The sequence below is a fragment of the Eurosta solidaginis genome, chromosome 2, assembly GCF_040869045.1.
Source record: "Eurosta solidaginis isolate ZX-2024a chromosome 2, ASM4086904v1, whole genome shotgun sequence".
Lineage (NCBI taxonomy): Eukaryota > Metazoa > Arthropoda > Insecta > Diptera > Tephritidae > Eurosta > Eurosta solidaginis.
Window position 1 is genome coordinate 84552988 of NC_090320.1, and position 1153433 is coordinate 85706420.

Genomic DNA, 1153433 nt, shown 5'->3' on the forward strand with positions numbered 1-1153433 from the left:
TACACAGTCATGCCGTTTGGACTGTGTAACGCAGCGCAAAGAATGTGTAGACTTATGGACAAGGTTATACCCGCTTCTTTACGTGATTCCGTGTTTGTGTATTTAGATGATTTGTTGGTATGTTCCGTAGATTTTTCGTCTCATTTATATTTGTTGGAAAAGGTTGCTAGATGTTTACGTGAGGCTAACCTTACCATTAACGTGGAAAAGAGTAAATTTTGTTTTAAAGAAGTTAGGTACTTAGGTTATGTAGTGGGCGATGGATGCATCCGTATCGATGCGAACAAAGTTGCTGCTGTGAGGGATTTTCCCGAGCCGAAAACACCAAAGCAGCTCCGACGGTTTCTAGGGATGTCAGGCTGGTACCGTCGCTTTATTCAAGACTACGTAACCATTGCAGCTCCGCTGCACGACTGTCTCACTAAAGACAAAATAAAAAAGTTTACGATGACTGACGAGGCGAGAGAGTCGTTTGAGCGACTAAAACAAAGCCTAATTTCGGCTCCCGTACTGGTACACCCTGACTTCGACAGACGATTTTATATCCAGTGCGATGCTTCGACAGACGGTGTGGGCGGGGTACTCTTCCAGGTGGACGAGGAGAACAACGAAAGACCGATAGCTTACGTTTCCGCCAGACTAAATAAAGCACAGGGAAACTACAGCATAACCGAGCTGGAGTGCTACGCGATACGAGATTTAGGCCGTACGTCGAAGGGTTGCCGTTCACAATCATCACCGATCACGTGAGTCTCAAATGGTTGATGAACCAGAAAGATCGTTCTGGGAGACTCGCGCGATGGAGTTTGAAATTGCAGGCATACGATTTTGAAATAGAGCATAGGAAAGGAGCACGTAACGTCGTCTCAGATACACTGTCGCGAGCACACATGGACGAAATTAAGCTATCTGACAGACTAATGGAAATCGACTTGGACTCACCATACTTTAAAACGGAAGAGTATGATGAACTTAAGAAAACTGTGACAGAGAATCAAGATAGACTACAAGAGTTGTGCGTATCAGACGGGTATGCCTATAGACGGACTCAGTTTAACCGGGGGGACGATCTTCAGCAGGACCAAGCCTGGAAACTCTGGGTGCCGTCGGAATTGCGTGCAGGATTGGTGGAAGCCTCTCACAGCTCACCTTCTGCTGGGCACGGAGGCATCCATAAAACGTTAGCCCGAATACGCAAAAAATACTACTGGCCTGGTATGGTAACAGAGGTTCAAAATTATGTTAGGGAATGCGAAGTCTGTAAGGGAAATAAAACCCAAAACTCTTTTCACAAACCACTCATGGGAAAGCAACACGTAACTGAGAGACCTTTCCAACGATTGTTTATAGACTTTATGGGCCCGTACCCGCGTACGAGTGATGGTAATGTGTATGTGTTTGTTTGTCTTGACCATTTTTCCAAGTTCGTTTTTTTAAAACCCATGCGTAAAGCCACGTCTGTAGATGTTATTAAGTTTTTAGAGAAAGAGGTTTTTCACATCTTTGGAGTCCCAGAATATATCCACTCAGATAATGGCAAACAGTTTGTATCCGATGTTTTTGCAAAATTTTTAGAAAAGTATGGCACAAGACATATCCGGACTGCATTCTACTCTCCACAAGGGAATACCGCGGAGAGGGTGAATCGCTCAGTACACCAGATAGTAAGATCCTTCATTAAAGAGAATCAAAAGAGTTGGGATAGGTGCATCAGTGATGCGGCCTTTGCCCTTCGTGGCGCGATACACACATCAATGAACTGCTCGCCATATTATGCCACTTTTGGCTTACCGATGATGCAACATGGAACGTCTTATGAAGTATGCCGCAAATTAGGCACCGTGAAAAATACAGATCTACAGATAGATGCGCGAGTAGATAGATTGCAAGGAATTAGGGACTCGATAATGAAGGAGCTTACGTTAGCACATGAGCGAAGCCAAAAGGTTTACAACACCAGATCCAAAGATGTGAAATTCTAAATCGGGCAAGTGGTATATCGCCGAAATTTCAAACAGAGTTCACAAATAAACAACTATAATGCTAAGCTTGCCCCAAAGCAAGTTAAGTGTGTCGTGCTGAAAGCTATCGGCAACTCCATATACGAACTCGGCGATACCAGTGGCAAGAAAGTCGGCGTATACCACGCTAAGGATATTTTTGTTGCTTAATTATATGTTGAGTGCTAGTTTTGGTGACCTATGTTAAATGTAGATGTGCGCAACGTTTCCTAGCTTTAGTTTTAGCTTGACCATTAGAGTAATTATTTAAGCAATTATTTATTTATTTGACCATGTTTATAGTTGACCTTATTTATTCCTTTATTTATTGTTTTTTATTATTTATTTATTTATATTTTTATTTTTTTATTATTATTTTATAGATTCTGTGATATTTTATTACTAACATACTAAAAACTGTGATATAGATTTAGGTAGATAGATATCTGTGATATAGGCTTAGATACTTACCACTGATATAACATTAGATTTAACCCGCATGCCATTCTATTCATTAATATAGTAGATATCTGTGATATTAGGTTAGTAGTAGAAACATTTTCTTATTCCACGTGCTGCCCTTATACGAGTTAACATAAACCCTAAATAATCGGAAGAATAGGGAATAGCCCGGCTTTAAGTCGTGGGTCGAGGCCACACGTTAGGCGTTTGAAGGTAGCTTTATGACAGACTACGCATTGAATTTTTTTACGCCCACGCTCCATGTTGCATGCAAAATCGGCGGTTACGAGCCTGTAGCGGCAGCCTGTGGGTTAATGCGATGGTAAGGATGTTCAAACATTTACGTATGTATCTGTGTGCATATACCAGCATAGCTACGTTTACATGTGTTAGTAACTGGTAGGAAGCAAACACTTGGATAGATGTTCGAACATTTTTTTCCATAAAACCGTGCTAACGGGTAATTTAGCGGAATCCCAAGGAGGAACCGGGATCTCATACCCTGCTTGACAACAGCCCCAGGTGAGTCCAGTGAAACTCCTTTCCCCAGTCCATGGTGCATGTGGACAAATATGAAAATAAATTTAAAAAATGTTAAAAGTGCAAATTAACTTAGATAAAATTACATACATACAATCAATAAAATTTAGTGAAATAAATGAAATTATATACAAAGATAAAATTAAGTAAAAAAATTAAATAAAACAATGAAAGTTAAAAGTAAAATTAAATTAAAATAAATTAGCTAAAATTATAAAATAAAATAAGATATAAAACTAATTAAAATAAAATAACATACATAGATACATAAAGTGATACATTTGAGTAAAATCTAATACCTAGATAACCTTAAATATATAGATAAAAAAACAAAAATCAAATAAATAAGTAAAATGACATAACTACATGACATTCAATAAATATAGTAAGTCCACATGCACCCTAATGTATATTTCTCGTCCGCCATGACCCTGGTCCCTAATATTCTTCCCTCTGCAAATCCAGATTGCTGCGCAAAAATTTGAAGTTGCCGCCATCACGAGCCACAAACGCTAAAATAAGGCGAGGTAGTATTAAAATTAAAGGAACTTTCCACACCATCCACCAACACAGTCTAAACACACAAAAGCGGGGTAGTATTTCATATAGAGGAAGGGGAAGCATACAGACGGTGCCAAGCTATACGTCAAGGGATTAAAAGGGGCATCTGAGCGCACCTGTCCTGGCACCGCAATCATTAAACTTGAGCATAGCCTGGAGGAACACTAATTGGAGGAGAAAAGCAAGCCCAAGGAGAGAGGCCAAGAAGGAAGCAGATTTATCCGTGTGCCGCTGCCGGAATCTATATTGTTCTTTTTTTATATTGCATTTGAATTTTGTTGAACTTAGTTGAGATTGTTTTAGTTAGTTTTAATCACGATTTCATTACGTGAGTTTGATTAGTTTGAATTTTAAATTTAGCCTGTTAAGGTAATTTAACTGGATTCTAAATCTTTTCAATTTCCTTGTGAGTTTTTTACTTTTATGAATTTATTTTGTTCTTGAAACCTGTGTAATTGTTAATATTTCTCCTGTTGCGTTCCGTCTCCTTACTCCTGTCGTCTTTGCTATCTTTTCAACAGTCCACCTGTTACTTATTTACCTAGTATTCCTTACCTTACTTTCTTGCCTATCGTCCCACATTCAACCTTTGCTTGGTCTTTTTGTTCGCTTCCATACCTAATTTCTTTTATTTTGCTTTCTGGCTCAAGACTTTTTTACTTTTTTTCACCTTTTTCTTTTCACCTTTTTTTTTTTGTAACGCTTTTTTATTGCCTTGCATTTAAAGATTGCCATTAGTTTTTTCCTAACTTTCTAACATCTTTTGCCTTCTGGCTTTGTTGTCGTTTTTTATCACGTTTTGCGGTTTTCTTTTTCTTTTTTGGCAACTAGTGCATTTTTCGCTGCCATTTTTTTTATATTTTTCTTCGTTTGTCGCTTCCCTCCTTCATTTGCGCTTTTATTTGTTTTACATGAAACTATTAAAATTACCCATGGTATTTGTTGAGTTTCCAATCATTTTTTAAATTTTTGTTATTAAACTTCATAATCATTAATTTTTTATACAATTGTTATCTTTTTTATATTATTGATTTTTGCGTCGCGCTAACCACTCGTAAAATCTTTGATCCGGGCCGCAACGGCATGCCCGAATAACTTTGTAATCTTTCATTATCACCTCTTCCACCGATCGACTTTCCAATATAGCATTTTTCCCTTGGGCATGTGTATGTTTATGTATATAGGTTACGCCTTCTCAACTTTGCAGCCACGCTCTCTCTTCGTCGCAGGCGCCTCCGTCGCGGGATTGATCGGAAAGTGCTAGACGTTTAAGCTATTGGTATTACGTAGGTAGACATACTTATAAACATACACATATATCTGTATAAAAGAAAAAAGGGCAAACTTGTTGGAAGCCAGGAGAGGGTGATAATCGATCGGGCTACAGTGGCAGCCCGATAATCAGGTACACGACGACATTTAGCAATTTTCAGTTAAACCTTTCATTCGTTTTTCTTTTTTTTTGTTTCGTTTAATACTTAAGTTTTTTTTACGTAAAATAAATTTCGAGTAAAATTTGATCAACTTTTTTATTCTATTCCCATTTCTGTCGATTTCCCTCTCGATTTAAAGTTTTTGCGTTAAACCTTTTTTGTTGTTGTCAATAAATTAAAAGCTCTCTATAAGCTTCCTAGGTTTTTTTCGCCATATCGTCTATATATATGTCTATGTATGAACGCAATGTAGGGTTCGATACATTACCATTAGTTAAGTATCTTTTAGTTTTATTCTTAAGGAAAAATCAATATAATTGAAGTTTCTTTGAATTTTTCTTTTACGCTAGGATAAGTAATTAATAAAGCGTCTCTTATAACGTTTTTTTTTTTGCTGAAATTCAAACTCGCATATTTATAGGTTTATGGGTTGAGTATATCTCATAATGATCGGCTAGAGAGCGTTCAATTGATGTGGGTGTTGCACGAGTGCAATATAGGGGACGTGGATGTGAGGCGACTGTGACAGACTAGACGAGCTAGGGACATGGGACATTAACGTACAGACAAATGTCAGGCTAAGGGGCCGTTGCTAAAGTTTCGGAGACAGTGCAACGCCTAAGGCTGCGTCAAGGTTTCACGCAGAAGGGGAGGGATGACTCCACCTGACACGGACAGACCTTTTCTGCCAGCTTTCCTGTTCTTTTCGTAGATTTCAGACATGAACCTTTTTTTTGTTTGTATAACTGTAGGTAAGGCGAGTGAGCAAAAACTCACCCCGCCCGACGAGCTAGCAGGGGCTTGCCAGCATGCCAAATGCCACCTCCGTCTTACCCCAATAGTCAGTTATGCAACAAATGTTATCAAAGGTTTCACCGGGATTCGAACCGTGAATCATATGGTGAAACTGCAGTTGCCTTTAACCACTAGGCTATCCTGCTGGTATTTGTTTTCATGCTTAATTCAGTTTTTCTCATTTCTACACAACAACACAATTGAGATATTTTGTCTCTATATTTATTTGTGTGCCATGTATTTATTTATTTTTTAATAATCAACTGACGAACAAACAATTATTTATAGCAAACATTAACGAACAAACCAGGAACTAACGATATGCAATAATGAAAATTCAAAAATAAAAAAAGTGTTTTGCGGGGGCTAAGTTCAGTGAAGTAATTCACTTCACTGAACTTAGCCCCCGCAAAACACTATTTTTATTTTTGAATTTTCATTATTGCATATCGTTAATTCACTTCACTGAACTTAGCCCCCGCAAAAAATTTTTTTTATTATTTTTTTATTAGTAATTCACCATTTGCAGAGATAGGTTATCTAACAAAAATAATAACGCCACCATTCAGCATGCCAAATAGGGTTGCCAGAGTTTTAATTCGGATTCCCGGGACAAACCTCAAATTCGAGCCAAACTTTTTAAACTCATTTATTTATAACAAATATTTTTATGAAACAGGCTAAAGGGTCAATTAATGGTGACTTATAACCATATAAAACAGCTGATCGAACCTACCTTATGGAAATCAATGTAATCGATTAATGGTGCCATACCATAACGCTAATGCCATAACGATACCATAGCCAACCAATTGTTTTTTGGTTTCTCCCCATATCCATAACCTAAAAATATTTGAGTTGGTGAATTTAATAACGTACGTTATGACTAAGAGACTTATTTTTTGTGGAATATGTTTGTAATTTTTTGCGTTTTCTTAATTTTTATGAAATTTTCACGATTTTTAGGTTAGGGCACCATTAATCGATCACATTGGAGATGGTTATGGATATGGGTATGGTTACGACTATGGTGTTAGGGTTAAGGAAGTTTAATTAGCCCTTAACAATTAACACGTTTAGGGCCGTTTTCTCGACTGCGTGCTAAAATTTATCTCTTCTTCAAACGAAATTTTGTTTTCTGTAGTGCTTGTTTTGTTTATTCCGCCGACAAATTTAACAGGTAGTCAATCCAGCCTTTAAAATTTATCGGCTCGAAAACCACAAAACAGCTGACTGTCAAGTGAATTTATTTTGAAAGAAAATTAAAAAATAAATAAAATTAAAATTGCTATGGAAAACCGACGTGCGTTTTATGTGCATGCACTGGAAGAAGCATATGAGGAAACAAGTGAGCGAACTATAGCCAAGAGGACTTTTCGCAACCGCTTGGATTATTTTGAAGAGTACACGGAGGAAGAATTCACGAAAAGGTTCCGGTTGACAAAATGCACCTGCATGGATATTTTAAGTCGCATTGAAAGCGCTATTACGCCGAGCACTAATAGGTAAGTTATAAATAGCAGTGTTTACTTTTGCTACTCCAGAGCAACTGCTTGGTTGCTGTGCCTCCGTTAGTATTGGTCTAATGACTGCTGTGTATGATCCCATGACCAGGTTTGGTTTTAGGCCACAGTTTCTGCTGAATATTCTTTTGCTCCAGAGTGGCAATAGCAATAAGGGTTTTATTCCACGAATAACCCAAATCTGAACTTAAACAAAGCATAGGACCATGGGATAAACCTAAATCAAATATTTAAATGTTATAAAAGCAAATGTTAACCACATAGCTATGAGCTACGTCCATGTTATCCCCACTGAAACCGAACTGCCGAAGCCAGTTCCAGCTTAGTTAACCCATTTTATACTCGAACAACTCACATTGCCCATTTGTCCCATGCTCTATTGAAGTTCAAAGCCAGTCCAATGGCAAACATAACACTACAAAAAAGCAAAGCATAAAGCTGGGTATTGTCTTCAAGCGTGAAAAATGTTGCAAGTGGCCTAGAAACCATTTGAAATCGCAAATTTCAGTGCCTAGAATGAAAAATATGTTCCTATTATCGTATCCCATCTTATTCAATCCTTTCCACGTCTTGAACTTGTTTTTTCATGGCGCAATTGCCTTGGCAACATTTTTTGGCTTGAAATGTTGCTAACGCCTATAATTCCAAATCCTTTGATTTTACGGCTTGAAAAACTATTCTACAAGGTAGCAATACTATGGTAGAAACCTTTGTTATACTTCATTTATCTGAACACAAAAAGCAATTAATACTCTTCATTTATATATTTTTCAGACGAACCAATGTTACACCAAAAACTAAGCCTTTGCTAACACTCAGGTTTTATGCAACAGGAAGTTTTTTAATAACTGTGGCCGACTTTTGTGGAGTAAGCGTACCCACGGCATGCAGAGTAGTAAGAGAAGTGTCCAATGCTATTGCATCACTCTTTAAAGATTGGGTGAAATTCCGTGATCCAGCTGCCATGGAGCAAACTGTATTCGATTTTTATGAAATCGCAAAATTTCCCAGAGTTATTGGGGCTATTGACTGTACCCACGTTAGGGTGCAATCACCAGGTAGTGACAATGCGGAAATGTTCCGCAATAGAAAGGGTTATTTTTCACTCAATATTCAAGCGATGTGTGATGCAAACCTTCGTTTTCAAAATTTAGTAGCGAGGTGGCCAGGATCTGCTCACGACAGTCATATATTCAACTGTAGCCGTTTGAAATACCAACTGGATACGGGATATTTTAAAGACTATATGATCCTTGGGGACAGTGGCTACAAACAATGTCGATATATGATGACTCCCCTACTAAATCCACAATATGCGGCATAAAGGTTATATAAAGAGTCCCAGATTCGTACTCGTAACACCATAGAGCGAACTTTCGGAGTTTGGAAACGACGTTTTCCAATCTTATCTATGGGGTCTCGAGTATCAATGGACACCGTTATGGCAATTATATCGGCTTGCGCAGTTCTTAATAAAATTGCTATATCTGCGAAAGATCCGCTTCCTTCAATAGATATTGAAATATCACCATCACAAATTTTAGAGGAACCTGAAACCAGCTTTAGAACCGACGGAGACTCAACTGCGAGAACTGTTTTGATAAGCGACTATTTTGCAAGGTACATCTCAAATACAAATGCCCGGTTTTTCAGTTGAAGTTTAAACTAAATATAGTCAAAGTGGCAGGGTTAAACTCTAGTCAACTTTGACTGGAGTTTAAACTTGAACTGAAAAACCGGGCCTAAATACTATATTATTTTTTCTAAATTCAGGTTTTTATTTATATTTTTATTTACAGGCTATCAAGACCAGCTTAACAGGATGGGTTTAATTTTACATTATATTCTAATCATATACCCCTTCGCGTGATTGTAGCTGCACTCATATTGCCATGTTTTTGGATGTGCTTTGACCTTGTATTTAAAGTTGGTTCAAGCACACCGGTTCGCATGAAAATGTACACTCGCCAGCATATGTCTGCGTACAGGTAGTTTTTTGCAATTTTTATCAACTTTAGCCTCAGTAGAATAATTTTAGCTAATTTCCATATAAAAAAAATACGTTTAAAAATTTGTATGAAAAAAAATTGCCAAAAATCAGCAAAATTTTTTACGAACTTGAGACTAACACCTTATTATAGCAAAATAAAATGGGCTACAAAACTGCATCCTCCAACAAATTCAAAAAATTTTGAGAAAAAACTTGAAAATTTTCATGAAAATTAGTAGAATTTATGCGAAATTTGCATTACTTTTTCAGATGTATTTTACAATTAATCTATTAGATCTTGGTCCATACTTGTATAGGAAATTAGCTAAAATTATTCTACTGAGGCTAAAGTTGATAAAAATTGCAAACAACTACCTGTACGCAGACATATGCTTCCTTGTATATTAAATACATGTTTGCATTTTTTAAACGTTCTAGATTTTTAAAGAGATATAATGGTCTTCCTCTCAGCCAACATACGGTGTTCCACAAAAGTCTACGTACAGCAAAATTTAAAAAAAATCACTTTTTTTTCGGGGGATACAATTTGTTTCATAATTTATTAATATATTTTGATAGACTTTTCGACGTAAGAAATATAAATAATAGTGTGCAACTTTTTCTAGAAATTATTTTATACAAATATGTAGGTTTTGCGTATCAAATAAAAGCTTTTATTATTACCTAGTTGTTGACGTAAACATTGTTTGAATCCGATTAATAGTTCAAAAGATATTTAAATTTAAAAAATACAAAAATAGTGATTTTTTAAGAAATTTTGCTTTACGTAGACTTTTGTGGGTACTGTATGTAATTTACTAATTAATACCCATTTAAATTAACTTATTTATAACAAATAATTTATGATATTTTCATAGCAAACATAGTATTAAAACTAATAACGTTTAACAAAATATTAAATTAGTAGCGAATTCAGTTTTCAATAAATATAATTATTATACACTCATGCCCATATTAACATGTACAAAATTGTAAATGATTTTATATGATAGTACAGCCGAAAGAAACTTAGCTATAAAACGATATCGAAAAAATGTTTTTTTGAAAGTGGCATAAGCCCATTTGGTATACAAAAAACCGAAAATTCATGCAAAAAAATGTAAGGATAAATATATGTTAAATTTTGAACCTATTAATATGACCAAGAGTGTATGTAAATAACTTAAAATAAATAGTACAAACAACTAAATTACTCGATGAGAAAAACATTTCCTGAAAAGATAATGAAATAAAAATTTCTAAAATTATTATTATATAAAATTTTTGATATTTTGGAAATCAGTGTTCTTACATTTGGTAGAATATTTTGCTATTTTTTCCTTTAGCTCAAGCTCTAGCAACTCATTCTTTAGCTGAAGATTTATGAGTTCCTGCTTATGCTTCTCTTCAGCGTGCAGCTTTTCTAGCTCATGTTTCTCAGCGGCTCGCGTGTTTTCACCCCTATAAAACTCTTGTTGTAGTAGCACAAGGTTCATCTTCTCTTCCTCCATATTTCGCTTGCGGCTCGAACTTTTTACGACACAAAGTTCGTCACTTTTTTTCTGCCGCAAACTGGCAGGGTTCCATGAATCCCAGTCGTGACCAGTCTGGCTACTCTCATCCAATGTATTATCCTGAAAAATACATAGAATGATTGTTAGTGAAATCTTTTACCCGAATGTGTTAGTGTTCTGTGGGACCGACAATATAATAGTATAGAAGATATAGATAAAGATAGCATGAGAATATGTAAAACAAAATATGTAGTTTTTTTTATCTTATCTCAAACTCCTACTAATCCGAATGTGTTAGTGTTCTTTGGGACCGACAATATAATAGAATAGAAGATATAGATAAAGATAGCATGAGAATATGTAAAACAAAATATGTAGTTTTTTTATCTTATCTCAAACTCCTACTAATCCAGAATGGAACTTAAAATATCCAACGCATGTCGGCATATGGAGAGTCTCCGTTCGAACGAGCCACCTCTTCACATGCCATGAAAAGCAAACTTTTTTCCCGTGGATTAATGCACACCAAATAGCTGCGAAAGTATCACGAAATACACCAAAGGAATATGCACCGCACACTTCTTTGTTTTGCTCATGGACCACATGGGGCTACTGTGAAAATGCATATAAGCAACAAATTATAATATTAGAATTTTCAATCAATACAATAAAAACGACTTACATTTTCCTTTTCTTCCACAATGGATACGTCCACATTGTCCGTGTCTTCGTCTAAAATTTCAGCATCTTTAAAAAAAAAGCAGTGGAGAATGCACATATAGTACATGCAAACTATATTGACATTCTAAGTACTTACCCATGTCATCGTCATGAGGGTTGTTCATCCCGGAGCCCGAAGTATCGAGCATGGACGCGATCCTCAGCGATACATGTTCAACATTAATTGTAGAGGTACCACCTCCTGTACGGTAGGTCTCCCTCTTTTCCTCTGCCAGGTCAGTTTTAGTTCTACGCTTCATGTTATCAAATTTGTCGCGAAGCGCTTTCCATTCCCTGTGGACACCAGTTTTTGCTCTAAATTGCGCAGCCAATGCTTCCCAGCCCTGCTCCTTCTGCCGCCAAGTCACTGCATCTGACTTCTTATTTTCGATTATGGCGATATCTCCACGAGATCTACAAGCACAACCTCTTCCTCTTTGGTAAAATTTTTACCTTTTTTTTAGTTTTTTGCGAAGAACTCATATTTATACTCAGTTGAGCAGAGCTCACAGAGTATATTAACTTTGATTGGATAACGGTTGGTTGTACAGGTATAAAGGAATCGAGATAGATATAGACTTCCATATATCAAAATCATCAGTATCGAAAAAAAATTCGATTGAGCCATGTCCGTCCGTCCGTCCGTTAACACGATAACTTGAGTAAATTTTGAGATATCTTGATGAAATTTGCTATTTAAAATGAACGATATCGGAAAATAACCACGCCCACTTTTTCGATATCGAAAATTTCGAAAAATCGAAAAAGTGCGATAATTTCTTACCAAATACGGATAAAGCGATGAAACTTGGTAGGTGAGTTGAACTTATGACGCAGAATAGAAAACTAGTAAAATTTTGGGCAATGGGCGTGGCACCGCCTACTTTTAAAAGAAGGTAATTTAGAAGTTTTGCAAGCTGTAATTTGGCAGTCGTTGAAGATATCCTGATGAAATTTGGCAGGAACGTTACACTTATTACTATATGCCTATTTAATAAAAATTAGCAAAATCGGAGAACGACCACGCCCACTTTAAAAAAATTTTTTTTTTTTATTTCAAATTTTAAAAGAAAAGTTAATATCTTTACAGTATATAAGTAAATTATGTCAACATTCACCTCCAGTAATGATATGGTGCAACAAAATACAAAAATAAAAGAAAATTTCAAAATGGGCGTGGCTCCGCCCTTTTTCATTTAATTTATCTAAGATACTTTTACAGCCATAAGTCGAACAAAAATTTACCAATCCTTGTGAAATTTGGTAGAGGCTTAGATTCTAGGACGATAACTGTTTTCTGTGAAAAAGGGCGAAATCGGTTGAAGCCACGGCCAGTTTTTATACACAGTCGACCGTTTGTCTTTCCGCTCGGCCGTTAACACGATATATCTTTACTAAACTCAGTTGACGTACTTATCTGGACTCACTTTGTATTGGTGTAAAAAATGGCCGAAATCCGACTATGACCACGCCCACTTTTTCGATATCGAAAATTACGAAAAATGAAAAAATGCCATAATTATATACCAAATACAAAAGGGATGAAACATGGTAATTGTATTGGCCTATTGACGCAAAATATAACTTTAGAAAAAAACTTGGTAAAATGGGTGTGATACCTACCATATTAAGTAGAAGAAAATGAAAAAGTTTTGCAGGGCGAAATCAAAAGCCCTTGGAATCTTGGAAGGAATACTGTTCGTGGTATTACATATATAAATAAATTAGCGGTACCCGACAGATGATATTCTGGATCACCCTGGTCCACATTTTGTTCGATATCTCGAAAACGCCTTCACATATACAACTAAGGGACACTCCCTTTTAAAACCCTCATTATTACCTTTAATTTGATACCCATATCGTACAAACACATTCTAGAGTCACCCCTGGTCCACGTTTATGGCGATATCTCGAAAAGGCGTCCACATATAGAACCAAGGCCACTCCTTTTTAAAATACTCATTAACACCTTTCATTTGATACCCATATTGTACAAACAAATTCTAGAGTCGCCCCTGGTCCACCTTTATGGCGATATTTCGAAAAGGCGTTCACCTTAAGAACTAAGGTCCACGCCCTTTTAAAATACTCATTAACACCTTTCATTTGATACCCATATCGTACAAACAAATTCTAGAGTCACCACTGGTCCACGTTTATGGCGATATCTCGAAAAGGCATCCACCTATAGAACTAAGGCCCACGCCCTTTTAAAATACTCATTAACAGCTTTCATTTGATACCCATATAGTACAAACAAATTCTAGAGTCACCCTTGGTCCACGTTTATGGCGATATCTCGATAAGGCGTCCACATATAGAACTAAGGCCCACTCCTTTTTAAAATACTCATTAACACCTTTCATTTGATACCCATATCGTACAAACAAATTCTAGAGTCACCCCTGGTCTACCTTTATGGCGATATTTCGAAAAGGCGTCCACCTATAGAACTAAGGCGCACCCCTTTTAAAATACTCATTAACACCTTTCATTTGATACCCATATCGTACAAACAAATTCTAGAGTCACCCCTGGTCCACCTTTATGGCGATATCTCGAAAAGGCGTCCACCTATAGAACTAAGTCCCACGCCCTTTTAAAATACTCATTAACACCTTTCATTTGATACCCATATTATACAAAACGCATTCTAGAGTCACCCCTGGTCCACTTTTATAACGATATTCCGAAAAGGCGTCCACCTATAGAACTAAGGCCCACTCCCTTTTAAAACAATTATTGACACCTTTCGTTTGATACCCATATTGTACAAACGCATTCTAGAGTCAACCCTGGTCCGCTTTTATAACGATATTCCGAAAAGGCGTCCACCTATAGAACTAAGGCCCACTCCCTTTCATTTGATACCCATATAGTAAAAACAAATTCTAGAGTCACCCCTGGTCCACCTTTATGGCGATATCTCGAAAAGGCGTCCACATATAGAACTAAGGCCCACGCCCTCTTAAAATACTCATTAACACCTTTCATTTGATACTCATATCGTACAAACAAATTCTAGAGTCACCCCTGGTCCACCTTTATGGCGATATCTCGAAAAGGCGTCCACCTATAGAACTAAGGCCCACGCCCTTTTAAAATACACATTAACACCTTTCATTTGCTACCCATATTGTACAAACGCATTCTAGAGTCACCCCTGGTCCACTTTTATAACGATATTCCGAAAAGGCGTCCACCTATAGAACTAACGCCCACTCCGTTTTAAAACACTTATTAACACCTTTCGTTTGATACCCATATTGTACAAACGCATTCTAAAGCCAACCCTGGTCCGCTTTTATAACGATATTCCGAAAAGGCGTCCACCTATAGAACTAAGGCCCACTCCCTATCATTTGATACCCATATCGTACAAACAAATTCTAGAGTCGCCCCTGGTCCACCTTTATGGCGATATTTCGAAAAGGCGTCCACCTTAAGAACTAGGGCCCACTCCCTTTCAAAATACTCATTAACACCTTTCATTTGCTACCCATATAGTACAAACAAATTCTAGAGTCGCCCCTGGTCCACCTTTATGGCGATATTTCGAAAAGGCGTCCACCTTAAGAACTAGGGCCCACTCCCTTTCAAAATACTCATTAACACCTTTCATTTGATACCCATATCGTGCAAACAAATTCTAGAGTCACCCTGGTCCACCTTTATGGCGATATCTCGAAAAGGCGTCCACCTATAGAACTAAGGCCCACGCCCTTTTAAAATACACATTAACACCTTTCATTTGCTACCCATATTGTACAAACGCATTCTAGAGTCACCCCTGGTCCACTTTTATAACGATATTCCGAAAAGGCGTCCACCTATAGAACTAAGGCCCACTCCGTTTTAAAACACTTATTAACACCTTTCGTTTGATACCCATATTGTACAAACGCATTCTAAAGTCAACCCTGGTCCGCTTTTATAACGATATTCCGAAAAGGCGTCCACCTATAGAACTAAGGCCCACTCCCTTTCATTTGATACCCATATAGTAAAAACAAATTCTAGAGTCACCCCTGGTCCACCTTTATGGCGATATCTCGAAAAGGCGTCCACATATAGAACTCAGGCCCACGCCCTCTTAAAATACTCATTAACACCTTTCATTTGATACTCATATCGTACAAACAAATTCTAGAGTCACCCCTGATCCATCTTTATGGCGATATCTCCAAACGGCGTCCATCTATAGAACTTAGGCCCACGCCCTTTTAAAATATTCATTAATACCTTTCATTTGATACCCATATCGTACAAAATAAATTCTAGAGTCACCCCTGGTCCACCTTTATGGCGATATCTGGAAACGGCGTCCATCTATAGAACTTAGGTCCACGCCCTTTTAAAATACTCATTAATACCTTTCATTTGATACCCATATCGTACAAAATAAATTCTAGAGTCACCCCTGGTCCACCTTTATGGCGATATCTCGAAAAGGCGTCCCCCTATAGAACTTAGGCCCACTCCCTTTTAAAATTATCATTAACACATTTCATTTGATACCCATATCGTACAAACAAATTCTAGAGTCAGGCCTGGTCCACCTTTATGGCGATATCCCTAAATGGCGTCCATCTATAGAACTATGGTCCACTTCCTCTTAAAATACTCTTTAATACCTTCCATTTGATACACATGTCATACAAACACATTCCAGAGTTACCCTAGGTTCTTTTTACAACATGGTGATTTTCCCTTACTTTGTCTCCACAGCTCTCAACTGAGTATGTAATGTTCGGTTACACCCGAACTTAGCCTTCCTTACTTGTTTTTATTTATTTTTGTGGCACAGGTTTTAACTTTTATTTACTTTTTTACAGCTGTTTTTGACATTTCCTTTTCCTTCCGTTCGCAGCGCTACCACCTTTTCAAAAATATTAAATAACTATTCAACAGGAGGTTGAGAAAATTAACTAGAATTTATCTTGCCAACAAATTTACCTGCCCGTTGAGTAATCCTCCCTTTAACAGGAAGTCGAGAATACGGCCCTTACTGTGTTTAATGCGAATTCACTATTCTATGGATTAATTTTGCAAACGTTATTTTAAAACACAGCACTTTCCCTGCAAAATGCTTATTTAGGTTTGCGAAATGTCAAACATTGACAATATTCAGAACCACAGTAGGGATGAATTTTTCTTCTTTACAGAGTTGCATGTAACATGCTAATGACCTGAATACAATCGAAGCCGCCAATATGGCCATGTTTCGTAGCAGATTATAATTTATTATTTTGATATTGTGAAAATGCCGGGATATAGAATTTCCCGGCGGGACACTTTAAAATTTATGAAAAATACGGGATGTCCCGGCCAATACGGGACATTTGGCAACGATAATTCCAAACTGTGTTAAAAGTGAATTTCGTACAAAGCAATGTCAAACGATTTGTGATTGAATACAAGTAACATAAGCAGAAATCGCACGAGACTTTCAGAAACGTTAAATTTTTAAACTTCGGTAATAGTCTAGTTGAGGGGTCGACTGCTAATACGCTAACAGAGAGGTGTCAATCGATAGAAAACACTTATGTTCACAATTTTTTTTGTGGGTATTACAACATTACAACAACCACATGAAAATCGCCAACTTCAACTGCAAATATTTCCGGACAGATAAAATTTTTATTTTCCGTGTTTGGATTATTGTTTTCGTTGTGAATATGCGTCTTTTGACAACTCTATTGATATTTTTGGTAGCGTATTAGCAGTCGACCTCTCAACTAGTCTTTTACATAAACTTTTACTGCGATCAACTGCAAATATCTCCGGACAGAGATAAATTATTTCTTTTCCACCTTCGGGTTATTGTTACCAATGTTAATACGCGTCTTTTGATACCTCTCTTGTATTAACAGTGGACCCCCAACTTGACTTATACCCGATCAACTTTCAGGTAATAGTATGATATGAACAATTATTTTGCTATTCCGTCGGCAACACATGGCACTAATAGGGGTAATTCTTTACTTTAGCTCACAACTGCTAAAACTCGACCAAAATTATCTGGAGAGGGATCAAAAGACGCGTTTTGATCCCAGGACCACGAATCCGAAAACGGAAATTCAAAATTTTATTTATCAAAAGATATTTCCAAAACACCGAAAAATTACCCCGGAGCTCTCCGAAACCGGGGGTGGGATCCATAGTATTTTTGCGCAGAACACCTTTCTGCATTGGCGGCCTTCGTCCGCGCTTATTAAAAATTACCCTGGGTAGGTCCAACACCGGTTTGGAGACCAAAACTATATCCGTGCAAAACACTTTTACCCACAGTTTTTCATGTGGGTACACCAAAATCATCAAAATTCCAACAACTACATGAACATTTTCAATTTTGCTTGCAAATATCTCCGAAACGAAATAAAATTTTGAATTTCCGTTTTCGGATTCGTAAGTAAAGAATTACCCTAATAGGTTATAAGGATTTAAGGTTTCGCTGCACTATTGGATAGTAACAAAACGTGTCCATACCTTTAATTCACAAATGGTTTGATGACTGATTTTGTGAACTTATGACGAATTTCGATATACTTATGAATCAATCGACGAATTTAATCGACCAACCTGCAAATTGACCCCGGCAAACATTCTATTATATCAAATGATCGCACTCCACGTAAATGTTTATTATTATTTTTTTTTTGGATTTGGGATTAATGGCGTGGAATATTTTGAATAAGGTGTCACGACTTTCCATTTTTTTTTTTTGAGGGGCAGAGGGGGTCCTAAAAATGACAAAATAATCATTCGGAACTCTAGAAAACTCTTAGTGTATGAAAAGAAAGCTTTTAAATTCCGAAATTTGGTAATATTACAACTTAAGTTTTGCACTTGAAATTGGCGTCAAACTTGCCAAAAGTGGTATCAAAAGACGGGCATTTTTGTCAAGGATTCCGAATCCGAAAGCAGAAATTATAATTTTTTAACTCGTTATAAAGTTATTGGCAAAAAACCGGTCGGTACTATAGTCGCTTTCTTCGTTGTTGCAATTAAACAAGCGAAAACATATGAAGGTGGTGAATAGTGTTGCTAGCTCCGCAACAATATCTTTATATCTTGGTAGAACATTATAAGGTGGTGGCAGGTCGATATAAATGCAAGCGCCGCATGCGAAAATTTTTTCATAAAAAATTACGCGATATTTTATTGAAAATTTGCTTCTTTTTTTATAATACGAATTTAAAAATTAAATGTTTTTGTATGTGTTGAACAAAAGCGCAGCAGGCGAAAGTGAAGACAAGTCAAGACAAGACAAGACAAGACAAGTCAATACAAGTCAAGATAGGACAAGACAAGACAAGTCAAGACAATACAAGATAAGACAAGACAAGACAAGACAAGAGAAGAGAAGAGAAGAGAAGAGAAGAGAAGAGAAGAGAAGAGAAGAGAAGAGAAGAGAAGAGAAGAGAAGAGAAGAGAAGAGAAGAGAAGAGAAGAGAAGAGAAGAAAAGAGAAGAGAAGAGAAGAGAAGAGAAGAAAAGAAAAGTTAATTTTTAGTGACATTTCATTGGTCAAAACCAGGCATGCTTAACGAACGAAACGATATCATTTCGTTACGATAATCAACGCTAATAAACGAAACGAAGTCACTTCGTTTCGTTTATTAACGTTAATTTGACGATCTTAACGTTAATCGTCGATCTTAACGTTAATTGTCGTTAATTTGTCGTTCTTAACGTTAATAAACGAAACGAAATGACTTCGTTTCGTTTATTAACGTTGATTATCGTAACGAAATGATATCGTTTCGTTCGTTAAGCATGCCTGGTCAAAACAGTGAATGAATCAATTATTTGCAAAAAATTTTACGCATACAACTGAATCTGATTATAAAACCGAGCAATGTCAACACCCCAAATAATATTAGACTACAAATTATTTATAGAGTTACAAAAATAAGATATATTGGTAGTTATGTTTGTTTGCATTAATGTCGACGTGCCACCACCTTATAATGTTCTACCAAGATATTGTTGAGGAGATGGCAATACTATTCACCACATTCATATGTTTTCGTTTGTTTAGTTGCAACGAAAAAAGCGACTATAGTACCCACGGGTTTTCCGCGAATAACTTTTAACAAGGAAACTCTTAGTTTATGAAAAAAAAAACTTTTAAATTCCGAAATTTGGTAATATTAAGTTAAGTAATATGTAATTAATGTATTTAATTTAACGAAACGCAAGATTTTGAATTAAACATAAACATTTTTTATAAGAAATTAAAAAATTTTAATTTTTTATGATAAGAATTTAGAAAAAGGGGTATTTTTATTTGTTGTACATTTGCGCCGCATGCGAAAATTTTTTCATAAAGCTGACAGCAAATTATAGTAAAAAAAGAAGTGAAATGTGCCAATTTAATGAGCCCATAAATGAAACGCATGCAAAGTCCGGTGATAATTGTATAAGTCCCCGTTCATATAAATATTTCATGAAGTGTATAAAAGTGATTAAATGGCTGAATTTTTTTGTTTCTAGGCAGTAGCCGTTAGCAGTTTTATAAAATTTGTGTTTTTGTTCGAAAAATAAAAGAATTATAGAAATATATATCACTCGTCTTATTGTAAATAGATGTAACTCAAAATTTAAGTTTTTTGGGAGATTGCAATTCAAGTTTGTCATATTATATGGTTGAATTCTCCGGCTAATTTCTAGGGCACTGAAGTCGGTGGCTAATTAACACGCTTTTATTAGCTTGGCCTGTATCTATCTATGTATCCATGTATGTATGAAACGGAATCTTTGAGCTTAATTTTGACCGGTTTCTAGAAGTCTGATTAATTTGAAACTTTGCATATCAAGGACCGATGACAATGCCATTATTTGATAACAGATTCCCATTATCCTTATTAACACGCTTATATTAGCTTCACTTGTATGACGCTTGTTTGTAACTCTCTTGCCTAGGCGCGCAAAGGAGGGTTAGACCCATCTAGCAGCAATTAGCGGCAAAGCGAGTTGTGCTAATAGCGGAGACACGAACCGATGTGCTACGATGCTATCAACAGCAAATATCTAAGTTGATTGTAGATACTAAAACAGCTGGATATTTGCGCGTTTTTTTTTTTTTTAGTTTTTTTTAAACTACATTTATATTATTTTCAATTTTTGTTGTTATATCGGCTTACTGATTTGTAAGATCGCGGGTTCGAATAGAGCTCAAGGCCTAACAATAATTTTTTATCATTATTATTGTTATGATAAATTTTTTCTTAATTGAAAAAATTTTTAAATTAGAATAGAAGAAAGAAAAAATTTAGACAACTGCCAAAGCTCGTTGTATTGATCCATTTCGGGAACTGCTAAATTCCTTCATTGGCAACGTTTAGGCGCCGCTGCTATAACCATTCAGCCATCACAGCGGTTTTTTGTTTGTCTTCATTAATCCTGCTTCTATTGTGGTTCGTTCCAATTGATATTCACAACACTGCGACATCTGTTGCAAAATGGATGTGAAAATTGGACTTGTTTGATGGCAATGCTGCCATATTGTAATATTTTTTTTGACAATTTTTTTCCCCGTGCTCTCGGGTGTATTAACAATTTTTGTTGTTATATCGGCCTACTGATTTGTAAGGTCGCGGGTTCAAATCGAGCTTATAGCAGCGGCGCCGAAACGTTGCCGATGAAGGAATTTAGCAGTTCCCGAAATGGATCTATATAACGAACTTTGGCAGTTGTCTAAATTTTTCTTTCTTCTATTCTAATTAAAAAAAATTTTCAATTAAGAAAAAATTTATCATAACAATAATAATGATAAAAAATTATTGTTAGGCCTTGAGCTCGATTCGAACCCGCGATCTTACAAATCAGTAGGCCGATATAACAACAAAAATTGTTAATACGTCCGAGAGCACGGGGAAAAAAAATTGTCAATAAAATATGACACTCTGGCAGCATTGCCATCAAACAAGTCCAATTTTCACATCTATTCTGCGACAGATGTCGCAGTGTTGTGAATATCAATTGGCACGAACCAGAATAGAAGTAGGATTAATGAAGACAAACAAAAAACCGCTGTGATGGCTGAATGGTTATAGCAGCGGCGCCTAAACGTTGCCGATGAAGGAATTTAGCAGTTTCCGAAATGGATCTATACAACGAGCTTTGGCAGTTGTCTAAATTTTTTCTTTCTTCTATTCTAATAAAAAATTTTTTTCAATTAAGAAAACATTTATCATAACAATAATAATGATAAAAAGCTATTATTAGGCCTTAAGCTCGATTCGAACCCGCGATGTTATATTATTTTCTGTTAAAAAATATTTTTGTGATAGTTTGAAGAAATTGCTATATTTTTGCTCTGCATTTTTTATTTAAATTAATTTACTTTACGGTAATTGTACAGTTTATTGGGCCTTTTTTTCGAGTGAGGAATCAAAAGACGCGTATTCACGTCTACATCAAGAATCCGAAAGCGGAAGTTAACTTTTTTTTACCCGTTAAAAAATTATTTGCGAAAAACTGTTCCATTGGGCACGTTTTGTTCCGGCACAATTACGTTACTGTAGGCACATGAATCAACTAAATTCCGATATTTGGTATATTAATATAATTTGATATAGCCGAATTAATGAAAAAATAACTTTGAATTTCAATTATTTATTCTTATTAAGGAAAACCAAATATCAAAAAACTCGCAGTTAAACATATGAACACACACGAATGGTGATGCCAGCTCAGTAGCAATAGAAATTACTTATGCTTTTCTCTAGTCGGAACAATGCAAGGTGGTAGCGGCTCGACATGAATTCAGATAAACATCCATGCTCTATGGTTTTGCTTTTGTTGAAGAATTTGCAATTTAATATACATATTTAAGGAGACAGGTTTTTAAATTATCGACGCAAAGCCCCGCAGCCGAAAATCTATTCATTAAACTTACAGGCGGAAATTTATGTTTTATGATGCGAAATGAAAAGAATAAGAAGAAAATCGCGCGATTTTTTATTCCAAATTTTATCATGCGGCGCTTTTTCGTTAAATGATTTATATGATACGATTTAAGCTAGAGGGGTAGGGAAGACAAGAGAGAAGGAGAGAAGGAAAAGAATTTGATTTCAATTGGCATCACTGTATTTGTATTAATTGCATGTTGTCTTTCTTTTATGTGTTGTTCTGTTTTAATAAATCAGTGTCATATCAGCAATTAAACTATCAACTTGTGCTCGTTACATTTCGGTAGGTACGATTCGCATTGCCTGCTTTGGAAATTTTACAGTCCACTCGGCAAACATCTCAACATTTTAATGGTCCTTCGATCCGGATTATTTCTACATATTGGAAAAATCTTCAGTTATGCACATACATATGTACACACTATAAATGCAATAAGTCCACCATCTACAGCAAACGATAAGTTGTGACTCAACAGAATAAGCGGTAAAATTAAAACATACTTACATACAAACTGTGGTTGTTAAACACTTAGCCAATTTACTTTTGTATTAAATGAACGTATATTTATTATGCGGATAAATTTATATATTAAGTTACAAAGTGTGAAATTATTAAATATTGCAATCTTATTAATGTTGTATAGAAGCGTCAGCTTAGTTCAGTTGGTAGCGATTCAATGAATCTGTCTCCGGTTGCAATTCGAACTTGCAACCGCCAGCGAATGACAAGAGGAAGCAGAAACGAAGAAGAACTGCCACATAGAATGGTGTTGCCAGATGCTGTGTGCTATGTGTGTCCCACATTACTCCCCCCTAAGTGATGATATTACTGTAGAAATTTGTTGTAGTTGTAAACTTGTTGAAAGCGACGATTGTTGAGGCATGTTTGAATTGATGAGAACACGTCGGTGAGGTAGTTTTCCAAAAAATTCGTCACTTGCTACATGAGCTGGCTTGAGAAGTTCGATGCTAATGTTGGAGTGCTTGCCATTCACGACGACAATGTATACTCGCTCATCTACTCTTTTGATTATTTTATGTGGGCCTGTATAGGATTGATCCAGGGGACGCTTGGTTGCATCAACTCTTATAAAAACGTGGGTGCATGTAGATAAGTCCTCAAATCAGAAAGTTTTCTGTCGGCAATGGTGTGTGGTGGGAGCTGGCGGAATAGTTCTCATATGTTTGCGAAAATCGTTGATGAAATTCTGTAAGTCTACTGGGCCTTCTGCGTTCGTGAAGAATTCACCAGAAACCTTGAGTGTCGTTCCGTATAAATATTCGGCTGGTGATGCTTTTAAATCATTTTTGTAGCACGTTCTCAATCCCAGCAAGACTGTTGGCAGCACTCAGGTCCACTGGGGAATTTGGTGGCACATAATGGACGCCTTGAGGGGACGATGCCATCTTTCAACCAATCCATTAGAGGCTGGATGATACGCCGTTGTTCGAATTCGTTTGCCTCCAACTAATCTCGACAGGGCCGTGAATAATGCACTTTCGAACTGCGTACCCTGGTCGGTTGTCATACGCTTAGGGCATCCAAAGCGTGCGATCCAATTAGAATAGAAAGCACTTGCGACTGTATCTGCTGTGATGCCCTTTATGGGGACGGCTTCCGGCCATTTAGTAAATCGGTCAATCATCGTGAGACTGTACCTATATCCTTGTGACTCTGGCAAAGGCCCGACTAAATCCAAATGTACATGCTCAAATCTTTCATCGGGACTGTCGAAAAAGGTTGGTGAAGCGTGTACGTGGCGATTGACTTTTGAACGTTGGCAAGGGAGGCAGAGGCGAGCCCATCGGGTGATGTCTTTGTTCATGGACGGCCATACGTATCGCTGCGCGACTATTTTGACTGTGGCTCTCCCACTGGGGTGTGCTAGATTATGCAGTGCGTCGAAAACCTTACGACGAAGTTCTGATGGCACGAATGGTCTCACGTTATTGGTAGAAATATCGCAATGTACTACTTGTTGACTATGGCCGAATGTCAGTGAATGAAACTTAAGCGATGTGTCGTTGTGAACCAACAGTCTTTGTAGCTCCTCATCTGTTGTTTGGGCTCGAGACAGTTCGTCATGGTCAATTGCCAATGGGAGATGCATAGTGTCAATCCGTGAGAACGTATCCACTACATTATTTTTAATACCGGAAATGTATTGAAAATTGGTGGTGAATTGGCTGATAAAACTGAGCTGCCTGATTTGTCGAGGCGATGATTTGTCAGATTGTTGTTTAAAAGCGTAAATAAGGGGCTTGTGGTCGGTCCTGATAACAAATTCGCGACTTTCTACCCAATGGCGAAAATTCTTTATTGCCTCGTATACCGCAGTCAATTCCCTGTCGTACGTACTATAATTCTTTTGTGTCGGTGACAGTTTCTTTGAAAAGAATCCTAAAGGTTGCCAAGTGCTGTTGCTGTTTTGCTCAAGTACTGCTCCGAGCGCTGTGCTGGAGGCGTCACATGTGATCGGAATTTCGGCTGATGGACATGGGTGTGCAAGTAAAGTCGCTTTCGCGAGATGGTCCTCTATTGAAACAACAGCAGACTCTGCTTCTGCTGCCCATGGCACTGGCCTTCGATCGTTCTTCTTTGAATATTTTAAAAATTCGTTGAGTGGAGCTTGAACCGTGGCGGCATTTTTCATGTGGCGTCTATAAAAATTCACAGCTCCAATAAACCTTCGTAACTCCAAAATGGTATTTGGCTTCGGGAAATTAAGCAGGTCCTTAACTCTATCCGGTAGTGGTGTTGACCCGAACGCTGATAAACGATAACCCAAAAAATTCACCGTGGCTGCACCCAATACGCATTTGTCGGCGTTAACACATAGGCCGTATTTGCTCAGCCGGTGGAATACTGCTCGAAGATGTCTTTCGTGTTGCTGCTCTCCTGTTGATGCCACTAGCAGATCGTCTATGTATGCGTATACGAAGTCGAGACCTGCTAGTGCCTCATTAATGAAGCGTTAGAACGTTTGGGCTGCGTTGCGGAGTCCGAACGGCATGCTTACGAACTCGAAAAGTCCAAACGGGGTGATTATGGCTGTTTTTGGGATATCCTCCTCTGCTACCGGAATATGGTGGAATGCGCGCTTGAGGTCGATTGTGGAAAAAATTTTTCTATGCTAAAATTGTGGAGTAGTCATGAAGTAATGAAATTGGATACCGATCGGGAACCGTTCGCTCATTCAGTCTGCGGTAGTCCCCACACGGTCTCCAATCCCCTGATTTCTTCCTAGCCATGTTTAAAGGGCTGGCCCATGGGCTGTTAGACGGTCTGGCATGACCGAGTTCCACCAGTAACCCGAATTCGTCTTTAGCAACTTTAAGTCTTTCAGGGCATAATTGCCGTACGCGTTGTACGCATGGAGGGCCGGTGGTTGTAATGTAGTGTTTGACTGAATGTTTTGTTGCCGTGAGGTTGGACGGGTTACCTAACAGTTCAGGAAAGGTTTTGGATGCTTGTAAACCTGCTCGTACCGCTGAGCGCCGTAATGTTTGTGATAGGTGCTGTAGCGAACGACCCCGTGCTACGTGAACCGGAGCTTCGACCGATGATACACGCGCGCTTCATATCCACCATTAGCTCATGTTCATGGATCAAATCGGCGCCGATGATTGGGTATGGGACATTGGCAATGCAAAATACCCACCGGATCGGATGTTGAAAGCCAAATTCGAGCAAAATTGGTTTTTCGCCAAACGTCTCGATTTGGGTGCCGTTCGCAACTTTAAGTCGAAGTGCTTTTGGTGAAAGGTTGTCTTTGTTAGTGGGTGGAGTTACAGAAATATCTGCGCCAGTATCGACGAGGTAATAAAAAAAAGGCGGGGTAGATTTTTACCACCAGACGTCGCCGAATCTACTGGTGGCTGCTTGCGTTTCCCTGTTCCTTTTCATATGAACATGGTTGCGTGCACCTGTTTGCGCGCACTCCAAACCTACGATGATAGAAACACAATGCTGGTTGCCTGCTTGGTTCTGAGCTGAGCCGTCTACTTGTGGTATTGTTAAGGTTTTGCCGACGCCGAAAACCATCCTCCGGTACTAATTGTGTAACCTTTGTTGTCAGGTCTTTAACTTGCTTCGTCAGCTTGTCGATTTGTTCCGTTAAATTGACATTGTTTGAAGCAGCAGCTTGGGAAATAGGCATAACACATCGACTAGCAGCGTCGCGTTGTACTTCCATCATTTGGTTTGCTAGTTGAGCTAATTTGGCGTTGTCTGTCTCGTGTATTCCAGCAAGTGCAAGCTGTACTTGTGTGGGAAGTCGTTCAAGCCAAATAGTGCGTACGAAAATGGTGTTGAGTTTGTTTCCACCCAATCTATGTATTTCGGCCAGGAGTTCGGAAGGACGTCGATCACCTAGTGCCAACCCAGACAATAACATTTTGAACCATCGTTCCTGTGAAATACCGTAATGGCTTATCAGAATTTCTTTGAGTGTTAAATACTTATCAGTTGTTGGAGGGTCTGTAATAATACCCTCGATGACAATAAGTGCGTCTTGATCGAGACGGGCGATAACAGCGTAATTCTTCGTTGCGTCAGACGTAATCCTCCTCAGCTGGAAGTGAGCCTCTACCGTAATAAACCATAGTTCGACTTTTTGGTTCCAAAAAGGTTGAAGTTCGAGTCGTTCGTATTTATCGATGTGTGCACCCAGTTGATGCAAAGTTTGAACACCCGTTGCTTCGAAGAATTCATCTTGTTGGTTTGCATTCACCGGTTCAGTGCTATCACCGACGTTAGTTGCAGAATCTCCTGCTTCTGCCATGGCTTTGTCTTTTTGCGATGTAGTGCCGCTTGTACAAATATATCGGGGTCACCAATTGTGGTTGTTAACCACTTAGCCAATTTACTTTTTTATCAAATGAACGTATATTTATTATGCGGATAAATTATATATTAAGTTACAAAGTGTGAAATTATTAAATATTGAAATCTTATTAATGTTGTATAGAAGCGTCAGCTTAGTTCAGTTGGTAGCGATTCAATGAATCTCTCCCCGGTTGCAATTCAAACTTGCAACCGCCTGCGAATGACAAGAGGAAGCAGAAACGAAGAAGAACTGCCACATAGAATGGTGTTGTCAGATGCTGTGTGCTATGTGTGTCCCCACAAAACAAATAAAAGATACCATCCAACTGTTGTTATTATATTTGTTTGTACAAAGCATAAAACGGAGTGCAGTTATCAAAAAACAAGAATCCCAAAACCATGGAGGTAGCAAATTTAATTCGTACGCGGGGTCAAATAAAGGGCTCCTTTACAAAATATAAAAGTTATATCTTAGCAGCCAATAAAGCTACAACATATGAGGTTCTAAAAATACGGTGTGATCGGCTTGACACTTTATGGCAAGAATTTGTAGGTGTCGATACAAAAGTTGCGTCAAATGTTGACCAAGTCTCAGAGTATTCTTCTCAGGAAGATGTATATTTGGACTTGAAGGAACGTTTTCTTGAACTGCTAGCTACTCGTTCTGCTCCACCAGCTCTCATTTCAAGCACTGGTGTAGAAGATCTAAATACAACACCCAACAGATTTACGGAAACTCAGCGCAGCTTGATCAACCAATCTCGTACTTACGACACGCGATTGCCAAAATTGGAAATTACTGCCTTCCATGGGGAATATTGCAAGTGGCCTACCTTCAAACACTTATTTTTAAACACCGTGCACAACGCAGCAACAATATCTAAGTCACGAAAATTTCAATACCTGCAAATGTACTTGAAGGGTGAGGCTGCAAGCGTTATTTCGGGAATGGTTTGTTCAAATGAAGCCTACGACAGAGCTTGGAGCAAAGTATGCGATAGATATGACAATTGTTATTTCATACTTAAATCATTTTTTTACCTCAAATGTGTAGTTGCCCACCCTGGCGTTAAAGTCACCAAGCATGACTTTTATATCGTGACGGAGGCAGCGCTCGTATGTGCATTCTAATTGTTCATAAAAAGTGTCTTTCACCTCATCGTCTTTGTCCTCTGTCGGCGCATGGGCGCAGATGAATGATATATTAAAAAAAATTGCTTTTATTCGGATAGCGGCGAGACGCTCGTCCACAGGCGTGAACTCCAGTACTTGCCGACAAAGTCTCTCTCCCACCACGAATCCGACGCCGAAACTGCGCTTATTCGTATGGCCACTCCAATAGATGTCACAATTTTTGATCTTCTTTCTTCCTTGCTTCGTCCAACGCATTTATTGGATGGCGGTGATGTCAGATTGTGCTTTGACGAGGACATCAACCAGCCGGGCATCTGCACCAATCCCATTCAGGGAGCGGACGTTCCAGGTGCACGCCCTCAATTCATTGTCCTTCAAACGTTAGCCATGGTCGTCATCAATAGAGAGTGTATTTATCCGAGGCTTGTTGTTAGATTTCATTGGAGTATGGTTTTACGTGGCGGGTCCCAAGCCCAGCGCACAACCCGCTCAGCGGGGGTGTAAATATTACTTGCACGTTTATATAGCGAGCCGCTTGCTCCAAGACAGACACCCGCTTGCAGCCGCACCTATAGGTGTACAGACGCTGCCGATGAGATCTCCCACGACTAGCCCTTAAACCGATTATGTCAGAGTGGCCTAGCCATGTTGTCGCCTTCTCACATTGGCTCACCCAGAGAATACTTGGCCGCAAGCGACCGGCAGTAGTGAGCTGCTTGAACCGCATGCAAAAGAATCGCTCTGGCCATTCCCAGGGGAACGGCGGTCAGAAGCTTTCCCCACTTTCGTGGACTTCTACACACGGCTCCACCCTCCAAAAGCCTTCTACTAACGTTAGAAATTACTACATAGTCTCCTGGGTTGAATTTTCGTGGCCTCTGCCGACTGGCATCTGCATAATCCTTATTGTAGGATTGGGCTTTGTTTTGAGCTATTTCCGCTTTATTTCTAATCTTTTCTATGTCCCTATACTCTGACGGTAGGGTGGTTTCTAATCAGACCTCTTAAATTTGAATTAGCATTAGTAATCAATTAATTAGATGCCTATTTTAATGCCTAATGATTTTTTCAATTGTTTTTTGAAAAAAGCAATTACTAATTGATTACCATTAGAAAAAAAAAATCATGATTCTTTCCAATTATTGAAAAAAATCAAAAATAATCAAAAGTAATAAAAAAAAGATTTCCTTTGGATTATTTTTGATTTTTTCGATTATTTTTGATATTTTTTTTTTTGATTATTTTTGATTTTTTTGATTATTTTTGATTATTTTTCCGCTTTGTTGAAAGAAAAATTCTCGTTTGTTGCATGCACGGGATAATTTCTACATACAAGTACATTTTAGGATGAGTGTAATAATGCACATGTGTATATACTTACCTGAGAATATGTTTGAATCAACGCTCATATACTATTCGCCCTATATGTTGCATGTATTTGTTCGCCTCGGTAAGCGCTTACGATTTACTATTGCATCCTAAAATGTACTTGTATGTAGAAGTTATCCCGTGCATGCAACAAACGAGAATTTTTCTTTCAACAAAGCGGTAAAAAATCAAAAATAATAAAAAATAGTCAATTACTTTTGATTATTTTTGATTTTGCTTTAATTTTTGATTACTTTTGATTATTTTTGATTTTTTCACAATCGTAAAAAATCTTGATTTTTTTAAAAATTATTTTTTTAATCAATTGAAAAGTAATCATTAAAAATAGAAAATAATGGCAAGTAATCATTAAATGGCGTTTAAAGAAAATATTCAATGGCACGGCTAATCATTACCATTAGTAATAATTATTTAACAGGTCTGTTTCTAACACATTCTCTCTAACCGTATCTATAACTTTACTTCTTTGCATTACCCCGAACAATAGCGTACTAGGGCGTTCTTTAGTTGCCTTATGTATTGTATTATTCATTGGTTGTTCCACTGACTCCAAGACCTTCTCCCAACTTCCCTCTCTACCGGCGTCCCTCAATTTAGCTATATTGGGGCTAAGCTTTTGTTCACAATCTCTACTTGCCATGATACGCTTGGTGTGAGCACGTCGCTACTTTTATATGTTCGACATTGTTGCTTTAGGAAATCTTCAAACTCTTTAGACGTGAAACAGGTGGCGCTGTCAGATATTATGATTTTGAGCCTACTGTATGCTCGACAGCAATCTTTAAGCGTTGCGATAGCTTCCTTGTAGGTTGTCGTCTTTGCGGAATATAGACGAACAAACTCAGAAAATGCGTCTATGACAACTAATATGTATTTTTGTTTTATAGAATCACTATGAACCGGGCTGTAATGATCTATATAAATCATCTCAAAAGGTCTGGTTCCTTAACAAATCCTTCTTTTTTACCACTTTTACGTGAGAATGCTATGTACTTTAAGCAATTCTCGATGAGTCGTTACATTCTTTCTGATGAAACCAATAACTTTTTTTAACTGTTTCGACTACTTTCTCTATACGAAAATTGCCCATTCGTGCCCGTCGTGATATTTGTACAAAACATGTTCATGGACTCGGGTACGTAGAATAATAAATCTTCTTCTTTCTTTTTGTAAACTATCCCGTTTCTCATTTCATAGTGACAGTTTTCTTTGGTTTCCAACTCCTTTTTTATCTGCCTTATACTTCCGTCGCTATGTTGGCATATTATTAGATTTTCCTCAAAAGTATTAGTATGCACTACTGTGGCAACCCTGTCATGCAAGCAACTGAGAATGTCAACAATGTGACAAGAGAGCGAGGAGCGAATCAGCTGATATAGCGAAGTGACTTGTGGTTTTGGTTATGAAATTGTTCTGTATAAAGTTTATATTAGCCGTGTTTTTTAACACGCGTATATCCCTTTACGCTTAAACTTTATATGGACTGCTAAGCGACAAGCTTTAAATACACCTCTGAAATTGCTGCGCATAAATTTTGTCCTACTAAATTTCAATACGCATTATACTCAGATGTAACTGAAAAATGTGTTTATGTTTCACTCTCTACACTAATTCTATGTATTCTATGTGCGTCCACACTTCATCGCAACTGATTCAGCTATATGTTTTACCCTATGGCCGTCAGAGCGTTGTGTCTCCGCTTTTCGGTACACCCTGCTGCTGTCGCTAGTTGTTTAACCACAACCGCTAGATGGGTCTCCTAAGCATTATCTAAGCGAGGATAGGGGTTTTTTTCACGCACAAACGAAACGTATACGCGAGTAAAAAAACACGGCTATTATAAAAGTAAATTGTATCAATGAACTAAATAATAACCTGAGTTAATATAAATAATACGCGTTGTTACAACTACTAAGGTACTATTAGCCCTGCTTAATGCGCCTACATGCTGCATTTTTTTACGCTCTCTGTGCTCTAGTACGTAATCGTAGTTTTAGAGGTCCAAGGTCCACCTTGCTATCCTCGGGTTCATACCTTTTTTGTTGAGGGTGTCAGAGAATTGCAATCAGTGACGATTTTGAACTTAGTTCCCTGTAGGTACACTCTACATCTTTTCAAGGCGTATATTATGGCAAGGGTCTCTAACTCGAAACTATGGTACCTGGACTCTATCTCTGTTGTTGTTTTGGAAAAATATAAAATTGGATGTAGTTTTTTGTCCGACTTCTTTTGGAACAGTGTTGATCCAAATCCTAGTGAGGTTGCGTCCCAATGAAGCTCTGTCGGATCGCTTGGGTCATATATTCCTAATATTGGGGCGGCTATCAGTTTTTCTTTTAAGGTCTCGAACATTTCCATTTCCAACGGACCAAATCGAAATTTTGTATCTTTTTTTCCAAAATCATATAATGGCTTCGCCATAGTCGAAAACCCTGCATATTCTTCCGAAATACGAACAAAGTCCAAGAAAACTTGGTACGGGAAAAATATCGATAGCGTTCAACCCTTTCTTGTCGGCTCGTATGCCTTTACCCGTAATGGAGTACCCAAGATACGAAATTTCTGATCGTAAAAACTCACACTTGTCAAGGCTCAATTCTATCTTATTTTGAACCTGGCACCGAAAAACTTTTTGTAATATGCGCAAATGCTGATCTATTGTTTCGGTAGCTACCATAATGTCATCAAGGTAGACAATTACTTCGACATCGTGTATCATTTCGGCAACGATTTTGTTAATGAACTTTTGGAAAGTCGCAGGGGCATTTCTTAACCCAAAGGGCATCCTTAAGAATTCGAACTGACCCAGTGGTGTTGTGAAAGACGTATATTTCACGGAGTCTTCTTCACCGAAAACATGGAAAAACCCGTTCTTAAGATTTAGTTTCGTGAACAACTTTTTATTCACTAAGCTATCTAGCAGGTCTTCTATCAGCGGAATGGGATAGCTATCTTTTGCAGTCACTTTGTTCAATTTCCTATATTCAACGCACATTCGAAATTCTCCTGTCTTCTTCTTGACTAGCACTATTGGTGAAAAAAACTTCGATTAGCTGGGGCCAATAAAACTTTTTTTTTAAATACTCATCTAAAATTTTTTGTAATTCTGCCTTTTCGTTATAAGAAAGTACTCGGACAACTAAACGGCTTATTGATCTTCTAGGACTAACCTAATTTATTTTCTATCTTTTGGTTCGACTGGCCTACTTGTATGCAAGTATTCACTACTGAATAACACCTGAAGGGATTTATTATCTATGTGGCTGAGGCCTTCACCTACTTTTAACTCAGTCTCACTCACTTCGTGCATGTCTATGGCTAAGATTTGGCCTGACAAATTTCTTTATCTTTACTCTTCGCAAGACCTTTGTTTTCGTTGTTGTTGTAGCAGTGCTTCGCCCCACCTAACAGCCGCAACCGTTCACAAATTTTCATCAATATCCTCTAACGGGAGTCCAAGGAAACTTGCTGTTTCAACAGGGGTGGACTATAATGAAAGGGGTGTTAGAGGCGTTGGTTCCACATTACAATTAAAGAGATGGTTGGTGTCATGTCGGGACACATTGCAAGCGGGGCATACATTTTATATGTCGGGGTTGATTCTGGATAGGTAAGAGTTTAACCTGTTACAGTATCCAGAACGAAGTTGAGCAAGAGTGACACGCGTTTCCCTCGGGAGTATGCGTTCCTCTTCCACAAGTTTTGCGGATAAATTATATATTAATTTACAAAGTGTGAAATTATTAAATATTGAAATCTTATTAATGTTGTATAGAAGCGTCAGCTTAGTTCAGTTGGTAGCGATTCAATGAATCTGTCCCCGGTTGCAATTCGAACTTGCAACCGCCAGTGAATGACAAGAGGAAGCAGAAACGAAGAAGAACTGCCACATAGAATGGTGTTGCCAAATGCTGTGTGCTATGTATGTCCCCACAAAACAAATAAAAGGTACAATCCAACTGTTGTTATTATATTTGTTTGCACAAAGCATAAAACGGAGTGCAGTTACCAAAAAACAGGAATCCCAATATACAATATTTGGTAATGTATTGGCTGGAAAAATACATAACGGCGGGGGAACATCTCTGCATACACCACCACTGTCACTGCTAACGACTTCAAGGTTGATGAAGCGCTACGGCGCTTTTGGGAAACAGAGCACGAACCTGAAGTGTTAAAGAAACATTATACAACAGAAGAGCAGTTTTGCGAAAACCATTTCCAAAATACGCATGAATACGATGATACTGGTCGGCATATGGTACATCTACCTTTTAAGGACACGTCGCTGCAATTAGGTGACTCTTATACTTCGGCCTACAGGAAATTCGAGAGCCTTGAAAGGCGCCTTCTGCGTAATTAATCGCTCTCAAGGCAATATAAAGTCATAATGGAAGAATACCTGTCCCTGGGGCATATGGAGAGAATTCCTGATCCTGAAGTCAACAAAGGCCGTGAAAACATATTTTATCTACCACACCATCCAGTTTTGAAGCCTGAAAGCAGATCCACCAAATGAAGAGTAGTTTTTAATGGATCTGCAAAATCAACATCTGGAGCAGCACTGAATGATTTACTTGCAGTTGGTCCCACAATTCAACGGGACTTGACATCCTTGTTGCTGAACTTCAGACAATATCGTATTGGACTCAGTGGCGACATTGTCAAAATGTACAGACAAGTCCTTGTTCATCCTGCATATAGAGATTATCAACGGATCCTGTGGAGAGATGACACGAAGCAACCAATTGCACACTATAGACTCCGCACGGTCACTTACGGTACAGCTACAGCGCCATTTATAGCCACACAAAGTCTCTACACAACGGACGAGGAAACTGATTCGACAGAAATAGGTTTGCTAATTAAAAATAAATGTTATGTTAATGATTTCATTGCAGGTGCAAACGCGGTGGAAGAAGCTGTAAATGTTAAGAACCAAATTAGCAACGTACTAACCCGAAGAGGGTTTCTGCTGGAAAAATGGGTGTCAAATGATCTCAGATTAATCAAAGGTCTGGATGTGGAAGACTCGGATGTTGACCTGGCAGACATTGATCCAGAAAGCAGTTTAAAAATTTTGGGTCTCCATTGGCAACCAGTATCGAACTGTTTCACCTTCTCGGTCAGGCCAGTGATCAATGCTTGCACCAAACGGGCAATTCTGTCAGAGTCATCCAAAATGTATGATCCACTTGGGTTTCTGTCACCTTGTACAATATTGATAAAAATCGTGTTCCAACATGATATTGAATGGGACGAGGAGATTCCTGTCCAGTTATCGCAGAAATGGCTTATATTTCGTCAGAACTACGAGTGCTTCAACACGCTCAGCATTCCACGATGGGTACACACCAGCCCTAACGACAATGTCCAGCTTTGTGGATTCTCTTATGCTTCATGCTGCTGCCATCTATTGCCGTATTCCTACAACTTCAGGCGCAAAGGTATTTCTGCTCACTGCAAAAACAAAGGTGGCTCTCCTCAAGCAGATGTCGGTTCCAAGACTGGAACTTGCAGGCTCGTCACTACTGGCAAAACTCTTTAAGGCGGTGACGATGGCAATGGAATTGAGTAATGTTGAATGTATGGCTTGGACAGACTCGATGGTTGTACTTGGGTGGTTATCATCTCACCCACGGCGCTGGAAAACATTTGTTGCCAACATAGTTGCAGAAATCATAGATTTAATCCCACGATCATCATGGCATCATGTCGCATCAGCAGGTAACCCAGCAGATGTCGCGAATCGTGGATTAGAACCAAAAATGCTTTTGAACTGCAATCTTTGGTGGCACGGGCCCAGTTGGCTAGGTCAACCACAGCACACCTGGCCACGCTGTAGTTACGATGCATCAGATATAAACCTGAATGTTGTCGCTGAAGAACGAAAAACCACCTGTCTCGCCTTAATAGCTACTGAGCAACTTGACGTCATCAATTGTCTTTTCAATCGCTACTCAACCCTACACAAGATACTCTCCACTATTGGGGCGTGGAACCGTGTCGTCCAAAGAAGGCGCGACATCTGCATTGACCGAGCAACCAGCTATACCTCTGCCGAAATTTATAAAGTTCTCTTGCGCTGCTTGCGTTGGGCCCAAGGTCAACACTATTCCGAAGAGATCAAACAATTTTCAACAAACAAGCCACTTTCGGCTAAAAGCACAATTTCTAAACTTGCACCATTCATTGATTCTTCATCGGTTCTACGGGTAGGCGGTAGACTTAAAAATGCACAGTGTGCTATAGACACAAAACATCCAATTATCGTGTCCAAGGACAGCTTTCTTGCTCGTCGAATCAATGCAACAGAGCATTTAAAAAACCTTCATGCTGGCCCAACACTGCTAATGAATATTTTACGTCAAAAATTTTGGATCACCAATTGTCGTCGCCTGGTCAAGCATCATATAAAAAAATGTGTAGTTTGCACTCGCTATCGTGGCATAGCCTGCTCTCAATAAATGGCAGATCTTCCAACTAGTCGAGTTATTCAAGCTCGACCGTTTCTTCCCATTGGCATTGACTACGCGGACCCTTTTTTTATGAAACCACACAAAGGTCGCAATGCAGTACTTATCAAAGGATACATAAGCATATTCGGTTGCCTTTCTACAGGAGCTATTCATATTGCAATTGTATCAGATTTGACTTCTGATGCATTCATTGCAGCTTTAAAGAGATTTGTTTCTAGAATGGCTTTGCCATCAGACATATACAGCGATAATGGCACCAACTTTGTTGGGGAAACCGGGAGTTAATGAAGAGTTTCAAACAGATAGCCAAATCTCGAGATGTCGGTTCATACATGGCCTATTCGTTTATCAACTGGCACCTAATCCCACCAGGTGCTCCGCATTTCGGTGGAATTTGGGAGTCAGCAGTTAAAGCAACCAAATTCCATATGCGACGCGTCTTAGGTGAAACCAAGTTAACATATGAAAAAATGGCGACTTTGCTTTGTGAGATAGAAGCTCAACTCAATTCTAGACCACTAGCAGCTCTTTATGATCACGACGTCGACAACATCAATGTTTTGACACCTGGTCATTTTTTAATTGGTCAGCCTCTTGTACAAGTAGCTGAACCTAGTCTCCAGCACATTGAAATATCACGGCTTTCTCGGTGGCAACTCCTCACGCGCTTGCAGCAAGACTTTTGGCGCCGCTGGCAGCATGAATACCTAACGACACTCCAAAAACGAACGAAATGGCATACAGAAAGAGAAAACTTACAACCTGGCGCAATCGTTCTTGTTTATGACGCTCGTGCTCCGCCCTCTGTCTGGCAAATGGGCCGAGTCACCGAGGTACATCCTGGTAAAGATAATTTGGTTCGGGTGGCAACAATTAATAACAGTCAGGGATCCATGAAGCGTCCTATTACAAAACTCTGCAAACTTCCTACTGATGGTTAAGGTGTCCCTTAACAGGCGGGAGAATGTTCCGGCTTCAAAATTATCCTACGAGTCATGTAAAGTTATCTAATTCCCTCATTTGTAATATTTCAATTGGCATCATTGTATTTGTATTAATTGCTTGTTGTCTTTCTTCTATTTCTTGTTCTGTTTTAATAAATCAGTGTCATATCAGCAATCAAACTATCAACTTGTGCTCGTTACATTTCGGTAGGTACGATCCGCATTACCTGCTTTGGAAACTTTACAGTCCACTCGGCAAACATCTCAACAAAAGTTGACTTTGGTTTTCGGATTCTTAACCTTGGCGTGAATACGCGTCTTTTGATATCTCACTCGAAAATTTTGGCCCAAATTTCGATGGGTACCATAAACTGCACTACTACCCACTTTACTATAAAAATATTATGCAGGCAAAAAAAACTTTCAGAATAAATTCATACGGCGTATTTCTGAATACATCGGTGTAGTATAAAATAATAGTAAATTAATCATGTTTTTATGGTGTTGCATATACGATTTATTTCGGATTTATTCATATTACATTTAAAAATCAAAGCATTTTCCATTAGCAAAATTTATAAAATAAAGATGCGTATTTCCGCTAGTTTCATCTCATTGAGTGTAATACGAGACTGAACATATTGTCCTCAGCGAGTTAATAATATTGTATCATAATATCTCAGAAAATTAGAATTTCACATTCATTACATCAGTTTACAATAAAAGGTACATATTTCTTTCTTTTTATTACAATTTTGATCATATATTCTGTATACTAAACTACATGAATGTATAACATACAATCTACTCCGGTAAACAAACTTAAAGATTTCTATTATATATCCAAGTATACAAATTGCACATTCGCGTATTAAAAATAAATTGAAGCGATCGCTACAGCTATAAAAAATAGCCGCGGTTCAAAAATCGCCTTCACTATTTTCACTGATATTTAAAAATCGCTGTGTCGGCCATCACTAACAGGTACAAAATCAAAATGTTATTTCTAGATTGTCGTTTCATTTCACATCCCTAATCAATTACTTAATCGTCACCGATAACTTGGTCACCAATTATCGTCTTAATCACTTTTACGGTCCGATTCTGTGCACTTGACAAATTGTCAATAAGTTGACAAGTAATCAAGATTTTTATCAAGGTGACAAATATTTATATTTTGTGCATAGCTTGACAACTCTAAAAAGTTCTACGACCTGTGCTTTTCACCATTCTGTGGTGACCTAAATAAAGTAAACCGAAATCAGCCGTTTAATGCAATAATCGCCAAATGGAATAAACGGGAGAATTAACTATTGTTCATTATTTTTGTAACAAATATTTTAAATGTAATAGTTACCGGCCAGTGGTAGCCTCAACCCTGGTGGCAACCTCGGCCTCTTCACAATTACTGTCACTGTCAAGTGACAGACCGTGTATTTCCGGTCTCTTTTTTCTTCATATTGGATTGACAAGACATGTTTCACGTGGAAAATTAAAAAATCGAAGAAAACAACCGGCATCCTACTGGCTTATTACAGTTCAGGTGTGGGGTTTAATCCCACGCAAAAGATTGTTCCAGACATTATTTAAGATAAAATGACGATGCGTATGACGCGGAATCAATTAAAACTGCACTCAAAGAAATGAGTGGTTAGTTCGACAGTGAAGCAACGGTGGTGCAATTGCGTGCACTTTATGAAGAGGAACAAAAAGGTGCTTCGTTATAGCAGCAATAATCACAGCAGTTACAGCAGACAGACGCAATGCAGCAGCCAGGTGTAGCACAGGATGCAACTATACAACAGCAGTCAGATGCGCCACAGCAGCAAGGTGTAGCACAGGATGCAACTTTACAACAGCAGTCAGATGCGCCACAGCAGCTAGGTGTAGCACAGGATGCAACTATACAACAGCAGTCAGATGAGCCACAGCAGCCAGGTGCGTTATTCGCTACAGAATCCCCACAAGAGCCTCTAGGTGAAATTCAACAGCTAACATTTGTGCCGCAAATATCAATGGATGCAACTCGTCAATGTTTGTTGGAAGCACAGCAAAAAGAATGTACTACAACGGGAGTTCAGCTCAAGTAGTGATAAGCGCATAGATTTGACCGTGCTGGATGATATGATCAATAAGTTTGATGGCTCGGAGCTGCAAGATGTGTGGAAGTGGATTGGCGATCTCGAAATGTGTTTGAGGCATTCAACTATGCTGAACGAGACAAGCACGGCACATGTTCGGCAAGCTAAGCAGTTCGCATCGATTATAACAACGCGCACATATACTGTGAGTTTAAGGCGGCAGTAGTGCAAGAGTATGAGCGAGCATTCTCCATGCAAGATGTTTTTGCATAACTAAGGGCACGGCCAATTTAAATTAATGAGACTCCTCGACAATACGTTATCGAGATGCAGCTTATTGATATAATAATCGATAGATATAATAATCGATGGCCTCTACGATAAGACTGCACAGTCATTGATGCTTTACAGTGCCACCACCTTAAGCGAACTCAAAATGTTAATGGAGCTATATGAAAAGAAAAAAACGTATTAAGTTGCCTTCAGTGAGCACAGCAGTTATGGGAGGCAAATAGAAGGAAGCAGAGAGTACCTCGGGAGCTGCAGCAAAATTGGACGAGGTGCGATGTTACAATTGTTTCGCTTATGGACATTACCAAAGCACCTGCACAAAGCCCAAACGTAATCCAGATGCTTGTTTTGTCTGCAACGAAGTGGGCCACACAAGATCCCAATGCCCGAAAAAGAAGAAGACCAGCAGAGTGGCAGCGGCAGTAGTCGATCAAGAACATGAGGATTTTAAGGATCGTTTAGTACGCAGAGTGGTCGAACAGTTGACTGCAAGAAACTGGGTGAGTGTTGCCTTCCAATTAATAAAAAAGGACGTGTGGCACTCGGGGACTGCCGCGGTTAAGCTATTGCATATTATCAACTTATGCAATTATAATATTTATGCCAATTTTTTTAATATTTAAATTTAATTTTAGTTTTAACTTTCACTTTAACTTTAACTTTAATTTTAACTTTAACATTAATTTTAACTTTAACTTTAAATTTAACTTTAACTTTAACTTTATACTTAACTTTAACTTTAACTTTAATTTTAACTTTAACTTTAACTTTAGTTTTAACTTTAACTTTAACTTTAACTTTAACTTTAACATTAAAATATGATTGTAGCGACCTTTTTACTTTGACTTTATCAAATAGACAATAAAATAAAACTTGACTGGTATCAAAAGCCCACATCATCAGGAAGAATGATAAATTTTAAATCAAAACACCCAAGGGGTATGATTATAAATACGGCGAAAAACTTCATTAGACGAGTAATAGATACGAGTGAATAAAAAACGTATAACACACATACTAAAGATGAATAACTTCCCTCCTAACGCAATACAGAGATTAATAAAAGAATAACCGAAAGATAAATGACGGAAGAACAGAGAGAGCACGACTACAAAATATAGATCTGTAGTATATATACCAGGTTTTTCAGAAAGATTGCAGGGCTCAGACATTTATGGCAAGGAGAATATAAAAATGGCACACAAACCATCTTACACAACAAACATATTTTTTAATAACATGAAAAGCAAAATAACAAATTCAGACAAACATAATGTTATATATAAGAGTACATGTGCGGGAAATGAAAATAATAACTGTGGAAAAGAATTTGTGGGTACAATAAAGAACAAATGAAAAACAAGAATAGCAGGACACAGATCGGATATTAAATGTAGATCATCTGGCAACATTCATAAAACAGCACTTGCGGCCCACTGTACAGAGAACGGACACCAACCAGATTTTAAAGCGGTGAGCATACTAGAGCAGGAGACAAATTATAGCAAAAGGTTTACGTTAGAAATGCTACACATAGCAAATACACCACCAAGCAAGAGACTAAACTATAAAACGGACAAAGAAAATTGCTCACATATTTATAGACACTTACTTGACTCACAAAAAAACAAAAAATTAGTTCTGAACTGCATAGTGAACTAACAAGTGTCGTGTATCGGACAAGAGAATTAATGTATGTATGTATGGAAAAATTGTATCCCAATTGTATTCAGTTTTATATGTGAATATTTGTTTGTTATTGTTAAAGCCCCTGAAGACGATCTCCGAAGGAGATTGAAATATATTGGGAAATATTTAAAAAAGTGTTTTATTACATTGGACCTTGAGCCGGCAAAAATCACAGTTTGATAAACTTTAACTTTAACTTGAACTTTATTTTTAACTTTAACTTTAACTTTATTTTTAACTTTAACTTTAACTTTAAATTTTTCTTTAACTTTAACTTTATTTTTAACTTTAACTTTAGCTTTAACTTTAACTTTATTTTTAACTTTAACTTTAACTTTAGCTTTAACTTTAACTTTAACTTTAAATTTAACTTTAACTTTAACATTAACTTTAACTTTTAATTTTACTTTAACTTTAACTTTAACTTTATTTTTAACTTTACCTTTAACTTTAACTACAACTTTAACTTTAACTCTAAATTTAACTTTAACTTTCACTTTAAATTAAACTTTCACTTTCACTTTAACTTTAACTTTATTTTTAACTTTAAATTTAAATTTAACTTTAGCTTTAACTTTAATTTTCACTCTAACTTTAACTTTAACTTTATCTTTATTTTTAACTTTAACTTTAATTTTAACTTTAACTTTAACTTTATTTTTAACTTTAACTTTAGCTTTAACTTTAACTCTAACTTTAACTATAACTTTAACTTTAACTTTAACTTTAACCTTATTTTTAACTTTAACTACAACTTTAACTTTAACTTTAGCTTTAACTTTAACTTTATTTTGAACTTTAACTTTAACTTTAACGTTCCCGCGGGGGTATCGGTACCCTACCGGGCGCCTCCTCAGGTGGCGGATAGAGGAACGCTTCCCACAAGACGGGAGGTACTGAGTGAATTAAGTACTCAGGGCGAACCAAAACGAGCAATCCAGTGGAAAAATGGGATTGAGTTGCTCTAAGGGCAAAACATCTCAAAGTTCCTGTGGAAGGGCGATAGGATGCCGCCCTAAAATACCCCATCAAGCACCCACAGGATCGAGACCAGTAAGATCCTGTTGACCAGAACTGGAAATATGATTATGAAATGATTGCTACGGGCTGGCGATGGCGATAGGCAAGGGTGACACCTTGCCGAAACGGCTGGTAGGTTAATATCTGCATCGTCTCCGTCTCGTTAAAACCTTGGCAGGTCTTCAAGTACTTTCGAAGCACGTCGCCATTAAGTTGGTGGTGCAGGTTCAGTTGAGACGACTCTTGAGGACCTGTGTCAACCCACGCGTGGCCTCCCTGCTTTTGCAAAGATAACCACGGGAATTGAAGACGGCGACTGCATATCGTGCGGATTTAGCATAGCGACTTGAAGCGGAGACCAAATAGAGCAAATGAACAACAAACTAAAAACAACAAACGCAGATAAAAGTAGAGAAAGCGAGAAAGAAAGGGCGATGAAGCGGTGTTCAAAAAGAGCACTAAAGTGCTGAGATCGCCGGTTTTAACAACCCCCGCTAAAGCGACCTTGTCGGTAATGCCCACACAAGGCATCGAATCGGCGGAAAAGAAACAGGCGGCGAAAACACAGCTGCGCGACAACCCCAGCCAGTCAACACCTGCTACTGCAAGGGAAAAAGCGTCGGCCAGCTCACCCAGTGTAGTTGCACAGCGCGCTGTTGGAGAAACGTGCGACTCCGCCAAGAGGCTCACTCTCATACACAAGCCTCGAAGGGCAGAGCCAAGACGAGCTGCTGGAGTACGCAGTGTCAGTGCTGCGCGAGATGCAGGAAACCGCTCTCAAGCAGAAGACCGTGTCCAAGGACATATAAACCGGTATGGCTCTTCTGGAAGAAGCGTTAAGCTGCATGGGATTGTTTAGGGCCCAAAAGGTAGATGAGAGCAGAGAATCGGGCCGAAAAACAAGAGGGCGCGAACGAGCTCAGATTCCCATTCATAGGACTTGGAAGCCAAAAATAAACGAGATGAAAGAACAAATACGCTTTCACAAGGTGAGTTTTGGTCCAATGTAGCGCACCGGAGGCTGAAACAGCGGGCCCAGCCAGCCAAGCAGGCAACCCCCGCCCAAGCTCCTAAAGCTCAAAAACGGGCGAGAAAGAGGAGAGAAGCAGCAATTTTTGTGGTAAAACCTGTGGAAGGCAAAAGCTATGCCCAGGTACTAGGGGCCATACGCGGCCAGCTCCGCCCTAATGACACAGGTACGGTGGTACGGTCAGTACGAAAAACCAAATCTGGTAACGTACTGATTGAAACGGCGCGCTGCAGTGACCAGACGGCCTTCAGAGCAGCTATAGGTAGTGCAGTAGGAGAGGTCGGTGAAGCACAACAACTTTCCAAGCGGATGAAGTTGGAAGTACATGGCATTAGAGTTGGGTCATTTCGTTCTGAACTTGTTCAATTGAACGGGTCTCTCAACTGAACAAGTGAACTTGATCTTCGATTTCTCTTCATTTTGTTCTTTTAGTTCATTTGTTCTTTTAGTTCGTTTTACTTAATGTTATTCTTTCTCTCTTCTCGTTCGCGAACATTGTAAATTCATAAATACATACGCAGAAATTCACAATGAGCATGAATGTCGATGATGCCACTTACACTAAAGATATGTGTGGCACTGCTACAAAGAGATATGTGTGGCAACAAAGAATTCTGTAAAAATGTTTTGACAACACTTGTGTTCTACAGTTATAACTTATAAGATACAGTTATGTTGAAAAATTTTCTTTTAAGTGTTTATAATAAACATACAATTAAAATATATTTCATGGCTGCAAAAAGAAAGCGTTCTGAGATTTGGAACCACTTTATTGTTGGCGAAGACGGGAAAAGTGGAAAGTGCATTTATTGTAAACCTACATTGAGCATTTCAGGTGGCTCACAAAGTAATCTGGCCCGGCATTTAAAGATAAAGCACCCAACAGTCAATTTAGTCCCCGTTCGTCAAGAATTATCATCGTTGAATCCTCAGCAGGCAGCGGCAAGTTCTGCGATGATATCTATTACTGGCCAACAAATAATTACTAATTTTATTCACCGGCCACCTCCAACTCGCAAAGTAGAGTTAATTGACCGTCAGATTCTTAAAATGGTAGCGAAATGCAATCATGCTCTTAGCATTGTAGAAGAGCCCCAGTTCAAGAAATGAAATGATCGCGCATTGCCCAGGATACAAGCTACCTACGCGCAAAAGCTTATCAAATTTAATTTTGTCAAACGTTTATAATGAGCTAAAGGCGAAACTACATACCGAGGTGCGTTTGGCAAATGCTGTTTGCTTGAGCACAGATGCATGGACATCGAGAGCAAATCAAAGTTATATTGCAGTAACCGCACATTTTGTAGAGCCGGAGCAGGCTTTATTAAAATCACATCTTATAGCTTGTATCGAATGTGTGGAACGCCATACCAGTGACAACCTATGTGCGACATTAAAAAAAAATAATGTATGAGTGGGAAATTTCCAACAAAATTACTGCTGTTGTATCAGATAACGCGCCAAACATTATTGCAGCGATAAAATTTGGAGGCTGGCGTTCAGTCCCATGTTTCGCGCACACTTTAAACTTAATAGTTCAAAAAGCGTTGCTGGAAATAGACAATATTAAAACAAAGTCAAAAGCTATTGTAGAGTTTTTCCTTCGCAGCACTAGTGGTTTACAGAAACTAAAGGAAACGCAAAAGCAGCTAAACTTGCCCGAATTAAAGTTGAAGATTATGATATATGTATGTCTCAGCAGGATTGGGATGCCATAGAAGAAATAATACCTGTATTGAAACCATTTTATGAAGTGACTGTAGAGTTGTCTGCTGAGCAGAACGTTACTCTTTCAATGGTTGTCTAGACGCAATGTGTGTATTTATGCTTATATTTTATGAGTGTTTTTTTATTTACAGGTCCTTATAATTTGTAAAATTCTTAAGAAATTGATAGCAGCGGTAGTTTCCACATCAGAAGTAGTACGTGGTGTCTTAAGAGTATTACAATCAGAGATGCTGACACGTTTTTCCAAAATAGAAACTAACTTTTTATATGCAGAGAGTACAATACTCGACCCTCGATTCAAGAGACATGGTTTTAAGAATGAGGATGCATACAAAAAAGCATTAGAGGACTTTAAGAAAAAATTTGCATCAATGCAACAAACAGAAAGCACGACGGTTCAAGAAGTTGAAATATTTCAACAGAACGTGGGCACTGTTCAACCGGGCCAGAGTATTTGGGACGAGTACGACTCTGAATTTGCTTTGATAACCTCTTCGACGAATAAAGCCGTAGCAGCAACACGAGAACTTGATAAGTATTTAAACGAAGAATATATTAGTAGAGGAAATGATCCATTGAAGTGGTGGTGTGAGCGGAAAAGATATATCCCCGCTTACATACCTTTGCTATGAAACGACTGTGTGTGGTTGCAACTTCTGTACCATGCGAGAGAAATTTTTCAGTCGCTGGTCAAATTATTAACGACAGAAGAATCCTTTTATTACCTGAAAATTGTCACAACTAACTTTTTTACATAATAATATGTAAGCGATTTCATCTACGTTTATGTTTAATTTCCTTTTTATTTTAGTCCGATCAAATTAGATATTCGAAACTGTATACATTAATGAAAAACATCTTTTGTAAGAAACTAATTATTACATTTATTAAACTTGAAAAGTTCATATTTACAATTTGCGTCTGTACTCTTTCAATATCCTGGATTTTCCGAAATTTGTTACTTTTTTTGAAGTTAATTATACATATATATATTAACTTATTTATTCATAACACATTTAAATATACCTACACAAAGCATTGCTGCATACACACCCCCATCTATACTTCTGGCTTTTTTCGCGGGTCCGAACAGCAGTGAACAAATTTGCTTGAAAAAAAAGAACATATGAACAAAAAGAACAACTTATTCGTTCATCAGAAAAAGAACAAAAGATTCGAATCTCTGAAATGAACGAAAAAGCACAACTCTACATGGCATGGACTGTCTCACAACTGAAATAGAAATCCAAGACGCAATAAGAAGGGAGGTCGGAGAAAAAGAAATCACTAGACCTCTCCGTGTCTCTGTGTTCGCAAACCAAAGAGAACAGAAAATGGTGGTCGTCGAAGTGGACGAGAATATTGGCAACGCCCTACTCAAAAGAGGTAAAATTCCTATCGGATGGATACATTGCCGAATCAGACAGCGAGCAGAAGTTCAACGCTGCTTTAAGTGTATCGGCTACGGACACCGGAAGGCTGAATGCAAGTGTCCAGACAGGAGTAACGCCTGCTGAAAGTGTGGGCAAAGCGGCCACAAAGCTTCGGCCTGTACAGCAGCTCCAAAATGTTACCTGTGTAATACACAGAAGCTCGATCATGTCCCTGGATCTGGAGCATGCAGCATTTTCAGAGCGGCACTCGCTGTTGCAAAGCCCAAAATCTCAATTCAATAGTGATTAGTTTTATCCAAGGCAACCTAAACCGAAGCATACTTGCTGATGAGCTACTACAACAGTTGGTCTTAGACCATAAAGCTACCTGCGTTATCATCAGCGAACCTTATAGAGCCAGAAATGATTGGCACATAGACAACACCGGCACCGCCGCAATCTGGATGACAGATGCAAACGCCAATATTTTGAATCGTGTTGCCGGACAAGGCTACGTCCGCCTAACTACGAATAATACCATAATAGTAAGCTGCTACTTGTCCCCGAGCTTGAACTTATTGAAGACGACCTGAGGGACTTAACTAGTAACCTGGTTGTGGCGGGAGACTTTACCGCAAGAGCCGTCGAATGGGGAATGCCGCAGACTAACACCCGTGGAAGGATAGTCCTTGAGATGGCAGCCAGGCTCGGTTTGAACGTGCTTAACACTGGTACGACCCCTACATACCGACGGCCAGGCTTTAGATACTCGATCCCCGATGTAACACTAGTGTCAGAAAGCCTGCTGCTGACCGCTGCTGGATGGAGAGTCAAAGAGGATATGACTGGCAGCGATCACATCACAAATACATCATTTTCCACCTAAACGATCCCGGTCAGAGGCAGATTCCGAACGGGCCACGTAGAACAATAGCATGGGACGCATCCAAGGTCGACTCTGCCTCGTTCTCCGCATCAGTACTGGAGGATGCCCGACGGATAATCAACAACTCCAGTCTGACGGAAGAGACGGCTGAAAAGACAATGAGCTGTCTTCGCCACGCTTGTAATCTCTCTATGCCATGGAGAGGAGTGTGGAGGGGTAAAAAGCAGGCATACTGGTGGAACAGCGAAATCGCCTGAGGCTCTAGAAAAGTCGGAAGCGTACAAAGGAGCGAAGAAAGCTCTTAGTGCTGCCATTAAGCAAAGCAAGCTTACGTGCTGGAAAGCGCTTTGCGAGGAAGTGGATCGAGACCCCTGGGGCAGGGATATAAGATAGTAATGAAGAAGTTCCGTTCGCCAAACCAGCTGATGGACGAGAACCAAATAAGGAATATTGTGGATGGCCTGTTTCCCACCCAACTGCCTAGGGAGGACGGGTACGTTACCCATGAATACCGCGACGTGGAACCATTCCAAGAAGAAGAGCTAAAACCGGCGGGCGAACTATGAAACCTAGGAAAGCACCTGGGCTCGACGGAATACCTTAGGAGGCAATTAAACTAGCTGCAAATAACTGCCCAGAACTTATGTTGCACATGTACAACAAATGTCTCGAAGAAAGAACTTTCCCCACCATATGGAAGACAACACGACTGGTTCTCATTGCAAAAGGGAAAGGAGATCCCAACTCTCCATCATCCTACCGTCCCCTTTGTATGTTGGACACAGCAGGGAAATTGATGGAGTCTCCTGAAGCAACGCCTCACCAGAGCGTTACAGGACGGCGGAGGACTGTCTCCCAGACAGCATGGTTTTCGGAGGGGGCACAATCGATGCCATAGCAGAAGTTATAGACGCAGTCAAGAAAGCCGAGACAGCGTGCCACAGAGCAAGACCTATAGTGTTGCTGGTCACGCTGGACGTCAAAAACGCTTTTAACTCAGCTAGGTGGGAGGACATGCTTGAGGCACTAGAAAGCACTTTCAAAGTACCGCAATATTTGTTAGAAATTTGAAGGGACTACTTAAGAGAGAGGCATCTAATATATAAAACCACTCACGGTCAAAAAAAGGTACAATAACAGGTGGAGCAGCCCAGGATTCGGTACTAGGTCCCGATCTTTGGAATATAACTTACGACAGTCTTCTTCGATTAGAAATGCCAGAAAGCAACTTCCTCGTTGCCTTTGCAGACGACGTGGCAGCTGTGATAACAGCACCAAGTTGCGAGCTGGCACAGCTAAAATTAAACCAGGTCATGCATAATATAAATAGGTGGATGGCTGAGCACGGTCTCCAGTTACCAACAGCAAACGGAGATCGTCATCCTCACAAAGAGACGTATTCCCACTACCAGGAACATGATGGTTGGGGACCAGCCAATAGAAACACTCGCTTCAACGAAATATCTGGGAGTAAGGTTAGACAGCAAACTCAACTTCTCGGATCACATAAGAGGGGCCTGCGAAAGAGCTGCGCGCATAATAACGCAGTTGAGTAGATTAATGGCAAACACAGGTGGCCCAAAGTCATGCACAAGGAAGTTGCTTGCATCAGCCTCGGATTCTATACTCTTATATGGTGCTGAAATCTGGGCGAACGCAATGAAATACCGGAAGAACCGAGTCGCCCTCACCTCGGTCCAACGCAGAGGGGCGTTGCGAATATCTTCGGCTTACCACACGGTGTCAGCTGAAGCTGTCCTGGTCGTTGCGGGAACCATACCGATATATCTTCTCGTTGAGGAAAGAAAAGCAATATACGACAACGGATCGCAAGCAAGTAGAGCTGCTGTTGCCATGCAGGCGCGAGAAGAATCGATCCGACGCTGGCAAGATAAGTGGAGCAACAGCAACGTAGGAAAGTGTACTAGGGAACTAATCCCTGAACTGAATCCATAGTTGAAGCGACCGCACGGAGAGGTAGACTTTTACCTGACCCAGTTTCTAACGGAACACGGTTACTTCCGCAAATACCTACACAGAATGGGTAAGGTTGATAACCCGAGCTGCCTGTACTGTGGGAAAATAGACGATGTACGCCACACCTTCTTCGAATGCAGGCACTTCTCTGATCAGCGAAGGAGGGTAGATGAGGTACTTGGCGATCTATCCCCGGGCAGTTTCATCAATAACATGACCTGTCGAAGAGACAGATTGGATACGGTCAGCACATATGTGAGGCATATACTTATCAGTAAACGAGAAGACGGATGCCTAGCCCATTAGCGTGAGAATAGCCATAGAGCTCACGTCGCGCGCACCCGTACCTAAAGTAATGCTAAACGCAGTCCCATGTACGGGGATTTGCGCGGGCCGTGGGAGGTTATATTTTAGTGGGTAGGCCTTCATGGAAGAAGGGAGTCCTACACTCGGAGAGTCTCGCAGTGCGGCTTAAATATCCCGGTCAGTGCATAACGCATTTCCTCCTTCCACGAAACACAAAAAAAAAAAAAAACAAAAAAAAACTTTAACTTTAATTTTAACTTTAACTTTAATTTTAACTTTAACTTTAATTTTAACTTTAACTTAACTTTAACTTTAACTGTAACCTTAACTTTAACTTTAATTTTAACTTTAACTTTAACTTTCACTTTCACTTTTTCTTAAACTTTATTTTTAACTTTAACTTTCACTTTATTTTTAACTTTAACTTTAATTTTAACTTTAACTTTCACTTTAACTTAATTTTTAACTTTAACTTTATTTTTAACTTTAATTTTAACTTTCACTTTAACTTTAACATTCACTTTAACTTTAACTTTAACTTTCACTTTCACTTTAACTTTCACTTTAACTTTAACTTTATTTTTAACTTTAACTTTAACTTTACCTTTAATTTAAACTTTAACTTTAACTTTCACTTTATTTTTAACTTTGACTTTATCTTTAACTTTCACTTTAACTTTATTTTTAACTTTAACTTTAACTTTATTTTTAACTTTAATTTTAACTTTCACTTTAACATTCACTTTAACTTTAGCTTTAACTTTCACTTTAACTTCAACTTCAACTTTAACTTTAACTTTAACTTTAACTTTAACTTCAACTTTTACTTTAACTTAACTTTTACTTTAACTTTAACTTCAACTTTAATTTTAACTTTGACTTTAACTTTAACTTTAACTTTAAATTTACCTTTACCTTTACCTTTACCTTTACCTTTAACTTTAACTTTAACTTGAACTTGTACTTGAACTTTAACCTAAACCGGAGCAGACTTGCTGATGAGCTACTACAACAGTTGGTCTTAGATCATAAAGCTAACAGCGTTATCATCAGCGAACCCTATAGAGCCCGAAATGATTGGCATATAGACAACACCGGCACCGCCGCAATCTGGATGACAGATGCAAACGCCAATATTGTGAACCGTGTTGCCGGGCAAGGCTACGTCCGCCTAACTACGAATAATACCACAATAGTAAGCTGCTACTTGTCCCCGAATGATCCCAGTCAAACGTTCAGGGACAAGCTTGAACTTATTGGAGACGACCTGAGGGACTTAACTAGTAACCTGGTTGTGGCGGGAGACTTTAACGCAAGAGCCGTCGAATGGGGAATGCCGCAGACTAACACCCGTGGAAGGTTAGTCCTTGAGATGGCAGCCAGGCTCGGTTTGAACGTGCTTAACACTGGTACGACCCCTACATACCGACGGCCAGGCTTTGGATACTCGATCCCCGATGTAACACTAGTGTCAGAAAGCCTGCTGCTGACCGCTGCTGGATGGAGAGTCATAGAGGATCTGACTGGCAGCGATCACAACTACATCACTTTCCACCTAAACGATCCCGGTCAGAGGCAGGTTCCGAACGGGCCACGCAGAACAAAAGCATGGGACGCATCCAAGGTCGACTCTGCCACGTTCTCCGCATCAGTACTGGGGGATGCCCGACGGATAATCAACAACTCCAGTCCGACGAAAGAGACGGTTGAAAAGACAATGAGCTGTCTTCGCCACGCTTGCAACCTCTCTATGCCACGGAGGGGAGTGTGGAGGGGTAAAAAGCAGGTATACTGGTGGAATAGCGAAATCGCGGAGCTGCGGAAAATATGCCACAGGATGCGAAGGCTAGCAACTCGCGCGCGCGGCAGGCCTGAGGCTCTAGAAAAGTCGGAAGCGTACAAAGGAGCGAAGAAAGCTCTTAGTGCTGCCATTAAGCAAAGCAAGCTTAAGTGCTGGAAAGCGCTTTGCGAGGAAGTGGATCGAGACCCATGGGGGCAGGGATATAAGATAGTAATGAAGAAGTTCCGTCCGCCAAACCAGCTGATGGACGAGAACCAAATAAGGAACATTGTGGATGGCCTGTTTCCCACCCAACTGCCTAGGGAGGGCGGGTACGTTACCCATGAAGATCGCAACGTGGAACCATTCCAAGAAGAAGAGCTTAAAACTGCCGTGCGAACTATGAAACCTAAGAAAGCATCTGGGCTCGACGGAATACCCGCGGAGGCAATTAGACTAGCTGCAAACGACTGCCCAGAACTTATGTTGCACATGTACAACAAATGTCTCGAAGAAAGAACTTTCCCCACCATATGGAAGACAGCACGACTGGTTCTCATTCCAAAAGGGAAAGGAGATCCCAACTCTCCATCATCCTACCGTCCCCTATGTATGTTGGACACAGCAGGGAAATTGATGGAGTCTCCTGAAGCAACGCCTCACCAAAGCGTTACAGGACGCCGGAGGACTGACGCCCAGACAGCATGGTTTTCGGAGGGGGCACTCCACAATCGATGCCATAGCAGAAGTTATAGACGCAGTCAAGAAAGCCGAGACAGCGTGCCACAGAGCAAGACCTATAGTGTTGCTGGCCACGCTGGACGTCAAAAACGCTTTTAACTCAGCTAGGTGGGAGGACATGCTTGAGGCACTAGAAAGCACTTTCAAAGTACCGCAATATTTATTAGAAATTTTAAGGGACTACCTAAGAGAGAGGTATCTAATATATGAAAGTACTCACGGTCAAAAAAAGGTAAAAATAACAGGTGGAGCAGCCCAGGGTTCGGTACTAGGTCCCGATCTCTGGAATATAACTTACGACAGTCTTCTTCGATTAGACATGCCAGAAAGCACCTTCCTCGTTGCCTTTGCAGACGACGTGGCAGCTGTGACAACAGCACCAAGCTGCGAGCTGGCACAGCTAAAATTAAACCAGGTCATGCGTAATGTAAATAGGTGGATGGCTGAGCACGGTCTCCAGTTAGCAACAGCCAAAACGGAGATCGTCATCCTCACAAAGAGACGTATTCCCACTACCAGGAACATGATGGTTGGGGGCCAGCCAATAGAAACACTCGCTTCAACGAAATATCTGGGAGTGAGGTTAGACAGCAAACTCAACTTCTCGGATCACATACGAGGGGCCTGCGAAAGAGCTGCGCGCATAATAGCGCAGTTGAGTAGATTAATGGCAAACACAGGTGGATCAAAGCCATGCACAAGGAAGTTGCTTGCATCAGCCTCGGATTCTATACTCTTATATGGTGCAGAAATCTGGGCGAACGCAATGAAATACCGGAAGAACCGAGTCGCCCTCAACTCGGTCCAACGCAGAGGGGCGCTGCGAATATCTTCGGCTTACCGCACGGTATCAGCTGTAGCTGTCCTGGTCGTTGCGGGAACCATACCGATATATCTTCTCGTTGAGGAAAGAAAAACAATATATGACAACGGATCGCAAGCAAGTAGAGCTGCTGTTGCCATGCAGGCGCGAGAAGAATCGATCCGACGTTGGCAAGATCAGTAGAGCAACAGCATCGTAGGAAAGTGGACTAGGGAACTAATCCCTGAACTGAATCCATGGTTGAAGCGACCGCACGGAGAGGTAGACTTTTACCTGACCCAGTTTTTAACGGGACATGGTTACTTCCGCAAATACCTACACAGAATGGGTAAGGTTGATAGCCCGAGCTGCCTGTACTGTGGGGAAATAGACGATGTACGCCACACCTTCTTCGAATGCAGGCACTTCTCCCATCAGCGAAGGAGGGTAAAAGATGTACTTGGCGACCTATCCCCGGGCAGTGTCATTAATAACATGACCTGTCGAAGAGACAGATGGGATACGGTCAGCACATATGTGAGGCATATACTTACCAGTAAACGAGAAGACGGATGCCTAGCCCATTAACGTGAGAGTAGCCATAGAGCTCACGTAGCGCGCACCCGTACCCGAAGTAATGCTAAACGCGGTCCCAGGTACGGGGATTAGCGCGGGCCGTGGGAGGTTAGGTTTTAGTGGGTAGGCCTTCATGGAAGAAGGGAGTTCTACACTCGGAGAGTCTCGCAGTGAGGCTTAAATATCCCGGTCAGTGCATAAAGCATTTCCTCCTTCCACGAAACACAAAAAACAAAAAAAAAAAAAAAAAAACTTTAACTTTATTTTTAACTTTATCTTTAACTTTATTTTTAACTTTAACTTTAACTTTAACTTTGACTTTAACTTTAACTTTAACTTTAAATTTACCTTTACCTTTACCTTTAACTTTAACTTGAACTTGTACTTGAACTTTAACTTTAACTTTATTTTTAACTTTAACTTGAACTTTAACTTTAACTTTATTTTTAACTTTAACTTTAACTTTAACTTTAACTTTAACTTCAACTTTAACTTTAACTTTAGCTTTGCCTTTAACTTTAATTTAACTTTTACTTTAACTTTAACTTTAACTTCAACTTTAACTTTAACTTTAACTTTGACTTTAAGTTTAACTCTAACTTTAACTTTAACTTTAAATTTACCTTTACCTTTAACTTTAACTTTAACTTGAACTTGTACTTGAACTTTAACTTTAACTTTAACTTTATTTTTAACTTTAACTTTAACTTGAACTTTAACTTTAACTTTATTTTTAACTTTAACTTTAACTTGAAATTGACCTTGAACTTTAACTTTAACTTTATTTTTAACTTTAACTTTAACTTTATGATAGAGATCCAATTTTATGTATTTGGCCTGTTGCTAACACCGAACCTTTTTTGACAAATATCCGTTACGGTTTTTTTTTGATTTAGTCGCCAAGCCCCCGATAAAATCTATAAAAAAAAAAAAAAAAAATCTATGCAATAGCTTAATAAGTGCACTGATCCAATAAAATATAATGTTCTTTTGGACACCTGTAGTCCGGTTAGTTTTGTGCAGAAGTCGTACGTGCCTTTCGATGTTGGGGAGAAACGGCAAGCAACAGTGTATCGGGGGATTGGGAACGGACGGTTGCACACGTACGGCACAATAAAGTGTAGTCTTGTTTAAAGGCGGTGTATTCGAACATAATTTTTTTATTTTACCCGATGATCAAGCTATTTTTCCATTGCGGACGGGATTTTCTAGGCCGAATGGGAATTCATCTATGTAAAACTACTGCATTGAAATATAATAAAAATGAATTAATGTCGTTACATAATAAAATGGAAATAAATGATTTCCCAGAAGCAAAGAGTATATATTTGTTAAGAGGCGTCACTCGATACTTTTGTTGTTGCCAAGGCAACCCTGTCATGTCGAATGTGATTCTCAAGGAAGTTTTGTTTAGTTTTCTTTAATTGCATCCTATATATTTATGCGGTGAAGTGACTTTGCATAATTACGATTTTTGGAAAGAGAATTAATTAATTAATTTAATACAATCAATAAAATAAACTCAAATACCCCACGAAAATGTATAAAAGGCGTTTTTATAAATACATCTGACAAAAAAAAAACCAAAGACTACCTTGAGAAAACATCGAGTAATTTGTCAAAGTATGCGTTCTGACGGCTCTTATTAATATATACTCTTTGCCAGAAGAAAAAATTAGTGCACTTAAGTTGTTAACAATTTTCAAAAACTCGGACACGGATTTGGTAAGGGCTGCACCCAGTAGGAAAGTCTGTCGGAAATAAAAGAAATTGAGGTTGCCTTGATCGGTGAAAACGTGATAGGGGCGAGGGGGAACGACTCAGTGGAGGCGTATAAAAAAGTGACCAATTGGCAGAGGCAGATCGCGACATTATAGAGAAAGTTTTCTTGCAGGAGTATAATGAAGTTCGCAAACGTCAAGCTGTATAGTTTGTTTTGTATCTGTGCTCTTGTCTTTTTTGATAAACAAATTGTTTAATATTGTTAAAGATAGTTTTATTGTTGACATAAGTAGTGAAGTGAATTCATTGAGTGTGCTAATTAAAGAAGTTCAATTAATTTCAGTTGTTTTAGTTAAATATTTAATATAAAAACTAATTTTTCATTAATTTGCATATGCACACACTTATTTACATACAATTGATTTGCCGAGTGTTTTCTGCATTGCATTGTGTTGTTGCTGTTGATAGGCATCAGTTTTAATAGTGTAATTGTTTTTATTTGTGATTTTGCGCGCACACTTCATTTCTTAGTGTCACAGCTGTTTGCGCGGTTTGTTCAGTGTTATCACAGTGCATCTCAAACTGCTCATACAGTGCATCCAAACTGTTATTTTTTTTTTATTTTTTCTATATAACCCGCTGTGCTATTTTTCAATTAATCAACTTACTCTCACTATTTTATTAATTTCTTTTTTCTGTCTCTTAATTTTTATTAAAATGTCTTGCCTATATGCGAACTGCTTGATAAAAAGTGATTCCCATCCTTTCGTGTCATGCTGGCTTTGCGATGGGCTCGCCCATATGAAATGTGCCGGTTTGTCAGCAAGAGTGGTTGACGCTCTCAACGATAGTGATAAGGGAGTTCGTTGGGCTTGTTTGAAATGTAGACCAACTGAGATTGATCTTTTCAAAGTTTTCAAACAGGCTCGTGATGGGTTCTCTGAAATAGGCAGGGAAATTGACGCACTGTCCAAGAAATTCATCCAGTATGAAATCTTATTTAAGTCTTTCAAATATCCGGATGACTTAACTAACGTAAACCAACATAGAAATTGTAATGCCTCCTCAAGTGCTCCGACACTCAATGCCGTTGCTGAAGTTCCTCCACCCGTAGTTACAGCACCCCCAACTATCGAATTAATAAATCTGGCTTCTCCAAATCCCTTACCAGCTCAGCCATCTTCATCCAAGGTTTCTTTAACAAAACCTAAAAAATATTCTGCAAAAGATAATCAAGATCCACAAAACCCTTCTACGGAATCCGAACCGCCGTCTAACAATCTTATTGTTGTCCCTATTAAAAAATCTGTTTTTGTGTCAAGATTTGATAAAGACACCACAGAAGAGGACCTAAAGTCGTACATCATCGCTAAGCTTAAATTTGAAAACGTGACAGTTCGAAAATTCAATTTTAACTATCCTAGGGATATTTCGTCTTTTAGGATTGATGTATCCGCACAACATTTTGATACTATATTAAATAATTCTTTTTGGCCGCCCGGTGCTTTTGTGCGGGAATTTGAGCGTAGGCGTAATACTAATATTTCAAATCTTGCTACACTTCCACATAACAATATTGCATCAAAAAACTGAATGTTAAATCGGCCCTAAATTTGTTTTATCAAAATGTTAGAGGTTTAAACACTAAACTAACTGAATTGTATTTGAAATCGTTTAACTGCAATTACAACATTATCGCTTTAACTGAAACTTGGCTAAAACCTCATGTATTTAATTCAGAGATTCTTTGCCATGATTACCAAATATACAGAAATGACCGCTTGAACAGAATTGGAGGTGGAGTTTTGCTTGCGGTACATTCTTCTGTACCTTCAGCTGAGGTTAATTTACCCATTATTGATTCTACAGAATTCAAATGCATTAGAATCAATCTCGGAATGGGTTGTGTCTATATCGCGGTCTGCTATATCCCACCATCTTCTGATCCTTCGGTGTATATGGATCATATTTCCCTGCTCAAAATTGTTAATTCATTGATGAAGCCCATTGATTCGATGATAGTCCTGGGTGACTTTAATATCCCGCATGTATTATGGACCATATCTGATCAGAATATTGTACCTATTTCTTCTAACCTGTCCAACAACGAATTTTTAGCCGAAATAACTGAACTTTGCCTGAAACAGATAAATATAATTCCTAATATGTTCGGGAGGACCCTTGATTTGGTATTTGTCGATGATACATCAAAATATACTCTAAGCCGGGGTGAACCTCTTACTGTACCTGAAGACCCTTACCATCCTTCCCTGGAAATAGCATACGAATTCGAAAGAAATTCTCCGAGTAGCATTGCTACTAAATACGACTCTAGTTTCAGATTTCAATTCGCGAAGGCTAATTTTAGTAAACTTAATCAAACTTTATCTACAGTGGCTTGGCCCAAATATGGTGTTGATATTGACAAAAATGTTTCTGACTTTTATACCACCATTTACGGTATTTTGGAAAAACACGTACCTAAGCGAAAACGTGTGTCTACCGAATCCGTCCAAATATGGTTCACTAAAGAGCTGAAGTCCTTAAAAAACAGAAAATCTCGCTTCTTCAAATTATACAAAAGGTCGGGCTCTCACTCCGATTACTTGCATTACTCTATTTTGCGTCATAAATATTTTGAATTAAACAAAAAGTGCTATAATACGTACATCTGTAAGATGAAAAGGAAAATAACTTGCAATCCGAAAGCTTTCTATAATTTCGTGAACTCTAAACGTAGGGTTAAAGGGTTTCCCTCTGCTTTAAAATACCAGGGTGATTTGTCTAGCGACGATCAAGATATTGCTAACTTCTTTGCACAATTTTTCAAGTCCAACTATTCCAATGAATTTAATACTTTTTCAAATGAATATCCATTTCAGCTTAACTCACTCAACACCATTAATATTCCAGAAATATATCCGGATGAAGTTTTTTCATATTTAACGTCTTTGAAAGAATCTTTCAAGTACGGTCCTGATTTAATTCCCACTTGTTTTCTTAAAAAATGCGCTGAGCACATTTATCAGCCTCTAACTGATTTATTCAATATGTCCCTAAAACGTGGAGTCTTTCCTTCTGCTTGGAAGGAATCTTTTCTCATACCCCTTCACAAAAGTGGTAGTAGGTCGTGTGTAGAGAACTATCGAGGAATAGCAAAGTTGTCGGCCATCCCAAAGTTGTTTGAAGCTATCGTTACCAATCAGCTAACATTTTCCATTTCTACTTTGATTGCAGAACCGCAACACGGATTCTGTAAAGGCAAATCTACCATTACTAATCTACTTGAATTCGCAACTCATGTTTCTAAGGGATTTAGAGAAAATCTTCACACAGATGTTATTTATACTGATTTCAGTAAAGCATTTGACAAAGTATCCCACTCCTTACTTATCTACAAGCTGGATCGGCTTGGCTTCCAACCTGGTCTCACCCAGTGGATCTCGTCGTATCTCTGCGGTCGAACGCAAAAAGTTATTTTTAAAAATACTTTTTCAAATGTCATCGATGTTCCCTCTGGCGTCCCACAAGGCAGCCACCTTGGTCCAATTCTGTTCTTGATATTTATTAATGATATCTGTACCACTATAAAATATTCCAAAATCTTAATGTATGCTGATGATGTAGAACTTTTTAGGTCTTATGCGTCTATCGAAGAACGTCCCTTGCTTCAAGGGGATTTAAACTGCCTAGTTACTTGGTGCAACGTAAATTCAATGCCGCTGAACCTCAATAAATGCAAATTCATGTGCCTATCTCGAAGATCTTTGCCAGCAGCCTCTTACGTAATTAATAATTTTTGTCTTCTATCAGTAAACTATTTTGAGGACTTGGGAGTCACGATAGATGCTAAACTTAGTTTCAACCTTCATATTAATGCTACTGTCAATAAGGCTAGAGGTGTTCTTTCATACGTGAAACGGTGGTCCAAAGAATTTAGTGACCCTTATGTAACTAAAGCCCTTTTCATCACCTTAGTTAGACCGATACTAGAATACGGATCAATAGTCTGGAATCCACAATATCGAGTTCATGCAGATAGACTTGAATCAATACAAAAGCAATTTCTACTTTTCTCTTTAAGGAATTTTCAGTGGGACTCTGCGTATAATCTTCCACCTTATACTAGTCGGTTAAAGCTTATCAATCTTCCAACTCTTGCAAGTCGTAGAGAAATGCTAGGCGTTATATTTATGGCTAAACTCCTGAATGGACTGATTTCTAGTCCAATTCTTTTGAACGAAGTAAATTTCAACGTCCCATCACGGGTGTCAAGACATTACAAACCTCTTCTTTTGAGGCAGTGTAGAACTAATTTCGAATTAAATGAATCTTTTCGGTGTTTGTGTCATGATTTTAACACTCATTCTAATTCATTTGATATAACGGATTCACTTTTTACCATAAAGAAAACTGTCTTATCCTATCTTAACTCTTAACAAAAAAAAAAAAAAATCAAATAAATTAAAAATGTTCACTTATTTAACAACGTAGTATATATATGTATAATTTCTATGTAATTTCTAACTGTTATGTATAGTACTCAGCTGATGATTTTTATTCTGTAGCTGAGCAGTTTTAGATCTCGACGCTTAACAAACCTCCGCCTATCAACAACTCGGCAATAACAAATCCGTGCGTCATGCGGATGCGCCCCTCGCGCCGGTCGGGCGGGCTTTGGAGGGTTTAATCCGTTGGGTATTATTATTATTATTATAAATGTCAGATTTGAATGGAGGGTTGAGTGCGAAGAAGTTTTTCAGACACTAAAGAAACGATTAACGGAACCGCCCGTTCTGAGCATATTTGATCCCAGCCGAGAGACTGAGCTACATACAGATGCCAGTGCCTATGGCTATGGGGCTGTTCTGTTGCAGAAGCAGGATGATCACAAGTTCCATCCGATAGCATACTTTTAAAAAACCACCACGGAAGCCGAGACACGCTACCATAGTTTCGAACTGGAAACATTGGCGATAGTTAGAGCCCTTGAGCGATTTAGAGTTTTTGTCCATGGAATTCCATTCACCATTGTGGTCGATTGTAATTCGTTAGTGTTGGCTCTGAGGAAGAAGCAAATTAATACAAGGATTGCTCGATGGTCATTAGCGTTGACCAAATCTGATTTTTCAATTAGACATAGGTCGGGGGAGCAGATGACACACGTGGACGCGCTGAGTCGGTCAACGTGTGTGGCTGTCGTGGAAGAAAACGAAGTAGATGTGAACATACAAATCGCACAGATGAGAGACCCGGAGATTAGAAAGTTGAAAAAGAGGTTGGAAGATGCCGAGGTCCCAGGTTTTGAGATGGAGAACGGACTGGTATTCCGTGTAGAGGATAAGGGGAGACAGCTTTACGTGCCCAGAGAAATGGAAGATAACGTGATTAGACTAGTTCACGAGACATATGGCCACTTAGCGGTCGATAAACGTTATGACCAGATCAGGAAGCACTATTGGTTCCCGGGAATAAAAGCGAAAATTAAGAGTTTCCTTGCAAATTGTATGAAGTGCATTTATTATTCGGGGCCATCCCGGAATAACGAGCGATGTTTGTATAGTATTCCGAAGAAACCAGAGCCGTGGGACATCCTCCACATTGACCATTTCGGCCCCTTTGAGACGATCAGGTCTAAGCACCGGCATATTTTAGTAGTTGTAGAATCGTTTACCAAGTTTGTTAAACTATACGGTGTGAACACTAGCACCAAGGAAACTGTGTGTGCTTTGCGAAAGTATTTTACAGATTACAGTCGTCCGCGGAGAATTATCAGTGATAGGGGGTCCTGTTTCACATCAGCTGAGTTCAAAGAATTTTGCAAACTTCATCACATAGAGCACGTATTTAACGCTGTGGCTTCTCCCTAGTCCAATGGGCAGGTGGAACGGGCGAACCGAATCCTAAAAATTATGCTGGCCAAACTAACTGAGACCCTCGAGCACGCAGAAAAGAAAAGAAGCTAATCGATGTCGAATTTGCAATAAACAATACCGTGCACAGTAGCACTAAACAGACTCCGAGTCGATTGTTATTTGGTGTAGAACAGCGGGGGCAAGTGGTTAATGAGCTAACTGAATACCTCCGGGATAAGTATGATAGTGGGCATACAGCCCTGTCAGAAATTAGGGAACAAGCAGATGAAGTCATTCAGGCGTCACAGAAAACGAGCGCTATTTCCGGCGCACCCACAAAACAGCCCCGCATTTTGAAGTTGGCGAGTTCGTCGTAATCAAGAATGTAGATACAACCGTAGGCAAAAACAAAAAGCTTATCCCCAAGTATAAAGGCCCTTACGTTATTAGGAAACTGTTAGGGCACGACCGATACGTGGTGGAAGACATAGAAAACTGCCAAAATTCGCAGATTCCTTATAGTAGTGTCCTAGATTCAAGCCGGCTTTGCCGTTGTGTGCGGCCCAGCCTAAATAACAGTAATGCGACCGACTTGTAATAGTTGCCGGCCAATGGCAGCCTCAAACCTGGTGGCAACCTCGGCCTCTTAACAACTACTGTCACTGTCAAGTGACAGACCGTGTATTTCCGATCTTTTTTACGTGATATTGGTTTGATAAGACGTGTTTCACGTGGAAAATTAATAAATCGAAGAAAACAACCGACATCCTACTGATTTATTACTTAAAATCATGGTTTTTTCAAGGCAATCAAAAGTGGAACGTGCTACGCATGAGCAATTGGAGCGATATGTCTCATTTTATGCTGCTAACCCCGAAATGGGAATGGGAAAAAATAATCCGCGGGGTTTTTCGGGGTCATTTCGGTATGGCTTTGGAGACTACCTCAGGGTCGTTTGGGGGACATTCCGGGATGGTTTTGGGGACTCTCGGGGTCATTTGGGGGTAATTCCGAGATCTTTTTGGTGGGTTGTCCCGGCGTCATATAGTGGTCATCCCAACCATCCCCAATGACCTCCAAAATGACCCCGGGGGAGTCCCCACAAAGATCCCGGAATTACCCCCAAATGACCCCGACGGAGTACCCAAAACCATCCCAGAATGTCCCCCAAATGACCCCGAGAGAGTCCCCAAAAAGATCTCGGAATTACCCCCAAATGACACCGAGAGTCCCCAAAACCATCCCAGAATGTCCCCCAAATGACCCCGAGGGAGTCCGCAAAAACATCCCGGAATGACCACTAAATGACGTCGGGACGACGCGATGGAGTCCCGAAACCATCCCGGAATATTCCACAAATTACCCCTAGAGAGTCCCCAAAACCATCCCGGAATGTCCCCCAGACGACCCCGAGGGAGTCCAAAACCATCCCAGAATGTCCCCCAAATTACCCTGAGGGAGTCCCTTAAAAGATCCGGGAGTGACCCCCAAATGACCTCGAGGAAGTCCCCAAAAACATCCGGGAACGCCTACTAAATGACGCCGGGAAGACCCGATGTAGTCCCCGAAACCATCCCAGAATGTCCCCCAAATGACCCCGAGCGAGTCCCCAAAACCATCCTGGATTATCCCCCAAATGACCCCGAGTTGGTCCCCAAAAACATCCCGGTACGACCACTAAATGATGCCGGGACTACCCGATGGAGTCCCCAAAACTATCCCAAATGACCCAGAAAGAGTCTCAAACACCATTCCGAAATTACCCCCAAAAACCCCAGGAGGATCTTCCCACAATAATAGGCAAAAGTAATAAATGTTCTTCCATTTTCTCTCGATCGCACAATACCAGAATTTTAATTTAAATTTATCCGTATAAATTAAATTATCAAGTGCGTTTGACTTATTGACAATTTGTCAGCGAAAAAGCTTTTTATTTTTTACACAGAATAGCAATTACTTGATAAATTGTCAAACTTGACAAATAAGCAAGATGGTGAATTTGTCAAGTGCACAGGATCGGGCTGTTACATTGATGTCTCTCAAAATAGTGTAGGTCTGACTCGCTTTCTCGCTCTTACCTATTGTGTTTTCGACATTCCTTCTCGCTCGATTTTATTTATATTTTGAATTTACTTCTTTAAGCTGCAGACATTGGTGCTTTATCGGTAACCTTATAACAGCTGATTCGACAAATCTTATGAGAATCAATGCAATCGATTATTGGTGCCGCTAAGCTCGTAACCGTATCGTAGCAAACCCATTGATTTTTGGTTTACCGTCGTAACGATAAACAGCTTACGTTAGGGATACGACTACAGCGATACGACAAATGGCACCAATGACTACAGCTTTAGGTATGGCCAGCCGCCCTACAAGAGAGGTACCCGTTACCTAATCGATTACTTAATCGTTACCAATAACTAGGTCACCAATTATCGTCTTAATGACTTTTACATTGCTGTCGTGAAAAAGGTAACGCATGCGCTCTCTCAAAATAGTATACGTGTGACTCGCTTTCTCACTCTTACCTATTGTGTTTTCGACATTCCTTCTCCGCTCGATGTTATTTACATTTTTAAGTTACTTCATTAGGTATGTTTTCTTTATCGCTAACCAAAACATATGCAACAACAGCAACACGGGTAACTGGCCTATCGGTTACCCAAACGGTTACCTTCCGTCAATTCGCTTTTTATATGAATGAAACGCGTCCCTTTTGTATAAATAATATTTAATTATGAATAAATTATGTATGCAATGGTTTTTACAAATAATTTCCTTAATTTTCTAGTAAACCTTACATATTTGCATATTTATATGTACAAACTACATATGTAAAGACATAAACTCATTCGTAGTCGTGCGCTTTCTGAAACCATTTTGAGTTTCGAAGCTCACACTGATGGTGCTCAATTTTTCCTGCGCGGGTGGTGTTGTTAGTATCAGTTTGCATAGATATGAGTGTTGTAGATATAATACCCGAATATATGCAGCCCCATTTCGTGCTTTCAAAGTCGATTTGCAGGTGATGTTGAGCCTTTGAACTTGACCCTTTCCCATAATATGCGTGGTAGGGCCTTATATGTGATACTAAAAAGGCCGAGGGACAGTTGTCCCAGTTTTCTTGTAGTTTGAGCAAATGTACGTTCTTCTTACAGCCACAGCTGGAATATTGCTATGCCCACATCGTCAAATCGAATTACATAGAATGAAAAAGAAACGAATATCAGTAAGGATAGATAATAAGTTTTTAATATAACCGGAAGTGCTTAATAAATACAAGATACTCAAGGGGATTTCAGATAACCAGAATGAGGACCTGTAAAGTAAATTCAAGTGAACCTCCACCATGCCAAGGCATCTTCCGGTAGCGGGGGTACCCGAAGATTATAACAAGGGATAATTGATAGATGTTGGGGTAATAGATAGTAAATTAAGCGTGCTACAAAAACAAAAACGAATAAATGCAGATGACTGTTTAATCCATTATGCGAAGTTCTTTGAATGGATGTGCAAATTGAAATGGGCAAAGTACTGCTAAAACTGCTTTCCCCGAGTAACCCGGGAACGAATTGATATGACTACGTCTATTCTTCTTTAGCAGCAGTGCCGAGCACAAATTCCCTTTTGGACAGGAAAGTAAACGTTTGGTTGTCTGCAAGTTTATCATATGCCAGTACAGAACATACTCGTTTGCTGGATCTGAGCAGTACATCTAATTTTCCCAGATTGTCTGGGCTCAGCGAGGGTATCCTCCCTAATGGTGCATGTGTACCCTGCTGCCTTGCCTGACCGCTCACCCAACAACACCAGGCACGACGGAACTTGCCTTGCGACACCCAAAGTACACTCACGCTTCTCATGGCTCCAGCGGGTTAGTGGGCTTAGAGTATACCCGTGGTAGCTATGCCTGTCGTAAGAGGCGACTAAAATACCAAATTGATTCAAGGGGTTTTGTAGCGCAATCCTTTCAATGGGTTGCCAGCGCAATATATAGCCTCTCCAACCCAATTGTCAACGTCACCTACCCGTGGCGAATCCTGTTTCTTTAACAGCCGAGGCTCTGGCGACCTCATGTTTCTTATGGATCTACATTTGAAGGCGCTTAGTTAGCTGACATCGCTTACTTAACCGGTAGATTGTAAAGTAAAAACCAAAACACAAAATATAGGTTAGGTTGAAGTGGCCGGTTCATGAGGATCTCACATAGACTGAATGAGTCCGTAGTGTTACCAGAAGTTTGTTTTAACGACCAAGCTGAAAACCCTATCAAGAACCAGGACCTATGTTATAAAAAACTCCGTCCTCTTGACAAATACTAGAAGCTTCCTAGGACTTAAGCCACTTGCTGCTTCTAGATCTGACAGCTTTATCACTCCTAATAGCTGGAGCCTTAGCCTGGTAAGCGCAGGGCACGATATTTCTCAGGAGGCCCGGTATTTATCGAGGGGCACGCGATTTAGAGGTACTAAGACATTTTTTTTAATTCAGGAGAGTCTTTAGTTGTTCCATGTGGAAATTTTAAGCCGAATTTCAAAAGCAACAAATATTGATAATGATTTTTTACCTGGTCCCTCGAACAGTGAGGAGACAATAAAAACATCAAACAAAAATATATGTTTACATGAATCCGAAATCGTAAAGTTTTCGTGGTAACACTGATGAAGGTTCATCTTCAAAAAGCCTTCCAACAATACCACCAACTCTGTATCAAAGTCTAGATTATTTAAACGACTTCGATATCGGTACCGTGGATAATGAGTTTTTGCGATCTGAAGAAGTCAACGAAATAATTCGTCGAGGTCATCAAAAGTGCCCTGTTATTTTTCCACGTGATTGTCATGACGAGGCATTTCCTACCTCGTTGTTAAACAGAATCTTGCCAAATGGAGAGAAAGTGGAGCGTCACTGGTTGGTGTGGAGTGCCAGTAGCAATGCTTTTTATTGCCTACCATGTCGTCTGTTAAGCACCAATACTTTAAATCGACCTAAAATTTGTTGTCCTGGCGAATATTCGAAATTCCAGATATGGAAGAAGCTATACGCTAAACTGCCATCACACGAAAATACTGAAGATCACATTAAATGTTATATTCAATGGCGATCTTTACAAAACCTAATTCGAAAGGAGGCTACAATTGATACACGTTTATATATATATATATATATATATATATATATATGCGTTTACCGGAAAAGAATCTTTTTAGGACGGTTATACTCTTGTCAGTGTGTCACGTGCAAGGGATGGTTGCATCGGACAGGTTGCTCTGGGCTTGATCCCAAAACCCGACGTCCTCGTAACTGTTACAAATCTTTTGTGGCTTCTTGTTGTTCACGCCCTCATTACATTATGAGAAAATACGGCACCTGAGAACACAGCCGTATGAAGCTGAAAAACACAAGCAGGCCCTGAGTGAACTCCACAAACAGGCGTCGGACCTCTATGCCAGGAATTGTCCGGTGAATCTTGTACTAAAAAAAAAAACTAGCAGAGTAGGAACGCACTCTCCCTAAGGAAACGGGAGTCACTCTAGCCCAACTTCGATCTGGATACTGTAACAGGTTAAACTCTTACCTATCCAGAATCAACCCCGACATACAAAACATATGTCCTGCTTATAATGTGTCCCCACATGACACCAACCATCTCTTTAGCTGTATTGTGGAATCAAAGCCTCTAACACTCCTCTCATTATGGTCCACCCCTGTTGAAACGTTCTGTTTCCTTGGACTCCCGTTGAGGACATTGATGACAATTTGTGATCTGTCGCACCTATTGGATGGGGCGAAGCACTGCTACAAGAGCAGGCGGACAACCCGGAAATAGAGGCAGGAACTTCATGACCCATCGATCCCGAGCCGTTCCTGTCAGTTGGCTAACAGGGGCATTTATTAGGAGAAGGGGGGGGGGGAGAGAGAAGAACACTGGAGCAATACGCCAGGTTTGAGAAAATCTAAGTTACTGTTAGGAAGTTATAGCACAAGTCGTTACAGGGCAATAATAGACCTATCGAAAGATAACCGAAGAATCCCAAGAGCTATTCTTACAGGACATTATAGACTGAGCAGCCGTATGCAGAAAGTGGGCATACTATCGAATAACACAAGCCGATTTTGTGATCGATCAGCAGACGGCGGACCATATCCTCCAAGAATACGAAGCAATCTCAAAACGTAGGGCTAAGTTTATGGGCTCACCAGTGCATTCCCACATTTAATCCCTGAAGCCAAGAACTCTGTTAGGGTTCATCAAAGAAGTCGACTACGATGAGGTGCTGTGAAGGAGATGTGCAAGTCACTGTGCAATCCTCAATAAATTATCTATCTACGTTCCGGTAACAAGCACCATTGAGGTACTAACCCGACCATCTCCGGACCTATTGATATGACTACTTTGAACCTTCTAGGGATTGAATATTAATAATGACCGCAATGCGAAAGTCTGCTCAAATTTACCATTCTCCATGGAATGCTACATATATAACTTCCCACGTTTTGAATCAGTAATGAAAAGAGCAAAATTTACTAAAATTTTAACTGGTTGTGGGTAAGGTGTTGATGTCCTCTCTTAACGCGATGTAATGGCAACGGCGACGCAGGGAAAATAATAAAAATCCTATAAATCTACTGATCATAATTAATTAATCCCTCCCTTTCTATGCAGTTGTATGCATACATACATATGGGTTTTGTTCTCCAAACGCTATTTAAAGAAATCAATTGGTATTTACATGAACTTCGAACTCTTTGGTATTTGCCTTCTTCAGTTGATTATCAACAAAAGCAATGCAAATTATCACTAACAAATTCATACATGTTGTTTATATATTAATTTTGGTAGGCAATTTTCTTACCCTTTCTGGTGCGATGATCCTGGACAATCGGGCCTGACTAGACGAGATTTATTTTGCTTTAACATAGCGTGCTTAACGCGAACCATATCATGTTAGGGCACAATTTCGATTATGCAACCAATCAAAGAAATGTCGTGCTTGTAATACTGCTATGATAGCAGGAGCAGCTCCCGGTGGCGGCACATAAACAACAGTTGCATTTTTTGTTTCGGCTACCTATTCAATTTTAATTCACATTACATTATCTACTATTGCAATTTTTAATCAATACAAATCAATATAAATTACCGAAGCAAATACTGGCAAACCAAGATGCGTAGTTCCACCCTTTTTTGGGAAAATACATCCAACCAATTTTGTACCGTATTCCAAAGCATGTTGGTTGTGGAAAGTACCTTGTTTACCGGTAAATCCTTGGCAAATGACACGTGAATATGCATTTAATTGTAGGTTTCTTGTTGTTTTGGCATATCCTGAGCTGAATCGCACCCCGGCAGAGATGATATATATTAGAATAATACAACATTTTTTTTATTATTTAAGGTAATAGTCTAGTTGAGGGGTCGACTGCTAATACGCTACCAAAAATATCGAGAGAGGTGTCAAACGACGCGTCTTGACATCAGTATTAATAATCCGATGGCGGAAAATAAAAATTTTAACGCGTTCAAAAGATATTAACGAAAAACCGAAAAAAGACCCACGGGTACCTCCGAAACCGGGGGTGGGATCCATAGTATTTTTGCGCAGAACACCTTTCTGCGTTGGCGGCCTTCGGCCGCGCTTATAAAAAATAACCCTGGGCTACGCCATGCCAAGTCCGGGTGTGTGGTATAACCGTGGCTACCGCCACGGTGATGCACAATTTTTTTTGTGGGTATGAACACAACAACAACCACATGGAAATCGCGTCTTTTGAGACCTCACTCGATATTTTTGGTAGCGTATTAGCAGTCGACCCCTCAACTAGACTATTACCTTATTTAAAAATACACATACGTAAGAATGAAAAGCAGAGAGTAAATAATGTTGCTTTGGTTGTAGCGATAAGGACACTCCCCGGGAGCGATTTAGTATGACCACCTGAAACCTTCTAGGCCATCCCGTCGATTCTATACAACTTTCAGATTCTAAAAACGGATCTCGACACGCGTCTTTTATACCACCTTTGTTTAGGTTGTAGCACTGTCTTGAAAACGTTACTTTTTTTGGTTTTGGAAATCGGATCTTCCAATTCCAATTGGTGGCAAGAGGACTTGGCTGTCTCTAGTTAATGCGCCAGGTTAATTTAGAAGTGCCTAAACAGCCAACACACGTCACACCTAAAAGCCCGTAGCACAAGCACTTTTCTAGATTTTTAGTTTAATTACCACAATTATAGTTTTTCATCGATATAAAATGTTTCCCGGAATAATTAATAAATTGTCGTATTAAGATGACGCTGTCATTTCGATGACAGCAAGAAACGCCAATGTGTTAGTGGAGAGCGAAAAAAGCTTTGAATGTGTGGGTGAACTAGTTACCTCCGTCTTGCTGGTGCCCAAATTATCCTGCGCTGGTGGTGTTGTTAACATCAGTTTGCAAAGATGTGAGTGTTGTAGATATAATACCGGAATATATGCAGCCCCAATTCGTGCTACCAAAGTCGATTTGCAGGTGATGTTGAGCCTTTGAACTTGACCCTTTCCCATAATATGCCTGGTAGGGCCTTATAGGTGATACTAAAAAACCGAGGGATAGTTGTCGCAGTTTTCTTGTAGTTTGAGCAAATTTACGTTTTCTTACAGCCACAGCTGGAATATTGCTACGCCCACATCGTCAAAATCAAATTACCTAGACTGAAAAATAAACTAATATCAGTAAGGATATATTAAAAGTTTTTAATATAACCCGAAAAGTGCTCTATAAATAGGGCTTCACAATTAGCTCTGGTACTAGTCTAGTTGAGGGGTCGACACCTAATACGCTACCAAAAATATCGAGAGAGATGTCAAACGACGCGTTTTGACATCAGTATTAATAATCCGAAGGCGGAAAATAAAATTTTTACCTCGTTCAAAAGATATTAATGAAAAACCGAAAAATTACCCGCGGGTCCCTTCGCAACCGGGGGTGATATCTATAGTATTTTTGCGCAGAACACCTTTCTGCATTGGCGGCCTTTTGCCGCGCTTATAAAAAATTACCCTGGGTGGGTCCAACACCGGTTTGGAGACCAAATCTATATCCGCGCAAAACACTTATGTTCACAATTTTTTTTGTGGGTACTACAACATTACAACAACCACATTAAAATCGCCAACTTCAACTGCAAATATCTCCAGACAAAGATACAATTTTTCTTTTCCGCCTTCGGATTATTGTTTTCGAGGTCAATACACGTCTTTTGCCACCTCTTTTGCTATTTTTGGTAGCGTATTAGCTGTCGACCCCTCAAATAGACTTTTACCTTAGCTCTTTTCAAAGAGGCCAAAGGCACAAGGGACTCAAAGAGATTTCAGATAACCAGAATCAGGACCTGGTAAAGTAACTTCAAGTGAACCTCCACCATACCAAGGCATCTTCCGATGGCAGGGGTACCCGAAGATACTTTGTGTTGCATTTATAGAGAACATAAAATTATAACAAGGGACAATTGATAGATGTTACGAAGTAAATTAGACGTGCTACAAAAACAAATAAATGCAGATGACTATTTAATCCATTATGCGAAGTTCTTGAATGGATGTTCAAATTGAAAAGGGCAAAGTACTGCAAAACTGCTTTCCCCGAGTAACTCGGGAACGAATTGACATGACTACGCCTATCCTTCTTTAGCAGCAATGCCGAGCACCAGTTCCGTTTTGGAAAGGAAAATAAACGTTTGTTTGTCTCCAAGTTGATCATATGATCGTTTGGTGCATCTGCATCTGATCTAATTTTCCCCGATTTTCTAGGCTCATCAAGGGTATCCTTCTGAAAGATGCATTTGTTGCACCCTGCTGCCTGGCCGCACCAGGCACGACGGAACTTGCCTTGGGACACCAAAAGTGCACGCATGCTTCTCTTGGCTCCAGTGGGTTGGGGGGCTTAGAGTATTCCCGCGGTAGGTATGCCTGTCGTAAGAGGTGACTAAAATACCAAATTGATTCAAGGGGTTGTGTAGCGCAACCCTTTCAATGGGTTGCCAGCGCAATATATAGCTTCTCCAACCTCACATACCCGCGGCGAATCCGGTTTCTTTAAAAGCCTTCCTGTTCCTTATGGATCTACATTTGAATGCGCTCAGTTAGCTAACATCGCTTACTTAACTGATTGATTCTAAAGTATAAAGCAAAACAAAATATAGGTTAGGTAGAACTGCCCGGTCCATGAGGACCTCACTTAGACTGAATGAGTCCGTAGTGTTACCAGAAGGTTGTTTTAACGACCAAGCTGAAAACCCTATCAACAACGAGGACCTATGTTATAAAATAACTCCGTCCTCTTGATAAATACTAGAAGCTTCCTAGGACTTAAGCCACTTGCTGCTCCTAGATCTGACAGCTGTATCACTCGTAATAGCTGGAGTCTTAGCCTGGCAAGCGCAAGAACGTGCTCGATTGTTTCCTCCTCCAACCCACACTTCCTACATCTGTTATCACTGACCAAGCCTAATTTAAAGGCATGTGACGCCAGAAGGAAATGTCGAAGGAAGTGTCCAGTTAGAATACCCGTCGTGAGCATACAGTCCTCTCTTTTTAATGATAATGAAAATATAAGGATCAGTGTTTATGAATAACATATTTAAATTAAATGGGGTTACACATTGCGCTAGACCTATCAAAAGCTTTTGATACGGTCAACCATGGCACGTTACTGCAAGACCCTTCCTCCATGTCTTAAAAGGTGGACCGCAAATTATCTGGGTGGCCGGCAGGCATCGGTGCAATTAAGAAACGCAACATCAAAACCAAGAAGAATTAAAGAAGGGGTGCCACAGTGTGGTGTCCTATCCCCACTATTGTTTAACTTCTACATATCAAAGCTACCTTCGCCACCAGAAGCAGTTACTATCGTTTCCTACGCCGATGGCTGCATAATAATGGCCGCAGGCCCAGGCCCACAGATCGCTTTTGCAATAAAGTAAAGGGCTACCTCCCTAATCTCTCCAAATTTTTCTCCTCGCGAAACCGGACATTATCACCGACTAAAACATCGGGGACCCATTTACAATATGGACGTCCCAAATGTTTTGAACATCCACGTCAATGGCACTACGCTACCGACTATCTTACACCCCAAAATCTTGGGTGTGACGTTCGATCAGGATCTACATTTTGGTGAGCATGCAGCCGCAATTGTACCGAAAATCCAGAGCCGTAATAAAACCCTCAAGTCTCTTGCTAGCTGTACTTGGGGAAGAGATGAAGAAACGCTCATTACCACTTACAAAGCAATGGGCCAGCGGATTGCATGCGACGCGTCTCCGATATGGTCGCCAAGATTAAAGACTACTCACTGGAAGAAGCTACAGGCCTGCCAAAATACTGCGCTCAGGTCCTCAGTGAACTCCAAAAATAGGCGTCGGACCTCTATGTCAGGAATTGCACGGTGAATCCTGTACTCAAAGAACAATACCCTAAACTTGCAGAAGAGGAACGCACTCTCCCTAGGCAAACGTGAGTCACTCTAGCTCATCTTCGATCTGGATACTGTAAGAGGTTAAACTCTTACCTATCCAGAATCAACCGCGATATACAAAACATATGTCCTGCTTGTAATGTGTCCCTACATGACACCAACCATCTCTTTTGCTGTATTGTGGAACCAATGCCTCTAACACTGCTCTCATTAAGGTGCACCCCTATTGAAAAAGAACATTTCCTTGAACTCCCATTAGAGGACATTGATGACAATTTGTGATCGGTCGCACCTATTGGATGGGGCGAAGCACTGCTACAACAACAACAGCAGGCGGACAACCCGGAAACAGAGGCAGGAACTGCATGACCCATCGATCCCGAGCCATTCCTGCCAGTTGGCTCACAGGGGCATTTATTATTAGAAGGGAGTAAAAAGAGAGAAGAACACTGGAGCAATACGCCAGGTTTAAAACAATCTAAGTTACTGTTGGGAGGTTATAGCACAAGTCGCTACAGGGCAATAATAGCCCTCTCGAAAGATAACCTAAGAATATCAAGAGCTATTCTTACAGGGCATTATAGACTGAACAGCCGTATGCAGAAACTGGGCATACTATCGAATAACACATGCCGATTTTGTGATCGATCAGCAGACGGCGGACCATAACCTCCTAGAATGCGACGCAATCTCAAGACGTAGGCCTAAGTTTATGGGCTCGCCATGGCCAGAGCATTCCCACATTTAATCCCTCAAGCCAAAAACACTGCTAGGGTTCATCAAGGAAGTCGGGTAGGATGAGGTGCTGTGAAGAAGATGTGCAAGTCACTGTGCAATCCTCAATAAATTATCTATCTATTAATCTATAACAAGCACCATTGAGACCGACCGTCCGGGAACTACTGATATGACTACATTAAACCTTCTAGGGATTGAATATTAATAATGACCGCAATGCGAAAGTCTGCTAAAATTTACCATTCTCCATGGAATGCTCGATATATAACTATCCACGTTTTGAATCAATAATGAAAAGAGCAAAATTTACTAAAATTTTAACTGACTGCGGATAATAAGGTGTTGATGTCCTCTCCTAACGCAATGTAATGGCACGGCGACGCAGGGAAAATGGCAAAAATCTTGTAAATCTACCGATCATAATTAATTAATTCCTCCCTTTCTATGCAGTTCTATGCATAAATACATATGTATTTTGCTCTCCAAAAGCTAATTAAAGAAATCAATTGGTATTTACATGAACCTCGACCTCTTTGGTATTTGTATTATTTAGTTGATTATCAACAAAAGCATAACAAATTATCACTAACAAATTCATACATGTTGTTTATATATTTAATATGGTAAGCAATTTACTTACCGTTTCTGGTGCGATGATTCCTGGACAATGGGGCCTGACTAGACGCGATTTATTTTGCCCTAAGAGAGCGTGCTTAACGCGAACCATATCATGTTGGGACACACCTTCGGTGATGCAAACAATCAAAGAAATTTCTGCTTCTAATGCTTCTAGGATAGCAGCAGCAGCTCCCGGTGGCGGCACATAAATAACAGTTGCATGCGGACCAGTTGTCTTTTTTGCTTCGGCCACCTATTCAATTTTAATTCACATTAAATTATCTACTATTGCAATTTTTAATCAATACAACTCAATATAAATTACCGAAGCAAATACTGGCAAACCAAGATGCGTAGCTCCACCCTTTTGTTGGGAAATACATCCAACCAGTTTGGTGCCGTATTCCAAAGCATGTTGGTTGCGGAAAGTACCTTGTTTACCGGTAAATCCGTGGCAAATGACACGTGAATCTGCATTTAATTGTAGGTTTCCTCTTGTTTTAGCATATTCTGAGCTGAATCGCACCCCGGTAGAGATGCTATCTATTAGGATAATATAACAGTTTTTTTATTATTTAAAAATGCACATACGTATGAATGAAAAGGAGAAAGTAAATAATATTGTTGTTGTTGTTGTAGCGATAAGGACACTCCCCGTTATCGACTTCGTTGGTCCTTTGCCGGATGCAGATCGGGTACGTTCCGGTAACAAGCACCATTAAGGTACTAGCCCGACCATCTCGGGAGCGATTTACAGCTGAATTCAGTAAGCCGTCTCTAGTCACTATTAGAGACTACTTTTTAAGCAATCGTCTCTTTACGACTGATGCAATCGAAAACCGCACGTTAACTTTTAATGCCACACCCGTACGTCCACTGTCAAATGATAATAAGAATAATCCTCTTCAGAAATCAAAATTATCTGCGCGTATGCTACATAAGGTAAAATCACACCACGCTGCCACTAAACTCCATCAATCTTCACAAGATCTTTGGGCTCTTTGTGGACAAGCACATATAATTCGCAGTTGCCCGACCTTTCTATCCAAAGATTGCTTTGAAAGAAAGAACATCGTCGATAAAACTAAGCTGTGTCTCAACTGTTTGAGTATGTCTCATGCATTATCACAATTCACAAGCAACAAAAACTGCATACAATGCGGTCAGCGTCACCACACCCTGTTACATTTTCCACGGACTTCCCAAACCAATACAGCGACAACAACAACAGCTCAATACGCCCAGCCGTTCACACCAGCATCGGCTTCAACCCAAAGGCTTAGATCCACACCATCATTAGATACAAAACGTGGTGCTCATGCACACGCAACTTTAGCAGCCAGTTCTGTTCATATGGACTCTAACCCATCCGCTCGTAATTTGTCCAAACAGGTTCTTTTGGCCACGGCTTTAGCTTCACTGCGGAAGAAATCAATCCTCAACATTTTATGCTCTTATCGATCAAGGTTCGGAAGGAACACTTATTTATGAAAATGCAGTTCAACGCTTAGGCCTTCAACGTAATCATACTTCCGCAGACATCTGTGGAGTTGGTCCCAGGGCCCTGAGCCAGTCGAAATTAATAGTTAGCTTCACTATTCATTCTTGCCTCAATGAAAATTTTGCTGTTCCCATCGAAAGCGCTTACGTGCTGATTCATTTCACTACGGAGCTGCCAAGTCGGCGCTGTGTTCCACAAGAAATGGTAAATATTCAAGATCTCACTTTGACAGACCCTATATACATCAGCCTAAGAAAATTGACGTCATTCTGGGCGCTGACATAATTGCGCAAATCTCACTACCGACTACTACTTACTCCTGCTATCAAGGTGCGCTGCCATCATACTTACATTGAATTAGAAGCGCTTGTGCAAAAATTCTACGACAGCGAACAAGCGCCTGCTCAAAACACAATATCAGACAAGACAAATTGTGCGAAGAGTTTTTTTTTGCAAAACTCATGTGAGACAAGCTAATGGAAAGTACCTGATTCGACTTCAATATACGATCCTAATCAAACTTTAGGCCGATCCAGACAAATCGCACTAAATCGTTTTTTACAACTCGAGCGTAAACTTCAGCGCGACGATACATTTCGTTCTCATTACACGGAGGGGATAGACGACTACTTTCACTGTAACCAAATCATTCCAGCGACGTCCAGCAAAGAACAACATTATTCGCTGACTGAACAAAATAAGCCTACGTTTAGCTCCTTCGTCTTACCACATCACGCAGTTCTCAAGATGGATAACTCCACCACTAAACTTCGAATCGTTTATGATGCTTCGTCAAAAACGTCAAGTGGCCGTTCGTTAAATGGTTTGTTGCGCACTGTTCCACAATTGCAAAATGACCTACCTGCACGTATTCTTAACTGGCGTTTACACAAATTTGTTTTTATAGTTGACATCCAAAGATGTACCGATGCATTGACACGCATCCAGATGATGTCCATTACCAACGAATTCTTTGGCGAGCTAAAGATGGACAAGTGCAAGAATACTGCCTCACCACGGTTACCTTCGGCACGGCCTCAGCTCCATATACTGCAATAAGGGTTCTTCACCAAATCGCACGCGATGAGAAAGAGCATTGCCATCTCGCCGAGGACATTGTACTGAAGGATATTTACGTAGACGATGTACTCAGTCAGCGACAACGTCGCTAAAGCAATGCAAATGCTCAACCAACTTATTTCAGCTCTCCGATCTGCGGGTATGGAACTACGGAAGTGGTCAAGCAATACGCCTGATCCATTCCCACGGAACATCAATCATTTAGTTCAAGTTGTCAGCTCAACGAAGACCAAACCATTAAAACTCTTGGATTAAACTGGCAGCCCAATAACGACTTGCTTACATTTGCCTTAAATTTTCCAATTTTACAGTTAGCGACTAAACGATAGGTGTTAGGTACTATAGCCCGAATATTCGACCCACTCGGACTCTTAACTCCAATAACTATTACTGCAAAGAAAGGAAATCTGGACATTAAAATTTACGCGCCACGACGGAAAACAGTCGGGTCTAGACTGGAACGAAGAGCTACCGTCCTCAGTTGCAATCGCTTGGCGCAATTTCGTTGCGGAGGTTCCTCATATAGAGGAGATTGCCATACCTCGATGGCTTAATTATACTTTCAACATTCATTGCTTAGAATTACATGCCTTCTGCGATGGTTCATCCGTTGCTTATGCAGCGGCCGTATATTTACGAATACAATATCTGCACGATGGGATTCATACCCATCTGATTACGTCCAAATCCAAAGTCACACCCAACAGTCCAATTACAATTCCAAGAGTCGAACTATGTGGAGCGGTATTGGCCACAACCATTGCCAAGTGGGCACAAACACATTTACAACAGCGCTGTGTTGAAATCCAAAATTATTATTGGACTGATGCAACTATCATTTTATACTGGATCACGGGTGATGTAATAGATGGAAAATATACGTGGCGAATCGCGTTTCTAAAATTTTATCAAGTAGCTTGCCAAGCCAATGGCGTCATGTAAAAACTCAGGACAATCCGACCGACTGCGCAACAAGGGGTTTAAACCCAACCCAGTTGCAACAATACGACGTTTGGTGGCAAGGAGATGCTTGGTTGCGGAAAGATAAATCGACTTGGCCTGCTTCCTTCATGAACCGCGAAGAAATCGACAGCACAATGACAGAAGAAAAACCGACTAAGATATTAACGTATACGGCAGTAATACACACGTCGTTCATACTTCGATATTCTTCTTACAATCAACTTATACGTGTAACAGCGTGGCTTCTTAGATTTTTTCATAATCTCCGCAAATCTAATGTTGGCGACAAAAATTACGGACCACTCACAGCTAACGAACTGCAACAAAGTCTCTATCGAATTGTTTACTTAGTACAGTGGGAAGCCCTTGGAGCCGAAATGCGATGCATCAAATCGAATACCAACTTGTCTACCAATAGTCCACTAAGCTTAACACCATTCATAGACGCCAATAAAGTTCTTCGCGTTCGCGGTCGCTTAAAACATGCCAATCTGCCATACAATCAAAGGCATCCTATGATTTTACCAAATATCATTATTTCACGAAACTACTCATTAACTTCGCTCATCAAATCACTTTAAATGGTGGCAAGCAATTATCGCTAGCATACATTCGACGGCAGTTTTGGATAAACAGTGCGTAATCAACTTCGACATTGCATGCTTCACGTGCTTTCGTAATAAACCCCAGTCATTGAGGCAATTAATGGGAGACTTGCCCGCTCAACGAGTTAATCCCCCTCAACGCGCGTTTATAGCACCTGGAATCGACTACACAGGTGCCATTGAATTGAAATCGTCAAAGTATCTAGGGAACACTGTATATAAGGGTTACATTGCCATATTCATCTGCCTGGCTATGAAGGCGGTGCATCTTGAAGAAGTCACCAGCCTGTCTACCGAACATTTTTTATGGGGCGTACAGCGATTTATTGGACGACGTGGACTTTGTCATGACATTTACAGTGACTGTGGCACTAACTTCATTGGTGCACAAGCCATTCTCAAAACCAATTACCAAAAATTTTGAGATGATTTTGAACGCGAAGTAATTCCCAAATTAATTGAACAACATATTCAATGGCATTTAAATCCACCTCATTCCCGCAACTTTGGCGGGCTTTGGGGGGCCAATGTAAAATCTATTAAATACCATCTAAAAGGAGCCGTCTGTGGAACACGATTGACATAGGAACAGCTCTCAACCGTTTTAATTCGTATCGAGGCGTGCCTCAATTCGAGGCAATTATGCCCACTAATCTCATATCCCGATGACTTCTTGCTGCTCACTCCGGGACATTTTTTAATAGGGGATACCTTGCTGTCTCCACCGCAAACGTCGGCTGCAAACAAATCTTTATCTACACAATATTTTGAACTGAAACGTTTCATCCAACAGTTTTGGACAAGATGGTCCACGGATTGGCTCTCCCATCTTCAAGCTCGCCCTAAGTGGAGACAACAAGACCCAAATCAATGGCCGTTAGGCCGCGTCACGGATCTAAATCCATGATCGAACAACCTCGTTCGGGTCGTCACCGTTCGCACACAACAAGGCTTTTACTAGCGACTGGTTTCTAAAATTTGCAGATTACCGATTCCAACTTCCGACGAACATCTTCCTAACTGATACCGCTTCATCTTCTAATAGGTGTTGCAAACATGCCTACACCTTATTATCGTCAGCTACAATACACGTTTCGTAACATTTATGCTGAAGTCAGCATCGGGTCCGGCATGCGCAATACGCAACGAACAACATTAATCTTTTCATTACAATTGACTACCTATCACCAATCAAGATTTCCAATTCGTAGTTGATCTGATGGGTAAGGTTCCAATTCATGGGGACGCGGCATAGTTTGTACAATAAAGTTCCAACTCAGTGAGACGCGGCATAGTTTTTAAAATAAAGTTCGGGCTCTGCAGCTAACTTCACACATCAGCATAATTTTCACTGGATACACACGCATATTTTGGCGGAATATATATATTTTTGGAACTCTTAAAACTTATACCTTAATGTGTACAATAACCTACATACTATTATATTTCAATAAATACACATTTAAAGCTATGTAGCGTTCTCTTATTTTACTTTCGAGGAAGGGTTCCTGACGTTCCGGCAGCTGTATCACATTTGTTCGGGTGAGCTTATTCACACAAAAAGGGACCCCATTTACTATAGTATTTGTTCCAATACTACACACGTCTCAAGCCACAAAAATTGTCTCTAAAGGAAAATCTCAAATTTAGAGACTTGAGATGAGACTGACTTACAGAATTCAACCGTTAGTATGACCACATGAAACCTCCTAGGCCATCCCGTCCATTCTATACAACTTAATATTATTTTGGGCGAAGGCAACTCAACTCCTGTTTGGTATTACGAATTACAACTTATTTCAGTTGAAGTTAAATTGATGTTGCCAACCAAAGAAAGTGATAATTTGACAGATAATGAACAGCTGATCAATTTGTGGCGGAAATTTAAGCATTTGCAAAAGTGATTTTGTTATTAAAAGCAATACGGATATTATATGAAATCTATTTTATAATGGCGAAAATGTTGGTGATTGACATGTCGCGAATACGGAAAACATTCCCTTGGAACTACCAAGAACCAAGTAAGAAAATGTTTAAGTGACAAATGATGAGCTTCTAATGAACTTATTTTACAGATTTGAAAGGAAGCATTTTGCTCATAACTAAACAAAATTAAGGACCATTTCCGCATATGCGTACGAGGGAAGGCTGTACCACTATTTTAAAATTATGCGCCACACTCCGATTCCTTGCTGACGGCAGCAATCAAAAATGCTGTGGAAATGTTTTAAATATTATTGAGAAGCATATTTGTGCGATTAAAACCCAAACAGAAAAAATTGTATTCTTTTATATAAGAGCTATTAGGCCGGTGGTTTTTAAGGGAAAAACTAAGTTTTCTTTTATCCTCCTACGCGTTTCGGTACATTTTGTACCTTCATCAAGGAGATCTGTTTTTATTAATAACATAAAACAATTATTTGCAAAAGAAACATTTTACACAACATTGAGAATTTCACTTACATTACATTCAGTTAAATTAAAAAAATTTTTTCAAAACTATATACACACATATATTCGCGCTGCATCCATTTCGAATGCGCATATATTGGACATAGAAAGAAGAACAAAAACAAGGCTAACACTAGAGGGCTTGCGAATACAACAACGAATAAAAGACTGTGTGAACTTCAAAGAGGACGTAGACAATATCAACTGTGCTTACTTCACAGCAATCAAAAAGCACACAGTGGGATGAGATGAGCAACGTAAAGGATGCAGCGCGAATATATGTGTGTATATAGTTTTGAAAAAATTTTTTTAATTTAATTGAATGTAATGTAAGTGAAATTCTCAATGTTGTGTAAAATGTTTCTTTTGCAAATAATTGTTTTATGTTATTAATAAAAACAGATCTCCCTGAGGAAGGTACAAAATGTACCGAAACGCGTAGGAGGATAAAGGAAAACTTAGTTTTTCGCTTAAAAACCACCGGCCTAATAGCTCTTATATAAAAGAATCCAAACATAATAAACATTGGCCCATCAAACAACTGAATAAGAAAAAATTGTATTTTACTCTAAAACAGGATTCCCAGGGGTAGTGGGTAGTATCGATGTGACTCACGTTCGCATAATTTCACCTATTTTGGCTGCGTCCGAACTGCGGCCAGCCTCGTCCAACTTCGGGATGTCGCTCCATAAAGTCAGCAAGGAATGGAAGTGTGGCGCATAATTTTAAAATAGGGGTGTATCATTCCCTCGAACGCGAATGCGGAAATGGTCCTTAATTTTGTTTAGTAATGAGCAAAATGCTTCCTTTCAAATCTGTAAAATAACTTCATTAGAAGCTCATCATTTGTCACTTAAACATTTCTTTACTTGGTGCTTGGTAGTTCCAAGGGATTGGAATGATCACGCGAATGTTTTCCGTATTCGCGACATGTCAATCACCAACATTTTCGCCATTATAAAATAGATTTCATATAATATCCGTTTTGCTTTTAATCCACTTTTGGAAATGCTTAAATTTCTGGCAAAAATTGATCAGCTGTTCATTTATCTGTCAAATCATCACTTTCTTAGGTTGGCAACATCAATTCAACTTCAACTGAAATAAGTTGTCATTCGTAATACCAAACAGGAGTTGAGTTGTCTTAGAGTTGTTTTAATTACAACCCAACTAAGTTGAGTTGTAAACCGTAAAAGCGACATTAAAGCCCGTTGCACAAGAATTTTTTCTTTTTACACACCAGGGGGTCAATTCACGTTCTATGAAGTGATGAAGTGAAAAAAAATTCATGCTCGCTGAGAAATAAAATTGTTTCATTTTATCACATCACCTTTTCTTATTAGGCGATTCGTGTTCTTTGCAATACTCGTTGTGAAAATCTAATAACCAGCACTGTGGTGAGTAAAAAAATATTTTCTGTCCAAAAAAAAAAAAAAATTAATTAATGAAAGTAGTAAATATTTTCAGCTTTTCAATAAGAAAAGAAGAAAATGTCCAATATTCGCCTTTTGATTTCTTTAAATTCTCATCTCCCTCTCGTGACTGCATCGCATTCCATCAGGATGTGTTCTGCAGTCTCATCTTCGCGATCACAGAATCGACAGGGGCTACTAGTCGATATACCTAGTTTATCCATGTGGCTCTTTAACCTGCAGTGACCTCTGAGTGACCTCTGAGTATGCCTGTTAAAATTCTAAGGCTGCTTTTTGGGAGCTTAATCATGGCTTTATATCGCTTATCCTCCTATCCTGGTCTTTCGCGCCAGTGTTGTTCTCTGAGGCACCCTTCTTTTCGCCTGAACTTTTCCCTTATTGTGTGTGACTCTATCGGTATGATGGCTCATGGCGAAAACTTCGGCTTGGAAGATGCTCGGACATTTTCCGATGGGTAGGGACATTTTGGTTCGGGGGCCGAAGATCTCCGCTCCTATGCCCTCCGGTGCCTTCGAGCAATCGGTGTACCATATTTTAGTGTGTTCTTGGTAAAGCGCTTCACTTCTTGAGGTGTCCTATGTACACTTCTTCCCCAGCTCTATTTTGAAGCGCTTCTCAAACTTAATTAGCTTCCTCGTGTCATCACTGGGAAGTTGGATGAGTGGTATCTGCTCTTTCAGCTTCTCCATGTCCCGTGACTGTATAACTTTGCCTCTTCCGCATCCCTGTTTAGCTATGTTTACTAAAGTACTCCTGGCTGACTGCTTAATTATTATGTGTAGAGGCGGTAACTTAAGCAGCACCTCTATTGCCGCCGTCGGTAATGTTCGCATAGCTCCCGTAATGCAGACACATGCCAAGCGTTGAAGCTTCGTGAGTGACTTTTGTACGGTCACCATGGTTGTCCTTGATATCCACGCAACTGCTTCATACACTATGATAAGTCTCATTATAGTAGTATACATCCGTCTTAGGATCTTTGGGCTGCATCTCCAGAATCTTCCTGCAATACGTCTGCACACCAATGGCTGTCTTGTTAGGGTTGATACTTAGCAACACCTCAGTACCCAATTCTTTCGTTACCCTCAATGCCCTTTGAATTATGTCGCAAAGGGTGCTTTTAATTCTGCCTCTTACAATTACAACAATATCATCTGCGTAACCCCGACATCGGATTCCGTTCTCTGAGAGCCTCTGTTGTGGACATCCCTTCGTTGTCTTGATCTCTACTATACCGTCCCCACTCGAGGGTTCGGAAATCTTCGTATGCATTAGGGCGTTTATCCACATACGGATTGGACGTTGTATCTATCTTCTCTGGAGTGCCCGATTAACACTCTCGTGAGCCGTGTTGTCGAATGCCCCCTCTATATCCAAAAATGCGCACAGCGCAACCTCTCCGCATTCGAATGCACTTTGGATTTCTGAAAGCTGATACAATGCAGTTTCTGTCGACCTGCCTGTCCTATATGCATGCTGATCTCGATGTAGTGGTATTCTTTTGAGAGCCTTTGATCTAATCTCGTGGTCTACAACCTTCTCCATTGCTTTCAGAGCAAAGGATGTCAGATGCTGTAGTGACCAGCCAACTTAAATTTGCGGCTAACATTTAGTTCTTGACAAAAGGCCCCCCCACCAACGTTTCCGTCCATATTCGACCCATCCGTGAACAAGTAAACCGGTCCCCTTTCCCGGATGAGTCCTCTTTCCCATTCCTCTCCCGGGGAATGACTGGAGTGAAGGTTGCACAGGGAGCAGTTATCGGCATACAATAGTCCGTCCTGTCAGGGATAAAGTTCGGGGCTAGAGTATGCAAAGTCAGGAAGCCCATAGCCCATATCAGTGAATCCCCTAGTAAATAATAAACAACTTTTTAAAGAATTTTGGCAATTAGTGCGTCTAATTTATTATTTGTTTCTTTTTGGGCATTTATCATCTATTTAGCCTCATTCTTATGGCTCTTCCTCTTCTCCATCTTTTTATATCCCTCCTTCCCATCAGTCTCCCCCTTTCCCTCCGCCTTTCCTCTCCTCTCCCTTCTTTTCCCTCTTCCTTCCCCTTTTCCTTTTCCGTTTTTCTTCTCCTTTCCTTCCCCTTCTTATCGTTTTCTTTTTCCTTCCCCTTTTCCTTCTCTCTTTCCTTCCCCTTTTCCTTTTCGTTCTCCTTTCCTTCCCCTTTTTCTTCCCTTTCTCCTTTTCCTTTTCTTCTCCTTTACATCTCCGTCCCCCTCTCCTTCTCTTCCATCGTTTTATCCCTCTCCTTCTCAGCCTCTCTCGTTCGCCCTCCCGATCTCTTACTCTTCTCAATCTCCTCTTCCCTATACTTTTTTTTTTCGTTTCCGTTCCCTTTTCCTTCTCCTACGCCTTCTTCCTCTCCCTATTCCTTTGCTTTTTCTACCTTTATCTGTATTCTTGTATCTATTCTTAATCGTCGGATAGGGACTATTACCAAGAAGTGGGTTTACCTCAAGTGGTATGCATCACTACTATATATATATTATATTAGCCTTTACCCGTGGCCTCGTCCGCAAGGAGAAAATAAAATATATGTACTATTCACGTTAACCTGCTTATCAAGTTATTTGTTTTAAAAAAATTGTCTGTCTAATACATTTCATTTTTGTAATAGAGTAAAAAAAAATAACTAAATGAGCTGATAACCTGATAGGATCCCCAAATGACCGAAATTGTCCAGAAAAAGCCACGAAATGACCCCGACGGTATCGCGGACGGATCCCGAAAACCATCCCGAAATGCTCCAGGAAGGGTCTCCAAATGGTCCCAGAATAGTCCCAAAAAAGTCCCGAAATTACAACGACGCGATTCTAGACTGATCCATAGAACCACAAAGAACTGATCCCTGAAGCATACCCAAATGATCCCGAAATAGTCTCGAGAAAGTGTCGAAATGACCCTGCCGGTCTCCCGGATGGACCTAAGCACCAGAAAGGTCCTAATTATCCCGAAATGTCCCGAAATTACCCCGACGCGATCCCGGACGGATCCCGAAAACCATCCAGAAATGATGCCAGAAGGGTCCCTAAATGATCCCGAATTAGCCCAAAAATGTTTAGAAATGACCCTGAGGGAATCCCGGACGGATCCTGAAACCTATTCAGAAATGATGCCTCAAGGATACCGAGAATGTGCCGAAATAACCCCGACGTAATCCCAGATGGATCCCGAAAACTATACAGAAATTATGCCTGAAGGATACCGAGAATGTTACTAAATATCCCCGACGGGATCTCAGATGGATCCCGAAAACCATCCAAAAATGATCCCGGAGGGATCCCCAAATAATCCTGATATAGTCCCGAAAAAGTCCCAAAATAACCCCAACGGGATCGCGGGTATCCTATGTCCGTCTCCTGGCTCTAAGCTACCTCGCACCAATTTTCAGCCAAATCGGTTCATCCGTTCTTGAGTTATAGTGTAACTAACACCACTTTCTTTTATATATATAGATTTTTCACGGGCAAACTCAACGGTGAAAAAATATACGTTAAATGAAAAAATTTGGCGGTAAATATCACTTTTTTTTTTCAAACTGAATCGCATATCAGATGAAGTGGTGAAAAATGCTTTCACTTCACAACTTCAGGTTAAGCGGGAGCTTGTAAGAGTTTTATTATCACAATTATATTTTTTCTTCGTTTCAATGTTTTGACGGAGTAATTAATAAATTGTCATTAAAGATGACACGTCATTTCGATGACAGCATGAAACGACGATGTGTTAGCCCATAGCGAAAAAATCTTTGAATGTGTGGGTGAACTAGTCACATCCGTCTTGAAGGGATGTTCCTCTGTTATTCACAATAGCTCCGTTATTTAATATTTAGATTCCGTTATTTCTCGAAATGTAAATTTTTTTGAGTTTTTAAGCGGGGATTACCCTTATTGCTTTAAATGTATGAACACTTTTATTTGAAGCAATTTTTAATTTATAATTAACTAGCTTTACCTGGCGTACGTTGTAATGCCCGAGATCGATTGAATGTTGCGTTATTTTTTCTGTTTTGTTTGTTGACAATTTAGTTTATTGTTCTCTAAATTGAATTGAATTTTGTACACATATTTGGTGAAATTTTCGCTTAAAACATTTTATTATTGTATCTTATTGTAATGCAAGTGGCTACACAGTATTTTTTGTTTTTTCGTTCGGTGCAAAGATAAACAAATTTTTTGGCGTTCCAACTTGAGAACTTTCGCTATTGTAAGCGAAAGCAGCGTATTCCATCTGTTGCACATCACGACGTGAAAGTCGTGTCGTTCGTCTCGATGCTGGATTTAATGGATTTAGATCTGTCGATCTATGACGACGTGCGTTTCGTAATTGATGTACTTGGTTTTGTTGTGAGCGTTCCTCTACACTTTGCGCTCTTCTTTGATTAAATCTATAGGTAGAATTACACGTACGTCGACCTATAGTTGATCGTCTTGTTGGTGGCATTTTGATGCATATGATGAAATTATGGAAAAAATCTTTTTTAACTATGTTTTCTTGCACTGAACACACTTAAAATCACTTTTTAAATTAATAATAGTTGGAGATATGTAGAGCGTTTTCTACATCTATGTATATGCCAAATCAATAGGCAAACGAAATGTGGTTTTTATATGGCTTTATTTTGTCGTAACTCTTTGACGATTACAAATTCAATGATCTTACATGCTAAGAAAAAATTCAATTTAGGCAGCAGAATTTATGTTTAAGAATTTTCCATGGAAAAGTCCTGCTATTTAATGTCGACAAAATAAGCGATGAGTGCGAAGAGTATATAGGCAAAGTAATATTAGTGCAGGTGAGTGTGCATTATGTTGCTGCAGTGGGAGTGGGAGTGCAGCGCATTGAGGAATATGCGATAATTGCAAAATGATAAAAAAAAGCGAAAAACAAAAGCGAAGACGGTGAAGTTACGTTGTACAACAAAAGCATGAATGCGTGCGATGAGTGGGAGTGTGTGTTTGTATGTATGCAAATTATTAACTTAACAAAGATATGTTGGAAAGGCAGGCGTGAACAATAGTTACCATCAGAAGAAAGTGATTGATAAACATTTGCATTTGGACAGGTTCATCTGTTTAACATTTGTATGCTGTCAATGAAATTAACTTGTAATAGGTTGGATCGATTTTTTTCGTTAGGTCGGACCGAAATGTAAACTTTTTTTTTTTAAATTTTGAATTTTTTCTAAAAAAAAAATCTTAACTCAAGAATGGCTAAACCGATTTGGGTTTCCAAAATCAACTAACCATCATCTCTCCTTCCTGTATCTTTCCTAAAAATGTCATGGCAATCTGTCGGGCCGTTCTCGAGTTATGGAGTGACAATCAAAATGTAGACTTCTTTTTATATATATAGATTTAATAATTTGGGAAAAATTTAAACAACGTGACATCAGGACGGACAAGGCGACAGCTGTTTCGATTATACCTTGTAAATCTCTTCAAAGCCTTTTCTCCCGGGAGTGGGATTTGAACCCGCACTCCTTATATATATATATAAAAGGTAAAGTTATGCGTTGGTAAGGCAGTTTCAAAGAAACTTGGTGTTGTTGCTGTTGTTCTATTTATAGAACTACAACGAATTAACAAATGTTGTCTACTTGTATGAGTTTTTAAGCGGGGATTACCCTTATTGCTTTAAATGTATGAAAACATTTTTCTTTATTCATAGTTCATACTTCGTATGGCTTCATATGGTAAACATTAGAAGCAATTTAGTTATATATATATATATATATAAATGGTAACGTTATGCGTTGGTAAGACAGTTTCAAAGAAACTTGGTGTTGTTGCTTTTGTTCTAGTTACCCTTATTGATTTAAATGTATGAAAACATTTTTCTTTATTCATAGTAAACATTAGAAGCAATTTAGATATTTCATATATATATATATTGCGTTGGTAAGGCAGTTTCAAAGAAACTTGGTGTTGTTGCTTTTGTTTTATTTATAGAACTACAACGAATTAACCAATGTTGTCTATTTGTATGAGTTTTTAAGCGGAGATTACCCTTATTGCTTTAAATGTATGAAAACATTTATTTGAAGCAATTTTTAATTTATTATTTATTTAATAATTTGGTAAAATTTTAAACAACGTGACATCAGGACGGACAAGGTGACAGCTGTTTCGATTATACCTTGTAAATCTCTTCAAAGCCTTTTCTCCCTACAATGGATGAGGTGTTACAAACGCATCCAACCACGTTATGCCTTAGTTGTTGTAAACCTTATCCCAGTTGCCTTCTTTTGCATATTTTCTTTATTCATAGTCCATACTTCGTATGGCATCATATGGTAAAGTTATGCGTTGGTAAGGCAGTTTCAAAGAAACTTGGTGTTGTTGCTTTTGTTCAATTTATAGAACTACAACGAATTAACCAATGTTGTCTATTTGTATGAGTTTTTAAGAGGGGATTACTCTTATTGCTTTAAATGTATGAAAACATTTATTTGACGCAATTTTTATTTTTTGCCTTCTTTTGCATATTTGCTTTATGCACAGTACATACTTCGTATGTAATAATGTGTTTCAAGTTATGCGTTGGTAAGGCGGTTTCAAAGAAATTTGGTATTCAACCAACAAATATTGCAGTTTACTTGTCTACTCAAACCCACTGTGCAAGAACAACATCACCAAAATTTTTTCTACACCTGCTTGGCAGCATATAGAAAATGATAATATTCATACGAGTTCGTACATACTTACATACACGTACAAATAATTTTTTTTGAAATTGCTTTTCCAGCATTCCTATTTTTCCACTCTGAAAACATCATACGTGCTTACTCACACGTTCAAGCCGCTCTTCCAGCGACATTCTCCCAGCGCGTATAGCTACATTAGCAAAGAGAGTTGGTACTGCTGATCTAATTTCGTATCCTCTTTCACATTAGCAATTCTCTCACCTTTCTTTGCTGCACTCTCCGAACATTGCAATCAAGCGCAATCAGCTTTACTACAAAAAAGCGACATTAAACCGACGAAGAAGCATATCAAAACAAACTCTGTAAACAAAAATAGAGCAGCTTCGCTCAGAGAAAAACGCCGTTCTAAAATCCGGCACCACCGAACTCACCTCAAGCTTTTCATGTTCTTACTTCTTTGTTCTTGAAAAACGAACAACCTGTTCTCAAAACAACAATCCTGTTCTTCAACTGACATGTTCTTACTTCTTTGTTCTTGAAAAACGAACAACCTGTTCTCAAACCAACAACCCTGTTCTTCAACTGACAACCATTTTGTTGAAAAGAGAACGGCTGTTCTTAAAATATGAACAAATGTTCTGTTAATGAGAAAAATGTTCTTAAATTAAGAACAATGTTCTTAAATTAACTTAAAGAAAAAAGAAACGGTATAAATCGTGTGAACTACAATGTTAAATACAACATTTGGCACAAGCTATCAAGCAATTGTAGTGGCCCAGCGGCTATGACGTTGCGGTTCGATCGTGCGGCGGGAGTTCGATCTCTGAAGTTTTTAACATGCTTTTTTAGCTTGGCCTGTATCTATGTAACGGATTCTTTGAGCTTAATTTTCACCGGTTTCTAGAAGTCTGATTAATTTGAAACTTTGCATACGTATCAAGGACCGATGACAATGCATTAATGTGGTATTGTGGTGACATAAGGTCAAAGGCCATAAGGTCAATTGGCCTTATTACCACTTTGAATGGCCATAAGTTTGATTGAAACTTTGCACACGTATCAAGGTTCGATGACAATGCATTAATGTGATGGTGTGGTGACATAAGGTCAACGGCCATAAGGTCAATTGGCCTTATTACCACTTTGAATGGCCATAAGTTTGATTGAAACTTTGCACACGTATCAAGGCTCGATGACAATGCATTAATGTGATGGTGTGGTGACATAAGGTTAACGGACATAAGGTCAATTGAACTTATGACCACCCCAAATGGCTATAGATTTGAAACCTTGCACATAATGCGAAAAACACATTCCTTTATTAATGATAGAAGTGGATGCATGACACATCTACGAAAGAGCATACTCGAGCCCTTTTTAACACGCTTTTATCAGCTTGGCCTCTATCTATCTATGTATCCATGTATGTATGTAACGGAATCTGGAGTGGAGCCGAGAGCCCCGGTAATGCAGAGCTCCGAACTCCGTTGCACCTTTTGAAGCATTTTAAGTTAGGTACTTTTAGCTAGTGCAGGCCACCAGACCAAGGCACCATAATTGATATTGAATGTTACAATCATTCGATTGGCAACTATCTGAGAGGAAATATATGAAATGTAGTCAAATGCACCCCACGCTTTTTAATCTGAATTAAATTATTCTGTTAATAACTTAAATTTTATTATAATTTTATTTTGAGGTGATTAACTATAAATGATTGTTTGACCTTCTACTACAGTTATATAAACTCTTTTTAATTGAAAATTATTTTCTATTTTTTAGTTTGGTTAGCTATAAAAGCGTGTTTTTTAGTTTTTTGAAACTATTATAAGCAATTTTTTATATTCTATTTTTGTAACTCTTATTTTTCGTTCAGTTCCATTCACATATGCACAGGTAATTCATCAACTTTTTATGAAATGTTTAAATATATATTCAGATTGCTTCATCAAATAAGAATTTCACAAGAGAAATATATGAAAAAATGCATATTATGTATTTTTTCTAACATTTTTGGTTTTACAAATTTTTTTGTTATTAATATTTTTTATTAATGACAAAAAAATTATTTATTAATAAAAAAAAAATAAATGGCACCTTCCCACTCCCACCAATGATCAAGCACAACTTGTTCTTGGATTGAGACCGAAAACTGTTAAATCGACCACAAATCGTTCTTGAAGCATGAAAATTATAAAATATCAATTCATAACTCGAGTGGATGATTTATTTTTTATTACCGAAAGCACTCGATTTTTCGGTGAGTTTCAAAACTAAACTAAACTTACAAACTACTCGATTTTTATTCCTAACCTACAGCCGCCACCGTCGCAGTCGCTGCTGGTATCGCCGCTGGGAAGAGTTCCAGGAACGCCGCGCTGTGACTGGCTTGTGATGATGTTGTGGAATTTGCAGATGTTCGAAATACGATATCTGCATGAATTCACTCCCACGATTCGAGGAAGTTGTTATGATTGCTGAACATTAATACGAACCTCCATGCAGCCGCATGTTGGTGTTGAATTGCAGATTCGCAGTAATTAGCGAATGCTGGCTAGCTGCTAGTGATTTTCTTATTTTGATCGCCAGCTCTAGGAGAAAAATTTGCTGACTTTGCTTATGCGCTAGTTTAGCGGCTGGCCTTAGGCTGCAGATGTTAACTCCTCCCCTTCTAAATGAAGGCCGTCCTCGGACTTTTTAAGGCTTTCAATGACACCCTGGACAACGTGTTTTTGGCGTTTCCTATTTTGCTTCTGCCGCAGTTTTAGGAGGGAGTAGCCACATACCAGAATTGCGATAGTAGCCAGGCCAGATAATATTGGCCACACTACGGTTCTCGTCTCCATTCTTTCAATGTACCTCAAGTTCTGTAGATTCATTCTTTTAAGGTATGGTAGGCTCAATATATCTTCATGGTTGGTAATATTGAGAAGTGTTGTCGTCGCAGAACCTGGCAATTTCGTCAACATACCATTTTTGTTCTTAAAGCAAGATCCATTGATTTGAACCTCGTCCTCAAAGGTTATAAGGTAAGTACCAGTAACGGTTTTCTTAAAACCATCATTTGACTTGATCACAGCGGTATTGTCTTTGATAACTAAGATAACATATCGGCGGGATGTCGGTGACCAAGAACTGCCAACCCCCTAACCCAGGGTGTTATGCGGACCGTGATTATTGGACGATTTGCAGCCAGGGGATAAATTCGGCTGTATTCGAACGGAGCCTTCCCGATACCGGGCCACCTCGGGAAGTATTAATGGCCTTACCCCAGCAAGGGGCGCTGCTGTGGCGGACGGTTCTTTCCCCGTATATAATACTGGACCGCTGAGCCCGCCTTGTCGGGCAGGTGGTCGTACGACCAAGATGAACGACTCATTAACTGACTGTAATAAGGACGATGTAAAGAGGAGGACTGAGTCGCAATCCAAGGACGACAAATACGAATTAAGCGATGCGTCGGACTCGGGGAGCGAGAGTAGTGCTGATTCATTGAACTCCGTGTTGGAGAAGCACACTAATGAAAACGGAGTAGAAGAGTGGAGAAGGGTACGGAGCAGAGGAAGTAAAAGAGCTCTCTCGCAGTACCGTGCAGCACTAAGAATTGTTCAACGCTTCGGAGCAGTGGTCGACCCAACAGAAGTGGAGTTCGAGCGCTTGGAATGGGCCCATGAAGCGGTAGAAGTAGGTCGAAGGCAGTTCAATAGGTTTGCTGCGAGAAACCCTCGGTTCTGCAACCGGTACGAGGAGGAAGAAGCGTCGAATGGCAGAATGAAGAGGCAACGTTCGGCGGAAGGCGACAAGCCTGCTTTCAAGAGGCAGAAAGGAACCAGTCCTAGAGCCGCGAGGCAGGGCAGTCGCATAGACAAGACAAGTAGGCCCAAAGCTGTAAGACAGATGGGCTCCAATAGCAAGGTAGCAACTACCTCGAAAGATGCGAGTCAGAGGGAAGTTCCAATTAAGGAAGTAGGAGATAAGCCAAAGGGAGATAACGCTAAGACTCCGGCTTTCTCGGAGGTGCTAAAGGGAGTTAACGCTAAGGCTCCGGCTTTCTCGGAGGTGCCAAAGGGAGATAACACTAAGACTCCTGCTTTTCCCGAGAAGACGAGTGATGTGGCAAAGCAGTCACTGACTGTGGCGCTAGTTGATCGTAGCAGTCCTTTCGGACAAATGACTACTGAAAGGTGGAGATCTGTGGAAAGGGAGCTTATTAGCTTAATGCTTAAGATGATGCGGGAACAACCAAGTAAGCCCCTTCCAACCTTTGATTCGAGGGGATGGTATAACGGTGTGAAGATGATAGCGTGCGACAACATCGCGAGCTTGCAGTGGCTGGAGGAAGTGGTTCCAAACCTCCAAAGGCAAGGCAAGAACGCGCGGTTTGAGGTGGTGGATAAAGCGCAAATCCCCACGGTACCAAAAGTTAAGGTATGGATACCATGCGTAATGTAGTCGGAGGATACACTGCGACTTCTGCAGAATCAGAATCCGAACATACCGACACAGGATTGGAAGGTACTTACTGTATCTCGGCCTACCGAGGATGGTCAGTTCTACATCTTCCAAATAAACAAGCAGGCGGAGGATATTTTGTACACGCAGCTTGGTAAAATGTCCTTTGGCACTGGCAAAATTTACATGCGACTCAGGAAAAGAAGTCCCGAGGATAAAAACCCTAACACGCTAGAGGTGGGCGAAGTCGAAAAGGACCTCAAAAGCCTAAGGGAAAAAAGACAGGTGGAGGTCCCCGACGTCACCACGAACGGGCTAGAAGAGGACCAACCGCTAAATGGTGCTGTGACTCGCACAGAGGAACACCCTCCACAACAGTCACGAGAGGCTGAAGGGGGCCTCGAATACTATAAACCAAAAGGGCAAAGGGAGGACGACGACGTCAAGACGAAGGTGCTGGAGGGGGAAAAACAGCCCAATGGTGCTGCGAGTCCTACAGATAAACCTCCAACACAGTAAAGTGGCGTCGAGCGAACTCCTCCTAACCCTTGAGGAGGTTTCGTTTGAAGGTGGCGCTGATCCAGGAGCCGTGGCTCTCATCGGGAGGAAAGGTTTCTGGACTTAGCGCGCGCGGGTTTGGCGTTTACTGCAGTAATGGTAAGGAAACAGCTGCATTCATATATGCTGCCTAATTACACCACTGAGGATCTCGTAGCGGTGGCCGAGCAAAAGAATAAGCAGGCATTTATCCTGGCGTCCTGCTACATGGCCCGTGCTGCGGAGGTCCCACCGATGGAGTGCAAAAGGCTAGTACAGGAGGAAGGGCGCAAAGGGCGGTTGGTCATAGGCGCAGATGCAAATGCGCACCACAATGCGTGGGGAAGAGCAGATACGAACGAGAGAGTCGAATCTCTGTTTTGTTACATCCTGCAAACCAATTGCAGATAGCCAACAGGGGAAGTGTCCCTACATACATTGGTCCAACATCCAGCAATGTTCTGGATATTACATTGAGCTCCGAGCGTGATATATCAAGGTATGATTGGATGGTTCTTGATAGACCATCCTTCTCCGACCATGCGTATATCAGCTTCAACATCCGCTTAAAGAGGGTAGAGAAGGGAGGAACCTTTAGAAACCCTAGGTCAACGAACTGGACTAAATTCCAGAAACATGTGGAAACAAAACTGGGACAACCCAAAGAGGTTGCTAATGTAGAGGAACTGGAGGAGTCGAATGAATTCCTAACAAGGACGCTTATGACTGCGTATAACAAAGCTTGCTTTCTAAGAAGATTCAGAGGAAAAGCAAAGCCACCATGATGGAGCAATGAGCTGAGTCTTCTAAGAAGACAGGTTAAAGAAATGTTTAAGCTCGCAAAGACCGCGGAAAGCGAAGCATGTCGGGACGAGTACAGGGATCTACTGAGGATCTACAAGCGTGAAATTACCAGGGTGAAGAGAAACTCATGGAAAAGTTTCTGTACGGACATAGAGTGCTCCAGCGAAACAGCACGGTTGAAAAAAGTCCTAGCAAAGGGAAACATAGTCCAGGGACTAATAAAGAAAGAGAACGGGTAATGGTCACGTAATAGTGAGGAATCCCTTGAGGTGCTTCTCGATACACATTTCCCATTGGGAGACGGTTTAGAGGATCCAGCAGACATCACTCACACTTCGATCACGGAGCTAGTAGTGCCGGGCTTGGTGACCGATACCAAGATCGAGTGGGCAGTGAAGACGTTTTCTAAGTTTAAATCGCCGGGCCCAGATGGTATATTCCCGGCCATGCTACAAGTCTCAAGTAGGGCGGTCGTTGAATGGCTTAAAATAATATTCGATGGGTGCATACGACTGAATCATGTACCGCACTCTTGGAGAACTGATCGTGTAGCTTTTCTACCAAAGGTGGGGAAGATCGGTCACATGTATTCCAAAGACTATAGACCCATTAGCTTAACATCATTTCTGCTCAAAACCTTTGAGAGGCTGATAGATGTGTACATAAAGTCCAACGTGGATGAAAAGCTGCTCTCCACAACACAGCATGCGTACACCAAAGGCAAGTCGGTAGACACCGCATTGCATAGGGTGGTAATAAGCATAGAGAAATCCCTGGAATATAAGGAGTATGCTCTAGGAGATTTACATCACATGGGGATTGTACGAGGCCACGAAATCAGTGGACAGGGGCACGCCGCAGGGAGGGGTGCTATCACCTCTGCTGTGGACGCTGGTCATCAACCAACTGCTCAGGCAATTCGATGACGGACCCGTAAAACTTACGGCTTACGCAGATGACGTTGCAATTGTCATAAGTGGAAAGTGCCTTCCAACGATTAGTTCTTTCATGGATCGGGCGCTTCGCGATATTCATGCCTGGGCATCTAATGTCGGGTTGAAAGTCAATGCGGAGAAGACGGATATGGTCTTGTGTACAAAGAGGTACAAGGTCCCAAATTGGACCAGGCCTAAGTTAGGAGGGGTGACCTTACAGGAGAAACCTTGCACAAAATATTTAGGAATCATCCTAGACAGTAAGCTGTCATGGAAGCTCAACGTGGAGGAGAGGGTCAAGAAGGCCTCAACGGCACTCTACGCATGTAAAAGAATGCTGGGGTGTATGTGGGGCCTATCGCCCTGTCTTTCTCATTGGGTTTTTACAGCGATTGTAAGCCATATTCTATACTATGGAGTTCTTGTTTGGTGGAAAGCCACACAAAAAACAACATACCTCAAAAAGTTAGAGGGGGTATGCAGACTATCGATGCTTAGCATTACGGGAGCCCTGAAAACAACCCCGACGGCTGCACTGTATGCCATTTTGCACATCCCACCTGTAGACCTGGTAGCAACGAACAAAGCGTTAATGACCGCAACAAGGTTCGGTGCTCCGGGGCAGCTTGAGCGGCGACCATATGGCCATAGTAGTATAGCGTCATCAATCACAAGACGAACAGACTACATGATTACCTATCTGCGCTTCGAGGGTGATCTTAAGGCCACAATAGAGGTGGACGGTTGGCACAAGGGTGCGCAAATGGCGGACGAGGCGATATATGTGTACACCGATGGTTCCAAAGTAGTGGAAGGAGTAGGGTCTGCGGTATACTGCGCTGATCCGGAAATAAGCAGATCCTACAGGCTGCCGGATTACTGTAGCGTTTTCCAAGCGGAAATATTAGCCGTAACCGAAGCAGTAGAAACCCTGGAAGAGAATAACTAAGCTGCAAGCAGCAATTAAGGCAATAATCTCGCATAGCACAGCATCTAAATGCGTGTTAGAGTGTAAGCAGTCTCTGGAGAGAATCGAGACAGGGAGAAGCATGCATCTATATTGGGTCCCAGGGCATATGGGAATAGATGGGAATGAAAAAGCGGACGAACTAGCTAAAAAGGGCGCATCCCTTGAAGCTTGCTCCGTAGATGTCCCAATTAGATTGGGCGAGATTAAGCGAATGCGAGAAGTGCACATGATCGACCAAGCGGGAAAGGCGTGGGTTCAAGCTCGGGGCTGTAAAGTGTCGAAGATTATGTGTAGGTCTTACAACCTTAGACTAACACAGTTGCTCCTATCATGAAAAAGAGAGGACTGTAGACTCATGACGGGTATTCTGACTGGACACTGCCTTCTGGCGTCACATGCCTTTAAACTAGGCTTGGTCAGTGATAGCAGATGTAGGAAGTGCGGGTTGGAGGAGGAAACGATGGAGCACGTTCTGTGCTCGTGCCCTGCACTTGCCAGGCTAAGACTCCAGCTATTAGGAGTGATACAGCTGTCAGATCTAGAAGCAGCAAGTGGCTTAAGTCCTAGGAAGCTTCTAGTATTTGCCAAGAGGACGGAGTTATTTTATAACATAGGTCCTGGTTTTTGATAGGGTTTTTCAGTTTGGTCGTTAAAACAAACTTCTGGTAACACTACGGACTCAATCAGTCTATGTGAGGTCCTCATGGACCGGCCAGTTCAACCTACCTACCTACGATACCTTCATCAACAAATGTACCGGGCTCAAGATGGCTGGGGCGCGTGCTGCAGTTAGCCACACTTCCCGAGTGTAGTTGTTGTCCGCATGTTGTATTTTGTAGCTTTTTGCAAAATGTGGATGTGAGTGCTGTAATACAGTTGCCAATAGCCAAAATCTGATTGTCACAGTCAGCGACGTTGTTGTCGTTACCAAAGTGCAGGACACTTTCGTTGTGTTGAACGGGAAACATGATGACTCTCTTACATACTAATATAGGTTTTGGATACTATATTAAAAAATATAAAAAATTATTGTCTAACAGGACCCTAATACTAGATACCTCCATTACGTCTGTTATTGTTGTATTTGTAGAGTGCATATTAATTATTTTTTTTACATCTTCAAAATTTAATATTGAGGGATTAATGACACCAATCCTTGCAAGAGCAATGGCTGAAATCAAGATTTCAATTTCGGAAATTAAAACTCTATTTCTGGCGAGCAATCTTTCGTATGAATGATTAGTGTCAATCTTCTTAACTTTAACATTGTTTGTGATTAGGTTCACTGTATCTGTTAGCTGGTTTATTTTTTTTTTTTGTACTTCTGTGTTTATTTCTATTTGCCTATTTTCTGGATTAATTAGCTCTTGTTGTCGAAATTTTAAATTTTCAAAATCATCGAAATCTGCTATATTCCTGCTATAACTTTCAAAGCTGTCCCTAAAATGTTTATGCTTCGTGCCTGCCTGTGGTGAGTACTTAATGTTTCCAAAAGTGTTTTTATATGCTCGATGTCCGAGCCCAATAACATCCTCATGTGAGATGCAGGAAAATTCTACGTTAGTTCCTTTGTTTCTTCGGCTATTTCCATATGTCCTGAGATTTGTTGTGTGTTTAAGAAAGTCAACCCCCTGCCAAACAGTTACAATCCCGTCCTGAATAGGTATGTAACTAGAGTGCGAGTAATCGGTAAGTTTTGCTGTGGTCGACCCAATTAGAAGTATCACCGAAAGAATCCTAGAAAATACGAAAACTGTTCTACCTGGGTTACACTAAAATTAAAATTTAAAATTATTTTATGTTATCCTTGTGGACCACCCTCCCTTTAATTAAGACTCTGGTCCCCAAGTCCGCTTCTACCTTTTCCTCTATGTAGAGGGGTGTCAACTTATTCCCTAAACTTTTATTGGTTTTCACAAATACACGCTCCCCCACGTCGAATTCTCTATTTTGTCTGGAAGGGTTATTCCTCTCCAGCAGTGTTTGTTGGGCTTTCTCTATTCTATCCATTATTTGATTTCGCATATCCTGTGGTGTGGCGTGAATCACATCAATGGGTTTTTTGCCGGTGACAGAATGAATAGTTCGATTATATTCGAACGTAGCCAACAATATAAGCTCAATTGTTTCTTCAATTTTTTTCTCCAATTTTAGGCATTTCGCAATCTCTGCAAGTGTGCCGTGGAAACGCTCAACCTGACCATTAGAGGTACTGTGAAGCGGAGGCGCATACACAATATCGACATCAAACTGGGGCCACATCGTAACATCCGTGATCGTATAACTCGTCACGTAACAATATGATTTTCGGATTATGACATACGTGAACGTACTACTTCGATCGTAATTTTGGATCGCAACATACGTGACGAGTGACTGAACATACACGTTCCGTTCCACTTTCATTCGAACACAAACTGGCGATCGTATACACACAAATTTCAATGAAAATGTAAGAAAATTGTTAAAATAGATGACCAAGTAAAATATAATAACAAATTTCAAACTCTTATTATTAACAATAGTCGAAATTAAACAAGCTTAATCCAAGCCGAAAGGAAATATTGGCGGAATTCATGGCAAGACACCCGCTTTGGCTTGCTTCAAATTTAACTTCTCCAGAAAGTAACTAAAAGCTTCTTAAGTTAAGCGCAATCTCTTCAAGACACTGCAATAATTTTTCGTTACAAAGATATAATACATAAATGATATGGTTGCGCTTTGTTCGATAAGTCCAAAGGTTTAACCGCCTTTGAACTATCTTTTCATCGCCTTCGCTTTACTAGAGCTCAAACAAAACAATACAATTTGATCCATCGCAGTTATTTACTTTATTTTTTATATTTTGTCAAACAATTTGACAGTTCAAAATCTATTGTGAGCTAAAAATACAATCCAACCTAATTTAGATCGTAGAATTTATTGTGAATTGAAAATAAATTACGTTCCGTTTGCTATCGTATGTTATAATCGCATTTTGTTTATACGTTTGACGTATCACGTAATTTTCTTTCGTATGGTTGCCGATCCGTGATCGTATGTTACGATTCTGGCCCTGATTTTTTAGCAGATATTTTACCGCTTCGGAATTTAGCGATGCCTCATTATCGTAGTAGCAGTCCTCGTACCCGGAAATATGTTCATTAGCTGCAGAATTGGGCCTTTCAAATCTACAATAGTATGGGATGGTACGTGCTGTACCTCCGCAAATTTAGTAAACTTATCCAGACAAGTGAGAAAGTATTTTTTGTCTGTGGAGAAAATGTCAATATGTAGCATCTCTCCAGCATAGGACGGTGTGGGGGTTACCCCTAGTGCCTGCCTACGGGGGTGTCTGTCATATTTGGCCCTGTTACATATTTTACAATTTGAAACTACTTCGGTTGCTAGCTTAGTCATTTTTGGAAAGTAGTAGTCACAGAGGATCTGCTTCACGTTTTCTTGAGCTGCTCTGTGAGCACGGTTGTGTCCAGCCGTAATTATCTCTCTTTGTTCATCCTTGTTGACAATGTCCGACACCATGCGTTTACAATGCCAAAATTTCGTTGATGGAAAGGCTGTAACCAATTCGTGTTGAATGCTTGCCAAAGTTGGCAGGTCGCAATATATCGCATTCACCACGTCTGGATTTATAACCACCTTAATCTCGTCAACAAGTGTTCTTCTGTTAGTGAACTGAATTTCATGACGAGTTTTTTCCCCGAAATATATGAAATTTCGTCTCAAATCAAGATTTTCCTCCTCCAGAACAATTTGGTTTCTGAAAAAATTGAGTGGTTTCTCGTTTGATTCGATTGTATGCGTCAATGACATTCCGCCATGAATGGTGGCCAAATCGGACTGCCCTTCCTCCTCTAGGACATGGATATTCTGTCGAGACAGTGCGTCAGCAACATAATTTTCCTTACCGGGTTTGTAAAAAATCTGTGCATTGTGTTCATCAATAAAAGCCTTTCAACGTTTAATCTTGGCGTTTGGATTCCGGTCTGAAACCGCAAACGTGAGTGGCTGGTGATCTCTATAAATATTCAGATTCCTAACGCCGTAAAGGTAATTTCTAAGGCTCCTGAGAGCCCAGACAATTGCCAGCAACTCTCTTTCATTAGTTGCGAAATTATGTTCCCGAAACAACACGGCCCCTATACCCATTGATGAAGCGTCCGTCGTTAGATCGAAAGGCTTCTTAAAATCTGGATAGGGTAGAATAACGTCCTCAGATGCCAACACCTCTTTTAATTTGCTAAAAGCTTGCAACTGGTCTTCATTCAGGTTTACCCTTACTTTCTTCGATTGTGTAGACCAGGAAGGACCTGACATTGAACAAAGTTGAGGGCTGTTCGGAATTGCGAATTGCTTCTTACTAGGACTCGTCTTAATACCGTCCTTAGAATAACGTCATCGACGTAAACATAACAACACTTCCCTATCTGTTCTCGAAGCACGTCGTCGATGGCCCTCTGAAAAATGCTGGGTGCATTCTTCAATCCGAAAGGGAGTCTACAGAACTCGTATTTCCCATGACCCACCGAAAACGCGGTCTTCTCTCGATCTTGGTCTGCAAGTGCTATTTGGTGAAAGCCTGATTTAAGGACAAGCGTTGTGAAATAATTGGCCCGTCCCAGATTCGACAATATGACTTTAACATTAGGAATAGGATATTTGTCGTCGATGGTTGTCTGATTTAGCTTCCTAAAATCTATAATCAGACGCTTTTTGGTGTTACCCTGCTCTTCCTTTCCTTTTTTATCAACAACCCAGATTGGATTGTTGTATGGTGATCGCGATGCCCATATTATGCCATTTCTTAATAAGTCACGAATTTCCGCATTCACGAAGTCTGAGACACCCATAGGGTATGGGTACAACTTGGAATATACCGGGTCGTCACTTTCGGTGCGAATAGTGGCGACAATGTTCGTATTGTAAGGGAGTGCGGCGCTTCTATGTCTTCCACTTGTGTGAAATTCATGTTACCACACCTCAAGAATTTAAGTTTCTCGGAACCAGAACTGGTTTTTATTATTTTGTTTTTAAAATCTAATGTAGCATTTGTCTGCGTAAGCAGATCAAGCCCAACTAATCCGTAGAAAGTTGAAAGCATGGGGAGCAAAAAAAAAAAAGGACTGTTTGTGTCAAACAAATTAACCATACATTTTTCCCTAACATCATTAAAGCCATGTTTTGACTTTACTAAAAACCGATTTTCGACAGGTATTATATTCTTAAGCTCTTTTAGAGGCTTAATATAATTCTTGATGCCCCTGTATCTATTAGTAGTTTAATTCTTCTCCCTGCAATTGTTCTCTCGATGAAAGGTAGCAGGGAGCTTTCTCTAAAAAATTTATTTGATCTGAATCAGACAAATCATCGTCCACTGCTGCAGCCTCCGAATTTGCCACCTCCCGATATTCTTCGCTATCTTGACCTGAGGATAAGTGGTTGATTCTTTGTTGTTTTGGTCCTGTAGATCGAGCAGAACTATGATTTGGCATTTTCGCAGCCTGACCATATGATTGATTCTGATTTGCACCAGGCGATGTTACGTGCTTTGCCTATAGCGAAGTGAAGAGTCTACTTCCATTGGCTGCACTGGCTCCATTTTTTGTGGAGGCTTATTAGTGGTTCCCTGACTTCTATTAAAATGAGGGCTCTTTGAGGGATAAATATCCTTTACTGGGGCTCTTCCACAAGTAATCTTTTCCCTATGCTGCTGCTTACCTTCAAATCTATGGGCTCTATTTTCCAAATTCCTAGCGTACGTACTCGCAAATAAGTATCGCTCGTGATTTGATTCCACCTCCTGAGCCAACGCTAAAGCAGATGGGAGGTAACTAGGTCGAGCCGAAAACAGCACATCGCAAAGAGGTTTTTTAGTACCTGAAATGAACACGCGCAAGGCGTCCATCCTATATTTTTCATTGAGGGACGTAGCTATGGTCTTGTCGTATGTCATGATTGTCTTGTTGGTGAGAAGAGTTAATTTCTTCTCAACCTCGTCGTAGTACTGCAGGAGTGTTAAACTTCCCTGGCGGAGGGTTGAGAGCTCCTGCTCGATCAGGTAGATGGGTCGTTTTTCGCTGTATGTAAAAGCAAGGCGACTGACTATAGCCTTGAAGTTTAACACCGTGTTGAAGGATGCCAGTACCATATCTTCCGATCCTTTCACCTTATTTCTAATTATGGCAACAGCTTGGTAATGCTTACTACTGCCTTCATATTTTTCAAAAATCTTGTATGCCGTCTGGGCTGCCTGTCGCCAAGATACATAGCACTCCTGTTTGCCGTCGAAATCGGGCAAGGACTTCACAATGTCAAGGGGTTCATCGCACTGTTTACCGGGCACTATCTCTATTTCTTTATATGCCTCTACCTCAGGTGCAGTAATTTTTACATCACTTATGCGATGACTAATGGTAGTCAGCCGCTCTTCAAAGTTTTCCCTCTGTACAGCAACTGCAGTGGACACGGCACTGTCTATTAGTGCCTTCAACTGGTCGGCTTCCAAACGCATATTTAAACCTGAATACCAAGCTCCCTGATCACAAACACCACCGATTCTTTTTTTATCGACATTTTTAATTCACAATTTTTAATTTCTTTTACTTTTCTCTCCTTCCCATTCTATTAATTTTCGTATATTTTTAACATTTCTCTCAAAATTCACAATTTGTAATTTCCTTGTTTTCTTTCTTTTTCTTTTAATTACCGTATATTAATTTTAACATTATTCACACATTTTTTTTACTCTATTTACATCTTAAAATAAATATTTATAAAATAAAATTCGATTTCCTGGTGTCTTCCTTGATGTCCCGATTTTATTACAGCTACTTCCCACGTTAGGGCGCCAATTATAAAATATCAATTAATAACTCGATTGGATGATTTATTTTTTATTATCAAACGCACTTGCTTTTTCGGTGAGTTTCAAAACTAAACTAAACTTACAAACTACTCGATTTTTAATCCTAACCTACAGCCGCCACCGTCGCAGTCGCTGCTGGTTTCGCCGCTGGGAAGAGTTCCAGGAACGCCGCGCTGTGACTGGCTTGTGATGATGTTGTGGAATTTGCAGATGTTCGAAATACGATCTCTGCATGAATTCAATCCCACGATTCGAGGAAGTTGTTATGATTGCTGAACATTAATACTTACCGCCATGCAGCTGCATGTTGGTGTTGAATTGCAGATTCGCAGTAATTAGCGAATGATGGATAGCCGCTATTAAATTTCTTATTTTAATCGCCAGCTCTAGGAGACAAATTTGCTGACTTTGCTTATGCGCTAGTTTAGCGGCTGGCCTTAGACTGCAGGTGTTAACTTGAACACGAAAAATCTTAAATCAAGCCCAAGTAGTGCATGAAATGAGCACAGAAGGTTCATACATCAATACCAAAGTGGTCATAAAATACGAATGGTGTGCTTGGAAAAACTGTTCTTAAAACAAGCGCATCGATCACGAGCTAAGAAAACACGTACTTAACACACTTTTGTCAACGAATGTTCTTAATTTTGAACTTGTTTCGTTCGTTTTAGAACGATTTTTTCTCTGAGTATGGCCATAGTAGTATAGCGTCCTCAGTCACAAGACGAACAGACTACATGATTCCCTACCTGCACTTTGAGGGAGATCTTAAGGCCACAATAGAGGTGGACGGTTGGCGCAAGGGTGCGCAAATGGCGGACGAGGCGATACATGTGTACACCGATGGTTCCAAAATAGTGGAAGGAGTAGGGTCTGCGGTATACTGCGCTGATCCGGAATTAAGCAGATCCTACAGGCTGCCGGATTACTGTAGCGTTTTCCAAGCGGAAATATTAGCCGTAACCAAAGCAGTAGAAACCCTGGAAGAGAATAGCTTAAGCTGCAACCGTGTTAACTTTTATATTGACAGTCAAGCAGCAATTAAGGCAATAATCTCGCATAGCACAGCATCTAAATGCGTGTTAGAGTGTAAGCAGTCTCTGGAGAGAATCGGGACAGGGAGAAGCATACATCTATATTGGGTCCCAGGGCATATGGGAATAGATGGGAATGAAAAAGCGGACGAATTAGCTAAAAAGGGCGCATCCCTTGAAGCTTGCTCCGTAGACGTCCCAATTAGATTGGGCGAGATTAAGCGAAGGCGAGAGGTGCACATGATCGACCAAGCAGAAAAGGCGTGGGTTCAAGCGCGGGGCTGTAAAGTGTCGAAGATTATGTGTAGGTCTTACAACCTTAGACTAACACAGTTGCTTCTATCATTAAAAAGAGAGGACTGTAGACTCATGACGGGTATTCTGACTGGACACTGCCTTCTGGCGTCACATGCCTTTAAATTAGGCTTGGTCAGTGATAGCAGGTGTAGGAAGTGCGGGTTGGAGGAGGAAACGATCGAGCACGTTCTGTGCTCGTGCCCTGCACTTGCCAGGCTAAGACTCCAGCTATTAGGAGTGATACAGCTGTCAGATCTAGAAGCAGCAAGTGACTTAAGTCCTAGGAAGCTTCTAGTATTTGCCAAGAGGACGGAGTTATTTTATAACATAGGTCCTGGTTTTTGATAGGGTTTTTCAGTTTGGTCGAAAAAACTAACTTCTGGTAACACTACGGACTCAATCAGTCTATGTGAGGTCCTCATGGACCGGCCAGTTCAACCTACCTACCTTTCTCTGAGTGTTCCTTTATTCACGTGCATACGTTCGCACAAACAAATATATATACATACGTTTGTAAATGGCGCATGTACATTTGTACTTATTCTAGCGTACAAAAGTAAGATTGAGATATTTTTGTCCCAATAGGTTAAGTAAGGTTGAACTGGCAGGTCCATGAGGACCTCACATAGAATGAATGATTCCGTAGTGTTTGTTTTAAGGACCAAACTGAAAACCCCTATCAAAAACCAGGACCTATGTTATTAAATAATTCCGTTCTCTTGGCAAATACTAGAAGCTTCCTAGGACTTAAGCCACTTGCTGCTTCTAGATCTGACAGCTGTATCACTCCGTTTCCTCCTCCAGCCCGCACTTCCTACATCTGCTATCACTAACCAAGCCTAGTTTAAAGGAATGTGACGCCAGAAGGCAGTGTCCAGTCAGAATACCCGTCATGAGCCTACAGCCCTCTCTTTTTAATGATAGAAGCAACTTTGTTGGTCTAAGGTTGTAAGACCTACACATAATCTTCAACACTTTACAGCCCCGCGATTGAACCCACGCCTTTCCTGCGTGGTCGATCATGTGCACCTCTCGCCTTCGCTTAATCTCGCCCAGTCTAATTGGGACGTCTACGGAGCAAGCTTCAAGGGATGCGCCTATTTTAGCTAGTTCACCCGCTTTTTCATTCCCATGCCCTGGGACCCAATATAGATGTATGCCTCTCCCTGTCCCGATTCTCTCAAGGGACTGCTTACACTCTAAAACGCATTTAGATGCTGTGTTCCTATAGGAACATTTCAAAAAAAAAATATATCCATACAAACCTCAAAGTATTATTATTTTACATATACATACCCTTAATTTACAAATACACGCTTATTTCCACACGTATATTTACACGTATATATAAGTGAAAAGTGTTTGTGATTTTTTTACATAAAATTTTTTTGTTTTTACAAAACATACATACAATTAAATTCCGCATTTCGCGGATTTAAATAAATTAAGGAACGCCCCGTTGTCCGTGCTTGACTATAGTTTAAAAAAAAAAAAAACACAAACACCGCCACCGATTTAAATTCCCATTTTTAAATTTCTGTGGCACGAAGAGTATTTCCATCTTCGAACTTTGCGAACGTTCTCTGAGCGTACAAATAATTAATTCGATTTTTTTCTTGGCGAAAGCCCAAAAGTTTGCTTTAAATGCTTCTCAGTCCCCCAAAAACGCCCGAAATCGGGACAAATCCAAAAGATGGCCCAAAAGAAGAAAGGGTCAAGGAAAGGGCAACATCCCCCCCCCCCCCCCCCCCCCCCCCTCCCTCCCAAAATCCAAATCAGTTGACCCATCAACGCCAAAGTTCATCGCGGAAAGTGACAGTCTCATGAAATACTGTGTAAAATTTAACGAGGTACCTATTCAAGATTACACTGTATCGTATCTCATGAGAAAGGACAAATCACTAGATGATTATTGGACACGGCTTCAATCGGTTTACGATCTAGTATTTTCGAAACCAGACGAAAATTTCCCTGAAGGCTTCAAGAGTTCAGCAATGTAAGCTGTGTACAAACTTCCTTAGCACCACTCATATCATCAATGAGTGCACGAGGAAGTGGTTATGTTCGACATGTCATCAACGACATCACACGCGGTTGCATGCGAACCCACAAGCTCCACGTTCCACCCCGCGAACGAATGCACCAAACGTGCAGCACACTACTGCTTAGTCGACATCTCCCATTCGACAAACGCAGAATAGCTCCAATTCTAGCGAGCTACCGTGTTGTTCAAAACACGCTCCGGTTCAATCATTGCATGCAGCCAATGATAACCAAATTCTCCTTCCTACTGCCATGGTCGCAGTCGAACACGAAGGTGAATTATTTCAACTGAGGGCCCTTATCGATCAGGGCTCGGAAAGAACTTTCATTTCCTCGAAAGTTCAAAAACGGTTGAAACTTCCGCTCGAACATTCAAAGTTCGAAATCCCCAGCATGGGTGGCCAAGTCATACAAAAGTCCTCCAAGCTTTGTCCTTTGACACTGGTTGCATCCAAGGCCATGAAAAGGATAAAGGCGCATGCCATTGTGTTGCAGAAACTTACAAAGAATCTGCCAACATCCATCATTAGTCGCAAAATCTGGGAGCAGTTCAAACTCCTTGAGCTCGCTGATCCCAGTTGCCACATACCAGGTCAGACTGACATGATCATTGGCAGCGACATACTTCCATAAATTCTGCTGGAAGGTATAAAAAAGGTGTGCGGTAGCATACTTGCGCAACAAAAAATTTTTGGTTGGATACTCAGTGGTCCAATAACTGAAAATGTTGTGTCATTCTCGACACAAGTCCAAGTGTAAAACGAGACACTCAGTTCTCAACTGAGACAATTTTGGGAAGAGGAGGAAATTCCACAACCTCCACAGATATCCCCCGAGGATCAAGCGTGTGAGCAGATATATGCAAAAACCACGACACATGCACCAAACGGTCGATACATTGTGCGACTTCCATTCAAGGAAAAGCTTCCTGAAAAACTCTCTCTGGGAAAATCCCGCCCGGCTGCCCTACAGCAGTTTTTCAGTATGGAGCGAACGCTTCAGAAAAAGGGGGAGTTAGGTACAATGTACAACAATGTGTTGCAAGAATATCTCGACCTTGATCACATGGAATTTACCGACCCATGCGAAATAACTTCGAATGGCAAGGTCTTCTCATTTTACTTGCCACATCATGCGGTAGTCAAACCAGATAAGGTCACCACCAAAGTTCGTGTGGTTTTCAACGCCTCAAAAAAATCTGGGTCAGGCAAATCCCTGCATGGTGTTTTATACACTGGTCCAACTCTCCAACCAGATCTCATGCTACTGATTTTACAGTGGCGCGTGCATAAGTATGTATTCAATGGAGACATTGAAAAAATATACCGTCAGATCCTCATACACGAGGACGACAAAGATTTTCAGCGAATCCTATTTCGCAAATCGGCCAACTCCATTGTTAGCGATTTCAATCTAAAAACGGTTACATTCGGCGTCAATTGTGCACTATATCTCGCTATTCGTACATTGCATCAACTATCCGATGACACGAAAGCGACATTCCCCTTGGCTGCAACAATTCTCAAGGCGCAAACGTATGTCGACGACATCTTATCAGGAAGTCACACCATCGATAACGCCACTGAATCACTCGTTCAAGTGATGAAAGCCCTTAAAGCAGCTGGTTTCATATTAAAGAAATTAACGGCTAATCAACCCGCCATATTAGAACAGTTTCGGAAGGAAATTTGAAAGCACTTCCCATACCAAAACTCTTGGCATTTGATGCAACGCGCTCACGGACAAATTTGCATACACCATTCTGCCGGAACACACTCAAAATGCGGTCACAAAGCGACAAATTTTATCTTCCCTTGCGAAACTTTTTAACCCGGCAGGATGGCTGTCGCCAATCATGAGCCAAGCCAAGATGCTCCTCCAAGACATCTGGCTGGATGGCAGCGATTGGGATGAAAGCGCCAAGCCTGCAACATTATCAAAATGGCAACATTTCTTCCAGCCATCTGCCACATCGAAATCTCTCGATGGGTTAATGACGTTCCCGGGCAAGATACCCAAATCCACGGGTTCTGTGATGCTTCAGAAGAAGCATATTACGCAGCGGTTTACATCCGCACACATGTGGGCAACCAAATAAAATATTCTCTTTTGGTTGCGAAAGGCAAAGCTGCCCCCATAAAAATGGGAAGCTTACTCCGCTTAGAGCTATGTGTTGCAGTCCTACTCGCCAAACTGGCTTCAACTGTCCGAAAACACCTCTACTTATAAGCATGTAACACATTCTTATGGTCAGATTCTGAGATTGTACTAGCCTGGCTAGAAAAATCTCCATCGACCTGCAAGACAACGCTGCTGATCTTGGCACAGGTGGTTGCAAGCCGCATGATTTGATAGGCTCCTCCGTTTGGTGGCACGGACCACATTGGCTTTCTTGCCACGTTTCGGCATGGCCAAAACCGAAAGCAGGTAGCGCTTCTCCACCCGAGAAACGCAATGTCGAAGCATATCACGCACTCGAGGAAGAGGACGATATTCTTCAACGTTTCTCTTCATATCCTCGAGCTCTCCGTGTGATTGCATACGTGTTCTGCCTTGTGAACAATGTCTGCAATAAATCCAAATCGGTGGCAATAACACATAATCCCCATCTGACATACAAAGCGTTGCACCATGTAAAAACGCGGCTTGTGGCAAAGGCACAATCTCGCCATTTCGGGGCGGAAAGGAGCGCCATACAAAACAAAATGCCAATTAGCAAAAAGAGTTTGCTAACCCCCTTTTCAAACAGAAAACGCGCACGCAAATAATGGCAGCGCTACCACCTGAGAGCTGCAATTTCTCACTCCCCTTTTCCACAACAGGAGTAGACTTTGCAAGTCCATTCTAAATAAAAGCATCGGTTTTGAGGTCAACCACGATCATAAAAGGGTACGTGGCTGTATTCGTCTGTTTTTCCACAAAGGCTGTACACCTCGAGCTATGCTCGGACCTCACCACCGAAGCTTTTCGAGCAGCATTCGCCCGATTCGTTGGCGGACGAGGTTATCCCTTAAAAATGATGAGCGACAATGATAAAGCGTTCTTTGGCGCTCAACGCGCACTTGAACGCAACTTCGTTAAATTTCGTAACGAATGCTCCGCGGACATTGTCCAAAAATATGCCCCCCATGGAATAAACTGGCAGTATATTCCACCCAGTGCCCCTCATATGGGACCAAACTGACTTCACAGCGCTCACTCCGGATCACTTCCTTCAAGGTGCACCGCTATTAGCCATTCCTGAGCCAAGCACGGAAGACCTCTCCTGGATAAATCGATCGATGAAGGACCTTCAGAAGCGCTATAAATGGCAAACGCCACAGCGAAATCCTCAACAAGGCGACCTCGTCGTAATTAAAGAAGATTCGCTCCCGCCCACCGAGTGGGACGAATCGAGAACGTTCGCCTCGGCCCTGACAACCATATTAGGGCTGTAGAGGTTCGCACCCAAAATGTACTTGTCATGCGTCCCTTAGTTAAACTGTGCTTTCTTCCAATGGAGCACTCTTCGCGCACGCGCCATAACTTATACACGTTTTCCTCATATAACTAACTTTCCGTTTATCATCCGCTGTATTCAACTACTTCTCGTTTCTCTGTCTGCTCTTATACTTCCAGGACGAGACCCATCTGGCCCCCACGGCAGAGACCGACAACTGCCTTCAATGTCGGCTCTGCCACCGCTACCACGCGCAGCGGACCGAACAAGGCACCCATCGAAGAAAGCAGCGGCAACCCCTAAACCCGAACGGACGGCCAAGCGTACCATCGCGCACCCCACAAGGCCAGCAATACAGACAGTCGCGCCCTAGGTACTACCATCCGCGTCTTGCAGGTACTGCAGAAGTGCTTACAAGCACCTCCCTGCAGGGCGGGCAGGATGTTTAAGCCGCCTCCATCACCATTTAGACGGCGGCGTGCGAAATGCATACGCGCAGCCGTGTGCGGCGAATGGAAAGGCGCCAACGAAGAGGCGCATCAATAATTTTCCAATAGTCAGTGCTGAAGAATTAGCCGGCAATCGCGGACGCGTTATATTCAACCCTTTTATTTTTATACATATGTATTGTGAATATTATAAAGTCAACGTGCACTTGAATATCTTTTCAACATATACAAAGAAAAGAAAAACAATAAATATTAAATAATAAAATAAAATTTTGGACTTATAACGTTTTGGGAAAAAAACTATAAACTCTTTTTATTTAAAAAAGTAGTGAAGCGGAGAAAGACCAAGTGAGTTATTTAATTCCCAAAAACAATAGATCGCGAAGTCATCCGCAAACTACTCTCGAATGATCTAGAAATTACCCCCAAACAGTCCCCAAGACCATCACCAAATTACAAAAAAAATTAGTTCAAAATGATTCCGAAATAGTCTCCAAAACCATACCGAAATTACCTAACTACCTTGAAGTCATCTCTAAATGACCCCGGGGAGCCACTAAATAGTCCCCAAGTGATCCCGAAATAGCCCCGAAACAATCCCGGAATAGTTTGCAAAACCATCCCGATATTTTCCAGAAGTTATCCCTTTATGATCTCTGGAGAACCCCGAAATAGAATCATGTGTTGTGTACTGTTCACATAGTCTTTTATTTCTGAATTCATAAGTGAAGTTATAACTAGTATAAAGTAAGATATCATAAGTATAGTACGAATAATAGTGTATTGTGAGTATAGAATATCGGTGTGAAGGAAAGTAGATAGTACATATAAATACCCAAAGGTATATTTGTACAACATCTTTCCTTTACCCCGATATATAAATTAACTTAGATTTTTCAGGAGTGTACCTTTGTATTCCTTATATGCTTTTCTTATATGCTAGATGCCGATGTAAATCTAAGTACACATTTTAATGCCATTATTAAATTTATTGCAAATACTAATTAAGTAATATGCGTACATATGTCAATCAATACAATTTCTTTAAAATCTTTCAATTATGGTTGTATTCTATCCTAGAGGGCGGGTTTACTTTTCTACCTTTCCTTGTAACATAATTAGTTTCATTTTCGTTAGATATTTCTGCATCACTATTCGAAATAGTAGGGCTTTCCCTGTGGTCAGGTAAGTTTTCTTCTATTTCAAGGGATGCCTTCCTATGCGTTTCTTTCGTTTCGTTGTTTCCTTTTGTTTCGTTGTCGATCTCTTTTTCTGTCTCGCTTGCCCTTTTATAAATATGTTCCCTATTCCTCCTATAGATGCCTCCTTCATTGTCTTGGATCATATAAGAGCGAGGCTCTTGGCGCCTGGAAACCATGTCGACTGGGGTGTTTTATATTTTCTTCCCTCTCGATTGGTTTCAGATTTTTTGTATGTTTATTATAACACTTAGCTGCCGCCTTATTTTGAGCATTTGCTCGAAGTTTGTAAATACTTACATCAATCAGGGTCGGTTTAAAATTTTTAGTGCACGTTGGAATTCTGCCTCGGAGATGACGAGCCATAAGTAACTGAGCGGGACTTGCCATATTACCCTTTGATGTGGTACGAAAGTTTAAAAGTGCAATATATGGATCAGATTTCGAATCTTTACACTTCGTCAGCATTTTTTTTACAGTTTGAATCGAACGTTCAGCTAGACCATTGGATCTAGGAAAGTAGGGACTGAATGTTTGATGTTCAATGCCCCATTCAGTACAGAACTTGCAGAATTCTTCCGAATTATACGGTGGACCATTATCAGTTATTAAAATCTGCGGGATACCATGTCTAGCAAAAATAGGCTTCAATTTTGTCTTAACTTCATGTGCCGGAAACCCTTTTTTAAGCCATTCAACTTCTATAAATTTTGAGAAGTAGTCAACTACGAGCAGATATTTTTTCCCATCAAACGCAAGAATATCACAACCGAGCTTAAGCCACGGTATTTCCACAATTTCATGAGTTTTCAGTTCTTGTTTGGCATTGGAATTTCGAAACTTCATACATATTTCGCAGTTGGAAACTAAATTATAAATGTCATTGTATATGTTAGGGCAGTACACGGTTTGTCTGGCTAAAGTTTGAGTCCGCTGAATACCCATTTGGCTTTCGTGTAAGCGACGAAGGAGTTCTTTTCTGAGAATATGTATGTGGAATAATTATTTGATTATTTTTTAAAAATAGACCATCGATATAACTTATATCATCTTTTACTTTAAAATATAGCATTAACTCTTTTTTTACTTTAGCTTTTTGATCTGGCCAACCGTTTTTTATACATTCTAGCATTTGCTTCAGTACTTCATTTTTACAGCATTGTTTGATTTTTAATTCTTCAGTTTGTGAGAGTGCAATCTCGGAAACAACCATATTACAATGCAACTTCAAATCATCATCAAAATCATTTAACGCCTTTTCTTTCAACGGAGCACTTGACAATGTATCAGCAACGAACAAAAATTTACGCGGTTTATATTGGACTATAAGATCATAGCCCTAAAGACGTAACATAAACCTTTGCAATCTTGGAGGAATTTTGTACAATGGCTTGTTGAAAAGGGACACTGCAGGCTTATGATCCGTTTCGACCACAATAGTATGCCCATAAACATATTGGTGAAATCGAAGACACCCAAATAATATTGCGAACAACTCTTTTTCGATTTGTGCATAATTTATTTGTGTTTTTGTCAGGGATGCCGATGCATAAGCAATAGGATTTCGTTAATGCGATATTGCCGCGCCGACTGCAAATTTAGATGCATCTACCGATAAAGTTATCTTTTTAGTTGGATCGAAATACGCCAAAACAGGACCTTGCGTTACTTCGTATTTTAATTTCTGAAACTCATTCTCATTTATATAGTCCCAATGCCAGAGTATTTCTTTTTTTAAAAGTTCACGCAAATATTTGTTCTTAGCGGATAAATTTTTAATAAATGCGCCCAGATAGTTTATCATGCCTTAAAATCGTTGCAACTCCTGAACTGAATTCTGAGCATCCATTTCTACAATTGCCTTTATTTTTTCATTATTAGGCCTAATTCCATTTTTGTCGAAATAGTGGCCAATAAATTTAATCTCCTTCTGTCTAATTTTTGATTTTTCTTTATTAAATTTAATACCATAATTTTTGGCGCATTCCAATACCATCTTTAAAGTTCTATCATGCTCTTCGACAGTTGCGCCGTGTATTAGAAAGTCATCAATATATATAATTAGCCCAGGGATGCCTTCGACCAACCTTACCATTTCAGCGTGAAAAATTTCAGGCGCTGCATTTATACCAAAGGGTAGTCTCAAGAATCTAAATCGACATAAAGGAGTATTAAAGGTACATAATTTTGATGATTCGTCATCAAGGGGAATCATCCAAAATCCAGAACTAGCATCTAAGATTTGATTTGCAATCATCGATATTCGGAAAGGGGTAGTGTGGCCTTAGAATAGCTTTATTTAGATTACGGGGATCTAAACATAATATTAATTTACCATTAGCTTTTTGGACTAGCACATTATAATTAACACATTGGGTTGGCTCAGTGACTGGTGTAATTACGCTCAAACGAGTCATACGCTTTAACTCAGCTTTTAATTCTTAATACAGTTTAAATGGTATTTTTCGTGGTGGGTCTACTACAGTAATATAACTTTCTTTAAGCTTCAAATTACATTTTGTTTTAAATTCACCTAAACCCTCAAACACTTCCATGTAATCTTTCAAAAATTCACAATGTATTTCATTAATTTTGTTAATTAAATGCATCTCAATGGCGGTATTCAACGCAATTACATTTTTGCAATCAAGATTTACAATATGAAATTTCACATTTTTAAATGATTTGTTCTCAAAAAGACTATGAGGTGGGTTTGGTCAAAGGCTGAGGTATGCTCAAGTCAATCCAGAGTCGGATGGAGGTCCCACTTCCCCCACCTAAATAAATACACAGTAAATTAGTGTTTTTATTTCGAACACACACACACACGCGGCTCTCAGGCTAAAATATCCACAACCTTGAATCCAGGAGAGAGAGAGAGATGTTCACTAGGTAGTGTCGCTGACAATATAGTTTAACCCAAGGACGACGGCTCTCCACAGAGAGAGGTAGATAGAGTGCTAGCTAAGCGGTGGTTGAGATGGTGAAGACGACGGTGGCTCTCGCTAAGGGGTGCTAACGGCGGTAGTAATGACGGCGGTAGGTAGGATCACGGCCGAAGAGAGAGTACTGAGTGACGGTGGCTCTCACCAAATAGCTATGACGACGGTGGTTGCTAGACTTCGGGATGGGATGTCCAAGGATCGGGATGGCGATTATGTTGTACCTACGGCGAAGTGGTTATTAGTACGAGGCTAGTTTAACTAACTACAATATATTGGCTCGGGTATTCGGCTAGGGTAGTAGGGGAGTTTGTCCGCCGCAGGCGTTGGGATGTGTTCCCCTCTTACCTGAGCCGTATATTCGTGCATTACCCTTCCTCTGAGAAACAGGGGGGGTGAGCCCCGTCTTACTCAGAGGAGATGATTACAAAATGTTAGGGCTGCCCATCGGCAGAACCGACCTTGTCACTTTACCCCCGTCGACCCAAAGGGAGTCCCTGGAATGTATTTATATTGGCTCGGGCAGACAGCCAGGGTAGTGGGGAAATCCGCCCCGCCACTGGCGTTGGGAAGGGTTTCCTTCCTACCTGAGAAGGCTGCTCGTGCATTACCTTTCCAGTGAGTAATAGGAGGTTTAAATCCCATCTTACCGGAAATGTGGGTAAACCGGCAGGGCGCCCGATAAGCAGGGGGGCGTACCATCGGTGGAAGCGACCTTGTAACGCACCCTCCCAACCCAAACGGCACCCCTTGTCGACCGCCGATGGCGGCCGACACGCACTTCACTTACCTACGGCGAAGTGTGCCTGGTGTATTCCGGGCAATCATTATATTCATATGTAACTATGAATACATTGAGAATTATGCTCGCATTGTCGCGCACAGCGCGCCATGAACGAAAATTCCCAAGCATTGTGCGTTCACCATCGCTGGCTTGCCTAGTGCTTGCGCGATGGTTGTTGGGCCAGTATGTATGTATATGTATGTCGGTACATACAATACTAGGGGTGGGCAGTAAATGGAAAACATAATGTTAGGGGTGGGCGCTAAATGGGAAATAGATATTGTGGCGTAGCATTTGCTACGTTACAGTCCCCCTCCTACTTCGGCGGACGAAAGGTTGTGGCATTCTAGGGTTTTTGCGCGGAGGCCTGAACTACCATGGGCAGAGCCCAGGTATGTTTTATCATCGGTTGAATCCGATCGCTCGGCCGACATGTGTGTATATGTGTTCGTTGATGTTTTTATTATTATTAAAAGTTTTTTTTCTCTTTTTTCAACAATAATGTGTACATTTCATTTGTGTTTAAATTTACATTGCAAGTACGAAATTCATTTTAAATTTACATTTCAAGATTAAGGTATATACATATGCACATTTTTATATTACATTTCAAATTTACATTTCAAAATTAAGGTATTTACATTTCATGTATAGAAAATTTATCAAACTAGGTCGGATCTTGCTTGTGAATCATAACATCTTGATTATGGCATGATCTTCGTCCACCCTACGCGCCATGTTACACCCTTTTGCGTTTTAGCCATAGTCCGGGCGAAGAAGTCTGGGGCGTGGTTTCCATTAGTAGTATCGTGTTGCTCTCGGGTTGGTGCATACGGTATAGTGTCACCAGTCGTTGTTTTGTCGCATCCGATGGCGTTTAGATGGCCGGCTATTAATGGCGGGCCCCAGAATGTCTTAACGTCCAGTATTCGTGGCTTATTTAGCGGCCACGGTACTGCGTCGGATGGAGGCGGTTCTTCGGGCATGGCATCTTTTGTTCGTGCTTCTCTCGGCCCGACGACGTTGCGGTTAAAATTTATTTCGGCGGTTGAGGTGTGTGTTGATTCTGATAGTTCTTGGTGCCAGTTCCGATGGTCTTGTTTCGTACGTTGTGCCACCCTTGTTTTGATAAACCGTTCGGTAGGATTTTCGTGGGAGGCATTCGCTACGATAAATCGGTTGGTGATGTTACGATCCCTCAGGATCGTTGCCGGGGCGTTAGTGACGAATTGCTCGCCATTATCGTTGAGCGGGATGGTCGAGTAATAACATTGTTTTAGTGTTGTGTTGTGTCTGTGTTCTGCGGCAGTGTTTGGCCCTTTAGGTGTGTGGGTGCTTTTTGATGTGTTTCTGTGAGCCCTAGGTGTTCTCTCTTTCGCTCTTCGTTGAGGTGTCCCGCTTCTCTTATGTAATGCAGGGTTACGGGTGCGTTTGCTTTGATTGTACCGGCTGTGGTAAGGGGCTTTCCATCCAGTGGGACGGTAACGTTGCGCTTTGCCAAAAAGTCCATACCCAGGATAACACTCTCGACCAAATTAGGGATAACAGATACCAACCTACTGGCTGTTTGACCATTGTATTTGACTTTGACCGGGTAGGAGTGGGTGCTCGCAATGCATGATTGGTCGGCGGGTTGCACGTTGCGACGATTGGATAACGGTGGAATCTTTCGTCGTTCCAGATGCCTTCTTGCGGCTTCATTGATGTATGTCACGGTGGCCCCCGTGTCGATCAGGGCGCGGCACATCAATCCTTCGAGGGACACCTGTATGCAAAAACCTCCGTCGTTCCCCTTCCCTTTGGCTACGGATGATAATAGTGCGGGTGTTATCGGATTATTTCGGTTCATTCCGTAGCATGCACAATCCCTGGAGAGCGTTCCATCTCTGCCGCAACTAGAACAAAAAAGTCGTCTTTTGTTGGTGCAATGGGAGCGGCGGTGGCCGCGTTTATTGCATCGCCAGCAGGTGTTTCTTGCATCGTAACGGTGAGTGAGTGTGGACAGGGAGCGCGTTATTTGATCATTCTGCTCCTCCAGCTCCTCGATTATTACTGTGCTTAAGCTATGTGCTAACAGTCGGCTCTGTTTGGCTTCTTCGCTCCGCAGTAGTTCGTACTCGTCGGTGAGCTCCATAAGCTGCTCTGTCGTTTGGAACTCGCCCCGCTTCACAAAAAGTCGATACTCCACCCGTAGTCCGTCGTATATGCGTTCTAGATGATCTTCTTTGCACAAAGTCGGGTGGCGGCGAATCATCGTCTGGAGGGCGAGGATATAGTCCCTGGCCTTTTCTCTGCTTGTCTGTTTTCTTTGGCGGATAGCGTCCTCTAGCTGGCTAATGTGTCGCTTCGGCACAAAGAATTTTCCGGCTTCGGAGCGGAAGTCAGCCGATGTGTGTAGTTGTTGTTTTCGCAGGCGGAACCATTGAAGGGCTTTGCCACGCAGTATCTCTGGAAGGGTTGGGAGGAGTTGATCTGGCTTAATCAGATAGCATTCTGCCAGTTCCTCAGTCTTTTCCAGGAAGTTGTATAATGTGTCGCCTCCAGCGTAATGTAAATCCCAGCGGCGGACTGTATTCATGACCTCCGTGTAACTTATGCCGCTCTGCTCGCGCTGGGGGGATATTGCTTTGATTGAGACGGCCGGCGAGGTGTTTTGCGTAGATGTGACTGGCCGGGCCTCTTCGGCGGCGATCTCCATCTCTACCTCTCTCAAAAGATTTTCTGTTGAATTACGCTTTCGTTGGTCTCGGACGTATGCGCTGAGTGTGCTGCGCAATTCGGCGACGGTATGTCCTTCGGTGTAGATTCGGTAGCGTTTGCATTCTTCGATTAGCCTCTCATTCTTCAGCAGGTAAATCCAGCTTAGAGAGTCGACGTTGAGCGTGGTGGTGGTGGTTTCGCTTATCTTTGTGTCAATAGTTGGTTGTGTGTTAGGTGAAGCCGTTCCTACAGTGTTTGTGCTATCGTTGGTTTTGGCACAGTCGCCTGAGGAGACAGGTCCCTGCTCGGGCGCCATTTATGAGGTGGGTTTGGTCAAAGGCTGAGGTATGTTCAAGTCAATCCAGAGTCGGATGGAGGTCCCACTTCCCCCACCTAAATAAATACACAGTAAATTAGTGTTTTTATTTCGAACACACACACACACGCGGCTCTCAGGCTAAAATATCCACAACCTTGAATCCAGGAGAGAGAGAGAGATGTTCACTAGGTAGTGTCGCTGACAATATAGTGTAACCCAAGGAAGACGGCTCTCTACAGAGAGAGGGAGATAGAGTGCTAGCTAAGCGGTGGCTGAGATGGTGAAGACGACGGTGGCTCTCGCTAAGAGGTGCTAACGGCGGTAGTAATGACGGCGGTAGTTAGGATCACGCCCGAAGAGAGAGTACTGAGTGACGGTGGCTCTCACCAAATAGCTATGACGACGGTGGTGGCTAGACTTCGGGATGGGATGTCCAAGGATCGGGATGGCGATGATGTTGTACCTACGGCGAAGTGTCTATTAGTACGAGGCTAGTTTAACTAACTACAATATATTGGCTCGGGTATTTGGCTAGGGTAGTAGGGGAGTGTGTCCCGCCGCAGGCGTTGGGATGTGTTCCCCTCTTACCTGAGCCGTATATTCGTACATTACCCTTCCTGTGAGTAACAGGGGGGGGGGGTGAGCCCCGTCTTACTCAGAGCAGATGATTACAAAATGTTAGGGCTGCCCAATGGGGCGGGGGAAGTACCATCGGCAGAACCGACCTTGTAACTTTACCCCCCGTCGACCCAAAGGGAGTCCCTGGAATGTATTTATATTGGGTTGTGGGGAAATCCGCCCCGCCACTGGCGTTGGGACGGGTTTCCTTCCTACCCGAGAAGGCTGCTCGTGCATTGCCTTTCCAGTGAGTAACAGGGGGTGTAAATCCCGTCTTACACACCGGAAATGTGGGTAAACCGGCAGGGCGCCCGATAAGCAGGGGGCGTACCATCGGTGGAATCGACCTTGTAACGCACCCTCCCAACCCCAAGGGCACCCCTTGTCGACCGCCGATGGCGCTTCACTTACCTACGGCGAAGTGTGCCTGGTGTATTCCGGCCAATCATTATATTCATATGTAACTATGAACACATTGAGAATTATGCTCGCATTGTCGCGCACAGCGCGCCATGAACGAAAATTCCCAAGCATTGTACGTTCACCATCGCTGGCTTGCCTAGTGCTTGCGCGATGGTTGTTGGGCCAGTATGTATGTATACATACATACAATACTAGGGGTGGGCAGTAAATGGAAAATATAATGTTAGGGGTGGGCGCTAAATGGGAAATAGATATTGTGGCTTAGCATTTGCTACGTTACAAGACAATTTGTATTTAATACACCCAAAAGGGGCAGTGGTTCACCACTAAACGTGAAAAGTTTTCTATTTGACATCGTAATATCTTTATTTAATCGTAACAAGCAAAGAGTTTTATATGAAAGAATATTTGCCTGTGCGCCTGTATCCACCCGACAATGTACTATTGTATTGTTTATTTTGATTTCAATCATCGAGTCTCGCTTTGAATTCGCCTTCCTCATAACTGCTACATTGTGTTTATCCTCTGTTATGTCGTGACCAAGTAGTTACATATCAATGGCGCCCAACGAAAATAGCCCGATCATATTTTAATTTTTCCCGCATTTCTTTCTACTAAAATTTCTTTCAGCTTTCTTCTTTAAATTATCACAATATAACCCAATCATTAATTTCATTCTGTATTCCAATTAACTTTTTTCTATCTTTCTTTTTCTCATTTTCCTAGTAATTTTTTTTATCAATATATTTTTCCTTCTCTCGGACAGGTTAGGGTTACGAAGGTAGCATCCCTTTCCAAGTCGGTGAAGTGATTTGTGCCTAAGTGACATTTAGTGACATGTTAGTCCGACTTCGAAGTTCCTTTTCTTCGATTTCAACATCTTGGAAAGGTGGTATTCGAATTCGAGACTAGCACAGTTCAAGACGATTTTTTTTGTGGCAAAACTTCTCAAGCTGCTATGTGGATGTTCCAGCAACACCTACATGTGAGGTTTGCAGCTATTGACCACTGGGGGTAGAATATGGCTTTAAGAAAATATAATGTTTTGCAACCACGGCTGGAGCAAGTGCTCTGACCGTATATGTGCCAACAGGGTTATTAAAGGGGAATTAGTTGACATGAATTCGGACAGGAAAAAGACTGACGTAAGCAACACTGACCTAAATATCGATTCCTTCGCAAGGTTAACACCAAAACACACTAACCACTAACACATACATATTCAATTTATATATTTGTTTGCATTAATTTAAAGATTCAGAAAATTTACTTTTAAGTTTTTTGAAAAAAGGAAATATTAGTTTTTGAGTTAATGTCAAAAAACATTTAGGCGTAGATCAACATTTGAAAAAAAACACGCATTATTTGAATTTTTATAGTATTTGCCATTTGCCTTTTTTTAACATTATTCTAATAACTTAGTTTTTAGGAAACTATAAGCAATTGGAGTCAAACATAGATATCTAGTTTTAATTTTCTTCTTAGTTTTCCTTATGTTTTTGTTTTCTAAAATTCCTTGCACTTCATCATAGAAGAACCAAATATTAGGTATTAGAGCGATTATTGAATAAAATTTTTTTTTATTATAACATATTTTTACAAAAAAAAAACACGTTTTGAATTCTGTAGAGGATACCGAATTTTGAAGCGCCGCTAGAATTTTAAGAAATCTACACATCCATCTGCGCATACACATTTATATTCTAATTTTACCTGAACACATATATATAATTTCACATATAGTAATTCTTTTTTTGTTTTGAGTTTGAATTGATTTCTACACATTAAATTTTGAATTTTTTTTTACACATATTTTTTAACACACACGTATATTTATAGAAATAACACCTGTCAAATACAAATCTTTATAGGATTTAATTTACAGCCTGTTTTTTTTCTTGCGTTAATTTTCGAATTTTTGGAAGTTTAATACATCGCGAATTTCTTCGTCTAATATAAAGAATTATATTTTTTGGGAATTTTAAATTTTTTTTCATAACCTTTTTTCTTGCATAACAGTTGAAACTAAAGTTTGAAGCATAGTTGTGGAGCATACTGCGTAACATTTTCTTTTATTGTTTCTTTGTGCGCCTCGTTACAGTGGTACATGGATAGGCAAGAAGACAAAGAAGAGATATCAAGACCAGGATTAGGGATTTTTAGTAGCAATAGACGGGGGCCGGTCACTTGCAGCATTTCTAGAGCACTCGAGAACCAGGTAGTTGGGTCTGTATTCACACAGATAGACACATGTATAGAGGTTCCGGTAGACTTCCTGCCAACCGATTTCCTAAACCGTTCTTCTGCTAGGATTTTTGGAAATCTTGAGTCCAGGGAAAAGGGAAGAAAAGAGTTCGCGATATCCAACACTGTTGTCGTAGACAACGCCGACAAATCCTTAAGCTTTTCACGCAAGCTGTCAATGCTAGAGATGTCTGATCCATTGGAGGGTTTGGCAACGGGAGGAGCATTCGGAGGCGTCATGCCGCGAAGGCAAACCCGAAACACAGAGCAGGAGAAACGACGAACCACCGCACCGCCTGCAGATCGCATGGACAATTTGAATGCAATCATCGAAACGATCTCACAGCAAAACCAGATCGTACTGGAGGCAATGGACGAGTTTCGGAAGATGAGAGCCGACCTGTCACGTTTAAGTAACCGGGTAGCCGACGTAGAGTCATCGATACAAGCACCAGCAGCAGCACCTCCTCCAGCATCTACCTAAACACCAGGGCACAACACCTCGCCTTCGCTTTCTTGGTTTTCTGCACAATGATTTTTGACTACTCCAATAAACATTACCTGCATATTCGTTTTCTTCCTCGGCTGCTTCTTCATATTTGTCCACTGATTTCACAAATTTTTTATTTGGTTTTTTCTGTTGCTGCGTGAGTGGGGCCTGTTTTTGTTGTTTTGGATTTCTTTGCATGCAAATAGCCGCAAAATGATTTTTATTATTGCAAATATAGCACGTTACTCCAAACGCTGGACACCTCGTTTTGTGAATTTGGCCACACTTTTGACAATTTGTTCTTTGTGTATTTGCTTGTGAATTATTACGGGATTTTCGAATAGCTCCCACTAGTTTAATGTTCGTTTGACTTTCGCTGACCTTGTGAAGCTCGGCTGCATTGCTTTTTGCTGCTTCGATGTTTTTTGCTATTTCCATTGCTTTGTCTATTGTTATGTCACCTTCACTTCAAAGCCGTTCTTTAATTTGATTTAAATGAGGTGATATACCGCATACGAATATATCTTTCGTTAAACTGTCTCGCAGCGTTCCAAATTCATATGAAAGACTTAAATTTTTTAGGCATGTCATATATTCATCGATTGATTCCTCACTTTGTTGTTTACGTGTAAAAAACGTATGCCTTTCCATCGCAATATTTACTTTTGGCTGGAAATACCCATTAAACCTGTTGAGTAAATTGCTAAAAGTCACCGCGTTGACGTCAAGGTCAAATGAATAAAATATTTCCAAACACTCTGCACCCAAATGATGCAACATTAAAGCCACTTTTCTTTTATCATTTTGGTCTTCTAACCCGAAGGCTCGCAAAAATATTTCGAACTGCAATTTCCAATTTTTCCACGCCATTGCTAAATTGGTTGCTTTTACATTTAATGGTGCTATTGTAGCCGTTATAGGTAGAAATTGAGATGGCTGCATGACTATATTATTTTTGACTTCTTCGGCTTCTTTGCTCATAATTACAAGCACAGTAAAAGTTTTAATATGTACTCTTATACTATCATGTTTAAGGTAGTACTTGACACCATGTTGTGTACTGTTCACAAAGTTTTTTATTACTAAATTCATAAGTGAAGTTATAACTAGTATAAAGTAAGATATCATAAGTATGGTACGAATAATAGTGTATGGTGAATACAGAATATCGGTGTGAAGGAAAGTAGATAGTACATATAAATACCCAAAGGTATATTTATACAACATTAACTAAATAGTCCCCAAGTGATCCCGAAATAGCCCCGAAACAATCCCGGAATAGTTTGCAAAACCATCCCGATATTTTCCAGAAGTTATCCCTTTATGATCTCTGGAGAACCCCGAAATAGTCCCTAAGATCTTTAGAAAATAAACTGACCTAGAAATAACCCGGGGGGAGAACCATGAAATAGTCCCAAATGATCCTGAAAGAGCTCCAAAATTTTACCAAAATATAGCCGAATTAGTCCCGATGACCACCGTCATTTGGACACGAACTGATCCCGAAACAGTCCATACGATCATACCGATATGACCCCAAATAGTTCCTACGACAGTCCTGAAATTACAACGAAATAGTCCCTAAAAACTTCCCTGAGTGACCGAAACGACCACGGAAGGCAACACGTTATTTACTGCGCTCGAAAATACGACGTAGCTTATAGCAATATGCAATTGCTATGCATACTCGGAGCCGGAGCAGTATCAGAGCATATTTTTCTTTACTACTGCTGCTTTGGAGTTTGAAATAGAAACATTGGTTTAAATTGTTAAATATTGAATTTTTATTCCTAACTCGTTCAGCAGCGATTATTCGAATAATCGACAGCGTGCAATTAATCGAACAATCGACGAAGTACAATTATTCTATTTTAACTAATTGAATTCTGAAAATCTAATATAAGAGTATTCGAATATTCCATTAATCGAATATCACGAGCTCTAACATTTTTGCTTTGCAGAATCTGAATTTTAAAGTTTACACCATTTCCAGTGTATACTTTAAGGCCCGGGTTTTCAGTACAACTTCAACTCAGTTTGTGTGTTAAACTAGGCTTAAACTTATTCTGAGTTTTTCAGTATACTTTAACTAAAGTTTAAGCTGAGCTTAAGTGGCCGATCTGGCAGGGCTAAACTTTAGTTAACCTATCAGTTATTTGCGTTCGTTCGAAATGGAATATACTTACCCAACAAGCATTTGGGCTTGAGTACCATTAGAGCTCATGTTGATAACTAGGCATACTTCTAAAATCTCAAGAGTTGTTTCGACACAGTGGCTCAACTCGGGAATCCTTGCGTTCTCTGCAAAAGAGGTAATTTTTTATAAAAAAAAAATGCTATTACTTAAGTTGAAATAATTTAATTAACAACTTGTGGTTCTCTAACTGGTCTCAAATGTAAAATTCCATACAAAAGTATTTTCACGCAAATAAAATAAAATATATATAATTTATTTTTGTTAATTACGCTTTATTACTGTTATCAACCAGAGGCCGAATCGAAACATACGATCCGTGATAGAATGCCGTTTTTAAAATAACAATAGCTACGAAGTGGTGTATAGGATTAATGAAATATTTGAATTAGGGACAATGCGTACTCACAAGATCCATAATATATTATTATTTTTTTAAAGAGTTGGAAAGTCTAATTTTTATCCCTTCAGTGAAAATAGTTTTGTATCCGTGATCGTATGTTACATTCCATAGCAGGTGTTTATTTCTCACAATAAACAGCTGTTGGTTTTGGTGGTACCACCTTGGAGATTTTTTTCAACTCCACCTCAACTCGATATCCAGTGTACGATAGAACTGGAGAAATGTGTTGAATATGCATTTGAGAACTGTACATTTCTCAAAATCTCTCGAAAATTGGATAATAATTGGAAAATATTAATGACATTGGATATCAACTCGAAAACTCTCAATTTTACAAAATTTCTCAAAGGTTGATAGTGATTGGAGAATGAAGTTGGATATCAACTCGAGAACTATCTGGTTTAAGAATAATTAAATAATGATGTTAGATATCACCTCCGGAACTAGATATATATTTCGCTGGAGACATTTTTTCCCATGTTTGTTGGGTAAACAAAATCCAGCTGTTGCCGTATCTACAAATTATCTACATAACTGGAGTTTAAATTTGACTAGAGTTATGCCCCTATTACCGTTTACAACTCAACTCTGGTTGGGTTGAAATTTCGCAATTTGCGATTACAGATTACAACTCAACCTGTCAAAAAAAATATTGGTTGAGTTGTTTAGTCTATAAACTTTATCGCTTTACCGTTTACAACCTTGTGTTGGCGTAGTTGTCAAAGACGTCAAAATCGTACAACTGATTACTAGCAGTTGTCTCATACAATTTTGCAGTTGTTTTGAAAAAAGGTAACGTTTTACAAGACGGTTCACCACCTAATTTTTAACAAAAATTTTCAAAGTTGGTATCAAAAACACGTTTCGACCTCCAATTTTAGAATCCGAAAACAAAAATTAAAAATGTAATTTCTATCATATCATTTCGCTTCAAATTTTCATGTGGTTGTTGTATTTTGCCAGATTTTTTGTACACACTAATGCAGAAAGGCGTTGGACCCACCCAGGGTTATTTTTACAAATCGCGGCCGAAGGTCGCAAACGCAGAAAGATGTTCTGTGTAAAAAAAACTATGGATCGGGCCTCATATTTATATTTATATTTATTCAATACTGTCTATGAAAGAACATTTCTTACAGACTAATAACAATGGTGTAGGTTACAAAATGAAACATACCTACTTAAAATAAGAGAGTAAAATATTCAAAAAAGCTTGTTTTCCCAAGGAAAAATCAAGGAAAATACTCTGAGATAGAATATTAAATTCGCGCATAGATCTTGCAAGGGGAGCATTACTGGCAAATTTAGTTTTGACTTTTTCCCAGTAAAAAGGATAGGTGACGCGAAGATTTCGCCTTGGAATATTAAAAGTAATCCTTTCCAGAAGATAAGGACAATCTATCGTACCATGAATAACATTAAACATGAAAGTCAAAGATAAGATTGACCTACGGGTTTCGAGAGATTGTAGGTCAAGTAGCATAATACGGGATGCATAGGGTGGAATGGGAGTATCAAATTTTAGGGACCGTAAAGCGAAATTAATGAACACCTTTTGAATACGTTCTATTCTTTTTATTGATATCTGGTTATACGGCCTCCAGACAAAAACTGCATATTCAAGGTTTGAGCGAACGAAAGTTATATACAACATTTTAAGAGTATAAGGGTCTGAGAACTTGGTGCAGTTCCGACGAATAAAGCCTAGAACAGAGTAGGCCTTCGCAATGATGAAATCAACATGTTTGTTAAAAGACAGTTTCGAGTCAAAAAAAACTCCTAGGTCCTTTACTGCGACAACATTCTGAAGGACAGTATTAGAAATGTGGTAGGACGTACTTCGAAAATGCAAAATTTTAGCAAATGTCATTTTAAAACATTTCTTTATGTTTATAGGGAGACGAAAACGAAGACACCATGACTGAACAGCGTTGATATCGCATTGAAGCTTTGCTTCATCAGAGGCATCTTGGACTTTGGCGAATATTTTGAGGTCATCGGCATAAAGTAAAAAATTTGCGAAGGAAAAGCAGCTACTAATGTCATTGATGAACAGAACAAATAGTAGAGGGCCTAAGACGCTCCCATGCGGTACCCCAGAAGAGGCAATGAAAGGTTGTGAGAACACACCATCAATGGTAACAATACAACGTCTATCAGGGAGATACGATTTTATCCACTCCAAAAAGCTGGAATGGAAGCCCATAAATGCTACTTTTTTAAGTAGCACTATATGAGAAACTTTATCAGAGGCTTTTGAAAAGTCTGTATATACACAGTCAACCTGGAATCCAGCCGAAAAGGCAGTATTGCAGTAGTCGGTGAACACAGCTAAGTTCGTGGCTGTGGACCGCCCTGGTACAAAGCCATGCTGATTATGACAAATAAGCGACTTGGTTGCAAAGAACAATTTGTCTTTTACGATGCACTCAAAAAGTTTTGAAACGGAAGAGAGCTTCGAGATGGGTCTATAGTTCCGAACATCATTCTTTTTACCAGATTTCAAAATCGGAACTATGTGTGCTACTTTCCAATCATTAATGAAAGTACCTGATGAAAGAGATAGATTAAACATTATTTTAAGAGGTTCCGTGAGAGCTGGGCATTTCTTTAGCAAAATCGCCGATAGGCCATCAACGTCGGTCTCAGACGAAGGCTTCAGTGAAGTCAGACCCATCTCTATGTCCTCAACAGACAATACAAGAGAACCAAAATTTAGGTAACAGCTAAAGTTCGAAGAAAAGTTTGCAGAAGAGGAATTCTCATCAGTAGAAAAGTTTGACTTAAAAAAATCAGCAAACAGATTAGCTACCTCATTGGGTCCTTCAGCAGATTTATCGTCGAGAAAAACTGACGTGGGAATAAAAGAACGAGACCGTCTGGATTTGATAAAGGTCCAGAAATAGTTCGGATTACTTTTAGTGCTGCGCTCAGCACAGTGAATGTAATTCTTGTATAGAAACTTATCTAACCGGTTAAATTTGCCAGCAAAGTACTAATATTTATTATAAAAATAAATATTCCTTGTTGTCTGAAATTTTTTGTGAAACTTATTTCTCAGATTTTTAAGCTTTTTTAAATCTTTAGTGTACCACGGAATTTCATGTGGCCGTTTCTATTTAACTCCTTTATTTTCTAAACAAAAGTCATGCAAAAAATTTTTAAAATTAGAAAAGCAATTATTAACATTTGAATATGAAAAAAGAGCAGTCCAATTGACTTCTTGAAATAAATTATTTAAAACAGTAAAATCACAATTATTGTATTGGAAAGCGATCACATCACTAGTATTTTGACTAGTAGAAATGTATTCATAACAATCAATACTTATATTTAAAGGTACATGATGCTTGTCACATTGACTTAAAGGCAGCAAGCATTCCGAAATATTGTAATTAATATTATCGCTGACATAAATGAGATCTAAGATTTTGTTTAGTTTGTTAAAAAACAGATTGATTTGCTTAAGATTAAGACTTAGCATACAATCAATAAAGTATGTCTCGTGAGAGGCAGTTACATTGGATGGCGAAAGAAATGAAAGACAAGAACTTTCAGACCAGTGGACATTACTTAAATTGAAGTCTCCTAAAATGCACAAATTATCATCCATTACATTGTTTTCTGCCAGAGATATAATGTTATCTGCATGCATTTTGTAAAGTTCATGATTACAATTCGGAGGGATGTAAGAGGCCACAATATAGAAGGATCTGGAAGAGTCTTTCAGACAGACACATACCTGATCAAGTAGAGAGTCGTCGTTATTAAGCGTAATTAAATTACTGCGATACTTTCGTTGAACAGCGATAAGAACGCCTCCGCCCCTGCGAGAGCCAGTTTTGGAAGGTTCTCTGTCCTTGCGAAAGACATCGTATGTGTTGAGGTCGAAAAATTCGCCATCAAAAAAGGCTGAATTTAGCCAAGTTTCGACTATAACAAAAATATAAAAGTCCATTTACGCACTAAACGAGTTAACAATATCCGCTTTCGTTCTCAAACCGGATGCGTTTTGAAAATAAATGTTAAGATTAGAAGTGATAGTGGATGACGTAGCCAATTTATTTCCGATGTAGGACTCCATTAGGTTTTTGGCGCTGTCACTCCACGTTTCTGGAAAAAAGGTTTGATTTTAACATTTTTAGGCCACGCTGATGCATTAAGGACCTTGTCGCTGTATTTTGCAGGTATACCAAGTTTAAAATTAAACCACTTTCGAGATGAGTTATCGCCAGTTTTCTTAACCAACTTGAAACACAGGAGTTCCCCAGCTGCGATGCCAATATGTTGAGAGACGTACTTAATAATATCATCACTAGTAACAGACGAGGTGAATGACGATAAATGGAACCAAGAGTTACGAACGGCTACGTTGAGATCGGTGTTATTATTAGTGCCTAACACAACAGCTGACTTTTTGTGTTTGTTATTTTTCACTGTCCCTGTATTTGAGCTAATTGCTTTCTTACTTGCATTTGCAGTATTACTCAAATCGGGAAAAGGCAATGAGTTTTTAACAGACCGCATATCAGCGAGAGCAGTGTCTGAATTTGTTCTAATGCGAATATTAGTGGTAGGCAAACTTGATGACAAATTGCCAGCAGCATCAGCAACAACAGCAGTACTCTTCTCACTGTCACTAACAACAAGTATTTCGGACCATCTCGGGCCATTTTGTGGGTTTTTGTGAAATTTTTCGACAGAAATAAAATTTTTAATTTCCGCTTTCGAATCCCAAAAACGGAGATCGAAACACGTTTTTTGACACCACCATTGATAAGAGTTAGATGGTGCTCATATAACGTTACCGAAAAAAAAAAAACAAAAATTGAAAGCCGGTAATTTTTAATCAAACAATAATCTACAATTTTGTACACATTTATAGATAAAAAACAACGTTTAAACGAAGGATTACATTGAACAACTTTTTGACTTTATGGAGCGACATTCCGAAGTTGGACGAGGCTGGATGCAGCCAAACAAGGTGAAATTATGCGAACGTGAGTCCCGTTGATACTAATCACTACTCCTGGGAATCCTGTTTTAGAGTAAAATACAATTTTTGCTGTTTGGGTTTTAATCCACTTCGCACAAATATACTCCTCAATAATATCTAATCCCAGTCCAACACCAAAAACATTTCCACAGCATTTTTGATAGCTACCATCATCAAGGAATCTGAGTGTGGTGCATAATTTTAAAATAGGGGTAAATCCTTCCCTCGAACGCGTTTGTGGAAATGGTCCTTAATTGGGTTTAGTAATGAGCAAAATGCTTCCTTTCAAATCAGCAAAATAACTTCATTTGAAGCTCATCATTTGTCGCTTATTAAACACTTTCTTAATTGGTGCTTTGTAGTTACGAGGGAGTGGAATGGTTACGTGAATGTTTTTCGTATTCGCGACATATCATTCACCAACATTTTCGCCATTATAAAATAGATTTCATATAATATCCGTTTTGCTTTTAATAACAAAATTACTTTTGCAAATGCTTAAATTTCCGCCACAAATTGATCAGCTGTTCATTTATTTGTCAAATCATCACTTTCCTAGGTTGGCAACATCAATTCAACCTCAACTGAAATAAGTTGTAAGTCGTAATACCAAACAGGAGTTGAGTTGGCTTAAAGTTGAGTTGTTTTAATTACAACGCAACTAAGTTGAGTTGTTAACCGTAAAAGGCGCTTAAACTTAGTTTAAGCTTAGTTTACCCAACAAATGAAAAACCGGTCCAAAAACCCACAATTAGTTGCGCAGCGTAAGTACCAAAACGACGCCAAAGTAGATTGATTTAGATTTTTGATGCAGCATCGTGTGCTGAATATATATGAAACATTTGTACCGTTCCATTGAGTCATCGAGCTCTGGATCACTATCAAATCTCATTGGAAAGATCCGGATCAGTACTATGAGACTTGGCAGCACTCAAAGAATGTGTACATATAATAAGGTGCCCGTTATTTTGAACCTTTTTCCCCGAATCGCTCAATAACATTTTACTTAAAGAGTTAAGAAAAAGCTCAAAAAAATTAAGCAAGTCTTTATATGCTAAGTACACTCCGAAATTTGAAGTCTATATTTTAGTTTAGTTTAGTTTAGTTTATTCAGTTTATTCAGTCTATAATTTACATCTTACAGACCAGATATAGAAATTATAAAAAAAAAATTAAAAATTATAATATGCATTGATAATAGCTAAAGAAAGCACATGCATAATAATAGAAAAAAGTTAAACTATATATCTAGATGTAAATGTAAAAGTATTTGGGACTTGAAAACATCCCTCCACTGAGAGAAATCAATATTTAGCTATCTCGAAAGTTTATTAAATTCAGCTAGAGAGCGAAGAATAAGATCGAAAAGGACATAATTCATTCTGAAAAAGGTCAAATAAAAAGGTAGGGAGAAACGAAAGAATCTACTGGGCACATTAAACGTGATTTTCCCGAGCAGGACAGGGCAATTTACCGAACCTGCCACGAGATCAAACACGAACATAAGCCCGTGGAAGGTTCTTCTAGAGTGCAGGGGTTGTAGGTTATATATGAAACATTTGTACCGTTCTACCGAGACAGATAAGAAGGCAGCGGAACCTCGCAATACAGAGATCCAAGCCCAAACCAAACAAATTTCCTTTGAACCCTTTCAATTCTAGCCGCATGACAGCTGCAAATAGGGTTACAAATAATAGAAGCGTACTCGAGCTTTGAGCGAACCAAGGAAATATATAAAGTCTTCCTGGTATAGGGATCCTTAAAGTCCTTTGCATAACGACGCAGGAAAGCAAGGTTTCTATAACCTTTCGGAAGAACATAACAGATATGATTACCAAAAGAAAAATTAGTGTCAAATACAACACCAAGATCAACAAATTCTATGACGGCATTCAAGCGAGTGCTTTCTAAATAGAAATGTGAAACAAAATTATTACTGGTCTTCGAGAAAGACATGTGAAAACATATTTTAACGTTTAGGTAGAGCATGTTAGTATTACACCAGTCAACTAGATTATCCAGGTCACGCTGCAAAAGGAAAACATCTGAAGGACTATCAATCCTACGAAAGATCTTCAGGTCATCAGCATAAAGTAAAAAATTGGAAAACTGAAAGCAAGCACTAATGTCATTGATAAAGAAAACGAACAAGAGCGGCCCCAGGATACTACCCTGTGGAACCCCAGAAGTTGCCACAAAAGTGTGCGACTTACAATTATATCAACACAAAGGGATATATTTGACAAATAAGACTTCAACCAACTCAAGAATACCGAGTGGAAACCAATGAACTCCAATTTCTTCAGTAAAAGCTGATGAGACACCTTGTCAAATGCCTTGGAAAAGTCTGCATATATAGTATGCACCTGCGAACCGACTTTAAAGGCTGATATGCAAAAGTCCGAAAAAGATGCCAAATTAGTGACTGTAGAGCGACCAGAAACAAACCCATGTTGGCGCGGATCTATAATGCTCTTAACAACAAAGAAATGTTTTTCCTTAATAATTATTTCGAAAAGCTTAGAGCAAACTGAATGCTTAGCAATGGTTCTATAGTTAGAGACGTCATTCTTATTTCCAGACTTAAAGATCGGCGTGATTGACGCGGCTTCCACCTGTCAATAAATAAGCCAGAAGATTGAGAAAAATTAAATATGTAGCAAAGAGGAATGCATAAAGTGTTATGGTCCACTTGGGAGAGTCACCCTTGGAACGCACCAGTTGGCTAGTGATAGGAAAATGGTAGGATTCACCCTAACTCATGTCTGCCTGGGGTGGTTAAAACAAAATTTTGTTAGTTTCATAAGGGTGGCATCGCCAAAAATTCCCATGACATTGACGAATTTTCAATAACACCTGGCGCAATGGCGTAGGTGACTCATCTCATCAGCGGATTTTATTCGTTTCATTGTACTGGCATAGAGATTGCCAAAAGGAGATGGCAAACGCAAAATGCAACCGATGCATTAGCAACTATGCGCTGTCGTGGTGGTAAAATTTCACCTAATATAGCGCAACACCCAAAAGTTGCAAAGTTTTACGCTTTCTCTACGTTCCATTCACCTAACATCAACACAAAGGTTTGACAGCCGGAACGCGACATGTATAATGCTGTAGGGATGAGCTAACCATAACAATGAACCATTCGATAATGGCCGCCACAGTTAGATAACTGCGTTTTTCCAGCCCTAGGATAGAATGAAATTTTTTGCTTCAACGGCTTGACGGCGTCGTGCGCCAATTTCTGAAATCAAAAAGAAAAGTGCTATGAACTTGACCGGTCGTACCGCGCGCCTAACCAAAATTAAAAACGATTGTGTTTTTTTTTTTTGACTGCACGTGTTCCTACAAAAATTCAAGTATAATTTTGGTGATTTCTCAGGAAACGATATTAACAATTAGAGAAAACTCTAAAGAATTATTTAAAAGAAATAATATTTTGACTATAGAAACCAAGTGGGATTGAAGTGATCGGTCGTGCGTTACCATAACGAATTAAATCGAATTTTGCTCTTTTGCTGTACGTAAAACCACCGAATTGATAGCACTAAAGCGTGCCATAAATACTAATACAGCCAATTCCATGATAGGCTATTTGCCTAGACAGAAATGTGTACACAAGTCGCCACTTCCGGCAATAACAATTACCGGCGACAACAATTACCAACAACAACTGCAAAGGCCGCTCATATAGGCCCACCGAATTAAGCCGGGCGCAACAACCGCCGGCCACGATAATAACTCCCTTCCCAAGGCAGTCGGTTCTATGTACAACAAGTACCCGCTGCTGCTCGCGCCCCACGGCGCCAACAACTCAAACAGCTGATACCACTCATAACTACTACCTTCGTAGTAGAGCTGGTAGCAATGCTGAGCATCAGCCCCTGCCCCCGTCTTCTTCTCCCCCCCTCTTTTCTGGCAGCAATCGTGCAGGTCAGGGAAACAGACTCTTAGTCCCTGCCTCCGTTTGCACCGTCTGCCAGCACAGAATATACAGGTTTGCGACATCCGCTCAATGCAGCTCCTGCCTTGGGTGGTACCACTTTCCTAGATGTTCTGGTCTCCGCGGCGGCAACCCCCCGACGGGTTTCATCGCGCCATGTTGCCAGGTCGCAAACCCAAATCATCCGGGTACCCCAATGCTTGCCCAAGGGCGCCCAGTCCCAAGGCCACAACAGCAATTGCGTCCTGGCCTTCCACAACTTAGGCGTAGTCACCCCTCACTTACCCCTAGAGTGGCGGCGTCACCCCTCATGCACTTCAGAATTCTGCAGTTCAACTGTAATCGACTAATTGGGAAGATTGCGGAGATAGTCGATTTCATGAAGCGGCACAACATCCGCATTGTTGCGATTCAAGAGACTAAACTCACAGCAAGATCTGCATTGCAGACCTGCTCTGGTTACAATGTCCACAGGAAAGACCGCGAGAGCGGAAATGGAGGCGGCCTCGCGTTTATTATACACCACTCTGTGCAATATCATATATTTGATCCTGGCATCGACCGCAGTGACAATGTCTTAGAACGTCAAGGCCTATCTGTCCGGTCAGGCGATGCAAATCTAGAAATCATCAACATCTACATCCCTCCTGTCACCTGTTGCCCCAGTGGATACCGCCCTAATATCGAGGCCTTACTCACTGGCAACAATCGCATTATCTTAGGCGATTTCAATGCCCATCACGACCTATGGCATTCAAACTTGCGGGCGGACAGTAGGGGTGAGATGTTGGCGGATCAAATAGACGAAACGACGTTCTGCACAATAAACGGAGACGCCCCCACACGTATGGTAGGAAGCTGTCATAGCTCGCCAGATATCTCAATCGTGAGCGCAGAACTCGTAAACTGCGTCAACTGGCAGCCGAAGGTAACATTGGCATCCGACCACCTGCCCATACTTATTTCGTTCGAGCGTACCGCCGACTTCATCGTCACCGAAAAACGCACTTTCATAAACTTTAAAAAAGGAAAGTGGGAAGAATACAAATCTGCAACAGACAGCAGCTTTGCTGCCCTCCCTATCCCGACTGATGCCCGCCAAGGGGAGCGTGCCTTCCGTAAGGTCATTGAATCCGCCTCGGCACATTTCATTCCCGCCGGGAGAATTCCCGAAATCCGGCCCCACTTCCCGGCGGAGGCCGCGAGCTTAGCGAGGGAACGCGACCTTATAAGACAGCTTGATCCAGGCAACCCCCAAATAAGGGATATAAACCAACGCATCAGATTGCTTGTGGACGAACACAAGCGGGCGAAATGGGAAGAGCACCTAAGAGGTTGTAACCTCTCTAACGGTGTAGGTAAACTTTGGTCCACCGTAAAGTCCCTATCGAATCCGACTAAGCACAAAGACAAAGTTTCCATCGCCTTTGGCGATAAGGTGCTGTCGGATGCGAAAAAATGCGCGAGCGCTTTCTGCCGACAATATATAATGCATCCTACGGTCGACAAAGATAGACGGAGAGCCAATAGACACGCACATAAACACAAACTCAGCGCGTCCCCAATTACCATCACCGCTAGAGAGGTTGAGGACGCCATTGGTCGCGCTAAACCATCCAAAGCAGTGGGCCCAGACGGCATAGCCATGCCGATGCTTAAAAACCTAGGGAAAGAGGGTTTCAAATATTTAGCGCATGTCTTCAACCTGTCTCTTTCCACCTTTGTCATACCCGAGAAATGGAAAATGGCCAAGGTGGTCCCGCTACTAAAGCCTGGGAAACCAGCTAACGTAGGTGAGTCATATCGTCCGATATCTCTCCTATCGCCAGTGGCAAAGACGCTTGAAGCCATTTTGCTCCCTTATTTCCAAGCACATTTGCAGCTAGCCCCTCATCAGCATGGCTTCAGAAAACTCCATAGCACTACCTCCGCGCTAAATGTCATTAGCACCCAGATAAATTGCGGTTTGAATCAATATCCCCACCATAGAACAGTACTCGTAGCGTTAGACCTATCAAAAGCTTTTGATACGGTCAACCATGGCTCGTTACTGCAAGACCTGGAAGGGTCTACCCTTCCCCCATTTCTTAAAAGGTGGACCACAAATTATCTGGGTGGTCGGCAGGCATCGGTGCAATTCAGAAACGAAACATCAAAACAAAGGAGAATTAAACAAGGGGTGCCACAGGGTGGTGTCCTATCCCCGCTTTTGTTTAATTTCTACATATCTAAGCTACCTTCACCACCGGAAGGAGTCACAATCGTTTCCTACGCCGATGACTGCACAATAATGGCTACAGGCCCAGGCCCAAAGATCGATGAGCTATGCAATAAAATAAGCGGCTATCTCCCTGATCTCTCCAGTTTTTTCGCCTCGCGAAACCTGGCATTGTCACCGACTAAATCTTCCGCGACCTTATTTACAACATGGACGCCCCAAATGTCGACCATATTGAACATCCATGTCGATGGCACTACGCTACCGACTGTCCTACACCCCAAAATTTTGGGTGTGACGTTTGATCAGGATCTACATTTTGGTGCGCACGCAACCGCAATTGTTCCAAGAATTCAGAGCCGTAATAAAATCCTCAAATCCCTTGCTGGCAGTACCTGGGGAAAAGATAAAGAAACGCTCTTGACCACATACAAAGCAATTAGCCAGCCGATTACGTGCTACGTGTCACCCATATGGTCGCCAAGCCTAAAAACCACCCACTGGAAGAAACTACAGGCCTGCCAAAATACTGCTCTCAGAATCGCCACGGGCTGTCTTCTTATGTCCCCAGAACACCATCTGCATAATGAGGCGAGAATACTCCCCATCAGGGAGAGAAATGAGATGCTGACCAAACAGTTTCTGTTGAATACCCAGAAACCTGGGCATACCAACAGACATCTGATTGACGAACGAGCACCGCCTAGGGGCCTAAGGAGTAATCTCCGTAAGCATTTTGAGGAAATACGGCACCTGAGAACCCAGCCGTATGAAGCGGAAAAACACAAGCAGGTCCTTGGTGAACTCCATAGACAGGCGTCGGACCTTTATGTCGGGAATTGCCCGGTGAATCCAGTACTTGAAGAAAAATATCCAGAACTCGCAGAAGAGGAACGCATACTCCCCAGGGAAACGCGTGTCACTCTTGCTCAACTTCGTTCTGGATACTGTAACAGGTTAAACTCTTACCTATCCAGAATCAACCCCGACATACAAAATGTATGCCCTGCTTGCAATGTGTCCCCACATGACACCAACCATCTCTTTAATTGTAATGTGGAACCAACGCCTCTAACACCCCTTTCCTTATGGTCCACCCCTGTTGAAACGGCAAGTTTCCTTGGACTCCCGTTAGAGGATATTGATGACAATTTGTGATCGGTCGCGGCTATTAGGTGGGGCGAGCATTGCTACAACAACAACAACAACGATAACAACTGCAAAGGCCGCTTCATATAGGCCCACCGAATTAAACCGGACGCAACCAACCACCACCACCAACAACAACCGCAAAGGCCGCTTCATATAGGCCCACCGAATTAAGCCGGGCGCAGCAACCGCCGGCCATGATAACAACAGCAAGGGTCGCTTCATATAGGCCCACCGAATTAAACCGACCTTGCAACAGCAATAACAACAACAACAGGCCGCAATAATTAAACTGACCTTGCACCAGCCATAACGACAACAACCGGCGACACAACAAGAACAGCATCATCACTAGTAACCAGGTCGACAGAGGCCCACAGGATAGCCTCTTGCTGGCTAAGAAGGTATCAGCCTACCGGGTGAGTCGCTGCCAAGTAGCCAAGTAGTATAACAAATACATCTATTACACTATTTAGTATAATTTTTTTAAGTAACCTAAACGGGTAAGAGGGGGGGTCAGCTTATAAGTAAATTAATGGAGACATGAAATTTTAAAACATTTTATTAAAATATTCTTGGTAAAAGAACCGATTAAGTTGAAATTGTCTACATTTGTGCGTGCATACCCACCAAAAAATCATTTGAGCGATTACAAGGAGTACTGATAACCGGTAAACCTTATGATGGCCTCGTTTAATGAAGATTAATTAGACGTTATGTAAGACTCATTTTGTATCACTTATTTACATTATCCATAAGGTTGTGTTTGAACGAAAATTAAACTTTACTTACGTCTGTTAGCATAAGCGCAGTCTCATGTTGTACTAGACTGAACTATTTTAATGGTACAATCCTTGCATAAGGTACGCATTTTTTTTGTGGGTATGAAAATCAAATGTCCTTTCTATATTAATACGTACGTACATATTTGTATGTTTGTATACCAGGGCGTGTCACTTTCATTGCCCGATTGTTGGCGCAAGCAGATCAACCTTAAATACGAATTCTTCCCATCAAATTTTGTAACGCTACCTTTAAACGTTCTGGTGGAGATACCGCTAGCGAAAGTAGAAAATTTTTTTATTATAAGCAGGCGTTGCCGCGCCCATTTTCTAAGTTTGTATGTAGGCATCGTACCAAATTTGAAGCTGGCGGCTGGTAGAAACTAGTAAGTCACCTTCTCTTCATGCAAATAGGCGAAAGGGCGTATGAGTATTGCTGACCTTGATTTTCATTCGGGTGAGGTTACCAATGTAGCTTCATGTCGGTTTTAGCAAAGCAAATTTTATGCATAAATTTGTTCTGTTTAGCCTCAGATGCGTTTCGGTATACATCCACACACATTAGTATTTAGCGTTTATTTAATTTAGTAAACTGATCGAATAAGATCGAATATCCGCATTTAAAATGGGGTTGCATAATAGGTCGATAAAAATTTGATAATTTGAAAACATAAACTATGACATTGAAGCTGGGTTTTTTTTTGGTAAATTGAGTCCTATGCAACTGATTTGCTTATCTACTTTTAGGCGCTGAGCAGTAGGTTCAACGAGTAAGATCATATAGCAAATTAAATGCACCCAAAAGGAAATATAAACAATTTTTTTTATATTACCTATAATAAAACAAGATTTAAAAAGGTTATAAAGGTTAGAAATAACAATGATAGAATTACAGAACAAAGTACAACATAATTAGCTCAAACATACCAAAAATAAAATAAACTGTAATAAAATCAAGTTTAATAAAATAATAGAGAGTAACAAATACCGGTTATAAAAATAAAATAACAATTAAAATTAATCTAAATCAGATAAAATTAAATACAATTAAAATAAGTAAGTACGTTGAACAAATAAATAAGAAAATAAAATACTAACCCTTAAGACTTTAAGTCTGAATACATTTAGTATAGTACTTTTTTTCTCAAAGTCACCTTTTGGGTTGTAATAGCGTTAAAAGGTGTATGTAACTGTCAATACACCCGAAATTGATTAATTTTTCTTCCCTGATTTTGCTTAGGGTTTCCTTACAAACATTGTAAATAAGCCTTAGTATGGGCTTGATTGTATTGCATTTATTGCCATGCCTACACACATTTGTGGTAATCAAGTAGGATTATACTGGAACGTTGGTCGGACAAAATCAATATCAAAACAGACTAAGCTAATGTCTCAGGTTACACCTTTTTTTTTGATTGAGCCTTTTATGATATAGAATCAAATTAATTGTCAAGGATGAGCAGCTTTTTTTTGATGTTGATTTCAGAAGATTGATAATTCGCTAGTATTGATCTTTAGCCGTTTACCTAATACTAGTTAAGTATATATATTTTTACTAAGTTTTTGTATTACAATGAATTTTAAATAAAATTTATAATTTAGAATGGGAATGCTGATGGTTCCATTCATTTAGAAGGCATAGGGTGTACAGGTAAGGGGCCACCGAAATACAGGTGCGTCGGTGGCCATGGATTTTGAGGGTGGGCTAAGCACCGGGCGTCGCAACAACACCCGCGGTGCCACTCTATATATTCGGCCTATTTTCTTTTTCCCTTTTCTTTCTTTTTTAACTTTTTTTATTTTAATTTTCAGCCGTTTTTTTTTTTGATTTCGATTTCAGAGTTTAGTAACCGGTCATTTCCGGTTCGGTTAGTTTCGCTTTTTATGCGCTAGATTTTTTTCTCCGTTTTCTTTTTTTTAATTTTAACGGTCTGTCCGTGACATCCGGTTCGACCGGACGTCTTTTTAGTTTGAATTTATAAGCGTTTTGAATTAGTTCTGCGCTTCTGTCAGTTTTGAAAGGCATGATAGGAATTTTTTCCTGTTATGGCGCAGGACAGCAAGGTTGGCAAGAACCCAGCCGGCATGACTAGCCACAGTGCAACCCCCGATCATGCCGACTGCCTTCCTTGCTGCTCCCATAGAAAATGCGTAACCATAACAAAAGTTGAGCTACAATGCTTCAGAACAAATGCACAAAGTCCATCAGGATCACATTTTAGCGAAGGATTTAACATGCACATAGCTTTACTGACATCCTGCACAGATAATGACAGTGAACCGAAATCTATGCGTTCAAATAAGTATGAGCTAGAGTGGAGGGTATCCTGAATAGTAACTTCATCTTCGAAATTAGATTTGAAAAATTCTGCAAAAAATTCAACAGTGTGATTTAGAGACTGTGAGCAATTGTCATTATATTTCATGCAAATAGGAATATTGGAAGAACCACGCTTGGACCGAATAAAATTCCAAAATGCTTTTGGATTTTCTTTCAACTCCGATACTACCTTACTAATATACCGATTATATAAAAATTTATCAAGAACGTTGAACTCCTTCACACTGTTTAAATACTGATCTCTAAGAGCAGAATTCGAAGAATCAGCCTTGTACAATTTTTCATATTTATTACGTTTGTTTTTCAACTTTTTGAGAGTAATATTGTACCAGGGTAATTTATGTATTTTGGGGACTCGCCGAGGCCTTATCAAAAAAACCTGAGTCAACATCCCCAAGAAAATCTCGAAACAGACAGTAACATCATTAGACTGCAAAATAGTTTCCCAGGGTATATCACAAAAAGTATTATTTTGTTCACTAAAGTCAGAAAGTAAAGAAAATTAAAAGAATGGTTATTTAAATCCGAAGAGATCGGGATGGAATCAATATTAAAAAGGGCAATGACGAGCGGAACATCCCCCAGCGGGTTAGGGGATATGAATATACCCGCGGTAGGCATGCCTGTCGTAAGAGGCTACTAAAATACCAGATTCAAGGGGCTGTGTAGCGCAACTCTTCAGGTTGCCAGCGCAATATATAGCTCCTCCAAACCCAATTGTCAACCTCACCTATCCGCGGCGAATCCTGTTTCACTAACAGAGGATGCTCTGGCGACCCCAATCTCCTCATGGAACTTGGGGGTGGGGAGGGAGGGAATGGCCTGAAGGTTTAATGTGGCCACATAAATCGTTCACGAGATGGTCGGGTTAGCACCTTAATGGTGTGTGGTAAATGTGGTACCGGAGCGTACCCGATCTGCATCCTGAACTCCCCAAAGCCTGCGGGGAGCAACCTTATCGCTACAACAACAACAACAACAACGAGCGAACATGATGCCTATCAGGTTCCCACAACGGAAAATTGCTTTCAGAGAGGCTAAAAATCCAATTCTCATCAACAAAAACAAGATCTAAAAGTTTAGTAAGTGCACTAAATACATTAATAATTTCAATGAGATTACAACTTAAGAGGCTATCTATAAAATGTATATAAAAAGTACGCGTAACATCAGCCGGAAACATAATACCATTATTTTGGAGATCTAACCAAGTAAAATCGGGTAAGCTAAAATCCCCGAGAATACAAAAATGAGCATCACAGTTAGCTTTCCCAAATATTAACAATGTTTTCAATGTGAGAGTTATATAAGCTTTCCGCACTATTTGGTGGAATATAAGATACACAAATGAATGTAGATCCAGCGGAACCGATTATGCGAACACAGAGTTGGTCAATTAAGCCGAGTAGCGTAGATTTCTTTTTATGGCGATAAGAACTCCACCTCCTTTCCGGTGCCCAGTCTTTACAGAGTCCATGTCTTTCCGAAAGGTATGAAAAAGACAAGGATCAAAAAACTCTTCGTCGAAAAAGTCACTATTCAGCCAGGTTTCAACGAGGACGAATACATCACAGTCCAAATGGGACGTTACTAACAGAATTTCTTTAGATTTTGGGCGCATACCACCCATATTTTGGAAATAGAATTTGAGTGAGGTATCATCCACATTAACAGGATTATTAAGACAATTGCACTACATGTCGCTGAATTTGCCTTGGAAGAAACGAAATGGCCGAACAATAATATCAGCCGAACACACATTTGGATTCAAAATTTTGTCATAGAAGGCCGTAGTAACTCCAAGCTTGAAGTTCACGCTCTCTAAACTATCCAGCGGAACACCACTTTTTATTAATTTACCGGCATACTTCGAAACATAATCAATGACGTTCAATTCAGAGACATTTGGTTTGAATGAGGAAATATGCAGCCATTTCTTCTTAACAACAACCTCGAGCTCAGCATTTTCATTACGGCCATAAACGCCCCTAATGCCCCTTAACTCATTGCCATATTAAAGAGAATCCAAGAACTTCTGGAAATATATACAATCTATGAAGAACGCTTCTAGTATAGCAAAGATGGTAGTTACAATGATGTAACTGCCACCTCTGTTAATGATGCTGCAAATTTATTTGCAATATAATAATAGTATTAATATCTTTCAGGAATCTGTCACTGCCAGTATCGTTGGTTCTCTTTCTCTCACTGAGACAGACATTGTCGACGGGATAAATAAGCTTAAAAATTCCACCATGACTGACTTTGATGATTTTTATTGACGAATGGAAACAGCCAACAATCACTCCCATATTTAAGCCTGGCAATAAAAATAACTGCCAATTACAGACCCATTTCTAAACTTTCTACAGCCTCGAAACTCTTTGAATGTATTGTCAAAGACAAGCTTTATTTTAGTGTCAAACTGCTAATCTGTCTCAACCAACATGGTTTTGTTCCGGCCAGGAGTATTGCTATATGGCATTTAGGAGTGGTTTTCAAGTGAATACAATATACTAAGATTTCTTTAAAGCCTCCTACAAAATTTCCGGAAAATCCTGATTGTGAAGCTAGGCTGTTATGGCTTCCACGCGAGTTTTCTGCTGTGGATTTAGTCTGACCTTTTTAACAGCAGCAATATTTTAATATTGACGGGGTTTACTCGAAAACATTCTTGACAACTTCAGGAGTGTCTCAGGGTAGTAACCTGGGCCCTTACTATTTATCTTGTATATGTGACCCGGTCTATGAAAAGGTGGCTTATGACTCAAAACAGCTGTTTTCTCGCAATTTCTTTTTTGCACCCCGTGTGTAGTTTGATCTAACTTGATATATAGGACAGGTTATATCTCAGTTTATATTCGCAATATTATTTTATTGCAATTTTTTTTTAAATGTTTATACGTAATAATAAAATGTTACGTATACGCAGCGGCACTCATATTTGCAGGTGTTGCGGATATACTTCCGTGTAATTGCTTGGTGTTTAATTAAACAACCTGCTTATCAATAAAAGATATTATAGCGAATGATATCAAGTATAGCACCAGGCACGTCGAGAAATGGGGGGGGGGGGGGGGGGGGATTACCCCCGGACCCGAAGTTTCTGAGGGGGCCCGTGATTTAGAAGTACTAAGACATTTTTTTTTAATTCAGGAGTCTTTAATTGTTCCATGTGCAATTTTTAAGCCGAATTTCAAAAGCAATGAATACATATCTGCATTTCGTTTTAATATTATAGTAAAGTGTGAAAAATAAAAATCTATATATAAAAGGAAAGGCTAAAATGTGTGTTAGTTTGTCGCCGGTGTTTGAAGAGCTGCGTCAGTTGATTTTGTTCAAACGTGGACCAGGGTACCCCTAGAATGTGTTTATAGAATATGGATAACAAATGAAAGCTGTTGGTGCTTTAGGAGAGGGTAGTTTTCATACCCCTGGGTAACTAGGGTCTCGAGATATAGGCTAAAACGTGGGCCCGTGAATGCATAGACAGTTTTTACACAACATGGATATAAATGACAGCTCTTGATGAGTGATTCAGTACAGAGTAATATATTATACCGCTGGGTGACTGGGGTCTCGAGATATAGGCAAAAACGTGGACCCCGATACCCCTAGCATGTGTGGGTAATATGGATATCAAATGAAAGCTGTTGTTGAGAGCTCTAAAGTAATTTTCATTGTGATATTCGATTTAATTGCATCAACTAGTCAAAACTGATAAATATGCATGCGAAGCCGAAATAGAGACATGAATTAATAATACCCACATACCTATTTACATACGTCCTATTCGATTTGCCTGAAATTTGGTATATACATTTGCCTATATTAGTGTTTACGATCCTTTTTTCCGACCAGACGGACTGGGACTGGGATTAGGACTAGGACTGGGACTGAGACTCGGAGTGGGACTGGGACTGGAACAAAAGAGATAAGACTGAGAGAGAGATAGAATGAGACGAAGATGGAGATAGATGAAGCGAAAGGGACGGAGGGAGGAGTGAATAAAAGGATTAGGAAAAAGTGAAGAGGGGGAGGGCAGGGTTAGACGGAAGAAGCTTTTTAAAATGTATGCAGGTAGGCCAAATTTAGGGCAGAACAACGTCTGGCGAGTCTGCTAGTACTTATATAGAATACTCAAGGTTTCTTATTCTATAATCTCTTTTAAAACTAACAAAACTACATTTAAGCTTGAACGGGAAAGTCCCGATGAATTTATACGTTGAACTTCAAAGTCCTACTTGACGTTGGCTGCAAGTGCTAAGCCTCAGCTGTTCTATGATGATGTTGCCACATATTGCGGCAAGGTTAGATCTGGGTAGTCACTACACCACCGCCTTTCCAGAAGATTCGCCGATGAACAGGCATAAGTACTTGTGGGTTGTGTTATCGCTGCTAATTCATCTCTACTGAAATAAGCTGGTTTGAGTATATCGATGGATATGGTTACCAGCCTCGAACCTATCATTTTCGTATATGGCTTGGGGTATCTGTTAACAACCAGATATGGCCCGTAGTAAGGTGCTTTTAATGGCTTTTTAATTGTGACTTCGCGTAGAAAAACACGACTACAAAAGCGCAGGTTCTTGGGAACGAATACCGCAGATTTACCATGCTGTGACGTTTGTATCGGTCGAACCGTCTCGAAATTCCGTTGTAGTTCCCTTAAAAAATTATGTTGGTCCACAGGACCAACGTCCTCCGAGTCCATTATGTCACTCTGAAGTCGAATAGGCTGGCCATAAATCATCCCTGCCACAGATACTCCCAAGTCTTCCTTAACGGCTGTTCTTAAACTCAGAAGGACAAGAGGCAGGACCTCCACCCAGCTTGCGTCCGCTGCGTGACATCTAAGGGATGCCTTTACAACTCGGTGCCATCTTGGTAGCTGGTGGTATGTATATGCTTGACTCCTAAAAGTTTGGTCAATTCTCTAAACAAAGCGCTTTCCATTGATGTCCCTGGTCTGTGGTAATAAACTTCGGTGTACCGAACCGGCTTATCCAACCACTGAGAAACTCTCTGGCAACCGTCTCCGCTGTTATGTCCGTCAAAGGAATCACTTCCAACCACCTTGAAAACCGGTCCACACATGTGAGACAGTATGTGAAACCTCTTGACGGAGTAAATGGTCCAACTATGTCCATGTTGACGTGCTTAAATCTTCCCTTTAGAACTGCGAATTGTTCTAGCTCTGCTTTCGTGTGCCGTGAGATTTTGCATCGTTGACAAGCTGGGCAACTGCGTAGCCAACTGCGTATGTCCTTACCCATTTTCTTTCATACATAGCCTTTTGTTTTCAATTTAATAGTTGGTTTCGCCCGTGGGTGGGCCAAGCCGTGACAAGCATTAAATATCACTTGTCATAATACTTTTGGCGACCGTGCCGGTATGATTTATCACAAATTATCACAATGCCCGAGTGTTGATGTCGGTGTTCCACTAACTGCAACGAGGTTTGTTCGTCATCAAGTAATCCTTTAAGTTCATTACATTTTGTTTGCTCGTCATACAATTGTTGTACATCTACTGGCGCCGGTAGCGAAAAAGTTTCGACCCTTGAGAGCATATCGGCTACAGTATTATCCGCACCGCTGATGTGTCGTATGTCCGAAGAAAACTGACTGATGAAATTAAGCTGTCGTGTCTGCCGTGGTGAAAGTGTTTCCCACTTCTGTTCCAATGCATGTGCCAATGGTTTAAGATCCGTGAAAATAATGAAAGCTGTTCCTTCTAAATGATAATGGAAATGCCATATTGCCGGTAGCGCGAAGGGTGCCTTGCACGTTCATATGCGCTATATCGTTGTTCTGTTGGGGTAAACTTTTTTGAAAAAAACCTAATGGCATCCACTTACCCTTAACTAATTGCTGTAACACGGCACCGACTGCGACGTCGGAGGCGTCAGTCATTAAACCTATTGTCGCATCTTTCATGGGAAACGTCAGAAGGGCCGCTTCCGCCAATTGTTGTTTCAGTCTCTCGAACGCTTCTGTTGTTTCTCTTGTCCAACGGATCTCGGTTTTATCTCTTTTCTTACATGGTCCATTAATTTCTGCAAAGGTGCCTCGGTGGCCGCAGCATAGAGCAAAAATCGTCTATAAAAATTTACTGTCCCCAGAAACCTTCTCAACTCGTGCACTTCCTTCGGCTTTTTGAACTGTAGAATACTTTTGACCTTCTGTGGCAGTGGTCTGATACCATCCGCTGAGACTAAGTGTCCTAAAAACTCCACTTTCTCTAAACCCAGTTAACATTTTTCACCGTTGATAACCAACCCTCTCTCGCGGTAACGATAAAAAGCTATTTGAGATGCTCCGCATGTTCCTCTGGCGACGTGGAAGCTACGAGTACATCATCGAGGTATGGAAATACAAAAGATAAACCTCTTACTGTTTCGTCAATGTAGCGTTGGAACGTTTGGGCAGCATTCCTTAACCCGAAGGTCATATATTTAAATTCAAATAGTCCGAACGGCGTTACAATATCTTTGGCACGTCTGCCGGGTGCACTGGGATCTGGTGTTATGCCTTCTTGCGATCTATTACCGAAAAAATTTTCTTCCCGAACAATTCACCACCAAAGTCCTGTATATGCCGAATTGGATAGCTATCTGGTATTGTTTTCGCGTTCAATCTCCTATAATCGCCGCAAGTTCGCCACGTCCCGTTTGATTTCTGCACCATGTGCAACTGGCTTGCCCATTGACTACTTGAGCGCTGACAAATTCCCCGTTCGATTAGGTACTCAAACTCTTCGCACATCCCATTTTTTTAGGAGAAAGTCACTGCACCCTTCGCGCTACCGGTGCCCCTCGTGTATCTAAAAGGTGTTGGACTGCTGTCGATTATTGATTAGCTCCATTTAAAGAGAGTACACTATGTGGCGGCAGTATGATTTGGAATAGCGCTCGAGTATGCATTGCTTGATCGGTGATAGCTTTGTTTTTTAGATCCACCAGCACGTCGTAGTGTCTTAGGAAATCCGCACCTATTATAGGATACGCAACGTCGGCGATTATGAAACACCAATTAAATGGCCGTCGTAGGCCGAGATCTAATGTTATATGTCGTTTGCCAAATGTATTAATTGTAGTATTGTTCGCAGCAACCAGTTTCATGGCGTTTGGTTGCATACTCTCACCGTGGCGTTTGGGTACAACCGAAACTTCGGCGCCCGTGTCGATGAGGAATTTCATTGAGGAGGTTCTGTATCGAATGTAAAGGCAGCTGGGGTTCATATCTTCCTCCGACATAGCCGCTTTGAACGGAGGGCTGACTAGTTTTCCGAAAGCTTTGGTGTGAAAGCGCATGGTGGCCTGCACCGTGTTGCATTCTTGCCGAAAATATGGTGATACCAACAGAAATCGCGATTTGTATACCGTGTGTCCTCGCTGCGTGAGCTGGCCGGTCATGCTTGTTGCTCAGGCGCTCCGATCCGTTGTCGTTTATACATTACCTCCTGCTTCTCTAAACGATCTAGCCTATTCACCAACTCTGAAATGGTTGGTGTTACATCGTCATCTGGTTTGTAAACGGCATCGACGTTGCCACTCACAATTGGAATTGCCAATATGTCATCAGCTTTTTTTGCCAACTCTTCTACTTCCACCTCCATCGTTGCTAAAATTTGCTATACATGAAGGGACAGTCGCAGCCATAATGATTTCAACACTTCTTTACCCAGCTGCTGGTTCGCCAGGTCTTTCATCTCTCGTAACAAAACTGTAGGCTTCCTCTGGCCCAATTCTCCCAACTCGACTAATCGCCTAAATTTTTTCTTTTGATTCGCTAAATTCTTCAATCAATCGCTGTTTCAAAGTGTCATACTTGTTTGTAGTGGGTGGCGGGGAAATAATGTCGCTGGCATGTGCCAGTACAGCTGAATCAATTTCGGCAACGACCGTGAAATATTTGGTATCATCTGTAGTAATTTCCGCTCGTACAAATTGAGCCTCCACCTGCGTAAACAATAAACGCGGATCTAGTTTCCAAAACGGAGGCGGTTTTACTGCTAACCGTGCCATTTGGAATCGTGAATGGTTGGTTGAACTATTCTGCTGTCGTCGGGGTCACCAGTTATAGAATACTTAAGGCTTCTTATTCCATAATCTTTATTAAAACTAACAAAACTACATTTAAGCTTGAACGGGGACTACCACTGAATTTATACGTTGAAGTTCAAAGTCCTACTTGACGTTGGCTGCAATTGCTAAGCCTCAACTGTTCTATGATGATGTTGCCATATTGCGGCAAGTTTAGATCTGGGTAGTCACTATACTTATATTTATTTTATTTTTTTCAGTTTAAGTTAAGTAGTTTTTGTAGTTTATTGTATCTGTCTGTATTAGCGGTTGTTGTTATGACGTAAATAAATAAATGTTCAGTTTGTTCCCACTGTGCTATGGTAAGACGAGTTTTCTATTCAACTAAGGTACATCTTATGTTTTGTCCCAGGCCACATGGCGTTACTATGTAAATTTTGTTTTTGAGATAAGGGAATTGTTCGGATTTTCAATCCCTGCCGAAATACTCAGCACACTCACAGGAAAATTCTGTATTTGGATGTTTACATCTAAATATCCTCCCAAAATCCAAGCATATCATTCGCAGGGAAATTTTACATCGAAATTCAAGCCATGCAGTAATAATCATTCACTGAAATGGTGTCCTGAATTTCGTAAGTATTGTAGTACCTGTTTCGCCTAAAATCAAGCACTTTCTAATTTTTCCAGTGCATTCCGATATGTACATTGTAAGAAAAATCACCATACAATGCTGCACCTCAAGTCACTAATAAGCCTATCTCAAAAGCAAACGGCAGAATTTCCTCCACTTTCTTACTTAATTGGCGCTTGACCCTTTGGTCGTCCAACAAGGCGCGCCAGTCGCTCCTTCTCTCTGCTTCCTCTACTACAGTCTCCCAAAATATAGCCTTACTTCACCCTGAGTCAAATCAGACGTACACGCATACGATATTTGACCTAAGCAAAGGCAATCGGCAGGATTCTCCTTCCTCGTCCAAGAATAATCTAGGTAGTGAGTCAAAGATCCAAGTGAATTTCTCCACCAATAATGATAAAACACTTCTTCACATCGCCCAAGTTGAAATTGAACACCTGGGTTTGCTTTACACCTTAAGAACTTTAATTGACCAAGGTTCTCAAAAAACTTGTATATCCCAAAAGGTCCAGACTCGTTTACATCATCATTAGCGTCTTTATAAATTCGTATTCAACGGGGATATACAGAAGATGTACCGCCAAATACTATTACACTAGGAGGATCAACAATTTCAAAGGATTCTTTTCCGCAGAAGAAACGAAGCGAAGCTTGCCGAGTTTGCACTCAAGACTGTCACGTTTGGAGTAAACTGCGCGCCGTACTTAGCCGTACGCACCTTACATCAGTTGACGAATGATTCGAGAGTCACTTATCCCCTAGCAAAAATAATTTTAACAGAAACCTTGGTGACATACTGACCGGTGGACAAGACATCCCATCTTGTATCCAGGCCCAATCCCAAACAATTAATTGTTTAATGTCTGCAGGTTTTCCCCTTAAAAAGATCACTGATAATCATCCGGATCTTCTTAGTCACATACCAGCCGAAGTCTTGCTCGATTTAGATTTTATGAAATTCGATTGTTCTAGTTCTACTAAAACTCTTGGTATTCGATGCAATGCTTTAAGCGATGACTTTTCATATACCATTGAGCCAACCCAATCCCCTCCTAGTGCAATCAAGAGGAAGATTTTATCGTCGATTTCGAAACTTTTTGACCCCGCAGGGTGGCTAGCGCCAATTCTTTCTTATTCGGGGGGAAATATTGTCAACAAATAGGGTTGGAAGGCACTCAAGGCCAAGCCTTTATCTCTCCAAAGATGGCTGCAATTTTTAGCAGATTTCCTAACGATAGAACAAATCTGAATACCAAGATGGACTGAATTTCCCCTATTAATAAGCTACAAGTACATGGATTTTGTGATGCTTCGGAGAAAGCTTATTGTAAAGCCGTTTACCTTCGTTCGCAGTCAAACAGCAAAGTCTCGTCTCATTTACTTTTCTCTAAAACTAAGGTCGCGCCATTACAAACAGTGAGCCTTCCGCGCCTTGAGCTGTGGAGCAGTCTTACTGTCTAATGCATCAAAAATGTTATCAATCAACTTCCCTTACGAAATATCGAATTCTTTTGATGGTCCGATTCATCGATCGTGTTGTCATGGCTTGAAAGACCGCCATGCACATGGAAAACCTACGCGACAAATCGCACGTCCCAGATAATACGGAATGTTGGAAAAATTAAATGGCGCCACGTATCCACAAACCACAACCCTGCTGATCTTGGTACTCTAGGGTGAGGCCGCAGGATTTAGTCCCACTAAAACTTTGGTGGAAAGGCCCGGATTGCCTGCCTAAACCTTCCGATTAATGGTCCCGCCCCTCCAGAGGAACAAAAAGTGAAAGCTCTACTTACTTTGGACAGTGAACCTGATATACTTGATCGATTCTCATCATGGCCGAGAGCCCCCGGGTGATAATTACATGTTCCGTTTTATAAATAGAATCAAGCCCATAAAGTACACTCAATCGGTTCCTCAAATCCACGTCCGTCGATATTCAATCTAGCCATGGTATACATGGGTTCGAATGGCAGTTCTTACCGCTTAATGCACCTCACTTTTGTGGCTTGTGGGAGGCAGCCGTCAAAAGTTTCAAGTTGAATTTTAAACGTGTCGCTGAAAGCCATCACTCCACCTTTGAACAATTAGCTACATTGCTCGCGCGTATCGAAGCGGTGTTCAATTCACGCCCGCTATCGCGTATGTCGGACAATCCTGACGAATTTTTAGCCTTAACACAAGGGCATTTTCTGCGCGGTGCACCGTTGCTCTCCAGAACCTCGAATTGATAATCTTTCACTTCAAAATTATTTGCGAAAAACTTAAGATTATTCGCCAAAAATTCAGCCAGATTTGGAAGGACGATTATCTTAAGGAGTTACATCAACGTTATAAATGGAAACACCCTCAGACAGATGTTCGGATGGAGCATGGTCGCTTCACTAGACCAATTGTAAAACTATGTCCCCTACCAATTTATCCTAATTTGCCAAATCCCTCAACTACCTAATTAGTAAAGTCATTTTTATTTACAGACGATCTCCACAACTTCCGTCACTGATTCGAGCGCCACGAAACCCACGGCTTCATATGTCATATTTTTCAGCGGTATCACGGCTTGCATTATTGTTCTAATTGTTTGGCGCGCAACCACGACAACGTACACCAGTGCTCGTCGCCTGAAACGTGCAAAATTTGTCATGAGCCGCACCATACGCTCTTACACCGTCCGCAAGCCGGCGAAGATGCGGCTCCGACGCAGCTACCACGCAGAGCACGGTCATTACCGTTAGTCACGCCTAACCAATTAAACAGGGTGATTCGGGAATTGGAGAGACTAAAGGGACAGACTTGCACCGGTGCAAAGGGCGCGATGTTTGAGTGACTTGCTCCACTTAAAACACTCGTCCCTGACTCACGCTCAATGAGTATTGTGGTGACTCGCGTTCCCGCAGTTTTCTCCACATGACTCACATGTATGTGCAGAATGCATCCCTGCATATACTCGCAGTTATTCGTTATTAATCGACAACTCATTGGAACGGGCTTCCAACGTTTAAAAACTATATAAGCGCTGGGCGCTTTTCCACTTCCTTCTTTTTTTGACAAAATCCACAAGACGGAATATATCTAGTAACTACACGGGATCCTAATCTACAACAACTACAATCAACCATACATACATAAGTATCACAACACATAATTCCCATTTAATCCCTTTCTGTAAATTCAATTTGCAATACTTCAAAGAATTAGCAATTTCATTTTATACTTAGTATACCTTCTTTTTAATGAATTGATATATTACTTGACTTGAATAAGTAAATTAAAATTAAACTATGTTAGAGTAAGGCCAATTTTGTAAATAAATCTCATATCATTGAATTTCCAATACAAAACACCTCGTGATTTAACAACTTTATTCCAAATAAAATCGTAATTTCTTTATTATTCTATTAACAGTTGGACTGCTTGGAGTAAACATTTACCAATCCCAGTCCAAGCTCATGGTAAATTCGGATTGTTTGTTGGAAAAAAAAATTATTTTTTATGTATTAGTACACCAGTCATAGGCTGTATTAAACATTAGTTGCCAAGGACTCTCTATAGTATCAACTTTAAAGTCAGCTGGAACATACGGCCATTGAAACATAGCACTGCAGCGTTCAGGATGTGGCATTATTGCCAAGTGACGACCATCGTCAGAGCATATACCAGCTATGCCTTCGATACTTCCATTTGGATTCATTGGATATATCTCGGTTGCCTCTCCGTTGTCATTGGCATAACGTACGGCAATACATCGACTTTTTTTTAAGGAATTTAAAACCTCATTGTTGCGGAATGAAAATCTGCCTTCGCCATGGGATATCCAGCAACCCAGAATTGAACCTTGCAGTTTACTTAACATCATTGCATTACTTTCTTCTATTCGTATTGTAGACCAACGACATTCAAATCGCTCTGACTTGTTGTGTATAACAGCAACGTCAGGAATGTCAATAATTTGCTTTTTAGTCAAATCATAATGCCCTACCCATCCTATTAAGCTCATGAGTTGGCAGCCATTGCAGACTCCTAACGAGAACGTATTTTCTCGGTGTCGAAAGGCTCGAAATTGAGGAGCAAGTAAATCACTGAACATAATATTGGCAGCCCATCCTTTAGCGGAGCCTAAAGTATCAGCATAGCTAAACCCTCCAGGAAATACAATGCCACGGTACCGATTCAAATGAGTTTTACCTGAAAATAAAAGCACAGAAAGAAAAGTCAAATATTTTCCAGATTTTTCAGATTAATGTAGTAGATATCCATTTATTCCAATAGAAAAGTCAACCTAAAAGTTTTGTTAGCAAGGATGTATTTCAGACTGTTTAAGTGACTTAAACTATGAGAATTTTTCTTTCGTTTGTGTCATTAGCCATTGAGTACACTTGTAATTCTCAACTGTTTAGTGAAACATTCTAAAGACATAATTTAAAATATTTTATCCCAAATCGGGGGTTTTTCAAAATAAGGTGCCTCAAACCGCAGCCAATACCTTAGAGCCGAAGTGCTCACCCCCAATTAAATACATGCAAGGGTGTAACAAATTCTCAGTTCATCTACAAGAAGAAGTAAATAAAATAAACATTTGAAATAACAGGTCCCCTAAACCAAAACTAAAATTATAAAAAACTATTCGCCCTCCGAATCACCAATGCTGAGATACAAACAATGCTGAGAATAAAACAAAACAAGTTCAAATCATTTACAAAGCCAAATTTCAATATTTATTATATGACATTTATCATAGAAGTAAAATGTTTACTATTATCTTTGACTTTTATTATAAAACTGAGACCCCCGTGGTGTGCTGGTTCCGTGGTCCACCTATCACACCGAAGATCGTGGGTTCAACTCCCGATCAAACCAACACCGAAAATTCAGAAAAAAGTGTTTTCAATTAGAAAAATATCGATCTCTGCAGCGATTTGGCAAACACTCCGAGTGTATTTTTGTCATGAAAAGATTCTCAGCGAAAATTCATATGCCTTAATTAAGTTCATTGTTATAATTTGGTTTATATTTTAAAATATTTCAATTGTGAATAAATCATATACATATTTTACTCAAACCCATGTCCCATTTTTCTTTGTATACAGTGCTAGTGCAAAGTTATACATGGTCCTTTCGCGGCCAAAACGCACCAGCGACCAAAAATAAAGAGTGAAAAATAAAGCAATAAATAGAAGAAAACAATTTTTACATGAAAACGCGGTTCGGTACGGACACAAAAAACAGAAAGTGCTTTGCAAAAACAAATTATTTAAAAAATTATTAAATTGAACAAAAATTCATACAAACGTACATACACAAAAACTTGTGTACCCAAAAACACAAAAGACTATCATTAATAAGGGAATGCGTTTTTCGCATTATGTGCAAGGTTTCAAATCTATTGCCATTTGGGGTGGTCATAAGTTCAATTAACCTTATGTCCGTTAACCTTATGTCACTCCACCATCAAATTATTGCATTGTTATCGAGCCTTGATACGTGTGCAAAGTTTCAATCAAACTTATGGATATTCAAAGTGGTAATAAGGCCAATTGACCTTATGGCCGTTGACCTTATGGCCGTTGACCTTATGTCACCACACAATCACATTAATGCATTGTCATCGCGCCTTGATACGTGTGCAAAGTTTCAATCAAACGTATGGCCATTCAAAGTGGTAATAAGGCCAATTGACCTAATGGCCGTTGACCTTATGTCACCGCACCATCACATTAATGCATTGTCATCGAGCCTTGATACGTGTGCAAAGTTTCAATTTAACTTATGGCCATTAAAAGTGGTAATAAGGCCAATAACCTTATGGCCGTTGATCTTATGTCACCACACCATCACATTAATGCATTGCCATCGAGCCTTGATACGTGTGCAAAGTTTCAATCAAACTTATGGTCATTCAAAGTGGTAATAAGGCCAACTGACCATATGGCCGTTGACCATATGTCACCACGCCATCACATTGATGAATTGTCATCGAACCTTGATGCGTGCGCAAAGTTTCAATCAAACTCATGGTCACTCAAAGCGGTAATAAGGCCAATTAACCTTATGTCCGTTGACCTTATGTCACCACACCATCACATTAATGCATTGTCATAGAGCCTTGATACGTGTGCAAAGTTTCAATTAAACTTATGGCCATTCAAAGTGGTAATAGCGCCAATTGACCTTATGGCCGTTGACCTTATGTCACCACACCATCACATTAATGCATTGCCATCAAGCTTTGATACGTGTGAAAAGTTTCAATCAAACTTATGGCCATTCAAAGTGGTAATAAGGCCAATTGACCTTATGGCCGTTGACCTTATGTCAACACACCATCACATTAATGCATTGTCATCGAGCCTTGATGCGCGTGCAAAGTTTCAATCAAACTTATGGCCATTCAAAGTGGTAATACGGCCAATTGACCTTATAGCCATTGACCTTATGTCACCACACCATCACATTAATGCATTGTCATCGAGCCTTGATACGTATGCAGAGTTTCAATCAAACTCATGGCCATTCAAAGTGGCAATAAGGCCAATTGACCTTATGGCCGTTGACCTTATGTCACCGCACCATCACACTAAAGCATTGTCATCGAGCCTTGATATGTGTGCAAAGTTTCAATCAAACTTGTGGCCATTCAAAGTGATAATAAGGCCAATTAACCTTATGGTCGTTGACCTTATGTCACCACGCCTTCACATTAATGCATTGCCATCGAGCCTTGATACGTGTGCAAAGTTTCAATTAAACTTATGGCCATTCAAAGTGATAATAAGGCCAATTAACCTTATGGTCGTTGACCTTATGTCACCACGCCTTCACATTAATGCATTGTCATCGACCCTTGATACGTGTGCAAAGTTTCAATTAATCTTATGGCCATTCAAAGTGATAATAAGGCCAATTAACCTTATGGTCGTTGACCTTATGTCACCACGCCTTCACATTAATGCATTGCCATCGAGCCTTGATACGTGTGCAAAGTTTCAATCAAACTAATGGCCATTCAAAGTGGTAATAAGGCGAACTGACCTTATGGCCGTTGACCTTATGTCACCACGCCATCACATTAATGCATTGTCATCGAGCCTTAATGCGTGCGCAAAGTTTCAATCAAACTCATGGCCATTCAAAGTGGTAATAAGGCCAATTGACCTTATGGCCGTTGACCTTATGTCACCACTCCATCACATTAAAGCATTGTCATCGAGCCTTGATGCGTGTGCAAAGTTTCAATCAAACTTATGGCCATTCAAAGTGGTAATAAGCCTAATTGACCTTATGGCCGTTGACCTTATGTCACCACACCATCACATTAATGCATTGTCATCGAGCCTTGATACGTGTGAAAAATTTCAATCAAACTTATGGCCGTTCAAAGTGGTAATAAGGCCAATTGACCTTATGGCCGTTGACCTTATGTCACCACACCATCACATTAATGCATTTTCATCGAGCCTTGATACGTGTGCAAAGTTTCAATCAAACTTATGGCCATTCAAAGTGGTAATAAGGCCAATTGACCTTATGGCCGGTGACCTTATGTCACCACACCCTCACATTAATGCAGTCATCGGTCCTTGATACGTATGCAAAGTTTCAAATTAATCAGACTTCTAGAAAAATTAAGGTGTGTGAAAAAAAAATTAGAAATCAAAAAACTGAATAAGAAAAAGTGAAGGAAGAAAGAAAATAAAATCCTTCCAAAGAAAAAAGAAACAGAGAAGAAAATGGGAATTTTTTTTTGAAAAACAGTAACACATAAAAGTATGTACTTTGTTACCTAATATATTAGCTTCATATATATTCCCTCCGATTAAAATACGGACCCGAATTCTAAAATTCCTCAATTTTTTCCCCTCCGATTTAAAGATCCGGTCTCTTGGTTACATAACCAATACGACTGGTACCAAAGGTACAGTCTGATCCAAAAACCCCTAGTCGGTTTTAAAAAAAATTGCCCAAACAGCAAATAAATTACCTAATCCTACTCCAATGGATCATTTCATTTTCCGGTTCTATATACCCAAAAAGTTCGTTCCTCCATATACATATCTAATTAAATAATAAAAAAAATAAAAATTTTCGTTTTTTATTTTTTCTTTCCATATATAGCTACATATGTGTATATTTTGAACACACACTGTCTTTTCACTTTTGTTTTATATTTTTTATTTAAACGAACGAAAAATCGATTTTAATTGAACTTTTCTTTTTGTTTTAATTTTAAGAGTGGATGGTTGCGAAGGACCATGTATAATTCAGTGGTCTCTCTTCGCTACCCTCGAAATAAATAAAAAGCTACACTCGAAATAAATAAAAAGCTTTTTGGTTTGCTTTTTCCAACACGTTATAATTTTTAAATCCTTTGTTGTGTAAACAGCCAACAATTTAATGTCAAATATTTAAATCAGCTAATATGCTACCCTGTTACAAAAATACTCTAAATGTTCATCAACACATAAATATGCATCTGATAATTATTGCTGACATAGCCATTCACACGATTTAATACAGGTGTGTGTACAATACACAACCAAACAAATTTGCATTCAAGCAAATTTGCAAACGTTGCATTTCCCACAGAAGTCACAGCTCAACACAGATGTGTGGGTACATGTTTTGTATCGAGTTGTGTGTAGGTATGTAAGCATGTATGCTTAAGGTAAATAATGCATGTAAGTATGTATGCTTAAATGTAAATATGCATGTAATAATATGTTTAGAATAATTTAGTATAAATAAGCTGACAATATTTGAATAAAAATGCATTCAGCAATCGCTCATTGACACTTACACCTCACAAAACCGACTACTCTTTTATTAACCTTTTATATGGCGATTCTGCCTATGATTCTACTGGCTGAATTTTCAGCCTAATTGCATAGCTGGCAAGGATTTTCCTGGCTGATTACAGCCTAAGCCTTGTAAAAGAAGCAAAGAAAAAGAGAAGGCATAGAACGTGTTTTTCCGAATCCAATTTTTATCGCGGAACAAACACAAATTTCGCTTTTGCAATGCTGTTTTCGATTAATTAAATTTGGGCACCAACGATGAAGATCACATGAAAATTGCGGCAGTTGAAAAACAAATACACTACCATTAGATGCGCTGGCACCCACTTGTGTACCTTTCGAATACCAACATACTTCAAATAAACCACCAGCCAGAAATGTCCAACGGTGATAAGGTGGATAAACAACAGGACTGGCAGCATAATAAGTATAAGTATGTATGATAAGTATAATTAGCTTAATTCTGAAGTCAGTTTGACAATTTAGACATTATTTTTAAGCAGCAAAATATTCGGGCAACCTAACGACTGCCTATTGACAAGCAAAAATTTAAATTTCTGCTGTAAAAAAAGTCATTGGAAACTTATTGAGATGCCTGGGGAACCAACAATATGGAATGTTAGGAACCCACACGCAACAGCAGCTGAAGAGATATATAGATGGGAAGTAAAATTTATGGGAAGAACAGATTAAAAAATTGAAAGAAAAAACGATTTTTAATGAAAGAAAAAAAAAACAAAAAAAAAATTGTTTGTCTTCATATTTTTTTTACGATGGGAGGCCAAGAATCAAAAATAGAAAAACCAACGGCAAACGTTGTAAACTCAGTCCAAGTAGTAGACCATACTGAGGCACTAGGTACTATTAAGATAATGCTTCTAATCATCTGCGTAGTCAGTTGCATCAGTTTGTTTCTGAAACTCTACTCAACCCATATATAATTCCTAAAAAAAGCGATATGCCAGCCGCGCAGACGGTTTAGATAAGGTTTAACTAAACTTTAACTGCCATCCCCAATGGGCAAATGGGAAGATATCGTTAAACTACTCATAGAAGAAAAAACGATAGGAGAAAAATTTTACAAATGTATTGTAACGAATTTGCTGCAAATTCCTCTTATTTGCCCTTTTTCTAGGTTCGTATCGCTAAACTGTTGAATAAATAACTCCAATATTGAATAATGGAAAAATGGCCTTTATTAAAATACTTCACAATAACACTCAAACTGTGCAACGAATAGCTTAATAACCAAACTGATAGCTCAAATGAAACTCCACTATTCAAAATAATACTGCTATTGCTCGCTAGATATCGTCTTAGTCGTAACTGCTTGACAACTCAAATCAAACTCAAACTCGTCGCCTTTACTGTCGCGCCTTTTATACTTTTTGATTTCTAATTGCATACTTCTAGGCTTTTCTATTCCAGAACTTACTAGTTTGTTTCGGCTACAAAATCGCCAGCCACAACTCCGTGCACAAATTATTGCCCTCTCTTGTGACAACTCATATAGATATATGCATGTGTTTGTGCATTGCCGCTCCACTGCTCGTATACGTACATATGTGTAGACGCAATTATTTATTCGTTTATGTAGATACATAATGATTGAATTATTGATGTGAATGTTTGTAGTTTACAGTCTCTCGAGTACACATAGGCGTATAAGTAAATGCATCTGTGTGTGACATCTCCCTGGGCTGCCTTATATATGTGTATACTTGATTTGATTATTGGCGTAAATACTGCTTAGCATGGCCTTAGTGATGGTATAGCTTAGTGATGCTAATATCCGTGACACTGCCCTTCACCTAAGTCTGATCGTCCCGATCAGACAAATCTCTCGATCTAAACGCTGCTAATCTTTCCAAATGAACCACTTTCATTTTGGTTCGTGGTTTGGTAGTGGTTTGTATGCGGTACACTACATCGTTGATCCGTTTTACAACTTTGTATGGGCTTTCCCAGTTACACTGCAATTTCGGGGACAAACCTTTTTTTCGGCGGCCACCGTGGTGTGATGGTAGCGTGCTCCGCCTATCACACCGTATGCCCTGGGATCAACTCCCGGGCAAAGCAACGTCAAAATTTTAGAAATAAGATTTTTCAATTAGAAGAAAATTTTTCTAAGCGGGGTCGCCCCTCGGCAGTGTCTGGCAAGCGCTCCGATTGTATTTCTGCCATGAAAAGCTCTCAGTGAAAACTCATCTGCCTTGCAGATGCCGTTCGGAGTCGGCATAAAAACATGTAGGTCCCGTCCGGCCAATTTGTAGGGAAAAATCAAGAGGAGCACGACGCAAATTGGAAGAGAAGCTCGGCCTTAGATCTCTTCGGAGGTTATCGCGCCTTACATTTATTATTTTTTTGTATAGCAGCACCAAATCTCCTTCCTGAAACCCTTCCGAACCTCGCAATTGGCAATCCACTCGGTGACCGACTGACGGCAACCAACCCAATAGAATCTCTGCTTAATTTTCTCGAGTGTCTTCGTGATTCCAAGATGACCTCCACTTGGACCATTGTGCAGCTCGCTGAGCACGTCAGGAATCCTCTTTCTGGGAACAACTATCAGTTTCTTCTTGCATTGACCATCCTCACTCTCCCATACTCGATGCAAGCAACCGGATATCAATTCTAAACTGTTCCACTGTGTCCAATATGACTTGGCAATGGGACTCTCTGCTGACATCTCTCTGCTTGGTCTTTCGTTTCGTTCTAGCCCTTGCATAACATGTGACAGATCTGTATCTTCTAGCTGACACTTCCTTAGTTGTTCCTTGTCCCATTCATCCGTACACGTTATAGTCATTAGCCGAACATCTATAATGTCTTCTTTAGCCTCGGCCTTTGAACAGTGCTTGCATTCCAAACTACATGGTCTTCGTGACATTGCATCAGCATTTCCATGGGTACTACCTTTTCGATGCTCAATGGAAAAGTCATAGCTTTGTAGTCGCTCGATTCACCGTGCCAATTGTCCTTCCGGGTTACGGAACTGCAGAAGCCATTTCAACGCTGCGTGATCTGTCCTGACACGGAATCGCTGGCCGTAGAGGTATTTGTGAAAATGTTTAATGCACTCTACCAATGCCAACAGCTCTCTCCGCGTAACGCAGTAGTTCCTCTCTGGTTTTCCAATGGAACGGCTGTAATATGCAACTACCTTTTCCTGTCCATCAACCAGTTGTGATAAAATGCCTCCTATAGCATATCCACTCGCATCTGTATCTAGAATAAATGTTGCTCCTGGAATCGGATATGCTAACATTGGGGCAGTGCACAAACGCTCCTTCAATGTTTGGAAAGCCACTTCTTGCTCCTTCTTCCATTCAAAATCTTTATTTTTTCTTGTAAGTTCATGGAGGCTATGGGCTACGCTGGAAAAATTTTGTACAAATCGGCGGTAATATGTGCACAGCCCAAGAAAACTTCTCAATTCATGTAGGTTCTGTGGTATTTGCCAATCCCTTACAGCCTCTATCTTTTCGTTCGCAGTGCAGATGCCCTCTGTCGTTACCTTGTGACCCAAATAATTTACTTCCTTTTTAAACAGCGCACACTTTTTGGGACTTAACTTCATACCAGCGCCAGCTATTCTCTGGAAAACTTCCTCCAAGTTCTTAAGATGTTCATCAAAATTCTTGCCCAATACGATGATGTCGTCCAGGTACACCAAGCATGTTTTCCAATGTAGTCCTTTCAGTACCTGGTCCATGAGTCTCCCAAAAGTAGCTGGTGCATTACAAAGTCCAAAAGGCATCACTGTAAATTGCCAAAGACCATCACCCACACTGAAGGCTGTTTTCTCTTTATCTTCCTCCTTCACTTCAACTTGCCAGTAGCCGCTTTCAAGTCCAGTGTGGAAAACCATTTCGTACCAGATAGCTAGTCCAGAGTGTCGTCAATTCTTGGCAATGGGTAGCTATCCTTTTTCGTTACGTCATTCAACTTCCGGTAGTCCACACAAAATCTCATTTTTCCATCCTTCTTTTTTACAAGTACTACCGGTGAGCTCCATGGACTAGCTGATGGTTCGATGACGCCGCTGTCACTCATTTCTTGAATGATTTGACTCACAACTTCCCGCTTCGCCAGTGGAACACTACGTGGAGCTTGACGGATCGGCCTCGCATCTCCAGTGTCAATTTTATGTTTCACACCGTTGGTGCGGCCTGATTTAGAATCATCCTGGTCAAATATGTTCGCGTACTTTAGGAGCAGTTGTTTTGCCTTACTCTGATATGCTTCCTCTAGCCCCTGCGTCCATGCCATGATGTCATTTGAAAGATTAGTATTACTAGCTGAAACGTGTTCCTGGAGCTGTTCACAGTTAATAACTACTTCAGCCTCTTGGCATCTTCCCAAATTAGCTCCTTTAGTCAGTTTGAGTGGTGACTTGAACTCATTGAGTACTCTTACCGGAATACGTCCATCTTGTTTTGTCATAGCCAGGGTTTTTCCTACAAGTATGTTTAGTGCTGATTTGTTTGCTGCTTCGACAACCCACAATTTGTTTGTCCCACAATCTCCATCAACCTTTGCCCAGATGACTGCTTCGGATTTTGGTGGTATTTGCTGACTCTCTTCCACCAGCACTCGTTTACTGCTGTAGCCTCTCTCGTAGCCGAAATTAAGTGGTACATCCATGTTTTTATATCGCATCGTCTTGCTTTGCATGTCGATCTTGATGCCCTGGTCGATTAAGAAGTCCACTCCAATTATGATTTCATCAACAATTTCTGCCACTATAAAATTGTGTACTACCGTGACGTTCCCAATTGCGACTTCATCACATTCTACTTCTCCAATTACCTGGGTGTCCTCTCCCGTGGCTGTACGTAGTCTTGCTCCAAGCATTGGTCTTATCTTTTTGTTGACTAAATCCGCTCGAATGATGGAATGAGATGCACCCGTATCTAAAGTCAGTAAACTTTCCTTTCCGTCCACATGTCCTCCAACAGTAAGATTGCTCGATCTTCTTCCAATCTGCGAGATAGAGATTATGGGGCATTCAATTGCGGGAGCCAGCTGTCGCCCCTTGCGGCTGACTCGATTTAGTTTAACGATTGAGTGGTCTTGAAGATTTGCTCATCACCTTCTGCTCTGCGTTTACGACCACCCACATTGTTGGAGCTATTGGGACCGCTGCTGCAATGTCGTGCAATATGACCTGGGTTGCCGCACTTGAAACATTTAATAACTCCGGCATTTTTCTGTTGTGATCCCTTCAGTGCTTCCAAAATTGTGTCTACCCAATCTGGTCTTTCCACTTCCACACGATGAGCTTTGTATGCTGTTTTACTCAATAGTGAGGCCGTTTCCTGAGTCAATGCATGCGATACCGTTTCAGCAAATGTCAGCTTTGGGTTTGCGTATGTAGCTCGCTTCGTTTCCACGTCCCGTATGCCATTTACCCTCTCGGTGTATTCCACGGGTGCGTCCGCATTTGCGAGATGAGCCAACCTTTCAACATCTGAGGCAAACTCCTGCAAAGTCTCATTCGCTCTTTGGTGACGGTTTTGCAACTCAATTTGGAATGTCTGTTTCCTATGCTCACTTCCATAACGTGGTTCTACAGCAGCCATCAATGTTTCATAACTGTTCCGTTCGTACTCTGGAATCGTATGTAAGATTTCCGCTGCAGGCCCTTTCAAAGCCACGAACAGTGCAGCAACTTTATCTTCCGCATTCCAGTTGTTCACTGCTGCGGTCTTTTCAAACTGTAGCTTAAAGACCTGGAAAGGAACAGAACCGTCAAAGGATGGTGTTTTTACCTTTGGATTACTCGCTGAAACTGCTGGACGATTTAATTGTAACTGCTCCATACGACCCTTCAAATCATCGACTTCTGCCTGAAATTGAGCGATTTTTGCATCCTGCGCTTCCAGCTTTGATGTTACCCTTGCTTCCTGTGCTTCTAACTGTTAAGACATTTGTGCCACCTGCAATGATAAGCGCTCCTCTTGTTCTGCCATCTTTGATGTTATACGGGTTTCCTGCGATTCCAGTTGTGAAGAAATTTGTGTCGACATTTCTAAAATACGTGTTTCTTGTGCTTCAATCTTCGATGTTATGCGTGTCTCCTGCGACTCCAGTTGGGATGCCAGTTGAGATGTTATATCTGTCTTTTGCGATTCCAGTTGAGAAGCCACTGTCGATGTTTGAGCAGATATTGCAGCCAAAATCATGTTCAAGTCTGTGCTTGTAACTGTTTGTGTAACTGTCTCTTCCATTTTTGTTGTTCCCTCGCCTTCAAGATGAAAGTCATACTCTTCCACGTCAATTCCTTCTAATTCCATTTCCTCTCGTAGCCGTGCCTGAAGTTCGAGCTTAACGCCGCTTGTATTCAATCCACGGGCTTCCAACTCCTTCTTTAGTTGCTGGATCTTCAATTCACTGAACTTTGCCATGTCCTTGTTGTCCTCTGGAATTTATTCAACAATTCCTCTTCTGACACCAATTGTAACGAATTTGCTGCAAATTCCTCTTATTTGCCCTTTTTCTAGGTTCGTATCGCTAAACTGTTGAATAAATAACTCCAATATTGAATAATGGAAAAATAGCTTTTATTAAAATACTTCACAATAACACTCAAACTGTGCAACGAATAGCTTAATAACCCAACTGATAGCTCAAATGAAACTCCACTATTCAAAATAATACTGCTATTGCTCGCTAGATATCGTCTTAGTCGTAACTGCTTGACAACTTAAATCAAACTCAAACTCCTCGCCTTTACTGTCGCGCCTTTTATACTTTTTGATTTCTAATTGCATACTTCTAGGCTTTTCTATTCCAGAACTTACTAGTTTGTTTCGGCTACAAAATCGCCAGCCACAACTCCGTGCACAAATTATTGCCCTCTCTTGTGACAACTCAGATAGATATATGCATGTGTTTGTGCATTGCCGCTCCACTGCTCGTATACGTACATATGTGTAGACGCAATTATTTATTCGTTTATGTAGATACATAATGATTGAATTATTGATGTGAATTTTTGTAGTTTACAGTCTCTCGAGTACACATAGGCGTATAAGTAAATGCATCTGTGTGTGACATCTCTCTGGGCTGCCTTATATATGTGTATACTTGATTTGATTATTGACGTAAATACTGCTTAGCATGGCCTTAGTGATGGTATAGCTTAGTGATGCTAATATCCGTGACAGTATTAATAAAAATACAAAAGTTAAGGCAGAAACAGTAGTAAAGCATCTTAAAATATAGTTGAAGCATTTAACAAAATAGGAAAAACAATTCAACAGTTAAATGGTAAACTAGACGGCAATCGAAAAGGCCAAGCATATCAAATTTTTGCCAGAATTAGGGACAAATTGGTGTCCTCACTGGCAAGATATGATATAGAATTCATAGTACCAACGAGTTTCAGGAAGGAAATAGAAATAGACTTTAGCACATTCCTTCTGGAGTCAGCCTCCGATTTAGAAGAGGAACCAGAAGTAGAGCAAAAAGAAGAAGAAAAACAGGAACAAAAGGAAATTTTAACAGAGACACCAAACTACCAAACAAGAAGAGACAAAATGGCACAAACCACAGTAGAATTCTTAAAAACGGCTTCGTCAATCATACCTGAGTTTGGTGGTAAACATGAGAACTTACATAGCTTCTTAGATGCACTAGATATCCTAGAACAAATTAAGGATACTCACGAGACCATAGCAGTCTCCATGATAAAAACTAAGCTCAAGGGAACAGCTAGAAACCTTTTGAGCACTGAAAATTCAGTACCAGCAATAAGGCAAAAGTTGAGTTCAGCAATTAAAGGTGAATCTGTAGAAGTTTGACGGCAAAACTCCTAAACGTCCAACAGCGCAGTAAAACAGCTAACCAGTACACTGCCGAAATCGAAAAATTAACAAAATCGTTGGAAGGTGCTTATTCATCAGACGGTCTTGCACCTGATGTGGCAGCCAAATATGCCACACAATCAGCTGTAAAGGTCATGTGTAAGAACTCGGCTAACGAAAGAGTTAAACTGATAATTCAAGCAGGAACGTTCACATCTATGAACGAGGCTATTTCAAAATCCATGAATAGCTGTACTGAAGTCACGGGTAACCCAAATACAGTGTTACGCCTGACAAGGTAATTACCGAGCTAACTTCCGAAGAAGCTACCAAAATATTAATTATCGAGGTAAACAAAACCGAAGATATTATGGTAATACTAACAGATATAATAATAATAGTAATAGACAAAATAATAATTTCCAAAGACGCAATTTTGGAGGTCAGTCAAGATCATCCAATCAGAGTAACAGGAGCAATCTCCGTAATATAAACCAAGAGGAAAACCAGCAAACTCCACTCCAACAGTAAATTCTAACGGTAATAAAATATGCACATTCAACTTGCATCAAAGCAGCTACATATCTTCCAAAACTACTCTAAATAAGTCAACTTCAACGTTCCTGATAGATACAGGAGCGGATATCTCAATAATAAAGAAGGGTCAAATTGACAGTAATGTCACAATAAATAACTCACAGATCACAGATTTAAAAGGTATTGTCCGAGGCATAACAAGCACACTTGGAACAGTAAAAGCAGATCTAACAGATGATAGTCTTTTAATAAGACACAAATTTCACATAGTAGAAGACAATTTCCCAATCCCATGTGATGGAATTTTGGGACTCGACTTCATTAAAAAATATAATTGCATTTTAGATTATAATAAAAATGGGGACAGCCCAATACTACGACCATACGATTACCAAGAAGATATACATAGCTATACAAATGAAAAATAAACCAACAATTAATAGCATTACAATACTCGCAAGAGCCGAAGTAATTAGACAGGTTCATATCAATAGTCACAATAAGGAACTATTAGTACCTCATCAAGAATTTACTGATGGCATTTTTGTAGCCAACACGATAGTAAACTCAAATCAAGCTTTAATAATAATAATAAATACAACAGATAAATATGCAACTATTCAAGATTATGACATCAAAACAGAAAGTTTAGAGGATTACGTAATAATTGAAAATACAGCTCACTGTTAAGCTAATAATAAAGAAAAGTTAGAAAGATTGAATAGAAATTTCCCACCATTCGCTAGTAAATCACTCAGCACATTATGCTCAGAATTCGATGATATATTCTCATTGGAAACAGAACCAATCACGACCAACAACTTTTACAAACAAAAGTTGCATCTGAAAGATAACATATCTGTGTATATTAAAAATTATAGACTACCCCAAGCACATAGGAATGAAATAAATAAACAGGTAAATAAACTAATTCAAGATGATATTGTTGAACCATCAACCTCAGAGTACAACAGCCCTATTTTTTGGTACCTAAAAAATCCCTTCCGGGCAAAGATGAAAAAAGGTGAAGATTAGTTGTTGATTTCAGACAAATAAATAAAAAATTAACAGCTGATAAATTCCCTTTGCCTAGAATAGATGATACTCTGGATCAATTGGGAAGAGCGAAATATTTCTCATGCCTAGATTTAATGTCAGGATTTCACCAAATAGAACTCAGCCCAGAGTCAAGAGATATCACATCCTTTACAGCGGATAACGGTACTTATCGTTTCAAAAGATTACCTTATGGCCTCATTCCAGAGGATGATGACATTGGCATTCGCAGGTCTGAAACCATCACAAGTATTCTTATACATGGACGATTTAGTCGCATTAGGATGCTCCGAAAACCATATGATTAAAAATTTACGGGATGTATTTTCCACATGCAGAAAATATAATTTAAAATTACATCCGGACAAATGTCTATTTTTCAGCCAAGAAGTTACTTATCTTGGACATAAATGCACAAGTACTGGAATTTTGCCAGACCCAAATAAATTTAAAATTGTTCAAAATTACCCAACTCCCAAAAATGCCGATGAAGCAAAAAGATGTGTCGCATTTTGTAATTATTATAGAAGATTCATACCAAATTTCGCGGAATACGCCAGGATTCTAACAAGACTAATAAGAAAAATGTAATTTTCAAATGGACAGACGACTGCGAGAAATCTTTTAACTACCTAAAAAATGCATTAATTAGTCCAAATATCCTACAATATCCCAATTTTGATAAAGAGTTCTTTATTACAACCGACGCAAGTGGTTATGCTTGCGGCGCTGTGCTAAGCCAAGAATATGAAGGAAAACAATACCCATTGCCTATGCCTCAAGATCATTTACAAAAGGCGAAATAAATAAAGCCACGATCGAAAAAGAATTAGCGGCCATACATTGGGCAATTGTATATTTTAGACCATATGTTTATGGCAGAAAATTCACAGTGAACACGGATCATCGACCTTTAACGTATTTATTCTCAATGAAAAACCCTTTATCTGAAGGTATATTATTAGGCTTTTCCGGTCTAAGTTTTTGTTTTTAAATGCGAAATAAAATTAAATTATTCCACTTTTCTAACCCAATGTTTCGCTAATAACTTTTTAGCATCATCAGGGGTATGTGTTTATTTGTTAAATCTGTTACAAACAACAAAATACAAAAATGTTAAATTTCATACAATTATATTGAGTTTGATAAATCCGTATGAAAAATCAACTAAAAACAGATAATAATACATGAAAAACCAACTTACAATATTGCACCTTGCCGAGGGGTTTTCCTCTTTTGAAATTATTTAAAACTATAGTCTTTGAACATACAACACTTTTGAAAAACATAAAAGCATTGAACATTTATGAACAGTAAATCAATACCAACTTAACGCTATGGTAATCTCGTCAATACTAAAAACTATTTTCCTAAACACGTAATGTAAGCAGATGCTATATTGTCTGTATCTTCTTTCTTGTTAATCGTCTTTTCTCTTCTTTCCATGATTCTCAGGCTTTCTAAAGTGTATCTTGTTGTTTCTTTCCGTTCCCTGTCAATAATCTTCGCATTAGTAAAGTCAGCTGAGTGTCCACTTGATATTATGTGTTGTGATAACGCTGTACTGTTCTTTTGTTTTCTTATATCCGCTTCATGTTCGCCCAGTCTAACACATAAGGGACGCTTTGTTGTGCCAATATATATTTTGCCGCATTCTTCGTTTGGTTTTCCTTTACAAGTAATTTCGTAAATGACGTTGTTTTGTTGATGGAGATCTACAGGACACTTTGTTCTTGTAAATATCGTTGACAAAGTGCGGTTTGACTTATAGGCAAGTGTTGTGTTAGTTGTTTTTATTATGCTGTGATCAATATTTTCGGTAAGCTTGGGTATGTATGTGACGCTGTAAAACTTTTTCGCTGCTTTCGTTTCTAAATTTGTTCTTATGTTAGGTCGGTTGCTGGATTTCATGATTTCTTGGTTTATTAGCTCTCGTATTAAATTATTAGGATAATTGTTGCTGCGTAAAATATTATAAATTTTTTGTATATTGGCATTATGAAAAGTTTTGTGGCTTAAGGTCAAAATTTTATGTATGAAATTTTTTGCTGTATTAATCTTATATTTGGTCGGCTGCGAGGAAAGGTAGTTTATTAGGCGTCCTGAAGAGGTAGGTTTTGAATACCAGTCAAGAAAAAGGTTGTGTTTCTCCCTATGGATGCAGACATCAAGAAAAGGTATTTTGGAGTTGGCTTCTATTTCCATTGTAAATTGCAGTTTTTTGTGATATTTATTCAGAATATCTAGAATAATGTTCGCGTCGTTACGTTCAATTATCGCCAAGAGATCGTCTACATATTTACATATAAATTTTATGTCTATATCAAATCGTTTCCTAAGTTCCAAAATAGCATTGTCAAGTAAGTCATCCATAACAATGTCAGCTATTGTAGGTGAAATTGGATTGCCCATAGGCATTCCAAACGTTTGCGTATAAAGCTTATTATCAAACATAAAATAATTATTATCTTTAAGGCAGAAATCTAGTATCTCCTGGAATTTTGGCTTTGGAATATTGGTTTTTTCTTTTTTTTGGTTCCATTTTCCTAGAATTATTTTCGAGGCTAACATTGTTGGTATGTTAGTGAACAATGAAACGACATCAAAGGACACTAGAACTTCATCATCACATAACCTTATATTGGCTAATCTATCTTTTAGGTTGAACGAATTCTTAACATTGTATTTTTCCGCAGGGGACCATAACTGAAGAAACAATAGGACGTAAAGGCATTTCAGGCTTATGTATTTTTGGCAATCCATATATAAACCCTTTATCTAAATTAACAAGAATCAGGTTAGATTTGGAGGAGTATGACTTTGGGGTGGAGTACATAGCAGGAAAAGAAAATTACGTGGCAGACGCTCTGTCACGAATAGATATCAATGATTTGAAAGAAATGTCAATGTAAACTAATGAAAGTCACGACAAGATCGCAAACTACAAAGAATTCCTGTAATAACAGTAATAGAAATGAAGAGAAGAAAAGTCACAAATAGAACCCTTTAATATACGAAGCGCTTAATAAATGTGAAGTAAAAAGACTAGTCCAGCTCGTTTTCGATCCTCCGAAATTATATTTCAAAAAAGGAAAGAAAATTTGTAGTGAAATAAATATAGAGAATCAAATTGTTGAGGCGAAGATTGACTTAGACCAATTCTTTACCAGGCTTATGGAAAAAGCCGGCAATTTGGGAATTAGGAAAATACAGTTGTCCTTAGGAAACAAATTGTTTAATTATACTCGATTAGACACATTTAAAGAAATAGGTACCAAAGTTCTCAAAAACGTAACTATTGCATTAACTCCGGAGGTTGTGCATGTGACGAAAAATGATAAAATTAAAAAGATTCTTCAAAAATATCACGATGATCCTGTTAATGGTGGCCACCCAGGAATCAATCGTACAACTAATAAAATAAGACAAAAATATTACTGGAAAAATATAAAAAATGATAGAAGAAAATATATAAAGAAATGCGTTAATTGTAATAAATATAAAATTTATAAAAATTTAAAAGTAGCAATGATTTTGACTGAAACACCACCGAAGGCGTTCGAAACAGTACAAATAGATACAATTGGACCTTTACCAAGATCATTAAATGGAAACGAATACGCTGTCACTCTGATATGTGATTTGACTAAATACTTAGTTGCAATTCCTATACAGAGCAAACAATCAAAAACAGTAGCCAGAGCCATATTCGAAAATTTCATATTAATTTATGGAAGTATGCAAACAATAATAAGGGATATGGGATCTGAATATAAAAATAGCCTGTTTGAAGAAATATGTAAACTTCTCAATATTGAGCACAAAACATCTACGCCGTATCACCACCAAACTTTAGGCACTATTGAACGTAGCCATAGAACTTTCAATGAATATGTGCGTTCATACATATCCATTAACAAAGATGACTTGGATGAATATCTTAAATATTTTGCATATTGTTACAATACTACCCCATCTACAATCCATAACTATTTTCCATTCGAATTGATCTTTGGCAAAAAACCCCAGACTTACGAATTTTTACAAGAAAATACGGTAAGCCCATTATACAATTATGAGGCTTACGATAAAGAAATTAAATATAGGTTACAAATAGCAAAGGGGAGAGCGTTTAAATTAGTAGAAGAGGTTAAAAAAAAAAAACAAAAGATTAGTTATGATAAAAATATTCACTATAAGGAAATAAATATAGGAGATGTAGTGTTAGTAAAAAATGAGGTAGATCATAAGTTAGATAGTAGATATAAAGGGCCCTATAAGGTAGAAAAAATCGATGAAAATAATAATTTTACTCTAATACCCTATAAAGTAGAAAATATTGATAATAAAAATAATGACACTATCCTCTAGAATAGGAAATGAGGATAAGCAAAAATTTCTCAATAACATAGAGAATAGCAATATCATAAATAAATAGACTTAAATTAGTAGAATAAGAAAATTTTCAACCTACAAACTCAAAATACAAACGAAGAATTAATTTATACTTAACTAATTAAAAATAGAATGCTCATGCATTCTCCAAATGCATAAGCATTCTGAAAAAAAGGGAGATGTAGTGTAAACAGCCAACAATTTAATGCCAAATATTTAAATCAGCTAATATGCTACCCTGTTACAAAAATAGTCTAAATCAGGGCCATTCATTTCATAGCACAATTGTGCCCTCTCAATTCACACGCATATGATTCGCTCTGTCGTCGTTAATTGAGTTAGTCGCTGCTTGGCACTTGGCGTAGCTACATCAGTAATGGGTATCGGCTGATCGGTATCAAAATAGTATGAAAAATTATGCGCGATACACATGCTTCTTGTTAGCTCGTTGCTTGCTAGTAAGCGATTAAATGAAAAATCAATTCATCCGCACGATCATGCACTTTCAGTTTTGAATGGCCCTGGTCTAAATGTTCATCAACACATAAATATGCATCTGATAATTATTGCTGACATAGCCATTCACACGATTTAATACAGGTGCTTGTACAACACACTACCAAACAAATTTGCATTCAAGCAAATTTTCAAACGTTGTATTTCCCACAGAAGTCACAGCTCAACACATATGTGTAGGTAGATATTTTGTATCGAGTTGTATGTAGGTATAATGAGCTACAAAAATCGAACACAACAACGTTCGATTATATTCGGCAACATGATCGTGTTCAATGATCCAACTTGCTTAAACGAACATAATCGACATTGATTTAAAATCAACCAACTTATTGTATGCGTGAATATAATCAATTCAGGCGCTTGCTCGTTTGCCTCAACGGCGATTACATTCATCGGAATGAAAAGGCAAATATGAAAACTCCATGCGTCTGAATATTTGCATAATCCTTCTGCCCTTACGTCACGTCACGTCTGTTTGTTTGCCGAACTAAACGATACTAATTCTCGTGCTTTGATTTTATTCTCCGCTTGCCTTCGTTTGATCAGTACAATCGTACACAAAACCTTTTCGGTCATATGCTAACAGAGTCTTGTAAAGACAGATGCTGAGTTTATTCAATTACGAGTTTATTCAATATGAGTTTATTCGCATGATTTATTGTGAATGCAAGGTTTAGTGTTTGATTAAATCAAGAAAATTGTGATTTTTGTAGTTCTCTGGTAGGTATGTAAGTATGTATGCTTAAGGTAAATATGCATGTAAGTATGTATGCTTAAATGTAAATATGTATGTAAGAATATGTTTAGAATAATTTAGTATAAATAAGCTGACAATATTTGAATAAAGATGCATTCAGCAATCGCTCATTGACACTTATACCTCACAAAACCGACTACTCTTTTACTAACCTTTTATACCTTATCTATTATTTAATAATTAATTATTTTCTTATATAAAACTTTGTAGTGTGCCTGACCACGCCAATGCACGCGATACACATTGCTGAGTCAACAGGTTTGACGGCTCAATCGCACACTTATTAATATCGTTCTAAAAACAATTAGCAATTAAGCATTTTATGTATTATTGAAGCTCTCGTGTTGCATGCGGAAATCGATTATGAAAATTGTTCCAAATTCAATTTAGCAGGTAAGCAATTTTGTATTGATGAATAGAATTAAGAATTTGACTGTAAACATGTAAAAGCTGGCGATGAGCCAAAATAAATCATTCTTGACTTTAGACTTAAACCAGGTGTTTGCCTTTATTCTCGAATCAAACGGGCATTTTAATGCTTGGATAAATGCGGCTGGAGAGCTAAGACAATACTCAAATCCATACTTTATATCGGATCAGGTCGTATACAGGAGAGTTAGGATAACCCTCGATCGAATCTTTATGAATGGACCAAGTCCCTTACATGGCGATCCTGCTAAACGAAAACTAGAATCGAAACTTTTAAGGACGTTCAGATATCCGGCAAATAAAAATTAGGTATAGAATCTTCTTGAAAGCTTTTAGGAACGTTCAGACATCCGGCAAATAAAAATTAGGATTGTCATTGTGAATGAGTACTGAAATGCTCAAGGGGGGAAGTTCGCTTGACGAAGAATACGTGCCGGACTTACCAGCGGAAGAGTATCCCAAATATATTCCGACACCAAAGGCAGCAGAATAATAAATGAAATTAAAATAAATGGAATTTACGGTGTTGGAAGACTTACTCAAAACCTTCAAGAAAAGTCCTAATAGAATTTATACACAAAAATACGTAAATACAACCAAAGTGTTAATAGCAGATAGTTGGGTGACTATCAAGCAAAACGCACGAGCTGAAGACTTACCGAGTCTAAGTAAAAAATTTAATGACTTAAAAACGAAAATTAAAGCATATTTAGTTGCGAAAGAAGAGCCTGAGGTAACAGAATCAACTGGTAAAACACCAGTGAATACAGAAACAATGGCAAATTTTGATCTGGTAACAGCCACTAAAGTAAACCCAACATTCAATGGGGACTTTAAAGAACTCAACAATTTCTTAGGTCTGATTGAATTCTACCATGATACCCTTGCGGGTCAAGCTCAAAAGACAATCCGTACTAGCCACAAAATTGGCGGAACAGGTGAAAAATAAAATTTTGACGGAAGTAACACCTCACAACTTGGAAACGCTGAAAGCAACTCTTAAAGATGCATTCCGATCAAACAAGAGCGCATCTGGGTTACATGCAGAAATCAATAGAACTCTACAGGGTTCTCAGGCAATCCCCACATTTGCTTCCCGTATACAGAATCTGATAGCTTCCTTGAATGAATGAATGAATATCTGAACAAGGAAGCGAACACAGAGAAATAATCGTTAAATTAAACGACCAAACTGGTCTAACGGCTTTCAAAAACGGGCTGGCAGAGCCGCATAAGACAATAGTAGCAGCGGCGAGACCAAAAAAGCTGATAGAAGCAATCCGTATAGCAAGTGAAATAACCACCAGCTCAAATAATAAAAGCACATTTAGACCCAAAAGCAATAACTTCAATAACAGAAACTACAAAGGCAATAGAAGGCCAAACAACAGCAATAAAAATAGGCGCTATGGGCAGGGAAACTCATATCCCGAGCCGTCAGGACTCGGCACCACAAAACCAAAAACCATAGGATTCCTGGGGGAAGGAACCACCACAAACTTCATAACAGCAAGGATAACTAAGAAAATAGTAGCACTACTGGTTTATTCGGGAGCTGATATCTCGGTGATAAAAGAGAAAGTTGTCACAAAGAATGTCTCCACAGTAAACTCACGTTGCATAATAAGAGGCATATCAAATTGCACAATAACTGCGAGTAAAGCCGTTGAGATTGACTTTAATTGCCAAGACCATAAAATAAAAAACAAATTCCACTTTCTGCATCACATAAGCAATTTAGAGGCAGATGGAGTTCTAGGTAGAGACTTCCTAATGGATTTCAAATGTAAAATTGATTACGAAACGAATGTACTAACACTTCAACTAAAGGACAGCCAAATCACATTACCAATGTACATGCGGTTAGATGATTTTAAAACAGAATGGAACCAACATAGAAGAATAAATTATTACAATTATGGAAAACGAAACTGCGGAAAATGACAAGACGTTTCTGACGGTGAGGGATGAACTAGCATTAGACAACGAGTCGAATAGTGACAAGAATGCAATATTGCAAATACGCAAAAGATATCAACATGTATTTTATATAGAGGAAGAAAACTTAACTACCAACAACTTCTACAAGCAACACACTGAGATCGCTGATAGAACACCTTTATACATTAAAAACTACAGAATGCTTCACGTTCAGCTACAGGTGATCGAACAAGTTGGCAAATTACTAAAGGATGATGTTATCGAACATTCTACTAGCTCCAAAAAAGGGTAGCTCTGAAGAAAAAAAAGTGGCGATTTGCGGTGGATTTTCGGCATTAAACAAAAAGATTGTAGATGATAAATTTCCGATAACCCGCTTGGATGACGTTTTGGACAAGCTCAGAGGAGCACAATACTTCAGCACATTAGACATGACAAGCTCATTTTAATGACTCGGCACCTCCCATACAAATGGAATATATTATACGGCATATCTCTGGATGTAGTAATGATAGGATAATAAAATTGGTAAGGAGCTATATGACGTTAAGTCCTAACACCTGCAGTAAAATGTGGAATTGGGAAAAAAGGGGCGTGGCACCTTCCCTACAAATGGGATTTTTCAGAACTATGGCTGCCGTACAAACTTAAATTATTTTAACACCTAAAGTTTGACTGCATTGTTGAGTTTGGCCATTATTCCTTTTGGACCTTTAGTAATCTGCCGCCGCTAAAAAATTTGTTAGCTTCAGTCTATCTACATCTTCTATAAAAATGAAATTCTGTGTGTGTGTTCCCTATAGAAACGTATTTCCCACACTTCAATCATCACCAAATTTTGGCTGTAGGTTCCTTCGATCAAGACGAAGGTTTTTCATATTTCAGAATTAAGAATTTTAATTTTAATTTTTTTTTGATATGCGAACGAGCAATCTTAGCTCCTAAAAATTATCATGTTAACAAAATCAATGATCGCATTTAAAACCAAATTCCTGGTGAAGTGACGAAATATAAATCGATCGACACAGTTACAGATGAAGATCAAATTGTGAATTATCCAATTGAATTTCTAAACTCTTTACAACCAACTGGAATGCCTGCGCATATATTAACTTTGAAAATTGGCTCACCAATCATGCTTCTTCGGAATTTAGACTCACCAAAATTGTGAAATGCAACCAGACTTCGCGTTAAGAAATTTATGCCGAATGTAATCGAAGCAACAATCATCAGCGGTAAAAGCAAAGGTGAAGATATGCTCACACCACGGATCCCAATGATTCCTGCAGATTTGCCATTCAATTTTAAGCTCTTTCAGTTTCCTGTACGCCTTGCTTTTGCAATTACAAAGAGCAAAGCACAAGGACAATCGCTTACTGTTGCAGGATTAAATCTAGAGAGCCCATACTTTTCCCATGGCCAGCTATATGTCACTTGCTCTAGAGTTGGAACGCCAAAAAATTTGTTTATCTTTGCACCGAACGAAAACACCAAAAATATTGTGTTCCCACTTGCATTACAATATGCGTACATAATTCAATTAAATTTACAGAACAGTAAAGTAAATTATAAACAGACAAAACAGAAAAAATAACGAAACATTCATTCGATCTCGGGCGTTAGAACGTACGCCGGGTAAAGCTAGTATAATATAAAACTCAATCCTGCAAAGTGCAAATTTTTGAACTTGGGTCATCTAATCACTAATAAAGACGTAACAACTGACCCAGCAAACAAAGTATAGTTGAAAACTATCCTAAACCGATAAATGCTGATGAAGTAAGGAGTTTTGTAGCATTCTGTAATTACTACAGACGATTTACAAAGAATTTTGCAGAAATAGCACGACCACTGAATCAACTGCTAAAGAAATACCAACCATTTTGCTGGAACAGCGAACAAGAGAAAGCCTTCCACAAATTGAGAGACAAACTGCTCTCTCCACCGATTCTTTCTTATCCTGACTTCTCAAAACGGTTTATACTGACCACTTAAGCTTCCAACTTTGCACTAGGAGCGGTACTATCACAAGGAGAAGTTGGGAAAGACAAACCTATTTGATATTATGTATATAAGCAAGCCAAAATGAACACTAATGCTGATGCACTCTCACGAATTTAGATTAACGCAGAAAAGCTGAAAGAGATGATTCCAAAGCACAGAATAAACATTGTAACCAGGGAAATGAAGAAGAATCTGCAAACTTCAAAGAAGAAGATTCAAAAAGGTCACAGAATATGGGAGCTTCGAACACAAATTTGCAGACTGATCACTTACATATTTGGGAATGCACATCAATTTCTGATATAAAGGGCGTAAAACGTCTTGGGTTCAGACATAGGAAGGATTAAAGCACGACGCCTAACGATATTAAAATTACAGTGAATGGTGACCTAATTATAGAATATAGTGACAACTCAGTATCGAATATTGAAGCGATTTTGAGGAAGCTATTAGACAAAGCCTGCAATAAAGGCTTAAAGAAGTTATTGCTTGCAAAGAATAGTCAAATAGTTGACAAAATAAGCATAACTGAATTCAAAACCATGTTCAATAAGCTACAGAAACATGGGGACATAAATAAATGATTGGATATAATACTATACGAACCGTCAAAAAGAACTGAGTCACAAAGAGTAATGCACAAAATAATAACGGACTACCACAACTCAATTCATGGTGGCCACAGCGGCATAAGAAGAATGCTAGCAAAAATTAAACAAAAATACGTGTGGAAAAACATGAGGCAAATGATAGTAAAACACGTAAGTAACTGCAAGCAATGCGTAAAAGCCAAAGTAACACGATATACAAAAGAAAAATACAATGCCACTGACACACCAACAACATCTTTTGAGGAAATAGTGATTGACACGGTCTGACCGCTTCGACCATTCAATAATATCCGCTATATGCTGACGTTGCAGTGTGAGCCTACAAAGTTTGTTGTCATAATTCCCCTTGAAACAAAAGACGCAATAACGGTTGCAAAAGCAATAGTCGAACAGTTTATTCTGAAGTATGGGTGTATGCGAAAAATAAAAACTGACAAAGGCACAGAATTCACAAATGAGTTGCTAAAGAATATATGCAAACAATTAAAAATAAATAAAGTGCATTCAACTCCATTTCATCATGACACGCTAGGTTCAATTGAACGGAACCACAGAGTATTAAATGAGTATTTAATGACACAGAAAAGCATGGATAATTGGGACGAGCTCATTCCGTACTATATGTACTCTCACAATTCGACACCACACACGTCAACGAAATATTCCCCCTTTGAGCTTGTATTTGGCAAACAATGTGCGTTGCCGAATGGAATAGTAAACACCAAAGAAAAAGTGTACAATATAGACAATTGTTTAATTACATACTCTACTACTCGGCCAGATGTTCTATACAGTCTCTGCTGTTTGTGTATGATTTTATATGTGGTTGGGTTGCCTGCCCGGAACTAGTAGCGCAAATTAGCTTCAATGAACCATTCGTGCCCAATATCCGTTCCATGCGAAAGTAGTTGGAGCTAATTATCACAATTTTGATCCTATCTCTAGGGCCCTCAATGAGTACAACAGGATCTTTTTTAGCCTTAAGCTTGACTTCGCACTCCCGAGAGCATCTTTTAGCTCTAAACTTTACTCTTACTATGTATAAAATAAATTTTAGCATTTATGATTTTTTGAATGTAAATCTAGTCTGTAAGATTAATGAAGTAAAAGAAATGAAATGAAATACATACATCTATAAATGTATTTTTTAATATTTTGTTGCTTCTTCCACTTCTAAGTTGGGAGAAATTGCGTTGAGAAATTGTAATTGCAAAGCAAAGTAGGTCACCGACTGCTACATCAGCTGATGGTACAGGCATTGTGCAGCGAAGAGTAGGCGACCGCTAAATCAAGTGATTTGCACAATTAATTGGTTTGTACATACGTATGTACAATGAAATGTATTGTAACGAATTTAGTGCAATTCCCCTTATTTGCAATCTTCTGCTAAGGTTCGAATCACTAAACTGTTGAATAAATAACACCACTGTTCAATAATGCAAAATGGCCTTTATTAAAGTACTTCACAATAACACTTATACTTTGCAACCAATAGCTTGCTTAAACCAAACCAAACTGATTCTCGTGCCTCAACTATTGCTCCTTTTATAGTGTTTTGTTTCCTCGTTGACATAGTTCTAGGCGGTTCTATTCTAGAATTTACTAGTTAGTTAGCAGCTATAAAATTACCAACTATAACTACGTTTAAGGCTCTCATATGCGCGTGCATGTGTGATTGTACTTGCGCATCTCCCCCCCGCTGGGTGTAAGTACATATATGGCTTCATTTACTTAGCATCAGACTAGTGATGTGAGTATCACTTAGTGTCACTAATATTCGTCACACTGCCCTCCACCTAAGTCTGATCGTCCCCATCAGACAAATCTCTCGATCTAAACGCTGCTAGCATCTCCAAATGTACCACTCTTCTACTTCGTGGTTTCCCAATAGTTTGTATGCGGTAGATGGTTGCACTGATCTTCTTCACAACTTTGTACGGGCTTTCCCAACTGCGCCGAATTTTGGATGGAACACCGCTCCGCCGGTGAAGGTTGTATAACAGTACCAAATCTTTCTCCGAGAAACCTTCCGAATCATTGTTCTCATCGTACCTGCGTTTCATCTTGCTACTCATTATCCTGGATCGTTCCCTCGCACTGTGTTGTTTGGCCAACGAAGAACTATTTCGCAGAGCTTGATCTTGACGGATTGACTTTGTATCATCAGTATCGTTTTGACGTTTCACAACAGTAGTGCGCGCTGGCTTGAAACCACCCTTGCATTCTTTCTGGAAAATTCGTTCCTTCGTTTTTGTGTGTCCATTTATTTTTGTCAATGTCAGTGTTTCTCTCGCAGGTACTTTTGATTTCGCTTTATTTGGCCCATTCGATCCATCAACCTTTGCCTTTGACTTTCGTGGTCTTTGTCGAGTCTTCTCCACCAGTACTCGATTACTACTGAACCCTTTCGCCAAACTGAAGTTAATTGGTATATTCTGGTTCTTTTAACGCATAATCCTTCTCTGCATGTCGATCCTGATGTCATGGTCAACTAGGAAGTCCACTCCCAATATGACTTCATCAATAATCTCCGCTACAACGAATTTGTGTAGAACCATGACCTCCCCAATTAAGACTTCACATACCACTTCTCCCTGGACTTGGTTATACTCGCCAGTAATCGTACGCAATCTTGCTCCAGGTAATGGCTTTACTCTCCTGTTGACCAAATCGGATCGGATTAAAGAATGAGATGCGCCCGTATCAACAGTCAGTACACGCTCCTTGCCATCCACATTTCCTTTGACGGTAAGACTGCTCGATTTCCTTCCAGTTTTCGAGATAGGTATCACACGACATTCAATAGCTGGGGCAAGTTCTCGATCTTTACATTTGACTCGCTCTTGTTTATCTCCTCCAGCTTTGCGTTTACGACCAGCCAAGTTGGAACTACCATGACCGGTGCTGCAATGGCGTGCAATGTGACTTGGGTTACCGCACTTGAAACACTCCGGATTTTTTTTGTTGTAATCGCTTCAGTGCTTCCAAAATTGTGTCTACCCAATCTGCCCTTTCCACTTCCACGCGATGAGCTTTGTATGCGGGCTTACTCAAAAGTGACGCTGTTTCCTGAGTCAGTGCATAGGATATCGTTTCAGCAAATGTTGGCTTTGGGTTCGCGTATGTAGCTCGTTTTGTTTCGGCATCCCGTATTCCATTTATAAAGCTCTGAATTTTAACCCTGTCGGTGTATTCCACGGGTGCGTCTGCATTTGCGAGATGAGTCAATCTTTCAACATCCGACGCAAACTCCTGCAAAGTCTCATTCGCCTTCTAGTAACGATTTTGCAACTCAATTTGATATATCTGCTTCCTATGCTCGCTTCCGTAACGTCTCTCTAGAGCGCTTATCAATATTTCTTAGTTGCTCCGTTCGTACTCTGGAATTGTCTGTAAGATTTCAGCTGCAGGCCCTTTCAATGCCACGAACAGTGCAGCAGCTTTATCTTGAGCATTCCACTTGTTCACTGCTGACGTCTTCTCAAATTGAAGCTTGAATACCTCGAAAGGAACAGAGCCATCAAAAGATGGAGTTTTTACCTTCGGATTCCTCGCTGGAACAGCTCGCCGATTTAGTTGTAACTGTTGCATAAGACCTTTCAACGCTTCTATCTCGGCATCAATTTTGTCCTCGGGTTGTAAAATTTTTGCATCCTGCTCTTCCAGTTTCGCAAAGAGCTGCGATGATACCTGTTCCGAAATTTTTGTCGACATTCCAGATATACGTTCCTCTTGCGCTTCCAGTTGAGATGACATATATGTCTTCTGTTCTTCCAATTGAGATGATATTTGCGACGCCAATTCTGAAATGCGTGCCTCCTGTGACTCCAGCTGAGATGTCATTGTCGATGTTTGTGCAGTTATTGTGCTCGTCACTGTCTGCGGTGTTTCGTTTTTTCTTCCATTTTTGTTGTTGTTTTGCCGCTATCATAATGAAAGACATACTCCTCAACATTGATTCAAAACAACAAAAGTAGCCAATCCACGGACTTGCAACTCCTCTTTCAGTTGCTGGATCGTCAATTCACTCAACTTTGCCATGTCCAAGATGTATTCGAAGTCTTCGGAATTTATTCAACAATCCCACTTCTGACACCAATTGTAACGAATTTAGTGCAATTCCCCTTATTTGCAATTTTCTGCTAAGGTTCGAATCATTAAACTGTTGAATAAATAACACCACTATTCAATAATGCAAAATGGCCTTTATTAAAGTACTTCACAATAACACTTATACGTTGCAACCAATAGCTTGCTTAAACTAAACCAAACTGATTCTCGTGCCTCAACTGTTGCTGCTTTTATAGTGTTTTGTTTCCTGGTTGACATATTTATAGGCGGTTCTATACTAGAATTTACTAGTTAGTTAACAGCTATAAAATTACCAACTATAACTACGTTTAAGGCTCTCATATGCGCGTGCATGTGTGAGTGTACTTGCGCATCTCAGATAAGATATATGCATGTGTTTGTGCGTTTTCTCTCCGCTGCGTGTACGTACATATTTCATTTATTTATTTATTTTCATTTATTTATTTGAGTTTTTGTACAAGTAAGACATAGTCTTTTAGATAGTACATCAATCGTATCACATTATCAAAAATAAAAGTAGAGTAATAAAATATAATATAATCTAATATAATATAACCCAAATACAAGAGTTAAAAATATAATAACATAAACTTATTCTTTAACAATTAAACATCCTCAGTTCAAAATTTTTGTGACAAGGATAAAGATATATAATTAAAAGGTAGGTTAAGAGTTGAGAAAAGATAATACTGCCTGCTTAAAACATCCTGCTTTCCTAATAGCTTTAGTTGCGTATGGGAGTGAGTTCCATAGACGGATTGTACTGACAAAGAACATTCTGGATGACGTTGTGTACTTAAAATTCGGGACTACTAGATTCAAAGTCCGTGTAGATTGGCAAAAACTTAAGTTTGTTAAATAAGTACGGCGGCTTTTGTGAGTGTATTAGCTTATGCAAAAAACAGAGATTTCGCATTTTTAGGAAATTATAGATATCGCATCCAAGAATCTGCATTGCATAAGAAGATATGTGATCAAATTTCTTTTTAGAAAAAATAAACCGGGCAACATTGTTAAAGGCCAGCTGCAATTTGTTGAGTGACATTGAGTCCAGGTTACCGTATATTAGTTCACCATAAGAGACTTGTTGTATTATTAGAGCTTTGACCAGTTTCATCTTAGCGTCTCGTGGTAACAAATAGGCAGGTCTGTATAAATTACGCAAGGTATTATATATCTTCCTCACCACAAGGTTGATATGGTCAACACAAGTCAGTTTAGAGTTGATTTTATAACCTAAATTAGTTACCACATTATGAAAAATGATTTTATCTCCATTGAGAATAATATCAGGAAAGTTGTTTACGTCATTTGATGTATTTGCTAACGCAATCGCCTTAGATTTAGCTGCATTGAGAGATAGTTTATTTAGGTTAGCACAGTTTGCTATGCGTCTTAAGTCTTCATTCAGTCTAGCAAATAAGTCTTCGGAAAGACCGATAGGTCGAGACATGTATAATTGGGTATCGTCTGCATATAAATGTATGGAGGCATTGTGGCAACAAGTAACTATGTCATTGATGAAGAGTGTAAACAATAATGGTCCTAAGATCGATCCCTGTGGAACACCAGATGTGATTGGTTTTAGACTAGAGACTTGGTTATCGCATTGAACCTGTTGAAATCGCTCGAGGAGATAACTTCGCATTAACTTGATTGCAAAAGGGCTGAAATTATAGCTGGCTTCGAGCTTGAAAAGAAGTATTTTGAAATCAACCGTATCAAACGCTTTGGAGGAATCCAGTAGTACTAACACAGTAAGTTCATTATTGTCATAGGCTGGACGTATATCTTCAAGAATCCTTAACACGAATGACGCACAGCTGTGCCCTCTTCTGAATCTGCATCGATTCCTACAGCATTCGACTTAATAGCAAATATAGCGTTTAACACTTCAGCCTCTGTTACCACTGGGAAATCGAAGCGGTTGATATTTGGTGTACTGCCTACACTGAAAGACATATTATCGATACTATCATTAGTATTACCATCAGAACTACTGCCCAAAAAATGTTGGTTCATTTCATTTGGATCAAAATTACATTGAATTTTACTGTTATTAGATATTCCCAACGAGCGAAGATTTCGCCAAAGCGTTTTAGGGGGCAAATTATTATTAAATTTTGTGTTTAGGTATGCTATCTTGGCATTCCGAATGCACAGGGTAGCTTGGTTACGCAAAAGGTGGTAAACTTCCCAGTGGTTTTTACCCTGAGATATCTTCCATTCCCTGTATGCTCTACCCCGTTTTTTTATAAGATTTAAAATTTCTCTTGTAAACCATGGTTTCTCATTACTTCAAACTCTAATGGTTTTAAGAGGTACAAATCTACTGAAGAGGTAGTGGACAAGATTATTAAAATATTTCAACTTTTCATCTAACTGAGAAAATGAAAAACATCCACTCCAGTCCAGACGAGAGGCCTCTTCATTTAATGCTTCTATCACTATGCCATTGAAATCCCTGTACGTCAATTCTATGTCGTGCTCTATTGCATTAAATTTTAAACCATAGGATAGGAAAATCATTTCATGGTCAGAGATACCCTCCATAGGAATTTGGTCAACATGGTTTACAAACTTAGTATTGTTAACGCATATAAGATCTAGCATGCTAGGTTTACTATTTGGCGCAAAGCGTGTCGCGAACTGGTTAACAATGTTCAAGTCATAAGCCTGAAAATTACCAAGAATGCTTCTACTACGGGAATCGTTAATAAGAAGATCAACATTAAGATCTCCGCAGATGACAACATGTTGGTATTTAACTGTAAATACAGAAATTTTCTTAAATAAATCTTCCAAATCGTTAGTCCTACTCGGGTTATAAACACACGCTACGAAGCAGTTTGTTCTTGAGTCACCTATTTCAATGAAAATATATTCAACCACACTTGCGTCATCTGAACAATAAACTATCTTTGGGTTTAAAACCTCTCTGCAATAAATTGCAACTCCACTACCACGAATATTGCCTTTTCTGTCATTTCGCAGTAATACATAGTCATTAATCGCGTATGACCGATCATCAACACTGCATCTAAACCAAGTCTCAGTGATGCAAATTAAATCAATATTTTGCTCAGCAAATACATAAGAAAGATAATCTAATTTTTCAACCGTAAGACTACGTGTATTTAGGTGACATAAATTAAATGCATTTTCTTTTGAAATTTGACTCAGTATGAAACTTACATGCCCACTGTCAGCACAATCATTGGTCAATTTATCCATAATCAAAATAAACAAGCTGGATGATTTTAAGTAAGCTGTAAAAATCAATTAGAAATATTGAGAACATAAAGAGTAAAGTTAGGGAAATAAACACCATAAAAAAAGAAGTAATAAAAATTGAGAATAAACAAAAAATCAATAATGAGTAAGTCATGTTTATCATATGTTTATAGTTGAGTACTTTTCTATGTGCTGACTGCTGCAATTTTATCAGCGCTCTCTCTGTCATTAATTTTCTGCGCTTCGCTTTGTTGACTAGCGCGGACATACACACATCCACGAATTGAGAAAACAGCAGTGATTCGCTTCTGTTTTTTCAGTTGCAGTGCATACTGTAATATCTCGCGGTTATTCTTCGTTAGGCACTCATGGACAAATATTTTGCCATTTCCACTATGCCCAATATCACTGAGTGTCAATGGCCTTTTGTTTGTTTTACAAAAATTCGCAATTGCTCTTAAAAGCAAAGAGCGTTCGGTAGGCGAATTGAGCTTTATTATTATGGGTGAGTTGCCATTTTTGCTCTTTTGAATTCGAAAACCATCACGTATTGTTGGCGCGCTTATTTGAACCGTGCGACATATGCTCTGAAATACTCCAGACAAATCCTCATTTGGCGTTTGGGGGACCCCACTTAACAATAAATCAGACAGCACCGCATTATTTTGGCATTCACTGAGCTGGCTTTTTAAAGAAATTACATCTGATCTAAGCTGTCTACATTCACTTTCAGCCAACTCAACCCTTTTTTCCATTTTGCTATAATTGATTTTTAAATTTGCTATCTCCGCTACCAACTCACCAACTCTCTGCAAAACTCGCTCCTCTGACTCTTTTAGATGTTCCACGATGCTCTCTTTCCACAGAATAATTTTTGCCTCTAGGCGCGAAATCTCACTCGAAATTGGCGGTGGACTCTCAATTGTTGAAGATTTAGCAAACGTTGGAGTGAGAAGTGGGGAAGATGCTGCCGCTGTTTGCCGAGTAGTTTTAGTCTTTGGTCTTTGAGCCATATTGTGAATTTATATTAAATTTATTTACGTATTTCAAAAGCAAGCAAAATATGACAAAAACGGATTCCACAAACTGGTTGCAAATGGTTTAACTAAGAACTTCCGCGTAATTTAAATAATTAAAATGACGTATATCTGTTTCTAAATGTATTTTATTGCAGCGAAGTAAGAACACGTCTACTCCCTTAGCATTTTTTTTATATTATGCGTAGACATAATGATTGATTCGTTTATGTAGATACAAGTGACAGCCTTCTTTATTGTTGTTGTGGCTGCATTTACTTAGCATCAGACTAGTGATGTGAGTATCACTTAGTGTCACTAATATTCGTCACAGTATGTATACATATCGAATATTGTAAATAGGGCGACTTTTAAATAGCCATGTTTGCTGATTTTTCTTTCTACTTTTCTGCCTGGACTGCGACATTGGCACATCGACTGCGGTAAAATAAATTATATTAAAAAATATTAAATCTTGGCCTTTTTATTTGGACGCAATTGGCATAAGCTGCACCCCTTCCTACTTGGATTCACCGTTTTGGGCTTTACAGCATTTTCTACAGCGGAGAATTTACAGTGGTTTTATCTGGGTTTTGTCTTTTATTTGGAAGCGATTAGTATCAGCTACAGCGCTTAAATTTGGCTATACGATAGAGGCTTTTACTATAGTGGTTTTTCATCTTGGTTTTTTTTTTTATGCTGTGCTGTTTAATTTGCTTTAGAAGTTTGGCGAACTGCATCTCATTTTATTTGGCAATTGGCTGCTAAAAAGGCTTAGTGGCCACGAAACATTGGTGACCCGCCGTGATCTGTGATCACGGCCCGTATTATTTAACCCCTTTTTTATTTAAATATTATTAGCGATCATATCCATCATGCCGCCAAAGAAACCGGAGAATTTGGAAGGCAGAAAGAAGAAGCGAGATTCCCTTGTGCAGCAACTTACTGCGATTGACGACAAGCTAACCTTCGAAGCTCTGCGGAATATGGATGAACCGGTAATTGAAGTGCGAATAGAGCAGGGGGGCCGGCTAGAAAAAAGGTTTGATGTTGCGCATTAACAACTGGAAGATGAGGATGGCTCCGAGGGCATCATTTCAACCTTCACAAATCGCTACGTAGAGGCTAAAGCAAAGTTGAAACGCCAATTACATTCGCTTCGTTCAGCAGCATCTGATAACTCGACCAGTAGAATAAATGCAGGAGAACAATCCATCATCGTTACACCGCCCAAACAGAAACTACCAGTACTTCAGATTCCGAAGTTTAGTGGTAATTATAAAGAATGGCCTGATTTCTTTTCAATGTTTAACACAGTGGTGCATCAAGATGTTGATTTAACTCGTTTTGAAAAATTCCAATATTTGCGCTCTAGCCTTCGCGACATCGCTTTAGACACAATACGTTCTTTGGAAATTTCAGAGCAAAATTATGATAAGGCAATCTATTTACTAAAGGCGTGATTTGATAATAAACGTTTGAATTTTCAGGCACATATAAGAGATATTGTACAATTTAGGAGCATCGAAGGTGAGTCAGTGGCAAAACTTCGGGAATTAAGTGACGGTATCAACGCTCATCTACGCGCACTGGATACAATGGGTACGAAGGAGCAAATTGCGGATGGTTACATCCAACTTATTTTTCAGAAAGTGGACGTCGCCTGTAGAAAGAAATGGGAAGAAGAAACACCCATAAATGAATTACCATCCTGGGACTCAATGGCTAAATTTTTGGAAAAACGCTGCCAGCGCTTGGAAAATGTGGAAAGCGCAGAAATTGCACTAAGGTCCGACAAACAGGTAGAAAAGCGATCAAATTTAAACAATAATCGTAAGGTGTCGCTTGCTTCGACGTCAAGCGAATGCAAATCATGCAACTCTAACCAGCATACCATCGTACTTTCTTCGACTTTCACCCTCCTTGGGTATAAGGAGGTGAAAAAATTGCAACTTTGCATAAACTGCCTTCGAGCTGGATATTCGGTCAAGAGCTGTAGAACAGGTAACTGCAAATATTGCTCATTGAAACATCACACGTTACTTCATCTAGGTAATGCTCCATCCAAAAACGCACTAGTGTACGATTCGCTGTCAACATCAAGCTATGGACTTTCTTCGGGTAATTTGAACAATTCTAGTTTGCCATCAACACAACACACAGGTTCCACATTGGTGAGTTCTGAGTTTAACTCTAGTAACACTAATATGCAATTTGTAATCTTAGCAATAGCCGTAATTTACGTAAAAAATCGTTCTGGTTCGCTGGTTCCTTGCAGAGCGTTGCGATTCTGCATTCCAGCTCAACTTCGTCACAAATCGCTTAGCTAATCAGCTTCACATAAAAAAATTGAAATCATCATCGTCCGTTTCTGGCATAGGCCAAAATGGATTTGTTGCAGATCAAATCGTGACAATCACGTATCACTAATTACTCTACCAAACTAGCAGCAGTCGTCGCACCTACCATCACCGATGTGCAACCAAGCCGTTCTTTGAAATCCGTTGACTGGAAGATTCCAACTAACATTAATTTAGCAGGTCCACTATTTTTTGAACCGCAGCGCATAGATATGCTTATTGGAGCCAGTTTATTCTTCGACCTGTTATGCGTCGGGCAAATAAGTTTGGCTGAAGATTTACTGTATTACAAAAAACAAAATTAGGACTGGTTGTGTCTCGAAGCAGTACCACAAAGTCGTCAAAACTTTCAGGCTTGACAGCTGTTGGCATCTCAGGTGAGGTTGAAACAAATATAGAACTTGATAATTTCGTAAAACGTTTTTGGGAAATAGAGGAACGTATAAATTCAGCTTCTCAAAAGACTGTGGAAGAAGAAAGGTGCGAAAATCACTTTCTTAAAAACCACACTCGCGCGGAATCTGGCGGTTATTCGGTACATTTACCTAAAAAAATGCCGGCAGAAGAATTAGGATAATCGTATCAACAGGCCGTAAACAGATTTAAATCACTTGAGCGTAAGCTTCAGCGTAATCCTGAACTCAATCAACAGTACTCTGCCTATATTAATGAATATATCGATCTTGGACATATGTCAGCGGTTGACGTTATACCAGCCCAGGTACGTGCACATTTTTTACCACATCACTGTGTTCACAGAGCAGATAGCAAAACAACAAAGCTACGCGTTGTATTTGACGGTTGTGCACCAACCAGCAATGGACGCTCACTAAACTCAATCTTAATGGCAGGGCCTACAATACAGCCCACCTTATTCGACTGCAGACATATGCAAAATGTTTCGTTGCGTTAAAATGTCTGATTCTTATAGTTATCTGCAGTGTATTGTCTGGAGGGATAGCCCTACTGAAAAATTGCGTATATATAAACTTGACACGGTAACTTGTGGTACAAAAGCAGCTTCGTTTTTAGCAATTCCAGCAATGCAACAACTTTGCATTGATGAAGGGCAAGCCTATTAAATTGGGGCAAAAACCATTACTAATTCTTTTATGTAGACGATATGATTACAGGTGTAGACTCCTTGGATAAAGCTCGTGATATTTTATATCAAACAAGGGAGTTACTTTCTTTGGGAAATTTAGAGTTGCGGAAATGGTGCTCAAATGACAAGCGTTTATTATTGGATATAGCTGATGCAGAAAATCAAAGTTTTTTAGCCTTTCATGATGGCACTACCGTAACGAAAACACTTGGATTAATTTGGGCACCTAACTTAGACATGTTTATATTTTCATTCTCGCCTTTACAGCACCAACAAAGGTAACGAGCGCACTATTTTATCAACTATTGCCAGATTATACGATCCACTTGGTTCGATTGGGCCAAAATATTTCTACAACAACTTTCGAGGGAAAATTTGCATTGGGATGAAAGCCCACCTCAATCCATTCAGACATCGTGGCTAGACATCTGTAACCAATATGAACTCGTTCCTCGTTTCGCATGGGTACAAACGGCTGATGCCGATATACAAATCCATGGATTTTGCGACGCAAGCATGGCAGCATATGGTGCTTGCATATATATTCGGGCAGAGAAAGAGGGAATCGTTTGCACAAATCTACTTTGCTCTAAATAGCGCGTAGCTCCACTTAAAACACTCACAGTGCCAAAGCTTGAGTTATCGGCCGCCTCGTTATTAGCAGAATTACTGAACAAGGTGACTAATTTTCGCATTTTCAATGGTAAGGTATTTTGTTGGTCAGACTAGACTATTGTATTATCATCTCTGCGTAACGAGCCAGCTAATTTTAACATATTTGTTGCTAACCGCATTAATAGCATACAAACAATGACGCAGAACACGACATGGCTGTATGTTCCATCAGCCTAAAGGAATTATTAAGTAAACCAATGTGGAAGCACGGACCATCATTCCTCGCAAATGACCAATGCAAATGGCCAGTATCTCCTGCCCTACCAGAGAAGAAAAAAGGCGCGTTTGTGCATGTAGCCACATAGGATATGTCGGTAAGGTGTAAATTTATCAATTCTTTTGCCAAATTGCGAAAGGTATTTGCTTACGTCTCCCGTCTTTTATAACCCCTTGGTACGAGATGCTCTGGACCACTAAATCATATAGAACTTCAACGTGGAACCTATTTATTAATTCGTATGATCCGAAGGTCGCACTTGAAAGAGGACTATAATTTGTTAGAAGCTAAACTGCAAGTGAAGACTTCATCGGACATTCGATCTTTGAAACCCTTTATCGACGGAAATAGATTGCTCCGAGTTGGCGGTAGAATTCAGAACTCATCTTTAGACTACTCCGTAAAGCACCCAAAAATTTTGCCCAGGAAACATCCCATAACTGATGCAATTATTACATTTTTTCACGAACAGCTGCTTCATGCCGGTCCAAAATCCCTGCTAGGCTCTATTCGCCTTCAATACTGGCCTATTGGTGGTAGAAAAACTATTACTCATGTCATCAACAAGTGCGTTCGCTGCTTTCATGTTAAGCCCAAGGTAATGGAACATTTGATGGGAAGCTTGCCTTCACAACGAATTCAGTTCAACCGAGCATTTACAACTACAGGTATAGATTTTTGTGGGCCGTTTGTTTACAAGTCCGAAGTCAGAAATCAGCCTCCGATTAAATGTTACATAAGCCTTTTCATCTGTTTTTCAACACAGGTAGTTCATTTGGAACTGGTAAAGCACTTATCAACCCCTCCGTTTTTAGCCGCACTAAAACGTTTCGTACGGCGGCCACCGTGGTGTGATGGTAGCGTACTCCGCCTACCGCACCGAATGCCCTGGGTTCACACCCCGGGCAAAGCAACATCAAAATTTTAGAAATAAGGTTTTTCAATTAGAAGAAAATTTTTCTAAGCGGGGTCGCCACTCGGCAGTGTTTGGCAAGCACTCCGAGTGTATTTCTGCCATGAAAATCTCTCAGTGAAAACTCATCTGCCTCGCAGATGCCGTCCGCAGTTAGCATAAAACAAGTAGGTCCCGTCCCGCCAATTTGTAGGGAAAATTAAAAAGGAGCACGACGCAAATTGGAGGAGAAGCTCGGCCTAAAATCTCTTCGGAGGTTATCGCGCCTTACATTTTTTTTAAGGTTTCGTATGTACGCGTGGAAAGCCCCAAACAATATGGTCTGATAATGCACCGAATTTTTTTTGGAGCAAAACGTGAACTGAGCGAGCTAAAGGAACTTTTTTTAAATCAACATCATATAAGGTTAGTAAAGGATCAATGTTTGAACGATGGCATTGAATGGAAATTAATACCTCCACGCTCTCCCCATTTTAGTGGCATTTGGGAGGCTTCTGTCAAGCTAATCAAATATCATTTTCATCGTGTTGCAGGTCTCTCAGCTCTGAACTTTGAAGAGCTTCGTACATTGGTTTGCCAAATTGCTGCGATTGCGAACTCAAGCCCACTTTGCCCTATTTCAGAAAATATCGATGACTTAGAGGTGATTACGCCTGCACATTTTCTAATTGGCGCACCTTTTACATCTATCATGGAACCCAATCTAACACAAATTAAAATAAGCCGACTCAACAGATGGCAGCGTATGTTCTGCATGCAACAGCAATTTTGGAGGAAATGAAAGTCCGAATATTTAACTCTCTTGCAACAGCGACAAAAATGGAGTTCGTCCGAAATTAACCTAAAGGTTAGTGATATGGTTCTGGTGAAGGAAGCAAAACACCCTCCTCTAAAGTGGCATCTCGCTAGAGTCATGGAAACGATTGAAGGAAGTGACGGTGTAGTTCGTGTTGCCGTGATCAAAACAACAAATGGTGTATACAAGCGACACGTAGCGAAGCTATGCCTTTTACCCACGACGACAACATTTTGAAAGCCTAAGCCTTTCAAAGCGCGGAGGATGTTTAATTACATACTCTACTACTCTAGTGATATTATCTACTCCTAATTGTACTATATAGTACTAGCACTGGCTGCACTTGTTGAAGTCCGAACACTTGCACGCACAAGAATTCCGCTATACTTAAAAGGTTATTATATGCTTTAAATACATACATCCATAAATGCATTTTTTAATATTTTGTTGCTTCTCCCACTTCTAAGTTGGGAGAAATTGCTATGACAAATTGTAATTGCAAAGCAAAGTAAGTCACCGACTGCTACATCAGCTGATGGTACAGCTAATAAGCAAGCTACGGCATTGTGCAGCGAAAAATAGGCGATCGCTATATCAAGTGATTTGCACAATTAATTGGTTTGTACGTACGTATGTACAATGAAATGTATGTATATATATCGATTATTTTAAATAGGGCGACGTTTTAAATAGCCATGTCTGCTGATTTTTCTTTCTTCTTTTCTGGCTGGACTGCGACATTGGCACATCGACTGCGGTAAATAAATTATATTAAAAAATATTAAATCTTGGCCTTTTTATTTGGACAGAATTGGCATAAGCTGCACCCCTTCTTATTTGGCTTCACCGTCTTGGGTTTTTGAGCGTTTTCTACAGCGGAGAATTTACAGTGGTTTTATCCGGGTTTTATCTTTTATTTGGAAGCGATTGGTATCAGGTACAGCGCTTAAATTTGGCTATACGATAGAGGCTTTTACTATAGTGGTTTTTCATCTCTTGTTTTTTATGCTGTGTTGTTTAATTTGCTTTAGAGGTTTGGCGAACTGCATCTCATTTTATTTGCAATTGGATGCTAGAAAGGCTTAGCGGCCACGAAACATTGGTGGCCCCGTCGTGATCTGCGATCACGGCCCGTATTATTTAACCCCTTTTTTTATTTAAATATTATTAGCGATCATATCCATCTTGCCGCCAAAGAAACCGGATGATTTAGAAGGCACAAATAATATGCGAGATTCCCTTGTGCAGCAACTTATTGCGATTGACGACAAGCTAACCTTCGAAGCTCTGCGGAATATGGATGAACCGGCAATCGAAGTGCGAATAGAGCAGGGGGACCGGCTAGAAAAAAGGTTTGATGTTGCGCATTCCCAACTGGAAGATGAGGATGGCTCCGAGGACATTCTTTCGACCTTCACAAATCGCTACTTAGAGTTTAAAACAAAGTTGAAACGCCAATTACATTCGCTTCGCTCAGCAGCATCTGATAACTCGACCAGTAGAATAAATGCAGGAGAACAATCGATCATCGTTACACCGCCCAAACAGAAAATACCAGTACTCCAGATTCCGAAGTTAAGTGGTAATTATAAAGAATGGCCTGATTTCTTTTCAATGTTTAACACAGTGGTGCATCAAGATGTTGATTTAACTCGTGTTGAAAAATTCCAGTATTTGCGCTCTAGCCTTCGCGACGTTGCTTTAGACACAATACGTTCTTTGGAAATTTCAGAGAAAAAATTATGATTAGGCAATCGATTTACTAAAGGCATGATTTGATAATAAACGTTTAAGTTTTCAGGCACATATAAGAGATATTGTACAATTTAGGAGCATCGAAGGTGAGTCAGTGGTAAAACTTCGGGAATTAAGTGACGGTATCAACGCTCATCTACGCGCACTGCATACAATGGGAACGAAGGAGCAAATTGCATATGGTATCATCAAATTTATTTTTCAGAAAATGGACGTCGCCTCCACAAAGAAATGGGAAGAAGAAACACCCATAAATGAATTACCATCCTGGAACTCAATGGCTAAATTTTTGGAAAAACGCTACCAGCGCTTGGAAAATGTGGAAAACGCAGAAATTGCACTAAGGTCCGACAAAAAGGTAGAAAAGCGTTCAAATTTAAACAATAATCGTAAGGTATCGCTTGCTTCGACGTCAAGCGAATGCAAATCATGCAACTCTAACCAGCATACCATCGTACTTTCTTCGACTTTCAACCCTCCTTGGGTATAAGGAGGTGAAAAAATTGCAACTTTGCATAAAATGCCTTCGAGCTGGACATTCGGTCAAGAGCTGTAGATCAGGTAACAGCAAATATTGCTCATTGAAACATCACACGTTACTTGATCTAGGTAATGCTCCATCCAAAAACGCACTAGTGTACGATTCGCTGTCAACATCAAGCTACGGACTTTCTTCGGGTAATTTGAACAATTCTAGTTTGCCATCAACACAACACACAGGTTCCACATTGGTGAGTTCTGAGTTTAACTCTAGTAAAACTAATATGCAATTTGTAATCTTAGCAATAGCCGTAATTTACGTAAAAAATCGTTCTGGTTCGCTGTTTCCTTGCAGATCGTTGCTTGACTCTGCATCCCTGCTCAACTTCGTCACAAATCGCTTAGCTAATCAGCTTCAGTTAAGAAAATTGAAATCATCATTGTCCGTTTCTGGCATAGGCCAAAATGGATTTGTTGCAGATCATATCGTAACACTCACGTATCACTAATTACTCTACCAAACTAGCAGCAGTCGTCGCACCTACCATCACCGATGTGCAACCAAGCCGTTCTTTGAAATCCGTTGACTGGAAGATTCCAACTAACATTAATTTAGCAGATCCACTATTTTTTGAACCGCAGCGCATAGATATGCTTATTGGAGCCAGTTTATTCTTCGAACTGTTATGCGTCGGGCAAATACGTTTGGCTGAAGATTTACCTGTATTACAAAAAACAAAATTAGGACTGGTTGTGTCTGGAAGCAGTACCACAAAGTCGTCAAAACTTTCATGTTTGACAGCTGTTGGCATCTCAAGTGAGGTTGAAACAAATATAGAACTTGATAATTTCGTAAAACGTTTTTGGGAAATAGAGGAACGTATAAATTCAGCTTCTCAAATGACTGTGGAAGAAGAAAGGTGCAAAAATCACTTTCTTAAAAACCACACTCGCTCGGAATCTGGCGGTTATTCGGTATATTTACCTAAAAAAATGCCGGCAGAAGAATTAGGAGAATCGTATCAACAGGCCTTAAATAGATTTAAATCACTTGAGCGTAAGCTTCAGCGTAATCCTGAACTCAAGCAACAGTACTCTGCCTATATTAATGAATATATCGATCTTGGACATATGTCATCGGTTGACGTTATACCAGCCCAGGTACGTGCACATTTTTTACCACATCACTGCGTTCACAGAACAGATAGCACAACAACAAAGCTACGCGTTGTATTTGACGGTTGCGCACCAACCAGCAATGAACGCTCACTAAACTCAATCTTAATGGCAGGGCCTACAATACAGCCCACCTTATTCGACACGCTATTGAAATTTCGACCATTTAAAATCGCTCTGACTGCAGACATATGCAAAATGTATCATTGCGTTAAAATGTCTGATCCTGATAGTTATCTGCAGTGTACTGAAAAATTGCGTATATATAAACTTGACACGGTAACTTGTGGTACAAAACCAGCTTCGTTTTTAGCAATTCCAGCAATGCAAGAACTCTGCATTGATGAAGGGCAAGCCTATTCAATTGGGGTAAAAACCATTACTAATTTTTTTATGTAGACGATATGATTACAGGTGCAGACTCCTTGGATGAAGCTCGTGATATTTTATATCAAACAAGGGAGTTACTTTCTTTGGGAAATTTAGAGTTGCGGAAATGGTGCTCAAATGACAAGCGTTTATTATTGGATATAGCTGATGCAGAAAATCAAGGTTTTTTAGCCTTTCATGATGGCACTACCGTAACGAAAACACTTGGATTAATTTGGGCACCTAACTTAGACATGTTTATATTTTCATTCTCGCCTTTACAGCACCAACAAAGGTAACGAGCGCACTATTTTATCAACTATTGCCACATTATACGATCCACTTGGTTTGATTGGGCCAAAATATTTCTACAACAACTTTGGAGGGAAATTTTGCATTGGGATGAAAGCCCACCTCAATCCATTCAGACATCGTGGCTAGACATCTATAACCAATATGAACTCGTTCCTCGTTTCGCATGGGTACAAACGGCTGATGCCGATATACAAATCCATGGATTTTGCGACGCAAGCTTGGCAGCATATGGTGCTTGCATATTAAAACACTCACAGTGCCAAAGCTTGAGTTATCGGCCGCCTCGCTATTAGCAGAACTACTGAAAAAGGTGACTAATTTTCGCATTTTCAATGGTAAGGTATTTTGTTGGTCAGACTCGACAATTGTATTTTCATGTCTGCATAACGAGCCAGCTAATTTTAACATATTTGTTGCCAACCGCATTAATAGCATACAAACAATGACGCAGAACACGACATGGCTGTATGTTCCATCTGAAATGAATCCAGCTAACATATTATCTAAGGGAGCCAGCCCAAAGGAATTATTAAGTAAACCAATGTGGAAGCACGGACCATCATTCCTCGCAAATGACCAATGCAAATGGCCAGTATCTCCTGCCCTACCAAAGGTACTACCAGACAAGAAAAAAGGCGCGTTTGTGCATGTAGCCACATAGGATATGTCGGTAAGGTGTAAATTTATCAGTTCTTTTGCCAAATTGCGGAAGGTATATGCTTACGTCTCCCGTCTTTTACAACCCCTTGGTACGAGATTCCCTGGACCACTAAATCATATAGAACTTCAACGTGGAACCTATTTATTAATTCGTATGATCCAAAGGTCGCACTTGAAAGAGGACTATAATTTGTTAGAAGCTAAACTGCAAGTGAAGACTTCATCGGACATTCGATCTTTGAACCCCTTTATCGACGGAAATTGATTCCTCCGAGTTGGCGGTAGAATTCAGAACTCATCTTTAGACTACTCCGTAAAGCACCAAATCATTTTGCCCAGGAAACATCCCATAACTGATGCAATTATTACATTTTTTCACGAACAGCTGCTTCATGCCGGTCCAAAATCCCTGCTAAGCTCTATTGGCCTTCAATACTGGCCTATTGGTGGTAGAAAAACGATTACTCATGTCATCAACAAGTGCGTTCGCTGCTTTCATGTTAAGCCCAAGGTAATGGAACATTTGATGGGAAGCTTGCCTTCACAACGAAATCAGTTCAACCGAGCATTTACAACTACATATAATGTTAAATACTTTGTATTCTTTCCTTTAATTTTTAAAATAATTTTTAATTGACTTTTCATGTTAATTTTTGAATAACTTCAAAAAAAGAAAATTCTAATTAGTTGGAAAATATTTAAACTCAAAAGTAAATAAAATAATATTTCTAAAAAATAAATATTTAAATATTTGGTTAACCACCAAACATATTGGCGATTCTACCAACGGACCTAAATTTTTATATAAGTCCATATGTGATACAATTACTGAATGTGACGCTTTACGTATCGCAAAGCTATTGACCAATAAAATACCGCAAATAAAAGTGCAACTAAGTGACGTGCTATCAAAGAAAATTTGTTTTAGTTACCTGAACCTACTTCAGAATATATAATTTAATTGGATGTACATATATATTACGTCTGATGGGTCAAGTAAAAACACCATCATCACAATACATCAGTGCTATGACAAAAACCCTCACCACTAACAAAGCTCTAACAAGCAAATATGTGATTTGTAAATTAAAAATAAAGCAGATTTAATATCTATAAGAATTATTCAATGCAAAACTCAATGAATTTAAATTAAACTGCCACTTAATTTTAATAAAAGAGACCAAGAAATTGTGTACCTAAACGAAAATCGTGTTTTTTAATAACAAAACTAAGAAGCTTAAAATAATTTTAAAGAACCGCTGACCCATTGACATTATATTTTCACGTCCTATCTGATATTTAAATTAACATTGAAGAACTGAAAGAATATGCGAAAATGTTTGAATTAGACCAACGCACATCATTTGCTGTCGTATATATTAAACTTAAAATTCATTAAGATAATACCGCTAATTCCTCCCTACAATGCATTCATATATCGAAGTATTTTAATACTCAACGAAACATCGTCATTTTGTATACCATTTGTTGGAATCACTCGTAACCTTTAACGTCCTCTTCACTAATTACAAAGTCATTGCATAACAAAACCATTGCATAACAAAGCCATTGCATAGACAGCAACAACGATGTATTTAATTGTCATCACGTCAAAAAACGCAATTGATTCGCTTAAAATCTTTACAATCATCAATCACTTACTTATTAATTTTAATATTTTTTTTTTTATTAAATTTAATTTTATGTAAGTATAATTTTCATTTTAATATTAAATTTTAAATTTTCAATTATAATTCAAATTAAAATTTTAAACCCTTTAAATTTTCAAATTTATTTTAAGATTATTTTTATATTTTAACAATTTTATATAAATTATTTAAATTTTTTTTTTTTTATAAAAAGAAATATTTTATTTAAATTGTTAACTCCCTTTCCAAAAAAATTCTTAAATATTTTCTAATTTTCAAATTTTTCATTTAAATTTTTTTTTTCATATGGTTCTGCGTTCACCAATACGAACTCGTAATTTTACAAATTGTGAAAATCAAAATAACAACCATACAAATAACATCATGGCTCACAATACAACTCAAAATTCTAACATTAATACAACACAAAACAACATCTCTAATATAACACAAGATACTTCAACACAAGATAACTTTACAAATTTTCCTTCTACTAAATCTATTAAATTACCACAATTTTGGCAAGATTGTCCTGATGCCTGGTTTTTACTTGTTGAAGGACAATTTGAAATTAATAATATCACTGATGATAATTTAAAATTTCAAAATGTTCTAGTTACCCTTCAACGAGATACTATTTCTAAAAGTTTTGACATTATTAACCCTCCTCCTCTTTTCAATAAATATAATACAATTAAAAAGATTTTATGCGAAAGATTCTCACTTAGTGAAGAAAAAAGATTAGAAGAATTATTTTCAAAAACTGAACTTGGTGATCGTTCACCATCTGAATTATTCAGATTTATGAAATCACTTATAGGTACTGACTCCATTGTAAGTGAAGAATTACTTTTCAAATTATGGATTCGTAAATTGCCACAAGAAATACAAATCCATTTAACTTCTAGTAACAATCAAACTAAAGATGAAGTAATTATTTTAGCTGACAAACTTTTTGATTTAATCAACAAACCTCAATCTTCTAAATCTCCTATAGTTTCGAGTATAAATAATAATATTTTAGAACAATGCGTTAAAAATTTAACTGAATTAACTACGGCTATTTATCAAAATTTAAATAAAATTTCTAATGATATTAATCAATTACAAATCCGTTCAAGATCTAAAGATAGAAATAGATCTAAATCTCGAAATTTTTCAAGATCAAGAAATTTTTCAAACAATCGTAATTTTACTTCACAAACAAATATTTGTTGGTATCACAAAAAATTTAAGAATAACGCTCTTAAATGTATACCCCCATGCAATTTTAATCAAAATCATAATTCAAATTCCGAACAAAATTTAAACTGAAACGATCCATTATAACGGTGACGGATAATGGAACTATTATTAAACCTACTCGTCGCCTATTCATATTTGATAAATTCAATAAACTTAATTTTCTTATCGATACCGCCGCAGTCGTATTAGTTTTTCCTTTTTCTAAATTTAAAATTTATAAAAGAAATTCATATCTTACTTTGACTGCAGCAAATTGTTCTTCAATTGAAACTTTCGGTACAAAACTACTTAAAATTGATTTAGGTTTAAGAAGAGATTTTGAATTTCCATTCATTACTGCGAATATTGATACACCAATTTTAGGAGCAAACTTTTTAGACAAATTCGGAATTATTGTCAATATTAAAAATAAAGAAATAGTGGATTCTACTACAAAAATTAAAGTTGCTGGATCTTCTGGATTTTCTGATATTTTCTCACTCAAAATTCCTATTGTCGAAAATAAATTTTCAAAATTACTTAATGAATTTCCGTCTATTACCTGTGAACCAGATTATACTAAAAAAGTTAAACACCATACGGTTCACAGGATAGAAACAAAAGGTATTTTACCATTTTCGAAACCCAGACGTCTTGATCCAATCAAACTTAAAATTGCCAAAACTGAATTTGAATTTTTAGTTAAAACTGGTATATGCAGACCCTCAAATTCCCCTATTGCATCTCCACTTCATCTCGTTCCTAAAAAAGAACCAAATGATTGGAGACCTTGAGGAGACTATCGAAGACATAATTTTATTACTACACCAGATCCGTATCCTTTACCACATATCCACGATTTAACAATTGATTTAAAAAACAAATAATTTTTTTCCAAAATTGATCTTGTGCGTGCTTACCACCAAATTCCAATGACAGAAGAAGACATTCATAAAACTGCAATAACTACCCCTTTTGGAATGTTTGAATTCGTAAGTGCTCAAACTTTCCAACGCATTATTAATGAAGTATTTTCTGATTTCGATTTTGTATTTACATACATTGATGACATTCTTATTGCCAGTGATAATGAAGATCAACATATAAATCATTTAAAATCAGTTTTCAAAAGACTTGAAGAATATAATTTAAATATTAAACCTTCAAAATGTACTCTCGGTGTAAATAAATAAAATTTCTTAAGTTACGAAATTTCAGGCGAAGGTATTAAACCATCTTTAGATAGAATTGATATCATAACAAATTTTGAAAAACCAATTTCTATAAATAAATTACAAACATTTTTAGGTATGATAAATTACTATCATAGATATATTAAAATGTTAGCAACAGAACTTAGCCCTCTACATGAAATGTTAACACATGCAATTAAAAACAAACTCAAACAATTAAATTGGACAAATGAAACCACAACAGCTATCGAAAATGTTAAAAACCTTTTTGCTAATAATACTTTACTTACACATTTCGACAAAAATGGTACTTTATCATTAGCAGTAGATGCATCAAATGTTGCTATTGGAGCAGTTCTTCAACAAACTAGCAATAATATACTAGAACCCTTAGCTTATTTTTCAAGAAAATTAACTACAACAAAAACTAAATATTCAACATTTGATCGTGAACTTTTGGCAATTTATAATTCAATTAAACATTTTCTTGAAGGTAGAACTTTTACAATTTATACTGATCATAAACCTTTAATTCATGTTCTAAATTCTAAATTAGATAGATCTCCTCGTCAACTACGTCATCTTGAATATATTGCTCAATTTACAAATGATATACTCAAGATATAAATTTAGAAACTTTATATAAAGAACAACAAACTGATACATTTTTACAAAAAACCATTTCTGATCAAAATTCTAAAAATAATTTAAAAGAAATTCATATTCCAGTTATTAATTTAAACATATGGTGTGATGTTTCTCTACAACCTTTTCGACCTTATGTTCCACATTCTATGAGAAAAATTATATTTGACAAAATTCACTCATTATCTCATCCAAGTATAAGAACAACTAGAAAATTAATTCAAAATAAATATTATTGGCCTAACATGCGTAAAGAAATTAACGATTGGACTTCATCTTGCATCAATTTTCAAAAATCCAAAATTTGAAGACATACTAAATCTCCTATTCAAAAAATTCAAATACCATCAGGTCGTTTTGAACATATTCATATGGATATTGTCGGACCTCTTCCAGTTTCAAATGGAAATTCTTATATTTTAACAATTATTGATAGATTTTCACGTTGGCCTGAAGCTTATCCACTTAAAGATATTTCAACAAATACTATAGTAAAAACTTTTATTCAAAATTATATACCACGATTTGGTATACCATTAAATATTACAGTAGATCAAGGTTCACAATTCACTTCAAAATTTTTTACGGAATTAACTAAACTTTTAGGTTCTCATAAAATTCATACATCTCCTTGCCATCCCCAACCAAATGGCATGATAGAGAGATTTCATCGAACTTTAAAAGCAGCAATTATAGCATCAAACGACTCGGTTCATTGGTCTGACATTTTACCATTCATTCTACTTGGTTTACGAACTTCTATTAAAGAAGATTTAAAATGTTCATCTGCTGAACTTGTTTATGGCCAAACACTTAGAATACCTGGTGAATTAATTATTTCAAATAGTAATAAAGAACATGATTTTTCTAATGACGATCTTCGCAAAATAAGAGAATATTTTTCGCTTGTACGTTCTAAAGTTTTTCATCATAATAAAGAAAACTTTTTCGTTCCTAAAAAATTAGAAAATTGTGAGTATGTTTTTGTTAAAGTTCTTCGTAAATCTAATTTAGAATCACCTTATGAAGGACCTTTTAAAGTTGTCTCTAAGAAACATAAAACATTTACAATTCAATACAAAAATACTATTAAAAATATTTCAATTGATTTACTTAAACCAGCAAACATACTTATTAACACTAATTTCAATACAAATACAAATACATTAAACAACAAAAAACAAAAAAAAGGTTACAGTTAATATTAATTTATAATTTGTTTGTTTTACATTTTCTTGGAGGGGGAGTAAATATAGTGTTAAATACTTTGTATTCTTTACTTTAATTTTTAAAATAATTTTTAATTGAGTTTTCATGTTAACTTAAAATTTTTGAATAACTTCAAAAAAAGAAAATTCTAATTAGTTGGAAAATATTTAAACTTAAAAGTAAATAAAATAATATTTCTAAAAAATAAATATTTAAATATTTGGTTAACCACCAAACTACAGGTATAGATTTTTGCGGGCCGTTTGTTTACAAGTCCGAAGTCAGAAATCGGCCTCCGATTAAATGTTACATAAGATGAATTTCATATCAAAGGCTGAAAAAAACGTACATCTTGAACCCGACCCCCTCAGAATTTGATGAAATTTTGCATGGGGTTACATCTTACCCACCAAACACAACCTCATTTTTAGAAATTGCATTTTCGAAAAATTGTGGGTGTGGCAAGGTATCGAAATATCCGAAAATATTAGAAAAATGACGATAATAGGTACTTTTAAAGTGTGATTACTACGGAATAGCTTTACCGATTTCAAAGATCTTCATACCATTAGAAAGGTATTGAAATATGCTTTCAAAAAAATACACTGTTAAAATTTCTAGTACTCTGAAAAAAAAATTTTTTTAAATAAAATTTAAAACTGAAAAAACACTTCAAAGATCAAGCGATTTTGAAAAATAAAATTTTATTTTAGAAAGATCTATTTAATATATATAACATATCTGAAAACTAAAATGGGGTTTTTTTTTTTAATTTTTTTAAGTAAATGCATCTCTTGGTTACTTTCTCATATTTGGATATCACGCGTAAATTAATCAACCAATTTGAAAAATTTTTATACCGTTAGAAAGGTATTAAAATCACCTTTGAAAATATATACTGTAAAGATTCTATATTAAACTGAAAGAAAAAAAATTTTTTAATTTTTTTCAAAAATTTTTTTTTCAAACTGGGAAAACACTTCAAAGACCAAGCGATTAAAAAAAATTTTTTTTTAGAAAGGTAGATTTAATATATATAACATATCTGAAAACTTAAAAACTGTCACTACGGAAAATAGTGAGGATATACAAAAGTTGCAATCGTCGGTAAATAACTGCCTACAAATTCTCGCTACGCAACAAGTATCCACAGATAACTGGGAACCCATACTTATTTATCTCGTGACCTCTAAACGCCCTGAAAATACAGTCACGTTATGGGAGCAGTCTCTGACTTCAAGAAGAGAACTTCCTAACTGGTCCCAAATGGACCAGTTCCTCACAACTCGATATGAAGTCGTAGAGCGAGTCGATCAATGGCGACCAAATAAATTTAAAGCCACCCCACAAGCTAGGCCACCATTCAAACCCCAGCAGTCGCATCCCTTTCAAAATAGATCGACCTCCCACACCCAATCTCATATGACAGAGCAGCGAACAATGTACAAGTGCGCTATGTGTAAAACATCATCTCACCCCCTTATAGGTTGCTTCAAATTTAAGAAGCTGTCGACCTCTGATCGCAGAAGGTTTGTGAGAGAAAACAATATGTGTTTCAATTGCCTCTCTCAGTCACACATATTGAAAGACTGTTCCAGTACTCAAACTTGCAATCAATGTCAAGATCGGCACAACTCAGTTCTTCACGAAGACTCATCTCAAGTGCCGAAAAGACAACCCTCACGATTGCAAAGGACAGCCTCACAAGCCACGACCACGAATTCCACAGTTGTTGTTGTTGTTTTTGTAGCAGTGCTTCGCCCCACCTAACAGACGCGACCGATCACAAACTGTCATCAATATCCTCTAACGGGAGTCCAAGGAAACTTGCTGTTTCAACAGGGGTGGACCATAGGGAAAGGGGTGTTAGAGGCGTTGGTTCCACATTACAATTAAAGAGATGGTTGGTGTCATGTGGGGACACATTGCAAGCGGGGCATACATTTTGTATGTCGGGGTTGATTCTGGATATGTAAGAGTTTAACCTGTTACAGTATCCAGAACGAAGTTGAGCCAGAGTGACACGCGTTTCCCTGGGGAGTATGCGTTCCTCTTCCGCAAGTTTTGGATACTTTACTTTGAGTACTGGGTTCACCGGGCAATTCCCGGCATAAAGGTCCGACGCCTGTTTGTGGAGTTCACCAAGGACCTGCTTGTGTTTTTTCGCTTCATACGGCTGTGTTCTCAGATGCCGTATTTCCTCAAAATGCTTACGGAGATGACTCCTTAAGCCCCTAGGCGGTGCTGGCTCGTCAATCAGATGTCTGTTGGGATGCCCAGGTTTCTGGGTATTCAACAGGAACTGTTTGGTCAGCATCTCGTTTCTTTCCCTGATGGGGAGTATTCTCGCCTCATTATGTAGATGGTGTTCTGGGGACATAAGAAGACAGCCCGTTGCAATTCTGAGAGCAGTATTTTGGCAGGCCTGTAGCTTCTTCCAGTGGGTAATTTTTAGGCTTGGCGACCATATGGGTGACGCGTAGCACGTAATCGGCTGGCTAATTGCTTTGTATGTAGTCATGAGCGTTTCTTTATCTTTTCCCCAGGTACTGCCAGCAAGGGATTTGAGGATTTTGTTACGGCTCTGAATTCTCGGAACAATTGCGGCTGCGTGCTCACCGAAATGTAGATCCTGATCAAACGTCACACCCAAGATTTTGGGGTGTAGGACAGTCGGTAGCGTAGAGCCATCGACGTGGATGTTCAAAATGGTCGACATTTGGGACGTCCATGTTGTAAATAAGGTCGCGGAAGATTTAGTCGGTGATAATGCCAGGTTTCGCGAGGCGAAAAAACTGGAGAGATCAGGGAGGTAGCCGTTTATTTTATTGCATAGCTCATCGATCTGTGGGCCTGGGCCTGTGGCCATTACTGTGCAGTCATCGGCGTAGGAAACGATTGTGACTCCTTCCGGTGGTGAAGGTAGTTTAGATATGTAGAAATTAAACAAAAGTGGGGATAGGACACCACCCTGTGGCACCCCTTGTTTAATTCTCCTTGGCTTTGATGTTTCGTTTCTAAATAGCACCGATGCCTGCCGACCACCCAGATAATTTGCGGTCCACCTTTTAAGACATGGGGGAAGGGTAGACCCTTCCAGGTCTTGCAGTAACGAGCCGTGGTTGACCGTATCAAAAGCTTTTGATAGGTCTAGCGCTACGAGTACTGTTCTATGGTGGGGGTTTTGATTTAAACCGCAATTTATCTGGGTACCAATGGCATTTAGCGAATTCCACAGTCTCACCCGGTAATACTCCCGATCAAGCCAATGCTCTGGATGAAAGCCCTTCATGCTCGCAGAAAAGCCAAGTGCAATCGTTTTATTCCGAAAACGATTGTGAAATAATTTTACCCACGGCTATCGTTCCCGTAGAGCATAAAGGAGAAATGTTTAAACTACGAGCTCTTGTGGATCAGGGATTTGAACGAACCTTTATCTCTACCAGAGCCCACGATAGACTCAAGCTCCCATTCAAACCCTCTAGATTTGAAATATCAGGGATGGGCGGCAAGGTAGTTCAGACCTCAAACAAATTGTGCTCTCTGACTTTGGTATCACCCGATTTCAAAACCAGAGTAAGTGCAGAGGCAATAGTATTACCCCGGCTAACTAAAATGCTCCCCTCGCTTAAGCTCACTAGCGAGCTTCAAGCAAAATGGGCACACCTCAACCTCGCAGACTCGAACTGTCACTCCCCCTCGCAAATAGATCTCGTCCTAGGCAGTGATGTAATACCGCAAATCATCCAAAATGGCGTTGAGAAACTTTCCCCCCATCTTCTAGCGCAGAAAACCATTTTGGGATGGATTCTGAGCGGTAGAGCTCCTGTGATGGTAAACGCTTTCTGCATGCAAGTATCAGAAGTGTCGAACGAAGATCTTAACTCTCTATTGCGTAAATTCTGGGAATTGGAGGAAGTTCCCACCAAACCCCAAATAATCCCAGAAGACGAGTTTTGCGAAAATTTCTATGCAGCCACAACCTCACGCGATGATAACGGTCGTTATATCGTAAGGCTGCCGTTTAAACCCAGCTTCCCAGAGTCAATCTCATTATCCCACTCTCGGTCTTCAGCTCTAAGCCAGTTTCTTGGAATGGAGAGAAGTCTGCAGAAGAAAGGGGATTTAAAGACTCAATATGATAGTGTTCTAGAAGAATACCTCACCCTCGATCATATGGAGGAAACCGGCTCCTATGAAAAATTTGACGGAGGAAAATGCCTCTAATTTTATCTTCCTCATCACGCAGTTGTCAAACCCGAGAAGAAGACATCAAAGGTGCGGGTCGTGTTTAACGCCTCAAAGAAGTCGGCATCTGGACATGCGCTCAACGACGTTCTGTATACCGGACCTACCCTCCAACCCGATCTGATGCTTCTGATCCTCAAGTGGCGGACATACCAGTTTGTTTTCAACGGAGACGTAGAAAAAATGTATCGTCAAATCATAATGCATGAAGACGACAGAGACTATCAGAGGATCGTCTTTCGCTCATCTCCGAGCGACCCCATAAAAGACTATCGTCTGAAAACAGTCACATTTGGTGTGAACTGTGCCCCCTACCTCGCCATACGTACTCTTCACCAACTGGCCAAAGATGTAGAGGAAACTTTCCCCAAAGCCGTCCCTGTTTTGACGAAAGAAACATATGTAGATGACATTCTCTCTGGCAGCCATGAAATTCTCTCTGCTGAAACATCTCTCTCCCAAGTCATCCAAGTGTTAGCGTCAGCAGGATTTCCATTACGGAAAATAACGGCCAATCACCCCAGTATAATAAAAAACATCAAAGAAGAGGACTTGCTAGATACCAATCTTTTGGAATTCGAGAAAGCAAGCAACACCAAATCTCTCGGCATACAGTGGAACGCTCTGACCGACACGTTTTCGTATACAGTGGACTCAATACCCCTCTCGTCCGCTAATACAAAACGACAAATTCTCTCCTCGGTCGCAAAACTTTTTGACCCCGCAGGGTGGCTTACGCCGATTATGATTCAGGCCAAGATTTTACTCCAAGAGCTATGGATAGACGGAACTGGCTGGGACGAACCAGTGAAGCCCCTCCGCTTCATTAAATGGACGCAGTTCGCAAAAAATTTACCCAACATCTCCGATATAAAGATACCTCGATGGGTTGACTACATGCCGAACCAGCAGGTTGAACTGCATGGTTTCTGCGATGCGTCAGAAAAGGCATATTGCGCCACTATATATCTGCGAACAACCCACGGTGCAACCACGTCGTCCCACCTTCTGGTCGCTAAAGGCAAGGTTGCCCCTCTTCGCACTACCAGTCTTCCAAGACTAGAACTATGTGCAGCTCTACTCCTTGCCCGACTAATCGCCGTCGTACAATCCCATCTCGAGCTCTCTCTTACAAATCTTTACATGTGGTCTGACTCGGAAATTGTGTTAGCATGGCTCGAAAAGCCTCCCCACGCTTGGAAAACTTTCGTATCCAATCGAACAGCTGAAATTATGGATCTCGTCGGAAGCGCCTCCTGGAAGCATGTAGGCAGTCGCGACAATCCAGCAGACATGGGTACTAGAGGATGCAAACCCATGGACTTGGCAAATTCTTCGCTGTGGTGGAATGGTCCTGCGTGGCTGACCCAGCCCCCCGAAGCTTGGCCAAAACCATCTACCCGCAGCATCAACCCGCCTGAAATGCGCCGAGTCGAAGCACTATACTCAGCTGAAGATGACCCCGATGTATTGGATCGATTTTCCTCTTTTCCTCGCGCCCTCAGGGTCATGGCATATGCTTTTAGGTTCATTAGTAATCTCAAGGACCGAATTCGAGGCATTAAACCCGCTTACTCTCCCTCTCTGTCTCATGAAGATCTCCGCAAAACGAAAAATAAACTTGTGACGTTAACGCAAACCCGATATTTTGCTCGCGAAAGAGCATACTTGGAAAATGCAAAACCCATTGATCAAAGAAGCTCTCTACTAACCCTCAACCCATACCTCGATGAAAACGGGCTCCTCAGGGTTCATGGTAGATTAGTTCATTCGACGTTGACCCACAACGAAAAACATCCCGTTATTATCCCAGAAAAATCAAGATTCGCTGTCCTCTATATACAGTACCTCCATGAACTTCTTCTCCATGCCGAAATACGTCTCATGCATCAATGCCTCAGACAGGATCTCTATATTCCACGACTTAAACCCCTCATAAAGAGATGCATACATCAGTGCAAAACTTGTACCCTCCACAAGCAGCAAATGCGATCGCAAATCATGGCGGCTTTGCCCCCGGAACGATGCACATATGCTCCGCCTTTCATCACTACCGGTGTCGACTTTGCGGGGCCTTTTCAAATAAAAGCCTCCTTGCTAAGGTCTCACACCTTACTGAAAAGCTACGTGGCCGTTTTTGTCTGTTTCGTGCCAAAAGCTGTCCACCTTGAGCTGTGCTCGGACCTAACAACAAATGCCTTTCTCGCAGCATTCGCTCGCTTCGTCGGACGTCGTGGATATCCTGCCACAATGATGAGTGACAACGGCAAAACGTTTATTGGAGCTAAAAGAGCGACGGAAAAAGAGTTCGTTGACTTCATGAAAACTGCCTCTCAAGAAGTAATCGCAAAATACTCTCCCCAGGGCATTAATTGGAAATTCATTCCACCCGGAGCTCCCCACATGGGCGGCTTGTGGGAGTCTGCAGTGAAGAGTTTCAAACTGCACTTCAAGCGGACTGCAGGAGCCCACAAATTCACATTTGAAGAATTTACCACCCTCTTGGTAAGAATTGAAGCCGTATTAAACTCTCGTCCTATCTCACCTTTATCCCAAGATCCCACAGAGTTTACCGCGCTGACCCCCGGCCACTTTTTCCGAGGTAGCCCCCTCCTCGCTATCCCTGAAGTGGATCACGCGGATTTATCTCTTATAAACCGATGGGACAGGGTAAAAAGCTTACATCATCAGTTCAGCAAAAGGTGGAAGGAAGACTACCTAAAGGATCTCCAAAAAAGGCAGAAGTGGAAAAATCCACAACCCGAACCCAAGGTCGGTGAGTGTGTCTGCATTCACGACGACTCACTTCCCCCGACTGAGTGGCGCCTTGGACGTATTGAAAAAATACATCCAGGTCCTGACGGCCATATACGTGTTGTTGGCGTTCGTACTCAAACCGGCGCCCTCACGCGGCCACTTGTCAAGCTCTGTTTCCTCCCTCAGACTGAAAGCCCACCCTCTCGGGCAACCCCGGAGAATTCGTAGCTACTCTCAAACCACCTCTGTCCACTCTTACCACATCACCGTCACTAATATGTCGTATTTTGCAACATAATGTCAGCTGAAATCCCCTGTATCAGTATTTCTCTCCACTAAAATACTTTTACAACTGTAATTACAGATCGCTATGGATCGTGCAAATCAGTCGTCGTCACGAAGACCAGTGCGGTCGGAGATCGTTGCTCCCAACCGCGCCAATGAATCACGCGGCTCGACGCTAATAACGGATTACCGACGGTGCCGCATATGCACCCGTCAGCACGCGCTTCGGAACTGCGTCATATTCAAAAAAATGAAACCACCCCAGAGATGGATGCTTGCACGAGCCCATAAGTTTTGCCTGAATTGCTTGGCATTATCTCATATCACCAGCGAGTGCAGCTCGTACGACAGATGCCGGATCTGTGGAGCGCGACATCACTCCCTACTCCATCGGCGGGACGCTACCCCAAGCGCCCAGCGCGCCATCCAGGCACCCCGGCCTGGCAGATCCGCCGTACCGGCACCCCCTGCCGCCACCGGGCAACCCCGTTCTCGCCCGGGAAACAACATTCCCTCAGCAGCACCCAGCATCGCACGACGCACCATTCGATGCACCGCACAAGGGCTGCAAACCGCCAACGCTAGAGGAAGAGTGTCCCAAATCCTCATGCGAGATGCATTGCGGACCCTTAAGGAGCTACAGGAGGCTCTAGCCGCTGAACGCGCCTAGGGCGGGGACGATGTTTGAGCGACTGTCGTAGTCGCCAACAGCCAACCCTTCTATTTAATAGAAATTAGGCTTAAGGAAACCTAAACATGAATTTACCTGAATTTTATATTGAATTTATTTATATATGTACCTTTTACGTATAAGTACGCATTCTGAATTATTTGCACGTACAAATACGTAATATCATATATTACGTACATATTTATTAAATTTAAGAATTTGAAATGTTTGTATTTTACGCTAACGCGCGAGCGTATTTCACCTCTCTGGCAACCCCAACAATGGGTTGACAGATGTGACTATGTACGTACATACATACATTTATATTATTGTTTTCACATTTCCTTTTATATTTTATTATACTTTCGAAATTCTTTACCCTCTCGAGTGTGACTCAAATTTTGTGAATTCTATAATTAAAATAATAAATCCTTTATATAAAAGGAAAATAGTGTTCTCTAATGTTTAAATAAAACCCAGGTGCTTTTTATTATAAAAATAACGCTTCTTAGTTGTTTGTGCATATACAAAGGCAGCCAAGTTTGTGCAAAAGATATAGGCAAGCGCTTTGTGCATACGGAAAGATAGCTGTGTTCACCATCCGGCAGACCTGAACAGGATCTACCGCCATCGTACTCCATTATACCCTCACCCTCACCATATCACCACCGCATCATCGCTATCGTCGCCGCATCCACCATAGCTACATCCCGCCAGGAACAAAAGGTAAAATTTGTATTGCCAGCCCCCGAAACAATAAGGAAGTTCCAACATGCAGCAGCTATACTAAATCACTCGAACGCAACGAACTCGTCGACAATATAAATAAGCATGTTATTCCTCATCTTGGAAGCCATCCATCGCCAATGAAGCGAAAATATTTAGAAAGGGATTAATACTGCAAAAAAAAAAAACACAGCAAATTGCGCAAAGTATTTCGGATTCACTTGGAGGTGGTTCACTGTCAACTTTATCAGAAGACCTAAAGAAGATCAAAGCTTACTACGAACAAATTTTGGAGAACATGTAATATCAAATCGAAAACTGCTCAAATAATTTGGATAAGCAAAAAATAGTATCTCTATTACCAAACACCATGACATCTAAGGAAATTAAAGACATGGGCATGATTTATCTTACGAATTGATAAAAATTAGCAAAGATATACAAAAAAATAAAACACAGTTTTCGGACGTCAAACGCTCTAGCATGGACAGGCGTAGTTTACCTGAACAAACTAGTAAGTAAGCAAATATTCCGAAAGTCAGCAGTATGAGCTGCACAAAGTTGTATATTAAATCTAAATAAATAAAAATAAAAAATTAACTTTATCAAGTGTATGTCTATTTATTGTGCGTGTCTGAAAAATTTGATAATACGATTCTTGTTCGGATCTATTAGAATACTTAGTCATAGTATCTGTATCTGTATAACTTCCAAAGTATAGCTAGGTACCATTTTTGTCACACAATAATAGCAAAATAAAAAAAAGTTAACAAGAGATGGTTTTACTTATAAATTTTTTTAAAAGAAAAAAAAAACACCATTCTAGTTTTTATATTAAATCGACCTTTCTAAAAAAATTTTTTTTTAAATCGCTTGGTCTTTGAAGTGTTTTCCCAGTTTGAAAAAAAAAAATGTAGAAAAAAATAAAAAAAATAGAATCTTTACAGTATATGTTTCCAAAGGTGATTTTAATACCTTTCTAACGGTATAAAAGTTTTTGAAATCGGTTGATTAGTTTACGCGTGATATCAAAATATCAGAAAGTAACCAAGAGATGCATTTACTTAAATAAATTAAAAAAAAAGAAAAAAAAACACCCTTTTAGTTTTCAGATATGTTATATATATTAAATCTACCTTTCTAAAAAAATTTTTTCTTTTAATCGCTTGATCTTTGAAGTGTCTTCCCAGTTTGAAAAAAAAAATTTTTTAAAAAAATTAAAAATTTTTTTTCTTTCAGTGTAATATAGAATCTTTACAGTATATATTTTCAAAGGTGATTTTAATACCTTTCTAACGGTAAAAAAAATTTTCAAATTGGTTGATTAATTTACGCGTGATATCCAAATATGAGAAAGTAACCAAGAGATGCATTTACTTACAAAAATTAAAAAAAAGCCCATTTTAGTTTTCAGATATGTTATATATATTAAATAGACCTTTCTAAAATAAAATTTTATTTTTCAAAATCACTTGATCTTTGAAGTGTTTTTCAGTTTTAAATTTTATTTAAAAAAAAATTTTTTTTTTCAGTGTACTAAAAATTTTTACAGTGTATTTTTTTGAAAGCTTATTTCAATGCCTTTCTAATGGTATGAAGATCTTTGAAATCGGTAAAGCCATTCCGTAGTAATCACACTTTAAAAGTACCTATTATCGTCATTTTTCTAATATTTTCGGATATTTCGATACCTTGCCACGCCCACAATTTTTCGAAAATGCAATTTCTAAAAATGAGGTTGTGTTTGGGTGGGTAAGATGTAATCCCATGCAAAATTTCATCAAATTCTGAGGGGGTCGGGTTCAACGCATATTGGATTTGATATAAAATTCATCATAAGCCTTTTCATCTGTTTTTCACACCCCGGGCAAAGCAACATCAAAATTTTAGAAATAAGGTTTTTCAATTAGAAGAAAATTTTTCTAAGCGAGGTCGCCCCTCGGCAGTGTTTGGCAAGCACTCCGAGTGTATTTCTGCCATGAAAAGCTCTCAGTGAAAACTCATCTGCCTCGCAGATGCCGTTCGGAGTCGGCACAAAACCAGTAGGTCCCGTCCCGCCAATTTGTAGGGAAAATTAAAAAGGAGCACGACGCAAATTGGAAGAGAAGCTCGGCCTAAAATCTCTTCGGAGGATATCGCGCCTTACATTTTTTTAACGTTTCGTATGTACGCGTGGAAAGCCCCAAACAATATGGTCTGATAATGCAACGAATTTTTTTTGGAGCAAAACGTGAACTGAGCGAGCTAAAGGAACTTTTTTTAAATCAACATCATATAAGGTCAGTAAAGGAGCAATGTTTGAACGATGGCATTGAATGGAAATTCATACCTCCACGCTCTCCCCATTTTAGTGACATTTGGGAGGCTTCTGTCAAGCTAATCAAATATCATTTTCATCGTGTTGCAGGTCTCTCACCTCTGAACTTTGAAGAGCTTCGTACATTGGTTTGCCAAATTGCTGCGATTGCGAACTCAAGCCCACTTTGCCCTATTTCAGAAAATATCGATGACTTAGAGGTGATTACGCCTGCACATTTTCTAATTGGCGCACCTTTTACATCTATCATGGAACCCAATCTAACACAAATTGAAATAAGCCGACTCAACAGATGGCAGCGTATGTGCTGCATGCAACAGCAATTTTGGAGGAAATGGCAGTCCGAATATTTAACTCTCTTGCAACAGCGACAAAAATGGAGTTCGTCCGAAATTAACCTAAAGGTTAGTGATATGGTTTTGGTGAAGGAAGAAAAACACCCTCCTCTAAAGTGGCATCACGCTAGAGTCATGGAAACGATTGAAGGAAGTGACGGTGTAGTTCGTGTTGCCGTGATCAAAACCACAAATGGTGTATATAAGCGACCCGTGGCGAAGCTATGCCTTTTACCAATCGACGACAACATTGTGAAAGCCTAAGCCTTTCAACGGGCGGAGGATGTTTAATTACATACTCTGCTACTCTAATGATATTATCTACTCCTAATTGTACTATATAGTACTAGCACTGGCTGCACTTGTTGAAGTCCGAACACTTGCAAGCACAAGAATGCCGCTATATTTAAAAGGTTATTATATGCTTTAAACACATACATCCATAAATGCATTCTTTAATATTTTGTTGCTTCTCCCACTTCTAAGTTGGGAGAAATTGCTTTGACAAATTGTAATTGCAAAGCAAAGTAGGTCACCGACTGCTACATCAGCTGATGGTACATTGCTGATTCGCATTGTGCAGCGAAAAATAGGCGATCGCTATATCAAGTGATTTGCACAATTAATTGGTTTGTATGTTATATATATTAAATAGACCTTTCTAAAATAAAATTTTATTTTTCAAAATCACTTGATCTTTGAAGTGTTTTTTCAGTTTTAAATTTTATTTAAAATACATTGTGAAAGCCTAAGCCTTTCAACGGGCGGAGGATGTTTAATTACATACTCTGCTACTCTAATGATATTATCTACTCCTAATTGTACTATATAGTACTAGCACTGGCTGCACTTGTTGAAGTCCGAACACTTGCAAGCACAAGAATGCCGCTATATTTAAAAGGTTATTATATGCTTTAAATACATACATCCATAAATGCATTCTTTAATATTTTGTTGCTTCTCCCACTTCTAAGTTGGGAGAAATTGCTTTGACAAATTGTAATTGCAAAGCAAAGTAGGTCACCGACTGCTACATCAGCTGATGGTACATTGCTGATTCGCATTGTGCAGCGAAAAATAGGCGATCGCTATATCAAGTGATTTGCACAATTAATTGGTTTGTACGTACGTATGTACAATGAAATGTATGTATATATATAGATTATTTTAAATAGGGCGACGTTTTAAATAGCCATGTCTGCTGATTTTTCTTTCTTCTTTTCTGGCTGGACTGCGACATTGGCACATCGACATTCATCGTTGCCGTATTTGCGAAAATTGTCGCTTTAAACTTAAGGATGCTATCAAGATTGCTGATAATCAGCGTTCTACTGAAACGGAAAGTGAAGAGGCACAAGAAATCTTGACTAGCGTGAATTGTATCAAGAATATAAGGAAGTTCCAACATGCAGCAGCTATACTAAATCACTCGAACGCAACGAACTCGTCGACAATATAAATAAGCATGTTATTCCTCATCTTGGAAGCCATCCATCGCCAATGAAGCCAAAATATTTAGAAAGGGATTCATAGTGCAAAAAAAAAAAACACAGCAAATTGCGCAAAGTATTTCGGATTCACTTGGAGGTGGTTCACTGTCATCTTTATCAGAAGACCTAAAGAAGATCAAAGCTTACTACGAACAAATTTTGGAGAACATGTAATATCAAATCGAAAACTGCTCAAATAATTTGCATAAGCAAAAAATAGTATATCTATTACCAAACACCATGACATCTAAGGAAATTAAAGACAAGGGCATGATTTATCTTACGAATTGATAAAAATTAGCAAAGATATACAAAAACATAAAATAAAGTTTTCGGACGTCAAACGCTCTAGCATGGACAGGCGTAGTTTACCTGAGCAAACTAGTAAGTAAGCAAATATTCCGAAAGTCAGCAGTATGAGCTGCGCAAAGTTGTATATTAAATCTAAATAAATAAAAATAAAAAATTAACTTTATCAAGTGTATGTCTATTTATTGTGCGTGTCTGAAAAATTTGATAATACGATTCTTGTTCGAATCTATTAGAATACTTAGTCATAGTATCTGTATCTGTATAACTTTCAAAGTATAGCTAGGTACCATTTTTGTCACACAATAATAGCAAAATAAAAAAAAGTTAACAAGAGATGGTTTTACTTATAAATTTTTTTAAAAGAAAAAAATCACCATTCTAGTTTTTATATTAAATCGACCTTTCTAAAAAAATTTTTTTTAAATCGCTTGCTCTTTGAAGTGTTTTCCCAGTTTGAAAAAAAAAATGTAGAAAAAAATTAAAAAAAAAAATTTAAAAAAAATTTTTTTCAGTGTAATATAGAATCTTTACAGTATATGTTTTCAAAGGTGATTTCTAACGGTATAAAAATTTTTGAAATCGGTTGATTAGTTTACGCGTGATATCAAAATATCAGAAAGTAACCAAGAGATTCATTTACTTAAATAAATTAAAAAAAAAAGAAAAAAAACACCCTTTTAGTTTTCAGATATGTTATATATATTAAATCTGCCTTTCTAAAAAATTTTTTTCTTTTAATCGCTTGGTCTTTGAAGTGTTTTCCCAGTTTGAAAAAAAAATTTAGAAAAAAATTAAAAATTTTTTTCTTTCAGTGTAATATAGAATCTGTACAGTATATGTTTTCAAAGGTGATTTTAATACCTTTCTAACGGTAAAAAAATTTTTCAAATTGGTTGATTAATTTAGGCGTGATATCCAAATATGAGAAAGTAACCAAGCAAGAGATGCATTTACTTAAACAAATTAAAAAAAAAAAAGCCCATTTTAGTTTTCAGATATGTTATATATATTAAATAGACCTTTCTAAAATAAAATTTTATTTTTCAAAATCACTTGATCTTTGAAGTGTTTTTTCAGTTTTAAATTTTATTTAAAAAAAAAATTTTTTTTCAGTGCACTAAAAATTTTTAAAGTATTTTTTTTGAAAGCTTATTTCAATACCTTTCTAATGGTATGAAGATCTTTGAAATCGGTAAAGCCATTCCGTAGTAATCACACTTTAAAAGTACCTATTATCGTCATTTTTCTAATATTTTCGGATATTTCGATACCTTGCCAATCCACAATTTTTCGAAAATGCAATTTCTAAAAATGAGGTTGTGTTTGGGTGGGTAAGATGAAACCCCATGCAAAATTTCATCAAATTCTGAGGGGGTCGGGTTCAACGCATATTGGATTTGATATAAAATTCATCATAAGCCTTTTCATCTGTTCTTCAACAAAGGCAGTTCATTTGGAACTGGTAAAGCACTTATCAAACAATATGGTCTGATAATGCAACGAATTTTTTTTGGAGCAAAACGTCAACTGAGCGAGCTAAAGGAACTTTTTTTAAATCAACATCATATAAGGTCAGTAAAGGAGCAATGTTTGAACGATGGCATTGAATGGAAATTAATACCTCCACGCTCTCCCCATTTTAGTGGCATTTGGGAGGCTTCTGTCAAGCTAATCAAATATCATTTTCATCGTGTTGCAGGTCTCTCACCTCTGAACTTTGAAGAGCTTCGTACATTGGTTTGCCAAATTGCTGCGATTGCGTACTCAAGCCCACTTTGCCCTATTTCAGAAAATATCGATGACTTAGAGGTGATTACGCCTGCACATTTTCTAATTGGCGCACCTTTTACATCTATCATGGAACCCAATCTAACACAAATTGAAATAAGCCGACTCAACAGATGGCAGCGTATGTGCTGCATGCAACAGCAATTTTGGAGGAAATGGCAGTCCGAATATTTAACTCTCTTGCAACAGCGACAAAAATGGAGTTCGTCCGAAATTAACCTAAAGGTTAGTGATATGGTTTTGGTGAAGGAAGAAAAACACCCTCCTCTAAAGTGGCATCACGCTAGAGTCATGGAAACGATTGAAGGAAGTGACGGTGTAGTTCGTGTGGCCGTGATCAAAACCACAAATGGTGTATATAAGCGACACGTGGCGAAGCTATGCCTTTTACCAATCGACGACAACATTTTGAAAGCCTAAGCCTTTCAACGGGCGGAGGATGTTTAATTACATACTCTACTACTCTAATGATATTATCTACTCCTAATTGTACTATATAGTACTAGCACTGGCTGCACTTGTTGAAGTCCGAACACTTGCACGCACAAGAATTCCGCTATATTTAAAAGGTTATTATATGCTTTAAATACATACATCCATAAATGCATTCTTTAATATTTTGTTGCTTCTCCCACTTCTAAGTTGGGAGAAATTGCTTTGACAAATTGTAATTGCAAAGCAAAGTAGGTCACCGACTGCTACATCAGCTGATGGTACATTGCTGATTCGCATTGTGCAGCGAAAAATAGGCGATCGCTATATCAAGTGATTTGCACAATTAATTGGTTTGTACGTACGTATGTACAATGAAATGTATGTATATATATCGATTATTTTAAATAGGGCGACGTTTTAAATAGCCATGTCTGCTGATTTTTCTTTCTTCTTTTCTGGCTGGACTGCGACATTGGCACATCGACTGCGGTAAAATAAATTATATTAAAAAATATTAAATCTTGGCCTTTTTATTTGGACGCAATTGGCATAAGCTGTACCCCTTCCTATTTGGCTTCACCGTATTGGGTTTTACAGCGTTTTCTACAGCGGAGAATTTACAGTGGTTTTATCCGGGTTTTATCTTTTATTTGGAAGCGATTGGTATCAGATACAGCGCTTAAATTTGGTTATATGATAGAGGCTTTTACTATAGTGGTTTTTCATCTCGTTTTTTTATGCTGTGTTGTTTAATTTGCTTTAGAGGTTTGGCGAACTGCATCTTATTTTATTTGGCAATTGGATGCTAGAAAGGCTTAGCGGCCACGAAACATTGGTGACCCCGTCGTGATCTGCGATCACGGCCTGTATTATTTAACCCCTTTTTTATTTAAATATTATTAGCGATCATATCCATCTTGCCGCCAAAGAAACCGGATGATTTAGAAGGCACAAGAATAAGCGAGATTCCCTTGTGCAGCAACTTATTGCGATTGACGACAAGCTAACCTTCGAAGCTCTGCGGAATATGGATGAACCGGCAATCGAAGTGCGAATAGAGCATGGGGACCGGCTAGAAAAAAGGTTTGATGTTGCGCATTCACAACTGGAAGATCAGGATGGCTCCGAGGACATTCTTTCGACCTTCACAAATCGCTACTTAGAGTTTAAAACAAAGTTGAAACGCCAATTACATTCGCTTCGCTCAGCAGCATCTGATAACTCGACCAGTAGAATAAATGCAGGAGAACAATCGATCATCGTTACACCGCCCAAACAGAAACTACCAGTACTCCAGATTCCGAAGTTAAGTGGTAATTATAAAGAATGGCCTGATTTCTTTTCAATGTTTAACACAGTGGTGCATCAAGATGTTGATTTAACTCGTGTTGAAAAATTCCAATATTTGCGCTCTAGCCTTCGCGACGTTGCTTTAGACACAATACGTTCTTTGGAAATTTCAGAGCAAAAATTATGATTACGCAATCGATTTACTAAAGGCATGATTTGATAATAAACGATTGAATTTTCAGGCACATATAAGAGATATTGTACAATTTAGGAGCATCGAAGGTGAGTCAGTGGCAAAACTTCGGGAATTAAGTGACGGTATCAACGCTCATCTACGGGCACTGCATACAATGGGAACGAAGGAGCAAATTGCATATGGTATCATCAAACTTATTTTTCAGAAAATGGACGTCGCCTCCACAAAGAAATGGGAAGAAGAAACACCCATAAATGAATTACCATCCTGGGATTCAATGGCTAAATTTTTGAAAAAACGCTGCCAGCGCTTGGAAAATGTGGAAAACGCAGAAAATGCACTAAGGTCCGACAAACAGGTAGAAAAGCGATCAAATTTAAACAATAATCGTAAGGTATCGCTTGCTTCGACGTCAAGCGAATGCAAATCATGCAACTCTAACCAGCATACCATCGTACTTTCTTCGACTTTCACCCTCCTTGGGTATAAGGAGGTGAAAAAATTGCAACTTTGCATAAACTGCCTTCGAGCTGGACATTCGGTCAAGAGCTGTAGATCAGGTAACAGCAAATATTGCTCATTGAAACATCACACGCTACTTATTTAGGTAATGCTCCATCCAAAAGCGCACTAGTGTACGATTCGCTGTCAACATCAAGCTATGGACTTTCTTCGGATAATTTGAACAATGCTAGTTTGCCATCAACACAACCCACAGGTTCCACATTGGTGAGTTCTGAGTTTAACTCTAGTAACACTAATATGCAATTTGTAATCTTAGCAATAGCCGTAATTTACGTAAAAAATCGTTCTGGTTCGCTGTTTCCTTGCAGAGCGTTGCTTTACTCTGCATCCCAGCTCAACTTCGTCACAAATCGCTTAGCTAAACAGCTTCAGTTAAGAAAATTGAAATCATCATTGTCCGTTTCTGGCATAGGCCAAGATGGATTTGTTGCAGATCATATCGTGACACTCACGTATCACTAATTACTCTACCAAACTAGCAGCAGTCGTCGCACCTACCATCACCGATGTGCAACCAAGCCGTTCTTTGAAATCCGTTGACTGGAAGATTCCAACTAACATTAATTTAGCGGATCCACTATTTTTTGAACCGCAGCGCATAGATATGCTTATTGGAGCCAGTTTACTCTTCGACCTGTTATGCGTCGGGCAAATACGTTTGGCTGAAGATTTACCTGTATTACAAAAAACAAAATTAGGACTGGTTGTGTCTGGAAGCTGTACCACAAAGTCGTCAAAACTTTCATGTTTGACAGCTGTTGACATCTCAGGTGAGGTTGAAACAAATATAGAACTTGATAATTTCGTAAAACGTTTTTGGGAAATAGAGGAACGTATAAATTCAGCTTCTCAAATGACCGCATTAGGAGAATCGTATCAACTTAAGTAGATTTAAATCGCTTGAGCGTAAGCTTCAGCGTAATCCTGAACTCAAGCAACAGTACTCTGCCTATATTAACGAATATATCGATCTTGGACATATGTCAGCGGTTGACGTTATACCAGCCCAGGCACATGCACATTTTTTACCACATCACTGCGTTCACAGAGCAGATAGCACAACAACAAAGCTACGCGTTGTATTTGGCGGTTGTGCACCAACCAGCAATGGACGCTCACTAAACTCAATCTTAATGGCAGGGCCTACAATACAGCCCACCTTATTCGACACGCTATTGAACTTTCGATCATTTAAAATCGCTCTGACTGCAGACATATGCAAAATGTATCGTTGCGTTAAAATGTCTGATCCTGATAGTTATCTGCAGTGTATTGTCTGGAGGGATAGCCCTACTGAAAAATTACGTATATATAAACTTGACACGGTAACTTGTGGTACAAAACCAGCTTCGTTTTTAGCAATTCCAGCAATGCAACAACTTTGCATTGATGAAGGGCAAGCCTATTCAATTGGGGCAAAAACCATTACTAATTTTTTTATGTAGACGATATGATTACAGGTGCAGATTCCGTGGATGAAGCTCGAGTTACTTTCTTTGAGAAATTTAGAGTTGCGGAAATGGTGCTCAAATGACAAGCGTTTATTATTGGATATAGCTGATGCAGAAAATCAAAGTTTTTTAGCCTTTCATGATGGCACTACCGTAACGAAAACACTTGGATTAATTTGGGCACCTAACTTAGACATGTTTATATTTTCATTCTCGCCTTTACAGCACCAACAAAGGTAACGAGCGCACTATTTTATCAACTATTGCCAGATTATACGATCCACTTGGTTTGATTGGGCCAAAATATTTCTACAACAACTTTGGAGGGGAAATTTGCATTGGGATGAAAGCCAACCTCAATCCATTCAGACATCGTGGCTAGACATCTGTAACCAATATGAACTCGTTCCTTGTTTCGCATGGGTACAAACGGCTGATACCGATATACAAATCCATGGATTTTGCGACGCAAGCTTGGCAGCACATGGTGCTTGCATATATATTCGGGCAGAGAAAGAGGGAATCGTTTGCACAAATATACTTTGCTCTAAATCACGCGTAGCTCCACTTAAAACACTCACAGTGCCAAAGCTTGAGTTAACGGCCGCCTCGCTATTAGCAGAATTACTGAACAAGGTGTGCCAATCAACAATTTTTCGAAAATGCAATTTCTAAAAATGAGGTTGTGTTTGGGTGGGTAAGATGTAACCCCATGCAAAATTTCATCAAATTCTGAGGGGGTCGGGTTCAACGCATATTGGATTTGATATAACATTCATCATAAGCCTTTTCATCTGTTCTTCAACAAAGGCAGTTCATTTGGAACTGGTAAAGCACTTATCAAACAATATGGTCTGATAATGCAACGAATTTTTTTTGGAGCAAAACGTGAACTGAGCGAGCTAAAGGAACTTTTTTTAAATCAACATCATATAAGGTCAGTAAAGGAGCAATGTTTGAACGATGGCATTGAATGGAAATTAATACCTCCACGCTCTCCCCATTTTAGTGGCATTTGGGAGGCTTCTGTCAAGCTAATCAAATATCATTTTCATCGTGTTGCAGGTCTCTCACCTCTGAACTTTGAACAGCTTCGTACATTGGTTTGCCAAATTGCTGCGATTGCGAACTCAAGCCCACTTTGCCCTATTTCAGAAAATATCGATGACTTAGAGGTGATTACGCCTGCACATTTTCCAATTGGCGCACCTTTTACATATATCAGGGAACCCAATCTAACACAAATTGAAATAAGCCGACTCAACAGATGGTAGCGTATGTGCTGCATGCAACAGCAATTTTGGAGGAAATGGCAGTCCGAATATTTAACTCTCTTGCAACAGCCACAAAAATGGAGTTCGTCCGAAATTAACCTAAAGGTTAGTGATATGGTTTTGGTGAAGGAAGAAAAACACCCTCCTCTAAAGTGGCATCACGCTAGAGTCATGGAAACGATTGAAGGAAGTGACGGTGTAGTTCGTGTTGCCGTGATCAAAACCACAAATGGTGTATATAAGCGACACGTGGCGAAGCTATGCCTTTTACCAATCGACGACAACATTTTGAAAGCCTAAGCCTTTCAACGGGCGGAGGATGTTTAATTACATACTCTACTACTCTAATGATATTATCTACTCCTAATTGTACTATATAGTACTAGCACTGGCTGCACTTGTTGAAGTCCGAACACTTGCACGCGCAAGAATTCCGCTATATTTAAAAGGTTATTATATGCTTTAAATACATACATCCATAAATGCATTCTTTAATATTTTGTTGCTTCTCCCACTTCTAAGTTGGGAGAAATTGCTTTGACAAATTGTAATTGCAAAGCAAAGTAGGTCACCGACTGCTACATCAGCTGATGGTACATTGCTGATTCGCATTGTGCAGCGAAAAATAGGCGATCGCTATATCAAGTGATTTGCACAATTAATTGGTTTGTACGTACGTATGTACAATGAAATGTATCTTTGCCACGCAAAAACCTGCCCGGTATTTACGAAGAACATCCTACTTTGGTCAAATATTTCAAGACCCTATTTAGGAAATTCAACTCAGGAAGTATCTATCTAGTGCAAGTGAAACGCAATCGAGATAAAGTTTGCCTGACTTGAAACTGGCTGTAGATTGGATTAGCACAAAAAAGATATCCAGCTTTTGGTAAGTGAGTAAAAAATAGCAGGTAAAATTCATGATATTTTATGTTATCTTTTTTGTTTCAACATAAGACAGTACATCGTGCAAACTTCTTCGCTACTATTTAAAAAAATGCAAAACTCTTAATGTTAACTTTTGTGAAAAATGCAACACTTGTTTGTTTTGGTCCAACTTGGGTTCTATTGAATTTGAAATTTCTCGAAAACAAGTGTGTTATATATCTTGAAAATAACTTTTGAAAAACTGTTTCTATGTTAAACTTCGGTGACATTGGCATTGAAGTTGGTTGAAATATCTAAGCTACTTTTTTCTACAGTACATTTTCATTAACATTTTCAAATCAGAAAGTGAACGTAAGTATCATTTCAATTTTCTGTTGGGGTTTTTGAAACAATTATCTTTTTCAGCTATTATGGACATAAGGAATTATTTCGGCGGAAAACGTCCCCGTTTAGAAGAGACTTCCGACGTGCCTTCTACCTCTTCATCCAAAAATACTATATATGCTCAGGCTAGCTCGCAATATGAATCTCAATCAACATTAACAATATCAATAAATGAGATAAAAGATTTACCTAAAAAGGGAGAACCTATCTAGCAAATAGTATTGACGCAGTACCCTAAAAGTAATAACCGTTCTTTTCTATCATCATGGTTCCGCGAATATAAATGGTTGATGTATTCGGTGACAAAAGCCGCTGCTTTTTGAGTGACTTTAGAAACTGGAAAAATGCGAAAGATGCTAAAAGGAAAGGACAGGATCGCATGTTGAAGCTATGATTTTGTGGGAGGAAAAAAATAATCGGCAAAATACAAACACAGAAATTTCAATGACGAAAAACTTGGTAAACATAGATATTACATAAAATCTATTATTGAAGTCGTTCAATTACTGTGGACCAATGAACTTCCCTTTCGCGGATCTTATCACGCTGACGAAAAAGCTGATTTATTCATACAACTGGTTTATTCATACAACTTTTCGACTTATCGTTAAAAAAGGATAGTTTTTAGCTAAGGCAACGAAACTATTCCCAAAACTGCTAAATACACATCTCCAGAAATACTAAATGAAGTAATTGAAATCATTGCTAAATCAGTTCGAGAATCAGTAGTGATGTGAAAAATGCTGATGTTCCATGGTTTACGCTAATGATAGACGGAACCAAAGACAAAACAACCGAGAGAATATAGCTATCGCTCTCATATACGTGAAGGAAGGAAACGCTCGAGAATCATTACTCGATATTATTACAACTAAGGGATTGGACGCTAAAACATTCACCGAAAAAACAATTGAAACATTGCGTGAGAATAGTATCGATTTGTCGTGTCTTTTGAGCCAATGCTATGATGGAGCTAATGTGACGAGTGGTAAAAGGAGGTGTTCCTGGTCTCCTGGAACAACACCTAAATCGTAAAATTCCTTACATACACTGCTTCAACCATCGTCTCCATCTCGTTGTTGTAAAAGCGGTGTCTAACAATGATTGGCTAAGGAACTTTTTCGATATGTGTGTGATATTATTTGAATTTTTTCATCATCCCAAAATTTTTTCTTTATATGAAAGAAAATCCATAGTGCGATTGCTACCGCAACGATGGTCCGGTCACTTTGCGATTACACAGTTTGTGTCATCTAATTACCCTGAAATAAATCGAGTGCTTGATGAAGTAGTCACCCAGTCTAAATTGTTCAATGGAGAAGAAAGATCAAAAAGTATTGGAATCAAAACAGTCATAAAAACGGAAGAATTTCGATTTTGTTTAATTTTTGCTAAAAAGTTTCTGGGGATTTTACATCCAGCGGACGCTGCAATGCAGTCACGAACAGCGAGCTTGACAGACGAACTAGACGTCATAGAGTCGGTTCTTCAACAACTTCAAGTTATGAGATCAAGCCAGAAGGAGTTTAAATTAATTTTGGAAGATGCGTATAAGCTCATACCCATGACTGAAACCACGAACGAAACAATGTCCAAACGAAAAATTAAAACAACTGAGCATCCAAGCTACATAACTGAGACCAGATTACTTTCATACTCTGCGAATCGCGCAACTTAACCTACAAGAGTCAAATAAGAAGCTGAAAGGAATTTACAATGAATACCTTGATCTTACAATAAACGCAATCAAGCGACGCTTCTCAGAGAATCAAGAGCTAGTTACTGCGATTTCCAACATTAGCGAATTCAAAACGGATGGTTTGAATAGCTTTTAATTCGAAACATTTACCATCAACACAAAATTTGTCCCTTCCATTTTCTAGCACTTATAAATTTACATGTTTACAGGTTTTAAAGTTCCCGGCGAAGAAGAATTGACAGTCGTGAAAAATTTTTCAAGAATCGAAAAGAACAGGCTGACGATGGAACAAAGTTGGAGGTACCTTTCAGATTTCGTGCAGTTTCAGTGATACGTTCGAGCTGATGGCAGCTGTTGAGACATTTGGGTGTAGTACAGCAACTTGCGAATCAACGTTTTCGGCATTGGCCGCAATTAATAGGCCGCAATTAATAGGCCGCAACGCCTGTCCATGACCCATGCCCGCATGGCTGATCTCGTCTACTTAGATTTTGAAAGACATCGCACACGTGCAATTAATATCGATATGATTCTCCGAAAATTTAATAATAACAAAAAACGTAAACTGCCATTGTCCCTCTCCTTAACAATATTTTCTGTATGTTTCTTTTAAGCATTAATTGAAAATTGAATTTTCTTATTTATTTAATAATTTTGGAAAAATTTAAACAACGTGACATCAGGACGGACAAGGCGACAGCTGTTTCGATTATACCTTGTAAATCTCTTCAAAGCCTTTTCTCCCGGGAGTGGGAGTCGAACTCGCACTCCTACGATAGTTGAAATGGTTATAAACGCATTCAGCTACGTCATGCCTGTTGTAAAGTTTTTCCCAATTGCCTTCTTTTTGCATATTTTAATCTATTTATAACTATTTAATTATATAATAAAATAATTTATTATAAAAAAATTTATTACACAAATAATTTTAACCAATTATTCATTTAATTATTTGTTTTTGCAAACTTTTAATCCTGCCCGTCCTTCGATAGTATCTGCCCGTACAGTTCGTTAGGTCTGGCTACGGGCCTGGTTGGAGAGCTAAGACAATACTCAAATCCATACCTTATCTCGGACTAGGTCCTATACAGGAGAGTTAGGATAACCCTCGATCCAATCCTTATGAATGGACCAGGTCCCTTATACCTTGGTATATAAAGATATTAATAAAAAATTATAATAGGAGCGCGTCCGCGATTGCCGGCGAATGATGCTAGACTGTCGAATGCAATCTTGTTGGCGCTTTTCTATTCACCGCGCACAGCTGCCGCCATCCAATGGTGATGGAGGCGGCTTAAACACTCATCAAATGATAAGATTTTTTCTATAATAGAAATATAAAGCATTGACAAACAAATTATTATTAATAAAAAAATAATAATTGGTACCTATTAAAAAATTACCTTCCTACTCCCACCAATGATTAAGCACAAACCGTCTTTAGGTTGAGAACTAAAAGTATTAAATCGACCACAAATCGTTCTAGAAGCGTGAGAACGAAAACAATCGTTAATCAAGCACAAATTGTGCTTGAAATGAGCACAGAAGGTTCATACATCAATACCAAATTGGTCATAAAATACGAACGGTGTGCTTGGAAAAACTGTTCTTAGAACAAGCCCATCGGTCACGAGTTAAGAAAAAACGTACTTAACAGACTTTTGTCAACGAATGTTCCGAACATACGGAATGAATAAGTTAACTCCATGAGTAAAACATTTCTAATGCTATTTTTAAATGAGCCGATTTTCTTGTCCAGTTTTTCACGTTCAATCAAGAATTTAAATTTCGATTTAGGTTTCATGTGTTCGAAGGTTTAGTTTTCATACAAATGTCCTTTATTCAGTCTCACGAAAAAAGTAGTACTAAGGAATTATGCAGCTCAGCCCGCATGGGGCAGTTGTAAATTGTTTGCCTTCTATTTCTACTACTAAACTTTTTTCTCACTTTGCGAAGAAACAACACAGTTAATGGATGCCAGTTCGATTTGGGAGCAAAATGGCTGCATCAAAAATTTTGTCAGTCGAGGAAACCTCTTGTACAAAAACAAATTTACATTTTCACGTTTTACAAAGATCTTCATTTGAAATTAAAAAAAAAAAAAAACACCTATTATCCATGAATTTGAAAATCGTTCCTACCTTAAATAAGATACATGACATTGTAGGTTGCCATACCGGAAATATTATAATGATTGAACAAATGGGTGAAGATTTAGCTTAAATCTCAGCGAATCGAGATTTAATTTTGTATGATAAAACTTGCAAGATTTAACGTAAAATTCTTTTAGATGCCTAAATATCGAATAAAGCTTTAGGTAGAGATACGCTATAAAATAATTGTTTACAGTACAGTAGTGTTATCAAGTCATAACTTACCACTTAGTAAATCGGACATAGTAACATCATGCACCTCGAATCCAGCTTGTATTAAGGACGCCATCATTTCTCTGTCGCTATTTATACCTTCTTCGCGAATAACAGCTATTACGACAACTTTACTTGTACGGACTATAGTGCTCTCTATATTTAAGTTGACATTGCAAAAATATTTGGGATTTCCGCGATAATTGAATGAATTGTACTCCTCCAAAGCGCAATCTGGGTTGGCTTGAAGTTTTTCTATTTCAAAGCTTGTTCTCTCCCATTGTTTCATAAGCGTTTTCACGTCACTTTGAACTATGACGTTGGAGAGGTTTTTTATACTTATAACTGATCCTAGACCATGACCAGATGTTTTTCCCAAGTAGTAGTTTGGAACGCCATTTTTTTTATAAGCATTTTGAACTTCAGAAATTAAGTTCATTGGCACTTCTATAACCCAACCACATTCTTCGGAATATAAAACTATTAATTCCGGCATGCCAATAGTTTCAACAGCTTTATCAATATGTGCGCCATTTAATTGGTTTAAGACTTCTCTTAAATCGATTTGAATACCGCTTATCCCGGCAAATGCCATTTCCAATAAGCATATTAAGAGCCCCCCATCACTAATATCATGGCCTGCCAAAAGTCGCCCTTGCTGTAATAAATTTTGGGTAGTAAGAAATGCTTTCTTAAGAATATCACTTCGCATCACAGTTGGGCATTCGTCGCCTTGCTGCGAGTAAACATGAGCTAATGCGGATCCTCCTAGACGGAACTTGTTCTCGATATTTATCCATATGAGTGCTGTCTGCTGACCAAGGGCAGGCCCTTTTAAATCTGGCGTAACCCTTATATTAATGTCTGGGCAAGGCGCATAAGTGGAAAGTACAAGAGTGCCAGGTGATTTGATAGTTTTGTCACCAACTTTCGCTGCCATCGAAAGAGAGTCCTTTCCACCATCGATTGCGATGTGCATTTCTTTCATCATTTGACACATTTCTTTGCAAGCGTCATATAAATGGGCACCTTCTCCAAGTAGTTTAGCTGCCCACATCCAATTTCCCGAACATTTTATATCTGCCAACTCAGTGATTTTTACAAAGACTAAATTAGATAAAGCTTCAGCTACACACATTCGCGCCATTGCAGCTGAGTTAAGAATACCTTTAACAGGCTGTGTACCGATTGAAGTTGCTATACCCTCTTTTCCAAAATATGAGACAGCTGTCAAGCCATAGTCGGCTAGTGGGGTATGTAACGGGCCTACACACTGCTGTTGGGCAACAAGACCCGTAACACAACGATCAACCTTATTCGTAAGAAATCGTTTGCTACCAACCGTCACTAAACTTAGGACGCGTTTCAAACACTCATCTTTATCAAAACCAAGGTCGAACGATAAAGGTTTCAGTTTCGTTGGTATACGTTGTAATTTATATTCGCGCTTTGGCATTTCCCCCAGCACATGTTTTAATTGCAAATCAAATGGGATGTCGCCGAATGTCTTAGGATTTTCGGCCATTTCTAACGCTCTTTCAAACTGAGCCTCACTTTCAACTAATGTTACTCTTCCGTTCCCGGTTACAACACCAACAAAACTTATGGGACAGCGCTCTCTTGCACAAATATCTTCTAGAAGCTTTCTATGCTCGGGTTTGCAAATCAACGCATTATTTTCTTGATATTCTGCTCCCCACAGTTCTAGGGCGGTGATCGTAGGGTCACCCAGTTGAAATTCTTTAGAAAATATTACAGCTCCTGCAAAACCAGGCTCCACCAGCTCTTTTAGAACATTTCCGTTACCACCGGCACCCTAAAAAAAAATGTAAATATATATATACAAATAAAAACCCCAAAAACGAACACTTAACATAAGAATGAATAGTCTTATTCAATGAAGAATAGCTTATTAATTAAATTTTTTAGTCTTCTTGTGGCCGATTTTTTAAGAAACAATTTTCAAGCCCACGGGCACAAGCAATAAAAAAGGAAATCCATGCTAGGCGGCTGGAACATTATAAGCGTTTTAAAGCAAGGATACCCACCCAATGGGCCACAACATAAATTTGGCTCCCAGTAACAAACAAATCGATTTTAATAGATTAATACTGAAAATTGGCACAGAACGTTTTAATTGCGTTGGTTTCGCAATGACGCAACACAAACCAAACGTACCAACAATTGTTCGACATTCATTGCTGGGTTCTATGAAATGTGATAATCAGCATAATTCTATAGCATTATGCGTCATGCCCACTAAGCAATACATTTGCGGCATTACGTATCATGAACTTCTATGCCAATACATTTCTTCTGAACCGAACACACAATAATAACATAATCATATTACAATATTGGGCGACATAAATTACATTGACCTCGCACAAGCGGCGAGCAAACATCAAAGGAATGCCGAATATGAAACCCTTGTCTGTTCATACCCTAATCAGTCAATGACCCCGATCAATGCACTTGCCGATTGTCAATGTTAGACTCTCACATAAATATGTACATACAATCCATTTACAGTGTTTACTTTGTTAATATGAATTAACCAAATATGCAAATACAAACATTTTACATAATGCATACAAGTATCATTCTGCTGGCGTTGCAATACAAATCTACACATATGAATATCAACAATACAAACTTACAAATAAGAATATCAATAGTACAAACTTACATAAGTAAATATCAATAATACAAATCTACATGAACACTTACACTACATACCTAAATACACAAATACTGACAATACAAATTTACACATTTCTAATTCATAAGTATTAGGTTAATTGCAAATGTATAGGTTAAGTTATTTTGTATAAAAAGGGAGGAATTTTTGTTAATAAACAATTAATATTCTGACGCCTAAAGCGTAAATATCTCTTCATTCAAATAAGAATATTTCATGGCGATCCTGCCAAACTAAATTAACTTGGCAAAACTGCTAAACAATCTAGTTGGAGAAAATTCCTGCCAGCTTGATCAGAAATTGGCAAAACTGCTAAAGATCTTGCTGGAGGAAAAGAGCCTGCCAGTTTAAAAGTTAGTAAAATATTTAAAATAATCCTAAAAAGGATTATCAACAATAAAAATCCTAAAAGGATTATCGATAAGACCAAGGGTTATTAACAATTAAAGACAAAAAGGAGATGATTGGTCGTTTATTAAACACACAAGGCAAAACTAATACTTTGGAGGACCAGAAGGATAAAACACTCATATACAAAAGCAAACCACAGGAATTATGTACAACCACTAAACAGAATGCATTTATCAACATACGAGCAATTTTAATAGGCGAACGCATAAAAGGGTGGAATAAAACCGAGAAATTTGGCAGCAAAACAGGACATAATTGGTATACGATATCATATGGTAAATCAACAAGATAATGAGCAATACTCTGGCAATGGATATTAAGTATATTTAAATAAGTTAAAATTTAGAATAACTTGAGCGGCCCTGCGACGCTTAACCATTGGCAAAAATTATATTTTTGCCTAGAATTTTTTTTTTTGTACAATAGGAAATATTAAAGAATAAAATTTATATATGTAAGGATTTAAAAAAAAAAAAAAAGAGAATTGATAAAAAATTAAAGAATTAAATAATTGTGTAATTTGGAGTGCTTAGGCTGTTTTCGTAAAAATCTCTTAAATACCCTATTAACTTTCGTTACATATACACAGCTTCAGTTATTTCCTTTGCTATGAACGAAATAAAAACAGAAGAGGAATTCCACAGAATTTTTGAAAAGTGTGCAAACACAATCAGAGATTTTATAAAAATTTCAAAACAAATTTTAAAAAACAAAGCAAAAAAAGAAAGGAAATAGCTGAAACTTACAAAATTTTGAACGTTACAACATATACAGCAGATAGGATTAAGTTAAAGGGAAAAATCCAAGAATTAAGGAAAATGAAATAAAGAAAAAAAAAAAAATTTATTCGACTGAATAATAAATGGGAAGAAAATCCACTAAAATGCATTGGTAGACTAAAAGTAGCTCAGAAAGCTATGAATTCGATAGGTAAAACATTTAAATAAAATGAGTAAATGGCAAGAAATTCACGAAAAATTATCGGAAGAAAAAATTAAAGCGGAAAGAGCATATAAATGCATAAATAAAAATACTACAATAAAGCCAGAAACTATAATCAAACACTTAAATACAATCGTAGAAGCCCTAAATAATATAGGACAGGTAATAAATAAGGTAAATAATATACTCACTAAAGAACACCAAAACGCAGCTTACCAATTATTTTCACATGTACGTGACAAATTAGTATCCTCATTAGCGAGATACAACATAGAAATACCCATACCAACTACGATAGAAGAAAATCTCCAAATTGACTTTAAACCGTTCTAATCGAAACGTCAAGAAACCGTACCCCTACATAGTTTCCTAGATGCTCTTGATATTTTAGACCAAATCAAAGATACTCATGAAGCTTTAGCGATAACCATGGTAAAAATCAAACTAAAAGGCACTGCAAGCAATTTCATTAGCAACGAGACTACTATTGCACAAATTAAGTTAAAATTTAAAACAGCAATAAAAGGCGAATCAGTTGAAGTTTTGACAGCAAAACTACTAAATATCCAACAGCGCAGCAAAACTGCAAATCAGTACACAGCGGAAATAGAAAAAAAAAACTAGATCCCTGGAGGGAGCATATATGTATCTCGGATGGCTTAAATACAGACTTGGCAACCAGATATGCAACCCAAGCAGCAGTCAAAGCGATGTGTAAGAACTGCTCAAACGAGAAAGTAAAAATGATTATGCAAGCAGGAACGTTCACAACAATGAACGATGCGATTTCAAAATTTACAAATATAGCTGTACCGAAATAACGGGTAGCTCAAATACAATCTTAAATATACGGCAACAAAATCAATTCCGGAGTAATTTCCGTGGGGGTTACCGAAGTAACAACTATGGGAATTACCGAGGTAGGAGATTTAGACCACAGCCAAGATATAACAATAACTTTAGAGCAAATACTAACAATAATAATAATCCTCAAGAAAGATTGCAAAATCAAAATAGGTCCTATAACCAAATACGCAATCAGACACGCAATGTACGTAGCTGTAATCAGCAGGAAAACCAGAAAACTCCACTTCAAAATCAGTAAATAGAAAAATGTGTGTATTAAATCTACACTTAAATAGACACTTGAGCAGATATCTCCATAATTAAAAAGAATCAAATAATTAAGCATAAAAAAATAAATACAAAACAAATAACAGACTTAAAGGGCATTGGTCAAGGTATAACCAGTACATTAGGCACAATCAAAACTGATTTAAAAGGCGACGACCTTCTAATTTATCATAAATTTCACGTCGTAGAAGAGGACTTTCCAATACCGTGCGACGGAATAATAGGTTTGGATTTTGTAAAGAAATATAATTGTATTCTAGATTATGGCAAAACAGAGGATAAACTAATCCTAAGACCATATGATTTTCCCCAAACCATCACAATGTATCTAATAAATTACCTAACTGCTAACATAATTACAATCCCTGCTAGATCTGAAGTCATTAGACAGTTAACAGTAAACACTGATAACAAATCCATCTTCATACCCCACAACAACTGGCTGAAGGCATTTTTATAGCAAACACAATCACAAATAAGGATCAAACTTTTGTCAGAATTATTAACACCACACATAAAAATACAACCATTCAAAATTACAAAATACATACTGAAAATTTAGATGACAATAATTTAATTAAAACAAAAACACACAATAAACAGAGTAATGACACAGAAAAATTAAAAAGATTAACCAAAAATTTCCCAAAATTTGTCAATACACAATTAAATTCACTATGCACAGAATTCATAGATATATTTGCACTAGAAACAGAACCTATTTCCACTAATAAATTTTATAGACAAAAACTACACATGAAAGATGACACACCAGTATACATAAAAAACTATAGATTACCCGAGACACCAAAGGAAGAAATAAGTAAACAGGTTAATAAATTGATTGAAGATGACATTATAGAACCCTCAATATCGGAATACAACAGTCCAATTTTACTAGTTCCTCAAAAATCACTACCAGGTAATACAGAAAAGGGATGGAGACTGGTAGTTGACTACAGACAAGTAAACAAAAAACTAGCAGCGGACAAATTCGCACTTCCAAGAATCGATGATATTTTAGACCAACTTGCAAGAGCAAAATATTTTTCATGCCTAGACTTTATGTCAGATTTTCATCAAATAGAATTACACCCAGACTCTATAGATATAACCTCATTCACAGCAGAAAATGGTACATATAGATTCAAAAGACTACCCTATGGACTAAAAGTAGCACCAAATTCATTCCAAAGAATAATGACATTAGCCTTTGCGGGCCTCAAACCATCCCAGATAAATGCCTATTCTTCAGTGAAGAAGTAATTTATTTAGGACATAAATGCACAAGCAAAGGAATACTACCTGACCCAAGCAAATTTGAAACAGTTCAAAATTACCCAACACCAAAAACAGCAGATGAAGTTAAAAGGTTCGTAGCGTTTTGCAATTATTACAGAAGATTTGTACCGAATTTCGCAGAGTACTCAAGAAAATTAACTAGGCTTGGCAAAAAGAATGTTTCCTTCGACTGGACAGAAGAATTTCAAAGAGCTTTTGTCTACCTAAAGGAAGCATTAATCAGCCCACAACTTTTGCAATACCCCGACTTCAATAAAAAATTCTGCATCCCAAAAGGTGAAACAAATAAAGCTACTATAGAAAAAGAATTAGCAGCAATCCATTGGGCCATAACCTTTTTCAGACCATATGTTTATGGCAGAAAATTCTTAATTAAAACTGACCATCGCCCCTTAACATATCTTTTCTCGATGAAGAATCCTTCATCTAAATTAACAAGAATAAGACTTGAGTTAGAAGAGTACGAAGTGGAGTACATTGCTGGAAAAGAAGATCATGTAGCGGACGCACTGTCTCGCATTAACAATACAAATCTAAAAGAAATGTCAGTGGAAGCATGCAAAATAATGCAAGTTTCAACAAGATCAGCAGCTAAAAATGTAAAAGATAACATTAAAATTAAAGAAAGTCACACAGAGAACCCCAAAATATATGAAGCGCTAAATAAATTTGAATTAAAAAGGCTAGTCGAGCTCGTTTTCAATCCTTCGAAATTCTATTGCAAAAAAGGAAAGTAAATTTGTAGCCATTTTGATTCAAGCAACCTAATTGTTGAGGATAAGATTGACTTAGGACAATTCTTTACCAGGTTCGAAAGAGAAGCCGGCAGTTTAGGCCTTGTACAAATACAGTTGTCCTTAGGGGACAAATTGTTTAAAAGAAATTATACTGCAGTAGGAAAATTTATTGAAATAGGAAACAAGGTTCTCAAAAAACTAACAATAGTATTAACCCCAGAGGTTATATATGTGACCAATCCCGGGAAAATTAAGGAAATTCTGCAAAAATATCATGACGATCCTATTAGTGGTGGCCACCCAGGAATAAATCGCATGACAAATAAAATCAAGCAGAAATATAGCTGGCTAAACATGCAAAACGACGTAAGAAAATACTTAAAGAACTGCATCCACTGTCAGAAAAACAAAATAAATAAGCATATAAAAGAACCAATGACAATAACGGAGACACCTCCGAAGGCTTTCGATATAGTACAGATCGATACGGTGGGACCATTACCGAAATCGATAAATGGAAACGAATACGCAGTTACCATCATATGCGATCTCACCAAATATTTAGTAGCAATTCAAGTCCAGAGCAAACACGCAATAACAGTTGCTAAAGATGTATTCGAGCATTTCATTCTGATCTGTGGGTGCATGAAGACAATCCTAACAGACATGGAAACCGAATACAAAAATTGCTTATTCGAAGAACTATGCAAACTGCTAAAAATTGAGCATAAAACCTCAACACCCTACCATCACAAAACTTTAGGCACTGTACAACTTAGTCATAGGACATTTAACGAATATGTACGTTCATACATATCCAGTGATAAAGATGATTGGGACGAATACCTCAGGTATTTCGCATACTGCTACAATACGACCCCATCGACCGTACACGGATATTGCCCTTACGAGCTAATATTTGCAAAAAATCCACCTATATACGAATTCCTAGATGAGAATAAAATACGCTCAGTGTATAACCACGAAGCATATGACAAAGAAATAAAATATAGACTTCAAATAGCACAACAAAGAGCTAGAAAATTAGTAGAAAAAGTCAAAGAAAAACCAAAACTTAATTATGATAAAAATAGCACCAGTAAAGAAATAAAAATAGGTGATCTAGTATTAGTTAGAGAAGAAGCTAGACAGTAGATATAAAGGAAGGTATAAGGTAAAGAAAATGGACAAAAATAACAATTTTACTTTAATACCACATAGAGAAGAAACTACTAATAGGAAAAATAAAGATAAGGAGTTAATAATTCATAAGAATAGACTTAAACCCATTTAAAACATCTTTTAATAAATTAAACCATTAAATAGTGAAATAAGCACTCCAATTTACTCTCTGATTTAGTAAAAAATTTTTAGAAAAAGCGGATTTTGGATGGGTCGACACATTTAAAATCCAGCTCTGTAAAATAAATAAATGAAAAATGTAAAATAAATAAAATAAATGAAAATTTTAAAATAAGTAATATAATCGGATTTTGAAAAAAAAATTGTACAAAACATTGTAAAAATAATAAAAGTATGAAGGTCAGCAGATTAGACACAAAGTACACACTTTATATCAAGTTACAGTAACATCATTAAAAAAAAAAAAAAAAAAATTCAAACAAAGAGTCTAAGGCGGATGGTATAGCATTATGCGTCATGCCCACTAAGCAATACATTTGCGGCATTACGTATCATGAACTTCTATGCCAATACATTTCTTCTGAACCGAACACACAATAATAACATAATCATATTACAATATTGGGCGACATAAATTACATTGACCTCGCACAATCGGCGAGCCAACATCAATGGAATTCCGAATATGAAACCCTTGTCTGTTCACACCCTAAAATTAGTCAATCACCCCGATCAATGCACTTGCCGATTGTCAATATTAGACTCTCACATAAATATGTACATACAATCCATTTGCAGTGTTTACTTTGTTAATATGAATTAACCAAATATGCACATACAAACATTTTACATAATGCATACAAGTATAAATCTGCTGGCGTTGCAATACAAATCTACACATATGAATATCAACAATACAAACTTACAAATAAGAATATCAATAATACAAACTTACATAAGTAAATATCAATAATACAAATCAACATGAACACTTACACTACATACCTAAATACACAAATACTGACAATACAAATTTACACATTTCTAATTCATAAGTATTAGGTTAATTGCAAATGTATAGGTTAAGATATTTTGTATAAAAAGGGAAGAATTGTTGTTAATAAAAAATTAATATTCTGATGCCCAAAGCGTAAATATCTCTTCATTCAAATAAGAATGTTCCAATTCCATAGAAAGCGATTTTCCCTTTCCCATTCCTTTTGCACCGAATAAAAAAATCTTTGGGAGTTTTTTCCCTGAAGAATGTTCGAAAAAAGAAAAATCCGGTTAACGGTAAAAAGTAGGTGTAATGAATGTGAGAAAAGGAAGAGTTCACTTCCCCTTTCATTAATTATTCACCTACTAAATTGAAAGTATAGCAGTGTCCGTTGTATGGCAGCGCATACTGTAAAGTAAGGTTCTGCCATACCGGCGTGTACTGTATTTGTGGTCAGCTGTACTTTGTAAATACATATATTGGCGTAATGGGTTATTGCATTAGCCAATTTGGCGTGTGCCGTTTCTATGTGCGCAAGTTCATACTAGCCTTAGTATGCAAACATAATTACAGTTATCCGTTAGCTATGAATATGTAAATAAAAGCACAAGTGCCGCTCCACAACATATATTTAAGAAAAACGATAGTATGTTCGTTCCTTTTCATGCTCATGTAAACAATGTATATAAAATTGTATATAAATATATAAAAGCGCAAACGACGCGCCACTCACGAATAGACAATATAATGCTCGTTCTCTCTAGTATGTAAGAATATAAGTTGCGCTCATATGTACAAATAAGCATGCTCATAAGAATTACCGAACTTATTATATATATACACTCACAAATGTTTCCCTTTCCTAGTCGTAAGAATATAAGTAACACACACTTGCGCGTATAAATATAAATGTACACAATATTTTGTATCACCGAGCGAGTCATAATATAACACATATGTATAGACGGTTGAACGAAGATTTTGCAAGCACCAAATGTTGCATGAAATACATAGAGAGAAATATTATCGTTACGACGCAGGCAACTAAAAGCCGAATTTGAAAATAAAGATTCAGATTTTATTTGACTGTCAACTAAGACACTTCGTTTCATTTTTGTATTTCGGCTAGTTCTACACCTCAGAAGTGGGGTTGCGCGCCGCGTTTGTGGAAAAAATGTGAAAGACAATTACTTACTTACTTAATTGGCGCTTAACCGTCTAAACGGTTATGGCCGTCCAACAAGGAGCGCCAGTCGCTCCTTCGCTCCGCCAACCGGCGCCAATTGGTCACACCAAGGGAGTTTAAATCGTTTTCCACCTGGTCCTTCCAACGGAGTGGGGGCCGCCCTCTACCTCTGCTTCCATAGGCGGGTTCCGATAGAAACACTTACTTGGCCGGAGCATCATCTTTCATTCGCATAACATGACCTAGCCAGCGCAGCCGCTGCGTTTAAATTCGCTGGACTATGTTGATGTCTGCGTATAGCTCGTACAGCTCATCATTAAATCTTCTTCGGTACTCGCCATCACCAACGCGTAGAGGTCCATAAATCTTTCGAAGAACTTTTCTCTCGAACACTCCCAAAGTCTGCTGTTGTCATGGTCCATGCTTCTGCCCCATATAGCAGGACGGGTACGATAAGTGACTTGTAGAGTATGATTTTCGTTCGCCGAGAGAGGACTTTACTTTTCAATTGCCTACCTAGTCCAAAGTAGCATTTATTGGCAAGATTGATTCTTCGCTGGATTTCAGTGCTGATGTTGTTGCTAATGTTGATGCTGGTTCCCAAATAAACGAAGTCTTTTACTATTTCGAAATTATGGCTGCCAACAGTAGCGTGGTTGCCAAGGCGCATATGCGCTGACTCTTTGCTCGATGACAGCAGGTACTTCGTTTTGTCCTCATTCACCATCAAACCCATCTTTACCGCTTCTTTTTCCAGTTTGGAGTAAGCAGAACTAACAGCGCGGGTGTTTAGGCCGATGATATCAATGTCATCAGCATATGCCAGTAATTGCACGCTTTTATAGTATATTGTTCCAGTGCGGTTAAGTTCTGCAGCTAGTATAATTTTCTCCAGCATCAAATTAAAGAAATCGCACGATAGGGGGTCACCCTGTCTGAAACCTCGATAAGTTTCGAACGGCTCGGAGAGGTCCTTCCCAATTCTGACTGAGCTGATGGTGTTGCTCAACGTCATTTTGCACAACCGTATAAGTTTTGCGGGGGAAACCAAATTCAGACATAGCGGCATATAGGCAGCTCATTTTCGTGCTGTCGAAGGCGGCTTTAAAGTCGACGAAGAGGTGATGTGTGTCGATTCTCTTTCCACGGGTTTTTCCAAGATTTGGCGCATTGTGAAAATCTGGTCGATGGTAGATTTACCAGGTCTGAAGCCGCACTGATAAGGTCCAATCAGCCGGTTACAATTAAAGGTACGAAATAAAAGTGTGCAAAAAAATAAGAACGAAAAGTGCGTGAAAAGTAAAAAGTAAGAAATATTAGATATTAAAAAACAGAAAGAAACAAAGTTGTCAGTGAACGATTATAATGGTACACAGTTACGTGAGTGGTTGCGGCAACTTGGTTTACCAACAAGTGGTACCAAAGCTTCGCTTATCGGTCGCCTAAATAGCGTGCCACCGAATGAACGTGGCGAATGTCCAGGGGGTATATTCAGTAACTCCCCAGATCCGTTGCAGAAAGAAAACGATGACGAAAGCGTGGACGACGAAGATGCGCTTCAGATGGTACCGGAAGGCGAGCCAGAAAATATACGACATATCACACTGCTTCAACGCGTAATAGCTGTGCTACAACGTGAAAAGGAGCTACTATGCAGAGAGAACGAGTTGTTGAAGAAAACGGCACAGATGGAGCTCAAAGATGATAACTCGCAGATTACGTCACCCCATTCAAGTGTACCCCGATCTGTAAATCCACCAATTGACATGGTAAAGAGCATGCCGACCGATTTCGATGGTACTACCAACTGCGAGTTGTGGGTAAGCCAATTTCGAACGGTCACCCAAACTTATGATGTCGACGAAAAAATCAAGCTAGTGCTATTTACGAATAAGATGAAAGGTAGAGCAGCTGCGTGGCTGCATGCCAAAGCCGATTTTGCAGTAATAGGTATTCAAAACCTAGTCTCAGAACTGCTCATAACGTTCAAAACAAATGAAAACAAATTGATAATGCGTAAAAACTTTGAAAGCCGAAAGTGGACAGCATGTTTGCACACGAATGCAGCATGTCGACGCTTTAAGCAGAAATAACATTTTAATAGTCGATTCTAATACATTTGAGGAATATCTCATAATATGTCAAGGTAAAGATGAGGAAATCCAAAAATTAAAAGACATAATGCAAAATAATGAACATAGTTTTTTTTGAAATACGCAATGGTATAGTTTACAGAAAAACCAAGAACGGTAATATTTTATTATATGTACCTACAAGCACGGAAAGCCATATTATGTATAAATTTCACGATGAGATGGGTCATGTAGGAACTGATAAGATGTTAGACTTAATATCAAAAAGCTATTGGTTTCCGAAAATGAAGGAAAAGGTTACACGTCACATAAAAAATTGTTTGAAATGTATAGTTTATTCTTCAAAACATGGAAAAGAAGAGGGGCTTCTACACAATATACCGAAAGATAACAATCCTTTTCATACGATACATATCGACCATTTTGGACCAGTAAGCAATTCAGGTTCTAAAAGCATATTTTTGTTATTATAGACGCATGCACAAAATTTGTGCGACTGTATGCTACAAAAACAACAAATACAAAAGAAGTAATATCAGCATTAAAAGATTATTTTAGAAGTTATAGCCGACCAAAGTTTATTATTTCCGACAGGGGTAGTTGTTTCACGTCAAATGACTTTGAACAGTTTATAAGCGAAAATAATATCATCCATATGAAGATAGCAACAGGCTCACCTCAGGCAAATGGCCAAGTTGAAAGGGTCAACAGGACATTAGGACAAATGATAGCAAATGTATGGCAGCGCATACTGTAAAGTAAGGTTCTGCCATACCGGCGTGTACTGTATTTGTGGTCAGCTGTACTTTGTAAATACATATATTGGCGTCATGGGTCATTGTATTACCCAAATTTGGCGTGTGCCGTTTCTATGTGCGCAAGTTCATACTCGCCTTAGTATGCAAACATAATTACAGTTATCCGTTAGCTATGAATATGTATACCTACACACCAATTCCTCCATTTAAGACCATATATGTATATAAAAGCGCAAGTGCCGCTCCACAACATATATTTAAGAAAAACGATAGCATGTTCGTTCCTTTTCATGCTCATGTAAACAATGTATATAAAATTGTATATAAATATATAAAAGCGCAAACGACGCGCCACTCACAAATAGACAATATAATGCTCGTTCTCTTTAGTATGTAAGAATATAAGTTGCGCTCACATGTACGAATAAGCATGCTCATAAAAATTACCGAACTTATCTATAAATCTTATAAAATAAAGTCGCTAAATGCCATGTATGCACATAACTTCACACAGAATACTCCGATTTTAAAACGGTTTTTTGCATTTGAAAGCTTAGCTACGTGAGATGGTACAGTTAATATAATTTGAAGATATATATTATAGGGGCGTGGCAAATTGCCAAAATGTAGCAAAAAATCATAAAATTTTTGTTTACACAGCTATAACTCATAAACGGATGGATGGATTTCAAAAATTCTACTTTTCAGTAAAACTTTGAAATATTTACCTTCGATCTGCATCAAAAAAATACTTGATTCCTTTCTTATATCAGCCAAATTGTTAAAACAAAAGTAACATTTTTATCAAAAAATGCGTATGTGTGTTTGTTCGCTGTGAACTATCCGCGCTAATTGCTTTTGAGTGAGGCTTGATGCGACACATACATACGTACATATATAGCACTCGCTGCGTTATTTAACTTCGGGCGTAGGTTTATATGCATGTATGAATGTACATATGTATAGTTACGAATATTAGCAAAACTAAGGAGTGCTGCCAGCTCTAAGCCTATGCTAAGCAGTGACGTGAATGCACATCAATAATTCAATCATCATGTATCTACATAAACGAAATAATAACTGCGTCTACATATATGTACCATGTACGTGCACGAGCAGCAGAGAGTCAATGCACAAATACATGCATATATCTGATATACTCCTATAAGTATGCAATGAGAAAAACTATAAAATTGTGCAATTGTAGTTACAGCTGATAAGTTTGAGAGCTACTGGACTAGTAGATTCTGGAAGCGTCTAGAAGATACGAACGAGGAAACCAAAGAGTATAAAAGGCTACAGATGTAGAGGCGCTGTAATTCAGTTTGATTTGAGTTATCAAGCAGTTTCGATTAAGACGATATCTAGCGAGCGATAGCAGTATTATTTTGAATAGTAGAGTTTCATTTGAGCTATCAATCAGTTTGGTTATTAAGCAAGCTATTCGTTGCACAGTTTGAGTGTTATTGTGAAGTACTTCAATAAAGGCCATTTTTCCATTATTCAATATTGGAGTTATTTATTCAACAGTCTAGCAAAAGGGCAAATAAGAGGATTTGCAGAAAATTCGTTACAATTGGTGTCAGAAGAGGAATTGTTGAATAAATTCCGAAGACTTCGAATACAACTTGGACATGGCAAAGTGGAGTGAATTGAAGATCCAGCAGCTGAAGAAGGAGTTGGAGAACCGTGGATAGAATACAAGCGGCATTAAAATCGAACTTCAAGCACGACTACGAGAGGCAATGGAGGCAGAAGGAATTAACGTGGAAGAGTATGTCTTTCCTCTTGATGGCGAGGAGACAACAAAAATTGAAGAGACAAATTAAACATCGCAGACAGTTACCAGCACAGACTTGAACGTGATATTGGCTGCAATATCTGCACAAACGTCGACAGTAACATCGAAAATTGAAGCACAAGAAACACGTATTTCAGAAATGTCGACACAAATAACATCCAAGATGGAAAAACCACTAGAATCGCAGGAGAACCGTATAACAGCGAAGATTGAAGCACAGGAAATACAAATTTCTTCACAACTGGAATCGCAGGAAACCCGTATAACATCACAATTGGAAGAACAGAAGACATATTTGGCATCTCAACTGGAAGCGCAAGAGGCACGTATATCTGAAATGTCGGCACAAATTTCGGAACAGGTATCATCGCAGCTCTTTGTGAAACTAGAAGAGCAGGATACAAAAATTTTACAACTCGAGGACAAAATTGATGCCGAAATAGAAGCGTTAAAAGGTCGTATGGAGCAGTTACAACTAAACCGCCCAGCTGTTTCAGCAAGCAATCCAAAGGTAATAACACCACATTTGACGGCTCTGTTCCTTTCCAGGTCTTCAAGCTACAGTTTGAGAAGACCGCAGCAGTGAACACCTGGAATGCGGAAGATAAAGTTGCTGCACTGTTCGTGGCATTGAAGGGACCAGCAGCGGAAATCCTACAGATGATTCCCGAAGGAGAGCGGAACAATTATGAAGCATTGATGGCTGCTGTAGACGTTACGGAAGCGAGCATAGGGAACAGATATTCCAAATTGAGTTGCAAAACCGCCACCAAAGAGCGAATGAGACTTTGCAGGAGTTTGCCTCGGATGTTGAAAGGTTGGCTCATCTCGCAAATGCGGACGCACACGTGGAATACACCGAGAGGGTAAAAATCCAGAGCTTTATAAATGGCATACGAGATGTGGAAACGAAGCGGGCTACATATGCGAATCCAAAACTAACATTTGTTGAAACGGTATCGCATGCTCTGATTCAGGAAACAGCGTCGCTTCTGTGTAAGCCAGTTTTCAAAGCACGCCGTGTGGAAGTAGAAAGGCCAGAGTGGGTAGACACAATTTTGGAAGCACTGAAGGGATCTCAACAGAAGAATGCCGGAGTGATTAAATGTTTCAAGTGCGGCAACCCAGGTCACATTGCACGACATTGCGATCTTGGTCCTAATAGTTCCAACAATGTGGGTGGCCGTAAACGCAAAGCTGGCGGAAATGAGCAAGAGCGTATCGGATGTAAAGAACGAAAACTTGCCCCGGCTATTGAATGTCCTGTGATATCTGTGTCGCAGATTGGAAGGAAATCAAGCAGTCTTACCATCAGAGGGAATGTGGATGGTAAAGAGCGTGTACTCACTGTAGATACGGGGGCATCTCATTCCTTGATTCGATCTGATTTGGTATACAGGAGAGTAAAGTCATTACCTGGAGCAAGGTTGCGTACGGTCACAGGCGAGTATAATCAAGTCCAAGGCGAAGTGGTATGTGAGGTATTAATTGGAAAAGTCATCGTTCTACACAAATTCGTTGTGGCGGAGATCGTAGATGAAGTCATATTGGGAGTGGACTTCTTGGTTGACCATGACATCAGGATCGATATGCGGAGAAAAATTATGCGCTATAAGAACCATGACATACCACTTAACTTTAGTTTGGAAAAAGGGTTCAGCAGTAATCGGGTACTGGTTGAAAAGACTCGACAAAGACCACGAAAGTCAAAGGCAAAGGTTGATAGATCGAATGGGCCAAATAAATCAAAATAAAAAGTACCTGTGAGAGAAACACTGGCATTGACAACACCTAAAAGACGCAGGAAAACGAAGCAACGAATTTCCGAGAAAAAATGCGAAGGTAGTTTCAAGCCAGAGCGCACTACTGTGGGGAAACGTGGAACCGATACTGATTATGCAAAGCAAATCCGTCCAGCGCAAGCTCTACGAAGTAGTTCATCGGCCAAACAACAGTGTGAAGGAACGAACCAGGGTATTGAGTGGTACGATGAAACACAGGTACCATGAGAACAATAATTCGAAAAGTTTCTTGGCGGGAGATTTGGTACTGTTATACAACCCTCACCGGCAAAAAGGTGTTCCATCCAAATTTCGGTGCAGTTGGGAAGGCCCGTACAAGGTTGTGAAGAAGATCAGTGATACCATCTACCGCATACAAAGCATTGAGAAACCACGGAGTAGAAGAGTGGTACATTTGGCGATGCTAGCAGCGTTTAGATCGAGAGATTTGTCTGATCGGGACGATCAGACTTAGGTGGAGGGCAGTGTTACGAATATAAGCAAAACTAAGGAGTGCTGCCAGCTCTAAGCCGATGCTAAGCAGTGACGTGAATGCACATCAATAATTCAATCATCATGTATCTACATAAACGAAACAATAACTGCGTCTACATATATGTACCATGTACGTGTACGAGCAGCAGAGAGTCAATGCACAAATACATGCATATATCTGAGATACTCCTATAAGTATGCAATGAGAAAAACTATAAAATTGTGCAATTGTAGTTAGAGCTGAGAAGTTTGAGAGCTACTAGACTAGTAGATTCTGGAAGCGTCTAGAAGATGCGAACGAGGAAACCAAAGAGTATAAAAGGCGACAGATGTAGAGGCGCTGTAATTCAGTTTCATTTGAGTTGTCAAGCTATTCGTTGCACAGTTTGAGTGTTATTGTGAAGTACTTCAATAAAGGCCATTTTTCCATTATTCAATATTGGAGTTATTTATTCAACAGTTTAGCGATACGAACCTAGCAAAAGGGCAAATAAGAGGATTTGCAGAAAATTCGTTACAGTATGTATTTTCATATCGTATCAGCTTGACATAGGTATGTACATACATATTTATGTAACATAAATGGTTAATTGTTAATGCAACATAAATGGTCAAGAATGCGTACATCTATTGAAAAATAATCTTTTGTTAAAAATATTAAAAATTTCCTTAAAATTCTTCAAAAAAGTTTTATTTTTTGGTATTTTTGCATGTATCACTACCACTACATATTATAAAACAAAGTCGCTTTTTCTGTCCCATGTCCCTTTGAATGCTTAAACCTTTAAAACTACGCAACGGATTTTCATGCGCTTTTTTTTAATAGATAGAGTGATTGAAGTTTGTAGATTGTATAATAACATCCATTAAATAGTGGAGAAATACTGTTATTTTTGAAGTTTCTAATGTGATGTATTTATGTATTTATAACTCAAGAACGGATGAAAAGATTTGAGTGAAAATTGGTGGAGGGGTAGCTTAGAACCAGGAGACAGACATAGGATACTTTTTATCCCGTTCTGGATAGGGTCTTGAGATCACAACGTGGACCTGGGTAATCCTGGGATATGTTTGTAAAATGTGGGCATCAAATGGAAGCTGTTTATGGGTACTTTGATACGGGGTATTTTTCGTACCCGTGGGTGACTAGCGTCTCGAGATATAGGCCAAAATGTGAACCCGGGTACCCCTAGAATGTGTTTATAGAATATGGATAACAAATGAAAGCTGTTGATGAGTGCTTTAGTATAGGGTAGTATTCATACCTATTGGTGACTAGGGTCTCGAGATTGAGGCCAAAACGTGGACCCTGATACCCCTAGAAAGTGTTTATAGAAGAAGGATAACAAATGAAAGCTGTTGATGAGTGATTTAGTACAGGGTAATTTTCATATCTGTTTGTGACTAGGGTCTTGAGATATAGGCCAAAACGTGGACCAGGGTAACACTAGGATGTGTTTTTACATTATGGGTCTCAAATTGAAGCTGTTGATGTGTGCTTTAGTACAGAGTAATTTATACCGCTAGGTGACTAGGGTCTCGATATATAGGCCAAAACGTGGACCAGGGTAACACTAGGACGTGTTTTTACATTATGGGTATCAAATTGAAGCTGTTAATGTGTGCTTTAGTACAGAGTAATTTATATGACTAGGGTCTCGAGATATAGGCCAAAACGTGGACCCGGATACACCTAGAATGTGTGTGTAATATGGATATCAAATGAAAGCTGCTGCTCAGAGCTTTAAAGTGATTTTCATTGTGATATTCGATTTATTCGCATCAACCTGGCAAAAGTGATAAATATGCATGCGAAGCCGAAAAAAAGCATGAATTGATAATACCCACATACCTATTTACATACGTCCTATTCGATTTGTCTGAAATTTAGTATACAAATTTGCCTATATTAGTATTTACGGGGAAGTAGACCAGAGACGGGCTGGGAATGCGATTAGGACTCGGATTGGGACTAAGCTCGGAGTGGGACTGGAACTCGGAATGGGACTGGAACAAAATACATACCACCCTGGGGGACTGGCAATAAGGGATGAAGAAGAATTGGAAAAACTTGAGAGAAGAGAAAAGGGGGAAGGAGACTGAGAAAGAGATAGAGTGAGACGAAGATAGAGATAGATGAAGCGAAAAAGACGGAGGGAGGAGTGAATAAAATGATTAAGAAGAAGTGAAGAGGGGAGGGCAGAGTTAGAGAGAAAAAGCTTATTAAAATGTATGCAGGTAGACCAAATTTAGGGCAGAACAACGTCTGACGGGTCTGCTAGTTATATATATACACTCACAAATGTTTCCCTTTCCTAGTCGTAAGAACATAAGTAAAACACACTTGCGCATATAAATATAAATGTACACAAGATTTCGTATCACCGAGCGAGTCATAATATAACACATATGAATGGACGGTTGAACGAAGATTTTGCAAGCATCAAAATGTTGCATGAAATACATAGAGAGAAATATTATCGTTACGACGCAGGCAACTAAAAGCCGAATTTGAAAATAAATATTCAGATTTTATTTGAATGTCAATTAAGACACTTCGTTTCATTTTTGTATTTCGGCTCGTCCTACAAAAGCAACGCAGCAAAAATATTTAAATTTATAGCTGTCCCAGTCAGAATTTTTTTTTAAATTTTGTTCAAAAAGTATTCTAATATCGTACACCTAGATGATTAAAAACGTTCGAATTCAAAAGTATTTTCTATTCGAAAGTTAATGTATAGTCAGGAGAAAAATGTACCCCACAATGCTTGTTGGTCTCGGAGAATGTTTGTTGTAGAAACCTCAATCTGTGAAACAGCTTCAAGTTAAAGCTTTGCTACCATATTTTGGAGGCGTTCCGAAATATTTGCATAACTAATACTAATACTAATACTTTGAACCACAAGTAATTTTCAAACAAACTTGACCGATATACACATACGACTACTGTTTAGGCCAGCAGGCTAACCCCAAAGGAAAATTAAGGGCCGGCCACCATAATGCAATCTAATACAAAACCGCTTATTTATTACGGCCGTTAGCACTTATACTAAAAGAAAAAGTGACGTTTCGTTAAGTTACCCCGCCAAAGGTCTGTTAGCTTTGGGGGGTAAACGGATCGCGTGGAATGGGACTCGGTCACTTGGATTGAAGCAGCCACAGTATACGCACGCTCGAACGTCTTGAAGCCGCAAGTTTAAACCACATAATAAAGTCACACCGCCAGAACGCAGAGTCTCCATATATACGAAAAGGTAACATTGTAGCAATTGCATGTTTGCCCTTTAAACTCTACCTATACTTTTCTAATGCACATTCCTTTAAAATAAATCCTATTGAAATTCTAATACTAATCACTGCTTTTCATTTCTAACCCCACTGAGAGAAACTGAGTGTGCAAGCCGCCAGCTCACGTTTTCATGGTTCTTTAGCGCCAGTAATCAAAACAGAAAAACAAATAAAGTCCATTAAGGAAAATCGATTAATATTCAGCACAAATATAAGCGTTGACTACAAAGCCATTCCGGACACCAGCAACGGTATTTGTACAGCGTCAAAGTTCACAGTTCATCACTGGAGAATTCATCAAATCACTAATAAAAGCGTTTGGTTAAAAGTTATGTGCTCAAATTAAAAGTGACACAAAGAAAAAAGTGGTTAAGTTTTTTTTCATATAAATCTAATGCGCTAATAAAAAATTGCTAAAAAAGTGACACAAGAAAAAAGTGGTAAAAAATTTTTTTTTTCATATAAATCACATGCAGTGATTAAAAATTACTAAATAAACAGTGCTATTACAAAGCCTTTTGTCTATCCGATACTCTCCCCCACCCGTGGTAAGAGGTATTGGACACAGCCTAAGGCTAGAAGTCAGTGGCCTAAAATCTTAGTAACTTTCCTTGAAACGTTACACTGCACTGCACTTTCGGTTCTTGCAGCCATCGCGTTTATAAATCATTAAACAAATTTCGAGCTTATTCGTGACAAAAAGGTGCTTGTCCAAACTTCTATGACACCAATTTGGTCGTTATCAGAATATGGAAAAACTCGCTAACACAGTGCTTTCTGCTCGTTTAAAAATTTAAACGTGCAAACACAAACGCTCATATTGTAATAGACCATTTATTGGCTCTAGCTACACGCGTTAATTGTGGCAAGCAATTTTCTTTGGACACTTAGCACCAGCAATATTCATTTTAGCGGAGGAGACATAACCTCACATATTATATTGCACACCGGTCGCACATACAGGCTCCCTGGTTGTTCGTTTTAAATACAATATCTTCTTTTTCTTTAAAAGCAATATAAATTGGGTTTGAGTCGTTTAATCCTCACATTTATATTCGATTTTTTTGTTCACTGTATCTTTATATCACATATTTATTATATTTATATCACACACACGTATATAGTTATTTTTCATAAATTCTGGTATTCAGCGGCGAAGAGCTGATCTTAAATTTATATATTTGGTTATAATAAATTTAAAAATATCATAAAGAGGTTAATCCAAAAATTTTCTTTTGCGTTAAATTCTTTGAGTGGTGGTGTTAGGTTACTGAAACCCTTCCCTTTGTTTCTGAGTATCAAACTCGAATTTTCCAACTAGGCTATGTATAGTAGTTATTTTCGTTTAAATAACAAACGATATGGAGAAATTCATCAAAGCAGGTGATGAGGTGGCACAGTTTGAGGCTGAGTTCAACGACAGACCTCAAGCTGAACACACAAAATACACTCTAGCCATTCACCAAGAAGAGTTAAAGAACAATTGGAGAAAGGCAAAGCTAGCTTATGAGGATATCTTGTACTCTGGAACGGTAGAGAAAAAGGTGTTAGCGCAGGCCTGAAAGATATTTACCGATTACGCAGGGAATTTACCTAATTCCAGTAGAAAATATTAAATGCGACCGCACGATTTGGGAGACAAAGTAAGAGAGCGTTTTATTACCGGAAATGAACAGAGCCTTTTTGACAGTTTCATATTACATGGTTTTCATTACATTAATGACATTTCAATTTAACTTAACCTTCCAATACTCTCCCTAAATTGAAATTCATATACATACATAGATTAATTCGAAATTATATTCTTATTTATGTACATACATAAATATATATAAATGTATTACGCTTCCAAACAGCTTCCTACTCAAAAGACTTATCAATTTATTTTGTTTTAATTTAAAAATATAATTTAGCTTAAATGGCTTAATGCCGCAAAAGTTTTATTCAAGACCAAAAATTTTAAAAAAGGATTCCAGTTTTTGTCGCGATGTTGCTTTTGTCAATACATCTGCTGGCATCTCGTTCGTCTTTAAATAGATCAGTTTGACTACCTTTTGTATGACTTGCTGGTGAATAAATTTGACCTTTACGTCAATATGTTTTGTTCGCGATGAATATGTGTTATTACAAGCAAATTGTATTGCGCCTTGATTGTCGCAATGAAGGTAAATCGTCTTTGAAGAATTTGGAAATATTTCCCTCTCCAGTTGTTTTAACCAAGTGGCTTCTTGATTAGCTGCGGTCATTGCCATGAACTCAGCTTCACTGGTGGAGAGCGCAATTGTTGGTTGCCGCTTTGTGCACCATGAAATTGCCCCATGCTGCATAGTGAACAAATACCCTGTCGTTGAGCGTCGCTCGTCTTCGTCACCGGCCCAATCAGAGTCACAGTATTCCTGAATTTCTGTTGTCGCCCTTTTGTATGTAATACCCTTTTGCATAGTGCCTTTTAAATAACGCAAGACACGTTTAGCGGCACTCCAATGCGCTTTGCCGGGGTTTTCATTGTAGCGACTTAAAACATTTACCGCAAAACAAATGTCTGGCCGCGATACTTGGACACAAAACTGTAATGCGCCAACTAACTGTCGATAAGGCACATTTTTCATTTCACCTACCTCTTTATCGTTTTTCGGGCACATCGCTTTGGACAGTTTTTGGTTTGCATCTATGGGAGTTGTCACTGAGTTGCAGTCACTCATTTTAAAACGAGATAAAATATCTTTGATATATTTTGTTTGATCTATGGTAATGGTTCCGGCTTTTCTATCGCGCGTTACACGAACTCCAAGTACCGATGATACCTCGCCCATATCCTTCATCTTAAATCGTGCGAACACCATGTTTGTCAGCTTATTTTCCATATCTTCGTTATTAGAAAAAATCAGTATGTCATCGACATAAATGGTTACTATAAATATATAACGATCGTCGGCTATGCAGTAAACACATTGATCGTTCAATGACCGTTTAAGTCCGAAACTCAAAAGCGCTTCGTTTAATGTCGAATTCCAAACTCGGCTCGACTGTTTTAGTCCGTATATTGATTTTACTAGCTTGCAGCAACGATCTGTGCCATCACTGAAACCTTCCGGTTGCGTCATAAAAATTTCTTCCTCAAGCTCACCATGTAAAAATGCTGTAACGACATCAATCTGTCGAATATTTAAATCAAATTTTGCTGCGATGACCATCAAGTAACGTATAGTGGTGAGCCTAACTACAGGCGAAAATGTGTCGTGATATTCAATGCCTTCGATTTGGGTATATCCTTTTGCGACCAACCTTGCCTTTCTATGGGTAGCATTTCCTTCAATGTCCCTCTTCGTTTTATATACCCACTTGCACTTTATGAGTGACTTACCTTTGGGTAGATCAACTAATTCCCACGTCTTATTTTGAATCAGGGAGTCGAACTCAACTTTCATGGCACGCTTCCATAAATCGGCGTCATCGCTCATCATTGCTTGCTGCAATGATGTAGGGTCACATGCACTAAATGCGTATGCGAAAACATTATAATTTTGCTTTGGTTTTTCAATGTTTCGTGATGACTTTTGGCGTGGCTCCAGATCAGCCAATTCATCTTCGGCAATTTCTCGGGATGGTTCCCATTCGGTTTCATCACACGTCGTTTCGACTATAGAGTATGTGTCCATTCTGTTCGGTGAAGATGTTACAATCTGTGAATCTCTTGGAGACGGCATATTTTCACTGTTATATCAGTCGACGATTCTTCCTCCTTTGATTCAAGATTGTCATCTTCGGAGTATTGCAAACAAAACTGATTAGTACTATCAATATCAACAGAATTTACCTTCCCGGCGTTCTCCGTTTCCCAAAACACGACGTCTCTACTCACGATTACCTTTTTGGTGCGTTCGTTGTATAGCCTGTACGCCTTGGAATCTGAAGCATACCCAATAAAAATGCATTCGACTGATTTGTCATCTAATTTCGATCGCGTTTGTTTTGGTACATGGACGAATGCACGGCAACCGAAAACTTTGAGGAAAGACAAATTAGGTTTTAAGCCTGACCAAACCTCTTCTGGAGATTTTTTCTTGTACCCTTGCACGGGATGCGACTGATGATGTATGCAGCTGTCGTCACTGCCTCTGCCCAAAATATTTTAGGCAATCCCGAATCAATAAGTAAGCATCGCACTTTCTCCATGACTGTGCGATTCATTCGTTCAGCTAGCCCATTTTGCTGCGGACTGTATGGTGCTGACTTTTGGTGCAATATGCCGCTTGTGTCGAATAACTTTCTAAATCGTTGGTGGCAATATTCGGTGCCATTATCAGTCCGTAACGTTTTTATTTTGCAGCCACTTTGTTTTTCGGCCATTGACTTGAACTTTACGAAGCAGTCGAATATGTCGCTTTTATTTTTAATTACGTATACAAATAACTTTCTCGAAAAGTCGTCTACGAAGGTCGCAAAATATTTGCACCCACTAAACGAATTAACTGGTAATCGGCCGCAAACATCACTATGAACCAGTTCTAGTTTTTGTGATGCACGATTTCCTACGGCGCTAAATGTTATGCCACTTTGTTTACCTTTTATGCATGTGTCACACATGCCTGATTGTGAAATTGTCAAATCCTTTATGGCGCTTTTCAAAAATTGCATGCATTCAAAGCTTGCATGCCCCAGACGACGATGCCATAAAGCCAAATTTTGTTTTGGTCTTTCTATTATGATCGGCTCTTTCGCTGTGAACGATTTAACGTTTTGAGCGACATCCAACTTGAACAAATCATTCACTAAACTTGCAGTTGCTATAACCTTCCCGTGAGCATCAAATATTTTACATCCACTTTTAGTAAATAATACCGCGTTATTGTTCTTCACCATCTGGCTGAATGATAATAAGTTCGCGCAAATGTTCGGCACAAAATGCACATTATTTATTTGTATTTCTTTTGACGAACCATTTTTCTTTATCAGTTGTTTGATTGTGACTACGCAATCTATTTTTATTTTTTCGTTATTAGCAACTATCACTTCTTTTTGACTTGGTTTGCTTTTGTTTTCTATCGCCGATATGTCTTTTGTCATATGGGCTGTGCATCCACTGTCAATAAACCAGTCCGAATGTAAATCATGCGATTGAGTGAGCAGCGACGAGAACAGAATTGTCTCACTTTTATCGTTTTTTTGTTGATCTCTTTTTCTCTCTTTCGCCACTTTACAGTTTTTAACAATGTGACCTGTTGAGCCACAACCAAAGCAATGTCTATTTTTCGTATTCTTGAATTTAAACTTGTTTTTAGCAACAAGGGCTGCTTCACTCGATTCACCTGTTTCATTTGCTAGTTCCAAGCCTTGCAATAACATATTTTTGACATAGTCAACACTGATTTCAACGCCTGAATTTTCGACCGCCAATATCATTGGCTTATATTCCGCTGGTAAGCCCACTAACATTAAGAAACCAGCCACTTCTTCATCAATTTTGAAATGCGTTTTGACTTTCAACCCTAATGCACTCATTTTGCTTACGTAATCTTCCATTGAGTTGCATTCCTTTTGTTTGAGTGACACGAACTGCTGTAAAAGTGCCAATTTGCGGCCAGCGCCGGTATCATCAAAAGCTCTCACAATGCTATTCCATGCTTCATATGCCGTATTTGCGGATTCAACATGGGCGTAAGTACATGGCTCCAGCAATAGTGTTAACTCGCCAACTGCTTTAAGGTCAGCTTCTTTATCTTTCTCGCTCGCCGTTTCTGGCAACAGATATCATATGTGCTTTAGCACCGACTTTCCACTCTGCATAGTTTTCACGACCTTTAAGACGATTAAATGATAGTTGATGTAATGCCATCTTAATAGACGATGTGTGTGAAAACATGACCGCGAGTTCCGGCAATCAAATGATTGGAAAAAATATATTTTGCGAATACGTGGAATTCACTTCGATTTGATTAATTTTAAACTAGATTAGGCTGCGGATGGCCCATAACCTGAAAGATATTTACCGATTACGCAGGGAATTTACCTAATTCCAGTAGAAAATATTAAATACGGCAGCACGATTTGGGAGACAAAGTAAGAGAGCGTTTTATTATCGGAAATGAACAGAGCCTTTTTTACAGTTTCATATTACATGGTTTTCATTACATTAATGACATTTCAATTTAACTTAACCTTCCAATAAGGCCAAACCGAAATACCAAGCGACGTATTCCGCATATTTACGCGGCAGTGCAACCACGGCTGAATTAATAGCAAACCTAACTAAACGCGATAAGGAGGGAGAAGGCACACCTGATCTAGAACACAGCATGCGACTACCTCCGTGCGATACGGATGTATTCAAAGGTGACTACCTCTCCTGGCCAACGTTCCGTGACATGTTCACAGCAATATACATACGGAATAAGCACCGCACCCGGTCGAGAAGTTATTTCACCTCAACCAAAAAACGCAGGGTGAGGCAAGAGATATAGTTAAAAAATGCCCACTTACAAACGATGGGTTTGACACGGCGTGGATGGATTTAGGGGAAAGATATGAGAATAAACGAATTCTCGTCAATACCCAATTAAAAATATTATTCAATCTTGAAAGCGTAGAAAGTGAGTGTGGCACCGCAATTAAAAAACGTCAGCGGGAAATAAACAACCGCATCTCAGCCTTAAAAACACATCAAATTAAGATAGGCAATTGGGATGCGATATTTACATATCTATGCTCTACCAAACTATCCGAAAGCACGCTAGCTTTATGGGAACAGACTATAGAAAATAAAACGGAAATATCGAAATGGGAAGATATGGATAAATTTTTATGCCACAGGTTCCAGACATTGGGAACAGTGTCGGGGTTAACAGCTAGCAAAAATACCAAAGCTCCCAAACAGCCACCACCCAAGCATAATAATTATTCGTCTCATAAAAAAGTAGGCGCCTACCAAGCAAGTGCGGCGAAAAACACTTGCAGATACTGTAAGAAAAACAACCACAAGCTGTCACAATACCAAAGCTTCCAGCGGCTCTCTGTATTAGACGGAGTAGCGTTTATAAAAAACAGTAGGGGGTGTCTGAATTGCCTCTCGGCTAAACATACAGTATTCAAATGTACGTGCTCTTTTAATTGTAGCATTTGCCATCTAAGGCATCATATACTCCTGCATATTCAACAAAATGCGGGCACGAGTGCAAGACCAACCACAACCCAACAGACACAGTTGGATAAAAAGGCCATCTACTTCGGCACAGGCTCAGGCCCAACGTCAGTCTGCCACGGCAAATAATCACCCAACCAACTTCAATTCCTGTTTCGCGAATACAAGCAAAGGGGTTCTATTAGGTACTGCGCAAGTCAATGTCTTTTATAACAATGAAAACTTTTCGGCCCGCGCCCTAATGAACTCCAGATCAGAGTGCTCGTTCATTTCGGAGCGACTTAAAAGAAGAATAAATTTGCCCAGTCGGAAGCTAAATGCATAAGTGTCAGGGATGAACAACACAGTGTCAGCCTAAGTGAAAGAGGCATGCTTCATTCAGTTGCGGTCATAAATAAACCCGAATGTACGCATACACACCACAGCATTGTTTTAGCCCAGCTCACTGGCAATCTGCCAACCTGTCAAATTGACCCCATGACACACCAAGTTTCCCCGGACTTGGTGCTAGCAGATCGGAGGTTCTTTGTAAATGAACAAGTAGATCTTATTCTGGGTGGGGATATTTACGCACAGATCCCTCACTAGGGTAGGCACCTTGTCGTTGGTGTGAGGGCTTAGCCGAACTCCATAGCGCCCGACTATGCGGCGGAGCTGGTTAGGACTGACATCTACGCCGCTTCGCCTCATACGAGGGCGGCGGGATGTCGGTGACCAAGAACTGCCAACCCCCTAATCCAGGGTGTTATGTGGACCGTGCCTATTGGACCATTTGCAGCCAGGGGATAAATTCGGCTGTATTCGAACGGAGCCTTCCCGATACCGGGCCACCTCGGGAAGTATTAATGGCCTTACCACAGCAAAGGGCGCTGCTGTGGCGGACGGTTCTTTCCCCGTATATAATACTGGGCCGCTGAGCCCGCCTTGTCGGGCAGGTGGTCGTCCGACCAAGATGAACGACTCATTAACTGACTGTAATAAGGACGATGTAAAGAGGAGGACTGAGTCGCAATCCAAGGACGACAAATACGAATTAAGCGATGCGTCGGACTCGGGGAGCAAGAGTAGTGCTGATTCAATGAACTCCGTGTTGGTGAAGCACACAAATGAAAACGGAGTAGAAGAGTGGAGAAGGGTACGGAGAAGAGGAAGTAAAAGAGCTCTGTCGCAGTACCGTGCAGCACTAAGAATTGTTCAACGCTTGGGAGCAGTGGTCGACCCAACAGAAGTGGAGATCGAGCGCTTGGAATGGGCCCATGAAGCCGTAGAAGTAGGTCCAAGGCAGTTCAAAAGGTTTGCTGCGAGAAACCCTCGGTTCTGCAACCGGTACGAGGAGGAAGAAACGTCGAATGGCAGAATGAAGAGGCAACCTTCGGCGGAAGGCGACAAGCCTGCTTTCAAGAGGCAGAAAAAAGGACCCACTCCTAGAGCCGCGAGGCAGGGCAGTCGCATAGACAAGACAAGTAGGTCCAAAGCTGTAAGACAGATGGGCTCCAATAGCGAGGTAACAACTACCTCGAAAGCTGCGAGTCAGAGGGAAGTTCCAATTAAGGAAGTAGGAGATAAGCCAAAGGGAGATAACGCTAAGACTCCGGCTTTCTCGGAGGCGCTAAAGGGAGTTAACGCTAAGACTCCGGCTTTCTCGGAGGTGCCAAAGGGAGATAACACTAAGACTCCTGCTTTTCCCGAGAAGATGAGTGATGTGGCAAAGTAGTCACTGACTGTGGCGCTGGTTGATCGTAGCAGTCCTTTCGGAAAAATGACTACTGAAAGGTGGAGATCTGTGGAAAGGGAGCTTATTAGCTTAATGCTTAAGATGATGCGGGAACAACCAAGTAAGCCCCTTCCAACCTTTGATTCGGGGGCATGGTATAACGGTGTGAAGATGATAGCGTGCGACAACATCGCGAGCTTGCAGTGGCTGGAGGAAGTGGTTCCAAACCTCCAAAGGCAAGGCACGAACGCGCGGTTTGAGGTGGTGGATAAAGCGCAAATCCCCACGGTACCAAAAGTTAAGGTATGGATACCATGCGTGATGAAGTCGGAGGATACACTGCGACTTCTGCAGAATCAGAATCCGAACATTGGAAGGTACTTACTGTATCTCGGCCTACCGAGGATGGTCAGTTCTACATCTTCCAAATAAACAAGCAGGCGGAGGATATTTTGTACACGCAGCTTGGTAAAATGTCCTTTGGCACTGGCAAAATTTACATGCGACTCAGGAAAAGAAGTCCCGAGGATAAAAACCCTAACACGCTAGAGGTGGGCGAAGTCGAAAAGGACCTCAAAAGCCTAAGGGAAAAAAGACAGGTGGAGGTCCCCGACGTTACCACGAACGTGCTAGAAGAGGACCAACCGCTAAATGGTGCTGTGACTCGCACAGAGGAACACCCTGCACAACAGTCACGAGAGGCTGAAGGGGGCCTCGAATACTCTAAACCAAAAGGGCAAGGGGAGGACGACGACGTCAAGAGGAAAGTGCTGGAGGGGGACAAACAGCCAAATGGTGCTGGGAGTCCTACAGATAAACCTTCAACACAGTAAAGTGGCGTCGAGCGAACTCCTCCTAACCCTTGAGGAGGGTTCGTTCGACGTGGCGCTGATCCAGGAGCCGTGGCTCTCATCGGGAGGAAAGGTTTCTGGACGTAGCGCGCGCGGGTTTGGCGTTTACTACGGGCAAACGGAAGGACGGGTGCGAGCTGTAGTAATGGTAAGGAAACAGCTGCATTCATATATGCTGCCTCATTACACCACTGAGGATCTGGTAGCGGTGGCCGTTGAGCAAAAGAATAAGCAGGCATTTATCCTGGCGTCCTGCTACATGGCCCATGCTGCGGAGGTCCCACCGATGGAGTGCAAAAGGCTAGTACAGGAGGAAGGGCGCAAAGGCCGGTTGGTCATAGGCGCAGATGCAAATGCGCACAACAATGCGTGGGGAAGAGCAGATACGAACGAGAGAGGCGAATCTCTGTTTTGTTACATCCTACAAACCAATTTGCAGATAGCCAACAGGGGAAATGTCCCTACATACATTGGTCCAACATCCAGCAATGTTCTGGATATTACATTGAGCTCCGTGATATATCAAGGTATGATTGGATGGTTCTTGATAGACCATCCTTCTCCGACCATGCGTATATCAGCTTCAACATCCCCCTAAAGAGGGTAGAGAAGGGAGGAACCTTTAGAAACCCTAGGTCAACGAACTGGACTAAATTCCAGAAACATGTAGAAACAAAACTGGGACAACCCAAAGAGGTTGCTAATGTAGAGGAACTGGAGGAGTCGAATGAATTCCTAACAAGGACGCTTATGACTGCGTATAACAAAGCTTGCCCTCTAAGAATATTCAGAGGAAAAGCAAAGCCGCCATGGCGGAGCAATGAGCTGAGTATTCTAAGAAGGCAGGTTAAAGAAATGTTTAAGCTCGCAAAGACCGCGGAAAGCGAAGCGTGTCGGGACGAGTACAGGGATCTACTGAGGATCTACAAGCGTGAAATTGCCAGGGCGAAGAGAAACTCATGGAAAAGTTTCTGTACGGACATAGAGTGCTCCAGCGAAACAGCACGGTTGAAAAAAGTCCTAGCAAAGGGAAACATAGTCCAGGGACTAATAAAGAAAGAGAACGGGGAATGGTCACGTAATAGTGAGGAATCCCTTGAGGTGCTTCTCGATACACATTTCCCATCGGGAGACGGTTTAGAGGAGCCAGCAGACATCACTCACACTTCGATCACGGAGCTAGTAGTGCCGGGCTTGGTGACCGATACCAAGATCGAGTGGGCAGTGAAGACGTTTTCTAAGTTTAAATCGCCGGGCCCAGATGGTATATTCCCGGCCATGCTACAAGTATCAAGTAGGGCGGTCGTGGAATGGCTTAAAATAATATTCGATGGGTGCATACGACTGAATCATGTACCGCACTCTTGGAGAACTGCTCGTGTAGCTTTTCTACCAAAGGCGGGGAAGATCGGTCACATGTATTCCAAAGACTATAGACCCATTAGCTTAACATAATTTCTGCTCAAAACCTTTGAGAGGCTGATAGATGTGTACATAAAGTCCAACGTGGATGAAAAGCTGCTCTCCACAACACAGCATGCGTACACCAAAGGCAAGTCGGTAGACACCGCATTGCATAGGGTGGTAATAAGCATAGAGAAATCCCTGGAATATAAGGAGTATGCTCTAGGAGTCTTCTTGGACATTGCCGGGGCTTTAAATAATGTTGCAAAATGGGCGATTATTACATTAAAGTACATCCTGCCTTAATCAGATGGATCGGCTGCATGTTAAATTGCAGAAAGATTACATCACAATGGGGATTGTACGAGGCCACGAAATCAGTGGACAGGGGCACGCCGCAGGGAGGGGTGCTATCACCTCTGCTGTGGACGCTGGTCATCAACCAACTGCTTAGGCAATTCGATGAGGGACCCGTAAAACTTACGGCTTACGCAGATGACGTTGCAATTGTCATAAGTGGAAAGTGCCTTCCAACGATTAGTTCTTTGATGGATCGGGCGCTTCGCGATATTCATACCTGGGCATCTAATGTCGGGTTGAAAGTCAATGCGGAGAAGACGGATATGGTCTTGTTTACAAAGAGGTACAAGGTCCCAAATTGGACCAGGCCTAAGTTAGGAGGGGTGACCTTACAGGAGAAACCTTGCACAAAATATTTAGGAATCATCCTAGACAGTAAGCTGTCATGGAAGCTCAACGTGGAGGAGAGGGTCAAGAAGGCCTCAACGGCACTCTACGCATGTAAAAGAATGCTGGGGTGTACGTGGGGCCTATCGCCCTCTCTTTCTCATTGGGTTTTTACAGCGATTGTAAGCCCTATTCTATACTATGGAGTTCTTGTTTGGTGGAAAGCCACACAAAAAACAACATACCTCAAAAAATTAGAGTGGGTATGCAGACTATCGATGCTTAGCATTACGGGAGCCCTGAAAACAACCCCGACGGCTGCACTGTATGCCATTTTGCACATCCCACCTGTAGACCTGGTAGCAAAGAACAAAGCGTTAATGACCGCAGCCAGGCTCGGTCTTCGGGGCAGCTTGAGCGCCGACCATATGGCCATAGTAGTATAGCGTCATCAATCACAAGACGAACAGACTACATGATTCCCTATCTGCGCTTCGAGGGAGATCTTAAGGCCACATTAGAGGTGGACGGTTGGCGCAAGGGTGCGAAAATGGCGGACGAGGCGATACATGTGTACACCGATGGTTCCAAAGTAGTGGAAGGAGTAGGGTCTGCGGTATACTGCGCTGATCCGGAAATAAGCAGATCCTACAGGTTGCCGGATTACTGTAGCGTTTTCCAAGCTGAAATATTAGCCGTAACCAAAGCAGTAGAAACCCTGGAAGAGAATAGCTTAAGCTGCAACTGTGTTAACTTTTATATTGACAGTCAAGCAGCAATTAAGGCAATAATCTCGCATAGCACAGCATCTAAATGCGTGTTAAAGTGTAAGCAGTCTCTGGAGAGAATCGGTACAGGGAGAAGCATACATCTATATTGGGTCCCAGAGCATATGGGAATAGATGGGAATGAAAAAGCGGACGAACTAGCTAAAAAGGGCGCATCCCTTGAAGCTTGCTCCGTAGATGCCCCAATTAGATTGGGCGAGATTAAGCGAAGGCGAGAGGTGTACATGATCGACCAAGCGGGAAAGGCGTGGGTTCAAGCGCGGGCTGTAAAGTGTCGAAGATTATGTGTAGGTCTTACAACCTTAGACTAACACAGTTGCTCCTATCATTAAAAAGAGAGGACTGTAGACTCATGACGGGTATTCTGACTGGACACTGCCTTCTGGCGTCACATGCCTTAAAACTAGGCTTGGTCAGTGATAGCAGATGTAGGAAGTGCGGGTTGGAGGGGGAAACGATCGAGAACGTTCTGTGCTCGTGCCCTGCACTTGCCAGGCTAAGACTCCAGTTATTAGGAGTGATACAGCTGTCAGATCTAGAAGCAGCAAGTGGTTTAAGTCCTAGGACGGAGTTATTTTATAAAATAGGACCTGGTTTTTGATAGGGTTTTTCAGTTTGGTCGTTAAAACAAACTTCTGGTAACACTACGGACTCAATCAGTCTATGTGAGGTCCTCAAGGACCGGCCAGTTCAACCTACCTACCTACGCACAGATAGTGCTAGGCGGTATACGAAAAAATGTTTTAGGCACCCTCCTTGCGCAGGAAACGGCATTTGGTTGGATATTAACTGGCCAAACGGAAACGGCCAGCCCAGCCGGCAGGTGTGTGTCATTCTTTAATGAGGTATCGCTGGACAAACAAATAGCGTCATTTTGGGAGCTGGAAGACATTTCCCAAAAACCATATTTATAACAAAGACGAAAATTACTGCGAGGAGTTGTATAAAAGAACCACCAAAAGAAATGAGGATGGCAAATATATCGTGTCTTTGCCTTTTAAGCAGGATTTTCAAAAGGGTATCTCATTAGGACCGTCGCTTAAGACAGCGTGCTCACAAGTTTTCAGAAATGAAACCCAATTAGCGAAAAATCCCGAATTGCAGACGGAATATAACCGAGTCGTATCAGAATACGAAACGTTAGCTCATATGGCACGGGTAGAAGAGCATGTTCCGGCAGATACATGCGATACCTATTTTTTACCCCATCACGCAGTAATTAAGGATGAAAGCACCACCACTAAAGTATGTATGTATGTATGTATGTATTTATTTGAAAACTTGTTCCTAGCACAACAATTTTGACAAATTATTTAACAGTGCTAGTCATGAATAGCATGGGCTATAAAAATTGAACATTTATAATAATAAATTAGATTAATCAAATTAAATTAAATATAACGGACAATAGTGAAATATTTATGTATGTAAATGTAAATCTTAAAACTAAAGAAAAGTGGTTAATAAATATTAAAAGACAGCAGTAGTGATGACAACCTTTGGCTGGTTATAGATTGAATAGTATTTAACAAATAAAGAAAGAAGACACAGAGAAAGGAAAAGGACTTAGAAATGAACATTTTAACAACAACAATTTGAGATCCAGTTTAAGAGTCGTTAAAAAATGATGTTAGCTCTTTTCTGAAGTGCAGAGCACTACTTAAGAGTCGAAGACTGGTAGGTAGCGAGTTCCAAAGACGTATTGCAGTAACAAAGAATTGGCGCCCAGAGGTTAGCGAGCGGTATCTGATGTGCTTAAGAAGAAGCAGAAAAATAAGCTTACGATATAGATAGTCAGGTTCCTTCGTGTATATATATTTATGGAGGAAGGACATTGTTTTGACTTTTAAAAGATTTTCGAAAGAAACGTTTAGCAACCTTTCAGCATGTTGAGATACGTGGTCAAATCTTTTCAACCCATAAACATATCTAGCAATGTTGTTGTAAACAACATTTAGTTTGTTCTTGGACAGATAGTCACAGTTTGAGTAAATCACACAACCATGGAGTAGCGTAGGTATTAAGTACGCTTTAGCCAGAAGTAGTCTTATGTGCAAAGGCGTGAAATACTGTGTTAACCATAGTGTACGAAGCATTCCATACACTTTCCCAACCGTTCTAAAAATATGGTCTTTCCATGTCAATGTTTTGTTAAAAATTACACCTAAGTTTTTCGCCGGAATTGTCGAACATTACATTCTCTAAATCATTAGTGGGAAAAGACCTTCTATGAATAACAATACATTTTGACTTATTCGGATTTATACATAAGCCATTCATAGCAGCCCATGAAAATATTTGATTCAAATCGTGGTTTAAGTTACTTATGCACAAGCTAGTTTGATCACGAGGACAACACGTAAATAACTGCACATCATCAGCATAGATATGAACATTACAATACTTAAGGACATCGGGTAAGTCATTGATGTACAGAACAAATAACAGAGGACCCAGGATAGAGCCTTGAGGGACGCCTCTTAAAACATGAAGGAAGTCAGACTTTTCACCATCTATACATACTGCTTGAGTCCTATCGCCAAGATATGATCTTATAAGGGCAACTGCATGACCAGAGAAGTTAAATAGGTTTTCCAGCTTCCTACAGAGCAGAATGTGGTCTACAGCATCGAAAGCTTTGGAGTGGTCAAGAAGTGTTAAGAAGGCAATGTAACTTTCATCCACTCGCTCACGAATTTCTTCTGTCACAGATAATAGTGCCGTTGTACAGCTCCGCTTTGACCTGAAACCGGACTGTGAGAGTTGTTTTTAACGCCTCCTGCCCCACTGCTAATAGAATCAGTTTAAATGATGTCCTTCATTCAGGCCCAGTCCTTCAGAGTGATCTAACGATTCTCATACTCCGTTGGAGATTGTTACGATACGTATTCAAAAGTGACATCGAAAAGATGTACCGGCAGATATTGCTAGAGCCCAGGGACACCAGGTATCAACACATCGTCTTCAGGTCATGCACCAGTGAACCCATCAGCCTATACGAATTGAAGACCGTGACCTTCGGAGTGAACTGCGCGCCCTACCTGGCCATAAGGACCCTTCTCCAATCAGCAGAGGACGTAGAGGAAACTATCCCATTGCATCGGACATCCTACGACACTTTATGTATGCGACGACGTTTTAGCGGGCGGACACACCATTACAACCGCCACGAAGGCAAGGGACGAAATCCAAGCGGCATTACAATCAGCCGGCTTCTCCCTCAGGAAGTGGAATTCCAATTGCGACCAACTACTGGAAGGTATTCCAAGATTGCATTTATTAAATGAAAACTTTTTAAATTTTGAAGATGCTAGTATGGTTAAAGCCTTAGGGATCAGGTGGAATGCCCACTCTGATGCAAAATGAACGGAAAATACGAGTTCCTGAGATTGTCTTTTGGTCTAAAAAATGCACCTGCCATTTTCCAACGTTTGGTTGACGATGTACTCAAACAGTACATTGGAAAAATCTGCAACTTTTACATCGACGACATCATTGTCTTTAGCAAGGATACAGATGATCATCTTAAAAATGTTGAGAAGGTATTTTTCACATTGCTGGAAACAAATTTAAAGGCAAACCTAGAGAAGGCATGCTTCCTTCAGACTGAAGTCGAGTTTTTGGGTTATATTATCACACCTGAAGGAGTTCGTCCTGACACGAAAAAGGTCGAAGCAATGAATTCAATTTTGCCACCAACTAATTTAAAGGATCTCAAAAGTTTTTTGGGAATGACGTCATACTACCGAAAGTTTATACGCGATTACGAAAAGATAGCTAAGACTTTAACGAACATCACACGGGGGGAGAATGCTAAGGTCTAAGCCGGAGTATCAGAAAAGGTGCAAATAAACCCTAATAAGGATGCTGTTTAGGCCAGCAGGCTAACCCCAAAGGAAAATTAAGGGCCGGCCACCCTAATGTAAACTGATACAAAACCGCTTATTAGTTACGGCCGTTATCACTCACACAAGGGAAAAAGTGACGTTTCGTTAAGTTACCCGCCAAAGGCCTGTTAGCTTTGGGGGGTAAACGGAACGTGTGGAACTCGGTCACTTGGATTAAAGCAGCCGCAGTATACGCACGGTCGAGAGTATTACAGTTACAAGTTTTTTAAACCATATAAAACGTCACACCGGCAGAACGCATAGTCTCCGTATATACTAAAAGGTAACATTGTCCTTTAGTGCCAGTAATCAAAACCGAGAAACAAATACAGTCCATTAAGGAAAATCAAATAATAATCAGCAAAATACAAGCGTTGACTACAAAGCCATTCCGGACACCAACAACGGAATTTATATAGCGTCAAAGTTCACAGTTGATCACTGAAGAATTCAACAAATTACAAATAAAAGCGTTTGGTTAAAAGGTATGTGCACAAATTAAAAGTGACACAAAGAAAAAAGTGGTTAAGTTTTTTTCATATAAATCACATGCGGTGATAAGAAATTGCTAAAAAAGTGACACAAGAAAAAAGTTGTAAACATTTTTTTTTTTTCATATTAATCACATGCGGTGATAAAAAATTGCTAAATTAACAGTGCTGTTACAAAGCCTTTGGTCTATCCAATACTCTCCCCCACCCGTGGTAAGAGGTATTGGACACAGCCTAATGCTATCAGTCAGTGGCCTAAAATCTTATTAGCTTTCCTCGAAACGTTACACTGCACTGCACTTTCGGTTCTTGCAACCATCGCGTTTATAAATCATTAAACAAATTTCGAGCTTATTCGTGACAAAAAGGTGCTTGTCCAAACTTCTATGACACCAATTTGGTCGTTATCAGAATATGGAAAAACTCGCTAACACAGTGCTTTCTGCTCGTTTAAAAATTTAAACGTGCAAACACAAACGCTCATATTGTAATAGACCATTTATTGGCTCTAGCTACACGCGTTAATTGTGGCAAGCAATTTTCTTTGGACACTTAGCACCAGCAATATTCATTTTAGCGGAGGAGACATAACCTCACATATTATATTGCACACCGGTCGCACATACAGGCTCCCTGGTTGTTCGTTTTAAATACAATATCTTCTTTTTCTTTAAAAGCAATATAAATTGGGTTTGAGTCGTTTAATCCTCACATTTATATTCGATTTTTTTGTTCACTGTATCTTTATATCACATATTTATTATATTTATATCACACACACGTATATAATTATTTTTCATAAATTCTGGTATTCAGCGGCGAAGAGCTGAAACTTAAATTTATATATTTGGTTATAATAAATTTAAAAATATCATAAAGAGGTTAATCCAAAAATTTTCTTTTGCGTTAAATTCTTTGAGTGGTGGTGTTAGGTTACTGAAACCCTTCCCTTTGTTTCTGAGTATCAAACTCGAATTTTCCAACTAGGCTATGTATAGTAGTTATTTTCGTTTAAATAACAAACGATATGGAGAAATTCATCAAAGCAGGTGATGAGGTGGCACAGTTTGAGGCTGAGTTCAACGACAGACCTCAAGCTGAACACACAAAATACACTCTAGCCATTCACCAAGAAGAGTTAAAGAACAATTGGAGAAAGGCAAAGCTAGCTTATGAGGATATCTTGTACTCTGGAACGGTAGAGAAAAAGGTGTTAGCGCAGGCCTGAAAGATATTTACCGATTACGCAGGGAATTTACCTAATTCCAGTAGAAAATATTAAATGCGACCGCACGATTTGGGAGACAAAGTAAGAGAGCGTTTTATTACCGGAAATGAACAGAGCCTTTTTGACAGTTTCATATTACATGGTTTTCATTACATTAATGACATTTCAATTTAACTTAACCTTCCAATACTCTCCCTAAATTGAAATTCATATACATACATAGATTAATTCGAAATTATATTCTTATTTATGTACATACATAAATATATATAAATGTATTACGCTTCCAAACAGCTTCCTACTCAAAAGACTTATCAATTTATTTTGTTTTAATTTAAAAATATAATTTAGCTTAAATGGCTTAATGCCGCAAAAGTTTTATTCAAGACCAAAAATTTTAAAAAAGGATTCCAGTTTTTGTCGCGATGTTGCTTTTGTCAATACATCTGCTGGCATCTCGTTCGTCTTTAAATAGATCAGTTTGACTACCTTTTGTATGACTTGCTGGTGAATAAATTTGACCTTTACGTCAATATGTTTTGTTCGCGATGAATATGTGTTATTACAAGCAAATTGTATTGCGCCTTGATTGTCGCAATGAAGGTAAATCGTCTTTGAAGAATTTGGAAATATTTCCCTCTCCAGTTGTTTTAACCAAGTGGCTTCTTGATTAGCTGCGGTCATTGCCATGAACTCAGCTTCACTGGTGGAGAGCGCAATTGTTGGTTGCCGCTTTGTGCACCATGAAATTGCCCCATGCTGCATAGTGAACAAATACCCTGTCGTTGAGCGTCGCTCGTCTTCGTCACCGGCCCAATCAGAGTCACAGTATTCCTGAATTTCTGTTGTCGCCCTTTTGTATGTAATACCCTTTTGCATAGTGCCTTTTAAATAACGCAAGACACGTTTAGCGGCACTCCAATGCGCTTTGCCGGGGTTTTCATTGTAGCGACTTAAAACATTTACCGCAAAACAAATGTCTGGCCGCGATACTTGGACACAAAACTGTAATGCGCCAACTAACTGTCGATAAGGCACATTTTTCATTTCACCTACCTCTTTATCGTTTTTCGGGCACATCGCTTTGGACAGTTTTTGGTTTGCATCTATGGGAGTTGTCACTGAGTTGCAGTCACTCATTTTAAAACGAGATAAAATATCTTTGATATATTTTGTTTGATCTATGGTAATGGTTCCGGCTTTTCTATCGCGCGTTACACGAACTCCAAGTACCGATGATACCTCGCCCATATCCTTCATCTTAAATCGTGCGAACACCATGTTTGTCAGCTTATTTTCCATATCTTCGTTATTAGAAAAAATCAGTATGTCATCGACATAAATGGTTACTATAAATATATAACGATCGTCGGCTATGCAGTAAACACATTGATCGTTCAATGACCGTTTAAGTCCGAAACTCAAAAGCGCTTCGTTTAATGTCGAATTCCAAACTCGGCTCGACTGTTTTAGTCCGTATATTGATTTTACTAGCTTGCAGCAACGATCTGTGCCATCACTGAAACCTTCCGGTTGCGTCATAAAAATTTCTTCCTCAAGCTCACCATGTAAAAATGCTGTAACGACATCAATCTGTCGAATATTTAAATCAAATTTTGCTGCGATGACCATCAAGTAACGTATAGTGGTGAGCCTAACTACAGGCGAAAATGTGTCGTGATATTCAATGCCTTCGATTTGGGTATATCCTTTTGCGACCAACCTTGCCTTTCTATGGGTAGCATTTCCTTCAATGTCCCTCTTCGTTTTATATACCCACTTGCACTTTATGAGTGACTTACCTTTGGGTAGATCAACTAATTCCCACGTCTTATTTTGAATCAGGGAGTCGAACTCAACTTTCATGGCACGCTTCCATAAATCGGCGTCATCGCTCATCATTGCTTGCTGCAATGATGTAGGGTCACATGCACTAAATGCGTATGCGAAAACATTATAATTTTGCTTTGGTTTTTCAATGTTTCGTGATGACTTTTGGCGTGGCTCCAGATCAGCCAATTCATCTTCGGCAATTTCTCGGGATGGTTCCCATTCGGTTTCATCACACGTCGTTTCGACTATAGAGTATGTGTCCATTCTGTTCGGTGAAGATGTTACAATCTGTGAATCTCTTGGAGACGGCATATTTTCACTGTTATATCAGTCGACGATTCTTCCTCCTCTGATTCAAGATTGTCATCTTCGGAGTATTGCAAACAAAACTGATTAGTACTATCAATATCAACAGAATTTACCTTCCCGGCGTTCTCCGTTTCCCAAAACACGACGTCTCTACTCACGATTACCTTTTTGGTGCGTTCGTTGTATAGCCTGTACGCCTTGGAATCTGAAGCATACCCAATAAAAATGCATTCGACTGATTTGTCATCTAATTTCGATCGCGTTTGTTTTGGTACATGGACGAATGCACGGCAACCGAAAACTTTGAGGAAAGACAAATTAGGTTTTAAGCCTGACCAAACCTCTTCTGGAGATTTTTCTCTTGTACCCTTGCACGGGATGCGATTGATGATGTATGCAGCTGTCGTCACTGCCTCTGCCCAAAATATTTTAGGCAATCCCGAATCAATAAGTAAGCATCGCACTTTCTCCATGACTGTGCGATTCATTCGTTCAGCTAGCCCATTTTGCTGCGGACTGTATGCTGCTGACTTTTGGTGCAATATGCCGCTTGTGTCGAATAACTTTCTAAATCGTTGGTGGCAATATTCGGTGCCATTATCAGTCCGTAACGTTTTTATTTTGCAGCCACTTTGTTTTTCGGCCATTGACTTGAACTTTACGAAGCAGTCGAATATGTCGCTTTTATTTTTAATTACGTATACAAATAACTTTCTCGAAAAGTCGTCGACGAAGGTCGCAAAATATTTGCACCCACTAAACGAATTAACTGGTAATCGGCCGCAAACATCACTATGAACCAGTTCTAGTTTTTGTGATGCACGATTTCCTACGGCGCTAAATGTTATGCCACTTTGTTTACCTTTTATGCATGTGTCACACATGCCTGATTGTGAAATTGTCAAATCCTTTATGGCGCTTTTCAAAAATTGCATGCATTCAAAGCTTGCATGCCCCAGACGACGATGCCATAAAGCCAAATTTTGTTTTGGTCTATCTATTATGATCGGCTCTTTCGCTGTGAACGATTTAACGTTTTGAGCGACATCCAACTTGAACAAATCATTCACTAAACTTGCAGTTGCTATAACCTTCCCGTGAGCATCAAATATTTTACATCCACTTTTAGTAAATAATACCGCGTTATTGTTCTTCACCATCTGGCTGAATGATAATAAGTTCGCGCAAATGTTCGGCACAAAATGCACATTATTTATTTGTATTTCTTTTGACGAACCATTTTTCTTTATCAGTTGTTTGATTGTGCCTACGCAATCTATTTTTATTTTTTCGTTATTAGCAACTATCACTTCTTTTTGACTTGGTTTGCTTTTGTTTTCTATCGCCGATATGTCTTTTGGCATATGGGCTGTGCATCCACTGTCAATAAATCAGTCCGAATGTAAATCATGCGATTGAGTGAGCAGCGACGAGAACAGAATTGTCTCACTTTTATCGTTTTTTTGTTGATCTCTTTTTCTCTCTTTCGCCACTTTACAGTTTTTAACAATGTGACCTGTTGAGCCACAACCAAATCAATGTCTATTTTTCGTATTCTTGAATTTATACTTGCTTTTAGCAACAAGGGCTGCTTCACTCGATTCACCTGTTTCATTTGCTAGTTCCAAGCCTTGCAATAACATATTTTTGACATAGTCAACACTGATTTCAACGCCTGAATTTTCGACCGCCAATATCATTGGCTTATATTCCGCTGGTAAGCCCACTAACATTAAGAAACCAGCCACTTCTTCATCAATTTTGAAATGCGTTTTGACTTTCAACCCTAATGCACTCATTTTGCTTACTTAATCTTCCATTGAGTTGCATTCCTTTTGTTTGAGTGACACGAACTGCTGTAAAAGTGCCAATTTGCGGCCAGCGCCGGTATCATCAAAAGCTCTCACAATGCTATTCCATGCTTCATATGCCGTATTTGCGGATTCAACATGGGCGTAAGTACATGGCTCCAGCAATAGTGTTAACTCGCCAACTGCTTTAAGGTCAGCTTCTTTATCTTTCTCGCTCGCCGTTTCTGGCAACAGATATCATATGTGCTTTAGCACCGACTTTCCACTTTGCATAGTTTTCACGACCTTTAAGACGATTAAATGATAGTTGATGTAATGCCATCTTAATAGACGATATGTGTGAAAACATGACCGCGAGTTCCGGCAATCAAATGATTGGAAAAAATATATTTTGCGAATACGTGGAATTCACTTCGATTTGATTAATTTTAAACTAGATTAGGCTGCGGATGGCCCATAACCTGAAAGATATTTACCGATTACGCAGGGAATTTACCTAATTCCAGTAGAAAATATTAAATACGGCAGCACGATTTGGGAACAAAGTAAGAGAGCGTTTTATTACCGGAAATGAACAGAGCCTTTTTTACAGTTTCATATTACATGGTTTTCATTACATTAATGACATTTCAATTTAACTTAAGCTTCCAATAAGGCCAAACCGAAATACCAAGCGACGTATTCCGCATATTTACGCGGCAGTGCAACCACGGCTGAATTAATAGCAAACCTAACTAAACGCGATAAGGAGGGAGAAGGCACACCTGATCTAGAACACAGCATGCGACTACCTCCGTGCGATACGGATGTATTCAAAGGTGACTACCTCTCCTGGCCAACGTTCCGTGACATGTTCACAGCAATATACATACGGAATAAGCACCGCACCCGGTCGAGAATTTATTTCACCTCAACCAAAAAACGCAGGGTGAGGCAAGAGATATAGTTAAAAAATGCCCACTTACAAACGATGGGTTTGACACGGCGTGGAAGGATTTAGGGGAAAGATATGAGAATAAACGAATTCTCGTCAATACCCAATTAAAAATATTATTCAATCTTGAAAGCGTAGAAAGTGAGTGTGGCACCGCAATTAAAAAACGTCAGCGGGAAATAAACAACCGCATCTCAGCCTTAAAAACACATCAAATTAAGATAGGCAATTGGGATGCGATATTTACATATCTATGCTCTACCAAACTATCCGAAAGCACGCTAGCTTTATGGGAACAGACTATAGAAAATAAAACGGAAATATCGAAATGGGAAGATATGGATAAATTTTTATGCCACAGGTTCCAGACATTGGGAACAGTGTCGGGGTTAACAGCTAGCAAAAATACCAAAGCTCCCAAACAGCCACCACCCAAGCATAATAATTATTCGTCTCATAAAAAAGTAGGCGCCTACCAAGCAAGTGCGGCGAAAAACACTTGCAGATACTGTAAGAAAAACAACCACAAGCTGTCACAATACCAAAGCTTCCAGCGGCTCTCTGTATTAGACGGAGTAGCGTTTATAAAAAACAGTAGGGGGTGTCTGAATTGCCTCTCGGCTAAACATACAGTATTCAAATGTACGTGCTCTTTTAATTGTAGCATTTGCCATCTAAGGCATCATATACTCCTGCATATTCAACAAAATTCAAAAAAATTCAGAGTGATCTAACGATTCTCATACTCCGTTGGAGATTGTTACGATACGTATTCAAAAGTGACATCGAAAAGATGTACCGGCAGATATTGCTAGAGCCCAGGGACACCAGGTATCAACACATCGTCTTCAGGTCATGCACCAGTGAACCCATCAGCCTATACGAATTGAAGACCGTGACCTTCGGAGTGAACTGCGCGCCCTACCTGGCCATAAGGACCCTTCTCCAATCAGCAGAGGACGTAGAGGAAACCTATCCCATTGCATCGGACATCCTACGACACTTTATGTATGCGACGACGTTTTAGCGGGCGAACACACCAATACAACCGCCACGAAGGCAAGGGACGAAATCCAAGCGGCATTACAATCAGCCGGCTTCTCCCTCAGGAAGTGGAATTCCAATTGCGACCAACTACTGGAAGGTATTCCAAGATTGCATTTATTAAATGAAAACTTTTTACATTTTGAAGATGCTAGTATGGTTAAAGCCTTAGGGATCAGGTGGAATGCCCACTCTGATGCACAATGAACGGAAAATACGAGTTCCTGAGATTGTCTTTTGGTCTAAAAAATGCACCTGCCATTTTCCAACGTTTGGTTGACGATGTACTCAAACAGTACATTGGAAAAATCTGCAACTTTTACATCGACGACATCATTGTCTTTAGCAAGGATACAGATGATCATCTTAAAAATGTTGAGAAGGTATTTTTCACATTGCTGGAAACAAATTTAAAGGCAAACCTAGAGAAGACATGCTTCCTTCAGACTGAAGTCGAGATTTTGGGTTATATTATCACACCTGAAGGAGTTCGTCCTGACACGAAAAAGGTCGAAGCAATGAATTCAATTTTGCCACCAACTAATTTAAAGGATCTCAAAAGTTTTTTGGGAATGACGTCATACTACCGAAATTTTATACGCGATTACGAAAAGATAGCTAAGACTTTAACGAACATCACACGGGGGAGAATGCTAAGGTCTAAGCCGGAGTATCAGAAAAGGTGCAAATAAACCCTAATAAGGATGCTGTTTAGGCCAGCAGGCTAACCCCAAAGGAAAATTAAGGGCCGGCCACCCTAATGTAAACTGATACAAAACCGCTTATTAGTTACGGCCGTTATCACTCACACAAGGGAAAAAGTGACGTTTCGTTAAGTTACCCCGCCAAAGGCCTGTTAGCTTTAGGGGGGGTAAACGGAACGTGTGGAACTCGGTCACTTGGATTAAAGCAGCCGCAGTATACGCACGGTCGAGAGTATTACAGTTACAAGTTTTTTAAACCATATAAAACGTCACACCGGCAGAACGCATAGTCTCCGTATATACTAAAAGGTAACATTGTCCTTTAGTGCCAGTAATCAAAACCGAGAAACAAATACAGTCCATTAAGGAAAATCAAATAATAATCAGCAAAATACAAGCGTTGACTACAAAGCCATTCCGGACACCAACAACGGAATTTATATAGCGTCAAAGTTCACAGTTGATCACTGAAGAATTCAACAAATTACAAATTAAAGCGTTTGGTTAAAAGGTATGTGCACAAATTAAAAGTGACACAAAGAAAAAAGTGGTTAAGTTTTTTTCATATAAATCACATGCGGTGATAAGAAATTGCTAAAAAAGTGACACAAGAAAAAAGTTGTAAACATTTTTTTTTTCATATTAATCACATGCGGTGATAAAAAATTGCTAAATTAACAGTGCTGTTACAAAGCCTTTGGTCTATCCAATACTCTCCCCCACCCGTGGTAAGAGGTATTGGACACAGCCTAATGCTATCAGTCAGTGGCCTAAAATCTTATTAGCTTTCCTCGAAACGTTACACTGCACTGCACTTTCGGTTCTTGCAACCATCGCGTTTATAAATCATTAAACAAATTTTGAGCTTATTCGTGACAAAAAAGGTGCTTGTCCATACTTCTAGGACACCACTTTGGTCGTTATCAGAATATTGAAAAAATCGCTAACACAGTGCTTTCTGCTCGTTTAAAAATTTAAACGTGCAAACACAAACGATCATATCGCAATAGACCATTTATTGGCTCTAGCTACACGTGCTAATTGTGGCAAGCAATTTTCTTTGGACACTTAGCACCAGCAATATTCATTTTATTAGAGGAGACATAACCTCACTTTTCATATTGCACACCGGCCACACATCCAGGCTCACTGTTTTTTCATATTAAATACAATATCTTCTTTTTCTCTAAAAGCAATATAAATTGGGTTTGAGTCGTTTAATCCTCACATTTATATTCGATTTTTTGTTCAATGTATCTTTATATCACATATTTATTATACTTATATCACACACCCGTATATAATTATTTTCCATAAATTCTGGTATTCAGTGGCGAAGAGCTGAAAATTTAATTTATAGTCATATATTTGGTTATAATAAACTTAAGAGAAGACCATAAAGAGGTGATTCAAAAATTTTTCTTTTGCGTTAAAATTTTTTGAGTGGTGGTGTTAGGTTATTGAAACCCTTCACTTTGCTTCTGAGTATCAAACTCGAATTTTCTAATTAGGTCCTGCATAATAGTTATTCTCTATTAAATATCAAACGATGTGGAGAAATTCATCAAAGCAGCTGACGAGGTGGCACAGTTTGAGGCCGAGTTCAACGACAGACCTCAAAATGAGCACACAAAATACACTTTAGCCATTCACCAAGAAGAGTTAAAGAATAATTGGAGAAAGGCAAAGATAGTTTATGAGGATCTCTTGTATTCTGAAACGGTAGAGAAAAAGGTGTTAACGCAGGCCAAAGCCAAATACCAAGCGACATATTCCGCATATTTACGCGGCAGTTCAACCATGGCTGAATTGATAGCGAAGCTAACTAAACGCGAAAAGGAGGTAGAAGATACACTTGACCAAGAATACAGCATGCGACTTCATCCGTGCGATACGGATGTATTGTGTTGAGAAGTTATTTCACCTCAACCAAAAAACGCAGGGTGAGGCCAGAGATATAGTTAAAAAATGCCTACTTACAAACGATGGGTTTGACACAGCGTGGAAGGATTTAGGGGAAAGATATGAGAATAAACGAATTCTCGTCAATACCCAATTAAAAATATTAATCAGTCTTGAAAGCGTAGAAAGTGAGTGTGGCATCGCAATTAAAAAACTTCAGCGGGAAATAAACAACCGCATTTCAGCCCTAAAAACGCATCAAATTGAGATAGACAATTGGGATGCGATATTCACATATCTATGCTTTACCAAACTATCCGAAAGCACGCTAGCTTTATGGGAACAGACTATAGAGAATAAAACGGAAATATCGAAATGGGAAAATATGGATACATTTTTATCCCACAGGTTCCAGACCTTGGAAACAGTCTCGGGGATAACAGCTAACAAAAATACCAAAGCTTCCAAACAGCCACCACCCAAACATAATAATGATTCATCTCAAAAGAAAGTAGGCGCCTACCAAGCAAGTGTGGCTAGAAACACTTGCAGATACTGTAAGAAAAACCACCACAAGCGGTCACAATGCCAAAGCTTCCAACGGCTCTCTGTCGTAGACAGAGTAGCGTTTATAAAAGACAGTCAGGGGTGTCTGAATTGCGTCTCGGAAAAACACACAGTATCGAAATGTACGTGCTCCTTTAATTGTAGCATTTGCCATCTAAGGCATCATACACTCCTGCATATTCAACAAAATGCGGGCACGAGTGCAAGACCAACCACAATTCAATAAAAACAGTTAGATCAAAGACCATCTACTTCGGCACAGGCTCAGGCCCAACGTTAGTCTGCCACGGCAAATAATCAACCAACCAACTTCAATTCCTGTTTCGTGAATACAAACAAAGGAGTTCTAAGTATTAGGTACTGCGCAAGTCAATATCTTTTGTAACAATGAAAACTTTTCGGCCCGCGCCCTAATAGACTCCGGATCAGAGTGCTCGTTCATTTCGGAGCGACTTAAAAGAAGAATAAATTTGCCCAGTCGGAAGCTCAATGCACAAGTGTCAGGGATAAACAACACGGTGTCAGCCAAAGTGCAAGAGGCATGCTTCATTCAGTTGTGGTCATCAATAAACCCGAATATACGCATACACACCACAGCAATGGTTTTAGCCCAGCTCACTGGTAATCTGCCAACCTGTCACATTAACCCCATGACACACCTATAAGGAACATAAGCCTTACACCAAAATATAATAAGGTATTCTATGTGGTTGGTCCTTAAGTTGTATTTGACAGGCGCGTACAGGTGGCAACGCGCATGTCAAATGCAACTGCGGCCCACATCACTGACATAAAAAATGTTATAGACACGATTATTATAAACTTGTGCATTCAAGTGAACACTCAAAGAAGTGCGAGCAAATTAAAAAAAACTAAATTATTTTGAAACCAAATAACTACAACACTAAGTATAGTGCATAGAATTAAAGGAAGAAACTGAAAACTAACACTAAATAAAAGTACTGAAAACCAAAGTAAAATACTTTGTTTGTTAATTGATTGTGGAGTGTGCAGTAGGGTGTGCACATATGTACAACTTTTCCGGAGGTTCCGAAATGGAACCTTACATGGCGACCGTGAGGCTGGAGCCTCGTGGTGGTGGTACAGGTGAGTTGAGTGCGTGTGATCCGAACATAATAAAATTAACCTAACAAATGTTATAAAATTACAACAAAATCCGAAATAACAAAAATCTACAAAATACTATTTCCTAATTCAAGAAATTATCTAAAAACTAAATACAACGGAAATAACATAAAGAACTAAATTCTACGAACTACAAATTTTTAAAGTAAAAAGATCAGAGATAACATAAATCATTTAATTATAATATACATAATAACGGCATGCGAAAACCCATGCCACTCAGATAACGGATCCATAAACTGTACCACCGCCAGCGGCAGCGAACGTCAGCAGCAACGAACACCATCAACAGCAAAGCCCAGCAGCAGCAACCACCGTCGGCAGCGAAGGCCAGCATTAACATCAGCGACAGCCATCATCATAGCAGGAGTGAAGCAGAAAAATAAGTATATGATATATGTATGTATGTGTGTATTAATAAAATTTTTCCTAAGGGTTTTTTTACATATCTGTATACAAAAATTTACAATTTTTATTAAGTGCGGTGTGTTCACATTAAATATGATTAATCTTTTTTTGATTACAACGGTGCGTCCGTTTATGTAAAACATTTTGGATTTTTTGATAACAACGGTGCGTCCGTTTATATAAAACACTTGGATTTTTTTTTTACTAAAACGGTGCGTGCGTCTAAATTTACCTACCTCAGTTTTCAATAATTTTAAAATTTTTTTGAACCATTTTATACATCTTAACATTTGCAAATCTACATTTAATTTTTTTCTCAAGTTTGAATTCATTTTACAAATTTACATTTTCTTGAAATTTTTCATACTTTCAACTCATTTTACAAATTCTCATACTTTCAAACTCCCATTTTTTCAAAATTTCAAAGCATTTCACAAATCTTCTATTTAAAGTTTCACATGCCTGAATTTCCATTTTTCAAATTTTCATTCTACTTCAGTTTTTTAATACCTACATTTTCCAACAAAATATCACCATATAAGACTGAGTGAACTAGATAAGCAGTCTCCAGGTACGGTATAAATTTGATGAATTGTTTGCGAAAAACCAATTAAATTTTTTTTTTTGAAATATGCGGTGGTTCCGTTAAAAACCAATTAATTTTATTTTGATATAAACGGTGGTCCCGTGAAAAGCCAAGTGAGATTTTTTTATAAAGCGGTGCGTCCGTGAAAATATACAACTTGTTTTAACAAAGCGTGAATATAAATGGATCTTTTGAACAAGTTACAACAATTTTGAGATTTTTACCAACTAATACCTATATATTTTTGTGCAAAGTTTAAATTCAATTACTTCTTAAAGATTTTTCTATACAAGTATAATGCAGTTTTCACTAATTCTTCAAATAAATTGTTAAATATTTCTTTAGCGACTATTCTCCTATAAATCAGTTCAATTTTACAAATTTTTTTTTCTTTTTCCTCAATATTTCAGCTTAAATATAAATTCAGACATTCAAATAAATACTTCATTAATTTCATAGTTTGAACTGAATTATTGGTGCTATTCTGATAACTACATATGTACCTTAGAAGTGGTAAGCAAGTGCAAAAAAATGCAGACTCAGAATCCGATTCCGATAATTCAGCCTCAAGCTACGAAAGTTTAACTTCATCTTCGACCGATAAAGTCACCAAACAGGAAAATAAATTATCGTTGTCAACAGATTTTCCAGGCTTCGAAAATTCTTCCATTAAAAATTTAACTCCTAATTTAGATTCAAATCTTAACGATTCAAATAGTGCAAAACTAACTTCAACTTCTTTTACTTTAAAATCAGATCTTAACGATCAAATCATGGCAACACTCGAGGAAAAGAGAATTTTTATTAGCACATGTGCTAATTCTATTGGAGAAAACTACAGTGGTGATCCTCTAGCACTTGATTCTTTTATAGACAAAATTGCATTATTGGAACAATTCGCTACTGCAGATTTAAATGATACTTTTATAGCGTTCTTAAAATCAAAATTAGAGGGTAAAGCCCGTGAAGCAATACCAACACAAGTAACTTCAGTCAATGAAATTAAAACAGCTCTACAAAATAGGATCAAACCAGACAACTCGAAAGTTTTAGCAGGGAGAATTGCAGCGTTGCATGTTAACGGTAACAATTATACAGATTTTGCCAAAAAAGTTGAAGATTTAGCTGACTCACTTGAGCGGTCTCTTATTATTGAAGGGATCACTCAAGCGAAAGCTCATGAAATGGCAGTCGAACAAACTGTTAACATGTGTCGTTTAAATGCAAAATCAAATTTAGTAAAAACCATTTTAGCCTCAACAGCATTTACTGATCCGAAAGACGTAGTAGCAAAATTAATTGTAGAACAAAACAACGAAGTAACTGAACGTCAGGTTCTAGCTCTTCGATCACGTGGTAACAGTACATTCAGAAATCCTCGTGGTAGTTATCGAGGTTTTTACCCAAACCGCGGCTATACAGGTTATAGAAACAATAATTCACAGCAACTATAACGGCAATAATAATCAAAGATATAGGAATTATAACGGAAATAGATACCAGAATAACAACAGTAATAATACGCGTCCAAATACAAATTCCAATTCAAATACAAATAATAGTAACAATAGAAGCAACAATTCAAGATCTTCAAACGGTAGAGGTCGAAACGCAAACGTTCGCGCTTTAAACGCCAGCGCCCCTCAGGAGCGAACACTGGGGGAGGACGAACTAAGCCAGTAAGCGAACTTCCCTCACCAATAGGCATCTATTGTTTAAATTTAAATTACTCTGATTTCATAGAATTACAACTTAACGAGTCACAAAAATTTTGTTCTTTCCTAGTAGACACTCAAGCGGACTTTTCTTTAATAAAGATATCTTGTTTAGACAGTAATATTTCATTAAATACAAACGACATTATTAACATTACCGGTGTCACTTCAAATTCAGTTTCGACTTTAGGTAAAATTACCGCAAATTTAAATTTTTCAAACTTCTATTAAACATACTTTACATGTAGTAAATGAAGACTTTAATATTCCATCCGATGGCATACTGGGTAAATATTTTCTGAAAATTAACAAATGCATTATTAATTATGAAAGAAATAGTATTTCCTTTTGGGTAGGTAATGAAAAAGTCGCGATACCAATCCTACACGGAACAGAAGGCGACAGTTGTATCATTCCTCCAAGATGCGAAATATTCAGACTTTTTGATTTAGGAGATTCACCCGAGCCACTTTTCGTGGACTCGCAGGAAATTGAAAAAGGTGTGTTCACAGCTAGCTGCATTGTTAATTCCAGTAACCCAATAATTAAAGTTATAAATACCACGGATGATATAAAGTATGTGAAAAGAAAAAGTATTCGGACAGAAAAACTTCCAAACTACAATGTTTATACAATTAACAAGACAGAAACAGAAGACAAACGTACGAAAAAACTGACCTCAATTTTAAAAAATCAAATACCTCAACATGCTCATAGTAAATTAATTGACCTTTGCATAGATTATGCCGACATTTTCGCTCTTGACACGGACAAAATGACTTTAAATAACTTTTACGAGCAAAAATTAAGACTGACAGACAACGAACCGGTATATGTTAAAAACTATAGATTGCCATACTCTCAACGCGAAGAAATAAATCGCTAAGTAAATAAATTATTAGACAATGATTTGATTGAACCCAGTTATTCGAATTACAATAGTCCTTTGATTGTAGTCCCAAAGAAAGATACAAATGGTCAAAAAGCTTATCGTATGTGCGTAGATTTTTGCGCAGTAAACAAAAAACTCATTGCTGATAAATTCCCACTAGCTAGAGTTGACGATATTTTAGATAATCTCGGTAGAGCAAAGTATTTTTCCACATTAGATCTTTTTTCAGGATTTCATCAAATCCCCTTACATCCTGACTCACGTGACATTACTTCTTTCAGCACTGACCGTGGCGCATTTAGATGGAAAGTGCTTCCATTCGGTTTAAATATAGCACCAAATTCATTCTCACGAATTATGACAATAGCTTTTTCGGGTATACCACCCAATGTCGCATTTTTGTACGTCGACGATATTATCGTCATAGGTTGTAGCGAAGCACACCATATTAACAATCTTTCAAAAGTTTTCGATACTTGTAGGTCTTTTAATCTCAAACTTAACCCAAATAAATGCAATTTTTTACGACCAGAAGTTACATTTTTAGGTTACAAATGTTTAGCCAAAGGTTTGTTGCCAGACGACTCTAAAATAAACGCAATTAAAAAGTATACAAAACCGACTGACAAAGACGCGGTACGACGATTCGTCGCGTTTGCAAACTATTACAGACGGTTTATACCCAATTTTGCATCTCTGGCAGCGCCTCTAAACCGATTAAGCAGAAAAAGAGTTGAATTTGTATGGGATGTAGAGTGCGAAAGAGCATTTTTATCTTTGAAGGCAGCGTTACTTTCACCAAAATTACTTCAATATCCAGATTTTACTAAACAATTCATTGTTACAGTTGATGCTTCCACAACTGGATGTGGCGCTATTTTGAGTCAAGAACAACAAGGTAGTGATTTACCAATTTGTTTCGCTTCTAAAGCATTTACTAAAGCCGAACAGAAAAAACCCATTATAGAATTAGAGCTTTTAGCTATTTACTTTGCAATCAAGCAATTTCAACCATACGTTTATGGCACCCATTTCATTGTAAAATCAGACCATAGACCTCTAGTATACTTATTCAATATGAAAGACCCATCTTCAAAACTTTCAAGAATAAGACTAGAACTGTCTGAATATAACTTTACTATTGTATATAAAAAGGTAAATCAAACGTTTGTGCTGATGCACTATCGCGTATAACAATCGATGAGATTAAAGAAACTAACAAACAAATTTTGGCAGTACAGACAAGAATCATAACAAAAAAGGCAAACGACAAAAATTTACATAGGAAAACAGACAAAAACGACGAAATACCAATTACTTTACATGTCTACGACAAATTTTCATTTAATTTTTCGAAAAAAGTCCCACGAATAAAATCCGCAATTACGTACGATAAAAATAATAAAACAACAAATTGAAGAATTTTTGCGCATATTAAACATAAGAAACTCGAGTTACTTAGTTTTGAGCTTGTTAACGAAATAATGACTTTAGAGAAATTACTTTCGAGGCTTGAATCAGAAGCCGCCAAACGCAAAATTGAATGGCCTAAAAACGATATTATGTTCGAACATTATACTATTGCAAATTTCAAAAATATTGGAAATAAAATTTTAAAATCATTAGAAATTATTTTAACAGATCCAGAGGAGACAGTAACAGATGAAGATACAAAATTAAAACTTATGAAAATTTACGCTTTACGCAAAATTGCGAACAAAATTTTATTGGAAGAACATGACTCGTGATATATCGAAATATATCAAAAATTGTAAGGATTGTCTTTTAAATAAGGTTAAGCCTAAATCAAAAGAAAAACATGTTTTAACACCAACTCCTTGTAAACCATTCGATGTATTAGTAATTGACACAATAGGACCCCTACCTGAGTCCAAATATGGTAACAAGTTCGCACTTACCATGATTTGCGACATGACTGAATACCTGGTAACAGTCGCTGTACCAGACAAATCGGCAAAAACAATCGCTTCAGCTATTTTTGAAGGATTTATTTTAACTTACGGCACAATGAATGCCATAAAATCAGATTTAGGTACTGAATTTAAAAATGAATTATTCGAAGAATTAACAAAGCTTTTAAATATTCAACATAATTTTTCAACTGCATACCATCATGAAACTGTTGGCACGATTGAACGTAATCATAGAGTTTTTAATGAATACTTACGTGCATATTTAAAAGACACTTTTTCTGATTGGGATGTTTATATAAAATACTTTACTTTCCTACACAATACTACGAGTAGCACAGTTTTCGACAACCAATTTTCGCCTTACGAGTTAGTCTTTGGGAAAAAGGTAACTTTGCCTAATGAATTAAGTAAAGAAAAAAATGACCCAATTTATAACGTCGAAAACTATGCCAAAGAAGTTAAGTTTAGGATGCAGAAAACGCACAAAATGGCACAAAATCTAATTAATAAAAATAAATTACAAACTAAAAACCTGTATGATAAAACGGCACGTCCTTTAGTTGTAAAAATCGGAGATAAAGTACTTTTACAGAAAGAACCACATCATAAACACGAAAATATTTATCAAGGTCCGTTTACAATAACCAAAATTAACGAACCCAATGTAACTATTTTCGATGAAGTTAAAAGCAAAGAAAAAGTGGTACATAAAAACCGCCTTAGTAAAGTAAATTAAAATTACCGTAATACCTTAATTGAACAAAATCCAAAATTTTTAGAAGTAATTTCATACTCGTCATTTTGAAATAGCCACGAAGGCAACAAAAAATATATAAAAACAAAACAAGAATATATATAGAACACAAAATTTTGTATATCAAAACGAAAAAATGTAATTTAAAATTATTCATAGTATAGTACAAGCGAAAAAAAGAACAAATTAATATTTTATAAACAACAAAAACAACCCTTAAGTTGAATATATAAAATGTAAATATTGTACAAACAACAATTCAAAAATACCAAAATTTTAATTAACATATTCTAAATAGTCATAAAATTGCTCCGGATGAACGAATTTCAAAAAGGAAGGTACACCCTAATATTTTTGTTCATCCGAACCAATTAATAGAATACAAAAGATGAATATGGCACACGTGTTTAATTTGCCAAATTCTTCTTTTAAAAAGGAAGGGTGATATAAGGAACATAAGCCTTACACCAAAATATAATAAGGTATTCTATGTGGTTGGTCCTTAAGTTGTATTTGACAGACGCGTACAGGTGGCAACGCGCATGTCAAATGCAACTGCGGCCCACATCACTGACATAAAAAATTTTATAGACACGATTACTATAAATTTGTACATTCAAGTGAACACTCAAAGAAGTGCGAGCAAATTTAAAAAAAACTAAATTATTTTGAAACCAAATAACTACAACACTAAGTATAGTGCATAGAATTAAAACTATTCATTAAAGGAAAAAACTGGAAACTAACACTAAATAAAAGTACTGAAAACCAAAGTAAAATACTTTGTTTGTTAATTGATTGTGGAGTGTGCAGTAGGGTGTGCACATATGTACAACTTTTCCGGAGGTTCCGAAATGGAACCTTACATGGCGACCGTGAGGCTGGAGCCTCGTGGTGGTGGTACAGGTGAGTTGAGTAAATAAACAACATAAAGAACTAAATTCTACGAACTACAAATTTTTAAAGTAAAAAGATCAGAGATAACATAAATCATTTAATTATAATATACATAATAACGGCATGCGAAAACCCACGCCACTCAGATAACGGATCCATAAACTGTACCACCGCCAGCGGCAGCGAACGTCAGCAGCAACGAACACCATCAACAGCAAAGCCCAGCAGCAGCAACCACCGTCGGCAGCGAAGGCCAGCATTAACATCAGTGGCAGCCATCATCATAGCAGGAGTGAAGCAGAAAAATAAGTATATGATATATGTATGTATGTATGTATTAATAAAATTTTTCCTAAGAGTTTTTTTTACATATCTGTATACAAAAATTTACAATTTTTATTAAGTGCGGTGTGTTCACATTAAATATGATTAATCTTTTTTTGATTACAACGGTGCGTCCGTTTATGTAAAACATTTTGGATTTTTTGATAACAACGGTGCGTCCGTTTATATAAAACACTTGGATTTTTTTTAATAAAACGGTGCGTGCGTCTAAATTTAACTACCTCAGTTTTCAATAATTTTAAAATTTTTTTGAACCATTTTATACATCTTAACATTTGCAAATCTACATTTAATTTTTTTCTCAAGTTTGAATTCATTTTACAAATTTACATTTTCTTCAAATTTTTCATACTTTCAACTCATTTTACAAATTCTCATACTTTCAAACTCCCATTTTTTCAAAATTTCAAAGCATTTCACAAATCTTCTATTTAAAGTTTCACATGCCTGAATTTCCATTTTTCAAATTTTCATTCTACTTCAGTTTTTTAATACCTACATTTTCCAACAAAATATCACCATATAAGACTGAGTGAACTAGATAAGCAGTCTCCAGGTACGCTATAAATTTGATGAATTGTTTGCGAAAAACCAATTAAATTTTTTTTGAAATATGCGGTGGTTCCGTTAAAAACCAATTAATTTTTTTTTTGATATAAACGGTGGTCCCGTGAAAAGCCAAGTGAGATTTTTTTTATAAAGCGGTGCGTCCGTGAAAATATACAACTTTTTTGAACAAAGCGTGAATATAAATGGATCTTTTGAACAAGTTACAACAATTTTTAGATTTTTACCAACTAATACCTATATACTTTTGTGCAAAGTTTAAATTCAATTACTTCTTAAAGATTTTTCTATACAAGTATAATGCAGTTTTCACTAATTCTTCAAATAAATTGTTAAATATTTCTTTAGCGACTATTCACCTATAAATCAGTTCAATTTTACAAATTTTTTTTTTATTTTTCCTCAATATTTCAGCTTAAATATAAATTCAGACATTCAAATAAATACTTCATTAATTTCATAGTTTGAACTGAATTATTGGTGCTATTCTGATAACTACATATGTACCTTAGAAGTGGTAAGCAAGTGCAAAAAAATGCAGACTCAGAATCCGATTGCGATAATTCAGCCTCAAGTTATGAAAGTTTAGCTTCATCTTCGACCGATAAAGTCACCAAACAGGAAAATAAATTATCGTTGTCAGCAGATTTTCCAGGCTTCGAAAATTCTTCCATTAAAAATTTAACTCCTAATTTAGATTAAAATCTTAACGATTCAAATAGTGCAAAACTAACTTCAACTTCTTTTACTTTAAAATCAGATCTTAACGATCAAATCATGGCAACACTTGAGGAAAAGAGAATTTTTATTAGCACATGTGCTATTTCTATTAGAGAAAACTACAGTGGTGATCCTCTAGCACTTGATTCTTTTATAGACAAAATTGCATTATTGGAACAATTCGCTACTGCAGATTTAAATGATATTTTAAATATTGTTCTTAAAATCAAAATTGGAGGGTAAAGCCCGTGAAGCAATACCAACACAAGTAACTTCAGTCAATGAAATTAAAACAGCTCTCCGAAATAGGATCAAACCAGACAACTCGAAAGTTGTAGCAGGGAGAATTGCAGCGTTGCATGTTAACGGTAACAATTATACAGATTTTGCCAAAAAAGTTGAAGATTTAGCTGACTCACTTGAGCGGTCTCTTATTATTGAAGGGATCACTCAAGCGAAAGCTCATGAAATGGCAGTCGAACAAACTGTTAACATGTGTCGTTTAAATGCAAAATCAAATTTAGTAAAAACCATTTTAGCCTCAACAGCATTTACTGATCCGAAAGACGTAGTAGCAAAATTAATTGTAGAACAAAACAACGAAGTAACTGAACATTCAGAAATCCACGTGGTAGTTATCGAGGTTTTTACCCAAACCGCTGCTATACTGGTTATAGAAACAATAATTCATTTGCATACAACAGCAACTATAACGGCAATAATAATCAAAAATAAATACCAGAATAACAACAGTAATAATACGCGTCCAAATGCAAATTCCAATTCAAATACAAATAATAGTAACAATAGAAGCAACAAATCAAGATCTTCAAACGGTAGAGGTCGAAACGCAAACGTTCGCGCTTTAAACGCCAGCGCCCCTAAGGAGCGAACACTGGGGGAGGACGAACTAAGCCAGTAAGCGAACTTCCCTCACCAATAGGCATCTATTGTTTAAATTTAAATTACTCTGATTTCATAGAATTACAACTTAACGAGTCACAAAAATTTTGTTCTTTCCTAGTAGACACTCAAGCGGACATTTCTTTAATAAAAATATCTTGTTTAGACAGTAATATTTCATTAAATACAAATGACATTATTAACATTACCGGTGTCACTTCAAATTCAGTTTCGACTTTAGGTAAAATTACCGTAAATTAAAATTTTCCAAACTTTTCTATTAAACATACTTTACATGTAGTAAATGAAGACTTTAATATTCCATTCGATGGCATACTGGGTAAAGATTTTCTGAAAATTAACAAATGCATTATTAATTATGAAAGAAATAGTATTTCCTTTTGGGTAGGTAATGAAAAAGTCGCGATACCAATCCTACACGGAACAGAAGGCGACAGTTGTATCATTCCTCCACGATGCGAAATATTCAGACTTTTTGATTTAGGAGATTCACCCGAGCCACTTTTCGTGGACTCGCAGGAAATTGAAAAAGGTGTTTTCACAGCTAGCTGCATTGTTAATTCCAGTAACCCAATAATTAAAGTTATAAATACCACGGATGATATAAAGTATGTGAAAAGAAAAAGTATTCGGACAGAAAAACTTTCAAACTACAATGTTTATACAATTAACAAGACAGAAACAGAAGACAAACGTACGAAAAAACTGACCTCAATTTTAAAAAATCAAATACCTCAACATGCTCATAGTAAATTAATTGACCTTTGCATAGATTATGCCGACATTTTCGCTCTTGACACGGACAAAATGACTTTAAATAACTTTTACGAGCAAAAATTAAGACTGACAGACAACGAACCGGTATATGTTAAAAACTATAGATTGCCATACTCTCAACGCGAAGAAATAAATCGCTAAGTAAATAAATTATTAGACAATGATTTGATTGAACCCAGTTATTCGAATTACAATAGTCCTTTGATTGTAGTCCCAAAGAAAGATACAAATGGTCAAAAAGCTTATCGTATGTGCGTAGATTTTTGCGCAGTAAACAAAAAACTCATTGCTGATAAATTCCCACTAGCTAGAGTTGACGATATTTTAGATAATCTCGGTAGAGCAAAGTATTTTTCCACATTAGATCTTTTTTCAGGATTTCATCAAATCCCCTTGCATCCTGACTCACGTGACATTACTTCTTTCAGCACTGACCGTGGCGCATTTAGATGGAAAGTGCTTCCATTCGGTTTAAATATAGCACCAAATTTTCTCACGAATTATGACAATAGCTTTTTCGGGTATACCACCCAATGTCGCATTTTTGTACGTCGACGATATTATCGTCATAGGTTGTAGCGAAGCACACCATATTAACAATCTTTCAAAAGTTTTCGATACTTGTAGGTCTTTTAATCTCAAACTTAACCCAAATAAATGCAATTTTTTACGACCAGAAGTTACATTTTTAGCTTACAAATGTTTAGCCAAAGGTTTGTTGCCAGACGACTCTAAAATAAACGCAATTAAAAAGTATACAAAACCGACTGACAAAGACGCGGTACGACGATTCGTCGCGTTTGCAAACTATTACAGACGGTTTATACCCAATTTTGCATCTCTGGCAGCGCCTCTAAACCGATTAAGCAGAAAAAGAGTTGAATTTGTATGGGATGTAGAGTGCGAAAGAGCATTTTTATCTTTGAAGGCAGCGTTACTTTCACCAAAATTACTTCAATATCCAGATTTTAATAAACAATTCATTATTACAGTTGATGCTTCCACAACTGGATGTGGCGCTATTTTGAGTCAAGAACAACAAGATAGTGATTTACTAATTTGTTTCGCTTCTAAAGCATTTACTAAAGCCGAACAGAAAAAACCCATTATAGAATTAGAGCTTTTAGCTATTTACTTTGCAATCAAGCAATTTCGACCATACGTTTATGGCACCCATTTCATTGTAAAATCAGACCATAGACCTCTAGTATACTTATTCAATATGAAATACCCATCTTCAAAACTTTCAAGAATAAGACTGGAACTGTCTGAATATAACTTTACTATTGTATATATAAAAGGTAAATCAAACGTTTGTGCTGATGCACTATCGCGTATAACAATCGATGAGATTAAAGAAACTAACAAACAAATTTTGGCAGTACAGACAAGAGCCATGACAAAAAAGGCAAACGACAAAAATTACATAGGAAAACAGACAAAAACGATGAAATACCAATTTCTTTACATGTCTACGACAAATTTTCATTTAATTTTTCGAAAAAAAGTACCACGAATAAGATCCGCAATTACGTACGATAAAAATAATGAAACAACAAATTGAAAAATTTTTACGCATATTAAACATAAGAAACTCGAGTTACTTAGTTTTGAGTTTGTTAACGAAATAATGACTTTAGAGAAATTACTTTCGAGGCTTGAATCAGAAGCCGCCAAACGCAAAATTAAGCAGATTGAATGGCCTAAAAACGATATTATGTTCGAACATTATACTATTACAAATTTCAAAAATATTGGAAATAAAATTTTAAAATCATTAGAAATTATTTTAACAGATCCAGTGGAGACAGTAACAGATGAAGATACAAAATTAAAAGTTATGAAAATTTACCATAATGATCCCATTTCTGGTGGACATTGCGGAATGAAAAGCCTTTACGCAAAATTGCGAACAAAATTTTATTGGAAGAACATGACTCGCGATATATCGAAATATATCAAAAATTGTAAGGATTGTCTTTTAAACAAGGTTAAGCCTAAAGCAAGAGAAAAACTTGTTTTAACACCAACTCCTTGTAAACCATTCGATATATTAGTAATTGACACAATAGGACCCCTACCTGAGTCCAAATATGGTAACAAGTTCGCACTTACCATGATTTGCGGCATGACTAAATACCTGGTAACAGTCGCTGTACCAGACAAATCGGCAAAAACAATCGCTTCAGCTATTTTTGAAGGATTCATTTTAACTTACGGTACAATGAATGCCATAAAATCAGATTTAGGTGCTGAATTTAAAAATAAATTATTCGAAGAATTAACAAAGCTTTTAAATATTCAACGAGCAGCGGCAACGTCAGCCCTGCGTCTAAGGGAGTTGTCGTGCTGGAACAACAGGACCACAGGACACTCAAGTATACTAAACAAATACAGTTTTCTCCCTCCTAGCACGGATCGCTGTGCGACCACAACAGTTGCGGAAACCAACTTTAAGATAAACATACCCAGCAGGGATGACTGGACGGAGTCGGACAAGTGCCTTGCTATGGGCAACAGCATTTCCATATACACGGACGGCTCCAAGCTAAACGGGAGAGTTGGAGGTGGAGTATACTCAAGGGACCTTGACCTCCAGCTCTCATTCAGACTACCCGACCACTGCAGTGTATTTCTGGCAGAAGTTGCAGCCATAATGGAAGCCGCAGCAAGGATAGGGACATACATTGTCGGCAAAGAAATTTTTATCTTCAGCGACAGCCAAGCTGCCATAAAATCTCTGGGCTCCCACTCGTTCAATTCTGAACTAGCACTAAACTGTCGCCGATCTCTTCAAGAGATGGCTCAACAGAACCGTGTACACCTCACATGGGTCCCTGGACATAGGGATATCGAGGGAAACTGCATTGCAGATGAACTCGCTAGGCAGGGTACAACCAAGCAGGTTCTTCCTGGACAAGAACGCTTAGGTATGCCCCTGTCCACATGCAAGCTAATGCTAAAAGAGCACATCTACCGTCAAGCCGACGAAAGATGGCTACAAACACCGGGATGTCGAACGTCGAAAGAAACCTGGCCTAAATGGGATCCTAAAAGGTCCCGTCACGTTTACAACCTAAGAAGGGATACAATTTCCACACTTGTAGGGGCACTAACGGGTCATTGCCTCATAGGTAGGCATGCAGAAAGGCTAGGAGCGCCTTATCGTCGTTGCTGTAGGAGTTGTAAAGAAGATGAGGAAGAGGAAACGGTGGTTCACCTCATTTGCAACTGCCCAGCGCTAAGCGGAGCACGGCAGCGCTTTCTGGGAGCTCCATTTCATGATACTAGGAGCATGACGTCAAGGACCTGGTAGCTTTCATCAGGTCCTCAAAATGGTTCGAAGAGGAGAGGTAACGGTGTTTTTTTTCGTGGTATCACAACGGGCCTAATACTACTGGCCTAAGTGTGCCCTCGGGCAGCCACCCCAACCTAAAATATTCAACATAATTTTTCAACTGCATACCATCATGAAACTGTTGGCACGATTGAACGTAATCATAGAGTTTTTAATGAATACTTACGTGCATATTTAAAATACACTTTTTCTGATTGGGATGTTTATTTAAAATACTTTACTTTCCTACACAATACTACGAGTAGCACAGTTTTCGACAACCAATTTTCGCCTTACGAGTTAATCTTTGGGAAAAAGGCAACTTTGCCTAATGAATTAAGTAAAGAAAAAATTTACCCAATTTATAACGTCGAAAACTATGCCAAAGAAGTTAAGTTTAGGATGCAGAAAACGCACAAAATGGCACAAAATCTAATTAATAAAAATAAATTACAAACTAAAAACCTGTATGATAAAACGGCACGTCCTTTAGTTGTAAAAATCGGAGATAAAGTACTTTTACAGAAAGAACCACATCATAAACACGAAAATATTTATCAAGGTCCGTTTACAATAACCAAAATTAACGAACCCAATGTAACTATTTTCGATGAAGTTAAAAGCAAAGAAAAAGTGGTACATAAAAACCGCCTTAGTAAAGTAAATTAAAATTACCGTAATACCTTAATTGAACAAAATCCTAAATTTTTAGAAGTAATTTCATACTCGTAATTTTTAAATAGCCACGAAGGCAACAAAAAATATATAAAAACAAAACAAGAATATATATAGAACACAAAATTTTGTATATCAAAACGAAGAAATGTAATTTAAAATTATTCATAGTATAGTACAAGCGAAAAAAAAAAAACAAATTAATATTTTATAAACAACAAAAACAACCCTTAAGTTGAATATATAAAATGTAAATATTATACAAACAAAAATTCAAAAATACCAAAATTTTAATTAAGATATTCTAAATAGTCATAAAATTGCTCCGGATGAACGAATTTCAAAAAGGAAGGTACGCCCTAATATTTTCGTTCATCCGAACCAATTAATAGAATACAAAAGATGAATATGGCACACGTGTTTAATTTGCCAAATTCTTCTTTTGAAAAGGAAGGGTGATATATAAGGAACATAAGCTTTACACCAAAATATAATAGGGTATTCTATGTGGTTGGTCCTTAAGTTGTATTTGACAGGCGCGTACAGGTGGCAACGCGCATGTCAAATGCAACTGCGGCCCACATCACTGACATAAAAAATGTTATAGACGCGATTATTATAAATTTGTACATTCAAGTGAACACTCAAAGAAGTGCGAGCAAATTTAAAAAAAAACTAAATTATTTTGAAACCAAATAACTACAACACTAAGTATAGTGCATAGAATTAAAACTATTCATTAAAGGAAGAAACTGGAAACTAACACTAAATAACAGTACTGAAAACCAAAGTAAAATACTTTGTTTGTTAATTGATTGTGGAGTGTGCAGTAGGGTGTGCACATATGTACAACTTTTCCGGAGGTTCCGAAATGGAACCTTACATGGCGACCGTGAGGCTGGAGCCTCGTGGTGGTGGTACAGGTGAGTTGAGTGCGTGTGATCCGAACATAATAAAATTAACCTAACAAATGTTATAAAATTACAAAAAAATGCGAAATAACAAAATCTCTACAAAACACTATTTCCTAATTCAACAAATTATCTAAAAACTAAATACTACGGAAATAACATAAAGAACTAAATTCTACGAACTACAAATTTTTAAAGTAAAAAGATCAGAGATAACATAAATCATTTAATTATAATATACATAATAACGGCATGCGAAAACCCACGCCACTCAGATAACGGATCCATAAACTGTACCACCGCCAGCGGCAGCGAACGTCAGCAGCAACGAACACCATCAACAGCAAAGCCCAGCAGCAGCAACCACCGTCGGCAGCGAAGGCCAGCATTAACATCAGCGGCAGCCATCATCATAGCAGGAGTGAAGCAGAAAAATAAGTATATGATATATGTATGTATGTATATATTAATAAAATTTTTCCTAAGAGTTTTTTTTACATATCTGTATACAAAAATTTACAATTTTTATTAAGTGCGGTGTGTTCACATTAAATATGATTAATCTTTTTTTGATTACAACGGTGCGTCCGTTTATGTAAAACATTTTGGATTTTTTGATAACAACGGTGCGTCCGTTTATATAAAACACTTGGATTTTTTTTTACTAAAACGGTGCGTGCGTCTAAATTTAACTACCTCAGTTTTCAATAATTTTAAAATTTTTTTGAACCATTTTATACATCTTAACATTTGCAAATCTACATTTAATTTTTTTCTCAAGTTTGAATTCATTTTACAAATTTACATTTTCTTCAAATTTTTCATACTTTCAACTCATTTTACAAATTCTCATACTTTCAAACTCCCATTTTTTCAAAATTACAAAGCATTTCACAAATCTTCTATTTAAAGTTTCACATGCCTGAATTTCCATTTTTCAAATTTTCATTCTACTTCAGTTTTTTAATACCTACATTTTCCAACAAAATATCACCATATAAGACTGAGTGAACTAGATAAGCAGTCTCCAGGTACGCTATAAATTTGATGAATTGTTTGCGAAAAACCAATTAAATTTTTTTTGAAATATGCGGTGGTTCCGTTAAAAACCAATTAATTTTTTTTTTGATATAAACGGTGGTCCCGTGAAAAGCCAAGTGAGATTTTTTTTATAAAGCGGTGCGTCCGTGAAAATATACAACTTTTTTGAACAAAGCGTGAATATAAATGGATCTTTTGAACAAGTTACAACAATTTTTAGATTTTTACCAACTAATACCTATATACTTTTGTGCAAAGTTTAAATTCAATTACTTCTTAAAGATTTTTCTATACAAGTATAATGCAGTTTTCACTAATTCTTCAAATAAATTGTTAAATATTTCTTTAGCGACTATTCACCTATAAATCAGTTCAATTTTACAAATTTTTTTTTTATTTTTCCTCAATATTTCAGCTTAAATATAAATTCAGACATTCAAATAAATACTTCATTAATTTCATAGTTTGAACTGAATTATTGGTGCTATTCTGATAACTATATATGTACCTTAGAAGTGGTAAGCAAGTGCAAAAAAATGCAGACTCAGAATCCGATTGCGATAATTCAGCCTCAAGTTATGAAAGTTTAGCTTCATCTTCGACCGATAAAGTCACCAAACAGGAAAATAAATTATCGTTGTCAGCAGATTTTCCAGGCTTCGAAAATTCTTCCATTAAAAATTTAACTCCTAATTTAGATTAAAATCTTAACGATTCAAATAGTGCAAAACTAACTTCAACTTCTTTTACTTTAAAATCAGATCTTAACGATCAAATCATGGCAACACTTAAGGAAAAGAGAATTTTTATTAGCACATGTGCTAATTCTATTAGAGAAAAATACAGTGGTGATCCTCTAGCACTTGATTCTTTTATAGACAAAATTGCATTATTGGAACAATTCGCTACTACAGATTTAAATGATACTTTTATAGCGTTCTTAAAATCAAAATTAGAGGGTAAAGCCCGTGAAGCAATACCAACACAAGTAACTTCAGTCAATGAAATTAAAACAGCTCTACGATATAGGATCAAACCAGACAACTCGAAAGTTGTAGCAGTGAGAATTGCAGCGTTGCATGTTAACGGTAACAATTATACAGATTTTGCCAAAAAAGTTGAAGATTTAGCTGACTCACTTGAGCGGTCTCTTATTATTGAAGGGATCACTCAAGCGAAAGCTCATGAAATGGCAGTCGAACAAACTGTTAACATGTGTCGTTTAAATGCAAAATCAAATTTAGTAAAAACCATTTTAGCCTCAACATCATTTACTGATCCGAAAGACGTAGTAGCAAAATTAATTGTAGAACAAAACAACGAAGTAACTGAACGTCAGGTTCTAGCTTTTCGATCACGTGGTAACAGTACATTCAGAAATCCACGTGGTAGTTATCGAGGTTTTTACCCAAACCGCGGCTATACTGGTTATAGAAACAATAATTCATTTGCATACAACAGCAACTATAACGGCAATAATAATCAAAGATATAGGAATTATAACGGAAATAGATACCAGAATAACATCAGTAATAATACGCGTCCAAATACAAATTCCAATTCAAATACAAATAATAGTAACAATAGAAGCAACAATTCAAGATCTTCAAACGGTAGAGGTCGAAACGCAAACGTTCGCGCTTTAAACGCCAGCGCCCCTCAGGAGCGAACACTGGGGGAGGACGAACTAAGCCAGTAAGCGAACTCACCAATAGGCATCTATTGTTTAAATTTAAATTACTCTGATTTCATAGAATTACAACTTAACGAGTCACAAAAATTTTGTTCTTTCCTAGTAGACACTTAAGCGGACATTTCTTTAATAAAGATATCTTGTTTAGACAGTAATATTTCATTAAATACAAACGACAATTTTACAAATTTAAATTTTTCAAACTTTTCTATTAAACACACTTTACATGTAGTAAATGAAGACTTTAATATTCCATCCGATGGCATACTGGGTAAAGATTTTCTGAAAATTAACAAATGCATTATTAATTATGAAAGAAATAGTATTTCCTTTTGGGTAGGTAATGAAAAAGTCGCGATACCAATCCTACACGGAACAGAAGGCGATAGTTGTATCATTCCTCCAAGATGCGAAATATTCAGACTTTTTGATTTAGGAGATTCACCCGAGCCATTTTTCGTGGACTCGCAGGAAATTGAAAAAGGTGTTTTCACAGCTAGCTGCATTTTTAATTCCAGTAACCCAATAATTAAAGTTATAAATACCACGGATGATATAAAGTATGTGAAAAGAAAAAGTATTCGGACAGAAAAACTATCAAACTACAATGTTTATACAATTAACAAGACAGAAACAGAAGACAAACGTACGAAAAAACTGACCTCAATTTTAAAAAATCAAATACCTCAACATGCTCATAGTAAATTAATTGACCTTTGCATAGATTATGCCGACATTTTCGCTCTTGACACGGACAAAATGACTTTAAATAACTTTTACGAGCAAAAATTAAGACTGACAGACAACGAACCGGTATATGTTAAAAACTATAGATTGCCATACTCTCAACGCGAAGAAATAAATCGCTAAGTAAATAAATTATTAGACAATGATTTGATTGAACCCAGTTATTCGAATTACAATAGTCCTTTGATTGTAGTCCCAAAGAAAGATACAAATGGTCAAAAAGCTTATCGTATGTGCGTAGATTTTTGCGCAGTAAACAAAAAACTCATTGCTGATAAATTCCCACTAGCTAGAGTTGACGATATTTTAGATAATCTCGGTAGAGCAAAGTATTTTTCCACATTAGATCTTTTTTCAGGATTTCATCAAATCCCCTTGTATCCTGACTCACGTGACATTACTTCTTTCAGCACTGACCGTGGCGCATTTAGATAGAAAGTGCTTCCATTCGGTTTAAATATAGCACCAAATTCATTCTCACGAATTATGACAATAGCTTTTTCGGGTATACCACCCAATGTCGCATTTTTGTACGTCGACGATATTATCGTCATAGGTTGTAGCGAAGCACACCATATTAACAATCTTTCAAAAGTTTTCGATACTTGTAGGTCTTTTAATCTCAAACTTAACCCAAATAAATGCAATTTTTTACGACCAGAAGTTACATTTTTAGGTTACAAATGTTTAGCCAAAGGTTTGTTGCCAGACGACTCTAAAATAAACGCAATTAAAAAGTATACAAAACCGACTGACAAAGACGCGGTACGACGATTCGTCGCGTTTGCAAACTATTACAGACGGTTTATACCCAATTTTGCATCTCTGGCAGCGCCTCTAAACCGATTAAGCAGAAAAAGAGTTGAATTTGTATGGGATGTAGAGTGCGAAAGAGCATTTTTATCTTTGAAGGCAGCGTTACTTTCACCAAAATTACTTCAATATCCAGATTTTACTAAACAATTCATTGTTACAGTTGATGCTTCCACAACTGGATGTGGCGCTATTTTGAGTCAAGAACAACAAGGTAGTGATTTACCAATTTGTTTCGCTTCTAAAGCATTTACTAAAGCCGAACAGAAAAAACCCATTATAGAATTAGAGCTTTTAGCTATTTACTTTGCAATCAAGCAATTTCAACCATACGTTTATGGCACCCATTTCATTGTAAAATCAGACCATAGACCTCTAGTATACTTATTCAATATGAAAGACCCATCTTCAAAACTTTCAAGAATAAGACTAGAACTGTCTGAATATAACTTTACTATTGTATATAAAAAGGTAAATCAAACGTTTGTGCTGATGCACTATCGCGTATAACAATCGATGAGATTAAAGAAACTAACAAACAAATTTTGGCAGTACAGACAAGAATCATAACAAAAAAGGCAAACGACAAAAATTTACATAGGAAAACAGACAAAAACGACGAAATACCAATTACTTTACATGTCTACGACAAATTTTCATTTAATTTTTCGAAAAAAGTCCCACGAATAAAATCCGCAGTTACGTACGATAAAAATAATAAAACAACAAATTGAAGAATTTTTGCGCATATTAAACATAAGAAACTCGAGTTACTTAGTTTTGAGCTTGTTAACGAAATAATGACTTTAGAGAAATTACTTTCGAGGCTTGAATCAGAAGCCGGCAAACGCAAAATTGAATGGCCTAAAAACGATATTATGTTCGAACATTATACTATTGCAAATTTCAAAAATATTGGAAATAAAATTTTAAAATCATTAGAAATTATTTTAACAGATCCAGTGGAGACAGTAACAGATGAAGATACAAAATTAAAACTTATGAAAATTTACGCTTTACGCAAAATTGCGAACAAAATTTTATTGGAAGAACATGACTCGTGATATATCGAAATATATCAAAAATTGTAAGGATTGTCTTTTAAACAAGGTTAAGCCTAAATCAAAAGAAAAACTTGTTTTAACACCAACTCCTTGTAAACCATTCGATGATTAGTAATTGACACAATGGGACCCCTACCTGAGTCCAAATATGGTAACAAGTTCGCACTTACCATGATTTGCGACATGACTGAATACCTGGTAACAGTCGCTGTACCAGACAAATCGGCAAAAACAATCGCTTCAGCTATTTTTGAAGGATTCATTTTAACTTACGGCACAATGAATGCCATAAAATCAGATTTAGGTACTGAATTTAAAAATGAATTATTCGAAGAATTAACAAAGCTTTTAAATATTCAACATAATTTTTCAACTGCATACCATCATGAAACTGTTGGCACGATTGAACGTAATCATAGAGTTTTTAATGAATACTTACGTGCATATCTAAAAGACACTTTTTCTGATTGGGATGTTTATTTAAAATACTTTACTTTCCTACACAATACTACGAGTAGCACAGTTTTCGACAACCAATTTTCGCCTTACGAGTTAATCTTTGGGAAAAAGGCAACTTTGCCTAATGAATTAAGTAAAGAAAAAATTGACCCAATTTATAACGTCGAAAACTATGCCAAAGAAGTTAAGTTTAGGATGCAGAAAACGCACAAAATGGCACAAAATCTAATTAATAAAAATAAATTACAAACTAAAAACCTGTATGATAAAACGGCACGTCCTTTAGTTGTAAAAATCGGAGATAAAGTACTTTTACAGAAAGAACCGCATCATAAACACGAAAATATTTATCAAGGTCCGTTTACAATAACCAAAATTAACGAACCCAATGTAACTATTTTCGATGAAGTTAAAAGCAAAGAAAAAGTGGTACATAAAAACCGCCTTAGTAAAGTAAATTAAAATTACCGTAATACCTTAATTGAACAAAATCCAAAATTTTTAGAAGTAATTTCATACTCGTCATTTTTAAATAGCCACGAAGGCAACAAAAAATATATAAAAACAAAACAAGAATATATATAGAACACAAAATTTTGTATATCAAAACGAAAAAATGTAATTTAAAATTATTCATAGCATAGTACAAGCGAAAAAAAAAAAACAAAATAATATTTTATAAACAACAAAAACAACCCTTAAGTTGAATATATAAAATGTAAATATTGTACAAACAAAAATTCAAAAATACCAAAATTTTAATTAACATATTCTAAATAGTCATAAAATTGCTCCGGATGAACACCCTAATATTTTCGTTCATCCGAACCAATTAATAGAATACAAAAGATGAATATGGCACACGTATTTAATTTGCCAAATTCTTCTTTTGAAACATATAAGGAACATAAGCCTTACACCAAAATATAATAAGGTATTCTATGTGGTTGGTCCTTAAGTTGTATTTGACAGGCGCGTATAGGTGGCAACGCGCATGTCAAATGCAACTGCGGCCCACATCACTGACATAAAAAATGTTATAGACACGATTATTATAAATTTGTACATTCAAGTGAACACTCAAAGAAGTGCGAGCAAATTAAAAAAAAAAACTAAATTCTTTTGAAACCAAATAACTACAACACTAAGTATAGTGCATAGAATTAAAACTATTCATTAAAGGAAGAAACTGGAAACTAACACTAAATAAAAGTACTGAAAACCAAAGTAAAATAGTTTGTTTGTTAATTGATTGTGGAGTGTGCAGTAGGGTGTGCACATATGTACAACTTTTCCGGAGGTTCCGAAATGGAACCTTACACACCAAGTTTTCCCGGACTTGGTGCTAGCAGATCGGAGATTCTCTGTAAATGCACAAGTATATCTTATTCTAGGTGGGGATATCTACGCACAAATAATGCTGGGCGGTTTACGAAAAAATGTTTTAGGCACCTTCCTTGCACAGGAAACAGTATTTGGCTGGATATTAACTGGCCAAACGGAAACGGCCAGTCCAGCCTGCAGGCGTGTGTCATTTTTTAATGAGGTATCGCTGGACAAACAAATAACGTCATTTTAGGAGCTGGAAGACATTCCCAAAAACCATATTCATAACAAAGACGAAAATTACTGCGAGGAGTTGTATAAAGGAACCACCAAAAGAAATAAGTATGGCAAATATATCGTGTCTTTGCCTTTTAAGCAGGATTTTCAAAAGGGCATCTCATTAGGACCGTCGCTTAAGAGCGCGTGCTGACAATTTTTTAGAAATGAAACCCGGTTAGCGAAAAATCCCGAATTGCAAACGGAATACAACCGAGTCGTATCAGAATGCGAAACGTTAGCTCATTTGGCACGGGTAGAAGAGCATGTTTCGGCAGACACATGCGATACCTATTTTTTACCCCATCACGCAGTAATTAAGGAAGAAAGCACCACCACTAAAGTGAGACTTGTTTTTAACGCCTCCTGCACCGCTGCTAATGGAATCAGTTTAAATGATGTCCTTCATTCAGGCCCAGTCCTTCAGAGTGATCTAACGATTCTCATACTCCGTTGGAGATTGTTCCGAAAAGATGTACTGCGCGCCCTACCTGGCCATAAGGACCCTTCTTCAACTAGCAGAGGACGTAGAGGAAACCTATCCCATCGCATCGGACATCCTACCACAGTCTATGTATGTCGACGACGTTTTAGCAGGCGGACACACCATTACCACCGCCACGAAAGCAAGGGATGAAATTCAAGCGGCATTACAATCAGCCGGCTTCTCCCTCAGGAAGTGGACTTCCAATTGCGACCAACTACTGGAAGGTATTCCAAGATCGCATTTATTAAATTAAAACTTTTTAAACTTTGAAGATGCTAGCATGGTTAAAGCCTAAGGGATCAGGTGGAATGCCCATAATTCAATTACAAGAGGTTCCGGATGTAGCTTTTTTTACAATGTGACACTCCGGGGAAAGAAAGGGGGAGAATTTAATCCCGTTTTCAAAAAGATAATAAAATTTTACAAAAATGTATGTATAGAAGTTACTAATATATAATATAGTAATAAATTTAATGCCCGGTTTTTCAGTGAGAGCTTAAACTCCAGTTAAAGTTGACTAGACTTTAACCCTGCCACTTATGAAAGGGGGGTTATGAGGGCAGGCGGTCGCCTCGGAGCTTCCGAAGATATCCCGTACAACGAGCGACACCCAGTCATTTTGCCGTATAATTGCCAGTTGTCGCGTCTTATTGGAAAGTTTACCCATAGGATCTCACTCCATGGGGAAAACCAACTTATGCTACGCCTCAGCCGTACGGAGTATTGGTTGGATACCACGGGTCAAGAACATGATAAAATCGACGATCCACAATTGCAAGGAATGCACGATTTACCGAAAACGTGTTCAAACCCAGCTTATGGGAATTTTACCCAAGGAGAGAACTACGTACTCACGGGCATTCACAAATACAGGACTCGATTTTGCGACACCCTTCGATATAAAGAACTTTCGGGGACGAGGTTGTAGAGTGTCGAAGGGGTATGTATGCTTGTTCGTTTGCTTTGCAACGAAAGCAATTCACCTGGAACCCACCTCCGACCTCAGCACTCAATCATTTTTAGCAGCATTTGCGAGGTTCGTTTCGCGAAGAGGCCGCCCTAGTAAGATGTTCTCCGACAATGGCACCAATTTTGTTGGGGCTTCTAGAGCACTTAAAGCGGAAATGAGGGAATTCCTACAAAACGCCCGCGATAACATCCTATCCAAGTATTCCCATCAATCCCTATCGTGGCACTTTATTCCCGCATCAGCTCCTCACATGGGGGGACTGTGGGAGGCGGGAGTGAAGAGTTTTAAAAGCCACTTCACAAAAATCGCCTCAAGTTGCAAATTCACCTTTGAGGAGTTTGCGACTTTGCTATGCAGGATCGAAGCCTGCCTCAACTCCCGACCATTGAGCCCCGCGTCAAACAATGCATCAGACCTGGAGCCACTAACCCCAGGTCACTTTCTGGTAGGAGGACATCTCTTATCTCCACCAGAACCTGACATATCATAAATCGATGGCAAAAGTTAAAATCCCTACATCACTCCTTCTGCAAGAGGTGGAAATCGGAATACCTCTCTGAACTGTAGAAAAGAAATAAATGGAGATTTCCCAAAACGAACTTGAAAATTGGGGACCTGGTCGTAATCAAGGAGGACCATTTGTCTCCAAACGAATGGAGACTCGGACGGGTGGTCAAACTACACCCAGGAACTGACGATCGCGTCAGAGTGGTCGATATCATGACTATGCAAAGTCTAATAACCCGACCCCTGGTAAAACTCATCATCCTACCATACAATCGCGATGAGGCAGAAGAACCTGTTTCATCCAATTAAAGATCTTTCCTATAGCATTCCACTTCACGAAAGACCAAAACAATGAGTCTACGTCGTGAACATAGCCAACTTATAAATCTAGTGGTATTTCAACCAATAAACAAAACACTGGTCACTAGAGGGATTGTACATTTCTTTGACATCTAACATGATGAATAGTAAAATACCAGTCATACAAGATGAAATAAATCAAACTAAAACGGGAGATTTGTGAAATGATCATCCTAATGATTTGTTTAAGTGATTAAGCTTTCATATTATAGTTGTGTCAGAACAATCATTCGAAGTCGGTTGAAGGATGTCAAATAGTATTTTTGTAGTTATTCTGTTACGTAATAGAAAATCTATATAATAGAATACTATGAAAATTAAGCAGTGTGGTCTTCAACAAGATATAAGAGTTCTTCAGTTAGCTCAACATCATCTACACAGTCTTCCACAGCATCAGCATCAATATTGTCTTTAGCAGAAAGTCATTCGAAACTATTGAATAATACAAGCGTTAACGAACGGAAAAGTAACGGTAGTCAAAATAATTCAATAAAGAAAAAGTTATTTCGAAAAGGCAATATAGACTATAATCGAAGATCTACCACAGAACAAAATGGTTGCTCATCCTCAAGGGTAAACGAGAATTTGAAAGTAACGCGCAATAAAAAAAAAAAAATCGCCAACGCCTGATGGTATACAAAACATTAAGCATTACTCTCAAGATTCTGCGAGTAGAGCTTCTACAATTACCGAAAATCAAGTTAAAGATAAGAAGAAAACGATGACCACTGCCTTGACGAGAACAGTATCTTCCACAGCAGCAACAACTTCTACTATCGATTGTACAGTAACAAAAACAACGATTGTCGCAGAGAACGTAAATACTTTATCAGAAGGACCTTCAAGTAACACAACAGCTTCATTGTCCTCTCAAACATTGCCAAATGAAATAGTTTTAAGAGAAGAATTTTCTACATTGGTGTTAACGTCAAGAGCTAAATCCGCACCAACAAACAATCCGGAAACAACAAGCGCTAGTTTGTCTTCCACACTTTTGGCATCAGCTATCTGCCTCGGTATCCCCGAATTCCTATTTATTAGATTTTCTTCATTCCGTGGAGAGCAAATTACTTGTGGCGCAAATGTATCAGCTCTTCCAAAAACTAGTATACCATCAATGCGTACAACACCAACATTAAGTCATGAAAATCCTAGCACAGGGTCTCCTGCTCGTAATTCGTATGAAAATGTTGGGCCACATATGCAACTTTCATTGTCTCGGGGTTTATAGTTTTCGGTTTTTGGTAAGTTTTCGTTGCCATATAGTTTATTGTATATTTCATTTGCTAAGTCTAAAACATCAGATATCACGTTCTCTCTCTGGATTATTTCACATGGTTAGCAGTCCAAGCAGCTGATTAAACTTTCGCTGAACCATTTGCGCTACCTGTCTCCTTACTTTATTTAACTGTTTTTAGATGACGTATTCATATTTTACTTATGGCAATTCGTTCATTTTACACAAAAAATGTCTATAAAAGCAAGAAATTATGTAGGAATTTCGTAATTCGTATGAAAATGTTGGGCCGCATATGCAACTTTCATTGTCTCGGGGTTTGTAGTTTTCGGTTTTTGGTAAGTTTTCGTTGCCATATAGTTTATTGTATATTTCATTTGCTAAGTCTAAAACATCAGATATCACGTTCTCTCTCTGGATTATTTCACATGGTTAGCAGTCCAAGCAGCTGATTAAACTTTCGCTGAACCATTTGCGCTACCTGTCTCCTTACTTTATTTAACTGTTTTTAGATGACGTATTCATATTTTACTTATGGCAATTCGTTCATTTTACACAAAAAATGTCCATAAAAGCAAGAAATTATGTAGGAATTTCACTGGTTTTCTAATTTTCGCCGAACCAACCCAAGTGATTTTTTTATTTGATCTTTGGTATCAAAATAGGCATTCAATTATATAAAAAACAATGGCACAATACCACACAATTTAGCACAACTATTAGTATTTATATTATACAAATTTTGTATTCCGTATTTTGCATTGTTTATTTTGCATTAAACGCTTGCTGAAAAATGGACACAAGACTTCACTGAACTAAAATACGTGCATATACAAATACGCAAGTTCCTTATCCCAGTAATGGAAGTAGTAGTAATGTGTGTTATTACTCTAAGTATCACAACACGTATCAGAGTCAACAAAATAATGGAGAAGCGACTTCAAATAATTTGTAGCAATCAAACCATAATAGTCTTCTACAAGAAGACGACAATCGTGGTTTTGGAAACGAAGATGGCGCAAATGGAACTTTAAGCGGTTCTAATACAAATAGTAATGCTACAAATATCAATTTTCAGTCTTCGAAACAACCACAACAGAAATTGTCAAACGCAACTACATCACACGGCCAACAGAAAATGAAATCTTCAAGTCAAATGAATTTGACAATTGAAACATTGCCTAGAAAAACCACACTCGTCAACTGCTCAGCAGTTACATCAAAATATTCACAATCTTAAGTAAATACCGAAACACTTACCAATGAGGGCATGAGTGCAACTTCCCAATCGCGTAATTGTAGTCCTACATTGCCAATGTCTTCTTGTACATCTGGTCCGCATGAAGAAATTTCAACGTCAACGATACAAGCCTACGATAATCTAGGAAAATATTTTCTTGCAAACCTTCTTCCATTGCATCTTGCGAACAATCCATTGATGTGACTTCGATAATTATAAATAAATTCAAAAAATCAATGGTCAAACGGCCCATAAAACGTTCGGATAAGGGCCCAATTATAAGCATCGGACGACGCACAGGCGAATCTAACCGTTCCACACGCTGATAACTTAATATACCACCACCATCATTCAATTCACCAGTACGATCAAATCGCAGTCATATAGTAAATGAGTACAACCAGCATAATCCAACCTTTTTGCTAATCTGTTTGATCGCGATTGAGAACTTTGGTGAAGCGGGAATCTTCGGTAAAAAATATACCCAACCCAAATACATACCCCACAGGCATTCAAATACAATTGCCCATTTATGCGTCCATTAGAGTCGATTACATTGAAAATTCCACCAAAATGCATGCCACGCAAGAAAACACTCAAATCCAACGAGGTAAAACCGAGTATGGCATCGTCGCATGGTTTGGGTAGCAAGCGTGCGGTGCAAGTAGCGGATCCGTTGCCATTTCCATTGGCTGGCGGCACATTTGCCTTGTTCCATAGTTTCAAAATGAAATTTTGATTGGGATTTTCTATATATTCAGAGGCCACAGTAACCAAAAAGCGTTGTGCCCGTCGTGAATTGGTTGATCGTTCCACAGCATCTGTGGCATACACTTTACCCTCATGTGGATTGTAGAGCCCGCTACTGCCCGAACACATATCCGCTTGGAATGTAACATAAGTTGTTGGCGCCTCACCGGGCGGAAAACGTTTCGATGCAAACCCTTTAGTTGCATTCTTTCCACTCTTTCCTTTAGGAATAGCATTTTCCGGCAAAGAAGCCGCACATTCAATATTCAATTCAAATTTGATTGCGCGTTCTGATAAACGTACCGCGGACCCAGCAGTCGTAGCCTCGTAGACATTTCCGGAAGCTGGTATTGTTACCACTGATGAATTGGCCTCTGTTGTATTATTAACTTCTCGAGTTTGTTGCCTGCTGCAACATTCCCATTAAATCTACTGTACGTTGAATACTTTTAGGTTTTTGTTGTTCCGATGCATTGCTAGTATTTTGTATGTCTTCAGATGGCATACGAATATCTTTCCCGGGCCTTGAACAAGCACCGCTAAACATATCGGAGTGTAGAGGTGCCAAATCGCGTACTGCTTTAAGATTATTTATTTGAGATTCGCTACCAATTGCTAAGAGGCATTTCATTTCACCAATTTTTTCTCTCGCCTCATTTATGATAGGAACCCAGTCATCGATGGCAATAACAGGCAGCTTTTCTGTGACCACCTCGTGGATTTTTTCACAATGACATTTCTCATTCAGGAAATGCCTTTACCAACCAACTGAAAACACAATTCAAGTTTTTTTTGCATTCACACAAATCAAAATTTTTAATTTTAACTAAAAAGTAAAAAATAAAAAAAATAAGCAACAAAAAAATAGCAAATAAAATGAGTGAAACAAGGTTTGAATATTAGCTATATTTAGGTCTGAAATTAGACCATATAATGTCCACACACTATTCCAGCAAAGTTTTGCACCTTGTTGCTGGGAACCCAGGGTGGGTTATAGTAAACACCACCACAATTATAGTAAGTTTCTGCAATCTGAAATACACTACATACAAGGGAAGGGGAATAACCGATCTAGCCACTAGTGTAATAATCTCCACACACTATTCCAGCAAAGCTTTGCACCTTGTTGGGGGGAGCACAGGGTGGTTTATAGTAAACACCACCACAATTATAGCAAGTTTCTGCAATCTGAAATGCACTATGGGACACAAAGATAACCCCAAATCTTGAACCTTTTTCTAAAATGTGTATACCCTGTTCTGGAAAATTTTATGAGTCAGAATTTTGGTGTGATCTCGTCACTCAGCCACAACCAGATATTTTTTTGGAAAAATAATCTATACAGACACGTATATAATATTATTTAATGAGTCTAATTGCAGGCATCATGACCCGCTACGGCCAATTGCGCAAGGCATATGAAAACAAAGCCAGCTACTTCAAGATCCCATGCCTTTTGTGTTCGGCTAGGCATCCGATCCGGCTCTGCCCAGTCTATCGTTCCAAGACGCCCGATGAATGGATGCGTGAGGCACTTCTGGGCAATTTGTGTGGCAATTGCCTCTCGATGGCACATCGCATGGCTGGTTGCACAATCAACGGAGGATGCCGACGATGAGGTGAGAAACACCACACCACCCTGCACGTGGATGAGCAAAAAAAGCCTCACGAGTGCCATATAAGCCATGGAGTGTACTAGTAGAGGAGGAAGAACGCGATAACCTCGAAGGGGCGTTGTCACTCTACGCCTCCGATATTGAGGCGGAGGAGACCGACCGAGGAACCATGGAGAGGGATATCGATTCCCAACCAGCCAGCATGGCCAAAGAGAGATCGGAACCACTGCCCATCCGACTCTCAGGGGGATCGGAACCACGGCTCTTCCGATCCCTGCCACAACATGAGCGCCAAAATTCGAACAGAACCCCTCACCGTCGCCGCCCCCAGCTGGCTGACTACAATAAAAATCGCCGCCACGAAGCCATCACGGCTAGCCTGCCTCACTCTACGTCGACAGCCGCCGATTCTTGAGGAGTCATTGCCACTCGCCAGCTAAGGACGCCGCTAACGTTCCGCAGTGGACGTACAGGGCTGGACCGGTACTGCGGCCCATGATATAGATTCCGCCGACCGCTATCGTTAAAATTGAAGCTGGAGGATGACTTCACCTGGTGCGAGCACTTATCGATGTTTGTTCGCCGTCAACCGTTATATCGGCCGGGATCTGCGGCTGGACGAAACTCGAGTGGGTAGCCAGACAGGCTGTGTCGTATATCTCCGGGGGAAGCACGGCGACAACAAACGCATTGCGACCCATGCCGTCGTCACACCACATTTCCACCGAGTGGTGCCTAGTCACAGCCTGGATCCAGCCATCGCGACTGTGTACACACATATATTCCTCGCCGATCCAAACTTCCACGTCGCGTTGCCAGTACGTTTAATTTTCGGGGCAGACGTATATGCCGACATCATGCTAAACCAAGTGCTGCCAGCGTCATTCGGCCCGCTCTTGGCGCAAAGCACAATCTTTGGATTCGTGCTATCTGGAGTATCCCGAACCTAAAATCGTCGTAGATATAAATATCCTCAAACATTTATTTTGAATTTGAATTAGGATTTTTTGTAAATAAAGAATATTTTATACCCCTGAGTCTGTCCATCCACAAATCTCTCATTTTTTCTCAATGTATATTTTCTACTCTAGCCGCAGGTCAAGACCAGGTTGCGTACCGCAAGGGGGCCGGCATGTTTAGGCCAGCAGGCTAACCCCAAAGGAAAATTAAGGGCCGGCCACCCTAATGAAAACTGATACAAAACCGCTTATTAGTTACGGCCGTTATCACTCATACAAGGGAAAAAGTGACGTTTCGTTAAGTTACCCCGCCAAAGGCCTGTTAGCTTTGGTGGGTAAACTTGGATTAAAACAGTTTTTTAAACCATATAAAACGTCACACCGCCAGAACGCAGAGTCTCCATATATACTAAAAGGTAACATTTTAGCAATTGCATGTTTGATTTTTAAACTCTACTTTCTATTTTTCTATTGCACATTCCCTTGAAAATACTATTGTAATTTTTAATATTAATCACTGCCTTTTTATTCCTAAACCCCCCTCGTGCATAGGTCCTCTTCCGGTGGTCCGCGATGCAAGTTCTATCTTGTAGTTGAAAAGGTGTAAAAAGCCCAATCAAGTGGTTCAACTCCACAATGAGGACTCTATCGCTTTAATTGCGTGAAGCCACTCGTGTCATGAGTAGGTCATTTGCAATCATTAACGCTTAAGGCTAAAAGGGATCAACATGAGCCTTCCATCAGCCGAGTAAACACGCCTATATTCCAATGCCATGCAATTTTTTTTGAAAAACATATCTGAGAGCAAATAATGCTTAATGAAATTTTAATATTATACACCACTCCTCGTGTCATATACAAAAAAAAGGAAAAAAAATAAAAAAGAGGAAAGTGGTCCCAACAAAAACTTAAAAACTAACAAAAAAGCAAACAAAATTACTAATAAGAAAATACTAACGAGTACTAATCACTAACCAATTTACATCCTTTGTATCAACCATGGCCTTCCTGGGTCTAATCCAATGAACCTAATGAATCCCATAAGCCCAATAAACCTAATGAATGTAACCATCCCAGCGAAATTAACAAATCCAATGAATCCTTTCCCAAAGATAAACCAAAATAAAATGAAGAGGCATTAGCTTTTACACTTAATTTAGCAAGATTAAACGATTGTAAAACTTTTAATTAAAGCAATAAAATAAAAAGACATTAGCTTTTAGACATAGTTTAGCAAGACTAAAAGATTGTAAAACTATTAATTAAAGCAATTGCCACTACCTACATTACAAGCATGCAAAACATATGTAAAAGTGCACAACAAATAAGAAACTTTGAAAACTTTTGTAACAAGTACATAATAAAAAACCAAAAATCTGAAATGTTAATTATTATATCTTATTATTATTAATCTTACTAGCCTAGGTATAAGAATTTATTGGGGGTAAGATTTAGAAGTAAGCTAACGAAAACATAATTTAAACCCATAGCATCCACCTCTGCGCTGTTGCGCTAGCTTACGATCTATTCAACATCGAGTCACCTATTTTAACGATACGCGATGGATACGGATGGATCATAGATGGAAGTTTTAAACTCATTCATACCATGGATCTGGGAAAATGCGATTCACCGACAGATATGCTAAACTACAAACTATCAAAGATTTGAGAAGCTCTGAAATGACCAGAACAAAACTTTCGATTAATTGGGACGGGTCGGCATGGAAATGGATAGCCGGCTCGCCAGATGCAACCGATTGGGATCAGGTCCTTCAAAGGCAATACACCCTTATAAACAACAATGAGCAACAATATCAGGTAAATTCTGAAATATTAAAAACAACTCACGAGTTGTTGCAGGTGATCAACGCAGTCGTCTCTGCAACAAACAACGTCAAAGGACTCACAAGGTTGGGCCAAATCCTACAAGAAATTCAAGGCAAGATTATGATCCTCAAAGAAGACATTTACGAGCTTGTTCGCGCTTGCCAAATGGCCAAAGCTGGCTTGTTAAACACCAACCTATTAAGTAAGGAAGAGGTTAATCGACTCATTAGCGAGATTGAAGACCTCCCCTACAGCAATGTGATCGAGGCCATCGAATACAGCAAGCCCTCAATCTATACCAACGGCTACCTTCTAATATACGTGTTGTCAAGGCCGAAAGTAATGGAATAAAGATATAATCATCTAATCACTCGAGCTGTTACTCAACATGGGCATAAAGTGGACCTGAATTACGCAACAATCCTGGTGAACAAACAACAGACATACGTTATCAAAGGAAGCTGCTTGCATCTTACCGCAGCTATGATTTGTGAGCAAAAGACGTTAGACCTATTAGCAGAAGAGAATTGTTTACCTCGACTCATTAAAGGGGGTGAAGCCAGTTGTCGTTACCTTACCTGCAAGGAGTCCCCGATCGAAGTCATCAAGGAAGACACAATTTACCTCAGTAATTTCAATGGGAGCATAGGATCAGGTAAAACCTTGAATAGTATCCTTGGCTCTTTTATTTTACAGATGAACAATGAGTCCGTCACGATTAACAACCGAACTTACTGGAGCACAACTAGCTCAGCGGTTCAGCTCATACCACCCGTTCTAACCAACATCAGGAATAAGACCATAGCGGTGGACATAAACCTTGTTCATGAAATGACTGCAAGCAACATTAAACTCTTGCGACTCCTTGGAAGGAAGACATACCTAGTGATGTCCTCCGAAATTGTAATATTCATTCTGGTCATGATCCTCATATGGGTTATTTGGAGAAAGCTAACGTCAAGTATCAAAATTCCTGAGCTCAAGATATCACTGCTAAACAGAAGCTATCGAGCTAGGCAACAAGAGTCGCCAAATCAGTCGCCAAGTCTGCGGGAGATCTTTGAGGAGGGAAGAGTTAACACATTCAGCCGCTGCGCACTTACAAATTCCCACAACCCTGCGCAGCAGAAGGGTGGATAAAGTACAAATAGCAGTTAAGTTAGAATTAGAGGGCAGTTGCTGTTGGGTGTTAGTGCTAAGTGTTTGTGAAATAAAAATTGTACTAGTCTAATTCTCTTGTTTTATTTGTGTGGGCCAGTTGGCCCTCTTAATATTTTTTTTAATAAAAAAGGACCTTCAGTCCTTAACTTGCATAATGCTACACTATAGCTGACGGTACTTTCACCGTATATAATACTGGACCGCTGACCCCGCCTTGTCGGGCAGGTGGTCGTACGACGTGATATTACCGCCATACAAGGTATTTGTACTTATGTACATGCCAGAATAGGTCTAGTTTGAAATGCATAAGCAAATGAATTTCACTTTCAAACACACACAAATTACTCAAAGCCTACACAGTCATAGCGGCATAGCTAAGTTACATTGAACCCAGCGGGGAGCCATATCCATTTACAGTTGCTTAACCCATAAACGTAACTGATTGACAGCGTCGGTTTGTCGGTGCGACTGACCAAACATTATTACATAGTTAGGTAATAAGAATATAGCACTGAATAGGTATATAGAAATAGAAAGTAGTTATTTTTAGGGTGTAAGTATTATACAAAAATATTGTAATAGTATTGTCAGAAAAATTCCTATAAAAAGGGAAAGCATTTGTTAATAAAGAAGAATTGAATTTCTGCGCTGAACATTAGCGCTTCAAGTAATTCACGTTGCTTTTATTTCTCCATAAACCTTTTTACATTTTACATGGCGATCCTACCATCATCATAAATCCTTTTACATGGCGATCCTGCCAGCTTGATCAGAAATTGGCAAAACTGCTAAAGATCTTGCTGGAAGAAAAGATCCTGACAGATTTGGCTAAAAATCTGAAAGGTCCTGCCAAGTTTAAAACATAGAGAACATTTTTTTTTAGATCACGCTGGATAAAAATCCTGCATAGAAGAAAAGGAGCAATAATTACATCGCAAGCTAGATCAACCCAACGTAACTTGGTATGACTACTAACAATAATATTTTAACGGACTTTTGGCAAATGCGAATAAACTCATGGTGGTTATCTGGATCAATTAGTTATGAACGTTTGTTTGAAGCAAAATAACGGAAGCTCAATAATAAATTAAACGCATAAATGGAGTGAAATAATCAAAATATCTGTCCGGACACTAAATGCAGAGTAGCAAATTCTGCATAAGACTGGCAACTAATATTATATGGCAAACCAACGGGACATAATGGACAATACGAATGGCAACGAATATTATGTATATTAAGTATATTTAAATTATTTAAATTTTTAGAATAAATTGAGCGGCCTTAGGGACGCTTACCCATTAGCAAAAATTTTATTTTTGCTTAGGCTATTTTTTTTTATTTAAAAAATCAGGAATTTTAATTAAAAATTAAAAGAATATTTCAAATTTACAATGTTAAAAGTTAATTAATTTGTTCGGCTAAAATCTAAAAAAAGAAGTGTTAAATAATTAAATTTCAAAATTTAAATTAGTAAATTAGAATGCTTTGGGCATTTTCATAAAGCTTCTTAAATACCCTGTTAACTTTCGTTACATATACACAGTTATAACTGTAACTGTTATTAACGAAATAACAACATAGGAGGAATTACATAGAATTTTTGGGAAGTGTGAAAAACACAATCAAAGATTTTATAAAGATTTTCAGAAAAAATTTTAAAAAATAAAGCAGATAAGCAAGGTCCGAAACCGATCACTATAGAAGAGTATCGGCGGGGGAACAAATTGAATAAAACAGAAGAAATACCAAAAGTACCTGCCCCGAAAATCCAAAGAAGGAAGCGGGGAGGTAAACAATTTAAAAAAAGAAAAGAAATAGCTGAAACTTACAAGTTTTTGAACGTTACAACAAATACAGCAGATATGATTGAGTTAAAAGAAAAAATCCAAGAGTTAAGGAAAATAAACTAAAATACACAAAAAAACTTATTTGTCCAATTTATTCAACTTGATAGAAAATGGTTAGGAAAATTCATTAAAAATGCCTCGGAGGACTAAACTAGCTCAAGGCATAATGATAGCAATATCAAGCTATGAATTTGGTAAAGAAAACATTTAAACAAAATGAGTAAATGGCAAGAAATTCACGACAAATTATCAGAAGAAAAAATTAAAGCGGAAAAAGCGCATAAATACATAAATAAAAATACCAAGATAAAACGAGAAACTATAATTAAACACTTAAACCAATCGTAGAATCCCTAAATAATATAGGACAGGTAATCAATAAGGTAAATAATACACTCACTAAAGAACACCAAAACGAAGCTTACCAATTATTTTCACACCTACGTGACAAATTTATCCTCAATAGCGAGATACAACATAGAAATACCCATACCAACTACTATAGAGGAAAATCTTCAAATTGATTTTAGCTCAGTTCTAACCGAATCCTCACGAAACCGCACCCCTTCACCAAAATTAAGTTAAAATTCATCGGTGGAAGAACATAAACCACTAAATATCCCACATATAAACGTTACAATGGCACAAAAAGTAGTAGAATTTATCAAAACTGCCTCATCAGTGCTGCCAGAGTTTGATAAAAAGCCTGAAAATTGCACAGTTTCTTAGATGCCCTTGATATTCTAGACCAAATCAAGGATAGTCATGAAGCCTTAGCGGTAACCATGATAAAGACCAAGCTAAAAGGCACGGCAAGAAATTTCATAAGTAACGAGAATACAATCACACAAATAAAACTAAAATTAAAAACTGCAAACAAAGGCGAATCAGTAGAAGTCTTGTCAGCAAAACTCCTGAATATCCAACAGCGTAGCAAAACTGTAAACCAATAAACTGAGGAGATAGAAAAGATAACTAGGTCATTGGAAGGAGCCTATATCTCGGACGGATTAAACCCAGACTTGGCAACGAGATATGGTACCCAAACAGCAGTCAAAGCTATGTGTAAGAACTGCTCCAATGATAAAGTGAAAATGATTATGCAGGCGGGTACTTTCACAACAATGAACGACGCAATTTCAAAGTTCACAAACAGCTGCACGGAAATCACAGGCAGCTCGAACATAATTTTAAATATACGGCAAAAAAATCAATATCGAAGTAATTTGTGCGGAGGTTACTGAAGTAACAACTATGGGAATTACCGAAGCAGAAGATTTAGACCACAGCCGAGATACAACAATAATTCGAGAACAAATAACAATGCTCAAAGAGGACCACAAACCCAAAATGACAACAGACAGTAAAATCAGACGCGTAACGTGAGAAATTGTACCCAGCAGGAAAACCAAGAAAATCCACTTCACAATCAGTAGATAGGAAAATATGTGTATCTACACTTAAATAGTTATATATCCACAAAAACATCATTAAATAACTCAATTTCAAATTTTTTAGTAGACACAGGAACAGATATCTCCATAATTAAAAAGAATCAAGTACTTAATCATGCAAAAATAAATACAGAACAAATAACAGACTTGAAGGGCATTGGTCAGGGTATAACCAGTACATTAGGCACAGTTAAAGCTGATTTAAAGGGTGATGACCTTCTAATTTACCATAAATTTCACGTCGTAGAAGACGACTTTCCAATACCGTGCGATGGAATAATAGGTTTAGACTTTATAAAGAAATATAATTGTATTCTAGATTATGGCAAAACAGAGGATAAACTAATCCTAAGACCATATGATTTTCCCCAAACCATCACAATGTACCTAACAAATTATCTGTCTGCTAACACAATTACGATCCCTGCTAGATCTGAAGTCATTAGACAGGTAACAGTAAACACTGATAATAAAACCATCTTCATACCCATCAAAAATTATCTGAAGGCATTTTCATAGCGAACACAATCACAAATAAAGATCAAACTTTTGTCAGAATTATTAACACCACACATAAAAACACAACTATTAAAAATTACAAAATACATACTGAAAATTTGGATAACTACAATTTAATTAAAACAAAGACACACAATAAACAGAGTAATGACACAGAAAAATTAAAAAGATTAACTAAAAATTTCCCAAAATTTGTCAATTCACAATTAACTTCATTATGCACAGAATTCATAGACATATTCGCACTAGAAACAGAACCAATTTCCTCTAATAATTTTTACAAACAAAAACTACACATGAAAGACAACACACCAGTCTACATAAAAAACTATAGATTGCCCGAGACACAAAAAGGGGAAATAAGTAAACAGGTTAATAAATTGACCGAAGATGACATTATAGAACCTTCAATATCAGAGTACAACAGTCTAATTTTACTGGTACCTAAAAAATCACTACCAGGTAATACAGAAAAAAGATGGAGACTGGTAGTTGACTACAGACAAGGAAACAAAATATTAGCAGCGAATAAATTCCCACTTCCAAGACTTGATGATATTTTAGACCAACTTGGAAGAGCAAAATATTTTGCATGCCTAGACCTTATGTCAGGTTTTCATCAAATAGAATTACACCCAGATTCTAGAGATATAACCTCATTCACAGCAGAAAATGGTACATATAGATTCAAAGGACTACCCTATGGGTTAAAAGTAGCCCCAAACTCATTCCAAAGAATGATGACACTGGCATTTGCAGACATCAAACCATCCCAAGCATTTCTCTATATGGATGATTTAGTTTTACTAGGGTGTTCAGAAAAACACATGCTGAAAAACTTAAGAGATGTTTTCTCTACTTGTAGGAAGTACAATTTAAAATTACATCCAGATAAATGCCTATTTTTCAGTGAAGAAGTAACTTATTTAGGACATAAATGCACAAGCGAGGGAATACTACCCGACCCAAGCTAATTTGAAACAGTTCAAAACTACCCAACACCGAAAACAGCAGATGAAGTTAAAAGATTCGTAGCGTTCTGCAATTATTACAGAAGATTCGTACCGAATTTCGCAGAATACTCAAGAAAATTAACTGGGCTTTGCAAAAAAAAATGTTTCCTTCGACTGGACAGAAGAATGTCAAAAAGATTTTGTCTACTTAAAGGAAGCATTAATCAGCCCAAAACTTTTGCAATACCCCGACTTCAATAAAGAATTCTGAATAACAACAGACGCTAGTGGGTATGCTTGCGGAGCAGTCCTTAGCCAAGAACACGATGGCAAACAGTTACCAATTGCTTACGCTTCTAGATCCTTTACAAAAGGCGAAACAAACAAAGCTACAATAGAAAAAGAACTAGCAGCAATCCATTGGGCCATAACCTTCTTCAGACCATATGTTTATGGCAGAAAATTCATAATTAAAACCAAACATCACCCTTTAACATACATTTTCTCGATGAAGAGTCCTTCATCTAAGTTAACACGAGTAAGACTCGATTTAGAAGAATATGATTTCGAAGTGAAGTACATTGCCGGAAAAGAAAACCACGTCGCGGACGCATTGTCTCGCATTAATATAACAAAATTAAAATAAATATCAGTGGAAGCATGCAAAATAATGAAAGTCACAACTAGATCAACAGCTAAAAATATAAAAAATAATGTTAAAATTAAAGAAAGTCACACTGAGAACCACAAAATATATGAAGCGCTAAATAAATTTGAAGTAAAAAGACTAGTCGAGCTCGTTTTCAATCCTTCGAAATTCTATTTCAAAAAAGTAAAGAAAATTTGTAGCGATTTTGATACAAGCAACCAGAAATATAGCTGGCTAAACATGAAAAATGACGTAAGAAAATACGTAAAGAGCTGCATCCACTGTCAGAAAAATAAAATAAATAAGCATATAAAGGAGCCAATGACAATAACGGAGACACCTCCGAAGGCTTTCGATATAGTACAAATCGATACGGTCGGACCATTACCGAGATCAATAAATGGAAACGAATACGCAGTTACCATTTTATGCGATCTAACCAAATATTTGGTAACAATCCCAGTCCCGAGCAAACATGCGATAACAGTTGCTAAAGCTATATTCGAGCATTTCATTTTGATTTATGGTCCCATGAAAACAATTCTAACAAATATGGGAACCGAATACAAAAATAACTTATTCGAGGAGCTGTGCAAATTGCTAAAAGTTGAACACAAAAACTCAACACCATACCATCATCAAACTTTGGGCACTGTAGAGCGTAGTCATAGAACGTTTAATGAATATGTACGTTCATACATATCCAGTGATAAAGATGATTGGGAGGAATACCTCAAGTATTTCGCGTACTGTTACAACACGACCCCTTCGACCGTACACGGGTATTGTCCTTAGGAACTTATATTTGCGAAAAACCCCCCGACCTACGAATTCCTAGACAAAAAAAAAAAGTCCAGAGCTAGGAAACTAGTGAAAGAAGCTAAGCAAAAACAAAAAGTTAATTATGATAAAGGTAGCGCCAGTAAGGAAATAAAATTAGGCGGCCTAGTGTTAGTGAGAGAAGAATCATCTCATAAGCTAGATAATAGATAAAAAGGAAGTTATAAAGTAAAAAGTATAGACAGAAATAATAATTATACGTTAATACCTAATAGGATAGGAAATAGAGATAGTACAACCAAAATAAAAAAAAATAATAATCCATAAAAATAGGCTTAAACTAGTATAGAACATTCACTAGTACATAACAAATATCATCTGAAAAAAAAGAGAAACCGAAACAATCGCACTATAAGCATTCCAATTCACTCAACACTATAGATATATAAGAAAGAAAATGTAAATAATAAATACTAACCCAAGTTGGCATCACGTGACTATTACTTCATAATAAATTTGCGAACACAAAAGATTTTAAGTGGGTCGCCACACTTAAAACTCTGATGTGTAAAACCAAATGTTGCTCAACGTCATTTTGCACAGCCGTATAAGTTTGCGGGGAAACCAAATTCAGACATAGCGGCATATAGGCAGCTCCTTTTCGTGCTGTCGAAGGCGGCTTTAAAGTCGACGAAGAGGTGATGTGTGTCGATTCTCTTTTCACGGGTTTTTTCCAAGATTTGGCGCATTGTGAAGATCTGGTCGATGGTAGATTTACCAGGTCTGAAGCCGCACTGATAAGGTCCAATCAGCCGGTTCACGGTGGGCTTCAATCTTTCGCACAATACACTTGAAAGGACCTTATATGCGATATTAAGAAGGCTGATTCCACGATAGTTGGTGCATTTTGCAGTATCCCCCTTCTTGTGGACTGGGCAAAGAACACTTAGATTCCAACGGTCGGGCATGCACTCGTCCGCCCATATTTTGCTAAGAAGCTGCTGCATGCGCCTTACCAACTCCTCGCCGCCGTACTTGAATAGCTCCGCAGGCAATCCATCAGCGCCCACGGCCTTGTTGTTTTTCAATCTGGTTATTGCTATTCTAACTTCGTCATAATCGGGCGGGGGACATATATTATCATCATCGATTGCGGGATCGGGTTCTTTATCTCTGCGCGGTGAATTGCTGCCTCCATTTAGGAGAGCAGAGAAGTATACCCTCCATAATCTAAGCACTCTCTGGACATCAGTTACAAGGTCGCCGTTTTCATTCCTACAGGAGTTTGCCCCGGTCTTAAAACCTTCCGTCTGTCGCCGTATTTTTTGGTAAAATTTTCGGGCGTTATTCCTGGTGGCTAGCAGCTCAAGCTCCTCGCACTCACGCCTTTCTGCTTCTGCTTTTTTCTTCCTGAAAAGGCGTCTCGATTCCTTTTTCAACTCACGATAGCGTTCACACACTCCTCTTGTCGCGCTCGCTTTTAACGTAGCCCTGTAGACAGCGTCTTTTCTTTCGGTTGCAACGCGGTATTCTTCATCGTACCAGTTATTTTTTCGTGGCCGCCGGTAACCAAATTTTTCCTCGGCGGCAGTACGAAGTGCTTTGGAGATATGCTCCCACTGCCTCTGTATTCCTTCAAATGAGTTGTACTCTCAGAGAGTAGTTGTGAGAGTCGAGTGCGAAATCATTGGCAGTCTGTTGTGATTGAAGCTTTTCGACGTCTAGCTTTCCTTGTGTTTTTTGTTCCTTGGTTTTAGCCGCGTTGAGGCGGGTGCGTATTTTGGCTGCAACGCGATAATGGTCCGAGTCGATGTTAGGTCCTCGGATCGTGCGCTCATCTAAAACACTGGAGGCATGCCGTCCGTCTATCACAACGTGATCGATCTGATTGGGAGTATCTCGATCAGGAGACAGCCATGTGGATTGATGTATCTTTTCATGCATGAACCTCGTGCTGGATATGACCATGTTTCGAGCTCCGGCAAAGTCAATCAGCCTCAGTCCGTTAGGAGAAGTTTCATTGTGTAGGCTGAACTTTCCAACTGTAGGGCCAAAAACACCTTCTTTGCCCACCCTGGCGTTAAAGTCGCCAAACACGAATTTTATATCATGACGGGGCAGCGCTAGTATGTGCGTTCGAATTGTTCATAAAAAGTTTCTTTCACCTCATCGTCTTTCTCCTCTGTCGGCGCATGGGCGCAGATGAATGATATATTAAAAAATTTTGCTTTTATTCGGATAGCGGCGAGACGCTCGTCCACAGGCGTGAACGCCAGCACTTGGCGACAAAGTCTCTCTCCCACCACGAATCCGACGCCGAAACTGCGCTTATTCGTATGGCCACTCCAATAGATGTCATAATTTTTGATCTTCTTTCTTCCTTGCTTCGTCCAACGCGTTTCTTGGATGGCGGTCATGTCAGATTTTGCTTTGACGAGGACATCAACCAGCCGGGCATCTGCACCAATCCCATTTAGGGAGCGGTGCATGCCCTCAATTCATTGTCCTTCAAAGGTTTGCCATGCTCGTCGTCAAAATAAAAAAAATAAATGTAAGGCGCGATAACCTCCGAAGAGATCTAAGGCCGAGCTTCTCAACGTCAATAGAGAGTGTCGTCAATAGAGAGTGTATTTATCCGAGGCTTGTTGTTATATTTCATTGGAGCATGGTTTTACGTGGCGGTTCCCAAGCCCAGCGCACAACCCGCTCAGCGGTGGTGAAAATATTACTTGCACGTTTATATAGCGAGCCGCTTGCTCCAAGACAGACGCCCGCTTGCAGCCGCACCCAGAGGTGTACAGACGCTGCCGATGAGATCTCCCCCGGCTAGACCTTAAACCGATTATGTCAGAGTGGCCTAGCCAGGTTGTCGCCTTATCACATTAGCTCACCGCTAAACCCAGAGAATAATTGGCCGCAAGCGACCGGCAGTAGTGATCTGCCCGAACCGCATGCAAAAGAATCGCTCTGGCCATTCCCAGGTGAATGGCGGTCAGAAGCTTTCCCCACTTTCGTGGACTTCTACACACGGCTCCACCCTCCAGTAAGCAAGTAAGTAAAACCAAATGTCAATAACACTTGATGCAAAACATTATTCACATACACAAGCACATAACCATACAAATGTACATACATATATTATACTTCAAAAAAACACAAAAAAAAGTGTACAAACAAAAGAACAATAGAAAAAAATTTTTGTCAACACAAAAAATCACACATGGCAAGCAAATGTAAACGGATATAAAAATAAGTAAACAACGCTTCACGCTCAATATTAAATTACCGCAAGACAATAAATTACAATAGCAAACTAAAAAGCAATTAAAATTTAGTAAACTCTACATGGTCATTAAATCACTTTGAGAATCACATACACTTGTTCTCAAGTGTATGCGATTCTTTTTAAAGGTGGATGATGTGGTATTACCGCAATACAAGATATTTGTACTTATGTACATGCCAGAATAGGTCTAGCTTGAAATGCATAAGCAAATGAATTTCACTTTCAAACACACGCAAATTACAATCCGAACATACCGACACAGGATTGAAAGGTACTTACTGTATCTCGGCCTACGGAGGAAGGTCAGTTCTACATCTCCAAATAAACAAGCAGGCGGATGATAATTTGCACACGCAGCTTGGCAAAATGTCCTTTGGCACTGGCAAAATTTACATGCGACTCAGGAAAAGAAGTCCCGAGGATAAAAATCCTAACACGCTAGAGGTGAGCGAACTCGAAAAGGACCTCAAAAGCCTAAGGGAAAAAAGACAGGTGGAGGTAGCCGACGTCACCACGAAGGTGTCAGAAGAGGACCAACCGCCAAATGGTGCTGCGACTCGCACAGAGGAACACCCGGCACAACAGTTACGAGAGGCTGAAGGGGGTTCGAACACTCTAAACCAAAAGGGCAAGGGGGGGACGATGACGTCATTAGGAAGGTGGCGGAGGGGGACAAACAGCCCAATGTTTGCGAGTCCGACAGATAAACCTCCAGCACAGTAAAGTGACGTCGAGAAAACTCCTCCTAACCCTTGAGGAGGGTTCGTTTGACGTGGCGCTGATCAAGGAGCCGTTGCTCTCATCGGGAGGAAAGGTTTATGGACTTAGCGCGCGCGGATTTGGCGTTTACTATACGCAAACGGAAGGACGGGTGCGAGCTGTAGTAATGGTAAGGAAACAACTGCATTCATATATGCTGCCTAATTACACTACTGAGGGTCTCGTAGTGGTGGCCGTTGAGCAAAGGAATAAGCAGGCATTTATCCTAGCATCCTGCTACATGGCCTATGCTGCGGAGGTTCTACCGATGGAGTGCAAGAGGCTAGTACAGGACGAAGGGCGCAAAGGGCGGTTGGTCATAGGCGCGTATGCAAATGCGCACCACAATGCGTGGAGAGGAGCAGATACGAACGAGAGGGGCGAATCTCTATTTTGTTACATCCTGCAAACCAATTTGCAGATAGCCAACAGGGGAAATGTCCCTACATTCATTGGCCCAACATCCAGTAATGTTTTGGATATTACACTGACCTCCGAACGTGATATATCAAGGTATGATTGGATGGTTCTTGATAGACCATCCTTCTCCGACTGTTCGGCCGGGGTGCGTGTGCTCCTAGAGGTAGGTGGGCGCACCGGGGTCAATCTCAGTGGGAATAGGTGTATGGAATAGAAAATAAGCAAAGAGACGAGATTTTTCGTTATAATATATATGATTTATTGGGTAAATGGAAAAATAGCAAAGGTTACAATATTACATGAATAAACGCAAACAATTACGGCAGAGATCGCTGGCGGCAGATGCGTATGGTACGGCTGTTGAAATCCAAGAGGCCGGTTGTATAGAAAGCTACAACCGTTGACCCGCAAAATCCTCCGTTTTGGAGGGGAAAGGCACCCACACATCAACCCCGACATGCATTTGCATGAGTGCTGACAAAAAGCACACATACACGAGCATGTACATGCATGAGGGCGATGGTGTGGGTGGTTATAAATTAAGTCGAGTATCGAGTATCGATTTGCAAAATTGCATTGGGGAGATCGCAATCAGATGCGGAAAAGTTAGGCATCCTGCCTAAACACCGACCATGCGTATATCAGCTTCAGCATCCCCCTAAAGATGGTAGAGAAGGTTCCTCCCAACCTTTAGAAACCCTAGGTCAACGAACTGGACTAAATTCCAGAAACAGGTAGAAACAAAACTGGGCAACCCAAAGAGGCTGCCAATGTGGAGGAACTGGAGGAGTCTAATGAATTCCTAACAAGGACGCTTATGACTGCGTATAACAAAGCTTGCCCTCTAAAAAGATTCAGAGGAAAAGCAAAGCCGCCATGGTGGATCAATGAGCTGAGTCTTCTAAGAAGACAGGTAAAAGAAATGTTTAAGCTAGCAAAGACCGCGGAAAGCGAAGCGTGTCGGGACGAGTACAGGGATCTACTGAGGATCTACAAGCGTGAAATGTTCAGGGCGAAGAGAATCTCATGGAAAAGTTTCTGTACGGACGGATAGTGCCGGGCTTGGTGACCGATACCAAGATCGAAAGGGCAGTGAATACGTTTTCTAAGTTTAAATCGCCGGGCCCAGATGGTATATTCCCGGCCATTCTACAAGTTTCAAGTAGGGCGGTCGGGGAATGGCTTAAAATAATATTCGATGGGTGCATAAGACTGAATCATGTACCGCACTTTTGGAGAACTGCTCGTGTAGCTTTCCTACCAAAGGCGGGGAAGATTGGTCACGTGTATCCCAAAGACTATAGACCCATTAGCTTAACATCGTTTCTGCTCAAAACCTTTGAGAGGCTGATAGATGTGTACATAAAGTCCAACGTGGATGAAAAGCTGCTCTCCACAACACAACATGCGTACACCAAAGGCAAGTCGGTAGCACCGCATTGTATAGGGTGGTAATAAGCGAGATAAGAGAAAGCCCTGGAATATAAGGAATATGCTCTAGGAGTCTTCTTAGATATTACCGGGGCTTTCAATAATGTTTCTAAATGGGCTATTATTGATGGTCTTAATTACATTAAAGTACATCCCGCCTTAACAAGATGGATTGGCTGCATGTTAAATTGCAGGAAGATTACATTTCAATGGGGATTGCACGAGGCCACGAAATCAGTGGACAGGGGAACGTCGCAGGGAGGGGTGCTTTCACCTCTGCTGTGAACGCTGGTCATCAACCAGATGCTCAGGGGATTCGATGAAGGACCCGTAAAACTTACGGCTTACGCAGATGACGTTGCAATTGTCATAACTGGAAAGTGCCTTCCAACGATTAGTTCTTTGATGGATCGGGCGCTTCGGGATATTCATACCTGGGCATCTAATGTCGGGTTGAAAGTCAACGCGGATAGGACAGATATGGTTTTGTTTACAAAGAGGTACCACGTCCCGAATTGGATCAGGCCTAAGTTAGGAGGGGTGACCCTACAGGAGAAACTTTGCACAAAATATCTAGGAATCATCCTAGACAGTAAGCTGTCATGGAAGCTCAACGTGGAGGAGAGGGTGAAGAAGGCTTCAACGGCACGTTATGCATGTAAAAGAATGCTGAGGTGTACGTGGGGCTTATCGCTTTCTCTTTCTCATTGGGTTTTTACAGCGATTGTAAGCCCTATTCTATACTATGGAGTTCTTGTTTGGTGGAAAGCCACACAAAAAGCAACCTACCTCAAAAAATTAGAGGGAATATGCAGAATATCAATGCTTAGCATTACGGGAGCCCTGAAAACAACCCCGACAGCTGCACTGTATGCCATTCTGCACATGCCACCTGTAGACCTGGTAGCAAAGAACATGGCGTTAACAACTGCAACCAGACTCGGTAGCTCGGGGCAGCTTGAGGGCCGACCACACGGCCATATAAGTATAGCGTCATCAATCACAAGACGAACAGACTACCTGATTCCCTATCTGCGCTTCGAGGGCGATCTTAAGGCCACAATAGAGGTGGACGGTTGGCGCAAGGGTGCTCAAATGGCGGACAAGGCAATACATATGTACACAGATGGTTCCAAAGTAGTGGCAGGAGTAGTAGTAGTAGCCTGCGGTATACTGTGCTGATACGGAAATAAACAGATCCTGCAGGCTGCCGAATTACTGTAGCGTTTTCCAAGCGGAAATAGTAGCCGTAACCAAAGCAGTAGAAACCCTGGAAGAAAATAGCCCAAGCTGCAATCGTGTTAAATTTTATATTGGCAGTCAAGCAGCAATTAAGACAATAATCTCCCATAGCACAGCATCTAAATGCGTGTTAGAGTGTAAGCAGTCCCTGGAGAGAATCGGGACAGGGAGAAGCATATATCTATATTGAGTCCCAGGGCATATGGGAATAGATGGAAATGAAAAAGCGGATGAACTAGATAAAAGGGTGCATCCCTTGAAGTGTGCTTCGTAGACGTCCCAATTAGATTGGGCGAGATTAAGCGAAGGCGAGAGGTGCACATGGTCGACCAAGCAGGAAAGGCGTGGGTTCAAGCTCGGGGCTGTAAAGTGCCGAAGATTATGTGTAGGTCTTACAACCTTAGACTAACAAAGTTGCTTCTATCATTAAAAAGAGAGGACTGTATATTCATGACGGGTATTCTGACTGGCGTCACGTGCCTTTAAATTGGGCTGGGCCAGTGATAGCAGATGTAGGAAGTGCGGGCTGGAGGAGGAAACGATCGATCACGTTCTGTGCTCGTGCCCTGCCCTTGCCAGGCTAAGATTCCAGCTATTAGGAGTGACACAGCTGTCAGATCTAGAAGCAGCAAGTGGCTTAAATCCTGGGAAGCTAATACTATTTGCCAAGAGGACGGAGTTATTTTATAACATAGGTCCTGGTTTTTGATAGTGTTTTTCAGTTTGGTCGTTAAAACAAACGGACTCATTCAGTCTATGTGAGGTCCTCGTGGATCGGCCAGTTCAATATAACCTACCGTTTTCGAGAAAAACTCAAAAACCTGAAGTTTTGACCTTTGACGTAGAATAACTTTTTTAGCTCAAATGGGATAGGAGGGGATTTTGAGGTTTTATTTTTTATGGTAAACTTAAGGGGGTTCACCAAAATTTTGATGAGCCGTAGTGTTCTTTTTATTAATTTATCACTATTTTGTGGCCGGACTATGGTGTTAGAATCAACCCTATTAAAACAAGTATTATTATATGATAGTGCGCAAAATAAACACTTCCTCCGGGGGTAACCAAATTTTGATACGAACTTATTATTCTGCCTGTGAGAGACCCTTCTACAAGAAAAATACTATATCACTCCCCAAATAAATAAAATATGATTTAAATGAAAATGAACTTGCAGGAGCAGTAAAATATAGTACAATGACCCTTAATGTTACTCAAAACTAATAAATTATCATCTAGAGATCAACGGGCTTATTATGGTCTCTTAAAAACCTTGTATCCATTGATACCATCATCGAGTTTTTAAAACGGAATATTGCCAGTTAAACCATTATTTGGCACGAAACCGCTATAACCCGCTATGAAACATCAATTGGGAGTGACAACTGAGATCACTACTCGAAGCCCAATCACACCTTTGGGTTGGAACAATACTAACGTATTAAGAAAGAAAGGTTCGTTCCCAAAATATAGGTTTGTTGCTTTAGTTTTTCACAGTTCTGAGCTAGGCAAAATACAAATTTTTGTTGTTGTGCTCACTTGTAACTGCTCTCAGTTTGTGAATGTTTTATAAATAATTGGCTTGTCATTGACTATTACATATTTTGAAAAAACTGCTGCCTTAAATTTATCAGCGTGAAAAATAAAGCGATAATATACTTGAGTACAACTTGACCAATATATCTCGTTATTTCAGCAGAGATGCAAATAAGTTAATAAAACACACCTTCTTCGTTCCCAATCAGTCTATATTTTGACAACCGGAAGTTGACCATCATATATCTTCTTCTTCTTTTACACAGTTGCCTTAATCTACAATATCGTACATTTCCTAATCTAGTACCTAATCTAATACAATTCGCTATTTGTTCAGAGTTACCATCTTACAGCTCGGCCAACCTGACACTGTATCCACCTCGATACATTATAACTTAATTTCCATTTTCACTATCGTACATTTCTTAATCTAATACAATTCGCTATTTGTGTTCAGAGTTACGTCTCGCATTGTATCGACCTCGATACATTATAACTTAATTTCTAACAAATATTATTCTGGTTCCTCCACATCTCTATTAGGTGTTTGAGTGCACCCTGATAGAGTATGATTTGGAATCACCTACAATTTGGTGAAGTTTAGAAATATTTAATTTGTTTTTATATCATAAATCCAAAACTTCCTCACATTTTTGTCTCAACGCTCGTCAACTTAATATTAAACGTACTTAGAAAATCACGTCCCAAAATAACTGGAACGACCATGTCATTATCTGGTATGATATCCAATTGAATTTTACTTCTTTGTTTATCTCCGATGCCTTTAAATTTTGTGGGATATCTTGCAGACTTGATTTTCCAGCAGTTGTTTTGGAACATATGTTTCCCGAATAAAACTAACCGGACTACCGGTATCAGCCAGAGAAAAAAAGATTGTCGGACGAAACTTATTATCTATCCTGAAGGTGATACTAACTAAATTGAATGCCTTTATTGATACATGATTGGTTATCATCATTGGAATCATCATTGTCATTATCATCGTCGTCGTTATCATCATCATCACTATCATCACTATCTTCCTCACCATCACCATCTTTGTCGTTTTCACCATTAACATTATTTCCTTGCTGTTTTTGCTTATGTAATTGCAACAGCTGTTTGGCCATCGCCTCCATCGAAAGGACATAGCAGTGCAGGAATTTCCTCTTTTTGTCCCATTTACGCTTACGTTTATTTACGGCCGAAGCAGTAGTATTAAAAACGGCGGCGGAACTTGTATGAGTGGCAACCGAAACACTTAATTCTGTCAAATCATCGGCAGCAGTATTAACAAATGTAGCCGGAACGGCGGTTTCGGCAGTAGAGACAACATGAACGGCAGTGGCGGCGGTAGCGGTAGCAGAAATGACTGTGGCGGCAGTATGCGCAGCAGGAGTGACAACCGAAACATTTAATTATGTGTAATCATCGGCAGATATATTAATAAAGTTAGGTGGAACGGCAGTAGAGGCAACATGAACAGCAGTGGCGGTGGTAGCGGCAGTAGAAATGACTGTGGCGGCAGTATGAGCAGCAGTAGTGATAACCGAAACATTTAATTCTGTGAAATCATCGGCGGCGGTATTAACAAAGGTAGCCGGAACGGCAGCGTCGGCAGTAGAGGCAACATGAACGACAGTGGCGGCAGCATGAGCAGCAGAAACGGCAGTGGCACCAGTGGAGGTTACCTTGTTGGATGCAGCAGAAAAGCTGTCAATAGAATTGTCTGTACATCCTATATTCAAATTATTTTCGTCTTTTATGCCCAATATATTCATCATTAGGCGGCGTACTTGTGATGTTATACCAGTAGTAGGGAACTCTACGTTGTTTTCCATTAAAATTTTGATTATATCTTCTATGGCATCGGCCATTGCAAAATACTAATAGTAGTTTGTTCGCTGGGTTCTTACACACCTGAGATGTAAAACTTGACCAATATATCTCTTTATATCAGCAGGGATGCAAATAAGTTAATAAAACACACTTTCTTTGTTCGCAATCAGTCTATATTTTGACAACCGGAAGTTGAGCATCATATATCTTCTTCTTCTTTTACACAGTTGCCTTAATCTTCAATATCGTACATTTCCTAATCTAATACAATTCACTATTTGTTCAGAGTTACGATCTTACACTTGCATTGAATTTGCTGCATTTGTTTTACACAACACTGTGGATATACACTTTTTTATCTATATTGTTATGAATATTAGCAAAACTAAGGAGTGCTGCCATCTCTAAGCCGATGTTAAGCAGTGACGTGAATTCACATCCATAGATCAATCATTATGTATCTACATAAACGAAACAATAATTGCTATTCGTTGCACAGTTTGAGTGTTATTGTGAAGTACTTTAATAAAGGCCATTTTTCCCATTATTCAATATTGGAGTTGTTTATTCAACAATTTAGCGATACGAACGTTGGCAGAAGATTGCAAATAAGGGGAATTGCAGCAAATTCGTTACAATATTATTTATTTCAGGGGCGTTTGCTCTCCGTAGAATCGCTAACTTCTTAACTTAAAGAGAGGATGCACATACATACATACATGCGCAGGTACTTTCTAGAATATGTAAACTAAGGAAACGTGAAGTAATTTATTTTTTGTTATATCGGCATACTGACTTTTAAGATCACGGGTTCGAATCGAGCTCAATTCCTAACAATAATTATATGCCATAGAACTAATTGTTCAGATTTTATTATTTCACAGAACGTGAATTGGCAACCCGTTCTTATTTGGTTTATTTTGTTTGTCATCCACAAATATCACAAATATTTTTTGATTTTTTATCTTGATATATTCGACATTATAAGGTAATTGAATATAAAGAACTTGGTCGTTATTTTTCAGGTTGTTTGCAAAGAATTACAACTCAAATTATTTTAAGGTCACCAAACAAGTCGTTATAGCCAATTTTCACCTTCTGGGCTTGTAAAAAATAGCCAAACTGATGACAGTTCGCCAATACTTGCAGCCCTGCTGGCTATCACAAAACCTTACCTGATCATGTATTGCTAATATCGGATTATCCTCTCCCATTTCAATGCAGGCACGTACTACGCGGTTAAGCTTATTTTCCATTTCAGCATCACCACGCTGAACGGCATTGAAATCCAGAGCAGAATCGCTTGAGCCTTGTACTTCTACGGAACTAGCTGCTCCACCACCGACGCCAATTCTGTATACGGGTCCACCTATTTTCACCAGCAACATTCCTACGATTTTAAAGTTTATATTTCTGCCTTATGTATGTGTGCATTATTATGTTACCTTTTTCAGGATGATATTTTTGCCGCATCGTTGAGTCCATGACACCCATACCACCGCTAAACATTATAGGTTTTACATATTCATGGCGTTCGCCACTACAGTCTTCAAGCCCGTACGAAATTGTGAAGCCTGCAATGACGGGTTCACCAAATTTATTTCCATAATCCGATGCTCCATTGCTGGCTTCTATTAAAATTTTAAGTGGGCTCGCAAAAGATTTAGGGTATTCATAGTCAATCCGTTCGTAAGGTTGTGAAAATCCTGCAGGCATAATTGAATAAAAGCTTATACTACAAACATATATACAAATCTAACATTCATAACAATGATTCCTAACAATAATCGTAAGTATGGGCAGAACTTATTCGTTATATTAGTACAATGTTAGCCGCATGAACACCAAATCATCAGAATTCTACCGTAATGTAAAAACATTACAATAATGCGATATTTTAGCAATAACTGAGACTTGGCTCTTTAATGCGGATTAAAGATTATCAAAGTAATGCACACGTGCAAGAGCTTTATTAAGGTTTTCCTAACGCATATTGATAGATACAATTTTTTAAAATTTTTTTGTTTGGGCTAAACCGAATATCATATATGCAGTTCTGTGCTCTCATTCACAAAATCTCGCTAGTGCTTATGGCTCATTCCATTTTAGTTTTCATGTTATTTTTTACTCACAACAGGTTTTTTGGTATCCACTTTAAAATACATTAGACTTAGAAGTTGGCTTCAAAACATGCAATCACTTGTCAGGTTTAAATTGTTGGTTTTGTTAAATTTGTATGAAATTTTAGTTGCAGTGGCTTTTGAAGTAGTTAAAATCTTAGCAGTGCGTAAAAAAATCTATAAAAAATTAATATTATCGCTACTATCTTTGTGAACATTTTAAAAATAACTGTAGGTTTATTAAATAAATTTTCTATCACTAATAGCCAAATTATTATTAAACCTTATTCAGTTATATCGAGAAAAATGAATTGTACACTTGAGCAGCGCGCCCTAATAAAAAATTGGTTGCTGATGACTAAACTTATGTGGGAGTGAAAAATACAATTGGTTGCTCATCAACAATGGTACGTAATGCCATCAAGTACAACCAAGTAGCAAAAAGCATGGAAAAAATCCAGCAATGTCGTAAGAGAAGTTAAGTTCGTCGTCAGAAACTCAAAGCAGTTCCTTTTTGCGGCTGCTACTGAGATTAAAGATGCTTTGAAAGTGTCTTCTAGCATCGAGACTAATCGCCGACGTTTGCGTGAGCACGACCTGGGTCACAGTCCAAGAAAATTATTGTTGTTGACTACAGCGCATGTACAAATGAGACTGCGATTTGCCAAAGAACATTTAAATTGGTCTTCAGCCAAATGGCGAAACATTTTATAATCTCACGAGTCGAAGATTGTCATATAGTGGAAAGGGATGACGCCACCTAATACCGAATACTATCCAGCAAAAACCGTAAAGCATTGAGGTTCCAGTATTGTGGTCTGGGAATGATTTCCTTGGCTAGGGATAGGAACCCATTCATTGGGTTAGTGAAGTTATGACTTGCGCTTCTTTTGTTGATATACTCAAGGACATCTTGCCATATGGCAAAGACGAAAAGGTACTTGTTTGAGCGTTCCAGCGAGACAACAACCCGAAATATACGAGTAAAACAGCAAACAGATGGTTTGAGGAGAGCCAGATCGACGTCATGGAATGGCTTTCATAGTCACCGGACATTAGCCCCATTGAACTTGTGTGGGTTGATGTCAAGGAGGCAGTAGCCCAACGCAAGCCTGGATCCAATACGCAACTAGCTAAGCTTTAAAAAGCGCATGGGAATAAAGAATAAAGGTCATGCAACTAAATGCTAATTTAAATAATAGCAACCCCCAATGGAAAAAACGCCATTATAGTAAAGTTATGTATGTCGACATTTTACTTACAATTTGTTATATTACTCAGTTTTTGACCTCGAAAAATTCGCTGCAGTTTTTCTGAATATTTGTTTATCTTAATAAGATAATTTATAAAGATAATTTATTTTTCTTTGAGTTAAGCTGACTCGAGGTCTGGTGTAATAAAAACACAAGAAGTTCTTACATAACCGATATATTTCGATTACTTTCGGTACCTTCGCCAATGGGCTGTATAAGACGAATGCTATAAATATCGGACGACTCTTACCACAAAGAAATTATAGAAGAAATTAAATTACTATTAAGAAATAATGATTTTCCAGAGAATATTATAAAAAGTTTAATAAGAAGAACGCAAGCAACAAACCAAGAAATTATACCAAAAAACCAAAAATCATTTAAATCTGTTACTTACGTACCTGGTTTATTAGAGCAAATTGCCAAATGAGATTGCTACAATAGCGAAGAAGCGAAAATTGCCCATAAACCAATAAATACTTTAAAACATAATAAATAAAACCAAATCAAAAATACCAAACACCGAAAAAAGCAATGTTATATATAAAATGTCTTGCAAAGGTAATGATAAAGAAACGTGCAATAAGATTTATGTAGGCACAACCAAAGCAAAATTAAAAACTCGACTGTCACAACATAAATCTGATTTTTTACAATGCAATTCTACTAACAACCATAAAACAGCTCTCATGGCCCACTGTGCCAGCAGTTGTCACAGTCCGTACTTCGACGACGCTTCAATTATTGAGAAAGAAGAGATAAACATTAGAAATGTTACATATCGTTAACACACCTTCTAACATACGAATTAACTACAAAACTGATATTGATAATATTGCACAGTCATACAGACAATTGTTAACAAAAATAAACAGTATAATACTCCACGTCAGACGTCAGACGGTGCAAGCGTGAAAATAAATATATGTAATTAGTTTTTTAAGCCTTTCGCCCCTACTGGGACAATACGTCCCACCAAACTTCAAAGATGTGTATAACTTTTAATTTTTATCCAATTATGCATTGAAATGCGCCCAGTAAAACCTTGAAGCCTTGTTTGATGATCAGTACCCACATTCCAGTATTATTGACATCAATTTCCCATTACGCAATATTTTGCACAGACATGTCGCGAAATTTCATCAGTAACGCGTTGTATTTTAGTGTGAAACGTCTATCTGGTACCGTTTTTATTCATAATATACCGCTTGCTGTAAAATTTAGGTGTGAGTAAATATTAAATAAATAAATGTAAGGCGTGATAACCTCCGAAGAGATCTAAGGCCGAGCTTCTCTTCCAATTTGCGTCGTGCTCCTCTTGATTTTCCCTACAAATCGGCCGGACGGGACCTACATGTTTTATGCCGACTCCGAACGGCATCTGCAAGGCAGATGACTTTTTACTGAGAGCTTTTCATGGCAGAAATACACCCGGGGCGCTTGCCAAACACTGCCGAGGGGCGACCCCGCTTAGAAAAATTTTCGTCTAATTTAAAAACCATATTTCTAAAATTTTGATGTTGCTTTGCCCGGGGGTGCGAACCCAGGGCATACGGTGTGGTAGGCGGAGCACGCTACCATCACACCACGGTGGCCGAATACTTAAATATTATTCCTTCGAAATTGGAAAGAAATTATAAGGAAAAAAGTAAGTTTTTAATATTTATAACTGCATTGGGACATATACTCCCAATAATGCATATGTTTGGGATAATAATATCCCAATGTTTGTTTATACCTTTAGATGTGTACAATTTGGTGGCCCTTTTGGTATTATTGGGGAACGCAGACTATCAATGCTTAGCATTACGGGCGCCCTGAAAACAAACCCGACGGCTGCACTGTATACCATTTTGCACATTGCACCTTTAGACCTGGTAGGAAAGAACTGAGCGTTAACAACTGCAACCAGGCTCAGTGCCTCGGGGCAGCTTGAGCGCCGCCCATAGTAGTATAGCGCCATCAATTACCGGACGAACAGACTACCTGATTCCCTATCTGCGCTTCGAGGGAGATCTTAAGGCCACAATAGAGGTGGATCGTTGGCGCAAGGGTGCCCAAATGGCGGACGAGGCGATACATGTGTACAAAGGTGGTGGAAGGAGTAGGGTCTGCGGTATACTGTGCTGATCCGGAAATTAACAGATCCTACAAGCTGCCAGATTACTGGAGCGTTTTCCAAGCGGAAATATTATCCGTAAGCAAAGCGGTAGAAACACTGGAAGAGAATAGCTTAAACTGCAATCGTGTTAACTTTTACATTGACAACCAAGCAGCAATTAAGGCAATAATCTCGTATAGCACAGCATCTAAAAGTGTGTTAGAGTGTAAGCAGTCCCTGGAGAGAATCGGGACAGGGTAAGCATACATCTATATTGGGTCCCACGGCATATGGGAATAGATGGGAATGAAAAAGCGGATGAATTAGCTAAAAAGGGCGCATCCCTGGAAGCTTGCTCCGTAGACGTCCCAATTAGACTGGGCGAAATTAAGAGATGGCGAGAGGTGCACATGATCGACCAAGCACGAAAAGCATGGGTTCAAGCGCGGGGCTGTAAAATGTCGAAGATTGTGTGCAGGTCTTACAACCTTAGACTAACAAAGTTGCTTCTATCATTAAAAAGAGAGGACTGTAGACTCATGACGGGTATTCTGACTGGACACTGCCTTCTGGCGTCACATGCCTCTAAATTAGGCTTGGTAAGTGATAGCAGATGTAGGACGTACGGGCTTGAGTAGGAAACAATCGAGCACGTTCTGTGCTCTTGCCCTGCGCTTGCCCAGCTGTCAGATCTAGAAGCAGCAAGTCGCTTAAATCCTAGGAAGCTTCTAGTATTTGCCAAGAGGACGGAGTTATTTTATAACATAGGTCCTGGTTTTTGATAGGGTTTTTCAGTTTGGTCGTTAAAACAAACTTCTGGTAATACTACGAACTTATTCAGTATATGTGAGAATTTTCAAAAAGCGGTCAATAGGGATTTTACTTTTATGCTACACTCCCACACAGCAGCGTGCCACAAACTTTGTGTAGCAAGACCGCGCCAAGTTTATACATTGAACTGATCCGTTAAAGTCAAGATCTTAGCAATGGACCTTTTAATTGAAATTTTTAACAGTTATAAGCTATAAATCAATTTAAAAGGACTAATAAAAATCCTTCTCTACATTAAAATACACAAACAACTATGGTCATATTCACAATCAATGTTATGTAGGTAGGCTTTTTAAAATTATTTGTTATGGACAATATGTCAAAAAAGCTATAACCAAATTTGAAGTATAGGTAATTATATTTCGACTTTGAATACGCACCTTTATTTTAAAGTTATGGATTTCTTATAAATTCGAAAGGATATAATTTCTGAATCATATTTATATAGATGCTTCTTAAAATAATCAAGTGTATTTTTAATTTTGATGTTTATGACAGGGTAAAATATTGAGCCACAAAATAGTTCTAAAAATATTTGAAATAGTTTTCAAAGGAGCAAAATGTTCTAAAAAGGATGAAATCTCCGCAAAGCGACACAAGGGCAACACTGTATGTATGTACATATGTATTTCAAAAAATCTCTCTTTGATTGCCCGCAAACGTTCATGCAAAACCTCATCTGAGAGATAAATTCTAAAAATTTTTACTGAAAGCTAAAAATTTGCATGAAAATTCGCGGAATTTTCCCGAATTTTCTAAAAAGTCTTGAGTGTATATTTGTATTGTTGGTGTTATATAATAATACATATTTTTATAAAAATATCGAAAATAATGAAGGTCGAAGCAAAACTTAGTAAAACTGGAAACATCAGAGTGATGATGACTTTTGTAGATGAATGTAGATATGTATGTGTGTTTGTATGAAAAATTTTAAGGTCACTTTATCTTACATAAAAAGTTGACTTAAATCGCCCCCCTCTCAAATCGTGCTGGTTGATGACTTTAAGCAGACTTTTAGCTCATCTACTGGTGTTGAAGGGGAATCACAGGCAATGTCTGGCGGAAATCTCCTGCCAATAATATCAAAGCGCCACCAAATATTGCTTGACTGCTACGTAAATCTTGCAAGGTCCTGTCCAACGCTTCCAATGATTTCTTATGCGCCAATGTATATTCATCACAGAGCATCATTTTAATTTCTTGCAACACCTTTCCCATTCCCGAATTTTTTGATATGTTGCACGTGGGATTTTCATTAGCTATGATATGAAGTGGTAATTTGAGTGCTGAGTGGGATGTGCGACCATCATCTAACAACATAGCAGCTATCCCAGATGATGCGCGTGCTAATGCTATGTTGCATTAATGCATTGGTCGATTTGGTGCTGGCAAACCTAAATTGTGACAATGTTTTGTTTGCAATTAACAAACACATATCTTCAATGATTACCAATGCCTCATTACACATTTCAAACGTAACCGCCAATTCTTGATTTCCTGCAATATCACGCATTCGATTTAAAATATCTTCAGTCATATAAAATCTATAATTTAGCCACAATTCCATAGGATTAGATGGAAAACATGTCGCGATAATAATTGAAAATAATGATCGTATTTGTTGCAGTGAACCTGTATTGGATGCATCTATTAGTGTGGCATTCCAGTGATTATCATTTTCTAAAAGATTCAATCCCTGACATGCTCTACGATAAGTAGGAAACAACTGTCCATTAACTGTTTTCAAATCCAAAAAAGATGTGGGGCCACGAACATTAATTAACAACAGACGCAAATAAAAACACTCGTCATGACTGGAATGCACTGTGTGAAGCCGTCCTATGGTATCACTTCCAAACACTCCAGTATAACCTTAAACGGGTGTTCCTCTCCTACGTCTATCCCATACCTTCAAATTTAAGTTCCAGGTATAAAATGTTGGTACTTGGGTGTAAAGCAGTATTCGAGCAAATGGGTCTCTTTGACGTAAATTAAAAAAAGAAAGTGATGTAGTTGATGTTGGTCGTTCTGCAACCTGTTGAGCATTATTAACTGTAAAGTAAACACGTTGCCCATTTTCCAAATGTACTGTCAAATGAACAACAGGCGGATTACGTTCATGAATCGGTAAAGATAGTATTCGCCATATTGCCTCGTTGCTACAAATGTACCTGCCCATTTGGTATTGGGTAATTTCATCATTTCTATTATCCGCAACACCGAAAACTGCCATGTCACTTTATTTATTAACATACTTGCAGATGTATTTAATTGATTTCAGAGTTACAATACTCTAGATTTATGTGAGCTTTAAAGGCCTTTGACAGTATTGGTGAATAAGGAACAACCCACCCATTATCAACGTCAATGACTTGACCATTTACACGCAAAACTATTGATTTGCCATTGTCCTCTGTTGAACGTCGACGATATAATGGATACCCATCATTCCCAGTAATTGTTTGAGAAAGCAGCGTGGGATAGCATTTCGTACAGTTTCAATCACGCATGCACGGCGAATTAACATTTATAACACCACGTGGCACATGTATCATGTTTTTCGTTACAACGTCGAATAAACCTGGATCAATAGTCTGATCTGGAATCTCTGTTGAAATCACATCATCCATTTGATTGGGCATTATTTTGTTGGCCAACCATATCAAAATATGAACGTATGGCAATCCCCTCTTTTGCCATTCCACAGAATACATCCAAAAGTTAACTTCCCTATAAACTTTTTGTTTCATAATAAAATTGATTAGTCACTTTAGCTTTTGTCGAAATACCCGTGCAGTAACATCGTCACGGTCTGTAGAAGATCGTCCAACGTAGAAATATTGCTTAATTTCATCCCATTGCGAATTACATGTGAATGTTATGAAAAAATCTGGGCGACCATATAAACGGACATATCCTGCGCATATTCATGCATATGTCGGTGGCTTCCAGTGTAAGTCGCAGGCAAAATAACCGTTCTACCTATATCTGCAACACTACCATTATTATTGACGGCATCCCGCAGATGGATGTATTCTTCCGATCTCAATTTCTTTTGATTGAATGGGATGAAATTCAAACGTTCGGTCTCGATCTTCGCATACATATCAACAACATATTGTTGAAACAATCTTCGGCATTTTAAAATGTTATTTTCCTGATTTTGGCGTACCATAAGCCTATAAGCGTAGTAATTCATGGCGCTTACGTTTTTATTTAGTTCATTTTCTGAAAAAAGTAAATGCAATGTTAAAACTTGACTCGCAACAATATTTAAGTACCTGTTATCTCATGTTACTCCTTACTTAAATTATGAAAGAGATAGTTTGTGAGTATGTTCGCGAGCCTTTCTCGATTAAACTACAGGACCCATTTCCCTGAAATTATGTACCCTTTTTTCGGGAGTTTAGAATATTATACCCTCTACATTCTAGAGACATACAAAAAAATCTGTTTGTATAGATAAAACAAAAGGGGCTAAAGAGGTCTGCAAAGAGCAGTGTCTTTTACTTGGATATATCAATCGGGTTTGGGGGATATCGCGCAAAATGTGGACCCAGATAGGTCCGAAATCTTTTTCAATTTTTTTAATACGTCGTCCGGCATTAAGGATACATATATTTTCAATAATATATGTTTAAATGGATGTTTAGTCATTTAATTTGTAATCGTTTAAAGTGACATGTCCATATCGCCGCTCCCAATGAAAACTAATATGATTCGCTATTTGCCTGGAAGACTAACCTGCTTCAGTTGTAATATAAACTTTTAAAACTTGTACCACAAAAAAAAGGTATACACCTAATGTGATTCACAACTCAACTAAATTTCCAGTTGTAATCTTGAAAGTTCCTTTATTATTCAAAACATAAACAAAAACAAGCACTTACCTAATATAACGCCTTAACAATTTTCAATAGTCAAACATTAATTTTCAAAAATTATATATTATATAACGCCTTACCAAATTTCAGTAGTCTAGCATTAATAGTTGCATAGATATTGAGTATGATTTCAAAAAAGGATAAGTATAGGGATAGGGACTTTCCTTACATAACGCCTTACCAAATTTCAGTAGTCTAGAATTAATGCTTCCAAAGATATTGAGTATGAAAGATCCCATTTGTATGGGAGGTGTCACGTCTCCTTTTCGATTTCAAAAAAAAAAAAAAAGTACATAAGAACCATACGGGGCCATGTACCTGACATGTGTGTAAGTTTGGTTAAAATCCATCCACGCGTTTGAGCGTCAAGCGGCGACAGGAAAAATAGTGTTTACTTTTTATAATATGTATAGATTACTGCTGCCAGTCTCAAACGCCGCCAGTCGAAAAGATATCTTCCGGTCCTGTTTTGCTGCTAAATTGCTTAATTTATTCCACCCTTTTATGCGTTGTAGAAGATGCCATGAAAGATGTAAATATGGCCCGTCAAAATTGCTCGTACGTTGGTTGTTTGAAAATAATGCATTCTGGTGGTTGAATATAATTCCTGTGGTTTGTGTTTGCGTTTGCGATTGAGTTTGCATTTGTGTATGCATATGCGTTGTTTATCCTTTGCTACTTCCAAGGTATTAGTTTTTCTAATTTGGCAGCATTTCTTTAATGTCCTGCTTTTCAAACTGGCAGGATCTCCTCCAGTCAGATCGTTTTAGCAATTTTTGCTTGTTCAGCAATGTTTATGCTTATTAAGGATCGAACTGGCAAGGATCGCCATGAAAGATGTAAATAAATTGAAGACAAACGTAGTTGGTTGACGTCTGACAACAATTATTCTTTATTGAAAAATGCTTTCTCTTTTATACAAATTTCTTACTTTACATATCCGTAATTACACTAATACTTACAAACTAAAAGTATCTACATTCCTAATGCATGTATGCCAAGTCAGCATATTATTACATTGACCTATTTATGGATACAATGTAATTATATACATATAAATATTTTGGCAGTCACATTGACAAACCGACAATGTCGATCAGTCACGCTGATCGATTAGTGTATTGGTCAATGTGACGGGTTGACAAATAGGGTTGATAAATGTAAACAGATATGTGGCTTGTGTGTCGGCATGTTTATATGACGTTGAACTCCTGCTGGGTTCAAAGTTATTTATGTAGGTCGCTATGACTTGAATGTGTGTGGTCAATATGTTTATATGCAGACATCTCCTCATTTAAAATATCCCTTTCAGATGAATATTTCGATAAAGTACTTGATTCCTCTTTTTGGCCTAAGCATACTGTGGTTCACTTGTTCACAAGAAAGACGAGGGCCGAACCTGTTTTATTACAGCCAAAAAACGGTATGACGAACACATTAATAACAACACAAAGGTAATTGCTGATCTGTCCCGTCTTCTCATTAATTACCAAAATGTTCGTGGTTTACGATCGAAACTTGTTCCATTCTTCCTTAATTCTTTCAACTTTTCTGCACAAGTTGTAGCTTTTACGGAGACCTTGCTAAAGCCTGATAATTACAATTCTGAGGTTTTTTCAAATAGATATGCTGTTTATCGGCGTGATCGCATCTCTAGAGCGGGAGGTGTCCTTATTGCTGTTAAATCTAACCTATCATCTAAGTTGATTTTGCTGGACAATATCTCTCATATCGAATTCATAGCAGTTAGGCTTTCATTCGGTAGCTATAGCGTAATTGTTTGCTGTTCGTATATACCACCTCGTTCGGATATGGATGTTTATGCTAGTCATAGCTCGGCCATCTGCGATTTGCATTCGCAGTTGGGAGATAACGATCGACTTGTTGTTGTTGGTGACTTTAACTTGCCAACAGTTAGTTGGGTTAATATAAGTGATTCAAACTTCCTAACTCCCACTGCTCAACATGAGTTTCTCATTTGCTTGTTACACTCATATCTTTTACAGATTAACAATGTTCCAAATAGTGGAAATAAAATGCTGGATTTAGTATTTGTGGATGGCTCGGTGGGTACTGCCCTTACGCAAATTCCACCTTTATCCCTTCCAGAAGACCCTATAGATATCACTTGATATCAGCCTAGATGCTTCTACAAAGCGTCACCGATCTAGATGCTTCTACAAAGCGAATTTCATTATGCTCAATGATATGTTGGCTTCCCATGATTGCTCGGATCTCTATGCTTGCACTGATGTCGATTCGGCTATCTCTATATTTTAAAGTACGCTTGATGGCTTCTTTGATACCTGCATTCCTACTCGCTATACTCTGTGTTCGAATAAGCCCCCTTGGTTTTCAAGGCAACTTATCAGACTTAATAACATTAAATCTAGGCTTTATAAGAGATTCAAGAAACCTGGAGCATCTGCAGACCTCTCTAAATATCTAATAGCTCGTTCTAAATTTCACCGTCTTAATCAGCTTTGTTATAAAAATTGCTTGAGTTATTGTAAAGCCCAATTTTTTAGGAATCCAAAAAAGTTTTACAGTTTCGTAAATTCAAAGCGGAAAACTTCTGGGTATCCTTCCTCATTAACCTTTGGAGGTAAAAAAGTTTGCACTGATGACGACGTTGCTGAACTATTTTCTGAGTTCTTTAAGTCCACGTATTCATCCAGTGGTTTTCATTCCGGTCAATATCCCTATCGCTTAGATAGCTCGAATTCCATTAGGAATCCTGCTATTAATGGTAATATTGTTCTTCAGAGTCTTCAATCTTTGAAGCCCACCTTTTCTCCGGGACCGGACGGTGTTCCTAGTTGCGTGCTTAGGTACTGCGCCGAAAACATGTATGAGCCTATTTTAAAATTATTTGAGCTTTCTCTGGGATCTGCGTCATTCCCGGCACTTTGGAAACAGTCTTTTATTATACCCCTCCATAAAAAAGGTAGTAGGTCAAAAGTTGAAAACTACAGGGGTATTACTAAACTTTCAGTCATTCCTAAAGTCTTTGAACAGATTGTTACCAGTCAACTCCAATATCAGTGTTCTAGTATTTTATCTCCATGCCAACACGGTTTCATTCGTCAAAGGTCAACCATTACAAATTTGCTTGTATTCACCTCTATAGTTATGGAAGTATTTTAAGCGAACAAGCAAACGGATGTGATCTACACGGACTTCAGCAAAGCATTTGATACCGTCAACCATGAGTTACTTATTCATAAGCTTGATTTACTGGGCTTTCCGTTTCACCTATTAATGTGGCTGAATAGCTATCTTTCTAACCGGACCCAAAAAGTCCTGTTCAAGTGCAAGCTGTCGGAATCGTTCGGAGTTTCCTCCGGAGTACCCCAGGGAAGTCATCTAGGCCCTTTGCTCTTTGCCCTTTTCATTAATGACTTGCCACAGACAATATTATATTCCCATACTATAATGTATGCGGATGATGTAAAACTTTGCTACACTTACTGTCCTACCGATTTGAGTTCCTTGGATCTTCTTCAGGCCGACTTGGACTCGTTCCAATGTTGATGCACAACAAATTTACTAGCTTTAAATTGCTCTAAATGTAAGCATATGACATTTCACCGAGTGAAGCCAGCATTGAAACCTTATGTAATAGATGGTACGCCTTTGGAGCGTTTATCTATTGCAAATGATCTAGGTGTCCTTTCTGATCCGAAATTGAATTTTAACATGCATATATCATCTATTGCCAACAAAGCGTTGGGTTTACTTGGATTTGTTAAAAGATGGGCTAAAGAGTTCGATGATCCGTACCTCACTAAGGTTCTTTACACATCGCTGGTTCGTCCAATACTCGAGTATTGCTCATGCGTTTGGTTCCCTGTTTCTCAAAAGCATATAAAGCGTCTTGAGTCAGTTCAAAAGCAATTTTGATATTTGCATTGCGCGGCCTTAATTGGGACTCAAGTCTCCACCTTCCTCCATACAGAAGTAGACTTCTTCTTATTAACTTACCCACTCTAGAAAACCGGAGAATATTACTGGGGGTATTGTTCATCCATAAGCTCATTATTGGAGAAATTGATTCTGCGGACCTTCCCAACCGCTTGTTTTTTGCGGTTCCCCCTAGAGTATCCAGACACTACGTTCCTTTCTATTTACCCCTTTGTCGACGAAACTTTGCTAAAAATAATCCTCTTCTTATCTGGTGCGCGCACTACAATGACTTGTATAGCTGTATTAGTCTTGAATGTATTTTTGCCACTATACGTAATGCAATACTTGCCTATCTAATTTAAGAGATGCAAGCTAATTTAATTTGCCGGCATTTTATTTCTTCCATAAAAAACAGGAACTATCTCGTTTAAGGATGGAGGAACATTTATCAACATGTATCATTAAGAAGGAACAAGACAGTACTGTGTTGTTTGGAATCTGGTGCATTCCAACAACGTAAAAATATGCTTTTTCATGAGTCACTGACCGGAGTCGTATGCATTCCGGCAGTATAATCTTATGGGTCAGGCATCGAGCTGATTGTAATCCGGTGCATTCCAACAACACAGGTCATGTTACTTTTTTATGCCGTGTGATGGCGTATCCTCATTACACTACTCTTAGCACTGCCGGAATCCCATGACATGCTGATTGGAATCTTGTTGCATTCCAACAGGAAGATTGGAATCCACTGCATTCCGAAATCATGCTTAGCGGAATCTGATGCATTCCGCCAGTATAAGATCTTGGTATAAGATCTTATTTCTGCTCATATTTCTTATTATTATTATATTCTGAAATTAAAGAGTAATGTTCATTAATATATATTTGTTTGTAATATAACATTGTTGAAATCTCGATATATCTTAAATTTTATCTTTTGAGTTGTATATTTATATATCTTTTATATTATGCAGTCGACCATAGTTTGTCGTCGACTTTAAATAATAAATAAATAAATAAATAAAAATAAAAAATGCATTGAAAGTGAAGTCCATTCTGAGTAATGCTGTGTAGCTGTGAGAGTGAGAAGTAGTGGCAAGAACCGCGACCAACGACGGGCATAGCCCGGGCTTCCAGCATGCCTGACCCGACATGACTTCTCGCCCGCGAACAGCGGCTACACAACAAAAATGGCACCCAACGTATATAACCCGGTTTGTTTCAAATTTTCGAATTTTCTCTACCTCTATTTTCAAGTTTTAACTATCTTTAATTATCAATTCTCACGTTTGAATTTCAACCTTTTCCTTCTCGGACAGTTTTAAGGGTTTATCGGTCAGCTTCACTGAGGTATAGGCTGTGTTGAAAGTGATCGATAAACGAATTAGAGGAGGGGTATGCACCTTGGGTTGGGAGTGTCTTTCACGAGCTTTCTCTGTTCGGAAAATGATATTCTGTCGCATATGCGACACATCTGGCAACACTATTGCTGGCAATGGTAGGTGTGTCATTGTGAATGGTGCATTTTGTAAGAAAGAATAAGACATATGTTAATATGTATTCAGCCATTGCAATACACTATGTAAGAAGCAATACGATATATATATTAAAGTCGCCAAATGCCATGTATGCACATAACTTCACACAGAATACTCCGATTTTAAAACGGTTTTTTGCATTTGAAAGCTTAGCTACGTGAGATGGTACAGTTAATATAATTTGAAGATATATATTATAGGGGCGTGGCAAATTGCCAAAATGTAGCAAAAAATTATAAAATTTTTGTTTACACAGCTATAACTCATAAACGGATGGATGGGTTTCAAAAATTCTACTTTTCAGTAAAACTTTGAAATATTTACCTTCGATCTGCATCCAAAAAAATACTTGATTCCTTTCTTATATCAGCCAAATTGTTTAAACAAAAGTAACATTTTTATCAAAAAATGCGTATGTGTGTTTGTTCGCTGTGAACTGTCCGCGCTAATTGCTTTTGAGTGAGGCTTGATGCGACACATACATACGCACATATATAGCATTCGCAGCGTTATTTAACTTCGGGCGTAGGTTTATAGGTTTGTATGGATGTACATCACTGCATAGTATAAAACAAAGTCGCTATGTTTAAACCTTTAAAAATACGCAACGGATTTTGATGCGCTTTTTTTAATAGATAAGAGTGATTGAAGAGGAAGTAACGGATGAACATATTTGGCTGAAAATTGGTGGAGGGGTAGCTTAGAACCACGAGACAGACATAGGATAATTTTTATCCCGTTATGGCTAGGGTTTTGAGATCAAAACGTGGACCTGGGTAATCCTGGGATATGTTTGTACAATATGAGTATCTAATGGAAGCTGTTTATGAATACTTTGATACGGGGTATTTTTTGTACCCGCGGGTAACTAGGGTCTCGAGATATAAGCGAAAACGTGGGCGCGGGTACACCTAGAATGTGTTTATAGAATATGGATAACAAATCAAAGCTGTTGATGAATGCTTTAGTACAGGGTAGTTTTCATACCTATTGGTGACTAGGGTCTCGAGATTGAGGCCAAAACGTGGACCCGGGTACCCCTAGAAAGTGTTTATATAATATGGATAACAATTGAAAGCTGTTGATTAGTGCTTTAGTATAGGGTAATTTGCATACCCCTAGATGACTAGGGTCTCGAGATATAGGCCAAACCGTGGGCCCGTGTACCCCTAGACGGAGTTTATACAATATGGATATCAAATGAAATCTGTTGATGAGTGCTTTAGTAAAGGGTAGTTTTCATATCTTTTGGTGACTAGGGTCTCGAGATATAGGCCAAAACATGGACCCGGGTACCCAAAGAATGTGTTCATACAATATGGATAACAACTGAAAGCTGTTGATGAGTGCTTTAGTAGAGGGTAACTTGCATACCCCTGGGTGACTAGGGTCTCGAGATATAGGCCAAAACATGAGCCCGTGTACCCCTAGACAGAGTTTATACAATATGGATATCAAATGAAAGCTGTTGATGAGTGCTTTATTACAGGGTAAGTTTCATACCTATTTGTGACTAGCGTCTCGAGATATTTGCCAATACGTGGATCAGGGTAACACTAGGATGTGTTTTTACATTATGGGTATCAAATTGAAGCTGCTGATGTGTGCTTTAGTACGGGGTAGTTTTCATACCTACTGGTGACTATTGTCTCGATATATAGGCCAAAACGTGGACCCGGATACCCCAAGAAAGTTTTTATACAATATTGATATCAAATGAAAGCTGTTGATGAGTGCATTATTACAGGGTAAGTTTCATACCTATTTGTGACTAGCGTCTCGAGATATATGCGAAAACGTGGATCAGGGTAACACTAGGATGTGTTTTTACATTATGGGTATCGAATTGAAGCTGCTGATGTGTGCTTTAGTACGGGGTAGTTTTCATACCTACTGGTGACTATTGTCTCGATATATAGGCCAAAACGTGGACCCGGATACCCCAAGAAAGTGTTTATACAATATGGATAACAAATGAAAGCTGTTGATGAGTGCTTTAGTACAGGGTAAGTTTCATACATATTTGTGACTAGCGTTTCGAGATATATGCCAAAACGTGGATCAGGGTAACACTAGGATGTGTTTTTACATTATGGGTATCAGATTGAAGTAGCTGATGTGTGCTTTAGTAAAGGGTAAGTTTCATACCTATTTGTGACTAGCGTCTCGAGATATATGCCAAAACGTGGATCAGGGTAACACTGGGATGTGTTTTTACATTATGGGTATCAAATTGAAGCTGTTGATGTGTGCTTTAGTACAGGGTAGTTTTCATACCTACTGGTGACTATTGTGTCGATATATAGGCCAAATGTGTGTCTAATATGGATATCAAACGAAAGCTGTTGCTGAGTGCTTTAAAGTTATTTTCATTTTGATATTCGATTTAGTCGCATCAACCTGGCAATACTGATAAATATGCATGCGAAGCCGAAATAAAGACATGAATTAATAATACCCACATACCTATTTACATACGTACTATTCGATTTGCCTGAAATTTGGTATATAAATTTACCTATATTAGTATTTACGATCTATTTTCCGGGAAGTAGACCAGAGACGGACTGGGACTCGGAATGCGACTGGAACAAAATAGATGCCACCCTCTTGGACTGGCAATAAATGATGAAGAAGAATGAGAAAAATTTGAGATAAGAGAAAAGGGGGAAGGAGAAGGAGACTGAGAAAGAGATAGAGTGAGACGCAGATAGAGATAGATGAAGCGAAAAAGACGGAGGGAGGAGTGAGTAAAAGGATTAAGAAAAAGTGAAGAGGGGGAGAACAGAGTTAGACGGAAAAAGGTTATTAAAATGTATGCAGATAGACCAAATTTAAGGCAGAACAATGTCTGCCGGGTCTGCTAGTATGAAATACAATATAAAAATGACGATTGGCAATAGTGCCATCTGCATTTTTATATTGAACGGTCATTATTAAAATTTAGCAGCTTTGCGCTTCAGACGTGTTTTCTAAGTTCGAGTATTAGAATATGATTTTTATAATAAAAATCCAATTACAGTAATTGCAAAGTGTTTTTAATGAGATTCAAGGTGTGGCGAAGACGACCGCCACGATAGAAACGCAATTGGTAAAATAACACATTCACTTAACATGGTGGCGTTGTGGAGGCGGCGCCCCCAGGATTTGAAGAGGCAATATAGTGATACGGATATCACATGGCGTACAAGGTAGCCTTTCATTTTAACATGGCGACCAATTTTAAAAGTTTTAAAAATAACCGATGAGGTAAAATATGTAAACAAATTCAATATAGTAACCGAAGAAATCATCAACTTGAACGTCTACAAAATCAGCGAAACTACAGTATATTCAAAATGTTTGGAAGAATTAAAGTGTTCTACAAAAACAAATGCCTAAATATGACCGATGCCAATACTTGATGCTTGGCTTGGATATCATACGTGGTTCCAGGCTCTGGATGTATCAGTCTTATACCGGCCATAGTGACGAATTGTCACACGTGACTAGTTACCACGTCCTACACGAGGTGCCCCTGCTTCTACTGATAATGGCGGATCTAGAGAGGACAACTCGATAAAACCCGTGCCCCTGAGTCATTGTGCCGAGCTCAGGGGAGGGAGGACCCTGTTAAGGGTCAAGATCGGTACACAACGGCGAGGAACTGGATTGTTAGGGATTTTGATTTTGACTCTGTTTTGGACTTGATGACTTTGAGCTGGTAGGTGCGGTATTCTGTCACCTCAGTAGGTTGGGGTGAAACCTTACCGAAATGGCTGGTAGGCTAATGCTGCACCTGCCCACGTCCCGTTACAACCGTGGTGGGCCTCAAGGTACGTTCCGGCTCCGTCGCCGTTAAGCTGGTGGTGTAGGTGCGGTTGAAAAATGTCCCGCTTTGCGTCCGGTCTGGCTCTGAACGCATTACCCATAAGGTACTGCGTCTACCCTCGCGTTGCCCCCCTGCGTGGCATAGATAACCACGAGACCGTTGAAGGGCGACTACCAAATCGGCTCCGGATCGGCCTTGAGAGGGGACTTTTTAGAATGGACAAGACTAACCGAATACGCCAAGTGTGGGGTGCGGAAGAATAGCGGTTTTGATGGAAATCCGTCAAATCAATCTTCAGCACTCTAAGGCGGCTTCCGCGAATTTGTTGCTCTGCCTTGAAAAAGGCGGAGTGGATATAGTCCTTGTCCAAGAGCCGTGGCTGAGTAGTAACGGTAGAAAGATTTCTGGATAAAGGACTGCGAAATTCAACACATTGGTGCATGGGGAGGCAGGTAGGCCTAGATCCTGTGTGCTTGTTAAAAAAGAGATTAAAGCTTTTATTCTCTCTAATTTCAGCAATGCTGACGTAACCACGGTCTGCCTCGAGCGAGGCAGTAATGAAATGTGGGTGGTCTCAGCATACATGCCCCATGGGGACGTAGCGGGACCACCACCTGCGATACTGGGCGAAATCACCGCTGAAGCAAGGCGGAGAGGTGTTGGCGTGATCATCGGTGCCGATGCTAATGCCCATCAAAGCATCTGGGGAAGCTCGGATACCAACACTAGAGATAAGTCTTTATTTACTTTTATTGTAGATGAGGAGCTTTGTATATGTAGGGACGGAAGGACGGATATCTGGCTGGAGGGTTCTCAATGAGCACTCCTTCTCTGATCACCGATATATTCAGTTCTCGCTGAACGAATAACGTCCCGGTAAAATATCTTTTAGGATCCCTGAAAGTACTAACTGGGAGCTGGGATGCTGTTGCCTGCAGCGCCTACCGTTAGTTCGGACCTGTCCGAATCTGAGATGGACGTTCTGGTGGAAAACTTCACCTCGGCAAGCAATAGCGCCTTTCAACTGCCCTGTCTATTGAAAACTTACAGGGGGAAGCGCAAGCCGCCCTGGTGGTCGGATTCTTTTGACGATCTAAGAGCGCCCCGTCGGCGGCTGTTCAACAGAGTCAGGAGGAGTAAACTACCCTCGGACTGGGAGCTCTATAAGGTGGGTCTGGGGATTTATATATATGAAATAAGAATAGCCAAGCGAGATTCATGGCGAAGCTTCTGCGAAAACGTAGAAGGCTGCAATGAATCGGCGAGGTTTAGAAAAATACCTTCTAGGAACCGCGCTCCTCTGGGGTATCTGCGAGATGATGGTAGGGACTGGTCGATGAGTAGAGAGGAGTCCCTAAGGCTTTTACTGGATAATCATTTTCCCGATGTCCCAATTGCGCAGGGATCTTCGCCTGCATGGTCGGCGGGTGTTGGCCATGCAGAAGTGCCTGCCATTCCAATACGGGAAAGTCAAATAACCTGGTTATAGGGTCGTTCAAGCCCTATAAGTCTCCGGGCCCGGATGGAATCATTCCTGCGCAACTTCAAAAGTATTTGGGGACTTCCTGCCGCTGGTTGGCTATCATCTACACTAACTGCCTCAGGCTTAACTATATCCCGAAGTCTTGGCACACGGTTAGGGTTATTTTCATTCCGAAGACCGGCAGAAGCTCTCAGGTATCACCTAAGGATTTCAGGCCAATCAGTCTCTCGTCGTTTCTTCTTAAGACATTCGAGCGGTTGATTGACTTGTACCTACGGGAAATGATATCTCGGGGGTTACTGTCGGCTTCACAGCATGCGTACTGCAAGGGCAGATCGACGGAAACGGCTCTCCATTCGATTGTAAAGCAAATAGAGGGGTCCCTAGAACATAAAGAGTATGCTCTGGGTGCCTTTCTAGACATTGAGGGGGCTTTTAAAAATGTCTTACCGGGGGCAATCGAAAGAGCTCTGGTGGGTTTAGGAGTCGAGGCGGCTCTGGTTGAATTGATTAACAAAGTTCTATGCGGCAGAATTGTCGCAGCGGACTGGGGAGGGGCCATAATTAAGAGGAAGGTGTGCAGGGGCACGCCAAAGGGGGTGTCCTATCTCCTCTGCTCTGGGTTGTGGTAGCCAACGAGCTTCTTGTGGAGCTGGAGACCAATGGTTGTCGGGTAGTTTCCTATGCAGATGACCTCGCTATCCTAGTCAGAGGCAAATTTCTGGGCACCCTGCGCGATGTTCTGCAAGGCTACTTGGATACTGTGGCTAGGTGGGCTGAATCATGTGGATTTGCGGTCAACCCGCGAAAAATGGAATTGGTTCTTTTTACAGGGAGATATTAAATGCCCGATTTCAGAACTCCCTCGATTGGGGGGTACCGTTGGTACTTTCTGATAGTGTTAAATATTTGGGGATTGTTTTGGACAAGAAACTGTCCTGGAGACCCAATGTGGAAGATCGGGCCAGGAAGGCCGCCATTGCCTTGTACTGCTGCAGAGGAGCTATCGGAAAGAGATGGGGTCTCTCGCCAGTAGTACACTGGCTTTATGAGATGGTGGTCAAACCAATTCTGCTATATGGGGTGCTGGTCTGGTGCAAAGCACTGGACACGGCGAGCACCTCCAAAATGTTAGTGTCAGTAAAACGGAAGGCACTGATTGGTATCAGTGGCGCTCTGAGAACAACACCTACCTTGGCACTGAATGTCATGCTGAACATACATCCAGTAGATATTGCGGGAAAGGCAGCCGCGGCCCGGTCGCTGGTCAGGCTTTGTGATATGGGTTATGGGCTTTCTGACTTCGGACACTCTAGCTTTCTTACTAATTTCGACTTTATCCCGGACAGAACGGACTATTGTATGCCGATGACCGCTCCCTATACAACCTTCACCCTAGTCGTTCCCCCGAGGGAGAAGTGGGGAAGAGGAATTATCTGGGGCATGGGACCGCTTAACTTGTTCACGGATGGGTCGAAGTTGAACGGAAAGGTTGGCGGGGGGTCTTTTGTCAAGAGCTAAATGTAAGCCGCAAGTTTAAGTTGGCTGATCACTGCAGTGTATTCCAAGCGGAAGTTGCTGCGATTAAGGATGCGGTGGATGGAATGCTATCCAGTGCAACTACGGTTAGGGAATTTAACATTAACTCTGATAGCCAAGCGGATGGAAAACTCAAAATGAAACCAAAACATTGAACACATTTTCTTACAACACACAACAAATTCAAAGTTTTATGGTTTCATTCCATTCCATTCACCTAATCCCAACACGCACATTTTGACATTCTGAAAAAAGGTATGTTGTTGCTGTATAGATGAGCCAACCGGCTATCAAATTACTATTGTGTAAGCTAAATTGAGTTGTATGAACACCACTCAATTTAAATTGAAATTGCCTCAATTTATTTTTCTGTTTGAACATAGTATAATTCAATATTAATTTAGTATGCGCATACAAACCTATAGTAGTAGTACTTTTTTGAATGTAGGAATACCTTTTGAAATTTTTGAATGTTGCTTAGTATTAAATGCAGAACATACACATAAGTAAGATGTTATGAAATTTCGTTCACTTATCGGATCACAACAGATTAAATAGTTCTCAAGAAATTATGGTCTTATTATACAATGTATATTATTTTGTTCAAAATATGTGATTCTTAGTTTGAATTGAAAATATTATGCAACGAAGTTTGAAACCTTTTTATTTTTGAATTAATTTTAACCCTTATGATTTGATGCATAAAAGGTTATCCCAAATAATATTGTGCACTTTCGTAGGTTAACTTTTTGAAATCTAAAGAATATCTAAATCCCGGTATTAATTACATTATTAAAGTACTGACATCCCTAATATAAGGTGAAGTTTTAGAATTTGTTGGCATATTCATTAACCCATTTGGTAGCACATGTTGCTATTATTCGGAAACTAGAAAAAATTATCTAAAACATTAGTTTTCGTGACCTCAGAAACCTGTACGGTGAGTACGTATATATATATTTTTACTAATTACATAAAACACATTAAAAGTGCAAGAAACCTTTTATGAAAAAAGAGCAAAATAAAAAACAACGTAAGTAAAGACTACCAAGATCAGTAAGATCCATGGTTCTTAGCGAGTAGGTACAGTTTAGAAATTTTCCAGTAAAGTAAATATCTTACACCCAAAGCGCATTTAAATAGATTGTTCGATATCACGCCGATTTTCACAGATTTTTATATAAATGTACCATGTGTTGTTGTATGGTGCGTAAATGATGTGAAATTTTGGATATATCTATTTTACTTTATTATACCCAAGATAATAAGATTATTTTGGTTTCATTTGTCACTCTGCATCGTAATGGCATAAACTAATCGAGGTTAATAAAGATTTATATGTATCAATATGATTGTGAAAGCAACTGTTATTCAATCGTTATTTTGCAAAATTAAGGTTCAAATAAAAAATTTATGATTTTTATGTATAGAGCGGGGTGTCTGGGGTTCAGAGCTGTAAAATCTTACGTTTGCCATTTGTGTTATTTGGGTGGTTTTGACCTTGTCTATGACAATTTCCAAAAAAAATTTTGATAAGCATTTATTTTCCATTTAGCTTTATTTTTTTAAAGCTGTGATAGCGAATTTAAAAGGCTCCTTCGAAAAAAGCAAGCAAAATTGTTTAAGAAAACTTAATTGTGAAAAAAGCGTGGTCGTTTTTTGCCATATTTTTCGTACATCGAGCGCCCGACGCTTTTTTCTCAATAATAATACACCTTTTCTAGTTTAAGTTCAGAAAGTTACAGTTCAAGTTCAGAATTTCCAATTTAAATTTAGAAATTTGCAATTCAAGTTCAGAGTTTCCAATTGAAATTCAGAAAATTACAATTCAAGTTCACAAATTCCAATTTAAATTCAGAAATTTACAATTCAAATTCATAAAGTTACAATTCAAGTTCAGAAATTCCAATTTAAGTTCAGATAATTACAATTCAAGTTCAGAAAAATACATTTCAAGTTTTGAAAATTACAATTCAAGTTCAGAAAATTTCAATTCAAGCGCAGAAAGTTTGTCAGGAATTTTTTCTTTCATGAAATTGCAATTAAAGTATGCAAGATGGTAAATTTAGCGCTAATAATCTGATACAAGTATATGAAGGCTTACTATCTGCTAAGGAAGCATTGGACTTCGTAACTCACTTAAATCAATTTTGCTCACACGAAGGAATTAGCGAAGAAAACCATTTCCTCTCTTCTCCTTCCTCCTCTCATAAGAGGTCAGTTACAAAGACATCCAGCTATATTCTATGTAAAGGTCACAAGTATTGATCTGCATTGAGTATGACAATCCCGCAAGTAACGTATAAGTACTTCCTCCACCTGCCTCTCGCAACTCTGTGGAGGTCTCCTCGTCCACTTACTTTCCAAGTACTTTCACGGACGGAGCGTCCTCATGCACTTGTTGCAAAGAGTTATCCTCCGTTTGATTTCTTAGCTCGGTATGTACACGCCTTGGAGAAAACTTGGGGTACAGTATATCCAAGCCATCATTGTCAACGAAGCATCAGCACTTCCGCAAATAACGTGTAAGTATTACATTACGTAGTATGAATTGGAATAAGTTTTGAAAAACGACACCCTACTTATAATTTTCTGAATTTGAATTGTAATTTTCTGAACTTGAAATGCAATTTTCTGAACTTTAATTGAAATTTTCTGAACTTGAATTGTAATTTTCTGAACTTGAATTGTAATTTTATGATTTTAAATTGGAATTTCTGAACTTGAGTTGTAATTTAATGAACTTGAATTGCAATCTTCTGAACTTAAACTGGAAAAGGTGTAGTATATTTCGTTCATTGTATATTGTTTTAAACTTGTTTTAAAAATTATTTTTTACTTTTTAGTTCCATATTATTTGAAAGCGTCTTTTTTAGTTTTTTTAAACTATATTTATTATTGCTTGTGTGCATTTGTGGCACTTACAAGCAGGCATATATTTTAATCTTATTCTTTTCTTATTAATATTATAAACTAGCCACGTTAGCCTGCTTATCAAGTTATCTGATTAAAAATTATTTCTGTCTAATGTATTTTACTTTTGTAATAGAGTAAAAATGGACTAAATGAGTTGATAACCTAATAGGGTCCCAAAAGGATCCCGAAATTATCCAGAAAGAGCCACGATATAACCCCGATGGCATCTTGTACGGTTCCCGAAAACGATCCAGAAATGCTCCCGGAATAGTCCCGAAATGACAACGACCCGATCCTAGACGGATCCAGAGAACCACACAGAAATGGTACCTGAAGGGTCGCCAAATTATCCCGAAAAAGTCCCGCAAGGACCCCGACGGGATCCCGGAAAGCATCCCGAAACGATCTCGGAAGAGTCCCTAAATGATCATGAAATAGGCAAGAAAGTCACGAAATTACGCCGACGGGATCCCACGCGAATCACGAAAACCCTCCAGAAATAATCCCAAAATAGTTCCGAAATGATCCCGACGAGATCCCGAAAACCATTATCCAGGAAGGGTCCTGACGGGAGTACAAATAAGTTGAAGCTAATAATAAAAGCGGGTTAATAAGGCAGCAGGCGCGGAAAGAAGAGTTAAAAACAAACGTACAGGTGAAGCTAATAAAAGCGTGGTAATAAAAACAGAGAATGGCGGGAGGAGAGGAGCACCACTGATCGTTTTTCCAAAATACGTATGAGCCAGATACCAAATATATTGATTTAAAAAAAAAATTATTTTGAGCTATAACAATTTAAAGATTTTGCACCACAGGTGGAGGGGGGGGGGGGGGGGGGGGGAGGGTGTCACTGCTCACTTTGTACGCCCTGGACTTATTTGACCCATTGAGTTTGTAATATTGGTGAAGGTCCGTATACTTAAAGTTATTATGTGTAAAAATTAATAAAAAGTAATTGGTCGAAGTGGTCGCGGACCCCCCACCTCCCATTCTATTTTCGAAAAATGTTTAGCCAGTATAATATTGTCTATCTGTGACCCAAATTTTATCAAAATGTGTGTAGCCGTTCTGGCGTGATTCAGTCACAAAGACCAAAAATTTAAATTAAAATATAACTATTCCTGGGAGGCGTGTTCCTCCCTCCATTTCAAAAACATATAGCTAGTAGATCCTTCTAGATGTGTGCAAATTTCATCAAAATCCGTTCAACCGTTCTTGCGTTATTGAGTCACAAAGGCAAACATATAGGGTTTATAATTTTACTTTACTTGTTTCAACTTTGTTAAAATTAGAAAATATAGATTTAAGTTATTTTGGAATTATAACATCAAAAAGAAAATTTTTGATTACTTGGTATCATATTTTGAAACACCCTAATATACACTTATATATTTATTATTTCGCAAAAACACAATTTTCTCTGCCCGCATACGGCAAATATTCTGGTTGGATATTATATTGTAACGAATATTAGCAGCACTAAGCGATACTATCATCTCTAAGCCGATGCTAAGCAGTGACTTGATGCACATCAATAATTCAATCATTATGTCTACACATATGTACGTACACGCAGCAGAGAAGCAATGCACAAACACATGCATATATCTTATCTGTTGCTCACAAGAGAGCGCAATAATTTGTGCAAGTATTACTCACGCCCATATGAGAAGTTATAAACGTAGTTGTGGCTGGTGATTTTGTAGCTGATAACTAACTAGTAAGTTCTGGAATGGAAAAGCCTAGAAGTATGCAACGAGAAATCAAAAAGTATAAAAGGCGCGACAGTAGAGGCGCAAAAATCAGTTTCGTTTAAGCTATCAATCAGTTTGAGTTACGCAAGTTATCAGTAAGCGAAATATAAGTGTTATTGTGAAGTACTTTAATAATGGCCATTTTGCATTATTGAAGAGTGGAGTTATTTATTCAACAGTTTAGTGATTCGAACTTAGCAGAAGGTTGCAAATAAGAGGATTTGCAGTAAATTCGTTACAATTGGTGTCAGAAGAGTAATTGTTGAATAAATTCCAGAGGACAGCAAGGACATGACAAAGTTCAGTGAATTGAAGATCCAGCAACTGAAGAAGGAGTTGGAGAGCCGTGGATTGAATACAACCGGCATTAAACTCGAACTTCAGGTACGACTACGAGATGCAATGGAGGCAGAAGGAGTTGACGTGGAGGAGTGTGTCTTTCATCTTGATGTCAACAAGACAACAACAAAAATTGAAGAGAAAAACGAAACATCGCAGACAGTTACGAGCACAGACTTGAACACGATTTTGCCTGTAATATCTGCTCAGACATCGACAGTGTCATCCCAACTGGAATCGCAAAAGACAGATATAACATCTCAACTGGCATCTCAACTGGAATCCCAGGAGAACCGAATAACATCCAAGATGGAAACTTAACTGGAAGAACAGAAGACATATATGGCATCCCAGCTGGAATCGCAGGAGACACGCATAACATCCAAGATGGAAGAACAAGAGGAGGGCTTATCATTGCAGGTGGCACAAATGTCTTCGAAGTTAGAAGCACACGAAGCAAGGACAACATCAAAGCTGGAAGGGCAGGATGCAAAAATCGCTCAATTTCAGGCAGAAGTCGCTGATTTACATTCAAATGTTGTAGTTCCTGCTTCTCGTACCACCCTGTTTCGCAACTTCTACACAATAGTGTCCTGCATGGTTTTCAATAAGCTTCCCGAAGCTATACAAAGCATTAGGAGACTATCCGTTTTCTTGAAGGAGGTGAAATTATGGCTCCTTTGTTTGAATCATGATGATATAGAAGTTCTGTTGGGGCCTGTTACGTAAAGTGTTTCCCTTTAAAAATTTTAAAATTTAACAAATTTTATAATTAATTAATATTGTAACGAATTTACTTGCAAATCCTCTTATTTGCAATCCTCTGCTAAGTTCGAATCACTAAACTGTTGAATAAATAACTCCAATATTGAATAATGGAAAAATGGCCTTTATTAAAGTACTTCACAATGACACTTATACTTTGCTACTCGCTGGCTTAATAACCAAACTGATTGATAATTCAAATTGAACTCTACTATTGGCCGCCAGATCGCGTGCTTAATCAATAACTGATTGATTGCTCAACTCAAACTGAATTACAGCGCCTCTTCATCTGTTGCCTTTTATACCCTTTGGTTTCCTCGTTCGCATTTTTCCAGAATGTACTAGCATTGTCCATGAGCTCTCAAACTTCTCAGCTATACCTAAAATTGCACAATTTTATACATGCTTCCAGAATCTACTAGTCCATTAGCTCTCAAACTTCTCAGATATATGCATGTGTTTGCGCATTGACTCTCCGCTGCTCGTATTCGTACATGGTACATATGTGTAGACGCAATTATTTATTCGTTTATGTAGATACATAAAGATTGAATTATTGATGTGAATGTTTGTAGTTTACAGTCTCTCGCGCGCATATAGGCGTATAAGTAAATGCATCTGTGTGTGACATCTCTCTGGGCTGCCTTATATAAGTGTATACTTGATTTGATTATTAACGTAAATACTGCTTGGCATGGCCTTAGCATCGCCTTAGTGATGGAATAATTTAGTGATGCTAATATCCGTGACACTGCCCTCCACCTAAGTCTGATCGTCCCGATCAGACAAATCTCTCGATCTAAACGTTGCCAGCCTTTCCAAATGGACCACTTTCATTTTGGTTCGTGGTTTACCGATGGTTTGTATGCGGTACACTACATCGTTGATCCGTTTTACAACTTTGTATGGGCCTTCCCAATTACACTGCATTTTCGGGGACAAACCTTTTTTACGTTGTGGGTTGTATAACAGCACCAAATCTCCTCCCTGAAAACCTTCTGAATTAATTGCTTTATCATATCTGGCTTTCATCTTGTCACTCATAATCTTTGTTCGTTGCCTTATCAGATCATGTAATTCTCTTAGCTCTTCTTCCAAATCACTAGTGGATTTCCTGACATTCCTCTCCGCATTGGCATCTATCCCAAACTTCAAATCAGCTGGCAGTCTAAGGTCATTGCCAAAAATTACTTTTGCAGGGGTTTGGCCCGTTGTCTCATGCACTGCTGATCGGTAAGCCATCAAGAATAATGGTATACGGGTATCCCATTCTTTATGGTACTTGTCTACTACTTTCCTTAAGTGCTCCTCCAATGTTCTATTGAATCGTTCTACCATACCATCGGATTGAGGATGCAATGCAGTTGTCCGTGTTTTTCGAATGCCCAATGACTTACACATTTCCTGGAACACAGCTGATTCGAAATTCCTGCCTTGGTCAGAATGTAACTCCATTGGCACACCATACCTTGCTACCCATTCGTTTTTAACCACTTCTGCTACTGTTTCTGCTTCTTGGTTTGGGATTGGGTATACCTCTGGCCATTTACTGAAATAATCCATAACCACCAGTACGTATTTGTTTCCGCGGTTGCTAGTAGGAAATGGACCTGCGACATCCATGGCGATCCTTTCAAATGGCGCACCTGAGTTATATTGCTTCATCTGGCCATGACTTCGTGTTCTGGGCCCTTTCGCTCTGCTGCAAACCTCGCAGTTCGCAATCCACTCAGTGACCGACTGACGGCAACCAACCCAATAGAATCTCTGTTTAATCTTCTCGAGCGTCTTCGTGATTCCAAGATGACCTCCGCTTGGACCATTATGCACCTCGCTGAGCACGTCAGGAATCCTCTTTCTGGGAACAACTATTAGTTTATTCTTGTATTTACCATCCTCACTCTCCCATACTCGATGAAGGCAACCGGATATCAATTCTAAACTGTTCCACTGTGCCCAATATGACTTCGCAATGGGACTCTCTGCTGACATCTCTTCTCTGTTTGGTCTTTCATTTCGTTCGAGCCCTTGCATAACACGTGACAGATCTGCATCTTCTAGCTGGCACTTTCTTAGCTGTTCCTTGTCCCATTCATCTGTACATGTTATATTCATTAGCCGGACATCTATAATGTCTTCTTTAGCCTCGGCTTTTGAACAGTGCTTGCATTCCAAACTACATGGTCTTCGTGACATTGCATCAGCATTTCCATGGGTACTACCTTTTCGATGCTCAATGGAAAAGTCGTAGCTTTGTAGTCGCTCGATCCACCGTGCCAATTGTCCTTCCGGATTACGGAACTGCAGAAGCCATTTCAACGCTGCGTGATCTGTCCTGACACGGAATCGCTGGCCGTAGAGGTATTTGTGAAAATGTTTAATGCACTCTACCAATGCCAACAGCTCTCTCCGCGTAACACAGTAGTTCCTCTCTGGTTTTCCAATCGAACGGCTGTAATATGCAACTACCTTCTCCTGTCCATCGACCAGTTGTGATAAAACGCCTCCTATAGCATATCCACTCGCATCTGTATCTAGAATAAATGTTGCTCCTGGAATCGGATATGCTAACATTGGGGCAGTGCACAAACGCTCCTTCAATGTTTGGAAAGCCACTTCTTGCTCCTTTTTCCATTCAAAAGCTTTATTTTTTCTTGTAAGCTCATGGAGGCTATGGGCTACGCTGGAAAAATTTGGTACAAATCGGCGGTAATATGTGCACAGCCCAAGAAAACTTCTCAATTCATGTAGGTTCTGTGGTCTTGGCCAATCCTTTACAGCCTTTATTTTTTCGTTCGCAGTGCAGATGCCCTCTGTCGTTACCTTGTGACCCAAATAATTGACTTCCTTTTTAAACAGCGCACACTTTTTGGGACTTAACTTCAGACCAGCGCCAGCTATTCTCTGGAAAACTTCCTCCAAGTTCTTAAGATGTTCATCAAAGTTCTTGCCCAATACGATGATGTCGTCCAGGTACACCAAGCATGTTTTCCAATGTAGTCCTTTCAGTACCTGGTCCATGAGTCTCTCAAAAGTAGCTGGTGCATTACAAAGTCCAAAAGGCATCACTGTAAATTGCCAAAGACCATCACCGACACTGAAGGCTGTTTTCTCTTTATCTTCCTCCTTCACCTCCACTTGCCAGTAGCCGCTTTTCAAGTCCAGCGTGGAAAACCATTTCGTACCAGATAGCGAGTCCAGAGTGTCGTCAATTCTTGGCAATGGGTAGCTATCCTTTTTCGTTACGTCATTCAACTTCCGGTAGTTCACGCAAAACCTCATTTTTCCATCCTTCTTTTTTACAAGTACTACCGGTGAGCTCCACGGGCTTGCTGATGGTTCGATGGCGCCGCTGTCGCTCATTTCTTGAATGATTTGACTCACAACTTCCCGCTTCGCCAGTGGAACACTACGTGGAGCTTGACGGATCGGCCTCGCATCTCCAGTGTCAATTTGGTGTTTCACAACGTTGGTGCGGCCTGGTTTAGAATCATCCTGGTCAAATATGTTAGCGTACTTTAGGAGCAGTTGTTTTGCCTTACTCTGATAGGCTTCCTCTAGCCCATGCGTCCATGCCGTGATATCATTTGAAAGATTAGTATTACTAGATGAAACGTATTCCTGGAGCTGTTCACAGTTAATAACTACTTCGGCCTCTTGGCATCTTCCCAAAATAGCTCCTTTGGTCAATTTGAATGGTGACTTGAACTCATTGAGTACTCTTACCGGAATACGTCCATCTTGTTTTGTCATAGCCAGGGTTTTTCCTACAAGTATGTTCACTGCTGATTTATTTGCTGCTTCGAAAACCCACAATTTGTTTGTCCCACAATCTCCATCTACCTTTGCCCAGATGACTGCTTCTGATTTTGGTGGTATTTGCTGACTCTCTTCCACCAGCACTCGTTTACTGCTGTAGCCTCTCTCGTAGCCGAAATTAAGTGGCACATCCATGTTCTTATATCGCATCGTCTTGCTTTGCATATCGATCTTGATGCCTTGGTTGATTAAGAAGTCCACTCCAATTATGATTTCATCAACAATACTTGCCACTATAAAACTGTGAAGTACCGTGATGTTCCCAATTGCTACTTCACATTCTACTTCTCCAATTACCTGGGTGTCCTCTCCCGTGGCTGTACGTAATCTTGCTCCAAGCAATGGTCTTATCTTCTTGTTGACTAAATCTGATCGAATGATGGAATGGGATGCACCCGTATCTACAGTTAGTAAACGTTCCTTTCCATCCACATGTCCTCCGACAGTAAGATTGCTTGACCTTCTTCCAATTTGCGAGATAGAGATTATGGGGCATTCAATTGAGGGAGCCAGCTGTCGCCCCTTGCGGCTGACTCGCTTTAGTTTAATGATTGAGTGGATTTGGAGATTTGCTCGGCTCCTTCAGCTCTGCGTTTACGGCCACCCACATTGTTGGAACTATTGGAATTGCTACTGCAATGACGTGCAATGTGACCTGGGTTACCGCACTTGAAACATTTCATAACTCCGGTATTTTTCTCTTGTGATCCCTTCAGAGCTTCCAAAATTGTATCTACCCACTCCGGCCTTTCTACTTCCACACGATGAGCTTTGTATGCTGGTTTACTCAATAATGACGCCGTTTCCTGAGTCAATGCATGGGATACCGTTTCAGAAAATGTTTGCTTTGGGTTCGCGTATGTGGCTCGCTTCGTTTCGACGTCCCGTATGCCATTTATAAAGCTCTGAATCTTCACTCTTTCCGTGTATTCCACGGGTGCATCCGCATTTGCAAGATGAGCCAATCTTTCAATGTCCGAAGCAAACTCCTGCAAAGTCTCGTTAGCTTTTTGGTAGCGGTTTTGCAATTCTATTTGAAATATCTGTTTCCTGTGTTCGCTTCCGTATCGCCGTTCTACAGCAGCCATCAATGCGTCATAACTGTTCCGTCCGTACTCTGGAATAGTCTGTAAGATTTCGGCAGCTGGTCCTTTCAATGGTACGAAGAGTGCGGCAACTTTATCTTCAACATTCCAGTTGTTCACTGCTGCGGTCTTCTCAAACTGTAGCTTAAAGACCTGGAAAGGAACAGCACCGTCAAAGGATGGTGTTTTTACCTTTGGATTACTCGCTGAAACTACTGGACGATTTAATTGTAACTGCTGAATCCGATCTTTCAAAGCATCCATCTCAGCTTCCATTTTATCTTGTCGTTCACTAAAACCCTCCAACTGCGATGATATGCGATCCTCTTGCGCTTTCAACTGCTGAGCCAACTGAGATATCATATATGTCTTCTGTTCTTCCAGTTGCGATGCCATATATGTCTTCTGTTCTTCCAGTTGAGTTTCCATCTTGGATGGTATACGGGTTTCCTGCGATTCCAGTTGTGAAGAAATTTGTGTCGACATTTCTGAAATACGTGTTTCTTGTGCTTCAATTTTCGATGTTACTGTCGACGTTTGTGCAGATATTGCAGCCAATATCACGTTCAAGTCTGTGCTGGTAACCGTTTGCGATGTTTCGTTTTTCTCTTCAATTTTTGTTGTCTCCTCGCCATCAAGATGAAAGACATATTCTTCCACATCAATTCCTTCTGCTTCCATTGCCTCTCGTTGCCGTGCCTGAAGTCCAAGTTTAACGCCGCTTGTATTCAATCCACGGGTCTCCAACTCCTTCTTTAGTTGCTGGATCTTCAATTCACTGAACTTTGCCATGTCCTTGTTGTCCTTTGGAATTTATTCAACAATTCCTCTTCTGACACCAATTGTAACGAATTTACTTGCAAATCCTCTTATTTGCAATCCTCTGCTAAGTTCGAATCACTAAACTGTTGAATAAATAACTCCAATATCGAATAATGGAAAAATGGCCTTTATTATTAAAGTACTTCACAATGACACTTATACTTTGCTACTCGCTGGCTTAATAACCAAACTGATTGATAATTCAAATTGAACTCTATTATTGGCCGCCAGATCGCGTGCTTAATCAGTAACTGATTGATTGCTCAACTCAAACTGAATTACAGCGCCTCTTCATCTGTTGCCTTTTATACCCTTTGGTTTCCTCGTTCGCATTTTTCCAGAATGTACTAGCATTGTCCATGAGCTCTCAAACTTCTCAGCTATAACTAAAATTGCACAATTGTATACATGCTTCCAGAATCTACTAGTCCATTAGCTCTCAAACTTCTCAGATATATGCATGTGTTTACGCATTGACTCTCCGCTGCTCGTATTCGTACATGGTACATATGTGTAGACGCAATTATTTATTCGTTTATGTAGATACATAAAGATTGAATTATTGATGTGAATGTTTGTAGTTTACAGTCTCTCGCGCGCATATAGGCGTATAAGTAAATGCATCTGTGTGTGACATCTTTTTTTTTTTTTTTTTTTTTTTTTGCGGGGAGGCTGAAAAATGCCTAATGCACCATAATTGCTGCCATCGCAGCAACCGTGTGTCCGTAGACTAAAAAACAGCCCCGTTCTGGAACCGTCGCCCACCCCGGCACCACTTTCGCATTACTTCAGGGTGGCGTTCCATATTTCTCATTTTTTAAGAGCCTACTGTTGTCCCTGCGTCCAGGTTCCCGCTATTTGCCCGTGCATTTCTCTGCGCTCCCTCTCAGCATCCATCAGGCGTGTCACTACTATAAATGCCATTGTGCTCACTGCAGTCCAGCATTCTTTCCTGCTGCACATATGTGAAACTAAATTTCTCGTGGTAGGTTCCTCCCCAAAGACTCCATGCAAGGTGAGTCTTTCTTCGTGGAAACGGGGGCAGTAGAACATGACGTGTTCTGCGTTTTCTAACTCTGTGGTACACATTGGGCAATGAGGATCTTCCTCTATTCTACGCTTCCATAAATACTCTTTGAAACCGCCATGTCCACTCATTATTTGCGTGAGATGGTAGTTCAGTTCGCCGTGCTTCCGCTCATTCCATTGAGCTACGTTCCAAACTAGTGTGAAAGTCCAACGCCCTTTACTCGAGGCCTCCCACCGTTCTTGCCACTTAGCTATTGTTTGTGTCCTTGCTCTTTTCTTGTCTTCTTCAGATGGTCGCTCGATATTAGTGTTATACAGATCGGCCATTTCGCTTGCCAGTAAGTCCACTGGGATTTTCCGGGTTAGAACCAGGATCGCGTCGTCGGACACCGTCCGATAAGCACTTGCTATTCTTAAAGAAGCAAGTCGGTACGCTGCTAATATATATTTTTGATGGGTCTGTTTAGATCCAGACCACACTGGTGCTGCGTATAGTATTATTGAGCTGGTTACTGTGGACAATAGCTGACGTATAGCTTCGCTCGGACCACCAATGTTAGGCATTATTCGCATAAGTGATCCATTAACTTTGGTAATTTTCTCCCCCACCGCTCTGAAGTGCTCTTTGAAAGTTAACTTAGAGTCAATGTGCACTCCTAAGTATTTTAAGGAATCCTTTGAGGTGATTTGATGATCCCCGACAGTTAAGACTAACTCGTTCGCCGACCGTTTGGAGCTTACTAATACCACTTCCGTCTTTTGGCTAGCCAACTCCAGTCCTGTATTGGTCAGCCATTCCTTTATTCTTGCTACGGCGTCATTACATAATGCTTGAAGCAGGTCCAGTTTCTTGGCCACTACTACCACTGCAATATCATCAGCATATCCCACAATTTGCGTGTTTTCTGGTAGATCAATATTTAGCACCCCGTCATACATTACATTCCAAAGCGTTGGACCGAGAACAGATCCCTGTGGGACGCCTCCTGTGATTTTGTACTCTTTAGCTCCTTGATCCGTGTCAAAAAGAAGTACTCTGTCTTTAAGATAGCTACCTATAATTCTGCGTAAGTAAGCTGGAGTGCCGAAGCTTTGCAGCGCTGACATTATCTGCATCCAGTTCGCAGTGTTAAAAGCATTCTTGATGTCCAACATAATCAGTGCACAGAACTTCCTTTTATTTTGGCCTCCAGAGATAGCTTCTCTAGCTATATTGACGACTGTTTGTATTGCATCTACGGTGGATCTTGATTTGCGAAATCCATATTGACTATTCGATAAGCCACCTGGTCTTTCTAGAGTCAGCTGTAGGCGCTCACTAATTATACGCTCGAAAATCTTCCCTAGGGAATCCAGCATACAAAGTGGCCTATATGAGGATGGTTGGTCCGGCTGTTTACCACGTTTCAGCAATAGGACAAGTCTTTGTCGTTTCCACGAGCGAGGGAACACGCCTTCTTGCATACAGGCATTAAAAAGATCAGTAAATATGTAGCCCTAGTTGTAATCGCGGCTTTAAGGGCTATGTTTGGACCTTTGTCGGGTCCTGGGGATTTGTTATCAGCAACTCTTTTTGCAGCGTCCAGCACCTCTTGCTCTGTAATTTGCGGAATTTCCGTACTTTCTAGATCCTCGCTTGGATAAGTCCAGCGATCTTGCGCCGGGAAAAGTGTTTCAACAATAATATTCATCAGTATCGGGCACGTAGGTTGCTGTGATATCGGTCCTTTAACTTTGGCCATCACAGTTCTGTAGGCTGATCCCCAAGGATCTAGGTCGACATTATCCAGCAGTTCCCTAAAGCATAACTTCTTGCTCTTTTTTATGGCATTTTTAAGTGCCTTTCTTTGTGCGACATAGGTGCTGTGTAGCTCTGCATATCGTGGTGATGAGCGTGCCCTCTGCGCTATTCTTCGTGCTTTGTGGCATTTTCTACGCTCTTCCGCAATTTCGTCATTCCACCAATATACCGGAGTGCGCTGTGCTTTTCCGCGACTTCTGGGCATGGCAGCATCACATGCCATACATAGCAACTTAGTGATTTGAACCGACTGGTCTTCCGCATGCGATTCTCGTACTATGGCGTCCTTCCAGATAATGTCAAATATTTGTGGGTCGAAAAGGTGCTGTTTCCATTTCCTACTTTGTCGATGTCTTGCTGCTACCGTTCGTGGAGTTTCGAGCAGCTCTACGCTAATAGCTTTATGGTCGCTGTGTGTGTAGACGTTGCTTATGGACCATTTTGCTCGTCTTGCTATTTCGCTGCTAGCGAAGGTGAGATATATAATGGATCGTGTGGTACCAGTATCGAAGGTATATATCCCTGGTTCATTTAGGAGTTCTAGCCTCAAAGAAGTAAGACTTTCGAGGAGAACTCTCCCTCTTTCGTTGGTTCGTCTACTTCCCCACACAGATGACCATGCATTGAAGTCTCCACACACTAAAAGCGGGTGTTTACCTCGTGCTTCAATGGTGATCCCGTATATCATGTCTTCGAACTCGGCGATGGTCATGCTCGGAGGGGCATAGCAACTGAAGACGTATATACCGTTGATTTTTGCCCACGTGAATCCTGCTACCGTTGGCGTCATAATTTCATGTGGGAGAAATTTCCCTGGTGCCCAAATTGAGGCTTTCCCTGCTGAATCTGAGAGCCAACCCTGCTCCTGGCGATTTTTGTATTGTTCAGAGAGTACCACTATGTCATATCCTCCTTCATAGACTGTTTGGGATAATAGCTCTTGGGCTGCCTCGCAATGGTTTAAATTGAGCTGCAATACCCTCATGAGACAGTCATTTTGCTGCCCTCTCGTTGTGGGCATTTAAAACTGCCTGCTGAATGTTGTCCCCCACATAGCGCGCATTTCGGTGCATTTTCGCAACTTGCAGCCTTATGACCTTCCTGGCCGCATTTCCTGCATAGGCTATACCTATCTACAGTCTCCTTACATTTCTGAGCTATATGCCCGTAGCCCCAGCACCTATAACAGCGTTTTTCTTGCTTGAGCTCTCTAATTCGGCAGGAAACCCATCCTACCCGGATTCTTTGCGTATTAAGAACCGCCTTGGCATCATCCGCTGTAAGGCTTATAAGTGCCGACTTCGTGCCACTGTACCCTGTGCGTATGCTTTTTATGGCAGCCACATCTGGAAGTTTGATGTTGCATTGCTGGTGGAGGGCGTTGCAAATCTCCTCGGGCGTAGTAATCTCATCGAGATCTCTGCACTGTAGCGTGACCATTTGGGACTTTGTTATAACTTTAGCCGAGTCCTTTAGTACCGCTTCAATTTCTGCTTGGTACGCGCTTGTTTTCCCATCTTGCGATTTTTTCAGCTCTAGTAACAGCTCTCCTTTCGCCGTTCTTCTAATCGTTTTGACGTCATCACCCAGGGATTTTAATTCGTCGCATCTTCTCACTTTACGCAATATGTCGGCGTACGTCGCATCCCCCGCCTTGGAAATGATGATTGCATCCGGCCTAGCCTTAAGTGATTTTTTCTTGCTCTTCTTTTTGGCTAACTGCCACTCTCCCGTCTTTTGGGCTGCAGTTTCCTCTTTCCGCTCCGTCTTCTCTTGCGTTTCTTGCCGTCGTTTGTGTCCACCCACGTGCCCTGGTAAGACATCTTTTAGAGTAGTAGTGGGTTTTACCACGTTGTTCTCCTTGGTCGAGTACGAATTATTCCTCGGTCGCTTTCCTGGGGGTGATGGACTTCTATCCTTGGCGCATTCGCTTGCACGCAATTTATGTTCTAAATTCTTTACCTCTAGGGCCGACTCGATGTACAGCACTTTTATTACGGAGGCCAAGCGCTTGATTTCCGCGTGTATATTATTACGCCCTATGAAGAACTGCATCAAGTCCTCAATCGCCTAGCCTAGCTGGGTCATCTTTTTCTCTCCAGGGGGGTTTTGCTGATTTAACGCAGCTGACGCCTGCTTAATTAGCTCACTTAATAATGGTGTGCCCGTTTGAGCCTTGCTGTCGGAGTTCTTTTTGCAAAGCTTCGGTGTAGCACCCGGCGACAACGCTCCTTGCTTGCTTTCGGCCTCCGATCCTTTGGGTTTCGTTACCACTTGCGACGAAATGTTAAGGCCCCCAGCCGATGGGCCACGCCCTTCTGGAGAGCGAGCTAGCTTCCTTCCTACAAATGGATTGAACGCCATTTCATTCTCCTGTGTTTGGTTTTTTATTTTAGTATTGTTGTTGCTCATCATTTATTTAATTGGGTCCCCACTTGAGGCCGCTATCTTGGTCCGAGTGTGCAGTTACCTATATAGATCCCGTGGTTGTCTATGCGAAGGCAGGGAGGCCACGTGAAGGTTGACGCAGTCCCTCATGAAGACTGCGTTCAGAGCCAGATCAGTATTAATCGGGAGGATCTCAACCGAACCTGCACCACCAACTTAATGATGACGGACTTTGAACGTACCCCAAGGCCTGCCAAGGTTTTAACGGGACGGAGACGAATGGGACATTAACCGGAAAGTCATTTCGACGGTGTGTCAAGCCGTGTACTGAGATTTCCGAATGCCACATTCGCCAGCCCTTAACAAACATATCCGAGTCGTTGATTCCAGTATACCTTAATTAAGACCTTACTGGGCTCAGTCTTAATGTGACAATCACCTTAAATTTACAAATAATTTACCTCTTTACCTTCCTGAGTGTGTATCCCACGTCGTATAGTTGCCTCCCTATCTTGGGTAGGTATTCCCTCGAAGCAACCCCGCACTAGGCTGTGGATGCTTAATTCAGGGCGGCATCTACTCGCCCTGTCACTGGAGGTTCTCAGGGTGCTTTAGGCCTTTTAAGCCAAACCCTCCTCACCAGCCGCTCTTGGTCGAGGGCTGCTTATTTGATATTCGCAGCTAACCTAATTAATAGGCCGTTCACTGTCCGCCAGCAGTGACCCCCTTGGCCTGAGCTCAGCCACTGTGTGTGACATCTCTCTGGGCTGCCTTATATATGTGTATACTTGATTTGATTATTAACGTAAATACTGCTTGGCATGGCCTTAGCATCGCCTTAGTGATGGGATAATTTAGTGATGCTAATATCCGTGACAATATAATATAATATAATTACTAGTATTTTCATTATATTTTTTGTCTTTCACTACCTGTGTATAATACTTTCATAGTAAGCACACTTGTAAATTGGAATTTGTTTAATTCTTCAACTTCTGTAAATATTTTTTCTTCATTACATAGATTTTGTATTGCACCCCACAATGTACAACATAGATTTATAGTTATTTAAGGAAATGGTGTTATCTCTGTCCTGTTATTTGGACACTAAACACCATTAACTGTTATCTTTTGCTAATTTTATATATATAAGTATACTTCTGTTTTATGAATTGTATAAATTTAAGATTGCACAGGATAATAATGAATAAAATGAATGAATGAATGAATGAAATGAAATTTGATGGGTCGTATGGAGCAGTTACAACTAAATCGCCCAGCTGTTTCAGCGAGTAATCCAAAGGTAAAAACACCATCCTTTTACGGGTCTGTTCCTTTCCTGGTCTTTAAGCTACAGTTTGAGAAGACCGCAGCAGTGAACAACTGGAATGCTGAAGATAAAGTTGCAGCTCTATTCGTAGCATTGAAGGGCCCAGCAGCCGAAATCCTACAGACGATTCCCGAAGGAGAGCGGAACAACTATGAAGCACTGATGGCCGCTGTCGAGAGACGTTATGGAAGCGAGCATAGAAAACAGATATTCCAAATTGAGTTGCGAAACCGTCACCAAAGAGCGAATGAGACTTTGCAGGAGTTTGCCTCGGATGTTGAAAGATTGGCTCATCTCGCAAATGCGGACGCACCCGTGGAATACACCGAGAGGGTAAAAATCCAGAGTTTTATAAATGGCATACGGGACGTGGAAACGAAGCGAGCTACATACGCAAACCCAAAGCTGACATTTGCTGAAACGGTATCACATGCATTGACTCAGGAAACTTCCTCCCTATTGAGTAAGCCAGCATATAAGGCTCATCGTGTGGAAGTAGAAAGACCAGAGTGGGTAGACACAATTTTGGAAGCATTGAAGGGTACGCAGTAGAAGTATAATGATGCAGTCAAATGCTTTAAGTGTGGAAAGCCAGGGCACATTGCGCGTTATTGCAACACCAACCCTAACAGTTCCAACAACGTGGGTGGAGCTGAAGGAGATGCTCAGATCTCCAAGACCAGTCAATCGTTAAACTAAAGCGAGTCAGCAGCAAGGGGCGCCAGCTGGCTCCCCCAATTGAATGCCCCATAATCTCTATCTCACAAATTGGAAGAAGGTCAAACAATCTTACTGTCGGAGGACATGTGGATGGAAAGGAACGTTTACTGACTGTAGATACGGGTGCATCTGATTCCATCATTCGAACGGATTTAGTCAACAAGAAAATAAGACCATTGCTTGGAGCTAGATTACGTACAGCCACGGGAGAGGACACCCAGTTAATTGGACAAGTAGCAGGTGAAGTAACAATTGGGAACGTCACGGTACTACACAATTTTATAGTGGCAGAGAATGTTGATGAAATCATAATTGGAGTGGACTTCTTAATCGACCAAGGCATCAAGATCGATATGCAAAGCAAGACGATGCGATATAAGAACATGGATGTGCTACTTAATTTCGGCTACGAGAGAGGCTACAGCAGTAAACGAGTGCTGGTGGAAGAGAGTCAGCAAGTACCACCAAAATCCAAAGCAGTCATCTGGGCAAAGGTTGATGGAGATTGTGGGACAAACAAATTGTGGGTTGTCGAAGCAGTAAACAAATCAGCACCGAACATACTTGTAGGAAAAACTCTGGCTATGACAAAACAAGATGGACGTATTCCGGTAAAAGTACTCAATGAGTTCAAATCACCACCCAAATTGACCAAAGGAGCTATTTTGGGAAGATGCCAAGAGGCTGAAGTAGTTATTAACTGTGAACAGCTCCTAACGTACGCGAACATATTTGACCAGGATGGTTCCAAATCAGGCCGCACCAACGTTGTGAAACATCAAATTGACACTGGATATGCGAGGCCGATCCGTCAAGCTCCACGTAGTGTTCCACTAGCGAAGCGGGAACTTGTGAGTCAAATCATACAAGAAATGAGCGACAGCGGCGTCATCGAACCATCAGCTAGTCCATGGAGCTCACCGGTAGTACTTGTAAAGAAGAAGGATGAGGTTTTGCGTGGACTATCGGAAGTTGAATGACGTAACGAAAAAGGATAGCTACCCATTGCCAAGAATTGACGACACTCTGGACTCGCTATCTGGTACGAAATGGTTTTCCACGCTGGACTTGAAAAGCGGCTACTGGAAAGTTGAGGTGAAGCAGGAAGATAAAGAGAAAACAGCCTTCAGTGTCGGTGATGGTCTTTGGCAATTTACAGTTATGCCTTTTGGACTTTGTAATGCACCAGCTACTTTTGACAGACTCATGGACCAGGTACTGAAAGGACTACATTGGAAAACATGATTGGTGTACCTGGACGAAATCATCGTATTGGGCAAGAACTTTGATGAACATCTTAAGAATTTTGAGGAAGTTTTCCAGAGAATAGCTGGCGCTGGTCTGAAGTTAAGTCCCAAAAAGTGTGCGCTGTTTAAAAAGGAAGTAAATTATTTGGGTCACAAGGTAACGACAGAGGGCATCTGCACTGCGAACGAAAAGATAGAGGCTGAGAGCCCCATGAATTGAGAAGTTTCCTTGGGCTGTGTACATATTACTGCCGATTCGTACCAAATTTTTCCAGCGTAGCCCATAGCCTCCATGAGCTTACAAGAAAAAATAAAGCTTGGAAGAAGGAGCAAGAAGTGGCTTTCCAAACATTGAAGGAGCGTTTGTGCACTGCCCCATTGTTAGCTTATCCGATTCCAGGAGCAACATTTATTCTAGATACAGATGCGAGTGGATATGCTATAGGAGGCGTTTTATCACAACTGGTCGATGGACAGGAGAAGGTAGTTGCATATTACATCCGTTCGATTGGAAAACCAGAGAGGAACTATTGCGTTGCATGGAGCTGTTGGCATTGGTAGAGTACATTAAACATTTTCACAAATACTTCTACGGCCAGCGATTCCGCGTCAGGACAGATCACGCAGCGTTGAAATGGCTTCTGCAGTTCCGTAATCCGGAAACACATTTGGCACGGTGGATCGAGTGACTACAAAGCTATGACTTTTCCATTGAGCATCGAAAAGGTAGTACCCACGGAAATGCTGATGCAATGTCACGAAGACCAAGTAGTTTGGAATGCAAGCACTGTTCAAAGGCCGAAGCTAAAGAAGACATTATAGATGTCCGGCTAATGACTATAACGTGTACGGATGAATGGGACAAGGAACAACTAAGAAAGTGTCAGCTAGAAGATACAAATCTGTCACATGTTATGCAAGGGCTCGAACGAAACGAAAGACCAAACAGTGAAGAGATGTCAGTAGAGAGTCCCATTGCGAAGTCATATTGGACACAGTGGAACAGTTTAGAATTGATATCCGGTTGCCTTCATCGAGTATGGGAGAGTGAGGATGGTCAATGCAAGAAGAAATTGATAGTTGTTCCCAGAAAGAGGATTCCTGACGTGCTCAGCGAGCTGCATAATGGTCCAAGTGGAGGTCATCTTGGACTCACGAAGACGCTCGAGAAAATTAAGCAGAGATTCTATTGGATTGGTTGCCGTCAGTCGGTCACCGAGTGGATTGCCAACTGCGAGGTTTGCAACAGAGCCAAAGGGCCCAAAACGCGAAGTCATGGCCAGATGAAGGAATATAACTCAGGTGCGCCATTTGAAAGGATCGCTATGGATGTCGCAGGACCATTTCCTACTAGCAACTGCGGAAACAAATATGTACTGGTGGTTATGGGTTATTTCAGCAAATGGCCAGAGGTATACCCAATCCCAAATCAAGAAGCGGAAACAGTAGCAGAAGTGTTTATAAACAATTGGGTTGCAAGGTATGGTATACCAATACAGTTACATTCTGACCAAGGCAGGAATTTCGAATCAGCTATGTTCCAGGAAATGTCTAAATCATTGGGCATTCGAAAAACACGGATAACTGCATTGCATCCTCAGTCCGATGGTATGGTGGAACGTTTCAATAGAACATTGGAAGAGCATTTAAGGAAAGTAGTAGACAAGTACCATAAGGAGTGGGATACTCGCATACCATTATTCATGATGGCTTACCGATCAGCAGTGCATGAAACAACGGGGCAAACTCCCGCAAAGGTAATTTTTGGCAATGACATTCGACTGCCAGCTGATTTGAGGTTTGGGATAGATGCCGATGCGGAGAGAAATGTTAAGAAATCCACTGGTGTCTTGGAAGAAGAGCTGAGATAGATACACGATCTTGTAAGGCAACGAGCAAAGATTGTGAGTGACAAGATGAAAGCGAGGTATGATAAAGCAATTAATTCGGAAAGGTTTCAGGAAGGAGATTTGGTGCTGTTATACAACCCACAACGGAAAAAAGGTTTGTCCCCGAAATTGCAGTGTAATTGGGGAGGCCAAAGTGATCGGCGTAAACCTCTGAATTGAATGGCTGGACTTCAGAGTATCACATTGTCTAATGAATATGGAAACATACTGCTGACGTCAATGGTATGTTTGCCGATCTGGAACAATATCATTAACTTGCGGATGAGTATCTGGGAGGTTCGTAAAGCGAAAATTTAAAAAAACAATATTTGGAAATGTTTTGTTTCTATGCATTTAAGGAAATCGATTCTCGATCCTCAGTTTTTGCCTCAAAATCTTGCGGATCGATCAAAACATTTCGGGAGTAGCTCCTTACGGAGAGAGGGAGAAGTACTTAGAATGGTCACACTTTTGTAGCGTAGTTGAACCGAAGTAGATGTTCTGGGCTAAGTCTAATGCCCGTCGTCGGCACGATTTCTTTAAATCATTTGTGGCTACATGCTGGTCACGCACAAAGGCGACTTACGGTTGCTATCAATTATCTACTAATAGTCATGACTCTCGTGACACAGTTTTAACGATTAGCATCAATGTTGGCTTATTGTTGGTCGCGCCAAAGGGCGCCTTCACTTTTTTCGGCTGTTTCTAAGAGCTACAATTCCTGACGTGCAAACAGTACCAATCCCGACCACCAGTCGCTACCACGTATCCTGGCCCTTATACCATATGCCAGCGCAGAAGCTACAGGACTGCGACTTCGAACTCATACCTTCGTCGACTTCACTTTCCTAGAAGCTCTAGATGTAGATCCGAAGGCTTTCTAACGGATGTTTTTGTCGCGCTATGCTTCCAAGCTACACCAAAAAAAGACCTTGAAATATTAGGAAGTAACTATTCTGCCAAGGATGCGGCCCTCGACATCATAAGCAGTCTAAGTGGATATCATTGCGTAACTCATGGGTGAAAATCGTATAACCCTTGGCGCATCTACATAATTTAAACTTACAAGGACCGTGGATAAAAGTTTTAAAATGTAGACCAAAATTTGCAGACGTTTGTGTTCGATAAATTTACTTCAATAGCCTTCGTTTCCGCCCTTATGATATAAGAGCTCATTATGGATGACGGCCTTCAGTTTTCAGACTAGCTCGACTACCGACGAACCAGTAATGATGAATAAAAAAACCAAGCCTCGGATCCCTGCACGGGAAAAGATGCCGCCCTTGGACTAGGCGTTAAAAAGTACCCAATCCGTCGGGAACCGCACAGACGGCGCCGACCATGCCTTCACGGCTCGGACACCTGTGCAAGCTAGCGGAAGGACTAAAACCCCTTGAGGACAGCCGGCAAAGCTAACCCCAAAGAGGGAAAGCAGCGTCCGACTGAGCAAGCACAGGAGGCCCGTACCACGCCCGTACCGGGCACCTCTCGTCAGCAGGTGGCTGGAAACAGCACTAAGTCCTACACGGACAAATGTACTGCCTGCCCCGCAAAGCTATCTCGCAAGCCGGCTGAACCCCTTGAGGGATCCAAGGCGAATAAGCGAACCCCTGTTTCGGTTCGCAACCAGCGGAACATTCGCTTTGTTCGACTGTCTTGGGAAAGATTTGCTTCACCACTTTGAGTGCTCTTGCGAAGGACATAGCCTAACCTGGTTAAAAAATGTGCCTACGTATTCACATTTGTAGCAGGAGCCGTCACGTGTAGGTCGTATTTAAACATGGTTGATAGGCTATATCCAATGTGATGCACTCCAAGGTACTAGTTGGGGATAGGGCCGCCAACTTTAGGAAATGTCAAACCGGAGACTTGGGTGTTGAATGATGAAGTGTGAAAATCATTTCATTTCATTTATTTAACAAATTTGTACAACTAAGAACTTAAAGTCTTTTATATGTATATCAACTGACATTAAAAACTTATGCTAATACATTTTATGTAAATGGGAAGTTCACAATATAAAATTTAAAGAAAACTAAAATTTACGTACTGACCTAAAAGTGTGCGTTTTATATATGCATTTACTTAAATTAATCTTATAACTATTACAAATTAATCTAGACACATGAATAGCAGAGGTACAGAAAACAATGAAAGTATAAACAAGGAAATTAGATAACATAAAGATTATTTTAGAAATAGTATTTTAGTCAAAATATAGAAGAAACATCAACATTACCGAAGTATTTCAGTATAATGCTTTTGAAGTTGCTATTATTCAGCCCTACTTTAATTGATTCGTGAATTGAGTTCCAAAGTCTAACATCGCTAATAAAAAACAATCTGCTAGACGTTAAGTATTTGAACATTGGAACCACCAATTTACGGTTTCTTTGAGACCTGTTAAAATGCAGTTTATCATAAAGATACTTGGGGACCTTAGATTCTAATAGTTTAAATATGAACATGTAGTTTCTGGCAGCCAATTAATTAAGGATGTTGCATCCCAGAATTTTATCCCTACAGGGTGATATGTGATCGTATCGACCTACCCCATACACGTACCTGGTAACATTATTGAAGGTTACATTGATCTTGTTGGTGGACTCCGAGTCAAGTTTAGTATACACAAGTTCAAAGTATGTGAAGTGGGGTACAATTAGCTGCATTGCAAGCTTGCGACGAGTTTCCTGTGGTGTGAACGAGGCCGATATGCGTAAGGTCCGCAGTATTACATAAACATTGCGGACTACTTTATTAATGGTCGAAAGAAGTTAATTTGTCATTTAATACAAAGCCTAAATTTTTAACTTTGTCAGTGGTACTAAGGGCCTGGGGGCCGATCTTTAAAGATGGAATACTTTCAGGGTGATTTAATTTTTGGATATCGGCACAACGTACGATTTTGCAAAGTTAAGACATAAAGCGTTGTTTTTAGCCCAACAGAAAACAGCAGACAGATCACAGGTTACTTTGAAGCTCAAGTCTTCAACGAGGCCAACACGATTAGAAAGGTATAGCTGAATATCATCAGCATATGCGTGGACCTTAACGTACTTACATACGGAAAACACATCATTGACAAACATACTAAATAATAGAGAACCAAGAGCTGATACCTGAGGAACACCTGCTTTAATGGATTTGAATTCTGACGAAGTTTTCTCTCCTCTGGCCTTTTGTTCCCTACCTTGGAGGTAACTAGCCATGACTTTAATGGAACTATCAGAAAAGGCAAAGAAGTGACGGAGCTTCCAGCACAATAGCTCGTGGCTGACCAAATCGAATGCCTTGGAGAAATCCAACATGCAAAGAATGGTTAGGTCGCCATTATCAAATGACCTTCTGATGTCATCCATGATTTTTACCATAGCAGTGGCACAACTGTGTTTAGGCTTAAAGCCAGACTGTAGAGGAGAGAGCAAGTTGTTTTCTCTAACAAAATTAGATATTTGTTCAGCCATTAAAGATTCGCACACTTTTGAGAACGATGGTACGATACTAATCGGTCTGAAGTCCGAAGGATCCGCAGCAAGCGGTTTCTTAGGGACAGGCACAACTATTGCTTTCTTTCAAGCCGAAGGAAAACAACCACTTGTAAAACAGTGGTTAATAATGTGGGTCAGAGGATTTACAATAAAAGGAAAAACAATTTTTACGAATTTTAACGAAACCCCATCATTACCCACTGCACACGATTTTATAGACAAAATAGACTTTATTACGTCACACTCACTAACACACTTAAACTCAAACGTGTTAATAAAAGTATTGACAAGTTCAGGCATCCTCTCAGGAGAGACAGAGCTGGAGTTGTTGCTGGAACCGATGAAAAAATTATTTAGTATGTCAGGGTCAATACTGCATTCCACCTTACTCTCCCATGGACCTTTAGGGTTTTAAGGTTACGCCATAGCGCTTTTGATGGCAGAGAAGGATCCAATTTGCTTTTTGGCCTGCCTAATTACGGCAGTCGCTTCGTTGCGAGCAGCTTTGTACAAAGCCCATGAAGCGTCATTTCGGGACCTTCTCCATTTGGCGTGCAGCTTATTGCGCTTTTTATTGCACAAATAAATCTTCTACTAAACCAAGGACAAGATTTATTTAAAACATGGACAGTACGTGTAGGGACATGACGATCAAATATGACATTTATGTTTTGGTTAAGATGTTCAAGTTTCTTATCTACCGTATCTAAATACCAACAATAGTTCCAAGGAATACAGGAACAATCGCTGAGCAACACTTTGGTATCCGTAGAACGGAAATCACGATATACATAAACATATGGCTCAGGACGATTAAACCCAACGTTAGCAGTGTTAAAAATTAGGTCATGGTCTGATACAAAACAAAGCTGGTCAAATTTAAAAATATATGTCAAGTCAGATATCATAAAATATTCTAATAGGCTGGGATTGGAGTTGTTAGCATACCTCGTAGGCTTTGTGTCATTTACTATGACTAAACCAGCTGTTGAAACTTGATCACACAGTTTTTTACTATACGAGTCATTTACAAGTAAATTAACATTGAAATCGCCACTAATGACGTAAAATTCATAATCAATTAGATACACGGACAGCGTGCAACATTTAGGCGGGTTATAAACACAAGAAACTTAAGCTTTTTTTACACCATCAGAGTCCTCAGAAATGATAAACTCAACATCTGAGTCGACAGACATACTAAGAGGCTTAATGCTAAGATTGTTCTTACAATAGATCGCCACAGCACCCCCTTTCTTACGTTTCCTGTCATTCCGAATGACGTTATAGCTACTAATAAAAGAATGCAGAGCAGAGGTATTTTCACTAAACCATGTTTCACTTATTCATTCTTAAAATTATTAATCTTAAATAACATTATGTTAAAAATTATAAAGTTTCATAGTTTTACGCTCTGCCAACAATTTCATCAATGTCTATCTTATCATTTACCCTAATTGCTTCTTCGCCATCTCTTTTTCGAACCATAACCTGTCCTCGCACAGAAAAAGCTGCTGCTAAGAGTTTTTGACGCTTTAGCCCAAAATTAAGATTTCAGACGCTATTTTATAGTTAAACAAATAAAGTGATTTTTCAAACGCTTCTCATGCGTGTTGATGATATATGCAACTTAAGTGTGAGCTGAGAATCATTTCAAAGGAGAATTTAAACCACTGGAGCCTACTAAAGGTTTTTGCATCACTGATTTCGCCTATTCTTTCAGCCAATCGGGATATAAAATTCGGCATCTTTTTCGGGTAACTTGCTTTTTTAACAACTTGAGGACAATTTGAAAATATGTTCGACATTTTGTGACATTTTATTTAAATTCATTGTTCTTTATTAATTTTTTGAAAAAATTATGCGTGAGCATTTAAATTTATTATATAACTTTTCTTTAAGGGTTTTGGTTTAATAACTTGGTGAATCTTATCCGAAATCCGGCATTGAAAGCGCCTGTTTTCTCAAATAATTTTTGAACGATTAGAAAGTGTTAAATTTCGCAATTAGATTTATATAACTGGCAGTGATGCGCATCCCTTGATACCCCTATCAACCATATCGGATCAATTTTCGAGATGAATAATAAATGGCCTAGACAGTCTCAAAAGAGTAGAAAATATAGTATCGCGCCAAACGCCGCGCCGATTTTTTTGACATTCGGCGGCGGCGTGTGAAAAACAACGCGAATTGGCGGCGGCGTTTATTGGCGGCGTATATCTCTAATATGTACGTACACGCAGCAGTGGAGCAACGCACAAACACACTTATCTGAGTTGCTCACCGGGCAATAATTTGTGCAAGTATTACTGTTTAGGACTGACATCTACGCCGTTTCGCCTCATAGGAGGGCGGCGGGATGTCGGTGACCAAGAACTGCCAACCCCCTAATCCAGGGTGTTATGCGGACCGTGGCTATTGGAAGATTTGCAGCCAGGGGATAAATTCGGCTGTATTCGAACGGAGCCTTCCCGATGCTGGGCCACCTCGGGAAGTATTAATGGCCTTACCACAGTAAGGGGCGCTGCTGTGGCGGACGGTTCTTTCTCCGTATATAATACTGGACCGTTGAGCCCGCCTTGTCGGGCAGGTGGTCGTACGACCAATATGAACGACTCATTACCTGATTGTAATAAGGACGATGTAAAGAGAAGGACTGAGTCAGAATCCAAGGACGACAAATACGAATTAAGCGATGCGTCGGACTCGGGGAGCGAGGGTAGTGCTGATTCAATGAACTCCGTGTTGGAGAAGCACAAAAATCGAAACGGAGTAGAAGAGTGGGGAAGGGTACGGAGCAGAGGAAGTAAAAGAGCTCTCTCGCAGTACCGTGCAGCACTAAGAATTGTACAACGCTTGGGAGCAGTGGTCGACCCAACAGAAGTGGAGAGCGAGCGCTTGTAATGAAGCGGTAGAAGTAGGTCGAAGGCAGTTCAAAAAGTTTTCTGCGAGAAAACCTCGGTTCTGCAACCGGTACGAGGAGGAAGAAGCGTCGAATGGCAGAATGAAGAGGCAACGTTCGGCGGAAGGCGACAAGCCTGCTTTCAAGAGGCAGAAAGGACCCAGTCCTAGAGCCGCGAGGCAGGGCAGCCGCATAGACAAGACAAGTAGGCCCAAAGCTGTAAGACAGATGGGCTCCAATAGCGAGGTAGCAACTACCTCGAAAGCTGCGAGTCAGATGGAAGTTCCAACTATGGAAGTAGGAGATAAGCCAAAAGGAGATAACGCTAAGACTCCGGCTTTCTCGGAGACGCTAAAGGGAATTAACGCTAAGACTCCGGCTTTCTCGGAGGTGCCAAAGGGAGATAACACTAAGACTCCTGCTTTTCCCGAGAAGATGAGTGATGTGGCAAAGCAGTCACTGACTGTGGCGCTGGTTGATCGTAGCAGTCCTTTCGGACAAATGACTACTGAAAGGTGGAGATCTGTGGAAAGGGAGCTTATTAGCTTAATGCTCGAGATAATGCGGGAACAACCAAGTAAGCCCCTTCCAACCTTTGATTCGGGGGGATGGTATAATGGCGTGCGACAACATCGCGAGCTTGCGGTGGCTGGAGGAAGTGGTTCCAAACCTCCAAAGGCAAGGCACTAACGCGCGGTTTGAGGTGGTGGATAAAGCGCAAATCCCCACGGTACCAAAAGTTAAGGTATGGATACCATGCGTGATGAAGTAGGAGGATACACTGCGACTTCTGCAGAATCAGAATCCGAACATACCGACACAGGACTGGAAGGTACTTACTGTATCTCGGCCTACCGAGGATGGTCAGTTCTACATTTTCCAAATAAACAAACAGGCGGAGGATATTTTGTACACGCAGCTTGGCAAAATGTCCTTTGGCGCTGGCAAAATTTACATGCGACTCAGGAAAAGAAGTCCCGAGGATAAAAACCCTAACACGCTAGAGGTGGGCGAAAATCAGTTTCGTTTAAGCTATCAATCAGTTTGAGTTAAGCAAGTTATCAGTAAGCGAAATATAAGTGTTATTGTGAAGTACTTTAATAAATGCCATTTGCATTATTGAAGAGTGGAGTTATTTATTCAACAGTTTAGTGATTGGAACTTAGCAGAAGGTTGCAAATAAGAGGATTTGCAGTAAATTCGTTACAATATTGAAATAAAAAATATTAAAAAGATTTAAAAATAAAATCTATGTAAAATATATACCTACCATTTGGCGATCCTGCCAGAAGGCGAGGAACAATAGCAAATTGCCAGAAAAGCATCGGCAAACGAATAATGAAATTAAAATTCTACCGCAAAAAAATCGTTATACTTTAGAACGCTAATACTTATTGCAGAGGTCATTTTGTACATTCAAAGAGCAATAAATTTAACGGTCAAATAGTAAAATTTTGCAAACCAACATTTTTACAATCAAAGAAATGCAAAATTTTGTTACAATTCGCAACGCCAATTTCAATTTGCACAATTCAGTACTCCTTTTTGTGTGTTAAGTGTTCAATTTGTGCGCCCACAGATCAACAAATAGCCTTAGTCATTTAAATACATTGAAAAAACTGAAAAAACGCAAAAAGCAGGCGAATTTCCTTCAATTTTCTTCGCCACAAATTGAGATTTTTTGATCATTCTTGTTCTGTTTTGCATTACGGTGTGTGGTTTTAATTATAAATTTGGTGTCTCTGCTCGTTTTATTCTTGTTTCTACGTCAAATATTTAATAATGCTACGATTAAAAACTACTTTAATTAAAAACATTGCGTGCTTACCGTTATTGGTGGATTAAAAACAAAGCTAAATAAAAGTAATTACGGGCAAACGATCAATACGACCATTTGGTATCAGTAGGTGTGAATGTGTTTGATAAAAACCTGAATAAAGATCTTGAATCTAGCGATAAAAAAGCTAAAAGAATATTGCCGGAGATAAATCACTTGTACTTTACTGTATTCGTGAATAATTTATGAACATGAATTAAAAAATAAAGAAACAAAGAAAATAGAGTGAATGCTTTAGTAACGAAAACGAACGTATAGCGACATTTATTTTAGGAAATCAATAATTAAATGAGAAGATAACTTTTTAGAGAATTTAAGCCACGTGAACTTTCATCATCATTACCAAATATATACTAAATAACACAAAAAGTGCTACAGTGATATATCCATTAGACTGGGTCGATTTATTAACCGATACCGCGCCATCGATTTTTCGATAGGATTTGGGCCAGGAAAAAAGTTCCACTACGCATACCCCAAAAAAAAATTTCGAGCCTGCGAAATTTAATTTTTGGGACTTTTTTTCGACTTTGATTTTTAAGTTTTTTTTCATGACCTACTAAAAAAATTTTAATTTCATTGTAAAATTTTCATGTATACCCTGTCCAAAAAAATATATATTTTTTTTTTCAAAAAAACTGTTATCGCCAAAGTTTTTAGTGGTCATTTTTGGGTCGGACAGGGTATACATTTGAAAATTTTTTTAGTGGGTCATGAAAAAAACCTTAAAAATCAAACTCGAAAAAAAGTAAAAAAATGAAATTTCGCAGGCTCGAAAATTATTTTTTTGGGTATGCGTAGTGGAACATTTTTTCCTGAGCCCAAATCCTATCGAAAAATCGATGACGCGATATCGGTTAACTTTCGTCCATACAAATCGACCCACTATATTATTCATACTTTTATTTAGTTAACAATTGAATTGAAATGCAAAGAAAAAAAATCATTGATAAATAACAATAAAAGAAAAAAATAATAGTTTAAAAAAACTAAAAAAAACACGCTTTTATAGCAAACCGAACTAAAAAATAGGAAATAATTTTCAATTAAAAAGAGTTTATATAACAGTAGTAGAAGGTCAAACAATCATTTATAGTTAATCACCTTAAAATAAAATTATAATAAAATTTAAGTTATTAACAGAATAATTTAATTCAGATTAAAAAGCGTGGGGTGCATTTGACTACATTTCATATCTTTCCTCTCAGATAGTTGTCAATAGAATGATTGTAACATTCAATATCAAGCACCCCACGCTTTTTACTGTGAATTAAATTATTCTGTTAATAACTTAAATTTTATTATAATTTTATTTTGAGATGATAACTGTAAATGATTGTTTGACCTTCTACTACTGTTATATAAACTCTTTTTAGTAAATTCTTAGTTTTTTATAAGCTACTCTGATCTATTAATTTCCATGGTGCAAATAAAACACGATTATTCCACCTTCAGCCCGACGTTTCGCCAAATTTCCATGGCATTTTCAAGGGCATAACGCTATATTTATTTTTTTCTAAACCACCACATTTTATTGTAAGTTAAAATAAAAATTCACAAACAAATTTTTGTTCATTGTTGTTACTTTTATGTTCAGTGTCATACAACTATATACATGTAAAATTAATAAAATTTATGTACCTTGTTGTTTTTTGGAAAAAAATAAATATAGCGTTATGCCCTTGAAAATGCCAAGGAAATTTGGCGAAACGTCGGGCTGAAGGTGGAATAATCGTGTTTTATTTGCACCATGGAAATTAATAGATCAGAGTAGCTTATAAAAAACTAAGAAACTCTTTTTAATTGAAAATTATTTCCTATTTTTTAGTTCGGTTAGCTATAAAAGCGTGTTTTTTTAGTTTTTTTTTTTAACTTTTATTTATTTTAAATTTTTTAGTTCAAGTTATTTTAAAAGTTTTAGTTGAGAGGGATGAAACCTCGAAACGCCAGCGGTCCATGGATGAATCCAACCCCACGGCACCGAAAACGGCCAAGACGCAGGGAGGCTGGATGCGGTCTTTCGCCGAAATTGCCAAGGGTCGGCAGTTCATTGGCATTATAGACTAGAGCAGCGAAGATGGCAGGATCCCGAAACAACAGTGGAAGTGGATCGAGGCCGCGCTCTCTACGGTGGCCGTTAAGGTTAAGAAAGACAACCCTGGTCCACCGTCATCTTACACCGATGCAGGGTGGTACCAGGGCAATGTCAAGCTAATTGCCTGTGACGACGCCAGGTCGGTAAACCTTTATAGGACCGCCGTCACGCTGATAGGGGTGGTATATCCGGGCGCGCGCCTCAAGGTAGTGGAGGCGCGTGATACCCCCTCACGACCAAGGGCTAGAGCCTGGGTTCCAGTGAAGCCAACGGACCCAGCTGACATCCTGGAGCTGCTCGAGGAGTACAACCCGCCACAGGTTTGGAAGTCAAACCGGATAAAATCGAGCTTGTCCTCTTCACGAGGAGGTGCAAAGTACCAAATCTTACACCGCCAAGAATTGGGGGTACGTTCTTAGCGTTTAGCGATCAAGTCAAGTATTTGGGAGTCATTCTGGATAGGAAGCTATTATGGAGTGACCATATAGTAGAGCGATCCAAGAAGGCAGCAGCAGAGCTGTTCACCTGCAAGAGGGCAATTGGCACCTTCTGGGGATTCTCCCCTAAGGTGACCTACTGGATTTACACGCCGGATTTGTGCGCCCGATTCTTCATTATGGTGCCTTGGCCTGGTGGCCTGCACTAGCTAAAAGTACCTATTTTGAAATGCTTCAAAAGGTGCAATGGAGTTCGGAGCTCTGCATTACCGGGGCTCTGGGCTCCACTCCAGATTCCGTTACATACATACATGGATACATAGATAGATACAGGCCAAGCTAATAAAAGCGTGTTAAAAAGTGCTCCAGTATGCTCTTTCGTAGATGAGCCATGCATCCACTTCTATCATTAATAAAGGAATGCGTTTTTCACATTATGTGCAAGGTTTCAAATCTATGGCCATTTGGGTGGTCATAAGCTCAATTGACCTTATATCCGTTAACCTTATGTTACTACACCATCACATTATTGCATTGTCATCGAGCCTTGATACGTGTGCAAAGTTTCAATCAAACCTATGGCCATTCAAAGTGGTAATAAGGCCAATTGACCTTATGTCCGTTGACCTTATGTCACCACACCATCACATTAATGCATTGTCATCGAGCCTTGATACGTGTGCAAGGCTTCAATCAAACTTATGGCCATTCAAAGTGGTAATAAGGCCAATTGACCTTATGGCCGTTGACCTTATGTCACCACACCATCACATTAATGCATTTTCATCGAGCCTTGATACGTGTGCAAAGTTTCAATCAAACTTATGGCCATTCAAAGTGGTAATAAGGCCAATTGACCTTATGCCACCACACCATCACATTAATGCATTGTCATCGAGCCTTGATACGTGTGCAAGGCTTCAATCAAACTTATGGCCATTCAAAGTGGTAATAAGGCCAATTGACCTTATGGCCGTTGACTTTATGTCACCACACCATCACATTAATGCATTGTCATCGATTCTTGATATGCATGCAAAGTTTAAAATTAGTAAGACTTCTAGAAACCGGTGAAAATTAAGCTCAAAGATTCCGTTACATACAGGCCAAGCTAATAAAAGCGTGTTAATAAAAAATCAACGGAATCACAAATTCATGTAAGATATTCCTTTGAATTAATTTAAATTTTGCTTGCATCAACAGTGTAAAAGATACACTCACAAACAAACACCAAAATCAAAACCGCAAAATTTCCACCCATTCACCCTCTATTAACCTGCGCCTCAACGAGGAAACAACGTATGAACGCTGTTGGTGTATCGTTACACCGCGTTACACACATTCTGTCCTATGAACCAAATATACTTTTTCGGAAAGGGGACGAAAAATAAAAATACACGTGTATCGGCGATTTTTATGTACACGTCAGAATTTTTTTATTTATAAAGTATAAAGCTCGTAGTGCCGTCTGTCCGCCTGTGTGAAAGACTTTGGATCGATTTTTAACCCTTTTTCCGTTATCCAATAGAGCTGAATTTGAGAGACTTGTGGAAATGTCTGTATCACATCACATTTAAAAAAAAAAAAGATTTTTATCAATTCTCAGATTTTCCTGAAGTAAAAAAAACAAATTTCACTTCTTTCGGCATAACTTGAAGAGACTCCAATTTTTAAACTACTAAAGCGTTCCCCTCCTACTCCATATATTTGTAGTTTATCAATAGAAACTTTCTAACACTAAACTGTTTATGACGGGCAGACGAAAAAAAAAATGTTTTCGACCCATCCTACTCCATATATTTGTAGTTTATCAACTTTCTAACACTAACCCCCTGTACTTATTTTCCTATAGCATAGCCAACAATCACTATGGTAAATAACCACACGCTACCACCGACTGATGGCCAACCAATGCTGTGTTTCGTCAACACAAGAAAATCACGAGAAAATCACAATAATGGTGTATTAGTTTCTCAACCAGTTTGCGCCACCACCCGTATAAAAACAGCGAATTGGCATTTTGCAATTCAGTCCTCGCAGGTGAGCCAGCCAAAATAATCACTCCAGCTAGCTAGCTGACTGGAAGGGGCGCTGTCATGGCGCGGGCCACCCTCCAACAGGGCTGGACGACGCGAGTGGTGTGTTGGGACTACTTTTCCCTCCATCGCCCACGTTGGTGCTTGAGCGTCCCGCTGCCTCAATGACCAAATACCCCTTCCCCCCTCAGCTCGGGCTGCGTGGCAGGGGCGCCGTCATGGCGCGGGTCACCCTCCACCAGGGCTGGTCGACGCGAGTGGTGTCTTCTGACTACTTTTTCCTCCGTCGCCCACCTTGGTACTTGAGCGGCCCGCCGCCTCAATGACCCAAAGCACCCCTCCCCCTCAGCTATGGTTTAATAGGCTGGCCGGAGCGGTGGGACCACTCCCACTAGTTAGCTAGGGAAAAGAGGGTGCGGCCGTGGCGCGAGTCGCCCCTTGCTGCACCAGGACGACGAGAGTGGTGTCTTCGGGCTACTTTTCCCTTCGTCGCCCTGGTCTGGTAAGGAATGACCCGCTCCCCGAACGACCGCACGACCCCTCTCCATAGCTCTGGTTTCAGCCGTGAGCCGATGCGTGCGAACAGGGGCTACCGCTGTGCCGTTAAGGTGTACTTCCCCTCCGCCCACGGGTCGACCTACGGCGCCCCGGCTGGTACAACCCCGCCCTTCTTACGCACCTTCCACTAGTGTGCAAGTAGGGAGGCGGGGTGTCCAGCGGCGACACCAGAATTAACCGAGTCCTCGCAGTCTCTTCTCCAGGTGCCCGCCACCGCCTACTATCCATTCTGCCGAAGACTGCCGATCAATCCGGTCCCGCCGATACCGTCAACCGACCCCGCCAGGAACGGTCGGCGTAGCACCGCCGCTGCCGTCGCATCGTCGCCGCTCTGGTGCCGTCTGCCGTACTACCGCCGTGCCGATCCCGCCGTGCTGGTGCCGCCGCTGCTACACCAACCACTGGCCGTTCGCCACCCAACCGCCGTTAAGCCGTTGCTTCCATACCGCCGTACCAATCCGTCCGTTACCAGACCGTTCAACCGTCCTGCTGAACCTCCTCTGCTGCAACGACCGTTAGCCGCCGATCCGCCCCTCACCATCTTGTGGAAAAATAAATACAACAACCACCAGCACTGCCGGGGCGGGTTCGGCTAACACACCACGGGAAACAACAAACACACTGGTTCCCGAAGGTACGATACTGAATACCGACTCACTCAATTGGATCTACTTACTGAAAAGGGAGAGGCTGATAGAGGAGTGCAAGAGGCATATTAAGCAGCCTTGAGATTTTGTAAGGATTTCAAATATAAGGCAGTCGTAAATTCCCATATATTAAAAGTAAGTTTTTGGCCCTTACCGCTGGTGGGGGAACCAAAGAATACTTTAAAGAAGCAAAACATAGTTTTTAATAAGAAGCTAATGCGTTCTCAAATCTTAAACAAATGCCCCTTACCTCGGGTGGGGTAAGCAGTTTGTATTAAATTAAGAAGTGCTTGGTTTGAGAGTTCAAAGAATTCTGATTTATTTACAAGAATATCTTACTTTATATACACTTTTCTTATCCTTGTTTGCTTATCATTTGTTGTTTGGATAAATAAATATTTACAGGGGTTCATTTTGCTAAATGTTTGTGTGTGTGTGTGAATGTCTTATCCTCAACTATATTTATTTACATATATTTGTTTTGTTGATATGAGCGACCTCGTATGCATTATCTTATCTTTGTTTGTGTAGGTCGCTCATATTTACAGAGGTTCATTTGCTGCATATCTATATATATACTAGCAGACCTGGCAGACGATGTTCTGCCCTAAATTTGGCCTATCTGCATTTTTAATAAGCTTTTTCCGTCTAACTCTGCCCTGCCCCACCCCTCTTCACTTTTTCCTGATCCTTTTATTCACTCCTCCTTCTGTCTTTTTCGCTTCATCTATATCCATAATCGTCTCATTATATTTCTTTCTCAGTATCCTTCTACTTCTTTCTTTTCTCTTCTCTCACCTTCTTCTCATTCTTCTTCATCCCTTATTGCCTGTCCCAGAGGGTGGTATGTATTTTGTTCCAGTCCCAGTCCCAGTCCCACTCCGAGTCCCAGTCCCAGTCCGTCTCTGGTTAACTTCCCGGAAAAAAGGATCGTAAATACTAATATAGGCAAATATATATACCAAATTTTCAAATTTTGAATTTTTATGTTAATCTGATTTAAACTCTTCCTCGTTTCCTTCTATTTTATTTGCAAGGAAGTTAGGTACGTAGACATATTTCTTATTATATTGGGCCAACATTTTGTGGTAATCATTCTCTAATTCTGGATTACAGACTTCAGCAAAATGTGTTTTGTATAGGAATTGTATATCCTCAAAATGTTGGGATATAAACTTGTCAGAAGCAGTACTGTTGGCAAGTTAACACTTATCCAGAAGTCTGTAGAAAAAATCAATTTTTTTTTTGAATATCTGTCTTTTTCTTTGACTTAAGTCAAGTTGAATTTCGGCGATCTTCGCCATGCTGAGTTATTTTTGTTTAATTGCCTTTTTGTTTTTACCCAGTATATATTCTTTAGGCCTTATTAAACCACCAAAATGTGGTCCTGCCGGGGAAATTTTGCCTTTAGCTAATGCTAAGGTTTTTATGTGCCTATTTATATAGGACTTTTTACTTCGCCTATATTGATAGGGCTTTTTTGTTTCGTTGATTGCCTGTATTTGTTTCACAGGTCTTACTATTACTTGTTTTCCTATGTTTATATGGCTTTTTTATACAGATTGCCTGTATTTGTTTCACAGGTCTTACTTTTACTTATTTGCCTATGTTTATAGGCCTTTTTTATGTTTACTAATGCGAGCAGACTTTGCTGTGCCGTCTTACATATATTTTTGTTTGCTTTGTCATGCTATTTTTCTTTGCAGAGACTTACAGTACCTTCGTTGAGCTCTTTTTAGGCTCGATTGACCAAAAAATGTTAAGCAACCTTGAGATTTTGTAAGGATCTCAAATATAAGGCAGTCTTAAATTCCCATATAATGAAAAGTAGTTTTTTGGCCCTTACCGCTGGTGGGGAGAACCAAAGAATACTTTAAAGAAGCAAAAAGAAAATATTTTTAATGAAAAGCTTATGCGTTCTCAGATCTTAAACAAATGCCCTTTACCTCTGGTGGGGGGAAGCAGTTTGCATTAAAATAAGAAGTACTTGGTTTGAGAGTTCAAAGAATTCTGATTTATTTACAAAAATATCTTACTTCATATACACTTTTCTTATCCAAGTTTTCTTATAATTTGTTGTTGTATACATAAATAATTGCAGAGATTCATTTTGCTACATGTGTGTGTGTATGTGTGAATGGCTGGGTGTCTTTGATGGGGATGTCTCGCCTTGCACACACCGGCGTCATCCCAAAACGTCGATTCGTAGGTGCTTGCACCCTCCCCCACATTGGGGTGGAGCCTCCACGCGGTGACCCCTGGTAACGCTTCGGCGGCGAATGCGAGCAGCGACGCGTTTCTCCTCCCTTCAACCAGATTTCCTTTCTTCTCCCATCTCCCATCGGCACTCCGTTTCCCCTGGGCCAAGATTTCATTACATACAACAGCCAAGTGAAACTAAATAAAAGCTTATAAATTAAAAAGGAGGCTACACTGGATTGTTTGCATTGTTTTACTTCATAAACACCGTTGTACTTACCCGTCATCTACACAAACAATTTTCGTCATTCGCGTGCTTTGCAAATTTTAATTGCCGCACAGGCAAATGACAACGATTTTTTTTTAATAAAGCCATTACCAATTTGAAAGCCATTGCACAATTTTAAGCCAGAAGAGACGACAATTGCATTTTTGGAAAAAGAATTTTCGTTTGATTTGAATTATATATATATATATATATATATGTATTTTGTTTATTTAAACAATTATTACAATATATAAATATTTTTAATATTGATATTTAACGTTTTACTAAATTTGTAAACTCTTTCTTCAATTAGTTAAAATGTTGTATTCTCCACAACACAATACACACACTTCTACACTTACACATAATTTAAATGATTCGCTTATTGATTTACCGAATAATTCTTCTCAAGAAGAATTGGTAAATCGTTATGGAAATCAAAATAAAAATTGTTCAGAACTTGGTTTATACACGTAGAAACACAATTTAACACAAAAAACATTACACAGGACACTAAAAAAGATGAACACACAATTACAGCACTACCTCAAGAAATTATAATTACAATTTTAGATTACATACAGATTCTCCCACAACATAATAAATTTAAACAATTAAAGAAAGTCTTAAATGAAATACATTCTTTAAGTGAAAATAAAAAATTATATACAATTTTGTCAGATTCGGAAATGGGTGATCGTAAGACCTCTGAATTTTATCTGTCGCTTCTGCCACTTGCTGCCTCCAATTTTAGTCCAGATATTTAAAAAAAATTATGGATGAGGAAATTGCCTAATAATCTGAAGGCAATATTAGCTAGCTCTAGTTTAGATAACATAAATGAATTAACAAAATTAGCTGACAATATATGGGAAGTAGTTAATAGGTCAGAAGTTTCTGTTCTAAACAGTTTTCAAAATTCCCAAGATTCAATAATTGAGATTCAATAATTGAGCTTTTAGTTAGGACAATCAATATTATGTGTCATACTTTTCAGAAACTTTCCCTTCAATTGAGTGCTATACGACAAGAAATGAACGAAAATTCCAGATCGAGATTTACTAATAGGAATAATTTTAAGAGAGGATATAAAAGTAAATACAGATCTAGTTCGCGTAATAATCCGAACTGGTTGTGTCGATACCTTTATAAGTTTGGAGATAAAGCACAAAAATGTCAAAAGCCTTGTGCATTTTCTAAAAATCAAAATTCGTTAAACTAAAGACATCCGTTGTTGCGGTGACAAACAACGGAAATTTAGATATTTCCACGCGTCGCCTTTTTATTTATGATAAAACAAAAAAGTTACATTTTCTAATTGATAGTGTGTAACGTAGCGTTACAATAACGTAACCACCCCCTGTATTTCCTTATTCACTTAAACCTGAACCTCCTTGTACTTATGCTTGTATAGCATAGTCAACAACCACTAATAGCAAACCAATGAAAAAGCACAATAATGGTGCGTTGACTTCTCAACCAGTTTCTATAGCATAGCCAAAAACCACTTGTATAGCATAGTCAACAACCACTGATAGCAAACCAATGAAAAGCACAATAATGGTGTGTTGACTTCTCAACCAGTTTGCGGCACCACCCATATAAACATTGAATTTGCATTTTTGCAATTCAGTCCTCGCAGGTGAGCCAGCGGGAGTGGTTGTCTTGTTAAAGACAAAATAACCACTCCGGCTAGCCAGCTGAGTGGAACGGGCGCTGCCATGGCGCGGGTCACCCTCCACCAGGGCTGGACGACGAGCGCGGTGTCTTCGGACTATTTTTCCCTCCGTCGCCCACCTTGGTGCTTGAGCGGCCCGCTGCCTCAATGACCTCATACCCCCTTTCCCCTCAGCTCGGGTTGCGTGGCAGGGGCGCCGTTATGGCGCGGGTCACCCTCCACCAGGGCTGGACGACGAGAGCGGTGTCTTCGGACTATTTTTCCCTCCATCGCCCACCTTGGTGCTTGAGTGGCCCGCTGCCTCAATGACCACATACCCCCTTCCCCCTCAGCTCGGGTTGCGTGTCAGGGGCGCCGCCATGGCGCGGGTCACCCTCCACCAGGGCTGGACGACGAGAGCGGTGTCTTCGGACTATTTTTCCCTCCGTCGCCCACCCTGGTGCTTGAGCGGCCCGCTACCTCAATGACCACATGCTCCCTTCCCCCCTCAGCTCGGGTTGCGTGGCAGGGGCGCCGTCATGGCGCGGGTCACCCTCCACCAGGGCTGGACGACGAGAGCGGTGTCTTCGGACTACTTTTCCCTCCGTCGCCCACCCTGGTGTTGAGCGGCCCGCTGCCTCAATGACCCAAAGCACCCCTCCCCCCCCCCCCCAGCTCTGGTTTAATAGGCTGGCCGGAGCGGTGGAACCACTCCCACTAGTTACCTAGGGAGAAGAGGGTGCGGCCTTGGCGTGAGTCAACCCTTGCTGCACCAGGACGACGAGAGTGGTGTCTTCGGACTACTTTTCCCTCCGTCGCCCTGGTCTGGTAAGCAATGACATGATGCCAGAACGACCGCACGACCCCTCTCCATAGCTCTGGTTTCAGCAGTGAGCCGATGCGTGCGCACAGGGGCTATCGCTGTGCCGTTAAGGTGCACTTCCCCTCCGCGCACGGATCGACCCACGGTGTCTCGGCTGGTACAGCCCCGCCCCCTTACGCACCTTCTATTAGCGTGCAAGTAGGGAGGCGGGGGTGTCCAGCGGTGAAACCAGCACTAACCGAGTCCTCGCAGGTGACTGACCCCGCCGATTACCGAGCCTGCCGAAGACGTTCGATCAGCCCGATCCTGCCGAAGCCGACCGACCAACACAAGCCCGCTGGTACGCCCCCCTATCCCGCCCGGAACACGCAGCCGCTGTCCAGGTAAACCCCGTCGCCAGCCTATCTCCCCTCTCACCCCGGCCCTGGTATGCGCTCCGTAGCCCGTCGCCGTTGCATCCGTCACGCCGCTGCTACGACGACCGTTGGCCGTCTGCCATCCTACCGCCGTTAAGCCGCTGCATCCGTCCCGCCGCTGCTACGACGACCGTTGGCCGTTCGCCATCCTACCGCCGTTAAGCTACTACATCCGCCACGCTGCCGCTACGACGACCGTTGGCCGCTTGCCATCCTACCGCCGTTAAGCCGCTGCATCCGTCCCGCCGCTACTACGACGACCGTTGGCCGTTCGCCACCCTACCGCCGTTAAGCCGCTGCATCCGTCCCGCCGCTGCATCCGTCCCGCCGCTGCTACGACGACCGTTGGCCGCCTGCCATCCTACCGCCGTCAAGCCGCTGCTTCTATCCCGCCGCTGCTTCCGTACCGCCGTTCAGTCCATCCGTTACCCGACCGTTCAACCGCCCTACTGAACCTCCTCTACTCTACTCGCAACCTTGCGACGGAAAGCTGCTGCCGCCTAATATCTCCAGCCGTGTGTGCGTGTGTTCGTAACACATAAATATCGTGTATTTATTCAGTAGGGGTTTGTGGGACCTTTACTTGACTCTGGATTGACTGAGCGTTACCCCAGCCTTAGACAAAACCCACCTCATAAGTGGAATCGAAATATCTGTACTTCGGTAGCAAAATTCCCCCATACTAAACCATACCAAAAAAAATAATTAAATGATTGGCGTCCTTATGGTGACTTTCGTAGACTTACTGTGGCGACTGTTTCTGACAGTTATCCTTTACCTCACTTTCATGACTTTAATATGATATTATATACAACTAATTACTTAATACTGCTTCTTCAGCCTTCAGCTGACACTAGGGAGCTCGGAGCGCGCGTGCATGCTTGCGTTAACCGGGATAGTCACTCGTGAGATCGGGATTCTTGGTGCGATCGATCCTAGTATAAGCATCTATATATAACCAAAATATTTCACGCACTACGCAGAACTAGCCTGCCTAAACATAAAGCGTCGAAATCCAAGAAACAAAAATTACACATGCTATTAACTAGCATAGTAGAAACGGACGGACTTCTTACTGCAGAGAAATGAAAAACCTAAAGGTGAAGGTCGTGCCACACAACAAAAAAAAGAAGAACTATGCCGAAGGAAAGTTGTGGACAAAAAAAAAATTTATACATAAGCTTGCGGAGGAGATAGGTGTCATTACTCCTCAGAATGTACTGGCAACTCTCCCATACCCAAACAATAATAATAATCTCACGACTACATATTATGCTTACAAGGCCAAAACAATAATCTAATCTTTATTAATTCTTTGAAAATTATAATCAAATAAACTTATGTATGCATGTAAACTAATTTTCCATTCATATTTCTCAACAGGTGCTTCTATATAGGTTTTTACAAGTAACTTAAAGTAAATCTACTTTAGGAAATGACATATAATCGTTTTCAGTATTAAATAATTCCTTTAACTTCTTTCAGAAAACGTTTATAAGCGTTGGAGGCAAAAGATTATAAATAATTGGATCCTGAATCAATTTGTAAATGTTTAAAACAAAAACAAAAGAAAACAATTTGTCAATGTATTTTCATTTCATTTCATTTTCATTTCATTTATTTATTTGAGTTTTTGTACAAGTAAGACATAGTCTTTTAGATAGTACATCAATCGTATCACATTATCAAAAATAAAAGTAGAGTAATATAATATAATATAATATAATCTAATATAATATAACGCAAATACAAGAGTTAAAAATATAATAAAATAAACTTATTCTTTAACAATTAAACATCCTCAGTTCAAAATTTTTGTGACAATGATAAAGATATATAATTAAAAGGTAGGTTAAGAGTTGAGAAAATATAATACTGCCTGCTTAAAACATCCTGCTTTCCTAATATCTTTAGTTGCGTATGGGAGTGAGTTCCATAGACGGATTGTACTGACAAAGAACATTCTGGATGACGTTGTGTACTTAAAATTCGGGACTACTAGATTCAAAGTCCGTGTAGATTGGCAGAAACCTAGTTTCTTAAATAAGTACGGCGGATTTTGTGAGTGTATTAGCTTATGCAAAAAACAGAGATTTCGCATTTTTAGGAAATTATAGATATCGCATCCAAGAATCTGCATTGCATAAGAAGATATGTGATCAAATTTTTTTTAGAAAAAACAAACCGGGCAACATTGTTAAAGGCCAGCTGCAATTTGTTGAGTGACATTGAGTCCAGGTTACCGTATATTAGTTCACCATAAGAGACTTGAGGTATTATTAAAGCTTTTACCAGTTTCATCTTAGCGTCTCGTGGTAACAAATAGGCAGTTCTGTATAAATTACGCAAGGTATTATATATCTTCCTCACCACAAGGTTGATATGGTCAACACAAGTCCGTTTAGAGTTGATTTTATAACCTAAATTAGTTACCACATTATGAAAAATAATTGTATCTCCATTGAGAATAATATCAGGAAAGTTGTTTACGTCATTTGATGTATTTGCTAACGTAATCGCCTTAGATTTAGCTGCATTGGGAGATAGTTTATTTAGGTTAGCCCAGTTTGCTATACGTCTTAAGTCTTCATTCAGTCTAGCAAATAAGTCTTCGGAAAGACCGATAGGTCGAGACATGTATAATTGGGTATCGTCTGCATATATATGTATGGAGGCATTGTGGCAACAAGTAACTATGTCATTGATGAAGAGTGTAAACAATAATGGTCCTAGGATCGATCCCTGTGGAACACCAGATGTGATTGGTTTTTGACTAGAGACTTGGTTCTCGCATTGAACCTGTTGAAATCGCTCGAGGAGATAACTTCGCATTAACTTGATTGCAAAAGGGCTGAAATTATAGCTGGCTTCGAGCTTGAAAAGAAGTATTTTGAAATCAACCGTATCAAACGCTTTGGAGAAATCCAGTAGTACTAACACAGTAAGTTCATTATTGTCATAGGCTGGACGTATATCTTCAAGAATCTTTAACACGGGTGACGCACAGCTGAGCCCTCTTCTGAATCCCGACTGGACGTCCGATAGCAAGTTATTCGTAGTTATATGTTCAGTTATTTGCGTTGCCAATAACTTCTCATATACCTTCGATAAAGAAGGCAACAGACTTATCGGTCTAAACTCATTGCAGGAGCTCGGAGACTTAGTTTTGGGGACCGGGACAACATTGGCTATTTTCCATTGACTAGGAAAACTACTGCTAGTTACAGAAAAATTAAAAATGTGAGTAAGCGGAGAGATAACAACAGGAAGGATCAGTTTGATAAATCGTATGCTAATTGCATCGATTCCTACAGCATTCGACTTAATAGCAAATATAGCGTTTAACACTTCAGCCTCTGTAACCACTGGGAAATCGAAGCGGTTGATATTTGGTGTACTGCCTTCACTGAAAGACATATTATCGATACTATCATTAGTATTACCATCAGAACTACTGCCCAAAAAATGTTGGTTCATTTCATTTGGATCAAAATTACATTGAATTTTACTGTTATTAGATATTCCCAACGAGCGAAGATTTTGCCAAAGCGTTTTAGGGGGCAAATTATTATTAAATTTTGTGTTTAGGTATGCTATCTTGGCATTCCGAATGCACAGGGTAGCTTGGTTACGCAAAAGGCGGTAAACTTCCCAGTGGTTTTTACTCTGAGATATCTTCCATTCCCTGTATGCTCTACCCCGTTTTTTTATAAGATTTAAAATTTCTCTTGTAAACCATGGTTTCTCATTACTTCGAACTCTAATGGTTTTAAGAGGTAAACATCTACTGAAGAGGTAGTGGACAAGATTATTAAAATATTTCAACTTTTCATCTAACTGAGAAAATGAAAAACATCCACTCCAGTCCAGACGAGAGGCCTCTTCATTTAATGCTTCTATCACTATGCCATTGAAATCCCTGTACGTCAATTCTATGTCGTGCTCTATTGCATTAAATTTTAAACCATAGGATAGGAAAATCATTTCATGGTCAGAGATACCCTCCATAGGAATTTGGTCAACATGGTTTACAAACTTAGTATTGTTAACGCATATAAGATCTAGCATGCTAGGTTTACTATTTGGCGCAAAGCGTGTCGCGAACTGGTTAACAATGTTCAAGTCATAAGCCTGAAAATTACCAAGAATGCTTCTACTACGGAAATCGTTAATAAGAAGATCAACATTAAGATCTCCGCAGATGACAACCTGTTGGTATTTAACTGTAAATTCAGAAATTTTCTTAAATAAATCTTCCAAATCGTTAGTCCTACTCGGGTTATAAATACACGCTACGAAGCAGTTTGTTCGTGAGTCACCTATTTCAATGAAAATATATTCAACCACACTTGCGTCATCTGAACAATAAACTATCTTTGGGTTTAAAACCTCTCTGCAATAAATTGCAACTCCACCACCACGAATATTGCCTTTTCTGTCATTTCGCAGTAATGCACAGTCATTAATCGCGTATGACCGATCATCAACACTGCATCTAAACCAAGTCTCAGTGATGCAAATTAAATCAATATTTTGCTCAGCAAATACATAAGAAAGATAATCTAATTTTTCAACCGTAAGACTACGTGTATTTAGGTGACATAAATTAAATGCATGTTCTTTTGAAATTTGACTCAGTATGAACCTTACATGCCCACTGTCAGCACAATCATTGGTCAATTTATCCATAATCAAAATAAACAAGCTGGATGATTTTAAGTAAGCTGTAAAAATCAATTAGAAATATTGAGAACATAAAGAGTAAAGTTAGGGAAATAAACACCATAAAAAAAGAAGTAATAAAAATTGAGAATAAACAAAAAATCAATAATGAGTAAGTCATGTTTATCATATGTTTATGGTTGAGTACTTTTCTATGTGCTGACTGCTGCAATTTTATCAGCGCTCTCTCTGTCATTAATTTTCTGCGCTTCGCTTTGTTGACTAGCGCGGACATACACACATCCACGAATTGAGAAAACAGCAGTGATTCGCTTCTGTTTTTTCAGTTGCAATGCATACTGTAATATTTCGCGGTTATTCTTCGTTAGGCACTCATGGACAAATATTTTGCCATTTCCACTATGCCCAATATCACTGAGTGTCAATGGCCTTTTGTTTGTTTTACAAAAATTCGCAATTGCTCTTAAAAGCAAAGAGCGTTCGGTAGGCGAATTGAGCTTTATTATTATGGGTGAGTTGCCATTTTTGCTCTTTTTAATTCGAAAAACATCACGTATTGTTGGCGCGCTTATTTGAACCGTGCGACATATGCTCTGAAATACTCCAGACAAATCCTCATTTGGCGTTTGGGGGACCCCACTTAACAATAAATCAGACAGCACCGCATTATTTTGGCATTCACTGAGCTGGCTTTTTAAAGAAATTACATCTGATCTAAGCTGTCTACATTCACTTTCAGCCAACTCAACCCTTTTTTCCATTTTGCTATAATTGATTTTTAAATTTGCTATCTCCGCTACCAACTCACCAACTCTCTGCAAAACTCGCTCCTTTTAACTTGAACATTTCTTCAAGTTATTTTCAAAAAAACCTTTGTAAGTACATGTAAGAGAATACCTGCATTAAACATCTCCTTGCATTATTTAAGAACTCATTAGCATTGCAGCTATACTCCTTATAATGAATGAATGACATCAGAAATTTACTTGTGTATATACATACATATATTGTTTTATGTATCTATATATTATTGAAATTATGAATCTAAATGAAAATTGCCGATTAATAAAAAAACCTAAATAAAAAATTTAGATAAAAACCTCTCCTTAAAATGATTTATAAGTTTACATTAAATAAGCCTTTCAGCCACGAGCCGTTTCGATTATTTCATCATGCTTATTCAAAAAAAAAATCAGCGTTTGTTAAGCTTGTTGTTTAGCTCTGAAAACTTTCCAAAAGAATTTACATCACGTTTACTTTGTTTATTGGATATATACCCGAAGAATCTATGCTCTGTTAATTACGACATTCTTAACTCTTTTCTCATTATTTAGGTAAATAAACACGGCAAACATTTCCACACCTGTAATGAATTACGAATAACACCTTTATCGAGAATTCATTCATACTATTCGCATATATATATTTATATACATACATTTATTTACGGTTTAAGACAAGAGTAACCACCCTGCATAACACCAAAGCGAAGTTAATTAGGCAAACACGAATGATGCTCATTCAAACTTTGAATGATTTGAGAGAAAAAAACTGTAGTTAGCGTATAACTAGTATTTTGTTAATGAAAAAATATGCAATTGTAAATATATATGTACATAAATTTACATTAGGCTGGGACTTACATTATGGAGGTGGTTCCAACGTTGTTTGCGCAAACAGGCTGCAGGGCTCCATTGTAGAAATGTTGTTACGTTGTTTGATTGCTTAAATGAGTATTTACATACAAACGTAAATTTAAACATTTCTCTCCTCTTAGACTTTTATTTATTATACATTATTGCGAATATATACAAATATATATATTTTTTCTTTTAAATAAGAGTAAAGTTTTATTTAATCATTCCTATTTATTGGTACACTTTATGTAGGAAAATGCGTGATTGTTTGGCTTGTCTTAAGAACTGCGACATCAGCTCCGTATGGATAGTATTGACTTAGTTTTATTATTTTTGTTTTCACAACATATGCTTTGGTGACCACTTAACATACTACGTATTCTGGTAGTGGTAGAAGATCGCATTTCCGAAACATAAATTCCTAATTAAAATAAATATAGTAACGCAATAAAAATATAGATGGATTGAATGAAGATGATTCCCCCTTTAGCAGCCTACGTGGTTCTTCTAACTCATACCATCCAGCTATTTTGCCATCGTATGTCCCACCACTACCACTATTCATTGATTGATTGATGCTCCAAACGCCACACTAGTATCATCAGAATGCAAAATCACATGTTCGTTATGCACTTTGTTGCACCTGTCGCTCATCAGCCTTAAATGCAGGTACAAGGCATATCCTTTTATTATTTTATCATCTTAACAAAGATCAATTTCCTTGGAAAACGAAGTTTTGATAAACTATATATTTTCAGGACTTCTTTGATTCATGCGGTGCCAAGTTTGGACTCGCAACCAATAATTATAGGTAAATTTGTTTCCTCGCCAATATGCACAATTATATTTAACTTTTTTGCTGATTTTCTCCTCATTAAAGCCTGCCTAGTTAATTAAGCCTCTTTACTTCTTATTTCTAAGTCTCTTATCGACCATGTTCCTTTAATTTCTTCATAATGTCTGTATGCGATGCACTCCGGGTGTAGCAAATACATTTTTTTTCCACAAAATATGTATGTTCACAGGCTTCTGCGACTTTTCTTATTATGAACGTATTAAACTTTTTCTGTAATTCACGATGAATACAGCAGGAAACCCGATTTAAAGAAATAAACTTTTAAGGTAAAGAAAATTATTTGCTCCTCCTGATGTAAGTGTCTCCTTCACGATATGCTGACAAAATGGCCGAGCCAAACGAACGTTTTTCGCGTCACACCTCATTCTTCTCTCTTTCTCAGCTGTTCTCACACGCAGTGGCAGTGTTGGGTAACAAAAAAAAGGTATGTTCATTTTAAAAGTTGATGGGTTTGATACTTTATTACTTAGATCACTTCTGATGGGTTGATATGATAGGTGATCGTATCCTGAAACAAACCCATATCCACAACTCTTGTAGAATGAGAGAGTAAGGAAGGTAAAATAGCCGAAAGCCATAACAAAACAGGTTTTAAAGTTGTTGAAGTAATAAAACATCTTTAAAAACTAGAAAATGGCGAATTGTTAGGTCCTAGCTGAGAGGTTGGATATGCTTCGCATGGAACGTTCGTAATAATTTGCCTGATGAGTCCTCTAGAACATAGCATGATTTCCGCATCTTACTGAGAACTCTACCTTTTAAGAATGTTTTAGCTAATTTGCTGTTATACTTCTCTGAAGCTTTACTCAAGGTGAAGTTTTGGCTCAGTACCTCCTGAGCAATATTAAAACTAACGGGTCGAGAGCGTAAGTTGTAGCGCTTTGAACTAGTTTCGCAAGCTTCTCAAAGATTGAAAATCAATCGTCCTCCTACACAATGGACATGAATCATTATCTGTCAGCCAATAGTTAGACACGATCGGTGAAACCCGTGCAAACATGGCATGGAAAAAAATTGAAATTTGTAGTCTCCTCGTTATAAATCGCACAAATATTCTCAGGTGTTGGGAGGTTGCCTAAATTCGCATTACTGTGAAGTACAGAAAGTTTAAATTTATTGGGATTCAAATACCCAACTATGCAATTATATATAAAAATAACAAAAAAAAAAAGTATGTAAGTTTGTATGTAAAAGCTCTATAATCAAAAAAAAAAAAAAAAAAATGGGTTCTCTAAGTTAATGAAATTCTTCTAACGCACACTTTGTCCTATCTCTTACTATTTCACATCCAAGCATGGTTACCTACACGCTTTTAATGATGTGAAAAGGGTAAGGGAGAACTCCTACATATATTTCGGGGATAACAACAAGCAACGTATACTATCTAAAACTAAGTAAACCTTGGCGGCCACCGTGGTGTGATGGTAGAGTGCTCCGCCTACCACACCGTAAGCCTTGGGTTCACACCGTGGGCAAAGCAACATCAAAATTTTAGAAACAAGGTTTTTCAATTAGAAGAAAATTTTTCTAAGCGGGGTCGCCCCTCGGCAGTGTTTGGCAAGCGCTACAAGTGTATTTCTGCCATGAAAAGCTCTCAGTGAAAACTCATCGGCCTTGCAGATGCCGTTCGGAGTGGGCATAAAACATGTAGGTCCCGTCCGGCCAATTTGTAGAGAAAATCAAGAGCAGCACGACGCAAATTGGAAGAGAAGCTCGGCCTAACACCTCTTCGGAGGTTATCGCGCCTTACATTTATTTTTTTATTTTAAGTTAACCTTGTTCCAATATCGCTAATACCAGAAATTACATTAGGCTGTAATTCACTAACTTTTCTGAGTTGGTTAGATGGACGACCAATCGCATCCAAACTAATTCCGTCACTCGTCAAAACTAGCATTGAAAAAAATATATATTAGAAGCTCCAAAAGTAATATTCTAAATATCACGTTTCGGGGCCACGCACGTTGGATCTTTGCTAACTGCTATTATTTGCAAACACTCAACTTATCCAAAGCCAACCATATGTTTACAAAAGTAGAACAGGTCGAGAAATTTTTAATCCAAAACCGATTCACTGGTAGAGTCTAACAAACATATATTACTTCAACTATATTCCAAATGAAAACCAATTGGAATTCAAAATCCAAATAAGAAATTTTCGTCTAAGTTTTAGAGATTGCGGTTAGGAAAACAACATTCGCATTTTACATAATTTCAACGCTCTCCAAAACTTGACAATGATAAACAGAAAGCGTTATTGTTCGGGTACCCACGAAATCGAGGGCCCCACGCTGGGCGCCATTCATTGTTATATATAACTAATTAATACTGCTTCTTCATCCTTCAGCTGACACTAGGGAGCTCGGAGCGGGCGTGCATGCTTGCGTTAACCGGGCTTAGTCACTCGGGAGGTCGGGGTTCTTGCTGCGATCCACCATAGTATAAGCATCTATATATAACCACAATATTTCATGTACTACGCCGAACTAAACCGCCTAAAGACAAAGCGTCGAAATCCAAGAAACAAAAATTACACAGCCTGTTTTCGTTGTGACTTATTTTTGCCGAGGTATGCCCTGTCCGTCCAGGGTTCCTATAGTTGGTGGGAGAACCTATTCCGAAATAATAAACAAAGGAGTTCTGAAAATACGTTATAAAATTTATTCCTGAATTCAATATCCCTTAATAGCTACTCCTATTCTCTGGCCCTGTCTCGATAAGAGTAGCTGAGGTAGAACCCCTCTGCCAAGCTCTCCCTCAGTTGGAGTAGAAACCTCCTACTGAATATAAAACTAATCACGAAATGAAGTAGACGTCTTCAGGTCGTGTTCTGGTCAGTGGTAGAAGCCCACTGACTCATATGCCTATCTCCTAGCTTCTGATCTTACAAGCTGATTTGTCGCCCTTATATACGGTTATTTTCTAAAAACAATTCATTAGTAACAATTTCTCCGTTATAAAATTATGTAGGACTGCGCGCAGGCAGTCAGTAATTTTACAATAAGAATTATAAAAGGCAGAAATTCACAAATCGAACATTAGTCTAACGCTACTTTCGCTGTATTCTATTAGTATATGTTGAAGACATGATCCAATTTTCGGATTAAGTCCGCCCCCTCCGTCTGGCAACACCCGTGCCGTGCGGCCAAGCGCAGGCAGTGCAGCTCAGCTGTGGCTTGCCAACCACCACCGCGCTCACTCTCAGTTTAGTTTTATCTTAACTACCAACCCGCAATCACGCACCGATCGTTCCCGCAAATCGGAGTATTTTCGCCTGCCCGCCATCGCCCAGTTTATAAATATATATATAGTATATATTATATAAACATGTATATGCCAAAAAAATATTGTAGTGAATTTAAATAATAAAAATCGTAATACAAAAGAAATAATAACTCGTCCCGCTTATTTTTTATAAACACATATAGTGCTGTGTCGTTGAAAGTTATACATGGTCCTTTTGTGCTGAAAAAGGCAACCAACGACCCAAAAATAAAAACAAAAAAAAACAAAATTTTTTACATTAAATAATACGCGCTCGGTACGTGCACATACATAAATACATAAATAATTAAAACACATTAAGGTGTGATAAAAAAAAAAAAAATATTTTATAGAACAAAACGTAATAACATCATAACAAAAAATTAAGTTTTATGTACAAAAAATACAACATTAAGGTGTCAAAAAAAAAAAAAGTTTTAAATTGAGAATTCAAAAAATTTAATAAAAACAAAAAAAAAATTTACAAACAAAAAAAAAACAAAAACCTATTTATTGGAAATAATTTAAACAAAAAAAAAATATTTACACGGAAAAGGAAAAAAGTGTAAAGTAGAAAATAATTTTTTGCTAATAAAAATAAAATTTAAATAAGAAGAAAAATATCTAAGAGAAAACAAATAAAAGAAATAAGACTCAATTTATTTTAAACGCACTATTGAAAAAAAATCTGTTTTTCAAAAACAAAAAAAAAACAAAAACGTAACACAAGGCTTATTTACACGAAACATTAAACAAAATTAAGTTGTCAAAAAAGTGGGTAAAGGTGAAAAGGCAAAGAAAAGTTTAAAGAAAATAAAATTTTTTTTTTAACTAAAAATTTAAATATTTGTAAATTTGAGGAAAAAAAACGTTGGGGTTATATTCAAAAAAAGCGAAGGGAAAAATAAAATCCTTGGAAAAGGGCAGAAAAGATAAAAGCAAGTGCAAATTTTTGAAGAAAACGAAAAAATACCAAAAAAAGGGTAAATTACTATTTATTTTAAAGAAACTCAACTAAAAAGGAAAAAGTTTTTGGAAAAAATTTGTTTGTAAAACTTAATGGGGAAAAAACACACATCATCATCACAACAATACAACAAAGACACACAACATAAAAGAAGATACAACAACAACATGAAATAACTACACCAACAAGGAGGAATTTCTACAAAAACCAGGACACAAACACGTAAAAAGAAATAACATGTCAGAGTGAGTACTTTGTTACCCATATATATACACACATATATATCCCTCCGATCTTAGGATCCAGAAGTACAGTCCCTTACAAAACTCTTAGATTTTTGTTTCCAAAAAAACAGCTACCTAATACATAAATTTTCATTCCCGTACCAACGGAAAACCCACTGCCCGGTTCTTTATACCCAAAAATTTCGTTGCGCTAAATACCTACTTAATTATAAAAGTATATATGTACGTATATATGTAATATATGTATATACCCACTTAGTTCGGTAATCATCCACGAGCTATATATATTTTTCCAGCGTGAAATTCACCGCTGCCCAATTTACCCATATATACATACATTACATAAAATATATTTTATAAAAAACCCATAGCAACGAACTTCGCCAAATTTTTTCACTTCTCTCAAAGTTTATTTTACCGGTGCACCCAAGATAATTTTGCATACAAATCTACAAGTATATGCACCCATATCACCCACACCCACTTTTATATCTTTTTGCATAAGCCCTCAACAAAGTAATTGCATGACCATATGTAATTAAATAATAGAAGGAATCAACAAAGAAGATCATGGGTTACATATTTTGCATACATTTACTTTGTTAATACAGATCAAGTACATTGGCATTTGCAACCAAAAAGGTATTATATGATTTTTAATAATCGGGGATTGCCCATATTGCTTTTTTTAAATGTATGAAAACATTTATTTGAAGCAATTTTTTAATTTTATAATTTATTTAATAATTTGGGAAAAATTTAAACAACGTGACATCAGGACGGACAAGGCGACAGCTGTTTCGATTATACCTTGTAAATCTCTTCAAAGCCTTTTCTCCCGGGAGTGGGAGTCGAACTCGCACCCCTACGATAGTTGAAATGGTTGTAAACGCATTCAGCTACGTCATGCCTGTTGTGAAGTCTTTCCCAATTGCCTTCTTTTTTTTGCATATTTTAATCTTTTACACATTGCATACTTCGTATGCAATTATGTGTTAAAGCTATGCTTGGTACGGCGGTTTTCAAAGAAACTTTGGTTTTGTTGCTGTTTTCGTTCTATTTATAGAACTACAACGAATTAACCAATTTTGTCTGTTTGTATCATTTTCCCAAATTATTAAATAAATTATAAAAAGGTATTATACCCATATATATATATATATACATATATACATATATACCTATATTACTTGTACTCAGAAGCGCTGAGACAAGTACATATAACAAAAAACCCAGCATACATTAGGCCGGTCTAAAAAAAAACACACCAGTGAACACCCATTTACATATACATATACCCACATACTTGTACTCAGAAGCGCTGAGACAAGCCCATATTAAAAACCAAGCGTACATTAGGCTGGTTTCAAAAAAAAAATTTTTTTTCCCTTTTGACAAAATTTTTTTCGACCTTCACAGCTTAATAAAAGCTCCCATTTCTTGGTAAACTACATTAAATTATAATGCCAAAAACAAACGAAACCCAAAAATTGACAACTGCAGACCAATGCCTGCAGGAATTTATATATGACGGTAACCAATTAGAGGTTTACTGCTCAAGATGGTCACCCTCCCTAGCTACCGATTAATCACAGTGTATGCTTAAGGTCAAATTAGAAGACCTTGATAAAATATATATAATAATATATATAACCCTAAACTGTCGCTGGCTCCCGGACTATGGGCAAAGGTGCTAGAGTCCCATCGAGAAGTAAGTTTCTCAGATAATTACACAGATGTTAGTGGCTCGGTTGAGCAAAAATTCGCTAAATACATGGAAACCTATCAAACATACAAATCTTAAATTATGGAAGCCTTACAAACTTTCAACACTGCTAGCACCATCCAACAACAAATACCCGCCCACCCAATAAATGACTCAAACTCAAATGGTTGTTATTTGAAAGTACCAGCATGTGACACCGAAGTCTTCCATGGTGGATACGAAGACTGGCCATCCTTCAGAGATATGTTCACGGTAGTCTACACGCTGAGAAAATTTTCTTTAATATTTAGTATGCTAGCACTTCAAAGTGCTCCCCACTCCAAATTTATATACTTTTTGTTATACCCTTTTATATTTTTTCAAGTACGACGTAGTAGAAATTGGATATAATATATTAGCTTTCAAAGAACAGCATAATGGAAGTTGTTGTTAAGCAAATTAAATTTTACAGTGCGGCACATAAGTCTTTATTGGGAGCTCTTTAATTTTTAAAGAACTCCATACTTAAAATTGTGAGTTTGATATGTAAATTTTCTATATGGGTAATTAAATATTAAAGACTGCACAGAAACTTTTATTGGGAATTCCCTAATTTTTACAGAGCAGCATACTCAAAAATTCGTTTACAGATTTTTAAGTTTTACTGAACGGATTATTAAAAATTAAAATCTGCATATGAATAGTTTCTACTTTTTAAATAAAAGTATACTAAAAATTGCGGCCGGGGTCTATTTTACTACACGGGTTATAAGAATTTAAATCTGAAATGAAAATATTGGCTCATACATTATGAAAAATTCAACTTACACCAGTTAATAAAATGTACCAATAATAAAAGTTATGGATCATAGAAACATATTTTTTATTTGTTTTTGTAAACAGATACACATATATGTATGTATATGTAACATTGGCTTTTTAATTAGTAATGAAGTAATAAATATAATAAAAGTAAATAATATAATTATATAATAATTCAGTCAACCAAACTCTAATCTACTTCCAAATCGGCATTATTACTGTTTATATGTTATACATATAACTCATCCCACATTCATATATGTATATGTATATATAACAGTGTTATCTTTAAAGTTTTATATAGATTAAATCCATCGTTTTAGAATATACTCATTCCCGTTTCCAGCTCGGATTTTGTGCGTAACAATACAATATTTTAGTTCATTCCAAAAAAAATCTTATAACTTATGCTATAATTTATAACAATAAATGCGTGAACGTCCTCGTCTAAATGAGCTTCAATACCTTGGGAAAAAACTAAAGCTTAGTTATCCTTATCTATTGAAATAGTTTGTACATTATAAAACACAGGTCCGTGTTTAGTTGGAACCATAATGATTGAGTTTTGAGTCAAGTATTGATCATTAAATTTCAACCAACTTACTTCGAACATATCTTTACTAAGACCGTTATCCGTAAGGAATTTTTCAAAAACTACTGTTCGATTTTTTATAGGCGCAGTAATAAAGTCATCAGGAGTTTTAAAATTATGGAAATAGTGATTGAGTTTAAGTTGATGCTTAGTTGCAATTGTATAACATATATTAATTCTGTTAATAGCTACGGTTGCAAACTCCTTTGATTCTTTATTTTTACTTTCTCCTCTCATAGAGGACAAATTGCGCAATGGACCCGATAATTTCATTACTGTTGGGTAGTGTACTAAAAAGTGGTGTTTTGGTTTTAAGCTATTCGGAAAGAGTTTGAGGAGAGTAACTAAGTACTCATTTACAACACACTTAAGTAAGTCACAATGTTCTGGTTGGTAATGATTGGCTGTTATTATATCAGTAATATCAGCCAGTTTAAGTACCAATTGCCAGTGCTCAGAACACTTAGGAATCAAATGACCAATCATTATAGGTAAATTTCGAACTAAGCTTTGCATTTCAGCAGCAGATAGAATTATTCGTTTATTTTTTATATGATCTTTACAAATTTCTGGTGGTTTGTTTTGTCTATCATGGTAGCAAAATGAAAAACCTCTAACTTTTATATTCAATACTTCAAGTGTTATTAACTTTTTAAAAATAAAGTAGTCAAATATCAAAGCGAGATCATACTGACAAACACCTTCGAAAAAGTCATGCATAATATCTACAGCAAGGTTTTCAGTGAAATGAAAACTGGTAACATCATGAAAGCAACACTTTTCTTTAATACCTGTTTCTGAGGTTTGATTTAACGCTAAACCAGCTGCATAATTCGACCTATTACGCAGGGTGCAAACCTGCTCATCTTATATTCTGTTTATGTTTTCTTGTTTTGTCAGACAAAATTGGCAGAAAAACTTTCAACCATACCAAACAATTCATTTACGCTGAGATTATCACCGATTATAACTACCAACTTAAAAAATATTTGCTTTGATTCATTATTTATGTTTATTGTTATGCCAGAGCTCTCTAAAAAATTTAGTTCACTTATTACTCTTTGAAAAATTTTTGTTTTACCAATTGTTTTTCGATCTAAGGTGTTTGTTAAAAGAAACAAAAATATATTTCTAAGTTTCGCTCTGTATTTCGGAGGGAGGCATAAAATTATAAAATATAAAGCTCCACATTTCTGAATACCACGATGACTTCCAAGAGGATTATTATTTTCATAATCGTCGAAATAAAGTGCAATGGGCATCACGGTCTGACTATTTGTGTCTTTAAACTTTCTCCAATAATCACCTTGAACGTAATAAAAAACTATGGTTTTAGTGTTTTCTAATACGTTTAAGTAATCTAAGGTTTCCTTGAATATAGTTCCTAGTTCGAAAAATTTTTTAAGCACATCACGAATCGGTATAAACTCAGTGGTTAAAGGAACTTTACATAGGATAAGCGAACTATTTTGTATTTTGTATTCATCTCTAAAGCCAATATTTAAATGAATAGGCCTAATAAAATACCCATTTTTTCAAAATGCTTAAAGCATCTGTATGATGTCCGAAAATCCTCAAAACAGCCTTGTAAAATATCAAATGATTGTTTAATTTGGTCTCTCTGTTTTAAGCTTTTTTCTGACCCATCCAAACAGCTTAACATATAATCTCTTAACAGTGTAAAACAAATATCATTAACGAATGATTAAAAAAATCTTGAATTATCATTTCAATTCTTTTTTTTTGGATAAATCAGAAAGACTATACAATTTAGTTGTCAACTTAAGAACACGTTCTTGTAACAAACTTCCAAACGTTTTAGAAATATTCGATGTATCTGCTATATTTTGAGATGCACCCTGCATATTAAATTTTTGAGAACAGTTGTTAATAACACTTGAATAGCTTAAATAAGTTTCCTCACAAGCATCAGATGAGTTATATGCGTATTCATTTAAAACCTCTTGAAATGCACTATCTGAATTGTAGTCAATCGATGGGTCTTGACTTGAAATACTAGGTACATTTGAAAGTGAAGGTGTTAAAGTTATTTGCTGATTGTGTTCCCGTTTCCGATGCTTGCAATAAGAATGAAGTATAGAGTAAATATGTTGGCATTGGGGTTCGCAGCACCAATACTATTTTAAATTTGAATGGAAACTTCTTATATGACATAGCAAAATATTATTACTTTCAAAAATACGTTGACATTTAAAACAAATAAACATTTTCTAGCTTAATACTAGTATCTTAAGTAATGGCAACTAGTCTCTTTATAATTACAAAATTATAATCAAAATAATTTGCTGATAATAATCGCAAGTTATTCCATTTGTTCAAAGTCAGTTATAAAGTCGTTCAAGCTGATAGAACTGAATTCTCTTACAAGGTTTATTTCATACAGAATCTTTTGTAAAAGTGTCCATACGTGGATTGCAGCACATGGATATTCACAATTTAGAGAAAAAAAACTTTTAAATGTAAAATCTAGTGCTGCTAAGGTCGATTTTGTTCTGTGCCGTTTGTCCTCGATATAAACGTAAGAATCTTCAACTTTATCTAAAGCTCTGACAAGAACTGCTATTGGTTGGCAGGATATATTGTTTTTGGATAAATATTCTTGCCTGCGTTTCAGAGTATCGTCGATTTCTGAAATATTCTAAGAAAGAAAAGTATTCTCAGTTAGTATTTACAACAATTTCGATTAATTGATTCAATCAATTATAATCATTTTATTTAGCAATCAAATCGAGGTCTAGCAATTTCACATTTGATAGCTATTGTTATGATTTAATAGATTACCGGAACAATCAAAAACGATGAATAACGAGCCTCTGCCACAGTTACCCTCCGTTTAGTAACTTTTCTTTTTTTTGTCGCTAGTCGCTCTGATTCATCTGATAAAAGTTTTTGAATATAAGGCGCCGATATTAACCGTGGTAAAAAGTGCCAAATAATTGCGTCTTTATCTGATAAAACAAAAGTGAGTGATAAAAATTTAAATAAGGTACTCAATGAACAAAAATAAATTGCAAAAATACCTTCTTCCCTTAGAAGGTGTAAAGTATTTATAATGGCTACCTCTTCCACTACTTTAGGTCGTCGGGTCGTTAAGAGTAAGTTTATTATTTTGTTTTTAAAGTTGCTCCAATTTGTTATTATTGTGTTTTGTTTGCTGGGATAAAGTTGGTTAAAGTCAGACTCAATCTATGGAAAAATTAAAAAGATAAAGTTCAACCGAAAGAAAAATTTTGAATTGGTAGCAGCTGGGGTATTTTAAAAAGCCAATATGTACTACAATTTGCTGTGACTATCACGATAAACCGATCGACGACAGTGACGATAATGTACACTACCAGAATGTGTTACCACAGTTGTATATAGATGCAAGAATTTCTCCACCTAACTTACCAATCTCAGTCCAAGCTCTCCTTTCAAACAGGGAAACCGGATATAGTAATCATTCAAAGATATTTTATTTTGTGTTAAAAGTGTCCTGCGATATTGCAGAGTGATCTGCCAACTGTTTAATACTTCGACGTCTGGTTGTTTTTCTGAACTCCCCAATATTGTTAAGTGGTTGTCTATGTCATCTGAGATAAAAATTATAGGTGCATATGAAATTCATAAAATTTATATATGTACATATTACCCGTGCAGAAAGTTTTGCTAGTGGCAAGTACCACTGCAGCTCCCCTGGTCGATTTATCCTTATGCGATAGTTCACTCTTGATTAACCCTTTTCTTTTCAAGTCGCCAACTATGTAATTATAATGTGATACTAACTTTCCTTATGGTCCTATTTTCATACCGGTCTTATTTGCGTATGGAATGTAATATACTGATGGATTTTCATTGGGAAAAACTGTAGCAATTTCGGCTGAATATTGCTTTAGTATTCCAGGTGAAAGGCTTTGTAAATAATATAATAAAATCACTCATTAAACGCTCAACAAAGTGCAAAAATTTCCGCACTCTATCAAAAAAGTGCATACCAAAATTTCGGTGAGTTATCCAACTGAGCCGCTTTAAATGCCTTCTCTTTTTCACGATTGATCAAACGTCTTACTAATAAGTTACGTACTTTGGCATTAAAATTTTTTCCCTCGTAAGCTTTTATTATAGCTTTTCCGTCAATGTCATTAGTGAGGTAATCGTATAGCATCTGGAATAATTAATATGAATTTTAAGTATGTACTTTTAGCTAATTGAATAAAATATAAATTTTGGGTTGCGGTAAAATTAAATTAGCTTACGAAAGGAGTATCGGTTTTATTAACTTTAAATTTTCGTAGGCCGGGATCAGTATCACTATCTAGAACAGGGAGATATAATACAATAAGTGTTTCAACTTTAAAAAGAATCAGAAACTATAAATACAATTTAAATTTCCAGATCTTTTTTTTATTACTGCCTGAAGTGAATTCTGTTATGTCCAGTATGTCTTCATCAGAGTTAGAATTTGCTGTTTGTGAGTTACGGCTCCCTATATCGGTTTGGGTGCAAGTTTCTAATGCTTCCGGCAATGGTAAAACGTCTCTAGTGGATTGATGAGTAAAATTGTAAAATATAATAAAAATGGAGTGGCCATAATACGCCCAAAAACGCTCTTTTACTTTAATTGAAGAGCATCCCAGTAGCAAAAGAATTCAGAACTGAAAAAGGTAAGCGAGTTGGTAATAGGTTGCGGGGTGAGAGAAGAAACAAATTTCGTTTTAAAATCGTTGTTGTTATTTTGAACAAAATTATTTAAATCAAAGTATGTGTGTCCGTAATGTGAAGAGCTGATCAATTCATTTCCCCAAGTATGTGAGTTGGTAATTCATATAATTGACTGGTTAATATCCACGGGTAAGCTAGTAGTTTCGTAGGACATCGCTGTGTTAAAATTCAGCGATGAATTCAGCAGTGGACCCTCACTTTGACTATTACCAACTCATTTCCTACCTATTACCTTTTGCTACTGGGATATGTATGTACATTCATACAAACTTATGTGCCAGCAAAATATACATACATTGATACACATGTAAAAATGCTACTACAGCTATTTTTTGTATCACATAAGTGATACGAATATACATACATATGTACGCTCGCATAATAAGTTATAATTTAATTTTTTACTTACCTTTTATTACGGGCTCCAAATGATTCATGCCCCAGTCATCCAGATCATTCCACATAATTTATACCACTTTTGAGTAATTAACGCGACCACAATAAATACTAAATGCATTGAATCACGGTTGCCACTTTTAGGCAGTAGCCACGATTTTGGTACTTTGGTTTTTCACTGAGGTAAAAATTGACAACATTGGCCACGCTTTCATTAACCCACACATAATTTTCAATTTACTTCAGTGAAATGCTTACCACAACAATTGACCAGTCCCATCAGTGATGGAGCCATTAGATGGCCGTCGAGTTAAAGGAATTGAAAGCTACGTAAAATAATGAGACTTATCTGTTTTATATTAAGTGGTTTCAAGTAGACCGAGAGTTAGTGCAGGAATATATCAACGTGGCACACAAAAAGTAGCACTTTCAAAGTTTTTTACAAATAAATTTTATGTAACATTTTGAAAACTTTACTTCTCGTTTGGCACGTCGATATTGAAATCTTTCTCACACACATCAAAGTAGCTCAATGAATTCAAGAAATGTCAGGACTATTGTGGTGTTAAGTCACCCAAGCTACTTGAAAGCTAGGTAGCTTGGTTTTCCTATAACAATTGTTAATAACTTCATATAAGAACAAAGCCAGGAGAAAGGCGATAAGCAACTCATACCCAAATAAATGGGACTATTTGTGATCCAAATGTCTCAAAGTGGCAACCGTACTCCGCTATTTTCATTCCGTCTAAAATCCTCGTGACATAAGCAGTGTTTCATATAGATGTGTGTAACACAATCTCAAGCATTGCGTGTGTTTGTATGTGGATCGCCAAATAGCCTATTTGTCGCTCCCCAAGCAAACGCATGCAATCTACTCTTCTGTCAACGCACGATTCTGCATCAAAAATCTTATGTGTTTCGGCTCTAACTGTGCGTGCAATACATGCCACTCATGTTCGCAATGCGACCATGGGATACAAGTAGTCATGACGCAAATTTTACTATACGGCATATTGAATTTTGTTATGCCGTTCTTTAATTTTTACTACGCAATTTTTCATTGCGTTTGAATAATAAAACTTAAAGTACGTATCTAAAATCTAAAGAAACTTTTGTAATTTTTGTTTGACGCAGCAAGAATGCTTTATTGAAATACTGCAACACAAATTATACTAAGTTTCAAAGAAGATTTTTTAAAAAGTAAACAAAACTTAGTGGAATTTAGTGTTTGGCCAATGAAAAGTATTAGAATATATCAAATTTTAATATTTTAGTGTATTAAAAATTAAAGACTAGAAATTTCTATGCTACTCTTTAATTTTAAATATACGTTCATAAATTTTTAGCATTTTACTGTAATGTTTATTATAATTTATTAGTTTATCGCAAATTTCTATAAAGTTTCAGGATTTTTCTTTAATTTTTAATATATTGAAAATATATTATTGCTAACATTTCTCTCCGTGTATAAAAACCACCCTAAGTTATCACCCGCTCAAAAATTATACCACCTACGCCTGAAAACAAAAGGACAAGCTGGACTTATTGTAAAACAATACCCACTGAGCGATAATAATTTCGAGCTTGCCTGGGAAGCGCTCAGATCTAATTACGAGAAAAAAAGGATACTCGTCGAGAACCAATTGAAGACACTGTTCAACCGCCCACAATATTCGCTGAAAACGGAGAACAAATACAGAAGATGCAGAAAACAATCAACAACTGCATGTCAACCCTTAACACCCGAGGAATCCCGACAAACGGACAATCCTCGTTTACCTCTGCTCATCCAAGCTGCCAAGTGAAAGCCTTTCACTATGGGAACAATCCCTTAGCTCCCGAAAAGAACTCCCACTTTGGGATGATATGAATAAATTTTTGACCAGCAGATACGAGGTAGTAGAGATAATAAGTACCTATCGACCAGGCAAGGCGAAACCCCAATTTTCGAGTTTTACACCACGAACGGTGAATCAAAACTCGACCCAATCTAACAATAATAGAACCCACTCATATCACACGGAGTTCAATAAAACGGCTTCGTGTAGATTATGCAACCAATACCACGCAGTCAAATCTTGCGTCAGGTTTAGGAATTTATCGGTATCAGACCGAATCAAATTTGTGAGAGAAAATAGTTACTGCGAAAACTGTTTATCAACGTCACACCCCAAGAACGAATGTAAAAGTAGTTTCACGTGCGTTTATTGCCAAAAGCGTCATCATTCACTACTGCATTTGCAGCCCAAACCCCAACACTCACATCCAAACCCCAGAGCTCAAAATGCCCAAGCCGGCACCCCTAGGAGAACGGACGACGAGCGAGCCTCAACATCGAAAGCTGCCGCAAGAGCCACCTCCTCCCAACAGTCTCAGGACAAAAACCCGGTTTCTACACTCTTTTCGAGTAATCATGGAACCACCCTACTACCAGCAGCAATAGTATCAGTATACTATGCTGGCGGATTTCATAATTTTCGTGCCCTAATAGACCAAGGTTCACAAAAAACTTTTGTGTCATCCCGTATACAAAAGCTTATTGGTCTACCCACACCATATATCTGGCACGGGCGGAACGGTTGTGAAAAATGCCAATAAAGTCTGCCAGATAACATTCTGTTCAGCAGACTCAACCCAAATGATGGACGCACAAGCAATAATTTTTCCAAAACTAACTAAATTCTTGCCCACAGCCAGAGTTTCAAGCATCGATCTCGAAGAACTGTCCTATTTACCGTTAGCCGATCCACAGTATTCGATACCATCGAAAATCGATGTGGTAATCGGCAGCGATATGACCCCGCAAATCCTCACCGAAGGGCTCCTACGAAATGTGAGTGGAACATTACTTGCCCAAAACACAATATTCGGATGGATATTAAGCGGCCCTGCAGCTGAAAAGGTATCAACCTTCAGCACTCATGTCACGGAATGCACCGATGACCCCGTCAATCAACTTTTGAGACAATTTTGGGAACAGGAAGAAGTTCACCAAACCCAACAACGATGAGCAGATGATGAGTACTGCTAAGCACTCTACCGGACGACCACAATTCGTGAGGAAGATGGACGCTACAGACTCAAACTACCATTCAAATCGGAATTTCCAGCCAATCTGGCACTCGGTCATTCACGACCTGCAGCACAACAGCAGTACATCAGCATCGAATGCACCCTCGAAAGAAACCCCGAATTAAGAGATAAATATTTCGAAGTCCTTAATGAATATTTAACCATGGATCACATGGAACCCGCCTTCCAACAAGACATAATTAGAGATGGTAAATATCTATCGTTTTATCTACCCCATCATGCTGTCATAAAACCCGACAGCAAAACCACAAAAGTGGGAGTCGTCTTCAACGCATCAAAAATGCCGCATTCTGGCAACTCGTTGAACGACGTCCTCCATACAGGCCCCATACTACAAAATGACTTAATGCTCGTCATACTTAAATGGCGACTTTATAAGTTTGTTTTTAACGGCGATATTGAGAAAATGTATCGCCAAATACTCATCTATGAAGAAGATAAAGATTTTCATCGAATCGTTTTTCGAAAACACCCAACTCTGCCGATAGAAGATTTTCGAATAAAAACAGTTACCTTTGGTGTAAATTGCGCACCATATTTGGCAATTCGAACCCTACACCAACTCGCCCACGACTGTCAAGATGAATATCCGCTCGCAAAAAACATTTTATTGAATGAAACATATGTTGACGATATTTTGCCAGGCGATCATAATATACAGTCCACGTTGAACTCCATGACCCAAGTTATCGAAGCTTTAAAATCGGCAGGGTTCCTTTTGAGAAAGATGTCGGAAAATCACCATGCAATTTTAAAACCCGTTCTTAAATTCCACGATTAGAGTTCCACAAAAACCCTTGGAATTCAGTGGAACGCGCTAACCGACACCTTCACCTATACGTACGATCCACCATCAGCAGAAAACACGACTACGAAAAGGCAGATTTTATCAGCAGTTGCGAAACTGTTTGACCCCGCAGGATGGCTATCGCCAATAACGATTCTTGCCAAAATGTTGCTGCAACAACTCTGGATGCAAGGAACGGATTGGGACGAAGACGTGAAGCCCGGGGCTCTCCAAAAATGGCCCTCAATGTACGAAAATTTACCTGCCATCAGAGAAATTAAAATCCCTAGGTGGGTACAGCTGCATGGATTTTCAGATGCTTCCGAAAAAGCATTTTGTGCCTGTGTATATTTACGTGTACAACCCCATAAAACTAGTCTTTCATCCCATTTGCTAGCTGCTAAAAGCAAAGTAGCACCCTTTCAAACCATGAGTCTTCCACGGTTAGAACTCTGTGGAGCAGTCTTACTCTCCAAATTAGTGAAACAGCTCCGAAGTGAGCTGAACCTACCCCCACATGAACTCACTCTCTGGTGCGATTCTGCCATCGTAGTGGCATGGTTAGAAAAAATCTCCCATACCTGGAAACCGTATGTCGCCAACAGGATATCCGAAATTCTTTAGAACGCCGACAAAGCCACTTGGAGGCACGTTTCCAGTAAGGATAACCCAGCGGATTTGGTCACTCAAAGCTGCAAGCCTCAGGATTTAGTCCAATGTTCATTATGGTGGGAAGGACCTAATTGGCTTGTCAATCCATCAACTTCGTGGCCAAAGGATATATCTCACCACCCAAATCCCCCGAACAACGACATGTGGAAGTATTCCACACCCTGCAGGAAGAAAATATAGATATACTCGACCGGTTTTCGTCGTTTTCTCGAGCGCTTAGAGTCGTGGTATATATGTTGCGGTTTATCAAGAAAGAAAGGAAACTGAAAGTTCCAGCCACGCTCAACCTCACCCACGCCGAGGTGAATGATGCCAAAATCATTCAACCTCAACGGAATCATTACGGAGACACGATAGAGCTGCTTCAAACGTCAGGACCCTTACCCAAAAAGAACACCCTTCTATATTAAACCCCATGCTAGATTACTCAGGAATCATGCGAGTTTCTGGAAAATTAGCATATGCCACCTATAACTTTAATGAGCGGCACCGAATTATCATACCTGAAAACTCTCAATTTTGTTCTCTTCTGTTGGACTTCCTCCATTCGAACCTGCTGCACGCCGACAAATAGCTGATGATCCGAATGGCACAGCAACAGTACTACATTTCACGTTTGAAGCAAAAGGTCAAAAAGTTCATCTTCCACTGCAAAACCTGCACCATCTACAAACAGGAGATGAAAACGCAGATAATGGCAGCTTTGCCACCCCAGAGGTCAACATATTCCCTACCCTTTCATACAACAGGAGTCGACTTTGCTGGACCATTTATGGTAAAAACTTCTCCCCTTCGCCGAGCGTCGTATGTCAAAGCTTACGTTTGTGTGTTCGTCTGTTTTTCCACAAAGGCTGTTCATTTAGAAGTGTGTTCTGACCTCACCACGAATGCCTTCAACGCAGCCTTTGCCCGATTCACTGGCCGCCGTGGCCTACCCCATCAGATATTTTCTGACAACGGAAAAACGTTCGTCGGCGCACAACGCGTACTACAAAGGGAATTCATCACATTCCTCAAGAAAGTCGCTGCACACGTCGCCGAGAAATATGCAACTCACGGATTCTCATGGAAATTCATCCCACCATACGCTCCACACATGGGTGGACTTTGGGAAGCACCCGTAAAAAGTTTCAAGATACACTTTACGAAGGTAGCAGGAACCCAGAAGTTTTCCTTCGAAGAGCTCACTACCCTCTTGGTACGCATAGAGGCGGTCCCCAACTCCCGACCGCTCTCCCCTATGCCCGAAGATTCAATGGATCCCCTAGTCCTAACCCCAGGGTATTTCCTACGTGGCCACTCTTGTCACTGCCGGAGCCAACTGCCGATCATCTCACCCTGGTAAATAAATGGCAGAAACTGAAAACGCTTTATCACCAGTTCAGCACACGATGGAAGAACGAGTACCTCAAGGAGTTGCACAAGCGGTACAAATGGAAATGCCCTCAACGCTACCTTCAAGTTGGAGATTTAGTCGTGGTAAAAAATGATTTACTACCACCGAACGAATGGCGTTTGGGCGAGTAATCACTTTAAACCCTGGATCGGACAAACACGTTAGAGTTGTGGAACTCAAAACCCAAAATGTTGAAGACATGAACCAGTTTTCGGATTAAGTCCGCCCCCTCCGCCTGGCAACACCCGGCCAGTGCGGCCAAGCGCAGGCAGTGCAGCTCAGCTGTGGCTTGCCAACCACCACCGCGCTCACTCTCAGTTTAGTTTTATCTTAACTACCAACCCGCAATCACGCACCGATCGTTCCCGCAAATCGGAGTATTTTCGCCCGCCCGCCATCGCGCAGTTTATAAATATATATATACACATGTATATGCCAAAAAAAATATTGTAGTGAATTTAAATAATAAAAATCGTAATTCAAAATGTTCAAGCGAGCGATTAGCGCACGCACCTTTTATTAAATTTGTACCCTTTGAATTGTATTTTTAATCACCACACCACGGTAACACACCCAACACATTAAATGCGTGGTTGGCAACGCGTGCGCTACTCGCTCGCCTGAACGAGCATCCACTGTCAACACTTGTTGTTGACATTCTTCTTTTTATTTTTTTTATATATTCGAAGAATTTAACTATCCCGGTTGCGATTCCTTTGTTTTCTCCTAGTGAATTTTTTATGAAATAAAACTGTAAAACCTTTTGAAGTCGAAAAGATATTCGTTTTCTACAGTGTACTAAATTATAATCATTATACCCCCTCGTGTGTGCCATTTGCACTAATTAAAAGTTGACCAAAATAAATTGTAAATTTACTCGAAATATATTGAGTTGTATCAAGGTTTTTTCCACAAATTTCAACGAAGTTGTTTAAGTTGAGAATACGCCTGCAACTCCATTCGTCACAGCCGCCGCATACCCAAGGGCAAGGACTAGTGCCATCGCCATCCTCATCACCTGTACCGTCTTGAGACTACAGCAGCGGAGCTGTCCATTTGGTCCTTCGTCGCCACTTTTGGACCCAGCGTTGGAAAATAAGAGGAAGTATCCCAAAAATCGTGAGTAGAAATTAAATTTCTTAATCCCCGCTCACGCCCCGACATAATTAAAAATCTAATATTTGTGGGATTTTGCATTTGAATATTGTACATACATATATGTATGTATAGAATTATTCATTTGCCCTCATAGCGATAAACGCATTAAAGAAATTAAGATTTGCTTGCCCCCTCTCTCCCTCTACCCTTCATACATACAAAATTAAATTATTCAAATAATAACCCACAAATTTAACAAGTAATCCTCCCTGAAATAATTAATATTCCCCATTATTAATTAAAACTTAATATTTGTGGATTTCCCAAGAGGATTCATAAACACATACATATATATCCCCAATAATTTTTTGCAATCATAAATTTTAAGATTTCGTAAATATAAATACATATATAAGTCCCGTATTGCAAAAAGGAAAGGCAGTTCACCCCCAAAAACAGTGCATTTCCAATATACTTATTGGTTTCTCATTCGTATGTATGTATGTGCTTATGTAATAATTAACTGGTAGACAGGGACCTAAAATAAATTTATAAAACTCTCACTTTTTCAAATTTCTTTAATTAGCGTTTTCAACTTCTCAAATACTCACAAATATTACAAATCCCTCAAATATATAACAATTATATATCCCTTTGGAAAAAAAATTTTTTTTTTTTCTTCACTCATATATACATATACGCATATATACTCATATATACACACGTTTATAAAAGTGCGGTACGGTGATACAATTTTAATTTTGTTGCTCTCTCAAGCGGGTACAGTGGTACGAATTCACGGTTCGCGTTATTAAGTATAATTCCAAAAGGTCAAACAGTTTTATTTCTCTTGTCGTGAAATTTGCATTGCGGTGATAAATCTTTCTTTAAGTCGTCAACTCGCTCTCTCTCTCTCAGGCTCTCTCCCTCACTCTCAGGCTCTCTCCCTCGCTTGCTCACTTTATGTTAGGTGTCCCTCAAAGAAGCCAATCAAAAAGCCCCACAATGAGTGACGACGAAAAATCCCAAGGCAGTTCCAAAGATCAACGCCAAACGCGCCAAACCACAAAAAAAAATAAGCAAATGTTCACGGCAAACAAATTCATCTCGGAAACGGATAATTTCACGGACTACTGTGCTCGATTCAGGTCCACCCCTATTAACGAAAATACGGAATCGTCCCTGAAAATTAAAGATACCAATATTGATAGGTTTTGGGACCGGGTCCAAACCTCCCATGACGCGGTATTAGATACAGATGATTTAGATCTCCCAGATGACTTTAAACCGGTCGCGTTAAATAAATACCGGTCATGTCTAATTATCTATGAGGACACAAAAGCCCAGATAGGGGACCAACTTATGTTGCTCCAACAAGCAAATACTCCCATAGCCGCCCCCACCGCATCACTTCCCAGAGATGGAACAGGTTTCGGCTTAAAAATCCCGCCTTGTGATATAGAAGTATTTTATGGGGGTTATGAACAAAAGCCGTCATTTCGTGACATGTTCACGGCGGTCTATATTAACCACCCAAAACTCACAAAAGCCCAGAAATTATACCACCTCCGGTATAAAACACAAGGCAAAGCCGGCGAAATAGTCAAACAGTTCCCACTCAGTGATGCCAATTTTGAACTGGCGTGGGAAATCCTAAGGTCGCGATATGAAAATCGCAGGGTTTTGGTCGACAACCAAATAAAAGCCCTTATGAATTTAAAATCAATTCCCATTGAAAACAGCGAGGATATACAGAAATTGCAATCATCCGTGAATAATTGCCTCCAAATTCTCGCCACCCAGCAAGTTTCAACAGAAGGTTGGGATCCAATCCTCATTTATCTGGTTACCTCTAAACTCCCGGAGAACACGGTAACCCTGTGGGAACAGTCTCTACCCTCCCGGAAAGATCTCCCCAACTGGTCCCAAATGAACCAATTTCTGACTACTCGCTATGAGGTGGAAGAAACCAGTAGACCAATGGCGCCCCTCTAAACCCACATCGGCCCCGCCAGCACAAGCTACTCTAAACAAAATAATTATGCATTCAGAGGCAGCAATCACGAAAAATCCAATCCGAGGATTCAATCCCATGCTACAGAACACCGCACAATGTACAAATGCGCATATTGTAAAACCTCCGAGCACCCCCTGTACAGCTGTGCAAAATTCGCTAGAATGCCAGTCCATGATCGGAACAAGTTCGTGAGAGACAATCACATGTGCTTTAACTGCCTATCCCAATCCCACGTTCTAAGATATTGCACAAGCACATTCAAGTGTGTTCACTGCCGGCAACGGCACAACTCAGCTCTCCATGATGATGCGACCTCTAGCACATCATCAACACCCAGAATGCATAAAGCAACAGCCCAAGTAGCAACTACCACCCCCACTGATGTCAGTCTCCCAACTCCCCACTCTCCGGAAGACAACCGCGATCAACCCACGTGTTCAAAAAATGCCCACGTACAATCTTTCTACTCGGACAATGAAAGTAAAGTACTACTCCCGACGGCAATCGTCTCAGTAGAACACCGAGTTGAACTCTTCAAACTCAGAGCCCTAATTGACCAAGGGTCAGAACGGAGCTTTATCTCCTCCAAAGCTCAAATAAAACTGCGTCTACCATGCCGAGCATCTAATTTCGAAATATCAGGCATGGGTGGAAGAGTAGTTCAAACATCGAACATCTCTAACTCTAGTCTCAAACGATTTGACCACAAGGATCCAAGCACAAGCTATTGTCCTACCCCAGTTAACCAAGATGTTACCCAAATTAAATCCCACCCAAGCACAGCGTGAAAAATGGGCGCATCCGACCCTCGCAGATGCAAACTGCCACTCTCCATCCCAGATTGACTTAGTCATTGGCAGTGACCTTATCCCGCAGATAATGCTAGAAGGTGTTGAAAAAATCTCCCCGAACCTACTAGCGCAAAACACCATATTTGGGTGGATCCTTAGTGGTCAAGTCCCTAGCAAAGTAGTTTCGTTCTCAACCCAGGTGGAGGAAGTATCGGACTCCCTCGATTCGCAGCTCAGAAAATTCTGGGAACTGGAAGAAGTATCCACCCCCAAGTGTCTTAATGTTGAAGACACTATATGCAAAGAATTGTACAAGTCCACCACCACTCGCAGAGATGACGGTCACTATGTAGTGCGACTCCCCTTTAGACGCAGTTTCCCAGAACAGGTAGCCTTAGGTAGATCCCGAACCTCAGCTCTCCAGCAATTTCTTAGCATGGAGAGAAATCTTATCAAAAAAGCGAGCTTAAATCCCAATATGACCAAGTCTTATTAGAATATCTCACCCTAGGTCATATGGAAGAAACCACTTCCTACGACAAATGCTCAGACAACAAATACTTGTCGTTCTACCTACCCCATCACGCGGTTATAAAGCCTGAAAAAAGAACTACCAAGGTACGTGTGGTCTTTAATGGATCAAAGAAATCAACTTCCGGTAATTCTCTGAATGACGTTCTCTATACTGGTCCCACCCTACAACCCGATTTGAAGCTATTAATACTCAAATGGCGCACGTACCAATTTGTTTTCAACGGCGATGTAGAAAAAATGTACCGCCAAATTCTCTTACATGAGGAGGATCAAGATTACCAAAAAATTATTTTTCGCTCAGCCCCAAATGGTCCAATTCAAGATTTTAAGCTTAAAACCGTCACATTCGGTCTTAATTGCGCTCCCTACCTTGCAATACGTACGCTGCACGAGCTCTCTAAAGACGTCAATAAGACCATCCCTAAAGCATCTCAGATATTAAAAGACGAGACATATGTAGACGACATACTTTCTGGCGGGCACTCCATCCTCTCAACTGCAGAGTCCCTCTCGCAAGTCAGGCAAGCCCTTACGTCAGCAGGCTTCCCCCTTAGAAAAATCACGGCATACCATCCTGAAATAATTGAAACTATTCCCACAGCAGACTTGCTGGATTCCCAGTTTCTCGAATTCGAAAAAGTAAGTACGACGAAAACGCTCGGGATTCAATGGAATGCCATAAAGGACTCATTTTAGTACACCGTTGAATCCATCCCAGTAACCACCGCGAGCACAAAGCAACAAATTCTCTCTTCCGTCGCAAAAGTTTTCGACCCCGCAGGATGGATAACGCCGATAATGATTCAAGCCAAAATTCTCTTGCAAGAGCTGTGGCTTGACGGAACTGACTGGGACGACCAGGTGAAACCCCTCCGCCTCGCAAAGTGGACGCAGTTCGCACATAACCTCCACGCCATAACAGGGATTCAAATTCCTCGTTGGGTCAATTACTCCCCTGACCAACCCACGGAGCTGCATGGCTTTTGCGACGCGTCGGAGAAAGCTTATTGCGCCAGCATTTATGTCCGAACGACGGTAGGACAAACACAACCTCTCATCTCCTAGTCCCTAAAAGCAAAGTGGCACCCCTAAAATCCAATAGCTTGCCACGGCTGGAATTGTGTGGAACTCTGCTCCTAGCGAAGCTAGTCTCCGTCGTTCAATCCCAACTCAATCTCAGTCCGCATACCTTGACGCTGTGGTCGGACTCCGAAATAGTGCTCGCATGGCTAGAAAAGCCCCCCTATACATGCAGAACCTTCGTAGCAAATCGAACCGCGCAAATAATCGATCTGGTTGGAAACGCCACTTGGCGACATGTATGCAGTTCCGAAAACCCCGCCGACATGGGCAGAAGAGGATGCAAACCTCTTGATTTGGCAGCTTCCTCCCTGTGGTGGAAAGGCCCAGAATGGCTCATCAGTTCCCCGGAATTCTGGCCCAAAGACCTGCGCCGCTCCTCCGTAAGTCCACCCGAAGTCCGCCGAATCGAAGCATTACATGCCAGCGAAGAAGAACCCGACATTCTGGATCGATTTTCCTCTTTTCCGCGTGCCCTGAGAGTTTTAACTCACGTGTTGCGCTTCATACGCACCCTAAAAACCCGCGCGGGCCACATACCAACTTCCCCGTTAACCCTTAAACACGACGACTTCCGAAACACGAAAATCAAGCTAATCGCCTTAACTCAGTCGCGATATTTTCCCAAGGAAAAGGCATCGTTGTTAGCTTCGAAGCCTATCGACAAACGGAGCCCCCTTCTCACCCTTAATCCATATTTGGATGAAGATGGATTGCTCCGAGTCCGCGGTCGCCTAGTTGACTCAACACTAACCTACAACGAAAGCCACCCCATTATTATCCCGGAAAAATCCCGATATGCTGCACTTTTCCTACGCTTCCTGCATGAACTTTTCTTGCACACCGAAGTCCGTCTCATGCAGCAAACTATTAGACAAGAACTTTACATTCCTCGGCTCAAGCCACTCATCAAAAAATGCATTTTTCAATGTAAAACATGCACCGTCTACAAGCAGCAAATGCGCTCCCAAATAATGGCAGCCTTGCCACCCACACGATGCACTTTCGCTCCCCCCTTCACCACAACGGGGGTTGATTTTGCCGGCCCTTTTTTGATAAAAGCATCCATGCTAAGATCGCCTACCCTCGTGAAGGGTTACGTGGCCGTTTTTGTTTGCTTCACGACAAAAGCGGTACATCTCGAGTTGTGCTCAAATCTTACATTTGAGGCCTTTCTGGCTGCATTTGCCCGTTTTGTCGGACGTCGAGGCTATCCCGCAACTATGATGAGCGATAATGGCACAACTTTTGTAGGTGCTAAAAGAGCTACGGAAAAGGAATTTGTGACCTTCTCCAACGAAGTATCCCAAGAAGTCGTAAAAAATACGCCGCTCAAGGCATAAAATGGAAGTTTATACCCCCCAGCGCTCCTCATATGGGCGGCTTATGGGAAGCTGCGGTCAAAAGTTTTAAAACCCACCTCAAGAAGTCAGTCGGCTCTCACAAATTCACTTTCGAGGAATTTACCACCCTGCTAATACGAATAGAAGCCGTGTTAAACTCACGCCCCATCTCCCCGCTATCTCAGGATCCCTCCGACTTTACCGCGCTCACCCCTGAACCCGACCATGAGAACCTATCTCTGCTCAACCGATGGGAAAAGGTCAAGGTGATCCATCACCAGTTTAGTCGACGATGGAAGGAGGATTACCTCAAGGACCCCCACAAACGGTATCGTCGGAAAGACACCCGCATTGAGCCAAAAGTCGGGGAGTGTGTCCTCATCAAGGACGATACACTTCCTCCCACCGAATGGCGCCTCGGACGCATCGAACGAGCACGCCACGGCCCGGATGGCCACATCGTGTCATCGAGGTGCGCACCCAATCCGGCATTCTCACACGGCCGATAGTAAAACTATGTTTTCTGCCCCAGGCGGATCGTCCGCCCAACCACCAAGCGATCGTGTAGATTTTTGTTACCACCCCACTCACAAGATCGCTTCGTCCTAAAGACTTATCCCGTCAAATCACCGTATCCGCCTAATCCCAAAAACAAGAATTAAAATCCCGCTCCATCCCATAGTTACAATCATCAATATAGCCCGCACTAAAGTCATATGAATACGACTCGTTTCAGGCGAACATGGATGTATCACCAACTCCAAGGCCAAGAACGTCGATACGCTCTCAGGTGGTGGTGGCTAGCAATCACGCCGAGCGCCAAGCAACAACTCCAACAATAATTTCATGCAATGTCGCGTATGCGCTCGCCATCATGCGCTACGTACTTGCCCACTCTTTCGGGGCATGCAGCCGTCGCAGCGGTACCTCCTGGCACGAGCCCATGGGTACTGTACCAATTGTATGGCGCTATCACACGCGACGAGTGGATGTACGTCGCCCATTATGTGCCACATTTGTGCACTTCCACACCACACCATACTCCACCGGGCCCCACCACCACCAACACCATCGAGCCACGCCGCACCAACACCTCAAGTGCCTCCGACGCCGGCACCACGCTCTAACTCTCGCCGCCGCCGCCAACGCCCACAACAACAAGCCGTCAACAGTCGTTACAATCCAACCACAGTCACGATCCCAAAAGCACGGACCGTTCGGTGCTCAGCAGCAGGCCTTCAGACGGCTTCACACCGAGGCAAGATGGCAAATCATGAACGAGGCCATCAGAGCGCTGGAGCAGCTCAGATTGACATTAGCCGGCTAACGCGTCTAGGCGGGGCAAGATGTTCAAGCGAGCGATTAGCGCACGCACCTTTTATTGAATTTGTACTCTTTGAATTTTATTTTTAATCACCACACCACGGTAACACACCCAACACATTAAATGCGTGGTTGGCAACGCGGGCCCTACTCGCTCGTCTGAACGAGCATCCACTGTCAACACTTGTTGTTGACATTCTTCTTTTTATTTTTTTTATATATTCGAAGAATTTAACTATCCCGGTTGCGATTCCTTTGTTTTCTCCTAGTGAATATTTTATGAAATAAAACTGTAAAACCTTTTGAAGTCGAAAAGATATTTGTTTTCTACAGTGTACTAAATTATAATCATTATACCCCCTCGTGTGTGCCATTTGCACTAATTAAAAGTTGACCAAAATAAATTGTAAATTTACTCGAAATATATTGAGTTGTATCAAGGTTTTTTCCACAAATTTCAACGAAGTTGTTTAAGTTGAGAATACGCCTGCAACTCCATTCGTCACAGGTTCCGCATACCCAAGGGCAAGGACTAGTGCCATCGCCATCCTCATCACCTGTACCGTCTTGAGACTACAGCAGCGGAGCTGTCCACAAAAGAAATAATAACTCGTCCCGCTTCTTTTTTATAAACACATATAGTGCTGTGTCATTGAAACTTATACTGTATATACATACGCTTACATGCTAACATACGTTTTCCCTTCTTCCATTATCATGCCTATGGTTTGTACATATATATACATATATATGCATACTTTCGATCATGTAGGATAATCTGCTATACCGGCATTTAGCTTTACTCCAATTTTCGGGAGCCCTAATATACATAAAAACCAGTGTAGCTAGTGTCGTACATCTGTTTGTTGTATACCTGCCATGTTTTCCAACCTTCGCTTTACCTCTTGAATTCAACCATTTGTGTTTATGCGTGTGTTCGCTGTCGCTTGGTCAAAGAAGATAGATAGAATAAGAGACGTCATTTCAATTTTTAATTGTAATGTACCTGATTGGCGGGTATTAGAAAATTGCCTTCTACACATTTTTAAGAAGTTTATATTAATATATATTGTGATTGTCGGAAAGAGGATGAATTGCTTAATTAATACGATCCTTTAAAACAATCAAAAATACCTCATGAAAATGTGTAGAAGCAATTTAAAATTACCCCTCAAATGGGACATTACAAATAAATTTTGCAAAAAGTATGAAATGACGTCTCTTATTCTATCAATCCTCCCTGGCTTGGTTCTGATGGTGCGTTGGCCTCGCTTGATGCTGTCGACTTCTGCTTACGGCGTGCGTTGGTGTGTTGTATGCTTGTGCGTAAGTATGTATAGTACAATTCCAATTAGTAGCGGCGCTTATTTTTGGCGACTTGCTGCTGATCTCCGTTTATTCAAATTATTATGTACACTTACTCACAAAAGTATTTTGCATCCGATTTTTTGCAAATTTTAGCAAGTTTTCCTTAAGTTAAATTGATTATGAAAAAAATGTTAATATATAATAGAGGAAATATAGGTTAAAGATCAAAGTTTTACTGAAAATTCAGGAAAATTCGGCAAATTTTCATCAAAGTTTTGAAAATTTCCCCAAGGATTTTCAGAATTTTTCTGAGTATGCAGTTTTGTAGGTCATTCAATTTTAGTACAATAATGTGCTAATCTTAATCCTTAGTGACTTCCTGAATTTTGTCAATTTTTTTCCTAGCGGACCCTCGTACTTATTCCCATATAAACTTTAGAACGGATTTGTTTTTTATATGGGAAAAAAAACGAAGGTCCGCTAGAAAAAAAATTGCCAAAAATCAGGAAGTCACTTTAGCGGATTAAGATTAGCACATTATTGTACTAAAATTGAATGACCTACAAAACTGCATACTAAGAAAAATTCTGAAAATTCTTGGGGAAAAGTTCAAAACTTTGATGAAAATTTGCCGAATTTTCCTGAATTTTCAGTAAAACTTCGAATATATATATATTAAGATTTTTTTCATAAAAAAATTGCGAAAATAATTTATCTTAAGGAAAACTTGCTGAAATTTGCAAAAATCGGATGCAAAATACTTTTGTGAGTAAGTGTATGTTGTATTTGTAGCTGAGTGCACTGGATGCGCAAAGGGTTGGTTGACCGGCGCAATTTTATGTTTTGTGCGTATCCACTTCCCTTCAAAATGTTTTAGTGTATGTTAGGGTGACCTATATTTGAAATTTATGTGGGCGGCCACCGTGGTGTGATGGTAGCGTGCTCCGCCTACCACACCGCATGCCCTGGGTTCACGCCCGAGCAAAGCAACATCAAAATTTTAAAAATAAGGTTTTTCAATTAGAAGAAAATTTTTCTAAGCGGGGTCGCCCCTCGGCAGTGTTTGGCAAGCGCTCCAGGTGTATTTCTGCCATGAAAAGCTCTCAGTGAAAACTCATCTGCCTTGCAGATGCCGTTCGGAGTCGGCATGAAACATGTAGGTCCCGTTAGGCCAATTTGTAGGGAAAATCAAGAGGAGTACGACGCAAATTGGAAGAGAAGCTCGGCCTTAGATCTCTTCGGAGGTTATATATTTATATTTATATTTATTGTAATACCGTCAATGAAACAAAGTTTCTTACAGACTACTAACAACAAGTACATACATTTTTATATAAAAATACAAGTATGTTACATACTAAACTTAAGAAGTTAATATGCTAAGCATTTAAAACAAGTTTAAAGATTTATAGATAACGAGCGAAAAAGATTTACGAAAGCTTCAGTGGTCATTGAAAAATCAATGACGATTGTTTGAGACCAAATATTAAATTCTCGCATAGATCTTGCAAGAGGAGCATTGCTGGCGAAATTAGTTTTAACCTTTTTGCAGTAAAAAGGGTAAGTGACTCGGAGGTTACGCCTAGGAACATTAAAAGTAATCCTTTCCATGAGAGAAGGGCAATCAAGGATCCCCTGAATAATATTGAATATAAAAGTCAGCGACAACATAGACCTACGACTATCCAAAGATTGTAGGTCAATAAGCATGAGACGCGAAGCATACGAAGGGACAGGATCGTCGAACTTTAAGGTTCTTAGAGCGAATTTAAGAAACACCTTCTGAATACGTTCTATTCTTTTAATAGAAACTTGGCTATAGGGCCTCCATATGAAAACTGCGTACTCAAGACGCGAGCGTACAAATGTTATATATAACATTTTCAGAGTGTAAGGGTCAGAAAACTTAGTGGAATTCCGACGGATAAAACCAAGTACTGAGTAGGACTTTGCAATGATGAAGTCAACATGATTATTAAAGTTCAACTTCGGGTCAAAGATAACCCCAAGATCTTTTACTTCAGTCACATTGCGCAGGAAAGTGTTCGAAATGCTATAGTTCGTAATACGAACATTCAAAATTTTAGCAAACGTCATTTTAAAGCATTTTTTAATATTTAAAGGGAGTCTATAACGTAGACACCACGAATGAACAGCGTCAATACCACGTTGAAACTTAGCTTCATCAGAAGTAACCCTGACTACCGCGAAAATTTGAGATCATCTGCATACAGTAAATAATTTGCGAATAAAAAGCAACTACTTATGTCGTTGCCATGCCATGTTAGGGTGACCTATATTTGAAATTTATGTCGGCGGCCACCGTGGTGTGATGGTAGCGTGCTCCGCCTACCACACCGTATGCCCTGGGTTCACACCCTGGGCAAAGCAACAACAAAATTTTAGAAATAAAGTTTTTCAATTAGAAGAAAATTTTCCTAAGCGGGGTCGCCCCTCGGCAGTGTTTGGCAAGCGCTCCGGGTGTATTTCTGCCATGAAAAGCTCTCAGTGAAAACTCATTTGCCTTGCAGATGCCGTTCGGAGTCGGCATAAAAGATGTAGGTCCCGTCCGGCCAATTTGTAGGGAAAATCAAGAGGAGCACGACGCAAATTGAAAGAGAAGCTCGGCCTTAGATCTCTTCGGAGGTTATCGCGCCTTACATTTTTTTTTTTTTTTTTTTACTTATGTCGTTGATGAAAAGGACAAATAGTAGAGGGCCTAGAACGCTTCCTTGCGGGACACCGGATGAAGCAATGAAAGGTTCTGACGAAACACCATCGATAGTGACAACACAGCGTCTACTAGAGAGGTATGATTGTATCCATTTCAAAAAGCAGGAATGGAAACCCATATGAGCAAGCTTTCCAAGTAGTACCCTGTGACAAACTTTGTGAAAGGCCTTCGAAAAGTCTGTATATACGCAATCAACCTGGAGTCCAGCTGAGAAAGCAGTATGACAGTAATCTACAAATACAGCTAAATTCGTGGCAGTGGATCGCCCAGACACAAACCCATGTTGATTTTGGCAAATAAGGGATTTGGTTGCAAAATACAGTTTTTCTTTTACAATGCACTCAAAAAGCTTAGAAATGGTAGAGAGTTTTGAGATAGGTCTATAACTGCGAACATCGTTTTTCTTACCTGATTTTAAGATTGGGATTATGTGAGCAACTTTCTAATCATTAACGAAGGTCCCTGTAGCAAGAGATTTATTGAAAATAATTTTCAATGGTGCAATTAGAGCAGGGCATTTTTTTAAAAGGAGTGCCGACAGGCCATCAACATCGGTTTGAGAAGACGGCTTAAGTGTGGCAAGACCTTTGGCAATGTCTTCTGAAGATAGGGTAAGAGACCCAAAATTAAGGTGTGAGAAATCTGAGGAAAAGCTTGATGAGCGGACATCATTTTCAGTAGTAAAATTATACTTAAAAAAGTTAGCAAACAGATTAGCTACATCATCGCCCATCAGCGAACTGATCATCAAGAAACACTGACTTTGGAATAAAAGAACGCGATTTTTTGATTTGATAAACGTCCAAAAATATTTCGGATTACTTTTAATACTCCACTCGGCGCTACGAATGAATTTATTGTACAGAACGCGACAGCAAAGTTTTTATATTTATAATAAAAATATATATTATTAGTGAGCAGAAAACGTTTGTGAAATTTGTTTCTTAGGTTTTTAAGCCTTTTTAATTCTTTTGTGTACCAACGCGCCTTACATTTATTTATTTATTATTTATTTATGTGGGCGAAAATGTTAATATTTTGTTTGCGCGCAAGTCTGATTTGTCCTTCAATTTAGGAATTACTAATTCAATGAACAACAGAATATATTGTCACGGATATTAACATCACTAAGTTATACCATCACTAAGGCGATGCCAAGGCCACGATAAGCAGTATTTACGTCAATAATCAAATCATGTATACACATATATAAGGCAGCCGAAAGATGTCACACACAGATGCATTTACTTATACGCCTATGTATGCGCGAGAGACTATAAACTACAAACATTCACATCAATAATTCAATCATTATGTATCTACATAAACGAATAAATAATTGTGTCTACACATATGTACGTATGCGAGCAGCGGAGCGGCAATGCACAAACACATGCATATATCTTATCTGAGTTGTCACAAGAGAGAGCAATAATTTGTGCACGTAGTTGTGGCTGGCGATTTTGTAGCCGAAACTAACTAGTAACTTCTGGAAATCGAAGAGCCTAGAAGTATGCAGCGTAAACTATAAAAGCGGGGCAGGCGAGTAGGAAGTAATTCAGTTTGATTTGAGTTGTCAAGCAGTTTGATTAAGACGATATCTAGCGAGCAATAGCAGTGTTATTTTGAATAGTAGAGTTTCATTGAGCTATCAATCAGTGTGGTTATTAAGCAAGCTATTCGTTGCACAGTTTGTTATTGTGAAGTACTTTAATAAAGGCCATTTTGCATTATTACAAATTGGAGCTATTTATTCAACAGTTTAGTGATTCGAACTTAGCAGAGGATTGCAAATAAGAGGATTTGCAGCAAATACGTTACAATATGTATTTTGACGTGTACATCATAAAGATATAGTACATGTCGTAAAATGTATAAATGGTAAAATCAGGGTTATAAATTCAATTATTGTATAAAATGTATGTTGAAAATGAATATGTAAGTATATGTTGTGAGGGTGCAAAACCCTCGGTTTTGGGGGTCCTCACACTCCCCCCTCACCTACCGCAGTGAGGCTTACGGTCACCATGCCGGTGCGTGTGATCCGTACTCGGAAGCAGTGATCGCCCACACTGCGCTGGAAGGATTGTCGGGTGCGTCGCTCTGGTTGGTCCAGGTGTTTTCGCATCTATTCCACGAGCTCCTGGGGTAGTGGGTTAATGCCGGATTGGTTGTCTCAGCAGGCCGGTGTGGTGGTCTGGGCTTCATTCAGCCAGCGCCCTATCTCTATTACGACGCTGCCTGCGTCGTCGTGGCTGTCGCTAGCTTCGCTGGCCATCAGGCTCAATATGTCGCTGCTGCTGTCTTTGAGGCTGCTGTTGACCTCGCTGGCCATACGGCTTAATATTTTGCTTTCGTCGTTGTTGCTGTCATTGAGGCTGCCGTTGACCTCGCTGGCCATAAGGCTTGATATTCCGCTGTCGCCGTTGGTTTTGAGGCTGCCGTTGACCTCGCTGGCCTTACGGCTTAATGTTTGGCTATCGTCTTGGTCCGGTGCTTCGTCTATCGCCTCCACGATCCTCACCTTGGTCGGGGGTTCCGGCCTCGCGTTGGTGTCATATATCCGCATTCGGAGGGCGACGTGCCGCCTGTATTCGAATAAAAAAACTGGTGGATTTTCCTTAGGGTGTTCCCACCGTATATGGTGGATTTTTTTTTTGTGTGTAAAAACGTGGTATATCATGAGCCTAGTTAAGGAGTATATTTATGTGATTATGTAATTGTGGTTAGAGTTTACCGAAATTTAGTAATTGATCCGAAGTCCGGGTACTTCCTGATATGAAATTTCTTCCTGTATGATTTGATACTGTTCCGGTTGGGCGTGTACGTTACTACCGATTTGATTCGAGTTGCAGTAGAATCTCACGTAATAGTCCGTTATTCCGGAGTTGTCTCGGTGGTTGTGGATTTTTTTTTTTGTGTGTAAAAACGTAGTATATCATGAGCCTAGTTAAGGAGTATATTTATGTGATTATGTAATTTTGGTTAGAGTTTACCAAAATTTAGTAATTGATCCGAAGTCCGGGTACTTCCTGATATGAAATTTCTTCCTGTATGATTTGATACTGTTCCGGTTGGGTGTGTACGTTACTACCGATTTGATTCGAGTTGCAGTAGAATCTCACGTAATAGTCCGTTATTCCGGAGTTGTCTCGGGGTGTGCGTTCGTTTAGGGCCGCTATAGCGAACTGCCTTCTTATGTGTAATCTTGATCCAAGTATCGGTCCTCTGGCGATCTGTACTTGGATTCCTCGAGCGACTTGTACCTGATTTTCTGGAAAAGTCCCTACCTGATTCTCCGTACTGTTTTGCACTTGAGCGTTTCCGTATGCTACCAGCTGTTGGCTTGTACTTAGGTTCTCTCCGTGTTTTCTCTCGGTCTCTTCTCTGACTCGTGTGAGCGTACCGCAAATGGCTATCTCGCTGTTCTCTCTCTGTTGTTGTACCTCGGAAATATTGTTTCCTGTTCGATTGGACGATGTTGACGGGATTTGATCTTCACTAGCGTTCTTCTTGTTACTCTGCTCATGCCTTTGCTTCCTGGATTCGTTGCTGTCGGCGGCGTCGGTTGCGTGCAATGCTTTCAGCTCACCTAAGTAGGCCGTCCTCCTTCCTCTGAAAACTTTGTCTAGCTCCACGATCACTGGTGATACAAAGTTCGTTACTCGGTGAGGTTATCCACCGCCTTTGACAGCTGATGCTCCTTTACCAGCACTAGGTCGCCTATAGCCGGTCGCCATTGCCTTCTTTTTAGGTTATAATGCTTTGCCTGCTCTGTTGATGCTCGCTCTTACTTCTGTCGTACCATATCGAATATCTCCTTCATCTTCATCGATTTCTCCCCTGGATTAGCTACTCTCTCACCTGTACCGAATGTATGCTCGTCGCAAAGGCTATTGGGAATCCTTGGTTCTCTGCCTTGTACCACATATGCTGGACTGTACCCGGTCGATTCACATACGCTTGTGTTTAGCGCGAGTGTTATCTCAGCTTATCAGCTCGTCCCATGTTCTCTGCTCATTCCCTGAAAACTGTGCTATCATCCTCTTGATGTTGCGGTTCGCTCTCTCTGCCGGGTTCTCTTGCGGTTCAATTTTCGAACACTCATGTGTCCTGCGCTTGGTATGTCATGAATTTCCGCCAGCACTCTGCGTCTCTGTGGGGTCGGTACACATAGCTTCCATGGTACTGCGTCTTCACCATCAACTTGACTCTGTATTCTCTTGTATGGCTTTCCGTCCTCGATCACATAGTCCGGAACTTATCCGGAGCCTTTCTTACTTCTGCCATCTTCGCTTTTAGCCACTTGCACTCGTCTTTGCCTTGCTCTACCTTTAACGTACCTGGTTGCTCGTCCATCGGCTGTCTCGAAAGTGCATCTGTCACCACGTTTAACTTTCCCTTCGGATTCTTCGGGTTTGTTTTATGGGGCGGTCGTCTCTCATCGCTATCTTGCGCGTGGCCACATTGGATACCCCTGACATCTGTAATTATTTTCTGGGAAATTTACTCACCGACTCGTATGTATTCGCAACTTTTAGGCTGTTATCTTCGTGACTACTTTCAACTAGTGTTACACATGTAACCGCTTCCTCATCCTGATCGTCTGTTCTCAATGTTAGTGTTTGCTCTCCGCATCTCAACTCCATGTTCACCATCGCCAGGTAATACGTTCCAATCACCACTTCGTCAACTAGTCCTGATAGGATTAGCATTTAATTTCGCCTCACTTGGTTATCCATTCTGACTTCTGCATCTATCGCTTCTACGATCGTTTTAAATCTGCCATCTCCCAGTATCACTCGCGTCTCTATCGTCTTGAATATACCTGTCTTCAGCCGTCTTGACATTGTTCCACTCACAAAGCTTCGCGTCGCCCCTGTATCGATTGCGGCCACCACCTCCTCGCCATTCAACGTGATTTTTGTATGTCGTAACGTGTTTAGTTTTCCCGAGGTTGCGTTTGGGAAGACCCCACTCCTCGGTGCCAATGAGGTCTCTGGCCGTTTCCCTGCGTGCGTCTACAACAGTTTCGTGTGAGCGTGCCTACCTTACCGTATGCGACATGACCGCCTCCTCCGCATCGTCTGCACGCCGTACTTGAATCGATATATCTTGGTGCCGGATCTAACTTCTGGGGTTGTTGTACCCCTGTCTGGTGTTCTCGCTCCTCCACCTGTATGTATTTGTAACGTTCCTCTGGACGCCATGGTACAAATGGTCTTGCCGTTGGTTGCATCGGATATCTGTCAGGGGTAATGTTTTCATAATATTCTACCAAACTTACCAATTCTTCCAGGCTGCTGATCTCGCCTCTTTTAGCATACAGTTGGACTTCTCTGCAGGAGTTCCGGTATATGCGGTTTAACTTCTGATCTTCGGTGTAGGCGGCTTGTCGCATCAGCCCTTGTAGCGCTAGCACATAGTCCTTGAACTTCTCTCCTGGTTTTTGCATGCGCGCCCGTATCTCGTCGTCCAACTGTTCGAAGTATCTGGAGCTGAGGAAAATTTTAGGAAATCTTTCTTGAACGAGTCCCACTCTTTCCAGCTCCGGTTGTTATTTCTGTACCAAACCAACGCTTTGTCCTTGAGTAGCCCCGGTAATGCTCTTGGTATCGAGTTTACGTTTATTTCGTATCCTTCTGCTAGTTCTTCAACGCGTTCGATGAACCCTAGAGGATCCTTGCCCCCGTCGTATTTTAAACCCCATTTTCTTACCCGGTCCATAGTTGTTGCGTATGTGCCTGGTTGTTGCATCGCATATAGTGGTGGTTGTGGGACCCCGTGTTGGTTGGATGCGCCGCGTGTATTCTCGTCATCCGTTTTCGTAGCACTTGGAGATGTCGACCGACTACTTGCCTGTGGTATGTATAGTGTAGATGTCGTCCGTGCGTGTTATAAGGCTAGGTCTGTAAGCCGATCCTGCCATTTATGGTTGTCCTTTTCTGCCTGTACGAACGCCGCCAGTCACTTCCTTAGTTCATCTACCGTTCCTGTATCATCTAGCCCGAACTCCGAGTTGTAACTTACCAGCTCCTCTCGGGTGAGGTAATATACCCATGATACCTTTACCATTTTCTTGTTTGTGTGTCTTCCTTGCTACCTTCCTTTGAATATCCTTTTTGTAAAGCCCTGATGATGTCCTTGATCTTTCTTAAGGCTGCTCGGGCGCCATATGCGTTTTTGTTTATAGTTCCTGCTCGGACGCCATATGTGACGGACTTATTTTTGCTGAGGTATGCCCAGTCCGTCAAGGTTTCCTATAGTTGGTGGGAGAACCTATTCCGATTGAAATAAATAAACCAAGGATTTCTGAAAATACGTTATAAAATTAATTTATGAATTCAATATCCCTTAATAGCTACTCATATTCTCTGGCCCTGTTCTGATAAGAGTAGCTGAGGTAGAACCCTCTGCCAAGCTCTCCGTCAGTTGGAGTAGAAACCTCCTACTGAATATAAAACTAATCACGAAATGAAGTAGAAACCTTCAGGTCGTGTTCTGGTCAGTGGTATGCCTCACTCATATGCCTATCTCCTAGCTTCTGATGTTACAAGCATATTTGTCGCCCTTATATACGAGTACGTACGTCGGCGGACGGCTATTTTCTAAAAACAATTGATTAGTAACAATTCCTCCGTTATAAAATTATGTAGGACTGCGCGCAGGCAGTCAGTAATTTTACAATAACAATTATAAAAGGTAGAAATGCAAAAATCGAATACTAGTCTAACGCTACTTTCGCTGTATTCTATTAGTATATACATACGCTTACATGCTAACATACGTTTTCCCTTCTTCCATTATCATGCCTATGGTTTGTACATATATATACATATATAAGCATACTTTCGATCATTTAGGATAATCCGCTATCCCGGCATTTAGCTTTACTCCAATTTTCGGGAGCCCTAATATACATAAAACCCAGTGTACCTAGTGTCGTACATCTGTTTTTTGTATGCCTGCCGTGTTTTTCAACCTTCGCTTTACCTATTGAATTCAACCATTTGTGTTTATGCAGGTGTTCGCTGTCGCTTGGTTCTGATGGTGCGTTGGCCTCGCTTGATGCTGTCGACTTCTGCTTACGGCGGGCGTTGGTGTGTTGTATGCTTGTGCGTAAGTATGTATAGTAAAATTCCAATAGCGGCGCTTATTTTTGGCGACATGCTGCTGATCTCCGTTTCTTCAAATTATTATGTATTTTGTATTTGTAGCTGAGTGCATTGGATGCGCAAAAGGGTTGGTTCACCGGCGCAATTTTATGTTTTGTGCGTATCCACTTCCCTTCAAAATGTTTTAGTGTATGTTAGGGTGACCTATATTTGAAATTTATGTGGGCGAAAATGTAAATATTTTGTTTGCGCGCAAAAGTGCGCAAGTCTGATTTGCCCTTCAGTTTAGTAATTATTAATTCAATGTACAACAGAATATATGTATTTTGACGTGTAATTCATAAAGATATAGTACATGTCGTGAAATGTATAAATGGTAAATTCAGGGTTATAAATTCAATTATTGTATAAAATGTATGTTAAAAATGAATATGTAAGTATATGTTGTGAGGGTACAAAACCTTCGCTTTTTGGGGTTCTCACACGTTATTTTCTCTATTAACTAGCATAGTAGAAACGGACGGACTTCTTACAGCAGAGAAATGAAAACCCTAAAGGTGAAGGTTGTAACCCGCAACAAAAAAGAACTATGCCGAAGGAAAGTTGTGCATAAAAAAAATTTATACATCAGCGTGTGGAGGAGATAGGTGTCATTACTCCTCTGAATGTATTCTCAATCGCTAGCCTACCTTGTGTTGAGAGTTACTGGCAATTCTCTCATACCCAAACAATAATAATAAGCTCACGACTACATACATATTATGCTTACAAGACCAAAACCATAATCTAATCTTTATTCATTCTTTAAAAATTATAATTCAATAAACTTATGTATGTATGAACCTAATGTTCCATTCATATTTCTCAACAGGTGCTTCTATACAGGTTTTTACCAGTAGCTTATCTACTTTAGGAAACGATATATAAGCGTTTTCAGTATTAAATAATTCCTTTAACTTCTTTCAGAAAACGTTTATAAGCGTTGGAGGCAAAAGATTATAAATAATTGGATCCTGATTCAATTTGTAAATGGTTACAACAAAAACTAAAGAAAACAATTTTTCAATGTATTTTAACTTGAACATTTCTTCAAGTTATTTGCAAAAAACAAAAAAAAAAACATTCGTACATGTAAGAGAATAGCTGCATTAAACATATTGTAATGAATTTACTGCAATTCCTCTTATTTGCAATCTTATGCTAACGTTCGAATCACTAAACTGTTGAATAAATAAATCCAATATTGAATAATGGAAAAATGGCCTTTATTAAAGTACTTCACAATAAATAATACTGCTATTGCTCGCCAGATAGCGTCTTAATCAAAACTGCCTCTCGCACCTCTACTGGTATCGCCTTTTATACTCTCTGATTTCCTCGTTTCCATCTTCTAGGCGCTTCCATTTCCAGAATGTACTAGTTGGTCATCAGCTATCAAATTTCTCAGCTGTAACTACAGATGCACGGTTTTACAGCTTCTCTCATTGCATACTTTCGGGAGTATCTCAGATATATGCATGTGCTTGTGCGTTGCTTCTCCGCTGTATGTACGTACATATGTGTAGACGTAATGATTGATTCGTTTATGTAGATACATAATCATTGATTTATGGATGTGCATACAAGCACAGCTTAGCATCGGGTTAGACATGGCAGTACCCCTTAGTGTTGCTAATATTCGTAACACTGCCCACCACCTAAGTCTGATCGTCCCGATCAGACAAATCTCCCGAACTAAACGCCGCTAGCATCTCCAAATGTACCACTCTTCTACTCCGTGGTTTCCCAATGGTTTGTATGCGGTAGATGGTATCACTGATCTTCTTCACAACTTTGTACGAGCCTTCCCAACTGCACCGAATCTTGGATGGAACACCTTTCCGCCGGTGAGGGTTGTATAACAGTACCAAATCTCCCGCCAAGAAACCTTCCGAATTATTGTTCTCATCGTACCTGCATTTCATCTTACTACTCATTATCCTTGATCGTTCCCTCGCACTCTGTTGTTTGGCCAATGAACTACTTCTTAGAGCTTGCGCTGGACGGATTTGCTTTGCATAATCAGTATCGTTCCGACGCTTCACAACAGTAGTGTGCCCTGGCTTGAAACCACCCTTGCATTCTTTCTGCGAAATTCTTTCCTTCGTTTTAGTGCGTCCGTTAGGGCTTTTCAATACCAGTGTTTCTCCCACAGGCACCTTCGGTTTTGATTTGTTTGGCCCATTTGTTCCATCAACCTTTGCCTTTGACTTTCGTGGTTTTTGTCGAGTCTTCTCAACCAGTACTCGATTACTACTGAACCCTTTCTGCAAACTGAAGTTAAGTGGTATATCCTGGTTCTTATAACGCATCACCCTTCTCTGCATATCGATCTTGATGTCATGGTCAACCAAGAAGTCCACTCCCATTATGACTTCATCAACGATCTCCGCCACAACGAATTTGTGTAGAACTGTGACTTTTCCAATCAAGATTTCACATACAACTTCTCCCTGGACTTGGTTATACTCGCCAGTGACCGTACGCAACCTTGCTCCGCTCATCAACGATCTCCGCTACAACGAATTTGTGTAGAACTGTGACCTTTCCAATCAAGACTTTACATACCACTTCTCCTTGGACTTGGTTATACTCGCCAGTGACCGTACGCAACCTTGCGCCAGGTAACGTTTTTAATCTCCTGTTGACCAAGTCGGATCGAATTAAGGAATGAGATGCGCCCGTATCTACAGTCAGTACACGCTCCTTGCCATCCAGCTTTCCTTCGACGGCAAGACTGCTCGATTTTCTTCCAATTTGCGACACAGATATCACAGGACATTCAATAGCTGGGGCAAGTTTTCGTTCTTTACATCTGACACGCTCTTGCTCATCTCCTCCAGCTTTGCGTTTACGGCCACCCACATTGTTGGAACTATTAGGACCAAGATCGTAATGACGTGCAATGTGACCGGGCTTCCTGCATTTGAAGCATTTGATAACTCTTTCACTCCGCTTTTGCGATCCTTTCAGCGCCTCCAATATTGCCTCTACCCACTCTGGCCTTTCTACTTCCACACGGCGTGCTTTGAAAACTGGCTTACACAGAAGCGACGCTGTTTCCTGAATCAGAGCATGTGATACCGTTTCTGCGAATGTTGACGTTGGGTTTACGTATGTAGCTCGCTTTGTTTCGACGTCCAGTTTGCCATTTATAAAGCTCTGAATCTTTACCCTTTCAGTGTATTCCACGGGTGGGTCCGCATTCGCTAAATGTGCCAGTCTTTCAACATCCGACGCAAACTCTTGAAATGTCTCACTATGCTCAGTTCCGTATCGTCTCTCTAGAGCGCCCATCAATGCTTCATTACAGTTCCGTTCGCCCTCTGGAATGGTTTGTAAAATCTCAGCTGCAGGCCCTTTCAATGCCATGAACAGTGCAGCAATTTTATCTTCAGCATTCCAGTTGTTCACTGCCGCGGTCTTCTCAAACTGAATCTTAAACACCTGGAAAGGAACAGAGCCGTCAAAAGGTGGAGTTTTTATCTTCGTATTGCTTGCTGAAACAACTGGGCGATTTAGTTGCAACTCCTGTATATGACCTCGCAATGTTTCAATCTCGGCATCGATTTTGTTCTCAAGTTGCAAAATTTTTGTGTCTTGCGCCTCCATCTTCGAAGACATACGTCCTTCTTCCTCTTCCAGTTGTGCAGAGATCTGCGCTGATATTTGTGTCGACATTTCGGATATTCGTGCCTCTTGTGCTTCAATCTTCGATGTTATACGGTTCTCCTGCGATTCCAGTTGAGATGACATATACGTTTTCTGTTCTTCCAGTTGAGTTTCCATCTTGGATGTAATCTGTGTCGACATTTCTGACATACGCGTTTCTTGGGCTTCAATCTTAGATGTTATGCGTGTCTCTTGCGATTCCAGTTGGGATGCCATATTTGTGGATATTTGTGATGATATTTTTGTTATGCGTGTTTCCTGGGTTTCCATTTTTGCCGATATCTGTGATAACAAAGCCAATATCGCATTATTCTCGCCGCTTGCGACTGGACTCGGACTTTCGTTCGTCTCTTCAATTTTTTTTTGTTGTCTCGTCCCCATAATTATAAAAGACATACTCGTCCACATCAATTCCTTGCGACTCCATTACCTCTCGTAGCCGTGCTTGAAGTTCGATCTTAATGCCGGTTGTATTCAATCCACGGCTCTCCAACTCCTTCTTCAATTGCTGGATCCTCAACTCACTCAACTTTGTCATGTCCAAGTTGTATTCGCAATCTTCGGAATTTATTCAACAATTCCTCTTCTGACACCAATTGTAACGGATTTACTGCAATTCCTCTTATTTGCGATCCTCTGCTAACGTTCGAATCACTAAACTGTTGAATAAATAACTCCAATATTGAATAATGGAAAAATGGCCTTTATTAAAGTACTTCAAAATAAATAATACTGCTATTGCTCGCCATATAGCGTCTTAATCAAAACTGCCTCTCGCGCCTCAACTGGTATCGCCTTTTATACTCTCTGATTTCCTCGTTCGCATCTTCTAGCCGCTTCCAGTTCCAGAATCTACTAGTTGGCCATCAGCTATCAAATTTCTCAGCTGTAACTACAGATGCACGATTTTATAGCTTCTCTCATTGCATACTTTCGGGAGTATCTCAGATATATGCATGTGGTTGTGCGTTGCTTCTCCGCTGCATGTACGTACATATGTGTAGAGGTAATGATTGATTCGTTTATGTAGATACATAATGATTGATTTATGGATGTGCATACAATCACTGCTTAGCGTCGGCTTAGAGATGGCAGTACCCCTTAGTGTTGCTAATATTCGTAACACTATCCTTGCATTGTTTATTGTTATTGTTGATTGACTAATAATATCTCCTTTCCTACCAACCTAGCAATCCAATTAATATGCGCTCCACTTCTATATTTTTACTTCTCATAAAAATTTTTGCAATTTCTATATCAAAATTTAAAAATCAAAGTTTAGCAAGAATAATAAAAAATGAATGTAAGGCGCGATAACCTCCGAAGAGATCTAAGGCCGAGCTTCTATTCCAATTTGCGTCGTGCTCCTCTTGATTTTCCCTACAAATTGGCCGGACAGGACCTACATGTTTTATGCCGACTCCGAACGGCATCTGCAAAGCAGATGAGTTTTCACTGAGAGCTTTTCATGGCAGAAATACACTCGGAGCGCTTGCCAAACATTGCCGAGGGACGACCCCGCTTAGAAAAATTTTCTTCTAATTGAAAAACCTTATTTCTAAAATTTTGATGTTGCTTTGCCCGGGGTGTGAACCCAGGGCATAGGGTGTGGTAGGCGGAGCACGCTACCATCACACCACGGTGGCCCTCAAGTTTAGCAAGAACATGTCATTATATAAGGAGACATTTTGCGCTGATTGTTGTCGATTTATATAAAGGAAAGTGCTTAAACTTTTTTATTTTATTTTTATTTGTTTTCACAACATATGCTTTGGCGACCACTTAACAGTGCTAGTAGTGCTAGAAGATCGCATTTCCGAAACACAAAATCCTACTTAAAATAAATATAGTGACGCGATAAAAATATAGATGGATTGAATGAAGATGATTCCCCCTTCAGCAGCCTACGTGGTTCTTCTAACTCATACCATCCAGCTATTTTGCCATCGTATGTCCCACCACTACCACTGTTCATTGATTGAATTGGTATTGCTGATGCTCCAAACGCCACACTAGTATCATCAGAATGCAAAATCACATGTTCGTTATACACTTTGTTGCAGCTGTCGCTCATCAGCATTAAATGCATATCCCTGTTGTTGTTGTTGTAGCAATGTTTCGCCCCACCTAAAAGCTGCTACCGATCCTCGGGAGGCCAAGGAAACTTGCTGTTTCGACAGGGGTGGACCATAATGAGAGGGGTGTTAGAGGCGTTGGTTCCACATTAATATTAAAGAGATGGTTGGTGTTATGTGGGGACACATTGCAAGCGGGGCATACATTTTGTATGTCGGGGTTGATTCTGGCTATGTAAGAGTTTAACCTGTTACAGTATCCAGAACGAAGTTGAGCCAGAGTGACTCGCGTTTCCCTGGGGGGAATGCGTTCCTCTTCCGCAAGTTTTGGGTTCTGTGCCCTGAGTACTGGATTCACCGGGCAATCCTGGCAGAAAGGTCCGACGCCTGTTTGTGGAGCTCACCAAGGACCTGCTTGTGTTTTTTTGCTTCATACGGCTGAGTTCTCAGGTGCCGTATTTCTTCAAAATGCTTACGGAGATGACTCCTTAAGTCCCTAGGTGTTGTTGGCTCATCAATCAGATGTCTGTTGGGATGCCCATGCTTCAGGGTATTCAACAGGAACTGTTTGGTTAGCATCTCATTTCTCTCCCTGATGGGGAGTATTCTCGCCTCATTAAGTAGATGGTGTTCTGGGACATAAGAAGACAGCCCGTGGCGGTTCTGAGCGCAGTATTTTGGCAGGCCTGTAGTTTATTCCAGTGGGTTATTTTTAGGCTTGGCGACCATATAGGGGACGCGTAGCATGCAATCAGCTGGCCAATTGCTTTGTAAGTTATAATGAGCGTTTCTTTGTCTTTTCCCCAAGTACTGCCAGCAAGGGATTTGAGGATTTTATTACGGCTCTGGATTTTCGGTACAATTGCGGCTGCATGCTCACCAAAATGTAGATCCTGATCAAATGTCACACACAAGATTTTGGGGTGTAGGACTGTCGGTAGCGTAGTGCCATCGACGTGGATACTCAAAATGGTCGACATTTGGGACGTCCATGTTGTAAATAAGGTCGCGGAGGATTTAGTCGTTGATAATGCCAGGTTTCGCGAGGCGAAAAAACTGGGGAGATCAGGGAGGTAGCGTTTATTCTGTTGCAAAGCTCATCGATCCCTGGGCCTGGGCCTGTGGCCATTATTGTGCAGTTATCGGCGTAGGAAACGATAGTAACTCCTTCTGGTGGCGAAGGTAGCTTAGATATGTAGAAGTTAAACAAAAGTGGAGATAGGACACCACCCCGTGGCACCCTCTGTTTAATTCTTCTTGGTTTTGAGGTTTCATTTCTAAATTGCACCGATGCCTGCCGACCACCCAGATAATTTTCTGTCTACTTTTAAGACATGGGGGAAGGGTAGACCCTTCCAGGCTTGCAGTAGTATGCCATGGTTGACGGTATCAAAAGCTTTTGATTTAATGCATATCCCTCTTATTATTTTATCATCTTAACAAAGATCAATTTCCTTTGAAAACGAAGTTTTGATAAACTATATATTTTCAGGACTTCTTTGATTCATGCGATAGGGGATCAGGAGTGCCAAGTTTGTACTCGCAACCAATAATTAAATTTGTAAATTAGTTTCATCGCGAATATGCACAATTGTATTTAACTTTTTTGCTGATTTTCTCCTCATTAAAGCCTGTCTAGTTAATTAAACCTCTTCTATTTCTAAGTCTCTTATCGACCATGTTCCTTTAATTCCTTCATTGGATCTAATGTCTGTATGCGATGCACTCCGGCTGTAGCAAATACATTTTTTTTTCACAAAATATATATGTTCACAGGCTCTTGTAACTTTTCTTATTATGAACGTTTTAAACTTTTTCTGCAATTCACGATGAATACGTGTAGGAAACCCGATTTAAAGAAACTTATTTGCTCATCTTGGTGTAAGTCTTCTCTCTTTCTCAGCTGTTCTGACACGCAGTGGCAGTGTTGGGTAACAAAAAAAAGGTATGTTCATTTTAAGAGTTGATGGGTTTGATACCTTATTACTTAGATCACTTCTAATGGGTTGATATGATAGGTGATCATATCCTGAAACAAACCCATATCCACAACTCTTGTAGAATGAGAGAGTACTTACTTACTTAATTGGTGCTTAACCGTCTGAACGGTTATGGCCGTCCAACAAGGCGCGCCAGTCGCTACTTCGCTCCGCCAACCGGCTCCAATTGGTCACACCAAGGGAGTTTAAATCGTTTTCCACCTGGTCCTTCCAACGGAGTGGGGGCCGCCCTCTACCTCTGCTTCCATAGGCGGGTTCCGATAGAAACACTTTCTTGGCCAGAACATCATCTTTCATTCGCATAACATGGCCTAGCCAGCGCAGCCGCTGCGTTTTAATTCGCTGAACTATGTTGATGTCTGCGTATAGCTCGTACTGCTCATAATTAAATCTTCTTCTGTACTCGCCAACGCGTAGAGGTCCATAAATCTTTGGAAGAACTTTTCTCTCGAACACTCCCAAAGCCGTTTCATCTGCTGTTGTTATGGTCCATTCTTCTGCCCATATATCAGGACGGGTACGATAAGTGACTTGTAGAGTATGATTTTCGTTCGCCGAGAGAGGACTTTACTTTTCAATTGCCTACCTAGTCCAAATTAGCATTTATTGGCAAGATTGATTCTTCGCTGGATTTCAGTGCAGACGTTGTTGCTCGTGTTGATGCTGGTTCCCAAATAAACGAAGTCTTTTACTATTTCGAAATTATGGCTGCCAACAGTACCTTGGTTGCCAAGGCGCGCATGCGCTGACTCTTTGCTCGATGACAGCAGGTACTTCGTTTTGTCCTCTTTCACCATCAAACCCATCTTTACCGCTTCATTTTCCAGTTTGGAGTAAGCAGAAGTAACAGCGCGGGTGGTAAATAGCCGAAAGCCATAACAAAACAGGGTTTAAAGATGCTAAAGTAATAAAACATCTTCAAAAACTAGAAAATGGCGAATTGTTAGTCCCTAGCTGAGAGGTTGGATATCCTTCGCATGGAACGTTCCTAATAATTTGCCTGACAAGTCCTCTAGAACATAGCATGATTTCCCCACGTTACTGCGAACTCTAGCTTTTAAGAATGTTTTAGCTAATTTGCTGTTATACTTCTCTGAAGCTTTACTCAAGGAGATGTTTTGGCTCAGTACCTCCTGAGCAATATTACAACTAACGGGTCGAGAACGCAAGTTGCAGCGTTTTGAACTAGTTTCTCAAGCTTTTTGTATATTTTTACGTACCAAGTCCCTTACAAGACCCAAACCGTCATGTCTTTTTTCTTGAGTTTCAACTTTTCCTTCGCTCATCATGTTTATATTTCTTACCATATCGTAATCGTTACCATGGGTAATCATATGTTGTCCGAATAATACGAAATAAGGGGATTGACAAATGGTCTGATTTATTGAATCTCTCAATTCCTTGGCGAAGCTCTTGTTCTGAGAAGCTTCTCAAAGATTGAGAATCAATCGTCCTCCTACAAAGTGGAAATGAATCGTTATCTGTCAGCCAGTCGTTAGACACGATCGGTGAAACCCGTGCAAACATGGCGTGGAGAAAAAATTGAAATTTGTAGTCTCCTCGTTATAAATCGCACAAATATTCCCAGGTGTTGGGAGCTTGCCTAAATTCGCATTACTGTGGAGTACAGACATTTTAAATTTATTGCGATTCAAATACCCAACTATTCAATTATATATAAAAATAACCAAATAAAAGTATGTAAGTTTGTAAGTAAAAGCTCTATAATAAAAAAAAATGGGTCCTGTAAGTTTATGAAAGTCGTGAGTTGAATGAGCTGGTATACAAATTCTTCTAACGCACACTGAAAGATAAAAAGTAGCTGTGCATATTTTGTCTTGTCTCTATCTAAGAAAATGTTGCTTTGAAACCGTATTACTAAAATAATAAACAAAGAAGTTATAGCACTTTCAATATTTATTGCAACTGTTATTTTACCTGATTCTTATTATACTTAGACCTGAAACTCATGATATTTTTGTAGGAAAAATTGCAGGATTTGCATTGAAATGGTAATAAAGATATGCCAAATATCACGAATAGGGGAAGTCAAAGTAAATAAGTGAGTCAAACCTGTTGTTTCGTATTTATAATAATAACACTATGCGGCAAAATCAACTTTTTTTCTGGGTATTGGACAAAACCCACTTCCCCCCACCCTCCCCCCACCCACCATCCAAAAAATAGATATCGGCTTACGAAGTTCGAAGTTCGAAATTCTACATTTCGATATTTTATTTTATTTTTTTGTTAACGCATTCAGCAAATTGAAAAAGTAAAAATGTGGGCGTGGTCCACTCTTTTCCCTTATTAGAAGGGCTGGATTCTTTTTTTGAGAAGAATACAGTCAGACTCTGACTTTCACCTCGCATAACAGCTGTTATACTAAATTTCTCAAAAAAAGAATCCAGCCCTTCTAATAAGGGAAAAGAGCGGACCACGCCCATATTTTTACTTTTTCAATTTGCTGAACGCAATAACAAAAAAATAAAATAAAATTTCGAAATGTAGAATTTCGAACTTCGAACTTCGTAAGCCGATATCTATTTTTTGGTGAGTGGGCCTTAGTTCTATAGGTGGACGCCTTTTCGGAATATCGTTATAAAAGTGGACCAGGGTTGACTCTAGAATGCGTTTGTACAATATGGGTATCAAATGAAAGGTGTTAATGAGTATTTTAAAAGGGCGTGGGCCTTAGTTCTATAGGTGGACGCCTTTTCGAGATATCGCCATAAAGGTGGACCAGGGGTGACTCTAGAATTTGTTTATACGATATGGGTATCAAATGAAAGGTGTTAATGAGTATTTTAAAAGGGCGTGGGCCTTAGTTCTATAGGTGGACGCCTTTTCGAGATATCGCCCTAAAGGTGGACCAGGGGTGACTCTAGAATTTGTTTGTACGATATGGGTATCAAATGAAAGGTGTTAATGAGTATTTTAAAACGGCGTGGGCCTTAGTTCTATGTGTGGACGCCTTTTCGAGATATCGCCATAAAGGTGGACCAGGGGTGACTCTAGAATTTGTTTGTATGATATGGGTATCAAATGAAAGGTGTTAATGAGTATTTTAAAAGGGCGTGGGCCTTAGTTCTATAGGTGGACGCCTTTTCGAAATATCTCCATAAAGGTGGACCAGGGGTGACTCTAGAATTTGTTTGTACGATATGGGTATCAAATGAAAGGTGTTAATGAGTATTTTAAAAAGGAGTGGGCCTTAGTTCTATGTGTGGACGCCTTTTCGAGATATCGCCATAAACGTGGACCAGGGGTGACTCTAGTATTTGTTTGTACTATATGGCTATCAAATGAAAGGTGTTAATGAGTATTTTAAAAGGGAGTGGGCCTTAGTTCTATAGGTGGACGCCTTTTCGGAATATCGTTATAAAAGTCCACCAGGGTTGACTCTAGAATGCGTTGGTACAATATGGGTATCAAATGAAAGGTGTTAATGAGTATTTTAAAAGGGCGTGGCTTTAGTTCTATAGGTGGACGCCTTTTCGGAATATCGTTATAAAAGTGGACCAGGGGTGACTCTAGAATGCGTTTGTACAATATGGGTATCAAATGAAAGGTGTTAATGAGTATTTTAAAAGGGCGTGGGCCTTAGTTCTATAGGTGGACGCCTTTTCGAAATATCGCCATAAAGGTGGACCAGGGGCGACTCTAGAATTTGTTTGTACAATATGGGTATCAAATGAAAGGTGTTAATGAGTATTTTAAAAAGGAGTGGGCCTTAGTTCTATGTGTGGACGCCTTTTCGAGATATCGCCATAAACGTGGACCAGGGGTGACTCTAGAATTTGTTTGTACGATATGGGTATCAAATGAAAGGTGTTAATGAGTATTTTAAAACGGCGTGGGCCTTAGTTCTATGTGTGGACGCCTTTTCGAGATATCGCCATAAAGGTGGACCAGGGGTGACTCTAGAATTTGTTTGTACGATATGGGTATCAAATGAAAGGTGTTAATGAGTATTTTAAAAGGGCGTGGCTTTAGTTCTATAGGTTGACGCCTTTTCGGAATATCGTTATAAAAGTGGACCAGGGGTGACTCTAGAATGCGTTTGTACAATATGGGTATCAAATGAAAGGTGTTAATGAGTATTTTAAAAGGGCGTGGGCCTTAGTTATATAGGTGGACGCCTTTTCGAGATATCGCCATAAAGGTGGACCAGGGGTGACTCTAGAATTTGTTTTGTACGATATGGGTATCAAATGAAAGGTATTAATGAGTATTTTAAAAGGCCGTTGGCCTAAGTTCTATAGATGGACGCCGTTTCGAGATATCGCCATAAACATGGACCAGGGGTGACTCTAGATTTTATTTTGTACGATATGGGTATCAAATGAAAGGTATTAATGAGTATTTTAAGAGGGCGTAGGCCTTAGTTCTATATGGGGACGCCTTTTCGAGATATCGCCATAAAGGTGGACCAGGGGTGACTCTAGAATTTGTTTGTACAATATGGGTATCAAATGAAAGGTGTTAATAAGTATTTTGAAAGGGAGTGGGCCTTATTTCTATAGGTGGACGCCTTTTCGGAATATCGTTATAAAAGTGGACCAGGGTTGACTCTAGAATGCGTTTGTACAATATGGGTATCAAATGAAAGGTGTTAATGAGTATTTTAAAAGGGCGTGGGCCTTAGTTCTATAGGGGACGCCTTTTCGAGATATCGTGGTGTTAATGAGTATTTTAAAAGGGCGTGGGCCTTAGTTCTATAGGTGGACGCCTTTTCGAGATATCGCCATAAAGGTGGACCAGGGGTGACTCTAGAATTTGTTTGTACGATATGGGTATCAAATGAAAGGTGTTAATGAGTATTTTAAAACGGCGTGGGCCTTAGTTCTATGTGAGGACGCCTTTTCGAGCTATCGCCATAAAGGTGGACCAGGGGTGACTCTAGAATTTGTTTGTACGATATGGGTATCAAATGAAAGGTGTTAATGAGTATTTTAAAATGGCGTGGGCCTTAGTTATATAGGTGGACGCCTTTTCGAGATATCGCCATAAAGGTGGACCAGGGGTGACTCTAGAATTTGTTTGTATGATATGGGTATCAAATGAAAGGTGTTAATGAGTATTTTAAAAGGGTGTGGGCCTTAGTTCTATAGGTGGACGCCTTTTCGAAATATCTCCATAAAGGTGGACCAGGGGTGACTCTAGAATTTGTTTGTACGATATGGGTATCAAATGAAAGGTGTTAATGAGTATTTTAAAAAGGAGTGGGCCTTAGTTCTATGTGTGGATATCGCCATAAACGTGGACCAGGGGTGACTCTAGAATTTGTTTGTACTATATGGGTATCAAATGAAAGGTGTTAATGAGTATTTTAAAAGGACGTGGGCCTTAGTTCTATAGGTGGACGCCTTTTCGAATTATCGCCATAAAGGTGGACCAGGGGTGACTCTAGAATTTTTTTGTACGATATGGGTATCAAATGAAAGGTGTTAATGTGTATTTTAAAAGGGCGTGGGCCTTAGTTCTATAGGTGGACGCCTTTTCGGAATATCGTTATAAAAGTGGACCAGGGGTGACTCTAGAATGCGTTTGTACGATATGGGTATCAAATGAAAGGTGTTAAGGAGTATTTTAAAAAAGGAGTGGGCCTTAGTTCTATAGGTGAACGCCTTTTCGGAATATCGTTATAAAAGTGGACCAGGGGTGACTCTAGAATGCGTTTGTACAATATGGGTATCAAATGAAAGGTGTTAATGAATATTTTAAAAAGGAGTGGGCCTTAGTTCTATGTGTGGACGCCTTTTCGAGATATCGCCATAAACGTGGACCAGGGGTGACTCTAGAATTTGTTTGTACTATATGGGTATCAAATGAAAGGTGCTAATGAGTATTTTAAAAAGGAGTGGGCCTTAGTTCTATGTGTGGACGCCTTTTCGAGATATCGCCATAAACGTGGACCAGGGGTGACTCTAGAATTTGTTTGTACGATATGGGTATCAAATGAAAGGTGTTAATGAGTATTTTAAAAAGGAGTGGGCCTTAGTTCTATATGTGGACGCCTTTTCGAGATATCGCCATAAACGTGGACCACGGGTGACTCTAGAATTTGTTTGTACTATATGGGTATCAAATGAAAGGTGTTAATGAGTATTTCAAAAGGGCGTGGGCCTTAGTTCTATAGGTGGACGCCTTTTCGAAATATCGCCATAAAGGTGGACCAGGGGTGACTCTAGAATTTGTTTGTACGATATGGGTATCAAGTGAAAGGTGTTAATGAGTATTTTAAAAGGGCGTGGGCCTTAGTTCTATATGTGGACGCCTTTTCGAAATATCGCTATAAAGGTGGGTCAGGAGTGACTCTAGAACTTTTTTGTACGATATGGGTATCAAATGAAAGGTGTTAATGAGTATTTTAAAAAGGTGTGGGCCTTAGTTCTATATGTGGACGCCTTTTCGAGATATCGCCATAAACGTGGACCAGGGGTGACTCTAGAATGTGTTTGTACGATATGGGTATCAAATTAAAGGTATTAATGAGGGTTTTAAAAGGGAGTGGCTCTTATTGTATATGTGAAGGCGTTTTCGAAATATCGACCAAAATGTGGACCAGGGTGATCCAGAACATCATCTGTCGGATACCGCTAATTTATTTATATAGGTAATACCACGAACAGTATTCCTTCCAAGATTCCAAGGGCTTTTGATTTCGCCCTGCAAAACTTTTTCATTTTCTTCTACTTAATATGGTAGGTGTCACACCCATTTTACCAAGTTTTTTTCTAAAGTTATATTTTGCGTCAATAGACCAATACAATTACCATGTTTCATTCCTTTTTTCATATTTGGTATATAATTATGGCATTTTTTTCATTTTTCGTAATTTTCGATATCGAAAAAGTGGGCGTGGTCATAGTCGGATTTCGGCCATTTTTTACACCAATACAAAGTTAGTTCAGATAAGTACGTAAACTGAGTTTAGTAAAGATATATCGATTTTTGCTCAAGTTATCGTGTTAACGGCCGAGCGGAAGGACAGACGGTCGACTGTGTATAAAAACTGGGCGTGGCTTCAACCGATTTTGCCAGTTATCGTCCTAGAGTCTAAGCCTCTACCAAATTTCACAAGGATTGGTAATGTTTTGTTCGACATATGGCATTAAAAGTATCCTAGACAAATTAAATGAAAAAGGGCGGAGCCACGCCCATTTTGAAATTTTCTTTTATTTACTCATATACTGTAAAGATATTAACTTTTCGTTTAAAATTTGAATTAAAAAAAAAAATTTTTTTAAAAGTGGGCGTGGTCGTTCTCCGATTTTGCTAATTTTTATTAAGCAGATATATAGTAATAAGAGTAACGTTCCTGCCAAATTTCATCATGATATCTTCAACGACTGCCAAATTACAGCTTGCAAAACTTCTAAATTACCTTCTTTTAAAAGTGGGCGGTGCCACGCCCATTGTCCAAAATTTTACTAGTTTTCTATTCTGCGTCATAAGTTCAATTCACCTACCAAGTTTCATCGCTTAATCCATATTTGGTAATGAATTATCGCACTTTTTCGATTTATCGAAATTTTCGATATCGAAAAAGTGGGCGTGGTTATTGTCCGATATCGCTCATTTTAAATAGCGGTCTGAGATGAGTGCCCAGGAACCTACATACCAAATTTCATCAAGATACCTCCAAATTTACTCAAGTTATCGTGTTAACGGACAGACGGATGGACGGACGGACATGGCTCAATCGAATTTTTTTTTCGATACTGACTATATCTATCTCGATTCTTATACCTGTACAACCAACCGTTATCCAATCAAAGTTAATATACTCTGTGAGCTCTGCTCAACTGATTATAAAAATCGGACGTCAAATAACCAAGTTACAACGAAAAAACCATTTCAGCTGTATTTCGAAGGATTAAAAAAAATTAAAAAAAATTTTTCCGAAACCATCTCAACATAATCTTCAAAATTTAGGGGCGGATATTAGCAACTTTTTTTTCGACCCAGTCTAACCTACACGCTTTTAATGATGCGAAAAGGGTAAGGGAGAACTCCTACATATATTTCGGGGATAACAACTGGCAAGGTATACTATCTAAAACTAAGTAAACCTTGTTCCAATATCGCTAATACCAGAAATTACATTAGGCTAGAATTCACTAACTTTTCTGAGTTGGTTAGATGAACGACCAATCGCATCCAAACTAATCCCGTCACTCGTCAAAACTAGCATTGAAAAAAAAAAATAAAATATTGGAAGCTCCAAAAGTAATATTCTAAATATCACGTTTCGGGGCCATGCACGTTGGATCTTTGCTAACTGCTATTATTTGCAAACACTCAACTTATCCAAAGCCAACCATATGTTTATAAAAGTAGAACAGGTCGAGAAGTTTTGAATCCAAAACGGATTCACTGGTAGAGTGTAACAAACATATATTACTTCAACTCTATTCCAAATGAAAACCAATTGGAATTCAAAATCCAAATAAGAAATTTTCGTCTAAGTTTTAAAGATTGCGGTTAGGAAAACAACATTCGCATTTTACCTAATTTCAACGCTCTCCAAAACTTGACACTGATAAACAGAAAGCGTTATTGTTCGGGTACCCACGAAATCGAGGGCCCCACGCTGGGCGCCATTCATTGTTATATATAACTAATTAATACTGCTTCTTCAGCCTTCAGCTGACACTAGGGCGCTCGGAGCGGGCGTGCATGCTTGCGTTAACCGGGCTTAGTCACTCGGGAGGTCGGGGCTCCTGCTGCGATCCACCCTAGTATAAGCATCTATATATAACCACAATATTTCATGTACTACGCCGAACTAAACCGCCTAAAGACAAAGCGTCAAAATCCAAGAAACAAAAATTACACAGCCTGTTTTCGTTATTTACTCTATTAACTAGCATAGTAGAAACGGACGGACTTCTTACAGCAGGGAAATGAAAAATCTAAAGGTGAAAGTCGTAACACACAACAAAAAAAGAACCATGCCTAGGGAAAGTTGTGCATAAAAAAAATGTATCCATCAGCGTACGGAGGAGATAGATGTCATTACCCTCTGAATGTATTCTCAATCCCTACCCTACCTGGTATTGAGAGTTACTGGCTACTCTCCCATACCCAAACAATAATAATAAGCTCACGACTACATATTAAGCGTACAAGACCAAAACAATAATCTAATCTTTAATCCTTTGAAAATTATAATTCAATAAACTTATTATGTATGTAAACTAATGTTCCATTCATATTTCACAACAGGTGCTTCTATATAGGTTTTTACAAGTAGCTTATCTACTTTGGGAAACGATATATAAGCGTTTTCAGTATTAAATAATTCCTTTAACTTCTTTCAGAAAACGTTCAGAAACCTTCAGAATCGTTTTTTTTATAGAATTAAAAAATGTCGAAAAAAGAAAAATGACCGAAAATGGCCGGAAATGTCGAAATTGGTATACTTAAATCAAAACTCCAAAAAAATTTAAAGCAGTGTCTTATTATCATGGTTGTAAATTATGACAGCATCAAAAAAAAACTATACTTGTAAAATGAATGGTGGCGTTAAGACGGCACCTATATAAAAAATCTGTTTCCTAATCACAACAACGTAATTTTTGGAAATAGTATTCATATATAGTATATACTAGATAATAAAAAATACAAAAGAAAAAAATTAAAGAGTTATACTTAACTCACAAAAATTTATCAAACCTCGAAAATTGTTTGCCAAAATTTATAGCTTATTATAAATATTTGGTTCACTCTACACGGTATATTCATACATAAATGCACGTTGAATTTTCTGGTTATAACGGAAAATTGCCTTCATTAATTTCAAATTAAAGACACAAATTACATAACATAATTTCGGATATACTAAACAAACTAAATTTATTTCAAAGTTACATTTTAACAACTATAAATATATGGAAGTATCTAGAGTTGCAAATAAATTACGGATGCGTTAGCATAGCGCATTGGAATATGCTAAATTTCTCAAAGCTTCAATTTTTGTAGACTCTGTCTTTTTATCAAGAATATTTCGAATGCGTTATTTTCTCTTTTGATGTACTTTTTAGGTTTTGTTGCATTTTCAGTACTAATTAAGCTGATTTTACTGAGAAAAACTGATGGTTTGTTGTGCATATTTAGGTTTACCGTTAGCTCGCATATATTTAGTTGGAGCATTTACATGAACAACCATGTGCAAAGCAGAAAAGAAAATACTTCCTACGAAACAGTAAATGTGTACAAAACATGTCGAGACAATGTAATGAATGATGTGTAAAATTCGCGTGAATTTGATACATCATTCATTACAATGTTTCGACATTTTTTCTTCGGCATTTTATTTTTCGATATTTTAATTTTCAACATTTTTGGTTTTCGACATTTTCTTTTTCGGCATTTTTAGTTTCGACATTTAAATTTTCGACATATCGGACCAGACCCCAGGTATAGTCTTTTAGAAGTACTTTAACTAAGTTACCTTCTATAAATCTTATAAAATAAAGTCGCTAAATGACATGTACGCACATAACTTCACACAGAATGCTCCGATTTTAAAACTGTTTTTTGCATTTGAAAGCTTAGCTACGTGAGATGGTACAGTTAGTATAATTTGAAGGTATATATTATAGGGGGGTGGCGAATTTCCAAAATGTAGTAAAAAATCATAAAATTTTTGTTTACACAGCTATAACTCATAAACGGATGGATGGATTTAAAAAATTCTACTTTTAAGTAAGACTTTGATATATTTACCTTCGATCTCCATCAAAAAAATACTTGGATTCCTTTCTTATATCAGCCAAATTGTTTAAACAAAAGTAACATTTTTACCAAAAAATCTTTATCCTTTGAAAATTATAATTCAATAAACTTATTATGTATGTAAACTAATGTTCCATTCATATTTCACAACAGGTGCTTCTATATAGGTTTTTACAAGTAGCTTATCTACTTTGGGAAACGATATATAAGCGTTTTCAGTATTAAATAATTCCTTTAACTTCTTTCAGAAAACGTTCAGAAACCTTCAGAATCGTTTTTTTTATAGAATTAAAAAATGTAGAAAAAGGAAAAATGACCGAAAATGGCCGGAAATGTCGAAATTGGTATACTTAAATCAAAACTCCAAAAAAATTTAAAGCAGTGTCTTATTATCATGGTTGTAAATTATGACAGCATCAAAAAAAAACTATACTTGTAAAATGAATGGTGGCGTTAAGACGGCACCTATATAAAAAATCTGTTTCCTAATCACAACAACGTAATTTTTGGAAATAGTATTCATATATAGTATATACTAGATAATAAAAAATACAAAAGAAAAAAATTAAAGAGTTATACTTAACTCACAAAAATTTATCAAACCTCGAAAATTGTTTGCCAAAATTTATAGCTTATTATAAATATTTGGTTCACTCTACACGGTATATTCATACATAAATGCACGTTGAATTTTCTGGTTATAACGGAAAATTGCCTTCATTAATTTCAAATTAAAGACACAAATTACATAACATAATTTCGGATATACTAAACAAACTAAATTTATTTCAAAGTTACATTTTAACAACTATAAATATATGGAAGTATCTAGAGTTGCAAATAAATTACGGATGCGTTAGCATAGCGCATTGGAATATGCTAAATTTCTCAAAGCTTCAATTTTTGTAGACTCTGTCTTTTTATCAAGAATATTTCGAATGCGTTATTTTCTCTTTTGATGTACTTTTTAGGTTTTGTTGCATTTTCAGTACTAATTAAGCTGATTTTACTGAGAAAAACTGATGGTTTGTTGTGCATATTTAGGTTTACCGTTAGCTCGCATATATTTAGTTGGAGCATTTACATGAACAACCATGTGCAAAGCAGAAAAGAAAATACTTCCTACGAAACAGTAAATGTGTACAAAACATGTCGAGACAATGTAATGAATGATGTGTAAAATTCGCGTGAATTTGATACATCATTCATTACAATGTTTCGACATTTTTTCTTCGGCATTTTATTTTTCGATATTTTAATTTTCAACATTTTTGGTTTTCGACATTTTCTTTTTCGGCATTTTTAGTTTCGACATTTAAATTTTCGACATATCGGACCAGACCCCAGGTATAGTCTTTTAGAAGTACTTTAACTAAGTTACCTTCTATAAATCTTATAAAATAAAGTCGCTAAATGACATGTACGCACATAACTTCACACAGAATGCTCCGATTTTAAAACTGTTTTTTGCATTTGAAAGCTTAGCTACGTGAGATGGTACAGTTAGTATAATTTGAAGGTATATATTATAGGGGGGGTGGCGAATTTCCAAAATGTAGTAAAAAATCATAAAATTTTTGTTTACACAGCTATAACTCATAAACGGATGGATGGATTTAAAAAATTCTACTTTTAAGTAAGACTTTGATATATTTACCTTCGATCTCCATCAAAAAAATACTTGGATTCCTTTCTTATATCAGCCAAATTGTTTAAACAAAAGTAACATTTTTACCAAAAAATGCGTATGTGGTTGTTCGCTGGGAACTGTGCGCGCTAATTGCTTTTGAGTAAGGCATAATGCGACACATACATACGTACATATATAGCATTCGCTGCGTTATTTAACTTCGGGCGTAGGTTTATAGGTATGTATGGATGTACATGTAGTATAAAACAAAGTCGATTTTTCTGTCCCTATGTCCCTTTGAATGCTTAAACCTTTAAAAATACGCAACGGATTTTGATGCGCTTTTTTTAATAGATAAAGGGTGATTGAAGAGGAAGGAACGGATGAATATATTTGTCTCAAAATTGGTAGAAGAGTAGCTTAGAACCAGGAGACAGACATGGGATAATTTTTATCCCGTTATGGCTAGGGTCTTGAGATAAAAACGTGGACCTGGGTAATCCTGGGATATGTTTGTACAATATGGGTATCAAATGGAAGCTGTTTATGAGTACTTTGATACTGGGTGTTTTTCGTACCCGCGGGTAACTAGGGTCTCGAGATATAAGCGAAAACGTGGACGCGGGTACCCCTAGAATGTGTTTATAGAATATGGATAACAAATAAAAGCTGTTAATGAGTGTTTTAGTACAGGGTAGTTTTCATACCTATTGGTGACTAGGGTCTCGAGATTGAGGCCAAAACATGGACCGGGTACCCCTAGAAAGTGTTTATACAATATGGATAACAAATGAAAGCTGTTGATGAGTGCTTTAGTACAGAGTAGTTTTCATACCTATTTGTCGATTTGTGGAGAGGCAAAAAAATCGCCCATTGCTCTGTGAAAATCATATTCTAGGGATCAAAATAAGAAACTTTGCCGAAGGAACCATACCTCTAAAACGAATTCTGATGTCCCCCCCCTTTTTGAAATTTCGTACATAGGAAGCCCTTTGCCTAGATTCGTATTCACGACACTTTGGGCCAGGGACGGATATATTCCAACAAGTTCTGTTTATAGTTCGATTTGCTTGAAATTCGGTATATAGGTAGCCCTTTGCCTAGATTACGAATTATTATTCTTTTTTTCGGAAAGTGGACCAGGGACCGATCTATTCAAACAAATGCTATTAATCGTTTGATTTGCCTAAAATTTGTTATATTGGTAGACCTTTGCCTAGATTAGTATTTACGAAACTTTTTTTTTCTGGAAATGGACCAGGGACCGACTGGAAGTAGGATTGGGACTGGGACTAGAACTGGATGGAGGTGAGGTAAGAGGTAAAAAATTCTTAGGAGATATGCAGATAGACCAAGGTTAGGGAAGAACAACGTCTGCAACATAGTACAAACATATATGACCTAACTTAAAACTAAGTAACAAATTTAGAATAAATTATACCTTAAAAGTGAAGATAGTCGAAATCAAAGTATGAAGAGGGGATAGGAAGGAATAGGAAACACCCTTACATTGTTTTTATAGAGGACTTGAGTATTAGTGCCCTGTAGTTGAATCTATTTAGTCCAGCCTTCACATTATCTGAGATTGAATTCCATAATCTAACAGCGCTAATGAAAAATAGCCTAGGTGGGGTTAAGTAATTATGCGATGGTACGACCAGACTCTGATGTCTCAGTCATCTCACTGGTCTTAACTTTTCGAGTAAGCAATTTGGTGTCTTCCACAATAATAGTTGGTATATAAAAATACAATTCCTGGCGGCTAGATAATTTCCAAGGGTGCAGCCAAGAATTTTCGTTCGCCAGGCAGATAATTGATCATATCTACCAATCCTTTAAACGTAACGCTACAACAACTTTGTTGTATGACACTGAGTCCATTTTACCATATAAGTTATAAGCGGCATAATTAACTGCAGTACAAGCTTTCGCCTGGTTTCAACGGATGTGAATGGGGTCGAGACTACATTATACTTTTTTACGCATTTAAAAAGAAACTCATTAGAAAAATCAACAGACTACTTAAGTGTTTCTAAGTGTTGGCTAATCATTTACCTGCAAAACTCATTAAATAGAACCGTGAGAATCAAGTCAGGTCTATACTATGTAAAGACTAATGGGCGGTTAACGCATCCATATGTATTAATAAAATAGGATTGGCCATTTCTGTTTGATATGGTATCCATAGTAGGATGATCTAGGCATAAATATCCCGAAGTGTATAATTAATCATAAATGTGTTTTAAAGCAGAATTATGCCTAAATATACCTGGAATATTTAAGCATCCAACGCAGTATCCAGCAGTTCCAGCAATGGGAATACCTCCACGTCCAACAGCTTGAACATCTCTGCAATAAAAAAAGAGATTAACGAAAACTCACAATGTTAACATCTTGATTAAGAGATGTCAAATTTTTGGAAATTAGACGAATTGAGGGATATTTCGCAACAAAATGTAAAAACAGCGAAAAGACATTTAAGATTTCATAGTGCAGGCCTATAAAGTTTAATTGATCAAAGCCTTGTTAAAGTTTACTTTTAGTTCGTAGTCATTGAAATTTCAGCTGGATATGGTCCGCTAATTGATTGGTTATGTAGTTGTGAAACTGTTAGGATTTACCCTAATTCAATCATCAACCAAACACAATAAAAATTCCTTTCCTTGTCCCAAGAACGGGATTTTTTCTTTCCAGACAAACAAGTATTCAGTGCGGAAAAAGTGCAGGGTGACATCGAGATGGCGTTTAGGTGAGGTTAGTTTGTACTGGCCCATAGGCTATCAGAAATGAGGAATTATATTACAAGGTAAGGTATACCGTCGTGGTGTGCAGGCGTGTTTACACTGCTCTCTAAGTAAATTTCATTTATCTCATCGACTCGGGAAATCAATGAAACAAATAAATATGTTTATATTTGTGCTTTATTTCACGATCTCTCAGCAAAATGTGTAATAGTGACTTTAAAAACTATAATTGAATAAATATTTGAATGGTCAAAAATTATAAAGTTTATTGACTTTCATATAAAAAATTGTGCATAAGTGCTTCTGCATATTTTAGTTCTTTATGACTTTTCTTCGTTACTCTCAAAATGCCGTGCATATGTGGCTGTAGAGTAGAGCGAACGCAACCAAAAGTGCAGTGCGCAAAGTGCTCCTTAATAGCTTCGGCAAGTGGTTTATAAACATGGCCTCATTGTGGGAACCGGGCCACACCCAGTTGAAATGAGGGCCCCCTAGTATAGGGTGTTAAGCGCTTCCGTGGCCTTTGGCTGGTTTGCAGTCAGGGGTATCCGACTGTATCCTTACTGAGCCTCCCGGATACCAGTCCACCTCCGGGAGTAGCGGTGACTTGCTGCGGCACCGGGCTCTCCCGCAGTCGACAGTTTCTTACGGCTGCCGAACGGTCTCATCTCAGTAGGCAACCTATGAACCAGTACTAATGAATAAAAATAAAAACCCCGCCTTGGATCCCTGCACGGGAAAAGATCCCGCTTCTGGAGCAGGCATTAAAAAACCCAACAACCCATAGAGAACCGCACAGACGGTGCTGATTACGCCTGCACGGCCTCAACAACCTTTTCGGCCACCTGTGCAAGCTAGCAGCAGTAAGACTAAATCCCTTGAGGGCAAGTCCAAACCTGCAGCAGCCGGTAAACTAGCCCAAACTCCCGGCTGAGCACTACCGGTCAACAGGAGGATGGGAGCAGGACTAAGTCCTCCAAGGGAAAAGGTACGGTCTCGATCCCTGCTAAGGAACCTCGAGCCAAGCACCCACGAGTTCCCCTTTCGATCCGCAACCAGCGGAACTTACGCAATGGCGTCGAGATAGCAAAGAGACTTGGCAACTCCCCCTGCGATATGCTGACGGCGGAGCAAAAAAGTTATCTGGCCTGGGCCAGCTTCCTCTACCACCACACCGTCCAACCAGAAGGCGCCGGTTTTAAGAGACAAAGATCTCAAGCGATCGCCCCTAACATTCCCAAGAGGCACAAGGCTTTGGTCTTCACCCTTCCTGCCTTGACCAAGATCTTCAGCGAAGTGGCAAAGGCCAACATCACCCTGGGTATTTAAAGACATAATCGCCAAATATCCGGAGCCTGCTTGCATTATTCGCGATGCCCACTGGACAGGATAAAACTGATTTCATGCGCCGACGAGCGCTCTTGTAAGCTTTATAAGCTCGCCATAGCCTCGGTAGGGCAACTGTGGCCCGGGCCAGGCTTTGGCCTTGGTCCCAGATGAGCTAGCGGAGCCTGGCGAAATTCTAAGGACCATATCCCAATGTAACTCGGGACTACCTTCAAGTGATTGGAGGACAGTCCGGATCGGCGAGACAAAGGAGAAACAACGCTATGTCGGTTTCTTCATTAGCGAGGCTTCTCTCCCTTGGCTTGACGAATGTGGTGGGGTATTAAGCTATGGCTTCTGCTCCATCACATTGAAAATTAAGAGGATGACTTCCAGAGAGGGGAGCCGGACCATGCGGAGCCTGCGCCTCTGGGCGAAGCGACAGCAGGAAACACCCTGAGTGGGTCTGTTACGCATAGCTCTGAGGCAGAAGATAACACAACCTGCGTGCCGGTTCCGTCCAATCTGGTGGAGGAGAGCAACGCCTCCAGCGGACCTGCCACCACCACTGCTAATCTTCCGGCCCCACGCAACACCTTGAGTGGACATGAGGCCGATATCGAATTGGCACGCAGCGCTGCATATTCCGAGAGCGATACACTCTCAGTATTTGAGTTTGCAGGCCAGTTCCTAACCAGCATGGAAGAACACCTTCTCCTGCAATCCGATCCGTCTGACGTCGACTTCGACGATACAATCGTAGAAAGGGAACAGGAGACGATGGACCCGATGCTGAAACAGCATAACCACTATAGTGCGGGTGCTGCAAGTCAACCTGCACCACTCCAAGGCAGCTTTGGTTGCACTACTCTTACGCCTCTGCAAAACATCAGAGGCGGTCGTTCTAGTTCAGGAGCCTTGGGTCGTTGGTACCAGAGTCTGTGGGCTTAAATCTGAGGACTACCAGCTGGTGACACCGCCCGTTACAGGTAGAAACAGATCATACATTCTGATTAAACAAACTCTATCTTATATTCTACTGTCTCTTTTCAGTGATGAAGACTTTACCTGCATTAACCTTGAGCTGCAGGATTGCACTCTCTGGCTGATGTCCGGCTACTTTGCGCACGACCGCCCCATTTCTGCACAGGATCGGCTTAGCAAACCGGGTAGGAGAAGCCCAGCTCAAAGGGCTCCCGATAGTGATTGGGGCCGGCGCCAACGCGTACTACCTCGTATGGGGCTCACCAAATCTTGTAACGCTGCCTTCACAGTAGCATGCCTGGAAATTAAGACAAGGGGTAAAAAGAAATCCTATTGGTGGACCCCGAAATCTCCGGGCAACGGAAAAACAGCAGAAAACTCTTTAACCAGGCGAAACAGACAGGGATCTGGTGCCCCTACAGGGACGCCTTAAAATCTTTTAAGAAGTTAATCCAGAGAGCCAAACGGAATCCTAGAAGAACTTCACAAATAACATTGAAGAAGTCTCTGAGGCCAATCTAACCCAAGGCTGTCTCGACCCTTGGACCACATTGTCAACAAAAAAGCAGTTATGTGGGCAATCAAGTTATTTAAACCCTACAAATCTCCAGGATTGTATGGAATATACCCCGCTGAATTACAAGCAGCGAGCGACCTTATAAGTCCGCTACTAGCTCAAATCTGCAAAGCATGCCTCAACTTGGCCTATATCCCCACGGAATGGACCAAGGCTTAGGTGGTATTCATACTCATAGGAGGCAGGACATCCTGCAACAGCCCTATGGATCTCAGACCAATAACTCTGACCTCCTTCCTTCTAAAAATTTTAGAGAGACTGCTGGATAGCTACAACAGCCAAAGGCAAGTCCGTAAAGACAGCTTTACACGATATCACCTCAACGATAGAGAAGGAACTTGCTTTCATCGAATTAACGCTTGGCATTTTTCTCGACATAGAAGGAGCCTTTAACAACGTTCCAACAGCGATTACGAACTCCCTGGGCTCGCTGCGAGTAGAAGAGCCTCTTGTGGAATTCGTTGACCACCTTATAAATAGGACAACTATTATTTCCGAAATGGGCAACTCTTCACTAACAAGGTATGTCAGCAGAGGCACCCCCAAGGGGGTGTTCTTTCTCCTCTGTTATCTAGCCTACAGTCTACCGGCTGCCAGGTCATTGCATATGCTGATGACATAGCCCTGACGGCTACTGACAAACATCCTTTGGTTCTTAGCGAACTCTTGGAAAATGCATTGGATCTAACAAATCTTAATTTTAATTTTTATTATGCGTAGTACACCCTTCTGCGTAGAAGGACATCACCGTGCGGGTAGCCACGGTTATACCACACACCCGGACTTGGCATGCCCAGGGTTATTTTTTATAAGCGCGGCCGAAGGCCACCTATGCAGAAAGGTGTTCTACGCAGAAGGCCACCTATGCAGAAAGGTGTTCTACGCAGAATTTCGCCTGTGGCGCTTTTTTCAAAAAATTCATGACATAACGTTTTTTTGATTTAAGGTTATAATATAAATAATTAAATTAAAATTTGGTAACAAAAGAGTATATTTGAGCAATAAGCCAAAATTCGAGTTTTTCCATAGTGGTAATAAAGCAAACCTACAAATTTTGTGTTAATTCTCATTTGAATGGGAAATAACAACAATTTTGTGTTATTGCCGTTTGGGCTATAGCACCCCCCCTACGACTTCATTGGTTTATTATGTATATATAAAATTATATTGGGCGCCAAAAAAATATTTTGCCCCAGGCGCAAAGGTGAGCTTATAGCTATCTGGGAATCTTCTCTTTATATAATTAATAACCCGGTGAGTAACTCTGTTTCCATTTTTTCCGACTGCCACAAAATCCCTGCAATGTGATACAACGTCACTAGTAGCACTTAAGTGCAGGGAAGCTCTAAACAAGCTGGCTGATAAGTTCAGCTGAGCGTAATATGGTTCCCAGGCCACAGTTACATCTCGGGAAGTTGCGCTGCTGATTAGCTAGCAAGGGAAGGCACCAGCTCGCACACAATCACCTCTGCTGGCAGGGTGAATCGTCCTCTGAATAACTGCAAGCACTGGCTGAGATTTCAGTTCACGGAACAAACTAACGCGAGATGGGCCATGGAACCAACATGCAGGCTGTCCAGGCGAATCTGGCCCAAGCTGGACGTGGGTATTCTAACAGGTCACTGTTTTATGGGTGCAGATGGGGCTGCAAACAAATGACTTCTGCCGCAGCAGAAAGCGTAGTGCATTATTTATGCTTTTGTCCCGTCATGTCGAAGACCAGGTACCGATGTCTCCATACTTCTTTGGGTGCATTGCGGAGATAGAATCCGCAAATGTAAACGAAATTCTGCGCTACATTAGGCACACTGGTTTAGCTTTATGGATGTATGAACCACATTCTATAGAAGGGCTTCGTCGAGGTATAACAACTCGCCACAATGGCTTACGTGAGTCTCCGCTTGGGCAGCGGAGGCGTCCACTTTAACCTAACCTAACCTATGCTAATGGGTCGGTAGTCCTTGCGACACATATGACTTGAAGACTCAGTTCCTTGCTCCATCATGGCGGCTTTGCTTTTCCTCTGAATCTTCTTATGGGCAAACTCTGTTGTGCGCAGTCAAAAGCGCCTTTGATAGAAAGTTACTGGATTCCAGTCTTTCAATAGTGGCAACTTTTTAGGTTGTCCTGGTCTTGTTTATAAATGGTACTGGAATTTGGTCCAGTCCGTTGACCGAGGCTTTCCAAACTTCCTACCTTCTCTACAATCGTCAGGGGGACTGCTGAAGCTGATACACGCATGATCTGAGAAAGATGGCCTATGAAAAACTTTCCAGTCATACCATCATACCATATAAAAGGAAACTTGCAGTTTCAACACGGGTTGACCTGAGTTAAAGGGTGTTAGAGGCGTTGGTGACCATATCGCGGACACGTATCATGCAAGCTGCCGGCCAATTGCTTTATAAGTGGTAAGGAGCGCCTCTTTGTCTTTCCCCAAGTGCTGGTGGCAAGTCATTTGAGGATTTTATTACGGCTGTGGATTTTAGGAACAACTGCAGTTGCGCGCTCGTCAAAATGTAGATCCTGATCGAACGTCACACCCAGTATTTTTCGGTGTAAGATAGTCGGTAGCGTAATGCCATCGACGTGGATGTCCAATATGGTTGACATTTGCCATGTCCATGTTGTAAATAAGATCGCCGTTGTTTTGTTCGGTGAAAATATCAGTATTCGCGGCAGTCGGCAAAAAACTGAAAAATCAGGGAGTACACATTATCGTGCAATCATCAACTCTTTCTGGTGGCGAAGGGAGCTACGACATGTAGAAGTTAAACAAACGCGGGAATAGGACACCACCCTATGATACCCCTTGTTTAATTCTTCTGGGTTTAGATGTCGCGTTCCTGAATTGCACCGATGCCTGCCGCACAGAGAGATAACTTGCTGTCCACCTTTTGAAACTTGGAAGAAGGGAGGACCCTTCCATGTCTTGCTGTGGTTGACCATATCAAAAGCGTTTGATAAGTCAAACGCTAAGAGTACTGTTTTGTGGTGGGGTTTTTGATTCAATTTACAATTTATCTGCGTGTTGATGGTAGTGCTATGTAGTTTTCGAAAGCCATGCTGATTATTGGCAAGGCGCAAATATGCACTGAAATGGGGACGCAGAATGGCTTCAAGTGTCTTGGCTACTGGCGACAGGAGAGATATCGGACGATAAGATTCTCCTATCTTGGCTGGTTTTCCAGGCCTTAGTAGCGGTACCACCCTGGTCATTTTTCATTTTTTGTGGATGACCAAGGTGGACAAAGACAGGTTGAAGACATGCGCTAGATATTTAAATCTCTCTTTGACAAGTTTTTTAAGCATCGGCATGGCTTTGTTGTCTGGGCCTACTGCTTCAAATAGTTTAGCTTGTGTACGCCTCTGTTGGCCAGCCGTCTGGCCTTGTCAACCGTGGAATGCATTACGTACTGTTCATTCACAAGCTGTCTGAGGCATTGGTTTATGTCCCTTATTTGGGGACGCCAGCATCGTGATGTCTTATAAGGTCACGTTCTCTCGCTAAAGTTGCCGCCTGCGCTGGAGTGTGGCCGGATTGCCGTGATTCTTCCAGCTGGAATGAAACGAGCCTACTCGGATTCAATGACTTTGCGGAAAGCACGCTCCCCTTGATGGGCATCAGTCGGGATTGGGAGGACAGCAAAGCGATTGTCAGTATAAGTTTTGTAATCATCCCACTTTCACTTCTTTAAATTGATGAATGTGCGTTTTTCAGCAGGTCGTTTGAGCGAAAGGAGTGTGGATAGGTGGTCGGATGCCAATGTTACTATCGGCTGACAGTTGTCGCAGTAAAAGAGTCATGCGCACACGATGGAGATGTCTGGCGAACTGTAAGCTGTTTGTAAACTTTGCAATTTTTCTCTAATATCAATAACAAAAACCATTGTATAAAAGCAATATGAACAAGTCTCGCTAATTACATACATATGATACCACTGATATAATGGTAACATTGGAAGTATTAAAAAACAAATACCGTAGAAGTCAAAACAACTGTTACTAAGGTTTTAAGCGCGTCTAAGAATTCAACATCATTAGGATTAAAACAGCATATAGAATTATATCTACCTACATGGTGAATAAAATGAATAACAATGAAGGCAACACTTAGAGACCAATTGCAAAGCGAACAGCGGGGCATTCATATGGCTGAGTGGTTAAAGGCATCTGCCTTTACACTGGTATGAATGTTGGAGATTCGAGTTCAAAACTCAGCTCCCGCGAAGCTAGCTGATGAAGAATTGAAATTCAGAAACATGTCCTAGTGACCATCGCCTTTTGTAAACTTTGCAATTTGTCTCTAATATCAATAACAAGAACCATTGTATAAAATCAATATGAGCCAGTCTCGCTTATTACATACATATTGTGGGGAATGTTGGCATCACTAGGCTGTTAGTAAATAATCACGCAACAACAAAAACATGAAGCAGACACTCTTATATGCATGTCCACATGAAAGCTAGCAACACTTATGTACCGTGATGGGCGTGAGCTTAGCACCTGCTAAGCGAACATATATGTATACGATAAGCGAGATCACAAAGGCTAATTCTTCAAAATCAACGACAGCTCTTTTATTTTGATTTCGATGGTCGTACGTAAGGAAGTGTCGCACGCGCGCTTAAAACTGAGTACCAAAGAGTGCGTGTGATACGTGCCCACCGTTCAAGTATTGAAATCAAACTAAACAAATAATTGATTTTGCTTTCGTGCTCGCTACACTTTCGTGTTTACTAACACATTCTCAATTTGGTGATCGTGTAAATGTAGTGCCCACCGCTGCTTATGTAGAAGGCGACGAAAAGATATCTCACACACACATGTAGCCATCAGCCGAAGTAGTTACTCACACATACACATGCATGTGGCTATAAACTACATATATACACGTATATAGCTGGTAACCAAGCATAAGCTACAAGAGTTTTCGAAGGTGAAACGCCTAGACCTTTGGAGAAATATGCGGACAAGGCAACAGAGAGTATAAAAGCAGCGCAAGCTGAGTAATAAGGAATAAGTTTCGATTTAAATACGCTATTGGTTGTGAAGTATAATTGTGAAGTAATACTGCCAAAGTAATCTAAATTGCAAACTGGTCTTGCAATAATGAATATTGGAGTAATCTATTCAACAGTTTAGCGATTCGAACGTTAGCAGAAGGTGCGCAATAACCAGGATTTCCCTAAATTCGTTACAATTGGTGTCAGAAGAGGAACTGTTGAATAAATTCCGAAGATTTCGAATACAACTTGGACATGGCGAAGGTAAGTGAACTGAAGATCCAACAACTAAAAAAGGAATTGGAGAACCGTGGATTGAATACAACCGGCAACAAGATTGAATTTCAAGCACGGCTAGGAGAGGTTATGGAGTCGGAAGGAATTAATATGGACGAGTATGTCTTCCCTCCTGATGGGGATGAGACAACAACAAAAATGGAAGAGAAAAACGAAACATCGCAGACAGTTATGAGCACAGACTTGAACATGATATTGGTTGCAATATTTGCACAAACATCGATAGTGTCATCTCAGCTGGAGGAGAACCGTATAACATCCAAGATGGAATCGCAAGAGACACGCATAACATCGAAGATTGAAGCACAATTGGGAGAACAGAAAACATATATGGCATCTCAACTGGAAGCGCAAGAGGCACGTATATCTGAAATATCGGCACAAATTTCGGAACAGTATCATAGCAGTTCTTTGCGAAGCAGGAAGAGCAGGGTGCAAAAATTTTACAACTCGAGGACGAAATTGATGCCGGGATAGAAGCGTTAAAAGGTCATATGGAGTTCTTACAACTAAATCGCCCAGCTATTCCAGCGAGCAATTCGAAGGTAAAGACACCATCCTTTGACGCTTCTGTTCCTTTCCTGGTCTTTAAATTACAATTTGAGAAGACCGCAGCAGTGAACAACTGGAATGCTGAAGATAAAGTTGCAGCTCTATTCGTAACATTGAAGGGGCCAGCAGCCGAAATCCTACAGAAGATTCCCGAAGGAGAGCGGAACAACTATGAAGCATTGATGGCTGCTGTAGAACGACATTACGGAAGCGAACACAGGAAGCAAATCTACCAAATTGAATTGCAAAACCGCTACCAAAAATCTAACGAGACTTTGCAGGAGTTTGCTTCAGACATTGAAAGATTGGCTCATCTTGCAAATGCGGACGCACCCGTGGAATACACCGAGAGTGTAAAAATTCAGAGCTTTATTAATGGAATACGGCATGTCGAAACAAAGCGAGCGACATGCGCAACCCCAAAACCTACACTCACAGAAACGGTATCACACGCTCTGATTCAGGGAACAGCATCACTTCTGTGTAAGTCAGCTTTCAAAGCGAGCCGTGTGGAAGTAGAAAGGCCAGACTGCGTGAACGCAATATTGAAGGCACTGAAAAGATCGCAGAAGCGGAGTGAAAGGGTTATCAAGTCCAGGGAGAAGTGGCATATGAAGTCTTAATTGGAAAGGTCACGGTTCTACACAAATTCGTTGCGGCAGAGATTGTTGATGAAGTCATAGTGGGAGTGGACTTCTTAGTTGACCATGGCATTGGGATCGATATTGTAATGACAGGCTTTCATCATAAGCACTGGTTAGAATGAATGGCAACATGTATCTGTGACTACGTGTGATGTGTCCGCAATGTTGCAACGACTGTCGCAACAGCACAATGACAACATTGTGTCTAGAGTAGATACAATGTTGCTGATGGCGTAACAACATTGCAGTCAAGACACGAACTAAATTTATCTGTGTTAGTTTGTAAAAGCGTTTAAGTGTATGGATGTATGAGTGTGTGGATGGGTAAATGAAAACACGGGAAAACCGAAAGATATTTTTGCACGTTTAGGTAAAAATTTTCCGTTCTAAGTAACGTTCTCTGCCACGGCGGTAGCTATAAAAGGCCACAACGTTAGGCAACGGGCAAAGTTTTATTTTATCAGTGCCAGTTCGTGTAAGTACAAAGAGGTTAAAAATCTCTTAAATACACCAAGTTTTTAGTGCGCGCCTCAAACCGAAGTTAAAGCCTATTTGCTAAATCGTTTAGCTAGCTAAAGTTTTTTTAACTGTGTAGTGCTCAGCGAAAAGTGTCTCGCGTACGCTAAAACCAAACAAATCTGGTTTGCCACCTTGCTCCCGATCCTGACCGTTGCAGCAGAAATGAACTAGACCACAACGTGTGTCGCGACAGCTAAAAACCAGGTAATCCTAATGGTTTTCTCTGGCTTTGGATTTGTTTTTTTTTTTTCAACTTGGCATGCCCACTGGGAAGCTGGCTTCTATATAGCCGATTTCCCAAGCAAGCCAAAAGCAAACTTGCATGCATGTATGCACGCCTTCATACAGACATATGTATGTCGGTGAGCATATAATCATGTAGACAACAAATATTATTACCCCCACCAATTTTTGACGCTAAGAATTCTACAGGAATAACCTTTGTTTGTATCTTAACAGGGCACTCTCTGCTGAACGACATGCCGCGAAACAAAAAATACATCATCTTTTTTATATTAGCGGCGCAACAGCTACAACAACAACTACCATTGGCTTTCACCAACAACTACACCATTTACGACAACAACAACTAATACCAGAACTTGGTAACATCAAGCACAGCATTCTTCACCGGCGGCGTTGGGCCGCAACAACAGCCACGGCACCGCATACAACAAAATTTTTGGGGAACAACAAAAAAGCACACTCAACAACGAGGCAACAATCGATACAAGAAAAAGGGCAACGATGCTGACAACTACAAAAACAACCAATCAACAACAACCATACAACACTCTCGATAGCACCAACATATGCCGACACTAAATGGTCAAAACTGGCAAAATTGAAAGCGGCAGCAGCAACCATCAATAAGAACAACGACACCAGGAGTTTTTAAATACATATGTTTTTTGATATTTTGTTATTTCTCACTTATAGATTTTTTTTTTTTTGAATGCCTGTAACGCTAGTAGGATTAAACGCTCATACACAGAAATCTCATAGAAGTGGGGGCAGAAGGCGAAAGTTAGGTTTTGTTTGAGACATTTTTTTTCTTCTTTCTTTTTGCTCATGGCATTAAAAATTTTTCGAAACTCGCATTAGTTTCAATTCCCTGGTTTTTTTTTTGTTTTTTGCACATACTTGTCAATGCTTTGTTCTTCTTTTCGTTAATTTCTCTTCACACACAACCTTTACCGTCTTTTTGGTATATTACTTTTCGACTAACAGTACTAAGTGCAAATTTCGAAGTTTCGAAAAGTTTTCTTTTGCTTCCACTTTATTTTTTTTTTTTGAGAATAGTTAAAGATATTTATAGTTTTGGTGCTTGGAACCTTAGCCAATACACCCCCTTCCCAAATCACGTCACTGGCCCGTAAAATTACCTTGTACTATTCCTGGGTAACATAATGGGAAAGGCCTTCCCGAGGCTTTTCTTAGCGGTACTGGGAACGTCACCCCATAATAGTTCGGACAGGAGCAGACACTTCACATTTAATGAGCAGAAATAACTCAATGTCCAAGATCACAAGCGAGTGATCTGGTTGAGTACTGAGAAAGAATAGTGTGCTGGATAAATGTATATGCATTGAGCATATATGCTTTGAGCGTTTTCTCTTTGCAGCTCGCGGACTCAACTTCATGCAGGCGCCTCGAACGGAGTGAGTGACACGGTGAGTGATAATATTTTACATTTGGAGAAGTATATATGCACGTATGTATATATGTACATATATTGCCAGGCAATTCCTAGTCTTTCAAAATTAGAAGAGGAATAGGCGATGACAAAAGAAATCAGAATAATATATGTATATACATAAAAACTTCACAAACATACATTTGCGCTTACATATCTTTTTTTTATATACACATAAACTGCTTTTTCTTTGATGACCTACTTTGGCTTTGTGCAAAATTGATTTTGGTGTTACTTGTGCGGTTGCGGTAGGTCCGGGATTAGGGTTTTTTGAATTTTTTGTTTCCCTCTTATTTTGTTTTGGTTGAATTTTGTATCCTTAAGATTGGTGATAGTACATTAGGGTGGCTCATAAATACTTATTTTTACGGCTATAAGGTACCCCAACCTTTGCTTTCCTTTTTTATTTATATAATTATATAATTTTGTTAAATTGAATTGAATTTAAATCGTGTATTATTATTTTATTTTGTTTCTTATGAAATTTAATTTTAAGCGTTTTTTTTATTCTTGCTAATAGTTTTGGTTTACATCCAATAGATTAAATAGCTTTAGGGGGTAGATGTAAGAGATAACGAATTGTTAATAAAATTTATAAATGTTTGGATGAAAGTATAGTTTTGAATTATGCAGGGCTAAGCCTAAATTTTGGTGTAGGTGCTGCGCTTGCGCGTGGTAAGGTTACGTGGAGGTGAGTAATAGGGAAATGACTGAATGAGGACGGACAAACAAATGTCAGATTGGGGGCGCTGTAAGGGAATAGGAGTCAGCACAGCGCCTATGGTTCAGCGCAAGTTGAGCTGAAGAGGGAGGGTAGACTCCACCTGATAGGACAGGCCTTCATCTTTTTCTCCCCCTAACTATGCCCCTCACGTATGTTTCCATCTTTTCCAGCTTTCCTCTTTCCTTTCAATACACATGCAGGTATGAACTATTTTTGTTCATGTGCCTGCGGGTGAGGACGGTGATGCAATACCCCGCCCAAGACGACGAGCTAGCCTGGGCTCGCAAGCATACCTGCTTGCCGCCGCTCCTCACTACCCCAAACAGTCAACCAAGTAACACTGGCGCCCAACGGTAATAGCCCGATCAAATTTTCTTTTCATTCCGTTAGTTAATTATTTCGTATTTTAAATTCCAAATTGCCATTTTTCTTTTGATTACTTAATTCCCATTGGTCACTTAATTTTTCTTAATCCTTTTTTTTTACTTTTCTTCCTTAGATTTTTTTAAATCATTCTTATCCTTCCACACCCAATCCTTATTTCCGCCGTTTGACAGAAAAGGGACCGTCATGATGACAACGCCGATTGGGCTCGCCTGGTCGACAAGTGTCATCATGATGATAGGATAGGGAGTGGCTGAGTGTTCATGCCAGGGGTCCTTCTTCGGGTTCCGGCAATTTGATTAAGTGGTACCTGGTATGACACTCAGCTAGAAGACAGACGTTAGCAAAAGGTCGAGGCGAGCTGTTTAAGCTACCTTACCGGGAGTCCAGCACTGCCGGTAAGTGAGGTTTGCAGTCGCCGCCACGATAGTTAGGAGAAGAGGTGTGGCATCTACTCTTAGGGACTAGCTCTTGAGCGTGATATGCCACACTTCCACGGACAGCACGGAAACTCACTAGACAATAGTTAGATACGGACGAACATACTGCCTTCACCGAACCTTCGCCAAGGCAGCACCGCATACACCAAGATAAACATATTCAGTTTCAGTAGTGATTTTCTTTGCAAATTTCGATTTTGATATCCTTTTTGTCATTTTTTGGCGTTTAGTAACAATTTTTTTTTTGAAATTGTGTTTTAAAGTTTATGGGTTTTTTTAGTCACAGTCAATAGGGTTGGTATCTACGTATTTTAATTTTATTTTAGTTATTAGTACTTTTAATATAGTATTTTTTTGGTATATATTGACGTTTGGTTATATATTGGCGTTTTTATTTTTTTTTTCATGTCTCATTAGTGACTCAAAAAAGAAAAATACACATACATACGTATATTGAATTCCTATACATTTGAATTTTGTATGTATTATCATATCCCTTAACTTGCGGAATAGCTTTGAAGTTTTTTGTTTGTGATACTTACTACCAGTCCCATATCTTCCATTTTATTTTTGATCTTGGGTTTTGGGCAAATTTTAGTAATTGTTTTTTTAGGCATTTATATATAAAAAAAACAGAGAAAAAGTCTACAGTGTAGATTCTACACACATAACTTGAATTTTTAACACATAAATATATACGTACACCCACACTTATTATTGATTACTTGAATATTTCGATTGTTTTTAGATATATTTCATTAACATTTTGGTTATTGCATCCTGGGTGAATTAATTTCCTCCTAGATTGTCTGATTTCCCTTTTTTAATTCTTATCGTCAAAATACATACAGACTGTTTTTAGTGAAATTTTATATTTTTATTGCATTTCATGGGTTTCTCTTTAACAATTTCATTGTCGTTTTATTTTTTTGGGGTTTCGCGTTGGTTGGCGTTTACTCTTGGGGAATCCTTAGCTGTATTAGGGTGCCTAGTCGCTTCTATGAATTTTTGGCAATCGTTTTTGCTCAGACAGTGGATGTCTGAGAAAGAGAAGGGAGTCGAAAACAGAGTTGTTGGGGGATTGGGGATACTCAGCACAAATAGACCTCAAACTAGAAGCCGTATTTATAGCCAATGTTGGAAGCCTTGGTGGCCGCGTAGCAGAGATGGAAGCGTCTGCGCAAGCGTCGGGCATCGGTCCGCCTTGTCATCCGAACCTCAGAACCAGAGAGCGGAAGCTGCCAGGCGCTACGGTATTCCGACTCACAATCGGACTACTGAGCGTGATGTTAGTAACCCTCCAAGATGGAAAATATTAGACTTTGAAAAATGGCACATCAAATTCGATGGGGCCAACAAAGGGATGAGCGTCGAAAGCTTCATCTTTCGTGTTGAGCGAATGCGAGAACAACATTCTATTTCCTTCTTCCAGCTTTTCACGGACTATCATTGTCTGGTTTCCGGCGGTGCCTTGAACTGGTATTGGCAGGTTATCGAAGACCATGCAGTTCAGCCTAATTTCGGTTACTTCGAGCTGAAAGCCGAGATGCTAAGCCACTTCAAGTCCGCTGAGTCCGATTATGAAATAATCCGTGAAATCATGGAGAGGGAACAGCAACCCACCGAAGCTTTCGTCGACTTCTATAGCGAAGTACATAATCTGACATTCCGTTTGCAGAAGAGAATCCCTGAGAAGGAGCTGGTGGGCATAATCAGGGGCAACCTCAAGCCATACCTTGCCAATTCGACCTTCGCGATCAAGATGGACTCATTAGCGGAACTCAAAACCGAATGCAAGAGAGCCGAGAAACTAATTAAGGAAAACAAGAATAGGTCAAGGGCGGTTAATGAATTAGGGTTTGAAATGCCAGATTTAGAGGGAAGAAACGTAGAAGCTTTCGATAGAAAACCCCAACCCCAAATCCCAGCTCATCCCAATAGTGCCCGTCCGTACTCCGTATGGTACCTCAACTGCATCTACATCAAGCGGAATTTTTATTTCCCATTTATGCAATGTGTCAATTCGCCCTTTTCTTCATTCCATGCGAGACCATAGATGACACCAACGCCAACCAACCAACCAACCAACGACTATAAATACTATAAACAACTATAAGAAAAAAGCAAAGGCTATTAATTTCCGTCCGTGCGGTTTGCGGGAAGATCCGCACTTTGGAGGGTGGTGCATCGGTGTTCTCAAGATCCTGTAGACTGTTGGATGACAAGTTTTTTTGGCATTTTGAAGTACTTGTTTATATATCGACTACTTACTCTTGTACAAAAATATCACCAAAGCGATTACCGGCAAACAAAAATCGGCCAGATTCGGAAATCGCTTGTGAAATAACAGTATTATACATGGCTTTCAACTTCAAATCCCTCATTTCTTTTCTTTATATTATAACAGCTTTTGAGCGCCAATAATTGGATAAATAAAAGCAATTAGTGTTATAAAATTACTTTTTTTCGTTTTTTTGAATACAATTAATATTTGTTAATTAAGCGCTCTTGACATTTGTCCACAATGTATCTTGATGTGCAATGACACGTGCAATCTGGCAATAAAGCAAAACAAATTAGTGGGAATGCATACAATATATGAATGGGCAATAATGCAAAAATTATGTCTCTACTTCCGATGGACTAATGTTAAAATCGTAATGCGATTGTGTATCAAATCATATTAAAAAAGTACAAATCAGCTGTCACCGTGCTATCACCTTGTATAGTTCCGTCATGGTCAGAACAAACTTTTTTATAGAGGAGATGACAGCTGAAGACTTTGTATACGTTAATGAGTTAAGCAGTTTTTGCTGGGTTAGATATGAAGTTAAGACATACAGTTGTTTGTAATTATTGCATCTTGGTCTGAAAAAAAAATTATTTATTGCGTTTGGCTCTTTTGGAATCATTACGTTTTGGTTTGGAAGTAATTGAACTTTGTGCGAACAGTATTTGGTATTTGTACATTAGCGCACGGTTGAAAATTTTGGTTTAAATCTTACACTTTTGGGGTACATACTCGTATATGACCAAACTTTTTTTTGTTTTAAATGCAGACCTTACAAAGTTTAAAAAGAAACAAGCGCATATTGCGTTTATATTTCGTGTTTATCAATCGCGCAATTTTTTATTCCAAATTTCATTTTTTTCAAACTCTGGTATTTGTTTTCAAAAAAGAGCGGCAGGCGCAAATTTTAAATTTTTTCAAGTTCTGGTATTTGTTTTCAAAAAAGCGCTGTAGGGGAAAAAAGCTAGTGGCGAATCGTGCGATTTCTTATTCCAAATTTTCACTTTTTTTAAGCTCTGGTGTCTCTTTTCATAAAAAGAATTTGGAATATAAAATCGCGCGATGGAAGCGAAAAGAAGAGAAGAGAAGAGAAGAAGGAAGAGAAGAGAAGAGAAGAGAAGAGAAGAGAAGAGAAGAGAAGAGAAGAGAAGAGAAGAGAAGAGAAGAGAAGAGAAGAGAAGAGAAGAGAAGAGAAGAGAAGAGAAGAGAAGAGAAGAGAAGAGAAGAGAAGAGAAGAGAAGAGAAGAGAAGAGAAGAGAGGAGAAGACTGCTCCTAAATAAAAATAAAAATTCCAAATAATTGTCAGCGTAACATTATTTTGATAAATTAAAAACGTGTTCTCTTTCCTTTCAACATATTAAATTCAAATTATTCAGTGAGCTTCAAAAACAATGTAATCGTATGTTTATTTGAATTTTTGTTTTGCCGTCACCGCCTTGTATTAATCCTAACAGAGAACAACAAAAATAATTTATATCGCTGCTGAACTGGCAACACTGTTCACTTTCATGTGTGTTCATTTCGACAGACATTTTTTGCAATATTTGTTTTGACATTTTATAAATAAACTAGTGAAATTTGACATTATTTTTTCGATTTTTGTTGTTATATCGGCCTACTGATTTTAAGATCGCGGGTTCGAATCGAGCTCAAGGCCTAACAATAATTTTTTTTTTTTTTTTTATCATTATTATTGTTATGATAAATTTTTTCCTAATTGAAAAAATTTTTTAATTAGAATAGAAGAAAGAAAAAATTTTAGACAACTGCCAAAGCTCGTTGTATAGATCCATTTCGGGAACTGCTAAATTCCTTCATCGGCAACGTTTAGGCGCCTCTGCAATAACCATTCAGCCACCGCAGCGGTTTTTTGTTTGTCTTCATTAATCCTACTTCTATTCTGGTTCGTGCCAATTGATATTCACACCACTGCGACATCTGTTGCAGAATAGCTGTGAAAATTGGACTTGTTTGTTGGCAATGCTGCCATAGTGTCATATTTTATTGACACTTGTTTTTCCCCGTGCTCTGGGATGTATTAACAATTTTTGTTGTTATATCGGCCTACTGATTTTAAGATCGCGGGTTCGAATCGAGCTCAAGGCCTAACAATAATTTTTTTTTTTTTTTTTTTTTTTTGTTTTTTATCATTATTATTGTTATGATAAATTTTTTCTTAATTGAAAAAATTTTTTAATTAGAATAGAAGAAAGAAAAAATTTTAGACAACTGCCAAAGCTCGTTGTATAGATCCATTTCGGGAACTGCTAAATTCCTTCATCGGCAACGTTTAGGCGCCTCTGCAATAACCATTCAGCCACCGCAGCGGTTTTTTGTTTGTCTTCATTAATCCTACTTCTATTCTGGTTCGTGCCAATTGATATTCACACCACTGCGACATCTGTTGCAGAATAGCTGTGAAAATTGGACTTGTTTGTTGGCAATGCTGCCATAGTGTCATATTTTATTGACACTTGTTTTTCCCCGTGCTCTGGGATGTATTAACAATTTTTGTTGTTATATCGGCCTACTGATTTTAAGATCGCGGGTTCGAATCGAGCTCAAGGCCTAACAATAATTTTTTTTTTATCATTATTATTGTTATGATAAATTTTTTCTTAATTGAAAAAATTTTTTAATTAGAATAGAAGAAAGAAAAAATTTTAGACAACTGCCAAAGCTCGTTGTATAGATCCATTTCGGGAACTGCTAAATTCCTTCATCGGCAACGTTTAGGCGCCTCTGCAATACAATAACCATTCAGCCACCGCAGCGGTTTTTTGTTTGTCTTCATTAATCCTACTTCTATTCTGGTTCGTGCCAATTGATATTCACACCACTGCGACATCTGTTGCAGAATAGCTGTGAAAATTGGACTTGTTTGTTGGCAATGCTGCCATAGTGTCATATTTTATTGACACTTGTTTTTCCCCGTGCTCTGGGATGTATTAACAATTTTTGTTGTTATATCGGCCTACTGATTTTAAGATCGCGGGTTCGAATCGAGCTCAAGGCCTAACAATAATTTTTTTTTTTTTTTTTTTTTATCATTATTATTGTTATGATAAATTTTTTCTTAATTGAAAAAATTTTTTAATTAGAATAGAAGAAAGAAAAAATTTTAGACAACTGCCAAAGCTCGTTGTATAGATCCATTTCGGGAACTGCTAAATTCCTTCATCGGCAACGTTTAGGCGCCTCTGCAATAACCATTCAGCCACCGCAGCGGTTTTTTGTTTGTCTTCATTAATCCTACTTCTATTCTGGTTCGTGCCAATTGATATTCACACCACTGCGACATCTGTTGCAGAATAGCTGTGAAAATTGGACTTGTTTGTTGGCAATGCTGCCATAGTGTCATATTTTATTGACACTTGTTTTTCCCCGTGCTCTGGGATGTATTAACAATTTTTGTTGTTATATCGGCCTACTGATTTTAAGATCGCGGGTTCGAATCGAGCTCAAGGCCTAACAATAATTTTTTTTTTTTTTTTTTTTTTTTTTTTATCATTATTATTGTTATGATAAATTTTTTCTTAATTGAAAAAATTTTTTAATTAGAATAGAAGAAAGAAAAAATTTTAGACAACTGCCAAAGCTCGTTGTATAGATCCATTTCGGGAACTGCTAAATTCCTTCATCGGCAACGTTTAGGCGCCTCTGCAATAACCATTCAGCCACCGCAGCGGTTTTTTGTTTGTCTTCATTAATCCTACTTCTATTCTGGTTCGTGCCAATTGATATTCACACCACTGCGACATCTGTTGCAGAATAGCTGTGAAAATTGGACTTGTTTGTTGGCAATGCTGCCATAGTGTCATATTTTATTGACACTTGTTTTTCCCCGTGCTCTGGGATGTATTAACAATTTTTGTTGTTATATCGGCCTACTGATTTTAAGATCGCGGGTTCGAATCGAGCTCAAGGCCTAACAATAATTTTTTTTTTTTTTTTTTTTTTTTTTTTATCATTATTATTGTTATGATAAATTTTTTCTTAATTGAAAAAATTTTTTAATTAGAATAGAAGAAAGAAAAAATTTTAGACAACTGCCAAAGCTCGTTGTATAGATCCATTTCGGGAACTGCTAAATTCCTTCATCGGCAACGTTTAGGCGCCTCTGCAATAACCATTCAGCCACCGCAGCGGTTTTTTGTTTGTCTTCATTAATCCTACTTCTATTCTGGTTCGTGCCAATTGATATTCACACCAATTTTCACAGCTATTCTGCAACAGATGTCGCAGTGGTGTGAATATCAATTGGCACGAACCAGAATAGAAGTAGGATTAATGAAGACAAACAAAAAACCGCTGCGGTGGCTGAATGGTTATTGCAGAGGCGCCTAAACGTTGCCGATGAAGGAATTTAGCAGTTCCCGAAATGGATCTATACAACGAGCTTTGGCAGTTGTCTAAAATTTTTTCTTTCTTCTATTCTAATTAAAAAATTTGTTCAATTAAGAAAAAATTTATCATAACAATAATAATGATAAAAAAAAAAAAAAAAAAAAAAAAAAAAAAAAAATTATTGTTAGGCCTTGAGCTCGATTCGAACCCGCGATCTTAAAATCAGTAGGCCGATATAACAACAAAAATTGTTAATACATCCCAGAGCACGGGGAAAAACAAGTGTCAATAAAATATGACACTATGGCAGCATTGCCAACAAACAAGTCCAATTTTCACAGCTGTTCTGCAACAGATGTCGCAGTGGTGTGAATATCAATTGGCACGAACCAGAATAGAAGTAGGATTAATGAAGACAAACAAAAAACCGCTGCGGTGGCTGAATGGTTATTGCAGAGGCGCCTAAACGTTGCCGATGAAGGAATTTAGCAGTTCCCGAAATGGATCTATACAACGAGCTTTGGCAGTTGTCTAAAATTTTTTCTTTCTTCTATTCTAATTAAAAAATTTTTTCAATTAAGAAAAAATTTATCATAACAATAATAATGATAAAAAAAAAAAAAAAAAAAAAAAAAAAAAAATTATTGTTAGGCCTTGAGCTCGATTCGAACCCGCGATCTTAAAATCAGTAGGCCGATATAACAACAAAAATTGTTAATACATCCCAGAGCACGGGGAAAAACAAGTGTCAATAAAATATGACACTATGGCAGCATTGCCAACAAACAAGTCCAATTTTCACAGCTATTCTGCAACAGATGTCGCAGTGGTGTGAATATCAATTGGCACGAACCAGAATAGAAGTAGGATTAATGAAGACAAACAAAAAACCGCTGCGGTGGCTGAATGGTTATTGCAGAGGCGCCTAAACGTTGCCGATGAAGGAATTTAGCAGTTCCCGAAATGGATCTATACAACGAGCTTTGGCAGTTGTCTAAAATTTTTTCTTTCTTCTATTCTAATTAAAAAATTTTTTCAATTAAGAAAAAATTTATCATAACAATAATAATGATAAAAAAAAAAAAAAAAAAAAAAAAAAAATTATTGTTAGGCCTTGAGCTCGATTCGAACCCGCGATCTTAAAATCAGTAGGCCGATATAACAACAAAAATTGTTAATACATCCCAGAGCACGGGGAAAAACAAGTGTCAATAAAATATGACACTATGGCAGCATTGCCAACAAACAAGTCCAATTTTCACAGCTATTCTGCAACAGATGTCGCAGTGGTGTGAATATCAATTGGCACGAACCAGAATAGAAGTAGGATTAATGAAGACAAACAAAAAACCGCTGCGGTGGCTGAATGGTTATTGCAGAGGCGCCTAAACGTTGCCGATGAAGGAATTTAGCAGTTCCCGAAATGGATCTATACAACGAGCTTTGGCAGTTGTCTAAAATTTTTTCTTTCTTCTATTCTAATTAAAAAATTTTTTCAATTAAGAAAAAATTTATCATAACAATAATAATGATAAAAAAAAAAAAAAAAAAAAAAATTATTGTTAGGCCTTGAGCTCGATTCGAACCCGCGATCATTATTTTTTCGTTAATTCGTGCAAATTGGGTTATATTAATATACTAAATATCAAAAGTAAAGTGATTTGTGCGCTTAAAAGATTGTAAATGTGCGGGACCAATATGTACCAGACAAACCAGTTTTTCGCGGATAACTTTTAAACGGGTGAAAAAAGTTAACTTCCGCTTTCGGATTCTCAATAAAGAGGTAAATACGCGTCTTTTGATACCTCACTAGAAAATCTTGGCCCAACTTGAGGGTGGGCCCCTAAACTGCACTACTACCATTTTTATATTTCATTAACTTATTGGAATTTTCATATTTCAAAAGTATTATAAGTATTTGTTAACCAAAGCCTGCATTTCAGTATTTGTTAGAATTTCTCACATCGCACACACAGCATCGCAAAAAACAATTTGCGATATAGCCGCTTGTGAAACTGAGTGCAGTTTTAAGATTTTTTACTGAAGGTGGGTATCAAACGGGATTCGGAAAAGATGTGGACGTTTCTTTAGCGCAACCCACCTTCAGCAAAGTTCTGGAGGAAGTCGTTGAGACCTTTGAAAGTGAGCCGTGCGAAAGATGGATAAGTGTGCAATGAGCAGCGACGAAAGAAGGAGAATTTCACGTGCATTTTACGTGAAGCATGGGATTCCCAGTGTTATCGGCTGCATTGATGGAACTCATGTCCGTATCATCGCACCCGCGGAAAACAAGCATCTCTGCTACAATAGGAAGGGATACTACAGCTTAAATGTAATGTTGGTAAGCTATTTATAATAGTTTACTTGAAATATATTTGAGTATGGTATTGTATTTTCATAGATCTGTGACGCACGACTCCTTTATTTGGAATGTGAGTGAATTGAGAACCCACCTTGATGACCAGTATTTGCAACATGAAATTTCGAAGTGTCGCAACATTATTGAAAGAACCAATGCTGTGCTGAAAAATCGATGGTGGTGTCTCCTTGGTGTAAGGGAATTGCATTACACTCCAAAAAAAGCAGCAAAAATTGTGAACGTGTGCTCTGCGTTGCACAACATATGCATACATTTCAAGGCATACACAGATATGACGGAAGTACACTCCACAGAAGAGCAGGTAACTCGAAATAGAAATCAAGATTTAACACCCTTCACTTCGTCTCAGTATTTGAACGCAGCGCAAAACACACGAAACAACATTGGAAACTCGCTCTAAATTTGTATGAATGAAAACACATACTTTGAGTTTAATATTGTCACGGATATTAGCATCCCTAAGCTATACCATCACTAAGGCGATGCTAAGCGATGTTCACGTCAATAATCAAATCATGTATACACATATATAAGGCAGCCGAGAGATGTCACACACAGATGCATTTACTTATACGCCTATGTGTGTGCGAGAGACTGTAAACTACAAACTCACATACATCTGAGAGACGCTGAAAAGTAGAAAATTGTAAACAAGTAGAAACTATATGAGAACTATAAACACTCGAAATAGTTGGTAAGTTCTGGAAATAGAAGAGCCTAGATGTATGCAGCGTAAACTATAAAAGCGGCACAAGCGAGTAAAATGGAATTCAGTTTGATTTGAGTTGTCAAGCAGTTACGACTAAGACGATATCTAGAGAGCAATAGCAGTATTATTTTGAAAGTCAGTTTCATTTAAGCTATCAGTTTGGTTATTAAGCTATTCGTTGCACAGTTTGAGTGTTATTGTGAAGTATTTTAATAAAGGCCATTTTTTTCCATTATTCAATATTGGAGTTATTTATTCAACAGTTTAGCGATACGAACCTAGCAAAAGGGCAAATAAGAAGATTTGCAGCAAATTCGTTACAATATTTTATTTTCTGTTTTAAATTCATTTTTTCTGTTTTTAAATTCAGGTATCACAATTTAGTACATTTAACTTATTTCCTACTAAAGAGTTTCAGTCTCATTTTTCTTACAAGACATAGAAATATCACAAAATGTTTTTTTTTTTGCTCGTCGTAATACAGTCTTAAATTAATTAAATTATAGTCTACAAAATAAAAATAGTTCACATTAGCATGCATAGTACTGATATTAATACTACAATCAAATAAAATATAAAGTAGTTCATATTAAAAAAATTAACTAGTCTTATATTTAAGTAAATATTAAAAAGGACTATAAAAAAATCACAAATTCAGGCAGCTTGATATATACAGGTAGTGTCATGCGACTAGGTATTTTCCTATTATTTTTCTAGTTGGCGGAGCATAAGGCTTTCCATTGCTAAATTATGCCCTTTTAATTCATCTACTTCCTCTTTTTCTAATTTTTCCATTTCTCTATAATGCTTTTTGTTACTTTCATATATTTTGTAAATCGCCCTATATATTTTTTTAGTATCTTCATTTTGCTCAGTGGAATCTGATGTCAGAGGAAGATCTCTTTGATGACACTCTTTTTGAGGAAGTGGGCCTTTCAATCAAAGCATTTGTGGGGCTCTCATTCACACAAACACTATTAACTGGGTCCTCACGCAATACCTTGCAATCAATCCCTACCACAGTCTCACTCAATACCTCCAATCCGTTCGCTAACTCACACCCATTCACCTGGACAATGTCGTCGATAACACCTCTTTCCCTAACTATGCTTCCATCTTCAATTTGAATGTTGCCATCTATTTATCTTCTTCTTAGATGGGAGTCCAAATTTATTTCCCACTCCCTCTACGGATTCCTTCACACCGATCAACTCAAATATTGCCCTTGCGGAAAACTTGTTTTCGGTATTTGGGCCACCCCAGTGCCTCTGGGACTCTTATGGTTGTTCGTCATTTTTGACGCACGTATTTTTTTGATCAGCCCACACCTAGAACACATAAGTTTTGGTCAGCTTGTATGTATACAAATTTTTCATGAAAAGAAGCACTTTTCTCCATTCTGCAATGCATTTTTCTGGTGGTCCTGCTAAGTTAATCTCTTCCTCAGCTTTACACCAAAATATGTGTAAGGCTTCTTTGCCTCCTTTAAAACAACCTTGTGCAATTGACGGATGACTTTGCATCAAATCGACTAGCAGCTCTATCTGTTGCTTATTTGTACTTTTAGACCTGAAATCAAGAGTAATATAATATAGTATTAGCTGTGTTTTTTTCACATCTATATACGTTTACGCATAAACTTTATATGGACTGCTAAGCGACAAACTTTAAATACACCTCTGAAATTGCTACGCATAAAATTAGTACTACTAAATTTCAATACGCATTATACTCAGATGTAACTGAAATATGTGTCTACTTTTCACCCTCTGCACTAATTCTGTGTATTCTATGCGCGTCCACTATTTATCACAACTGATTCAGCTATATGTTATCCACAGAAATACAACAGAGGGTTGTGTCTCCGCTTTTCGGCACATCCTGTGCTGTAGCAGTAGTATGTATGTGGCGGTTCTGGACCACATTTTGTATGGAAAGCTCGGTGCATGTCTCACCCTAAAAACTCTTACTTTTGAACCAGTCTGTTACCAGTCTGGCCTAAGGAATGGGCCAGTTCATTATTTTCCGCCCAGTCTGGGGTTAGTCTGACCGAAGGAATGAAACCAGGTCTATATTTATCTTGACCTGAAACTTTTACCACCTCTCAAGATCATTCAACAACTCCGCTAGGTGGCGCATAAGTAAAAGTTTAGTGGTGTATAAGAAAAAGCTTAAAGCTTTTTACCTTTAGCAGAGCTTAGCCGTAAACATGACAGCATATATATATATATCAACAAACCGCAAAATACATACCGACACAGACACACCCATCCATATGCATACATTTAGATAAGGGCTACTTGGCTCAATGTATATAAATTGGACTTCTTTTAACTTTGAGTTATTTTGTAAATATATATATATATATATGCTGTCATGTTTAGGGCTAAGCTCTGCTAAAGGTAAAAAGCTCTAAGCTTTTTCTTATACACCACTAAGCCTTTTCCGGCAAAGCTCTGCTACAGGTAAAAAGCTCTTAGCTTTTTCTTATACACCACTAAACTTTTTCTTATGCGCCACCTAGCGGAAGATCTGCCAGAGGTGAGATCAGCCTGAACACAAACCGAAAACACGTATGCGACACCTAGCGGAATTGTTGAATGATCGTGAGAGGTGGTAAAAATTTCAGGTCAAGATAAATATAGACCTGGTTTCATTCCTTCGGTCAGACTCACCCCAGACTGGCCCGAAAATAATGAACTGGTCCCATTCCCAAGGCCAGACTGGAGACAGACTGGTCCAAAAGTATTAGTTTTTAGGGTGAGACATGCACCGAGCTTTCCATACAAAATGTGGTCCAGAACCGCCATATGCATACTACTTGTAGCTAGTTGTTTAACAACTGCCGCTAGATGGGTCTCCTAAGCATTATCTAAGCGAGGATAGGCGTTTTTTTACGCGCAAACGAAACGTATACGTGTGTAAAAAAAACACGGCTATTATTGAACTTATTACATATCTAATAAAATAAGTAATTTTCAATGCAAAAAATACAATTTACTTACATTTTTATGAAGCGTTCCTTTCAGCATATCATGTGAACAACGTCTGTTAAAATGAAGGAAAAATCTCACTCACATTCAAAATACCTACCATGATGGAACAGTTTCTCGCTCTAACGCCGCCATCTTGAACGCCCTTAGAAATAAGACAGATGTCGCTTTACAAAAATACTTTTTTATTCAGAGGAAAAAGTGTACTTAAAACCATAAAATTCGAATGTTTAAAAAAAAATATGCAACGGCATCACTTTTTTGTCCAATTCTGCTTTGTGTTAACTTTTCTTTCTATCAAATGTGTGACAATTATCAAATAAAAGTTTGTTTACTTAACAAAATCGGGTAAAAAAACGCTTTTTTTCTGCGGAAAAAAGCAAATATTTGTGTTGTGTGGTAAATACAAAAGTATTCTTTTGTTTACAACAGTTTAATTGTGTTTTTTTTAGGCATAAAAGAGAAAAAATGCAGAAAATTTGCTGCACATAATTATTTGTTTGTGTGTGCATTTAAATATGTAAACAAATTATCATTAACTGGCAGACCCGCAGACGTTGTTCTGGCCTAAATTTTGTCTATCTGCATACATTTTAATAAGCTTTTTCCGTCTAAATCTGCCCTCCCCCCTCTTCACTTTTTCTTAATCCTTTTATTCACTCCTTTTGTTGTTCCGCTTCATCTATCTCTATCTTCGTCTCATTCTATCTCTATCTCAGCCTCCCTCTCCTTCTCTCTTTTCTCTTCTCTCACGTTTTTCTCATTCTTCTTCATCCCTTATTGCCAGTCCCAGAGGGTGGTATGTATTTTGTTCCAGTCCCATTCCGAGTCCCAGTCCCAGTCCCACTCCAAGTCTCAGTCCCAGCCCAAATCCTAATCCCAGTCCCAGGCCGTCTCTGGTCTACTTCCTGGAAAAAAGGACCGTAAATACTAATATAGGCAAATTTATATACCAAGTTTCAGGCAAATCGAATAGGACGCAAGTAATTAGGTATGTGGATATTATTAATTCATGTCTTAATTTCGGCTTCGCATGCATATTTATCAGTTTCGCTAGGTGGATGGAACTAAATAGAATATCACGATGAAAATTACTTTAAAGCTCCTAGCAACAGCTTTCATTTGATATCCATATTACACGCACATTCTAGGGGTATCCGGATCCACGTTTTGGCCTATATATTGAGACAGTAGTCACCCAGCGGCATAAAACTTACTCTGTACGAAAGCACACATCAACAGCTTCAATTTGATACCCATAATGTTAAAACACATCCTAGTGATACCCCGATCCACGTTTTGGTTTATATCTCGACACCCTAGTCACCAATAGGTATGAAAACTACCTTGTACTAAAGCACTCATCAACAGCTTCAATTTGATACCCATAATGTAAAAACACTGTCTAGGCGTTCACGGACCTATGTTTTGGCCTATATCTCGAGACCCTAATCACCAGGGGTATGAAAATTACCCTCTCCTAAAGCACTCATTAACAGCTTTCATTTGTTATCCATATTCTATAAAACCGTTCTAAGGGTACCAGGTCCACCCACGTTTTGGCCTATATCTTGAAACTCTGTGCGTCGATTGCAACCAAACCTATGGCCAAACCACCGCGTGAGGTATACGCAACTTATGTGAAAGCTTGAACAAAATCGACCGGCGCATCTCTTCAAATAAAATTACAATAGCTGTGGTTTTTTTACATCTATCGACGTTTACGCTTAAACTTTATAAGGACTGCTAAGCGTCAAACTCTTAATACACCTCTGAAATTGCTGCGCATAAAATTAGTACTACTAAATACGCATTATACTCAGATGCAACTGAAATATGTGTCTATGTTCCTCTACACTAATTCTAGTATCACCTCAACAAATGTTGTGTGTCCACTATTCATCGCAACAAATTCAGCTATATGTTATACACAGCCATACAACAAAGGCTTTTGTCTCCGCTTTTCGGCACAACATGTTTTGTAGCTAGTTGCCGCTAGATGGGTCGCCTAACCATTAGCAACGTAAACGTATACGCGTGTAAAAAAAAAACACGGCTAATATTCTTGGGCAAAAGTTGTATCAAATTGTGTGAAATAGCTGCCGTTCCTGGCACTTTCGTACTCAAAGTGGTACTTCAAATATTATTTGATAAGTTGGTACGTTATTTTTGATATTGGATCCTACATGAAAATTAATGATATATGTACATAAGAAGATGTTAATGAAAATTTGATGTATTTTCTTGATCTTGAAAAATAAAAAATGGTAAATGACCATTTGTCTTTCATTACTGTGAAACAATTTTTTTGGTATGTACTTCCAAACAATTTTTTGGTACGTTTTTTGGTACGTTTTTTGGTACGAAGAAAAATATGTGAGCGGCAGTACTGGTTGCATTGGAAACATTTTAATTTATATCACTTCTTAGAAAAAATGTTGCAAATAGTAAAGGGGTGTAAAACAACCAAAGCCGCATGAATAATAACAACCAAACTCGTGCTATTAGCTAAAATATTGATAAATTGAAGATTTTTCAATTTTTTTTTTTATGTAAATGAACAGTCACATCGAAATAAAGGATGTAGGAAGCTGGTTGGGCTTCACTAATTAAGGTTTGATGTACATATGTGGTTGCGTTTGTATGACCAGCCAACAAGAGCCAAAAATTGTATACAGGCTGCCAAATCACACAAAGCGCAGGGTGAAAAATAAGTAGGCGAGATAATTTAAAAAATAGTTTGCTCTGCTTAAGCGATAGTAACCGAATGAATTTTATTCTTCTTGCTTTGCTTAGCTTAAAGTACATTTTAAAAGTATCATTGGAATGAAGAGAATCAAATAACAATAACCGTTAACTCTACATTGTACTAAAACAATGGTGGCTAAGCATATTAAGCCATACATAAATAACAATAAATAATAGTCAAATCACACTAATGGTGGATATATTAGTCAGCTCGTCACATCCTCCCCCTCTGATGCAGAAATCTTCCCGATAATGCAATCAGCTTTAATTTCGTCTTCGTTCACGTAAATTCCTTGTTCCGCTTGGTTGTGTTTTATTTTGTTGTTGCGTTTCTTGTTGTTTTTGTTGTTGTTGTGGTGCTCCGTTACTTGCGTATTTTGTAGCTTTAGGTCTGCCTCTTTTGCGTTGTGGATACTTTGGCTCAACATGTTGACCTTCAAATGGTGTTAGAGCTGAAGCGTGGTGTGTGGCTATGGGCGTTTTCGGATCGTCAACTGATGCAATCACATAGCATGCTGATCCTTTTTGAGCTATAATAATGTATGGACCATCTCTCCGCGTGGCGAACTTGGACGTTGTGGCTTCACTTGCTTTGCTTAGTAAATGCGTTGCAAGAAGCACTTAATCGCCTACAGTAAATTTGGGACGAGGTCTCCTTTTACCATCGACATACGCCTTGTTCTTATCTTGTTGTTTTTCCTGTATTTCAATAGATGTTTTAGAGTATCTGCTAACTTTAACAAGTGTGGTGATATCTGTGGTACAAAGTTTTCGGCTTCCACTATGGCCTTCAAATCATGAAGCGGATTTCGGTGTTCACGCCCAAAAGTTAAATATGCAGGCGTCTGACCTGTACTTTCGCATCTTGCCATATTCATTGCAAACCTTATTGCTGCAATACATGTGTCCCATGACGTATGGTCTTTTCCCACGTAACATATCGTAAAACAACTTCGTTTAACAGTATTGTTGCACATGATTCTGCCGATGCATTTTTCAAGGCGAAAAGTTCAACCCAACGACTGCAAATATCTTCGACCACGAATATCCATCGATTGCCGTTCACGGTGCATGGCAACCAAAAAGGTCCATGGCAACTATTTCAAACCTTTTGTTGCTAGTGACTGTTTGCATAAGGCCAGCTGGTTTTAAATTCGTTGCCTTTTATGCCCGACCAATAATAATTCGGTGTGATTCGATTAATTGTACATTCGATACCGTAGTAGTGACACGCTGTTGGATCGTCATGCATTTTCTTTAATATGCCTTGTCTCATCTTTTTTGGTACAACTAATTGACCGTTTTCAGAGTCTTCCTCTGCACAAAAGCGAAGTAAAACTCCATTCACCATTATATAACCTCTGTTTACGTATCTCGATACATTTTCATTATCGTTTTCAAATGAATTAATAATGGTTTTTATGTCTTCATCTTCGAGTTGCAGTTTCCTAAACTCTTCGGCTCCTTTTCTTGGAAAATCAGCCTCAAATGCACAAACTTCACAATTTTCCATCGAATGGGTGATTGACGAACAGGGATGGCGAGACAGCATGTCTGCTACAATGTTTTGTTTTCCATGCGTGTACGCAAAGTGCAAATTATACGTTTGTAATTGTAAAGCCCATCTGGCAAGTCGACCTGTGGGTTTTTTGAGACCAAACAACCATTTTAAGGGCTGATGATCAGTGAGCACTGTTATTTCCGCTCCCTCTATGTAACTCCGAAATTTTTGGATACCCAAACGACTGCAAGTGATTCTCTTTCCGTTGTTGAGTAACTAATTTCCGTCGCAAGTAGTAGACGACTTGCGTATTCAACAGGATGTTCTGTTTCCTTCTCCCCCTGGAGCAAAACAGCTCCCAACACATAGTTACTTGCATCTGTTTTGAGGATGAAAGGTTTGTCTTCGTCCACCTGTTGCAGTACTGGAGGAGAAGCCAAACTATTTTTCAACGAATCGAAAGCTTTCTGTTGCTCTCGTGCCCATTGCCACTGTACGTTTTTCTTTGTTATTCTTGATAAAGGCTTTGAAATTTCTGCAAAATTCGGTATGAATCGTCTATACCACGAGCAAGCCTGTAGAAAGGAGATTAGTTGTTTCAGGTTTTTTGGATTCGCACGATCTAAAATGGCTTTCGTTTTTTCGCTGTCTATCTTTATTCCTTTGGCTGTAAGAATATGACCCAGATATTTAACTTCAGCGTGCAACAAATCATCCATTCTTGGCAAAGGGTACGAGTCAGTTGTGGTAACGGCATTCAAGCGAAGATAGTCCACACAAAATTTTACTTTGTTATCCTTTTTAGGAACAAGCACTACTGGAGATGCACACGGAGACTCGCACTCTTGAATGATATCGTTTGTCAACATATCATCGAGCTCTATTTTCAACTTTGACTTCATCGCCGGTGAAATACGATATGGTGGAGATGATATTGGGGCATGTGAACCGGTGTTAATGAAATGTTCAACATGCGGTATTGATTTCGCAGGCTGGTTCAAAGGCTGCTTTATGCTTTATAATAAGACGTTGTAAGGCGTTCTTTTCACTCTCATCTAACTGAGTACCCTCGTCGGATCTTAGATGTAGATCAATTGAATTTATATTGATGGAGCAGCTTACTCTCCCTTCAGACTGCTTGCATATTTTAACTTTTTTCATAGGCGGAAATAGGTTACTTTTTTCAGGCGATTTATAATTTCCCGGTAAACAGTCCGCGAAAATCTTTTTTATACTCGTTGGCGAATATACGTACTAATCTTCGGCCACGCTTGATGTTTCACTATTCGAGTTTTCGAACCAATCCAAAAAATTTGATAATTTGTCCTGGGTGTACGTATAACTTTCAACGTTGACTTCCGTAAGTGAAACATAATTTTCAATGTTTGCTTCCTGTGACTTAAATTCAAAAATTATACCAGGGTCATCCTTAAAGTGCCATGTTCTTTGAGCCAACTCCATTACTATTTCGGCTTGTTCAAGAAAGTCAATACCGAGTAATGTGCGAATATTTCTTGCATTGGACAAACAAATGAAGCGTATTCCCTTTAAGCATTTTCCTATCAAAATATCGACGATAGTAGAGCAAACCATCTCCTTACGAGGTATGCCATCTGCTAATCTTATTTCTGCATACACTTTTTGGAATTTTACCTGTTTTTGTGTTAGTTTTTCATACAGTTGCTGACTGGCAACGCTTGTTCGGGCGGCGATATCGAGGTACGCTTTGCCTTCTAGGCCATTAATATTAATTCTGACTGTAGGTACATTCCTTCCGATTATGGTTGATTTGGATTGGATTTATTGCCTTTTGGGCAATTAGCACGATAATACCCAGGAGTTCCACACTCATAGCAACTGTAGGTAGGTTCCTTGACCTTGCATGACCCTTTCTTTTCCGACTCAATTTTCTTAAAGCATGTTTCAGCCGTATGATTTTTCTTTCGGTAGTATGAACAGCGACCAGAAATCTTATCAACCGGATTAACTATCCTTGGAACTTCGTTGCTTTCTTTCAACATCATTTCAGCTTCCCTTGCATTTTCTAGCAAATCATGAAATGTTTTCACCGAATCACGAGAGATTGTTTCCCTAATTTTTAACAGTAACTGCGAGAAAATCATATCGATCATGGTTTTTTCTGAGAGTCTTTCGGACAATTCCGAGAAAAGCTGTCTTTTTCTGCATATAAAATCATCAGTTTGCTCAAGAGTTTTTTGTTTGTCCCTATTTATTTCAGTGAATATTCGCCAATCCGGTTTTGGTGGAGAAAACGCGCTCCGCAGAAGATTAATGGCACCATTGAAGGATGCTACTTCGCTTTTCACTCCTTGCTACCAGGAGGAAGCATAGCCTTCTAGCAAAAAGGTTAAACTTAATAACGTCATTTCATCCAAAACGTTTTCTGCTTGTTTGTAGACCAGAATTTATGCTATAAAATCTTCAATTTTGGTAACATTTCTACCGCCATTAAAACGAGCGCTGCATTTGCTAAACGTTGTTCTCGTTTCCTGAGCTACAAGAAGGTTACCTAGCAATAACCTAAATTGACTTTGCGACAAAGTAACATTGGCTTGACCTGAATTAGGATTGGTGCCTGGACTAGCGTCTAGTCTTTGCGACCGCACACCAACTGTAATAGTCCTTGCGTTTGATGGCACAGCATTTGCCGTGATGTTTGCACCTTGCCTTGCATCTTCCATTGAAATGACCTTTGAATTGGCATTAGAGGTCGTAGCGTTATTTTGTTTTTGAGCGTCCATGTTAGGCTTATCTGCTTCTGGATTTAATCTGGGACTTCCTTATCATGCGCGCAGATATTCAGGGAGTTAAGCAACAAATTCTAGATTCGTCGCAAAAACTTCAAAAACTCAGAATTTGCTAGCAAATAGGTTTATCGCATGGTAAGTAGGACCTTTTAGAAGAACAGCAACAATGTATGGCAGCAAGCTAAGTTTGATTGCATGTAAAAAGATCAGCGAATTAATTACCGCCAACAACATCAGCAACGCAGAAAAAATTTAATAACGGAATATAATTTTAGTCTCCCTAAATGGCTGATTTCGCAACAACCGCTTTTTTTCGGTAGCTAACAACAACACACGCATAAAAAATTGCGATTATATTTTATGGCAATAATTTCAGCACAGCGCAAAATGTTCCAGCATTCAAACGTTTAGCTTTTATTTCGTTTTACTGCAATCTGCCCATGTCTGGCATCAACCATGCACGCATAAAATATTGCACCAACAACAACAACAATTGATGATGAATTGGAGTAGGTACACAGTTAGCGGTGCCAATAATTGCAGTACAACAACACACAATTTCTAAACGCAGAGTATTTAATATTATTTGCCGGTTGTATTCCGCAATAGCGCCGAAATTCGAGCGTTTTAAAATGTTTTCCTTTATTTTCTTTTTATTTGATTTTACGTTGGGCGCCAGTTGTAGGAAGCTGGTTAGGCTTCACTAATTAAGGTTTGATGTATGTTGTTGCCTTTGTATGACCAGCGAACAAGAGCCAACAATTGCCTACAGGCGGCCAAATCACACAAAGCGCAGGGTGAAAAATAAGTAGGCGAGTTAATTTAAAAATAGTCTGCTCTGCTTGAGCGATAGTAACCGAATGAATTTTATTCTTCTTGCTTTGCTTAGCTTAAGGTACATTTTAAAAGTATAATTGAGAATGAAGAGAATCAAATAATAATAACCGTTAACTCTACATTGTACTAAAACAGTGGTGGCTAAGCATATTAAGCTGTACATAAATAACAATAAATAATAGTCACTTACTACACTACTACTACTAGTAATAGTCAAATCACACCAATGCAATGGTGGATATATTAGTCAGCTCGTTACAAGGAAAGAAAAAAATTTTGAAATCCTTCAAACTGTTTTTGAGTAATAGCTAAAATATTTTTTGATTGAAGTTTTTTAAATAAATTTTTTTGTCGTAAATGATCCCTGAATCAGATCGAAAATAATAGAAAAAAAAATTATTGAAATCGGTGTAGATGATTTTCAGTTTGGAACGACCTAACGCACACAAATTAATTTATATATATATATATATATATATTACAATATTCTTGGGCAAAAGTTGTATGGTGAAAATATCACAGCGACACCTTACATCACTTTTCTTTCAATTTATATCCCTACTTAGAAAAATGTTGCAAATAGGAGGGTTAAAATGTAAACAGTTAAGACGCACACCTATACCAAATGTGTGTACCTTTACAAATTGTGTGCTATAGCTGCCGTTCTGGCACTTTCGTACTGAAACTGGTACTTTAACAATGATTTGATACGTTGGTACGTTAATTTTGATTTTGGATCCTACATGAAAATGAATGATATATGTACGTAAGAAGATGTTAATGAAAATTTTATGTATTTTCTTGATCTTGAAAAATAAAAAATGGTAAATAACCATTTATCTTTCATTACTGTGAAACAATTTTTTTGGTACTCCTAAACAATTTTTTTGGTACGTTTTTTGCTACGAAGAAAAATATGTGAGCGGCAGTACTGGTTGCATTGGAAACATTTAAATTTATATCACTTCTTAGAAAAATGTTGCAAATAGTAAAGGGGTGTAAAACAACCAAAGCCGCATGAATAATAACAACCAAACTCGTACTACTTGCTAAAATATTGATAAATTGAAGATTTTCCAAATTTTTTTTTGCTGTAAATGAACAGTCAGTCCTATCGAAATAAAGGGAAAAAATCTTTGAAATCGGTTAAACCGTTTTTGAGTAATAGATAAAATAATTTTTAATTGAAGTTTTTTAAATAAGTTTTTTGTCGTAAATGATCCTTGGATCAGATCGAGAATAATAGAAAAAAAAATAATTGAAATATGTGTAGCCGTTTTTCAGTTTTGAACGACCTAACGAACACAAATTCATTTTTATAGATATAGATAGATTACAAAAGTCTTGTGGAATTCTCAAAGGTTGGCATTAGAAAAATTTAAATTTATGTTGCATATACGAAAGGGTTATATAAAAGAAATTTATTTAGGGCGACATCTGACAAAATTATTTCTATCCACTCTGATTCATATACTGGTGCGTAAAACAACCAAAGCCGCACGAATAATAACAACCAAACTCGTACTATTAGCTAAAATATATATAAATTGAAGATTTTCCAATTTTTTTGTTGCTGTAAATGAACAGTTAGTCCGATCGAAATAAAGCAAAGAAAAAAGTTTTGAAATCGGTCAAACCGTTTTTGAGTAATAGCTAAAATATTTTTTAATTGAAGCTTTTTAAATAAATAATACAAAAAACAATTATTGAAATCGGTGTAGCCGTTTTCAGTTTTGAACGACTAAACGCACACAAATTCATTTATATATATATAGATTACAAAAGTCTTGTGGAATTCTCAAAGGTTGGTGCAAATTTGATTGAAATCTGTTAAGTAGCTTAAGGGGTCCATCGCGGATAAGGGAACGTACCCAAATTACGTGACCCATTTTCTACAACTTTTTATCCCACTCCCCCCCTTGGTGACCCACGGTAGTATATTTCACGCCTTTATGGTTTTATCGCCAGTGTCCAAGCTAAGTAAGGGGGGCTCGCCGCCTTATGGCCAGCTCACCCCTTCCCCTAAGCTAAGGCGCCAGCCGACCCGGTTCTACAGCTGCGTAGCGTGGTGCCTTCGGGCCCATTCATTGGGTTAGTGAAATTATGACCGGCACGTCTTTTGTTGATATACTCAGGGACATCTTGCCATATGGCAAAGACGAAAAGGTACTTGTTTGAGCGTTCCAGCGAGACAACAACCCAAAATATACGAGTAAAATAGCAAAAAGATGGTTTGAGGAGAGCCATATCAACGTCAAAGGCTTTCATAGTCGGACATTAGCACCATTGAACTTGTGGGGGTTGATGTCAAGGAGGCAGTAGCCCAACGAAAGCCAGCATCCAATGCGCAACTATTGGAAGCTTTAAAAAGCGCATGGGAATAAAGAATAAAGGTCATGCAACTAAATCTAATTTAAATAATAGCAACCCCCAATGGAAAAAACACCATTATAGTAAAGTTATGTATGTCAACATTTTACTTACAATTTGTTATATTACTCAGTTTTGACCGCGAAAAATTCGCTGCAGTTTTTCTGAATATTTGTTTATCTTAATAAGATAATTTATAAAGATAATTTATTTTTCTTTGAGTTAAGCTGGCTCGAGGTCTGGTGTAATAAAAACACAAGAAGTTCTTATATAACCGATATATTTCGATTACTTTCGGTACCTTCGGCAACGGGCTGTATAAGACGAATGCTATAAATATCGGACGACACTTACCACAAAGAAATTATAGAAGAAATAAAATTACTATTAAGAGATAATGACTTTCCAGAGAATATTATAAAAAGTTTAATAAGAAGAACGCAATCAACAAACCAAGAAATTATACCAAAAAACTAAAAAATATTTAAATCTGTTATTTACGTACCTGGTTTATCAGAGCGAATTGCCAAATCATATTGCTATAATAGCGAAGAAGCGAAAATTGCCCATAAACCAATAAATACTTTAAAACATAATAAATAAAACCAATAAAACCAAACCAAAAATACCAAACACCGAAAAAAGCAATGTTATATATAAAATTCCTTGCAAAGGTAATGATAAAGAATCGTGCAATAAGATTTATGTAGGCACAACCAAAGCAAAATTAAAAACTCGACTGTCACAATATAAATCTGATTTTAAACAATGCAATTCTACTAACAACCATAAAAAAGCTCTCATGGCCCACTGTGCCAGCAGTTGTCACAGTCCGTACTTCGACGACGCTTCAATTATTGAAAAAGAAGAGATACACATGAAATGTTACATATCGTTAACACACCTTCAAACATACGAATTAACTACAAAACTGATATTGATAATACTACACAGTCATACAGATACTTGTTAACAAAAAGTAAACAGTATAATACTCCACGGGCAAAGCAACATCAAAATTTTAGAAATAAGGTATTTCAATTAGAAGAAATTTTTTCTAAGCGGGGTCGCCCCTCGGCAGTGTCTGGCAAGCGCTCCGAGTGTATTTCTGCCATGAAAAGCTCTCAGTGAAAACTCATCTGCCTTGCAGATGCCGTTCGGAGTCGGCATAAAACATGTAGGTCCCGTCCAGCCAATTTGAGGAGCACGACGCAAATTGGAAGAGAAGCTCGGCCTTAGATCTATTCGGAGGTTATCGCGCCTTACATTAATTTTTTTTTTATAATACTCCACGTCAGACGGCGCAAGCGCGAAAATAAGTCTATGTAATTAGTTTTAAAGAAACATTATTGTTATTTGTGATATATTGTTTCATTATAATTCATGTTTTTTATTGTTAATAGTTGCTCTTAGGACGATTACCGAAGGTAATCGTAATATATCGGTAATACAAGAACTTCTTGTGTTATTACGCCTGACATCGAGCCAGCTTAACTTTGATAATCTATATTATTAAAATAAGATAAAGGTTGAAATTGTTTTACGATTTGATTTGTTAGATATCTGGGCTATGAGATGGTAAAATGTATTGTTTTTATAGTAGCGATTACAGGTACTGTTTTAAGTATGTCCACTTCTAAGATTTTGACCGCAGCTGTACATATTGAGCATACATTTAAAGAAAAATGTCACGAACATAAATGACATTCAAAAAAATAGAAATTTTTTTCAATTGGAAAAAAGTTTTTCGAAACGGGGTCGCCTCTCGGCAGTGGTTTGGAAAACACTCCGAGTGTATTTCTGTCATGTTATAAAATACCTCCGTCCTCTTGGCAAATACTGGAAGCTTTCTATTAGCTATGCCGCTTGCTGCTTCTAGATCTGACAGCCGTATCACTCCTAATATCGTTTTCCCCTCCAACCCGCACTTCCTACATCTCCTAGCACTAACCAAGCCTAATTTAAACAGTATCCAGTCAGAACACCCGTCATTCGCCTACTTTGTTAGTCTAAGGTTGAAAGACCTACACATGATCCTGGACAGTTGGAGGTAAATCGCGCGAAACATTTTTTTTATGGCATTATACTTTTTGTGGAGAGAATAAATGAAAAGAAGTGGATCAGGACGATTAACAATTTTTTTTAAACTTCATACTTTTCACTACCATATCTCTACTGGCGTTGAGCCAGTAGAGCGTTGATAAGTACCATACATACGTATATTGCAAATTTTCTTAAGATTAAACCTTTAAGCATTCATCTAAATCTATTCTATATTATGGAGTTTTTGTTTGCTGGAAGCCACACAAAAAACAACCTACCTCAAAAAATTAGAAATGGGTATGCAGACTATCAATGCTTAGCATTACGGGAGCCCTGAAAACAACCCCGACTTTATGCCATTTTGCACATTCCACCTTTAGACCTGGTAGAAAAGAACATAGCGTTAACAACTGCAAGCATGCTCAGTGCCTCGGGGCAGTTTGAGCGCCACCCATACGGCCATAGTAGTATAGCGTCATCAATTACCGGACGAACAGACTACCTACCTTCCCTATCTGCGCTTCGAGGTAGATCTTAAGGCCACAGTAGAGGTAGATAGTTGGCGCAAGGGTGCCCAAATGGCGGACGAGGCGATGCATGTGTGCAAAGGTGGTTCCAAAGTAGTGGAAGGAGTAGGGTCTTCGGTATACTGTGCTGATCCGGAAATAAACAGATCCTACAAGCTGCCAGATTACTGTAGCGTTTTCCAAGCGGAAATATTATCTGTAACCACAGCGGTAGAAACACTGGAAGATAATAGCTTAAACTGCAATCGTGTTAACTTTTATATTGACAGCCAAGCAGCAATTAAGGCAATTATTTCGTATAGCACAGCATCTAAAAGTGTGTTAGAGTGTAAGAAGTTTCTGCAAAGAATCGGGACAGGGAGACTTCAAGACATACTGTGAGAAAGAAAATATCGTGCAATGCAAAGCAACGACATGTTTGCCAAGAGCCAATGGTCAAGTGGAGAGGCTCAACTGGACGATTGTCAACGTTTTATCCAAACTTAGCATCAATGATACGACGAAATGGTACAAATACATAGATCGTGTGCAAAAGGCAGTAAATTCGACATATACAAGTGGGCACGAAAATGCGTGGTAAAGAAGATCTAGATATAAACCAGCTAGTTTGCGAAGAAATCATTAATAGTTTCAACAACGATCGCGAAATAATGTGTAAGTAAGCAAAAGAGCAAATACTTAAAGTACAAGATGAAAGCCGAAAGTCGTACAATCTTCGTCGAAAGCCAGCAACCCGATACAAGGAGGGTGAGCTCGTGGCAATCAAGTGAACACAGTTCGGTGGAGGACTCAAGCTAAAACCAAAATGTGTGGGTCCTTATTGTGTAACTAAAGTAAAGTCTAATAACACATACGCTGTTTCTGGAATCAGTGAAGGTGAAGGGTCTAGACAAACGAAACATGCGCAGAGTATATGAAGCTATGGACATAGAATGGCATACTCAATGACACATTCGAGGCGAATGCTTAGCATGATGGCCGAGTTGTGGGATGGCAATCCTTCAGTCGAACGAGTATACACACAAACTTATATTATTACACACGAATGGCAGCAGTTAGTTCAAACGAGGCAATTGAGACGACAAGCTGAAAGTTTTTAACTCATCACCGACGACGTGCGCGAGAAGCTAAATATCTTGAAATAAATCATTTAATACATTTTCTTTATATTCAAATTTAATCATAATTTAATTAATCAATATTTAATAAATATTCATACTATTAAATAAACATTCATAACTTGTAAAACAAGAAAATCCAGCTGAAATAAAAGCAAAACCTACACATCTATATTGGGACCCAGGACATTTGGGAATAGATGGGAATGAAAAAGCAGATGAACTAGCTAAAAAGGGCGCATCCCTGGAAGCTTGCTCTGCAGACGTCCTAATTAGATTGGGCGAGATTAAGAGAAGTCGAGAGGTGCACATGATCGACCAAGCGGGAAAGGCGTTCAACCTAGCCTAACCTAAACCTTTAAGCAACTTTTTTTTAAAAAAGGACGTGGCCCTGGTCAACCGATTTTGCTCAGATCCAAGGACCATATTTCCCCCAAATTGCAAAATGATATCAACGGCTTTGAAAACTTAAATTTTCATCTACTAAATGTGGGCGCTGCCCCTCCCATTTAACAAAATTAAAGTAAATTTATATTATTCGTTATAAAGTTAATCCAATTGTCAAGTATCATTTTTCGAAATTTTTTAAAGTGGGCGTGGTTATAATCTGATATTCAATACCAATATATTGTTGACGATGCTGTGAATGCTGCTTAGCTTTTCATAATTTTGTTGGAGTTATTGATTCTGGACAATAAACACATTGTTAAGTATGGCTCCCTATCGCTGGTGTGGCGAAGTAAAGACTCATTTTGTAAGAATCTGGTTTATTTAATAATGTACAAATTCTTATATACAATTTCTTAAAATCAGAGCTGCAAAATGATTCAATACAGTTATAAATCAAGATTGAGTCATTTTACAAATATGATTGATTGATTTCAAATATATAAGCCAAGTTTGAATGCGATTTCATTTTTTCAAACAGCGTCTGGACGAATCATCAATTTTAACTCTAAACATCCTAAAACGATGATCATGAATACAGCAATGGGCTGTATACGACGCATGTTAAATATATCTGACAAAACTTACCACAAGGAGATTACGGACGAAATAAAATATTTATTAAAACAAAATGACTTCCCAGACAACATTATAAACTCCCTAACTAAAAGATCAAAATACAATATTCAGCATCAAATTCAAGACAAACCCAAACTATTCAAATCGGTAACTTACGTACCCCATTTATCTGAACGCTTAATGATGTCAGATTGCTACGACAAAGAGAAAATAAAAATATCTCACAAGCCTACAAGTACCCTTAAAAACATATTTAACAGAACTAAGTCAAAAATACCGGAAATGGACAAAAGTAATGTCATTTATAAAATCCCATGTAATGGAAACCAGAAAGAGCTGTGCAACAAGGTATACGTTGGTACAACCAAATCAAAATTAAAAACGCGATTGGCACAGCACAAATCAGACACCAAACAATGCCAAAATTCTTTTACACATAAAACTGCGCTAATGGCACACTGTGCATCGAGAGGACACTCTCCCAATTTCGCTAAAGCATCCATCTTACAGCAAGAAGCAAATTATTCCAAGCGTTTCTCACTTGAAATGTTACACATTATAAACACTCCGCCAAATATACAACTGAACTACAAGACTGACACGGACAACGTCGCGCATATTTACAGACATTTAATTACAAATAAAGTAGTAACAAACTCCACGCCTAAGCAAGAGGACGTGTAAATTAATGTATGTCATTTGTTGTTACTGTTTCATCAATATTTTGTTTATATAATGTTATTTGTTTGTATAGATTTTGCAGTTTATATCCCTGAGGACGGTTACCGCGGAGTAACCGAAATATATCGGATTTTTAAAGAGAACTTGTGTTTATTTTTTAATTGACCTCGAGCCGGCAAAAATATATATTAAATCTGAAAGGTCGCCAAACATTATGTTTGATTCTAAAAAGTTTTATTCGGGGAATTTTGCCCCAAATGAATGAAATTTTTTATTTTGCAAATAATTGTTTTATGTTATTAATAAAAACAGATCTCCCTGAGGAAGGTGCAAAATGTACCGAAACGCGTAGGAGGATAAAGGAAAACTTAGTTTTTCGCTTAAAAACCACCGGCCAAATAGCTCATATATAAAATAACCCAAAAATTAAATTCAATTTTACATGCTTCAGTTCTGGTTGAAATAAATAAGAAACACGAATAAATGAGTTAATACATTCATAAAACATAATTGGAATAAAATATTATTTCCAATAAAATAATTTCCAATCATAAATCCCAAATGTGGTTCTCGTATTCAATAGCGACGGTAACTCTGACTCAATTTTGTGACATTTTATATTGTAAAACTGTATTTTGGTATTTTCTACAAAAATAAGCATTATTTTTTTAAAGGTTAAGTGGAAATCCATTGCCACATAAATAAGGAATATAATTAAGTGCTTTTTGTAGGTTATAGTGCAGTGAAGGTGGAGAAAAATGCGTTTAAAACCCTGAAACGGTAGACGTTAAATAGTTGTGCACAGTGTTCCTTTTTATATCAAAAACACATAAAATGTGATTTAAAAAGGCCCGGCATTTCTTGATCTTCCCCAAATATATATTCTCAGACCGCGAGACCATTTCACTTGCAGATATAAACTTGCCTTTGCAATACATTTATTTCATAATTTCTTGATATGGTTAACTATGCTAATCAGTGATTTTACATTTTATAATTTTGGACCTCTGTATATTTCACCATGAACATCTAACTTGAATTCTTTTATTACAGCATGTTAATGATATCTTTATGAAGTATTGGAGCAAAGCTATATATAAAAGTAACATGTACAGCATGTTTTAATGTATCTAATGTAAGAAGGGGCATTCGTTCACCCTTCTCACTGGTTTCGTTTTTAGGTTGTCAAGAATTATTCACGTTATTAAAGTTTAAATATTTAATTAATAAAATATAAAGTAATATTGAGTTACAAAGTTAATGATAAATATGACATTTTAATTATATTTGATTTCACGCACGCCACGATATTCAACAGGCTGATGTACTTCGTTAACTGATTCGTGTTGTCGACCACACTTATGAGGGTTGCTATGGTTGATTATGGCAAAGTATGGCACGGTTGCAATTCATCGTCTTACAGTCGGCTATTCTGACCTTGATGGGCGCCCTCGTCCATCTTCGTTGTCGTCGGAATATTCGATTTCGTCGTGATCATCAGGCGGAAACTTGCACCACCGCTTCAACTTATCGGATGCAAATACTGACGTATAATGTCTGGCTGTTCGTTGAGATTTAGGTAAATCTTCAATTACGTATCTGTCGTTGTTCAACCTTTTCGTTACAATAAAATGACCTTTATAACGGGGTTCTAACTTTCTAGACGTACCAGTCCTCGCAGGTTCATTTTCGGTTAGCCCTAGATCACCTTCGGTGTAATGTGTTGGTTTAACATGCTTGGAGTCATATCGAACCAGGCATGCTTAACCAGCGAAACGATATCATTTCGTTGCGATAATTAACGTTAGTAAACGAAACAAAGTCATTTCGTTTCGTTTATTAACGTTAAGAATGTCAAATTAACGAATGATTTTGTTTCGTTTTCTGCCATATCAAAACGAAATCAAATCGTTTATGTTGATTATTAATTTCAAATTATGCTGGCAAAGCTGATTGATGGCGGAGTCGTTACTACATACAAAGCAATTAGCCAACCGATTACGCGTCACCCATATGGTCGCCAAGCCTAAAAACCACCCACTGGAAGAAACTACAGGCCTGCCAAAATACTGCTCTCAGAATCGCCACGGGCTGTCTTCTTATGTCCCCAGAACACCATCTGCATAATGAGGCGAGAATACTCCCCATCAGGGAGAGAAATGAGATACTGACCAAACAGTTCCTGTTGAATACCCAGAAACCTGGGCATCCCAAAAGACATCTGATTGATGAACCAGCACCGCCTAGGGACTTAAGGAGTCATCTCCGTAAGCATATTGAGGAAATACGGCACCTGAGAACCCAGCCGTATGAAGTGAAAAAACACAAGCAGGTCCTTGGTGAACTCCATAAACAGGCGTCGGACCTTTATGCCGGGAATTGCCCGGTGAATCCAGTACTTAATGAAAATTATCCAAAACTTGCGGAAGAGGAACGCATACTCCCCAGGGAAACGCGTGTCACTCTTGCTCAACTTCGTTCTGGATACTGTAACAGGTTAAACTCTTACCTATCCAGAATCAACCCCGACATACAAAATGTATGCCCCGCTTGCAATGTGTCCCCACATGACACCAACCATCTCTTCAATTGTAATGTGGAACCAACGCCTCTAACACCCCTTTCCTTATGGTCCACCCCTGTTGAAACGGCAAGTTTCCTTGGACTCCCGTTAGAGGATATTGATGACAATTTGTGATCGATCGCGGCTATTAGGTGGGGCGAGCATTGCTACAACAACAACAACAACAACATGGCGGAGTCGTTAAAGGTGAAAGCATTAGCCAAGCTGATTGCAACTTTTCTCAAGAATTTTGACAGTACGAACATTTCTCAGAGTATTTTTGACATTACCACCAACGAATTACACAAACAAATTACATGGAGTTTGTGTATATGTCCTCTCGCCGTTACCACCTTACGGCTTCACCATGGCTATAGCATTGCCAGCACAATTCAAACATGAAGTATCACGTTATTGTTAACGTTTTTAACGTTAACGAAAGCTTTTCGTTTCGGTTAAAATCGAGATACAATTTATCTTGATAATTTCTTTATCAATAATATTTCGAAGTGTTTCAACGGAAACGGTGGACATTTTTTGATAAACGATTAGCTTAACGTTAAGGTGCATCCCTGTATCAAACCTTCACTTTGGCTCGTTCGGCATCAATGTTTTTCGCTGCATCAGCTCTTAGCTCATTTAACTCCTCAGTAGTTGTAATTTCGTCGTTGTGCAACATCTGAGTTAATCGGTTCTTTAAAATATCGCGCGGTTGAAACCCATATACTAACTGGAAAGGAGTACAACCCGTTGTTTTATTTTTCATTGTATTTATTGACCACTGAATATTTCGGATATGGTCATCCCAGTGTTTATCATTTGATGTCGTCAGTAGCAACATTGCTAAAATTGTACGATTTGTTCTTTCGGCATGCGAATTCGCTCGTGGAGTTCGCACCGCATTCAAAATACTTTTAACGTTGTTTTCTTTACAATATCGTTTGAATTCTTTAGAAGTGAATGCCCTTCCTCGGTCAGTTACAATTCGCTGAGGCATACCGAAGTAACCACTTATCTCATTCAGCACTGAGATCACATGCCTCGTCGAGGTGTCTTTCACAGCTCGTATAATAGTGAACTTAGTGAAAGAGTCCACTATTACCAGAATGTATTTGTAAGGGTAAAATTCCCCAAATCATCTTTTATAAACCATCTGGCAACATCGTTGCTCACAATATACATATGTCATTGTGAACAGTGCATCTTGCTAGAAAAAAAATAAAAGAATGTATGTTCATATGTATTCAGCTGCTGTAATACAGCACATAAGAAAGAATAAGATATATGTGGGGTGAAATATGAAAATGGCGATTGGAAATAGTGTCCTCGCCATTTTCGTGTGTGCATTTGCTAATATTAAATTAATAAAAATAATCTAAGGTAAAAGAGAAGTCGTTTCTTTTAATGTGGCACCATATCTGGCGTAGGAGACGAGATCCCAAAAATTGAAACATTCATGGCGACTACCTGGAGGCGGCGCCCTCCAAGACAGCAGAGGCGGTGAGGGTGACGCCACAAGGCGATTACCCACAAATTGGTAGGTTACCGCCAGCGGACAACCGAAGTTGTCCACATATTCATTTCTTTTGGTGCTTCTCGGAAACGGACCCAAGTGGTCTATGTGAAGCGTTTTGTATGGAATAGGATCAATATCATCATAGTGGTACTCACCTTCGTTTTTACCACCGGGTCTCTTGTTGTAGGCGCATTCTACGCACGCCTTAAGGAAGCTGGGAACATATCATCTCATTCTAGGTAACCAAAACTTAGTCTGTATGCGTTGCAATATTTTTTCTAAACCTAGGTGTCCTGTTCTGCTATGGTGGTCATCCACCATCCTATACCGCAATGATTTCGGCACAACCCAAAACAGCTTTTCGTTGACTTTGCTATATAGCCTATCATTTTCAATGACGTATTCCTTTTGAATATTATTTCGATTATCACGGAAGTCTTGTAAAATTCTCTGAATTTACGGATCTTGTATTTGCATTGCATGTATCCAATCTGCTTCATCGATTGCTGATTTATAAACTTTCATATCTGCTTCTTGTATTTCTTTAGCTAACTCAACTGGGGCACGACTAAGGCAGTCAACGTGCTCCATTCTCGTTCCGGATCAATATAATACTTCAATGTCAAATTGTTGTATTCGCAGCCACCATCTAGCTACCCTTGGAATCATTTCACGTTTCTTCATCGTTGATTTTATTGCATTGCAGTCTGTTACCACTTTAAAGCGTTTACCCAATATACAATACTTAAAGCGTTCAAGTGATTCAACTACTGCAAGCGTTTCTAATTCATAACTATGAAATTTACTTTCACATGCACTCGTATATCGACTATAATAAGCTATTGGTAGTAAATTGTCCTTATGACGTTGCAAAAGTACACTAGCTAACCCTACTGAACTTGCATCAGTATGCAATTCGTGATCAGCATCTGGTCGATATGCTGTCAATAAAGGTTTCGATGCTAACTTTGACTTTAGATCACTAAACGATTGATCTTGATGAGATGTCCACTCAAATGACACACCTTTTCGCAACAATTGCCGTAATGGTTCTGATATGAGAGCATACCCGGGAATAAACTTCCGGAAATAGCCCCTCAAACCAAGAAATTTTCTAATGTCACTCACAGTTTTAGGGTTTTCAAACTTTTGTATAGCATTTGTCCATGCGCGGTTCCAGGGGGGGCACTTTTTTTTTTTGTATTGACTGTAATGAAGTACAAAATACAAATCTACAGAATAGTTTCTTATCACAAAATGGATTTTTACTAATTTTTAATTTTTCTTGCTTTTTTACTTTCTAGGGGGAGGGGAACTTTTGTTTTAAATATACAAGAATAACGTAAAAAATCAAGAAAAATTAAAAATCAGCAAAAATTCGTTGTGTGATAAGAAACTACCCCCCCCCCCCCCCCCCCCCCCCCCCCCCGAAACAGCGCATGATGTGTCTTTATCATACCTGGACTAATACCATCGGCTGTCAACTCGTTACCCAAAAAGTTAATAGTCTCTTTAAATAATTCGCACTTATTAGCATTTAATGTAAGTCCAAGACTACGCAGAACACTGAATACACGTTTGAGTTTAGGTATCAACTCAATTACCACCCACTAATATATCGTCCATATAGTGGATCATGTCACCATTTGTCTTTTCTTGAACTTTGGCCATAAGTCGCTGAAATACGATTGGTGCGTTACGCAAACCAAATAGCATTCTTGTGAACTCATAGTGTCCACAAGTCTTAATAAAAGCAGTATATTTTCGACTTTCCTCTGCAACTGGTAATACCCACTGTTCAAATCTAACACACAAAAATATTTAAATTGTTTGGCTTCATGCAGCCGCTCTTCAATATTTGGTGCAGGAAAAATTTCTTTTTTGGTCAGTTCATTTAAACGTCTGTAGTCAATACAAAGCCTATTTTCACCATTTTTCTTTTTTACTAGCAGCACGGGACTAGCAAACTCTGATTTTGATTTAACAATTATATTGGCACTTAACAAATCTTCAATTATGTGGGTGACGATATTCTTTTTGGGCTCTGGCACTCTATAAGGTGCTTGAGCAACAACTTTGTCCGAGTTCAACTCTATAGTCATTTCAACAGAATTGTTTTTTCCTAAGTTTACTAAGCCTTTTGAAAACAAATCACTAAATTCGTTTAGTACGTCACCAATTTTCTTTTGTGCCACAGTATTTCTAATACCTTGCATTAATTCGCTTATTAGTTAATTCGGTTTAACATTTATTTCTCTGTTACACTCTACAATACTATTTTCCTTTGACTTAGATAAATTTTCATAAGAGTTTTGAAAATGCATTTTACCACTTTTCATCTCAACACTCACATTCTGGTAAGTTAATATATCCTGTCCCAATAACAAGTCTGTTTTTAGAACATCATCATCAACAACATACAGATATATCTCAAAAATATTGTCATCGATACACATTTTAAATTTCATTCTATCGTTCAGTATTTTACATACCTTTCATTTGCAATAAACATCTTTCATGCTTATAATCGATACACTGTGCTTTCGATTCTCTAATCATTGAACATTGACTACCAGTGTCAATGAAGGCTTCAAATTTCGTACAATTTATCGACATAATTTTTACAAAAAATTGATGGTTATCTAATACATTGTTTTGTCGCACATCAGCATTTTGCTTTACACTATTTCGAGTCTCGCTTTTTGAATTAGTGTCGGTTTTTTCTCTCTCTCTTTTGTGGTTTCGAGCATTGCTTTGCAATATGTCCGCGCTCTCCACAATTATAACAACTAATCTTATTAGAATTCGCGCCGATTTTAACTTATTTCTCTTCCGCGGTTTGTTTACTATCAAATTTATCTTTTGCGTCACTATTCTTTCCACAATTTGGAAAATATTCGTTTAATGTTTCACGCATTTGTTTGACAGATTGAAACCTAATTGCAGCAATAGCTGATTGCACTTCTCGATGCCTAAGCCCTTCTTGAATATAATTTATTATCGCAGATTCACTTAGTTTTAGCTTTTTGCCTAATGCATTCATTCGGAAACAATAGTAATTTACTAACTCGTTGCTTTTTCCCGACGAATTTGCCATTATGTAATGCACTGCGTCCATATGGTACTCAAATTCTGATTTCAAATCACTAGCAAAATCGTTCCAATTTGAATGTCCAACTGACAACGCGTTGTTATGTAGGTGCGTGTTTCTATTAAGGTGTGATGGTGAACAGGCATGCTGGCGAGCCCGGGCTAGCTCGTCGGTGGGGGGGCCCTTTCCACCTTCCTTGATAGCACCAACATTAACACAATTTTTATTTATCATGCCTGGTTATATTTGTTTCGTCAGGGAGGAAATCAAATAGGATTGGGTAGGGATGGGGCGAGGTAAAAAGGTGACGGATACCGGGACAGAAAGTAAAAGGGAGAGAAAATAGGAATTGGGTGCAGGGAAGATGAAGAAAGAAAAGTCCTGTCCTGTCCGTTGGAGTCGGCCCTCCCCTCCTGCGGCGTTTCTTGCGCAGCCTTGGGCGTCGCCTTGACTCCAGTGTGCAACGCCCCCTTATCCGAATACTAAATAGTCCGTCTCTAATGCAAGTGTGGTCTAGTCATGTCTTCCTTACTCCCACGGCCTCTTTCCTACCCTAGCGTAGCACCCACACCAAAGATATATGCTTAGCACTCCATCATCCAATCTTTAAGGGCAAAAGACTGAAGTATATTTCAAGGTACCAACATTAAATTTTATTGTACTCCTCTACTATCTACCCTATCATAACTACATTCTAGTTCAATATCCTAAGGATTATGTAATTCATTAAAAAAAAAAAATGTTACCAAAACAAGGCAAATAAGAAGTTTTGGGTATAACTAACACTATGAGGTATATATGTATATATGGAAATTCAAGAAATATCAAGTTTATTCGAAAAAAATATAAATCATAATTAGTTTTTTTTTTTTTTTTTTTTTTGTTTGTAACCTAACAGCCTAGCTGTCTATGAACTAATGTCACGCGTATCCGTGTAAAAAACTCAAAAAGGAAATACACGAGAAACCTTAGGTTTATAGAAAGTTAATCCAACGCAACTTCAGGTTGCTACCGAAAAATTCAAAGCTAGAATTTAAAACAAAAGATAGGTTTGGGGTATGTATTTGCTCATATCTTATCCATGTACATATTTATGTCCACATAAATATAAGCACATACATATGATATAAAAGAAGCAAAACTTCATAGTAAACAATTGGAATATATATGTGTATATGTATATATGATCTCACTCACCTCAGTTTTCCAGCGTTATGGTACCAGAGCGCGGATTCTGCTAAAGAGTGGGAGAGATAAACATACGTGGTTACATCCATACATATTGTAACGAATTTACTTGCAAATCCTCTTATTTGCAATCCTCTGCTGAGTTCGTATCACTAAACTGTTGAATAAATAACTCCAATATTGAATAATTGAAAAATGACCTTTATTAATTTACTTCACAATAACACTTATACTTTGCTACTCGCTGGCTTAATAACCAAACTGATTGATAACTCAAATGAAACTCTACTATTGGCCGCCAGATCGCGTGCTTAATCAATAACTGATTGATTGCTCAACTCAAACTGAATTACTTTTTACTCGCTTGTGCCGCTTTTATAGTTTACGCTGCATACATCTAGGCTCTTCTATTTCCAGAACTTACCAACTATTTCGGCGCTTCCCAAGGTAGTCGGTTCTATGTACCGGAGCGACTCGGGATTTTTCCCGACCAAGGACTGTCATTTCAGTGTGACCCCATTTAATTTGTTTCGTCCCTCCCACAAATTGTCATCCTCCCAGCAGCTCCTTGCAGCAGGACTGCTACATATTCTCTTACTCCGGGAAGGTATCGAACCCAATCCGGGTCCGTCTCCTGACCCCGGTCCTGAGAAATGGTTTTGCTGCATTTGCCAGAAAAGAATCTTTTTAGGACGGTCATACTCTGTTCAGTGTGTCTCGTGCAAGGGATGGTTGCATCGGACAGGTTGTTCTGGGCTTGATCCCAAAACCTGACGTCCACGTAACTTTTATAAATTTTTTGGGGCTCCTTGCTGGTCACGCCCAAGGGCGTCCCGTAGTCTACGCCTAAGCGTATCCCCACTACCTTCCAGCAGCTTCGCTGCTCAGCAAGCCACAACAAGTACCCGCTGCTGCTCGCGCCCCACGGCGCCAACAACTCAAACAGCTGATACCACTCATAACTACTACCTTCGTAGTAGAGCTGGTAGCAATGCTGAGCATCAGCCCCTGCCCCCGTCTTCTTCTCCCCCCCCCCCCCCCCCCCCCTCTTTTCTGGCAGCAATCGTGCAGGTCAGGGAAACAGACTCTTAGTCCCTGCCTCCATTTGCACCGTCTGCCAGCACAGAATATATAGGTTTGCGACATCCGCTCAATGCAGCTCCTGCCTTGGGTGGTGCCACTTTCCTAGATGTTCTGGTCTCCGCGACGGGTTTCATCGCGCCATGTTGCCAGGTCGCAAACCCAAATCATCCGGGTACCCCAATGCTTGCCCAAGGGCGCCCAGTCCCAAGGCCACAACAGCAATTGCGCCCCAGCCTTCCACAACCTAGGCGTAGTCACCCCTCACTTACCCCTAGAGTGGCGGCGTCGCCCCTCATGCACTTCAGAATTCTGCAGTTCAACTGTAATGGACTAACTGGGAAGATTACGGAGATAGTCGATTTCATGAAGCGGCACAACATCCGCATTGCTGCGATTTAAGAGACTAAACTCACAGCAAGATCTGCATTGCAGACCTGCTCTGGTTATAATGTCCACAGGAAAGACCGCGAGAGCGGAAATGGAGGCGGCCTGCCTTTATTATACACCACTCTGTGCAATATCATATATTTGATCCTGGCATCGACCACAGTGACAATGTCTTAGAACGTCAAGACCTATCTCTACGGTCAGGCGATGCAAATCTAGAAATCATCAACATCTACATCCCTCCTGTCACCTGTTGCCCCAGTGGATACCGCCCTAATATCGAGGCCTTACTCACTGGCAACAATCGCATTATCTTAGGCGATTTCAATGCCCATCACGACCTATGGCATTCAAACTTGCGGGCGGACAGTAGGGGTGAGATGTTGGCGGATCAAATAGACGAAACGACGTTCTGCACTATAAACGGAGACGCCCCCACACGTATGGTAGGAAGCTGTCATAGCTCGCCAGATATCTCAATCGTGAGCGCAGAACTCGTAAACTGCGTCAACTGGCAGCCGATGGTAACATTGGCATCCGACCACCTGCCCATACTTATTTCATTCGAGCGTACCGCCGACTTCATCGTCACCGAAAAACGCACTTTCATAAACTTCAAAAAAGGAAAGTGGGAAGAATATAAATCTGCAACAGACAGCAGCTTTGCTGCCCTCCCTATCCCGACTGATGCCCGCCAAGGGGAGCGTGCCATCCGTAAGGTCATTGAATCCGCCTCGGCACATTTCATTCCCGCCGGGAGAATTCCCGAAATCCGGCCCACTTCCCGGCGGAGGCCGCGAGCTTAGCGAGGGAACGCGACCTTATAAGACAGCTTGATCCAGGCGACCCCCAAATAAGGGATATAAACCAACGCATCAGATTGCTTGTGGACGAACACAAGCGGGCGAAATGGGAAGAGCACCTAAGAGGTTGTAACCTCTCTACCGGTGTAGGTAAACTTTGGTCCACCGTAAAGTCCCTATCGAATCCGACTAAGCACAAAGACAAAGTTTCCATCGCCTTTGGCGATAAGGTGCTGTCGGATGCGAAAAAATGCGCGAGCGCTTTCTGCCGACAATATATAATGCATCCTACGGTCGACAAAGATAGACGGAGAGCCAATAGACACGCACATAAACACAAACTCAGCGCGTCACCAATTACCATCACCGCTAGAGAGGTTGAGGACGCCATTGGTCGCGCTAAACCATCCAAAGCAGTGGGCCCAGACGGCATAGCCATGCCGATGCTTAAAAACCTAGGGAAAGAGGGTTTCAAATATTTAGCGCATGTCTTCAACCTGTCTCTTTCCACCTTTGTCATACCCGAGAAATGGAAAATGGCCAAGGTGGTCCCGCTACTAAAGCCTGGGAAACCAGCTAACGTAGGTGAGTCATATCGTCCGATATCTCTCCTATCGCCAGTGGCAAAGACGCTTGAAGCCATTTTGCTCCCTTATTTCCAAGCACATTTGCAGCTAGCCCCTCATCAGCATGGCTTCAGAAAACTCCATAGCACTACCTCCGCGCTAAATGTCATTAGCACCCAGATAAATTGCGGTTTGAATCAATATCCCCACCATAGAACAGTACTCGTAGCGTTAGACCTATCAAAAGCTTTTGATACGGTCAACCATGGCTCGTTACTGCAAGACCTGGAAGAGTCTACCCTTCCCCCATGTCTTAAAAGGTGGACCGCAAATTATCTGGGTGGTCGGCAGGCATCGGTGCAATTCAGAAACGAAACATCAAAACAAAGGAGAATTAAACAAGGGGTGCCACAGGGTGGTGTCCTATCCCCGCTTTTGTTTAATTTCTACATATCTAAGCTACCTTCACCACCGGAAGGAGTCACAATCGTTTCCTACGCCGATGACTGCACAATAATGGCCACAGGCCCAGGCCCAAAGATCGATGAGCTATGCAATAAAATAAACGGCTATCTCCCTGATCTCTCCAGTTTTTTCGCCTCGCGAAACCTGGCATTGTCACCGACTAAATCTTCCGCGACCTTATTTACAACATGGACGCCCCAAATGTCGACCATATTGAACATCCACGTCGATGGCACTACGCTACCGACTGTCCTACACCCCAAAATCTTGGGTGTGACGTTTGATCAGGATCTACATTTTGGTGCGCACGCAACCGCAATTGTTCCAAGAATTCAGAGCCGTAATAAAATCCTCAAATCCCTTGCTGGCAGTACCTGGGGAAAAGATAAAGAAACGCTCTTGACCACATACAAAGCAATTAGCCAGCCGATTACGTGCTACGCGTCACCCATATGGTCGCCAAGCCTAAAAACCACCCACTGGAAGAAACTACAGGCCTGCCAAAATACTGCTCTCAGAATCGCCACGGGCTGTCTTCTTATGTCCCCAGAACACCATCTGCATAATGAGGCGAGAATACTCCCCATCAGGGAGAGAAATGAGATGCTGACCAAACAGTTTCTGTTGAATACCCAGAAACCTGGGCATCCCAACAGACATCTGATTGACGAACCAGCACCGCCTAGGGGCCTAAGGAGTCATCTCCGTAAGCATTTTGAGGAAATACGGCACCTGAGAACCCAGCCGTATGAAGCGGAAAAACACAAGCAGGTCCTTGGTGAACTCCATAGACAGGCGTCGGACCTTTATGTCGAGAATTGCCCGCTGAATGCAGTACTTGAAAAAAAATATCCAGAACTCGCAGAAGAGGAACGCATACTCCCCAGGGAAACGCGTGTCACTCTTGCTCAACTTCGTTCTGGATACTGTAACAGGTTAAACTCTTACCTATCCAGAATCAACCCCGACATACAAAATGTATGCCCTGCTTGCAATGTGTCCCCACATGACACCAACCATCTCTTTAATTGTAATGTGGAACCAACGCCTCTAACACCCCTTTCCTTATGGTCCACCCCTGTTGAAACGGCAAGTTTCCTTGGACTCCCGTTAGAGGATATTGATGACAATTTGTGATCGGTCGCGGCTATTAGGTGGGGCGAGCATTGCTACAACAACAACAACAACAGTGTTTATAGTTCTCATATAGTTTCTACTTGTTTACAATTTTCTACTTTTCAGCGTCTCTCAGATGTATGTGAGTTTGTAGTTTACAGTCTCTCGCACACACATAGGCGTATAAGTAATTGCATCTGTGTGTGACATCTCTCGGCTGCCTTATATATGTGTATACATGATTTGATTATTGACGTAAACATCGCTTAGCATGGCCTTAGCATCGCCTTAGTGATGGTATAGCTTAGTGATGCTAATATCCGTGACACTGCCCTCCACCTAAGTCTGATCGTCCCGATCAGACAAATCTCTCGATCTAAACGCTACTAATCTCTCCAAATGAACCACCCTTCTATTTCGTGGTTTCCCAATTGTTTGTATGTGGTAGATGGCATCACTGATCCTTTTTACAACTTTGTACGGGCCTTTCCAAATGCACCGAAATTTGGCTGGAACACCTTTCCGCCGGTGAGGGTTGTTTAACAGTACAAAATCTCCCTCCAAGAACCCTTCCGAATTATTGTTCTCATTGTACCTGCGTTTGATCTTACTACTCATTATCCTTAGTTGTTCCCTCGCACTCTGTTGTTTGACCAATGAACTACTTCGCAGAGCTTGCGCTTGACGGATTGGCTTGACAGTATCGTTCCGCCGTTTCCCAACAGAAGTGCGCGATGGCTCGAAACCACCCTTGCATGCTTCCTGCAAAATTCTTGCAGTCGTTTTAGTGCGTCCATTAGGGTTTGTCAATGCCGGTGTTTTTCTCGCAGGTACTTTTGATTTCGCTTTGTTTGGCCCATTCGTTGCATCAACCTTTACCTTTGACTTTCGTGGCCTTTGTCGACTTTTCTCCACCAGTACTCGATTACTGCTGAAACCTTTTTCCAAACTGAAGTTAATTGGCACATCCTGGTTCTTATAATGCATAATCCTTTTCTGCATGTCGATCCTGATGTCATAGTCAACTAGGAAATCCACTCCCAATATGACTTCATCAACGATTTCTGCCACAACGAATTTGTGTAGAACCATGACCTCCCCAATTAAGACCTCACATACCACTTCTCCCTGGACTTGGTTATACTCGCCACTAATCGTACGCAATCTTTCCTGTTGACCAAATCAGATCGGATCAATGAATGAGATGCGCCCGTATCTACAGTCAGTACACGCTCCTTGCCATCCACATTTCCTTTGACGGTAAGACTACTCGATTTCCTTCCAGTTTGCGAGATAGGTATCACACGACATTCCATAGCTGGGGCAAGTCCTCGCTTTTTACATTTGATTCGCTCTTGTTTATCTCCTCCAGCTTTGCGTTTACGACCAGGAAAGTTGGAACTACCATGACCGGTTCTGCAATGACGTGCAATGTGACTTGGGTTACCGCACTTGAAACACTTCATAACTCCGGCATTATTTTGTTGTAATCCCTTCAGTGCTTCCAAAATTGTGTCTACCCAATCTGGTCTTTCCACTTCCACACGATGAGCTTTGTATGCTGGTTTACTCAATAGTGAAGCCGTTTCCTGAGTCAATGCATGTGATACCGTTTCAGAAAATGTAAGCTTTGGGTTTGCGTATGTAGCTCGCTTCGTTTCCACGTCCCGTATGCCATTTATAAAACTCTGGATTTTTACTCTTTCGGTGTATTCCACGGGTGCGTCGGCATTCGCCAAATATGCAAGCCTTTCGACATCTGACGCAAACTCCTGCAAAGTCTCATTAGCTTTTTGGTAGCGGTTTTGCAACTCTATTTGGTGTATCTGCTTCCTGTGTTCGCTTCCGTATCGCCTCTCTAGAGCACTCATCAATGTTTCGTAGTTGTTCCGCTCTCCCTCGGGAATAGTTTGTAGGATTTCAGCAGCAGATCCTTTCAATGCCACGAATAGTGCAGCAACTTCATCTTCCGCACTCCAGTTGTTCACTGCTGCGGTCTTCTCAAATTGAAGCTTGAATACCTCGAAAGGAACAGAGCCGTCAAAAGATGGAGTTTTTATCTTCGGATTGCTTGCTGAAACAGCTGGGCGGTTTAGTTGTAACTGTTGCATAAGACCTTTCAACGCTTCTATCTCGGCATCAATTTTGTCCTCGAGTTGTAAAATTTTTGCATCCTGCTCGTCCAGTTTCGCAAAGAGCTGCGATGTTTGTCGACATTCCAGATATACGTGCCTCTTGCGCTTCCAATTGAGATGACATATATGTCTTCTGTTCTTCCAATTGAGATGACATTTGCGACGCCATTTCGGAAATGCGTGCCTCCTGTGACTCCAGCTGAGATGCCATTGTCGATGTTTGTACAGATACTGTGTTCGTCACTGTCGGCGGTGTTTCGTTTTTTTCTTCCATTTTTGTTGTTGTTTTGTCGCTATCATAATGAAAGTCATACTCCTCAGCATTGTAGATTCCTTCAAATACCATAGCTACACTTAGTCGTTTTTGTAGCTGGGATTTATCGCCAAAAGTAGCCACTCCACGGACTTCCAACTCCTCCTTCAGTTGCTGGATCGTCAATTCACTCAACTTTGGCATGTCCAAGTTTATTCGAAGTCTTCGGAATTTATTCAACAATTCCTCTTCTGACACCAATTGTAACGAATTTGCTGCAAATCCTCTTATTTGCAAATCCTCTGCTGAGTTCGTATCACTAAACTGTTGAATAAATAACTCCAATATTGAATAATGGAAAAATGACCTTTATTAAATTACTTCACAATAACACTTATACTTTGCTACTCGCTGGCTTAATAACCAAACTGATTGATAACTCAAATGAAACTATACTATTGGCCGCCAGATCGCGTGCTTAATCAATAACTGATTGATTGCTCAACTCAAACTGAATTACTTTTTACTCGCTTGTGCCGCTTTTATAGTTTACGCTACATACATCTAGGCTCTCCTATTTCCACAACTTACCAACTATTTCGAGTGTTTATAGTTCTCATATAGTTTCTACTTGTTTACAATTTTCTACTTTTCAGCGTCTCTCAGATGTATGTGAGTTTGTAGTTTACAGTCTCTCGCACACACATAGGCGTATAAGTAATTGCATCTGTGTGTGACATCTCTCGGCTGCCTTATATATGTGTATACATGATTTGATTATTGACGTAAACATCGCTTAGCATGGCCTTAGCATCGCCTTAGTGATGGTATAGCTTAGTGATGCTAATATCCGTGACAATATGTTTGTAGATGGTTGCTCAGTGGTCTCTTAGATTTTCTTTTTCTAGTGCCTGGTCACTCGCTCGTGTTTGGGAGCAGCGAGCGGGTCAACCATGCGTTAGTTATTTATTTATTGCGTTGAATTGAGCAACCCGGCCATGTTCGCAGATCAAAATTAATATAAAAAAACATAAAAAGAACTGGCAAGATTTGCTGCGTTCAAAAGTGAAATTTCGCATAAATAATAGATACTAGCAAATCCATGGCGGGATCAAAATAAAATTACATTAAGTCACATCAGCAAATTTGTTAATTTCGGAAGCGAGCGGGAAACGGTAGGAATCAATGAAAAAAAAAAAAGGACAAAAAAAGGAAGAGCAAGAAAAGTGTAATTGATAGTGAATTGAACTAGAAAAACAAACTGAGGCCGAATATGAGTTTTTTTTTCTTCTACTCCTTGGGTTATTCCGATAATGAATAACTAGTGTCACCTGGGCTGCCTTCCGATGTTACGAGCAAAAAAAAAAAAAACCGGCAGATCTATATTTCTATTTTTTTCTTTCTTTTTCTGTTTTCCTTTGCCTTTCGCTACCTTGATCGTTATTTATTACGCTTGACATACAATACAACATCAAGAAGAATTTCGTTCTCGGGTCTGAGCCTTTTCCCTTTTTTTCTTTCTCACCTAGAAAATTGCTGAAACGAAATCAAACTTCGAAATATCTATGCAACATCCTTTAATTTCGAATTTTGATCTCCTCGAAATAAATTTTCTTCTTGAAGTTTTCTTGCTTTCAATAATACCAAAATTTGAGTTTATAATGTCGTGCTGGCCTAATGAAATGATATCTAAGGAAACGAAACGCAAAGGGAACAAGAAACAAAGCAAAGCATACCTAACTAGTTACGTGTCCTACAAAGCTTGAGAGCATACATTTACAAAAACCTTACAAACAAAGCAAATCAAAAATATATACATATAGAGAGAACTCGAATCTGATCTTCTTGCTGGCTGCTGCGCTGGTACCTTCTCGTTTGTATTTTCTCCGCATGGAGCGGGCGCACTCGCTCTTCGTCTCCTGGTTACACAGCTCTCACGCTCTCTGGTTTTCCATGGGGTATTGTTAGGTGGCCGCTGGAAATCTTGCAGCGGTCAATGACTTTCTTTAGCTTTCCACGTACTTGATCAGCTGTATTAGCATATAATAACCTGTGGTGGTTGTTGATATCCTTCACCTGTCACCGCTTACAATCTCTCAGACACTTTTCTTGCTGTTGATGTTGGCGTGTGATTGGCGGGTGATTGCGGGCATATAAAATATTAGTATGCGTGTGTGATTGTGTGTATGCGTGGGTGATTGTGTGTATGCACGAAGATCAGGGTGCTTGGTGGCGGTTTGCCTTACTGTTGGTAGCCTGTGGTGGAGGAAACTAAAGTTAGTAGGCTGTCTTCAACTACGAATCGTCAGTGCCAAGTGGCAGCCGGTTTCCCGAAGCAAAAAGAAAAATGGTATTTTTTTCATATCACCTTCACATGACTCTCAAAGAAAACATTTTTTTTTTTTCTTTTCTTAATTTCTCTTGTGAAACTGGTGGTGAAAGTGCATTTCTTTCTGCCGTCGGTGAAATGGGCAGCACACAGCCGACCGAAACGCTTTGAGCGATGATACGCGTTTTCTTAAAGAACGTTCTTGACTTACCTTCAGGTGTCCTTACTCGATCGACCCAGGGGTTTCGCTCCTGCATCGGGTTCTAGGTTTGCCCGCACCTACTTCGTCCACTCAAAGTTTTCAGTGATTTATTAGTTTTTGCACTCACTCCACTATTCACCCACTCGCGACTTATACTTTCGCTTGAAAATATACTTCAGCACACTTCACCAAACATAGAAAAATTTTATTTTATTTTATTTTTTTTTGCTGCCGATCGCACTTTGCAAAAGAAACGCCCCGTAATCTTGGCCTAACTGACTAGTTTCATGTGTATATGTATCTCATTGTATCTAATCGCTGAATTTCTCCTACTTTTGCTTAGCAACCGATACGCACACATACGCATAGTGAACTGCCTTATAGTCCCGCATAGTTAGTGCAGTTTAAACTACTACTGCATTTCTAACATACAATATTGTATTCACAAAAGTACTTGCCCACACACACACACACATAGGTAATGATACAGGGGCCGGATTCAGAACAAATAGGGCCAGGCTGGCGTTACAGGCTCGCATCCGCCGATGTTGCCTGCAGCATGGAGCGTGTGCGTAAAAGGATTCCTAACGCCGCCTGACGTCTAGGATTAGCCCAACGTGTCGCTTCGACCCACGACCTGTAGCCGGGTATTGAACGCATGTGCATATTGCAATTACTAAAACAAAACATAGGTACATTCATACATGAACTTCTATGGCTATATCACAGCTATGGGAACTTACTTCACAGGTGCAATACTACACACGGCCCACATATTACGCCGCAAAGATATCTTTAGCATGGTATACCCCCGCCTTCTTCCCACTCATGTCCCCAAGTTCGTACATAGAGTTCCCGATTACTTTTAATACAATACATTTAACTTGTTTTGGGGCTAATTTCGGGTTGTAGTTTTCCACTTGGGAACTTTGCTTGAAGTTGCGGCGGTATACCAATTGTCCGACTTTGAAAATCACTTCTCTGCTTCGTGGATTTTGTCCCTAATGAGCTGGGCTTTGTCTCCTATCGCATCTAACTCACAATCCATATCCTTTAAGGCGCCAAGTCTTCGATATATCTCGTATGATGCAGCATGCTGTATCATCGGCATACCGAAGATTGCGTAATATGGCGAACAGTCTATTGCAGTGTGCTCCACACTCCTGAGTGCGAACGCTGCGTCGCTGACGTGCTTATCCCAGTTCTTCTGATTGCCATCGATATACGACCTCACCATTTGAAGCACCCACCGATTCACTCTTTCCGTGGCGTTAGCTTGTGGAGAGTAAAACGCTGTTCTCACATGCTGGGTACCATATTTCTTTAAAAATGAACTGAAAACTTCGGAGATGAATTGCCTTCCATTGTCGGAGTGTACATACTCTGGTACACCGAATATATGGAATATTTCGTTTTCTAGATACTTAACAATTTCCGCCGCGGTAGCTCTACGCATTGGCCTCAAGAACACGAATTTGGAGAAGTGATCCAAACACACGAATATATAAACATTGCCACTACATGTACGTGGGTATGGACCCATAAAGTCTATAAATAAACGCTGAAAGGGTCTTTCAGTTATGCGCTGTTTTCCCATTAAAGGCTTATGATATGAATTTTGTGTTTTGTTGCCTTTGCAGACTTGGCACTCCTTTACGTACCTCTGTACGTCTGTCACCATGCCGGGCCAATAACATCTTTCGCGGAGCCTAGTTAGGGTTTTGTGCATACCGCCATGTCCTGCCGATGGCGAGTCGTGAGAGGATTCCACCAACCCCGGACGAAGCCCTGACGGTACCCAGAGTTTCCAGGCGTAGGTCTGGGGTTGGTGGAATCCTCTCACGACTCGCCATCGGCGCCATTGTTATGTAGGTGCGTGTTTCCATCAAGGTGTGATGGTGAACAGGTATGCTGGCGAGCCCGGGCTAGCTCGTCGGTGGGGGGGCCCTTTCCACCCTCCTTGATAGCACCAACATTAACACAATTTTTATTTATCATGCCTGGTTATATTTTTTTCGTCAGGGAGGAAATCAAATAGGATTGGGTAGGGATGGGGCGAGGTAAAAAGGTGACGGATACCGGGACAGAAAGTAAAAGGAAGAGAAAATAGGAATTGGGTGCAGGGAAGATGAAGAAAGAAAAGTCCTGTCCGTTGGAGTCGGCCCTCCCCTCCTGCGGCGTTTCTTGTGCAGCCTTGGGCGTCGCCTTGACTCCAGTGTGCAACGCCCCCTTATCCGAATACTAAATAGTCCGTCTCTAATGCAAGTGTGGTCTAGTCATGTCTTCCTTACTCCCACGGCCTCTTTCCTACCCTAGCGTAGCACCCACACCAAATATATATGCTTAGCACTCCATCATCCAATCTTTAAGGGCAAAAGACTGAAGTATATTTCAAGGTACCAACATTAAATTTTATTGTACTCCTCTACTATCTACCCTATCATAACTACATTCTAGTTCAATATCCTAAGGATTATGTAATTCATTAAAAAAAAAAAATGTTACCAAAACAAGGCAAATAAGAAGTTTTGGGTATAACTAACACTATGAGATATATATGTATATATGGAAATTCAAGAAATATCAAGTTTATTCGAAAAAAATATGAATCATAATTAGTTTTTTTTTTTCTTTTTTTTTTTTGTAACCTACCAGCCTAGCTGTCTATGAACTAATGTCACGCGTATCCGTGTAAAAAACTCAAAAAGGAAATACACGAGAAACCTTAGGTTTATAGAAAGTTAATCCAACGCAACTTCAGGTTGCTACCGAAAAATTCAAAGCTAGAATTTAAAACAAAAGATAGGTTTGGGGTATGTATTTGCTCATATGTTATCCATGTACATATTTACGTCCACATAAATATAAGCACATACATATGATATAAAAGAAGCAAAACTTCATAGTAAACAATTGGAATATATATGTGTATATGTATATATGATCTCACTCACCTCAGTTTTCCAGCGTTATGGTACCAGAGCGCGGATTCTGCTAAAGAGTGGGAGAGATAAACATACGTGGTTACATCCATACATATGTTTGTAGATGGTTGCTCAGTGGTCTCTTAGTTTTTCTTTTTCTAGTGGCTGGTCACTCGCTCGTGTTTGGGAGCAGCGAGCGGGTCAACCATGCGTTAGTTATTTATTTATTGCGTTGAATTGAGCAACCCGGCCATGTTCGCAGATCAAAATTAATATAAAAAAACATAAAAAGAACTTGCAAGATTTGCTGCGTTCAAAAGTAAAATTTCGCATAAATAATAGATACTAGCAAATCCATGGCGGGATCAAAATAAAATTACATTAAGTCACATCAGCAAATTTGTTAATTTCGGAAGCGAGCGGGAAACGGTAGGAATCAATGAAAAAAAAAAGGACAAAAAAACAAAAAAAGGAAGAGCAAGAAAAGTGTAATTGATAGTGATTCGAACTAGAAAAAAAAACTGAGGCCGAATATGAGTTTTTTTTTTCTTCTACTCCTTGGGTTATTCCGATAATGAATAACTAGTGTCACCTGGGCTGCCTTCCGATGTTACGTGCAAAAAAAAAAAAAAAAAAAAACCGGCAGATCTCTATTTCTATTTTTTTCTTTCTTTTTCTGTTTTCCTTTGCCTTTCGCTACCTTGATCGTTATTTATTACGCTTGACATACAATACAACATCAAGAAGAATTTCGTTCTCGGGTCTGAGCCTTTTCCCTTTTTTTCTTTCTCACCTAGAAAATTGCTCAAACGAAATCAAACTTCGAAATATCTATGCAACATCCTTTAATTTCGAATTTTGATCTCCTCGAAATAAATTTTCTTCTTGAAGTTTTCTTGCTTTCAATAATACCAAAACTTGAGTTTATAATGTCGTGCTGGCCTAATGATAATAATAATGAAATGATATCTAAGGAAACGAAACGCAAAGGGAACAAGAAACAAAGCAAAGCATACCTAACTAGTTACGTGTCCTACAAAGCTTGAGAGCATACATTTACAAGAACCTTACAAACAAAGCAAATCAAAAATATATACATATAGAGAGAACTCGAATCTGATCTTCTTGCTGGCTGCTGCGATGGTACCTTCTCGTTGGTATTTTCTCCGCATGGAGCGGGCGCACTCGCTCTTCGTCTCCTGGTTACACAGCTCTCACGCTCTTTGGTTTTCCATGGGGTATTGTTAGGTGGCCGCTGGAGATCTTGCAGCGGTCAATGACTTTCTTTAGCTTTCCACTTACTTGATCAGCTGTGTTAGCATATAATAACCTGTGGTGGTTGTTGATATCCTTCACCTGTCACCGCTTACAATCTCGCAGATACTTTTCTTGCTGTTGATGTTGGCGTGTGATTGGCGGGTGATTGCGGGCATATAAAATATTAGTATGCGTGTGTGATTGTGTGTATGCGTGGGTGATTGTGTGTATGCACGAAGATCAGGGTGCTTGGTGGCGGTTTGCCTTACTGTTGGTAGCCTGTGGTGGAGGAAACTAAAGTTAGTAGGCTGTCTTCAACTACGAATCGTCAGTGCTAAGTGGCAGCCGGTTTCCCGAAGCAAAAAGAAAAATGGTATTTTTTCATATCACCTTCACATGACTCTCAAAGAAAATATTTTTTTTTTCTTTTCTCAATTTCTCTTGTGAAACTGGTGGTGAAAGTGCATTTCTTTCTGCCGTCTGTGAAATGGGCAGCACACAGCCGACCGAAACGCTTTGAGCGATGATACGCGTTTTCTTAAAGCACGTTATTGACTTACCTTCAGGTGTCCTTACTCGATCGACCCAGGGGTTTCACTCCTGCATCGGGTTCTAGGTTTGCCCGCACCTACTTCGTCCACTCAAAGTTTTCAGTGATTTATTAGTTTTTGCACTCACTCCACTATTCACCCACTCGCGACTTATACTTTCGCTTGAAAATATACTTCAGCACTTTTCACCAAACATAGAAAAAATTTATTTTATTTTTTTTTTTTCTAATGCCAATTTTGTTGGCTGCCGATCGCACTTTGCAAAAGAAACGCCCCGTAATACGGAATTTACCGCCGTTATGAGCCTTTTATATCCTACGGTTCCTGTTCTTGGCCTAACTGACTAGTTTCATGTGTATATGTATCTCATTGTATCTAATCGCTGAATTTCTCCTACTTTTGCTTAGCAACCGATACGCACACATACGCATAGTGAACTGCCTTATAGTCCCGCATAGTTAGTGCAGTTTAAACTACTATTGCATTTCTAACATACAATATTGTATTCACAAAAGTACTTGCCCACACACACACATACACATAGGTAATGATACAGGGGCCGGATTCAGAACAAATAGGGCCAGGCTGGCGTTACAGCGTCAAACCACATACGCGCTGCACCTTTCAACTGGCTATATACGGCTAACAACAAGCATTTCTCATCAAACTGATAAGCTACACGTACTGCATTTACCCGGTCAACAAATTGCTCTACTGTAACAGAATTTACATTTGACGGATCAAACACAGGAATAGTTTCGGCAATCTCCTTAACTGAACTATTTCGCACTCTCGAGCTAACTGAAACTGCCGTTGACACAATTTCTCTTTGACTATTCACGTTTGAGTTTGCTACTGGGACCGCGTTTTGCTTGACTGTAATTGCATTTTGCAGTATTTCGCGCAAATCATTGGTTTGCTCTTGTAAACTCGATGTTTCGGCCATTATAAATTCAATTTCTTCACCACCGTTTGCTTTTATTAATCTTTGTATTAATTCTGCCCGTGACCCGGTCGTGGCAAGCTCTTTTTCGCGTAAAATTGTTTTCAATTGATCAACACGTAGATCATGAATTTTCAGCATTTTAATTTGCTAATATTTTCTTATAAGAAGCATTAAATTGTAACTCGCCGTCGTTGCACGTCGTTTATCTCTTTTGTTTTGTTTTCGTACTTGCTGTCAACGTATACACATACATACATGTATATTCACTTCGTTTTTGTGTGCAAGTTATTTTGATTTTCGTTGTGCCGTCGATGCAGCCACCAACAAAACTATCATTCGTTATTCTAACACAAACAAATCTAAGAGAAATATGCCATTCGTCATATAACTCATTTGTTTAATCACATTCTTTGACTCTCTTTTCTTCTCGGTAAAGATGAAATTCTTCACCTACACCTACGACGCTCGTGTACTATGATTTTTCCTATTTCGCGCAAAAAGATACTTTTGATCGATGATTTTGCATATACATTTATACACTTAAATTGTATATAATTTAAACATTTGTACGTTTTGGAAACGTTTAAAGCTCGCGTTGATTGCCATGGGCTATGCAATCTCACTTCTGAGCTGTAAGAAGGGGCACTCGTTCACCCTTCTCACTGGTTTAGTTTTTAGGTTGTCAGGAATTATTCGCGTTATTAAAGCTTAAATATTTAATTAATAAAATAGAAAGTAATATGGAGTTACAAAGCTAATGATAAATATGACATTTGAATTATATTTGATTTCACGCACGCCACGATATTCAACAGGCTGATGTACTTCGTTAACTGATTCGTGTTGTCGACCACACTTATGAGGGTTGTTATGGTTGATTATGGCAAAGTATGGCACGGTTGCAATTCATCGTCTTACACTAAGTATAAGTCAAACGTAAAAGTCACTATCAAAAAAAAAAAAAAAAAAAAAAAAGAAGCTACTCTGAAACTTTAAAAAGCCATTTTTCCGATTTAAAAAGTCTTCGGCATTGTGTGCATAACTTAAAATAAACCATGATTTGATAGTTAATTTCCAATAGATCTGTGGGTGTGATATCTCTGTGCATTGACTTACAGCTGAATTTAGTAAGCCGTCTCTAGTCACTATTAGAGACTATTTGGGGTGAAAATCACTTTTGAGACAATTTGCCATTCTGCAAGCTGTCTCGCGTCTCCAGCCTCACAAAAGCAATCACTAATTTGTGAGCTGGGCCGGGGCAGATCACAAACATGAAAATTTCAGAAAAAGTATGAAAATTATTTGCGAAAAACGCTATATATATATTGTTTTATTCCTCTAATTAAAATAAGCATAGAAAAAATTAAATATCAAAAAATACCTAAAAAAAACATTGAACTCTATGTGGCGCCGCTGAGCCGAATCTACACACTTTGGTATTTTCTATACAAGATTGTGAACGGCGTCTTCGCAAGCTCAACCACAATACCACCCAACGTTATGTTGACAAAATGCAATGCTATATTATTTGTTCAATGTATGAGTAAATTGTCTTTTTGGTGAATTTCATACATGTACAAAATTGTATGTGCACTGAAACTTTTTTTGTATTTAAAAAAATATATTTAAAAAATTTTAACTGTTTGAGGTCGGAAAAAGTTGAATATTTGGTTTCATGTTACAAAATATTTGCTTAAGATATTACGTCAATAGTTATATCACTAACATACAAGAGCCAATAAATTTAATTCTGATAGTAGCGAAAAATTACAGTAACCTCTAGCCTCAAGTTTTGTGGGAACATATTCTATATACATATGTATATCGTCGGAATTTGGATTTCAATAATCATACTAAAAGTGAATGTAGAGATTTCTGCGAATGCTGCATTGGAAATTGAATTTGAAAACTTTTGAAACGCTTAATTAGAGGGCTCCGCGTGGTTTGTTTTAAATTTGTGTTCAAATTTACATACATATATTAGCAACAGAGATTACTGAGGTACTGAAATACCATTTGAATTTAATAAAATGTAAATGATAGGCATGGTTACTTTACGGTTCCTCCCACTTCCAGTCAAAAAATGTCTCATAACCAAGAAAAATAATATACCGAATTGAAATTAAAAGTCACAGAAACTAACTAAGGAGAATCTCTGCATTCTGAACCACTAATAGTTCGCCATCTATCTCTTTTACATGTTTTCAACTGGCGAATTTAAGATGGCGATGTCCTAGGCGGTGGGAGGCACTTTCCACTTATGCCAACTGCAACGTCACCTGCGTACGCCGTAAGTTTGACGGGTCCAACATCGAACCGCCTGAAAGTTGGTAAATGACCAGCGTTCACAGCAGAGATGGCAATAACCCGCCCTGCGGCGTGCACCTGTGCATCGATATTTTGTGGCATCTTAAACCCACACTGCGATGTAATATTCGTGCAATGAAGCATACAGCCAATCCATCTGGTAAGGGTTCGATTTACTTCAATGTACTTAAGGCCCTCTATGATCGCCTGTCTGAGGACATTGTTGAAGGCCCCAGCATTGTATGAGATCACTCCTGAGGAGTTATCCACCCTCTGCTGTGTCGTGTCAACCGACTTACCTTTTTTATGCGCATGTTGTTTTATAGAACAGAGTTTGACCCATGTTGGACTATATATACACATACATATATCAGCCTTTTAAAGGTTTGGACCAGAAACGAAATAATGCTTATAGGTGGCTGGCAAAAAAATGTTGGGCTGAACCCACCCAGAAGGCGCCGGCTGGTAATATACAATACAGAAACTTCAATGAGGATAATGCTAGCTAAGTTCAGAAATATGTGCCATTATTAGTGCATCAGCTCCTTAATAGCTTCGGCAAATGGTTTACAAACATGGCCTCATGGTGGGAACCGGGCCAGACCCAGTTGAAATGAGGGCTCCTCCTAGTCTAGGGTGTTAAGCGCTTCCGTGGCCTTTGGCTGGTTTGCAGTCAGGGGTATCCGACTGATTCCTTACTGAGCCTCCCGGATACCAGTCCACCTCCGGGAGTAGCGGTAACTTGCTGCGGCACCGGGCTCTCCCGCAGTCGACAGTTTCTTACGGCTGCCGAACGGTCCCATCTCAGTAGGAAACCTATGAACCAGTACTAATGAATAAAAATAAAAACCCCTCCTCGGATCCCTGCACGGGAAAAGATCCCGCTTCTAGAGAACCGCATAGACGGTGCTGATTACGCCTGCACGGCCTCAACAACCTTTTCGGCCACCTGTGCAAGCTAGCAGCAGTAAGACTAAACTCCTTGAGGGCAAGTCCAAACCTGCAGCAGCCGGTAAAGCTAGCCCTAACTCCCGGCTGAGCACTCCCGGTCAACAGGAGGATGAGATCAGGACTAAGTCCTCCAAGAGCAAAGGTACTGCCTTGATCCCTGCTAAGGAACCTCTAGCCAAGCACCCACGAGTTCCCCTTTCGATCCGCAACCAGCGGAACTTACGCAATGGCGTCAAGATAGCAGAGAGACTTGGCAACTCCCCCTGCGATATGTTGACGGCAGAGCAAAAAAGTTATCTGGACTGGGTCAGAACATTTATTGATTCCTAAAACAATAGCAATAGCACACCTGCTGTCGCAAGTGCTGCAGCTTCCTCTACCACCACAACACCATCCAACCAGAAGGCGCCGGTTTTAAGAGACAAAGATCTCAAGGGATCGCCCCTAGCATTCCCAAGAGGCACAAGGCTTCGTCTTCACCCTTCCTGCCTTGACCAAGACCTTCAGCGAAGTGGCCAAGGCCAACATCACTTTGGGTATTTAAAGATATAATCGCCAAATATCCGGAGCATGCTTGCATTATTCGCGAAGCCGACTGGACTGGATAAAACTGATCTCATGCGCCGACGAGCGCTCTTGTAAGCTTTATAAGCTCGCCATAGCCTCTGTAGGGCAACTGTGGCCCGGGTCAGGCTTGGGCCTGGGTCCCAGATGACCTAGCGGCGCCTGGCGAAATTCTAGGGACCATATCCCAATGTAACTCGGGACTACCTTCAAGTGATTGTAGGGCAGTCCGGGTCGGAGAGACAAGGGAGAAACAACGCTATGTCGGTTTCTTCATTAGCGAGGCTTCTCTCCCTTGGATTGACGAATGTGGTGGGGTACTAAGATATGGCTTCTACTCCATCACGTTGAAAATTAAGAGGGATGACTTCCAGAGAGGGGAGCCGTACAATGCGGAGCCTGAGCCTCTGAGCATGTACTGACTGTAGATACGGGCGCATCTCATTCCTTAATCCGATCTGATTTGGTCAACAGGAGAGTAAATCCATTACCTGGAGCAAGGTTGCGTACGGTCACTGGCGAGTATAACCAAGTCCACGGAGAAGTGGCATATGAAGTCTTAATTGGAAAGGTCACGGTTTTACACAAATTTGTTGCGGCAGAGATTGTTGATGAAGTCATATTGGGAGTGGACCTCTTAGTTGACCATGGCATTGGAATCGACATTGTAACGCCAGCCTTTTATAATATATTAACTGAAATTAAAACAAAATAGATTTTGTTGGCGCTTATGTTCAGCGCAGAAATCTGATTGTTCTTTATTAGGAAATGCTTTATCTTTTATAGTAAAATGTCTTACAATACTATTACGATTTTTACATACAATACTTACACACTAAAAATAACTACATTCTATTTCTATATACAAAGTCAGCAGAATATTCTTATTACCTAACTATGTAATAATATTTGGTCAGTCGCATTGCTGTCGAACAGTCATGCTGATCGATACGTGAGCTAGTCAGTGTGACGCATATGGGTTAAACAACTGTAAACGGATACGGCTCCCCGCTGGGTTCAATATAACTTATCTATGCCGCTATGACTATGTCGCTATGAGTTATTTGCGTGTCGTCGAAAGTGAAATTCATTTGGTTGTGCATTACAAGCTACACTTATTCTGGCATTTACATAAATACAAATATATTGTATTGTGGTAATACCACACTTGCATCATAAGCACTGTTTGGAATGAATGGCGGCATGTATCTGTGACTACGTGTGATGTGTCCAGGTTCGTGTGTTGGTCGCAATGTTACAGCGACTGTCGCAACAGCACAATGGCAACATTGTGTCTGGAGTAGATACAACTTTGCTGATGACGTAGCAACATGTAGCAACAAGTGTCTCGCGAACGCTAAAACCAATCAAATCTGGTTTGCCACCTAACTTCCGATCCTGACCGTTGCAGCAGAGACCACAACGTGTGTCGCGACAGCTAAAAACCAGGTAAGTCTAATGGGTTTCTCTGGCATTGGATTTGTTTTTTCTCCAACTTGGCATGCCCACTGGGAAGCTGGCTTCTATATAGCCGATTTTCCAAGCAAGCCAAAAGCAAACTTGCATGCATGTATGCACGCCTTCATACAGACATATGTATGTCGGTGAGCATATAATCATGTAGACAACAAATATTTCCCCCACCAATTTTTAACGCTAACAATTCTACAGGAATAACCTTTTTTTGTATCTTAACAGGGCACTCCTTGCTGGAAAGCACCACTGGGCACAGATTGAAAATTTCGGGTTGCGGCCTAAAGGCCAAATTAACGACATACCGCCCAACAACAAATACATCATCTTTTTTATTTTGGCGGCGCAACACCTACAACAACAACTACCATTGGCTTTCACCAACAACTACACCATTTACGACAACAACAACTAATATCAGAACTTGGTAACATCAAGCACAGCATTCTTCATCCGCGGCGTTGGGCCGCAACAACAGCCACGGCATCGCATACAACAAAATTTTTGGGGAACAACAAAAGAGCACACTCTACAACGATGCAACAATCGATACAAAAAAGGCAACGATGCTAACAGCTACAAAAACAACCAATCACTAACCATATCTACGTAACGCCACTACAACACTCTCGATAGCACCAACATATACCGACACCAAATGGTCAAAACTGGCAACATTGAAGGCGGCAGCAGCAACCATCAATAAGAACAACGACACCAGTAGTTTTTAAATACATATGTTTTTTGATATTTTGTTATATCTCATTTATAGATTTTTTTTTTTTTTGAATGCCTGTAACGCTAGTAGGATTAAACGCTCATACACAGAAATCTCATAGGAAAGTGGGGGCAAAAGACGAAAGTTAGGTTTTGTTTGAGACATTTTTTTCCCTTTTTTCTCTTTGCTCCTGGCATTAAAAATTTTTCGAAACTCGCATTAGTTTCAATTCCCTGGTTTTTTTTCACATACTTGTCAATGCTTTGTTCTTTTTTTCGTTAACTTCTCTTCACACACAATCCTTACCATCTTTTTGGTATATTCCTTTTCAAGTTTTTTTTGCATGGCTACTTCCTTCGACTGACAGTAGTAACTAAGTGCAAATTTCGCAGTTTCTAAAAGTTTTCTTTTGCTTCCACTTTATTTTTATTTTTTTTTTGAGAATAGTTAAAGATATTTATAGTTTTGGTGCTTAGAACCTTAGCCAATACACCCCCTTCCCAAATCACGTCACTGGCCCGGAAATTACCTTGTACTATTCCTGGGTAACATAATGTGAAAGGCCTTCCCGAGGAATTTCTTAGCGGTACTTGAAATGTCACCCCACAATAGCTCGGCCGGAGCAGATTTATACACTTTTTTTCACGTTTTATTTTTATTTTTTTTCTACCACTGAAAAAAAATAACCAAAATTTAATTACCACGTTTCTTGCTTAATCGCCTTAATCATTTTCACACTTCACATTTAATGAGCAGAAATAACTCAATGTCCAAGATCACAAGCGAGTGATCTGGTTGAGTACTGAGAAAGAATAGTGTGCTGGATAAATGCATGTGCACTGAGCATATTTGCTTTGAGAGTTTTTCTCTTCGCAGCTTGCGGACTCAATTTCATGCAGGGGCCTCCAACGGAGTGAGTGACACGGTGAGTGATAATATTGTTACGATTTTACTGCAATTCCCCTTATTTGCAACCTTCTGCTAACGTTCGAATCACTAAAGTGTTGAATAAATAACTGCACTATTCAATAATGCAAAATGGCATTTATTAAAGTATTTCAGAATAACACTACTATTGCTCGCCAGATAGCGTCTTAAATCAAACTGATTGTCGTGCCTCTACTGTTGCTGCCTTTTATACTGTCTGATTTCCTCGTTGCATATTTCTAGGTTTTTCTATTTCCAGAACTTGCTAGTTAGTTGTCAGCTATAAAATTACTCAGCTGTAACTACAGATGCATGATTTTATAGCTTCTCTCAAACCCCATGCGCTTGTATGTGTGTGTGATTGCATACTTTCGGGAGTATCTCAAATTTATGCATGTGGTTGTGCGTTGCTTCTCCGCTACGTGTACGTACATATGTGTAGGCATAATGATTGAATTATTGATGTGCTACAAGACACTGTTTAGCATCGGCTTAGAGATGATAGTATCCTTATGTGCTGCTAATATTCGTTACACTGGCCTCCACCTAAGTCTGATCGTACCGATCAGACAAATCTCTCGATCTAAACGCTGCTAGCATCTCCAAATGAACCACCCTTCTATTTCGTGGTTTCCCAATGGTTTGTATGCGGTAGATGGTATCATTGATCTTCTTCACAACTTTGTACAGGCCTTCCCAACTGCACCGAATTTTGGATGGAACAGCTTTCTGCCGGTGAGGGTTGTATAGCAGTTCCAAATCTCCCTGCAGGAAACCTTCCGAATTATTGGTCTTGTCGTACCTGTGTTTCATCCTACTACTCATTATCCTGGACCGTTCCCTCGCACTCTGTTGTTTGGCCAATGAAGAACTACTTCGCAGAGCTTGATCTTGACGGATTGACTTTGCATCATAAGTATCGTCTTGACGTTTCACAACAGTAGTGCGCGCTGGCTTGAAACCAGCCTTGCATTCTTTCTGGAAAATACCTTCAGTCGTTTTAGTGCGCCCATTAGGTTTTTTCAATGCCAGTGTTTTTCTCGCAGATACCTTTGGTTTTGATTTGTTCGGCCTATTCGTTCCATCAACCCTTGCCCGATCTGCTGCCTTTGACTTTTGTGGTTTTTGTCGAATCTCTTTCACCAGCACTCGCTTACTGCTGAACCCTTTTTCCAAACTGAAGTTAAGTGGCACCTCCTGGTTCGCATAGCGCATAATCTTTCTCGGCATATCGATCCTGATGTCATGGTCAAGTAAGAAGTCCACTCCCAATATGACTTCATCAACGATCTCCGCCACAACGAATTTGTGTAGAATCGTGACCTTTCCAATTAAGACCTCACATACCAATTATCCTTGGAATTGGTTATACTCGCCAGTGACCGTATGCAACCTTGCTCCAGGTAACGGTTTTACTCACCTCTTGACCAAGTCAGATCGGATTAAGGAATGAGATGCGCCCGTATCTACAGTCAGACACGTTCTTTGCCATCGACATTCCCTCTGATTTCCTTCCAAATTGCAACACAGATATCACAGGACATTCAATAGCTGGAGCAAGTTTTCGATCTTTACATCTGACTCGCTCTTGCTTATCTTCTCCAGCTTTGCGTTTACGGCCACCCAAGTAAGAACTACCAGGACCGGTGCTGCAATGACGAGCAATGTGAACTGGGTTACCGCACTTGCAACATTTGATTGCACCATTATTCTTCTGTTGCGTTCCTTTTAAAGCTTTTAAAATTGCGTCTACCCACTCTGGCCTTTCTACCTCCACACGGCGTGCTTTGAACGCTGGGTTACACAGAAGCGATGCTGTTTCCTGAATCAGAGCACGCGATACCGTTTCTGCGAATGTAGGTTTCGGGTTTGCGTGTGTCGCTCGCTTCGTTTCGACATCCCTTATTCCAATAATAAAGCTCTGGATTTTTACCCTTTCAGTGTATTCCACGGGTGCGTCCGCATTCGCTAAATGTGCCAGCCTTTCAACATCCGACGAAAACTCTTGCAATGTCTCACTATGCTCAGTTCCGTATCGTCTCTCTAGAGCACCTATCAATGATTCATAACAGTTCCGTTCGCCCTCTGGAATGGTTTGTAAAATCTCAGCTGCAGGCCCTTTCAATGCCTGCTGCGACCAATTCTGCGGCGCCGAGTGCTGATACGCCCAGACAAGTTTTGTTGCCAACGTCACGCAACAGAAGAAGGGCGCTAGGGATGAAATTTTGGAATTGGTGCAACAGGACATGAGGAACAGACGTCGTGAACAGTCAAGACTGGCTGAATCCCTAGTTAATTTGGGAAATGGGTTGATGTCGTTGGCTTCGGAAATTCTGGAGATGGTGGCATTGGAAAGACAACACCGCGACTAAGCACGTATGATGTCAGGCAGTATGCTTTAAGTTTAGCTTAAGAACATTGAATTCCTTTTTTTTAAGTATTAAGAAATTAAAAAAGACTGAATTAATTTTAATTTGTTTTATATTATTGAATTTTTATTTCATTTAACAGAATTTCTTTTAATTTTAAATATATCAGTATAGTGCAGTAATTATTGCTTTTTAAAGAACCATTATGAAATGTGATAAAATTATTGAGAAACTTAAAAACAAAATATTCTGTACTTTTTGCTGTTTTATTTACTTTATAAACAAATGTATATTAGTTTTTAAGAAAGCAATATGGAATGTGATAAAACTCATGACTATGAAACCAAATTATCAAATATACTCAGTACTAATTTTTTGTTATTGACTTATTTAGAAATATAAACCCACAAATAAGAAACCTGCAAGTCAATCATATAATTAATAAAAACTTTTGACAATTTTAAATTTTGTCTAAATTTTTATTCATTCCTCAGTATTTGTTTGTGTTTTGTTTACATATATTATCCTATTCGAGGCACAGTCAGGGTATATGGTTGATTAACTGCTGGCGAATCCTTTCGCCTTGGCGGTGAAGATGGGTGTTGGTGGCATTTTCTGGTGCAGTCGTTTCCTCGTCTGGCTCCACTTCATCAATTCCACTTCGTCACTCGGAAATTTTTTTCTTACAACATTGTGAAGAATAAAGCAGGCTTTACAATTATAGTTACTCTTTCGGAACTATAATTTAAAGTGCGATGTTGTGCCAAGCATCGAAAACGTGACTTAACCACTCCAAATTCTCTTTCAATAACATTTCTTGCCTTACAATGCACTTTATTGAATTTTTGTTTCCGAGGATTTACGGGCTGAGCTAAGGGTGTGATAAGCCAAGGCTCTAGGGGTAACCCTGATCACCTAGTAGTAAGCTTCCTCTCTGCCCGCTCATAAACGCACGCACGTTTGATGTTGTTTATATACCTGAGTCGTGGCATGACCCAGGAAAAGTTGCAACAATTGCCAGAAATTTTATGTTGTCGTCGCAAACAGCTTCAACATTGACGCTGTAGTATCCCTTACGATTCATGTAGTCTACATGGCTGGCCGGAAAAGTTCTTGGTGGACAAATGAGCGCCACATGTGTGCAATCGATTGCACCGATAACACCCTTCAAACCAAACTTTTTGTAGACCTAAACAAATAGAAACAAAAAATATTAACCAATGTACTATCTGTAATTTTCCACGTTCAACGTTACCTTGCTTTTATAGCTAACTGCTCCTCGTTTGTGGTAGGAAAACTTAATTCAGATGCTTTTTCTTTCACAATTAAATTTGTAATGTATTTGATAGCTCGTGATGCAGAAGATTGGCTGAGCGCAGCATATATATTATTAGCAACACATTTTTGATACGATCCATGTGCTACAAATGTGAGATAACAAAAAAAACGTACTCCAAAGGGCAGAGAAGTAGGTTGGTCATCCTTTGGCCACAACTCTTCTATAAGTATTTTACAGGCTTCTTTCGGCAAACGAAAATGCTCTTTGAAGGTACTACAAGGAAGGTTCAGTGGATCGCTACTGTCCCGAAGTGTCTTTAAGTTATGTCTCCGTTCCAAAATTTCATCATATTCTTCATCTTCAGCAAGCAGCAACAATAGTAAATTGAACATTTTTATTATATTAAACTAATTATTGGCGTTTGAAACGTTTTGGGTAATTTTTACTTTTCGTTGTATTTGTTTATTTGTTTTTAAAATGCTCGATTTAATTTTCACTTTCGCTTTATTTATTTTTCAGAGTAAACATCGGCTGTTTTATGTGCTTACGTCGATGTTACCACCTATTTTAGTGGTTACGTTGTTATCCGGCAACTTTTGCCTTCAGAATACCAAAAAGGTGTATAATTTGCCTGAAGTATTCGTAGCCGGTAAAAATGAACTTGTTACCACTGTAGAATAGGGCCGTAATTGTATGATTTGACTAACTTGTATTTACTTTTCTTTTCAGATTATGCCAATTAAATGATGTCCCTGTGTGTACATACATATGTATATACACTATGCTGAAAGTAACACCCAAGAAGGGATTTATGTTGCAGTATTCCCGGTCGCTGCACAGGCAGCAACAACAAAGAGTACGCAAGAAAAACCTTAAGGACTAATTAATTGAGTGCATCCATCAGGTTTGCATATTTTAATTGATTGGGAAACCCGGAATTAAATGCTTTGTGCACAATTATGTTATTTTGAGTGGAAAATAAGCACGTCATTTGTATTGTTTTTGGTTCATTTGCTATGTCTCACAATGCCCTACAAAAAATGTTGTAAGCAATTAAACTCTAAAAATATTATTTTCGATTTTGGTTTAAAAGAAATACGCTACGCATTATTAATACTCTGAACGAGTGGGGGGTTTATACACGATTGCATGTGAGGTTTATACCTACTTGCGAATTTGGTTTTTAATGAAGAATAATGGAATTTAATAAGAAAAAATGCTTATGTATTGTAGTTGTCCAATTACACCATCTTCACGTGAAATTTTGTCAAGTTGTTGTAGTTGTACCTTGTAATTGAACCATTATTAAAACGATTTGTATTTAGGTACATTTTGATGAAGAAAATAAAGATGGTCGATTTTTGAAACGAAAATGGCGAATTGAATTTATTTTCATTTTCTGAATTCTGATTTTCGATTAATTTTTATTTTATGCCGATAATTCCAAGTGGCATTACATATTTTAAAGAAGTGGAATGTCCTAATTTAAGGATCGGTTTGGTCATCGGTGGATACCTCTCCACTTGTTTCATTGGCTGGTGGAAGTAGAACCAGTTTGCCCAGGGGCCTTGTAGTTTGACCTTTTACAGTCGTGATGTCGACAACTTGTACAAGGTCGTCTGGTCCCGGGTGGAGTTTGACCACTCTTCCAAGTCTCCATTCGTTTGGAGCTACATGAAGTTGATGAGCATATTTAGACAATGCTTTTTCATGCGAATCAGCTATAAATGCCCTAAACTCAGATCTAAGTGATCGTGAGGCTCCGACAAAGTTAGTCCTATTGTCGGAATAGATATTTTTCGGGCATCCTCGCCTGGCGATAAATCTGTAAAATGTCGCGAGAAAGGATTGGGTGCTAAGGTCGGTTGTGGCTTCCAAATGTATGGCTTTCGTAGTAAAGCAGACAAACAGACAGACATAACTTTTCGAAATTCGACACCCTCTACTACCTCTATAACTTTTTATGTCGAATGGCCCTGGAAAATCTACGCCTGAATTAGTAAATAGTCGGGAAAATGTAGAACGTTCCTTGGGAAGGTTACCCATGAGTTGGGTTTGTACACGTTTTTTATATATTGTGCAGACCTTACAATTGTGAATGATGGATTTTATCATATTTTTAACCCTAGTAATCCAGTATTGGGTCCTAATAAGCCTAAACATTAGTTGATTTTCTCCATTTAAAGAGATTTCATGGATAAACTAAAAGGCGAGAAAATTTGCATTGTAAGGTAGGATTATTGTATGGCGTTCATTGTATGGTAGGTCTAGAGCCACGCAGATGCGACCATCAGTCCTTATAATGCCATACTTGTCTAAGAAAGGGTCAGGAGGAAGCACTTCGCTTTTGCAATTTACTAGCTTGCCTGAATTCAGATTTTTGTATTCTGTGGAATGAAACTGTTGTTGCGAAATCTTAACTAAGCGTTGCGTTGCGATTTCGATTTCATCTGATGAAACCAGATACGACGTTTTATTAAAATAAGCTTTGGTTTTTGGATGAGTTCTTTCGAGAAATCTCAAGACATAGGATATCACCCTTAATGCTCTGGGTAAACTCGAAAATCTATCCAGAATATCAAAATCAGTTTTGGTCGTTATTGCATGTGCTTGCACTCGTATCTCCTCGATGGTTGGGTTGTAAGTTATATCTTGTGTAGGCCATTTTGAGATGTCTTCTTGTAACCAAGAAGGTCGCTGCCACCACAAAGAATTTTTGACCAGTTCATGTGCTGGGAGTCCTCCGCTAGCCATATCGGCTGGATTTGATCCCGAATCCACCTGACGCCAATTATCCTTTCCGGCCTTTTCGATGATTTTCGTTATACGGTGTACTACGAAAGTTGACCACGAACAAGGGGGCTTTCGTATCCAAGCCAGTACAATCGTGGAATCGGTCCATAAATAGGTTCTTGGGTTCCCTAAATTGAGATTTGCTGCTAATGTTTCCATTATTTCGACGAGTAACACTGCTCCACATAATTCCAATCAGGGAAGGGAGATAGTTTTAACAGGAGCTACCTTAGGTTTCGCCAATAGCAATTTGATTTGAACTTGGTCGTTTGATTCTACGCGGAGGTATATTGCCGCAGCATACGCTTTCTCCGATGCGTCCCAGAAACCATGTATTTCCACATTGTTGGTTGGAGAAAAGTGTGTCCAGCGCGGTATCCGAATGTTATCAATTTCGGGATAATTTTCCATTAAATTTTCCAACGTTCGGTAGTAGTTGGTGATACTTCTTCATCCCACCTTGTGCCTTCAAGCCAAATGTTTTGCATAATGATTTTGGCTACGATGACTATTGGAGCAATCCATCCTAATGGGTGGAAAAATTTTGCAATTGCTGATAAAATTGTTCTTTTGGTCAAAATCTCATAATTTTCCATGGGCTTTGCGATGAAGTAAAATTCATCCCTATGTGCATTCCACCTGTTCCTAATGCCTTCACTGAACTTGCGTCTTCGAATTCCAGGAAATCTTTGTTAAGGAGATGTTGTTTAGGGATATCCTTTAGTATTTGGTCGGAATTGGCTGTCGAATTTCTTAGTGGAAAGCCGGCTGTTTGCAATGCTTGAGATATTTGATCTCTGGCAGTAATTACTGATTGGATGCAGTGTCCACCAGCAAGAATATCATCCACATACATGTATTCTCTTATTATTGTGGATGCAATTGGAAAGGTGTCTTCGACGTCCTTTGCCCATTGCAAAAGTGTCCTTATTGCTAGATAAGGAGCGCAGTTAACCCCAAATGTCACAGTCCTTAGTTCGTAAAGGCCGACAGGGCTTTCAGAGCTAGTACGGAATACTATGCGCTGGTATTTGGTTTGGTTAGGTTGTACCATAATTTGTCGGTACATTTTTTCGAAATCGCTGTTGAAGGCATATTTGTAAAGTCTCCAGCGAAGTATAAGGATAGTTAGGTCAGCTTGGAGCGTAGGACCTGTATACAAAACGTCGTTCAGACTTACTCCGTTTGCGGTCGGACTAGATGCGTTAAAAACAACGCGAACTTTCGTGGAGGTACTTTCTTCCTTGATGACGGCGTGATGAGGTAGAAAATAATGGTCAGAGGAGTCTGGTGGCACACAGCTGTTGATCCTTGATATATGTCCTAATTTCTCGTATTCGGTCACAACTCGATTGTACTCCGTTTGTAAAGTAGGATTTTTCGCGAGGCGTGTCTCGTTCCGGAAGAACTGAGAGCATGCTATTTTAAGAGAAGGCCCTAAGTATATATTGGAAGGAAATTCTCGTTTAAAAGGTAATGGACTTTGTATTTCCTGGTATTATCCCTAGTGGTGGTACTTCTGTATAATTCCTCGCAGTATTGTTCGTCCGCATTAAAGCGTTTGTTTTTAGGGATTTCTTCGAGTTCCCAAAAGGCGGATAATTGCTTATCCAATGATACGTCACTGTAATAGGAGACGATTTTTTTGGGTTGCTCTTGAACATCTGTACATCTGTACGGCCTGTAAGTAACCAGCCGAAAACAGTTTCTTGTGCTAAGAGCGTACCAAGTACATTCTTCTGCAATCCGTTCAAGATGATTTGAAGGTAAATGTCCCCTCCAAGATTCACTGGTTCGTTGACAAATAATCTTTTATCTGCCAACCCGAGATCAGGGAATGATTGTCTGGTCATCGCACTGATCTGGCATATTGGAAGATCCCCTGTAAGCTTTGGCAGGACAATAACTTTTGTGTTCAAAGAAAATAATGGGTCAATTAGTGACCGCAAATCTATTGAACAAGACTCTTTGACCTGTGCAGAGAATGAGTTAGTTATACCGGAAACTTGAGCGCAAATTTTCTTGGATGGCAGGTTAATTCGACGTTTGAGACGTTCGGTAATAAATGAACATTCAGAACCAGAATCAATTAGGGCTCTGGCTGAAAAATTGGTATTGTTATATTGTATGTGGACACGAGCGGTGCCTAACAGTACACCAGTGGTATTATGCGCATGGCAAGATTGCACATTGGAGGTATGCTTGTAATTGGACTTTGAATTTTGCCTCTCTCGTGCTTGTCGCGATGTTGAAGGGGTATCATCTTCCTTACTTGCATGAACTGCTGCTTTTTGGTGAATTTTTTGTATATGTAGGAGCGTGTTGTGTCGAGAATGCCAAGTACTACAGTTATAATAACTAGTACATTTCGACACAGTATGTCCAGAAGACAAACAATTCAGGCAGCTATTTTGGTTTTTAATAAATTCAATTCTACGAGCAGGTGTAAGTTTGAGGAATTTAGCGCAGGTGCGTAGTTTGTGGTCATTCGTGTGACACATTTTGCAATTAAAATTCTTTATGCTTGTTTGGAAGCTGCCAACCTTTTTATTATGAGGTTCAGGGGTTTTGGTATTTTGGGGCTTAAAACTTTTCGAAGTTTTATTACTTCTGTGACCGTTTTCTAACGCAAGAAATCTATCGGATAGGAATTTATTCATGTCCTCCCTTTTTGCTATATCCGTTTTGTTCCCTAAAGACTGGTCCCAAAGTGAAAGGCGGGTTTCGGGCAGTTTTTCTGCGCACAGGTATACAAAAAGTGCATCCCATAAATCTATCGTATGCCCTTTTAATGCATTCATGCAATTAAAAAAAAAAAAATGTAAGGCGCGAAAACCTCCGAAGAGATCTACGGCCGAGCTTCTCTTCCAATTTGCGTCGTGCTCCTCTTGCCTTTCCCTACAAATTGCATGCAATTATTTTTAATTGTAAATTTTTAACAGATTTACCGCAATCCGTTTCAAAAGGTTTTATTCTGAAGACAGTGTCGAGCTGAGCCTTACCTAAACTACGCTTGTTTTTATACCTTTCAGTGAGGTTCGCGATAAGGGCTAGCTGTCAAATGAAAAGAAGCAAATTAATTCCGCGCATTGAAACTGACCGGTCGTGCTTGCACTCGTGAAAACGAAAAAAGTCAATTAATCAAATTATATATATATGTGTAGTCCGCCTCCTTTTTTGAAAAAATAACTTTATTAAATAAACATTTAAAACTATTGTATCTCAATACGGGTGAACAGTTTGTTTTCATTAAAAATAAAAAGTTAGCGTGTGTTTAGACCGGTGGGAGCAACTACCGAATTGGAACAGCATCATACTTGTGGCGAAGCTGCATGTCGGCAGCGCGTCCAATGGTAAGGATAAGAAAAGAGATGACCACGATGGTCATCTTACATGGCGACCGTGGCCATGCCTGCGGCAAAAGGTGGCGCCGGGGAAGAAAAAATTCCCCGCAGTACAAAATCAATTTAACTAAAGATTTTTAAAATAAAATATGTGCGTGGTGGTTATGAAAAAGTGCGGTGGTGGTTGTGCCAACAAAAGAAATAAATTTATATACACAAAATAAATAAGACGATACATATTACAAACATTTTTATTGCGAAATGTTACATGAAGTAGCATCTAATTTAGTTTTGCCATAATTTCAAAAAATTTACAAAAAATACAAAAATATATAAAATACAAAAAAAAAGTACATAAAATCTCAAAAACACAAAAAAAAAATTACAAAATTTCAAGAAAATACAAAAAAAAATTAAAAAAAAATTATAAGAAGACTACAAAAAAATTCTACAAAATTACAAAAAGACTACAAACAATGTTTAATAAAATTTAAAAAATACAAAATCATAAAATTTCAAAACCTACAAAAAATTTTAATTCCAAAAACTACAAAAAAAAAGTATAAAATTTCAAAATCTACAAAAAAATCATAAAATTTTCAAAACCTACAAAAAAAAGTTATAAACTACAAAAACTAATACAATTTCAAAAAAAATTTAAATGGTAAATAAAAACCAAATTTAAAAATAAAAGTGGACTTTTGCATAAAATTTCTTTTGGAACAAAATCCAAAATATACATACATTTTATATACTAGAAAGAGAGCAAAGTTATTGGCAAAATTGTGGCGTTACATATATACATACATATGTACGAAAAAAATTTGTTTGTACTGGCTGTACTATGCCATAACGGTGATGATAAGCACAACCACCAGTGACGCTCTTACCAAGCACCGTTAAGTGCGGTAAATTATCCACGCCATAGCGGAAGAGAGAGGCAAAGAGGGAAAATTCACTTGGTAACGGCAGCAACGGAAGACAACTCCAACAACAACAAATTTCAGCAGTATACAAGCGAAGGCCGCAAGCAAAGCAGAAAAAGGGCGGTACAGTACCTGAATATATACGTATATAAAATTTGAACTTTGTACATACGTAGACATTTTGGCTTTCTCAATATACATGTATACTATAAACGTAGCAACAATTTTTCGTAATACACATGTAGCCTATGCATGTAGCAACACAAATTGACACTTTTGCTTATAAACATACTTTTCCTATAGACATTTGTATACTACGCATGTAGCAACACACTTTTTCTATTTCAAAGACAAAAACATGTTAACTAAATAAATTAAGAAATTGAAATTACAAATTACTTACATACATAAAATTATTATATTGCAATATAAACATTCAAATTTCGAAAAAAAATCGAACATTACATAGTAATTTTACATAGTAATTTACATAGTAATTTTAAATATACCGCCCCCACACGCATATTACCACGCATACATTAATATATTCTTTCTTTTTCGAACATTAATATGGAACTTGAATTTTTTAATTAAAATGCAAACATTGCTTCGTAATAAATACAATCGGAAAAATATTTTTTCAAATTTATACAATTTTTTTTAACCCTTTTTGAAACGCATATTATACAGCAATCTTATATGTATCAAATCTTTTCGCCAAAATTTTGCGATAATTATTCACAGCTAATCAATTTTGAACATTCTCCTTGACTTTAAATATCAATATAGACAGGTTACAGTCACATAGTGGTAATGGTGAAAATTTATCTTATCGGTGAAAAGTTACGTTTTCTCTTTTTCGAATTACTTCTTCGGAAATTAAACATCTTAGATATTACAAATATTTACATATTTTTCTCAAGAAATACAGTGCCATCCAAATAGTTTAACAATTTCTTCGAAGTATCACACGAATACAGTGTATTTCAAATATTTCAACATATTTTACATTTGCGATTCTTTTCAAACTATGCATCATATACAGTGGCTTTCAAATACTCCAACAGTTTTTTTCTTTGCATTATTAAACGAATACAGTGCGGTTTAAATATTTCAACATTTACTTGCATTTACAAATTCCTTCAAAGTAAGTCACGAATACAGTGCCTTTCGAATATGCGAATCTTCTTTACCATTTACAAATTAACTCATCGATTTTGAATATTTCGAATCTTCTCTGATTGTACAAAAAAAAAAAAAATAATTTTTTTAAATTGCATACCACAATTACTGAGTGAATGAATAGTTTCAAATTCATTTTTATATAAACAGTGCCTACAGCGTTAATCTTAACATTTTTTTCGAATTTTTTTTTATAAAACAACTTTTACTAAACATTTTCAATAAATGTAATAAAGTTTTCAGATGTCAGTTGTCAAATGTCAGATTTTGATTCCAATTTCAAAGATTTACAATTTCACTAAAGTTACTAAACGAGTTTTATATAACCGATCTATCTCAGCGAAAAAGTCAATAGAATATGAAGATGCTTTAATTAAAAGCTATAACGAAATTATAATACAAGTAAATTCATATTTTGAAAATCGAGATAAGCCTAGTTCAATAATCGAAAGTTTGTCAAAGTGCAGAGAACAACTCACTAAATGTTTTTCTAGAATTAACTGCAATATAAAAATACCCAAAGATCTTTTTGAATTAATACAAGAAAGCGAATCAAGTTCTGATTTTGACACTGAGGAAGAAATCTCTGACGCACCGACAACTTCAGCATACAAAGCTAGTATTATTAAAAAAAGTACCGTATCTTTTCTTGAGAATTTCTCTGGATTTTCCAATTCACTTCACAATAATAATTTAGATACAATTAGCGAAGAACAACCAACAATGGCGACTCCAGAGCAAAAGAAAACTTTTATTACTATGTGTGCATCCATAATTAGAGAAAACTACAGCGGCGATCCGCTTTCACTTGCATCCTTTATAGGTAAAATAGTTTTGATAGAAGATTTGATGGAAGAAAATTTGACAAATACTTTCATTTCGTTTATAAAATCCAAGCTAGAAGGGAAAGCGCGTGAGGCAATTCCAAATGAAGTAACAACAATTTAACAAATAAAAGATGCGTTAAAAGGTAGAATAAAACCTGACAACTCAAAAGTTGTTGCAGGAAAAATTGCATCTTTAAAAGTTTTTAATAATAATCACTCGGAATTCGCCAAACGTGTTGAGGAACTTTCCGATGCTTTAGAACGATCATTAGTTATAGAAGGAATGACTCAGGAAAAAGCGCACGAAATGGCAGTCGAACAAACCGTCAACGTTTGTCGACTTAACACTCGCTCAGACCTAGTAAAATCAATTTTAGCGTCAACTACGTTTGCTGATTCTAAGGATGTAGTCGCGAAAATGATCGTAGAACAAAATAACCAAGCAAGTGAAAGGCAGGTATTAGCCTTTAGATCGCGTTATAACAGGCAAAATAGTAGTTTTCGAGGTAACTCCAGGTCAAATCAATATAATAGGAACAACTTTTCGAGGTACAACAACAATTTAGCAGAAACAACAATAACAATTGTAGGCATAATAACAACAATAATTATAGCTCGCGAAGTAATGGTAATTTTCGTAATAACAATAGCAGGCCCGTAAACAGAAACAACAGCAATAACAACAGTAACAACAACAATCGACGTTCAAATACAACAAATAACGCTAGTGTTCGCACTTTAAACGCCAACGGCCCTCAGGAGCGAACACTGGGGGACCAGAATCTGAATTAAATAACATTTTTCAAAACAACTCAATTTATTGTCTAAACCTGAACTACTCAGATTTCATCGAATTGAATTGCAATGACTCTTTTAAAACATGCACTTTCTTAGTAGATACACAGGCTGATATATCAATTATAAAACTTTCAAGTTTAAAACAAAATACTTCCATAAATAACAACAATATCATAAATATAACGGGTGTTACGACAGATACAGTTTCAACATTGGGTACCATTAAAACAGAACTTTTTTATTCAAATTTTTCAATTCCACATACATTAAATGTAGTAGATGACAAATTCAACATACCGTCAGATGGTATTTTAGGCAAAAACTTTTTGAAAAATACAATTGCATAATAGACTATGCAAACGAGAGCATAACAATTGGCATTGGCAAAAATATTCATAAAATTTCAATTTTACATAATACAACCGATAATATATTCGTAATTCCTCCTAGATGCGAAGTTTATCGCTTATTTAAGCTGAAGAATCTAGATATCCAGTTTTTATAGACGCACAGGAAATTTGTAGTGGTGTGTTCACCGCAAAGTGTATTGTTGACACTAACAATCCGATAATAAAAGTTTTAAACGTCACCGACGAGGTAAAATACGTAAGAAATTGTAACATAGTTACGGATGAAATCACCAACTATAACGTGTATAAAATCAATGATATTTCAAAAGATTCGAAAAGGTCAGAGGAATTAAAATCAATTTTAGAAAAACAAATGCCAAATTATGCCAAACCAAAACTACTCGATTTATGTCTAAAATATGATGACGTGTTTGCACTAAAGACCGATCGTATGACGCTTAACAACTTTTATGAACAGAAACTACGATTGACAGATAAAAATCATGTTTACATAAAAAATTACCGCTTACCATATTGTCAGAGAGAGGAAATTAATAGACAAGTTGATAATTTATTACAAAACGATCTTATAGAACACAGTTATTCCAACTATAATAGCCCATTTATACTTGTGCCAAAGAAAAATCTAAATGGACAGAAAGCATACCGCATGTGTGTCGACTTTAGAGCCGTAAACAAAAAATTGATAGCAGACAAATTCCCACTTGCACGAATAGACGATATTCTTGATAATCTAGGCAGAGCCAAATATTTTTCTACATTGGATTTGTATTCAGGTTTCCACCAAATCCCATTAAATAAAGATTCTAGAGACATCGCTTCATTCAGCACTGATCGTGGTGCTTTTCGATGGAAAGTTTTACCATTCGGTTTAAACGTAGCTCCGAATTCATTCAATGAATGATGTCAATTGCCTTTTCAGGAATTCCTCCAAACCAAGCCTTTTTATATGTCGATGATGTTATAGTCATTGGGTGTAGCGAAGCTCCCATCTTAAGAATTTAGACCAAGTCTTTCAAACATGTAAAAAATTTAATTTGCGTCTAAATCCCGAAAAATGCAACTTCATGCGTTCAGAAGTCACTTTCCTAGGACACAAATGCTCATCAAAAGGTCTACTTCCCGACGATTCCAAAATAATTGCAATAAAGAAATATCCGAAACTTGTGATAAAGATGCAGTAAGACGATTCGTGGCATTCGCCAATTACTATCGAAGGTTTATACCAAATTTTGCTTCAATAGCAGCACCTTTAAATAAACTTAGCAGGAAAAGAGTAGAATTTAAATGGGATGAGTCATGTGATACAGCATTTGGAAAACTTCGAAAATCTTTAATTTCTCCTCAAATTCTCCAATACCCAGACTTCAAAAAGGAATTTATAATTACTCTTGACGCTTCAAAAATTGGTTGTGGTGCCATTTTAAGTCAAAATAAAGATGGCATTGATTTACCAATTTGTTTCGCGTCCAAATCATTTATTAATTCAGAACAAAAGAAATCAATAATTGTGTTAGAGCTTTTAGCTATATTTTTTGCAATAAAACAGTTCAGACCATACGTATATGGCACACACTTTACCGTCAAGTCCGATCATCGTCCATTAATTTACTTGTTTAATATGAAAGATCCCTCTTCAAAACTTGCACGTATTCGACTTGAACTAGCAGAATACAACTTCACTATTGAATACATAAAAGGTAAAACGAACGTAGGCGCCGATGCACTCTCTCGCATCACAATAGAAGAAATTAAATATTCAGGCAAATCAATTTTAGCGGTACAGACAAGATCACAGACAAAACAAGAACAATTAACGCAACAACAAATAGTCAAAGAAGAAAAAGTAAAAGAAAACATAAAATTACAAGTTTATGATAATTTTTCAAACAAATTTTCAAAGAAAATACCCAGAGTAAAATCCCAAATAAATTATGATAAAAGTGGTAAAATTACGAATTTTGAGATAAATGCGCATTTAAAAAACAAAAAAATTAAGTTAATTAAGGTTGCGTGTGCTAACAAAATAATACATTTAGATGATTTACTTTTGAAGCTCCAAAAAGAAGCTGGCAAGCGCAATATTAATATAATTGAATTGCAAAAAAATTATAATATTTTTAAATATTTTTCGATATCAAATCTGAAAACCACCGGGAATAAAATTTTAAAACATTTAGATATCATCCTAACCGAACCCGTAGAAGCTGTGACAGATGAAGACAAAAAACAACAACTGATAACAATCTACCATACCGACCCAATTTTAGGAGGACATTTCGGTAGCAAAAAAGTTTATGCAAAACTCAGAACCAAATATTATTGGAAAGGCATGACGCGCGATATAGCGAAATTTGTTAAAAACTGCGAAAAATGTCTTTTGAATAAGGTTAAGCCAAAAACAAAAGAAAATTTAGTCCAAACCGAAACACCCTGTAAGCCATTCGACATTGTTGTTATTGACACTATTGACTCTAGCTCAATCCGATAATGGTAACAAGTTCGCTGTAACCATTATATGCGATCTCAGCAAATACTTAGTAACGATTGCGATACCTGATAAAAGTGCGAAAACGATTGCATCAGCTATTTTTGAAAATTTCATACTAATATATGGCATTACGAAAACAATTAATACTGATTTAGGTACCGAATACAAAAATGAAATTTTTTCAGAGTTAACAAAATTATTAAAAATAGAACATAAATTTTTCACAGCGTACCATCATGAAGCTCTTGGCACAGTAGAGCGAAACCACAGAGTTTTCAATGAATATTTAAGATCTCTTCTAAATCCCAATTTTTCCGACTGGGATGTTTACTTGAAATATTTCACTTTTCTTCATAACACAACAACAAACACAGTATTCGATAATAAATTCTCACCATATGAATTAGTCTTTGGCAAAGCAGCTAATTTACCAAAGGAACTGCAAACCGATAAAATAGACCCGATTTATAACATAGAAAACTATTCGAAAGAAGTTAAATTTCGCTTTCAAAAAACTCACGAATTAGCAAAGAAAGCCGTTACAGAACACAAATTAAAAAATCAAACCGGATATAACAAAAGTTCACAACCAATATCTGTCAAGGTATATGACAAGGTATTGCTTCAAAAAGAACCCCGCGACTAGCATAGTAGTATCTATATTGGTCCTTATACCGTAATAGGTATTGACGGTGTAAACGTCACGTTAATTGATGAGGAAACGAAAAAGAAAAAAATAGTACATAAAAATAGAATAAGAAAAATTAATTAAATTAAATTTTTAAATTCAAAGATAATTTAAAGTTAATTTCTATTGTTAAATTAGAATATTTTTTTTCTTACAAATTTGAAAAAAAGAAAATGAAATCAAATAAATTTAAACAATAATTAAAACTATAGAACTTAATTCATACAGTAGAATTAAAACACACCAAAAAAAAATTTTTTAATTATAAAAATTAAATTTAAGTCCTACTTTAGAACTAGACTTTAGAATTTAATTCTTGATTTAGATCTAAACATAGATGTAGATGTAAATTTAAAAAGACTTAAATTTTTTTTAAGATAAATTACATCGCTTTTGGGACAGAAGAATTTGGCCAATTCTTCTTTTCCAAAGGGGGATGATGTAAGGTAAGTAAGACCATAAAGTCAAGCAATGCTTATTAAACACAACCATAATTCACAATAAGGGTTACCTGTCAAAACAACACATTCACGATAAGGGCTAGCTGTCAAATGAAAAGAAGCCAATTAATTCCGCGCATTGAAACTGACCGGTCGTGCCTGCACTCGTGAAAACGAAAAAAAGAAATTAATCAAATTATATATATATGTGTAGTCCGCCTCCTTTTTTGAAAAAAATAACTTTATTAAATAAATATTTAAAACTATTGTATCTCAATACGGGTGAACAGTTTGTTTTCATTAAAAATAAAAAGTTAGCGTATGTGTAGACCGGTGGGAGCAACTACCGAATCATACTTGTGGCGAAGCTGCATGTCGGCAGCGCGTGCAATGGTAAGGATAAGAAAAGAGATGACCACGATGGTCATCTTACATCTGTATGTCTGCTATATACATTTAAAATAACTAGCCATAGAAAGCTTAAGCTTCTTTTTTATTGCTTTAATTTCTTCTTTGGACAAACCCTCGGAGATTAACGCGTCATAAGCATTTTTGGTTTTTACCCACATATTTTTTAACTCTTTTTGTTGAGAGGAAAGAGTGTGTTTATCGAGATCAGTCACGTTACCGATATCTGATTCGAATTCTACAATTGCCTCAGCAAAAAGTATGTATGCATCCATTTTGACTTAGGATATGTATACAGATAGAAATCCGGAAGATTTAATGTATACCTTTGAGGTAAAAAACTTTTGTTGCGCCCTCTGCTCAGCTAGTGTTATGTAATTAAGTACCGCAGGTAAGGCAGAAACCCTCAGTTGCGTTTTGATCGGTGGTAGAAACCCACCGACTCGTATACCTAGCTAAGTGCTACCGCAAGTAGGTAGAAACCCTCAGTTGCGTTTTGATCGGTGGTAGAAACCCACCGATTCGTATACCAAGCTAAGTGCTACCGCAAGGAGGGTGAACACCTTCATTTGCGTATTGATCGGTGGTAGAAACCCACCGACTCGTATACATAGCAAAGTGTTAACGCAATTAAGGTGAAACTCCTCAATTGCGTAATAATAGGTGTTAGAAATCCACCGACTCGTATAACTAGCTAAGCTACTGAAAAGAGAGCTAGAGAAAGGAGGACAACAAAAGCAAAAGCAGACTAAAATGAAATGCACTTTTTAAATGTTCACTATCTATTTCTTTTAGTGTAATTTTGTATGCGCGGATGTATAAGAAACGCCGATTCGCCACCCACACAGATATAATGGTTATTTTTACAACAAAAAACCTGGAATTCGTTGTGTTAATCCAATATATGTTAAGCCGCAAAAAATAAGGCAAAGTGTAAAAAAATAATAACCAACAAATAATAATAATTACTAGTGAATTTTTTATTGGGTATGTGAACCAAAGTGAAGTGCTGTTGTTGTTGTTGAAAATTAACAAACAACGAAACTAAAAAGAATGTATGGTTATGTGAAACCGAAAATAGTGCAGTTTAAGTTAAAATTAAAATTATTTCTACTAAAAATTCTGCACTATGTTACATAAAGCTGTGTCAGCAGAACCTTACCGCGGGTGGGGGGATAATGCTGATAGACAAAAAGGCTTTTTTTAACACTTAATTCATTTAAAAAAAAAAATATTCACTTAAAAAAAATTGTGCGCTGTAAATTATAACCACGTAACTTGTTTGTTGTTGCGGCTATATGTGCTTGGTAGTTGGTTTGCAAAGATGATTTTGTTTTCATTTCAAATGCTGATCAATTTCGAAGGTCTTACTGATGAATTTACGAAATTGTATAATGTGCCAAGGTTATGGTGAGTGGACATTATATTATTAGGTCGCGTGTAGCTTGGTGAGATGGACCAAATGTTGGCCTCGCAGAACGCTCGGTGCGCGGAGGTCCAATCTTGGTATTAATTGTGATGTCGCGGGACCGCCACAGTTGACCTTTTTCCTTCGTGGTTGAAATTGAACAGTAAAATGGAAAGTGATCTCCGTGTTGTGGAACCGGAGATCGTGCGGGGGTTTTCCAAGGGATATTTGTTATCCGATGGAAAATTCAGTTACCCGTGTTAGTGTTGCATATATGTGAACATACATGAATGTGTATGCATGTGGGTGTGCAGTACATGAAAATATGTATGTATTTGCACTAAATAAATTATGTATTAGAGTGGTCGTGTTTGCAGTAAAAAATATTTAGCTCCACAAAGAAGGTCAAACTACAAAAATCACGGACTTTTACCTGCCTCAGTCAGCCACACAAATCGATCAGTAAAACCCACCCTCGGATGTGAATGAGCACACAGTACATACACATACCTAAATATACACAACCATCAATTTTAACAATACCTGCTCATGTACTTACGAACTATAAATACAGGACAAATGCCAACAACAGATCAGAACGTAAATCGACACTGATGATGGCACAACGCCGAAACCGGTTTGTCTCGAAACCAAATTTGACAAGAGATGACGGAAAATCGTACCAATATACATCATTGAAGACATTATGCATCCCTATTTCAATGCAAATTTGCATCTTGGCAATAATCAGCTGGCTTCCGAAAATTACATTAACCATAAGCCGTTAATACACAAATAAGTTGGGGATTAAATCAAAACCCACACCATAGGACAGTACTCGTTGCGTTAGACCTGTCAAAAGCTTTTGATACGGTCAACCACGCCACGTTACTGCAAGACCTGGAAAAGTCTCCTCTCTCCCCAAGTCTCAAAAGGTGGACCGGTTGGCAATCATCGGTGCAATTCAGGAACGTAACATCCAAACCAAGAAGAATTAAACAAGAGGTGCCACAGGGTGGTGTCCTACTCCCACTTTTTTTTAACTTCTACATATCAAAGCTACCTTCACCACCGGAAGGAGTCACTATTGTTTCCTACGCCAATCACTGCACAATAATGGCCACAGGCCCATGCCCACAGATCGGCGAGCTTTTGTAACAAAATAAATAGCTATATCCCTGATCTCTCCAGTTTCTTCGCCTCGCGAAACCTGACATTGTCACCGACAGAATCATCGGCGACCTTATTTACAACATGGACGAGCCAAATGTCGACCATATTGAACATCCACGTCGATGTCATCACGCTAACGACTGTCTTACACCTTAAAATCTTAGGTGTGGCATTCGATCAGGATCTACATTTTGCATGCATCCGCAATTGTACCGAAAATCCAGAGCCGGAATAAAATCCTCAAATCTCTTGCCGGCAGCACTTGGGGTAAAGATAAAAACGTTCATTACCACTTACAAAGCAATTGGCCGGCCGATTGCATGCTACGCGTCCCCGATATGTTCGCCAAGCCTAAAGGTTACTCACTGGAAGAAAATACAGGCCCGCCTAAATACTGCCCTCAGAACCGCTACGGACCGTCTTCTTATGTCCCCAGAACACCACCTACACAATGAGGCCGGAGTACTCCCCATTAGGGAGAGAAATTAAATGCTAAACAAACAGTTTCTGTTGAATACCCAGAAACCATACGTTTAATATATAATATATTATATTTCTAACTTTTTATACGTGTCGCGACGGTTACATTTCGTTTGTATACAACAATCGGTCTTGGAGATATCGCCCAATATACATTAAAAAAACTAATCATGTCGCGACCGTAGCATTTTAAAATGCTAATAAATTAGAAATGATCAAAAAGTGTTTCTCCTTTGATTGCAGTAGCGTCAGGTACAATTTCAAATTTAGATATGGTAAGATGGTTTTAGTGATTTTAGTGGGAATATTTTGGAGAGCATGGTATGGAAATGAGTTCAAAACAATATATGAAGTTTATAACGTTGCGACCGTTACGCTCTTCTTTGACCTTTCCTGGGCACTACTTATTAATTTTTTTAATTGTAATTTATATCACTATATTTCTTGATGTCCTTTTTGTATAAAACAATTCAATCAATACTTTGACAGTTTTATTTAAAATTATGAAAGTTTTACACAAAGCTTCGCTACCGCTACAATGAAAACTCCCATAGGTAACTATTTCTGTTGGCACAGCGACGATATATTTCTTTGTAAGCAAAAATTAAACTAATAAAATTTAAAAGTAACAATTAATAAGGGCATTTTTCGCAACTTCGGTCATATTTTAGCGAAATCTAGCGTTGAAATTAGTCACGTCTGGAATTTTCGGCAAAACCGTGTTGAACTGGTTCTGACGCCTGAAACGGTTTCTGTTTCGCTCCTTTGCGTGTCAAAACAGCGGTTTCGGTTACACAAAATGAAATGGGTTTAAACGGTTACGGTTACGGTTAATGTATGGGTTTCAATCCTTGTTTGTAAGAACAGATAACTTTTCACTGGCTTAACTTGGCACTCCTCTATTACTCAATAATCAGTGTTGTAAAAGGTACAAATTCTAATACGTTTACTCAAGTTAATATTTTACTGATGAAAAAATAAAAAAAATGTTTGTTCTTTTAATCAATGGCGTAGTGAGGGGGTCAAGGGGGTATCTTGCCCCGGGCGCTACTCACAGGAGGGCGCCAAATGGTCCGCAAAGCAGAACTTCCTGGATAATTTGTATTTTTATTATAACTGATTTCTTAAGAATTTTTAAGAATTAATGAGCTTAACACCGGTAAATAATACGTATTCAAATTGTGCGAGAGCGTGAAAATGGGATAAAGCTGAAATTAGCAAAGAAGCGAATACAGCACAATAACCCAATGGTTAGGCGATTGTGATTTCAGCAGTTGGACCGTGGTTCGATCCCCGGTGAAACCTTTTGAAATAAATAAAAAACATTACGAAATTGCCTGACGATGATGACGTGGCTGTTTTCGAAATAGTACCATCGCAATATGCCAGTAAATGTTTCGTTCTTTTCAGTTTTTCCCAATAAAACCAAAATAATAATTGAATAACAAATATTATTTACCGGTGTTAAGCTTATTAATTCTTAAAAAATCTTATTTGAGCACACCATTAAACATACAAACATATAACTAATTGAACCTAAAACTCCGTTAGAATTAATTACTTTCATAATCTCGTATAGGTTTTTTCTAAACATGCGACTGGCACTTCAAATACTCTTGACTATCTCAGTATCAATTGTTAGCTGCGAACGTTCATTCACTCACTACGCTTTTAATCAACAATCTAAATAATCACAACCATTAAGGAAGAGAGACATTTACTACACTAAAACTCTAGATTAAAACTTATTCTGTCAAACACAGCAAACCTATTTTAACACTTTTCTGACCTTGCCATCGTCTCTTTCAGCTTTATGGTTTTAACCTAAGAAACAGAGTTTCTATGCTTATTTAATCTTGTGCTTACCTTAGACGGCCTCCTGTACCAGTTGTAGCTCCACTGAATGGAGCAACTGCCGTAGGCATATTATGAGTTTCTGCTGTAAAAATTAAGTCCGATTCAGTTGTTTTTAAGGTGACACGACCAGGTCCCTTCACATTTTCGGGTCGTATTGCTTTATGAGTAAAACCTTGTATTGCACTGCTATTGTCGCTAAATTTAATTGTGTTATTGGCATTGGTATGCTCTTGTGTACTCATTACCATTTTTATTAAAGAATCGGGTTCTTCTTTTCCATCTAGGATTATTTTTCCTCGAAAAAACCAATGACGTGAATGCTCGCTATTGCTTTGTGCGCAATCAAAGAGTTCCACTGTAGTAGGATCTCGATGTAAAATCTCCTTAAAAAGATGAGTATAGTAGTCTATATCCCAGTCGCTAAAAGCAAGCCCAAGTTTGGAGTTAATCTTTTTCAAAGCTTCTCGGCCGTCTGATAAAATAGGGACGTGAAACCACGGATCTTTAGATTGTTGAAGTTGCTCGTCGAAAGTATTTATAGGTAAATTCTCGCTTGTATATTGACATTCAGTCATTCGATCACCAAGAAAATCAACAAGTTGGGATATTATTTCCTGTTTCTGTGTCTGGCTTGAATTAAATCCAATAAAATACCTCTCAGAGGCCTCAATACGAATCACATGATGCAGCCCAACGTTTTTACATATATTAACACAATTTGTGGAAAATGGAGTTGAAAAATTAAACCGTGGACCAATTTCAATTAAGCACGCTTGGGAGTGGCTGATAAAAAAGCTGTCATTATGTAAAGAATTGATTTCTGCTTGTGGCTCCTTAAGCAACCAACGCAACAAATAGTCTTCACGGGTTCCTGTTTCAATTGTAATTGTTGACTCTACATGATAGCATCGTTCCACCTCTAATGAGAAAATATCTGCGGAAATCTACAAGTGGAAATATATTACTTATAAGGATTCTACTGTTAAACTGTAGGAAGAACTGTAGGTGATTATAGTTATTTAAATTTTTTTCTTCTTTGAATTTATTACTTTCCATTTTTAAATATATATTGAAAAGAAAATATTTGATAGTTATAAATTAAAATAAAAAGAAATTATCAATTCTAAATTTTTTTTAATAAATTAAATAAAGATTTTTAAAAAATTTATTGAGAGTACACTTAAACCATGACGCGAAAAAACTAGTGAAGTCAGTAGCACAACAACAAAAACGACGTATGAGGGCCGTGAATTTTAAACTATTTCACTACGTTTTTACTACCTAAGTAATGTAATGTGCGGGAGAAAGCCAAAATTGATATATCTCCACATTGGAAACAGGGGCATGAAAGAAAAGACACGAGAAAATAAAGGAAATGGGATAAAAGAGGAAAGGAAGTCGGAAAAGTAAAGAGAACAACAGGAAAATGGAAAGTGGGACTAAAGTAAGAACAAGGGTAATGGTTTGAGACAAAGTAGTAACAAGGGTTATCAGGAAGATTAAGAGTGAGGATTAGATTAAGAGTAATAGTGAGTGTTAGACTTGGAAAAGAGCAAGATCGGGAAGAGTTAGAGGAAAAGCGAGCAGATTTACGAAACAATGAAAGTGATAGGGAAATTGAACGAGCCGATTAGGGTAAACCAGAAAATACAGAGTGGAGAGGAAGTAAGAAAGGAAGAGGGTTAAACAGAAGTGAGACAGGTGGATAGATGGAGAAAGTCAGAACAATGGGCGCTTTTAGCGAACAAAATTTTTTGATCCATTGCAACAATATTTCCGTCAGAATATTTGGTCTGTGAACGGCTAGTTGAGCAACTGTCAAATAAAATAATTATCCTCGAATTTTAAAGTAAAGGAATTTTTAAATAATTTTTCACACTTCACTATAATACATATTAAGAGAAAAATTGTTCGTCAATTTAAAACGTCAAAGACAGACAGCCACGTTGAACTAAAATGTAGCGAAAAAAATGTGTGCTCAGTAATTTGTCGTAAACTCTTGATGTGTTGAAGCATGATTGCTGTAGACCTTCTGCCGCTATATATTTTAACACCAGCCCCCTCTTTCTGCTAACTTAGCCTTCTCAACGCTTGGTTGGTTGGGTCTTAGGCCCGTATACCGTCAATCCCGAGTTTTCCTATTACAAGCCTCCCAGATACTTATCCGCAACTTAACGATACTATTTCAGATAGCCATCCATCTCATTTGACCCCAGCAGTATGTTTCCATATTCTTTAGTTGTGGACAATGTGATACTCTGAAAAACCTACCACTCAGTTCCGTTGATTAAAACTCTTCCACTTCCTCTCAGAAAAAGGCAATAAACCCTACTAAAGAAAGAAACACAGCTGGCATTATTTTCCTGCTCGTTACTACATATTTTAGAAAGGCATTAATGCAGTATTTTTTATGATACTGAAAAAATCAATGCTGCAGATAAGTCAAGAAGCAACACTTAAAATATTGAGGGCGAGTATTGTCAAAAGCGACTACATTTTCTAATATTGACTTCAGCTGTCTGGTTCTATAAATAATTGGCGACCCTACCAACGAACTTAGGTGTATTATAAAAAAATGTTTTCAAATCACAGCGGCTTTGAATTTCGTGCTGACAAATTTATACATTAAAAACATTTATAAATTAGCAAAGCGTCTTTAAATAACTTAAACTAAACTAAATTGAAAACAAAACAGCGTTTGAAATTGAGTTCACAAAAGAATAACATAAACAGTGTAGGGAGCCACGAGCCAGTTACCTTACGTGCTGAAAGTCAGCTAAATACAGACCCAGAAGAAGTCGATTGGTAATTCAAGTTCAACCCTTTGTAATTATCAGTTTGCAGCCAATCTACCCGTATGTCAAGTTGCAACTAAGTTTCTTTTTTAACCCCATATCCAGCTTCGAAATCGCTTAAATTATAAAAACATTGACTAAATCTAGCTCTTGAGGCGATGACGGTATTTCAAATAGTTTATTAAAAAAATATCGCTCAATATAGTAGACTAGTTTTACGCAGCGTACGTTGTAACGAATGAATGTTGCGTTACTTTTTCTGTTTTGTTTGTTGATAATTTAGTTTATTGTTCTGTAAATTGAATTGAATTATGTACGCATATTTGGTGAAATTTTCGTTTAAAATATTTTATTGTTGTATCTTATTGTAATAAAAAATGCATGCATATATCCGGAACACTTGCGACAGGTTCTGGAATAATAGAAAGCATATATCTTTTTTTCTCACGTTCAAAGTTACGGTGGGAATTATTAAAAAATTATTTAACAAAAACTGTCCAACGTGAATCTGAAACACGATGTGCTAGAGAATGTAGTAGAACAATTAGCAGGGGACACTAACACCACAAGTGACACCAGAGGCGAGGCTACAATTCTGTTGCAAAATATACTAAATTTTAGCTTCATAACATTAGTTCATTTCTGGTATGAAATATTAAGCTGGATTGATCGTGTGTAGCTCAGATTACAAAATCCGGGGATGAATTTTAGAGAAGCGTATCATGATCTTGAATCATTATCGACTGAACTATCCGAAATTGGGGACACTCTCTGTGAAGAAGCAATAGAAAAAGCGAAGACTCTTTGTGAAAAATGGGATATTGATATAGTAAAACGTGTAAGAAGCCGCCGCAAAATGCTCGGAGATTCGGCTTGATATGTTGGTCTTTCCGCAGAATGTGAAATTTCTCGCGTTATGAAAAGTGTTCTCGATCGTCAACCATCCAACAAGAAATACCTACAGGATTTACACGAGAAATGACCTTCATTTTAAATTTGGATTTCTCTTAGACGTTGGGAATTTGTTAAACAAGGATAATACGACTTAGAAAGAAGGAGGGTGAATTTTATAATACAGATTTCGATGGAACATAACTTTTTATCGAAATATGTGGCTGCAAAATATTACTTCGAAGTAGAAAAGAAATTTAACCTAAAACTCCGTTGAATTACTTATTTTTATAATCTCGTATGGAGAAGATGTTTTCCCACACTTACTATTAGGACTGCAAATACTCTTGACTATCTCAGTTTGAATTGCTGGCTTCGAACGTTCATTCAGCAAATTATAAAACTGATTTTGACGTATTTACGATCAACGATGGGGCAAGGTCGTTTAATTGACCTAACATTATTAAGGTTGAAAAAAGAAAAAAATATATATTTTGTCCTGGGCGCAAGAAAACCTGCGCCACTGAGCAGGTCCTCAGTTATATTCACAAACAGGAGTGGGACCTCTATGCCAGCAATTGCCCGGCGATTCAGGTACTTAAAGAAAAATTCCCAGAACTAGCAGAAGAGGAACGCACTCTCCCTAGGGAAACGCGCGTCACTCTAACTCAACTTCGATCTGGGTACTGTAACAGGTTAACCTCTTACCTATCCAGAAACAACACCGACATACAAAATGTATGTCCTTCTTGCAACGAAATCTTCAATTGTAATGTGGAACCAACGCCTCTAACACCCCTCGCATTATGTTCCACCCCTGTTGAAACAGTAAGTTTCATTGGACTCCCGTTAGAGGACATTGATAACTGTTTAGGCTGAATCCCTAACTTTTGTTTAACGGCGCTCCGCCCTAATGTATGCGATATTTTGTTACACATTTCCAGTCACCCACACCGTCGCGCCCTTATGCATGCGTATGCACGCACATGCATGTATGTGTGCGCCGTTTTGTCTGCACCCATGCACGTGCATGTCGGTGTGACAGTGTGGGTGTCCTTCCCCTCCAAACAGCGGAGGATTTTTTGGCTTACCGGTTGTTTTCGAATGAACCACTGGTCTATTTTTCAACTGACCGCCACGGAAGACAGAACTCACCAAGAATCGACGCCGCCCAGCATCTACAAGGTAAACTACTGTTCCACGTTAATTTCTTGATTACAAATAAAACACACATAATTATAACGTGGCAACTCTCTGCGTTCTTTCTCTTTTTCTCCAGCTTCAACCCCATCAAGATCGACCTCCGTGCGCCAACCCCCCCTCCCGAGCTAAAGACGCACTCTGGCCGAACAACGACAATTTGTGATTGGTCGCACCTATTGGATGGAGCGAAGCACTGATACAACAAAAACAACAACTCAAAACTAAAGTTTAATTTTCAAAGTAAAGAGTTTGTTGCTTCAGTTTAGCGACAAAATAAAAATGTTTGTTACTGTTCTTACTTGTTACTGCCTAAAGTTGGGAGAAGTTTTAGAAATTATTAATCTGTCAATAGCTGTGTTTTTTTTTTACATCTATATACGTTTACGCTTAAACTTTATATGGTCTGCTAACCGTTAAACTTTATCTACTCTTCTAAAATTGCTACGCAAAAAATTAGTACTCCTAAATGTTAATACGCATTATACTCAGATGCAACTGAAATATGTGTCTATGTTTCACCTCTATGTATTACCTCTACAAATGGTGTGTGTCCACTATTCACCGCAACCGATTCAGCAATAGCGTATACACTATGTCCAACAGAGGTGTCTCCGCTTTTCGGTACAACGTGTTCTGTATCTAGATGCCGCTAGATGGGTCTCCTAAGCATTATCTAAGTGAGGATAAGCGTTTTTTTACGCGCAAACGTAGACGTATATATGTTAACAAAAACACGTCTAATATCTATTTCATATTTAAAAAAACCGTTTATTGTCATTGTTTTGCACAGCACTGTAAGTACGTACATATCATATATATTATTTCTAATTGCTGTTTTTATGTACGGGTCCCTTTTTCGCTCTTATTTGGAATCCAAATCTGTAAATAAAGTTTTGGTTGTAAAGATGAAGATTCGGGCTATTAGCGAGCTTTGGGCTATTTTGGTCGTAGAGCTTTTGTTTAGCTATATTTTAATAAAATAATTTGTTAAAAATAAACGATTGTGAGCACACAAAGAAATCTATTTGTACTATGGCACTATTGTGAATATTTCCACTGCATTACTGGCAGTTGCTATCATACGCTAAATGGCAGCGCAAGCTGTAAGCTTTAATTGATTGATAGAAGAGCTGGTTTTTTTGATATTTGATGAGACTTTTATATTGGTTGCGCAAGATGCGCACGGGTTCGGCTCGTATACTGTAGCGTTACTTGGAATACGTTTCACTTTCAATGCATTTAATGGCACAACATATCCATAGTCCAAGTTTTACTGACCCAAATAATTACTTGAACTCAGCAGGAGCTGAACATCATATGTGCATGCCAGCACGATACATATTTGTTTACGTTTGTCACATTGACCGACACATTTGTCGATTAGTCACACTGACCGACATATTTGCCTATTAGTCATATTGACTGTCGAACCATGTACATATGTATCTAAATGGGTTATTATAATATGCTGACTGGCATTTTTGTATTATGAATTTATGTACATCTAGCTTGTAGGTATTAATGTAAATATGTATTGGTAATGTAAGAACTATTTTGTATGAAAGAAAGTGATTTCTAATAAAGAAGACAATTCGACACAACCACTCGATTTAAGAGTTTCAACTTTACTTTTTTACATTTAATATACTTCATGGCGATCCTGAGAAGTGGTATAAAGAAATACGTAAAAAATTGCATCCACTGTAAAACGAATAAAATAATTTCGCAAAAAACCCCCCGACTTACGAATTCCTAGGAGATAACACAATCAGCTTAATATATAATCACGAGGCTTACGATAAAGAAATCAAGTAGAGACTACAGATAGCACAGCAACGAGCTAGGAAATTAGTCCAAGAGACTAAAGAAAAACAAAAAACTAATTATGATAGGAGTAGCTACAGAGAAAAAAATAAATATAGGTGATTTAGTATTATTTAAAGTTGATACAGGCCCTAAGTTAGATAATAAGTATAAGTGCCTGTATAGTGTAAAAAACATCGGTAAAAATAGTAATTTTACATTAATACCGCATAGAATAGGAAATAGCGATAGGACAAGTAGAGATAAGGACATAATAATTCATAATAATTTATAAAAATAGGCTTAAAGTAATGTACAACCTTTAGTAATAACCAACATAATTAAAAAAAAAAAAAACAATATCATTATAAGCAATTCCACTTTACTCATAATTATCACTAAGTACTCATAACAAACAAAAAAAAGAAAAACAAATGTCAACTCAATATGTACACATGCAAAGAACAAAAAAAAACACAAAAGTCAGCATAATATGTTCAAATATAAAGATTGAAAAATAAAAAACAAAGGTCAGAATAATGGGTATACATGTAAAACAAATGTAAACAAATAAAAAACTACATAAACAAACAAATTCATTACTTTTGGCATCAAGTTACCATTATGTCATAAATTACGACCACACAAAAATTGAATGCGAAAGACAATGGAAACTTTGTAAACCCAATCAAGTCTCAAATGGGTCAAAAAACATAAAACGATACAGGACGGCACACTTTAAATTTAATTAGGCCACTTGAATAGTCATACATAATTGGTGCACAAATTAGGTATGACCATTCTTCAAAGGCTGGTGGTGTAGCGTTACTTGGAATGCGTTTCACTTTCAATGCATTTAATGGTAAAACATATATACACACATATAGACCACACAAGTAGTCAAGTTTTACTAACCCAAATAATTACTTGAACTCAGCAGGAGTTCAACATCATATGTGCATGCCGGCACATACGATACATGTGTCTACATTTGTCACATAATTTGTTTACATTTGTCGATTAGTCACACTGACCGACATATTTGCCTATTACTCATATTGACTGTCGAACCATGTACATATATATCTAAATGGGTTATTATAATAACCTGAGTGGCATTTATGTATTATGAATTTATGTACATGTAGCTTGTAAGTAGTAATGTAAATATGTATTGGTAATGTAAGAACTATTTTGCATAAAAGAAAGTGATTTCTAATAAAGAAGACAATTCGCCACAAACACTCAACCTAAGAGTTTCAACTTTCCTTTTTTACATTTAACATACTTCAATACTATAACGAAACAATAAAAGGGATGTCAACACATAACTCACTTTTTCGGCAGCTCTATTTGCCAGTAATTACTTGTATTACAGAAGTAATAAATTTGGATTGCTACATTTTTCATACTAATTTCCTCAAAAAATTAGTTGTCTGCAAAATTTTTTCTGTATTCTTCAGGGGAGTACAAATTTACGTTAATCTTTTTGTCTAAAAAATGCGGGTTGCGGCTTATGTTGGTATTAGCTGTAATTTTTTTGTTACATCTATATTCATATACGCTTAACTTTATATGGACTGCTAAGCATTAAACTTTATCTACCTTTCTGAAATTGCTGCGCAGAAAATTAGTACTTCTAAATTTCAATACGCATTATACTCAGATGCAAATGAAATATGTGTTTCACCTCTATGTGTTACCTGTACAAATGATGTGTGCCCACTATTCACCGCAACCGATTCAGCTATAGGTTATACACTATGACCACCAGAGGTGTGTGCCTCGGCGGGGTATAATAAAGCCTTTTGAGATAAGGCCTTTAAGGCCTTATATCGCAACCAAAGTGAAATAAAGCCTTTATTTTGTCATTTTCAAAAAAAGGTCTTATTTCACATTTAAAACGCAATTAGGTCTTTTTTGAAATGTGCAATAACTCCTTTATTTAGTTGCGCGAGAACTTATGAGAATTCGAAAGAGCAAATAACTGTTATATTCATATGTATATACATATATTGTATATGTGCATGCTATGCAACTATTAGTTCAGTTAAATTATTCATATTAAGCACGCGTAAACTGGCAGAAAATTGAAAATGCAAAGTGAAGCTGATTTTTTGGAATATAAAATAGTTCCAGAATTTCGAAAAAATAGTAATTTATTACAAACTCTAAATGAGGATCAATTGTATAAATTTAAATATTCGCAAAATAATATTAAATATTATAACTGTTGCCATGTTGGATGTTCAGTAAATGTTGCAGTCGATTTAAACAATGGAATTTATTGCCGAAAAATAAAAAAAATATTGAACATAATCATGCAATTCAAACAGAAACAATAAACAAAATGAACTTAGTTAATGCGATAAAAGCCAAGTGCTCTAATACGATGTCATTGAAGAGGTTAACTGTACGTGAAATGTATGACGACCAGTGTAAAAAAGCAAAAAAAGAAACGGCACAATCATTGTAATTTGATAAAATGCGAAGACAACAAATTAATATTAGATCTGAGGTATATCCAAAGGCACCTCGAAACTTGGAAGATGTAATACGCATCTATCAAAATATTAATATTCAAAAGAACTTCGCATTTTCGAGATTTGATAACGAATTACCAATGTATAGAAATACGATAATTGAAGCCGAGTTTGGCATGGAATAGCCTTCACCTACAATTTGCAATGATATAATGGCAATGTCTGGAAATGAACCACGCAATTATTTAATTGATGGAACTTTCAATACAGTACCTAATTCCGATACATTCAAACAATTGTTAATAATACATTTTGTGCACGCTGGCCATGTAAGTGATTTAAAAACCATTTCATCCTTTTACATATGTACTGTTTGTTGAGAAGTATATATTTATTACATACATGCATTCTAAGTATTTGGTAAAATAATATTTGTAATACAATTAATTTAATTTTTTTTTAGACATTTTCTTTCATTTATGTATTGATGTCCAATAAAAGTTCAAAAGCGTATATCCATGTGTTCCAATACATCCAAGCAAATATTTTGGATATGAAGCCCACTTCAGTAACTACGGACTTTGAACAAGCATTGGAACATTTGAAACATGCTGGTTCCATTTCACGCAAGCTGTGAGAAGAAATGCTTCTAAAATTTCGAACTTTCTTACACAATTAAATAAAAATAATGAAGCTAAAAGTGTTTTTCGAAAATTTTTGGTACTTCCATTATTGAAACCTTGAGATATAATAACTGCATTTAACATTCTTAAATGTCAGATTATTAATGGCGAATTTAATAACCTATTCGAACCATTCCTGGACTATTTTGAAAGACAATGGCTGAAATAGGTAATCATATTTATTAATCCCTATACACAAGAAAAAACATTGATTAATTCTTTTAAATTTTTAGGAAGGTGCAATATGGAACCTATATATGGAACCTATAAAAACAACAAGCTCAGCAGAAGTTTTTAATGGGCAAATGTCAAAGAAACTTGCAAAAAATGGAAATTTTTATAAGTTTCTTGATTTTTTATTGGATACAGATTTCATTAAATCGACAGATTTTAAAAAGTCATTGAATAGATGCGTTTCAATATATAAAGAACATTCAAACAAGCAAACTAGACGTTAAAAACTTATAAAAACAGTTTTAGAAAATTTAGAAAATCGAAAAATATGTGTAAAAGATTGTATCAAACAGCTAAGCTATAATATATTGTTTTTAAGTTCAGTTAACTACAATGAAGAATTTATTAATGAAGAAGAAGAAGCAAATAATCGGATAGAGATTTCTACTCCCAATACATACGATATTAATATCTTAACGTGCGTTATATGCTTTCAAAATCAAAAAAATATCTTATTATTGCCATGCAGTAATTTCAAAATTTGTAGTGATTGCTTTCAAAAAATGGAACATAACCACAAAAGCAATTCCACTTCATTTTTATGCCCAATATGTAGAGCAATTGTACAAGAAGGCAAATTAATTTAAATTTAAATTGAACTTATGTTTTCTTTTTTCTTTGATCAGTTTTTTTTTGTATTACATTTACTATAATATTTTTCTGAAATAAAATTAAAATCTTTGAAAGTTCTTATGAGTTAAAAAGAAAAGAGGTTATTTGTCTACATAGTATAGCGAGGACAAAGGCCAAAAAAGCAGAATTCTCTTTTCTGCAAGCCGGGCTATAATTTCGAATTTAACAAGGGAGTTGCGGCGCGGAGGGCGCGCGAAGGCCGGAGCTCGGCGCTGTTCGCGCGGCGCGCGATGTGCTGTAATGGCATATTCAAGATGGCGTTGTAGGTCAAGGTGGTTTAGTAAATTGGTATGGATTATTAGCCTTTTTGGTCGTTGTCCCCTATACCAGGCACTTGCCACAAAGTGAAATAAAACCTTTAGAACCTTATTTCACATTTCAAATAACGACGTAATTCCCTTATTCTTAATAAAGGCTTTATTTCTCAATCGATAGTGATATAAGTCCTTGAAGAGTTAAAACAACTTGCTCAAGAGCATTAAGCATGACAATTTTAAAAATGTCGAGTTATATTGAAAAAATTCCGGCAAGTTGAACATTCCTGTCTTTCATATTAAATTTTTTTTGGTATTGCTGATATAGTAATTTTTTTACTTGGCATATTGAATTAACCCTCGGAGCATATTTGGTGATTCATTTTGTTAGGTTTTTTAACAAATTTTGCTAGCTTTTTTCGAAGGAGCCATTGAAATTTGCTCTCACAGCTTTAAAAAAATAAAGCTAAATAGAAAATAAATGATGTATATTGGAACGATTTTCTGTCATCCCTTGTCAAATTTGGTTTTGAGACAAACCGGTCAAACGACTAAAATCACAGATTTCTACCTACCCCAGTCAGCCACACAAATCGATTAGTAAACCACCCTCGGTTCTGAATGAACACACAGCAAATACACATAACTAAATATACACAAGCATCAATTTGACAATACCTGCTCATATACCTACGAACTATAAATACAGGACAAACGACAACAACAGATCAGAACGAAAATGGACACTGATGATGGCACAACGCCGAAACCGGTTTGTCTCAAAACCAAATTTGACAAGGGATGACGGAAAATCGTTCCAATATACATCATTTATCCACCATGTCGGAAAATCAACCAAACAAGATAAGTCAGTTATTGCTTGACAGGCTTTTAACTTGAACGGACTACTAACAATTTACAAGCGACGCCTACTGAAAATATATAAAGCAAAGGCGAGCATTTGGTTCAACAAACAATGCCTGGAATTGAATGTTACTCCGAAATTCGCAAAAATAACAATAAAGGCAAATACCAAATCTAGCAGGAAAACAGTTAGAAAAGCGGAAAAGGATTTTTTAAAATATGAGTTGGAAAGCTTATACTCGAAGAAGGATGAGATAAATGCCGAGTTATTATCTATCCATTTAAGATTGGCAGAACAACTACCTACGACTGCATTAATGGAATGTTTCGACCGCATTAAGACAGAGTTCGATCAGGAACTACAACAAAAATACAGGTCGCTGAACCGAAAATTGGACAAGCTGGCAGGACGACGAGAGGGTAACCAAAACCAAAACACTCACCAGTTTCATGACAAGTTCGTTAACCTCACAACAGTGGCCATTACCAAGGAAGAGGCACGACTTCTCGAAAAGGGCCTGAAACACAATATCATGGACCAGAATACAGTAAGAAAAACGGAGCAAGCGATTGTAGATGCGGAGATCGCAATATCATTGATACCACAGGAAGAACAGGAGCACGCAAGACACATGTGCAGGGAAATCATAAAAAAGGAGGTGAAAGCACAGGAAGGACAAAAATCGAATACAGAGGAGAAAACAATAAAGAATCTACGGCATAAACTAAGGAAAAACAATATTGTCAAAACGAAAGCGGACAAAGGAAACACCACTGTGCTAATAAAAAGAGAAATATATATCCAAAACCGAAGATCTCATAGAGGAAATGAAATGTCGTAGAATGAGAGAGGATCCCACAGATGAATACCAAAAACAAATCAAACAAATCATATTTAAAAAGAATATTGATAGATACTCTGGAGCTAAGGAACGAATATGCAATAGTTAACACAACAGAACTAATAGAGAGACTCGAGACCGTAGAGCTAACAAGAAACAGCAAATTGGTATCTTTTGAAATAAAAGATTTATACCCATCTATACCACTATCGGAGACTTTGGACATAGTTAGCTCAACAATAGTTCATAACACAAAAAACAAAGTGAAAAGTATGCAAATCACAAATACGCTAAGAACCACTTTACGTCAAAACTATTTTCAATTCAACAATAAAATATATAGACAAACAAACGGTCTTGGAATGGGAAGCCCCACATCAGCAATTCTTATGGAAGTGTTCATGCAAAATCTGGAAGAAAAGTACATACAGGAGCTGAGTCCAAATTAGGTGTGTCATTTTATGCTAGATACGTGTATGACATAATATGCGTTTTAACTACTAATAACGAAAAGCTTGTACTGGAGTACCTCAACAAGCAGCACGAAAATATAAAATTTACAATGGAAACCGAAAAAGGCGGAGGAATCAACTATCTAGACCTCACGATAAATATTGATAAAGAAGCCAAAATATTTAACTATGACATATATAGAAAGTCAACGGCCACCGACACAATAAAACACAACACCTCAAATCACCCTCAACAGCATAAAAATGCAGCATTAAGGCACTTGGTACATAGACTTGAAAGAACACCTCTTACACAAGAGGCATATAAGAGAGAACTTGAGGTCATATATAATATCGCTGCAAACAACGGATATAAAAAAGCACTAGCTCAGAAGGACAAATGGAGAACCAAAAAAAAAAATAATGAAAAGAAAATAATAGCTGGACGACTATGACATATACTGGAAAAGCAATTAATTGGCAAACTTCTTTAAAAAATACAACATTAACACAGCATTCAAAACATCGAACAATCTAGGGCGAAAACTAAGAACTAACATTAACTCAGAGGATCCGTTTAGCAGCCACGGCGTATACAAGCTTACCTGCGGATGCCAGCATAGTTACATAGGACAAGCAGGACGGCAAATAAGAACGAGGTTCAGAGAACATATTAGAGATTACAACAAAAAAATACGGAATCCAAACATTATACCCGAGTCTAACTTCGCGAATCACATGGTCGAGAATGAATGTTCCCCAGCAAACACCAATAAACAGTTAGGGTTCTTCACATACAGGAAAAGGGCCGGCGTCTCAACGTAGTCGAAAACATGGAAATCTACAAACAGAAAACATTCGACGGTAGAAAATAAACGAACAGATAAACACAATGTCTGACACAATATTCGAGCCTTTAAAACTTGTTTACAGGAAACAACTTAATCACACAGGTACAACAGACAAACACACAACAACAAATAAAAACAAAACAATTAACACACCAAAACAAAAAACCGACAAAGAAGGTCAAACGACTAAAATCACAGATTTCTACCTACCCCAGTCAGCCACACAAATCGATTAGTAAACCACCCTCGGCTCTGAATGAACACACAGCACATACACATAACTAAATATACACAAGCACCAATTTGACAATACCTGCTCATATACCTACGAACTATAAATACAGGACAAAGGACAACAACAGATCAGAACGAAAATCGACACTGATGATGGCACAACGCCGAAACCGGTTTGTCTCAAAACCAAATTTGACAAGGGATGACGGAAAATCGTTCCAATATACATCATTTATCCACCCTGTCGGAAAATCAACCAAACAAGATAAGTCAGAAAATAAATGCTTATCAAAATTTTTTTTGGAAATTGTCATAGACAAAGTGAAAAACCACCCAAATAACACAAATCGCAAACGTAAGATTTTACAGCTCTGAACCCCAGACACCCCGCTCTATACATAAAAATCATACATTTTTTATTTGAACCTTAATTTTGCAAAATAACGGTTGAATAAAATGTTGCTAAAATGCTATAGACTCTTTCAGTAAGCAGAAGCATTTTTTAATTTAGAAAAATTATTACTTACCTTCTCATGGTAAAAATTGGAAAAGAAAAAGTTGTCCACAGTAAGTTTTCTACCCAACTGTAAAGTTTGCATCATCGGTTTCAATCAATTTCTTTTTCCCCGTGATCATTTTGATACATTTTATATCGATTAGTTTATGCCATTACGATGCAGAGTGACATATGAAACCAATAACCTTATTATCTTGGGTAGAATAAAGTAACATATATATCCAAAATTTCACATCACTTGCGCACCATACAAAAACATATGGCACATTTATGTAAAAACTGTGAAAATCGGCGTGATATCGAGCAATCTCTTTAAGTGGGTGTAAACTATTTACTTTACTGCAAAATTTCTAAGCTGTACCTACTTGCTAAGAACCATGGATCTTACTGATCTTGGTACTCTTTATTTACGTAGTTTTTTTTTGTGCTTTTTTCATAAAGTTTCAAAAAGTTTCTTGCACTTTTAATGGTTTTTTACTCACCGTACAAGTTTCTGAGGTCTCAAAAACTAAGTTTTAGAAATTTGCCGACAAATGGGTTAATGAATATGCCAGGCATGCTTAACCAACGAACCGATATCATTTCGTTACGATAATCAACGTTAATAAACGAAACGAAATGACTTTGTTTCGTTTATTAACGTTAATTATCGTAACGAAATGATATCGGTTCGTTGGTTAAGCATGCCTGAATATGCCAACAAATTCTAAAACTTCACCTTATATTAGGGATGTCAATATTTTATAATTTCGGAACCCCGGGAATTTTGGGATCTTGTATTGTAATTAATACCGGGATTAGATATTCTTTAGATTTCAAAAACCTAACCTACGAAAGTGCACAATATTATTTAGGATAACCTTTTATGCATCAAATCATAAGGTGTTCGGCCTGGGTGCGTCTGAAACCGGCAGTGGGTAGGCGCACACGGGTCGACCTCGGAATGGATGGGTCACTCGAAATAAATAAAGAAGAACGCAAAAGAGGATTTCCTCGTTATAAAATAATATTTAATTCCAAAGTGAAAAGAAAAATATACAATAGGTATAATGTTACCTTAACGTACAAAATTATGGCGGTGATGATCCTGGGCGACGTGAACTGCTTGGCGGTCAATCGAGAAAGAGAGGCCGGTTGTCCCGTTGATGACAACCGCTAAGCCGCGGAAAAGTCCTCTGGTGTTAAGGAGGGGAAAAAGCCACACACACAGCCACCCCTACGTATACGTGGTGCGGCGTGAATGTGGGCGGCTGGAAATATTATTAAAACATTGGGGAGGGGCGCCGTCAATCAAGTGAAAGTTAGGCATTGGGCCTAAACATAAGGGTTAAAATTAATTCAGAAATAAAAAGGTTTCAAACTTCGTTGCATAACATTTTCAATTCAAACTAACAATCACATATTTTGAAAAAAATAATATACATTGTATAATAAGACCATAATTTCTTGAGAACCTTTAATCTAATCTGATCTGATAAGTCAAAGAAATTTCATAACATCCTACTTATGTGTATGTTCTGCTTTTAATAATAAGCAGCATTCAAAAACTTCAAAAAGTATTCCTATATTCAAATAAGTACTACTACTATAGGTTTGTATGTATTCGTATGTATATGTATGCGCGCATGCTAAATTAATATTGAATTAGGTAAGCTTTAAAAAGCGGCTTTCTGACGGCACTTCATGTTTCTTAAGAAATTTGGGGTCCCGAAAATTATAGAATTTGTATTAAAGGTGAAGTCTCTGAATTTACATCGTTAGCATTCATGTTTAGGCAATTGTCAAATAAAAATAAAAAATGTATTCAAATAATTTTACACACCAAGCGCACCAGTAGTAAATTAGCGCATATATGGCAAAGTTCCTGGAATCCTATCTAACGGGGATTTCCTTTCTTTCTTATTGTTACTATTTAATAATGTACCGATCAATAAATTTGTACAAAATGGTGCTTTTTCTGAAAAGATTTTATTAAATGAGGACGCAAACTTTCGGGAGAGCTGCAAAAATCATGCAATATTTATTCCAGAAAAGAACACAAACATGTCCACTGCCAAGAGTGGGGTAGGGTTTTATAAGTTTGTTTAATAAACTTCACTCTTAAATTGAACAATTGAAATCTAAGCACTTCCGCAGTACTACTTTTACAATTTTTTTTTGCATACTGACGGCCCCCACCGTACACATTAATTCTGCTTAACCGTTTCCCCAAAATTTTTTTCAGAAAAATATACGTACTTATTCTCAGTACTAAGAAGTTGTTTTCATAATATAAACCAAAGTAGAAAATTATGATTCTTATTGTACGTTTTAGCACCACCAATTGAAGGACTTAAGGAATTCAAGTTTTTTATTACTTCTTTTTAAATGATCCCATCAAGTAAATGGAGCATTTAGAAAAATTCTCTTTGAAAAAAAAGTGTTCAGAGCGGAAAGAGTTTTTTTATCTATCTTTTTTTTATAGACGGTGTGACACCGCACTGCCCTCAAGTTGTCAAATGAAACCAGGCTAATCCTGTTCATGTGTTCGTTGTAACCCGTCGAAATCTAAAATTGCTCAGCTACAGAGGAACCCTCATTAGCTAAGTAAAATAAATGCTGTACAGACATATAATGAATAGAATTAGTAGAAAATTAATTCAGTATGGTAATGAATACAGCTAGTTACTATTAAGAGAGAAAGAGCTTACGGGTCGCTGAATTCTTTATATCATCGCCTTACAAACGCCAGAATACATCTAGCCTTATTAACAGTTGTAGTAATATTAAGGTTGAAGTTAAGTTTACTGTCAATATCAACCCCAAGGTCTACAAAACTGTATACATACCTGTTCAAGATTTTAATTGTTAAGAGTGTAGGAAGCCGGCTGAAGTAATCTACATAAATTTGCATTTTTTAAGATTAAGTGGCATATATGTAGTTGATGGTGCACCAATTGAGCAATCTGTCCAAATCTGATTGTAAAATAGACCTTTCTTCGCTTGACGCATAGGATACACAAAATTTACATCTTCCTTTGCAAGAGAAAATCTAATTATTATTATTAATTTATTTATTTGGGCGAAATCCAAAATTTTCTTGCTAACATATTCTTGGAAAGGCACGGCGATAATATATATTGTATGAGCAATAAAGTTTCCAATTGGGTTGGTAGTCCAATATTGAACTTATGTCATTTAATGAAATTTTTTTATTTTTATATATTTTTTTGCTTATGACAATAGAAAAAACATCGCATCCAGACACAGTGTAGGATTTTCAACAAACATGAGATATAAAGAAAAAAGCGTATAGCCAGCTAACGTAATTAATAGTAATATAGTTACACTATTAACTTTAATAAAAAATTAAGTTGGTGTCATGCGAATTTCATCTCTTTATATGAACAAACTTTCTAAAAGTCTTGAAAACGATATAGGTCGTATTTTTCATTAAAAAAAGTGGTCAATTTCGATACCATTCGCTGCCAAAACTTTGCAAATTTTCAAAACTATGCAGGGGCTCCAAGAAAACAAAAAAAAACCTTTTTATAAATAATAATCTGTACAAAACCCCCTTTCACCTTGCTTTTGATCCCCCTGATGCAGGGATCGCCAAAAGCTTCTTATGGAAGCGTGACCACACCTACTTTGAAATCCAAAAATTAAAAAAAAATGGCGACGAAGCTAGTAAAAAGTGCACTGTAAAATTCATAAAATAACAGTTTTTTAATATTTCGATCCTTGTGCCACCTGGCGGCGATTTTTTTCATATGTCGCTTTCTATTCATGTATGTAATATGTGTTCCAAATATTAGCCTAATCGGAGCACAGATACGATTTTTTGTAATATTTCGATCCATGCGCCACCTAGCGGGAGTTTGTTTTCACAAGGCGATTTCTATTCCCGTATTTAATATGTGTTCCAAATATGAGCCTAATCGGGGTACAAATACGATTTTTTTAAATATTTCGATCCATGCGCCACCTATCTGAAATGTTTGCCTTATTATTGCATTTTCATCGGGTTCTGAACCATATTCCAAGTTTCAAGCTTGTAGCTTATCGGGAAGTTACTTAAATTTTGATTACAAAATTCTGTTCGCTACACAGAGTTAAGTTAAATAAAACCCTTTAAAAAACGGCTATTATTTATTATATTCTATTGGAAAAATGAGTGATAATCTTAAATTATTTTCTTAACTTCAAACTTTTCACTAATATGTATATTCCATATTCAATTTTTAAGTTTAAGTGAGACGAAATAAATTTTTGTCAGTGGATGTCTATTCTTCATTTTGTTTTCTAAAAAAATAGCGACAACCAATCAGCGAGCAGAATTGACGCTGGCATGTAAACAAACCCAGTCGGACTTGGTAGCTTTCAAAAGTAGCATTGTTTTCTTGAATGCATTTAAAAATACTTCTACATGCCTTCAATTAAATAAATCAAACAAATCTTCATTGTTTTCGTACAGGTGACCGAAAAATATAACAAAAAATATTACTTCAAAAGTCATTTTACACGAAATTATCGCAGTTGAGTTCCTAATTGGTACAGCAGAATACATTCCTATGCGATGCGCTTGCCTAAGCGTTTTACAAAAACAATTGCGTGAAAGCACCGCTGCCCTGATGCTTTTAGGCCATTTGTACCAAACGCAACGGGAAGCTTAGTCAATGCACAGACACATCACACCCCTAGATCTAGTGGAAAGTAACTATCAATTCTTGGTTTATTTTAAGTTATGCACACAATGCCGAAGACTTTGTAAATCGGAAAAATAGTTTTTTTAAATTTCAGAGTAGCTTGTTGTTTTTTTTATAATGACTTTTACTTTTGACTTATACTTATGTATATACATTGAAACATGCTTTACAGATGTTGTTGAATTTCGATACATAGGTATTTGCTGGTAACAGTAGATAAGATATCATTAACATGCTATAATAAACGAATTCAAGTTACTTGTGCATGGTGAAATAGACAGAGGTCCAAAATTACAAAATATTAAATCACTGATTAGCATAGTTAACCATATCAAGAAATGCTGAAATAAATGTATTATAAAGGTAAGTTTAAATCTGCAAGTGAAATAGTCTCGCAGTCTTAATATATATATTTGGGGAAGATCAAGAAATGCCGGGCATTTAAATAATACAATCACATTTTATGTGTTTTTGATATAAAGAGGAACACTGTGCACAACTATTTGACGTCTACCGTTTCAGGTTTATAAACGCATTTTTCTCCATCTTCACTGCACTATAATCTACAAGAAGCACTTCATTATATTCCCTATTTATGTGGAAATTGATTTCTACTTAACTTTTAAAAAAATTATGCTTATTTTTGTATAAAATACCAAAATACAGTTTTACAATATAAAATGTCAAAACATTGAGTCAGAGTTACCGTCGCTATTGAATGCGAGAACCACATTTTGGATTTATGATTGGAAATTATTTTTTTGGAAATAATATTTTATTCCAATTATGTTTTATGAATGTATTAATCCATTTTTTCGTGTTTCTTATTTATTTCAATCAGAACTGAAGCATTTAAAATTTAATTTCATTGATTTGGGGCAAAATTCCCCGAAAAAAACTTTTTAGAATCAAACAAAATGTTTTAAATGAAATATGGCAGCCTGGTTATTTATAACTATTTTGACACCTTCAAACCAATCACAGGTATGTTAGCCATCAAAAGTACGAAAGGATCAACCCTGAAAGCGGATATTTGAATGGAAGTGAATGGAAAAGTGATTGCAGTCAACAAATTTTGCAATCACTCGTGAGTGGGAGTGCCTCGATGCATTCACAATCACGCTGAATGCTTTTTTTACAGTCATGCAATCACTAACGGAATTTTTGAATGGAAAAAATGAAATCGCATTCAAACTTGGCTAATATATTTGAAATCACCCAATCATATTTGTAAAATGAATCAATCTTGATTTATAATTGTATTGATTGAATCATTTTACAGCTCTGGTAACTACCCACTTTAACTTTTTGTATTCTATTTGAAAGATAGGATGTAAACCATTTATACATAAAACCACGAAAATCTGCACGATGGATTTTGTCCAGAAGTATGTATATCCCTGTCTACCATATAAAAAGCTTTTGTTATGTCGACAAATAAACCAGCACAGTTACTTTTACTATCTAGTGCTTTGTACACCTTTGAGCAGAAATCTAGCAGAGCGTCCTCTGTTGAAAGTATGGAACGAAATCCGAACTGCATGGGGCTGAAAAAATTCGATCTATCTAGAAAGTTCAGAATTCTATTTTTAGCCACCTTTTCAAATACTTTGGTAATCGTTGGGAGTAGAGATAGGGGCCTGTAGTTACGTGCGTCCTTCTTATCCCCTTTTTTGAAGATCGGGATTACAATGGCACATTTAAGATCATCAGGAAAAACACCCTGAGTTATACTTTTATTGAATAAATGCTTCAGTATATCTATATGTGACCTGGAATCATGAAACGACCCTATATCTATACTAAAAAATATATATCCGGAACACTTGCGACAGGTTCTGGAATAATCGAAAGCATGTATCTTTTTTTCTCACGTTCAAAGTTACGGTGGGAATTATTAAACAATGATTTAACAAAAGCTGTCCAACGTGAATCTGAAACACGATGAAGCACCAGAATACAAGCGGATAGAGTCATCGTCGATGTGCTAGAGAATGTAGTAGAACAATTAGCAGAGGACACTAACAACACAAGTGACACCAGAGGCGAAGCTACAATTCTGTTGCAAAATATATTAAATATTATCTTCATAACATTAGTTCATTTCGGGTATGAAATATTAAGGAGGATTGATCGTGTGTAGCTCAAATTACAAGATACGGCGATGAATTTTAGAGAAGCGTATCATGATCTTCAATCATTAGCGACTGAACTATCCGAAATTGGAGACACTCTCTGTGAAGAAGCAATAGAAAAAGCGAAGTCTCTTTGTGAAAAATGGGATATTGATATAGTAAAACGTGTAAGAAGCCGCCGCAAAATGCTCGGAGATTCGGCTTGATATGTTGGTCTTTCCGCAGAATGTGAAATTTCTCGCGTTATGAAAAGTGTTCTCGATCATCAACCATCCAACAAGAAATACCTACAGGATCTACACGAGAAATGACCTTCATTTTAAATTTGGATTTCTCTTAGACGTTGGGAATTTGTTAAACAAGGATAATAACGACTTAGAAAGAAGGAGGGTGAATTTTATAATACAGATTTCGATGGAACATAACTTTTTATCGAAATATGTGGCTGCAAAATATTACTTCGCAGTAGAAAAGAAATTGAACCTAAAACTCCGTTGAATTACTTATTTTTATAATCTCGTATGGAGAAGATGTTTTCCCACACTTGCTAGTAGGACTGCAAATACTCTTGACTATCTCAGTATGAATTGCTGGCTGCGAACGTTCATTCAGCAAATTCTAACTGATTTTGACGTATTTACGATCAACGATGGGGCAAGGTCGTCTAATTGACCTAACATTATTAAAGTTGGAAAAAGAAAAAAATATATATTTTTCCCCGGGCGCAAGAAAACCTCACTACGCCACTGAGCAGGTCCTCAGTTATATCCACAAACAGGCGTGGGACCTCTATGCCAACAATTGCCCGGCGACTCAGGTACTTAAAGAAAAATTCCCAGAAATAGCAGCAGAGGAACGCACTCTACCTAGGGAAACGCGCGTCACTCTAGCTCAACTTCGATCTGGGTACTGTAACAGGTTAAACTCTTACCTATCCAGAAACAACCCCGACATACAAAATGTATGTCCTGCATGCAACCAAATCTTCAATGGTAATGTGGAACCAACGCCTCTAACACCCCTCGCATTATGGTCCACCCCTGTTGTAACAGCAAGTTTCATTGGACTCCCGTTAGAGGACATTGATGACTGTTTAGACTGAATGACTAACTTTTGTTTAACGGTGCTCCGCCCTAATGTATGCGATATTTTGTTACACATTTCCAGTCACCCACACCGTCGCACCCTTATGCATGCGTATGCACGCACATGCATGTATGTGTGCGCCGTTTTGTCAGCACCCATGCACATGCATGTCGGTGTGACAGTGTGGGTGTCCTTCCCCTCCAAACAGCGGAGGATTTTTTGGCTTACCGGTTGTTTTCGAATGAACCACTGGTCTATTTTTCAACTGACCGCCACGGAAGACAAACTCACCAAGGATCGACGCCGCCCAGTATCTACACGGTAAACTACTGCTCCACGTTAATTTCTTGATTACAAATAAAACACACATAATCATAACGAGGCAACTCTCTGCGCTCTTTCTCTTTTTCTCCAGCTTCAACCCCATCAAGATCGACCTCCGTGCGCCAACCCCCCTCCCGTGCTAAAGACGCACTCTGGCCGAACAATGACAATTTGTGATTGGTCGCACCTATTGGATGGAGCGAAGCACTGTTACAACAAAAACAACAACTCAAAACTAAAGTTTAATTTTCAAAATAAAGAGTTTGTTGCTTCAGTTAGCGGCAAATTAAAAATGTTTGTTACTGTTCTTACTTGTTACTGCCTAAAGTTGGGAGAAGTTTTAGAAACTATTAATCTGTCAATAGCTGTGCTTTTTTTACATCTATATACATTTACGCTTAAACTTTATATGGTCTGCTAAGCGTTAAACTTAATCTACCCTTATAAAATTGCTGCGCAGAAAATTAGTACTCCTAAATGTCAATACGCATTATACTCAGATACAACTGAAATATGTGTCTATGTTTCTCCTCTATGTATTACCTCTACAAATGGTGTGTGTCCACTATTCACCGCAACCGATTCAGCTATAGCGTATACACTATGTCCAACAGAGGTGTGTGTCTCCGCTTTTCGGCACAACATGTTCTGTATATAGTTGCCGCTAGATGGGTCTCCTAAGCATTATCTAAGTGAGGATAAGCGTTTTTTTACGCCCAAACGTAGACGTACATACGTTACAAAAAAACAGGGCTAATATATATTTCATATTGTCACGGATATTAGCATCACTAAGCCATGGCGGCCACCGTGGTGTGATGGTAGCGTGCTCCGCCTATCACACCGTATGCCCTGGGTTCAACTCCCGGGCAAAGCAACATCAAAATTTTAGAAATAAGATTTTTCAATTAGAAGAAAATTTTTCTAAGCGGGGTCGCCCCTCGGCAGTGTCTGGCAAGCGCTCCGATTGTATTTCTGCCATGAAAAGCTCTCAGTGAAAACTCATCTGCCTTGCAGATGCCGTTCGGAGTCGGCATAAAACATGTAGGTCCCGTCCGGCCAATTTGTAGGGAAAAATCAAGAGGAGCACGACGCAAATTGGAAGAGAAGCTCGGCCTTAGATCTCTTCGGAGGTTATCGCGCCTTACATTTATTTTTTTTTTATTTTTTAAGCTATACCATCGCTAAGGCAATGCTAAGGCATGCTAAGCGATATTTACGTCAATAATCAAATCATGTATATATAAGGCAGCCGAGAGATGTCATACACAGATACATTTACTTATACGCCTATGTGTGCGCGAGAGACTGTAAACTACAAACATTCACATCAATAATTCAATCATTATGTATCTACATAAACGAATAAATAATTGCGTCTACACATATGTACCATGTACGAATAAGAGCAGCGAAGAGTTAATGCGCAAACACATGCATATATTTGAGACACTCCTATAAGTATGCAATGAGAAAAACTATGAAATTGTGCAATTTTAGTTATAGCTGAGAAGTTTGAGAGCTCATGGATAATGCTAGTAGATTCTAGAATATGCGAACGAGGAAACCAAAGAGTATAAAAGGCGACAGATGTAGAGGCGCTGTAATTCAGTTTGATTTGAGTTGTCAAGCAGTTTCGATTAAGACGATATCTAGCGAGCAATAGCAGAGTTTCATTGAGCTATCAATCAGTGTGGTTATTAAGCAAGCTATTCGTTGCACAGTTTGAGTGTTATTGTGAAGTATTTTAATAAAGGCCATTTTTCCATTATTCAATATTGGAGTTATTTATTCAACAGTTTAGCGATACGAACTTAGCAAAAGGGCAAATAAGAGGATTTGCAGCAAATTCGTTACAATTGGTGTCAGAAGAGGAATTGTTGAATAAATTCCAGAGGACAACAAGGACATGGCAAAGTTCAGTGAATTGAAGATCCAGCAACTAAAGAAGGAGTTGGAGAGCCGTGGATTGAATACAAGCGGCGTTAAACTTGAACTTCAGGCACAGCTACGAGAGGCAATGGAAGCAGAAGGAATTGATGTGGAAGAGTATGACTTTCATCTTGATGGCGAGGAAATAACAAAAATGGAAGAAACACCGCAGACAATGGCGAACACAGACCTGAACATGATATTGGCTGCAATATCGGCACAAATGTCCGAAATGTCATCACAAATATCTACCAACATGTCATCACAATTGGAATCACAGGAGACACGTATAACATCCAAGATGGAAACTCAACTGGAAGAACAGAAAACGTATATGTCATCACAGATGGAATCACAGGAAACACGTATAGCATCTCAACTGGAATCGCATGAGAACCGTATAACATCGAAGATTGAAGCACAAGAGGCACGAATGTCCGAAATGTCGGCACAAATATGAGCGCAAATCTCTGCACAACTGGAAGAGCAAGAAGGACGTATTTCTTCGAAGATGGAGGCGCAAGACACAAAAATTTTGCAACTTGAGAACAAAATCGATGCCGAGATTGAAACATTAAGAGGTCGTATACAGGAGTTGCAAATAATTCGCCCAGTTGTTTCAGCAAGCAATACGAAGGTAAAAACTCCATCTTTTGACGGTTCTTTTCCTTTCCAGGTCTTCAAGCTACAGTTTGAGAAGACCGCAGCAGTGAACAACTGGAATTCGGAAGATAAAGTTGCTGCACTGTTCGTGGCATTGAAGGGGCCAGCAGCGGAAATCCTACAGACGATTCCCGAAGGAGAGCGTAACAATTATGAAGCATTGATGGCTGCTGTAGAACGGCGTTATGGAAGCGAGCATAGAAAACAGATATTCCAAATTGAGTTGCAAAACCGCTACCAAAAAGCAAATGAGACATTGCAGGAGTTTGCTTCAGATATTGAAAGATTGGCTCATCTTGCAAATGCGGACGCACCCGTGGAATACACTCAAAGGCTAAAAATCCAGAGTTTCATAAATGGCATACGGGACGTGGAAACGAAGCGAGCTACATACGCAAACCCAAAGCTGACATTTTCTGAAACGGTATCACATGCATTGACTCAGGAAACGGCCTCACTATTTAGTAAACCAGCATACAAAGCTCATCGTGTGGAAGTGGAAAGACCAGATTGGGTAGACACAATTTTGGAAGCACTGAAGGGATCACAACAGAAAAATGCCGGAGTTATTAAATGTTTCAAGTGCGGCAACCCAGGTCATATTACACGACATTGCAGCAGCGGTCCCAATAGCTCCAACAATGTGGGTGGTAGTAAACGCAGAGCAGAAGGTGATGAGCAAATCTCCAAGACCACTCAATCGTTAAACTAAATCGAGTCAGCCGCAAGGGGCGACAGCTGGCTCCCGCAATTGAATGCCCCATAATCTCTATCTCGCAGATTGGAAGAAGATCGAGCAATCTTACTGTTGGAGGACATGTGGACGGAAAGGAACGTTTACTGACTGTAGATACGGGTGCTTCTCATTCCATCATTCGAGCGGATTTAGTCAACAAAAAGATAAGACCATTGCTTGGAGCAAGATTACGTACAGCCACGGGAGAGGACACCCAGGTAATTGGAGAAGTAGAATGTGAAGTCGCAATTGGGAACGTCACGGTAGTACACAATTTTATAGTGGCAGAAATTGTTGATGAAATCATTATTGGAGTGGACTTCTTAATCGACCAGGGCATCAAGTTCGACATGCAAAGCAAGACGATGCGATATAAAAACATGGATGTACCACTTAATTTCGGCTACGAGAGAGGCTACAGCAGTAAACGAGTGCTGGTGGAAGAGAGTCAGCAAATACCACCAAAATCTGAAGCAGTCATCTGGGCAAAGGTTGATGGAGATTGTGGGACAAACAAATTGTGGGTTGTCGAAGCAGCAAACAAATCAGCACTAAACATACTTGTAGAAAAAACCCTGGCTATGACAAAACAAGATGGACGTATTCCGGTAAGAGTACTCAATGAGTTCAAGTCATCACTCAAACTGACTAAAGGAGCTATTTTGGGAAGATGCCAAGAGGCTGAAGTAGTTATTAACTGTGAACAGCTCCAGGAACACGTTTCAGCTAGTAATACTGATCTTTCAAATGACATCACGGCATGGACGCAGGGGCTAGAGGAAGCATATCAGAGTAAGGCAAAACAACTGCTCCTAAAGTACGCGAACATATTTGACCAGGATGATTCTAAACCAGGCCGCACCAACGTTGTGAAACATCAAATTGACACTGGAGATGCGAGGCCGATCCGTCAAGCTCCACGTAGTGTTCCACTGGCGAAGCGGGAAGTTGTGAGTCAAATCATTCAAGAAATGAGCGACAGCGGCGTCATCGAACCATCAGCTAGTCCATGGAGCTCACCGGTAGTACTTGTAAAGAAGAAGGATGGAAAAATGAGGTTTTGCGTGGACTATCGGAAGTTGAATGACGTAACGAAAAAGGATAGCTACCCATTGCCAGGAATTGACGATACTCTGAACTCGCTATCTGGTACGAAATGGTTTTCCACGCTGGACTTGAAAAGCGGCTACTGGCAAGTGGAGGTGAAGGAGAACGTAAAAGACTCAATCGAGTTTAAAGACAAAATAAAAAAGACATATATATATGACGATGAAAGTCTAGTTTCTTTTGATGTGGTATCTCTTTTCCCTAGCGTTCCAGTAGACCATGCGATGAAAATTATTGAGAATAAGTGGGATTTGATAAAAAGCCACACTTCGTTAACGAAGGACTTATTTCTTGGGGTAGTACGATTCTGCATAAAGGACAACAGGTATTTTAAATTTAGAGACAAGATATATGAACAGCGCTATGGAATGCCTATGGGATCCCCAGCATCGCCAGTCATTGCAGATATTGTAATGGAGGAATTGCTGAACAAATTCATGGAAGATTTTCCACATAAACCACGTTTGCTAACAAAATATGTGGATGATATATTTGCTATCGTCAAAACAGATAAAGTCCAAGAAACGGTGGCCACTCTAAACAGCTACATGAAGTCTATAAATTTCACGTCAGAGATAGAAGTTGACGGAAAATTACCATTCTTAGATACGATGGTAATAAGACATAACAATAAACTTACATTCAAATGGTACAAAAAACCCACTGCGTCTGGGAGATTAATAAACTTTTATTCCAAGCATGAAAGAAGAATCATAGTAAACACGGCAAAGAACTTTGTCAGAAAAGTTCTATCTATTAGCGACGCATGTTACCATGAAGAAAATGTTGCCCTGATCAAGGAAATATTAACAGACAACGATTTTCCTCTATCTTTAATCAATAGCTACATACGAGCTTTTTACGCTAGACAGAATACTACTGAGATCAGACAGGATGCCAGGAAAATATTCAAGACAGCCACATACATTCCAGGCTTGTCCAACAGACTGAAGAACTCAAATATATATGACCGGGACAAGTTCCAAATAGCTTTCACGTACGACAACACTCTACGACAAATATACAGCAACATGAAAAGCAGGATTGAAAAATACGAGAAATCCAACGTAATATACCAAATTAATTGCAATGGTGACGGGTCCCACTTATGCAATAAAGTATATGTGGGGACAACTAAATCTAAGCTTAAGACAAGGATTTCCGGACACAAGTCGAATATAAAAAACAGAAATAATTTGAACGATAACAAAACAACCTTAACACATCATTGTAGCGCAACGGGACATTGTCCAGATTTAGACAATGTGAGAATTTTGCAACAAGAGAAGCAATATAACAAGAGATACATACTTGAAATGCTTCATATTATCAATATAGAGAGCGAAAAACGGATAAATTTTAAAACAGACACGGAAAATTGTGCTTCGGCCTATAGGCAGCTAATAAGCAGAAACAAAAAAGCGCTTTGAGAGTAATTTGTTAGTTTAATGTCCCACCAATATTCGTATTATAATTTTAGACAACAACAGTTTACCTGTAGCTGATATATGTACATATATATGTATGCTGAGAGCCACGTACAGTTGGAGAAATTTGTACATGGTTGTTTTTGTCAAAATTTGTTTATATTTACGGTATTTATTTGTTTACATTATATTGTTTATATTCGTTTAATATGTAATCTTTTAAAATTAGTCGATCAGGCACAGCCAAGAGTGTAAGTTGTGTTATAAGGATGTACGTAAAATGCATTTTTTGATGTTTTTATTGTTTGTAATCTTTTCAGTCCTGAGGATGATCTCAGATTGAGGTCGAAATATCGATTAACATTAAACAAGTATATTTATTGAAAGATATAAAATATTTGGTTTTTATTTATGCGTGGCCTTGAGCTCGAAAAATTTAATAATTTAATAAAAAAAAAAAAAGGTGAAGGAGGAAGACAAAGAGAAAACAGCCTTCAGTGTCGGTGGTGGTCTTTGGCAATTTACAGTGATGCCTTTTGGACTTTGTAATGCACCAGCTACTTTTGAGAGACTCATGGACCAGGTACTGAAAGGACTACATTGGAAAACATGCTTGGTGTACCTGGACGACATCATCGTATTGGGCAAGAATTTTGATGAACATCTTAGGAACTTGGAGGAAGTTTTCCAAAGAATAGCTGGCGCTGGTCTGAAGTTAAGTCCCAAAAAGTGTGCGCTGTTTAAAAAGGAAGTGAATTATTTGGGTCACAAGGTAACGACAGAGGGCATCTGCACTGCGAACGAAAAGATAGAGGCTGTAAAGGATTGGCCAAGACCACAGAACCTACATGAATTAAGAAGTTTCCTTGGGCTGTGCACATATTACCGCCGATTTGTACCAAATTTTTCCAGCGTAGCCTATAGCCTCCATGAGCTTACAAGAAAAAATAAAGCTTTTGAATGGAAGAAGGAGCAATAAGTGGCTTTCCAAACATTGAAGGAGCGTTTGTGCACTGCCCCAATGTTAGCAAATCCGATTCCAGGAGCAACATTTATTCTAGATACAGATGCGAGTGGATATGCTATAGGAGGCGTTTTATCACAACTGGTCGATGGACAGGAGAAGGTAGTTGCATATTACAGCCGTTCGATTGGAAAACCAGAGATGAACTACTGTGTTACGCGGAGAGAGCTGTTGGCATTGGTAGAGTGCATTAAACATTTTCACAAATACCTCTACGGCCAGCGATTCCGTGTCAGGACAGATCACGCAGCGTTGAAATGGCTTCTGCAGTTCCATAATACGGAAGGACAATTGGCACGGTGGATCGAGCGACTACAAAGCTATGACTTTTCCATTGAGCATCGAAAAGGTAGTACCCATGGAAATGCCGATACAATGTCACGAAGGCCATGTAGTTTGGAATGCAAGCACTGTTCAAAGGCCGAGGCTAAAGAAGACATTATAGATGTCCGGCTAATGAATATAACGTGTACGGATGAATGGGACAAGGAACAACTAAGAAAGTGTCAGCTAGAAGATACAGATCTGTCACATGTTATGCAAGGGCTCGAACGAAATGAAAGACCAAGCAGAGAGGAGATGTCAGCAGAGAGTCCCATTGCGAAATCATATTGGGCACAGTGGAACAGTTTAGAATTGATATCCGGTTGCTTGCATCGAGTATGGGAGAGTGAGGATGGTCAATGCAAGAAGAAACTGATAGTTGTTCCCAGGAAGAGGATTCCTGACGTGCTCAGCGAGCTGCACAATGGTCCAAGTGGAGGTCATCTTGGAATCACGAAGACACTCGAGAAAATTAAGTAGAGATTCTATTGGGTTGGTTGCCGTCAGTCGGTCACCGAGTGGATTGCCATCTGCGAGGTATGCAACAGAGCGAAAGGGCCCAAAACCCGAAGTCATGGCCAAATGAAGCAGTATATTTCAGGTGCACCATTTGAAAGGATCGCCATGGATGTCGCAGGTCCATTTCCTACTAGCAACCGCGGAAACAAATACGTACTGGTGGTTATGGATTATTTCAGTAAATGGCCAGAGGTATACCCAATCCCAAACCAAGATGCAGAAACAGTCGCAGAAGTGGTTAAAAACGAATGGGTTGCAAGATATGGTGTACCAATGGAGTTACATTCTGACCAAGGCAGGAATTTTGAATCAGCTGTGTTCAAAGAAATATGCAAGAAGTTGGGCATTCGAAAAACACGAACTGCCTTGCATTCTCAATCCGATGGTATGGTGGAACGTTTCAATAGAACATTGGAGGAGCATTTAAGGAAAGTAGTAGACAAGTACCATAAGGACTGGGATACACACATATCGTTATTCTTGATGGCCTACCGATCGGCAGTACATGACACAACGGGCCAAACTCCCGCAAAGGTAATTTTTGGCAATGACCTTCGACTGCCAGCTGATTTGAAGTATGGGATAGATGCCGATGCGGAGAGGAATGTCAAGAAATCCACTGGTGTCTTGGAAGAAGAGCTGAGAGAGATACACGATCTGGTAAGGCAACGAGCAAAGATTATGAGTGACAAGATGAAAGCGAGGTACGATAAAGCAATTAATTCTGAAGGGTTTCAGGAAGGAGATTTGGTGCTGCTATACAACCCACAACGAAAAAAAGGTTTGTCCCCGAAATTGCAGTGTAACTGGGAAGGCCCATACAAAGTTGTAAAACGGATCAACGATGTAGTATACCGCATACAAACCACTACCAAACCACGAACCAAAATGAAAGTGGTTCATTTGGAGAGATTAGCAGCGTTTAGATCGAGAGATTTGTCTGATCGGGACGATCAGACTTAGGTGGAGGGCAGTGTCACGGATATTAGCATCACTAAGCTATACCATCACTAAGGCGATGCTAAGGCATGCTAAGCGATATTTACGTCAATAATCAAATCATGTATACACATATATAAGGCAGCCGAGAGATGTCACACACAGATACATTTACTTATACGCCTATGTGTGCGCGAGAGACTGTAAACTACAAACATTCACATCAATAATTCAATGATTATGTATCTACATAAACGAATAAATAATTGCGTCTACACATATGTACCATGTACGAATACGAGCAGCGAAGAGTAAATGCGCAAACACATGCATATATCTGAGACACTCCTATAAGTATGCAATGAGAAAAACTATAAAATTGTGCAATTTTACGAGGAATCCAAAGAGTATAAAAGGCGATAGATGTAGAGGCGCTGTAATTCAGTTTGATTTGAGTTGTCAAGCAGTTTCGATTAAGACGATATCTAGCGAGCAATAGCAGAGTTTTATTGAGCTATCAATCAGTGTGGTTATTAAGCAAGCTATTCGTTGCACAGTTTGAGTGTTATTGTGAAGTATTTTAATAAAGGCCATTTTTCCATTATTCAATATTGGAGTTATTTATTCAACAGTTTAGCGATACGAACCTATCAAAAGGGCAAATAAGAGGATTTGCAGCAAATTCGTTACAATATTTTAAAAAACCGTTTATTGTCATTGTTTTGCACAGCACTGTAAGTATGTACATATCATATATATTATATCTAATTGCTGTTTTTATGTACGGGTCCCTTTTTCGCTCTTATTTAGAATCCAAATCTGTAAATAAAGTTTTGGTTGTAAAGATGGAGTTTCGGGCTATTAGCGAGCTTTGGGCTATTTTGGTCGTAGAGCTTTTGTTTAGCTATATTTTAATAAAATAATTTGTTAAAAATAAACGATTGTGAGCACACAGAGAAATCTATTTGTACTATGCCACTATTGTGTTTATTTCCACTGCATTACTGGCAGTTGCTATCATACGCTAAATGGCAGCGAAAGCTGTAAGCTTTAATTGATTGATAGAAGAGCTGGTTTTTTTGATATTTGATGAGACTTTTATATTGGTTGCGCAAGATGTGCACGGGTTCGGCTCGTATACTATAGCGTTACTTGGAATACGTTTCACTTTCAATGCATTTAATGGCACAACATATATACACACATATAGACCAAACAAGTAGTCCAAGTTTTACTGACCCAAATAATTACTTGAACTCAGCAGGAGCTGAACATCATATGTGCATGTCAGCACATACGATACATATTTGTTTACGTTTGTCACATTGACCGACACAATTGTCGATTAGTCACACTGACCGACATATTTGCATATCAGTCATATTGACTGTCGAACCATGTACATATGTATCTAAATGGGTTATTATAATATGCTGACTGGAATTTATGTATTATGAATTTATGTGCATCTAGCTTGTAAGTATTAATGTAAATATGTATTGGTAATGCAAGAACTATTTTGTATGAAAGAAAGTGATTTCTAATAAAGAAGACAATTCGACACAACCACTAAATCTAAGAGTTTTTTACATTTAATATACTTCATGGCGATCCTGAGAAGTGATATAAAGAAATACGTAAAAATTGCATCCACTGTAAAACGAATAAAATTATTTCGCAAAAACCCTCCGACATACGAATTCCTAGGAGATAACACAATCAGCTCAATATATAATCACGATGCTTACGATAAAGAAATCAAGTATAGACTACAGATAGCACAGCAACGAGCTAGGAAATCAGTCCAAGAGAGTAAAGAACAACAAAAAACTAATTATGATAGAAGTAGCTACAGAAAGAAAATAAATATAGGTGATTTAGTATTATTTAAAGATGATACAGGCCATAAGTTAATAATAAGTATAAGGGCCCGTATAGAGTAAAAAACATTGATAAAAATAATAATTTTACATTAATACCGCATAGAATAGGAAATAGCGATAGGACAAGTAGAGATAAGGAAATGACAATTCATAATAATTTATAAAAATATGCTTAAAGTAATGTAAAACATATGTTTACATTTGTCACATAATTTGTTTACATTTGTCACATTGATCGACACATTTGTCGATTAGTCACACTGACCAACATATTTGCATATTACTCATATTGACTGTCGAACCATGTACATATGTATCTAAATGGGTTATTATAATATCCTGAGTGGCATTTATGTATTATGAATTTATGTACATCTAGCTTGTAAGTAGTAATGTAAATATGTATTGGTAATGTAAGAACTATTTTGCATAAAAGAAAGTGATTTCTAATAAAGAAGACAATTCGCCACAACCACTCAACCTAAGAGTTTCAACTTTACTTTTTTACATTTAATATACTTCAATACTATAACGCAACAATAAAAGTGATGTTAACACGTAACTCACTTTTTCGGCAGCTCTATTTGCCAGCAATTACTTGTATTACAGAAGTAATAAATTTGGATTGCTAGATTTTGCATACAAATTTCCTCAAAAAATTAGTTGTCTGCAAATTGTTTTCTGTATTCTTCAGGGGAGTACAAATTTACATTAATCTGTTTGTCTAAAAAATGCGGGTTGCGGCTTATGTTGGTATTAGCTGTAATTTTTTGTTACATCTATATTCATATACGCTTAACTTTATATGGACTGCTTAGCATTAAACTTTATCTACCTTTCTGAAATTGCTGCGCAGAAAATTAGTACTCCTAAATTTCAATACGCATTATACTCAGATGCAAATGAAATATGTGTTTCACCTCTATGTGTTACCTCTACAAATGGTGTGTTCCCACTATTCACCACAACCGATTCAGCTATAGGTTATACACTATGACCACCAGAGGTGTATGCCTCGGCGGGCTGTAATAAGGCATTTTGAGATAAGGCCTTAAAGGCCTTATATCGCATCAAAAGTTAAATAAAGCCTTTATTTTGTCATTTTCAAAAAAACGTCCCCTCTATTTATTTACGCGAGAACTTATGAGAATTCGAAAGAGCAAATAACTGTTATATTCATATGTATGTATAAATATTGTATATGTGCATGCTATGCAACTATTAGTTCAGTTAAGTTATTCATATTAAGCACGTGTAAACTGGTGGAAAATTAAAAATGCAAAGTGAAGGTGATTTTTTGGAATATAAAATAGTTCCAGGATTTCGAAAAAATAGTAATCTATTACAAACTCTAAATGAGGAACAATTGTATAAATTTAAATATTCGCAAAATAATATTAAATATTATAACTGTTACCATGTTGGATGTTCAGCCAATGTTGCAGTTGATTTAAACAATGGAATTTATTGCCGAAAAATAAAAAAAATATTGAACATAATCATGCAAATCAAACAGAAACAATAAACAAAATGAACTTAGTTAATGCGATAAAAGCCAAGTGCTTTAATACGATGTCATTGAAGAGGTTAACTGTACGTGAAATATATGATGACCAGTGTAAAAGAGCAATAAAAGAAACGGCACAATCGTTGGAATTTGGTAAAATGCGAAGACAACTAATTAATATTAGATCTGAGGTATATCCAAAGGCACCTGGAAACTTTGAAGATGTAATACGCATCTATCAAAATATTAATATTCAAAAAGAACTTTGCATTTTCGAGATTTGATAACGAATTACCCATATATAGAAATACGATAATTGTTCGGCCTGGGTGCGTCTGAAACCGGCAGTGGGTAGGCGCACACGGGTCGATCGCGGGATTGTTGGTTTACTCGAAATGAAATAAATAAGAACACAGGAGGGATTTCCTCGTTATAAAGCTGATCTTTAATTATAGTGAAAGGAAATATAACATGGATAAAATTTTACCTTTAGGTCGAAATTGACGATGGTGATCCTCGGCGATGTATGTTGGTTGGCGGTCGATCGAAAAAAGAGAGGCCGGTTGTCCCGTTGATGGCAACCGTTATGCCACAAAAAAGTCCTCTGGTGTTAAGAAGGGGAAAAGCCACACACGCAACCACCCCCACATATACGTGCATGGGTGCTGACAACCTGCACACACACACATGCATGTGTATGAAACGCATGCATGTGCATGCATGCACACAAGTGCGGCGTGAGTGTGGGTGGCTGGAAATATTATTAAAACATTAGGGAGGGGCGCCGTCAATCAAGTAAAAGTTGGGAATTGGGCCTAAACAAGCCGCCCCTTGCGGTACGCAACCCAACTTCACAGTCCTCCAAGGATCACCGATCGTCAAGAAGAGGAAAAAATAAAAAACTTATAACTCATTATAACTAACTTAACCTAACGATGGCCAGCCCGCCGGCTTGGCAGCACGCACGATGAGTTGCATAACGTGCATGCTTGATTGCTGATGCCTCGGTCATTCGCCACTCTTCCCGTCCCGGTTAGAGGTTGACGAGCCATGGTTGCCTAAAGCTAGGGATAAAGAAAAGCAGTAAGAAAATATATGTGTTGATATTTCTTGCCGTTTATTACAAATTCATTGGAAATGAACAAACAAAGAATTTTGTATGAAGAAAATTCAATAAAAAATAACGTATTGTAACGATAAAAGATGGTAAACGCACACCTCCATTGTGAGTTCATACAAGTGGCGAAGGTTTGATAAAAGCGTTCGCAATAGTAAACAGCCTCGATCGCATGTTCAATCGCTGTCCGATTACTTAAATCATTAGCTTAACAGTGGTTTTCAAAAATTTTTGTAGACGACTGGTATATTGCTTTATTTACCTATTTCAAAATGCCTGCATGGCTGGCTGCTCAAATTTACTCTATAAAGTTGATTTTAGAAATGAATATTAGTATGTAGTCTGATTTTCTGTATACACATTTAAAGGAAAAGCTGATTTGAAACACAAATGTGCAATTTATGGCACTTCAATTTAATAACGGCTAGCGAAACACAAACCTTTCTTCCATTCTCTGGCCATTCGCGACAACCGTTCTCCCTGTCAGCTATTATTTGACAGGTAGGTATGGCAATGGAGGAACAGAAAGATTTTTCCATTGTACGAATTCACAATGCACACCTCTTGCAACTGTGTACAACAGAAATTCGATAAAAATAACAAAATATAAAAATGCATGTGTTTCGGTCGTTACCGCACATTTTGATGTTAGGCCTTGGTTGTGCCCGAGAGTACCCAACCGAAGATGGTACTCTGAGCTAGCAAAGGGCAAAACGTGGTGGGCAGAATCCCTTGGAGTGTTATCTCCGCATATACATATGTCCCTAGGACGAGGCGGATCGGGGCGGATGAGTAGTATTGCGGATCCGCCAGAGAAGATGTGCGTACGGGGCTGCGATGGCACTTTTGATGCTGGTTGTGGGGGTCATTCGCCGAAAATCGGATACGACAGCAGCATGGGTCGCAATCCTTTTGTTCTGTCCGTGTCTTCCTCGGATACGCAGCAGACATTCTCTTTACCCGCCAATGTTGCTGGTAGGGAGTTGGAACTCCTGGGCGAGCTCATCCGCAATCACGGTGGTGGGGGAGCATCCATCGATTAAGGCGCGAACGAGGTGTAGCCGCCTCTGCTTCTATTTTCACGACCGCGGTGGGGGTGATCGCTACTGTCATTACTGTACTGATAGTTTTGTCATTGGCACAAGCTAGGGCGGTAGCAAGAGCTGACTTATTTTTCATTTCGGGACCTTTGCCGGCAAACCAAGGACCCTCAACGGAAACAAAAACCGCGCGACCGCAGAGCGGAGACAAGGCCTCTTCGCCCGCAACAACGACACCACCCCCATCATCAGACACAAGGTCGCAGCCACCGATACAGCTCGTTGCAGCTCTCCACAGTGTCCGCCTTCCGGGCAGGGTTCCTAGCCCCGCATTCAGCTGCCACCGCCACCATGATACCGACAGTAGCGATCACCCCCACCGCGGTCGTGAAAATAGAAGCAGGGGGCGGCTACACCTCGTTCGCGCCTTAATCGATGGATGCTCCCCCACCACCGTGATTGCGGATGAGCTCGCCCAGGAGCTCCAACTCCATACCAGCAACATTGGCGGGTAAACAGAATGTCTGCTGCATATCATTATGCTAAATGGTATGTGCCACCCTGTCGCATGTTTCTTTTTTCAGCTGATAGAGCTGATGTGATGAATTTGTAGCCGGAGAATTTATATGTATATAGTTTTGTCATTGGCACAAGCTAGGGCGGTAGCAAGAGCTGACTTATTTTTCATTTCGGGACCTTTTCCGGCAAACCAAGGACCCTCAACGGAAACAACAACCGCGGGACCGCAGAGCGGAGACAAGGCCTCTTCGCCTGCAACAACGACACCACTCCCATCATCAGACACAAGGTCGCAGCCACCGATACAGCTCGTTGCAGCTCTCCACAGTGTCCGCCTTCCGGGCAGGGCTCCTAGCCCCGCATTCAGCTACCACCGCCACCATGATACCGACAGTAGCGATCACCCCCACCGCGGTCGTGAAAATAGAAGCAGAGGCGGCTACACCTCGTTCGCGCCTTAATCGATGGATGCTCCCCCACCACCGTGGTTGCGGATGAGCTCGCCCAGGAGCTCCAACTCCCTACCAGCAACATTGGCGGGTAAACAGAATGTCTGCTGCGTATCCGAGGAAGACACGGACAGAACAAAAGGATTGCGACCCATGCTGCTGTCGTATCCGATTTTCGGCGAATGACCCCCACAACCAGCATCGACAGTGCCATAGCAGCCCCGTACGCACATCTTCTCTGGCGGATCCGCAATTCTGCTCATCCGCCCCGATCCGCCTCGTCCTAGGGACAGATGTATATGCGGAGATAATACTCCCAGGGATTCTGCCCACCACGTTTGGCCCTTTGCTAGCTCAGAGTACCATCTTCGGTTGGGTACTCTCGGGCACAACCAAGGCCTAACATCAAAATGTGCGGTAACGACCGAAACACATGCATTTTTATATTTTGTTATTTTTATCGAATTTCTGTTGTACACAGTTGCAAGAGGTGTGCATTGTGAATTCGTACAAGGGAAAAATCTTTCTATTCCTTCATTGCCATGCCTACCTGTCAAATAATAGCTGACAGGGAGAACGGTTGTCGCGAATGGCCAGAGAATGGAAGAAAGGTTTGTGTTTCGCTAGCCGTTATTAAATTGAAGTGCCATAAATTGCACATTTGTGTTTCGAATCAGCTTTTGCTTTAAATGTGTATACAGAAAATCAGACTACATACTAATATTCATTTCTAAAATCAACTTTGTAGAGTAAATTTAGCTACCAGCCATGCAGGCATTTTGAAATAGGTAAATAAAGCAATATACCAGTCGTCTACAAAAATGTTTGAAAACCACTGTTAAGCTAATGATATAAGTAATCGGACAGCGATTGAACAGGCGATCGAGGCTGTTTACTATGCGAACGCTTTTATCAAACCTTCGCCACTTGTATGAATTCACATTGGAGGTGTGCGTTTACCATCTTTTATCGCTACAATACGTTATTTTTTATTGAATTTTCTTCATACAAAATTCTTTGTTTGTTCATTTCCAATGAATTTGTAATAAACGGCAAGAAATATCAACACATATATTTTCTTACTGCTTTTCTTTATCCCTAGCTTTAGGCAACCATGCCTCGTCAACCTCTCACCGGGACGGGAAGAGTGGCGAATGACCGAGGCATCAGCAATCAAGCATGCACGTTATGCAACTCATCGTGCGTGCTGCCAAGCCGGCGGACTGGCCATCGTTAGGTTAAGTTAGTTATAATGAGTTATAAGTTTTTTATTTTTTCCTCTTCTTGACGATCGGTGATCCTTGGAGGACTGTGAAGTTGGGTTGCGTACCGCAAGGGGCGGCTTGTTTAGGCCCAATGCCTAACTTTTACTTGATTGACGGCGCCCCTCCCTAATGTTTTAATAATATTTCCAGCCACCCACACTCACGCCGCACTTGTGTGCATGCATGCGTTTCATACACATGCATGTGTGTGTGTGCAGGTTGTCAGCACCCATGCACGTATATGTGGGGGTGGTTGCGTGTGTGGCTTTTCCCCTTCTTAACACCAGAGAACTTTTTCGCGGCATAGCGGTTGTCATCAACGGGACAACCGGCCTCTCTTTTTTCGATCGACCGCCAACCAGCATACATCGCCGAGGATCACCATCCTCAATTTCGATCAAAAGGTTATCCATGTTATATTTCCTTTCACTATAATTAAAGATCAGTTTTATAACGAGGAAATCCCTCCTGTGTTCTTATTTATTTCATTTCGAGTAAACCAACAATCCCGAGATCGACCCGTGTGCGCCTTCGCACTGCCGGTTTCAGACGCACCCAGGCCGAACAATTATCGTATTTCTATATATTGGTAATTCGTTATCAAATCTCGAAAATGCAAAGTTCTTTTGAATATTAATATTTTGATAGATGCGTATTACATCTTCAAAGTTTCGAGGTGCCTTTGGATATACCTCAGATCTAATATTAATTAGTTGTCTTCGCATTTTACGAAATTCCAACGATTAGGCCGTTTCTTTTATTGCTTTTTTACACTGGTCATCATACGTTTCACGTACAGTTAACCTCTTCAATGACATCGTATTAAAGCACTTGGCTTTTATCGCATTAACTAATTAATCAATGTTTTTTCTTGCGTATAGGGATTAATAAATATGATTACCTATTTCAGCCATTGTCTTTCAAAATAGTCAAGGAATGGTTCGAATAGGTTATTAAATTCGCCATTAATAATCTGACATTTAAGAATGTTAAATGCAGTTATTATATCTCAAGGTTTCAATAATGGAAGTACCAAAAATTTTGGAAAAACACTTTTAGCTTCATTATTTTTATTTAATTGTGTAAGAAAGTTCGAAATTTTAGAAGCATTTCTTCTCACAGCTTGCGTGAAATGGAACCAGCATGTTTCAAATGTTCCAATGCTTTTCGCAATGCTTGTTCAAAGTCCGTAGTTACTGAAGTGGGCTTCATATCCGAAATATTTGCTTGGATGTATTGGAACACATGGATATACGCTTTTGAACTTTTATTGGACATCAATACATAAATGAAAGGAAATGTTTAAAAAAAATAAAATTAATTGTATTACAAATATTATTTTACCAAATACTTAGAATGCACGTATGTAATAAATATATACTTCTCAACAAACAGTACATATGTAAAAGGATGAAATGGTTTTTAAATCACTTACATGGCCAGCGTGCACAAAATGTATTATTAACAATTGTTTGAATGTATCGGAATTAGGTACTGTATTGAAAGTTCCATCAATTAAATAATTGCGTGGTTCATTTCCAGACATTGCTATCATATCATTGCAAATTGTAGGTGAAGGCTATTCCATGCCAAACTCGGCTTCAATTATCGTATTTCTATACATTGGTAATTCGTTATCAAATTTCGAAAATGCGAAGTTCTTTTGAATATTAATATTTTGATAGATGCGTATTACATCTTCAAAGTTTCGAGGTGCCTTTGGATATACCTCAGATCTAATATTAATTACTTGTCTTCGCATTTTATCAAATTACAATGACTGTACCGTTTCTTTTTTTGCTTTTTTACACTGGTCATCATACATTTCACGTAGAGTTAACCTCTTCAATGACATCGTATCGTATTAGAGCACTTGGCTTTTATCGCATTAACTAAGTTGATTTTGTTTATTGTTTCTGTTTGAATTGCATGATCATGTTCAATATTTTTTTTTATTTTTCGGCAATAAATTCCATTGTTTAAATCGACTGCAACATTGACTGAACATCCAACATGGCAACAGTTATAATATTTAATATTATTTTGCGAATATTTAAATTTATAAAATTGATCCTCATTTAGAGTTTGTAATAAATTACTATTTTTTCGAAATCCTGGAACTATTTTATATTCCAAAAAATCACCTTCACTTTGCATTTTTAATTTTCTGCCAGTTTACACGTGCTTAATATGAATAACTTAACTGAACTAATAGTTGCATAGCATGCACATATACAATATATGTATATACATATGAATATAACAGTTATTTCCTCTTTCGAATTCTCATAAGTTCTCGCGCAACTAAATAAAGGAGTTATTGCACATTTCAAAAAAGACCTAATTGCGTTTTAAATGTGAAATAATACCTTTTTTTGAAAATGACAAAATAAAGGCTTTATTTCACTTTGGTTGCGATATAAGGCCTTAAAGGCCTTATCTCAAAAGGCTTTATTACACCCCGCCGAGGCACACACCTCTGGTGGTCATAGTGTATAACCTATAGCTGAATCGGTTGCGGTGAATAGTGGGCACACACCATTTGTACAGGTAACACATAGAGGTGAAACACATATTTCATTTGCATCTGAGTATAATGCGTATTGAAATTTAGGAGTACTAATTTTCTGCGCAGCAATTTCAGAAAGGTAGATAAAGTTTAATGCTAAGCAGTCCATATAATGTTAAGCGTATATGAATATAGATATAACAAAAAAATTACAGCTAATACCAACATAAGCCGCAACCCGCATTTTTTAGACAAAAAGATTAACGTAAATTTGTACTCCCCTGAAGAATACAGAAAAAATTTTGCAGACAACTAATTTTTTGAGGAAAATTGTATGAAAAATGTAGCAATCCAAATTTATTACTTCTGTAATACAAGTAATTACTGGCAAATAGAGCTGCCGAAAAAGTGAGTTATGTGTTGACATCACTTTTATTGTTGCGTTATAGTATTGAAGTATGTTAAATGTAAAAAAGGAAAGTTGAAACTCTTAGGTTGAGTGGTTGTGGCGAATTGTCTTCTTTATTAGAAATCACTTTCTTTTATGCAAAATAATTCTTACATTACCAATACATATTTACATTACTACTTACAAGGTACATGTACATAAATTCATAATACATAAATGCCACTCAGGATATTAGAATAACCCATTTAGATACATATGTACATGGTTCGACAGTCAATATGAGTAATATGCAAATATGTTGGTCAGTGTGACTAATCGACAAATGTGTCGATCCGTGTTACAAATGTAAACAAATTATGTGACAAATGTAAACATATGTTTTACATTACTTTAAGCCTATTTTTATAAATTATTATGAATTACTATTTCCTTATCTCTACTTGTCCTATCGCTATTTCCTATTCAATGCGGTATTAATGTAAAATTATTATTTTTATCAATGTTTTTTACTCTATACGGGCCCTTATACTTATTATTAACTTATGGCCTGTATCATCTTTAAATAATACTAAATCACCTATATTTATTTTCTTTCTGTAGCTACTTCTATCATAATTAGTTTTTTTGTTTTTCTTTACTCTCTTGGGCTAATTTCCTAGCTCGTTGCTGTGCTATCTGTAGTCTATACTTGATTTCTTTATCGTAAGCCCCGTGATTATATATTGAGCTGATTGTGTTATCTCCTAGGAATTCGTAAGTCGGAGGATTTTTGCGAAATAATTTTATTCGTTTTACAGTTGATGCAATTTTTTACGTATTTCTTTATATCACTTCTCAGGATCGCCATGAAGTATATTAAATGTAAAAAAGTAAAGTTGAAACTCTTAGACTGAGTGGTTGTGTCGAATTGTCTTCTTTATTAGAAATCACTTTCTTTCATACAAAATAGTTCTTACATTACCAATACATATTTACATTAATACTTACAAGCTAGATGCACATAAATTCATAATACATAAATGCCACTCAGGATATTATAATAAACCATTTAGATACATATGTACATGGTTCGACAGTCAATATGAGTAATAGGCAAATATGTCGGTCAGTGTGACTAATCGACAAATGTGTCGATCAATGCGACAAATGTAAACAAATTATGTGACAAATGTAGACACATGTATCGTATATGCCGGCATGCACATATTATGTTGAACTCCTGCTGAGTTCAAGTAATTATTTGGGTTAGTAAAACTTGACTACTTGTGTGGTCTATATGTGTATATATGTTTTAACATTAAATGCATTGAAAGTGAAACGCATTCCAAGTAACGGTACACCACCAGCATTTGAAGAATGGTAATACATAATTTGTCCACCAATTATGTATGACTATTCAAGTGGCCTAATTAAATTTAAAGTGTGCCGTCCTGTATCGTTTTAAGGTTTTTGACCCGTTTGAGACTTGCTTGGGTTTAAAAAATTTCCATTGTCTTTCGCATTAAATTTTTGTGTGGTCGGAATTTATGACATAATGGTAACTTGATGCCAAAAGTAATGAATTTGTTTGTTTATGTAGTTTTGTTTACATTTGTTTTACATGTATACCCATTATGCTCACCTTTGTTTTTTATTTTTCAATCTTTATATTTGAACATATTATGCTGACTTTTGTGTTTTTTTTTTTGTTCTTTGCATGTGTACATATTGAGTTGACATTTGTTTTTCTTTTTTTTTTTTTGTTTGTTACGAGTACTTAGTGATAATTATGAGTAAAGTGGAATTGCTTATAATGATATTGTTTTTTTTTTTTTTTTTAATTATGTTGGTTATTACTAAATGTTTTACATTACTTTAAGCCTATTTTTATAAATTATTATGAATTATTATGTCCTTATCTCTACTTGTCCTATCGCTATTTCCTATTCTATGCGGTATTAATGTAAAATTATTATTTTTACCGATGTTTTTTACACTATACAGGCGCTTATACTTATTATCTAACTTAGGGCCTGTATCAACTTTAAATAATACTAAATCACTTATATTTATTTTTTTCTGTAGCTACTCCTATCATAATTAGTTTTTTGTTTTTCTTTAGTCTCTTGGACTAATTTCCTAGCTCGTTGCTGTGCTATCTGTAGTCTCTACTTGATTTCCTTAATGTAAGCCTCGTGATTATATATTGAGCTGATTGTGTTATCTCCTAGGAATTCGTAAGTCGGGGGGTTTTTTGCGAAATTATTTTATTCGTTTTACAGTGGATGCAATTTTTTACGTATTTCTTCATACCACTTCTCAGGATCGCCATGATGTATATTAAATGTAAAAAAGTAAAGTTGAAACTCTTAAATTGAGTGGTTGTGTTGAATTGTCTTCTTTATTAGAAATCACTTTCTTTCATACAAAATAGTTCTTACATTACCAATACATATTTACATTAATTCTTACAAGATAGATGTACATAAATTCATAATACATAAATGCCAGTCAGCATATTATAATAACCCATTTAGATACATATGTACATGGTTCGACAGTCAATATGACTAATAGGCAAATATGTCGGTCAGTGTGACTAATCGACAAATGTGTCGGTCAATGTGACAAACGTAAACAAATATGTATCGTGCTGGCATGCACATATGATGTTCAGCTCCTGCTGAGTTCAAGTAATTATTTGGGTCAGTAAAACTTGGACTACTTGTTTGGTCTATATGTGTGTATATATGTTGAACCATTAAATGCATTGAAAGTGAAACGTATTCCAAGTAACGCTACAGTATAAGAGCCGAACCCGTGCGCATCTTGCGCAACCAATATAAAAGTCTCATCAAATATCAAAAAAAACCAGCTCTTCTATCAATCAATTAAAGCTTACAGCTTGCGCTGCCATTTAGCGTATGATAGCAACTGCCAGTAATGCAGTGGAAATATTCACAATAGTGCCATAGTACAAATAGATTTCTTTGTGTGCTCACAATCGTTTATTTTTAACAAATTATTTTATTAAAATGTAGCTAAACAAAAGCTCTACGACCAAAATAGCCCAAAGCTCGCTAATAGCCCGAATCTCCATCTTTACAACCAAAACTTTATTTACAGATTTGGATTCCAAATAAGAGCGAAAAAGGGACCCGTACATAAAAACAGCAATTAGTAATAATATATATGATATGTACATACTTACAGTGCTGTGCAAAACAATGACAATAAACGGTTTTTTAAAATATGAAATAGATATTAGCCGTGTTTTTTGTTAACATATGTACGTCTACGTTTGCGCGTAAAAAAACGCTTATCCTCACTTAGATAATGCTTAGGAGACCCATCTAGAGGCATCTAGATACAGAACACGTTGTACCGAAAAGCGGAGACACCTCTGTTGGACCTAGTATATACGCTATTGCTGAATCGGTTGCGGTGAATAGTGGACACACACCATTTGTAGAGGTAATACATAGAGGTGAAACATAGACACATATTTCAGTTGCATCTGAGTATAATGCGTATTGACATTTAGGAGTACTAATTTTTTACGCAGCAATTTTAGAAGAGTAGATAAAGTTTAACGCTTAGCAGACCATATAAAGTTTAAGCGTAAACGTATATAGATGAAAAAAAACACAGCTATTGACAGATTAATAATTTCTAGAACTTCTCCCAACTTTAGGCAGTAACAAGTAAGAACAGTAACAAACATTTTTAATTTGTCGCTAAACTGAAGCAACAAGCTCTTTATTTTGAAAATTAAGCTTTAGTTTTGAGTTGTTGTTTTTGTTGTAGCAGTGCTTCGCTCCATCCAATCAAAAATTGTCATTGTTCGGCCAGAGTGCGTCTTTAGCTCGGGAGGGGGTTGGCGCACGGAGGTCGATCTTGATGGGGTTGAAGCTGGAGAAAAAGAGAAAGAACGCAGAGAGTTGCCTCGTTATAATTATGTGTGTTTTATTTGTAATCAAAAAATTAACGTGGAACAGTAGTTTACCTTGTAGATTCTGGGCGGCGTCGATTCTTGGTGAGTTCTGTCTTCCGTTGCGGTCAGTTGAAAAATAGATCAGTTGTTCATTCGAAAACAACCGGTACGCCAAAAAATCCTCCGCTGTTTGGAGGGGAAGGACACCCACACTGTAACACCGACATGCACGTGCATGGGTGCAGACAAAACGGCGCATACATACATGCATGTGCGTGCAAACGCATGCATAAGGGCGCGACGGTGTTGGTGACTGGAAATGTGTAACAAAATATCGCATACATTAGGGCGGAGCGCCGTTAAACAAAAGTTAGGTATTCAGCCTAAACAGTCATCAATGCCCTCTAACGGGAGTTCAATGAAACTTACTGTTTCAACAGGGGTGGACCATAATGCGAGGGGTGTTAGAGGCGTTGGTTCCACATTACAATTGAAGATTTCGTTGCAAGCAGGACATACATTTTGTATGTCGGTGTTGTTTCTGGATAGGTAAGAGGTTAACCTGTTACAGTACCCAGATCGAAGTTGAGCTAGAGTGACGCGCGTTTCCCTAGGGAGAGTGCGTTCCTCTTCTGCTAGTTCTGGGAATTTTTCTTTAAGTACCTGAAGCGCTGGGCAATTGCTGGCATAGAGGTCCCACGCCTGTTTGTGGATATAACTGAGGACCTGCTCAGTGGCGTAGTGAGGTTTTCTTGCGCCCAGGACAAAATATATATTTTTTTCTTTTTTCAACCTTAATAATGTTAGGTCAATTAGACGACCTTGCCCCATCGTTGATCGTAAATACTTCAAAATCAGTTATAATTTGCTGAATGAACGTTCGCAGCCAGCAATTCAAACTGAGATAGTCAAGAGTATTTGCAGTCCTAATAGCAAGTGTGGGAAAACATCTTCTTCATACGAGATTATAAAAATAAGTAATTCAACGGAGTTTTAGGTTCAATTTCTTTTCTACTGCGAAGTAATATTTTGCAGTGACATATTTCCATAAAAAGTTATGTTCCATCGAAATCTGTATTATAAAATTCATCTTTCTTCTTTCTAAGTCGTTATTATCCTTGTTTAACAAATTTCCCACGTCTAAGAGAAATCCAAATTTAAAATGAAGGTCATTACTCGTGTAAATCCTGTAGGTATTTCTTGTTGGATGGTTGACGATCGAGAACACTTTTCATAACGCGAGAAATTTCACATTCTGCGGAAAGACCAACATATCAAGCCGAATCTCCAAACATTTTGCGGCGGCTTCTTACACGTTTTACTGTATCAATATCCCATTTTTCACAAAGAGTCTTCGCTTTTTCTATTGCTTCTTCACAGAGAGTGTCTCCAATTTCGGATAGTTCAGTCGATAATGATTCAAGATCATGATACGCTTCTCTAAAATTCATCCCCGGATTTTGTAATCTGAGATACACACGATCAACCCAGCTTAATATTTCATACCAGAAATGAACTAATGTTATGAAGCTAAAATTTAGTATATTTTGCAACAGAATTGTAGCCTCGCCTCTGGTGTCACTTGTGTTGTTAGTGTCCCCTGCTAATTGTTCTACTACATTCTCTAGCACATCGACGATAATTCTATCCGCTTGTATTCTGGCGCTTCATCGTGTTTCAGATTCACGTTGGACAGTTTTGTTAAATAATTTTTTAATAATTCCCACCGTAACTTTGAACGTGAGAAAAAAAGATATATGCTTTCTATTATTCCAGAACCTGGCGCAAGTGTTCCGGATATATGCATGCATAATTTAGTATAGAAAATTTTTTCCAGAAATCAATATTTTCCAGAAATCAGTTATAATAAAAATAAAAATTATTCAGGAAGTTCTGCTATGCGGCCCATTTGGCGCCCTCTGTGAGTAACGCCCTGGGCAAGGTGCCCCTTGCCCCTCCCACCTCACTTCACCTCTGGACCTGATTGTGCTTTTTGGTTCACACGCCTGTGTTCTCAGGTGCCGTATTTCCTTATAACGCTTAAGCCCCTTGGCGGTATAGCCTCATCAATCAGATGTCTGTTGGGATTCCCAGATTTCCGGGTATTCAGCAGAAACTGTTTGTTTAGCATTTAATCAACCCAATTCTAAACAAAAATTCGCGAGTTTTTTCCTTTCTCCCGTTCCTCGTATTCCAAATAAAAATTCCTTGTGAGTTTTTTCACTTCCCCCTTTCCTCTGAACAATGTTCGAAGAAGCGGAAACCGGTTATGGGAGAAAAGTAGGTATTATGAATGTTAGTGAGAGGGAGATGTCTCTGCCATTTCTTAGGAGTTTTTTCATTTGTTAAATTAAAGGGAATGCATCAAAATAGTTAAAGAAACTTGGTTCTTTTAAGAAAGAACAGTTATTTGTACAAATTTGTGCTAAAATATGTACATTCCACCACAATATTCTTTATTTTAAGGCGAAAAGTATATCATAAGCAACGAAAGAGCTCTTGGTATATTTGATGCAGCCATCCAGAAATTGCGCAAGGATTTTTTAAGAAGGCTTAAATAGATTTTGGCATATGACGAAACACGAAGGCAACTCCCGCGGATTTGTGTTATCCCACCGTTGTTGTTGTTGTTGTAGCAGTGCTTCGCCCCATCCAAAAGGTGTGACCGATCACAAATTGTCATCAATATCCTCTAACGGGAGTCCAAGGAAACTTGCTGTTTCAACAGGGGTGGACCATAATGAGAGGGGTGTTAGAGGCGTTGGTTTCACATTACAATGGAAGAGATGGTTGGTGTTATGTGGGGACACATTGCAAGCAGGGCATACATTTTGTATGCCGGGGTTGATTCTGGATAGGTAAGAGTTTAGCCTGTTACAGTATCCAGATCGAAGTTGAGCTAGAGTGACTCGCGTTTCCCTAGGGAGTGTCCGTTCCTCTTCTGCAAGGTTGGGGCATTGTTCTTTGAGTACAGGATTCACGGGCAATTCCTGACAAAGAGGACCGACACCTGTTTGTGGAGTTGACTGAGAACCTGCTTGTGTTTTTTGGCTTCATACGGCTATGTTCTCAGGGACCGTATTTCCTCATAATGCTTACGGAGATGACTTCTTAAACCCCTGGGCGGTGTTGGCTCATCAATCAGATCTCTGTTGGGATGCCCAGGTTTCTGGGTATTCAACAGGAACTGTTTGGTTAGCATTTCATTTCTCTCCCTGATGGGGAGTATTCTCACCTCATTATGTAGATGGTGTTCTGGGGACATAAGAAGACAACCCGTAGCGGTTCTGAGGGCAGTATTTTGGCAGGCCTGTAGCTTCTACCAGTGAGTAGTCTTTAGGCTTGGCGACCATATCGGGGACGCGCAGCATGCAATCGGCTGGCGAATTGCTTTGCCATTGACGTGGATGTTCAAAATGGTCGCCATTTGGGACGTCCAGTTGTAAATAAGGTCGCCGATGATTTAGTCGGTGATAATGCCGGGTTTCGCGAGATGAAAAAACTGGAGAGATTAGGGAGGTAGAAGTTTATTTTGTTACAAAGCCATTATTGTGCAGTCATCGGCGTAGGAAACGATAGTAACTTCTTCTGGTGCGAAGGTAGCTTTGATATGTAGAAGTTAAAAAAAGTGGGGATAGGACACCACCCTGTGGCATCCCTTGTTTAATTCCTCTTAGCTTTGATGTTTCGTTTCTAAATTGCAGCGATGCCTGCCGGCCACCTAGATAATTTGCGGTCCACCTTTTAAGACATGGGGGAAGGGTCTACCCTCCCAGGTCTTGCAGTAACGTGGATTGGTTGACCGTATCACAAGCTTTTGATAAGTCTAGCGCAACGAGTACTGTTCTATGGTGGGGGTTTTCATTTAAGTCGCAATTTATTTCAATTTATTATTTATACACAAGTAAGACTATGTCTTTTATAGTGTTATACATAGAAAGTGATAACATTAACTTAAAATTTTTAAATCAATTGATAACATTAACAACATTTTTAAATCAATTATAAAATAAAATAACTGGATGCTCACATAGAAGATTAGAGATCATTGTTGTAGTAACAGGTGAAAAGACTTAGGAGGAAAAAATAGAGAAAACAGCCAATTTTAAGTGTTTAAGATTAGATTCCATTTTTAATTTATTGGGTAAAGAATTCACCAACTGTACAGCTCTAACGAAAAACATTCTCGACGTTGTATAATACTTAAAGTATGGTACGGCCTGATTGTGCAAATTTTAGTTTAGAATAAAGGTAATTCGGACATCGGCTGTGGATTAATTTAAACATAAACAAAATATAATGACGATCAAAAAATTAGGCTAAGCTGCAACCAAGAATATTATTTGAAAATTGTGAAATGTGATCAAATTTTTTCTTCGAATATACATTGGCTCCCAGCTTATTTCGTGCAGCTATAAAACAAAACTGTTGAGCTATATAGAAAGAAACTAGTGACGGTGTCAAAAAATTCAAATGCACAGTTTTAATAAAAATATGCTTCTATTTGAACAAATACTTAATTTTCGTGTGTTTACACGTTTGTGCTAATTATTTAATAAAAACTAAAATTATCTCAAAAACTAAGGTCACAGCTTATTTCGTGCACTGCGCCCTGCCTTAGAAAAAACTAGTTTTTATTTAGTTTAGTACCTCGTATGACCACCTTTTTGTTAAATAACATCTTCAAGATGATATTCCATAGATGCAATTAAATTTTGACCCCCACCCCTTATGCTTTTCTTCGACAAGAGTAGTTTTTAAATCGCTAATCTTACTAATCTGCCTTTCCGTGCAGGCGATTCCAAACTTGACCACAAATTTTCAATGGCATTTAAGGCGAGAGATTGCGCAAGTGGATATTACCATGCCTGCACAATCCTGGATAAGTATTAAGGGTATTTGTCTTGGTTATTGCGAAATCGATCACGTATACCGCGTGCGGTCTTCTTCTTATGCACCTCTGTTGATGTTGCTGTGGCACCAACTCATTACTCATTTCAGTGAATACCACATGAAATGCAATATTGTGCATTGCTTATATTTTATTTCTTAATTTCAAACAAATTTGCAACAATAATTAAACTTTTCAATTTTTTAAACTAAATGAGAAATGCGCAACGAAATTTTAATTGACAAAACAGCTGGTTTCGAAAATTCGAAATTCCTATTCCCCAATTTTGTTCTTCCTAGGAGAAAAGAATTGGAGGAATTTTTCCGCGGGAATAAAAAAATCCGCGTGATCAAAATTCCGCCAGAATATTTAGAATTGGTCTGAATTTCTCTCCCTAATGCGGAGTACTCTCGCCTCGTTGTGTTGGTGGTGTTCTGGCGTCATAAGAAGACAGTCCGTAGCGGTTCTTAGGGCAGTATATTGGCAGGCCTGTATTTTCTTCCAGTGAGTAACCTTTAGGCTTGGCGACCATATCGGGGACGCGTAGCGTGCAATCGGCCGGCCAATTGCTTTGTAAGTAGAAATAAACGTTTCTTTATCTTTACCCCAAGTGCTACCGGCAAGAGATTTGAGGATTTTATTGCGGCTCGGATTTTCGGTACAATTGCAGTTGCATGCTTTCCAAAACGTATATCCTGATCGTACGTCACACCCAAGCTTTTAAGGTGTAAAACACTCGGTAGCGTGATGACATCGGCGTGGATGTTCAATATGGTCAACATTTGGCGCGTCCATGTTGTAAATAAGGTCGCCGATGATTCTGTCGGTGACAATGTCAGGTTTCGCGAAGCGAAGAAACTGGGGAGATCAGGGAGATAGCTGTTTATTTTGTTACAAAAGCTCTTCGATGTGTGGGCCTGGGCGTGTGGCCATTATTGTGCAGTCATCGGCGTAGGAAACGATAGTGACTCCTTCCGGTGGTGAAGGTAGCTGTGATATGTAGAAGTTAAACAAAAGTGGGAATAGGCTACCACCCTGTGGCAACCCTTGTTTAATTCTTCTTGGTTTGGATATTACGTTCCTGAATTGCACCGATGCTTGCCAACCAGACAGAGAATTTGCGGTCCACCTTTTGAGACTTGACGAGAGGGAGACCCTTCCAGGTCTTGCAGTAACGTACCGTGATTGACCGTATCAAAAGCTTTTGACAGGTCTAACGCAACGAGTACTGTGCTATGGTGGGGTTTTTATTTAATCCCTAATTTATTTGTGTATTAATGGCTTATGGTTAATGTAATTTCGGAAGCCATGCGGATTATTGGCAAGGTGCAAATTTCCATTGAAATAGGGAAATAGAATGGCTTCAAGTGTCTTGGCTACTGGCGATAGGAGAGATATTGGACGATAAGAATCTCCTGTGTTAGCTGGTTTCCGAGGCTTTAATAGCGGAACCACCGTGGCCATATTCCATTTTTCGGGGATGACGAAGGTGGATAGGGACAAGTTGAAGACATGCGCTAGATAATTAAATCCATCTTTGCCTAGGTTTTTAAGTATCGACATGGCTATGCCGTCTGTGCCTACTGCTTTAGAGGCGCGCTGTATTTATGCATCTGTGCGCGTCTTCTGGCCCGCCGTGTGACTTTGCCAACCGTAGAATGCATTACATATTGTCGGCAAGAAGCGCTGTTTCATTTTTTCGCATCCGACATCACTTTATCGCCAAAGGCGATGGAGATTTTGTCATTGTGTTTAGTCGGATTCGATACGGACTTTAAGGTGGACCAAAGCTTACCCACACCGGCAGAGAGGTTACAATTCTTTAAGTGCTCCTCCCATTTCGCCCGTTTGTGTTGTCCACAAGCAATCTGATGCGTTGGTTTATATCCCTTATTTGGGGGTCGCCGGGGTCGTGCTGTCTTATAAGGTCACGTTCTCTCGCTAGATTTGCGACCTCCGCTGGAAAATGAGGCCGGAATTCCGGAATTCTTCTGGCGGGACTAAAACGAGCCGAGTCGGATTCGATGACCTTGCGGAAAGCACGCTCCCCTTGGCGGGCATCAGTGGGGATAAGGAGAGCAGTAAAGCGATTGTCAGTATGAGATTTGTAATTATCCCACTTTCCTTTCTTAAGGTTGATGAAAGTGCGGTTCTCGTCAGTGATGAGTCGGCGGATCGCTCGAGCGAAAAGAGTATAGGCAGGTGGTCAGTTGCCAATGTTACCATCAGCTGCCAGTTGACGCAGTTTACTAGTCTTGCGCTCACAATGGATAGATCTGGCGAACTGTGACAGCTTCCTACCATACGAGTGGGCGTCTCCGTTTATTGTGCAGAATGTCGTTTCCTCTATTTGGTCCGCCAACATCTCACCACTGCTGTCCGCCTGTAGGTTTGAATGCCTAGATCATGGTGGGCATTGAAATCGCCTAAGATAATGCGATTATCTCCAGTGAGTACTTCTCTGATATCAGGGCAGAATCCACTGGTACAACAGGTGACAGGAGGGATGATCATTTGTTCTTCCAATATATAAAGATAAGATCCAGATTTCTGATATCCCACACCTTTACATTGGATCTGCAAGAATTCAATTAGTCGAAAAAGTACGAAATCTGGGCTTTGTAATCAACTCTAAGTTGTCCTGCGAAGACCACGTCGATCAAGTTGTAGGAAAAATCTATTATACATTGCGGAGCCTTAGAGTGTCATCAATTTTCGTACCTTCTGATACAAAGAAAAAGCGTATTCTGTGTCATATTGTACCTTACATAACCTACTTTGAGGTCGTTTATAGCAATTTAAATGCTGTCTCCCTTCATAAACTCAGTGTTCCTTTCAACCACGCCACCAGATATGTGTACGGTTTGAAGAAATTCGCTCACTTATCTACGTTGAGAAACTCAATTCTTGGATGTGACCTAATACATTTTATCAAAGCGCGTAATTGCATTTTTATGTTTAAATTGCTAGTTTACAAAAAGCCGGGTTATTTGTACGATAAGCTTACGTTTTCCAAAAGCACATGCTCCTCTAATTTCATTCTTCCAAAGTTTAATTATTTAACCTCTTCTGGGCCGTTTTGGAACCGTCGCTCACGCCGTTAGCACTTTCGCATTACTTCAGGGTGGCGTTCCATATTTCTCATTTTTTAATAGCGTACTGTTGTCCCTGCGTCGAGGTTCCCACTATTTGCTCTCAGTGTAGATTTAATCGCCACTGATTCGCCTGCGCATTTCTCTTCGCTCCCTCTCAGCATCCGTCAGGCGTGTCATGACTATAAATGCCAATTTGTTCACTGCAGTCCAGCACTCTTTCCTGTTGCACTTTTGTGATACTAAATTTCTCGTGGTAGGTTCCTCCCCAAAAACTCTATGCAAGGCGAGTCTTTCCTCGTGGAAACGAGGCGTGTTCTGCGTTTTCTAACTCCGTGGTACACATTGGACAAAGGGCATCTTCCTCTATCCTACGCTTCCATAAATACTCTTTGAAACCGCGATGTCCACTCAGTATCGGCGTGAGATGGTAGTTCAGTTCGCCGTGCTTCCGCTCATTCCATTGAGCTACGTTCCAAAGCTGCGTGAAGGTCCAACGCCCTTTACTCGAGGTCTCCCACCGTTCTTGCCACTTAGCTATTGTTTGTGCTCTTTTCTTGGCTTCTTTAGATGGTAGCTCGATATTAGTGCAGTACAGATCGGTCATTTCGTTTGCCAGTAAGTCCACTGGGATTTTCCGGGCTAGAACCAGGATCGCGTTGTCGGACACCGTCCGATAAGCACTTGCTGTTCTTAAAGCTGCAAGTTGGTACGCTGCTAATATATCTTTTTGATGGGTCCGTTTAGATCCATACCACACTGGTACTGCGTATAGTATTATTGAGCTGGTTACTGTGGACAATAGTTGACGTGTAGCTTCGCTCGGACCACCAATGTTAGGCATTATTCGCATAAGTGCCCCATGAACTTTGGTAACTTCCTCTCCCTCCGCTCTGAAGTGCTCTTTGCAAGTTAACTTAGAGTCAACGTGCACTCCTAAGTATTTTAGAGGATCCTTTGAAGTGATGATGAAGTGAAGAGTTGATGATCCCCGACAATTAAGACTAATCCCTTCGCCGACCGTTTGGAGCTTACTAATACCACTTCCGTCTTTTGGCTAGCCAACTCCAGTCCCGCATTGGTTAGCCATTCATTTATTCTTCCTACGGCGTCATTAAATAATGCTTGAAGCAGGTCCGGTTTCTTGGCCACTACTACCACTGCAATATCATCAGCATATCCATTATCTGCATCCAGTTCGCAGTGTTGCAAGCATTCTTGATGTCCAACGTAATCAGCGCACAGAACTTCATTTTATTTTGGCCTCCAGAGATATCTTCTCTAGCTATATTGCATCTACGGTGGATTTTGATTTGCGAAATCCATATTGATTATTGATAAGTCCAGCGATCTTGCGCCGGGAAAAGTGTTTCAACAATATTATTAATTAGTATCGGGCACGTGGGTTGCTGTGATATCGGTCTTTTAACTTTGGCCATCACAGTTCTGTAGGCTGATCCCCAAGGATTAAGGTCGACATTATCTAGCAGTTCCCTAAAGCACAACTTCTTGCTCTTTTTTTATGGCATTTTAAATGCCTTTCTTTGCGCGACATAGGTGCTGTGTAACTCCGCATATCGTGGTGATGAACGTGCCCTCTGCGCTATTCTTCGTGCTTTGTGACATTTTCTACGGTCTTCCGCAATTTCGTCATTCCACCAATATACCGGAGTGCGCTGGGCCTTTCCGCGACTTCTGGGCATGGCAGCATCAAATGCCATACATAGCGACTTAGTGATTTGAACCGACTGGTTTTCCGCATGCGATCCTCGTACTATGGCGTCCTTCCAGATAATATCAAATCGATCGAAAAGGTGCTGTTTCCATTTCCTACTTTGTCGATGTTTTGCTGCTACCGTTCGTGGAGTTCCGAGCAGCTCTACGCTAATAGCTTTATGGTCGCTGTGTGTGTAGACGTTGCTTATGAACTATTTTGCTCGTCTTGCTATTTCGCTGCTAGCGAAGGTGATATCTATATGGATCGTCTGGTACCTGTATCGAAGGTATATATCCCTGGTTCATTTAGGAGCGCTAGCCTCAAAGAAGTAAAGCTTTCAAGAAGAACTCTCCCTCTTTCGTTGGTTCGTCTACTTTCCCACACAGATGACCATGCATTGAAGTATCTGCACACTAAACGAATGCTCGCTATATTTGCCAGCTTAAACATATCTTTTACCTGTCTTCTAAGACTAAGCTCATTGCTCCACCATGACGGTTTTTCTTTTCCTCTCAATCTTCTTCGAAAACAGGCTCTGCTATACGCAGTCACAAGCGTCTTTGTTGGGAAATCATTGGACTTCTTCAGTTCCTCCATATTGGCAACCTCTTTGGGTTGTCCCCGTTTTGTTTCTACATCGTTTCTGGAATCGTCCAGTTCGTTCGTTCTCCGGAACAGCCAGAGTCTTAGTGTTATCTCCCTTTGTCACCTCAGTGAAAGCCGGAGTCTTACCGTTACCTCTAAACAACAACAACCTCTGAAAAAAAGCCGGAGTCTTAGCGTTATCTCCCTCTGGCTTATCTCCTACTTCGTGGTTGGCACATCGCCACTTTTAACGTCCACTCTCTGAATTGTAGCATTCGGGGTAGTTGCTACCTCGCTCTTGGGGCTCGTCCGTCGGTTTAAGGCCTACTTGTCTTGTCTATGCGGCTGCCCTACCTCGCGGCTCTGGGACTGGGTTCTTTCTGCCTTTTGAAAGCAGGCTTGTCGCCTTCCACCAAACGTTGCCTTTTCATTCCGCCATTCGACGCTTCTCGTACCCGTTGCAGTACCGAGGGTTTCTCGCAGCAAACCTCTTGAACTGCCTTCGACTTACTTCCCAAGCGCTGCAGCAGTGGTCGACCCAACAGAGCTGGAGATTGAGCTCTTACTTCTTCTGCTCCATACCCTTCTCCACTCTACTTCCCCGTTTGCATTTGTATGCTTTTGCAACACGGAGTTCATTGGATCCCCAGTACTCTCGCTCCTGGAGTTCGCCGCATCGCTTAATGCGTTTTTGTCGTCATTGACTTGCGACTCAGTTATCATCGTCCTTATTAAAATTTGATATTGAGTCGTTCATCTTGGTCGTACGACCACCTGCCCGACAAGGCGGGCTCAGCGGTCCAGTGTTAAATACGGGGAAAGTACCGTCCACCACAACAGCGCTCTCTACTGTGGTAAGGTCATCTATAATTCCCGGGGTATCGGTATAGGGAAGTCCCCGTTAGAATACAGCTGGAATATATGCCCTGGCTGAAAATCGTTCAATAGGCACGGTCCGCATAAGACCATGGATTATGGGGTTGACAGTTCTTGGCCACCGACATCGCGTCGCCATCCTATGAGGAGAAACGACGTAGATGCCAGCTCTAAACCGCTCAGCCCCATGTTCGGCTGCTATGGAGGTCGACAAGGTGCTTACCCTCGTGAAGGAATATTGAAGGTAGTTTCACTTACAATTGAGGAACATTAGCAGAAAGAATTAATAAAATAAAATCCTTTTTTGGATTCAAAAATCATTATGGATGGGGGTAGTGCACAAATTATGATTGCATTCCACTTATTTTATCATTACACTATATTGGACAAATTTGCCTATATATTTGACAATGCTGCCTTTCTTCACTACGACTAAAAAAATTTATTGCAGTCATTTTATTTTTTCACTACCAGTTGAGTGATAAGAAAAGTTTGCTCCATTCGAATGAGTGAAGAAAAATTGTTGTGCACTAGACTGAAGCCTATTTTCACTACCAGCCTTTTAATTTTAGTGAAAAAAAATTTTAGTTTCATTGTAGCTGAGTGAGGCTGATATTTTTTGCATTACCACTCAAATGCACTATCCCCAACTCTGTCATTATGTGGGCATTTGCCGGTTAAACTTGATGATTGTTACCGATATTATTTTATGATCCATGTGGAAAATGGCAAAATGCTTTTCAGTGCGCTTGTAGCATGAAATGTAAATACGAAAGACCCCTTACAAGTTTTCATGCCAACTCCAGCTTTTATATTGCGGACATATGAAATCCAGAATTTATTTGACAAAAATCATTTAATTATCATTTAGACGGCCCTTAATGTTTTCAGATACATATTGTAACGAATTTAGTGACACTCCGCTTATTTTACACCTTCTGCAAACGCTCGAATCGCTAAATTGTCGAATAAATAAATAAATAAGGTGTGCTTCAGAATAACTCTTACTTCACAACTAATGGCGTGTTTAAATCAAACTGATTACTGACTACTCAGCTTTTGCTGCTTTTATTCTCTCTGTTGCCTTGTTCCCCCATTTCTCCCAAGGTCTAGTAACTTCGCGAATTTCATGCCTGGTTACAAGCCATATACATATATACATGTATATTTGTAGTTTATGCTCTCTCGCATAGCCATATGCGTGTGTATATGTGAGTACTACTTCTGCTATGGTGAGTATCTCTCCGCTGATTTGTACGTTGATCATTAATGTGTTTATGTAGCGTGCTTTAATGTTGTTGTGCCTTTGTTTAATAACCTTAGGGATGTGAGTATCAATTAGTGATGCTAATATTCGTCACACGGCCCTCCACCTAAGTCTGATCGTCCCGATCAGACAAATCTCTCGATCTAACCCCTGCTAACCTATCCAAATGAACCACCCTTCTATTTCGTGGTTTCCCAATTGTTTGTATGCGGTAGATGACATCACTGATCCTTTTCACAACTCTGTACGGGCCTTCTCAACTGCACCAAAATTTGGATGGAACACCTTTCTGCCGGTGAGGGTTGTATAGCAGTTCCAAATCTCCCTGCAGGAAACCTTCCGAATTATTGGCCTTGTCGTACCTGTGTTTCATCCTACTACTCATTATCCTGGACCGTTCCCTCACACTCTGTTGTTTGGCCAATGAACTACTTCGCAGAGCTTGATCTTGACGGATTGACTTTGCATCATCAGTATCTTCTTGGCGGTTCACAACAGTAGTGCGCCTTGGCTTGAAACTACCCTTGCATTCTTTCTGGGAAATTCTTTCCTTCGTTTTAGTGCGTCCATTTGGTTTTGTCAATGCCAGTGATTCTCTCGCAGGTATCTTTGATTTTGCTTTGTTTGGCCCATTCGTTCCATCAACCTTTGCCCGATCTACTGCCTTTGACTTTGGTGGCCTTTGTCGAATTGCCTCCACCAGCACTGGCTTACTGCTGGAACCCTTTCTCCAAACTGAAGTTGAGTGGTACATCCTTGTTCTTATAGCGCATATTCCTTCTTTGCATGTCGATCCTGATGTCATGGTCAACTAAAGAAGTCCACTCCAAATATGACTTCATTAACGATCTCTGCCACAACGAATTTGTGTAGAACCGTGACCTTTCCAATTAAGACATCACATACCACCTCTCCTTGGACTTGGTTATACTTGCCAGGGACCGTACGCAATCTTGCTCCATGTAACGGTTTTACTCTCCTGTTGACCAAATCCGCTCGAATGATGGAATGAATGATGCACCCGTATCTACAATCAGTAAACGTTCCTTTCCATCCACATGTACTCCGACAGAAAGATTGTTTGACCTTCTTCCAATTTGCGAGATAGAGATTATGGGGCATTCAATTGAGGTAGCCAGCTGTCGCCCCTTGCGGCTGACTCGCTTTAGTTTAACGATTGAGTGGACTTGGAGATTTGCTCATCTCCTTCAGCTCTGCCTTTACGGCCACCCACATTGTTGGAACTATTGGGACCGGTGCTGCAACGACGTGCAATGTGACCTGGGTTGCCGCACTTGAAACATTTCATAACTCCGGCATTTTTCTGTTGTGATCCCTTCAGTGCTTCGAAAATTGGGTCTATCCAATCTGGTCTTTCCACTTCCACGCGAGAGAGCTTTGTATGCTGGTTTACTCAGTAGTGAGGCAGTTTCCTGAGTCAATGCATGTGATACCGTTTCTTTCGGTGTATTCCACGGGTGTGTTGGCATTCGCCAAATGTGCAAGCCTTTCAACATCTGACGCAAACTCCTGCAAAGTCTCATTAGCTTTTTGGTACCGGTTTTGCAACTATATTTGGTATATCTGCTTCCTGTGTTCGCTTCCGTATCACCGTTCTACAGCAGCCATCAACGTTTCATAATTATTCCGCTCTCCCTCCGGAATCGTCTGTAGGATTTCGGCTGCTGGTCCCTTCAATGCTACGAATAGAGCAGCAACTTTATCCTCGGCATTCCAGTTGTTTACTGTTGACGTCAAAAGATGGAGTTGAGCCGTCAAAAGATGGAGTTGAGCCGTCAAAAGATGGAGTTTTTACCTTCGGGTTGCTCGCTGGAACAGCTGAGCGATTTAGTTGTAACTGCTCCATACGACCTTTTAAATCATCGACTTCTGCCTGAAATTGAGCGATTTTTGCATCCTGCGGTTCCAGCTTTGATGTTACCCTTACTTCCTGTGTTTCTAACTGCGAAGACATTTGTGCCACCTTCAATGATAAGCGCTCCTCTTGTTTTTCCATCTTGGATGTTATGCGTGGCTCCTGCGATTCCAGTGGGGATGCCATACACGTCTTCTGTTCTTCCAGTTGAGTTTCTATCTTGGATGTTAAACGTGTTTCCGGTGATTCCAGTTGCGATAACATGTTGGTGGATATTTGTGATGACATTTCGGACATTTGTGCCGATATTGCAGCCAATATCATTTTCAGGACTGTGTTCGCTATTGTCTGCGGTTTTTCATTTTTCTCCTCCAATTTTGTTGTCTCTTCGCCATCAAGATGAAAGACATACTCTTCCACGTTAATTTCTTCAGTTTCCATTGGCCCTTGTAGTCGTCCCTGAAGTTCGAGTTTATTGCCGGTTGTATTCAATCCACGGCTCTCCAACTCCTTCTTCAGTTGCTGGATATTCAATTCACTCCACTTTGCCATGTCCAAGTTGTATTCGAATTCTTCGGAATTTATTCAACAATTCCTCTTCTGACACAAATTTTAACGAATTTAGTGAAACTCCGCTTATTTTACACTTTCTGCAAACGTGCGAATCGCTAAATTGTCGAATAAATAACTCAAATACTCAGTAATGCAAAATGGTCTTTATTAGACTACTTTGAGTGTACTTCACAATAACTCTTACCTCACAACTAATTGCGTATTTAAATCGAACTGATTACTGACTACTCAGCTTTCGCTGCTTTTATACTCTCTGTTGCCTCGTTCACCCATTTCTCCTACGGTCTAGTAACTTCGCGAATTTTATGCCTGGTTGCATGCCATATATATACATGTATATTTATAGTTTATAGTCTATCGCATAGCCATATGCGTGTGTATATGTGAGTACTACTTGGGCTAATGGTGAGTATCTCTCTGCTGCCTTGTATGTACATGTGTAAATGATGATTAATGTGTTTATGTAGCTTGCTTTAATGTTGTTGTGCCTTTATTTAATAACCTTAGGGATGTGAGTATCAATTAGTGATGCTAATATTTGTCACAATATTTTGAGTTCCAGTGAAAATATCTCATAATTTTATATGAAGGTAAAAGTTGGATAGACATTGTTTATCAAAAAACTGACATAAACGATTAGTTAAGTATCGACCAAACTACCTCTCCGTACTCCTTTTTACAGTCCTTTTGTCGATTATAAGCTAGAAAAGCAACCAACTGCGGTAATATTATCACCGTTTTTATGCAGCAGTTTTTAAAAGACGGCGGCCGCCGTGGTGTTTTGGTAACGTGCTCCGCCTACCACATCAAATATCGTGGGTTCACGTCTCGGGCAAAGTAACACGTTTTTTCCAATTAGAAAAAAGTTTTTCTTAGCGTGGTCGCCCTTTCTGCCGTGAAAAGCTTCTCAGTAAAAACTCATCCGCATTGCAGATGCCGTTCCGAGTCAGCATAAAAAATGTGGGTCGCGTCCCTCCAATTTAGAAGCACGACGCAACTTGGAAGAGAAGTTCGTCCTAAAATCTCTTCGGACTGTCACTTAAATAGGACTCTACATTAATCGTATTTATATCGAAAATTGCATTTTTGAATAAAAATAATATTTCATGTATTGTATTAACCGATCGATCAAACCATCGCACACTGGTCGGTCTTATATGGAGTTGGTGGCCAAAAATACTTCCAGTAGATATATCAACGTGAAACTTTGGTCACGGCTTTACAAATATGTGAGAATTATTTTTTCATAAAATTAGTGCGGTTATACCGACCCACAACCACCCACTTTCACCGCATGCATACAAAAAGTAAGTAGATGAGTAGATGGTAAGATGTGTCTATCGCAAATACAATGTTTAATAGGATTAAATTAAGAAATTAATGTTATTAAAAGATCTTGCAAACATAACTATAACAAAACAACAAACAGCCCCAGCGGGTTAGGGGATCAGAATATACACGCGGTAGGTATGCCTGTCGTAAGAGGCGACTAAAATACCAGATTCAAGGGGTTGTGTAACGCAACCCTTCAGGTTGCCAGCGCAGTATATAGCTTCTCCGAACCCAATTGTCAACCTCACCTATCCGCGGCGAATCCTGTTTCACTAACAGACGAGGCTCTGACGACCACAAGCTCCTCATGGAACTTGGGGGTGGGGAGGGGGGAATGGCCTAAAGGTTTAATGTGGCCACATAAATCGTTCCCGAGATGGTTGGGCTAGCACCTTAATGGTGCTGTGGTACCGGAGCGTACCGGATCCTTATCCGGCAAAGGACCATCACATCGATAACACTCCCCAAAGCCTTCGGGGAGCAACCTTATCGCTACAACAACAACAACAACAACAACAACAAAACAACAAACACACACCAAAGTTTACATTTGCATATCGTCGACTGGATAAAATATGTCGTATGTTACATGTGAGCACATATAATATACGACAATAATTTATCAGGGTGACGCTATCAGAAAACTGTTGCAAAAAATAGTTAGTGGCAGAAAGTGGCAGCTGATATTAACACTTTAGAATCTTAAAAGTTTGACTAATAATAAGATATAAGTCCCAACGTGAGGATCGGTGAGGAACCCAACTAAAACTTTAGCCGAAATTTAAATATTTGTGCAAATAAACACTAATAAAAGCACTGGTAAATTTTAAATAACAAAATACAACAAGCTAAAGACACTAAAATTATTTCAAAATGAAGTAAATACCTTTGAATTCAATATTCATTTCTATTTATTTCAATACAATGATATTTTATGTATTTTTAAATAGCTTAAACTTGCACTTTATTTTTACCTTGCTCACACTGCAAAAACCAACTAATACCATAACCTCACTTTTGAAGCTATTCATAAAGAGTACAGTTCGAATACAACAAAAACAAATATACCTTTTAAAAGGCTGTTCTAATAAGAGATACTAACGACACATTTGGTGACAAACTTCTCACTTCGATTTTTTTATTTTCGGTCTATGGAACCGACCATTGTGCATCGTACCTGTTGATTTCATTCATGCTTTACCGTCTTTCATTATTGCCATATGTAGCGAAGATGAACTCATCTTTTAAAAACTCGTTGGGAAAAGTCCCCCAGAAAACAACGAAAAATGCATGCAATCCACTCTGGTTGCACGATTCAATATCAGGCGTCATAATGCCATTAAAAGTCAAATGGTTAATATGGCGGCTAAAATCGTTGAGTGAAACTACTGTATATATTGAGTAATACTATGTACAAACACACACCAAATTGGCAATTTATACCATTTGGGCAATTTATTACGCAATTTATCATATAATAAATTGTAATAATAAATTGCCAATTAAAAAAAAAAAATTGTGTAATAAACTGTTTCAAACTGCAAATACAACCTTGTAAAGTGTGTTTATTGAGTAGACTTAAACGTCAGTTTTAGGCATGGCTCAACTATATGGTTGGCTTGTCTTATCAGCTGATTTTATTTTTTTCATTTCACTGAAGTAGGGATTGTCAAAAGAAGATGGCAAACTCAAAATGAAACCAAAACATTGAACACATTTTCTTACAACACACAAAAATTTTAAAGTTTTATGTTTTTACACACATTTTGACAATCTGAACAAAGGTATGTTGATGCTGTAGAGATGAGACAAGCAGCTATCAAATTACTATTATGTAAGCTAAATTGAGAAGCACTCAATTTAAATCGAAATTGCCTCAATTTATTTTTCTCTTTGAACATAGTATTAAGGGAAAAACCCAATTGAATGAAAACATCACTCAATATTCAAAACCATAGTACAGGTCTACAAGTAGGATATGTAGCAGCACGCACATACACAGCCACGCTCACCTGATAAAATGCTTGTTCTTGTTCGTTTTTTGTGGATGCTATTTGGCACTGTTGTACTTCTTAGGTCCAAGAAAAGTGTATTAGCTGCTAAGGAAAACTGCGTAAATTTTTTATCGTAAAATTACAAAGAAATATCCTTAGTTACTTTCAAACGAGCACTTAATTAAATCTTTCCTTAATATCCATGTTTTGGACAATTTTAATTAACATATTATGATACTTTATTAACGGGGACGATTGCTAGAACACGACCAAAACCGTGGGGGGGGGGGGGGGGGTATTAATAGACGCGTTTTTGCCTCGCTTCCAATAATTCGAATACTTTTCCGCCTTTGGACTATTGATAACAGGACAAAACGCTTCTTTTCATTTCTCTTTCCACATTTTTGGACGGGTTATTACAGGTGACCTCGGTTTCAACTGTTTTTCGCGGAGAACTTTTGAACGGGTAGAAAAACTTAGCACCCGTGTTTGTATTCTTAATTTTCAGAAAAAGTACAGGTCTACAAGTGGGATATGTAGCAGCACGCACATACACAGCCACGCTCACCTGATAAAATGCTTGTTCTTGTTCGTTTTTTTTTTGCGTAAAATTTTTATCGCGTAAAATTTTTATCGTAAAATTACAAAGAAATATCCTTAGTTACTTTCAAACTAGCACTTAATTAAATCTTTCTTTAAAATCCATGTTTTGGACAATTTTAATTAACAAATTGTGATACTTTATTACCGGGGACGATTGCCAAAACACGACCAAAACCGTGGGGGGGGTATTAATAGACGCGTTTTTGCCTTGCTTCCAATAATTCGAATACTTTTCCGCCTTTGGACTATTGATAACAGGACAAAACGCGTCTTTTCATTTCTCTTTCCACATTTTTGGACGGGTTATTACAGGCGACTTCGGTTTCAACTGTTTTTCGCGGAGAACTTTTGAACGGGTAGAAAAACTTAGCACCCGTGTTTGTATTCTTAATGCTGGAACGACCACGCGTCCTCAGATACCCCAATTCAAGACTTTTGTATAATTTTCTGTAGGACCCATACAGGTGCACTACATTTTATACTAAATTCGTTCAAAAAAATTTACCATCACAGCAACCCATATCTGATATTCCACTCCTTTTTTTGTTTCCCTGCGTCGCTTTCCACGACAGCAACCCCGGTAATTTTGACACTTCGTTCAGTGTCAAACGCATGTTCCACGCAGGTTCCACTGAGTTCCACAAAAGTTTGACACTGACCGATGTGTTAAACAGCAGTGTGTTAGAAAGAGAAAGGAATTGTTTCTTTCTCATACATATCATACTTGTAAACCTGTACTATGTACAGAACATTGTGGATAAGACAAGTGTGTTGACGGATAAGATATCACACTTGTTTTATCCACAATGTTCAGAATTTCAAAATGTATTGAAAATGTTTTTTGGAGATAGCAGATTTTATTTTTAGTAATTTTAAGCAATTCTGGACAATACCCTTGCTTTAAAAATTGGTTTTGAGTGAAAAGTAAAGCCAGCTTTTACCCCGGCGTCGGTGCAATATTTTATAAATCATTTTTATATTAATTGCAAGCTATACATTTCTTAATGGTTTATTTTCTTTGTGAACAAGTTTTTAGAATTGCGGAAAAACGCCAATAATGTCAAAAACAGTTATCGCTGGTATGTGTTTTTGTTGGGTTAATTACCGTTTGTTGAGTCCGTAATAATAAAAACAATAGAGGCACATGCGTTTACGCTTTAAATGATTTATTCAGACTAAACTATAGTGGAATACATTAAGTAGAAGAATAGGAGAAACATAAAGAGATAAAGTTGGGTTGCCAGATTTTTAACATTCTCCCTCTCAACCCAAACGTTTGCTTGAAGTTCATAATATTATTATAATTTTTGAATTATACAATGCGACAAATCTTTTAAACTTTTAGCTTTAACAGTTTGCATCCATTTTGATGTTTAATTTTCTTCAAAAATTGTTTCATTACATCTGCAGCATTATTTTCGGTGTTAACATAATGAGCTTGTATTTTTCCTTTTTCAAAAACGTCTCTTACTTAATGAAATCTTAAGTCTATATGTTTACTGCGCTTGTGAATTGGATTCTTGAGTAAGCACTTCGCACTCTGGTTATCGCAATAAATAGTTGTAGGCTTGTTAACGTAGTCACTGTAACCCAATTCACTCAGCAAACCTCGCAGAAAAACGACATCTTTCGCTCCTTGACACAGTGCTATATATTCAGCTTCCATTGTACTGAGGGCAACAATAGACTGTTTTTTGGATTCCCACGACACCGGACCATTTGACATAAACACCACGTAGCCAGTGTAGGATTTTCTGCCTTCCACATCACCAGCCCAGTCGGAATCAGTATAACATACCAAGTTGTCGTTGGTGGCGGTATACGTAATTCTAAACTCCAAACTATTTTTTAAATAGCGTAAGACATGTTTAGCTACTTTGAAATGTTCTTCATGTGGATGGTTATTGAACTGGGATAATTTTGAGATGACATGAGTAATATCTGGCCTAGACAGTACTGCCAAATACATCAATCCGCCAATCAAAATTTGATAGTTCTTTACATCAATATTATTACATTTCTTCTCACACTTTTTCAATATAGTGCCTTCAACCTACGGTGCAGCTGCTAGATTACAATTCTCCATGCCCCATGACTTCTGTAATTGCTGAATATAACATGTCTGGTGAATAGATGTGGCGCCTGTGGTAGGATTTCGATCAACTTGTAAGCCCAAGTAAAATGTCACCGGTCCACGGTCGACAATATCGACGATACTATTTAATTGTTTTAAAATATATCTAACACCACTTGCATTTGAGCAAGCAAGTATAATATCATCCACGTAGAGACCGATCAGGCACATTTTGTTGTTGGGCTCCCTCTTAAAATATACACAGCTGTCTGCCTTACACCGTTGAAAGCCCATGGTCATGAGTGTTTAAGCGACTTAAACTGTGACTTTGTTTTCTTTCGTTTGTTTCATTAGCCATTGAGTGTGCTTGTAATTCTCAACTTTTTAGTGAAATATTCTAAAGACATAGTTTAAATTTTTTATCCCAGAGCGGGGGTTTTTCAAAGCAAAACAAGGTGGCTCATCCCGCAGCCAATACCTTGGAGCCCCCAGTGCTCGCCCCAATGAATAAATACAAGGTGTAATAGGGGTTTTGTTAATACACCCTAGTGAAGGTGTTTTGTTGTACTTGTTTCTGTACTGCCTTACCGCGTCTAAGTGCAGTTAACGGATTGGGGTTAGATTTATATACAAGGGAAGACTCGAATTTGGGAATTTTGCGGTTATATTTTGTTCATTTGTTGGGATTGAGAACGAGAGACTCAATACAGTGCTCTTATTCCCGTGAGACAGCAATTGATAACGGGAATGTGCCAGTGGGTATGGAGAGTTAATACGCCGTGGGGTATATACGTGATGGGATTTGAGAATATTGTGTTATAAGTATATTACGTATGTATGTTTGAGTGTAGCGGACTAATTTCCAAGTTTCTCGAGATTTATATTTGAGAAATAAGAGATTATGTATTTCGAATTTACCGTAAATTGGAACCGCTATGAGACTTACATACGTAATATATGCGCACTTACCGCTGGTTTCAATTCTAATATGTTTTGAATGTACTGTACCGTGATATCCTCTTAGCCGATGAACCCGTTACCTTTCTGTTGCTTCTGTTGCTGGGACTCACGTTGCTGTTGTTGTCTTCTTTCCAATCTGCTTTGTACCACTCTTGCAGGTCTACTGCTCGTGCTATGAAATAAATATTTATGGTTTTAAGAGACACTCTTCTGTGCCTTAAAGCACTTAAAACCAGCACTTATCCTTCTTTATAATTTTTTGGATTTTTTTGTTGAAAATGGGTTTTCCAGAGGGTAAGTATAATTTTCTTTTCCAGGTAAGTGCCACTTTTCCGAGGTAAGTGATTTTCTTTTTCAGGTAAGTGAACTTTTTTTCCGGTAAGTAATTTTATTCACAAATACTTTTTTTTTCTTAATGGCACTTTATTATATCTGTTATATTCTCACAGTATTTTTTAGCTTAATTTAAATTTTCTTTTCGGTTTTTGTTTTTTCGATGAGAAATTTTGATATATTTTTTTTTTGGTTCTCCCTACTGTACACTTTTTATGTATACGAATATGTATATGTATGTTTGTATGCACACTTCTTTTTGCACTTAAGATATTTATTTCTTTAACTAATCTGTTTATTTTTGTTCGCTTTTTATAGTTTTTATAAACTTTAGTTTTCAGGTTTTTACTTTTCAAGCACCCTACCCTTTTTATATTTTCAATTCTTTTTAATTAACTTTTGTTTTCAGGGTTGTGGATCACGTCTTTTCTAACTTTTCTTCTTTTATTTTCCAGGTTTTTTGTATTCTTGCACAATTTTGTAGACTCTTAGGTGTTTCTATTTCTTTTTAGCTCTTATTTTCGTTTTTCACCAAATTTCTTATATTTTATATCCTTTTTTATAACAAGTGATTTATTTCAAAAATTCATATTTTTGGGTACTGCCTACTGTGCACTTTTTGTGGTGTACTATGTGTACGTATGTACATATATTCTTCACTTTGAGGCGCAGGTATACTGCTAGTGATAATTAAATAATATAATTAAATTTTTTAGAAATTTAGCGTACTTGTAAATGTTTTGCACTGCACTTTTTTGTCTTTTTAAGTTTATATTTGTTTTAAATTATTTTGCACAATTTTTTGTTGATAGCGCGTCGCGAAAACCGATTTGTTTTTAATATTAAGTTTATTTAAATTTGTTTCTTTTTAGGTCGCTTGCTCACAATGGCTCCAAAAGGACCATGTATAAAAAATGCAATAATTAAGGTAGGTAAGGGTGCACCAAGGAATGGTAGAGGGGATGAGCACTCCACTCAAGTATAGAACGCACTATAGGGAGTAGATGCACTAGGGAAGCACTTCACTTTAGTAAATAAAAAGGCGCGACAACTTTCGATTTTGTATAGGTATAAAATTATAAACTTTAATATTTATTATTTAATTATTTAGTTTAACACTTTTTCGTATAATAAATTAGAGGCGTTTGTATAGTTAGGCTGATGGCGAATAACTAACTTAAAAGCGGTCCATTGCATTCCATTGGACTGCTTGCTTCTTAACTTAAAGAGAGAGGAAACGGTAAGTATATGAATAGGTAAGTATGTATGCATTTCTTAAATATGCATATTTTATGCAAACGGTAACTTAATAAATTTATACAGGGTGAATGTAAAGTATGAGTATGGGTATGTAAAGACTTTATACAATGTAAGTATTTCAAAAAGGTAAGTATTTTAATGTAGGTATTGTATATGTATATTAATATTTGTATCTGTATATATGTTGATCCGGGTACTTGATGGAAATTGATTCATGTCTTCAACATGGCGGCCGGCCTGCGGAGCTGAGGGATGTAGGCGCTCTTCGAGATCCTCTGAGGTTCCGTCGACTTTGTTGAAGATTCGTAGCTGATGTAGAGTGTTGCTATGGCGGCAGTTCCTGAGATGGAAGGAGGCAGAGTTTAGTAATGTTTCGCGTGACTATACCTGCTTGGGTGCGGACATCTACCACACAAACCCGTTGATCGGCGCCCGCATGGAGTTTGATAACTCGGCCCAAGTGCCATTCATTGGGGGGGTGAAGGTCGTCTTTGATAACGACCATATCTCCTTCGCGAATATTTTGTTGGGGATGTTTCCATTTATATCTTTTATGCAAGGTTTGTAGGTACTCGCTCTTCCAACGTGAGCTGAACTGGTGATGCAGAACCTTTAATCTTTGCCATTTCGTAGTAGGGGATACGTTTTCGGCATTCGGTTCGGGTAAGGAGGTTAAGGGGGCTCCTCGAAGAAAATGTACAGGAGTTAGGACAAATAAGTCGCTTGGATCCTGTGACATGGGAGAGAGAGGGCGAGAATTAAGCACTGCTTCGATTCGAATGAGGAGAGTGGTGAATTCCTCAAATGTAAACCTTTGATTTCCAGCTACTTTTGTGAAATGGGTTTTGAAGCTTTTTACTGCGGCTTCCCATAGCCGCCCATGTGTGGGGCGTACGGCGGTATGAATTGCCAAGAGGGGCCCTGTACCGCATACCTTTGTGCAATATCAACAGCTGCTTCTTTGAGGAATAGGGCTATCTCCCTCTGGATCGCTCGTTGTGCGCCAACAAACGTCTTTCCGTTGTCAGACATTATTTTGTGGGGTAATCCGCGTCGCCCTACGAAGCGGATGAAGGCGGCTCTGAAGACTTCAGTTGTCAAATTTGTGCATGATTCGAGGTGGACTGCTTTAGTGGAGAAGCAGACGAATACGCAAACGTACGCTTTCGTGTGAGAAGCTCGTCGTAAGAGGGACGTTTTCACCATAAATGGGCCAGCGAAATCAACTCCTGTTACGTGAAATGGCACTGAGTAAGTGGCACGTTCGGAGGGTAGAGGGGCCATTATTTGTGAACGCATTTGTTGTTTGTATATCGTGCACGTCTTGCATTGGAATATGCATTTCTTTACTTTCTGCTTGATGCGGGGAATATAGTATTCCGCTTGTATCATGCGAATCATCAGTTGCACCTCAGCATGAAGCAATACTTTATACTTTGTGGAGAAAGTCTAATAGCAGTGAGCAGAACTTGGAGTTATCTGGGATAATTATCGGGTATCGTTCATTCTCGCTGATGTCGGCATTAACTAAACGACCCTTAACTCGCAGGATGCCAGCGTTATCTAGCACGGGATTGAGTGTCAACAATGAACTTTTCTTGCTGATGTGGTTTGAGGCTTCTAATTGCGCGAATTCTGCTGGGAAATGATGGCGTTGCGTTAACATGATGAGTTTAATTTTTGCGAAATATAGTTCTTCTTGCGTGAGAACTAGGGAACTGGAAATTGGTTGTTTCTGGGTTTGGCGGATAAACCGGTACATGAAGGCCACAACTCTTAACGCGCGCGGATATGATGAGAATCGTTCCAGTATATCGGCATGATCGACAGCATGCCAGGCTTCGACGAGTTTCTTCTCCGGAGGGGTTGAGGTAGAAGGGACATATTTTGGCCAGAACGAGCTCGGTTTAGAGAGCCATTGAGGTCCATTCCACCATAACGAGCATCTTGCGGCTTGCATCCTCGGGTTCCTAGGTCTGCGGGATTATCACCACTGGGTACGTGGCGCCAAGTGGCGTTGCTGACGTTTTGAAGAATCTGGGTGATTCTGTTTGTCACATAGGTTTTCCATGTATGCGGGGGTTTTTCTAGCCAGGCCAACACGATGGAGGAATCTGACCAGAGTGTCAGCTCGTGGGGTGGCAACTTCAATTGAGATTGAGTTTGAGCTATTAATTTTGATAGTAAAACGGCTCCGCAGAGTTCAAGTCGTGGCAAGCTAACTGTTTGCAGGGGTGCGACTTTGGTTTTTGCCACAAATAGGTGGGTTGAGACTGAGTTCTCATCGTGCTGCATTCTAATGTAGACACATGCGGCAAATGCTTTTTCGGAGGCATCAGAGAAACCGTGGATTTGGATGCATTTATCGGGGGAGAATTGCACCCATCGGGGAATGGTTATATTGCTAATGGCTGGGAGACTTTCACGGAAGCTGTTCCACTTGTAAAATGATTCCGGTTTGACTTCTTCATCTCAGCCTGTTCCCTCTAACCAGAGATGTTGGAGCAGGATTTTGGCTAAGATCATTATTGGCGATAGCCATCCTGCCGGGTCAAAAAGTTTCGCTACGGCTGAGAGTATTTGCCGTTTTGTATTTGATTTAGAATCGGGAATTGGGTCGTATGAGTACGAAAATGAGTCAGTTAATGCGTTCCATCTTATTCCCAGAGTTTTCATGGAACTCGTGTCGTGGAATTTGAGGAATTCTGCATCTAAGACATCAGAGTTTGGGATTGATTCTAGAATTTCTGTTCTGTTTGCTGTAATTTTTTTCAATGGAAAGCCCTGACGTCAAGCCATTTTGGAGAATCGGGCCTGTGTATAGTACATCGTTCAGAGAGTTTCCTGAGTGCGATGTCTTTGATGCATTAAATACGACGCGAACCTTTGTGGTTTTGCTGTTGGGTTTGAGAACAGCGTGATGAGGGAGGTAAAATGAGAAATATTTACCATTTCTGATTACTTCTGTGTTTGGAGCGGGCTGCATGTGGTCCCTTTGGAGGTACTCTGTGAGTACTTCTGAGTACTTTTCACATAACTCGGGTTTTTTTTCCAGACTCCTTTCTACACTGATGTATTGTTGCTGCGCTGCTGGGCGGGAGTGCCCTAGTGCCAATGAGTGGGGGAAATTGGGTTTAAAGGGAAGTTTTACGACGTAACGTCCATCTTCTCTTCTTGTGGTTGTAGATGTGTAGAGGGCCTCACAAAATTGGTCCTCCGGTGATCTGGATAGAGTTGTTTGGATCTCTTCCTGTTCCCAGAACCGTTTGAGTAGAGTGCTGATGTCCGGTTCTGTTGATTCACTGGCTTGTGTAGAGTAGATGGAGACTAGTTCCTTTACTAGTCCGCTGAGAACCCATCCAAATATTGTGTTTTGAGCTATAAGGGTTTCTTGCGGATTTCGTTGCAGACCACTGAGCAGTATTTGGGGGATTATATCGCTTCCTATAACCATGTCTATTTTTGAGGGATGGAAACAGTTAGGATCTGCGAGCTGGAGAGAGTGGAATGCCTCTAAGCTGACTTTTGAGATTTTCTTATTGGGAAGAAAATGAGTGAGTTGTGGGAGCAAAATTGCGTTGGTGCTAATTTCTTTGCTTAAGTCTGAGGAGCAAAGAGTTACCTCGCAGATTTTGTTTGCTTTTTGCACCACTGTGCCTCCCATTCCTGAGATTTCATATCTTGCATTTTTTGTTGGGAGGCCTAACATTTTTTGGATTCGGGTTGCCAAAAATGTTTTCTGAGAGCCTAGGTCAATAAGTGCGCGAATTTTATGGTACTCCCCGGCATGGTGAATGGGGACTAGTGCCGTTGGGAGTAGTGTTGTTTCACAGCTACTGCAGAAATGTGACGAGACCGTGTGGGTGGTTGAGTCCTGGTGTTTCTGCGCCGCTGCTTCAATCGCTGCTTGCCTTGATGCCGATTCTTGTTCATCATTTATTTGATATGGGATTGTGGTTTGGGCTAGTGTATTTTGGGGTCTGAGGCCTGTTGCCCGAGATGCGTTCTGATGTTGTTGACAATGGAGGAGAGAGTTATGTCGTTTTTGGCAATAAACGCATGAAAACTTGCTCTGACAATCACGCTTGAGATGTGAGTATGACAAACAATTCTCGCAATAATTGTTTTCTTTTACAAATTTGAGGCGGTCTGTTACCGTAAGCTCTTTGAATTTCACGCAAAACATCATTGAGTGGTTTGAGTTACACAGCTTGCAAGAGACTTGCTGTGGTTTTGAGTGATGATTATTAGAGTGAAAATTATTTGTTCTGTTTTTATTTGAGAACGTGGAATTGTGGATTGAGTTTTGGTTTGTGGACCTGGGTGTGAAGTTTGGTAGAGGATTTCTAGGCTTGCCTGGTCGGTAATTGTGGAGTCTCTCTACTACTTCGTATTTGGAAGTCAAAAATTTGTCCATATCTGACCACAGTGGCAACTCTTTCCGAGAAGTAAGAGATTGCTCCCATAAGGACAGGGTTTCACTGGGCAGCTTTGAGGAGCAAATATACACAAGAATGGGGTCCCAATTAGAGGTTGGGATACCTTGTGCTTTCAGGGTACACAAACAATTATTTATGGTGGTTTGTAGCTTTTGAATTTGCTCACCATTTTCTGAGAAAATTTGCTGAAGACTAAAGAGGGTCTTCAGTTGGTTATCAACCAATATTCTTCGGTTTTCGTACCGAGCTTTGAGGGCGTCCCATGCTAATTTAAAACTGTTGTCTGTGAGAGGGTATTGCTTCACTAACTGACCTGCTTGGCCTCTCGTTTTCTGCCGTAGGTGATATAGTTTTTGAGCTTGAGTGAGTTTGGGATGATTGCCGTAAACATATCCCTGAATGCCGGCCAGTCTTCGTATCCGCCGTGGAATATTTCAGTATCGCAGGGTGGTACTTTGAGGTATACTTGTGATGAGTTAGAAGTATTTGGGGGATTTAAGGGCTGAGATATTTGAGGCGAGGGTCGCAGTAGTTGTATGGCGTCCATAATTTGTGACATGCAAAATTCATAGCTTTCAGAGCACTTTTGGTATTTTTGCTCTATCGAATCGGTGGACTCCTGATGGGATGGAGAAAGAGATACATTTCTGTAGGAATCTAGGAGTGATTCCCACAATCTTTCGAGCTGTTGTGTTTTTACCTTAGCACCACATAGCTAAGCGTGGGGCAGTTGAGGGCGAGCAGTTTAATATGAGTTATAAGGGAGTAATTTGATGCGCTTGTAGGCGTATGAGTCGTGGCACAGTGGATGACGTACCCGACTCACACGTTTGGGGTTGCGGGTTCAAAGCCCACTGCAAGCAATCATTTTTTAAATTTATTATATTTTTTTATTTTATAAATTATTATTTTAATGGACTGTATGTTATTTTACTTAGAGAGAGGTCACTATGCACCTGTTACACCTTGTATTTATTCATTGGGGCGAGCACTGGGGGCTCCAAGGTATTGGCTGCGGGTTGAGCCACCTTGTTTTGCTTTGAAAAACCCCTATTACACCTTGTATTTATTCATTGGGGCGAGCACTGGGGTCTCCAAGGTATTGGCTTCGGGATGAGCCACCTTGTTTTGCTTTGAAAAACCCCTATTACACCTTTTATTTATTCATTGGGGCGAGCACTGGGGGCTCCAAGGTATTGGCTGCGGGATGAGCCACCTTGTTTTGCTTTGAAAAACCCCTATTACACCTAGTAGTTATTCATTGGGGCGAGCACTGGGGGCTCCAAGGTATTGGCTGCGGGATGAGCCACCTTGTTTTGCTTTGAAAAACCCCCGCTTTCGGATAAAAAATTTAAACTGTGTCTTTAGAATATTTCACTAAAAAGTTGAGAATTACAAGCACACTCAGTGGCTAATGAAACAAACGAAAGAAAACAAAGTCACAGTTTAAGTCGCTTAAACAATGAGAATATCGGAAGCCTTTTTATTCCACTCACGGCCTGCCTGTTTAGGGCCATAGCAATGACACACTTTATTTGGGGAACTCGGAAGCGCAAGTGGCTGCGTCATATACACATCGTCGTTCAATTCACCATTTAGGTAAGCTGCAACCACATCAATGTGGTTAACCGAAAGCTTGTATTTTGCTGCTAAGGCTAACAAAACCCGAATTGTAGAATGACGGACTACAGGAGCGTACGTTTCTTTAAAATCAATGTTGTTAAGTTTTTGCGCACACCCTTGCGCAACCAACCTTGCTTTGAACTTCTCAATACCACCACTCGGATTTTGTTTCACAGCAAATACCCATCTACTTCCTATAACATTTTTATGTTTTGGTCTATCGGTAAGCACCCACGTATTGTTTTTAGCCAGCGAATCGATTTCTGCTTGCATCGCCTTCTTCCAGTGCTCTGCCTGTGGTGAATTCAGGGCTTCATTTACTGTTTGTGGACTCTCAATGATATAATTCAAGGTCTCTTCCAACTTATATTGTTTTCTCGGTCTACCCACGCTACCATCTCGAATAATCCGAGGTCTACCCCGCCTTCTTTTTCTTGAAACCACTGGAACGTTTTCATCACCTGAAGAATATACCTCACTACAATCACTTTCAGTTTCCGATTCAATATCATTTTTCTCTTCAGTAATTTCGTGTGCAACTTGCGTTTCATCTACCCGTTCATTGTTCGTATCCGGTTCAGACGTGTTTTCGGCCGCATAATAGAAAGGCTCCTCCTCAGTAGAGTTAACCTCTTTAACACGCTTAAATGAATTCTCAAAAAACACGCAGTCTCGTGCCAATACAATACTTCGTGTAGTTGAATTATAAAATCTAAAACCTTTGGCACCAGCATAACCTACAAACTTGAGCTTCGTACCCTTTGGATCAAACTTGCCGCCTTTTTGTGGACCCTTCTTCAACGCTACTGCATCACAGCCAAAAATTTTAAAATGCGATACCGAAGGCACTTTACTGTACCACGCCTGATACGGGGTTATATCACTTAGCACTTTTGTCACACATCTATTACGCCTCACCCCAAACAACGGGCCATTTCCACTAGTGTTCTGTTGGCTCTTTCGGCCACGCCATTTTGCTGTGGCGTATATGGCACTGTTGTTTGGTGCAAAATTCCTTTTTCATTAAAATATTTTTCAAACAAATTATTAGTAAACTCTCTACCGTTGTAACTTCTCACGGATTTTATTGTGCGGCCTGTCTGTGTCTCCGCTGTCACAGAAAAATGTTTAAATGCATCAAAGGCTTCTGTTTTATTTTTTAGGAAATATAACATTGTGTACCGAGAAAAGTCATCTATAAGGGCTATAAAGTAGGATGCACCACCTAACGATTTAACACGCATTGGTCCACATAGATCGGTATGTACTAAATCGAGTACATTCTTTGATAACACTTTGGCGTAGCTTTTATACGGAAAGCTGTGTATTTTACACAAAGCACAAGTCATACATTGCACATTTGGTGTTGTACCCACACTTAGACCTCTAAATAAGTTCTTAGTAGATAATTCTCTTAAATCACTCATGTTTACATGTCCAAATCTCTTATGCCATATCTCCGGTGTATTGGCTTCCATCACTGCATTTATATTTTCAACCTTTTCGCTTACAATCATGTTTGCTACGAACACACCACCGATTAAATTTGCTTTAAGAGTATCTTCACCATTTGCCGTTCTCGTTATAGCGCCACTCTTAGAAAAAGTCACTGTATAACCGTAATCTAAGGCTTTTCCTATTGAGAAAAAATTCGCCGTTAATTCTGGAACATACCACGTGTTACAAATACGTGAAATCTGTTTTTAAGCACACCGTTCCTAAACCTTCTGCATAAATTTTCTTTCCAGAAGCTAGCACTATTTCTTGCCTTTTAGGTTCAATACTAATGAAACTGTTTTTATCCATACACATGTGTGAACTGGCACCACTGTCCATAATCCACATATCGCGATTGTCACAATATTTTTCTAGCAAACCACATGCCTTTTCTCCAGACTTTCCCTTATATGTGGAAACCTTGCATTGGGAGCGTATATGGCCCTTCCTCACACATTTATAGCACACAACACTCGTACGACAATCGCTATTACAACTTTTAGAACGAAATTTCTTTGACTTGGCCAAAAAAACTTTCTCGTCATTTTCAACGACTTTATCACTTTGTCGAAATTGGGTTTCCAAAACCTTCGACACTAACATATCTAACTTTGGTAAAGTGTCCCGACTCTCAATGGCAACAACAAAGCTCTCCATTTCTTCGGGGAGACTGCAGAGAAGAAGTATTGACTTAAAATCGTCTGCAACTAGAACACCAATTTCTTTTAGCTCATCAACGATTGAGCAAAACTCATTTAAACGCCTCGCGAACTTGTCCTGCATTGCTATCTTAAAATGTATTAGTTTCTTGAATAGCGAAACTTTCCGGCCCGCACTTTGCGTGCGGTAAATTGAATTTAAAGCCAACCAAGCACCTTTCGCTGTGGTGCATTGTTTTAGGAGGGTGGGGCCGTGTGTAGAAGTCCACGAAAGTGGGGAAAGCTTCTGACCGCCATTCACCTGGGAATGGCCAGAGCGATTCTTTTGCATGCGGTTCAAGCAGCTTACTACTGCCGGTCGCTTGCGGCCAAGTATCTTCTGGGTAGCCTATTGTGAGAAGGCGACAACCTGGCTAGGCCACTCTGACATAATCGGCAGCGTCTGTACACCTCTAGGTGCGGCTGCAAGCGGCCGTCTGTCTTGGAGCAAGCGCCTCGCTATATAAACGTGCCAAGTAATATTTTCACCCCCGCTGAGTGGGTTGTGCGCTGGGCTTGGGACCCGCCACGTAAAACCATACTCCAATGAAATATAACAACAAGTCTCGGATAAATACACTCTCTATTGATGACGACCGTGGCAAACGTTTGAAGCACAAAGAATTGAGGGCATGCACCTGGAACGTCCGCTCCCTGAATGGGTTTGGTGCAGATGCCCGGCTGGTTGATGTCCTCGTCAAAGCAAAATCTGACATCACCGCCATCCAAGAAATGCGTTGGACGAAGCAAGGAAGAAAGAAGATCAAAAATTGTGAAACATATTGGAGTGGCCATACGAATAAGCGCAGTTTCGGCGTCGGATTCGTGGTGGGAGAGAGACTTTGTCGCCAAGTTCTGGCGTTCACACCTGTGGACGAACGCCTCGCCGCTATCCGAATAAAAGCAAATTTTTTTAATATATCATTCATCTGCGCCCATGCGCCGACAGAGGAGAAAGACGATGAGGTGAAAGACACTTTTTATGAACAATTAGAACGCAAATACGAGCGCTGCCCCGTCACGATATAAAAGTCGTGCTTGGTGACTTTAACGCCAGGGTGGGCAAAGAAGGTGTTTTTGGCCCTACAGTCGGAAAGTTCAGCCTACACAATAAAACTTCTCCTAACGGACTGGGGCTGATTGACTTTGCCGGTGCTCGAAACATGGTCATATCCAGCACGAGGTTCATGCATAAAAAGATACATCAGCCATGTAGTCTCCTGGTCGAAATACTCGCAATCAGATCGATCACGTTGTGATAGACGGACGGCATGCCTCCAGTGTTTTAGATGTGCGCACGATCCGAGGACCTAACATCGACTCGGACCATTATCCCGTTGCAGCCAAAATACGCACCCGCCTCAACGCGGCTAAATCCAAGGAACAAAAAACACAAGGGAAGCTAGACCTCGAAAAGATTCACAACAGACTGCCAATGATTTCGCAACTTGACTCTCACACCTGCTCTCTGAGAGCACAACTCATCCTGAAGGAATACAGGAGCAGTGGGAGCATATCTCCAAAGTATTTGTACTGCCGCCGAGGAGAAAATTGGTTACCGGCAACCACGAAAAAACAACTGGTACGATGAAGAATGCCGCGTTGCAACTGAAAGAAAAGACGCTGCCTACAGGGCTACGTTAAAAGCGAGCGCGACAAGAGGAGTGTGTGAACGCTATCGTGAGTTGAAAAAGGGAGCGAGACGCCTTTTCAGGAAGAAAAAAGCAAAAGCAGAAAGGAGGAGCTTGAGCTACTAGCCACCAGGAATAACGCCCGAAAATTTTACCAAAAAATACGGCGACAGACGGAAGCTTTTAAGACCGGGGCAAACTCCTGTAGGAACGAAAACGGCGATCTTGCAACTGATGTCCAGAGAGTGATTAGATTATGAAGGGAACACTTCTCTGTTCTCCTAAATGGAAGCAGCAATTCAGCGCGCAGAGATGAAGAACCCGATCCCGCAATCGATGATGATGGAATATATGTCCCCCCGCCCGATTATGACGAAGTTAGAATAGCAATAACCAGATTGAAAACCAACAAGGCCGTGGGCGCTGATGGATTGCCTGCGGAGCTATTCAAGCACGGCGGCGAGGAGTTGGTAAGGCGCATGCTGCAGCTTCTTAGCAAAATATGGGCGGAAGAGTGCATGCCCGACGGTTGGAATCTAAGTGTTCTTTGCCCAGTCCACAAGAAGGGGGATACTGCAAAATGCACCAACTATCGTGGAATCAGCCTTCTCAATATCGCATATAAGGTCCTTTCAAGTGTATTGTGCGAAAGATTGAAGCGCACCGTAAACCGGCTGATTGGACCTTATCAGTGCGGCTTCAGACCTGGTAAATCTAACATCGACCACATTTTCACAATGCGCCAAATCTTGGAAAAAACCCGTGAAAAATAGAATCGACACACATCACCTCTTCGTCGACTTTAAAGCCGCCTTCGACAGCACGAAAAGGAGCTGCCTATATGCCGCTATGTCTGAATTTGGTTTCCCCGCAAAACTTATACGGCTGTGCAAAATGACGTTGAGCAACACCATCAGCTCAGTCAGAATTGGGAAGGACCTCTCCGAGCCGTTCGAAACTAAACGAAGTTTCAGACAGAGTGACCCCCTATCGTGCGATTTCTTTAATTTGATGCTGGAGAAAATTATACTAGCTGCAGAACTTAACCGCACTGGAACAAGCGTGCAATGACTGATGACATTGATATCATCGGCCTAAACACCCGCGCTGTTAGCTCTGCTTACTCCAAACTGGATCAAGAAGCGGTAAAGATGGGTTTGTTGGTGAATGAGGGCAAAACGAAGTACCTGCTATCATCGAGCAAAGAGTCGGCGCATATGCGCCTTGGCAACCACGCTACTCGTTGGCAGCCATAATTTCGAAATAGTAAAAGACTTCGTTTATTTGGGAACCAGCATCAACACTAGCAACAACATCAGCACTGAAATCCAGCGAAGAATCAATCTTGCCAATAAATGCTACTTTGGACTAGGTAGGCAACTGAAAAGTAAAGTCCTTTCTCGGCGAACGAAAATCATACTCTACAAGTGACTTATCGTACCCGTCCTGCTATATGGGGCAGAAGTATGGACCATGACAACAGCAGATGAAGCGGCTTTGGGAGCGTTCGAGAGAAAAGTTCTTCGAAAGATTTATGGACCTCTACGCGTTGGCGATGGCGAGTACCGAAGAAGATTTAATGATGAGCTATACGAGCTATACGCAGACATCAACATAGTTCAGAGAATTAAAACGCAGCGGCTGCGCTGGCTAGGCCATGTTATGCGAATGAAAGATGATGCTCCGGCCAAGAAAGTGTTTCTATCGGAACCCGCCTATGGAAGCAGAGGTAGAGGGCGGCCCCCACTCCGTTGGAAGGACCAGGTGGATTCCGCCGTTATGGCTGCCTCAGAATCGCTTATCTTTTGCCGCATATGTTACTGTTTATGCCGCCTTGCCTCCTTTTTCAATAAAATTGTAACATTAGTTTCCTGCTTCAGCACGAGTTTGAAATTTTTTAACCTTTGACTCTTGCTGCTTGTATCGAAAAGGCCGGATGTTTAACTTTTAGCTCATTGAGTTTTTCAAATCCAACCATTTGTTTGTCAACAAAAAAAGGAGCGGGAAGTTTCCTTATTTCCTAAAATTCGTGAATTTTTATGTATTTCCTGAACTACGGTGTGAAAAATTATTGTCAGCGCTAAAGCTTGCACAAATAAAGTGAATCATCATCAGCTTTTAATGTGAGTTTTGTGTAGTTTCTGTGCGACAAAATAGCCGAAAAAATCATCCTGGACACTCATAATTTTATTAAATATGCGCTTACTTATGTTTATTCTGTACTGAACTGCTTGGAAGTTTAATATTTCGGAAAAGTTAAATACCCTTTAAACATTTTGGTTGAATTTTTCGATATTTCACTGTACTTAAATAAACAAGCCCTGATGTAAGAGAAGCCACTTTGAAGAATGTTTGATTTTCCATATGCTCCCAAAGCTATTCAAAAATTATTGTTAGGGCCTTGAGCTGAAATTTGAATTACATATTAGTAGGCCAACAAAAAAACAATTATTGATTGCTTTCGTTTCTATTTTGTGCTATTCATCGAACGTCATTGCTGAACATTTTTACATATACACGAACCCCTAAAAAGAATAAATATACCAACTACGAATTCAAAACCGAAGGATACTTTTCTGAGCTACCTAATGTCTTTTTGTTTTTTGCTTTAAATCCCTAGTATCCGAAGATAAACTCACCATTTCATTATAATGCAATATTAGAGTACATTCACTTACCTTTTGCATTTGCTTCAGCTGTTGTAGCTTATGTGATTCATTAAGACCGGGTACAGAGTAATACCGTAGAATTGGCATCGTGATATTCACTCAGTAGTACCTTAAACAAGATCAAATATTTATCTCTTGACTGTTGGGAATATACATTGTAAACAGTACTATGAAGCTAGATGGTATGAAGCAACGGTAATACCATCGTAAAAAATATCCTATATGAAATTTGGTTCCGATTGGAGACAATAAGGGGGTGTCGAACATGAATAAAAGCTAAGGTTTTTCTATGGAATCTTAAACAATTTAAATTTAATTAGGCAATTCACAAGCTATCGTATGAAATGTATGTGCTTTGATTTTAAACCTGTCATGTGTGATTTGTTGTTTTTTGTTATATAAAATGTTTGTAAAAAAATACATTTCAGCAGCCTATGACCATCGGGCGTGCTAAGTTATAGTCAAAAAAAGTATTTATTGCGGGTTCGAATCGAGCTCAAGGCCTAACAATAATTTTTTATCATTATTATTGTTATGATAAATTTTTTCTTAATTGAAAAATTTTTTAAATTAGAATAGAAGAAAGAAAAAATTTAGACAACTGCCAAAGCTCGTTGTATAGATCCATTTCGGGAACTGCTAAATTCCTTCATCGGCAACGTTTAGGCGCCGCTGCTATAACCATTCAGCCATTACAGCGGTTTTTTGTTTGTCTTCATTAATCCTACTTCTATTCTGGTTCGTGCCAATTGATATTCACAACACTGCGACATCTGTTGCAGAATGGCTGTGAAAATTGGACTTGTTTGTTGGCAATGCTGCCATAGTGTCATATTTTATTGACACTTTTTTCCCCGTGCTCTGGGATGTATTAACAATTTTTGTTGTTATATCGGCCTACTGATTTTAAGATCGCGGGTTCGAATCGAGCTCAAGGCCTAACAATAATTTTTTATCATTATTATTGTTATGATAAATTTTTTCTTAATTGAATTGTCAATAAAATATGACACTATGGCAGCATTGCCAACAAACAAGTCCAATTTTCACAGCCATTCTGCAACAGATGTCGCAGTGTTGTGAATATCAATTGGCACGAACCAGAATAGAAGTAGGATTAATGAAGACAAACAAAAAACCGCTGTAATGGCTGAATGGTTATAGCAGCGGCGCCTAAACGTTGCCGATGAAGGAATTTAGCAGTTCCCGAAATGGATCTATACAACGAGCTTTGGCAGTTGTCTAAATTTTTTCTTTCTTCTATTCTAATTTAAAAAATTTTTCAATTAACAAAAAATTTTTCATAACAATAATAATGATAAAAAATTATTGTTAGGCCTTGAGCTCGATTCGAACCCGCGATCTTAAAATCAGTAGGCCGATATAACAACAAAAAAAGTATTTATTGTTTAAATTTTAAAAGAATTTTCGAAGCAAAATGTAAAAAAACAACGAAAAAGGTTGGGTATCAATAAAATTATTTGTGGTTGCATAAATTTAGTTATGTATGTTTATTTCTGATGGCTCTTCAAACGGATGTATTTAAATACACCATACAACTTATAGTAGTGTTCACTAGGGTGGTGTTTGAAAACATGGTCCATAAGGCAATATAATACCTTGTGAGTTGCCTAAATACTCCTATAAATGCGATACATTGTGAAATAACCAGGTGAAGTAAGCCGTCAGTTGTCTACTTTGTTTTGTCATTCGGTTATCTGAAGGTTTTCATCAATGTTGTGTCGAAAATGTGTTATTTTTCAGTAGTTAAATGTGCCACTATTAGTACTTTTTTCACATAAACGTATTAGGTGAATATCGATGGATCCTTACTGAATTTAATTACAGATATCCATCATTTTCGTATTTTCCGTTATATATCGAGCTATCGTAAAAGCGGCCGCCGTGGTGTGGTGGTAGCGTGCTCCACCAACCACACCGAAGATGGTGGATTCAACTCCTGGTCAAACATCGGACATTTAAAAAAGTTTTTTTAATTAGGAAGGAGTTGTTCTAAGCGGAACCGCCCTCTATTTTGTATTATTGTATATGTGAAAAGCTTCTCAGTGAAAATTCATCTGCCTTGCAGATGCCGTTCGGAGTCGGCATAAAAACATGTAGGTCCCGTCCCGTCAATTTTTGGGGAAAATTAAAAAGGAGCACGACGCGAATTGGAGGAGGAGCCCGGCCTAAAATCTGTTCGTTGTTTGTATCCTAATAGAAAGGTCGTAACTTAAACGTTTTATTAAAAAGACGTATCTCAGACATTCTGTTAAAAATTCCGTAGCTGAGCGAAACCGTTAATAAAGTCGTATCTCATGAGACCGTTTAAAAAAATTGTTACTGAAAAAATTACTTTTTTAATAAAATAGCTTCGAATTTAACTTTACGCCGATCACTTTATCGGCGGCGTGGGCGGCGCGCCGGCGTACGCCAGTGTTCTTACTTTAAAAAGCTTGATTTTTCTATTTAAAAAAATAATATTTAGGAAAGGTTTTGTTTGTGTGTAGTTAAGGAAATCAACGTGTTGGCCATTTCGCAAAGATCCGGGGTTTTTGCCTCAAGATGTTGTTGTTGTTGTTGTAGCAGTGCTTCGCCCCACCTAACAGACGCGACCGATCACAAACTGTCATCAATATCCTCTAACGGGAGTCCAAGGAAACTTGCTGTTTCAACAGGGGTGGACCATAGGGAAAGGGGTGTTAGAGGGGTTGGTTCCACATTACAATTAAAGAGATGGTTGGTTTCATGTGGGGACACATTACAAGCGGGGCATACATTTTGTATGTCGGGGTTGATTCTGGATAGGTAAGAGTTTAACCTGTTACAGTATCCAGAACGAAGTTGAGCCAGAGTGACACGCGTTTCCCTGGGGAGTATGCGTTCCTCTTCCGCAAGTTTTGGATACTTTACTTTGAGTACTGGGTTCACCGGGCAATTCCCGGCATAAAGGTCCGACGCCTGTTTGTGGAGTTCACCAAGGACCTGCTTGTGTTTTTTCGCTTCATACGGCTGTGTTCTCAGATGCCGTATTTCCTCAAAATGCTTATGGAGATGACTCCTTAAGCCCCTAGGCGGTGCTGGCTCGTCAATCAGATGTCTGTTGGGATGCCCAGGTTTCTGAGTATTCAACAGGAACTGTTTGGTCAGCATCTCGTTTCTTTCCCTGATGGGGAGTATTCTCGCCTCATTATGTAGATGGTGTTCTGGGGACATAAGAAGACAGCCCGTGGCAATTCTGAGAGCAGTATTTTGGCAGGCCTGTAGCTTCTTCCAGTGGGTAATTTTTAGGCTTGGCGACCATATGGGTGACGCATAGCACGTAATCGGCTGGCTAATTGCTTTGTATGTAGTCATGAGCGTTTCTTTATCTTTTCCCCAGGTACTGCCAGCAAGGGATTTGAGGATTTTGTTACGGCTCTGAATTCTCGGAACAATTGCGGCTGCGTGCTCACCAAAATGTAGATCCTGATCAAACGTCACACCCAAGATTTTGGGGTGTAGGACAGTCTGTAGCGTAGAGCCATCGACGTGGATGTTCAAAATGGTCGACATTTGGGACGTCCATGTTGTAAATAAGGTCGCGGAAGATTTAGTCGGTGATAATGCCAGGTTTCGCGAGGCGAAAAAACTGGAGAGATCAGGGAGGTAGCCGTTTATTTTATTGCATAGCTCATCGATCTGTGGGCCTGGGCCTGTGGCCATTACTGTGCAGTCATCGGCGTAGGAAACGATTGTGACTCCTTCCGTTGGTGAAGGTAGCTTAGATATGTAGAAATTAAACAAAAGTGGGGATAGGACACCACCCTGTGGCACCCCTTGTTTAATTCTCCTTGGCTTTGATGTTTCGTTTCTAAATAGCACCGATGCCTGCCGACCACCCAGATAATTTGCGGTCCACCTTTTAAGACATGGGGGAAGGGTAGACCCTTCCAGGTCTTGCAGTAACGAGCCATGGTTGACCGTATCAAAAGCTTTTGATAGGTCTAGCGCTACGAGTACTGTTCTATGGTGGGGGTTTTGATTTAAACCGCAATTTATCTGGGTGCTAATGGCATTTAGCGCGGAGGTAGTGCTATGGAGTTTTCTGAAGCCATGCTGATTGGAGGCTAGTTGCAAATTTGCTTGGAAATAAGGGAGCAAAATGGCTTCGAGCGTCTTTGCTACTGGCGATAGGAGAGATATCGGACGATACGACTCTCCTATGTTAGCTGGTTTACCAGGCTTTAGTAGCGGGACCACCTTGGCCATTCTCCATTTCTCGGGTATGACAAAGGTGAAAAGAGACAGGTTGAAGACCTGCGCTAAATATTTGAAACCCTCTTTCCCTAGGCTTTTAAGCATCGGCATGGCTATGCCGTCTGGGCCCACTGCTTTGGATGGTTTAGCGCGACCAATGGCGTCCTCAACCTCTTTAGCGGTGATGGTGATTGGTGACGCGCTGAATTTGTGTTTATGTGCGTGTCTGTTGGCCCTCCGTCTAACTTTGTCGACCGTAGAATGCATTATATATTGTCGGCAGAAAGCGCTCGCGCATTTTTTCGTATCCGACAGCACTTTGTCGCCAAAGGCGATGGAAACTTTGTCTTTGTGCTTAGTCGGATTCGATAGGGACTTTACGGTGGACCAAAGTTTACCCACACCGGTAGAGAGGTTACAACCTCTTAGGTGCTCCTCCCATTTCGCCCGCTTGTGTTCATCCACAAGCAATCTGATGCGTTGGTTTATATCCCTTATTTGGGGGTCGCCTGGATCAAGCTGCCTTATAAGGTCACGTTCTCTCGCTAAGTTTGCGGCCTCCGCCGGGAAGTGGGGCCGGATTTCGGGAATTCTCCCGGCGGGAATGAAACGTGCCGAGGCGGATTCAATGACCTTGCGGAAGGCACGCTCCCCTTGGCGGGCATCAGTCGGGATAGGGAGGGCAGCAAAGAGGTTGTCTGTAAAGGATTTATATTCTTCCCACTTTCCTTTTTTAAAGTTTATGAAAGTGCGTTTTTCGGTGACGATGAAGTCGGCGGTACGCTCGAGCGAAACAAGTATAGGCAGGTGGTCGGATGCCAATGATACCATCGGCTGCCAGTTGACGCAGTTTACGAGTTCTGCGCTCACGATTGAGATATCTGCCGAACTGTGACAGCTTCCTACCATATGTGTGGGGGCGTCTCCGTTTATTGTGCAGAACGTCGTTTCTTCTATTTGATCCGCCAACATCTCGCCCCTACTGTCCGCCCGCAAATTTGAATGCCATAGATCATGATGGGCATTGAAGTCGCCTAAAATAATGCGATTGTTTCCAGTGAGTAAGGCTCTGATATTAGGGCGGTATCCACCGGGGCAACAGGTGGCAGGGGGGGATGTAGATGTTGATGATTTCTAGGTTTGCATCGCCTGACCGGACAGATAGGCCTTGACGTTCTAAGACGTTGTCCCTGCGGTCGATGCCAGGATCAAATATGTGATATTGCACAGAGTGGTGTATTATAAACGCGAGGCCGCCTCCATTTCCGCTCTCGCGATCTTTTCTGTGGACATTATACCCAGAGCAGGTCTGCAATGCAGATCGTGCTGTGAGTTTAGTCTCTTGAATCGCAGCAATGCGGATGTTGTGCCGCTTCATGAAATTGACTATCTCCGTAATCTTCCCAGTTAGTCCATTACAGTTTAACTGCAGAATTCTGAAGTGCATGAGGGGAGACGTCGCCACTCTGGGGGTAAGTGACGGGTGACTACGCCTGGGTTGAGGAAGGCCAGGACGCAATTGCTGTTGTGGCCCTGGGACTGGGCGTCCTTGGGCAAGCATTGGGGTACCCGGATGATTTGGGTTTGCGACCTGGCAACATGGCGCGATGAAACCCGTCGAGGGGTTGCCGTCGCGGAGACCAGAACATCTAGGAAAGTGGCACCACCCAAGGCAGGAGCTGCATTGGGCGGATGTCGCAAACATATATATTCTGTGCTGGCAAACGGTGCAAACGGAGGTAGAGACTAAGAGTCTGTTTCCCTGACCTACACGATTGCTGCCGGAAAAGAGGGGGGGAGAAGACGGGGGCAGGGGCTGTTGCTCAGCATTGCTTCCGACTCTACTACGAAGATTGTAGTTATGAGTGGTAGCAGCTGTTTGAGTTGTTGGCGCCGTAAGGCGCGAGCAGCAGCGGGTACTTGTTGTGGCTTGCTGAGCAGCGGGGCTGCTGGAAGGTAATGGGGGGGCGCTTAGACGTAGACTACGGGGCGCCCTTGGGCGTGAACAGCAAGGAGCCACAAAAGATTTATAAAAGTTACGTGGACGTCGGGTTTTGGGATCAAGCCCAGAACAACCTGTCCGATGCAACCATCCCTTACACGAGAAACACTGAACAGAGTATGACCGTCCTAAAAAGATTCTTTTCCGGCAGATGCAGCAAAACCATTTCTCAGGACCGGGGTCAGGAGACGGACCCGGATTGGATTCGATACCTTCCCGGAGAAAGAGAATATGGAGCAGTCCTGCTGCAAGGAGCTGCTGGGAGGATGACAATTTGTGGGAGGGACGAAACAAATTAAATGGGGTTACACTGAAATGACAGTCCTTGGTCGGGAAAAATCCCGAGTCGCTCCGGTACATAGAACCGACTGCCTTGGGATCTCGCAGACCGTTCAAAAATTTTCAGGAGTAGCTCCTTGCGGAGGGATTGTCCCTCGTTCACTTACTCCACACAGCCTTCGAAACTAACCCCGGTCTTTGGAATTGGTACTGCTGCGTCTGCTGAAAAGATATAGATACATAACTTTTGTCTGTATATCTCGTGCAAAGCGTAGTTTCTCCTAGGGCTAACTCCCAATAATCGTCGCGAACACAATTTCTTTAAATCAGTTGTAGCCCCTTGGCGGTTACGCACAAAGGCGACTTACGGTTGCTATTAATAGTCTATTAATACTCATGACTCTCGTGGCACAGGGCAGTTTCAGTTTTTTTCGCTGTTTTTAAGAGCTACAATTTCCGATGTGCGAACAGTAGCAATCCCGACCACCAGTCGCTACCACGCCTCCTGACCCTCACACCATTTGCCAGCTCAGAAGATATAGGACTGCGGCGTCGAACTCATACTTTCGTCTACGTAACTTTCCTAGAAGCTTTAGATTCGAAGACTTTCCAGCGGATGCTTTTGTCACGCTATGCTGTCGAGCTACATCAGAGAAACACCTTGAAACGTTAGGGAGTGACTATTCGGCCAAGTGCCTAAGCGGATGTCATTGCGTAATGGGTGAAAATCGTATAATCCTCAGCGCATCTACATAATTAAAATTTTACAAAGACCCTGGATAAATTTAAATGTAGACCGAAGTTTGCAGACGTTTGTGTTCACAACATTGATTTCAATATTCTTTGTTAAATCAAAACGATATTTTAGAATGAAAGTCGACCGATTTTAAGTTGAAAGATGTTAACTGCTGTTTTCCGGCCTTATGATATAAGAGCTCATTATGGATGACCGCGTAGCTTCAGCTTTCAGACTAGTTCGACTGTGCACTACGTTAGGGTAGTAGCACACACAGCCATTAGTTCAAATGCCCTGGGAAAGCTTTTGCTTCACTACTGTAAGTGTTCTTGCGAAGGACAAAGCTTCACCTGGTAAATATATGTGCCTACGTATTCACATTTGTAAAAGGAGCCGTAACGTGTAGGTGATATTTAAACTTGGTTGGTAGGCTATAATCAATGTGATTCACTCCAAGGGACTAGTTTTGGATAGGGCCGCCAACTTTAGGAAATGTCAAACCAGGAGACTTGGGTATTGAAGGATGTGAAAATCAAAAGTCATATTTCAGATGCTATTTGAAAGTTTCGCAAATAAACAACAGATGTTTGAATGTAAGCCCAAGTGAATTTTCACACCCTTCTCATACGTCCATATATCCTCAATTTAAGTATGAGGTGAGAATCATTTCAAAGGAGTGTTTATGCCCCTAGAACCTACTAAAGGATTTTGCATCACTGATTTCGCGTATTCCTTCAGCCAATCGCAATATAAAATATTTTAAAAAATCGACACCTTTTTTGGGTATTTTGCTTTTTATAACAACTTGAGGACAATTTGAAAATATGTTCGACTTGGGACATTTTATTTAAATTCATTTTTCATTATTAATTTTTTGAAAAAAAATACGATGCAAACTGGGCATATAAATTTATTATATAACTTTTATCTTAAGGCTTGGTTTCCTCCAAAAGCGGTGCCGCTTATTTACGACCGTTAAAGAGCGTTCGGTATACTCACCGTTTTAGTGGCACCGCTTTGTTGGAAACTATGAACACTTACGGCAGACGATCCACAAAATTTTATTTTGCATTTTTGTATGTTTTTTAGTTTCTCCTCTTATTTTTTTAACTGCACATACAAAAATAAAACATGTTCAAAAAATAAAATTCAAAAATATTGCTTATTTTATAAATATTTTCAAATATTTGACAAAATGTTCACCGCTTTCTCAATCGCGGTAGCAAAAAACAGTGATGAGTTTCTACCGTCATGTCGGCCGTAATATTTAATAGCCTGATGCTATATTACGTTACGGTGAACTTCACCGTCTTCTTAGTTTCCACATAATTACTTTTACACTGCAACATTTTTGACAACATACTCTACCGCTATATAGCGGCACCCAGGGCCGTAGAGAGAAAATCCAGGCCCGGGACTAAACAATTTACGGGTCCCCTATAAAAAAAAACTAATACATTTGATTAATTTGAATTAATGACGTCTCATTCATGAATAATTATTGATGGATTACATCAAAAAAAATGTTGCCACATCAACTAAATGATTTTTGGACTAAGAGCTGAAAATAAAATTAACACAAAATATTTACTATTTATCATATATGTAATACTCCTATGTTGCTACAAAAGGCTAGGTATATTTCCAAACATCAGAGTGCCGATATATTGCTGTTTAAACGTTTTTGCTTTGTATTCAATAATCGAATGTACCTAAATTTCAATTTTTTCTTGTCACACTTATGCTGCTACAATCACAAAAATTGTTTTGATTTCGAATTTAAAACACATTGCGGGCATTTTCTATTAGCAATATAGGAGTATTACATATATGCTATTTATACTATTTTATTGTAACGTAGAAATAAAATTCTCTTTTAACAGCCACATATTGTTTCAAATAATATTTTCTAGTTATTTGGTAACATTTTAATACATTTCTGATAAATTTAATGATGACTATAAATTTTAATTATTCAATATAGAAGGTTCAGATATCAAAGAGTGGCTTTTCTTGCTCTTTTCGCTGCACAATTTTTTATAATAATATCAAAATTTAACTGTCTTGCCAAAAATGATTCAACACAAAGCGTAGCATATCCTAAAACTCGCTCTTTAGATTAACAGGATCTATGAAAGTTTTTGATTCTTGAAAGGACGCTGAAGGAACGTTCTGCGCTAGCTGCAGTGACAGGTATAGTGCAAAAGATACGTAAAGCAACATAAGTGTTGGGGAAAATTGTATACAGATTTTGAACATTTAGTAATTCCAATGGTGACAGACCTTTATCAAAATTTGCTTCATAAATGTGTTTCAAGTGAATTATTTCGCATTCTAAGCTTTGAGAAATGTCTGATTTGTATTTTTAAACAAATTTTGCTGCGCTCGCCCGAACCGTAGTTTCATCCATGTCTTCAAATTGCCACAAAAAGCAAAACGTCTCGCTCAAATTTCTCATAGCTGCAAATCGTTCAGTAATGTCAGAGATTACCGAATCAACGATGACAAGGAATATATTGTTTTTAAAATCAATCATCCGTAGTCATCTCCTTTAAATTATCTTCAGAACGTCTTTTGGGTTTTCTCTTTCGAATGTCCGGAAACTTTGGCGAGATATTCAATTGAATATAAACAGTTTTGCATTCTTTTAAAATTGTTTCCCATTGGTTCCTGATCAACTTCAAATCAGCTAATAAGGCATCTAGATGTCGGACCTCAACATCTGTGGTGGCGTCTCTAGCTTGGAGGACCACTTTTCTTTCATTAATGGTAGTCAGTATTTTGAACCAAATTGAGGACAGCAAGATACACTCAAACCTGTTGATGTACTTGAGAATGCCGGTAACATCTCGGTATGCTTGCGCAGTCAAATTTGGCTTTTGTCTGAAAGACTATGAAGAGAGCTCGATACATTTTTTTTGAGGATGTTCCATCGTTGTGGACTGCTGCTGAAAATAGTAAAACATTTTTGTACAACTCCGAAGAAAGTAATTGCCGTAGAACATTCTGCAGCATTAACACCACATAAATTGAGACTGTGGGTTGCACAAGGCGAGTAATCAGCATTCGAGTTTTTGTCGAGAATGTGACGTAGTGCTCCGTTGTAAGCTCCTTTCATATTGGCGCCGTTATGTTGTCGTTCACGACAATCTTTTAATGGGATTTCATGTTTACCTAGAGTATGGCAAATTAGATCAGCGATTTTCTGACAAGTTCTTTGGTTACATTTCACGAAAGCCAAAAACCGTTCTTGAATTGTAAAATTTGTTGCTTTCGAATTGAAATGGAGTTAGCGCAAAATACGCATCAGGCATAGCATCAACGATAATTGCAAAATACTTGGCCTTCTTGCCTTGATCTAATATAGTTTCCCTCACGTGCTTTGCACAAATTTCTATAAACTCTTTCTGAATGTCTGGGGAAAGATAGTGAACTTGTAAACGTTTGTACTGCTGTTGTGAAATCCTATCTTTCTCCAAATGATCTCTAAGTATCGGATCATAATGGCTTATGAGATCTTAGATGCCCAAAAAATGTCCATTGTTTCGTTCACCAAGATATATACTTTCGCCTTTGAAAGCTAGGCCTCTTTCACCCAAAAATAAAATAGTGTCCAAAATTCTATATAAAATTTCTTTCCACTTTTAAGTTTCAGTGATTAGCTGTTCATTGATAAGTGTATCAATTGTAGCCTCCTTTTAAATTAAATTTTGTAAAGATCGCCATTGAATATAACATTTAATGTGATCTTGAGTATTTTCGTGTGATGGTAGTTTATCGTATAGCTTCTTCCATACCTGGAATCTCGAAGATGAACCTTCATCAGTGTCACCACGAAAACTTTACGATTTCGGATTCATGTAAATAAACATTTTTGTTTCATATTTTTCTATCACTGTACATCCTCACTGTTCGAAGGCCCAGGCAAAAAATCATTATCAATATTCGTTGCTATTGAAATTCGGCACAAAATATGCACATGGAAGAACTAAAGACTCTCCTGAATTAAAAACAATTTTCTTAGTACCTCTAAATCGCGGGCCCCCTGAAAAACTCCGGGCCCGGGGGTAATCCCCCCATTCCCATCCCCTCTCGTCCGGCCTGGCGGCACCCCTTTCGAGGAAACCAAGCCTTTAGTGTTTTATTTTAATAACTTAGTGAATTGGGTAATGCAAAGTCCGTGTTAAGCTGAGATCGAAAACGCCTGTTTTTAAATAACTTTTGAACAGTTAGAAAGAGTTAAATTTGACAATTAGTTTCTTATAACTGGCAGTGATGCGCATCCGTTGATACCACTTTCGACCATATCCGACCAATTTTCGACAAGAACAATAAATAGTCTAAACAGTCTTAAACGAGTAGAAAATATAGTAACGCGCCGGACGACGCCGCCGCCGCCTCACCGATATTTTTGACATTCGGCGGCGGCGTGCAAAAAACGACCAAAATCGGCGGCGGCGTATATCTCTAGGACCCATAGTTTAGAATTCAAAGCCGTTAACGAATTGTGAAAAAAATTTTACTAAATTTAGTTCATATCCCTTTTGTCAAAAAAATGTATGTATGTAGATACGACTTTATTAACGGCTTGCCTTATTAACAGAATGTCTGAGATACGTCCTTGTCAACAAAACTTTTAAGTTACGACCTTCCTATTAATTTGGCCTGTTAATTTTATCAACTGGTAAAGCTTTGACAATTTATCACAGTGTAAATTTTTTGTTTTGCTTGGAAATCGGAAATACCACTTTAAACCAAATTTCTCAATCTTCGGATTATGGTAATTCCATTGGTATCCAATTGTGAAAAATCGTAAAAACTCAAATACGAGCATTGAATTCTTGTGTAATACGTATTGAAAATATAAACAAGCTTGAAAACTAAAAAGAAAGCTGGAGAATATGTAAATAATTTTAATTTGTCAATAATAAACTGTTCACATATAAGGGATGCTCCCAATCATTGTAAATTTATACAAGCGGCGAATGTTTCATAAAAACGTTCACAATAGTAAACAGCCTGGATCACCTGTTAAATCGCTGTTCGATTACTTAAATCATTTGCTCAATAGTGTTTTTTAAACATTTTTGTAGACGACTGGTATATTGCATTATTTACATATTTTTAAATAATTGCTTTACTGGCTGCTCAAATTTAATCTACTAACTAGATTTTAGAAATGAATATTAATATGTAGTCTAATTTTCTGTATACACATTTAAAAGAAAAGCTGATTTGAAACACAAACTGACAATTCATGGCACTTCAATTTAATAACCGCGATCAAAAAACAAACAGATCTTCCATTCTCTGGCCATTCGCGACAGCCGTTCTCCATGTCAGCTATTGTTGGACAGGTAGGTATGGCAATGGAGGAATATAAAGATTTTTACTTGTATGAATTCACAATGCTCACAATCTTGAATTTATAATGTGGTAAATTTTAACATTTCTAATATTAAAACGGGCCGTGAGTACACGAATTATTACTTTTGCCTCTGTTGCTCTTTTTACCTAAAAATCATCCCCCTAAAATTAAGAGGAATGTTACAGATATGGATTGTAAATTGCAATATATAACTCCGGCTCGCTTTGGTATTTGCATCTTCTGGTATTGGCCCGATTGCCGCGGCGACAGTCTATCACCTGACGTATTTTGGTAAATAATAATTTGTTAAAATTGGACATGAATTCAACTGTGAAGAGTTTTTAATGGATCTTCTGATCAGGTTTGCAATACATATTGTTTTTTTTTTTTTTTTGTTTATTTATTATAATAATAATAATAATTAGACGTTGTGGCAGCGCACTGCTCTTAAGTGGCCCAATAACACCAGGCTAATCCTGTTCAATATTTTTTTTATTTATTAATTTTATAATATTTTTTGTTTTTTGTTTGTCAAGCGTCGAGATCTAAAACTGCTCAGCTACAGAAGAAATATCATCAGCTGAGGGTAGAACTTAAATTAATAGAATATAGAAACAAACATATACAGCATTAAGGATTAAGAGAGATAAGGACAGTCGTTTTTATAAAAAAAAGGGAGTCCGACATATCAAATGTGTTTGAGTGAGAGTTATAATCTTGGCACAAACACCGGAAAGGTTCGTTAAGTTCGAAATTCGTTCTACATTGTTTTAAAAGAAGAGGTTTGAAGTGTCTCGTAGTGCGACAGGGAACACTAAAGTTCACTTCGTTCAGAAGAAATGGGCTTGAAATCGATTCATTCAGTAGTTTTGTCATAAATATTACGCCAATCATTTTTCTACGACTAGCAAGAGATGGAAGATTGATAAGTTTTAATCGATTAGTATAAGGTGGAAGATTAAATGAAGAGTCCCATTGAAAAATCCTTAAGGCAAATAGTAAAAACTGTTTTTGTATTGATTCGAGCCTATCAGTGTGGACTTGAAAACGCGGATTCCAGACTATTGAGCCATACTCTAATATCGGTCTAACCAATGTTGTGAAGAGGATTTTCGTAACGTAGGAGTCGCTAAAGTCTTTTGACCACCTTTTCACAAATGCTAAGACACCTTTAGCTCTATTGGCAGTGACACTTATATGAGTGTTGAAGCTAAGTTTGCTGTTCATTGTAACTCCCAAGTCTACAAAAACATTAACACTTTTAAGGTTTTGGTTGTTAATTGTGTAAAAAGCTGGTTGTAAACTCCTGCGCGAAAAACACATAAATTTAAATTTCTGAAGATTAAGCGGCATGTGGTTCACATTGCACCAAGCAGCTAAGCATTTAAATCCGTCTGAAGTAAAGAGCGTTCTTCAATCGACGCGCAAGTCTTAAAAAGGTTTACATCACCAGCATATATCAAGATTTTAGAATATTTTATAGTTTTCGAGATATGACACTAATGATACTCAAAAACATATTTTTAAAGATTACTTTGTGTTCTGCCACAGAGATAGGAGGAAATCCAACGAGTGAGATTAGGTTGAAACCCAAGCATGTCGAGTTTATATATAAGTAATGAGTGGCATACTTTATCGAATGCTTTACTAAATCGGTGTATATAACGTCGGCGTGAAGATTTTCTCTGAACCCGTTCGAAATATGAGTTGTGTACTCAAGTAAATTAGTTATATGGTTGATTTGCCCTTACAAAACCCATGCTGAGAACTTGCAATTAATGTTGAAATCGAAAATGTTAGGTGATTTGTAACGATTGCTTCAAACAACTTTGGAATAGCGGACAGTCTAGGTGTGCCACGATAGTTTTCAATGGACGACTTAATGCCACATTTATGGAGAGGGATGAGAAAGGATTCCTTCCATGCCGTCGGGAAAGTTCCATACTTCAAAGATAGGTTAAACAGATCAGTAAGAGGTTTGTAGATGAATTCTGCACATTTTTTAAGAAAGCATGTGGGAATTAAATCAGGGCCGTATGTAAAAGATTCTTTTAGGGTCTTTAGGTACAATAAAACATCATCAGGTAATAAGAGTGGAGCAGGGATTGAATTACTTGACTGCAGTTAATAAGGATATTTCCCAGGTGGCAAAGTAATATCGCCGGAATAATTAGATTTGAAAAATTGAGCGAAGAAATTCGCAATCTCATGATTGTCGCTAGAAATGTTACCATTAAAGTTCATAGCGGAAGGAAAACCCTTTACCCCACGTTTCGAATTTACGAAACCATAAAACGACCGCGGGTTGCTTATAATTTTCTCCTTCATTTTACAGACGTAAGCTTTATAGCACTTCTTATTAAGTTCAAAATATTTATAACGCAGAATAGCATAACGAACGTAATCGGAATGTAACCCAGTCTTCCTATATAATTTGAAGTAACGTGACTTTTTGTTTTTCAAAGATTTTAGTTCTATAGTGATCTAGGTTTGCATTGGTTCATCATATGAACAAATACGTTTAGGCACATACTTTTCAAGCAAGTTATAAAGAATACTATTAAAATAAAAAACGATCTGATCCACGTCCGCATTATGTTGAGGCCAAGTTATTTTAGAAAGCTCTTCATTTAGTTTTTTGAAGTCTTTTGAAACTTACATCATTGACAAGAACAATAAAATCATTGTTAAATAATAAATATAAAGAAACTAACAAACACGCAAATATGGTGCCGTTTTAGTATATACAATCTACTTAGATATTTGATGTTGATAGCACCGTAGCACAGAGGTTCGTGTCTCCCCTATTAAGCACAACTCGTTTTGTAGCGAGTCTTCAATAATTGCCGCTGTATAGAAGTACATGTGTCTCATAGGAAGAATAGTTAGTTTTTTAAAAAAAGTTCGTAGAGTGCACTAAGCGGCTAGCGTTATATATTCTTCTTATAAGACACTTCTGCAACATTAAAAGCGGACGAATTTGTGTAGCATATGCACTACCGCAACTGAAATCATATTGCAATTTAGACTGTATAATACCGTAAAGAGAGAATTAAGGAATATATTTGCTTCCCCCACCATTGGTAAGGGGCAAAAAATAAAAGACTCTTTACTATGGGCAATATTTTTTTTCACTCTGAGAGCTATATGTGACAAACACGTTGTATATGCGCCACAAATTATATATTCGTATAAGTGGTATTGAACAAGAGTCTCGTGCTTATTATGCACTGGAGATCGGCTGCAACGAAATGTGTTTCAATGTCGAAGCAGTAACAAATTTTAAGTACTTGGGAGTTATAATCGATCAAAGCTTGAGTTGGTCAACTCATACCTCTGCTATGAAGCACTATCTGCCATAAGCAGTTCGTTCATTTTATCATCACAAAAAAGTATGTTCGAACAGTGTTCTGAAAGTTGCATACTACGGTATTATACAGTCTAAATTGCAATATGATTTCAGTTGCGGTAGTGCATATGCTACACAAATTCGTCCGCTTTTAATGTTGCCGAAGTGTCTTATAAGAAGAATATATAACGCTAGCCGCATAGTGCACTCTACGAACTTTTTTTAAAAAACTCCCGGGTGGTGTGGAAAAAGCTATTTTTCAATTTAATTTCAAGTAATTTCACCATAATTCTATGTAAATTTCTTTTGATTTTACATATTTTTTATATTTTTGTTAAACGTTATAATTACATTTGAAAATTTTGTAGAAAATTTAAGAAAATACAATCAAAAATTACAACTTCTTAAAGGAAAATTTAAGTAAGTTAAACCAGTTTGCTATATTTCCACTCACTGCTTAGCTATTAACGCATTATTGCTCTACCCCCAACACTGGCTGCATAGACTGAGTTGAAATAATTAATAGTTTAAAAAAACTAAAAAAAACACGCTTTTATAACAAACCGAACTAAAAAATAGAAAATAAATTTCAATTAAAAAGAGTTTATATAACAGTAGTAGAAGGTTAAACAATCGTTTATAGTTAATCACCTCAAAATAAAATTATAATAAAATTTAAGTTATTAAAAGAATAATTTAATTCACAGTAAAAAGCGTGGGGTGATTAACTATAAACGATTGTTTAACCCTCTACTACTGTTATATAAACTCTTTTAATTGAAATTTATTTTCTATTTTTTAGTTCGGTTTGCTATAAAAGCGTGTTTTTTTAGTTTTTTTAAACTATTATTTATTTTTAATTTTTTAGTTCAAATAATTTTAAAAGTTTTAGTCCAGAGTGATGAAACCTCGAAACGCCACGGTCCATGGATGAATCCAACCCCACGGCACCGAAAAGGGCCAAGACGCAGGGAGGCTGGACGCGGTCTTTCGCCGAAATTGCCAAGGGTCGGCAGATCGAACCTATGGCCATTCAAAGTGGTAATAAGGCCAATTGACCTTATGGCCGTTGACCGTATGTCAACACACCATCATATTAATGCATTTTCATCGAGCCTTGATATGTGTGCAAAGTTTCAATCAAACTTATGGTCATTCAAAGTGGTAATAAGGCCAACTGACCTTATGGCCGTTTACCTTATGTCAACACACCATCATATTAATGCATTGTCATCGAGCCTTGACATGTGTGCAAAGTTTCAATCAAACTTATGGCCATTCAAAGTGGTAATAAGGCCAATTGACCTTATGGCCGTTGACCTTATGTCAACACACCATCATATTAATGCATTGTCATCGAGCCTTGATATGTGTGCAAAGTTTCAATCAAACTTATGGCCGTTCAAAGTGGTAATAAGGCCAATTGACCTTATGGCCGTTGACCTTATGCCAACACACCATCATATTAATGCATTGTCATCGGTCCTTGATACGTACGCAAAGTTTCAAATTAATCAGACTTCTAGAAACCCGTGAAAATTAAGCTCAAAGATTCCGCAACATACAGGCCAAGCTAATAAAAGCGTGTTAAAAAAGGGCTCCAGTATGCTCTTTCGTAGATGTGCCATGCATCCACTTCTATCATTAATAAAGGAATGCGTTTTTCGCATTATGTGCAAGGTTTCAAATCTATGGCCATTTGGGGTGGTCATAACTTCAATTGACCTTATGTCTGTTAACCTTATGTCAACCCACCATCACATTATTGCATTTTCATCGAGCCTTGATACGTGTGCAAAGTTTCAATCAAACTTATGGCCATTCAAAGTGGTAATAAGGCCAATTGACCTTATGGCCGTTGACCTTATGTTACCACACCATCACAATAATGCATTGTCATCGACCCTTGATACGTGTGCAAAGTTTCAATCAAACTTATGGCCATTCAAAGTGGTAATAAGGCCAATTGACCTTATGGCCGTTGACCTTATGTCAACACACCATCATATTAATGCATTGTCATCGAACCTTGATATGTGTGCAAAGTTTCAATCAAACTTATGGCCATTCAAAGTGGTAATAAGGCCAATTGACCTTATGACCGTTGACCTTATGTCACCACACCATCACTTTAATGCATTCTCATCGGTCCTTGATACGTATGCAAAGTTTCAAATTAATCAGACTTCTAGAAACCGGTGAAAATTAAGCTCAAAGATTCCGCTACATACAGGCCAAGCTAATAAAAGCGTGTTAAAAAATACAAGTTGGTCGAATTTCGACCACAGGCGATACTAATTTAATTTAAAACTTTACCCTTTAATTTAAGAACAATATTCAGTAACTTCTAGGCAATGTTTTGCAGCATACAATCATAAATACAATGAAGTTTGAAAAAGAGATTTGCGCGCGCTAACATCCATATGTATGTACATCAGCTCGTTGTGTAGCAAAAAAGTACGCGGCTTAGTGCAAATGCACATGTTCAACTCTCCTCTTTGTTCCAAAAAGCATCATACTTCGCTAATAAATATCAGAATTGAAAATAAGGGAAACGGAGGAAGAGACATAAAGAGCGCGTTTATTATTTTCTTAAGCTTCATACATATGTGTTGCTTTGTAAAGCAAAACACATTTTGGTTTTGCATATAATGTGTTTCATATTACAAAAACAAAGCAATACAAGCGGCATTTGCCAATAGCGAACTGATGTACTCTCTTTAGTGCAAATACACTTGCTTCACAAACAAAGATTTTTTGTTGGCCCGCTGCAGCTTCTGTTTGGCCACTGAAAAGTCTTATGCTTGCATTATTTAATGTTTCTAATCAACTTTACTACATACATAAGTAGATATGGTTTGCGATCAAACAACTCGTGCATTTGCCAAGAGCAAAATTACGTACTTTCTTTGGCTGTGAGTATAGGTATCTCTTTAGTGCAAATACACTTGCTCTACGTTCACTTCACAAACACAAATATTTTTTTTGTCCCCCTGTAGCTTGGGTTTGGCCATCGAAAAGGCTTATGCTTGCATTATTTGGGGGCTTTCATCAACTTTATCCTAAAAATAAAGCGCTTTAGTTTGTGAAAATGGAAGAAATAAAAAGCGCAGGGTGTTTATTTGCATCAATGTTTTCTTTAAAAAATAAATTTATAAAAATTGGTTTTGTACTTCTTGAGATTAGCCGTTCCAAACATTGCCCATATAAGCATTTGTATATAATTAGTATAGATAACTATACGTTTTACTTGGGCTGTGTCGTCACTCATATTTATGGCATCTTTAAGACATTTCCACATTAGTCTTTGATTTTTGCAATTAACCGGTATTTTATTTTCTATGTATTGCTTCTTTTTTACTTTTATAAGTTTTTTATAATTACGTTTTGTGTAATTATAACTATCCCACTCATTTGTAATCCTTGCTATCTTGTAAAGTTCATATTTTAATTTGTTTAATTCCGTCAGCTCTCAGATTTTCTTTTATATATATATTCCAGCATACGCGATTTTCGTATATTCTCATTTTGTGCCTTTCTTCAACGGGCATTTTGAAACAGATCGTTTCAAGGACAGGATTTTAAGGACATTAAGTTTGACCTTTTGAGTATCCGATCTGATGATTTTAAAAATCAAGAAAGTTGATAGTAAGTTTTTGCAGAACGACGAAACGTAAAAAACGTCGATTTTTACACTTTTTCAAGCGATACCCTTGATTTTTTTTTTTGAAATTTTTCGATAAAATTTTTAGGCATCGCTGACACGCTATGGAATTTAAACTGAATGTTTTTTTTTGAGACGGAGATTCTAAAAGTATGAGCAAAGTTAATGTGCCCCTCCAATACTCAAAACTATCATCAATCAAAGAAGCGATACTTTTTTTTTGTCATTTTCAATATTGACAGTTTTTTGCTTATAGCTTTTTTAGGCAACTGAGTATTGAAATTTGGATTATGCACGATAATAGCCTATCAGGGACTAAAACTACCTGGGGCTTCAAATTCGATGTGCCTCTTTCAGTTTTGAAGGTAGAGGCAGAAAAGTGGAAGCACTTGGTTCCGTAAATTTTTTTCAGGAGCATGTTTTTTTGTGGGCACAGCTACAATTTTACTTTTATCACTTCATACCCGTTTGTTAATTTTTTCCCTACACCACAGTGGTATACCATCAATTGCCTCATCTTGGAATATTCACGCAAGGAAAGTTATTGATGTTTGTACATGGGGCAAATATATATAGTGCACTCTAGGAACTCGCTACAAAACGAGTTGTGCTTAATAGGGGAGACACGAACCTCTGTGCTACGGTGCTATCAACATCAAATATCTAAGTAGATTGTAAATACCATATTTGCGTGTTTGTTAGTTTCTTTATATTTATTATTTAACAATGATTTTATTGTTCTTGTCAATGATGTAAGTTTCAAAAGACTTCAAAAAACTAAATGAAGAGCTTTCTAAAATAACTTGGCCTCAACATAATGCGGACGTGGATCAGATCGTTTTTTATTTTAATAGTATCATTTATAACTTGCTTGAAAAGTATGTGCCTAAACGTATTTGTTCATATGATGAACCAATGCAACCCTGGATCACTATAGAACTAAAATCTTTGAAAAACAAAAAGTCACGTTACTTCAAATTATATAGGAAGACTGGGTTACATTCCGATTACGTTCGTTATGCTATTCTGCGTTATAAATATTTTGAACTTAATAAGAAGTGCTATAAAGCTTACGTCTGTAAAATTAAGGAGAAAATTATAAGCAACCCGCGGTCGTTTTATGGTTTCGTAAATTCGAAACGTGGGGTAAAGGGTTTTCCTTCCGCTATGAACTTTAATGGTAACATTTCTAGCGACAATCAAGAGATTGCGAATTTCTTCGCTCAATTTTTCAAATCTAATTATTCCGGCGATATTACTTTGCCACCTGGGAAATATCCTTATTAACTGCATTCAAGTAATTCAATCCCTGCTCCACTCTTATTACCTGATGATGTTTTATTGTACCTAAAGACCCTAAAAGAATCTTTTACATACGGCCCTGATTTAATTCCCACATGCTTTCTTAAAAAATGTGCAGAATTCATCTACAAACCTCTTACTGATCTGTTTAACCTATCTTTGAAGTATGGAACTTTCCCGACGGCATGGAAGGAATCCTTTCTCATCCCTCTCCATAAATATGGCATTAAGTCGTCCATTGAAAACTATCGTGGCACACCTAGACTGTCCGCTATTCCAAAGTTGTTTGAAGCAATCGTTACAAATCACCTAACATTTTCGATTTCAACATTAATTGCAAGTTCTCAGCATGGGTTTTGTAAGGGCAAATCAACCATATAACTAATTTACTTGAGTACACAACTCATATTTCGAACGGGTTCAGAGAAAATCTTCACGCCGACGTTATATACACCGATTTAGTAAAGCATTCGATAAAGTATGCCACTCATTACTTATATATAAACTCGACATGCTTGGGTTTCAACCTAATCTCACTCGTTGGATTTCCTCCTATCTCTGTGGCAGAACACAAAGTAATCTTTAAAAATATGTTTTTGAGTATCATTAGTGTCATATCTCGAAAACTATAAAATATTCTAAAATCTTGATATATGCTGGTGATGTAAAACTGTTTAAGACTTGCGCGTCGATTGAAGAACGCTCTTTACTTCAGACGGATTTAAATGCTTAGCTGCTTGGTGCAATGTGAACCACATGCCGCTTAATCTTCAGAAATGTAAATGTATGTGTTTTTCGCGCAGGAGTTTACAACCAGCCTTTTACACAATTAACAACCAAAACCTTAAAAGTGTTAATGTTTTTGTAGACTTGGGAGTTACAATGAACTGCAAACTTAGCTTCAACACTCATATAAGTGTCACTGTCAATAGAGCTAAAGGTGTCTTAGCATTTGTGAAAAGGTGGTCAAAAGACTTTAGCGACTCCTACGTTACGAAAATCCTCTTCACAACATTGGTTAGACCGATATTAGAGTATGGCTCAATAGTCTGGAATCCGCGTTTTCAAGTCCACACTGACAGGCTCGAATCAATACAAAAACAGTTTTTACTATTTGCCTTAAGGATTTTTCAATGGGACTCTTCATTTAATCTTCCACCTTATACTAATCGATTAAAACTTATCAATCTTCCATCTCTTGCTAGTCGTAGAAAAATGATTGGCGTAATATTTATGACAAAACTACTGAATGAATCGATGTCAAGCCCATTTCTTCTGAACGAAGTGAACTTTAGTGTTCCCTGTCGCACTACGAGACACTTCAAACCTCTTCTTTTAAAACAATGTAGAACGAATTTCGAACTTAACGAACCTTTCCGGTGTTTGTGCCAAGATTATAACTCTCACTCAAACACATTTGATATGTCGGACTCCCTTTTTTTTATAAAAAAGACTGTCCTTATCTCTCTTAATCGTTAATGCTGTATATGTTTGTTTCTATATTCTATTAATTTAAGTTCTACCCTCAGCTGATGATATTTCTTCTGTAGCTGAGCAGTTTTAGATCTCGACGCTTGACAAACAAAAAACAAAAAATGTTATAAAATTAATAAATAAAAAAAATATTGAACAGGATTAGCCTGGTGTTATTGGGCCACTTAAGAGCAGTGCGCTGCCACAACGTCTAATTATTATTATTATTATTATTATTATTATAATAAATAAACAAAAAAAAAAAACAATATGTAATGCAAACCTGATCAGAAGATCCATTAAAAACTCTTCACAGTTGAATTCATGACTAATTTTAACAAATTATTATTTACCAAAATACGTCAGGTGATAGACTGTCGCCGCGGTAATCGGGCCAATACAAGAAGATGCAAATACCAAAGCGAGCCGGAGTTATATATTGCAATTTACAATCCATATCTGTAACATTCCTCTTAATTTTAGGGGGATGATTTTTAGGTAAAAAGAGCAACAGAAGCAAAAGTAATAATTCGTGTACTCACGGCCCGTTTTAATATTAGAAATGTTAAAATTTACCACATTATAAATTCAAGATTGTGAGCATTGTGAATTCATACAAGTAAAAATCTTTATATTCCTCCATTGCCATACCTACCTGTCCAACAATAGCTGACATGGGGAACGGCTGTCGCGAATGGCCAGAGAATGGAAGATCTGTTTGTTTTTTGATCGCGGTTATTAAATTGAAGTGCCATGAATTGTCAGTTTGTGTTTCAAATCAGCTTTTCTTTTAACTGTGTATACAGAAAATAAGACTACATATTAATATTCATTTCTAAAATCTAGTTAGTAGATTAAATTTGAGCAGCCAGTAAAGCAATTATTTAAGAATATGTAAATAATGCAATATACCAGTCGTCTACAAAAATGTTTAAAAAACACTATTGAGCAAATGATTTAAGTAATCGAACAGCGATTTAACAGGTGATCCAGGCTGTTTACTATTGTGAACGTTTTTATGAAACATTCGCCGCTTGTATGAATTTACAATGATTGGGAGCATCCCTTATATGTGAACAGTTTATTATTGACAAATTAAAATTATTTACATATTCTCCAGCGTTCTTTTTAGTTTTCAAGCATGGAATTACCATAATCCGAAGATTGAGAAATTTGGTTTAAAGTGGTATTTCTGATTTCCAAGCAAAACAAAAAATTTACACTGTGATAAATTGTCAAAGCTTTACCAGTTGGTAAAATTAACAGGCCAAATTAATAGGAAGGTCGTAACTTAAAAGTTTTGTTGACAAGGACGTATCTCAGACATTCTGTTAATAAGGCAAGTCGTTAATAAAGTCGTATCTACATACATACATTTTTTTGACAAAAGGGATATGAACTAAATTTAGTAAAATTTTTTTCACAATTCGTTAACGGCTTTGAATTCTAAACTATGGGTCCTAGAGATATACGCCGCCGCCGATTTTGGTCGTTTTTCGCACGCCGCCGCTGAATGTCAAAAATATCGGTGAGGCGGCGGCGGCGGAGTCCGGCGCGTTACTATATTTTCTACTCGTTTAAGACTGTTTAGACTATTTATTGTTCATGTCGAAAATTGGTCGGATATGGTCGAAAGTGGTATCAACGGATGCGCATCACTGCCAGTTATAAGAAACTAATTGCCAAATTTAACTCTTTCTAACTGTTCAAAAGTTATTTAAAAACAGGCTTTTACGATCTCAGCTTAACACGGACTTTGCATTACCCAATTCACTAAGTTATTAAAACAAAACACTAAAGGCTTGGTTTCCTCGAAAGCGGTGCCGCCAGGCCGGACGAGAGGGGAGGGGAATGGGGGGATTCCCCTCGGGCCCGGAGTTTTTCAGGGGGGCCGCGATTTAGAGGTACTAAGAAAAATTTTTTTTAATTCAGGAGAGTCTTTAGTTCTTCCATGTGCATATTTTGTGCCGAATTTCAATAGCAATGAATATTGATAATGATTTTTTGCCTGGGCCTTCGAACAGTGAGGAGACAAGAGAAACATGAAACAAAAATGTATATTTACATGAATCCGAAATCGTAAAGTTTTCGTGGTGACACTAATGAAGGTTCATCTTCGAGATTCCAGGTATGGAAGAAGCTATACGATAAACTGCCATCACACGAAAATACTCAAGATCACATTAAATGTTATATTCAATGGCGATCTTTACAAAATTTAATTCAAAAGGATGCTACAATTGATACACTTATCAATGAACAGCTAATCACTGAAACTTAAAAGTGGAAAGAAATGTTATATAGAATTTTGGACACTATTTTATTTTTGGGTGAAAGAGGCCTAGCTTTCAAAGGCGAAAGTATATATCTTGGTGAACGAAACAATGGACATTTTTTGGGCATCTAAGATCTCATAAGCCATTATGATCCGATCATTTGGAGAAAGTTAGGACTTCACAACAGCAGTACAAACGTTTACAAGTTCACTATCTTTCCCCAGACATTCAGAACGAGTTTATAGAAATTTGTGCAAAGCACGTGAGGGAAACTATATTAGATCAAGGCAAGAAGGCCAAGTATTTTGCTTTTATCGTTGATGCTATGCCTGATGCGTTCATTTTGCGCTAACTCCATTTCAATTCGAAAGCAACAAATTTTACAATTCAAGAACGGTTTTTGGCTTTCGTGAAATGTAACTAAAGAACTGGTCAGAAAATCGCTGATCTAATTTGCCATACTCTAGGTAAACATGAAATCCCATTTAAAGATTGTCGTGAACAACAACAACATAACGGCGCCAATATGAAAGGAGCTTACAACGGAGCACTACGTCACATTCTCGACAAAAACTCGAATGCTGATTACTCGCCTTGTGCAACCCACAGTCTCAATTTATGTGGTGTTAATGCTGCAGAATGTTCTACGGCAATTACTTTCTTCGGAGTTGTACAAAAATGTTTTACTATTTTCAGCAGCAGTCCACAACGATGGAACATCCTCAAAAAAAAATGTACCGAGCTCTCTTCATAGTCTTTCAGACAAAAGCCAAAATTGACTGCGCAAGCATACCGAGATGTTACCGGCATTCTCAAGTACATCAACAAGTTTGAGTGTATCTTGCTGTCCTCAATTTGGTTCAAAATACTGACTACGGTGTTTTTTTCAAAATGCTATAACTTTTTCAAAAATTGACCGTTTGGGATCTTTTTTTTTTAAATTGTTTTTAAATGTACTTTTCGGAAAAAATACAAAAAAATTTTTAAAGTTTTTTTTTGTAATTTTTCAGTTTTTCGAGATTTTTCGAATTTCGCCATTTTTTTCATAAAAAACTTCAATCAATTCTGCAATCATCCCCCTAATCCCGGAGGGGGCCGATAATTATTTTTTTTTATTTAATTGAAAAAAAAAACTAAAAAAATGTGTTTGTATTTTTTCCGAAAAGTACATTTAAAAACAAATTTAAAAAAAAAGATCCCAAACGGTCAATTTTTGAAAAAGTTATAGCATTTTGAAAAAAACACCGTTTTTTTTTTTAAATTCATAACTTTTTTGAGTTGGATGAAAAAATTTGAAAAAATTCTGAAAAACGTCTTTCGTAAGCTAGAAAAAGAAGAAAAACTTTCAGCCAATTCTAAAGGGACGAGTTCAAAATCGGCCTAAATGGGATGGAATACCCCATATACAAATGTGCATTTTATTAGCTGGTGATAAGCAATGCTTGTCATGAACTTTAATACTAGCTGCGGCAATTAATGTCGTAATTGCTATCGAGTTAGGTATATTTATATTTATATTTATTGCTTCTGTTATATCCACAAAAAGGCTAGTACAATATTTTTTTTCATCTATTGCTTTATATATGAAAGAGCGTCTTCAGTAGAAGTTCCTAACCGGAGCCCAAATTGCATTGGACTAAAATAATTGATTTTATCTAAATATTTCAAGACTCTATACTTCACAGCTGTTTCAAAACTTTCGAAATTGATGACAGGAGAGAGATTGATCTGTATTATTTATAACTTTTCTATTCCCTTTTTATAATGTGGTATAGCTATATCACATTTTTGATAAGCTGGAGTACTTCTGTGACTATACTACAATTAAATATATATGCGTATTATTGACAACTCTTTGATTTTCGGACTTTTTCATAAGTAGGATTGGCCTGCTAAATCATATCGGAAGGATATATGTTTAACTTGCAAATTAACAAAGCAGTTGGAAATATGTAAGTTTTTTTAGAATTGAAACCAATTTGAGAGTACTACTTTCAATACCAAGTTGGTCTGTTAAACTTTTCATCGTAATGGTATCAGGCGAAAGCCAATAAGGTTCAATAACTGATCCCTATTAAGTTTGGTTTTTCAGCGAAAGTTTGAACTGTAGTTGTAGTTACGCTCAGTTTACATGAATTTAAAATTTTTATTCAAATCTAATTAACTCGCGATCTTACAAATCTAATTAAAAATCGCACTGAGCCTTTGTATCATCCTTTACATTGGCTTTAGGTGGCACTACTATGCTGAAAAATATAGTTATTTTAATCCTCAATTATTTTTCTTTTTCTAATTTTTCTGACGGTTGAAAATAAACCCTTACCGTTTCAAATAACATGCATTTTCTTTAACCACTGTGCGATACACCTTAACCGATTCCAATAAGGACCGAAAATTATATGTGACAATATTATCGATTTTTTGAGTTTCCATTTACTTAGACCACTCTGCGACACCCCTTCGGGAGCGTCACTAAATTCTGTATTTATTTATTTTGGGGTGAAAATTGTGTAGAAAATTTGCTCAAAAATTTGTATAGCTTAATTATTTGGTTTAAAACAAAAAGTAAATGCATGTAAGGCGCAATAACCTCCGAAGAGATTTTAGGCCGAGTTTCTCTGTTCCAATTTGCTAAACACTGCCTAGGGGCCACCCGGCTTAGAAAAATTTTCTTCTAATTGAAAAACTTCTTTCTAAAATTTTGATTGGGCTTTGCCCGGGGCGTGAACCCCAGGGTCTTCAGTGTGGTAGGCGGAGCACGCTACCATCAAACCACGGCGGCCGCCGTATGTTTAATATACTGTATTAATATTATTTAATTTATGTATTAATATACATACCGTAATTTCTAATTCTTTTTTGCACAATCGCCCTTGGGATAAAGTTACGGCTATTGGAAGCGGTTTTTTATAACATGAAGTACGTTTTACTTAATTTTGTAACAACACGTGAACGAAATTTCACGTAAAATCATGTAAAAGTTGAATCGTTTACAAATTTTTAATTATAAACAGGGGCGGAAAATAATAAACATTTTTGTTATATCGACCAAAAAATAGGTATGTCCTGCAAAATAACTTTGGTTATGCCACCATATTTTTCTTGACATAATATTTTGGAATCAGCAATGACTTAATTTTTTTAGATTTTTATGGTAAAAATTCAAAATTAATATTACTTTTGAGTTAAGTCTTTTAGACTGAAAATAAAAATTTTATCTGAATAACTAATTTGGATCACGAATAATTATTTTCTTTGATTTGTAATGTTTTGAGCACTAATAAAAATTAAATTTTAATTCCCGGATGAGATGGTGGGAGCGTATGAGTAACATTTTTGATATATGATGCGAAAATGAAAGCATATTCAATGTACATGTTCATACCCATTTTCCAGCACTAATAGTAAAATTATCAATGATTTTTTAGGATCACCAACTTTATTTAAATCTTTTTATTGTGAGGTAATGTCTCTTCTTATTCTTGAGTACATATATTAAAATCACAATTTTTTTTATTTAATTTGTAGTTAGGCGGGGATTGCCCTAATTGCTTTAAATATATGAAAACATTTATTTGAAGCAATTCTTAATAAAATTAAATAAATTGTAAAATTTAATTATTACTTTCAATCGAAAAATAAAACTAAGTAAATAATAATTATCTTTAGCCAATAAATTTATATTTTTTAACTCATAATTATCACCGTCCCGGATTATACAGAATTCACTTTATTAATATAATGACATTCATAGCAAAAAGGAAGTAAAGTCTAAAAAATTAAATTAGTAAAGAATGAAGTGCGAGTTTTACGTTTGTTTTAACTAAATAAACAGTTTTATTTAGTACACAACAAAAACGAATTAATATGACCTATTAAATGGCTTTATGGAGAGTCCTTATCATGTGATTCTGGCACATAATTCTTTTCGGAGCCCGGAATAAGACGCGAACTGCCTTCATGTTGAAATTTAAGATATTCTAAATATAAAAAAAATTTAAGTCGTTTTATTTTTAAATTTGAATTTTTAGTGATTCATTTTTAAGTGCTATGTACGGCAGAATAGGTACAGAAATTATCATTTCTGATTTAATTAATAGTTTAATCAATAGTTTCAATCGAAAAATAAAACTTATACTGTGTGGCGACGGCTGTTACACTTTTTGAAGTAACTTTCCAGCCAATAGTAGAACCGTAACATAAAAAGCTTTGATCTGTGTTTCCTTACTATTAATTATGACAAAAGCAGAAAGAATGTATTAACATTCAGTGTAGAAAGTTTGAAAAGGAGTTAAAGTTGTAAAGAGCCAATTTAAAAACAAAGTTCATTAATTTATTTTTTCGGATGAAAGTGTAAGGATAAACTAACCCTCACATCCGTAATATAAGATAAGCTGTGTGCGTGGAGCTTGGAGGGTGGGCCGTGTGTAGAAGTCCACGATAGTGGGGAAAGCTTCTGACCGTCATTCACCTGGGAATGGCCAGAGCGATTCTTTTGCATGCGGTTCAAGCAGCTCACTACTGCCGGTCGCTTGCGGCCAAGTATCCTCTGGGTAGCCGCTAAACACCCGTTTAGCGGTGAGCTAATGTGAGAAGGCGACAACCTGGCTAGGCCACTCTGACATAATCGGTTTAAGGGCTAACCGGGGGAGATCTCATCGGCAGCGTCTGTACACCTCTAGGTGCGGCTGCAAGCGGGCGTCTGTCTTGGAGCAAGCGGCTCGCTATATAAACGTGCCAAGTAATATTTTCACCCCCGCTAAGCGTGTTGTGCGCTGGGCTTGGGACCCGCCACGTAAAAACATACTCCAATGAAATATAACAACAAGCCTCGGATAAATACACTCTCTATTGATGACGACCATGGCAAACGTTTGAAGGACAATGAATTGAGGGCATGCACCTGGAACGTCCGCTCCCTGAGTGGGATTGGTGCAGATACCCGGCTGGTTGATGTCCTCGTCAAAGCAAAATCTGACATCACCGCCATCCAAGAAATGCGTTGGACGAAGCAAGGAAGAAAGAAGATCAAAAATTGTGACATATATTGGAGTGGCCATGCGAATAAGCGCAGTTTCGGCATCGGATTCGTGGTGGGAGAGAGACTTTGTCGCCAAGTGCCGGCGTTCACGCCTGTGGACGAGCGTCTCGCCGCTATCCGAATAAAAGCAAAATTTTTTAATATATCATTCATCTGCGCCCATGCGCCGACAGAGGAGAAAGACGATGAGGTGAAAGACACTTTTTATGAACAATTAAAACGCACATACGAGCGCTGCCCCCGTCATGATATAAAAGTCGTGCTTGGCGACTTTAACGCCAGGGTGGTCAAAGAAGGTGTTTTTGGCCCTACAGTCGGAAAGTTCAGCCTACACAATGAAACTTCTCCTAACGGACTGAGGCTGATTGACTTTGCCGGTGCTCGAAACATGGTCATATCCAGCACGAGGTTCATGCATAAAAAGATACATCAAGCTACATGGCTGTCTCCTGATCGAAATACTCGCAATCAGATCGATCACGTTGTGATAGACGGACGGCATGCCTCCAGTGTTTTAGATGTGCGCACGATCCGAGGACCTAACATCGACTCGGACCATTATCTCGTTGCAGCCAAAATACGCACCCGCCTCAACGCGGCTAAAACCAAGGAACAAAAAACACAAGGAAAGCTAGACGTCGAAAAGCTTCAATCACAACAGACTGCCAATGATTTCGCAACTCGACTCTCACACCTGCTCTCTGAGAGCACAACTCAACCTGAAGGAATACAGGAGCAGTGGGAGCATATCTCCAAAGCACTTCGTACTGCCGCCGAGGAAAAAATTGGTTACCGGCGGCCACGAAAAAACAACTGGTATGATGAAGAATGCCGCGTTGCAACCGAAAGAAAAGACGCTGCCTACAGGGCTACGTTAAAAGCGAGCGCTACAAGAGGAGTGTGTGAACGCTATCGTGAGTTGAAAAGGAAAGCGGCACGCCTTTTCAGGAAGAAAAAAGCAGAAGCAGAAAGGCGTGAGTGCGAGGAGCTTGAGCTGCTAGCCACCAGGAATAACGCCCGAAAATTTTACCAAAAAATACGGCGTCAGACGGAAGGTTTTAAGACCGGGGCAAACTCCTGTAGGAATGAAAACGGCGACCTTGTAACTGATGTCCAGAGAGTGCTTAGATTATGGAGGGAATACTTCTCTGCTCTCCTAAATGGAGACAGCAATTCACCGCGCAGAGATGAAGAACCCGATCCCGCAATCGATGACGATGGAATATATGTCCCCCCGCCCGATTATGACGAAGTTAGAATAGCAATAACCAGATTGAAAAACAACAAGGCCGTGGGCGCTGATGGATTACCTGCGGAGCTATTCAAGTTCGGCGGCGAGGAGTTGGTAAGGCGCATGCAGCAGCTTCTTAGCAAAATATGGGCGGACGAAAGCATGCCCGACGGTTGGAATCTAAGTGTTCTTTGCCCAGTCCACAAGAAGGGGGATACTGCAAAATGCACCAACTATCGTGGAATCACCCTTCTTAATATCGCATATAAGGTCCTTTCAAGTGTATTGTGCGAAAGATTGAAGCCCACCGTAAACCGGCTGATTGGACCTTATCAGTGCGGCTTCAGACCTGGTAAATCTACCATCGACCAGATTTTCACAATGCGCCAAATCTTGGAAAAAACCCGTGAAAAGAGAATTGACACACATCACCTCTTCGTCGACTTTAAAACCGCCTTCGACAGCACGAAAAGGAGCTGCCTATATGCCGCTATGTCTGAATTTGGTTTCCCCGCAAAACTTATACGGCTGTGCAAAATGACGTTGAGCAACACCATCAGCTCAGTCAGAATTGGGAAGGACCTCTCCGAGCCGTTCGAAACTAAACGAGGTTTCAGACAGGGTGCCCCCTATCGTGCGATTTCTTTAATTTGATGCTGGAGAAAATTATACTAGCTGCAGAACTTAACCGCACTGGAACAATATACTATAAAAGCGTGCAATTACTGGCATATGCTGATGACATTGATATCATCGGCCTAAACACCCGCGCTGTTAGTTATGCCTACTCCAATCTGGAAAAAGAAGCGGTAAAGATGGGTTTGATGGTGAATGAGGACAAAACGAAGTACCTGCTGTCATCGAGCAAAGAGTCAGCGCATATGCGCCTTGGCAACCACGCTACTGTTGACAGCCATAATTTCGAAATAGTAAAAGACTTCGTTAATTTGGGAACCAGCATCAACACTAGCAACAACATCAGCACTGAAATCCAGCGAAGAATCAGTCTTGCCAATAAATGCTACTTTGGACTAGGTAGGCAATTGAAAAATAAAGTCCTCTCTCGGCGAACGAAAATCATACTCTACAAGTCACTTATCGTACCCGTCCTGCTATATGGGGCAGAAGCATGGACCATGACAACAGCAGAGGAAGCGGCTTTGGGAGTGTTCGAGAGAAAAGTTCTTCGAAAGATTTATGGACCTCTACGCGTTGGCGATGGCGAGTACCGAAGAAGATTTAATGATGAGCTGTACGAGCTATACGCAGACATCAACATAGTCCAGCGAATTAAAACGCAGCGGCTGTGCTGGCTAGGCCATGTTACGCGAATGAAAGATGATGCTCCGGCCAAGAAAGTGTTTCTATCGGAACCCGCCTATGGAAGCAGAGGTAGAGGGCGGCCCCCACTCCGTTGGAAGGACCAGGTGGAAAACGATTTAAATTCCCTTGGTGTGACCAATTGGCGCCGGTTGGCCGAGCGAAGGAGCGACTGGCGCGTCTTGTTGGACGGCCATAACCGTTTAGACGGTTAAGCGCCAATTAAGTAAGTAAGTAAGTGTGCGTGGAGTCGTTTTGTGTGGGCCAAATTAATGAGGATTTATTTGGTCCTCACAAACTTTACAAAAACAAATCTACATGGCACACAAATCAATATAGAGACAAAATGTCTCAATTGTGTTGTTAGTACAGAAATGAGAAAAACTGAATTAAGCATGAAAACAAATACCAGCAGGATGGCCTAGTGGTTAAAGGCTACTGCAGTTTCATCATGTGATTCACGGTTCCAATCCCGGTGAAACCTTTGATAACATTACAAAATTGCCTGATGATGATTACGTTGGCGGTTTTCGAAATGGGTCCATCGCAGTATGCCAGTAAATGTTTCTTTCTTTTCAGTTTGTCTTAGAAAACATAATAATTGAAATTCAGTTATTATAAGCCGTTGTTAAGCTCATGAATTCTTAAATATAAGTATAAACTGAACACACCATTAAACAAACATACATAAATAATAATTAAATTTTATAGGCCGATGGATCGAAATCGTGCGCTGCGAGCATTTAGTGAACATCGAAAGCGAACAAAATCTATTATCTCTCTTGCTCCGCTTAGTATTGAGGGCCAATTTAGAATATATCAGAGCGTATCGCGAGAAAATAGAAAGCTGCTTCAAGAAGCTATCAAGCTGAGACGCACAGGCAAATTTGTCTCTGTATTTACACTTCGTGGTGAAGTGTTTGGAAGAGTTACCAAAGAGTCCGTAGCAGTGAAAATATCAACGAATGATGATCTAAAACTTTACTGCTGACTGTGCACATACAGTACAGGCCGTATGCACATACAGTATATTTTACTCAGTTTTAACTTTTGTATGTTTACATTATATTTGTTTATGCATATATACCCTGTATTTTCCTACATGTAAAACTGTACTTCTGACTATGCACATACAGTACAGGTCGTATGCACATACAGTATATTTTACTTAGTTTTAACTTTTGTATGTTTACATTATACATATTTGTGTATGCATATGCATATATATACCCCGTATTTCCCTACATGTAAAAATGGTCCGTTTAAGTTTCTTTAGTCTTAATCATTGTTTCTTCCTTTCTCTTGTTTTCGCTTTCGTCAGTTTGTTTGTTTGTATGGTTGCTTTTGTTTACATTACGCATTATGACCCTTAGCAGCAAGTTGTGTGGTGCGGGTAACAACAGTCTTGTCATGATAAACATATTATGTCAGCAAAGCGATGGTTTTAATATAGTGCATTTTAATGCCAGCCACCGTGGTGTGATGGTAGCGTGCTCCGCCTATCACACCGTATGCCCTGGGTTCACCTCCCGGGCAAAGCAACATCAAAATTTTAGAAATAAGATTTTTCAATTAGAAGAAAATGTTTCTAAGCGGGGTCGCCCCTCGGCAGTGTCTGGCAAGCGCTCCGATTGTATTTCTGCCATGAAAAGCTCTCAGTGAAAACTCATCTGCCTTGCAGATGCCGTTCGGAGTCGGCATAAAACATGTAGGTCCCGTCCGGCCAATTTGTAGGGAAAAATCAAGAGGAGCACGACGCAAATTGGAAGAGAAGCTCGGCCTTAGATCTCTTCGGAGGTTATCGCGCCTTACATTTATTTACATTTTTATTTATTTTAATGCCAGAAGATTAAATGCTGAGAAAGTAGATTTTATAAGATTTGTGTTTGAAAACTCATGTGTTGATGTCATTTGCGTGTCGGAGACATGGCTTCTAGAGGATATTGATGATAGGCACTTTAATATTAATAACTACAAATTATTTCGAAATGATAGGGTGGGTAGGAAAGGAGGTGGTGTAGCAGTTTATTGTAGGAGCCACATTAACGTGAAACTGATTTGCAAGTCGGTGGGTTCGAGCATTGAATATTTGTTTGTTGAGGTGCATGATTTGTCTACGAAGATCCTTGTATCTTGCGTTTATAGTCCCCACAAAACCAACAGCTCTGATATTTAGTGGAGACTTCAATGTTAATCTGCTTGTTCGTGACTCATATAGTAATAGTATGTTGAATAATGTATCTAGTGCTGATCTAAGTGTTGTCAATAACAATGTACCAACTAGGATTGGTGTTAATTGTTGTCCTAGTCTTCTGGATTATTTTATTGTTTCTGAACCTTCCATAGTCTTAAAATTTGACCAGATACCATTTTTATCAGACCATGACCTTATCTTTTGTTCCTCAGATATACAATTTAACCGCTGTGATACTGGTAGTACCTTTAGTTTTAGGGATTACCGCTTACTTGACTATAATGCTTTGTATTCTGACTTGTCTTGTGTTAATTGAAGTGATTGTTGGGTACTAGTTTCTGCTGATGAAAAACTTGAGTTTCTTAACAGCAAAATCGTTAATGCCTTTAAAATGCATGTGCCTATTCGCTAAAGTAGACCTAGAAATGTTTCCTGTCCGTGGTTTAATGGCCAAGTTCAAGCGGCAATAAAAGCACGAAGTAGGGCATACCATTCGTGGAGGAGGGGTAAAAGTACTGTTGCATGGCTTGCCTATAAAGCTGCCAGAAATATCGCTACTACGATAATAAGAAGGGAAAAAAGTAGATTTCTTACCTCAAGGCTAAACCCTTCGCTACCTCCTAAAACTCTTTGGCGTAATCTAAAAAGCCTGCGAGTATATGGAAGGGACAAACCTGTATGCGAACTAAATGCCGGCACCCTAAATGATGCGTTTGTGAGTAGTCCTGTGTGTGCTGTAAGTCCTACTGCACTTTTTCCAAACGCTTCTGGGCGCTACGGTGGAGAAAATTTTGAGTTCAGAGCGGTATCCGAGTGCGACGTGGTAAGGTGCTTACTTCAAATCCAATGCCATCGAGGTATACCAATAAAATTTGTAAAAATTATTCTACCTTTTATACTGAGTACCTTCACACACATAATCAACCATTGCATCACAACCTCTCGGTTTCCTGAATCGTGGAAATGTGCTACGGTAAGAGCCGTCCCGAAAAAAAAACTTGCAATCTCGGTCTCTGATTATCGACCCATTAGCATATTACCCGCGCTGTCGAAAGTTTTTGAAAAGCTGCTAGCAGAACAAATAAATTTGCACATTTCTAGAAATAACCTGTTATCACCGTACCAATCGGGTTTTAGAGCCAAACATAGTTGTACAACGACTCTACTTAAAATTGTTGGTGACACACGCATACCTTTTGATAAAAACCAACTCACTCTGCTTTGTCTATTAGATTTTTCTAAAGCTTTTGATTCTGTTGACCACGCGTTACTTTCTTATAAACTTAAAACATATTCTGGATTTGCTGAAAGTGCTTTGATGGTAATGGAGAGTTACTTAACAGGAAGATCACAATTTGTTGATACCGGTTGTGATATATCGGGGATCAAGCACCTACCCCGGGTGTTCCGCAGGGTTCCATTCTTGGTCCTCTGTTATTCAGTATTTTCGTAAACGATATTTTTTGAGTTTGTCAGCACATGAAAATGCACGTATATGCAGATGACATACAATTATATTTATCTGGTAATTTCACGGACGTAGCTAACCTCTGCCTTAAAGTAAATAATGATTTATTGTCAGCACATAGCTGGGCCAATAATAACGGGCTCTGCCTTAATGCAACGTATATAATCAGTCGTGCCGAACAGACGTGTTGTGTTATCGCTCTGCAAACTTTATTTGGTTTAACCTGGTTTTCTGTTTTTTCTGCCAATATTGGTGCAATGGATAGTTTCTGTGCTAAGTGTGATAAGAGTTTTGGCCGAAGTGAGACTCTAATTGTGCCATGCAGCGGCTTTTGTAAAAAATTCTTCCATCGCACATGCTGTGAAGGCAACATGTCTACATACGATGTAGAATTGCTAGCTAAGAACCCGCATCTCAGTTACGTGTGCACGGAATGCTTAAATGCCTATGACAAGCTTTGTAAGGCATATGACACCGTCTTAGCGTCATATAAAGTTGGCCTGGAATATGCATTGCTTGCAATTGATGTAAAATTTAAACTTTTGACTGAACAAATTGCTGAAATAAAAAATGATATTAACATTCATGTTAAATCAAAAGTTAATTCTCACAAAAACAATGAAGACTGTGTGGATGAGACGACTGATGGTATCAACAAAATGTCAAGTGTTGTCAGCTCTCTCAATGCTGCGAAAACATTGCGCAGTGATATTAATAGTTGCGCGCTTACACATGTGTCGTTGTCGCCGTCTCTTGTTCTCCCCGTTCAACAGTGTGTGCAATGCCATTTTTTCGACCGATCACCTGTTTTTGCAAGTGTTAATACTGCTGTTAATAACGGTCTGCTGTTAATAATCGTCTACATTGCTTTCTACTGCTAACTCAGATAAGGAAAAGAGTAATATGTCTTATGCACAACAGCTCGCGGCTCCAGCTGTAATTGTTAATAAATCTAAATCTACTGTAGCGAATACCAATGCTGTTGATACTGCTAATTATTCGACTGCAATGTCTAGTAAGAACAAGACTCCAGCTTCGAAAAACAAAGCGAATGCTGTTGGGAACAGCACTAATTCTGTTAATGCTGATGATTCTGATGCTGTTAATGTTCCTGCTATTCAACCCAATTCTGGTAAGGATTCGACTGCTGTAACAACAACCGCACTCGCAGCCCTAATCACAGCCCCTGTTTCTGAATCGGTGGCTTTAGAACCTGGTGCTCCTAGGGAGGTGACTGCTGCCCCCCCCCCCCCCCCCTCCCCCGTAGGTCCATTTTTGTATCACGGCTACACGCATCGCTGACGGAAGCTGTTATATCTAACTACGTATGCTCCAAGCTTGGTGTTGAACTTAACAGCAATATTAATGTTTATAAGTTTAATTTTAAGTCTGGGAGAGAGATCTCTTCTTTCAGAATCTTAGTTCCTGACAAATTTTTTGATAGGGTACTCGATTCTACTTTCTGGCCGAAACACTCTGTGGTGCATTTGTTGCCAGGCAACACTCCAGAAGTGGTACAAACTTAAATTATGTCTTATCAAACGTAAATAATATCTCACTTAGTATATTTTATCAGAACGTTAGGGGGTTGAATACCAAACTAACGGAAATTTTTCTACTCAGCCATGAGAGTTCTTATGATGTACTCGTTTTTACTGAGACTTGGCTAAAACCAACAGTTTTTAATGCTGAAGTTTTATCGAATTCGTTTCAAGTGTTTAGAAAAGACCGACTGGCCAGAGCTGGTTGAGGTGTGTTAATTGCCGTTCACACTAGGTTTTCCGCGGAGGAACTACATTTTTCTGACTTTGAGGATGCTGAGCTTCTTTGTGTGAGAGTAAAACTTTCCTCAACCTACAAATATTTTATAGCCAACTACATTCCCCCACAATCTGACATTTCCTTATATTTGAATCATTTCTCAATAGTGAAATCTGTGGGCAGCACTGCCAGGGCCTGTGATTCTGTCACTGTACTTGGCGATTTTAATCTGCCATGTGTGTCATGGAGTCTTATCGACGGGAAGCTAGTCCCTACTTCTTCTCGCGCTATCCACTATGATTTCCTAAACGAGTTTGCAGATGTTGGACTTTTTCAAGTTAACAACATTCAGAATAAATTCGGTAAATGCTTGGATCTAATTTTCTCAGACGATTCAAATTTTTTTGTAAATCGATGCGATCCCCTTGCCCTGCCTGAAGATGTGTATCATCCTGCTCTCGCGATGTTTATGGAATCTCATATGGAATCTCATAATTTATCTGAGCGTTCCTCCAACGTAGTGCGAAAGACCTCTCACCGGTTTCTGTTTAGAAAAGCCAATTGGTCTAAAGTAATACTCGAAGTATCGAGAATAAATTGGCCTGAGTACGATGGGGATATTGATGAGAGTATATCCCATTTTAATAATGTATTATACGGAATATTTAAAAAATGCATACCTACGTCCGAAACCACTGCTATATCATCATCGGCTTGGAGCACTAAAGAATTGAAACGCCTGAAAAATCAGAAGACGCGTTCATTCAAACGTTACAAACTTTCTGGATAAATGACTGACTATGCCGCCTACTCAATTTTACCGCACAAATATAACAAATTAAACAGAATTTGTTATAGGAACTATATCAGTAGGATTAAAAGTCAAATTTTTGTCAATCCTAAGTCGTTTAACATGTTTGCGGATTTCTTCGAATCTAATTATTCAAACACCTATGATTACCCGCCATCGAATTATCCTTTCAGATTGTCTCCTCTGGATTCCCAGGCAGTCCCATATATATGTACTGATGATGTTTTAACTCATCTGGAAAATCTAAAAATTTCTTACTCTAGTGGTCCGGATCAAATTCCGTCGGTAGTGCTGAAATCTTGTGCTCGATACTTATATCGACCTCTAGCCTGTTTGTTTAATGCGTCCCTGAAGCAAGAGGTATTCCCCAAGAAGTGGAAAGAATCATTCATTATACCACTGCATAAAAATGGAAGCAGAACGTGTGTTATAAATTATAGAGGAATAGCCAAAATCAACACTATTCCTAAGCTATTTGAATTGATCATAACAAAACAGATTGCTTTTAGAGTATCTTCATTAATTGACTTTTCACAACATGGCTTTTGCAAGGGTAAAACAACGGTGTCCAACTTGCTCGAGTTTACAACCTTTGTATCCAACAGTTTTAAGACTAATTGTGAAGTTGATGTTATTTATACTGATTTTAGTAAGGCATTTGATAAAGTTTCTCATTCTATAATTTTATTCAAACTTGATCGGTTAGGATTTCCTCCTTTGCTTCTATCTTGGGTTTCTTCTTATGTGAAGGAAAGAAAACAAACTGTTATATTTAATAATTGTTGGTCTCGGTTCATAAACGTAACTTCTGGTGTTCCTCAAGGCAGCCATCTTGGTCCGGTTTTGTTCCTGTTGTTCATTAATGACCTTCCTAGTGTTTTGAAGAGCTGCAAGCCGTTGATGTACGCTGATGATGTCAAACTTGTAATGCCTATCCGCTCACCCGTGGATAGGGCATGTCTTCAGGCTGATCTGAATAGTCTTGGTGACTGGCGTAATGTAAACGCCATGTCACTAAACCTACCTAAATGTAAGTTCATATGTTTTACAAGGAAGTCCTTCCAATCCCATGATTATGTTATTGGCGACTATGTAATCAAGCAAGTCACTAATTTTATTGATTTAGACGTTACAATGGACAGAAAACTCGTTTTTAAACTTCATATTGAATCCTGCGTGAATAGAGCTAAAGGTACTTTGGCTTTCGTTAAACGTTGGTCTAAAGAATTTAATGGCCTATACGTTACAAAAACTCTTTTTATATCATTGGTCAGACCTACTTTGGAATATGCTTCAATAATTTGGAATCCGCGTTATCAGGTTCATTCTGACAAGCTGGAATCGGTCCAGAAACAATTTTTGCTTTTCGCTTTAAAACATTTACCATGGGATCCTTCTAAAAATCTTCCCCCCTATTGCAGCCGGTTAAAACTAATACAGCTGCCCACATTGCAGAGCCGCAGGGAGATGCTTGGTGTCTTATTTATTGTTAAATTAATAAGAGGGTCAATAAATAGTCCATTTTTGCTTGGTGAAATTAAGTTTAACGTTCCTATTAGGCCATCTAGACATTTTCAATCAATTTTTGTAGCTACATGCATTATGAAATGCACGAACCACTTCACTGTTTATGTCGTGATTTTAATAAACACTGTAAAAATTTAGACGTCTGCGACTCGTTTCTTGGTAATAAAAAATACCTTTTAACTACATTAATTTGTAATTCGAAATGAAGCAAAGAACGCTAAACCGTGAAATACTGTTCAACCCTCTGTTTCAAATTTGAAGTACCAGGTACTTGAATCTTGTTTGCAAAATTGCATTGTGATCATTATTTTTATATGTATGCAATCAAATTTACTCTGTATAAATTCTATTCTGTATATATTTTATCTACTATTAATTTGCTTTATTGTCAATTTCATAAATTATTATTTACTAGCTCCTTCATGAGTACATTTTAACACATTTACAACATTTTAACTTTTGCTTACTTCTAAGTTTTTAATTGAAATTGTCAAGCGTTTAATTCAATACTGTTTAAATATTACTTTAAAATTGACGACTACTTATGTTGTTTATATCGTGTATTACATCTGAGAATTAAGTGTCGGAATATTTGGTCTGTATAATTGTTTAATTTGTTGACTGATAAATAAATAAATAAAAATAAAAAAATAAATAAATCGTTCATCTTACCCATTTCGAAGAATAGGTACGTTGATGCCCTTGCCTCACCAATACGCATTAGTAACACGGCTTTACAAATTGTTTCTAGAATTACAAATTTGGGTTTCGTTATCAACTCTAATCTAACTTGTGAAGACCATATCAACACAGTCATTGTTAAAGTGTATACCACTTTGCGCAATCTTAGGCAATCTGCTCCTTTCACACCTCCGCATATTAGAAGAAAACTGGCCCTACAGCTTCTTTTGCCAATAATAAATTATTCAGAGCTCGTTTATAATAAGTTGGACTCGTGTTCTGCACACAAAGTTGAGGTCGCCTTTAATCATGTAACTCGTTACGTTTTCGGGTTACGAAAGTTCGATCATATTTCGGCTTGGAGGTCCAAACTATTAGGATGTAACATATTTGATTACCAAAAAGCTAGAAGTGTGATTTTTTTGTACCGCTTGATTGTCACAAAATCACCAGCATATCTTTTTGAGAAACTGACATTCGCTAGGTCTCCCAGGATGTGTAATCTAGTTGTGCCTAACTTTAACTTCGTTGCCTCGACAAGGCTGTTTTTCGTCAACTCCATACTATTTGGAACTCTATCCCAGCTGCAATTAGGAATAATGCAAACCAAAGCAACTACAAAGATATTTTTTTCAGTTATTTTTCTAGTCAATAAACTTAAACTGGGCATTTATTTTATTTTTATTTTATCTTAATCTAATTTAAACAAAATTTAAAATTTAAAAAGTTAAAAATTCAAAGTTTTGTGGCATTGTTTTGATATACTTTGTTATGGTCCGCTTAGGATAGTCACCTTTGGAACGCACCTAGTGGCTTGTGATGGCAAATAAAAGGTGCCATGGGAATGTTGATCGAAATGGACACTAGAGGTCGCCACGGCCTCGTAAAGGATGATCTCTAGGAGGAAACACGCTGTTTCCAGAAAGAAAAAAAAAGGTTACGGATAGTCAGGAGAGATTTTACGAGATGGTGGAGCATAATTTTGTACGTGCTTTGAAAAATCAAAAAATTACATAAAATATTTAATTAAATTTCACCAAAAGTATCGCAAACAATCTAAGCAATAGTAAAGTGTGGAAATTTCATAAATTTATGGAAGTATAAGGGGATATAAGTAGTATAAATTGCGTCAAAAGTTTGGAGTACCACCCAAGAATTGCTACATAAATTGTCTGTCGTGTGAAGGACGAGTAAAACCCGAGACAAAGCAACCATCTGCACACTTGAGGAAAAAGAAATTAAAATATTTTAAAGCACATTTCAACGTAATCGTATTTCCCAATATGTCCGGCAGTGAAGACGGACAATTGTAGAGTCCTGGATTTGACAATTATGGATTAAGCGAACAAAATTGGGAAATACCACAAAGCGCATTCTTGTATGTATGTAGGTGCACCACCACCAACTTTGCGCGCCCGAGACAGTGCACAACCGCCAACAGTGCCCACCAAAACGGTGCACCACCACCAAATTTGCGCGCCCGAGACAGTGCACAACCGCCAACAGTGCCCACCAAAACCGTGCACCACCACCAACTTTGCACGCCCAAGACAGTGCACAACCGCCAACAGTGCCCACGAAAACCGTGCACAGCCACTACTATGGCGCCAACACCACGCGCACATACCACCTAATACGACAACCACCATACCGGCAACAACCCTCTATACCGACAATGACAAATGCCCGGATACATCCGACACCAGCTACAACAGCAGCAGCAGGGCCGCAATCATAGGCCTGCTACAATAAGATCAACTTTATAACAACACCGGCAGGGCCGACAAGCATAGGCCTGCTGCAACAGTACCGGTAACGACCGTTGCTGACAGCGACAGCAAACACCAAATTTGGGAACAACCGGGTGAGTCCGTTCCAACCCCCCATAAGGAAAGTTTAAATATAGTTGTATATATACATAAGCATAGGCACACGTAAAATTTCACATATGTATACCACAACATAAACATATATACTTAGGTGCTTATAGTGAATATAGCTATATGTATATAAGAATATACCTAAGTAAAGTTGCACATATGTGTACAACCACCTAAAAATACATACTTAGGTGCTTATGTTAAATATAGTTATCTACATATATAAGCATATACATACGTAAAATTACACATATGTGTACAACAACATAAAAATATATACTTAGGTGCTCATAGTAAATATGGGTATATGTATATATAAGCATATACCTACGTAAAGTTACACATATGTGTACAACCCCCTAGAAATACATACTTAGGTGCTTATATTGGATATAGTAATATATATATATATAGGCAGAGGCATACGTAAAATTACCCATAGGTATACATTAACGTAGAAATACATACATATATACTTATATTAAATATGGATGCATATAAGCACATACATACAGGGATATACACGTATGCATACAATTATATTGGATATAGTTAGGTATATATATAAAGCAGATGCCTACGTGGAATTACACATATGTATAAAGCGACATAGAAATACATACTTGTATACTTATATTAAATATAGATGCATGTAAGCCAATACATACATAGAAATACATTCCTGGTCAACTTGTGAAGTTGACCATCCCACCAGTCCGAGGTGAGCAGCCGCAGGAGCAGCCACCTGCGTTGCGGTGGGATGGTTGGATGGATCAAGTTGTCCGGAGTGATCATCGTTGACAGTTGCTGGGGGCGCCATAACAGATGGCGCCCAACGTGGCACCTGAAGCGCTGGTCACTAGGGCCATTTCGGGACTTGTGAAGTCGACCATCCCACAGTCCGGGTGCGCAGCCGCAGGAGCAGCCACCTGTGTTGCGGTGGGATGGTTGCACTGATCAGGTTGTCCGGAGTGGTCATGTTGTTGTTGTTGTTGTAGCAATGCTTCGCCCCACCTAACAGCCGCGACCGTTCACAAATTGTCATCAATATCCTCTAACGGAAGTCCAAGGAAACTTGCCGTTTCAACAGGGGTGGACCATAAGGAAAGGGGTGTTAGAGGCGTTGGTTCCACATTCCAATTAAAGAGATGGTTGGTGTCATGTGGGGACACATTGCAAGCGGGCCAAACATTTTGTATGTCGGGGTTGATTCTGGATAGGTAAGAGTTTAACCTGTTACAGTATCCAGAACGAACTTGAGCAAGAGTGACACGCGTTTCCCTGGGGAGTATGCGTTCCTCTTCCGCGAGTTTTGGATACTTTTCTTTAAGTACTGGATTCACCGGGAAATTCACGGCATAAAGGTCCGACGCCTGTTTATGGAGATCACCAAGGACCTGCTTGTGTTTTTTGCTTCATACGGCTGGGTTCTCAGGTGCCGTATTTCCTCAAAATACTTACGGAGATGACTCCTTAAGCCCCTAGGCGGTGCGGGTTCATCAATCAGATGTCTGTTGGGATGCTTAGGTTTCTGGGTACTCAACAGGAACTGTTTGGTCAGCATCTCATTTCTCTCCCTGATGGGGAGTATTCTCGCCTCATTGTGCAGTATTTTGGCAGGCCTGTAGTTTCTTCCAGTGGGTAATTTTTAGGCTTGGCGACCATATGGGTGACGCGTAGCACGTAATCGGCTGGCTAATTGCTTTGTATGTAGTCATGAGCGTTTCTTTATCTTTTCCCCAGGTACTGCCAGCGAGGGATTTGAGGATTTTGTTACGGCTCTGAATTCTCGGAACAACTGCGTGCTCACCAAAATGTAGATCCTGATCAAACGTCACACCCAAGATTTTGGGGTGTAAAACACTCGGTAGCGTAGTGCCATCGACGTGGATGTTCAAAATGGTCGACATTTGGGACGTCCATGTTGTAAATAAGGTCGCGGAAGATTTAGTCGGTGATAATGCCAGGTTTCGCGAGGCGAAAAAACTGCAGAGGTCAGGGAGGTAGCCGTTTATTTTATTGCATAGCGCATCGATCTTTGGGCCTGGGCCTGTGGCCATTATTGTGCAGTCATCGGCGTAGGAAAAGATTGTGACTCCTTCCGGTGGTGAAGGTAGCTTAGATATGTAGAAATTAAACAAAAGTGGGGATAGGACACCACCCTGTGGCACCCCTTGTTTAATTCTCCTTGGTTTTGATGTTTCGTTTCTAAATTGCACCGATGCCTGCCGACCACCCAGATAATTTGCGGTCCACCTTTTAAGACATGGGGTAGACCCTTCCAGGTTTTGCAGTTGTTGTTGTTGTTGTTGTAGCAATGCTCGCCCCACCTAATAGCCGCGACCGATCACAAATTGTCATCAATATCCTCTAACGGGAGTCCAAGGAAACTTGCCGTTTCAACAGGGGTGGACCATAAGGAAAGGGGTGTTAGAGGCGTTGGTTCCACATTACAATTGAAGAGATGGTTGGTCTCATGTGGGAACACATTGCAAGCGGGGCATACAATTTGTATGTCGGGGTTGATTCTGGATAGGTAAGAGTTTAACCTGTTACAGTATCCAGAACGAAGTTGAGCAAGAGTGACACGCGTTTCCCTGGGGAGTATGCGTTCCTCTTCCGCAAGTTTTGGATAATTTTCGTTAAGTACTGGATTCACCGGGCAATTCCCGGCATAAAGGTCCGACGCCTGTTTATGGAGTTCACCAAGGACCTGCTTGTGTTTTTTCACTTCACACGGCTGGGTTCTCAGGTGCCGTATTTCCTCAAAATGCTTACGGAGATGACTCCTTAAGCCCCTAGGCGGTGCTGGTTCATCAATCAAATGTCTGTTGGGATGCCCAGGTTTCTGGGTATTCAACAGGAACTGTTTGGTCAGCATCTCATTTCTCTCCCAGATGGGGAGTATTCTCGCCTCATTATGCAGATGGTGTTCTGGGGACATAAGAAGACAGCCCGTGGCGATTCTGAGAGCAGTATTTTGGCAGGCCTGTAGTTTCTTCCAGTGGGTGATTTTTAGGCTTGGCGACCATATGGGTGACGCGTAGCACGTAATCGGCTGGCTAATTGCTTTGTATGTAGTCATGAGCGTTTCTTTATCTTTTCCCCAAGTACTGCCAGCGAGGGATTTGAGGATTTTGTTACGGCTCTGAATTCTCGGAACAATTGCGGCTGCGTGCTCACCAAAATGTAGATCCTGATCAAACGTCACACCCAAGATTTTGGGGTGTCGGACAGTCGGTAGCGTAGTGCCATCGACGTGGATGTTCAAAATGGTCGACATTTGGGGCGTCCATGTTGCAAATAAGGTCGCGGATGATTTAGTCGGTGATAATGCCAGGTTTCGCGAGGCGAAAAAACTGGAGAGATCAGGGAGGTAGCCGTTTATTTTATTGCATAGCGCATCGATCTTTGGGCCTGGGCCTGTGGCCATTATTGTGCAGTCATCGGCGTAGGAAACGATTGTGACTCCTTCCGGTGGTGAAGGTAGCTTAGATATGTAGAAATTAAACAAAAGTGGGGATAGGACACCACCCTGTGGCACCCCCTGTTTAATTCTCCTTGGTTTTGATGTTTCGTTTCTAAATTGCACCGATGCCTGCCGACCACCCAGATAATTTGCGGTCCACCTTTTAAGACATGGGAGAAGGGTAGACCCTTCCAGGTCCTGCAGTAACGAGCCATGGTTGGCCGTATCAAAAGCTTTTGATAGGTCTAGCGCTACGAGTACTGTTCTATGGTGGGGGTGTTGATTTAAACCGCAATTTATCTGGGTGCTAATGGCATTCAGCGCGGTGGTAGTGCTATGGAATTTTCTGAAGCCATGCTGATGAGGGGCTAGCTGCAAATTTGCTTGGAAATAAGGGAGCGAAATGGCTTCAAGCGTCTTTGTCACTGGCGACAGGAGAGATATCGGACGATACGACTCACCTATGTTGGCTGGTTTCCCAGGCTTTGGTAGCGGGACCACCTTGGCCATTTTCCATTTCTCAGGTATGACAAAGGTGGAAAGAGACCGATTGAAGACATGCGCTAAATATTTGAACCCGTCTTTTGCTAGGTTTTTAAGCATAGGCATGGCTATGCCGTCTGGGCCCACTGCTTTGGATGGTTTAGCACGACCAATGGCGTCCTCAACCTCTTTAGCGGTGATGGTGATTGGTGACGCGCTGAATTTGTGTTTATGTGCGCGTCTATTGGCTCTCCGTCTATCTTTGTCGACCGTAGGATGCATTATATATTGTCGGCAGAAAGCGCTCGCGCATTTTTTCGCGTCCGACAGCACTTTGTCGCCAAAGGCGATGGAAACTTTGTCTTTGTGCTTAGTCGGATTCGATAGGGACTTTACGGTGGACCGGTAGAGAGGTTACAACCTCTTAGGTGCTCCTCCCATTTCGCCCGCTTGTGTTCATCTACAAGCAATCTGATGCGTTGGTTTATATCCCTTATTTGGGGGTCGCCTGGGTCAAGCTGTCTTATAAGGTCACGTTCTCTCGCTAAGTTTGCGGCCTCCGCCGGGAAGTGGGGCCGGATTTCGGGAATTCTCCCGGCGGGAATGAAATGTGCCGAGGCGGATTTAATGACCTTACGGAAGGCACGCTCCCCTTGGCGGGCATCAGTCGGGATCGGGAGGGCAGCTAGGCGGCTGTCTGTAAAGGATTTATATTCTTCCCACTTTCCTTTTTTGAAGTTTATGAAAGTGCGTTTTTCAGTGACGATGAAGTCGGCGTTACGCTCAAGCGAAATAAGTATGGGCAGGTGGTCGGATGCCAATGTTACCATCGGCTGCCAGTTGACGCAGTTTACGAGTTCTGCGCTCACGATTGAGATATCTGGCGAGCTGTGACAGCTTCCTACCATACGTGTGGGGGCGTCTCCGTTTATTGTGCAGAACGTCGTTTCTTCTATTTGATCCGCCAACATCTCACCCCTACTGTCCGCCCGCAAGTTTGAATGCCATAGATCATGATGGGCATTGAAATCGTCTAAGATAATGTGATTGTTGCCAGTGAGTAAGGCCCTGATATTAAGGCGGTATCCACTGGGGCAACAGGTGGCAGGAGGGATGTAGATGTTGATGATTTCTAGGTTTGCATCGCCTGACCGGACAGATAGGCCTTGACGTTCTAAGACATTGTCCCTGCGGTCGATGCCGGGATCAAATATACAATATTGCACAGAGTGGTGTATGATAAACGCGAGACCGCCTCCATTTCCGCTCTCGCGGTCTTTCCTGTGGACGTTATACCCAGAGCAGGTCTGCAATGCAGATCTTGCTGTGAGTTTAGTCTCTTGAATCGCAGCAATGCGGATGTTGTGCCGCTTCATGAAATCGACTATCTCCGTAATCTTCTCTGTTAGTCCATTACAGTTTAACTGCAGAATTCTGAAGTGCATAAGGGGAGACGTCGCCACTCTGGGGGTAAGTGACGGGTGACTACGCCTGGGTTGGGGAAGGCCAGGACGCAATTGCTGTTTTGGCCCTAGGACTGGGCGTCCTTGGGCAAGCATTGGGGTACCCGGATGATTTGGGTTTGCGACCTGGCAGCATGGCGCGATGAAACCCGTCGGGGGGTTGCCGTCGCGGAGACCAGAACATCTAGGGAAGTGGCACCACCCAAGGCAGGAGCTGCATTGGGCGGATGTCGCAAACATATATATTCTGTGCTGGCAAACGGTGCAAACGGAGGTAGGAACTAAGAGTCTGTTTCCCTGACCTACACGATTGCTGCCGGAAAAGAGGGGGAGAAGACGGGGGCAGGCGCTGTTGCTCAGCATTGCTTCCGACTCTACAACGAAGATTGTAGTTATGAGTGGTAGCAGCTGTTTGAGTTGTTGGCGCCGTGGGGCGCGAGCAGCAGCGGGTACTTGTTGTGGCTTGCTGAGCAGCGGGGCTGCTGGAAGGTAGTGGGGGGGCGCTTAGACGTAGACTACGGGACGCCTTTGGGCGTGAACAGCAAGGAGCCACAAAAGATTTATAAAAGTTACGTGGACGTCGGGTTTTGGGATCAAGCCCAGAACAACCTGTCCGATGCAACCATCTCTTGCACGAGACACACTGAACAGAGTATGACCGTCCTAAAAAGATTCTTTTCCGGCAGATGCAGCAAAACCATTTCTCAGGACCGGGGTCAGGAGACGGACCCGGATTGGATTCGATGCCTTCCCGGAGTAAGAGAATATGGAGCAGTCCTGCTGCAAGGAGCTGCTGGGAGGATGATAATTTGTGGGACGGACGAAACAAATTAGATGCGGTCACACTGAAATGACAGTCCTTGGTCGGGAAAAATCCCGAGTCGCTCCGGTACATAGAACCGACTGCCTTGGGAAGCGAGGTTTTGCAGTAACGAGCCATGGTTGACCGTATCAAAAGCTTTTGATAGATCGCTTAGGCGTAGACTACGGGACGCCCTTGGGCGTGAACAGCAAGGAGCCACAAAAGATTTATAAAAGTTACGTGGACGTCGGGTTTTGGGATCAAGCCCAGAACAACCTGTCCGATGCAACCATCCCTTGCACGAGACACACTGAACAGAGTATGACCGTCCTAAAAAGATTCTTTTCCGGCAGATGCAGCAAACCCATTTCTCAGGACAGGGGTCAGGAGACGGACCCGGATTGGATTCGATGCCTTCCCGGAGTAAGAGAATATGGAGCAGTCCTGCTGCAAGGAGCTGCTGGTAGGATGACAATTTGTGGGAGGGACGCAACAAATTAAATGGGGTCACACTGAATTGACAGTCCTTGGTCGGGAAAAATCCCGAGTCGCTCAGGTACATAGAACCGACTGCCTTGGGAAGCGCCGGAGTGGTCATCGGGGGCAGCAGCGGAGGGTTCCACGTGACTACACGTCAGTCTCCGGATTTTTTTCATTTCACCCGGTGAGGCAGTGCTGAACGCACTTAATTTTTTTGTAATTGGGGTTTTAGTTTTCCCGGACGTTGTCCGTTAGTCGGCTGTGGTAAATATGCGTCCGCTAATTTTCTTTCTAATGTAAAATTTTTTTTTTCTCTTTTGCTTTGCCGAATTTGTGATGTCTGGTGTGAGTGGGTGAGTGAAATTGTAAGGACCCCAGCTCAGCCCACGTCTCAGGTGGTACCACAGAATACCACCTTGATTGTGACGGGTTGAGCTGGGATACAAAGCGGCACCTTTTCCTGTCCCACCAGTCTGAGGAGCGGGCATTGAAGCCGCTCCACGAATAGCGGCGGAGGCAGGAGGGGTGTCCAGGGTGAATGACGGGAGGCCTCAACACCCCAGCCAGTCCCACTAGAGCGTCCCTGGAGACCGCCTCTGCGTTGCTGCTGAGTGTGTGGGACCAACCCGTGTGTGTCTGGAACTGACCCTAGTGGCCCCAACCAGTCTCGGAGGGGGGCCTCGCATTGCGGTTGGGAGCACTAGGGACAAGTATGAATGGCTTTGTGTGTCGATTTTTTTTTGTTCTTCAAAACCTGTAGCCTGAGTGTCTTCGAATGATGGGATATCAGCATTCCCATTACATTTGACTAACAATTTCTTTTCCGGTTTTCGCGAATTTTGTGTTCCCTCGCGCAAAATTTTTTTATATATATATATATATAAATTTTTTTTATTAGTAAACAAGCCATCGTCTGGAATATACGTTTTGCAGTAAATAGAAGTTTTTTTCTAATAACGATACTAGGATTTAACAACTTACAATTTTTTTTTGATTATAATGTCGAATGACCAATCGTTCGGGCGAATGCCCACCAGAAACTCTCCTTCCGGGAGTAATGGCAATTTTTTTTATTTATACCAAATTTATAAAATGATTTTTTTTTTTAACTTATAAATTTGATTTTTTTTACCCTGTCTGGGCGTTTTGGCGGCCGGGGACATCTCGCCCAGTATTTTCCCCGAGCAATGACTTCATAGGATGTTCACACGCGTACTCACCGAGAACCGTGAACAGCCTGGCAGTCCAAGCTTGGGTTAGACTAGCCTTTCGGAGTTTGGACGAGTTCTCCTTATCAAAATGTCTACACCCATATTTTTTTTGCCTTTCTGTGGGGGCGATAACCACTAGAAAATACCATACGGAGTTTTGACGAGTTCTCCATAACAAATTTATAACTGCCGCAAAGCCTTAAACTACGAAACCAAATTAATTCCCTACTTGACTTAACTTTTTTTTTAGGGACCTATGTTGCCCGGCCAAGCTTCGCGGTAGAACTTTGAGACTCTTATCTTAGGGGTGATTCGTGCCCCTGGCAGTGGCTTCCCTTAGATGATCCGGTTTCCTGTTCGCTTCATCGTCAGGTCTTCAAAGCTAAGCAGGTTTGTCATGGTCCGCTTAGGATAGCCACCTTTGGAACGCACCTAGTGGATAGTGATGAAAAATAAAAGGTGCCATGGGAATGTTGATCGAAATGGACACTAGAGGTCGCCACGGCCGCGTAAAGGATGATCTCTATGAGGGAACACGCTGTTTCCAGAAAGAAAAAAAAGGTTACGGATAGTCAGGAGAGATTTCACGAGATGGTGGAGCATAGTTTTGTACGTGCTTTGAAAAATCAAAAAATTACATAAAATATTTAATTAAATTTACCCAAAAGTATCGCAAACAATCTAAGCAATAGTAAAATGTAAAAATTTCATAAATCTATGGAAGTATAAGGGGATAGTCAGGAGAGATTTCACGAGATGGTGGAGCATAATTTTGTACGTGCTTTGAAAAATCAAAAAATTACATAAAATATTTAATTAAATTTCACCAAAAGTATCGCAAACAATCTAAGCAATAGTAAAGTATGGAAATTTCATAAATTTATGGAAGTATAAGGGGATATACATAAGTAGTATAAATTGCGTCAAAAGTTTGGAGTACCACCCAAGAATTGTTACATAAATTGTCTGTCGTGTGAAGGACGAGCAACCATCTGCACACTTGAGGGAAAAAAATTAAAATATTTTAAAGCACATTTCAACGTAATCGTATTTCCCAATATGTCCGGCAGTGAAGACGGACAATTGCAGAGTCCTGGATTTGACAATTATGGATAAGCGAACAAAATTGGGAAATACCACAAAGCGCATTCTTGTATGTATGTAGGTGCACCACCACCAACTTTGCGCGCCCTAGACAGTGCACAACCGCCAACAGTGCCCCCCAAAACGGTGCACCACGACCAACTTTGCGCGCCCGAGACATTGCACAACCGCCAACAGTGCCCACCAAAACCGTGCACCACCACCAACTTTGCACGCCCAAGACAGTGCACAACCGCCAACAGTGCCCACCAAAACCGTGCACAGCCACTACTACGGCGCCAACACCACGCGCACATACCACCTAATACGACAACCACCATACCGGCAACAACCCTCTATACCGACAATGACAAATGCCCAGATACATCCGACACCAGCTACAACAGCAGCAGCAGGGCCGGAACCATAGGCCTGCTACAATAACATCAACTTTATAACAACACCGGCAGGGCCGACAAGCATAGGCCTGCTGCAACAGTACCGGTAACGACCGTTGCTGACAGCGACAGCAAACACCAAATTTGGGAACAACCGGGTGAGTCCGTTCCAACCCCCCATAAGGAAAGTTTAAATATAGTTGTATATATACATAACCATAGGCACACGTAAAATTTCACATATGTATACCACAACATAAACATATATACTTAGGTGCTTATAGTGAATATAGCTATATGTATATAAGAATATACCTAAGTAAAGTTGCATATATGTGTACAACCACCTAGAAATACATACTTAGGTGCTTATGTTAAATATAGTTATCTACATATATAAGCATATACATACGTAAAATTACACATATGTGTACAACAACATAAAAATATATACTTAGGTGCTCATAGTCAATATGGGTATATGTATATATAAGCATATACCTACGTAAAGTTACACATATGTGTACAACCCCCTAGAAATACATACTTAGGTGCTTATATTGGATATAGTAATATATATATATATAGGCAGAGGCATACGTAAAATTACCCATAGGTATACATTAACGTAGAAATACATACATATATACTTATATTAAATATGGATGCATATAAGCACATACATACAGGGATATACACGTATGCATACAATTATATTGGATATAGTTAGGTATATATATAAAGCAGATGCCTACGTGGAATTACACATATGTATAAAGCGACATAGAAATACATACTTGTATACTTATATTAAATATAGATGCATGTAAGCCAATACATACATAGAAATACATTCCTGGTCAACTTGTGAAGTTGACCATCCCACCAGTCCGAGGTGAGCAGCCGCAGGAGCAGCCACCTGCGTTGCGGTGGGATGGTTGGATGGATCAAGTTGTCCGGAGTGATCATCGTTGACAGTTGCTGGGGGCGCCATAACAGATGGCGCCCAACGTGGCACCTGAAGCGCTGGTCACTAGGGCCATTTCGGGACTTGTGAAGTCGACCATCCCACCAGTCCGGGTGCGCAGCCGCAGGAGCAGCCACCTGTGTTGCGGTGGGATGGTTGCACTGATCAGGTTGTCCGGAGTGGTCATGTTGTTGTTGTTGTTGTAGCAATGCTTCGCCCCACCTAACAGCCGCGACCGTTCACAAATTGTCATCAATATCCTCTAACGGAAGTCCAAGGAAACTTGCCGTTTCAACAGGGGTGGACCATAAGGAAAGGGGTGTTAGAGGCGTTGGTTCCACATTCCAATTAAAGAGATGGTTGGTGTCATGTGGGGACACATTGCAAGCGGGCCAAACATTTTGTATGTCGGGGTTGATTCTGGATAGGTAAGAGTTTAACCTGTTACAGTATCCAGAACGAACTTGAGCAAGAGTGACACGCGTTTCCCTGGGGAGTATGCGTTCCTCTTCCGCGAGTTTTGGATACTTTTCTTTAAGTACTGGATTCACCGGGAAATTCACGGCATAAAGGTCCGACGCCTGTTTATGGAGATCACCAAGGACCTGCTTGTGTTTTTTGCTTCATACGGCTGGGTTCTCAGGTGCCGTATTTCCTCAAAATACTTACGGAGATGACTCCTTAAGCCCCTAGGCGGTGCGGGTTCATCAATCAGATGTCTGTTGGGATGCTTAGGTTTCTGGGTACTCAACAGGAACTGTTTGGTCAGCATCTCATTTCTCTCCCTGATGGGGAGTATTCTCGCCTCATTATGCAGATGGTGTTCTGGGGACATAAGAAAACAGCCCGTGGCGATTCTGAGAGCAGTATTTTGGCAGGCCTGTAGTTTCTTCCAGTGGGTAATTTTTAGGCTTGGCGACCATATGGGTGACGCGTAGCACGTAATCGGCTGGCTAATTGCTTTGTATGTAGTCATGAGCGTTTCTTTATCTTTTCCCCAGGTACTGCCAGCGAGGGATTTGAGGATTTTGTTACGGCTCTGAATTCTCGGAACAACTGCGTGCTCACCAAAATGTAGATCCTGATCAAACGTCACACCCAAGATTTTGGGGTGTAAAACACTCGGTAGCGTAGTGCCATCGACGTGGATGTTCAAAATGGTCGACATTTGGGACGTCCATGTTGTAAATAAGGTCGCGGAAGATTTAGTCGGTGATAATGCCAGGTTTCGCGAGGCGAAAAAACTGCAGAGGTCAGGGAGGTAGCCGTTTATTTTATTGCATAGCGCATCGATCTTTGGGCCTGGGCCTGTGGCCATTATTGTGCAGTCATCGGCGTAGGAAAAGATTGTGACTCCTTCCGGTGGTGAAGGTAGCTTAGATATGTAGAAATTAAAGAAAAGTGGGGATAGGACACCACCCTGTGGCACCCCTTGTTTAATTCTCCTTGGTTTTGATGTTTCGTTTCTAAATTGCACCGATGCCTGCCGACCACCCAGATAATTTGCGGTCCACCTTTTAAGACATGGGGTAGACCCTTCCAGGTTTTGCAGTTGTTGTTGTTGTTGTTGTAGCAATGCTCGCCCCACCTAATAGCCGCGACCGATCACAAATTGTCATCAATATCCTCTAACGGGAGTCCAAGGAAACTTGCCGTTTCAACAGGGGTGGACCATAAGGAAAGGGGTGTTAGAGGCGTTGGTTCCACATTACAATTGAAGAGATGGTTGGTCTCATGTGGGAACACATTGCAAGCGGGGCATACAATTTGTATGTCGGGGTTGATTCTGGATAGGTAAGAGTTTAACCTGTTACAGTATCCAGAACGAAGTTGAGCAAGAGTGACACGCGTTTCCCTGGGGAGTATGCGTTCCTCTTCCGCAAGTTTTGGATAATTTTGTTAAGTACTGGATTCACCGGGCAATTCCCGGCATAAAGGTCCGACGCCTGTTTATGGAGTTCACCAAGGACCTGCTTGTGTTTTTTCACTTCACACGGCTGGGTTCTCAGGTGCCGTATTTCCTCAAAATGCTTACGGAGATGACTCCTTAAGCCCCTAGGCGGTGCTGGTTCATCAATCAAATGTTTGTTGGGATGCCCAGGTTTCTGGGTATTCAACAGGAACTGTTTGGTCAGCATCTCATTTCTCTCCCAGATGGGGAGTATTCTCGCCTCATTATGCAGATGGTGTTCTGGGGACATAAGAAGACAGCCCGTGGCGATTCTGAGAGCAGTATTTTGGCAGGCCTGTAGTTTCTTCCAGTGGGTGATTTTTAGGCTTGGCGACCATATGGGTGACGCGTAGCACGTAATCGGCTGGCTAATTGCTTTGTATGTAGTCATGAGCGTTTCTTTATCTTTTCCCCAAGTACTGCCAGCGAGGGATTTGAGGATTTTGTTACGGCTCTGAATTCTCGGAACAATTGCGGCTGCGTGCTCACCAAAATGTAGATCCTGATCAAACGTCACACCCAAGATTTTGGGGTGTCGGACAGTCGGTAGCGTAGTGCCATCGACGTGGATGTTCAAAATGGTCGACATTTGGGGCGTCCATGTTGCAAATAAGGTCGCGGAAGATTTAGTCGGTGATAATGCCAGGTTTCGCGAGGCGAAAAAACTGGAGAGATCAGGGAGGTAGCCGTTTATTTTATTGCATAGCGCATCGATCTTTGGGCCTGGGCCTGTGGCCATTATTGTGCAGTCATCGGCGTAGGAAACGATTGTGACTCCTTCCGGTGGTGAAGGTAGCTTAGATATGTAGAAATTAAACAAAAGTGGGGATAGGACACCACCCTGTGGCACCCCCTGTTTAATTCTCCTTGGTTTTGATGTTTCGTTTCTAAATTGCACCGATGCCTGCCGACCACCCAGATAATTTGCGGTCCACCTTTTAAGACATGGGAGAAGGGTAGACCCTTCCAGGTCCTGCAGTAACGAGCCATGGTTGGCCGTATCAAAAGCTTTTGATAGGTCTAGCGCTACGAGTACTGTTCTATGGTGGGGGTATTGATTTAAACCGCAATTTATCTGGGTGCTAATGGCATTCAGCGCGGTGGTAGTGCTATGGAATTTTCTGAAGCCATGCTGATGAGGGGCTAGCTGCAAATTTGCTTGGAAATAAGGGAGCGAAATGGCTTCAAGCGTCTTTGTCACTGGCGACAGGAGAGATATCGGACGATACGACTCACCTATGTTGGCTGGTTTCCCAGGCTTTGGTAGCGGGACCACCTTGGCCATTTTCCATTTCTCAGGTATGACAAAGGTGGAAAGAGACCGATTGAAGACATGCGCTAAATATTTGAACCCGTCTTTTCCTAGGGTTTTAAGCATCGGCATGGCTATGCCGTCTGGGCCCACTGCTTTGGATGGTTTAGCACGACCAATGGCGTCCTCAACCTCTTTAGCGGTGATGGTGATTGGTGACGCGCTGAATTTGTGTTTATGTGCGCGTCTATTGGCTCTCCGTCTATCTTTGTTGACCGTAGGATGCATTATATATTGTCGGCAGAAAGCGCTCGCGCATTTTTTCGCGTCCGACAGCACTTTGTCGCCAAAGGCGATGGAAACTTTGTCTTTGTGCTTAGTCGGATTCGATAGGGACTTTACGGTGGACCGGTAGAGAGGTTACAACCTCTTAGGTGCTCCTCCCATTTCGCCCGCTTGTGTTCATCTACAAGCAATCTGATGCGTTGGTTTATATCCCTTATTTGGGGGTCGCCTGGGTCAAGCTGTCTTATAAGGTCACGTTCTCTCGCTAAGTTTGCGGCCTCCGCCGGGAAGTGGGGCCGGATTTCGGGAATTCTCCCGGCGGGAATGAAATGTGCCGAGGCGGATTTAATGACCTTACGGAAGGCACGCTCCCCTTGGCGGGCATCAGTCGGGATAGGGAGGGCAGCTAGGCGGCTGTCTGTAAAGGATTTATATTCTTCCCACTTTCCTTTTTTGAAGTTTATGAAAGTGCGTTTTTCAGTGACGATGAAGTCGGCGTTACGCTCAAGCGAAATAAGTATGGGCAGGTGGTCGGATGCCAATGTTACCATCGGCTGCCAGTTGACGCAGTTTACGAGTTCTGCGCTCACGATTGAGATATCTGGCGAGCTGTGACAGCTTCCTACCATACGTGTGGGGGCGTCTCCGTTTATTGTGCAGAACGTCGTTTCTTCTATTTGATCCGCCAACATCTCACCCCTACTGTCCGCCCGCAAGTTTGAATGCCATAGATCATGATGGGCATTGAAATCGTCTAAGATAATGTGATTGTTGCCAGTGAGTAAGGCCCTGATATTAAGGCGGTATCCACTGGGGCAACAGGTGGCAGGAGGGATGTAGATGTTGATGATTTCTAGGTTTGCATCGCCTGACCGGACAGATAGGCCTTGACGTTCTAAGACATTGTCCCTGCGGTCGATGCCGGGATCAAATATACAATATTGCACAGAGTGGTGTATGATAAACGCGAGACCGCCTCCATTTCCGCTCTCGCGGTCTTTCCTGTGGACGTTATACCCAGAGCAGGTCTGCAATGCAGATCTTGCTGTGAGTTTAGTCTCTTGAATCGCAGCAATGCGGATGTTGTGCCGCTTCATGAAATCGACTATCTCCGTAATCTTCTCCGTTAGTCCATTACAGTTTAACTGCAGAATTCTGAAGTGCATAAGGGGAGACGTCGCCACTCTGGGGGTAAGTGACGGGTGACTACGCCTGGGTTGGGGAAGGCCAGGACGCAATTGCTGTTTTGGCCCTAGGACTGGGCGTCCTTGGGCAAGCATTGGGGTACCCGGATGATTTGGGTTTGCGACCTGGCAGCATGGCGCGATGAAACCCGTCGGGGGGTTGCCGTCGCGGAGACCAGAACATCTAGGGAAGTGGCACCACCCAAGGCAGGAGCTGCATTGGGCGGATGTCGCAAACATATATATTCTGTGCTGGCAAACGGTGCAAACGGAGGTAGGAACTAAGAGTCTGTTTCCCTGACCTACACGATTGCTGCCGGAAAAGAGGGGGAGAAGACGGGGGCAGGGGCTGTTGCTCAGCATTGCTTCCGACTCTACAACGAAGATTGTAGTTATGAGTGGTAGCAGCTGTTTGAGTTTTGGCGCCGTGGGGCGCGAGCAGCAGCGGGTACTTGTTGTGGCTTGCTGAGCAGCGGGGCTGCTGGAAGGTAGTGGGGGGCGCTTAGACGTAGACTACGGGACGCCTTTGGGCGTGAACAGCAAGGAGCCACAAAAGATTTATAAAAGTTACGTGGACGTCGGGTTTTGGGATCAAGCCCAGAACAACCTGTCCGATGCAACCATCTCTTGCACGAGACACACTGAACAGAGTATGACCGTCCTAAAAAGATTCTTTTCCGGCAGATGCAGCAAAACCATTTCTCAGGACCGGGGTCAGGAGACGGACCCGGATTGGATTCGATGCCTTCCCGGAGTAAGAGAATATGGAGCAGTCCTGCTGCAAGGAGCTGCTGGGAGGATGACAATTTGTGGGACGGACGAAACAAATTAGATGCGGTCACACTGAAATGACAGTCCTTGGTCGGGAAAAATCCCGAGTCGCTCCGGTACATAGAACCGACTGCCTTGGGAAGCGAGGTTTTGCAGTAACGAGCCATGGTTGACCGTATCAAAAGCTTTTGATAGGGCGCTTAGGCGTAGACTACGGGACGCCCTTGGGCGTGAACAGCAAGGAGCCACAAAAGATTTATAAAAGTTACGTGGACGTCGGGTTTTGGGATCAAGCCCAGAACAACCTGTCCGATGCAACCATCCCTTGCACGAGACACACTGAACAGAGTATGACCGTCCTAAAAAGATTCTTTTCCGGCAGATGCAGCAAAACCATTTCTCAGGACAGGGGTCAGGAGACGGACCCGGATTGGATTCGATGCCTTCCCGGAGTAAGAGAATATGGAGCAGTCCTGCTGCAAGGAGCTGCTGGTAGGATGACAATTTGTGGGAGGGACGCAAAAAATTAAATGGGGTCACACTGAAATGACAGTCCTTGGTCGGGAAAAATCCCGAGTCGCTCAGGTACATAGAACCGACTGCCTTGGGAAGCGCCGGAGTGGTCATCGGGGGCAGCAGCGGAGGGTTCCAGTGACTACACGTCAGTCTCCGGATTTTTTTTATTTCACCCGGTGAGGCAGTGCTGAACGCACTTAGTTTTTTTGTAATTGGGGTTTTAGTTTTCCCGGACGTTGTCCGTTAGTCGGCTGTGGTAAATATGCGTCCGCTAATTTTCTTTGTAATGTTAAATTTTTTGTTTCTCTTTTGCTTTGCCGAATTTGTGATGTCTGGTGTGAGTGGGTTAGTGAAATTGTAAGGACCCCAGCTCAGCCCACGTCTCAGGTGGTACCACAGAATACCACCTTGATTGTGACGGGTTGAGCTGGGATACAAAGCGGCACCTTTTCCTGTCCCACCAGTCTGAGGAGCGGGCATTGAAGCCGCTCCACGAATAGCGGCGGAGGCAGGAGGGGTGTCCAGGGTGAATGACGGGAGGCCTCAACACCCCAGCCAGTCCCACTAGAGCGTCCCTGGAGACCGCATCTGCGTTGCTGCTGAGTGTGTGGGACCAACCCGTGTGTGTCTGGAACTGACCCTAGTGGCCCCAACCAGTCTCGGAGGGGGGCCTCGCATTGCGGTTGGGAGCACTAGGGACAAGTATGAATGGCTTTGTGTGTCGATTTTTTTTGTTCTTCAAAACCTGTAGCCTGAGTGTCTTCGAATGATGGGATATCAGCATTCCCATTACATTTGACTAACAATTTCTTTTCCGGTTTTCGCGAATTTTGTGTTCCCTCGCGCAAAATTTTTTTATATATATATATATATAAATTTTTTTTATTAGTAAACAAGCCATCGTCTGGAATATACGTTTTGCAGTAAATAGAAGTTTTTTTCTAATAACGATACTAGGATTTAACAACTTACAATTTTTTTTGGATTATAATGTCGAATGACCAATCGTTCGGGCGAATGCCCACCAGAAACTCTCCTTCCGGGAGTAATGGCAATTTTTTTTATTTATACCAAATTTATAAAATGATTTTTTTTTTTTAAACTTATAAATTTGATTTTTTTTACCCTGTCTGGGCGTTTTGGCGGTCGGGGACATCTCGCCCAGTATTTTCCCCGAGCAATGACTTCATAGGATGTTCACACGCGTACTCACCGAGAACCGTGAACAGCCTGGCAGTCCAAGCTTGGGTTAGACTAGCCTTTCGGAGTTTGGACGAGTTCTCCTTATCAAAATGTCTACACCCATATTTTTTTTTGCCTTTCTGTGGGGGCGATAACCACTAGAAAATACCATACGGAGTTTTGACGAGTTCTCCATAACAAATTTATAACTGCCGCAAAGCCTTAAACTACGAAACCAAATTAATTCCCTACTTGACTTAACTTTTTTTTTAGGGACCTATGTTGTCCGGCCAAGCTTCGCGGTAGAACTTTGAGACTCTTATCTTAGGGGTGATTCGTGCCCCTGGCAGTGGCTTCCCTTAGATGATCCGGTTTCCTGTTCGCTTCATCGTCAGGTCTTCAAAGCTAAGCAGGTTTGTCATGGTCCGCTTAGGATAGCCACCTTTGGAACGCACCTAGTGGCTAGTGATGGAAAATAAAAGGTGCCATGGGAATGTTGATCGAAATGGACACTAGAGGTCGCCACGTCCGCGTAAAGGATGATCTCTAGGAGGGAACACGCTGTTTCCAGAAAGAAAAAAAAAAGGTTACGGATAGTCAGGAGAGATTTCACGAGATGGTGGAGCATAGTTTTGTACGTGCTTTGAAAAATCAAAAAATTACATAAAATATTTAATTAAATTTACCCAAAAGTATCGCAAACAATCTAAGCAATAGTAAAATGTAAAAATTTCATAAATCTATGGAAGTATAAGGGGATAGTCAGGAGAGATTTCACGAGATGGTGGAGCATAATTTTGTACGTGCTTTGAAAAATCAAAAAATTACATAAAATATTAAATTAAATTTCACCAAAAGTATCGCAAACAATCTAAGCAATAGTAAAGTATGGAAATTTCATAAATTTATGGAAGTATAAGGGGATATACATAAGTAGTATAAATTGCGTCAAAAGTTTGGAGTACCACCCAAGAATTGTTACATAAATTGTCTGTCGTGTGAAGGACGAGTAAAACCCGAGACAAAGCAACCATCTGCACACTTGAGGGAAAAAAATTAAAATATTTTAAAGTACATTTCAACGTAATCGTATTTCCCAATATGTCCGGCAGTGAAGACGGACAATTGCAGAGTCCTGGATTTGACAATTATGGATTAAGCGAACAAAATTGGGAAATACCACAAAGCGCATTCTTGTATGTATGTAGGTGCACCACCACCAACTTTGCGCGCCCTAGACAGTGCACAACCGCCAACAGTGCCCCCAAAACGGTGCACCACGACCAACTTTGCGCGCCCGAGACATTGCACAACCGCCAACAGTGCCCACCAAAACCGTGCACCACCACCAACTTTGCACGCCCAAGACAGTGCACAACCCCCAACAGTGCCCACCAAAACCGTGCACAGCCGCTACTACGGCGCCAACACCACGCGCACATACCACCTAATACGACAACCACCATACCGGCAACAACCCTCTATACCGACAATGACAAATGCCCAGATACATCCGACACCAGCTACAACAGCAGCAGCAGGGCCGGAACCATAGGCCTGCTACAATAACATCAACTTTATAACAACACCGGCAGGGCCGACAAGCATAGGCCTGCTGCAACAGTACCGGTAACGACCGTTGCTGACAGCGACAGCAAACACCAAATTTGGGAACAACCGGGTGAGTCCGTTGGTGGGTTACCCATAAGGAGAGTTTAAATATAGTTGTATATATACATAAGCATAGGCACACGTAAAATTTCACATATGTATACCACAACATAAAAATATATACTTAGGTGCTTATAGTGAATATAGCTATATGTATATATAAGCATATACCTACGTAAAGTTGCACATATGTGTACAACCACCTAGAAATACATACTTAAATATAGTTATCTACATATATAAGCATATACATACGTAAACATAAAAATATATACTTAGGTGCTCATAGTAAATATGGGTATATGTATATATAAGCATATATCTACGTAAAGTTAAACATATATGTACAACCCCCTAGAAATACATACTTAGGTGCTTATATTGGATATAGTAATATATATGGGGTATTCCATCCCATTTCAACCAATTTTGAACCCGATCCCTTTAGAATTGGCTGAAAGTTTTTCTTCTTTTTCTAGCTTACGAAAGACGTTTTTCAGAAGTTTTTCAAATTTTTTCATCCAACTCAAAAAAAGTTATGAATTTTTAAAAAAACACCGTTTTTGTTTTCAAAATGCTATAACTTTTTCAAAAATTTACCGTTTGGGATCTTTTTTTTTTAATTTGTTTTTAACGCCCAGATTCTGAGCGTTACCGGTAAAATAGTACACAGAACATTATGTAACCGAATATCGTTACCAGTTCTTTTATTTGCGATTCTGCCCAATGCTGTCATCACCGAAAAACTCACCAGTGTCTGTGGAGAAATTTGAAAGGTAGTGTTTTTCGTTTTCACGGTTTCCACTTTGGTCCATTTGGACCAAAAATGGTCCCTTCCAACCCCATTTGGTCCGCTGGTCCCTTTTCTGCCCTTTTCGTCCTTTTTAGGCAGTAGCCACGATTGGTACTTTTCTTTCTTTTTCGCTCAGGTAAAAATTCACAATATTGCCCAAAAATTCGCCACACTTTCGTTAGCCCTCATATAATTTTGAATTTACTTCAATGGAACTCTCACCATAAAAAATTGCGGTCAATAAAATGTACCAGAACAATAACATTTCACCTAGGATATAATTTTTGCCAGGCATTAAAAAGAAAAGTGTTGGCAAACACATTGTCGTTAATTGTTGATGAAATAACCGACTAATCAAAAAAAAAAACTCTTGTTTTATAATAATATTAATAACGGCTAGATATTTCGATCGGTTATCAAACACTATGTAAAATATATGAAAATAAAAAGTGCTTCTCGCCTAGCAAAGCTTATAGCGTGCACTCTGCCGTGAGCGTAACACTTTCAAAACTTATACAAAGAAATTCTATGCATTACTTCTCGTTTGGCACGTTGATATTTAAATATTTCTCACCCAGCTCAATGAGTTCAAGGAATTCCAGGACTATTGCTATGTTAAGCCACGCAAGGTAATTGAAAACTAAGTATCTTGGCACAAGAAATATTTTAACTCGAAGACAGAAGGAAGCAAATGCAAAAGAGATTTGATTTCGGAAGAAATGTTTTGTATAAAATTATTCCCGTAGGTGCTAGCAGAACCCCTGAGGCCTGTGATCAAAATTCACACTTACTGAATCTAGGCTCTGATATGAAGTTTAAACGTTAAGGGAAAAAGTAAGCATATATAAAAATAGCACTAACAAAATTGCCTAGTTCCATTTATGATTTACTGAGTTTTCCACATACATAGTTCGGCAACACCAGCACGCAAATTTTGAACCGTTTCTTACTAAAACCTAACTGCACTATACATTTTATTTCATTTCAATCAACAAAATAATGCTAGAACCAAGAGATTTGTGACCAAAACTAGGTTCACAACGTTTGGTTGGTGAAAGACATAAACCTATCCTATGTCAAAATATAGTACAATTTTTGGTTGCATACACACATATTTGTTTGTTCAGCTTGAATTAAAGGAAAGTCTTCACTATGTTTAGAAAATTTTGTATGGAAACATCCAAAAATTTTGTATTTTATACTAATAAAATAAAATTAAAATTTGGTCCTTCTTTTAGATGAATTTTGGTCCCAAATGAAAACATGGTGTGGGAGCCGTGTTCGCTTTACCGAAAATGTCTCACTTGTAGATACGAGGTTAACGAATAAACGGGTCGATGTGTATATGCATGATAAGTATCTACATAGGTATGTGTATTGTAATTTATTCTGTGAAAGTACATAATGTAAACAAAAATAGCAAGAGGCAACACTTTTTTACTATTATCTTTACTTATTTGCGCTTACAATTCTTTATAATTCAGTTTTGCCTTTTTCTAAACAACAGCTGTTGTTTGGTTATTTCGATGTAACCACCTACTTTTGTGGGTAAAAAATTATCCGGCTACTTTCGCGGGTAGAATACCAAAAGGGTGTAAAAGTTGCCACATGATTTCGTTACCGTGGTGAAGAGTGTTGTTACCACACTAGAATCGGGGCGTAAATGTACTTTTCGGAAAAAATTCAAAACATTTTTAAAGTTTTTTTTGTTATAATTTTTCAGTTTTTCGAGATTTTTCGAATTTCGCCCTTTTTTTTCATAAAAAACTTCAATCAATTCTACAATCATCCCCACTAATCCCGGAGTGGGCCGAGAATTTTTTTTTAATTTAATTGAAAAAAAAAAACAAACATTTTTTTTTTGTATTTTTTTCGAAAAGTACATTTATAAACAATATTAAAAAAAAAAAAAGATCAATTTTTGAAAAAGTTATAGCATTTTGAAAAAAACACCGTTTTCCAACTCAAGTTTTAAATATTTTGAAAAAACGGTGTTTTTTTCAAAATGCTATAACTTTTTCAAAAATTGACCGTTTGGGATCATTTTTTTTAATATGTTTTTAAATGTACTTTTCGGAAAAAATACAAAAAAAATTTTAAAGTTTTTTTTTCAATTAAATAAAAAAAATTCTCGGCCCACTCCGGGATTAGTGGGGATGATTGCAGAATTGATTGAAGTTTTTTATGAAAAAAAAGGGCGAAATTCGAAAAATATCGAAAAACTGAAAAGTTACAAAAAAAAAACTTTAAAAATTTTTTTGAATTTTTTCCGAAAAGTACATTTAAAAACAAATTAAAAAAAAAAAAAAGATCCCAAACGATCAATTTTTGAAAAAGTTGTAGCATTTTGAAAGCAAAAACTGTGTTTTTTTTAAAATTCATAACTTTTTTTGAGTTGGATGAAAAAATTTGAAAAACTTCTGAAAAACGCCTTTCGTAAGCTGGAAAAAGAAGAAAAAGTTTCAGCCAATTCTAAAGGGGTCGGGCTCAAAATTGGTCGAAAGGGGATGGGATACCCATAGGTATACATTAACGTAGAAATACATACATATATACTTATATTAAATATGGATGCATATAAGCACATACATACAGGGAGATACACGTATGCATACAATTATATTGGATATAGTTAGGTATATATATAAAGCAGATGCCTACGTGGAATTACACATATGTAAACAGCGACATAGAAATACATACTTGTATACTTATATTAAATATAGATGCATGTAAGCCAATACATACATAGAAATACACGTCTGCATACCATTATATTGGATGTAGTTATATGTATGGGCAAGCATATATATACCTATAAATGCACAGGTATGCAAGGACATATACATACATGCGTGTATACTTATAGTAAATATACATAGTTGTAGGTATACATAAGCAGATACATACGTAAAATTACCCGTATGTGTACAACAACATACAAATACATACTTAGGTGCTTATATTAAATATAGTTATATACATATATAAGCATATACCTACGTAAAATTACACATATGTGTACAATGACATGAAAATACATACTTAGGAGCTTTTATATTAGATATAGTCGTCTATATGTATATATAAGCAGATACATACGTAAATTTACACCTATACATACAGCAACATAGAAATATATACATGTATACTTACATATATTAGATATAGTTGTATATAAGCAAATACCTACATGGAAATGCACGTATGCATATGCATACCCTTATGTAGAATATAATTATATAGATATATAAGCATATACATATCTATGAACCCACCTGTATGCACTGACGTATACATACTTACGTATAGACTTATAGTTAAATATAATTATATATATAATCATTTCAAACATACAAATGATAAATCATGCATGCTTAACCAACGAACCGATATCATTTCGTTACGATAATTAACGTTAATAAACGAAACAAAGTAATTTCGTTTCATTTATTAACGTTAAGAACGTCAAATTAACGTTAATTTAATAATTTGACGAAATGACTTTGTTTCGTTTATTAACGTTGATTATCGTAACGAAATGATATCGGTTCGTTGGTTAAGCATGCCTGTGATAAATACATTCAGGCACATATACTTGCATCAAGTACCTATATATATACACGTCTAAGCATTTAACTACCTAGAAATAACCGGTCATATACAAGGAAAGAATTTTAAATAATGAATTATAAATAAAATTGTAATTAAAATGGGAATGCTGAGGTGCCTATTTATTTAGAAGACACTAGGTAGGACAGGTAAGGGCCCACCGAAAAATAGGTGCGTCGGTGGCCATGGATTTGAGGGTGGGTAAATGGACCGGGAGTCGCAACAACACCCGCGGCGCCCCTCTATATAATCGGCCTTTTTCCCTTTTCTTTCTTTTTCAGCTTGTTTTTTATTTTTATTTTTCAGCAGTTTTTTTGATTTTGATTTCAGAGTTTAGTAACCGGTCGTTTCCGGTTCGGTAGATTTTTTTTCGTTAGATTCTCTTTTAAATTGCTGTCTTTTTTTTTTTAATTTTAAAATTTTGAATATTTCAACGGTTCGACCGGATGTCGTTTCAATTTGAATTTATAAGCGTTTTGAATTCGTTCTGCGGTTTTTGTCAGTTTTTTTTAAGGCATGATAGGAACTTTTTTTGTTATGGCGCAGGAACAGTAAGGTTGGCAAGGACCCCGCCCAGCCGACATGACTAGCCACAGTGCTACCCCAGATCATGCCGACTGCCTTCCTTACTGCTCCATTAAAGATGGGAATCCATAACAACTTGTTATCTAGCATCTTTATTTATTTATTTATAAACAAACATACATATTTATTTAATCATACATATTTTAATTCATATATATATTTTTTTCCATATGGGTAACATGTACTTAAATATTCTGACTTATTTTACGTTACATTGAGTTTTTGTAATATGATTCCCTTTAGTCGTTATGATTTTTGTTTGTTGTACTACAAAAGACAATATGTCTTACTGTACTAATGTATATTCTCTTAATAAATGAAATTAAATGAAAAATGAAAAAAAAAAAACCCCAAGCAGGTGCTCAGTGAACTTCACAAACAGGCGTCGGACCTTTATGCCAGGAATTTCCCGGTGAATCCAGTACTCAAAGAACATTACCCAAAACTTGCGAAAGAGGAACGCACACTCCCCAGGGAAACGCGAGTCACTCTAGCTCAACTTCGAGCTGGATACTGTAACAGGTTAAACTCTTACCTATCTAGAATCAACCCCGAAATACAAAATATATGCCCTGCTTGCAATTTGTCCCCACATGACACCAACCATCTCTTTAATTGTAATGTGGAACCAACGGCTCTAACGCCCCTCACATTATGGTCCACCCCTGTTGAAACAGCAAGTTTCCTTGGACTCCCGTTAGAGGATATTGATGACAATTTGGTTAGAAGTCTAGTTGAGGGGTCGACTGCTAATACGCTACCAAAAATATCGAGAGAGGTGTTCTGGAGAGAGGTTCTGCGCAAAATACTATGGATACTACCCTCGGTTCCGGAGGGACCCGCGGGTCATTTTTCGGTTTTTCGTTAATATCTTTTGAAGGAGTTAAAATTTTTATTTTCCGCCTTTAGATTATTAATACTGATGTTAAGACGCGTTGTTTGACACCTGTTTCGATATTTTTGGTTGCGTATTAGCAGTCGACCCCTCAACTAGAGTATTACCACAATTTTTGATCGGTCGCACCTATTGGATGAGGCCAGAGCTGGGTAAACCAATTCCATTACATTACCCATTACACATCAATAATTTTTTTTAGTTCAGTTTTTTGTTTATTTAGCTTTTTTTCTGCTATTTAAAAATATAAAAAATTTTGAGGTACAATTATTAGATAGTAATTTGCTTATTAGTAATTGTGAGCTAAAATACTGCTCTAATGTAATCTATTAGCAGTCTTTTAAATACATTAATGATTCTTTCATTTTTGATATTACTGGGTAATTCATTAAACAGTTTTAGGCATTTGTACATTAAAATATTTTGTGCCTTATTAGACTTATACAAGTTAATTCTAAAATCATTTTTGTTCCTTAAACTGTAGGGTTGCACATCTCCAACTTACACAATTCTTCATTTTAAATACAAAAAGTATAACATTCATGATAGTGCTTTGGTTTATGTTAAGCCATTTCAGGGTATCGAGCATGTGTGAGGTTGGTGTCAATCTATTACAAATAAGAATACACCGCATTCCCTTATTCTGCAATTTTTGGAGTCTGCTTTTCATTTGGTTGGATCCCAGGAGCAGTATAGTTGAGCAATATTCAAAATGTGGCACTATTTACGGAAACTTTTTTGCGCATTCTCTGGAAAAAACCTCCACAGCAAATGAATTGATTACATTCCCATTCCTCAAAAAAAATACCAAAAGCAATTTCGTTTTTTGAGGCTCAAGTACAAAAAATTTTCTGTTTGCAATTGAAAACAATAATACTTTGCTCTCAAACATTCCGGTCTTGTCTTTTCGCGCGAGCGGTCGTTCGGGTCATCCTCTACTCAACGTCATATTTTAATTCATATATTTATTTTTTTCCATATGGATAACATGTACTTAAATATTCTGACTTATTTTACGTTATATTGAGTTTTTGTAATATGATTCCCTTTAGTCGTTATGATTTTTGTTTGTTGTACTACAAAAGACAATATGTCTTACTGTACTAATGTATATTCTCTTAATAAATGAAATTAAATGAAAAATGAAAAAAAAAAACCCCCCAAGCAGGTGCTCAGTGAACTTCACAAACAGGCGTCGGACCTTTATGCCAGGAATTTCCCGGTGAATCCAGTACTCAAAGAACATTACCCAAAACTTGCGGAAGAGGAACGCACACTCCCCAGGGAAACGCGAGTCACTCTAGCTCAACTTCGAGCTGGATACTGTAACAGGTTAAACTCTTACCTATCTAGAATCAACCCCGAAATACAAAATATATGCCCTGCTTGCAATTTGTCCCCACATGACACCAACCATCTCTTTAATTGTAATGTGGAACCAACGGCTCTAACGCCCCTCACATTATGGTCCACCCCTGTTGAAACAGCAAGTTTCCTTGGACTCCCGTTAGAGGATATTGATGACAATTTGGGTAAAAGTCCAGTTGAGGGGTCGACTGCTAATACGCTACCAAAAATATCGAGAGAGGTGTTCTGGAGAGAGGTTCTGCGCAAAATACTATGGATACTACCCCCGGTTCCGGAGGGACCCGCGGGTCATTTTTCGGTTTTTCGTTAATATCTTTTGAAGGAGTTAAAATTTTTATTTTCCGCCTTTGGATTATTAATACTGATGTTAAGACGCGTTGTTTGACACCTCTTTCGATATTTTTGGTTGCGTATTAGCAGTCGACCCCTCAACTAGAGTATTACCACAATTTTTGATCGGTCGCACCTATTGGATGAGGCCAGAGCTGGGTAAATCAATTCCATTACATTACCCATTACACATCAATAATTTTTTTTTTTAGTTCAGTTTCTTGTTTATTTAGCTTTTTTTCTGCTATTTAAAAATATAAAAAATTTTGAGGTACAATTATTAGATAGTAATTTGCTTATTAGTAATTGTGAGCTAAAATACTGCTCTAATGTAATCTATTAGCAGTCTTTTAAATACATTAATGATTCTTTCATTTTTGATATTACTGGGTAATTCATTAAATAGTTTTAGGCATTTGTACATTAAAATATTTTGTGCCTTATTAGACTTATACAAGTTAATTCTAAAATCATTTTTGTTCCTTAAACTGTAGGGTTGCACATCTCCAACTTACACAATTCTTCATTTTAAATACAAAAAGTATAACATTCATGATAGTTCTTTGGTTTATGTTAAGCCATTTCAGGGTATCGAGCATGTGTGAGGTTGGTGTCAATCTATTACAAATAAGAATACACCGCATTCCCTTATTCTGCAATTTTTGGAGTCTGCTTTTCATTTGGATGGATCCCAGGAGCAGTATAGTTGAGCAATATTCAAAATGTGGCTTTATCATGACATTATATATCTTTAGTGAACTTCATAAACAGGCGTCGGACCTTTATGCCAGGAATTTCCCGGTGAATCCAGTACTCAAAGAACATTACCCAAAACTTGCGGAAGAGGAACGCACACTCCCCAGGGAAACGCGAGTCACTCTAGCTCAACTTCGATCTGGATACTGTAACAGGTTAAACTCTTACCTATCTAGAATCAACCCCGAAATACAAAATATATGCCCTGCTTGCAATTTGTCCCCACATGACACCAACCATCTCTTTAATTGTAATGTGGAACCAACGGCTCTAACGCCCCTTACATTATGGTCCACCCCTGTTGAAACAGCAAGTTTCCTTGGACTCCCGTTGGAGGATATTGATGACAATTTGGGTAAAAGTCTATTTGAGGGGTCGACTGCTAATACGCTACCAAAAATATCGAGAGGTGTTCTGGAGAGAGGTTCTGCGCAAAATACTATGGATGCTACCCCCGGTTCCGGAGGGACCCGCGGGTCATTTTTCGGTTTTTCGTTAATATCTTTTGAAGGAGATAAAATTTTTATTTTCCGCTTTTGGATTATTAATACTGATGTTAAGACGCGTTGTTTGACACCTCTTTCGATATTTTTGGTTGCGTATTAGCAGTCGACCCCTCAACTAGAGTATTACCACAATTTTTGATCGGTCGCACCTATTGGATGAGGCCAGAGCTGTGTAAATCAATTCCATTACATTACCCATTACACTTATCAAAAATTTTTTTCTTAGTTTAGTTTCTTGTTTATTTAGCTTTTTTTTCTGCTATTTACAAATATAAAAAATTTTTCAGGTACAATTATTAGATAGTAATTTGCTTATTAATAATTGTGAGCTGATACTGCTCTAACGTAATCTATAAGCAGTCTTTTAAATACATTAATGATTCTTTCATTTTTGATATTACTGGGTAATTTTTTTTTTTTTTTTTATTTATTTGTACATTAAAATATTTTGTGCCTTATTAGACTTATAAAAGTTAATTCTAAAATCGTTTTTGTTCCTTAAACTGTAGGGTTGCACGTCTCCAACTTACACAATTCTTCATTTTAAATACAAAAAGTATAACATTCATGATAGTTCTTTGGTTTATGTTAAGCCATTTCAGGGTATCGAGCATGTGTGAGGTTGGTGTCAATCTATTACAAATAAGAATACACCGCATTCCCTTATTCTGCAATTTTTGGAGTCTGCTTTTCATTTGGTTGGATCCCAGGAGCAGTATAGTTGAGCAATATTCAAAATGTGGCTTTATCATGACATTATATATCTTTAGGGCACTATTTACGGAAACTTTTTTGCGCATTCTCTGGAAAAAACCTCCACAGCAAATGAATTGATTACATTCTCATTCCTCAAAAAAAATACCAAAAGCAATTTCGTTTTTTGAGGCTCAAGTACAAAAAATTTTCTGTTTGTAATTGAAAACAATTATACTTTGCTCTCAAACATTCCGGTCTTGTCTTTTCGCCCGAGCGGTCGTTCGGGTCATCCTCTACTCAACGTCAATTTTCGGGCTTTTTGCGTTGAGTGAAAAATTAAAATAGGCTACAAGGTTGGCTTCTGCGCTTCCCTCGGGCGTTTTGGCGGAGTTAGGAGATGCGTTGCCTCCCTGACCTGGAGTTGGGGTGGTTTCTGGAGCTCCTAACAGAAATCAAAAACTTTTGCATATTTAATAACTGGCGTGGCGCCATGAAAGCCAATTCGCTTTAAATACATACATAATTGATCGTAACGGGTCGCGAAAGACACTTGGCAACAGGCCACTGAAAAAACGTTCATATACATACATACTTATGAAAATAAAATTCTTGAAAATAAACGGGACAATTTAACGGAGTGTATATACTTGATGCTGAAAAAGCATGCTCGATTTACATTTTATGCAGTGTCATTGCATACATCTAACTGCAAATTATTGCAAAAAGACAAAAAGAACAAATAACGGGATTGAAAATACCCTTATTATATACTAATATAACGAAAAATAATTAGCCAAATTGGACAAAAACCAACAATTGAATGGATAATTGATATCTAAAGTCAAATTGAAATAAATAAGACAAATTGCATATAACATGGCGTGGTGCCAAGAAAAAACCGAATAAATACCAGATCGCAAGCTGCTACACATGGTTCTGGCCAGTTGGTATTACCATTGTGTACTAGTGGAGCCAAAATTACATACATACTTTGGAAAGTTAATCCAGAAATTAATCATCTTATGCATTGGACAATAACCTGGAACTTGGACTTTCAACGATAAGAAGGTCCTCCTCCATGCAATCAAATCTCTAAAAAAAAAAAAAAAAAATACTTTGCTCAAATGTAATTTCTGCCCCAGTACTTTCGAAAGGAATTGCAAATGTAATTGAAAACTTTCCAATCACATTACAAGGAATGGAAACAGTACTTTCGAATTTCCCATTCCATTCCTCAAAGGAATTGCGAAAGTAATTGAAAAACTACAAGTTAGTTTGTGTATAGGAACTTACTCTGGTTCATGTGGGTGACTTTTCGGGTCACACTTTTCATTATTTCATCAGATTTTTCTTGTGAGTGGTAACTGAAAGCATTTGAAAACACCAATGAATATAAAATCATTATCCTCTTAAAGTTCACAGCTAAGTAAGGGCATCTCCTTTCCTTCCTCCGCTATCAAAGGGTGGTGGCTATAGGAAAGCAGCATACTTTTTAATTTTCTTTGATACATTTAGCTGGCATAACGTAAACACCATTAATTATTTAAAATACGTTTTCTTTTGTTGTTACATATTTGACAAATGCAATATAGAAAAAAGGATTCCGGCACAGATGTAAAATGTATTCCAATAAAAAACAATTTGTGTTGAAAATGTAAATTGTTCGCATGAATTTCCTGGCTTTATATAGGAAAAAGGGTTTGGAAGTATGCTTCTAATATCCCTCACTAAGGTAGGCACCTTGTCGTTTGTGTGAGAGCTTAGCCGAATACCATAGCGCCCGACTATGAGGCCCAGCGGTTTAGGAGTGGCATCTACTCCGTTTCGCCTCATAGGACTGCGGCGGAATGTCGGTGACCAAGAACTGCCAGCCCCCTAATTCACGGCGTTATTCGGACCGTGCCTATTGGACGATTTGCAGCCAGGGGATAAATTCGAACGAAGCCTCTCCGATACCGGACCACTCGGGAAGTATTGATGGCATTACCATAGTAAGGGGCGCTGCTGTGGAGGACGGTTCTTTCCCCGTACATAATACTGAATCGCAGAGCCTGCCCTGTCGGGCAGGTGGTGATACGACGAAGATGAACAACTCATTATCTAATTCTAATAAGGACGGGGATAAAGGAGGACTGAGTCACAAGCCAAAAACGCCGCTTCCCAAGGTAGTCGGTTCTATGTACCGGAGCGACTTGGGATTTTTCCCGACCAAGGACTAACATTTCAGTGTGACCCCATTTAATTTGTTGCGTCCCCTCCACAAATTGTCATCCTCCCAGCAGCTCCTTGCAGCAGGACTGCTCCATATTCTCTTACTCCGGGAAGGCATCGAAACCAATCCGGGTCCTTCTCCTGACCCCTGTCCTGAGAAATGGTTTTGCTGCATCTGCCGGAAAAGAATCTTTTTAGGACGGTCATACTCTGTTCAGTGTGTCTTGTGTAAGGGATGGTTGCATCGGACAGGTTGTTCTGGGCTTGATCCCAAAACCCGACGTCCACGTAACTTTTATAAATCTTTTGTGGCTCCTTGCTGTTCACGTCAAGGGCGTCCCGTAGTCTACGCCTAAGCGCCCCCCCCCCCCCCACTACTTTCCAGCAGCCCTGCTGCTCAGCAAGCCACAACAAGTACCCGCTGCTGCTCGCGCCCCACGGCGCCAACAACTCTAACAGCTGCTACCACTCATAACTACTACCTTCGTAGTAGAGTCGGTAGCAATGCTGAGCATCAGTCCTTGCCCCCATCTTCTCCCCCCTCTTTTCCGGCAGCAACCGTGTAGGTCAGGGAAACAGACTCTTAGTCCCTACCTCCGTTTGCACCGTTTTGCCAGCACAGAATATATATGTTTGCGACATCCGCCCAATGCAGCTCCTGCCTTGGGTGGTGCCACTTTCCTAGATGTTCTGGTCTCCGCGGCGGCAACCCCCCGACGGGTTTCATCGCGCCATGATGCCAGCTCGCAAACCCAAATCATCCGGGTACCCCAATGCTTGCCCAAGGACGCTCAGTCCCAGGGCCACAACAGCAATTGCGTCCTGGCCTTCCACAACCCAGGCGTAGTCACCCGTCACTTACCCCCAGAGTGGCGGCATCTCCCCTTCTGCATGTGGGGCACCCTGTGAAAACTTCTGTATAAATATTACATTATTATATTTTGACATTCTCTTTCTACAATGTATATTGTTTTTGTAAGCTTACAGTTAGCAAAACTGAACATTTTCGATTTTTGTACTCAAGCTGTAGAACACGCGTTAATTTTCCTTTAAAGTAAACTTTCAAGTAATTAAAGTTAAGGTTATTAATATTAAACCGACTTTTTTATTTACCGGAAAATTATCTTCCTAAGTGTTTCGTCAGGCAAGAACACTAAATTGAACAGTGGTAAGAAAATCTCCCACACTGGTGACCCCGACGTGATCCTGATTTACAACACACGTACACTCTAGTGTGCCCTAACGGAGTACAGCCGCAAGTCCCGTTGTAAGAAACACACGCTTTTTCTAGAAGTCTAGCATTACCGAAAATGCCTTCCGACAGCGGCATATCTTCCACAGCAACAAAGCCAAAACGTGGTAGAAGTGCAACCAAATGAGAGGCAGGCCGCAGTTATCTACGCCCGGCTGCCTGTCCCGGCAATGTCTAGTTCCAACATAGAGGCGTGGTTTACGTCTATGGATTTTTGGTTTACAGCCTCTGGAATCATATCAGACAAGCAAAAAGCAGCAACCGTGTTTGCAGCACTGGACCCCACTGTGGTTAGCCAATTGGCCCAAGTCATCGCCGACATGCCACAGAGCGACAAATTTGAATATGTCAAGACAAAAATCATTGAGCATTTCGCCGATAGTGAGCAGAGACGTCTCAATAGGTTACTATCGGAACTGCCACTAGGTGATAGAAAGCCTTCGGAGCTGTATTTCGAGATGAAACGGGTGGCAGGCACTACCCTGAGCGACGCTGCTCTTAAAGGACTTTGGACAAAACGTTTACCAGCCTTTGCCCAGCCGTTTATTGCCGCATCGTCTGGCACAGCAGCAGAATTCACGAAGATAGCCGATTCAATAATTGATGCCGTTGCTCCCCAGCAAGTAGCGCAGGTACGAACCGATGCAGCTGAATTAAATCAACTTCGTACAGCAATAGAAGACTTATCCAAGCGAGTTGAGAGACTCAGTTCGAAATCACGTTCTCGCTCACAAACTCGATCAACACCGACAAAGTACAATAACTCGAAAAGCACGAGCCTGCCGCAACAAGCTAGAAACAGAAGTCCATCATCAGCCAATGCCGAATGTTGGTATCATCAGAAGTATGGCACTAATGCTCGCAAGTGCCGCAGTCCCTGCCGACGCCGACAACGATCAGTTCAAACAATAACAACAGATGGTAAAAATTGACTTGAAAAGCGGGTGACGAAATGTAGCGAAAGTTCTGTCACCGAACGCCAAGTTTTTCGCCTCCAGGTAAGAGATAAAACAACGAGTACAATTTTTCTCATCGATACGGGAGTAGACGTTTCCATTCTCCCATTAACAACATTGTCATATGATATTCGTCCAACCGCCACAAAGTTGTATGCAGCAAACGGTGCTGCTATAAAATTACTAGGGGAAAAACGAATTAGATTAGAACTAGGCCTCCGCCGCGATTTTGTGTGGTCATTCCTAGTCGCAGACGTCACACAACCCATCATCGGTACCGATTTGATAAAATTTTATGATCTGCTTATCGATATGCGACGAAACAAACTTATAGATAAGTTAACATCTCTTTCGACATCACTAGGAGAATCGAACAAGTGCACCGCAGCATTAGTAAAAACATTCATAGGAGGAAATGAATTCGCAAATATTTTATCAGAGTTCCCGTCCATCACAAAGTTAGCACCGCTTCGATCCAAAACAACATCAACAGTGTTTCATCGCATAGAGACATCAGGACAACCAGTATTTTCGAGACCACGTCGCCCTTCGCCCGACAAGCTAGAAGCTGCTAAAGCAGAATTTGAATTTTTATTAAAAGCAGGTATTTGTCGCCCATCTAGGAGCAACTGGTCAAGTCCGCTACATATGGTGAAAAAGAGTGATGGTACGTGGAGGCCGTGCGGCGACTACAGGGCGCTTAACGCACATACTCTCCCGGATCGATACCCATTGCCCTATCTGACAGATTTTACCAATATTTTGCGAGGTAAGCAATTTTTTTCTAAAATAGACCTGCAAAAGGCATTCCATCAGGTGCCAATTAACCCTGATGATATTCCGAAAACAGCAATCACGACTCCATTCGGATTGTTCGAATTCCAGTTCATGACTTTCGGTTTGTGCAACGCTGCACAAACATTCCAGCGCGTTATAGACGAAGTCCTACGAGGTCTCAACTTCGTATTTCCCTACATTGACGACATATGTGTTGCGTCCGAATCAATCGAGCAACACCGGCAGCATCTGCGTTTAGTCTTTCAACGCTTATGCAAAAACAACCTCTCTATTAACTTTTCTAAATGCGAATTTGGTAAAGCTGAGATCAAATTTCTGGGCCATCTTGTCGATGCCCAAGGCATTAAACCCTTGCCAGAAAAAGTATCGTCGTTGTTAGAGTTCCCCAAACCAGCAGTGGCCAAACACTTGAAGCGCTTTAATGCCATGCTAAATTTTTACAGAAAAATTTTTGCCACATGCCGTCGACTATCAAAAACATTTACAGAGCCTTATTTCAGGCAAAAAGAATAATGACCACACGCTGCTTGCGTGGACACCAGAGGCTGAATCCGCTTTCCAACGTTGCAAAGAGGAGCTTGCAAACGCAACTCTGCTGTTTCATCCATCCCACGATGCCGAATTGTCTTTGCACATCGACGTCTCAGATTTCGCAGTCGGTGCCGCGTTGCATCAAATTGTAAACGGTGAATATCAACCTCTAGCTGCCTATTCAAAAAAATTGACGCCACCTCAGTGCAAATACTCTACTTATGACCGAGAGCTGACTGCCATGTACCAGGCAGTTTCACATTATCGATATATGATAGAAGGAAGAAGATGTCATTCTCACTGATCATCGTCCACTTACGTACGCCTTTGCCCAAAAGCTAGAAAAAACCGGTCCACGCCGAGCCCGACAGCTTGATTACATCGCGCAATTCACTACCGATATTCGGCATATAAAGGGCGAAGCCAACATTGCAGCAGATGTCTTCTCGCGAATCCAATCAGTTCACGGCACCATCGACTACAAAAGCGTAGCAGAGGAGCAGCGAAACGATGATGAACTCCAACACGTTTTGCAATTAGGTACAAATTCAAAAACCTCACTTATTCTAAAGCCTTTCATACTTTCAGATACGAATGTGAAGCTGATTTGCGACACTAGCACATCGCATGTGCGCCCGTATATTCTGAAAAAATTCAGAACGCAAATACTTACGAAAATCCACAGCCTATCGCACCCCGGCGTTCGCACCACAACCAAACTGATGACGTCTAGATTTGTTTGGAAAGGTATTAAAAGGGATGTGACAAATTTTGTTAGTAGTTGTGAAACTTGTCAACGGTCGAAGGTGCAGCGACATACGAAATCAACACCCGAGAAATACGCATTGCTACAAAATAGATTTTCGCACATAAATATCGACATCGTTGGACCTTTTCCACTATGCGATGGGCAGCGATACTGTCTCACCGTAATAGAACGCTACACGAGATGGCCAGAAGCGATACCAATCCCGGATATGGCAGCCGAAACTATCGCTAAAGTATTGACTACACATTGGATCTACAGATTTGGTGTACCAGAACGCATCACATCTGACCGAGGTAGACAGTTTGAGTCAGCCGTTTTCAAAGAACTGGTTTCTACAATCGGGGCCAATCATCTTCGTACTACGCCGTATCACCCCCAATCCAATGGTCTCATAGAACGTTGGCATAGAACGTTTAAAACTGCCATCCTCTGTCACGACCCTGACAAATAGACACATTTTCTTCCAACGATCTTACTCGGCCTCAGAGTAGCATATAAACCCGATATTGGTGCATCGCCAGCAGAACTCATATATGGCACGACGCTCAGAATTCCAGGCGAATTTTTTCAAACGACCAAGTCACCCGTGCCGACGAGCGAATCGGTTGCAAAATTTCGCCAAGCTATGGAAAAGCTAAGGCCAACGGAAACCGCCTATCATTCGCCACCAGCAACGTGCGTTTCACCGAAACTGCTGAGCTCAACACACGTTTTCGTCAGAAACGACCCCATACACCTTCGTTGACACATCCTTACGATGGTCCTTACGCTGTTGCACGCAAATATCCAAAATACTTTACGGTCATCATCATAGGCCACCCTAGCAATATTAGCATTGATCGACTTAAACCTGCCTTTGCCCAAAAGCTAGAAAAAACCGGTCCACGCCGAGCCCGACAGCTTGATTACATCGCGCAATTCACTACCGATATTCGGCATATAAAGGGTGAAGCCAACATTGCAGCAGATGTCTTCTCGCGAATCCAATCAGTTCACGGCACCATCGACTACCAAAGCGTAGCAGAGGAGCAGCGAAACGATGATGAACGCCAACACCTTCTAAAGCCTTTCATACTTCCAGATACGAATGTGAAGCTGATTTGCGACACTAGCACATCGCGTGTGCGCCCGTATATTCTGAAAAAATTCAGAACGCAAATACTTACGAAAATCCACAGCCTATGGCACCCCGGCGTTCGCACCACAACCAAACTAATGACGTCTAGATTTGTTTGGAAAGGTATTAAAAGGGATGTGACAAATTTTGTTAGTAGTTGTGAAACTTGTCAACGGTCGAAGGTGCAGCGACATACGAAATCATCACCCGAGAAATACGCATTGCTACAAAATAGATTTTCGCTCATAAATATCGACATCGTTGGACCTTTTCCACTATGCGATGGGCAGCGATACTGTCTCACCGTAATAGAACGCTACACGAGATGGCCAGAAGCGATACCAATCCCGGATATGGCAGCCGAAACTATCGCTAAAGTATTGACTACACATTGGATCTACAGATTTGGTGTACCAGAACGCATCACATCTGACCGAGGTAGACAGTTTGAGTCAGCCGTTTTCAAAGAACTGGTTTCTACAATCGGGGCCAATCATCTTCGTACTACGCCGTATCACCCCCAATCCAATGGTCTCATAGAACGTTGGCATAGAACGTTTAAAACTGCCATCCTCTGTCACGACCCTGACAAATGGACACATTTTCTTCCAACGATCTTACTCGGCCTCAGAGTAGCATATAAACCCGATATTGGTGCATCGCCAGCAGAACTCATATATGGCACGACGCTCAGAATTCCAGGCGAATTTTTTCAAACGACCAAGTCACCCGTGCCGACCAGCGAATCGGTTGCAAAATTTCGCCAAGCTATGGAAAAGCTAAGGCCAACGGAAACCGACTATCATTCGCCACCAGCAACGTTCGTTTCACCGAAACTTCTGAGCTCAACACACGTTTTCGTCAGAAACGACTCCATACACCTTCGTTGACACATCCTTACGATGGTCCTTACGCTGTTACACGCAAATATCCAAAATACTTTACGGTCATCATCATAAAAATACTTTACGGTCATCATCATAGGCCACCCTAGCAATATTAGCATTGATCGACTTAAACCTGCCTTTTTAACAAACACCGATCTCGAAACGCCAGCTCATCCTGAGAGAAACCAAACGCCGCAAAAACATATAGAAACGCCAACTCATTCTGAAATCAATCAGCAGCCACAAGAAAACATCGAAACGTCAACTAATTATGAAAAAGGACAATCTGTACAGGACTGAGCAAGAGCGTACCGACGAAAACCACCCGCACTGGTCGCCAGATTAATCTTCCTCAACGATACAGGTAGCTTTCGTCTGGTGGCGGAGTACTGTGGGGCACCCTGAGAAAACTTCTGTATAAATATTACATTATTATATTTTGACATTCTCTTTCTACAATGTATATTGTTTTTGTAAGCTTGCAGTTAGCAAAACTGAACATTTTTGATCATACGATTTTTGTAATCAAGCTGTAGAACACGCGCTAATTTTCCTTTAAAGTAAACTTTCAAGTAATTAAAGTTAAGGTTATTAATATTAAAACGACTATTTTATATACCGGAAAATTATCTTCCCAAGTGTTTCGTCAGGCAAGAACACTAAATTGAACAGTGGTAAGAAAATCTCCCACATGCACTTCAGAATTCTGCAGTTACACTGTAATGGACTAACTGGGAAGATTACGGAGATAGTCGATTTCATTAAGCGGCATTGCTGCGATTCAAAAGACTAAACTCACAGCAAGATCTGCATTGCAGACCTGCTCTGGGTATAATGTCCACAGGAAAGACCGCGAGAGCGGAAATGGAGGTGGCCTCGCGTTTATCATACACCACTCTGTGCAATATTATATATTTGATTCTGGCATCGACCGCAGGGACAATGTCTTAGAACGTCAAGCCTATCTGTCCGGTCAGGCGATGCAAACCTAGAAATCATCAACATCTACATCCCTCCTGCCACCTGTTGCCCCAGTGGATACCGCCCTAATATCAGAGCCTTACTCACTGGCAACAATCGCATTATCTTAGGCGATTTCAATGCCCATCACGATCTATGGCACTCAAACTTGCGGGCGGACATTAGGGGTGAGATGTTGGCGGATCAAATAGAAGAAACGACGTTCTGCACAATAAACGAAGACGCCCCCACATGTATGGTAGGAAGCTGTCACAGTTCGCCAGATATCTCAATCGTGAGCGCAGAACTCGTAAACTGTGTCAACTGGCAGCCGATGGTAACATTGGCATCCGACCGCCTATACTTATTTCGCTCGAGCGTACCGCCGACTTCATCGTCACCGAAAAACGCACTTTCATAAACTTCAAAAAAGGAAAGTGGGAAGAATATAAATCTTTTACAGACAACCGCTTTGCTGCCCTCCCTATCCCGACTGATGCCCGCCAAGGGGAGCGTGCCTTCCGTAAGGTCCTTGAATCCGCCTCGGCACGTTTCATTCCCGTCGGGAGAATTCCCGAAATCCGGCCCACTTCCCGGCGGAGGCCGCAAACTTAGCGAGAGAACGTGACCTTATAAGACAGCTTGATTCAGGTGACCCCCAAATAACTGATATAAACCAACGCATCAGATTGCTTGTGGACGAACACAAGCGGGCGAAATGGGAGGAGCACCTAAGAGGTTGTAACCTCTCTACCGGTGTGGGTAAACTTTAGTCCACCGTAAAGTCCCTATCGAATCCGACTAAGCACAAAGACAAAGTTTCCATCGCCTTTGGCGACAAAGTGCTGTCGGATGCGAAAAAATGCGCGAGCGCTTTCTGCCGACAATATATAATGCATCCTACGGTCGACAAAGATAGACGGAGAGCCAATAGACACGCACATAAACACAAATTCAGCGCGTCACCAATCACCATCACCGCTAAAGAGGTTGAGGACGCCATTGGTCGCGCCAAACCATCCAAGCAGTGGGCCCAGACGGCATAGCCATGCCGATGCTTAAAAGCCTAGGGAAAGAGGGTTTCAAATATTTAGCGCATGTCTTCAACCTGTCTCTTTCCACCTTTGTCATACCCGAGAAATGGAAAATGGCCAAGGTGGTCCCGCTACTAAAGCCTGGGAAACCAGCTAACATAGGAGAGTTGTTGTTGTTGTTGTTGTAGCGATAAGGTTGCTCCCCGAAGGCTTTGGGGAGTGTTATCGAAGTGATGGTCCTTTGCCGGATACAGATCCGGTACGCTCCGGTACCACAGCACCATTAAGGTGCTAGCCCGACCATCTCGGGAACGATTTATGTGGCCACATTAAACCTTCAGGCCATCCCCTCCCTCCCCACCCCCAAGTTCCATGAGAAGCTTGGGGTCGCCAGAGCCTCGTCTGTTAGTGAAACAGGATTCGCCGCGGATAGGTGAGGTTGACAATTGGGTTTGGAGAAGCTATATATTGGGCGGGCAATCTGAAGGGCTGCGCTACACACCCCTTGAATCTGGCATTTTAGTCGCCTCTTACGACAGGCATACCTACCGCGGGTATATTCTGGCCCCCTTACACGCTGGGGTAACATACCCCCACCATAGAACAGTACTCGTAGCGCTAGACCTATCAAAAGCTTTTGATACGGTCAACCATGGCTCGTTACTGCAAGACCTGGAAGAGTCTACCCTTCCCCCATGTCTTAAAAGGTAGACCGCAAATTTTCTGGGTGGTCGGCAGGCATCGGTGCAATTTAGAAACGAAACATCAAAACCAAGGAGAATTAAACAAGGGGTGCCACAGGGTGGTGTCCTATCCCCACTTTTGTTTAATTTCTACATATCTAAGCTACCTTCACCACCGGAAGGAGTCACAATCGTTTCCTACGCTGATGACTGCACAATAATGGGCACAGGCCCAGGCCCAAAGATCGATGAGCTATGCAATAAAATAAACGGCTACCTCCCTGATCTCTCCAGTTTTTTCGCCTCGCGAAACCTGGCATTATCACCGACTAAATCTTCCGCGACCTTATTTAAAACATGGACGTCCCAAATGTCGACCATTTTGAACATCCACGTCGATGGCACTACGCTACCGACTGTCCTACACCCCAAAATCTTGGGTGTGACGTTTGATCAGGATCTAAATTTAGGTGAGCACGCATCCGCAATTGTTCCGAGAATTCAGAGCCGTAACAAAATCCTCAAATCCCTCGCTGGCAGTACCTGGGGAAAAGATAAAGAAACGCTCATGACTACATACAAAGCAATTAGCCAGCCGATTACGTGCTACGCGTCACCCATATGGTAGCCAAGCCTAAAAATTACCCACTGGAAGCTACAGGCCTGCCAAAATACTGCTCTTAGAATTGCCACGGGCTGTCTTCTTATGTCCCCAGAACACCATATGCATAATGAGGCGAGAACACTCCCCATCAGGGAGAGAAATGAGATGCTGACCAAACAGTTCCTGTTGAATACCCAGAAACCTGAGCATCCCAAAAGACATCTGATTGATGAACCAGCACCGCCTAGGGGCTTAAGGAGTCATCTCCGTAAGCATTTTCAGGAAATACGGCACCTGAGAACCCAGCCGTATGAAGAGAAAAACCACAAGCAGGTCCTTGGTGAACTCCATAAACAGGCGTCGGACTTTTATGCCGGGAATTGCCCGGTGAATCCAGTACTTAAAGAAAAGTATCCAAAACACGCGGAGGAGGAACGCATACTCCCCAGGGAAACGCGTGTCACTCTTGCTCAACTTCGTTCTGGATACTGTAACAGGTTAAACTCTTACCTATCCAGAATCAACCCCGATATACAAAATGCATGCCCGCTTGCAATGTGTCCCCACATGACACCAACCATCTCTTTAATTGTAATGTGGAACCAACGCCTCTAACACCCCTTTCCTTATGGTCCACCCCTGTTGAAACGGCAAGTTTCCTTGGACTCCCGTTAGAGGATATTAATGACAATTTGTGATCGGTCGCGGCTGTTAGGTGGGGCGAAGCATTGCTACAACAACAACAACAGCCAAAAACGACAAAAACGCATTAAGCGATGCGTCGGACCCGGGGAGCGAGAATAGTGCTGATTCAATGAACGCCGTGTTGGAAAAGCATACAACTGAAAACGGAGTAGAAGAGTGGAGAAGGGTACTGGGCAGAGGAAGTAAGAAAGCCCTGTCCCATTAGCGATCAGCACTAAGAATTGTCCAACGCCAGGGAGCAATGGTCGACCCAATAGAAGCAGAGATCGAGCGCTTGGAATGGACTCATGAGGCGGTAGAAGTATGTCGAAGGTGGTTCAAAAGGTTTGCTGTGAGAAACTCTCGGCACTGCAACCGGTACGAGTAGGAAGAAGTGTCGAATGGCAGAATGAAGAGGCAACGTTCGGCGGAAGGCGAAAAGTCCGCTTTTAAGAGTCTGAAAGTTCCAGAGCCCCGAGGCAGGGCAGCCGCATTGACAAGATAAGTAGGCCTAAAGCTGGAGGACAGATGGCCCCAATACCGAGATAGCAACTACCTCGAAAGCTGCAAGGCAGAGGAAGGACATCAAAAGTGGCGAAGTGCCAACTAGGGAAGGAAGAGATAAGCCAAAGGGAGAAAAAGCTAAGACTCCGGCTTTTCCCAAGAAGATGAATGAGATGGCAAGGTAGTCACTGACTTTGGCACTGGTTGATCGTAGGAATCCTTTCGGACAGGTGACTACTGAAAGGGGGAGATCTGTAGAAAGGGAGCTTATTTACTTAGTGCTTAAGATGATACGGGAACAAGCACGTAAGGCCCTGGTGCGAAGATGATAGCGTCCGCGAGCTTGCTGTGGCTAGAGGAAGTGGTTCCAAACCTCCAAAGCCAAGGCAAGAACGCGAAGTTCGAGGTGGTGGATAAAGCGCAAGTCCCCACGGTACCAAAAATTAAAGTATGGATACCATGCGTGATGAAGTCGAAGGATACACTGCGACTTCTGTAGAATCAGAATCCGAATATACCGACACAGGATTGGACATTGGGACCTATACATTGATTTCCATTGTGCTGCAATATCACCAGGCTCAGCGCTATGATTCGAGCTCACCTGATATATGTTTAAAAATTAATTAAAAGATTCTGTAAAGTCCTTATCTAACCCAAAAAAAAAAAAAAAAAACAGTGATAACACAGGCCGACAGCATCTCAGACACAGAAACCGGACTATATATTTTCGAAGGATTTTGATGCTATGAATCGAAATCTGGCTTCAAAATTTCTCTGTCAGCTCTGGTTTTCGAGATATCCTAACCTAGAAGTGTTGTAACGCCAGCCTGGCCCTATTTGTTCTGAATCCGGCCCCTTGAATCATTACCTGTGTGTGTGTGTGTGTGTGGGCAAGTACTTTTGTGAATACAATGTTGTATGTTAGAAATGGAATAGTAGTTTAAACTGCACTAACTATGCGGGACTATAAGGCAGTTCACTATGCGTATGTATGCGTGTCGGTTCCTAACCAAAAGTAGGAGAAATTCAGCGCTTAGATACAATAAGATACATATACACATGAAACTAGTCAGTTAGACCAAGAACAGGAACCGTAGGATATAAAAGGGTCATAACGGCGGTAAACTTCGCATTACGTGGCGTTGCTTTTGCAAAGTGCAATCGGCAGCCAACCAAATTGGCATTAAAAATATAAAATAAAATAAAATAAAAAAAATAAAATTTTTCTATTTTTGGTGAAGTGTGCTCAAGTATATTTTCAAGCGAAAGTATAAGTCGCGAGTAGGTGTAATAGTGGAGTGAGTGCTAAAATTAATAAATCATTCTGAAAACATTGATTGGACGAAGTAGGTGCGGGCAAACTTAGAACCCGATGCAGGATCGAAACCCCTGGTTCGATCGAGTAAGGACACCTGAAGGTAAGTCGAGAACCTGCTTTAAGAAAACGCTTAGCATCGCTCAAAGCGTTTCGGTCGGCTGTGTGCTGCCCATTTCATCGACGGCAGAAAGAAATTCACTTTCACTATCAGTTTCACAAAAGAAATTGAGAAAAGAAAATAAAAATAAAATGTCTTCTTTGAGGTGATATGAAAAAATATCATTTTTTCTTTTTGCTTCGGGAAATCGGCTGCCACTTAGCAGTGACGATTCTTAGTTGAAGACAGCCTACTAACTTTAGTTTCCTCCACCACAGGCTACCAACAGTAAGGCAAACCGCCACCAAGCACCCTGATCTTCGTGCATACACACAATCACACTCGCACACTAATATTTTATATGCCCGCAATCACCCGCCAATCACACGCCACATCAACAGCAAGAAAAGTATCTGCGAGATTGTAAGCGGTGACAGGTGAAGGATATCAACAACCACCACAGGTTATTATATGTTAACACAGCTGATCAAGTAAGTGGAAAGCTAAAGAAAATCATTGACCGCCGCAAGAACTCCAGCGACCACCTAACAATACCCCGTGGAAAACCAGAGAGCGTGAGAGCCGTGGAACCAGTAGACGAAGAGCGAGTGCGCCCGCTCCATGCGGAGAAAATACCAACGAGAAGGCACCAGCGCAGCAGCCAGCAAGAAGATCAGATTCGAGTTCTCTCTACATGAATAGATTTTTGATTTGCTTTGTTTTTAAGGTTCTTGTAAATGTATGCTCTCAAGCTCTGTAGGACACGTAACTAGATAGGTATGCTTTGCTTTGTTTCTTGTTTCTTTTGCGTTTCGTTTCCTTAGCTATCATTAGGCCAGCACGACATTCTAAACAAAAATTTTTGCATTATTGCAAACAAGAAAACTTCAAGAAGAAAATTTATTTCGTAGTGATCAAAATTCGAAATTAAAGGATTTTGAATGGATATTTCGAAGTTTGATTTTGTTTGAGCAAATTTCTATGTGAGAAAGAAAAAAAGGAAAAAGGCCCAAACGCGAGAAAGAAACTCTTGTTGTTGTTGTTGTTGTTGTAGCGATAAGGTTGCTCCCCGAAGGTTTTGGGGAGTGTTATCGATGTGATGGTCCTTTGCCGGATACAGATCCGGTACGCTCCGGTACCACAGCATCATTAAGGTGCTAGCCCGACCATCTCGGGAACGATTTATGTGGCCACATTAAACCTTCAGGCCATCCCCTCCCACCCCACCCCCAAGTTCCATGAGGAGCTTGGGGTCGCCAGAGCCTCGTCTGTTAGTGAAACAGGATTCGCCGCGGATAGGTGAGGTTGACAATTGGGTTTGGAGAAGCTATATATTGCGCTGGCAACCTGAAGGGTTGCGCTACACACCCCTTGAATTTGGTATTTTAGTCGCCTCTTACGACAGGCATACCTACCGCGGGTATATTCTGACCCCCTTACCCGCTGGGGGCTGAAATTCTTCTTGATGTATTATTGTATGTCAAGTTTAATAAATAACGATCAAGGTAACGGAGGGCAAAGGAAAACAAAAAGAAAGAAAAAAAAATAGAAATATAGATTTTCCGGTTTTGTTTTTGCACGTAACACTAGTTATCCATTATCGGAATAACCCAAGGATTAGTTTCAAAACAAAGAAAAAAAAATATTATTCGGGTTCAAGTTTTTTCTAGTTCAATTGACTGTCATTTACACTTTTCTTGTTCTTCCCTTTTGGTTTTGTTCTTTTTTTCTCACATTGCTTCCTACAGTTTCCCGCTCGCTTCCGAAATTATCCAATTTGCTGATGTGATTTAATGTAATTTTATTTTGATCCCGCCATGGATTTGCTAGTAACTATTATTTATTCAAAATTTCACATTTGAACGCAGCAAATCTCGCAAGTTCTTTTTATGCTTTTTTTTTATAAATTTTGCTCAATTCAACGCAATAAATAAGTAACTAACGCATGGTTGGCCCGCTCGCTGCTCCCAAACACGAGCGAGTGACCAGGCACTAGAAAAAGAAAATCTAAGAGACGACTGAGCAACCATCTACAAACATATGTATGTATGTATGTAACCACGTATGTTTATCTCTCCCACTCTTTAGCAGAATCCGCGCTCTGGTACCATAACGCTGGAAAACTGAGGTGAGTGAGATCATATATACATATACACATATATATTCCAATTGTTTACGATGAAGTTTTGCTTCTTTTATATCATATTGTAACGAATTCACTTGCAAATCCTTTTATTTGTAACCCTCTGCTATGTTCGTATCGCTAAACTGTTGAATAAATAACTCCAATATTGAATAATTGAAAAATGGCCTTTATTAAAGTGCTTCACAATAACACTTATACTTTGCAACGAATAGCTAGCTTAATAACCATACTGATTGATAGCTCCAATGAAACTCTACTATTCAAAATAATACTGCTATAGCTCGCTAGATAGCGCTTAATCGAAACTGCTTGACAGTTCAAATCAAACTGAATTACTTCTTACTCGCCTGCCCCGCTTTTATAGTTTACGCTGCATACTTCTAGGCTCTTCGATTTCTAGACTTACTAGTTAGTTTCGGCTACAAAATCGCCAGCCACAACTACGTGCACAAATTATTGCTCTCTCTTGTGACAACTCAGATAAGATACATGCATGTGTTTGTGCATTGCCGCTCCGCTGCTCGTATACGTACATATGTGTAGACGCAATTATTTATTCGTTTATGTAGATACATAATGATTGAATTATTTATGTAAATGTTTGTAGTTTACAGTCTCTCGCGCATACATAGGCGTATAAATAAAGGCATCTGTGTGTGACATCTTTCGGCTGCCTTATATATGTGTATACATGATTTGATTATTGACGTAAATACTGCTTATCGTGGCCTTAGCATCGCCTTAGTGATGGTATAACTTAGCGATGCTAATATCCGTGACACTGCCCTCCACCTAAGTCTGATCGTCCCGATCAGACAAATCTCTCGATCTAAACGCTGCTAGCATTGCCAAATGTACCACTCTTCTATTTCGTGATTTCCCAATTGCTTGTATACGATAGATGACATCACTGATCGTCTTCACAACTCTGTACGGGCCTTCCCAACTGCACCGATATTTGGATGGAACACCTTTCCGCCGGTGAGGGTTGTATAGCAGTACCAAATCTCCCTCCCGGAAACCTTCCGAATTATTTTCCTTGTCGTACCTGTGTTCCATCTTACTACTCATTATTCTGGATCGTTCCCTCGCACTCTGTTGCTTGGCCAATGAAGAACTACTTTGCAGAGCTTGTTCTTAACGGATTGGCTTCACATACTCAGTATCGTTCCAAGGTTTCTCAACAGAAGTGTGCGCTGGCTTGAAACCATCCTTGCATTCTTTCTGGAAAATTCTTTTAGTCATGTTAGTGCGTCCATTAGGTTTTGTCGATGCCGGTCTTTTTCTCGCAGGTACTTTTAATTTCGGTTTATTTGGCCCATTCGATCCATCAACCTTTGCTCGATCTACTTTCCTTGACTTTCGTGGTCTCTGTCGAATCTCCTCCACCAGCACTCGCTTACTGCTGAACCCTTTTTCCAAACTGAAGTTAAGTGGCACATCTTGGTTCTCATAATGCATCACCCTTCTCTGCATATCGATCTTGATGTCATGGTCAACCAAGAAATCCACTCCCAATATAACTTCATCAACAATCTCCGCCACAACGAATTTGTGTAAAACCATGACCTTCCCAATTAAGACTTCACAGATCACTTCTCCCCGGACTTGGTTATACTCGCCAGTGACCGTACGCAACCTCGCTCCAGGTAATGACTTTACTCTCTTGTAGACCAAATCAGATCGAATCAAGGAATGAGATGCGCCCGTATCTACAGTCAGTACATGTTCTTTACCATCCACATTCCCTCTGACGGTAAGGCTGCTCGATTTTCTACCAATTTTCAACACGGATATCACCGGGCATTCAATAGCTGGATCTAGCTCTCGATCTCTACCTCTTACTCGCTCTTGCTCATCTCCTCCAGCTTTGTGTTTACGGCCACCCACATTGTTGGAACTATTAGGACCAAGATCGCAATGACGTGCAATGTGACCGGACTTCCTGCATTTGAAGCATTTAATAACTCCGGCATTTTTCTGTTGTGATCCCTTCAGTGCTTCCAAAATTGTGTCTACCCAATCTGGTCTGTCCACTTCCACACGATGAGCTTTGTATGCTGGTTTACTCAATAGTGAGGCCGTTTCCTGAGTCAATGCATGTGATACCGTTTCAGCAAATGTCAGTTTTGGGTTTGCGTATGTAGCTCGCTTCGTTTCCACGTCTCGTATGCCATTTATAAAACTCTGGATTTTTACCCTCTCGGTGTATTCCACGGGTGTGTCCGCATTTGCGAGATGAGCCAACCTTTCAACATCTGAAGCAAACTCCTGCAATGTCTCATTTGCTTTTTGGTAGCGGTTTTGCAACTCAATTTGGAATATCTGCTTTCTATGCTCGCTTCCATAACGTCGTTCTACAGCAGCTATCAATGCTTCATAATTGTTCCGCTCTCCTTCGGGAATCGTCTGTAGGATTTCCGCTGCTGGCCCCTTCAATGCCACGAACAGTGCAGCAACTTTATCTTCCGCATTCCAGTTGTTCACTGCTGCGGTCTTCTCAAACTGTAGCTTGAAGACCTGGAAAGGAACAGAGCCGTCAAAAGATGGAGTTTTTACCTTCGTATTACTCGCTGAAGCAGCCGGCCGATTAAGTTGCAACTGCTCCATACGACCTTTTAATTCATCTACTTCTGCCTGAAATTGAGCCATTTTTGCATCCTGCGCTTCCAGTTTTGATGATACCTGTTCCAAAATTTCTGCCGATATTTCAGATATATGTGCCTCTTGCGCTTCCAATTGAGATGCCATATATGTCTTTTGATCTTCCAATTGAGATGACACTTGCGACGTCATTTCTGAAATACGTGCCTCCTGTGATTCCAGTTGGGATGCCATATATGTCTTCTGCTCTTCCAGTTGGGATGCCATATATGTCTTCTGTTCTTCGAGCTGTGTTTCCACCTTGGATGTAATCTGTGTCGACATTTCTGATATACGCGTTTCTTGTGCTTCAATCTTCGATGTTATGCGTGTGTCCTGCGATTCCAATTGTGATGCCATATTTGTGGATATTTGTGATGACATTTCTGTTATACGTGCCTCTTGCGCTTCCAGTTGGGATGCCAATTGCGACGACATTGATGCTACTGTCGATGTTTGTGCAGATATTGCAGCCAATATCATGTTCAAGTCTGTGCTGGTAACTGTCTGCGATGTTTCGTTTTTCTCTTCAATTTTTGTTGTCTCCTCGCCATCAAGATGAAAGACATACTCTTCCACGTTAATTCCCTCTAATTCCATTGCCTCTCGTAGTCGTGCCTGAAGTTCGAGTTTATTGCCGGTTGTATTCAATCCACGGCTGTCCAACTCCTTCTTCAGTTGCTGGATCTTCAATTCACTGAACTTTGCCATGTCCTTGTTGTCCTCTGGAATTTATTCAACAATCCCACTTCTGACACCAATTGTAACGAATTCACTTGCAAATCCTTTTATTTGTAACCCTCTGCTAAGTTCGTATCGCTAAACTGTTGAATAAATAACTCCAATATTGAATAATTGAAAAATGGCCTTTATTAAAGTGCTTCACAATAACACTTATACTTTGCAACGAATAGCTAGCTTAATAACCAAACTGATTGATAGCTCCAATGAAACTCTACTATTCAAAATAATACTGCTATAGCTCGCTAGATAGCGCTTAATTGAAACTGATTGACAGTTCAAATCAAACTGAATTACTTCTTACTCGCCTGCCCCGCTTTTATAGTTTACGTTGCATACTTCTGGGCTCTTCGATTTCCAGAACTTACTAGTTAGTTTCGGCTACAAAATCGCCAGCCACAACTACGTGCACAAATTATTGCTCTCTCTTGTGACAACTCAGATAAGATACATGCATGTGTTTGTGCATTGCCGCTCCGCTGCTCGTATACGTACATATGTGTAGACGCAATTATTTATTCGTTTATGTAGATACATAATGATTGAATTATTTATGTAAATGTTTGTAGTTTACAGTCTCTCGCGCATACATAGGCGTATAAATAAATGCATCTGTGTGTGACATCTTTCGGCTGCCTTATATATGTGTATACATGATTTGATTATTGACGTAAATACTGCTTATCGTGGCCTTAGCATCGCCTTAGTGATGGTATAACTTAGCGATGCTAATATCCGTGACAATATGTATGTGCTATATTTACATAAATATGTACATGGATAACATATAAGCAAATACATACCCCAAATCTATCTTTTGTTTTAAATATCTTTGAATATTTCTGCAGCAACCGGAAGTTGCGTTGGATTAACTTTCTCGTGTATTTCCTTTTTGAGTATTTTTACACGGATACGCGTGACATTAGTTCGTAGACAGCTAAGCTTTTAGGTGCACTTTAGGTTACAAAAAAAAAAAAAAAATCAACTAATTATAATTTATATTTTTGAATAAACTTGATATTTCTTGAATTTCCATATACATATATCTCATAGTGTTAGTTATACTAAAACTTATTATTTGCCTTGTTTTGGTAACATTTTCTTTTTATTCAATGAATTACATGATCCTTAGATAGATAGATAGATAGTTATTTGAGGATCGCACTGCGACCATTGGTCTATTGTGCCCTCATCTGCTTCACAACACCTCATCCAAGCCGACATCTCTGATGAACCCTAGCAGTTCACCTGGCTTGAGGGATTTGATGTGAGTATGCTCTGGCCATGGTGAGCCCATAAACTTAGCTCTACGTCTTGAGATTGCATCGCACTCCAGGAGGACATGGTCCGCCGTCTCCGCTGATCTGTCACAAAATCGGCATGTGTTGTTTGATATTATACCCAGCTTTTGCATGTGGCTGTTCAGTCTGCAGTGTCCTGTAAGAATTGCTGTTAGAGTTCTTAGGTTATTTTTCGAGAGGCCTATAAATGCCCTGTATCGAGTTGTGCAATAACCCCCTAACAGTAGCTTAGATTGTCTTAGGCCTGGCATATTACGCCAGTGTTCTTCCCTCTTTTCCTTTTCTTCTGCCAATAGATGCCCCCTAATTTCCTGCGGGCCCACTGGCAGGAACGGCTCAGGACCAATAGGTCGTATCGTTGCTGCCTCTCTGGCCAGGCTGTCCGCCTGCTCGTTTCCCTCGACTCCCCTGTGGCCTGGAACCCAGGCCAACAGTAATTCATTGTGTGCTCCTAGTTGGTTCAGCTTTTCCACACACTCAAGGACTAGCGCTGATTTTATTACAAATGCTGATATGGCCTTGAGGGCGGCCTGGCTATCACTGAGTATGGCAATTTTCTCATTGGAGTATTTTCGCTGAAGGTTCAGGTCCGCGCACTGGCTTATGGCAAATACCTCCGCTTGAAAAATGCTCGGGTATGCTCCCAGGGGTATTGATATTTTGGCTCTGGGTCCAAAGACTCCAGATCCAATCCCCTCTGGGGTCTTCGAGCCATCGGTATACCATACTATACTGTTTAGCTGCTGAATGCTCTCAATTCTGCTTTCTTCCCACGTACCCTTGTCTCCCAGTTCTACTTTATATCTTTTCTCATATACTATGTGCCTGAGGATATCATCCCTCGGGAGTTGAGAGATTGGGATCTTCTCTCTCAATTCCTCTATGTTCCGGGACGATATGACTTTACCTTTGCCCGAGCCCTCCTTAACGATATTAAGGAGGGCTCGCTTGGCTGATTGCTCTATCGATATATGCAGCGGGGTCAGATCGAGGATAGCCTCCAGCGCTGTTGTGGGGCATGTGCGCATAGCTCCCGTGATGCACAAACATGCCAGTCGCTGAAGTTTTGACAGTGCTTGCCTCGTCGTCGCCCGAGTTGTTCTCGATGCCCAGGCTATTGAGCCATATGTTATCATAGGTTTTACTATCATGGTATACATCCATCTTAGCACGTGTGGGCTACAGCCCCATGATTTGCCTGCTAGACGTTTGCATACCATGATGGACCTCGTGGCCCTAGTCTTCATGGAGTCGAAGTGTTGTCTCCATAAGAGCTTGGTGTCAAAAATGATCCCCAAGTATTTCACTGCGGTTCCATATTCTAGTTCCACGCCATCTATGGTTATTGCTCTCAGGGCTGGTAGGACCCTTCTTCTGGTGAAGGGGATGATGGTTGTCTTTGATGGGTTGATGTTAAGACCCACATTGGCGCACCACTCCCTTGTAATGTTCAATGCTCTTTGTATTATGTCACAGAGCGTACTCTCGAATTTACCCCTCGCAATTATGACGATGTCGTCAGCATATCCTTGGCATCTTATGCCACTGTCTGATAGCCTTTGCAGGAGTTCATCCACTACTAGGCTCCACAAAAGGGGTGACAGGACACCTCCCTGGGGGCACCCTCTCGTGGTAATAACCTTAACTGCGCTGCTGCCTACTTGAGCTTCAGCGATTCTTGTACGGAGTAGACTGTCAATCCATCTCTGGATAGGCAACTGAACTCCTCTTCTCTGCAGTGCTATGTTTACGCTTTCGTGAGATGTGTTGTCAAAGGCACCCTCAATATCAAGGAAAGCGCAAAGCACTGTTTCCCCTGTTTCGAACGCCCTCTGTATTTCAGACGTTAACTGGTACAGAGCTGTGTCCGTGGACCTACCCGCTCTGTAGGCATGCTGGCTATAATGTAAGGGCCAGCTCTTGAGGACGTTCGACCTGATTTCTTGGTCTATTATCTTTTCCATTGCCTTCAAGACAAAGGAGGTTAGACTTATTGGTCTGAAGGACTTTGCTTGTGAATAGTCCTTTTTACCTACTTTTGGTATAAATACCACTCTTGCTCTTCTCCACATCATGGGTATATATCCCAGTGCCAGGCTATCTCTCATGATTCTGGCGAGATGTGGGATGATCTGTGTCCCTTGCTGCATTAGCGCCGGGTAGATGCCATCCACCCCCGGAGATTTGTATTTCTCAAAAGATTCCACTGCCCATCTGACTCTGGTCTCACAAAAGAGGGAGTTGGCTAGTTGCCAGTCTGCTGGGGTTGGTTTAACTCTGGGGAACACAGGCTCCGGTACTTGCGGGGAGGCCTCAGGAAAATGCGCTTGCAGCAAGGCCTTAGCTCGCTCTTCCACCGTTTCGGTATAGGTACCGTCTGGGAGCCTAATTGCTAGGTCTGTCTGTCTCTGCTCTTTGGCTAGGGCCTTGTGTAGCCTTGCCGCTGCAGGCGTGCTGGAAATTCCCTCACAGAAATTCCTAAAACTTTCCATTTTTGCTTTCCTTATCTCCTTATTGTACTTAGTTAGATTTTGGGTGTATTCCTCCCAGTTGCCGGTTCTCCTTGCCTCGTTAAAGAGTTTCCTGACTTTTCTCCTAAGCAGCGTCAGGTCATAAGACCACCAGGGGGTCGCCTTTTTACCCTTAATCAAGGAGACACGGCAACTGGAGTTATAGGCATCTATCATTATTTGATTTGCCCTTTCCACCCTGCTCTCCAACTGGGTATAATTGGTACTTCTGCCTTTACTCTTAAGGCTATCTATGTTAGCTTCTATAATACTTTTGTAGCTGTCCCAGTCTGTTTTCCTGGGATTTCTTCTGGGGTTGCTTTGCCCCGATACGGCGCCCAGCTCAAACCTTATGATTCTGTGGTCCGAAAGGGAGGGTTCTTCTGAGACCCTCCATTTCGAGATCATATTCTCAGTTAGGTTGTTGCCGAGCGTTATATCAAGGACTTCTGCCCTAGCTCTCGTAACAAACGTCGGTTTACTCCCGACGTTGTATATACTTAAATCATTGCTGGCTATATATTCTAGCAAACACTCACCCCTTTGGTTGGTATCACTGCTGCCCCATTCCGTATTGTGGGAGTTTGCATCGCTTCCTATAATAAGAGGAAGTTTCGCTCTTCTGCAGTGAGCCACCAGCTTCTGTACGTTATCTGGGGGGACCATGTTGTCGTCCCCCGGGAAGTAGGCTGCGGCTAGCACAATGCTGGAGTCCTCCCCGTTGACTTTCGCATTTATTTGTACCGCCACAAGATCTCGACTTAAAAACTCTGTAATGCAAAAATAGTTAATATCTGCTTTAAGCATTACACATGCTCTAGGTCTCTGCTGGGAGAGATCCCAAATTACTCTACTGTTACTTACATTAAGGCCCCTCCCCTGTCCCTTGTATGCCCAAGGTTCCTGTATGAGGGCTATGCCCAGATCATCCGAGGCAAACCTCCTCGCCAGTACAGCCGAAGCTGCAATGGCGTGGTGGAGGTTGATCTGGGCTATCTGCATGCTTATGCCGGTCATTTTGGCCCGGCCGGCCTCATCGGGTCGTCGTAATCCGACAGCCCGCTTTCGCTATCATCCCGCTTGTCCAGTGCCAGCTCTTGGAGGTCCAAGCCCTCAATGAGCTCCTGTGTGGTGGGTATTTGTTGGTCCGCTTGTTCCGCGACCTCTTCGCTATTACTCTCTGCGGTAGAAGAGTTTGTAGTCTCACGAGCCTTGATGGTGTCGGTGCTCGCGTCCGACATGTCTTCGTCCGACTTCTTATCTATGTCGGCGTCCTCTACCGCCTTGTCTTCCTGCCGCTCACTATTCCCTGGTAGCTTCTGCCTCCAGGGTCTTACATGGATCAAGCCGTACCTGTAATGCAGCTTGAATCCATTCCTACGTGTGAGCTGGTAGGATTCTTCATCTATGCCTACGTCGAGACGTAGGCCCGTTTCTTCCGCGCTGCTGTTAATAACGCGCCACCTCTGCGTCTTAAGGCCCTCGTTCTGATTAGCGAGGAGCCGTATCGCAAATTCTCTGGGGCGGTCCGCACTTCTGGGGAGGAACATTGTCACGTTATGCGTGGGCGGTATGTCATCCCCGCGCCTTGTGCATAATTGTGCCCCCGTCCATCCCTCAAGTGTTGGCACTACTTCCTCGAGCCATCTTGCGGTTTTCTCGTCCTCGCAATCAACAAGGAGGAGCCCTGCTCGGAAGTACACCCCGCAAAATACTAGAGCATGCCCACACCCCCTGAACACTCCATCCATAATTAGCTCCTGGAGATTTGTCAGGTCCTCTTGACTTAGGGCATCCGCCGGGTAGTTCCTGGGCAGCACAGCCACTCGGGTACCCCTGAGGGCGTCCGAGTAGCTCTGCTGTCTTGGCGCTGCTTCAGCGGGTCCCCCAGTCGACCTGGTCAAATCCTCCCGGCGCCTGGCTGTCGTGTTTTGCGGAGCATGGGCCCGTTGCCTCTTGGAACTGGGAGTCTCCTCCGGTGTGATCTGCCCGATCCTACGCTTTCCAGCGGGAGCGGGTGTATGCTGGCCAGCTGCCGCTGGCTGTTCTTTACCTCCGACTTTGTTTCTCCGTTCGGCGGTCGCTGTACTGTGCTCGTGGGCTGGTTTATGCCTGTGCTTGTCTGCCCTGGCTCTTGCGTCCCTGGGCGACAGGCCCTCCTCAAGGTATCGGAGATACCATTTTGTCCCAGACCCACTTAGTCCCAGGCGCCATTTATCTGTTAGCGATCCTGGTCTGCCCGGTGGTGGTAGTGCAGGTTGCCTGCCCCTGTTATGCCTTCTGTTAGGCCGCTTCCACTCTTCCCGGTTCCGCTTGAGGTCGCTCCTTTTCTGGGACCTATCGCAGCTGCCTTGTGAGCTGCTTCCAGAATCCTGCTTCGACGGTGAGCACCCATGTTTACTTGGCTCCCTAGAGGGCCTGCCATGGTTATCTTTGCTACTTTCCCTCATTTGTGTGGAAGTACCGTCGGAGCTACACTTAGTTGTGGCATCTCTTTCCTCGGGGGGCCCGCGCTGCTCTATGGTGGTACTGGGCCCTCCATGGTTCGCGGGTTTGTTTTTAGACGCCTGCTCCTCCTGCTCCCCTTTTTTGATATGCCCGCGCTGCTCACCAGTGGCCGAGATGCCTCTGGGGATCGCGGGTTTCGTCGTCTTTTGCTTGCTATGCTCTTGTGGCCCGCTTTGATTACCTTGGGTTTCTGTAATGCCCTTGGGGTTTGCGGGTTTAAGAGCCGGTTCTCTGCGCACTCCAGCGCTGGTGGAGGGAGATTCCTCGTCCCTCATATGCTCTATAAAGAGCATTGCCTCCTCTCTCGAGAGGCTCTCCAGGAATTTCCTGGAGTACCTGCGTGGCCTGCTACTGCCTTGCCCGCTGCTCTTCTTGGAGCCCGTCTTCTTTGTTGCGTTACTGTTGTTGTTTGTTTTTTTGTTGTTGTTTTTATTTGCTTTGTTTTCCATTCTTTGTCGTACGACAACATGCTTGACGCGGCAAGCGTTGTTGTCAAATTATTTACATGGGGAACTGGGTTGGTCCGCCGCGGCAGAGCCCCTTGACGCGGTAAGGCCATGATTACTCCCCAAGGTGGCCCGGTGTTGGAGAGGCGCCGTTATAATACAGCCGGTGTTGTGAACCTCCTGGCTGCAAACCAGTCCAATGGGCACGGTGACGCATGACACCCTGGATTAGGAGGTGACAGTTCCTGGTTACCGATAGCATTCGACCACATTTGTCAGGTGAGCGCGGTTGCGCCGCTCCCATCTGACCAATTAGTATCAAATGCGATCGGCATAAGCCCCTGCACCGCTACAAGGTGACTGTCTTCCTTAGGATATTGAACTATAATGTAGTTATGATAGGGTAAATAGAAGAGGAGTATAATAAAAATTAATGTTGGTACCTTGAAATATACTTCAGTCTTTTGCCTTTAAAGATTGGGTGATGGAGTGCTAAGCATATATCTTTGGTGTGGGTGTTACGCTAGGGTAGGAAAGGGGACGTGGGAGTAAGGAAGACATGACTAGACCACACTTGCATTAGAGACGGACTATTCAGTATTCGGATAAGGTGGCTTTGCGCACTGGAGTAAAGGCAACGCCCAAGGCTGCGCAAGAAACGACGCAGGAGGGGAGGGCCGACTCCAACGGACAGGACAGGACTTTTCTTCATCTTCTCTGCACCCAATTCCTATTTTCTCTCCCTTCCCTCTCACTTTCTGTTCCGGTATCCTTCACCTCACCCCATCCTTACCCAATCCTATTTGGTTTCCTCCCTAACGAAACAAATATAGCCAGGCATGATAAATAAAACAATTTTGTTAATGTTGGTGTTATCAAGGAGGGTGGAAAGCCCCCCACCGACTAGCTAGCCAGGGCTCGCCAGCATGCCTGTTCACCACCACGCCTTGTTAGAAACAGGCACCCACATAACAGTGTCTAACCCCTAGAAACCACCGTGTTGGTTAAATTTTGTCGGCCTTTGGCGATACAACTCTGGTTACTCGAAGACATGTGTGAGCGGTTTTTTCCGGCAATTTTTAATTCCCCGGATGAGGGTTACATAGACACAAACACAACGTGTGACCGTTACAATCACCCCACAGAGGTCGAAGAAGCCATGAAAAAAGCCAAACCTTCTAAATTAATAGGTCCAAATGGTGTAGTCGTGCCAATGCTAAAACATTTTGGCGCTAAGGGAGAAAGCTACCTGACGCACGTTTTCAAGCCTGGGAAAACGGCTAACGGAGTTATAACGACCGGTATCACTGCGTTCGCGAGTAGCGAAGACATTGGAAACCTTCCTGCTCCGTCAGTTTAGTGCGAATCTTCGCCCAGCCACTCATCAGCATGGCTTCCGCAAAATACATAGCACTACCAGCACTGTCCAAAGCTTTTGGCACAGTCTATCACCGTACTATACTCCATGATATAGAAGATTCACCCTTTCCCTTTGTATAAAAAGATAAACTGCAAATTATCTGAACCTAGCCTTCCAAATCCACGGTCACTGTTTTGCGACGTGGAATATTGGACGTTCACGTCGATGGTGTTGCGCTACCGATTGTCTTAGGAGTAACATTCGATTACACTCTCACCTTCAAGACGTATGTCATCTAAGTTGTATCTAAAGTACAAATCCGCAACAAAATCCTAAAGTCGCTTGCCAGTAGCACTTGGGGAAAAGGTGAAGAAAGTTTGCAATTTTAAACTACGATGATACAATCTTACCATAACCTTCCTCATATATGGCGAGAATAAATGAATTGCAAGTCATCGAAGGCAGTGCTTGTTTCTTAAAAACATTTTCTTATGGTCCAAAAAGTTACCATGGCCTCATAAAGTCACCGCTTGAATCGCTAAAATATTTTTTACACTAAGAATATCTCGATTACTTTTGCGATTCCTTTTTCAAAATGGTCGACATTTGGGACGTCCATGTTGTAAATAAGGTCGCGGAAGATTTAGTCGGTGATAATGCCAGGTTTCGCGAGGGGAAAAAACTGGAGAGATCAGGGAGGTAGCCGTTTATTCTGTTGCAGAGCTCATCGATTTGTAGGCCTGGGCCTGTGGCCATTATTGTGCAGTCATCGGCATATGAGACGATAGTGACTCCTTCTGGTGGTGAAGGTAGCTTATATATGTAGAAATTAAACAAAAGTGGGGATAGAACACCACCCTGTAGCACTTCCCAAGGCAGTCGGTTCTATGTACCGGAGCGACTCGGAATTTTTCCCGACCAAGGACTGTCATTTCAGTGTGACCCCATATAATTTGTTTCGTCCCTCCCACAAATTGTCATCCTCCCAGCAGCTCCTTGCAGCAGGACTGCTCCATATTCTCTTACTCCGGGAAGACATCGAATCCAATCCGGGTCCGTCTCCTGACCCCGGTCCTGAGAAATGGTTTTGCTGCATCTGCCGGAAAAGAATCTTTTTAGGACGGTCATACTCTGTACAGTGTGTCTCGTGCAAGGGATAGTTGGATCGGACAGGTTGTTCTGGGCTTGATCCCAAAACCCGACGTCCACGTAACTTTTATAAATCTTTTGTGGCTCCTTGCTGTTCACGCCCAAGGGCGTCCCGTAGTCTACGTCTAAGCGCCCCCCACTACCTTCCAGCAGCCCCGCTGCTCAGCAAGCCACAACAAGTACCCGCTGCTGCTCGCGCCCCACGGCGCCAACAACTCAAACAGCTGCTACCACTCATAACTACAATCTTCGTAGTAGAGTCGGAAGCAATGCTGAGCAACAGCCCCTGCCCCCGTCTTCTCCCCCCCTCTTTTCCGGCAGCCATCGTGTAGGTCAGGGAAACAGGCTCTTAGTCCCTACCTCCGTTTGCCAGCACAGAATATATATGTTTGCGACATCCACCCAATGCAGCTCCTGCCTTGGGTGGTGCCACTTCCCTAGGTGTTCTGGTCTCCGCGACGGCAACCCCCCGACGGGTTTCATCGCGCCATGTTGCCAGGTCGCAAACCCAAATCATCCGGGTACCCCAATGCTTGCCCAAGGACGCCCAGTCCTAGGGCCACAACAGCAATTGCGGCCTGGCCTTCCCCAACCCAGGCGTAGTCACCCGTCACTTACCCCCAGAGTGGCGACGTCTCCCCCTATGCATTTCAGAATTCTGCAGTTAAACTGTAATGGACTAACTGGGAAGATTACGGAGATAGTCGATTTCATGAAGCGGCACAACATCCGCATTGCTGCGATTCAAAAGACTAAACTCACAGCAAGATCTGCATTGCAGACCTGCTCTGGGTATAACGTCCACAGGAAAGACCGCGAGAGCGGAAATGGAGGCGGTCTCGCGTTTATCATACACCACTCTGTGCAATATTGTATATTTGATCCTGGCATCGACCGCAGGGACAATGTCTTAGAACGTCAAGGCAGATGCAAACCTAGAAATCATCAACATCTACATCCCTCCTGCCACCTGTTGCCCCAGTGGATACCGCCCTAATATCAGGGCCTTACTCACTGGCAACAATCGCATTATCTTAGGCGATTTCAATGCCCAACATGATCTATGGCATTCAAACTTGCGGGCGGACAGTAGGGGTGAGATGTTGGCGGATCAAATAGAAGAAACGACGTTCTGCACAATAAACGGAGACGCCCCCACACGTATGGTAGGAAGCTGTCACAGCTCGCCAGATATCTCAATCGTGAGCGCAGAACTCGTAAACTGCGTCAACTGGCAGCCGATGGTAACATTGGCATTCGACCACCTGCCCATACTTATTTCGCTTGAGCGTAACGCCGACTTCATCGTCACTGAAAAACGCACTTTCATAAACTTCAAAAAAGGAAAGTGGGAAGAATATAAATCCTTTACAGACAGCCGCCTAGCTGCCCTATCCCGAATGATGCCCGCCAAGGGGAGCGTGCCTTCCGTAAGGTCATTAAATCCGCCTCGGCACATTTCATTCCCGCCGGGAGAATTCCCGAAATCCGGCCCACTTCCCGGCGGAAGCCGCAAACTTAGCGAGAGAACGTGACCTTATAAGACAGCTTGACCCAGGCGACCCCCAAATAAGGGATATAAACCAACGCATCAGATTGCTTGTAGATGAACACAAGCGGGCGAAATGGGAGGAGCACCTAAGAGGTTGTAACCTCTCTACCGGTGTGGGTAAACTTTGGTCCACCGTAAAGTCCCTATCGAATCCGACTAAGCACAAAGACAAAGTTTGCATCCTACGGTCGACAAAGATAGACGGAGAGCCAATAGACGCGCACATAAACACAAATTCAGCGCGCCACCAATCACCATCACCGCTAAAGAGGTTGAGGACGCCATTGGTCGTGCTAAACCATCCAAAGCAGTGGGCCCAGACGGCATAGCCATGCCGATGCTTAAAAACCTAGGGAAAGAGGGGTTCAAATATTTAGCGCATGTCTTCAATCTGTCTCTTTCCACCTTTGTCATACTTGAGAAATGGAAAATGGCCAAGGTGGTCCCGCTACTAAAGCCTGGGAAACCAGCTAACATAGGTGAGTCGTATCGTCCGATATCTCTCCTATCGCGAGTGGCAAAGACGCTTGAAGCCATTTTGCTCCCTTATTTCCAAGCAAATTTGCAGCTAGCCCCTCATCAGCATGGCTTCAGAAAACTCCATAGCACTACCACCGGGCTAAATGCCATTAGCACCCAGATAAATTGCGGTTTAAATCAATACCCCCACCATAGAACAGTACTTGTAGCGCTAGACCTATCAGAAGCTTTTGATACGGTCAACCATGGCTCGTTACTGCAGGACCTGGAAGGGTCCACCCTCCCCCCATGCCTTAAAAGGTAGACCGCAAATTTTCTGGGTGGTCGACAGGCATCGGTGCAATTTAGAAACGAAACATCAAAACCAAGTTGAATTAAAATTACAACCTCTTAGGTGCTCTTCCCATTTCGCCCGCTTGTGTTCGTCCACAAGCAATCTGATGCGTTGGTTTATATCCCTTATTTGGGGGTCGCCTGGATCAAGCTGTCTTATAAGGTCGCGTTCCCTCGCTAAGCTCGCGGCCTCCGCCGGGAAGTCGGGCCGGATTTCGGGAATTCTCCCGGCGGGAATGAAATGTGCCAAGGCGGATTCAATGACCTTACGGAAGGCACGCTCCCCTTGGCGGGCATCAGTCGGGATAGGGAGGGCAGCAAAGCTGCTGTCTGTTGCAGATTTATATTCTCCCCACTTTCCTTTTTTGAAGTTTATGAAAGTGCGTTTTTCGGTGACGATGAAGTCGGCGGTACGCTCGAACGAAATAAGTATGGGCAGGTGGTCGGATGCCAATGTTACCATCGGCTGACAGTTGACGCAGTTTACGAGTTCTGCGCTCACGATTGAGATATCTGGCGAGCTATGACAGCTTCCTACCATACGTGTGGGGGCGTCTCCGTTTATTGTGCAGAACGTCGTTTCTTCTATTTGATCCGCCAACATCTCACCCCTACTGTCCGCCCGCAAGTTTGAATGCCATAGGTCGTGCTGGGAATTGAAATCGCCTAAGATAATGCGATTGTTGCCAGTGAGTAAGGCCTCGATTTTAGGGCGGTATCCACTGGGGCAACAGGTGACAGGAGGGATGTAGATGTTGATGATTTCTAGATTTGCATCGCCTGACCGGACAGATAAGCCTTGACGTTCTAAGACATTGTCCCTGCGCCGATGCCAGGATCAAATATATGATATTGCACAGAGTGGTGTATAATAAACGCGAGGCCGCCTCCATTTCCGCTCTCGCGGTCCTTCCTGTGGACATTATACCCAGAGCAGGTTTGCAATGCAGATCTTGCTGTGAGTTTAGTCTCTTGAATCGCAGCAATGCGGATGTTGTGCCGCTTCATCAAATCGACTATCTCCGTAATCTTCCCAGTTAGTCCATTACAGTTTACTGCAGAATTCTGAAGTGCATGAGGGGTGACGCCGCCACTCTAGGGGTAAGTGACGGGTGACTACGCCTAGGTTGTGGAAGGCCAGGACGCAGTTGCTGTTGTGGCCTTGGGACTGGGCGCCCTTGGGCAAGCATTGGGGTACCCGGATGATTTGGGTTTGCGACCTGGCAACATGGCGCGATGAAACCCGTCGCAGGAGCTGCATTGAGCGGATGTCGCAAACCTATATATTCTGTGCTGGCAGACGGTGCAAACGGAGGTAGGGACTAAGAGTCTGTTTCCCTGACCTGCACGATTGCTGCCAGAAAAGAAGGGGGGAGAAGAAGACGGGGGCAGGGGCTGATGCTCATCATTGCTACCAGCTCTACTACGAAGGTAGTAGTTATGAGTGGTATCAGCTGTTTGAGTTGTTGGCGCCGTGGGGCGCGAGCAGCAGCGGGTACTTGGTGTGGCTTGCTGAGCAGCGAGGTTGCTGGAAGGTAGTGGAGGGGCGCTTAGGCGTAGACTACGGGACGCCCTTGGGCGTGAGCAGCAAGGAGCCACAAAAGATTTATAAAAGTTACGTGGACGTCGGGTTTTGGGATCAAGCCCAGAACAACCTGTCCGATGCAACCATCCCTTGCACGAGACACACTGAACAGAGTATGACCGTCCTAAGAAGATTCTTTTCTGGCAAATGCAGCAAAACCATTTCTCAGGACCGGAGTCAGGAGACGGAACCGGATTGGGTTCGATACCTCCCCGGAGGAAGAGAATATGTAGCAGTCCTGCTGCAAGGAGCTGCTGGGAGGATGACAATTTGTGGGAGGGACGAAACAAATTAAATGGGGTCACACTGAAATGACAGTCCTTGGTCGGGAAAAATCCCGAGTCGCTCCGGTACATAGAACCGACTGCCTTGGGAAGCGTCCTCAAATCCCTCGCTGGCAGTACTTGGGGAAAAGATAAAGAAACGCTCATGACTACATACAAAGCAATTAGCCAGCCGATTACGTGCTACGCGTCACCCATATGGTCGCCAAGCCTAAAAAAAAAACAAGAAAAAAAAGTAAAAAAACAAAAAAAAAGATAATACTCCCCTGATGGGGGAGTTGAATACGCAGAAACCTGAGCATCCCAACAGACATCTGATTGATGAACCAGCACCGCCTAGGGGCTTAAGGAGTCATCTCCGTAAGCATTTTGAGGAAATACGGCACATGAGAACCCAGCCGTATGAAGTGAAAAAACACAAGCAGGTCCTTGGTGAACAGGCGTCGGACCTTTATGCCGGGAATTGCCCGGTGAATCCAGTACTTAACGAAAATTATCCAAAACTTGCGGAAGGGGAACGCATACTCCCCGGGGAAACGCGTGTCACTCTTGCTCAACTTCGTTCTGGATACTGTAACAGGTTAAACTCTTACCTCTCCAGAATCAACCCCGACATATAAAATGTATGCCCCGCTTGCAATGTGTCCCCACATGACAACAACCATCTCTTCAATTGTAATGTGGAACCAACGCCTCTAACACCCCTTTCATTATGCTCCACCCCTGTTGAAACGGCAAGTTTCCTTGGACTCCCGTTAGAGGATATTGATGACAATTTGTGATTGCTACAACAACAAGAACAACCCCTTGTTTAATTCTTCTTGGTTTTGATACCTCACTCGAAAAAAGGCGCAAATTTCGTCGGGTACCATAAACTGCACAGTTACCCCCACCACAGGTTTTGAGGGACCGGGGTCATTTTTCGTTAATATCTTTGAACGACTTTTCCGTTTTCGGATCATTGTTGTCGAATTTAATACGCGTCTTTTGACACCTCTCTCGATATTTTTGGACGCGTAGTAGCAGTATCATGCTGTCGTATATAATTAATTAATTTTCCGCCTTCGGATTATTGTCCTCGAGATTAATACGCGTCTCTTGACACCTCTCTCGATATTTTTGGTAGCGTATTAGCAGTTGACCCCGCAACTAGACTATTACCCCATATTCTACAGTGCATCAATTCTATATGATCGTATCATTTTTAACACATTCATACCTTGTTTTCTGAAGACAAATTTCTTTCAAAAGGTTATCACTCTATGATCGATCTCACGCAATTATAAGATTTTTATCTGCCCCTTTCGTCAATCTGTCCAGTGGCGACTGATTTGGAAAGTTTAGTGATATGAAGTAATATAAATAATCGTGTGAGTATGCTTTTTATTTCGCTTAAGTCCTAGTCATAACAATTGTTTACTAGACGTGCATTTTGACTGATCCTTATCAAATGTAAAGGTACGCGCACATCACGCTGCGCGATACGTAGCAGCAGCGGCGCCTCACAGAGCGACATATTTTGGCAATTTACATTAAGCGGCAATCGAGAGACACATTGCAGCAAAAGTTTGTGTTTGTTTTTGTTTGCAAAATGGACGACACAGTTTTTGCAGTTGTAATTATTTCATTTTTGTGAGAAGAAGAGGAATGGAAAAGAAAAAGGTCGTGGATATGGGTCCAAGACATCTCATCCTCAAGATAAGGAAAGAGAGTTCCACACTCTTTTGCCCAGATTGAAAAAATATAGTGCAAAATTCTTTGCATGTATTCTTATGAGGCAATTCACACCTAGCGGCAGCAGCACTGCGCGACACTTCCCAACGCGGCTTTTTTGCCTAGTTGATCAAATTTGCCGCGCTGTGCCGGGTCGCGGTGCTGCTGATGCTAGGTGTGAATTGCCTAATAAGAATACATGCCAAGAATATTTTGTAGCGCAGTGCAGTGGTGCGTAGTGCAGCCTAATGTGGCCTTACCTTAACTAATACCTCCGTAACATAAGCCGTTTTTCATATAAACATGGCGGAACGATTCAAGGTGGCAGCATGGTGACATACCTACATACATAAATAAGAATTCCATGTACCTTGTTTTTGTAAATTCGATGGACAAATGTCAAAATCGTACTGCGCCGGAAGTTGATGTATCAAATCAAATAAAAAAAGGTTATAATCAGCTGTTCGACGTGAACTATCGAATTAAAACTATCGAGTTATTCGACGGTTGCCTCATCTATATGGTTGGCTCATCTCTGCACCAACAACATACCTTTGTTCAGATTGTCAAAATCAGCGTATTGGTGTTAGACGAATAGAATGGAATTAAAATATAAAACTTAGAGGCTTCTGTGTGTAGTAAGAAAATGTTGTCAAGGTGTTGGGGGAATATTTTGAATAAGGCTACACGATTTTCCTATTTTTTTTTTTTGGAGGGGAGAGGGGTCCCCAAAATTACAAAATAATCATTCGGAACTCTAGGAAACTGATAGTTTATGAAAAAAAGCTTTTAAACTCAGAAATTTGGTAATATTACAACTTAAGTTTTGCACTTGAAATTCGCATCGAACTTGTCGAAAGTGGTACCCAAATTACATATTTTCGTAAAGATTCCGAATCCGAAAGCAGAAATTATATTTTTTAACTCGTTTAAAAGTTATTCGCAAAACACCGATCGGTACTATAGTCGTTTTCTTCGTTGTTGCAATTAAACAAACGAAAATATATGAAGGTGGTGAATAGTGTTGCCAGCTCCTCAACAATATTTTCTTATCTTGGTAGAACCAAAGAGGATAAATATAATTATTAATTTTTTAATTTATTATATAATTTATCCTCTTTGGTAGAACATTATAAGGTGGTGGCAGGTCGACATAAATGCAAACAAATATACACTATCAATGTATCTTGTTTTTGTATCTCTGAATACTATGTAATTAATGTACCCAATTTAACGAAACGCAAGATTTTTAAGTAAACATTAAAATTTTTTGTGATAAGAAATTAAAAAAATTTTTCTTTTTATGATAAGAATTTAGAAAAAGGGGTTTTTTATTTGTTGTACATTTGCGCCGCATGCGAAAATTTTTTAATAAAAAATTGCGCGATTTTTTATTGAAAATTTGCTTGTTTTTGTACCATATTAATTTAAAAATAAAATGTTTTTGTAGTTGTTGAAGAAAAACGCCGCAGGAGAAAATTAAAAAAAAAATCGCGCAATTTTTTATAAAAAATTATGATGTTTCATCATACGAAATGAAAAACAAAATGTTTTTGTATTTGTTGAACAAAAGCGCAGCAGGCGAAAGTGAAGACAAGACAAGTCAACACAAGACAAGACAAGACCAGACAAGACAAGACAAGTCGAGACAAGACAACACAAGTCAAGAAAGTCAAGACAAGACAAGACAAGACAAGAGAAGAGAAGAGAAGAGAAAAAAAGAGAAGAGAAGAGAAGAGAGGAGAAGAGAAGAGAAGAGAAGAGAAGAGAAGAGAAGAGAAGAGAAGAGAAGAGAAGAGAAGAGAAGAGAAGAGAAGAGAAGAGAAATGAGGAGAGGAGAGGAGAAGAGAAGAGAAGAGAAAAGAAGAGAAGAGAAGGGAAGAGAAGAGAAGAGAAAGGAGAGAAGGGAAGAGAAGAGGAGAGAAGAGAAAGAAGAGAAGAGAACTGAAATAAGAGAAGAGAAGAAAAGAGAAGGGAAGAGAAGAGAAGAGAAGAGAAGAGAAGAGAAGAGAAGAGAAGAGAAGAGAAGAGAAGAAAAGTTAATTTTTAGTGACATTTCATTGGTCAAAACAGTGAATGAATCAATTATTTGCAAGCAATTTTACGCATACAACTGAACCTTATTATAAACCCGAGTAATGTCAACACCACATATAATATTAGACTACAAATTATTCATAGAATTACAAAAACAAGATACATTGGTAGTTATGTTTGTTTGCATTAATGTCGACGTGCCACCACCTTATAATGTTCTATTAAGGTATTGTTGAGGAGCTGGCTGGTTTGTTTAATTGCAACAACGAAAAAAGCGACAATAGTACCGAAGGATTTTCCGCGAATAACTTTTAAACCAGATATAGCTTAAGCTTACGGATTCTGAATCTTGACGAAAATACGCGTCTTTTGATACCATTATCGACATGTGCGACCCGAATTTTAGGCGCAGGACTTAAGTTGGAATGTTACAAAATTTGGAGATTTAAACGCTTTTTTTCACTAACTAAAGCTGGAGACATTGGTGCTTTATCGGTAAGCGTATCGGTAACCTTTTAACAGCTGATTCGATCAACCTTATGAGAATCAATGCAATCGATTATTGGTGCCGCTAAGGTCGTAACCGTATCGTAGCTAACCAATTGGGTTTTGGTTTCCGTCGTAACGATAAACAGCTGATTACGTTAGGGATACTGATACAGCGATACGACATACGGCACCAATGACTCCGGCTTAAGAGTTTCCTAGAGCTGCGGATTACATTTTCCCCTACAAATCAACAAAAGTTTGAAAATCGTGCCACCTTATTTTTTTAATGTTTTGGTTTCATTTTGAGTTTGCCTTATCCTTCTGACAAACTCTACTCCAGTGAAATGAAAAAATTAAATAAGGTGATGAGATCAGCCAACCATATAGTTGAGCCATGGTAGCACTGAAATAAATATTAGGGGGACTCATGAAAGCATATAAACTTATAAGGTAAAAAATTATATCCATTTACACACGCTGTTATATCAACGCACCTAGAAATACTCTTGATAAACTTGATTGTTTATCAGCTGTATTATTGCCAAACAAAAATTTTTTGATTGTTATACAAATTAAAAAATGCCAATATTAAGTGAAATATCAAAACTAAAACGTCTTTACTAAGATATTCTTTTAAATGACTTGCTGATGTTGGAGATTTCTGATGAAAATATCTGCTGTAATGTCTGCAAGGTTGCATTCCTTTGAGTTTACCGCGTTTACACAATGAAATGTGCGCGTAAATTTATACAAATTGTGTAAATGATTTTTCATACAAAATTTCACAGTTCGTTTACGCACTAGATAAATTTATACGTTTACACACTTTATAAGGCATTTTTACGGTTACACGAGTCCCCCTATTGTATACATAAAAGATTTCGCAATACTTAAAAGCAAAAACACGGAAATAGTAAACATTGTAAATCTTACCAAGTAGCGCAATTAACAGCTGGTCGCTAGACACCGCATTACATAGGGTGGTAATAAGCGGAGAGAAAGCCCTGGAATATAAGGAATATGCTCTAGGAGTCTTCTTGGACATTGCCGGGCCTTTCAGTAATGTTTCTAAATGGTCGATTATGGATGGTCTTAATTAAACTAAAGTACATCCCGCCCAGATGGATCGGCTGCATGTTGAATTTCAGGAAGATTGCATCACAATGGGGATTGTACGAGGCCACGAAATCAGTGGACAGGGGCACGCCGCAGGGGGGCGCCATCACCTCTGCTGTTGCCGCTGGTCATCAACCAACTGCTCAGGCGATTCGATGAGGGCCCCGTAAAACTTACGGCTTACGCAGATGATGTTGCAATTGTCATAATCCAACGATTAGTTCTTTGATGGATCGGGCACTTCGGGATATTCATACCTGGGCATCTAAAGTCGGGTTGAAAGTCAATGCGGAGAAGATGGATATGGTCTTATTTACAAAGAGGTACAAGGTCCCAAATTGGACCAGGCCTAAGTTAGGAGGGGTAACCTTACAGGAGACACCTTGCACAAAGTATCTAGGAATCATCCTAGACAGCAAGCTGTCATGGAAGCTCAACGTGGAGGAGAAGGTGAAGAAGGCCTCAACGGCACTCTATGCATGTAAAAATATGCTAGGTTGTTCGTGGGGCTTATCGCCCTCTCTTTCTCATAGCGTTTTTACAGCGATTGTAAGCCCTAATCTATACTATGGAGACCTTGTTTGGTGGAAAGCCACACAAAAAACAACATACTTCAAAAAATTAGAGGGGGAATGCAGACTATCGATGCTTAGCATTACGGGAGCCCTGAAAATAACCCCGACGGCTGCACTGTTTGCCATTCTGCACATTCCACCTGTAGACCTGGTAGCAAAGAACATAGCATTAACAACTGCAACCAGGCTCGGTGCTTAGTAGTATAGCGTCATCAATCACAAGACGAACAGACTACCTGATTTCCTATCTGCGAGATCTCAAGGCCATAATAGATGTGGACGGTTGGCGCAAGGGTGCGCAAATGGCAGACGAGGCGATACATAAGTACACGGATGGTTCCAAAGTAGTGGAAGGAGTAGGGTCTGCAGTATACTGTGCTGATCTGGAAATAAGCAGATGTTACAGGCTGCCGGATTACTGCAGCGTTTTCCAAGCGGAAATTTTAAACGTAACCAAAGCAGTAGAAACCCTGGAATAGAATAGCTTAAGCTGCAACCGTGCTAACTTTTATATTGACAGTCAAGCAGCAATTAAGGCAATAATCTCGCATAGAAAAACATCTAAATGCGTGTTAGAGCGTAAACAGTCTCTGGAGGGAATCGGGACAGGGAGAGGCATACATCTATATTGCGTCCCAGGGCATATGGGAATAGATGGAATAAAAAAGCGGACGAACTTGCTAAAAAGGGCGCATCCCTTGAAGCTTGCTCCGTAGATGTCCCAATTAGACTGGGCGAGATTAAGCGAAGATGAGATGAGCACATGATCGACCAAGCGGGAAAGGCGTGGGTTCAAGCGCGAGGCTGTAAAGTATCGAAGATTATGTGTAGGTCTTACAACCTTAGACTAACAAAGTTGCTTCTATCATTAAAAAGAGAGGACTGTAGACTCATGACAGGTTTTCTGACTGGATACTGCCTTCTGGCGTCACATGCCTTTAAATTAGGCTTGGTCAATGATAGCAGATGTAGGAAGTGCGGGTTGGAGGGGGAACCGATCGAGCACGTTCTGTGCACTTGCCAGGCTAAGACTCCAGCTATTAGGAGTGATACAGCTGTCAGATCTAGAAGCAGCAAGTAGCTTAAATCCTAGGAATCTTCTAGTATTTTCCAAGAGGACGGAGTTATATTATAACATAGGTCCTGGTTTTTTATAGGGTTTTTCAATTTGGTCGTTAAAACAAACTTCTGGTATCACTACGGACTTATTCAGCTAATGTGAGGTCCTCATGGGCCGGCCAGTTCAACCTAACCTAAATGTTAAAATGAGATAATCCTTACCAATTGATGTATATATAGAATATATAAGGCATTTGTGATGTTATTAAACGAAGCTTTTATTATATTGAAGTTGTTATCAATTTTTTCAACTTTCTTTTTACAATTTCATGCGTTTTTAAAGCATTTTCGTACTTTGAAATAAAACCATGTGCTTATATGTTTGGCCGTTACTTTTCATACACGTTCGTATTTGCCATTCTCATTGTTTCTAAATTCGTAATCAATGACTGCAGTTATTCGGTTTGATTTTTCCAAAAAATTTATTATTTTCGTGAAATTTTATACATAATCAGTGGTATTGTGGTGGCCAAAAAGGTTTTTTTCTCTCTCTCTCATAAGTTGTGGCAGCCCTCTGCGCTCAAGCGGCCCGATGAAACCAGGCTAATCCTGTTTTTTTTAATACATAATTTTTTTTTTATTCTAATTCTTATTTATGTTTTATTTATAATTTTTATTGTACCCGAGTCTTTGAGAGGAAGTGGCATCTTAAGCGCCGAGATCAAAACTGCTCAGCTACAGAGAAACTCATCAGCAGAGAAATACAGATTCACAAATACAATAGATTAAAATTATACATAAAATTTTTTAATTATTAAGAGAAGATAGAACCGTTTTTTTCATGGCAAAGAGCGACTCCGAATCGTCGATTATTCTCGAGTGAGAGTTATAAATCTTCACACTTACAGCAGACCGCAACACAGTAAAACGACAGCAAACTTTTGTATCCAGCTTATGTGATGTAAGAGGACTATTCACCTTCCCAAGCCTGTCATGGTAAAGCTCGTTTTGATTAGATTTATAAATTCAAAGCCTTAGCACGAACTCTATTCCGCTGAGTTCATTAATTGTGCTGTAAAACTGGTTGGGATTAGCAAATTTCTAGACCGTATCGACAATTTGATACATGTTGAAAGATTTTGTTAAAGCCGAACTACATCACATAAGCAGGGAGCGGTTGGTCATATTTACTGCACTTTATGCTGCTTCAAGTTAATTTTGTTGCGATAGGTGATCTTTTATGAATCTCTTCCATTATTACCATTTAAGAAAGCACAGATAAGTGCTTCCGGTTTAGATGGAAAATTGGCCAAAATTTACCTCAGGTATTATAAAACGCGTAACTCTGAATAGTGGGACAAATATCTTTGTTATGCTTCTGAGTCTAAGACATTGAACCTCTTATAATGTGCGTTATTTTCTCCCTGCATAGGGATAAATGTAAAAATAAAGCTGGTGACTGAGTAAGCAATAAATAGTTTAATACTTATTGTTTAATAGTTATTGTTAGGCCTTGAGCTCGATTCAGACCCGCGATCTTACAAATTAGTAGGCCAATATAACAACAAAAAAAGTCAGTAGTAATTTTGTATACAAAAAGACCAATAATAATACTTTATTTTTTTTTCCTATCTTATGTCTCATAAAAGTATAAACAAAGGTTGCAAGTAGAACCGATTAGTTAATTTTAGCGAACTTTTGTGCTGCAACGGCATGAAATAAAACCTATTCAAGTAAATTAACCTGAAATAAAATAAAATTAAATTAAATAAAACTACGATACACTGAATGAAACTAAATAAAATAAAGGCACTTGCAATAAAATTAGCTAAACCTTCAGAAAACCATAGGTTACAATAGAGTCAAGTAAAATAAAATAAGCTATAGTGGTATCTATAGGATAAAATTAGAAAATAATAAATATACCTTACTACATACTACATACTTAGTAATACATAAATATAATACTACATAAAATTGGAAAATTTCCTTATGGTTCCCTTATCATATTTTTAAATAAGCCTTAGTATAGGCACAGTTGTATTGCATTTATTGCCATGCCCACACACAATTGTGGTAAAGAATTAGGATTATATCAGAACGTTTGTCTTGCAAAATCAATATCAAAACAGACTAATCAATTTTCCCAGATTCCACCTTCTTTTGTTTTTTCTTTCTTTTCTTCTGATTAAGCCTTTTGTTCACTAATAAGGCGTGAAGAAGATATAGAATCAAATCAACTATCAAGGATGAGCAGTTTTTTTTGATATTGATTTTAAGATTGACCATTCGTTATTATTAATCTTCAGAAGCTTACCTAATACTGGTTAAGTATATATTTTGACCAATTTTTTTTTTTAAATATAATGAATTTTAAATAAATTTGTAAATTAAAATGGAAATGCTGACGTCTCCCTCTATTTAGAAGGCACAGATTTTACAGGTAAGGGGTGTGAGGACCAAATATAACACCATTAATTTGGCCCACACAAACCGACCCCACATCATATTCGATACAGCACTAACACAACAGCCAACCATATAGCAACAGACCAACCAACAAGTTCAATACAGCATACATCATATTCGATACAACACTAACACACCAGCCAGTCACAAAAGGTTATAGCAACAGACCAGCCAACAAATTCAATACAGCATTGACACAACAGCCAGTCACAAAAGGCTATAGCAGCAGACCAACCAACAAGTCTCAGCAACACAACGGGCAAGCACAACACTTTAATGCCAACACAACAAACTAACAAATCTCAGCAACGCAAGGAGCGTTCGCAACATCGAACAGCAACATGGCAACGCAACCATTCGAGCTAGCAATACCAAACAAAGCAATAAAAGGAGCAACACAGCAGGACAGAAGTTAGTTAGCACGGAGCTGTGGCCGTGACCAAAGCTACTTGTGGAGCGTCCCTTGAAGTTGTCGGTTCTACCATGCGGACAGGTCGTTTCACAGGAGTAAGTCGTGGCCTCAAGTAGTGAATGTGTCGGTTATACCACCAAACACCGCTTGAGACTTCGCCAGCAACGGCACTACCACAGTAATGCGCACCCGCGAACAGGCAGCGTCCGCCCGCCTGCGCCGACAGTAACAGCGCTACGCAAGCATATACGTTGGCCGCAGCAACACTACGCAAACATACAACGCTAGCCGCAACAGCATCATAGCTAATATATACGCTGTCCATACCATTACGCCAATCTACTACGCCGGCCGCAACAGCACCATAGCTAATACACTACGTTGGCTTCAGTACTGCGCCGATCTACTACGCTGACCACGACAGCACCCCGATAAAATACTGCGTTGACACAGCAAAGTTCGCAAACCTACTACGTCAACTGTACCAGAGTTACCCTCGTGCCGAAGCACGAGGCTGTGGTCGTGACCAGAGCTACTTGTGGAGCGTCCCTTGAAGTTGTCGGTTCTACCATGCGGACAGGGTGCTTCACAGGAGTGAGTCGTGGCCGCAAGTGGTGAATGTGTCCGTTATACCACCAAACACCGCTTGAGACCTCGTGAGCAACGGGACCAACACAGTGACGCGCCCCGCGAGCAGGTGACATTCGCCAGCCAAACTACCACGCTGGTCACAATCGCAAATATACTACGTTGGCCATAGCATTACGCCAGCCACTACGCTGACCGCGACCGCACCACGCTAACATATTACGTGGACCACATCACTACGCAAACATACAACGTTGACCACAGCATTGCGCCAACCCACTACGTTGACCGCAAACGCCAACATACGACGCGGGCCACAACAGCGCTACGCAATCACATTACGTTGGTCACCGCACCACGCTGGTCACAACAGCACTACGCACACATACTACGGGGACCACAGCAGAGTCACGCAAATACACGACGTCAACCACACTAGGGTTGCGTACATACACGCGAACGCAAGGCGTCACCGAAACACGTTTTACACGCACTCAGGCAACGACCAGCCTGGCGTCCTAACGGGACGTTCCTAACGGGACACGCACGCCGACGCAGGGCGTCACAAAACACATTTACACACACAAAAGCAACGACCATCGAGACGTCATAACGGGACACGAGTACAGTTGGCCCACCACGCAGTATAGAGCAAGCATACAGTGGAACGAAAACAACAAATATTTCTTCTTTTGATTACGTAAATTTTTTCATTTTAATTATAGTGTACATACATATATAGAATTAGAGAAATAAAGTGAATTTATATGAAAACGATTTGCACGGTGTCCCAAATTTACAAATCTATTGTAAGCGAACCTTGGACACGGCGAGTATACCCCTAGCACTTATTGAAGAAGCGCCGGGACGGGAAAGCTTCGTTACAGGGGCCACCGGAATATAGGTGCGTCGGTGGCCATGGTTTTGAGGGTGGGACAAGCACCGAGCGTCGCAACAATACTTGCGGCGCCCCTATGTATATTCGGCCCTATTTTTATTTTTTTTTGGTTGTAATTTTCAGCTTTTTTTTCAGCGTTGTAACCGGTCGTATCCCGTTCGGATTTTTTTTGTTGTTCCAGTCGTTTTAAAATTTCAGTTTATAGTTTTCAGTTATAGTTAAATTTAAATTGGAGTCCTATTTTCCGGTAATTTTTCTTTTTATGCGTTTAGATGTTTCTTTGAATTTTTGAATTTTTAATTTCGTTTCGTTCTGTCCGTGACATCCGGTTCGTCCGGAAGTTGTTTTAGTGTGAATTATAGCGTTTTGAGTCGGCTCTGCGCCTTTGACAGTTTTTTTTAAAGGCATGATATGACCTTTTTTCCATCCGACATGACTAGCCACAGTGCACCCCTAGATCATGCCGACTGCCTTCCTTGCTGCTTCCACTAAAAATGCGTTACCATAACAAATGGATAGACCGGGAAGCACCAGAGATCTTAACGCGCCCCTGATAAACGCGCATAATACCTCGGGGCTAATGACCAATGTGTCGACATACGCACTGGACGGAGCTGGTGCTTTGCCTTTGAATCATGGGACTTTTGGAGGAGCTGCAAGCGACAGGGCTCATACCGCAGAGATTTGTTATGGTCCACTTGGAAGATTCACCCTAGGAAAATACCAGTTGGCTAGTGATAGGTAAACGGTTAGGATTCACCCTCACTCATTTCTGCCTGGGGTAGTTAAAACAAATTTTTGTTAATTTCGCGCAGGTGGCATCGCCAATGAATCCAATGGTGTGGGAAAATTCCCAATAACGGCGACCACCATGGCGTAACTATACAAGGTGACAGCTGACTTGTAGCTTTTATACGATTTGACACACCAACTTTCAGCGCAGTACGATTTTGGCATTAGTCCATCGGTTCACAAAAACAAAGTATATGGAACTTTTAATGATGACTGCAGGAATGTCACCGCGTCTACCACCTTGTATGGTTCCACCATGGCAACCACAGTTAAATCATTCGATTTAACGGCGCCGTTCCACTGCGCAGTCGCAATAATTGAATGGAATTTTTTCTAGAATGCCATGGCGTGGTTGGCCATTTTGGGCAGAAAAACAGAAAAGTTTTTGCAAGCGTGGTGATCGGTGGTGGCCGCGAGCTGGTCGAACGTTTAAAGTGCTTTACTAGAAAGTAATTACCCAAACCGTAATAGAATAAGTGAAATAAACTTAATTATAGTCTATAAGGTTAAAATGTACATTCATTCAACTTAGTTGTGCGGTAGATAATTAGAAAAAATTTAAGGTGGTGCTATATTCAATTAATAGACGCGAGCAGAAAAGGGTTCAGCCATTGGGCGTGCGGCTTTGCCGCCAATGAAAATATAAATCGCTTCTGATAAAATACACAATGAAATACATCATGCAAAAGTTTGCAATAAATTCATGTTTATTATAGGTATTTTTTTATTTAAGCTGAAAAGTTTAAAATAGCAATTTATTTCATTGTATGACGCTCCGTAGTGCATAGTCATGTATTGAGTGAATATTATTCAGTTGTAGTAGATAGATAGATAATTAATAGAGGGTCGCACTGCGACCATTGGTCTATTGTGTCCTCAACTGCATCACAACACCTCATCCAAGCCGACTTCTCTGATGTACCCTAGCAGTTCACCTGGCTTGAGGGATTTGATGTGAGAATGCTCTGGCCATGGTGAGCCCATAAACTTAGCCCTACGTCTTGAGATTGCGTCACATTCCAGGAATACATGTTCCGCCGTCTCCGCTGACTGACCACAAAATCGGCATGTGTTGTTCGATAGTATTCCCAGCTTTTGCATGTGACTGTTTAGTCTACAATGTCCTGTAAGAATAGCTGTTAAGATCCTTAGGTTATCTTTCGAGAGGCCTATTAATGCCCTACATCGAGTTGTGTTGTAGCCCCCTAACAGTAACTTAGATTGCCTCAGGCCTGGCATATTGCGCCAGTGTTCTTCCCTCTTTTCCCTTTCTTCTACTAGTAGATGCCCTCTGATTTCCTGCGGGCCTAGCGGAACGGCTCAGGACCAATAGGTCGTGTCGTTGCTGCCTCTCTTGCCAGGCTGTCCCCTGTGGCCACGAGATCAACGCACTGAAGGACTAGTGCTGATTTTATTTCAGACGCCGAGATCGCCTTGAGGGCGGCGTGACTGTCACTGAGTATGGCAATTGTTTCATTGGAGTATTCGCGCGGAAGGTTCAGGTCAGCACACTGGCTTATAGCAAATACTTCCCCTTAAAAAATGCTCGGGTGAGCTCCCAGAGGCGTTGATCTCTTGGCTCTGGGTCCAATGACTCCAGATCCAATACCCTCTAGCGTCTTATGGCCATCGGTGTACCATACTACTCTATTTAGCTGATGAATGTACTCAATTCTGCTTTCCTCCCACGTACCCTTGTCTCCCAGTTCTACTTTATACCTTCTCTCATAGACTATTTGCCTGAGGATATCATCCCTCGGGAGTTGAGCGATTGGGATTTTCTCTCTCAATTCCTCCATGTTTCGGGACGATATGACTTTACCTATGACCGAGCCCTCTTTAGCGAGATTCAGGAGGGTTCGCTTGGCTGACTGCTCTATTGATATATGCAGCGGGGTCAGATCGAGGCTAGCCTCCAGCGCTGCTGTAGGGTATATGCGCATAGCTCCCGTGATGTATACACATGACAGTCGCTGAAGTTTTGACAGTGCTTGCTTCGTCGTCGCCCGAGTTGTTCTCGATGTCTAGGCTATCGAGCTGTATGTTATCATAGGTTTTACTATCATGGTATATAGCCATCTTTGCACATGCGGGCTACAGCCCCATGATTTGCCTGCTAAATGTTTGCATACTATGATGGACCTCGTGGCCCTAGCTTTCATGGAGTCGAAGTGCTTTTTCAGTTGTATTAACTAATAATTCCATTGATCAAATGCATGACTGCCACGGTTTTGAACATTATTCTTTGACGAATCTTGGATGTGATTGGCGTTCCCTTTTAGCACTTAAGGTTAATTTGGGATTCAGTGCGCGGCAGCCGGGAAGAATATCAACACCACACGCCTCCACCACCAATAGCGCCAATACCGCGCGCTAATACCACCAACAGCGCCAACATCATCGCAATACCGCGTGCTATCCTCAACAATAGTGGCAACAAAACCGCGCGCGACAACCACGCACAACCACGAGCGCTAATACCAGAAATAGCGCCAATTACTAGAGTAAAACCACCACCTCGTCCCCGCCAACCACGATCGCAACGACCACCAGACCTACCCACAACCACCAGCCATACCAACAACTAGAAAGCCGCGTATTATAGGCCCAACGTATTGCAACCGGACATAACCTGCGAACAATATCACAAGCTACAACAACAACAACATATAGGCCTGCTGCAACACCAGCTACAACAACAACGACATTTGAAACATGGTGAGTTCGTTCCGTAATACGGACAAACTAAGAATTAGAAAATTTATTAGTTTTTTATTATTTATGAGCGAATAATTAATTTTATACGGCATTCTTTATAGAAAACATATATTTTAAATAGCGATGCATAAAAGATTACATTCATATTCCCCTAAACACTTGCAGCAGACCGCAACACAGTAAAACGACAGACAATTTTTGTATCCAGCTTATGTGATGTAAGAGGACTATTCACCTTCCCAAGCCTGTCATGGTAAAGCTCGTTTTCAATAGATTTAGAAATTCAAAGCCTTAGCACGAACTCTATTCCGCTGAGTTCATTAATTGCGCTGTAAAACTGGTTGGGATTAGCAGATTTCAAGACCGTATCGACAATTTTATACATGTTGAAAGAAGATTTTGTTAAAGCCGAACAACATCACATAAGCAGGGAGCGGTTGGTTATATTTACTGCACTTTATGCTGCTTCAAGTTAATTTTGTTGCGATAGGTGATATTTTATGAATCTCTTCCATTATTACCATTTAAGAAATTTAAGAATATGCAATTACATTTTAGCTGCACAGACAAGTGCTTCCGGTTTAGATGCAAAATTCGCCAAAACTTAACTCAGGTATTGTCAAACGCGTAACTCTGAATAGTGGGACAAATATCTTTGTTTTGCTTCTGAGTCTAAGCCATTGAACTCTTAGAATGTGCGTTATTTTCTCCCAGCATAGGGATAAATGTAATAATAAAGCTAGTGACTGAGTAAGCAATAAATAGTCAATAGTAATACTGTATACGAGAAGACCAATAATAATACTTTATTTTTTTTTCCTGTCTTATGTCTCATAAAAGTATAAACAAAGGTTGCAAGTAGATCCGATTAGTTAATTTTAGTGAACTTTTGTGCTGTAAAGGTATGAAATAAAACCAATTAAATTAAATTAACCTGAAATAAAATAAAATTAAATTAAATAAAACTACGATACACTGAATGAAACTAAATAAAATAAAGGCACTTGCAATACAATTAGCTAAACCTTCAGAAAATCATAGGTTACAATAGAGTCAAGTAAAATAAAATAAGCTAAGGTAGTATCTATAGGATAAAATTAGAAAATAATAAATATACCTTACTACATACTACATACTTAGTAATACATAAAATTGGAAAATTTCCTTAGGGTTCCCTTATCATATTTTTGAATAAGCCTTAGTATAGGCATTTGTATTTTTGTATTGCATTTATTGCCATGCCCACACACAATTGTGGTAATGAATTAGGATTATATCAGAACGTTTGTCTTGCAAAATCAATATCAAAACAGACTAATCAATTTTCCCAGATTCCACCTTTTTTTGGTTTTTTCTTTCTTTTCTTCTGATTAAGCTTTTGTTCACTAATAAGACGTGACGAAGATATAGAATCAAATCAACTATCAAGCATGCGCAGTTGTTTTTTTGATGTTGATTTTAAGATTGACCATTCGTTATTATTAATCTTCAGAAGCTTACCTAATACTGGTTAAGTATATATTGTGACCAAGTTTTTTTTTAATATAATGAATTTTAAATAAATTTGTAAATTAAAATGGGAATGCTGACGTCCCCCTTTATTTAGAAGACACAAGGTTTACAGGTAAGGAGCCACCGAAAATTTAGGTGCGTCGGTGGCCATGATTATTGAGGGTGGGACTAAGCACCGGGCGTCGCAATAACACCCGCGGCGCCCCCTATGTATATTCGACCTTTTTTTATTTTTTTAATTTTTTGGTTGTAATTTTCAGCTTTTTTGTTTCAGCGTGGTAACCGGTCGTATCCGGTTTGGAATTTTTTTGTTGTTCCAGTTGTCTTAAAATTTCAGTTGATAGTTTTCAGTTAGAGTTAAATTTAAATTCGGGTCTTATTTCCCCGTAATTTTTCTTTTTATGTGTTTAGGTTTTTCTTTGAATTTTGAATTGAATTTAACGGTATGTCCGTGGCATCCGATTCGACCGGATGTCGTTTTCTTTTGAATTTTAAGCGCTTTGAATGAGTTCTGCGCTTTTGACCATTTTTTAAGGAATGATGGAATTTTTCTGTATATGGCGCAGAACAGCAAGGTTGGCAAGAACCCAGCCCAGCCGACATGATTAGCCACTGTGCACCACAATATCATGCCGACTGCCTTCCTTGCTGCTCCACTGAAAATGCGATTCCATAACAGATAGCGCCCAACGTGGCACCTGAAGCGTTAGTCTCGGTGGTCAGTTCGGGTCAACTTGTGAATTTGACCATCCCACCAGTCAGAGGTGAGCAGCCTTCGGGGAGTAACTAATCGCTACAACAACAACAACAACAACAACAGCAGCCGTAGGAGCAGCCACCTGCGTTGCGGTGGGATGGTTTGACGGATCAGGTTGTCCGAAGTGGTCATCGGGGGCAGTAGCGGAGGGTCCCAGGGGACTTAACGTCGTGTCCTCCGGAGTTTGCATTTCACCCGATGAGCCAGTTCTGCGCGCACTTAATTTTTTTTTGTATATTTGGGGTTTTTGTTGTTCCGGTTTGTTGTCCGTAGTCGGCTTGGTAATATTTATGTCCGCTAACTGGGTTTAATTTTTTTTGATGTTTAAATTTTATATATATATTTTTTTTCAATTCTCTTTTGCCGAATTTGTGTTGTCTGGTATGAGTGAGTGAGTGTGTGTGTTACAAGGACCCCAGCTCATCTCACTTCTCAGGTGGTACCCTAGAATACCACCGGGATTGCAACGGGTTGAGCTGGGAATCCAAGCCGCATCCTTCCCTGTCCCACCAGTCTGGGGAGCGGCTTTTGAAACAGCTCCATCCATTGCGGCGGAGGCAGGAGGGGTGCCCAGTTTGAGTGGACGGGAGGTCCCAACACCCCCAACCAGTCCCAGGGGTGAGCCCCTGGAGATCGCCATCGTGTTGCGGCTGGGTGTACTGGGACTAAAATCTGTGTGTCTGGAACTGATCCTAGTGACCCCAAAAAGTCCCAGAGGCGGGTCCCTAAGATCCCCTTTTGCGCTGCGGTTGGGAGCACAAGGGACATGTATGAGTGATTTTTTTGTAACAAAAATTTTTTTTTTCTATACCTCTAATGATGGGATGTCAGCATTCCCATTGTAGTCGTCGCGTAAGAGTTTTTGCGCTCGAATGTATAGCAATGAGTAACAACAAATAGAAAAACCTTAGAACGGTGTTGTTTTGTACACGATATAATTGCGAATGTCTAATCTTTATTGAGAGTTTGTTACAAAGTACAATGAGGGTTGCAATGTGAAAAAACTCAAATGTGTATTAGGTGATGCCACTTGGTTATGCAGTAGCGCTCTGAAATTGGAAAAAGTGTTCGGGAATTTGTTATTGCTGAAATCTGACAAACAAGAGTCCGAGGTGAGCAAAGCGTTTCCAACTGTTCGCCAGAAGTGGAATTTCGCCATTTTGACCGATGCCTCCCAGACGTCCCACAATGCGGAGACCTGGATGGTATGAATTTCCAATCAATTCCGTCGATGATACATTGTCGATTAACCCTTTCAACGTGTTGCTGCGTAAGGAAACTCTTGTGTAATTCAGCCATCTCGTTTTTTGTCCCAACAAAGTTTGAGGCGTTATCTGACCAAATCACCATAGGTTTGCCACGAGTGGAATAAAATCGTCGCAAAGCCGCTAAAAACGAATCTGTCGACAAATCTTTAACGACTTCCATGTGCACTGCTTTCGTGGAGAAGCATATGAACAGGCAGATATAACATTTTGTTGCTGGTCCACCTCTTATTTCAGATCGGTACAGGAACGGTCCACAGTAATCAACGCCGGTGGTGAGAAATGTTCAACTGGGTCGAACGCGCTCTTCGGATAAGTTTCCCATAATCTGCTCGCACACCTTCGGCTTGAGCCTAAAACATCGTACGAATTTTCTTATGACATGGCTCACCACCTTTTTTCCTATTATTATTATTATTATTATTTTTTTTCTTTTTTGTTTTTTTTCTTTTGTGGAGTGACTTTCCGGAACCCATGCTGCCGATGGGACAGACCACCTCCATCTTCAATGGCTGCTATCAGCCCTTGTTTAAGGAGGCTTTCCATCATTTTCCCGGCCGTGTCGAGCATGCATAATGGTCGAAAAGACGACGGGGAGTTCGGCTCTCCCTTGCCTTTCAGGATTAGCACGAGGTGTGCCGTCTTCCACCTTGTAGGAAAGATCCTGGCTCCCAGGCATTTGTTATACATATGAAGCAGCAGCTCAGGACTGCTCTTAGCAGCCAGTCTTATTGCTTCAGCTGGTATCCCATCCGGCCCTGGCGCTTTACCGGGATTCATTCTGTGTAGGGCCGCTTTTAGCTCACCTTCACTGAACGGCTGCACGTCGTGGTCTTCGTGGGTGACGTGGTCACCCTCTCTGCTTGTGTGAGTGATGAACAGGGCATCTACTATACTTCGCATCTTTCCCTCATCCATCGTTTGGTTCGGTGGGCGGAATTTCCCCATTACTATTTTATACCCTTGTTCCCAAGGATCGCGATCAACTTCTTTGCAAAGCTTTTTCCAGCTATCAAGTTTGCTTTGCTTTATGGCGGCACAGAGAACCTTTTTCGCTCTTTTGTATGCCTCCGCATGCTCTAGCGCGTCGGGCTTGCTGCGTGCGCGGGTTTCCAGCCTTCGCTTTCTGTGGCATACTTTGCGTAGTTCGGCGATTTCGCTACTCCACCAGTTCACTTGTGTTTTACCTCTCCTAGGCCCTTTTCGTGGCATTGAGGTCTTGTATGCGTGGTTCATGCAACGCATGGTGGCTTCTACCGTAGCGTTCGCCGCTTCGGCACTGTCGACTATCTGTCGTGCGCTCGCTTGTACAACAGCGGAGAACTTTGCAGCGTCAACCTTAGAGGCATCCCATTTTGTTTTCATAGGGGGCGGTCTCCCTGTCCGATTTTGCCCTGAGTCATTAAGATGGAAGGTGATGTAGTTATGGTCACTACCCGTGAGATCCTCCATCACCCTCCATGCAGCCGCCTTTGACAGCAGGTTTTCCGATACTAATGTAATATCAGAGATAGTGTCCACAGCCTGGTCGCCGATATGTCGGGGTCGTGCCGGTATTCATAATGACCAATCCAAGTCGGGCAGCCATTTCTAGCACTAGCCTTCCTCTGGAGTTAGTCTGGGGCATTCCCCACTCAGCAGCCCTAGCATTGAAATCTCCAGCGACGACCACGTTACCGATTTCATCACGCAAATCGTCTTCGAGTAGTTCTAGCTTATTTTAAACCCTTGAATTGGATCGTTTGGGGACAGGTAGCAGCTCACTAGTGTGGTGTGCGCCACTGTTACGCGTACGTAGCCGTTTCCGACAAGTTATTATTATTATTATTTTTTGTTTGTTTGTTTTTTTTTTGTTACGTGGAAGGAGGAAATGCTTTATGCACTAACCGGGTTGTTAAGCCTCGGTGCTACTCTCTGTAGCAGCGAGCCTCTCCGAGTGTAGGACTCCCTTTCTTTTCCTTCATGGGCTACCCACTAAAACCTAACCACCGACGGCCCGCGCATTTTGTTTAGCATCACTTCGGGTACGGAAGCGCGATACGTGGGCTCTCTTGCTACTCTCACGTTATTGGGCTAAGCAACCATCTTGCCGTTTAGCGAGGAGAATATTCCTTGCATATCGGCTGACCATGTCCCATCTGTCATATCCGCAGGTCATTTTATGGATGACACTGCCCGGGGATAGGTCGCCTAGTGTTACTTCCACTCTTCTTCGTTGCTGTGCGAAGTGATCGCATTCGAAAAAGGTGTGGCGTACATCGTCTATGAGCCCACAGTATAAGCAATTCGGATTTTCAACCTTGCCTATCCTGTGGAGGTATTCCCGGAAGTAGCCATGGCCACTTAAAAACTGTGTCAGGTAGAAGTCGACCTCTCCATGTGCCCGTTCTAGCCATGGCTCCAGCTCGGGAATCAGTTCCCTCGTCCACTTGCCTGCAGTACTGCAGCCCCATTGCTGTTGCCCGCGTCGGATAGAATATTTTCGCGCCTGTGCGGCAGCAACATATCTGCGTACTTCTCCTCGGAGGTGGTAAATTGATTTCCTCTCCTCAGCGAGAAGATGTATCGGTATGGTTCCCGCAATAACAAGAACTGCGTCTGCGGATACCGTGCGGTAAGCTGAGGCAATTCGTAGAGCCCCTCTGCGTTGGACAGAAGTAATAGTTGCTCGGTACTTTCGGAATTTCATTGCATCCGCCCAAATTTCTGCACAGTGCAAGAGTATAGAATCCGAAGCGGAAGCAAGCAGCTTTCTTATACATGGCCTTGGCACGCCTGTGTTTGCCATTAATCGACTTAAGTATCCTATGGTCTGTGCAGTTTTCTTGCAGGCTCCTTGAAAGTGTTCCGAGAAGGTTAGCTTGCTATCTAGCCTCACCCCAAGGTATTTCGTGGAGCTGCGTGTTTGTACTTTTTGTTCTCCAACCATCATTTTCATAATGGAGGAAATTCGTCTCTTCGTGAGGATTACGATCTCATTTTTCGCTGTCGCGAGCTGAAGTCCATGGTCACTCATCCATCTATTTACACTGCGCATTATTTGGTTCAATTTAAGCTGCGCCAGCTCGCAGTTCCGTGCTGTAATTACGGCAGCCACGTCGTATGCGAAAGCGACAAGAAAAGCGCTTTCTGGCATGTGCAAACGAAGGAGGCTGTCATAAGAAGCATTCCAGAGGTTGGGACCTTACACCGATCCCTGGGCTACTCCGCCTGTTATCCTCACCTTTCTTTGGCCTTGATTTGTTTCGTACGTGAGCCAGCGATCTTTTAGGTAGTCCCTTAATATGGCTAGTAGATAAGGAGGTCCTTGAAAGAGTGTTTCAACGCATCGAGCATGTCGTCCCACCTGACGGAATTGAAGCTATTTTTCATGTTCAGCGTGACCAGTAAGACAACCCGCCTAGCTTGGTGGCACGCGGTTTCGGCTTTCCTTACCGCATTTATAACCTCGGCTATGGCATCTATTGTGGAGTGACCTTTCCGGAACCCATGCTGCCGATGGGACAGACCACCTCCATCTTCAATGGCTGCTATCATTTTCCCGGCCGTGTCGAGCATGCATAATGGTCGAAAACACGACGGGGAGTTCGGGTCTCCCTTGCCTTTCGGGATTAGCACGAGGTGCGCTGTCTTCCACCTAGTAGGAAAGATCCTGGCTTCCAGGCATTTGTTATACATATGAAGCGGCAGCTCAGGACTGCTCTTAGCAGCCATTCTTATTGCTTCAGCTGGTATCCCATCCGGTCCCGGCGCTTTACCGGGCTGCATTCTGTGTAGGGCCGCTTTTAACTCACCTTCACTGAACGGCTGCAGGTCGTGGTCTTCGTGGGTGACGCGGTCACCCTCTCTGCTTGTGCGAGTGAGGAACAGGGCATCTACTATACTTCGCATCTTTCCCTCATCCATAGTTTGGTTCTGTCGGCGGAATTTCCCCATTACTATTTTATACCCTTGTCCCCAAAAATCACGATCAACTTCTTTGCAAAGCTTTTTCCAACTATCAAGTTTGCTTTGCTTTATGGCGCACAGAGAACCTTTTTTGCTCTTTTGTATGCCTCCGCATGCTCTAGCGCGTCGGGCTTGCTGCGTGCGCGGGTTGCCAGCTTTCGCTTTCTGTGGCATACTTTGCGTAGTTCGGCAATTTCGGTACTCCACCAGTGCACTTGTTTTTTACCTCTCCTAGACCCTTTACGTGGCATTGAGGTCTTGCATGCGTGGTTCAAGCAACGCATGGTGGCTTCTACCGTAGCGTTCGCGGAGAACTTTGCAGCGTCAACCTTAGAGGCGTCCCATTTTGTTTTCATACGGGGCGGTCTCCCTGTTCGACTTTGCCCTGAGTCATTAAGATGGAAGGTGATGTAGTTATGATCACTACCCGTGAGATCTCCCATCACCCTCCATCCAGCCGCCTTTGACAGCAGGTTTTCCGGTACTAATGTAATATCAGGGATAGAGTGTCCAAAGCCTGGTCGCCGATATGTCGGGGTCGTGCCGGTATTCAGAATGACAAATCCAAGTCGGGTAGCCATTTATAGCACTAGCCTTCCTCTGGAGTTAGTCAGGGGCATTCCCCACTCAGCAGCTCTAGCATTGAAATCTCCAGCGACGACCACGTTACCGGTTTCATCACGCCAATCGTCTTCGAGTAGTTCTAGATTATCTTTAAACCCTTGAATTGGATCGTTTGGGGACAGGTAACAGCTCACTAGTGTAGTGTGCGCCACTGTTACGCGTACGTAGCCGTTTCCGACAACACGGCTTCGTACGTGGGTGCCAGCATCTACGATCCAGATCGCAGCAGCACCTGTTAAGTCTACGTGCCAGTCACTCCTGACTCTATAAGGTTCGCTGATGATGGCATAGCTGGCTCTCTTTTCAAGAACCAGTTGGTCCAGCAGACTATCGGCTAACCTGCTTCGGTTCAGGTTGCCTTGCATGAACCTGGTCACTTGCGCGCCTGTTTGGCCTTTGCGGCAGCTAGTGCCTCCCTGAAGGTGCTGCATGCTCCAGACCCGGGAAGGTTGTCGACCTTCTCTGACTGGCATAAAAAGCACTTTGGAGTTTCCGTGCAGGCCGAGGCCTGGTGGCCACTCTGTCCGCACTTCTAGCAAGCACTGCTTCTATCAGGGCCTATGCAGTCTGCTTTTTGGTGTCCGTAGCCTAGACACCTGAAGCGTCGCTGCACGTCTATCCTCTGTCTAAGCCTGCATTGCAGCCAGCCGAAACAGATCTTGCCCTTGGCTAGTAAAAGGACGCTAACATCTTCGTCCACTTCAATGGCTGCCATCTTCTGTTCAGGCTAGTTTGCCGAGAAAATAGATACACGGACCTGTCCCGTCATTTCTCCGCCAGCAGCTTTCCTAACAGCCTCGGCAACTTCTTCGGCGGTTGCCAGACAGTCCATGCCCAGCACCTCTATCCGCATTCGCCGTGTAAGCTGCTTGGTTTGGCGCGCTTCTCCAACAGCGCTTCCTATCGCTTGGATGAACGCTGATTTATCGCCGCAACGTGCAGTTTAGATAAGTACACTCCCGGATTTGGTTTTTCGGACGGAGCGTATGACGGTCCCTGTATCTTCAGGCCGAAGCTCGCCCTGGATGGCTCCTACGACTTCGGCGTAGTTCTTTCCCTGGGCTGGTCTAACTACGAAAATTGCGGCCCACCTGTTTCTGGGCTTGCCTTTTCTTTTTTCCTTCTTGGCTTGCCCAGGTGGTGTCCTTTGTTATTTCTCAGGGAGTGGTTTGGCTTTCCGGTTCCTTACGGTCGTCCAGGCCTCGCCCGAGATTGTCTTCGCAGAACCCTCATCGCACTTTTTCTTGGCCTCCGAGGCCCACGGTTGCGAGCCAGAGTTCCTTCGTGCTCTTTTGTTCCCACGAGCCGCTTTCGGTTCGGTGTACTCTTCGCTTTTACCCTCTAATAAAGAGCGCATGCGACTCAGTGTCTCTTCAAGTTGTGCCATGCCCTTCTTTATGTCCATCGACACATTTTTCTGTTTGGCCGCAGCAGCCTGCAGGCTCTACTCTTGCATACTCGAGGAGGTCAACTTGACTTGTCCTCCCCGGTGTTGCGCCGCATACGGAGGTTTCCCGCACGTCATTGCCGTCACCTTGCTGTCCAGGGGTAGATGGGGTGGCATCTAATTTCCTACTGCTTTCTCTAGGTTTTGTCCCCCCTTGCGTTCGCCGTGTGGTCCCTGGCCATTTCAGACCCGCCACCTTGTTTCTCTGCTGGTGCTATTGTCGCATTGGTAGCGGGTTGGTTGGGTCTCCGCTCCAAGCCGCTATATCCGCCCGATGTGCAGTCGCCGTTTTAGATTCCCGTGGTTATCTTTGCGTGTGCAGGGAAGCCACGCGAGGGTTGACACAGGTCCTTATGTGTTCAGAGCCAGAATCCGGCGTAAGTCAGGAGTCATCTCAACTGAGCCTGCACCGCCAACTTAATGGTGACGTGGTTTCGAACGTACTTGGAGACATGCCAAGGTTTTAACGAGACGGAGAGGAAGACGATATTAGCCCACCAGCCGTTTCGACGAGGTGTCACCCTCGGCTACTAAGATGGTAGAATACCGTCCACGCCAGCCCATAGCAAATTTTCTTTAACATTTTTCCAGTTGTCGCCGTCAGGATCTTACTGGACTCAATCCTGAGGATGTTTATTGAAGTTTTAGGGCGGCACCCACTCGCCCTGCCACCAAGATTCATTTGGTATGTGTGGCCTTTTGCGCCACGCCCTCCTCTATGGTCGCTCTTGTTCGGGGACTGCTTATTGGTTATTCGCAGCTAACCTACTAGAGGCCGTTCCCGGTCCGCCATCTTGTAACCCCGGTGGAGCTCTGAACTCAGCCTCCTATTATTATTATCATTATTATTATTATTTTTATTATTATTATTATTATTATTAAGACACAAGTAAGACAGAGTCTTTTAACGTGCCACATTTAATTTGATACAATACTTTCCTAAGATTAAGGATTAGGGATAAAAGACTTAAATCTACAAGTTATTTAAATTTTATAATAAACTTCAAGATACATAAATCAATAGGCAAATGAACATAAAAGGTATAAAGCAGAACATAGAGAAAGAAGGAAATAAAGAAAGGTGTATTCAATATTTTTAGGTATACATGCAGAACTTCAGTGATATCATAATTTGAATTTTGAATAATAATAGTATAAAAGTAGCATTCGATAGTATCTGATAATCACAATTGTGGAACACCCTGTTAAATTTAAGATTGGGATTGAATAGCCAGTTTGAATTGCCGTGGATTTGCTACCATTTTTAATTTGTTAGGCAGTTAGTTGCACAACTGCACGGCTCTAACGAAAAACATTCTAGTTGAGTGTCCAAAAGTTAATTTTGAGAAGAGATAACTCGGACAACGGGTATGGATTAGCTTATGTATAAATAACAATAAACGGCATTCAAAAAATTTTGAAAAATTTTGTTGGCGTATTGCTGCCAATAATGCTAGAGGGCCAGCATGTAAATTTTTATGGTGGAAGTGTAAAATAATTGAATTTGTTAGAGGATGCCCCTTTGGCAGCAGAATTGGATATTGAGATTGATAACCTAACAACGAATTTTTCAAGCCTCCTCCTACTCGTATGAGCCCAAAGATATCCAAAAATGGTGAGAAAGAAGCCATTGTACTAGACGAGCTTAGCGGTGTATTATTTTTTAGGGATTTGTATTCCGAACAAAAATGCACCCTTTGTATCATGCGAAGTAACCACAAGGTTCCTTGTTGTATGTGTGTTGCAGTGAGTGAGCCAAAGCGGTCTCTTTTAAAAAATATGTGTGCGTATCCATATATACGCCGCATTGCTGCAAATGAATTTATGTATTTGCAATTAAGCGAAGTGTCGATCATTGATGTCGATGACAGCAAAGCAGACTTTCGTCGTTCCGGCAAAGTTTCAATTTGCGTATTGTATTTCGGCCAATCATATTCTAAGTTGCGAAGAAATGGTGGTCCGTTGGCCCATAACAATGAGTTTGATAGCTCCATCGGCGAAGCACCCCTCGACAAAATGTCTGCTGGGTTGGCACCTGTTGGAACATACCGCCACTCCGTACCGCTTGTGAGGTGCTGTATGCTTGTTATGCGATTTGCGACGAAAGTATTAAAACATGAGGGCTCTTCTTTAAGCCAAGATCAAACAATGGTTGAGTCTGACCAACAAAAAAAATGGACAGTTGAAAATATCTAACTTGTCAATGGTACTCACCAGAAATGCCGCGGCACAAAGTTCCAGCTTGGGAACCGTGACTGTTTTCAGAGGTGCAACCCTAGATTTGGAACAGAGTAAATTGACTTGAACATCTTTATGTAGGCGGGCCACAATATACATACATGCGCCGTAAGCTGAAACACTAGCATCGCAGAATGCATGTACCTCCAGATTAGCGGTTGCACTGGCCACGTATCGAGGAAATACTAATTTACTTATGGTGCCGAGTTCCCTATAAAGCTGTAGCCAAGCTGTCTCATAAGTCATTGGTAGGCTTTCATCCCAGTCAAATTTTTCTGTCCACAAGCGTTGAAGAAACATTTTTGCCTTACATATTATGGGTCCAATTAATCCCAACGGATCATAAAATTGCGCTATTGTTGACAAGACTAAGCGTTCAGTTATGCGGTTTTTTACATGTGGTGCGATAAACGAAAAAATAAATAAATCCGCTTCAGAATTTCATTGTAGTCCTAGAGTCTTTGTAATGTAGCTGCCATCATCGAACTTGATCAGCTTCTCTCTATCTGCTGCTGGCACGTTGTTAAGCACTTCTGGGGCATTCGAGCACCACTTTCTTATTTTAAAATTCCCTTTGCCTAGTAGCTCAGACGTTTGACGCATTATTTGGTTTACGTGGTCAATGGTATCACCACCGGTAATGAGGACATCAACATAAAAATCTCGCAAGATTATTTTAGCACCGAGGGGGTAAGATCCTGCTTCATCAGCCGCAAGCTGATGCATGGAACGAACTGCCAAGTAGGGTGCAGACTTTGTGCCGTACGTTACCGTATCGGGTTTGAACATTTGGATATCATTTCTAGGATCGTCTCTCCAAATAATGCACTGCAAATAGTTATCCGGTTCAGTGACTCTGATGCATCTATACATTTTGCAGACGTCGCCAGTCTGTGCGACCGGGTGTGAGCGAAAACGAATGAGAGTGTCAGGTAGCTTTGGTTGTATTGTTGGGCCCGTCATCATCACCTCTTTTAACGAATAGCCAGTTGATGTCATTGCTGAGCCGTCAAAGACGACTCTCAACTTAGTGGTTTTTTTAAACACGCAATGATGGGCCATAAAATAGGTAGGTAATGTTGACGGAAGTTTTGATATAGGGGACATATGGCCAAGGTCTAGATACTCCTTCATGAATGATGTGTATTGTGATTTCACTTAACGCCCTAGGCGTCTTTCAAGAGCGAGGAACCTTCGCAAGGCTTGCTGATAGGAATCCCCAAGTAGGTTTACGCTGGAGCGCAAAGGTAGACGGACTGAGTACTCACCAGTTTCCATGCGACTGTAGTTCGCATTAAAATGAGCCTCGCATTCGATTTCCTCCTTTGTAACCCCTCGTATTGGTTCGAAACAATTTTCTATCTCCCAAAATGAACGCACCATTTCGTTTGTTGACTGGTGTTCTGAAATACATTCAGGTGAATTTATTGGTGTGGTTAAATAAGATGATAGCTTAGAGGAAGTGTTACGACCGCCAGACACGACCCAGCCAAAGCGAGTTTTTTGTAAGATGTGATTATTATTTTTTAAATGAATCTGTCCAACGCAAAGTTACTCAAATAATATACTTGCACCGATGCGGAGATCTATATGTTGGGGCTTATGGAATTCAGGGTCCGCGAGATTAATGTGTACTGGAATATCCCAATGAGTGGTGCCAAGTGGGTAACTTGGTTGACAATCAGTAATTGTAGAAGTTACGGCTGAAGTTAAGGTCGTGGCGAAGTTGTTGTATACCGATTGAATGGTGATGTTTACGCTAGAGCTGACAACGAGTTCTGAGTCTCCGATACCAGAAACCACTATAGATGATTTAGATTTTTTCAATTGCAAATAATTAGCGAATTTTGTTGTAATAAAATTAATTTGTGAAGCTGAGTCTAAAATAGCGCGACATGGGACAAGAGCACCTACGGAACTACGAACTAAAACAACAGCCGTTGAAAGGAGCACACATAAGTTTGAATTGAAATTTGGATGATCAATAATTAACTCGGTGGTTGTTGTCCTGGCAACCAGCGCTGCTGGCTGCGCTGTCCCGAGGAGCTTTCAGATATTTTGGGATTTGTCTGATCTTTATAAATAAAATGTAGTAACATGTGGTGCATTAACGAGCAGCAGCGACATGCTGACGACTTTCATTTTTGACCCTGATGACCTGGTTTGAGGCAGTTAATACACAACTGAGCCCATTTGGCTTCTTTCCACCGGTCATTCGGCGTTAGATTGGCGAAAGTTGGGCAAGAATATACAATGTGATCAAGCTTATGACAGATAGCACAGGTTTTTTGAGCAGGCGTTGAAACGGTACATGTATTTTTACGATACTTAACATTGCTCACCCGGGTGCTAGGTGTTTTCGTTACCATAGCATGATCCACATTTTCCACAGTTTAACATCTCTTCTGCAAAAAGCTCACCATGTCCTGCCAAGTTTGCAGCCTATCAGCAGAAACTCGTTCTTCCTATTTTGTGTGAGTAGTAGAATCCAATTTCTGAGCTGTAATGTGTTGAAGTAAGCAATCGGCTATTTGCTCGGAAGTGCCTAGCGACTGAAAAGATCGTACGAGCGATACCACCTTGTCTACAAGCGAACGTAGCTCTGTTGATTTTCTATCAGCACTCACCTTTTGCAGCTGAAATAGCTCACGAATGTGTGCCTGAAAAATTTATCGGGGATTATCAAATCTTTCAACAAGTAGGCTTAAAGCAGTTGTGTAATTTTGATCACGCATCTCAAGTGATAGAATGATGTTTAGCGCGGCACCTTTCAAACATGAGCGCAGATGCTGCAACTTTTCCAGGTTATCAGCTCGGAATCCGTATGAACAATAGTTTGAAACATGCCGTAAAAATCCGGCCATTCTATATACGCTCCTTCAAACGATGGCAACTTTAATTCGTGTAGCGGGGATCTTTGCTCTTTTACCACAACAACGGATTGGTGCTCTTGAAGCTGCGGGTTTCTCGTTGATGAAATTATCTGTGAGAAAATGTTTCTTTTGTATGGAAGAAAATGTTGAACAGCCTCTACAAAGAAGTTCTGAATATTCAGATAAACTTTTTGGTCGTTCTAACATTTACACCATTATTCTGAAATTGATTGGGCTAAAAAACTGTGTACTCAAAAATTTGCTAGACCCTCTGCCAAAAAAGGTGCAAATTTTGATGTCCGTTTTTCAAAGTTTGATTAACTCTTTGTAACTTTTGCAACTTTTGTTTAGGTGGCGTCTATTATAGATTTCGGAGCCACTGTTTGTATGTATTATTTTTAGTTTTTAATGTTTCTTTGTATATACATACATTGTCTGAAATTGAAATTTATAGACTGAATAAAAGCCTTCAATTCCAGTTCTATATTTAATATTGCGATTTTATATTTTTGGTAGGACTTTCGGTCCATCCAAGGAAAGTACAGCGTCCAAAACCATTTTAGAAAATAAATCTTTCTGTTGATGAATAAGTTTGGAGGACATTGCTGTGGCAGCGCATTTTTCCAATAAAGCACGTTGTTATTCCTTTGATTGACACTTCTACATGTACGCCCATGTCATATTTTGGTCGTGCAAGTTAAGTCACAATGACCACCCATGTAGTTCGATCTGCTTTCTGATGCACTCTATAGCATCACGAGTACAATACATAACGTCATCACCTTGACTTGCAGTGTAGGAGTAGGTGATGCACTCTTTAACATCACGAGTAGAACACTTCGCGACATCAACATCACTTGCAATGTAAGATTAAGTGATGCACAAGTTAACATCACTAGTACAATACTTAACGGCATAGCCATCTCTTGCAATGTAAGAGTGGGTTATTGCTGGGAGAGCTATCTGTTTGTATGATAACGGCCATTTCTTATTGGAATTCTTTCTCATTATAATAATAATGTTCACCGAATAGAGTATAATGTTTGCGGTGAACAACGTTGACTTCTGGGAGAGTATAATGCATGGTAGAATAGAGTAAGCTAGCGGTAACCTCAGTATTTTTGTATAATGTTTGTTTCATAGCGAAAACAAGTTTCTTGTTACAGCAGAGAGCAAGTAAGCGGTAGGCCAATTCTTATTGGAATTCTTTCTGAGCAGATTTTGGTTGCAATTTGAATGCGAAGGTCGTGCGCTACGATATATGTAGTATTAGTATCAGTAGACCCTGTTTGAATTAATAAATAAAACTATTTAAAAAACTAAATAAAATATTTTAATTGGCGCCCAAACGTGAAACTCGAGAAGTTTTAAAACTTTGAAATTGATACTCATGGTGGAAAAAAGCTGTCCACAAATAATTAATTGGACTGATTGCAACAAATTCTAAAAGAAGATATTAACTTTCGACCTTTGGTGACATTGGAAAAAATTACTACAAAAAATGATCAACCAACTGTGTTTAGGAAGTCACCACGTATATTAAATTGAATATTGAAGCAAAAACAAAATTGAAACAACGGAAAATTATTGCATTTGTGCTACTGCAATCTATAGTATTGGAGGAAAAAATTTACTTAAATAGCAACCTTGGTTAACGTTTCAAGGGTATACCAACTACAGCTATATAGCAGCGGTTCTTGAGCAGCCGCATTAAAATAACAATAAGGTTAAAACACCGGAGCTTTATGTTATTACATTTTTGTGTTATGGCAATTTACATATAACGGTGAAGTACAGTAAACTAAGCCGAAATTAAATGAGACTACCTCGGATGACATCTGAAGGGCAAACTAATTACGGCTACCTAGCAACAGTTCTTGAGAAACCACGTTTATATTGACTACCATATTAATCATATCAAAAAAACAGCATGTAAGTGATATGCTCAGTATTTTTTAAGAAACATTTAAATAGTTAGAAAAATCATAACTCTATTTCAATACGTTATTGAATTTTTCCTGATTTTTCTTTTTTAAATATTTTCTAAATTTTTTCCCATTAAACTAATACGTATTCGCTTATGTAACAAACCTTTAAAACTGAGTTTTGTACTTGAAGTTTATGTGCGACTCTGAACTAGCCCACCTTTTTGACAAATTAGTTTTAAAAGACAAAAACGAAATTAGTATGGACACTACCGAGCTGACGGCTATTGTTACCTCAGCGGTATCAGCTGCACTAAAATCACAGAAAGAAGATTTTGATAAAAAATTATACGACTTGACTAAGAAGTTTGCTACTACGCTGACCGAAAACGTAGAACCCTTTGAAGAGGTGACAATTGTAGGAAATGTCCATTGCGACGAAACACTTGACCTTGTCAAATCGTTGCCCGAGTTTGACGGCAAACAAGAGCATTATGTTTCATGGAGGCAAGCGGCGCACATAGCCTACAAACTATATGAGAGGTATGACGGAAGTGCAAAGCACTATCAAGCGGTCGCAATAATTAGGAACAAAATTAGGGGCCCTGCAGACACAGCCCTAGCTTCCTTTAAAACTGTATTAAATTTCAAAGCCATAATAGCTAGGCTAGACTTTACCTATGCTGATAAAAGACCCGTTTATCTTATCGAACAAGAACTTAGTACTTTAAGGCAAGGGAGTCTGACGATTTTAAAATTCTATGACGAAGTGGAGAGAAAGCTCACTCTGCTTACCAATAAAACAATAATGACCTACGAAAGCCCCCTAGCGAATTCAATAAATGAAAAATACAGAACGGATGCGTTACGCGTTTTCATTTCTGGATTGAGAAAACCTCTTTGTGACATATTATTTTCTTCACGGCCAACTGACTTACCGTCTGCTTTGGCACTTGCTCAGGAGCTAGACGCGAATCACGAACGCTACACGTTCGCGACACATTTTGCAAGGCGTTTTGATGACAATAACAAAGGCCAACTTGCTGACAGAAGACCTCTTGAAAATAATACTTATCAGCTAGAATATTTAAACAACCATAAAAATCCCCATTACCAAAATAATTACTATAGACAGCAAAAACATAGTTCTATTCACAACAATAGACAGGAGAGATCCGAACCTATGGATGTAGATCCGTCAACGTCTCGCTTCCGTCGCTCATCGAATTATGAGCTCAAAAATCCACCGAACCAGACCCTAGAGCATACTAAACCAAACAATTTCCAGAGTTCTAAACAAAGACAATTTCCACAAAATCCTGGTAATCAAATACCGCAAGCTAAGCGCCGGCCCGATTTCGATAGGAGTACTGGGCCTAAAATTCAAAGAATAAATCACATTACACAAGATAATGCTGATAAAGTTTCTTACGATGAAAAAGTAGAAAACGAAATTGAGGATATTGCGGAAGAGATAAATTTTTTAGGGCAGGACCCTGCTCCGTTGGGTTAGCAGAAAAATAGGGACCGAGCAGAAAGTTATAAAAATGTTAATAGATACTGGGGCTTCAAAAAGTTATATAAGGCCCTTTAAAGAGCTAAAGGGAATTGTGCCATTCGCTAAACCGTTTTTAGTTAAGTCAGTTCATGGCGAGACTAAATTAAGTAAAAAGTGTAAAATAAACTTATTCGGTATAAATACTGATTTTGTTATATTACCAATTCTGAACAATTTTGATGCTATAATTGGGCTTGACCTGCTTACGCAGGTTAATGCCATAGTCGACCTGAAGAAAGGTGAAATTACTCACGACTTTGGAAAAGAAAGGTTATTATTTACTAAATGTGAAAACATACATATTTTACAAGTTCAACATGATAATGTACCGCTCGCAGTGAAAACCGAGTTTTTAAAAATGATTAGGAAACGATCAAACGCGTTTGCTGATCCAAACGAGTCTTTACCATATAATACGAACGTAGTCGCAACTATTCGTACAAAACATGAAGAGCCCATTTATTCTAGGTTTTACCCATACCCAATAGGTGTTGCGGATTTTGTGAAAAATGAAATAAAAGAACTTCTACATAATGGCATTATTAGACCTTCCAGATCCCCATACAATAATCCAATTTGGGTCGTAGACAAAAAAGGGTTTGACGAGTTAGGCAACAGGAAGAAACGCTTGGTTGTAGATTTTCGAAAGTTAAATGAAGTTACCATTGACGACAAATATCCAATACCAAATGTAATGTCGATATTGTCTAACATGGGTCAGTCACAATTTTTCAACGATTGATTTAAAATCGGGTTTCCACCAAATCGAACTTGCAGAACGAGATAGAGAGAAAACGGCTTTTTCTGTAAGCAACGGAAAATATGAATTTTGCAGACTACCGTTCGGCCTAAAAAACGCTTCTAGCATATTCCAGAGGGCTATAGACGATGTGCTAAGGGAGCAAATAGGTAAAATCTGCTATGTTTACGTAGACGATGTTATAATATTTTCAAAAACGAAAGAACAACACATTGAAGACGTGAACTGGGTTCTAAAAAGCTTATATGATGCTAACATGAGGGTATCAGTAGAAAAGTCCCAATTTTTTAAAAATGAAATCGAATATCTGGGGTTTGTTGTATCAAGGGGAGGCATTAAACCATGCCAAGACAAGGTACATACAATGCTAAACTTCCCGGCCCCCGAAAATTTATACAGCTTAAGATCATTCTTAGGACTGGCAAGCTATTATAGGTGCTTCATTAAAGACTTTGCCAGCATAGCCAAACCTCTGACCGACATCCTAAAAGGTGAAAACGGAAAAATCAGTGCTAATCAGTCAAAAAAAGTAAAAATTACATTAAACTCTTTACAGTTCCAAGCTTTTGATAAATTGAAACGTATTTTGATATCTGAAGATGTAATACTAGCTTACCCTGATTTTAAAAAACCTTTTGACTTAACAACAGATGCTTCCAACCATGGCCTAGGAGCTGTTTTATCTCAGGAAGAAAGACCAATTACTATGATATCTAGAACTTTGAAGGGTAATGAACTTAATTTTGCAACAAACGAAAGGGAAATTCTAGCTATTGTATGGGCATTAAAAAACCTTAGAAATGACCTGTATGGTGTAAGCCACTTAAACATTTTTACCGACCACCAACCATTAACGTTTGCAGTTTCAGATAGAAATCCAAATGCGAAACTAAAGCGTTGGAAGGCGTTTGTCGATGAGCACAATGCGAAACTGCATTATAAACCAGGAAAAGAAAATAATGTTGCTGATGCTTTGTCGCGACAACAGGTTAACATGTTGGAACAAAACTCAAATTCCTACTGTGCAACTATGCATAGCGAACAGTCATTGAGTTATGCCATTCCGACGGTTGAAAAACCTGTAAATTGCTTCAAAAATCAGATTATTATTGAAGGGTCTGTCAATCCATCTATACGGACTTTCATTATATTTGGAAACAGAACAAGACATGTAATTCAATTTCGTGACAAAAACACTCTCCCCTACAAGACGGTGGTAACTAGTTCACCCACACATTCAAAGCTTTTTTCGCTCTCCACTAACACATCGACGTTTCTTGCTGTCATCGAAATGACAGCGTCATCTTAATACGACAATTTATTAATTATTCCGGGAAACATTTTAAAACGATGAAAAACTATAATTGTGGTAATTAAACTAAAAACTAAAAAAGTGCTTGTGCTACGGGCTTTTAGGTGTGACGTGTGTTAGCTGTTTAGGCACTTCTAAATTAACCTGGCGCATTAACTAGAGGCAGCCAAGTCCTCTTGCCACCAATTGGAATTGGAAGATTCGATTTCCAAAACTAAAAAAGGTAACGTTTTCAAGACAGTGCACACCTAAACAAAGGTGGTATCAAAAGACGCGTGTCGACAACCGTTTTTAGAATCTGAAAGTTGTATAGAATCGACGGGATGGCCTAGAAGGTTTCAGGCGGTCATACTAAATCCCTCCCTGGAAGTGTCCTTATCGCTACAACCAAATCAACATTATTTACTCTCTGCTTTTCATTCATACGAATGTGTATTTTTAAATAATAAAAAAAATGTTATATTATTCTAATATATATCATCTCTGCCGGGGTGCGATTCAGCTCAGGATATGCCAAAACAACAAGAAACCTACAATTAAATGCAGATTCACGTGTCATTTGCCAAGGATTTACCGGTAAACAAGGCACTTTCCACAACCAACATGCTTTGGAATACGGTACAAAATTGGTTGGATGTATTTTCCCAAAAAAGGGTGTAACTACGCATCTTGGTTTGCCAGTATTTGCTTCGGTAATTTATATTGATTTGTATTGATTAAAAATTGCAATAGTAGATAATATAATGTGAATTAAAATTGAATAGGTAGCCGAAGCAAAAAATGCAACTGATCCGCATGCAACTGTTGTTTATGTGCCGCCACCGGGAGCTGCTGCTGCTACCATAGCATTATTACAAGCACGAAAATTCTTTGATTGGTTGCATAATCGAAATTGTGCCCTAACATGATATGGTTCGCGTTAAGCACGCTATGTTAAAGCAAAATAAATCTCGTCTAGTCAGGCCCGATTGTCCAGGATCATCGCACCAGAAAGGGTAAGTAAATTGCCTACCATATTAAATATATAAACAACATGTATGAATTGTTAGTGATAATTTGTCATGCTTTTGTTGATAATCAACTGAAGAAGGTAAATACCAAAGAGTTCGAAGTTCATGTAAATACCAATTGATTTCTTTAAATAGCGTTTGGAGAACAAAACCCTTATGTATGTATGCATACAACTGCATAGAAAGGGAGGGATTAATTAATTATGATCAGTAGATTTATAGGATTTTTATTATTTTCCCTGCGTCGCCGTTGCCATTACATTGCGTTAAGAGAGGACATCAACACCTTACCCACAACCAGTTAAAATTTTAGTAAATTTTGCTCCTTTCATTACTGATTCAAAACGTGGTAAGTTATATATGTAGCATTCCATGGAGAATGGTAAATTTTAACAGACTTTCGCATTGCGGTCATTATTAATATTCAATCCCTAGAAGGTTCAATGTAGTCATATCAATAGGTCCGGAGATGGTCGGGTTAGTACCTCAATGTATTAAATGTGGGAATGTACTGGCCATGGTGAGCCCATAAACTTAGCCCTACGTTTTGAGATTGCTTCGTATTCTTGGAGGATATGGTCCGCCGTCTGCTGATCGATCACAAAATCGGCATGTGTTATTCGATAGTATGCCCACTTTCTGCGTACGGCTGCTCAGTCTATAATGCCCTGTAAGAAAGCTCTTGGGATTCTTCGGTTATCTTTCGATAGGTCTATTATTGCCCTGTAGCGACTTGTGCTATAACTTCCTAACAGTAACTTAGATTGTCTCAAACCTGGCGTATTGCTCCAGTGTTCTTCTCTCTTTTCCCCCCTTCTCCTAATAAATGCCCCTGTGAGCCAACTGACAGGAACGGCTCGGGATCGATGGGTCATGCAGTTCCTGCCTCTCTTTCCGGGTTGTCCGCCTGCTCTTGTTGTAGCAGTGCTTCGCCCCATCCAATAGGTGCGACAGATCACAAATTGTCATCAATGTCCTCTAACGGGAGTCCAAGGAAACAGAAAGTTTCAACAGGGGTGGACCATAATGAGAGGAGTGTTAGAAGCGTTGATTCCACAATACAGCTAAAGAGATGGTTGGTGTCATGTGGGGACACATTATAAGCAGGACATATGTTTTGTATGTCGGGGTTGATTCTGGATAGGTAAGAGTTTAACCTGTTACAGTATCCAGATCGAAGTTGGGCTAGAGTGACTCCCGTTTCCTTAGGGAGAGTGCGTTCCTACTCTGCTAGTTTTTTTCTTTGAGTACAGGATTCACCGGGCAATTCCTGGCATAGAGTTCCGACGCCTGTTTGTGGAGTTCACTCAGGACCTGCTTGTGTTTTTCAGCATCATACGGCTGTGTTCTCAGGTATTTTCTCATAATGTAATGAGGGCGTGAACAAAAAGAAGCCACAAAAGATTTGTAAAAGTTACGAGGACGTCGGGTTTTGGGATCAAGCCCAGAGCAACCTGTCCGATGCAACCATCCCTTGCACGTGACACACTGACAAGAGTATGACCGTCCTAAAAAGATTCTTGCACTGCCACACCGCCATTTTATACAGGGTAAAAGTGTAACGCTTTTGCGTTGGGAGCAGGCAAGAATTTTCACAAGAGAACGAAATACCCCGTAAAGGCGTTGCCTGTTTTTTAGAATAGAACAACAACGCTTGCGTAACACTTTATCCAGAAAAGAAAACGCTATCATAGCTGCGGGTTGCACAAGGCGAGTAATCAGCATTCGAGTTTTTGTCGAGAATGTGACGTAGTGCTCCGTTGTAAGCTCCTTTCATATTGGCGCCGTTATCGTACCCTTGTGCACGACAATCTTCAATCATGTATGGCAAATTAGATCAGCGATTTTCTGAGCAGTTTTTTGGTTACAATTCACGAAAGCCAAAATCTGTTCTGGAATTGTAAATTTGTTGCTTTCGAATTGAAATGGAGTGAGCGCAAAATGAACGTAGTCAACGTGACTAGCATCAAGCATAGCATCAACGATAATAGCAAAATACTTAGCTTTCTGACCTTGATCTAATATAGTTTCCCTCACATGCAACAAATTTGCACAAATTTCTATAAACTCGTTCTGAATGTCTGGGGAAAGATAGCGAACTTGTAAACGTTTGTGCTGCTATTGTGAAATCCTCACTTTCTCCAAAGGATCTCTAAGTATCGGATCATAATGGCTTATGAGATCTTAGATGCCCAAAAAATGTCCATCCTTTCGCTTTTTGAAAAAAATAGTGTCCAAAATTCTATATAAAATTTCTTTCCACTTTTGAATTTCAGTGATTAGCTGTTCATTGATAAGTGTATCAATTGTAGCCTCCTTTCGAATTAGGTTTTGTAAAGATCGCCATTGAATATAACATTTAATGTGATCTTCAGTATTTTCGTGTGATGGCAGTTTAGCGTATAGCTTCTTCCATACCTGGAATTTCGAATATTCGCCAGGACAACAAATTTTAGGTCGATTTAAAGTATTGGTGCTTAACAGACGACATGGTAGGCAATAAAAAGCATTGCTACTGGCACTCCACACCAACCAGTGACGCTCCACTTTCTCTCCATTTGGCAAGATTCTGTTTAACAACGAGGTAGGAAAGCCTCGTCATGACAATCACGTGGAAAAATAACAGGGCACTTTTGATGACCTCGACGAATTATTTCGTTCACTTCTTCAGATCGCAAAAACTCATTATTCACGGTACCGATATCGAAACCGTTTAAATAATCTAGACTTTGATACAGAGTTGGTGGTATTGTTGGAAGGCTTTTTGAAGATGAACCTTCATCAGTGTTACCACGAAAACTTTACGATTTCGGATTCATGTAAACATATATTTTTGTTTGATGTTTTTATTGTCTCCTCACTGTTCGAGGGACCATGTAAAAAATCACTATCAATATTCGTTGCTTTTGAAATTCGGCTTAAAATTTCCACATGGAACAACTAAAGACTCTCCTGAATTAAAAAAAATGTCTTAGTACCTCTAAATCGCGGGCCCTTCGAAAAATACCGGGCCCCCTGAGATATATCGTGCCCTGCGCTTGACAGGCTAAGGCTCCAGCTATTAGGAGTGATAAAGCTGTCAGATCTAGAAGCAGCAAGTGGCTTAAGTCCTAGGAAGCTTCTAGTATTTGTCAAGAGGACGGAGTTTTTTTATAACATAGGTCCTGGTTCTTGATAGGGTTTTCAGCTTGGTCGTTAAAACAAACTTCTGGTAAGACTACGGACGCATTCAGTCTATGTGAGATCCTCATGAACCGGCCACTTCAACCTAACCTATATTTTGTCTTTTGGTTTTTACTTTAGAATCTACCGATTAAGTAAGCGATGTCAGCTAACTAAGCGCCTCCAAATGTAGATCCATAAGGAACATGAGGTCGCCAGAGCCTCGGCTGTTAAAGAAACAGGATTCGCCACGGGTAGGTGACGTTGAAAATTGGGTTGGAGAGGCTATATATTGCGCTGGCAACCCATTGAAAGGATTGCGCTACAAAACCCCTTGAATCAATTTGGTATTTTAGTCGCCTCTTACGACAGGCATAGCTACAACGGGTATACTCTAAGCCCACTAACCCGCTGGAGCCGTCGTGCCTGGTGTTGTTGGGTGAGCGGCCAGGCAAGGCAGCAGGGTACACATGCACCATTCAGGAGGATACCCTCGCTGAGCCCAGAAAATCTGGGAAAATTAGATGTACTGCTCAGATCCAGCAAACGAGTATGTTCTGTATCGGCATATGATAAACTTGCAGACAACCAAACGTTTACTTTCCTGTCCAAAAGGGAATTGGTGCTCGGCACTGCTGCTTAAGAAGAATAGACGTAGTCATATCAATTCGTTCCCGGGTTACTCGGGGAAAGCAGTTTTAGCAGTACTTTGCCCGTTTCAATTTGCACATCCATTCAAAGAACTTCGCATAATGGATTAAACAGTCATCTGCATTTATTCGTTTTTGTTTTTGTAGCACGCCTAATTTACTATCTATTACCCCAACATCTATCAATTATCTCTTGTTATAATCTTCGGGTACCCCCGCTACCGGAAGATGCCTTGACATGGTGGAGGTTCACTTGAATTTATTTTACAGGTGCTGATTCTGGTTATCTGAAATCCCCTTGAGTATCTTGTATTTATTAAGCACTTCCGGTTATATTAAAAACTTATTATCTATCCTTACTGATATTCGTTTCTTTTTCATTCTAGGTAATTCGATTTGACGATGTGGGCATAGCAATATTCCAGCTGTAAGAAGAACGTACATTTGCTCAAACTACAAGAAAACTGCGACAACTGTCCCTCGGCCTTTTTAGTATCACATATAAGGCCCTACCACGCATATTATGGGAAAGGGTCAAGTTCAAAGGCTCAACATCACCTGCAAATCGACTTTGATAGCACGAAATGGGGCTGCGTATATTCCGGTATTTATCTACAACACTCATATCTATGCAAAATGATACTAACAACACCACTCGCGCAGGAAAAATTGAGCACCATCAGTGTGAGCTTCGAAACTCAAAATAGTTTCAGAAAGGGCACGACTACGAATGAGTTTATGTCTTTACATATGTAGTATTCCATATAAATATGCACATATGTAAGGTTTACTAGAAAATTAAGGAAATTATTTGTAAAAACCATTGTATACATAATTTATTCATAATTAAATATTATTTAAACAAAAGGGACGCGTTTCATTCATATAAAAAGCGAAATGACAGAAGGTAACCGGTACGGGTAACCGATAGGCCAGTTACCCGTGTTGTTGTTGTTGCATATGTTTTGGTTAGCGATAACGAAAACATACCTAATGAAGTAACTTAAAAATGTAAATAACATCGAGCGAGAAGGAATGTCGAAAACACAATAGGTAAGAGCGAGAGAGCGAGTCACACGTACACTATTTTGAGAGAGCGCATGCGTTACCTTTTTCACGACAGCAATGTAAAAGTCATTAAGACGATAATTGGTGACCAAGTTATTAGTAACGATTAAGTAATCGATTAGGTAACGGGTACCTGTCTTGTAGGGTCTTAGGTACTATTCAAGACCTTGTCAATAACAACGTAGTGAACGCAATTCATTGCAGCTTGCCTATTCTAGCCTATATCCAACATGATATAGTACAATTATTCCCAAATACCAAGTTTAAATATGCCAGGAAATTTGTGACCAATATTTTTGACCCAAATGACCAACTTGAAATCATAGTAACAGAACATAACCGTGCTCACCGCGCCGCACAGGAAAACGTAAAACAAATTTTGAATGATTACTTTTTTCCAAAACTGGAAAAGCGAGCAAAAGAAGCGGTCGGAAACTGCAAAATCTGTTCAAGATCGAAATATAATAGACGTCATCAAAAGCATATAATAGCAAAAACACCAATCCCAGCAATTTTAGGAGAAATCCTTCACGTTGATATTTTTTCCACAGATTCAAAATATTTTCTAACTTTTTAAAAATATATTTTTATTTGCCTTCAAATATTATAATTTATTAAATTTTAATGAGCTCGAGGCAGTTTAAAAAATTGAAACACAGTTTAAATTTTTATATTTCAATTTTATTTGGTCGATATTTCGATCTCATTCTGAGATCATCCTCAGGAAACAATTGAATATGTTTTACCGACATTTTGTATTTATATGATGAATGCTTATAAGCTTTAAATCAATAATTGATATGGTAAAAAATTATAACTAATATTATTATGCACGTAAATGTATGCGCGCGTATGAAATTTTTCCATTGAATCTATAGAAATATTAAATTGTATTCCAAGTATTTATTCAATTAAATGCAATTTAATAAAAAAAAATATTTATGTACATATATATACATAAAATAAAAGAAAAAGTAGGATATGCCAACAACACGCGGTGTTCCCAAGCGGTCCCCCATCTAAGTACTAACCGCGCCCGACGCTGCTTAATTTCGGTGATCGGACGAGAACCGATGTATTCAGCGTGGTATGGTCGTTGGCAAAATTTGTTTGCCTAAATTGGTATAAGTATGGCTACTTTAATGTGTATACTCGCAGCTGTGAATTTGTCCTTTTTTTTTAAATGATATAAGTCGATTTAAGTAAATTTTGTTATATACTTTATAGTTTAGTGTATTCAGATACTTTTGCTACTTAAATCAGGTTAAGTTTATTTTTTACAAAAATGAACTTATGCCATTTTTGAAAATAAGCCAGCTATTATACACATATTTATATCGCTTGGCTTGTGTCTGGGTATATTCATTTGCATGAGTTTTCATTATGCATACACACGTATGCTACTTAGTTTAAACGAACATTCATACATACTACATATGCATGTACATCTTAATAACATATCTTTCTGTTATGTATTGTATTAGAGAAATTTTGAAATCTTTGTTAAAAAATATTGTGGCCCTGAAAAGGACCGTTTGTTTGAATGTATATTTATTTTGTTTTAATATGTCCGTAAAAATGAATTTAACCGCCGAAACCATACAATGTACGACCCTGCCTCTTCAATGCATATACAACATCCATAGCCGTAACTGTTTTCCTTTTAGCATGTTCAGTATAAGTGACTGCATCACGGATAACATTTTCCAAAAATACTTTTAAAACACCACGAGTTTCTTCATATATTAAACCAGATATACGTTTTACGCCACCACGACGTGCTAAACGTCGAATAGCTGGCTTTGTGATACCTTGGATGTTATCACGTAAAACTTTGCGATGACGTTTGGCGCCACCTTTACCTAATCCTTTTCCACCTTTGCCACGACCAGTCATTTTTTCTATTTAGCACTTTTTTTAGCTTTCACAAGAAGACTTAACTTGATCACTTCACTTCACAACTAATAGCTTGGTTACCGAACGTAGCTGCTATTTATACAAAAATCCAAAACATTGAGTGAGCTACCATTATGTGGCATACATATTTCTATCTCATTTTAACTCGCACAATATTGCAACCCTAAAAAAAATGGACAAATGAAACGTTTTTGTGTATTTTATTATATGTATTTCCACATTTATAAAAATTAGGTTTATTAAGTGAAGTGTTCAGTGATCAGTGTTTATTTTGAATTGTGAAAAATAAAAGTGAGAAATGGCTCGTACAAAGCAAACAGCCCGTAAATCGACTGGTGGTAAAGCGCCACGTAAACAATTGGCCACTAAAGCTGCTCGCAAAAGTGCGCCGGCAACTGGTGGAGTGAAGAAGCCACATCGTTATCGCCCAGGTACAGTCGCTTTGCGTGAAATTCGTCGTTATCAGAAGAGTACCGAACTGTTGATTCGTGAATTGCCATTCCAACGTTTGGTGCGTGAAATTGCTCAAGATTTTAAAACTGATTTACGTTTCCAGAGTTCAGCTGTTATGGCATTACAAGAAGCAAGTAAAGCATATTTAGTTGGTTTGTTCGAAGATACAAATTTGTGTGCCATTCATGCAAAACGTGTCACAATTATGCCAAAAGATATTCAATTGGCTAGACGTATACGTGGTGAACGTGCTTAATTCCATATTTTAATAAATATTATAAACGGTCCTTTTCAGTACCACAAATTTTTTTAAACAAAAAAGATCAAAAATAACTGAAGCAACTATTAATTGTTAAAATAATAAAATGAAAATTCGTATTTTGATAGTAGCAGCTGTAGTTTTACCCTTAATATGGTGTGTATACCTACTCACGAGTATATACACATTTATTTGCTAAACACATACATTAGTATGTATGCACCGTTGTGTGTTTGTACCTTTGGTACGTATGAATACACGCCACAACTTTTTGCGCCTTTGTCGAGATGCTCATACAAACATACATATGTACATATATACATACAATATGTAGTAGCGTGCATGCTGTACTTTTTTAATGTTGCTCAGTTTTTTTTCTTCTGGAAAATGATGTAAGTCAACTTTTTTATGAATATTTTCAAACACTATTTTATTAATTGAAGTAGTTGTTAACGCAGATTTCGTTAAAAAAATAAATTTTCCAAAAGTGTACTTATGCCCTTTTAAATTTTTCTTTCAAAAAGTGTTTTAATAGGTTTTAAAAAAGATAAATACATATATATGACAATATAATTAATCTCTTTGTATATATATTTTGTCGTCCTGAAAAGGACGGTTTTAAATTTGGCGTCTAAGAATATATGTAAATCGGCGATTACATCACTTATGCTTTCTTTTCGGTCTTCTTTGGCAAAAGTACAGCTTGAATATTTGGTAAAACACCACCTTGAGCTATGGTAACTCCAGACAATAGTTTATTCAATTCTTCATCGTTACGAATAGCCAATTGTAAATGACGTGGAATAATTCTAGTTTTTTTATTATCACGTGCAGCATTACCAGCCAATTCAAGAACTTCAGCTGCCAAATATTCCATAACAGCAGCTAAATATACTGGAGCACCGGCACCAACACGTTCAGCATAATTGCGGTAAAACATATTCAATTGTTTCCTGAGGATGATCTCAGAATGAGATCGAAATATCGACCAAATAAAATTGAAATAAAAAAATTTAAACTGTGTTTCAATTTTTTAAACTGCCTCGAGCTCATTAAAATTTAATAAATTATTTTCTAACTTGTTTGGACAAGTTTTCCAAATTTGCGGTTGTGCAAACTATACCATCCAGAGCAATTGTTGACATTAAGCCCCAACTCATACAACTTTTGAACATATTTCCTAACGCTAAGGTTCTTTATTGCGATAATGAGAAGTCTTTAAATTCGAATACCGTCAGATACCTTCTTGCCAACAGTTTCGGTATTGAAGTTGCTAATGCTCCACCTCTCCACAGCACATCTAATGGGCAAGTGGAGCGGTTTCACAGTACATTGATTGTCGCTGAATCAAACCAAGATTTTATATTACCTTAAACATTGTAAACATGACATAATAACTTGACAGTTTAAACTTCATTTTATTTAATTTCATAAGTATGGCATCCTTTTATTATACATATAAATTTTCGTTAAACACGAAATTGAACGAAGCGTTTCTTCATAATATCTAAATCGCTTCCTTCAACTTCATTTTATAGAAAAACCTTCGAGGAAATTAAACGAACAAGTAAGAATCTTGTTACAAAATTTTTAATTTAATCATTTACTTATTATAACTATCTTGTAGATATTAAAACTTGCACAGTAAGACTGAATAAACACTGTCATGTTAAAATATTAGTTGTGTTTCCTTGAAGCGTTAGTTGCAGCGATAACATTTTTTAATATTTGTTCTGAGACAAATCCGCAAACTATAATTACAGCGTGGAATCACATGAATACTCATGAAACGATACGATCTTAGAAGCGACAAAAACGAAATACCATTGGTCGATACGGAAAACAATTCAACGGACTCGGACACCAGCGCTGAGATGGCTTCAGCCAGCGAGGGAGAAACTGATAAAACAATCACACAAACAGATAAGTCAATTTATGAATTTAAAGCACAAATAAGAGAATTGCAGCTCCTATTGGCGGCCGCAGAAAAGGAAAAGTTAGATTTAAGAGAAACAATCGCATTACAAGCGAAATTTTGTACAGAAATTGCAAATAACACAGGTTTCGTCAAAACCCCTTTAGCCAGCATCATCTCTGCCGATGATGTCTCTGTTAACGTCACCTCTGCCGACGTAATCTCTGCCAATGCCTTTTCAGCCCATGTCACATCTGCCGAAATACCCTCTGCAAACGTTAACGTAGTTAATGGTAGCTTTGCCAATGCTGCCGCCGTATCCTCTGCAAACGTCAACGTAGCCAGTGGTAGTTCCAACGCTGCCGCCACTAAAGTAATTTTTGCCGACAGAACTAGCGCAAGAGTTGGCTTTACAAACAATAGCCCCTGCAACATGCTCCCTAATACTGATATCACTCTAGGCCATGGTAACTTGCCTAGTATCTATACTACTGCCGCATATGCTAGTGTACAGCCAGCCTACCTAACCTATGCCGACGTCATGAACACCAGAATCAGTCATTCTGTAAACTCTAATGTAAGCCAAGCGTGTAGTAATATTTATACTAGCACAGCCTTAAATGTGTCAAGTATTAATGGATTGTATTCCCCATTTGCCATAAGTCAAGCGCCACCAGCACAGTCAAGTGTGCAGCCAAACCAATTGCCACCGTCAATTTCTATACAACAGCCGTATGTACGCAAATTACACGACCTGCCTGAATTCAACGGATCGCCGGAAGAATGGCCAATGTTTTTTGCAGCATTCAAGGAAACTACCTCAATGTATATGTACACAGATTTGGAAAATTTATTCCGTTTGCAAAAGGCTTTAAAAGGGCCAGCCAGACAGCGAGTAGAATGCCTACTAATTCACCCATCTAGTGTAGGTGCTGTAATATCTACGCTTGAATTCCATTTTGGACGTCCACAGCTACTAATACGTAGCCAAATAGCTAAAGCGCGAGCGTTTCCAACCATAGCCGAAGGAAATATGTCCGAAATTGTAACCTTCAGTACAATGGTGAGCAACCTAACTGCTTTCTTGGAAAATGCAGGAGCAGCATCTCATCTTTCGAATCCGACGTTGTTAGACGAATTACTAAGTAAATTGCCGATGAATAAACGTGAAGAATGGGCCAGGTATACTTTCTCCACGAAATTGTGTTTCCCAAGTGTTCGCCATTTTAGTAATTGGTTACAAGAAGTCGCTATATTTATTTCAATTGCTACAGACGTTGTGCCGGTAGAGACTTCCAAAACAAATGAACAGTTGATTTCGAAGGCAACCAAGACATTGAAACCAGTGCTAGTGATGACAGAAAGTAAATGTTTATATTGCAAAGGTAACCACAATTTAAGCCAGTGTGAAAAGTTCAAAAATATGGACTGCAGCGATAGATGGTCATTTGTGAAAGCAAATCACTTATGTTTCAGTTGTCTACGACCTGGTCACAGCACTATCAATTGTAATACACGTCGCGAGTGCGGACTTGAATTTTGCCGTAGATATCATAACCGGCTATTGCACGAACGAAGTAGCAAAAATTTCAATGGCAATTTAAAGTCGACGTCGACTGCGGACAATGCAGATGTGGAAAAGCAGGCAGCTGACACAGCAAATGTCGTCACTATATTCGCGAAGGAATTTAGTAAGCAAACGCTATTTAAATTTCTGCCTGTAGAAATAAAAGGACCAAAGGGTAGTTGTAAGGTTATTGCATTTGTCGATGATGGTTCTAAAATATCCTTGATCGAAGAGCAGGTAGCTAAAACTATTGGCTTGAATGGTCCAGTTGATAAATTATCATTAAAATGGATAGGAGGTAAGACCACAAGCGAACTATCACAACGATTAGACGTCGAAATTTCTGGCTTGAATCAGAATACAACATTTCAGATGAGAAATGTACGCACAACAAGAAAGTTAGAGCTACCAGCACAAACGTTGAATGTTGACAGTTTTAAATTAAAGTACGATAAAATTCGAAACTTGCCAGTGGATGATTATGTTAATGCTGTGCCACAAATTCTCATCGGTATGCCGCACACAAATTTGGTTCGTCCAATAGAAGTTATAAACATAGACGATTGTTTTTCTGTCCACAGGTCAAAGTTGGGATATATGCTCTTCGGATCCAACGAAGATAGTGTAGAAGGAGTTGTTTGTCGTATAGACTGCGAATTAGACGCAATCAACGATATTCAGCAGCAAATGAAAGAATATTTTACGCTGGAGAATTTTGGTATGAAGCCCCTACAGCCGGTTATGTCTGAAGCAGACAAACGAGCTGAAGCAATTTTATTGGAGACAACCAAGCAAATCGGTTGCCGTTATGAAACCGGTTTATTGTGGCTAAATAATGAGGTAGAATTTTGTGAAAGCTATAGTATGGCACTGCGTCGTCTGGAATCATTGGAGACAAAATTTGAAAAAAACCGTGAATTTGGGACTTGGTACATTGATAAGATCAATGAGTATTTAAGTAAATCATATGCTAGGAAACTATCACGGGCGGAAGCAATGGAGGTTAAACCTCACACATGGTACCTACCCCATTTTGCGGTATGTAATCAAAATAAAGAAAATAAACTACGTTTAGTATTCGATGCCACAGCGTCAGTAAATGGTGTTTCTTTCAACTCAAGGCTAATGAAAGGTCCAGATGCTTATCAGCCAAAGCCTTTATTGAGTATACTATTTAAATTTCGACAGGGTGTCATTGGCGTATGTGCAGACATACGAGAAATGTTTAACAGAGTTCTGATACGCCAAGAAGACCAGGATGCACAACGCTTTTTGTGGCGGGGTGGAAATTCGTCAAAGGAACCAGATGTATATATTATGAACGCGATGATATTTGGATCAGCCTGTTCACCATGTTCTGCACAATACGTGAAGAATACAAATGCGATGAAGTTTCGAGACCTTCATCCAAGAGCTACTAGTGCTATTATTGACCGCCACTATGTGGACGACTACGTAGACAGTTTCGAAACAGGAGATGGGGGAGAACGTATATCCGGAGGAGATGCGCATTTTAGTAAACAGAAAACCAATCCCTAAAAACAGTCCGTTATTTAAGCTGACTCCGATAATTGACGACGAGGGAATATTGCGGCTATCAGGACGTATCGATTATGCTGATAGTGTCCCATTAGAAACAAAAAGGCCGATAATTTTACCGCATAAGCATCGATTATCCGGTCTCATTGCTAGACATTATCACGAAAAATACAAACATCAAAATAATGAGGCAATCATTTGCGCTATAAGAAGGAAGTTCTGGATAACTAATTTACGTAGTTTGGTTCGTGCAGCTAAAAGAGATTGTCAAATATGTAAAAACAGAATTGTGGAACCAAAGCCACCACTTATGGGACAGCTTCCAAGAGATCGCCTTACTCCGTACATTCGGGCTTTCAGCTATACTGGTGTAGATTTCTTCGGTCCATATAACGTAGCAGTTGGTCGCAGACAAGAAAAAAGATGGGGATGTTTATTTACATGTTTGACTGTACGAGCAATTCATTTAGAATTGGCAAAGGATCTGTCGTCTGATGCATTAATACTGTGCTTACGCAACTTCATAAACCGACGAGGAGTCCCGTTGAGAATGCGCAGTGACAGGGGTACGAATTTCGTTGGTGTGAGTAAAGAAGATTGGGTATTGGTAGAGAGGAAGTTGGTCGATGAAGGTGTAAAGTATGGGGTAGAATGGTTGTTTAACCCACCTGGTAATCCTTCAGCTGGAGGTGCATGGGAGCGAATGGTGGGCTGTGTCAAGCGAGTCCTTTCCTTTACGTTGAAGACAAAGGTGCCCCAAGTGGAGACGTTACAAAGTCTTTTAATTGAAGCTGAGAACTTGGTGAACTCTCGTCCACTAACTTATTTGCCATTAGACGAGGAAGATGCTGAACCTCTATCACCAAATCATTTCATATTAGGCTGCCCGAATGATGTTCAAACACCGTCCGTAGATGAGGGTGCTTGTTTGCGTAAGCAATGGCAAATCCTCCAACAAATGAAGCAGACCTTTTGGAAGAGATGGGTCCTAGAATACCTTCCTACATTAACGCGTCGAAGCAAATGGTGTCAACGAGTAGATCCATTGAAAGTTGGTGATGTTGTGCTTATATGCGATGAAAACGAGAGACGTGGTGAATGGAAGCGAGGCATCGTAGTGGAAGTTTTTACGGCATCTGATGGTCAAGTCAGATCAGCAATTGTCAAGACAGCTACAGGAAATTTAAGGAGACCTGCTTCTAAGTTGGCGGCATTAGACGTAGTTCGTGAATCTTCGGGCATCCAATCGATTCACGGGGGCCGGGATGTCGCTGAATCAAACCAAGATTTTATATTACCTTAAACATTGTAAACATGACATAATAACTTGACAGTTTAAACTTCATTTTATTTAATTTCATAAGTATGGCATCCTTTTATTATACATATAAATTTTCGTTAAACACGAAATTGAACGAAGCGTTTCTTCATAATATCTAAATCGCTTCCTTCAACTTCATTTTATAGAAAAACCTTCGAGGAAATTAAACGAACAAGTAAGAATCTTGTTACAAAATTTTTAATTTAATCATTTACTTATTATAACTATCTTGTAGATATTAAAACTTGCACAGTAAGACTGAATAAACACTGTCATGTTAAAATATTAGTTGTGTTTCCTTGAAGCGTTAGTTGCAGCGATAACATTGATAGAGATTGCCAGATGCATGAAATTGGAAAGGGCTATTGACGACACACAGGATTTAATTTTATTGTCGACCATCGAATACAATAAAACAATTCATTCGGTAACTAACAAAAGGCCAATAGACATATTTTAACCTACGGCCGACGACACAAATATAAGCAAGGAAGTATCGGCACGTTTAAGACACGCACAGCAAATAGATCTAGAAACCCACAAGAAGGGTAGGGTAGAACGCTCATTTAAAGCGGGCGACAAAGTTATGGTAAAGAGAAATACCAGACCCCCCTTTACGAAGAACAGACAATAGAAAAAGATTTGGTACACCAACTGGGAACTGGAATGCTACAGGTATGCCAGCAGCACCTGGCGGTACCGCACCTTTAACACAACAGCCAACAGTTCCAACATTTTTTAATCCATCTGCAACACCGGTGCAGGCACCAGTTACAGCAGCCAAACCACCACTTTCAGGCGTTGCTATGCCCGGACATATCTCAAATGAAACATTTTCCACACAGCCACCACGACCGGCTAGTAATGCCAGTTCGCAGGGTGGTGGTGGTGGTTTGTATTCACGTTCCAACTATTTGCTTGACCCATCTCTTGCTTCTGCTGGGCCCATGGGTAGTTATGGTGCAGGTGGCGGTTATCAACCAATGGCGCCAGCGCCAATGGCCGCTACAACTACAGTGCCCACTTTTAATGCAACTCCATTTAATGCACGGTTTGTGCCAACAGCAACGCAGTCAAATCCCATGCAACCTGCTGTGCCCATTGGTTTAGCTGGCAGCAATAACTACACTGATGGTATGCCGGCAGATTCTGGTAATCAACAACAAGCGTTGTCTCCACCACCGCCACCAGGGCAGAACTTGCAGCGCAACCCAACACCGCCTCCAGGCTGGAATGATCCACCAGCATTGAAGTCATCACGTGCCGTAAGTTGAGAAATATGTAGTTTGTAATACATATAAAAATATGAAAGAAAATTTTGCAGTTAATAAATAAATAAATGTACGCGATAACCTCCGATGAGATTTTAGGCTAAGCTTATCTTCCAATTTGCGTCGTTCTCCTTTAAATTTTTCCTGCAAATTGGCGGGACGGGGCCTACCGAACGGCATAACAAGTCAGAGAAGTTTTCACTAAGATTCTTTTCATGGCAGAAATACATTCGTAGTGCTTGCCAAATCACTGCCGAGAGGCGACCCCGCTTAGAAAGACTTTCTTCTAATGGAATAAACTTGTTTCTAAAGTGTTTATGTTTCCCGGGGCGTGAACCCATGATCTTCGATGTGGTAGGCGAAGAACGCTACCCCCACACCACGACGGCCGCCGGGCAATCTAATATCTATCTGAAATTTTTTTTGAATATTATTTTAATATTCGATAAACCACGAAATATACTGTAAACGGATTTTTTTCATTTAAAATCCATTGAATATCAAAGCAGGTATAACTAACAGCTGAAATCAGCATATCAGTCTCATCTCATGTCTACAAATTTGATAGATGATTTCGGTTTTCTAAATCTAAGCTAAGGTAAAAAAAACCACCAAATGAATATAGCTCACAGATAGAGATAATTAACTCATATGTACATTGAGCAAATAATATGACACTGTATTTCGGCAACTTATTTTTTATAATTGTGATCTGTCCAGGACCTGCTCACTAATTAGTGACCTATTTTTTGAGATGTATGAAGTTTACTAAATAGCAAATTGTCTCAAAATTCATTCTCACCTCAAGGTGCCTCTAATAGTGATTAGAGACAGCTTACTTACTCAGATGTAAATTAACAGATATTCTTGGTATCTGGGGTATAATATAATTTTGCCAAACTGCTGTGCTGGGAAAATAAATACAAATACAATAACCGTATGTACTAGTTTTTGTATGTCAAGACGTAGGGCTAAGTTTATGGGCTCACCATGGTCAGAGCATTCCCACATTAAATCACTCAAGCCAAGTGAACTGCTAAAGTTCATCAAGGAAGTCGGCTTAGATGAGGTGCTGTGAAGAAGATGAGGGCACAAAAGACCAATGGTCGCTGTGCAATCCTCAATTAAATTATCTATCTATCAGTAATATCAAAGTCAGATCATAAAAGTTTCCGAACTTTACACATATCTTTATCAAAATTTTATTCATTTTACGCTGGCAGAAAATTATTAATCACGAAAGGGATGATCCAAGTTTGCTCTTGATGGCACCGCCACAATTCACCTTTGAGTTTTTTAACTCAAAAAGAGGTTATACGAGTGAATTCTCTTCACAAAATTGCTGGCAGGTATCGAATGCATGCATATATGTTCCCCGTTTTTTTACTTGCAATGAGTTAGCGTTTTGCCTGCTGACATAAATTAAGCGTTTAATTTTCCCTATAACTAGGAACTAAAAGTTTTTATCTTGATTTTTAATATATGTAACTATACCAGCATGCCACGTATGCATTTCATCTGCCAAATTAAAAAAAATAAAAGACTCACCTTCTTAACAAGCAGCCCAAAAAGCCGGATCCTGCACCCGCTTCCGCACCCATAACTCATCCCCTCTTTGGCGTTGATCCAAATCAAAATCAAAATCAAAATGGTTATACTGATCAATATGGACAATATCAGGTAAAATGCAACTAACGACAAGTATATAAGAGAATTTTTAGGTAACCTTTTCGGTGTTATTTTATTGCTTTTTCAGCCACCACCACCTACCGCCAACAGTAATATGTCAATCCAAACGCAAACTACAGCACCGGGCAATTACTATAATCCAACATTGCAGCAAAATAACATCGTCACAACACAGCAATTTCCACAACAAATGAACTTCCAAACTTCAGCTATATCACAGCAGTCGCAGCAACAACAGTCATGGAATACGCAACTACCAAATGTTGGTTACACAGAACAGCCTGCACCAGTGCAAATACAACAAGAGCCACCTAAAGAGAAGCCACCACTACCAGATTTATCTACAAACTGTGCTGGAAGAGTTAAAGAGTCAATGTTTGACTGTTACCGCTGATCCGGTATGTATTGCCAATTATTCTGAATTGTTGCTGTTGTTGTAGCAGTGCTTCGCCCCATCCAATAGGTGCGACCGATCACAAATTGTCATCAATATCCTCTAACGGGAGTCCAAGGAAACTTGCAGTTGATGGTTGGTGTCATGTGTGGACACATTGCAAGCGGGCATACATTTTGTATGTCGGGTTTGATTCTGGATAGGTAAGTGTTTAACCTGTTACAGTATCCAGATCGAAGTTGAGCTAGAGTGACTCGCTTTTCCCTGGGGGGTATACGGTCCTCTTCCGCAAGTTTTGGGTACTGTTCTTTGAGTACTGGATTCACCGGGCAATTCCTAGCATAAAGGTCTGACGCCTGTTTGTGGAGTTCACTGAGGAACTGCTTGTGTTTTTTTGCTTCATACGGCTGAGTTCTCAGGTGCCGTATTTCCTCATAATGCTTACGGAGATGACTCTTTAGCCCCTAAGCGGTGTTGGATCATCAATAAAATGTCTGTTGGGATGCCCAGGTTTCAGGGTATTCTACAGAAACTGTTCGGTTAGCATTTCATTTCTTTCCCTTATTGGGAGTTTTCTCGGTTCATTGTGCAGGTGTGTTCCGAGGACATAAGAAGGCAGCCCGTAGCGGTTTTGGGGGCAGCATTTTGGCAGGCCTGTATTTTCTTCCAGTGAGTGACCTTTAGGCTTGGAGACCATATCGGAGACGCGTACCATGCAAACGTCTATTTATATTTACCCCAAGTACTGCCGATTTATCGAATTATATTAAATATTTATTACAGCTTTGGATTTTCCTTACAATTGCTAGTGCATGCTCTCCAAAATGTAGATCCTGGTCGAAAGTCACACCAAAGATTTTAGGGTGTAAGACAGTCGGTAGGGTAATGTCATATGGTCGACATTTGGCGCGGCCATGTTTTAAATAAGGTCACCGATGATTTGGTTGGTGACAATATCAGGTTTCGCGAGGCGACAAAACTCGTCTTTGGGGAGATAGCTGTTTATTTTATTACAAAGCTCATCGATGTAGGAAACAATAGCATAGGCGTAGAAGCAATAGTGACTCCTGGTGGAAAAGGTAGCTATTGATATCTAGAAGTTAAACAGAAGTTTGAATATGAGGTTTTTTTTAAGTTATTGCAAGAAAAGCGTTGAGGATTTGTAATATCTTACCAGGTACCTTCGTACATGTTTCTAAGAATGAAAAATAAAACGTATTCAAACTCAATTTTCACCAGGACAAAGCCGCTGAGACTTCGCTATACTTTAACATACAATACTTTACCCCATTTTAGCACAACTATCATTTCTTGATTTTATTAAATTTTATAAAATTTTTCTTCCTCTACAGTTCAATTTACGTATTAGATGGTAAAGATGGCTTTCGCATTTTCTCCATCAATAACTGTGACAAGGTGGAAGAAATCTATGCGCGTAAATCGCAACATATTATCTTGGTCGAGCGTTTCTTCAATAGCTCTCTAGAGGTGATGGTGACAGCAGAGAAACCCAACTGTTTACAAATGTTCCACTAAAAAAAGAATCAAAATATCTGCCATTGCGTCTACGGCTCAAATACCCACAGTATATGGATGAATCGAACGCACCTAATTATCTGCCTAACGGATAGTATACATATTCATCAAATCGAAAATACTGCACCAAACGAACTGGGTCTGAATACTGAAACAGTACACATATTCAAAATCGATGAGGAGGCTGTGATGATGGTATAGGGTGAGTTGTTGAATAACATACGAAAACCACTTTAACCCATCTATATATTTGCATTACAGCTAAAGCTTTACAAACAGCAAAAATTGCTGGCGCCAAGCAATTGGAAAAGGCAGTGAAGCATTCATCGCACTGTACGGATGGTGTAAAGTTAGAAACTGCTGTTGTAACAGCTGCCACCGACACAACGGTCATCTCTACTTCGCCGAGTAACGGCTCGTCCGACTACCTATCGAAGACAGTATAATCATATCTTTTGCCAACACAGGTTAGCGATGTGCTTGCACAGGAAAAGATTTCAATTGGAAAACAAAAACCAATTAAGAGAGTTTATTTATTATTAAAGTAATTACTTTTCTTTATATCAACAGTATTAATTTAAGTTGCAATATCACGTACATATATAATAAGGGATGTGATACGATTGCTGTCGGAATTAGACTTGAAACCAATCAATACTCCTGTTAAGGGTTGTAGAATTGTTGCTTGAATGATTAGATTTAGAACAATAATAAGTCTGACTCAATTACTAGTCGTACATTTTTAAGTTCATCAATTACGACAGCAATCGGATTCCACGACATCTTTGAATATTCTTGATCTGAAAAAAAATAGTAAATCTAATCTGAATTTCTAATTAGCTTTAAGTTGTAGATTTAAATTGATTCAAATAATTGGAGTTTTTTCTAAAGCTTAAAATTATTTACTGTTCGCTTGGAAAAGATTTCAATTGGAAAACGAAAACGAATCAAGCGAGTTTATTTATTATTAAAATACTTACTTTTCTTTATATGAACTGTATTAATTTAAGTTAAAATTTCATGTTCATATATAATAAGGGATGTCGTGATACGATTGCTGTTGGAATTAGATTTGAAACCAATCAATACTTCTGCTAAGGGTTGCAGAATTATTGCTGGAATGATTAGATTTAGAACAATAATAAGTCTGACTCAATTACTAGTCCTACATTTTTAAATTCATATTTTACTTTACTTTATTACTTTCAAATTCAATTACGACAGCAATCGGATTCCACGACACCTTTGAATATGCTTGATCTGAAAAAAAAGAGTAAATCTAATCTGAATTTCTAATTAGCTTTAAGTTGTAGATTTAAATTGATTCAAATAATTGGAGTTTTTTCTAAAGCTTAAAATTATTTTCTGTTCGCTTGGAAAAGATTTCAATTGGAAAACGAAAACCAATCAAGCGAGTTTATTTATTATTAAAATACTTACTTTTCTTTATATGAACTTATTAATTTAAGTTACAATTTCATGTGCATATATAATAAGGGATGTCGTGATATGATTGCTGTCGGAATTAGATTTGAAACCAATCAATACTGCTCCTAAGGGTTACAATAATAAGTCTGACTCAATTAATAGTCGTACATTTTTAAGTTCTTCAATTACGACAGCAATCGGATCCACAACACCTTTGAATATTCTTGATCTGAATTTCTACTAAGCTTTAAGTTGTAGATTATTCAAATAATTGGAGTTTTTTCTAAGGCTTAATATTATTTTTTTGCTCGCTTAGAAGAGATTGGAAAACAAAAACCAATTAAGCGAGTTTATTTATTATTAAAGTTCTTCTGTTTTATATGAACTGGATCAATATAAGTTCCAATTTCATGTACATATATAATAATATTGAAAATAATAAATATTGAAAATTCAATTTTTTTGGTTCATATTTTATTCATATGGCTGCTCCAGGTAAAGTAAATCTGCAGGTAAAATTCACGTTATATGGCGGTTATAAAAATGGTAAAACCGCAGTAAAATTTATTGTCAAATGGCTCGAAAATGTAGAGTGGAATGACGGAAAAATGACCGCCATTTGACGAGCATTGTGACGTGTGTGAGCAGCACAGTGCTATGCTCACATCCTATAAGTGGGAGCGGAATGCACGATCACATTAATAGGAACGAAACGGAAAATTTGGTCACAAAAGTTCATCACGCCCATGCAAACGTGACTATGAATATAACCGCTGCAGAATGTCACAATGACCGTAAAATGACTAGTAAAATGACGTGGAGCGTTTTTGCAGGGTACGTAGTGTGAAATTTGTAATGTGTTTTATGTGCGTCGAAGTTTTATTTTATTTGTTTCATTATGTATAATGTGGCAACTCGGTACTCAACTGATAACAAAAACTTTAGTCAATGAAATGTATCATGAGGTTGAATATTTGCTTTCCAGCTTGTCCAACAGCATAGTGTCACCTTCTAAGACTTTCGACTCTTAAACTTCAGATAATAATAATTTTTTGTCTCCCGTACCTTATTTTCATTATACCTTTGAAGAATATATACGAATTAAAAAAAAAGGTTAATTATGGACGAATTCATTGAAAGAAAGATACGTAACATATGTCGCGACTTCATAATTAAATTAAAAGAGCAATTAAGGCAACGCTTGCCGCACAATATAGGAACGCTTAGCAAAATAGATTTCGTTTCGGTTGAAAACACATTGAGAATAGTAAAACCTCAAAGGTTTTCATATTTCAAAAATGCAGAAAACAAGTATAGCACTGATGAAATAACGAGATTACAAGTGCAGTGGAAGAATATCTGTCTCCAAAATTTGAAAAATGTGACTTCAACATTAAGTTTTTCGTTTGATGTTAAACAGTATAATTTCAACAGCTTGTCGATTTTGTGCTGCCACTAACTAATGCTGAAGTTGCGAGGACGTTTTCAAAAACGAGTTTGATTAAAAGCAAACACGGAAACAAAATGAGTTTAGTTATGTTGAATTCGCTTTTGACAATAAGAAGTGATCTTAAACGGCTGAATAAATGATGTCATCCCTTTCAAATAAACAACGACAAATTAATGAACAAAAAAATATTTATGAGTATAGCAAAAATAATAATTCATCTTCTGAGGACAAATACATAGATTTTTAAGTCTAAGGCTCTTCAAACATATCTCGTAACAACATAAACTTGAATATCGCACACGTGTATTTTAATGGTACACCCATAGTACGTTAAAAATAGAATAAAAAATTGGAAAACATTTAAATAAACTTTCATCGGCGAACATTTTCGCAAGTCGTATTTTTGGCGAACCTATATAGCCGTGCCATCATTGTAGTAGTGTGGAAAATACTTTTTACTTTTTAACGATACCTTACCGCCAAATGGCAAAACAAAAGTTAAAAAAAAAACGCACTTTTGTTATTAAAAAATATAAAATAAACTATAAAAACAGTATTATTTATGTACCTTATTTTTTTTTATTTTACTGTACCTTTTTTATAACTTTGTTTAAGTTTGATTTGAAATAATTGTGAAAATTTACATTGAAAAATATTTATATATTTTTGGCTGTTTTTGCAACGGGTTGGTGCTCTCGATTGGAAGAACAAGGCGGGGTCTGGTTTGTTGGCCAGTGGTGACGAGTCTAGTGCGACAGCATACATACAAAAAATATGCCCAAATTTCGATATGCTTGCTGATATATTTGGGCAGCGCAAAAATGTAAGCCCGCCGTTTATTTTCGACAGCCAAATTGATACGCAAATGACAATCGACCATTCCTACTCAATTTCCTATGTCACAGACACAGAACCAGAACAGGACTCCGTCTTTGAGCCTGTCTCCAGAAGCCAAACTAGTACTCCTGAGCCTCTTTGTCTTCAAAGTAGTGTTGATTTAACGCAGCAAAAGCAGAACAGAACGTGTAATGCAAAACCGGTCAATACACAACATAGCACTTTTGAGCATAAATTGCCACAAACCAAAACGTTATCACCGATTCAACAACGAAAAAACAAACGGAAAAAAATGCCTACTACTAACACCTTTAACGATCTTCTTCTTATTCAAGAAAGAAAACTGGAGTTAGAAGTTCAAAAACTAGAGCTTGAGAGGGAAAGGGAAAAAAATAAAGTACAACTAAAAGAGCTTGAATTAAAAAATCAAATTGAATTAAGAAAGATGGAACTTGAAATACAAAAAGAAGAGAAATTACAAATTGAAAAATTAAAATTAGAAAGTCAGGAAAGATTGAAGAAGTATGAAATTGATTGTAAGCTTAAGTAGTTTTATTCTTGTATTTTAACCAAGCAGACGGACACACTGCTTATTGTCATAGTGAAGCCCACCGAGACAAAGTTTAGCTATAATACTATGATAGCATAGTTGGGAACAATGCATTAGATTTAAATTTCCACTACCACTAAATTTTTTCATGGTAATGAAAACAATTTGGATTACTACTTAATTTTTTAATGGTAAAAAATTTAATGCTAGTAGAGAACGTTTCACTAAAATTATAATGGTAGTGTAAAATTTAATTTAAATCAAAAAATTTGGTGGTAGTAGAAATTAAAACCTAATGCATTGTGCTCAACTATGAATAAAAGTAATTTTCTGGCAGCTAGATTCACGACTATTAATTTACCTGCTTTGTTGAACAAAAAATATGTGAGTAAATGATTTTTTTTGTTTTTTTTAGGGTAATATAAATTTGTAGAAAATGAATTACTTAATTATATTTAATCAGATATTAATGGCAAAAAATCTGCCTACATCAGCACTTTTTAAAGAAACTAAAAATTTTAGTGCAATCGTATTTTTGTTTAATGAAATTTTACATTTTCAGTTCTTTAATTAAAAATTTTTTATTACAAAATAAAAGCGAATTCAAATGTAATGAATTATAAAAATTAATAAATATGAATAATTACAAAATGGATTGTGGAATTTTCCAAACATATAACAAAAATTAATGTGTGTGTGTGATTTTGTAGAGAGAGGGAGGGGAATAGAAAAAAAAATTAGAACAGGAATAGGAATAAGGATAGGATAAGAAACAGAGGCAGTGGAAAAGACGGAGAGAAAAATTGGTGGGAGGATGAAAATTGGGGAGATGAAGAGGAAGAAGAACAAGAGAGTAAGTTGAAGGAATAAAAAGGGAAGGAGAGAGGTTGGTATGGTTATAGGTGTAGAGAGAGGGATAAGGATAGAAATGTGTAGTTCTGTTAATGTGATGCGTGCATAAAAGTTAAAATAGCACGCCGCTTTGCTTCACCCTCGCTGCTAGACCAATTTGGTGTTTCAGGCCCCTCTTCATCCTCGCCACCAATATCACCCTCAGTTATGTCGGTTATGTCAATGTTATCGTCTTTTTGCTGTATGACAATGTTGTGTAGAATTACACATACAAATATCCACCTACAAGCAAATTTAACCGACTCATCATTTCGTATCGTAACTCTGAGCTCTTTTAAACTGTTAAAGCGCTCCTTCAATATACCATAACAATGCTCAATTCTTATTCGATATTGGCTAAATTGGCGGTTAAATGCATTTCGCTGATGCGAAGTCATTTCTGTAGAGGTGGATCTGAAGGGGGTTATAACAGTACTTGTTAATTTATAAGCACTGTCGCCTGCCAGCCATTGTGCACCTGTAAACAAGCTTGAAGCTTGGGTCACTAAACTACAATTGGTGTATATTCTGGACTCGTGGACGCTTCCAGGGAAGCCGAGCACCAAATGACGGATTCGTAGCTTATAGTCGCACACCGCCTGCGCTTTCAACGAATACACATGCCTCCTAGAAAAGTAAGCTTCCGTATCGTCAAGCGGTTTCTCGGCTAACTTTATTTCAGTGCCATCACCATAGCCAATACAGTGGGGCAACTCGTCAAAAGTTTCAGCTACTAAACTTTGACGCTCAGCACTGTCTGGCCAGTACACAAACTGCTGTCTCACCTTTAAAATGGCTTGAAATATTCTGTTCGTCATGTTCTGTATAAAGATTTAGTATTAATTATTATTTTTCAAAAAAAATTTTTAAGTTCTACCTGTATTGCTCCGCCATCGCTAACACCAAACAAACTCGCAATTTTGCTTATCGTGGCACCCTCTCCACTTGAGCCCAGGCGATATAAAACAACTAAAAGTTGCGTTTCTAGCGAGAACTGCTTGCAAGAGCGCGGACCGTTGAATATTTCGTCGTCCTTGATCAAGTCATACAACACTTGGAACGTTGAGCAGCTAACTCGAGCAATTGTTCGAAACCTTCTTTCATCTAAGTCAGGCCATACGTCTTGCAAAAACTGGTGAGATTTAGGGACGGAATGGTGAAAAAAGTCACACCCATACCTTATCTCGGTGAACGCAACCATAGCAAACTGAAATCCTCCCAAATTTCGTCCTCTTTCCTTTTTTTATTCTCTGCAATGAAAATGGTTATTACACGATCCATCTGGCCAAAAGCACAAATATTACCGTCATTTTCATCAGAAATCTCCAACATCAGCAAGTCATTTACAAGAATATCTTTGTAAAGACGTTTTAGTTTTAATTTTTCACTTAATCTTGGCATTTTTTAATTAATAATAATAATGATAATTTTTTTTACAGTAAAAGAGCTGATCGACAATTCAGTTTATCAAGAGTATTACTAGGTGCGTTCATATAACAGCGTGTGTAAATGGATATAATTTTACACCTTTTAAGTTTATATGCTTTCATGAGTCCCCCTAAAGAATCAAAATGTGACTCTTTTGCGTTCATTGTCACAGGGAAACTTTTAACGTATGTTATTTCAAAGTGACACTTTTTTCCACAAATGACTGGACGATTTCTTTCAAAAAAAAGTGGTTGTTAGTGTTCATCCAAGATGGCGAAAACGGTAGGGTACGATACGGAAAGCAAAAATTTAAGATATAAAGCATAGGTATGAAATGTGAATGCAATGTATAAAATAATTTTTATTATATAAAATTAGTATGGCATATCAGATTTGGCAATATTATCTTCCCTGCAAAAACGCTCCACGTCATTTTACTAGCCATTTTACGGTCATTGTGACTTTCTGCAGCGGTTATATTCATAGTCATTTTTGCATGGGGCAATGCACTTTTGTGACCAACTTATAGGATATGAGCATAGCACTGTTCTGCTCACACACGTCACAATGCTCGTCAAATGGCGGTCATTTCTCCGTCATTTCACTCTACATTTTCGAGTCATTTGGCAATCAATTTTATACTATGTTCAAACAGAAAAATAAATTGAGGAAATTTCGATTTGAATTGAGTGCTGTTCATACAACTCGATTCAGCTTACACAATAGTAATTTGATAGCTGGTTGGCTCATCTCTACAGCAAGAGCATACCTTTGTTCAGACTGTCAAAATGTGCGTGTTGGTATTAGGCGAATGAAATGGAATGAAAACATAAAACTTTGAAATTTTTGTGTGTTGTAAGAAAATGTGTTCAATGTTTTTGTTTAATTTTGAGTTTGCCATCTTCTTTTGACCATCCCTACTCCAGTGAAATGAAAGACATAAAATCAGCTGATGATATGAGCCAACCATATAGTTCAGCCATGCGTAAGTGACGTTTAAATATACTCAATAAACACACTTTACAATGTTGCATTTGTAGTTTGAAACAATTTATTACGCAATTTTTTTTAAATTGGCAATTTATTATTACAATTTGTTATATGACAAATTGCGTAATAAATTGCCCAAATAGTATAAATTGCCAATTTGGTGTGTGTTTGAACCTAGTATTACTGCGGTTTTACCATTTATATAATCGCCATATAACGTTAATTTTACCTGCAGTTTACTTTACCTGGAGCAGCCATATGAATAAAATATGAACGAAAAAAATTGAATTTTCAATATTTATTATTTTCAATATTATTATATATGTACATGAAATTGGAACTTATATTAATACAGTTCATATAAAAAAGAAGAACTTTAATAATAAATAAACTCGCTTAATTGGTTTTTGTTTTCCAATTGAAATCTCTTCTAAGCGAGCAAAAAAATAATATTAAGCTTTAGAAAAAACTCCAATTATTTGAATAATCTACAACTTAAAGCTTAGTAGAAATTCAGATCAAGAATATTCAAAGTTGTCTCGTGGAATCCGATTGCTGTCGTAATTGATGAACTTAAAAATGTACGAATATTAATTGAGTCAGACTTATTATTGTTCTAAATCTAATCATTCAAGCAATAATTCTGCAACCCTTAGCAGGAGTATTGATTGGTTTCAAATCGACAGCAATGGTATCACGACATCCCTTATTATATATGTACATGAAATTTCAGCTTAAATTAATACTGTTTATATAAAGAAAAGTAAGTACTTTAGTAATAAATAAACTCTCTTAATTGGTTTTTGTTTTCCAATTGAAATCTTTTCTAAGCGAGCAGAAAATAATTTTAAGCTTTAGAAAAAACTCCAATTATTTGAATAATCTACAACTTAAAGCTTAGTAGAAATTCAGATCAAGAATATTCAAAGGTGTCGTGGAATCCGATTGCTGTCGTAATTGATGAACTTAAAAATGTACGAATATTAATTGAGTCAGACTAATTATTGTTCTAAATCTAATCATTCAAGCAATAATTCTACAACCCTTAGCAGGAGTATTGATTGGTTGCAAATCTAATTCCGACAGCAATCGTATCACGACATCCCTTATTATATATGTACATGAAATTGCAACTTAAATTAATACTGTTTATATAAAGAAAAGTAAGTACTTTAGTAATAAATAAACTCTCTTAATTGGTTTTTGTTTTCCAATTGAAATCTTTTCTAAGCGAGCAGAAAATAATTTTAAGCTTTAGAAAAAACTCCAATTATTTGAATAATCTACAACTTAAAGCTTAGTAGAAATTCAGATTAGGTTTACTCCTTTTTCAGATCAAGAATATTCAATTCAAGCAATAATTCTGCAACTCTTAACAGGAGTAGTGATTGGTTTCAAGTCTAATTCCGACAGCAATAGGATCACGGCATACCTTATTATATATTTACATGAATTTGCAACTTAAATTGATACAGTTGATATAAAGAAAAGTAAGTATTTTAATAATAAATAAACTCGCTTAATTGGTTTTTGTTTTCCAATTGAAATCTTTCCCAAGCGAGCAGAAAATAATTTTAAGCTTTAGAAAAAACTCCAATTATTTGAATAATCTACAACTTAAAGCTTAGTAGAAATTCAGATTAGGTTTACTCTTTTTTCAGATCAAGAATATTCAAAGGTGTCGTGGAATCCAATTGCTGTCGTAATTGATGAACTTAAAAATGTACGACTAGTAATTGAGTCAGACTTATTATTGTTCTAAATCTAATCATTCAAGCAATAATTCTCCAACCCTTAGCAGGAGTATTTATTGGTTTCAAATCTAATTCCGACAGCAATCGTATCACGACATCCCTTATTATATATGCACATGGAATTGCAACTTAAATTAATACAGTTGATATAAAGAAAAGTAAGTACTTTAATAATAACATAAACTTTTTTAATTGGTTTTTGTTTTCCAATTGAAATCTTTTCCTGTGCAAGCACATCGCTAATCTGTGTTGGCAAAAGATATGATTATACTGTCTTCGATAGATAGTCGGACGAGCCGCTACTCGGCGAAGTAGAGATGACCGTTGTGTCGGTGGCTGCAGTTACAACAGCAGTTTCTAACTTTGCACCATCCGTACAGTGTGATGAATGCTTCACTGCCTTTTCCAATTGCTTGGCGCCAGCAATTTTTGCTGTTTGTAAAGCTTTAGCTGTAATGCAAATATATAGATGGGTTAAAGTGGTGTTCGTATGTTATTCAACAACTTACCTTATACCATACTCACAGCCTTCTCATCGATTTTGAATATGTGTACTGTTTCAGTATTCAGACCCAGTTCGTTTGGTGCAATATTTTCGATTTGATGAATATGTATACTATCCGTTAGGCAGACAATTAGGTGCGTTCGATTCATTCATATACTGTGGGTATTTGAGCCATAGACGCAATGGCAGATATTTTGATTCTGTTTGAAGTGTAACATTTGTAAACAGTTGGGTTTCTCTGCTGTCACCATCACCACTAGAGAGCTATTGAAGAAACGCTCGACCAAGATAAAATGTTGCGATTTCCGCGCATAGATTTCTTCCACCTTGTCACAGTTATTGATGGAGAAAATGCGAAAGCCATATTTACCATCCAATACCGAAATGGAACTGTAGTGGAAGAAACATTTTATAAAATTTAATAAAATCAAAAAATGATAGTTGTGCTAAAATGGGGTAACGTATTGTGTGTTAAAGTATAGCGAAGTCTCAGCGGCTTTGTCCTGGTCAAAATTGAGTTTGAATATGTTTTATTCTTCATTCTTAGAAACATGTACGAAGGTACCTGGTAAGATAATAAAAATCCTCAACGCTTTTTTTGCAATAACTTAAAAAACTCATATTCAAACTTCTGCTTAACTTCTACATATCAATAGATACCTTTACCACCAGTAGTCACTATTGATTCCACACCTATGCTGTTGTTTCCTACATCGATGAGCTTTGTAATAAAAAAAAAAAAACAACTCTCTCCCCAATCTCTCTAGTTTTGTCGCCTCGCGAAACCTGATATTGTCACCAACCAAATCATCGGTGACCTTATTTAAAACATGGCCGCGCCAAATATCGACCATATGACATTACACTACCCACTGTCTTACACCCTAAAATCTTGGGTGTGACTTTCGATCAGGATCTACATTTTGGAGAGCATGCACTAGCAATTGTAACGAAAATCCAGAGCTGTAACAAATATTTAATATAATTCGATAAATCGGCAGTACTTCGGGTAAATATAAATAGACGTTTGCATGGTACGCGTCTCCGATATGGTCGCCAAGCCTAAAGGTTACTCACTGGAAGAAAATACAGGCCTGCCAAAAGGCTGCCCCCAAAACCGCTACGGGCTGCCTTCTTATGTCCTCGGAACACCACCTGCACAATGAAGCGAGAAAACTCCCAATAAGGGAAAGAAATGAAATGCTAACCAAACAGTTTCTGTAGAATAGCCAGAAACCTGGGCATCCCAACAGACATCTGATTGTTGATCCAACACCGCTTAGGGGCTTAAAGAGTAATTTCCGTAAGCATTATGAGGAAATACGACACCTGAGAACTCAGCCGTACGAAGCACAAAAACTCAAACAGGTCCTCAGTGAACTCCACAAACAGGCGTCGTACCTTTATGCTAGGAATTGCCTGGTGAATCCAGTTCTCAAAAAACAGTACCCAAAACTTGCGGAAGAGGTCCGCATACTCCCCAGGGAAAAGCGAGTCACTCTAGCTCAACTTCGTTCTGGATACTGTAACAGGGTAAACTCTTACCTATCCAGAATCAACCCCGACATACAAAATGTATGCCCCGCTTGCAATGTGTCCCCACATGACACCAACCATCTCTTTAATTGTAATGTGGAACCAACGCCTCTAACACCCCTTTCATTATGCTCCACCCCTGTTGAAACAGCAAGTTTCCTTGGAATCCCGTTAGAGGATATCGATGACAATTTGTGATCGGTCGCACCTATTAGGTGGGGCGAAGCACTGCTACAACAACAACAACCATCTCGGGAACGATTAATATCATCACTTTAAACCTTCTAAGCCATCCCGCCACACCCCCTATTTCCACGAGGAACTTGGGGTCGCCATTACACATTACAATGTCCACGGCGACGTTACTGATCAGTTTAACGCCTTACAGGTAGTTGGCAAAAGAAACGGCATATACGACCCGAAGGCACTCGAAGACGATGCCGCAAAACTACAACCAAAAGCAATAATTATCATTTCACTGACACAAATTTATAGTTTTTTCTTTCGGAGTTGGACACAATCTTTTCATAATATTACTTAACAATTTAAGATTAGACATTTTTTTCAATTTGTATTTTGACTTACCATCAACAACAGAATCATGTTTAATTGTACGCCGCACAATCATTATAGCATCATGTAACGAAGCTCACCCTGCAAAAACGCTCCACGTCATTTTACTAGTCATTTTACGGTCATTGTGACTTTCTGCAGCGGTTATATTCATAGTCACGTTTGCATGGGCGTGATGAACTTTTGTGACCAAATTTTCCGTTTCGTTCCTATTAATGTGATCGTGCATTCCGCTCCCACTTATAGGATGTGAGCATAGCACTGTGCTACTCACACACGTCACAATGCTCGTCAAATGGCGGTCATTTTTCCGTCATTTCACTCTACATTTTCGAGCCATTTGACAATCAATTTTACTGCGGTTTTACCATTTATATAACCGCCATATAACGTGAATTTTACCTGCAGATTTACTTTACCTGGAGCAGCCATATGAATAAAATATGAACCAAAAGAATTGAATTTTCAATATTTATTATTTTCAATATTATTATATATGTACATGAAATTGGAACTTATATTAATCCAGTTCATATAAAATAGAAGAACTTTAATAATAAATAAACTCGCTTAATTGGTTTTTGTTTTCCAATCTCTTCTAAACGAGCAAAAAAATAATATTAAACTTTAGAAAAAACTCCAATTATTTGAATAATCTACAACTTAAAGCTTAGTAGAAATTCAGATCAAGAATATTCAAAGGTGTCGTGGATCCGATTGCTGTCGTAATTGAAGAACTTAAAAATGTACGACTATTAATTGAGTCAGACTTATTATTGTAACCCTTAGCAGGAGTATTGATTGGTTTCAAATCTAATTCCGACAGCAATCATATCACGACATCCCTTATTATAATGCACATGAAATTGTAACTTAAATTAATACAGTTCATATAAAGAAAAGTAAGTATTTTAATAATAAATAAACTCGCTTGATTGGTTTTCGTTTTCCAATTGAAATCTTTTCCAAGCGAACAGAAAATAATTTTAAGCTTTAGAAAAAACTCCAATAATTTGAATCAATTTAAATCTACAACTAAAAGCTAATTAGAAATTCAGATTAGATTTACTCTTTTTTTTTCAGATCAAGAATATTCAAAGGTGTCGTGGAATCCGATTGCTGTCGTATTTGATGAACTTAAAAATGTACGACTAGTAATTGAGTCAGACTTATTATTGTTCTAAATCTAATCATTCAAGCAATAATTCTGCAACCCATATCAGGAGTATTGATTGGTTTCAAATCTAATTCCGACAGCAATCGTATCACATCCCTTATTATATATGTACGTGATATTGCAACTTAAATTAATACAATTGATATAAAGAAAAGTAAGTACTTTAATAATAACATAAACTATCTTAATTGGTTTTTGTTTTCCAATTGAAATCTTTTCTAAGCGAGTAGAAAATAATTTTAAGCTTTAGAAAAAACTTCAATTATTTGAATAATCTACAACTGAAAGCTTAGTAGAAATTCAGATTAGGTTTACTCTTTTTTCTGATCAAGAATATTCAAAGGTGTCGTAGAATCCGATTGCTGTCGTAATTGATGAATTTAAAAATGTACGACTAGTAATTGAGTCAGACTTATTATTGTTCTAAATCTAATCATTCAAGCAATAATTCTACAACCCTTAGCAGGAGTATTGATTGGTTTCAAATCTAATTCCGACAGCAATCGTATTGCGACATCCCTTATTATATATGCACATGAAATTGCAACTTAAATTAATACAGTTGATATAAAGAAAAGTAATTATTTTAATAGTAAACAAACTCGCCTTATTGGTTTTTGTTTTCCAATTGAAATCTTTTCCAAGCGAACAGAAAATAATTTTGAGCTTTAGAAAAAACTCCAATTATTTGAATCAATTTAAATCTACAACTAAAAGCTAATTAGAAATTCAGATTAGATTTACTCTTTTTTTCAGATCAAGAATATTCAAAGGTGTCGTGGAATCCGATTGCTGTCGTAATTGATGAACTTAAAAATGTACGACTAGTAATTGAGTCAGACTTATTATTGTTCTAAATCTAATCATTCAAGCAATAATTCTGCAACCCATAGCAGGAGTATTGATTGGTTTCAAATCTAATTCCGACAGCAATCGTATCACATCCCTTATTATATATGTACGTGATATTGCAACTTAAATTAATACAATTGATATAAAGAAAAGTAAGTACTTTAATAATAACATAAACTCTCTTAATTGGTTTTTGTTTTCCAATTGAAATCTTTTCTAAGCGAGTAGAAAATAATTTTAAGCTTTAGAAAAAACTCCAATTATTTGAATAATCTACAACTGAAAGCTTAGTAGAAATTCAGATTAGGTATACTCTTTTTTCAGATCAAGAATATTCAGAGGTGTCGTAGAATCCGATTGCTGTCGTAATTGATGAATTTAAAAATGTACGACTTGTAATTAAGTCAGACTTATTATTGTTCTAAATCTAATTATTCAAGCAATAATTCTACAACCCTTAGCAGGAGTATTGATTGGTTTCAATTCTAATTCCGACAGCAATCGTATCACATTCCTTATTATATATGTACGTGATAGTGCAACTTAAATTAATACGTTGATATAAAGAAAAGTAAATACTTTAATAATAAATAAACTCTCTTAATTGGTTTTTGTTTTCCAATTGAAATCTTTTCCTGTGCAAGCACATCGCTAACCTGTGTTGGCAAAAGATATGATTATACTGTCTTCGATAGATAGTCGGACGAGCCGTTACTCGGCGAAGTATAGATGACCGTTGTGTCGGTGGCAGCTGTTACAACAGCAGTTTCTAACTTTACACCATCCGTACAGTGTGATGAATGCTTCACTGCCTTTTCCAATTGCTTGGCGCCAGCAATTTGTAAACAGTAGGGTTTTTCTACTGTCACCATCACCACTAGAGAGCTATTGAAGAAACGCTCGACCAAGATATGTTGCGATTTACGCGCATAGATTTTTTCCACCTTGTCAGTTATTGATGGAGAAAATGCGAAAGCCATATTTACCATCCAATACATAAATGGAACTGTGGAGGAAGAACCATTTTATAAAATTTAATAAAATCAATAAATGATAGTTGTGTTAAAATGGGGTAAAGTATCGTATGTTAAAGTATAGCGAAGTTTGAATAGGTCTCATTCTTCATTCTTAGAAACATGTACGAAAGTACCTCGTAAGATATTAAAAATCCTCAACGCTTTTTTGCAATAACTTAAAAAAAACTCATATTCATCAAATTTCTGTTTAACTTCTACATATCAATAGCTACCTTTACCACCAGAAGGAGTCACTATTGCTTCTACACCTATGCTATTGTTTCCTACACCGATGAGCTTTGTAATAAAATAAACAGCTATCTCCCCAACCTCTCCAGTTTTGTCGCCTCGCGAAACCTGATATTGTAACCAACCAAATCATCGGTGATCCTTTTTAAAACATGGCCGCGCCAAATGTCGACCATATGACATTACCCTACCGACTGTCTTACACCTTAAAATTTTGGATGTGACTTTCATCAGGATCTACATTTTGGTGAGCACGCAGCCGCAATTGTTCCGAGAAATCAGAGCCGTATCAAAATCCTCAAATCCCCCGCTGGCAGTACCTGGGGAAAGGATAAAGAAACGCTCATGACTACACACAAAGCAATTAGCCAGCCGATTAGGTGCTATGCGTCACCCATATGGTCGCCAAGCCTAAAAATTACCCACTGGAAGAAGCTACAGGCCTGCCAAAATACTGCTCTCAGAATTGCCACGGGCTGTCTTCTTATGTCCCCAGAACACCATCTGCATAATGAGGCGAGAATACTCCCCATCAGGGAGAGAAATGATATGCTGACCAAACAGTTCCTGTTGAATACCCAGAAACCTGAGCATCCCAACAGACATCTGATTGGTCAACCAGCACCGCCTAGGGGCCTAAGGAGTCATCTCCGTAAGCATTTTGAGGAAATACGGCTCCTGAGAACCCAGCCGTATGAAGCGAGAAAACACAAGCAGGTCCTTGGTGAATTCCATAAACAAGCGTCGGACCGTTATGCTAGGAATTGCCCGGTGAATCCAGTACTGAAAGAAAAGTATCCAAACCTCGCGGAAGAGGAACGCATACTCCCCAGAAAAAAACGAGTCACTCTAGCTCAACTTCGTTCTGGATACTGTAACAGGTTAAACTCTTACCTATCCAGAATCAACCCCGACATACAAAATGTATGCCCCGCTTGCAATGTGTCCCCACATGACACCAACCATCTCTTTAATTGTAATGTGGAATCAACGCCTCTAACACCCTTTTCATTATGGTCCCCCCTGTCGAAACAGCAAGTTTCCTTGGACTCCCGTTAGAGGATATTGATGATAATTTCTGATCGGTCGCACCTATTGGATGGGGCGAAGCACTGCTACAATAACAACGTGTGAAAGATGGTTGCATCATTCGTTTCTTGCTCCCTGTTGCTTTGCTTATATTTTTTTTTCTCAATTTTAAACAAATTCGCAACAATAACTAAACTTTTAATTTGTTAACAAAAATAGAAATGCGCAACAAAATTTCAATTGGCAAATCAGCTGACTTCGAAGATTTGAAATTCCTATTCCCCAATTATTGTTCTCTCTAGGAGAAAAGAATTGGAGGAATTTTTCTGCGGTGCTATTAAGGCAATGACCTTTGACCTCGAGTAATTTTTTTTTAGCTCGAATAGGATAGATGGGGACTTTTAATTTTAATATTTTTATGGTAAACTAGGGGTCCTCACTAAAATTTGGCTTTGTAGTAATTTTTGTTATTTTAATTGTCTAAATTAGCCGTTCTAATATTAAAATCGCCACTCTCAATACAAATCAAAAAACAATTATGAAAAAGTTGTTAACGTTACAGTGCTTATGGATTCATTTTAAGAGTGCATTAAAAGAAAAAAAGTTTTGTTAAGCACATTTTTAAAAAGGAAAGGAAAGGTCGGTAAAAATGAGACTTACCATATATTCATATCGGCTGCTGAGTGGAATATCACCAAATCTCGGCTGCCGTTTCAAAAACTTCCTTTCTCAGAATTCGTTTGAAGAACGCCCTGTCTTAGAATTTGTTTCATAAACACTCCAGCTATTGTCAAAATGTGTTGTATTTGAGCTCAGATCGGTCATTTTTGAAGCCAAATCTGAGTTAGGGCATTCTTCAACCGAATTCTGTGATAGGGCTTTTCTAATATACGGGGTTATTCAAATGTTTTCTGAGAAAGGTGCTTTTCGAAACGGCACCCGAGACCGGGTGATATTGTTGTAGCAGTGCTTCGCCCCACCTAACTGCTACAACAACAACCGGGTGATATTCCAATCAGCAGGCGATATGGATATAAGGTTTCATTTAGTTGTCCCATTTTTACTGAGCTTTTGTTTTTGTGTCTTTCGTTTTACGGATATGTTTAGATATAAGGTTTTTTTATTAACTTTTAAAATAAATCCATTTTTAACTGCCGGCCGTTCAAACTCTGAACCCTATTGTATATTCTTACGATTTCAATGAGAATGATTTCCCACACTCTGAGCACGAGTATGGTCGCTCGCCGGTATGCATACGTATATGGCGCTTTAGCTTAGATGAAGTTGTAAAATCTGTGAATTAACAATCAGTAAAATGAATATCATTTACAATCACCATGTCTTATAAACCTTTACCCTTGTTGCAGAAATTGCACGTATATTTTCGTTTGGGTTTTGGCGGCTGCTGAATTTTAGTGGCCAAATTTTGCTTTAATTTAGCCTCCTCCTCCTTTAAGGCTGTCATATTTCGCTCCCGCGTTTCTGGATCTTCGTCTTTGTGCGTAGTTAAATGCGTACGTAACTCCGTAAAGTGAGGAAAAGTTGATGGGCAAAACTCACATCTATGAATATTTTTGCCCAGATGTGTACGTAAATGCGACAGCACTGGACCGCTTACAGCAAAGGTGCATTCGCAGTATTCGCATTTGTATGGTTTTCCACCGGTATGAGTACGTATATGACGGCGTAGATTTAGAGCGTAGGTAAAGCTTTTTAACGGAACCAAAATGAAAAGTTGAAATAAATTAAGGTACGTTAAGATGATGTCTGTATTATAACCTTCCGCCTTTCACAAAATTTACATTTATGCGGCTTTTCTTTACTATGAATTAGTTTGTGTGTTTTTAAATGCAATACCACAATATTTTTACCACAAATATCGCGCGGTTGTCGCTTGATCCCTTCATGAGTTTCTTTGTGTTTGACCAGGGCAGGATTGTTAGTATATCTCAGTGGACAGTAGGGACATACGTAAGGCTTATCTTCACAGTTATTGAGACGATGCATTCGAAGGTGCCTGTATATTATATAGATAATAAAGTAAAACAAGTATATAATTTATTATCTCGCGTAAAAATGTATTGAATTTATGCTCAGATATGGCGTTTTGAAATTCTGAAAAATATCGGGAGTGGTGTCAAACGACCACAAACAATAATCTGAAGACAGACAATTTTGTGGTTGTTGTAATGTTGTTGTACACAGGAAAACATTTTGTGTATAAAGAGTTTTTGCATGGATTTAATTGTGATTTTGCAGGCGGACCTCACATAGGCAGAATTAGTCCGTAGTGCTACCAGAAGTTTATTTTACGACCAAATTGAAAAATCCTATCAAAAACCAGGACCTATGTTATAAAACAACTCCGTCCTCTTGGCAAATACTAGAAGCTTTCTAGGATTTATACCACTTGTTGCTTTTATATCTTTTTTTATATAAGTCATGCAATAGACGTTGCAGTTATTGTGCTTCTTCATCTATTTCTTGTAGTTCTAAGATTATATTATTAAATTTATACCACGAAATCTTATCAACTTTCAATATGTTGTATATTCACTTACCTTGTTTACAAGGGATTTTAAAATAGTTTCCATCGGCGCTGCGCTTTTTAGCATCTTCTTTAACCATATCCTTGTTCTCGCTATGTATGTACTTAAATAGTGTGCTGTCAGGATCGGATGCTGTTTTATCACACATTTTTTCCAAAGCCATAAAACTTTCATCAGACGTACGTTGCTGTTGGCATTCGAATATAGTTTCGTCACAAGATGCCTTAGTTGAAAAATTATAAGGAATCCTCTTTATAGTGTTTGCATTGTTGGATTTATTTTCATCCTCCATTTCAAATATTTTGTTCATTGCATTTCCGCTAACAGCAACGTTACTTTCGTGTTGATCCACATTCGCTACACGAGGAGCTGCGCGTGCTTCTAGCAAAGTTTGTAGATCCTCCTCTAAATCCAACCTAAAGCGTTGGCAAGATACCGGCTCTTTAGCAGGCGTTGTAGCCTTTCTAAATGTGTTCGTGAATCGAGAAAAAAATGTTGAAGATATTGTTTGTATTAATTTTTAATAATAGGTATATATTACCATGCTAAAGTGATTTATCTTTTTAAAAGTAAAGTAATAAAGTTCTACAAGCTAGTAGCTACTTTTTAGTCAAAGATTTGGAAAAATTTCAAATTCTTATATAGTAAGCCAATTTACTCTACAGTATTTAAAACATCCATCTCCATGCTCACTCGAATGGCTCATCATGAACAAGCATACAATTTTAATGATATATTTATAAGCATTTACCGTTGCATGACAAGTAATTTCTTGACTTTTGCACGCCAAGCTTTATTTGCTTGAAATTTTTCCAATCCAGACATTTGTATTCAGGAAAATTGAAAAAGAGCAACAAACATCCAAGTTATATTTTGTTGAACCACAGCAGACAAGGCGCGGTAATCTTCCAGGGTTTTCGTTACGAAATATCTTTTCCAGATAAGCTTATACCTCTTGAGCACGCTACGTTGTGTTATTATTTTATCCAATAGTTTCTTAATGGTGGCCCCATCATTTGAAATTGTGGCCTTACCACTGGAATCAACAATATGCTTGTCCATATTACGTGAACCCAATGTAGTGCGTACAGCGTCCACAATTGAATGCGAGGTATTGATGTTGGATATGATGAATATTTTTTACATAAAAACTCATGTACCCAATACAAGTTCAGGCATACCGCCGATAACACACCTTTTAATCGACGTTGTGTGTCCAAATCACTTAGCGGTTTTTCTTCTATGATTTGTAGCAATTCTTCAACAAACGTTGGATCATGTATGGGATGCGACCAAAGTGGACCGCCCATCTATAACCCTCTGAAAAAGCGACTGACGAGCCTTTTTGAACGGACATAACCGTTTAAACGGTTAAGCACCAATTAAGTAAGAAGGAAATAATTTGATTTATTCGAGTTTAAATACTTAAGTGGGATAGTTGAAACTTACATGATGTTTATCACCGTAATGCGCACAATTTGTATTAACATTTGGTCCAGTTGGTATACCGAATTTTACTTCCGCATTGCCTTTATCTGAGATCTTGCTTTTTACAATACCCATAGGCTGTAGCGTATAGGTATCACAACCAGTGCATTGAAATACCATTCATTGTTTGCTGTGTTCATAATATAAAGATACGGTAAGTAATTGGATTTTGGTAAAAGGCCAAAATGCTGTATACCAACCTCATGCTATATTCATACTTCGCTTGACTACTATGCATACGCACAAATACGCGTATATAAAAATTGGCAGAAATGCTCAAAAGTGGCTCAATATATTTTCCATAACGATTAGAGTGCGTTTCAATGCAATGCAATAGTATACGCAATCCCATCTCATGGCAGCATTTCATACGCAAAGGCACAGAACTATATTTGGCATTGCAGGCTTCAGGCGTATTGCCTGCCAGCACAGCCATATCATTCGCAGTTACAAGTAATGAACCCCCACTCGTCAGTGATTGTATAGCGCCATCCAGAAACCGATTCGGACAACCATAAGGATCTAGGTCTATAACATCGAAACGCTTCTCATATGAAGTTGAAAGGTACATGAGAGTCCTATTGCGAATTTTATTATTGATTATTACAGTTAAATCACTAGCTATTGATTCGTATATCAAACCTACATTTCATCCCCTTCGCTTGGCACAATTAAATGTTCCACTCCATTGTGTCGCATATTTACGCTAATGGAATCTACTGCCACCTTAGATAGATCATTTGCAACAATTTCACGCACGCCTGCTACTTCTTTTGCATAACTTATGCTACGTAAACCTCCTGCAGCAAGCGCTTCCAATATTCGCAGTCCATCGTCGTATTTTACACCACCAGCCGTGTATGGTTCCTTGTCATTAGCATTGCTTGCTTTCCTTTGTATTTTGTGGATTTTTATGCGCCGCCGCTTCCCGCTCTCTTATCAACCGCTTTGAGTATACATTAAGTACTGAAATACTTAAATCACGATTAAATTCTTGTACTGGATTGTAGAATACGGCCCCGCCGGCAATAATTTCTGTAGTGCTTTCTTTGATCACACGTTCGGGTGCTTTGTCGTTCGTAATTCATAAAATTTAGGGCGATTTTGTTAATAACGCGAAACATATATTTACCTTATTCACCGTGGTGTGATGGTAGCGTGCTCCGCCTATCACACCGTATGCCCTGGGTTCAACTCCCGGGCAAAGCAACATCAAAATTTTAGAAATAAGATTTTTCAATTAGAAGAAAATTTTTCTAAGCGGGGCCGCCCCTCGGCAGTGTCTGGCAAGCGCTCCGATTGTATTTCTGCCATGAAAAGCTCTCAGTGAAAACTCATCTGCCTTGCAGATGCCGTTCGTAGTCGGCATAAAACATGTAGGTCCCGTCCGGCCAATTTGTAGGGAAAAATCAAGAGGAGCACGACGCAAATTGGAAGAGAAGCTCGGCCTTAGATCTCTTCGGAGGTTATCGCGCCTTACATTTATTTTTTTTTTTTATATTTACCTTATTTTCAGATATTTCCTCAACTTCCATTTTGGCTTTAAACTGCTGTGCATCCAAGTTTATATATACCCGCGGTAGGTATGCCTGTCGTAAGAGGCGACTAAAATACCAGATTCAAGGGGCTGTGTAGCGCAACCCTGCAGGTTGCCAGCGCAACATATAGCTTCTCCAAACCCAATTGTCAACCTCACCTATCCGCGGCGAATCCTTTTTCACTGACAGACGAGGCTCTGGCGACCCTAAGTTCCTTATGGAACTTGGGGTTGGGGAAGGAGGGGATGGCCTGAAGGTTTAATGTGGCCACATAAATCGTTCCCGAGATGGTCGGGCCATCACATCGATAACACTCCCCAAAGCCTTCGGGGAGCAACCTTATCGCTACAACAACAACAACAACCCGGTTGCTGTTGTGGTATATACCTTGGTATAACTGGATGTGGCGTCATTGCCCCATCTGGTACAGTTGATGCGGACCACGAACAACAACCACCACGACCTACACTGTTTGGGTTCACTTTGCTGCTGCAGAGAGGGGTATCTCAACAAGAGAGGCTATTTTATTGCACACATAGCCGTTTTTTTACACCGAATTTTCTAATCTTTTTTTTCAATTTTGGATAATAAATCTTAATGGTAACAAGAATTTTTTTCTTGTATGTATGTGGAAATCAAAATTTACTATTCTGCATTAGAATTGCTCACGATTATTTATACTATGCAATTACATATTTCACTTTCTGTCTTTATAAACATGCATTGATATGAGTTTTTTTTTTGCTAAAACACACTTTAGTAGACCAAAAAATATTAAAGAATGCGTATATTAATTTCTGCAAAATGTAAATCACACAAATTGAAAAAATTTTCCACTTTTCTGCAGAATTAGAAATGGCGGATTTTTTGCACGCAAAAATGACGTATTTTGCTATCCCTATGAAAATAATAGGTGCGAGAGAGCACGATACATTGTGGGAAAGCAAAATTTGTCAGCATGCTATTTTATTTGCACAATTTTTCATTCCAAATCGTCACCCCTGTCAAAAATTCGTGTGGCTGTGTGCGTTTTTGGTCACACGATTTTTGCAGGGTCAGTTTCTTCCAAAAATTGTTCGGTATCGCCACGTAAAATCAATGTACATGTTCTAGCATTAACGCAACCTTTAAATAATTCATTCATTCATTCATTCATTTATTTAATGCACATATAAGACATGGTCTTTTACAGTGTCATATTTGAAATGTTTACTTAATACTAGTTCAAATTTATTACTTATTTATATATTTAATATTAGTTACTGACAGAGCAAGATTTATTTAATAATTTTCGACAACTTTTCTTTGATTAAGTTAACTAGGTTTTAAAGTTCGTAATTGTAGGTCCGTTGGTAGAATCGCCAATATATTTGGTAATAAACCAAATATTTATTTTATTCTTAAAAATTTATTTTTGAGTTTAGATATTTTAATACTAATTAGAATTTTCTTGTTTGAAGTTATTAAAAAATTTTTAAGTTAACATGAAAACTAAATTAAAAATTATTTTAAAAATTAAAGTAAAGAGAACAAAGTAGTTAACACTATAACCCTATCACGTATCCGGGAAAGATATTATTGGCCGGGAATGGTTGCAGATGTGCATGCGAACGTGAAAGCATGCGAAGTTTGTAAAGGCAACAAAACGCAAAATGTCTTCCACAAGCCAATAATGGGAAAGCAGCACCTAACCGAACGCCCTTTTCAACGTTTTTTCGTCGATTTCATGGGTCCATACCCACGTACTTGGGATGCTAATGTGTATATATTTGTATGTCTAGACCATTTTTCAAAATTTGTTTTTCTTAACCCAATGCGAAAAGCCACCTCTGCCAAAGTCGTGAAATATTTAGAGAGAGACGTGTTCCATATTTTCGGAGTACCTGAGTATGTGCATTCAGACAACGGGAAGCAGTTTACGTCAGATATATTCATGCCTATTACGGTATCCAACGAATGCCACTCATGCGAATGCCATTCGATTCGCACTCCCCTCACTTGTTGAAATTTATTCCATTCTCATAAACGTCGGATGACTGCTTTACCCACTCACCTTAAGGATTGTGTCAAAAGCTGTTTGGCATTTCTTTAAATAAATAAAAATTGTTTGTTGCGATTAAATTGTGTGTGAAAAATATAAAGTATATAAATATAAAATAAAAAAGTATGGATTAAATTGATTTTTATTTTGACAAAAATGATGCAGAAAACAACACCGCATGCGTTAGAAGATCTGTGAGGAATAGCGTACCGGACATTTTTGAGCTGGTAGACATAGAGTAAGTAGGTAAATTAAGAAAATTTTAATACACATGCGAGTGTACATTTTTATTTAAAGGTTCGCTAAACAATTTCGAGTCAATAAAAACGCTTATAGACATCTTTTGAGCATAATTTGCAGTAATATTCCTCCCGTGATTAAATCTACAGCAATAAATCGCCAACAAAATATTTCTTTATGTCTGCGAATATTGGCCGAAGGAAGCTATCATAATGCAGTTGGTAAAGACTCCATGCTAGGAATGGCTCAACCAACAGTGTCGAATGTGTTTTCAGAGGTTCTTGAAATTATGGAAAAGAATGTTACGAAAAGTGGATTAATTTGAAAATGAATGACGAGGAGCAAATGGAATCCCGAAGTAACTTCTTCAACAAATCCAAAATTCCTGGTATTGTTATATGCATTGATGATACGCACGTAAGGATAGCAAAACCTTCAGGAGAGAACTCCCATTTATTTTATAACCGAAAAGGTTTTTATAGTCTTAACGTACTGGTTGTATGTGTAAAGAATTAAAATTAAAATACCTTATAGTCGTTTATATATATATATATACGTTTGCTTTATTTGGCAAAACAATTGTTTCGACACTCGCGACGTGTTATCATCAGTTGCTAGTTATCAACTAACCATTGTCTACAAATATAAACAAAGTATGTCTATGCAAATCAAACATTCAAAATTTAAAAGCTAATGTAATACGAATAAAAATTAAAAAAATAAATAAAAAGAGAGTTTAAACAACAACAACAAAATACAAAAGTAATTATGTACATATGTATGTAATATGTAATAACAATATATGGAACAATCTAAGTTTACTGGAATGCTGTGAAGAGACTCGAGTACAGTGGGCCTGTATCACGATTTACAGAATAATTTTTGTTTACATATATATGTAGAGATTCTAAAATATTCAATTTTTTAATATTACATTCCGACTTAATTAACTGGCAATCGTCCTCACTTATTGAATGATCATTCGCTAAAGCATGTTCAGCGATTCCACTTCTCGGGTCAATATTCTGAATATATTTTAAGTGCTCATGTAATCTGGTTCGTACAGTGCGGGTCGATTGGCCGATGTACTTTGCACCGCATATATTCCCGTTGTCGGTCTTCTGGGAGCAAGTGATTGAATAAACGCCAGGTTTGTCCAAATTTTCGCATTTGTCTTTTGTGGATGTAAGTAATGATTTTAATTTTGTTGTTGTTTTAGGGGCCAAATTCACATTTATTTGTCTGTAGCATTTTTGTAAATCGTTAAAATAATTAGAGTCGTACGTCATGCTACACCAAGTCTTTTCGTTTTCAACATCCAACGTATCAAAAAATTAGCTACTCCCCCTTCGCTCTTTTTTGTTGTGGTGCTTTTTAATTATCTGCTCTATACTGTTAGAGCTATACCCATTTGTTTCTGCGATGCGCACAATTTTATCTCTTTCTTTTTTGCATGCCGCATAACTGCGTGAACCGTTTACTAGCCGATGAGCCATGGAATTGAAGGCAGCTAGTTCGTGGGAGTAATGATGATTGGACTCAATTGGAATAAATCGATCAGTTGAACTCGGCTTCCGATATATATCGAATTCGATAGCTGCATCGACATTGTGTTTGATTTTTGGTCCAAAATGGAAGCTCGTTATTTGATTCGTATTCACACGTAAACTGGATAGCATTATTTTTTGAATTAAATAGATTGTGTAAGCTTCTAATATTGTCATCAAACGATTGTGCGTTAAGGGTGACTTCTCTAAGTACGTATCGGTAGTAGAAACATTGTTGTTGTAGCAATGCTCGCCCTACCTAATAGCCGCGACCGATCACAAATTGTCATCAATATCCTCTAACGGGAGTGTCGACATTTGGGACGTCCATGTTGTAAATAAGGTAGCGGAAGATTTAGTCGGTGATAATGCCAGGTTTCGCGAGGCGAAAAAACTGGAGAGATCAGGGAGGTAGCCGTTTATTTTATTGCATAGCGCATCGATCTTTGGGCCTGGGCCTGGGCCTGTTGCCATTATTGTGCAGTCATCAGCGTAGGAAACGATTGTGACTCCTTCCGGTGGTGAAGGTAGCTTAGATATGTAGAAATTAAACAAAAGTGGGGATAGGACACCACCCTGTAGCACCCCTTGTTTAATTCTCCTTGGTTTTGATGTTTCGTTTCTAAATTGCACCAATGCCTGCCGACCACCCAGATAATTTGCGTTCCACCTTTTAAGACATGGGGGAAGGGTAGACCCTTCCAGGTCTTGGAATAACGAGCCATGGTTGACCGCATCAAAAGCTTTGATAGGTCTAGCGCTACGAGTACTGTTCTATGGTGGGGGTATTGTTTTAAACCGCAATTTATCTGTGTGCTAATGGCATTTAGCGCGGTGGTAGTACTATGGAGCTAGTAAAAACGTAGTATAAGTCTATGATACTTTACTTTAGAAACCATACCAATCTGCCAAAAAGGAAAACATTGAGGAACTAGAAGTTATCGAATTTATTCTCGATGGGATCAGCGGCATGGTTGCCAATATACATTTGTTATTGCCAGCCGCGTACCTTGTGGAACTGAAGGCTCTCTCCATGCGATATGAGAGGAAACATCTCAAACGAGAGGTAGTAGTTCCGGCTAGGCGACGGCAGCTATTAACAGTAAAGAGACTTGATAAGTTCAAATCAAAATGCTACAAGCCGAACCTCCCATACCCACTTCGCCCTGATAGCTCATGTTTCAGATGATGGCGGATGGTACACGACCACCGGTCATGCCCTAACCCCGCTAAAATTTTAAAACCAAAAGAGCAGGTGGCAGCAGTAAGGGAAGACTACGAGGAAGATCCGGATAGGGTAGATGTATTCAATTATGTGAGTATCATATTTAAGATAAACGAAAAAGTCTTGTCTGATTTAGTGTTTTCTCTCTTTGACACTGGCAGCCCGGTTAGTTTTGTAAAGGAGTCACAGGTCCCAAAAGAATTGGTGAAGTCGCGAAAAGGTGGAAACACATCACAATTTAAAGGGATTGGGGGCAGTAATATAAAAATAATCACTAAAGTTAACTGTAATATAGAATTTAAAAACATAACAAAAAAATATTGAATTAAACTTTGTATCAAATAAAGATATTATGATAATGCCTATTATTTTGGGACGTGACTTTTTAAACAAATTCCATTTTAAGCTTAAAAATGTAAAAAGAGAATATAACAAGACCAAATTATTAGATAAAAAATATGTTAAGCCTAATGAAATTGAAAGACAAAACATTGTAACCAGTTCCGATATATTCTCGGCCATTGCTAATCGCGAAGTATTAAAGAGTCTGATGGTCTCTCTGTCGTTTACGTACCCGAAGTTTTTAGTATTGACATTTCTTATAATCAAGATGAAAAATACATTGACTGTTCACTCCCTAAAGAACAGCATAACAGTTTGAAGCAACTTGTTCGGGCTAAAAAACGCACCTGCCGGATTTCAACGGTTTTTTAAATATCATTTTTCGAGATATGCTGGACGACATTATTATTGCGACTGAAGACTTGGAACACCACATTAGTTTATTAAAGTCCGTATTAGAACGAACCGCTTTACGTAGTTTGGAAATAAACCTAAAGAAATCCAAATTCGGGTACCAAGAAATTAACTACTTGGGCTATAGGGTCACCCGGTCGGATATTACACCCAATGATTCTCATATCAAAACTATTTGGAATTTCTCTGTTCCCACAAATTCGAAACAGTTACAATCAGTTTTTCAAAAATTGCAAAGCCCTTACAAAATCTACTCAGGAGAAACACTCAATTTGACTTTGATGAAAACTGCCATGACACTTTTTCTGAACTAAAGTCCAGACTGATTAAAAGCCCAGTCCTGGCAATCTATAGCCCAACCAAGGAAACTGAGTTGCACTGAGACGCCAGTTTCGGTGCTGTATTATTGCAGCGTCAAGAAGACGGAAAGCTTAATCCTGTCACTTTCTTCTCCAAAACCGCCTCAACTGCCGAATCAAAGTACCACAGTCTTGAGTTAGAGACCCTGTCTATTATATATGCGTTAAGGAGATTTCGGACCTATTTGGAGGATGTTCCTTTCACCATTGTTACTGATTGTAACTCCTTGGCCATGACCCTCGACAGAAGGCAGCTTAATCCCCGTATAGCTAGATGGGCTCTCGAACTGGTGAATTACCACTACAAAATACAACACCGAAGAGGTGCCTCTATGAGCCATGTCGACGCTCTAAGCAGAAGACAAATTGCTGCTGTTAAAGATGACGATGCTGTAGACTTTCGGATTCGGGTTGCTCAGGAGCGTGATTCGAGCATCAAACTACTGCGAAGTAGGCTCGAAAGCGCAAGTGAAAGATTACGACTTAGTAGAGGTCTAACAGCGAAATCGCCCTTTATGTACCTTCTGAAATGGAAAGTAATGGCATACGGTTGATCCATGAAAAGATAGGTCACCTATCCGTCGACAAGACGGTAAGCAAATTATGTGTCCACTACTGGTTCCCAGAAATGCGCGTGAAAGTAGAAAGGTTTATTAGGAACTGTCTAAAATGTATCATGTACGCCTGTCCCCCTCAGCTAAGAGACAAAAAGTTGTATCCAATTCCGAAAACACCCCTGCCCTTCGACACCATTAATGTTGATCACTTCGGGCCGTTACCTTCATTAAAAACGAAACGAAAACATGTCTTAGTAGTGATTGATTCCTTTACAAAATTCGTGAAACTATACCCGACCAACTCCACTAGCACTCGAGAAGGCACATCAGCTCTCGATAAATACTTTAACTATTATAGCCGTCCTAGACGTATCATAAGTGATAGGGGTACTTGCTTTCCGTCCCTTGAATTTTCCGAGTTTCTCCTGAAGAGAAACATAACACATGTTAAGGTCGCTGTTGATTCCCCAAAGGCCAATGGACAAGTGAAAAGGGTCAACAGGGTTCTAAAGACGATGCTAGGCAAACTGACTAACCCCTTGAATCACGTTGATTGGACCACAAAGCTGGGCGAAGTTGAATATGCCATAAACAACTCCACAAATAGCACTTGCAGGAATACACCGAGTCGCCTTCTCTTCGGCGTAGAGCAGGGGGGGGGGGGGGGGGGGGGGAGTTGTGATAGATGAGTTTACTGAATACCTTGATGACAAATTATGCCCCGATCGTAGTCGTGACCTTAAAAATACGAACTGACGCATCGAACTTAATATCTGCTCAACAGAAATATGACGTTAACAGCTTGTCACAGAATACGACCACTCCAAAAGCCTACCAAGTGGGTGAGTACGTCGTCATAAGAAATGTGGATACCAGCCCTGGTAGTAATAAGAAATTCATTCCTTCATATAAAGGCCCTTACGTTATTCACAAAGTACTCAGTAACGACAGGTATGTTGTACGTGATATCGACAACTGTCAGATTACCCAATTGCCATATGATGGAGTAATAGTGACCCGCCGTATAAAGAGGTGGCAGCAACCACCTGCCCAGAATGTATCGGAATTGGAATTATATGCTGTAAATACAGTCAGTCGATTAGAGATATCTTGATCGAAGTCGATCATATTGTCAGATTGGCCGAGTTGTAAGCTTCTAATATTGTCATCAAACGATTGTGTGTTAAGGGTGGCTCTCTAAGTACGTATCGGTAGTAGAAACGTAGTATGAGTCTATGATACTTTACTTTAAGCTGGAGACATTGGTGCTTTATCGGTAACCGTATCGGTAACCTTTTAACAGCTGATTCGACCAACCTTATGAGAATCAATTCAATCGATTATTGGTGCCGCTAAGGTCGTAACCGTATCGTAGCCAACCAATTGGGTTTTGGTTTACCGTCGTAACGATAAACAGCTGATTACGTTAGGGATACGGATACAGCGATACGACATACGGCACCAATGACTCCGGCTTTAGAAACAATACAACTCTGAATAATAAAAAGAAGAGGAAGAGGACTTTACTTCCGGTTAGATCAGAAAAACGAGTTCACGTCTTTTACTATAAAAGAAGAGGAAATCTAAAAACATCCAGCCTAATCCTAAACAAAAATTCTGTTTTTATAATTGAGAGTTTGCTCGATTTTGTCTCTCTCAATAATAATAAAACAATCGTCAACATATCGGCAATAAAAACATGGGAATAGAGAGCTGTGAATTAGTTGTTCTTCAACTGTGTTCATGACCAAATTGCATAGAAAGGGACTTATACTTAAACCCATTGGTAAGCCCTCGGTTTGTTCATTAAAATCTCCTCTGAACTTGAAAAATGATTGTTTAATACATGTAGAGCTTAAGTCAAATAATGCGCTGGCGACCGATGGATTAATATTTTGTCTATCTAACCAAATTTTTAAAGAGCCCAACGCACCATTTCTCGGTACATTCGAAAAGTATGATGTTATATCGAACTACGCGAAGCATTCATTCGTGTAAGTGTGCTAAATATTTATTGTATTATTTTAAATCAATGTGTTTAATTTTTCCGATAATTTATATATAAATTATAAACAGTGTATACGGTACATTAAGGCGAAATACCCTGGGTCAACACAAGACTCATTCGTTTGGTCTAAGTGACGTATCACAATTCTTCCAAGCTCAATACGAAAGCGGAGATAGAAGACTACGTCTACTAGGTATAAGAAATCTCTATAATAATTTAGTGTTCAACGATAACTTTATATCAAATTTATAGGTGACGCAGGATACGGTCTTGCACCCTGGCTTATAAGTAATTTTCGCAACCCTGTACCTAATACTCATCAAATTCGCTTCCACAAATGGCATAGTTCTGGGCGAAACATTATAGAGAGAACTATTGGTGTTTGGAAGAACTGGTGTATATGTCTTCTGTCTGCGCGGCAACTTCACTACTCTCCTGAGAAGGCTGTGCAAATAATCAATGTAGCTGCAGCACTTCACAATTTGGGCATTCACTACAATATCCATGATGAGTATCTGGATAACGTATATAATGAGGAGGACGGAGAAACTCATTTTCAAGAAATTGAGCAACCGGAAAGGTATTATAGTGAAGCAGTTGAATTACGAAATCAAATGCTTCAAAGTTTTTTGTAAACAATTTTATTTTATTATAAATAAAAATACTGCCTTCATGGCCATGTAAAATATTTACTATACTTCAACTATAGTACATTGCAAATTTTATAAATTATGCCCGTTTTTTGCTTATTTTCATTAATTAAGACAATTCAATTCATTATAAATAAAAATATTGCCTTCATGGCCACGCCAAGTATTTTATACTATATACATACTTTTTTTAATACTATTTTTTTATAATTTTATTGCACTTAATATTTAAATCATTTCATTTTCTTTATTACGGATTTTTTTATAATTTTTTTTATTTTCCTTTTTTGCAAGAAAGGCGGGGATGGAGACAGGAGGGAGGGGGGTGGTGGATGCAAGCTAGGATGTGGAAGGGAAGGTTGTAGTAGCGCACTATTCACTCTTTCAAGCTCCAGTTGCAAGAGTTGCCCCTTTACTTGAGTCTTGTCCGGCAATAACTTTTCAGTTGCAAAGTTATGCCTTTTAGTTTCTGCAACTAAGTCCGCTAATACCGAGCAAATTTGTTCAATGTTCCTGTTTATGCTGCTTATACTTTTTTCAATATTTTTCATGCTTTTGGTAAAATCTTCCATTTTTCTTTTTTGTGACCTCATTGCAGATGAAACGTTATCGTGGAACTTTTTCTGTAAATCAAGTTGCGTTTTTAACAACGTGATTTGGCTCCTTCTTTGTGGTGTTCTCTGCTGTGGCTGCGCAGAGGAAGCTGCAGGAGTGTTTTGGTTGCCGTTTTCTTCGCTCCCAGCAATGTCAGTTTCTGCATTGTTCACCGCGACACTTAAGGATGTTTCGCTAGCACCGCTTTCAATATGGCGGGCAGGTTCTGTTGTGCCAAAGTGTCTGCCAGAAACTCCAGCTGCGCAACTTCCTCTTCAAAGGCAGTCAAATTTATTGTGGTATTTGCTCCACCACCTGTTGCTAGCATTTGGGTGCGGTTGTGGGACATTTTCTTCTTAATGGAAGATTTGAAATCTGACCATACCTGACATTGACATGAGTTTAACAAAATTTTTTATATGTAAAAATGTTCTTACTTTTTCCACTCAGCAATGGACTTTGTTGGAGGTCCCAACGCATTTAAGTCGGTGCCTAGGGATGTCCAAAACACTGAGAGTACGTCTGGCGGCTGCTCGGACATGTTTTTGGCGATGTCCTCGTTGAGCTTCATCCGTTCAACCATCAAAGTAAACTGTGCGCGATATGTGGTGCGACTTCTGTTTAAAAATATAACTATTACATAAATTTTACCAAAAAAAATAACTAACCTTTTATTAAATTCCATTCTATTTTAACTTTATTGCCCGTTATATAAAATTTTTCTTTTCAACCCGCAACAGTTTTTTAGCTAATGACACTTAGAGCAAATGACAGCTATTGCGTTTCTATTGCGGTTATCGGAATGCAGGGAATCACCGAACTGTTTAACTAAAAAAATTTTATTCGCGAGCTTCATTGCTCGGTTATGAGAATACCAGATCCTCTCAATTCGATTCGCATTCCCCGCGGATGGCATTCGTCGGATACCGTAATAGGGGGGTTTACTTCCTTCTTGAAGAAGTATGGTACGACGCGCATAAAGACAGCATTTTACTCGCCACAAGAGAATGCCGCAGAGAGGGTTAACCGCTCCGTATTGCAAATCGTCCGGTCGTACATCAAAGGAAACCAAAGGAATTGGGATAGATCTGTAAGCGACGCAGCATTTGCCCTTCGCAGTGTCGTACATACGGCAATAAGTACATCGCCATATGCAGCTGTGTTTGGAACTCTCATGATGCAACACGGCGCGTTATACGAATTATGCAGGATATTCAGTGCCCTGAAAGACACTGACGTCGAGGTAGAGACAACAGAAGATAAGATGTTCTCAAATTATGTTTTATGTTATTTATTGTTAATGACGGTAGAAATTCTCTAGACCAATAACACACTCTGACTAAGTATCCCACTTGACCATGTACTTATTAACCATTTTGTTTATTTATTTAAACATTTTAGTATTTATACAATTAAATGTCCTTTTTTTACTACCACTGACGATGGACAATATAGCCTAACAAGATTAACCTGTGATATAGATTTATAATAACCTGTGATATAGACTTAGATTTATTTTTTTTACCAGTAACACCTTAGAAAAGTAGTTTTAAGCCTCAGTGATGTTCAAAATGGAATAGTTGTCCCTATGTATATATGTGTCAGGGTAGGTTGATTTACGTGAGGGCAAGGGTACAACTTGATTAAGCCCGGCTTTGGGAGTGGGTCGAAGCCACACGTTGGGCCAGAAGAAGGAGTAATTGGCGGCTGCGTTATGCATTTTTCTTACGCCCACGCTCCATGACGCGGGCATCATCGGCGAATACGAGCCTGTAACGACAGCCTTCGCACAAACTATTCCCCTGAGCCTATATGACAACCCAATGTTATTTCTGCAAGTAAGCATGCCAACAATTAGCTAGCTGCCTCTATACTGCGTGTGTATGTGTGTGGGTATCTGACTACTCGACATGTTTGAAGCCTTCCAGGATCTTTGAGTGACTTTGACCAAAAATAAAAATAGAAAGAAAATGGTTTGACAGTCAGCGCAAAACGGTAGTGCAGCGGAAAAACAGGTTGTCTATAAAAGGGTCACCATTCGATCACTGGTGTGGATTGGTCCATCAGACAGCAAGACTGAGCGAGCGAAGTCGGGAGAAGATCGCTAGGTAGAGAGCGTGTTGCTCACTGCCATGAATTCGCCGCAACAACCTTTTCATCCCACCACCAACTTAAAGGAAACCAAGCACCACAGGGACGGGAAAACGCTTATATGATTATAAATTTTAATAATCGTTCTTTTTAGATTAAGCACCATATTATTTTTTTGTAATTCCCACCACACATGAATTTTTTTTATCGGAATTGTTATTTCTAATTTCCTATATTCCTTCTTATATATACATACTTAGATGTTTATTTTTATCACTTACCTAATAATTGTTACACAGACTTCTATACATTTTTTGTTGCAAAATTTTAAGTTTACACAATTTGGTTTTCATTGGTTTTTTATTTGTTTCATTTTTTTATTTAATTTTTTTGCCGAACTCGTAATTTTCTATTAAACGCTTTTTTTGTACCTTTGTTGCTTTACAAAGGAGAGATTTTTTTATAATTTTTTTATTTGCTTCATTTTCGTAATTTCTATTTTTTCATGCAAACATCTTCTACTTCTATTATTCTTCTTATATTTCTTTTTTTGTATTTTTCTTTCCTTTCGTATAATTTTTCATTTTTTTCGTTCTTTTATAGTAACATACTGTTGTTGCCCTTTAAATGAACACCACACACATAACCTCTTTGTCTTCTCTTTTTCCGCACTTTTGTTCACATTTTTCTTGCTACTTAAATTTTTTTTCTTCTTAAATTTCTTTTTATTATTTAATCATCCTTCTTTTTAACAAATAATAAATTCACTTCACTTTTCACCATTTATTTTATTTTATTTTCGTGTTCTTATATTTGTATGCATTTTTTTTTAATTAACGCGATCGCGATAAAATGTGCGTACACAGTTTAATTTATGTAAACCGGAACTAAAGGTTCCTTGTGATTAACCGAAAAGAAGAACACTAAATTAAGTGGAAAACGAGTAGGATTTTTTCTCTTTTCTTCTTTTCTTTTCAGCTCGCATCACCTCAGCCTTGGTACCTGGACTGCAGATGAGTGTAGAGAGTTAAAGAAAACGGTAATATATAATATTTTTCTATGGTCTCTCGTTTCATTTACATATCCTTTTTTTTTATTTGCTCATGCTCATACTTCTTAATGAATTGCCGTTGCCGTGTCTGTAAGGAGATACGGATTTTTAACTAATTTTTTTTATTTTGTATCTATTATAAATTCTTTATTTTCTTCATCTACATATAAATACCTTTTTTATATGAATTCATACTATCGTTTTCGAAAAGAGTGTTCCCGTAGGAAGTTTTAATTTTTTTTATTTTGTATCTATTATAAATTCATTTTCTTCATCTACATACATATATACTTCTAAATTCCTTTTTTATTTGAATTCATACTATCGTTTTGGTAAAGGGCGTTCCCTTAGGAAGTTTTATTATATTTCTATTTCTTTATAATTTTTATTTTTTTTATCGATTTGAATTGCTTAATGATTTGATTTCTTATTTACTTTGGTGAAGAGTGTTCTTAAAATAAGTTTAGGTTAAGCGCATTTTAGTTTCGCCATCCTTTTTCTTCATTTCGACTTTTTTTGGATTTTGTAATTTGAATTCAATATTCCTTTTATAGTTAAAGGGTAGATTTTAGTAAGCTAATATAAGTCATGTCGCTTTACAGAATTGAGGTCCCTAGCACGTAAGTTAATACTGAAATTGTGAAATAAAATATTGTAAGAAAAGGTAATGGTATCTTTTGAAGTTCTAAGTTGAAGTGACTTTAGGTAAAATGCAGGCCCTTTAAGTCCCTTTTGTGTTAGTGTGGGTGTTGCCCTTGCGGCATACTAGGAATTAGTGGGGTGTTGCGACTAGACTGACAGACGATGGGTTAGGCCCGACATTAACAGACGGACGAGCGTCAGAATAAGGGAACTCCACTCGGCTATAGGAGTCAAAGTTGAGTTCAAGGTTGTTCATGAGCCATGAACAAGAGGGGTGGGATGACTCCATCTGACACGGACGGTCTTCTGCCGCTTTCCTTTTTTCTCCCCACTTTTTCTTTCCTTTTCTTTACATCCCCTTTTCTGGTCCCTGTTTATCCACAAATAGGCATGATAATTCTAATTTTGTTTTTGTGACTGTGGGTCGAGGAAGGTGGCAAGAACCTCAACGCCGACGAACCTCAGCCGGGCTACCAGCATGCCAACCTGCCAGCCTTCTCGCCCCGGACCAAGCAGTTACACTACAACCTACATGGGAGAGTATGGAAACATTTCTCGAGAAGAGATGTCAAACGTTGGAGAGCATTAATTTCGTTACGGTACGGAAAACGCCAAGCATTCAGGTGAGCAAAACACAGTATCAGAAAAAAGCTCTTGTAGTTTCGAAATCCACTCACAAAGGATGCACATTCTGCAAAAGGGATGATCATTCGATTTATATGTGTCCATCGTTTATTAAACTTAGACCAGCAATACGTTGGAAAGAGGCCAAAAGGGCGAGCCTTTACTTGAATTTTCTAAAGTACGGGCATCACGCTCAGCAATGTAAATCTTCCAATTGTCGACGATGCACAGTTCAACACCACACTTTTTTGCATTTTATTCCATCGCAACCGTTCACCACTGACTGTACGCCCAAAGAGAAACCTGACTCAAGTCTTCCAGCGGTACAAGCTACAACACTAGTGTCAAAGTCCAACAATACTTCAGCAGACCCAACTCTAACCGAATATGTACTAATCGCCACTGCTGTCATATTGGTGAAAACCAGAACTGGTTCTTTCATTCCGTGTTGCGTTATATTGGACTCTGCTTCGCAGTTAAACTTTGTAAAAACCCGTTTTGCTAATCAGGTAGATTTGATAATGTCGAAAATTTCGTACTCTGTTTCAGGTTTTGGCGAATCAGGCCTGAAAACTAGCCACTGTGCTAACATAACCTTCAAGGCCTTACATAATGACTTTTCAACGAGTATAACAGATGCGGTTACACCTACCATTACTGACAGTCAACCCAACTATTCGTTTGCTACATCCGACTGGAACCTCCTGCAAATGTAAAACTTGCTGGTTCTTTGTTTTTCAAATCTCAACGTGTCGATATGTTACTTGGAGCTGGGAAATTCTTTGATTTACTATGTGTTGGGCAAATTCGGTTGAAAAATATGCCATACATTTGGCAAAAAAACCGTCTCAGTTGGGTTGTTTCAGGCGGCAAACAAAAATTCGCCAGTTTCGTCATTGTTAGCTACTGTGTTAATCAGGAAAGGAGTTGAAAAATTTGTGTGTAGCCTATTTCTAGAATCAATTATGATCAACAAATATTTTTTCCGTTGACAGTAAAAGTTGTAATTTGAAAATATTGTAGAATAGATACTCTAGAGCAAGAGCCAGTACTCTTGGCGGAAGACTTATCAAAAACTTTGGATACAGTCAACCACGGTACGTTACAGCAAGACTCAGAAGGCTCTCCTCTTCCTCCTAGTCTCAAAAAGTGGACCGCAAATTATCTCTCTGGTCGACAGGCATCGGTGAAATTCAGGAACGTAACATCTAAACCCAGAAGAATCGAGGGGTGCACCAGGGTGGTTTCCCATCCTCGCTTTTGTTTATCTCCTACCTATCGAAATTCCCTTCGCCACAAACAAAGTCCTCAGTGATATCCATAAAAAGGCATGGGACCTCTATGCCAGATTTTGCCCTGCGAACCCCGTTCTTAAAGTTAAATAGCCCGAACTCGCAGAGAAGGAAAGCAGAAGGGAGACGCGAGTCACTCTAGCTCAACTTCAATCTATATATCTGTTACATGTTTGAAGCGTTAAATAAAAGATGCGTCCGCTCGGTTTAATAGTTCGATTTATTCTGCTTTTTTCAACTGTACAAGGTTTGCTTCTTCATACTCATGCAATCGTACGTTACAATATGGCTTCTTTGGTTGCCATGCCTACTGCGTCGCTTCTATATATATTATGTTGCACATGCTAGCATGCCATCGTAGTACATATACTTATTTGTAGTAGTTGTATATTTATGTATCCTATCACATATACTGACATGCAGTAGTATTACATGTAGTTTATTGTGGCTGTCATTATACCACGGTCACATACCTTTGCAATGGTATGCGAAAGAGCTGCTACAACTCGGCCATCCTGACCAGAGAGATATCGCGATCTCTTAGGTCAGCGTTTACGCTCCCATTGAACCATGGACGCATGTTTCCTACTGCCCATACGCCTTTATAAGGTACTCTCGACTGCTGAAATCCCTCTACATCTTCTAACATGTATCTATCGTTACCTAGCACTTTCACTACTTTATAAGGACCTTTAAATTTTGGAATTAATTTCTTTGACGTGCCTGAATTTGAATCAAAGTTTTTGACGACGACGTAGTCGTCCACTCTATATATATGTGGGCTTTGCCTTTTTTTATTTACATAATTTCTATTGTATTCTTGTAGTTTTTCTTCATTTTTGGCTGCATTTTCTCGTATTTCTGCATGATTTTTAGATTCTGAATCTGACCCATTTTCCGTTAATTTTTCTTTTACGGCATCTTCGACCAGACCACGCTGTCTTACTCCAAAGAGCATCACGCTTGGATATTCCTTAACTGTCCTATGTAAAGTGTTATTAAGGGCATACTCAATGGATTCTACAACATTATCCCAGTGTATGTTTCTCTCAGGGTCTGTCAGTTTCGCAATCATTGGAGCCAAGTTTCTATTAACTCTCTCCACTTGTCCATTGGCAACAACATGTCCAAAATGGTCTATATGTATTACCTCGAATGGTTTACTACCCTTCGGAATGTTGTGCAAATAACCTTCTTCACGTCCATGCTTTGTAGAATAAACACTTTAAACAATTTCGGATGTGGTTCGCAATTTTTTGCTTCATATTTGGAAACCAGTAGTTTTTCGAGACAAGGTCCAACGTTTTTTCGATCCCTGTATGACCCAGTTCATCATGATATTTGTGAAATATATGATTTTCCATACCCTCCGGTACGTAAAATAATAATCTATCGTTTTCTTTTTTCCTATACACCACCCCGTTGCACATTTCGTACTAACTTATCTTAGTATCTTTTCCTTGACAAATTATAAGGTTTTCTTCAAACGTATTCGACTATAACACTAAAATATTGTTACATCTGCTGAGAGCATCAACGTGTTGCATACGGGTTCCTGAACGATGCTCCAGAATGTAGTCGTAATTTTGAAGCTCCAAGGCCCACCTAGCGATTCTTGGGTTTAGCTCTTTTTTATTTAATGTCATTGTCAGCGAATTGCCATCTGTGACTATTTTAAATTTTAAACCCTGTAGGTAGACCCTGAAGCGTTGTAAAGCATAAATTATCGACAAAGTTTCAAGCTCGAAACTATGGTATTTCGATTCAGCTTCACTTGTTCGCTTCGAAAAATAAAATACTGGGGGGCTACTCTGTATTGCGATGCGAATGGAAATTTTTTCGCATTTGCCTTATCGACACTCTGTAACTCAACTATCGCAACTGACATTTGACATTTTCGGATTTGCTTTTTCCCTTTCGCATTCATTTTTCCCTTTCGAATTGCGTACACTCTGTATCGCGAAAGCGAATGTCAATTGCTCTGTAAATTCGAATATGTCTTCCTACAACAAAACTCAGTCGCGCGGCAAAAAATGTAAGTTTTTACCAAAAACTGTGTGTTGTTTTATTTTGTATGTTTATTTAAACACTTAATAAATAGTGTTGTTAATGTTTTTTAGGGAAAAATCTAAAATGAAGCACACGCAACAAAAACAATTCGAAGTGCTCGTGGACTTCATGAAGGCGCATCCCGACTTGTCGAAGGGATTACTAAAGTCCGCAAATGGTCGAAATGCTGCCTCAAATTTGTGGAAGAGGGTAACATCACAGCTAAATGCAGTTGGTCCACCATCGCGCGATGTTGCTGGTTGGAAAAAAATAAGTACTTCTCGGTAGCTATTTATGTACATAGTTAAATGCAAAAAATTTTAGGTGTGATTACAAAGTGCATCTAAAATAAAAAATGCAACGCAACAAGACAAGCGTTTCCGGAACTGGTGGGGTCCGTCGGGGTTTGTGTAGTTAACACACCTAGAAGAAGAAGTAAGTAAGCTATTGAGTGCAGATAAGTCCATGAGCGGAACCATTAACACCTCGAGGTTTGGTGCTAAGCCAAAGTCGACTTCAATACAACCGAGGGCGAGTCCGGTGGCGCGACGTGAGAGTCCGGTGGTACGACGTGGGAGTCCGGTGGTACAACGTTGGAGTCCGGTGGTACAACGTGGGAGTCCGGTAGCACGAGCAGACAGTTCCGCCGGGTCGGGGAACTCGTGCTCAGATAATGAACATACAGGCTCAGAAGAAAGCGAGCAAGAAGAGCTTCCCACTTGTTCGAACACCGCCAAAACTCCGCGCAGAAAGCAAAGTCTGTTGGAACATCAAGTGTCGAATCAAATCGAGTACCACAAGCGTTCAAAAAATTTGCTGAACGAAATAAACTCGAACTTGATAAACATTTACAGCGAAATGAAAAAAACGAGAGCTACAAGAATCCCGACTAAAGCTGGAGAAAGAAAGGTTCCTTTACCAGCAAACAGCAGACAATAAAAAAATGAAGATGAAGCTAACCAAACTAGAACTACAAAAGGAGGTCCTAGCTGTTGAAGCAAGTACCAACGAGTTGATCTCTAGCTCAAAGCGACAGGCACAGTAAACCAAAAGAGGTATTGTTTCACTATGTATATATACTAATAAGACCGTACCTATTTATAAAAAAATATATGATTTTACAAAAATGATGCTAAATTTAATATTAATTACCAAATAATTAACCAAATGGACCTGCATTTTTTTTTAATTTAATGTATTTGTGTTTTATATTTATTTTGTTTTGCTTTTTACATTAATATTACTATGTACATACCTTTTTATATAGATACATATATATGTAGGTGTATGTGAATTTAATTTAATACACTTATGTTTTATATTCCTTGTTTCTTTGTTTTAGATTAATAATACGTTTGTACATACATACATATGTATATTTATACATGTATGCGTATAGTTTTTTTTGAAAACACCCACACGCATACGTATATATGTATATATATATATGTATGTATATGTATATATATATTTATATCAACATATGTGCCTTTAAAAATATTGCTTGTGAATTTTACATAATATATATATTTTATATTATTTTTTTTTGTTGTACGTTAATATATATATAAAATAAAAATAAAATAAATTAAAATAATATAAAATAAAAATAAAATAAATAAAAATAATATAAAATAAAAATAAAATAAATTAATATAAAAGACTGTATAAATATATAATATAAGATTGTATAAACGTATGTGATAATGTGTAAAATGTTGAATGAAAAAGTCAGTACGCTTTATTTAATTTAATGACGTAAATTTATTGAAGTGAATTTAATTTTGATTTAATTGAATGCTTTTATGTTTAATTTAACTAAATATATTTACATATATATATTACATTAAAAAATGAAAAAATTTTGCACCTTTTAATTTGAACCATACATACATATATGTATGTATTTACATTAAAAAATGAAAATTAAAAAAATTAAATGTGCGAATTTATTTTAATTTAATATTTTTATGTTTTGTATTCATTTTTTTACATCAAACATGTTTAAATTAACATACATTTGTATACATATGTGTATGTAAAAACTATTTCAAAATACATGAACAAAAATAATTGAACAATTCATATATTTTATTTCTTTAGTTTGGGTTTCTCGAGTTAAACATATTATTTTTAATTTATTCCCTAATGTTTTTGGCGATATTTGACAAATTTCGGCTTTCTTGTGCATCAACATTGGCACTTGAAGGGTCATTTCGCTCGAAAACAATGTTTGAAGGATCTTCCACTTTGTATAAAATGCAAATATTATGCAAAGCACAGTATACGTTTAGAATTTGAACCACTTTTTCGGGTGTATAATGCAACTCTCTTGCAGCTAAGAGGCATCTAAACCTGCCTTTTAATACTCCAAAAGTTCGTTCGATTAACGATCTTCCTTTGCAAAACTTATCATTAAAAAAAATTTCGTCAGAGTTCTCTGCTGCGTTTCTGTATGGTGTTAGCAGCCATGGCTCGAGGGGATATCCAGAATCTACTATAATAAAGTAACATAAGTATGTGGTTAGAAAAACTGAGAAGCAAATCCTCAAGCGAAATACCTAAAGTATGTTAATCTTACCAAGAATTCTCACTCCTCTGTCTCCATTTTCAAAATTCGCCTTTAAGCAAGCACGCTCTGAAGATAGGCTCCAGACGTGGGAATCATGCGAAGCACCTCCAAACCTTCCATCTACTGCCCTTATGCGCATTTTGTGGTCACAAATCTAAAATATATAAATACATAAATATGTAGTTGCATTTAAATGTGTATTTATAAATACTGTATCACTCTTACCACCATTGCATTAATGCTATGTTTGAGCTTACAGTTAAAATATAAATGGTCGTCTCGAGCCGGTCGTACCAATTGAATGTGAGTTCCATCGACCGCACCAATCACTCCTGGAATTCCGCAAGCCCAATAGAAACTTCTATTTGCTTCATTCTTTTCCGCTTCACACAATGGAAACTCTATATGTTTTTTACATAGCACTTTTTCAATGGCGCTACACACCTCGAACATGCAACGGGAAAACGTTTGCTGGGCCATACCCGTGTGGCGATCTTGACCAATCAAGTGTTGATACGACCCCTGGACAAGAAACTTCAATGTGCTCGACAACTTTAAAATGTTTGGAACTGCGGTTGACCTTTTTGGGCTCTTGAGTTCGCCGTTTATGCTATCTAGCAAATATAAAAATGCATCCTTATTCAGGCGGAAATTTTGAACAAAACTAAACACAAAAAATAAACTTTCTATAGGTCACAAACTTACAAATTCATAGATTTTGCATACCTCTTATCACTAAGGTTCATTATATTGGAGCTATCACGAATAATTCGTCTTTCAATGCGCTCCTCGTTTGTGTCATCCCACAGTGCCACTGAATCAATTTTATACACTTTTAAATCTTTATTGCAACTATTAATTTAAAACACAAGCCGAATTGAACGCGTTCCTAATCGCAACATACAATTGTTTATTTTTTTACTTTATTTGTTTTGTTCTTACATTCTTTGACATCTTCTAGCAGTAATGCCAACCCACACAGGAAAATACGCAAACAGCAAAAAGGCAACACTGTTAGCAATGCTATAGCAATACAGAGTACCATTTGCTTATCGACTCGGATTTGACAATCGCATCGAATTCGTCTTCGAATCGCAATACAGAGTAGCCTCCCTGGATGCAATTTGGAATCACATTTCTTTTGCATCAGAATTGCACCGAAACCTGTCGCGCTGGCGTCACAGTGCAATTCTGTTGAGTCTGAGGGATCATACAAAGCCAGTATTGGTGCCTCTAAAAGCTTTTGCTTTAGTGTTTCGAAGCTCCTCAGCTCCTCGGTTCCAAATACAAACTTCTTATCTTTTCTTGTCAAATCGTAAAGAGGCTTGGCTATTATGGAGAAGTCTTTGACAAACCTACGGAAATAGGAACACAAACCTATAAAACTCTGTACTGAATGGGCCTTCGTGGGGATAGGAAAATTTTGTATTGCCCCGAGATCTCTCTCGTCTGCTCGGATACCATTTTCCGTGATGGTATACCCTAAGTATTTCACTTCCTATTGGAGAAACACACATTTGTCTAACCTTAGTTCCAGTTTATTACCTACTAGTCTACGAAAAACTTCTTTAAGAATATCAAAATGTTGATCTAAATCTTCGGTGGCTATCATTATGTCATCTAAGTATATTATAACCCTATTGTCCATGACCATGTCTGCAAAAATTTTATTAACAAAGCGCTGAAATGCGGACGGAGCATTTTTAAGTCCAAACGGCATACGAAGAAATTCAAATTGCCCTAATGGGGTGGTAAAAAAAAATAATAATAAATGTAAGGCGCGATAACCTCCGAAGAGATCTAAGGCCGAGCTTCTCTTCCAATTTGCGTCGTGCTCCTCTTCATTTTCCCTACAAATTGGCCAGACGGGACCTACATGTTTTATGCCGACTCCAAACGGCATCTGCAAGGCAGATGAGTTTTCACTGAGAGCTTTTCATGGCAGAAATACACCCGGAGCGCTTGCCAAACACTGCCGAGGAGCGACCCCGCTTAGAAAAATTTTCTTCTAATTTAAATACCTTATTTCTAAAATTTTGATGTTGCTTTTGCCCGGGGTGCGAACGACGTAAATTTAATTGCATCCGGATGCATGAAGACGTGAAAGAAGCCATTTTTCAGATCGAGTTTAGTAAAAAAATTCTTTTTAGCGAGCCTATCTATTAAATCATCAATTAGGGGAATCGGATAATTATCCTTTGTCGTTACTTTATTAAGGGTCCTGTAATTTACACACATTCTTAATTCGCCTGTCTTCTTTCGTACCAAAACAACCGGAGATACGAATTCCGACTCACTGGGTTGTATATACTTTTTTCCCAAATATTCGTCTAACACCTTTTGCAGCTCGCCCTTTTCAGCATACGACAACCTTCGTGGTGGGCAGTTGAACCGTTTCACATTATCTAAAGTTAACTTCATTTCGCATTTCACATTCGGCTCAATGGGACGCTTTGGTTCTAAATAATAACCGTTAAATAATTTATTCAACTTTTGCTTATGAAAATTGCAAATATCTTTTCCAATTTTTATCGATAATCTGTCTTTTTCATCATATGGCTCAAGCGATAGCAACTCTTTGAACAACTTAGCATTTTCTATAGCTTTCTCATCATTCACTCTTATTCTATCTTCATTCTCTATGGTGTTTAACTTTTCGCCTATCTTTTATCCATCACATACATTTATTACTTCAGATTTTGAATCTACTATTTTATCATTTTGCTGATTAACTACTTCGCATTCTTCCTCGCTTATTAATTTATACTTACATACCCGAAGGAAATCTCTTCCCAGAACTGCCTCATAGGTCATTGTTTCGTCAGCAACAATAATAATATTAATTTCAAAATGTTTATAATTTATTATGATTGAACATGGAAATTTTCCGTATATTTTTACTTTTGACTTATTTAAAACAAAATACATTTCATTTTCGTTTTTAAGAACATTTTTAAGGAATTTAAAATTTAGTTTGGATTGTACGATTGACCTCCGTATGAAGCTTATTGGGCTGCCGGAATCTATGAGCCATTCTAGGGAAAAATAAAATAAACTTTCGTTCTTAATAGTAAATATAAAAGACCTTACGTATTCGCCATCGTCAATCAGCTGGACCCGATTCTTACGTTCTGGACACTCCGCGACCCGGTACGTCATCTTCCCACAAGCGTAGCACGCACCTTTTTGCCTTCTTACAATCAGAAGCGTAGTGGCCCAAACAATTGCAGTTGAAACGTCTTTTCGTCTGTGTGGTATTTGCGGTAGAAACATTTGGTTTACTGGGTTTTAAATTAATCTTTGAAAATGCTTGTAGAAGCTGTGCTTTTGACGCATAGCACTGCAAGTACGCCTGTGTCCGGAGCTGTTCATCGCTTATGTCTTCAATAAGGAAGTCCACCATCTCATCGTCTTCGAAGTGTAACAAATTTGACAGGGCGATTTTGTCACCGTAATATTGTAAAAAACTTTCGCCAGCTCTCCATTTCCTGGCTTCGAACTTTCTACGCAATACTAATTTGCTTTCCTTCGTGCTAAACGCTTCCCGCAGTTCAGCCAATAAATTTTGTAGCTCTTCTGTTGCAAAGTTTGGTTAAGAATGCATCCACAATAAAGCCACAAAACCAACTTTTATTTTATTAAGAAAAAAAAAAATCAGGAAAGGGAATGCGGTCCCACTTCTGAGACTTTAAGCGTTAAATAAAAGATGCGTCCGCTTGGTTTAATAGTTCGATTTATTCTGCTTTTTCAACTGTACAAGGTTTGCTTCTTCATACTCATGCAATCGTACGTTACAATATGGCTTCTTTGGTTGCCATGCCTACTGCGTCGCTTCTATATATATTATGTTGCACATACTAGCATGCTATCGTAGTACATATACTTATTTGTAGTAGTTGTACATTTATGTATCCTATCACATATACTGACATGCAGTAGTATTACATGTAGTTTATTGTGGCTGTCATTATACCACGGTCACATACCTATACAATGGTATGCGAAAGAGCTGCTACAATGTTAAACTCTTACTTATCCAGAATCAACGACATACAACTTGAAGGAACATTGAAGCAATTTTATAATGAAGTTCGAACACAAAATCTTGCAACAAAATTTAGAAATTTTGTCTGCAAAAACTTCAGCTTTTATATCCCACTCAGCATTTAGGTGATTAAATTTTGAATTTCCCTACATAACAATACAATTTGATTACTCTTTCTGTCTAAATAATGAGTTATCATACTATTGAACAAAAGAAATAATCAAATATGATTTTTTTCGATAACTTTTTGGAATAGTTTTTGAAGTCCTTGATGATTAAATTTTAATATTTCATAAATATCAACAAAACTAATAATCAAATATGCTTACTAGGGTGAAGTGAATTTATTTTTTTTCTAAATCGCTTTTGGCTGACCTCCAGAAAGTTGCCTTTCTAGACCAGAAATAAGGTTGCAAATTTTTATTTCACTCATCGTATGTTTAGAGGTGCCCCAACGCAACTAAACTTTGAAAAAGACGGTAGGTAATTTTTTATTTTTTTGTCATTGATTTACTTGTTGTTATTGTGATTTGAGAAGATTGTAGAATAGATACTCTAGAGCAAGAGCCAGTACTCGTGGCGCAAGACTTAGCAAAAACTTTGGATACAGTCAACCACGGCACGTTACTGCTAGACTCAGAAGGCTCTCCTCTTCCTCCTAGTCTCAATAAGTGGACCGCAAGTGGGGTGCCCCAACGCAACTAAACTTTGAAAAAGACGGTAGGTAATTTTTATTTTTTTTTTGTTTTTGATTTACTTTCGCTTGCTGTTATTGTGCTCATTGATTTCAAAGCCTACTGATTCTCGTGGCCTACTATGTGCCTTTAAAACTCTTACTTATACACTTGATTAGAAACATACTATTATCAACAAAAAACTGTAAAACACCAGTTAAAATGTGTCGTTTTTAGTTTTAATATGTAATTTTACTAAAGTTATGTATATTAAAAAAGAAATAAAATAAATATGTAAATACTGAGCTTCGTAAAATCGCGATTATTTTGGTCAACTTCTTGGTGCTGGCGGCACCTTAAACGCCATCCTACGAAAATAATATTTGGTGGTTTTGGTTAACTCTTCTAAAGACAACTTTTCATTGCTAGGCCATTACAAAAAAAATCCATAGGGTATCACTCCCTAATGCTTACCTTTGATGATCAAAAACTGAATATAGTCAATCACATTTTAGAATCATATTTGAATCAAATGTGTTTACTTTAGGTGATCAAAAATTTATAATCATTTTTAATTCAGCTTTCTGAATCTTTTCTGACTATATGTGTTGACTGAATAATGAATTTTATACTTGTTAAAATTTTATTTTTCATTGAAAATTTTATTTTTTCACATACACACATTTTTTTAATCATGAAGCTCAGAAAAAAATATATGTATAAATATTTTATTATTTATACAAAAGATATTCTTCCAAACGAGAAATAACCATTTCTCTACCTTCGGCTTGCCAGAAAATACTCAATGGTTGGAAATTACAAAGATTGTGAACAATTTGAACCCCAGGCAAGTGAAACTCTCTTGACATACCTGGATACGGCTTCAACATCCCGTATCGTATCGTATTTCAAGATCTCGACGATAATAGCTGATGTTGGATGTTGGAGTCGCAGGTGTACATATATAGGTATATCGATTCAGTTTTTTGCGAGTTACCTGTGGTTCAAATAGTTCAGTTCCGCGCGCTTTCTTCCCCTGATGAAATAAGATTATAATGTAGTATCTTATTCTGAACCTAGTTTGTTAAAAACAACTGAGCCAGTTTGTATTTCGATAGGTTTTTGTAACATTCGGCTGTTTTTTCTGTATAGCAAAAATAAAGCAGTGGCATATAGGTATAAAATAATCTCTATGAATACAGAATTTATTTATAAAAGCTGCGAAGAGTTAAAGTTACAGTGCCACAGTTGGTAAAAGTCTAGTTGAGGAGTCGGCTGCTAATACGCTACCAAAAATATAGAGATGTCAAACGACAAAAAAAAAATATACGAAAAACTAAAAAATGACCCGCGGGTCTTTCCGAAACCGGGGGTGGGTTCAATAGTATTTTTCCGCAGAACGAACACCTTTCTGCATTGGCCACGCTTATAAAAAATTACCCTGGGTGGGTCCAACACTGGTTTGGAGAACAAAACTATATCAGCGAAGAACACTTATGTTCACAATTTTTTTTTGTGGGTTCACCAACATTACACCAACCACATGAAAATCGCCAACTTCAACTGCAAATATCTCCGAACAGAGATAAAATTTTTCTTTTCCGCTTTCGGATTATTGTTGTCAATACGCGTCCTGTGATACCTCTCTCGATATTTTTGGTAGCATATTAGCATTCGACCTCTCAACTAGACTTTTACCAATTTTATTAAACGAGTACCATCTCGTCCCTAGGCTCTGCATGGCCAAGGCGCTCAAAGTCGCCAAATCCCCAGCTATACACACGGTTTGTAGAATCAATATCGACCTAGAAACCATAAATATGCACACCTTAATTACAAGCTATTATATTCTCTGAATTCTTTTGAACATCGTGCAACAAAGTTTTTAATAATTCTGGATATCAAAAATACTATGTTGTGTTTCCGAATTTGGCTCGGAAAAGTCAAATTTCCTTTTTACAGCAGAACGGAATTCCCTTTTTACAGCAGAAGCCTCTGCATTGTTCTCAAACATCGTATCTCAACGTAAATTCAGTGCATTTTCTGTTGACCTATTCACCCTTATCCCGAGTTTTATTATCACCCGAAAATATTCACAGTTGTCGTTCACCCTATCGCAGAGGGTGGTGAAACAATTTTTCGTGTTCGAAAAACATTTCACCTTATCGGCAACTCCTTGTTTCGGGCGAAATGAACAGCGGGGAAACCCAAATTTGTTCACTTATATTTTACAGGCGAACGAGAGGAAAACAAAATGTAAATAATTTTTTGTTTTGAAATTTGACACTCTTATAATTAGAAATAAATCAATAAATAATGCACATTCGGAAGCTGAGTGGAAAAAAGTGCAATTCCTGTATTGCTAAGTATGTAAATTCTATTTTTTATCACAACGTATCAGTCGGCCAAGTTATCCATAGTGGACAAAGCAACGGTTCCAAAATGTTGAGCACCTCACTGAAACAAGGTTGGCTAAGGCTCACTTCATGGTCCTTTCCAACGCATTTTCCCTATGCGAAAAAAAGAAGACATGTACTCAACTTTACAATTGGTGGAACTCCAAATTTTTGCTTCAATGGTGGCAAGGAGTTGGTAAGAATCTAGCAAATATTAGAATGCCGGCTTCTTTAGCCTGTAATATTGGCGAAAGCTAATTAAAAAAAATTAACTTGTTATTCAAAAGTTCTGAAAAAGTATCTTTTAGCTTACAATGAATCATTCAGCTCCAAAGGGTTAGAACTGTCCCTTAATTGCCTCCGAATCGCTTTCAAATTTATATTCTCCCCGCGCTCAATCAATACCAACTTAATTTCAATACTAAACATTATTTTATAAATTTTTGATCTATTTTTGTTGTATTTGAAGGAACTATATGCTTGGTTACAAAATTTACACAATTGTAAGTAATTATTTGTTCACTGCCAATTCACAATAGAGTATCAGCTGTTTCGAAGTGAACTTTTGTTCGCCCGAAATTGCCGATAGGCGGAAAAAGTTCACCCGAACAAAAGAAGTGAAGGCGAACACTTTTCCGCGCGAACTTCGCGATAAGTGTGATTGTTTTCTAAGAGAGTTCCCAGGGAGCTTTCTTCAACCGTAAATTTTTTGGAAAGGATATAGTATATGAAGCTTTCGCTGAGACACGCCGTTTCGGGATTAAAAGGCTGGTGGACCGCAACTCACTGAGCTGTTAGTAAATAAAGGCACAACAATAAAAACATTAAAGCAAGCTACACTTGTGTACATGAACACATCAATCATCATTTATACATATACATATAGAAGGCGACGAAGAGATATCTCACACACAAACATGTAGTCATCAGCCGTAGTAGTTGCTCACACATACACACGCATATAGCTCATTTACCAAGCAGGAGATACAACAGTTCTAGAAGGCGAAACGTCCAGATCTTAATAGAAATATGCGGACGAGGCAATAGAGAGTATAAAAGCAGGGCAAGCTGAGGAATGACTAATCAGTTTGATTAACACACGCTATTGTGAAATACGTGATATTCAAGTATAATTGTACTACTCCCAAAGTAATCTAAATAAAGACCAGTTTGCAATACTGAATATTGGAGTGATTTATTCGACAGTTTAGCGATTCGAACGTTAGCAGAAGGTTTGAAATAAGCGGAATTTCCCAATATGTATAATGAATGGTTCCCCCCATAAATTCAGAAACACACTTTTTCCGAAAACATTAGTCATAATTTTTTTTTCAGAAAGTCATAATTCAGAAGTCAAATTTCAGAAGTCGAAATTCAGAAGTCAAAATTCAGATGTCGAGATTCAAAAGTCAAAATTCAGAAAGTAATTGCGCAAAATTTAATGGCTTTTTGCTCTCTGGTTACTTTCTGAATTTGGATTTAAAAAATTTAACTTCTGATTTTTTTTCTTCAGCCTTCTGGTAACTTCCTGGAACACAGCGAAAGAAGGCGTCATATCCAATCGAATTATGGATGTATTAGGTATAATAGCACCAATTGAGTGAAGCCCGAACAAATAATTCTATCGAAGGGTGGCACAACATTATTCGAAGTGCGTTTGGGACACACCCTAACATATTTAATTTCATAAATAAATACGCCTATTCTGCATTTCGACTTGGATTGGAATTTTTTCGATTTGGCAACTTTGCTATTCTGTGTTCCAATCTCTTTCGAACCAACTTCGAATCGTTCGATTTTGTGTATTCTGCATTTCGATAGTAGTTCCGTTTTTCTAAGTTGCAAATATGTTGGCGGAAAAATATTTTCTTTTTATTTTTTTATTAATTTATACCAGAATTAAAAAAAAAAAAATTAAGATGGTGATTGTTTTTTATATGTTTCCAACACAAGTGCAGTATGAGACGTTGGCTAATTTAATGGCAACAAAGCGGGATATGATGACTCCTGGGAAGCCAGCCTTCGCATAAAATTCTTGCTTCGCTTGTATTTTCCCCTCTTCACTTTGTTCAAATGTTATCCACTGAGGGCATAATTTTGGTTGCATTACATCCATAAACGTCGATGCCGAAGTCATTGGACGAATTTGCCCCGCAAAAGTATCTAACACATACTTGAAGACATCCCCATTAAGTCGAAAGTTTTTTTGAACCTAAATAAGAAAATAAATCATTAAACTTTACCACTTTTAAGTTCAATTTCTAACAATTCGTCACTCATCTCAAATGGATTACACAAATCTCGCAATATTTGCCATTCCATTCTCGCCTGGACATTTTCGTATGCGTTGCTTCCAACTCCACAAATAATGCCACGGCTATTGATTCTATTATAATAGACAGCTATAATTTGTGTCTGTTCGTTCGGTCCAGTTATATGCCAAAGCAAGCTGCCGGAGTAGAGGAAGGTGAAGCGAAAAAGAAAACAATCCTTGCGGAAAGAATAAATAAATCTTTATAAAGTATTTTAGGCCAGTGCAATGAAATTAGCATCCATAAAATTAAGAAAATGTCAACTATATTCGTGCAGGAATCCGTTTTAATGAAACTTGGTGGCCACGGCAGGGAATGGCCAAAAGAACGACCAGAACACACTTACAATTATGAAAGCACTTCACTCAAAAAAATATAACACTGCGGCAATATATTCTATTGCTTTTTTTGTACAAAATGGCGTGGATAATAAAATATAAACGTTTTTCAGTGTTTTTTACAAATTTTCTTTAATTTATTTTGTTCCAATGTTCACACACGTACAAACAGCTGATTTCGAAAAATCATTTGCTCTTCCTCTTCTCTTTACAATTCCGTCGTAATGCAGAATACCCAACTTGGATTAAAGCGGAGCGTAGAACGGGAACGTAATCGAAATGCAGAATAGGGGTGAAAATAAAAAACGAACAGGCAATAACAGAAATAAAATTGCAGAATTTTTCAGCTGGAGGCGAGCCATATCGAAAACGCAAATCATTTTGGTGTTGCTGTATTAACGATAAAGACAATCTTCCTTTCCCGGATATAGATTGATACGTTCCGGTAACAAATCACCACTAAGGTATTAGCCCAACCATCTCGGGAACGATTAATACCGCCCTCCAACCCCCTGGTTCGATGAGGAACTTGGGGTCGCCAGAGCCTCGCCTGCTAAAGATACATTAATATTTGTAATAGGATTCCCCTCGCGTAGGTAAGGTTGACAATAAGGTTGCGGCAGCTTTGGAGCTATAAAGCTGTGTATTGCTCTTATCAACCGCTTGAATCCCTGTAAATTCAATTGAAAAAGATAAACGCGACAACGATTTAATTACATGCTTGCCATTGCACACATTTTAAAATTTTAGATTGTGCTACTTTTTCTTTATATGTGCAAAATACCTTCCAAATAAATAAACGAGAGTTTAATGTTTTTTCTGTCGTCTGATTACTTTCTGAATTTTGATTTCTGAATTTTGCCTTCTGAGACTTCAGTTCTGAATTTTTACCTCTGAATTTTGTCTTTCTGAAAAAAGTTCTGACGAATATGTTCTGAAATAATGTGTTTCTGAATTTATGGGGGGGGGGGGGGCACCATTATGAATAGGTGATACTCTGGCGACCAAAAGTTCCCCACGGCAAGAGTGTGGAACGACCTCGGAAGGTTCCACGTAGTCATATTAGATCGCTCCCGATATGGTCAGACTGGTACCCTCTATGGGTGCGACAACTTATAATAGTCATCAAAGCCCTCTAACGGGAGTCCAAGGAAACTGGTAGTTTCAACAGGGATGGACCATAGGGAAGTTGCTATTAGAGGCGTAGGTTCTATATTACAACTGAAAAGATGGTTGGTGTCATGTGGGGACACATCGCATGCAGTACATACATTACGTACATATATGGTTGATCCTGGACAAATAAGAGTTTAACCTGCTACAGTTTTCAGAACAAAGTTGGGCCAGAGTGACTAGTGTTGTTATACTTTTTGGAGCGATAAAGACACTCCCCGAAAGTTTTGGGTAGTTTGATCGATGTTGATGTTCCTTTGCCGGATATAGATCCGGTACGTTCTGGTAGCAAGCACCATTAAGAAACTAGCTCGATCTCGAAAACGATCTAATATGACCACATTAAGCCTTCTAGGCCATACCGCTTACGCCATCAACACAGCGATCATGGATATGGTCGGTGATAGTACCAGGTCGCACGAAGTGAAGAAACTACCAAATAGCTGTTTATTCTAGGTGTTATCAATGTTGATGGTCCTTTGCCGGATGCAGATCCGGTAACAAGCACCATTAAGGCACTAGTCCGACGATCTCGAGAAAGATTTAGTATGACCACTTGAAAACTTCTATGCCATCCCACCCCATAGATCCATGAGGAACTTTGCATTGCCAGACCCTCGACTGTTAAAGAAACAGGATTCGCAACGGGTGGGTGAGGTTGACAATTGGGTTGGAGGAGCTACAAATTGCGCTGGCAACCCCTTGAAAGGGTTGCGCTACATAACCCCTTGCATTAATTTGGTAGTTGAGTCGCCTCTCACGACAGGCATATCTGCCGAGGGTATATTTTAAGCCCGCTGACCCGCTGGGAGGACATTGATGACAATTAGTGATCGGTCGCACCTATTGGATGACAACAACACAATACGAAAACAAAACACAATAGACAAAAGTCTATACTATTGCTAATCGACATTCGCAATAGGGATGCAGAACAGCGATCGACTGCTAAAGGCGGAAAAAATGTTGCGCATATCAAAAGATATTCCTGAAAAACTAACGCGAACCACTCTGAAACCGGGGATGCGATTCATAGTATTTTTGCGCAGAACAACTTTCTGCACTGGCGGCGTTAGTGGGCCCTTATAAAAAAATTAGCATAGCCGGTCTACAAATGGTTTGGGATCAAAATTAAGTCGTGCCAAATCCCTTTGTATACATTTCTTTCCTGTGTCCAACAAATCTATATACAACAATCACATGAAAATTGTCAGCTTTAACTGCAAATATCTCCTGACAGAGTTAATCAATTTCTTTTACGCCTTGGAATGTTGTTGTTGTTATAGCAGTGCTTCGCCCCATCCAGAAGGTGCGACCAATCACAAATTGTCATCAATGCCCTCTAACGAAAGTCCAAGGAAACTTGCTGTTTAAACAGGGGTGGACCATAATGAGAGGGGTGTTAGAAGCGTTGTTTCCACAATACAGTTAAAGAGATGGTTGGTGTCATGTGGGGACAAATAGCAAGCAGGACATATATTTTCTATGTCGGGGTTGATTCTGGATAGGTAAGAGTTTAACCTGTTACAGTAACCAGATAGAAGTTGAGCTAGAGTGACGCGCGTTTCCTTAGGGAGAGTGGGTTCTTCCTCTGCTAGTTTTGGGTATTGCTCTTTGAGTACAGGATTCACCGGACAATTCCTGGCATATAGGTCCGACGCCTGTTTGTGGATTTCACTGAGGACCTGCTAGTGCTTTTTAGCTTGATACGCTGTGTTCACAGGTATTTCCTCATAATGCTTAAAGAGATGACTCCTTAAGCCCCTGGCCGGTGTAGGCTCATCAATCAGATGTCTGTTGGGATATCCAGGTTTATGGGTGTTCAACAGAAACTGTTTGGTAAGCATTCCATTTCTAATGGGGAGTATTCTCGCCTCATTATGTAGATGGTGTTTTGGGCGCATAAGAAGACAGTCCTTGGCGGTTCTGAGGACGGTATTTTGACAGGCCTGTAGCTTCTTCCAGTGAGAAGTCTTTAGGCTTGGCGACCATAACGGAGACGCGTTAGCATGCAATCAGCTGGCCAATTGCTTTGTAAGTGGTAATGAGCGTTTCTTTATCTTTACCCCAAGTACTGGCAGCAAGAGTTTGAGGATTTAATTGCGGCTGTGGATTTTCGATACAATTGCGGCTGCATGCTCACGAAAATGTAGATCCTGATCGAACGTCACACCCACGATTTTGGGGTGTAAGACAGTCGGTAGCGTGGTGCCATTGACGTGGATGTTCAAAATGGTCGGCATTTGGGACGTCCATGTTGTAAATAAGGTCGCCGAAGATTTAGTCGGTGACAATGTCAGGTTTCGCGAGGCGAAGAAACTGGAGAGATCAGGGAGATAGCTGTTTATTTGGTTACAAAGCTCATCGATCTGTGGGCCTGGGCCTGTGGCTTTTATTGTGCAGTCATGTTCTTGCTGTTGTTGTATTAACGATAAAGACACTCCCCGAAGGCTTCCATGAGGAACTTGGGGTCCCCAGAGCTTCGGCTGTTAATGAAACCGGATTCACCAAGGATATGTGAGGTTGACAATTGGGTTGGAGAAGCTATATATTGCGCTGGCAACCCCTTGAATAAATTTCGTATTTTAGTCGCCTCTTACGACAGGCATACCTACCATGATTGTGCAGTCATCGGCGTAGGAAACGATAGTGATTCCTTCTGGTGGTGAAGGTAGCTTTGATATATAGAAGTCAAACAAAAAAAACCTTCGGACTATTCTTGTAAAGGTCGAAAGCTCTTTCTCCATTCCGAGGTCTTAAGAGTGTAAAGGGGTGAATACTCAAAATATCTCGTATCTTTATTTAATTCGTAAATTTTATTTTATATGAATTCTGCATGTTGTATGAAAACAATACTGCATCAATGTGGTAAAACATAAAAAATCAGCCAAGAAATAAAAATATAATAAAATAAAGACCTTGAATCTTAACTTAGTTTACAGATCTTACTACTAACGGTCTGATTTAAGACAAGCTATTTTGTAGATGTATAGTATAAAAATATAAAAAGTATATAAATAATGTAGATCATTGCAAATATTACGTTTTTTTATAAATATAAACATTCCTTAGCTGACTTCACAACGCATTCATATTTTGGCGTTGTATTTCGATAGGATCAAGCAAAAAGTTATTATTATTTATTAATTCATTACAATTTTAATTAAATTAAAATAGTTTGGCTAAAGTAACCAAGCAGTGCATCAGAAGCGTTATATTTATAAATTGTGTATTGATACTTTCATATGCATACAGTGACCGACAGAACTCTACATATCCTCCCTACTTTTGTTGTTTAGAAAAGACAAAAACATTGCGGAAAAATGGGTAGATGCAGTTTCGTTTTAAACTTTTTTTAATCGTTTTACCTAAAACAAATCTGTCCTTGAACATAAAACAACTAAGTTATGGCGAAAAAACCCAACCCGTTGACAAAAGTGTACATACAGCACCAATTACCTGGCTTGCAATCTAATATGTTGAGTTTTACTAACCGTAAAGTAGTGTTTACATGGTTTCATCCTTTTTCACGTTTGTTGCATCAACAATGCCTAGAAAAGAAATATCGGTTGATTTGGTTGTACAGCCCAGGAGAGAAAAAAAATTGGGTGAAATTGCAAAAATTATAAACCTGAGTCGAGCAAGAGTACAGACTATTGTAATGCTTAAGTTTAGTATTTTCGGTAGCGATGGACGAATAAAAAACTGCACTCGATCTGAAGAATATGGTATCAACTGTGATATGACTTGGGAAACTGTTGCGGCATCTGGAGTTGGTGTAATTACATTTGTTGAGGGTCTTGTTGTTGTTGTTGTAGCAATGCTTCGCCCCACCTAACAGCCGCGACCGATCACAAATTGTCATCAATATCCTCTAACGGGAGTCCAAGGAAACTTGCCGTTTCAACAGGGGTGGACCATAAGGAAAGGGGTGTTAGAGGCGTTGGTTCCACATTACAATTAAAGAGATGGTTTGTGTCATGTGGGGACACATTGCAAGCGGGGCATACATTTTGTATGTCGGGGTTGCTTCTGGATAGGTAAGAGTTTAACCTGTTACAGTATCCAAAACGAAGTTGAGCAAGAGTGACACGCGTTTCCCTGGGGAGTGTGCGTTCCTCTTCCGCGAGTTTTGGATATTTTTCTTTAAGTACTGGATTCACCGGGCAATTCCCGGCATAAAGGTCCGATTTGTTGAGGGTAATATGAATCGTTTTAAATTGAGCTCGATGCAGGTTGGATCATTTAGCAGGATAACTATCCAAAGCACACGGCACATATTGGTACTTTACTATGCTCCAAAACGATTAAATACACCACCCAAAATTCAGATTTAAATATTATTGAGCATGTTCGGGAAATTTAAGAACTGAAAATCAGAAGAAACCCATTTTCTAGCGCTGCTGTCCTCAAAGAACTCATCATAGAAATTTAGAACAGTATAACACCTGTTAACGAATTTAGTAGCCTCAACGCCATGACGGTTTCAAGATTTTATTAAAAAACAATATTATTTAGTGTTACGTGAAGCTATTCATACTAAAACAGGTTATTTGTGTACTGTATGTAGACTTCTGTCAACGTTGTTTTTTTGTTTCTTTCCCATAACTTTGCTATTTTATGTTAAAGTGGGGGTTTTTGTAGTTTATTATGAAAATCAATAAAACAAAATGAGTCAGTTAAAATACAACTGTATAATCCCATTTTTCAGAAAAATTATTAGTTTTCAATCCAGCGGAAAAAGGGCGTGTATGTAGACTTTTGTCCGTCACTATCTATTTATTTTTCTACGCCACCCTGAATATGTTTAATAAATGTTGGATAAGCTTTAAATAAATACGTTTTTGCAACTGCATTACTCAGTCATCGATAGTATATTCTGGTAAGTTATCGTATTTTTGCTTAGTTGACTCGTGATCAGTATCTACTAGTAATATAGCATGAGAATAACCCATAGCAACCTGAGGTATTTTCATATTATCCATTTTGGGGACTTCCTTAGGAACAGTGGACGACTTTTGGAACTCGCCAATACCCAATTCCCCATAGGTGGGAGAAGCGCCCCATGCTATTAAGGTATCATCAGCTGATATGATAATAGAAGTGTTTCCGCATCCGATATCAGTAATGTTCCACCCTATAAAATTGAGTGTTAGTAAAATGTTCAACAAATTTTATATTTGATCTGTTGGGTCAAGAATGTATGGTGACGCATGGGGAAAACGACAACAAAATTGTTTTGTTTGAATGGCCATAAAGTGTTACTTGAACAAACGAAATATTTTTTAATTTGACCAATTATATCAGCCTAATTGTGTATCTCGAGCTATAGCTTAGACGATCGAATCGTCTTCTGTTGCGATCAAGTATTTCTATCGTTCGTCGTTGCTTATACTTACATATGTACGTTAATAATAGATATGGTGAAGCTGTCAGATTAATATTTATATACTTATGAAGGTGTTTCCTCATATTTTTATTTAATTTTCTGATTTTTACTGTGAAGTGGCAACTTCACAAGCTGTTTACATTTGCTTGAAAGTAAATAAAGATATTTAGACAATTCACAAGGTCTCCTACATGATGTAACAAAGCAAGGTGTTCTATGTAGTGACAGCTAATTTTGAAAACTCCCATACTAAACGAAGGATGAGAGAAAGGGGAAGAAAAGAACATGTCCCTTTGTAGAATAGTATTAAATTTAGTACTTTTTGTATCAAAGCCTAAGTACGTTTTTTACACTTTTCATGAAAATAATTCTTATATTTATAAGATGGTATTTCTGAACAAATAGCTTATTGTATTAGATTAGGTACTAGATTAAGAAATGTACGATACTGAAGATTAAGGCAACTCTGTAAAAGGAGAATACAAAAGAAGAATAATAAGATGGTCGACTTCCTGTTGCGAAATATAGATTGATTGTGGACGACGAAAATTGTGTTTTATTAACTCAATTGCATCTCCGCTAAAATAAGTGAATATATTGGTCAAGTTTTACATCTCAGGTGTGTAAGAACCCAGCGAACAAACTACTATTATTATTATTAAGATATAATCAAACTTTTAATGGAAAACAATGTGGAGTTCCCTACTACTTCCATAACAGCACAAGTACGCCGCCTAATGATGAATATATTGAACATATAAGACGACAATAATTCTAATATAGGAGGTGCAGGCAATTCTATTGACGGTTGTTCTGCTGCATCCAACAAGGAAACCTCCACTGGTGCCACTGTCGTTCCTGCTGCTCATGCTGCCGCCGCAGTCATTTCTGCTGCTGCCGCCGCCGCCACTGCCGTTCATGTTGCCTCTACTTCAACGCTGCCGCTCCGGCTAGCTTTGTTAATACTGCTGCCTATGATTTCGCAGAATTAAATGTTTCGGTTATCACTCTTGCTGCTCATACTGCCGCCACAGTCCTTTCTACTGCCGTCCCAGCTGACTTTATTAATACATCTGCCGATGATTTCACAGAATTAAATGTTTCGGTTGTCACTCCTGCTGCTCATACTGCCGCCACAGTCATTTCTGCTGCCGCTACCGCCGCCACTGCCGTTCATGTTGCCTCTACTGCCGAAATTGCCGTTCCGGCTACATTTGTTAATACCACTGGCGATGATTTCACAGAATTAAATGTTTCGGTTGCCACTCATACAAGTTCCGCCGCCGTTTTTAATGCTGCTGCATCGGCTGTAAATAAACGTAAATGGGACAAAAAGAGGAAATTCCTGCACTGCTAAATCCTTTTGATGCAGGCGATGGCCAAACAGCTGTTGCAATTACAAAAGCAACAACAGCAAGCAAATAATGTTAATGGTGAAAACGACAATGATAATGATAATGATGATGATGATGATGAGAAAAACGATGACAACGAAGATAACGACGACAATGATGATAATGATAATGATGGTGATAATGATGACGATGATGATGATAACGACGATGACAACAAAGATGACGTCGACGATCATGATTCCAATGATAATAACCACTCTAACCACTCATGTAGCGATGCAATAAAGACATTCAATTTAGTAATTATCACCTTAAGGATAGATAATAAGTTTATGTCCGACAATTTCTTTTCTCGAGCTGATACCGGTATTCCGGTTAGTTTTATTCGGGAAACATATGTTCCAAAACAACTGCTGGAAAATCAAGTGGCAAGATATCCCACAAAATTTAAAGGCATCGGAGGAAAAACTATTTGTTGTGTAAACTTTGATAACCAAGAAGTAAAATTGAATTGACTATCATACCAGATAATGACATGGTCGTTCCAGTTATTTTGGGACTTGATTTTCTTAGTACGTTTTATATTAAATTGACGAGGGTTAAGACAAAAATGTATGGAATTTGGATTTAAGAAAAAAAAACAAATTAAGTATTTCTAAAGTAGACCAAATTGTGTCTGATTCCAAAGCACACTCTTTCATGGTGTACTGAAACACCTGATAGAGATGCGGAGAAACCAGAATAATATTTGTCAGAAATTAAGTTATACTGTATCGAGGTCGATTACAGTGTCAGATTGGCCGAGCTGTAACTCTGAACACAAATAGCGAATTGTATTAGATTAGGTATTAGATTAAGAAATGTACGATAGTGAGGATAGAAATTAATTTATAATGTATCGAGGTCAATACAGTGCGCGCTGTAACTCTGAACACAAATAGCGAATTGTATTAGATTAGGATTAGATTAAGAAATGTACGATAGAGAAAATATAAATTAAGTTATAATGTATCGAGGTCGATACAGTGTCAGGTTAGGCGAGCTGTAAGATGGCAACTCTGAACAAATAGCGAATTGTATTAGATCAGGTACTAGATTAAGAAATGTACGATATTGAAGATTAAGGCAACTCTGTAAAAGGAGAATACAAAAGAAGAAGAATAAGTTTCAAGTTTCAAGTTTATTAATAAATTTGTACAAGCGAGACTATTGTCTCTTAACGCACATCAACGTTCGGATCTTATACAATATTTCGAATTTCTAAATTTATTTTTAATATATTCAATTCAATTCAATTTATTTAAACTTACACGGTTTTAGATGATATGGCTTCTTAAATAAACCTTACAACTATAGTATTATAAGTGAGTTTAAAATATATCGATTACTAAAACTTAAGGTTGATATAAGGGAAAAAATCTTGCTTAGGCCACTTAGGATTTAGCTTAGAAAAAAACCTTGGTAAGTATCTTTTGCATTAAAGTTAATACTAGCTATAAATACTATTCATAAATATAGTATCAGTTTAATTATATGATAAACTAAGAGTTATTTAGATTGTAAATTAGTGGATTTGTAGATATATCACAGAGGCGTTCAAATTTTTCAGTTATTTTTTCAATACGGTCCGAAACAAGACTAATTTTGTTTTGTGTGTGCAACTTTGTATTTGAAAAATGCCACGGCAAATCAAACATCATTTTCAACAACTTATTTTATTTAACTTGTATTTTTTCAATGTGCGTTTTTGCACATTTACCCCAAACTGGGTACCCGTATAAAATTATGGATTGAAAAATAACTTTAGCAATTGTGGCCTTATTTTCATTACTGAGCTTAGATTTTCGGTTTATTAACGGATACAGAAGTTTTAGAGCTATACTAAATTTAGTTTGAATATATTGGGTGTGATCTCTAAAACGTGATTTTGGGTCAAGTACAATTCCAAGATATTTGATATTGGTCGACCACTGCACCTCAGTATTGCATATATTTGGTTTAGAATTGGGATAGTAACAAGAACTTCTTTTTCTTGTGAAAAAGAGGGCTTGAGATTTGTTAACGTTGACTTTAACTCTCCATTTACACAAATAGTCGATGATAATGTCTAGAGAATACTGTAGTATTTCTACAGACTTTTGACCAAACTCATGGGAATTAAAAATAGCAATGTCATCTGCATACATTGCGTAGTTACAATCAGGTAATGCTGGTATATCTGAGCAATAGATAATATAGAGAATGGGGCCAATAACTGATCCTTGAGGAACTTTTTAATATATATTATGTTAAATAAGTAGTTTATTAAAACTAATCGTAGAATTAAATCTTAACAATATCAACTATGTGTGTATATTTGTATGAATGCACAAAAATAAAACCAAATTAAGAAACAAAAATAAAAGAATGAATCTGATTCAGAAAAATTAAAAAAGATATTATGCATGTATATTTTGCAAAAATTCTGATAAAGCCAATTTAAAACGGCTGTTCATTTGCTTGCGTTCATTTTTAATCTCATTTGGTAGTGAGTTCCATAATTTTATAGCACTGACAACGAATGTTCTGGAAGATGTAAGATATTTATAGCGTGGAACAATAAGGCTGCCAGTTCTGTCGGATTTTGAAAAACGTAAATTTCTAAAGAGGTATTCCGGTTGCCTTTTATGGATTAAATCGTGCAGGAACCCCAAATTGCGATAATTCAGAAAGCTAACGAGACTGCAATTAAGTATATTGGAGGAAAATTCTGATATATGATCAAATTTCCGCCTAGAAAATATATATCGAGCGCAGCTGTTTAAAACTAACTGCAGCTTTTTCAGTGACTCACTGCCAATATTGCCGAAAACGATCCCCCCAAAGGATATTAGTAGAACTATAAGAGTTCTTACCAAGTTCAATTTCACATTAATTGGAATTAGATCTGCTGAATGCCACAACTTTCTTAAGACGTAGTATATTTTGCTTAAAGTATAGTTTACATGGTCCTTGCATCCAAGGTATGAGTTCAACTTAAATCCAAGGCTCGTAACAATAGACTCATAATTAATATCAAGGCCTTGCAAGGATAAAGTAGGCAATGTCGTAACGAGCTGCCGGGAATAGGCCAACACATAATAATAATAAGATGGTCGACTTTCGGTTGTGAAATATAGATTGATTGTGGACGACGAAAAGTGTGTTTTATTAACTCAATTGCATCTCCGCTAAAATAAGTGAATATATTGGTCAAGTTTTACATATTAAAGTACGTTTATGGCAGACTCTCCGAATATACTTCTGGTTCTGCTATTAAAAGTTTCTGCCGTTCAAAGTTTGCATAACACATGCAGGCCCGTCACTTTAAGATAGATTACTATCTTTTCTTCAAAGCCTTTTTGAACCTAATGTTCGTGAATTCTGTTGTAGTATAGCAAACCTGAGTTATTTCGCTTAGTTTGTGTTCCGAAGGACAAAATGAATTACAAGGAAAATAAACAGTGCAAGGTATGGGGCAACTTAATGAAGACCAAACTCCTCCACTAATGCTTGCGGCTATTCTACATAGTAGTTACTACTAGATAGCTGCTCGAATAATAAGCAGCTACTTTTCAGAAAACACGTTCGCTTTCTCGGCCGTTATTAAAGAGCAGCGAGAGCTTCTTTTCAAGATGACGCAGTGAGGGAAGGAGGTTCGATGCCGTTGCGCTGACGATGGAAATACCAGTAGCCTGATATAGTTTGCAATACGCCTGACGAGAGTTAGGGCTGATAATTTTACCTGAGTAATGAGATACCCGGGTACTCATTTGGGGGGGATCCAAATACCCGGGCAACCGAGCATTACCAAAATCTGTGAACAATGTAAATAAATAAATAAAGGCGCACTAACCTCCGAAGGTCTTTCTATTTGCATCATGCTCCTTTTAATTTTTCCCATAAATTGGCGGGACGTGTCCTACTTGTTTTCACTGAGAGCTCTTATGGCAGAAATACATTCACAGTGCTTGCAAAACACTGCCGAGGGGCGACCCCGCTTAGAAAAATTTTCTTATCATAGAAAAACTTGTTTCAAAAATTTTGATGTTGCTTTGGCCGGGGGCTGAACCCAGGATCTTCGGTGTGGATGGCGGAGCATGCTACAAACCAAATTATTTAGGGCCTTTTTAAAATTAAGTAACTGCATGTATTTGTATATCAATGGGTGTTGGGTCATTGGTTGGGACACCCTGCCTAACTAACAGCTGTCGTGGTTCAATAACCTATTTAAATTCATTTACTTATAATTCCTATCATTTACTTGCTTTAAAATGTACCTAACTGTCGCATTCCAATGTCTAGTTTAAGAGCATGAACAATCATACAAACATATCTGTACTTATGTATTACTAAACTGACATGCGTCATCAGAACAATAGCAAAAGTTGTCACCCGTTTTGCATCTTCTCTAAGTGCATGGCTATGTATATACAAGCATACAAACGTGTATACTTTTATGCCTTACTTGAATTGTTATACTTCTGTTGAATTATGAAAATTATTAAATACTTAGTCTACTGTTGACCACCAAGACGTGGCGTTTCATTTACGCGGAATTTATTTCTTTCTGCTTGTTAATTGCACAGCCCATTTATTTCTTCGTCGTTGGTTTTTTGGAATAGTTTTACGGTCAAAGAAAACGCTTTTTGACCCCACATTTTCTGGCGCCCAACGTGGGGCCTGTGTAATCTATTTAATCTATTTATTTATTTAATCTTGAAATTGTTACATTTCTTACAGACTAATTACAAATGTAGGCAAATACCAACTAACTTAACTGGTCATTAAGTAGCATTTTAAACCTATTTTCACAAAAGGAGAAATCCAAAACTGAAGATTTCGGAAGCAAATTAAACTCTTTAAGAGCTCTGACAACAGGAGCATTGGCAGCATAATTAGTCCTCGCCAGCCCCACATAAAATGTGGCATGATTCCTTAAACAAATATTAGGAATAACAAAGAAAATACGTTCAAGTAAAAAGGGGCAGTCCACCACCCCAGATATCAAATTAAAAATGAAAGTTAGAGATAAGAAGGTTCTCCTACAATTTAGTGTCTTAAGACCGATAAGCAAACATCTAGACTCATAAGCGGGAACCGGAAGTTCAAAATGAAGGGGTCGCAGAGCATACTTAATAAAGATTTTCTGAACTCTCTCCAATCGACTAATATGACAGGAATAATACGGACGCCAAATAAAAGCAGCATATTCTAGTTTCGAGCGTACCAGTGAAGTAAAGAGTGTCTTTAAAGTATACAGATCGGAGAAATCTGAACTGAAACGTCTGACAAAAGCCAGCATAGAGTACGACTTAGCTATGGTATAGTTAAGATGGCTATGAAAAGTAAACTTGGAATCAAAGACCACCCCAAGATCAGTGATTTTAGAAACAATGTCTAGTTGTGAGCCACCAATAAAATATGATGTAGGGATAAGAGTACGGGACTTGGAATAGGAGACATGGGAGCATTTTTTAATATTTAAGGGAAGCATATTTTTCTGACACCAAGCTACAACATTGTCAAGATCACTCTGAAGTTTCGTCAAGTCAGAGGAACACGTTATTTTGCTAAAAATCTTCATGTCATCAGTATACAAGAGAAATTTAGAATATTTAAAACAAGTAGTAATATCATTGATGAACATCACAAAAAGAATCGGACCCAATATACTTCCCTGAGGAACCCCAGAGGAGGCAATAAAAGAATACGAGGACACCCCATCAACTACAACTTCACATGATCTATTAGAAAGATACGATTTAATCCAATTTAAACAATTTGAATGAAAACCAAAACTTTGTAACTTTGATAACAAAATACGATGGTTAACTTTATCAAACGCTTACGAAAAATCCGTATACACTGTGTCAACTTGGGCGCGGTTACTAAAGGCTTCAATGCAGTATTCGGAGAAAACTGCTAAATTAGAAGTGGTTGATCTCCCAAACATGAATCCATGCTGATCAACAGAGATGAGACGATGAATGGAGAAAAGAATTTTATTTTTCACTATGCATTCAAAAAGTTTTGAGACAGTGGAAATTTTAGAAATAGGGCGATAATTGGAAATATCGTTTTTATTGCCAGATTTAAAAACTGGCGTGATAAAGGAGATTTTCCATGCATCAATGAAGACGCCTTGCTCAAGGGATTTATTGAAAAGCAGCCAGATCGGGTAGGCGAGAGCTGCGCAGTTTTTAAAAAGGTGAGACGACAACCCATCGACATCAGTCTGTGACGACATCTTGATTTGACGAATCCCAAGTTCAATATCATCTAACGAGAGTTCAAGAGCCCCAAAGTTTAGTGAAAAACCACTAGCATCCAAGGCACTAAAAAAACCACCACTACTCAAGACAGGGTCAGCCTCGAAATTCGTGCTGAAAAAATCTGCAAAAAGATTTGCAGCATCTAAAGCCGAATCCGCTTGTGTATCTGTAAAATACAGCAGAGGGAATACGATCTATTTGACTTCACATAACGCCAAAAAGCCTTCGGATTCACTTTAATATCGTCTTCAAATTTACTTATATAATTCCGCTTCAAAACTTTGCTCAATGATTTAAATTCTTTCAAATATTTTAAATACAATTCCTTGGAAGTAGGAGACCTAGATTTTTTAAATTTTTTGAAAAACTTGTTTCGCAAATTCTTCAGTTTTTTCAACTCTTTTGTGAACCAAGGAATTTTGTAAACCTTTTTTCTTACACTCGGAATATGTTCACAACAAATGCAATTTAAATTATTCTTAAAAATATTAAAACAACTGGTAACTTCAACCTCAGCAAATAGCGAATCCCAATCAATAGACTCAATTGCCGCATTAACAGCATCAACATCGTAATTTTTAAAACAAAACTTGGAAAGTGAATCTTCTACGTAAGAATTAAACTCATAAAATTCCAAATGAAGAACAAGCGGTGCATGATGGGGACCAGGAGTGGACAAAGGGTCTAGACATTCCTGGAGGCAAAAATTCATATTATCACTTAAAAATATGAGATCACACCGTGGTGTGATGGTAGCGTGCTCCGCCTATCACACCGTATGCCCTGGGTTCAACTCCCGGGCAAAGCAACATCAAAATTTTAGAAATAAGATTTTTCAATTAGAAGAAAATTTTTCTAAGCGGGGTCGCCCCTCGGCAGTGTCTGGCAAGCGCTCCGATTGTATTTCTGCCATGAAAAGCTCTCAGTGAAAACTCATCTGCCTTGCAGATGCCGTTCGGAGTCGGCATAAAACATGTAGGTCCCGTCCGGCCAATTTGTAGGGAAAAATCAAGAGGAGCACGACGCAAATTGGAAGAGAAGCTCGGCCTTAGATCTCTTCGGAGGTTATCGCGCCTTACATTTATTTTTTTTAAATATTCTATTAAGACTGTTATTAAAACTGTTAATCTGACTAAGGTCACATCTTGAGAAGCCGTCAATCAAATAGGTTTCAGCAAACGCTTTTGAAGACATAGGAAGAAGCCCCCGACTATTATCAAAAGCAGACCATTCTAGATTACTGAGGTTGAAGTCGCCAAAAACGCAAACATTTTTATGACTAGATGCTAAGCTAAAATATTATCAACATGCTCTTTATAAAGTAAATCGCTACTAGTAGGCGGTACATAAGAAACACAAATTAAAAGTTTAGAAACTCCATTTACAGAAACGCAAAGCATATCTAAAAGAGAATCAGCATTCGGCAATGGCACCAGAGTCGCTCGATATTTTCGCCGAACCGCAATTAAAACGCCTCCTCCTCTAGACAGACCAGTTTTTAATGCATCGCGACCTTTTCGAAAAACGCAGAATAAATTCCCATCGAAAAATTCACCATCCATAAGAGTGTCATTTAGCCAGGTCTCGACAATAACAAAGATGTCAAAATCCAAGTTTGAACTCATCGTATATAGTGAGTCAGACTTGGTTCTTAGGCCAGATACGTTTTGAAAATAAATTTTAAGATCCTTGTAAGAATGAATATTAGCTACATCCCGCGTCGAGGTTTAAGTGAACTTGTCGCGTAAAACAAATTCGTATAAAATTATTATTTGAAATAAAATTACCGCGTTTTCATAAAGAAAAAAAGATCATACATTTTTCGTGTTTCGCTCTTGTTGGTCACATTTGGGCTACCGCATCATCATCGTCACTAAAGAGGATCGTATCATCGGATATCACATCTCCACATACCAGCAGCCCGTCGTTAGCAACAAATTGCAAAGGGCTCGAATTTGACGTCATCAACTCAAGTGCAAGTAGCAGTACAATTTTCGTTGAACCCGCTTACATCTGTTGGTACTTGCTGCTTTGCACTTTTTTGTTTGGTATTGCATTGCTGCTGTTGCAAAAACATGGTCTGACTCCACTTGCGCTATGCAAAAGGTTCGAAACTACCCAAACTCAAAATTCCTTCATTTATCGATAGAGAATATAATTTATCTAATATCGAAAAATTCAATCACTTACGCAACTGCCTCCAAGGTCCCGCATTAGAAACTATTGATGCGTTTCCAGTTTCTAATGAAAATTACCCAAAGGCCTTGGAAATACTTAAATCTCGTTATGATAATCCAACCCTTATATTCTTAGAAAATATATCGTCGCAATCACGCTCCAAAATTAACCACAATTCATACAAAAAATATGGTCCAATTAACATTGCGATGTTCTAGAACGGGACCATATACTCCAGCTCCGCATTACATCAGAGTAATCCATGGAGTACCCACAGTCCAATAAACATCGTGTAGTGATTACAATCGTTAAAAACGAGCAATGATCGGCTTACAATATGTTCGTGTAGAAATATGAGTTGGTCCATTGCTGCATTACAGTGGAGTACAATGGTAAGTACTCCAGTGGACCACATGATCCAAGGATTTTTGCAGGGTATCCGTCACCGTCATAATGGATTTTTTTAGTTTAAATTTTGTTCGGAATTTGAATTATGATTTTGATTAAAGTTGCATGGGGGTATACATTTAAGAGCGTTATTCTTAAATTTTTTATGATACCAACAAATAGTTTTTTGTGAATTAAAATTACGATTGTTTGAAAAATTTCTGGATCTTGAAAAATTTCGAGATTTAGATCTATTTCTATCTTTAGATCTTGAATCGATTTGTAATTGATTAATATCATTAGAAATTTTATTTAATTTTATTAAAAATAAATAGCTGTACTTAATTCAGTTAAATTTTTAACGCATTGTTCTAAAATATTATTATTTATACTCGAAACTATAGGAGTTCTGGAATAATGAGGTTTGTTGATTAAATCAAAAAGTTTATCGGCTAAAATAATTACTTCACCTTTATTTTGATTGTTACTAGAAGTTAAACGGATTTGTATTTCTTGTGGCAATTTACGAATCCATAATTTGAAAAGTAATTCTTGACTTAAATGGAGTCAGTACCTATAAGTGATTTCATAAATCTGAATAATTCAGATGATGAACGATCACCAAGTTCAGTTTTTGAAAATAATTGTTCTAATCGTTTCTCTTCACTAAGAGAAAATCTTTCACAATAAATTTTTTTGATTGTATTATATTTATTGAAAAGAGGAGGAGGGTTAATAACGTCTAAAATTTTATATATGGTATCTCGTTGAAGAGTAACTAAAACATTTTGAAATTTTAAATTATCATCATTGATATTGTTAATTTCAAATTGTCCTTCAACAAGTAAAAACCAGGCATCGGGAGATCCTTGCCAAAATTGTGGTAATTTAATAAATTTAGTAGAAGAAACATTTGTAAAGTTATTTTGTGTTGAAGTATCTTGTGTTATATTAGAGATGTTGTTTTGTGTTGTATTAATGCTAGAATTTTGAGTTGTATTGTGAGTCATTGTGTTATTTGTATAGTTGTTACTTTGATTTTCTGAATTTTTAAAATTACGAGTTCGTATTGTTCAACGTAGAACTATATGAAAACAAATTTAAATGAAAAATTTGAAAATTAGAAAATATTAAAATTTTTTTTTTTTATTTTATTTAAAAAAAAATTTTTATTTATTTTTGAGTTTAAATATTTTAATACTAATTAGAATTTTCTTGTTTCAAGTTTTTCAAAAATTTTTAAGTTAACACGAAAACTCAATTAAAAATTATTATAAAAATTAAAGTAAAGAGTACAAAGTAGTTAACACTATAATATACAAGCATACAAACGTATATACTTTCATACCTTACTTGAATTGTTATACCTCTGTTGAATTATGAAAATTATTAAATAGTTAGTCTACTGTTGACCACCAAGACGTGGCTTTTCATTTAGGCGGAATTTATTTCTTTCTGCTTATTAATTGCACAGCCCATTTATTTCTTCGTCGTTGGTTTTTTTGGAATAGTTTTACGGTCAAAGAAAATGCTTTTTGACCCCACAATGGGAGCATGAGTTATTGCAGAGGATAAGAAAGGTCAGATAATACACTGCTATCCAATTACCCTGTTACCCGGGCATTACTAAAATTACTGAGGCAGCCGGCTTCAATAAGAATATGCCAGTTTGTCGGGCATTGGATCGTCGACACTGCTACATCATATGAGGCACGTTGTTGTTGTTGTTGTTGTAGCAGTGCTTCGCCCCACCTAATAGGTGCGACCGATCACAAATTGTCATCAATATCCTCTAACGGGAGTCCAAGGAAACTTGCTGTTTCAACAGGGGTGGACCATAATGAAAGGGGTGTTAGAGGCGTTGGTTCCACATTACAATTAAAGAGATGGTTGCTGTCATGTGGGGACATATTACAAGAGGGGCATACATTTTGTATGTCGGGGTTTATTCTGGATAGGTAAGAGTTTAGCCTGTTACAGTATCCAGAACGAAGTTGAGCTAGAGTGACTCGCGTTTCCCTGGCAAGTATGCGTTCCTCTTCCGCAAGTTTTGGGTACTGTTCTTTGAGTACTGGATTCACCGGGAAATTCCTGGCATAAAGGTCCGACGCCTTTTTGTACAGTTCACTGAGGACCTGCTTGTGTTTTTTTTTTTGCTTCATACGGCTGAGTTCTCAGGTGCCGTATTTCCTCAAAATGCTTACGGAGATGACTCCTTAAGTCCCTAGGCGGTGATGGCTCATCAATCAGATGTCTGTTGGGATGCCCAGGTTTCTGGGTATTCAACAGGAACTGTTTGGTTAGCATCACAGTTCTCTCCCTGATGGGACGTATTCTCCCCTTATTATGTAGATGGTGTTCTGGGGACATAAGAAGACAGCCCGTGGCGGTTCTGAGAGCAGTATTTTGGCAGGCCTGTAGCTTCCAGTGAGTAGTTTTTAGGCTTGGCGACCATATAGGGGACGCGTAGCATGCAATTGGCTGGCCAATTGCTTTGTATGTGGTAATGAGCGTTTCTTTGTCTTTTCCCCAATTGCTGCCAGCAAGGGATTTGAGGATTCTATTACGGCTCTGGATTTTCGGTACAATTGCGGCTGCATGCTCACCAAAATGTAGATCCTGATCAAACGTCACACCCAAGATTTTGGGGTGTAGGACAGTCGGTAGCGTAGTGCCATCGACGTGGATGCTCAGAATGGTCTACATTTGGGACGTCCATGTTGTAAATAAGGTCGCGGAGGATTTAGTCGGTGATAATGCCAGGTTTCGCGAGGCGAAAAAACTGGAGAGATCAGGCAGGTAGCCGTTTATTCTGTTGCAAAGCTCATCGATCTGTGGGCCTGGGCCTGTGGCCATTATTGTGCAGTCATCGGCGTAGGAAACGATAGTAACTCCTTCTGGTGGCAAAGGTAGCTTAGATATGTAGAAATTAAACAAAAGTGGGGATAGGACACCACCCTGTGGCACCCCTTCTTTAATTCTTCTTGGTTTTGATGTTTCGTTTCTAAATTTCACCGATGCCTGCCCACCCAGATAATTTGCTGTCCACATTTTAAGACATGGGGGAAGGGTACACCCTTCCAGGTCTTGCAGTAACGTGCCATGGTTGACCGTATCAAAAGCTTTTGATAGGTCTAGCGCAACGAGTACTGTTCTATGGTGGTGGTTTTCATTTAACCCGCAATTTATCTGGGTGCTAATGGTATTTAGCGCGGTGGTGGTGCTATGGAGTTTTCTGAAGCCATGCTGATGACAGGCTAGCTGCAAATTTGCTTTGAAGTAGGGGAGCAAAATGGGGAGCGTCTTGGCTACTGGCGATAGGAGACATATCGGGCGATATGACTCTCCTATGTTAGCTGATTTCCCAGGCTTAAGTAGCGGGACCACCTTGGCCATTTTCCGTTTTTCGGGAATGACAAAGATGGAAAGAGACAGGTTGAAGACATGTGCTAAATATGTGAAACCCTCTTTCCCTAGGCTTTTAAGCATCGGCATGGCTATGCCGTCTGGGCCCACTGCTTTGGATGGTTTAGCATGACCGATGGCATCCTCAACCTCTTTGGCGGTGATGGTAATTGGTGACGTACTGAATTTATGTTTATGTGCGTGTCTATTGGCCCTCCGTATATCTTTGTCGACCGTAGAATGCATTATATATCGTCGGCAGAAAGCGCTCGCGCATTTTTTCGCATCCGACAGCACTTTATCGCCAAAGGCGATGAAAACTTTGTCATTGTGCCTAGATGGTTTCGATAGGGACTTTACGGTGGACCAAAGTTTACCTACACCGGCGGAGAGGTTACAACCGCTTAGGTGCTCCTCCCATTTCGCCCGCTTGTGTTCATCCACAAGCAATCTGATGCGTTGGTTTATATCCCTTATTTGGGGGTCACCGGGATCGAGCTGTCTTATAAGGTCACGCTCTCTCGCTAAATTTGCGGCCTCCGCCGGAAAGTGGGCCGAATTTCAGGAATTCTACCGACGGGAATGAAGCGAGCCGAGGCGGATTCAATGACCTTGCGGAAAGCACACTCCCCTTGGAAGGCATCAGTCGGGATAGGGAGGGCAGCAAAGCGGTTATCTGTAAAGGATTATTATTCGTCCCACTTTCCTTTTTTAAAGTTAATGAAAGTGCGTTTTTCTATAACGATGAAGTCGGCGGTACGCTTGAGCGAAATAAGTATAGGCAGGTCGGATGCCAATGTTACCATCGACTGACAGTTGACGCAGTTTACGAGTTCTGCGCTCACGATTGATATATCCGGCGAACTGTAACAGCTTCCTGACATACGTGTGGGGGTGTCTCCGTTTATTGTGCAGAACGTCGTTTCTTCTATTTGATCCGCCAACATCTCACCCCTACTGTCCGCCCGCAAGTTTGAATACCATAGATCGTGATGCGCATTGAAATCGCCTAAGATAATGCGATTGTTGCAAGTGAGTAGGGCGCTGATATTTGGGCGGTATCCACTGGGGCAACAGGTTTCAGGAGCGATGTAGATGTTGAAATTTCTAGGCTTCCATCGCCTGACCGGACAGATAAGCCTTGACGTTCTAAGACAGTGTCCCTGCGGCCGATGTCAGGATCAAATTTATGATATTGCACAGAGTGATGTATGATAAACGCGAACCCGGGGGAGGGGGGGGGGGGGGGAGAAGACGGAGGCAGGGGCTGTTGCTCGTTATTGCTCCCGAGTCTACTACGGTGATTGTAGGTGTGTAATATTTGGGGATAATAAGAATAACGTAATTTAGGTTGCAGCGCCCATTTAGCAGCACCTGATAGAATTTACTGCCATTAAAGTGGCAGCAGATAGAATTAAATTCTTTATTCAAAAGTTGTTTCTTTTATACAAAATTTCTATGAGCTAAAATACTTACTTACACTAATCCTTACAAACTAAGTGTATAACATACATATACATTTAATTCAGCTCCCTGGGAACTGCATTCTAAGCATAAATAAAATTAGCAGTGGAATCTGCAACGCAAGCACAAATGAATGATGTTAATAATTTGTCTACAGGTAAAGGCTTGTCGCGAGCAAGCTCCAAACAGTAGCATACCAAGGTTCAGGTTACCACGGTGCACGGTGTACAAAATATATGTTTGTACAAATGAATGAATGTGTCAATTGAATCTCAGGCCGTACCAAAGCGAGCCAAAATATATGTATGTACAAATGTATTAATATGTATGTAAGAGTCAATGTATTTTAAGTCTTTCCAAAACGGGTCGAAATATATGTTTGTACAAATGAATAAATAACTTAATGAGTGAATGCTACACCATCCGCCTTTGAAAGAGTAGACATATATAATTTTGTACACGAATTATCTATGGCTACTCAAGTTAGGCTATTGATTCTGAATCAGTTTGTGCTTAATTTGCTTGTTGGTTTTTTTTTTTTGTGTGTGTCAGTATTTTATGACATTTAGCTTGATTTCCAAAGAACAGTTTACATTTGTTTTTCTCTTTTGTTTTGTTTTATTATTGTATTTTTCTTTTGCATACAATAAAAATTGTCTTTGTGTTTATAAAATTAAAGTGCTCTTATTCTATGAGTTTAAGTCTATTTTTATGTATTACAAATTTCTTATTATTATTATTTTGATTTATGTTTTCTATGTTTCTATTTTCTACATTGTTTTTATCGAGCTTTACTACTCTAAATGGAATTATAGTAACATTATTATTTTTATCGATCTTTTCTACCTTATAGGGTATTAGGGTAAAATTATTATTTTTATCGATTTTTTCTACCTTATACCTAATAAAATTATTTTTACTATTCTACAGGTTATAAAATTATTTTTCCTATCGGTCTTTTATATTCTGCAGGGCCCTATATGTATGTCTACTATCTACCTTATGACCTCTCTAAAAGGCGAGGTTTTCCTAGATGAAGCAGGTCAAACTTATATTTATATTTCTAAAAAAAAATAATGGAGACTAATGACTTAGTTTTCTTTACTTTGTACTCCACAGGACCATATATATATGCTATCGGCTAAATATAGGAGATGTAGTTTTCCTTACCTTGACTATTTCTATTAAACAAAGCTTTTGCATTGTTATTAAAATTAAAGCGTATAGAATAAGATGATGGTTAGTGTCATCATTGGCTGAAAATTGACATTGTTTAAAAAAAAACCGGATCTCTGAGTGTATGATATACAATGGATTGGGTAAATTCAGTTGCTGCTAGAGCAAGAAGTAGTTATATAGTGATAAGTGGTTAAACCAATGGGTACAGTGGATGCAAAAATTATTCATATATTTTCTTATACCATTTTTCATATTTTTCCAGCAGTATTTTGTCTGATCTTGTTCATCATGCGATTTATGTCTGGGTGGCCAACCCATATTGGATCGTCATGATATTTATGAAGAATTTCTTATATCCTTTTTTTTTTTGTATTTTGTCGACTCTTGTCACACGCATAACTCCTGAGGTTAATGCTATTATTAGATCTTTTGAGAACTTTGGTACCTTTTTATATTATTTAAATTTGCCTACTCGAGTATTACTATTCATTAACAATCAATTTGTCCCTAAGGGAAACTGTGTTTTTATTTTTCAAGTCCTAGATTGCCGGCATATTTCAGCCTGGTTAAGTATTGTCCTAAGTCAATCTTTTCCTCAACAATCTGGTTGCTTGTGTTTATTATGCTACAAATTTTCTATCCTTTTGGATGAAAACGAGCGCGACATGTCTAATTGCAAATTTATTAAGCGCTTTATATAAGATATAGTTCTCTTTTGTGACTTTTTCTTCATTATTGTTGGTAGTATTGTTATTGGCTGGTTAATGTATGTGAAGTATTAGTCATGATATTACTATTGAATTGTATCTTTTCCTGTACTTATCAGGAGGGAAATATTTTGTACATATGTAGCTATTTAGCTGAAGATTGAGTACATGAACACTTCTTTTCTTTAAAATTATTAAAATTCTTGGGTCGCCATTGAACGGCGCTGATGTAGCTGTCTTTACTGTTGATTGAGGCATTTTACTGTTTAATAAGGTGTTAAAGTTTACAATTACATTTTCTTCAAATGTAGTTGGAGTTTTGGTTGAAGAGGGGTTTTATATACGATCTTGAATGCTTTTCAATTGTCTAAATTTAATTTTGATATAGCTTTTGAGCATCATATTGCAATGGCTATTATATAGTATGAATGCGAAAAATAAAACGATTAACCAAACTTCGGGGATATTTTGAATGTTTTTGGTTTCTTCTTCTACTGGTGGTTCATATTTAATCATTCGGTTCTCTGACACCTTGCTTTCCCCATTTCCTGAGTTTTCTTTTCCTATTTCATAACCAGCGATGGCTATCATAATGCCATTTGCTAGCTTTTTCCACCAAGACATAATGAAAGATTAAAAATTTCCTTTACTAAAATTTCCTAAGCCGAAATTATCTTCTCAAAAAAACTTTATTTGTAAATTTATTTATTGTTTATTTATGATCTGTAAGGTTATACATTATCATCATGCGTCTGGTTTCCTCGATTCTAGTAGTAGGATTAATGACATCCTCCATATTTGGTTCCCTAGTCATACCAATATCCTTCCAAAAACCTTTTAACCATTGTAACTCCTTTTCTAAATCTTTTTTTTTCCATTTTATTCTCAAGCGTATTGATTGGGGTTTTGATCGGCATTATAATTAAATTTTTTTTTTAAATTCTTTTATACTTCTTTTAATTCCCTAATTTTATTTTTTAGACTAATCCTTTCCTCTGTGTTTGTTGTTAAATTAAATTCTTTATGCAATATGGCTACAGCCTTTCTTATGTTAAATCTTTTTCATTCTTTAAACCTTGTCATTCATTTGAAAAAAGTTAGAGGGAGGGAAAAAAATTTCTTAATTTTATTAGCAAAAATTTTCCTTTTGCCCGTAAACTGGCAGCCGTTAGGTTGCCAAATTCTTTTAAAACAAACTACTTAAATAATTAGATACATAATCTGCTATCTCCTTTTGTCTTCTTGATTTGTGTCTGCAGCCCAAGGTCTATTCCACCTCTCTATACGTTACGCTTCAATTCCATGTGTTCATATATTTGCTTATCACGAATTCTGTTGAAAGTTTACTTTAAATTATGTTTGTTGTGATCATCACCTCGCAGCATAACATGCATCCAATACAGAGAATTAATTGCATAGGCAACTTGGTTATCCAGTTTAATTGTTTCCTTGTCGGTAATTCCTCGAAATCCTTTAGTTATATCGCCGTACTAATTTTTATATTTTGTCCTGCTTCAAGTTTTGCAGGATCCTTTTCAGAAAAATTTTAAGGATTTTTAGAGGAAGTCTGCTTATATTTCACGCAGCAGGTGAGGGGAGCTGCCTATTTAATTCAGCAGCTCTAAGGATGATAAGGAGACTGCCTGTTTATTTTCAGCAGTTTGGCAGGATCGCCATGTAATATTTGGAGCGTCCTGCATTGTAAACAGTAGTTTGCCTAAGCAGAACTGGCAGGATCGCCATGTAATATTTGGGGATAATAAGAATAACGTAATTTAGGTTGCAGTGACCATTTAGCGGCACCTGATAGAATTTACTGCCATTGAAGCGGCAGCAGATAGAATTAAATTCCTTATTCAAAAGTTGTTTCTTTTATACAAAATTTCTATGATCTAAAATACTTACACTAATACTTACAAACTAAGTGTATAACATACATATACATTCAATTCAGTGCCCTGGGAACTGCATTCTAAGCATAAATAAAATTGGCTGTGGAATCTGCAACGCAAGCACAAATGAATCGTGTTAATAATTTGTCTACAGGTAAAGGCTTATCGCGAGCAAGCTCCAAACAGTAGCATAAGGTTCAGGTTACCACGGTGCACGGGGTACAAAATATATGTTTGTACAAATGAATGAATGTGTCAATGGAATCTCAGGCCGCACCAAAGCGAGCCAAAATATATGTATGTACAAATGTATTAATATGTATGTAAGAGTCAATGTATTTTAAGACATTCCAAAACGGGTCGAAATATATGTTTGTACAAATGAATAAATAACTTAATGAATGAATGCTACAGGTGTGAGTGGGAGCAGCCGTATGAGTTGGTGGCGCGGTGGGGCGCGAGGAGCAGCGGGTACTTGTTGTGGCTTGCTGATAACCTTTGATAATTTTTGATAAAAATTAGGTGGTGCACCGTTCTTGTTGTTGTTGTCGGTGTAGCGATAAAGTTACTCCCCGAAGGCTTTGGGGAATGTTATCGATGTGATGGTTCTTTGCCGGATACAGATCCGGTACGTTCCGGTAACAAAGCACCATTAAGGTGCTAGCCCGACCATCTCGGGAACGATTTAAATGGCCACATTAAACCTTCAGGCCATCCCTCCCTCCCCACCTCCAAGTTCCATGAGGCTCGTTGTTAGTGAAACAGGATTCGCCACGGATAGGTGAGGTTGACAATTGGGTTTGGAGAAGCTATATATTGCGCTGGCAACCTGAAAAGGTTGCCCAACACAGCCCCTTGAATCTGGTATTTTAGTCGCCTTTTACGACAGGCATCTCCTGCGAAGGCAGTCACCTTGTAGTGGTGCAGGGGCTTATGCCGATCGCATGCGATACTAATTGGTCAGATGGGAGCGGCGCAACCGTTCTCACCTGACAGATGTGGTCGAATGCGATCGGTAACCAGGAACTGTCACCTCCTAATACAGGGTGTCATGCGTCACCGGCTGTATTATAACGGCGCCTCCCCAACACCGGGCCACCTTGGTGAGTAACCATGGCCTTACCGCGTCAAGGGGCTCTGCCGCGGCGGACCAACCGAGTTCCCCAGAATATATAATTGACAACTACGCTTGCCATGTCAAGCACGTTGTCGTACGACAAAGATGAATAACAACAACAATAATAATAACAACAAACAACCCAACAATAACAGCAACACAAAAAGAAAAACGGGCTCTACGAAGCGAAGCGGGCAGAGCAGCAGTAGGCCACGCAGGTACTCCAGGCAATTCCTGGAAAGCCTCACGAGAGAGGAGGCAATGATATTCTTAGAGCATCAGAGGGACAATGAAGCCCCCTCTACCAGCGCTGGACTGCGCAGAGATCCGGCTCTTAAAACCTCAAACACCAACGGCAACACCAAAAGAGCATACAAATAAAACAGCGACGAAACCCGCGATCCCCAGCGGCATCTCGGCCACTGGTGAGCAGCGCGGGAAATACAAGAAAGGGGAGCAAGAGGCGGCAAGCAAGAAACCCGCGAACCTTGGTGGGCCCAGTACCACCAACGTGCATCGCGGGGCCACGGAGAAGACCATGGAACTGGCCGCCGAGGGAAGAAATATAGCACCCAAACGGAGCTACGACGGTAACACTACACGCATGAGCGCAAGGGACAACAGCCACCCTAGCACGTCCTCAAGAGGGACCAGTAAATTCAGGCGCTCACCGCCGGAACTGGAAGCAACTCACAGGGCAGCTGCGATAGGTCCCAAAAAAGGAACAACAGTGAGAGGAACCCGGAAGAGTGGAAGCGGCCCAACAGAAGGCATAACAGAGGTAGGCAACCTGCACTACCACCACCGGGCAGACCAGGATCGCTGACCGATAAATGGCGTCTTGGTCTAAGTGGGTCTGGAGTAAAATGGTATCTCCGATACCTCGAGGAGGGCCTGTCGCCCAGGGAGGCAAGAGCCAGGGCAGACGAGCACAGGCATAAACCAGCCCGCGAGCATAGAACAGCGACCGCCGAACGAAAACACCGAGGCGGAAATAGAGGACAGCCAGCGGCAGCTGGCCAGCACACACCCGCTCCCGCTGAAAAGCGTAGGTTCGGGCAGATTACGCCGGAGGAAACTCCGAGCTCAAAGAGAACGGGCCTACGCTCCGCAGAACACTGCAACCATGCTCAGGGAGAATTTGACCAGGGCGACTGGGGGACCCGCTGAAGCAGCACCAAGACAGCAGAGCTACTCGGACGCCCTCAGGGGTACCCGAGTAGCTGCGCTGCTCAGGATCTACCCAGGAACTACCCAGCGGATGCCCTAAGTCACGAGGACCTGACAAATCTCCAGGAGCTGATTATGGATGGAGTGTTCAGGAGGTGTGGGCATGCTCTAGTATTTTGCGGGGTGTACTTCCGAGCAGGGCTCCTCCTCGTAGACTTCGAGGACGAGAAAACCGCAAGATGGCTCGAGGAAGTAGTGCCAACACTCGAGGGGTGAACAGGGACACCATTATGCACAGGGCGCGGGGATGACATACCGCCCACGCATAACGTGACAATGTTCCTCCCCAGACGTGCGGACCGCCCCAGAGAATTTGCGATCCGGCTCCTCGAGAGAGGAGAACGAGGGCCTTAAGACGCAGAGGTGGCACGTTATAAACAGTACCGCGGAAGAAACGGGCCTACGTATCGACGTGGGCATTGATGAAGAATCCTACCAGCTCACACGTAGGAATGGATTCAAGCTGCACTACAGGTACGGCTTGATCCAAGTAAGACCCTGGAGGCAGAAGCTACCAGGGAATAGTGAGCGGCAGGAAGACAAGGCGGAGAGAGCGTCGACATAGACAAGATGTCGGACGAGGACATGTCGGACGCGAGCACAGACACCATCAGGGCTCGTGTGACTACAAACCCTCCTACCGCAGCGAGTAGTAGCGATGAGGTCGCGCAACAAACGGACCAACAAATACCCACCACACAGGAGCTCATTGAGGGCTTGGACCTCCAAGAGCTGGCACTGAACAAGCGGGATGATAGCGAAAGCGGGCTGTCGGATTACGACGACCCGATGAGGCCGGCCGGGCCAAAATTACCGGCTTAAGCATGCAGATAGCCCAGATCAACCTCCACCTCGCCATTACGGCTTCGGCTGTACAGGTTTGCCTCGGATGATCTGGGCATAGCCCTTATACAGGAACCTTGGGCATACAAGGGAAAGGTGAGGGGCCTTAATGCAAGTAACAGTAAAGTAATTTGGGATCTCTCCCAGCAGAGACCTAGAGCATGTGTAATGCTTAAAGCAAATATTAACTATTTTTGCATTACAGAGTATTTAAGTCGAGACCTGGTAGCGGTACAAAGAGATGCGAAAGTCAATGGTGAAGACTCCAGCATTGTGCTAGCCGCAGCCTACTTCCCGGGGGACGACAACACGGCCCCCAGATAACGTACAGAAGCTGGTAGCTTCCTCTAATCATAGGAAGCGATGCTAAGTCCCACAACACGGAGTGGGGCAGCAGTGATACCAACCAAAGGGGTGAGTGTTTGCTAGAATATATAGCCAGCAATGATTTAAGTATATACAACGTCGGGAGTAATCCGACGTTTGTTACGAGAGTTAGGGCAGAAGTCCTTGATATAACGCTGGGCAACAACTTGAGAATATGATCTCGAAATGGAGGGTCTCAGAAGAACCCTCCCTTTCGGAACACAGAATCATAAGGTTTGAGCTGGGCGCTATATCGGGGCAATCCAACCCTAAAAGAAATCCCAGGAAAACAAACTGGGGCAGCTACAAAAGTATTATAGAAGCTAACATAGACAGCCTTAAGAGTAAAGGCAGAAGCACCAATTGTACCGAGTTAGAGAGCAGGGTGGAAAGGGCAAATCAAATAATGATAGATGCCTACAACTCCAGTTGCCGTGTCTCCTTGGTTAAGGGTAAGAGGACAACCCCCTGGTAGTCGTATGACCTGACGGTGCTGAAGAGGAAAGTCAGGAAGCTCTTTAACGACGCAAGAAGAACCGGCAACTGGGAGGAATACACCCAAAATCTAACTAAGTACAATAAAGAGATAAGGAAAGCAAAAAGGGAAAGTTTTAGGAATTTCTGTGAGGGAATTTCCAGCACACCTGCAGCGGCAAGGCTCCACAAGGCCCAAGCCTAAGAGCAGAGACAGATTAACCTAGCAATTAAGCTCCCAGACGGTAGCTATAACGAAACGGTGGAAGAGCGAGCAAAGGCCTTGCTGCAAGCGCATTTTCCTGAGGCCTCCCCGCAAGTACCGGAACCTGTATTCCCCAAAGTTAGACCAACTCCATCGGACTGGCAACTAGCCAACTCCCCCTTTTGTGAGGCCAGAGTCAGATGGGCAGTGGAATCTTTTGAGAAATACAAATCTCCGGGGGTGGATGGCATCTACCCGGCACTAATGCAGCAATGGACACAGATCATCCCACATCTCGCCAGGACCATGAGAGATAGCCTGGCACTGGGATATATACCCATGATGTGGAGAAGGAAGAGCAAAAGTAGTATTCATACCAAAAGTAGGTAAAAAGGACTATTCACAAGCAAAGCCCTTCAGACCAATAAGTCTAGCCTCCTTTGTCTTGAAGGCAATGGAAAAGATAATAGACCAGGAAATCAGGTCGAACGCCCTCAAGAGCTGGCCCCCACATTATAGCCAGCATACCTACAGAGCGGGTAGGACCACGGACGCAGCTCTGTACCAGTTAAAATCTGAAATACAGCGGGCGTTCGAAACAGAGGAAACAGTGCTTTGCGCTTTCCTTGATATCGAGGGTGCCTTTGACAACACATCTCACGAAAGCGTAAACATAGCACTGCAGAGAAGAGGAGTGCAGATGCCTATCCAGAGATGGATTGACAATCTACTCCGCACAAGAATCGCTGAAGCCCAAGTAGGCAACAGCGCAGTTAAGGTTATTACCACGAGGGGGTGCCCCCAGGGAGGTGTCCTGTCACCCCTTCTGTGGAGCCTAGTAGTGGATGAACTCCTGCAAAAGCTATCAGACAATGGCATAAGATGCCAAGGATATGCTGACGACATTGTCATAATTTCAAGGGGTAAATTCGAGAGTACGCTCTGTGACATAATACAAAGAGCATTGAACATTACAAGGGAATGGTGCGCCAATGTGGGGCTTAACATCAACCCATCTAAGACAACCATCACCCCCTTTACCAGAAGAAGGGTCCTACCAGCCCTAAGAGCAATAACAATAGATGGCGTGGCACTAGAATATGGAACCGCAGTGAAATACTTGGTGATCATTTTTGACACCAAGCTCTTATGGAAACAACACTTCGACTCCATGAAGGCTAGGGCCACGAGGTCCATCATGCTATGCAAACGTCTAGCAGGCAAATCATGGGGCTGTAGCCCACATGTGCTAAGATGGATGTATACCATGATAGTAAAACCTATGATAACATATGGCTCGATAGCCTGGGCATCGAGAATAACTCGGGCGACGACGAGGCAAGCATTGTCAAAACTTCAGCGACTGGCATGTGTGTGCATCACGGGAGCTATGCGCACATGCCCTACAACAGCGCTGGAAGCTATCCTCGATCTAACCCCGCTGCATATATCGATAGAGCAGTCAGCCAAGCGAGCCCTCGGGCAAAGGTAAAGTCATATCGTCCCGGAACATGGAGGAATTGAGAGAAGATCCCAATCTCTCAACTCCCGAGGGATGATTTCTTCAGGCAGATAGTATATGAGAAAAGATATAAAGTAGAACTGGGAGACAAGGGTACGTGGGAGGAAAACAGAATTGAGAGCATTCAGCAGCTAAACAGTATAGTATGGTATACCGATGGCTCGAAGACTCCAGAGGGGATTGGATCTGGAGTCGTTGGACCCAGAGCCAGGATATAAATACCCCTGGGAGCATACCCGAGCATTTTTCAAGCGGAGGTATTCGCCATAAGCCACTGCGCGGACCTGAACCTTCAGCGAAAATACTCCAACGAGAAAATTGCCATACTCAGTGACAGTCAGGCCGCCCTCAAGGCGATCTCGGCATTTGAAATATAATCCGCACTGGTCCTTGAGTGCGTGGAAAAGCTGAATCAACTAGGAGTAAACAACGAACTACTGTTGGCCTGGGCTCCTGGCCACAGGGGAGTTGAGGATAATGAGCAGGCGGACAGCCTGGCCAGAGAAGCAGAAACGGCACGACCTATTGGTCCTGAGCCATTCCTGCCAGTAGGCCCGCAGGAAATTAGAGGGCATATATTTATTTATTAGAAGAAAGGGAAAAGAGGGAAGAACACTGGCGTAATATGCCAGGCCTGAGACAATCTAAGCTACTGTTAGGGGGTTACTGCACAACTCGATAAAGGACGTTAATGACCCTCTCGAAAGATAACCTAAGAATCCTAACAGATATTCTTATAGGACACTGTAGACTGAACAGCTACATGCAAAAGCTGGGTATAATATCGAACAACACATGCCGATTTTGTGATCGATCAGCGGAGACGGCGGACCATATCCTCCTGGAGTGTGATGCAATCTCAAGACGTAGGGCTAAGTTTATGGGCTCACCATGGCCAGAGCATTCTCACATCAAATCCCTCAAGCCAGGTGATCTGCTAGGGTTCATCAGAGATGTCGGCTTAGATGAGGTGTTGTGAAGCAGCTTAGGGCACAATAGACCAATGGTCGCAGTGCGATCCTCAATTAATTATCTATCTATCTATCTATCTACGACAGGCATACCTGCCGCGGGTATGTTCTGACCCCCTAACCCGCTGGGGGTGGTGCGCAGTCTCATAAATAAAAATAAAAATAAAAATAAATGTAAGGCGCGATAACCTCCGAAGAGATCTAAGGCCGAGCTTCTCTTCCAATTAGCGTCGTGCTCCTCTTGATTTTCCCTACAAATTGGCCGGACGGGACCTACATGTTTTATGCCGACTCCGAACGGCATCTTCAAGGCAAATGAGTTTTCACTGAGAGCTTTTCATCAGAAATACACCCGGAGCGCTTGCCAAACACTGGCGAGAGGCGACCCCGCTTAGAAAATTTTTATTCTAATTGAAAAACCTTATTTATAAAATTTTGATGTTACTTTGCCCGGGGTTGAACCCAGGGCATACGGTGTGGTAGGCCGAGCACGCTACCATCACACCACGGTGACCGTCTTGTAAAACGTAACCAAGTTTTGTATTCGAAACCATGAAAACAACTTAAATCTTATAGTTTTACATGAATATGACACTCTTGTGAATAGCCCAGTTATACTGGCTGAGGAATGTAAAGAAAAGCGAATATAGAGAGAAAGATTGCGCGACCACACCAATGTAATGGAACTACCTGATACTTGACCTAGTGAATAAAAATATTAGCATTTGCTTTTTACAGCTTAAATTAAATTTTGCAGTTTCTCTCATTTAAATTTGATTATGTAAAATTTTTGAAATCTTGAAGATAAAGGTTAAGAATGCTGCTAAGAAGTATTCTTTCAAGATTCGTAGCGAATTTCAGAACAAACAACAAAACAAGTTGTCAACTTTTCTCTAATAAAATGAACCATGCATTTTAATTCTTATCTCTATTAAATTTTCATGTTAAATTTTTATCCGTATCTGGATCACAGTTCATTAAAACGCGAGGATTTATTATTAGGGTTGGCAGGCAACGATTTCCGGGTTATCGCATCTATACGGTTACTTTGCGGGCAGCTGCTACCAAAAAAAAACTCCTGGTACGCCGGGTGGCGTCACCTTCGCTATTTCTGACCTCGTGGAGGTCGCCGCCTCCAGATTGTGGCCATTTTAAAGCACTCTCGCCAATCGACAGTTTCATAATTCACCCCACATATGTATTTTATTCTTTCTTACACGCCGCATTACAGCAGCTGAATACATATGAACATACTTTCTCGTATAACCATTGGCGAAATAAAAGAATCAACCAAAAATATACTTGCAGTTCAGACTAGTGCCATGAGTAAGAAAAAAGATAAATGTACTTCTATCGAAAATATAGACTTATGTGAAAATATACAAACATTAAACGTTTATGATAAATTCACTCATAACTTTTCAAAAAAAATCCTCGTATCAGATCAGAAATATTTCCTGATAAAAACAAAAAATTTTTAAGAATATGCGCGCATATAAAGCGAAAAAGAACAATTTCACTTGATTTTGAATTTTCTAACGAAATAAAGAATTTCGATACTTTACTTTCGAGGCTAGAAACAGAAGCCGGAAAACTTAATATTAAGGAAATAGAATGACCAAAAAATGATTTAATTTTCAAATACATTACAATTACACATTTTAAAGACAGAGGAAATAAGATTTTACAATTTTTAAAAATTATTTTAATGGATCCAATTAAAACAATCACTGATCAGGAACAAAAATCAAAATTATTAGCAATTTATCACAATGCTCCCATCACTGGAGGTCACTGTGGAACGAAAAAACTAAATGCCAAATTACGAAACAAATTTTACTGAAAAAGAATGACAAAAGACATAGCTAGTTATGTTAGGAAATGCGAAAAATGTCTTTTGAACAAAATCAAAATAGGAAATAAAGAAGAACTCGTTCTAACTCCTACGCCTAATAAACCTTTCGATATTGTTGTAATTGACACAATAGGCCCATTGCCAGAATCGAGATATGGTAATAAGTTCGCACTTACCATAATTTGCGATCTGACAAAATACTTAGTTACAATATCAATGCCGGATAAAAGTGCAAAAGCAATCGCGTCAGCACTATTCGAAAGCTTTATTTTAACATATGGTGCTATGAAATCCATTAAATCTGATTTAGGCACTGAATTTAAAAATGAAATCTTTGCAAATTTAACCAGCTTATTAAATATTAATCACAACTTTTCTACACCATATCATCATGAAACTGTAGGAACGGTCGAACGAAACCATAGAGTTTTTAATGAGTACCTATGTGCGTACTTAAATGATTCTTTTGATGATTGGGATACATATTTGAAATATTTTACGTTTTGGCATAACACAACGCCAAATACGGTATTCGACAATAAACTTACTCCTTTTGAACTAGTTTTCGGTAAAAAGGCCATCTTGGCATCGGAATTGAAGAACGAAACAATCGAAACAATTTACAATATCGAAGATTATTCAAAAGAAGTAAAGTATCAAATGCAAAAATTTCACGCCTTGGAAAAAGAATTAGTAGATAAACACAAAATAAGAAATAAGGATGCATACGGCAAAAATGCACAACCCATAATAACAAACATAAACGATATGGTTTTAGTTCAAAAAGAACTGCGTGAAAAACATAAAAACATATATCAGGGCCCCTATTTAGTAACAAATATAGACGGTGTAAATGTAACCATTTTTTATAATGAAAGCAAAAAATACAAAACGGTACATAAAAACCGCGTAAGAGGAGTACCTAGATAGATATAATCAATTGTACCCAATTTCATTTTGAGACAGCCAAAAATTAAAATTTTAGCAAATTTAAACAAAAACACATCATACTGTAAAACCATACTTAATTTAAGTAAATGAAACAAACAAATTGTATGTATAAGCTAGTATACAAAATCTATAAAAATGAAATTTTTAATTACCAAAAACTGTTCACAAAAATAGAATAAAGTTTACCATTAACTATTAGTTTATATTTAGTTCATTATGTACACAAAATATTTTACAATCAGCCATTAAGGTAAAAATAAAAATAACAAATATATATATATACCTTTTGTAATACATAGCAAAAACAAAAACAAAAAAAAAACATAAATTCAACATCTTCGAATTGTATCATACAAAAACATAAAACAAAAAAACAAGTAAATTCAAATGCAACGTTAGGGAGTTTAAAAGTCCAAAATAACTCTTGTTTAACCATACAAATCGTAAAATTGCTTCGAATAAACGAATCTCAAAAAGGAAGGTGCACCCTAATATTTTCGTTCATCCGAACCGATTTATATGCTAAAGAAGAATATGGCAATTAAGATCGATCAAATTGCCACATTCTTCTTTTCAAAGGAAGGATGATGTAAGGATAATAATATAAGCTAGTCTATGGGACGTGAGCTTAAGTGCATTTGACAGGCGCAGGTAGTTGTGAACGCGCATGTCAAGTGCACTGCAGCCCACGTCAAAAATACAATAGATAGACACAGAAGAATTTTACACTTAACCCGAGCAGACGTGTTTCGGTAAACTATTGTTTTAAATAAAGTTTTGCTGTGAAATATATACCTAAATAAGTGCATTTTTAATTGTGCAAGGAATGGCGGAGATTCCCGCCAAGTTACTCGTTTTCGCGTAAGTTAACCAAGATAGCATCGGTTTGGAGGCGGCGCCCTCCATGGCGAAGGCAGGAAGGCCCTTAGGCCGGGTCGATTTTTGGGGAGGCAAAAAAATCGCCCATTGCTCTGTGAAAATCATATTCTAAGTATCAAAATAAGAAACTTTGCCCAAGGAACCACACCTCTAAAACGAATTCTGATGTCCCCCAATTTGGGTCGAACTTTTGGGAAGGGGTAAATTTTGAAAAATCCCACTTTGACCCATTTAGAGTGCTCCAATCGAGTCCAAATGTATGACCGACCCCCACTAACTTTGGAGGCCTGACCCACCGATGCCAGTGGCACACCCCCTGGAACCCCCTTGGGGGTTCACCATACAAACATTTCAAAAAATCGCCGGTTTTGCACTTTACATGAAAAAATCAGCGAAATGCCTATGTTTTTTCTTTTTGGAGTTTATTTTTCTCTTTAGAAATTTATTTAGTGAGAACATATGTAAATAAAAAAATGAATTTAACTTAGTAATAGAAAAGAAATTTAAAAAAAATTATTAGAAATTAGCGTTTTTACAACCCTTTTAAAACCAAGGCATCACTGTGATGCATTTGCATGTCGTAAACATAGTTGTGTGGGTTTTTTATTCAGCCGTTTTAAAAAATGAAGGTATCACTGTGACACAATTGCAGATCGTAAAATTGCTTGTGTTGTTTTTTTTAAGCCACCACAAGACACAGCAGGTAGAATTGAAATTACCATTTCATTCTTATTTCCTCGTCTCGTAGACCATATATAACGCAACAGTTTTTGTGAATGCATTAAGTCGTTGTGAAGAATTCAAAGTGTGAAGTGCTAATTTCAGACAAAAAAATATTTCAAAAAAAATAATAAGTGAAGTGACCATTCCAAATCAAAAAGTTTACAATGAATCCACCATCTACACCGCAAGATGAAGCAACTACATCAACAACTATCGAAAACCCAATGAGTCATATACCCAAGCATGATGTTACTGTTTTTGGTGTGTCTACTGATTTAACTGATCTTAATTTACCAACCCATCTGGATATCTTGAGATAAACGGTTGAATAAAAAAACCACACAACTATGTTTACGACATGCAAATGCATCACAGTGATGCCTTGGTTTTAAAAGGGTTGTAAAAAACGCTAATTTCTAATAATTTGTTTTAATTTCTTTTCTATTACTAAGTTAAATTCATTTTAACACGCTTTTATTAGCTTGGCCTGTATGTAACGGAATCTTTTCGCCTAATTTTCACCAGTTTCTAGAAGTCTGATTAATTTGAAACTTTGCATACGTATCAAGGACCGATGACAATGCATTAATGTGATGGTGTGGTGACATAAGGTCAACGGCCATAAGGTCAATTGGCCTTATTACCACATCGCCATTTAGCTGATTTTTTCATGTAAAGTGCAAAACCGGCGATTTTTTGAAATGTTTGTATGGTGAACCCCCAGGGGGGTTCCAGGGGGTGTGCCACTGGCATCGGTGGGTCGGGCCTCCAAAGTTAGTGGGATCGGTCATACATTTGGACTCGATTGGAGCACTCTAAATGAGTCAAAGTGGGATTTTTCAAAATTTGCACCTACCCAAAAGTTCGACCCAAATTGGGGGACATCAGAATTCGTTTTAGAGGTATGGTTCCTTCGGCAAAGTTTCTTATTTTGGTTCCTAGAATACGATTTTCACAGAGCAATGAGCGATGTTTAAATCGACCCGCCCTATTACACATGTATGAATAATTTTGATGATTTACATTTTTTCATATGGGTGTATAAAATTGTGTGTTATTTTTTTGTTTTTATATATTTTTGTGCCTTCGTGGCTATTGAAAAATGAAGAAAATGAAACTATTGCTGAAAGAAATTTTGGATTTTTCTTTCAACCCAATTTAAGGTTTAATCAGGGTATTAAAGTAATGTTAATTTACTTTACTTGGGCGATTTTTATGTACTACTTTTTCTTTGTTTTTAACTTCATCGAAAATAGTTACGTTAGGCTCGTTAATTTTAGTTACAATAAACGGACATTGATCAATATTTTCGTGTTTATGATGTGGTTCTTTCTGTAAAAGTACTCTATCTCCGATTTTGGCAACTAACGGTCGTGCCGTTTTATCGTACAGGTTTTAACTTTGTAACTTATTTTTATTATTTATTAGGTTTTGTGCCATTTTGTGCGGTTTCTGCATTCTATACTTAACTTCTTTGGCATAGTTTTCGACATTATAGATTGGGTCAATTTTTTCTTTACTTAATTCATTTCCCAAAAACTAACTCGAAAGGAGAAAACTGGTTGTCGAAAACTGTGCTACTCGTAGTATTGTGTAAGAAAGTAAAGTATTTTAAATAAAAATCCCAATCAGAAAAAGTATCTTTCAAATATGCACGTAAGTATTCATTAAAAACTCTATGATTACGTTCGATTGTACCAACAGTTTCGTGATGGTATGCAGTTGAAAAATTATGAATATTTAAAAGCTTTGTTAATTCTTCGAATAATTCATTTTGAAATTCTGTACCTAAATCTGATTTTATGGCATTCATTGTGCCGTATGTTAAAATGAATCCTTCAAAAATTGCTGAAGCGATTGTTTTTGCCGATTTGTCTGGCACAGCGACTGTTACCAGGTATTTAGTCATATCGCAAATCATGGTAAGTGCGAACTTGTTACCATATTTGGACTCAGGTAGGGGTCCTATTGTGACAATTACTAGTATATCGAATGGTTTACAAGGAGTTGGTGTTAAAACAAGTTTTTCTTTTGTTTTAGGTTTAACCTTGTTTAAAAGACAATCATTACAACTTTTGATATATTTCGATATATCACGAGTCATATCTTTCCAATAAAATTTTGTTCGTAGTTTTGCGTAAAGTCTTTTCATTCCGCAATGTCCACCAGAAATGGGATCATTATGGTAAATTTTCAATAGTTTTAATTTTGTATCTTCTTCTGTTACTGTCTCCACTGGATCTGTTAAAATAATTTCTAATGATTTTAAAATTTTATTTCCAATATTTTTGAAATTTGTAATAGTATAATGTTCGAACAAAATATCGTTTTTAGGCCATTCAATTTTCTTAATTTTGCGTTTGCCGGCTTCTGATTCAAGCCCTGAAAGTAATTTCTCTAAAGTCATTATTTCGTTAAAAAGCTCAAAACTAAGTAACTCCAGTTTCTTATGTTTAATATGTGCAAAAATTCTTAAATTTGTTGTTTTATTATTTTTATCGTACGTAATTGCAGACCTTGTCCGTGGAACTTTTTTGGAAAAATGAAATGAAAATTTGTCGTAGACATATACAGCAAGTTTTTTTTCGTCGTTTTTGTCTGTTTTCCTAGGAAGGTCATTGACGTTTTGCCGTTTTGTCATTGATCTTGTCTGTACTGCTAAAATTTGTTTGTTCGATTCCTTAATCTCATCGATTGTAATGCGCGATAGTGCATCAGCACCAACGGTTGATTTTCCCTTAATATATACAATAGTGAAATTATATTCAGCTAGTTCTAGTCTTATTCTTGAAAGTTTTGAAGTCTTTCATAATGAATAAGTATACTAGAGGTCTATGGTGTGATTTTACAATGAAATGGGTGCCATACACATATGGTCGAAATTTTTTATTGCGAAATAAATAGCTAAGAGTTCCAACTCTATAATTGGTTTTTTCTGCTCTGCCTTATTAAATGCTTTAGAAGCGAAACAAATTGGTAAATCACTGCCTTGCTGTTCTTGACTTAAAATAGCGCCACATCCAGTTGTGGAAGCATCAACGGTAATAATAAATTGTTTAGTAAAATCTGGATATTGAAGTAATTTTGGTGAAAGTAACGCTGCTTTCAAAGATAAAAATGCCCTTTCGCACTCTACATCCCATAAAAATTCAACTCTTTTTCTGCTTAATCGGTTTAGAGGCGCTGCCAGAGACGCAAAATTTGGTATAAACCTTCTGTAATAGTTTGCAAACGCGACGAATCGTCGAACCGCGTATTTATCAGTTGGTTTTGTATACTTTTTAATTGCCTTTATTTTGGAGTCATCTGGCAACAAACCTTTGGCTGAACATTTGTGACCTAAAAATGTAACTTCTGGTCGTAAAAAGTTGCATTTATTTGGGTTAAGTTTGAGATTGAAAGACCTGCAAGTATTGAAAACTTTTGAAAGATTTTTAATATGGCGTGCTTCACTACAACCTATGACGATAATATCGTCGACGTATAAAAATGCGATGTTGGGCGGTATACCCGAAAAAGCTATTGTCATCATTCGTGAGAATGAATTAGGTGCTATATTTAAACCGAATGGAAGCATTTGCCATCTAAATGCACCTCGGTCAGTGCTGAAAGAAGTAATGTCACGTGAGTCAGGATACAAGGGGATTTGATGGAATCCCGAAAAAAGATCTAATGTGGAAAAATGCTTTACCCTGCCAAGATTGTATAAAATATCGTCAACTCTAGCTAGTGGAAATTTATCAGCAATGAGTTTCTTGTTTACTGCGCGAAAATCTACGCACATACGATAAGCTTTTTGACCATTAGTATCCTTCTTTGGGACTACAATCAAAGGACTGTTGTAATTAGAGTAACTAGGTTCAATCAAATCGTTGTCTAACACTTTATTTACTTGGCGATTTATTTCTTCGCGTTGAGAGTATGGCAATCGATAGTTTTTAACATATACCGGTTCGTTGTCTGTCAATCTTAGTTTTTGCTCGTAGAAGTTATTTGAAGTCAGTTTGTCCGTGTCAAGAGCGAAAATGTCGGCATAATCAATGCAAAGGTCAATTAATTTACTATGAGCATGTTGAGGTATTTGATTTTTTAAAATTGACATAAGTTTTTTTGTACGTTTGTCTTCTGTTTCTGTCTTGTTAATTGTATAAACACTATAATTTGAAAGTTTTTGTGTCCGAATACTGTTTCTTTTTACATACTTGACATCATCCGTCGTGTTTATGACTTTAATTATTGGATTACTGGAATTAACAATGCACCTAGCTATGAAAACACCTTTTTCAATTTCCTGCGAGTCCACGAAAAGTGGCTCGGGTGAATCTCCTAAATCAAAAAGTCTGAATATTTCACATCTGGGAAGAATGCTATAACTATCGCTTTCTGTTCCATGTAGGATTGGTATCGCGACTTTTTCATCACCTACCCAAAAGGAAATACTATTTCTTTCATAATTAATAATGCATTTGTTAATTTTCAGGAAATCTTTACCCAGTATGCCATCGGATGGAATATTAAAGTATTCATTTACTACATGTAAAGTATGTTTAATAGAAAAGTTTGAAAAATTTAAATTTGCGGTAATTTTAACTTAAGTGGAAACTGAATTGGAAGTAACACCGGTAATGTTGATAATGTCGTTTGTATTTAAGGAAATATTACCGTCTAAACATGATATCTTTACTAAAGAAATGTCTGCTTGAGTGTCTACTAGGAAAGGACAAAATTTTTGTGACCGGTTAAGTTGTAATTCTATGAAATCTGAATAATTTAAATTTAAACAATAGATGCCTATTGGTGAGAGAAATTCGCTTACTCGGTTAGTTCGTCCTCCCCCAGTGTTCGCTCCTGGGAGGCACTCGCGTTTAAAGCGCGAACGTTTGCGTTTCTACCTCTACCGCTTGACGATCTAGAATTGTTACCTCTGTTGTTACTGCTACTTGTATTTGAATTGGAATTTGGACGTGTATTACTATTGTTGTTATTTGTGTATCTACTTCTGTTATCATATCGATATCTCTGATTATTATTACCGCTACGGATGCTGTTGTATGCAAATGAACTATTGTTTCTATAACCAGTATAGCCGCGATTTGGGTAAAAGCCTCGATAACTACCACGTGAATTTCTGAATGTGTTGTTACCACGTGATCGAAAAGCTAAAACCTGACGCTCAGTTACTTCGTTATTTTGTTCTACAATTAATTTCGCTACTACGTCTTTCGGATCAGTAAATGCCGTTGAGGCTAAAATGGTTTTGACTAAATCTGGCAGCGTCTGTACACCTCTAGGTGCGGCTGCAAGCGGGCGTCTGTCTTGGAGTAAGCCGCTCGCTATATAAATGTGCCAAGTAATATTTTCACCACCGCTGAGCGGGTTGTGCGCTGGGCTTGGGACCCGCCACGTAAAACCATACTCCAATGAAATATAACAAAAAGCCTCGGATAAATACACTCTCTATTGATGACGACCATGGCAAACGTTTGAAGGACAATGAATTGAGGGCATGCACCTGGAACGTCCGCTCCGTGAATGGGATTGGTGCAGATGCCCGGCTGGTTGATGTCCTCGTCAAAGCCAAATCTGACATCACCGCCATCCAAGAAATGCGTTGGACGAAGCAAGGAAGAAAGAAGATCAAAAATTGTGACATCTATTGGAGTGGCCATACGAATAAGCGCAGTTTCGGCGTCGTATTCGTGGTGGGAGAGAGACTTTGTCGCGAAGTGCTGGCGTTCACGCCTGTGGACGAGCGTCTCGCCGCTATCCGAATAAAAGCAAAATTTTTTAATATATCATTCATCTGCCCCCATGAGCCGACAGAGGAGAAAGACGATGAGGTGAAAGACACTTTTTATGAACAATTAGAACGCTGCCCCCGTCATGATATAAAAGTCGTGCTTGACGACTTTAACGCCAGGGTGGGCAAAGAAGGTGTTTTTGGCCCTACAGTCGGAAAGTTCAGCCTACACAATGAAACTTCTCCTAACGGACTGAGGCTGATTGACTTTGCCGGTGCTCGAAACATGGTCATATCCAGCACGAGGTTCATGCATAAAAAGATACATCAAGCTACATGGCTGTCTCCTGATCGAAATACTCGCAATCAGATCGATCACGTTGTGATAGACGGACGGCATGCCTCCAGTGTTTTGGATGTGCGCACGATCCGAGGACCTAACATCGACTCGGACCATTATCTCGTTGCAGCCAAAATACGCACCCGCCTCAACGCGGCTAAAACCAAGGAACAAAAAACACAAGGAAAGCTAGACGTCGAAAAGCTTCAATCACAACAGACTGCCAATGATTTCGCAACTCGACTCTCACACCTGCTCTCTGAGAGAACAACTCATCCTGAAGGAATACAGGAGCAGTGGGAGCATATCTCCAAAGCACTTCGTACTGCCGCCGAGGAAAAAATTGGTTACCTGCGACCACGAAAAAACAACTGGTACGATGAAGAATGCCGCGTTGCAACCGAAAGAAAACACGCTGCCTACAGGGCTACGTTAAAAGCGAGCGCGACAAGAGGAGTGTGTGAACGCTATCGTGAGTTGAAAAGGGAAGCGAGACGCCTTTTCAGGAAGAAAAAAGCAGAAGCAGAAAGGCGTGAGTGCGAGGAGCTTGAGCTGCTAGCCACCAGGAATAACGCCCGAAAATTCTACCAAAAAATATGGCGACAGGCGGAAGGTTTTAAGACCGGGGCAAACTCCTGTAGGAATGAAAACGGCGACCTTGTAACTGATGTCCAGAGAGTGCTTAGATTATGGAGGGAATACTTCTCTGCTCTCCTAAACGGAGGCAGCAATTCACCGCGCAGAGATGAAGAACCCGATCCCACAATCGATGATGATGGAATATATGTCCCCCCGCCCGATTATGACGAAGTTAGAATAGCAATAACCAGATTGAAAAACAACAAGGCCGTGGGCGCTGATGGATTGCCTGCGGAGCTATTCAAGGTCGGCGGCGAGGAGTTGGTAAGGCGCATGCAGCAGCTTCTTAGCAAAATATGGGCGGGCGAAAGCATGCCCGACGGTTGGAATCTAAGTGTTCTTTGCCCAGTCCACAAGAAGGGGGATACTGCAAAATGCACCAACTATCGTGGAATCAGCCTTCTTAGTATCGCATATAAGGTCCTTTCAAGTGTATTGTGCGAAAGATTGAAGCCAACCGTGAACCGGCTGATTGGACCTTATCAGTGCGGTGTCAGACCTGGTAAATCTACCATCGACCAGATTTTCACAATGCGTCAAATCATGGAAAAAACCCGTGAAAAGAGAATCGACACACATCACCTCTTCGTCGACTTAAAGCCGCCTTCGACAGCACGAAAAGGAGCTGCCTATATGTCGCTATGTCTGAATTTGTTTTCCCCGCAAAACTTATACGGCTGTGCAAAATGACGTTGAGCAACACCATCAGCTCAGTCAGAATTGGGAAGGACCTCTCCGAGCCGTTCGAAACTAAACGAGGCTTCAGACAGGGTGACCCCCTATCGTGCGATTTCTTTAATTTGATGCTGGAGAAAATTATACTAGCTGCAGAACTTAACCGCACTGGAACAATATACTATAAAAACGTGCAATTACTGGCATATGCTGATGACATTGATATCATCGGCCTAAACACCCGCGCTGTTAGTTCTGCTTACTCCGAACTGGAAAAAGGTGCGGTAAAGATGGGTTTGATGGTGAATGAGGACAAAACGAAGTACCTGCTGTCATCGAGCAGAGTCAGCGCATATGCGCCTTGGCAACCACGCTACTGTTGGCAGCCATAATTTCGAAATAGTAAAAGACTTCGTTCATTTGGGAACCAGCGTCAACACTAGCAACAACATCAGCACTGAAATTCAGCGAAGAATCAATCTTGCCAATAAATGCTACTTTGGACTAGGTAGGCAATTGAAAAGTAAAGTCCTCTCTCGGCGAACGAAAATCATACTCTACAAGTCACTTATCGTACCCGTCCTGCTATATGGGGCAGAAGCATGGACCATGATAACAGCAGATGAAGCGGCTTTGGGAGTGTTCGAGAGAAAAGTTCTTCGAAAGATTTATGGACCTCTACGCGTTGGCGATGACGAGTACCGAAGAAGATTTAATAATGAGCTGTACGAGCTATACGCAGACATCAACATAGTCCAGCGAATTAAAACGCAGCGGCTGCGCTGGCTAGGCCATGTTATGCGAATGAAAGATGATGCTCCGGCCAAGAAAGTGTTTCTATCGGAACCCGCCTATGGAAGCAGAGGCAGAGGGCGGCCCCCACTCCGTTGGAAGGACCAGGTGGAAAACGATTTAAACTCCCTTGGTGTGACCAATTGGCGCCGGTTTAGACGGTTAAGCGCCAATTAATTAAGTAAATTTGATTTTGCATTTAAACGACACACGTTAACAGTTTGTTCGACTGCCATTTTATGAGCTTTCGCTTGAGTGATCCCTTCAATAATAAGAGACCGCTCAAGTGAGTCAGCTAAATCTTCAACTTTTTTGGCAAAATCTGTATAATTGTTGTTATTAACGTGCAACGCTGCAATTTTTCCTGCTACATCTTTCGAGTTATCTGGTTTGATCCTACTACGTAGAGCTACTTTGATTTCATTAACTGAAGTTACTTGCCTTGGTATTGCTTCACGGGCTTTACCCTCTAGTTTTGATTTTAAGAATGTTATGAAAGTATTAGTTAAATCTGCAGTAGCGAACTGTTCAAGTAATTCAATTTTGTCTATAAAAGTTTCAAGTGCTAGAGTATCACCACTGTAGTTTTTTCTAATGGAATTAGCACATGTGTTAATGAAAATTCTCTTTTCCTCAGGTGTTGCCATGATTTGATCGTTAAGATCTGAAGCTGAATTTGAAGAAGGTGAGGCCACGTTTGTACTTATTGGATCGTTAAGATCTGGGTTTGCGTCAGAAGAAGGGTTGACTAAGGTTGTACTATTTGAGTCGTTAAGATCTAATTTTAAAGTAGAAGAAGTTGGAGTTAATTTAGCGCTATTTGAATCGTTAAGATTTGAAGCTAAAGTAGAAGTTAAATTTTTACTGGAAGAATCTTCGAAGCGTGGAAAATCATTTGACAAAGAAAATCTATTTTCCTGGTTTCTGACTTCTTCGGTCGATGATGAAGCTAAACTTTCGTAGCTTGAGGCTGAATTTTCGGAATCGGATTCTGAGTCTGAATTTTTTGCACTTCCTTACCACTTCTTAGGTACATATGTAGTTATCAGGAAAGCAAAAGAATTCAGTTCAAACTATGAAGTTATTGATGCACTTGTTTGAATGTCTGAATTTATATTTGAAGCTGAAATGTCGAAGAAAAAGAAAAAAAAATGTGCAAAAGGGAACTGATTTGCAGGTGAATAGTCGCTACAGAAATATTTAACACTTTATTGGAAGAATTAATTGAAACTGCAGTATACTTGTATGAAAAATCTGTAAAAAAAAAAGTAATTGAATTCAAAATGTCACAAAAGTGTATAGGTATGAATTGGTAAAAATCTCAAAAATGTGGTAATCACGGACGGTGATAATAAAGCGGTGCGCTTTATTCCAAAAAAAATCTAATGTGGTTTTCCACGGAACCACCGCATATATCAAAAATCTTAGTTTGTTTTTCACGGAACCACCGCATGTATAAAAAAACTTTGTTGGTTTTTCACGGAACCACCGCATGTATTAAAAATGTTAATTGGTTTAAACGGAACCACCGCATATATCAAAAAGTTAATTGGTTTTTAACGGAACCAACGCATATATCGAAAAAAGTTAATTGGTTTTTAACAAACCACCGTTTATAAGAAAAATTCAATAGGTTTTTCACAAACCACCGTTATATCAAAAATCCAAAATTTATATGAAATGCTAATGAAACAATCCCCGTATATTATATGAAAAGCGAACGCATTGCACTGGTGGTGGTGACAAGATGGCGTTGTATTGAGTGGAGTGATTTTTCGCGTTCCGTTATGCGTGGCGTGGCGTGGCGTTAAGTACAGTCCCGCTGGTTTTACCAAAGTTACTATTTTAATTTTGTCGATTAGATTTAGGAAGTTTAGTTTTATTAAATTTGTTTTTAGAAGTTAGTAGTTTGGTTAAGTTAGGTTTAAAAATTGTAGTTTTAATAAATTTTATTTAGAAGTTGTAGTTTTAATGATTTGGATTTAGAAAATTGTTAAGTTTGCTTTAGAAATTGTTGTTATATTGAATTTGGTTTAGAAATTGTAGCTTTATTAGAATTGTAGCTTTTGATTTAGAAAATTGTTAAATTTGCTTTATTACTTTGGTTGAATTAGATTTAGAAGTTGTATTTTTATTAAATTTTATTTAAAAATTGTAGATTTAATGAATTTGATTTAGAAAATTGTTAATTTGTTTCAGGAATCGTAGATTTAATGAATTTGCTTTAGGAATTGTAGTTTTATTAACTTTGATTTAGAAAATTGTAGTTTTAGTGAATTTGAATTAGAAATTGTTAAATTTGTGTTGGAAATTGTAGTTTTATTAAATTTATTGATTTTATTAAATTTTATATTGAACACCACGCACTTTTCCTTTTATTTAATTTTTAAATACACCTTACTTTTAAAATTATAACAATGGCTGTGAATTATGAAAATGGTGGGGCACTCTCGCCAATCGACATTTTCATAATTCACCCCACATATGTATTTAATTCCTTCTTACACGCTGCATTACAGCAGCTGAATACATATGAACATACAGACTTTTATTCTTTCTAGCAATATGCACTGTTCACAATGACACATCTAGCATTGTGAGCAACGATGTTGCCAGATGGTTTATAAAAGATGATTTGGGGAACCCTTCTCCGCCAGGTTTTCATTATGCACTAGAAAAAAAGACTTGTTTTATTTAATATTCAAATACACTTTACTTTTATTTAAGAACACGTCCGCTGTTAAAATTATAACAATGGCCGTGAATTATGAAAATGGCGAGGGCACTCTCGCCAATCGACATTTTCATAATTCACCCCACATATGTATTTAATTCTTTCTTACACGCTGCATTACAGCAGCTGAATACATATGAACATACATTATTTTATTCTTTCTAGCAATATGCACTGTTCACAATGACACATCTAGCATTGTGAGCAAAGATGTTGCCAGATGGTTTATAAAAGATGATTTGGGGAATTTTGCCCTTACAGGGTGTTTCAGGGTGTTGGGCAGTAAATTTATAGAGGTAAAAAATTCTTTTAGAAAAGGAGAAACTGTAGGAAGCGAATGCAGTACACGTGGACATTTTTTTGTTTTGAACGAAATATGTATATTTTTTATACGTATAATAATATTTAAGCCAATTAGCATTGTGGAACATAAATGTTTAAAAACGATCCCCAGCTCTTTTAATTGAAAACTCGGATAAAAATGTAATTTTAAAAGGCTCTATAAACCTTTTGTATTTGTTATTTTATTTCTTAAAAAAGTTTTGTAGGTCAAATAAGGTAAGGTGCACGTGCGGGGTAGCGTCATAGTCGCGTACAAGAATTGTCATCTAGCTACGATTCCGCTACACCTCAAGAACTGCACACGAAGCTACTTTCAAGCGTTGCTACACAAAAATTATATATTGGGAAAAGTTGGTGCATCCCCTTGTATTAAAAAATTTGAAAAGCAACTTTATAGTTTGGAACCCTTACTGTACGTTTAGCTACATGAAGATTTTATGCTTTATAGCTAACATACAGCCGACACCTCGTGTACAGGTTCCCATTCAAATACACGTGTTCCACATCAAAGCGTACAGGTTCGTATGCAGCGTCCATTACGTGTCTATCATGCTATGCCTCGTTTGTATTTCTCACCAAAACTGACTTAAATCCCTGATGAGTACATATGTATGGCCACCCGTTGCATCACCGAGCAAACTTCTATTGGCACGTGCACGCATATATCCCAGTAAACGAGGAAGTTTTTGCAAGATCGCTTCATTTCGGCTTTCCGGTACGGGATACAGGTGACTTTGTAAATATTGACACAACGCTGCCTCTGGAGCACTTTTCCATCCTTTATGAGAGCATTACAGGTGAGGTATGTTAATATGCCTGCCACAATTAACGGAAACCTGACACATTTTCCTTAAAATGTTATTTAAAATACCATTTTTCTTTTTCCTTTTAACTGAAATCTCATTCATTTAAACAACTTTCTAAAAAACGGCTCATGTAAACGGTTGCCACAATGTTTTTAAAGCAAATTTTCTCATGAAATGATGGCAAAATTGAACAATATCAACTATACCACAAAACTTTGTGTGGCAAGATATAGGTGCGGCCATACATTGAACTCGTTCATCAAAGCGCACCATCCTATATAAGTCCGGCTTAAACAATTCACCAAGGCGACAGGGTTTTTTTTTGTACAAGCTGATAACCCCGCGTTGCACACATTCTGTCCTATGAACCAAATATACTTTTTCGGAAAGGGGAGAAAAAAATAAAAATACACCTGTATCGGCGATTTTCATGTACACGTCAGAATTTTTTTTTGTATGTTTTTATGTGTGTTTTTGTAACGCAGTGTAATGAGTGGCGGCGCTCAAGCGTTCCGAACAGAAATACCTATTTGTAAGAAATTTCATAAATAATGAGGCTTTCATATAAATTTCATACCAATTTATGTTTGTAATAGCATAATTGTGTATTTATTCAAGAAATTTATGCATAAAACGGATTTTTTTTTTTTTTCAACTATTTCTTCAAATAATTTTTTCTTTGCAAAGAAATCGTGTGGTACGCTAAATTTTATCCCTAGAAAACGCACCTCTATTGACAATTTCTCCACAGTGAAACTGCTATTTCACTATGATCACTAATAACCTCTCGTCCATTTTGATTACCGTCTTTCTTCAGTCTTGTATTCGAGTTACAAACTACCAACCTAAACGAAAACAACGTAAAAATCAGATGTTTCCGTGTGGACAGACGAATACTAACTCACACAAGACAAATAGACGAACGATTCGTCTGGCAGACGAAACGATCGTTCGCTTCGAGATACACACAGGCCGTATATATAAAATTTCAATATTAAAATTACCAGATAAGTCCTGAACAGGTTTTGGGTACATATTTGCTTCTCCCGTCTTCTTATTTTGCCCAAATAGAAAGAGTACGCCAAGCTCGTTGATGACAAGACTAAAAGTTGCGCCACAATATACATTACGTCCACCACGTCCTTGAATGTCGAAAAATTTTATTAAACGAGGTACCATCTCGTCCTTAGGCTCTGCATGACCAAGGCGTCCAAAGCCGCCAAATCCCCAGCTATACACACGCTTCTTAGAATCAATGGCGACCTAGAAATCATAAATATGCATACCTTAATTTTTTTTTATTTATTTATTTATTAGTCTACAAATTTAATAATTAATCAGACTAAATATAGTTATGGATTACAGATAAATTACAGGAGCATACAAAGTGAAATTTATATTATAAAATATGTATTATATTATTAAATCAGTTGTCGGGATGAACTGTGATGCCGAGCAACGGGAATTGATTATTAGTGCTGTCGGAATCGAGCAGCTGATGTATATTTAACACGCAATAAGTAGGAATGCGGTGTATGGGAGGTTGGAAGGGACGTGATTCCAAGCCACCCGCGCAAAATTACTGGACCTGGTGATAAGAGTGAGAGGTTGGAAAGGACGTGATTCTAAGCCACCCAAATCATTGCGTATTTAAGATAGTAGATATTTTTTTATTGAGTGGAGTGAGTCACACGTATCAATGTTTTTGCAGTGCTTATTGAAATCAGTACAAAGACAACGAAGAGGTTCGTTCATTTCAAAATTCGACCTGCATGTGCTTATATGAAGCGGTTGAAAATGTCTAGGTGATCTAAAGGGAATATTAAATAAAATTTCACCAATCAGAAATGAGCTATTTACCATCCTTCTAATAAGTTTTACTAAAAATAACACACCTAACATCTCCCTACGACTCTACAACGTAGAGAGCTGAATCAGTTTTAAACGGCCGGAGTAGGGAGGAAGAATCCTTGAGGGGTCCCACGGTAAGTCCCTTAGCGTAAAAATCAGGAATTGTTTCTGAACTATTATATTGTCTGAATTATTTTAACATCGTGCAACAAAGGTTCTGATAGTTCTGGATATCAATAATACTATGTTGTGTTCTGACAGGTCTGTAGCCTTTTCCAGTGTGTATTTTTAAGACCAGGCGACCAGACTGGTGACGCGTAGCTGATGGACGGCGGCCAATCGCTTTATACGTGGTTAGCAACGTTTCTTTATCTTTTCCCCATGTGCTTTGTACTTTAGACACAATCTCGGTGGCATAAGCCTTGAAGGTTAGAGTATTATCGAACGTTACCCATAAGATCTTTGGGTGATTGACAGTCGGTAGTGTGACACCATCGACGCGTACGTCCAATATTTGCGACATCTGTTCCTTCCACGTCGTAAACAGGGTGGCCGTCGGTGATAATGCCAAGTTGCGCGAGGTGAAGAAACTGGAAAGATCGGGGAGATAGCTTCCCAAGGCAGACGGTTCTATGTATGTACCCGAGCGAATCGGCATTTTTCCCGACCAAGGACTGTCATTTCAGTGTAACCCCATTTAATTTGTTGCGTCCCTCCCACAAATTGTCATCCTCGTAGCAGCTCCCTGCAGCGGGACTGCTCCATATTCTCTTGCTGCGGGAAGGTATCGAACCCAACCCAGGTCCGTCTCCTCACGACGGTCCTGAGAAATGGTTCTGCTGCGTCTGCCGGAAAAGAATCTTTTGGGGACTGTCATACTCTTGTCAGTGTGTCTCGTGCAAGGGATGGTTGCATCGAACAGGTTGTTCTGGGCTAGATCCCAAAACCCGACGTCCACGCAACTTTTATAATTCTTTTGTGGCTCCTTGCTGTTCACGCCCAAGGGCGTCCCGTAGTCTACGCCTTAGCGCCCTCCCCCCCCCCCCCCCTCCCCTCTACCTTCCAGCAGTCCCGCTGCTCAGCAAGCCACACCAAGTACCCACTGTTGCTCGCGCCCCACGGCACCACCAAATCATACGGCCGCTCCCACTCATACCTACAATCTCCGTAGTAGAATCGGGAGCAATGCCGAGCATCAGCCCCTGCCCCGTCTTCATCCCCTCTCTTTTCCGACAGCACTCGTGTAGGTCAGGGAAACAGACCTTTAGTCCCTACCTCCTTTTGCACCGTTTGCCAGCATATAATATATGTGTTTGCGACATCCGCCCAATGCAGCTCCTGCCTTGGACGGTGCCACTTTCCTATATGTTCTTGTCTCCGCGACGGGATTCATAGCGCCATGTTGCCAGGACACAAACCCAAACACACCGGGTACCCCAATGATTACCCACGGACGTCCAGTCCCAGGGCCACAACAGCAGTTGCGTCCTAGCCTTTCACAACCCAAGCGTAGTCACCCGTCACTTACTCCCAGAGCGACGAAGTCTCCCCCGTTGCACTTCAGAATTCTGCATTTAAACTGTAATGGATTAACTGGGAAGATCACGGAGATAGTCGATTTCATGAAGCGACACAACATCCGCATTGCTGCGATTCAAGAGACTAAACTCACAGCAAGATCTGCTCTGCAGACTTGTTTTGGGTATAATGTCCACAGAAAAGATAGCGAGAGCGGAAATGGAGGTGGCCTCGCGTTTATTATACACCACTCTGTGCAATATCGTTTATTTGATCCCGACATCGGCCGCAGGGACAGTGTCTTAGAACTTCAGGCGATGCAAACCTAGAAATGATCAACATCTACATCCCTCCTGCCATCTGCTGCCCCAGTGGATACCGCCCTAATATCAGCGCCTTACTCACTGGCAATAATCGCATTATCTTAGGCGATTTCAATACCAATCACGATCTATGGCATTCAAACTTGCAGGCAGACAGTAGGGGTGAGATGTTGGCTGATCAAATAGAAGAAACAACATTCTGCACAATAAACGGAGACGCCCCCACACGTATGGTAGGAAGCTGTCACAGTTCGCCGGATATATCAATGGTGAGCGCAGGACTCGTAAACTGCGTCAACTGGCAGCCGATGGTAACATTGCCATCCGACCACCTGCCTATACTTATTTCGCTCTAGCGTACTGCCGACTTCATCATCACAGAAAAGCGAACTTTAATAAACTTTAAGAAAGGAAAGTGGGATGAATACAAACCCTTTACAGACAACCGCTTTGCTGCCCTCTCTATCCCGACTGATGCTCGTCAAGGGGAGCGTGCTTTCCGCAAGGTCATTGAATCCGCCTCGGCTCGCTTTATTCCCGCCGGTAGAATTCCCGAAATTCGGCCTCACTTTCCAGCGGAGGCCGCAAATTTAGCGAGAGAACGTGACTTTATAAGACAGCTCAATCCCGGCGACCCCCAAATAAGTAATATAAACCAACGCATCAGATTGCTTGTGGATGAACACAAGCGGGCAAAATGGGAGGAGCGTCTAAGCGGTTGTAACCTCTCTGCCGGTGTAGGTAAGCTTTGGTTCACCGTAAAGTCGCTATCGAATCCGTCTAAACACAATGACAAAACTTCCATCACCTTTGGCGATAAAGTGCTGTCGGATGCGAAAAAATGCGCGAGCGCCTTTTGCCGACAATATATAATGCATTCTACGGTTGACAAAGTTAGACGGAGGGCCAACAACACGCACATAAACATAAATTCAGGGCGTCTCCAATTACCATCACCGCCAAAGAGGTCGAGGATGCCATCGGTCTTGCTAAACCATCCAAAGCAGTGGGCCCAGACGGCATAGACATGCCTAGGGAAAGAGGATTTCAAATATTTAGCACATTGAGTCTTCAGCCAAATCAAAGATACTTTTTATTTGTTATTTGATTCTTCAGCCAAATCAAAGATACTTTTTAACTTTTATTTGATTCGACATCCAAATAAAAAATATGTTTTATTGGTGTTATTGGTTGTACCACGTAAAATTGAAATTTTATGAATATATTTGCCAATGCCAATTGTTGTGCTCTCGTTTGCATAGTCTACTATGCAGTTGTATTTTTTCAAAAAGTCTTTGCCTAAAATGCCATCTGACGGTTTGTTGAATTTGTCATCCACTATATTTAGAGTATGTGGAATTGAAAAATTTGAATAAAAAGTTCTGTTTTAATAGTACCCAAAGTTGAAACTATATCTGTCGTAACGCCCGTTATATTTATGATATTGTTGTTATTTATGGAAATATTTTGTTTTAGACTTGAAAATTTTATAAGTGAAATATCAGCCTGTGTATCTTTAAAAGAGTCATTGCAGTTCAGTTCGAGGAAATCTGTGTAGTTTAGATTTAGACAATAAATTGTTTTTTGTAAAACGTTATTTAATTCAGATTCTGGTCCCACAGTGTTCGCTCCTAAGTGCCGTTCGCGTTGAAAGTCCGGACACTAGCGTTATTTATTGTATTTGAACGTCGATTGTTGTTACTGTTGTTTCTGTTTTCGGGTCTGCTGTCTGTTGTTGCAAAAATTGCCATTACCTCGCGAGCCATATTTATTGTTGTTATTGTGCCTATAATTGTTATTGTTGCTTCTGCTAAAATTGTCGTTGTACCTTGAAATGTTTTTTCTATTATAGTGATTTCCCCCTTACCTCGAAAACTATTATTTTGCCACTTATAACGTGATCGAAACTAATACTTGCCTTTCACTAGCTTGATTATTCTGTTCCACGATCATTTTCGCAACTACGTCCTTAGAGTCAGTAAGCGTAGTTGACGCTAAAATTGATTTTGCTAGGTCTGAGCGAGTGTTAAGCCGACAAACGTTAATAGTTTGTTCGACTGCCATCTCATGCGCTTTTTCCTGAGTTATTCCTTCTATAACTAAAGATCGTTCTAAAGCATCGGAAAGTTCCTCTACACGTTGGCGAATTCCGAGTGATTATTATTGAAAACTTTTAATGATGCAATTTTTCCTGCAACAACTTTCGTCTGATTTTATTCTAACTTTTAACGCATCTTTTATTTGTTGAATTGGCGTTACTTCATTTGGAATCGCCTCACGCGCTTTTCCTTCCAGCTTGGATTTTATAAACGAAATGAAAGTATTTGTCAAATTTTGTTCCATTAAATCTTCTATCAAAATATATATATATATATATATATAGGATGCAAGTGAAAGCGGATCGCCGCTATAGTTTTATCTAATTATAGAGGCACACAGAGTAATGAAAGTTTTCTTTTGCTCTGGAGTCGCCATTGTTGGTTGTTCTTCGTTAATTGTTTCTAAATTATTGGGAACTGGATTGTTAAATCCAGGGAAATCAACAAGAAAAGACACAGAACTTTTTCTAATAATACTAGCTTCGTATGCTGAAGGTGTCGGTGCGTCAGAGAATTCTTCCTCAGTATCAAAATCAGAGCTTGATTCGCTTTCTTGTATTAGTTCGAAAAGATCTTTGGGTATTTTTATATTGCAGTTAATTCTCGAAAACCATTTACTGAGTTGTTCTCTGCACTTGGACAAACTTTCGATTATTGAGCTAGGCTTATCTCTATTTTTAAAATATGTATTTACTTGTTTTAGAATCTCGTTATAGCCTTTAATTAATGAATCTTCATATTCTATTGACTTTTTCGCCGAGATAGATCGGTTATTTAAAACGCGTTTGGTAACTTTAGTGAAATTAGAACGTAAATCTTTGAAATCGGTATCGAAATCTGACATTTGACAACCAGCAATGCCGAAAGAAAACTTTATTACGTTTATTAAAAATGCAAAAAAGATATCAAGGTTGTTTTATAAAAAAATCGAAAAAAGTTTGAAGGTTATCTGGTAGGCACTGTTTATACAAAAACGAAGTTTCAATCTCGTTAGCTCGATAATTGTGGTATACAACTGAAATAAAATTTTTTTTTTTTTGTATATTCAGAAAAGATTTGAAATATTCAAAATCGACCGTAACTCGTACGATAAATAAGATTCGCATGTTCAAAAGGCACTGTATTCGTTGCTTACTTGAAGGAATTGTAAATGCAAAAGAATGTTGAAATATTTAAACGTACAGTGTCGTTTAATAATTCGAAGAAACTGTTGGAATATTGGAGAGACACTGTATTTGTTGCATAGTTTGAAAATAATCGTAAGTGCAAAAGGGTGTTGAAATGTTTGAAAGACACTGTATTCCTATAATAATTCGGAGTGTTGAAATATTTGGATGGCACTGTATTAATTGAATAAATGAAAGGAGTTATAAATTCAAACAGAAAATTTTGAAATATTTAAAAGCACTGTATTCGTTGAATGGTTTTCGAAATGGATTTGGAAAATATACCTAGAGCACTGTATTCGTCGAATGCTTTTTAAAATTGATTGGAAAATATATCTAGAGCACTGTATTCATCGAGAAAAATAAATATGTATAACATCTTAAATGTTTAATTTTCGAAGGCCTCTCATATTGCCTTGTATTTGTATTGTTACGAATATTAGCAGCACTAAGGGATTCTATCATCTCTAAGCCGATTCTAAGCAGTGATTCAAGTCACATCAATAATTCAATCATTATGACTACACATATGTACGTATACGCTGGGAGAAGCAACGCACAAACACATGCAGATATCTTATCTGAGATATGCAATATAATTGTGGAAGTGTCGCTCACAAGCACACGCGCATATGATAGCTATACACGTACATCTGTAGTTATAACAGATAACCAACTAGTAAATTCTAGAAATGGAAGCGCCTAGAAGATGCAACGAGGAAATCAAAGAGTATAAAAGGCAACCACGGTAGAGGCGCTGCAAGCAGTTTTGATTAAGACGCTATCTGGCGAGCAATAGCAGTATTATTTATTGTGAAGTACTTTAATAAAGGCCATTTTTCCATTATTCAATATTGGAGTTATTTATTCAACAGTTTAGTGATTCGAACTTAGCAGAAGGTTGCAAATAAGAGGATGTGCAGTAAATTCGTTACAATTGGTGTCAAAAGTGGGATTTTTGAATAAATTCCGAAGATTGGGAATACAAATTGTACATGGCAAAGTTGAGTGAATTGAGGATCCAGCAACTGAAAAAGAGTTGGAGAACCGTGGATTGAATACAACATGAAATAAGATCGAACTTCAAGCACGGCTACGAGAGGTAATGGAGTCGCAAGGAATTGATGTGGATGAGTATGTCTTTTATCCTCATGGGGACGAGACAACAACAAAAATTAAAGAGAAAAACGAAACATCGCAGACAGTTACGAACACAGACTTGAACATGATTTTTGCTGCAATATCTGCACAAACATCGACAGTAACATCAATGTCGTCGCAAATGTCAGAAATGTCGTCAAAAATGTCATCCCAACTGAATCGCAGAAGAACCGCATAACGTCAAAGATTGAAGCACAAGAAACGCGTATTTCACAAATGTCGACACAGATTACATCCAAGATGGAATCACAGGAGACACGTATAGCATCTCAACTGGAATCGCAGGAGAACCGTATAACATCGAAGATTGAAGCACAAGAGGGACGAATATCCGAAATGTCGGCACAAATATCAGCGCAGATCTCTGCACAACTGGAAGAGCAAGAAGGACGTATTTCTTCGAAGATGGAGGCGCAAGACGCAAAAATTTTGCAACTTGAGAACAAAATCGATGCCGAGATTGAAACATTGCGAGGTCATATACAGAAGTTGCAACTAAATCGCCCAGTTGTTTCAGCAAGCAATATGAAGGTAAAAACTCCATCTTTTGACGGCTCTGTTCTTTTCCAGGTGTTTAAGATTCAGTTTGAAAAGACCGCATCAGTGAACAACTGGAGTGCTGAAGATAAAGTTGCTGCACTATTCGTGGCATTGAAAGGATCTGCTGCTGAAATCCTACAGACTATTCCCGAGGAGGAGCGGAACAACTACGAAACATTGATCGAGTGCTCTAGAGAGGCGATACGGAAGCGAACACAGGAAGCAGATACACCAAATAGAGTTGCAATACCGTTACCAAAAAGCTAATGAGACTTTGCAAGAGTTTGCTTCGGATGTTGAAAGGTAGGCTCATTTGGAAAATGCGGACGCACCCGTGGAATACACCGAGAGGCTAAAAATCCAGAGTTTTATAAATGGCATACGGGACGTCGAAACGAAGCGAGCCACATACGCAAACCCAAAGCCAACATTTGCTGAAACGGTATCACATGCATTGACTCAGGAAACTGCCTCCCTATTGAGTAAACCAGCATATAAGGCTCATCGTGTGGAAGTAGAAAAGCCAGAGTGGGTAGACTCAATATTGGAGGCGCTGAAAGGATCGCAAAAGCGGAGTGAAGAGTTATCAAATGCTTCAAATGCGGGAAGCCCGGTCACATTGTTATAGTTCCAACAATGTGGGTGGCCGTAAACGCAAAGTTGGAGGAGATGAGCAAGAGCGTGTCAGATGTAAAGAACGAAAACTTGCCCCAGCTATTGAATGCCCTGTGATATCTGTGTCGCAAATTGGAAGAAAATCGAGCAGTCTTGCCATCGAAGGAAAACTGGATGGCAAGGAGCGTGTACTGACTGTAGATACGGGCGCATCTCATTCCTTTATCCGATCTGACTTGGTCAACAGGAGAGTAAAACCGTTACCTGGAGCAAGGTTGCGTACGGTCACTGGCGAGTATAAACAAGTCCAAGGAGAAGTGGTATGTGAGGTATTAATTGGAAAGGTCATAGTTCTACACAAATTCATTGTGGCGGAGATTGTTGATGAAGTCATATTGGGAGTGGACTTCTTAGTTGACCATGAGATCAGGATCGATATGCGGAGAAGGATTATGCGCTATAAAAACCAGGATATACCGCTTAACTATAGTTTGGAGAATGGGTTCAGCAGTAATCGGGTACTGGTGCAGAAGACTCGACAAAGAGCACGAAAGTAAACGGTAAAGGTACCTGCGAGAGAAACACTGGCATTGACTAACCCTAATGGACGTACAAAAACGAAGGAACGTATTTCCCAGAAAGAATAAGAGGGTAGTTTCAAGCCGGGACGCACTACTGTTGTGAAACGTGGGAACGATACTGATTATGCGAAGCCAATCTGCCAAGCGCAAGCTCTACGAAGTAGTTCATTGGCCAAACAAAAGAGTGCGAGGGAACGATCCAGGATAATGAGTAGTAAGATGAAACACAGGTACGACAAGGAAAATAATTCGGAAGCTTTCCCGGAGGGAGATTTGGTACTGATATACAACCCTCACCGGCGGAAAGGTGTTCCATCCAAATATCGGTGCAGTGGGGAAGGCCCGTACAGAGTTGTGAAGAGGATCACTGATGTCATCTACCGCAAACAAATAATTGGGAAACCACGAAATAGAAGGGTGGTTCATTTGGAGAGGCTAGCAGCGTTTAGATCGAGAGATTTGTCTGATCGGGACGATCAGACTTAGGTGGAGGGCAGTGTCACGAATATTAGCAGCACTAAGGGATTCTATCATCTCTAAGCCGATGCCAAGCAGTGATTCAAGTCACATCAATAATTCAATCATTATGACTATACATTTGTACGTATACGCAGGGAGAAGCAACGCACAAACACATGCAGATATCTTATCTGAGATATGCAATATAATTGTGGAAGTGTCGCTCACAAACACACGCGCATATGATAGCTATACACGTACATCTGCAATTATAATTTTAACAGAAAACCAACTAGTAAATTCTAGAAATGGAAGCGCCTAGAAGATGCAACGAGGAAATCAAAGAGTATAAAAGGCAACCACGGTAGAGGCACTGCAAGCAGTTTTGATTAAGACGCTATCTGGCGAGCAATAGCAGTATTATTTATTGTGAAGTACTTTAATGAAGGCCGTTTTTCCATTATTCAATATTGGAGTTATTTATTCAACAGTTTAGTGATTCGAACTTAGCAGAAGGTTGCAAATAAGAGGATTTGCAGTAAATTCGTTACAGTATTATTATAAGGAACAATTCGAAGAGAAAAAATAAAATTTCACCATTACTATGGATGCAATCCGACTATATAGATCTTTAAAATCATTGAAATTTGTTAAACTGATTAGAAAGTTTGAATAATTATCGCAAAACCATGGCAATGAGGTATATATAGTTTCAGTAAAAACGAGTTGATAAATTTTTGATATTAGCAAAGACTATTAATAGTTTCATAAGATTGATCTAGAATGGAGCTTGAACGTTTTATATTTTTATAATTTACGTTTCACGTGTCAAAAAGTTTAAAGAAATTGATAAATTTTGAAAATAAAAAATTCAATTTTAATCATTACTAAGCAATGTTCGAAATTTTACAAAAAATGCAAGTTCCATATTAAGGAAACGAAAAGGAAAGAAAATAGTAATATATTATGTAATTATATGCGATATACTTTAATATAATTTTTTCATATATGTATGTTTCTACTTGAAAAATTCAATTTTGGTGAAATATTCAACTAAACAAATTTTTTGTATTAAAGTATGAAAACGTGTATTGCTACGTGGTAGTTTGAAAAATTCAATTTCGTAAATTATTTAGTTAAACAAATTTTTGTATTTAAAGTATGAAAAAGGGTGTTGCTACATGCGTAGTATACAAATGTATTTAGAAAAAGTATGATCAAAAGCAAAGTGTCAATATATCGCACACTAACTACAAAAGAGTCACAACTTCAAAAATGTAGACGTTCAGGAGAGAAGAAAAACGGTTTATGTGAAAACGTCTGTAATGTTATACTGAAATCCAGTTTTACAAAGAAGGAGACCTTCATTATAAAATGAATTGACAAATTCTGTTGTAATTATTTGTTTACTGACAAAATATATAGCAATTTTGAATTATGACTATTTATGACAATTATATATGACAATTATTTCACCAAAAAAGCCACATTTCATAATAATACAAGCAAATTTACTAATAATACGCTTTATGCGTAAAAAAACTGTTAACTTGTTCTTAAGCACATTGACACAACTAAAAATAGTACTCAATAGTTGATACAGCGCAAGCGATGCAATCAACACCAAAACTGGCATAACGGTAATTTTCCAGTTAAAGAAGAAAATAATAACAACGAAATTTAAGGGGCAGTTAGAGATGTGTACTGTGAATTGGTTTATGGAAAAAAACCGATTTTGAAAAATTTTAAGTTATGACTCTTTTGTAGTTTGTGTGTGAATATTTTAATTCTCACGGTTTGGGAGGAATGCAATGCAACTAACAAAATTCATCTCTAATTTCGGCTGCATTCCTCACCAGACGTGTGACTTTGATCTGTTCGTACATACATATGTACATACATGCTTCTCTAATTTCGTCTGCAGTCTTCATCAAACTTGTGATTTTAATTTGGGCTTAGGTTGCAATTAAAGCGTGTTACCGGAGCATCCACACATACATACATACAACCATGGTCAGGTTCTTTGGCGTACTTGAAGCCACATATAGAATTAATATAAATAAGCACATATTTTTATTTGATGTTAGTTTTATATGTGGCTTCAAGTACGCCAAAGTACCTGACCATGGTTGTATGTATGTGTGGATGCTCCGGTCACAGTGAAAAGTTCTTTCATGTTTTATCGCGTCAGTATCATTGCGTATTCCGTTAAGTATTTGGCTGATTTGTTGATCGATGATTTTCAATTTCTTTTCGACTGTTGTTTGATCTTGTTTCAAAATGTCGATTGGCGAGTCCACAATGGATGTTTGGTTTTTGATGAGATTAAGGAGATGAGATTCATTATCTTTAATTTGGTTTACAGCGTTAGACATTTGTTCAGCGTATTGCGAATCTAGTACGCCAAACAATGAATAAGCAACATTTCCAATTACGTTCACTGCGCCTCTTTTTTGTCTATTGAATTTCAATATTGAGGCATCTAGTTGCAGTGTGGCTACGGTTTGTTCAAAATGCCTTACTAGAGGGTTGCATATGCTCTTCTGCTTCATGTCTTGACATAGCCGCCGCATTGCTATAGTACCATTTGAAAGTGCTGCCAACTCTGGCAGTAATATGTGATGAGGTTCCACTCTGAAGATGAGATTGCGGCAGATCCAATTCCCTCAAAGTGAATGCCAAGCTTAGACCCAAATTTTTTTATTTTCAATTTGAGCTCCCAAAGCTATTGGGAGAATTAATAGTGTGATTAATAGGCGTCCTTTTGGCAAGGAAGTTTTTTTCGTTGGACTTTTCTCTTCTTCTGCTAAGGATTTTCCGGAAGAATTTGGTTCCGCGTCGCTATTCGTTTCCATAGGAAGTGGAGCTAGGCGATGAGTTGTCCTCCTGTAAGTACCATTTGCGGTTTTCACATTTGCCACCCGCACAACATCATCTTTACCTTTGAATACATCGATGATTCTCCCTAGTGGCCACTGAAGTACTGGTGTGTTGTCTTCCTTAGTGATCACCATGTCACCTATATTGACATTGGGTTGTTTGATTTTCCATTTATTTCTTGATTGAAGTTCCGACAAATATTCGCTGGACCATCGCTTCCAAAACTCGCGTTTGAGGTGGGATACTAGTTTCCATCTAGTTGTTAGTCTCATGTTCTGCGTTTCGCCATGTCCATCTAACTGTGCATTGATTGGCTCTCCTATAAGGAAATGTCCTGGAGTTAGAGCTGTAATATCGTGAGGGTCTTCGGACATTGGTGTTATTGGTCTGGAATTAAGGATCCCTCCCACCTCTACGACGACTGTATCCAATTCTTCATAAGTGAGGGCTGCTGTAGAGGTGCTTCTGACTAGGAGATATTTTGCCGATTTAACCGCCGCTTCCCATAATCCGCCAAAATGTGGACTTCTCGGAGGTATGAAGTGAACGGTGATTCCTTTTTTAATGATAGATTGACGTGACGAGTTGTTATGCACCGCTTTGTTGAGTTCAGCAAGCTGGTTCCTTGCGCCTACGAAATTTGTTGCGTTATTACAATACAGATTTAGGCAATGTCCTCTTCTGCTTATGAATCGCATTAATGCACCAATAAATGCATCAGTTGTTAAATCGCTCACCAGCTCCAGATGTACCGCCTTTGTTGTAAAACAACAAAACACAGCTATATAAGCCTTTTGCGGCCGCTTTCCTCTTATCTTGAAGTGAACCCAAAACGGTCCGCAGAAGTTGACGCCTGAATTGAGGAATGGTTGTGCAGGAGTTACTCTTGTTGATGGAAGGTTACCCATGACTTGACTCAGCAGTCTCGGTTTTGCTCTGTTGCATCTAACACATTTTGTCACAATTGAACGGGCCAAGAGTCTTCGCTTTACTGGCCAAAATCGTTGCCTTGTAAAAGATAATAGTGCTTGAGATCCACAATGCCGGTTTCCTTTATGGATCATTTGCATTAATAACTTCGTCATTGGGTTGTTGTATGGAAGTAACATTGGATGTTTGGCATCGAATGCAATTCCTGATGCTTGCATACGACCTCCAACGCGTATGATATCATTGTTGTCCAAAAAGGGAGACAGACTACGATAGGGACTATCCTTGCCAACTTCGTTGCATTTCTTGAGCTGTTTATGTTCTTCCCCAAAGTCTAACAGTTGAATTGTTTGAAAGATGACCATAAGTGCCGTTTTTAGTTCATCCACCGTCAAAGGAATGTCCGACTGTTGTGATCGTTTTCTGGTTCTGCTGATGAACCTTAACATGTAGCCTACAACTCTTTGTAATGTTTTGAAAGAGCCATTATGTCGGATATTCTGAATCACGTTTCCTTGGACTAACATTGTTGTCACAAGAATTGAAGTCAATTTTTTGCGCTCCATGTATATAGATTCTCCTATTGTTGTCATTTCCTTGGAATATTTTGATGGCCAATTGTCTTCTGCTGAAGCAGTACTTTGAGCCCATAAAACCATAGGCTGCAGTTTTTAAGTTTTTCCGGCGGCAATCCTCGTGATATAACGTCAGTTGGGTTGTCTTTTGCACCTATATGCCGCCATTGTTCAGCGATGATGTGCTCCTGAATTATGGCGATTCGGTTTGCTAAGAACGTTTGGTAAGATGCTGACAACGAGTTAATCCATGCTAAGACTATCTGAGAATCTGTCCAATAGTATGCAGGAACATCTAGCTTTAGGTCCGTTTTGATCCTTGTGCTTAATTGAGCTCCAAGCACTGATGCACAGAGCTCCAGCCGCGGAAGAGTTTGGTGGTTCAAGGGTGCAACCTTACCATCACTTGTCCATCGTTTAATTCCGACCCTATATATATTGCAGTCCCATATCCCTTTTCGGATGCGTCTGCGAATACATGTAATTGTACTTTTGCTGCAATGTGTCCTTCTAACACGTGACTCGAAACTTGCATGTTGTTTAGTTTTTCTAAGTCACCTCGGAATGAAGTTCATTTTGCTTTAAATTCTGCTGGCAAAGGTTCATCCCAGTCCAGTTTCAATTGCCAGAGATCTTGATCAATTATTTTTGCCGTGACCACTATAGGTGCCAAAATACCCAACGGATCGAAGAGTCTAGCTATATCTGAACTCACCGACCGTTTGGTTATTACATTGCAATCTGCTAGACACACCTTTACGCAAAATCGATCAATTTTAGGCATCCGTGTCAAACCCAAAGTTTTGATGGTTTGACTGGTCTCATTGTCAAAGTCTACATCAACTTCCTGGTCCTCCACACCAATATTTTGCAGTAATTGTGAATGATTGGAGTACCACTTTTGTAGGTTGAGGCCATGTTTCCTTAAAATATGTATTAATTGCTGCTGAATGTCAATAGTTGTATTTAAGTTGTCTGAGCCACCAATTCCATCACCTACATAAAAGTTGTCCTGTAGAAACTGGGCGCCCAGGGAATATTGTAACATATTTTCTATTGCGATTTTTTGTAAGCACTTCGTTGCCAAATATGGGGCAGATCTAGTTCCATAATTGATTGTGTTTAATTGATAATGGCTTATTGGCATGCTTGGATCCCTTCGCCAGATAATAAGTTGGAATTTCCTATCTTCCGGATGAATGAGCATCTGTCGATACATTTTCTCGACATCTGTGCTGAACACGTACTTAGGCAACCGAAAACGAAGCATAATTGTGAAAATATCGCTCTGAACAGTGGGATCAGTGTACATAAGGTCGTTCAGGGACATTCCAGAGGTTGACTTTGTTGATGCGTCAAATACAACTCGTAATTTTGTGGTGCGGCTTTCAGGCGTCGTGATGCAACGGTGAGGAATGAAGTACCTAGGCTTCTTGATGGAATCAATATTAACTTGTGTCATATGACCCAACCTTCCATATTCCTCCATAAAGTTGATGTATTGACTTCTTGTCTCAGGAGATTTTGACAATCGACGTTCCAAGGCAAGAAATCTATTATAGGCAGTTCCATAAGATTCCCCTAACGCCCCCACGCTGTGGTGAAATGGCAATTTGAGCATAAACCTTCCATTTTCAGTGATTGTTGCATTCTGTGGAAAATGAGTTTCGCACTGTTTTTCAGTCGTAGATAATTGCTTACCTGCAGCTGCAACTTTCTCAAGTTCCCATAGCCTAGCACAGGCAGCTTCCAAGTTGAAATCGTCGTCGGCACAGATTCAACATATTGCGCTCGTGATGTAGTTGAAACCAACTTTCCCGGCGATGATCCATCCCAACACGGTATTTTGCAGAATGGGTAAATCTGAGGATAGTTTGATCTGCCCCACTGCCATCAACTGTCAGGATGATTAAATGATGGGTCGGCTAGCGTAATATTAGCAGGAATGTTCCATCCTTCGATATTGATATCTTGTGAGGGTTGAGGAGATATGATGTGAGGTATCACAGCTGCCTCTAGCCGTGTGGTAAAACTGCTGATGCGTGAATGTAATGCAATGTTAACTCGATGATGCACTTCAGTGTTATTATGCCGTTGATAGAAATTGATGATGGTTTCGTTGAGATACCCTGTCGCTTAACCACTCTCTCCGTAACAAAGTTCACTTGTGAATCTGAATCCAAGATTGCACAGCACTGAACTTCTGTTCCATTGGCCCTGACTCACCATGGCAGTGCCGGGAAACACATACGTATTTGTCCTTGATTGTTTTGAGGTTGCCAGCGATGTATCTTGTGAGGACCCCAAAGCCGAGGACTCTGTATCCTCACAACATACACATATCCATACATTTTTCTAAAGAACATACATTTTGAAATAACTTGAAATTTATAATAATATTTGAATTTATCACTTATACATTTTATATGAAGCACCAGAAATATACATATGTATACCTTTATGAATTATACCCTAAATACATATATTCTGTTGTACATTGAATTGATAATTATTAAATTAAAGAACAAATTAGACTTGCGCACTTTTGCACGCAAGCCAAATATTTACATTTTTGCAAACATAAATTTTAAATATAGGATCACCCTAACATGCATTGAATATTTGGAAGGTAGATACGCACAAAACATAAAAATGCAGTGGTCGATCAACCCTTTGCACACTCAAAATCCAATGTACCCAGTTATAAATACAACATACATAATAACTTAAGTGAACGGAGATCAGCAGCAAGTCGTCAAAATAAGCGCCGCTACTAATTGAACTTTCGCTATACATATTTACGCACTAGCATACAACACACCAACGCACGCCATACAACAGAAGGCATTGGGCAAAGCAAAACACAACATTAGAATCAGGTGACTACAAACAAATATACAAACACACAATATATAAACCAAAGCCTGGAAAGCACGGTATGAGCAAGTACAAAGGCATTGTATTCAATAAGGAGCATTATGGTGCGTGGAAATTCATGGGAAGGAAATATTCACCGGAATAACAGTTGTTTTATATTGTTAATACTATTAGTAAGAAGTTGTTATTATAAAATAACCGTTTGCCTGCGTGCAAAAATTAGTATATAAGGGCGACGAGTTCGCATTAAGATTCAGAGATTAGGAGACAGGCATACGAGTCGGTAGGTTTTATCACTACCGACCAAGGGTACACCTGAAGGTTTTTTGACTTCATTTGTACTAAAAGTATATTCGTCTGGAGGCTTTATTACTCCATTCAACTGCAGAGGTTGGCCGAGGGCTCTATCACCTCTTACAAAGCAAGGGAATCAGCTGGGAGTAGAAATAGAATTTTTATTAATAAATACTTTTATAACGTTTTTATACGAAATAAACAGGGTTATTCTTTTAGAAGGACCGGTAGGAATTTCTACTTTCAGGAACCCTGGACGGACTGAGGCTAACCCCGGCAAAGTCAAAGGAAAAGTCCGTCACATTTTGGCGCCCGAGCAGGTTAAACAAATCAAATTTTAAGATATACTTTCAGAGCATCAGAAACGAAGAGGGAAAATGGGTTAATACGACGAGGATATAAAGCATAACAATGGTAAAGGTATCGTGGATATACTATCTCACTTGAGAGGATCTGGTAGCCTACAGCACGGAATTTGGGCTAGAGGATGGCGGAACGGTTGACGAACTAAGAAAACGATTGGCGACATTCATCCAAGAGGAGAAGGATAACGAGAATTTACGGGATCGATTCACAGAGTTGGCGATTCGGCATGCGCGGTTAACAAATCCACAAGCAGCGAACTAAATACACCAAGAAATGATAAGCAGGCAAATGGTGCACCCAATCAATTGGAGGTCGGACAACCACAGGTATATTTTATTCAGCAGCCTGGTACGTACGCAACGACAATTTATATTCAACAGCCTGGCACATATACAACGACCATAGACAGAGTAAGGAAGTGGGGATTAAAGTACGACGGAGGCAAAGATCCCCTAGGATTCATAGAAAGAGTGAAGGAGCTAGCAGATGTGTATGAAATCAACCGCAACACAATTCCAAAAGCGCTGCCGGAGTTATTGAAGGACAACGCGTACAACGACAAGGTGAGCTATTTAAAGATTATGTCTTAGTATTACAAGGACTCATGCGTCACGCGGGCTACACCGAGGAGCAGAAACTAACCCGCATCTACAGAAACTCGCGCAGAGAGTACCAACTATATATAAAGCGAAGCGAGGTCAGCAATCTTGAGAAGCTGGTAAGTTTAGCTCAAGACTATGAAAATATTAGTCCTGACAGGGAACAAATGCGACCAACAACGAGGCCATTCATACCACGGCGTCAAGAAGGTCAGTACCAGTGTCTCCAGGCAGAACCAAGACAGCAGAGGTCAGAGCCACAACAAGAATATGTAGATACAAGAACGGCCTGCAGACGATGCGGAAGAGGCGGTCACTTTTCATACGGGTGTAAGAGCATAAGAAGAGAATTTTGCTGGACATGTGGTAAGATAGGCGTGCTCACGCGTGATTGTTGTAGGAAGCCACAGGGAAACGACCAGAGACCACATTGGAACCGACGGATGGGATCTTCGGAGAAATTAGACATGTTCAAATACACAAAGGGCCGCATATCGGTAACGTATGTGAACGGAGAAGAAGCGGTAGCAGCGATTGACACGGGAGCGACGAGGAGCTTTATAAGTGATGCAATGAGAAGATTAAAAACTGGCAAATTCAAGGAAGTAAAGACGCGAGTCAGAATGGGCGATGACAGAACAATAATAGTCAAAGAAGCGATAGATGCAGAATTAAGAATGGGTGATAAAGTACAGAGAAATGAGATGGTAATCCTACCGGGACTGGGCGATGAGGTGGTAATTGGCACGGACTATCTGGCGAAGGTAAACTTTGAGATGAGATGTGGTGGTCAAGAAATAACGTTGAGAGTAGACGAACGGAAGCAAGAGGTAGTGACATGTAAAACTATGGTTGAAACAAATAGCGAAGATTTCAAGGAACACAACCCAATGGCGGCGATAGAAACTAGCAAGACAGAAGATGCGGTGAGTAAATTTCTGAGCCAAGAATTAAAGGTATTTGCAAAGATGTCAGGAGTATCCAACGTGGCCACACACAAAATAGTTATGAGGGACGACCGTCCAATTAAGCAAAGGTACTATCTGAAGAATCCGAAAATGCAAGAAATTATCAACAAGGAAGTCGACGAGATGATCGAAAAAGGTTGCATCGAACCATCGAATATCCCGCACAGCGCACCCATAGTTCTGGCAAAGAAGAAGAATGGCAAATGGAGACTCTGCGTAGACTACCGTCTACTAAACGCAAGAACAGTACCAGACGCATACCCTTTACCACGTATACAACATATCTTGGACAAATTAAGAAGCGCGAGATTTATCAGTAGCTTGGACTTGAAAAATTGATATTGGCAAATCCCTATGGAAGCAAGCAGCAAGCAATACACCGCATTCACAGTACCTGGTCGTGGACTATACCAATGGAGGGTAATGCCATTTGGCTTGCACTCAGCCCCAGCAACTTTCCAGAGAGCACTTGATCGTGTCATAGGACCAGAATTGGAACCATACGCGTTTGCTTATCTTGACGATATTATCATTACAAGTAAAACACAGATTCCTGCTCTTGCAAAAATAGAACAGGAATTAGCAAATCAGAAAAATAAAAACAGATTGCAACGAACATATGTACATGCATGAAAAACGTCGCAAACGTACATTTGCACTTACATACGTACCTTTTTTTTCATATAACATAAATTCTTTTACTTTGATGACCTATTTTCTTTGTACATAATTGATCTTAGTTTACTTGAGCGGTTGCGGTAGGTCAGGGATTAGGGTTTTTGAATTTTTGTTTCTTTGTTTACACCTACATCATACTTTATTTGAATTTGGAATCGTTAGACTTTAAGATATGGGCTGGTAGGATAGCGCATGAGAGTGGCTCATAAAATTGATTTTTTTTTTTTGCAGAAATAAGCAAGGGGGGAGCCTTCCTGTTTTACTGATGTTTTTTCCTTTTACAAACAATTGTATTTAATCAAATTGAATTGAAATCTTATATTATTATTTTACGTTGTTTATTTTAAAAATTAATTTTAAGCGGTTTTTTTTATTTATAGCTTTGGGTTACATTCGATAAATTAGATACCTTTAGAGTGGTAGGGAAATTATAACTGGCTTTAGCCAACATTCGTAGCATATATGTATGAATAGCATTTAACCTTCGTTTGTTTGAATTCTTTTGGGTATTGCGTACATTTCCCTAAGGGTGAATATCTACGTATTTGTAACTAACTTTGTAATTGCTTTGATGAAGTTATAATTTTGTATAATTTGTAAGGAGATTGGATAGTGAGATACTAGGGTATTTCTGGCAGGGCCTTTTTATATTTTTTTATTTTTGAAGAATTGTAAATAAAAATGTTTGGATGAAAATATTGTCTTGAAATATGCAGGGCTAAGTCCATATTTTTGGTGTTGGTGCTGCGCTTGTGTGTGGCAAGGTAAGGTGAAGGTGAGTGATAGGGAAATGACTTATTGACGGACGGACCAAGGTCAGGTTTGGGGGCACTGTAAGTAGATAGGAGTCAGCACAGTGCCCACGGTGCGGTGCAAGTTGCACTGCAGAGGGAGAGTAGACTCCACCTGACGGGACAGGCCTTCATCTTTTTCTACCCCTTACGCTTTCCCCTCTATAACTTTGCCCCTCACGTTTATTTCTATCTTTTTCAGCTTTTTCTCTCCTTTCTATACATATGCAGGTATGAACCCTTTTTGTTCATGTGGCTGCGGCTGAGGTCGGTGGTGCAATACCCCGCCCAAAACGACGAGCTAGCCTGGGCCCGCAAGCATACCTGCTTGCCGCCGCTCCTCACCACCCAAACAGTCAGCCACGTAACATACTCATAGCTTCCACGTCGCCAGAGGAACGTGCGGAGCATCTCAAACAGCTTTTTGATCGTTACCGCGAGAGAGGGTTGGTTATCAACGGTGAAAAGTGTCAACTGGGTTTAGCGAAAGTGGAGTTTTTAGTCTCAGCGGATGGTATCAGACCACTGTCACAGAAGGTCAAAGGTATTCTACAGTGCAAAAAGCCGAAGTGCACGAGTTGAGAAGGTTGCTGGGGACAGTAAATTTTTATAGGCGATTTTTGCCCCATGCTGCGGCCACCGAGGCACCTTTGCAGACATTAATGGGACCTTGTAAGAAAAGAGATAAAACCTAGATCTGTTGAACGAGAGAAACGACAGAAACGTTCGAGAGCCCGAAACAACAATTGGCAGAAGCGGCCATTCTGGCGTTTCCCATGAAAGATGCCACAATAGATTTAATGACTGACGCCTCCGACGTCGCAGTCGGTGCCGTGTTACAGCAATTAGTTAAGGGTAAGTGGATACCATAAGGTGTATTTTTTTCACAAAATTTTACCCCAACAGAACAACGCTATAGCGCATATGATCGTGAACTAGCAGCAATTCACAAGGCATTACGGCATTTCCGTTATCATTTAGAGGGAACAGCTTTGGAACAGAAGTCGGAGAAACTTTCACCACGGCAGACACGACAGCTTAATTTCATCAGTCAGTTTTCTTCGGACATACGACACATCAGCGGTGCGGATAATATTGTAGCCGATATACCCTCAAGGGTCGAGACTTTTTCGCTACCGACGCCAGTAAATGTACAACAATTGCATGACGAGCAAACAATATGTAATGAACTTAAAGGATTACTTGACGGCGAACAAACCTCGTTGCAATTAGTGGAACACCGACATCAAAACTCGGGCATTGTGATAATTTGTGATAAATCAACAGGCACACTGCGATCGTACGTGCCAAAAGTATTACGATTGATATTTAATGCTTGTCACGGCTTGGTCCACCCAGGGGCGAAACCACCTATTAAATTGATAACAAAAAGCTATGTATGGAAGAAAATGGGTAAGGACATACACAGTTGCCCAGCTTGTCAACGATGCAAAATCTCACGGCACACGAAAGCAGAGCTAGAACAATTCGCAGTTCCAAAAGGAAGATTTGAGCATGCCAACGTGGACATAGTTGGACCGTTCACTCCGTCAAGAGGTTTCACATACTGTCTCACATGTCTGGACCGGTTTTCAAGGTGGTTGGAAGTGATTCCTTTGACGGACATGCCAGCGGAGACGGTTGCCAGAGTTTCTCAGTGGTTGGATAAGCCGGTTCGGTACACCGACGTTTATTACCGCAGACCAGGGACGCCAATTTGAAAGCGCTTTGTTTAGGGAGTTGACCAAACTTTTAGGAGTCAAGCATATAGATTAACCTGGGTCGATTTGTATGGACGAAAGTTAACCGATATCGCGCCATCGATTTTTCGATAGGATTTGAGCTCAGGAAAAAAAGTTCCACTACACATACCCATTAAAATAATTTTCGAGCCTGCGAAAAAAAAATGGCGAAAGGGTCAATTTTTCGACCAAAACACTCCCAAAACCAAAAAAATATTTATTTTTTCAATAAACTGTTGTAAAATCCTATCGAAAAATCGATGGCGCGATATCGGTTAATAAATCGACCCAGTCTAATATACATACCACCAGCTACCATCCACAGGCAAACGGTATGGTGGAAAGATGGCACCGAGTTGTAAAGGCAGCCCTTAGATGTCGCGCAACGGATGCAAACTGGGTGGAGGTCCTGCCTATTGTCCTTCTGGGGTTAAGAACAGCTGTTAGGGAAGTCTTGGAAGTATCTGTGGCAGAGATGATTTGTGGCCAACCTATTCGGCTTCCGAGTGATAAAATGGACTCGGAGGAGAATGGTCCTGTGGACCAACATAATTTTTTACGGGAACTACAACGGCATTTCGAGACGGTTCGACCGATACAAATGTCACAGAATGGTAAACCTGCGGTATTCGTTCCCAAAGACCTGCGCTTTTGTAGTCATGTTTTTCTACGCGACGACACAATTAAAAAGCCTTTGAAAGCACTTAACGACGGGCCATATCTGGTTGTTAACAGATACCCCAAGACACATACGATAGTGATAGGTTCGAGGCCGGTAACCGTATCCATCGATAGACATAAACCAGCTTATTTCCCTAGAGATGGATTAGCAGCAATAACACAAGCAACAAGTACTTATGCCTGTGCATCGGCGAATCTTCTGGAAAGCGGGTGGTGTAGTGACTACCCAAATCTACACTTGCCGCAATATGTGGCAACATCATCATAGAACAGCTGAGGCTTAGCAATTGAACTTCATCGTATAAATTCATTGGTACTTTCCCGTTCAAGCTTAAATGTAGTTTTGTCAGTTTTAATAAAGATTATAGAATGAGAAACCTTAAGTATTCTATATAATGTCGTTCTGCTTAGTCGGGTTTTATAGGTAGTTTACGGTAGACGATATCTTACCGGCAGAGAGGCTACAATTCTTTAAGTGCTCCTCCCATTTCCACCGCTTGTGTCCATCCACAATCTGATGCGTTCGTTTATATCCCGTATTTGGGTGTAGCCGGGGGCGTGCTGTCTTATAAAGTCGCGTTCTCTCGCTAGAGCTGGACCTCCGCTGGAAAATTTGCCGCATTCCCTGGATTCTTTCCGCGGGAATGAAACGGGGAGACGCGGATCCGATGACCTTGCGAAAGAGCGCTCCCCTTGACGGGCATCAGTCCCACTTTCCTTTTTTGAAGTTGGTGAAAGTGCGATATTCAGTAGTGATAAATTCGGCAGACCGATCGAGAAAAAGGAGTATGGTTAGGTGGTCGGTTGCCTATGTTACCAACGGCTGCCAATTGACGCGGTTAACAAGTCCTGCCCTCACCATAGATAGGTCTGGCGAACTATGACAGCTTCCTACCATCATGTAGGGGCGTCCCCGTTTATCGTGCAGAACGTCGTTTCTTCTATTTGGTCCGACATCTCGACCCTGCTTTCCGTATGTAGATCAGAATGCCTCAGATCGTGGTGGGCATTGAAATTGCCTAGGATAATGGGATTTTCGCCTGTGAGGTGTGCGCTGATGTCAGGGCAGTATCCACTGAGCCAACAGGTGACAGGAGGAATGTTGGTGATTTATAAATTTGCATCGCCTGACCGGACATATATGTCTTGACGTTCTAGGGCATTGTCCATACGGCCGATATCGGGATCAAATAGGTTATATTGCACTGAGTGGTGGGTGATAAACGCGAGTCCGCATCCATTTCCACTCATGCGATCTTTTCTGTGGTCGCTAATTTAATTTAATTTATTTATTATTGCGGCAGTTTAGGCCTAAAACTTATGGCGTTATTATTTATAACGCAAAGCGACGCGAATAGTCACTTTCACCCAAGTGAAACCAAATTCGTATCATATAAGAGCATTCATTCACTTCGGTGACTCTCAGTGACTATCGGTGACTGTAGGTGATTGTCTTACGTTTTTTCGTATTATATAGCGACGCAAAGTGTCACGAACACTCATTTTTACTGTCAAAATATTCACTTGCTTCTGTTGTTGTTGTTGTAGCAATGCTCGCCCCACCTAATAGCCGGGACCGATTCAAATTGTCATCAATATCCTCTAACGGGAGTCCAAGGAAACTTGCCGTTTCAACAGGGGTGGACCATAAGGAAAGGGGTGTTAGAGGCGTTGGTTCCACATTACAATTGAAGAGATGGTTGGTGTCATGTGGGGACACATTGCAAGCGGGGCATACATTTTGTATGTCGGGGTTGATTCTGGATAGGTAAGAGTTTAACCTGTTACAGTATCCAGAACGAAGTTGAGCAAGAGTGACACGCGTTTCCCTGGGGAGTATGCGTTCCTCTTCCGCAAGTTTTGGATAATTTTCGTTAAGTACTGGATTCACCGGGCAATTCCCGGCATAAAGGTCCGACGCCTGTTTATGGAGTTCACCAAGGACCTGCTTGTGTTTTTTCACTTCATACGGCTGGGTTCTCAGGTGCCGTATTTCCTCAAAATGCTTACGGAGATGACTCCTTAAGCCCCTAGGCAGTGCTGGTTCATCAATCAGATGTCTGTTGGGATGCCCAGGTTTCTGGGTATTCAACAGGAACTGTTTGGTCAGCATCTCATTTCTCTCCCTGATGGGGAGTATTCTCGCCTCATTATGCAGATGGTGTTCTGGGGACATAAGAAGACAGCCCGTGGCGATTCTGAGAGCAGTATTTTGGCAGGCCTGTAGTTTCTTCCAGTGGGTGATTTTTAGGCTTGGCGACCATATGGGTGACGCGTAGCACGTAATCGGCTGGCTAATTGCTTTGTATGTAGTCATGAGCGTTTCTTTATCTTTTCCCCAAGTACTGCCAGCGAGGGATTTGAGGATTTTGTTACGGCTCTGAATTCTCGGAACAATTGCGGCTGCGTGCTCACCAAAATGTAGATCCTGATCAAACGTCACACCCAAGATTTAGGGGTGTCGGACAGTCGGTAGCGTAGTGCCATCGACGTGGATGTTCAAAATGGTCGACATTTGGGGCGTCCATGTTGAAAATAAGGTCGCGGAAGATTTAGTCGGTGATAATGCCATGTTTCGCGAGGCGAAAAAACTGGAGAGATCAGGGAGGTAGGCGCATCGATCTTTGGGCCTGGGCCTGTGGCCATTATTGTGCAGTCATCGGCGTAGGAAACGATTGTGACTCCTTCCGGTGGTGAAGGTAGCTTAGATATGTAGAAATTAAACAAAAGTGGGGATAGGACACCACCCTGTGGCACCCCCTGTTTAATTCTCCTTGGTTTTGATGTTTCGTTTCTAAATTGCACCGATGCCTGCCGACCACCCAGATAATTTGCGGTCCACCTTTTAAGACATGGGGGAAGGGTAGACCCTTCCAGCTCCTGCAGTAACGAGCCATGGTTGACCGTATCAAAAGCTTTTGATAGGTCTAGCGCTACGAGTACTGTTCTATGGTGGGGGTATTGATTTAAACCGCAATTTATCTGGGTGCCAATGGCATTCAGCGCGGTGGTAGTGCTATGGAGTTTTCTGAAGCCATGCTGATGAGGGGCTAGCTGCAAATTTGCTTGGAAATAAGGGAGCAGAATGGCTTCAGCGTCTTTGCCACTGGCGATAGGAGACATATCGGACGATACGACTCACCTATGTTAGCTGGTTTCCCAGGCTTTAGTAGCGGGACCACCTTGGCCATTTTCCATTTCTCAGGTATGACAAAGGTGGAAAGAGACAGATTGAAGACATGTGCTAAATATTTGAACCCCTCTTTCCCTAGGTTTTTAAGCATCGGCATGGCTATGCCGTCAGGGCCCACTGCTTTGGATGGTTTAGCACGACCAATGGTGATTGGTGACGCGCTGAATTTGTGTTTATGTGCGCGCCTATTGGCTCTCCGTCTATCTTTGTCGACCGTAGGATGCATTATATATTGTCGGCAGAAAGCGCCCGCGCATTTTTTCGCGTCCGACAGCACTTTGTCGCCAAAGGCGATGGAAACTTTGTCTTTGTGCTTAGTCGGATTCGATAGGGACTTTACGGTGGACCAAAGTTTACCCACACCGGTAGAGAGGTTACAACCTCTTAGGTGCTCCTCCCATTTCGCCCGCTTGTGTTCATCTACAAGCAATCTGATGCTTTGGTTTATATCCCTTATTTGGGGGTCGCCTGGGTCAAGCTGTCTTATAAGGTCACGTTCTCTCGCTAAGTTTGCGGCCTCCGCCGGGAAGTGGGGCCGGATTTCGGGAATTCTCCCGGCGGGAATGAAATGTGCCGAGGCGGATTTAATGACCTTACGGAAGGCACGCTCCCCTTGGCGGGCATCAGTCGGGATAGGGAGGGCAGCTAGGCGGCTGTCTGTAAAGGATTTATATTCTTCCCACTTTCCTTTTTTGAAGTTTATGAAAGTGCGTTTTTCACTGACGATGAAGTCGGCGTTACGCTCAAGCGAAATAAGTATGGGCAGGTGGTCGGATGCCAATGTTACCATCGGCTGCCAGTTGACGCAGTTTACGAGTTTTGCGCTCACGATTGAGATATCTGGCGAGCTGTGACAGCTTCCTACCATACGTGTGGGGGCGTCTCCGTTTATTGTGCAGAACGTCGTTTCTTCTATTTGATCCGCCAACATCTCATCCCTACTGTCCGCCCGCAAGTTTGAATGCCATAGATCATGATGGGCATTGAAATCGCCTAAGATAATGCGATTGTTGCCAGTGAGTAAGGCCCTGATATTAGGGTGGTATCCACTGGGGCAACAGGTGGCAGGAGGGATGTAGATGTTGATGATTTCTAGGTTTGCATCGCCTGACCGGACAGATAGGCCTTGACGTTCTAAGACATTGTCCCTGCGGTCGATGCCAGGATCAAATATACAATATTGCACAGAGTGGTGTATGATAAACGCGAGACCGCCTCCATTTCCACTCTCGCGGTCTTTCCTGTGGACGTTATACCCAGAGCAGGTCTGCAATGCAGATCTTGCTGTGAGTTTAGTCTCTTGAACCGCAGCAATGCGGATGTTGTGCCGCTTCATGAAATCGACTATCTCCGTAATCTTCCCAGTTAGTCCATTACAGTTTAACTGCAGAATTCTGAAGTGCATAAGGGGAGACGTCGCCACTCTGGGGGTAAGTGACGGGTGACTACGCCTGGGTTGGGGAAGACCAGGACGCAATTGCTGTTGTGGCCCTAGGACTGGACGTCCTTGGGCAAACATTGGGGTACCCGGATGATTTGGGTTTGCGGCCTGGCAACATGGCGCGATGAAACCCGGATCCTGGGATAAAACGCGTCTTTTGAAACCTCTCCCGATATTTTTGGACGAGTTTTAGCAATTGTGAGCTAAAGTAGAGAATTACCCTTTTATTTTCGAACTTATAAAATAAATATCCGGATTTTATTTCTTTGTGTAGATTTTTTTGAAAAAGGATGCTTGATTCGTCACGAAAATGCTATGGGTATCCCCGGAATCCCATACAACTTCACCAAGGAATAGTTTTTAACCGGACTTTTTCGAGTCAAGAAAAAAAGCCTATTATAATGAGTCACTGATTATAACTAATCGTTATACTATAGTTTTGTCATTATCTTTCGTCTTTCTTAGTTTTATGTCAAAAATTAATTCTGAGTAATAGGAAAATAAAAATAATAATTTTATTGTGGATTTTTTAATAAGTATAATAATTATACCTCCGTGCTACTTTTTTTAAAATGTTCTTATAAATCGATGATTCTACTGATTCTCGAACAACGTAGTGAATTATTTCGAGTCTCAAAAGTGTATTGCAAATAATCGACAAGCATCGGTACAATTCAGGTACGCAACATCTAAGCCCAGAGGAATTAGGTAAGGGGTACCACAGGGTGGTGTCCTATCCTCGCTTCTGTTTAACTTCTATATATCGAAGCCCCTCACTGCACGATAATGGCTACAGGTCCCGGGCCACCCATCGATGAGATAGGTAATAAAATAGACAACTATCTCCTGATCTCTCCAATTCTTTCGCTTCGCGAACCCTGACATTGTCACCGACCAAATCATCGGCGACTTTATTTATAACATGGATGCGCCAAATGTCGACCATATTGAACATCCACGTCGATGGCGTCACGCTACCGTCTGTCTTACACCCAAAATTCCTACGTGTGACGTTCGATTCCTAAAATCCATAGCCGTAATAAAATCCTCAAATCTCTTGCCGGCGTCACTTGGGGTAAAGATAAAGAAACGCTCAATACTACTTACAAAGCAATTGGCTAGCCGATAGCATGCTGCGCCTCCCCGATGTGATCGCAGCCTAAAGACTACTCAGTGTAAAAAGCTACAGGCCTGCCAAACTACTGCCCTTAGAACCGCCTCGGGTTGTCTTCTTATGTCCCCAGAACACCATTTACACAATGAGGCGAGAATACTCCCCATCTGGGAGAGAAATTAGATGCTAACCAAACAGTTCCGGTTGAATACCCAGAAACATGGGAATCCCAACAGACATCTGATTGATGAGCCAACACCGCCCAGGGGCTTAAGGAGTAATCTCCGTAAGCATTATGAGGAAATACGGCAGCCGTATGAAGCCAAAAAACACAAGTAGGTCCTCAGTGAACACCACAAACAGGCGTCGGACTTTTATGCCAGGAATTGCCCGGTGAATCCAGTACTCAAAGAACAATACCCAAAACTTTCAGGAGAGGAACGCACACTACCCAGGGAAACGCGAGTCACTTCAGCTCAACTTCGATCTGGATACTGTAACAGGTTAAACTATTACCTATTCAGAATCAACCCCGACATACAAAACATATGTCCATCTTGTAACGTGTCCCCACATGACACCAACCATCTCTTCAACTGTATTGTGGAACCAAGTCCTCTAACACTCCTCTAATTATGATCCACCCCTGTTGAAACAGCAAGTTTCCTTGGACTTCCGTTAGAGGATATTGATGAAAATTTGTGATCGGTCGCACCTATTGGATGGGGCGAAGCACTGCTACGACAACAACGACATCAGTTCACATCCCCGTTTGCCTATGCAAAGTATTCGTTTTTTCGATAGTGCAAAGAAGAACATCTTTGATTGCGAAAACAATGTTGTGGTTTTAGCAGCTATTTGTCAAGACTGTATTATCTAAGAATTACAAGTTACGCGGTGGTGACGCCCTATTTGCCTGAAGTGTCCACATGGTTAAAACCCAACAGGAACTACATGCTAAGCATTTCGTTTCAGTTTTTAATTTAAAGATCAGATACACTGCAACCTTACCCCTGTGCTTTCAAGAGTCTTTTGCGTTACCATACATCACCATAAAAGTTCGCTTCCCAAGGCAGTCGGTTCTATGTACCGGAGCGACTCGGGATTTTTCCCGACCAAGGACTGTCATTTCAGTGTAACCCCATTTAATTTGTTTCGTCCCTCCCACAAATTGTCATCCTCCCAGCAGCTCCTTGCAGCAGGACTGCTCCATATTCTCTTGCTCCGGGAAGGTATCGAATCCAATCCGGGTCCGTCTCCTGACCTCGGTCCTGAGAAATGGTTTTGCTGCATCTGCCGGAAAAGAATCTTTTTAGGACGGTCATACTCTGTTCAGTGTGTCTCGTGTAAGGGATGGTTGCATCGGACAGGTTGTTCTGGGCTTGATCCCAAAACCCGACGTCCACGTAACTTTCATAAATCTTTTGTGGCTCCTTGCTGTTCACGCCCAAGGGCGCCCCGTAGTCTACGTCTAAGCGCCCCCCCATTACCTTCCAGCAGCCCCGCTGCTCAGCAAGCCACAACAAGTACCCGCTGCTGCTCGCGCCTTACGGCGCCAACAACTCAAACAGCTGCTACCACTCATAACTACAATCTTCGTAGTAGAGTCGGAAGCAATGCTGAGCAACAGCCCCTGCCCCCGTCTTCTCCCCCCCTCTTTTCCGGCAGCAATCGTGTAGGTCAGGGAAACAGACTCTTAGTCCCTACCTCCGTTTGCACCGCTTGCCAGCACAGAATATAATGTTTGCGACATCCGCCCAATGCAGCTCCTGCCTCGGGTGGTGCCACCTTCCTAGATGTTCTGGTCTCCGCGACGGCAACCCCTCGACGGGTTTCATCGCGCCATGTTGCCAGGTCGCAAACCCAAATCATCCGGGTACCCCAATGCTTGCCTAAGGACGCCCAGTCCCAGGGCCACAACAGCAATTGCGTCCTGGCCTTCCTCAACCCAGGCGTAGTCACCCGTCACTTACCCCCAGAGTGGCGACGTCTCCCCTCATGCACTTCAGAATTCTGCAGTTAAACTGTAATGGACTAACTGGGAAGATTACGGAGATAGTCAATTTCATGAAGCGGCACAACATCCGCATTGCTGCGATTCAAGAGACTAAACTCACAGCACGATCTGCATTGCAGACCTGCTCTGGGTATAATGTCCACAGAAAAGATCGCGAGAGCGGAAATGGAGGCGGCCTCGCGTTTATAATACACCACTCTGTGCAATATCACATATTTGATCCTGGCATCGACCGCAGGGACAACGTCTTAGAACGTCAAGGCCTATCTGTCCGGTCAGGCGATGCAAACCTAGAAATCATCAACATCTACATCCCCCGTGCCACCTGTTGCCCCGGTGGATACCGCCCTAATATTAGAGCCTTACTCACTGGCAACAATCGCATTATTTTAGGCGACTTCAATGCCCATCATGATCTATGGCATTAAAATTTGCGGGCGGACAGTAGGATCGAGATGTTGGCGGATCAAATAGAAGAAACGACGTTCTGCACAATAAACGGAGACGCCCCCACACGTATGGTAGGAAGCTGTCACAGTTCGCCAGATATCTCAATCGTGAGCGCAGAACTCGTAAACTGCGTCAATTGGCAGCCGATGGTATCATTGGCATCCGACCACCTGCCTATACTTGTTTCGCTCGAGCGTACCGCCGACTTCATCATCACCGAAAAACGCACTTTCATAAACTTTAAAAAAGGAAAGTGGGGAGAATATAAATCCTTTACAGACAACCTCTTTGCTGCCCTCCCTATCCCGACTGATGCCCGCCAAGGGGAGCGTGTAAAGTGGCATGCTGATGCCACTCAACTTTGGGCTTGCAGCCCCCAGCGCACCGACACACACCCGCAATAAAACTATTTTTAATTTCTTTCTGTTTAGTTTGTTTTATTTAAAATTCCTTTAGTTATCGTTTCTTAAGTTAAACGCACACTCTTTTCTTTCTTTAGTCAATTATAACAAAACCACTTTTACTTGTAGTTTCTTTTTTCACTTATTTCTTTAATGCGCGCTTAAGTGACGCGTTCACCGGCTCATTTCAAACTGAAAACTGTGGAAAAAAGCTGAAGCTTCAAAGCGGCCCTGCATACATGCATGGTTGCATGTGGGGGTGATGCCAGCTATTTTAGTTTTTAGTTTTATTTTAGTTTTTAGTTGGCTGGCACTACATGACGCTACAAGCGTGCCTTCCGCAAGGTCATTGAATCCGCCTCGGCACGTTTCATTCCCGCCGGGAGAATTCCCGAAATCCGGCCCCACTTCCCTGGCGGAGGCCGCAAACTTGGCGAGAGAACGTGACCTTATAAGGCAGCTTGATCCAGGCGACCCCCAAATAAGGGATATAAACCAACGCATCAGATTGCTTGTGGATGAACACAAGCGGGCGAAATGGGAGGAGCACCTAAGAGGTTGTAACCTCTCTACCGGTGTGGGTAAACTTTGGTCCACCGTAAAGTCCCTATCGAATCCGACTAAGCACAAAGACAAAGTTTCCATCGCCTTTGGCGACAAAGTGCTGTCGGATGCGAAAAAATGCGCGAGCGCTTTCTGCCGACAATATATAATGCATTCTACGGTCGACAAAGTTAGACGGAGGGCCAACAGACACGCACATAAACACAAATTCAGCGCGTCACCAATCACCATCACCGCTAAAGAGGTTGAGGACGCCATTGGTCGCGCTAAACCATCCAAAGCAGTGGGCCCAGACGGCATAGCCATGCCGATGCTTAAAAGCCTAGGGGAAGAGGGTTTCAAATATTTAGCGCAGGTTTTCAACCTGTCTCTTTCCACCTTTGTCATACCCGAGAAATGGAGAATGGCCAAGGTGGTCCCGCTACTAAAGCCTGGTAAACCAGCTAACATAGGAGAGTCGTATCGTCCGATATCTCTCCTATCGCCAGTAGCAAAGACGCTCGAAGCCATTTTGCTCCCTTATTTCCAAGCAAATTTGCAACTAGCCTCCCATCAGCATGGCTTCAGAAAACTCCATAGCACTACCTCCGCGCTAAATGCCATTAGCACCCAGATAAATTGCGGTTTAAATCAAAACCCCCACCATAGAACAGTACTCGTAGCGCTAGACCTATCAAAAGCTTTTGATACGGTCAACCACGGCTCGTTACTGCAAGACCTGGAAGGGTCTACCCTTCCCCCATGTCTTAAAAGGTGGACCGCAAATTATCTGGGTGGTCGGCAGGCATCGGTGCTATTTAGAAACGAAACATCAAAGCCAAGGAGAATTAAACAAGGGGTGCCACAGGGTGGTGTCCTATCCCCACTTTTGTTTAATTTCTACATATCTAAGCTACCTTCACCACCGGAAGGAGTCACAATCGTTTCCTACGCCGATGACTGCACAGTAATGGCCACAGGCCCAGGCCCACATATCGATGAGCTATGCAATAAAATAAACGGCTACCTCCCTGATCTCTCCAGTTTCTTCGCCTCGCGAAACCTGGCATTATCACCGACTAAATCTTCCGCGACCTTATTTACAACATGGACGTCCCAAATGTCGACCATTTTGAACATCCACGTCGATGGCTCTACGCTACCGACTGTCCTACACCCCAAAATCTTGGGTGTGACGTTTGATCAGGATCTACATTTTGGTGAGCACGCAGCCGCAATTGTTCCGATAATTCAGAGCCGTAACAAAATCCTCAAATCCCTTGCTGGCAGTACCTGGGGAAAAGATAAAGAAACGCTCATGACTACATACAAAGCAATTAGCCAGCCGATTACGTGCTACGCGTCACCCATATGGTCGCCAAGCCTAAAAATTACCCACTGGAAGAAGCTACAGGCCTGCCAAAATACTGCTCTCAGAATTGCCACGGGCTGTCTTCTTATGTCCCCAGAACACCATCTACATAATGAGGCGAGAATACTCCCCATCAGGGAGAGAAATGAGATGCTGACCAAACAGTTCCTGTTGAATACCCAGAAACCTGGGCATCCCAACAGACATCTGATTGACGAGCCAGCACCGCCTAGGGGCTTAAGGAGTCATCTCCGTAAGCATTTTGAGGAAATACGGCATCTGAGAACACAGCCGTATGAAGCGAAAAAACACAAGCAGGTCCTTGGTGAACTCCACAAACAGGCGTCGGACCTTTATGCCGGGAATTGCCCGGTGAACCCAGTACTCAAAGTAAAGTATCCAAAACGCGTGTCACTCTGGCTCAACTTCGTTCTGGATACTGTAACAGGTTAAACTCTTACCTATCCAGAATCAACCCCGACATACAAAATGTATGCCCCGCTTGCAATGTGTCCCCACATGACACCAACCATCTCTTTAATTGTAATGTGGAACCAACGCCTCTAACACCCCTTTCCCTATGGTCCACCCCTGTTGAAACAGCAAGTTTCCTTGGACTCCCGTTAGAGGATATTGATGACAGTTTGTGATCGGTCGCGTCTGTTAGGTGGGGCGAAGCACTGCTACAACAACAACAACAACATAAAAGTCTCAAAAAAAAAAAAAACGTTACAGTATTAGTTTAATATAACAAAGAACCTTTATAAAGAGCTGTTACACTTTCAGTTAGCCTAATATCTAGTCTGATTAAAAATGATGTAACCACGTCAGCTCTTGAACTATTTCACAACTTACAAAACACATCTCCCACTTACCCGCCATCACAGATCTCATCAAATGCCAACATAATATTTTCCAATACCAAACGTTTTTCTACATACAGTTAGAAGGACGTTTTTGTCATAGTACTTGGCGAAAATGCGATTGCCATAATTGTCCATGATCCACATGCCTTTGATGACATTCAATGTCGGCTCCTGGACCTCTATGCCAGAAATTGCCCTGCGAACACCGTTCTTAAAGTTAAATAACCCAAACTCGCAGAGAAGGAAAGCAGAAGGGAGACGCGAGTCACTCTAGCTCAACTTCGATCTGGATACCTGTTACATGTTAAATTCTTACTTATCCAGAATCAACCCCGACATACAATTTCAAGGAACATTGAAGCAATTTTATAATGAAGTTCGAACAAGAAATCTTAAAAAAAAATTTGGTTGAAGGAGGCTAAAGTGATACACTCAGGCATATGTTTGCTTTCTTTTATAAACTTATTTTTTTTACATGTTCACAAGGTAGTAGTGCAGTTTACGGTACCCACCCTAAAGTTGGGCCAAGATTTTCGAGTGAGGTATCAAAAGACGCGTATTAATCTCGAGAACAATAATCCGAAGGCGGAAAGGAAAAACCTTATCTCTGCCCGGAGATATTTGCAGTTGAATTTGGCGATTTTAATGTGGTTGTTGTTGTGTTCATACCCACAAAAAAAATTGTGCATCACCGTGGCGGTAGCCACGGTTATACCACACACCCGGACTTGGGATGGCGTAGCCCAGGGTTATTTTTTATAAGCGCGGCCGAAGACCGCCAACGCAGAAAGGTGTTCTGCGCAAAAATACTATGGATCCCACCCTCCGTTTCGGAGGGACCCGCGGGTCTTTTTCGGTTTTTCGTTAATATCTTTTGAACGGGTAAAAAAAGTTAACTTCCGCTTTCGGATTCTTGATCTAGACGTGAATACGCATCTTTTGATACCTTACTCGAAAATTTGGGCCCAAATTTCGGTGGGTACCGTAAACTGCACTATTACCGTTCACAAAAAGTCAATAATAACAATAATAAACACTTCACATAAAAATATTACCAAACAATATTAATAATCTTTTTTTTTTTTTTTTTTAGGGATTTGATTGCATGGAGGAGGACCTTCTTATATTTGAAAGTCCCAGTTCCAGGTTATTGTCCAATGCATAAAATGATTAATTTCTGGATTAACTTTCCAAAGTATGTAAGTAAATTAGGCTCCACTAGTACACAATGGTAATACCAACTGGCCAGAACCATGTGTAGTATTATTTGTATTTAACTATGTGCTTTGTAAACTGGTTTTTTCATGGCACCACGCCAGGTTATTTTCAAATTATAGTTATATGTATGTTTGTTATTTATAAAATTTGTGTTAATGTCCAATTTAATTTGGTAAAGGTCTTTAATTTGTTGATATTTTCCAAATCTTCATATCACAATAGTTTCAATTTTTGTTTATTTTCAGTTTGAGTTGGTATTTTTGTCCACTTTCTTTGTTTAAATATCACTTTATGGTTGTATGATTCAAATCCAATTTGTATAATCCGGTAAGTTTTAATATAATATATACTGATTCTCTAGTCCATTCAAAGTATTTTCGTCTTATCAGGTGTTATATTTTATAATCCGGTAAGTTTTAATATAATATATACTGATTCCCCAGTCCATTCCATTGTTGTTTTTGTCCAATTTTGGTAATTGTTTTTCGTTTATTTAATTTTTGTATTTTATAATCCGGTAAGTTTTAATATAATATATACTGATTCCCCAGTCCATTCCATTGTTGTTTTTGTCCAATTTTGGTAATTTTCATCTTATTAGGTGTTATATTTTATATTTATTCTGGTTATGTGTACATGACTGTACATTTTAGTTACTCCGTTAAATTGTCCCGTTTATTTCCGAGAATTTTATTTCCATTAGTATGTATGTATATGAACATTAAATTTCAGTGGCTTGTTGCCAAGTGTCTTCAATGCTAAATTTGATTTTGCCCGATAGCAATTATATGTATATTTTTGCACAAAGTGCATGTTTTATTTTAAAGTTTTTCCAGTATTTTTGCCCGATAGCAAATGATTATCATTTTTGCACAATTTGCATATTTTTACGATAGTTTTAATTAATTTTTGTCATTTCGACTCCCGCACTATCCGCCATTTTATTCTCATACCGCGTGAGTAAAGCCCCTTAATAACACGCGGTTGAGTTGTGGGGAAAACCGAACTTGACGCGACGACGTCAGAAAACGAAGTGATATTAATAATCTATTGATTTATTGCTTTACACTGTTTTCTCCATAGATGAAGTTTTCTCCATTGTTTACAATTGTTTGTAACATTTGTCAGGTGTTTCCCTGTAATATTGCCAGCTCGTTAAAACGATGTTATTCCGAAAAAATTGCACTGCAAACTTTTCCGAAATAAGAAAATTAATAAGTGGCTATACTGGCTACGTATTGGGCTTGACAGTCTCAGTGAATACGTAGTGACTACGTAAGAGAACGAACGCGAATACGTAAGAAGTTATATAATACGAATTCTGGGTGAATGTGAGTGAATGCGACGCAAACATTCACGGTGACATACATAATAAGGGCCTTAAACTACTAAATACAATTCATTATCACAATCACTTACTTCTATTAATTATGCTGTCGGAATGCCATGTGATTCCGATCAGCATATTTACTAGCATGACAAACGGACGAGTCTAAGAGCTACTCATTTAAGGGAGATTCAAAGGCCACGTTTCCAATCCTCCAGTGCTCCCACCCAGGGTAAGGCCATAAAATTTGGAACATATATTTTTCAATTATATTTGTATTTAAGCTTTTGGAATGTATTAAGTCTCCGATCAACACAGCTAAACTTTTCCAACTTTTGTTTGGCCTTATTTTCGTTACACATCATATAATTTTATTGTTATATTAATGCTGTCGGAATGCGAGTGATTCCGATCAGCAACAGTAAATATCGGCTGAAAGTACCGAATTCCAGCAAAATTAGGATCTGTCTGGAGTTACAGGCGGCTACCGATTTTCCTTTCCTTAGGGCCGGATGCATTGTATTTTGCTGTTTCCGATCTTACCATTCCCTTTTCGCGATCCAGTATCGGATATGTCATGTAAAAATAAAAGCAGAAAAACTGTATCTTATTGGAAGGGATAAGAGCAGAACATCTAGGAAAGTGGCACTGTCCAAGGCATGAGCTGCATTGGATTGATGTCGCAAGCATACATATTCTGTGCTGGCAAACGGTGCACAAGGTGGTAGGGACGAAGAGTCTAAGAGCGGAGGGTGCTGAGGCAGAGACTACGGGACGCCCTTAGGCGTGAATAGCAAGGAGCTACAAAAGGTTTGTAAAATTTATGGGGACGACGGGTTTTGGGGTATAGTCCAGAACTTGCCGTACGGTGTAACTACCCCTTACACGTGACATACTGGCAAGTGTGACCGTCCTAAAAATATTATTTTCCGGCACATGCAGCAAAACCATTTCTCTGGCCCGGGATCAGGTACTGGCCCCGGATGGGGTTCGACCCCTTCCCGGAGTAGGAGAATATGGCGCAGTCCGTCTGCAAGGATCTGCTGGGAGGATGACAATTTGTGGGAGACGCAACAAATTAAATGGTGTTACAGTGAAATAACGAATCCTGCCCTCACGATTGATATATCAGGCGAACTGTTACAGCTTCCTACCATACGAGTAGGGGCGTCCCCGTTTATTGTGCCGAACGTCGTTTCTTCTATTTGATCCGCCAACATCTCACCCCTGCTGTCCGCCTGCAGGTTTAAATGCCATAGATTGTGATGGGCATTGAAATCACCTAAGATAGTGCAATTATCGCCAGTGAGGAGTGCTCCGATATTAGGGCGGTATCCACTGGGGCAACAGGTGCAGGAGGATATTGATGATTTCTAGGTTTACATCGCCATACGAGGGGGGGATCTCCGTTTATTGTGCAGAACGTCCTTTCTTCTATTAGAACCGCCAACATCTCACCCCTGGGAGACGTCTTCACTCTAGGGGTAGGTGACGGGTGACTACGCCTGAGTTGAGGGAAGCCAGGACGCAATTGCTGTTGTTGTAGCAGTGCTTCGCCCCATCCAATAGGTGCGACCGATTACAAATTGTCATCCATATCCTCTAACAGGAGTCCAAGGAAACTTGCTGTTTCAACAGGGGTGGACCATAATATGAGGGGTGTTAGAGGCGATGGTTCCACATTACAATTAAAGAGATGGTTGGTGTCATGTGGGGACACATTGCAAGCCTGCAGCTTCTTCCGCTGTGCAGTTTTTAGGCTTTGCGACCATATAGGGGACGCGTAGCATGCAACCGGTTGGCCAATTTTTTTGTAAGTGGTTATGAGCGTTTCTTTGTCTTTTCCCCAAGTACTGCCAGCAAGAGATTTGAGGATTTTATTACGGCTCTGGATTTTCGGTACAAATGCGGCTGCATGCTCACCAAAATGTAGATCCTGATCAAACGTCACACCCAAGAATTTGGGGTGTAGGATAGTCGGCAGCGTAGTGCCATCGACGTGGATTTTCCAAATGGTCGCCATTTGGGACGTCCATGTTGTAAAAAAGGTCGCGGAGGATTTAGTCGGTGATAATGTCAGGTTTCGCCAGGCGAAAAAACTGGAGAGATCAGGAAGGTAGCCGTTTATTCTGTTGAAAAGCTCATCGATCTGGGGACCTGGGCCTGTTGCCATTATTGTGCAGTCATCGTCGTAGGAAACGATAGTAACTCCTTCTGGTGGCGAAGGTAGCTTTGATATGTAGAAGTTAAACAAAAGTGGGGATAGGAAACCACCATGTGGGACCCCTTGTTGAATTCTTCTTGGTTTTGATGTTTCGCTTCTAAATTGCGCCGATGCTCCCAACCACCCACATAATTTACGGTCCACCTTTTAAGGCATGATGGAAGGGTAGACCCTTCCAGCTCTTGCAGTAACATGCCATGGTTGACCGTACCAAAAGCTTTTGATGGTCTAGCGCAACGAGTACGGTTCTATGGTGGCGGTTTTGATTTTAAACCGAAATTTATCTGGGTGTTAATGGCATTTAGTACGGTGATGGTACTATGGAGTTTTCTAAAGTAATGCTGATGACAGGCTAGCTGCAAATTTGCCTTGAAGTAGGGGAACAAAATGGCTTCAAGCGTCTTGGCTACTGGCGACAGGAGAGATATCGGGCGATATGACTCTCCTATGTTAGCTGGTTTCCTAGGCTTTAGTAGCGGGACCACCCTGGCCATTTTCCATTTTTCGGGAACGACCAAGGTGTAACAGACAAGATGAAGACATGCGCTAAATATTTGAAACCCTCTTTCCCTAGGCTTTTAAGCATCGGCATGGCTATGTCGTCTGGGCCCACTGCTTTGGATGGTTTAACATGACTGATGCATCCTTAACCTCTTTGACGGTGACTGTCAATAAATAAATGAAATGAAATGATGGTAATTGGAGACGCGCTGAATTTATGTTTATGTGCGTGTCTGTTGGCGCTCCGTCTATCTTTGTCGACCATAGAATGCATTATATATTGTCGGCAGAAAGCGCTCGCGCATTTTTTCGCATCCGAAAGCACTTTATCGCCAAAGGCGATGGAAATTATGTCATTGTGCTTAGGGGGATTCGATAGGGACTTTATGTTGGACCATAGCTCACCTACAACGGCAGAGAGGTTACAACCGCTTAGGTGCTCCTCCCCTTTCGCCCGTTTGTGTTCATCCACAAGCAATCTGATGCGTTGGCTTATATCCCTTATTTGGGGTTCGCCGGGATCGAGCTGTCTTATAAGGTCACGTTCTCCCGCTAAAATTTTCGGCCTCCGCCGGAATGTGAGGCCGAATTTCGGGAATTCTACCGGCGGGATTGAAGCGAGTCGAGGCGGATTCAATGACCTTGCGGAAAGCACGCACCCCTTGGTGAGCATCAGTCGGGATAGGGAGGGCAACAAAGCGGTTGTCTGTAAAGTATTTGTATTCGTCCCACTTTCCTTTTTTAAAGTTTATGAAAGTGCGTGTTTCAGTGACGATGAAGTCGGCGGTACGCTCGAGCGAAATAAGTATAGGCATGTGGTCAGATGCCAGTTGACGCAGTTTACGAGTCCTGCGCTCACGATTGATATATCCGGCGAACTGTGACAGCTTCCTACCATACGTGTGGAGGCGTCTATATTTATTGTGCAGAACGTCGTTTCATCTATTTATCCACCAACATCTCACCCCTACTGTCTGCCTGCAAGTTTGAATGCCATAGATCGTGATGGGCATTGAAATCGCCTAAGATAGTGCGATTTCGCTTCCCAAGGCCGTCGGTCCTATGTACCGTAGCGACTCGCGATTTTTCCCGACCAAGGACTGCCATTTCATTGTAACCACATTTAATTTGTTGCGTCCCTCCCTCAAATTGTCATCCTCCCAGCAGCTCCTTGCAGCGGGACTGCTCCATATTCTCTTGCTCCGGGAAGGTATTGAACCCAATCCGGGTCCGTCTCCGGACCCCCGTTCCTGAAAAATGGTTTTGCTGCATCTGCCGGAAAAGTCTTTTTAGGATGGTGATACTCTTGTCAGTGTGTCTCGTGTAAGGAATGGTTGCATCGGACAGGTTGCTCTGAGCTAGATCCCAAAACCAGACGTCCACGTAACTTCTATAAATCTTTTGTGGCTCCTTGCTGTTCACGCCCTAGGACGTCCCGTAGTCTGCGCCTTAGCGCCCCCGCCCCCACTACCTTCCAGTAGCCCCTCTGCCCAGCAAGCCACAACAAGTACCCGCTGCTGCTGGCGCCCCACGGCGCCATCAACTCATACGGCTTCTCCTACTCATACCTACAATCTCCGTAGTAGAGTCGGGAACAATGCCGGGCATCAGCCCCTGCCCCCGTCTTCCCCCCCCCCCCCCCCTCTTTTCGAGCAGCAATTGTGTAGGTCAGGGAAACATACTATTAGTCCCTACCTCCCTTTGCACCGTTTGCCAGCACAGAATATATATGTTTGCGACATCCGTCCAATGCAGCTCCTGCCATGGGCGGTGCCACTTTCCTAGATGTTCTGGTCTCCGCGACGGCAACCCCTCGATGGGTTTCATTGCGCCATGTTGCCACGCCGCATACCGAAATACACCGGGTACCACAATGCTTACCCAAGGACGTCCAGTCCCAGGGCCACAACAGCAGTTGCGCCCTAGCCTTCCACAACCCAGGCGCAGTCACCCGTCACTTACTCCCAGAGTGGCGACGTCTCCCCCTATGCACTTCAGAATTCTGCAGTTAAACTGTAATGGATTAGCTGGGAAGATCACGGAGATAGTCGATCTCATGAAGCGGCACAACATCCGCATTGCTGCGATTCAAGAGACTAAACTCACAGCAAGATCTGCACTGCATACTTGTTCTGGGTATAATGTCCACAGAAAAGATCGCGAGAGCGGAAATGGAGGCGGCCTCGCGTTTATCATACACCAGATGAAAAAATTATGGAGAGTGGTGAAGAATAAACTTGTGGCATACTTAGAGAAGCACAATGTGATCATCCCAGAAGAATCGGGATTCAGGAAGAGCCGTTGTTGTTGTTGTAGCAATGCTCGCCCCACCTAATAGCCGCGACCGATCACAAATTGTCATCAATATCCTCTAACGGGAGTCCAAGGAAACTTGCCGTTTCAACAGGGGTGGACCATAAGGAAAGGGGTGTTAGAGACGTTGGTTCCACAATACAATTAAAGAGATGGTTGGAGTCATGTGGGGACATATTGCAAGCGGGGCATACATTTTGTATGTCGGGGTTTATTCTGGATAGGTAAGAGTTTAACCTGTTGCAGTATCCAGAACGAAGTTGAGCAAGAGTGACACGCGTTTCCCTGGGGAGTATGCGTTCCTCTTCCGCGAGTTTTGGATACTTTTCTTTAAGTGCTGGATTCACCGGGCAATTCCCGGCATAAAGGTCCGACGCCTGTTCATAGAGTTCACCAAGGACCTGCTTGTGTTTTTTCGCTTCATACGGCTGGGTTCTCAGGTGCGGTATTTCCTCAAAATGCTTACGGAGATGACTCCTTAAGCCCCGCTTCCCAAGGCAGTCGGTTCTATGTACCGGAGCGACTCGGGATTTTTCCCGACCAAGGACTGTCATTTCAGTGTGACCCCATTTAATTTGTTTCGTCCCTCCCACAAATTGTGATCCTCCCAGCAGCTCCTTGCAGCAGGACTGCTACATATTCTCTTACTCCGGGAAGGTATCGAACCCAATCCGGGTCCGTCTCCTGACCCCGGTCATGAGAAATGGTTTTGCTGCATTTGCCAGAAAAGAATCTTTTTAGGACGGTCATACTCTGTTCAGTGTGTCTCGTGCAAGGGATGGTTGCATCGGACAGGTTGTTCTGGGCTTGATCCCAAAACCAGACGTCCACGTAACTTTTATAAATCTTTTGTGGCTCCTTGCTGCTCCCGCCCAAGGGTGTCCCGTAGTCTACGCCTAAGCGTATCCCCACTACCTTCCAGCAGCTTCGCTGCTCAGCAAGCCACAACAAGTACCCGCTGCTGCTCGCGCCCCACGGCGCCAACAACTCAAACAGCTGATACCACTCATAACTACTACCTTCGTAGTAGAGCTGGTAGCAATGCTGAGCATCAGCCCCTGCCCCCGTCTTCTTCTCCCCCCCTCTTTTCTGGCAGCAATCGTGCAGGTCAGGGAAACAGACTCTTAGTCCCTGCCTCCGTTTGCACCGTCTGCCAGCACAGAATATATAGGTTTGCGACATCCGCTCAATGCAGCTCCTGCCTTGGGTGGTGCCACTTTCCTAGATGTTCTGGTCTCCGCGACGGCAACCCCCCGACGGGTTTCATCGCGCCATGTTGCCAGGTCGCAAACCCAAATCATCCGGGTACCCCTATGCTTGCCCAAGGGCGCCCAGTCCCAAGGCCACAACAGCAATTGCGTCCTGGCCTTCCACAACCTAGGCGTAGTTACCCCTCACTTACCCCTAGAGTGGCGGCGTGACCCCTCATGCACTTCAGAATTCTGCAGTTCAACTGTAATGGACTAACTGGGAAGATTACGGAGATAGTCGATTTCATGAAGCGGCACAACATCCGCATTGCTGCGATTCAAGAGACTAAACTCACGGCAAGATCTGCATTGCAGACCTGCTCTGGTTATAATGTCCACAGGAAAGACCGCGAGAGCGGAAATGGAGGCGGCCTCGCGTTTATTATACACCACTCTGTGCAATATCATATATTTGATCCTGGCATCGACCGCAGTGACAATGTCTTAGAACGTCAAGGCCTATCTGTCCGGTCAGGCGATGCAAATCTAGAAATCATCAACATCTACATCCCTCCTGTCACCTGTTGCCCCAGTGGATACCGCCCTAATATCGAGGCCTTACTCACTGGCAACAATCGCATTATCTTAGGCGATTTCAATGCCCATCACGACCTATGGCATTCAAACTTGCGGGCGGACAGTAGGGGTGAGATGTTGGCGGATCAAATAGACGAAACGACGTTCTGCACAATAAACGGAGACGCCCCCACACGTGTGGTATGAAGCTGTCATAGCTCGCCAGATGTCTCAATCGTAAGCGCAGAACTCGTAAACTGCGTCAACTAGCAGCCGATGGTAACATTGGCATCCGACCACCTGCCCATACTTATTTCGTTCGAGCGTACCGCCGACTTCATCGTCACCGAAAAACGCACTTTCATAAACTTCAAAAAAGGAAAGTGGGAAGAATATAAATCTGCAACAGACAGCAGCTTTGCTGCCCTCCCTATCCCGACTGATGCCCGCCAAGGGGAGCGTGCCTTCCGTAAGGTCATTAAATCCGCCTAGGCACATTTCATTCCCGCCGGGAGAATTCCCGAAATCCGGCCCCACTTCCCGGCGGAGGCCGCGAGCTTAGCGAGGGAACGCGACCTTATAAGACAGCTTGATCCAGGCGACCCCCAAATAAGGGATATAAACCAACGCATCAGATTGCTTGTGGACGAACACAAGCGGGCGAAATGGGAAGAGCACCTAAGAGGTTGTAACCTCTCTACCGGTGTAGGTAAACTTTGGTCCACCATAAAGTCCCTATCGAATCCGACTAAGCACAAAGACAAAATTTCCATCGCCTTTGGCGATAAGGTGCTGTCGGATGCGAAAAAATGCGCGAGCGCTTTCTGCCGATAATATATAATGCATCCTACGGTCGACAAAGATAGACGGAGAGCCAATAGACACGCACATAAACACAAACTCAGCGCGTCACCAATTACCATCACCGCTAGAGAGGTTGAGGACGCCATTGGTCGCGCTAAACCATCCAAAGCAGTGGGCCCAGACGGCATAGCCATGCCGATGCTTAAAAACCTAGGGAAAGAGGGTTTCAAATACTTAGCGCATGTCTTCAACCTGTCTCTTTCCACCTTTGTCATACCCGAGAAATGGAAAATGGCCAAGGTGGTCCCGCTACTAAAGCCTGGGAAGCCAGCTAACGTAGGTGAGTCATATCGTCCGATACCTCTCCTATCGCCAGTGGCAAAGACGCTTGAAGCCATTTTGCTCCCTTATTTCCAAGCACATTTGCAGCTAGCCCCTCATCAGCATGGCTTCAGAAAACTCCATAGCACTACCTCCGCGCTAAATGTCATTAGCACCCAGATAAATTGCGGTTTGAATCAATATCCCCACCATAGAACAGTACTCGTAGCGTTAGACCTATCAAAAGCTTTTGATACGGTCAACCATGGCTCGTTACTGCAGGACCTGGAAGGGTCCACCCTTCCCCCATGTCTTAAAAGGTGGACCGCAAATTATCTGGGTGGTCGGCAGGCATCGGTGCAATTCAGAAACGAAACATCAAAACATAGGAGAATTAAACAAGGGGTGCCACAGGGTGGTGTCCTATCCCCGCTTTTGTTTAATTTCTACATATCTAAGCTACCTTCACCACCGGAAGGAGTCACAATCGTTTCCTACGCCGATGACTGCACAATAATGGCCACAGGCCCAGGCCCAAAGATCGATGAGCTATGCAATAAAATAAACGGCTATCTCCCTGATCTCTCCAGTTTTTTCGCCTCGCGAAACCTGGCATTGTCACCGACTAAATCTTCCGCGACCTTATTTACAACATGGACGCCCCAAATGTCGACCATATTGAACATCCACGTCGATGGCACTACGCTACCGACTGTCCTACACCCCAAAATCTTGGGTGTGACGTTTGATCAGGATCTACATTTTGGTGCGCACGCAACCGCAATTGTTCCAAGAATTCAGAGCCGTAATAAAATCCTCAAATCCCTTGCTGGCAGTACCTGGGGAAAAGATAAAGAAACGCTCTTGACCACATACAAAGCAATTAGCCAGCCGATTACGTGCTACGCGTCACCCATATGGTCGCCAAGCCTAAAAACCACCCACTGGAAGAAACTACAGGCCTGCCAAAATACTGCTCTCAGAATCGCCACGGGCTGTCTTCTTATGTCCCCAGAACACCATCTGCATAATGAGGCGAGAATACTCCCCATCAGGGAGAGAAATGATATGCTGACCAAACAGTTTCTGTTGAATACCCAGAAACCTGGGCATCCCAACAGACATCTGATTGACGAACCAGCACCGCCTAGCGGCGAAAAAACTGGAGAGATAAGGGAGGTAGCCGTTTATTTTATTGCATAGCGCATCGATCTTTGGGCCTGGGCCTGTGGCCATTATTGTGCAGTCATCGGCGTAGGAAACGATTGTGACTCCTTCCGGTAGGGAAGGTAGCTTAGATATGTAGAAATTAAACAAAAGTGGGGATAGGACACCACCCTGTGGCACCCCTTGTTTAATTCTCCTTGGTTTTGATGTTTCGTTTCTAAATTGCACCGATGCCTGCCGACCACTCAGATAATTTGCGGTCCACCTTTTAACACATGGGGGAAGGGTAGACCCTTCCAGGTCTTGCAGTAACGAGCCATGGTTGACCGTATCAAAAGCTTTTGATAGGTCTAGCGCTAGGAGTACTGTTCTATGGTGGGGGTATTGATTTAAACCGCAATTTATCTGGGTGCTAATGGCATTTAGCGCGGTGGTAGTGCTATGAAGTTTTCTGAAGCCATGCTGATGAGGGGCTAGCTGCAAATTTGCTTGGAAATAAGGGAGCAAAATGGCTTCAAGCGTCTTTGCCACTGGCGATAGGAGTGATATCGGACGATACGACTCACCTATGTTAGCTGGTTTCCCAGGCTTTAGTAGCGGGACCACCTTGACCATTTTCCATTTCTCAGGTATGACAAAGGTGGAAAGAGACAGGTTGAAGACATGCGCTAAATATCTGAAACCCTCTTTCCCTAAGCTTTTAAGCATCGGCATGGCTTTGCCGTCTGGGCCCACTGCTTTGGATGGTTTAGCACGACCAATGGCGTCCTCAACCTCTTTAGCGGTGATGGTGATTGGTGACGCGCTGAATTTGTGTTTATGTGCGTGTCTATTGGCTCTCCGTCTATCTTTGACGACCGTAGGATGCATTTTCGCGTCCGACAGCACTTTGTCGCCAAAGGCGATGGAAACTTTGTCTTTGTGCTTAGTCGGATTCGATAGGGACTTTACGGTGGACCAAAGTTTACCCACACCGGTAGAGGTTACAACCTCTTAGGTGCTCCTCCCATTTCGCCCGCTTGTGTTCATCCACAAGCAATCTGATGCGTTGTTTTATATCCCTCATTTGGGGGTCGCCTGGATCAAGCTGTCTTATAAGGTCACGTTCTCTCGCTAAGTTTGCGGCCTCCGCCGGGAAGTGGGCCGGATTTCGGGAATTCTCCCGGCGGGAATGAAATGTGCCGAGGCGAATTTAATGACCTTACGGAAGGCACGCTCCCCTTGGCGGGCATCAGTCGGGATAGGGAGGGCAGCAAAGCGGTTGTCTGTAAAGAATTTATACCCCCCCCCCCCCCCCCACTTTCCTTTTTTGAAGTTTATGAAAGTGCGTTTTTCAGTGACAATGAAGTCGGCGGTACGCTCAAGCGAAATAAGTATGGGCAGGTGGTCGGATGCCAATGTTACCATCGCCTGCCAGTTGACGCAGTTTACGAGTTCTGCGCTCACGATTGAGATATCTGGCGAGCTGTGACAGCTTCCTACCATACGTTTGGGGTGTCTCCGTTTATTGTGCAGAACGTCGTTTCTTCTATTTGATCCGCCAACACCTCACCCCTACTGTCCGCCCGCAAGTTTGAATGCCATAGATCATGATGGGCATTGAAATCGTCTAAGATAATGCGATTGTTGCCAGTAAGGCCCTGATATTAAGGCGGTATCCACTGGGGCAACAGGTGGCAGGAGGGATGTAGATGTTGATGATTTCTATGTTTGCATCGCCTGACCGGACAGATAGGCCTTGACGTTCTAAGACATTGTCCCTGCGGTCGATGCCAGGATCAAATATATAATATTGCACAGAGTGGTGTATGATAAACGCAAGACCGCCCCCATTTCCGCTCTCGCGGTCTTTCCTGTGGACATTATACACAGAGCAGGTCTGCAATGCAGATCTTGCTGTGAGTTTAGTCTCTTGAATCGCAGCAATGCGGATGTTGTGCCGCTTCATGAAATCGACTATCTGCGTAATCTTCCCAGTTAGTCCATTACAGTTTAACTGCAGAATTCTGAAGTGCATAAGGGAGACGTCGCCAATCTGGGGGTAAGTGACGGGTGACTATTCCTGGGTTGTGGAAGGCCAGGACCCAATTGCTGTTGTGGCCCTGGGACTGGGCGTCCTTGGGCAAGCATTGGCGTACCCGGATGATTTGGGTTTGCGACCTGGCAACATGACGCGATGAAACCCGTCGGGGGGTTGACATCGCGGAGACCAGAACATCTAGGCAGGAGCTGCATTGGGCGGATGTCGCAAACCTATATATTCTGTGCTGGCAGACGGTGCAAACGGAGGTAGGGACTAAGAGTCTGTTTCCCTGACCTGCACGATTGCTGCCGGAAAAGAGGGGGGGGGGGGGAGAAGACGGGTGCAGTGGCTGATAGTAGTTATGAGTGGTATCAGATATTTGAGTTGTTGGCGCCGTGGGGCACGAGCAGCAGCGGGTACTTGTTGTGCTTGCAGAGCAGCGGGGCTGCTGGAAGGTAGTGGGGGCGCTGAGGCGTAGACTACGGGACGCGCTTGGGCGTGAACACCAAGGAGCCACAAAAGATTTATAAAAGTTACGTGGACGTCGGGTTTTGGGATCAAGCCCAGAACAACCTGTCCGATGCAACCATCCTTTGCACGAGACACACTGAACAGAGTATGACCGTCCTAAAAAGATTCTTTTCCGGCAGATGCAGCAAAACCATTTCTCAGGACCGGGGTCAGGAGACGGACCCGGATTGGATTCGATGCCTTCCCGGAGTAAGAGAATATGGAGCAGTCTTGCTGGAAGGAGCTGTTGGGAGGATGACAATTTGTGGGAGGGACGAAACAAATTAGATGGGGTCACACTGAAATGACAGTCCTTGGTCGGGAAAAACCCCGAGTCGCTCCCGTACATAGAACCGACTGTCTTGGGAAGCGACCTCCCTGATCTCTCCAGTTTTTTTGCCTTGCGAAACCTCGCATTATCATCGACTAAATCATCCGCGACCCTATTTACAACTTGGACGTCCCAAATGTCGACCATTTTGAACATCCACGTCGATGGCACTACGCTACCGACTGTCCTACACCCCAAATCTTGGGTGTGACGTTTGATCAGGATCTACATTTTGGTGAGCACGCAGCCGCAATCGTTTCGAAAATCCAGAGCCGTAATAAAATCCTCAAATCCCTTGCTGGCAGTACTTGGGGAAAAGACAAAAAAAACGCTGTTGTTGGTGTTGTTGTAGCGATAAGGTTGCTCCCCGAAGGCGTTGGGGAGTGTCATCGATGTGATGGTCCTTTGCCGGATACAAATCCGGTACGCTCCGGTACCATAGCACCATTAAGGTGCTAGCCCACCATCTCGGGAACGATTTATGTGGCCACATTAAACCTTCAGGACATTCCCTCCCTCCCTACCCCAAAATTCCATTAGGAGTTTGGGGTCGCCAGAGCCTCGTCTGTTAGTGAAACAGGATTCGCCGCGGATAGGTGATGTTGACAATTGGGTTTGGAGAAGCTATATATTGCGCTGGCAACCTGAAGGGTTGCGCTACACAGCCCCTTGAATATGGTACTTTAGTCGCCTCTTACGACAGGCATACCTACCGCGGGTATATTCTGATCCCCTAACCCGCTGGGGGGACAAAAAAACGCTTATTACCACATATAAAGCAATTGACCAGCCGACTGGGTGCTACGCGCCCCTATATGGTCGCCAAGCTTAAAAATTACCCACTGGAAGAAGCTACAGGCCTGCCAAAATACTGCTTTCAGAATCGCCATGGGCTGTCTTCTTATGTCCCCAGAACACCATCTATATAATGAGGCGAGAATACTCCCCATCAGGGAGAGAAATGAGATGCTAACCAGAAAGTTCCTGTTGAATTCCCAGAAACCTAGGCATCCCAACAGACATATGATTGATGAGCCAACACCGCCTAGGATCTTAAGGAGTCATTGCCGTATGCATTTTGAGGAAATATGGCACCTGAGAACTCAGCCGTTTGAAACAAAAAAACACAAGCAGGTCCTTGGTGAACTCCACAAACAGGCGTCGGGCCTCTGTCAGGAATTTCCCGGTGAATCCTGTAATCAAAGAACAATTCCCTAAACTTGCAGAAGACGAACTACCACTCCCTAGTGAAACGGGAGTCACTCTAGGTAAACTTTGACCTGGATACTGTAACATCCAGAATCAACCCCGACATACAAAATGTATGCCCTGCTGCAATGTGTCCCCACATGACACTAACCATCTCTTCAATTGTAATGTGGAACCAACTCCTCTAAAACCCCTGTCATCATGGTCCACCCCTGTTAAACAGCAAGTTTCCTTGGACTCCCGTTAGAGGATATTGATAACAATTTGTGTTTGCTCACACCTATTGGATGGGGCAAAGCACTGCTACAATAACAACACCAACAACAAGAACAACAACAACAAGAACACCAACAAGAACACCAACAAGAACAACAACAAGAACAACATAACACGCCCCTTCGGGGAGTGGCTTTGTCGTCAATACAACAACAAAAATCCCAGTTGTAAATAAACAGCCAGAAAAAAATTGTATAGTAACAAATATTTTTTTTTTTAATACTAACCGTATGATTATTACCGCAGGCGAAGTCGACAATTTGAACGTTCTCTACAGGTGTTACATGTCCTTCCTTGCTTTTCTCAATATAAAGTACGATTTTTTTTGGAGACGTTTCAAAGTGAAAAGATAATTTGTTCGCATTGACGAAATACTTTGCATCTGTGTTATGTCCCAATTGACCGTATTCGGGTAACCCAAATGTATGCAAATTACCTTTGATGTCGAGAATCACTGAAAACTCGGCTCCACAACATATACGAATAATTGGCGGACCACGGTAGTTTATTGGGGTTGGGATATTTACCACCGGCTGGGTGTTACCTATACCACATTGGCCAGACTTATTCTCTCCGCAGGCATAAACAGTACCTGTTTCAGTCAAAAAGAGGGAATGGTGCCGACCACATGCAACTTGGACAACGTTGACGCTTTCCAAACCAGGAATAATAGTAGGTGTTTCGCATATTTTCACATCAGGTAATCCCAATTGACCGAAAGGATTGCGGCCAAAAGAAATCGCCTTACGAGCCATGTTTATTAGAAGGGTGTGAGCAGAAGTTGGACTACTTGCACAATACCGATACTGAAAAAAGCTGGTTAAAACCAAACAACTTTATCGAAATAAACATACCTTTTCATCAGTAAATCGATGAAAGTTATACAGATTGGGTCGAACTTTCGCCACATTTTTGCGATCCCGTTTGCCAGTCAAATCCCATGTCACCATTCCGGAAATTAGCAACTGGCCCGGACTTTTGTCCAAGGATGCAAGTAGATCTTCTGGCAATTTCGTAGGGGGATCTAAATCCTCATTAGGAATTAAAACCTCCACTTGGTTTGTGGTAGACTGGCCATCTTCACTGGATGCATCGCTTAACACATCTTTGAAATCCTCTTGCTTTTTTTGGCGACGTTTGTTAGGGCCAGCACTGTTTCCACCAACTTTACGTTTTGCAGACATATTGCTTATTCTTTAATAAGATGATGTATGGATAGATATTGTACTTCTACACGAAAAAAAAAATGTATTCTTTATTCGCTTATTACACGGAATTTTAAAAACGGGTACAGCAAGAGCGGTGCCATAGATGTCAAAATAGAATTCTTTTTATTCTCACATTATATTCGTGTTTTTGGCTTGAATGAGTCTAATTTTTTAAAAGTAATACCCTTCCTTCATATAAAATCCTGAAATTTAATGTTACATTTACCATGCAAAAATTTCAAAACAAATTCTGGCTATTAAACTGTAGAAAGTGACGCCACAAAGAAAACCATGGCGGATTATTAGTCAGTTGCCACTCGAAACGTAAATTTTCCATAAAAAGGTACCATTTCGAGTAAACAGAATGGTAACCTCGAAATATCCCTACAAGAACATTGACTGTAATTTACAACGAAATCTGATGGACAGAACTATCATCGTAACGATCAACGCTCAAAACAAGCTTTGTATCACATAATCGGGACCATGGTACAATTACCAGGTAAAAGCATCAGAGTTGCATTTTACATGTTTTTTCATTCGAAGGTGGTCATAAAATGTCAAACTTTGTTTATGTTTACATTTTTCGTTTATTTACTTTTGATGTGAAAATTTCTTAATACGCAGTGGTTTTTAAATGTTTTGCAAATTTTTGTAAAGAAAGAAAACAGAATTTACTTGTGTTTTGTGCATATTTAAATATGGGAAAGTGTTGTTTGTGCAATATTAGAAGGGAGGAAGCGGGTGTGAAGCTTTTCACAGTCCCGCAAGATCCAAGGAAGAGAAAAAATTGGGAAAAGGCTTGTGGCGTTAAGTTTCCGCAAAACGGCTTCATTTGCTCGCTCCATTTTCAAGCCTCTGACCTAATTGTGGGAGCGCAAAGAGTAAATTTGATGCCCAACTCCACTCCGTCGCTATATTTACCGGCTTTTATGTAAGTATTCAGTTTCCCGATTGGTGCAAGATAAAAAATGAAATATAATTTTATTTATGACTTAGGAGTACTAATCAAGAGTTTGTTAAAAACGAAAGTTGTCTCGTCTCCCAACCGCAATTCCTACGGTGATCTACCAAAATTTCGGACAATACTTTCGCCGCTACAAAGTGAACCTTTCATCTCTAATATGAAAGAAAAGTAATATAATATATGCAAGTTATTTGATAAAGTCCCTTCTACATGTTTGGTTTTTTTTGTTTAAGTGACACGTTTGGAGCGAAAAGCCAATACTTGGCACGGAAAAACTGCAGCACACAAACGGATATACATAATGTTCAACAAATAAGCTGTGAAACCCAGACGCAGTAAGTTCCCGTAGTTTATTCACTTTACATTTTAGTCTTTCTAATACCTCATATAAATTTAATTTATTTAGTGAAATATTACTCCAGTGTGCAATGGAATCAGAAATTACCCGCTTGAGGGTGGAAAATCTTAAGCTACGTGAGGAGAATGAAAAATTGAAAGGAAATATTGCCAACACGGCCATCGTAATGTCTGCCGTGGAGTCTGTTTTTACAGAAGGACAGATGTAGAAGATGTTGCTACGTGGTAAGTGTTTTCCGTTACCTTGTATTGTATATATACTAATTGGCATGCGTAGAACTTAGGAGTAAAGTACCATAGCTTTTATTTGTGCATAAAACTTGGGATTGGGCTTAAAACCATTTATGTATTCAACATTACAAATTAAAACAAAATAGTTCCCACCCAGTATTTATTGAAAGTTTTGATCAAAAAATATTTAAATATCATACCCCAAGATGATTAAAAACGTTCAAATTTAAAAGCATTTTCTGTTCGTATCGTCTAGAGAAAAATGTACCATAAATGTGATTATTCTTGAATAATCATTTATGATTCCTATTTCGAAACGCTTTTTATTCATATTTGATATCATTGTAAAATTGAGCTTTAATAGTTTTAGAGTAATATTTGACTGCTTTTCACAGTCATTTTCTGATCATATTCGTGAATATATTTCAATCGTTTTGGTTGAGATTTTTGAATCATTTTGGAATGCCATTATAATCTTCATATCTCATTCAAAATAGGATACTACATAATAATCTTATTTCATCAGGGGAAGAAAGCATGCAAAAGTGAGCTAGTCGAACCACAGCTAACTCGCAAACAAATTTGACCGATATACACCTGCGACTGCGGGATGTTGAAGCCGTATCCAGGTATGTCAAGATAGTTTCACTTACCTGGGGTTCAAATAGCTCACAACCTATGTATTGTCCAATCATTATGTATTTTCTGGGAAGCTGAAGGAGAGAAATGGTTGGGGAAATCTTCGTTCACAAGCAGCACTACATTATTTTTGTCTTGAATAATGAATATCTTCTGCATAAATAATAAAATTTTTGTATATTTTTTTTTAGCTGCATGAAAAAATATGTGTATGCGAAAAAAAAAAGATTTTTAATGAAAAGTAAAATTTCAACAAGTATAAAATTCATTATTCAGTCAACATACATATTCATACAAGATTCAGAAAGCAGAATGAAAAATTATTATAAATTTTTGATAACCTAAAGTAAACACATTTGATTCAAATATGATTCCAAAATGTGATTGAAAAACTATATATACGAAAAACGGCCCTTATCAGGGCTACCACTAACCACCAAAGAGAAAAAATTGCGAATCAATTATACCTACGCAAAACGGCCCTTATCAGGGCCACCAAGAGAAAAATTTGATAGGCAATTATGTTTTACATATTACTAGCAGACCCGGCAGACGTTTTTCTGCCCTAAATTTGGCCTATCTGCATACATTTTAATAAGCTTTTTCCGCCTAACTCTGCCCTACCCCTCTACACTTTTTCCTAATCTTTTTATTCACTCCTCCCTCCGTCTTTTTCGCTTTATCTCCATCTTCGACTCATTCTATCTCTTTCTCAGTCTCCTCTCTTTTCTCTTTTCTCAAGTTTTTCTCCTTCTTCTTCATCTCTTATTGCCAGTCCCAGAGGGTGGTATGTATTTTGTTCCAGTTCCATTCCGAGTCTCAGTCCCAGTCCCACTCCGAGTCTCAGTCTCAGTCCCAGTCCTAGTCCTAATCCCAGTCCCAGTCCATCTCTGGTATACTTCCCCGAAAAAAGCATCGTAAATACTAATATAGGCAAATTTATATACGAAATTTCAGGCAAATAGAATAGAACGTATGTAAAGAGGTATGTGGGTATTATTAATTCTTGTCTTTATTTCGGCTTCGCATGCATATTTATCAGTTCTGCTAGGTTGATGCGACTCCGAATATAACAATGAACTTTAGAGCTCTCAGCAACAGCTTTCATTTGATATCCATAATACACACACATTTTAGGGGTACCCGGGTCCACGTTTTGGCCTATATCTCGAAAGCCTAGTCACCCAGGGGTATGAAAATTATCCTGTACTATAGCACTCATCAACAGCTTTCATTTCAATTTTATATATTAGATAAATTTACTTTTGGATTATTTATATCCTTATTATTATATTATTAAAATTATGGTTATTTTCAGGGCAATACATAGAAAAAAGGGAATGACAAGAAACCAAAACCGGAGTATAACCGATACGGAAACACTCAAAACCGAACTTTTGCCATAGCAGGTAACGATACCAGATCCGGCCTAAAACCTAAATTGATACAAAAGCCTCCTGGTTGTTAGAGCAAAGACGAATTTAATTTGTAGTGAAAATTTCATATTTCGCAGTTTTTTCAAACATTTTACGAATTAATACATTAAAAATTCTTTCTGTGAAATGAAATTGTGATATTTTAAATTTATTGTGAAATCAAAAAGTATGTAAACATATTAATAACAAATATCAATCTAATGTTTACACGGAAATGAGTTTTACACTCAGAAAAACATTTTGTGAGGAAGCTTCGATTTAATTACACAAACAAAAAATAATTGAAAGAAAAACATGCCCTACTACATAGTAAGCTTGCATTTTCATTAATCTTCATACTAGGTACAATTTCATGTTTTCCATCGCATCAGCAATTTTATGGCTTTACACCAGCATTATAATTCCTTTCGTCATGAGCGGTAGGCGTTTCAGTAGTGTTGTCCTCAATTTGCTTTTCCAAATTTGTCATTTCACTGCTTGTATTAGTTGCATTTGGAACTTCTTCAGCCATCTTCACGTTAACCAAAGAACGTTTGGTAATAGTGCAGTTTGGGGGCCCAACCCTAAAGTTGGGCCAAGATTTTTGAGTGAGGTATCAAAAGACGCGTATTAATCTCGAGAACAATAATCCGAAGGCGGAAAAGAAAAATTGTATCTCTGTCCGGAGATATTTGCAGTTGAAGTTGGCGATTTGCATATGGTTGTTGTTCTGTTGTACCCACAAAAAAAATTGTGCATCACCGTGGCGGTTTTTCGTTATTATCTTTTGAACGGGTAAAAAAAGTTAACTTCCGCTTTCAGATTATTGATCTAGACGTGAATACGCGTCTTTTGATACCTCACTCAAAAAAAAGGACAAATTTTAGGGTGGGGCCCCTAAACTGCACAATTACCGAACGTTTTTTATTATCTTTTTTCCACTATCTTCCTCAACGCGATTCCGCAGCCTTTTTAGGGGTTTTCTTTTACGTTAATGAACTGATTTTGTCTTACTGACGTCCGTTATAGTGGAATGCTCCTGTAAAACCAAAATGAATATTATCTTTTTTTATTATTTATGCAATTTTGTGTTACAACTCACTTTAAAAGGTTTTTCTTCTTTTGTTTTGCCACCAATTTCACCAGCGCATTTAACAGCACCACATAAACAAACTTTTATCTCATTACCCAACAGATCATCCCAATGATAATTGAAGGTAAGCTCTGTGTCCTACAAAATAAATTTTAAACAATAACTTTTAACACTCTTAATATATATTTGAAGCTAGAGATAAGCGCTCTTACCGCTGGTATATCTTTTATAGCAAAAAGTCCAATGCGATTTAATCCATTTACGGACTACTTTTGTGTCTCACAATTTCGCACAAGTAATTTCTCAATAGGACTTATAAACTTTTTACTTGCTACAGCTAATGTAGTCGGTGAAGGCGATATTGCCTGGTTACGTGTACGTCTCGTAGTCGTTGCATCAGTCAAAAGTTCACTATCGCTACCGCCTATATCTGGACTTGTAGTATATATAAGCAATTCGCGGCGCCGTGTACTTCTTTTTTGAAGTCCCCCATCACTTTCGCTACCGTTATATGCAGCACCAGTTCCTGTTGGCGGTGTTGTAAATCCAATATATTTTGGGCTTAAATCCGAATACAATTCGGCCAGTAGGTCACGTTTTCCTTAAAAACCAAAACAAATATCAGAAAGATAACTACAAATTGTTAAGGCAAATAGCCTACATGCAGCACCAAATCAGTACAGGTACATTACCACTACGTATACCACGCTCTTGTCCAGATCCACTCTGTATATAAAGTGCCCAAATACCCTTTGGACCATATAATTTATGGCCAAATATTGACATTAAATCAATGTTAATTGTATTAATTGGAATTTTGCCAACTGCGTGTGCTGCGTCGGTGTGAAAGAATATATTTCGTGAGCGGCAAAGATTCATCTATGGGCAGAAAACCAACATTTACCAGTTAATTTTCTGTTTTAGTTTTCGGTTTGTTGACAAAAATTACAAATGACATTTCTTCTTCCATCACTTTTGACAACAAAAATTGAAAGACCGATTGACAGTTTATGTTTCAGCGGCAACAACAAAATACACGGGAGGGTTGCATTTTTGCTAATGCTTCTACCTGGTAATTGTACCATGATCCGGACACATGCTATCTGTACCGATTGTCATTTGATTATCAGCAATGGGGCGTCATCAAAACCCCTTGAAAATTTTTAACCGTCTCGCGTTGTTTGTGAGAAGTTGTGAAAATTTATTTTGACGGTAAATAAATAAAACACGAATACATTACAGATGCATCTTGGAGCAATTTATGACCATAATTTAGGTGCCACAGGGTGGTGTCCTATCCCCACGTTTGTTTAACTTCTACATATCAAAGCTACCTTCGTCACTAGAAGGAGTTACTATGTTGTTGTTGTTGTTGTAGCAATAAGGTTAGGCAATGGCTGAGCTCAGGCCAAGGGGGTCACTGCTGGCGGACAGTGAACGGCCTATTAATTAGGTTAGCTGCGAATATCAAATAAGCAGCCCTCGACCAAGAGCGGCTGGTGAGGAGGGTTTGGCTTAAAAGGCCTAAAGCACCCTGAGAACCTCCAGTGGCAGGGCGAGTAGATGCCGCCCAGAATTAAGCATCCACTGCCTAGTACGGGGTTGTTTCGAGGGAATACCTACCCAAGATAGGGAGGCAACTATACGACGTGGGATACACACTCAGGAAGGTAAAGAGGTAAATTATTTGTAAATTTAAGGTGATTGTCACATTAAGACTGAGCCCAGTAAGGTCTTAATTAAGGTATACTGGAATCAACGACTCGGATATGTTTGTTAAGGGCTGGCGAATGTGGCATTCGGAAATCTCAGTACACGGCTTGACACACCGTCGAAATGACTTTCCGGTTAATGTCCCATTCGCCCCGTCCCGTTAAAACCTTGGCAGACCTTGGGGTACGTTCAAAGTCCGTCATCATTAAGTTGGTGGTGCAGGTTCGGTTGAGATCCTCCCGATTAATACTGATCTGGCTCTGAACGCAGTCTTCATGAGGGACTGCGTCAACCTTCACGTGGCCTCCCTGCATTCGCATAGGCAACCACGGGATCTATATAGGTAACTGCACACTCGGACCAAGATAGCGGCCTCAAGTGGGGACCCAATTAAATAAATGATGAGCAACAACAATACAAAAATAAAAAACCAAACACAGAAGAATGAAATGGCGTTCAATCCATTCGTAGGAAGGAAGCTAGCTCGCTCTCCAGAAGGGCGTGGCCCATCGGCTGGGGGCCTTAACAATTCGTCGCAAGTGGTAATGATTCCCAAAGGAACGGAGGCCGAAAGCAAGCAAGGAGCGTTGTCGCCGGGTGCTACACCGAAGCTTTGCAAAAAGAACTCCGACAGCAAAGCTCAAACGTGCATACCATTATTAAGTGAGCTAATTAAGCAGACGTCAGCTGCGTTAAATCAGCAAAATCCCCCTGGAGAAAAAAAGATGACCAAGCTAGGAAAGGCGATTGAGGACTTGATGCAGTTCTTCATAGGGCAGAATAATATACACGCGGAAATCAAGCGCTTGGCCTCCGTAATAAAAGTGCTGTACATCGAGTCGGCCCTAGAGGTAAAGAATTTAGAATATAAATTGCGTGCAAGCGAATGTGCCAAGGATAGAAGTCCATCACCCCCAGGAAAGCGACCGAGGAATAATTCGTACTCGACCAAGGAGAACAACGTGGTAAAACCCACTACTACACTAAAAGACGTCTTTCCAGGGTACGTGGGTGGTCACAAACGACGGCAAGAAACGCAAGAGAAGGCGGAGCGGAAAGAGGAAACTGCAGCCCAAAAGACGGGAGAGTGACAGTTAGCTAAAAAGAAGAGCAAGAAAAAAGCACTTAAGGCTAGGCCGGATGCAATCATCATTTCCAAGGCGGGGGATGCGACGTACGCCCACATTTTGCGTAAAGTGAGAAGATGCGACGAATTAAAATCCCTGGGTGATGACGTCAAAACGATTAGAAGAACGGCGAAAGGAGAGCTGTTACTAGAGCTGAAAAAATCGCAAGATGGGAAAACAAGCGCGTACCAAGCAGAAATTGAAGCGGTACTTAAGGACTCGGCTAAAGTTATAACAAAGTCCCAATGCAGAGATCTCGATGAGATTACTACGCCCGAGGAGATTTGCAACGCCCTCCACCAGCAAAGCAACATCAAACTTCCAGATGTGGCTGCCATAAAAAGCATACGCACAGGGTACAGTGGCACGAAGTCGGCACTTATAAGCCTTACAGCGGATGATGCCAAGGCGGTTCTTAATACGCAAAGAATCCGGGTAGGATGGGTTTCCTGCCGAATTAGAGAGCTCAAGCAAGAGAAACGCTGTTATAGGTGCTGGGGCTACGGGCATATAGCTCAGAAATGTAAGGTGACTGTAGATAGGTCTAGCCTATGCAGGAAATGCGGCCAGGAAGGTCATAAGGCTGCAAGTTGCGAAAACGCACCGAAATGCGCGCTATGTGGGGGACAACATTCAGCAGGCAGTTTTAAATGCCCACAACGAGAGGGCAGCAAAATGACTGTCTCATGAGGGTATTGCAGCTCAATTTAAACCATTGCGAGGCAGCCCAAGAGCTATTATCCCAAACAGTGCATGAAGGAGGATATGACATAGTGGTACTCTCTGAACAATACAAAAATCGCCAGACGTCCCCAAAACCAAAGGAAAGGAAAATAGGTATTAAACGTTGTTTGCATCGCCGTGCCTTTGTAAATTATGAAAGGCAATTTTAAACCACCGCGGACTAGAGAAAAGGGTGATTTCTAGTTTCCAACACTTTTTAGGCTTTTAAACACTTCAACAATGTCTAACCAAGCTGTTGTGGTGTTTAATACTCTTTTTCGCTTTGGTAATATACCTTTCAGGCACTTTTATTAACTAAAGTAACATTTTTTAACTAATTACACAAATTTGCATACAAACAAATGTAAACAAACAGCTTGTTCTTCCTTTTTTCAAGCGTACGTACGCTCAGCGACCAACATTGCTGTACGCTTAGCTTCACGAAAATTTCATGCTTTGGCGTGTTACGGTCTGCTGTTATGGTCTACGGTTACGGTCCACTTGGAAGCGTTTTCGTGCGAACACACCTAGTGACTAGTGATGGGCACTAGAAAAAAAATTGCCATGAGTTTCCGGCGAACGAAAAACCAATTTAGACAAAGAAAGGAAAAACACTCTCGAAGAAGCCTTTATACAAACGAGAAGGTCGTTTGAAAGTCACTAAATTTATGGAAGCTTAGAATAACAGAACATGTGTTTCTTCCGTTAATTCTCGGAATTTGGTGGAAAGATTTGGTGGATTTGCTTCAGCCTAATTTTTGGCGGCCCTGCGATTATACAAAAGGATCGTGTAACACCTATTGGCACAACGTCTACAGCAAAGGCGTCAAGCACCGATACTGCTTCAGTAGCTTTATTGCTCCCCAACTATACTCAACTAATCGCAAAACACCCTCGCCGGCTGTGCACGTATTCAAGTGAGTATTGTGGATGAACCAAAAGACTGCAACGAGGAATTGCAGGCCGATTCCTTAACCCAACTACTAAAAGAACAAACAGGTAAATGCCCAAAAACTAGGAAGAGTCGATAGCGCAAAGTCCATTCCGACAAAACTCTTTTCTACTCGTCTATTTTGGGTGGTAATAAACATTACAACGGTTGTGTTGTGTTGGCACAAACTCAACGTATAGAATATCCAGTTGAAGTAGGTCGGCGTTTCACAGTCACACCTAGTGAGGAAAGTACTAGTGATTCCGATTCGGATTCAGACGGCACTAAACTAATTGTGATAAGAACCCTTGGTATCCGAAGATAAACCCCTTTCTCTATGTCTTCGAAGTACACTACCACCTTTGGAACAGCGTCCGGCACCATCTCCGCCTACAGGGCTAGCGGTACGCTGCAGCGTAATACAACGAACGCCCAATTAGCACCAAGTCATCCAGGTCGTAAAAGTCAACACGAAGTTTTATTGCCACCAGGTTCACTCGATTACCTCGGACCAGAGCGCAACAACTACCAACAGTACCAACGCTCAAGACCGCGCACCATAACCAACAACAACGACAACTTCACCAGCAACAACAACATCACCAGTAACCACGCCGGCAGAGACCCATGGTACGTACTCTGGCGGCTATGTAAGTACCAGCAAAGTATAAACTTAGATGTAATTAGTTAAAAGAAATTTCTAAGCAGTACCTAGACAGTTTTATACAGCCCGGTTAAACCATTTAACAAGGGTCGATTTTTTTTCGTCAAATTTTATTATTGAATACTTGAAATTGTTAGCTTTACAGCAAAGGGCATACATCCTTTTTTTTATATCATTTTAATAATATATTTTGTCGCTTTAAAATGTTTGAAGTTAGATCTATAAATTTTATTGATAATAAGCCGTCCTTATCACGTGACACGTTTTAACGATCCATTTTTGGAGCTCAACCGTGTGTTGTTAGAAAAAAAATTTATGCACGAATTGGCTAGAAGATTTAAACTTTCTTTTCTTATATCATTCAAATACAATATATATATATCTATACATATGACTCACTATTGCTAGCAATATCGTTCGAACAACTAGAAGCAAATAATATACGTGCATATAATACATAGCGCTATACAAATTTAATCTTTATTGCTTTTATAGCAAGTTTTCTTGGTACATATTACATGTTAGTGTCATTATACTATGCGTTATACTAAATTGATATTTTGTTAAACTCAAAAATAAGTTATACTACAACAACATAATAATTTTGTAAGAGAGCCCCAATTATCGGTATTTGTATCCCAACTTTATAGCCCTAAAATATGTTTTGTGAAGGGAAAACAGAAAAGGGGTACTCGACCAAATTCTTACGTTGTATGTAGTATATTTACTATACATAAGTACATTTAATTACATATTTTTCTTTCACACAAAGCGTTTATAACGATTGTCAAAAAAATAAAAAAAAGGGGGAGACCTAAATATATGTATAACTTGAAGTATTACGAGCAAAAGTAAGAGGAAAGAAAAGAACCTCCCCCCCCCCCTCATTTTTTTTTCCTCTCACTCTATACACTACACACGCTTACCTTCTTAGTTCAACAATGCTGTAGCCCTGGTTAAGAAACTTGCACTATCGCATTTTTTTTTGTTGTAGCATACATACGTTAATAGAAATGAATTATAAATAAATAAGTATTTAAAATGGGAATGCTGGCGTCGCCATTTATTTAGAAGGCACTTAGGGAAACAGGTAAGGAGCCTCCGAAATATAGGTGCGTCGGTGGCTATGGTTTTTGAGGGTGGGTATATGCACCGGGCGTCGCAACAACACCCGCGGCGCCCCCAAGTTATATTCGGCCCTTTTTGTTTTTCTGATTTTAATTTTCAGCGTTTTTTTCTTTGCATTTCAGCGTTAGTAACCGGCCGTGTCCGGTTCGGTAATTTTTTGCGTTAGATTTATATTTTTTGAATTTTAAATTTTGAATGTTTTAACGGTCTGGCCGTAACATCCGGTTCGCCGGATGTCGTTTTGATTTTGAATTTATAAGCGTTTTGAGTCGGTCTCTGCGCTTCTGCCGGTTTTTTTGAATTTGCCAGCTGCTAGTTTGATAGGCATGATAGGAACTTTTTTTTCTGATTATGGCGCAGGAACAGTAAGGTCGGCAAGGACCCGCCCCATTCGACTATGACTAGCCACTGTGCACCACAACATCATGCCGACCGCCTTCCTTACTGCTTCCACCGAAAATGCGAATCCATAACAGTCGCTTTAATGCAGCTGACGCCTCGTATGCAGCTCTGCATTCAAATAAATGTGTTCGGCATCAAAGCGTTCAAATTTCGCCTGCAGCGTCTATGACGCCTAGGCTCGTGTGCACCTTGCCTAACTCCCCAAAGGCTTTGGGGAGCGTTATCGATGTGATGGTCCTTTGCCGGATACAGATCCGGTACGCTCCGGTAACACAGCACCATTAAGATGCTAGCCCGACCATCTCGGTAACGATTTATATGGGTCATTAAACCTTCAGGCCATACCTCCCTCCCCACCCCCAACTTCCATGAGGAGCTTGGGGTCGCCAGAGGCTCGTCTGTTGGTGAAACAGGATTCGCCACGGATAGGGGAGGTTGGCAATTGGGTTTGGAGCAGCTATATATTGCGCAGCCAACCTGAAAAGGTTGCGCTACACTACCCCTGGAATCTGCTATTTTAGTCCGCTCTTACGACAGGCATACCTACCGCGGGTATATTCTAACCACCTGGCCCGCTGGGGGTAGGAGTTACTATTGTTTCCTACGCCCATGAGTGCGCAATAATGGCCACAGGCCCAGGCCCACAGATCGATGGGCTTTGCAACAGAATAAACGGCTACCTCCCTGATCTCTCCAGTTTTTTCACCTCGCGAAACCTGGCATTATCACCGACTAAATCCTCCGCGACCTTATTTACAATATGGACATCCCAAATGTCGACCATTTTGAACATCCACGTCGATGGCACTACGCTACCGACTGTCCTACACCCCAAAATCTTGAGTGTGACGTTTGATCAGGATCTACATTTTGGTGAGCATGCAGCTGCAATTGTACCGAAACTCCAGAGCCGTAATAAAATCTTCAAATCTGTTTTGATTGCATGCTACGCGTCCCCTATATGGTCTCCAAGCCTAAAAACTACTCACTGGAAGAAGATACAGGCCTGCCAAAATACTGCTCTCAGAAACGCCACGGGCTGTCTTCTTATGTCCCCATAACACCATCTACATAATGAGGCTCCCCATCAGGGAGAGAAATGAATTGCTAACGAAATAGTTCCTGGTGAATACCCAGAAACCTGGGCAGCCTAACAGACATCTGATTGATGAGCCAACACCGCCCAGGTGCTTAAGGAGTCATCTCCGTAAGCATTATGAGGAAATACGGCACCTACGAACTCAGCCGTATGAAGCAAAAAAACACAGCCGGTCCTCAGTGAACTCCACAAACAGGTGTCGGACCTTTATGCCAGGAATTGCCCGGTGAATCCAATTCTCAAAGAACAGTACCCAAAACTTGCGGAAGAGGAACGCACACTCCCCAGGGAAACGCGAGTCACTCTAGCTCAACTTCGATCTGGATACTGTAACAGGTTAGACTCTTACCTATCGAGAATCAACCCCGGAATACAAAATGTATGCCCTGCTTGCAATGTGTCCCCACATGACACCAACCATCTCTTTAATTGTAATGTGGAACCAACGCCTCTAACAACCCTCACACTATGGCCCACCCCTGTTGAAACAGCAAGTTTCCTTGGTCTCCCTTTAGAGGATATTCATGGCAATTTGTGATCGGTTGCACCTATTGGATGGGCGAATCATTGCTACAACAAGAACATCTTATGGTTTCGCATCTACAATGGAGCAGCAAGGAAGGCAGTCGGCATGATCTGGTGGTGCACAGTGGCTAGTCAAATCTGCTGGGCTGGGTTCTTGCCAACCTTGCTGTCCTGCGCCATAAACAGAAAAAAAGGTCATATTATGCCTTAAAAAAACTGAAAAAAAGCCCAGAATTAATTCAAAACGCTCAAATGGACTAAAACAACGTCCGGCCGAACCGGATGTCACGGGCAGACCGTTAAAACATTCAATTCAAAATTCAAAAAAAGTTAACGCAAAAAAAAGAAACAAAATTAACCGAACCGGAAATGACCGGTTACCAAACGTTGAAACAAAAGAAAACTAAAAACGGCAGTGGGTGTTGTTGCGACGCCCGGTGCTTGACCCACCATCAAATCCATGGCCACCGACGCACCTAAATTTCCGGTGGCGCCTTACCTGTCCTACCTAGTGCCTTCTAAATAAATGGACACATCAGCATTTCCATTTTACACACTTTTTATTTATAAAAATTTATTTGAGTTTTAACCTATTATTATCTCTACCCTACTCTTATTTCGACCTATCTTAATATTATTGGGTGCATAAAAAATATTTATTTTTGTAGTGTTTGTACGAAAAAAAATGGGATTTGTGTTGCGGGTCTGCTCACATTCAAGTTTATCCCTATTCCTAATAATTTCCAGCAAGAAGAACAAAACGATAATTCAAACGCTCGACTGCCTGCCAATTATTTTGTTAGATATCAGGTATTGTATAAAAAAGAAATTCGGACATATGTACATAGTACAATTACACATATAGTAAGTAAAGTTTATTTAAGCAGACTGAACAACTAAATACGTATGCATACTTAGCATAAATTTTGAAAAATATTAGATAATCTTTTGTGAATTTGTTATAATGCAAATTTGTGCAAAGCCTGCCTATATAGAATTTGTCGCGTATAAACAATAAGACATTTTTTTTTTTTTGTAGAAGGATTTCGAAAACTAAAATCCTTGCTTCTAAAATTTTCTATCTAGCACAAGAATTGTATTTCAAAAATTCATCATTTGCCATTATTGGGATAAGACAAACAATTTAAAGTGATATTTATTGTTTTTTTTCGGTATTGAATGGTAAAAATATTTTAATTGGGGTTGCAAAGTGTGCACGCTTTATATACATATGTACATACACTTATATATATAAATACTGTACAGTAATTTGCTCTGTGTTATATCTTTTCTGTGTATCTATGCTTGCCTCCTTTTTTGTTTTTGATACACTAATATCGTATGTAATGTAAACGTTTACTTTTTGTATACATACATAGATATATATTTACGTAAAACAAGCACATAACTAATTTAAACTAATACTTATGCCATAATATGGCCATTCTCTTTATTTCAGTTCTATGTGTTATACACTTCACCTTTAATCAAGTATATCTTTGATTATTTACAAAAGAACAAATGTTATTGCTACTAAAATTTAGTTTTCAGACCGTTAAGATGCATATTTGTATGCGCATTTATCTTTTAATCTACACTAAAATACCAATACGACGGGCACTCGCTTTATCAAAAACAACTATATATAAAGAAGTATATATAAATAGATCCTGAGTTTTATCTAAATCTGTTTTCTTCAAAATAAGTCGTATGCATTAAGTTATAAAGACAAAGGCGACAAAACGCTTGTTTCAAATGTAATAAGAATAAATTCGAGAAAAATTATTGTAAACATATATGTATATAATTAAAGCGTTACACCTATAACACGAAAGAGAACTAGTCAACGGTATTATTTCCTTAGAATATATACAACTCCATTACAAGAATATTACTTCAACCTCGAATGTATGTTCAAAAAAAACGCTAATAGAGCATTCAATGCGCGCGAAAGGTCTTACACTTTAAATAATACCATTTAAAATTTCGAAATGGTTTTCAAAAGTTGAAATTTTAAGACTAGGTTCGTACATTCAAGATTTAAGCAATTGTTCAAGTAATTTTAAACTTCCTAAAATTATGGTTGATAATTCGAAATCAAGTTCGAGAAAAAAAATGTTCATTTCCCTTTTGAAGGCTTACGGCGTATTAAGTAAACTATAAAAAGGAACTAATAATAAAGGTATAATAATATTCCTAGCTTGTCCGTGTCACGGAACGAACTCACCATGTTTCAAACGTCGTTGTTGTTGTAGGTAGTGTTGCAGCAGGCCTATATTCGGCGGCCCAGCTGTTGTTGTTGTTAACGCTGATGGTGTTGCAGCAGGCCTATGTTTGGGGGCCCTGCTGTTGTTGTTGAAGCTGATGCTGTTGCAGCAGGCCTATGTTTGGCGGCCCTGCTGTTGTTATTCTATCTGGCGCAGTTGCAGCAGGCCTATGTTTAGCGGCCATGCTGGTGTTGTTGCCGAAGGCCTATATTCAGCGGCCCTGCTGTTGTTGTTGTAACTGGTGTTGCAGCAGGCCTATGCCTGGCGGCCCTGCTGGTGTTGTTGCCGAAGGCCTATATTCGTCGGCCCTGCTGTTGTTGTTATACCTAATGCTGTTGCAGCAGGCCTATGTTTGGCGGCCCAGCTGTCGTTGTTGTTCAAGCTGGTGTTGTTGCGCTCGAGGTATTCCCTCTATTGGTGGTGGTTATTGGCGCGATTCCGTTGGCGCCGTCTGTGGTATTGGTTGCTGCGCATTTGGTGGTGCGGCGCGGTCGCTGATGATATCGCGTGGGCGGGCGTGCGGCGTTGGTGATGGCGCACATACATGCATACAAGAATGCGCTTTATGGTATTTCTCAATTTTGTTCGCTATACAAAAGTGTGAACTCAATTATGTGATTCCACCATGCTCAATTATATTTGCCCATATTCACGTAGGTAGAAATGTCTAGTGGAATGCGAATGGAAGAAGCAGGAAACATGAATGGAGGCAGTAAATTAAATGTAAAGTTTTGTTTATTTATGTGTTAGATGTTGAAAGTTTCAATGTTATAAATTGAATTCTCCCTGATGAAGATGAAAAAATTTCATCGAAACGTGTAGAGGGAAAAGAGAAACCTTGTGTTTTGTCTTTATTTTATCGGCCGAAAAGCTCCAAATAATTACAATTGTAACAAAAAATTGGCCCAAAATAGATATATTGCGAACTACGTTTGTTTGTTATACTGGGAAAAGGCTGCCACACTTGTGCGTTGCTTGTAAAAGTGTCAAATCGTTTTATGGGGTTGGACTGGGTCTAACATTTAACCCCAAATGGCAGGTATTTAAACGGAACGCAATTAAAATTTAGCTTTTCTTACATTGCTGCTGATGTACAGCTAAAACTTGAAATATTCCTCAGTTTATATTTTTTCTGCTGCTGCTGCTAACTAGGGCTCCTTTGAACACACGCGTATAAACAAAGACTGGAGGCGTAGAAATGTGCTATCAAAAATTTCTTTTAATAATTTTCGTATAAACAACGCTTTTCACAATTTCAGTTGTTATGTAAACCCCAGTTATCACCCGCACAAAACTTTTTCCCAATTTTTTTTTTCAATATTGCATTTAACACATTTTACGAAAAATTTAATTGAAATTTCAGCAGCAGCAATCAAGCAAAATTTTCACAATTCTTCCTCAGACAATTCTCAACGTTCTTTCTTTACACGATTTTTTTCACAGTCAACCACCTATTTGGACCCTCACGCTTGCAGGACTAAACCTCTGCTCTTTTTTTCTTTCTTCCGCCCAAAATGGCCACTCCGCCATGGTATTGTCGAAAAAAATTCATTCCATTAATGCGACTGCGCAGTGGAACGGTGCCGTTAAATCGCATGATTTAAATGCCCTACAAGACAGGTACCCGTTACCTAATCGATTACTTAACCACCACCAATAACTTGGTTACCAATTATCGTCTTAATGACTTTTACATTGCTGTCTGAAAAAGGTAACGCATGCGCTCTCTCAAAATAGTGTACGTGTGACTCGCTTTCTCGCTCTTACCTATTGTGTTTTCGACATTCCTTCTCGCTCGATGTTATTTACATTTTTAAGTTACTTCATTAGGTATGTTTTCGTTATCGCTAACCAAAACATATGCAACAACAACAACACGGGTAACTGACCTATCGGTTACCCGTATCGGTTACCTTCTGTCAATTCGCTTTTTATATGAATGAAACGCGTCCCTTTTATTTAAATAATATTTAGTTAATAAATAATGCATGTTTAAAATGGTTTTTACAGTTAAAATCATGTGATATTATACTAGTAATTTTTACATATGTGCATTTTTATATTTATAAACTATATAAATACATTAACGTCTATTCATAGTCGTGCCCTTTCCGAAACTTTGTTTTGAAGTTCTTATTTTTCCTGCGCTGGTAGTGTTGCTCATCATTTTGCAGAGTCATATTAATTTGGTAGGTATAGTAAGATCAGACGTAGCGAAATTAGGAAGCATGTCAGGAGTATCACCAGAATCCAAAGAAGCATGGTGATTCATTTCGTCACATCCGTTTTCTTCCATATCCGGATTCATTCCATTCTAGTCATTATAAATAGCTTGTAGATGCCACATAGGTGTAACCATACCCTTAAGACCTTTCCGTTCAAATCTTGTGGTGTACAATGAGCAAACTTTTCATAAACATGTACACGTAAACTTGTATTTGTTCTAAATTGTTCAACACAGAAAAGATGTTCTTTCATCCACTGATTTCTCATGTTCCTGTATTAAGTGTTTGCGTAAATACCATTGTGATTACAATATGGACAAACAGTTAATTCTAAACTTTTCGTTGTTACATCAATCGTTTCAGCGTGTTGTACACGTAAATGAAAATTCATACTTGAACGTATTTTCGTCTTCCAATCGCATAATTTACATTTTAAATAATGACTATTGGGCATATGAGAAATCTTATGGTCCAATAATTTGTTGAAGCTTGTTGTAGCTGCTTGAATATCACAAAATTTAAATTTGCAACACGTTCGTTATATTTAAATTATAAATCTTCTGTTTTCTCTACACGATGCATAAAGTTTAGATGCTTTTTCCAACAATGTGCTGAATTTAAATAAAATACATACATTGGGCATTGTCTCATGATAAATTTTCCATAAATATACTGAGCCTCTTTATGTAGGCTCTTTTCTTAACATCTAATTCTGGTCGTACCGGATATGACAGTTTTGCTTCAGGTTATAGTCCACACTCATACTATTTTCAGATTCTGTTTCATAATTTTCATCATTTTCGACATTGGACTTTGCATCAACATCATTATCATCATCGTCATTTTTTGATAACTCTGTTTTAAGCTTCATATTTATCAAAGGTTCATCTTCCTTAGTATTAGAATTAGAAACACCGTCATCTTCGGTTAAGTTTTTATCAAGTTTAGCTTTTTTCCTAGGTTTAAATTCTTCACTATCAGTATTAGAATTAATACCATCACCAACATTTTTCGTAGTATGTTTGAGTTTTTAAATTTGCCAAAGGTTCGCCTTTATCAGTATTAGAATCAGAATGGCCTTCGCTATTCTTAGCATCTTCAGATGGTCGGCTGAATCCAATGCCATACAGATCGGCCATTTCACCTGAGAGTAGATCTACTGGGATTTTCCTGGATAAAACATGGATCGCGTCGTCGGAACAGCACATGCTATTCGTATAGCAGTAATGCGGTAGGCTGCTGGTATATCTTTTTGGTGGACCATTTTAGATCTGTGCCATACTGGTGCTGCATATAATATTACAGAGCTGGTTACGTTGGATAATAGCTGACGGGTAGCTTCGCTTGGGCCGCCGATGTTGGGCATTATTCGCGTTAGGGTTCCACTAACTCTACCCTACAAGACGGAGGTAACTAGTTCACCCACACATTCAAAGCTTTTTTCGCTCTCCACTAACACATCGACGTTTCATGCTGTCATCGAAATAACAGTTCATTAATTATTCCGGGAAACTTTGAAACGGAGAAAAAATATCATTGTTTACAATGATAAATATCTTGTGCTTTTAGTTGTGACATGTGACGGAAATTAAAAATTTTGTTGCAGAGAACACCTTTTTGCGTTGGCGGCCTTCGCCCAAAATAATATTAAGTTAATTTTAGTTGTCACATGTGACAGAAATTAAAAATTTTGTTGCAGAGACCATCTTTTTGCGTTGGCGGCCTTCGCCCAAAATAATATTAAGGGTAACGTTTTACAAGACGGTGCACCACCTAATTTAAAAATATCAAATAATAATAAAAACGGAGCTTGAGGCGCGTCTTTTGATTCCACGTTTGATAATTTTTGATAAAAATTAGGTGGTGCACCGTCTTTTAAATCGTTACCATATTAAGTTGTATAGAATCTACGGGAAGGCCTACAATGTTTCATGTCATACTAAATCGCTCCCGATATGGTCGGGCTAGTACCTTAATGGTTCCCGAAACGTACCCGATCTGTATCCGGCAAAGGACCAACAAAGTCGATAACGGGGAGTGTCCTTATCGCTACAACAACAACAACATTATTTACTTTCTGATTTTCATTCATACGTATGTGCATTTTTAAATAATAGAAACAATTTTATATTATTCTAATAGATAGCATCTCCGCCGGGTTGCGATTCAGCTCAGAATATGCAAAAATCAGGGGATATCTACAATTAAATGCAGATTTACGTGTCAAGGATACAAGGTACTTTACAACCAACATGCTTTGGAATACGGTACCAAAACTTGTTGGATGCATTTCCCTAAAAAAGGTGGAACTACGCATTTTGGTTTGCCAGTATTTGCTTCGGTAGTTTATATTGATTTGTATAGATTAAAAGTTGCAATAGTAGATAATGTAATGTGAATTAAAATTGAATAGGTAGCCGGAGCAAAAAAGGCAACTGATCGACATGCAACTGTTGTTTATGTGGCACCACCGGGAGCTGCTGCTGCTATCCTAGAAGTATTAGAAGCATAAATGTCTTTGATTGTTTGCATCACCAAAGTTGTGCCATAACATGATATGGTTCGCGTTAAGCACGCTCTCTTAAGGCAAAAAAAATCGCGACTAGTCAGGCCCGATTGTCCAGGAATCATCGCACCAGAAAGGGTAAGTAAATTGGCTACCATTTTATATATATAAGCAACATGTATGCATTTTTTAGTGATAATTTGTCATGCTTTTGTTGATAATCAATTGAAGAGTGCAAATAGGACAGAGTTCGAAGTTCATGTGAAAACCAATTAATTTTTTTAATTAGCGTTTGGAGAGAAAAATACATCAGACCAATTCTAAATATTCTCGCGGATTTTTTTATTCCTGCGGAAAAATTCCTCCAATTCTGTTCTCCTAGGGAGAACAATAATTGGGGAATAGGAATTTCAAATTTTCGAAGTCAGCTGTTTTGTCAATTGAAATTTCGTTGCACATTTCTTATTTTGTTTAAAAAATTGAAAAGTTTAATTATTGTTGCAAATTTGTTGAAAATTAAGAAATAAAATATAAACAATGCACAGTATTTATTGCATTTCATGTGGTATTCACTGAAATGAGTAATGAATTGCTGCCACAGCAACATCAACAGCGGAACATAAGAAGAAGACGGCCGCATAACACAAATCTGCCGGAGTTGCCTGCTTTCATTCAGCAAAGCAATTTTCTGGCGCCCAAGTTGAGTTGAATTCGTCCTTCGTCATATGCCAAAATATATTTAAGCCTTATTAAAAAATCCTTGCGCAATTTCTGGATGGCTACATCAAATATGTATACCAAGAGCTCTACCGTTGCTTATGATATACTTTTCGACTTAAAATAAAGAATATTGTGGTTGTAGTTGTTCTTGCATTAACAGTGAGAATATTGTGGTAGAATGTAAATACATATTTTAGCACAAATTTGTATAAATAAGTGTTCTTTCTTAAAAGAAACAATTTCCTTTAACTATTTTGATGCATTCCCTTTAATTTAGCAAGTAAAAAAACTCCTATGAAATGGCAGAGAAATCTCCCTCTCCCTCACATTCATAATACCTACTTTTCTCCCATAACCGGTTACCGCTTTTTCGAGCATTGTTCAGAATAGGAGGAAAGGGAGAAGTGAAAAAACTCACAAGGCATTTTTATTTAGAATACGAGGAATGGGAGAAGGGAAAAAACTCTCACGGAATTTTCGTTTAGAATTGGGCTGCATATGTATGTATGCATAGAACTGCATAGAAGGGGAGGAATTAATTAATTATTATCAGTAGATTTGCAAGATTGTTGTCATTTTCCCTGCATCGCAGTTGTCATTACATTGCGTTAAGAGGGGACATCACTACCCCCATTACTACCCACAGCCAGTTAAAATTTTAGTAAATTTTGCTCTTTTCATCACTGTTTCAAAACGTGGAAAGTTATATATCGAGCATTCCATGGAGAATGGTACATTTTAGCAGACTTTCGCATTGCGGTCATTAATATTCAATCCCTAGAAGGTTTAATGAAGTCATATCAATAGTTCCCGAGATGGTGGTGCTAGTACCACAATGGTGCTTGTTACCGGAACGTAGATATATAGATAATTTATTGAGGATTGCACATCTCCTTCACAGCACCTCATCCTAGCCGACTTCATCGATGAACCCCAGCAGCGTTCTTGGCTTGAGGGATTAAGTGTGCAAATGCTCTGGCCATGGTGAGCCCATAAACTTAGCCCTATGTCTTGAAATTGCGCCGCAATCTAGAAGGATATGGTCTGCCGTCTGCTGATTCATCACAAAATCGGTATGTGTTGTTCGATATTATACCCAGCTTTTGCATGTGACTGTTCAGTCTACAGTGTCTTGTAAGAATAGCCGCTGGGGTTCTTCTTTTTGAGAGGCCTATTAATGCCCTATATCGAGTTGTGCTGTAACCCCCTAACAGTAACTTAGATTTACTCAGGTCTGGCATATTGCGCCAGTGTTCTCTCTTTTCCCTCCTTTCTGCTAATAAATGCCCCTGTGAGCCAACTGGCAGGGACGGCTCGGGATCGATGGGTCATGCAGTTGCTGCCTCTCTTTCCGTGTTGTCCGCCTACTGTTGTTGTTGAAGCAGTGCTTCGCCCCATCCAATAGGTGCGACCGATCAAAAATTGTCACCAATGTCCTCTAAGGGGAGAGCAAAGAAACTTTCTGTTTCAACAAGGGTGGACCATAATGAGAGGAGTGTTAGAGGCGTTTGTTCCACAATACAGTTAAAGAGATGGTTGGGTCCTGTGTGGACACATTACAAGCAGGGCAATGTTTTGTATGTCGGGGTTGATTCTGGATGGGTAAGAGTTTAACCTGTTACGGTATCCAGGTCGAAGTTGAGAGTGACTACTCGCGTTTCCCTAGGGAGAGTGCGTTCCTCCTCTGCTAGTTTTGTTCTTTGAGTACAGAAATCATCGGCATAGAGGTCCGACGCCTGTTTGTGGAGTTCACTGAAGACATACTTGTGTTTTTTAGCTTCATACGGCTGTGTTCTAAGGTGCCGTATTTCCTCATAACGTAATGCGAGTGATTCCGATCAGCAACAGTAAATATCGGCTGAAAATACCGAATTCTAGCGAAATAAGTTTTTGGAACTGTTTGGAGTCACAGGTGGCGACCGATTTTCTTTTCCATAGGGCCGGATGCATTGTATTTTGCTGCTTCCAATATTACCATTCCCTTTTTGCGCTCCAGTATCGGATATATCAGGTAAAAAATAAGAGGAGAAAAACTTTGTCTTATTGGAAGTGTTTTACAATGCTCCAATAAACTTTTTTAAAAGTATTGAAGTTATTACTACTTTTTATGTGATTAGGAAGTTCATTGAAATATTTCAGGCCCTTATATATATGACCGTCCTAAAAAGATTATTTTCCGGCAAACGCAGCAAACCCATTTCTCAGTACCGGGGTCAGGAGAAGGACCCGGATTGGGGTCGATACCTTCCCGGAAGAGGAAAGTATGGGCCAGACCCGCTGCAAAGATCTGCTGGGAGGTTGATAATTTGTGGGAGAGACGCAACAAATTAAACACTGAGTCCGCCTGCTCATTACACTTCACTCCCCTGTGGCCTAGGACCCAGGGCAACAGTACTACGTTGTGTGCTCCTAATTTATTCAGCTTTTCTACGCACTGAAGGACCAGTGCTGACTTTATTTCGAACGCCGCAAATGCCTTTAGTGGGGACTGTCTGACTGAGTATGGCAATTGTTTCATTGGGGTATCAGCGCTGAAGGTTCAGCTTAGCGCACTAACTTATGGCGAATACTTCCGCTTGGAAAATGCTCGGATGTGCTTTTAGAGGTACTGATAATTTGGCTCTGGGCCCGAAAACTCTGGCTCCAATCCCCTCTGGCGTCTTCGAGCCATCTATGTACCATACGATCTTGAGCAGACTAGTAATACATCGCACCCGCTTATACCTATACAGCCGTACCAAGAGACGTAGCAGCCCATTACATATTGGCACAACCGGAGCACTGCTGGACATCCATCCTATATGAAAGCTATGCATTCAAAAGTGTTTGTACCAGTGGCTGGTGCACACCGAACTGGACCAATGTATGTTATATTGAGGCCTGCACAAATACCAAGATATGTTTAATAAATAATTTCAGTTTGCACGATTGAGCACATACATTACCTACGTTTATACAAGGTGGAACACCACACTACCTACATGGCGATGTAGCCACCGATCAGGTTGTTGTAAGAGATTAATTAAAATATGTTTTTCATAAACACTGATTCTTATATTTTCATTATCATTAAACTGTAGACTAGACTCATGACGGGTATTCTTACTGGACACTACCTTCTGGCGTCACATGCCTTTAAATTAGGCTTGGACAGTGATAGCAGATGTAGGAAGTGCGGGTTGGAGGAGGAAACGATCGATTACGTTCTGTGCTCGTGCCCTGCGCTTGCCAGGCTAAGACTCCAGCTGACAGCTGTCAGATCTGGAAGCAGCAAGTGGCTTAAGTTCTAGGCTCACCCGCTGGAGCCATGAGAAGCTTGAGTGCACTTTGGGTGTCCCAAGACAAGTTCCGTACCTGCTCCGAATAATTTGTAGCTATCTAAGCGACAAAGTACTCCCTTTTGATACGTATGAGGGACTAAGAAAGCACAACACCACGGGCGGTGTCCCTCATGGATCTGTTCTAGGTCCAACTCTTTGGAATGCGATGTATGACGGGGTGCTGCAAATCGACCTTCCCGGAGGCACGGAAATTGTCGGCTATGCAGCTGATATTGTCGTATTAGCAGTGGCCAAGAAACTTGATCTGCTCCAAGCATTATGTAATGACGCCTTGGGAAGAATAAAGGAATGGTTGACGAACATGGGGCTGGAGATGGCTAGCAATAAGACAGAAGTGGTTCTGATGAGCTCAAAGCGGACTGTGGATGAGTTGGTCCTAACCATAGGAGATTATCAAATAAATTCAAAGTCTTCCTTGAAATATCTAGGAGTAATCATTGACTCAAAACTTTTAACTTTTATGGAGCACTTCAAGGCGGTGGGGGAGAAAGTTTCTACCCTACAAGACAGGTACCCGTTACCTAATCGATTACTTAATCGTCACCAATAACTTGGTTACCAATTATCGTCTTCATGACTTTTACATTGCTGTAGTGAAAAAGGTAACGCATGCGCTCTCTCAAAATAGTGTACGTGTGACTCGCTTTCTCGCTCTTACCTATTGTGTTTTCGACATTGCTTCTCGCTCGACGTTATTTACATTTTTACATTAAGGTACTAGCCCGACCATATCGGGAGCGATTTAGTATGACATGAAACCTTGTAGGCCATCCCGTCGGTTCTATACAACTTAATATGGTAACGATTTAAAAGACGGTGCACCACCTAATTTTTATCAAAAATCATCAAACGTGGAATCAAAAGACGCGCCTCGAGCTCCGTTTTTATTATTATTTGATATTTTTAAATTAGGTGGTGCACTTGTAAAACGTTACCCTTAATATTATTTTGGGCGAAGGCCGCCAACGCAAAAAGGTGTTATCTGCAGCAAAATTTTTAATTTCCGTCACATGTCACAACTAAAAGCACAAGATATTTTTCGTTGTAAACAATGATATTTTTTCTCCGTTTCAAAGTTTCCCGGAATAATTAATGAACTGTAATTCCAATGACAGCATGAAACGTCGATGTGTTAGTGGAGAGCGAAAAAAGCTTTGAATGTGTGGGTGAACTAGTTACCTCCGTCTTGTAGGGTAGAGTTAGTGGAACCCTAGCGCGAATAATGCCCAACATCGGCGGCCCAAGCGAAGCTACCCGTCAGCTATTATCCAACGTAACCAGCTCTATAATATTATATGCAGCACCAGTATGGCACAGATCTAAAATGGTGCACCAAAAAGATATACTAGCAGCCTACCGCATTACTGCTATACGAATAGCATGTGCTGTTCCGACGACGCGATCCATGTTTTATCCAGGAAAATCCCAGTAGATCTACTCTCAGGTGAAATGGCCGATCTGTATGGCATTGAATTCAGCCGACCATCTGAAGATGCTAAGAAAAGCGCAAGGTCACGAAAACTAGTTAGGTGGCAAGAACGGTGGAAAGATTCGAGAAAAGAGCGCTGGACCTTCATGCTAGTCCGGAATATAGCGGAATAGTACGAGCGAAAACACGGCGAACTAAATTACCATCTCACACAGATATTGAGCGGGCACGGTGGCTTCAAGGAATATCTACATAAGCGTGGGATAGAGGGGGATCCTTTCTGTCCATGCTGTCCGTCCGAAATGGAAAGCGCAGAACATAAAATGTTTCACTGCCCTCGTTTTCACGGCGAAAGACTGTCTGTAAACAGAGTTTTGGGAGAGGAACCTTCCATTAGGAATTTAGTTCCACGAATTTGCGGACAAATATATTGTTGGATTGCTGTGAGCAAGATGGCCTTTATAGTAATGACGAAATTTGTGCATGCCGAAAGGGAACGCAGAGAAATGCGCATACGAAGTAGTGGCGACTAAATCGCCTTCCCCCCCCCCCCCCCCCCCCCCCCGTGACGTTATGCCTAACGGCGGTCCCACGGGATGCAGACACATGAACAGGATTAGCCTGGTTTCATTGGGCCACTTGAGGGTAGTGCGCTACCACAACGTCCAATAAAAAAAGAAAAGTTCCGTCGTGCCTGGTGTTGTTGGGTGAGCGGCCAGACAGCAGGGTGCAACAAATGCACCTTTCAGGCGAAAATTAGATGGAGTATATTCTGTATCATATGATCAACTTGGAGACAACCAAACGTTTATTTTCCTGTCCAAAACAGAACTGGTTCACGGCACTGCTGCTAAAGAAGGATAGGCGTAGTCAGGTCAATTCGTTCCCGGGTTAGTCGGGGAAAACAATTTTAGCATTAATTTGCCCTTTTCAATTTGATCATCCATTCAAGAACTTCGCATAATGGATTAAACAGTCATCTGTATTTATTTGTTATTGTAGCACGTCTAATTTACTTCGTAACATCAATCAATTGTCCCTTGTTATAATTTTATGTTCTCTATGAATGCAACAGCAAATTATCTTTGGCTACCCCTGCCATCGGAAGATGCATAGTCATGGTGGAGATTCATTTGAAGTTACTTTACCAGGTCCTGATTCTAGTTATCTGAAATTTCTCTTGTGCCTTTGGCCTCTCAGAAAAGAGCTAATTGTGGAGCCCTATTTATGGAACACTTTTCGGCTTATATTAAAAACTTTTAATCTATTCTTACTGATATGAGTTTCTTTTTCATCATTGTGTACAGTACCAGTGTGTCAACTAAGCGATAAATGTCAAAACAAACAGCCTCGCTCACCTGATGCAAATCTTAGGTGTAGAGTTGCATTTTTGGTACCTAAGAGTACTTTAAGCTGAGTTGCATTTGATAGTTTACTAAAACTTTGTAGTTTTAACAGATGAAATAGTTGCATATATTTCCGCGGAAATATAAATAATAGAAGATTTGTAGCCTCCAACAATGCCGAAAGATACCAAAAGCAAAATTTATTTAAATTACAGTCAAAAAGATTTCGAGAAACTTAACAAAATATAAAGCGTGAAAATTTTCACTTTTATGCCTGTTTACACAAATGTATAAAGCAAAATTATATAAACGCTTTGGTCGCTTCAAAGGAAAGATAACGCAAGGCGTTTGATTGTTTTTCGTATGGCGTCGTCAAAGCGTAGACACGCAACCAAAACCTTTATATTAATATTTTGATGCTTCGCCGACAGATGAGTTAAATTTATGGCAGCTCCTATATTTTGCCAAGCAATGTTTGTTGAATGTTAAAGGACTCAAAAAGTTGAGAAATTCTCAAAGGAGGATTTACAACTCTCATCGCTTCAAAGCGAAGAAAATGGCAAGGAGTCTCATTTTTATATTATGGACCTGCCAAGGCTTCAGATCGATGCAACACAACCAAAGCGTCTATGTAAATCCGCCTTAATTTCTGCCGCTGTGAAAGTCTCCCGCAAATAAAACGGTGCTGTGAGTGGAAGCAAACCAAAGAAGCGGCCAAAAATATGAATGCATGAAAGTTTAACTATTAGATACATGTTTATGCAATAACATTGTAGTTTTTTCGTTTAAAAATGCTGTTACCAAACTCTTTTATTAAACAAATATAATGAACTTGGGTACAGAAATTCAGATATCCTAGAAAATATTTTACCGATATACTTTGTTGTTGAGTTTAAAAAGTTTTTCACAATAATTAGAAAAACTCTACGTTTTCTATGCTTTTCACACTTAGAGAAGTAACCTTGTATAATAAATTAAATTTTTAATGAAAGTCGAAAACTCTGAACAATTTTCGCCATGAAAAAAATTAAAATGCTGTGGGACAGGGGCAACACTTTTGTGACTACATAAACCCTGTTTCAATCTTTTACGTCCGTGCACAGAACCCTAATTGACCGTTTTCAACCGAAACAAGAATGGCAACCCAGATTTTCCCGTTATGCTCACTTAAGCGAGTGCCTGTCAGAAAGAAGTCAACACACTTGTACTTGTATACTATGTTTTTCATTCTAGGTAATTTGATTTTGACGATGTGCGGATAGAAATATCCCAAATATTCCAGCTGTGGCTGTAAGAACATACATTTGCTCAAATTAGAAGAAAACTGCACGGTTGAGCACATCCAGTACCTACGTTTATACGAGGAGGAACACCACACTACTTTCACGGGGATGTAGCCGCCGATCATGTTGTTGTAAGAGCTTATTTTAAATATGTTATTCATAAACACTGATTTCAATATTTTGTTTTGGTTTTTACTTTAGAGTCAACCGGTTATATAAGCGATGTCAGCTATGCCTGTAACTTAAGCGCCTTCAGATGTAATAGTTAACGCGGACGCGGTCACAGGAGCAGTTCACTACGTGGCGATTACACTAATCAAGGACTTTCAATATCTGAAGGTTTTCCAGCACCATAACAACACCAACAATATGTGCAAGCACCCGAATAAATTGTACAACAAACGTTAACACCACATCATCAGCCAGCAACAACAACAACAATCGCAATAAGTTGAAACTTCTAAACAATTAATGACTAGTGAACCACCAACATATCCGCAATATGCGCATCCATCAACACCAACATATGTCGCCTACTTTGCAACACAAAATCCAATGCTTCATCCCGCGTCAGCTGCATAACAAGCCACTGGTACACCGTTATATGTGTCACATATGCAACATATGTATGCGAATGCACATCAGGTGTGCAATTATAAGTGGTCCATTTGTTTATTCGCCCGAATATCAATATATACCCGGTGAAGATGACCAAGGCCATTCTGATTCTAATACTGATAAAGGCGAACCATTGGCAAATTTAAAAACTCAAACAGGCTACGAAAAATGTTGATGATGGTATTAATTCTAATACGGATAGTGAAGAATTTAAACCTAGGAAAAAAGCTAAACTTGATAAAAACTTAACCGAAGATGACGATGTTTCTAATTTTAATACTAAGGAAGATGAACCTTTAATAAATATGAAGCTTAAAACAGAGTTATCAAAAAATGACGATGATGATAATGATGTTGATGCAAAGTCCAATGTCGAAAATGATGAAAATTATGAAACAGAATCTGAAAATAGTATGAGTGTGGACTATAACCTGAAGCAAAACTGTCATATCCGGTACGACCAGATAAGATGTTAAGAAAAGAGCCTACATAAAGAGGCTCAGTATATTTATGGAAAATTTATCATGAGACAATGCCCAATGTATGTATTTCATCTAAATTCAGCACATTGTTGGAAAAAGCATCTAAAATTTATGCATCGTGTAGAGAAACCAGAACATTTATAATTTAAATATAACGAACGTGGTGCAAAATGTAAATTTTGTGATATTCAAGCAGCTACAACAAGCTTCAACAAATTATTGGACCATGAGATTTCTCATATGCCCAATAGTCATTATTTAAAATGTAAATTATGTGATTGGAAGACGAAAATACATTCAAGTATGAATTTTCATTTACGTGTACAACACGCTGAAACAATTGATGTAACAACGAAAAGTTTAGAATTAACTGTTTGTCCATATTGTAATCACAATGGTATTTACGCAAACACTTAATACAGGAACATGAGAAATCAGTGGATGAAAGAACATCTTTTCTATGTTTAGAATGTGGTGAACAATTTAGAACAAATACAAGTTTACGTGTACATGTTTATGAAAAGTTTGCTCATTGTACACCACAAGATTTGAACGGAAAGATCTTAAGGGTATGGTTACATCTATGTGGCATCTACAAGCTATTTATAATGACTAGTATGGAATGAATCCGGATATGGAAGAAAACGGAGGTGACGAAATGAATCACCATGCTTCTTTGGATTCTGGCGATACTCCTGACATGCTTCCTACCCTGCAAAAATCGTGTGACCAAAAACGCACACAGCCACACGAATTTTTGACAGGGGTGACCATTTGGAATAGAGTTGTGCTTTTTCGTTCATTTCAGAGATTCGAATCTTTCGTTCTTTTTCTGATGAACGAACAAGTTGTTCTTTTTGTTCATCTGTTCTTTTTTTTTCAAGCAAATTTGATCAATGCTGCTCGCACCCGCGAAAAAAGCCAACAAGTATAGATGGGGGTGTGTATGCAGCAATGCTTTGTGTAGGTATATTTAAATGAGTAATGAATAAATAAGGTAATATATGTATATCTTCAAGTTTAATAAATGTAATGATTAGTTTCTTATAAAACATGTTTTTCATAAATAGTCCATACATATATTTTTGTAGCAGTGTCACACAAAGATGACCACACATATCTTTAGTGTAAGTGTCATCATCGACATTCGTGCTCACTGTGAATTTCTGCGTATGTATGTATGAATTTACAATGTTCGCGAACGAGAAGAGAGAAAGAATAACATTAGATAAAACGAACTAAAAGAACAAATGAACTAAAAGAACAAAAAGAACAGAAATCGAAGATCTAGTTCACTTGTTCAGTTGAGAGACCCGGTCAATTGAACAAGTTCAGAACGAAATGACCCAACTCTAATTTGGAATGAAAAATTGTGCAAATGAAATAGCATGCTGACAAATTTTGCTTTCCCACAATGTATCCTGCTCTCTCGCACCTATTATTTTCATAGGGATAACAAAATACGTCATTTTTACGCCATTTCTAATTCTACAGAAAAGTGGAAAATTTTTTCAATTTGTGTGATTTACATTTTGCAGAAATTAATATACGCATTCTTTAATATTTTTTGGTCTACTAAAGTGTGTTTTAGCAAAAAAAACTCATATCAATGTGTGCATGTTTATAAAGAAAAAAAGTGAAATATGTAATTGCATAGTATAAAAAATCGTGAGCAATTCTAATGCAGAATAGTAAATTTTGATTTCCACATACATACATACAAGAAAAAAATTCTTGTTACCATTAAGATTTATTATCAAAAATTGAAAAAAAAAGATTAGAAAATTCGGTGTAAAAAACGGCTATGTGTGCAATAAAATAGCCTCTCTTGTTGAGATACCCCTCCATGGTCTCCATTAATTATTGTGACGGAGGTGTGTTTGCAGCAGCAAAGTGAACCCAAACAGTGTAGGTCGTGGTGGTTGTTGTTCGTGGTCCGCATCAACTGGACCAGGTGGGGCAATGACGCCACATCCAGTTATACCAAGGTATATACCACAACAGCAACCGGGTAATGCAAGGCCACGATAGCAGCAGCAACAACCTCCCATGGCTGGCTATCATCGTTGATTTATAAAAAAAACAGTGTTGTGCATCTTTAATGCTTAAATATTTCCTCTGTTGAAACAGTTTCCACGATTCACTGTTCAACAAAAGCAGCAGCCAGTGTATGCTACCACCGAACAGCTGATAACAAAAACTTGGATGCACAGCAGTTTAAAGCCAAAATGGAAGTTGAGGAAATATCTGAAAATAAGGTAAATATATGTTTCGCGTTATTAACAAAATCGCCCTAAATTTTATGAATTAACAGATCGCTACGAACGACAAAGCACCCGAACGTGTGATCAAAGAAAGCACTACAGAAATTATTGCCGGCGGGGCCGTATTCTACAATCCAGTACAAGAATTTAATCGTGATTTAAGTATTTCAGTACTTAATGTATACTCAAAGCGGTTGATAAGAGAGCGGGAAGCGGCGGCGCATAAAAATCCATAAAATACAAAGGAAAGCAAGCAATGCTAATGACAAGAAACACGACTGGTGGTGTAAAATACGACGATGGACTGCGAATATTGGAAACGCTTGCTGCAACAGGTTTACGTAGCATTAGTTATGCAAAAGAAGTAGCATGCGTGCGTGAAATTGTTGCAAATGATCTATCTAAGGTGGCAGTAGATTCCATTAGCGTAAATATGCGACACAATGGAGTGGAACATTTAATTGTGCCAAGCGAAGGGGATGCAATGTAAGTTTGATATACGAATCAATAGCTAGTGATTTAACTGTAATAATCAATAATAAAATTCGCAATAGGACTCTCATGTACCTTTCAACTTCATATGAGAAGCGTTTCGATGTTATAGACCTAAATCCTTATGGTTGTCCGAATCGCTTTCTGGATGGCGCTATACAATCACTGACGAGTTGGGGTTCATTACTTGTAACTGCGAATGATATGGCTGTGCTGGAGGCAACACGCCTGAAGCCTGCAATGCCAAATATAGTTCTGTGCCTTTGCGTATGAAATGCTGCCATGAGATGGGATTGCGTATACTATTGCATTGCATTGAAACGCACTCTAATCGTTATGGAAAATATATTGAGCCACTTTTGAGCATTTCTGCAAATTTTTATATACGCGTATTTGTGCGTATGCATAGTAGTCAAGCGAAGTGTAAATATAGCATGAGGTTGGTATACAGCATTTTGGTCTTTTACCAAAATCCAATTACTTACCATATCTTTATATTATGAACACAGCAAACAATGAATGGTATATCAATGCACTGGTTGTGATACCTATACGCTAGAGCTTATGGGTATTGTAAAAGCAATATCTCAGATAAAGGCAATGCGGAAGTAAAATTCGGTATACCAACTGGACCAAATGTTAATACAAATTGTGCGCATTACGGTGATAAACATCATGTAAGTTTCAACTATCCCACTTAAGTATTTAAACTCGAATAAATCAAATTATTTCCTTCTTACTTAATTGGTGCTTAACCGTTTAAACGGTTATGTCCGTTCAAAAAGGCTCGTCAGTCGCTTTTTCAGAGGGTTATAGATGGGCGGTCCACTTTGGTCGCATCCCATACATGATCCAACGTTTGTTGAAGAATTGCTACAAATCATAGAAGAAAAACCGCTAAGTGATTTGGACACACAACGTCGTTTAAAAGGTGTGTTATCGGCGGTATGCCTGAACTTGTATTGGGTACATGAGTTTTTATGTAAAAAATATTCATCATATCCAACATCAATACCTCGCATTCAATTGTGGACGCTGTACGCACTACATTGGGTTCACGTAATATGGACAAGCATATTGTTGATTCCAGTGGTAAGGCCACAATTTCAAATGATGCGGCCACCATTAAGAAACTATTGGATAAACTAATAACACAACGTAGCGTGCTCAAGAGGTATAAGCTTATCTGGAAAAGATATTTCGTAACGAAAACCCTGGAAGATTATCGCGCCTTGTCTGCTGTGGTTCAACAAAATATAACTTGGATGTTTGTTGCTCTTTTTCAATTTTCCTGAATACAAATGTCTGGATTGGAAAAATTTCAAGCAAATAAAGCTTGGCGTGCAAAAGTCAAGAAATTACTTGTCATGCAACGGTAAATGCTTATAAATATATCATTAAAATTGTATGCTTGTTCATGATGAGCCATTCGAGTGAGCATGGAGATGGATGTTTTAAATACTGTAGAGTAAATTGGCTTACTATATAAGAATTTGAAATTTTTCCAAATCTTTGACTAAAAAGTAGCTACTAGCTTGTAGAACTTTATTACTTTACTTTTAAAAAGATAAATCACTTTAGCATGGTAATATATACCTATTATTAAAAATTAATACAAACAATATCTTCAACATTTTTTTCTCGATTCACGAACACATTTAGAAAGGTTACAACGCCTGCTAAAGAGCCGGTATCTTGCCAACGCTTTAGCTTGGATTTAGAGGAGGATCTACAAACTTTGCTAGAAGCACGCGCAGCTCCTCGTGTAGCGAATGTGGATCAACGCGAAAGTAACGTTGCTGTTAGCGGAAATGCAATGAACAAAATATTTGAAATGGAGGATGAAAATAAATCCAACAATGCAAACACTATAAAGAGGATTCCTTATAATTTTTCAACTAAGGCATCTTGTGACGAAACTATATTCGAATGCCAACAGCAACGTCCGTCTGATGAAAGTTGTATGGGTTTGGAAAAAATGTGTGATAAAACAGCATCCGATCCTGACAGCACACTATTTAAGTACATACATAGCGAGAACAAGGATATGGTTAAAGAAGATGCTAAAAAGCGCAGCGCCGATGGAAACTATATTAAAACCCCTTGTAAACAAGGTAAGTGAATATACAACATATTGAAAGTTGATAGGATTGCGTGGTATAAATTTAATAATATAATCTTAGAACTACAAGAAATAGATGAAGAAGCACAATCACTGCAACGTCTATTCCATGACTTATGCGTACAGGAGCAGCATCAATTGGATAATGAAACTCCTTTAAAAAGTATTGATGTAACACTCCTAGAAGATATTGAAGCGCCATCTAAAATGTGGGACTCCACAATAGTGGGCGATATCACTTTACAAACTTCACCTTTGAAAATGGTGAGACTTCTCAGACCATCTACTATACTAGAGGAAAATTGCGAAGATCAGTCTAATAGTTCTTTGGGTGGTGATGATGCATCATCACACATAAGCTTTCAAAAGTTGGTGTCATGTGGGGACACATTGCAAGCGGGGCATACATTTTGTATATCGGGGTTGATTCTGGATAGGTAAGAGTTTAACCTCTTACAGTATTCAGAACGAAGTTGAGCTAGAGTGACTCGCTTTTCTCTGGGAGTATGCGTTCCTCTTCCGCGAGGTTTGGATACTTTTCTTTGAGTACTGGATTCACCGGGCAATTCCTAGCATAAAGGTCCGACGCTTGTTTATGGAGTTCACCAAGGACCTGCTTGTGTTTTTTCGCTTCATACGGCTGGGTTCTCAGGAGCCGTATTTCCTCAAAATGCTTACGGAGATGATTCCTTAGGCCCCTAGGCGGTGCTGGTTGACCAATCAGATGTCTGTTGGGATGCTCAGGTTTCTGGGTATTCAACAGGAACTGTTTGGTCAGCATCTCGTTTCTCTCCCTGATGGGGAGTATTCTCGCCTCATTATGCAGATGGTGTTCTGGGGACATAAGAAGACAGCCCGTGGTAATTCTGAGAGCAGTATTTTGGCAGGCCTGTAGCTTCTTCCAGTGGGTAATTTTTAGGCTTGGCGACCATATGGGTGACGCATAGCACTTAATCGGCTGGCTAATTGCTTTGTGTGTAGTCATGAGTTATCCTTTCCCCAGGTACTGCCAGCGAGGGATTTGAGGATTTTGGTACGACTCTGAATTCTCGGAACATTTGCGGCTGCGTGCTCACCAAAATGTAGATCCTGATGAAAGTCACACCCAAAATTTTAAGGTGTAAGACAGTCGGTAGGGTAATGTCATATGGTCGACATTTGGCGCGGCCATGTTTTAAATAAGATCACCGATGATTTGGTTGGTTACAATATCAGGTTTCGCGAGGCGACAAAACTGGAGAGATTGGGGAGATAGCTGTTTATTTTATCACAAAGCTCATCGGTGTAGGAAACAATAGCATAGGTGTAGAAGCAATAGTGACTCCTTCTGGTGGTAAAGGTAGCTATTGATATGTAGAAGTTAAACAGAAATTTGATGAATATGAGTTTTTTTTAAGTTATTGCAAAAAAGCGTTGAGGATTTTTAATATCTTACGAGGTACCTTCGTACATGTTTCTAAGAATGAATAATGAGACCTATTCAAACTTCGCTATACTTTAACATACGATACTTTACCCCATTTTAACACAACTATCATTTATTGATTTTATTAAATTTTATAAAATGTTTCTTCCTCCACAGTTCCATTTCCGTATTGGATGGTAAATATGGCTTTCGCATTTTCTCCATCAATAACTGTGACAAGGTGGAAAAAATCTATGCGCGTAAATCGCAACATATCTTGGTCGAGCGTTTCTTCAATAGCTCTCTAGTGGTGATGGTGACAGCAGAGAAACCCAACTGTTTACAAATGTTACAATATATCAATTGCGTCTACGGCTCAAATACCCACAGTATATGAATGAATCGAACGCACCTAATTGTCTGCCTAACGGATAGTATACATATTCATCAAATCGAAAATATTGCATCAAACGCACTGGGTCTGAATACTGAAACAGTACACATATTCAAAATCGATGAGGAGGCTGTGATGATGGTATAGGGTGAGTTGTTGAATAACATACGAAAACAACTTTAACCCATCTATATATTTGCATTACAGCTAAAGCTTTACAAACAGCAAAAATTGCTGGCGCCAAGCAATTGGAAAAGGCAGTGAAGCATTCATCACACTGTACGGATGGTGTAAAGTTAGAAACTGCTGTTGTAGCAGCTGCCACCGAAACAACGGTCATCTCTACTTCGTCGAGTAACGGCTCGTCCGACTATCTATCGAAGACAGTATAATCATATCTTTTGCCAACACAGGTTAGCGATGTGCTTGCACAGGAAAAGATTTCAATTGGAAAACAAAAACCAATTAAGAGAGTTTATTTATTATTAAAGTATTTACTTTTCTTTATATCAACAGTATTAATTTAAGTTGCAATATCACGTACATATATAATAAGGAATGTGATACGATTGCTGTCGGAATTAGATTTGAAACCAATCAATACTGCTGCTAAGGGTTGTAGAATTATTGCTTGAATAATTAGATTTAGAATAATAAGAAGTCTGACTTAATTACAAGTCGTACATTTTTAAATTCATCAATTACGACAGCAACCGGATTCTACGACACCTTTGAATATTCTTGATCTGAAAAAAGAGTAAACCTAATCTGAATTTCTACTAAGCTTTAAGTTGTAGATTATTCAAATAATTGGAGTTTTTTCTAAAGCTTAAAATTATTTTCTGCTCGCTTAGAAAAGATTTCAATTGGAAAATAAAAACCAATAAGGCGAGTTTATTTATTATTAAAATACTTACTTTTCTTTATATGAACTGTATTAATTTAAGTTACAATTTCATGTGCATATATAATAAGGGATGTCGTGATATGATTGCTGTCGGAATTAGATTTGAAACCAATCAATACTCCTGCTAAGGGTTGCAGAATTATTGCTTGAATGATTAGATTTAGAACAATAATAAGTCTGACTCAATTACTAGTCGTACATTTTTAAGTTCATCAATTACGACAGCAATCGGATTCCACGACACCTTTGAATATTCTTGATCTGAAAAAAAAGAGTAAATCTAATCTGAATTGATGCAAATAATTGGAAGTTTTTCTGGAGCTTAAAATTATTTTCTGTTCGCTTGGAAAAGATTTCAATTGGAAAATAAAAACCAATAAGGCGAGTTTATTTATTATTAAAATACTTACTTTTCTTTATATGAACTGTATTAATTTAAGTTACAATTTCATGTGCATATATAATAAGGGATGTCGTGATATGATTGCTGTCGGAATTAGATTTGAAACCAATCAATACTCCTGCTAAGGGTTGCAGAATTTTTGCTTGAATGATTAGATTTAGAACAATAATAAGTCTGACTCAATTAATAGTCGTACATTTTTAAGTTCTTCAATTAAGACAGCAATCGGATCCACGACACCTTTGAATATTCTTGATCTGAATTTCTACTAAGCTTTAAGTTGTAGATTATTCAAATAATTGGAGTTTTTTCTAAAGCTTAATATTATTTTTTTGCTCGCTTAGAAGAGATTGGAAAACAAAAACCAATTAAGCGAGTTTATTTATTATTAAAGTTCTTCTGTTTTATATGAACTGGATTAATATAAGTTCCAATTTCATGTACATATATAATAATATTGAAAATAATAAATATTGAAAATTCAATTTTTTTGGTTTATATTTTATTCATATGGCTGCTCCAGGTAAAGTAAATCTGCAGGTAAAATTCACGTTATATGGCGGTTATATAAATGGTAAAACCGCAGTAAAATTGATTGTTAAATGGCTCGAAAATGTAGAGTGAAATGACGGAAAAATGACCGCCATTTGACGAGCATTGTGACGTGTGTGAGCAGCACAGTGCTATGCTCACATCCTATAAGTGGGAGCGGAATGCACGATCACATTAATAGGGACGAAACGGAAAATTTGGTCACAAAAGTTCATCACGCCAATGCAAACGTGACTATGAATATAACCGCTGCAGAAAGTCACAATGACCGTAAAATGACTAGTAAAATGACGTGGAGCAAAAAGGTAATTTCGCTACGTCTGATCTTACTATACCTACCAAACTAATATGACTCTGCAAACTGATGAGCAAATCTACCAAAATAAGAACTTTAAAACAAGGTTTCGGAAAGGGCACGACTATGAATAGACGGTAATGTATTTATATAGTTTATAAATATAAAAATGCACATATGTAAAAATTACTAGTATAATAGCACATGATTTTAACTGCAAAAACCATTTTAAACATGCATTATTTATTAATTAAATATTATTTAAACAAAAAGGACGAGTTTCATTAAAAAGCGAATTGACAGAAGGTAACCGGTACGGGTAACCAATAGGCCAGTTACCCGTGTTGTTGTTGTTGCATATGTTTTGGTTAGCGATAACGAAAACATACCTAATGAAGTAACTTAAAAATGTAAATAACATCGAGCGAGAAGGAATGTCCAAAACACAATAGGTAAGAGCGAGAAAGCGAGTCAGTCACACGTACACTATTTTGAGAGAGCGCATGCGTTACCTTTTTCACGACAGCAATGTAAAAGTCATTAAGACGATAATTGGTAACCAAGTTATTGGTGACGATTAAGTAATCGATTAGGTAACGGGTACCTGTCTTGTAGGGAGGAACTTTCTCCCCCACCGCCCTGAAGAGCTCCATAAAAGTTAGTTTGAGTCAATGATTACTCCTAGATCTTTCAAGGAGGACTTTGAATTTATTTGATAATTTCCTATGGTTAGGACCAACTCATCCACAGTCCGCTTTGAGCTCATCAGAACCACATCTGTCTTATTGCTAGCCATCTCCAACCCAATGTTCGTCAACCATTTCTTTATTCTTCCCACGGCGTCATTACATAATGCTTGGAGCACATCAAGTTTCTTGGCCACTGCTACTACGACAATATCATCTGCATAGCCGACAATTTCCGTGCCTCCGGGAAGGTCGATTTGTAGTAACCCGTCATACATCGCATTCCAAAGAGTTGGACCTAGAACAGATCCATGAGGGACACCGCCCGTGGTGTTGTGCTTTCTTAGTACCTTATCCGTATCAAAAGGGAGTACTTTGTCGCTTAGATAGCTACAAATTATTCGGAGCAGGTACGGAACTTTTCTTGGGACACCCAAAGTGCACCCACGCTTCTCATGGCTCAATCGGGTTAGCGGCTTCCTAGAACTTAAGCCACTTGCTGCTTCTAGATCTGACAGCTGTCAGCTGGAGTCTTAGCCTGGCAAGCGCAGGGCGCGAGCACAGAACGTAATCGATCGTTTCCTCCTCCAACCCGCACTTCCTACATCTGCTATAACTGACCAAGCCTAATTTAAAGGCATGTGACGCCAGAAGAGAGTGTCCAGTAAGAATACCCGCCATGAGTCTAGTCTACAGTTTAATGATAATGAAAATATAAGAATCAGTGTTTATGAATAACATATTTTAATTAATCTCTTACAACAACCTGATCGGTGGCTACATCGCCATGTAGGTAGTGTGGTGTTCCACCTTGTATAAACGTAGGTACTGTATGTGCTCAATCGTGCAAATTGACATTAGCAGTAACATTATCAAATTCACTCGGAGAAACGCATGCATAATGCCATGGTTCAATTATGTACAGGTTGGCTCATCTCATCAGCTGATTTTATTTATGTCATTGCATGGTCGAAGGGATTCTCAAAAGGAGATGGCAAACTCAAAATGAAACCAAGACATTGGCAACATTTTACTTACACATACAAAAACTGCTAAGTTTTATGTTTCCATTCCATACCATTCGCACCAACACCAATACACAGATTTTGACTATTTGAACAGACATATTTTGTTGCTTTACAGATGAGCCAACCTGTATATAGTTGAACCATGCATAATGCATGCTGCTTAGATTCGACTTTCATAGGGAGTACATAATCAGTGCTGCGAATTCAGAACTCGGCTTTCTCAAACGTAATTCCAAAGACTTTTTTGATCCGCTACCGCTGAAAAGTCTTAACATTAGCCTTGTAAGATCCACTTTGGAATATGCCTGCATCATTTGGAACTCAGACTTTGTAACACATTCCAGCCGGTTAGAAAGTGTTCGAAGGAGATTCACTAAATTTGCCCTTCGACGAATGTTCACTTTTGAATCGATGCCATCTTATGAACTAAGATGTAGAATTTTAAATATTCAGTGCCTTAATATTCGAAGGAAAATTTGTGGTATTTTCTTTATCAAAGACATTTACGACAACAAAATCGATTCTCCGGAATTACTTTTTCTTCTCCCCTTCTATGCACCTGAAAGGTGTCTAAGGGACAAATACATTTTCTATGTTCAAACGCGTAGAACGAATTTTGGAAATAATGAACCTATTCACACAATGATCTTTTGTAACTCTGTTTGCAATCATGCCGATTTTAACTCATGTAAAGAACATTTTAAAAGTGATGTTATTACTTTCTTTTCAATTAATATGTTCCAGTATTCCTATTGATATATAAATGTTTGTACATGTGTATTTATTTAAGCCGTAACGAATTTTTTACAAAATTTTTTGTTATAATGTCGTTGTATTTATAAATTGTTACCATATATTTTTCTATTTCGATAATTTTTGTTTAAGTTGTTACATATCTGTGAGGACTATGTCCGGTAGATAATAAATAAATAAATAAACATTATTTACATAAACATAGCTTGGTATTTGTGCAGGCCTCAATATAGCATACATTGGTCCAGTTCGGTGTGCACCAGCCACTGGTACACTTTTGAATGCATAGCTTTCATATAGGATGGATGTCCAGCAGTGCTCCGGTTGTGCCAATATGTAATGGGCTGCTCCGTCTCTTGGTACGGCTGTATAAGTATAGGCGGGTGCAATGTATTACTAGTCTGCTCAAGATCGTATGGTACATAGATGACTCGAAGACGCCAGAGGGGATTGTAGCCAAAGTTTTCGGACCCAGAGCCAAATTATCAGTACCTCTAAAAGCACATCCGACCATTTTCCAAGCGGAAGTATTCGCTATAAGTTAGTGCGCTAAGCTGAACCTTCAGCGCTGATACCCCAATGAAACAATTGCCATACTCAGTCAGACAGTCAGTCCCACTAAAGGCATTTGCGGCGTTCGAAATAAAGTCAGCACTGGTCCTTCAGTGCGTAGAAAAGCTGAATCAATTAGGAGCACACAACGTAGTACTGTTGCCCTGGGTCCTAGGCCACAGGGGAGTGGAGTGTAATGAGCAGGCGGACTCAGTGTTTAATTTGTTGCGTCTCTCCCACAAATTGTCAACCTCCCAGCAGATCCTTGCAGCGGGTCTGCGCCATACTTTCCTCTTCCGGGAAGGTATCGACCCCAATCAGGGTCCTCCTCCTGACCCTGGTACTGAGAAATGGGTTTGCCGGAAAATAATCTTTTTAGGACGGCCATATATATAAGGGCCTGAAATATTTCAGTGAACTTCCTAATCACATAAAAAGTAGTAATAACTGCAATACCTTTACAAAAAGTTTATTGGAGCATTGTAAAACCCTTCCAATAAGATAAAGTTTTTCTCCTCTTATTTTTTACATGATATATCCGATACTGGAGCGCGAAAAGGGAATGGTAATATTGCACGCAGCAAAATACAATGCATCCGGTCCTATGGGAAAGAAAATCGGTCGCCACCTGTAACTCCAAACAGTTCAAAAAACTAATTTCGCTAGAATTGAGTATTTTCAGGCGATATTTACTGTTGCTGATCGGAATCACTCGCATTACATTATGAGGAAATACGACCGTAACAGGTTAAATTCTTACCTATCCAGAATCAACCCCGACATACAAAACATTGTCCTGCTTGTAATGTGTCCACACAGGACCCAACCATCTCTTTAACTGTATTGTGGAACAAACGCCTCTAACACTCCTCTCATTATGGCCCACCCTGTTATAACTACGTGTTGTCTTTAACCTCGTGATTTATTTAATGATTAGTCATTGTACATAGAGATGTGTTTTCTAATGCATAACTGAACTAGGGTTGCCTAGTTCACTTATGCATGTACAAGTTGTGTTGTTATAAATAGTATGGGGCAGACCATTTTGACAAACCGAGGGTGCAGGTTGCTCCTACAATATAAAGCAAACCAAGTGCAATTAATTAAGTCATTTTAAGTGTGTATAACAAAATTAAAAAGACCAAATAAAAATATAAGTGTATGTAAAAAAAAAAAAATTAAGAAAATCACTTATGTGAAGTGCGCAGTCCAGCGTTAAGGGAAAATACATTTTAACTGGTAAGTTTCTCATTTTATGACATACGTAAGTGCAAATTTTACAAATTAGACGTTTCACAATCATAATGGCCGACGCTACGGCGTCTAAAGGCCCTGGCGAATCCAACGCTGATGGAAAGCCTGACGCAAATTGGTTTGAAGAAGGCCGAAGTCAGAAAAAGTTGGAAAACCAGAGGAAAACACAACTAAAAACCAAAAGTGAGAGCAATGAAGATTACAGACGCACCAAAGTAGGTACAGTTGACGACCCGAAAAGAACAAAAACGGACGACACTAAGAATATACAAATACCATTACAAAGCATGCTAGTGCCGAAAGATACTTTTGCCAAATTGGCGGCAAACGCTCAAGTTTTGGCGGCAAATGCAAAGACATTGGAAAAGTCAAACACAGACACAAACAAAAAAAGTGCGGAAAATGAAAAAAACATGGAAGTAGAAGCAAACGGCAATGTAGTGACTAGCAATACTAAGACGGCTAACAACACAGAAAACGGTAATCTAACTTCCAGTCAAAAAATAGAAGAATATAATGCGAAGTATACAGAACTTCACAGAGGTGATTTCTGTGTCCTAATAGACACATCAAAAAGCTCGCTGTGTAACAATGAACGAATGAAAAATGGCCTATTTTTATGGCACAAAATCCAAAACTTTGAAATAAACGGCATTAAAAAAAATAAATGCAATTTGAAGATTCCTTTACAAAATATACTTTCACACCTTCGAACAAGCAAACCAATGTCTAGAAAATTCCAACTTAGACAAAAATAACATGAAAGCCTTTATACCACGGAACTTAGTGGAAACAATGGGGGTTATTAGACAAGTTCCTCTTGAGTTCTCAGAGGACGAAATTTTAAAGAATATTATATCTAGCATTCCGGTAAAATCAGTGTGTAGGCTAATGAGGAGGGACCCCGACGACAGGACAAAGTTTTTACCAACCTTTACTGTGAAACTAGGATTCGAAGGTAGCGATCTACCAGAATCTATTGAGCTTTTTTATGTGAACCTGAAAATAACTCACTTTATACCCAAAGTGCGGCAATGTTTTAACTGTGGTAGACTAGGCATACCAGGCCAGGATGCAAGGTAAAAACATATGCATAATGTGCGGGAAGGAGGAAGGCTGCAGCAGCCAATGCAACAAGACAAATAACTGCATTCTATGTGGAGAAGAAGGGCACAACTCATTGAACAAAAACAAATGCAACATATGGCAAAAGGAGGAAAAGATCATCGAAATAATGACAATTAAAAAAATTTCAAAAAAAGAAGCGCATTACATTTATAATCTATCGAACGACAGCAACAACCGGTTTGCGATCTTAGATAATTATGAAGAAAGTTTTCCGCCGATAAGCCGAAAAACAACACCGACAATCAACAATGATAATATTGTCAACAGAAAAATGACAACAATCAAATATAGTCGGGTGGCACAACAACCCACACAAACCACCACAAATGAACCGAAACCAAAAACTCCGCGCGCTAAGCCACAACCGGTCTTCCTCAACCCCAACTGGGGCAAGGTCTCAGAAATAGAAAAACTAGTCACGCTACTAGTTAAAAAATTCGAAATAGATACTGATGAACCCCTAGTCAGGCTAATAGGGAACATGTGTAAAAAAAATCTAAAGGACAGAATCGATAACAATCTCCACAATCATGATGATGCAAATACTACAATTAATATACAACGTCTTAAAGCTAATAAATCATATATTGATCAATTTAACAATTTAAACAACATTGATATTGTTTGCTTGCAGGAAATTTTTTCCCACGACGAGCAAACAAATAATCAAAAACTGATTAATTTCAATCTTTTAAAAAAAACCAGAAACGACGGCTACGGAGGCGTAGCCATTGGCTTCAGAAAAGGCATAAAATTTACCAAAATTAAATATATTACAAATCAAGATATCATTATAGCAAAAACCACCAACCTTAGCAACAATACAATAATTTGCAATGCTTATTTTCCACCAAGCATGAACAACAGAACATTTGAAACTGAAATCAATAAAGTTTTGAATTTTCTCAGCAATCACAACAATGTAATGTTATTAGGCGACTTCAATGCACGCAACTGCAATTGGGGCGACAGTATCAACACACCCAAAGGAAACACACTGGAGAAGGAAATCGAACACACAAACTTAAAATGTCTAAACGACGGGACAAAAACTCACAGTATCGGAAGCAACAATGGTTCAGTACTGGATCTAACGTTTACTAGTCTACCACAGGATAACATTAAATGGGAATGCATTCAAGTAGGCATAGGAGGCAGCAAACACTATCCTATCAAAATCAGCATAAGCAATATCCAGAAAAGTCCAAATATCTTCATACCAAACAGCATGTTACTAAATAAAATAAACTCGATTACTTCCAGTGACTTCAACAACCTACAAAAAGACATACAAGCAATCAAAAATACAATCAGCATTGATCTCAACAAAACTAAACGAGAACCTAAAGCATGGTGGAATGAATCACTCAACAAACTATACAGACTACATATGGCCTAAAGGAAAAAAGCAAATAAGACAAACTTAATTGTTGATATGAACGAAGCTATAGAAGCCAAAAAAGAATGGGTCAAGGCTGTGAAAGAGGCGAAAAAGGAAAGCTACACCAACAAAATAGAGGAAATAAACAAATGTTCCAACACCAGAGATGCCTGGAACTTCATTAACAATGTAAAAGGCAAACAAAAGAGCACCAATGACTGGGCAGAAGAAGATAATCAAACATATTTAGAAACACTCAAAAATCAAATAAGCACAACAACTGCTCCCATAAGGGTTAATTACACCTACAATAACAACGACAACTGCGAGTTTTAAATAGACCAATTCATCAAAATTCTGAACAATAAAAAATCTACAGCCGGTGGATGTGACAAAATAACCTTCAACATGATCAAACACTTGTCGTTCGAATCAAAGGAGGCCCTTTTGAAAGCCCTCAGTACACAGTTCAACAACAACGAAGTTCCTGACTCGTGGAGGAACATACAAATAGTTCCCATACCAAAGGCAAACAAGGATCACAACGATATTAAAAACTTTCGCCCAATCTCCCTAATTTCAGTTCTCGCCAAAAGTTTAAATATGATGGTTAAAGACGCGTTAAATAAAGTCACTGAAGAAACCAACATAATCCCTCCAAAAAGCTTTGCATATAGGAAACACAGATCGGCCACAATGTGCTTGAATGAGATGCTACACCTAATAGCCACCAAAAAGAAAAACAAATACAAAGTCTTTCTCTGCGTACTCGACATAACCGATGCGTATAATTGCGTAAATATCGACATCCTACACAATACACTAATTGAGTTTAACATCAACACAAAAATAGCAAATTGGATACACAATTTTTTCTCCAAACGAAGACTAACCCTGGGTAAACAGGTCGTCGAAGTAAATAACGGACTCCCTCAAGGAAGTTGTTTATCGCCCACACTCTTTAACATTTATACGTCCAAGCTACACAGCATTAACGACCGAAGCACACAAGTTTTCCAGTTCGCAGACGACATTGCCATAGTTGTTTACGACAACAACATTAACACGGCGAAACTTAAGCTTGAAACAAAAGTCAACGAAAATCAAGCAATATGCAACTCACTCAACCTAAAATATAACTTCAGCAAAACACAATTCATGTACATGGCCACAGGGAACAACAGAAATCACAACGTCCAAATCAACGGAGAAAACATTCAACAGACGCAAAAAATTAAATGGTTGGGACGAACTATTAATGCAAGCTTATCAATCAAAGATCACGTAAAAACATAAAAAACAACACCAAATCCGCAAAGAATTTACTCAACAGACTCACAACAACAAAATCCGGTCTAGCACCTGCAGTTTGACTAAATATCTACAAAACCTTTATCAGATCCAAAATGGAATATGCCAGTACCAGCTATGCGAACGCACCAAAAAGCTTCGACAAACAATTGCAAACAATTGCAAATGAATCCCTAAGACGATGTCTAGAGGTCCCTCCCAACACACCCACACTAGCTAGCTATGCCTTAGCATGCGAATTACCCCCCATCTACAGGGCCACTTGGCTAGCTTCAAAAGAATTAATAAAACAATGGTTCATCAACTCGGAACTCAAAAATGATCTGGAAAATGGAACCCCCATCAACTCCAGTTACAGTCATACATACAACCAATTTAAACACATAATCAACAGAATCAACACCAATGTGTCATTTACCATACACAACAAATTAACGCTTACGGAATTGGAACTTGGAGGATCCAAAAACAACATAACAAATGAACAACTCAAAGGTATATACTATGAAAAATTAACAAAACTACACATCGAGGATTACATAACTATTTCAACGGACGCATCAGTCAGCGATACCAATACAGGCTGCGCCGTATATGATATAGCCAGAAATGTCTCTTTTCTATTCAACATCAACGACAAACTTTCATCAACTACAGGCGAACTAATAGCAATACTAAAAGCAGTCGAATTAGCCCATAAGAACAACTGGACAAAAACAGCAATCTTCACGGACAGCCTCGCTGCCATCAAATTACTCAAAACAGCCACAACACAAAATTACATTATCGCCAATATTCACAATCTGGTAGCACACTCTAACATTCAAAAGCTTACAATTACCTGGGTTCCAAGTCATGTTGGAATCAAATTTAATGAAAAAGCAGATATAGCAGCAAAAACTGCAACAACTATAGGCAAAAACTTAGCAATCGCACTCACGCCTGATGAAGCTCTTATGAAGATTGAGAAGGAGCTTTGGACGGCAACCAAACAGGAAATAAAAACAAAATGCACTAATTGGGATGACAGTATTATTGAGTGCATAGCCACCAAGATAAAGAAACCCTGGTTCAAAAGCAAAAAAATAAACATGGAACCGTACGACATTAAACTACTGAACAGAATCATCATCGGACGCACATACAACAAAACCTACTTTGGACGTTTTCACAATAATGTCACTGATATATGCAATACCTGCAATGTCACAGAAACACCGAAACATCTCATTTTTGATTGCACAAAACATAGGTCATTGAGAAACTACTATAGCATTTTTTCCAAATTTAAAGACATTAAAGAACTCATAAACTCAAAAGACATAAAATCTTACAACGAACTAATTCAATTCCTGCACAAAGCTAAACTGGACTGCGCGCTATGAAATTACCAAATTGTCATATACATATATAAGCATTATACGTCGAAAAAAAAAAAAAACTCCCTAAATAAGAAAGGGTTTCGAAAAAAAATAAAAATTTTATACAAGTTCCTTATATACTAAAGTACAAATAATGTGATCTAACATATCATTATCTCAATACAAGACTGATACTACCAGGTAGTAACAAATTAAACTAAAAACACTAAAGGTTATATACGTATGTATATATTAAACATTAACAAAAGATTTCACACCTTCATTTAATTTTAGATATGTAAGTCACTAGTTATCTAGTCATCACTTAATCTTTCATGATTCATCACATTTAATCAATATCATTGTCAAAACAAAAAATCCTTAAAAATCTCATTTAATTGTAACTATCAAGTTGTAAAATACAATATCGTTTTGTAATTATCTGTAAATATATTACTTTTTGCACCTCCACCCTAATATGGCAGAAACATCACAATAAAGCAAGCAACATACAACCAAGGAAATACATCACTACCCAAGTACAACCTGGCGCTATAGCGGACACATAAATATCCGTGCCATCATCAATACTCACAAAACGAGTATTCAAAGCCCCAAAAAAAAAAAAAATAAATAGTATGGGTATACATATACAACAGGTATACATATACAACATCTTCCTTTTATAAAATATGTATCAATACAATTTGAAATATTATGCTTTACAAGTTCAGTTTGTCTTGTGGTTTAACTTTTCTTCCTCTTTGAGTTGTATACATTTCATTTGGTTTATCAGTGTGGTTAGCTATACTAGTATTTTCAAAATTCATATTTTTATTTTCTACAGTCTTCTTTTCTTGGATTTTAGTCTTTTCATTTACATGTGTATGATAATCTATTACATTCCGGTCTTTTGCCATATCATCACTTATTGCGCCATTTTCATTTATATTTTCTTCATTTAAAGGTTTTTTGAGAATATGTTCTCGGCTTCTTCTATATAAACCGCCTTCAGTATCTTGAACTAAATAGGACCTCGGCTCTGGACATTTTTTAATTATTACACCGGGATACCAAACAGAAGTGGGAGATTTCTTATACATAATTTTCTCTTTTTCATTAAGTGGTTTAAGAGGTCTGGTTTTCTTATTGAAATTTTTAGCTGATTTTTGACTTTGTTTTTCGATTTCATTCTATACGCCGATTTATCAACAAGCCTTACTTCAAAATTTTGTGTCATTGATGGTATTTTAGTTCTCAGTCTTCGAGACATGAGCAACTCGCTTGGGCTTGGCATGCTATTTTTCGGAGTTGTTCTGTAATGTAAAAGTGCTGTGTATGGATCGGTTTGTTCATCTAGACATTTATGTAACATTTTCTCAATGGTTTGAATTGACCTCTCGACCAGGCCATTCGACCTAGGTAGATATGGGCTGGAAGTTGTATGTTGAATATTCCATTCGACACAAAATTTTTTAAAATCAATAGAATTGAATGGCGAACCCTTATCCGAAACAAGGATTCCCGGTACCCCATGTCGGGCAAAAATAGATTTCAATTTAGTTACTACTGCCAAGCTTGAGAAACCCGAGTTAAGAAGTTCAATTTCAATATACTTTGAATAGTAGTGTACGACCAGTACATACGTTCTTTTGTTGAACTCAAATAAATCACAGCCTAATTTGTACCATGGTATATCTGGTACCTCATGGTTCATCAATTCTTGTTTTCGATTTGCTAATCTGTATTTCATGCAAAGCTCGCACCTAGAGACTACGTTTAAGATGTCATTATTTATGTTAGGCCAAAACACTGGTTCTTTAGCTAGACTTTGACAGCGCTGCACGCCCATATGGCCCTCATGTATGTTAAATAAAACCTTTTTACGAAGTAGCTTGGGGATAACAATGCGAGTATTTTTTAAAAGTAAATTTTCTACAACTGAGAGGTCATCTTTGTAACTAAAGTAAAGCCTGGTCAACTATTTTTTTATTTGATGGCCATCCGTCTTTAACATACTTTTTCACTTTTTGCAAGACTTCATCCACTTGCGTGGCATTCGTTATTTCTTTTATAGACTCTTCTGAAAGTCCTATGTGAGACATTAACAAATTGCACTGTAAATCCAATTCTTTATCCACATCAAGGTTGGTTTTTTCCCTCAATGGCGCTCTAGAGAGTGTATCGGCTACAAATAAATATTTTCCAGGCTTATACACAACTTGTAAGTTGTAACGTTGAAAACGCATCATAAAGCGTTGTAGTCGTGGAGGAATTTTAAAGAGGTTTATTAAACAGCGATACTAAAAGTTTATGGTCGGTCTCTACAATAACTTTCAACCCGTAAACGTATTGGTGGAACTTGTCGAAGCCGAAAAGAATAGCGAAAAGTTCTTTTTCTATTTGTGCATAATTAATCTGAGAGCTAGTCAAAGAGGCTGAGGCGAACGCAATCGGGTTTTCCTCATGAAAAATAGCAGCACCGACTGCAAATTTAGAGGCGTCTACAGACAACCTCAGCTGTTTGCGGGTATCAAATAACGTCAGCACCGGTGCTCTTGTAATTTCATTTTTTAGATTAATTAATTCCTTTTCATGAGCATCATTCCAATGCCACTGTATATCTTTTTTCAGTAATTCGCGTAAGTTTTTATTTTTGGCTGACATATTTTTTATAAAAGCCCCTAAATAGTTAATCATGCCCAGGAATCTCTGTAACTCAGGCACTGAACGTGGTGCTGGTAACTCTGTTATGGCTTTAATTTTTTCTGGGTCTGGTTTAATTCCCTGCTCATAAAAAATATGTCCTATGAACTTAATTTCGCGTCTATAAAAATGTGATTTTGTTTTATTAAACTTCAAACCTACGTTTCGAGCCCTTTCTAGTACTTTCTTCAATATTCCGTCATGTTCCGCGATGTTAGATGCATGTATCAAAAAGTCATCCATGTAAATTATTAACCCTTCAAAGTCACAAAATAATTTTACCATTTCGGCATGATATATTTCTGGCGCTGCATTGATACCAAAGGGTAAGCGTAAAAACCGATACCTGCCGAATGGTGTATTAAATGTACATAGCTTGGAGGAGTGTTCATCCAATTTCATCATCCATTACCCTGAATTCACATCCAGTGTACTAAAAACTTTAGACCCGCTTAATTTAGATTTACATTCATCAATATTCGGAAACGCAATACGTGGTCGCAAACTAGCTTTATTCAAATTTCGTGGATCTAGACATAAGCGTAAATTGCCATTATGTTTTGTAACTAACACAATTGAGCTCACCCACTCCGTTGGTTCTTTAACAGGTGTAATAACTTTTAAATCCACCATTCTATTTAGTTCATTTTGTAAAGGCTCATACAGTGTAAATGAAATTTTCCTAGGAGGATCTGTTACTGGTTCCACCTCCGGATTGATTTTTAAATGACATTCATCTTTAAGTAGCCCTAGACCCTCAAACACATTTAAATATTCTTCGAACTTTTTATTTAGGCACTTTACCATATTGACCTGTTTCACTAAAGCCATCAAAATGGCGCTTTGTAGACCTATAATATTATTGCAATTCATATTTATAATATAGAATTCAACTGAATATACTTTCTGTTTAAAAAACAATCGTATGTTGCACATGCCTACAGTTGGCAATTTTTCGCCACTAAAAGTTTATATTTTGGTTTTGACATGTTTTTTTAAATTGTTTAGCTTCAATGTATTATACATACTCAATGACATAACATTCGCTTGTGCTCCTGTATCTATCTGACAAATAATCTTGCTGCTGCCAATTTGCACGGTGATGTTCCACTCCGTATCTGACTGACGTGGTTTTAGTTTTTTCATGACGCCCACAAAAAGTTCCTCGCTCTCGTCTTCACTTTCACTTTCGCTTTCATCTTTCTGTAAACTTTTTATGTATTTCTTCCGTTGTTGTTTGTTGTGACAATACACGGCGAAGTGGTTGGCTTACCGCAAGCATGACATTTGACACCTGCAGCTGGACATTTGTTTTGATGAAACTGTCCACACTTGGTACATTTCGTTGTTGTCGTTTGCTCCTTCTTACAGGGCTTTCTGCGCTTGCTGTTTGAACGCGTCAATGCCGCAATGGTGCTCACTTCTTGTTCTCCCAAGTTTTCAATGACGTTTTTGTGAGCTGTGGCTAATTCAATGGATTTTGCTATGTCGAGTGCTTTTTGCAAGCGTATGTCACCTTCGCTCGGAAGCCTCTCCTTAATTTTTGAAAATTTGTGTGACAGGCCACATATAAAAATGTCCCGGACAAGGTCGTCACGGAGACTGCCAAATTCGCACGTCGAACTTAAATTGTTTAAGACAGCCACATATTCATTTATGGATTCGCCTGTAAGTTGACCACGTGTGAAAAATTTGTGGCGCTCCATCGCTATGTTGGCTTTTGGCACAAAATAGCCCTCGAATTTTTTAATCAAGTCACTGTATTCGACCGTGTCCACATCTTCATTAAATGAGTTGAATATCTGTAGGGACTCTACCCCGAGATGGTGTATTAATAAAGCGACTTTTCGCGCGTTTGGTTGGTCCTCCAAATTTGACGCGCGTAAAAAAAAGTTTGAATTGAGTAGACCAATTTTTCCACTCTACTGCCAAATTACTTGCCGCCAAATTTATTGGCCCAATGGTTGAAGCAAAAAGTCATTGCTGGCTTTTGTGAATTTTCCACCAATTCTGATTTTCCGTTTGCCATGTTTAATTTAGTTATTATTAATTAAATGGTTCGAAACCTGACACCATGTTATAACTACGTGTTGTCTTTAACCTCGTGCTTTATTTAATGATTAGTCATTGTACATAGAGATGTGTTGTCTAATGCATAACTGAACTAGGGTTGCCTAGTTCACTTATGCATGTACAAGTTGTGTTGTTATAAATAGTATGGGTATACATATACAACAGGTATACATATACAACACACCCCTGTTGAAACAGAAAGTTTCTTTGGACTCCCGTTAAAGGACATTGGTGACAATTTGTGATCGGTCGCACCTATTGGATGGGGCGAAGCACTGCTACAACAACAACAGCAGGCGGACAACATGGAAAGAGAGGCAGAAACTGCATAACCCATCGATCCCGAACCGTTCCTGCCAGTTGGCTCACAGGGGCATTTGTTAGCAGAAGGGAGGGAAAAGACAGAACACTGGCGCAATATGCCAGGCCTGAGTAAATGTAAGTTACTGTTAGGGGGTTACAGCACAACTCGATATAGGGCATTAATAGGCCTCTCAAAAAGATAACCTAAGAACCCCAACGGCTATTCTACAAGACACTGTAGACTGAACAGTCACATGCAAAAGCTGGGTATAATATCGAACAACACATACCGATTTTGTGATGGATCAGCAGACGGCGGACCATATCCTTTTAGATTGCGGCGCAATTTCAAGACGTAGGGCTAAGTTTATGGGCTCATCATGGCCAGAGCATTCGCACATTTAATCCCTCAAGCCAAGAACGCTGCTGGGGTTCATCAAGTAAGTCGGCTAGGATGAGGTGCTGTGAAGGAGATGTGCAAGTCACTGTGCAATCCTCAATAAATTATCTATCTATCTACGTTCCGGTAACAAGCACCATTGTGGTACTAGCACCACCATCTCGGGAACTATTGATATGACTACATTAAACCTTCTAGGGATTGAATATTAATGACCGCAATGCGAAAGTCTGCTAAAATGTACCATTCTTCATGGAATGCTCGATATATAACTTTCCACGTTTTGAAACAGTGATGAAAAGAGCAAAATTTACTAAAATTTTAACTGGCTGTGGGTAGTAAGGTGTTGATGTCTCCTCTTAACGCAATGTAATGACAACTGCGATGCAGGGAAAATGACAAAAATTTTGCAAATCTACTGATAATCAATTATTTCCTCCCTTCTATGCAGTTCTATGCATACATACATATGTATTTTTCTCTCCAAACGCTAATTAAAAAAAATAATTGGTTTTCACATGAACTTCGAACTCTGTCGTATTTGCATTCTTCAGTTGATTATCAACAAAAGCATGACAAATTATCACTAAAAAATTCATACATGTTGCTTATATATATAAAATGGTAGCCAATTTACTTACCCTTTCTGGTGCGATGATTCCTGGACAATCGGGCCTGACTAGACGCGATTCGCTTCCCAAGGCAGTCGGTTCTTTGTACCGGAGCGACTCGGGATTTTTCCCGACCAAGGACTGTCATTTCAGTGTGACCCCATCTAATTTGTTTCGTCCCTCCCACAAATTGTCATCCTCCCAGCAGCTCCTTGCAGCAGGACTGCTCCATATTCTCTTACTCCGGGAAGGCATCGAATCCAATCCGGGTCCGTCTTCTGAATCCGGTCCTGAGAAATGGTTTTGCTGCATCTGCCGGAAAAGAATCTTTTTAGGACGGTCATACTCTGTTCAGTGTGTCTTGTGCAAGGGATGGTTGCATCGGACAGGTTGTTCTGGGCTTGATCCCAAAACCCGACGTCCACGTAACTTTTATAAATCTTTTGTGGCTCCTTGCTGTTCACGCCCAAGGGCGTCCCGTAGTCTACGCCTTAGCGCCCCCCACTACCTTCCAGCAGCCCCGCTGCTCAGCAAGCCACAACAAGTACCCGCTGCTGCTCGCGCCCCACGGCGCCAATAACTCAAACAGCTGATACCACTCATAACTACTACCTTCGTCGCAGAGTTGGTAGCAATGCTGAGCATCAGCCCCTGCCCCCGTCTTCTCTCCCCCCCCCCCCCCCCCCCCTCTTTTCCGGCAGCAATCGTGCAGGTCAGGGAAACAGACTCTTAGTCCCTACCTCCGTTTGCACCGTCTGCCAGCACAGAATATATAGGTTTGCGACATCCGCCCAATGCAGCTTCTGCCTTGGGTGGTGCCACTTTCCCAGATGTTCTGGTCTCCGCGACGGCAACCCCCCGACGGGTTTCATCGCGCCATGTTGCCAGGTCGCAAACCCAAATCATCCGGGTACCCCAATGCTTGCCCAAGGACGCCCAGTCCCAGGCCACAACAGCAATTGCGTCCTGGCCTTCCACAACCCAGGCGTAGTCACCCGTCACTTACCCCCAGAGTGGCGACGTCTCCCCCTTATGCACTTCAGAATCCTGCAGTTAAACCTGTAATGGACTAACTGGGAAGATTGCGGAGATAGTCGCGAGCGGAAATGGAGGCGGTCTCGCGTTTATCATACACCACTCTGTGCAATATTATATATTTGATCCTGGCATCGGCCGCAGGGACAATGTCTTAGAACGTCAAGGCCTATCTGTCCGGTCAGGCGATGCAAACCTAGAAATCATTACCATCTACATCATCCTTACTCACTGGCAACAATCGCATTATCTTAGGTGATTTCAATGCCCATCATGATCTATGGCATTCAAACTTGCGGGCGGACAGTAGGGGTGAGATGTTGGCGGATCAAATAGAAGAAACGACGCTCTGCACAATAAACGGAGACGCCCCCACACGTATGGTAGGAAGCTGTCACAGCTCGCCAGATATCTCAATCGTGAGCGCAGAACTCGTAAACTGCGTCAACTGGCAGCCGATGGTAACATTGGCATCCGACCACCTGCCCACACTTATTTCGCTTGAGCGTACCGCCGACTTCATCGTCACTGAAAAACGCACTTTCATAAACTTCAAAAAAGGAAAGTGGGAAAAATATAAATCCTTTACAGACAGCCGCTTTGCTGCCCCTCCCTATCCCGACTGATGCCCGCCAAGGGGAGCGTGACTTCCGTAAAGGTCATTAAATCCGCGTCGGAAAATCTCATTCCCGCCGGGAATGGAAAATGGCCAAGGTGATCCCGCTACTAAAGCCTGGGAAACCAGCTAACATAGGTGAGTCGTATCGTCCGATATCTCTCCTATCGCCAGTGGCAAAGACGCTTGAAGCCATTTTGCTCCCTTATTTCCAAGCAAATTTGCAGCTAGCCCCTCATCAGCATGGCTTCAGAAAACTCCATAGCACTACCACCGCGCTAAATGCCATTAGCACCCAGATAAATTGCGGTTTTAAATCAATACCCCACCATAGAACAGTACTCGTAGCGCTAGACCTATCAAAAGCTTTCGATACTGTCAACCATGGCTCGTTACTGCAGGACCTGGAAGGGTCTACCCTTCCCCATGTCTTAAAAGGTGGACCGCAAATTATCTGGGTGGTCGGCAGGCATCGGTGCAATTTAGAAACGAAGCATCAAAACCAAGGAGAATTAAACAAGGGGTGCCACAGGGTGGTGTCCTATCCCCACTTTTGTTTAATTTCTACATATCTAAGCTACCTTCACCACCGGAAGGAGTCACAATCGTTTCCTACGCCGATGACTGCACAATAATGGCCACAGGCCCAGGCCCAAAGATCGATGCGCTATGCAATAAAATAAACGGCTACCTCCCTGATCTCTCCAGTTTTTTCGCCTCGCCAAACCTGGCATTATCACCGACTAAATCTTCCGCGACCTTATTTACAACATGGACGCCCCAAATGTCGACCATTTTGAACATCCACGTCGATGACACTACGCTACCGACTGTCCTACACCCCAAAATCTTGGGTGTGACGTTTGATCAGGGTCTGCATTTTGGTGAGCACGCAGCCGCAATTGTTCCGAGAATTCAGAGCCGTAACAAAATCCTCAAATCACTCGCTGGCAGTACTTGGGGAAAAGATAAGAAACGCTCATGACTACATACAAAGCAATTAGCCAGCCGATTACGTGCTACGCGTTACCCATATGGTCGCCAAGCCTAAAAATCACCCCACTGGAAGAAACTACAGGCCTGCCACAATACTGCTCTCAGAATCGCCACGGGCTGTCTTCTTATGTCCCCAGAACACCATCTCCATAATGAGGCGAGAATACTCCCCATCAGGGAGAGAAATGAGATGCTGACCAAACAGTTCCTGTTGAATACCCCAGAAACCTGGGCATCCAACAGACATCTGATTGATGAACCAGCACCGCCTAGGGGCTTAAGGAGTTATCTCCGTAAGCATTTTGAGGAAATACGGCACATGAGAACCCAGCCGTATGAAGTGAAAAAACACAAGCAGGTCCTTGGTGAAACTCCATAAACAGGCGTCGGACCTTTATGCCGGGAATTGCCCGGTGAATCCAGTGCTTAACGAAAATTATCCAAAACTTGCGGAAGAAGAACGCGTACTCCCCAGGGAAACGCGTGTCCACTCTTGCTCAACTTCGTTCTGGATACTGTAACAGGTTAAACTCTTACCTATCCAGAATCAACCCCGACATACAAAATGTATGCCCCGCTTGCAACGTGTCCCCACATGACACCAACCATCTCTTCAATTGTAATGTGGAACCAACGCCTCTAACACCCCTCCTGTTGAAACGGCAAGTTTCCTTGGACTCCCGTTAGAGGATATTGATGACAATTTGTGATCGGTCGCGGCTATTAGGTGGGCGAGCATTGCTACAACAACAACAACAACAACTAGACTATTACCATTTTTTATAAGCGCGGACGAAGGCCGCCAACGCAAAAAGGTGGGTAGTAGTGCAGTTTATGGTACCCACCCTGAAGTTGGGCTAAGATTTTCGAGTGAGGTATCAAAAGACGCGTATTAATCTCGAGCACAGCGGAAAAGAAAAATGTTAGGTAATAGTCTAGTTGAGGGGTCGACTGCTAATACACTACCAAAAATATCGAGAGAGGTGTCGAACGACGCGTCTTGATATCAGTATTAATAATCCGAAGGCGGAAAATAAAAATTTTAACGCGTTCAAAAGATATTAACAAAAAAACCGAAAAAAGACCCGCGGGTACCTCCGAAACCGGGGGTCGGATCCATAGTATTTTTGCGCAGAACACCTTTCTGCGTTGGCGGCCTTCGGCCGCGCTTATAAAAAATAACCCTGGGCTACGCCATGCCAAGTCCGGGTATGTGGTATAACCGTGGCTACCGCCACGGTGATGCACAATTTTTTTTGTGGGTATGAACACAACAACAACCACATGGAAATCGCCAACTTCAACTGCAAATATCTCCAGACAGAGATAAAATTTTTCTTTTCCGCCTTCGGATTATTGTTCCCGAGATTAATACGCTTCTTTTGACACCTCACTCGATATTTTTGGTAGCGTATTAGCAGTCGACCCCTCAACTAGACTATTACCAAATGTTATCTCTGTCCGGAGACATTTGCAGTTGAAGTTGGCGATTTTCGTGTGTTTGTTGTTGTGTTGTACCCACAAAAAAAATTGTGCATCACCGTGGCGGTAGCCACGGTTATACCACACACCCGGACTTGGCATGGCGTAGCCCAGGGTTATTTTTTATAAGCGCGGCTGAAGGCCGCCAACGCAGAAAGGTGTTCTACGCAAAAATACTATGGATCCCACCCCCGGTTTCGGAGGGACCACGGGTCTTTTTTCGGTTTTTCGTTAATATCTTTTGAACAGGTAAAAAAAGTTAACTTCCGCTTCCGGATTCTTGATCTAGACGTGAATACGCGTCTTTTGATACATCACTCGAAAATTTTGGCCCAAATTCCGGTGGGTACCGTAAACTGCACTATGACCGAAAGGTGTTCTGCGCAAAAATACTATGGATTCGACCCCCGGTTTCGGAGGTACCCGTGGGTCTTTTTTCGGTTTTTCGTTAATATCTTTTGAACGCGTTACAATTTTTATTTTGCGCCTTCGGATTATTGATACTGATGTCAAGACGCGTCGTTTGACACCTCTCTCTAAATTTTTGGTAGCGTATCAGCAGCCAAACCCTCAACTAGACTACTACCCCAAATTTTTATTTTCCGCCTTCAGATTAATTCTGATGTCAAGACGTTTCGTTTGACACCTCTCCCAATATTTGGTAATAGTCTAGTTAAGGGGTCGACTGCTAATACGCTACCAAAAATATTAAGTGAAGTGTCAAAAGACGTGTATTAATCTCGAGAACAATAATCCGAAGGCGGAAAAGAAAAATTTTATCTCTGTCCGGAGATATTTGCAGTTGAAGTTGGCGATTTCCATGTGGTTGTTGTTGTGTTGGTACCCACAAAAAAATTTGCATCACCGTGGCGGTAGCCACGGTTATACCACACACCCGGACTTGGCATGGCGTAGCCCAACGCAGAAAGGTGTTCTGCGCAAAAATACTATGGATCCGACCCCGGTTTCGGAGGTACCCGCGGGTCTTTTTCCGGTTTCTCGTTAATATCTTTTGAACGCTTTAAAATTTTTATTTTCCGCCTTCGGATTATTATTACTGATGTCAAGACGCGTCGTTTGACACCCCTCTCGATATATTTGGTAGCGTATTAGCAGTCGACCCCTCAACTAGACATTACCCAATATTTTTGGTAGCGTATTAGCAGTCGACCCCTAAACTAGACTTTTACCGCCCTCCGGACGTGTTTTAAGAGTGTCAGGCAGTCGTGTGGAATCCGGATTTTCACTCCAGACTTTACCATGTAATGCGCTATGAAGCAAACTAATCGCTTTAAAACCTTTATTTATTATTCCAAACCTTTATTTATTATTACCCGAAAAAACGGCTTTATATTGTTTATAAATATCTTTATTCATTTTAAACGCAGTATTTTCCACCAACTTCCGGAACGCCTGCAATGTCTGCGCTTCATTTACCAACTTTTCCTTTTCTTTGAGTATAAATGCTTTTAATACATCTTGTGTTAAGTTTCCATCTCTCAGACTATCGCTGTTACTCGATATGACACTCTCCTTCTCTCGATGCACAACTCGTTCTGTCTGACACAGAAGTCTTCCATATTCTAGGTTCAAAAGCTTTTCCAAACCTGCAGGATAAGTACTAGCCTGACTTAGAACCTGAACTGGTATGTTTGGACGAGGCTGACTACTTTTACCAGATTCATTTATTTCTCTATACAAATGAGTTTTTTTCATGCCCATCTCAGTATCTACCCCAAATCCAAGTATGGATTGTAGGGATTCATCCGGCACAATGTGACACGGCTTGCTTATGCTATTTTCTTGAAAACTTGTGGGACCGATGTTACCATCGACGTCATAAAATTTATAACCTAGCATTTCAAGAGCTATTTCTGTCAACAGGTACGACATTCCAGCGAAAACGAATTTATGAACGATTCATTGTGTACCATATAGGTGGAAAACTATCGATATACGACGATAGTATCGAAGGACACTCATTATATATAATTTTAGTGTAGTAGTTTAGGGGCCCCACCCTAAAGTTCGGCCAAGATTTTCGAGTGAGGTATCAAAAGACGCGTATAAGCGTTTTATTCGATCTTCGGCTGTGGTCGAGACAGCTGATCGAACGAATTTTCATTCCGTATTATGACACTCATTTGATCAAGACTAGTGTCCATGTTTCAATTATGTACAGGTTGGCTCATCTCATCAGCTGATTTTATTTATGTCATTGCATGGTCGAAGGGATTGTCAAAAGGAGATGACAAACTCAAAATGAAACCAACACATTGGCAACATTTTACTTACACATACAAAAACTGCTAAGTTTTATGTTTCCATTCCATACCATTCGCACCAATACACAGATTTTGACAATTTGAACGGACATATTTTGTTGCTTTACAGATGAGCCAACCTGTATATAGTTGAACCATGCTAGTGTTATTGTTCGATAAATTCAACCTTGCAGAAAAGCACATTCCCATCCTCTGCCAAAATGAAAGCAAAATTATTTATTATGAAGAAAAATTAAGTAATGGAACTATAGTTACAATTATGCGTTGAAATTCATTTCAGCGTTTTATACTTCTGGCGAGTTCCATTACTTAAGCTGCAGACATTGGTGCTTTATCGGTAGCAGTATCGGTAAATTTATGACAGCTGATTCGACCAACCTTATGAGAATCAATGCAATCTATTATTAGTGCCGCTAAGGTCGTAACAGTATCGTAGCCAACCAATTGGTTTTTGGTTTACTGCATATATATAATACTTCTATATCAATACCTTCCTATCTTCCTAATGTGCAAATTTTCTGTCAATCATTAATTGCTGAAACTTTGCAAATGTAAGTTCTGCGCATACGCGGGCTTTGTTAGTGTTAGTGAATTGTAGTAGCGTGTGTAAAAAAGGTATTAAAGGGGTACCGATGGGTCACTATCCCCTTTACCCAACTTTTGCATACTAATGGTTATAAAATCTCAGTTTAGTCGATTAAAAAATGAAAACGCCAACTAATACAATACAAGGCTTGATGTCCTTATTATTTAAGCATGGGCTGCAGCCATACAAAGTACATTATTTACATAAATAGTACAAAAAAAAAAAAAACAAGCCGAAGAATTCATATTTTTGAAATGAAAAAAATTCAAATATACATGTATGAAAATACACATATACATACATCCCAACAAGCATTTCTTTAAACGTTTTAAAAAATAATTTAAAATGAATTTGCTTGAACATACGGTATATAAACGTTTTAAAAATTTTATTTATTTTGGGTTTTTTAATGAAATAAATTTTTGATGAAGTAAACAAAATATGAGTACTGGGCTGGCTGCTATTGGTGTTGAAATAATATCAATTTTGTAAATTTTACTTATACCAGCTGAAAATCTTACGACCGCTAACTAGGTTTGTTTTCAATTTATGCCATTTGTTGCGCCTACGCATATTTTGTAACTGTTAATTCTGTGCATGAGAAATTCGTAGTTGTCAGTTGGCATTATTTGCTTTTTTTGTCGCTTTTTGGTCACTAAGGGCTCATTTACATACGTATATCTGCGCACTCAGCACAAATCGGAAATGCTAATCGGCGGAGTTCTTAAAACAATCAAAAATTTTATAATCCTAACAGAAAAGAAAAGCTTACTTTTTCATTTGGAGAACGAAATAGCCTAATGTACAATATTGATAGAAGCAAGACGGCTTGTTGAAATATACATATATTTAAGCCCCCTTTTTAAAAAAATTTATCGACAGCCTTGAGATTTTGTCTCCTTCTCTCGTTGTATATCTGTACTGTAATGTTTGACAGGCTGCACAGTTCAGTAGTAGTGATATAGAAGTATTACATATATGGTTTACCGTCGTAACGATAAACAGCTGACTACGTTAGGCATACGACTACGGCGATACGACAAACGGCACCAATGACGACACCTTTAATTTTTCGGTAACGTTTTACAAGACGGTGCACCACCTAATTTTTATCGAAAATTATCAAAGGTGGTATCAAGAGACGCGTCCCGACCTCCGTTTGTAGAATCCGAAAGCGAAAATTAAAATTTTTATTTCTGTCAAAAGTTATAAGCAAAAAATCGGTTGAAATTTTCATGGGGTTGTTTTTTTTGGCAGATTTGTTGTACACACACACATACTTATGCAGAAAGGTGTTCTGCGCGCATTTAGTTTTGATCCCCAAACCGGTGTCGTATCCACACAGGTAATTTTTTTTAAGCGCGGCCTAAGGCCGCCAACGCAGAAGGGTGTTCTATGCGAAAAAAAACTATGGATCGACCCCCATATTTCGGACTCTAGGGGTTATTTAACGGTTTTTTGTAAATAAATTTCGGCAGAAATGATTTTTGATTTCCGCCTTCGGTTTCTTAAAACGGAGGTCGAGACGCGTCTTTTGATACCACCTCTGATAATTTTCGATAAAAATTAGGTGGTGCACCGTCTTGTGAAGCGTTACCAATTTTTCTTCATCCAAACATACCAGTTCAGGTTCTAAGTCAGACTAGAACTTATCCTGCAGGTTTGGAAAAGCTTTTAAACCTAGAATGATGTCGATGGTAACAACGGTCCCACAAGTTTTCAAGAAAATAGCATAAGCCAGCCATGTCACATTATGCCGGATGAATCCCTACAATCCATACTTGGATTTGGCGGAGATACTGAAATGGGCATGAAAAAAAACTCATTTGTATAGAGAAAAAAATTAATCTGGTAAAAGTAGTAAGCCTCACCCAAACATACCAATTCAGGTTCTAAGTCAGACTAGTACTTGTCCTCCAGGTTTGGAAAAGCTTTTGAACCTAGAATATGGAATACTTCGGTGTTAGACAGAACGAGTTGTGCATCGAGAAAAGGAGAGTGTCATATCGAGTAACAGCGATAGTCTGAGAGATGGAAGCTTAACACAAGATGTGTGAAAAGCATTTATACTCAAAGAGAAGGAAAAGTTGGTAAATGAAGCGCAGATATTGCAAGTGTTTCGAAAGTTGGTGGAAAATACTGCGTTTAAAATTGTAATGATATTGCGTTTGGTATTACCAGAGCTGTCAGCCAAATTACACTGTCAGTGTGTATCGTCAGATGTTAGTTAGTTGAGCGTCAACCAGCAACGTACATGCACGTCATTTTTATAAGTATTTGAGAACAACCAATGTAAATAAAACAATTGAACTAAAACATAAAAAGTATTGTTTCTTATACTTTTTACATGGTGTCAGAAGTCAAAGTACAGATTGGCTCGGAATAAATAATCACACCATCGATTTTCGTCAGTCACACGCAAAGAAAGGAGAATAGATTTTATCACATGGTGATGAAACATAACATCACAAGTGAATGCAATTGCGTACCACAGTGTGAGAGCATTACTGAAATTTTTGATTTGATTAATACTGATAAATTCAAATCAGCGGACCGGGTGCAAAATGGCAGAGGCACGGAAAGAATTGAAAGAACTGGATTGCTCGAATTTGTCAGCAGAATGGAAAAATTGGAAGCGAGATTTCTGAGTTTACATGATTGCAAACAACAAGAACGCTCAACCGGAACCAACGAAAATTGCCATATTTCTGTGGTTGATTGGCACAAAGGGTGCGAATATATACAATACATTATACCCAAATGATGGCTCAGAAAACTCATTATTGGGAACAGTTACTGTAAATCGTACAATTCCGGCAACTGTTGATCAACCAGAATGTGTTGTGGAAGAAATTCAGCAACGCACATTGTCTGAGGTCTTGAAGAAAAAGTCGAACGGGTTATCGATATTGCAAAAACGTTTGAATCGGCAAATGTGAACAAAGGAATCTTGGACTCCAAGAAATTAGTGGTTGCTAAGGTATCATCGTCACATGAGGTGGATGCGATCAACACAACAAAACGTTTTTGCTTTAATTGTGCTAAACCATGGGATCCAAAGCATAATATGGTATGTAAGGCAAAAGAAGCTATTTGCCGAGGATGCTCAAAAAAGGGACACTTTCAAGCCATGTGTCGCAAATCAAAGGGGCAGCAGAGTTATCAGATAACAAAAACCCATCGGAAAAATAACAACGTCGCTGGACTTAACTGGAGTGATCTCACAGGTAATTTGGTTGACAGCGGTAACACTTTTGGAAACACGCTTAGTTGTATGAAATTCATTTATAGAATAAATTCGAAAGACAATGGGACCAAGATATATAGCATAAGGGGCGAAACAGTAGAATTCAAAATTGATACTGGCGCTGACGTAAATTGTGTGCCGGCGAAACTAATTAGGAAATTGAATATTAAAACTCTTGATCGACAAAATGATTTCTCTGTTTTCGGTTATAGTAACAATAAAATTAGTATTCATGGAATTGTTAAATTGGAATGTTTTCATTTGTCCCTACGAACTAAACATTCGGCTCAATTTATTGTTGTTGATGACAATTTTGAACCAATTCGTTGATGCCATCGCTTGCATTACAAGGGAAAAATTTTTGGAAATCTAATCAAGACCTTTTTGGCGGACTTGGCAAATTTCCCGGAAAGTTTTCGATAATTCTAAAAGAAAAATCACAACCAGTATTACACTACAAGAAACGAATCCCACTGTCATTGATGGATTCCTCCTGTGGGTTAGGGGTTAGAATATGCCCACGGTAGGTATACCGGTCGTAAAAGGCGACCATAATACCATGGGTACCCAATCCATGAGTAAGGTGATTTTACTCGAAAGGTAGTAGGGTTGCGCGGGTATCACCCTGTGGGACCCTAGGCAAGGTCTTTATAAAAAATGCTACCGCGGGAGCGGGAGAAGCCAGTGTGACCTGATGCACTGCATCGTACGATGCTTTGTACTCAGGTCTCACCTCCTGTCCTGGGATGACCCCCTTGTGGGAGCATCGCGGTGGCTGTGGTTTCAATTAAGAGTTCACTTTATGACACGCTCTGAGTAGACTTGTTTTCCCTTGGGGACCCAAGACCCAAGGGAATTCGGTCTCTTGTTTGTCACAGCATACCCAATTTCATTGAGAAACTGAACCTGAGGGGCAGATGTAAGAGTTGGTCACATCCCATAATTGTGGCAACCGGAGAAAGATGGTGAAGAAATGTATGTCTATCGTCGGCCGAAAACAATCGATAATTGTACGAGTGGGCCGGTGCTCCTCTCGTCTTTTGAGATGTTGAAGCTACTTTAGACTGCGTTGCGAATAGGAGGCGTTCGCAGAATGGATGGCCGCATCCAAAAATGTGGCAAGATTTGATGCTGTCAAATCACTGCAGTGTGGCCGACTGCTATGCGAAGATGTTGCTGGGGCAAGTACTCGGTACTTGCAGGTCTGTGAGCGGAAATGTTGGACACATCCCTTTAATTGTGGTAGGAGTGTAATTGGAGTGAAAAATGGAGCATAATTGTTGGAGTGAAATAATAGTAGCAAAAATGGAAGCCAAAATGTTGCACAATATGGCGGCAATGTTTGTCAACGTAGTGTGGTCTTAAGCGATGTCGAGAGACATTGCTGAGGCGGGCACTCGGCACTCACAGGTCTGTGTGTGGAAAAGGTTGGTCACATCCCTTGATTTTAATTGTGATGGAGTTTAAGACGGAGCATAATTGGTGCCAAGCTCACTCTGTTTGTCAACGTAGTGCGGCCTTTAAGCAATATCTAAGCAAAACCAGCTCCGTCGTCAACAATGTTTTACACTCGGAACTCACAGGTCTGTGTGTGGAAAAGGTTGGTCACATCCCTTGATTTTAATTGTGATGGAGTTTAAGACGGAGCATAATTGGTGCCAAGCTCACTTTGTTTGTCAACGTAGTGCGGCCTTTAATCAATATCTAAGCAAAACCAGCTCCGTCGTCAACAATGTTTTACATTGTTGTAACACTGCAGGACAGGAAAGGTTGGTCACATTCCTAAATTGCGACAAAACACAATATCTCAATCTGATTAGCTTGTTAATCAGATATCGAGATATCAAATCAATGAAAGAGGGACACTGAGACAAGCACGGAACTCGCAGTAGAGTTGCCGTGCAACCCGGTGCCATTACCCGAAAATGGAAGGGGAGGATGGATAGTCCTCCCCGGCCAAACCAAAGCTGGTGGACCTGAACACCCAGCTCACCGATTGGTACCAACTTGTTGGGTGGAGCCACGAAGGTCGACCCTGATTGCCAAAAGTCTGAGGTTAGGCTGATCAGTCGACCCTGGAAGACGGACGCAGATGGAACAACGGTCAATGTCATCCTGAAGGGACCGGACAAGTTAATGTCCACCCTCTTGGATGCGGGCCGCTGTTACGTCAAGTGGTTCTCCTTCCCGGTTCGGCTGGAGAACCTAACCTATAGCTGCTTCCGTTGCCTGTTCTTTGATCACAAGGTGAGGGACTGTGGGTTGAAGGCTGCCGTCTGTCGGAGGTGCGGGCAGGAAGGGCATATTGAGCCAAAGTGCCATAATGGGGTGCAGTGCCGAAATTGCGCATTTAGGGGCAGACCCGCCGCACATCTTATGATGTCAGCGGAATGCCCGACATATGCTGCCGTTGTTGCCCGTGCACTCGCCAGACATTAATGGGTTTAGTCTTTCAACTCAACTGTCAGGGAGCGTACTCCGTTGTGTGTGAATTGGGGTCGCGTATGACTGATGAGAGTTGCAGTATTGCCCTGCTCCAGGAACTCTACACCACCAATGGGTGAGAGGTCTCCCTGGAGGGTTTAGGTCCTTTTGTGACCTTCGGGGCAATGCTGCAGTTGTGGTGAATGAGCCTAATTATGAATGCTTGTTGTTGAATGCGTCTGATTGGGGAGTATGTGTGAGCATTGAGGGCTCTTTCCGTAGAGCCATCTTTGCAAGCATATATTGTAAGTTTGGTGAACCCATGGAACCATATATCGAGTACCTCGATACGGTGCTACTACTTGCGAGTAGCACGCCAGTTATCATTGGTATGGATGCCAATGCCGTATCCCCTATATGGCATAGCAAAATATCCAGGACTTCTCCTGGATACGCTAGTCATGGACGGGGAGAGGCGTTGGGCGAGTGGGTACTCACTTCTCACGTTCATGTCGTGAACGAACCGCGTGAGTGGTACACATTCGATGGGCCCATGGGTAAGAGTGACATAGATGTCACCCTTATGAATGAGACAGCAGCGAGAGTATTCAGATGCGGATGAATAGTAAGGGGGGGGGGGTGAGGGGATAAGCGACCATAATCTCATTGAGATTGTGGTTGCTCCCCGTACCACCCCGGATAGGCTTGGTACGTCTTCCGTAATGGGGTGGCGTACTGCCGGGGCAAATTGGACTCTGTACGGGTTATACGTCGAGCAGGAGGTGACTGCTACACCCCTCGATGTGTTTGCAGAGCTTCCACTAGATCAGCAGATTGCCCTCTTGAATGCCTGTATCTGGCGGGTCAATGATAGCATGTTTGATAGGTGGAAGAGGCAGCGATATCATCGTGTCAGGTGGTGGACGCGTGAGCTAGCCCAGAAGAGGAGATCTGTCAGGAGACTGAGACGTCAGTTTCAACGTGCCCGGCATATTGATTCCGATGGTCTGTCCCGGCTCAGAAGTCAACTAAGTGTCAAAACGCGTGAATATAAGAGAATGATTGTAGAGGTGAAAGAAGAGGAATGGCGCAACTTCGTGTCTGAAAATTCGAACGACCCCTGGGGACAGGTCTACAAGATGTGTTGGAGTCGCCGCCAGACAGAAGTTAATTCCCTCCGTGTAGGCGAAAGAACAATATCAACATGGAGGGAATGTTCGGAGCTGCTTATCGAAGGGTTCTTTCCTAGGGCGGAGGTTCAAGTACCTCTCCTTGCACAGGATGTACCTGTACTTCCACTAGAAGTTGAAGAGCTGGAATATGCATTTGGTCTGGTTAGGTCTAAACGGTCTCCGGGTTTGGATGGGATAAACAGAGAAATGTGCAAGTGTTTGTGGAAGTTTATTCCGGAATACTTGGAAGCCGTTTATGATAAATGCATATGGGAGGGTTACTTCCCACGCGAGTGGAAAGCCGCTAGGGTTGTCGTTCTCTTGAAGTCGCCTGAAAAAATAAGATCTGATCCTCGGTCATAACGAGGTATCAGCCTTCTTCCAGTGCTTGGCAAAGTGCTGGAGAGGGTTATGGTTGAGCCTCTTCAAGAGCTAGTTGGGGGTAACCAGTCGGGTAGACAGTTTGGGTTCAGGAAAGGACGCAGCATTGAAGACGCCTGGATGCATGTCCAAGACTGTGTTGAGAGAAGCTCCAATAAATATTCCCTTGGCATATTTATTGACTTCAGGGGGGCGTTTGACTTCCTGCGCTGGGACAGGGTTATCGAGCGGTTAGTGGAGCTCGGCTGCCCAGAAATTTCTCTCTGGAGGAGCTATTTCTCGGACAGATGAGCTACTATCGTTGGTGCCTATGAAAGTGTGGAAAGGGAGGTGGCTCGAGGTTGTCCGCAGGGATCCATCTGTGGTCCATATTTGGAACATGATAATGGACTCCTTGTTAAGGCAACTCGAGCATCTTTGCAAGCTCTGCGCCTATGCGGATGAGGTGAAGGGGGATTCTCGCGCCAGCATTGAGCGTACCAGCGAGTCCCTTTGTAAAGTAGTGGCTGGCTGGGGCGCCCATGTTTGCGTAGAGATTTCGGTGGACAAAACTGTGATGATGCTGCTTAAGGGCAGATTGTCACAGAATCGCCCACCGGTTCTCCGCATCGGCGGGGTCAGCATCAGATATGCGACGAAAGTCAAATACCTGGGGCTGACAATGGGTGAGCGAATGAACTTCCTACCACACTTGGATGCTGTCAGGGATAAGATGCAAAATGTTTCGGGGCAGTTACGTCGTATCATTCGGAGTGACTGGGGCCCAAGTCGCCGTGCCGTTCGTACAATATATCGTGGTCTATTCGTAGCTTGCGCTACTTTTGGTGCCGCCATATGGTACCGAACGGTCATGACTGCTCATGGTCAGAGGCGCGTGCTGAGCATACAGATGTGCATGATGCTCCCATGCTTGCCCTTGTGTCGTACCGTATCTACGGATGCGATGCAGGTGCTTCTTGGTGCACCCCTCTCGACCTGGTGGTTATACAGCTCGCTGTTTCCTTCAGGCCGAGAAGGAGGGCAAGTTTGCCGCTGTTGGAGGATGAATGGGCCGCCGACGATAATGTGGAGAGTGGATGGTTAGAAAATAGGCGTCGACTAGAAGGGGTGGTTAGAGGGAAGTGGCAGGAGCGCTGGGACAATAGTCCCAACGGCAGGGTAACTTACGGGTACATCCGGGTCGTTTCATTTGTGGCGGAAAATCCAGACTTCAGATTTAATCTGAGCCTGGGTTTTCTGCTTACGGGTCATGGTCCTCTTAATGCATTCTTGCATAAGAGGAGCTTGAGCGAAACGGAGGGGTGTGCATGTGGGGCTGTATGTGAGGATTGGGTGCATGTGTTGTGCGAGTGCCCGGAGTACTCGGACATAAGGGATTTGGGTAGTTGTGGAGTTAATGTTGAAGAAGGAAGGGTTGATATGAGTGGAGTGCTCTCCACTAGTCGGACTATTGATTTGCTCAATAGGTATGCTTTGTTTAGACGGAGGAGACGTGGTGGTGATCGTGGTGGTTAATTCGTGTGTTTTTTTTTTTTTTAATTCGTGTGTGTGTCCGTGGATGTGAGGGGCGTTCTAACCCCACCTCACCCCTAGGCGGCCGGCCCGGAGTAGGTGGATACTCAACCGGAAGTGGCTTCGGCTGCGGAACTCATACCAAGACTTTAAAGTGGTACCACGGGGAAAAGATAGCCCGCGGAGCTTGCTCCGTTTCTGTTCGGTTGCGGTTGGCCCCTTTGGGAGCATGGTGGTGGCTGTGGTTGATATCCGAATGCGGTAAGAGTTGGTCAGCTCGAATGTGGAGTTGCATTGCAACCGGGTTCCATGACCCATAGAATGGAAGAGGTGTTAGATAGGCCTCCAACCCCACCAAGGTGATGATGTGTCCACTCAGATTATCGATTGGTACCAAGGTAAGCGAGCCTTGGGGGCTGGTCAGACCTGCTTTGACCTGTGTACTTGGTACATGCGTGAGGTTAGGTCTTCGAAGACAGGCACTCACGTTAAACCTACACTCGCTGTTGTCTGGAACAACCGGAGATGCCGGTTATATATGCTGTAAAACGGTGATGAAAGATGGTGAAGAAACGCATGTCTATCGTCAGCCGAAAACAATCGCTAATTGTACGAGTGGGCCGGTGCTCATTTCGTCTTTTGAGATGTTTGAGGCTGCTTTAGACTGCGTAAGCGAATAGGAGGCGTTCGCGGAATGGATGGCCACATCCAAAAATGTGGCAAGATTTGACGCTGTCAAATCACTGCAGTGTGGCGGACTGCAATGCAAAGATGTTGCTGGGGCAGGTACTCGGTCACTTACAGGTCTGTGAGCGGAAAAGGTTGGACACATCCCTTTAATTGTGGTAGGAGTGTAATTGGAGGCAAAATGGAGCATAATTGTTGCGTAATTGAGTGAAAATTGGAGCGAAATTAGTAGCAAAAATGGAAGCCAATAGTAGCACAATATGGCACACAATGTCTGTCAACGTAGTGTGGCCTCAAGCGATGTCGAGGGGCATTGTTGAGGCGGGCACTCGGCACTCACAGGTCTGTGTGCGGAAAAGATTGGTCACATCCCTTGATTTTAATTGTGATGGAGTTTTAAGGCGGAGCATAATTTGATGCCATGCTCACTCTGTTTGTCAACGTAGTGCGGCCCTTAAGCAATATCTAAGCAAAACCAAGCTCCGTCGTTAACAATGTATTTATACATTGTTGTAACACTGCAGGACAGAAAAGGTTGGTCACATTCCTAAATTGCGACAAAAACACAATACCTCAATCTGTTTAACTTGTTAATCAGATATCGAGATATCAAAATCAAATAAAAGATGGATTCTGAGGCAAGCACGGAACTCGCGGTGGAGTTGCCGTGCAACCGGGTGCCATTACCCGAAAATGGAAGAGGAGGATGGATAGTCCTCCTCGGCCAAACCAAGGCTGGTTGACTTGAACACCCCAGCTCACAGATTGGTACCAATTTGTTGGGCCGAAGATCAACGGACATTGATCTGTGTTTTACACCGGAGGTAGGTCTACGAAGACAGGGACTCCTGTAAGCACGCATTGTCTGTTGTCTGGAACACTCTGAGTGTGGATTTCGTTGCGAACGGTCGTATTTTGAAGTCGCGGACAGTGGTGTAAAGAAATTCGTTAAGTGAGTTTTAGTAGCATAAACAAAGGGGCGAAAAAAAACCTTTGTTTGTGTAATTTAGTGCAAAGTGTTAGACATTTGGAGCCCCAATTTAGCGGTCAATCGAAGGTCAATCTCCGCCGGAGCCCTAATTTTGTGCGCGTGATTTTGGTTGCTACCAATTTTCGCCCTAACCTCAAAGTGCTTGCACGTGGAGGTAGACTTTTGTGTGCGCGCATACAATAGGCTGTGATTTTGTACCCAGTGGAAAACTTGTGTGTGACTACACACTGTGCCGCTTGGGAACAGTGTTGGACTACTTGTTTAGTGAGAAATTGTGGACTGCCTGCGTGAGGGGGCATAAACCCGTACTCAAATCAGTGGCAGTACCAGCTTTAGTGTTTATAGTCTGCCCGTTCAGCTCGGCGTAGCTTTCGTGCCGGTCGACTCGTCCCCGATACGGGGAACAGTGTTCCGTCCGTCGGGGCGGTGGTAGTGACCACGTCAGCATCTGCTGACAAAGAGCGCACGAGCTACGTCACCGCGCTATTACTATAGCTGACGGGTTTGGCTGCTACTGCTGCTGACCACTGGTTCTGAGTGGTTATAGCCCTCTAACTCAGTGCAGCCTGCATTTGCCCGGTGGGCGCCGGTTTTCCACTGGTTTATACTTCCATATTCGTGACGTAAAAGTGTAACCAGGTTTGCCTCTGTGGACAGGTGCTTTGTGGTAATGAAGGGTGGTGCAAAAAAGCGCCCGGGGCCGCGTTCCGTCGGAGGTCGTTCTTCGACGGCCGCTGATGGGTCGACCTCGGGAGGGGACAAGGGTGTTAGGGCGCGACAATTTTTAAAAGCGAACTCAGGTAAGCCTGCCGTTGGGCAAACCTCAAGTCGCAAAGCAGAAGCCAGGTCGAAAAATGCGGGTAAGTCGGGGATACCGGTGGCGTCGGGGAAGGCGACCACCTCGAAAATCGGTGAGCAGGGGGGTAAGGGCGGGCCGAGTAAGTCCGCGAAGTCGGAGGATAAGGAGAGTATTCTCCCGAAATCCGACGACGACGCGGACTTAACCAGTCTGCCGGAATCCGGGCTATCCGGGGTATGTCCCTTAAGCTGGGACAAATCCGATGTAGCGGGGGGTGCCGGTTTCGTTGCTGAGTCCGTGGTGACTACTGTCGCTGGCGCCTCAACCGACGGTAAAGCAGCCCATGGCGTGCCAGAGACTGCTGCTGACGGTGAGGATGCAATCGACGGTAGTGTAACTGCGGGCAAAGACGCAAACGAGCCAAGTAAGGTAACGGAAGGGGAAATAGTTTCTGGGGGAGTGAATGTTGAGGCATCCGGGGAAAATGGCGCTTGCAGTGGTGCCTTGTGTAGCCCCCTGCCGGTACCGAGCCTTCCGGTGGTAAGTCCGCTGGGGGCAAAGCTACTGGTGTAGGATCCGCTGCATCTGGCGCTGGTGCCGGTGCTCCCAGGGCTACCTCTGGAGTGGATAACTCCTGGGTTGTCGCCCTAAAGAAGGTCACCGGAGGTGGGGTTGGAAGTATGCGAGAACCGGAAGCAAGACACCAGGGTGGGCATTCGGGGAGTTTAAGCGCAAATCTCCCCTGACGAGTTCATGGAGGAGGTCTTTCGCCTAATCCTCACGAAGGTCGACCCTAAGTGTCAGAAGTCAGAGGTTAGGCTGATCAGCCGACCTTGGAAGGCGGACGTCGATGGAGCAACGGTGACCGTCACCCTGGAGGGAACGGACAAGTTAATGTCCCCCCTCTTGGATGCCGGCCGTTGCTACGTTAAATGGTTTTCCTTCCCGGTTCGGCCAGAGAACCAAACCTACAGCTGCTTCCGTTGCCTGAGTTTTGATCACCAGGTGAGGGACTGTGGGTTGAAGGCTGCCGTCTGCCGGAGGTGCGGGCAGGAAGGGCATATTGAGGCAAAGTGCCCTAATGGGGTGCATTGCCGAAATTGCGCATTTAGGGGCAGATCCGCCGCACATCTTATGATGTCGGCGGAATGCCCGACATATGCTGCCGTTGTTGCCCGTGCACTCGCCAGACATTAATGGGTTTAGTTCTTCAACTCAACTGTCAGGGAGCGTACTTCCGTTGCGTGTGAATTGGGGACGCGTATGGCTGATGAGAGTTGCAGTATTGCCCTGCTCCAGGAACCCTACACTACCAATGGTGTGGTGAGAGGGCTTCCTGGAGGGTTGAGGTCATTTTGTGACCTTCGGGGCAATGCTGCAGTTGTGGTGAATGAGCCTAATTATGAATGCTTGTTGATGAATGCGTCTGATTGGGGAGTATGTGTGAGCATTGAGGGCTCTTTCGGTAGAGCCATCTTTGCAAGCATATACTGTAAGTTTGGGGAATCCATGGAACCATATATCCAATACCTCGATACGGTGCTACTACTTATGAGTAGCACGCCAGTTATCATTGGTATGGATGCCAATGCCGTATCCCCTATATGGCATAGCAAAATATCCAGGACTTCTCCTGGATATGCTAGTCATGGACGGGGAGAAGCGTTGGGCGAGTGGGTACTCACTTCTCACGTTCATGTTGTGAACGAACCGAGTGAGTGGTACACATTCGATGGGCCCATGGGCAAGAGTGACATTGATGTTACTCTCATGAATGAGCCAGCAGCGAGAGCGTTCAGTTTCGGATAGAGAGTAAGGGGGGTGAGGGGATAAGCGACCATAATCTCATTGAGATTGTGGTTGCCCCCCGTACCACTGTACCGAGGTATCAGCCTTCTTCCAGTGCTGGAGAGGGTTATGGTTGAGCGGCTTCAGGAGCTAGTTGGGGGTAACCAGTCGGATAGACAGATTGGGTTCAGGAAAGGACGCAGCATTGAAGACGCGTGGATGCATGTCCAAGACTGTGTAGAGAGAAGCTCCAATAAATATGCCAGCGGGTTAGGGGATCAGAATATACCCGCGGTAGGTATGCCTGTCGTAAGAGGCGACTAAAATACCAGATTCAAAGGGCTGTGTAGCGCAACCTTTTAGGTTGCCAGCGCAATATATAGCTTCTCCAAACCCAATTGTCAACCTCACCTATCCGCGGCGAATCCTGTTTCACTAGCAGACGAGGCTCTGGCGACCCCAAGCCCCTCATGGAACTTGGGGGTAGGGAGGGAGGGAATGGCCTGAAGGTTTAATGTGGCCACATAAATCGTTCCCGAGATAGTCGGGCTAGCACCTTAATGGTGCTATGGTACCGGAGCGTACCGGATTTGTATCCGGAAAAGGACCATCACATCGATAACACTCCCCAAAGCCTTCGGGGAGCAACCTTATCGCTACAACAACAACAACAACAACCAGCGCCTCAGGCGCCACGTTGGGCGCCATCTATTATGGCGCCCTCAGCAACTGTCAACGATGATCACTCCGAACAACCTGATCGGTCCAACCATCCCACCGCAACGCAGGTGGCTGCCCTACGGCTGCTCACCCCGGACTGGTGGGATGGTCAACTTCACAAGTTGACCAGGAATGACCAACGCGACAGCGCCTCAGGCACCAAATCCACGTTGAGCGCCATCTGTTATGGTTTCGCATCTTTAATGGAGCAGTAAGGAAGGCAGTCGGCATGATCTAGTGGTGCTCTGTGGCTAGTCATGTCGGCTGGGCGGGTTTCTTGCCAACCTTACTGTCCTGCGCCATACACAGAAAAAAGGCCCTATCATGCCTTTAAATGGTCACAAAGCGCAGAACGCATTCAAAACGCTTGAAATTCAAATTCAAAAACAACATCCGAACCGGATGCCACGGACAGACCGTTAAACATTCAAAATTTAAAATTAAAAAAAAAATTTACGCAAAAAGAAATTAACAAAAAAAAAAAGATTTAACCGAACCGGAAATGACCGGTTACTATTACTGAAAATCCAAAAAAATTAAAAAAGCTGAAAAAAATACAACAGGGGAAAAACAAGAAAGGCCGAATATACATAGGGGCGCCACGGGTGTTGTTGCGACGCCCGGTGCTTAGCCCACCCTCAAAACCATGGCCCCCGGCGCACCTAAATTTCGGTAGCCCCTTGCCAGGAAGCCCTATGTACCTTCTAAATGAAACATCAGCATTCCCGTTTCATTTTACAAGTTTATTTAAGATTCATTATATTTGAAAAAAAAAACTTAGACAAAATAAATACTTAATAAGTATTAGGTAAATTCCTGAAGATTTATACTACCGAATAGTCAATCTTATAAAATCAACGTCAAAAAGACCTGCCTCATCCTTGATAGTTGATTTGATTCTATATCTCCTTCACGTCTCATTAGTGAATAAAAAGGCTTAATCAGAAAAAAGGACAAAAAGGTGTAACCTGAGAAAATTGATTAGTCTGTTCTGATGTTGACTTTGTAAGACAAACGCTCTGATATAATCGTAGTTGTTTACCACAACTATGTGTAGGCATGTCAATAAATACAATACAACTAAGCCTATACTAAGGCTTATTCAAAAATATTATAAGGGAACCCTAAGGCAAAAGGAAATTTTTCAATTTTATGTATTACCCAATATGTAGTACGTAGTAAGATATATTTGTTATTATCTAATTTTATCCAATAAATGCTACCTTAGCTTATTTTATTTTACTTGACTCTATTGTAATCTATGGTTTTCTGAAGATTTAGCTAATTTTATTGCACGTGCCTTTATTTTATTTAGCTTAATTCAGTGTAGCGTAGTTCTATTTAATTATATTTTATTTTATTTCAGGTTAATTTACTTGGATTGGTTTACGTTTATGCCGTTGCAGCACAAAAGTTCACTAAAACTAACTAATCGGTTGTATTTGCAACCTTTGTTTATACCTTTATGAGGCATAAGTAAAAAAAAAAAACAATAAAGTATTAATATTGGTCTTATCGTATACAATATTACTACTGGCGATTTATTGCTTACTCATTCACCTGCTTTATTATTACATTTACCCCTATGCTGGGAGAAAATAACGTTCATTCTAAGAGATTCAATGCTTTAGACTCAGAAGCAAAACAAAGATCTTTGTCCCACTATTCAGAGTTACGCTTTTGACAATACCTGAGGTAAGCTTTGGCGAAACTTACAGCTAAACCGGAAGCACGTGTCTGTGCAGCTAAAATGTAATGGCATATTTTTAAATTTCATAAATGGTAATAATGGAGAAGATTCATAAAAGATCACTTATCGCAACAAAATTAACTTGAAGCAGCATAAAGTGCAGTAATTATAACTAACCGCTCCCTGCTTATGTGATGTTGTTCGGCTTTAACAAAATCTTCTTCCAACATGTATTAAATTGTCGGTACGGTCCTGAAATCTGTTAATCCCTACCAGTTTTACAGCACAATCAACGAAATCAGCGGAATAGAGTTCGGGCTAAGGGCTTTGAATTTCTAAATCTATCGAAAACGAGCTTTACCATGACAGGCTTGGAAAGTTGTGTAGTCCTCTTACATCACCTAAGCCGGATACCAAAAAAATTGTTCGTTGTTTTACTGTGTTGCGGTCTGCTGCAAGTGTTGAGGAAAATATAAATGTAATCTTTTATGCATCGCTATTTAAAATATATGTTTTCTATAAAGAATGCCGTATACAATTACTTATTCGCTTATAAATAAAAATTAATAAATTTTCACATTCTTAGTTTGTCCGTATTACGGAACGAACTCACCATGTTTCTAACGTCGTTGTTGTTGTAGCTGGTTTTGCAGCAGGCCCTGCTGTTGTTGTTACTAATGCTGGGGGTGTTGCAGCAGGCCTATGTTCGGCGGCCTTGCTGTTGGTGTGGTTAAAGCTGGCGGTGTTGCAGCAGGCCTAAGTTCGGCGGCCTTGCTGTTGGTGTGGTTAAAGCTGGCGGTGTTGCAGCAGGCCTATGTTCGGCGGCCTTGTTGTTGGTGTGGTTAAAGCTGGTGGTGTTGCAGCAGGCTTATGTTCGGCGACCTTGCTGTTGGTGTGGTTAAAGCTGGCGGTGTTGCAGCAGGCCTATGTTCGGCGGCCTTGCTGTTGGTGTGGTTAAAGCTGGCGGTGTTGCAGCAGGCCTATATTCGGCGGCCTTGCTGTTGGTGGTAAGTCCGATGGTTGTTGCGCGTTTGGTTGGCGCTGACAGTGGTGGTCGCGCTCGTAGTTTTGCGCTGTTGGTGGTCGTTGCGCTCGAGGTGTTCGCGCTATTGGTGGTGGTTATTGACGCGATTACGTTGGCGCCGTTTATGGTATTAGTTGTTGCGCACCTGGTGGCTGTTGCGCGTTTGGTTGGCGCGGACAGTGGTGGTTGCGCGTCGAAGCGGTTGTTATGGGCACTGCGATGGTGGTTGGCGCAGTTGGTGGTGGATGCGCTAAGCACACTTAAAGAGCGTGCTTGATGGTGCTCGGTTCCTAAAAATTTTTTGCGCCGTCGTCCAGTTATTGCATCTACTGCCGAAATGAATGAGTGCTCGTTGTTAGTTTGAAACTCTCTGTAGTATTGTTATGGCCGACAATTAGTTTGGAGGCCACTGTGGCTTTGTTGCAGACCAAGAGAAAACACGTGAAATTTTCTCATATACACAGCCGCCCCTTTCATGAGCGATGAAAAATAAATGCTTATCTAAAGTGTAGCAGACACATTTAAGATTTTAGCACGATTCCTTTGTTTTTCAATGAAAACTTGCACCCTTCACCAAACTGCTGGGGTTTAGTTTTCTATAAACGCATTAACGGCATCTCCTTACACAAGTGAATTGCAGTTATTTTCCACACAGTTCTAACGCCAATATGCGAAAACTGTGCCGCTTTTGTCGCACTATCTTATTTTATATCAGTTTCTTTATTTATCGAATTCTTTTCAGCAAAAGAAGCTTTTGCAAAGCGCAGCACCCAATTTACTCAACCGAACTACCGCAAAATTTCTAAGAAGTGCCAAATAACGCAACAAAACTACGAACTACTTTCTACGCCGAATTTTCCCACCATCTTTCTTCGCAAAATTGGCCACACGTGTGGTATCGTCGAAATTTTTTTCCTCTTCCATTCAGCGATGGAAAAACGCAGTTATCTAATACTGTTTTCACACAGACGGCTTATTGAATAATAAAGGCAGTTTTCTACATTAAGACGCTTATTGAGCTCAATCTTCCCTACAAAATTCGAATCTATTATTATTTCATTAGTAGCTAATCGAATGCCTAATGTAGTCAAAAGCACAATGCAACTCTGTTGGCAGCGTTCCGCTTCCGTTTCCGCTTCTTAGTTTTCAAAGCAAATGTCATTGTCTGCATGGCGGAACGATACAAGGTGGCCGCATCGAACAGCTGATTATAACCTTTTTTATTTGATTTGATACATCAACTACCGGCGCAGTACGATTTTGACATTTGTCCATCGAATTTACAAGTACACGGAATTTTGTTTGTTTGTAGGTATGTCACCATGCTCCCACCTTGTATCGTTCCGTCATGATTGTCTGTCTCATCCTTCATACTAACCGAGCAGTTACTTCTGTGTGAAAGCAGAAAATTTAAGATTTAATTAGCAGGTGAAATGAGATCATTAAGTTTCTGTGTGAAAATAGTATAATACTGTTTTCACACAGACGGCTTATTGAATAATAATGGCAGTTTTCTACATTAAGACGCTTATTGGGCTCAATCTTCCCTACAAAATTCGAATCTATTATTATTTCATTAGTAGCTAATCGAATGCCTAATGAAGTCAAAAGCACAATGCAACTCTGTTGGCAGCGTTCCGCTTCTGTTTCCGCTTCTTAGTTTTCAAAGCAAATGTCATTGTCTGCATGGCGGAACGATACAAGGTGGCCGCATCGAACAGCTGATTATAACCTTTTTTACTTGATTTGATACATAAACTACCGGCGCAGTACGGTTTTGACATTTGTCCATCGAATTTACAAGTACATGGAAATTTTTTTGTTTGTAGGTATGTCACCATGCTCCCACCTTGTATCGTTCCGCCATGATTGTCTGTCTCATCCTTCATACTAATCGAGCAGTTACTTCTGTGTGAAAGCAAAAAATTTACGATTTCATTAGCAGGTGAAATGAGATCATTAAGTTTCTGTGTGAAAACAGTATAACTGTGGCGGCGATTATCGATTGGTTTTTGTTATGGTTAGCTCATCCCTACAGCCTTATACATGTCGTGTTCCGGATGTCAAACCTTTGTGTTGATGTTAGGTGAATGGAACGTAGAGAAAGCGTAAAACTTTGCAACTTTTGTATGTTGTGGGAACGTCGTGCGCTAAATTAGGTAAAATTTTACCACCACGACAGTGCATAATTGCCCATGCATCGGATGCATTTTGTGTTTGCCATCTCCTTTTGACAATCTCTATGCCAGTACAATGAAACGAATAAAATCAGCTGATGAGATGAGCCACCTACACAATTGAGCCAGGTGTTATTGAAAATTCGTCAATGTCATGGGAATTTTTGGGCGATGCCACCCGCACGAAACTAACAAAATTTTGTTTTAACCACCCCAGGCAGACATGAGTGAGGGTGAATCCTAACCTTTTTCCTATCATCAGCCAACTGGTACGTTCCAAGGGTGACTCTCCCAAGTGGACCATAACAAGAATATAGCGAAAACTCACAACGTTCTAAGTGTGTCGCTGTTGTATCGTGCTGCTTGGCATTAGCAATTGGCAATTTAATACCGAAAATCTAAATTTAATAAAAACATCGAACAACAGAAAACCATTAATCGGATTAAAACCTCGCAAAAAGAAGTTGGATAATAAAAGATTTCACGTTTTTACTTCAGTAGTCGAGTATTTTAATCACATTTTCTTTAACCACATACAAAATGGCGAATACAAGGAGGGACTTAAGGGAATTGGACTGCTCAAACTTATCAGTGGAGTGGAAAAGCTGGAACCGCGTCTTTTTAGTGTACATGATTGCGAAAGACAATAATTCGTTGTCGGAATCAACAAAAATTGCAATATTTCTGTGGCTTGTGGGTACAAAAGGCGCTAACATCTGCAATACCTTATTTCCAAATGATGGATCTCAAAAGTCGTTATTGCGCATAATTACAACACTTACAATACCAGCTACAGCGTTTGACATGCTTTGCCTGCCGCAGAAAAATGTAACAATGGAACCTAATAAATTTAATAACATGCGCCAAAAAGAGCGTCAGCCGTTTAATGAGTTTTTGACGGAACTTCGAGTCCAACTACAAAAGGTGTGAATACAATTGCACATGTGGTGTGTCATACGAAAATCGAATGTTACGTGATCGTATCATAACAGGAGTTTTTGACAAGAAGCTTCAATTGAAATTGCTTGATGGGCGTAATGGGAACCTAGAAAAAGTGGTAGAAATGTGCAAGACATTTGAGGCAGTAAGCGTGAATAAAGAAATTTTGGCAACAAAGCAATCAGTCGCAGCTGTAACATCAATATTGGACAAAGAAAAATAGGAGGTAAAGGCCATAAACATAGTAGGCCGGCGTTTTTGTTTCAATTGTGGCAATTATTGGAATTGGGATCACAAAGGGAAATGTCCGGCAAGGAAGTTCATTTGTGTATGCGGCAAGAAAGGCCATTTTAAGCAGATGTGTCGCAAAAATGCCAACATGTCGGGAGCAGATAAACGGGAATTTAAACCACAAGGGAAGAAGCAAGTCAATACTGTTCGTTGGGATGAGTTTTCAGGTAAATTTACGAAAGGAAATTGTAAGTTGGGATCAAATCTTAGCGTTAAAAATAATCTCTATAGAATAAACTCGAACGGAAAGCAAATTTTTAAGATTTTTAAGATGGACAAAATCGTACCTAGTAGGAAATAAGACAATTGAATTTAAAATTGATGCAGGAGCGTACGTGAACCGTATACCATTAAAAATAGTACAAGAAATGAATTTAAAAATTAACAAAAAAAAAAAAAAAGACGTTCATGTATTTGATTATAGTAATAAACTTATCAACATTTATGGTATTGTTGAAGTTGAAATTTTTGATTCATTTGTATATGAAAATGAGGATATCTTTACTGGCCTAGGCAAAATACCTGAAACAATTACTTTATACTTGGATGAGAATGCAATGCCGGTGTTGCATTACAGAAAGTGCTTCCCGGATTCCATAGTTAAAAAACTTAAACCAAAAACGATGTGGTGAAGAAAGGAATCATATCACCAGTCTGTTATCCTACTGATTAGGTTAATAACATGCAAGCCGTTGAAAAAGCCAATGGTGACTTACGGATTTGTCTAGATCCGAAGCAACTTAACAAATGCCTTAAGCGTGAACACTACATTATTCCAACTATTGAGAACTTCACGTCAGAATTGGCTAATAAAAAAATATTTTCGGTATTAGACTGCTCGAATGGGTTTTGGGTTTAGTTTTGACAAAAGGAGCTCAGAATTAACAACATTCATTACACTTTTTGGTAGATATAAATTTGAGAGGCTGCCATTTGGGTTGAATTTGGCTCCAAAAATTTTTCAAAGAAGAATGTTTCAAATTTTCGGAGACATACCGGGTTCTTTGTTTATTTTGATGACATAGGACAGTCAATTTAAGAATACTAACTCAGAAAATCACTCCTTTTTATTGGGACGAAAAACATGAAAGGGAATTAGAAAGCTTAGTTAAAATCATTGCATCTAACCCTGTTTTGCAGACTTTTAACTCAACGAAACCCGTTGTTATTCAGGCTGATGCGTCTAAGGATGGGTTAGGCGCGGGGTTAATTCAAGAGGATCGTCCTGTACCGTTTGCATCTCGAACCCTAAGCAAAAATGAACAAAAATGGGCACAAATTGAAAAAGAGCTTTTGGCGGTGGTCTTTGCCTGCAAACGATTTCATGGCTTTGTGTATGGTCGATCATTCATTGTCGAAAGTGATCACAAACCGCTGGAGGTATTAAACCTGCGCGATATTGATGCAGTCACACCAAGATTGCAAAGAATGTTCATGATGTTGTTAAAATATCCAAAATTAAAAATTGTTTATAAACCGGGTAAGGAGATGTTGTTAGCTGCTTTGTTTGTGAGTATTCCATAGAGTACATACGTGAGAGTAATTTCCAAAGTACTTTCACTGTAGTACTCCATGGAGCACCCACAGCGGATCATATGCCAAAGTACTAAAGAGGAATTGTGTTGGAAAGAATTATCGAAGTGAATTTAATTTAAAATGAAAGTAAATGAAGAGGGCAATACAACTTTTATATTTAATACTACGAATATTCTTATGTTATTTAGCATTTGCGTGAATAAAGAAACTAATATAATACGCATACGCATACGTGAATAAAGAAACTAATATAATATGTATACATAAAACCAGTGCGCTGTTGCATTTTATCAGAGTTGCCAAAGTAAAATTTTATTATTAGTTATTTGCATGCAATATTTTACTTTTGGCAACTCTGTTCGATCGTCATCGTGTCGTGATCACTGTCGTTAAAAAAAGAGCAATGATCGGCTGATGGTGGTCCGCAAACGCATTGCAAGGGAGTATTGTTAGAGTCGTGTGATTGTCCATACTGCTCACACATATACGGTATTAGGTTATCGAAATGTAAACAAACTATAATGCTGTACTGTTCTTACATTCACGTTAACTGTCAAATGGCAATCAGTTTTTAAGTTATATACCTGTAACTTTACGAGTATTTTTACAGTATTTTTACGTTAATACGACCGCCTTTTGACTAATATTATGACCGTTTTTTTCCTTGGATTATATCTGAAATTTCTATATAAATAAAACATTCCTTTAATACAAATCCATTAACATTTCTTTTCTTCAATATTTTTATAATATGTTAGATTATTTATAATAGTTGTAAATTATTAACTATAAGTCATAAGGAAGGAATAGTTTTGCAGTCTTGTTAGTGCAAAGAGGATAAATATAATAAGAGCCGTCACTCGTTATTTTTGAGGCATTTACTAGATGTAAACTTACTAGATGAAAACTGTAGTCGCTACTTTTGTTTTATGAGGGACATTTTTGAATTAGCTCCCATTTATCCATGTGGTGTTGTCACTTTATGCAAACGTGTTTTTTGGAAAGAGAATTAAATAATTAATTAAATACAGTCGGAAAAATAAACACTAATACCCCATGAAAATATATAGAAGCCATTTATAAACATCTCGCCAAAAAAAAAAGTAGCGACTACCTCATAGTTTACATCGAGTAAATGCCTAAAAATTAACGAGTGACGGCTCTTATTATATTTATCCTCTTTGGTTGGTGAGCCATAAATACAAATTTTATTGTATGCATACAAAGTTAAGGGAAACTTAAATAAATAAATTAATAACATAGAAAACAAAAGAGAAGTACTAACAGAACTATTGGTTGCAGTAAACCATAAAATCGCGAGTAGGAAATTCACAATTTGAGTAAGTTGACTTGTAATTCGCCAATTTTAATACTATACCTTTTTTATTTTAGTTCAGAAAGCTGCAATTGAGGTTCGACAGTTACAACTGAAGTTCAAAAATTTCAACTCAAGTTCAGAAAATTTAAATTCAAGCTCAGAATTTCTATTTGTAGTTCTGAAAATTTAAATTTAAGTTCAGAATTTCTGTTTGTAGTTCAGAAAATTATAATGGAACTTAAATTGTAATTTTCTGAACTTCAGTTGTAATTTTCTGAACTGCAGTTGAAGTTCCTGAGCTTCAATTATAATTTACTGAACTTTTATTGAAAATTCTGAACTTCAATTGTAATTTTTTGAACTTCAATTGAAATTCCCAAGCTTTCAGAACTTCAATTGCAACTTTCAAAATTTTTTTACATAAAATGAACAATTTAACATTTTAAAGTGGTGAATTGCCTACCAGAGGTTTGAAACCACTTGCATTAGTGTTGGCGCTTCTCTATATCATTAATATAACAATATCTTTTTAATAATTTCATTAATCGACAAATATAAATTTTTTTCTTTCACATTTTAGAACTGTGTACAAAAATATGTAATTTTACAAATCGCAACCTAAACCAAAAAGTATTGCAACTCATAATCAGAGAAGCTTTGTGTTGAATGTTGATTTATACTACAAAAATAACAAAATTCTTAACAAAACCAGGCTAAACGATAACATTAACTACCAAAAAAACATAAGTTATTTTACGATGCTTTCATGGATCGATTTACTCTTAAATACCGATTTAAATTTTTTTTAAGTTTTGACATTTCTTAGTTTAGAATGCGATATATACATTCAGTGGAATAATTTTACATTGAGGGTACTTTATGCTATTTTCTTTTTTTCGTAATTTTGCATTAATAAACGTAGGTACTCATAGTAATATTTTGTTTTAAATTATGTGATTACAATATTTATAGGGACCATTTAGTTGATGGTATTGGTACTGTCAGTTAAATTCATCAGCAAATATTTTTATTCAAAATATTTTTTTGTTATACATCTAGTTTATAAAATTTGGTTAACAACTATTGACAAATTCGTTGCAATTGAATTGCTTTGAAAATCTTTGCAAACTTTATGCGATTGTTGAGTATTTTTTTTTTAATTAGAGCATGAAAAGCTTAGAATAGGAACGTAGGAAAAAGCTTAGAATTATTAGATTCTTAGATACTTTTTAACCAAGATTATTTCAGTGTGTGTTGTTCGTTTGCTGTATAAATTCGTTCCATATTAATTTTCAGATCAAGAATACTCAAAGGTGTCGTGGCATCGTCTTGTTGGACAATCGCGCGCCGGAATATCCATTGATGGGAATTGACATTCATTATAAAGTATCGAAGGCTGAACTAGCTGAACTGTAGAGGAAGAAACATTTTTAAAATTTAATAAAATCAAAATTATAGTTCTGCTAAAAAGGGGTAAGGTATTGTATATTAAAGTATAGGAAAGTCTCAGCGGCCTTGTTCTGGTGAAAATTGAGTTTGAATAGGTCTCATTCTATATTCTTAGAAACATATACGAAGGTACCTCGTAAGATATTAAAAATCCTCAACGCTTTTTTTGCAATAACTTCAAAAAAACTCACATTCAAACCGGTGTCCTATCCCTACTTCTGTTTAACTTCCACATATCAATAGCTATCTCCACCACCAGAAGGAGTCATATTGTTTCCTACACCACATGGTCGCCAAGCCTAAAGATTACCCACTGGAAGAAGCTACAGGCCTGCCAAAATACTGCCCTCAGAACCTCCACGGGTTGTCTCCTTATGTCCCCAGAACACCATCTACATAATGAGGCGAGAATACTCCCAATAAGTGAAAGAAATGAAATGCTAACCGAACATTTTCTGTTGAATACCCGGGAACTTGGGCATCCCAACAGACATGTGATTGATGAGCCAACACCGCCCACGGTCTTAAGGAGTCACCTCCGTAAGCACTATTAGGAAATACGGCACCTGAGAACTCAGCAGTATGAAGCAAGAAAACACAAGCAGGTCCTTGGTGAACTCCATAATCAGGCGTCGAACCTCTATGTCAGGAATTGCCCGGTGAATTTATTACTCAAAGAACAATGTCCTAAACTTGCAGAACAGGAAGGCACGCTCCATAGGGAAACGCGAGTCACTCTAGCCCAACTTCGATATGGATACTGTAACAGGTTAAACTCTTACCTATTCAGAATCAACCGCGGCATACAAAATGTCCCTGCTTGCAATGTGTCCCCACATGACACCAACCATCTCTTCAATTGTAATGTGGAACCAACTCCTCTAACACTCCTCTATTTATGGTCCACCCCTGTTGAAATAGCAAGTTTCCTCGGACTCCCGTTAGAGGACATTGATGACAATTTGTGATTGGTCAGACCTATTGGATGGGGCGAAGCACTGCTACAACAACAACATCAACAACCAAAAGCAATAATTATCATTTCACTGGCACAAATTTTATAGTTTTTTCTTCCGTAGTTGGACACAATCTTTTCATAATATTACTTAACAATTTAAGATTATACATTTTTTTCAAGTTGTATTTTGACTTACCAGTAAAAACAGAATCATGTTTAATTGTACGCCGCACAATCATTATAGCATCATGTAACAAAGCTCAGTTTCTTCCAAAAATTGTTCGGCACTGCCACGTAAAATCAATGTACGTGTTCTAGCATTAACGCAACCTTTAAATAATTATAGACTATGAAAATAAAATCAAGGTCAAACGCACTATAAAACCTTGAAAAATGTTGAAACGTTCACCCATAGTGTACAAGTACAAGTGTGTTGACTTCTTTCTGACAGGCACTTGCTTAAGTGAGCATAACGGGAAAATCTGGGTTGCCATTGCTGTTTCGGTTGAAAACAGTCAATTAGGGTTCTGTGCAGAGACGTAAAAGGTTGAAACAGGGTTTATGTAGTCACAAAAGTGTTGCTCCTGTTCCACGGCATTTTAATTTTATATCATGGCGAAAAGTGTTCAGTTCAGAGTTATTGATTTTAATTAAAAGTTTAATTTATTATGGAGGGTTACTCCTTTCAGTGTAAAAAGCAGAGAAAACGTAGAGTTTTTCAAATTATTGTGAAAAACTTTTTAATTTGAATTTCTGTACCCAAGTTCACTATATTTGTGTAAGACGGCCCATACATGACACAAAAACCATGCGCCAATATAAAACGACGAAATTTGTGCAAATTAAAATTTTGACATACACGGCTCAAAAACACTGCGCAATATTCATTTTTAAATTAGCGCAACAAATGAAACATGTGTTTTAATTGTATAAAAAAGGCACTAATTGTATAAAAAATCACTATTTATTTTCCACAGTGCTGGTAATTCACGGTATAAGTGGAAAAACTCGCATCAGAAGCGTTTATTTTCCATTGTATTTATAAAATATATATTTTAATTGCAACTCAACTCATTGCAGCATTGCGCAATATTCATTTTTCAACTAGCGCAACAAATGAAACATGTGTTCTAATTGGATAAAAATTATTATGTATTACTGAATTTGTGTGAATTCCTGTTACCAGCTAGAGATGGTCCTTACGCTTTCGATATTAAAATTTTTAAGCAATAACTACTGATGTTATATTATCAGGAACCACAGGTAAACTGTGTAAGATTCACCACACACGAGGAAAAAAATGTGCAATATTTGCAGACATGCGTAAATATCAAAATCGTTTTGATTTTAGCGCAGTTCTCTGCGCAAATAGCGCAGCCAGTGCACACACCGGGCAAATCCTTGTGCAAATTGGTAATTGGCACATGGATACTTGAGCCGTGTAATTGGCGTATAACACAAGAATCTGGAGGTCAATTCCTTAACTATGAAAAACTGAAAAATGTACACTTATTGAAAACTCATTTGCACACACAATTTACACTTTGAATTTAGTTATGTTTTTATGCACAAAATTTTGAAACTAAAAACAAAATGTTTATTTGTCAGAAAAAATTTATAAATACAGCCTAATGTCAAAAACCCTATCGAAATACAAACTGGCTTGTTTGTTTTTAATGAACTACGTTATATTTTTCTTATATTTCGTTAGTTTTTTTTAAATATAGTTCACACACTTATACATTATATAAATTAGTGTCATATAGGAGTTTGATTTGTTTGCACACAGGCGCTTTGGTTGTGCTGCATTCATTAATTGATCTGTCGGGCGAAGTATCGAAAAATTTACATAAATGCTTTGGTTGCGTGCCTACGCTAGACGAAAAACAATGAAACGCCGTACGTTATCTTTGCTTTGAAGCGACCAAAGCCTATATATAATTTGGCCTTATGTATTTGTGTAAACAGCCTTAGAAGTGAAATTTTTCCATGTTACACGTGTGGCGCTTTATATTTTGACTCTAATTTAAATAAATTTAGCTTTCCGTATGTTTCCGCATTGTTGCAGGCTATTTCATCTGCAAAGTTTTATTAAACTATCAAATGCAACTCAGCTTGAAGTACCCTTGCGTACCAAAAATGCAACTCTAGACCTGAGATTTGCATCAGGTGAGCGAGGCTGTTTGTAGTTTTGACGTTTTTCGCTTAGCTGACACACTTGTATAGGTACACTATGCGTTCACCACCAACTTGACGTTATTCAAAGTAATCACATTGACCCAAAACTTAATATCATTAGCTGTAGTCATAACAGCACCACCACAAGCTTTGACTGTACGTTTCCAATCTTCTTCTGGTACATGAACAGCACAGAACATATAACGATCTGCAAAATACTGTGTAGCAACATCACCAATTGGTAGTTTAGATAACACAACATTGGCGCTTTACTTAGCTAGTTTATTGTACAGAATACGCCATTCAGCATCAACAATTTTCTGATACTCTTGAACATTATAAACACGACTTCAGCATTAGCCCGCTCAGCCTTCAATTCCAATTCTATATTTAATAATGCGATATTATATGTTTTGTATGACTTTGGGCCCATCAAAGGAAAGTACAGCGTCCACAACCATTTTAGAAAAGAAATATTTTTGTTGATGAATAAGTTTGGAGGGCATTGCTGTGGCAGAGCATTTTTCCAATAAAGCACGTTGTTGTTCCTTTGATTGGCGCTTCGACATGTACAGCCATTTTATATTTTATCAGGCATAATTGTAATGCTTTACGTATAGCTTTAATGATGATACGTGCATGCACGCCTTCCTCAACGTTTGGCTTAACTTGTTTTAAGATTTCACATGCTTAAAGTATTACTGAAGTGGTGCCATCGCCGACCTGATAAGAGAAACATTTTTATTCTACACATTCTAATATAACAAAAAACTTACCTCATCATTTTGAGATTTGGCGATGTCGACTAGAGTTTTACGGCTGGATGCACAATATCCAATAGTTTCATAATGGTTACCCCATCATTTGAAATTGTGGCCCTACCACTGGAATCCATAATGCGTGGACCAAATGTAGTGCGTACAGCGTCCACAATTGAATGCGAGGCATTGATGTTGGATATGAGTTGAGGTTTACCTTGAGAGCTATCGGTACCCAAACATTTTTTACACAAAAACTCATGTACCCAATACAAGTTCAGGACGTTCATATTTATCGACACGCTGTCAGGTGTTGCCCAAATGTTGAAAATATTCAGTTGGCACTATTAAGAAAAAATATGGATCAATCAACACAAGTAAAAGTGAAAGAATTTTTTTTACCATCTGTTGTTACTTTACACATTAGACATTTGAAACGACGACCAGCATCTACAAATTGTATTTTAGCCTTGCAAATGATTACATCTATTTGGACCCAATTCACCAAAATTTACAATGGGTGGCTCATATTCACCCTCAACCGTGCGTGTCATTGGTGAGATGGTAAGTGTAAAGGACAAAGCTGTTGTTTTTAATAAATCAGCTGTAGCAGGTATGCAATCCAAAAAGGCCTGCAAACGAGAAAGATCAATGTAATTGCCAAACAAAAAATTTATTTCGAATATCAATACCTAACGTAACGTGGCGAAGAGTTACCCTGATCTTGTACCACATATTTTGTGGTCACCAACGGTGGCAATAAACCTTGTTGATTAGTAATAAAAGCACAACCAGCGCTGATTTTCAATGATAACGCTTATCGGATTTGGCATCTGATCGGGATCTAAACGGCGTTGGGATTGATCATACTGTTGCGCCTGTTGATATATACCAGTACCAGATGCAGGTGGTTGCTAAAGAAAATAATACAAAAATAATCATCAGCAATATTTAAAATATATTGTTTGTATTAGCATACATTATAACCAGGACGTGCGGGTATTGGGAGTTGACCGGGCATGGGTGGCTGACTAGGCATTGGCGCCTGTCCAGGTTGCGTTGGTGGCATCATTTGACCCATGCAACCACCTGGTGCACCTGGTTGTTGTAGAGGATAACCTGGCTGATGAGGTTACGGAGAACAACCAGGTGGACCAGGTTGTAGTGGATAACCCGACTGTTTTGGCATTGGCAGATAGGTTGTTACTGCTGCTCTCGTGGCATTGCACAACCCGGTTGCTGTTGTGGTATATACCTTGGCATAACTGGATGTGGTGTCATTGCCCCACCTGGTCCAGCAGATGCGGGCGGCATACCTGGAGGACCATCACAGCAAAAATCTAGTGACCGAAAATGGCGACCAACAACAACAGCTTGGATAAGCTATATATTTTGCGCTAGCAACCCCTTGTATCAATTTGGTATTTTAATCGCCTCTTTCAACAGGCATACCTGCCGCGGGTATATTCTTAGCCCCCAACCCACTGGGGGTGTACTTCGCGTATCTCGGCCGGCGGTGGAGAGTCAGAACGAAATCCTCCAAATAAACAAGTAGGCGGAAGAACAGTATTTATTTGGGTAATAGTCTAGTTGAGGGGTCGACTGCTAATACGCGTCGAGAGGTGTCAAACGACGCGCCTTGATATCAATATTAATAATCCGAAGGCTGAAAATAAAAATTTTAACTCGTTCAAAAGATATTAACGAAAAACCGAAAAATGACCCGCGGGTACCTCCGTAACGGGGGTGGAATCCATAGTATTTTTGCGCAAAACACCTTTCTGCGTTGACGGCCTTCGGCTGCGCTTATAAAAAATTACCCTGGGTGGGTCCAACACCGGTTTGGAGACCAAAACTATATCCGCGCAAAACACTTATGGTCACAATTTTTTTTGTGTGTACGACAAAATTACAATAACCACATTAAAATCGCCAACTTCAACTGCAAATATCTCCGGACAGAGATAAAGTTTTTCTTTTCCGCCTTCGGATTATGGTTGTCGAGGTCAATACGCGTCCTTTCACACCTCTCTCGATATTTTTTGACGCGTATTAGCAGTCGACCCCTCAAATAGACTTTTACCGCTGACGTTGATGGTCCTTTTTACAAGCTCGACCATGCCGGGAACGATTTAATATGACCACATTGAACCTTCTATGCCATAATGCCCCCGCCCCTAGTTCCTTGAAACTTGCAGTCGCCAGAGCCTCGGCTGCCAAATAAACATTTACATCAAAAATAGTTTCGATAAATTTGGCAAAGTATATTTTACCATGGATACCTACGAAAGTTTTTTTTTTGTAAGTTGGAGTAAGTTCTTCTTAATCAGCACAAAACTACTTGTATTTTAATTACTTGTGTTTTAAATTAATATGTCACTTTAGCCATTATAAGCTATTGAAAAATATATGGGGTTACAACAACAACAACAACAACATTGGAAAATGTAAATGTTACGTTTTAGTGCGACGAGTTTGTAAATGTGTTGTTTTGATATGAATCTCCATACAATGAGGAAGATTGTTGCAAATACTAGTCAGAAATAATCTTATATGATGGTTTTAAGTCAACGTAATGAATACTTGGTTACGTTCTTAAATTCGCTATTCGAAATTTCGATAGAAATTAACAAGTGGAAGGGAGCTGCATTAAAAGATACATTTTTTGCTTTTTGGTGTGGACCTCCACAATTGTGCAGGAGCAAGCTTGCACTACACAACCCATTGAATCATTTAGGTATTTTAGTCGCCTCAGACGGGCATACATGCCGCGGGTATATTCTAAGCCCTCTAAGTGTGCGGATAGTAGTACCTTTACCCTATCCAGCTCTGCTCACACTTAACTCTAATATGCAATTGCACTGTGTATCAACAAAAATACCTTGCATTAATATCATGATCGTAGAGTAACTTTAGAACGCTTCGCGCATTTAAAACAGTATCCAACGTTATTGACTTGTAGGTTTCTGCAAATCTTTTTAGAAAATCTAAAATTATTGCAATACGTTGAAAGTCTGAATAGAAATATTTATGAATTTCAAGCATTTGTTGAGGACTTTCATCCACACTATATTCCGTTAACTATTTATGTATATTGCCTACTTCCGCTAATGTTTGTATGGTATCAGAAAATTCATTAGCAAATTTTAAAATCAACCAATTTTTACGTAATCCTTTGTCTACAATATTATGCGCGCTTTCCAAGTTCGTAGCAACTAAGGATGTAAAATGCTGTCTATTTCGTAGAGCTTGATGTACAATAAATTCTTTACTGGGCACTCCATTTGTACACATCTGCCATTGTCCCTGTGCCTGTTCCAGCACTTCTACTAACAAATTGGATTCATTACGTGCTAGTAAAGCTAAACATGTATCATCCGATTGCATTATATCCGTCGTTAGCTCTTTTATTAATTTTACACGCAAGGATGGCGCTTCAAGTATATTCAATGGAAAGTTCACAATAAAATTAATGAACTTTGTTCCAGATTCGCTGTTAGCTGTTGATGATAATAGCAAATGTAGTACTTCAGCGATTACGCGAGCGGTAGAAATCTTAGACTTTTCTCGACTTAAACTCAATATCTGTGTAATTGTTTACTTTAGCTCACAACTGCTAAAACCCGACCAAAAATATCGGGAGAGGTGTAAAAAGACGCGTTTTGATCCCAGGACCACGAATCGGAAAGCGAAAATTCAAATGGCGTTTGTTGCGTCTCTATTTGGAGCTCACTAAATTGTTTAATAGCATTTAATATTTATATTTTTTTCTATTTATCTTATCCATTCAATTTTCGATGTGCAACAACACACTAGTCACGCAGTTGAATTTGTATTATTTTCCTATCGTTTTCTTTTTGATTTAATTAAAAAACTACTATAATTTTCCACCGCTAGTACGGAAAGCTGAAAACAAATGGCGGATTCGCAGAACATTTTTTTGACGTATTTGAGGGTACATACCATGTAAGAAAAGGCAAGCATATATGAATCGGACATTTCAATTAGGCCATCTCATTCTTTCATACTAACAATTGTGGAACAATGTGGGATATTTTGTTGTTGGTCGCCATTTTCGGTCACTATATTTTTGATGGGAATCAACCCTTAATTACCCATACCACATGGCTTCAGTAGACTTATTTGAATATGCCAGTAGTGACTACATTGCGATTTATGATTATTACTCCAATTTTTTAGTAGCTAGAAAAGTCAGCAATAAAACTTCCGAACATATTATTAATGTTCTTTGCTCTATATTTAACTTAATCGGGTACCCTTCGAAAATAAAAACGGTTTGAAGAGTTTTCACGTGAATTTAATATTCAAGTTAAATATTCGAGTCCAAGATACCCACAGAGTAATGGAATGGCTGAAAAGGAGTAGCAATCGCTAAAAATATTCTAAAAAGGTGCTGTGAGGCCAATGAAGTGGATCAGTTTCAGTGTAGAATTATGGAATACAATACAACGCCAGTGGCAAGCATGAGTATTACCCCATCGGAATTGTTCTTCAGTAGATTAATTAAAACAAAGCTGCCAGTAAGAAGAAATGCTTAGTAGAAAACACGTGAAAGAAGAGTTTATTCAAAACAAGATTATTAGAAAAAAGGAAAAACAGAAATATTATTATGCTAAAAACGCAATCATTGTCGAAACTGAATATTGGCGACTTAGTTATTTAAAAAAAATGATAAAAAATGGTATTACGGAAAAGTTAGTGGAATGGTTAATGGCCGCTCATATATCATTAGAGATTCATTTGATAATTATTTTAGACGTAATCGTAGGTTAATATCCAAAACAAATAATTATGATTTTGATGCTAGCGACTTACTGTTTGAAGAAAATATTAAATCAGGTCGAGGGAATAATCTACCAGAAATTGAGATTGTACCAATTAACAAGAGTTATAATTATAATGATCAGAATAATGTAAGCCAGAATGGCAACAACATACAGCCGAATAACGAAGGGGTAGGCACTATAAATCCATATAACGGTATTATCGCTGGGGAATTAGAACATCCGTCAGAGGTTGATACTAATTTCACACAGACGGCTTATTGAATAATAAAGGCAATTTTCTACATTAAGACGCTTATTGAACTCAATCTTCCCTACAAAATTCGAATCTATTATTATTTCATTAGTAGCTAATCGAATGCCTAATGAAGTCAAAAGCACAATGCAATTCTGTTGGCAGCGTTCCGCTTCCGTTTCCGCTTCTTAGTTTTCAACGCAAATGTCATTGTCTGCATGGCGGAACGATACAAGGTGGCCGCATCGAACAGCTGATTATAACCTTTTTTATTTGATTTGATACATCAACTGCCGGCGCAGTACGATTTTGACATTTGTCCATCGAATTTACAAGTACATGGAATTTTTTTTGTTTGTAGGTATGTCACCATGCTCCCACCTTGTATCGTTCCGCCATGATTGTCTGTCTCATCCTTCATACTAATCGAGCAGTTACTTCTGTGTGAAAGCAAAAAATTTACGATTTTATTAGCAGGTGAAATGAGATCATTAAGTTTCTGTGTGAAAACAGTATGACTGTGGAAGCCTCGATAACTTCCTATCGGAGTACAACACTGCTGAAAGTGATGAGTCAGATGTAAGCAGCGGAAATGAACCAGTAAAAGGAAACTATTATAGAACACGTTCTGGTCGCGCAGTTAAACCTCCGCAAAAGTATGTGTGGTAAAGAAAAAAATAAATTTTTTTTAGCGTGTAATATGTTATGTGACATTAGCCTTAAGTATGAATTCATGTAAATCAGCACATTACCCTTAAGTACCCTACAAGACGAAGGTAACTAGTTCACCCACACATTCAAAGCTTTTTTCGCTCTCCACTAACACATCGACGTTTCATGCTGTCATCGATATGACAGTTAATTACCCACTAAACCAAAGCTTCCAATTTTTTCGGAAATCAGTCTTTTCTGAACAAAGTCGAAAGTCTGCCAATCTAGCTTAACGAATTCGAAACGATTGGCCAGAATCTCCGAAGTTGTCGGATATCAGACTTGGCTGAAGAAAATCTAATATTTTCCGATTTTACTTAACAACTTCGTATCTATTTCGAAAAGAGAAAAACGTAAATAAATTTTTAAACTCAGTAGGCGTTGAAACATTTTTAAATTTCAGATCTTTTCAGATTGTGAGTAGCAAAAAAAGTGTTGTGCATAAAAATTAAATAATAAAATTTATACATATATTTGCTGCAGTGAGTGAAATACAAAAGTAAGTGTGAGTAAAATCATGTCGCGTCAAGCTCAGCACAAAAGCATTAAAAGAGAAACAAAAAAAATACTGTACTCCATTTTTAACAATGAAACTGAAAATCGCGCTGAAAATGCGTAGAAATATAGCACAGACATTTTTAAAGGCGTGCAAGTCGAAAGTGCAAACAAAATGGACATTGATAGTGATTTTGACTTGTTATCTGTTTGCCAGAGTTCTTCGCAAGTCAAAGAACCAGAACCAGGAAACGAACCTGAGAGTCTAAGGAGTTTCCTCAAGTCTTGTACAATCAGACACGGTATTTCGCAAATAGCCGGTAACGAAGTTCTCAGTAGCCTTCATAAAGTCGAAGGGCATGATGTGCTATGCGATGTACGCACCTTGAGAGGAACTTCCAGAGAAACTCAAATTGCAAGCATGGGTAGCGGATCATATTACCATTACGGATTAAAGAATTCTCTCACCGATTTCTTATACAAAAATATAAAATTGCGCAATTCGAATACAGACACTTAGACGGATTACAGATATTTAAGTCATCAAAGCAAACTGCTTGGCCTATAATGATGAGTGTTTCTAATTATGAAGACGTTTTTTTGGTTGGGTGTTATGTGAACTCGGATGTAGAGGGAGTGCGAAGTCCAAAAACAAAGCCGGAAGCTTCCAATATATTTCTACAGCCTTTAGTAGACGACCTGAAGGTGTTGCTACAACAAGGCTTTTATTATGATGAGAACGTATTTTCCATCTCGATTGGAGCTTTTGTTTGCGATTCTCCCGCTAGAGCATTTATTTTAAATATCAAAAGCCATTCAGGTTACTATTGCTGCTTGAAGTGTACACACAGAGGTGAATGGTACATGAGAAGAATAACCTTCCCTTCTAACGCAGCGCGTATGCGAACAGATTCATCATTTAAGGAAAAATTACAAAAAGAACATCACATAACTCTCGATCAAAATTTGCTAGAAACTATAAATGTTGGCTGCGTTACTCAATTCCCGATAGATTACATGCATTGCGTTTGCTTGGGAGTTACTCGTCAGCTTGTTAAACTCTGGGTAAAAAATAAAAATGAAACTTATTCGTTATCAAAATCGCAAATAGAAAACTTGTCCTTCGAAAACATTGTGCTAAAAAAACAGTTTCCTTCTGAGTTTCCTCGAGTGCCGAGAACAATTGATGAATTAGATAGATGGAAAGCAACCGAGTACCGATCTTTTCTGTTGTATAGTAAGTGACCGTAAGTGCTACAAAACAAACTCGATGAAAAACGTTACCGTCATTTTTGCAAATTGCACTTTGCGACGAGAATCTTATGTCACCCGGAGCTATGCTGTCAATTCAATAACGTGGCTAAAAGCTCACTGAAGAATTCGTAAACGACTTTGTGCACCTCTATGGCCAAGAATTTGTAACCTATAATTGCCACAGTCTAAAACATTTATATGGCGATGTTTTAAAATATGGATCTCTTAATAACTTTAGCGCGTTTAAATATGATAATTATCTTTATCAATTGAAAAAAAACAATAAAAAGGGATCGAATGTGTTGGCGCAAATATCCAACAAAGTTATTGAAAAAAGTTCCATAATAAAACAAGAGACACATCGGGAATTGTTTCCTCCAGATAATTATTTCTGCGTTAATAAGAGGGTCTATATCTTACCAAAAATAACAGCGATCAATAATGACATATGCATCTTCGCAAAGGAAGTTAAAAACCTCCAACGTAATGACTTTGAATCAAGAAGTTGGGTTCTGAATATTTACGAGATAAATTGTTTGCTAATTTCTGACAACGAAGAGAAGTTCAATCTAACTAACATCGACTGTAAATGTCTTTATTTTTATACAGAAGGGTATTGAAAACACTGCTTTATACCACTGCTGAAAAATGATTAGCCATTACACAAATGTCCCCGTAGAAGGTGAAGAAAGTGGTAAGTTTTATCACATCTGCTCCTATAAACATTTAATTTATAAATGGAATTTATGTTTCTGCAGCTATTTACCCCGGCAATGAAGTAGTAATATTAACACAAGAGGAGCAATGCATTCCTTCTTCAATGGGGCAAACTCAAAGATATACGGAGAATATCACTGACAACAAACCATGTGAGTCACTTATCTACCTACAAAAACTTAACTTTTCTTGGTACTAGTGCAGTGGCAGAAATTTTAAGATTTTATTTTTTATACTTTTGCAGATAGCGAACATTTGTTAGAAGTTATTGTAAATCAAAATAAGGAGCTGATAGAAGAAAATAAAAAACTTCGCGAAGTCAACAATAAAATTTGTCGGTTTAAAACGATCAATAGACCAAACCTTAGCTGCCTTTAAACGCCAACGCACTTTATGTTCCAAGCTGCCAAACCTTCCCTTCAACGATGTGAATGAAATATTGGATTTTGAAAAAATTTTGCAAAACGATGAAGAAATGCGACAGGAATTGGTAAATATGATAAGTAGTTTAGTTGAAATGTAAGCCGTTAGAGGTTTAGAAGACAGTATTTTTCAACGCCTTTCTCAGGCAATTGAAGTTATTATCACAGGACTATAATCACACCTCTTTACACCCCTTTTAACTACTAACTACATTAAAATGTTTTTTCCCTTTTTTGGTTCAACAGATAACGAAGTTCGCTAGACAACCGACAGATGACCACAAAAAATTTATCGTTGCGAACTTGAAATATATATTTAATGACGATTATTTGGCACGCAATTTTTCATGGAAAAATGTCAATAACAATATTTCTGTGAATGATTTTATATGTATTAAACTTCTTAAAGGTACGTTATTAAACTTATTCAGCAAATTCCTAATTCATTTATGTACTAATTATAGAGTCGGCTAGGGAAAACATACCCCAACAAACTACACTAAAATAGACGAGACTTTGAAAAAATTGTTTAATAGTGCCAAGGACCGGTTCGCAAAATTATCGAAAAGAACAAGTACACAACTTGAGGGAGATAAAAGCCAAAAAATGTAGCTAAAGAATTTTAGCCATTTATCTTTTTAATTTTATTATATTTTGGCTTAAACTTGTGTTTAAAAATATCGCTTAATATGAGGAATGCCATCGAAGCTAAAAGCTAAAAAAAGTATTAACGCAGCTAAAGAATTTTAGCCATTTATCTTTTTTATTTTATTTTATATGCAATTTTTGAATGGTTAGGAAATCTCTGATTTTTTTCTCAATATTGAATTCTTATACATATATGTTTATATGTAATTTAATTTAAACTATTTTAACATAATAAATTAAATTGTATTAATTAAATAAAAAAAAAAATGTTTTTAATTGGATATTTAGATAGATTTCTTTAGGAAATTTCTTCAAGATTCTGTAAGCACAAAGCTTTACGAACTCGTTGAGACATTTCTTAAAGATTTCGTAACGATCGTACTTTACGAAATCGTTAAGACATTTCTTAAAGATTTCGTGAAAATATTACTTTGCGAAATCGTTAAGGCTTTTCTAAAAGATTTCGTAAAGAAAGTTCTTAACAAAATCGTTACGACGTTTCTTTACGAAGTCGCGTCAACCCTGTCATACAAATTTCATTACTAATTCCAAAGAAAATCGGTTCCGATTTCGACAAATTCTTTAGACACAACTTAACGATTTCGAAAAAAAGTCGGAACAAATTGTTTAGTGGGTAATTATTCCGGAAAACATTGAAACGCAGAAAAAATATAATTGTTGAGATGTTAATAAAACCATGATGCAATTATTATTATTATAACATTATGAATAAAACTCTTACAAGCTCTCGCTTAATCTGGTGTGTAAAAAGTAAAAATTCTTGTGCTTTTAGTTGTGACATGTGACGGAAATTAAAAATTTTGTTACAGAGAACACCTTTTTGCGTTGGCGGCCTTCGCCCAAAATAATATTAAGTTAATTTTAGTTGTGATATGTGACGGAAATTAAAAATTTTGTTGCAGAGAACACCTTTTTGCGTTGGCGGCCTTCGCCCAAAATAATATTAAGTTAATTTTAGTTGTGACATGTGACGGAAATTAAAAATTTTATTGCAGAGAACACCTTTTTGCGTTGGCGGCCTTCGCACCAAATAATATTAAGGGTAACGTTTTGCAAGACGGTGCACCACCTAATTTAAAAATTATCACAATTATGTTTTGACAGAAATAAAAATTTATATTTTCGAATATTTCGGATACTAAAAACGGAGCTCGAGGCGTGTCTTTTGATTCCACGTTTGATAATTTTTGATAAAAATTAGGTGGTGCACCGTCTTTTAAATCGTTACCATATTAAGTTGTATAGAATCGACGGGATGGCTTAGAAGGTTTCATGTCATACTAAATCGCTCCCGAGATGGTGGGGCTAGTACCTTAATGGTTCCCGGAACGTACCCGATCTGCATCCCGCAAAGGACCAACAAAGTCGATACGGCGAGTGTCCTTATCGCTACAACAACAACAACATTATTTTCTTTCTGCTTTTCATTCATACGTATATGCATTTTTAAATAATAAAAAAAATGTTATATTATTCTAATAGATAGCATCTCCGGCGGAGTGCGATTCAGCTCAGAATATGCCAAAACCACAGAAAACCTACAATTAAGTGCAGATTCACGTACCATTTGCCAAGGATTTACCGCTAAACAAGGTACTTTACACAACCAACATGCTTTGGAATGCGGTACCAAACTGGTTGGATGTATTTCTCTAAAAAAGGGTGGAACTACGCATCTTGGTTTCCCAGTATTTGCTTCGGTAATTTATATTGATTTGTTTTGATTAAAAATTGCAATAGTAGATAATGTAATGTTAATTAAAATTGAATAGATAGCCGGAACAAAAAAGGCAACTGATCCGCATGCAACTGTTATTTATGTGGCGCCACCGGGAGCTGCTGCTGCTATCCTAGAAGCATTAGAAGCAGAAATTTCTTTGATTGTTTGCATCACCAAAGGTGTGTCATAACATAATATGCTTCGAGTTAAGCACGCTCTCTTAAGGCAAGAAAATCGCGTCTATTCAGGCCCGATTGTCCAGGAATCATCGCACCAGAGAGGGTAAGTAAATTGTCTACCATATTAAATATATATACAACATGTATGAATTTGTTAGTGATAATTTGTCATGCTTTTGTTGATAATCAACTGAAGAATGCAAATACGATAGAGTTCGAAGTTCATGTAAATACCAATTGATTTTTTTTAATTAGCGTTTGGAGAGCAAAATGCATATGTATGTATGCATAGATCGGCATAGAAGGGGAAGAATTAATTAATTATTATCAGTAGATTTACAAGATTTTTGTCATTTTCCCTGCGTCGCAGTTGTCATTACATTGCGTTAGGAGAGGACATCAACACCTTATTACCCACAGCCAGTTAAAATTTTAGTAAATTTTGCTCTTTTCATCACTGTTTCAAAACGTCGAAAGTTATATATCGAGCATTCCATGGAGAATGGAACATTTTAGCAGACTTTCGCATTGCGGTCATTATTAATATTCAATCCCTAGAAGGATTAATGTAGTCATATCAATAGTTCCCGAGATGGTAGGGCTAGTACCTCAATGGTGCTTGTTACCGGAACTTAGGTAGATAGATAATTTATTGATAATTGCACAGTGACTTCCACATCTCCTTCACAGCACCTCATCCTAGCAGACTTCCTTGATGAACCCTAGCAGTGTTCTTGGCTTGAGGTATTAAATGTGGGAGTGCTCTGGCCATGGTGAGTCCATAAACTTAGCCCTACGTCTTGAAATTGCGTCGCATTCTAGAAGGATATGGTCCGCCGTCTGCTGATCCATCACAAAATCGGCATGTGTTGTTCGATATTATACCCATCTTTTGCATGTGACTGTTCAGTCTACAGTTTCCTGTAAGAATAGCCGTTAGCCGTATCTTTCGAGAGGCCTATTAATGCCTATATCGAGTTGTGCTGTAACCCCCTAACAGTAGCTTAGCTTGACTCAGGCCTGGCATATTGCGTTCTTCTCTCTTTTCCCTCCCTTCTACTAATTGGGTCATTTATTGAGTGAGCCAACTGGCAGGAACGGCTCGGGATCGATGGGTCATGCAATTGCTGCCTCTCTTTCCGTTGTTGTTGTTGTAGCAATGCTTCGCCCCACCTAATAGCCGCGACCGATCACAAATTGTCATCAATATCCTCTAACGGGAGTCCAAGGAAACTTTCCGTTTCAACAGGGTGGACCATAAGGAAAGGGGTTTTAGAGGCGTTTGTTCCACATTACAATTAAAGAGATGGTTGGTGTCATGTGGGGACACATTGCAAGCGGGGCATACATTTTGTACGTCGGGGTTGATTCTGGATAGGTAAGAGTTTAACCTGTTACAGTATCCAGAACGAAGTTGAGCAAGTTTTGGATACTTTTCTTTAAGTACTGCATTCACAGGGCAATTCCCGGCATAAAGGTCCGACGCCTGTTTATGGAGTTCAACAAGGACCTGCTTGTGTTTTTTCGCTTCATACGGCTGGGTTCTCAGGTGCCGTATTTCCTCAAAATGCTTACGGAGATGACTTCTTAAGCCCCTAGGCGGTGCTGGTTCATCAATCAGATTGGTCAGCACCTCACTTCTCTCCCTGATGGGGAGTATTCTCGCCTCATTATGCAGATGGTGTTCTGGGGACATAAGCAGACAGTCCGTGGCAATTTTGAGAGCAGTATTTTGGCAGGCCTGTAGCTTCTTCCAGTGGGTAATTTTTAGGCTTGGCGACCATATGGGTGACGCGTAGCACGTAATCGGCTGGCTAATTGCTTTGTATGTAGTCATGAGCGTTTCTTTATCTTTTCCCCAGGTACTGCCAGCGGGGGATTTGAGGATTTTGTTACGGCTCTGAATTCCCGGAACAACTGCGGCTGCGTGCTCACCAAAATGTAGATCCTGATCAAACGTCACACCCAAGATTTTGGGGTGTATGACAGTCGGTAGCGTAGGTCCATCGACGTGGATGTTCAAAATGGTCGACATTTGGGACGTCCATGTTGTAAATAAAGTCGCGGAAGATTTAGTCGGTATTAATGCCAGGTTTCGCGAGGCGAAAAAAATGGAGAGATCAGGGAGGTAGCCGTTTATTTTATTGCATAGCTCATCGATCTTTGGGCCTGGGCCTGTGGCCATTATTGGGCAGTCATCGGCGTAGGAAACAATTGTGACTCCTTCCGGTGGTGAAGGTAGCTTAGTTATGTAGAAATTAAACAAAAGTGGGGATAGGATCCCACCCTGTGGCACCCCTTGTTTAATTCTCCTTGGTTTTGTTGTTTCGTTTCTAAATTGCACCGATGCCTGCCGATCACCCAGATAATTTGCGGTCCACCTTTTAAGACATGGGTGAAGGGTAGTCCCTTCCAGGTCTTGCAGTAACGAGCCATGGTTGACCGTATCAAAAGCTTTTGATAGGTCTAGCGCTACGAGTACTGTTCTATGGTGGGGGTATTGATTTAAACAGCAATTTATCTGGGTCTAATGGCATTTAGCGCGGTGGGAGTGCTATGGAGTTTTCTGAAGCCATGCTGATGAGAGGCTAGCTGCAAATTTGCTTGGAAATAAGGGAGAAAAATGGCTTCAAGCGTCTTTGCTACTGGCGATAGGAGAGATATCGGACGATACGACTCTCCTATGTTAGCTGGTTTCCCAGGCTTTAGTAGCGGGACCACCTTGGCCATTTTCCATTTCTCGGGTATGACAAAGGTGGAAAGAGACAGGTTGCAGACATGCGCCAAATATTTGAAACCCTCTTTCCCTAGGCTTTTAAGCATCGGCATGGCTATGCCGTCTGGGCCCACTGCTTTGGATGGTTTAGCGCGACCAACGGCGTCTTCAACCTCTTTAGCGGTGATGTTGATTGGTGACGCGCTGAATTTGTGTTTATGTGCGTGTCTATTGGCTCTCCGTCTACATTTGTCGACCGTAGGATGCGTTATATATTGTCGGCAGAAAGCGCTCGCTCATTTTTTCGCATCCGACAGCACTTTGTCGCCAAACGCGATGGAAACTTTGTCTTTGTGCTTAGTCGGATTCGATAGGGACTTTACGGTGGACCAAAGTTTATCCACACCGGTAGTGAGGTTACAACCTCTTAGGTGCTCCTCCCATTTCGCCCGCTTGTGTTCGTCCACAAGCAATCTGATGCGTTGGTTTATATCCCTTATTTGGGGGTCGCCTGGATCAAGCTGTCTTATAAGGTCACGTTCTCTCGCTTAGTGTGCGGCCTCCGCCGGGAAGTGGGCCGGATTTCGGGAATTCTCCCGGCGGGAATTAAACGTGCCGAGGCGGATTCAATGACCTTACGTAAGGCACGCTCCCCTTGGCGGGCATCAGTCGGGATAGGGATTTCTAGATGATTTCTAGGTTTGCATCGCCTGACCGGACAGATAGGCATTGACGTTCTAAGACATTGTCCCTGCGGTCGATGCCAGGATCTAATATATAATATTGCACAGAGTGGTGTATGATAAACGCGAGGCCGCCTCCATTGCCGCTCTCGCCATCTTTCCTGTGGACATTATACCCAGAGCAGGTCTGCAATGCAGATCTTGCTGTGAGTTTAGTCTCTTGAATCGCAGCAATGCGGATGTCGTGCGGCTTCATGAAATCGACTATCTCCGTAATCTTCCCAGTTAGTTCATTACAGTTTAACTGCAGAATTCTGAAGTGCATAAGGGGAGACGCCGCCACTCTGGGGGTAAATGACGGGTGCCTACGCCTGGGTTGTGGAAGGCCAGGACGCAGTTGCTGTTGTGGCCCTGGGACTTGGCGTCCTTGGGCAAGCATTGGGGTACACGGATGATTTGGGTTTGCGACCTGGCAACATTGCGCGATGAAATCCGTCGGGGGGTTGCCGTCGCGGAGACCAGAACATCTAGGAAAGTGGCACCACCCAAGGCAGGAGCTGCATTGGGCGGATGTCGCAAACATATATATTCTGTGCTGGCAAACGGTGCAAATGGAGTAAGGGACTAAGAGTCTGTTTCCCTGACCTACACGATTGCTGCCGGAAAAGAGGGGGGAGAAGACGTGGGCAGGGGCTGATGCTCAGCATTGCTACCGAATCTACTACGAAGGTAGTAGTTATGAGTGGTAGCAGCTGTTTGAGTTGTTGGCGCCGTGGACCGCGAGCAGCAGCTTGCTTGTGGCTTGCTGAGCAGCGGGCTGCTGGAAAGTAGCGGGGGCGCTTAGGCGTACACTACAGGACGCCCTTGGGCGTGAGCAGCAAGGAGCCACAAAAGATTTGTAAAAGTTACGTGGACGTCGGGTTTTGGGATCAAGCCCAGAACAACCTGTCCGATGCAACCATCCCTTGCACGAGACACACTGAACAGAGTATGACCGTCCTAAAAAGATTCTTTTCCGGCAGATGCAGCAAAACCATTTTTCAGGACCGGGGTCAGGAGACGGACCCGGATTGGATTCGATGCCTTCCCGGAGTAAGAGAATAGGGAGCAGTCCTGCTGCAAGGAGCTGCTGTGAGGATGACAATTTGTGGGGGGTGACGCAACAAATTAAGTGGGGTCACACCGAAATGACAGTCCTTGGTCGGGAAAAATCCCGAGTCGCTCCGGTACATAAAACCGGCTGCCTTGGGAAGCGCCTCTCTTTCCGTGTTGTCCGCCTGCTCTTGTTGTTGTAGTAGTGCTTCGCCCCATCCAATAGGTACGACCGATCACAAATTGTCATCAATGTCCTCTAACGGGAGTCCAAGGAAACTTTCTGTTTCAACAGGAGTGGACCATAATGAGAGGAGTGTTAGAGGCGTTGGTTCCACAATACAGTTAAAGAGATGGTTGGTGTCATGTAGGGACACATTGCAAGCGGGGCACACATTTTGTATGTCGGGGTTGATTCTGGAGAGGTAAGAGTTTAACCTGTTACAGTATCCAGAACGAAGTTGAGCTAGAGTGACTCGCGTTTCCCTTTGGAGTATGCGTTCCTCTTCCGCAAGTTTTGGGTACTGTTCTTTTAGTACTGGATTCACCGGGCAATTCCTGGCATGAAGGTGCGACTCCTGTTTGTGGAGTTCACCAAGGACCTGCTTGTGTTTTTTTGCTTCATACGGCTGAGTTCTCGGCTGCCGTATTTCCTCATAATGTAATGAGGGCATGAACAACAAGAGCCACAAAAGATTTATAAAAGTTACGAGGACGCTGGATTTTGGGATCTAGCCCAGAGCAACCTGTCCGATGCAACCACCCCCTGCACGTGAAACACTGACAAGGGTATTTATTTTTTAATTTAATTTATTTATTATTACGGCTGTTTAGGAATAAAACTTAAACTACCAAATACAATTCATTGTTATAATCACTTATTTCTATTGAATCTGCTGTTGGAATGCCATGTGATTCCGATCAGCATATTTACTAGCGCTACAAACGGAGGAGTCTGGAGTCTCATTTAAGGAAGGTTGGAAAGGGCGCATTTCCAATCCTCCAGTGCTCCCAGCTTAAGGCAACAAAATTTGGAACTTATATTTTTCAATTATGTTTATATTTTAAGATGTCGGAATGTATTAGTCTCCGATCAACACAGCTAAACATGTCTTTGGATGTTGGAAATTGATAATAACGTGTATCCAATTACCCCTCAACTTTGTTTAGTAAAGACGCTGTCGGAATGCATGAAGATTCCGATCAGCACAGCTCAACATATAATGGGAGGTTGAAAAGCACATGTTTCCAATCCCCCCTGCTCCAACTTTTGTTTGACCCTATTTCCGTTACCCATTATATAATTTTATTGTTATATTAATGGTGTCGGAATGGGAGTGATTCTGATTAGCAACAGTAAATATCGGCTGAAAATACCGAATTCCAGCGAAATTAGTTGTTGAAACTGTCTGGAGTTACAGGTGCCGACCGATTTTCTTTTCCTTGGGGCCGGATGCATTGTATTTTGCTGCTTCCAATATTACCATTCCGTTTTCGCGTTCCAGTATCGGATATATCATGTAAAAAATAAGAGGAGAAAAACTTTATCTTATTGGAAGGGTTTTACAATGCTCCCATAAACTTGTTTTAAAAGTATTGAAGTTATTACTACTTTTTATGTGATTAGGAAGTTCATTGAAATATTTCATATTTCATATTTATGACCGTCCTAAAAAGATTCTTTTCCGGCAAACGCTGCAAACCCATTTCTCAGGACCGGGTCAGGAGAAGGACCCTGTTTGGGGTCGATACCTTCCCGGAAGAGGAGAGTATGGAGCAGACCCGCTGCAAGGATCTGCTGGGAGGATGACAATTTGTGGGAGGGACGCAACAAATTAAACACTGAGTCTGCCTGCTCATTACCCTCCACTCCCCTGTGGTCTAGGACCCAGGGCAACGGCACTACGTTGTGTGCTCCTAATTGATTCAGCTTTTCTACGCACTGAAGGACCAGTGCTGACTTTATTTCGAACGCCGCAAATGCCTTTAGTGGGGCCTGACTGTCTGACTGAGTATGGCAATTGTTTCAATGGGGTATAAGCGCTGAACGTTCAGCTTAGCGCACTAACTTATGGAGAATACTTCCGCTTGAAAAATGCTCGGATGTGCTTTTAGAGGTACTGATATTTTGGCTCTGGGTCCGAAAACTCTGGCTCCAATCCCCTCTGGCGTCTTTGAGCCATCTATGTACCATACGATCTTGAGCAGACTAGTAATACATTGCACTCGCCCATACCTATACAGCCGTACCAAGAGACGGAGCAGCCCATTACTTATTGGCACAACTGGAGGCCTGCTGTACATCCAATCTATATGAAAGCTATGCATTCAAAAGTGTTTGTACCAGTGGCTGGTGCACACTGAACTGGACCAATGTATGCTATATTGATGCCTGCACAAATACCAAGCTACGTTTACGTAAATAATGTTACTGCTAATGTCAATTTGCACGGTTGAGCACATACGGTACCTACGTTTATACAAGGTGGAATACCACACTACCTACATAGCGATGTAGCCACCGATCAGGTTGTTTTAAGAGATTAATTAAAATATGTTATTCATAAACATTGATTCTTATATTTTCATTATCATTAAACTCTAGACTGTAGACTCATGACGGGTATTCTTACTGGACACTGCCTTCTGGCGTCACATGCATTTAAATTAGGCTTGGTCAGTGATAGCGCTTGCCAGGCTAAGACTCCAGCTGACAGCTGTCAGATCTAGAAGCAGCAAGTGGCTTAAGTTCTAGGAAGCTTCCAGTATTTGTCATTTGTATTTTGACGAACTTATTTTATAACACAGGTCCTGGTTGTTGATAGGGTTTTCAGCTTGGTCGTTAAAGCAAACTTCTGGTAACACTACGGACTCATTCAGTCTATGTGAGGTCCTCATGAACCCGCCAGTTCAACCTAACCTATATTTGGTTTTTACTTTAGAATCAACCGTTTAAGTAAGCGATGTCAGCTAACTAAGCGCCTTCAAATGTAGATCCATAAGAAACATGGGGTCGCCAGAGCCTCGGCTGTTAAAGAAACAGGATTCGCCACGGGTAGGTGAGGTTGACAATTGGGTTTGAGAAGCTATATGTGACCCGGCCTATGAAAAGTTGGCTTATGACTCAAAAAAGAAACAGTTGCTAAAGATAAACAATGCATTTCTTCAGTTTCTTAGTAGTTTTTCTTTTGCATTATTTTTTTGAGTCATAAGCCACCTTTTCATAGGCCGGGTCACATATATTGCTGGCAACCCATTGAAAGGGTTGCGCTACACAACCCCTTGAACCAATTTGGTATTTTAGTCGCCTCTTACGACAGGCATACCTACCGCAGGTATACTCTTAGACCCCTAACCTGCTAGAGCCATGAGAAGCGTGAGTGCACTTTGGGTGTCCCAAGACAAGTTCCGTACCTGCTCCGAATAATTGGTAGCTATCTAAGCGAAAGAGTACTCCTTTTTGATACGGATGAGGGACCAAGAAAGCACAACACCACGGGTGGTGTCCCTCAGGGATCTGTTCTAGGTCCAACTCTTTGGAATACGATGTATGACGGGGTGCTACAAATCGACCTTCCCGGAGGCACGGAAATTGTCGGCTATGCAGATGATATTGTCGTAGTAGCAGTGGCCAAGAAACTTGATCTGCTCCAAGCATTATGTAATGACACCGTGGGAAGAATAAAGGAATGGTTGACGAACATGGGCTTCAGATGGCTAGCAATAAGACAGAAGTGGTTCTGATGAGCTCAAAGCGGACTGTGGATGAATTGGTCCTAACCATAGGAGATTATCAAATAAATTCAAAACCCTCTTTGAAATAGTATCTAGGAGTAATTATTGACTCAAAACTAACTTTTATGGAGCACTTCAGGGCGGTGGGAGAGAAAGTTTCTAGAGTTAGTGGAGCCCTAACGCGAATAATGTCCAACATTAGCGGCCCAAGCGAAGCTACCCGTCAGCTATTATCCAACGTAACCAGCTCTATAATATTACATGCAGCACCAGTATGGCACGGATCTAAAATGGTCCACCAAAAAGATATACTAGCAGCCTACCGCATTACTGCTATACGAATATCATGTGCTTATCGGCCGGTGTCCGCCGACGCCATCCATGTTTTATCCAGGAAAATCCCAGTAGATCTACTCTCAGGTGAAATGGCCGATCTGTATGGCATTGGAATCAGCCGACCATCTGAAGATGCTAAGAAAAGCGCAAGGTCACGAACAATAGTTAGGTGGCAAGAACGGTGGGAAGATTCGAGAAAAGGGCGCTGGACCTTCATGCTAGTCCAGAATATAGCGGAATGGTACGAGCGAAAACACGGCGAACTAAATTACCACCTCACATAGATATTGAGCGGGCACGGTGGCTTCAAGGAATATCTACATAAGCGTGGAATAGAGGAGGATCCTTTCTGTCTAAGCTGTCCCTCCGAATTGAAAAGCGCAGAACATGTAATGTTTCACTGCCCTCGTTTTCACGGCGAAAGACTGTCTGTAAACAGAGTTTTTGGAGAGAAGCCTTCCATTAGGGATTTAGTTTCACGAATGTGCGGACAAATAGATTATTGGATTGCTGTGAGCAAGATGGCCTTTATAGTAATGACGAAATTGATGCATGCCGAAAGGGAGCGCAGGGAAATGCGCATACGAAGTAATGGCGACTAAATCGCCTTTCCCCACGTGCCGTTATGCCTAAAGGCGGTCCTACGGGGTGCGGACGCATAAACAGGATTAGCCTGGTTTCATTGGGCCACTTGAGGGTAGTGCGCTACCACAACGTCCAATAAAAAAAGACAAGTTCCGTTGTGCCTGGTGTTGTTGGGTGAGCGGCCAGACAGCAGGGTGCAACAAATGCACCTTCCAGTAGGTAGGTGTAGCAAACGAGTATATTCTGTATCATATGATCAACTTGGAGACAACCAAACGTTTATTTTCCTGTCCAACACAGAACTGGTGCACGGCACTGTTGCTAAAGAAGGATGGGCGTAGTCATATCAATTCGTTCCTCGGTTACTCGGGGAAAGTAATTTTAGCAGTACTTTGCCCTTTCCAATTTGCACATCCATTCAAGAACTTCGCACAATGGATTAAACCAAGGATGCACCTTAACGTTAAGCTAATCGTTTATCAAAAAGTTTCCACCGTTTCCGTTGAAACACTTCGAAATATTATCGATAAAGAAATTATCAAGATAAATTGTATCTCGTTTTTAACCGAAACGAAAAGCTTTCGTTAACGTTAAAAACGTTAACAAAACCGTGATACTTTATGTTTGAATTGTGCTGGCAATGCTATAGCCATGGTGAAGCCGTAAGGTGGTAACAGCGAGCGGACATACACACACAAACTCCATGTAATTTGTTTGTGTAATTCGTTGGTGGTAATGTCAAAAATACTCTGAGAAATGTTCGTACTGTCAAAATTTATGAGAAAAGTTGCAATCAGCTTGGCTAATGCTTTCACCTTTAATGACTCCGCCATCAATCAGCTTTGCCAGCATAGTTTGAAATTAATGATCAACATAAACGATTTGATTTCGTTTTGATATGGCAGAAAACGAAACAAAATCATTTCGTTAATTTGACGTTCTTAACGTTAATAAACGAAACGAAGTGACTTTGTTTCGTTTATTAACGTTAATTATCGTAACGAAATGATATCGGTTCGTTGGTTAAGCATGCCTGGATTAAACAGTCATCTGCATTTATTTGTTTTTGTTTTTGTAGCGAGCATAATTTACTTCGTATCATCAATTAACCCTTGTTATAATTTTATGCTTTCTATAAATGCAACAGGGAAGTATCTTCGGGTACCCCTGCCATCGGAAGATACCTTGGTATGGTGGAGGGGCACTTGGAAGGGCCTGATTCTGGTCATCTGAAATAACATTGAGTCCCTTGAGCCTTTGGCCTCTCAGAAAAGAGCTAATCGTGGAGTCCTATTTATAGAGCACTTTTCCGGTTACATCAAAAACTTTTAACCTATCCTTACTGATATTAGTTTCTTTTTCATTCTAGGTAATTTAATTTTGACGATGTGCGCATAGCAATATTCCAAATATTTCAGCTGTGGCTGTAAGAAGAACAGACATTTGCTCAAATAACAGGGAAAACTGCGACAACTATCCCTCCGCCTTTTTATTACCACATATATGGCCCTACCAAGCATATTATGGGAAAGGGTCAAGGCCAAATGCTCAACATCACCTGTGAATCAACTTTTAAAGCACGAATTGGGCTGCCTATATTCCGGTATTTTACCTGCAAAACTCATATGGCTCTGCAAACTGATGTTGAACAACACCAGCACGGGAAAAATTGGGCAGCATCACTCTGAGCTTCAAACAAGGTTGCAGAATGGGCACGACTATGAATGGACAATAAAGTATTTATGTAGCTTGTACATATCAATATTTTATTTATTTATTTATATGTTAAGTTTATTAGGGTCATAAGGAAATAACTTCAATTGTAAAAACCATTATAAATATGAATTATTTGTTAATTAAATATTATTTAAACAAAAAGGACGCGTTTCATTCATGGAAAAAGCGAATTGACAGAAGGTAACCGGTACGGGTAACCGATAGGCCAGTTACCCGTGTTGTTGTTGTTGCATATATTTTGGTTAGCGATAACGAAAGCATAACTGATGAAGTAACTTAAAAATGTAAATAACATCGAGCGAGAAGGAATGTCGAAAACACAATAGGTAAAGGCTTCATTACTGATACCTAGCATAGACTTGACTTGGCTTGCGAACTGTCACTTACAGTTCTGTTAAATTAACATTGCATGTTACTGATTACTCAAAACTTAACTTGACTTAGAAGTCTGTTGAATTTTGATTTTCTATTTAAGTTCTAAGTGACGTTTACATTTTGAGATGCCATTTGTTTGTTTCCATTTCATTTTGATATTTTGTCATACAAATTGACATTTATTTAAAAATAAATTTCAACGCTGATTATGATGCCAGATTTTATGAGCCAAGTGGAGTATAATCGTGGCTAAGTTGCCAAGTTTACGCCAAGTCAAGTCAAGTCTATGCTAAGTATCAGTAATGGGGGCTTAAGAGCGATAAAGCGAGTCACACGTACACTATTTTGAGAGAGCGCATGCGTTACCTTTTTCACGACAGCAATGTAAATGTCATTAAGACGATAATTGGTGTACAAGTTATTGGTGATGATTAAGTAATCGATTAGGTAACGGGTACCTGTCTTGTAGGGTATGAATAAAAAAGTGCGATGGCAACACTGAGCCACGGTAATTCCAATTCAATATACTTACTTGAAGAATACACACCTGCAAGACGTGAATAAAACACTTAATAAATATATCTTATAACGTTAAACTTGTTTGGTTTTATTTACAATAAATTATTCAAAAAGACCTTTAATTGCGGCAAGCCCGTGCACAGTTTCGTAAGGAACTAACATAAAACAGAGATATCGGACGATATGACTCTCCTATGTTAGCTGGTTTCCCTGGCTTTAGTAGCGGGAACACCTTGGCGATTTTCCATTTTTTGGGTATGACAAAAGTGGAAAGAGACAGGTTGAAGAAATGTGCTAAATATTTGAACCCCTCTTTCCGTAGGCTTTTAAGCATCGGCATGGCTATTCCTTTTGGGACCACTGCTTTGGATAGTTTAGCATGACCGATGGCATCCTCAACCTCTTTGGCGGTGATGGTAATTGGTGACGCGCTGAATTTATGTTTATGTGCGTGTCTGTTAGCCCTCCGTCTATCTTTGTCGACCGTAGAATGCATTATATATGTTGGAAGAAAGAGCTCGCGAATTTTTTCGCATCCGACAGCACTTTACCGCCAAAGCGAAGGAAACTTTGTCATTGTGCCTAGACGGATTCGATAGGGACTTTACGGTGGACCAAAGTTTACCTACACCGGCAGAGAGGTTACAACCGCTTAGGTGCTCCTCCCATTTCGCCCGCTTGTTTTCATCCACAAGCAATCTGATGCGTTGGTTTATATCCCTTATTTGAGGGTCGCCGGGATCGAGCTGTCTTATAAGGTCTCGTTCTCTCGCTAAACTTGCGGCCTCCACCGAGAAGTGGGGCCGAATTTCGGGAATTCTACCGGCGGGAATGAAACGAGCCGAGGCGGATTCAATGACCTAGCGGAAAGCACGCTCACCTTGGAGGGCATCGTTGGCATAGGGAGAGCAGAAAAGCGGTTGTCTGTAAAGGATTTGTATTCGTCCCACTTTCCTTTTTTAAAGTTAATGAAAGTGCGTTTTTCTGCAACGATGAAGTCGGCGGAACGCTCGAGCGAAATAAGTATAGGCAGGTGGTCGGATGCCAATGTTATCATCCGCTGCCAGTTGACGCCGTTTACGAGTTGTGCGCTCACGATTGAAATATCCGGCGAACTGTGACAGCTTCCTACCATACGTGTGGGGGCGTCTCCGTTTATATTGCAGAACGTCGTTTCTTCTATTTGATCCGCCAACACCTCACCCCTACTTCCCCCTGTGGGTTAGGGGTTAGAATATGCCCACGGTAGGTATACCGGTCGTAAAAGGCGACCAAAATACCATGGGTACCCAATCCATAAGTAAGGTGTTTTACTCGAAAGGTAGCAGGGTGGACCCGGGTATCACCCTGTGGGACCCTACACATGGTCCTTATAAAAACTGCTACCGCGGGAGCAGGAAAAGCCAGTATGATCTGATGCACGGCATCGAACGATGCTTTGTACTCAGGTCTCACCTCCTGTCCTGGGATGGCCACCTTGTGGGAGCATCGCGGGGGTTGTGGTTTCAAATAGAGTTCACTTATGACACACGCTCTGAGTAGACTTGTTTTCCCTTGGGCCTTGGGGACAGAAGCCCAAGGGAATTCGGTCTCATGCTTGCCACAGCAATCCCAATTTCATTGAGAAACTGACCCTGAGGGTCAGATGAAAGAGTTGGTCACATCCCATAATTGTGGCAACCGAAGAAAAATGGTGACGAAATATGCTGAAGAAACGCATGTCTATCGTCAGCCGAAAAACAATCGATAATTGTACGAGTGGGCCGGTGCTCATCTCGTCTTTTGAGATGTTTGAGGCTGCTTTAGACTGCGTAAGCGAATAGGAGGCGTTCGCAGAATGGATGGCCACATCCAAAAATGTGGCAGATTTAATGATGTCAGATCACTGCAGTGTGGCAAGCTGCTGTTGCAAAGGTATTGCTGGGGCGGGAAAGCCCCCCAACACAGGTCTATGGTTGAAAAGGTTGTCCACAGCCCTAAATTGTGGAATAAAATGGAAGCGTAATTGAAGATAATGAGGAAGATTATACAACGAAGCGAGTTATTAGAAGTTGTATACCACAGTAGCAAATAACGATGAATATGTGCGCATATATAAAGTAGCAAATAATGCAGAACAAAGTTGCATAAAACTGAATAGAACGTTTAGCTGGGTTCAGTTGCAACATGATCTTAAACGCACAAGTACTTGTGACTAGCGAGATGTGTCTTGTTGCGCAAGTGGTTTAGTACCATGATTAGTGAAGATGTACCTTGTGAGTGTTTGTGTCGTAAGTACTTCTGAGCATCACTGTCTGTTGCCTTCACAACAGATAGTTTTATTCACAAGGAATTATATGACACTCTCACTCTATGGAACATTTAAGTAGCTTTTCATGCTTAAGGAAAGACACTTGCGCTGATGATTACATCGGTAGTTGGTTCACGGCGAACGGGCGTTTTTGATAATAACATGTGGTGCATAGCGTTGGGGGAGGTGCAGCCCTCAAGCAATGTCAATTATACATTGTTGTAACACTGCAGGACAGAAAAGGTTGGTCACATTCCTAAATTGCGACAAAAAACACAATATCTCAATCTGATTAACATGTTAATCAGATATCGAGATATCAAAATCAATGAAAGAGGGATTCTGAGGCAAGCACGGAACTCGCGGTGGAGTTGCCGTGCAACCGGGTGCCATTACCCGAAAATGGAAGGGGAGGATGGATAGTCCTCCTCGGCCAAACCAAGGCTGGTTGACTTGAACACCCCAGCTCACCGATTGGTACCAGCTTGTTGGGCCGAAGATCAACGGACATTGATCTGTGTTTTACACCGGAGGTAGGTCTACGAAGACAGAGGCTCCTGTAAGCACTTATCGACCTCACCCCTACTGTCCACCCGCAAGTTTGAATGCCATAGATCGTGATGGGCATTGAAATCGCCTAAGATAATGCGACTGTTGCCAGTGAGTACGGTGCTGATATTAGGGCGGTATCCACCGGGGCAACAGGTGACAGGAGGGATGTAGATGTTGATGATTTCTAGGCTTGCACCGCCCGACCGGACAGACAATCCTTGACGTTCTAAGACACTGTCCCTGCGGTCGATGTCGGGATCAAGTATATGATATTGCACAGAGTGGTGTATGATAAACGCGAGGCCGCCTCCATTTCCGCTCTCGCGATCTTTTCTTTGGACATTATACCCAGAAGAGGTCTGCAATGCAGATCTTGCTGTGAGTTTAGTCTCTTGAATCGCAGCAATGCGGATGTTGTGCCGCTTCATGAAATCGACTATCTCCGTGATCTTCCCAGTTAATCCATTACAGTTTAACTGCAGAATTCTGAAGTGCATAAGGGGAGACGTCGTCACTCTGGGAGTAAGTGACGGGTGACTACGCCTGGGTTGTGGAAGGCCAGGACGCGACTGCTGTTGTGGCCCTGGGACTGGACGTCCTTGGGTAAGCATTGGGGTACCCGGTGTTTTTGTGTATGCGGCCCTGCAACATGGCGCAATGAAACCCGTCGGGGGGTTGCCGTCGCGGAGACCAGGACATCTAGGAAAGTGGCACCGTCTATGGCAGGAGCTGCATTGGGCGGATGTCGCAAACGTATATATTCTGTGCTGGCAAACGGTGCAAAGGGAGGTAGGGACTAAGAGTCTGTTTCCCTGACCTATACAATTGCTGCCGGAAAAGAGGGGGCGGGGGGGAGAGAGAAGACGGGGGCAGGGGCTGATGCTCGGCATTGCTCCCGACTCTGCTACGGAGATTGTAGGTATGAGTGGGAGCAGCCGTGTGAGTTGGTGGCGCCGTGGGGCGCGAGCAACAGCGGGTACTTGTTGTGGCTTGCTGAGGCGCGGGACGTCCTAGGGCGTGAACACAAAAGATTCATAGAAGTTACGTGGACGCCTGGTTTTGGGATCTAGCTCAGAACAACCTGTCCGATGCAACCATCCCTTACACGAGACACACTGACAAGCGTCCTAAAAAGATTCTTTTCCGGCAGATGCAGCAAAACCATTTCTCAGGACCGGGGTCAGGAGACGGACCCGGATTGGGTTCGATACCTTCCCGGAACAAGAGAATATGGAGCAGTCCCGCTGCAAGGAGCTGCTGGGAGGATGACAATTTGTGGGAGGGACGCAACAAATTAAATAGGGTTACACGAAATGGCAGTCCTTGGTCGGGAAAAATCCCGAGTCGCTCCGGTACATAAAACCGACGGCCTTGGGAAGCGTGTTTCCTAGTGTTTTGAAGCACTGCAAACCGTTGATGTACGCTGATGATGTCAAACTTATAATGCCTATCCGCTCACCCTTGGATAGGGCATGTCTTCAGGCTGATCTGAATGGTCTAGTTGACTGGTGTAATGTAAACGCCATGTCACTAAACCTACCTAAATGTAAGTTCATGTGTTTTACAAGGAAGTCCTTTCAATCCCATGATTATGCTATTGGCGGCTATGTAATCAACCAAGTTACTAATTTTATTGATTTAGGCGTTACAATGGACCCAAAACTGGATTTTAAACTTCATATTGAATCTTGCGCTAAAGGTACTTTGGCTTTCGTTAAACGTTTGTCTAAAGAATTCAATGACCCATACGTTACAAAAACTCTTTTTATATCGAGGGTGACTCGATAAGTCACAAATTACCCGTAGAGGCCCACGTATACATTCATATATATATATTGTCACGGATATTACCATCACTAAGTTATCCCATCACTAAGGCGATGCTAAGGCCATGCCAAGCAGTATTTACGTTAATAATCAAATCAAGTATACACATATATAAGGCAGCCCAGAGAGATGTCACACACAGATGCATTTACTTATACGCGCGAGAGACTGTAAACTACAAACATTAACATCAATAATTCAATCTTTATGTATCTACATAAACGAATAAATAATTGCGTCTACACATATGTACCATCTACGAATACGAGCAGCGGAGAGGCAATGCGCAAACACATGCATATATCTGAGAAGTTTGAGAGCTCATGGACAATGCTAGTACATTCTGGAAAAATGCGAACGAGGAAACCAAAGGGTATAAAAGGCAACAGATGTAGAGGCGCTGCAATCCAGTTTGAGTTGAGCAATCAATCAGTAATTGATTAAGCACGCGATCTGGCGGCCAATAGTAGAGTTTAATTTGAGTTATCAATCAGTTTGGTTATTAAGCCAGCGAGTAGCAAAGTATAAGTGTTATTGTGAAGTACTTTAATAAAAGCCATTTTTCCATTATTCAATATTGGAGTTATTTATTCAACAGTTTAGTGATTCGAACTTAGCAGAGGATTGCAAATAAGAGGATTTGCAAGTAAATTCGTTACAATTGGTGTCAGAAGAGGAATTGTTGAATAAATTCCGAAGATTGGGAATACAACTTGGACATGGCAAAGTTCAGTGAATTGAAGATCCAGCAACTGAAAAAGGAGTTGGAGAACCGTGGATTAAATACAACCGGCAATAAGATCGAACTTCAAGCACGGCTACGAGAGGTAATGGAGTCGCAAGGAATTGATGTGGACGAGTTTGTCTTTTATCCTGATGGGGACGAAACAACAACAAAAATTGAAGAGAAAAACGAAACATCGCAGACAGTTACAAACACAGACTTGAACATGATATTGGCTGCAATATCGGCACAAATGTCCGAAATGTCATCACAAATATCCACCAACATGTCATCACAACTGGAAGAACAAAAGACAAATATAACATCCCAACTGGAAGAACAAAAGACAAATATAACATCCCAACTGGAGTCACAGAAGACATATATGGCATCCCAACTGGAATCACAGGAGGCACGTATTTCAGAAATGACGTCGCAAGTGTCATCTCAACTGGAAGACCAAAAGACATATATGGCATCTCAATTGGAAGCGCAAGAGGCACTTATATCTGAAATGTCGGCAGAAATTTTGGAACAGGTATCATCAAAACTGGAAGTGCAGGATGCAAAAATGGCTAAATTTTAGGCAGAAGTAAATGATTTAAAAGGTCGTTGACGGTTCTGTTCCTTTTCAGGTCTTTAAGCTACAGTTTGAGAAGACCGCAGCAGTGAACCAATGGAATGCTGAAGATAAAGTTGCAGCTCTGTTCGTGGCACTGAAAGGGCCTGCCGCGGAAATCTTACAGACCATCCCAGAGTACGAGCGGAACCATTACGAAACATTGATGAGCGCTTTAGAGAGACGTTACGGAAGCGAGCATAGAAAACAGATATTCCAAATTGAGTTGCAAAACCGCTACCAAAAAGCAAATGAGACATTGCAGGAGTTTGCTTCAGATATTGAAAGATTGGCTCATCTTGCAAATGCGGACGCACCCGTGGAATACACTGAAAGGGTAAAAATCCAGAGTTTCATAAATGGCATACGGGACGTGGAAACGAAGCAAGCTACATACGCAAACCCAAAGCTGACATTTGCTGAAACGGTTTCACATGCATTGACTCAGGAAACGGCCTCACTATTGAGTAAACCAGCATACAAAGCTCATCGTGTAGAAGTGGAAAGACCAGATTGGGTAGACACTATTTTGGAAGCACTGAAGGGATAACAACAGAAAAATGCCGGAGTTATTAAATGTTTCAAGTGCGGCAACCCAGGTCATATTGCACGACATTGCAGCAGCGGTCCCAATAGCTCCAACAATGTGGGTGGTCGTAAAAGCAGAGCAGAAGGTGATGAGCAAATATCCAAGACCACTCAATCGTTAAACTAAATCGAGTCAGCCGCAAGGGGCGACAGCTGGCTCCCGCAATTGAATGCCCCATAATCTCTATCTCGCAGATTGGAAGAAGATCGAGCAATCTTACTGTTGGAGGACATGTGGACGGAAAGGAACGGTTACTGACTGTAGATACGGGTGCATCTCATTCCATCATTCGAGCGGATTTAGTCAACAAAAAGATAAGACCATTGCTTGGAGCAAGATTACGTACAGCCACGGGAGAGGACACCTAGGTAATTGAAGAAGTAGAATGTGAAGTCGCAATTGGGAACGTCACGGTAGCACACAATTTTATAGTGGCAGAAATTGTTGATGAAATCATAATTGGAGTGGACTTCTTAATCGACCAGGGCATCAAGATCGACATGCAAAGCAAGACGATGCGATAAAAAACATGGATGTACCACTTAATTTCGGCTACGAGAGAGGCTACAGCAGTAAACGAGTGCTGGTGGAAGAGAGTCAGCAAATACCACCAAAATCCGAAGCAGTCATCTGGGCAAAGGTTGATGGAGATTGTGGGACAAACAAATTGTGGGTTGTCGAAGCAGCAAACAAATCAGCACTAAACATACTTGTAGGAAAAACCCTGGCTATGACAAAACAAGATGGACGTATTCCGGTAAGAGTACTCAATGAGTTCAAGTCACCACTCAAACTGACTAAAGGAGCTATTTTGGGAAGATGCCAAGAGGCTGAAGTAGTTGTTAACTGTGAACAGCTCCAGGAACACGTTTCAGCTAGTAATACTGATCTTTCAAATGACATCACGGCATGGATGCAGGGGCTAGAGGAAGCATATCAGAGTAAGGCAAAACAACTGCTCCTAAAGTACGCGAACATATTTGACCAGGATGATTCTAAACCAGGCCGCACCAACGTTGTGAAACATCAAATTGACACTGGAGATGCGAGGCCGATCCGTCAAGCTCCACGTAGTGTTCCACTGGCGAAGCGGGAAGTTGTGAGTCAAATCATTCAAGAAATGAGCGACAGCGGCGTCATCGAACCATCAGCTAGTCCATGGAGCTCACCGGTAGTACTTGTAAAAAAGAAGGATGGAAAAATGAGGTTTTGCGTGGACTACCGGAAGTTGAATGACGTAACGAAAAAGGATAGCTACCCATTGCCAAGAATTGACGACACTCTGGACTCGCTATCTGGTTCGAAATGGTTTTCCACGCTGGACTTAAAAAGCGGCTACTGGCAAGTGGAGGTGAAGGAGGAAGATAAAGAGAAAACAGCCTTCAGTGTCGGTGATGGTCTTTGGCAATTTACAGTGATGCCTTTTGGACTTTGTAATGCACCAGCTACTTTTGAGAGACTCATGGACCAGGTACTGAAAGGACTACATTGGAAAACATGCTTGGTGTACCTGGACGACATCATCGTATTGGGCAAGAACTTTGATGAACATCTTAAGAACTTGGAGGAAGTTTTCCAGAGAATAGCTGGCGCTGGTCTGAAGTTAAGTCCCAAAAAGTGTGCGCTGTTTAAAAAGGAAGTCAATTATTTGGGTCACAAGGTAACGACAGAGGGCATCTGCACTGCGAACGAAAAAATAGAGGCTGTAAAGGATTGGCCAAGACCACAGAACCTACATGAATTGAGAAGTTTTCTTGGGCTGTGCACATATTACCGCCGATTTGTACCAAATTTTTCCAGCGTAGCCCATAGCCTCCATGAGCTTACAAGAAAAAACAAAGCTTTTGAATGGAAGAAGGAGCAAGAAGTGGCTTTCCAAACATTGAAGGAGCGTTTGTGCACTGCCCCAATGTTAGCATATCCGATTCCAGGAGCAACATTTATTCTAGATACAGATGCGAGTGGATATGCTATAGGAGGCGTTTTATCACAACTGGTCGATGGACAGGAGAAGGTAGTTGCATATTACAGCCGTTCGATTGGAAAACCAGAGAGGAACTACTGTGTTACGCGGAGAGAGCTGTTGGCATTGGTAGAGTGCATTAAACATTTTCACAAATAACTCTACGGCAAGCGATTCCGTGTCAGGACAGATTACCCAGCGTTGAAATGGCTTCTGCAGTTCCGTAATCCGGAAGGACAATTGGCACGGTGGATCGAGCGACTACAAAGCTATGACTTTTCCATTGAGCATCGAAAAGGTAGTACCCATGGAAATGCTGATGCAATGTCACGAAGACCATGTAGTCTGGAATGCAAGCACTGTTCAAAAGCCGAGGCTAAAGAAGACATTATAGATGTCCGGCTAATGAATATAACATGTACAGATGAATGGGACAAGGAACAACTAAGAAAGTGTCAGCTAGAAGATGCAGATCTGTCACGTGCTATGCAAGGGCTCGAACGAAATGAAAGACCAAACAGAGAAGAGATGTCAGCAGAGAGTCCCATTGCGAAGTCATATTGGGCACAGTGGAACAGTTAGAATTGATATCCGGTTGCCTTCATCGAGTATGGGAGAGTGAGGATGGTAAATACAAGAATAAACTGATAGTTGTTCCCAGAAAGAGGATTCCTGACGTGCTCAGCGAGCTGCATAATGGTCCAAGCGGAGGTCATCTTGGAATCACGAAGACGCTCGAGAAGATTAAACAGAGATTCTATTGGGTTGGTTGCCGTCAGTCGGTCACTGAGTGGATTGCGAACTGCGAGGTTTGCAGCAGAGCGAAAGGGCCCAGAACACGAAGTCATGGCCAGATGAAGCAATATAACTCAGGTGCGCCATTTGAAAGGATCGCCATGGATGTCGCAGGTCCATTTCCTACTAGCAACCGCGGAAACAAATACGTACTGGTGGTTATGGATTATTTCAGTAAATGGCCAGAGGTATACCCAATCCCAAACCAAGAAGCAGAAACAGTAGCAGAAGTGGTTAAAAACGAATGGGTTGCATGGTATGGTGTACCAATGGAGTTACATTCTGACCAAGGCAGGAATTTCGAATCAGCTGTGTTCCAGGAAATGTGTAAGTCATTGGGCATTCGAAAAACACGGACAACTGCATTGCATCCTCAATCCGATGGTATGGTAGAACGATTCAATAGAACATTGGAGGAGCACTTAAGGAAAGTAGTAGACAAGTGCCATAAAGAATGGGATATCCGCATACCATTATTCTTGAGGGCTTACGGATCAGCAGTGCATGAGACAACGGGCCAAACCCCTGCAAAAGTAATTTTTGGCAATGACCTTAGACTGCCAGCTGATTTGAAGTTTGGGATAGATGCCAATGCGGAGAGAAATGTCAGGAAATCCACTAGTGATTTGGAAGAAGAGCTAAGAGAAATACATGATCTGATAAGGCAACGAACAAAGATTATGAGTGACAAGATGAAAGCCAGATATGATAAAGCAATTAATTCAGAAGGTTTTCAAGAAGGAGATTTGGTGCTGTTATACAACCCACAATGTAAAAAAGGTTTGTCCCCGAAATTGCAGTGTAATTGGGAAGGCCCATACAAAGTTGTAAAACGGATCAACGATGTAGTGTACCGCATACAAACCATCGGTAAACCACGAACCAAAATGAAAGTGGTCCATTTGGAAAGGCTGGCAACGTTTAGAGAGATTTGTCTGATCGGGACGATCAGACTTAGGTGGAGGGCAGTGTCACGGATATTACCATCACTAAGTTATCCCATCACTAAGGCGATGCTAAGGCCATGCCAAGCAGTATTTACGTTAATAATCAAATCAAGTATACACATATATAAGACAGCCCAGAGAGATGTCACACACAGATGAATTTACTTATACGCCTATGTGCGCGCGAGAGACTGTAAACTACAAACATTAACATCAATAATTCAATCTTTATGTATCTACATAAACGAATAAATAATTGCGTCTACACATATGTACCATCTACGAATACGAGCAGCGGAGAGTCAATGCGCAAACACATGCATATATCTGAGAAGTTTGAGAGCTCATGGACAATGCTAGTACATTCTGGAAAAATGCGAACGAGGAAACCAAAGGGTATAAAAGGCAACAGATGTAGAGGCGCTGCAATTCAGTTTGAGTTGAGCAATCAATCAGTTATTGATTAAGCACGCGATCTGGTGGCCAATAGTAGAGTTTAATTTGAGTTATCAATCAGTTTGGTTATTAAGCCAGCGATTAGCAAAGTATAAGTGTTATTGTGAAGTACTTTAATAAAGGCCATTTTTCCATTATTCAATATTGGAGTTATTTATTCAACATTTAGTGATTCGAACTTAGCAGAGGATTGCAAATAAGAGGATTTGCAAGTAAATTCGTTACAATATATATAAATTTTAGTAGATACACATTAAAAAAATATATTCAGGAATGTTCTCCAGAAGATATGTGTCGCAAATTGGTTCAGAATATATATACCTTTCGTAAATTGTCTGTGAACAAAAATTTTGTGAATTGCCCTTTTGAATATACTTTGCAATGCCCAACTAGGCTGTACAAGAAATTGAATTATCATTCTTACAATAGTTGGCAAAGAAGGGAAAATTTTTGTAATAAATAGTAAAGTCGCATGACCGATAAGTGATAAGAGACTTCAAGAAAATTTGTTGTATGTTAAGAAAGAAAATGTTTGTATATCCTTTAATATAACTGACCTGTACGCTTGTGGGTCTCTCCCTCCAAAGTAAATAGCCGCGAATTTTAAATTTTGTTTGTTGATGTGACTGGCAAAATGCCGCGCATAGGTTCCTTGACCGATTTACAAGAGCTCTTTGAGGTAGGGTCTTGGTAGCCTAGTAAATTTTCGGAGGCAGATTGCCTAACTAAGGGCGGTGAATTTTGTTTTGGTGAGGGAGCTTCAGAAGCTTCAAAATGCCTTGAATATTTAAAATGGCACCTATTTAAAACAATGTTGTCAGTAAAAATGTTTTTTTTTTTATTATTTCATGTAAACGAAATGTTGGTGTGAGTTAAGAGTTCTTAAAGGGGAAGGGGAAGATGGGGAAGGGAACATAAATTACGGAACCGGAATTTGAGTCACACCAAGGGGATCACGTAAGTATAGGAATTTGAAAAGGAGCGGTCCAAGGTAGGGTGGGCTTCCTGGTGGTAAGCCCAGGCGAACACAGCCTTAGAACGACCATGTAATGTACGCCGTCTCAATGTGTATTTTGGGTTAAAAACCCCGACCCGTAATGCTGAGCTAGCTAGGCCGTACACATTGAGGCCAAACAAAGGGGTGTTGTAAGTATGTGATTACCCACATACCTTACACACGTGCATCGTTACATAACAAAATATTACTTTAAAATGGATGACTGTTTATGTTCTTTATATCGTGTATTACACCTGTGAATTTAGTGTCGGTATATTTGGTCTGTATAATTGTTTAATTTGTAGACTGATAAATAAATAAATATTTGCAGTTGAAGTTGGCGATATTCATGTGGTTGTTGTAAAAATTATTAGCAGTGTCATGCTGTTGTTGTTGTAGCAGTGCTTCGCCCTATCCAATAGGTGCGACGGATCACAAATTGTCATCAATATCGTCTAACGGGAGTCCAAGGAAACTTGCTGTTTCAACAGGGGTGGACCATAATGAGAGGGGTGTTAGAGGCGTTGGTTCCACATTACAATTAAAGAGATGGTTGGTGTTATGCGGGGAAACATTGCAAGCGGAACATACAATTTGTATGTCGGGGTTGATTCTGGATAGGTAAGAGGTTAACTTGTTACAGTATCCAGATCGAAGTTGAGATAGAGTGACTCGTGTTTCCCTGAGGAGTGTGCGTTCCTCTTCCGCGAATTTTGGATACTGTTTTTTGAGTACTGGATTCACCGGGTGAAAATGCCAGGTTTCGCGAAGCGAAAAAACTGGAGAGATCAGGGAGGTAGCCGTTTATTCTGTTGCAAAGCTCATCGATCAGTGGGCCTGGGCCTTTGGCCATTATTGTGCAGTCATCGGCGGTAGAAACGATAGTAACTCCTACCGGTGGCGAAGGTAGTTTTGATAAGTAGAAATTAAACAAAAGTGGGGATAGGACACCACCCTGTGGCACTCCTTATTTAATTTTGCAAATTTGCTTTGAAGTAGGGGAGCAAAATGGCTTCAAGCGTCTTGGCTACTGGCGATAGGAGATATATCGGGCAATATGACTCTCCTATGTTAGCTAGTTTTCCAGGCTTTTGTGGCGGGGCCACCTTGGCCATTTTCCATTTTTCGGGAATGACAAAGGTGCAAAGAGACAGGTTGAAGTAGGCCCGTCGAGAAGGGGGAATGGGGGGATTCCCCCGGGCCCGGGGTTTCTCAGGGCGCCCGCGATTTAGAGGTACTAAGACGTTTTTTAAATTCTTTAGTTGTTCCATGTGCAAATTTTAAGCCGAATTTCAAAAGCAACGAATATTGATAACAATTTTTTGCCTGGGCCTGAGGAGACAATAAAAACATCAAACAAAAATGTGTTTCTCAGGGGGCCCGCGATTTAGAGGTAATACGACATTTTTTTATTTCAGGAGAGTCTTTAGTTGTTCCATGTGCAAATTTTAAGCGGAATTTCAAAAGCAACGAATATGATAATGATTTTTTGACTGGGCCTGAGGAGACAATAAAAACTTGAAACAAAATTGTGTTTCTCAGGGGGCCGCGATTTAGAGGTACAAAGCATTTTTTTCTAATTCTGGACAGTCTTTAGTTGTTCCGTGTGCAAATCTTAAGCCGGATTTCAAAAGCAACGAATATTGATAATGATTTTTTGCCTGGGCCTGAGCAGACAAGAAAAACATCAAACAAAAATGTATGTTTACATGAATCCGAAATCGTAATGTTTCGTGGTTACACTGATGAAGGTCTTCCAACAATACCACCAACTCTGTATCAAAGTCCAGATTATTTAAACGACTTCGACATCGGTATCGTGAATAATAGGGTTTTGCAGTTGTCAACGAAATAATTCGTCCAGGCCATCAAAAGTGTCCTGTTATTTTTCCACGTGTCGTCATGACGAGGTATTTCCTACCTCGTTGTTAAACAGAATCTTGCCAAATGGAGAGAAAGTGGAGCGTGACTGGATAGTGTGGAGTGCCAGTAGCAATACTTGTTATTGCCTACCATGTTGTCTGTTAGGCACCATACTTTAAATCGACCTAAACTTTGTTGTCCTGACGGATATTCGAAATTCCAGGTATGGAAGAAGCTATAGGATAAACTGCCATCACACCAAAATACTCAAGATCACATTAAATGTTATATTCAATGGCGATCTTTACAAAATCTAATTCAAAAGGAGGATACAATTGATACACTTATCAATGAACAGCTAAACAGCTGAACTGAAACTCAAAAGTGGAAGGAAATTTTATATAGAATTTTGGACACTATTTTATTTTTGGATGAAAGAGATCTAGCTTTCAAGGCGAAGGTATATATCTTGGTGAAGGAAAGGATGGACATTTTTTGAGTATTTAAAATCTCTTAAGCCATTATGATCCCACACTTAGAGATCATTTGGAGAAAGTTAGGATTTCACAACAGCAGCACAAACGCTTACAAGTTCACTATCTTTCCCCAGACATTCAGAACGAGTTTATAGAAATTTGTGCAAATCACGTGAGGGAAGCTATATTAGATCAAGGCAAGAAAGCCAAGCATTTTGCTATTATCGTTGACGCTATGCCTGATGCTAGCCGCGTTGACTAATTTCATTTTGCGCTAACTCCATTTCAATTTGAAAGCAACAAATTTTACAATTCAAGAACGGTTTTTGACTTTCGTGAATTGTAACCAAAAAAACTGGTTAGAAAATCGCTGATCTAATTTGCCATACTTGATTAAAGATTGTCGTGCACAAGGGTACGATAACGGCGCCAATGTGAAAGGAGCTTACAACGGAGCACTACGTCACATTCTCGACAAAAACTCGAATGCTGATTACTCGCCTTGTGCAACCCATAGCCTCAATTTATGTGGTGTTGATGCTGCAGGATGTTGTACGGCTGCAATTACTTTCTTCGGAGTTGACAAAAATGTTTTACTATTTTCAGCAGCACTCCACAACAATGGGACATCCTCAAAAAAAAAATGTACCGCGCTCTCTTCATAGTCTTTCAGCCAAAAGCCGAATTTGACTGCGCAAGCATTCGGAGATGTTACCGGCATTCTCAAGTACAGCAACAATTTCGAATGTATCTTGCTGTCCTCAATTTGGTTCAAAATACTGACTACCATTAATGAAAGAAACGTGGTCCTCCAAGCTAGAGACGCCACCACAGATGTTGAGGTCCGACATCTAGATGCCTTATTAGCTGATTTGAAGTTGATCAGGAACCAATGGGAAACAATTTTAAAAGAATGCAAAACAGTTTATATTCAATTGAACATCTCGCCAAAGTTTCCGTACATTCGAAAGAGAAAACCCAAAAGACGTTCTGAAGATAATTTAAAGGAGATGATTACGGATGATTCAGAGTGTGATTTTAAAACCCACACATTCCTGGTGATGGGTGAAACTACGGTTCGAGCGAGCGCAGCAAAATTTATCGGAAAATTCAAGTCGGACATTTCTCAAAGCTTATAATGCGAAATAATTCACTCGAAACACATTTACGAAGCAAATTTTGATAAAGGTCTATCACCATTGGAATTGCGAAATGCCATCTACATATGTTCAAAATCTGTATACGATTTTCCCCAACATTTTTGTTGCTTTACGTATCTTTTGCACTATACCTGTCACTGTAGCTAGTGCAGAACGTTCCTTCAGCGTCCTTTAAAGAATCAAAAACTTTCATAGATCGTGTTAATCTCAAGAGCGAGTTTCCGGACTTGCCACGCTTTGTGTTGAATCCGTTTTGGCAAGACAGTTAAATTTTGATCTTATAATAAAAATTTTGCAGCGAAAAAGCAAGTAAAGCCACTCTTTGATATCCGAACTTTCTATATTGAATAACTAAATTTATAAACATCATTAAATTTATCAGAAATGTATTAAAATGTTACCAAATAACTAAAACAGATTATTTGAAACAATATGTGGCTGTTAAAAAAGAATTTTATTTCTACGTCAGCTCTTAGTCCAAAAAATCATTTAGTTGATGTGGTAAAATTTTTTTGATGTAATCCAATTTTATTGCTACGTCAGCTCTTAGTCCAAAAAATCATTTAGTTGATGTGGCAAAATTTTTTTTTTTTTTTTTTTTTTTGATGTAATCCATCAATTGCTTGTTTGGCTATGAACTATATTCCGTGTGCATGGAGGAGCGCCACGGTCATATTCATTCCTAAGGCAGGCAAAGCCTCTCATTACGAGCCGAAGGACTATAGACCTATCAGTCTTTCATCCTTCGTACTCAAGACCCTAGAGAGAATAGTTAGCGATTTTCTCACTACAAGCATTGATAGGAATCTCATTTCGGACTATCAACACGCGTACACCAAAGGTAAATCTACTGAGACTGCGCTACACAGCCTAGTCTCTACTATAGAAACATCCTTGTTCGAAAAGGATTATTGTCTTGTGGCCTTCCTAGACATTGAAGGAGCATTCAACAACATAAGTCCAGACGCCGTTAACATTGCTTTAACTGATCTGGACGTAAATAGACCCCTAGTGGGACTAATTGATCAACTGCTCAGGGGAAGGAAAGTGCTCTCCTCACTGGGGAAGGTTGAGGTAACACGATTTGTCGCAAGGGGCACGCCCCAGGGTGGTGTCCTTTCCCCCTTACTATGGAACCTAACGGTAAACTCGCTATTAAGAGATACTAGTTGGGGGAGCGGGAAGGTCGTGGCATATGCTGATGACCTAGCGATTATCTACAGAGGCAAGTTTCCTCAAACTTTGTGCGACTTGATGCAGGTAGCATTGCGAGAGGTTTCCTTGTGGGCTTCCCGATGTGGACTCAGCGTCAACTCCGATAAAGTAGAGCTTGTCTTATATACCAAACGATACAAAATACCATCGTTGAACCTACCTGAACTAAATGGGGTGCGCCTAAGCCTGGCAGATAAAGCCAAATTTTTAGGCGTAGTTTTAGACAAAAAGCTGAACTGGAAGGACAACGTTATCCAGCGACAAAAGAAAGCGTACATTGCATTATATACGTGTAAAAGAGCCATTGGCAAAAAATGGGGACTCACCCCCAACATATGCAGATGGATTTATACCGCGATTATCAGACCCATACTGCTGTATGGGGTAGTCGTATGGTGGCCAGCCTTGAGCAAGGCGTCAAACCTAAACTTGTTGGGTAAAGTCCACAGATCCAGCATGATAAGCATAAGCGGGGCTCTAAGAACAACGCCTAGCGAAGCTCTCCAGGTCATTCTTGACATCTTTCTACTGGATCTGGCTGGTCATCGAGCAGCGGCAACGTCAGCCCTGCGTCTAAGGGAGTTGTCGTGCTGGAACAACAGTACCACAGGACACTCAAGTATACTAAACAAATACAGTTTTCTCCCTCCTAGCACGGATCGCTGTGCGACCACAACAGTTGCGGAAACCAACTTTAAGATAAACATACCCAGCAGGGATGACTGGACGGAGTCGGACAAGTGCCTTGCTATGGGCAACAGCATTTCCATATACACGGACGGCTCCAAGCTAAACGGGAGAGTTGGGGTGGAGTATACTCAAGGGACCTTGACCTCCAGCTCTCATTCAGACTACCCGACCACTGCAGTGTATTCCAGGCAGAAGTTGCAGCCATAATGGAAGCCGCAGCTAGGATAGGGACATACATTGTCGGCAAAGAAATTTTTATCTTCAGCGACAGCCAAGCTGCCATAAAATTCTGAACTAGCACTAAACTGTCGCCGATCTCTTCAAGAGATGGCTCAACAGAACCGTGTACACCTCACATGGGTCCCTGGACATAGGGATATCGAGGGAAACTGTATTGCAGATGAACTCGCTAGGCAGGGTACAACCAAGCAGGTTCTTCCTGGACAATAACGCTTAGGTATGCCCCTGTCCACATGCAAGCTAATGCTAAAAGAGCACATCTACCGTCAAGCCGACGAAAGATGGCTACAAACACCGGGATGTCGAACGTCGAAAGAAACCTGGCCTAAATGGGATCCTAAAAGGTCCCGTCACGTTTACAACCTAAGAAGGGATACAATTTCCACACTTGTAGGGGCACTAACGGGTCATTGCCTCATAGGTAGGCATGCAGAAAGGCTAGGAGCGCCTTATCGTCGTTGCTGTAGGAGTTGTAAAGAAGATGAGGAGGAGGAAACGGTGGTTCACCTCATTTGCAACTGCCCAGCGCTAAGCGGAGCACGGCAGCGCTTTCTGGGAGCTCCATTTCTTGATACTATGAGTCAGGTTGTGGAGCATGACGTCAAGGACCTGGTAGATTTCATCAGGTCCTCAAAATGGTTCGAAGAGGAGAGGTAACGGTGTTTTTCGTGGTATCACAACGGGCCTAGTACTACTGGCCTAAGTGTGCCCTCGGGCAGCCACCCCAACCTAACCTAACCTAATCCATCAATTATGATTCATGAATGAGACGTCATTAATAGGGGGCCCGGATTTTCTCTCTACGGCCCTGGGTTGAAGACATGTGCTAAATATTTGAAACCCTCTTTCCCTAGGCTTTTAAGCATCGGCATGGCTATGCCGTCTGGGCCCACTGCTTTGGATGGTTTAGCATGACCGATGGCATCCTCAACCGCTTTGGCGGTGATGGTAATTGGCGACGCGCTGAATTTATGTTTATGTGCGTGTCTGTTGGCCCTCCGTCTATCTTTGTCGACCGTAGAATGCATAATATATTGTCGGCAGAAAGCGCTCGGACATTTTTTCGCATCCGACAGCACTTTATCGCTAAAGGCGATGGACATATTTTCATTGTGCTTAGACGGATTCGATAGGGACTTTACGGTGGACCAAAGGTTACCTACACCGGCAGAGAGGTTACAACCGCTTAGGTGCTCCTCCCATTTCGCCCGCTTGTCTTCGTTCACAAGCAATCTGATGCGTTGGTTTATATCCCTTATTTGGAGGTCGCCGGGATCGAGCTGTCTTATAATACTATGTTCAAACAGAAAAATAAATTGAGACAATTTGGCTTTAAATTGAGTCGTCGAGAGTGGTGTTCATACAACTCAATTTAGCTTACACAATAATGACTTAACAGCTGTTGTATTTTGAATTTAAAATTAATTTGGGAAAAAAAGAAATAATAATAGTTTTAAAAATATGGAAAATTTGAAACGTGTGTTGTTATTTGAAGCCATAGAATCAAGTTTAGATTCCCGATTGGCTCCATATCGTAAAAAGAAGAGGGATAGCAAAATAGTGATCCAGGATTTAGGAAGACAGCAGCTTTTGATCCTAGCTGCATTGGAGAAAAATATCTTATATAGGTCGTTGTGGAATTACGAGCTTCCATTTAGATAAGTGTTCTTAAATAAATATATACATACATATCTAATGTTGATATTGTTAGAGTCGACATTCATTCTTTTGGGAGGAAATCTGCGCCGTTGATGACCATAATTTCAAGGCACATTTTAGAATGACGCATTCCAGTTTTGAAAAGCTGTGTGGGTTCCTCGGAACTTTAAAGAAAGCTGATACGAACTGGCGCACAGAAATATCTTTGCAAAAACGTGTAGAAATTGCTTTGTTTACCCTTGGGTCAGCTGCAGAATATAGAGTAGTGTCGGAGCTATTTGGTGTTGGCAAATCAACTCTGTGCGCCATTTTCCCAGAGTCCTGCGAGGAAGTCTGGCAGGCGCTCTCTACACAGTACATTAAAAAGCCACCACCGATGCAGGCAACTGTTGACGAATATGTGGATGGATTTCATAGCCTTGGCTTTCCACAATGTTTAGGGGCGATTGGTGATATAATTTCCCTCTTTATATGACAATAGAAAGGCTGTAAGTGAAATCACAAGGATATCTTATAGAGAGGAAGGAAGGATACTGGTTAGGTTAAATTGAACTGCCCGGTCCGTGCGGACCTCACATAGACTGTATGAGTCCATAATGTTACCACAAGTTTGCTTAACGAACTGAAAAGCCCTATCAAAAACCAGGACCTATGTTTTTTGCTGCTTCTAGGACTAATATCTGTCCCACTCAGAATATACATCAGGAGCCTACAGTCCTCTATTTTTAATTAAAAGAGTGGAACCTGCACATGATATTAGACACTTGCATCTACGGCTTGGTTCCACGCCTTTACTGATTGGTCGATAATGTACAACTCTCGTCTTCTGTTAATCTCTTCCAATCTGATAGGGCTTCTGCGGTACACACTTCGGAAGATGCGCCCTTTTTAGTTAGCTTATCCGCTTCTTCATTTCCATGTTTTTCCATTTACCCAGGCACTCAATACTACTTCTACCTGAAAAATACTTCAGTGATTTCACAGCTTGTAGTATCAGCACAGTATACCGCAGATTCTACCCTTTCCATTACTTCGCTTCGTTTACCATTTTAGCGCCCCTTGTACCTTCCACCTCACTTGTGGCTCTAAGGGCCCCATCCAAGCAGAGGTACCGGATCGAGTAGTCTGTTCGTTCAATATTTGATGATCCTGTACTACTATTGTCGTTTTGTCTGCGTGCAAGCTAATAAGAGGGATTGAGTCTCGAGTAGACAATGAGTAGACATCTGTCCGAAAGGAATGCTTTGACCAATTAGCGTCCCACTCAGTGACTGCTTCAACACATCACTCATCCTCTCGGGAACAGGCGGAGCTCTACCTCCCTTTGGCCCCTCCGAGAAAGCCGGAGAGTTAGCGTTACCCCCACTTCGTCTTCCCTCTTCGTTCTCCCTCTCTCATCCTCCTTATTAACATTAAATTCTGACTTGTTCATCCTTGTCGCACCACCGCCTTTCCCACAAAGCGGGCTCAGCGGCCTAATTAAATATCGGGAAGAAAACCGTCCAGCAGCGCCCTTTACTGTGGTACAACCAACGTTGTTTTACGAGGCGGTCTGTTATGGGGAGTTATTATATGAGTGTATGATATCCTTATATTTTTTTGTTACGTGGAAGGAGGAAATGCTTTATGCACTAACCGGGTTGTTAAGCCTCGGTGCTACTCTCTGTAGCAGCGAGCCCCGAGTGTAGGACTCGCTTTCTTTTTCTTCACGGGCTACCCACTAAAACCTAACCTCCCACGGCCCGCGCATTTTCCGCACCTGGGACCGCGTTTAGCATAACTTCGGGCACGGAAGCGCGCTACGTGAGCTCTTTGGCTACTCTCACGTTATTGGGCTAAGCAACCATCTTGCCGTTTAGCGAGGAGAATATTCCTTGCATACCTGCTGACCATGTCCCATTTGTCATTTCCGCAGGTCATTTTATGGCTGATACTGCCCGGGGATAGGTCGCCTAGTGTTACTTCCACTCTTCTTCGTTGCTGTGCGAAGTGATCACATTCGAAAAAGGTGTGGCGTACGTCGTATATGAGCCCACAGTATAAGCAATTCGGATTTTCAACCTTGCCCATCCTGTGGAGGTATTCCCGGAAGTAGCCGCGGCCACTTAAAAACTGTGTCAGGTAGAAGTCGATCTCTCCATGTGGCCGTTCTAACCATGGCTCCAGCTCGGGAATCAGTTCCCTGGTCCACTTGCCTGCAGTGCTGCAGCTCCACTGCTGTTGCCAGCGTCGGATAGAATCTTTTCGCGCCTGCGCGGCAGCAACATCTCTACGTACTTCTCCTTGGAGGTGGTAAATTGATTTGCTCTCCTCAGCGAGAAGATGTATCGGTATGGTTCCCGCAATAACAAGAAATGCGTCTGTGGATACCGTGCGGTAAGCTGAGGCAATTCGTAGCGCCCCTCTGCGTTGGACAGAAGTAATAGCTGCTCGACACTTTCGGAATGTCATTGTATCCGCCCAAATATCTGCACCGTACAAGAGTATAGAATCCGAAGCGGAAGCAACCAGCTTTCTTATACATGGCCTTGGCCCGCCTGTGTTTCCCATTAATCGGTTTAAGTAACCTATGGTCCGTGCAGTTTTCTCACAGGCTCCTTGAAAGTGTTCCGAGAAGGTTAGTTTGCTATCTAGCCTCGCCCCAAGGTATTTAGTGGAGCTGCGTGTTTGTACTTGTTGTTCTCCAACCATCATATTCATAATGGTGGGAATTCGTATCTTCGTGAGGATTACGATCTCAGTTTTCGCTGTCACGAGCTGAAGTCCATGGTCACTCATCCATCTATTTACACTGCGCATTACTTGGTTTAATTCAAGCTGCGCCAGCTCGCAGTTCCGTGCTGTAATTACGGCAGCCACGTCGTCTGCGAAAGCGACAAGAAAAGCACTTTCTGGCATGTGCAAACGAAGGAGGCTGTCATACGAAGCATTCCAGAGGTCGGGACCTAACACCGATGCCTGGGCTGCTCCGCCTGTTATCCTCACCTTTCTCTGACCTTGATTTGTTTCGTACGCGAGCCAGCTATCTTTGAGGTAGTCCCTTAATATGGCTAGTAGATTAGGAGGTACCTTGAAAGAGTGTTTCAGCGCATCGAGCATATCGTCCCACCTGACGGAATTGAAGGCATTTTTCGCGTCCAGCGTGACCAGTAAGACAACCGGCCTAGCTTGGTGGCTCGCGGTTTCGGCTTTCCATACCGCATTTATAACCTCGGCTATGGCATCTATTGCGGAGTGACCTTTCCGGAACCCATACCGATGGGACAGACCACCTCCATCGTCAATGGCTGCTATCAGCCGTTGTTTAAGGAGGCTTTCCATCATTTTCCCGGCAGTGTCGAGCATGCATAATGGTTGAAAAGACGACGGGGAGTTCGGGTCTCCCTTGCCTTTCGGGATTAGCACGAGGTGCGTTGTCTTCCACCTTGTAGGACAGATCCTGGCTTCCAGGCATTTGTTATACATGTGCAACAGCAACTCAGGACTGCTCTTAGCATCCAGTCTTATTGCTTCAGCTGGTATCTCATCCAGTCCTGGCGCTTTACCGGGCTTCATTCTGTGTAGGGCCGCTTTTAGCTCACCTTCACTGAACGGCTGCACGTCGTGGCCTTCGTGGGTGACGTGGTCGCCCTCTCTGCTTGTGCGAGTGAGGAACAGAGCATCTACTATACTTCGCATCTTTCCCTCATCCATCGTTTGGTTCGGTGGGCGGAATTTCCCCATTACTATTTTATACCCTTGTCCCCAAGGATCACGATCAATTTCTTTGCAAAGCTTTTTCCAGCTATCAAGTTTGCTTTGCTTTATGGCGGCACAGAGAACCTTCTTTGCTTTTTTGTATGCCTCCGCATGCTCTAGCGCGTCAGGCCCGCTACGTGCGCGGGTTGCCAGCCTGCGCTTTCTGTGGCATACACTGCGTAGTTCGGCGATTTCGCTACTCCACCAGTGCACTTGTTTTTTACCTCTCCTAGGCCCTTTTCGTGGCATTGAGGTCTTGCATGCGTTGTTCAGGCAACGAATGGTGGCTTCTACCATAGCGTTCGCCGCTTCGGCATTGTCGACTATCTGTCGTGCGCTCGCTTGTATAACAGCGGAGAACTTTGCAGCGTCAACCTTAGAGGCGTCCCATTTTGTTTTCATACGGGGCGGTCTTCCTGTCCGACTTTGCCCTGAGTCATTAAGATGGAAGGTGATGATATCCTTATATAGTAATAATAATAATAATAATAATAATTATAACTATAATAATAATAATAATAATGATAATGGTATTATTAATAAACAAAAGAGCAGGAACGAACTCTGGCTCGCAACCGGGGGTTTTTTTTTTTTTTTTTTTTTTTTTCTTTGTCTCTATACGCTAACCGCGCTTCGAGGAATGTATTATTTTAACTTTGTGATTACAATCTTATGTTACTGTATGATAACTCTTTATAATATTGGTATGTATGTATCCAGATTAGTTGTAAATAATATTAAAATAATACCGCTTGCAAATGGATACAAGCAAAAATATATTACAATTTAAAATTTAATAGCAAGCATTGAAAATTTATCAAATAACAATCTATGCGTTAAAAGTTTTTAGAGTACTAATAATAGTATAAACGAATTTATTAAGTGATTTTATTAGTTGCTTGTGTCTAACGACTTCCATAATGTTGAATGGTCGTACGCCGAGCTCTTCACATAGTATTGTATGAGGTCTTCGGGCTCTTTCATAGGCTGGACAGTCAATCAAAAGATGGTTGATTGTTTGTGATGTTGTCGAGTCACATGGACATGTATCTTCTTCGATGATTTTAAAACGTTTTAAATACGCCTTGCAATAGCTGTGACCTGTTAGGATTTGAGTCATTTCGAAAGATATACCCAGTATTTGACTATAACTTTCCGCTTCCGCAGGAGATTGAAAAAATAGTTTAGTGCCGCTTCCAGTTGGTTCGTTTATAAACTCACTATGCCACGTTTCAGAAATCTTTTGATGTTCTTGGCGCTTAGCGTAGCTAAGTGGACATGCGTAATACGAGGGAGTTGTTGTTAGCGCCGCTGCTTCTTTAGCCGCTTCATCTGCAAGCTCATTGCCCATGATACCGATATGAGCTTTCACCGATGAGAACTCAACCGAATAGTTTTGACGTAATTGGTATAATCTTTCGTGTATGGATGCAATCAATGAATTCGTGTTGCTCCGATCTTTAATAGCTTCAAGGCATGACTGGCTATCACTTAAGATGTGTAGCCTGGTAGACCCAAGATAGGTTTGGGACCATGCTAGAGCTGAATCTATAGCTAAGGCCTCGGCTTGAAAGACAGTACAAACGTTATCTAATTTAAATGCCTCCTTATAGTGGGTGCCGTTTGGTTGAAAGACAACAAAAGCGCAGCCACATTCTTCGGTTTCCAGCTTGCTTACATCAGTAAAAATTAAAGTTGTATCGGTTGTTGATATTATATCGATTTGTGTTTGTTGCATTACCATATCATAATTAATTGTTTGTCGATCTGCCGGATGCAGTAGGTTATGTGGCCGTACGCTTTTTTGTATAGTGAGTTCTCTTGATGTTGTATTAAAGTAACCTGTTCTTTTTGTTTCGTATATATTGCTTGCTTCAGTAACTTTCAGATGTAATGGTTTGAAGCCAGCTAATGCTAAAGCCGATGTTGCAGATACGGTGTGAAAAGCTCGTATTGCTCTAATAGCGAAGCATCGTTGGAACGATCGTAGAAGTCGACGAATGTAATAATACTTTGTTGCACTACCCCAAACGGCGGGGTTCTATTACTTGTCGATATATTATTAAGACGTTTTCAGGATGGATGCCCCAAGTTGGTCGAACGAATTTACACAGATTGTTAAAAATTCTTTGTGTTTTGGCTATGATATACTTCGCATGACTTATGAACTTCAGCTGGTCATCTATCACCACACCTAGTAGTTTAATGGCTTTTACCAACGGTAGGGTGACGCCGTTCATCAATAAGTTTGCAGCTCTTGCCTTTCTTGTAAACCAGGGTTAGGTAAGGTTAGGTTGAACTGGCCGGTCCATGAGGACCTCACATAGACTGATTGAGTCCGTAGTGTTACCAGAAGTTTGTTTTAACGCCGAACTGAAAAATCCTATCAAAAACCAGGACTATGTTATAACATAACTCCGTCCTCTTGGCAAATACTTGAAGCTTCCTAGGATTTAAGCCACTTGCTGCTTCTAGATCTGACAGCTGTATCACTCCTAATAGCTGGAGTCTTAGCCTGGCAAGTGCAGGGCACGAGCACAGAATGTTCTCGATCGTTTCCTCCACCAACCCGCACTTCCTACATCTGCTTTCACTGACCAAGCCTAATTTAAAGGCATGTGACGCCAGAAGGCAGTGTCCAGTCAGAATATCCGTCATGAGTCTACAGTCCTCTCTTTTTAATGATAGAAGCAACTTTGTTAGTCTAAGGTTGTAAGACCTACAAATAATCTTCGACATTTTACAGGCCCGCGCTTGAACCCACGCCTTTCCCGCTTGGTCGATCATGTGCACCGCTCGCCTTCGCTTAATCTCGCCCAGTCTAATTGGGACGTCTACGGAGCAAGCTTCAAGGGATGCGCCCTTCTTAACTAGTTCGTCCGCTTTTTCATTCCCATCTATCCAGAGACTGCTTACACTCTCAACACGCATTTAGATGCTGTTCTATGCGAGAATATTGCTTTAATTGCTGCTTGACTGTCAATATAAAAGTTAACACGATTGCAGCTTGGGCTATTTTCTTCCAGGGTTTCTATTGCTTTTATTACGGCTAATATTTCCGCTTGGAAAACGCTACAGTAATCCGGCAGCCTGTAGTATCTGATTATTTCCGGATCAGCACAGTATACCGCAGGCCCTACTCCTTCCACTACTTTGGAACCATCTGTGTACACATGTATCGCCTCGTCCGCCATTTGCGCACCCTTGCGCCAACCGCTCACCTCTATTGTGGCCTCAAGATCCCCCTCGAAGTGCAGATAGGGAATCAGGTAGTCTGTTCGTCTTGTGATTGATGACGCTATACTACTATGGCCATATGGTCGGCGCTCAACGTGCCCCGAGGCACCGAGCCTGGTTGCGGTTGTTAATGCTATGTTCTTTGCTACCAGGTCTACAGGTGGAATGTGCAGAATGGCATACAGTGCAGCCGTCGGGTTTTTTTCAGGGCTGTTTTAATGGCTCCCGTAATGCTAAGCATCGGTAGTCTGCATACCCCTTCTAATTTTTTGAGGTATGTTGTTTTTTGTGTGGCTTTCCACCAAACAAGAACTCCATAGAATATAATAGGGCTTACAATCGCTGTAAAATCCCAATGAGAAAGAGAGGGCGATAAGCCCCACGCTAGCATTATTTTACATGCATAGAATGCCGTTGAGGCCTTCTTGACCCTCTCCTCCACGTTGAGCCTCCATGACAGCTTACTGTATAGGGTGATTCCTAGATATTTTGTGCAAGGTTTCTCTTGTAAGGTCACCCCTCCTAACTTCGGCCTGGTCCAATTTGGGACCTTGTACCTCTTTGTAAACAAGACCATATCCGTCTTCTCCGCATTGACTTTCAACCCGACATTAGATGCCCAGGTATGAATATCCCTAAGCGCCCGATCCATAAAAGAACTAATCGTTGGAAGGCACTTTCCACTTATGACAATTGCAACGTCATCTGCGTGTAAGCCGTAAGTTTTACGGGTCCCTCATCGAATCGCCGGATCAGTTGGTTGATTAGCAGCGTCCACAGCAGAGGTGATAGCACCCCTCCCTGCGGCGTGCCCCTGTCCACTGATTTCCTGGCCTCGTACAATCTCCATTGTGATTTAATCTTTCTGCAATTTAACATGCAGCCGATCCATTTGATTAAGGCAGGATGTACTTTAATGTAATTAAGACCATCCATAATCGCCCATTTTGCAACATTATTGAAAGCCCCGGCAATGTCCAAGAAGACTCCTAGAGCATACTCCTTATATTCCAGGGATTTATCTATGCTAATTACCACCCTATGCAATGCGGTGTCTACCGACTTGCCTTTGGTGTACGCATGCTGTGTTATTGAGAGCAGCTTTTCATTCAAGTTTGGTTTTATGTACACATCTATCAGCCTCTCAAAGGTTTTGAGCAGAAATGATGTTAAGCTAAAGGGTCTATAGTCTTTGTGATACACGTGACCGATCTTCCCCGGCTTTGGTAGGAAAGCTACGAGCAGTTCTCCAAGAGTGCGGTACATGATTCAGCCTTATGCACCCATCGAATATTATTTTAAGCCATTCCACGACCGCCATACTTGAAACTTGTAGCATGGCCGGGAATATACCCTCTGGGCGCGGCGATTTAAACTTAGAAAACGTTTTCAATGCACATTCTATATTGGTATCGGTCACCAAGCTCGGCACTACTAGCTCCGTGATCGAAGTGTGAGTGGGCCAGCAGACATGGCTCTTCTAAATCGTCTCCCGATGGGAAATGTGTGTCGCGAAGCCCCTTAAGGGATTCCTCACTATTACGTGACCATTCCCCGATCTCTTTCTTTGTTAGTCCCTGGACTATGTTTCCCCTTGCTAGGACTTTTCTCAACCGTGCTGTTTCGCTGGAGCACTCTATGTCCGTACAGAAACTTTTCCATGAGTTTCTCTTCGCCCTGGTAATTTCACGCTTGTAGATCTTCAGTAGATCCCTGTACTCGTCCCGAAACGCTTCGCTTTCCGCGGTCTTTGTGAGCTTAAACATTTCTTTTAGCTGTTTTCTTAGAAGACTCTGCTCATTGCTCCACCATGGCGGCTTTGCTTCTCCTCTGAATCTTCTTAGAAGGCAAGCTTTGTTATACGCAGTCATAAGCGTCCTTGTTTGGAATTCATTCGACTCCTCCAGTTCCTCCACATTGGCAACCTCTTTGGGTTGTCCCAGTTTTGTTTCTGGAATTTAGTCCAGCTCGTTGACCTAGGGTTTCTAAAGGTTCCTCCCTTCTCTACCCTCTTTAGGGGGATGCTGAAGCTGATATACGCATGGTCTATCAAAACCATCCAATCGTACCTAGATATAAAACATTCGGAGCTCAGTGTAATATCCAAAACATTGCTGGATGTTGGACCAATGTATGTAGGGACATTTCCCCTGTTGGCTATCTGCAAATTGGTTTGCAGGATGTAACAAAATAGAGAGCTCTCCTCCCCACGCATTGTGGTGCGCATTTGCACCGCCCTTTGCGCCCTTCCTCCTATACTAGCCTTTGCACTCGATCGGTGAAACCTCCGCAGAATGGGCCATGTAGCAGGATGCCACGATAAATGCCTGCTTATTCTTTTGCTCAACGGCCACCACTACGAGGTCCTCAGTGGTGTAATTAGGTAGTATATATGAATGCAGCTGTTTCCTTACCATTACTACAGCTCGCACCTATCCTTCCGTTTGCGCGTAGTAAACGCCAAACCCGCGCGCGCTAAGTCCAGAAACCTTTTCTCCCGATGAGAGCCACGGCTCCTGTATCAACGCCATGTCAAACGAACCCTCCTCAAGGGTTAGCAGGAGTTCGCTCGACGCCACTTTACTGTGTTGGAGGTTTATTTGTAGGACTCGCAGCACCATTGGGCTGTTTGTCCCCCTCCAGCACCTTCGTCTTGACGTCGTCGTCCTCCCCTTGCCCTTTTAGTTTAGAGTATTCGAAGCCCCCTTCAGCCTCTTGTAACTATGTGCCGGGTGTTCCTCTGTGCGACTCACAGCACCTTCTGGCTGTTGGTCCTCTTCTAACACCTTCGTGGTGACGTCCGCTACCTCCATAAGATGTATAACTGTACGGTGGGAATTTGCGCTTTATCTACCACCTCAAACCGCGCGTTCGTGCCTTGCCTTTGGAGGTTTGGAACCACTTCCTCCAGCCACCTCAAGCTCACGATGTTGTCGCACGCTATCTTCTTCACACCATTATACCATCCCCCCCGAATCAACGGTTGGAAGGGGCTTACTTGGTTGTTCCCGCATCATCTTAAGCATTAAGCTAATAAGCTGCCTTTCCACAGATCTCCACCTTTCAGTAGTCAATTGTCCGAAAGGACTGCTACGATCAACCAGCGCCCCAGTCAGTGACTGCTTTGCCACATCACTCATCTTCTCGGGAAAAGCCGGAGTTTTAGTGGGCCGAACCTGTTTTATTACAGCCAAAAAACGGTATGACGAACACAGTAATAACAACACAAAGGTAATTGCTGATCTGTCCCGTCTTCTCATTAATTATCAAAATGTTCGTGGTTTACGATCAAAACTTGTTCCATTCTTCCTTAATTCTTTTAACTTTTCTGCACAAGTTGTAGCTTTTACGGAGACCTGGCTAAAGCCTGATAGTTACAATTCTGAGGTTTTTTCAAATAAATATGCTGTTTATCGGCGTGATCGCATCTCTAGAGCGGAAGGTGTCTTTATTGCTGTTGAATCTAACCTATCATCTGAGTTGATTTCGCTGGACAATATCTCTCATATCGAATTCATAGCAGTTAGGCTTTCATTCGGTAGCTATAGCGTAATTGTTTGCTGTTCGTATATACCACCTCGTTCGGATATGGATGTTTATGCTAGTCATAGCTCGGCCATCTGCGATTTGCATTCGCAGTTGGGAGATAACGATCGACTTGATGTTGTTGGTGACTTTAACTTGCCAACAGTTAGTTGGGTTAATATAAGTGATTCAAACTTTTTAACTCCCACTGCTCAACATGAGTTTCTCAATTGCTTGTTAGACTCATCTCTTTTACAGATTAACAATGTTCCAAATAGTGGAAATAAAATGCTGGATTTAGTATTTGTGGATGGCTCGGTGGGTACTGCCCTTTCGCAAATACCACCTTTATCCCTTCCAGAAGACCCTCTTCACCCTACGCTAGAGATATCACTTGATATCAGCCTACCCCGTAGGATTCAAGTACAGTCTCGTCCCCGATCTAGATGCTTCTACAAAGCGAATTTCATTATGCTCAATGACCTGTTGGCTTCCCATGATTGGTCGGATCTCTATGCTTGCACTGATGTCGATTCGGCTATCTCTATATTTTACACTACGCTTGATGGCTTCTTTGATACCTGCATTCCTACTGGCTATACCCTATGTTCGAATAAGCCCCCTTCGTTTTCAAGGCACTTATCAGACTTAATAACATTAAATATAGGCTTTATAAGAGATGCAAGAAATCTGGAGCATCTGCAGACCTCTCTAAATATCTAATAGCTCGTTCTAAATTTCACCGTCTTAATCAGCTTTGTTATAAAAATTACTTGAGTTGTTGTAAAGCCCATTTTTTTAGAAATCCAAAAAAGTTTTACAGTTTCGTTAATTCAAAGCGGAAAACTTCTGGGTATCCTTCCTCATTAACCTTTGGAGGTAAAAAAGCTTGCACTGATGACGACGTTGCTGAACTATTTTCTGAGTTCTTTAAGTCCACGTATTCATCCAGTGGTTTTCATTCCGGTCAATATCCCTATCGCTTAGATAGCTCGAATTACATTGATGGTAATATTGTTCTTCAGAGTCTTCAATCTTTGAAGCCCACCTTTTCTCCGGGACCGGACGGTGTTCCTAGTTGCGTGCTTAGGTACTGCGCCGAAAACATATATGAGCCTATTTTAAAATTATTTGAGCTATCTCTGGGATCTGCGTCATTCCCGGCACTTTGGAAACAGTCTTTTATTATACCCCTGCATAAAAAAGGTAGTAGGTCAAAAGTTGAAAACTACATGGGTATTGCTAAACTTTCAGTCATTCCTAAAGTCTTTGAACAGATTGTTACCAGTCAACTCCAATATCAGTGTTCTAGTATTTTATCTCCATGCCAACACGGTTTTATTCGTCAAAGGTCAACCACTACAAATTTGCTTGTATTCACCTCTATAGTTATGGAAGGATTTTTAGCGAACAAGCAAACGGATGTCATCTACACGGACTTCAGCAAAGCATTTGATACCGTCAACCATGAGTTGCTTATTCATAAGCTTGATTTACTGGGCTTTCCGTTTCACTATTAACGTGGCTGAAAAGCTATCTTTCTAACCGGACCCAAAAGATCCTGTTCAAGTGCAATCTGTCGGAATCGTTCGGAGTTTCCTCCGGCGTACCCCAGGGAAGTCATCTACGCCCTTTGCTCTTTGCGCTTTTCATTAATGACTTGCCACAGACAATATTATATTCCTATACTATAATGTATGCGGATGATGTAAGACTTTGCTACACTTACTGTCCTACCGATTTGAGTTCCTTGGATCTTCTTTAGGCCGAATTGGACTCGTTCCAATTATGGTGCACAACAAATTTACTAGCTTTAAATTGCTCTAAATGTAAGCATATGACATTTCACCGAGTGAAGCCAGCATTGAAATCTTATGTAATAGATGGTACGCCTTTGGAGCGTATATCTATTGCAAATGGTCTAGGTGTCCTTTTTGATCCGAAATTGAATTTTAACATGCATATTTCATCAATAGCCAACAAAGCGTTGGGCTTACTTGGATTTGTTAAAAGATGGGCTAAAGATTTCGATGATCCGTACCTCACTAAGGTTCTTTACACATCGCTGGTTCGTCCAATACTCGAGTATTGCTCATGCGTTTGGTCCCCTGTTTCCCAAAAGCATATAAAGCGTCTTGAGTCAGTTCAAAATCAATTTTTGATATTTGCATTGCGCGGCCTTGCTAAAAATAATCCTCTTCTTATCTGATGCGCGCACTACAATGACTTGTATAGCTGCATCAGTCTTGAATATACTTTTGCCACTATACGTAATGCAATACTTGCCTATCTAATTTAAGAGATACAAGCTTATTTAATTTGCCGGCATTTTATTCCTTCCATAAAAAACAGGAACTATCTCGCTTAAGGATGGAGTAACATTTATCAACATGTATCATTAGGAAGGAACAAGACAGTACTGTGTTGATTGGAATCTGGTGCATTCCAACAACGTAAAAAACATGCTTTTTCATGAGTCACTGACCGGAATTGTGTGCATTCTGGCAGTATAATCTTATGGGTCAGGCATCGAGCTGATTGGAATCTGGTGCATTCCAACAACACAGGTCATGTTACTTTTTTATGCCTTGTGATGGCGATCCTCATTACACTACTCTTAGGACTGCCGGATTCCCATGACATGCTGATTGGAATCTTGTTGCATTCCAACAGGGAGATGGGAATCCACTGCATTCCGAAATCATGCTGAGCGGAATCTGATGCATTCCGCCAGTATAAGATTTCGGCATAAGATCTTATTTCTGCTCATATTTCTTATTATTATTATATTCTGAAATTAAATAGTAATGTTCATTAATATTTCTTTGTTTGTAATATAACATTGTTGAAATCTCGATATATCTTAAATTTTATCTTTTGAGTTGTATATTTATATATCTTTTATATTATGCAGTCGACCATAGTTTGTCGTCGACTTTAAATAATAAATAAATAAAATAAAATAAATAAAAATTTTCTTACCGTTGGTTTTACTGCAAACGTTTTGCAGCCAAAAATTGGTAGAAAATATTCCGCTATACCAATAGGCAAAATCCGCCAATTATATATATATATATGTAAAAGTTTTCAGTGTTATTCAACCAACAAAAATGGAACAACATCAGCAAAAATTTCTTCTACAGCTGAATTTACCTCCTTGTTCGCACAGATCGTTGAACTTGGCGATACAGTTCAACTTCCAAGTCATTTTTTCTGCTTTGCAGCTTAGAAAAAGTTATAATATTCATATAAATAATTTCAAGTTGCTTTTCCAACATTCATACTTCTCCACTCAGAGAACATCATACGTGTTTAGTTACACGGTCAAGTCGCTCTTCCAGCGACATTCTCCCAGCACGTATAGCTACATCAGCAAAGTAAGTTGGTGTTGCTGATCAAATTTGTCAACCTCTCTCATATTTGCAATTTTTTTCATCTTTCTTTGCTGCACTCTCCCAACAGTGCAATCAAGCGCACTCAGCTTCACAAAAGAAACGCGACATTAAAGCGACGAAGAAGCGAATCAAAACAAACTCTGTTTGTAAAAAAAAACAGAGCAGCTCATTTATTCACGTGCATACGTTCGCACAAACAAACATATATACATACGTTTGTATATTGCGCATGTACATTTGTACTTATTCTAACGCATAAAGCTAAGTTTGAGACATTTTCGTCCCTATAGGAACTTTAAAAAAATATTCATACAAACTTCAAAGTACATATTATTATTTTCTAATATGTATATACATACATATATATACCAATAATTTACAAATATACGTATATAAAAGTGAAAAGTGTTTGGGATTTTTTTTAAATTTATTTTGTTTTTTGTTTTTACAAAACATTATACATACAATTAAATTCCGTATTTCGCGGATTTAAATTATTTAAGGAACGTCCCGCTTTCCGTGCTTGACTCTATTTTTCAAAAAAAAAAAACAAAAAAAACACAAACACCGCCACCAATTTAAATTCCGAAACAGGGACAAAACCAAAAGGTGGCCCAAAGGAAGAAACGGCCAAGGAAAGGTCAATATCCCCCGCCGGAAATCCAAATCAGTTGACCCATCCGCGCAAAAGTTCATCGCGGAAAGTGACAATTTGATGAGATACTGTGCAAAATTTAACGAAGCACCGATTCAAGATCACACTGTATGTTATCTCATGATAAAGGACAAATCACTAGATGATTATTGGGCACGGCTTCAATCGGTTTACGATCTGGTATTTTCGAAACCAGACGAAAGTTTCCCTGAAGACTTCAAGAGTTCAGTACAAGGCAAACAATGCGCATGCCTCGATACGTATGAAGTGACAAAAGCAAAGATTGCCGATCAACTTTCGTTGATCAAAATGATGGCAACGCCGAATCCACCACTGCGCGTGGAACAACCCTCGGTGGAGGCAAATATTTACCTCAAAGTCCCAGCATGGGACACGGAGACTTTTATGGTGGCTATGAAGAATGGCCCGCTTTTCGCATGTTCACAGCGGTGTACATTAACCACCCAAGGCTCTCCCGTGCTTAGAAATTGTACCATCTCCGGTACAAAACGCAAGGCAAAGCCGACCCAATCGTCAAACAATATCCGTTGAGCGATGATAACTTTGACCTTGCCTGGGAAGCTTTACGGTCACGATACGAAAACAAGCGGATCCTGGTTGACAACCAGATCAAATCCTTACTGACTCTTGCCACTATTCAATCCGAAAACAGTGAGCAACTTCAGAGATTGCAAAATACAATCAACAACTGCCTAACAGTCCCTCACTCACAAGGAGTTACGACAGACAGCTGGGATCCGATTCTGGTGTACATTTGTTCATCAAAGCACCCCGAAAAAACCCTGTCACTTTGGGAGCAATCTCTCTCTTCTCGAAGAGATCTACCCTCATGGTCACAAATGAACGACTTTCTCACCTCGAGATATGAAGTCGTTGAAAGAGTCAATAGGCTTCAACCAAGCAAACAAAAACCCGTCGCTCATCAAAATTCTGCGCAAAACAATCCTTCAACAGGACGCAAACCCTTGTGGCAGAATCTAAAAAGGAAACTTGCCAATGTTGCAACTCCCCGCACCTTATTAGATCCTGTCCACGATTCAAACGAATGTCTGTGCAAAACTGGACACAATTCGTAAAACAAGCTAAGCTGTGTACAAACTGCCTTAGCAGCACTGATATCATCAATGATTGCACGAGCAAGTGGTCATGTTCGCCATGTCATCAACGGCATCACACGCTGTTGCATGCGAGCTCACAAGCTCCACGTTCCACCCCGCGAACATCTCCCGTTCGACAAACGCATAATAGCTCCGATTCTAGCGAGCTACTGTGTTGTTCAAAACACGCACCGGTTCAATCATTGCATGCAGCCAATGATAACCAAATTCTCCTTATTACTGCTATGTCGCAGTGGAACACGAAGGAGAATTATTTGAACTGCGGGCCCTTATCTATCAGGGCTCGGAAAGAACTTTCATTTCCTCGAAAGTTCAAAAACGGTTGAAACTTCCATTCGAACATTCAAAGTTCGAAATCTCTGGCATGGGTGGACAAGTCGTACAAACGTCCTCCAAGCTTTGTCCTTTGACACTGGTTGCATCCAAGGCCATGAAAAAGATAAAGGCTCATGCCATTGTATTGCCGCAATTGACAAAAAATCTGCCAACATCCACCATTAGTCGCAAAATCTGGCAGCAGTTCAAACTCCTTGAGCTCGCTGATCACAGTTGCCACATACCAGGTCAGACTGACATGGTCATTGGCAGCGACATACTTCCACAAATTCTGTTGGAAGGTATAAAAAAGGTGTGCGGCAACATACTTGCGCAACAAACCATTTTTGGTTGGATTCTCAGTGGTCCAATAGCTGAAAATGTTGTGTCATTCTCGACACAAGTCCAAGCGTCAAACGAGACAGTTCTCAACTGAGAAAATTTTGGGAAGAGGAGGAAATTCCACAACCTCCACAGATATCCTCCGAGGATCAAGCGTGTGAGCAGATATATGCAACAACCACGACACGTACACCAAACGGTCGATACATTGTGCGACTTCCATTCAAGGAAGAGTTTCCTGAAAAACTCCCACGTTTTTCAGCATGTAGCGATCGCTTCAGAAAAAGGGGGAGTTAGGTACAATGTACAACAATGTGTTACAAGAATATCTCGACCTTGATCACATGGAACCTACCGACCCATTCGAAATAACTTCGAATGTCAAGGTCTGCTCATCTTACTTGCCACATCATGCGATAGTCAAACCAGATAAGGTCACCACCAAAGTTCGTGTGGTTTTCAACGCCTCAAAAAAATCTGGGTCAGGCAAATCCCTGAATGACGTTTTATATACTGGTCCAATTCTCCAACCAGATCTCATGCTACTAATTCTACAGTGGCGCATGCATAAGTATGTGTTCAATGGAGACATTGAAAAAATTTACCGTCAGATCCTCATACACGAGGACGACAAGGATTTTCAGCGAATCCTATTTCGCAAATCGGCCAATTCAATGCATCAACTATCCGATGACACGAAAGCGACATTCCCCTTGGCTGCAACAATTCTCAAGACAACATCGTATGTCGACGACATCCTATCCGGAAGTCATACCATCGATAACGCTACTGAGTCACTCGTTCAAGTGATAAACGCCCTAAAATCAGATGGTTTCATACTAAAGAAATTAACGGCTAATCACCCGGCCATATTAGAACAGTTTCCGAAATTTGAGAGCACTTCCAATACCAAAACTCTTGGCATTCGATGGAACGCGCTCAGGGACAAATTTTCATACACCATTCTGTCGGAACACACCCAAAATGCGGTCACAAAGCGACAAATTTTATCTTCTGTTGCAAAACTTTTTGACCCGGCAGGATGGCTGTCGCCAGTTATGATCCAAGCCAAGGTGCTTCTCCAAGAAATTTGGCTGGATGGCAGCGATTGGGATGAAACCGCCAAGCCCGCAACATTATCAAAATGGCAACATTTCGCAGAAAATCTGCCAGCCATTTGCCACATCGAAATCCCTCGATGGGTTAATGTCTTTCCAGGGCAAGATACCCAAATCCACGGGTTCTGTGATGCTTCGGAAAAAGCATATTGTGCAGCGATTTACATTCGCACACATGTGGGCAACCAAATAAAATCCTCTCTTTTGGTTGCGAAAGGCAAAGTTGCCCCCATAAAAAATTTAAGCTTACCCTGCTTAGAGCTATGTGGTGCAGTCCTACTCGCCAAACTGGCTTCAACTGTTCGAAAACAGCTCCCCTTGCAAGCATGCAACACATTCGTATGGTCAGATTCTGAGATTGTACTAGCCTGGCTAGAAAAATCTCCATCGACCTGGAAGACTTATGTGGCCAACCGTACCTCTCAAATTCGAGAATATCTTCCTAGCGGCACCTGACGCCATGTATCTAGCCAAGAAAACCCTGCTGATCTTGGCACACGTGGTTGCAAACCGCATTTTATAGGCTCCTCCTTTTGGTGGCACGGACCACAATGGTTTTCTTGCCACATTTCGGCATGGCCAAAGCCGAAAGCAGGTAGCGTTTCTCCACCTGAGAAACGCAAGATCGAAGCATATCACGCACTCGAGGAAGAAGCCGATATTCTTCAACTTTTCTCCTCATACTCTCGAGATCTCCGTGTGATTGCATACGTGTTCTTCTTTGCAAACAAAGCCTGCAACAAATCAAAATCGGTGGCAACAACACATAATCCCCATCTGACCCATAAAGAGTTGCAACATGCAAAAACGCGGCTTGTGGCAATGGCACAATCTCGCCATTACGGGGCGGAAAAGAGCGCCCTACAGAACAAAAGGCCAAATAGTTTCCTTCTGGCCCTTAACCCCCTTCTCGATGAAGACGGCCTCCTACGTTAGAGCTGCAAAAGTATCGATATTCGACATACTCGATATTTTCGATATTTAACAGGGAAGGTATCGATATATCGCGATATATATCGAATTTTTTGTTATAGTGAAAACCGCTTACTCAATTTAAAAGCAATATCAGGTATATATCAGACATTTATGTAAATATAATATATACATATATATATATATATATATATATATATATATATATGTAATATTGTCTTCAAAACTTCGAAACGATCATAAAACACATTCTGCAAAGTTGTCCGCGATGGTTATGACACCCTTTGCCATCCACTATGGGAAAAGGTCGAACGTCTGCGGCGGCTAAACCACAGTAGGGTGCTGGCAAAAGCCTTTTACGTGATGATGGATCTTCATATGTTTTTTCATATAAAAATTAATCTTATTTGGCGAGCTATGTGAATCTAAATTTGCAGTTGTATGCGATCGTTCTAAATGGTGAAACAAATTGGACCTATTACCACTAGTTGTATAACATTTTTTGCAATAGTATTACTGATTTTGTCAAAATGGGTCCAAATGCTAGACTTTGTACTTCGTAGCTTTTTGGCAACACTATTTTCGTCTTCTAACTCAATGATGTCTTCTGTTGCGTGTATATCTGCATATACGATGTATATATGTGTATATAATATGAAAAAAAAAAAAAATAACGTAACTTTCACACGGAACTTTTGTAAGAATTTTTCATTCAGAGCCACCAACTTGTTAGGTATTCATCTAAAATAAACACAAATCTGACATAATGTATGTAGTTTTATTTATTCATGTTTTATTTGTATTATCAAAGTTTTAGACGCTGATAATTTTTTTTATTTAGAAAAAAACATCGATAATCGCACCACGAACCTGGTACCGATATATCGATATTTATATCGATACTTTTGCAGCTCTATCCTATGTATCGGTGGCCGATTGGAACATTCTACATTACCATAAAACGAGAAGCATCCAGTAATCCTACCACCGGATTCAAGGCTCCGCCGGTTGTATCTAGAGTTTTTACACCGCCTGCTTCTTCATGCAGAAATACGGTTAATGCTCCAAATGATGAGGTAAGAGTACTACGTACCAAAACTAAAGCCTCTTATAAAGAAATGCATTTTTAAATGCAAATCGTGCACGCTTTTCAAACAGAAAATGCGCACGCAGATAATGGCACCGCTACCACCTGAGCACTGCAATTTCTCACTCTCCTTTTCCACAACAGGAGTAGACTTTGCAGGTCCACTCCAAATAAAAGCATCGGTTCTGAGGTCGACCACTATCATAAGAGGGTACGTGGCTGTATTCGTCTGTTTTTCCACAAAGGCAGTACAACTCAAGCTATGATCGGACCTTACTACCGAAGCCTTTCGAGCAGCATTCGCCCGATTCGTTGGCAGACGAGTTTATCCCTCAAAAATGATGAGCGACAATGGTAAAACGTGCATTGGCGCTCAGCGCGCACTCGAACGCGACTTCGTTGAATTTCTTAACGAATGCTCTGCGGACATTGTCCACAAATATGTCCCCCCAGGGAATAAACTGGCAGTGTATTCCACCCAGTGCCCCTCATATGGGCGGCTTGTGGGAATCCGCAGTAAAAAGTTTTAAAACCCACTTCAAAAAAACCGCTGCATCCCACAAGTTTACATTCGAAGAATTCATGACGCTGTTGTTGCGTATTGAAGCAGTTCTAAATTCGAGGCCTCTAACCTCACTATCCCAGGACCCACCTGACTTCGCAGCGTTTACTCCAGGCCACTTCATCCGAGGTGCACCGCTATTAGCCATTCCTGAGCCAAACGCGGAAGACCTCTCCTGGCTAAATAGATGGGAAAAACTCAAATCGCTTCATCACCAATTCAGTCGACGCTGGAAATAGGATTATCTGAAGGACCTTCAGAAACGCTATAAATGGCAAACGCCACAGCGAAATCCTCAACCAGGCGACCTCGTCGTAATTAAAGAAGATTCGCTCCCAACCACGGAGTGGCGTCTGGGACGAATCGAGAATGTTCGCCTAGGCACTGACAACCATATTCGGGTTGTAGAGGCTAGCACCCAAAATGGTCTTGTCATGCGCCCCTTAGTTAAACTGTGTTTTCTTCCAATGGAGCACTCTTCGAGCACAGCGCTATAACTTATATACATTTTCCTTGTATAATTAACTTTCAGTATTATCATCCGCTGTATCCAACTACTTATCGTTTCTCTGTCTGCTCTTATACTTCCAGGACGACACCTACCTGGCTCCCACGGCAGAGACCGACAGCTGCCTTAAGTGTCGGCTCTGCTACTGCTACCACGCGCAGCGGATCGAACAAGAGAAGAAACCAGCGGCAACCCCTAAACCCGAACCAACGGCCAAGCGCATGATCGCGCGCACCCCACCAAGTCGGCAAACGGCGCAACACGGCCAGTGGCGCCTTAGGTACCCCGCGCCTTACTAAAACTACAGAAGGTGTTTACTAGCACCTCCCTGCAGGGCGGGCAGGATGTTTAACCCGCCTCCATCCCCATTAGACGGCGGCAATTCCTATGCGCAGCCGTGCGCGGCGAATGAAAAGGCGAACGAATACCCACCACTGCCATCGCGCATGAACAATATTCCATTCGCTAGTCAAGAACTATTAGCCGGCAATCGCAGACGCGCTCCTTTGCATTTATTTATACATATTTATTTTGAATGCGTTATAAAAGGTGAATTGTAAAAGTTTGCATAAATTTTGCTGTAGTTTAGATCAGTGAATATCATTTTGATATCCATTAATTATGACATAATAAAAGCGATGAAAATTATAACGTTTTGGGAAATATAAAAACCAAAACCAAAAACCATTTTTATTCCGTGAAGAGTGTAGCGGAGGAAGACCATTTGTCCAGTATATTTTATTGCTTACCATGGATCCTAATGGCAACATCTGAAATCATTACCGAAAACTTTTCTGAGTTCAAAACAATTAAAAGAATGCGGTCCCCATATTTTTCTCCCAACTCTTTCCCGCTCCTGGTCTAACTATATGAAGATAAAAACAGAAAACATTTGTACTTATTTATTATGAAGAACCTCAGACCGAACCGACCGACGAAGACCTCCGCTAAACTACTAGCTCAAAATGGGAATCGGGCGAAAGAGAAGCTGTCATCTCGTAACAAAAAGAGACTAAGGGGGAATATCCCACTCTCTCAACTACACAGGGATGATATTCTCGATTAGATAAGTCTTTGAATAACTACGCGTAGATGCCGGTTGGCGGCCACCGTGGTGTGATGGTAGCGTGCTCCGCCTACCACACGTATGCCCTGGGTTCGTACCCCGGGCAAAGCAACATCAAAATTTTAGAAATAAAGTTTTTAAATTAGAAGAACATTTTTCTAAATGCGGTCGCCCCTCGGCAGTGTTTGGCAAGCGCTCCGGGTGTATTTCTGCCATTAAAAGCTCTCAGTGAAAACTCATCTGCTTTACAGATGCCGTTCGGGGTCGGCATAAAACATGTAGGTCCCGTCCGGCCAATTTGTAGGGAAAATCAAGAGGAGCACGACGCAAATTGGAAGAGAAGCTCGGCCTTAGATCTCTTCGGAGGTTATCGCGCCTTACATTTATTTATTTATTTTAGATGACGGTTAATACCGGAGAAGATTTAACTCGACGCTGTGTTGGCTGGACTATGTCTTGCGGTAAAATGCTTATCATCTGGCTCAGAACGATTTCCAATCGCCTTTCACGATGCCCACATCCCTACAGAAAGATACACATGAACTCTTTCTCAGTTCGGCCCTTGCACACCAAACCCATAGGGATATCGAAATGAAAATTATTATACCACACACCGAAATGTTCATTGGTGTAATTCATTCATCCCTTCCCTTTTCCTCCCTCTCCTTCTGCCTGTCTTTCCCTGTACCTGTCCCTCCAATTCTCATATATAGAATCTATACCAAATATTACATACCTTCTTCGCTTGACCGGCCGATTTCAATATTTATACTTTTATAAACCACTACGAAAGTTTAGAAAATTAACACAGGTAAAATTTTATAAATCGCATTAGTTTTTATACATATAATATATATAGATAAATAGGTGATCTTTTCTGCTGCAGCGATAATATTCTGCACTAGGATGTAGATAGATAATTAATTGAGGATCGCACTGCGACCATTGGTCTATTGAGCCCTCAACTGCTTCACAGCACCTCATCCAAGCCGACTTCTCTGATGAACCCTAGCAGTTCACCTAGCTTGAGGGATTTTATTTGAGAATGCTCTGGCCATGGTGAGCCCAAAAACTTAGCCCTACGTCTTGAGATTGTGTCACATTCCAGGAGTACATGTTCCGCCGTCTCCGCTGATCGATCACAAAATTGGCATGTGTTGTTCGATATTATGTACACCTTCTGCATGTGGCTGTTCAGTCTGCAATGTCCTGTAAGAATAGCTGTTAGGATCCTTAGGTTATATTTCGAGAGGCCTATTAATGCACTATATCGAGTTGTATTGTAGCCCCCTAACAGTAACTTAGATTGCCTCAGGCCTGGCATATTGCGCCAGTGTTCTTCCCTCTTTTCCCTTTCTTCTACTAGTAGATGTCCTCTGATTTCCTGCGGGCCTACTGGCAGGAACAGCTCACGACCAATAGGTCGTGTCGTTGCTGTCTCTCTTGCCAGGCTGTCAGCTATCTGCCTGAGGATATCATCCCTCGGGAGTTGAGAGATTGGGATCTTCTCTCTCAATTCCTCCATGTTTCGGGACGATATAACTTTACCTATGCCCGAGCCCTCCTTAGCGAGATTCAGGAGGGTTCGCTTGGCTGACTGCTCTATTGATATATGCAGCGAGGTCAGATCAAGGATAGCCTCCAGCGCTGCTGTAGGGCATGTGCGCATAGCTCCCGTGATGCATACACATGCCAGTCGCTGAAGTTTTGACAGTGCTTGCCTCGTCGTCGCCCGAGTTGTTCTCGATGCCCAGGCTATTGAACCGTATGTTATCATAGGTTTTACTATCATGGTATACATCCATCTTAGCACATGCGGGCTACAGCCCCATGATTTGCCTGCTAAACGTTTACATACCATGATGGACCTCGTGGCCTTAGCTCTCATGGAGTCGAAGTGCTGTTTCCATAGGAGCTTGGTGTCAAAAATGACCCCCAAGTATTTCACCGCAGTTCCATGTTCTATTGCCGCGCCATCTATTGTAATTGCTCTCAGGGCTGGTAGGGCCCTTCTTCTGGTGAAAGGGATGATGGCCGTTTTAGATGGGTTGATGTTAAGTCCCACAATGGCACACCATCCCTTTGTAATATTCAATGCTCTCTGTTTTATATCACAGAGCGTACTCTCGAATTTACCCCTTGCAATTATGACGATGTCGTCAGCATATCCCTGGCATCTTATGCCACTGTCAGATAGCTTTTGCACGAGTTCATCCACTACTAGGCTCCACAGAAGGGGTGATAGAATACTCCTTGAGGGCACCCCCTCGTGGTATTAACCTTAACTGCGCTGTTGCCTGCATGGACTTCTGCGATTCTTGTGTGGAGTAGATTGTCAATCCATCTCTGGATAGGAATCTGAATTCCTCTTCTCTGCAGTGCTATGTTTACGCTTTCGTGAGATGTGTTGTCAAAGGCACCCTCGATGTCAAGGAAAGCGCAAATCACTGTTTCCTCTGTTTCGAACACCCTCTGTATTTCAGATGTTGATTGGTACAGAGCTATGTCCGTGGACCTACCCGCTCTGTATGCATGCTGGCTATGATGTAGGGGCCAGCTCTTGAGGGCGTTCGACCTAATTTCTTCGTCTAATATCTTTTCCATTGCCTTCAAGACAACGGAAGTTAGACTTATTGGTCTGAAGGACTTTGCTTGTGAATAGTCCTTTTTTCCTACTTTTGGTATGAAAACCACTTTTGCTCTTCTCCATATCATGGGTATGTATCCCAGTGCCAGGCTATCTCTCATGATCCTGGCCAGATGTGGGATAATCTGTGTCCCTTGCTGCATTAGCGCCGGGTAGATGCCATCCACCCCCGGAGATTTTTATTTCTCAAAGGATTCCACTGCCCATCTGACTCTGGCCTCACTGAAGAGAGAGTTGGCCAATTGCCAGTCTGATGGGATTGGTTTCACTCTGGGAAACACAGGTTCCGGTACTTGCGGAGAGGCACCCAGAAAATGCGTTTGTAGCAGGGCCTTCGCTCGCGCCTCCACCGTTCCGGTATAGGTACCGTCTGGGAGCCTAATCGCTAGGTTAATCTACCTCTGCTCTTTGGCTAGGGCTGGAGCCTTGCCGCTGCAGGTGTGCTAGAAATTCCCTCACAGAAATTTCTGAAACTTTTCCTCTTAGCTTTCCTTATCTCTTTATTGTACTTCGTAAGATTTTGAGTGTATTCCTCCCAGTTGCCGGTTCTTCTTGCCCCGTTAAAAAGTTTCCTGACTTTCTTCCTTAGTAGTGTGAGGTCATACGACCACCAGGGGGTTGCCTTCTTACCCTTAACTCGGGACACTCGGCAACTGGAGTTGTATGCATCTATCATTATCTGATTTGCTCGTTCCACTCTGCCCTCTAACTCAGTACAGTTAGTGCTTCTACTCTTATTTCTGAGAAAATCCGCGTTAGCCTCTATGATACTTTTGTAGCTGCCCCAGTCTATTTTCCTGGGATTTCTTTTAGGGCTGGATTTCCCCGGTGCAGCACCCAGCTCAAACCTTATGATCCTGTGATCCGATATGGAGGGTTCTTCTGAGACTCCCCATTTCGAGATCATATTCTCAGTTAGGTTGTTGCCAAATGTTATATCTAGGACCCCTGCCCTGACTCTCGTAACAAATGCCGGTTTGCTCCCGACGTTATATATATTCAAATCGTTGCTGACTATATATTCTAGTAAGCACTCACCCCTTTGGTTGGTATCACTGCTGCCCCACTCCGTGTTGTGGGAGTTAGCATCGCTTCCTATGATCAACGGAAGTTTCGCTCTTCTGCAGTGCTCCACTAGCTTCTGCACGTTAACTGGAGGGACTGTGCTGTCGTCCCCCGGGAGGTAGGCTGCGGCCAGCACAATGCTGGTGTTGTCTCCATTCACCTTTGCCTCGATCTGCACAGCCACCAGATCCCGACTTAAAAATTCCGTAATGCAAAAATAGTTAATATTTGCTTTAAGTATTACACATGCTCTTTGTCTCTGCTGTGAGACATCCCAAATAACTTTGTTATTACTCACATTAAGGCCCCTAGCTTGTCCCTTGTAAGCCCAAAGTTCTTGAATGAGGGCGATGCCCAGATCATCCGAGGCGAACCCCCTCACCAGCACAGCCGAGGCTGCAATGGCGTGATGGAAGTTGATCTGGGCTATTTTTATGCTTGTGCCGGTCATTTTGACCCGGCCGGCCTTATCGGATCATGGTCATCCGACAATCCGCTCTCGCTTTCGTCCCGCCTATTCAGCTCCAGCTCCTGGAGGTCGAAGCCCTCGATGAGCTCTTGTGTGGTGGGGATTTCTCTTTCATCCGCAAGCTGCACGATTGTGTCCTTCTTGCTTGCTGCGGTGGGAGGGTTTGTGGTCTCGCGAGCTCTGGTGGTATCGGTGTTCGCATCCGTCATATTCTCGTCCGACAGCTCGCCTCTGTCGGCGCCCTCTGCCTCCGCCTTGTCTTCCGGCTTCTCATTATTCCGTGCTTGCCTCTGTCTCCAGGGTCTCACTAGGACCAGGCCGTACCTATAGTGCAGCTTAAATCCGTTCCTGCGTGTAATTTGATACGATTCCTCGTCTATGCCCACGTCGAGACGTAGGCCTGTTTCCTCTGCGCTACAGTTAATAACGCGCCATCTCTGTGTCCTGAGGCCCTCATTTTGGTTGGCGAGGAGCCGTAACGCAAACTCTTTGGGGCGTTCCGCACTTCTGGGGAGGAACATAGTCACATTATGCGTTGGCCGTATTTCATCCCCGCGTCTCGTGCATAATTGTGGTCCTGTCCACCCCTCAAGCGTCGGTATCTCTTCAACGAGCCACTTAACCGTTTTCTCGTCCTCGCAGTCTACGAGCAGGAACCCGGCTCGGAAGTATACCCCGCAAAAAACTAGGGCATGCCCACATCCCCTGAACACTCCGTCCATTATGAGCTCTTGGAGATACGTTAGGTCCTCTTGACTAAGGGCCTCCGCTGGGCAGAACAGCTATTCGGATACCCCTAAGGGCTTCCGAATAGCTCTGCTGCCTTGATGCCATCTCAGCGGGTACCCCAGTCGCCCTGGCTAGATTCTCCCTGCCCGTGGGTGCAGTGTTCCTGGGAGCGTGGGCCCGTTGCCTCTTTGAACTTGGAGTTTCCTCCGGCGTAATTTGCCCGATCCTACGCTTTTCAGCGGGAGCGGGCGCATGCTGGTCGGCTGCCGCTGGCTGTGTTCTTCTTCCTTCTTTGCTTCCTCTTTGAGCATTGGCTTTTCTTTGCCCGTGGTCTGGTTCATGTCTGCGCTCATCTGCCCTGGCTCTTGACTCCCTGGGCGACAGGCCTTCCTCGAGATATCGGAGATATCTTTTTACCCCAGCCCCAGTTAGTCCAAAGCGCCTCTTATCATCCAGCGCTCCTCGACTGCCCCGTGGTGGAAGTGCAGGTTGTCTGCCTCTGTTGTGCCTTCTGTTAGGCCGCTTCCACTCCTCCGGGTTCCGCTCTTTACTGTTTCCTTCTTTGGACTTTCCATAGTTGCTCTGTGAGCTGCTACCTGAGTCATGCTCCGACGGTGCGCGCCTAGACTTACTCGTCCCTCTAGAAGGACTGCTAGGGTGATGGTTTTCGTGCTTGGATGCACCGTCGTAGCCTCTCTTTGTCACCTTTTCTCGCTCTCCGGCAGTCAATTCTTTTGTTTTCCCTTGCGGCCCGCGCTGCGCAATGGAGGTACTGGGCCCTCCATGGATCGCGGGTTTGTTGCCTGCCGCCGCCTTTTGCTCTCCTTGTTTGCCTTGCCCGCGCTGATCACCAGTGGATAGGGGTCCACTGGGGATCGTGGGTTTCTCTGTTTCCTGGTTGGAATGCTCTTCGGGCCCGCGCTGTTCTCCTTGGGTTTTGGTGTTGCCCTTGGTGTTTGCGGTTTTAAGAGCCGATTCTCTGTACACTCCAGTGCTTGTGGAGGGGGATTCATCCCTCTGATGCTCTAAGAAAATCATTGTCTCCTCTCTCGTGAGGCTGTTCAAGAATTCCCTGGAGTACGTGCGTGGCCTACCGCTTCTCTGCCCACTGCTCTTCTTGGAGCCCGTTTTCTTTGTTGTGCTTTTATTGTTGTTGTTGTTTGTTTTTTTGCTGTTGTTTATTTTGTTCTTACGACAACTTGCTTGACGTGGCAAACGTTGTTGTCAATGTTTTAATTTGGGGAACTGGGTTTGTCCGCCGCGGCAGAGCCCCTTGACGCGGTAAGGCCATGGTTACTCCCCAAGGTGGCCCGGTGTTGGGGAGGCGCCGTTATAATACAGCCGGCGTTGTGGACCTCCTGGCTGCAAACCAGTCCAATGGGCACGGTGACGCATGACACCCTGGATTAGGAGGTGACAGTTCCTGGTTACCGATCGCATTTGACCACATCTGTCAGGTGAGTGCGGTTGCCCCGCTCCCATCTGACCAATTGGTATCATATCCGATCGGCGTAAGCCCCTGCACCGCTACAAGGTGACTGTCTTCGCAGGAGCACTACGATGTAAGACATTTGTCGTATTGTAGCTCATTTAAAAATATATTGCGTATGAAGCAAGAGCTTCTCCCTCCAACTCTCCATGTTTGTCCCCTGTCTATCCTCCTCCGTAACTTCCCCTTTTCACTTTCACTATTTTTCCTTCTTAAACTTGCATTTTCTTTCTTCTCCTTCATCTTTCCTCTATTTTTCTTCATATCCTTCCCTTGTCCTGCTTCCTCTCATTCCTGTATTCCCTTTGCACTTTCTCCATTTGCCACTGTCACTTTCTTTCATCTCCCTCATTTTTTTTTCTCTATTTTTCTTCTTCCCATTCCCACTCCTATCCCTTATTTTTATTTTTCTGCTTTTGGTCTATATCTAAGCAGGAGGTTCACATATGCAACTAAAAACCACTTATAAACTATCTACGAAACTATAAGAAACCAACGCAGTTATAACTTTTAAAATTGGTCAGTCAAGGAAGTAACGAGCTACCCCGGTTAACATCTGCCAAACTATATGATTCCAACGCATCTTTTATATTTAAAATTGGTTCATCCCATCTTGAGTTATAAGGTTATTAACAGATTTTGCATTTGTTTTTATATAAGGGATGAACCTTTTCGAATGGCTGCCTGGCTAATAAAATTCAAATAAATCGGAGCTGACTCACTTCTCGGAAAGAAAACGGACCAAATTGTAAATCTACATCATCTTCAATCCCACTAAAGACACACACGAAATTTCATCAAAATCGGTCCAGTCGTTTAGGAGGAATTCTGTCATAAACACACGCGCAGAATAAATACATATATAATTATATTTTTATATACATCTTTATATGTGCCCATTATTATGAAACTCGTCTAAGTTGTTGTTGTTGTTGTTGTAGCGATTAGGTTACTCCCCGAAGGCTTTGGGGAGTGTTATCGATGTGATGGTCCTTTGTCGGATACAGATCCGATACGCTCCGGTAACACAGCACCATTAAGGTGCTGGCCCGACCATCTCGGGAACGATTTATATGGCCACATTGAACCTTCAGGCCATCCCTCCCTCCCCACCCCCAAGTTCCATGAGGAGAAGCTATATATTGCGCTACACAACCCCTTGAATCCCAACTCGTCTAAGTCATTTCCTGTTGTTTCAGTTTAGTGGTAATCTGTTTGTATCTCTCCTCGCCTCCTGCTTTTTATTTCTTTATTTCTTTATTTCTTTATTTCACTTAGTCAATGGACTTAAATCCTTACAGACTATGATACAAACTAAAGTTAAGAGATAGTTATTTGAAAAATAATACATAATACTTAGAAAGCAGATTTTAACATATTTAGCAGTTTCGCTTTTGGAGCAGAAAAGTCTAGATTTACAACAGTACTGATAGAGTTAAACTCACGGAGAGCACGAGCAATTGGAGCATTACTGGAATAGTGGGTTTTAAAATTTTCACAATAAAATGTATAAAAACTGCGAAGACACCTCCGAGGAATATTAAATCGAATCCTATCCAATAAATATGGACAGTCAACGAACCCATTAATAATATCATACGTAAATGACAAGCAGAGTATTGATCTGCGATTATCTAAAGACTTAAGGCTTAAAAGCATAAGTCGCGCAGAGTGGGCGGGTATAGGATCAGAGAAGTTTAATGGACGAAGGGCATATTTGAGAAAAATTTTTTGTATTCTTTCAATTCTGGTAATAGCAGTTTGACTACTTGGTCTCCAAATAAATACGCCATATTCCAGATTAGATCTAACAAAAGATGTGTAAAGTAGCTTAAACGTGTAGGGATCAGAGAATTTGGTAGCATTGCGCCTTACAAAGCCAAGCATAGAATATGATTTAGAGGTTATGAAATTTATGTGCTTACTAAAAGAAAACTTATTGTCAAAGACAACACCAAGGTCCTTAATCTCATTAACACATTGAAGCTCATAATTAGAGATACTATAATTTGTAGTTAGAAGATTAATTGACTTCGAGTAGGTCATTTGAAAGCATTTGGATGGATTCAAAGAGATACCGGAATTCAGGCACCATTGGTGCAATTTATTAATATCATTCTGCAACATTAAGGCATCATCTGGCGTCTTAATGGCAGAAAATAGCTTTAAGTCATCGGCGTATAGCAAACACTTCGCGAATGAAAAACAACTACTTACGTCATTAATAAATAAGATAAATAAAAGTGGACCTAATATACTCCCTTGGGGAACCCCAGAAGTGGCTACAAACGGACTAGACGATTGTCCATCAATGGAAACAACACACTGTCTGTTACTTAAATAAGACTTTACCCATAAAAGAAACGAAGAGTGGAAACCAAGGCAACCTAATTTTTTAATTAAAACACTATGATGGATTTTGTCAAAAGCTTTTGAAAAGTCCGTATAAATGCAATCAACCTGATAACCTGCAGAAAAAGATTCAATACAATATTCACTAAAAACAGCAAGATTTGAAACTGTTGATCTACCAGCGACAAAACCATGCTGGAAGGGAGATATTAAAGACTTAACCGCAAAACTCAACTTGGCATTAACAGCATGCTCGAAAATTTTGGAAATGGTAGAAAGCTTTGAAATAGGTCTGTAATTACGCACATCATTTTTGTTACCACTTTTAAAGACGGGGGTAATGGAGGTGAGCTTCCACTCGTCAGTGAACGTACCGCACGAAAGAGATTTATTAAAGATTATTCTTAAAGGAAGAACTAGAGTCGGGCAGTTTTTTAACAGGACTGAAGAGAACCCATCAATGTCTGTTTGAGACGAAGATTTAAGTTTGAGAATAGCATTACTAATATCATCAGAAGAGAGACAGAGGGCACCAAAGTTTAGAGCAGTGTCAAGATTCGAGGAGGCATCAAGCGATTGATAACTATCGTCGGCAGAAAAATTTGATTTAAAAAACTCCGCAAATAAGTTGGCTGTATCACCCGGTGTTCGCGCTGAGTTGCCATCAAGGAACACTCCAGACGGTATACTGGAGCAACCTTTTTTGGACTTGATATAGCTCCAAAATGTTTTCGGATTCAACTTAATGTTAGACTCGATTGTATGAATATAGTTGGTGTACAGAAGCTTATCCAAATTATTAAATTTCTTCAAGTATTGCTTATATTTAATGAAGAACAAATGGTTCTTCGTATGTTTAAACTTACGCATATATTTATTTCTGAGATTCCTCAATTTTTTCAACTCTTTCGTATACCACGGAAGTTTGTAAGGCCTCATTCGTCTCATAGGAATTTTATGCAGGCAGTGATTTAATAGAATAGATTTGAAAGTTTGGAAACTATTAGAATTATCCAGGGTCCAATAGCCAAAAGATACAGTTTTTATTATTGGTTTAAATTGCTAAAACCATTTACAGATACAAGGCTCCATTACTGATACTTAGCATAGACATGACTTGGCTTGCGAACTGTCACTTACAGTTCTGTTAAATGAACATTGCATGTTACTGATTGCTCAAAACTTAACTTGATTAAAAGTCTGTTAAATTTTGATTTTCTATGTAAGTTCTAAGTGACGTTTACATTTTGAGATGCCATTTGTTTGTTTCCATTTCATTTTGACATTTTGTCATACAAATTGACATTTATTCAAAAATAAATTTCAACGCTGATTATGATGCCAGATTTTATGCACCAAGTGGAGTATAATCGTGGCTAAGTTGCCAAGTTTACGCCAAGTCAAGTCAAGTCTATGCTAAGTATCAGTAATGGGGGCTACATTCGTTTAGATATAACATAGCACTTAACCCTGAGTTGAAAATGAACTAGACCACTTTCATAATAATGTAATAATGACCATATACATATAAAGATGTAGATTTAGTTACAATTGCAGAACTAAAAAAACATACCCTCTTTGCTCTCCTTTGAAATATCTTTATATATATATTGGCATTGAAGCCTCCAATAATATGGTGCACCCTCTCATAATGTGGCCATGTGGAAGGCGATCCACCGATTGACCCTTTATTTAACTTCTCCCTCCTGCAAATTTTGAAAACATTAAGGATGCCTTGAAGCCTCCAATAATATGGTGCAGCCTCTCATAATGTGGCCATGTGAAAGGCGATCCACCGGTTGACCCTTTATTTAACTTCTCCCTCCTGCAAATTTTGAAAACATTAAGTACATATATACATTTTATTTATTTCGATTTATTGCACAAATGTACCTGTATCTTTGCGTAAAATTTTGCAGCTTCACCTGGATCTCTCGTGAGCTGTGAGGCGGGAAACCTCGAAGATCCTCTACACGTTCCTCCCAGGGGCCAAGGATAGCCACCTCGCTGCCATCATACCACCCAAGCCTCTTTGTTTTTTGCTTTTGGTACTATATAAAAAAGGGAAACTGAGTTTTATTCTTTTTTATTCTAAAATTTCAACATTACTCACCATTTACGTTGTTTACCGTCATTTTTAACAAAATATTGATTATTTCACATTTAGGTTTTTTCCATATATGTAATATTTCTGTATCACTACTACTGAACTGTGCAGCCTGTCAAACATTACAGTACAGATATACAACGAGAGAAGGAGACAAAATCTCACGGCTGTCGTTAAATTTTTGTAAAAAGGGGCTTAAATATATGTATATTTCAACAAGCCGTCTTGCTTCTATCAATATTGCACATTAGGCTATTTCGACCTCCAAATGAAAAAGTAAGCTTTTGTTTTCCATTAGTATTATAAAATTTTTATTGTTTTAAGAACTCCGCAGAATAGCATTACCGATTTCTGCTGATATACGTGTGTAAATGAGCCCTTAGTGACCAAAAAGCGACAAAAGAAAGCAAATTATGCCAACTGACAACTACGAATATATGTATTTTTTTCATTTCAAAAATATGAATTCTTCACCTTTTTTTTAATATTTATGTAAATAATGTTACTTTGTATGGCTGCAGCCCATATTTAAATAATAAATACATCAAGCCTTGTATTGTATTTGTAGGCCTTTTCATTGTTTAATCGACTAAACTGAGATTTTATAACAATTAGTATGCGGAATTTGGGTAAAGGGGATAGTGACCCGGTTCGCCCCTTAATACTTTTTTTACACACGCTACTACAATTCACTAATACTAACAAATCCCGCGCATGCGCAGGACCTACATTTGCACAGTTTCAGCAAATAATGAATAGAAGTATTATATATTTGGTTTTTTCGTAAAAATGACGTTTAATGACCCTATTACGGTATACAAGTCAACTTAGTTGGGTTGTAATTAAAACAACTCAACCTTCAGACAACTCAACTCCTGTTTGGTATTACAAATTACAACTTATTTCAGTTGAAGTTGAATTGGAGCTGCCAACCTAATTATTAATTTAAGCATTTTCAAAAGTAATTTTGTTACTACGAGATGTTATATGATATGAAATCTATTTTATAATGGCAAAAATGTTGGTGATTAACATGTCGCGAATGCGGAAAACATTTGCGTGATCATTCCAATCCCTTGGAACTACCAAGCACCAAGTAAGAAAATGTTTAAGTGACAAATGATTACCTTCAAATGAAGAGGGAAGGCTGAACCCCTCTTTTAAAATTATGCGACACATTCAGATTCCTTGTTGATGGCAGCAATCAAAAATGCTGTGGAAATGATTTTGGTGTTGGAATGGTTTTAGATATTATTGAGAAGCATATTTCAGCGAAGTGGATTAAAACCCAAACAGCAAAAATTGTATTTTACTCTAAAACAGGATGCCCAGGAGTAGTGATTACTAACAACGGGACTCACGTTCGCATAATTTCACCTATTTTAGCTGCATCCGAATGTAATCCTTCGTTTAAACGTTGTTTTTTCTATAAATGTGCACAAAATTGTTGATTATTGTTTGATTAAAAAATGTTTAACTACCGGCTTTAAATTTTTTGTTTTTTTTTTTTTGCCCGTGCACCATCTAACTCTTATCAAAAGTGGTATCAAAAGACGGGTTTCCATCTCCGTTTTTAGGATTCGGAAGCGGAAATTAAAAATTTTATTTCTTTCGAAAGATATTTACAAATACCCACAAAATGGCCGAGGGTCCGAAATATGGGGCCCGATCCACGGTTTTTTTGCACAGAAGATCTTCCTGTGTTGGCGGTCTTTAACCGCGATTTGTAAAAATAACCCTGGCACAATACATCCACATGAAAATTGAATCGAAATGATATGATAGAAATTAAATTTTTAATTTCGGATTCTTAAATCGGAGGTCGAAACGCGTCTTCTGATACCAACTTTGAAAATTTTTGTTAAAAATTAGGTGGTGAACCGTCTTCTAAAACGTTGCATTTTTTCAAAACAACTGCAAAATTGTATGAGACAACTGCTAGTAATCAGTTGTAAGATTTTGACGCGTTTGACAACTAAACTAACACAACGTTGTAAACGGTAATGCCACAAAAAGTAATTAGTCGAGACAACTCAACTGACATTTTTTTTGACAGGTTGAGTTGTAATCTGTAATACCAAATTGCGAAATTTCAACCCAACCAGAGTTGATTCACTGAGTCACTGAACACTTTACTAGGTTGGGTTTGCAATTGAAGCAATTTATTACGCAATTTTATTTAAATTGGAAATTTGTTATTACAATTTATTATATAATAAACTGTTGGTGTTTGTTTGTACCTAGGATAAGGTCACGTTCTCTCGCTAAATTTGCGGCCTCCGCCGGAAAGTGTGGCTGAATTTCGGGAATTCTACCGACGGGAATGAAGCTCGCCGAGATGGATTCAATGAACTTGTGGAAAGCACGCTCCCCTTGGCGAGCATCAATCGGGATTGGGTGGGCTGCAAAGCGGTTGCGGGGAATATTTTGAATAAGGTGCCACGATTTTCCAACTTTTTTTTTCGAGGGGTGGCGGGGGTCGCAAAAATCACAAAATTATCATCCGCAACTCTAGGAAACTCTTAGTTTATGAAATATAAGCTTTTTAATTTCCAAATTTAGTAAAATTTCAACTTAAGTCCTGCACTTAAAATTCGGGTCGCACATGTCGATAGCGGTATCAAAAGACGCGTATTTGCGTCAAGATTCAGAATCCGAAAGCAGAAACTATATTTTTTATCTCGTTTAAAAGTTATTCGCGGAAAACACGTACTATTGTCCCTTTTTTCGTTGTTGCAATTAAACAAACGAAAACATATGAAGGTTGCGAATAGTGTCCGCAACAATATCTTTTTATCTTGGTAGAACATTATAAGGTGGTGGCACGTCGACATAAATGCAAACAAACATACACTATCAATGTATTTAGTTTTGTAATTCTCTGAATAATTTGAAATTAATGTATTTAATTGGAACAAGAGCAGAATACATACATTTTTCAAAAAAAATAAAAAATCGGACTTTATAGAGATTTATATGCTGATTCCAACGGTAATTCTGCGTAGAACACCTTTCTGCATAGGCGGCCTTCGGCCGCGCTTATAACAAATAACCCTGGGCTACGCCATGCCAAATCCGGGTGTGTGGTATAACCCTCTGCGCAGCACCCCAAATAATATTAGACTACAAATTATTAAGTGTTTTACAAAAACAAAATACATTGATAGTGTATGTTTGTTTGCATTTATGTCGACGTGCCACCACCTTATAATGTTCTACCAAGATAAAAGCTGGAGACATTGGTGCTTTATCGGTAACCGTATCGGTAACCGTATAACAGCTGATTCGACCATTCTTATGAGAATCAATGCAATCGATTATTGGTGCCGCTAAGGTCGTAACCGTATCGTAGCCAACCAATTGGGTTTTGGTTACCGTCGTAACGATTAACAGCTGATTACGTTAGGGATACGGATACAGCGATACGACATACGGCACCAATGACTCCAGCTAAAAAGATATTTGCCGTCTTTCAGTGAGTTTTCCAGCTCCGGCTCACGCTCAATTCTCACAGGAATGCTCGGGATCATTGAGAGACTTGAGAAGCAGATGTGAAATTTTCGCACACGTGAAATGTGATAGGCAGATTTCGCCGCTCTTTTTCATTTAACTCATACGGCGAAAGGCTTAGCAGCGACATCTATTTTTGAAAAATGAGGTATATTAAAGGCCGCGTTGCCAACCTAAAAAGAAGTAATTAACAAATTATCTGGCTCACAAATTGAACCAGACTTCTATCTGGATTTATCTGGTTCAAATCGTTGTTGTTGCATTTACATGCAAAATTATTTATCTGGCTCAGGATTTTTCCACCGGATGATAGCTATTGTTGCGGACCTCGCAAAACTATTCACCACCTTCATTTGTTTTCGTTTGTTTAATTGCAACAACGAAAAAAGCGACAATAGTACCGACGTGTTTTCCGCGAAGAACTTTTAAACGAGATAAAAAAATATAGTTTCTGCTTTCGGATTCTGAATCTTGACGCAAATACGCGTCTTTTGATACCGCTATGGATATGTGCGACCCGAATTTTAAGTGCAGGGCTTAAGTTGAAATTTTACTAAATTTGGAAATTAAAAAGCTTATATTTCATAAACTAAGAGTTTCCTAGAGCTGCGGATGATAATTTTGTGATTTTTAGGACCCCCACTACCCCTAAAAATCAACAAAAGTTTGAAAATCGTTGCACCTTATATAAAATCCAACCCGCGGTTGCCTGTAAAGGATTTGTATTCGTCCCACTTTCCTTTTTTAAAGTTTATGAAAGTGCGTTTTTCTGTGACAATGAAGTCGGCTGTACGCTCGATATAAGTATAGGCAGATGGTCGGATGCCAATGTTACCATCGGCTTCCAGTTGACGTAGTTTACGAGTTCTGCGCTCACGATTGCGATATCCGGCGAACTGTGACAGCCTCCTACCATACGTGTGGGGGCGTCTCCGTTTATTGTGCAGAACGTCGTTTCTTCTATTTGATCCGCCAATATCTCACCCCTACTGTCTGCCAGCAAGTTTGAATTCCATAGATCGTGGTGGGCATTGAAGTCGCCTAAAATAATGCGATTATTGCCAGTGAGTAAGGCGCTGATGTTAGGGCGGTATCCACTGGGACAACAGGTGGCAGGAGGGATGTAGATGTTGATGATTTTTAGGTTTGCATCGCTTGGCCGGACAGATAAGCCTTGACGTTCTAAGATACTGTCCCTGCGGCCGATGTCTGGATTAAGTAAATGATATTGCACTGAGTGGTGTAAGATAAACGCCAGGCCGCCTCCATTTCCGCTCTCATGATATTTTCTGTGGACATTATACCCAGAACAGGTCTGCAGAGCAGACCTTGCTGTGAGTTTATTCTCTTGAATCGCAGCGATGCGGATGTTGTGCCGCTTCATGAAATCGACTATCTCCGTGATTTTGCAAGTTAATCCATTACAGTTTAACTGCAGAATTCTGAAGTGCAACGGTAGAGACGTCGTCACTCTAGGAGTAAGAGATGGATATCTACGCCTGGGTTGTGAACGGCTAGGACGCAACTGCTGTTGTGGCCCTGGGACTGGACGTCCTTGGGTAAGCATTGTGGTACCCGGTGTATTTGGGTTTGCGACCTGGCAACATGGCGCAATGAAGCCAATGAAACATCTAGGAAAGTGGCAACGCCAAGGCAGGAGCTGCCTTCGGATTATTAATACTGCTGTCAAGACGAGTGGTTTGACACCTCTCTCGATATTTTTGGCAGCGTATTAGCAGTCGACACCTCAACTAGACTTTTACCCATTCTTATATCAATTTAAAAATTTCAAATGCTTGCACAGTTTTACTGCTCTGCATTAAGGTACTAGCCCGACAATCTCGGGAACGATTAATATGACCAGTTTTAACCTTCTAGGCCTTAACTTGGTAAACACGTACCGTTTGCAAATATAAAATTTAATTGTACGATCAAACGAACTTACCTGAAGTGAAGTTCGATCGTAATTATACTAGCTGTCTCGTCCGAAGATATCAATAACTTGTAGTAACGTCAGTTGCCAGATCTAGCCACAACATTTCACCACTCTAAAAGAATTTTATAGAACTCCTACCTCAGTTGGCAACACCTTACCTGAGCCGCCATCTTTTCTTCATTAAGTTTACAAATCCTGACAAATCGAAATAAGGGAGCTTACCAAAATTGCTCATGAATATTACCTCCTCATTTGGAATTTTGGGATGGGTGGGTTTGATATCTTCGAACGAAACAGCTAGTATAATTACGATCGAACTTCACTTCAGGTAAGTTTGTTTGATCGTACAATTTTACCACGCTGTCTCGTCCTCGATATCAATAACTTGTAGTTATTTACAAACTCATGAGATTTGTCATACAGTTTTTTATTTGGCTTTCATATTAAAGATAGAAACAGCAAAATTTGATTCATCAATGATTGGCCGATGATAAAATCTGCCAATGTCTCCGATTTTATCGTCCTGCCGCCTTACGGATGGTTTCAACATCCACCCCATTTCTAAACGCCGCTGAAGTAGCTGCATGACGCGTGCTATGCGCTGTAAACTGATTTATATCCAGTCCACTTTCCTGCATGATTTGCTTTATCCATCTGCGATGATGCTTCCCGATGAGGCTTCTTAAAGGTAATGAAGAGGCAGTTTTCCCTTTGACTCCTTAAACTATTTGTTCTATCAACGTCCCTACAAGAATACTGATTATCATATGATTATCATCTGATTGTCAGCCATGTCAACCTAACGATCAGCGCCTCATACAAACTTTCTATCACAAACTTAAGGGGACTTACGCAAATGTGATGCAAACACGTACGTGTGAGTTTTTGTCTCCTTCTTATACACCAACATGGCCTACTGATTAAGTATATAGCCGTACTGCTCACTCTCATTCCTTTTCCTGGATCAGTGCTGACACTCTAACTATCAAAAAGTGTCATAAATGATAGTTTACTGTAAATATCAGGTTTGACTGTTATACTATCATAAATGACCATTGTTATATTCCGCCAAAAATGAAACAATTCTTTTTGCTTTTTATTTACTTTATTTCATTACGTTTTTAATTTTGTACGTGATAAAAGCATACGTGTTTCTTATTTGTTTAAAATAAATAGTTTTATAAGAATTCGAGTTCAGAATGTTCAATTTAAATTCAGAAAATAACAAAACAACAGAAGAGCGCTTTCCTCATGCGGAAACACATTTAAAAATGAATCACCACTAACCACTATTACTTTTCGAGTATCAATTTTTTGAGTGCGCCCTACACATTCCGACAGCTTTTGGTATTTTTTAATATTATTTTCGATTTTTTTTTCTTTTAGCATGGAGCTTTGAATTGCTCTCTTTTTCATTTTTTAAAGTTATTTTTTATATGGTTTTCGTCGGTTGAAAATGGCGGAATTTAAAAAATAACAAAACAACCGTGATAATCATTTGATTGTCATATGACAGTCAGTAGTGACAAAATGATTAAATCGGATAAACTGTTCTCGCATACATAAAATTCCGTTGAGAATTATGTATCTGTCTCACATGCATAATGGTATCTGCTGTATGTTCTTTTGTTCTGTACCAGGTGTCCGAAGCTTTCTCAGTTTGCGTCCTTTTTCATGATTATAGGCTGTCGTTGGGTACATGCGGACATGCGTGTGCGAACAAAGGAACATACATAAATTTGAGTATCAAAGTTTACGTCATCGCAGGATCAGCATTGTCAATTACAAGTGTGAGTGTATTAGTAAAACTATCAGCGTTTCTTGTAGGGGTTTGCCTGTAGGGTCGAAACTGGGCATATTATATCGTTCTCGCTGAATGCCGGAATGATCAGATTGGGCTGCACGCCACATACCGATGTCGTCTTGATTTTATCAGAAATTTTTATCGCTAACCCCGCTTTAAAACTTATGTTTGAAAATTTTATTTTGGACAAAGACTGCACCCTTTGCGCTGTCACCAAAGCGAATAAGATAGCAAGTTTTCTCGATAGCTGACCGAGGTCTAATTTATCATTCGGTCCCATACCTGTAAGAAAGTCTAATACTATACTAGGATCCCATGTGTGATTGTATTTGGGACGTTGCGGCTTGAGTACCGATACACCTTTACAGAACCTTTTTATTGTTGGATCCTTGCCAATATCCCACCTTGACAATAATGAGATAGCCGATCTGTAGGTATTAAGCGTTCCATATTTGTTTTCGTCGGTTGCTAACGGTGATAAAAACTCCAGTACTGCCGACACTGTCGGCTGAAAAGGAGAAAGTTGTTTGGCTTGGCAAAACTTATACCAGGAAGTTATTGGCTTACTGTACTGCTTCAGCGTGTTTTCAGATAAGGATGCTAAAATGTATTGCAGAGATTCCTCTGGTGCTTGTTTGCTAATGAATGCTTCGCTGATAATTTGCCTGCAATTAGGGTTAGAGACCTCCAAGTCGGGTGATATTCCCTGAAAGGAGAACGAAGAAGATGAATATCTTTTTCAAAGTAGATAGGTTCATTCACTAGTAAATCATAAAAAAGGGGAAGCCAAGGTCTTGAGGGCCAATTTAGTACTACCAAAATATCCTCTGCCTTGTCATTGATTATTTTTCTTATTACTTTTAAAATAAGCGCAAATGGGGGAAAAGCATAAAATTTAAGATTAGCCCAATCTACTGTAAAGCCCCCATTACTGATACTTAGCATAGACTTGACTTGACTTGGCGTAAACTTGGCAACTTAGCCACGATTATACTCCACTTGGCGCATAAAATCTGGCATCATAATCAGCGTTGAAATTTATTTTTAAATAAATGTCAATTTGTATGACAAAATGTCAAAATGAAATGGAAACAAACAAATGGCATCTCAAAATGTAAACGTCACTTAGAACTTACAAAGAACATCAAAATTCAACAGACTTCTAAGTCAAGTTAAGTTTTGAGTAATCAGTAACATGCAATGTTCATTTAACAGAACTGTAAGTGACAGTTCGCAAGCCAAGTCAAGTCTATGCTAAGTATCAGTAATGGAGCCTTAAAGGAATCTATTTTTGTGGCCTCAGGGTCAGGAAACTAAGAAAAGAAAATTGGACATTTTGTATTTACATTTGTTGCAAACAAGTCGACTTTTGGTCGGTCAAATTTATGTTCCATTTCCTCGTAGGCATACTCCGCCAACTCCCATTCCATTTCTTCTGATTTCTTTTTTGGCACCATTGCCAAATTTCTTTACTAAGTGCGGACAGTTTTTGATAGTGAATGCTACCCATTTTGTTTATATAACTAATTGCGGTTGAATTGTCTATTCTTAGCAATATTTCTGTCGACTTTAAATTAGTGGCAGAACATTTTAATCCGTAGAATACTGCTCTTAGCTCAAGGAGGTTAATATGATTTTGCTTCTCCGTGTCGCTCCACCAACCATGTGAACATTCTCCCCCGCAAGCGATTCCCCAACCAGATAACGAAGCATCAGAGAAAATCTCCCACGCAAATTTTCCTTCTCTGATGGGAGTATTGGCTGCATCAATGTTATTTATCCACCAATCTAGGTCTTCATCCCATTGTGAATGATGACTAAGTGTGTTATCTTATCTGTCAACTGCCTGAAAGGCTGTTCAATATGGCTACTTTTCAGCGTTTTGACAGGCTGTTCAATATGGCGGCGCCTATCTTCAGCGGGTGATAGAAAGATACAGAATGAGACAGCGATAGTCATTTACAAATCAGGTGATCCAATCACTTTGGAATTTTGACGTTTATGCAGAAGATATCACACTTAGTCATCATTCACAATGCTTCATGCAGATAAGAAGCTACGTGTACCTCGCGATCATAATCTCCGTTGTACCTTTTGAGAGCTAGGAATTTCTGTCTCTCTAGTTGCTTGGTATAAAGTATTCCATATTGAACTGCAGAACAAGCTGCGACAAGGTATCCCATAAATTGGGCCAGAAAAGCAATTTTTACCTCCGACATTAATTTTATATTTTTTGCTGCCGTCTTGATTTTCTTTTTGTGTATTTACTACGAATCCTAAAAACTTGCAATTCTGAGACGGTTCTGGTTGTGATTTTTGGTAGTTTATCTTGAAACCCACTCTTCGTAAAATCGACATTGTTTATATGGTGTTGTTTTTGCAGTGCATAAAAGAGTTTCCCAGTAGTAGTATATCATCTAGATACACGACCGATTGCCAACCTCTCGACCTTAGTTCCTTGACGACTGGTTTCATCACCTTGGTAAATATGTAAGGAGCCACTGATAGCCCGAAGGGCAAACAGTTGAACTCATACAATTGGCCCACAAAACTAAATCTTAGGTATTTTCGAAAATTTGGATGCATGGGTATCAAAAAATAAGCATCTTCCAGGTCGATAGTGGCCATGAAAGCATTTTTTGAAACTATTTGAGTTACCGTCTTCCAATCTTCAAGCTTGAAATGGGGAGCAATAATAAATTTAGTAAGCCTCTTCAAATTCAAAATAAACCTTTTACCGCCATTTGGTTTCGCTATTAAAAAATATGACGATACGAATCTCCCTTCACTTGGGGGGGCATGCACTAATTGCACCTTTCCTGAGAAGCTTTTCAATTTCTGCTTCATAGTCTGCAATTTCTTCATGCCTGATTTCAGGTCCTTTGGGTACATGTTCCTGGTAAACTGGCAAATAAAATGGAATTTCATACCCTGCTATGGTTTGCAGAACCCTCTCATCTGAGGTGATCTGTCGCCATTGGTGTATAAAATATTTTAATCGCCCTGCAACATTGCTTACCTCATCTAACGTCGATGGTTGTTGCGATTCTTGCTGTCCCGATGACGATCTGTTTTGTTCCGAGATACATTGCCCCCTATCTGGTAGCTCTTTTTCTAGCTGTATTTCGAGTTTAAATACTGTTTTTGCGTATATCCCGACGCTGCTTTTGGAGTTGCGGTCTTTGTGGTAGCTGACAATGTTTTAAGCATGTCCTTGCCTGCCTTCTCCAGTAGAGAGGCCGTCTTTACACGTTCGGTGAACGATTCTCCAAACAGTAGCGTATCGACCGGACCCTCTGTTGCAACATTTTTTGACAGTAAAGTCAGACCAGGCAAGATAAACGAGCGTCTGGTAGTAGATAGTTTATAATGCAAATCGGTTAATATTCTGCCAGCGTCTCCCAGAGTTGCATTGATGAACTTATTTGTTTCATTTTCCGGTTCTTGCTTTAATGTTTTTGAAAACACTTGACCTAAAGCACTCAACGCCGCCCCAGTTGATTTTGAAGTGCCAGTTGATAATTGTCTCTTTTGATAGCATGAGCCGTCAAAGTTAATTTTAGCTCCGGGTTTAAAGCTGGGCCGCCTAAGCCAGGACAATTGTCAGGTATTGGATATTTGTTCGACAGCTCTTCTGAGCTCTCTTTTGATAGACCTGATCTTGCCAGAGTCAACCAATTTTCAGCAATAGGCTGTAATATTGTCTGCCCTTGGGTGCGTGCGGCAGTATTCGGACCAATATATGCTAACATGGAGTCAGGCAAAGCAACTTCCTTATATGGGGACTCTGTGATACATTTAAATTGTTGAACGGTTCAATGTTATTGGCCATAAATCTGAAATTCGAGCTATTGCTAGCAATGTCAGGTGAGTTGCCTGACGCCCGTGTCGTACCTCGCAGGTGACGCTCGCCGGGGTTGATTTTTTGACGTGTCGTTCGTCTCGCGATACGCTCACCGTCAATTTCAGAATTTTTATGTGCCGACCTGTAGCGGATTCTATTAGAATTTTCACCACTTCTCGAGCGAGAATCAGAGAATCAGAGAGCATTCAGTATCCAAAACTGTCCGCACGTAGTAGAGAAATTTGGCAATGGTGCCAAAAAAGAAAGTTGTGGGTCCAAGCAACATATATTAAATCATCACAAAACAAAGAAGCTGATAAGGAGTCACGCATAAAATCAGAAGAAACGGAATGGGAGTTGGCGGAGTATGCCTATGAGGAAATTGAACATAAATTTGGCCGACCAAAAGTCGACTTGTTTGCAACAAATGTAAATACAAAATGTCCAATTTTCTTTTCTTGGTTTCCTGACCCTGAGGCGACAAAAATAGATGCCTACTGTAAAGGCCAATCTTAAGTTTTATGCCTTTGCCCCATTTGCGCTTATTTTAAAAGTAATAAGAAAAATAATCAATGACAAGGCAGAGGGTATTTTGGTAGTACCAAATTGGCCCTCAAGACCTTGGTTTCCAATTTTTTATGATTTACTAGTGAATGAACCTATCTACTTTGAAAGAGATATTCATCGTCTACGTTCTTCTTTCAGGGAATATCACCCGACTTGGAGGTCTCTAACCCTAATTGCAGGCAAATTATCAGGGAAGCATTCATTACCAAACAAGCACCAGAGGAATCTCTGCAATACATTTTAGCATCCTTATCTGAAAACACGTTGAAGCAGTACAGTAAGCCAATAACTTCCTGGTATAAGTTTTGCCAAGCCAAACAACTTTCTCCCTTTCAGCCGACAGTGTCGGCAGTACTGGAGTTTTTATCACCGTTAGCAACCGGCGAAAACAAATATGGAACGCTTAATACCTACAGATCGGCTATCTCATTATTGTCAACGTGGGATATTGGCAAGGATGCAACAATAAAAAGGTTCTGTAAAGGGGTATCGGTACTCAAGCCGCAACGTCCCAAATACAATCAGACATGGGATCCTAGTATAGTATTAGACTTTCTTACAGGTATGGGACCGAATGATAAATTAGACCTCGGTCAGCTATCGAGAAAACTTGCTATCTTATTCGCTTTGGTGACAGCGCAAAGGGTGCAGTCTTTGTCCAAAATAAAAATTTCAAACATAAGTTTTAAAGCGGGGTTAGTAGCGATAAAAATTCCTGATAAAATCAAGACGACGTCGGTATGCGGCGTGCAGCCCAATCTGATCATTCCGGCATTCAGCGAGAACGATATAATATGCCCAGTTTCGACTCTGCAGGCATACGTTGATGGAACAAATAATAGATAAAGAAGTCAAAGGGAAAACTGCCTCTTCATTACCTTTAAGAAGCCCCATCGGGAAGCATCATCGCAGACAATTATCAGATGGATAAAGCAAGTCATGCAGGAAAGTGGACTGGATATAAATCAGTTTACAGCGCATAGCACGCGTCATGCAGCTACTTCAGCGGCGTTTAGAAATGGGGTGGATGTTCAAACCATCCGTAAGTCGGCAGGATGGACGATAAGATCGGAGACATTTGCCACATTTTATCATCGGCCAATCATTGATGAAGCAAAGTTTGCTGTTTCTATCTTTAATATGAAAGCCAAATAAAAAACTGTATGACAAATCTCATGAGTTTGTAAATAACTACAAGTTATTGATATCGAGAACGAGACAGCGGGGTATAATTGTACGATCAAACGAACTTACCTGAAGTGAAGTTCGATCGTAATTATACTAGCTGTCTCGTCCGAAGATATCAAACACACCCACCCCAAAATTCCAAATGAGGAGGTAATATTCATGAGCAATTTTGGTAAGCTCCCTTATTTCGATTTGTCGGGATTTGTAAACTTAATGAAGAAAAGATGGCGGCTCAGGTAAGGTGTTGCCAACTGAGGTAGGAATTCTATAAAATTCTTTTAGAATGGTGAAATGTTGTGGCTAGATCTGGCAACTGACGTTACTACAAGTCATTGATATCTTCGGACGAGACAGCTAGTATAATTACGATCGAACTTCACATCAGGTAAGTTCGTTTGATCGTACAATCATTAATATATCTAAGGAAAGTTGCTGTTTCAACAGGGGTGGACCATAATGAGGGGTGTTAGACGCGTTGGTTATGTTTGGTGTCATCTGGAACACTTTACAAGCAGGACATATGCTTTGTATGTCGTGGTTGATTCTGGATAGGTAAGAGCTTAACTTGTTACAGTATCCAGATCGAAGTTGAGCTAGAGTGACTCGCGTTTCCCTAGGGAGTATGCGTTCCTCTTCTGCAAGTTTTGGGTATTGTTCTTTGAGTACAACATTCACCCGGCAAATCCTGGCATAGAGGTCCGACGCCTCTTTGTGGACTTCACTGAGGACCTCCTTGTTTTTTCTGGCTTCATACGGCTATTCTCAGGTGCCGTATTTCCTCATAATGTTTACGGAGATTACTCCTTAAGCCCCTAGGCGGTGTCGCCTCATCAATCAGATGTGCGTTTGGATGCCCAGGTTTCTGGCTATTCAACTGGAACTGTTTGGTTAACACCGGATCTATATCTTTCAACCCCATTTAATTTGTTGCGTATCTATATCTTTCAAACTACCATCAATATTGATATATTTCCAAACCTCTAGGAGATTGTCGTTATCGTTTCAACAACAAATAAAGGCTGCACTCCAAATTGTTTACCTCAGAATAGGAATGCATAGATTGTATTTCTTAACAACTCCTTTACAATGGTAATCACATCAGGGACATTCTCTCGGTCTAGAATCCAAAGAAAACGTGGAAAGTTTTCCTATTTACTGTCTGAAGTTTTATACACGCAATAATAAAGTATATTTGTGAAAAATTTTCCACATTTTCTATACTCAAACTCATATATGTACTTAATTCAATACACAATTTTTAAATGTGACAAATGTCAGTGCACAAAATTGCAACAGCCACATGAAAATTGTTAACTTCAACTGCAAATAGCCCCAAATAGAGGTAAAATCTTTCATTTCAGCCTTCGGATTATTGTTGTCGGGGTTAATAAACGTCGTTTGACAACTCTCCCGACGCGTGGTAGCTGTTGACCGCTGTTCTAGAGCTATACCGTTCCTAGACTGAGAGAATTGCCCTATATTTTTTTCTACAGGAGTTCTTGTAATAAAATTTATTCTAAATCGAAAATTCATAATTCATTGCTATACATTACTTGTTTATCGTTTTTTAAATATGTATGTGTTTTGCTGCTTTCGCAGCATGTGCGCTTATTTCATCCATACTTTTACGCGCACTCTCAGTCATATCGTCTAGTGAGTGCCTCGTCTTCATTAGGAAATCATCTGCAGACTCAGCAATACCTTTGACTTCAGCATTAAGACGACCAATTACCCACTCAAGCCCTTGGCGTCCCTTGCCAGCGTTCATACTGATTGTTGATGTTAGCATATCTTCCATATAATGACATAACGGGATACCTCGCACACTTACAGATGCTTCTTGCTTAAGCAATGTTTTAGAAGCATCAGTGGGATCAGGTTCATAATAAAGAACTTCATCAACAGAAATATGACGACAAAAAGTTAAATTAATCGTTTTAAGCATCATTCGTTTGCGTTGCGGATCCACTGTAGATCGTTCACTTGCAAAGCATGTTTTAGCAGTACCAATTAAAGAATGAGTCCACTTAGGAAAGTACCATTTTGACTGAACCAGACGGTGTGTATGCAATACTCCATCTACGACCTTGCGCTCTACAACATCTGTACCAATTATGGAAGGAGTCATTGGGTTTGGATACTTTCGCCATGCAGCCTGTGTAACCATCTCCCAAGGGTGATTGAAAGTGTGCTCTGATGTCCAGATCTTCATTATGCAAGAATGATTAGGTGCAAGTTACAGGTTGTTTCGCAATCAGTTTCCACCACGGCCCCCACGGCGGATTGTGTTTTTGGGAATTATGTATATCTAAATTAATTACCATAAATTTCGAAACTGTTTGTTTTTTATTTATAATTTGTTTTCAAAAACCTCTGGATAAAATTATGTAGTGAATTAAATAGACGAATGTTAAATAAAGATTGTCGTACGTCAAAAAAAATTCACCCCTTGGTAGGTTCTTTTTGGGGCCTAAAATATACCGCTATATCTCGAAAATGCCCGAAATATCTTAGATCCGTTCCTCAACCAATATACGTCAGTAAACACCCACAAATCACAATTAAAGATTGCGCATGTAAACTTTAGATCAGCTGTTTCCGATGACGTAAGGGTTGACCCTTTTTACCAGCGTGCTTATACACACGTATTTGGTGTTATTTTATTTACCCGCGTGTTTATACACACATATTTGGTGTTATTTGTGAAAGTTTTTATTAAATAATTATAGTAATAATGCGTTGTACTGTGTTTGGGTGTAACAACAAAAACAACAAGAAAATCAGTGAAAACAAATGGAGATTTTTCCATTTTCCAAAGGATGCAGTAGTGGCTAAGAAAAGGCGTAATTTTTTCAAAACAGCTTGCATATGTGAAGTGCATTTTACTCCCGAAGATTTCGAAAGAAATATGCAAGCAATATGAATTAATATTTTATAATTATATAATATAACTAGAATACCCGGCAGACGTTGTCGTGCCCTAAATTTGGCCTATATGCATAATAAGCTTTTTCCGTCTGACTCTGCCCTCCTCCTCTTCACTTTTTCCTAATCCTTTTATTCACTCTTCCCTTCGTCTTTTTCGCTTCATATATATCCATCTTCGCCTCATTCTATTTCTTTCTCAATCTCCTCTCTTTTCTATTCTCTCAATTTCTTCTCATTCTTCTGCATCCCTTATTGCCTATCCCAGGTGGTGGTATGTATTTTATTCTAGTCCCAGTCCCAGTCCCACTCCGAGTCTCAGTCCTAGTCCTAATCCCAGTCTCATTCCTTTTCTGGATAATATATTGCTCTGTACTAAAGCACTCATCAACAGCTTTCATTTGTTATCCATATTCTATAAACACATTCTAGGGGTACTCGGGTCCACGGTATCGTCCTATTTTCACTTCACTATAATATTAAAACGAAATGCAGATTTTCGTTGCTTTTAAAATTCGGCTTAAAAATTGCACATGGAACAACTACCCTACAACACAGTTACTCCCCTTCAAAAAACGCGAGTACCATAGTGTACAAGTACAAGTGTGTTGACTTATCTGTCAAGCATTCTGACAGGCACTCGCTGGATTCGGAATGACAGCGAATTCAAAATGGATACCATTACCGAGTGCGCCGAATGATTGAAAAATTGAAAAAGTCGATACGATTGGTAGTCAAAAATGTTGTCGTTGAGACCAAAAATGCGACTCTAGACCTGAGATTTCCATCAGGTGAGCGAGGCTGTTTGTAGTTTTGACGTTTATCGCTTAGTGAACACACTTGGTATAGGTACACTATGGCGAGTACTCTATAAATAATGTAAGGAATACTCCTTTGGGAGTATAGGACTGCTCCAAATCTAATCTGTATTCATACAAAAAATGTGGTCCAATTAACAATGCGATGTCCTAGGAGAGGAGTAGGTGATCCCATTCTCGCTTTGTTTGTGAGTATCCATAGAGTACATTCCAAAGTACTGTACTCACTGTATTACTCCATGGAACACCCACAGAGGATCATATGCCAAAGCACTAAAGAGGAATTGTGTTGTCGGAAAGAATTATCGGAGTGAATTTAATTTAAAATGAAAGTAAATGAAGAGGGGCGGGGCAATACAACTTTTACTTTTTATACTACGAATATTCTTATGTTATTTAGCATTTGCGTGAATAAAGAAATTAATATTTCTCTATACTATAGTATGTATACATAAAACCCCCCTACAAGACAGGTACCCGTTACCTAATCGATTACTTAATCGTTACCAATAACAACAACAACACGGGTAACTGGCCTATCGGTTACCCGTACCGGTTACCTTCTGTAAATTCGCTTTTTATTTGAATAAAACGAGTCCTTTTTGTTTAAATAATATTTAATTAATAAACAATGCATGTTTAAAATGGTTTCTACAGTTAAAATCATGTCCTATTATACTAGTAATTTTTATATATGTGCATTTTTATATTTATAAACTATATAAATACATTAACGATTCATAGTCGTGCCCTTTCCGAAACCTTGTTTTGAAGTTCTTATTTTTCCTGCGCTGGTAGTGTTGCTCATCAGTTTGCAGAGTCATATTAGTTTGGTAGGTATAATAAGATCAGACGTAGCGAAATTAGGAAGCATGTCAGGAGTATCACCAGAATCCAAAGAAGCATGGTGATTCATTTCGTCACCTCCGTTTTCTTCCGTATCCGGATTCATTCCATACTAGTCAATATAAATAGCTTGTAGATGCCACATAGGTGTAACCATACCCTCAAGATCTTTCCGTTCAAATCTTGTGGTGTACAATGAGCAAACTTTTCATAAACATGTACACGTAAACTTGTATTTGTTCTAAATTGGTCACCACATTCTAAACATAGAAAAGATGTTCTTTCATCCACTGATTTCTCATTTTCCTGTATTAAGTATTTGTGTAAATACCATTGTGATTACAATATGGACAAACAGTTAATTCTAAACTTTTCGTTGTACCATCAATTGTTTCAGCGTGTTGTACACGTAAATGAAAATTCATACTTGAATGTATTTTCGTCTTCCAATCGCATAATTTACATTTTAAATAATGACTATTGGGCATATGAGAAATCTCATCGTTCAATAATTTGATGAAGCTTGGTGTAGCTGCTTGAATATCACAAAATTTACATTTTGCACCACGTTCGTTATATTTAAATTGTAAATGTTCTGGTGTAAAGAAACGACGCATAAAGTTTAGATGCTTTTTCCAACAATGTGCTGAATTTAATTGAAATACATACATTGGGCATTGTCTCATGATAAATTTTCCATAAATATACTGAGCCTCTTTTCTTAACATCTAATTCTGGTCGTACCGGATATGACAGTTTTGCTTCAGGTTATAATCCACACTAATACTATTTTCACATTCTGTTTCATAATTTTCATCATTTTCAACATGGGACTTTGCATCAACATCATTATCATCATCGTCATTTTTTGATAACTCTGTTTTAAGGTTCATCTTCCTTAGTATTAGAATTAGAAACATCGTCATCTTCGGTTAAGTTTCTATCAAGTTTAGCTTTTTTCCTAGGTTTAAATTCTTCACTATCCGTACTAGAATTAATACCATCATCAACATTTTTCGTAAAGTCTGTTTGAGTTTTTAAATTTTCCAATGGTTCGCCTTTATCAGTATTAGAATCAGAATGGCCTTGGCCATCTTCCCCGGGTATATATTGATATTCGGGGGAATAAACAAATGGACCACTTATAATTGCACACCTGATGTGCATTCGCATACATATGCTGCATATGTGAAACATATAACGGTGTACCAGTGGCTTGTTATGCAGCTGGCGCGGGATGAAGCATTGGATTTTGTGTTGAAAAGTAGGTGACATATGTTGGTGTTGATGGATGCGCATATTGCGGAAATGTTGGTGGTTCACTAGTCATTAATTGTTTAGAAGTTTGAACTTGTTGCGATTGTTGTTGTTGTTGCTGGCTGCTGATGTGGTGTTAACGTTTGTTGTACAATTTATTCGGGTGCTTGCACATATTGTTGGTGTTGTTATGGTGCTGGAAAACATTCCGATATTGAAAGTCCTTGATTAGTGTGATTCCCACGTAGTGAACTACTCCTGTGACCGCGTCCGCGGTAACTATTACATCTGAAGGCGCTTAAGTTACAGGCATAGCTGACATCGCTTATATAACAGGTTGACTCTAAAGTAAAAACCAAAACAAAATATTAGAATCAGTGTTAATGAATAACATATTTAAAATAAGCTCTTACAACAACGTGATCGGCGGCTACATCCCCGTGAAAGTAATGTGGTGTTCCTCCTTGTATAAACGTAGGTACTGGATGTGCTCAACCATGCAGTTTTCTTCTAATTTGAGCAATTGTATGTTCTTACAGCCAAAGCTGGAATATTTGGGATATTTCTATCCGCACATCGTCAAAATCAAATTACCTAGAATGAAAAAGAAACTCATATCAGTAAGAATAGGTTAAAAGTTTTTAATGTAAGCCGAAAAGTGTTCCATAAATAGGGCTCCACAATTAGCTCTTTTCTAAGAGGCCAAAGGCACAAGAGAAATTTCAGATAACTAGAATCAGGACCTGGTAAAGTAACTTCAAATGAACTTCCACCATGCCTATGCATCTTGGCAGGGGTACCCAAAGATACTTTGCTGTTGCTTATGAATCGAGAAGTCGAGAGGGACGGACGCGTTTAAGATCGCTCGTTGAATTTTGTTTGCAAAATGGTGAAACCCTTTGAATAATTATTAAAAGTGACAAATATGTGAGATAGAGACTCTGTAAGCAGATCAGTTCACTTTTAATTTAACAAAATCTAATATCAATAACGATTCAAAACCTAGTGAAATACCATATAAATATTTAATAATTCTATACCGGAGAGAAAGTGACTCAAGTCTAGCGAATAGAAACGCATACATATGCATATATAATTACAAATTAACACAAAACGAAAACGGCATAGTGAAAACGATAGCAAAGGCAATATGTCTGAAAGCGAAAATAAGTGTGACAAGTGCAAACTTGCAATTCGCGGGGAGACGGGAATTAGATGTGTGGGTGTGTGTGCGAAAGTATACCACTCGGCAGCAAAATGTTCCGGCTTCGATAGCTATAAAGCTACTGTAATAGGAACACATCCAATGGTGAATTTTATTTGCGAAGAGTGTATTACATACATACATAATATTGATCTGGTATTGCGAGACATGCAAGAGAGTGTTAATAGGAACAGTGGATATTTAAAAGAATACAAAAACGAATTTGAAGAAGCTTTAAAAACCAACCAAAAAGAGATTCGGGCGTTAATGAAAACAATGGAGGAAAAACACAATGAACGTTTGGCGACCTTAAAAATGCATCAAGAAATGTATATTAAAAATGCAGCTGAAATTAAGAAAGTGTGGGAGATAGCAGAGAAAATAAAAAATCAAGCTGAAGTAGTGGGGAGGGAGAATGAGAAGTTTTGTAGTGAAATAAAAACAATAGTAAAGGAGAAAAACTGGCGGCCACCGTGGTGTGATGGTAGCGTGCTCCGCCTACCACACCGTATGCCCTGGGTTCGCACCCCGGGCAAAGCAACATCAAAATTTTAGAAATAAGGTTTTTAAATTAGAAGAAAATTTTTCTAAGCGGGGTCGCCCCTCGGCAGTGTTTGGCAAGCGCTCCGGGTGTATTTCTGCCATGAAAAGCTCTCAGTGAAAACCCATCTGTCTTGCAGATGCCGTTCGGAGTCGGCTTAAAACATGTAGGTCCCGTCCGGCCAATTTGTAGGGAAAATCAAGAGGAGCACGACGCAAATTGGAAGAGAAGCTCGGCCTTAGATCTCTTCGGAGATTATCGCGCCTTACATTTATTTTTTTTTAAAGGAGAAAAACGATGGGATACCACAACAAACATATGCAAATAATCTAAGAACGGTTGAAAATAAAAACACAGCTAGTGCCGTTCCAGAGCTTAAGAAACGGGCTCCTATTATTGTTAAACCGAAGGCAAAACAAACTAGTGAAAGAACAAGGCAAGATCTAAATAATAAAATTAACCCTAACGAGCTAAAGATAACAGACGTTAAAGCGGGCCATAATGGTATTATGGTGATCGATAGTATTAATGAAATGAAAGAAATAAGATTAAACAAATTATGGATAAAAAAATAAGTGATGAATATGAAATAAAGATACCACGTGACTATAAACCAAAATTATTTATAACAGCCATGCAGTTTGAAAAGAATAGAGATGATCTGATCGAGTGTCTAAAAAGGCAAAACAAAAGCCTAGAACAGGGTGAAATAAAAATTATTAAGCAATATAATGTTAAAACTAGCAACAAAAACTATTACAACGCAATATTGGAGGTGGACGAGGAAATGTTTACTAATGCTCTAAAATTGGATAAGCTCAACGTAGGATGGGAAAAATGCAAAGTTTACGATGGCGTTGATGTGACAACGTGTTTCAAATGCAGAGGATACAATCACAAGGCGACTGAATGCAAAAACGAGGAAGTTTGTACCAAATGCTTGGGTAAGCATAAGACCATTGAATGTAATGAACAACCAGCAAACAAGTGTATAAACTGCATAAAGGCAAATGAGAAGTTAAATCTAGGACTAGATATCAATCACTCGTGCAATAGCAGACAGTGCCCAGTCTACCTAAAGCACTTGAATGCAAAAAAACAAAGGCTAGGATACTAGCAGCGAACACCCGACGCACTGATAAGCCCGCCACAATCCAATGAGATACTGCTGAAGAAAATTCGATACACAGAAAGACTGCAGACTAGACACAATGAACTTAAGTGCATATACTTGAATATTAACAGCATAGTATCAAACAAATGTGAACTGGAAGTGTTGGCTGAAGTACATACACCAAGTATCATATTATGTTCGGAAACGTGTACGAAAGATGTTGAAGACAGCGAATTAGAAATAGCATCGTATAATATGGTTAGATGCGACTCGCATAGCAGGCATACAGGAGGAGTACTAGTGTATGTTCATAGGACAGTGGAGATAAATGTAATTTATAATGCTAGTGTCAATATGAACTTATGGTGCATTATAATAAAATTGAAAAAGGTCGATAAAAAGTGGCAAATAGGGGTTCTGTATCATTCGCCAAGCACAAGTGATGCCGCGTTTATCGAGTACCTAAATGAAATATTAATCGATAAATTTGAAAGAAGTAAATGTTATACTAATCGGGGATTTTAATATAAACATGACATAATTCTGTTAAATTCCTCTGCCCGACACAAGAATTCTGTTAAATTCCTCTGCCCGACACAAGAATTCTGTTCAATTCCTCTGCCCGACACAAGAATTCTGTTCAATTCCTCTGCCCGACACAAGAATTCTGTTAAATTCCTCTGCCCGACACAAGAATTCTGTTAAATTCCTCTGCCCAACACTAGAATTCTGTTAAATTCCTCTGCCCGACTCAAGAATTCTGCTATCACTCAGAAAGTCTGCTGTCCTCCTGCTGTCTGAACAGAATTCTTGTGCTGGGGCAGAGGAATTTAACAGAAAAATGAGAGAATGAGAGAGTATGAGAGAAAATGAATAAAATAAAATGGTTGCTTTCAAATTTGAAAGAAAATTTCAACGGCCGTCTCATTATTTGATTAATAATTGATTTCTATTCGGTGTGCGAGTTTGAGTTAAAAGTTTAGAAAGTTTAAAATGCCGAAAATTAGGAAGTGTCGCGTTCTCGGTTGTACTTCGGATAGTACAAAAAAACACTTAACATTTTTTTCGTTTCCGGGGAGGAAGGAGGAGCAGCAAAGGTGGAGGGATAACCTGCAAATCCCCACTTGTGAAGACCTTCCTCCTAAAAATTCATTTGTGTGCAGCCGCCATTTTGAGGAAGGTGCAAGAACGGAGAAGCGTTTGAAGCTTAATTTAGGTAAGTTATTTTCAATATACATAGGTAATACGAAAGCATGACATGATAATACGTGGCTACCGCCACGGTGATGCACAATTTTTTTTGGGGGTACAAACACAACAACAACCACATGGAAATCGCCAACTTCAAATGCAAATATCTCCGGACAGAGATAAAATTTTTCTTTTCCGCCATCGGATTATTGTTCTCGAGATTAATACGCGTCGTTTGACACCTCTCTCGATATTTTTGGTAGCGTATTAACAGTCGACCCCTCAACTAGACTATTACCCAAAAGACGCGCATTGGCCTCGACAAACAATAATCCGAAGGCGGAAAAGAAAAATTTTATCTCGGTCCGGAGATATTTGCAGTTAAAGTTAGGAGGTTTCAAAATTGTGAACATTAGTGTTTTGCGCGGATATAGTTTTGATGTTCAAACCGGTGCTGGGCCCATCCAGGGTAATTTTTTATAAGCGATAACTTAGTATTTACGTCCATTTCTTTAAGTCGTACAAATTGGCCCTACCCCTACGAGGATTAAGAAATATGTATGTAGTTCCCTGTTAGAGGTTCACAGCTTCAAACTATCACTGTTTTATTGACTAAATTCAATTTTCCATATTCTTTAAAGTAGTCGGAGAGCAAGGAAAGACTGACTGAGGGCAGATTATATATACAATGACTCGAGAGAACGGATCCGCTAAGTGTCGCAAACGAGTTACGGAATGTACTGAGTCTAGCTATCCATACATTTCTGTGGCAATTTGCAAAACAACCTATTTCGAGTTAAGGTTATGGCGATAAATTGAAAACAACTCAAAAACTATCCGCCCGCAACTCATCACTGTGACTTATTTTTTGTAGCAGCCATTTGGCGCTAGGGGTTATGAATAAATTATATTGGAGATCTGTTACGGATTTCTGTGAAGAAGCCAAGATTTCACTTTAATCCTAACTCGAAATAAGTTGTTTTGTCAAACTGCCACAGATTTTTACTATGAGAAACTTATCCGTATTTAATGAAACGAAATGTTCGAAATGAAAATACAATTCAGCAATGTGGTGTGGTTGGTTGTCGATATTTCGGCGTGGGACTCACGATTCGTGTAATTCGCATACCCTGTACGACTTAGCGAGTCCCTTATATCCAATATTCGGCATTTGTGAGTTGTGGCAATGATTCGGCGCTCAGTTCTTAGCCTACTTAAAAATACGGTAATAGTCTAGTTGAGGGGTCGACTGGACAATAGTCTCGGGAACAATAATCCGAAGGCGGAAAAGAAAAATTGTATCTCTGTCCGGAGATATTTGCAGTTGAAGTTGGCATTTTCGTGTAGTTGTTGTTGTTTTCATACCCACGTACCCACCAAAAAAATGGTACTTCCCAGTGGCGGTAGCCACTGTAATAGCACACACCCGGACTTGGCATGGCGTAGCCCAGGGTTATTTTTTATAAGCGCGGCCAAAGGCCGCCAACGCAAAAATATGTTCTGCGCAAAAATACTATGGATCCCACCTCCGGTTTCGGAGGTACCCGCGGGTCTTTTTTCGGTTTTTCTTTTCTTTTCCGCCTTCGGATTATTGTTCTCCAGACAGCCAAACAGATTAATTCGCGTCTTTTGACACCTCTCGATATTTTTTGATGCGTATTAGCAGTCGACCCCTCAACTAGATTATTACCAAAAAAACTTACCACGGATTGTTTTTACATCGCTCTTAAAGGTCTCTAGCAATTATAGAATAATAGAATATTTACATCTATTATTCTATTCCAAAAAAAAAAAAATATTTTTAGGCCTTTGAGCTCGGTTCGAACCTATGATCTTTCTCATTAATACGCTCATAAAACAACTGTCTGTTTATATAAACTTTTAATTCACTTACTAAGGATGGTCATAGACTTGTGATTGAGCCAATTGTAGAATGCAAAACATAGTAGATGCGCCGGTTCTATTTATTTTACGAACAAATTTATGCATAAACCATTTTCGCAAGTCAGCACTGGTCCTTCAGTGCGTAGAAAAGCTGAATCAATTAGGAGCACATAACGTAGTAATGTTGCCCTGGGTCCTAGACCACAGGGGAGTGGAGGGTAATTAGCAGGCGGACTCAGTGTTTAATTTGTTGCGCCTCTCCCACAAATTGTCAAGCTCCCAGCAGATCCTTGCAGCGGGTCTGCGCCATACTCTCCTCTTCCGGGAAGGTATCGAACCCAATCCGGATCCTTCTCCTGACCCCGTACTGACAAATGGGTTTGCTGCTTTTGCCGGAAAAGAATATTTTTAGGACGGTCATATAGTACATATAGTACAAAATTGAATGAGATATTTTCTGTGATGGGTATGACCCAAAAAGTAGAATTTAATACTCGAATTACAGATGCAAGTGCATCTAAAATTTATTTATTATATTCAAATTAAGATGAAATTCAGTGCAATAATTTGCCTGCATACAAAATTTCAGATCACGAAACAATAATGTTCAATATTAAAACGTCTAAATCATACCAGATGAGAATGACCAAGAAAATCACAGCTTGGGATAAATATAATAGTGAAATCTTAATAAGCATCCGGAGATCATGTAACTTCAACATAAATGAAAACCTACTAATTGATGAGAAAGTCGAATTAGTGAACAACATAATAATGCAAGCTATGGAAAGTTTAACGTATGAAAAAGAAGTTCATATCAAGCTAATGAATAAATGGTACGACAGACAATTAGCGCAAATGAATAAATGCAAATATAATAATTATAAGCTTGCGATACAAACAGGTGATTGGAACGAATATAAAAATATAAATCGTATCTACAAAAAGCTAGTAAAAATAAAGAAAGTTAAATATATGGAAAATAAAGTCGAAATGAATGAAAATAACGCCAAAGAAATGTGGAAACATCTTAAGCAAGCGGTTTGCTTAACGAGAGATAACGAAGGGATTAAAAAGGCGATAATAGATGGTATGATGGTAGAAAATGAAACTGAGCTGGCAAATGGTCTAAATAGGTTCTTTATAAATAGCGTAATAGAAATTAATAACATCATAGAACCTTGCCGTGTAGCACTAAGTGATGTACAAGTCAATTCTAGATTAAAGTTTGCCAAAATAACAACAGATGAAGTTATTAATATTCTGAAAGAGTTCAAATATAAAATAGGCGGCAGAAAACTTTTATCTGATTGAGTACTTAAAGACTGTATATCGTATACAGGATATTTCTACGCACAAATAATCAATAACAGCCTAGAAGAGGGTCTTGTACCAGAAAAGTGGAAAACGTCAACGGTGATACCAGTGGAAAAAGTTAAAAAGACAGTAAAACCTGAAGAACTTAGACCCATAAACACCCTGCCTAGTGATTGTAAAATACTTGAAGCTTATGTTAAGAACCAGTTAACGAAATACCTTGAAGATAATAATATACTAGCCCACCAACAGTCAGGCTTTAGAAAGACACATTCATGTGAGACAGCTCTTAATTTGGTGATACTGGAAAGAAGAGTTAAATAATAAAAAAGTGGTTGTTTCAGTCTTCCTAGACCTCAAACGAGCTTTTGAAACAGTGGATAGGGAGATCTTAATCAAAAAAATGCAACGTATTGGTATAACTGGTATAGAACTTGACTGGTTTCGCAGCTATTTGAAGCAGAGGAGACAGAAAACGGCTATAAATACCGTGATGTCTGATGAATTGGAAGTACCCATAAGGTTACCACAAGGCTCAGTTTTGGCACCGATACTGTTCTTAATTTATATTAATGATATAGTTAACGCTATTGAAGGTTGTGAAATTAAACTATTCGCTGATGATGCATTAATAATGATTAGTGAGAATAATATTAATTCTGACTTTCTAAAATACCACATGAACTGAATAACCTGTATAAATGGTTGTGCGGAAATAGACTGAAACTTAATATAAATAAAACGAAAGTTATGATATTAACAAGGAGGAACGTTAATGAGGATATAATTGGTTTAAAAATAAATGATGAAAGCATACAAAAAGTTGACAGTATAAAATATTTGGGAATTATAATTGATAACAAACTCAAGTTTGAAGAACATATAAACTACACAGTCCAGAAAGTTGCGAAAAAAATTGGGGTTATGCAGAGAACATCCAAATATATTCAAAAAAAGTACAAAATAATTATATATAAGTCCATTATAGAACCGCACTTTGTAAACTGCCCATCTATTCTATTCATTGTGTCAGACAAAGAAATAGATAAACTTCAAAAGATGCAAAACAGATGTATGAGATTTATTCTTAAAAAACCTAGAGATACTCGTACGGCTGATATGCTGAGAAGTTTGAACTGGTTAAGTGTCAAGCAAAAGATTTTTTTTCACGCTATGAAGTTTATATTTAATATTAAAAGTGAAAATGTACCTGAATATCTAAGTAAAAACGTAGTATTAGTTAAGCAAACACATAACATTAATACAAGGAATAAACACAATTTCAAACTGCCTTTATTCAGAACTGAAATAGATCAGCAAAATATTTTTTATAAAGGTCTAAAAAGTTTCAATGAACTGCCTATAGATATAAAAAGTTGTAATGAAATCGTAGCTTTTAAAGCAAAACTTTATGAATATTGTAAAACCTTAGCAATAAGATAGTAAATTGTAATATAATTTAATTTATGAATTAGGCTTTTTTGCCGTAATAAATAAATGAAATGAAATGAAAAACATAAAATAAAAACAAGGAGAATTGGTTGATGTTACGAAGTAAATTAGACGTGCTACAATAACAAATAAATACAGATGACTGTTTAATCTATTATGCGAAGTTCTTGAATGGATGTTCAAATTGAAAAGGGCAAATTAATGCTAAAATTGCTTTCCCCGACTATCCCGGGAACGAATTGATATGACTACGCCTATCCTTCTTTAGCAGCAGTGCCGTGCACCAGTTCTGTTTTGGACAGGAAAATAAACGTTTGGTTGTCTCCAAGTTGATCATATGATACAGAATATACTCGTCTGCTAAATCTAATTTTCCCCTGAAAGGTGCATTTGTTGCACCCTGCTGTCTGGCCGCTCACCCAACAACACCAGGCACGACGGAAATTGTCTCATTTTATTGGACGTTGTGGTAGCGCACTACCCTCAAGTGGCCCAATGAAACCAGGCTAATCCTGTTCATGTGTCCGCACCCCGTGGGACCGCCGTTAGGCATAACGTGACGGGGGGGGGGGGGGGGGGGGCGATTTAGTCGGCACTACTTCGTATGCGCATTTCTCTGCGCTCCCTTTCGGCATGCATCAATTTCGTCACTACTATAAAGGCCATCTTGCTCACAGCAATCCAACAATCTATTTGCCCACAAATTCGTGGAACTAAATTCCTAATGGAAGGTTCCTCTCCAAAAACTCTGTTTACAGACAGTCTTTCGCCGTGAAAACGAGGGCAGTGAAACATTACATGTTCTGCGCTTTCCAATTCGGATGGACAGCTTGGACAGAAAGGATGCTCCTCTACCCCACGCTTATGTATGATCGTCGGAAGAGCACATGCTATTCGTATAGCAGTAATGCGGTAGGCTGCTAGTATATCTTTTTGGTGGACCATTATAGATCTGTGCCATACTGGTGCTGCATATAATATTACAGAGCTGGTTACGTTGGATAATAGCTGACGGGTAGCTTCGCTTGGGCCGCCGATGTTGGGCATTATTCGCGTTAGGGTTCCACTAACTCTAGAAACTTTCTCCCCCACCGCCCTGAAGTGCTCCCTAAAAGTTAGTTTTGAGTCAGTGATTACTCCTAGATATTTCAAGGAGGGCCTTCAATTTATTTGATAATCTCCTATGGTTAGTACCAACTCATCCACAGCCCGCTTTGAGCTCATCAGAACCACTTCTGTCTTATTGCTAGCTATCTCCAGCCCCGTGTTCGTCAACCATTCCTTTATTCTTCCCACGGCGTCATTACATAATGCTTGGAGCAGATCAAGTTTCTTGGCCACTGCTGCTACGACAATATCATCTGCATAGCCGACAATTTCCGTGCCTCCGGGAAGGTCGATTTGTAGCACCCCGTCATACATCGCATTCCAAAGAGTTGGACCTAGAACAGATCCCTGAGGGACACCGCCCGTGGTGTTGTGCTTTCTTAGTCCCTCATCTGCATCAAAAGGGGGTACTTTGTCGCTTTGTCGCTACAAATTATTCGGAGCAGGTACGGAACTTGTCTTGGGACACCCAAAGTGCACTCACGCTTCTCATGGCTCCAGCGGGTTAGCGGCTTCCTAGAACTTAAGCCACTTGCTGCTTCTAGATCTGACAGCTGTCAGCTGGAGTCTTAGCCTGACAAGCGCAGGGCACGAGCACAGAACGTAATCGATCGTTTCCTCCTCCAACCCACACTTCCTACATCTGCTATCACTGACCAAGCTTAATTTAAAGGCATGTAACGCCAGAAGGCAGTGTCCAGTAAGAATACCCGTCATGAGTCTAGTCTACAGTTTAATGATAATGAAAATATAAGAATCAGTGTTTATGAATAACATATTTTAATTAATTACAACAAACTGATCGATGACTACATCGCCATGTAGGTAGTGTGGTGTTCCACCATGAATAAACGTAGGTACTGTATGTGCTCAACCGTGCAAATTGACATTAGCAGTAACATTATTTACATAAACATAGCTTGGTATTTGTGCAGGCCTCAATATAGCATACATTGGTCCAGTTCGGTGTGCACCAGCCACTGGTACAAACACTTTTGAATGCATAGCTTTCATATAGGATGGATGTCCAGCAGTGCTCCGGTTGTGCCAATATGTAATGGGCTGCTCCGTCTCTTGGTATGGCTGTATAGGTATAGGCGGGTGCAATGTATTACTAGTCTGCTCAAGATCGTATGGTACATAGATGGCTCGAAGACGCCAGAGGGGATTGGAGCCAGAGTTTTCGGACCCAGAGCCAAATTATCAGTACCTCTAAAAGCACATCCGAGCATTTTCCAAGCGGAAGTATTCGCCATAAGTTAGTGCGCTAAGCTGAACCTTCAGCGGTGATACCCCAATGAAACAATTGCCATACTCAGTCAGACAGTCAGTCCCCACTAAAGGCATTTGCGGCGTTCGAAATAAAGTCAGCACTGGTCCTTCAGTGCGTAGAAAAGCTGAATCAATTAGGAGCACATAACGTAGTAATGTTGCCCTGGGTCCTAGACCACAGGGGAGTGGAGGGTAATTAGCAGGCGGACTCAGTGTTTAATTTGTTGCGCCTCTCCCACAAATTGTCAAGCTCCCAGCAGATCCTTGCAGCGGGTCTGCGCCATACTCTCCTCTTCCGGGAAGGTATCGAACCCAATCCGGATCCTTCTCCTGACCCCGGTACTGACAAATGGGTTTGCTGCTTTTGCCGGAAAAGAATATTTTTAGGACGGTCATATATATAAGGGCCTGAAATATTTCAATGAACTTCCTAATCACATAAAAAGTAGTAATAACTTCAATACTTTTAAAAAAAGTTTATTGGAACATTCCAATAAGATAAAGTTTTTTTTTCTTTTATTTTTTTACATGATATACCGATACTGGAGCGCGAAAAGGGAATGGTAATATTGGTAGCAGCAAAATACAATGCAGCCGGCCCTAAGGAAAAGAAAATCAGTCGCCACCTCTAACTCCAAGACAGTTCCAACAACTAATTTCGTTGGAATTCGGTATTTTCAGCCTATATTTACTGTTGCTGATCGGAATCACTCGCATTCCGACAGCATTAATATAACAATAAAATTATATGATGTGTAACCAAAATAAGGTCAAACAAAAGTTGGAGCAGGGGGATTGGAAACACGTCCTTTTCAACCTCCCATTATATTTTGAGCTTTGCTGATCGGAATCTTCATGCATTCCGACAGCGTCTTTACTAAACAAAGTGGAGGGGTGATTGCGTACACGTTATTTTCAATTTCCAACATCCAAAGACATGTTTAGCTGTGTTGATAGGAGACCAATACATTCCGACAGCTTAAAATACAAATATAATTGAAAAATATAAGTTCCAAATTTTGTTGCCTTAAGTTGGGAGCACTGGAGGATTAGAAACGCGTCCTTTCCAACCTTCCTTAAATGACTGGCTCCCAGACTCGTCCGTTTGTCACACCAGTAAATATGCTGATCGGAATCACATGGCATTCCAACAGCATATTCAATAGAAATAAGTGATTATAACAATGAATTGTACTTAGTAGTTTAAGTTTTAGGCCTAAACAGCCGTAATAATAAATAAATTAAATTAAATTAAATAAATTATTTTTTACATGATATATCCGATACTGGAGCGCGAAAAGGGAATGGTAATATTGGAAGCAGCAAAATACAATGCATCCGGCCCTACGGAAAAGAAAATCGGTCGCCACCTGTAACTCCAAACAGTTCCAAAAACTAATTTCGCTGGAATTCGGTATTTTCAGCCGATATTTACTGTTGCTGATCGGAATCACTCGCATTACATTATGAGGAAATACGGCACCTGAGAACACAGCCGTATGAAGCCAGAAAACACAAGTATGTCTTAAGTGAACTCCACAAACAGGCGTCGGACCTCTATGCCGGTGATTCCTGTACTCAAAGAACAAAACTAGCAGAGGAGGAACGCACTCTCCCTAGGGAAACGCAAGTAGTCACTCTTAACTTCGATCTGGATACCGTAACAGGTTAAACTCTTACCTATCCAGAATCAACCCCCACATACAAAACATTGTCCTGCTTGTAATGTGTCCCCGCATGACACCAACTATCTCTTTAACTGTATTGTGGAACTAAAGCCTCTAACACTCCTCTCATTATGGTCCACCCCTGTTGAAACAGAAAGTTTCTTTGGACTCCCGTTAGAGGACATTGATGACAATTTGTGATCGGTCGCACCTATTGGATGGGGCGAAGCACTGCTACAACAACAACAGCAGGCGGACAACACGGAAAGAGAGGCAGCAACTGCATGACCCATCGATCCCGAGCCGTACCATATCCTTCTAGATTGCGGCGCAATTTCAAGACGTAGGGCTAAGTTTATGGGCTCACCATGGCCAGAGCATTCCCACATTTAATCCCTCAAGCCAACAACACTGCTGGGGTTCATCAAGGAAGTCGGCTAGGATGAGGTGCTGTGAAGGAGATGTGCAAGTCACTGAGCAATCCTCAATAAATTATCTATCTACGTTCCGGTAACAAGCACCATTGTGGTACTAGCCCCACCATCTCGGCAACTATTGATATTCTACATGGAATGCTCGATATATAACTTTCCACGTTTTAAAACAGTGATGAAAAGAGCAAAATTTAATAAAATTTTAACTGCCTGTGGGTAATAAGGTGATGATGTCCTCTCTTAACGCAATGTAATGACAACTGCGATGCAGGGAAAATGACAAAAATCTTGCAAATCTACTGATAATAATTAATTAATTCCTCCCCTTCTATGCAGTTCTATGCATACATACATATGTATTTTTCTCTCCAAACGCTAATTAAAAAAATTAATTGGTTTTCACATGAACTTCGAACTCTGCCGTATTTGCATTCTTCAGTTGATTATCAACAAAAGCATGACAAATTATCACTAAAAAATTCATACATGTTGCTTATATATTTAATATGGTAGCCAATTTACTTACCCTTTCTGGTGCGATGATTCCTGGACAATCGGGCCTGACTAGACGCGATTTTTTCTGCCTTAAGAGAGCGTGCTTAACGCGAACCATATCATGTAATGGCACACCTTTGGTGATGCAAAAAATCAAAGACATTTCTGCTTCTAATGCTTCTAAGATAGCAGCAGCAGCTCCCGGTGGCGCCACATAAATAACAGTTACATGCCGATCAGTTGCCTTTTTTGCTCCGGCTACCTATTCAATTTTAATTCACATTACATTATCTACTATTGCAATTTTTAATCAATACAAATCAATATAAATTACCGAAGCAAATACTGGCAAACCAAGATGCGTAGTTCCACCCTTTTTTAGGGAAATACATCCAACAGCGCACTGGTTTTATATATACATACTATAGTATAGAGAAATATTAGTTTCTTTATTCACGCAAATGCTAAATAACATAAGAATATTCGTAGTACAAAATATAAAAGTTGTATTGCCCCTCTTCATTTACTTTCATTTTATATTAAATTCACTCCGATAATTCTTTCCGACAACACAATTCCTCTTTAGTACTTTGGCATATGATCCTCTGTGGGTGCTCCATGGAGTACAACAGTGAAAGTACTTTGGAATGTACTCTCACGTATGTACTCTATGGATTACTCACAAACAAAGCGAGAGTGGGATCACCTACTCCTCTCCTAGGACATCGCAATGTTAATTGGTGCACATTTTTTGTATGAATACAGATTAGAGTTGGAGCAGTCCTATACTCCCAAAGGAGTATTACTTACAGTATTTATAGAGTACTCGCGTTTTTTGAAGGGTAGTCCGACCATAGCGGGAGCGATTTAGTATGACATGAAACCTTGTAGGCCATCCCGTCGATTCTATACAACTTAATATGGTAAGGATTTAAAAGACGGTGCACCACCAAATTTTTATCAAAAATTATCAAACGTGGAATCAAAAGACGCGCCTAGAGCTCCGTTTTTATTATTATTTGATATTTTTAAATTAGGTGGTGCACCGTCTTGTAAAACGTTACCCTTAATATTATTTTGGGCGAAGGCCGCCAACGCAAAAAGATGGTCTCTGCAGCAAAATTTTTAATTTCCGTCACACGTCATAACTAAAATTAACTTAATGTTATTTTGGGCGAAGGCCGCCAACGCAAAAAGGTGTTCTCTGCAACAAAATTTTTAATTTCCGTCACATGTCACAACTAAAAGCACAAGATATTTTTCGTTGTAAACAAAGATATTTTTTCTGCGTTTCAATGTTTTCCGGAATAATTAATGAACTGTCATTTCGATGACAGCATGAAACGTCGATGTGTTAGTGGAGAGCGAAAAAAGCTTTGAATGTGTGGGTGAACTGGTTACCTATGTCTTGTAGGGCAGTGCACAGTTGCATTTTATCAGAGTTGCCAAAGTAAAATTTTATTATCAGTTATTTGTATGCAATATTTTACTTTTGGCAACTCTGTTCGATCGTCATCGTGTCGTGATCACGGTCGTTAAAAAACGAGCAATGATCGGCTGATGGTGGTCCGCAAACGCATAGCAAAGAAGTATTGTTGGAGTACTCCAACATGAAGAAAATGGAACACGTAATCCAACAATTTTTGCAGGGTCGTTACCTAATCGATTACTTAATCGTCACCGATAACCTGGTCACCAATTATCGTCTTAATCACTTTTACATTGATGTCGTGAAAAAAGTAACGCACGCGCTCTCTCAAAATTGTGTACGTGTGACTCGCTTCCTCGCTCTTATCTATTGTGTTTTCGTCATTCCTTCTCTCTCGATGTTATTTACATTGTGAAGTTACTTCATTAGGTTTGTTTTCGTTATCGCTAACCAAAACATATGCAACAACAACAACACGGGTAACTGGCTTGCCGGTTACCCGTACCGGTTACCTTATGTCAATTCGCTTTTTCCATGAATGAAGCGCGTCCTTTTTGTTTAAATAATATTTAATCAACAAATAATTCATATTTATAATGGTTTTTACAATTTAAGTTATTTCCTTATGACCCTAATAATCTTAACATATAAATAAATAAATAAAATATTGATATGTACAAACTACATAAATACTTTAATGTCCATTCATAGTCGTGCCCATTCTGCAACCTTGTTTCGAAGCTGGTGTTGTTCAACATGAGTTTGCAGAGCCATATGAGTTTTTTAGGTAAAATACCGGAATATAGGCAGCCCCGATTCGTGCTTTCAAAGTTGATTCACAGGTGATGTTGAGCATTTGGCCTTGACCCTTTGTAATCGCTACAACAAAAACAACAACCCTTTCCCATAATATGCTTGGTAGGGCCATATATGTGGTAATAAAAAGGCGGAGGGATAGTTGTCGCAGTCTTCCTGTTATTTGAGCAAATGTGTGTTCTTACAGCCACAGCTGAAATTTTTGGAATATTGCTATGCGCACATCGTCAAAATTAAATTACCTAGAATGAAAAAGAAACTAATATTAGTAAGGATAGTTTAAAAGTTTTTAATATAACCGAAAAAATGCTCTATAAATAGGATTCCACGATTAGTTTTTTCTGCGAGGCCAAAAGCTTAAGGGACTCAATGAGATTTCAGATAACCAGAATCAGGCCCAGGTAAAGTAATTTCAAGTGAACCTCCACCATGCCAAGGTATCTTCCGATGGCAAGGGTACCAAAAGATACTTCGCTGTTGCATTTATAGAAAGCATAAAATTATAAAAAGGGTTAATTAATGTTACGAAGTAAATTAGGCTCGCGTCAAAAACAAAAACAAATAAATGCAGATGACTGTTTAATCCATTATGCGAAGTTCTTGAATAGATGTGCAAATTGAAAAGGGCAAAGTACTGCTAAAATTTCTTTCCCCGAGTAACCCGGGAACGAATTGATATGACTACGTGATCAATCATTTCCTCCTCCAACCCGCACTTCCTACATCTGCTATCACTGACCAAGCCTAATTTAAAGGCATGTGATGCCAGAAGGCAGTGTCCAGTCAGAATACCCGTCATGAGTCTACAGTCTACAGTTTAATGATAATGAAAATATAAGAATCAGTGTTTATTAATAACATATTTAATTTAATCTCTTACAACAACCTGATCGGTGGCTACATCGCCATGTAGGTAGTGTGGTGTTCCACCTTGTATAAACGTAGGTACCGAATGTGCTCAACCATGCAAATTGACATTAGCAGTAACATTATTTACGTAAACATTGCTTTGTATTTGTGCAGGCATCAATATAGCATACATTGGTCCAGTTCGGTGTGCACCGGCCACTGGTACAAACATTTTTGAATGCATACCTTTAATATAGATTGGATGTCCAGCAGTGCTTCGGTTGTGCCAATATGTAATGGGCTGCTCCGTCTCTTGGTGTCCCCACATGACACCAACCATCTCTTTAGCTGTATTGTGGAACCAACGGCTTTAACACTCCTCTCATTATGGTCCACCCCTGTTGAAACAGAAAGTTTCCTTGGACTCCCGTTAGAGGACATTGATGACAATTTGTGATCGGTCGCACCTATTGGATGGGGCGAAGCACTGCTACAACAACAACAGCAGGCGGACAACCCGGAAAGAGAGGCAGCAACTACATGACTCATCGATCCCGAGTCGTTCCTGCCAGTTGGCTCACAGGGGAATTTATTAGTAGAAGGGAGGGCAAGGAGAGAAGAACACTGGCGCAATATGCCAGGCCTAAGACAATCTAAGTTACTGTTAGGGGGTTACAGCGCAACTCGATATAGGGCATTAATAGGCCTCTCGAAAGGTAACCTAAGAATCCTAACGGCTATTCTTACGGGACACTGTAGACTGAACATCAACATGCAAAAGCTGGGTATAATATCGAACAACACATGCCGATTTTGTGATCGATTAGCAGACTGCGGACCATATCCTCCTAGAATGCGACGCAATCTCAAGACGTAGGGCTAAGTTTATGGGCTCACCATGGCCAGAGCATTCCCACATTTAATCCCTCAAGCCAAGAACACTGCTAGGGTTCATCAAAAAAGTCGGTTAGGATGAGGTGCTGTGAAGGAGATGTGCAAGTCACTGTGCAATAATCAATAAATTATCTATCTATCTACGTTCCGGTAACAAGCATCATTGAGGTACTAGCACGACCATCTCGGGAACTATTGTATTGACCACATTAAACCTTCTATGAATTGAATATTAATAATGACCGCAATGCGAAAGTCTGCTAAAATTTACCATTCTCCATGGAATGCTCGATACATAACTTTCCACGTTTTAATCAGTGATGAAAAGAGCAAAATTTACTAAAATTTTAACTGGCTGTGGATAATAATGTGTTGATGTCCTCTCTTAATGCAATGTAATGACAACTGCGACGCAGGGAAAATGACAAAAATCTTGTAAATCTACTGATCATAATTAATTAATTCCTCTCTTTCTATGCAGTTCTGTGCATATATACATATGCATTTTGCTCTCCAAACCCTAATTAAAAAAATGAATTGGTATTAAATGAACTTCGAACTTTGTCGGCATTCTTCAGTTGATTATCAACAAAAGTATGACAAATTATCACTAACAAATTCATACATGTTGTTTATATATTTAATATGGTAGGCAATTTACTTACCCTTTCTGGTGCGATGATTCCTGAACAATCAGGCTTGACTAGACGCGATTTTTTTTGCCTTAAGAGAGCGTGCTTAACGTGAACCATATCATGTTATGGCACACCTTTGGTGATGCAAAAAAGAAATATCTGCTTCTAATGCTTCTAGGATAGCAGCAGCAGCTCCCGGTGGCGCCACATAAATAACAGTTGCATGCGATCAGTTGCCTTTTTTGCTCCGGCTACCTATTCAATTTTAATTCACATTACATTATCTACTATTGCAATTTTTAATCAATACAAATCAATATAAATTACCGAAGCAAATACTGGCAAACCAAGATGCGTAGTTCCACCCTTTTTTAGGGAAATACATCCAACCAGTTTGGTACCGTATTCCAAAGCATGTTGGTTGTGTAAAGTACCTTGTTTACCGGTAAATCCTTGGCAAATGACACGTGAATCTGCATTTAATTGTAGGTTTCCTCTGGTTTTGGCATATTCTGAGCTGAATCGCACCCCGGCAGAGATGCTATATATTAGAATACCCAGCCAGGCGGCCAGTTCTAGTGAAGCCTATGATAGGGTTGAGGCGATGGGCGAAGAGATGGAGTCGCTTAATTCAAAGAAAACTTGGTATCTTACAAATCTACCAGCGAACAAAAAGGCTTTAGCGTCGAAATGGGTTTACAAAACGAAGCTAGATTCAAATGGTGCACTTGTACAAAGGCGAGACTTTTAGTCAAAGGCTGATAGCAGAAATAGGGAGTTCATTATACGGAGACATTTGCACCCGTTGTTCGGTATACCTCAATAAGGTTCCTGTTGGCCATGGCTGCAAAGTACGATCTTTTCATCGCTTCCCAAGGCAGTCGGTTTTATGTACCGGAGTGACTCGGGATTTTTCCCGACCAAGGACTGTCATTTCAGTGTAACCCCATTTAATTTGATGCCTCCTTCTACAAATCGCCTTAGCGCTCCACTACCTTCCAGCAGCCCCGCTGCCCAGCAAGCCACAACAAGTACCCGCTGCTGCTCGGGCCCCACGGCGCCACCAACTCATACGGCTGCTCCCACTGATACCTACAATCTCCGTAGTAGTCGGGAGCAATGCCGAGCATCAGCCCCTGCCCCCGTATTTTTCCCACCTCTTTTCCGGCAGCAATTGTGTAGGTAAGGGAAACAGATTCTTAGTCCCTATCTCCCTTTGCACCGTTTGCCAGCACAGAATATATATGTTTGCGACATCCGCCCAATGCAGCTCCTGCCATGGACGGTGCCACTTTCCTAGATGTTCTGGTCTCCCCGACGGCAACCCCCGACGGGTTTCATTGCGCCATGTTGCCAGGTCGCATACCCAAATACACCGGGTACCCCAATGCTTTCCCAAGGACATCCAATCTCAGGGCCACAACAGCAGTTGCGTCCTAGCCTTCCACAACCCAGGCGTAGTCACCCGTCACTTACTTTCAGAGTGACGACGTCTCCCACCATGCATTTCAGAGTTTTGCAGTTAAACTGTAATGGATCAACTGGGAAGATCACGGAGATAGTCGGTTTCATGAAGTGGCATAACTTGCGGGCGGACAGTAGGGGTGAGATGTTGGCGGATCAAATAGAAGAAACGACGTTCTGCACAATAAACGGAGACGCCCCCACACGTATGGTAGGAAGCTGTCACAGTTCGCCGGGTATATCAATCGTGAACGCATAATTCGTAAACTGCGTCAACTGGCAGCCGATGGTAACATTGGCATCCGACCACCTGTCTATACTCATTTCGCTCGAGCGTACCGCCAACTTCATCGTCACAGAAAAACGCACTTTCATAAACTTTAAAAAAGGAAAATGGGACAAATACAAATCCTTTACAGACAACAGCTTTACTGCCCTCCCTATCCCGACTGATGCCCGTCAAGGGGAGCGTGCTTTCCGCAAAGTCATTGAATCCGCCTCGGCTCGCTTCATTCCCGCCGGTAGAATTCCCGAAATTCAGCCCCACTTTCCGGCGCAGGCCGCAAATTTAGCGAAAGAACATGACCTTATAAGACAGCTCCATCCCGGCAACCCCCAAATAAGGGATATAAACCAACACATCAGATTGCTTGTGGATGAACACAAGCGGGCGAAATGGGAGCAACACCTAAGCGGTTGTAACCTCTCTGCCGGTGTAGGTAAACTTTGATCCACCGTAAAGTCCCTATCGAATCCGTCTAGGCACAATGACAAAGTTTCCATCGTCTTTGGCGATAAAGTGTTGTCGGATGCGAAAAAATGCGCGAGCGCTTCTGCCGACAATATATAATGCATTCTACTGTCGACAAAGATAGACAGAGGGCCAACAGACACGCACTTAAACATAAATTCAGCACTTCACCAATTACCATCACCGCCAAAGAGGTTGAGGATGCCATCGGCCATGCTAAACCATCCAAAGCAGTGGGCTCAGACGGCGTAGCCATGCCGATGCTCAAAAGCCTAGGGAAATAGGGTTTCAAATATTTAGCGCAAGTCTTCAACTTGTCTCTTTCCACATTTGTCATTCCCGAAAAATGGAAAATGGCCAAGGTGGTCCCGCTACTAAAGCCTGGGAAACCAGCTGACATAGGAGAGTCATATCGCCCGATATCTCTCCTATCGCCATTAGCCAAGACGCTTGAAGCCGGTTTGCTCCCCTACTTCAAAGCGAATTTGCAGCTAGCCTGTCATCCGCATGGCTTCGGAAAACTCCATCGCACCACCACCGCGATAAATGCCATTAGCACCCAGATAGGTTAGGTTAGGTTGAACTGGCCGGTCCATGAGGACCTCACTAATAAGATCGTAGTGTTACCAGAAGTTTGTTTTAATGACCAAACTGAAAAACCCTATCAAAAACCAGGACCTATGTTATAAAATAACTTCGTCCTCTTGGCAAATACTTGAAGCTTCCTAGGATTTAAGCAACTTGCTGACAGCTGTATCACTCCTAATAGCTGGAGTCTTAGCCTGGCAAGCGCAGGGCAAGAGCACAGAACGTGCTCGATCGTTTCTTCCTCCAGCCCGCACTTCCTACATCTGATATCACTGACCAAGCCTAATTTAAAGGCATGTGACGCCAGAAGGCAGTGTCCAGTCAGAATACCCGTCATGAGTCTACAGTCCTCTCTTTTTAATGATAGAAGCAACTTTGTTAGTCTAAGATTGTAAGACCTAAACATAATCTTTGACACTTTACAGCCCCGCGCATGAGCCCACGCCTTTCCTGCTTGGTTGATCATGTGCACCTCTCGCCTTCGCTTAATTTCGCCCAGTTTAATTGGGACGTCTACGGAGCATGCTTCAAGGGATGCGCCCCTTTTAGCTAGTTATCCGCTTTTTCATTCCCATCTATTCCCATATGCCCTGGGACCCAATATAGATGTATGCTTCTCCCTGTCCCGATTCTCTCCAGGGACTTCTTACACTCTAACACGCATTTAGATGCTGCGCTATGCGAGATTATTGCCTTAATTGCTGCTTGACTGTCAATATAAAAGTTAACACGATTGCAGCTTGGGCTATTTTCTTCCAGGGTTTCTATTGCTTTTGATACGGCTACTATTTCCGATTGGAAAGCGCTACAGTAATCCGGCAGCCTGTAGGATCTGCTTATTTCCGGATCAGCACAGTATACCGCAGACCCTCCTCCTTCCACTACCTTGGAACCATCTGTGTACACATGTATCGCCTCGTCCGCCATTTTCGCACCCTTGCGCCAACCGTCCACCTCTATTGTGGCCTTAAGATCTCCCTCGAAGCGCAGATAGGGAATGAGGTAGTCTGTTCTTCTTGTGATTGATGACGCTATACTACTATGGCCATATGGTCGGCGCTCAAGCTGCCCCGAGGCACCGAGCCTGGTTGAAGTTGTTAACGCTATAAATTGCGGTTTAAATCAAAACCCACACCATAGAACAGTACTCGTTGCGCTAGACCTATCAAAAGCTTTTGATACGGTCAACCATGGCACGCTACTGCAAGACCTGGAAGGGTCT

At 39.7% G+C, this 1153433-nt stretch overlaps 14 protein-coding genes, 6 long non-coding RNA genes, 1 other non-coding gene and 3 pseudogenes across 44 annotated transcripts; 11 read left to right on the forward strand and 13 right to left on the reverse strand.

The window, feature by feature from the left end:
• Nucleotides 1–11321: 11321 nt before the first annotated feature.
• Nucleotides 11322–11760, reverse strand: LOC137242251 (uncharacterized). Its single transcript, XR_010950151.1, has 3 exons — nt 11636–11760; nt 11501–11550; nt 11322–11430 (listed from the first exon to the last, which is right to left on the reverse strand). It is a non-coding gene; the product is annotated as an uncharacterized lncRNA (long non-coding RNA).
• A 52191-nt stretch (nt 11761–63951) lies between these two features.
• Pfas (phosphoribosylformylglycinamidine synthase) lies at nt 63952–743009 on the reverse strand. 8 transcript variants are annotated; one of them, XR_010949589.1, is made up of 11 exons: nt 742802–743009; nt 636835–636934; nt 554591–555525; nt 459467–459546; nt 329565–329825; nt 329295–329509; nt 228233–230036; nt 124326–124440; nt 68236–68425; nt 67948–68163; nt 63952–64265 (listed from the first exon to the last, which is right to left on the reverse strand). XR_010949589.1 is itself a non-coding variant. In XM_067765957.1 (9 exons), the coding sequence occupies exons 2-9, from the start codon at nt 636910–636912 to the stop codon at nt 64181–64183; spliced, it is 3573 nt and encodes a 1190-aa protein (XP_067622058.1). In that variant the 5' UTR covers nt 636913–636934; nt 742802–743008; the 3' UTR covers nt 63956–64180. The 8 variants fall into 8 exon arrangements, 7 of the variants coding, with proteins under 7 accessions (XP_067622058.1, XP_067622061.1, XP_067622057.1 ...); XM_067765957.1 differs by lacking the exons at nt 67948–68163; nt 68236–68425 and having other exon boundaries at nt 63956–64265; nt 742802–743008; XM_067765960.1 differs by lacking the exons at nt 63952–64265; nt 68236–68425 and having other exon boundaries at nt 68145–68163; nt 742802–743008.
• LOC137239080 (uncharacterized) lies at nt 406151–442835 on the reverse strand. Its single transcript, XM_067763989.1, has 7 exons — nt 442582–442835; nt 411038–411165; nt 410279–410416; nt 410038–410219; nt 409668–409833; nt 409429–409595; nt 406151–409285 (listed from the first exon to the last, which is right to left on the reverse strand). The coding sequence occupies exons 1-7, from the start codon at nt 442833–442835 to the stop codon at nt 408950–408952; spliced, it is 1371 nt and encodes a 456-aa protein (XP_067620090.1). The 3' UTR covers nt 406151–408949.
• A 33582-nt stretch (nt 743010–776591) lies between the features above and the next one.
• On the forward strand, nt 776592–782094 carry LOC137242253 (uncharacterized). The gene is made up of 4 exons (XR_010950152.1): nt 776592–776890; nt 777170–777359; nt 777432–777662; nt 781876–782094. It is a non-coding gene; the product is annotated as an uncharacterized lncRNA (long non-coding RNA).
• Nucleotides 782095–783539: 1445 nt separating this feature from the next.
• LOC137242980 (5S ribosomal RNA) lies at nt 783540–783658 on the reverse strand. Its single transcript, XR_010950430.1, has one exon. It is a non-coding gene; the product is annotated as a 5S ribosomal RNA (ribosomal RNA).
• A 1075-nt stretch (nt 783659–784733) lies between these two features.
• Nucleotides 784734–786480, forward strand: LOC137242254 (histone H3, embryonic-like). The gene is made up of 2 exons (XM_067769605.1): nt 784734–784905; nt 786021–786480. The coding sequence occupies exons 1-2, from the start codon at nt 784773–784775 to the stop codon at nt 786110–786112; spliced, it is 225 nt and encodes a 74-aa protein (XP_067625706.1). The 5' UTR covers nt 784734–784772; the 3' UTR covers nt 786113–786480.
• Nucleotides 786481–786549: 69 nt separating this feature from the next.
• On the forward strand, nt 786550–790207 carry LOC137241547 (uncharacterized). Its single transcript, XM_067769134.1, has 2 exons — nt 786550–786753; nt 786814–790207. The coding sequence occupies exon 2, from the start codon at nt 786971–786973 to the stop codon at nt 790205–790207; it is 3237 nt and encodes a 1078-aa protein (XP_067625235.1). The 5' UTR covers nt 786550–786753; nt 786814–786970.
• Nucleotides 790208–791894: 1687 nt separating this feature from the next.
• On the forward strand, nt 791895–798303 carry LOC137242255 (uncharacterized). 5 transcript variants are annotated; one of them, XM_067769607.1, is made up of 7 exons: nt 791895–792367; nt 792743–792793; nt 794360–794479; nt 794556–794886; nt 794952–795085; nt 796235–796620; nt 796680–798303. In XM_067769607.1, exons 1-4 carry the CDS (start codon nt 792206–792208, stop codon nt 794880–794882), a joined length of 660 nt encoding a protein of 219 aa, XP_067625708.1. In that variant the 5' UTR covers nt 791895–792205; the 3' UTR covers nt 794883–794886; nt 794952–795085; nt 796235–796620; nt 796680–798303. The 5 variants fall into 5 exon arrangements, with proteins under 5 accessions (XP_067625708.1, XP_067625707.1, XP_067625710.1 ...); XM_067769606.1 differs by having other exon boundaries at nt 794556–795085; XM_067769609.1 differs by having other exon boundaries at nt 794556–795085; nt 796235–796613.
• Nucleotides 798304–798799: 496 nt separating this feature from the next.
• Nucleotides 798800–800754, forward strand: LOC137241548 (zinc finger protein 853-like). The gene is made up of 2 exons (XM_067769135.1): nt 798800–798811; nt 800003–800754. The coding sequence occupies exons 1-2, from the start codon at nt 798800–798802 to the stop codon at nt 800681–800683; spliced, it is 693 nt and encodes a 230-aa protein (XP_067625236.1). The 3' UTR covers nt 800684–800754.
• Nucleotides 800755–801624: 870 nt separating this feature from the next.
• Nucleotides 801625–802975, reverse strand: LOC137241549 (putative nuclease HARBI1; annotated as a pseudogene).
• A 5842-nt stretch (nt 802976–808817) lies between these two features.
• Nucleotides 808818–818671, reverse strand: LOC137241550 (tRNA (guanine(26)-N(2))-dimethyltransferase-like; annotated as a pseudogene).
• An 872-nt stretch (nt 818672–819543) lies between these two features.
• On the reverse strand, nt 819544–949668 carry LOC137240053 (protein RCC2 homolog). Of its 5 annotated transcripts, none has more exons than XM_067765964.1 (5): nt 949370–949666; nt 948883–949258; nt 948256–948834; nt 897952–898210; nt 819544–820344 (listed from the first exon to the last, which is right to left on the reverse strand). In XM_067765964.1, exons 2-5 carry the CDS (start codon nt 949210–949212, stop codon nt 820325–820327), a joined length of 1188 nt encoding a protein of 395 aa, XP_067622065.1. In that variant the 5' UTR covers nt 949213–949258; nt 949370–949666; the 3' UTR covers nt 819544–820324. The 5 variants fall into 5 exon arrangements, with proteins under 5 accessions (XP_067622065.1, XP_067622063.1, XP_067622062.1 ...); XM_067765962.1 differs by lacking the exon at nt 819544–820344 and adding an exon at nt 852278–854631 and having other exon boundaries at nt 949463–949666; XM_067765961.1 differs by lacking the exon at nt 819544–820344 and adding an exon at nt 852278–854631 and having other exon boundaries at nt 949370–949665.
• Nucleotides 949669–950279: 611 nt separating this feature from the next.
• LOC137242257 (uncharacterized) lies at nt 950280–953104 on the forward strand. The gene is made up of 4 exons (XR_010950154.1): nt 950280–950371; nt 950437–950538; nt 950610–950785; nt 952749–953104. It is a non-coding gene; the product is annotated as an uncharacterized lncRNA (long non-coding RNA).
• Nucleotides 953001–954932, reverse strand: LOC137242256 (uncharacterized). Of its 2 annotated transcripts, none has more exons than XM_067769612.1 (4): nt 954631–954932; nt 954151–954539; nt 953948–954076; nt 953001–953884 (listed from the first exon to the last, which is right to left on the reverse strand). In XM_067769612.1, the coding sequence occupies exons 1-2, from the start codon at nt 954815–954817 to the stop codon at nt 954205–954207; spliced, it is 522 nt and encodes a 173-aa protein (XP_067625713.1). In that variant the 5' UTR covers nt 954818–954932; the 3' UTR covers nt 953001–953884; nt 953948–954076; nt 954151–954204. The 2 variants fall into 2 exon arrangements, 1 of the variants encoding a protein (XP_067625713.1); XR_010950153.1 differs by having other exon boundaries at nt 953003–953884; nt 954600–954930.
• Nucleotides 954933–979872: 24940 nt separating this feature from the next.
• On the forward strand, nt 979873–981842 carry LOC137240056 (tRNA (guanine(26)-N(2))-dimethyltransferase-like). 2 transcript variants are annotated; one of them, XM_067765972.1, is made up of 5 exons: nt 979873–980112; nt 980598–980725; nt 980782–981217; nt 981286–981662; nt 981733–981842. In XM_067765972.1, exons 3-4 carry the CDS (start codon nt 980988–980990, stop codon nt 981494–981496), a joined length of 441 nt encoding a protein of 146 aa, XP_067622073.1. In that variant the 5' UTR covers nt 979873–980112; nt 980598–980725; nt 980782–980987; the 3' UTR covers nt 981497–981662; nt 981733–981842. The 2 variants fall into 2 exon arrangements, with proteins under 2 accessions (XP_067622073.1, XP_067622072.1); XM_067765971.1 differs by lacking the exon at nt 979873–980112 and having other exon boundaries at nt 980177–980725.
• Nucleotides 981826–986939, forward strand: LOC137240055 (uncharacterized). Of its 5 annotated transcripts, none has more exons than XM_067765968.1 (6): nt 981826–981900; nt 982009–982598; nt 982886–983337; nt 983407–983609; nt 984928–985292; nt 985352–986939. In XM_067765968.1, exons 2-5 carry the CDS (start codon nt 982525–982527, stop codon nt 984949–984951), a joined length of 753 nt encoding a protein of 250 aa, XP_067622069.1. In that variant the 5' UTR covers nt 981826–981900; nt 982009–982524; the 3' UTR covers nt 984952–985292; nt 985352–986939. The 5 variants fall into 5 exon arrangements, with proteins under 5 accessions (XP_067622069.1, XP_067622070.1, XP_067622067.1 ...); XM_067765969.1 differs by having other exon boundaries at nt 981858–981900; nt 982040–982598; XM_067765966.1 differs by lacking the exon at nt 981826–981900 and having other exon boundaries at nt 981907–982598.
• A 21337-nt stretch (nt 986940–1008276) lies between these two features.
• Nucleotides 1008277–1008917, reverse strand: LOC137242258 (uncharacterized). Its single transcript, XM_067769613.1, has one exon. It carries the CDS (start codon nt 1008868–1008870, stop codon nt 1008298–1008300), a length of 573 nt encoding a protein of 190 aa, XP_067625714.1. The 5' UTR covers nt 1008871–1008917; the 3' UTR covers nt 1008277–1008297.
• A 3850-nt stretch (nt 1008918–1012767) lies between these two features.
• Nucleotides 1012768–1025878, forward strand: LOC137242259 (uncharacterized). Its single transcript, XR_010950155.1, has 2 exons — nt 1012768–1013075; nt 1024936–1025878. It is a non-coding gene; the product is annotated as an uncharacterized lncRNA (long non-coding RNA).
• Nucleotides 1025879–1037061: 11183 nt separating this feature from the next.
• On the reverse strand, nt 1037062–1112670 carry LOC137241551 (T-complex protein 1 subunit eta-like; annotated as a pseudogene).
• Nucleotides 1043848–1060119, forward strand: LOC137242260 (succinate--CoA ligase [ADP/GDP-forming] subunit alpha, mitochondrial-like). Of its 3 annotated transcripts, none has more exons than XM_067769614.1 (7): nt 1043848–1046081; nt 1046146–1046256; nt 1046349–1046594; nt 1046773–1046935; nt 1048678–1048895; nt 1048968–1049197; nt 1059611–1060119. In XM_067769614.1, exons 3-6 carry the CDS (start codon nt 1046580–1046582, stop codon nt 1049103–1049105), a joined length of 534 nt encoding a protein of 177 aa, XP_067625715.1. In that variant the 5' UTR covers nt 1043848–1046081; nt 1046146–1046256; nt 1046349–1046579; the 3' UTR covers nt 1049106–1049197; nt 1059611–1060119. The 3 variants fall into 3 exon arrangements, 2 of the variants coding, with proteins under 2 accessions (XP_067625715.1, XP_067625716.1); XM_067769615.1 differs by having other exon boundaries at nt 1048972–1049197; XR_010950156.1 differs by lacking the exons at nt 1048678–1048895; nt 1048968–1049197; nt 1059611–1060119 and adding an exon at nt 1046991–1047420 and having other exon boundaries at nt 1043848–1043991; nt 1044052–1046081.
• A 6271-nt stretch (nt 1112671–1118941) lies between the features above and the next one.
• On the reverse strand, nt 1118942–1124822 carry LOC137240060 (uncharacterized). The gene is made up of 2 exons (XR_010949591.1): nt 1120230–1124822; nt 1118942–1120170 (listed from the first exon to the last, which is right to left on the reverse strand). It is a non-coding gene; the product is annotated as an uncharacterized lncRNA (long non-coding RNA).
• Nucleotides 1123553–1125235, forward strand: LOC137240058 (uncharacterized). The gene is made up of 2 exons (XM_067765973.1): nt 1123553–1123935; nt 1124212–1125235. The coding sequence occupies exons 1-2, from the start codon at nt 1123639–1123641 to the stop codon at nt 1124917–1124919; spliced, it is 1005 nt and encodes a 334-aa protein (XP_067622074.1). The 5' UTR covers nt 1123553–1123638; the 3' UTR covers nt 1124920–1125235.
• Nucleotides 1125236–1126741: 1506 nt separating this feature from the next.
• Nucleotides 1126742–1127774, reverse strand: slmo (PRELI domain containing slowmo). Its single transcript, XM_067765974.1, has 2 exons — nt 1127633–1127774; nt 1126742–1127569 (listed from the first exon to the last, which is right to left on the reverse strand). Exon 2 carries the CDS (start codon nt 1127471–1127473, stop codon nt 1126829–1126831), a length of 645 nt encoding a protein of 214 aa, XP_067622075.1. The 5' UTR covers nt 1127474–1127569; nt 1127633–1127774; the 3' UTR covers nt 1126742–1126828.
• Nucleotides 1127775–1129634: 1860 nt separating this feature from the next.
• On the reverse strand, nt 1129635–1145041 carry LOC137242262 (uncharacterized). The gene is made up of 3 exons (XR_010950157.1): nt 1144817–1145041; nt 1131521–1131701; nt 1129635–1131450 (listed from the first exon to the last, which is right to left on the reverse strand). It is a non-coding gene; the product is annotated as an uncharacterized lncRNA (long non-coding RNA).
• Nucleotides 1145042–1153433: the final 8392 nt, after the last annotated feature.

What these genes read in the sequence shown, in the direction of transcription:
- LOC137239080 (XM_067763989.1), bottom strand. Translation starts at nt 442,835, where the DNA reads ATGCATTTAATGCTGATGAGCGACAGCTGCAACAAAGTGTATAACGAA. An exon ending in CGTCACTATATTTATTTTAA is followed by an intron (nt 411,166 to 442,581) that starts GTAGGATTTTGT and finishes TCAATCCACTAG; the next exon opens with AGACGTTTTACCATTGCCGG. An exon ending in ACACCTTCTAAGGGAAGAAG is followed by an intron (nt 409,596 to 409,667) that starts GTATTTTTGCAA and finishes TTGTTTTATCAG; the next exon opens with ATAAAGACGCAATTATTTGG.
- Pfas (XM_067765955.1), bottom strand. Translation starts at nt 636,912, where the DNA reads ATGCCAATTCTACGGTATTACTCTGTACCCGGTCTTAATGAATCACAT. An exon ending in TGGATGCTTAAATATTCCAG is followed by an intron (nt 329,826 to 459,466) that starts GTATATTTAGGC and finishes TTATGCCTGCAG; the next exon opens with GATTTTCACAACCTTACGAA. An exon ending in AAAATATCATCCTGAAAAAG is followed by an intron (nt 329,510 to 329,564) that starts GTAACATAATAA and finishes TTAAAATCGTAG; the next exon opens with GAATGTTGCTGGTGAAAATA.
- LOC137242254 (XM_067769605.1), top strand. Translation starts at nt 784,773, where the DNA reads ATGGCTCGTACAAAGCAAACAGCCCGTAAATCGACTGGTGGTAAAGCG. An exon ending in GCCACATCGTTATCGCCCAG is followed by an intron (nt 784,906 to 786,020) that starts GTACAGTCGCTT and finishes TATCACGTGCAG; the next exon opens with CATTACCAGCCAATTCAAGA.
- LOC137241547 (XM_067769134.1), top strand. Translation starts at nt 786,971, where the DNA reads ATGAAACGATACGATCTTAGAAGCGACAAAAACGAAATACCATTGGTC.
- LOC137242255 (XM_067769606.1), top strand. Translation starts at nt 792,206, where the DNA reads ATGCCAGCAGCACCTGGCGGTACCGCACCTTTAACACAACAGCCAACA. An exon ending in CATTGAAGTCATCACGTGCC is followed by an intron (nt 792,794 to 794,359) that starts GTAAGTTGAGAA and finishes CTTCTTAACAAG; the next exon opens with CAGCCCAAAAAGCCGGATCC. An exon ending in ATCAATATGGACAATATCAG is followed by an intron (nt 794,480 to 794,555) that starts GTAAAATGCAAC and finishes TTGCTTTTTCAG; the next exon opens with CCACCACCACCTACCGCCAA.
- LOC137240053 (XM_067765962.1), bottom strand. Translation starts at nt 949,212, where the DNA reads ATGTCTGCAAAACGTAAAGTTGGTGGAAACAGTGCTGGCCCTAACAAA. An exon ending in ATCGATTTACTGATGAAAAG is followed by an intron (nt 948,835 to 948,882) that starts GTATGTTTATTT and finishes AGCTTTTTTCAG; the next exon opens with TATCGGTATTGTGCAAGTAG. An exon ending in CCTGCGGTAATAATCATACG is followed by an intron (nt 898,211 to 948,255) that starts GTTAGTATTAAA and finishes TATGATTTCTAG; the next exon opens with GTCGCCATTGATTCTAAGAA.
- LOC137242256 (XM_067769612.1), bottom strand. Translation starts at nt 954,817, where the DNA reads ATGAATCTTTGCCGCTCACGAAATATATTCTTTCACACCGACGCAGCA. An exon ending in AGAGCGTGGTATACGTAGTG is followed by an intron (nt 954,540 to 954,630) that starts GTAATGTACCTG and finishes TTGGTTTTTAAG; the next exon opens with GAAAACGTGACCTACTGGCC.
- LOC137240056 (XM_067765972.1), top strand. Translation starts at nt 980,988, where the DNA reads ATGCTAATGACAAGAAACACGACTGGTGGTGTAAAATACGACGATGGA. An exon ending in CCAAGCGAAGGGGATGCAAT is followed by an intron (nt 981,218 to 981,285) that starts GTAAGTTTGATA and finishes AATTCGCAATAG; the next exon opens with GACTCTCATGTACCTTTCAA.
- LOC137240055 (XM_067765968.1), top strand. Translation starts at nt 982,525, where the DNA reads ATGTCTGGATTGGAAAAATTTCAAGCAAATAAAGCTTGGCGTGCAAAA. An exon ending in TAAAACCCCTTGTAAACAAG is followed by an intron (nt 983,338 to 983,406) that starts GTAAGTGAATAT and finishes ATATAATCTTAG; the next exon opens with AACTACAAGAAATAGATGAA. An exon ending in AAACTTCACCTTTGAAAATG is followed by an intron (nt 983,610 to 984,927) that starts GTGAGACTTCTC and finishes CTTCCTCCACAG; the next exon opens with TTCCATTTCCGTATTGGATG.
- LOC137242258 (XM_067769613.1), bottom strand. Translation starts at nt 1,008,870, where the DNA reads ATGTCGTACCTGTTGACAGAAATAGCTCTTGAAATGCTAGGTTATAAA.
- LOC137242260 (XM_067769614.1), top strand. An exon ending in ATGTATTAAACTTCTTAAAG is followed by an intron (nt 1,046,936 to 1,048,677) that starts GTACGTTATTAA and finishes TTATTCTAATAG; the next exon opens with ATAGCATCTCCGGCGGAGTG. An exon ending in GTTTCCCAGTATTTGCTTCG is followed by an intron (nt 1,048,896 to 1,048,967) that starts GTAATTTATATT and finishes AAAATTGAATAG; the next exon opens with ATAGCCGGAACAAAAAAGGC.
- LOC137240058 (XM_067765973.1), top strand. Translation starts at nt 1,123,639, where the DNA reads ATGTGCCGACCTGTAGCGGATTCTATTAGAATTTTCACCACTTCTCGA. An exon ending in TCGACTTGTTTGCAACAAAT is followed by an intron (nt 1,123,936 to 1,124,211) that starts GTAAATACAAAA and finishes TTCTTCTTTCAG; the next exon opens with GGAATATCACCCGACTTGGA.
- slmo (XM_067765974.1), bottom strand. Translation starts at nt 1,127,473, where the DNA reads ATGAAGATCTGGACATCAGAGCACACTTTCAATCACCCTTGGGAGATG.